The sequence below is a fragment of the Gallinula chloropus genome (assembly GCF_964237585.1).
Source record: "Gallinula chloropus genome assembly, chromosome: 1".
Classification (NCBI taxonomy): Eukaryota; Metazoa; Chordata; class Aves; order Gruiformes; family Rallidae; genus Gallinula; species Gallinula chloropus.
Genome location: NC_140085.1, coordinates 213369057 through 214353799, shown reverse-complemented (window position 1 = coordinate 214353799; position 984743 = coordinate 213369057). Strand labels below are relative to the sequence as shown.

The following is a 984743-nucleotide window of genomic DNA, read 5'->3' as shown; positions in this document are numbered from 1 at the left end:
TTATATGCTCAGTAGATATCCCCCCATCTGTTGACAAAAATAAAATTATAGAAAATGTTGGACTGAAATCAGATGTTTTTAATAACCAGCTTTCTCCCCCCCCACACAATAAAACAAATTCAGGATAAGAAATGAGATGTAAAATGCACAACAGTTCACACAAAACATTTTCCTAAGCTTCGTGGGAGATTCTGGAATTTTCTCTGTGGAGTTTCTCCAGGTATTTCAGGCAGGTGTTTGTGCTATATGTAAGGCCCTTCTGCTGTAATGAATTTCATTTTGTGGGAACCTACTTAACTCACCCTGCTTAGTTAAATTATTTAACAAATTAATTCTGCTTTGTCTCTGTTTGCTGCATCTGTGCTCCATAGCTAAGGAATAGAAATGGGATACTACTGGAGCTGTATGCTTCATTAGCCAATAGAGTTTAAAAGGCAGCTACAAATACAGAAAATACATGTTCTTTTCTGACTTCACATTAGAGAATGGTGCTTCTTTTTTGTCCTTTCATATACCTCCTGTCTTCATATCAACGACCTTTTGGAATATGCTGAGGCTTCTGTCCTGCCTATGTTTCCCTTCCTCTGCCCAGATGATGGCTAAACTCTTGCTGTGGATGCAGAACACCCAAGTCTGTTAATAAAGGGATTACCTTAGATGAACATTTTGCATTGCCAGAAATTGCACAAGGGAAGGAAACATCTCTGGGTCCAAACATGCTCTTCAATTTCTTCACTCGAAATTCACTGGGGAATTTTTCTGGCTGTCACTGGTATCTGGGAGACAATTCTTCACCTGATCCCCAGATATTTTCCTGGCTCCTGCACTTTTTATGGAGGTGTGCTGACCTCTTTGTTGATTAGGCCTGGAGGTTGGTGTCCCTGCCTGTGGCAGGGGGGTTGGAGTTCTATGATCCTTGGGGTCCCTTCCAACCCAGACCATTCTATGATTCTATGATTATCTTCAGTCAGGGCTTTGACAAATTTGGCACTTACTCTCGTAGCCCTGACCCTGTGGTTTAAGATTTGCTTTTGCCTTGTGTAAGGAATTAATTGTTGCAAGCAGGTCACATGAAATAACTCTGAATTCAAACCAGGATACAGTAAAATGCAAATCCATTTATTAATTTAAAACATGCTAACAGAAATCACAGTTACAGGTGCATAGAAAGAAACTGAGGAGAAAGACAATCATGCTGAAACTACTGCCACCAAGACCCAACCAGAGAAGCCCCACTCCTTGCATTTGGCTGTCTTGCAGTAGACACTTCCCTGATGTATTTCTCTGGACACAACCTGCGCCTCAGGTGATCCTCCCCAGGGGCAACTTTCTCTAGGCAGAGCATGCCAGGAATCTCATCCCTCTCCTGGGATCCTTTGTATTCCTCTTCCCTTCCACCTCCCACCTCTCTACACATTATTTCCTTCTACCTTGTTCCAGGGATACCTCAATAACACGGCTCAGGGAGAGGGTGGTTGGACAGTATGGCTAAGCTTTAATCCATCCAATGAACTGATTCAGCCAAGAGTGAAGCTAGTGGGGAATAAAAAAGGGGGAAAAGGTACCTCTTTCCAGCCTGATCCACTTCCTGACCCACTTTACCTGGCAGATGGGAGAAGAAGCCATACCCACAGGACAGGGAGAATCCCTTTGGCTGGACAAAATGGAACAGAGGGGCTGGATAGCCAGCACCAGTTGAAATGCCTTAACTACACCCTGACTTGTGTAGATGGGAAGTATTTACATCCGAGCCAGCCACCCCCAGGTGCACTTGTTGCCAGTGGGGAGAAATAAGTATGTCTTACTGCAGGAAGATACCCAAGACGTGTCTCAATAGTTCATAAAACTCTCTCCATGAGTGCCTGTTTGCATCTTTCCACTAACAATAAAGGTATGCTGGGGTGACAGGGATGGATTTGGATCTCTGATCCAAATAACAGTTTGAATATCTGATCCAGCTGAAACATTGGGTGAAACGAATCCTGGATTTAGTGGGCACATTTCTGTGCTGAACATGTCTATGAGATGGGGCTTGAAACCTGTCTGTGTATTGGCAAACAGCTAAATGACACAAACGTATGTACAGGCTCCTTACTCAGCTTGCCTCAATGGAAATCAGTTCATCTGGGGACACACTAGACTAGAATCAGTAAGCTTTGAGGCTCAGTCTTCAGGAGATGTTTTTACAAGATGTTACACTTCAAATGCTAATGAATCAGAGATTTAATTCAGCGGGTCGCACCAGACTTTTGTTAGAAATTCAGGCTTCAGCGTAGTTCTCTTCTCCCCTGGAAGACAGAGAGAAAACTATGATAAATTAAGTGTCAAGTGTGATACACAGATAAATGTTACCATGAAGTGTGTTTCTCTAGAATTTAACCAGGCCTGTAAGCCAGTGTATCCCTGTAACCTAGATTTAGTACTGGTACAGTGAATTAAAGATATCTTCCTTCTGCATCTAAACACCTCTGTCTTCTATTGAATGAGACCTGTGTGAGTATAATTTTTTTAAACCTATATAACAATTTTAACATTTAAAAAAACATCCTAGGCAAAAAAAAAAACCAAAAAACCCTCATCTTTTAGGCAAGTGTAGCTTTCTACTCTAAATAACACTAAGTTTTAGTGTCTTGTGTAATAAGTATCTTCAGTTCCTTTAGCCTCTGCATTCTCAATTACACATTGATTTTTAGTGTAGTGGATAGATAAGGAAAAGTGAACTTGTTAGTGAAATCAAAGAATGCATCTAGTCTTTCCTTAATTCCAGTGTGGACTTTCTGAAAAGCATTTAGCCCAACGTTACCAAGTGTCACTATCTACTTATCAGCTGGAACCGACACCCGAAGGTGGGCTCTCCAGCTCCACTTTGCAGTTACAGTGACTGGTTTCTGAAGATAGAGTTCACTCAGGTGATTCACTCAGGGTGTTATGACAGCTGTATTCTTATTTTCTTCCCTGATTTCACAGCAGTCTCCCTAGATAAGGCTTTGAAAGACAGAGCTAATAGGGTGCTTGTCAGCAACATGGCTTTACTTGTTAGGAAGCTGGGGGCACTTGTGTTACTCAGATGATGATGGTGTTGCTCCCAGTTTCTTTCATCTGGATATTCCTATTTCAGGGAACAACATATTGAACTGCAGAGTTTTGTATGATTTCTGCAGGGTAACTTGATTCCTGTGCTTTGAGAATGGGACAATATGGTGCCTTTAGCAAAGCTTTAAAAAGCCATGTGAGGGTGTGAGTTGTCCCTTCTTATTACCCCCATGGGATAATGGGGTTGTTGAAGCACCTAGTTGTACACTTCCAGTTCTCCATGCCTGTTTTCTGCCTGAAATGACCTAGTGCTGCTCAGTCCAGGTCCTGTTGGCACATCTAGCCCTGTTGGGAAATGCCTTTCAGAAATCAGAGCCGTACAAACTATCTGTCTGCTGCCTGTCAATCCTTGCTGAGTTGTTTGCTGATAAAGTTGCTCCTCTAACTTGTCAGTTCCATCACCCTCACCAGAAGAAAATAATATTAAAGAAAGTGTACAAAAAAGCTCCATGATAAAACCAGTCAGATTGCACTGGTTTTTCTCTAGGCAGCCTCTGCCAATCACAGCAGTAAATAGACTTAATGATCTGATAACATTTGTGTGATCTTGGTTTAACGAAGTTGCTTATGATTGTATCACATAAACATAGGTGTTTCATCCCAATGAAGTGCACCCTCACAGCTGTAGGTGCATGGCTACTAAACAGAGACTGTGATCTGCCTACTCTGCCCTGGTGAGGCCCCAGCTGGAGTCCTGTGTCCAGAGCTGGGGCCCCAATACAAGAAACATGTGGGACTGTTGGAGAGGGTTCAGAGGAGCCACAAAGATGATCAGAGAGCTGGAGCAGCTCCCCTATGAGGAGAGGCTGTAGGAGCTTGGCTGGTTCAGCCTGGAGGTCCTGTGGGGGGACCTCACTGCAGCCTTCCAGTCCCTGAAGGGAACATACAAACAGGAGGGGAATCGAGTTTTAAAAAGGGTAGACACTGGCAGGACAAGGGGGAATGGATTAAAACTAAAGGAAGGAAGGTTTAGATTAGATCTTAGGGGGAAGTTTTTTACAGAGAGAGTGGTGAGGGACTGGAACAGGCTGCCCAGAGAAGTGGTGGATGCCCCGTCCCTGGGGGTGTTCAAGGCCAGATTGGATGGTGCCCTGGGCAGCCTTGTGTAGCTCCAGGCGTGGAGGTTGGTGTCCCTGCCTGTGGCAGGGGGGTTGGAGCTCTGTGACCCTTGGGTTCCCTTCCAACCCAGACCATTCTATGATTCTATGATCTGAAGTGTTTTCAAAAGTACGTGTGTGTTGCCAAATCCAATTCCCCACTATTGCATTATATGCAATAATGATATATTATTTCATGTACATTTTATATAATTATAATATATAATTATAAGTGATTGCACAAAACATACCTAAATAGAAAGGCAGGATTTAAAATGAGCTTGAAGGTAAAATTTCCTTCACTAAACCCACATTTTTGAGCTAAAATTGGCTACTGGAGTTGCTTGAACACAGTTGGACAATACAGAACAGTGAGAAGCCCGTGTTTGATATACGTTGCACATTTAGACATAGTTTGCACATATGGATTGAGGCCTAAGTGACAGAAGAATTGTAGATAGCACATTATTGGATACAGGGTAAATGGTAAAATATAATTGCTAATGACCTCTGTATTTTTGCTGGTGTCACTCTAATCCTTATTTAAGTCACATTTATACATGAATAGTGGATATTTCTATAAAATCCTCCTTAAGTTCCATGGAGTCCTTTCAGAAATTACTATATATATTTAAAAATGTTATTTTACATATAAATTTTGTTACAGAACATCCAATTTATTACAGAAAATAATGTTCACCACACTAATTTCCACATGACGTTACTCTCAGTATTTAATATTCAATTAAAGAAACAGGTTTTATATAAAGTCTCTTCCCTTCAGACATCAAAACATACTGAGATCAATATCAGACTGGAAAACTAAAGGTGAAGCATTCTCAAGTTGACTAAGAAGAAAATGTTAGACAGGAGCAAGCAGAGTGTCTCCTGAGTGAGTCCTGTAAGTGTGTAGTTTTGCTTCAGACTGCAAAATAATTGTAGGCATTTGCTTATTAGTGTCTGTTGCAAATCTTGTGTTACTCTGGACAGTTTCAGAAGGGATGCAAAAGAAGCCCATTCAGTGCATATCACCGCTGGCACTTAGGACACTTATTAAACTGGAAGATATCTTCTTTTTTGGAGTAACAACACTTCTGTCTAAAATGCTGTTATATATATTCATCTGCAGTGACATTTATAAGATTGTCTTCTATATTTTCATGGTTTTCTCTCCAGTCATTTATTTTCCAGTCAACCACTAAGTTTGTTCCTATGAGTCTTTTATTTTTGTGTGTTTTAAGAGCTAGCTAGCTGCCTGTATAACCATGAAAGTCACTTTTTATTATTTATTGTCTTACATGATTGAAAGGCCAGCATCTACTGTAGCATGTCTAACTGCTTTAGTCCAACAAGTGAGTGGGCTGTCTCCATAGGAAGAATTAGGTGGAATGTAGGCCATGTCCCACACGTGCCACCATCTGCCCCAGGAAGTGTCCAACACACAAGGAACACACTGTGTTTTTTGTTGTCTTCCTGCCTTGACTGGGCACGTGTCTCCCTTGGAGGAGAGATTTGAAGCCTCAGCCTTGGAGATTTGAAGCCTCAGCTCCTCTTCCCCCCCTGGATGGGGCCCTGGGCAGCCTTGTGTAGCTCCAGACCTGGAGGTTGGTGTCCCTGCCTGTGGCAGGGGGGTTGGAGCTCTGTGACCCTTGGGGTCCCTCCCAACCCAGACCAGTCTATGATTCTATGATACTCTCTCACCCCGTTGGCTTGAAACAGCTGCGGGATTAATAACCAGATGGAAACGAAGGAGCATAGAGGGTGTCAGCCCAGGTGTTCAGGCTCCAAACCCTATTGCCTCAGCTACCATGCACAAGGCTTTGCCCAGTGAGGCACCTCGGTGGGGAGCAGCTGGTGCCTCTCACGCATCATCAACATAATCGCGTAATGAATTCAGGCAGCAACACCCGTCCCACCCCATCACCCTGGGGATTACACCCCTATCACCATCAGCCTAATCTGTGGCCCAGGGGAGACCAGGTGTAACTGGGAACCTAATATGACCCTGTGGCACTGTCATGAGGAAGGTGTTTCCACCTGATGCTTGAGATGCAGAGCCTGGGAGTGAGTCAGGAGCCAGGGCAGTCCTTGTTTCAGCCTGGAAACAGAGAGTGTTTGGAATGTGAGTGTGACGTGAGTCCTTGCAACATGTTTGTCCATGTTTTCCTGAGTTCCAGACTGACTGATAGGAACTTTCTTCCTCCCTTCATCCAGTATTTGCATTTTCTTCTGTTTGGTTTAAAAAACACAATCATTTTGCTGTACCTTCCCTACATATCTTTTAAACCCCTTTTCTCACAGTCACAATGAGAGACATCTCAGACAGATGGGATTTCTTCAGGTTTGCTAGCAGAAATTAACTGTTCTGGATGCCTCTAAACTGTAGATTAACAGGATTTGGTTTAATCAACCCACTATCTCTGAGGAGGAGAAAGTACATTGATTGGACTTAGCAGCTCTTGTTTTCCACGTTGTATTGATAAAGCCTGGAGTGTAGGAAGACAGAAAGGCCCTGAGTAGGTGCATGGTCACCTCAAGATACAGTGTCATTGGCACAGTCCTGACTGCCATCTCTGCCCCTTTTTGTATGAACAGGTTTCTTTCCCACATTATTTCCATCTGCCCATGTCCCCCCTCCCCTTTAGCTGAGGACATGTAGCAAAAGGCTTAATCAGAACAGCTGTCTGCATGGGACAAAACCCATCTCAGCTAAAGTGCAGGGAGAATCACTTATTTTTCCCTCAAAAAAGCCTTGTTTGAAAGTCTCACAGCAGATTTAAGTCAAGCTAAGCTCCATCCACTTGAAATTTATCCACACCACAAAAAGACATTATTGCTTCAACTCCAGGACTAAGTGGGTCTGTTCTCCCAGTGGGCTGGTTCCTCTGGAATAACGAGGGAGCTGAGAGCTTCTCATAGAAATCACTCCAGCCCAGGCTGTTAAACAAGGCAAAACAATTACCTGTGGCACTGTAAAGGTGGATCTGTATCCTTCTAGGAGTTCTTAGTGAAAAAAACCCTATTGAACACTACAAGTAGTCACAGCATCACAGAATGGTTTGGATTGGAAGGGGCCTCTGGAGATCATCTAATCCAACCGCCTTGCTAAAGCAGGGTCACCTCAAGCAGACTGCACAGGGCAGAGTCCAGGTGATCATGTGGCTCTCAGAGAAAACAATAAATAATAAGGAGTACTTAATTTCCATGTGCTTGAGATTAAATGTTCTGCTAGTGCAAAGTGTCTCAAGGCAATGTATTCTGCTCCATAGCTACAAGAGTTTAAAGGGTCTGGATGGGGTATTTTTTTGGATTATTGGTTGCTTTTTTTAATGTTGAGGGGTTTTTTATGAAAACACAAATATCCTTGGCAATACATTAATAGGAAAAATAAAACAAATTATGACAGGCCTGTCACCCTGACAGAATCCCACGGAAAATAGTAGTTAACAAGGAGTTTACATAAACAATGAGCTACTCACTCTTCACAATAATTTGTGAGAAATAGACAGACCTGATATGGTTTTGATTAGATTACAAATGTGTTAAAAAAAAATAACAGCTGCTTCATGGAAGGCATTTGACTAATGTTGCATAATATTTTGATCAAGAAACAACAGTCAAATTCATGTCTGATACATGTTTCAGTATTTTAAACCTAAGTTGTTTCCAATGTCCAAAATGTAGCTGTTTCTGCTGGAATCTTGCAGAAACTGCTTTTTTCTTTCCCATTAGAAACCTTCTTTCAATAGCTAAAATCACTAGAGGATGCAGCAAGAAGACACACAGATTGTCCCACATTTGTCCAAGGCAGAACTTTTTTTTTTTTTCTAATTTTATCTGTCAAAAATGGATTTGTTCCTGAGTTCATAAATATCTTGTTGATTTGTGGTTTCAAACGTGCTCTTCTGGAAAAGCCTTTCAGAGTTCTACTTTGCAGTTATGTTAATGCTTGCTTGAAGCTTCCCTGTTCTCTTTGCTTTCATCCCTTGAAACTCACATAGTTGGTACTTCAGAGCTACTTTTTTACTCAAAGTAGAGAAACCTTTTCATCCATCTGTTGTGGAAATTGTCATTAAGGAGGAGAACTTTTACTGAAAAGATGCTTAAAAGAAATTACTGCAAACACTGATGCCTGAGAAGAGTTTTCTAGAAGGACTGGAGGTTTTCTCCACTTACAAGTAGATCCACATGAAATACCTGGGAATTAATATTTCCAGGAACTGCAAATATATATTTGTAATTTTTGCAATATTTCCAATATTTCTTCCTAATATAATTTACTACAGGCCAGATATATAGAGATACTAGATTCTTACAATGACACCTGAATGTCATTTAAGTAGCAGCAATATAAATGCAAGTGTTTTACCCTTCGAACCCTGGTTTGTTAGTGGCTTCATGTGTTATCTGGAAAGGCTGCTATGCACATCCCCAGTCTGCTCTAGGATTGTTAATGGAGATACCATTGGGGTTTGTTTTTTTTATTGTTTCCCTTAGATACAAGAAAATGGACTGGAGACTGGGCTCCTAGTTTCACCCTGAGCCCAGGTCCATGCACTGTCTGAAACTTCTATTGTTCCCTTTCTCCACCTTGATGCTACCTAACCTTGTGATTTAAGGATTTCTTTCTTTTGTTTTGGCACAGTTTTTGCTATGAGGTTTCCTAAATTGCAAAAAAAACCCCTGACCCATAGTTGACCTGCCTTGCACACCCACGTGCATGCATGCATACTTGTTTCACAAGTGTGCCTGAAAGGCACAGCGGTTCCTTCTGTCCCCATGGCAAACAAATGGTGACAAAGGGGATCCCAGAAACCCTGGAAATAGTGAGAGACTGGGAGAGAGGAGTTGAGCATTAGGTTGAAAACGTCCCCATGGCTAGCTTATCATGAAGAAAAGTTGCAGGCAAGTGAGCTTTTCTTCCAGTTTTTACCCTCATGTACATTCAAAACCCAACCTTTCACCCTTTCCTCAGTTAACAGATGGCACTTTGCAGGAAAGCCTTGAGTTCTCTAGTTGTGCATGTGCTGCCACATCAAATTCAATATGGACCAACATGGTATTCCTGACTAGTGTATTGGCCAGATCATAGAATCATAGAATCATGGAATGGCATGGGTTGGAAGGGACCCCAAGGATCACAGAGCTCCAACCCCCCTGCCACAGGCAGGGACACCAACCTCCAGGCCTGGAGCTACACAAGGTTGCCCAGGGCCCCATCCAACCTGGCCTTGAACACCCCCAGGGACGAGGCATCCACCACCTCTCTGGGCAGCCTGTTCCAGCCCCTCACCACTCTCTCTGTAAAAAACTTCCCCCTAATATCTAATCTAAACCTTCCCTCCTTTAGCTTTAGTCCATTCCCCCTTGTCCTGCCATTATCTGCTCTTTTAAAAAGTTGAATCCCCTCCTGCTTATAAGCTCCCTTCAGGTACTGGAATCATCCTTCATAGGGGAAAGATCAGCACCCCTTGGGACACTAATGCTATGAGTATGCTACCTGTAGCCATCTCCTACACAGGATTCTTATTAATTCATTACACGTCTGGAGTTTTATATCCAAGATGAATCCTTCTCACCTGGCATTCAGAAGTCATAAAATCATAGAATTATGGAATCATAGAATCACAGACTGGTTTGGATTGGAAGGGACATCAAAAATCGTCTATTTCCAACCCCCTTGCCATGGGCAAGGACATCCTTTACTAGCCCAGGTTGCCCAAAGTCCCATTCAACCTGGCCTTGAACACTGCCAGGGAGGGGGCAGCCACAGCTTCTCTGGGCAACCTGTGCCAGGGCCCCATCACCCTTAAAGAATTTCTTCCTAATACCTAATCAAAATCTATTTTCCTTCAGCTTAAAGCCCCTTGTCCTGTCTTTACATGCTCTTGTGAGCAGTCCCTCTCCAGCTTTCCTGTAGGCCCCTTCAGGTGCTGGAAGGCTTCAGTGTCTCCCCACAGCCTTCTCTTCTCCAAAGCTGAACAAGTCCAACTCTTGCAGCCTGTCTTCATAGGAGAGTTGCTCCAGCCCACTGTGGTGTTTTAGCTTTATCATCTTTGTGGCCTTTCTGTGGACTTGCTCCAACAGCTCCATGTCTTTCTTGTCCTGGGGACTCCAGAGCTGGACACAGTGCTACAGGTGGGGTCTCACAAGAGTGTAACAGAAGGGGAGATTGAGATTCACTCTCCTCAACCTGCTGGTCATGCTTCTTGTGATGCAGGTCAGGACACCATTGGCCTTCTGGGCTGCAAGTATGAATTTTGGGGTCACGTTGAAGTTTTACATCAGTCAACACTCTCAAGTCCTCCTCAAGTCTGCTCTCAATCCATTCTCCACCCAGCCTGTAGTTGCCCTTGATTGCACATGGGATTGGCCTGACCCCATGTGCAGGATCTTGAATTTGGCTTTATTCAACTTCATGCAGTTCTTACAGGCCCATCTCTCCAGCCTGTCAAGGTCCTTCTGGATGCTGTCCCCTCCCTCCAATGTGTCAACTGCAACACACAGCCTGGTGTCTTTGGCAAACTTGCTGAGGTTGAACTCAATCCCACTGTCCATGTCTCCAACATGGGTGTTGACCAGTGCCAGTCCCAATAACAGCTCTTGTGGAACACCACTTGTGACTGAACTCCCTTTGAACATTGAACTGTTGCCCACAACTCTTTCAGTGTGACTCTCCAGCCAATTCCTTATCCACAGAGTGATCCATCCATCACATCCATGTGTTTATGGAGAAAGATACCGTGCAGGGCAGTGTCAAATGTTTTGCAAAAGTCCAGGTAGATGATGCCAGTTGCTCTTCCCTTATCCAATAACACTGGAAATCCTGTTTTAGAAGATCACAAATTTTCTCAGGCACAATTTTCCCTTCAGGGAGCCATGGTAGCTGTCACCAATCACCTCCTTATTCTCCATGTGCCTGAGCATAGTGTCCAGGAGGATCTGCTCCATGATCGTGCCAGGCACAGAGGTGAGACTGACCAGCCTTTAAGTTTCCTGGGTCTTCCTTTTTCCCTTTTTAAAAATGGGAGTTATGTTTCCCCTTTTCCAGTCAATGGGAACTTCACAAGACTGCCATGCTTCTAAAATGTGATGGAGAATGGCTTAGTTACTTCATCCACCAGTTCCCTAAGGACCCATGAAGGCATCTTATCAGGTCCCATGGACTTGTGATCCTTCAAGTTCCTTAGGTGGTCTTGAACCTGATCTTCATCTACAGGGAGTGGTTCTTCATTCTCCCAGTCCCTGCCTTTGTCTTCTGCAACTTGGGCAGTGTGGCAAGAGCACTTACTGGTGAACACTTTTCTGCTTCTCACCCCCTCCTCACCAGTGAGTAGGCTGGGGGTGCACAAGAAGTTGGGAGGGGACTGAGCTGGGATAGCTGACCCCAACTGACCAAATCAATACCTAGTGCCATATGACATCATGCTCAGTATATAAACTAGTTGGGAGGTTGGTGGGGTGGGGCATTGCTTGGGAACTGGCTGGGCTTTTGTGGGTTGTGAGTGATTGTTTTCACTTGTGGCACTTGTGTTTCTTGGGGTTTATTTCTCTTTTTGTTATTTACCTTTTCTTGACAATTATGATGTTGTGTTTTTATTATGATAATATTTTTATCTCAATTATTAAACTAACTTTTTCTCAAGCCATGAGTTTCCTCAGTTTTACCCTTCCTATCCTTTTCCCCCACCCCTCTCTGCAGGGAGAGGGAGTGAATTGCTGTGTGGTGCTTGGCTGCCAGCTGGGGTTAAACCACAACAGCATGCCAAAAAGCACTAAGGTCTTAAAGTGCTGAGCATCTTTCATGTGAGTTATTGCAGTCGCTGTAGTCAGTGATCCAAAAGGTGTAGTTTTCAAACAGGATAGAGCAGTCTTGTACACAGACCCGTGGCTGGGGGTTATTAGAGTCCCAAGCCCTATCTGTCATGACTGTGTGATATGGTTGGTAGGCTGATGATCATGGAGCCCAAGGGGCTCCTTGTAGGTGCCTTGGCTACATCTAGCAACTTGAGCAATAAAAGTCAAGGCTTGGACACTGTGCTGTGCTCATCTGCACGCTGTAACTGGCACAGCCTTAACCTATCGCTCTCTAAACTGCACCCTGATGGGTGAGGATGGGAGAAGGGCTGGTCCCAGGGAGTCTGGTAGCATGGGTAGAGGCTGTCATGCCATTTGCCTTCAGGTCAGAGAAGGGCTCTGACCTGTGTTAATTACCAGGAGACTAACACTCACACAGGACGACTGGTTCTGCTCGAACAGTCAGCTGAATGATAGGATATGCTTTTCATTTCAGGTTTTTGCCTCCTACAACTCACTCTGGGACAGCAAGAAGCTTTGAAAAGAGATTTGTAAGGACCTTCTGGAGCCCCACATGCATGTGCTTTATGCTGAGTCTGCTTTAGGTGCTCCTGGCAGTTAGGGGGAGTGAGGGCATGTGATAGGCATCAGGAGGGACATGGCCTCAGAAGAGAGAAAACTGAGCTCAGAGCCTGCTCTTCATGTCATGTATCAACAAGGGAGACAGAAATGTTTGGCAGAGGAAAGGGAGAGGACAGGGAATTGCAAGAGCAGAGCTGGGACAACCTGTTAGCGCCTCTTTGGAAGAAACAGACCAAGAGTTTTGCTGAAGAGGAAAATCTGTCTCTCTCTGACCTTTCTACCAAGAGTCCTCCTGCCTTCCTACTGAGGCATCCTATTATTATTATTAATGATGTGTATGCATGAACACCAGCAACTGATTTATTTCCTGTTTGATAGCTCTGTGCAAACTAATGTGTCTGAAGAGCCACAGACACTGGATTTGTATGTATAGCTGTACAGTGAGACTGAAAACCCACTTTCAGTCGCTCTGCTGCCTTCACAGGCAATCCCTAGCTCTGCCACACAGTGACTATGTGGCTATGTGGATCATGCTTAAGTTTACACAGCTATGATACTAGCATTAGCTTTGCCACAGGGCTTGGTCATTGCAGCATCCTGACAATTCTAAATCTTTTCAAAGTATAAACAGAGATGAAACTTTTCGGTCATATCCACTGGTGCTGATAGCTTTTAGCTGGCTGTATTCTTCTGCCTCCAGAGAAGGGGTGGTTTTTTTCCTCCTAGTTTTGTACTTATAAGTATTTATACTCCATGTTAGGAACAGTAGGCTGACGGTAGCTTGGTGCTATGTCACCTTTAGGCACACAGAGCCCTTACACCAACCCTGTAAGGAGAAGCAGCACTCCAGGCTCTGAATTTTGCACGTTGGTACTCATGTTAGTCACCCAGGTGCAAACAGGGTGCATTTGAGAAGACACATCTAACTAATGACGTAGAGCTGTAGTGCTCTTCAGGCATGATGTCACCACAGAAGGACCCATAAACTGTTTGGCAGATTTTCATCCATGTAAATTCCTCTGTAAGCTACTTATATGCCCAGTTTATATTTTTTACAAGAAAACCATCTCCAGACTCTTTTTCCTTGTTAGTTTTAAATCTTCAAGCTTAACTGTAGATGTTGCAGAACTAATCACCAGGGTTAGAGAGCCTATAAACTGTACTGTCCTGCCTAGACATATGCATTTCCACTACTTTCCTTCTTTAAATACCAGCTTAAGTTTTAGGCCATTCATTTTTAGTGCTTGCAAATAACACACATGCCTAAATAAAACCAGTCCACAGTTAAACCCTTGGAAAAAAGTGAACATAAACTCCAGCTAGAAGCCTCCAAATGAAATATTTATGTGCACTAGATGCCTTCTATCAGGAGGTCGTTCTCTTGCTGTTATCAGAAGTCAGCCCTTGGCTCCCTGTGTCTGCTTCAAATGCTTTTACTCCTGGCAGCACGAGGCTTGTTTCTAACATCCTGCTTGCTTGTCAGCAGGGTTGGTGCACTGTATTCTAACGACATTCTCCACAACTCTTGTTCACAGGCAGCATTTTTAGCTCTACAAGCCCAAACTGTGAGACTCTCTATTAACATAATTATTATTTATCTGGGGCTCATCCAGTAATTTGAGCCTAACTAGATTTCCCCAGGGTAAAATGTAACAGCCCCTCTTTTATTTTTGCTCTGGTGGAGAAAGCAACATTGTCCTCAACAGTGGTGGGATCTGGACAAGGAAGAAGCCTCATAGCTGTTGTATCCTCCTCCCAGTATGGCATTAGCTTATAACCCAATGCTTAAACTAAGACTTGCTGGCAGGAACACAGACAATAACTGTTCATTATGTTCACTGTAGGTGTATTTTAATTGCAGAGTTTTATGCTTAATGCTGCATCTCTCTTAGCTGAGGGATCAGTGGCATTTAACTGGTTTGGACAAAACTGCTTCATCATTTACCAGCAGTTCTCAGAGACCCCCTGGAATTAGTAACTCTAATTTCTATACCAAAAAAAAAAATAGGTGAATCAGTCCAGCTTTACTGTGTGACAGGAATAGGGCAGCTGAAGCCTTGGAAAAGCTTGTGACATAAACTGGAGATGCTGTCTTTCTCCACTGAAGCAGACAGGTATATACAAATGCAATTAAACCAAATTAAAAATATACAACAATAGAATTTAAATATCCTGGCACAGGGTTTTTTTTTTTTCTCTTTAAAAGTAGAAATTAAATTAAGAGTAAAAGGCAAAAGCAATGTTTCACCACAAGTATCAAGCTGGTCTATGTAACTATACAAGCCTGTTAGAGCATTTTCCTTGTCCTCAGTGACTTTAGGGAAACTTAAACCATAGTGGAGGTGAAGTAGTGTTGTTGTTGTTGGTTTTGTTATTGTTGTTATTATTATTATTATTATTATTATTATTATTATTATTATTATTATTATTATTATTATTATTATTATCATTATCATTATTATCATTATTATTATTATTATTATTATTATTATTATTATTATTATTATTATTATTATTATTATTATTATTATTATTATTATTATTATTTGGGGATCCCTATCTATCAATGCAATACAGAGGATCCTCTCATCTCCAGACCCATCTCTCCTTTAGCTCTGAAACAAATAAGTTAGGTTATATAAATAGATATTGGCTAAAACCTATACTGCACACTAAATGTATAGTAATAAGGTTCCCTACACTGGCTTTTGCTCACTTTGGTAATTGCTTAAAGAACAATCTTTCTAAATGGAAAGGCAAAGAGCGGGGCAACAATTTGAAGCATTGGCTGTTATTCTGCTCTTTAGTCAACTGGGTTTCTTCTAATGATGAGAGAAATATTTTGTTTACCATTGCTACCTTAAATGAGACACCTGACATTTAAATAACTATATCCACTTCTTGCTATAATCTTTGTAGGGTGTATTTTTGACATCAGCATTTCCAAAAGGCATTTTTATCCCGAGTGGGGTTTTTTTTCTGCTCTGCAGGGAGTGCAGATATGACTGCATAAAATAAGATTAAATTAATTCATCCTCATCAGATATTGAGAGATACCCAAAATGGCTCTCATCAGATGTTTGCTTTGTGTGATGTCTACTATAAGAGGTTACTGCCCATTCACAGGGATCCTAAATATCCCTGCTGATTGCAGTATCTTTAGTAGGTTTTCTCCATGTACTGTCAATCAAAAGAGTTGCAAAACACACTCTCTAACCTCTGCTTTTATTTCCTGAGACCCCAGAAGACACAACCATCCAGAAATACATCATTTTTGGCATATACATAGTATATACGAGAGGATTTTTTTAAAAATAATGGTTTGTTTCTAATGGTAAAGCGAATGTTTTGGTGAAAAGTTCATTGAAACGAAAAACAATCACTGAATTCTTTGCATATTTTATTTTTCTTTTTGATTTCCAACTCACACACATCTGGCATATTTTACATCTTTGCAATAAAACATGGTTACAATAGCTTAAGGAATTTATATATCCAAAATATTTCACCATGATCTCAAGATGAAATGAACTTGTCCTCCAGATGTTCAATAGTCTCCCAATTCTAAGCTACAAACTCAAGATATTGCTTACAGACGGGTGATGGGTAACTTAATCTTTACGTTGATCCCCATGATTGCCGAATCTTATAAATACAAACAACAATGAAGAAGGAAATTCAGTGCTAAACTTACTAATACAAGGTGGATAACAAATAAGTAATCACATCAATAAATAATGATATGTTCCTGGTGCAAAGTGCCAATACAAAGAATCCATTATCTTTTTAAATAAATGACTGCAAGTGAGTGTAAATTCTGAGAAAATTACATTCCTGTTACATGCCTCATAGCCCTACCGACACAATATGTACATCTATGACAATACAGTCACCAAATATACAAAGAAGAAACATGAATTAAAGTGTATATACCCCTGGGTGTGTAATTTGATCAGTACAATGTGCAGAAAATTGTTCTGATTGATAGTTATCACTGCAGTGGGTGTAAAACATGAAGTGCCTTAGTCTGAGTGGCTTCAGGTGAGAATTTTCAGAAGAACTGAAAAGAATAACCTCAGTCACCTCTACAATGAAGCTAAGGCTGTCAAATAAACTAAGCAGCTCAGAGGGAAATTAAAGGGGGGGGAAAACAAATCACTGGGGGCTCTCTTGCCCATGGTCTGTATGCCAAATGTTAATAATCCAGCAGTATAGCACTTTGTCCTGGGAGTCGTTAAGCGTTACAAGCATTAAACTCAGCTTCCCTCTTTGCTCCCTTCCTGTCTAGTCTTTGAATTTAAAAGGGAGGAATTGAATTTCTATTGTCTAAGGTATAAATATGGCAAACGATGGCTTTTCATCCAAAGCTTCAGGAGCAGAACTCCACTTCAGAGGGGTAAAGTTCAAAAAAGTGAAAAAAAAAAAAAAAGACGTGTTGGTGGAAATGTCAAAATTCCTGTTTGCGCCCAAACTGAACCCTGGAACACAAGCTGTACCCTTAGGCAAACCTCCAGTTTCCTTTGTGAGAATGCAACCTGTTCCTTGAAGACACCATGTTTAAAGTACATGCAAGTTGTAACTCCACAATAAAATTAAGAAACGCTTTTTTTTGTTCTTTTATACAAGGTTTTACTTTTACAAAAGTATCCCTTTAAAGTTAAGATGTGCATCTGATGTACAAAGTATCAAACGTGGTTTTTTTTGTTGGTTTTTTTTTTTTTCTTTTTTTTTTTAATCTCAGCTTGAAAAGAGGCTGGTTGATGGGATGTGTGTGTGTGTTTTGGGGTCGGAGCCTAAACATTGAAACAACTGGACACAAGGTTCCCCGGGATTTTCAAAAGTCTCTTGCGGCGCACCCTACTACCTTTGCTCAATAAACAAAGAGATATGAAATAATTACCAAAACAGCTCCTAATTCATATAATTTACATGATACAAGCTCGCTTTTCAGCAGCTGGTGTTCAGTAGTGAAAAAACACACAAAGTAAAATGGTCGCTGACTACAATGTACAGCTATTGCTGGGTGTAATGGAATGTACAACGGAGGTCAATGCAGACGTGGTTTTCCACCAGAGACTACACCTTTCATTGCAGCACTTGTGCTCTCAGCTTTACCTGGGCTTTCAGTTCTTCATTCCACTTCAGTATCTGTTCTGATGTTCATAATGCCACCGGTTAAAATCTATATTAAAAGCTACGATGCTGCCAGAAGCCATGCCAGTGATCAGAGTTCTGAAAAAGAGGTAGAAGAGAAGGTCCTGTTAATCCTCTTTTACTTTCCCAAATAATGGTGTATCATAAACAGTAAAAAAAAACCCTAAAAGAATGAAGTTTGGTTTTGCAACACAGAAGATGCTGCTCACGGGTGGGGTTCAGTTTGCAATGGAGATGCTGCCTTTAGGTGTTGACACATGAACCAAATTTCCACACTCCCATTACAGTCAAGGGAGATCTAGAGGTCCATTCAGTTGCCTTCACATAGGTAAAAACATCATGCCATTTGAGGTGCTCTCACATCTACCTCTCCAGAAGGGTGTGGGGTTCTTCATTAGGTCCTTTGTCATATGTGCCACCTCAGGTACATACCTCAGACCTCCAAGGTATCTCAAACAGTACCAAGTGGCTATGGGTAGGCAACCCAATTAGCTCTAATCAGTGCAGCCTGAAACCAGGTCTCTGCAGGTCACTGGATGTGTACTTTAGGGTGAGCTTTATCATTCTCTAGACTCCAGAAGCTGTAGTGAGAAAACTGCCATAATTATGGAAGCTTATTCCTGTAGCTCACGTGAAGACACCTAACCTGAAAGCACCTTCAGTCAGATGTTTTAGAACCCAGCAGCTAATTTTAGGCACTTCGTGCTGCCAGAGGTGCCCCAGGGTGGCTGACATGTCAGTGCTGCCTGGCAGCTGGGACACAGGACCTGTAGAGCTCTCTGCACTTGAGGCTGCAGCTGGGATTAGCTGGATATCTGAGGGCCTTCCAGACAGAATGAGATGCCACTGTTAAGACAACTGAACTGATCCCTTGCTCATAAACTGAGGACACCTTTGTATTGAAATGTAGACCCATATTTCCATTGCTCTGGGGGCAGTAGTTGAGGTGATGTTACTGGTTATCATGTATCTTCTAATTCCAGTAGCTGAGTTTTTAAATTGGATCATCACCTCTATCAAACAATACAAAAGCCATTCTCTGCTTCATTATATGACTAAAGATAAGCAGGTTCTTAAAGCACTTTGCATAGCTGAGGCTTCCCAGGCTGCTCTTACAATCAGGTACAGAGAAAACAGGCTGGCCGAGTTTCTTTTTCCAGTGCAACTCAATCTCTTTGAACAGAGCTCAGTACTCTCTGCATCACATGGCAAAGCTCCAGAAGCAAATAGGCCTCTTCCACTCATTTAGTTTCAATTAGATTAGACTGAGACAAAAAGCTTGTTTCAAGTCATCTCCTCATACGTGAGTAAATTAGATACGTATTTTGTTTATAAGAGGGTTTTTTTCTTTACAGAACAGCTAGATAGCATAGGAATACTGAAAAGTCTAAGAAAAATAAACTTAAATGAGCACTGTATGATTTTTCTAACATCTTCTGAATTCTTTGTGTCCCATGAACTTGTATATCAATAAAAAATACGAGATTGCTGCATGATGTAAACAGCAAAACCCTGCATAAATGAAACTTACGTTATAATCACAACAGAAGGCTGCAAGACCAGGTTTGTATATCTCTTACATTTACAGTGACTGCAAAAAAATCTAGGCTTGTACACTGCAACTCCACTGTTCAAGGAGGTCAAAGGAGCAAAATCACTCCTAGTGGGTAGATCCACAGATAATATTACACACTATAGTCCAGATGAAGGCCTGAGAAGTTCTCAAGCTCTACACAACTGAAAATCATCAGTGTACCACAGACTTTTGTACTTTGTTGTAAGGCATTGGTTAATAGGCACTGCTGCACTCTGATCCAGTCTGACTGTTCCTGTGTTCTTCAGTTAATGGAATTTTACTCATATTTTGCAAGCTGAGTCTCTGCTTTACTGACTTGAACAATACAAGAGCTCACCTTAATGTTAAGTGCTTGCATTTTGAGTCTCAAGGATCAGAAAAAAATGCCAAACCAGTTAAATCAACAGGGTAACAGTTGGGGAAATGGTCTGGCACCATATCTTCTTAACAAGTGCATGTCGTAAATCCATACCTTACAGTCCATAGAGGTACTTAATTTGTGCACTTTTACCATTTACATACAAATACTCAACAACAAACCCACCTCTGATCATGAGACAGATCCATAGCTCTTATGCCAGCATCACAGCCAGGGTAAATATAGAGCTGCTTGAAGTCACAGGCCTGCCATACTTCCACTACACCGTTGTCTCCCCCTGTCACCAGGTTCTGCCCATCACTGCTCAGGAGGATGGCCTTCAGCAGAAAAAGACAGAACACAGTTAGCTTTTATAGAACCAGGTCAACACTACAAACATTTAATCAACACACAAGCATTTCTTTTGCTCTGCCCAGTTGAAATTTGAAGAAAAAGGCTCCCACTCCTCTTTCTCTCCCTTCAAAAAAAATAAACCTACAAATTTTGGATCTCCAAATTTTAAATAAAACCTTTGGGTGGCTTTAAATTTAATATATAACCAGAAAGCTCTTTAGCTGAATGTGCCAAGGCTTGAGTTGGGCACGTAACACTCTGATGCTTGTTCCACAATGCTCGGTGCCATCACCAGCACGTAAAGCAGAGCAGCGATCTGCATTCCTAATGTTGCTGAGGGTGGTAGTGACAGAGCAGAGCCCTGAAGGCACAAATCCATGTCTTGGTTAATAAATGAAGAATGGTCTCTTTTCAGAGCCTTTTGGTTAAAAGACTTATTTCCCACTAAAATTTAATTCCAAAGAAAAATACCAGGAATCGCCTGGGACAATAAACAATTTGTTCTTATTTATTCTGGAAAAGCTTGAGAGCTTTTTTTATTTTTGTATCTGAAGATGGGTTCTGTGTTTGAATATGACTTAACCAGGAGGCTACAGTTTTACAGAGGTGATTACCTGTTAACCGCCCGGCCAATAAATTCCATTTATCTTAATAAATAAAGCCAAGACACAACAAATGTTTGGTTGCATTTAGATTTACCCTGGTTGAATCATTGATCTCCATCTGAGCTAAGAGTTTGCCATTAATGCTGAAATTGCTAAACCGTCCTCGTTCATAGTAGATGATGCAGTGACCTTCACTAGATACTGAAATTAAGCGAGGATACAAGCAGTTTTCTGTTCCTTCCAGGGCTCTCAGCAAATCTCCAGTAATTGTGTGTACCAGACAAGGACCTTCTGTATATGAAAACATAATAGGTCATACATATGATGCTTATACAAACGATACAGGCTGTGCACAAAGGCAATGCATAATACACTTTTATATCATGTCACTCCTGCATAGATATAAGAAGATGCAATGTTTGGTTAAAGAATTTAAACTATGCAACAGAAAAGGAAATGCATGAGCTAGAATATTAAGAAAATAGATACAACATGCCTAAAAGTGATAGTTTATTATTTCCTTAAACTGTCAGGCATTTTTACTGATTTATCATCTAAAATACTGCTTCTACTTTCTAAGCATTCAGAAGTCTCAGTCTTTGAACTCTCTTTAGCCTGCCCACTCACATTAAACAGATGGGCCCCTATCAGTGACTAGTGGGAGCAACTCCCAGAGGGCATGTAATCATATCACTGCATGTTTCTCCTACAGACAATGGCAGTTCCTGTAGGTCCTCTCTCCCAGTGAATGCATTACATGAATCGGTTTCAGTCCTGAATTGTTTTAACAGTGGGCACATCTGCCAGCCAACGGAGTTACTATGATATCTGGACTGTAAGAGCTTTTAGGAGACCACAGGATAACTGCATTTACTCCAGAGAGATTTTAACATGAGATTTCAATGTCTTTTTATAAAAGAAAAAAGCAGTTATGAAATGTACAGTGTACATTCTAGGATACCAAACAGGACTATTTGCATTTCAGGATCTATGAGGAAAACTCTTTTGAAAGCAAGGTCTGTATTCCTACTGAGAACAAGAGTCTCTTCTGTGACAAATGTAACAAGCCACAGTAAACACTCAATGTTTTCGTTTATGAATCAAGATACTCCTGGATGCCCCAGAAATCTCTTCCTTGTACAACTGGCTCATGACCCTGAAAGTTAATTCACATTGGCAGACTCATGTTAAGTCCTTCTCACTCTGAAATTCACACAGCATCTGGGATTTGCCCAGGTAGGATGAATCACAGCATCACAGCATCCGAGAGCCCTCTGATACAGGTTTCTATCTGTGCTGCACAAAGCCTTATGCAGAGGGACCCCAAGCCTGGCAGGGCCCATGGGCTATGACTGCAATTAAATGAATTTATTTTGCAAAATAGTTGAACATCAGCTTTGGAAATACTTAAGTGCCAGAATGTTGTAAGGAGTGATGCCTCCATCTTTAGATTCATTTTCAGTGTGAGATTTTTCAAAAGAAAAGTGTAACCTTTTCATATTTAAGTGCATGACAAACTGCCACTATGTTGGCATGAAAAAACAGAGAAGAAACCTGATGAGGACACTACTGTAATGACATCCAGACCAACCGCTCTTCTTTGTGCTTGTTGGATAAGAACACGCAAACATCCCCTGGTGCACAGGGGTTGTTTTCTCAGAGGAGTCCTAAATGGGCCATCTCCCTGCCTCAGCAGGTTCTCTGGCATTCTGCATGTTATGACAGTGCCACAGCCAGCTCCAGAGGGACAGCTGCCCCACCAGGGACCACAGGCAGCACTCAGCACTCAGAGATGCAGCACTGCTCTGAAATGCAGTCTAAGAGACTGGAAAGTGACTGGAAAGGACAGAAACTGAAGATTTAAAAGAGGCATCTGCTGCAAAACAAGCAATAAAAAAGGTTGCTTTTTTTCCCTTTAACTCTGAAAATCATAGAATGGTCTTGGTTGGAAGGGACCCCAAGGATCATAGAGCTCCCACCCCCTGCCACAGGCAGGGACACCAACCTCCAGGCCTGGAGCTACACAAGGTTGCCCAGGGCCCCATCCAAGCTGGCCTTGAACACCTCCAGGGATGGGGCATACATGTTACCAAAGCATCATATACTTAATGAAGCAGAAGATAATTACTGAGTACATATTGCAGCTATTTTAACAAGAGGAAAGCTGCAGAAATATAGTTGGAAAGGGTACACTCTTACAGCAGCAAGAGTGTATAAATCTGCCTTAATAGAGAAAAAACAGTAGTGCAGCAAGAAAAAACCCTGTGTTCAGGTACTTTTTTCATCAATGTCTTGACTACAACTGTGATGGAGAATGTCATTACAAGAATTAGGATTTCCTGTTAAAAATGCCTTTACTCAAAAGTTTTACACTCAGCTTTGAAAGTAAATGTTGAGCTGTGGGGCATAGAAGATGATAACCCAGGAGCTCAGCTATGAGCAAAGGGGGGCAGAAGAAGTATCACATCCTTCTTACCCTCAGAAGCAGCAAACCTTTTAAAAAGGAGAACAAGGAGAGCCAGGGGGATGAATAAAACAGGCATCACTGTAGACAGAGAGAGCAAGTAGCTGGATGTGGATGTAGGAGTGAGATAGGAAGAGATATAAGGAACAAGAAACTGAAGGAATGACAAGGGTAATGGAAAGTAAAAATAAGAAGGGAGAAGAGATAATGTAGCACAAAAGAAAGTAGGTGCAAAGGAGGAGGAGGGAGAGGCAAATAGGAAAGGAAAAGAGAAAAAGACATGTGGTTTGCCAAATAAAGAAGCTGGACAAGAGAGGGTAGCAGGGGAAGAAAAGTGGACGTGGAATTAAAGGGAAAAGGAGAAGGTGGGCAGAATGGGTGAGACAGAACAAGTGAAGGAGAAATAGAATAAGGAAAGATGGAGCAAACCCTCATTGGGGCAGACTCTTTATTAATTACCAGTTCCAAAGACTGCTGCAGGGTTGGAAAGGTAGTTTGAACATTTGTATTGGAAACTGTTGGATACTATGGATTCTACAGATAAGTACCAGGAAGAAAGTGAGAAACAAGGGCTCCAAAAGTTAAATAGCAGAGAGGTAACAACAGATCAGCAAACTCCTCATTGTTTTGAATCCTTTAAAAAAATCCTATGGAATGAAATGCTGCCCACAGATCTCAAACCAAGCAAAGTGAGCCTGTTTCTCTTGCCAAGGATCCTGTGGTGAGTTCTGCAAACTGCCATTCAATACAGACCAGGGTGGAGGTCTCTCTTCAAAATCAGTAGATGTCATTAGGACTTATTGTATCATCTTTTGTCGACTGCTCTTCCAGATCTGGGAGGGTATAGGCTGATGGTGGGAAGCAACAATCAGCTTCCTTTGTGTCTAAACTTCGTAAGTCCAGGCAGTAAGTAAGTAAGTAAGTTCAGAGTAAGCTGCTGCAGATTCCCCCAGCCTTACAACACGTCTCAGTAGAGGAGACCCCAGATAATTGAAGTATATATGGTATATATATGGCTTGAGGGCAGACTGAGAAGCACCACTAAAAAAGGCTCTAAAAATGTTAAGACTGAAATCATAAAAAACATTTCTGACCTTTAGCACCACTGATAACAAGGCCCAGCTCTGCACAGACCGACACACAGACAACCTCATGGTCATGGCCAGTGAGAACAGCGCGAGGAGCTGGATAATCACCTGTTGAAAGAACAAACACAGGAAGGAAAACAAACAAATAGGAAACAAGAGGGATGCCAAACCAGACCTGTTTTATCAATAGAAGGACTTTTCTATAAGTTGCCATAAATCAGTCAGCATCAGAGAGGTGCAGGGTGCTTAAATATCATCAGGTTTCTGAGAAAAATACGTTCAAATATCATAAAGTTTCACAGGCACAGCTTCCCAGGGCAGCAATTCTTACATTGTCAAAAAAGAAAACTTCTTTGCTTTAGAAATTATGGACTGTGTGCTGTTTACAATCCACAAATTATTGTATTGTATTTTATGACCTAAAAATAGGGAAAATGTGTATTTCAGGCAAAGAACACAAAGTGTGATGGTATTGAAAGAAGCTGTAGCATAAAGCTCTGCTACTGAACATGTATCTCTCTAGACTTTGGCCAGGAACCTCGAGTAGCAAGAGTGGAGGGTGTTCTTAGATTAGTGATCATAATTAGTTTCATGAATCTGTAGGGAGGAAAAGAAGAGAGGAGGAAGAGCACTCTACTACAAAGATATTACTTTATTAGCAGACTTTATTGATTTGACAGACATATCAAATGTTTATAGATTAAAATTATACCTAAAAATTGTTATGGGTATACATAATTTTTAAATATCACTCTGGATATCTATGCCATTTTTATCACATGTAATCTATTAAAAAGTGGGATTACTCACTAAATATTTTTTTTTTATACCCAGGAATTAAATGTATTTGGTTTTGGGTTCTAACAAGTGAGTATTTATAGGGTAAGTGAAAACATTTCTGTTGTTTCTACTAATAACAGATACTGACATTCTAACAATGAAAGTCCTATATGCAGTAAGGAATGACTCAATATTTTATATTGCTCTGCCAGGCAAAGGAAGTTAACAAGTAACATAAAATTAGCAACTTCCTAGATAACAGAGATTTCACCTGGTTAAATTTACTTTGCACAAATGAGAAAATCAGAAAATTCCAAAGGACTGAAGTCTGCCAGTGTAGTTCAAATACTTCAGGAGGATAAAAGAAATTACCTAGGGAACCAGAGATGAATTACTGTAACGTTAATCCCATGCAAAATAACAAAATGGTTAATCCACTGTTCTGTCAACAAAGAATTGCAAGCAACAATCTCATTAATGCCAGGCACCACGCTGCACTGGAGTGGGAGCCTTGTCAAGCAGGCTTCCTATCTGGTTTTGACAGGATGACAGGTGTAGCTGATAAAGATGACTATGTTAAAATGACCTCCATGTATTTTTTTTTTTCAATATATTTGTCTCAGTAATACAATGTTTTGTTGTAAACCTGTTTTATATGGAACTGGCTGTGGACAACACAGATGGCACAGAAGCTGGTTCAACAATATATCTTTATTTATTTATTTAGTCCATAGAAAGCTATCTGTTGTGAGGTGCATATTAGGATATTGGGAATTAAGGTTTCCAGTTAGGAAGTGTGAAGCGATTCCTGAGTGAATAATAACCAATAAAGATAAAGTTACCCATGTAATATAAAATCTTTGCTGGTAAAATATGGTTGTATGTAAAACTCATACAAAAATTCATGGGCAACTGTATAATGAAGAGAGAAAGTAATTATTACAATATTTTCTGCACTTAACTAATTAAACAAAAAGGCAGGAAAATGGGGGGAAGGGGGGTATAACTTTATTTTGAATGCAGCCAGGTGGAAAGGTGACACTCCTGGCCAAGCACAACCTCTGCTCACTAGAGAAGAGATCCCATTCTAGAAGGCAGCGAGATGGAGAAAGGTTTATGGAGCCAGAAAGGGAAACCTCAACATTAACTTCCAATGCAATACCCTAGAGTAGCAAATAGGAGTCCAAAACTATCTTGTCACTGTCAACCAGAAAGATTAAAGTCTTGCACCCACATTTGTGGAAACAAGCTTAAAGGAGGGTCATACAACTGATACAGAGAATAAGACAGGAGGCTGCACAGTGCTTAAAGTATTTTCTCTCTTCACTGCACTGGGAGTAAAGCACTGACTTGACCACCCTATCTGGGTGTCACAGGAGTAAAAGATATCCAACAGTCCAGGAATTTATCTTGCAGCTAATGGCAAAGCAAGATCCAATAGGTGAATGGCTCTGCACATTTTAACACCGTAATAAAAATCCAGTTTCCTAGCTGGAAAAACAGTTAAACCCTAAAAGAAAATAACAAGGGAACTGCTGGAGTAGCCAAGTAATATTGCATGGGGTTCTGAAAGATATGCTTTAGGAATGGAGGCTTGGTTGGGTTTTTGTGGGTCAATGAATTTAGTCATCTTTAATGCAGACAATCACATCATATAAACCTGTTAATAAATTAGTGAACAGGTTATATGGGTATGTGACTTGGAAAGATGTTCCAGACCTTTCCTTCTCTAAAAAGGAACAAAGTATTCTGATTTTCAGCCTGAATTTATTCCTGTCTACCTTGTATCTCCTCGTTCTTGTGTCAGCACTGTATTTTAGGTTCAGGTCTTCTCCATCTCTTGTGTTTTGCCCAGACATGTACTTACAGAAGAAAACAGCCCTCCAAGACTTTCCTTTTGAATCTATCAGCAAACCAAACTCATACAAACTCATTTGAAGTGACAAACTTACCACTTTTTAGTCATTGTAGTAACCCATTTCTGTGCCTGTCTAGTTGTTACCATTTGGTTGGCCAGAACCATCTATAACAATAGTTCTTGAAATCTACAGGGTGGATCTACAATATTTCTTGCCAAACCCTAATGTCTCCTGCCATTAAAATCTTAATAATTACATGTGTTTTAATATCATAAAATCATAGAATGGAGTGGGTTGGAAGGGACCCCAAGGATCATAGAGCTCCAACCCCCCTGCCACAGGAAGGGACATCAACCTCCAGGCCTGGAGCTACACAAGGTTGCCCAGGGCCCCATCCAACCTGGCCTTGAACACCTCCAGGAATGGGGCATCCACTCCCTCTCTGGGCAGCCCCTTCCAGCCCCTCACCACTCTCTCTGTAAAAAACTTCCCCCTAAAATCTAATCTAAACCTTCCTTCCTTTAGTTTTAATCCATCCCCCTTGTTCTGCCATTGTCTACCCTTTTAAAAAGTTGATCCCCCTCCTGTTTTATCCTTCAGAACCAGCTGAGAACTGCCAACCATGGATATACTGACTTTAGTTTTAGGTCCAGTAGGTGGTGGGTCAATCTACCTCGTTTCCCCATTGCATTGGAGAGACTCATTTACGCTTTCCTATCGCTAATAAAAATCGTTGCCCAGATAAATCCAAGTTCCCCAGTGCAGCAGTGTCATCAGACTGCAAGGGTGAGTAACTGAGATTATTAGATGGTTAGAAATCTTTTAAAGGAAAAGAAATAATGCAGTTTTCAAAAGGTAAATTTCATCAGCGTTTCCTCAGCAAACACTGTAATATCATGAAGCTATAAAATGTCAGAGTATGAGAAATGAATATATTTCATTGACTTCTTGGTTTATAAAATAAAAGGCTTATAAAAAGCAGCTGCCTTGAAACATAAATTTCTTGAGTCCTGTTTTTCAGTAAATGCAAATTAATAATGGAATATCATTATTAGGGGTAACAGTCCAACTGTAATTGAAGAGGAGAATTTTCCCTTTAGGGCTCAAAGAGAAGAATATTCAGTGATATTTGGTGCAGGAAAAGCCCTGTCACAGGGAAGAGAATCTCAGTCATATTGCATTTTATTGCTAAGGACAGAAGTTGTGAACTCCAGGAATCATTCAAAATCTAGCAAAATATTCTGTCGCTGTCACATCACCCCTGATAGATGCAGCCAGAGGTCAAAGGCTGCAGCTCTGAGGGAATTGCAGGTGAAAACATCCTACCTATGAACTGAGATAACATCACTGTAAACTCCCTGTAATTTCCCCAAAGGAGCACCTTTGAACTGTATTACTAGAGGGCAGAAGGAGAAAAACCCCAACCAAATCTGTGTTGCATTTCCAAACAAGCAAGTTTTTCTACAAAGTCTGAAATAAAATGAATCTTCCATTCTCCCTGAGAAACATAAGGTTTTTCTGGAATAAATGATGCTCTCATATGGTAAAAAAAGAAAAAAAGAGAAAAAGACTGTTGCATATTGTCCTTTCCATGAATTACTGTACAGATTGCTATGGGACACATCTAGGAGTCTTCTGTATAACAAAACATGGAAGCACAAGGCAAAGTCCAGCTTCCATTTCATGTCTGACTTTGATGGGTGCAAGTACAAGGCTATAGCTCAATTATTTGCTGAAAATAATTTAATTTACTATTGGAACTTTTGAGAGGTTACTCTTCAGAAAAAATGTCTCTTAGAAAATACTATGGTTTTCAAGGAAGTGAAAATACAGTAGCCTTCTTGAATTTCTACTGTCAGAAAAAAAACATCCTGGAGTTTGATGAAAAGAGAAGGCTACAACCAATAAATAGGAGTATTTCAAAATAGGAAATAGCCAATAACTGTCCACAACATCAGAGAGCAATGATTGTAAAAGAAAAATTCTTGACAGAAAAATATTCATATATTCAAAATATTCTCACCTCTGGCAGAAGTGATTTATCTGTTGAGGGGTAAGAGCAGTATTGTGCATATCTACAAGCTCACCAAGTGGTGAGTGGATTTTCAGGTATCTTGCAACTACCCAGAGACCCCCAAAAGCAAAAACAGAGAGGAGGAGGGTAAGGACTTGCAGCTTATCTTCTTATTTCTCCCAATGAATTGCTTTGAGAATTTGGCAAGGGGCTGAATGTGTACAGCTCCCATTGGCTATGCAGCAAGATGTGGGCAAAGGCATCTGTTGATAAAATGCTAGATATAACTGCTTGGTTCAGGTGTGTTATTGTCTCATATACCACTCTTAGGAGTGAGATGTCTTTGGCTGCCAGAGTAGAGACAGGCCAGTAAAAATTACACACTGGTTTTCAAAGGGCTTCTACTCTGGCAGAATAGTGCCAAGATCCTTCATTTTATAAAATAATACCTAAATTGTACAAACATCTAAGTACTGTAATAGTTCTTTTAAAGATGTGAGGCAGAGTGCACGTGTGCTTGCACAGGACCTCCAGACACCCATCCAGTCCACTTCATATATATATATATATGAAGCACACAGGAGGCTATTTCTAAACTGTTCTTCCCAAGGTTAAACTAGAGCATGTGGCAAGGTATTAAAAGGTGGAAGGATATAAAGGAACAAGTGAATATTCTGAGTTCAGAAGAATTACTCTTTCAAGAAAGAAACTCCCAAAATCTGCAATGTTCATGGTTTTAAATTGCTCCAAAAATAAGTTGTCTAAAAGGCAATAATAAAAGTATACTTCATGACAGGCTTTTTTAAAAGTGCAGGTTAGTTGGACAAAGATCCTTTATGGTAGCACCTACCCTCCCATTCAGCTACATACAGAATGTACAATCCACTGGGACAGGGTGGATTGTTAGCACCTCTGAGGATTACACTATAATGCCACACAAACCCAACTTAGGACTGAGAGGCACAGTATTTTCCAGTGGTCAGCACAGTTTCTGTTAGAAAAAGCAGGGTTAACTCTCACACCTCTTGTGACCATCCTCTTGGAAGCTACAATAGGTAATGAGAAATGTCAAGTCCCAAGATCAATGAAATTTCAGGCTCTAGGGACAAAACAGGAATAGCATTGATCCTTTTAAAGAACACCAGTCAGAGGGTGAATGTAATATATTGCACAGAGGCTCAAGAGGATAAGCGGCCAAGTCCAACATACCTACCTGACAAAAAATTCAATCAGCTCTTAGCACAAGCTGCCTCCCCTTCCATTCTTTCATGCAGGAGTCTGATTCCAATTAAAGTGTGCAAATTAATTTTTATCACTTCCAAATTAGCTTCTGAATTTGTGTCTGTTTCAGATGAAAGCATCTGTCCCTCACTTTCCTACAATTCTATCATCCACTTTGGGACCTGCTCAAAGACTGGGAGGTAATTCTCATTTTCAAAGTCACTTGTTGGAAAGAGACATTCAATAAAGCAATCGTAAAATATGAAATTAAAACAACTATAATGATACATGTTGAACTCCAGGGTATAGCATGTGCTTTCTTTGCTCCTTTTTGTGATGACTAATACAGTTGCTATGTGAGAAGAAATTTGTAAACAAATCAGTCTGCATCATAAGAGAACAAAACCAACCCCCCCAAAGTGTCAAACTCCACCACAGTAATTTTTCTATGCAATCTCTGAGAACTGCAAAGATTTACATTTGCCAGATCACTTCAAATAATTAAAATAAGCAAATTATGCCCTTTGCATGCACCATGTCTTCCTAAGAGAATTTTTTACACTGTTCTCTCAGCTGCAGCAGATTTAAATAATGTGGTCATCAACCCAATAAAGCACAGATTCAGACTACATATTTCAGACAATTTTGTCTTAGAAAGTTGGTATCTGACCCTGGCAAGATGACTAAGCTTCATTCAGTTCAGTGTTTTACCTACAAGTGGTACCTATCTAAGAAAGGATACAGAAATAAGGGGATGCTCATGTTAAAACACTAAACCCTGCATTCTACTCCCTTTCAGCCTTAAGGAATTCATGCCACGTGTCCTGCTTTCCAGGAGCACCTCCAGGCACCAGCTTCTTAGTCTAGGCTGGAAAAGGACATATTCTATCAGCAACATCAGAGCACAGCAATTGCATAGCCATGAAACCAATTTTTGTTGGACCAGTAGGGAGACAATATGTCCTACACAGAGCTGTTGAAGGGACACAGTTTTGGTTCCTGACTTCTAGATTTGTCTCTATTTTTATCTGATCATCATGTCACATAAGATCCATAAACAAGAGCAGAGAAAACAATTTTGCTTTCCATCAAAGCTGGAGGTTCACAGGGGCCCCTTCACACATTAATGTACAGCCTGATAGCCAGCATCTGCTCATGAATTTGGGAACATGGGTTTGAATCCCCCCAGTCTCTGGAGGCCAAAAACTCTCCCACTTCTTGGACAAACATTCTAACCAGAAAGTTTTTTGCTACCTAGTTTTGAAACTACTCCATGGGTAACATTACATTTAAATTTCAGTCTTCTCACAGCAATTGTAAGAAGTGTCCAGACACTGTGACAATGCAAACTGAGCCAGAAACTCCTTTTGGATACTTACTGTAGAAGAAAAGTGATAACTTAATGAACACATTGATGGGAAGAATTATTCTAGATTTATCAAATGAAGCTCACCATGCTGTCATAAGCAAGGGTTCAGCTACTGAGCTGGAGCAGTGACTTGCAAGAGTCTTATCTAAGACATGTTTTTTTCTCTACTCTCCTCTTTAAACCAGAGCTGGTTCTTTACTTATCACAGACATAGCTGAGGTCACCCACAAAAGGTTCTATCCAAGGCCAACAGGTTAGATTATTGACATATGTGTTGTTCAGCAAAGATTTTATCTAGATCATGGATTCTGGAACATGGAATTTTGCCCCAGAGTATGTCACAATAAATGACTGTGATTGCCACGTTTCCTAATTAAAGGATACCTACATTTTTCTATACAAATGTTAAACTACATAAACTGTTTAGGACTGGGTGCTTGCTTCCCCCCCACCCACCCCCACCCCTTAACGTTTCCTGAAACAATTAAAGTTCCTTTTGGTAATTGGATGCATTGAAGCTGAAATTGATAATTAACTGTCTTTCAGCTTAAAAGATCATTATAAAGTCAAGCATCTAACCCAGATAATTACTACACCTGACATTTTTCTTTGAATTCTTCACCTTCTTACAGTCTGTGATATAAAATACCTTATCTGTGTCTCCAGATGACAGCTTTTAAAAAACTAATCCCCCTCCCCTTTTTTTTTTCCCCCTGAAAATATCATCTACATCTTTCTGAAGATTCATTCCAAAGATGTTAACTAATTGGATTTGACCTACAGCGAACATCTCACTTGCATTTTTCCTACAAGGTAAATCCTAATCTTCTACCAGTACATCTAGAAGAGTAGATCAGGAAATGTTTCTTTCTTACTTTGGTGGCTTAAACTATATCAAAATTCAAACATATTTTCATAAGGATTGTTGAGAATGTTTCATTCCTCAAGATTAGTATACAGGGAATGGGTTATACAACAGCTGCCACCTCTGTTCATGGTAGGGAACAGAATCTAGCAGTCCTTACTTCAGAAGAAAGGTTTCATAGTTGTAAAAGTAGGTCCTTCAGACATATAATCAGTTGTAACCTATCCTCACTGATGTATGTTCATGAAGAGTCAAAGTAGCTGTTAAAAATGATGTGTTTACAAGATGTGTAGTTCTGGTTATAGTACAGTAATAGTACATAATTACTGTATTGATGATAATTTTCATCCAATTAGTAGAATTAGCAATAATAGTGATGACATCACTCTTCCTCAACATGAGTCTTCAATATGTCTTCAGCATGAGTAGAGAGAAATCTGCTAAATATGTTTGAAAGTGAGCACAGCAGATTTAGCTACCTAATCATCCTGGGTGCTGCTACCTGTGCCTATGAGATCACATTTGCCTGGACAGGACCATCTGCAGCACAGTCTCCCATTAATCTGACTATAAGGGCTTGTCTCCAGCAAAGTTGTGCCTTGTCCATACAGCAGTATAGACAGAGAGCAAATCATACAACAGGTTTTTGGTTTTATTGACTTCTGTCAGCTGACTGATATCCTTTTGTTTCATAAAATTAAAGTTCTCCAAGGCAGACACTTCCAAAGTTGCACAACTGAGATATTAAATCTGAGATTCCAAAAAAGTAACCCCTTCTTGTATTCAGATACATTTGTGTTGACAAAAAAGTATCAGAACTAAAACAACTTTATCTGTAATAGAAGTAGAGTTGTTTGTATCAGACAGTCAGGATCACAGAATCACAGAATCACAAGGTTGGAAGAGACCTTTGAAGATCATCGAGTCCAACCATTCCCATTCTGAGCTAAACCAGATCCCTAAGTACCTCAGCTACCCTTTCCTTGAACACATCCAGGGAAGGTGACTCAACCCCCTCCCTGGGCAGCCTGTTCCAGCCCTGACAACTCTGTCAGGAAAACATTTGTTTCTAATGTCCACTCTGTCCCTGCCCTGGCACAGCTTCATGCCATTGCCCCTTGTCCCATCTCCTGTCCCCTGGCTGAAGAGACCATCGCCCACCTCTCTACATCCTCCCTTCAGGTAGTACACCCCCAGCTCCCTCAGCTGCTCCTCCAGCCCCTTCCCCAGCCTGGTTGCCCTTCTCTGCACTTGCTCCAGGACCTCAATGTCCTTCTGATGGTGAGGAGCCCAGAACTGGACACAGTACTCAAGGTGTGGCCTCACCAATGCCAAGTACAGGGGCACAATTACTTCCCTTGCCTAGGAGATGCTAATGGCAAGGCTGCCCAAGCCCCATATACTCAAAGGAAGCAAATGGAAAGGTTTACATTTTTAATGCAGTGAAAGGAGCAAACTCTTACTTTTTTCTGACTCAGCACAGAAATTACTAATATCTCACACGAATCACACAGGCATTCAAAGAAGCAAAATAGCATAGAGCTAAACAGATGTGGAATTCCTTTTCAGACTGAATTTCTCCCTACCTGAGAAATATATATAAAAATTAGAGAAATTTGTTATGGGAACACAATGCCTCCCCCCTCCGCCCCAGTCTGCTATAAAAGTGAAAGTCAAGTGAGAAAGCCAGACTTTTATGTCTCCCCTTTTCCCTCCTTACAGACAAATAGAAGAAAATTAAAGCACAATAAAAAAACCCTGCTGTTGTGAAATTAACATCTTCACTTTGTAACAAATAGAACATTTCTTTACTAGGCAGTTGAAGACATACTTTCATTTACAGATGTCTGTGACTGACAGGTCTACAACTGCCTCCACACTTGAACCAGAGATCAAAATTGATAGTGATAGATTCTTCCAGCTTTACCTAAAGAGGCAATATCCTTGTGCTGAAAATAATCATCAGAATTCAGAAACTGCTTTAAATGAAATGGATGTGGAGTTATTACCAAACCACTGCAGCACGTGGATAAAAGTTGTTCTTGTCTTTAGCATTTCTGGCTTGGGTGAAGGGACCTTGTAAATTAGTAGTGCACGTTAAGTGCCCTCTTATATAAATTAATATTATTATTAGTGTATCCCCTTCACTCTGCAAAGCACTGATAGCTAGTCCCCTGCAAATGAAAGGTAAACTCTTCCTGACATTTTACCTCCTTCTATTTTTATTCAGTCACATCACTTCTCCAAAGGTTTGCTTGCTATAGAAAGACCTTTCTCACAAAGACTCATTTAATTCCATGGCATGTGAGACATCCCTTTTTTTGAAAAGGCAAGCAGCTGATACAGCATGCTGGAGCACAAAAGGAGTAAGATAAAATGCCAAAAATATTTCTGGGGAGAGGAAAGTCAAAATATACGGATATATGTACTGTCACTTAAAGGCCATAACCATCTTGTTCTAGATTATGATCATAGAATCATAGAATCATAGAATTTTAAGGGTTGGAAGGGACCTCGAGATCATTGGGTGCAACCCCCCTGCCAAAGCAGCTCCCTAGGGCATATCACTCAGATAGGCGTCCAGATAGGTCTTGAATATCTCCAGAGATGGAGACTCCACCACCTCCCTGGGCAGCCTGTCCCAGGGCTCTGGCACCCTCACTGGGGAAAAGTTCCTCCCCATGTTGGGGTGGAACTTCCTGTGCTCCAACTTGCAGCCATTGCCCCTTGTCCTATCCCCACAGATCACTCAAAAGGCGCTGGCTGATTCCCCCTGCATCCCCTGCTTCAGATAATTATAAACTTTAATTAGGTCCCCCCTTAGTCTTCTCTTCTCAAGGCTGAAGAGTCCCAGCTTACTCAGCCTATCCTCACAGGGGAGATGTTCAATGATGATGACATAATGCTTTATGTGGTATAGGCAGCTACGAATTTAAGAATTACTCCTATACTCTTATCTGTTACCATGCACAGGCTGTTTAAATGTGGGGGCATTTTTTTCTCTAGGACTCAATGAATTATTTGGCATGTAGTGCTCTTCTGCAGGTGAAGTAATCAATACATTTGGTAATACCTCCTGAAGCTGAGAGGATGCTTAAAAATGACTAGGTGTGACAAAGGACATCTCAAGAAAGTGGGTGGTGGGGTTTTTTTTGCAGGATACTTACTGCTGTTTGGATTGTCACCTATAATATGATGTCGGCCACTCCAGTACCAAAGCAGCAACGTCGCGTCGCGAGACCCAGAGACAATGTAGCAATCACCGCCGATATAGGACTCCGATCGGGCCAGGCAAGTCACAACATCCCAGTGGCCAAACACAATCTGAGTTAATTTTCCTGGTCGGAGTGGAAAGGGACACAAATTCAGGTTTTTTTAACTACTTGCAGCCTTTAGAAGTCATTAACTAGATCATTCACAAATACTCAGCCCAAACGTAGTTTTTGCCCCGCGTCCCTTAATTAGAGTTCACTACATGCTACAACATTAAAAAACCCCACAAAGATAAAATTTACATTTTCTATGCTCCTATTGAGGGCTGTGCTCTCTGTCAATCCATAGCCTAACCCTTATCTCTGAAAATCAAGTCAGTGCTGCCGTCACTGAATATTAAGTGGAGTCACTGCTCCCTCAGTATTTAAGCAGTGGTGTTAGAACACTATTTGTGAATTTAATTAATGATATGCATAAGGCAGCACGTGAACTCTTCCATAATGGTGCTACATTGTTATATTCAAAATGTATATCTGTTGAGTGCTAATGTCAAACTAATGTTTACTATGATCATTGCCTCCTCCACAGTCAGTTTTTAGCAATATATGGAATTATATTAGGCTAAGTAATCATACAAAGAAACAAAATATTGGTTCCTGACAGCAGGCTATGTAACCTACTTCCTTAGCCTTATTACTCAAAATAAATAGAGATAGAAACAGTACAGCCTTGGAAAGACTATAACAAAAAATTGTGTTGATGCCTTTGACACAATCAATTCCCTGAATGTAACTACAGTTGTCCAAAGTTACCACTAATAAAATCATATGCCTTTCCACTTCCTTTTACATCCTATATCTTAAAAAAAAAACCCACAAACAAAACCAAAAAGAAAGAGAAGGCTATGATGCTCAAATAATGAAGGGTTCCATAAACTGCCCTAGACAAGAGTAGTGGTAAGGGAACCATCCACTTTCTGACCTATGAAGAAACATGTAGTTGTATTTAGGGTCACCTGTTTCTGTAGAATAAACTCGAAAGCTCTTGTCCCAAAACCCACAGATAAGGATGTAGCGGTTATCTGCTGTGACCACGAAGCAGTGTGCATTGATCTGGATGCTCTGATCCACAAGGTCTGTGATCTGCCGTTTGTTCACACCAGAGTTATTGGCTGTAACAAAATGCAAAACACATTTTACAAGTAAGTCATTCCAACACCTTCCTGTCATCCACTTACAGGAGAAAATGAATACATTTAACTTGCAATGAACTGTGAATTTGTTGTTGAGTAAGCATTTTGAATGTGAACCTTCAGAGCTGTCTATATGGGTGTCAGAAATACCAAATTATTGTGAGATTTCTGCTTTCCCTTTGAAGAAGACAAAAGATTTTATAGGAGATGACAATTTCTCATAAACTGCCTGATTCACTGCATAATATCTGGTAATATTTTAAAGTGCTCTGCTGAACTACTCTCCAGAACTGAACTGAACTAGGAGGAAGTGATGGAACTTCACACGAGCCAGCAGTGGCTCTTGGAGCTCGCAAGGCCAATGGGATCCTGGGCTCCATCAGCAGAGGGGTGGCAGCAGGGACAGGGAGGGGATTGTCCCTCTCTACTCTGCCCTCGTGAGGCCCCAGCTGGAGTCCTGTGTCCAGAGCTGGGGCCCCCAATACAAATAGGATGTGGAACTGTTGGAGAGGGTTCAGAGGAGCCACAAAGATGATCAGAGGGCTGGAGCAGCTCCCCTACAAAAAGAGGCTGAGGGAGCTGGGCTTGTTCAGCCTGGAGAAGAGAAGGCTGTGGGGGGACCTCATTGCAGCCTTCCAGTACCTGAAGGGAGCTTATAGGCAGGAGGGGATTCGACTTTTTAAAAGAGCAGATAATGGCAGGACAAGGGGGAATGGACTAAAGCTAAAGGTTTAAAGCTAAGTTTAGATTAGATCTTAGGGGGAAGTTTTTTACAGAAAGAGTGGTGAGGGGCTGGAACAGGCTGCCCAGAGAGGGGGTGGATGCCCCGTCCCTGGAGGTGTTCAAGACCAGGTTGGATGGGGCCCTGGGCAACCTTGTGTAGCTCCAGGCCTGGAGGTTGGTGTCCCTGCCTGTGGCAGGGGGTGGGAGGTCTATGATCCTTGGGGTCCCTTCCAACCCAGACCATTCTATGATTCTACGATTCTATGAAGTCCATTTAAAATACGGAGTCAACAGCAATAATACTGCAGGAAGCCAATCCTTGCTGTTAAGTACCTCTTCTACAGAAAATACCCCAGCTTGTCTACTGCCTTGGCATTCCTCATACCTCCAGATGCCCAACCAGATCAAAGATGTAAGGGTTCAACCAATGAAGTTATTAAAGTCTAATCTTTTTCAACACTGTCTTATCACCTGCTCCTCAAGTAGGGAGCCTGGTCGTGGGCAGTAATGTTAAAAGAAGCGATGCCACTTGGACAGTCCCTGAGCTAGAGGGAAAAGGAATGGTCCATGCAGAATCCCACCACCCTGACTGTCAAACAGAGCTGTTAGGAAGCACTAGGAGTAACCACCTAATGGGCTTTTCCTGTGACTCAACAGACAGTATTTGGCAATAAAGGCAATAAAGCTGTGCTGCTTCTCACTTAATACTAACTTTCTAACAGTTCAGTAATCTAAGTTAATTATCTACAGTCCTTCTATACTCACTAGAGACAGAGACATCCTTTCACAGGGCAAGTCATCTCACACTATAATAGCTGTCCAACTGCTAGACAACTCCAGAGGATGGTTTCTCTTTCTACAGTAGTTATAGAGGGAATCTTGACAACTATCTTCAGCTAATTGAAGTTAGGTGAGATAAAACTCACTCTGAGAGACATGTTTCTCCTAACATAGAAACATGACTGATGCAGATAATATTCCAAAATTTCTTCTGTCCCTATTTTTGGTTATTCTATTTAAATTGCTCACAACTGCATGAAATAAAGAGACTCACCCTATTTTAAATTTGCTTGTATAAGTTAATACCATGTTTACACTCCAAAAACACTTATTTAAATTACCAGACCCTCTATGTCCATCCACTGAAAGATAATGAATAACAAATTACTCAGATTTCCAGAACAGGTGGGTACAGTAGCTGTGCCCTAGCTTTGGAGAGGCAATTCTGAAGAGAAAACCATTGCCATTATATGAGCAAATGAAGCATACACAATGAGAAAACTAACTCTCCTGAGGTACTTGTATCTAAATCCTTCAACCATGAATATTGACACAGATGAAAAGGGAACTTTTCATTTGGAGATGTTTAAAAATGCATTTTTTTTTCCTCATCAGTGCTGCAAAAGAGTCTCTGAGAACATTACCTATCTGTACTTTCTGTCTGAAAAATATGCATTCTGCAAGAAAAAAATAATCTAAACAAACCACAAAGCAAATATTTGCAATTAAAGAGAAATAATGACTGTCAGGAATACAGGTCTGGCAATCTCTCTAACAGTCCTGGCAGATGCTATTTCTCAAAATATTTCACTTTCTCAAATATTTTTGGATTTAAAAAATACAGTCATGCATCAATTTAAAATCCAATCTTGTCTTTATTAATTTAGTAATGCTGACTAAACCAATCCAAATCATAAATTGAATGAAAAGAAGTGGGTCTGCATCTGCACTGATACACACAGTGTTGGCTGTGAGAAATGAAAATATGTGAACTCTACCAAACACTTAAATTTTACTTTACTAACGTGACCTGATAAGAGAAGGGAGTTATAGATATGGGCTGACAATGTTACTGACTTAATTGGTTGTTTCTTAAACACCAATTGCTGGTGATGCTAATAACAAATAGCACTCCTAATTCATTGAGCACCACCAGCAAATGCTTTTAGTTCTCCAGGACTGTCAAGAATAAATATTTTCATATCCTCCATGTTAAATGAAGCATAGTATACAAATATAGCTTAATCAATAATTCTTGAAAATGCTGTTTTCAAATACATCACTGCATTTTCATCTTGACATACCAATCAATGGATCCATTTCGATTGGAAGATGATGGGCTTGATCCAAAGAATATCCTGGAGCTCCCCGGAGACCTGCACATGAAAGGAAGAATAAAGCACATAGGGACACCTCTTTGTTTACATTTTTTATGTTCTTTTTCTAGTTTTAAAATGGCATTATTGGATTATTATATATAGAAAAGTAACCTCTTCCTATTACTTGTTCTAGGAATCTTATTAATTCCTTCCTCTGTGCTACACAAACACATATTCATTAATTCTTTGGTTATGTAATAACCATTATAAATGTAAGAGTGCCAATTTCATCACGATTTCTGCAGCCACAAACATTCATCAAATAGCTCTTTTAAAACAGTGTAACAGAGAAAGCTTTTTACACTGAGTGAGATAATACCACAGAAAAGAATAAAAAATTGGATGAAAGATTGTTATGAGTTTCTTGCATATGGAAACCTGTGACAGAAACTTTTTCATGGATTTATCTAGAATTTTTATCTTGGAAACTGTGGGCTACAGTAAATTTGCCACAATTATTATTCCTATCACTTCTATCTTGAGTGGTCCTTAAGTTGTTCAAATGTGCATCAGGAGCTGTGTATTTAGTCTTATCTGCTCTCATGCATGGATAGCATCGCTTTGGCTCTTCTGATCACCTTCCTTGGCACAGAAATCACAATGGTCACTACTGTAAAGACAATTCTTGTCAGGAACTGACATATTGCTCAAAAATATCCTCCATAAAAGGAGATCCAGAGTTCTGGAGAATTAATTCTGTTTTCTACTATTACAACAGACAACAGAGCTTACAGCTGACCCTGCCAGCTTCTGAAAAACACTGCTCTGAGAATTCCTCCTTCCCTCCTTTCTCTTTCTTCTTTCAAAAGCAAACCAATTTGGGACAGATTTCTACTGGTATTAACTTATATTTATTTTGTTCTATTGTGGCTGTGTACATGTCTGCTGCTGTGTATAAACCCTAAAGTTTTACATACAACACACAACAGTAAAGTGGTCCATGTATACATTTCTATAGATGAACTTATCCTTTATACTATTATTAAAATAATTTTGTAGTAGTAGTAGGAAGTTTATAACCTGTCCTGGAGTAGTCCCTTGCAAAATAAAAACCATTGCCAGTCAGGATGCAAACATTAAGGAAATCATTAGAATGAGTTTTGATTCTCCAAACAATCCTGTTTTCCTCTTTCTTCATGTTATAATACATTCAGAAAGTAGTCTTGTCTTTGAAATCTGTCACTACAAAGTTCCTGAACAGGCTACTGAGTCACACCCTCAAATACCAAATACCTTCTTGTTTTTCCCAGGTGGTAAGAAACCTTCAACAGTTTCCAGATACTGCAATACAGGGTCTGGGTCTATCACAGCAGGAAGCTTACTTAGAAAATTAAACCTGTTCATGCCAAAGCAGAGCAGTAGCTCATGGCCCCACCACCTATTTAGCAATGCCTGGGACAACCTCAGCACCTACATTTTCAGGTGAGGAGACAGGACAGTCCTATTGGCAATAGGGAGAAGTGAGCAGAGGTACTGGGAGGGAAATTTTGGGGCTTTTTGGAGGAAATAAGAAAACTTTGCTTCGGAATAGTTTGGTGTCTGGCTGCTGAGGCTTGCCAAGGGTCATGAATTATGTACCAGTGACCCAGAGTAAGGCTTATCACAAGCTCCTGGGCAGAGCTGAAATCTCTCTCAAGCAGCAGACAGGGATGTGCACTCTCTAGCATGCCAGTATGTATCCCTGAAACCTGGGACATATCAATATCGACGGTGTCAGGATCTGCAGCACTCTCCTGAACAGCATTATATCAAAGGCTGATCCTGCTGTAACCACAGATCGATTGGCTGCCATGGTGATGGGCTGCTGTTGGGGAGTGTGTTTCTAGGAATGACACCAGAGAAAACACAAGCTTTGATTATTTGACACAAACCAGACCAAAACCAGTAAAGTTTTGTGCCCAGGCAAGTGACTGAGATTAACTCACATCCAGCTAAACTGCACTCCAAATTAAAGCTGCTCTATTAGAGTCTTTAACTTTGAATGAAACACGCCTGTGAGAACCTACCTACTGTGTTGTGCCACCGATTGACTGCAAACAGCCTGCTGCAGGTGACAGTCACCACGGCAGGAATGGTCAGGTGGGGCAGCGTGTTGGCTGCCACGTGTGTGACGGGGGAATTGGATGGGAACTTCAGCACCATGATGACATCCTGCTGCATCTGATCTTTAAACATGAGGGGGCTCTGTGGAAGGAAACACTGTTGAGTAGAAAGGAGAAGAGAGCAGAAGAAAACAGAAGGGATAACACAATTAGTGAGGAGGTCTGAGGGAAAACGAGGTTAAAAAAGAGCAGGCAAGAATGTGCACATACAGGGAAAACAATGCTACCTGTGCATCTACACTAGTGACAGAGGAGAGCCAGATCAGAAGCTATTATTGGATCATTACATGAGGACAAGTGGAGAATAGGTATGGTAAGGGTTATTGTTACAGGGTGCAAAATGACCATCAGCATTAATTATTATACAGGAAAACGTAAAATTATACAGCAGTCAATATTCATGCAAAAAAGAAACGAGTCAAATAAAGTAGTTAATCCATTCATGCATCATAAACATAGGATCACTGAATCATTTCAGTTGCAAAAGACTTTGAAATCATAAATTCTAAGTGTTAACCTAGTACTGGCAAGTGCATTACTAAACCATTTTCCTGAACACCACATCTCCATGTAAAATGCTATAAACTACAGTGGCTGAAAAAAAGAAACTTTGAGAGGGGACTCAAAACTAAAAGATATTTAATTTTTCTTAATGAATTCTTCATTAATGAAATACAGCACTCCCAAACATAGGCAGTTTAATTCTATGTAAAGCATATACTTATGAGAGGGTCTGCAAGCAATTGTAAACCTCTTTGATGATTCTGCAAGTGACACAGCTTTTTGTACACAATCAATAATACTGTTATTAAAGAATGGTTTTAATGGGTTTTTTTAAACCATTGTTATAGCAAATAGAATTATTTATAGAAATTCAAAAAAACCTTTTCACTTAAACTTTAAATTATTATTAAAATATATTATCTATATCTTAAGAACATAAAATAAATATTATGTACATTTGACATCTGTGTATTATTTAACACATCTAACATTTCCTGATCAATTTCCCCTCTCAGCATACACTAGATAGAGCAATTTTCTTATAGATGGATAAAATGACTGAAACTACCCCACATATTACTGTTGATTTACAAAAATACCTAGCTCTAAGCATTTAATCAAAGGCACTGAGGGGCACAGAGATCTGTCTCATTCGCTCTGGCTACTTCTTATATTTCTATGCTAGAAGCACAGAGAAAAGTGCATTGGGAATGAATTTTGGAGTTCAGATTTAAATTCAAAATAGACATTGTATTCTCCTGGGGGAACAGGTGGGAGAATTCCAGTATGACTTGAACTCCCATACTGCATTTCTGTCAAGCAGGCATTGTTCATAAATCAGGCCCTAACAACCCATCGTTTAAAACAGAACAAACCAAGATGCTCACTTGAAGAAAAGCCTGCAGCCATTCCCACTACTTACAGAAATGTGAATGCAAATATATATTTATCAAGTGTATATTTCAGATGATAGGGTCTCTTTATACAATATTTGACAGGAAAAGCCAGGACTGCAGGAAGCTAAAGCTATTCAAGCCTTCACCTTGCTCTGCTAGAACCCTGCGAGCCGGTTGTGCCAGGAGAAAGTATGGCTGCATGGGCAACGGAGGGCACTGAAAGTGTTGCTTAAATGGGTCCTCTACGACCTACAAATGATCCTCAGGTTCAAAGGGAATGCATTCCCAGCCAGCAGTTATGTCTCACCAGGTGCATGGCAGAGCTCCGAGGTGGATGGGGCTCAATGAGCAACTGCGATGGCGTCTGTCCAAAGTTCTGTATCTGCGCCTCCATGGCCTGCGGGCGAGGGAGAGGGACTGTCATGAGCAATATGCATCAAGGAGAGAGGTCAACACACTCTGTGACAATGCAGGCATATCCCAAGTCAGCCATGAAAAAAGCCCAGAAAATTCACCCGGTGCTCTCCTCCCAGGCTGCAGACTCATCCAAGTGTTAGTATTTTGTAGACAAGCTTTGCTTCTCCCTTCAAGCATGCTTCAGTTAACCAACTAACCATTCCCATTTCCAGTCACTGGCATTATATGTGAAAATGTTAACCTGTGAGGACATGCAGTTCAGGTCTGGAGACAGTTTTGGGGTTTGGTGGGGCTTTTCGCACTAAAAAGAACATATATACCTTAATAAAGTCCTTTGTAAGGAGGAAAGTATGAGGATCTCTAATAAAATAAGCCTCTGGAATCTTAAATTGGGGGAAAGAAAAGCAAACTGAGAACAAAAATAACGTATAAAATGTAATAAAAACAAAATAATAATTGCTATTTCAACAACAACATTAGTAAGTCAATACAAAAAAATGCCAGAAACAGATCTTGCCAGGCACATCCAGACTAATGTAAAAGTCTTTCCAAGTTGCATATATTCACTGAGCATTTATTCATGCAAAATTAATTTTATTGCATTTTTTTCATGGGCTTTCAGGCTTCACAGGTTTGAAATGAAAACTTAGCAATTTCAATGCATTCTTCAACACTTTAATCTACTTTCAGAATAAATCCAGAATAATTCGATAGAGGGTAGAATACACCAAGATGCTTCCTACTACTCAAGCAGTTAATTCAAACAAAAATATAGAAGATACTTTTTTAAGAACTTGGCAAAAGATTGCTGCTTGTAAAAGCAACACTGTTCATGAGCATTCCTTATTTTTCATATTGACAGGTACTATTTTATTTGACCTTGTAAGAGCCAGAATAAAATGTTCATAGAAAACTGAACTGGCAGATTTTGAAATGCACTGTGCATTATATACCTATACATATACTGTACTGTGCACTACTGACCCTTAATATTTCTCTTGTGAGCTGTATGAATTTTTCATTTGCTACCACATGAGAAACATGAAAAAAACACCAAAAACATTACCACCTTGGTACATGACAGTATTTCCTCCAGACATAAGAAGCACAATAAATACTTCATGATACAGTGGAATTATTTTAATTACATATTTTGTAAATCCTGTAAACCAATCTGTGTTTTCTTCTGCTTCATAGATTAGATGCAAGAACAGATGTTAGAGAGAGATTTCCTAACAGGTCACCAATGTCTACCACTCTTGATGCCCTAGATTGACAGGTATATAATGGAATACCACAAACACACACCTGTCAAAAAGAGAAACTTAATGCAAAGTCCAGTCAAGCAGCTGAAAGACTTTCAATGGATTGCAGCCCTCATGCATTTGATGCTGTAATTATCCTGGTACAGGTGATTTCTTGTTGACTAATTTAGAGTGGACTTTAGTCTCCAAGGGACAGAGTGTTTCTTGGGAACTGGTAAACATCTCTGGTCTTATTAACATCATTTCGTGATGAATTATTTAAAAATATAGAGTAATTTTAGACAAAACCAACGTATTTTTGTAGGCATATGCATGTATGTCTGTCCCCAGCAGTTATCTGTATGTACCATACAAATGCTACCTCTTTACATGCTGTGTAGATACCTTCACACCTGCAGACAACTTTTAAGCACGAATATAAAATTCACTTCAAGTCAAATCAAAGGCAGTATTTTTTATTACATTCAGTGCTCTAGAAATTATTTGCCCAGTGGGGAGAAAAGAAGAGAATTATACTTGTTTGTGAATTTCATTTTCAAAATGACAAAGACTAATATCAACAAATTCAGGCACTGTGTGATATATCCTTCCATGCAGATCTGTTAATAATACTTTGAGAGAATTAATTTCCATTTTTCTTTTTTTCCAGTAATTATCAAGGTTAATTTAATTTTAATGTTTGAAAGAATTCTGTGTTGAAATAAGAGTGTGAATCCTATTTGGCAGCAGTATGGAACAAAACCCAGATCGTCCTCTCTCAACCTTTATAGTGATCCCTTAAATGATACTTCTGTTCTCTAGCAGGCACACTGAAATGAATTATTAATTTTTTTTCTTCCAGTACAGCCCTATTCTAATTTACACATTTACTCTCATGTTGTCCATTCTTGGCAAATTCTGATTGTTTGGCTGTAAAATCTGCACACATGAACTTTGCTGGCTTTGCCCCCCAGTTCAGGTAAATTTATGACAGGGAGAAGAGAAAGAGAAGCAGAACATGATAATAACAGCATGAATATTTCAGATGACGAGGAATGGACACTTAAAAACATAACTGTCAAAAGCAGCTGTTATTTTACAGCTGAAGATGTCCTGGTAAATACTCACTTATATACTTTACATGCTCATAATTTTAAAACACTTTCTGCCAAGTCCTTGCACAACCAGAACAAACGCAGAATCCAGACCCTGACCTTCAGGGAATATTGAATAATTGTGCTGGCTTACACTTACAAAGACCACCGCCTCTCCCCCACCCCATGATTAGTAGTGTTATCCTTTCCTTCCAGGAAATACCCTTTGTAAAACTGACAGCTCTCAGGAGCGAGATGATGTTTCTTTCAAAGTCCCCATCATACCCAACTACAGCCCGCACACCGCCACCTCCCTGCACAGCTACAACTGCTATTCCTCTCCAGACTTCACAACACTGAAAAAGGACAGAAGAACCTTGTCAAAGCTTACACAGAAGATAAACATAAGCATACAGAGATAAAGTGACTGGCCCAAGGGTATTCCTAATGCTGCCTCCTATCAGATCACTTGACGCAAAATGAAAAGCAGGTACAGCCCAGACCTGTGAATAATAATGTAATACATTGATTTGTTTACAAGAGAACCCTGGCTGTATCTGAAATTAATCTGAAAACTGGTAAGCATACATCACAGCTTTTCTTGAACTGTAAATCATCAAACTTTAGATTTATTTAATGGTCTCAAACATCTCATTCTAATTAATCAATTCCTTTCTCCCTTCACATCTTAAGCACTGTGTGCAAAGTGCTACACGACTCCCTGAAACACACATTCCAGTCAACTTAACAACTATTTTAATAAAATAAAGTTTATTCTCCTTTCACCTTCAAATGTCCTTCATGTAGAAACAATATAAGCCTGGAATTCAGCTGCTGCCAGATTCAACGCTTTTGGAACAGCAAAATGGCAATTATATTAGTTTTCACTTTCTGAATACGGTGTTGCAGAAAAGCTATTTAGTGAGCTGATTTGAGATTCCCTACTGTTTTTAATACACATAAAATGAGATTTGTACTCCAGACACTTCAGGGAGTATCTGTTAGGATATGATCGTGTATCACAGAAAGATAAAAATGGGGTTTAGCCAATTACTTGATAATCACAGGTCAGGACAAAGAAAAAAAGAATCTGCAAACTTGCCAGCATTTCAAAGTTTAAAATGACTTGATCTGAAACATCCTTGTATATGCCATCAAGGAAACCACAACTTCATAGCACTTGTTATTGGCCATTTAAAAATAATCTAGAGAGATTTATATTGTATGTTTACATACTTTTAGATCAAGAAATCAATATATAAAATCATCCGGTTTTATGAATAATATTAACTCTAGATGCAATGAGAAGTATCCCCATGGCATTCTGCACAAAGGAAATCACAGAATCATAGAATCACAGGATGGCATGGGTTGGAAGGGACCCCAAGGATCACAGAGCTCCAACCCCCCTGCCACAGGCAGGGACACCAACCTCCAGGCCTGGAGCTACACAAGGCTGCCCAGGGCCCCAGCCAACCTGGCCTTGAACACCCCCAGGGACGGGGAATCCACCCCCTCTCTGGGCAGCCTGTTCCAGCCCCTCACCACTCTCTCTGTAAAAAAATTCCCCCTAAGACCTAATCTAAACCTTCCCTCCTTTAGCTTTAGTCCATTCCCCCTTGTCCTGCCAGTGTCTGCCCTTTGAAAATGTTGATTCCCCTCCTGTTTGTATGTTCCCTTCAGGGACTGGAAGGCTGCAATGAGGTCCCCCCACAGCCTTCTCTTCTCCAGGCTGAACAAGCCCAGCTCCCTCAGCCTCTCTTTGTAGGGCAGGTGCTCCAGCCCTCTGATCATCCTTGTGGCGCCTCTGAACCCTCTCCAACAGTTCCAGATCTTTCTTGTATTGGGGCCCCAGCTCTGGACACAGGACTCCAGCTGGGGCCTCACAATGGCAGAGCAGAGAGGGACAATCCCCTCCCTGTCCCTGCTGCCACCCCTCTGCTGATGGAGCCCAGGATCCAATTGGCCCTACGAGCTGCAAGAGCCACTGCTGGCTCATGTGAAGTTTCTCATCTACCAGAATGAGCAGGGCTGCTCTGAGTGAGCTCATGTCTCTCTACAGCTTCTTGAGGAAGGGAAGGGGAAAGGAAGGTGCTGATCCTTTCTCCCTGAGATCCAGTGATAGGGGACAGGTAAATGATTTGAAACTGTGCCAGGGGAGGTTCAGACTGGACATTAGGAAGCATGTTTCAACTTTTGGTCAGCCCTGAATTGATCAAGCAGTTGGACTAGATGATCACTGTAGATCCCTTCCAACTGAGATATTCTATTCCATCCTATTCTATTCCATTCTATTTTGGGAAAGGAATAAAAGTAATTGAAAAGAAAACTATAAATAAAAGTATTCCTTTCTTCAGTTCCAGCCTGTGTTTAGTTTAGCACAGCATTGGGATACTCCCTGTCTGCCTTGAATACAGGGAAACAACAGGGTAGAAAAGGTAGCAAAATTTCCATGAGCTGTGAGCAGAACCTGGATTTTCAAAAATTATCCCAACTATAAAAACAAAGAGATAACTGAACAGCCAGGCCTGAGGAGTCCCTATACCAACATAGAATGTGTCATAGGAATTGGGAGTTAAAATTATTTCCTTTAGAGTGTAATAGAGTCTGCTGTAGTTTTTAGTGTAATTTAAGGAGAGAATTTAATTCTATCAGTGGTAAAGTCCTTTGTTCCAGGGAGAGTTGGAAGGATACAAGAAAGAGAAGATCTAAAGAAAATGAAGTCTTTTCTTTCTGGTGTAGTTAGGAAAGCAGGGAAGCATTTCACTCCTTGACATCAGCCCATTTCAGTGTAAGAAAGTTTTCTGTGATTTTTCAGGGGAGTGGGCTGCTAGAGAAGAAAAGGCAATACTTGTGCTTGGGAACACAGGAACCTCACAAATAAGAGCAATGCCTCGAAGAGTAAAGTGCACTCTCAGCTAAACCTGTCCTGGCTGCAGGATATCCATCCATCTATCCATCCACCCATCCATCCATCCATCCATCCATCCATCCATCCATCCATCCATCCATCCATCCATCCATCCATCCATCTTTACATTATTTTTGCTTCATCTCCTCTGTTTCTGCTTGTGACCTGTATTGAATTTACTTCTCATTTGCAGTGTATTAACCAAAATGCCTGCTTAAATTGTCATTGTTTAAAATTGTGTCATGGGAGGAATGTTGGAGTACTAGGGGCAAGGATGGGAGAATTACAAAGGTGAAAGAGGGAAGAACTCGGTATCACAATTAGTAGCTTAATGAGGTAAATGTGAAAGCTCAAAGGCAGCACTCCCTGAGACAAATAAGGTCACTGATGTGACTCGTGCCCATAAAGAGAATGGGAGAAGTTACCTTTCACATTCTTATTCCTTTCATAGTGCTATTTTCTTTCACAGGGGAATGAGGAAGAAGTTTAGGGGTGGACTGACTCTGGGAGGAGGCTGAAGGTCAGCTCTGAGCTGCTGGTCTTCTGCTGGGGAACCATTTAATTGCACACTGGATCTCCTGTGAGGGGACAGAACTTAGGGTCGCCCCTTCCCCATTGTAAGATTAATAACATAGTGACCTGTGGAGAAAATCCATTTCTGTGCTCATCTTCCAGTCCCTTGAGTATCCTGATTAAATAACTGACTGCACCAAAGCCTCCAGACTAGTTTAGCCATTGCTTGTCTTTAAACCACAGCACTTCTGTCCTCCAAACACACAATAATAAAATGGAAATCAATATTCTTAACCCAAGTTATGAAAAATCCTGAAGATATTGATGCTGTTTAACAGCTGTAGATGCAAATAAAAAAGCATCATCTCCCACCACTCATACAAAACAATAACATTTTCAAGCTGCTTAGGCTACCCACCAAAGGGCTGTCAATCATCTTTGCTCTAGTGGTGCTTGGGGGCTGTTGAGCGTGGGCAGGAGAGCACATAAAGGATTCCTCTGTGCACTTGGATGTAAAAATGAAACAAACTTCTAGGGAAGGCAGAGCTGGGTGACTATTCCTCAATCACCTACAGTTTCATTCTTCATTGGGTTCCATCCCTGTGCACAGGGGAAAATACTTTGTACAAAAACCTGTGTGGTACACAAGAGGAGCAAAACCCCACCAGGATCACAAGAGTTAACAGTAGAGAGTCTGAATATGTAAAAAAGTCATAAAAATCTAGAGAAACTCAGGTAATACTTGTTTGAGAAAGTTTAACTGATCGTGGCAGTAATCAGTGAAGATAAAACAAGGCCACTTCAGTATAAAAATTGCCTTACTACCTGCAATTCAGTCTGAGTTTAGGAATTTCTTTCTTCCCTCTAGGATGCAAAGTAAAAGGGCTCATGCTTTTATATTCCTTATGTTACATGATCACCAGGCATCTCACTTTGCAAATGCAATGGATCGTTAATATCTTCCTTGGTGATTTCACCTGCTTTTTTAGAGGAAAACTGTGTTTAAAATAAACTGCTTTGGGGCTTACCCTTTTTGCAAAGATGTGATGAAGCACAAACCAAACATTTTGAAGAAGTCAATTCCAGCGTCTGCATTTTGATTAGGACTGTGCTGCTGAAATGAATCTGCTGATCATCCCTATTTGCCATGACTTGATTCACTCTACAGTGTTTCAGAGTGTCTGAACTGGCTTCTAAGCCCCAGAAGAACTGTGCTCCAGGTGTGCAGGTAGTAGAGCTCAGTTGATGTAAGTCTGCAGACCCTGCTGGAACCAGCCTGGTGGAGAAAACCCTGTTTGGAGCATGAGTCCAGATCTGGGGCCCCCAATACAAGAAGGATGTGGAACTGTTGGAGAGGGCTCAGAGGAGCCACAAAGATGATTAGAGGGCTGGAGCACCTGCCCTACAAAGAGAGGCTGGGGGAGCTGGGCTTGTTCAGCCTGGAGAAGAGAAGGCTGCGGGGGGACCTCATTGCAGCCTTCCAGTGCCTGAAGGGAACATACAAACAGGAGGGGATTCAACTTTTTAAAAGAGCAGATAATGGCAGGACAAGGGGGAATGGACTAAAGCTAAAGGAGGGAAGGTTTAGATTAGATCTTAGGGGAAGTTTTTTACAGAGAGAGTGGTGAGGTGCTGGAAGGGGCTGCCCAGAGAGGTGGTGGATGCCCCATCCCTGGGGGTGTTCAAGGCCAGGTTGGATGGGGCCCTGGGCAGCCTTGTGTAGCTCCAGGCCTGGAGGTTGGTGTCCCTGCCTGTGGCAGGGGGGTTGGAGCTCTATTGATCCTTGGGGTCCCTTCCAACCCAAGCCATTCTATGATTCTATGATGAGGTTGCCCCTCATATAAAGAACACTTTATTATTCTCATTTCATGTCATTATTTTCTTCATTTGAACTATTGTGTTTCTTACATTTATGTTTCTAATAATTCCTGTCCCATACAGATTGGTAACATTTACTGAAGCTTTTGAGTGTTCATTGATGTCATGCCAAATGAAATCATTGCTCTGTCATCATTCTCCCAAATCTGTAATAAGTTCATAAAAGAAAATGATGCTTTCTTTGATCATTAAGTTACTGAGTACCACACATTACAAAAGATAGTACTGCTGAGTTACTTTTTTGAGAGATGCATAACCATGATACATAACTGATTAAATATATCATCAATACCATAAATAGTTTAGGTTTTGAAACCTGGGTAATCAGGATTTTTTAAGTTTTATTTGTAGATGACTGATAATTGCCCTGGAATAATTTTCCTATTGTTATGCAACAGACAACTCCAGAAACAGGGATTCCTCTTGACCTGAAAAGGAATTTTATCTTTTCTGATGACATTGCCTCAATTCTTTTAAAACAAGAATTTGTGTGGTTGTTTTGGATGATAAATATCTAAGGTGACTGACTGAAATAATCTCTCATCACCTAAACTCTACCTACATAAGGAAACCCTTCCATTTCCTCTGTTTGTTATTCAGACACCAACACTTATGGTTACATTCAAAAGGCTACATGGACAAAAGGTCTATGTGATTTGTTGGGTGAGAGGCCAGTTTAGATGATCTTTCCCATCTGGTGTTTAGGTCCATGGAACCAGCTTCTCTTTGACATGATGATTCTGCAATGCAAATTACTAAAATGTACACCTGCAACATAAAATTTCCCTATTGATGCTACTCCTTTGTATTACTCCCTTATGTTATGGTTATCAAAGCATCACAACATGCAGAATTGCAGATATGTCTGTCTAGCATTTGCAAACCAAACCAAACCAAACTGGTTCCATTTCCTCAATGTGCCTCCTGTTGTATAAATTTTCTTAAGAGAGTCCTCACTCTTAGGTCTTAGCCAGATCTTTCTCAGGACATCATCTTCTATTTTGGCCAAATTCTTTCTTTCTTTCTTAGTTTGTGACACCAGTTTCAAGTTCCAAGAAATTCAAGTTCTTGTTATTATCAAAACTCCTCTTGAAGCTCTACCTGCAGCTCTCTAGGTTTTTTTTCTTGTTGTTTTAGGAGGTTTTTGTTTGTTTTTTTAATTGTTTATTAGTTTGTTTGTTGGTTGGTTGTTGTGGGTTTTTTTACTCTACCTTTAAAGTCTTCAGTTTGTCATACCTCTCACTTCTTCACACCCCTACTTAGAAGTTACTGTTTTTAAGCCAAGCCTTTCCTTTCCTCTCTTGCTTATGTCATCCTTTAACTAATTAATTTTTCTCTTCTGCATATGAAATAGAAGCTGAATGCTAAAGTCTTAATTTATGGGGTTTAGATCTTCAGGATAGAATTTATTTTACTTCTATTTTGGAAACAGCAAACTTACAAAACAAACATTCTCTTCTGAAAAAGTTTCTAGGATTCCAAATGCATTATCTCCAGCCATGAAGTTATTTCAAGGCTTTTCTAACACAGAGATAAATTTGCTACATTTCCTTGAGTAAGAAATAAAAAAATCCCTATCATTTTTCAATGTAACTTCTATTCTGACTGGAACCACTACAGATATTTCAAAGTTTACAAAACAGGACGTGAAGGAATAAAAAATCTATATGAAAACTCCTCAGCATCCCTTATTTGGTAGTCACTGAAATTTACAGGCATTTAAAAAATCCCAGAAAACACCACTGCTTCTGTCTGGGATGCTACAATTGTTTCCACATGTGAATAGCAGTGAGTAACAGCCAGAGAGTCTGAAACACAAGTTGTGCTAGGCTAGGAATTGCCAGTAGTATTTTCAAAACAACATCAACTGGATTTAGAAACTTGCTAAATTTTACAAGTCAAAAGTACTGAAAATAAAGTATGTTTTGTTTAGAAATGCCCGACAAGATTATATTATACAAGATCTCAATGAATTCACTAATGAAAAAAGAAGTCCCAAAGGTCAAGACTAAAAAATCCCACAAAGCACTGGGAAGGCTGTGAACATAATTTCTGCATTAACAACCGTACCAAGAGCTCTGTTCCTATGGTAATTCCTTCACAGCTTCTATAAAGCTCCCAAGGACTACCTTCTTAAGCCTTTCCTTTCCTCATCCTCTATGTCAAGAGTTCCAAACGTCCATTCTGTCCTTTTCCTCTCTCTGTTGTTCCCCCGGCCTCTTGTGCTCCCATTGTAACTTGGCCTCTCTACCCCACTCAAGAAGATAGGAATTGTGGGAGTTCCCATCTTCCCATCCAATTCCATTTCCCCTTCTTCATCCCTCATTTTTATTTCTTTTCTTCAGACATGCTCAGCCAGACCTGTTCAGGTAAACACTACAGCACATGAAGGGGTTTTATTCTGGGCAAAATTTGAAAGTATTTTTTGTTTTCTTATTATTTAAAAGTTATTTTTTTAAAAAAATTCAAATATCTCTGATCCATCACCATTTATAGTAATCACAGTGATGAGCTGAAAGAAGCATCTAGTTACCCTGTGGCAATGAAGGCAGTGGTACTATTACACCTTCATATTCTACCTGTAGCAATGCTCCAGATATTGGGCAGGACCAGAAATGCTAGAAAATAGAGAAGTACATATGAAAAATCTCATTTTCTTCTTCATTAAGACAGAAGAGGGATCAAAATGGTACTGTTCATGAAGTTCTCCTTGGGAAAGAGACATGGAACAATCCCTTCTCTGGACAACAGGAAAACTGAGCATCTCTGTTCTTATGCCACAGCCTGGTCTGGAAAGCAGAAGAGGTCAACTTCACCTCCACTCACAGCTTTCAACAGGTCAATGCATAAAGTGAAAAAAAACAGTGGTATTTCTGAGGAAACTGGGGGAGTGAATAATTCTGAAGGACCTCCAGCTTTTACCTTGGGTCACCAAATGGCTCATGACTTCTGCTAGCCAGGAAAAGGCACAGAAGCAGAAAGAGCCTGGCTTTGCTTGTACCCAGCTGCCAGAACAAAAATCAACCTACTAACCAAACATCCCAAAAAACCAACCCTAACCTGGATAAGAATAAAATACAAGTAATCTAGACTTGGTAAGTGCTTTGAGGAATAATTTGGAGCTCCTGTGGCAGGGGGGTTGGAGTTCTATGATCCTTGGGGTCCCTTCCAACCCAGACCATTCTATGATTCTATGATTCTAAGCAAGTAAGTAGCATTGGGCTACCCATAGTTTTCAGGGATGCCAATGTAATCTGATTAGTGCTCTGCCTCTTACACATTGCAAATTTTTACTCTATGCCATTAGAAGGGAGAGTTTGTTGGAGATCCCATCAGATTTAATGCTATTTATTAGCTCCCCTGGCTTTCACTTCTGTTTAAGACACCATATATGTTTTTAATTGTCATTTTTAGGAGCACAGAGGCCTTTAAGTGTAGGCATCCTATCCATAAAACTGCAACAGTAATATCAGCAGGAGGTTTCATTGAAACTTTGAAACTTCATCCACTCTTTTCTAATTAATTTTTTTCCTTTGTGACTAAGAGCTTTACCAGTGCATGCCTACAGCTGGTTTTAACTATACAATTTATTTTAAAACCTAAATTGTGAGCTTTAAAAATTTACAGTTAAACTTTTAAAAATCAAGAATAATTGTATGTAAAGTCTCTGCATGACGATTTTATTTGTGAGGGAAGTTTTGGTGGGTTTTTTTAATAAAAATTAAATTTCTCCACCTTTGTCATTATTTTTTTGTCCATCAACTCAATTTATCCTATTTTTAATAAAAATGTCTCAGGACATTTCCTTACATCTCTTCCATTTTAACTATATTTCCCTCCTCCATACGGTCCTCTTTCTATCTTAGGAAAAGCTCATACAGTTGTATTGTATTCTGTAAAACTGCTGCACATTTATACATTTTATGTAACATTCTGAGCAAGTTGTCAATATAAGACAGAAACTTCACATGAGCCAGCAGTGGCTCTTGCAGCTCACAAGGCCAATGGTATCCTGGGCTCCATCAGCAGAGGGGTGGCAGCAGGGACAGGGAGGGGATTGTCCCTCTCTACTCTGCCCTCGGGAGGCCCCATCTGGAGTCCTGTGTCCAGAGCTGGGGCCCCCAATACAAGAAGGATGTGGAACTGTTGGAGAGGGTTCAGAGGAGCCACAAGGATGATTAGAGGGCTGGAGCAGCTCCCCTACAAAGAGAGGCTGAGGGAGCTGGGCTTGTTCAGGCTGGAGAAGAGAAGGCTGTGGGGGGACCTCACTGCAGCCTTCCAGTACCTTAAGGGACCTTATAGGCAGGAGGGAATTCAATTTTTTAAAAGAGCAGATAATGGCAGGACAAGGGGGAATGGGCTAAAGCTAAAGGAGGGAAGGTTTAGATTAGATTTTAAGGGGAAGTTTTTTACAGAGAGAGTGGTGAGGGGCTGGAAGGGGCTGCCCAGAGAGGTGGTGGATGCCCCGTCCCTGGAGGTGTTCAAGGCCAGGTTGGATGGGGCCCTGGGCAACCTTGTGTAGCTCCAGGCCTGGAGGTTGGTGTCCCTGCCTGTGGTAGGGGGGTTGGAGCTCTATGATCCTTGGGGTCCCTTCCAACCCAGACCATTCTATGATTCTATGATTCTATAAAAAAAGGAAATGTGAATATTTGGGACAGTATTTCATTTCTGTGAGGATGTAAATTACATGCAGCTGCCTTTGGTTGTAGGAAGTGCAGTATGCTCTGCCTCTGGATAGAAATCTATACAGTAGGTTCTCAGGACACTTACTGTCAACATTTTTTCAACCTGTTGCCTTTAGCCTGTGTAAATCAGCATAGGACCATCACACAGAGGGGTTTAAACAATTAAGAACTCCAAAGAGATCAATTGACTGTCCTGACAAATTTTCACTCGTAATGAAGCAATTAAAAAAATTAATGTCTACATTAACCATTAATGTGTCCAAAGTTAAAACTTATAAAGATAATCCTGAACTAAGAAAGATGCAATGAATTATGATGGAAGCTAATGTAAGAGGCACAGACTAACACAGCTACTGGCAAACTAGTTGGGTTCCTGTTACGCTCATGTCTGTTGACATAACAGAACACAGCAGAATGGAAGATACAGGTGAAAAAGTCCCAATTTTTCTCAGAATGGAAGATACAGGTGAAAAAGTCCCAAATTTTCTATCTGCCCATAGAGTACATTCTTCTTAACAGTGTGTTTTGACAATGTTTTATCATTCTAGTCCGAAATGATTCATTTAATGAGGCTTCTACAATTTCTTTTAGGATATTTGTACAGTCACATTCCAGCCTGTAGACCTTAGGAAGCTTCTGCCATTAAGCCTGAACTTTCCTGCCTGAAATTGAACCTGCAACTGCTTGCTAATCTGGTGTAAGACCAAGTAATACCCCTATCACAGTTGGCATGAGCAACTCTCCATATTCCTGCCTTTCTGCTACACGTCCCCTTTCACTCCATTACTTCTTGTCAAGATCTTACAATCTAGTTCATGAATCAGATCCTCTCACCACCGGGATGTTATTTTTTGAACTCTCTCAAATCTTTCTGGTAAGGCAGCATATAGAGTAATGAATGTACCATGCTCCTGAGGAAGTTCAACCAAAACATGAGGAAAAGAGGGTCTTTTAGCAACTGTTCATACTGCATGGTAATCTGGTCAGTAGCTGACCATAAGCAGATAGTCTTTCAAACTATTAGGACACCGACATCTTTTGATGTAGAAGTAAATAAGTTATAAGATCAAGTCTAGAGAATATCATTGTCATGAAAAATAAACATTATTAATAGCTAAACTAACAAGTAATCTTTACTGCCCAACGGAAAACTTAGGTGTTTCAGAAAGCCATTACACAGAACATACACATCATATTTCTATTTCCTTTACAACTAATAACATTCCCTGTAGGAAAAAACAAAAGAAAATGAGGAAAACAGGGAAGCAAACAACAGAAGAGGCCTTCTGAAGGCTTGCAATAATGAAAGAGGAAAGGGTACTTCATCATTAAAGAATGCATTTTAGGTGTGACCTTTTTTCCTCTTGTTTATTATTGAAATAAAACATGATCACCAAAGACATTTTTTAATGCTTAGAATGCAGACCAGGCTCGGAAAACCAAAGTATCTACGTTTTGTTCTTGTTTTATAAATAAAAAACCTACACAAAATTAAAAGGGAGACTTCCAGCTATACTTCTGCTTTATCATTAAAAAATTAAAACTCCTTAGTAAAATCTTTCTTTGTTAATGAATTAAAATGCTTTATTAAGAATGTGGCAAAATAACATTAATGGTTAGGGGTTTTTTTTAATCAGAAAGCAAATGCTGGCTTATCTTTTGTGCTTAGCTTCATCTTTCCATCACAAATCCTCTGCCTTGTTGCCACCCTAGGAAGGTGCTTTGAGACTTGCAAAGCACATATCCTTTGGTACAAATGGTGGTTCTGACGAGGCTCCAACCATCTGCCAGCCTTCAATTTATCCATGGCAGGACATGAGAACTATCTCAGAGAACTGGCAAACCTTCAAAACTAAAAGCTGAAAAGTGACTGACAGGGAAGGAGGTAAAACATACGTACTGCAAGGTGTTGCATATAGTATTCATGAAGCTTCAGTGTGTATTAGAATTTCAGTTTTGGAAACAGGTTACACTGTTACATTTGAAATAAATGTTCTCAGTTATTTTCAGGGTTTAGCTTATAAAGAAATAATTCTGTTTGGATTATTTCCCAGAACGCATTCTTCAAAACTTCACTCTGTTCTTGACATAAATTGAAAACAATAATATAGATATACTGTACACAGGCTTCAAAATGGCATTAAAGAGGCACATTATCAATATGTTTAAAACATTTAGAAAGCTCAGCTTTGCATCTTTCTAAGTGAATGACTAGATACTTAGACTGAGTAATATCTGTTCCAATAAACTGCTGTGTGTGAAATGTTTTGAATAATAGTTAATTTATGCTGAGGTAATGACAGAGTAATATAACTGAAATCTGTGCTAATAGGAAAAAAGAAGCCCCTTCCAGCTATTTCTGTTAGAATAAGCTGCAGTAATTTTCATTCCATCTTTTTCTCTCTCTCTCTCACATAAAATATTACTTTAAGTGTATCTTAAAATTCTTGATGCTAATTTTAAAAATCAATAATTGGTACCTGTCATCCATATGGAGAAAAACAAAATAACCAGACAATAAAGAAGAAATTTTCATGTACAAGACCTATATTTTACATATTTCTGCAATAAAAGAGAGCAACTGCAGCTAATGATGTTCTTTTTATATCAGCGAAACATTCAGTTCAGTTTGGGTAAGACTCCAGGATGTTCTGACAAAAATACATCTGAAAATTCTAATGTAGATGAGAACTAGCCAAAAAATTTATTCCAAATAATCCTCAAAGTAGATTGAGCCATTTTCTGGGCTGTGAGTTATTCACAAACTCACCCTGGTATTCCTCTGATGAACAAATTATCTTAAATATTTATCAACTAGGTTGGTTGGAGTCTCATCAGCTAAATAAGTTATCATCAGTTCTGCAGTTTGAATGCTCATGTATGGTGATGTATGTAGAGTGGCAGTGCTTAGCTCTGTCTGGATGCTGAGCTTTTTAATCACAAGTACAATGAATAATAAAGAAATCCCAGATCTTCTAATATGCTGTTTTTGCACTCAGATCCACCTGTACGCCACAATTTGTTTTACTTCCAGGAACTGTGAATTTTCTTGACTATGAAGAGATTCTGAACTCCCACAAACATGTAACAGCACAATCCAGGAATGGTCATGAACTCAGATCAGCACAGATTCACTACAATACCGGCTACATCTAATACATCCATTAACTGGAGACATCATGAGCAATCATTAAGCTAACTGTAGATAATTGTTCTAAGCAATGGTAGAAGGATGTTTTAAATTCAGAATCCTATGGATCAGATTACAATTTTGGACTACTTGGCATAAATGACTTGTGTTACTTAGGGTAGGTGCCCAAAAAGTTATTTCATAGTAAAATGGGATGCATAATTAAAATATTTACATTAGTAAAGACCTCCTGAAAGCCCTTTCTCTGGGATGAGGCACAAGTAGAAGAGCACACATTCATTTCAAAATAAATGCCTATACATTGGGCAGTTACAGTGTGGTAACTGACCTCATGCAATTTACACCATTTCCTTATTGAATAGTCTGATTTAAGGTGTCTCCTCCAGTACACGGTGTATACTGGAAGGAATCTCTATCTACAGAAATAAATACCTTACCCTCAAAAAATCCCTCTGTTTTCCTTCTAGATCTACAGAGAGCCAAAAAAACAGAGTGACAGCAAGTAAAGACATTTACTCTTCCTTTCCTATCTACAGAAGAGAATACTGAGCTCTGGAACTCACTGGAAAGACATGAGAATGATCGTACCCACAGATACTCAAGGTGGTTTTCCCCAAAACTGTCTATTGATTCGGTCAGGGAGGGGGAAAAGAAACAAAACAGCTATTTCCCATGTCTGGAAGTGCAGACTTCTCAACAGAAATCAAGAGAACACAAGCACACATTTCTCAGAGAAGAACAGAGCCCTTAGCCTTTAAGAAAATCATTTCCACTCTGATGATGTCTTTTACTGGAATAACTGTTCTTGTTATACAGATTCCTTCAATTAGCTTTGAAAGAGGTGGATACTGATACCACTTGCCACTTCCTACTTATTTCACCACAGTCTGTGTTCATGCCTGAGTAGGGCTGCTCCTAGAAAGGGCGCAAAGACCGTCCCTTGTATGGAGGCAATTAAGCACAACCGAACGCGCAAGTGGCCGGTCCTGTGGGTACAATTCCATCCAGCAGATCCACGGGGGTGGTTTTGATATTCTTGTCACATCAAAGAAACGGCGCCCAGAAGAAAAAGATCTCACAAGTTAAAAATGAAATCAGAATAAATAAGAATAACTCTGAGGGAAAGCAGGAATGAGCACACAGTTGCAAGGGGCTGGCGTTACCTTGAAGGTATCATATAGTGTGATTAGAGTAGCGTGTTAATTTTTTCCTCATAAATTTGCCAGGTTGAGTCACCAGGGAAAGGCTAGCATTCCAGCTCCCTTTGTTAAAGATATATCTATCTTGCTGAGTCTTGACAGCCCTATCATGTCAGCCCTCTGTAGTAGCAAAGAGGGTTCCAGCAAGGAGGGGGGGGGGAAAAGGGAAAGGGGAGGGGGGAAAGAAGTGAAAACTGATGTGATCTACTCTGCTTCCTGTGGGCATATTTCACTATAGCAGATCCAGAGGGATGCTTTGTTATTCCTGTCAGATCAAAGAAAGAGATAACCAGAGAAAATATAAGAGAAAAAATAAAACCCAGAAATGAGGGTAACTGAAAAGCACGGCAAGACTACCGCATCATTACGCCTTTTCAAATTATTTAAATATGCTAAATATCAAGTCACCACCAAAGAAATAAATATTGCATAGGCCATATGCTCTGTTAGCTGCCAGCAAAACTGTCCTACTAGTATTAGTTTATGGGCGCAGCAACTGCCTGTCAAACACGGGCAATTTTAATCATTTTTCAATTTGCTGTGTGAGTTGTGAGTAGGCTCAGGTATTTTGACAGGTGGCTGCTTGTAACAAATATCCCAGCCAAGCAGCTTCACATCACCTTGCTTTCCTACACACTTGCAATTCCTGACGGAGTTGGGGGAGGGATGGGGGGGTGGGAGGGAGATGCAAGCAGTCGCTGAAGTTGCAGCACCGTGTTGGGGTAGTCACTACACTGCGCTGCTAAGCTGCGCTGCAAAGGAGGATGACACCAAGATAGCCTGTAGTGCAAACTGAGAGCTGTGCACTAAGAATGCTTCACTTGGTTTTACAAACCTTTCCTAGTCATGGGAATGTCTGGGGGAAAAAAAAAAGTCAGTATTTTGATTTTGCCAATGGGATCCTGGGCTCCATCAGCAGAGGGGTGGCAGCAGGGACAAGGAGGGGATTGTCCCTCTCTGCTCTGCCCTCAGGAGGCCCCATATGGAGTCCTGTGTCCAGAGCTGGGGCCCCCAATACAAGAAGGATGTGGAACTGTTGGAGAGGGTTCAGAGGAGCCACAAGGATGATTAGAGGGCTGGAGCACCTGCCCTATCAAAGAGAGGCTGGGGGAACTGGGCTTGTTCAGGCTGGAGAAGAGAAGGCTGTGGGGGGACCTCACTGCAGCCTTCCAGTGCCTGAAGGGAGCTTATAGGCAGGAGGGGATTCGACTTTTTAAAAGAGCAGATAATGGCAGGACAAGGGGGAATGGACTAAAGCTAAAGGAGGGAAGGTTTAGATTAGATATTAGGGGGAAGTTTTTTACAGAAAGAGTGGTGAGGGGCTGGAACAGGCTGCCCAGAGAGGTGGTGGATTCCCCGTCCCTGGAGGTGTTCAAGGCCAGGTTGGATGGGGTCCTGGGCAGCCTTGTGTAGCTCCAGGCCTGGAGGTTGGTGTCCCTGCCTGTGGCAGGGGGTTGGAGCTCTATGATCCTTGGGGTCCCTTCCAACCCAGACCATTCTATGATTCTATGATTCTATGATTCTTTGATTTTAAAGAAATAAACAGAAAATGTGAACCAGCACTTCCCTGCACGCTCGATGTGCTCTCCATAGTACGTGTGATTAATCTATGACCCACTAAATGAACACACCCACATCATTATTTTGCATTTAATCTACAAGGTAGCACTGAGGATAATTTTACCTCTTCCCTTGCACTTTCTAGTGATCAATATAACCGTACCATTCCCTTTCAGCCATCACACTTTCTATCACGTGGAAACAAGTTTGCATCTTGAAATAACTAGAACTTTATTTTTGAGCGTCCAAATTTCCAGGTGTTTGGGAAAAATGAGGCTCCCAACATATATAGACATTTTAGGAGAAACCAGGGGAAGAATTACATCTACCTGAAGTAGAGATCCAAAGCCATCAAAGGACAATAAATAAGCTGTATTTCCCATACTTTTCTTTATACATTACCATCCTCAGCATCAAACCCCTGAAGTCAGCCACATCTGTCCAGTGGAAAGGATTTGGATTATGATGTAAACTAACAGTAAAGACAATTCCAAATAACGTCTAATGTCCAATATAACTACTGTTTACATATTAAAAAGAGATACAGGCTTTGTACCAGGGATGTTCTGTCATGTTTCTCCACAGGAGAAGACTGTCATGGTAAAGTTCATTATCAATTACTGCTTTACAAGTACAAGATGAGTTAAGCTGTCATAATTTTCTCAGCCAGAGATCCTGTGCTGTCAAAGAATGTCAATTTTTAATCTGACAAAAGGAAGAAAATTATCTGTTATTCTGACCTCTAATTTCTTGACATTTTAATGCTGTAATTGCTGTGGTTAGTGCTGCAACCATGATTTCACCTGTCAAGTAAGAATGAATCAATATCCTTAAGCTGTTCTTCAACGTTTTAGCTTTCACCTCACTGCTTTTACTTTAAGAATGGGAAAATGTACAAATAGAATACAAAAGGTTGCATTAACAATAATAATTGGGGGTCTGAAAAAAATGTTATTTTACTACACATTTTTTCTCCACCTTATTACTATATGAAAACAATGTGTAGAATAAGAGAGACCATTGGAACGGATAGAACTGGAGAATTTCCCAGTTTCTAATCATAAAAGATCTAAGCAACAAAATACAATTTTATACATTCTGTGAAGCACTGAAGTCAGGACTTTCATGTTGCCCTCATCAATGACTGAAAGAAATTATAGTGATCATTTTGGGGTTGTTTTTTTTTTTAGGCATCAGAAAATTACAAAGTTGTGTGAAAAATCACAATCAGTATGTTTAAATTAAATCAATATATTTTACCCCTCCAGTGCAGATCTTTTGCTACTAAAGAACTATTATAGAGGGAAACATATGTGACTTCGTAGACTTTAGTATTCTAAAACTTATCCCAGCATTCCATTTTCATTCGTGGTGTGTTTGCAAAAAAAGCAAGCAAGCCAGAGGAGAGTCTTCTACTAAATTGGTCCAAAAGGAACAAAAGCATGGGATGGCCATTTTTCCAGTGGTAAATAGTAGAGAGTTCTTAGAGGCTTCCCCCATCCATGTGAGAAAGGTGTAAGGAATGGCAGGGGTGAATTATCCCACCAATGAATAAATTTTTCTTCTAGCCAGATGGTAACTGAAGTGACTCCTTTGCCATTCCTCACAGAAATGAAGACACTGTGTTCCTCAGTGGTTAAGTGAGGTGCTCAAGCAAAGGGTGAAAGTAAAAGGGCCAAGGTATAGCATGATCAGCTCATGGGGATCTGTCTCTTTAAATGATGTCTTTCAATCAGCTCAGACCTGAATGGCAGGGGGTTAGTTGAAGCCTTATTTCACTGGAAAGGTTCTGCCCAGACTCAGCTCAAGATAAAATTAGCTATGGCCACAGTTTGAGGAGGCTAACACTGTATGTGAGCCCACTGGCCTGATAACAGCTGGTGCTGATAAGATTGCATTGATTGACTTATTTCACAGCCATTTATTGAGAACATTCCCCATCTTCTGACAGACAAAACCAACTCAGTTTACACAGAAAATAAACATCAAGAGCATTTGGATACTGAGATATATATTTTCCTGGATAACTTCAAAGCTCAATTAATTTTAGACTGCAGCCTTTCCAAGTTAAGATGCCAGACTCCACCACCTGCCACTGCAAAACATACTAAACAATTGTGATCACTCTTTTTTAAAGGTGCTAGTGTTCCTATCCTTACATTTCTTTATTTATACGTTGGATTCAGAGGCTTTTTATATATCTTCATATTTATTTTCTGGAATATCTCATAAAAGCCAGAATAAAGTAAAAAAAAATTCTAACAAAACAATTTACATAGAGCATATATAACTGTAACAGAAAAATGATACTGAAATAGCAGATCTACTAGAACATCAAGTTGCCACATGCTTTAGTACTGGCCAGAGAATGTCTGCTAGTTTCATAAACAAGCTTGGGGAAAAAGAAGGCAGTTCTAAATCTGTCTATATTTACATGTGTGTTGAAATTTCCTATTAAAAATTAATTAAAAGTGGTATTTAATCTTTTTATGACAAACCACAGATGTCCAATGACTGAGATTTCTTCAAGGAGAATGCATGCTATTTTCAAATGCTTGCATACAGCTGTATGAATCTGTACATAACAAAAATTAGCAGGGAGGATTAAGTTTTTCTAGACATGTTGCCTTCTCATTGCTGACAATGAATCTTATTTACTAATCTAACTTGTGGCAGTGGAGATACAATTTTTCTTGAAGTTTACATGGCATAAATAGCCTAAGAAGAGGTTTTTACGCTGTTGACTGCCAGGGCATGGGTTAGATGTGCAAGTGAGTGAACAAAATAATCTCCATGCATTTCTTGAAATTTCTGATGACAAGTTATGCATGTAAGGAGAGCCACGGGAGAGCTGAAGAGTCCCATCATGTCAGAAGCTGTTAAATAAGGTGCACAGACAGACAGATAGACCTCAATCCTACAAGCTGCCCTGTGGGAGTAGACCCTTAAAGTCAAGACATAGGAGTCTGCCCACGCAAATCAGGACCTTAAACCATGCTTTCATAGTGCTTGACACCTCTTTTAGACTTTAAAAACATGTTGTTCCTTTGTATCTCCAGTTTTGTACCTTACTCTCCTTGTGCTTGAAGTTTTAAATATGGAAAACAATGTAGATGCTAACATGAAATATTTGAGGCTGTGGGATCAGTGCAATTCTGGCCATTCTTAAAACTAAGCAAGCATTAACTGTTTATAAAATACAAGCTTTGCAGGGCATGATGTGAAAACCCAGCTCTGTGGAAGCTAGGGGTCTCTATGCTTTTAGTTCTGCTCCTCAAAAAGCACCAAATGTAACAAGATACAACAACACGCTCCTAAAATCAACTATTCAGCGGAATACAAATGCATTCTAGAATCTATTTCCTTCTGAAATCTGTAGACTTCAGTCTCCAAGATTGGAAAACAAACAAACAAACAAAAAGCCATCACCTGGCAATGTATAAATTATTCCTGTTTTGCATACAGCAGATGGCAGCTATCTAGGGGAATGGAAGATTGTGTGTACAGCTTCATCACAGCGGTACTCATCTAGCAGCTGTTGCTTCTTCACACTTTTCACCAAATTTCAATTGTTTTAGCCAACAAATGGATGATATTAGGAAATAATAATTCAAATTTATAGTCTTACTAAAAACAAATACAGACACTGGAAGGAAACTTGTATTAAGATTGCTAGGAGATTTTTTTTTAAATTTACTGATAAATTTGAAATGCTGACTTGTATATATATATATATATATGCACATATACATATATTTCAGGCATACATATATACAAACAAATACTTGTATGCCCAACAAATTGCAAATATTTTATAGTTTGGTAACAGTTTAATCATCGTTTACCTTGTGATTAACAAAAGCAATCTGAATAATCGCTACAGTCCATCTAACAAATATATTCCCACCAACATTAGCAGACTGAAAAGGTTAGGGTTTTTTCCCTTATGATTATGACACAGTTTTTTCTTTCAGCTTTTCAGTTCTCCTAAGTGAACTTAATAAAAGTAAATTATAAATAGCAGAATATATATTACAGAATATACACTACATTATAATTTCCCATATCATAGTTGACCAATAAATATATTAATAACTTCAAGCAATAAAAAACCCCAAAACCCAACACTGGGTCATCTGTTTTATTGCTAGTTTATTAATATTTGCTTCTGAAGTCACCTAGGGCCTATGTGCTGAATCAAGTCACACAGAACAATTTTCTCGAGCGGTGACAGATGAAAAAAGTACCTTTTTTCTTGTGAGATGACAGCAGTTTTTAGAATGAAATGGCAGTAAACACCTACCTCCCTGAGGACAGGATCAGTGATACTGTCCAGGTTCACAGAGCCTTCATATGTTAGGTAGTGGAAAACGTTGAGGGCTCGCACTGCTTCTGGTCCTCGTTGCTTGTAGCCAAATATAAGGTCAATCCACTGATGAAGTTGACATGATACAAACTCACTTTCAAGGGCCTGCAAGTGAAATTCAAGAGTTATTAAGTAAATTCCATCTTGAAATTTCATGCTTAAATTAGACCTTACTTTCTCCTATTAACTGAGGAAACACAATGAGTATCATTACATTTCCTGTTCAGGCTTATTCAATATACTTTAAACTCTTCAAACATCAAAAATCAGATCTAATTTTATTGGGAGAGAAACTAAAAAAATATTCTTTCCCTCAGCTTTATATCAAGCTAATTTTCTTGGGGTTTCTCTGGGTTTCTCCTTGCTGCAAGGGTTTCAATTATTAATTTTTGAGCTTATCAAAACCTGATGAAAATGGGAAAACAATTTCAACAACCCAGTCTTCCAACTCATTGTCCAACTACTTCTAATTAGTCTTAAATCTAGAATAGAAACTTGAGGATTAAAAAGCTAGATGGTAAAATGAGGTTCTGAACTCAAGGTGGGAGTTGTAACCGATTTCTCAAAGGGGAAAAGCATTTTTCACATTCATTTTTAACATTAGGTTGGCTCACCAATGAAAACAAAGGCTATGACTAGCTATCTGAAAAATGGATTCAAGGATTTGCTCAGCATATGGAAAGAGATTAATGGAAGAAATTATGATAGTATTACCACTGAGACTGAGCCAACCAATATGCCTTTATCAGACATGATTGGCATCCTTAGTAGATACCACTGATTGAACTAGAGCTGAAAGGCAAAGGCATTACATAGTTGCATAGAATTATGAAATTATATCCTGAGTTGGAAAGGACCCCTAAGGATCATACAGTCCAACCCCTGGCTCCACACAGGACCAGCAAAGTCAGAGCATGTGACTGAGGGCATCATCCAGGCGCTTCTTGAACTCAGTAAATGTAGGTGCTGTCACTACTTACCTGGGCAGTCTGTTCCCAGACTACTTGTCTCAGTTTCCTAAGAGCCCACACCTGGATACACAATCGTTCTCCTCTAATGACTCATCATCATGTATTTAAGATAGCATCCTGGCACACTCATTCCTTCTTTCCTAATGAAACTTCAGAAAAGGACTGATTCATTTCATTGCTAAAGTTTTTAAACATGTCCTTGCCAAATCTACATTACAGTCCTGCTTTTGTACAGTGTCATATATATCCTTCCATCAGAACAAGTGTGGTTCAGTTCTCTTCTAGTTTGTTACAAAAAAACCCTAGGGTTGGGGTTAGAAGGAACCTCTGAAGGTCATCTGGTCCAACTGTTCTGATCAAGCAGGGCCACCTAGAGTAGGCTGTCCAGACCCATACCCTACCAGCTTTTGAATATGTCCAAGGATGGAGGCTGAACCTGTGCCAGTGCTCAACCACCCTCAAAGTAAAGAAGTGTTTTCTGATGTTCAGAGGGAACCTCCTATGTTACAGTTTGTGCCCATTGTCTCTAGGCTTGTCACTGGGCACCACTTAGAAGAGTCCGTCTAGCTAACAACCCCCCCAAAAAAAAACCCCAGACTTAATGCAATTTATTCTCTAAACATTTATTTAAATACCCATTTGGCCACTCTGGGTCAGCTCTCCTGGTTGTGCTCTCCTGGGTTCTTTTGCACCTGGCAGGGAGTGAGAAGCTCAAAAGTCCCTTATCTAATGCAGCCACTACAACTATACCCAGCAACAAATGAATGTGTTATCGACATCATTTTCATACTAAACACAAAACACAGCACTACACCAGCTACTAGAAAGAAAATTAACATTATCCAGCTGAAACCAGGGCTTTATCCACCCCTTATTCCATACCATCCACATCGTGCCCAGGTCCTATACTTCCCAACACATTCCAATCAATCACCATAACTTTTCCTGTCTTTTGATATGTACACAGACAACATTCCCCTAGAATCACAGAATTGTAGGGGTTGGAAGGGACCTCGAGAGCTCAAACCCCCCTGCCAAAGCAGCTCCCCAGCTCATATTGCACAGACAGGCGTCCAGGCGGGGCTGGAATCTCTCCAGAGATGGAGACTCCACCACCTCCCTGGGCAGCCTGTCCCAGGGCTCTGGCACCCTCACTGGGGAAAAGTTCTTCCCCATGTTGCTGTGGAACTCCCTGTGCTCCAACTTGCAGCCATTGCCCCTTGTCCTGTCTCCACAGACACTGAAAAGGGGCTGCCCATTCCCCCTGCATCCCATACTTTAGATATTTATAAACATTCATAAGGTCCCCCCTTAGTCTTCTTTTCTCCAGGCTGAACAGTCCCAGCTCCCTCAGCCTTTCCTCACAGGGGAGATGCTCCAGGCTATAGGCCATTCGAGTAAAATGTCAATGTCAAACCTAACACTACTCACTGCATGAAGGCAGAGCTTGCAGCAACCCTGTAGATTACATTATCTAATATAGTTAATTTTGAAATACATGGCTTTTTCTTTTTTTCCCCTTGAGAAATCTTAATTCATTTGTTGTTTCTAGCACAGTGCTACTACTCAGCAGAGACACTCTCCAGCTAGGAGAGTGTTTCATGTCTGCCCTGGGAAAGTTCAGATTTTACAGGCAAATAAACATTGGGGGAAAAAATGTTTTCTTGTTATTCCTTTACATCAAAAAGAGCCTGCTTCAGGAATCATCACTGGACATGGCAGTACTGTGGGATGCACTGCCCACCAGCAGCAGCCCTCTGCCCACCATCCCATGTGCAGGAATAGCTACAGACGGAGTAAACCAAACGGGTCTGGTTCCTTGGGTAATCACACAGTGGCTCCTCAGACATTCTCCTGACAACCTTCCATGAGGAAGAGGAACTCTCTGTGCTGTGGTGAAAAACCCTTTTCTGTCGAAACCAGTGACTGTTGTTTCTGAGGAAAAGGGATCATAGAATCATAGAATCATAGAATGGTCTGGGTTGGAAGGGACCCCAAGGATCACAGAGCTCCAACCCCCCTGCCACAGGCAGGGACACCAACCTCCAGGCCTGGAGCTACACAAGGCTGCCCAGGGCCCCATCCAACCTGGCCTTGAACACCCCCAGGGACGGGGCACCCACCCCCTCTCTGGGCAGCCTGTTCCAGCCCCTCACCACTCTCTCTGGAAAAAACATACCCCTAAAATCTAATCTAAACCTTCCTCCCTTTACTTTTAATCCATTCCCCCTTGTCCTGCCATTATCTACCCTTTGAAAAAGCTGATTCCCCTCCTGTTTGTATGTTCCCTTCAGGGACTGGAAGGCTGCAATGAGGTCCCCCCGCAGCCTTCTCTTCTCCAGGATGGGAAGGCTCAGGCTTAATAGCTGACAGGTAGCTCAGTTTTTCAAGGACTTCAATTCAGGGTACCAGAAGAAGCTCTAAAGAAATGTTGCAGAAAGCCATATAAAAATTTGTTGTTTCCTTTTCAAAATCAGAGGCCATCATATGCAAATTGCAAGTAATATTATTTAAATAGCATTAATATTACTTAACGCTAAATACTATTAAACTAATACTATCTGGTATTCAAAGCATGTCTCCCAATAAATAATTAAGAAATGCCAGATCCTTAATTATATGGTATTGTGTGCATGCAACATGATATAGTCAGCAACTACATCATCACATATAATCTTTTTCATAGGACTTTTCCCTCATTTAGCATGCAAGATGTTAGCATGCAAGGCCAAAATCAAGTATGCCACAGCAACCATAAATAAAGCATTTCCTAACTTTTAAATGCTCACTTTTTAATATTGTTTTGTATGAAATGAAACTTTAAATAGAATTTAAAGCTTGTTCTCTTTCCAGCATCCATCTCCAGCCAACTTAGAATGAGCAGCCTGACTGCTCTCTTCCTCCTCTGAACTCTGCATATTTAGGTGTTTTTTCTGCATCTGTATACAATATTTATTTATTAAAATGTGATTAAGAAAAGAACAATTTTTTGGCATTTGCTTTGGTCAAAAATAGCATCAGTATTTCTCATATACAGGGACCATTTCAGGAAAATAGCAAAACTTTTGACTATTTAAAGTCAATTTAAAGTAAACTTGGAAAAATAAATGCTTGGTTAAACGAGCATATTTCACCCATTATCTCCTCTAACATCCTCTCCCTGGTGTTAGGAGAGTTGAATGCCTATGTTATGTTTCCCTGAGGCAGTTTCTACTTGCATGACCAGCCCTTACTCAGCAGCTTGTCATTCCAGAGAAGGTCTTACTGACCCTGGCAGGTTTGGAGAACTTCCATTTCACATGGGTGAATGGTTCTTTAATAACTTATCAAATAAATGAGCTACTTCTTAACAGCAGCATGTCATGTCTTCCATCTCCAGTCCATGTTTACAGATCTAATGGTTCTTTGAAAGTCTGTACACTGAAACGTAACATGAGATTTGAGGAAATTTGTATGGAGTGAATTGAATTATTTGAATTATAATTTTAACAGCTCCGTGGAAATTTGGAAGTTGGAAGAATTACTGTCAGGGATGATGCAAGGATGTTCATGGTGGTGAGGGGACTGATAGTGCTGTGCCTGCCAGGCATGTTGTGGTGGAAGACCAGTGTGTTGGGGAAGATTGGGGCAGAGTCCAGACAGGAGGGTGTAGAAAGGAGTCAGAGCTGTGAAAGAGAGTGGTTCTGCCAATGGTAGCTTGGGCTCCATCAGGAGAGGAATGGCCAGCAGGGACAGGGAGGGGATTGTCCCTCTCTACTCTGCCCTCATGAGGCCCCATTTGGAGTCCTGTGTCCAGGTCTGGGGCCCCAATACAAGAAAGATGTGGAACTGTTGGAGAGGGTTCAGAGGAGCCACAAGGATGACTAGAGGGCTGGAGCACCTGCCCTACAAAGAGAGGCTGGGGGAGCTGGGCTGGTTCAGCCTGGAGAAGAGAAGGCTGTGGAGGGACCTCACTGCAGCCTTCCAGTCCCTGAAGGGAGCTTATAAGCAGGAGGGGAATCAACTTTTTAAAAGAGCAGATAATGGCAGGACAAGGGGGAATGGACTAAAGCTAAAGGAGGGAAGGTTTAGATTAGATATTAGGGAGAAGCTTTTTACAGAAAGAGTGGTGAGGGGCTGGAACAGGCTGCCCAGAGAAGTAGTAGATTCCCCATCCCTGGAGGTGTTCAAGGCCAGGTTGGATGGGGCCCTGGGCAGCCTTGTGTAGCTCCAGGCCTGGAGGTTGGTGTCCCTGCCTGTGGCAGGGGGGTTGGAGCTCTATGATCCTTGGGGACCCTTCCAACCCAGACCATTCTATGATCCTATGCATGGGTCTCCAGCTGTGGGCTGCAAAAGGTGCTGTGAGACACTCACATCCTCCCATTGGGGTGTTGTGTGGGGTACTGTGCACAAACAATAGGTAGGGTGCACTCAAGAATGGGGCACCAAAAGCCTACAAAGTCCTACCTGTCCCTTGGTGGGGGCAAGGCCAGTCATCTGTACTTTCTAACCTGCATTTGTATTAGGAGAAAGCTTCTGATGTCAGGACTGACCTGGTTTGCTGGTGTTTCTCTCAAGTACTTCTGCAACGCTACTCAAGTGATCCTTACAAAATCCTCTCCCTAATTTGCTCTAATGCACAGGCAGCTCCCCCTCCATGTAAGTGCCTCCTGAAAATTTATGAGCTGTTCCCTGTCGACAGTACATCATTTGGTTTCTCAAGAATATGCAATGCTCAGTAGGGAATAGGGTGAGGGAATTTTCTGAGTAAAAAATAATCTGTAGGTACAGGAGGAACAACATACAGAAAAAGATAACGATAAGGTCCTTAAAATAGGCTACTGATGGCCCTAAAGAACAGCATTTTACAAGAGCAGTTTGGCTTTAAGGCATTTTGGGGGCTTTCATTTTTTTTAGCATATTTATGAAATATGAGGAAACAATTATATGCTTTTTTTCTTTTTAGAAAAGCAGGAATAATTATTACTTACATAATTCCATCATATTAATTATGGGGTTTAAAAATCCTTACTGTTAAGAAGAAATGAGCTAATATCCAGCTTGTTCTCTATTATAATTAAAATACACAGCAGAGCTTGATGCACAGAGCCTCAAACTGAACTCGTTTGAACCACTGTTATTAGTGCTTCATCATCAAATAGCAGCACTGCTGTCAGTATTTCCTCATGGGTTTTGTTTTGAGGAAGGAGTGTCTTATGTTGCTCCTTTCAGTGGAGTGACTTTTATTGCTAATAAGCAAACTGCAAGTATTATTACACATTTAGTGGGGGAAAGAAGAATATTTTGAAGTAAAAGTATTGTGTTTCTTGTGTGTTTGCAGCAAGTGTATGCACACATGTTCCACAGGCTGAAAATCTGACCTGTAGCTGCTGTACAATATAAATAGGGATAAGGAAGTTTATGCTCATGTACAAGCTAAATAAAGTCAGTACGAGCCAATTAACTGCTTTAGTGGGATTAAGCACTGTAGCTTTTTCCAGACCTCTGTGCAGTTATGAACACTGTACACTTTCCTCCCCAATCACCCTAATTTGATGTTAATATTAATTTCTGCAGAGCTTCCAGTAGGAGGCATTGGGGGTTATCTTAAGGCACAATGTGGGAAGCATCAGGAGTGCTGGATTTCTCAAATATACCATTCCAACCTATGCTGAGCATTTTCTGGTACCTGAGTAGTTTTTGTTCCCAGAGAAGAGGAAAGCTCTGATGCTGCCCCTCATTTGGACCACCAAACAAGGCAAACCTTGGCTTGTTTCCCTCCACTCCAAAGCTATATGCTGTCTATCTCTCCAAGAACTCCTTCCACCTTATCCTGATATTAATTTACATTCTCTATGTTTAAAAATATTTCCTTAAAACTACTGTGAGATGCCTTTTTTGGTTTGTTTTGTTTTGTAGCTCTGCTCAGTAACAGACCATCAGTAGTGAGCTCTGTTTTTCTCTTCTCCCCTTAAACCTGCACCCCCCAGCAGTCACTGAATGTAGAGATTCTCTCTGCCTGATAGTTCTCCACCTCATTCAGCATTTCTTGTACCAACTACTGGAGTAAACTCCTTGGCTGTTGCCATAGAATAAAACAGGAAATGCTGGTACATGAAATAAGTTGTGTTCATTTCAACAAGCTGGTATTTTAATAGATGTGAAACAGAAGTGGAGTCTACAGATTTGGGTTATTCAGTTTGCAGAGGAGCTGATCCTTTATGTGAGCACTTTCAAGATGTAAACAAGATTCTTCAGTGACAGAGAAAACATTAAAAAAACCAAGATGACTGCCACTTTCAAATCAGATTGAAACTCCTGTTAGCTGAATGATTTTTAATTGCATTGAGAACAAACCTTGGTGATACACAAAATAGAATAAAAAGCTACTGCTGAGGAAGTAGTACCAAATCTTATCTACTGTTATCTGCTAAAAAAAGGAACATCAACTGCTGCTGAATGGTGGGGAGAAAAAGATAAATCTTCCAGATCCCCACAGCACAGAGATTTCATAATAGATGTTTCTAATGACTATTCAAGAAGCTTTTTAATTATGAAATACTATTCATGCCTCTGAATAGCCAGGGAACTGTACAAAAAAAATGTAATTGGCAGCAGAAGAGTGCAAATAAATCATTTCAGAGACAGAGAGAAAATTCAATCTTAGTAACAGTTATGTAATAGGAAGAAAATCTGTGTAACGCAAACAGGACAGCATTCAGCCTCTGAAAAACACAATTTATAGTGAGCGCATTTTACTCAAGGCTGTAATTTCTAATTTAATATGTGCCCAATCCGTAATGAAAATATCATTATAACAAACTCTGCGTTCCCCAACCTTGCATCTTTTGTTTCCAAGCTAAAGAATGCTTATTAGAAAAGCTCTGCTCCAGTGTTTCGCAGTGGTGCTCCCTGCCTTGATTTAACATGCTTGACTTCCTGACTGAATCTGTTCTATTTCTGGCTCTCAGGACTGCTCTAAGTCTGTGGGGATTGAGAGGCTGAGTAGGACTACAGATGCACATCTGTGAAAGGTTTTATGCGTGGAGGGGTGGTTTTTTTTTTTTCCCCTGGTAAACTGGGAGATTATGATTGATGAGCCCAGCATTAGGGTAATGTTATCAGGGACACTTTCTGCCTCTGTCCTTTGTGCCGTCACCGAGGTCAGCCCATAATCATGTTAGCATTGAACATAGTGCTTTATTAATGTTTCATGAGTAACTCTGTAGTAATCAGTCTAGCTTTGTATGGATAAATAAAACTGCTACAACAATCCCTGATGTATACACTGAGTGCTTTAGAAGCTACTGTAATAGGTCTTTAAAAGTAACTTGACTCGAATGTCTTTTCTGGTCTTTATAAGTCTTAATTTTCACAAGTTGGAAGGAATCTCTTTTGATGGAAAACCACTTCCAATTCCCTTCCTGTGTTTAGTCAGAAGTGTAAAATACCCAGCTGAACAATGAAATAAACCACCACCAAAATCCTGCCTGCTGTTTATTAATTGGCACGGGATTTTAGTAAAGCTTGTTAACCAGCTGGTTAAATTACGTAGCTTTTTGTCACTCTGCCTCTGTGATGTTTTCTGGGCTGCTCTCTACTTGCTTTGGTTAAATCTCAGGATGAAAAGCTGAAATTCTTGCTGTCGTTTAAAGAAAATGTTTACATTCATAAATGTGCAAGTAGGCTGTATATAAGGATTTGTGTTTGCTCCCACATAAAATTACAAGTTAGATATGCCTGTAGCAAGCAAAAAATATGCATGAAGAAAAGAAAACAGTGTCACCTAGGGATAAACAAGATCCCTCTGTACATCATACAGCATCACGTAGGATCCTTTCCACTGAAATGAAATGATTACTGCTGATTTCATTAGACAAGGGATCAGGATACCACTTGAAATATTCCTCAATTTTTTCTGGCTTCCCTGTAAACATGTTCTCTACTTGCTTTGCTAAGTTCTGGTAGAAATTCCAGGCTTGCCCAAGCTTGCTGTGTTTTACACGTCAGCACCACACCCAGGCTATTTTATGGTTTTTTCTCAAGATAGATTCTTGTATAACAGCCAAAGCTTGGCCTGGGGATGACCTAACTGAATAATGCATCTGCTGGCCAGTTCAAAACACGGAATCAGACATTAGGTAGGGAATGTAAAATTTTCCTATCCCTTTATGTCTGTTCCCTACTTTGACCAGTGTAGTTCTAGCAACCAAAACAAAAAGATTTGCTGAATGTGCCAATAATACCCCAAGCAAGCAAGATTTTTCTGAAAAAAATAGTACACATTTTACCTTCCAGGATGTAATTTTATTCCTTCTCACTACACATACTCTCCACATTTTTGTGAAAGGGATTATCCTTCTTTAGCTACTTGCTACTTTATAATAAGCTTTAAAAAAACTACGCATATATCATGCCCTTTAAACACCCCAAAGTTATTCACTTTAGTTTCTATCCTCTGAACTCCATCCAAATGTGAAAACTTTTGTCGTCTAGTCGCCCAGAAGTGAATCTGATATTCCAGGTGCAGTCTCAAAAGGACCATAGACAGGTACTACTGTTTACATCCTCTGTGATGCAATGATTCTCCATAGATGGCATCAAAATACACTTCTTTCTGGTGAATACAGAATTAAAGAGTTTTATCTAATCTAATTGCTGCTTGCTGTCACCCTTCCCTCTCCACTGCTCTATTTTTGGTGCTATTTTTGTTTCCAGAGTTCTGCTTCCTATTGAATACATTTAATTCTTTCCTCCCATGGTGATTTTCAGTATCTTTTCTGCATCTAATTCCAATAATTCTATACCTCCTTCTCCTGTTTCCTAGGCAATTCCCAACTTTATTATCATTTGCAAACTTCATCAGAGTTCATCCTTGAAGAAAGCATGTACCTGTGTAGAACTGAATATTACTGATCATGCTCTTGCTAAAAGTAGATGCTGGGATGAATAAAGGCCATATAGAAACTGCCTCCAGGCAAAACTGTATAATAATGGCATGATGCTGACATAAGGGGTGGAAGACAGTACAGGAAGGGTATGATACGTAAGTGAGATCATTTCTGACTCTAAAAATCTGCGAAGTACTCAATTAGTTAAAGCCTGTAAGTCTAATACTACTCTAATCTTAACACCAGTTTTTCTGTCTCCTGGCAGTCTGAGCATCCTTACACATGTACAGAATCAGTCATCAGTGCCATTACAGCCTAATATTTAAAAGATATTTCCAGCTTTTAACTATCAGCCTTATTTGAAAGTATATTCCTGAAGGGAGATAAATGCTGTACTGTAAATTCATGCAAGCAGCTGTTCTCTTCCACAGAACAAAAATTTTTCTGTAGAGAGCTCCTATGCTATTTTCTAATAAGCAGAAACTGCATGACAGAAATGAAATAAAGCTAAAGCTTTTCTTCAAGTGATCTCTTATCACCTAGTGCATTTTATCCTCCTCTTAATCATTCCATCTTCATGGAAAGGAAAGATGGAGAGAAAACACATTTTAGGATACAAGAAGGAAGATTCTTTATAAAATTTCCCAAAGGGAATCATTAATATGCCCCTCTCATTATATTCCCCAATAGGTGGCAGCTTCTTTATCCTTTTTCACTAAGTCATCACACTTCTGTTCTTACAGATGTCAAAACTAAACCTTTTGGTCAACTTCAGTGTACTTACTTCCAGGGCCAGTTTGGGTTTAGCCACAAGCACAACCCAAAAAAAGGGCTCTGTGCAGCACCATGGGCATTCCTGTGACACACACTTGTGACCACACATCCCATGCCTGAGAATGCTAAGGGAGGGCTGCGATCCTTCCAGTCCACCTCTGCACGCATCTTAATTTATAGCCACCAGCTGCAACAATTACTAGTTTTGAGGAAGAATCTTACAATATATACAGCTATAAGAGAAATCAGCCAAGAATAAGAAGGAAAATGTTGTTCAGCCTCTTCCTGCCAATGAAGGACTCCTCCCTGGAACACATTTCTCATGCTTTTGTGTAAGTGCGTTTCATACGTCGCCAGTCAGGAGGATGCCATCACTTCCTTAGGACACAGCTGTATACATGTCAAAACATTTACTTTTCTAAATGGAGGACACTTCTAAATCACATACATCTAGGAATAGGTTTGTTTTTATAATATTATTCTGTTCTTTTATACTTCATATGGCTTTTTTTCTATCAACGCCTGAAGGACAATTGTCTTGAAACAGTTCTTGAAATTATATTGACAAACAGTTTAGAATCAAAACAACACTGCTAGACCTACACTGCTACCAAAAAAGCACTAAAGGAAATAATGGACAAGCTGAACAGTTCTATAACTGTATGGCAACCCATATATTGTTAAAAATATAGTTCTGACTGTACAAGCTAGGCAAGCAATATATGTTTTAACAAAGATCCATTTCCAAAACAGAACCCCAAACTATCTCTGGCCTAAATATCAGAATATACCTTGTTTTTCTCAAAAATTACTAGAAGCCTTTGTATGTATTAACTCTGTAATTAACACAATCATTATCTATCAAATTAAAGTAAAAAATCCGCAACATGAATGTTTTTCATGCTTAAATTCTGCAGAATTCATGGTGATTTCACATCAGAGCAGTCCTCTTGCAAAACTTCTGAGACTGCAATTGTTGGCTTACATTCAGGTTTCTACACTTCCAGCTCATCTCTGATGAACTGCACAGTTTGAGTTGAGGAAGGAATATAACATATCTCACGATACCAGCATTCTGAATAACCTTTTAATTTTTGATGTAGAAGGTGGTGAGGAGGCATAGCATTAAATTTTTCAGGATAAATTGTGTTGTCCAGCTCATGCCTAACTGATACTTTCTCATGAGTGAGTAAATCACTGAATTTCACATTCCATGACTTGGTTCCATGGATGAAAAATTCACTGTAAAATAAAAGGCTCTGTGAAGCAAAACAGAATGTAAATTCTCATTCATTTCTTATTTTATTTCTATAAATCTAGTTCTAAAGAGATGAAAACCAGCATTTGGTTAGCTTGATAAAACACAGAATCCCTTGCTGAGGCTAAAGTGGAGCTTACCATCCTGTTGATACGGACAAAATCTTCAGGCTTCTTAGCCCATGGCGGGAGATCAACATCATTCACAACGACTTCATCTTCTCTGATTCCTAGATTATAGCCATTGCTGTTGACAAACATCTCTGGCAGGTAGTAAAACTCTGGAATTAACTCCTAGCAATAAGAGAAAACACACAATGACTCTTTATGCTTACACAGAAATGCTAAATGGTGCTGCCAGAATCAGGCTCTGCTGTAGGACACATGAAAGGATTTCTGGTTCTGTTTATATTGCTGTGAAATTGTTTAAGAAATTTTACAATCTGTTCTCTTGTACTTCTGGTCAAACATATTTTAATAATGAAATACTCAATCCTTGTTTTTTCCAAATTTTTATGAAAAGCATCATTTTTATGAAAAGCATCATTTTGGAAAAGTGATGAATATCAATAAAGAAGACCTCTTCAGAACAGCTGGTACAAGAAACTGTCTGGTAAGCCTTCAATGCTATAAATATGTTGGTTTTTTTCAAATCTCAATTTAAATAAATGAGTTAAAAGGAGGAAAGGGCAATTGCTGGCATAGCATTGTCTTGATTTTACTTTCTCTATATTCTTTAATTGTATAAGAAAAGGTGGCAATTTTATCACCTATATAAGGAGAAAGAAGTCAGGGTGAATTCATTTCTCTAGCATAATAAAAATTCAAAAACACATGGCAAGAAAAATTTCAGCCCAACAAATGTCCTCAAAACAGAAATACATGATATTTAAACTGTGAAAGACCAATAACTGAGTAGCAACGATAATCTGCAGTGTATTAATACATTATAGATAAGTTACAGTGTGAAGTTATTCCCAGTTTCCAGGATAGATAAATAGAAATACATTTTGACATAATAAATATCAGCATTTGTTGCTGTCTACTATTTTAGCAGTAAATATTGAACTGCAATAACAAAAGAGCTTTAAAGCTTCCTAGCTCTTATTCTAATACCCAGGTATGGAGGAAATTCACTAAATTACATTGTTAAAAGCACTATGGCATTCAGTTGTGTAACATGATCAAAACTGATGACACAGCACCTGAAACCTGAGTCTCTTTGTGGTCCTTTCAAAGGCTGCAGACATGTGAAGCATAAGAAAAAAAAAATCACTGCAGACACAAACTTATCTAATTAAATCTGATCTGCAACTCCACAGAGAATAGAACAGTTACAGCATAGATGGTCCTTTCAAATTTATTCATTAAAAAAAAAAAGAGAAAAAGAATATTTATTTTACAATTTTCAATATGTCTAGGGATGCAATGTACTTGCTTCTTTACCTCATTGGTAATATACAATAAACAGCCTGCATTCAGATGAGACTAAAATGCAATGCCACTCAATATTGATCTCGTGCAAGACACTAACTGAGACATGCCTTAGTTTGAATAGTTCATTAAGAAATGAGCTGGACTTTCAAAAAGTAACCAGCAGCTAGATCAAGGCCAAACAAAAAGCAATCCTGAATAGTCTATAAGTTTAAAAAAAGAAAAAAAAATAGATTATTTTACTGACAATCTTAAATCTACTCAGAGTATTTCTAAAAGCAAACTTCCCCTCTCCTTTCCATTAAAGAGGATTCACTTTCAGGTTCCATAGGAAGCGTTTTGGTTTTTCTCTAATGGAACCCAAAGAAGAATGAATGATCCTCACAGTTTGAGAAAACTAGACACTAATCCCTCTAGAACTCTACAAACTTCTGCTAACTTGGTACTAAGAGGTGGCCATAACCCAACTTGTGCTACCAAACAAATCACAGACAAACTAAGGGCATTCCCACAAAGAAAGAAAAATTCTTAGGGAATTCAGAATGATGAAATATTACTTAGTCAAAATTAAATTAGAAGTCAACATTCAATGAAACAGAATTTATTAAGGAAAAAAACATAAGCAAAGTTTATTTCTTGTTTGCATTAAAACCTTGAAACACATACCACTGTTTTTTAATTATTACCATTTTAAATGCAATTTGGTGGTATAGTAACCTGTCATGTCAAATAGCAAGCATGTTTTTGATTCTATCAAAGACACATAAACTCCTAAATTTCCTTCTTCAGTTTTCAATGTCCTAGAGTCTAATTGTGAACGTTTATATTGGACATAAGTGAAAGATTTCTGGTGAGCAGACATGTGCAGTGTTTAACTGAATTCTACTAACCTTCTGACTTCAGGGGTATCTTGAAACAAAGGGATTAAATTCACTGAATATTTTTAATGGCATTTCCATTTAGCAATTTTATCTTTGTTGCTATTTGCTTTCAGGGTAATTTAATGTTCCCTTGTCTGGTATAGCAGAAAACATAAATAGAAATAGAATAAATAGAAAGCATGTGATTAACTTTCTTTGTAAGATTTATTGAGTTGTGTATGTTTAGTTTGACCTGTCTTATTCCTGTGCTCTGGAAACTAACCAGTGCCAGACTTCTAAATCCTCTTCAAATAACACTCTCTCTAGAACCCTAATCATTTCAGTTACACATCTCCTGGCAATTTTTTTTTCCCCTCCAGTCAAAGTAACAAAACTAAACATAGTATTTAAAAAAAATGTAATAAACCCACTGTGTTAAAGTCTCAGCATTCTCTTCAGTGTTATTTTTAGTGCAGTCTACAATTTTGTTTGCTTATTTGAGTACTATTTAGCATGAATTGAACCTTTTCTTGAGATACGAGCGGTGTCACATGTGATCTTTCCCAGACACTCACATATTTCCCATACTTTGCATTAACCATCCAGTTTTCTTTGGTAGCATTTGATATTCCTCTTGAAATTTTGCTGTCTCCACTACTGACTACCAGTAGAAACCACAACACTTAAAATTAGCTCAAGATAAATTCATCCCCTTCCCATTTCTAGAGAATGGATGAATATACATTAAACACAGTCTCCAGAAATATGAGCTGGATAAAATTAAAAAAAATCTTCAAAATGTGTATATAGCTGCTTAGAAGCACAGAAAACACAACTATTATGGAGAAATATGATACAAAAGTTAGCATTTGTGTGTTCACTTTCTATTCTATTGTTAAAAAGATGCCTTTTCTACCTCATGCCAATGGCAGGCACAGTGTGAGGATGGAAAGGCAGATACTCCCTTCCCCATGGACTCTGAGCAAGCTTTGCTAGGAGAAGAACAAGATGAGAGAAGCAGAGAGGAAGGATTAGCAAGGACAGAGCAGGCAGTAAGGATGGAGCCTGGGAGATTGCTGGGAGCAGAGAGGAGTGAACCTCAGTGGAGGCAGCAAGTTAACAACAGGGACCCAGAGACAATTGCTGTAACCAAGAAGCTACTGAAGGTTGCAGGAATTAACACAACAAAGGAAAGGTTAACACTGGCAAGAGCTACATTGATTTTCCAAACCTATTTACATTTTTCTCATCCAGATTTTGGATTTTAAAATTTTTATTTTTCATGGGTGGGTTTGTGACAGTTCATGTTCTAAATTATGGCTAGAGAGAGACACAGCTCTTTTGGTGCTTTTCCTGTTAAGGACAGGGAACAGATACCTCAAATATCTAACTGTTTGGGGTCCCACCTGGGGACATCACCTTCCCCATTCCTCCACTGCAGCAAAGGTCCAGGTATACCAACTTCTCTGACAGGTATCTGTCTACCCTATTTTCCCATAATTTGAGCAGCAGCTACTCCACAATCCTGCCATCAGCTGACTTCAGTATTCTTCATCTGAGGAAGGTTTACCCAACGCCTGGCCTGAATCTTTAGTTACACAGTCTGAACCCATGTTCATTTGTCCTGGATATCAATCCATCACGGATGCAGAGAACAGATCACTCTTTTATCTTTGCATAGTTTATTCCATGCTTGGAAAGCATTGTCCTGCCAGCTTTGCAGCCTTTCAACTCCTAAAAGCCCAAATGAAAGACAATGATTTGACTTTCCATAGTACTACATTGCTTATATTTTAGCTACAGATGTGCAAAATATTCTTGTCATCTCCCCAAACTGGTTTGTAGAATTATGCCTAAGCAGTGCATAACTTAATTTACTCTAATATATACTTTGGCCTTATTATATTTTATCACGTTCATCTCACAGAAGCCAAAATAAATGTTTTTATCAACCTCTGTGGTCCTTAGATCAGAGATTAAGGTTGCATTCTTTTCTGACAGGATCTGCTATTTTTCATTCATTTTTATGCCCAGTGTAGTTTGGCATAAAACAGCTTCTTACAAATCGCCAGCTTTGTACAGGCTGTTGTTAAATTCACCCTGAAGACAGTGAGAAAGACTCAGAAATGAGCAGGGGAAAACTGTATCTCAGTGATGGGGATGGGACACAGAGGACACATTCTGTCTCCTGATCTGCTTTCCACTTGACAGACAGAATAGTTGATAAGTGGGTCCTTAAAACTCCTCTTACACCTTCAGTGGCACTAGAGGTAAAAGGTCAGTGCAAAGCCAGGTCTATGCAAAGGAATGCTTGATTTTAAGAAGTTTCAAGCTACAAATGTTCATGAGAGACAAATCTCAAAATATTATCTTCCTACAAACACTGAGGCAGCCAGCTTAACTGCAGACAGGAAGGAAAACATCAAAACTAAGGACATGAAAAATTTTCCCCAGAAGTTACATGAGTTTGAGGGGGAGAAAATGAGGGAATGAAATAAAAAAAACCCCAAAACCCCAAAAACCAACCAACAACAAAAAACAAACACCAAAAAAAAACCCCAACCCCAAAAAAACACACAGAAGAACAGTATCTTTTAAGAGTCTGGTATTTACAAAATAGTCACCCAATTAAGATATTTAGATGCATATTGTTATTGCATACTATTCAACTGATATATAATTTTGCATTAACTGATACAATCCAGTAAATTTTATTGGTTTCTTCACTCTTGCCAAAACATATCAAAGGTTCTAAATAAATCTTTCCGACTACATAACCTGTCATGGGTAATTTCTTACCACAATAAATATCTAGAGTTCAAAGAGTTAATAAAAATAGGGATTCTAGTGATCTAAATCCATTTGCAGTAATTTCTGTCTAGTTGTCCTTGACATTTCACAAGCTGGTAACCTCCTCTGCTCCCCTTTCATTCACACTTCTAATAAGACAGGTTAGCTTTCTATCATTTAATAGTCAGCTACCTTTCAAACTGCCTGAGAACTTGGGCTCTTCTTAGATGAAGAACGATGCAGTAAAGCTACTGAGGGGTGTAAAAAGAAAAAAAAATAGCTAAAATGAATATTATAACAGACATTTCTTGTCTGTAAATGTGATCTCTAGTTTATTTTAACAGCTATGCTAAAACCCCAAGGTATAGTTAACAGTATTATATGCCTTGTGTCTTCATATAAGAAAACATCCCCAAATGCATTTTCTAATTTACAAGCCTGTGACAAATTCAAGCTGTTGAGAAATTAAACTTTAAAAATATGTCTTGGGGTGATAGAGGACCACTATTAACACTATCATAATTGTACAGCCCTTGCATCAAACCTGACGTTTCTGTTTAATATGTTTTGCTAAGGGTATACCATTTTATGGCCTCCCAATGAAATAAAATCCAACCCAGACGTTTTCACTTTTCTAATATAATTCACTTCAGGGTTTTAAAGCTGCCATTTCTTTTTCTTTCTTTCTTTTCCTCCCAAAAGGTTGATCCCTTGGCATCCATTAATTCCACAAGAGCCTCGTACTGGGTCAACGAGTCAGTCAGGAGTACCTCCATTAACTGTGTTAATTCACACTCAGGCATCTTAATGACATTTTGTCAGAGCTACCTTTCTAACTTCTAAACACACTAGTCCAAAAGTAATATAACAAGTTTGAGAGGCATTAGGAAAGATTAGTGGCTTGAGCAGGAGGTTCTAAGGGAAGTCAACGTTACCAACAACTGGTGCAGAGGGGGATGGTGGAAAGGAAAAAATGTGAAAGCTGACTGGCCAAGTTATGGTCATTTCCGGGTGACTTGTTTCCTCAAAGGTCACTCCCTGAACGTTCATTCTTCCTCCAGCTTGTACTGATTATCTTGAGAGAGGGTCGATGTTGATAAAGGCAGACACAATAAAATAAACTCTGTTATCCAGGTTCTCCCTTGTGTGTTCACACTCTAATACAGCACATACTATATTAAGTCTCTTTCATCCACTGTAGGTGAACAGGTTTCTTTGAAAATGAACTAAACCAGCCCAAATGTATGGAAGAAAATTGTCCAAGTAGATCTTTAATCATCCATTGAGCAATAATCTATCATGCACTATATTTTTCAAAGGTGGTGTACCTTTGCCACTATCCAAGATGTAGCAATTACAGCTTGTTTTTCAGACTGATCAAACTACTGCCACAGCCCTATTTTCATTAGCTCAATGTGAAGCAATTTAGTTCCAGGGGAGAGTACACATACATAAAGGGAGAGAGGGAAGGAGGGAGGGGAAAGGGACGGAGGAAAAAACAGAGAAAGAGAATGCCAGCAAGAACATGTGTGGGAAAAAAAGACTGACCCACAGAAATGGGGGTATAAAAGAGTTATACAGGTATATAAAGAGATAAGAATTCATTTGCAAATGTTATGTGGGTTTTTTTTTAATTTTAAGGCAGCATTTTTTAAAAATGATTTGGATGTTTCCTTTAAAATTACATTGAGTATGCAAAAAAACAGTGTTGTGGGAAATGTCTGCATTGCTTAAAAAAATCTCAATTTACTAGTTAGAACTGAGTCCCTTTGGAAGTGACTTACACACGTAGGAATAAAGCACCTCCTAGTCCTCTTTCTTAAACAATAACTGATGAAAAAAAATCATAATACAGATTTTACTTTCTTTTAAAAATTAATTTTAAAGGGATTTTTTTAATCAGACCTTGCTAAAAAAGAATTAAGGCAATTTATATCATTATTTAATATGGGTATTTGAAAGCAAAAACTCGAGCCATTTTACAATACACAGCATTGAAGGATGTCAGATTAATTCATTACACACGCTGTTTTTAAATTATTTCATAACCTGTGCCACAGTAATTAATGAGATTAGTGAGATCAGCGATTAAATGTACTTAAAGCAGCTCAGATGAATTTCAAATATATGATAAAGAATACATGAATAATGAATACGTGTTACTCTTAACAGTTCTGAAAGTTTGCTGCTATGATGGATAGTCCTTATTCCACACCTAATATTTACTACAAAGACTCAAAAAAATCTTTGGGGTGGGAAGATAATTTACAGCATGTATATCACATGGGAATCCACACTACCAAAGACCCCCATTTATAATTGTGTGCAGCCAAAAGCAGCCACACAAATATGCAGAAAACTTTGACAGAGAACATGCTTTAAGGTTTTGTACTCACACACAACCTCTACACATCTCCTCTTTTTGCAGACTATCTGCTTTCTTGAAGGATTGCTAGATAAATATTAGAAGTTACCAGACAGCTGAACATGAATTTTTGGATGTTTCACACTCCCAGAGCTGAAGGTTTTCTGTTGTGCAAGACAGCAGTTGCTGTTCTTAGGAAAGTGAACAAAATGGATAGAGGTTTTGAGGGGTTTTCTTGGTAGTTCCCCAAACCTCCCTGCTTTTCCAGTCCCTGGAAACTCGATTAAAATGCTTTTTAAAGCCTGTAAGGCATTCCAGGCAGTAGCACATCTAATCAGAAAAAATGGGGCATTTGTAGTATTAATAATAGTTCAGCTTCCCATCCTTTTGCAGAATGAACTCCAAGGCCTCAGGGAAAAGTTGGCCCTGATGTCATGGCATTGAGAAATGCAGTTCATTAAGATCTTAAGCAACAAACAGCAACAATTAGCTGCTATACTCATTCTTGATTTATCGCTAAGAAACACAGACTCTACAAATGGAAAGGGCCTAAAGGGTCAACTAGCGCATCCTCTTGCCAATTCATGATTGCCCCTGATGCTTTCCCAATCTTTTGCCAGGCTGTGTTTCCAAGAAGCTCAAGAAATAAGGGGTTTACTGCTTCCTCTTGTGAGGATATTCAAATTCAGAAAACACTCAATTCCACTTTAACTTCTCGTATTCTGTTTGCTCAGTAAGCATTTCTCAACTCTCATCCCTTTCCTCTGAGGTTTACCTCTTTGTTCCCTGACAAACAAGTCTTCTCCCTTTCATATGTGTGCATATTTTATAGCATTTATGATACTAAGTCTTCACTTTTAGACATTAATTGCCCCACACTTACATACATTTTTCTTCCTGTATCCGACTCCTTAAACCCTTTTTCAGCTCTCCTTGTGGCTCCCTCCAGTTTGGGTATATAATTCCACTAGCAAGTTCCCAGCACAAGAAGCAAGCACTAAGAATTTGCTTTATCCAGCATGAACACATACTCAAAACTGAACGAGGGACAAACACAAACTTGTGTTCTCCAAGAACATAAAAACTTTAAATAAATCACTCATAAGGCTATTTCAGGTGGAATTTAGATGCCGTGAGATAATTTAGTTGTTATAGCACTAAGGATATAGTTCTGTCTCATTATAAGCTCTCTGCCATCCTTCTGATCTTGAATTTTCCTCGTTAAACTGAACACAAAACAGCAATTCATTGACATATATTGCTAAGGCTATTGAAGTACACTTACTTAGACTTATAGTATTGCCTTTGTATTAATATACAATAAATTATTTTGATGATGCAATACATTGAATGCTGGTAATAAATACATTTTTTAAAAATCTCCTCCAATTGCCAACTTTTAAAAAATCTTTTATTAATTTAGACAGCTTATGAACTTTTTTCCTTTAGCATAACTTTTAAATTTACCTTATTTTAGAATCTTCTTTAGTTGATCTTTTTTATCTTAAACTAAATCAACTCATAATAAATCAGCTCAAGGTTAATTTCTAAACCCGCCCACCCTGTATCTTCATTAATTAACAAAACCATATTTTAAACAGCATCTTTAATCCCTAAAGTATCCCTGAACAGACAGGTCAGGGATTATCTGGAGAAAACATTTATTGGCTAACATACCTCATCTGTGTCTCCCATATTAGATTTTCTGTAATGACTTAGCTCCAAGTAGTATTTCTCTTTCTAATGGCATAACAGAAATGTATATATATCTAAATCTGGCTCTGGGGCTCTATGGCAGACTCCCAAATGTATTCTAGAATAATATTTCCCCAATGCAACTCTGACCCTTAATTGTTACTCTTTTATCCAAATTATTCCGACCTCCCTACTTTAAATTCAATGACATGAAAGTACAAAGCTACTCCATATCTTTACCTTTTGCCTTCCTTTTCTGAAGGCATCTGGTTTTGAGCATCTTTTTGTAATACCTGTTTTATCTGGGTTTTCTTAAATACAAACACATTTTCTAATGCCACTGTTCTCCCTCCATAACCCCCCATCCTTGCAGTAGCTGGCAGCAGCAGTTTAAATTACCCCACTTTGTTCACAAGACTGCTGGTATTTTCATACAAACATTTCAGTTCTTTGTTTTACTGGTAACTCATCCAGTTGCTAGTTTAGGAAGAATTCTTTCACTAATTATGTACCCTAGTTGAATACCATCCCTCTGTCTGTCTACAGATATTCCTTTATCCTTTGCAATGCCTTCATGTATTTAACTGCCCTCCTCCTGTGTATTAAAGCCAGACAAGAAGATTACAGTCACTTCCAACTGTCTTCCCTTATTCCTCAGTTTAAGGCTCTTATCTTTTGTTCCACTCCCACTCCTAGGAGGCCATTTTCCCAGATATTCTGGGGGAATACCAGGAAAACCTGATTTCATTGAGAAGGAAAAAATCAAAATGTCAGCACTTTGGGTTTGAAGAAATAGCTGCATTGCAAATTTTGTAGATATTAAATTGAATTCCTTGCAAGTCCTGAAATTTCCTTCCTTTTTCTTACAAAGGTAACAGTGATCGTACTTAAAACATTATTGTCTTCCAGAGGGGCATAAATAAACATGAAATGGGTTGCAAGAGATTTGGGTTAATTTCTTTTCTTTAAGAAGCACTTTCTCCCATATGTTAAAGTGGCCACACAATTTACAATTTGTCTAGTAAATGAATAATAAGAACATTGTTTGTCCACATACACTTCTGCCACTGCTGAAATATTTATGTAAACAGGAGCTCTGGAATAAAAATAAATCAAGAAATTTACATGTTCTACTTTTGTTAAGTTCAACATATAATGGTAATATGACCTTGACTTTAGCATTTGATCATATGAGTGGCAGCATTGAAAGAGAAGAGTAATACATTCAGTTAAAAATAAAGTTTAAAAATAAAGAGTAATTAATGGTATTCTGTAGCCTTTGCTTACCTTATTACTAGAAAATGGGAATCAAGAAAGGATCATATTATTCAAATTACTCTGAGATTTTGGGTTCTTTCTGATAAGGCCCCATGTATATGAACAATAACCCTTTGTATTTAACAATAGGTAAGGAATAACAACAGTGAAATCACCGTGCTCTCCGGCTGTTTCTGTATGTCGTGTAGAAGTTGTTTTAATCTAATGCGTATTGTTGCATAATATCCCCAGGCACAGTCAAGTAAAAGCTAAAGCTGTACAGAAAAGCCAACATTTTAAATGGGTCTTGTCATTAATGCTTTATTAATTGCCCCAGGCAATGCAAACCCAGAGCTAGGCAAGCTATAACAATATGACACTTTAAGGTCAAATCCAATTCCTGCTGTGTTTTATGGAGTGGGCCAAATATTGAGTTAACAGCAGGAAAGAACAATTTATTGGGCTTTTCTCCATCTCCTGATTATCTGATCTAAATTAGATCAGTTAGGTTGTTTTTCTCTAAAAACAAAACACCTTTTGTCTACTGAACTTCAAAGAATCTTTGATTGTTTCTGTTGGAATAATATTTAGTAGCATCTAGCTTTCATTTAAACTGTCCTTAGTGTACTGAATGTAAAGAGATGAAATGAAAAAAAACCCTCTTTGTCCCTACATAAAACAAAATGCCACAAGTGGAAATGCACATTTATCAATTTATTTAATGTATATGTTACCTTCACATCTGAGGTATCTCTTTGACTGTTCCTCCAAGACCTGGCTACTGAAGAGAAGGTTCGATCTGGGTGGTCAAACTTGCCATCATTTGCATTTAGAAAGAACGTTGTAAAGGGCTCCTGTAGTTAATGAAATGAAGACAAATTAAGAAAACAGCAGAAGGCATCATGCAGCAGGTTTCTAACAAAATCCAAATTACTTCTGTAGATCAAAATACTTCATAAAGGCAGAATGAACGAAAAATATGGCACCTCATAGTTACATGTATCTGTACTGAATATCTTAGCACATTTATTGGCAATAACACATTTTGCACACACAGATCTTGAGTTCTGACAGGAAAGGTTATTTTATATATTCATTTTTCCATAAGATTAATTACCCATCCATGGCAGATCTATGTGGCTTAGTTCTACTTAAGAGTTTGTCTACCTTCTGCACTGCAACCATCATGAACACCCTCTGTATTATTTATATTACCATGCTTTGTTTACACCTTGTGAGACAATATATATATATAAATTCTAAAAAAAAAAAATGCCCCACCTGGATCTTCCTTTTCATTTAATTTAAAAGATCAGTGGGTTCCACACTGCCTCACAGTGGGCAGAATGGCTCCATGGTCATTACGAGGCAGACTATGGTTACAAGAGATTTAGCTCTACCATTAGTTTGGGACAGAGATACAGAAATGAAACATTTAGAGTTCTTACTTTTGCTAATCCTACCTGAAAGCAGACTCCCAAGACTTACTAAGTGGAAACAACTGTTAATTGTAGGAAGAGCTCAAGTTTTAGTCTGAAGAACCCATTTTTATGTCACCACACTCCACTGCAGGGAAGGGGCTTACAGGGGACCAAATCCTTAATTTGACAGCAGAATCTGAATACTGAGCTCATTGCCAACTCCCTGGTTTTTCAGCACCACTCCATTGGCTTTCTGATTCAATTAATATTTTGCAATATGTTCACATGGATGGAAACTACTTCTTGCTCTTTGTCAAAGTTTGCTAGGGGTTGCTTGGAAAAGTGTCCCTTTCATTAAATTCAAACAGAAATGTATTCCCTTGTATGTCCTGATTATTTAGAAGTTTCATTAATCAAAGCAGTTTGTAATCACCAACCATAATTTTTATTGCAGTATTCATAGAAAAATAGAATAGTTTGAGTCAGAATGGTCATTTAAAGGTCTTTTAGTCCAACCCCCATGCAATGAGCATGGACATCTTCTACTAGACCAGGTTGCTCAGAGCTGAATCCAACCTAACCTTGAATGTTTCCATCAATGAGGTATCTACCACCTATCTGGGCAAACTTGCTGAGGGTGCACTCTATCCCACTGTCTCTGTTATTGAAGATATTAAGTGGTACAATATGGACCCCTGAGGAACACCATTTGTCATCATTCTCCATCTAGACATTGAACCATTGACCAGTACCACCTGGATCTGGCCATCCAAGAGAATGATGAGTGCCATGTCAAAGACCTGACAGAAGTCCAGATAGACAACTGATGTAGTCACTCCACCACAGAAGGTCACTAGGGTGGTCAGCAGGATCTACTGGCTGTCTTGAATCAATCACCTCTCTGCCCTTGTGTTTTACCATAGCTTCCAGGTGGATCTGTTCTATGATCTTCCCAAACACAGAGGTATTACCCATCTACTATTTAATTTTTATTCTATATATCCTCTATTTCCTTTTCTGAAACTTTTGAACAAAGCAGGAAACTCTTCCATTAATAATAAAATTTTGAGGGAATTATGTCACATAATACACATTGTGTTTAAATTACCCAAGATTAAAGAGGATTGAAGCAATTCATTTTCTATAGCATTTAAGAGCAGTTAAAAGATACATAAAGAAAGTGAAGATGCAAAGATACTGAAAGAATCCAAAAAGAGGAGGAAAACAAAAGGGAATTCAGATTTTTAGAGACCACTGTTTCTCTGATCTGTACTCTGTATATCTTCCCAATTAATCTTTTCTATCATTCAGGCTACTGTCTATCAAAGAAGAGAAAAGCTCTAAATTTTTGTCTCTAAAGAAGAAGGAAAGGGATATCTCTCTTACTATCATACTATGCAGGTACTTTTGAAGTAGCCTAAGGGAATTGTTTATATTTGAACAAAGAAATTTTTGTTCTTTCATGTTTAGCCAGGGAAAGTAGCTTAAAATTCAGTGTATGTGAGTGGAAACCTGATCTTAGTTGCATTATGCATTATGCATTTTCATTCTAATGCTAATTGAACAGTTGATATTTTTTTCCATGTATTTTTCTTTTCTCTTAAAATATTGGGGATTTATAGTAAAAAGGTACATTCAAAAGAACCAGTAACAATCTAAGAAATATATTTCTATCAGAGCATTTATTCCCATCAGAGAGTACTAGTCTATGTTAAATAATCACTTCTTCTTGGAGGACTCTAACTCCCTTTGTATGAGTTTGTTTCGACTTGTCAATATTGAAAGAGCACATGGTATGTGAGGAAGAGGTTTATAGTTTGAACACAGTATTAAAAGGTAACAATAGTTTAACTTGGTGAGCAGCACAAAAATTAACTGTAATACTAAAAGAAAGTGTTTATATGTCTAGATTTTACAGTCCTTCATAGAATGAACTTCCGGTAAAATATAAATGAGAAAGCATATGATTCAGGCCAAGAGTCAGCAGACTGAAAACAATACATACAGGAATTGTATTATTTTAATTTAGCCTAAAATTCTATTAATATTATAATTTTAACAGTAAATGTGCATTGAATTCTTTCAACATTAGAATTATTGTGGGTTTAACTCCAATTCTCTTCTATATTTGCAGTAGCAATCTTTGCAAATGATGCCATTTCTCTAGCTTACCCATACTGAAACTCTTCATAAGTTGTTGAGCTGAGCACAAATACTTTTATCTTCTACCAGTCCCAACCTATAACTTTTTTTCTTTATAAGATACACGTAATTTATTGTGAATATTATTGTGCAGCAGACTGTGGGCCACTGCTGAGGTTCTGAAATTAGAAGCAGTTGATGGATAATAAAAAAAAAGAAGAAGAAGAAACCGGAAAAATGATGTAATTACAATAAATTATGTAAAAATATTAATCCAAAATTCCATGACAACATTATTTTAAGCATCTGAGACAAACATACAAAAGCAATAAAATTCATAATCGAGGATTAAACTTTTAATAGCTGAGCACTACAGGGTGTCCTATTATGCTACCCTGCTATGACCTGTTGTGCCTATCTTTTTGGATTTTCAATCCTTAGCAGAATTTCAGAGCTTTCACTTCCTTTATCTCAGACTGCTCACATAATTTTAAGGTAATTTTTATTCTTTGGGAAGCCAAGTGCTTATGTTATATAAATACAATTCATATCTGTATTCAATATACTCATTTAAATAGTGTTATTCTAAGATACCGATTACTGTCATTTCGTGTAAAGGTTTTGTTGCTCTGAAAGCTATAAAGCTACACAATGTTTTCATTATAACCCTGTCTCACTCATTCCTAATATTCTGAATAAAATTCACACCTTGTTCACTGCCAACACAAAGATATATTTGTAGGGTACTTGATTATGATGAACACAAGCCTGTTTTTCCATTCACCAGCACTTCTCTCACTCCAACCTCTTTTTTAACAGTGCCTGGTCCCATTTGAATCATTTATGGTGGAAATAGGGGAGGGAAGAGGAAGAGATCTGTCATTCTGAGACATGTAAAATAAAGATGTCTTTTCAGCCATTTGTAAGAAAAAGAGAGTATGTGGGGTTTTGTCAGTCACATGCACCTGTTCTTGGATATATCTGTAACTGTCCTGCTCAGAACTACCAAACAGGAGACTCAGATTCTCTTCTGTTTACAAGAGGATTTCAAGATGTCCCCACCTGTGAATCTCGCTGAAAACCAGTTTCAGTGAGACCTGACTCACAATAAATCCAGAATTTCTTCTACCTTATACAAGTGCTTAGTTATTCCAGTAGAAACTGGACACCAGTTATTCTCTTGACCAGGATGTTAAAGAATCACACTCTCTAATACTGGTCTTTGTTTGAATGATGACGTAACTGATTCACACAAAAAGAACTTCAAGAGCAACTACTGATATTCATATTCAAGCCAGAATTAATTCTTCTGCCTGCTTTTCTGTTCTCCTACTTTTCAAGCTGACATTCAGGTCACTGGAGTATATGGCATTCTGATGTATGATTCTTCGTTTAAAGTACTCTACCTACTGCAACTCAAAGATTCACTGGGCCACATGGAAAGTGCATGAAAAAAACTACTCTTGAACCAGATGGCAAGATCATCTATCCATAAACTATGAATATTTAATTTCATTGATACAAAAATAGAACTTTGTCAACAGAACAGTGCACCCCTTCCCAGAATACCTCTTATTCTCTTTGCTGGAGCCAACTTGTGGGTGATATTGGTTTAGATTGCCCTAAGGAATAAGTTGGATTTTCTAGGTTTAGACCTAAAGATGTATGATGTGCAAAAATGTTTACCTATGGTTCGATTTCACTAACCCCTCAAAGGAGAGGAAGGCAACGTTACAGAAATCGTGGTGTTCTCTGTTAGTTTTTATCATCATTATTAACTTGACTCAACAATTCGTTGGACTTTCACATTCATTTGTCTCTGCAAAGTAGCTATCTGCCTCTCAAATCTGAAAGAAAGCTGATCACTCTCCAGAAACAGTTGATTATGGATACAAACCTTACACCTTTAGAGAAAAAGCAGGAGTCATTTGTTATTAAAGCATCACAAATTTCTGTGCTGTGGCTCAGATGATTTTATTTCCTGCCCTTTCAGAATTCCAGTATTACAGAGTAGTCTGAAATGTGCAATGGACTAATTTAAATAAACATGCATCAGTTAATTAAGAATTACAATTTCCATTCCCATGTGAGTGTATGCATGCACACACAGACGTGTGTGTGCAGGGGGTCTGTACAGAAAGAGGCCATGTGTGTCATCTTGTTATAAACTATACAGGCGTGACAGGCTGGGTAGGAGAGGAGGTGGGGTAGCCCTGTATGTCAGAGGATGCTTTGACAGCCTGGAGCTGGAGTATGGTGAAGACAGGGTTGAGTGTCTCTGGGTAAAAATCAGAGGAGAATGAAATGAGGGAGATGTAGTGATGGGAGTCTACTATAGACCACCTGACCAAGAGGAGGAAGCTGATGAGTTGGTTTTTCAACAACTGGGAGAAGTCTTGTGATCACTAGCCCTCATCCTTACTGGGGACTTCAACTTACTGGATGTCTCCTGGAGGTATAATACAGCAGGGAGGAAGCAGTCTACCAGGTTCCTGGAGTGTTTGGAAGACAACTTCCTGACCCAGATGGTGAATGAACCCACCAGGGAAGGTGCCCTGCTGGACTTGTTGTTTGTAAACAGAGAAGGCCTAGTGGGGGGTGTGAAGGTTGGAGGACGCCTGGGGCATAATGATCATAAGCTGATAGAATTCTTAGTACTGGGAGAAGTAAGAAAGGGAGACACCAGAACAAGCACCTTAGACTTCCATAGGGATGACCTTTGTCTGTTCAGGAAGCTGCTCAATAAGATTCCATGGGAGGCAGCCCTTGAGGGCAGAGGAGCCCAAGAGGGTTGGTTGCTCCTCAAGAAAGAAATCCTGGTGGCACAAGAACAGGCTGTCCCAAGCTGTCAGAAGAGAAGTCACCGAGGAAGGAAGCCAGCTTGGCTGAGTAGAGAGATCCAGGAAGATCTTCGGGAAAAGAGGGAAAAATATGAGCTTTGGAAGAAGGGGCAAGTGTCTTGGGCTGACTATAGGAATTTAGTGAGCTCATGTGGGGAGAAAGCTGAACTGGAACTCAGACTGGCCAATTCTGTAAAAGATAATCAAAAGTCCTTCTCTAGGTGCATTAACAGTAAGAGGAGGGGCAAGGAGAATCTCCAGCCCTTACTGGATGGTGAGGGAACATTTGGGACAAGGGATGAGGACAAGGCTGAGGTCCTTAATTCCTTCTTTACCTCAGTCTTTAATAGTAAAGATGGATATTCCCTGAGTACTCATCCTCAGGATCTGGCTGTCAGGGAGGGGAAGAATAACAAAGTCCCCATGGTTCAGGAGGAAACGATTAGCGACCTACTTGGCCAGTTAGATACCCACAAGTCAATGGGGCCTGATGGGACTTACCCAAGGGTGCTAAGAGAGCTGGCAGATGTACTAGCCAAACCCCTTTCCATCATCTATCAGCAATCCTAGCAGACTGGGGAAGTTCCACTCGACTGGAGGCTGGCAGATGTCAAACCCATATATACAAAGGGCCGGAAGGAGGATCCAGGGAACTCCAGGCCTGTCAGCCTGACCTCAGTCCCGGGGAAGATCATGGAGAGGGTCATCTTGGGAGCTCTTATGCAGCTCATGTGTGATGGCCAGGGGATCAGGCCCAGTCAACATGAGTTTACAAAAGGTAGATCCTGTCAAACTCACCTGATCACCTTCTATGACAAGGTGACCTGCTTAATGGACAAGGGGAAGGCTGTGGATGTGTCTACCTGGACTTCAGGAAAGCCTTTGGCAGGGTTTCTCACAGCATTCTGACTGAGAAACTGGCTGCCACTGGCATCCTGGCTTGTATCAAAACAGTGTGGCCAGTAGGTCTCGGGAAGTAATTGTGCCCCTGTACTGGGCATTGGTGAGGCCACACCTCAAGTGCTGTGTCCAGTTCTGGGCTCCTCACCATCAGAAGGACATTGAGGTCCTGGAGCGAGTGCAGAGAAGGGCAACCAGGCTGGGGAAGGGGCTGGAGGGCAAATCCTCTGAGGAGCGGCTGAGGGAGCTGGGGGTGTTGAGCCTGGAGAAGAGGAGGCTGAGGGGAGACCTTCTCCCCACCTACAACTACCTGAAGGGAGGTTGTAGAGAGGTGGGCGATGGTCTCTTCAGCCAGGGGACAGGAGATGGGACAAGGGGCAATGGCATGAAGCTGTGCCAGGGCAGGGACAGATTGGACATTAGAAACAGATGTTTTCCTGACAGAGTTGTCAGGGCTGGAACAGGCTGCCCAGGGAGGGGGTTGAGTCACCTTCCCTGGATGAGTTTTGGAGAGTTTTAGAGTCTGCTGTATAACCCTCAAAAGTGACCAGAACCAATCTGATATTAGGCTGAACCATCGCTTATCCTGAAACTGCCTTATTTTTCTAAGGGCCTTCTTGCATGAAGGAATGGAATGCACACAGACCTGTCCAAAGAGCTCACAGAAAATACAAGGACAAGCTTTGCAGAAGCTCTAGTAGCCCATGTCTCCAGTTGAGGATTATGCCTTATTCTTTTAAGAGTAAAGAAAGGCAGAAGAACAAAAGATAATAACAAAATTATTATAGTTGCTGTAATTATCTGTAGCTTCAACAGATTATAAACTAAGCCACTGTCATATTTTTTGAAACACAGTGAAACAGGTCATCTTTAAAGATGGAGTTTGACTGGACACTCGCTACACAGAACTCAAGACAAAACTGTACTACCAATGAAAAGCTCATTAATGAAAAATGAACAGAGAGATTGATGATACCAAAATCATGAAACAGGACAGAACTGAGGCTAAGGTATAAAGTGTCTTCTGTAAAAGTAGTCTGGTATGTCAGATAAAGGAAAGCAACAGAGGGAAATGAAAGGCAGCAGGGAGCAGATTATCACAGAATTGTCTCAGAAACATGATTTTACAAGCGGTATTTTGAAGAGAAGTGACAGGAACCAGATTGCATCTTTCAAAGCCAAAAAGCAGGATCCCAAAAAAATTTAGGGTTCTATGGCAATTAAACAGCTCTATATATACCTACTTCAGAGTGGCTGGAACTATTTTTCCTACTGAAGCTAGTGTTTCCTCTAGTACAAAGGTCTAGGCATGTTGTTTCTCCTCCTGGATTTCTATTACTTTTTACTGGTTTGCTCTGCTTCCATCTACACTATTTCATTCCAATTATACATTTTGTCATAGTTCTTGTTTGTTTGCTTGCTTGTTGGTTTGCTTCCTCTCCATTACTCTTTTTTTTTCTTTCCCTTTTCTTTTATTCTCAGGTCTGCTCAGTTTTCTCCCATGATTTTGCTTTCCACTCCTCTCTTTCACTCTTACTTTCTACCAAAAGCTCAACAGTAACACATCTCCTTCAATTTCTGAAAATACCAAGCACATTTTTCGATCTGAATTTCGGCATCTCTTATTGCCACCCTCCTCTTTCAGGACTAGACTGTAATTTACCTTTTATAAAATGTTCTTGCACAGTCTTCTTCACAAACTAATACCAAAACTCTAGCTCAAAAAGTTCACGAGCAAAAAAAATCCTACTTTATCTTCTAAAAATCTCTCTTAGCCTTATCTATCAATTTCACTGGCATAATCTTTTCCCTTAGGATTTTTCATCTTTTATTTTGTAGCCAAAAATATCTCTTTAAGGGTTTGTATGACTTTATAATCCTCATAGCTATAATCTTTTACTGTGCCACTACACACTTAGTTTTTCATCACGTTATTTCTTTTTTCCCTTTTCTAGCTTTAAACTTTCCCCACATCTGTCTCCCTCTCACTTCTGCAATCTCCTCCCACTAGTGATTGCTTTTCTTTGCTGACCACTCTTATTTATATCCTCCTCAAAAGACCTATCTAGGTGTGCCCCTTATATTTAAATTCTGCCTTTGTTGTTTCCACTTCTTGCCATCAGCAATCACTTCCACAGGCAGCATTTCATTTCTTTTCTGGTTGCTGTTCTCACATGCATTGTTTCTTCTAACAAATGTATTTTTTCAGGTCTACACTGCAATGCCATCAAGGCAGAGACCTTGTTCTTTCGTTCTTGTAGGGCAGAAGAGAAAGAGAGCAAGAACACCTACAATATTCCATAAACAACAGTAGTAAAAATGACACAGCATTAGCCTAATACAGGAAATGAATACTCCTTGGTGTGCTGTACATTCAGCCTGTAAGCAGACTTTCAGACCTAAGAATTCGCTGACTAGCAAGAGGAGATCTTTTGTTGAATAGCAGCCAAAATTAATAGATAAACATGCAAATAAACCCACTGTTTTTAATATACTTTAAGGCAACAAAGAAGCACATGTGAACCATAAAATGTATTCACAGTACATGAATAATTTAGCAACATTTAAGAGTACAGTGATCACCCCATCTAGGAGTGTAATCAACGTTTACTTTCCCATGGGTTAAGAACTATTCTGAACTAAGAGCAGAAAACCAGGATATGTCTAAGGGAGGCTGAGATGAGAGGAAACTCAGATCTCTGGCTTTATGTGTGTCTGTTTTGCTTTGGTTTGTGCAAAACACTCTTAGAATACACCTTGTGTGACAGGTTTTTATTGGCAGGGTGTAGTTTAAATTCAGTAATTACACAGTGACTGGAATTTTTCATTAATTCAGGTTTCTCTGTGAAACCTTAACTCTCTCACCAACATTTTTCTCTAATTCACTGTTAACACTTAAACTGAATTCAGATTCATTCTATCCTTGATGTTTCGCCCCGTTCCCCAGATCTGATTTTGAGAAAAGGATTTAAGTATGAGGTTTCCAGAACTGAAACAGCAGTTTGAAGTCAGAATCTAGAATTTTACATTTCTGGAAATTGTAAGCTATTAACTAATTGAGAAGCATTGTTCATTTGCATAAAATATTACCCCATACTGCTTTAATATAAAACTGGTTCTGTAATTCCCCTCTCAATCTAACACACTTTAATGTGCTTTTTATGGAAGGTTTTTCTTTAACATTGCACATATCTGTCCCTAGCTGAAAGTAATAATATGATATATGAGTAGTATCAGATTTCCATATTGTCTAGAGACATTTTTTTAGATAGATTTAGTTTTAGATGGATTTTCTTCATCGTACATGTCCTTGTGCCACCACAATTTTGTGTCTAAATGGATTTCAGATTGATTGGGCAGGAAGGACCCTGTCATCACTACAAATGAGCATACACAGTATTCCTGGAGAATTTAAGGTAGGGAACAACAGTGAGATTTTGATAGAAAGATACTGTCATTAATAAAATTGAAATACTGGTAAATGACAGAAAAGAGGATAGTTATTAATGAAAACCAGGATCCAGAAATACTTACAATACGAACAAGCCAAGCCAATGTAGAAGTAGATGTAGAGTAGTGGGTGTTATAATGATAAGGTGGAGTCTGATCATCTTCCCATGTCTCATACCGTTCTGCATAGAAGACTGCTCTCTTTGGGTTCAAAGCACCAATAGGCTGCAAAGGGATAAGAGGTCAAATATATTATCAGCTGAAGGGCAGCACGTCTGACGTGTCACAGGTTAATTCTGCATTAAGATTCACGACATAGGACACTTCAACCAAACTCATTCTACACTGTAGCAATCCCTTCAGATTGCTATAATCAGGATTTCTTTTCAAAGGCTTTGTGCACTAAAATTCTTAGGACTTTCCTTATTTTAATTGACAAATGTAAGTGATCCACATCTGCAAACTTTCAGGGCCTTCTTGAAGTATGAGTTGTTTCCCAATTAATTCAGTAACAATGTTCTGGAAATAGACTTCTAAAACTGCATTTTAAATGCATTGAGGCCAAACTAATATTTCTGTTGCTGTCATTCACCATAATCACACAGCTAATGAAAACTGACTTTTGCTCACACAGGATACTTTGTAATGCACAGTTCATGATGAAAAGATTTCACGCGGAACTGCTGACGGTGTCTGGTGATCCTAAGCAGAAATGCCTAAAAAACCATGCATAGTCCTGCAGGACTGGAACTACTTTCTGTCTGAATGAAACTAGGTTTTACTGAGAAAAAAAAAAACAACCAAGCTTTGTGCTTAAAAACAATAGAATCTGAAAATTATTTGCAAATTCAAACTCCACTCTGAGCATACTTAACAGAAAATCTATACAAATCAGGTAAAAAAACAAAAAGAAATGTAAGGCAGTAATAGGATCTGTTGGGTTTGCTGTGTGTACTTAGGGGATATGTGTTTTTCTAGGATTTTTTTAAACACACTTTAACTCTTTTTTTTTTTTTTTTCCCCAAATGCATTTGTTACTGTGGGAAATGAAAGCCACTGGGGAAAAAAAAATACAACAGAAAGTAGAGAAGACATTGAAGTATATATGGTCTTAAAGCTTTGTTTTCCAGATCAGATGGTGTTAGTGTGTTTGCCACCAACCTACAAAGAATTGTCAGATTTTATCTTTCGTGGTAAAACTAAACACAGAGTTTAATAATTACAGAAGAGCCCACACCACATGTATACACTTATTATAATTTTAAATGATTACTTGTTTTCTATTAATCAAAAATTAAGAGTTATAAACAATATTATTAAGGAAATTGCAACTTGAAAACAAACTTATGCTCAGGGACTTTGACCCTTTTCAAAACACTAACAGGTATTGCATTGCATTCCACGACAGAATTTTTCTCCTGAGTTAAAATCCTGTAGCTTACAATGGAAATACCAGTACAAACTGAAATCAGTGTCTTTCACTACACCACGTATGTAACTAACTGAACAATTCTAAACCTACGAGTATGTGATTCCTTCAGCACTGCAATGCTTTCTGAGATGGCTGTTACAAAAGGCTGACACTGAACATGCTGTTTTCCAATTTTACCCATTTTATGTTTTTAAATAGCAGTATTTAATAAACACTTCGATTTTAAACCATTATTATCTGAGTATTTTTCACATTAAATACTCTGGATGCTTAATACTTTGCTGTGTCATGGAGATGTTAAGAGCTTTCTCTCTCGAACGTGTAAAATATGAGAGTAATCCCTAAGGATCAGTGTTATCTGATGCAGATTGCACTGCAAGACCTCACAAAACATTCATGAAAGAGACGTATGAGCCATTCCCTAACGCTTTCCAGGCTTCCTCTGCAACTACTGCAACAAGAGCAAGAAAATATTTGCATTTTTGTTATCCTTGGTTTTGTTACACATCCTGCCACTCGCTGCCAAGGAAACACCCTGACACTATTATAGCCCATAAGTTGCCAATATATAAAGATGGTTGTTCAATCAATTCCTTGAAAGAGTCATTTATAAAAAGGCATTATTTTTCTATTAGACTGAAAAACTGTGTCTGTATCTGTGCCCTTCACTAAATAGTATCAAGGTTCTGGGTTGCTTTGAGGTCTGTATGGGATCTGCTGATATGACACTCATCAAGGTACTGTGCATGCACTTCTCTGGCAGAACAGATTCCAGTCCCCCAACTGCACATTTCAAAAGCTACAGCAATAATTCCCACTCCAGTCAGTTACAGGAAATGTTCACTCTGTCTGAGAAAGCGACACAAAATGTTAGAAAAATCAATGGGATTGGATTGGATTGGATTGGGAGGAGTCCTGACTAGAAGGACTTAGGGTTGTTGTCTGATGGAAAGTTCAACATGACCCAGCATTGTGCACTTGCAGCCCAGAAAGCCAGCTGTATCCTGGGCTGCATCAAAAGAAGCATGATCAGCAGGCCAAGGGAGTTGACTCTGCCCTCTACTCCACTCTGGTGGAATAGACTGGGGACTCTGTTCCCCATCCAGCTCTGGGGTTCCCAGTACAAGAAAAACATGGAGCTGTTGGAGAGCGTCTAGATGATTGGAGGGATGGAGCTCCTCTTCTGAGAAGACAGGCTAAGAGAGTTGGGTCTTTCAGTCTGGAGAAGAGAAGAATCTAGGAACACCTTATTGCAGCCTTCCAGTACCTCAGGGAGCCTGAAGAGGGGCTGTCTACAAGGGCATGGAGTGACAGGACAAGGGGTAACGGCTTTAAAGTGAACAAATGTAGATTTAGATTAGGTATTAAGGAAAATTCTTCTCAATGAGAGTGGTGACAACCTGTGACTGTCACAAGTTGCTCAGAGAAGCTGTGGCTGCCCTCTCCCTGGCAGTGTTCAAGGCCAGGTTAGGTGGGCTTTGGGCACCTAGTCTAGTGGAGGGTGTCTCTGCCCATGTTGGAACTAGATGAGCTTTGACGTCCCTTCCACCACAATCCATTCCCTGATTCATACTATGATTCTATCACTCATATCCCTTCCCTTTACTGTCAAGGTGCATCTTAGGCTACACTGCAGTGAATTGTCAGGCTGTGGAAGACAGGGGTATCATATGTCACAATATTAGTGTACTTAGATTTTTGAAGGCAGAGTAGTGATGGCACATGGGGATTACTACAACATTGCAAATCACAACTCCAGGCCTTTCAAAACACATTTGAAGCTGATCAGATGTCTTTCAGCAAATAAGCTACGTGTTTTCATTCCTCACTGCAAGTTGATTACAGTAACAAGAGCTGTGAAGCTTAACTGATGCTCAAAAACAATTACAAGCTATTTTATTTTATAGACTAGCAAATGATAACGATGATTGAACCCAGAGCTCTAAATAATGTCTTTTGTTGTTAAAAAGTTATACATATACTGTTGTATTTAAGGAAAAAGGTACTTTTTCTCAAGAACTTAACATTTCTTTTCCAAAGTCACATAAACCACTAATGCAAACACACCATCACATCTTTCAGGGTTAAGTGCTATTTCAATTTAGAAGATAAAAGATATGAGGTTGCAAGATGGTACGTTCCCATTTTCATGTAAAAATGCCTGCACAAGTAGCTAAAATAATCTACTTTCAGAAGACACATGTTCAATTTATTAAATGATAAATCTAAAAAGCTGCATTCTGAAGATTACCTTCATCCTCATCAATATTCTTTTCAGAGTCAGAATCCATTTTTCTTTCAATTACTTTAGTATTCGTTTGAAGAAAAAAATGCTGAAATGCACAAAATATCTGCTGAATGAAATGGACTTTTTAAGTGAAATATCATGAGTGTCACCTCTCTTCTTGCACATGTGGAAATGTCTGGGAAGAATCCCTCCTGGGAATTATCCTTCCAAAGAAGCTGAGAAGGAAGGAGGGAGGGAAGGTGAAAGAGAAGGTGGGAGGGAGGGAAGGTGGAAGGGAAGGGGGAGGGGAAGGGGGAGGGGAAGGGGGAGGGGAAGGGGGAGGGGAAGGGGGAGGGGAAGGGGGAGGGGAAGGGGGAAGGGAAGGGGGAAGGGAAGGGGGAAGGGAAGGGGGAAGGGAAGGGGGAAGGGAAGGGGGAAGGGAAGGGGGAAGGGAAGGGGGAAGGGAAGGGGGAAGGGAAGGGGGAAGGGAAGGGGGAAGGGAAGGGGGAAGGGAAGGGGGAAGGGAAGGGGGAAGGGAAGGGGGAAGGGAAGGGAAGGGAAGGGAAGGGAAGGGAAGGGAAGGGAAGGGAAGGGAAGGGAAGGGAAGGGAAGGGAAGGGAAGGGAAGGGAAGGGAAGGGAAGGGAAGGGAAGGGAAGGGAAGGGAAGGGAAGGGAAGGGAAGGGAAGGGATGGGATCCTGGATTGGATGAACTACTGATCTGAATGGTAGCCTGGGATTCAGGAGATGAAGGTTCATTTCTGTGATTCAAGGAAGTTATAATGTTCCTGGGTAACCTGTTTAGGTATGACAATAGCTTCTGATACAAAGGTGTGCTAGAAATCCCTGAGCTAAGTGTGGACAGGCTGGCAGGGAAACATGGCACCATTTATACAGAGGTGACAACAGCAATCTAAGAGGCAGTGCAGCACTACACAGGGAGGAAAGCTGGGCACTGCACTCTGCTCATACAACTGCAGCTTCTGCTTTAGCATTACAACAGACATCTCTGGCCTGTGGCAAAAAAAACCCCCTCCAAACCAAGAAATACCTGATCCCCCTCTTCTCCTCTTCTGTGAGGTAACGGAGATCTCTATGCACATTAATGGAAAGGACTTCAGTGTCCTCTGATGTAGGACACCATACATAATGAAAACACTAACAGAAAGCGCTCAAATCTGTAATTTTCCTGCTGTGTAATTTAAATATTTGCTGATTAACCACAAACAGATCAGCTTGTGTTTACTAAATGACTGAAAGCAAAAACTCCTGTAAATAAAATAGCGTGGAGTGAATTCAAAGACATCTGCCCCTGGCTTCCTTAATGGTTTTTTAATGTCCCTGTGGCAATGTGAAGTTACCAAAGAAATGATAACAGTTTACCCTTCAGTAAAGACATGACTTTTCTGTAAAGACTTTAAATCTTAGTTGTACAAACTACCAACTAATCCAGTTTTACTCTGATGACCTATGTGTCCTGCTAGATGAGATGCTCTAGAGTATGGGTAGTCTCACATTTTTCTTGTAAAATGTGCAGGGTATGTGGAGTTTTAGCCACTTTCCAAAGTGCTACAGTGCTAGTCTCAGTCCAGAAAGACAACTATTGTGGTTTTAATCTGATACCATGGCTTTAAAATGGAGATAAATTTTATTTATGGATCTATCCCTGTACCTTCATGCAACTTTATTTCCATTTATTTCATCTTTACTGCTAAGTCCAACCTTCAGGAATGCCAAACTCTGGAGGTAAGAAAGAAAGTCTGGAGAAAGGAAGACCTTCACTTGGTTGAGGTGTATTGGGTCAAAAGACATCTAGGCAAACTCAACATCCACAAATCCATGGGCCCTGATGGGATGCACCCATGAGTGGTCCAGGAGTTGGCAGATGTTACAGCTATGCCACCTTTCAAAGGTCACAGAGAAAAGCAGAGATGCCTGAGGACTTGAGGAAAGCCAACATCACTCCAGTCTTCAAACAGGGTAGGAAGGAGGACTTAAACTACAGTCCAGTCAGCCTCACCTCCATCCCTGGAAAGCTGATAGAACAACTCATTCTGGGGCACATCCTTAAGCACATGGAGGATAAGAAAGTTACCAGGAGTGGTCAACCTGGATTCACCAACGGGAATTGCCTGGCCAATCCAATAGCCTTCTATGATGGCTATAACTGGCTAGGTGGATGGGGGAAAGCAGAGTATGTTGTCTGCCTCAACTTCAACAAGGGTTTTGACACCATATCCCATAACATCTTCACAGGCAAGCTTAGGAAGGGTGGGTTAGATGAGTGTATAGTGAGGTGGATTGAGAACTGGCTGAATAGCAGATCCCTGAGAGTTGTGACAAGTGGTCTAGAATCTAGTTAGAGGTCTGTAGGCATCAGTGTGCCCAAGGGGTCTGTACTGGGTCTGGTTTGTTCAACATATTAATCAGTGACCTGGACAAGAGGACAGAGTGTTACCTCAGCAAGTTTGCTGACAATACAAAACTGTGAGGAGTAGCTGATGGACCTAAAGACTGCACTGCCATTCAGGAAGACCTGGGCAGGTTAGAGAGTTGGGTGCAGGTGAACCTAAGGGTCCTACACATAGGGAAGAATAACCCCAGGCGCCAGTAAAGGTCAGGGGAAGCAGTGCTGCAGAGAAGGACCTGGAAGTCCTGGTGGACAACAAGCTCTCCCTGAGCCAGCAACGTGCCCTTGTGACCAAGAAGGCCAAAAAAGTCCAGTGAAGGGCTACAGGAATGACGAGAAGACTGGAGCATCTCTTGTGTGAGGAAAGGCTGACAGAGCTGGATCCGTTTAGCCTGAAGAAGACTGAGAAGGGACCTGATGAACACTTCTAAATTTCTAAAGGGCAGGTGACAAGAGGATGTACTCTTCTCAGTGGTGACTTGTGATGGGACAACGGGCAACAGGCACAAACTGTAACGTAGGAAGATACTCCTCAACATAAGAAAAATCTTTACTCATTGTGACAGAGCACTGAACAGGCTGCCCAGAGCAGTTGTGGACTCTCCTTCTCTGGAGGTACCCAAAACCCACATGGACACAATCATATTCCCTGCATTAGTGTAAAAACATATTTAGCAGGGAATTTGGACTAGATGATCTCCAGAGGTTCTTTCCAACCCCTTCTATTATGTGATTCTGTGATTTCAATAAAATTCTACTGCCTTGAAAATTAATATAAAATTACTTTTACAAAACAATATATATGCAAAGCTCAATCCATCTACTTACTCAGTCCTGTACCTTAAAAATTAAAACTAGTACAGAAACTAAAATTGAGTCAAACAAATTGTTCTGAACATTAAATAAAAAGTTCTTTCTAAAATGTTTTATAAAATGCCTTTTCCAAACACACTATTTGTCTTTTTATATTAAAAAGCCCTCTGTAAGGACTCCTAGCAAATCGTATGAACTTTCCATAAAATAGTTTATAATATATTCTTTACCCCAACCTAGCAAAACAACTCCCTGCATGATAATATCTATTCAGCCACTTTGCTTCTGATTTACTAAAAGCTGCTGTTTGAATTTATTTTGTGCTTCTTTTTCCATTTAAAAATAAAGTAAGTATTTACTTTAACATTAAAAACACACTGCTATTCATGTCATCCTTTTTTATCTGGCTAATCTCTTTAGACATCTGGCCTTTGAACCAGTGTATTGTCAATACATCTAGTGTTTATATCCACTGGACATGTTATGTTAGCTCATGTAATATTTACTGTTTTGCCAGCTATCTTCAGAGAACTACATTCTCTCGTGAGAGCAGAGCTGAACACATAGCATCCTATTTGTCTGCCCATTGAAATATTCTGTTTATCTTGACTCTAATTCATGCAGTAGCTACCTTATCTATCTCTCTTTTTTTTGGTGTAATGTACAGTGCAAAATTGTAGCTGGATACAAAAGAAATCTTGCACGTGGCTTTACTTGGCTCTGGCTGAATACAGACTGAGCTTTTCCTGAAAGCTTGCTATTTTTACTTAAAAAAACCCCCAACATAGCAAATAACAACCCTTAAGTATGACATCTGAGGATGGTATTTGAAAATTTTAAATAAATTCAAATTTTACCCAAATTTATAAAGAGATTTTCTTCAGCACGTCAACATCAACTTTACCAAGTACAAAGGTTCTGGCAGATTCAAAAAGTAAATGAACTTCTTATTTAAGAAAAGAAAATGTTTAACTGTGTGGCTTAAACCAAATGAGAAGCAAACTAATTTTTCTCCTGCTGGTTGACTTTTGTGTGGCAAAGAGAGAAGTTTAAGTTACAGAAACTGATTCCATTTTTCCAGTGAGTGTGGCTCTTGCTAAGCCCATAAACTCCATTCCACAGCATACACATTTTTGGAAGTATTAAGTGTGGCTTCCCTTGAAATCTTCACACTTCGATGCACTCATTTGCATTATTACATTGAGAAGCCTTGGGGCTTTATCACTTCCTTTTCTTGCAATGGCACAGTAATAAGGAAAAGTGGTTATGCTTATCACCACCCGTCACTCAAACACCTTCTATATTAACAAAATATAATTTTTTCCACTCAATGAATGGGCGTGTGATGTCTCATACACATGTCAATATCAGTATTACTTTGCCTGGTGAAGAAATCATTTTATTTAACAGGATGTATGACTGGAAGTAAATGAGGAGAAATTCCCATTTACACTTTAACGAGCAGGGACAATGCAGCGTGTCAACCCCATGCGTTCACTATAATGTAGGAGTAAAAGTCATACAATTCTGCACAAACAAACCATAGCATATTTTCAAGTATGCTGAAACCCAAAAAAAACCCTCAATGTACAGTAAGGGCTGCACACACAATTCCATACTAATGCTTAATACCATAGGCATTCTTCCAAAAGAAATCTCAATAAAGAAGAAAATAAGCAGATCACCTGGTGGTTTGATAGTGAAAAGATAATCTATGTATCTATGACAGCCTCTTTCATTAGCTTTTCATCCTGTCAAACAATAAATATAACCTTTAACCTTGTATATGTAATGAATAAAACTTGAGCCTACACTGTCTAATCAAATGAGAGGTCCAATATATCCTACTGCTACAGCACCTTCCTTGACCATGGGCCCTGGTTTTAAATCTCAAATAATATGTGAAAGGGGAAAAAAAAATCCCTGGTAACCAAACTCCTAAACACATCAAACAAATAGGGCAGAGGAATTTTCAGACTAATATATAATTGTTCTCCACGAACAAGCAACATTTGGATGTAAAAGTACCAGCACAATAAGGAGTGCTAAAAAAAAAAGCAGAATACAATGGAATGGAAGGAAAAGACAAGTTACATGTTCAAGACAGCTTTGCAGAAATGTAAATATTTAAGTTTGAGATAAATGCAAAAGGCATGTTTTACTCTGTCACTGACACCATAAGGAAACTAAACACATCCAGTTTTACTTCCACAAAACATATGAATTACATTTGTAGTGTATGTTTAATTAGGAGTTATCATATTTTATATAGAAAGCCCAGGAATCAAAGTTTAAAAAATTTCAAAAGGAGTACAGTCAATTATCATAACTGACACTGCAGCTTTGTATGAACTTTGTAGGATAACAAAAAAAAAAAAGAACTTAGATTTAATATCTATATTTAACTACCAAATGTTAAACCAAGAATACAAGTCATGATAGGTGGGTTTACTTTTTGATTTCATTGTTTTTGTAGGCTTTTACCACGTACATAAGACTGTTCTATGTTTTTGCAAAAGCTTGTTTGAGGGCTATTAATTACTAAATGTTCAGTAGAGAGGCTTTGTGAAACTTAAGAAGGGCCAACTTGTGGGAAGGCAGAAGGTCAGGAACTGCCAAAGGAGATTTTATCCATCAACAGCTTAGTTGGAGGTTCTGATTTGCCATCAAATCTGCAGGAACATTTCTCCATTGCAGGGTAAAAATCTGACAGAAGGAAGGTCTCCTCTCAGGAAGGATACTGTGTGTGCCTGTCACAGAGATCTGGCTGAGGCTTGATGGCACACCCCAGTTCAATAACGTGGACAAGAAATTACTAAGTCCTGCTTTTAGGCACTAGGCTACTCAGGATTTACCTCCCTAACAAGGAAAGCAGGGGTTTACTTACAGATACAGGATGGTATCGAAAATGAGAACAGAATGGCCAAGGAAATACTTCAGATACATCTGATTTTGAAGATTTTTACTGATAATCCACAAATTGAAACAGGATGCACCTAATGCATAACAGCCAAAGTGCACAAAGTAAGGCTTTTCTATTAACTGGCCACTGCCTTTTACCAAGAAATCATTGATCTGTTCTTGCTTTTAAGACCATTGTGAAATGAAACCCATCAGATATTATTACAGTAAACTGGAAAAAAATTGACAATTACACTGCTTTTATAGTGAGGGATCCCACAACACTTTACAGATTGCACATGTGTTTTCTCACACATGCATGGGATAAATGCAGCCCAGACCTTGCCAGAAAGGAAAGACCATACTCCTTCACCAGTTCTTTATAGGCTTCTTTTTTTTTTTTTAAGTGGTCAAAACTGTAGCTTTTCCACAGGAAACCACTGGTAGCTTTTGACTAACAGAATGCAGTTATCAAATTGGGTAAGAAAAGGTCCTCAGGCAAAATACTGCTGTGCACATTGCACGGATTCTTGAGAAACATAAATAACCAGAGACTTGATTTTACATTTCCTTTCAAGGGAGAGCACTACTAGGCGTGCAGTGATACTTAATAAGCTCTGCAAGCACTAATTCTATAATGAGTCTTTACTAACTCATGAGGAAAACCTATCTATTCAACAATCACACTACTTCCTGTAGCAATTACATACTTTAATAGGCTGCCATAAAAATTTTGATTCAACCAAAACTAAATACCTAATGAAAGACTCATGAGATGTTGTCTAATCCTGTTGCACTTCATGACAGGCACTGCTATTAATACAAGAAAGAATTGAATCTAAGAGATTTTGAAAAGTGTAAGGGTCTTAATGAAAGGTTTATGACAATTTTTAAAAAATAAAAAGAGATATTTTTGCACATGGTAGGGAACAAGCCAGTGTGAGATGATACCTGATCTTTATTTAACTCATGTCTGTGGATTTATATTACTTATTTATTTAGCTAAGAAAAAAAGTGGGAGGAAACTTAGGGGTCTCTACTGCTATTATGCAGTCAAGTCCTACTCAACTTAAATTTTGGAAGTCTCACAAAAGCAGGCTTCCAGGAATTGTTACAATATACTGGGAGTAGCTGCAAGAACGCTCCTTCCAAAAAGAATATGAGACTTTGAGATACCCAGGCAGGGTGGGATCTCGCTGTTGCTGCCCAAGATGTGTGCTTGCAGGAAGAGGAGGAAAGCAAAGCAGACTTAAAGGCAGAAGCCCCAGAAACTCTTAGGGAAAGCAGGGGCTGCATAATAGGCCTTCGGTGTCATTTTCTCCTCTCCAGCCTCATTGTTAGAGCTAGCAGGTGACACCCTCCTGCAGTTTTGAGCCTCACTCAGCTTGTGCATACAACTTCTGGCTGAGCAGCTATGGCAAGGATACAAGGAAGCTGTCATGCCCAGACAAAAGCAACCTCACACTGGTCATGTTGGAAGGCTACTCACCTCCACTGGTGAGAAAGTATGTATGCTTTCTGACTTGATGGGAACCAGGAAAGATACTCCCCACAATTCAGTTTGAAAGCATGTTTCATGGCTTTATTCCAGCTGGCCAAAAGCAGAGCCCCTCCACATGCTTCTGCTATGTTTGGCCAGGACACACCTCCTGCCCAGTCTGTTGTCACAATCAGAGTACCAGAGATGGGTGCTAGTGGAGAATGCTAGGAACTGTATTGTTATAAAGCACTGACTGCTCAAGTCCAGTTAGAAGACAAAACCTACAAATCACAGTAAGACCCTATACTGCAGGGTCTAAAATATAAAAATACCTGTTTATTATTCAGTAATAATTACTTAGCCAAAAGAAAGAGCTGCTATTATATTACTTGTCTAGTCACTGCAAAACAAAGTGAAAAATTAGTCAAAGCTTTTTATTTCCAAAGGATCAGATCAGGTTTCATAAACTAAGGGAGACAATTAGTGAGATCAAGTGGCCTGACACACCATAAGACAGAAGGTACAGAGGACTTGCAGGTTTGCAACTGGATCAGTCATGGACATGGAAAGTAGGACAGTGTAGAGATGCAGTATAAAATGATTCTAAAATAGAAAAATCTATTCCAGACTTTTCAGACTTTAAGATAAAGACCTAACCAGCCTATAAAGATAAACCAAAATCTCTTCCTAAAAAGGCAAGCTAATTATATTTAACAGAGTTGAAGCATACCTTTGAAAGATCCCTGAAGTTGCCTGGAAGGGTCAGGTCTAACTCTTCGGATTCATAATTTGTTAAAACCCATGGAAATACAGGGTACTGGTTCAGATCATTGTACGTTCGTCCTATTAAGAAAGAAAAAGTTTTAAAAATTAGGAAACAGTGTCCACTTCTCCAGCACTTACTTCTGTGGCATCACATGGCCCCAGTTCCCACCACTTGACAGAATCAGCTATAAAACTTCCAGATTAAAAGCAGCCATTTAGATGCACTAATCTTGACTCAGAAGTCAAGGCAGAAATCAGCATCGTATAAAGAGCCCAGTATTTTCAAGCTCAACTAAACCCCACCATATGTCAGTAAACTCTTTTTATTTCCAGAAAGCTATTTTCATAGCATGAATGTTGAAATTTAAAACCCCTAGATTTTCCTAGCAACCACAGAGCATTTGTTGGCAAAGATTAAGTGAGAGTCCAAGAGCAAGTGGATGAATTTGAGGTTTACAAATCAAGGTCTATCCTAGACAATAATTAATTCTCCACGGCTCTTCTTCACTGAAGAACTGGTGAGATTACACTGCAACAGTGGGATCAAAGAGTTGAAGAAGGCATGTTTGCTTTAACACTCTTACCTAACCACTTTGAAAATTAAAAAAAAAACATTTTCTCACCCCTAAATGACAGAGCTGACTGCCCCAGGCCACTCTCTCCAAACACAGGGAAAGAAACATTGCTACCATTCCAGCAGTTCAAATTTGCAACCAACATCTTTTGATACAGTTTCAAACCAAGACTTTGCAACCAAAATGAACTGAAAATTATGAATCCTGAACACCAGGAAATTACATTCCTGAACACCAGGAAAAGTGTTTTGGGGAGAGGTTGTTACTTCTATGTCAACTGGTATTTAGTAACATCTAACATTTCAGTAGTAAGACAAATGAAGTTGCTCAGTACAGAACTATCCACCATATTGATTTACTGGGAACCACACAATATGCAACACGAGTCTTAAAAAACAAAAATCAGGTCATAAATACATGTGTGCGTGTATTTATATAATATAATTAGCAGACTGAAATAACCCAGGTTAACAATTCCCAGTCCTGCAGCAGATTTACAGCCCTGTCTCACTAACTGCTTCCTTCCAGATTCTGGACAGATTCCTGGGGTACAAAACCCGGCAGAGGAAAACACAGGCTTCCTTGTTCAGAGTCACTTTTGCAATTTTCCACAAAAAAAAAAATCAGCTCTGCTTTAATGAAATGGGAAACTTTCACTGCTCTACAAACACCTTGGGTTTTTTCAATAGAAGTTGATGAACAAGGAGCGTGTTTCTATTTTGTACATAGTTTCATTGCAAACAGCAATTCCCAAGTGCATATTGTTAACAACTGTTTGTCCTCATTTTTTTTCTGTTTTGAGCACATAAATGTTCACAAGGAGGTAAAACAAAATTAATAGGTGCAAATACAGGTTGGTTAAAAAAAATTGCAGTATCAGTAATGTGAGCCACATGCAAAGAAAGATGGGTAGAAAAAACAGAATACTTACTTAGTATCAACAGTGAGTGAATGCAAAACTGCTTTTGCACACAATGGGAATTTATCAAACAATTAAATCAAGATATACACCAGAATTTTTCCCTGGGAGGGAGGAAAAGAAAAAGTATTCTCTGGCAGAATATGAACTGTTTTAGGACTTTTGGTGGGACTTCTATATGTCTTGAAGTAAGATAACTGCCTCATTTTCCTTGCCTGCCAAATCAGAGTATTATTTTCCTTTGCAGCAAGGGATTAATTGCATACAATTTATAAAGTTTCCTGATATTGTAAAATTTAAGGTTTTATAAAATATGGCCTTTATAAAACTTTAACTACAATGTTTTTCTCAGCCTCAGAATCTTTGATCATCAGAAGGGTATGCAAAAGTTTCCTCAAAAGAAAGACATTTGTGATGATGTAGACAACACAGTAACAGAAACTTGAGAATCAGGAAGAGAATGAGTTAACTGTTGTCTATTAAAAAGCAAAAGCAAAAGTGATGATTCTTCAGAATCAGTAGTTTTATGGAAAAGAATTCACTGTAAAAAAGATGTTAAATCAAAAAGACTTTACAGAAACATGTTAAGGTCAGAACGTCCTTTTCCAAGATTTTGCAAGAAAATTTAAGGTCCAAAATAACTTTTCATTTCAAAATTGAGATTTTCCATGTTGAAATTTTACTTATTTTTTTATATTAATTTCATTTCTATTTCAATATTCTGGGCATGAGATTTTTACTTTTTGTTCCTATTCCACATGGGAAGATCATAAATATATGAATAGCACAAGAAAAAGGCAATCCTGAACTTAGCTGCTGCATGTGAGTTCTTTGCTGTGTGGTTTTGATAGGCTACTTCTGGTATGGACACATGAAAAAATTATCATGTGGGATTAGCTCCATGTCAGGACACTTGTGTGCAAATTTTTCCTTTATAATAAGGTAAAATTTTACCTTATAGTGAAGTAAAATTATTTCTCTTATAATGAGAAATAATTTGAAGCACCTTATCTTTCATCTTAGGTAAAATGAGTTGCAAACAATAAAGCCTCAGCGATTATGTATTCGATAAATATAACCACAGACTTGTGAAAAAATAAACAAAATATGCACTTCTCCCCTACTTCAATATTTATAAAACATGTTTTATTTATGAAAGGATTAACTACTAAGAGTAGCTATTAATTTGTTTAGCGAAAAGGTGCTTTATTTTTCTCAATTCAACAATTTTCAGTATCAACAACTAAAAATTAAGCAAGATGAAACATAATTTAAACTGTGAAAGGAGACTAAACCTACACGATAAGACCACACATTTATGCTTATCTGAGTGAAGGACAGTGATCTAGGCCTATAATGGGATTACAAATCCCTAATTCTAAACATGCATAAATATTAGTGGTTTAACTTTATTAGGAATGCTTTCTTGATCAGTTCTGGCTTCACAGTGATTACTTTCAGAGTGAAGTCAACAGATGAATATATTCAGCCATCTCATCAATTGTCTGGTGCTTCCAGCAAGAATTATTTGGTTCTTTTTTTAGCTAAATAAATATAAAACATAAACCTGTACTGCTCTTGGTAGTCCCTATACCTTTTCAGAAGCTTCAGATTTTACCCCAAGTAGGCTTACAGAGATTAATATTAAAGGCTGAATATTAAATATCGCAAGGCTATGACACTAATCTACTTGAACAATAAAACTGAGGCATAGTAAATGAGATCTCAGAAATACTGGATATGTTTCTTCATTAAAAAAAACTTTTTAATTAAACCATCCAATTTAATGTTTTTATATGGCACTTTAGTTTTGAAGGTAAAGTGAGCTAGAGACAGCTGACAAAGAAATTATAACTGCAATTCCTTGGTGAAAATGTTAATGACAGCAAAATATTGTTTAATTAGATGATTGCAGCATCTGGATTAACACTCTTTAAGAGCGATGTTCCTGTGCTTGTCTGCTTCTTCACACTTTACAGACATTTTGTCATCTCTAGGTCATTAGGAAAGAATTTTTAATGATTTTTCTAGAAGCAAGTAGTTCGAGTTACATCTAATTAGATGACAATAATAAGCCCAACACATGCAGTAGCTAAATATATACATAATTAACCAGTGAGGGCTTGTACATCACAGAGTAAAAAAGTGGAAAATGCTAAACAGGCAAAAAAGAAGAGGGAGGGGGAAGAAGTTCATTTGAATTTATTACCTGACTGAAGATGTCATTTTTTTCCACAAACCTTTAAAAATAATCCCTTTCCACTACAAGGAATGACTTACAAAAATTATGGATATAATTATTCTCCACTTATTTTCAAAGCAGTGGCAGGTAGGATTTAAAATAATTAAAATTCCAGTAAATACAAATGCACACACACTTTTAATGTACTGAAATTGGAAAAGAAAAAAATAAAACCCTACAAACAACAGAAATCAGTTAAATACTGAGAAATAGATTTGAAAGCTAGACTTCTAACTAAAACAGTGGGCACTGCAACCATATTGCAAAACAACTTCTTGTTCCCACTCCTCTTGATTCCTTTTGCTGCAGTGGGATTAGTTTTAAGTACTTTTTTCAATAACCTTGTAACTGGGAATAGTAAAAATTACTTGTTCCCTATATCACCCAGAGGGTTCAGCTGACATACATGCTGATCACATGCAATATGGCCTTTTCCTTTGCGCCTGAAGAAAGCACAATTAGGATAATCATAGCTGCTCCCAAGACTTCAAAGTGAAAGGATCCCTGAGAAGGGAATAGGTAGGAGGAGGGGGAAGGTGGCCTGGAAGGCTTATGTCTACACAGTCAGGACAAAAACCAGGGGCACAGAGAATATAACACTGAGACTGATTGATAAGTAGCAGAGTGCAGTGTTTACCTTTGGGAGAAAAAAGCAGAGCTGTAAACATGATGAAATATGCTCGAGTTAGAAAAGAGGGCAAGGAAGAGGTGAAGATCTTTGAAACAGAATAGGGAGGCAACAAAATCATTGACTAGATGGCCAGAGAAACAGGTTGAAACAATGCTTTAGAGTTTTGAAAATGGAAAGAGTGATTTTGAATTGAAATTGCAATGAGGCACCAGGCCAGCACAAGTGATGGGTATCAGGTATCCCTGGATAGGAAACAATCTAGAGAGAACTATCGTAGCTGAGTTAGAGAGTTACTAAACCCTGAGTAAAGGTCAAAACAGAAAGAGTTAAATTAAAAATTAAGCCAGGCAACGTTTCAGAGGTGCTAATACAGTGATATAAAGATTTAAAGAAATAAAACAGTCATAGGAAGATGGATTTTTTTTTTCCAAGGGGACACTTGAGTATTTCAAACGTTGATTAAGAACTTCGAGAATAGCCAGGGGGCATGTTTGTCAGGACAGACATATTGGCAAAACAGGAAGAGTTTTAAGGAGAGGTTTATATATTTAGTTCAGTTCTACAGAGACCAACCAGTCTGTTCAACTAACAATACTAGCAAGCAGGCAAAGGACATCTTGTGGGAAAGGACCTACTGTATGTCACAAATGAAGGAGATGAGTTGATGTCAGAAGTCTCACTTCTGAACATCTCTCTTCCAAGGCTGCTGATTCTTGAATAATTCCAGAAGAGAATCACAAGAAAACATGAATGATTTCTTACTGTTTTCCACAGGGTGAGACCCTAATTAAGCACAATTATAAGAAAAAAAGGAAATTTGGCAAGAAAAGTACTGTCAGTGGAGGCCTATTTATTTGGGAGAAAAGAATAACCCATGAAGGGACTTATGTATCACTCACCAGTACTGACAAACCTCCACATTTCTAAGTGACTAAGCTACAGCTCTGATATTGTAAATAAACAAGTTAGAGATAAATAGGAACATGAATAGACTCATATTCTTAGTGGTTAAAGACAATGACATTGTTGAAAAAGATGATGTGCTTAAACAAACAGTTATAGTCTAAAACTAGGCCATTGCCTAGATACAACAAAGAAGTTGTATCTTCTAAGGAAATATTTCTTAAGGGGTCTTATTAAAAAAGAGTTAAAAGGTACTTAGAAATTGAATTTCCAAAGAAAGAAAGAAGAGAAAATACATGTCTTGTCTTTACTTGGCAAAAGAGATCATGAGTATATTCAATCACTCTGTGATTCTGTAATACTCTATTTCTGTACTCTGTATTTGAAGATTGTGCCATTTCTTCTGACTGCCTAGGGTCTTGTCTACAATGCATACAAGAATTTGGATTAAAGGGAGTACTGGTACTGGGAACATTATAGTGGGGGTCTGGTACAGGACACCTGACCAGGAAGACCAAGAAGATGAGGCCCTCTAAAGACTGGCTGGTGGGGAATGTAAAGTTCCAGGGCAGCCTTGGCTACAGAGGCCATGAAATAATGGAGTTCAAGACCCTTTGGGCAGCGAGGAGGCCACACAGCAAGCTCACTGCCCCAGACTTCAGGAGAGCAGACCTTGGCCTCTTCAGATATCTGCTTGGTAGAGTGCCATGGGACAAAGCCCTAGAGAGAAAATAAGGGCCCAAGACAGCTTCCTAGTATTCAAGGATCACCTCCTCCAAGCTCAGGAGTGATGTATCCCAACAAAGAGAAAGTCAGGCAGAAACATCTGGAGGCCTGCATGGATGAACAAGAAGCTCCTGGACAAACTCAAACACAAAAGGGAAGCCTACAGAGGGTAGAAGCATAGGCAGGTAGCCTGGGGAAAATGGTCCAAGCAGGCAGGGATCATGTTAGGAAAGCTAAAGTCCTGACAGAATTAAATCTGGACAGGGACATAAAGGGCAAGGTCAGAAGCTTCTATAGGTATGTCAGTGACAAAAGGAAGACCAGGGAAAATGTGGGGCCTCTCCAGGAGGAAACAGGAGAACAGGTTACCCAGGATATGGAGAAAGTGAAGGTATTAAATGACTTTTTTGCTTCAGTCTTCACCAGCAAGTGCTCTAGCCACACCTCTCGAGTTGCAGAAGGCAAAGGCAGGGATTTATCTGTGAAGTTCTGGCAGTCTGGTGAAATTCCCATGGTTTGGAGAATGGAGAAACATAGTCCTTATTTTTAATAAAGAAAAAAGAGAAGACCCAGGGAACTACAGGCTGTTCAGTCTCACCCCTGTGCCCAGGAGGATCAATTCCCTCCTTGACATTTTTCCAGGCCAGGTTGGATGGGGCTTTAGGTAACCTGGTCGAGTGGAGGGTGTCCTTGCCCAAGGCAGAGGAGCTGGAACTAGATGATCTTTAAGGTCCCTTCCAACCCAAACCATTCTAAGATTCTCTATATTTATATATATATTCTGAAGCATCCAAGAATCTCAGTTGCTTTTAGACATCCCTCCAAAATCTTTTCTGACATGGTACAGTGATACTTTCTCTCCAACCTCATGACTGTTATGCTTCTTGGAAAATGAAAACAAAACAGGAATTGATAAGGATCCATTGGCAAAAGACAAGAAATATAGATGAGTTTGAAATAAAAATCACATTAAGAGATACTCTTTTTGATGAGGAAAAGATCTTCAAATGTTACTCAACACCTTCCCCACATCTTATCTGAAGAGTGTGCATGGGTATTAATTTTTATTTAACCAATACACCAATATTCCAAAGCTTTTAAAAATCAGTGTAGTGGTTCTTCTTCAGAAAACATGTATTTGTTGACCTGTGTGATCTCAAAGCATCATTGAAAAGAATGGCTTTTCAAAATAAGCCAGTCAATACAAAATGGAGACAAAGAGTTTAGCTGAATTTCTGCTAGAGACTCAAATTTACTTCCCTCTCTTTTCAGTAATATGGTCTTTACCTAAATTTGAATTTGATGATGCATTACTGGAAGACTTCAGAAAGTGGTATGTAATGCTGGGAAAATGAGCAAGTGAGTTTAGACAATTACAATGAGATTACATGAACAAATTAGATTTACACTAAGAAACTAATACCAAGATAATTGCCAGAAATACGTGTTTTTAATCAGAGAAACACTATGAAGATACTGACCAAGGTGCTGTAAGCTTTCCCAAATACAATTCAAGCTTATAGACAGGAAAAGAGTAAGAGAAAAAATAAGAAAAAAAGCAAAAGAAAAAGATTGAGTGAGTAATTCTCAATAATCCTCCAAACCTTGGGCATAGCAGGTGGTACCTGGAATGCAAATTGCAGGCCATCCTGTTGTATGGCAGGTGAAAGTCATTACAAGAAACTTGCCTCATGCAGCCACTCAGGTGCTCAGCTATAAAGCCTGTCTAGCAGCACTAGTAACAAACACACCAAAAACATTTTTCTTGGGACCACTGAGAAGGAATCCCTTCAGGCTGAAGCTTGTGTACTGATGGATACTTTAGTGTGTCAGTGCAACTCCTAATTGATTTCAGACATAATGATGTCTTCCAGGTTTGGATGCTTTGTTGATCTGCCTAAAAATAAATGACCTTGGAGTTTTCAACTGATTAAAAATGAAAAGTAATTTATCAAAAATTGGCTCAGCTCTTGTCTCCTCTCATTTATAGAGTGTAGACATGCTGCTTACAGAAGAAATGAATACATAAAAAGGGAACTACAACTGAAGGACGGTTCTGTCGGTAATGTATTGGACAAGGACTGAGGGGACCTAGGATAACTTCCCAGCTCTCCAGTAAACCCTCCAAGTCCAGGTGAGGCAGTCAGGGAGGCTGCAAAGCTATGTCTGCATTTCCTCACCACCAGAAGGGCAGCGGATGTGTGAGAGACGCGGAGCAGCTGGAGGCAGGCCAATGTCCAGAAGCAGGATAGCGGCATTCTTTTGGTGCTGCACCAGAGGTAATAAACACTCAGCAGGGCTCCTTCCGACAGCAGAGGTCTGTGGGACTATGGCTATAATGCTCAGGAACCAAGCTGGTGTGTCTGCATGAGACTGCACCATATGGACTTTCCAGCTCTGGTCTCTGGTAGCTTCAGGGATTCTGCTTTGTGCTCCACTGCACAAGGTAAACATGCCCTCAGATGTCCAACTGTTCAGAGGTAACACTTCAATATCATGCTGGGATAATTTGATGACACATTTATTAACGTCTGTAAGACTGGATGCACAGAAGATGACTACCATATAAACACAAAAGCCTAAAGGTTCAAAGGAAGTCAGTCTGACAGCTACTGAATTCTGCCTCTGCCATACTAGGAAGAGCTCAGTGAAACAGTAAAACAGGCACTTACAGGCACTATCTTTGAGTTTTGCACTTATATTTGTCTTATGTCTGGCCTGAGGAGAACCTCAACATAAAAGCTAGGACCCTGTAAACATGAGAGTTGTAACACTGGAGTACGAAGTGATGCCTCATGGAATTCAATTTGGGTTTCAAATTCAAGCTCACTTGAATGAAGCGTCTCAGCATTCTCTGCAGGCAGGTTCATAAGGAGCATGAGTGCTGCAGGCAGGAATCATAATAGTAGACAGCCTCCTGGAAATCTTTGTATATGATACATAAAACTGCTGGGTTTTACATTTTAAATTACCTCAGGAGTTAAAACCACAAGGGAAAGGTGAAAGGAAAAATGCCATTGTCTATGTTTAATCAATGACAATTGCCAGAGAAGTTCTTCTTTTGCCAATAGAGAATGGATGTCTATGGCAGTTATTTCTCATTTTAAATACCTAATCTGATATTATATTTCAGCTCAAAGAACTAAATGAGAAAAGATGCTGTAATCTAATCATACCACAATCCAGGTGACATCTGTACTAGGCAGAATACTGTTGTTATTCTGCTGTCTAGTTGCTGTTGCTGAGAATGATGAAGTAGTGAAATTACATTTTCCCATTATTATTTCCAGACACTCTCTGGCAATGGTTTGTTGACTCTAATAAAGCTTCAGACAAAGCTGTCAGCAGAGGAAATGGCAGAAGGGGAGCTAGGAACAGCCTCCACAACAATACATGTATCTAAACTCTCAGTGGTAGGATGTGCATTTTCTGATAAAATTTAATGTGTGTGTTTAAGAATCTATCGTGAAGCTGCAACTGAACTCTGGAGGGATGAATGTATTCTATCAAGTCACGGTGCTTAAGACTTTGACAAATGTAAACATATTATGAAGGATTAAAGAGTCAGAAGCCTTACCTGCTATAGTGTTGAGGAACATCAAGTATTCAAAGTTAGATATCTCCCGCCTCTGCCAGCGCTGAGTCATGTTGGAGGATTTATAAAGCTGTCGGGGAGTGGCCAGAGAGATTCTCCTAGGAAACACATTTAAAGAATGGTTTTTTTAAAGAGCCTCATTAAATGTTAAGATGTAGGGCAACATTATTAGTGTGATTCATTTCAGATTCTCTCAGAGGCTTTTTTATTTCATTTAATGAAGTCAAGAAGACACTATTACCCTTATTTGAGAAATTACTAAAATTAAGATCCGTATTTTATTTTACCAGTACTACAGCACTCTAATAATTCAGAGTAATATATTTTGTGATTTATTTATTCTGAATCTGGTTAAAATACTGGAAGTAAAAGAAACAGCAGACCTCCTGGTGCCTGAATTGTCTAGCAGGAATAGAAGAGGAATACCATTTCCCTGTTTCAAAAGGATACATTGAGATAAATTCATTAAGGTGAGTGAGTGATAGATGAAAGTGCTATATATTGCCAGCACATGGGTTGAAGATATTTATTCCACAATATGTGCACCTCCTCCATGGTCAGCCACCCATGATCCCTTCCTATATCCGAATAAGCTTTGAGATCACTATTTATAGCCTGCTTTTTGAAAGAAACAAGGTTTATTCAGCTATCTGCTCCCATGCCCATCTGCCTGCCTCCATAATAACTTCTGAATAGTATTTAGTTCAGATTTAGAAGGAGTAGAAGGTTCTAAGATACTCAATTTCCACACTTTTACTACAACTTACATGACTGGATAATGGAGAAAAAACCCCAAACTACTGTGTCAAGGAGAAGCAGAAAACTTTATGTCAATTTGACGTCGTCACAACAGCCAAATACTGCACACCATGTTCTAAATTGCCCGTAGCATGTACTTTCCATGGTTGATAAAATATAGAGGACTAGATTTAAATTAGACTAATGCATTAAAACCAATCTATAACAAGCAGGGATAGTCTCACTGCTCACAAGTCATTTCTAGATAAATAGTCTCCACTAAAAAAAACTCTCAGAAACAGGTAGGTAGAAAAAAAAAATCTCCTCAAATACTTTTTTTACAGAAACTTAAATGTTATAAATGGATGAAAATAGAGAAAATTATTATACTTGTTTAAAAAAAACACCCTAATGTGTAGCCTATTTGTGAATTTAAAGAATATATCTAATATACAGTAAATAAGAACACACGATGCTTCAGCTTTCAGTTCCACACTAAAAACACTTAGTGTGTACTATTTCTAGACTCTGAGTGCTGAGTATTTTCTTAAAATAAAGTCATATACCAGGTGTCCAATTGGGCAGCAATCACAAAAATGTAGACCATATACTTCTGAAGATAAATGTACATGCTCCTACACATGTGCTAAACCCTCTTTCTGCAGAAAGGATGAGTATCAGTGTGGAATTGGAGTGTGCAGCTCTCACAATTGTATGTCTGAATTGTCAGTGTGTAGGTTGCCATTGTCTGCCATACTTTAGGCTTACAAATTTGGCATATAAAAAGGCAATATAAATGTAGGTATATTGTCTCCTTTCTTTTTTTGATCTATGTATTTACCCAAAATAGCAGTAGATAAAGTCTTGCCAGCTTGGATACCCTTATTTCACAGCAGACTCAAAAGATGCCAATAGCAGATATACTTTACTAGTACACAGGAGACAACAACAAAAACATTGTTTCTATTATGCTTCTTCTGAACAATTTATCTGAAGAATTACCTGAAAGTAATCATAATCTATATTACATTTTTTAGGATAATAATTAATTTGACGGTGGAATTCTCAAAGACATATTGTTCCCAGTAAACTATGACTGATGCTTAATAAACACCAAAAATAAAAATACTAAAGAGACCATAAAATTTGCAAAGCATTTCTCTCTGTTCCTCATGACAATACAACATTTATTCATCAGTAGCTTCTTTTAGATTTTTCCAGCAATCTCCCAAGAAGTCTCAAAAATCTATAAGCTGTCATGTCCTGGATTTCCCATTTGAATGCCTGATTTGAGTAAACTGTAGAAAATCAAAATATACTAAAAAAGCTCCTTATGTACTCCATATCTAAGGTGTTTGGAAGATTCAGTCATTTCAGCAGAGGCTGGAAAAAATTATGCACAATAAATTGGTTCCACGCCTGCTTGTTTCAGTTAACACAGGAAGACCCACTGGTTTGTGTTTTGCTAAATCCACCCAACTTTGATCAAACCGTTTCTCTCTTTCGATATGCCATCACCAATATGTGCTTCTTTTGCTTCTAGAGAACCTTGAAATACCTACTCAGAACTGGAAACTGCAGAAAACCCTCTGATATACAAGGGGATAATCCAACATTTCAAGTTTTGTGTGCTTTAAATATGATTCAAAAACACTTCATGGCATTTTGTGGAGGGACGGGTTGTTCTATATCCTGTATGTGGAGTAGGACCCACCCACTTTCACAATCACTTTTACTTAACTACAATCCAATCTCATACAAAGAATCTTTAACTATCTTCTCAAAAACTGAGCACCTGAGCACCTGCGTGGTGTTTTGTGTTGTGTTTCTTCTGTTCTAAAAAAAAATAGGCTTGAGAAAGTCACTGGCTTCTGACTCGTCAAAATTAACTTTCAATCAAAGCTCTAAAAGCATTTTTATGCTTTGATGACATCACATTTTAGTTTTCTTACCCCTCTGCCTTCCCAAAATCCTGTCTCTATGATCAGCTATACGGAGATGTGGAAATCCATCACTTACTCCTACCGATGTGGAATTATAGAATGATAGAATGGCATGGGTTGGAAGGGAGCCCAAGGATAATAGAGCTCCAACCCCCTGTTACAGGCAGGGACACCAACCTCCAGGCCTGGAGCTACACAAGGTTGCCCAGGGCCCCAGCCAACCTGGTCTTGAACAACTCCAGGGATGGGGCATCCACCATCTCTCTGGGCAGCCTGTTCCAGCCCCTCACCGCTCTCTCTGCAAAGAACTTCCCCCTAAGATCTAATCTAAACCTTTCTTCCTCTAGTTTTAATCCATCCCCCTTGTCCTGCCAGTGTCTACCCTTTGAAAAAGTTGATTCCCCTCCTGTTTGTATGTTCCCTTCAGGGACTGGAAGGCTGCAATCAGTGGCAGTGCTGAGCTGATGCTCTATGTGGTTAGTCTATCAGCCAAAATACACGTTGTCTTTCAGCAAAAACATCCCAATTTCTATTTCTCAGTTTTAATAACTGAAGCTATTGTTTTATCTAATACTTTAATAATTGTCACAATTTCAGTGGAAGGTGCTAGTAGATATTTAATGGTGAAGCATGATACTGTAACTGTATCTTTTACCAATTCTTTGATCTCTGTACACTTATAAAACTGGCAGGCAGCTCACAGGTGTTTTCTAAGCTGTGACATTCCCCTCAATGAAAATGCATTGGTAAATTACACCTGAGGCATTAGAACCCTAAAAAAAGGTATGCTAGTAGTGTTGTAAAAATGGGGATATTAGTCTCCCTATGTAATTCACAGGGACCTGTAGAAATGTTGAATAAAAGGCAAAGCCCTGTCTGCCCTGTTGTATCATGTGACGAGGTTGTAAGGAAACTACAATCAAATCAACGTGTTTCAGGAACAGTGAAAATGCATTTATCAAAGAGAGATGAATTTGATTACCAAACCAGGCCAAACTCTTCAACATGTGACTACTTTTAAAGATGTAATTGCCTCTAAACATTAAGCAAAGACTTGGAACTCCGTTGAATCAAAGCATTAGAAAGGCTTGTGCAAATGGTACAGAAGATGGAAACTGGAGACTTGAACTGAACAGCAGGACTGTAACAGCCTCTGGAAGAGATACTGGTTTGTCCACTCCTAATCCTTTGTGCTATGAGATCATAAACACTCCTTTTCCTTTCTATTTCTTTCCATCTTTGTTAATCTCAGGATTTCTCCACAAAAAAACAGAAATGAACTCTAAGTCCATGTGCAGCATTAAAAGTAATGTACTCCACAGAATCACAAGGTTGGAAAAGACCTTTGAAGATCATCAAGTCCAACCATTCCCATCCTGAGCTAAACCAGATCCATAAGTACCTCAGCTACCCTTTTTTTGAACACATCCAGGGAAGGTGACTCAACCCCCTCCCTGGGCAGCCTGTTCCAGCCCTGACAACTCTGTCAGGAAAACATTTGTTTCTAATGTCCAATCTGTCCCTGCCCTGGCACAGCTTCATGCCATTGCCCCTTGTCCCATCTCCTGTCACCTGGCTGAAGAGACCATCGCCCACCTCTCTACAACCTCCCCTCAGGTAGTTGTAGGTGGGGAGAAGGTCTCCCCTCAGCCTCCTCTTCTCCAGGCTCAGCACCCCCAGCTCCCTCAGCCGCTCCTCAGAGGATTTGCCCTCCAGCCCCTTCCCCAGCCTGGTTGCCTTCAGAAAGTTTCCATCATGAATGCAATTCTTTATGATACTGTAATTAACTTGAGATGAAATATTTATCACTACACTATCAGGGAGGGAACCTTGCTTCCAAAAATAAAACTGAAGGAGAAAGAAATACCTCCTTCTGTTAAAATACTACAGTTTAATCTGGAAAATTAGTCATCAAAAAGGATAACATTTTACTCAGCATAGAAGCTCCTTTTGGTGACTCAGCACAATTTCTCCATACTTTAGTTCTACAAATAAGTGTAATTTTTTAAAATTAGCATTCTTAAGCCAACTTATTCATAGGAAGGGAAACTATATCCTAACATCAACAAAATACTAACTACATGGCAATTACAGAGCCAGATTTTCCCTCAGTTATGCCACTGTAATCCCACTGAAGACAATAAGGGTATGTAGACAGAAATAATGGAAAAAACATGATTACAGGGTCTTTACTGTGCATAAATCATACAATGATTACTCAAAAACAAGGAAGAAAAACAACTTCACTACCATATGCCAGATTTATTCTGAAGGCTAACAAGCCCATTTTCGATTCGAATTGAACTTTAATCAAAAAGGTATGGAAATAACTGCATATAATATTGCAGCTGAAACTTTTCTAAATAATTATATCCCAGCAAACTTTTTCAGGCAATTATTCACTGAATAATGCACAAAGGATATGAATTTCAAAAGTAAAAAAATGTCACTGTAGATATGAAATTCTGATTGAGAAATTTGCATTTTGTTTCTTCCAGAACATGTGGCCATTTTTATTTCAGAAAAGAATACTATTACTTTCCATTTAGAGACAGCAATTCCTTTAATTTGAGTATTTGGAAGAGCAATGCAAATATTAACAAGATGCACCTTCCAAAGAAATGCCTCAACTTCCCCTTGATCTCAGCGAAAACTTGAGAAATTTGGCAGTTTGCCTAAGAACTTCAGCACATTCAGGAGATCAAGCCTTAGGCATCATGAGACTCTTGAGCTCATGACAGGGAATGATGTTCAGCTGGGAACGAAATAGTTCTCCAATCCTACAAATGCTTTGACACTTCAGAGTATTTCCACATTCTGCACTGGGATAAAACAAGGGCTATATGAAGTTTTAGTTTGTAGGAAATTACTTAAAGAAGGAGAAAGACACATCCCAGACATTACTCAGATGATTAAGTCATTGGCTTTTGGCCAAGTCAAGCCAAACAGAGATCTGAACGCAAAGCACCATATTTTGTGAACTTCCTGCTCTTTCCTCACTCCCTTATATTTATTTATTCTTTTCGTTTTGACCAGATATTAATTCTGAACCTAAAGATTTTTCACTAAACTTCTGATGCACCCTAAAGTACCATTTTAAGTCTGAAAAGATATTAATATACAACAAAAAAAGATATAAAAAATTGGAGGCAGAAAATTTCCCCCCAACTCAGTGAAGTATACATGAAGATCATCTTAGCTATCACTGAAATATGAATACTTGAATACTTTTTAGTACAGGATCTGACTATTTCCAGCCTAATTTCTGACTATAGGCTGATTTGATATCAATGTTGATGAAATAATAAAAACTTGTCCATAGTATGTTAATATCTCTAAAATTGAATCTCAGTTCACAGAATCACAAGGTTGGAAGAGACCTTTGAAGATCATCAAGTCCAACCATTCCCATCCTAAGCTAAATCAGATCCCTAGAGTACCTCATCTACCCTTTTTTTGAACACATCCAGGGAAGGTGACTCAACCACCTCTCTGGGCAGCCTGTTCCAGGCTCTGACAACTCTGTCAGGAAAACATTTGGTTTTGATACAAGGCAAGATGCCATTGGCCTTCTTGGCTGCCTGGGCACACTGCTGGCTCATATTCAGCCTGCAGTCAACCAACACCCCCAAAACTATATATCCTTCTTAATTTTGGAAATAGAAGAATAATGTATTATACTAATGAATGGAAGAAACTTGGGAACTGTAAAATAGCTACTATACTGCTGAGCAGTGAACTAAACCCCACGCACATTCATATAATAGGCAAGAGAGAAAATGCATGTGAAAAATTTTCATTCAGCAAACACAAAGCCTAGTTAAGTTTAATTCCATGTCCTCCACAGAAACAGCAAGAGTGAACATTTATCTGTATGTTTATAAAACCTGCCTGTGAAAACTTCATTTTAAAGAGGTAAGGTAAAAGGTTTTTCCTGGTCTTTCACTGGAAGGTACTTATTTCCTGCAATAATCACAAAAATCTAATTTGCAATTCTTTTACTTCTATTCCATAATAACAGGCCATATAGTAAATAAAGGGCATTGTTTCTCAAACTAACTCTAACAAAAGAAAATCTAGAGTTTCATGACTGGAATAACAATCTAATTTTGACAAGTTAAAAATACATTTTTTTTATAATATAATAAACACAAAAGATACAAAGTATTTTAATTTTGAATTACCTGGCTTGTGGCAAACCATAGCTGGTTCCTACTCCAACCCGTGGTAAGCTGTACACAACTTTTTTCACTGTTGCTTGGTCAGGAAAATTAAACATAACAGAAGCTAAACGAAGAAGAGAAAATACAGACTAGTAAATGATCTGCAGAAGTCTGCTTCTCCACCCAGATATACTTTTAAAATGCTCTTGGGTTTTCACTCAGGAAGAGAAGTCAGTTCCATTTTATCTTCCAGGGGACCCAAGTTAAAACAGAAGCTCCTGGCATACTTTATACCTGTGTATCATTAGCTGGGTAACCTTTTGTCACTAACTCTGAGCATGAAGATCGTTGGAACCACAGCTTTCCATTAACCTCTTATTAGTCTGGGAAGCTGTTCAGTAGTTGGCATGGCATTCAGTCTTCTAATTGGTGCATTAAAACACACAGGGCCAGAAACTCTTTAATTCCCTCTCCAGGTGAAATCAAAAGTTACATCAGAGCTCCTCAGAGCAAGGGATTACTGATGCACCTCATCAACCACTCAACCCTCATTCAGGGTAGCACATACAGAAAACTGATTTATTGATCTGGTCCTTTTTACTTTAAATCAGTTTATAATTAGAAAAGGAAGCTCCCTTCTAGGCATATGTATAGAAAATGGAGGAGAGGGGTGAGATCATAGAAAAAAACTAATTTCCTATCAAACATTTAAAGAATTTACCAATTACAAGGACCTGCTTTTACAAATAAATCTCACTGCTGCACAGGAAGCAGTGACAATGATTTATGTGATTGGTTTTAATATGAAACACAAAGAATACATGCAAGAGTAAGCATTACTGAACACAGACATTAGCATCTCGTGGAAGGCAGCAGAGTTTAAATGCTAAGCTTAAGAAATAGCTCACAAAATAACTAGGAGAGTCCTTTTTCTAACAAAATAAACAGACATACTTCTGTTTGCCATAAACACTTCCAAAGCCGTGTTCTGGAGAAGATAACGTCTTGAAAAAACAGCCCGGATCTCGCTGAACATCCATTTCCCATGCAGACCCTCTGTATAGGCAAGAACCTTTAAAGAAAGCCAAGGTCATAGTTATTAGCAGGAGTTTTTCATCAAAATATTGCATAAGAACATAGTAAATTTTACCCATCAATGAAGTACAGCTGGGTTAATCATATCTCTTTAGCACTTCCAACCCATAAGTTCAAATATGAACATTGAATTGGATATAGCTGTTAGAAGAATGTCAGTAGCTACAATAACCTGATACTCCTAAGATCCAAGTCTCATGAGTCATATCAACTTATTTTCCTCAAAAAACACAAACTCTACAAGCAAGCACAGGGTAATGGACACAGTTTCCACTATGCTTAGCTGTATTTTCTTCCAGCAGTGTACATGTCACAGTTGTCAGTTATGTATTGGATAACAGATTTACATCTGAGGCTATCTTGGGCAAAGTACTACCAAAACAATATCACTTACTATTCACATCCATTTCAGGGTTATAAATTAGAACTCTTTCCACTAATAAATACAGACTTACCTAGAACCATACGTAGACACAACAGTTTTTCTAAAGACAGATACATTTGATATCCCAAACCATGAACAAAATTTAAGTCTGCATTTTTGCATTTTAAAATTAATGTGAAAATATTTTAAAATAAAAGACATTAAAATTATCACTGGTTTTCCAATTTGTCAATTTCTCAATTAATGCTATTGGTGTAATAGATATTAATACCTAAATGATCTTTTTCACTCCTCTTTCACTGTTCTGGATGTACAGGAAAACAGACAAAAACCATAACAGTTGAATTAGGTATCAGCTTCATTAACTTCTCTGTGAATCTTTCACTCCAGCAGCATCATTTCGTGTAGAGTAACCCTTTCCCAGTCCTTTTCTTCAGCTGGAAGGCTGACTTCAGACCTCTATCTCTGCTCAGGTGGGCTCTGCCCATTGCTGAGACCCTGACACTTCATCCTACAAGGGGATGGGGAGCATCCCCTTACTACAGCCAACTGCATTTCCCAAGCACTGCAGATTGTGTCTTCCCCTAGGCTGCAGTTGCTAAGAGAGTCACATCCCCAGTGAAACAGAAAACCACAACTAACACCTTTACTAATGGGAAATACAAAAAGAAAGTTTCAGGCTGAAGGGATTGGATTCCTCTGTTCTTCATTAGGTACACTGAAACCAGCAGTACACCAGCTTGCAGTGCTTTACTTCTTCAGTTCAGGTCTTTGCTTTCTTTAGTCATGACCTCCCCCAACTTCTGAATAGGGAAATGTTAGGGAGACCATATGTTGCTGCTGTCAACGATCCTTCATGCTTGAGGTAATTGTATCCCTTCAGTTTTTCACTGATGTAGCTTCAAGTTAGTAACATGCCTTCATATATGAAAAAGCTAATTAAAGTTTGCACGCTCGGTGTCAAAAGACTTCCATGGATTTTAGTTAATTTATTCTCCCTAACTTTTTTTCATAACACTGATCAGTCTACCTCAGGGACAGTACTAACACAGCAACTAAATGGATGTCCTTCAGCACACTGAAGAGCATTCAAACACGAGTTCTGTCCTTGATGGAAACTACAGAGGAATACAGTGAGCCCCCTGTACTGTCTACGTGGGAAGAAGACAAGACTTAGAGCACCACTGTAGCTGATGCTACTGTCTCATGATTCACCTCAGCTCTCCACACTAAACAAAGCCTTAAGGAAGGGAAGAGGTTTGATTTCTTTTGAGGTCTCCCACAAGCACACAAGAGACAATATGCTCCTGCTATTCAGCCACAGGCCAGCTGTGGAATTACCACCTCATATGCTAAGTTCTTGCAATGGTAAATGAACCTTGTGCTAAAAATCCACACCTCATTTTTACTTTGAACTCTGGGGACTTCAGCTTATAACCACTAGATCTCGTGACACCTTTGTCTGTGAGATTAGAGTCTTCTAGTATCAGATAACTTTTCCTTGTGTTGGTAATTACAGGCTGTGATCCAGTTACTTCTTAGCTTTCTCTTTGATAAACTAAATAAACCAAATTTTCCTTCAATCTTTCATTGAGATCAGATGCTAGGATACAGCTGGTATCACGTATGTGAAATTCAGATGGTTAAGAACAATGACTGTGAAAATTCCATCACCTGCTTTGAGTGTATTTTTGCTGCTATCTGATACAGACTTTTTGTAAATACACAGGTTCTTAAGATACAGAGAGGAAATAGGGAGGAAAACACTTGAGTTTAGAAAGTTAAAAGATGAGAATGGTGTTCCAGAGAGAGGAGTCTGAAAAAATAGCTGTAACCAGATCTACAGCTGCCAGCAGAATCAGTTCCTTGACAAAACACCATTACTTCAGGAATTCACTTTTTGTTTCCAAAGTGTTTCTAATTGTCCTATGTTTTTCTAAAGAAAAATGCTTAATACTGACTATATCCTCTGGATTAGCATTTTAGATTATGCCCAGTAATATACTTACAATGTCTTGGTACATACCACAACTTAGTTATCATAGATCAACACTACAAGCACACTGTATACTGACCATACACCGGCTGCCTTTTTCTTATAGTATGGTATGAAGCATCTTACAGTAAAGTATAAAGGAATTGTAACTTCACAGAGGTACGTTCACTCCACTATGAAATGAATGGCTTAAGATAGTGCTCCAGTAAAGCAATAGAAAGGATAGGAAATCAGAGGAAAGGAAGGAGTCTATAATTCAATTACTGTCCTCAATTACACTCTTCTTAACCGTCTATTAGTCCTGCAAATATCAGATTATCGTAGCGATATCAAATCAGCTCAATTATTTCAGTACTTCTGTTGTATTGCTTTCCTGTCCAAGGTACACTATCCATTTTTTTCATCCTCCATAGCATTCATCTAGCACTGTTTTCAAACGATGCAGTAAACCTTCTATTATTAGGTATCTACGGTTCATAGTAGACATGACTGATGTTGTTACGGGATTCTTTTGTGTTGCTGTTACAAGAGCCAAAATAAATTCATTTCATTTTTTCTGGATTTGAATTCTTTAAGAGGTTTACACTCTTTTTTTTTTTAGGATGATTTTTATCATTTCACTTTCTCATATCACAGGAATGAGGGCCTGGCTGTTTTACAGTTTTTATATATTACATATATTTTATATTTCATATTTCATTATCCATAAAGACATGAAAATAACCACCTCATTTACCAAAAGATACTGAAATTATGCCACCCAGTTATGTAAAACCAAAATTACTATGTGCTCCATCCAATTTTCTGTTGCTGTTTATATTTAAAGTCAGTGCTCTTTATTTTGATAGCTTTATGAGTTTTTCTCTGAAAAACAGTCTGAAGACTTTCTTTTTCTAGGCATGTCTTACCAGTTAAAACATCATGACTAAGCACCAAATTCTAGATATGTCCCAAATCAGTTGTTTTTAACAAAATAAAATCCAACCAGCCAACCAACCATGTCTACATTTGAACTAAGCACACTTTTTTAATATCAGCTGCCATTATTTCTTTTAAGCTTATTTCTCCTTGTAAAACCCTTTAGTTTAAAGAGAAACATGTGTTTGTTTTAAAGATAGCAATGAGTCCACTAGCCAGATGATAGATCAAGGCTAAAAATCTGCTAGGACAGTAAGATGAAGCTGTCACCCTATCAGTGGGAAGGAGAAGTCTCTAACTCTCAGGGTTCTGTCACAAGGAAAAACATCTCTTTGTGACACTTTGGTTAAATTAGTAAAGCAGCTTGGGATGTTCAGATGCTCTACAGAAGAGAAGCAGAACCACTACTGAAGTGTTTTCCTACTTGGTTCAAATATGAAGGCTCCATTATTTTAATTTTATTTCTGATGTAATCAAGATTTCTCTTTTTTTTTTAATTAAGAGGCAAGACATGTTTAACCATAAGATTACTTCAGTAATTAAAAAATTCTTGATAGTGAATTCACTGTTAATTAGCAGCTGGAATTTTGAAGCATTGCATTAACTAGAAGACCAGAATTACTAGTTTCCATTCTGCTAGAATCCAGACAGATTATCTTCAAAGGAGAAACACTTTAGTACTGGTGCTTATTTCTGCTGCTTTGTACCTTTATTTTTTTTTTGGTATCTCATAATACCAGACACAACACTGCAAAAGGATAATCTGGCCCTTTTGATTATTGTTTCTGTAGTTGAAATAATCACAAAACCAGGTGATATAAAGAAATCAAGCATCAATCTATCTGGTGTCAGCCACTAACTTTATGGTAAGAATATTCACTTCAGCCTGCTGCAAAGAATTGTTGTTTGTTGTTCAATATTTCCCTTTTTTTTTTTAATAACTCTTTTGGGTGACTCATTAATGCCTATGTATGCAAATTTAATCTACGGGTTTCAATGGGAATTCATCATTTGTCTTTTGGAACCAGATTTCTGGTTCAGGGTATTTTAATTCTAACCCAAATCCACAATGAATGCATCAATTGATATGTAAAACATTTGCCAAGCTTTGTTTATATCCAGTGCAAAATGCATCTCACAGAATCACATGGCAGGGGGGTTGGAACTGGAACCACATGATCTTTGAGGTCCCTTCCAAGCAAAACTATTTATGTTTCTATAATTCTATGATATTTAAACCAAATAATTCTATTTACACTGTGGCAATAAAGTATCAGAACTGAAATGTTTCAAGCAATACCAGATATGTTTTGTGGAGGCAGAACATCTAAAATATATTTATCTTTATTGAAACACCATTAATTTGGACAGATTTTGTCTAATGTCACTAAATATATTTTTTTCCTCCATGTATTATTTTTACACATCCAGAAAAGAAATATTCTTAGTGCTCTTTAGATATAAGTGTATTCTAATCTAGATAAAAATATGACCTGAAACAAACATTTACCACAGAATTCCTTATAGCTTTTCAGATGTAATATAACTTTGTTGTTGGGGTTTTTTGATTTGTTTACTTACTTATTTCCAAAGCACTTTGTTAGTCTTTACCTTTTGTATTAATATGCCTAACAAGATCAGTAAGGGGCATGGTTGCCTTGTACATAGTAGAACTGCTTCATTTTTTGCTGCATTTCCACAGATCCATCCCAAAGTCCCTATAGATTTTTATTTTAAGTCTGAAAATGTTCCTTGGAGTCATGCTTTCTGAATAAAATGGCTTTCTGAAATGAAATGGTTTTTTTTTTTTCTCTTTTATCAATGACCAGATGGACTTTGAGAATACCCTAATTCTGGTACTGAAAGTACTTTTTCATTTTATAATGACAGCTTTATCCAGCACTTAAGGGCAGCTACTACTATCTTTAATCTGGACACTGCTATTATAGTTAGAACATTAAAGAAAAGATCTCTGGCATGTCCTTGGTTTAGACATCAAAATCCCATCTATGGCTCTGTTACCTGGCAACACAGGGTATTGTCTTTACCATGTGGTACTTATTTCATTTTCTTTTTTCTCTAGAGATGCAAGAAACTTCTACAAATTTATTCCTTTTCATCCTTCTAAATTTACCTCTCCTACTTCTTCAACTGGCTTTTTTTCCATTTCAAAAAATATTTACTCTTCATTTGAACAGATTTGTCTTGACTGAGTAAGGTCTAGTGGGATGCTGTTGCATCCTAGAATCTCAACCCAAAGTGATCCTTCATCTTTTTATTTGATTCAAAGGTTTGGAGATACACACTTAAAAGGACTGTATTGTATATTCACAATCCACCCTTCCAGCAATCCAACAACCCTAAATATTTTGTCAAGTCTCTCTGTTTTCCAGTGTTTAAAGTGTTCTGAATTATGTATCCATTGCTTCAATTTTCCCCAAACTCAGCGTGTCTTCCTCAACACAGGCAATTATAGCTACAATTTATTTTATTTATGTACTGACTATACACTGTACCTTGTTTGTCTTTTTTTATTTTTTCACAGAATCACAAGGATGGAAAAGACCTTTGAAGATCATCAAGTCCAACCATTCCCATCCTAAGCTAAACCAGATCCCTAAGTACCTCATCTACCCTTTTTCTGAACACATCCAGGGAAGGTGACTCAACCCCCTCCCTGGGCAGCCTGTTCCAGGCCCTGACAACTCTGTCAGGAAAACATTTGTTTCTAATGTCCAATCTGTCCCTGCCCTGGCACAGCTTCATGCCATTGCCCCTTGTCCAATCTCCTGTCCCCTGGCTGAAGAGACCATTGCCCACCTCTCTACAACCTCCCTTCAGGTAGTTGTAGGTGGTGAGAAGATCTCCCCCTCCCACTTTTTAACTAAGCTTGCAAAGCTGTGTGTGTTCCAATACAAAACAAGCCCCATATACAGAGGTCCTTTAGTTGGAATAGGATTTTTGTTTGTATTTCATTCTTCATCCACCTCACCAACTTCCAGGATGCAGATTTCCTGCAAGTGCCAGTTAGCAATCTAGATGATGTGTCCCAATTTTGAACAAAAGATGGGAAGAAGAAATTGTAGTTCATTTCAGTTATATTGCAGTCCACACACCATTGTTATCAAAACATACAAGGAAAATAGCCTTGGTGTTCCAGGTTTCCAGGTCAGGAGCTTGTATATAGTGTCTCATAACAGACTTTTCTGTGGATCCACTTGTCAAGGAGAGAAATTCTCTGAAGTTGCCTCACCCATCCTTGTCAAATGAATATTTAATATTCCCTAAGGTTGAGAAAGTAGTTTTCACAATGAATTTCACTTGTAAACTTAAAAAAAGGAAAAAAAAAATTATAGAAATATTTTTGTTAGTCTGAGAATACCCTTCTGAAAAATAACCAAATAAACAAACACAGTTGTGATGAGCCTGAACTACCCAAAATAAATGTTCTGCTTGGATCTTCTTCCTTCCCATTGTCTAGTGGAAACTGTATCTCCTGCTTTCTGCATAAAGTGAGGCAAGAATATTTTTGTGGTCATCTCATTTCTTTTGTTTATGAATCATCAGGAAAGAAAAAAAAACATGCTAGAGAAGGGAAGAAGAAAGAAAATGTTGTGGTAAGAAAAGCTACTACCCTTTAAAACTATATTTGAAATAGCAAGCAGTACTGTGTTGGTCACAAAGCAGCAGTTGCTTTCACATGAAACTTTTCATAACAGCCTGGTAAACAGAAAATTCATGGAACTTATTCGATAAATTCCCTAAATCAGTGTCTTAAAGGATGGTTCCAATTTTTGAAACCTCAACACTTAAAGAGAAGATGCCTGCCAATAAAACATGGAGTACTCTATAAAAATAAAAAATCACAGTGAATAGTTATTTCATCAGAGAGCTGTCTAGAGCTAGCTACAGAAGTGTGCCTATGCACCTGGCCCAGTCACACAATAGGCATTCATAGAATAGCTTAGCATCATTACACACTTTTAGGCATTGCAAACACATGAAAACAATTACTGAACAGTATTCTCTCCTCTAAGGGATTTGGATTTCCCTTTTTCAAGGGTTTTCAAGCACCGCCATTTGCTTCAAAGAACACATGAAATTCTGAATGCAGATAGGTTAAAAATGCCTCCTGTGCACCACACAGCAAACTCTCCATAACCATCTAACATCGTGGACCTCAGTACAAGTACGTGTCAGACTGCATGATTGCTTCATGTATTCTAAATACAGACTGAAATGACAGACATCAATGGCATAGAACCAGACTCTTAGGAGTTTATGAAATACCATATTGAGTAAGCAGTATATCATTTCAAAATGCTTGATGAAGTACTGAACATGATCAACTTTCAGATTTAGCAGGAAAAATACACATAGACTGGAACAAGGGATATAGCTTGTCAAGATATGTACATGTATAAAAAAAAACGTATTTAATAAAAAAATTCAAAATCAGGCAAATTTAAATAATGAAACACTTTGTATTTTGCTTTTCTGGAAGGGGAGACATTGTAAATGGGCAGGAAGGACAAACAAATTAATTTAATATCCTAGTGTTTTATTGACTTCTTACTATTTTCTTTTTTTATATACATTTAAGCCGCTTTCAGAACACCCTCTCTGCCTCAATTCCCATAGCCATATAAGAGTAAACACTTCTAAAATCTCACCAAAACACTGTTATCAATTTTCTTTTCTCACTTTGGTCTAGCAAAACATTCTCCATTTCTCCATTTCCATTCCATCAAGATCTCTTTTCCCCCTTCCTTATGACATGCTTCTGTGTAACGTGTTTCTTTATTTGTAAGGTTTAAAAGCTTTCCTCCAAGTAGCTCTTGCAATACTATGCTCTGCACGATGAGCTGAGTACTATGTGCCATGATAATTTCTCCATTCACATCAGTTTTTAAAATCTCTTTAAGACTTTTTCTTTTTCTTTTAAATAACTATTGGCACTCCTGCTTCATTTTTCTTCTCCTCTTCAGGGATCCAAAAAATGCAGATATTATTTTTGTGGTTTTGGGCTTTACTTCCTTGCCAAGCTTTCTCAGCTTATACTTTTACTTCCAATGTTTTTTTAAGCTTTCAAGAGGCCCCTTTTCTTGAAACATGAGGTTCTGTTCACCCCAACCTTTTCTAAATTTGATTTCCCTGGCCAACATACCGCTTCAGTACCCATTAAAACAATGCCCACTCAGCTGACAGTAACTGACACTCATTCCCACATTCATTTTCAGTCATCTGAAAAATTATTTGAAGTTGGCCCATTTTCAGGCCATTTTCCTCTTTCCATTGGTAAAATGGTTTTGCATGTTATGATTTTGTGTTTGGGGAAAGTAATGGAAAGGACACAGGGATTTCTGCAGAAGCAGCTGCAGTATTATCATAGAATTATTGAATATAAATTGTTAGAGTAAAAAACAACCCAAACAAACCCTGCTCCTACATATGGAACCACTATTGCTAAATGTTAACACCCAGATCCAAATAATCCAAAGAGAGTATCTTAGGCATTCTAAACAAACACATGATTTCTATCTCTGCTTTTAAGAAACACCAATGAATAATTTTAAATAAAAGGAGAAGTGAGACTGACATAGGAGAATATTATCTTTGCAAAAACATAATTACTTTTAGTATTTCTTTTATGGACATTACACATCTGTGTGCCTTTGTATGGTTTCCTTTCTAAGCAACATGCAAAGAGATTGTCATTTTAGGCAACTCATGAAATGCCAGTGGACTGAAATTCTTGGGAATACCATCAGGAAGTATCAGGTTTAGACTTTACCACCTTTAAAAAGGTAGGCACAGGCCTATTTTAGGCTCTACTTCCGAACTAAAATTCAAAAATTACTGTTTTAAGCAGAAGTTTCAGCTGATTTAAGAACTCTAAAAGCAGTAATGAAGATGATGGTGCCAACTAAGGCAACAGCACATGTGGAGAAGCAGAAGAGAAATACAATCTAGTGCCACAGAAGTCATATTAGAGCCCAGCCCAACTCAAAACAGAGAGGTTGAGGAAGCAAATACCAGGGCAAAATGCAAACTCAAGAATCTCAGTCAGTTCTAGTTTGCAACAGGATCAAAGCTGATTGTGCCCATTACCTCACAAGGTTTGAGATGATTTTGTGTTGACTTTGGCAGCAACGGGATGTCAGACTCAAATCTAGTGAGAAATCTTAACAGAGCTGTTGTTTCCATTCTCACTCTACATGTCGTGCTGAAAGATGAATTCAAACAGGCAAGTGGTGATCTCAGTACTTACACTTGAACTGGTCCTGAGCAATTCTACCCCAGCACCACATTCAGTGAAATGCAATCAATTTTTTTTCCAATTAGAACTGTGCAAATTACATTTTCAGTTGAGTGGGCAAGCCAAAAAAGACATAAAATTGATTTAATCTAAGCAAAAAAACATAGAAAATTATTTTCAGGATTAAAAATGGAGAGCTTGTTTTTGTCAGCTGGTTCATTCTAGACCTCCTTTAGCAGAAGAAAAGCAGTGGGAAAAAAGGACTTATAATATTCACTAATCCAGGGAGATGAGGGTGTTAATAAATGCTTTTAACCTGAAACCAAAGCTGGACATTTATTCCTTAAATAGTTACTTGACAGAAAAATGCAGGTTTATTAAACTTGAAATATTGATGGATTTCACAGGATTTGTGAGATTTTTAGAAGAAGAAAAAAAGAAAACCAGTTACAGGACTAGATTCCAACACCAGCATGAAAACAAGCAAGTTCTCTGTTATGTAAAGTGAGAATGTGGGAGAGACACCTAAAGGACACCCTTCCTCAACAGTGCTTTCTGCTCCCCCTCACCGCTGTGCTCTCAGTAAGCAGATGGATGAGTGCACCTCACTGCTCCAGGATGGACACTCCACCAGCTGCCTCAGCTCTGTGGTGCCCCAAGGAAAGTCAGTGGCCAAGTAGCTCCAATCCTACATGGGTACCAATTGAGAGATAGAAGGACGAGCTCCCTGCCCCCTGCCATGTTTCTGCAGGGATTGCAAAGCACATACTACTTGCTGGGCATAATTTGCCAATGTAAAAATCCACCTACACCCTCCCAACACAGGAAAGAAGAGAAACAAGACTCCCTGGTTTCTAGGTGAGTGCGCTGACCATCCAGCTATCAGAAAGGATTAGAAGAAACTCACGTTCTTCTGCATTCTAAAGCTGTGTCTTCTGGTGCTTCCTTTATCCTCATGCATATTAGGTTTTCCCTTTCACTGAGGATAAGTTATTTAAGTTTAAGAACCCAGCAAAAGCAAAAAAAAAAAATAGTAGGAATAGTTTGAGGAATAAAGAACGTCTGGTATCCACAAGTATGTGACAGATTCTTTCATGAGAATAAAGACATCATAAAATCCTCAGGGTCTTCTTTTTTTCCCCCAAAACTTGCACACTGATATATTTATTTAAAAGTGCAATGCAATTAAAAATGTTTAAGGACTCAAATGTACTGTGATGCAAAGTCTATGTTATAATAACTGAAGGCACAAGACCTGATCCTAAGAAAATTGTAAAACCTGAATTTTCTTCATCATTACCCACGTCCTACCAAATGCCAGGTAGAAAGATAGTTTTATGTCCCTGTTTTTATAGATGTGATATCAATGTCATACAGAAGGTATGTGCAAGTGTGTTAGATTTTAACAGTTTTGCATTTGATTTATTCAGGGCACAATGCATACCACTTAAGATCTATAAAGATAATTAGAATATAACATATTTTCAACTGTGTAACTTTTTTTAAAAAATTTCTTTTCCTAATATCTCTTCCTAAATACCATGGATCATAAACCAGTAATAATTTGATGTTAACCTCATATACAAAAGCAGTTTCATTAATTGGGGAGTATAATTGGAGTAATTTAAACTTCTGAAATGGAACTAAAAAAATTATTTTTATAAGCAAAAAGAAAAAATACAGATTTATAAAGTGATAGCATACTTCTAGAACATCCTCACCATCCCAAAACTTTATGTGCTACAGTTTGTAACAGACAAGCACAATCTTCAAGAAATTAAAAGTTCTACAGCTGCCACATGCTCAGCTGTGACTGGAAGCGTTGGGTCCAGAGCACAAGTGACTGCTGCAGTCACAGAATCATAGAATGGTTTTGATTGCAAAAGACCTTCAAGACCACCAAGTCCAACCATCCGTCCAGCCCTACTAGGTCCAACACTAGACCATGTCACAAAGTACATCTACTCTTCTTTTAAACACCTCCAAGGATAGTGACTCAACCACCACCCTAGGCAGCTTATTCTAATATCTAACAACGCTTGCAGTAAAGACATTTTTCCTAATATCCAACCTAAACATCCCCTGATGAAACATCAGACCATTTCCTCTTATCCTGTCACTGGCTACCAGGGAAAAGAGAACAACCTGCACCTGTTCAACTTCACTGTTGTAGAAGGTGATGAGGTCTCCCCTCAGTCTCTTCTCTAGGCTAAACAATCCCAGCTCCCTCAGCCACTCCTCATAGGACTTGTCTTCTAAACCCTTCACCAGATTTTTAGCCCTTCTCTGGACATGCTCCAGCATCTTGATGTCCTTCTTGTGAAGGAGTGAGGGACCCAAAACTGAGCACAGTACTCCAGGTGCAGCCTCACCAGCGCTGGGTACAGGGGAAGGACCTCTTCTCTGCTAGCCACACAGTTCCTGATGCAGGCCAAGATGCCATTGGCCTTCCTGGCCACCTGGACACACTGCTGGCTCATATTCAGCCAGCTGCTGATCAACATCCCTAGGTGTCTCTCCTCCAGACAGCTCAATTTGCTTGGTGTTGGAATTTAGAGCAGACTCAGACCTACTCTAGATTATGTCAACTTCTAACAACACCCAAAGAGTAATTATACCTCATTTGTGAATTATGGTGAACATAACATCAAAACATCTTCACATTCCTAATATATTGCCCTAACATCTGATTCTTTACTAACCCATTAAAGACAAGTTTAGGGTGAGTTTCTTTTGCACTGCTGGAGAAGACAAGGAATTATAGCACTGGGAAAACTCAAATTCACAGTTCAAATTGCATCCATTGTAGTTTTGTGTGGCTGGGTTCTGGTGGAGGAGGGGGGCTGCAGGGGTGGCTTCTGCAAGAAGCATCTAGAAGCTTTGTATTGGCCTGACAGTAAACACCAGTCGACTCAAGGCCAGAGTCATTGTTGGCCAAGGCTGAGCCCATCAGCAATGGTCACAGCACCTCTGTGAATCACTTTTAGGAGAAAAAAAATGCAAGCAGTCGCTTTTTGCCACAAGAGAAGGGAGTGAGAAGATGTAAGAAACTGTGCAGGCACCAAGGCCAGTGAAGAAGGGGTGGAGGCAGGGATGAGGTGTTCCAGGCACCGGAGAGAAAGATTCCCCTGCAGCCTATGGAGAAACCCATGATGAAGCAGGTTGTCCCCCTGCAGCCCACGGTAAATGATGGGGAGCAGAGATCCCTTCTACCGCCTGTGGAGGACCCCACGTCTGAAGGGGTGGAGACACCTGAAGGATGCTGTGATCCCCTGTGAAGCCCACCTTAGAGCAAGCTCCTGCCAGCAAAACCTGCAGACCGTGGAGAGACTGACCCACACCCAAGCAGGTTTGCTGGGGGGACTTGTGACTCCATGGGGGACCAGGCTGGAGCAGTCTTGGACCTGAAGGTCAGCACCCCATGAAAAGCAGCCATGCTGAGGCAGTTGATGAGGAGCTGAAGCCCTGACAGAAAGGACTCACAGAGAAGTTCATGGAGGACTGTGTTCCATGGGTGGGACCCCATGCTGGAGCAGGGGAAGGGTGTTAGGAATGTCACCCTGGCTAACAAGGAACACAACTCTTGAGGAACTGACTGAAACCCCCATTCCCTCATTCCCTGCCCCTCCCCATGCCACAATGTAGTAATAATAGTATAGAAAAAGTACCTATGCATTCTACACTTGCTTTAAAGAACACTTTTTACAGGACCCAGTAATTAAGCACTGAATAATAAGTCCACACAAAATATAAAACCAGCAGAAATTACCCTGTATTGAATGCAACATGTATGTAAAACTCTATAAAATATGTATTTCAGTAACTGTGAGAAAGCTGGGCAAGAACTGTTCTCAAGGGCATGGAGCAATAGGATGAGGGGTGATGGTTTTAAACTAGAAAAGGGGAGATTTAGGTTGGATATTAGGAAAAAAAGTGCTTCTGGGGATCACACACCATCTTTTGATGTCTGCAATAGTTAGGGGGAAAAAATGCTATAGCAGATTTAATATACAGTTCCCTCCTCTTTGGATTTCTAGCCAACTGGAATGTAAACCTGCATGTCATAAATTTGGGCATACTCACAGGCTTTCCTGTGGTGAACTCTAGGTTCCCAGTACGAAATTACTGCAACACCTGTCAGCATGTAGAGATGCTTGGTGTGAATATGGCTCTGTTTTTGTCCACTACAAGCTGCTCCATCACAGAAGGTATTTAGATTTTTATGGACTTCTGGGTACTATGCAACTGTGAAAAATTGTGCCAAACCAAATCTGAGAAGGTTCTCATATAGACTCAATTAATTTGTTCCTATTATTTGGTTAATTAAAGAAATTCTTAATTAAATAGAATGTACCTCAAGCTTTACATTGATATTTCCACTTTTAAAAATAGATTACAAGAGTCCAATTCTCCAATTCATCTAGATTCTTACCTTTCTTTTATGTGGGCAACAGGCTAATTGCTTCAGTAGACAATAAACCTTATTAAGTTGTACAGACAGATTGCTGCCTGTACTGTGATTGGTTCCAGTTCTACTGTCATTAAGTCTGGATTTGATGCATATCACATTTCTTCTAAAGATTACAAGTTCCCTGTATCTCTGATAGACTCAATTTTGCAAGATACATCTTTTCTTTTGCAGCTGAGTATCCCAACTCCTACTGCTTGGAGTAAAAACTGAGAGTACAGAGCATCCAGAAAGGGAGCTCAGCATCTTGTAAATTTGCTTTAATTTCAGTGAAAGCCAAGAAAGCCTGACATAGAGAAAAAAGGGAGAGAAAAAGAAAAAAAAAAAAAAAGAAAAAAAGAAAAAAAAGGGGGGGAAAAAAAGGGGAAAAAAAAGGGGGGGAAGAAAAAAAAAGGAATTTCAAAGCCAGGAAAATGAATCACGTTGAAATGTGTCTCAGCTCTCTAACATGCAATGTTATCCAATGTACATTGAAATATTGGAAAATATGCAGTGATCCTCATTTTTTCTTTATTATTATGAAGTTCTTTTTTTTTAGATGTTTTTTGTATGGATGGACATTTGTGAGAGAAAAAGAAAATGGCACAAAAAGGATCATATAGTTTAATTAAATGAAGCAATGATAAAATATTTTAATTCAACATTTCAAAAGTTTCCAGTCACCTTCTAATCTCCTCACTGTGCAAAAATGGAAATAAAACTGCTAATTGTTACTGCAGTTGTTATATGACTATTTTTTACTATTCTGCACAAAACAAACTCCCCCCACACATGCCAGCTAGTGGACATGAAGCTACAGAAAGATCCTAGCTTTGTTACTAAGTGAGTCTACAGTGAAAAAATTGCTCTTCTTTATCTACATTAAAGGAAATTCATGATGAAACCAAGCTAAAATAAGTCCCCACTCAACTTTTCAGCACAAGGACAGGTTAGTTTTAGAGCAGTCTTAAATAGAAAATCCAACACATGCCATTTGACTGCTGCAAACTAATCCTCACTCTTTTATGAACTGCAATGCTAGGTCCAATAGGCAGCCTCAGATGCATCTCAGGTCCAGTACATGCTTTTCAAAATTAATCAAGGGAATATAGAAATGTATATAAAAAGATGAAAGTGGTTTTGCCTTTATATGTATTGGGGAAGAAAAAAAAAAGAAGAAAAAAAAGAAGCAAAAAGCTGGGGGAAAAAAAAAGTGAGATGTTTCATAGGGGAAGGTTAAGTCTGATGCTAATGCTTATTTAAAATGGTGACAGTCTGGAGTACTGAAGCCTTGCTGGGCTGCTTTAATTTCTCCCTGGAATAGCTCTCTCCCAACCTTCGGCAGCACATCAAAGTCTCTGGAGCTCAATTAAAATTGGATTATATTGAAATGCTCTATCTATGGAACTGTGTGCTCACTAACACTTTTCTTTCAGTAATACTCCAGATGACAGTTGCCCATCCCAATTTAAACAGTTGTCATAGAGACCATGAACTAAAGCAGCAGTAACTAACAATACAAAGGAAAGGTAAGTGGTAGGATTTCTGTGAATGAAGGGCTTGGTTTCCAGCCGCAGTGCTCACACTGCAAGCAGCTAAATGCAGAAAACATAAAAGGCTCTAATGCTCTCCACACTCCTAAGCAGAGGGGCAAAGTAAGCGAAATATTAAACGTTTTCCTTTTTTTTCCCAGTAGCTAGAGAAGTGTTTTACACACCAGCATGTTGTAGCTACCTAAAATATCCCGAATGAAGTGGCACTCTCTTAAGAAAACCAGCAGGTAACCTTGAAGTCAAACTACAGTTACAAGTCTGTAAATTAAAGGAGCCAATAGGTACTTTATAATTGCAATAAAAACCCCAAGGTTTTAAGTGGCTTTTTTCTTTAAAAAAAACACATTATAAGAGATTCTTTAATTATATATAAAGTACAAATCCTTTCTCTTTATGTTAAAAATCTAAAGCAAAGATCTGATATATACCTGTAAGAAACTCAGTTTGAACCCATTTAGTTAACGTTGTGACATTCAACATCCCTAATGCTTTCAAATGGCTTTATTACTGGTTTTCACTGTTTTATAATCTATAATCATGGAGATTTTTTTATGTACTGCACCAAAGCCTGACAATACCACCGGAAAACTCTGGCAGCTTCCAAAAAACCCCAAAATAACATAAACAGCTTATGTTTCTGGCAGCACCAGACAGCAATGTATTTAACAGCGTACATTGCTAGTAATGATACTATTTTCTCATGTAGATGGCATGTTTCTGGCACTATAAAACTCTTAACCTTTCTTGTAATTGGCTTATTGAGAGTCCCAAGGTTGTTTTTTGTGCCATTGGGCTGATCACCATGGAAATGAACACTTATTGCTGTTTCGCTGCGGAGCTCTTCGTTTTCTTCCAAGCCTTCCGCAAGCATCCTCCTCGCTCTCCTGGGAAGGCGGTGTTAGGATTTTGAAACAGCAACAAGGCAGAGTGCAAAGAGCGCAGGCCAAAGGGGAAGAAAACAAAAACGTGTCAGAAAATCTAAAAACCGCACAGATCAGAATTTGTCAAAACAAGGCCTTGGTTTAAACCAACAAGAAGGGCCCCTACAGCTTAGGCCTTGACAAAGCGTGGCCTTTTTTTTCCTTTTTTTTTTTTAACTTTTTTTTTTTTATTATTATTATTTTTTAGCCCAGCTGTAGAAAACACCATCTAATGAACCTGTCTGGGGCTGCTGTCCCCATCCTGTCAGGCATGTCAGGAGATGACAAGCACTGGGGACAGGCCGCCGCCAGTCACAGACAGGCCTGCCAGCTGGAGAGTTCAGCCCCAATCTAATCACACCACCAGAAAATAACTTTCACGCTTGCAGCCTGACAGGATGGGCTCAAGGAAAAGAAAAAGAAAAAGAAAAAAAAGAAAGGAAAAAAAAAATTAGGATCGAAACAATGCTTTTTGTTTCAATTACATACCTTTTTTTTTTTTGGAAAGGCCGGGAAGGGGGATGTGCAGAGGGGAAAGAAATATTTTTAAAAGCTCCTAGCATTTCATGCTGGTTTCCATGAGTGGAACTGCTTCTGTCTTGCCTTTAACAAAAAGACCCATGAAAACATTAAAGCTAGCAGCTACAGAAGTGAAAATGAGACCTTATTTGTGGTACCTAGATATGCTTTTGCTGCATTTATTGCTATGCATACACATTGTTTTCCAACATATATATAGATATAAAAATATCTGCCAGCATTAGCAGATCTACATGGTAGTTGTGTTTATTATTTCAGAGAAGCTGGGTTCAGTGAATATTTTAGCTCTTCATAGCCATTACTCTAGGGTTCGTATTATCAATTGGGCAAAAATTGCCAAAGTACTCATGGTGGGGCTGTCTGTGCTGCTGAAACAGAAATGAATATTAATATATCAAAAGAATTTAAGAAAAAGTATTAGAGCCCATGGCCTCAACACAGGTGGCTCTTTGCTATTTACACACGGACTATGAATAAATGAAAATCTTGAACATCTTCAAAGGGGCTATACTGAAAAGGTGGTATTATACTGGTAGGCATGCTGTCTTTCTCATCCCAAAACAGCCAACACAGGTCTCCACTCCAGAAATTTAATAATTAAAAATTGCTAATGTAGATCTCTGCTCCAGAAATCTAATGATTAGTAAACCCACAGAAAGAGAAGTTGAAAATTATTATTCAAAGATTAAAAGAGTAGTTCCCCTGACAAACATTAAAACAAAGTATTAAGTCTAGATATAAACCGAATTACTTAAAAATATATATTCCACTAAAATGAAAGTGTGAAATGTTAATATGTGTATCCTATCTACTCCTAAATGTAAATCAAAGTATATTTATCTTCCAGCATATGTATCTTAACATGTACGTCTTAGTAAACTATTTGCATTATTTGAAAAGTAACTGGGATGGAAAATGACTAGTTCATGTAGCACTTAGTAATTCTTTTAGGAAGAAATTATGAATGACTGTAGGTCCATCTAATCCCTATAAAATAATAAAAAAATGAAGATTTGTTATTGCATCCTGCCATTCATTCACTCTCTGCTGACATTATAGATGTCAGAAAGTCTGTTTAAAAGCTTGCTATCTCTATTCATCTTTGTTTCTGGCATGAAATACAGACTATAATAATCTTGTCAAGCCCACATTTAGACACTAATTCATGACCCTCTGCTACAATTTAGAGAAAATTCATACATAACTCTTTTAAAACAAACTATGACCCCAGACGGAAGGGTAATATCTAGATTCAGCTGCCAAATCTATGCTGACTAAAGCCACGGCCACCCTGATGTTTCTATATGGATGAGATGGTTCAAACCAGTAAGATGCATTAATTTTATTTTATTTTTTAACCCAAAGACTGATCAGATTTTTTTTTATTCCATTTTGAGATATTAGATATTCAATTAGGCATCATCTCACTTTCCTAGGAAAAGAGAAGGAATCGTCTCTTTTCATGATCTAAAGTCTATGGCTAGAGCTGTGTAAAAGGAAGTTGAGGCTGGATGCAGCCCCACTGCCAATGCCAGCCATCAATCTTCTAGCAAAGCCTGGAACTCCTCACCTGCCTGCAAAACTCGTGCAGGAGGATGAAGCTGACCATTGCTCAAGGTGATCTGTAGCCTTGAGAGGAAAAGCTCAAACTGTATCCATAGAAATGGAAACATCTCCTCTGAGCAGTTTAGATACAAATGTGCTTCTGCAAGGATCCTAGATACAAACATAAATGTATTTCAATCTATAATCCCCTAACAGTCTTTGAAATCTGAAAAATGGAACTCTAGAAGCAAGTGCTGTCACAAGACCTGTTTGTATTTTGATACATAAACTACCCAGATTGCAAAAATCCATCAGAGCAGGAGATATGAAACCTGTACAGGTTTTTACCTTGAGTTTGGTTGGCGTTTTTTTAGAGATTTTATTTTCATTAATTTGATACAGAGAATAAAGTAAAAGATGCTTCTTATTAGAGAAACAAAGGTATACCATATTGGCCATGATGACAGTAAACTAGTTGCTACGCTCTGCCTGTCAAAGGCATAGATTGACAGGATGAAGGGCAATGATACTGATAGATTTCCTGTCTCCTATATTCGATATTTTCATATGACTAGTTACAGACTGATGTTACTACTAGTAACTACTAGACTAGTTACACTGACCAAAGCATCCCCATCAATTCCCGTTGATTTAAAATGCAGAAACATCATATAATAGCACACATCAGTTGGGTCATGAAGTCGTGCAGAGTAGCACACCCATCTGAAATGCCAGAATTTTCTGCTAGACAGAATGTAATTATTAAAATTGTCATTTTCTCTGAACACCAGCATTACTGCTTTTGTTAATAATTAAAGTTACTGAATAAATTCAAAAGCCTCCAACTAAAAAAAGAAGAGCTGTTCTATTTGAAAACAATGCTAATAAATAAAAAGCCCAAACCCACTGTTCTGAAACAGCATTTCTACATTTTTTTTCTTATAGGCAGTATCTTTCTCAAAACCACCATGTACTATTTTATCATTAGCTTATACACTGCTGCTTTATGGTGGTATTATTTAATTTATTTCATTCATGTTGAAGCAGAGAGCTCTGGCCTCTTGACCCCAATTTTCACTTAAAGAAACAAATTTCTTTTTTGCAAACTAACTCAATTTTTCTCCTGTCAACCTTTAGCCTCACTTTAAAATATTAACCTTTTTCCTATCATGATAAGCATCCAACTTTCTTCTATCCAAATTTAATGTTAATCACCATATCTTATGATAATGTTATATTCACTTTTAGCTACCTCTATCAGGCACACAAAAGCAATTTAAATCTATGCATCCTCTTGGAATGTAATAGCTCTTGAGCATTTTTTTTACATGCCAAAACACCACATCCCCCTTAAAAAGCATCATTTCTTTGGAGTATTTGCATTTTTTGCATTTTTGTACTCTAAAATATTAGCTAGAAGATGGAAACTGAGACAAGGCTGAGGATACACTTCCAAAACAGGGTGCAGTGCAAAATTACCACAACCACTGGGCTGCTCTTTCTGGAAAAAAAAAACTGAAGGGAATTTTTTCCCACATTTATTTTGATTCTATCCCACCAAAATAATTGAATAAGCTTTGTTGGTGTTGCTGACAGGAGAATCCATTTTATATAAGTTGTTATAAATAATTTGAAATTTTAACACCACAGAAAATAAATAAAAGAAATCTTTACATTATCTCTCTAGAAGAAACATCTAGATAAGATACATTTGCTATTGATGCTGATTTTGGACTTGTTTGCAAAAATGTTGAGGCTCAAACCAGCTGCTACATATAAAATGACCTCTTTCCCATAGAAGAGCACCTTACCCAAGTATAAGGAACTGCTGAGAAGAAACACCTATTTCCTTCATGAGGAGGCCTAGATTGGGTTGGACCCAATGATCTCTCAAGGTCCCTTCCCACCCCTATGATTCTATGATTCTATGATTCTATGATTCTCTAATATGTACATTTTTGCTTCATCCTTAAGAGTTCATGATAGTATTTATTTAAAAGATTGTAAAACACAAACAAACCAAGGCCATAATAATTTATGAAATACCTCACTGAATGCAAACAATGCCCCTCTCTTTGGCCACTTCAGTATCCCAATGCAACTGTACATATGACATGAGCCTCCTGCTTCATTCCGTTGTAGCCTGTTTACCATGGAGAATAAGGTAGTGAAGCTGTATTTCAGAAAAAGAAAAATCTAGTAAGGCCATTATTCTTAGAAAAGCTTTTTAAAAATCAGTTGGTTGCTGTTGGAACAGCTTTCTCTACCTGGAGGAAAACTTTGGGTATTTTTAATATTTATGAAAAAACCTTCAATTTTTACACTGGAAAATGTCAACTGGTTCTATAAAAACCCAAAGGCTTGAGACACTTTTCATTATATTATAGTGGAATTAATCAACAAATATGACTTCTAACTTATTATTAAAGACTTATACTAGGGGAAGATTCAGTCCAATCCTGCTGGAATCTTTATTTGTGACACTGAGCAAAATACTCCTGAAAAGTTGACAATTTTTTTATAAGCTTACAGCAAATAACACCAGGAGTTAACATTTTCCTACCTCAGCACCGACAAACTAAATGGATCCCAACCACAGAATTAAAGAACCTGAGACCTATTTTACATGGAAATATAGCTTGTTTTAAAGAAGAAAAACTGCTTATGGGTAATTTCTGCCCCAGAAGTGTCAGGCTCTGACAATACTGAGCTCCTTTATCCACTAGAGGGCAAGGAGGTGGTAAATTAAAATATTTACGTGAAACATCACGTTTCAATAAATGCTTCAAGTATAAATAACATAAAATGAACACAATGTTAGTTGGAACCTGTATTCATTAACTATCTGAGTTTTCCTCTATGACAAAAGACTCTGTTCAGGTGAGCATGGCACTACTTGGTGCATCTGGAATTCACTAATGTACCTAAGGATTTTCATGGCCATTAAATTACAAAAGGTTTTATTGGAATTGGAGATCTGCTTGATTTTAGTAGAACTGGGCCTTATCTAAAACCCACTGAAATAATTCCAGGATTTCCACTGATTTCAAGAGTTTTCATAGAATCACAGAATCTCCTGAGTTGGAAGGGACCCATAAGCATCGTCGAGTCCAACTCCTGGCTCCACACTGGGCCAGCCAAGTCAGAGCATGGGACTGAGGGCATTGTCCAGATGCTTCTTGAACTCAGTCAAGCTCAGTGCCGTGACCACTTCCCTGGGGAGCCTGTGCCATTGCTTGACCACCTTCTCAGTACAGAACCTCTTCCTAACATCCAACCTAAACCTCCTCCCTGTTGCAGCTTCGTATCATTCCCTCGGATTCTATCACTGGTCACCAAAAAGGGGTGCCTGCCCCTTCACTCCCCCTCATAAGGAAGCGGTTTTGGATTGGAAAGGAACTCTGATTGGAGAACCATCATTAAAAAGTAGGGGGGGGAGCATGAAACACAATGAAAGGAGAGAAAAAGAAAGTGACCATGCAACTGTATTCAAAAGATTGGATGGTAAAAGAGAGTATGGACAAAGCACCACTGTAATACCCTGAGCTTTTACAGTATCACTCTGCATTCTGTAAATGCATGCTGAAAGGTGATGATGCCATGCAATGAAGGCATCAGCATGCCTTGCCAGGATATCTCTCTGGTTCTTTGAGCAAAAATAACTCTTCAGTTACTCTTGATACGAACACATCAGCTCAGATCCTTCTCCAAAACTTTCTATAAAGCCAGTTTTGCTGAGTCGGTGTGTTCCACCCTGCTTAGTTCAGGCCATGTATGAACAGTTTGGGTGTAACAGAATGAGATTTATTTTATAACAATGAGTCACGCAAACTCAGCTGAGAATCTCATTGTCAGGCTGGATTCTTTCCTGGTTGCACGTAATCACCAGTAACTGTAAGTCACCTGAGGCGTATGCCATTATAAAATTGAGGCATGCAGCATTTTCAGTATACTGATAGCTCAATGAATAGTGAAACAATTCAAAGTTCTTGCATTTTACCTGCAAAGCTAAATACATCTCTTGGTGGGTTACGTTAAAGACAATATCATGAAAAATTCCACTGTCCTCTTTTGAGCATCACTAGTCACAGCAAAATAAAATCTCTGGGGGTAAAATGCTTTCCTCTCTACCTCTTTCCCCTTTAACACTCAGGCTTGATAAAGTCAAGCGTTACGCTGAACAGACAAGGGGAACACAATTAGATTTCCACTTTTTCTATGATTCTTGGTCAGTTCTGCAGGGGTTTGTTGCAAGACATTTCACTGCTGAATACTAGAACAGAACAGGCCAATGTCAGGACAGGAGGTGGGTGTCAGGACCACACTGTTCCCATCCTCTCATAGAGCTAAAAATTGACCACGTGTTCTGGAAAACAGATTTTGGTGATGTTAAGCCGTCTAACCACTAGCAAACTGACCAGTATGTCAACATGATTTTTTACTTAAATTTAAAATATAAATAAGATACAAGACCAACATGAATCTATGAAGTCAGATATCTTGCTCATTCTGAATTTGCTTTAACAATGACTGCTTTGAACTTGAATAGCAAAATTCACAAGGGTTATCTGATCACTGCCATTACCTGTTGAGTTACTTATTGATAATGACAGTGATTTTAGACTTTAAAACATAATAATTGTACAGTATTCTATGCTCAAGTAAAATCCACAGGAAGGAACATGATTTGAACTATTGACCACAGAAACGTGTTCTGCCTGTAAGATGACCCAGTTTCTAATTACATCGTTCAAGTTTGGGTTTGTGACAGATATGACAACAGATCTAAGCACGAGATCCTGTAGATTACTAAGAAACCCTTTGTAATGATCCCCCTGGTCCTGTGAGGCTCCTCCCAGCATCATTTGATTCCTGGGCAGCAGAGCATTTGCTCTGCTGAAACAACCTCACATTCTTGTGCTAAAATATCGAAGCATCGTACTTAACAGAATTGCTCTCTACTCTTTTCACACACATATTTGTCAATGATCAATAAACCTCCTGCAATAAAGTGCAGCCTTCTTCCCACCTAAGCCAGCTCCTGACCCTCTTCAGTCCTCCCATACTCCTCCCTGTTTATCTTCCTATCACGCATGAGGCAGCAGAAAAAATCCTTCTCCCCCAGTGCCAGTTTCAGACGCTGCCACTGTTGACTTCAGCTATTCTTTCTGAAATCCTGCATACACCCTTTATTATATGTGAGCAGTTCAGTTTCAGAAATACACAATTTTATGAAATCAAACCAGTTTTCACCACTAGAAACAACAATTAATCAAGGCATATTCCCCCAGCTTTGTTTTTTCTTCTCGAACTGGCAGGTTTTCATCTGTCTCCCTTACAGTACCAAAATTCCCTAAAAACCTCCTTTCCCTCCCCTATGGAGAGCAGCTCTGAATTTAATTTCTTTCCCTTTCTTTTGGTGACCTAATTCTGGAATAATTTTTATTGGTTACAAAAAAAAACCCCACAATTTTCTACTTCATCAAAACCACCCCTTATCTGAAATAAACACAGAAAATAAAATCAAGAAGCTGAATACTTTGTTAGAAACCAACGAGGTGTATAACCCAGAATCCAGTCTCTGAATACAAGAGGTTATATGTTCATAATTATCCAGGCCCCTGACATTCCATTCAAAATTGAAATATATACAGAGAAAACATCATTATCAGAGGAAAACATTTCATACTTGTATTGATTGAAATTTTTTAATAAACTGGTCGTTACCAAGATTTTTCAAAGCAAGTAGAATATTTAGAAAACTATGCTCTGCAGTGAAATCAGCTGTTACTTGAAGAAAGTACATAATATAAAGATGGTAATTGAAATTATTGACCCAATGATAACTCTCTGAGTAAGCAAAACTTGAGCAGGACTTACACTTGAGCTAACGCTGCAAGATCGGTCTGCAACATTGCCAAATGACTTCCTGTTTCTTCACCTTGAATATTAAAACCCAGTAAAATCTGAGTACCTTGACATAATTTTATGTTGTCACTAACGTCACAGGATACTCCAGTTTGCCTTTGTGTCCAGAAGAAGCCCTTCTACTGACATCTATTATGTACAGTCTGCTTACATTTACAACAGTGCAATGCAAACAACACATAAGGAACAACCTGTTCGGTTCCACACCATCAACAGATAAAACTGCCAACTTTGGAAGCACAATTAAAATCTGCAGATGTGATTAAAAAACAAAAAAACACACACAAAAAAACCCCCAATCCCACCAGTTTATTCTTCTGGCCACAGGATGACTCCGGGAGTAATAGCGGTTGTGTGTTTATGGAAACAGGGAGGTGACTAAAAAGTGCCCTGTCAGTTTTCGGTCCTGTCTTGCCAGCTGCATTAAAATGCAGCCCTGAGCAATTTTTTCTTTTTCTCTTTTTTTTTTTTCCCTTTTTTTTTTTTGTGTGTCTGGAATTTCAGGAGCATAGAGTACAAAAGAGCTGATGAGCAATGAATGCTTCACCCTTCCTCAATTAATCTTGTCTCTCTACCTTTGCTTTTGCTTTCCCTCTACATGAAGGTAATAATGACACCCTCATCCATTATCCTTTTATCCCTGTTATTCTCGTGAAATTGCTTAATAATATGTTACAGATTCGTCTTCACTCACATAATTCTTCCTGTCATTTGCAGTATATCATCCTGCAAACATACAGCCCACTTTCACTGGCCGTTCTTTGAAGATTATTGTCAGTGACATCTTCAGGATCCGTTTGGAATCTGGAGCATCATTTCCGTTGCGATGGGGAATTACACTGACTTATCTGTCATTGCCAAAAGCACAACAAGCAATTCAGTGTTAATGCAAAGGTAACACAGGTTTTTATCATGCCGCCAGAACAAGAGCTCTTGTAAATTTATGCTAATATGGCCCTTTTATAGTTTAATAACCTCCTCCCCTACTGGAAAAAGGGGCACATGCACACGCACGAGCACACACATACACACCCCCCCCCCCCCCACACACACACACACTGGTAGTTTAATAATCTGTGTCACAGTGTGGTAGGTAATTTGTAGCTGATCCTCTTGTAATTATTTATTTTAAATCTTTTTATGAATGCTAATCTTATAGAGTACAGCGGATCTCCAGGTTTGTTGGATACATAGAAATTGTAAGAAGCAACTGAACAGCTTCTAACAGTAGGGAGCAACAGTAAATAGTTCCCGTGATGTGAATTCACGATTTCTCACCAAAATAATAACACATCGGGCAGTATTTTCATTGGGTGGGTTTTTTTGTTTTGTTTCTTTTTCTTTTCTGCAAGACCGTGGCTTCTGAGTCCATTTGCTTTCCTCATCAAGAAATCGGCAGTACTACAAACGAGCCCTTCTCCCTGATCCAGGGTGGCATTCCAGAGGGACCCTGGCGATCCTGCCTGCATGCCAAATCTGACAACACATGACAAGCCGGTCGGCGTGCAGTAATTTGACTAATTATACCGGATTAGAGCATATTAATGCAAGCTGTTTTCTCCAGAGTTAATGACCTGCTGACTGGGTTCTGTAAGGCCCCTCTAGGTCTACAGACAGCTAAAAAACAAAACCCTGCTTTCTAAGCCCTCGTCATTTCGCATCAGCAAATGAGTATATCAAACTACTGAGCAGCAAAATTCAAGCGACATTTTGTGTGCTACAAACCCATGCAGCTTTCCCTAACTTTCCACCTCAAGGGTTTCTTTGATATAAAATTTAGATCTGCTCTTTTTCTTATTTATTTCCTTCCTGTGATGCACAGTACACAAACTGAGAGAATTTTAACTTTTTTTTCTAGATTTTCTCCCAGGTTTTTTTTTTGTTGTTGTTAATGAGCACGGGGAGAAAAAAACAACTTATGGTCACTCTAAGATCACCATGCAATTTTAATATAGGTTCTACACTTTTCCTCAAATAATTCAGTACTATAAACCACTTCATGAAGCGATATTTTCAAATTAAATGTGTTTTTCAGGAGGTTATACCCCTGAGATTATTTTGGGATTGGGTTTTTTTGGGGTCTACTTTTTTCTAGCTGAATAACTTCTTCATAATGAGATTGGCTGTTGTTTAGAAATATTACAACGGAATGAAAACTATTCTCCAGACTTGAACTGGATTGTTTAAAAATAATTTCATTTTAAACTTTGGCTTGTTTTAAATACAGGTTGTTAAGAACACCATCGTTTGTAAAAAATGAAACAATTGGGCTGAGATGAAAGTTTTTGTCCCCACCAAGAGCCAGGGATACACTTCAGCAACATGACAAGGACTTTACATGTAGCTGTGTGTATACAATGTAGGTTCTCGTATTCTGAAACACAGAAACATGTTTTTCATTTAATGATTTTAATGTACACATAACTGAATTATCTTACTATTCAAACACTTAAATCATCCATTAAGGATCCTAAAATAAATGCATATGTGGAGCTCTCCATATGCACAGGCTTGTGTATTCTTATTTAGAGCTTAGAATATTTCAATACCCCACTGAATACTGAAAATATGCGTGTTTAGTGTAAGACAACAGTTACTGCTTTTCCTTGCTTTTTCAATGCTTTTTTTTTTTTGAAACATGTGTTTGTTACTTTCTGGAATAACTGAAAATATGAAATCCAACTTCAGGTACATTTTTTCTTAAAATGCATGTGAAAGTGGGCAACTGGATTGTGTGCAGAGCGTGTATAGCCAATATAAACGTATCACTGATGCAAATGATGATAAATAAATCTACTGCAGGGAAAAAGTTAGAGTTTCTCCTAGCTTTATACTATTTGTGTCTACACTATTTGTATATGTACTATAATTTTTCGTGTACATTTGTATCTTATGTCTCATAAAGGGCTAACAACGCACACCCGGTTCGTAAATTCCACACAGGGAATCAAATACTGTGCTTATGCCCACGTGTGTATCTAGCGTAACTCAAATGGAATTTAAATTTACTTTACCTTAAATGAGATCAGAAACATACTCAATTAGTTCGTAAGGTCTTTGAGTCAAATTAAACTTGGTACTATCCACTATCAAATTAGTTATGCTTTGCGTTTTGTAAGCCGTAAGAAAAGGGAGCTATTTGTGACTTGTGCTCACAGAAAGCATTCTTTCCTTTCAGCGAGCAAGAGAAGAGGGTCTGTGGAACGTTAGTAGTGCTGTAAAAAGTCCTGGAGGACTAGCTCATTCAGGAAATTGGTAATGGGCTAGAGAACTTGACTCTAATTTACTAGACTACATACAATAATTGAACCAAATCCTCGTCTTGCCTTTAATTACCCTAAGACCTCTGCTTTGCCATTACCCTGAAGAGCCTGCAAGTTATCACCCTCAGACTGCTGTTAAATAATCTATGGAAAATGAGATGTCCACTGCAACCTGAAAGGCAGTTATCAAACGTTCACAGGAGAAAGACACCACCATACTGGCATTCTTGTTGGCACTCCCAGCAGAGGACTGGAGGAGTGAATGGGTATGAAGGCTACTAAGCTGTCACCCCGAAAGGGGAACCTTCAGGTCATGGGTGAAGCATATCAGGAGGGCAGTGTGGGAAAGGCAGAACTGGTGCTGCTCATGCATAAATAAAGGACTTTGGTCTTCAGGGCTGTCAATCCAGCATCTTTCAAGAGAACTAAATTCATTATACACAAAAAGTGTAGATAGCCTTTCTAAAAGGAATAAAGCATGCATCTGATCCTCCTCTGGATAACTATGTAATCAATTTTATACTGAAGTCGCTTTGGCAGTAAAACTACATTTAGAAAATGGGTTTGTATGTTAAAAGTAAGAAGGAAAAACAAACCAAAACAAAACAAGCAGTGTATATGTGTCTTTCTTGCAGTAAGAATCCAAATAACTTTGTATTTTTAATATAGATAGACATTATATTTTGCACCAATACATAAACAGAAGAAAATATAAATTTTAAATTTGGAAAACATTTATATAACACTAAATAGTAGCAAAAAATGTACACACCAAACCAGGAAATCTCCATGTTTAGATTAGCAGCCTTTACAGCTTTATTACTTTAATGAATTTATATAGTACAGAATTACTGTAGTTGAGAAGCAATATTTAATCTCTGACATTATATAAATGCTGAATCTGTTTATCTAAAATTCCAACCTGACAGAATTTTTTTAGGCTTTACTTGAACGGCCTGATTACCATCACACCTTCAGATCTCTGTGACACTGGCACGAAATGGTGAGAGGATGATCTCCCAGAAACTTACAGAGATGCATAAATCATGCTGTTGTCTTTCCTCTTACGGCTATATAAATCCTGGTAGAGAGGGCAGAAGGTTTGTGACACTAAAGTCCACTCTGATAACTTCCCAAGAGCTCAAAGGCTGTATCTAATCTACATTAAAATGTCCATATGCATATCTGTAAAACACCCTACTGGAATACAGCCCTGAAATATTATTTTCTATCATTGTGGTTTCTGGTAGATAAATGGGAACTAATGACTGGTAATGTTCAGTGATCGTAAACCCACTTTTCCTTCAACCTGTAAATTCTGGCATTGCACCTGTGAAGTCTGTTCCTTTTTTTTCTTGCAGACCACCTCAACTCCAGAGCACATAAAGTGGAAAAAAACATGATAGTAATAGGATCTAGCAGGAAGGCAAAGGGGACTTTTACTCAGTATAGGAAGGTGTTCGCTACTCAAATTCTGAAGAAATAAAACAGCAATTCTCAGCCTACCAATCGGCAAATATCAGCCTGTAAAATATATTTGATGTTACAAGGAGTTATTTCATAACCACTGCAATTCTTCATTTCAGTTTGTTACAGTTTTGTAAAGAGCATTGCTCCAGGCTGCAGGATGCTGAAATTATGGAATGAAATACCTTCCTTAAGGTAGCCAGGTTGAAAAAAAACCCCCCACAAAACTGTTATGTGTTGAATATATAGATGCTTTGGTCACTCAGGAAGACAGCGTACTACAAATCAGAGATGAAAGCTTTCTTTAACATAAAAACATCTGATACCCTATTTCACCTCGGCATGGCAAAGAGGAATAAATGCTTCTATAGTCAAGTGGCTAGGTTCTCTTTGGACTAAAGAAGCTGAGTAATAAAGAACCAAAGTCTGTGACGTTCTGAATCTCAAATTATTCTGATTCTCTTGCACATATAGAGCTCAGAACAGAATGAACATCTTCAAACAGGCTTATAACATCCAACTTACATTAACTATATTCATTTGTGATTATGCTAAAGCCCTAAAATTGGGATAATCAAGGAAAAAACAAAACAAAAAAAATACACCCTCCAATACCATGTGCTACTATTGTAACTCTTCTTCCAGAGTTAGGCAGGGTTTTTGAGGGGAAAAAAAAAAATCATCACAGGAGAAATTCATTATGAAAAGAATCATCCAGTCAAGATTTTTATTTCACCAGTCACTGCACATACTGCAATCCACACAGGAAATACGTTCCCATTTTGATAAAGAAGTTGACAGAACAAGTTTTAAATTATTTCTCGTTACTTCCATCAGGCACATCGTATTAATATTTTGCTGAGAGCTGGGCATTTTAAAAATGTAATTATTTATGGGTGTCCAAAGCCCTAAAGCCAGCTATTCCTGTCTAAGTGTAAACAAAGATCTGATTGACTACAAACACAGACTGCATTAAACTCAATCACCGTTTATTATGCACAGTTTACTACTGAAGCTAAATTCTCATCAGATGAGATTCAAGACACAGGTCAAAACTTCTTTTTTTTAAATTATGTTTTAAGTGGCATTTCCTAAAATTTAATTTCAATGAACAATAATATATGTAGAGTTTTTGATCTGGCTTAAGCATTACCTAATAATGATGGTACTAAATAAAAATCACTAGAAAGCTATAGCATCTGCAAGACAACAAAAAAGGCTTACAGCAGAGACTCCATGAAACATTTAGCTGGTATTTTCCACACACTGATCCAGTGAAAAAGGGTAAGCTGTAAAAATGTGCTTCTGAGAGTTTCAAACCATATTGTACAGAAGTCACATCAAATTAATACTGAGGACCATTTAGAGCTTTTATTCTGAAAAGCTTTTGAAAAGGGATTAAACTATGAAAACTCGCATGATACTAAAGTACCTATTAATGGGTTTAGGGGGGGAGGAACAATGAAAGTGTTATTTTTAGATAAATCGTTACTTTGTATGTAGCAGCACAAAGCATTTGCTAAAGAGACACTACAACAGCTCTCCAGCAATATCCCACACATCTAAACACTGATTAGCAGGAGAATTTTTCTTGTCATTAAGAACAATCTTACATAGAAAAGAGGGTCTTATGGTTTTCTCTTTAATTTTCGACAATTTCTATAAATAATTCATTAGGAAAACGTAGTCATAGTAAGAAAAAAAAAGAAAGATGGCATAAGTAAAGCCAGAGCCGTTTTCAGAAGCCTGCTTGTTATTGTAGGGAAATACAACTGCCTGTTTGTACTCTTCCCTACGCACATCTGATTACCACAAGCCTGCTAACAAACTACTCCTGTGTATATATATATATATATATATAAAAAGAAGTTTACACTGTACAGTACACTTAACACGCAGGAAAATGATGTTTTCAAAAAATAACAGGAAACAGCACGAGGACCGAGAAGAAGGAACTGGGGTAGTTGTCATCTCATCAAAAATAATGAATGCTCAAGAGATTTCTAACTTCATCTCTTCCCAGTCATTTGTCCGATAACAATAGGCTACCAGGAGAGAAAAGACTAGGAGCAGAGCATGCTCCTCTTCCTCGGCTCTAGCTAGCACCTGTAACCTCCGAACAACTATGTACCAGCTGAAATCCACATGACGACAGCCCCAAAAGACAACTGGAAATGTTGTTCCTAGCCTGCTGTGCCTCCATTCAGCGCCGGGATGCACCACATGGTGGATGACAGCTTTGTGTCTGCCCCATCTTGCAGCCTCCCCTCCTCCCTCGCCACACAGTCGCGCACACACAAAACAGTCTTATGGCTAATGATGCAAACATGAAGTGTAAAGTCTCCTTAATTTGACCCTTGTTAAACTCCTAATTGGATTGAGGCGGTCTCAGAGTGGAAAGCAACCCTGGATTATTCAAGAAAGCTTTTACAAAATGAAGACCAAATTACAAAAGGCTTCCACTCTGGCTGCAGGACACCACAAAGAGCAGGCAATGAATTGCAGCTGTCACTTAAGTTAAAAATCTAATCAATTGCCTTTTTTTTAAACAGGTAACTTTTTGAACAGTTTCTTCATTGTGATACTCTTCAGAGTGCGCTTGACCCAAATTTAATAAGCTGCTATTAAAGCAGAAGAGCAGCTGTAGAGCAAACACTGTAGAATGATACCGTGCATTCAGGCTCTTAATGATTTTAAAATGACTACAACCATTGCTTCATTCAAGAGGAACAAAGCTCAGGGCTCTTTGCTCAACAATGTCTTAACACAAACTGTCTGAACAGACAGCATTCATTTGTCCTTCATGAACCCAAAAGGTCAGCTGCATTGCTGAGAACATCTCAACAGTTTAATTGTGTTTCTCCTGTAGGAAGACTGAGAGGAGAAACTTGGGGATTCCTTGTATATGAAAACTAGCCTTTTTTTCTTTCCTCTTTTTCTTCTTTTTTTTTTTTTTCCTTCCAAGGAAATATACAGCTTAAGTACAGAGACAAGGGGTGCATGATATGCAGACAGGTGTAAAACATGAAGTAATTATAGAAGCTCAAATTAGTTCCTAGGCCTGAGGCAAAAAAGAGAACAGTGCCTTGACAAAAGGGAATAGCAAATAAGGATAGCAAACAAAAAATGGCTTGAATGTGTAAATTAGCAAGAAAAATGAGACAGAAAAGCAGCTTTACTCTACTATTATTCACCACATGAGAACAGAGCAGCTGAACATGATCAAGAGGGCTTTGGAGGAGAGAGGCAGGCATCAACACCGAAACGAAGCCAAAGAGTGGCAGCTCCGCACTTTCTAGTCAGTCACTCATTATGTGGTGAAGTGCTCTTGAGAAGTGCCTCTTATACTTGACCTATCATATTACTTCTTCTGTAAACACATAATCCCTGCTTGTTAGGTGGTGTCAACACTAGCATTCATTCACTGTGGTAGTCCTTTTGTGTATAGACACTTTAGAAGTGCTGCCAAAACCAAAGAATTGACACCATAATAAAACAATTTGAATTTCAACCAGGTAAACAGACCCTGTGCGCTTCTGTAAAACGTACTGTGCAGAGCATTGCATCCCGTTTCCCTCACTTGAGGCAAAGCTGCTTTCTTATCACAAAACTATTTTCTTTGGGAGTCTCCTTGGCCAGATTAGCAACTGCCTAACGATTAACATTAATTTCACTAACAGGAATTACCGCCACTGCAATTTATTTGCTTAATGTGTATAAAGAAAAAAAGAGTCTGCACATTTTTACTACCAGCCAGCTAAGCAGAAGACCCCAAACAAACTGTGGTTGTGCAAAACTGACCACCTCCTACATCCAACACACTGGATTACCATGAAGGGCACAAAAAAGCCATAAGCCAGTCAGCTTTTACACCAGAATTTCATCCACTCACACAGATATTTTATTCATCAGTCTTTGTGGGGACTTATGCCTGATTATTATCATTATGTATTTAGACTTTGAGTCAAAGATTATACTTTTTGCAGGCAAAGGTGCAAATTCCTACTCAAGAACACTCTTTTCAACCAATCAAGAAGTATACGTAATGGATTCTGTGCTTCTGCATTAAAAGAGGTATCTAGACAGGATATCACCCTGTGATAACATTTATGAAGTGTTTCTGAACACTTCTGCAGCCTCTTTGACTAAAAGGATGAATCACTCTTTCTTTCAACACTTGACAAAACCTGAGTAAACTTTCTGATGTATCGCTGAGTATCAATGGGACACAAGGCTGGAACGGTAGCGTTTGGGTAAAATGCCAGTTTTTACAAATGAGCCTACAAGGATACACCAAAGGGAGACACAGATACGTAGCACCAGAGTTCTCAAAGCTGAAGAGCCACGTTAGCACTGGGTACATCACAAGGAGCTAAGAAGTAACATCACAGACCTGATACTGCGGTAAGGGGATATGATGCGTTACCATAGCCGTGTCTAAAAACTAAGGTATTATCATGTTACACCAATGTCATCAGGCCCAGGATTGCCAAGATTTTTCTTGTTGGGTCTTCTTGGGCAGGAAATCATGCCTACGTTCTCATCCACACGTCATCTTTGCAGCTGAATGCTTTGTGTTCAAGCACTGAACTGCACATTTCTGGGAAACCTTGACAACACTACTGCTTGGCTCAGTTAGCCAGCTTAGCAAGCAGCAACAGGCATAGAATCATAGAATCATAGAATGGCATGGGTTGGAAGGGACACCAAGGATCATAGAGCTGCAACCCCCTGCCACAGGCAGGGACACCAACCTCCAGGCCTGGAGCTACACAAGGCTGCCCAGGGCCCCATCCAACCTGGCCTTGAACACCTCCAGGCATCTTGGTCTTCAATTCATCCACCTGTGAGCAAGGACAGTGAAATATTCCTACCCATAATACCCATCACATCCTGTTCAAGCACCTCTGATCGACTTCTCAGCAGCCTCAAACAACCCGAACAAACTGACATCAAATGGAAATCTAATTCTCACACCTTCTGCCTTTGCCTCTCAACTGTTGCTTCTCCCTGTCCTAACCCTTCGACAGAACTTCCCTACATCCCTGTCTTTTCAGAAATCCCATTTCATAGTGGCTTTACAAAAGAAATCCAGATACACCAGGTTCCCACATAATATAGGAGTGAGCATTATTTATTACAACCTTTTTACCTTTTCCAGTATCTCTTCTTTCTATTGTGTATCACCACTCTATGTGTATCACCACTCTAAATATTAAACAAGACCCATTAAGAAATAAAGTAGGCTTGTGAATGAAGGCCTCCTCAGCCCCATGTTGAGGAACATGAATTTAAGCACACACACTACCACGCAATACAAGCAAGCTCAGCAGTTTGTGCATCCAGAAAGGTCTCATTCAGTCCTACTCATTAGGACTTAATTTAGACGGTAAAGAAATACCAGCCAAAGCATCAATATGATTAGCTACACTTTTGAAGATGTGCCATGAACTTCATTATATTTGTTTCCTCTCAGTTTCTGGAATCTCTTTGTTGTCTCCTTCTTCTCAAACACATCCTGTTTCCCATCCAAATAAAGTTTGCCCTTACTGTATAGATCATGCAAACCTCTGGACAGGTTAACCTCTAAACCAGTGAATGATGCTGAAAAGGCTGCTCTTTTCACAGTCCAGGTCTCTGGAGAGCGGCTCTTGGAGAAATACCTTATCCACTTCCACAAAGCAGTGACTTCTGCCCACAAAAGCAGCAACTACATTGCGGCAGGCTCGGTTCAAGCACAGCCAAGAGGAAGCCTGGGAAATGTTGGCACTTCCCATTGTGATTCATAACATCAGAGTCACCACGTGGGCCAACGGTGCTTAGGTGCCCTGGCAGAGATTCTTTCAAGCTGGGGTTTCTGCTTAGTGTGGTATTTATCTTTATATGAAGAAAACCCAACATGTTTCCACTTTAATTCAAACATATTTAAGCAAGAAATATGTTTTCCTTCATGATTTATCCTCTGATTTCCCCCTTTGGCTCTTTCTAATGGTTTTTTTGTCTCCTTCTTTCAATGAAACAAATTTTAGTGCAAGGTTTCAAATATTTTTTCCTGAAAAGTTTTAATGTCTTCTCTTTCAAATTAATTTTCTCTGGTTTATTCACCCTGATCTTCAGCCCATCCAATCAGCTTTTTTTCCTAACTTGAGAACAGCATATGGAACTCTACATTAAACTGAAAAAAGAAAAAAAAAAGGTAGATTTAAATTAGGTATTAGGAAGACATCCTTTCCTGTGAGGGTGCTGAGGCACCAGAACAGGCTGCCCAGAGAAGCTGTGGCTGCCCCTTCCCTGACTGTGTTCAAGGCCAGGCTGGATGGGGCTTTGGGCAGCCTGAGCTACTGGAGGGTGGCAGAGGGGTTGGAACTGGATGATCTCCAAGGTCCCTTCCAGCCCAAACCAGTCTGTGATTCTATGACAACTTTTGATTGTCCTGCTTGTGATTTATTTCTCCCCTTCTGCAAAGCCATATAAACAGCATTAAACTGATAGAAAAATCAAGTTTTTACTCAAATCACTATCATTTTGCCTGCACAACAGATCGTCACATAGAGTGCCACAGGTTCCCTGTGAGGTGGGAGTTCAAATTCCTTATGCATTCACTAAAACATGCCAGCATTTGCTTTACCAGCAGTCCGGCATGCCCACTGTGTGACTGATGGGCACAGACGGAACATGGCAAACACTCTCCTGTCAGCACTTCTTCACCGTTTCTAGGAAACACACAGTCCAACTGGGCAGCCTGGCCTCACAAATCTGGGAGACTATGGGGGAAAATGGCAGGGCTTGGCCTACCAGCAGAAAGGAAAGCCTGCTGCTGACACTGCTGAGCTTAACAAATAAAGGGTTTGCCACCCAAAGAAGCAACGCAGCTTCTTGGTTTCAGTTGCTCCTAAATGGTTATGGTTGTAGGTAGTAAGTATTATTTTACTGGTATTGTTCTAGATACAATACACACAATAGAAGGAAAGGAAGCCATCCAGAGGGATCTTGACAGGCTGGAAAGGTGGGGCTGGGTGAACCTAATGAGGTTCAACACTGCCAAGTGTCAGGTGTTGCACTTGGGACGGAAGAATCCCAGACACAGATATAGACTGGGAGAAGAGCTCCTGGAGAGCAGCCCTGCTGAGAAGGACTTGGGGATTCTGGTAGATGAGAAACTCCACATGAGCCAGCAGTGGCTCTTGCAGCTCACAAGGCCAATGGGGTCCTGGGCTCCATCAGCAGAGGGGTGGCAGCAGGGACAGGGAGGGGATTGTCCCTCTCTGCTCTGCCCTCGGGAGGCCCCAGCTGGAGTCCTGTGTCCAGAGCTGGGGCCCCAATACAAGAAAGATGTGGAACTGTTGGAGAGGGTTCAGAGGAGCCACAAGGATGATCAGAGGGCTGGAGCAGCTCCCCTACAAAGAGAGGCTGGGGGAGCTGGGCTTGTTCAGCCTGGAGAAGAGAAGGCTGCGGGGGGACCTCATTGCAGCCTTCCAGTCCCTGAAGGGAACATACAAACAGGAGGGGAATCAACTTTTTCAAAGGGTAGACACTGGCAGGACAAGAGGGGATGGATTAAAACTAAAGGAAGGAAGGTTTAGATTAGATATTGGGGGGAAGTTTTTTACAGAGAGAGTGGTGAGGGGCTGGAACAGGCTGCCCAGAGAGGGGGTGGATGCCCCGTCCCTGGGGGTGTTCAAGGACAGGTTGGATGGGGCCCTGGGCAACCTTGTGTAGCTCCAGGCCTGGAGGTTGGTGTCCCTGCCTGTGGCAGGGGGGTTGGAGCTCTATGATCCTTGGGGTCCCTTCCAACCCATGCCATTCTATGATTCTATGACACTAACATGAAACATTATTTTTGCCTTCTCATAGCTCACAAGCAAGTTATACGCACCAGTCCTAGTGTGACATAGCACAGATAAGTTTCTAGGTTCAAGGCTTATATAGTCATTCCTGTCACAAGTAGCAAAAGGAGTGGAAATTAATAAAATGAGTGCAGCTTAAAGAGAAAGGAAAGTAGCACAGAGGGTGAAACTACAGCTCACAGAAGGCAACAGTCTGCTCCAATGCCAACTCTCGCAGAGCCTGACTAACATGAGACGTGAGTTCATGTGGAAAACAAAGATAAAAAGTTTGGTCAGCACAAAAGAATGACACATAAGCTTCACTGACCCAACTACATCTGATGTAATTAGTGTCATCGTTTTAGCTAGTGCTTCATTTGGACCATTAATCTTAAATATTTTATTGAAATCTTTAAAATTATATAGAACAGATGTACTCTGACCAAACACCAGTAGATCACTCAGCGTACAAAACTACACCTGACAACTGCAATGTTTTAATAGCACAAACCCATAATTCCAGCTACCTATTCCTTAAACATATGACAGTCCTTGTCCATGGAAAACAACTGCTCATTTTTAGGCATTTTCTAACATACCAGTCATTGTAGTCTGTCCCTTTAACCCAGAACAAGCAGAAAACTAGAAAACCTTGCAAGATGTGCAAAATTCTAATTTTAATCAGTGAGATGTACCCCATCTAGGGATTTCAATGCTAAATATGCATTGTCAGTTTGTCAAACCCACTGTTTTATCTGGCGTGGTAAGCAGGTCATGTGTGTGTTATCCCTGAAGTCAAAACCTATCACACCTGTATCATCAGCAAACCCATCCCCAAACTGATTTCATATCACCATAAATCATTGTGTAAAAACTGTCCTCAGAATGTGCTTTTTATATGTGGAGGAAATCCAGAGCAAAGCATAAAGCTAAGTATCCTTCCTGCCACAGTCTATTTATTAAGTTGTTTCTTTAAAACAACTTAAGTGCAACTGCTGCATTGTGATACAATCATTCTCAGCCAACCAGTGAGTTTTCAAACTGTAGGTTTCTACACACACATTTTATATGTGTATATTCACACCTGGTATATACAAACAGCTTTTTTGACAGATTCACAGATTTGTAGGGGTTGGAAGGGACCTCCAGAGATCACTGAGTCCAACCCCCCTGCCAAAGCAGGTTCCTTAGGCCAGGTCACACAGGTAGGCATCCAGAAGGGTCTTGACTATCTCCAGAGAAAGAGACTCCACAGCCCCCCAGAATGCTCTTACCACCTCCTGAATGGCTATCACCTTGAGCATACAACACTGCAAATTCTTAGTGGTAGAACATGCTCCATGCAATTTCAGGAACAAGAATTAAGTCACTGGCAGACCTTCTGCTCACTTCTATCTTCATGGTCATGAAGATAAAAATTAGCCTGAATTTTTTTGTTTCCTTTCCCAGTGAAAGCACTAATTTTGAAAAACGTTGTTGGTACTATAACCATCACTAGTGGGAGAGGTTAGGGCACAGGAAAACTTCAGGTCTGCTGGATACTGTTCACCTCCTCTTCCTTAAGTTTCTAGATGAGGAATGACATCTTAGAATCATAGAATCATAGACATCTTACTCAATTCAATTCTGAGAACCAGGGTCTTGCATCCAGGGAAGAACAACCTCAGATACCAGTATAGCTTGGGGACTGGCCTATTGGTGAGCAGCATAGGTGAGAGGGACCTCACCAGGTGGTCCTGGTGGAGAGCAAGACAACCATGAGCCAGCAATGTGACTTCGTGGCTAAGGCGGCCAACAGCATCCTGGAGTGTATTAGAAGGGGTGTGGTTGGTAGGTCAAGAGAGGTCCTTCTCCCCCTTTAATCTGCCCTGATGAGACCCCACCTGGAATATTGTGTCCAGTTCTGGGCCCCTCAGTTGAAGAAGGACACAGAACTCCTTGAAAGAGTCCAGTGCAGGGCCACCAAGGTGATTAAGGGAGTGGAACACCTTCCTTATGAGGAAAGGTTGAGGGAGTTGGGCCTGTTTAGCCTGGAGAAGAGGAGACTGAAGGGTGACGCTATTGATGCTTATAAATATGTAAAGGGCGAGAGTCAGGAGGATGCTGAGATACTTGTGAAAACATCCAGGATGCTTGGATATCTGTGACTCTGGTAGATGAAGTGACAAACCCTGCAGCAGCTGTGTGCCCCATTACTTCATGACTTCAGAGATATGTCAGTGTCTTGGAAAAAAGCTTTTTAAAACCAGCCTGGCAAAAAAAAAAATGTATGAGTACTTCTTGTATAGAAGATGAGTCCCACTAATGTCAATGGATTTACCTGCCTGAGAGACTCGTAAGTCAAGATAAATTAGGGTGAGAATGGGACATCTAAGGTTAAATAAAGGCTGACACCCAGGCTTCAGCAATGATTTTTCTTGTTGCTTTCTGAAATCTGCAAAGCTACAAGGTATTTCCTTTCCAACTTTTGAAACTATCTTTCTACAAACTACCATTAGTTATCAGAGCTCAAACTGCATAATAAAATCTGCTTTGCTAAAAGTTATAAAGGGAACATAACTTTAAATGATGGGGTTCAGGGGAACTCCTTAGCGGGTTACTGAAAGTCTGGGAAGAATAAACAACTAAACAAGAGCCATATAAAGTCAGTATCCCGAAGGTTACAGATCCCATTTCTAATTTGAGTTCCTCCCTATATTTTCAAACCGATGTACCCAGCCAATATCTTGGTAATTAGTCTGTGGAACACTGAATAGCAAATTTTCTCAGATGGACTCAATACCACATGCTCCCATAGATGTCCAAAGTGGAAGGCACAATATAACCATTTTACAGAACTCTCAGGAATCAGACAGGAGCAGAATAAATCACTCTGCGAACAAGCTGTGTACCAGGCTTCATTAGTTATAATTACCCCCAAAATATGCTCAGCAGAATGCACACGTGTCATCTGGGAGTGACACACAATAGAGTGGGCAACTTATAAACTCCTCCAAGCACAGAAAGAGTCCATAAAACAACTGGCTTGTGCATTTGGATTCATGTGATAACACCTCCTATTGCATAAGCCACCAGATGACACAGATGGGGCAAATCCAAACAAGGAACATTTCCTTTGTATAGGCATTGGACTTCATTTGATGCCTATTCAACCAACAAGCTGAGAAAGCCGAGTATGAAACACTAGATCTTTGTCTTTGTTATTTCCCAGATTGTGCTACACTTGCTGGAAATAATGAAACATGTAGAGGTTTAAATACTTTGAACACGACGAAAAAACAGAGTGAAACGAAACAAAACAGGATGTTAAATTTGACATACTTATGCACAGGCAAACCCAAACATTCTTCCCCAAACTTAAAAAGGAAACAGTTCTGCTATAATTTTAACCAGCATCTCCCTTTCACACATCCTTTTACCAAAAGAGGCAAGCACTGACTGAAGCGCTTTGAGAGTGCACATATCAGCAATGAGGTCTATTCTTTTCCAGAGAAAAAGAATATTAATCAACACTATGTTCATGGGTCAGATTACTTTGCCTTTAATGATTACTACAGAACCAACCACGTCATAATTACTGCAACATTGATGTCATCTTAACTTTGCTCTGTAAACTTGCTCATTTTTTTCTGCCTCCTGTACTTTCCTTCAATCATAATAACTATTTTCTGTCCAGGACATTCCAATCTCATACCAAATGCATGGGGTTTTTCCTTCCTTCTATTCTTGTTATTCACTTCTTTGTATCCATACACCACAGTGTTCCTGGTCTTCTTATTAAATCCCTTTCCACATCTTTTCTGTAGTTTTCTATGCTACAGTGATTTGATCACGTGAAAATATTGTAGGCATGTACTTGTTTGCTGCAATAAAACTGTGCTTTGCTCAGAGGAAAACTGATATCCACATGCAGCCTGCTGCACAGACTGATTTAATGGCAAATATAACGTTAAACCTGCTCATATGTCAGTATTTTAATAGAAACATGTAAATAGATATTGTTTGGATGTTCCATGTATATGCTAGTGCGTGCGTACACACATTGATATGAATGCCCATGTGTCTGTGTAACCCTGTGTTACCTTCCTGACATGCTGTTAAGGAACTGTGTAATATCCTCACATCTGTTGGCTACTTCCAGAGAACCCCAGAAAGTAACTCCAAAACTCTGACTGAGAATATATTCACATTAGTAACTGAACATCACCCACACGACGCTGAGATCTGTGGAACTGCTCACACCCGTGTAATAAATACCCAGTCACTTCGACACAGTGGTCTCTCTAACTGAGGTTCAGAGACTTCACAGTGGTAACATGAACGGGCATGGAGAGAGCCAAGTGTATCCCCAATATGTAAGATCAATTAAAGGGCTGTTACAAATAACATCAGTTAACCTGGGATCTGTCGGATCTGTGCTTCGCTAACACCGCGTGGGTGGAAGCAAGGACAGAATTTGGCCTGCTTGGCCCCATTTCCATGTAGTACAACCAAGAGGTCAGCTTCAGTATTCATGCATTCAACGCCAGCAAACTCCACACAGAGCTCACAGGCAGTGGCAGCAATTTCCTATTTTTAAAACATCAGAGAGGCACGAACGATTCGTGCATACGAGCTGTATGGTATTATCTGAAGTCACTGCTGTCTTCTTTCCTTTTCTTTTCTTTCTCTCTTTTTTTTTTCCCTTCCTATTTTAAAGAAACAGATATTGAATCTATCCCAGCTAATAATTTCATTCTGACACTTGAGTTTAAAAGGTTAAGTTACTATCTGAAGAAAGGTAATCTGGCTGCCTTTCATAGCAGCCTGCAAGCTCTGCAATCTGCATAGAGAGGGGCATTTGTCATCATTAGCTGAGCAGTGACAGCTGGCACCTAGGGTGTCCCAGATTCAAGAAGTGGCAAAGGCACTCTTTTACCTTAAGTTGCCATTAAGTGTAGCACACTTCATAAGGAGCAATATTTCCTTTTAGTTATACAGCATGAAATAACAGCAGCGAATGCATCTGTATTTTCCTCGGCACGGAGAACAGGCTGATATACAATTAGCAGCTGCCTTTAGACAAGAAGACACCGGGTTTATTATATGAGCAAACATCCCATTCTTGTCACTTGAAAATAGCTCCAATTGGCTCAAAACCAGGGCAGTGTATTTCCCTTCAAAGATACTGCCGGCTGATTGATTTGGAAATTTTTATTTATGGACATGACAAATCGTGACTCAACCACAGTTTTTAACTAGAGGTACAGCACTGCCACTTCAAGCTGGGAATGCCTAATTACTTAAACCAGACAGGTTATTAGATATAGGGGGGGGAAAAATAGTCCTGCACTGGCATACAAGCTAATGCAGGACATTATTGGTTTGAAAGGATACCTGATGGAGCACTATTTTAACAGCAGCGTTAGAAACTTGAAGTATATCCTTGGAGAGTATTTTACAGCTCAGTTTGCCACATTTTTGTTTTCAAAACAGCTCTGTGATATTTTGTGAAGGTATTCATATTTAAGGTGGTATTTAACAAATGGAATGCGTGGAAGTCTACGAAAGGAGTTGTTTTCATACTGCCATCAATTATTCAATGTATGAAAGACTGAAGAAATGGTTTATGAACACTAAAAGACCCTGATTTGGTTATTTTTACTGAAAAAAAAAATGCAAAGCTAAAAATTAATATAGCATGATATTAAAAAAAAAACCCAAACCAAACCCAAACATATTTTTTTAAAAAATTGGAAAAAACCCCCTCATTTTTCCACAGTGTCTCAAATCTGGGAACATAATCTATAATGCTACATTTTGCATTATTATGTAAACTAGTTTTTCGCAAATAAAACTAATTTTTGTGTTAATGTAAAATCTATGCAAATACATGCAGTCATTTATCAGGGAAGCTGACAAGCATTCCATATTGGAGAGGGAAAATGAAACTGCCTCAAGAATAGAGGCAATTAATTATTTCTGTATTTTCTCTTCCTCTGTCTTGAGGCACAAAAGTTATCCATCCAGTTAAAACAGCAAATGAAATAAAGAGATTTTTTTTTATTTAAACACATATGGCTTTTGCCTGCAATACTGATCACCACAAGGTCTACAGATGCCCGTGGCTAAATTGTACACTGGCAGATGCACACAAGGGAAAACTGTGTTAATGCAGCGTGGTGAACAAAACAAATGAAGAACTGAATTTTTGGAGGGGGGAGGTGGGTGTGAGGGAGAGTGGACTTCTTTCACCTCATCGAGACACGCACTTTGCCTACCAAGAATGGATTAGGGTAGTTATAAATTTAACCTGAAAGGCTTTTTTTCTCACCCCCTGTGCCAAAAATCTGAACCGTACGTGTAGGAGAAAACATCCACACAGATCCCCACAGTTTTGTAAGGTACAGATCATAAATAATGGGCTTGCCAAGATAAATGGTTATATTATTTCATCTTTACAATTAAGGACTAATAATACATAATGAATGCACTCACAGAATATAATGAGAAAACTGTTGTCCAACATACTTGCTGTCATTTTTTACCTACTTAAAGAAGCAGTCTCTTGAAGTGTAGCTGAGAATCACAAGCATTATGGTACAACCAAACATATGCCACATACTCTGCTGTGCTTCAGCGGGCTAGTAGAAGTTCTGCACTTGTTATGGTTCGTTTTGATAAGGTTATTTTAAAAAACTGAAAGCCAGAATTAGCCAGTTCATTCCTGGAAATCATTTGCAGGGGAAAGCAAGAAACAGAGAAGGTAAAATCTCTTCTGAAAATAAAGCCAGAATCATGCTGGTCACAGTAACGTTTCTCTTAGTAGGCCTGTACACACTGCACAACATAAAAATGACCAAAACAAAAGTAGTAAAGAATACATTTACAGCCCATTTTTGGCATGTATTTTGAGTGCATCGCACAATGTAAGTAAATCCACCCCGTTGAAAACAGCTTTGACAAAAAAAAAGGCCAAAAAAAAAAAACCCAAAGCCTTGATATTTTTTTTTTCCTGGAAGTATCCTTTAATTTCACAAAATAATTTAGTCTGTATCAACTGAAACTGTAAGTAAAGATGCTCCAGAGATGTGAAATAACAGATACCTCCTTTTCCTCATCTAAAACTAAGGAGACTTGAGAGAAAAAAAAAATCATCACTACCCTAACAGATACACAGCAAATGATTCGGTTTTCTTTTCAATGGCACTAGTTTAATCACAAACAACAACGTGCCTGGAAGGCAAAATCTATTTCTACTCTTAAGAAGAATCGATAGTAATATTCCGTTAAGACAAACAGCTATTTCCATAAGCAGCTAATATTTTTCTTTCAACAACTGCGCTGGAGATTTATGAAATGACCAGGCTACGTGTTGTTTCTGTAGTCCTTCTCGCTTCGGCGACACGGGCGCTACGCCGCGGATGATCCAGGTCTCTATATTCTGTTTTACAGCTGGGCTGCAAGAAGGGAAGGGAAAGCAACAAGGACAACAGGCAATCTGGGTTGATTTTTCAAACCCAAGCAAAAGGACAACTAGAGAGATTTGCTTTTGTTAATAAGAGACTCGGTTCTCCCCTAGATAAAGTATTACGCTCTACGATGGCAATGTTCCACCAGTTAAGGGGAGTGGTGGTGGGAAAATCAATATGTTTTAAAGGCCAAAAGATCTTCGTATCAAGTTTTTTCCTGAACAGATCTCTCCCCTATCTTCCTTAAATAATAAGTTGGTTGACATGTTTATATTACAGTTATACGTAGGGTATTTTTAGGAATAACAGATAAGTGTTTTTTCCAAGTAGGTTGCTCGTGTTTAAGTCTGTTAAAAGATTCACTACCTTTTGGGAGTTAATAGAAATCATCCTGAATATGGAAAAGCACGTGAAAAAAATACAGTTTTAATAGAGATTTTTGAAAGCATAATCTCTCACTCGTTTCTCTGAATAACCTCCTCTTCCTTGTAAAGGCTTTAGAGCAGATTAGGGAAAGCATCTTTGTGGGAGCATCTTGTTAAAATATGGACAAAACAGCACTGTCCTTTCTCAAGAAGCTAATTCCACACTCTGGCTAAAACACAATGAAATTAATAGGGAAGTTCTGCTTGACAGAAGAGTAGGTATTTGGGCCAAAAATGTATTTCCTCACCAACGCATGTATTTGATGCATTAGATATTTTAAAGACACGCCATACTTCGCCCTATTCAATTTTTAACCTCCAAGTGTTATCCTGCTTTTGGCCCTGATCCTGAAAATCACTGCCAGTGCACTGAAGAAACCCGTGACCTCACCAGAACCAGCTGACTGTTTCGCTAACCATGTGTGTGCACTGGCAGGATCAGTGGACTTCATAAGGTTCAATGAAACGTATTAATCACTCGCGACCAACTCACTCAACTCCTCCCTTCACCGTTATTTGGAGAGAAAATACCAGCGAGCTGGACACTACATTACAAAAATCCAAGTCTGCATTGAAATATGTTAGGTATGTCTTTTTAGAGCTAAATTGAGATAAAGTGAATTACACAGGTAATTTACCATAGCCACGCTATTGGAACAGGAGAGGACAAGTTTCGGTTTGAGTTAGGGGGACTTAACATGCCCGAAGTACAGGCAACACAAAAGTTGGCAATAAACACATGACATGATAGGATGTATATGGAAAGATGGTGTTTACTTCTAGCTTTATACAAGCCAGTGCTCAGGGATGTTGAGCAACATGTTTTCTGCTGATGTGAACAGCTCTAGCGGCTACCTGCACGAAGATGAAGTTTAGTTTGCTAGTCAGTATGAAACCAGCCTACAGGGAAACACCGGTCACAAAAATAAGCATGTTCAAGACATAACCACCCTCTCATTTCAGCTGGGCTAATAAGGTGTTGGGTTACTCATAAAACATACCATGAACAAGCCGAGTGATGCCCTAATTTATGTAATGACGCATTTCAAGTGCTCCCACACTTCAGTTTCGACTGACGTTTTCTAACACTCCAGTCCTCTCTCAGGCAACATATTCCAGGGCTAGAAGTTACGAAGGGGAAAGGTAGCTTAGACAAGAACTCTTTGGAAGCTGCTCATCCAACACATAGGGCTTTATTTTCAAGGTCAACGTTGAATATGTTCAGTCATTTAATCATATACAGCACGAGAGAGTAATGAGAGTTCTGCAGTGTTGGATGACCCACTGCAGATGTAGTAGATTCAAAGGCGCTAATCCCCACTGATTCCACACTCCTCTCACACAGTTCAGTGAAAAAAAAGAGAGCATTCTCCAAGCAGGAGATCTTAAAAAACAAACCAAAACTACCTTAGAAACACACACACACACATAGAGTGCTGTACTGCTTTAAAAAAAGCTGTACTTTAAGGAATGTCTGGCTTTGGAGCAGCTGATGGAGAAGTGAATCAAATTAATAATGCATTTTTTTTTCCCCCTGCTTGAATGTTTCTGCAGTTCTAGCTAACATTACAGTTGTGCAAGCTCCGTGTTTAGTTCTGAGACATAACATTTTAAAGAAAACAAATCAATTACTGGTTTTCCCTCTTAACAGATTGCGGATTAGAGGAATTTAAAGCATTAACAGTTCATCCACAAGACCTAGGATGACCACTTCCAACAGTGATACAAACTCTTTCCATGGTTGGTTTTTTTCTTCATCATTTTTAATGGGAAGAGAATACATACATGTGTTAATTTTAGCAATAATGAATGCTAATTGTGTGCTGTATTAAGGAGATATATCACAATTTTTTAAAAGTAAAAAAAAAATTTGCAAAAAAATATAGGTAATAGAAGAAATGTCTTTGTGTAGCTGATTATACAGAAATTTATACTCAAAAATCTAAGTAATGAAGTGGTAAGATCATTAAAATTGCACTTCTGTAAACACTATAGCACCTTACATTTAAATTTAACTTTCCTTTTGTTCCTTCATTTGAAAGTGGAGGCAAAAAACCAAACTACAAAATAGGAATATGGAAAAGTGCTGGTACCGTCACCCTCTATCACAAAAAATAAACCCCAAAATGCTGTCTATTTTATGTAATGTGACACTTAAAGCAAACTCAGCTCAAATATCTGCCTTTAGTTTTCGTACTTGAAAAAAAGTAAATTTATTGTTGCTGGCAGGATGATATGGATGAAATAACCAGGATGAATTGAAGGGGGAAGGGGAGAAAGGGGAGCCCAAGAAATCAGATGCATTCAATGAGCCTTCAAACTCACTTCTGCAGTAGAGATAAATAATTTAATCAACTTTGCTTCTATTTCTTCTTTTTTTCCCCCAGCTCCCTAGTGCAATCGGCTGATATTAAAAAATAAAAACTTTAAAATTCATGAGCAGTTGAGTGTGGAAGGAACTACCCCTCTGCAGTAAGAAATAGAGAGTGATGTCAGTGCCAGCCCTTTGCACGCATGCATCTGCATGTGCATTTTAACTCACACTTTTCACCCCATGAAAAAGAAATTAATTGGTGAAATTTATATATGGCAACTTTCCTTTTTCTTAATTTCTTCTTTTTTATTTCTCCCTCACACACACAGGCACTGTAGTTTGAAGGATTTGACATCACAAGCAGAGTTCAACAACTGCTGGTATAGTACCCCCCCCTAATTATGAGAAAGTATCTAGAAAACATTAATTTGGTAAAAGTCCCCAATATCACATGGTACCATTATCATGACAAATTATCAATCACCATTTTAATGAGGTGATTTTAAATCTGGGTTTTTCCAGGACAACTCAATGCATAGAAAAAGAAAACCCGGTGGTGCAAACGTGTTCCTTCCTTTTAGAATTTATGAAGGACGCACTAATAACTACAGAGAAAAACCAACCGCTGCTTCAAAATATTCATCTTTTATATCATATACAGTCAGGCAGGCAATAGTTTTTTGGAATCTAAACCAAACCACCGACTTCTTGTCACGTTAAGCGATTGGGTCACCTTTAGTCATCACATCTCAGTGGTTGACTGGTGCCAGCAATGCCCAGACCCACACATTTTCCTACCATCCACTGTTGATTGTGTGTGTGAGAGATGATGTAGAGATGTTTAAAGCAACGTTTAGAGTTAAGCATCACCCAGCCCAGGCTAAAGCCAGGATTTCCCACAGCCGCCGAGATAACAATAAATATGTATAACCGGCGCTACTCGGTACCAGAGGTTAATCTCAGCATTGTGTTCTGAAAGCTCTGAGTTCGGATATAAACCGTAATTTGGCTTTAATTCCGCCCCGCTATGGAAACCAAGACTCCTGGCAGCTTCAAGGGCCGACCCGTAAGCCTTTCGCCTTTTCGAAACCGGGTTTGCTGAGCTAAAACCCACGGGGCAAAAACAAACACAACCTCGGGCGGGCCATTTCCATCTTTGACGTGGAGCTGCGGCGCAGATGAAGCGATGAGAAGCTGAGCGGGGACCCGGCGTGCCCCCTCCGCAGGAAAGGGCTGTTCCTCTGGCGGGGATGGGAGGAAGGGACAACCTTTCCGTCCCCCCCCAGCCCCCCCACCCCGCTTTAACTTTCGTTTTAACACGGCGCCGGTGCGTAACCTCGCGCGGAAGGAGCTCTTTCTTATTTAAATGGCAAAGAAGCCGCCACCGATGAGGTTGGGCCGGGGGTTTCGCGGCCGCCGCGCCGGGGCGGGGACCGGGGCCAGCACCGCCGCGGGCCTTCCCCCGCCCCAAGCCGTCCCCGAGACCCGCCCGCCGGAGTTGGACCCAACTTCGCCGCTTTTCCTTCCTCCGTACAGCCCTGCCTTGCCCCGGCGAACGCGGCGCTAGTGTCTGAAGGGCAGGGCGCGACCGGCATCGCCCCCGGCCCCGAGGGGCGGGAGGGAGGGGACGGGGCGAAGGGGTCGTCCCGAGCTCCATCGGCGGGGCGGCGGGGCGGGATGTTGCCGTGCCGGCGAGGTGCCTCCCCCTCCCCGCCCGCCGACGGGGCTCGCGGCGGTGCCGCCGAGCTCGCTAAGCCCGAGGAAGGGGGGAAGAGGGCCGGTCCCCACCGCGTCCCCCGTCCCCGCCGCGGCAGGTTCCCCGCGCACCCGGGGGCAGCCGCCGGTGAAAAGCAGCGGGGGCGGCGGCGGGGAGGCGCCCGACTGTCCCCTCGGAGCCAGCGCAGACCCTTGTAAGTGCCTGCTGGGGGAATGCAGGGAGGACCCGGCCCCTGGCAGCTCGCAGCCGAGCGGCCGCGCACGCCGCCGCCCCGCGGGGGGAGGGAGGCGGCAGCCCGGGACCGCGGCCGGGGCGGCTGCGCTCCTCGGGGGGCGGCTCGGGAGGCGCCGGGACCGGGCGCGCTGTGCCGCTGCCGGACTCGCCGCTCCCGGGGGGAAGCCGCGGGTGTCCCGCCCGCCGCCGGGCCGGAAAAACCCGGAGGATGGAGAGAAGCCGGGAGTGAACTAGCATCTCTTGGCCCGAAACAGCCAGAAAGCGGCCGCCCCTCTCCGCCGTCGTCCAGGCGGCTGCGGCCGAGAAGAGGAAAAGCTGCTTTCGGGACGACCTGTCACCTGCGGTTTTTCAGCGAGGCGCCCGGAGACACTTCTAATCCTGTTTTACTCACGGGCAGAAAATGCTTCCCGCATCAGCTTCCCCTTCGGAAGCGGCACGGGGAGCGCCCCTAGAAACGGCAGCCCGGGCGAGACGAGCTCAAAGTCAGAAATTCTCCTCTATATGCAATAAAGTTGGTCGCGTTAATGCTCTGGATGAATGTCCTGAAACGTACGACTTCTCCTTAGCGATGGATATGCCTGCGACAGTGACTTTAAGAATTAGTAATCGGGGAGTAGATTAAAGATTCCAAGCGATTAAAAGCTTTGCGGTTTGTTTTGGTGGTTGTTGGTTGGGATGGGTTGTTTTTTTTTTTCCCTTAACAAAACCATAATATAATCTTGGGTTCTCTCAGTAAATGCTCAGTAAATGCTGCAAATCAGCAGAGTTTGCTACCCCGACTCACTTGCAAATAAAGGTCCCGGTTGCTAGCACTTAAAAAAGTACCGAAGGAGAAATTTGCTAATTACACATCACACACGCGAACCCCCCAACCCCCAACCTGTCAGGTTAGTGGCAATGCCAGCATGTTTGCAACCGCGAGCATCCCTCCCGTGTGCACATTTACTAAACGCAGCTTGGTAGCAGAGCACGCTGTGCGATACAGCGCCCAGGTTCGGAATGAACAGATACTTCTAGGGCGGCTCAAAAGAAAGCAGCTGAGCATCCATCCACTCCTCACAACACACTGGAGCTACTAGGCGGGATATAAAAAAAACCAAGCTAAGAATTGGCAGATGAGATTTTTACCTTTCATATCTGCTACGTGATTTCTGGAGGGAACGGGAAAAAAGACCTGACAGGTATGTTTAGCGATTGATTCTCCCTTCATAAGGTACAAACACAAAAAAGCCAGGCAGAGACAATGCCGAAACGCATTAAACCTCCAAATCGATTAGAGCCCGTCAGAAGATCTTTGAAAGCAATACAAATCGTGGATTTTTGCGTATTATTTTATTCCAAAGGACACTAAATTTGCCGTGAATTTGCTGCCTCGTCCCCTGGCCGGTTCACGAGAGAAAAAAAACCCCAAAACTAAACAACAAAAAAACCCTCCCAAAACCGACAAAACCCCCCCTCAACAACTTCTCGCTCGCAGTTACAGGCAACTATCAGGAGGAAAAGACAGCGTGATGTGATGCCGAGTGTTAGTTAATGAATTTACGCCGCTGCTCCTGCCGGAGCGAGCCCGGGCTGCAGCTCCCTGGATGATGGATGCCCATTAATACACCTGCATTCCCGGCTCGGCCGTGGGGGAGACACGCAGGGATTCAGTGCGGAGCCGCACAATTTTGCCAAATCCTTTCGAAACGTCAATACCCTTCACGCTACACCCAAAGGAGAGCGATTTTTCTTGATTTCCGAGCGTACAGATGACCGGGGCGGGTTTTTCTGCCAGTAACCTTCTACCTTTCTATATGTGCCCGTGTGTGTGTGTGTGTGTGTCTGTGTATACATATCTATCTCCTAGAGAGGGATTAATTAGCCGGGTTTGAGCTGAAAGAGGCTGCAGTGACGAGCCCAGTGGCGATTGGCCGCCCGCCTGCCTGGCCCTGCCTTTATAATTTCCACACGAGTGCATCTGGGCTCTTATACAAACCAACAGCCAGCTTCTTCTGACATATACACACACACACACACACGCGGCACTTTTTTTTTTCCACCATCTGATTAACCACCCCGCACACACAGTGATTACTACGGGAAAACATAAATAAATACGAAGAGGTTTTATTATTTTGACTACTGGAAGCCTCGCTGTGTCTCAGGGCAACTTTTGTTTTTCTTGCTGCTGGGGAAGGTGCAGCTCTCCATGCTTTCCTTTCACTCACGGACCCTTTAAAAAAAGGGGGAGGAAAAAATATCGCCCCCTCCAGTCCCCCGCCCGCCCCCCCCCCCCCTCTTTCCCTCCCCCCACCCCTCACCACCACCACCCCCACCCCCCCCCACTCCCCGCCACACACACTTCAAGACGGCTGATCTAAAAAAGCAGGAAGAGAGCATCTGAGGAGCAGCAGCCCCAGCGCATTTTTGAAAAACATTTGTTACATTTCAGAGTGCGGCAGCCTGTTTCTCCTCTGAAGTTGGCTCCAGCCTTAGCAGCCGCATTGGATCCCACAGCCTATTGCGAGACTCCGGTATACAATCCGGATCTCTGCCCCAACATGATCGCGGCCCAGGCCAAGCTGGTGTATCATCTGAATAAATACTACAACGAGAAATGCCAAGCCAGGAAAGCTGCCATCGCCAAAACGATCCGAGAAGTCTGCAAAGTGGTGTCGGACGTGCTGAAGGAGGTGGAGGTGCAGGAGCCCCGCTTCATCAGTTCCTTGAACGAGATGGACAATCGCTACGAGGGGTTGGAAGTCATCTCCCCCACGGAGTTTGAAGTCGTGCTGTATCTGAACCAAATGGGGGTTTTCAACTTCGTGGACGACGGCTCCTTGCCGGGCTGCGCTGTGTTAAAGTTAAGCGACGGGCGCAAGAGGAGTATGTCCCTCTGGGTGGAGTTCATCACGGCGTCTGGCTACCTCTCCGCTCGCAAAATCCGGTCCAGATTTCAGACTCTGGTGGCTCAAGCCGTGGATAAGTGCAGTTACAGAGACGTGGTAAAGATGGTGGCGGACACCAGCGAAGTGAAGCTGAGAATCAGGGATCGGTACGTGGTGCAGATCACTCCGGCGTTCAAGTGCACGGGGATCTGGCCGCGGAGTGCTGCCCACTGGCCGCTTCCCCACATCCCCTGGCCGGGACCCAACAGGGTGGCGGAGGTCAAGGCGGAAGGCTTCAACCTCTTATCCAAGGAGTGCCACTCTCTGGCCGGCAAGCAGAGCTCGGCCGAGAGCGATGCCTGGGTGCTGCAGTTCGCGGAAGCCGAGAACAGACTGCAGATGGGCGGCTGCAGGAAGAAATGCCTCTCTATCCTCAAAACCTTACGGGACCGGCACCTGGAGCTGCCGGGCCAGCCCCTGAATAATTATCACATGAAGACTCTGGTTTCCTACGAATGCGAAAAGCATCCCCGCGAATCGGACTGGGACGAGTCGTGCCTGGGGGACCGGCTCAACGGGATTTTACTGCAGCTCATCTCCTGCCTCCAGTGCAGGAGGTGCCCGCATTATTTCTTGCCCAACTTAGACCTCTTTCAGGGCAAACCTCACTCGGCCCTGGAAAACGCGGCCAAACAAACGTGGCGACTGGCTAGGGAAATACTTACCAACCCGAAAAGTTTGGAGAAACTTTAGAGGGCAACTAGAAAACCAGCCCGATCGATAAATCTGCTTCTTTTCCCGATGAAGTTTAAGCTGCCTGTTCGAAAAAGGTCAAATATTTCCACTTGGCAATGCAAATAATATGCTCCTTTAAAAAGGAATATAGCTTAGGCTCTTCACAAAGAAAAGCAAATGAGAACAGCCAGGACGGTCCCTCTTATCTTCGCCAGAGTTTTGCAGTTCCCCGTGAAAAAAAAAAAGCAGGAAAAAAAAAGCAGGAAAAAAAAAAAAAGCAAGTATCTTATCCGGAAAGCAAAATTGGCCGTAATTTGACATGATTGTCACCATTCTGCCTAGAAACGGTACCAACGGATTATAACAAAACCCCGGTATTTTTATGTAAACCCTCTGTGAGTAAAAGCTGTTTGGATATGCCACCTGAACAAACCCTAATGTACCTTTTAATTTGTATCAAATATTGTGATTTCACATTGTCTTTGAAATTGTGGATGTTGGTGTTTTGTGATTTGGTGAACAGAAGTTAAATTGCCATTTTGGATACTTCAAGGACATTTTCTGCTAAAGAGAAGATACCATTTAAAAAGGTAGATTTTATCATGGTACTTTTGTTAATTGTCTTTTGAAGTGTCTAAACTTAACAAGTTTACATTTTTCGTTTCATATATATTGCTTGTTCTATTTCTAACATTCCATAAATATACTTGAAATGTTATTTAAATATATTCAAAAGAAATTTGGATTCTGCTTATATAATAACGCTTGAATATTGGAATTATATATTTGAAAATGCACTTGAAATACACTGGATAATTACCTTTTGTGATTTAGATTTTAATTTCTGTTGCTGATTTATTTAATTACAAGCTAATAAATGAAGTAAAACGCATATGGGTAAGCGTTTCAATACCGGATTAAGTTTTCTACTTGCAAAAAAAACCCAACCCCACAGTGGCAGCTATGTTTTGTGAATTTTGTCTTGCTGGTGATAGTTGCTTGAATCCTGTAAAGCAGAAAACTTCAGGGCAGCCGACTGGTTTTGCCTTCTGAATAGTTGTGTAGAATAGGGAAATACCGGTGGTACAAACACGTTAGGATTTAGCTCCAGGTGACCACGAGCAACTGTCAGGCACCGAGGTAGTTATTAATGCAGTCATACTTTTGTTTCAGCCGCCAGAAAATAAATCTGTTTTGGAAAGGTTTATTCTACGGCGCTGATGTGTTTCTCCTCGGTTTTGAACAAAGCTGAGGAGACACAACGTACCCCTCCAGCAGCATGTACCGAGCAGGAGGGACCCTGATAGAATTAGCATCTTGGCGCAAGCATTAATAAAGAAGAAAATAAAATCTGGAGGCGAAAAGTTCAAGCCGGTACCAATAAAACCAACACCACTATCACTTCTGACCTACAAATCCGGTATGAATGTGGTTAAGATCCCCAACTGCGCTCCCAGAAATCAAGTCCCTGCGCTCCCAAGGCATTCAGGGGGAATAACATTATAGGTGCCTACAAAACAGCAAGCGACCCAAAATCGCCCATCCGTACTGCACCGCCTGGTCCTCCTCAGGATGCGTTGCTTTGAAAGCGGCTGCAAGGGCAAAACGCACAAGAACACCGCGGATTTTCCTCAGTACCCCAACAGTCAACAAGTGCCGAAAGCGGCCGCGTAACAGCCGCTGGCAGCTCTTTCCAGCGGGTGCACAACGAAGCCGCTATACCCAGCGATTCGGAGAGAATCTCTGGGTTTTCATTTTCTTTCTCTCTCCCCTCAACCCCCCCCCCCCCCCAGCACTACGAAGAAAGTTCCGAGTTTGAGAAAATTTGCGTCAGAGAGAAATCACCTTATTACAAATATATTCAGTCGAGGTGGTTAGCATAGTTCTCGGGAATTATTTATCATATTTCTGCAGGAAAAAAAAAAACAACAAACCACCCAAACAACCAAACCAAAAAAAACAACAAAAAATAATCCAGGCTCTTTGCAAAAATACCTCCTCTAATTTCTCTCTTTTAACATTTTCCAGTGCAATAACCAAAAAAAAAAGGGAGGGGAAAAAAAGGGGGGGAATAAAAGGGAAAAAAGAAGTAACAGCGATAAAAATAAACTGAAACACAGGCGAGAGGAGCGCCCTGTAACACACGTCCCTCCCGTATGCCCCCTCCTCCCTCCCCCCCCGCCCCGTGGCAGCCCCCCGCTCCCTTCCCGCAGGGAGGAAGCCACGCAAAGGTTTCTGCTCAAGTCACGCACCCCTGTTCTGCTGCGGATGGGCTGGGGGGTTTTCTCGACGGGGGCGGGGAGGGGAGGCAAGGGGAGAGGGGGAATTGGTAGTAGTAAATGACTTCAGGAGAAAAAAACAGTTTTCCCAGGAATCAAGTCTTGGCTACACGCTTATTTCCCCTTTCGTTTTCCTTCTCTTTTGGATTTTTTTTTCCTCCAAAAACAAGCATTAACTTGCATTTCAACCGTGTTTACTCAAACGCGCCGTGTTTTCTTACGTGCAAACTAACTTTCTTGAAATAACGGGATTGTCTGATAACCTCGGAAGGGGTAAAAAACCCTCTGCTGTGTCTCGGGAAGGCTGCTGGCTGGGACTGCTGCTCCCTCCAGGGATTTCAGAGCAATTGGCTTAACTACTAAATCTGACCACGTTCATACAAAGGCACCGAGCGAAAGGCTGCTGGAAAACGCGCACGCTGCCGTAATAGAGGATTTAACATCATTAATACATCGCGGAGGCTTTTTTTTCCCCCTTTTTTTTTTGGATAAAACGCAGCGAGAGGCGGCAGCCGGGAGCAGAGTTGGGAGGGAAGGAGGGAGGGAGGGGGCGGCTCCGGCGCACGTGGGATGAGACCGGAGATGGGACCGGGACCGGGGACCGGGACCGGGACCGCCCGCCTCACTCACCTTAGGATCGATCTTCTTGAAGGCCGGGTCATCTTCATCCACCTCGAAGTAGATTTCCGTGGTGGTGATGGAGAGCGTCCCCTTGGCCACCACCACGGGGGCGATGAGCTGTGCCGGCGTGCTGAGGACCACGGGGCCTGCAAGGCAAGGGCAGCGGCGTCAGGTTGGAGGCGCCCGGCCGGCCCATCATCCCCGGTAGCCCTTCCCTCCGCCAAGAGAGCGCCCGGCGAGCCCCCTAATAAACTCTGTTTGTAAACCGGCGTTTATTTTCCCTCTCCTGCCCGCGGCCAGCGCTTTGAACTCCGCGGCCAGGACAGGACCGAGTTTGGGAGCTCCGGGGTTACGAGATAAATCAGCCAGCGGCGAAATTCAGCCGGGTTAGAGTGAAAAGTAGTTAGTAGGTCCCTTCTCTTTTCATTGCCCTTTTGCTCCTCGTTAACACTATCGCCGTTTATGTGCGATAGCGGCGACTGTAACCACACAGCATCGACCTGGCATCCAAGGGTCCCCGCGGCGGCCGGGCCGGGCCGGGCGGGCAGAGGAGCATCCTGCATCCCCTGCCCGCCAGACCCCGCGAAGCCTGGGGCCGTTCATTCTCTTTAACTCTGCGTCCAAACCTCAACTCCAAAAAGTATTGCGAAAGATTTAAATTTATATATATATTTTTCAAAGCTGCTTCGATACCACACGCGCACACAAAGGCTTTAAGCATCGTTAAACATGTTTACGGCAAGATCATTTTTATTTCAACTCGCTGTCACTTCATCCTCTTGCAATCGCTGTAACAATATTTCGCTCAAATACATCCCTTAACGTGACGCTTGCACGGGCACTGGAAGGATGGGAGGGGGAAAACCTATTATAACAAGCAGCAAATTGTTAGGGATTGTAATTCAGGGGGGGGAAAAATCCCAAACACCCAAAAAAATAAATCCCAACAATAACAAAAAAAAAAAATCCCCAGCCAGACCAAATAGAACCCCCCAAACTTCTGCTTTAATGCAAAAGAAAAGAGGGGATCACTCTTTCACCATCTTTTTCTTCAGCATGAATGCAACCTACTGCCTACAGCCTCGGTGTTTTGGAAGCTCACGTGTTCTAATTAAAAGAAAAGATGAAATCTAAAAGACTCTCCCGGATTTGGCTGCCGAAGCGTGTAGGGTAATTTGTACACACACCTGACGTACGAATAACAAACGCCTCAGTGCTGAGAAACCGGGTCCAGCGCCTGCCTGACGCACCTTTCGGGGACCGGCAAACTCATCACTGCGGCGAACGCTAAAAAGAAAAGGGGGTCTGTCTGTTTGAAGCGGTTAAAAATCTCCCCCTTCCATAAGGAAAACCTTGCTCGGATGGCGGAGAGAGCGCCTGCGTACGGCCCCAGCTGCCCTCCCCGGGCGCTCGGCTCTCTCTGGGGAACGAAGGCAGCGCCCGTGCGGAGGGCCCGGTGCGGGCGAGGGCTGCAGCTCGCACCAGGCGTGGATGCGACCTCTCCTCCTCCTCCTCTTCCTCCTCCTCCCGCGGTTCTCCGCACACACACTTTCCTACCACGTCTTGCAAGCGACGCTTCAAATTACTCACTTAGCCCAAATTAGTCCTGTATCGGCGCATCTAACTGTCATGTCGTTAATGTTTTACTTTACTGTAACACCCCATTTGAGCCCGTATTGCTCAATGTTTTGTCACCGACGCTGCAAAATAAATAGAAGGGGAAGGCGCGGGTTGCTGTGCGCACACGTAGAAGCTCAAGCGCAAGAGTTTCAGTGACAGCTTTCAGCAGGCCAGCGTGGCAGGCTGGATAATATTGATACAAACTCTATTTTCTTTCATTTTATTGTTTTCCATCTCCTAATAAACCGGGGTAGCCTCTTGACCCGAGTCAGCTGATCGGAATCACATGCGCCGGGCTTGCTTTGCTGCTCTTCCCTGTCTCGCCTCCATCTTCTCTCCCTCCCTTGCAGTGAGAAAGGAAAAGGAGTCGAGTCGAGCCCAGCCGAGCCGAGCTCAGCCCAGCCCAGCCCAGCCGAGCCGGGGAAGCCCGGCCGCGGGCTCCAAAGGGCAGGGTGATCGATCCGAAACGCCGCTTTAAAGCCTCATCAATCTTCATCTAGGTTGCTCAAGTAATTACGCCCGATTCTCTTGTACGATTACAAGTGGATTTGGGTTTCTATTCCCCAGGCTCCCTTTCTTTGTGTTTATAGAAGGGGGGTCTGGGCAGACAGCGGCTCCCTGCCCTGCAGAAGCACTTTGCCCTCTCACGATGAGCGCCCCAGCCCTCCCCTCGCCCTTCCCCGCAGCCCGGCCGGGAGCCGCCGCTCGGCCCGGCGCAGGGTGATGGGTTCGGGGGGCCTTTGTGCGGCAAGAAAAGAGCCTTCGGAAGACGCGTCCTGGAAACGACCCGATATTCTATCATTTTAAGGAGGCGTTTGTGGGCTTTGCTGAATCCCAGAAGGAAGACCATCAATTTAATCCAATTACCTCTTTTCCCTGGTGTTGTGTGGCTAAAATAAAAATAAAGCCCCCGCTATTTAATGGTCAAAAGGCCAAAACCTATTATCTGACATCCAGGAGAAGACAATAGGTGCACCCCGGCTCAGCGGGTGTGCTAACGAAACGTACTCTCGTGTACTGGAGGAGGGGGCAGAGCTGCATAAGCGGGGTGGTGGGGGTGGTATGTGGGTGTGGAGGGAAGGGGGACACTAACTTCTGAACCCGTTACCGAATGCAGGGGGAATGGGGGACTGTTGGCTTCCTCCTCCCCAGAACAGGCTCCGAGCTCCCAGCCCCGGTACCTTGGCATTTGGCCTGTGTTCAGCTCCAATGAAACCCTAGAGTCGTTGCAATGTAAACATGTCAGAGGTATTAAAATGCGACAAGGAATAAGCCTTATTGTACTTTCCAAATGAGAAAAGGTTGGCTTTTTAAAAAAAAAAAAAAAAAGCAGAAAGCATAATAAATAGTGGTCAAATGATGGGATTTCGGGGGAGGAGGGTGTTCAAATTAAGTTAAGCAAATCTTTGCGGATTTTTTTTTTCTTCTTCTTCTCCTGAAAGCACAAAATGAAAAAAAAAATCGGTATTAACAGTGTGTCATTTTTTACACTTGTCCTTTGGAAATCTCCAATTACAACTTCCACTTCCATAGCATGTTTAAGGAGCACTGAGTCTTTTTGTTGTAGCCTTCAGGGAGCAAGCCAGCCACTGAGAGAATACGAAATTAATCCACTACAGCTATAGAGAGAGAGGATTATGTTTTAATCCCCTTTGGGATAGTCTCTGGATTTTAAGGATCCGATATTAAAATGTTTACATAGAGCATAATCAAAATACCGCCGATTTTCCATATGGCATCGAGCTATCGGGAAAGCTTTGGGTACCCCTTCCCAACCCCAATTGATAATCTAATGAAACAAAAGCCGGGCACACCTGAGCCAAGAGCCGCGGGACGGGCTCATTCGCATGCGGGGAAGATAACGAGCTCCGGCTACCAGCTTAGCCCCAGCCCCTCTGCGGCAGCGGCGAGCTGCGCTTTTCCAGGGGATGTAAATATTCATTCCCAGCGCGGTTGGAGCCCCGGAGAAGTGAAGCTCAGCAGGCTCTGCCCGCGCTCGGGGCTGCGCTCCCGGGGGCACCGGCCGGTACCGGTACCCGGGGATGCGCCGGGTGCTCCCCGCGAAGATCAAGATGCTCCGGCAAAGAGCCGAGGGCACTTCCCTCCCGGCTCCGGGGTGTGGAGGGGGGGAAAGACAACCTGTGGCTGCTCCGCTCCACCAAACGGCTTGGGTTTGTGGAGAGGACAGGCGTCTGGAGCGCTTGTCAGCTGCTAGGACTCTTAAGCAAAGAGCATCTCTTTTTAAGGATCATTTCGTTGCCTCTTCGCAGCCTCTCTGAAGGGCCTTAAAGCCAGACCAGAACTCACTTCAGATCCGCGGGGCTCGGAATCTTGTTCAGCCGGAGGATTTTCTGCCTTGCCTGATCCCTGTGGCCGGCACATGTGATTTACATTTCTAAAATAAACGCTACCGCGCAGATACATGTTCAAATATTTTCTTTCCAAAAGTAAATGGTTGGGGGATTAGAAGGTCCCAGGGAATGAAAGCAGAATGTAACCTCTCTTCTTGCCTCCATTAATTCCTGTTAAACAGAAACTTCAGCCCCTGGATTTCCTATCTCAGCTCTTCCATTTCAAGTTCAAGTCAAGAAAGTCAATGCAAGTGAAAAGTTCCATCAAGAGTCCGCTGTCTGCTAAAGCTCTGCCAGTAAAGTTGCTCCTCCTCAGGAAAGCTCCAAAGCAGTGCTGTTTTGAACTTGTTATTTCAAACATTTTCACTTCCATAAACTGTCATTTTAAAGCACGGGAGCAAAAGATGTGTTACGTTTATGAGCCTTGAAAATGACACTGGAGATATATACCTGCTAAGATGATGGGGTGTAATTACTCCAAAGTAGGCTATGATATATATGCTTTTATATACTGAATTCTGAAAACAAGGAATTGACCTGCTGCAGGCTCAAAATATTAACTTTTAAAATAATATTTTAGTGATTACTTACAGATGAAAAAATACTACCTGGGACATATACCTCAAAAACATATCCGATCAGCCAGACCAATTTAAGTTTACAATCTACTGGTAAGTATTATGAAAAAAAAATGTGATGAATATTGTTTTTATCTGACACTGTCTTAAAAGAAAAAACGTATTTTTTTATATACTGCTTAAACATGGAAATTACAAGCCAGATTAGCTGAAACTAATACATTTTCTATGTAAAACAGTCTGCATAAACTACAATTTGTAGTTTGATATGACATTGAAATCTAAAAATAAATATTAAAAATAATTATTAAAAATTAGTCACAAAGTGCCTGGAAGAAGACAACTGAAATTCCCTCATCACTTTAACTCTAAAGCCGAGTGTATCTCTCATTGAATTGCATTTAAAATGACTCTAAAATTTTACACTTGAAACAATTTACACATAACACACACTCACACACACAAACCCCTTAAGTTTCTTGCAATGTAAACCACATAGCGTACAAAAAGGAAACAGGTATAGGCACCAGAAGCCTTTGGGAAAAGCTCTGTAGTCAGAAAAATACCTCAACCAATTAGCATCATTAATACACCGTATGCACTGCCGTGGAAATAAGAAGTAAACAATGTCAGACTTCTAAAACAAACAATTCACAGAATTTAGACTTTTTTTTTTCTTTCTTCCCATTTTCATCATAAATCTGATCCAAACCACCCTTTAAAAAGACTTCTGTAGTAAATATATTAAACTTACATGAGGATGGTTGCCCCCAATTTGTTCTCCACTACAGCAGATACAGGGAGGAACTCCACACAAGCCAAGGTTTTTATAACAATGTGTATGTACAGCTCCCTTTACATACCACTTTCAATAAAGAGAATAATTTGCACAACTTTTTGATTGCAAACCCCAGAATCTGACTGTAAACATGGCTATAATCTTGGTTTTTTTTCCTCTTCCCCCACTGCCTAACAACCCCAATTCCTTTCCCCAGTTTTCAGAGATATCCAAGCTTACTTCGTTGGCTTTTTACTCTTGCACAATCATATGTTTCATATTGTGAGGGAGGGATTGATTTTTATTGTTTGTTTAAATGTCATTGCCAGTGTGGATAGGCCCTGATATCCAAATTTTTCCCCACTTTTCCCCCCTTTCCTCCATAAAGCATGTACCACTACTACTGACATCAAAGATCAACTTCAATGGTCTTTTTCAACAACAATAACTAAACAATTACAGCAACTCAATTCTCTTAAGTGGTGCCATAACAGCAAACAAATGTGCTTGATTAAAAAGAAAATGTAAATAGAAATAATCCTACATTTTTACAACTGTGAATAAAATAGTAAGAAATACATATTTTTTAAGGGGGTTGTGAAAATAGTGTTGTTTAAGGAAAAAAAAAGTAATTTAAGTCATTTTCTAAGAAGTTTTTCAAAGTAATTAAGCAATTTTGTAAAGTCAGTCATTTTCTCTCCAACATAAACATACTTTCCATACATTTGAATTAAGCGACATATACACCTCCTCAAGTGAATTATTATTCTCATTTCATATCTTCCTGGTCCTATGGGATGAAAAAGATGAAATCCTACTTCCCACTGAGGGAAAACATCTTTCACAATATTCCTAGGTATCCCTTTATGTTGTTAAATGTGTGATTGAAAGTGGCCACTTAATGGAATGGTTGCAGAATAGGCAGAGACAAGCTCAATACTGTCCCAAAGTCCTTCTTATTAAGTATCTTCTCACTGAAGGTCTCATGGAACAATTAGCTGCATGTCTAACAGCCTAAAGCAACTCCAAGAAAACCAACTTTTGCCCCCTTTTGCAGGTAAATTTGATTTGCTCTGTGGCATACATGAGAACCTCTGAACTGTGCTCAAGCTCCGAGTAGCTTACGTGGGGTTAGTATTGTTCCAGGACGGGTTTGAGTGCCAACCTGCCAGATGATGAGGTATTAATAATAATCAAGACTCCCCTTAATGATTCCCAGCTGGCCAGAAACCGAAATGTTTGGGATAGGGACCTCACTCATACATTTGCCACTTCAAAATTAGATTCATACAGTGTGCTCTGCCTGAAGCTATACCTTGGAAGGGCTGAGTAATTTAAGCTGGTTTAGAAACCAAGAAATTGATGGTTAAGCAGTGCATCCAGATGTGAGTATACCACACCAATGCACTATGACCCTCACTAGCTTCCTCCTCGTTTTCAGGTAAAATTTAAGGTACTTCTTTTCAACCTAGGAAACCTTAAGTGATGTTGGACATGCCCACCTATCTGACAGTTCTTCTCTCTGAGAGACACTGCAGCTGTCTATTTAATCAAAAGGTTACAGAAAACAACCCACACCTTAAAAAGCATATTTAATGTTGGAAGAAGAAAGGAGAAAGCAGAGAAAGCATCCTGCTGTACCAGTACACCTCTGAAACAGGAGCTCGTTGTAATGAGTCAGGAACATGAGGGATCAAATCCCAGTTGCGAGCCTGAGTAAACCAGACTTGACAGGTATCTTACACAGTCCAGCTTGTGTATCTTGTCATGCCAATAGAGCCCCATTGATTAGAAATGAAATGAAAGATGTAAGCCCTCAGCTTTCATTTCTTCTGGTTTCCATTCTGGAAAAGCTCTTCAGGATAAACTGTTCAGCCTGATGCTAGAGACTGTAGTGAAGGGATGTGTTACGTTCAGATAGCTTGTGATACTTTCCAGTTCACTTCACTGGCTATCTACTCCTCTATGTGAATGTGAACAGGAATGAATTGTTGAATTAGCACATGGCTTGCAAGTTATATATGGAAGAATTCTCTAAGATTCAATAGCTGTTAACTTAAAAATTTCCTGAGAATACAAGTATCTCTAAACAATGCCAGGATGGACAAAAAATGCTTTCAAGTGCAACCATGTGTACTGGTTGATTGCATGTTTTGCTTTCCCACTGCTAGGGACCTTCTGGAGACCTCCCCAAAGACTCTCTGGTACCTAATGAATGGAGAAGTGATGTGGCAGGCTCTGCATGGAGACCTCCTTCCTTAACAACCTGATCCCACTGCAGGAACTTGATTGCTCCTGAAATCCCTTCTCCTGAGTTCAAGTTTGTTCAAAGTGGCTTCCAGGTTCAGAAGTTACACAGATAGAGCCTGTCAGAAGGTGCTTAGGTAACCCTTGCTCCTTCAAAAAGCCAAACTTAACAGCACTCACGTAACAGGCTGCCAGTGATCACCCATCCAAACACATTGGCTGGGGTTGCCTCTCACTCAATCAAAGCCAGTGAAACCAAGACTAACCAAACCATCTTCTTGACTGCTTTTTTAGTTTGCTTCTATAACATAAATGTAAAAATAACAAAGAAAGCACAAAAAAGCCTGTCCATAGGTCAGTGAAAATTCTGGATACATAGTCTACGTAAGCCTGTCTCTGTAGGGTCGTAGATTTTGGACAACAGGGCTCTTCATATGGAAATCAATTGCATGGTGAAGATGAAATAAGGTGCAGAACTGGAGTATGGCTCCTTGTGTCTAGACTTGCCTTTCTGCACTCTCCTCCTCTCAGGCAGCTCATCAGCTTGACCTTTGGTCAGCTAAGGAGTACCAGTACTTCAGGACAGTTGCAGGACTGTGTACTAGGCAAGTGTGCACCCACAGGCTCCCTTCTAGCCCGATTCTGCAGCTTTAGAAGTTTCAAATAGGAAAAGAAAGAGGTTTGCAAGTTGTGGGAATGATAAAGGAACTTAAGTGGACTGGTATGAGTGGACAGCCAGAGCATCTGAGGCTCCCAGGGCCTCTCCTAAATACAAAACAACAAAGGTGCCGTTTGAAAAGCTGAAGATGCTCAAACTTAGAATGGGGTGTGACAAGGTACAGAGAAGAGCTCTTCAAAGCTCTGCTTAGGAGCACTATGATACATGACTGACGACCACCTTATAAAACATGAAGCTATTTTGGATAGTAACGTGGAAAAATGATTAGAATAAACACTGAAATGTCTAAAAATAGTATGTTACAGAAACTGTGTGGGGTTTTTTGGTTTGTTTTCAGTGTGAAAGCCAACTACATATCGAAACCGTTTTCAGTTTGTGCCTGAATCTATACTCTAAATTAAACTCATACAAATATGGGTTTTTTTCTTTTTTATACATGACTTGAGAATCAAAATCTGAATATATAATAAGCAGAAACTATGTAAATCTGGCTGAATTAGGTTTCCATGTTTGGAAGTACAAGGCTTGCATGGTTCCACGTCTACCATAAAAAGGGAAAAAGAATCACTCTTCTTCCACATTCCTACCCCTTCCCCAAACAAGCAACCCACCCCCTGCCATGACATTCCTATCTTGAATGTTAATTTGCAACAAAAATGGAGTTTATGGGAGAAAACTACTCAGGAGTGGATCATAGAATCATAGAATGGTCTGGGTTGGAAGGGACCCCAAGGATCATAGAGCTCCAACTCCCCTGCCACAGGCAGAATCCAGTGAATAGTTTCCACTAAGAAGCCTGAAAAAACTGGGAAAAACAGTAAGACTTTTTTTGGCACTTTTAAACAAAACGTTGATAATTGTTATGTAACTGATGGATCTGTGTGTGCACAGACCTACACAGAATCACAAGGTTGGAAAAGACCTTGGAAGATCATCAAGTCCAACCATTCCCATCCTAAGCTAAACCAGATCCTTAAGTACCTCATCTACCCTTTTTCTGAACACATCCAGGGAAGGTGACTCAACCCCCTCCCTGGGCAGCCTGTTCCAGCCCTGACAACTCTGTCAGGAAAACATTTGTTTCTAATGTCCAATCTGTCCCTGCCCTGGCACAGCTTCATGCCATTGCCCCTTGTCCCATCTCCTGTCCCCTGGCTGAAGAGACCATCGCCCACCTCTCTACAACCTCCCTTCAGGTAGTTGTAGGTGGGGAGAAGGTCTCCCCTCAGCCTCCTCTTCTCCAAGCTAAACAGCCCCAGCTCCCTCAGCTGCTCCTCAGAGGATTTGCCCTCCAGCCCCTTCCCCAGCCTGGTTGCCCTTCTCTGCACTCGCTCCAGGATCTCAATGTCCTTCTGATGGTGAGGAGCCCAGAACTGGACACAGCACTCGAGGTGTGGCCCCACCAATGCCCAGTCCAGGGGCACAATTCCCTCCCTAGACCTACTGGCCACACTGTTTTTGATACAAGCCAAGATGCCATTGGCCTTCTTGGCTGCCTGGGCACACTGCTGGCTCATATTCAGCCTGCAGTCACCCAACATCCCAGGTCCTTCTCTGCCTGACAGCTCTCCAGCCAGATACATGTTTTCTTAAAGAGAAAAATGTAATTCATGGAAAAACTTAAGGTACCTTCACCACCTCCAGGCAGAGATCAAGAGAGTAAGAGAGACTGCAAGACAGAGAGTGAGAATGGGGGAAAAACAAGAAAGAGAACAGCTGCTACCTCTGATTCTGCAAGCCTCAGAGGTGCAAGTGTTGGAGACTGAGGGGCAATTATTAGGAAGCATACTTGTTACAGCCCTTCCTGGGCTTCTCCTGTGGTTGCTGCTTTTTGGCCTGTTGCCTTCACATGGCAACTGCCATAGTAGGAGAGCATGTGAGAGGTGGCAGAGCGTTCCCAGCCTTGCAGGAGAAGACACACAGGAGAGGGAGGAGAACAGTTGGAGAGAGAAGATAAAGTCAGTCTCAGAACCACTGTCATGCTTTGTTCTGCAGAAGTTTGGAGGGATGAAGATGATTCTTCTCCAAAACCTCCTGATTAGACTGTGGTCACTGCTGGAGGCAGTATAATGTGCTATTTGGTCTTTTCTTTCAACCCATTACTCAGACAGTGGATGTTGTAACAAAACTTTCTCTGGATGGCCCATACTACACATTTATCTATTATTTTTCCCCCTGTAAAATCTAATGATTTGAAAATCTGCCTTCTCAGTAGAGGCCCAAGTTAGCATTCTTTAATTAAGAATGTCTACTGTTTGTCTAACTCCATCAATAATAAGAATGGAGATGGTTCTACATACCTTAAAATCATTTCAGAGATGGCAACAGAAGTAAAAACCAAGAAAATGAGCCCCTCCATTACTCCTTAAGAATACATAAGAAGAAGTTGCAAACAACTTTGCTTACCAGAGACTGTCTAAATTGCTCAACTACTGCAAAGAAAATTCAGTATCAGGTTTTCACCCTAAGAAATGGTCCTGTAACTAAATATTTACATGTATAAATATGAGATGTATATTTTATAAAGGTAAGTCATTCGTATTTAAGTTTTCCAATCCCAAATACTTATTTTGGGAGCTTTTTGTGGCTCTAGATGCAGTTTCTCAGCGTGTTAGTGCATTTATTACTACATCTGGCTGTATGGAAGACTTGAAAATAATTTCAGAAATGTAAATGAGTCCTTTGTTTAGAACCTGGAATAGAAAATTTCCCTAAGGGCTAAAGGATTTACTTTTTTTTTCTTTTTTTTTAAGGCATTGCCACACCATTTTATCTGTAACTCTACGTAGCAGAACTTTTGGCAGTTTTCCAGTTTCCTCTAATGACAGCATCAATTTTTAAGTTTTTTTTTTTTTTCTTCCAATTGGAAATAGCTCCAAATGGTGATGATTTCTGTTGGCTTGTCTCAGACACGAGACAAAAGGCTTATTTTGCATAGGCCACAAAACAGATGTTGATAATGTTTGGTTACCACCGGTCTTGTCTGGACTTCAAACAGATGACCTGGAAGTGAAAGGTCTTCTAGCTCATTAATAATAATACAAGCTGTCAAATCCTGATGACCCAGCGTGCTCCTTAGCATAGGGCAGTAAGTCAGCACGCTAAGCACACTACCAAGAAGTCTGGAGAGAGGGCTTGCCACATCAGTCCTCAAGCCAACGTGGACTGGTTACCCATGTGGGCTTGGAAGGAAGATCAGCTCCTGTTTAGCAGTATTAATGCTGCTTTCTAGAAAGATTTCTACACTGAAGTTCAGAGTTGCTAAAAGTTAGGGCAGTGCTGAGCTGCTGCATCTAACTCAAACCTTCCTGGAACGTTTGCATCGTGGGAGGTTTCATTCCACATAGAGACAGCTGTCCAGGAAGAAGGGGAGGTTCTGTAGGTACATTAAGACTAAGGTGCATTAAAACCAGGTAGGTGTTTTCCTTGGGTTTATTTGGATGAGCTGCTCAATCTCCTCGTACAATGGAGGGAATAATATGTATTTATTCTTGCAAGACTATTGTGGGGCTGTAAATCACCATGGCTTATGAGGAAGTCAGATTCTGAGTTGATTGAGCCCATGCAAGTAACTAGACAGATGCTTGCCAAAGCCTTTTGTCTTCCAGAAATAACCCAAGCCTCATATCCTCCTATCGTTATTTCCTTTTTCTCTTTCTAGAAACTACCCTTTAGAGAGTAGTAAAAGACTTTGTCAGGGATAATTTGCTTAGCTGGGGTCTACTTGCTGTAGCCACTAGCCATATGACAAAATAGATGAAATGTGGTCCAGTTACAGAATGTGTATCTTTCAAAACTGTCATTAAGGCTGAATTCTGCTCTCAGATGAGCAAGAACAATTCCCAGCAACTGCACAACAAAGGAAGGAGAATGCATTTCTAAAATATAACATTAATAAAACCTGCAGTTCAACATTTTTTTTCTTTAAAAAATATCTATTCTAGTGCAAGATCAGTGCTTTAAAAGAAAGTTTGAGGAAAGAATATTAATTATCCATTAAAACAGATTCCCCTCTGAGAATGCCAGTTTACAATATTAGAATACATTCACATAGTTTTCATTTTCAAAAAATTACCCACTACACAGAGGAGGAACAGGCAGGAAAGTTGCATTCTCAGGCTCTTAAGAGAAAAGGTAAGTACTCAAGATCCCTACTCCAGCATTAGAAAATCAAAAAGGAAAAGGGGAAGAGTTAGTAATATCAACTCACTACAGTGGATTTGATTGTATCAGTCACAGATTCACAATATATTAGAAAACTGTTAAAATTAAGTGGGCTATCTCAATCATTAGTTCTAACAGAGATGTGACTTGCCTCTTGAAGTGAACAGTCTGGGAAGAAAAGGAGCTAAAACTGAAACAGAAAAATGTAAAATATTTTAATAGGCAAATGCTAAAACAAGCACAACATCTGTTGATAACTCATGCTGCAAGACAGTTAAAATACTGCTTTAGTTAAAAATCTTGATGCAAACTTAGAGCTCATAATTCTAAGACTGTAAGAACATGGAATCTGATTTTTATATTTTATTAAAACGCTACTTAATAGAACGAAACCTGACCAACTGCCTCTGCAACATATGGAATCCTGAGATTATATAATCAAAATATTCAGACTATAATTATTTAAAAATTCTCCGTCCCATATGTAATTTATCACAGTGAACTTCACATTGATTTGTGCCAAATGGTTGATGTAAAACTACAGAGAGTCTCTGGAACAAAAGGTATTTACAGATAACTTTCTACAAGCAGTCTCAATCTGGTTCAGACTTTCCTTTTTTTTTGTTTTTATTCCTTTTTTTCTTTTAGTTTTAAGTTCACAAATCAAAATATTGTAATATTTCTGTTCTCTTAGTTGAACGGTTTCTAAAACTTAAGGTCTCATCTCTCTAAAAGGTGCCTTAGTTTTGTGGAATAAACAATGTTAAATTGTTTTAGTTAAACATGGACAATCTTAAATCAATTTAAACCTGGTTTATAATGATTTTGTTTAATTCCTGTCCCTTACTGAGACAAACCAAATCGCTGTAAACCAGATTTAAATTGATTTAAGCTTTAGAGTTAAATTGGAGGCACATCTGAATATAGAAATTCCTATGTGTCATTCCACTCTGAAGAGTAACTAGATATAAACAATTCTGGGATGTACCATCACCTGATACATCTCAAATGTTTCCATATCCCATAGAGTGAATCGACACAACTCCTTAGGATTAGACAAGAGCAGGCAGTTTATTTGGACCTGTTCTTCAGAGCCATCAGTCTTTGTAACCTCCTTTGGTACACACCCCTTTGCCTTCTGCTTTTCTTCATTTCAGCTGCTGAGCTTAAAACTTGAGACTCACATTGTAAGAACTGAAAGCTGTGGAAAGCAGAGGCATCATCATATGCAAAGTCATGCACAATGATGCAACAAAACAGAGGGTGTGGAGGGGGCTCAGGGCTTTTTCCCTGGCTGGTAGGATTTACAGAAGACACAGATGATGAAGATGCACGACCATTAACTCTCCAAATCAATTAAGCTCCAAAAACGAGCAAGGGTTGAGTAGGAGATGCTGGGGTAGTGGAATGTGGGTTCATTCTGTGAAGTTCACAGCAGTTGGTACACATACAGCACCATTACCCCATCACCACACCACACTTGGAGGCGCCTTGCTTGCCCCACCAGTGTTGAGAGGGAACACAAAGGCTAATTCCTGGCACTGTTAGGACAGGCATCCAGTCAGAAATTAAAGCTTCTACAATTTCTCTTCTTCTAATGCTGACAAAAATCTCCCAGTTTCCACAAACTGGAAGAGGAAAGGACTAGAATTACTATACCACGTCCTGAAGGAGCAGGGGATGTAATGTATGCAGTGATCTGTACTAAAAGGGTGTGTTAAGTGCATATAAATACTTAAGGACCTCCAAAAATGCCAGGTCTCTGCAGAGGGATGCAGCTATCAGGACTGTGTGGTATCAGTGTGTTTGAACAAAATGCAATATTGGCACATATAAAACCACCATAGCTGACCCTGAGATTTGCCAGGCTGGGCCAGAATTCCTCAGGTCCAGTTCAAATCAGTATTTCAATGCAATTGCATATTGCAGTCTCTGAACTACAGCAACTGAACACAGTTGGGAGCACTGTTCTTAGATACAAGAACTTATCCCAATAACAGTCCTGCTTGTACTCCTATTTCCTTTACTTCAGACAAAGGCATTTCAGCAATGGTTAGCTGCAGACTGAGGAATCAAGCAGATTGACATACAAACTGTGATAATCATAGACTGAAGGTTGACTCCAGATAAAAGCATTTACTTCTCTCTGCTCTGCTCTGGTTTCAAAGTATGAGATTGTCATGCAGGCATTTTTTTTTCTTTGTTTCCTTTGGTTTTTATGATCTTATCTTTGCTACAGATTTCTACTTCATCATCAGAAAAAAGTGCAGGAGCAAAGGTAGCTGTTTTAGAAATTCAATTATGCAGGAAAAAACCCTCTGAGATATAACAAAACTTTGCCTTGCTGGAGTAATTTAATAAAGCTATTTAAAAAAATATATAAATCACTCTGCATGTCATAGTTCTCATATTTTTATCTTGAACTTTCAACATGACTTTCTTTCCAGACTACGTACCCAGGAAAGGTAGAACTGCAGAGAGAACTGGAAGAGAACCTGCTGGAAGATCTTACTGCCTACTTTCACACAGGGAGAAAGGACCAGAAGGGATCTCTCATGTACATGGTTACAGAAGATTCCTTCCCAGCTCTTCTGCTAACTAATGGAATTCATAGCTTGGTTACAGTCTCATTCCTTCTCAGATCCTGTTTACAACAGGCAACTTTTTCCTGCACTGTGACAGATGGATTGAGATACTGTAGATGCCCCTTAACTCCATCAGGGAGAGAAGGGGGTGCCAGCAGGAGTGCAGGAGTCTCTCCACGAGCCGAGTGGCTCTCGGGAACAAGTCATGAACACGCACAACCACACTCTGACTCACAACCCCCCAAAGCCTGTAATTAGCCCACACTTCCATTTTAACCCTAAAAAAGAGCCCTTCCCACAATGGTTTTCAGGGAGCAATGAAAGCACTTGAGGTATTGCTGTTTCTCACGCCTGTTGAAACACTGTGCAAGAGGCACACGCTTTGTAACATCAGTTTCCCTTGTCCATGGAAGCAGGACATCATACTAAATCCAGAACACAAAGAGTCTGTACTGGAATGGTATATTTAGCTGTCAATATTAAGGCACTAACCACCAAGGTTAAGGGCTAACATGTTTAAAAGAGCCTTTTGATTCATATTTTAGGTGCAACAAAAAATCTAATTACCTGCAAGGTTGTCAATCTCTTTCTCTTGGAGCAGACTAACAGCATCATCATCTCCTTCCAGCATGAGCTCTGTTTCTGCATTCTGATTTACCACAGCTTGACTCCGGAAAGTTTTCTTGGACTTCACTACATCCTCTTCGGTGCCTGAAAAAAAACAAAAGGTACAAATGCTGTGAATTCAGCTGAATAATATTTTAAATACAAACCAAGTCCAGTCAAGTAGTAAAATATACAGTATAAACCTCTAGGGAAAAAGGGAAGGGACATTACAAAATATTCAGCCTTATTCTGCCTTTCAGAATGTATCTCAAGTAAATTACAAGCTGTTTTGCAAAGACTCTTCTGCTTTTAATAACCCCTCTGCTTTACGTTTAACATTGTTCCATTAGTTTTCTACCTTCAAGAAATTCAGCAGGAGTTTCTCTTGCATTCCTGGTGTCCTAACTGAGTGACTAACCTCTGAGAGGACAAACCACCTATTCTAAATGAAGGAATTGCTTTGGGGAATTTGGGAATCTGTCACCTTTGAGATCCAAGGGATAGGATGGTGAAGCAGGAGATGGGTTACCTCCATGTAGAGTAGCAACAAGAGGGGCTGCACAAGCATTCACCAACTACTGAAAAAGGACAAGCATTGTGAGAGAACCTTGGTACGTGTCTGTGTGTGTTTTTAAGGAGCACAATAATAATGTTGTGACAATTACCTCAAAGGACTTCATAGGAATGTCTTACCCGTTCTTCTTTCCTACAACTGACTCTTCTATCCAGACTGACAGTTCCTCACAGCAGGAGATACACCATCTTACAGTGGGAAGGTCCTACTAGTGCTCGCCATGGTTTATTGCATGATGCAATAAATGAATCATAGTGTGGTCAAATGAATCATAGTGTGGTCAATTCATAGTAGCTTTCATATCATAAATAGCTTCATGTACTGTTAGGACATCTGCACAGTGTTTCTTTCTTAGATGGGGAGAGGTCATTAGGGTTTTTTTTTCAGAGCTATAGACTCATAGTAGCCTTAGTAGAGAAAGCTATTTGTTTTGTTGTTTGGGATGATTTTTTCTTTCTTTTTTCTCTTTTTTTCTTTTCTTTCTTTCCCAGATGCAGAAACCCTTGTCTTCATCTTGGACTATACAAGATATGGGCACCACCAGTTCAGCCGACCAAGAAACAACACCCAACCCTAAATCTCTTCTTTGAAGATTTACTTACTACTAAACTACAGAACAATGAGTGGAGTCTGAGCAAAACCAGGCATGTGTGGATTTTGTTTGTCTTCCACAATGCCTGAGCTTCATTATTATGGCAGATGTAAAATCATGAGGTAAAGCCCAATATAAGACTCAACTTAGTTGTCCTACTAGTAAGTGGATAGGTTAGTGAAGTTAGATGCATGGAATGGAACTGATGTGTCAGGCAGGTTTGTTATTGCAAACAGTGGGGAAGGTGTTATGATGTTATTTCCTACTCTTGTACGAGTCTTTTCATCAGTTTGTGCACAGGAGAGCTCCACCATATAAATAAGATTTATTTAGTTTGCACGCCACTTGATGTTGGAATCCACCACAACCTGAGACAACCTCATTTTTGACATTGCTATTTCTGAAACTACAGAGCAGGTAAAGACAAACAAGTTAACAAAGCCCCCCCCTTTTTTTGTTTCACCAAGCCCAAAATTAAGGAAAGCAACTCTAATCTTTGTATTCAGTGCTCTCTCCATTAGAACCATCCTGATACCAATAGTGATAAAGAAAATAATGATGCTGATATATACTAAATCACTGTTTAGTGATTAGCCTGTGATCACTACCTCACTTGCATAGGTTACTGCTTAGTACAACTGACTGTAATTATTGACTCAATTTAAAATCAAAACAAGGAAAAAAAAGGGTGGAAAAGTTTTCAATATTATGTTAAAACTTTAGGGTTTTTTTTGGTTTTTTTTTCCATTTATTTGTTTGGTTTTTAAAATTTTTTTAACATGTGCTGTATTTTAAATCCCTTGTGATGATGGTTCCAGTTACCAGATTACAGAAATATTGCCATTCACCCATGTAAGAAACGTGGTAGAGGAGAAGGCATTAAATTAGTTTGGCAAATTTGGAGGTTAGCAATAAGACAAATGGTTCTAAAATCCATTCTGGTTTATAATATTAAACATACATTTATCTAAAAGAAATATTGTAAATGACACTTCTTTGTCCTGATGGAAAAAACGTTCTGGTTTGGCTGTTTTTAAAATTTATCACTTTGTTGAGTGCACCTCAGTTTTGCTGTACTGTACCAAACATTTATCTAAATGAAAGTGCACGAGACCCAGAGTTGCCCTTCAATCACTATATCCTTTATGAATTAGAGTTCCATTTATCAAAATTACAGCAAGAAGAGTAAGGTCTCACAGGGCTGTCTCATTACAAGCCTTGTAAACACTGTCCTTACAAAGAAATGGTTTAACACCTAACAAATCAAAAAGTGATTGGGAATAGAATTTATTTGAGATCATCTGTCTTCGGAGGACGTGCTGTACTGAGTGCACTTCATGGCCTTTCTACCCATTCATCAAGAAATTAACAAGCGAATACCACAGCCCACCAGATCTCCTTGGATCCCGAAATGTGAAGTGTGTTCAAACCAGATCTGTCACAGATGTTCTATTTTTATATTTCAAGACGACTTCAAACAGGTTTTAAAATAAGAGAGCCTCTCCAAAGAAGAGTAAAAAGAAAAACAACTTGTCTCTTTAAAACCAGACAACAAACTGAATAGAAAATTATGTGACATAAAACTATGTCTAGTATTGTTAACAATGATATAAAAAGGAGAGGTGAATAAATGCACGCCTGATATTTCAGCATGTTTGAAAGAAATCAAAACTCAAATTATTATTTCAAAGCCCCAGCAATTACGATGAAATGAAATTAATTTTCAGTTATTTCATCTACACTCTTTTTAGGACACAAGGATTAGGCATTTTAAAGACAGTTTGGAATTGTATTACTGTCAGTCCCTTTGCCTAATTAGAAAATGTTTCAAATCCATTACAGAAGGAAAAAATAAAATAAAATAAAGCTAGATATAATTTTAAGAAAGCAACATTTTGACATTGGGGTGCACAGAACTGGAACGGGCAGCTGCTATCAGCTCTTGCTGTTATCAAACTCCTTTTTAAGGGATATTTTTCTAGGCTGGCATTTGGCAAGAAGCCTTGAAATCAGCAGCAAAGTATCTCTTAAAACTACATTTTGCAAAGAAATTCAAGTCAGTCACTCAGCTCATATTGAAGTTCAGCTGAAGTTGGTGCCTTGATTTCTTGAAACTGGGAAGCTCTGCCTTAAAGATCTTCCAAGAGAGTGGATGTGGAACACTAGATGAGCAGTTAAAAACAACTCTATCTTTTGCTACACCTGTTATCATCTTGATTATTTTTCAATGTGCGTCTTAAAACTGGTTTTCCACAGTCTGTCCAGGAGAACTGAAAAGTGTGCATCTTTAAAAGAAATTGGAGAACCAAGTAGCACTCCTTTACAAACCCCAAATTTCCATTAAAAGGTGTGTATTTCACGTCTGAGAGATTATTTGAGCTGCAAACTTGTACAGTATTGACAAAAATTTACTCATCTCACTCAGTAGCATTACTTTTCCTTAACCAGAAGTTATTAAGCAGACTAAAAAAAATCTCCATACCACCCCCAACCTCCCTCTGCACCCCCAATAATTTCCATGAACAAGAGAGTCTCATATTATTTTGCAGCTAAAGCCTCTAAAATAGTTTCTCGATACAGCCAATATTTAAACAATATTGGGGGGAGTTATTTTAACATCTGAATTTTTGCATTTCTCTTTTCAGTGAAATCAATGAATTTGTTGGATTTTGTAGGTCACAACAGGTTCCAGGGATGATAAGTGAATTTCAGAGATACTGTAAATTGAAATTAGCAATACAAATATAAAATTTTGTTGATCACATTTTTGTTTATGTACACTTATTTTATTAGACATTGCACTAATTATTACAATTTAGTTAAATACAGGAAGGGATTTTTCAGTTACCTCTCCTATTATTTTATTATATATTTAAATATGGTGGTTTTTTTTTTTTTCTTTGTACTTAGATTAAAATGAAGTAAAAATATGTTTAATGTTAAGCAAAGCTTGCTTGGCCTTACTGTAACCAACAAAAGGAGACTACTGCTTCTTATAAAGTTGTTTCCATAGTTTACTTCAACGAATTACTGATAAGGCAATTTATGCAGTGAGCGCTCTTTGATCTTTGAAGAGAGATGGCAGAATGGAAAGTTAACCTCATTTTAATGTTACCTAAATATACTGACAGGAAATTCTAATGTTTCCAAACATCTGGAAATCTGCTTCATGGGATGGTGTTCTTCTTTTCTATAAGAAAGCTTTTTTCATATATTGTCTTTTACAGTTTTATGTGGCTTCTAAAGGAGCACTTTGACATAAGTAAAGTCTGTTCTCTTTACAGTAAAATGCTGCATTTAATTAAAAACTCTCTTTTATAGCAGCTAAAGTACAGTTTTTTGTGAAGCTTAGCTCTCCACAGAAACTTTTAAGGGTAAAGTTGCTTTTTCCCCTTTACAAATCACTGGTATGCACTGTTCTGTAGAATGCTGCTTTTGTTGCTCGATTTTAATCACCTAAGGTAGCTTTAAACATTTTATTGAATAAAGGAATTCAGCATTAGCTGTATGATAGGTCATGATGTGAGCCACGAAGTTATATCATAGGTAAGATATAATTTACAAACAGAGTCTGAAGGAGCTAAACCTTTTCTGGGAAGAGATTATTTTTGGTGGTTGTACAAGAATTGAGCTCATGTGTGCACAGAAATAAAACCCAACCCTACTATCGACCTTTTTTTTGTTCATTCAACATTGCTAAGAGTTGAAAATATTTCTAAAAGGGTTTCAGGAGATAATCCTCCTGCTTTATATATTCTAACAGTTTAAAGCCCTGCTAATCTTTACTAACTTGATTAGGCACCGGCACCCTCACAGCAGCCACGGTTCTGGAGAGCAGCTGCTTGGGAGTCTGTACACTGACCTCTACAAAACCCAGCAAGATTAAATCATTGACATGGTGACCACTCCACCCCAGCCTGCTATCTTTCTGCAGGGCTACAGAGCCAGCCCTCCCAGGGCTGTGTTTGCTCCCTGGGAAATGGAGAGACCAGCCTTCTGGCTCTGGGTAGCAGAGCGGTGCTGGCACATCGTGATGAACTGTCCCCACCTGTGTCTGCTGGAGTTGTTATTTAAATTGCAATGTGTTTCTGGAACTGGCAGCTTTGACTGGCATATAATTTAGTTTCCCCAGAGAATCAGAGAAGTGGCTGTCATTAAAGGAAAGCTGGTTTTAATAGATTCAATAAAAGCCAGAGGAATCTAAATCATATTTTCATTGTTGAGGATCTTTGAAGAAATGAGGGAGAAAAACTATGACAATTATGTAGAAGCTAAAAATTGCATACATTTCCATCAGAGATTGCTTCCACCAAAAGCAAAAGCAAATCACATCTTTGTTTTCCATAATAGATAAATACCCCACAATTTAATCATGGACATTCCAGACATTTCCCCCCAATATTTATACCTAATATCTGACCAAATTCTCTTCCTCATGTGAGTCATTTGCAAATAAACACTTTTGTATACATTTTCCTCTTCAAAATTCTCAGATGCCTTTTGCCTTGTCAAAAATGAGACTGAGGCAAAGGAGACTGAGAATATGGTCAAGGTGAAAACGAACAGGTTTCTCAGATGAGGTTGAGGGCTTTATAAACCAAGTCCAAGTGGTTTGTATTAATACCAAAGGTCCCACACAAAACAAAGATGAAGTTACCAGTTTGGATGCTTGGTATTTATTTTTTTGTAGATGGGAAAACTGGTTCAGAGTGGCTACAAAATAAATTTTAGAAGTCAACAACATTATAGTTTTATTTCCTCTGGATTTCAGGTGTTCAGGGCACGTGAGAAAGGATCCTGCACTGATTCAGCACCGATCATAAACAGCCAGAGGCTGACAGAGCTGGGTATTCCCAGTCCAGCAAATGTTAGAAGGCATTTCCAGGCTCCTGAAGGGCAGTCTTCATTCTGACTGGAACCAGAAGTCCTTCTAATGGGAACTTAAAACAGTCAAATGTTTGTATTTGGATTAAGATGTAGTTTGCCACTGTAACTTGTACACACAAGAACGGATTCATATTTCATGACTGATGACCTTTACAAATCCCTGTCAGTTTGAAATGCAGCCTCTCTGTGTATACTGTAGCCTGAGAAATTGTGGAAAGAAACTGAATTTTCTGCTATGCTGTGGATCGCTTAAAACAGGTAAAGATGATACAGAAGGAAAATAATTGAGAGAGAGAAAATTTTTCTAATTGTGTTTCCAGCCGTTTTACAGAAGTACAGTAAGAGCTGTGAGGAAAATAACTACATCACACCAACAGTTATTGCTCAGTGGAAAGGACATCAAGGACACTTGCAAGTAAGAGAATTGGATCAATATTAACGCGATTTTCATTTCATGCTTCCCCAACTCCAGTAAGCTGACAATATACTCTGATTATGTGAACTGCCTCTGAGTAACACAGAAAAGGTTATTAGAGCAAGAGGTGGAAATGGAATGCACTTTTTATATTGACAGGCCTGCTAATAGAGTGTACTGATTTTCAAAGCCGTGCGATGCATTCTCACAATTTGGTTTTGACAGCAGAAAGGAATTTCATTTATCCTTAATTCGAAATATTCACTTGTAAGCAAAGGTTTCTTAAGACAGGCCACCGAGGAGGATAATCAAACTATTTCAATAGAAAAATCTAATTAATGAGGTAAGAAGCAAAAGGTGATTGAATTTAAATCTGTGTGACATGCTAGTGAAATAATGAATTAATACTCCTAAACGAGGTGCTCTCTGCTTTTGAAACAGAACCTGATAAAACGTTTTTTAAGAGAACAGAAGTGAGTGAATATGTCGTGTCTCAACACTGAAGTCTGGGTTTTGTCTTGAAAGTTTTAGGTTAGAGTTTGAAATGCTTCACCCAAGCACAGATCCTGCAGGAAAAGCCATGTCCTGACTATCTGCTTCCAGAGCCTGAAGACAGGATCAAAGTTGTCAGAGTTCTAAAGAGGCACCCCCCACACCAGGGAATTGTGCCCACATATGCTAACCTCAATTTTGCTTCTTGCTCATAGAGTAAAATCTAATTGAAAGAGGTTAATAATGATACAGCCTTGGGAAGAAATGGAGCAATACAAACTCTTGGTGTATGCTCGCAGCCCAATGCACTGGCACCTGAGAAATGTGATCTTACCTCCCATGCTGGGGTATTTCTACATCAACATGTCTAAACCTTACCTAACATTTTAAAAATGAGACCTTTCAAACCATGGGGCTGGTCCAAACCCCAGTGTTTTTAACAAGAAAGATATACCTGTACTATTGTGATCTGACTTCTAATTTTTGAATTTTGCCCCTTTGTGGCCAAAGCATCACCAATTATGTCTGCTAGAAGGCAACTCACTCCCTCACCACTTCAGCTGTTGATATTAGATCCGAGCAAGATCAGCTCTTTGGAAACAGGCACTGTACAGAGACACAATAGGCCAGCTACAAAATTTACTCTCTAGTGCAGAGAATGAAGGTGTAGGAAGTAAGTTTACAAATTGTGTTATAGTAGCTATCATAATTCCAGTACTTATGTAACTCTTAATTTCTACCAAGGCCACTTGGAGAAGAAAGCCTCAACAGGCTTTGAGAAACTCATCTGCCAACGTGTCTGAAATGAGTTTTACTTTCTGGAATGATAATCTTTTCAAATGAAATGCTGCTCTTTTGGGACATAGAGAAGTAACATCTTATGCAGTTTGTACACAGGGAAAAATCTCCTATACATGACATAATGGCTCCTGTAACTGTTTCTTAAAAGAATTGTCCCCACTGCATATAAACAATAAATTTCTTCTAATGACATTATTATATTGACATCTAGATTTACTCTCCCTTACATTATCTTTTACTGTGCAATCCAGACTGGTTCAGTGTGATACACTGTTTTGTTGGTTAATGGGTTGGGGTGTTTTTTTTGTTGGGTTGGGTTTTCACATCACACCCCCCCCCCCCCCCCATGCAAATTTAATTTCATCCTCAAATAGATCTCCACCATTTTTAGAACTGGCATACATCATTTTCACTTCAGCAGCAACTGTAACTGGTGGGAGGAACTGTTTCTATTTCTGCAGAGATCAATGCCTAGAGCAACACCAGACAAAGGGCAGCACCCACAGGATATACACATTTGTGAGACAGCAGTGTGGCCCTAACGCTGGGATAGTTAACTCTTAGCTCTACTAAGGGTTTATGCTCTAGCAGCAACAGACAGCACTTCTCTCTCAGCTTGGCTGCTGCACATACACGAGCTCCTAGTTCCTCAACCTAAAATGCAATTATTTAGCAAATTAAAATAAAATCTTTGTTATTTGCTTGATTTGGGCTGTGATTTTCCTCCTTTTATTTTTTTTTTTAAGCAAGAATTGCTGCAGTTTTAAAACATCTTTGTTTCATATTGCCTGGCAGATGAAAAACAAACCATAGCAGCACAGGAGATGCGACTGACACAAAGCAGAACCTGAGGGTCTCTTACTAAACCAGCTCAATGACATCACCTACACCACTTTCATTACTTTGTCTGTGCAGAGAGGTGAGTGGTAATCACCATCCCAGGTAGAAACCCAGGCAGAAAGCCTGTTGGCTGTGTGCACGTTCAGGAGAGCTGCCTCACAGGGATCCCAGCAGCGCCTGGCGGGGCAGTAAAAGGGAGAGTGGTATTTTATTGCACCTTCCGTTAAGCGGCCGCGCGGGGTCCGTGGTCTCTTTCATTCTGCTTCACCAGGATCACAAGAGAGCCCAAACCTCCCACACAGCTGTGGGGATACTTGCAGAGTTGCTACTTTTATGGTAAATTTGCAAGCACTGGCAATACTACTTTCCATTGGACCTGAGATGCTGTTTAGACAACAGTATGGGGTTTTTGAAGGCGTGGTATGGAATGACTTGTGCTGTATGGTAAAGGAGACACTGCTACAACACTCTTCAAGCATTACACAGAATCACATAATTGTAGGGGTTGGAAGGGACCTGAAGAGCTCATGGGGTCCAACCCCCCTGCCAGAGCAGCTCCCCAGCTCATATTGCACAGACAGGCGTCCAGACGGGGCTGGAATCTCTCCAGAGATGGAGACTCCACCACCTCCCTGGGCAGCCTGTCCCAGGGCTCTGGCACCCTCACTGGGGAAAAGTTCTTCCCCATGTTGGTGTGGAACTTCCTGTGCTCCAACTTGCAGCCATTGCCCCTTGTCCTGTCTCCACAGACACTGAAAAGGGGCTGGCTAATTCCCCCTGCATTCCATGCTTAAGATACTTATAGACATTAATTAGATCCCCCCTTGGTCTTCTCTTCTCAAGACTGAACAGCCCCAGCTCCCTCAGCCTCTCCTCACAGGGGAGATGCTCCAGGCCCTTCATCATCTTCATAGCCCTTCTTTGGACTCCCTCAAGGGGATCCCTGTCCTTTTTATCCCAGGGAGCCCAGAACTGGACACAACACTCCAAGTGGGGCCTGACCAGGGCAGAGTAGAGGGGGAGGATCACCTCCTGTGACCTGCTGGCCACACTCCTCCTGATGCCCCCCAGGGTCCCATTGTCTCTCTCAGCCCCCAGGGCACACTGCTGGCTCATGGCCATCCTGTCATCTACCAGGACCCGCAGGTCCTTCTCCATAGAGCTCTTCTCCAGTAGGTCATCCCCCAGCCTGTACTGAAATGTATGCATATCAGTCCTTTCAATGGCAAAAATATTATCTACTGTAGATGATGTGGTCTGTGGAGACAGGGCAAGGGGCAATGGCTGCAAGTTGGAGCACAGGGAGTTCCACACCAACATGGGGAAGAACTTTTCCCCAGTGAGGGTGCCAGAGCCCTGGGACAGGCTGCCCAGGGAGGTGGTGGAGTCTCCATCTCTGGAGAGATTCCAGCCCCGTCTGGATGCCTGTCTGTGCAATATGAGCTGGGGAGCTGCTTTGGCAGGGGGGTTGGACCCCATGAGCTCTCCAGGTCCCTTCCAACCCCTGTGATTCTATGATTCTATGTTCAGGGTTTCATACAAATACACTGGGAGATGCACTCTTTAGCCATAGCATACTGATAGGAAAGAAGTCATGCCATGTTGTAACATACATGATATGAAATCCAAAATTAAATATATAAGTGGAAACACACATAATACGTTGGCTGATAGAATTCTCAACAAGGTGTCTTCCTTGTCGTGCTGGTTGGTAGTATGTTTGAGAACTTTTATATAAAATGTATTTGGCTTTTAATACAGTTCTTTCACTAGAAGTTTCTGTAACTCCTGCCTGTACCTTCCACAACGCTGAAGCACATAAAATCTTCCACTCTGTTTCACTACACTGGTACTTTCTGGTGTGTATTTCAAAGCTAATGCTATAAAACAAGGAACATAAAGTAAGCAGTACTGAAGCACTCACTGCACATGCAGAGAGACAGTATAGCTGGTGCATATAAAATAGCCTTTGCTTCTTGTATACAAATTTTACTATTTACATAAAACCTCTATGATATTTTTTACATGATATAGTGGAAACACATTATCTGTGATAAATGCAAAGTGCTACAATGTAGAAAGTTGAGTAAAAATTACCTTGGCATATTGAAATAGATATTGTATTTGAAAATGAATTCCTTTATTTTTGTGATCTCTATATATTGATTCTGTTTGCTTTGTGAAAGACAAAGAAACACCTATATCAAAGAGACTCTGCCTCTGTCACCTTAAACCACCTTTACCTTTCAAGTAAGCCCAGAGGCTCTTGGCAACCTCAGCCCGTTGCCTGAAAGGCTGCTGTGCCTCCAGTCAGAAAGAGTGGAGGAATAAGGGCTTTTAAAATCTGTAATGTAAATTTGTGATCTCCTAATTCTGGGCTGTAATGGTTTCTGCTTTGTGGGCCATCCTAGCCAGGTCTTCAGAAAACAACTGTGTCCGTACAGGCAGAAGTCGAATTCTATATAGGCAGCAGTTGAACATCACCTTGAATTTTTAGACCCATCTGGTCCAGCTTTGGCTCCTTTATTCAGTTACTGGTGTTATTAATCATCTTTTTTTCCCCACTAACAAATGATACATATTTCCACTTACTCATATACAAAGTGGAGAATGGAATCCTGCAGTCAAGAAGATATCAAGAATAGGAAGTGTGGAGAAAATTTAACAAGAGAATATTTTGAGCTTTCAACTATAGCCAAAGAAGATTTAAAGTGCTGTTACTCCTTAATAGGGAGTCTTAAAGCATAGAAAACAGGAGGTAAGAAAAGCACATGGTATAACCCGAGTCCCAAGAGCTACATTTACTCGGCTGTGGAAGCTGTTCTGAAGGATTATTATTAGACATTTACTGACAGAATGTTCTTCCAAAATGTTTCTATGAGATGTGCTGAATATACATGGGTCAATAACATCTATTTCGTTGTTAATTAGCAATAGAATTGAATTAATAGAACAAATACACCCTTCACATGGGTTTGAAAACATTTCACATCATTGTAATTTACTGGTGTTGGTAAGCAAATGACTTGCTTGGCAGTACAGACAGATATTGTGTCTGCTTTTCACATGCAAGTGTAATGGTGGAAGGGAGAAAAATACAGCTAGGCTCACAAGATTGGCAATGGCTGTGATTTTCATATGTTAGCAGTCCAGTTTGATTACTTTAAGAACATTCTAGAGCCATAGGCTTTCAGATAAACAAGTGAGAAACAGAAGTAGTTATGTTAAACGTTGGTAAAAAGCCAGAAAGTTCTGCAGTAAAATCTATTAGCTCAGACTTACAACAGCAGCTAAAATCCAGGTCATGACAGATAACCTGAAAATCTCAGAGGAAAGGCATTTGAAACCCAACACAGAGGTTTTGAGGGGAAAGAAGACGTTTTCATATCCTATTTGGATGTGTGAGAGCTTAAATTAGAGACAAGACAGAGATTCTGACATTCAAGATTTGAGGAAATCGTTAGAAAGAAACGACTGTGTCACAAATGTGTGCTTAAAAATGAATATAAAGCTGCTAGGGAAATTCCTACGCTAGAAAGAGCATGTGAGAGGGAGCAGATGTTTAGAGACTGCAAAGGACCATCAGGATGCAATTGCAACCCCTTTCTGTTACCTAGTTGGAGGGTGAAAGCTCAGATACTGAGCGTTCCATACACCTCAGCACAACAGTGTTCAGCACCCCACCTAAACAAATCCCACTCCAGTTCACACTTTGAAGGTGTCTTTCATTAGAGAGGGTTAGAAGAATGACAATCATCATCATACCAGTAGATAGGTTTATGATCTGGGGGGTGTGTGGGGTTAAGAAGTGCTAGAAAGAAGACCAAGTTAAATCTAGTGTTTTACATTTAATTATTCTCACAGTTCTGATTTTGCTTTGCAGATCCTTCTACTAATACATAATGTGAGCTCTTATTCCTGGGGTTTCTTTAAACAAATTTCATTTTCACCTTTATCTGACAATTACCATGTAAAAGAGGACACGATTATTATGTCATTTCTCCTAAAACCCTCTGAGGATTAAATATTGGGAATTTTATTTGGAGAAGCAGTGGATGGCACTGTTGGGCTACAATTATCAGACTGGAGATGCAAATATTAACTTGTCATGCTTAAAAAAACTACACAGATTTTCATGACTCCTTCAGGCACCCAATTTGGAAGTAAACTCCTTCACAGGCCATTGGAGATTTCACAATCAGGTGTGGAAGTTAGTTCATGTATTGAAAGGACATTGTGTAATAGGAGTACTGTTTTAGGTCCTCCAAGAGAAGCAGAATGGTTTACATGCTTGTCTCACATGGCACCATGATCACATTTAGACTAAAGAACAAAGAGGACTTACTTGATGACACATGGAAGCATTGTTAGGGATTAATTTAATGACTGCATACATATTCTTACAATGCTCACCACTGAACATCAAGTAACATACATATGTTTTCTGTCCATAAAATCAATGCTGTTTCTTAAAACTGCTCACAATTGTCAACTTATGTTTACTTACAAACTAAAATTAAGTGTGCATGAATGGGGTGAGGGAACAGTGTCTCTTTTGAGTTGAGGACTTTTGTTCTTTATGTTCTCTTCTATATTTATACTTCAGACTAAGGCATTACTTAAATAAATATTAGCTTGGAAAGTTATTTCAGGTAAGGGTCAGCACCTGTGTTTCCCCAGAGCAATGTATTTTATGCTTTTATGTGTTACTAATTTTCAGAATAGGGCATTAAATGAGTTAAAAAAAGTCACAGGTATTTTTGTGGCTTATGTAGTTGGAACAAACTCAGTTTCTGTAATAATAATAAATATACTGTCCAGGAGAAAATTGATGCTCCAAGTATTTTATGATGATCCACACCTGTTCAACATCTTCATTAATGACCTGGATGAGGGGGCAGAGTGTATCCTCAGCAACTTTGTTCATGACATGAAACTGGGAGGAGTGGCTGATATCCCAGAGGGTTGTGCTGCCACCCAGAGGGACCTCAGCAAGCTGGAGATCTGGGCTGACAGGAGCATCGTGAAATTCAACAAGAACTACAAATTCCTACACTTGGTGATGAACACCACCATGTACCAGTATGTGCTGGGGTCCTGGTGGACACCAAGTGGAAGACGAGCCAACAATGTGGCCCTTCTGCAAAGGGCAAGTTATCCTGGGTTGCATTAGGCAAAGGGTTCAGAGGAGCCACAAGGATGATTAGAGGGCTGGAGCACCTGCCCTACAAAGAGAGGCTGAGGGAACTGGGCTTGTTCAGCCTGGAGAAGAGAAGGCTGCGGGGGGACCTCATTGCAGCCTTCCAGTCCCTGAAGGGAGCTTATAGGCAGGAGGGGAATCGACTTTTTAAAAGAGCAGATAATGGCAGGACAAGGGGGAATGGACTAAAGCTAAAGGAGGGAAGGTTTAGATTAGATATTAGGGGGAAGTTTTTTCCAGAGAGAGTGGTGAGGGGCTGGAACAGGCTGCCCAGAGAGGTGGTGGATTCCCCGTCCCTGGAGGTGTCCAAGGCCAGGTTGGATGGGGCCCTGGTCAGCCTTGTGTAGCTCCAGGCCTGGAGGTTGGTGTCCCTGCCTGTGGCAGGGGGATTGGAGCTCTATGATCCTTGGGGTCCCTTCCAACCCAGACCATTCTATGATTCTATGATTCTAAAGCATTGCCAGCAGGTCGAGGGAGGTGATCCTAGGTGATCCTTCCCCTCTACTCAGCACTGGTGAGGCCACATCTGGGCTGCATCTTCATTCCCTCCCAACAGGTATTTGCACACAATGATAGGGCCTCCTCCAGCGTTCTGCCCCCAGATTAAGCAAAGAATATATAAAGTATATCTGGATCAGTTTAAAAATGAAAGTCAATGCAAAAGAAGCCTACAAAAAGTTCTACAAACTCAACCCTGTCAGCAAAGCTGACATAGACATACAATGCAGAAAGCAGTATTTCATAGCATAACGTGGTCTTTAATCCCCTACATGGTACATACAGAATGCTCTCACTGCAGATACACCTAGGAAAGTAACTGGCTTCTATACATCTAGAGGGCCTGCTAACAAAACTCTGATGAGTGATGACCCCACATGAGTTGTGTTCAATTTGCTTTCAGACCTGCATTAGTTCCTGAAAAAAAATACTGATTTCTTAAAGATCTGGAATTGGTGCTGTTGAGTGTTCTAGATGTATGGTAGGCATTTTCAGTAAGTACAGACAAAAGACAGGGTGAAGACAATGAAGTCAAAGGACTTCATGAAGCTGAGGAAAAAGTAAATTAATATTTTTAGATATATACAATTTCTGGGATAACATTGGCAGTCTTGCATTTACTGTAAACAGTGGTGGCATTTTCACCAACAAAAGACACCTCTAGGTTGTTAGCAATGTCATCAGTGTTGACAACCTAGTATGTCAAAATGTAGAGTCCAAAATGCAGGATATCTGGGAATGAAGACTAGCTTTTGGGTGGGCATTCAGCCTTCCTTGACTAAAGCATTTGATTTTACACCAAAGCTCCTGAACAGAGATGATGAATTTGAGCATCTCTAGTTCTTGGGACATTTTGATTTCTTCAAATGTCTTGTCAGCTGAAAATGCCAAGGTAAGTTTGTTTGTAATACACTGATTTAGTTCTGGAACAATATTTGGCACGTGCCAAATGAAACCAGCTTCTCACCAGTTCCTCTGGAGTCTTGTCCCTCTATCTTGCTCCTACACTGACTGCATAAGGCAGGGAACCCAGCAGCTCAGGAGATGGAAGTGAGGAGCTGTGGGAACTGGATATACTTTTCTTTAACACTGTGGAGCCTCAGGGCTTAAAGGAACCTTTCTTTAAGGTCTATGGGACGCCCAGGGTCCTCATTCTGAAGACAGTCCCTGCTTTGAGTACTGGTTTCCATGGACTTCAGACTACCAGTTTCATAGCTGGGCACCCACACAGCCTTTCTTTTAAAGCAGCACTTGGTAAAAGCTAAATGTTCTGGGAATGTAAAGTCCTTCAGCTGCCTGTAATTCTTTGAAAGTCTATCAAATCCATCTGCTTTCTCAAAAGTCGATTTCAGATTTGAACATTTCAGAGTTCAAAACCTGATGCTTTTTAATTCTGTTCGTATAATGAAACCGTATTTCTGATGATGAGCACACGCAACATTTGCTGAAACTTAGAGCACTAATGACAAGTCCCAGAAGGAGCCATACACAGTCTGCTTCAGCTAGAACCAGTCTTGAAATAAGGTTGCTAATTAGATGTCCAAATACATAATGGAATGAGTAACTTACAATGTCTAAGTTCAAACACACTGGCCATGCTGCACTTTTAAGATATAGAATCATAGAATGGTCTGGGTTGGAAGGGACCCCAAGGATCATAGAGCTTCAACCCCCCTGCCACAGGCAGGGACACCAACCTCCAGGCCTGGAGCTACACAAGGTTGCCCAGGGCCCCATCCAACCTGGCCTTGAACACCCCCAGGGACGGGGCATCCACCACCTCTCTGGGCAGCCTGTTCCAGCCCCTCACCACTCCCTCTGGAAAAAACTTCCCTCTAAGATCTAATCTAAACCTTCCCTCCTTTAGTTTTAATCCATTCCCCCCTGTCCTGTCATTGTCTACCCCTTTAAAAAGATGAATCCCCTCCTGCCTATATGCTCCCTTCAGGCACTGGAAGGCTGCAATGAGGTCCCCCCGCAGCCTTCTCTTCTCCAGGCTGAACAAGCCCAGCTCCCCCAGCCTCTCTTTGTAGGGGAGCTGCTCCAGCCCTCTAATCATCCTTGTGGCTCCTCTGAACCCTCTCCAACAGTTCCACATCCTTCTTGTATTGGGGGCCCCAGCTCTGGACACAGGACTCCAGCTGGGGCCTCACGAGGGCAGAGCAGAGAGGGACAATCCCCTCCCTGTCCCTGCTGCCACCCCTCTGCTGATGGAGCCCAGGATCCCATTGGCCTTGTGAGCTGCAAGAGCCACTGCTGGCTCATGTGAAGTTTCTCATCCACCACAATCCCCAAGTCCTTCTCAGCAGGGCTGCTCTCCAGGAGCTCTTCTCCCATATTTGTAGCTTTTTTCCAAAACCTGAATGTATTACATATTACATTATGAAGGGTTTTGTTTTCTCCTTTGTTTTCCTTTTACTGTTTCATTCTAAGCATTCAGGATCTGTCATGATAACCATGTGAACAGGCCAGCCATTCTTGAGCACAGGCACTATTTGACTTACATATTTCTGTTTTGAACATGGGCACTGAGTTATTCATGCTCCTTTCAACCACTGCAGACTAATAACTCTGCCCTTTCTTGGACCCCCTCTACGTGCAAACGGTTTGTGGACTGCAGTTTTTAAAGTCTGAAGGACCAAAGCTTAATAAATTAACTATTTTGCTCTTAACATGACCTTTGTGGAGCAGTATTCTGTCTCACTGGCAGGGTGGTACAGTAGTGTCTCATCTATACTAATCTCCAGTGACTGTAAACTGTTAAGGTGATTAACTGGAAGAGACAGCTCTTTCACCACATGTACAGAATCACTGTGAATTGGGTCATATCTGCATACTCCATGCATTTATTGGTAGTAAAACTTGGGGAAGAGACATAGAGTTTATAATCATTCATACAATCTTCCCCTCCAAGTCTATAATTTAATCAATTATATTGAAACTCCATCTCACCTTTAAATAAGAACTGTGTAAAATCCATCAACACCATAAAATCAAGGCTCTGCTATAAGTTTCCAGGTAGTTCAAAACCCCATTATAGCTTGCACTTTGATACTGCACTAAGTAGTATCTCTTCAGCTTCACAAAAAGGGAGAAATGAATTTATATTTATATTTCAGAAAGTATGCTGAAGTAATTATGCTTGAATTTTAAATCCAGGTACGAAAGTTGTTTTAACAGATTACAAACAAATCCAGTGCTTAATATAAAAAAAACCCCCTTAGAACCAGAGGAGACTAATCCAAAGGGGAAAATTCTCCAACCCATCTCTTGTAAAAGCTGTTAGGACTCCCACATATCTATAGTCTCAGAGGACAGCTAACTATATAGCCATAGGAATAAGTAACAATTTTTCTTACAGTTATGTATAGCCATAGAAATATGTTATAATTTCTCATTGCAGTATTTTTTACATGCTAGGCACTTCAAATATACATATGCATGTATGTATTTATATGCACATGCACACAGATATATGCCTGCATGTTATATTTTATCAAACCCAGAGCTCAGAACATGCATGCAGGGGCTGGCTAATAGACTGCAGCTAAATAGACACTTCACCCACTGGCCTTGTAGCAGAATTTTTTTTAAGGTAATATTATTTCCCAGTAGATCATATAGAATACTTCCTACGTGAAATGAAGACTTTTTTTAGCTCTTGAGGTAGAATTTAACATTTAACAAGTTTAACATTTGTTGTTACTTCTCTAAAACAAACATGATCACAGACATAGTTTTCATTTCAAATACTCTTCTATCCCTTGATGACTGCAAGTATTATACAATTACAGCATTCATACATCCAACATCAACTCTGATTTAATACTAGAGTAGCTGCAGAGCACTTTTTTTTTATTTACCAAGGTCATATCTTGATGGCTGCACAAGCTTCGATAAATCAGGTGTTAAGCAGGCACATCTCCAAGGAATCTGGAAATTCTCTCATCTGCAATCCTCAGCATATCTTATTATTTACTGCCAAAGAAATGACTGATTAATTTTGTCATCTTTGCTCTGTGATTTTTGCTCAGCTGAAACTGCCTGCCCTCTTCTGCAATGCCTGATCAGACCTATTTAAGTTGATGCCTTTGATCGTAGACGCTGAGGAGCTCGCTGACTTAGGCTTTGACTAAACATTCCCCCACTGCAATATTTATGCACAAAATCCTAAATGATAACTGACAGTCAATGTAGATAACAAAAACTTGTAAGATGTTTCCACTATTTTTACTGAGGCTCAAAATAGCTTTGCTTGTGCTAGAGGTATCAGTCCAGATGAAAAATTGCTATTCATATAACAAAAGCCCCACAAATTTTGCTTTGATGACGAGTTTCTTTCTCACAAACAAAGTAGCTGAGGTCAGGAAAAAAAGCTGTTAGTGGAAAACTATGCAGGATGACTTTTAAAAAATGCTTTGAATTCTTTCTGTAGTGTGATATCATGCTTAGCTTTGGAAGCTAGGGGCATTTTACCAGCAAACTTATTCCAAACAAAATTAGCAAAACAAAGCTAAGAAAAAAAAAATACAATGAAAGTTAAGCCCTATGGAAAAAAAAAAATCTGCCTCCAGCTCTATATTAATCACATTCCAACACCAGAGGCTAAAAGTACATCAAACTGCACCAAATCCTTTTCACATGACAACCTCATAAATTATTCAACTCATTAGTAACACCAAGAGGCATAAAAATAACATCAGTGTTAAGGATGTTTTCTTACAGGGAAAGGTCAGCTGAAAGTTTCAGTATTAAAATCCAAAGGCTTAAGGCTCTGAAAAGTAAGTACTTCTAGATAGAAGCCATGAATTAAAAGTTTAATGCATGCAGGCTTAAAATTCCATATATTAATTTTAGTATAAATATGAAAATTTAGATTTATTTTAATTCTGCAAACAGAACAACTTCAGTCTATAGTAACTTGCTAAACACACCTGAGCTTTCCTACATGCAAACTATAGAAAATTTAACAGGTGAGTAGCATGAAATTCTATAGAAAGAATCCAATGTGAAACTAAAACTACTTTAGGTCTTGTTTCTCTTGGCTGTACCTTTGCCTTGCAGACCAGTTGTACCACCAGGCAGATGTCACCCACACTAAAATACTAAACCACAGAATCTCCATAGATAAAGGCAATCTTTGCAACATGCTGAACCTGTTAATTGCAACTTGTATTACAGTTCTCATAAAAAACCCTCAAACAAACTGTTTCTAGCATCTTCAGAATACAATCTTATCCAGTAATACAATATTTTTGCTAGAAAAGCACAAAGCAAAGTCCATCTAAGTAAATGGAAAGCTCCTGTTAGTTTTAAAACAGGATAATATCAAAGTTTAACACTTTCTTCTGTTTCCAATGCTGGCTTAATATCCAAAATTAAAAGTATTAATCAATAAGGACAATTTTAAGGGTTTTTATGCCTTTATAATGCACGAAGCCCGTGGTTTTCATGATTATTTGCCTTACAAAAGCAAGACAGCAATTAGCACTGTTTGGCATCTGACTCTGGTAAGATCTCTATTATGATGCGTTGGCAGAATACAGAGAAAATAACCCTTTGTCAAACATGCAATAGTATCTACTACTGCAGGAAATCTTTTCCTCAACTCAACTTAGGAACAGTTTATGACCTTAAGTCCTGCATATGATAGCCCTCCCATTGAAATAAGTATTAAATTACACTAGGCAGCATAACCACACATACAGATATTAATTTACATGTCTAACCTTGTTTGAATCCCAGCTATTTGCCCCAACAACCTGCAAAGCTGGGGAAATGTATAGGTCACACAGTTTTACATCTACCACATTCAGAACTTTTAGCTTTTGGCTACGCATCAGCTGAAAGGTTCAGTTTGCTTTGTGTATAATTACTTCATCTTTTACTCCTAAATGCTAAATAATGCCAAGATTCTATCTCTTTTTTTTTTTTTCTTCAGTAGTACAGATTAAAAAAGGACAGAAACCCATCTTAATATTCCCTAAAAAATTCTAGTCTTTGTTATGTTAGAAAGACACCCCAGCTTCAACATGAGAAATACCAGAGCTGAGAAATTAGAGCTGTCAGGCAGAGAAGGACCTGGGAGTGTTGGGTGACTGCAGGCTGAATATGAGCCAGCAGTGTGCCCAGGCAGCCAAGAAGGCCAATGGCATCTTGGCTTGTATCAAAACCAGTGTGGCCAGTAGGTCTAGGGAGGGGATTGTGCCCCTGTACTGGGCATTGGTGAGGCCACACCTCGAGTGCTGGGTCCAGTTCTGGGCTCCTCACCATCAGAAGGACATTGAGGTCCTGGAGCGAGTGCAGAGAAGGGCAACCAGGCTGGGGAAGGGGCTGGAGGGCAAATCCTCTGAGGAGCAGCTAAGGGAGCTGGGGGTGTTGAGCCTGGAGAAGAGGAGGCTGAGGGGAGACCTTCTCCCCACCTACAACTACCTGAAGGGAGGTTGTAGAGAGGTGGGCGATGGTCTCTTCAGCCAGGGGACAGGAGATGGGACAAGGGGCAATGGCATGAAGCTGTGCCAGGGCAGGGACAGATTGGACATTAGAAACAAATGTTTTCCTGACAGAGTTGCCAGGGCCTGGAACAGGCTGCCCAGGGAGGGGGTTGAGTCACCTTCCCTGGATGTGTTCAAAGAAAGGGTAGCTGAGGTACTTAGGGATCTGGTTTAGCTCAGGATGGGAATGGTTGGACTTGATGATCTTCCAAGGTCTCTTCCAACCTTGTGATTCTGTGATTCTGTGAATATATCTGCTTTAGACATTCTAGAGTTCTCAGGTTCAGCCTGCTGTACAGAAGTCACTGCACATATGAAACATTCAGGTGTTGCATGGGAATTTGTAGATATGCTTCTCTTGTATGCTCCAGCTTCCTCTCCATCAAAATCAAACACCATCTAATCATCAGGTTCCTAGACTGCAGCTCCCATTAGTCAGTTCACTATTCAAATCACAAGTATCCTTGAAACAATTATTTTCCACAAGTTCTTATCTATATCATGATTTGTAGAAAAAAATTACTTTTTGACTGAGATTACACATGACAGCATGAAACTTTTGATATTTAAAAAAACCTATTTATTCCTCATTCATGAAAGGTCTCCAGTGGAACTATTACATCACATTAGCTTGATGGCCTAAGAGATTCATTCTGTCACTCCAGAGAGACAAGTTCAGTTACTTTTACCAGTGTCTCAAAATTAGCATCTGGGAGTGCTACAGAGTGATAATGTGAATCCCTTGGGCATCAGAGAATTTAACAGTTCCCAAGCTCAAGCCTTCCAGTTGAGTTGTCCTTCCAGGACAAGGGGGAATGGACTAAAGCTAAAGGAGGGAAGGTTTAGATTAGATATTAGGCAGAAGTTTTTTTACAGAGAGAGTGGTGAGGGGCTGGAACAGGCTGCCCAGAGAGGTGGTGGATGCCCCGTCCCTGGAGGTGTTCAAGGCCAGGTTGGATGGGGCCCTGGTCAGCCTTGTGTAGCTCCAGGCCTGGAGGTTGGTGTCCCTGCCTGTGGCAGGGGTATTGGAGCTCTGTGATCCTTGGGGTCCCTTCCAACCCAGACCATTCTATGATTCTATGATTAAAGTGTAAGAATTGAAATAATTTCCTTTCTAAGAACATATTGTCCTTGGATTCTCAGCACCTTGCTTAAAAGGGAAGGGACGCCATTCTTGGGGGATTCCTGGACATCAAGAAAACATCATAAGCTGTATTTTTAAGCAGGAATTAGTACTGACCATATTCCACAGCAGCTTTCAGGAGGGCATCAGAATGAGTAGACCCAAAAGCATTGCGAACAAATCGCCTCCGCCGGCGCAAATCGTCTTCCCAGTAGTCCAAGCGCCAGAAGTCGTGCAGTTGGCTATGGAAGAAAGAACACCCCCATCAGCACCTACCACAGCTTGAGCTGTATTTACATACAATATAGCATAATTTCACTGCTGCTTTTCTATTCCAGGGATAGAATCTTGTAAAACACTATATTACTAAAACTCACCGTATTCTAACGTTTCCTTACATGCATTTATATATTATAAAGCTCAGCGCTGCCTGTCTCAAAATGTTCTGCCTGCTGCTAAAAACATTAATCACACTGAGCCCATTAACAAATGCAGCATCAAATTACAAGTATTAATGGCACAGCTTGCTTTCTTTTACAGTGTTTTTAACAAGGCTTGTAAATCATAGAACGGACCTCAGTGCAAATAGTTTGCAATTTAATGACTATGGTCCCTTAGCAGACTGAACTTAGAAGTATAAAATATTGCCCACTTGAATTTTGTGGAACTATGATTAAACTAATGTGCTGAAATATTCATTGAAATAATTCCCCACTGCCCCTAGCAACCTGAGAAAATTGCAATTTTATTCATTATTAATAACACTGAATTAGAGCAGCAAAAAAAAAAAAAAATTCCACCATGTGGTAATTGTCTTGGTAAATTATTATTCCAGCACTAACAGAGTACTAGGATGATTTTATAGCTTCCAGCTAATACAAGCCATTAACAACCATGGCCATCTTTGCATTACATTGCCTTTTTATATTCAAAAGCAACATTAAAGTTCTGTAGAAAGATGTATGCCACTGCTAATCTACAGTCAAGTCAAAACAGATACATATATATAAATATCTGGTATCCAACTTTGGTTCTAGAGAAATGACCAGCTCCACTTTCATACATCTTCTTGACCTCATCAACACAAACATCACTCACATCAATTCATTTGGGCAAAGGTGTATTTTAAGCCAACAGTTTAAAACCTTTTTGGATTACTAAAAAATATCCAAAATGTTTGTGGGTGCATCCTCATCATGAAACTCACAACTGAGCACATTTTAAAGGATTCTGCAGGTCATGACCTTGCAGGTCATAACTAGGGAACTGGTGCTTTAAAACAGTCATTTTCAATCTGTCTGCAGAACCCTGGAGGACATGGACAAAAGGCAGGGGGAAAAAAGAGGGAAGGGAAGGGAAGGGAAGGGAAGGGAAGGGAAGGGAAGGGAAGGGAAGGGAAGGGAAGGGAAGGGAAGGGAAGGGAAGGGAAGGGAAGGGAAGGGAAGGGAAGGGAAGGGAAGGGAAGGGAAGGGAAGGGAAGGGAAGGGAAGGGAAGGGAAGGGAAGGGAAGGGAAGGGAAGGGAAGGGTTGTATTCAACTCATGAATATGTGCTACATCTCTGCAGGATTTTTCTAGGTGTTAGTTTTCTGCTGGCTTCACTTTGAGAAGCTATGCACTGGTAGCTGTTTCCAGAGGAAATGTAGAAATATGCTAATGTAGAACAGACCTTTTCATTCTTTACAGTCCACTTAATGACTTGTTTCATGCTTGCATGAGTTCTTGTCCAGCTTTACTAACTGCTGTCATAAGACCTGGATCAGTACTGGAGAGCAGAGGACCAAGAGGAGTGGATGTAGCAGGATATTTTCTAGCCACTTAAATTTTTCAGAAGCATCACACCATCATTTTTAGTCAATGTATTTAATTTTTCTTTTGCAGCCTGAATGAAATTTTCACTCTGTGCTTGAGTGTGCATGAAGGACCTCATTGTTGCCTTGCAGAACAGGCATTTTACTTATCTATCAGCATTGAGATGGCAATTTCAGGAGTTCAGTGGTTGCTGCTTCCTCACCTAGACCAGTTCAGAGCATCCTGCATAAAAACGAAGCAGTGACTTTGAGCTTCCATGGTGGGAAGATGCAATATCAATGGTCTGGTCTGCATATGACCTGAGTGCAACTTATCTTTTACTAAGTAAAATAGCATATTTTGGGTTTGTACTATAATAGTTTTTGCTTACAGATGTCATGTTAGCTTAAAGTGTCAGTCCATCACTTCTCCTTCTACACTGAGCACTGAATAATTTCATTGTGAACTGTTTAATCCCCTTCACCCTTATGTGGTATAAATGCTCAACTGCCCCATGGTTTAAAAGACAAAGCTTAAAGACACCTTGCACAGAGAATCATAGAATGATAGAATGGCATGGGTTAGAAGAGACCCCAAGGATCACAGAGCTCCAACCCCACTGCCACAGGCAGGGACACCAACCTCCAGGCCTGGAGCTACACAAGGCTGCCCAGGGCCCCATCCAACCTGGCCTTAAACACCTCCAGGGACGGGGAATCCACCCACTCTCTGGGCAGCCTGTTCCAGCCCCTCACCACTCTCTCTGTAAAAAACTTCCCCCTAAAATCTAATCTAAACCTTCCTCCCTTTAGTTTTAATCCATTCCCCCTTGTTCTGCCAGAGTCTACCCCTTTAAAAAGATGATTCCCCTCCTGTTTGTATGTTCCCTTCAGGCACTGGAAGGCTGCAGTGAGGTCCCCCCGCAGCCTTCTCTTCTCCAGGCTGAACCAGCCCAGCTCCCTCAGCCTCTCTTCACAGGGGAGCTGCTCCAGCCCTCTGATCATCTTTGTGGCTCCTCTGAACCCTCTCCAACAGTTCCACATCTTTCTTGTATTGGGGCCCCAGATCTGGACACAGGACTCCAGATGGGGCCTCCCGAGGGCAGAGCAGAGAGGGACAATCCCCTCCCTGTCCCTGCTGCCACCCCTCTGCTGATGGAGCCCAGGATCCCATTGGCCCTACGAGCTGCAAGAGCCACTGCTGGCTCATGTGAAGTTTCTCATCCACCACAATCCCCAAGTCCTTCTCAGCAGGGCTGCTCTCCAGGAGCTCTTCTCCCAGTCTGTATCTGTGTCTGGGATTCCTCCAGCCCAAGTGCAACACCTGACACTTGGCAGTGTTGAACCTCATTAGGTTCACCCAGCCCCACCTTTCCAGCACAATCCTAGTTTACATTTTAAACTGATGATATCAAAGATAATTCTGAAGACTTTTGTCTTAGTGGGGTATTTTTGTGAAAGGAGATAAAATTTCCCTTTTTACTCCCAGATAAGAGTAAGTCATGATAAATCAGGAGTAAAGATATTAAACAGGAGTTCTCTGAAATGGCATTTATCTCCATAATAAAAATAATTGGTAAGAATGATACAATTATGTAACAATAAAAAACTTTTAATGAAATTAATAAATATTCAAAGACTAAAAAAAAAAATCACATTTTTAATTTGTTCTTGTTTTAATCTGGTAATTCACTAATTTAATTAATCAGTCTGAAGAATAGTGTATATTCTCATCTGAAAGTAAACCAGGTTTTAAAGTCACTCTTTTAACAAAGTGTTAAGTAAAGAAGTGATGAAATTGTCAGAGGATAGTCTGTTTTGGGGATGCATAAAAGGATTACAAGTTCACCAGGGATCAAAGTCTGAAATAGATAATAATGGTGCAAAATAAAAATGATGAAATAATATAACACAAACCGTATTTCTAACCATAAATAATATGGCTTTTAAAAACACAATTGAAGTTTCATCCTGGAGTTTTCTACAGGAATCTATCCCACAGTGTTATTACATAGCACTGGATACTGGAAGATGGTATCTGAACCCTAAAGAGAAGGTTTCTGAGTCTTAACCAGTTAGTCTCTGATTTATTCTTGACTCTTGGAGCGACATTTATACTAAAAAGACATTTTCTCCTACCCTACTGCTGGCAAGAAAGCAGGTGCCTGAAAAGCTTTTGGAATTAGTAGCTGACAAACAGAAAGTTTTGAATGGTTGAGTTTAATTTCATGCATTATGGACAGATACAATTGTGGGATTTTCCTAAAATTTATATTATAACAGATCTGGAGTAGATTCAAAGTAGAAAACTGTGTCTACAGGCTTCAGCCTAAAACTAAGAATTTAACCTACTTTAAAAGTCCAGAGCTGTGGGTTGAATCAGTATTAAGTTGTCTAGCACCTTGATTATAGTACTTCAGAAATACTTATGTTCTGATCCTGTGGACATTATTTAGGCTTTTCGATTTTTCAGGAATTTAGGTAGCTGTTAGGTAGCTCTAAATGATGCCTGTAAATCAATTAGAATTACACTTTACAACACTGTACTGGGTACATGTCAGTCCTAGAAGGGAGTGTGTCTGCAAAGGATCCACATCTCTTTTTTTCTACAGTTTGTTTTTCCTACAACTGACCTGATGAAATCAACTCATTTTACTAATTTATTTCTGTAACAAAAGTCATATTTCAGTAGACTTCACTTTTCTTAAAAAGATATATTATTAATAATCCTTATTTTCACAGCCAGCTAGATCACACCTAATTTCTCATTCTCCCTGTATCTTACACAAGGTAAGTGAAATTTTGAATCAGGCTTGTTTGAATGGAAACCTGCATGTTAAGCATGCTGTAATGCATTTTTATTTGAAGAACTGAAACTCCATAGCATCATGCATGAGCTACATTTAAAAAAGAAATTTATCTGTATAATTTTAATTGACGTTATTTAAAATGCACCCTAAAACACATGACCCAAAGAAGTCCACATCCTGAGTTCAACTGTCAAGAAACTTGCCTTACAAACTAGTGTAATCCAACATCAACCTTTATCATCCTTGTCATAACGAGAGCTGGCATGAAACTAGTGCTATTACAAGGTCACTAACAAGGAGAAGAAATATTTGGAGGGGTATGCATGTTGCAAACAATCTGAAATTTCAGATGAACAGTATGTCAAATAGTTAATACAGACAGAGAATGCCCATGTTTTAATGTAACAAGCCTTATTCTACTAAAGTTATTGAAGTTACTGTGTTATACTACAGTTCTATTTCACTGTCATCACTGCTGCCTGCTTAGCAACTTGCTGTGCACATCCTCTTACTTAAACAGTATTTTCTCTTGTTAAAAGACCAGCATGGGATGGAAAGGCAAAGTGGTTCTATGCTACTCCAGATAGCCAGTGTGGACTAAGAACAAACAGCTTTGAAGTCTGCCAAGGGCAGGTTGGCTCCAAAACTTAGAACTGCCCACAGTTCTGTATAATACTTTTAACTACCATACCCCACACACCTTCCATATATCTGGGGAAAAAAGATCATTGAGATGGACTAAGGTATTTCAGGTAACCCAACCTATTACTCTCTTGGAGGAGGAATCCTGTGGTGCTGTGGCACTGAAGTGATGTAGGGGAATATTGAGTCAGCCTGAACAGCAAAGTGCTCCCTCTCCCTGCCTTTTCACAACTTTAGCTCAGACTTTTTAAGGACAACTTTAAAAAAGATTTTCTATTCCTTCAACCACAGTTCTGAAGAAGTGGATGGGAAGGGTTTTTTTTCTTTTACTTATGAATATTAGCTGTCCTAAAAACCAAGCCTTTGTCCACCCTGTGGGCAGTCAGCACCCACAACATCAGCTCCATGGCTGTGAAACCCAGGCCCTGTTCACACGCAAATGCAGTTTGCTCTATGTCACCCAATGCTACAGCAACTAGAGGCAAATAGACACAGTGGAGAGCAGCAGTGCACATGTCCATAAAAGATCCTCAGACTGCAGCCCAAAGGATGGGCTGCCAGATGGAAGAGATTAAGTTTGAATATGTTAATGAGGAGGAACAAGCCTGCAGGCATGGGGGGAAGGGGACAAAGTGGTTTGAAAAAAAAGAGGTGGGTCACAGAACTGGAAGGATGTCAGAGAATCCATAGTCTTTGTAATACTGGGAAACAGCAGAGAAAAGGCAAGGAATTGATGATCTATCATTTCAAGAATTAGTCCTGGTTGTTTTTCTGTAGAGTATGTTAAAAAGGAAAACCAATTCCTTTCACAGTGTAGAGTTATGACTGTGGTGTGACAAACAAAAGTATATTGGAGAAATGTAAAGCATTTCCCTAAGGTAGAATGAAGAGCAGAAAATCTGTAGCATTAAAAACAAAGTAAAAGAAAGCCTGAAATACAAATTATTACCTATGTAATATTCATTATAGTTTAAAAGTACAAGCCTAAATATAAATTTGCCAGAAGATCTAAGGAGTAAAAGTATTTTGTAACAAAGAAAGAGTAAATACCGTTTGGAAGTGGTAGAGCAACAGATAGAAAAACTGTATTAAAGTGAAGGTTTTTCTGACTGTTCTTGAGACAGAAGCAGTGACTGCTTGACCACTGGTTTTATCAAGATGGTGAGACAGGTATCAAAAAGTCACATCCCACATTATAATGGCTCAAAGAAAACAAAGCCTTGCTGTACATGAACAGGAACGGATATCAGAAGCTATAATTAATGTAATAGTAAAACAATTACTCCACACAAGAAAGGTTTTTATCATTACAAAGTTCTCAGAGTTCCATTATGTTTTCCCAAAGAGCGTGGTAGAGAATCCCAAAAGTAAAACTAGAGATACTGAAAGCTAAGAATCATAGAATCACAGAATGGCATGGGTTGGAAGGGACCCCAAGGATCACAGAGCTCCAACCCCCCTGCCACAGGCAGGGACACCAACCTCCAGGCCTGGAGCTACACAAGGCTGCCCAGGGCCCCATCCAACCTGGCCTTGAACACCCCCAGGAACGGGGCATCCACCCCCTCTCTGGGCAGCCTGTTCCAGCCCCTCACCACTCTCTCTGTAAAAAACTTCCCTCTAAGATCTAATCTAAACCTTCCCTCCTTTAGTTTTAATCCATTCCCCCTTGTCCTGCCAGTGTCTACCCTTTGAAAAAGTTGATTCCCCTCCTGTTTGTATGTTCCCTTCAGGGACTGGAAGGCTGCAATGAGGTCCCCCCACAGCCTTCTCTTCTCCAGGCTGAACAAGCCCAGCTCCCCCAGCCTCTCTTCGTAGGGGAGCTGCTCCATCCCTCTGATCATCTTTGTGGCTCCTCTGAACCCCTCTCCAACAGTTCCACATCCTTCTTGTACTGGGGCCCCAGCCCTGGACACAGGACTCCAGATGGGGCCTCCCGAGGGCAGAGTAGAGAGGGACAATCCCCTCCCTGTCCCTCCTGCCACCCCTCTGCTGATGGAGCCCAGGATCCCATTGGCCTTGTGAGCTGCAAGAGCCACTGTTGGTTCATGTTAAGTTTCTCATCCACCAGAATCCCAGAATAATACTAATCAAATAATGCAAATGATACTAAAATCTGGAAATACTGACACAGGAAATAAAGACATCAATGAACCTGAGAAACATCTAATGCAATGAAGACTGAAGAAGATGGAAAAAACACTATAAATAGGAGTTCAGAAAAATCTTCCAGCATTCTTATAAACAGCAACATTTTTTTTCCTCTTTAAATACACACACATCAGAATTATTGTTAAACATCAGAGTTTCAGGGTAGAAGGGGAAAACACCTCAGAAGAAGAGCTTCCCATGTAAATAGTAAGATGCTAAACACTCTCAGAAAATTAGGTAATATTTTATCTTTAAAAAGTTTCTTTTAAGAATGTGATGCTGAGTGACTCAATTATTGTGTGAGACATTTCATACTGTAACTTTTGTGTCCAGTTCTAGGCTCCCTGGGATAAGAAAGACAGGGATCTCCTGAAGAGAGTCCAGAGGAGGCTAAAAAGATGATGAAGGGCCTGGAGCAATTCCCCTGTCAGGAAAGGCTGAGTGAACTGGGACTGTTCAGCCTTGAGAAGAGAAGACTAAGGGGGGGCCTAATTAAAGTCTATAATTATCTGAAGTATGGGATGCAGGGGGAATGGGCAGCCCCTTTTCAGTGATTGTGGAGACAGGACAAGGGGCAATGGCTGCAAGTTGGAGCACAGGAAGTTCCACACCAACATGGGGAAGAACTTTTCCCCAGTGAGGGTGCCAGAGCCCTGGGACAGGCTGCCCAGGGAGGTGGTGGAGTCTCCATCTCTGGAGAGATTCCAGCCCCGTCTGGACGCCTGTCTGTGCAATATGAGCTGGGGAGCTGCTTTGGCAGGGGGGTTGGACCCCATGAGCTCTGGAGGTCCTTTCCAACCCCTGTGATTCTATGATTCTATGATTCTGGAAGAAGCTGGCCAGATGCATTCCAAGGAAGTGAAGTAGGTGATACATGGATTGCTGGAAGCTGGGCTACAAGCCTTAGGGCATCAGTACCATACAATAGAGTTATGTTCACAAACTGGTGAGGTGACCCAACAGTAGGACGAAGAACATAAGAAAGTGGTGGAGACAGCACAGGCAATAAATATTGGGCAATGGTGCTGAAGGTGAGGCTGTGGCAGTGGGCAAACAAGGGATGACTAGGCTGTTGGTTAGAGAGAGCTTTTCCTGGGGTATGGCTGGATGGTCAGTGACTGCTTTATCATGTATTTGTAATCAGTGCTGCAAACTAACAAGGGTAGAAATGAGAGAGAAAGCAAGAGAGCTGCCTGTGGATATGGTTAAATAGTGTCCTGGTCATTGATAACCGGAGGAGGTGATGTGGAGAGCACAACAGTCCAGCTAGATGACTTACACCCCAGAGGTGTGGCTAGGAGGTATGCCAACACTGCCATATTCAGAAGCAACAGGAGAGATGTTTTTGTACCTCTTGTCTAGGGCTGCCAAAACGTGAAAAATTAAAATGAGAAGAGAAATAAGACAGAAATGATTGGTGAAATTTGAAATGTAGACAAAGTTGGAGCTCTAAATATGAAAAAGGACTTGATAGAGAAGTCTAGAATTAGGTAGTGAGGAATTAAAAAAGAAAAGTAATGGGGTCTAACCAGTAGATAAAATGAATTGCAATGATTTTACTGGAGTAGGAGTGAAGCAGGACAGATTAAAAGGTTTCTTCTGGACATATTTTCCATGATACTGGGAAATGAGAAACTATAAAGACAAGAGATTGGGAAGCAAAGCAATTGAAAAGCATAGATGAAAGGTCTAAAATGTATTTATTGATTGGTGAAGAGAAAACAACACTGAGATGGGAAAAATGAGAAGTAGTAAGTTTGTAAGGAACAGGGATGTGAGAAGAAAACTAATGAATGTGGAAACTGGTCAAAGAGAAATAACTGTGAAAGTGGATGGGAAAAGCAAGAAATCCATGTGAATAGTTATGCCTGGATAAATGGATAAGTGCTGGGTTATCAAAAATATATGATAAATAATCTATAATGTTTTGACACTTGTGAATTTGAGCTACTTTTGTTTAATGCAGTGAACTGCAGAAATCTGTGAACTTCAGTGCTGATCTGTGGGGTTCTTTGATTACTTTATGGATAGAAAAAGGGAAAAAAACAATTCATTTGGGCACTATTCACCAGCAGATTACATTGTAGTTGACCCACAGGTTTCCCTGTAGAGACTGGAGAATCATAAAGGAAAGAATAAGTTTCCTTCAAGTAGGAAAGGAAAAGTTTTGAAGTTGTTTAAACTTGTGAAGGTTGAATGCAATTCCTAAATCTACACAGTTTTAAAGAGATTGGTATTTGTGCGTTGCAGTTTTGCATGTTTTGGATGGAGGGGAAGGGTTTTCATGCGGACTTTGAAATAACACTAAAACAGAGCACAGAGAAGCTCAAGTAAGAGAAAACACTGTCACTGAACAGGAGCAGAGGAGTCACCTTTGAAAAGCAAAAAGAAAACTGCCAACCCAGTTTCTCTTCTATTATCATGTTACTAATGGTCTTGCATTAATAATGAAGGACAAAGCTGAGAGGAACAGAGATTGGCTACAAAAGAAAAAAGGGCAAAAACTAGCAGTTTGACTAAGGATTAAAGATCCACCAAATTCCTGGAGAAGAATTTTATTAGAGTTGTTCTAACTGTAGCATCTTTGCCAGAAAAGAGGGAGGTAATTTACCTTTTAGTCTCTTAAGGTATCAGAAAAAGGTATATTTAATACACACTCTTAAGGTAAACCTCCCACTCCTGCAACTTTTATATTAATTTTAGTGGAAAAATTGAGAGGATAGAAATAGGAAGCTGGAAAACGAAACGTCTTCAGATGTATATTAATCTTTAGGTAGATCAGAAAGGAGAGAAATGCCAATAGATGTGAGACAGAGGCTGTGGCCACAGACATATTCCTTTTAGCTATGGTAGTAACCTGAAACTCAAACTTCTACAGCAGTTAATTCCTGGATGATATTGCATGGTGTCATAACTTGCTTCTGACCATCAGGAAAATTGATATAATGTACAGACAATTTGTAAAGGGATTGGGGATTTGAGTATATTACATAAACTTTGAAGGAACAAACTGGTAACTCACAAGCACACAAAGAAGGACTAACAATTATCCTAATTACTTAGATTTTTTTATGAAGCTTAGGTCCCAGAATGAGATGTTCATTTTGGAACATCTGCAATGTTAAACTGTAGTAAACCCATACAAAGCAGCAGTAGTTTGGGGGAAAGATTACTAACCGTGCATAAAGCTATATGGGGGGAAAAAACACAGCAAAACAGTCACATAGCTCTAAAAAAATTAGCAATGGAAATGACAATAACTCAAATGTCTACAAAATAAAACTAAAGGTAAGCAAAACTTTTTTAAAATTATCAAATTGATTTCATGGAAAGCATAAATTTAAAGTAATGTGAGATAACTTTGGCAAATCTATACTAATGTGCTATAGTAGGATGCTGCATGTAGTGGCAGTGCAGCTAAATGAATCAATACCATTTCCTGAAGTTTTATACTCAATTTGTCTTTGTTGATCCAATGACATTGAATGAACAGCTGAGGCAAAAACTGGATACATAGATTGTCAGTGTTTGAAGCATCAGAATCACAATTGCTTTTTTTAGTAATGAAATATCAACAACAGATTGCAAGTGCCCCAAGATCTAGAAATAATAAATCGATAAAAATGTGATAAATTTTGAGGTTACTAAAATTAAGACATGTAGAAACACTATCTTTGAAGAAAAGGGAAACTAAATGATTGGAACAATACCCTCTGGTTTAACTCTTGTTTCTAGTTTCAAACTTTTCTTCTATTTCAGAATGTGTTGTCATCACTCCAAAGAAGAAACAAAACCCACAAAACCCAAAAAGCCTTTTTAAAGTTTCAAATAAATGAAAATTTGGATAAAAATCACTTTTTTTTTAAAAGGGAATGTTTTGAAAGTACATACAGCATTTTAGAACCTTTTTATTTTTAATACATTTTTTTGTTATGTCATGACATCTCAGCACAGTGGTGTATTTAGTAAGATTTCAGAAGACATCACTGTCTAACAAATACCGAGATGGAATAAAGGGTATATGGAGACAGATGGTGTATCTTAGACTAGAAACATAACTGTGGATGGCTAAAGTAAAATAAAATGTGTTCCATGCTAAGTGTGCAGCATTTTTTGTTCAGAATGTAGAAATACCTCAAAGTTTCACTGACACAAAAATTGAAACAAATGATCTTCCAATTCCAAGAAAAAAAATTCACATTTTTGGCTATAATGTTTGTTTTCATATATGAAATGGGTAGCATGACATAAGCTTATGCACTCCCACTGTGAAGAAATGCAGCATGAAAATAAAATAAAATTTAAAAAATAACGATTTTAAAGGCTGTTAGTAATTTATGAAAGTGAAAGTGAAAATATCAGGAATTTGCATAGCAACTTATACTGTCATAATTTTTCACCAAAAAGAGTTAACCAAAATACAGGTTTCTGATTAAAAAAAAATTTTAAATCAAACTTTCCATTTAACTCTTCTTCTGTTTGTACAAGCATACCATCTGCTGGTAGCAGTATTATTTTGCTTCTTAAGCACCTTGTGTGTCAAATTAAAAGAAGAATAAAACCAGTTGCCATCTGAACACAACAAACAGGGGTCCTCATGCAACAGCACAACTTTTTTTCAAAATTGTCTGGAAAGTATTTTGCCATTTTTAATGTCATCAGATAAACATCTCAGAAAATAACTTGTTTAATTTTAACCAAGTAAATTTCTTATTTAATAAACGAAATGAAAAGTGGTTTACAAAACCTTAATTTTGCAATTAAAAAAGTCGCTTTTTGAACAAGGTTAACTTTAATAGGTAACATTCTTATACTACCTAAGGAATTTAAAGATTTATTTATTTAGTTAGTTAGTTATTAAGTCAAGTATTCAATGTAGTTCATTTCTTGGAGGTTCAAACATTAAATAATCTTCCAGCAACGACTCTGTAGGCAGCATTTGTCTGATAACACCGCTTGCTACTTCTGATCAGTTTTTCAGTCAAGAATATCAAAGTGCATTTGAGTCAGAATCATGGTGACTCAGTCCTGCCTTGTGAAGATTAACAATTGGTTGCAGAAAACCAACACAAATTGGAGTTATGACCAATGGAAAGTATGAGAACTCTCTAGTTGTAATTATGTTTTGCCTCTAGTATAGCATCTTATTACCTGTCTCTCTTCTTTCATGGAAATTAATTAAAAAAACAACCCTTTCCCATCTGTTTTGGGGTTTTTTTGATGGTTTTTGCTTGGTTCAGGTGTAGAACTGAAAAGGGTTTGAGGGAACAATTTATTCAAATCACACAGAGACACCCTACTCCTCCTTTGCCTTCTGTTCAAGTTCTATCTTCCCTACTCCTTAGCGAAATGAACACCATTAGGTTCTTTGGGGGAGATTTGTCTACTTTTTTTTTTTTTCCAAAAGAAAAAAAAGAATTACCCACTTTCCCTTTGAATTCTGACTGGCAATAATACCACCTGCACTCAGAAGGGATAACGTATGTGACTGGTGATGAGGATGCTGCCCCAACTGTCTGCTCTTATGCACAGGTTAAGGTGTCTCAATTTCTTGTGAAACAACTACTGGAGAAGCTACTGAGTACACAAAGCACAGTCCAGTTTCAAGGCAAACCAGCAATGACTTGTCAAAAAAGCTAGAGCTGTACTTTCAACATAAATAGCAGGGTTGAGGTAGACAGCTAGGATTCATTATCTCATTAGTCCTGTTTGTAAGTCAAGGCTTGAAGGCTATAGTATCCAGGAGTAGAAATTTTGCCTCTCAAAACCTTTAATTAGAAGAAAGAAAAAAATGTTATATCTAAATATCTTTAAAGTGTCATTCTGAAGCGAAGTCACACGGCTTTTAAAAAAACACTACTTCTTAAAATCACATAATGAATTACTGTTTCAAACCTTTATAAATTATTCAAGGTGCAACTGTTTAAGGACAGCTAACTGAAAAACCTTGCATTGATATGAAATAATTAGTTTCCTTGAGGCCTATCAAGGAACAGCAACAGTAATCGAAATCGAATAAATAAATAATAAAAATTTACCTGGGTGATTATTTTACTTTCCATCAGAGAGAGCTCATTATTGAAATAAAAATCTAGTAATACACTATTTTAACAGATTCATTATTTTTGAAAAATGCTTTTTCAAGCTTGGTCATTGGAAATTGCTGAATTCAAAGCTTATAGAAGTGTTTTTCAGGACAGATTTCTTTTACTCCTAAGTGTCATCTGGAAGTACAGCTTCTTTGGGACAAGGAACACATCTAGCTTTAAACCTGATGTTGGTCTTAAGAGCTGAAACAAACACATGCTGGCCCAATTGGTTGGTATGTCTTGACCTGTGTATAAACAGTTATTCCTATCCACAAATGCAACTTATCTTGATGAAATAAACATTTGCCAAGTGGCATAGCCATGACTACTAAAGAATTTTTAATAGAGAACATGTTTACAATGCTATCAAATAAATGCTGAAGTAATCTTAACCCTGAATATTGTTTTTTGTTCCTGGGAATTTTGGTAAGAGCTAAGAAACCAGCTTGGCAACTAAATCAAAACTGTTCTATTTATACTTTATTTCTGACAGTCAAGAGGTTCTTAAGAAGTATAGAAACAGTCTTCTATAAAACATCCCAAAATATATCAGCATGACCTAATGATTTATTTTTGGCTCTGAAAAATTCATGGGAGAAGAAGCAGACATGGCATTAAAACAACAACAAAAAAAGACAACACAGAATTAAAACTTCCTTTTTCTCTGCCTTGAAAATAATCTCTGTTTTTGTGACCTCTGAAAAACAAGCATCAGAGGCTTACATTTTTATTTTCATACATAGTATTTGACATCCATTATTCTGTATATACTTTTTAATGTTTTCCTTTTTTTTTCTTCCTACCGAATTTATTAAGCAATTCTGCATGACAATCATGAGACACAGCTGAGTTTTTCTTTCTCTCTAGTATAAATCTGTGACACGACCACATGTACCTTCTGCATTTTCCACGTTCTTTCATAGTTCAGCTGATACTGTATAGTATGATTTCCTATAGGGATATGCTTTCCAAATACAATATAGAATGTATATTTGGCTATATTTGGCTGTATGTTCTTCCTTAAATGAACACCACAGTTAAGAAAAATCAGTACCAGTAGTTTAATAAATATATACAAAGCCCCACTGCTTTTCTGTGTAGAATCACCATGAGGAATTATAACTCTCAACCTTGCTAATCAAGTTGATTTCATCCTCTACATATTCACTGCAGGACTTTTTTAAAACAAATACTTAATTACCAGAGTTTGCATGGAAGATGAGAAATAAGAACAGGAGTTTCACCAGCAAGGAAAGTCTACTGACTGGATCAGTACTGAAAATCGATAGGGGAAGGAACCATACACCTGGGGACAGAAGGATGTGCTGCTCTGCCTTCAGAGCTTGGGTAGCCACATTTCCTGACCCAAGAGAACAAAATCCAAAAACTTTATGTGACTGTGAAATACAAGCTGAGATGAAAAAGAGACAACATTCTAGGAGTAGTTCAGAAGTGGAGGAACAAAGAAACAAAACAGAGCTGGACTCAGACTGTGGGTTTGAAGGCAATTTGGTGATGGTATTTTTTGTCTTCATTTCTCTGAGCTGTGAATCTGGATCATCCAGAACATTTGCTGCCAAAGCTCCTCATGACACAGGATCTGGGAAAGAGTAGCCCTTGAAGTGCTGAACTATCACATGTGGCTTAAGTGCCATGGAGTGGGTCATGCCAGCCTCAGAGGTTCTCCAATTTCTAATAAGCAACTTGGAGGAAATATATGGTTTCCTCTCTTCACCAGCTTCATTATTTTGGAACTTCTTCCTTCTGCTCCAGATGTCTTCCAAGCAGCTTTGAACATGCTATAAGGTTGACTATCACCTTATTTCTCAAAGCTGCTTTTTCTACAGGGGCTGAAGTGTCTGTGACCTGGCAGAGTTAGGTTTCCTTTCTTGAAATCTGGGGTGCACAGTTCAATGAGTAAGTTCACACTAGCAATTAGCAGTTGTAATGTACTGAAAGATTAAGATGGCCAAATTATGCCAAATGAGAGCTGACTTGAGTTCCTTTTATCTAACTTAAGATGTCAACATTATTGACATTTAACTAATCAACTGAGGCCCATTTCATAGGCCATGTAGAGAACTAGTTGTACCTTGGGAAAAGTTGTGTGATAGGAGTCCTACTGCTCTTGTCTCAGGTAACAAGGGTCTCAACAGCAGAGAAAGTAAAAACCTGGGGTTCTCACAAAAGAATCTGGCATCTAAGACTTGTGTTGGATTGTCAAGGGAAGGATCAGGTCAGAGAATTCACATGACTGAGTGAAATCCAAGAGGCAGGATAGAGAAAATGAGAATTATAGGCTATATGGATCCCATTAAATGAGAGAACTGGAGAAAGTGGTTGATTGACTTGTCCCAGTCTTCTATTTCTACAAGCAAAAGTTACACAGAGGTGTCTTTTCATCACCTGATTGATGTGCTAAAAAGAACTGTGAAACATAAAATAGACAAAAATCACAGAAATCATTTCCTCTGTGGAAATAAAATAAAATAATCAAAGTTCCTCTTTTAAAGAATGGATTTATGATTTTATTGCTGTAAAACAGCAATGGAGAATCAGAGGGCCAGGATACAAAATCTCCAGATTCAGACTGTAAATATCTTACTGGAAACAAAATTATTTTGAATAGATTAAAAATAATGAACATAAAAATTTATACATTCAGAAAATAAAAACAATATAAATTCAAGCAATGGGAAAAAAAACCCAAACCCTCGAACCTGTCACTCTCAGAAATCATATTATGTTATTAAAACAACTGAGAAAGCTGAATAGTTAAATACTTAGAACCAAAATACTCTTTATTACACATACTATGATGTTAAAAAAACAACATTATGTTGGAGATTCTGAATCTGTGGAATAGTATATGCATATTAAAAAAATTAGGCTCAATTCTAAAAAGAAGTATGAATTTATTTAAGTATAAGCCTATGAGAAACCCCACTAAGGTTAACAATATATTTAAAATGAGACTTATTTTGGTACATATGTTCAAGGTTTAATTCCACCAAAATTTGAGAAAATGCTTTAAGCTACTGGTAAAATAGTGCATTTTTTTACACTGCAGATTGAACACTGGTATTCAAAAATATATGGAATTTGCTACTTATTAGACATAAATAATACTTTAATTGAGGTTATTTTATTAACTTTTTCCACCTTTTCTAAACCAGCTCTTGGGTTTTTTTGGTTAATGAAGCAAGCAACCAACCCAAATGCCAAACCAGTGAAAAGCTTCCAACCTGCCTAGTAAGACAAGGGTTGAATTGGCATCAGTGTGAATACCTGCTAAATCACTGTGAAAGGTTATTAATCTTTTATACAGAAAATTAATGTAGACTCTACCTGCATTTTGTGCTTTTAGGACTTTTCATTAAGTAAATAGTACTGTTCTAGAACAGCTTTTGTCTAGTTATCTCATGATTTCTTTAAGAAACATGGGACTAGGTAGGTGAATAGACGTGTCAGGCTTGTACTTGGTATTGCTCCACATCATCCTTGCCCCATCAGCAGAACAATTTTGTGTCCAGTTCTGGGGTCCCTGGGATAAGAAAAGACAGGGATCTCCTGGAGAGAGTCCAGAGAAGGGCTACAAAGATGATTAAAGGCCTGGAACATCTCCCCTGTGAGGAAAGGCTGAGTGAGCTGGGACTGTTCAGCCTGGAGAAAAGAAGACTAAGGGGGGACCTTATGAATGTTTATAAATATCTGAAGCAGGGGATGCAGGGGGAATGGGCAGCCCCTTTTCAGTGTCTGTGGAGACAGGACAAGGGGCAATGGCTGCAAGTTGGAGCACAGGGAGTTCCACAGCAACATGGGGAAGAACTTTTCCCCAGTGAGGGTGCCAGAGCCCTGGGACAGGCTGCCCAGGGAGGTGGTGGAGTCTCCATCTCTGGAGAGATTCCAGCCCCGTCTGGACGCCTGTCTGTGCAATATGAGCTGGAGAGCTGCTTTGGCAGAGGGGTTGGACCCCATGAGCTCTTAAGGTCCCTTCCAACCCTTTTCAAGTTAAATTTGCAAGCACCTTATTTTTAATTTCTATGTTGCATAACAAAAATAGAGAAGCCACTATTCAGGACTGTAAAATATGCACGTGCTCTAACTTCACCAACATCCAAAGGCACCAGAATGCAATTCAGTACACAGCATTATGCCTGCAGTCTTCTGGGGATGGTCTGAAAGCCTGTGACAGCAAATCAAAATTATTCTTTTCAGGTTTTCACAACAAAGTGTTTCTCTCTCAACCATATGCACCAGTAATAATTTATGTCTAGACTGTTACAGCTGATTATATCTGAAAGTAAATACAGTTATGTAAGAAAAGCTATGGTGGACACAACATCCTTCCCTTCATAAATCACTTAAGTTAGTTGCAGTGGGGAATGAAAGCAGTACAATCTTCAGGGCCAGGATTATCTCTTACAACATCACTCCCATTTAGAATCTAAGTCTTTACTATTTTTCCCCTTCTGGAAATATTCAGTCAGTGCAGTGGCATGGGTTTGGTTGAGGAAGCTTTAGTCATTCCTGCTTAGCTTCCTAATGGCAATAAAGCTACTACCTGGCACACTGCAGATGAGGGAGGGTGGGTGAGGAAAGAAAGAGAAGCAAGTACATGTGTCTGTCATGCTCTTCTCTCTGGCTACTACACAAAGCAAAGTAGCTCCAGCTGGAGAAATTAACAGAGATGTCGTCCAGAATAAGCTACAGACTGATAGTGGAACCTCCTGGAAGGTGGACAAGGCCATTTCAGACCTCCCCAGCTAAAGAACAGAGCTGTAACTGAGAGGAATGTGATAGTCATCTTCAGTATTATGAACGACATCAAGATGATGAATAGGCAATAAGGACTCACTGTTTCTTTTAAGAAAGGACCTAGGGAGAACATACAGTTATAAAGCAACAAGTTTGAAGCAAATGAAAGTGCCCTTTGTGTGAGTTTCTCACACAACATAGTTAAGGTGTGGAGCTCACTGCTATGCCGTATCGTGGAGAGCAGAAGTTTACACGAGATCTTGAAGGGATTAGACATTTCCTTTCACACAAGAAAAAACAACACCCCAAAAGTTATTAAACTCAACGATATCACCTCTGGCTCAGGAAGTCCCTGAGCTACAATTTGCTGAAAGCTAGGAGGATATGCTGGAGGGGCTATCACGATAAAGTCACCTAGGGAAATGCTACACTTCTCCCTTGGCCTCCTAAACTGGCAGCCAACAGATATCAGAGTAGCAGACTTGTAATCTGATTCTTGTAGTTTGCTGTTATATCGTTTTCCACCGTTATTTTGGGGCTAATTCCCCAGTGCCATCAAAATAGCTTCATGTCAACTAAGTTTCAGCCAATTAACTTTCAGGTTACTAGGTAATTCATACCATTGCTCAGCTAACGAGCATGGGACAATGTGTTCTCAGTGGGAGGACTTTGGCTCTGTAATTCCTCTTCAGAAGAATGTAGTTTGGCCCAAACCTTTGAAAATGTTCATACAAAGGCTAAGATGTATTTACTCATTGTGTAAAATTCATTGGTCTTGAAAGATAAACTAATTTCTGGTGTAAAATCCTCCAAGTTTCTAAGCTCCTTTAATTTTTTTCCCCTTTTTTTTTTGAAAAATAAAATGTCATCTGGTACTTACATTCACTGCCAGGTCACAAATTGTATTCTGTAACATTTGAATGAGATGATTTATAATCCTAACATTTATTATTTTGGAGCCAGTGTAGTAAATACAACTGTGAAGTAAGGGAAATTAATACAAACATGAAAGAAATTCACCAAGCTTCATCAATATGATGGCATTCTGCTAATATAGAAATCACTCGAGCTGAACTTCAAGTGATGAAATATAGAATCTGCAATTTCTTTTATGTATGATTTTTAATCAACAATACTTTTTTGTGGCCATTTTTTTAAAATGGGGATATTAATAAAATCGCAAAGCAGCTGGGTAAGACAGCACACATTTTATAATATGTATAATTCAAGATCATTTATGGAAAAGAATGTCTTTAATGACTAAATTGCATGGGGTTACGCTGCGAGGAAGCTAAGGAAAGGAAATCTCTTCAAAACCTGGAAAAAGTGAGTGACTTGGTTCGTAACTGAAAACTGTGAAACTAAAAGAAACGTGAAGTTAAACAAAAGGAAAAAAATCAGTATGCTTAGGGCAGCAGTTGATCCATTTAAAACCCACCACTTTATCTGTTCTCTTTTCCTTTGCAAAATCCAATAAACTGCCATTATATTCCTTTTAAATGGTTCCATTACAAGGATTCTATAACAACAGACTAATCTCTTGATAATTATAATAAATGCCTGTAATCAAAGCAGGAACCATTTAAAATAAGGAGAAAGGCTGTTTTCCATCAAACTCATTGTAGTTCCGTGACCTCTGGAGCATTAAGCTACATCATAGGCTGCTACCTCCAACTGCAACATAGCTTTCCTCCCAATCTTGCTTAAATAAAAGTAAAAGAAAAAGGATGAGAGATCAATGGCAATGCGGATTGACACATGGTAAGAGTTCTTACTTTCCAGCTCGGAGCCTTGTAGAACATAAAAAACCTCAATTCACAAGATTCCAAGGGCTCAAAGCCGGCAGGGATTCAGCCAGCAGCTCTTTGCCGGGCTTGGAGACGTAGCGCTTCCCTTCAGGAGGGAACAGGGGGGGAAGGAGCAGCCCGGTGTTTCAGAAAGCCCTGCGACGGCAGCGTGAGCTGTACATCACTCCTGACGCTCTCAGAAAGTATCACTTTTCAGAAAGACAGGGCATTTTATCACAAAAATTCGATATTGTATTCACATGAACAAACAATGATTTCCAGAGATCATTTAAGAAGCTGGAGGCTGATAAAATTACGGGAAATGACTGTATATGATCAGAATGGCTTTCATCTGCATTTTGTTAGGCCCAGCATTGATTTCACTTTTCAGCTGTGAACAGCAAGAGGCCAGCTGTGGCCAAGGGAAAGAGCAAGCAATGAACCAGGGTCACAATAGAGGCTGAGTTGTCAGAAAATGTAACACTTTTAATGACTAAATCTCAAGGAAAAGAAAAAAAATAAAAATAAAAATCTTCCAGTTACAACTATTTGAAAATTATATCCAGTGGGTCCCACAAAGTGTCAGAGAACAGCAGATTTAATTTATGAGAAAGTGGAACCTTTGAACTCTGGTTATGTGAATAAACAGCATTATAAGGAGAAAACAAACAAAGCAAGGAAAATATAAAATACATTGCCTTCAAGGCAGAAACAACTACATTTTACTTCGTATTCCCAGATGTGCTGAAGGGAAATTTATGACAGCACACTGAAAAGCAAGATTCCCATTGTGAAACCCTTCACATTTATTTAACTAAGCACAATCATTGAAAATGACCTTTATCCAAACCCTTCACAGCTGTCTTAAAATGATCTAAAACTATTGCCAGATTTTCTTTAACTAACATTACTTAACAAAAAGTCATTACCCCAGGGCCATATTACACTACTGGCAAGTAAACACAAATCCATTTTCAACAACATGCCACAAAGTTTTAATGAAATATTGATAACAAATTGAAACCTCCCCATTAAAAAGGTGCCAAACGATACAAATCCTCATAATTTTCTGTTCTAGCAATAAATACAATTTCCCTATTTCTGATAACATATTTGTTACCTATGGGACATACATGCAAACAGAAAAATTGGTAATATTTTTTAAAAAAATAATCTTACATTTAAAACTGTTGTTAAATGAGGTGTCAAAAGTATTATAAATTAAGCTGTTCTAGCAGCATATTGTGAAAAGATATCCTCATCTGTTCTCAAAAGACAGCACATCCAGTGTGTACATTACTCTATAAAATTAAAGGGCTACTGACAATAAATTCGTACGGCAGCTTTCATCGCGGTACACGAAGAATTTACCAGAGCATTAATAACATTGGATTCCAAGACTTAAAAAGCAGTGTGTCAAAACGCTGAACACCTTAATCTTTCTCCTTTTTCTATATAAACACTAAACATAAAGATTAAAAGATTGTCGCAAGAGCTGAACTCCTGCAGGTCCAGGTCGACTGACAGGGGTTAGAGGGGAAAAGAAGAATAAATTGCACTTGTGGATTCAGAACAGAGCAGCTCAGTTTTTAAAATAATGGTATACAGCCACAATTAAAGTGGGTGAGCACTGTGGGGAGGGGGGAAAGGACTTTATTAAGGGGCTGGTTAGTTCAGTAAATCATGGCTTTCAGATAAAGATGATTATGGCGGTTCCTTGGTGTGAGAGGGAGAAGGGTACAGGAGGTTCATTTCACCACCAAGTAATTATGCTGACCCAGAGTGTTACCATTTATCATGGCTGAAAGATGACACTCACTGTTAGCCAAGGGAAACTGCTAGTCAAATGCTTCCATCTAGATCAATACACACCACATTTTTCTGCAGCCAAAAGTAATTATACAACAGCAAACTTCACAATCAATACCCACTCGAGCTAACTTATATTCTGCTGCACAGACATGAAGGTATGGCACTGTCAACTGTCACTGGAAACTACTACATTTGACCCAGATTAAAGGGTTTACCCTCACCATTAGAAAGGATTTTTACTATATTCTGAGGAAAAGCAAACGTATTATTATTAAAAACCAGCAACCACACAGGTTTTCAGAACACCTTGCAACCTGCAGCTGAACCTGACATTCCTGTTATCATTTCGTGAAGTTTTGCTTAACACAAAATAAAAAAGCAATTCAGTCAGTTGAAGAAAAAATCAATCTTCTTAACCACTGGAAGCTGAAATAGTTTTCTAGAGCTTGAGTTTCTAAAAGCTGCAGTTGAAGACCTGACCTCTGTGAACTTCAGAAATCAGAGAAACATACATACCTGAAGTATTATATCTTTTATTATATATTATTTCGGTATTAAACATGTATTCATATTTGTTTACACAGAGGTGCACACAGCTAATAGATAAAATTAAGCTCTAAGAGTTTTAGGTTTGTTTCAAAACACATTTAAATGTCAGTTTTGACAACGGCTTTCAAAAAGGCAGAGCTTAGTCTTATAAACCAATCTAACACATCAAGAAAGGTTAGAGGGCATAAAAAAATCAGTACTTCAGTAAAAAAAAAAATTTGACATCCAATTTTCAAGCTGATTTATCAGTGGAAAGCTAAAATTGATAGTTTGCCATTACTGGGTAGCAGGCTGTCTAAGAAAGCTGTTACAAAGCCTTTCATTTTGATTTAGCCACATGGATCAATACAAACCTATACTGTTTCAATTTTACAAATATTGATTTTCTGATATAACCTCTGTGGGAGAACATTCATCACCTGCCATACTAAAAATATTGAAATTTATTTTGTAAACTTTGATTTTTCAACAAAATAGAGTGTTCTACTGAGTAAAACGAAATCTGGTTTCTTTCCAGAAAACAGCTAATCACTGTTAAAATATTTCCAGTTATATATTTTTGCCTTTTAATAGCAGAGCCTGACACACACTGTTAATCCTTTAACTGGATTCGTACCTTCCCTTTGTTTTTTGACCAAGTATCTTGAGATTCTTCTCAGTTTTAGTGAATACAAGGATGAACTAGAATTTAAGTGAAAATACTCAGTTGCAATGAATAGTAAATTCTACAGTAAGGGAGGAAGATGTTTTCCCCCCAGGTATCAAAGGAAAAAACAAATTCTTACAGTAGGAAGATCTAGTTTATAAAACAAAAATATGTATCCTATATTTACACAAAAATTGGTTTTTTACCCCCTTCTTTCCCATTCCCAAAAAGCCCCTTTAGGAGCCACCTAAACAGGACCACAAATATTTCCGAGTGCCACATTGCTCTAGGCTGTCCAGCCAGCACATCAATACTGAAAAGACACCAAACAGGTTTTGGGAGGAAATCCACCCTGGATAAAAGCATAAAGAATTTTCTCAGCAATGTATGAGAAATAAATAAGAAAAAGTCATAATCCTGTGTTGGAAGGACACAGTCCAGGGATGAGATTCAAGCAACACCCAAGAGGACTAGGATTAGTAAGGACACACTCAGAATATGTGCTGGTCATTCAGCTTAGTGATTACTAAACAGAATTGTGAAAAATTCTTAAATCATTAACTTACTAAGTAAGTGAAATTCCTGAAAAAAGCAAGATATTTTCATAATGGAAAGAATATAGTAAATCCTAAACTTTCTTGTAAATGGAACGGCATGAAACCAGGGTAAAAGTTCTTTGTAGGCTTAGGGGTCAATATTTATTTTATAAATAGACATTATTTTATAAATAATATTTTATAAATAGACATATTTTATAAATAGACAGGCCTAAATCAATATTTATTGTCTATTTATAGGATACAATATGTATTTATAGGATATTGTCTATTTATAGGATACAATATGTCATTTCTAAATTAATCTTTCTATATGAACATAAAATCAATTAATATCAACTACAAAATATGTTCATTAAAAAAAAAAACCCAACCAAAACCAACAAACTGTCACCAAAATTCTGTAAGAGAGCAGTAGAGGAGATAACCATGGAAAAGAAACAAAGAATTGACTGAATATTGCAGGACGTAAAAATTAAATCACATGTGTTGTTTCATTCTGTTCCAAAAATTCCAGGAACAGCTCTTAAGTGCAGCATGCAGCTAGAAAGGACTCTATATGAGCCATCACAAAAACTCATCCTGTTATTCAGATGCTGATGCCAATTCAGATGCTCATGATTTTAACCATCGAAACAGTGAGCAGAGTGAATCCTAGGCATAGTAAAACCTCATTGAAGAGCTATGTGACTAAAACTTGAATAAAAATAAAGCAAAGCAGCACTAAACATTGAAAATTTTATCTTAAAATAATTTCTTAATGAAACACTATTTTCAGGGTGCTTTTTTCCATCAACAGATCTCCAACGACTCTATTAGCAAAGCACCATAATTCACATATTACAGATGGGGGAAACAAGGCAGATAGATAAAGGCTGAGATGATTTATTCAGTGTTGAAGTGTCACCTCACTGGCACCACCAAGATTATAACTTCATTATTTAGGACATAAAGTGACTGCTTTCGTTGTTGAAGAAAGGATCTAGCTTTTCCATATGAACTGTACTGTGAATTCTGGAGGAGAGAGCAGGTATAGTGGTTGGTATGTTTTGGTTGGATGCACCATGAACTGCTGCTCTGATTTGTTAATGGCACTTATTAAATCCACTGTTCCCATAATAATATATATTTTTGACAAAGATTTAAAAACTACAAACAATTTGAATATTCATAATTCCAATATTCATATATTACTCCTTTAAAAAAATAACCTAGTATTTTGAAAATATAATTGTTTACTATGTAAGAAAAATTTATCCCAGTGCAAAATAAAGTTTAATAATATCTGAAAAATAATTTCCCCCCTAACAGGACAGTTTCATTTCCTTTATTTTTCAGGGAAAAAAAATAGGTCTGTTGTGATCTCTAGTTTGTTTTCTTAGGTTATTTTGGGGTTTGGGGTTTTTTTTAGCTAATGAAGAAGGAAAGTAATACCCAGAAGCAAAATATTTTGCTGACATTTGGGCTGCCATTATATAATCTTGGTAGCAAATAACTAAAAAGACAGTATTTGTAGTGAATATGTTTAAAGGCCCTTTCTTCTATTAAGGCTTTTCTGTATCTTTCTATATTCAGAACAAGAAGAGAATGACCTTCGAAAAAGTAATGATGGTGATTATCCATCTAATGGTTGTAAGATGCAAATATACAGCAGCCATGTGAAGGAACAAAAATCAGACAGCAACTTCACAATGCTTAAGGGCTTCATATTTTACAGCACCAGCATTAATGGAAAAGTTAATGTAGCATTGAATAACAGTGAGTTGCTCAGCTGCTGCTACTGCTGCAGAACATTTAGATCATGGAAAAAAAAAAAACCACATCATTTTTTTCACTCCTACTGCTTTCTTGACCCACAGAAAAACAACTCTCACCCACCCCCAAAAGCATATGCAAAATATCCCTGCATTAGTCTGTTGTTTAAGAAATATGACCAAGCGTATAATTTGTAAGACCAAATGTTAAAATAAATAATTAAACCATAGAACTCAAAATAATTAAGTAACAGTGCTGAAGAAAATCTCAAAACTACATTCTGTGGCTTAATCCATCCACACGTATGCATGAGCACAATCACTTAATGCAGTACACAACCAAAACCAAACCAGCATTTTATAGTACTTTTATCTCTTAATTCCTGATCACAGTACATGAAATATCCAGAGAAATTATGCATGTTAAATTCCTTTGTTTTCCATATAATAAAGAGTAAAAAACTACTGGGCATACCCAGTATAGTATTGTTATTTTTTTTTTCATTGATCCAGCCTACAGGAAAGTTTGGAAGGTGCTCCATGCCCAGATACTGTAAATGGAGGTAAGTAATTATCTCCCAATTGAATTGCACTGACTATTGTGTTGAGGGAAAAATCAAAGGAAGGAGACACAGACCCAGAACTATAAATCCTGTAAACCATGTTCCCCCTTCATTATTGCTGGCTGGTTTAGAAAAGAAAGAGATATTGTTATGTAAATATAGAGGAAATGTTGGGATATTCCAGCAATCTTTCCCTCCTTCATATATATTCAGGCAATGATCCTGTGGTGACTACATGTACTGCTTCAAATACCACTTTGTGGGAACTGGAATGAACAGTTTGTCTCTAACAATCTGTCTTACAAGATAACAGAACCTTCAGAGGCAAAGTAACATTGTGGGGACTGGCTCATGCCTCACAAGGGGCTTAATCCTGCAAGCATCTGTAAGGCATTGGACTAGGTCCTCCATCCTCCAAAGGCTGGAAGGGCCTGTAGAGTCTTGAACTCCAAGCAGCTGCTCTGACAAACTGGGCATTATGCTCAGGTGGGGTCCTCATTTGATAAACTGTCTGGACACTGTCCCTGCTAGAGCAGCCCCTCACTCAGTAGCCACACTGATAAACAGGACCCTGTCCTTATCCAATGAGGAACAGTGACAGGCAAGCTGAGCCCTGCAGAGTGGTCTGTGTGAGGCCACTGAACGTGGTCATTGCTCCATCAGCCCAGTTGGGGGGAGTCAAATGACCACTTGGGACCCCCCATTCCCCACCAACTCATCTCCAGAACACCCTGCAACTCAATGCTGAGTCTCCACAGGATATGCCAGGCCTCCCTGAAGGGTGGGGCCAGGGAGCATAAAAGATGCAGAGTTGAGACACCTGATGTGCACCCACCATCCAAGGACTATGACTTTATGATGATCTACGCTGGATCCCTGGGTGGTGATACCTTATTTTTTTCTCTTTTACTCTCTTTTTCAATCAATTTCTCAACTTCTAACCTTATACTCAGCACATAATAATAACAGCTTTTCCAGTTTCACTAAATTCTGCTAACTGTAATCTGTAGTGTGGTGTGGTTTTGTTTGCAAGCTTTATAATCGTACTTGCTTTAAGTAAAGTTGTGCTTTGCTTGGCCCTCCTGGGTAACTGTTGTTACTCCTGAGTAATGCTCAGAGGATTACAGAAGCTAATCTCACTGGTGTGACTGGTATAAGAGATTAGCTAAAAGAGGGGTAACCTGGCCCCTGGGGCAGGAGAAAAGGTTATCTCTGAGTACCCATCTGCTGGGATAGGTCAGACAGGTCTGAATCTCTCTGATTTGTCTGCTTGGTGGGAAGTGAGAGTATAGTTATAGAAAAGAAGATTCACTCTTCTCTTTTCTGTTCTTAAAATAATCAAAAAAGGTGTTACCAATCTGAAATTCAGGCCACTCATAAAATAACACAAATGCTTGACTGATGCTTTATAGCATCACTGTTGATGTCACACACGAGAATAAAAACTGAGGCATAAAACCCACTGCTTCCACATCCTTCCAAATCACAGAATCATAGAATCATAGAATGGTCTGGGTTGGAAGGGACCCCAAGGATCACAGAGCTCCAACCCCCCTGCCACAGGCAGGGACACCAACCTCCAGGCCTGGAGCTACACAAGGCTGCCCAGGGCCCCATCCAACCTGGCCTTGGACACCTCCAGGGATGGGGAAAACAGCAGCTCTCTGGGCAGCCTGTTCCAGCACCTCACCACTCTCTGTAAAAAAACTTCCCCCTAATACCCAATCTAAACCTTCCCTCCTTTAGCTTTAGTCCATTCCCCTTGTCCTGCCATTATCTGCTCTTTTAAAAAGTCGAATCCCCTCCTGTTTGTATGTTCCCTTCAGGGACTGGAAGGCTGCAATGAGGTCCCCCCGCAGCCTTCTCTTCTCCAGGTTGAACCAGCCCAGCTCCCTCAGCCTCTCCTCGTAGGGGAGCTGCTCCAGCCCTCTGATCAACCTTGTGGCTCCTCTGACCCCTCTCCAACAGTTCCACATCCTTCTTGTATTGGGGGCCCCAGCTCTGGACACAGGACTCCAGATGGGGCCTCACGAGGGCAGAGCAGAGAGGGACAATCCCCTCCCTGTCCCTGCTGCCACCCAGCAAAAATCTGGTTTTCAGCCAGCTCTAAACTCAAAGGTTTCACAAAATGAGCCTCCAGTCACACCTACAACTGTTTCTTAGTCAGGTAGTACGAAAATCTCCTTCTCACTATTTGGGTGCTCTAGGTGTCCAAGCAACACAGTGACTGGAACCAATACCATCACTCAGTTATATGTATGCCAATTATATCTTTGACTGACCTTTATGCTTCTCTAATATCTGTGATGATATATCTGTGATGATATTAGCCATGAATGTCCAACAGGTTTGAAAAAATACCAGCAGAAGGCATGTGCATTGCCTTTAGCCCTGATAACAGCAACTGCTATGGGGAGGAAAACAACAATCAAAACTTCTGAGTGTTAGAGCCAGGGGAGAACCTAAGAAGCCAGTAGCCAGGAAATCAATTATTGACTAAAAGCTACCTCAAACCTGCTTGCAGTTTAACATCTTATAAATGTTTTGGAGACATGAATGACAACAGGAATTTGCAGAAGTGTTTTTTGTTGGGGAATGTCCACTGTGGCCTTTTCATTTTTCCAGCAGGGGTTTTTCCTAAGGAATGTACTTCTTTCAACAAAGCATTGCAACTTTACTGTGAGGATTGTGAAATTTAAATCTATCAAAAGAAGGGCAACAGCAAACACATTTTCTGAATCCTAACACTAGGCAACAAGAATTTAGAAGTACTTTTATTTTTCCTTTTTTAGTGCAAACAAATCAAGAATTCATTGATTATTTTTTAAGAAGTGGAATCCTCTAAATAAATATTGCATTGAAAGAGCTGCCCTTGGCAATTTGTCACTGTGTCAATGAAATAAAGGAGCTATTCTAATGCTTTCAGAACAGGACATTCCTGAGAAAAGATCTCTGTTTAAAATTTAGTGGTGTCCAGCAGAACCTTTTGAACTTTCCTGCACAGTCGGCAATAAAATCCTTTCATAGCTGAGATAAAGATTATCAAATGATCCAGCTATACAGGCAGTATCAGAGGCAGAACCCAACATATTACCTGTAGATTTAGCTACTGCAGCACACACATTAGAAAAATTGATGTACTTGGCCTTCACTGGATGTCCATTTGAAAGAATGTATTCAGCACCAAACAAAAGTAGCAACATACACAGAATATTAGTCCAAAAAAATAAGTTGGAAACTAAGCCTGAGTATATCTGATATACTGAAGGGCTATTTACATTAATGGAAAAAACCTAATTTATATCTAAAAAGTAATTTCCTTGCTTTTAAAGACAAATGATAATATTCCTCTAATGCTCTAATGCCAATGTTTTTAAAGACAAATGGTAATATTCCTCTAATGCCATAAATTCCAATCTAATTTTTATAATAACATTTTATAATATTTCATCAGGTCTCAAACCTTTATAACACCTTTGTTAAAATTTAGTAGACAGGATAGCTTCCATTGAGGGCATTATCAGAGAAATGGGTTGCTATTCCCACAAGTTTCCAATCACAGTTTTTCTAAATTTTAAGACTGTTAAAAAAAGGGGAGGAATGTATCCTTGAGGAGCAGTTCAACATTTCTCTGTGAATCCTCTAAGAGTACACAAACAGAGATTTTCTTTAACTCTTCATGATGATCTGAAGTGGAAAAACTTTTAAGGAGGAAACTTTTTTTTCTTATTCAACCTTTCCTGGCATTTATCCAGAGAATGAGTGGGGGAAGAGGTACTTTCTGTCACACTTCTCAGTGGTACTTAGCTGAGATTAAATCAGAAAGGATAGCTGATTCCATTTTGTTCTGGTGGGTACATATCACATCCTGCTCCTGCTCCTGCTCCTGGCTGCTCTTCTTTCCTGACAGGTTTCACTCAATTAATTTTCATAGCTTTTTAGCTCAACAGTGCAGTGTGAAACTCTACCAACAGAAAATACTGTCTGAAGTTGACTAAATAAATTTTCTCTACTACTGAGCTGTCATCAACTCTGAAAATACAACTTTTTACTCAAAAAACTACATGAGATTGGGGCACTGCTCAGGGTAAGAGACTGTTTCTGAAAATAACACATTGTTTGCTAGTAGAAATTGGAAACTTGAAGGTTTCCAATTTAAAACTGGACCATTTTTTTAATAATACCAACACTTTCATGCACCAGGAGGCATATACATCTTGCTTTACTTTCCTCCATGTTTTCACATAGCACAGAATATATTATGCATAAAAATTAAGGCTCTGTTATGGCAAAGTATCCCAAAGGCTTCAGCAGTATTTCTAAATTGGGCCTAAGAGACGTCAAATTTAGCTTCCTCTTTATGTATGTTTTTATTGCTTGTGCCATTACTGCAAACATAACTTCTAGTAAATCATCAAAAGAAATGTTTTACACATTAATCTTTCCTAGATTCAGATGATGGCTGTAACAAAATCAAAATGCATTCCCACCCAATAAATATAATTTGCTATCAGAAGAGAAGACAGAAATTCGAAAAATAATTAAACTTAAATTTTAAGAAGTAACTTCATTTTCATCTTAGTCTATTGGCAGTGTGCATAGAGAATAAATACTTATAAAGCAATGGTTAGCATTCTCAAATTGAACAACAATTACACGTGGCTTAGGCATCTTTCTGTGGGTTTTCTAATAATCTAGACAACTGGATTGTTGGGTTTTGAAATGGTTCAGTGCTATTGAATGTTTAAGAAATATTTATGGCATAAGGCAGTATATTCCTGAAGCTGAAACAATCATTAGACTCTGATGTTCATCTGTTTTATTGAACTACCCGCAGGGAGCTTTATGGGCATGCTATGATGTCAAGGTCACAGGATTAAGTGAGCAGTGATGACAGTAAACAAGCCTTTTCTGTATATTCTAAGGGGTCTTACTGAGTTACTTAAAATGCCATAAACATAAATAGTCTCCTATCTCTACAACACACCCATGACAGATGACTTCGAAATATAACACTCTTGAGCAATGGAGCTTTACAACCCAACCAACAGCCTGTATTATTGACAGCAGATATCAGTACACTGGGCAGCATGAGTATTGGGAGAAGCTTGCAAACTGTCAGATCTTTCATGCCTGTAGGTGTACAAGATATATATATCTCTATATACATCAAACCTCTATATGAACACGTGTTACTGCTGAAAAAAAACAGAGCTTAAGAGGTTAAGAAAAAACACATTTATATAGAAAAAGTAAATGCTATAATAAGAAATGTACCAAAAATATATAAGCCATGTAAAAACAGATAATAAAAGCAAACCTACACAGTATATTCAATACTGTCTTGAATGATTTAATTACTCTTTAGAACTATACTGTGCATTACCATATCTATTTTATCAATGAGTAAAGCACTATAATCTAGTCCAGCAACCTCCTTCAAGTCATGTGAGGTCTGTGGCAGTCATGGTATTCTTGAATCAGTCAAAATAAAACTGTGTAAATTTATCTTTCAGTCTTTTCAAAAATAAAAACAAGATAAAACAAACAAGCAAACCAACCCCACAAACAAACAAGAAAAGAAACCAAACCCCACCAGTGACCAACTGAAAGAAAAGTGCCTGCAGGGAATGTTTTTCAGACATCAGAAAAGTGAATGGTGTAAAAATGATCTTCATAGTTTAAAATCTGTGAACAAACAAACAGGCTGTGCTGACAAAATGCACACAGAAAACTCCACACCCAAGGAATGCTCCTGCGAAGCTGTAGTCAGGTAAGAAGGAAGGGACAAGGCTCTGGTTGCTGGCCTCTGTGTCCAACAAACTGTGTTGACCTCCACACTGGAAAAAGGACCTCTTACACTGCACAGGAGAGTAGCAGTTGCACACCCATTAGCTACCACTTCCCTGCAGTTAATACTTGAAGATACAATTCTGAGCAGATGAGAAGTTACTGCAGGCAGAGCAAGATAAGACAAATAGGCACAAGCCCTGAATAATTCTGGTTGATCACAGAATCACAGAATCACAGAATTATAGGGGTTGGAAGGGACCTGGAGAGATCATGGGGTCCAACCCCCCTGCCAAAGCAGCTCCCCAGCTCATATTGCACAGACAGGCGTCCAGACAGGGCTGGAATCTCTCCAGAGATGGAGACTCCACCACCTCCCTGGGCAGCCTGTCCCAGGGCTCTGGCACCCTCACTGGGGAAAAGTTCTTCCCCATGTTGGTGTGGAACTCCCTGTGCTCCAACTTGCAGCCATTGCCCCTTGTCCTGTCTCCACAGACACTGTGAAAAGGGGCTGGCCGATTCCCCCTGCGTTCCATGCTTAAGATATTTATAGACATTAATTAGATCCCCCCTTGGTCTTCTCAAGACTGAACAGCCCCAGCTTATTCAGCCTTTCCTCATAGGGAAGATGCTTCAGGCCCTTCATCATCTTCGTAGCCCTTCTTTGGACTCTCTCCAGGAGATCCCTGTCCTTTTTATCCCAGGGAGCCCAGACCTGGACACAATACTCCAAGTGGGGCCTGACCAGGGCAGAGTAGAGGGGGAGGATCACCTCCTTTGACCTGTTTCTCTCTCAGCCCCCAGGGCACACTGCTGGCTCATGGCCAACCTGTCATCACCCAGGTCACCCAGGTCCTTCTCTACAGAGCTCTTCTCCAGCAGCTCATCCCCCAGCCTGTACCAAAATGAATGGTTGTTCATAACAGAACGTTAGGAGTTGGAAGGGACCTCAAAAGATCATCTAGTCCAACCCCTCTGCCAGAACCGGATCATCTAGACTGAATCACACAGGAACGCATCCAGATGGGTTTGGAATGTCTCCAGAGAAGATTCCACAACCTCTCTGGGCAGCCTGTCCCAGGGCTCCGTCACCCTCACAATGAAAAAGTTCTTCCTTATATTCACATGGAACCTCCAATGCTCCAGCTTGCACCCATTGCCCCTTGTGGCCATCACTGAGAAGAGCCTGTCTCTGTCCTCCTGATTCACCCTTTACATATTCATAAACATTGATGGTAATGGATATATAAGGACAGAACAGACACTGCTGAGAGGAGACCTTTGATTTCGTCAAACATGGGACTATGAATTGAAACAAAAACCTCCTATGTGGAGATAAAAGACTTTCACTTGAGCATGAGCATACAATTCAACCTGTATGATTGACAAGTATACTTAGGAAAGCTTTAAGTTAGTTTGAAGGAGGGTGATGATGTACTACAGGGAAGCAAAAATGGGGAAAAAAATCACTGTGAAGGTTGATTTTTAATTTCTTACTGTGGGGAAGAAGAAAAAAGAAAAGAAAGGAAATAAAAGTGGATTATTATTACATATTTATGCTGATTATATATAGAAAGGAGGAAAAAAATGGGAAATACAGGAACAAAGAAGTCTTAGCATCCAGAAGATACTCGATTTAGGCTGGCATCATAGAAGCTTGCAAAGACAAATCAGGGTTTGTTCCTGGCAAAAGCAAGAAAGAAATGCTTTTTGTTTAGCACGTAATAGTGCCTCTGAAGTTCAGAAAAGGCCACACTAACTGAAAGTCAGGGCAATTTTAGGAAAAAGATGTTAGCATTGCATTTTGAGATAGAACAGAAAAATCTACCACCACCTCTGAAAGAGGGTTGAGACAAGAGATACCTATAAAACCTAAAACTGAAAGAAAGACTGAAACAAACTGGAAAAAAAGAGATGAAACTTGTTGATAAAGGGTTCATTTATTAGAACAATAGATCCTGAAAATCTTTAAAAAAAAAAGAAAAAAAAGTTACAAGAAGATGTATGCTTTGTATACATGTGTATGGCAGCTTGAAAAGCACTTTAAGTCCAGTAAAGTACTTTAGATTTGATTGACTAGGTCAAGTTTTTTTCATGAGAATATCTAAAAGGAAATATATCTGGAGTGAAAATAATCACTGAAACAGAGCTTATATTTCCACAGAAAGATTTAAATCTACAGAACAGGCAAGTTTAAAATCCCCAAACTTACAAAATTCCAGAGAGTTGCTGGATAAATCCCCTATAAAATAAAACTGCCACTATTTCTAAAATCTAAGTGACATACACAACAACAAATGGTTCTGATGTGTAAGGAAGATAAAATGTACTAAAACACCAATGCAGTTGTAGTCAAAAGGTCACAGAATCACAAGGTTGGAAGAGACCTTTGAAGATCATCAAGTCCAACCATTCCCATCCTGAGCTAAACCAGATCCCTAAGTACCTCATCTATCCTTTTTTTGAACACATCCAGGGAAGGTGACGCAACCCCCTCCCTGGGCAGCCTGTTCCAGCCCTGACAACTCTGTCAGGAAAACATTTGTTTCTAATGTCCAATCTGTCCCTGCCCTGGCACAGCTTCATGCCATTGCCCCTTGTCCCATCTCCTGTCCCCTGGCTGAAGAGACCAGCGCCCACCTCTCTACAACCTCCCTTCAGGTAGTTGTAGGTGGGGAGAAGGTCTCCCCTCAGCCTCCTCTTCTCCAGGCTCAACACCCCCAGCTCCCTCAGCCGCTCCTCAGAGGATTTGCCCTCCAGCCCCTTCCCCAGCCTGGTTGCCCTTCTCTGCACTCGCTCCAGGACCTCAATGGAGAACTGGACCCAGCACTCGAGGTGTGGCCTCACCAATGCCCAGTACAGGGGCACAATTCCCTCCCTAGACCTACTGGCCACACTGGTTTTGATACAAGCCAGGATGCCATTGGTCTTCTTGGCTGCCTGGGCACACTGGTGGCTCATATTCAGCTTGCAGGTCCGTAATAAACTCACATAATCATCAAGGAAATATGGCAAAAAAGAAAAAAAATGAAGAGGAGAAGGAGGAGAGGATGACTAGATAACTTGTGATCACTCAGTAGTTCTCTGAAAATGTATGGAGGGTAGGTCCAATTCCTGATGTGATTGGAAAAGGATGCTGTTTGGTCTGAAAAGGGGAAAACCAAACTAAATGCATTATAAAGTAATGCTTACCTTTGATACGAGCAAATATATTAGAAGAATTTATCAATCAATTAATATGAAAAAAATACAATGTGTGTTTAGTCTGAACAAGTAATTCTCTTTACAGCTTTGCCATTTAATCAATTTTTTTCATTCATCTACAGCATAATCAGAATAGTGAACTTCTGACACAAGAATACTTACTGTTCCCATAGACTGAGAGAAATGTTACATTATAATAGAGGAATACAAGAATGGTTAAAACCTTGGGGTTTTTATAGTACAAAAGGTTTATGACCAGGTTTAGAATATTTTCAAGTAGAACACTGTATGGGTTGTTTCCTGAATTCTGCTGTATTCAACATTTCATTACTAACTTTAATGAAGAATGAGAGAAAATCCACAATTTTCCAAACATCAAGAAGTTGTAAGATTTGTAAGAATAGCATAGTAGAACAATGATTCAAAATGACTTTAAAAAGGCTAAAATCTGTAAGATTAAAACAATTACAAGCACAGACACAAAGTAGAAAGTGATTGTCAGTTGGTAGAAGGGAGTAAGAGCTTGTAGAGTGGTTCTGGGAAGGACTGACTTGAACCTACAGTTTCATTTTGGGTTGCATCAGGTAAAGCTATAGTGTGAAACAAAAGCAGAACTGTGCATTGTTGAGGGCTCACCTGCAGTCAAGTGCCCAGACTGAAGTACCTCTTTGTATGGGAGATGTAGGTAAACTAAAGGAATCTAAAGCAAAACACCAACATTGTACAAGATATGGGTAACTTCTTCAGTAAAGGAAGACTGAAAGAAACTGTTTGGTCTGGAAGTCACTAGTCTGAGAGGACAGTGTCAGCTTCTGATGACTTCTAGAAGGCCTGGGTTTAAAACCAGGTATCTAATTTGTAGCAAAGAAAATGATCCTATAAAGCATATGCAAATTCAATTATGAAGCCATGAAAGACATAGAACAGGTTTCCTCTAAGGTGGTTTTTTGGGTTCCAGTCTACCCCCTCAAAGAAAGGGGGATGCAAAGTGTGTGATAGGGATGTACCAGACTATGCTTTCCTCAGTGCCTGAAGACAAACTCCTCTTCAGTTCCTTTCCAGACACTACTCTGAATGTCTTAAATTATTTGACAGATATATGGTTGGACCTAAATATATTTCAAATAAAAAAGTACAAGACTTGTTAAGGTTTTGAGAGATGGGGAATCAAAATGGTTCCACTGGGTTTTCACTTCTGGTTAAACTTTGCATTTCTCATGTTCCCAACTAAAATGTCTGTCAAAACACTACAGATGTTTTTCTTAGAGAAAACCCCAACATTAACTACAACTTTGCATTCATCTTCCGTAATCTGCTTGAAGCATCACATGGGAAACAATTTTGGAATTTAATGATACTACAAGAGCTTAACGTGACAAAAATACAGTGTTTCTCAACCATTTAATTTCACAAAATAAAATAAAAAATCAAATAATTTAAATTTATGAGAAAAAAAAAAGGGTCTTCTTTGAATCTATGGCTTTTTAACCTTTTTTATCCTTTGCTTTCTGTTCTTACTTATGGAGAAGATGGGAAATCTACTGCTATATAGCACTGGCAGATAGGCAGGGGAGAAAAAGTGAGGGAAGTGTTCTCTGTCTAATGAGAAAGTCTTCCCTTGCATTTTTTACTGAGTTTCTACCTTTATTCAAATTCGATGCAAAGGCTGCTTCCACTGCAGGAACTAGGAGGAAAATATGAAGGAAGGCAGCTGGACATCAAAGCCCTACTGAGATGAGGAAACTTAAAAATTGAGATTGACTGGAATTCTTCAGGAAATCCTGAGTAGAAAATCCAAGGAGTCTGAATGAGTATTAGATGGACTTATCATGTCTACTTGTCCTATCTTTCTGTTTCTTAAGTATTCACTTTACAGTTGGAGATAGTTTACAGGCCTAGATGGACCACTGGTCTGAACGACTATGGCTGTTCCTGTGACTGGTATCCTGGAAGCTGAATGTGTATGTGCCAGCTCTACATCTAGACTTCAGAAGGAGCAGAAGTCCCTCTTGGTTTGTTAAGGTTGGCCTTTATGCATTCTTTAAAATTCCCTTCTTGTTACTACAATAAAATTGTGTATAGTAAGTTGACTCTTTGCAATCTGGACATACATTCTGATTGCTTTTCTAAAGACTGCTGACATCTAAAGACCTGCTGTTTCTAAAGCTGAAAGGAAACCCACATTGCCACACTTTCTTCGCTGTGTTTGCTGTGAAGCAGAAAGTCAAAATCAAATTTTAGTCAGAAACAGAAAGCATATTGAAAAGAACTGAAGAAAACCTAGAGGAAAGAAGAAAAACTAATTCTTACTGCACAAGTAATGAACTGAAAGAAAATGCAGAAGGCTTCCTTCTTTAGCATGAGACATAACATGTTGTACTTCCTACCAGTAAGTCTTTCTGTAGACTTGACAAGTCTTCCCTAAGTGCCAGTATTTTCCAACACTGGAAAATGCTATCTCTTTCCAAAGAAACAGAGGTTTCTTCCAGCTGAGGGAGAAAATCCATAATGAACAGCACCACAGTTCAAAACAACTGAGTAGCCTTGCACAAAACCAGGCCAGGTTGGATGGGGCCCTGGGCAACCTTGTGTAGCTCCAGGCCTGGAGGTTGGTGTCCCTGCCTGTGGCAGGAGGGTTGGAGCTCTGTGATCCTTGGGGTCCCTTCCAACCCAGACCATTCTATGATTCTATGATTCTATGAAAACCAGGACTGAGTAAATCTCATGTAAGCAACTGAGCTCTCACTTGCACAGCCCACCTCTGGTTGTACAATACTCCTTTCTTGGCAGGTATCTCTATGCTGCAAATAGCATCCTACTTCTAACTACCTATTATTAGAAAATGACACAGAATTCTTCCATCCCCCTTCTTCCACCATTAGCAAGAGCTCCTTCAAACAGTCTCTGCCTTCCACCACAGCAGTAAGCAATCAGGGAGGGAGGGAAGGGGGGAGGAAGAGAGGTACATGTTGGGTAGGGGATGTAAAGTAATGGGTGCAGAGCAGCACAAAGCTGGAGACACAGTAAGGAAGGTAAGAAAGGGACTGCAATAGTAAAATACTTCATATGAGTGATCAGATTAGAAAAGGAGTCTCACTCACATTTATGTTTAAAACCTACTACAGAAGGATGACTAATACTGAACCTCAATGTAAATAATGCTGACACATTCGCTGAGCTCAAGCTGTCTCAAGTAGTGCAGCTAAGAAGAAACAACAGAAGACAGAAAAGCATTTTCTTAATGTTTTGTGGTAATTGAATCATCTCAGAAAAAAATACTTGGAACTTGTAAAAAGGAGAGCTAATGAATGAGCTGGAAAGTGTCCAGGTTCCATCAGATCTATCTGTAAGGATCTATTCTGCAATGAAAGATAGATTCCACCAATTCCACAAGCACAGAAAACTCAGTTCTTAGAGAGTGTGGAAAAACATAGAACCTTAAGAGGCCCTCTCAACAACAGGCATGTCAAACACATTGCTGGATCCAATAGACAGGATCTGGTTCTACATCTCTTCTAGTCTTCTTAAGTTCCCTTTGTAATTTATGTCTAGCAGTTAAAATGAGCCAGAACTGAATGAATAGCTAAACCAGATGAAGCTGATTTGCAATGAGGGACAGGGTAGGTCTCTCTGAACTTCCTAAGGCAACAGCTAGTATAGTGATTGAGTCAGAGCATGCCAAAGGCTGGCTGTAAGGGAAACTCCTTCTTACTGAATTCCTGCACTCTGGTCTCCCTCGCTGTAAACTGGAAACAGTTGGTTTAGAAGCAGTGGCATCCCAGAATCGACTTACTGAACTGCCAAGTCCAATAGGCTCAAAAAAAAGGAGTAACCTTCTTTCTACTTTTCCTCCCTGCCCCCAGAAGAACCCAGTACCTACAGCACAGGCTGTAGTGAGAGGCAGAACTAGCTGTCTGGCAAGAAACTTTGTATTTCCAGCCTGTTTCCCCAGACGAATTTGGTCCTCACCACAGAATGAGTTTGACAGCTCTGCCCTCTGCCATGAATGATTAATTTGTTATGGGTGTCTAGTTTAACCAAAGATGGATTTGAACAGAAAAAAAAGCCCTTGTATACTTGGTATTTGGTAAAGCTGCTTTAATGTAGGTAGAACCTCCTTCATCAAATCAGGGAAAGCAGGAGAACCAAGGCTCATTTTTAAATGTCATTTTTTCTCATTAGAGTAATCCTCCTGTGTATATCAAAACTGACCATGTGAAAATATCTATGACAAGGATTTCATATTTAGATTTAGAACACAAACTGGAACTCAGAACTCTTTGAATTGCCCTAGATTGCATTAAACCTATAGAAACTGTAAAGTTGAGCTATAGGTACCGTGTTCTTGAAAAAAAAGTTTTTGAAAAGTTGAGATATCTGATTAAACAAGAAGCTGAAATAAGAGAATATGTGAAACAATCCTGGTAACAGATTATGGCCCAAAACACAGGCATGCATATGGTTGATAAGGAACTTGAACTGTGGGTACAGACAGGTTTCACTACACTTTTTTTAATTTTTTTTTTAAAGAAAGATGTGTATGGTGAGAGAAGCAGATGGGGAGGAAGAGAAGCACCATATGAAGCTGACAGAGAAGACAGAAGGAAGCATATGTTGTGACATGAAGACTATAACCCTGAAAAAAGCTAAGGCTAAGTGCTGGCTTAAAGAAGCTTTGAATGCTAAGCTATGAAACACCCTGTTTGATTCTTCCTGAGTTCAAGGAAATAGGATGTTGCATATTCACTCTGAACAAGTGGCAGGGCATCAAAGAAATAACCAGCTCAACAATTCATCATCTGAATGGGAAAAACTTGCAGAACTCTAATCTTGATGTAATGGTGAAGTTAAAAAAGGGGAAAAAAAGTATGTTTGGGGTAAGTTACTATGAAGACACTTAAAAGTGTCAGATTACCAAAATGAGGAAACCAGAATTAGTTTGGCTTAAGGGCACAAACAAGATTTATAACATCACATTCATCCCCCTCCCAAATAGTTTCTTACCTATTTTTACATCAAAAGACATTGTTATTTATACATTCATACAGAGGCAGTTGCCTACTTCTACACCTGCCCCTTCTGGGCTGAGAACAATCTCCCAAATTCATCTTTTCAATGAATGGTCTGCAGCTCAAGAGATGGACAGAAGCCCAGCCGTGTGGCTTCAGAACTGGTAACACTCTCCCTGACAGAAATGAAGGAGTCACTACAGAGGTCTAGAGATCTGGATTGTCAACCTTTGGGGTTTTTTTAAGTAACTCTATATTCCAGATAGGCTGTATCTCCCCAGGGAGAGAGAAGAAGTTTATAAAGAGACTGCTAACACTGTAACTGTCAGGAAGTAAAAATGGAGACTGGAGGTCTGTCGTGTCTCCTGCTGGCCAAGACTAGAGGTATGACAATTTTAGAACCCATTTCAACTTACATCATATAAAAAGTACAGGAGGAACTACCTAATTAACAACAGTTTTTGCCTTCTGTGCCTAAGCAGCTTAATGAGACCCCCTCTCCACTTTCCACACTTGAAGGCTTTTAAATCTCCCCACTGAGAACCAGAGACCTTGGTCCTTAACAAGACTCAGAGGGTCTCCCACTGGGCATGTCCCCCTACCTGCTGCCATCCCAGCCCTTTCCATTTACAGTCCACTAGATCTCATGACAGAAGGTGCACTTGTGTGGTGGGTCACACGTGGGGAGACCTGCAGTGAAAGGCAATTTGATTCCTGATCAGCTCCTGCAAATGGAGAAAACCCACTTGGAGAGCTCGTGCTATGACTGTGTCCCTCCTTCTCCAGGTTAAGCAGCAGCCAGCAGCTAAAATACAACCAGGCCAACATCTGCACCTAGCACGGTGAGCACTGAGCTGAGAAAGCAGCCCTGCAAGTAATTGAGAAGCAGCCACACCAGGGAAGTGGCATGACAGGAATAAAATAAGAGCTTCTTTTCCTTGATGTAAGAAAGCTGATAGGTTTGTCACAGGTGTCAAGCTGCTTCATCGCCCATCAAAAGCCATCACAGACTGAAGAGCAAAAATAGCTGCAGCAGTGGTCTGTTGCCACTGAGGATGCTATCAACAATCCAGGAGGGGAAAGTTACCTAGCCCAAAGAAGAGACAGTCTCCTGAAGTGAAGAGACAGGCTCCAGCCAGTCACAAAATTGAGCAACAGCATTATTAAAAAAAATCAAAGACATTAAAAGGACTGAAAATTGTACTTATTTTCACCAGCTTCAGGTCTCCACGTGCACAACTTCAAGCTTCACCTAGAGATAACACTAGTGTCCATTATGGACTAAAGCTGTTTTGAATTAACCATATCACAACCTTCTACTTTCAATTTTTGTGTTTTCCACCAGAACATCTCTGGTGTTAGATTACAGAGTTTCTATAAGAACTGAATTTCTGCACTTTCTACCACCTTAACAAATAAACACTTCTCTATCATCATCCAGGATAAAACGAATTTTTTGGAAGATATAAGGGTGATGTACATAAAAAGTTTCATTTTTAAAAATACTGCATAACTTCAAGAACCAACCAGACACAATTGCAAAAAGAATGAACAGTATATGTGGTATTCATTAAAAATTACTACAAATTTATTAATTGGCAAGTTTTCTAATAGACTTAAGAGCTAGATATGTATTCAAGATAAATCTAAATACATTTCTGAAAGAAAATTTTTATCTAGAGAAAAGGTTTTGTGTTAGTCTGTCAGTCTCAACTAGATTTTTTTACTGAAAAGGTTTCTCAGTGCTAAAACAGGACTTTCTGTTCTGCCTTGCCTGACTCCCAGCAGGCTTAAAAAGGATTGAAGTAGAAAAATCAAGCTGTAAAATTTTTGATATTTGGGAGCAGAACTTTTTTGATTCCTTTTGTTTGAGCTGTTCCACTCTGAATAAATAATCAAGTATTTGTGACTGGAATGGACAAAAAGAGAGACTTGGCAGTCTCCAGTTTTGCAGACAGGGAGCTCACATGGCAGACCCAGGTTCAAGACCTTGCTCTGAATGAAGGAAAGGAGCAATTTCAGCTCAAGTCTTCCATATGAGGGTCAGCACCTTAGCCACTGGCTATTTTTGTGATTCAGGAGTGCAAGGCTCTGTTTTTCAGCATGATATATGAAAATGTTTAATTTCACCTCTATGTTGAATAGAACAAACTTTTAAAAACAATACTCAATACTCAAATGTCAAATACTAGAACAGACAACTGAAACTGCATACAGTAGAAATATATATTTTTTCTTTTTCATTTTTAAAATTAATTTACTTTTGAACAGGAGTACCTGCAGAATTGAGCTGCACTTTGGCTAAGTGCAGCTAGTGCAAAGCTGAACACAAGTGCAATATAAGTTTTGCTTTAAGTCTATGGAGTTGAGCTGTGCATGGCTGGCACTGACTGTTGTAGGAGAATTAAAATTTACCAGTGGATCTTAAGAGTTCATTACTTGCAAAGAAAACACTGTAAACAGAAGAAAGCATCAGACAAACTCAAGTGACCTGGTTCTACTGGTTTTTCCAATACTGTGTTTGTCTATAATGCTAGACAAGTCATTTTGACTCTCACATCTTTGCTTTGGTCTGCCTTTGCTGATGTCTCTATGGAAATCTCAGCATCTCTCAGTGTCTCACTCACGACGCTTGACTCAGATTCTGATACAGGTAAAAGCCTCCAAACCTACTGATATACTCACAACAAGCAGCAACACCCATTTAAATGGATTTAGAAGGTGGTAAAATATTATATTTAGAGTCTATTAAGGATTTTGATCTAGGAATCTTTAGCAAAGAGAGGGCTAACAAAGAGGAAAGTATCTTTTAGCAATACTAGCTCCTAATATATTTGTATTTCAGGTATAGAGTGACTGCTTCTCTTCAACTTTGAAGGTAACATTTCTAGCCCACACATTTTTTGTGACTTACCTGTGGGAAACAGCTCCCCAGGCACCATGCTTATTTGTTAGTATGTTGAGGATCTTCTGTTTCAGCTGATTGGCGGTGACGTGATCTCGATGCTTAGCAGCACTGATGAGATGATCACACATCTTCTCCTCCTCTCTTCTGTCAGCAGCATACTGAGCACACTGGGACTAGGAATGAAAGTACATCTACTTCATAACAGATAGGCTGTGTAGAATGGCCTTAAAACTATTATTTACTAAAACTCTTTAAATATGACAAGAATCCATTAGGATACCTTTAAGAAGAGTAGGACACACCACTCAGTTGAAATGGTTCTACTGTGATATATAATGTATGAAAAATTTAAATACCAGGGGCAAAGACAACAGGGTTTTAATTAAAAACATTTAGCTATACATCTCTGTGTGTGTGTGTGTGTCAACAGATACACCATAAAAGCTGATATTTAGTTGTAAAAGTTTCATGTGTTCTCAAGTATAAAGCACAGGTATGGCATACACAGCATCAGATACATGAGCAAGTTATGCCCACTGGTTTTGGTTTTAAATTGCAATACAACTTACCTTTAAAAAGATCTCTAATAAAATTCCTTTAGCTATGAAATTAAGGTGTATATTTTCATATCACAACATGAAAAATTCTCACAAGAAGCTACCAATTCTAAAAAAAACCCCAGTGATTAAAAAACTGCTGATCTTTTAAGTTGAAAAAAGATCTAATGTTTTTATCATGTTTCCTTTAAAACATAACTATCTCTTAAAAAATGCTGTGGTTATTGACCTTTATATAAATTTCTTCCTAAAACTGTCAAAATTCTATAATGTATTTTGGTTTTGACAAATCCTTTCTTTATTTATAAGTACAATTTCTCCATTCTTTTCACAAAATCATGGTAATTTCAAATTCAATCTCGACTCCCAGTATAGGTCCTTTCAAAATGTCTAAACAAAGCAAATGTGACCATACTTTCTAAAATAAATCCCTTCTAACTATCATTTTCCAGGTATAAATGACAAAGGCTAGCTTGTTTTCCAAACACCTAATTTTAAAATCAACTTTTTGGAGAGATTTTTGCACGCACAGTTATTGCACACCAATTTAGAGTGTTTAAACAACACCTGGATCTGTAACACAGCACGGAATACAATCCTATTTTCTAGAACTCAAAAAAGCAATTGCAATGAAGTTAACATCATAATAAATTGTTGTTTATTCTTCACATTTCTGCACACTACCTTTATAGTACAGATCACAGCAGCATTCGGTAAGATTTTACCAGTGGTTCTTTCCATAGTGTTATAGCCATTTTTACAAGTAATCCATCTAGAAAGAACAATTGCTACACTAATTCACAAAGGGTTAATTCATTTTTCAATTTATCTTCTTGTACAGAGAACCACCAATTAGTACAATGATATGCCTTAGTAATGAGGTTAATATTTCACCAGCTCATTGGACAGTAAAATTAAATTTTCATTTTTCTTCCTGAACAATTACAAAGGTTAGCAAAATGCAAGTTAACTGTGAAGCACCCATCCTGGGAGGAATTTCCCTGGCCCTGACTGCAACTGGAGCCACAGGATAAGATTCAGACGCTGGTACGCAGCCTCCCTGCTCTGCAGGCGACACAATAACTTGGTGCAGCTTGGGCCAAATCATTTTACCCATCATGATTCAATTAAAGTTTAAAAGGTAAAAATAAAGTAGCCACTCATTTCTGTGGCTGAGAGCAGTGATTAACATGTACCAAACCCCAAAACGTATACCAGTACATCTTATTAAAGCAAAATGACAGATTTACAATTATGCAACAGAAAACTACCAGAAATCTCTTTGTCCCTACTACTTTCAAGCAGGATGAATAATAAAATGTTCAGTTATATGCCTACCATTATGAAAGACAACATATAAAACATTCTTTCAGAGCGTAACCACTGCTTTATTTAAGTACATCTGAGTTTCATATTTAGCACAGGCCACATTTCATAATTTTCTTTTATGACTTGCAGATTTTATCTTACTCATCTAAAACATCTAGGAGATGTTTTTCATGTAACAAATATAATGAAAATTTTCATATATGAAAAATGTGTTGGTTTCTTTACCAGACAATAAGACTGACTTAAGGCTATTCCTTTAGGGAATTTAGTTAATATTCTAAATCCTATTTGCTAACAGAAGCTGGAAGTTAATTGAATATTCTCATTTTGTCTAGAGTTCTGACAGATCTTATGCCTCAATGTATTCTTCAAAGAGCAGATAACTCAATCTTCTATTGTCATCTTAGGTTACTGCATGATGCTCTGATAAATATCAAATGTTATTTATTGTTGGGGCAATATGAAACTTCACTCTGACACACACTTAATTGTAAATGTGATCTTATCTAAGTTAAAAATATCCAGTATATGCCTGGTAATAAAGTTGTTGCAATCCCATATGACAAGTGTCTGCTGTCTACTCTGACAAAATGAAGTAAAGGTTATGTGTATTCGAAATGACAACAGATATCTCCGTGTCTCACACTTTTCAGCTAGGTCAAGGAGCACAAGAACTAGCACATCAAAGCACACATTTAAGAGAACTGTTTCAAGGAGATAAAAACCTCATCAAAACTAAGATTACCAGATCCGATTTCCAGCCACCAGGTGCTTGTTGACATTTTCTGACAGATGAACGAATTGATACAGCCATTTATTATCATGATCAATACTAAGTCAGTCTATCTTAGTGTTAGGTCATTGGAGCATTAAAATATGTGGAAATGTATGTTTGGATGTATATACACATCCAAATATATATATACTTATATATATTTGTATATACACATCCAAATATATATACTTATATATACACAAATCTGTGCAAGCACAGGCAAGCCTGGAAATTAAAAATAGGAAAAGATGCTGCAATGTTGTATGAAACACCATAAAAATGCAAAAATTTATTTGATAAAGTCATGTCAAAAATAGAATTTTAACTTTACTCCACCATTTTTGGATAATTTTTTTTTAAATAGGAATTAAATTAGTCCCGGAGAAATAATCCAAAACCTGTTAAACAGAACATGTGTTTTAAAAGGAGCCTTTCTGTGTATTTGTATCACTGTCAAGCTGTACAATCTGAATTGTATACTGCAACACTCTGATGGAAAAAGCCAACTGAATGTTGAGTCCTTTTAGGGGTAAGAATTATAGACAGTAAAGAGTTATGGGAGTCATCTGCTCTTCTTCAGAAACAAAAAGAACAGCCATTTTAAACACAATCTTACTGTCAATAGATAATGATTCTTAACTAGCAAGAAAGGCATGTAACATCGTATTTCAATGTATAAACTGCAGCAAGCAAATGCTCTAAAGTGCTCAAAAATACAATACTACTAATTCTGTTTAACAAAGCATTTCTATTTCTCCGTTTTTGTGAAGTGCCTTAAGTGCATTAATTGATTTCCTTTCTTACTGAACTCATACAGACTGGTAAAATCTAAAGAAAAAAATTACTGATGTGACTTGCATTACAATTTGCATTAAGTCAGAGAAGTTCTTTGTGAACCTTAGGGTCTGCCCTATCAGTTTTGATATGGTGATTAAGGGATTTCTTCAAGTTGTAAATGTTTTCATGAATTTCAGTGAGGAGGTGAGAAATCAAACCCAATCCTGGCGTGTGACATTCACCAAAGCTTTTAAAAACTGGTTTTGAAACGCCTTCAACGTAAATTCCCTTCTTGGAAGGAAGAAAAAAGATACCGTTATTGTGTGGGGTTAGAGTGGAGGTGACAACTGAGTGAAAACAGAGAAGCAGAAACACACCAAATCTCAGGCTTACCTCAAACTCAGCATGTTTGTGGACATCTTCAGCTCTCTGTCGGTTCAAAATAAATTCAGCTTCATTTGCGACACGCACTATGTGGTCTTTCATCGCATGACACAATAATCTGAAATTTAGAAAGTCCAAAAAATCAATCTTTTTATATTTGATGTACTTCAGATAAGCTCTTTCAGCAGGTTCACTTCAAATGTAATAAAATAAAATTAAGGAAAATGCTGTAATGCAACTGCCAAATTAGCTGGCATGAAAAATTTAAATTTCTCCAAAATTTTATGCATTTGTGAAAGCACAAAAAAAATTCATGTTATGTGGGAAAAAACTTTGCTATTTATTATTGAGATGAAAAGATTTTAATGGAAGTAGTATATTTCAAGTATGTTTTTAACAGCAGTCTCAATATGAATATGAATACTATACTAACATTGAAAAAAATCTAGATGACTACTTAAACTCTTATTGATAACATTATAACATTGACTATAAATATTCCAGCTTCAGTCTTAGAAGATAATGAGATTACTGAAGATTTAAAAGTCTATTAAAAATGTAAAATAATGTCAGTATCTCTTTTATGTTTTCCCAGTGCTGGAGTGAAAAGTGTGTCATGTTTCCAAGTTTTCATGGCATCAGAACTAGACAAATCTTATTTAAAAAGAAGGGGAAAAAATAGATTACGATTGGACTGAGAATGAGGATGCCAATCAGACACCTTAAATTAAGATTCTTGTATAGACGACCAAATACCATGAGATGCACAATAAAATTGCAGTATAAACACTCCGCTGTTCTTAATGCTGATAACTTATTGGGCAGGAAGAATGGAAGCAACTGCTTTCTTATCCCTGCAGCCCATATCTAAGGTTGCCCATTCTATTAAAAATTGCTTTGCTCTTCTTATCAGCAAGGAGGAAATATCTTTCAGGATGCAGAGATCTGACAGGTCTGTTTAGGATCAAGAGCTGCTTCTTGTTGTGTGAAAATGGCACACAGTCTGGGATTTTCCTTCCTGCAGCATCAGGGAAACAATTGAATTCAGAAATTTTTATATTAAGAATGTGAAAATCCCCCTTAAGGTTAGTGTCTGGTGCTTAGAAGACCCAGAAATGAAAGTCATGATTATTAGAAATGAAAACTATGATTACTGGACCTAAAACTTATAAGATGGAAGGATCTGAACACTATTCTTGCCTCCTTTGGTGTGCTCTGCCATCTGGGAAGGAAGGAAATCACTTACCCTGAGCTAATGTTTAATATGGGTGTGTGGTGTTGGAAGATGCAAGTGTTTGGGCCTCTGTTTAGAGATAGAGAAGCTTGGATCACAGTTTCACAGCAGATATTCATGCTTTTAATAAGGCTTTTTATTTTTATTTGCTATTCCTGAAAGCAAAAAGGTTTTGCCAAACTATAAGCTGAAAGACTAAAACTTGCTCCATTGTAGCCTTCAAAAACTAACTTGATTTTTATGTACCCTGCTGGAAGTTATGCTTTAGTATTTATTACTTGGTGTTCAGTTTTTATTGTTAAGAGGTCAGTGTAGAAATACCTGCAGATATGGATTAGGAAGGAGCATTCATGACTTCAGCAAGATTCTCAAAAATGAGAAAATACCAGAAGTGAGTGCTTAACATCTCCAATCAAATTCTGCATCACAGATCTTCCTGAACTTTTCCACATCACATTGATGACCTGGAAGCAAGTAGCTAGGATTTCAGAACTGAACACAGTGATTTCAAGCGTCTACTAGCTGTACATCCCTTCCTGGATGATAAACTACTGAATAAATGGAGCACAGAGCAATATCAGTATCTTTGGGTTATCTGTGGACCGGGCAGGATTTCTATTTCCAAATGACTTTAGGTGAAATCAATAGGTTTCTTAGACACTCCCTGCCATGAGACTAACTTTGCTCCACTGGATTTATTATTTGGGACAACTGGTCATCTTTTTATACCACAAAACCCAATCTAATTTAAATTCACAGGCAATGATAAATAAATACTATCTTCACCTTAGTTGTTTCATCTGTAGTAAGAGGTGTTCACATTCCCCGTGCCTATTTATCCACTAAAACACCTACCCAGAGAATGCTAATTTCCACATATTATAAACACATCTCTTGTCAATACTCAGGGAAAAATTATCAAGAAAAAAGAGAAAAAAAATCAAGTCTGTCAACACTAAACTCTGGCTGCCTCACAGAAATTTAACACTTTCCTAGACATGCAGATGATTCAAATCAGCTGGTTGAAACTGCTGGTGACCCCAGCTGTACCTCCCACCCCTCTAAAGGACCTTTCTGCTCCAGAGATTGAAAGACCTGATGCATTTGGGAACAGCTTTAGAATTGCTGCAGCTTTTGGACAACACATTAGGTGAACTAAGTCTGATTTCAGGAAACCTAGAAATGACACAGGTCTTCAGGGTCCAAAATCAAAGAGAAGACAAATAAGATGTGACCAAGCAATATTCCTGAGTGCTGGGTCTTAACTACCTTGTGCACTCAGTCTGTTAGTTTGGTTCCCACTCATTTTTTGGCTCACTCTAACTTCAATCCTGAAATTGCACAGGGATGGTCCAAGGGACAGTTCACTGGAGACACATCCATGAGACTGAATCAATTTAAAATCTCTCTAATGATACTCAAGAAAGGTCTGCAGATGTTTACACAGTAGTGGATATCCCTCATGTTTTTCCAAACAACCTGAACTAAACTGAGAAAAATCATATTGAAATCTTAAGTTGAAACAGGGACTGTATGGGCTTCAGGGAAGAGGTGGACTAAGTGCTATGTGGGATGAATGAAGACACTCTACTCTAGCAGGTGTTAACCTTAAACAGTATGAACATAGACCATCCCCATTCTTCTTTGTTTGTTGTCAAAAATCTTATCTATGGGGTATCTCAGTATTATTTCTACTGTGTTTAGCCAATTGTCTCATCCCCTGTCATATCTCTACCACGGATGGCAATTTATTCAAGAAAAAGAAGAAAAAATGTCAGCACATTGGGATTATGACAAAAGTGAGGCCACAGCAAATCAACACTGTATAATAATTAAATAATCACAGAATCACAGAATCACAGAATCTTAGGGGTTGGAAGGGACCTCAAGAGATCATCGGGTCCAACCCCCCTGCCAAAGCAGCTCCCCAGCTCATATTACACGGACAGGCATCCAGACGAGACTTGAATATCTCCAGAGAAGGAGACTCAACCACCTCCCTGGGCAGCCTATTCCACTGCTCTGGCACCCTCACTGGGGAAAAGTTCTTCCGCATGTTGGTGCGGAACTTCCTGTGCTCCAACTTGCAGCCATTGCCCCTTGTCCTGTCTCCACAGACCACTGAAAACGGGCTGGCAATTCCCCCTGCATCCCAAGTCTAAGATATTTATAAACACTAATTAGGTCCCCCCTAAGCCTTCTTTTCTCCAGGCTGAACAGACCCAGCTCACTCAGCCTTTCCTCATAGGGGAGATGTTCAGGCCCCTAATCATCTTCGTTGCCCTTCTCTGGACTCTCTCCAGGAGATCCCTGTCTTTTTTATACCAGGGAGCCCAGAACTGGACACAATACTCCAGGTGGGGCCTGACCACGGCAGAGTAGAGGGGGAGGATCACTTCCTTCGACCTGCTGGACACACTCTTCCTGATGCCCCCCAGGATCCCATTGTCTCTTTCAGCCCCCAGGGCACACTGCTGGCTCATGGCCAACCTGTCATCACCCAGGACCCCCAGGTCCTTCTCCACAGAGCTCCTTTCCAGCAGCTCATCCCCCAGCCTGTACTGATACAGTTGGTTGTTCCTCCCCAGGTGCCAGACTCTCCACTTGCTTTTGTTGACCCTCATCTGGTTTCTCCCTGCCCAGCTCTCCAGCCTGTCCAGATCTCTCTGGATGGCAGTGCAGTGTCCTGCGTGTCAGCCACTCCTCCCAGCATGTATCATCGGGTACTTGCTGAGGATGTATGCAATACCCTCATCAAGGTCGTCAATGAAGATATTAAACAGGACTGGACCCAACACCGAGCCCTGGGGAACACCGCTAGTCACAGGCCTCCATTCACATTCTACTCCAGTGATCACGACCTTCTGAGCCCGGTCCGACAGCCAGTTCTCAACCCACCTCACTGTCCACTCATCTATCCCTTGTTCCCTCAGCTTCTCTATCAGGATGTTGTGGGAGACAGTATAATGTTGTATTAATGTGTGCTAATAATGGATATATGGTGATTCCCTTACCTTAGAAGCTTGTGTGCTCCTAATATAGAACTTCAAAGGCTAGGTAATCTATGCCTTTACAACTAAAAGGCCATCAGGAACTACACTAGTCTTAAAAACCACTTGCCAGAAAGAGAGACTTTTGAAAAAGAGAACGGTTAAAATCTAGGCTATGATTTAGATATTTTAAATTCCACCACAAAGAGGCCTTGGCCTGGATGGTTTGATGTACAAGTGCAAGAATTTAGGTCAGAAAACAGAAGCATAGTAAGTTAAAGCAGTTAAATAAATCCTACCTTAGCTTTCAAAAGAAAGGCAGTTACTACAAGGTCAGAGAAGCAATGCCTTACAGAGGTTTTTTTTGCAAAGGAACTTGCTTATGTGCTTGCTGAATTCATCCAAGGAAACTTGTCACTTTTTGAAATACAAAAACACTACTTAAAAATAATTTATGGTACTGATTTTTACTGCTAATGGGAAGTTATCCTGTGTTCTCAAATTATATTCTACTAAGCAAAAGATGGCAGAAGTATTATCACTGTAATATCTGGATTAAACCATAGCCAACTAACTCTGAATCTCAGATTCATATAGACACAGCACAACTCAGCATACTGTCCTAGCTGGGTTACACCTGATGAACATGGTAATGTTGTCATCCTTTGAATACTTACCAATTTATCTAAATCCTTACTAACTCAACCACGTGTGGCATAAGATTTTACTTTTTCTTTTTTAAAAAAAGGAAACCTCAGACACTTCTGGCAGGAGAAAAAAAATGCTTACAACTATCCTTGGGATTCTCATAGAAGAACAACAGAAATAATTCAGAAAGATCTAACATTGAGTAGTATCAAAGGCTGCCAGTACATCAAAAGAATCTCCCTTCATGCACCACAAATAAGCTAAAGGAACAAGTACTCCTAGGTCAGTAAATTCACTCCTTCCCTGCAACATGTAGCTACGCCATACAGACCTTTAGTTTATGAAAGGCATTATCATGAAACGTGTCTTCAGTTTATGAAGATGTGATCAAGTTGCAGCCTCCAGCACAGGTCCTCTGAAGGTTCAAATGATTTTCCTTGTCAATCCAGATGTACTCTTCAGCAGCCTTTGCTGTTTCGTTTTATGCAAATATTACCTTAAGTTTACATGATTCTTCTTCCTTCTGTTGACCTTCTGCTATTCCATCCATCCCTGTTTTGCTAGGCTAAGTTTCTTGAATGACAAATCTTAGGAAAAAAGATTGTCTTTTGGGTTTTTACTAATTTCATACACTGAATTTACCATTTCTGTAAGTGCTTAACCAAAACTGCCAGCAGTATTCTAGGCAAGTTCTACATAGTAACATTAATGCTGCCTTATTTTCATGGAAATACCTTTTCCAATGCAATTTTAGAATTGTGATTTTTGTTTTTCTCAGCCCTACATTCTGTGGTTTTGCAGAAGAACATATCAGTCATCGTTTGGTCTCTTACCTTCTCAGACATTACTAAAAGATGAACTAAGAGTCTCTAGCATACATTCTCAAGAACGTGAACTCCAGGTATTTTATGTCATAAAATATTTATGTAATATGCTTTATTGTATAAGATGATTTATATTACTGCAGGTTTGAAACTCACCCAAATGTTATTTCAGTCATCTGCCCAACTACATTTGCCATGTACAGATTTTACAGAGCACTCCCTTTTGGGGAAAGGTTTATTCTCTGCATCTTTCCCAAACCATCATCCTGTACTGGAGTGACCGATACAATTAAGAAGATGCTTGAGAGACAAAATGCATATAGAATCATGGAATGGTTCGGGTTGGACTTGACCTTAAAGATCATCTAGTTCCATCCCACTGCCATGGGTAGGACATCCTCCACTAGACCAGGTTGCCCAAAGCCCCATCCAACTTGGCCTTGAACACTGACAGGGAGGGGGCAGCCACAGCTTCTCTGGGAAACCTGTTGAGGTGCCTCACCATCTTCAGAGTGAAGAACTTCCTAATAGCTAATCTAAATCTATCATCCTTCAGTTTAAGGCTATTACCCCTTGTTCTATCACCACGTGACTCTTAAGCTCCATGACTTACCACTACATGACTACATGACAGCATCACTACATGACTCCGTAAAAAGTTCAGTTTGCTAAACAGAGGGAAGAGCTGAAATTTGAGAGCAGCACTATTTTTATCCTCCTTTGGAAATAAAACAACTACTTTGGTGAGATCTCCTTATCACTGACAACCGAACATTTGCTGTGACTGAATTATACCCACAGTTCTTATTCACCTTTGCAAATCCTCCCTTAGCAAGCACCACCCTCAAAAGACCTACTAGATGGATTGGTGTTGAGACAGGGATGAATCAAGCCTTCTGGTCATGCTTATTAATCTCTGCACTAGTAATCCTCCTAAAGGGTTAAAGATTTATATGAAAACTCTCCCCACAGACTTGCTATACCTTTAAAGATTTTTTTTTTCTAGTAATTCATCATTTACCAAAAGAAAAAAGACATTGACCAAGAACATTTCGTCCTATCCCATGTGACCATTTCTTCAGTTGCACCACTGAAACTCCAACCAGAATTAAGGCCAAGTGTGCTGCTGTGTCCTTCCCCAGATGAGCTGATCTCAACCAGGAACTAATGATCAGCAAAAATCTTACCTTCTTTGAGCATCATTTCTTACCACATAAGGTAGAGATTAAACACTGACTTGGTCACTTATGGTTTCTCTTTACTGAGACAAGCTTGATTTCTATTAATGTCCACAAATTTATGAACCACAGTTTAAGCTCCTTTACAAGGAAATGGGTTTGATTTGGTTTTAGACTGAACCAAGGACTTTCAGTAAAGAATCCACCAACAAAGCAGTCTGAAATCACTCATGACTCTAAACCTGGAACACTTCTAGGGAGAAATGAGCTTTCTGTATGGATACCTGTGAAGTTTCCAGCTGAACATATGGAAACTGGAGTAAAAACCAGAATTAAGATATGGTGGGAATTTAAAATAAACATGACAGGGCTTAACTGTAGGAACAAGAGTGAATGACAGGTTCTCCTATGAAGGAGAGAAGCATCTCAGACTTAGGAGTGAGAGCAAATTGGGCAAGAATACATCTCAGGACAAGATGATTCATAAATATGGGTTATTTGCAAATGTTTAGGAATACGTAAGAAATTATTTAAATCCACATGGCTTGCTTTCCTGAATACTGTCCTCAGCAAGGTGTCTTTAGAGTGCTTACAGATTAAAGAAAGTTGTGGAAAAGTGTGTAATCAATCAGAAGGCCCTATTTTTCAGATACTGGGATTTAAGAAGGCTGGATTGTGGGTTTTCAAAATTGAAGAAGAATTCAGATAAACAGCAAGGTCCAAGGTGATTTTTTTTTGAGTTTTTGAACTAGATAAGACTGAACCAAAACTGCCTTTGGGACATGTAAAAACCATACGGTGTTTGCAACGCTTTTAAATGTGTATTGGGATAGGTCATGACAAACAGTGCTAAACTGTATAACTATCAAAGTTGAAGGATGAAAACTTGTGTCTCATTATTCTACACTGACTTTTCCATCCTGCCATCAGTTCTTCCTCGTAATAATCTCACACAGAGAGAAAGGGGGGCTCTAGCTGTTATGCTGCTAGATAAAACAATTGTGCTTGTGTTACCCAATCTTTCTTTCATTTGAGATAAACTGAAAAAACAGATCATTCCCAAGCTGCAATTTTCAAAACAGATTACAAAATGAACATTTGTTATAATTTAGCTAAGGTCTTGTTTCCTCTACTCATTCCTGAAGTTTTGCCAACTCACATGTCCAGGGAAACAGATGTTTTTCTGACTTACTTTCATCAGATGCCCATAGTTTAATTTTTCCAAGAAGCAGCCTGGAAATATGCCACTATTTCACCAAACATAGTTGTTTTGACAATTATTACTCTTAATGGCATTCAGAAGAAATAAGCTGATCATTACAGTTGGTATCTCTAATAGGATTCATAAACTGGTCTAACTTGAAGAGTTTGAACTTCTACAAGATGCAGTACTGCTATAAATAATTTGAAAGTAAATTCCTATAAACTTTAGAAGGTAATGTCTAACACAGAGGTCTGATTTCTAGCAAAAGGTCAGTGATGAAGAATTTAATGGAGAAAAGTTTGAAATTATAGCCTACAAAGACTGGCTATTGGACTGCAACATGAGCATGCAGATAAACTTCATGGATGGTAATCATTAATATTTCGAACTCAGAGTTGACTACAAAGAACCTATTCCACTCCTCATACAGATTTTGTATTTTGCATAATCAAGCAGAATCTCTCTTTGAAACCGTGGCCATCCAGTAAACATCCAAGACCAGCAGTTACAACTGAGGTGGTCTGCATCTCAGAATCAGCCTCCCTTTTGAGACGTGACCAGATCAGGCAAGGCAAAGGAGAGGATACCTTAAAATCTCTAACAGATCTAAGAACTCCAGTTTTACTCACCCCCACAAGTACATAGATAGTTATCATAAGAAGTATATGCTTTATCCAACACAAGCTAATACTCTGGAGGTAGGGCAAGGACAGCTGTGGTAAAGAACAAGAAACCACATCTAACAGGGAGCTCAAGCTCATGCTTCAGCTGGAGCAGAAATATATTTACAGCAGTATCTATGACAGGAATCCTCTACTGATGGAAACTGATATTTAGGATGAATTTCCATAAAACAGCCACTCACTGTTGATAAACAATTCCTCCAATCAAAAGCTACTCTTGGTGAGGGTGGCAATATAGCAATAGAATTTGGTTACAATTCTCAAAGACAGAATAATCAAACGTATTTTTTTCTTATTTATATATTGTTTCTAAGTGCTATTGCTTCTTCAGGGCAGTTTTCTGCCTGGATTTGCATATATTGGACTTTGGAAATTAGACTGGAATACTTTGTAAGTTGTTCTGGTAGCCCTCAGCTACAAAAAATTCACCGTGTCTGAACACCAAGTATCTTGCAGTCCTGAAGGATTCAGGTGAGGTCCTCATTCTGACCTCAAGGTTCCCGTGATCAAGATCATTGTCAAGACAGAAACAAGGAAAAGCATCATTTCTCCATCCTTCTTGGACTCAACTACTAAATGAGTTCTTCAAGGGGTATCCAGGGACCCAACTGTAAATGCACGTCATAAATCAAGTATGGCAAATGGCACCATAGATATACCTTTTAACACAGGGCTTGAGCATTTAAGTATTGCAGACAGTGAATAATGACTGTGAGCTCATTTACCACAAACCAAACATATCAGAACTGCCAAACTGCAGCAGAGGATGTCCAAAAGAAAATTTGCTGCAGTTACTCAACAATCGTAGTTGAGGTAACATGGAAAGAATGTAAGTCTTTATTAGCTTCCTTTCAGGATTTAATCAGCAATTCATCTAAATTTAAACAAACACAAATTTCCAGTCTATTTAAACATTCTGCTACCCTTTCCAGAAAATTAGTGAAATCTCTCAACAAAGCATGGTTTAAAAGAAAAAGGCCTCCTATGAATTTCAAGTACACTTAGAGGTCCAGGTAGGTGGATATGCAAAAGTATATATTTTCATTGCTAAAGGCAGAAAGTAGATACAGAGATGAAATTAGAGAAGCAAATCTTGAAATTTTAAATCTGAGATTAAATATAGTCTCCTGTTTCCTCAAATTAATATCATGATCAGAGTACTCATGCTATTCAAAAGAAGGGATTTCTGTAACAAATAAATAGTTTTAAATGGAAGAAAAAGGTCACCCTTTTAAAGAGGTGAGTCTTATGAAAACATAAAGGGGAAAGGAAATGGGAGATGAGGATAATAATCCAATTCTAAAAGACTAATAGATAATGAACTGTAACATCCATCTCTTAGGCAGGATAGACCCCTGAGATACTACACTTGTCAAAGGCATCAAGGTAGAGTACAACCAATTAACCATAGTCCTTGGAGCCCCGTTATGTAGCCAGTTTTCTATCTATTTAGTTGTCCATCCATTCAGAAGGTAGCTTTCTAAATCTGATACTCTCCACCTGTGTACTCACTTCTTGCATCAGAGCTCTACTATAATTTCATTAGTTAGACAAACCAGTCTCTTGATACATCTGCTTTCTTCCTGTTCTGGAAAATGGACAATGCTATACTTACAGGTCTGCCACCTTTCCATATCTTTCCACATCCACACCTTTCCACCGCTCCACATCTGGCTCCCATGGTATCCTATCAGTTTCCTGAATAAGCTAAAAATGCACTTATGAAGCCTGAACGCTGCTGCTCTCCATCCACATCTTGAATGACACTATTTCAAGGTAACTACAACCAAAGATGCCATTAATGACTACATTCAAGGAGGTGGCTTGAAAGATGGTGGGTGATGGACAAGCAAGAAACGCTATAGAGGAGCCACTTATCTCATCAAACTCAGTCTAGATGAGCAAATCTATGTCAAAACACAGAGCTTAGAGAGAGCTTACATGCACTTAAATATGATTCTGGGTGATGTGGGTGATGCGGAGATGGCGTTGTGCTTGTGGCTCCCCCACTGAAGGTTGGCTGAATCACCTTGTTGCACCTCTAGAGGATGTTAGGTTGGTTAAAGATCCCCATGAGAGCTAGGTTTTGCAAGGCAGAGACCTCCTCAAATTGTTTAAAGGACGCTTCTTCCTTTCCATCCCTGGTCTGTAACTAACTCTCACTATGACGTTACTCTTACTGGACTGTCCTCTTATCCTGTCCTGCAATTTATCAACCAGACTGTTATCCATCCCACTGAAGAGTTCCACACATCTGAGCTGCTCTCTCACAGAGAAGGCAACACTCCTTCCTTGCTTTCTCTGCCTATCATCTTTCCCAAGGAACTTGTATCTGCCCATTGCAGCGCTTCCGTCGTGTAGTGCAGGCTGCCCCTCCAAATCTCATTCATTCCAGTGATGTCACAGTTCTGTGATTGTATGTGGAGTAATTTTTACTGCTAGTTTCCCAAGCTATATGCATATTTACTTGAGGTGAATGCTTCTGTCTTATCTCTTGTTCTTGTCACCCTGCACCCTTTTCTTTTGACCTCATCAATCACCACCACACTTAAATGTGGGATGTAATCCCTCTCCCACATCATTCCTAAAGAAATCTTTTCATGTTTCCTTTTACAGCCAACATTTCAGATCCATCCAGCTCTTAAATTAATAAGCCTACTTATGGGTATACCCTAATGTAAATCTGAAATCCTAATTAAGCTGCTATCAGTGAATGTCTTGACATATGTGATGCCCTCAACATCAAGTATTCATAGCATGAGACTGAAAAGAAGAATAAAATAAGAAGAATAACCAGGATATCTTTAAATGTTTCATTTATATTATAAAGAGTGTTATTCTACACTTCTAAATTAAATATCTCTGCATATGTTTTCTTTGAAAGTATTAATTTAAACCTGTAGTCAGATACTCTTGCCATACTAAAAACTGTTATAACAGGTCCTATGTTAGAAAGCTGTATCAAACTATTAGTAGGATGAATTCTAAAAATATGCCTCATTCAGGTGTTCCTAATAAAATATTATCTAAGACAAGAAAAAAAAACAATTAACTGATTTAAAATAAAAATGCCATTTATTCAAGGGACAGAAATATAGATGTTATATTTATTTAGCTAAAACTAAACTATTTTGTTTCAGAACAGTTCAAATAAAGTAAAAGATCTGAAAGGCACTCAAATCACTTCAAGCAGAAGCGACAAAAGCAACGTATTCAGAGAATCATCTTATATCCATGAATTAAAACAGATAGACATCTAGATGAAGATATTAAAAGCTATAATCCTCTGCACTAGATACAAACCTTTTCCTTCATGCTCAAAACAAAAAAGCTTTCTCAAAACTGTTGATTTATTACCCAGGTCTCTCAAAATCTTACCCAGAAAGTCCTTCAAAATAGTCTTAGTCTTCATTTTGCTTTTAATAATTTAAAATTCAATCATTATTGCACAGCGATTATATGCAATTTTACATCCCATTAACCCTGCTTTGTTTTAATTATAAAGATCCTTTGTTAGATTCCTTTAAATGATCCAGTTTATAATTTCAGGTTATCCTAGGGAGCACTTTAATTCAGCAGCACATTCATCAACTGTTTATGTCTTGTTAATTGTTGACAACTGCACAATTGCATTCTCTAGCTATGATTGATGAATTGCATTCACAAGTTTAGCTATTAAGCAGAATAAATATTTATAACAATTTCTAGTTAAAGGATTGTTATCTTTATACCCAAAAGAGTAAATTATAAACAAATGGTCTGATTGAAAAGAAGACCATTCTAGTAACGCACACACACTTGTTCTAAAATACCTTTCTGGCAAAAGTAGATGGAGGAACATGTGTCCAAGGGCAGTTTGATTAGACATTCCTTTGATTGGATGGATTTAACCAACAGTTCTCACATACTACTGTGTTTTGAAAAGCTACTGTTAGAGGGGACTAGAGGACCCACTGATACCTGACCAATAAAAATATGCAGAAGAGACACTTGATCAATAGCAAGCATGCAATATCTGAACAATAGTCTGGTTGTGAAAATAAAAAATAAGTAAGATACATAAAATATATAAAGCGTTATTATCCAACAATGTAAACTTACTATAATTATTCAGTTCATTATCATGTAATATGTATTACATGACCCACTCAGGTGAGGCCTATGATGCTGTAAACTCATATTGCCACTTCATAGTAAGAAGAATTTCCAATGAAAGGACTATGTTTCCACCACTATATTGTGTTGTAACTTCAGTGTGCTCAGAGAATCTAAGATAATTTACACCAGCCAAAAACTGGTCAATAGGCTGCATGCTACTTTTTCCCAGACACTCATATATCCATACTCTGATGTTTTCTAAACTTCACTTTAAATGAATGCATGATTTAACCAGCAAAATATTAGCTAGACAAAAAATACCTTATAATAAAGACAAGATTTGATGGTAATGACATACCATTGTTGAAAAAGGAACCACACATAAAATGACAACATCTCTTCATTAGGCATACTGCTTCTTTTTCAGCTGCACATATCAAGACATCTAGATTGAAGTGGATTTAATGTACTGGCCTATACGAGTCACACACATTACATAAGTGGCTCCATTTGTCTTTGGCCTTCCACTACCAGGAAGGCCAAAGAGTCCCCCTTTGCATCCCAGCTTTCTGGCTGGAAGTACTGAAAACATTACACAGAGTAGAAGGTAGATAGAGGACCAAAATTACTTCAGGAATGGTAATAAAGTATCTTAACAAATTGCAAAAGCAAGGCAGCTCTTATAAACATAATGTCCTGTGTGTTTTACAGGCCTCAAATTGGACCAGGAATTCTAGATAAAATAATTCCTCATGAAATGACAGTATACAGAAGTGCATCTGTACAGTGAATGCTGTGCTCCTAAAACAGATGGAGCAGCAGATGGGTTTACAGATTGGGCTCCCTGGACTGTCTGGGTAAAACAGCCATGCTGCTCTGGAAAATGGTGGCTCGATTCTCAAATAAACCCAAACCTACATGCAGTTCATGGAAACTCTTTCTTCTTCCATCAGTAAACAAAATTTTCAGAATTTAAACATTTCAAGATTCAATATTTACTACATAAAGTATCTATACAATAAATCTCTTAATTGAAGTGGCCTTTGCACAATCCTTTTGGAACAGATGGTGAGGAAGCATTATCACCCAATGGAATAAATGCGAAATGACTACTTGTTCAAAAGCTTTAAAATCAATTACCTTCCTTCATTGATGAGCTCAATAAATGCAAGTCCTGCATTCTTCTGAATAGAATTTTGCCATTCCTAAGAAGATAAAATATAACATGATCAAAACCCAAGGATTTTAAATCACACAACCTGAAGCTGATCCTGATGACTTCCTAAAGAGTTTGAATTTAGGCTGAGCTTCCAATATAATACTTTTTTTAACTACCTGATAATTTAAAAGCTGTAATTCATTCTGATTTTCAAATAAATTTTAGGTGGTCATGTATTTTGTTTCACCTTTAAGATTTAGTTTCCTCGTCTACAGAATACAAAACCATGTCTTACTTCTCCAATTCATACAGTTGCCCAATGAACATATTAAATGCAACAAAGCCCTGCACCAATAGTTTCCTCACTTTGCTTCACTGTTAAACCTTGGACAATTTATCACATAGGGCAGGCAATAATTTGTATAATCCATCCCCAAATTCAATCTTTCTTCCCCATTATAAATGAAAACAAAACCAGTTGCTAAAAACAAGCTAAGGTTTTAAAACTCTGTTGCTATTAACATGGATTTCCAAGATAAACCTTTGCAACTGATTTAAATCACCTAATAGATATTAAAAGATAGCAACTTTTATGTCATATACTACTAAGTTAAAAAGAAACATTTCAATGCATCACAAACAGCTTTTTGCCATACAAGCTACTGCTTCTATCACACCAACAGACTTTCAATACTTGAGATGAAAAATAAATGGTCGATATCTCTCTAGCATGAAAGATAATAATTCCTTAAAACTTTTATTTAAGAGTAATAAACATTTACTTTTCATACAGAAAAAAATCAAAATACATTAGCTACAGTTCAGAGGGAAACTTTCTAGTCTGAGACTTCATTTTATAAACAACAATGAGTATAGAAAGTTACAGACCTATTCCGCTTTATGCTTCATTTTTTTCCAGGACTAAAAAAGAAACCAGGCAGAAATTCCCAATGTTTTTTTTTTCCTGATATGGGCAAAAATCCATAGCTTTGCACAGGTAAAGAAATTTTCCTAACGATGGTGAAAACTACTCAAGGTACTTCTTACTGATCTTGTGAAAATTCACAGATTGGACAAAGTCATGCACCTTAAATAAACCCCAACAATAATAATCTTGTGGTTATGATCTGTTTTATAAGCAGCTACTAAAATACCCAAATAATGAACATACTTGTATTTCTGATTAGGGAACATGGAACATCAGTCCTCGAGCCTCTAGCTTGTGGGCTAGAAAATCATTGTCACAGCTCCTTTCATAGCATGGATACTTGGTTATTGGCAGCTAAGTGCTTGAATGACAACATTTCATCTCAGGTGGATTTGGTATAGTTCATACCCTGAATCTTCTGGGCCTTTAAACAAGAGCTGGGGGGCTGTTCTGTGTCTTAAAAATGCTGATGCTAATTACATAGAATCATGGAATCATAGAATCATAGAATCATAGGGGTTGGAATGGACCTCGAGAGATCATCGGGTCCAACCCCCCTGCCAAAGCAGCTCCCTAGGACATAATGCTGAAGTAATGAAAGACTTTGTCAGAATCATGTACCAAAGAACTTCTATACAAGAAGAAAGAGTTGATCTTTCTTTCCTTGGGTCTCCTTCTTGACAGGGCTGGAGTGGGGGATTACTATTACTGCCAAAGTAGGGTGTAGAAGACTTGGAGATAGAAGCACATTTCAAGACTAACACAGGATTCAAGAATCACAATTATCACTTCTTTGTAGTACAAACTGAATGAGGATATCAAATTTAACTTTTAACTTTACTGAATGTTGAATAACCAAACGGTTTTAGATATTCAGTTTAATTTCTGTTGAGTATGGCTAAGTTCCAAATATTTTATATTATGCAAAAGTCCATTGAAGACATCAAAAATGTACTAATTTTTTAAGGATAGTGGCAATTGCCACGCCCCTGCCCTCACCTAACTTGTCCTCCCCCTCCTCTATTCTATCAGTACTTGAAAAGCATGGCTTCATCCAGAAAGCATCAGCAGATATTTGCTGAGAAAACATTCAGAGTGCATCCTGTTATGAATCTGTCCATGCAGAGCAGGACAGGAGACGAATAGAACTGGGATGAGAGTAAAAGACTAAAAATTATCAATAATGAACCATAAAACAGCACAGATATTGCTTGAAATATAGTTGTGGGTTTGTTTTTTTTTAAATTTTGAATCATGTCCTACATTAAGAAATCTTTTACTTTTGAGTGTATATTCTTAGTCTTACTTATTTAAAATTCTCCAATTCCCAGTACACTTTAAAAAAGTAAGTAAGAAAAAAAAGGGCCAAACAGTATTAACACATTTAGCAACATGTAAAACTGGTACCAGAAAATTTGGACATGTGAAAAAATAATAGTGAAGGAGCAAAAAAAAGGAATAAGTAGGCTTGGCATGCTAAAAAAATTTTTTGGTTTAGATAATTCTTTCCAAATCAACAACTGCTTACAACAATTTAAAAATTGATATTCATGATTATTAGAATTGAAAAAATATTGTGATAATATTAAAAATTAATAACAAATCTCACAGAATATCTTTCATTTTAAAAAAGAATAGTCATTCTTAGAGTTTTCTTAATTAACATGAGCGGTCTCATCCTTTCCACTTTCTGCAAGGAAGTCTAAAATTGTATCATAAATTACAAGTTTCTCAGCAAACTGCAGTTGCAGAATGGGCAGATACCTGGTGTAGTAATCATCCCACAATTCTCCCTCTACTACAGCTGCCACTGTTTCTCTTGTATCCTCTTTGGAATTCTCTCTTCTCCATGCCTTAAACTAATATGAGTATTTTTTTTCCTTATAACATTGTAGTAGCATTGGCTGGAGTAGGGTTATTTTTTCTCATAGTAGCCAGACTGGGGCTGGTTTGGATTTGTGCTGATAGTTCAGAGATGGCTTTGTTACTGATAAGCAGTGCTTATCCAGAAAATCAAAGCCTTTTTTGGCTCCTGTCAGTGAGCAGATTGGGTGTATACAAAAAGTTGTGAGGAGACATAGCTAGGATAGCTGATCCCAGCTTGAATATCCAAAGGGATATTCCATATAAGATGACATCATGCTCAGCCTATAAAATAGGGGGAAAGTTGGCCAGGAAGCCATTGCTCAGGGACTGACTGGACAGCATTTGGTTTTTGGTGAGCAACTGTTTTTCATTTGAATCACTTGTCTTTCTTGGGTTTTATTACTCTCTTTGTTAGTTTCCTTTTCATTACAATTATTATTGTTATTTTATTTCAATTATTAAATCGTTCTTATCTCAACCCACAAGTTTTCTTACTTTTACCTTTCCAATTCTCTTCTCCCCCATCCTGCTGGGTGGGGAGTGAGCGAGTGGCTGTGTGGTGTTTAGTTGCCAACTGGGCTTAAACCACAACAGTCATACTGAATATTTATTGAGTTTTTCAGTTGAAAATATTAATAATTCAGTTGATACCTCAATTCTTTAACTACTGTACTTTAATCATAACTTCTTGAGACAGATGAAACTTAATTATATTGACTCTCTTCTTTCTGGACCCCTGAATATGTTTGGAGAAAAGTCTTGTACAGCACTGAACAGGTGCTACTTTTTATCAGGAGAAGAGGAAATTTTATAAAAAAGTGTTTGCAATTCACAATACACATGTAATTTAGCTTGGGTTTGAACTCTGTGTTGTGAAGTTACTGTCTACAATCACCAATAAATTGCTTTACTTCATTTAAGAGGAAAGTTTCAAAGGAAATGTTGCAAGATTGAAGGAAATGTTTCTTTATGGCAGAAAACCATGGCCATTAAAAATAGGTAAACCCAGAAAAAAATACTAATTTCAAGATAAAGCCTCATAAATTTTTGAGCCATTTATTTATACATTTTTTAGTTCATACAGGTTTTAAGATCATAGACTGTCCCTACCATTCCTAGAAGAATTTATCTGAAGATACTAGAGTCTTAAAACATTTTATTATTGTTTGGAATGAGAATCAGATCTAGGAATTGCAACTATACTCCCTTTATCCTCACACTCACATGTGTAGTACTGATAGAAGATAAATAAAATGTAGTTTTGGTCTACTCTTTCAAATAAATTTGGGATTAATTTTAGGATTTTGTGATAGGCCATCCATTTTAAAAGCAACTTTCCCACAATAAGGAAGTTGCAGAATGACTGACGACATCCTCCTGGAAGGGAAATCTGCAAGTATTAGAATACATTTGGCTTCTGGTCAAATCACAGAAAGGAAAAGAATGTGAAACTTTCACAACCCTATTTATGTGAAAATGACTTCAACAATGCAGCAAAAGCAACAGTAAGTTTTAGATTTCACTTTCACAGGACTAAAGCCTTAGTTTTCCTTTATTTTCTTGATTTGAAGTACTATCTTAATTTTTTGCTTTCTTGGAAACTCACAGAGCCATTGCCCTTCTGATCACCTGCTGTAACTGCCCAATTTATCTTGGAAATGAAGTCAAACATTGGCAGAGGAACAATTCATTGGTATCTTAGAAGAAAGCAGAAAAGGAATTCCAGTTGCAAAAAGCATTTACATTATCCAAGCAACACTAGCCACATTTATATGGATGATACAATATTAACTTCCATCATCTTGTAGAAATTCAGCATATCTTATAATACAAACAGAAGATATATCTTTAGAAGATACATACATCTCCACAACTTCTACAGATTACTTCTTGATTGGTAAAATAGTTCTTCATTTAAGAGACAATAAAATTTTCATTAACAATGTGTGTTGCTGTGTATGGCTATTAATCCTAAAAGCCAGACCACTTATTATTTAACTAAATGATGTTAGAGGTGGATAACTCATTTAAAGTCTTCCAAAAGTCACCATTAAAGAGAAAACTTACTAATGCACAAAGAACTACTCCTTATATTGTCTCCATTATATATATATAGTGAAACCCCTCAAAACTGTGATATATTTATTAATGAGGATTGTCTCCAATAATGAGTTTCACACCCTTTCTCAGCCCTTTAAGAAATACCAGCTGACTCTTTCTGACTTTTTATGTGTTTTCCTTTGATCTAAGATCCTTCTCAGTTGTAGGCAACTCAATAGAGAAGTCAGGATAAGACACCTTGCCACACAACACAATATGGGGAAAGTAATTCTCATGGCTTTCTGACCCTGCCTGTTTTATCATGAATCTAGAAAGAGGTTCAGATCAGCATCTCACTCATATGTAATACATGTATTCTGACATCTTTTGACAAAAATACTCTGACAAGGACAGGCAAGAGAAAGAACCAGAAATTCCATGATGACTCTGTTGAAAGTAAGATATTGAAGAGGAGATCCTTCTTATTACTAAAGGCAAAATACAGAAGTAGATGTCTGAGTGTACAGGGATCTGGAAGGACATCTCACAGACTAATAAAGTAAAATTGTCCAACAAGTAGGAAAGAATACACTGATGGTTTCCATTTGAAAGACAGATGATCAGAAGCAGATGGCCAAAAGATGAAGACTGAGATTTGGGTGGAAGACATTCCACACATGGACAAGGAATTAATGCAAGAAAAGTTCTCTGACACCACTTTGGTAGAAAAAAAGATAATGCAAAATGATCATATTTTGGAAAACTTCCAGAATTCTGTATGGCAAGTGAGAAACACTGGGGGAAAACAAAAAAACCTCAACAAAAGCAACCACACCCCCCAACAAGCCACTTTATTTCTAGACAAAAAAAAAAAAAAGGAAAAACTTTTCTACTTCCTTTGGAGATGGTACCAGAGTTCATTTCTGGTTTTGGAAATTACACTAAGAATGCTTAATCACCTATTTGTGTACAGGCCATGCTCTGGATTGTGAAGAGTCTCAAATCAACATTGGAACATAAGTAAATGTTTCAGCTATACAATATTTGATAATGGATAAGGACACAGTAAAAACGTTGTTTCTCTATTGCTGGACTTGTATGTAGTCCAAACAGGATGAGAATAGTAAAGTCTTTGCTTCAGCTACAAAGACACTATTTACTGAACTTAAATTTGAGCCTGTGGTAAAAAGGGAAGTTACAAAGCCTCAATGTGCAGCTACATGGCTAATATTTTCATACACCTTTCTAGTGCCCATCAAATTTTAATTCAGACTCCTGCAGTGACTTGATATGTAGCATTGTCTTCTCTTAGTTGCACTGGTACAAATACAAAGACAGTGGATAATCCAACAGGACAAATGGGAAAACATGGCCAAAGTTAAAACATTCCACTTGTTTCAGGATTAGGAAAGATTTAAAAAAATTACACCTCCATAAGAATTTGCAGAACCAACCTTAATTTCACCACTGAAGTTTTATCAGACTTAATTTCCTAAGTAGATTAAGTCCTAGATTCATTGTTCTTCAGACTTAAGAGAAGCAGTCATTATTTAACTTGTCTTCAGCCTTCCTACCACAGTTGGTGTCAAAAAGACAAATAGCAAACACTTCTGTTAATGTGCTACTATCACAGTTACTCTGAATAAGCTATCACTTATCAAATAGAAATCAAGGAGTATGAGAACTCTAGGAATACCTTTGGAGGGAAGAAATAAGGACCAAGCAGCATAATTAAAGTTGAATCTAATACTGGTAACGAGACTAAATAAATAGATACGAAATTATTACAAATAAATCTATAATGACAATGGAAATGCTTCTAATATTGCATAAAATTAAAATATAATAGACATACAAATAGTGCAGTACAGAAATAAAGCTCACTGCCTTAAGATGGAACCTGGTAAGATACCTGTGAAGATGGTGCTTGATAAGAAGGTACTGTACAGCAGAGCTGGAGAATTCCTACTTAAACTTTTCTGGAAAGCTTTGAATACAGTATGTTTAGCATGAAGAAGCATGGAATATGTTTCTATTGTATGACTCCCACATTTCAGGGCTGCTTCTGGTCAGCTGCAGTGACCAGAAAAGGATTTAATTTTCTGCTTGGTTTCTGTGTTGGGCAGCTGCCAGTTTCCAAAGCCCACGAGCTATCCCGTACTTGGAGGCAGAATGCACATTTCAATGTTCTAGTGTGTACTGAAATTTCTCTAGTGCCTGGTCTTCCTATATTCTCAGAGATAAACCTATCATCAAATGTCCTCAATGAGAATCTCCTTGGAATTCCTGCTGACAATGCACATGCCTTGAGGGTTGGGTGGTTGTTTTTCCACCTCTCCTTGGAGTGGTATTAATTTCTTGATAGTGCTTCCAATTTTTTCTTGCCACTTAGGACAACAGGCAATGCACTCATTTGCTTTCCCCCTCTCCCACCTTCTTCCCCATTCTGGTGCTTTATCCTTCTGATTGCTGTAGCATAGATACAGCACTACACGACTGCTGTGCTTTCCAGGTATCAAACTGCTGGAAAGTGGTTTGTGGACTCTGCTGCATTGGTGCAGACCCTTCACACATCTTTTTTGATTAAGTACGTTCTGAATGGCTGCTGGATTCAGCCCAAGCAGCCTCTAAGTTTCCAGGTTAACAGAGAAGACAATGTGGACAGACACAACTCATTTATGAGGCTCACACTGTTAACCAAACGCTTGAGAGAATCATAGAATCACAGAATTGTAGGGGTTGGAAGGGACCTGGAGGGACCATCAGGTCCAACCCCCCTGCCAAAGCAGCTCCCCAGCTCATATTGCACAGACAGGCGTCCAGACGGGGCTGGAATCTCTCCAGAGATGGAGACTCCACCACCTCCCTGGGCAGCCTGTCCCAGGGCTCTGGCACCCTCACTGGGGAAAAGTTCTTCCCCATGTTGCTGTGGAACTGCCTGTGCTCCAACTTGCAGCCACTGCCCCTTGTCCTGTCTCCACAGACACTGAAAAGGGGCTGCCCATTCCCCCTGCATCCCCTGCTTCAGATAATTATAAACTTTAATTAGGTCCCCCCTTAGTCTTCTCTTCTCAAGGCTGAACAGTCCCAGCTCACTCAGCCTTTCCTCACAGGGGAGATGCTCCAGGCCCTTCATCATCTTTGTAGCCTCCTCTGGACTCTCTCCAGAAGGTCCCTGTCTTTTTTATCCCAGGGAGCCCAGAAATGGACACAACACTCCAGGTGGAGCCTGACCAGGGCAGAGTAGATGGGGAGGATCCCCTCCTGTGACCTGCTGGCCACACTCCTCCTGATGCCCCCCAGGATCCCATTGTCTCTCTCAGCCCCCAGGGCACACTGCTGGCTCATGGCCAACCTGTCATCACCCAGGACCCCCAGGTCCTTCTCCACAGAGCTCTTCTCCAGCAGCTCATCCCCCAGCCTGTCCTGATTCCAGCAGTTATTCCTTCCCAGGTGCCAGACTCTCCACTTGCTTTTGTTGAACTTCATCCTGCTTAGCTGCAGCTCAGTTCACCCATTTAGCTACGTGCTGGAGTTTGTGGAGTTATGGATATACTCTTGGTGTAGCTGGCTTTATTTAAAGGACTTAAAGTTCCATAATTTTTCATAAAAGTAATCCATTTATGGAACCTACTTAGAACTTAATTCTGAGGGACCGTGAGAATGTGCTAACAGGTTTTAACTGACAGTTTAAAGTCAGGGTTCCTTAGTTATGTATTTGCTTTTCCTCACTCCTCATACAGTTTTTCTAATAAAGCCTCTTTATAATGGTTAGCAGCTACAAGAACACTTTTTCCTCAACATAGTGATTCAGAAGCAGATAATTTTTATTTTAGTTTTTGTATTTATTTGAAGACTCCTGAACTACAGTCTTGATTAAACTTCAAACATGGGGGGGAGGGGAAATCAACAGAATGATTGATGCACTGAAAACTACAAAATCCTGAAATTTGTTGGGTACTCTACATGCATTCTACAGTCAGAAATGCCATAGCATTTTTTTTCTCAAAGTAATCATTTATTCACTATAATAGTTATATTTTTAAACAGGTCAAGTAGCAAGATGTCTTAAATCCTAAGACACTATTTTCTGTTTAAGAAAATAAATTTCCCCTGTTAATAGATAAGATACAGAAAAATACAAGTGGCATGAGATAAAACTCCTTTGGGATAACATCATTCAGTTTCTGCAGAAGCTGTATCCTCAAAGAGAAAAAAAATTGCAAAAGATCTGGAAGTAATTAGAAACTATTGTAGTGTTTTGACTAGAGGAAAAAAAAATAAAGAAAGAAGAAAAAGAAAAATGTAAATCTGATGTAAGAAGGAACGACACTGCAAATATTAATGTTGGGGTTTTTTTAATTGTATGGTTTATTGAGGAAATCTGCCACTCCAACAGTAATACTGGTGTGACATGCTCAACTAGGCTGAGGGAACAAAGACCAGCTAATCAAGCACAGATCTTGTCAAACACAACACATCTTCATCCCATTTCTGTTAAAACTGACTAAATTCAAATGAAAATATCTGTTTTGGGAAAAGTGGAAAACATTATATGTTTATTATCAATTATCTAGAAAAAATATATTTCAAGTACTTGGTTGCATACTTTTGGTTTATATGAGAAATAAGGAACATAAACTCTTCAAAATTAACCTAAATTTTAAGCTAGTGAAGAAGGTGATACTAGAAAAAAATGAAATGGGTACAGGGAAGCAAGTTACAGTACAAGGGATACAAAAAGGAGAACTTTTTGCTCTTCCCCAACCCCACAAATGATGCATTATCCCAACAGGAGTTCCTTTAAAATTTAAAATGTAGTTTTTGTAGAAACTCTGAATTCCTTTGGGGCAAAGGCTTGATTGCAAAACCCTCAGAGTCTAAAAGGCTGCCCATATGAACTGAATTATCCATGACATGTACCTTCAGACATTCGTAATGTGATATTTCATGTAAATTTAGACCATACCTTGGACGTGAGCTGCTGGCAATGTTGATTTTATTCAGGAGCTCAGATAAGGAAAAAAAATCTGACATCCTTGCTAATCTGTAGTCGTTAACATGGAATTTCCAACATAAAGAGCATAAAAGCATCTAATTTGCTGTAGCAAATGAAAGGAAAACAAACTTTGCATTTCCCTTTCCTTTTCAATGTCTAAAGTTACTCTGTTCTGTGCAAACAAAATTGTACTTTTCAAAGGGGTTTTTTTTTAATATCATCATCTATCTTTTGAGTGACACATTGCAAACTTCCCCAGATAATCTGTAAAATGTCATTCAGTTTGAATATGAAGGATTTATGCAAGTTAGGAAGAAAAGTGCTAGTTACATTAAGATTACTAAAAAACTGCAGTATTTGATATATTCTTCCCTGTTCACATTGCTCAATTTATCATATGGAAAAGCTCAGGTAGCACTGTCTCTTTTTTAATAGAGATGAGTTAATGTAATTTTCTGGGGACATCATCTCCTAATGTCCTAGTTCTGAGTTCTGTTACCTATAGGCTGGATTATGATATTTGTCTGTCTGCCTTTCTAGCCATCTGATGTATTAGTATTTTTATAAAGTTTACCTTGTGGGTTTTTTGAAAAATGTTTTAAAATGTCAGTAGAAAAGAAAAAATAAATAAGAAATTTCCTGCAGATGAACAGAACTACACACCTGATTGTTTAGTACACCTATGGGATTTAATACACTGTTCTGTGGAGGTGCAATTTACAGATTCAGTGCTTTTGGAGTCAGGAAGGTGAAGGGAGGAGAATGCAATTTGCACCACTACAGCCCCCTGTTGACCAATTCCTATAGAAACATTTAACATCACCACCAACAGACATTAGAGCATTGGCTTCTGAAGTACTTGGTAATAAGCAGACATCAGGACACAAAATTGTCCTGATTTAGAAGACAAGGAAACATCCCTGAAGTATCAGATGGGATATTAAAACTAAGAGTTTGCAAAGTACTGGGTAGATGGAAAATAGCTTTCCCAAGCAAACACTGAAGAAAATGAGCAGTTATTCAAAAGTTCAGAATTACAGACTCCTCACATTATTTCAGGTGTAAAATACTCTTATTTTTAAAAAATAAATACAAAGTAATAGCAATAAAAATAACAAATTGATTTAGCTGCCTTTGTAACATAGCTTTACTGGGACAGCTAAAGAAAAAGCATTGCAGAAAGAGCTTAAATTTCTCTCTCTTCCTTTCAATCAATATTTGAGGCAAAGTTTCATCTCTAGGGCCCTTAATGGCAGGAATTCCTGGAGCCAGCAAATGAGTAATGTTAAACCTATGATTAGATGATGAGGCCATCAAAGACACTAGACCCTAATGCTACATTCCACTTTATTCCTGAGAACTGCAGTAAAACCAAAGGCTAGGGAAGAAAGGACTGTAAGTTAGTCCTTCCCTCAAGAAAACATTTCAAAAGCTGCTAAATATATATATAAAAATATATAAAATATATATAAATATATATATATTTTAAAAATGTTGCATGACATGGAGTTCTAAATCCTTAATGGATCTTTTGGAATTTTCCTGGAACCCAGGACTTCACCATTAGGTAACAAATTTTTCAAGTGCCCTGCTGGAGAAGGTTTGAAGTTCAAACCCCACTGAGGATTCCTGCCAGGGATGTATTTTTCTTTTACTTTTCCTTAACCAATATCCACCCTGGCTAAAAGAGGAAGCAAAAAAAAGAAGAGTAATAAAAAAGGAAAACAAGACTTAATGGTTTCCTTATGACACAAGCTTGAAGAAACCCAACCTACAGACTGGCAAACAGCAGGTAAGTTGGAACCCCCTTCCCCAAAATCAGTTGCAAATGTTAATTATTTTCAGATAGATTCCTCAAAAGTATCTTAATTTCAATTATCCATGGAAACGAATTTATTTGCAGTACATTTTTGGTGCCTGTTCTCCGCATGCAGCAGTGGATGCTCAAGGAAAGCTACAAACAAGTAATTTTCCTTGGTAATAATGTAACAAGCTGGGTATTTTATATACTAACTTGCTTTAAGTTTTACTGGTATGAATCTGTGGGCAACTTCGTAAAGGAAACACTATTAATAAGTCGTTGGAGAAGTGTATCAAGTTGTGAAGTTATTTGGATCTGTCAGGCCATCCTATTTTTCTGATATTTTAGAAAATGAGCAGAAGTATAAAAGGTTTGCTGATAACTCATTACTGGCAGCACAAAGTAAAAGGCTACATATAGGAATTTAGCCATTAATATTTCTGTCAAAGCAAATGAAAATGGAGATGTAAACAATCCAAACAACATGAGGAATCATTTTAATTTTGAATATTGTACTTGTGAAAGCAAATTAAAAATGTTAATTGATTCGGAGTTCTGAGAAACCCATTACTGCTATGCTAACACCCCAATAATTAACCGTGGCATTGTTAAAACAGAAATATTTGGCTTCTGTCAGTTCTTGGGCACTACCTAAGCCATGTTCCTCTGCTTTTTAAAACTGACAGTGACATAAAATATCCAAGAAGTTATGTCATACATACCTAAAGTAATAAAGTCACCACAAAGTCAGGTTTTAAAAAAAATATTACTTCAAAGACAGATTTCAACATAAAATGATGATAACAGTATCCTGTTGATGTATTCTAAGTAAGGACTTGCTTGAAAGAGACTTTACACACAGAAAATGTGCTTATTGTACATCCACACGCTTTTACAAAACAAAGGCATATATACAATTTATAGCCTGGGAATATAGAGAAACTATGGAATGTCTGGGAAAAAAAATCTACAATTTATATGCTACCAGCAGAGATTAATTTTTACTATCTCATTCTGAAATGGAAGAGAGAAACAAAGAACAAGATACAATCCTATGCAAAGAAACTAAAGCAATTAAAATCAGAGAACATCTTACCTGTGAACAAAGCAGCATGACAAGTTCCACCACTGAAGTACTCGACTTCATACAAACCAGACCTGCAATAAATAGTCAGGAATGAATTTAAAAGATTGGTGATATTCAGTTATTATAGCTCCATGGTTAGAGAAATTCCATAAAATGTCTGTAATGTGCATTTTTTAATCACTCAAATTCACTGAAACAAGTTTCAAGCACAGTTATTTGAGAAATTTCAGATTCAAACACACCTAAATGTTCAGAAAGCATCAAAAAATCACCTGGAATAATCTAACCAGGCTCGTTACAGAATGTTTTTTAATTCAGTCTTTTTGGCATTTAGCTTAGTTCAATATTTAGGTAAATAAATGCCTATCTACATCATTCAAAGCAATTTAATATATGATAAAAGAAAATTACCTTTGAATAATAAATCATGTAAATTCTTAAGAATAAACTGATGAGATTTTAACAGAGGATAAAGCTTCTGCTTAGAAATTATTTTAATTTGTATCTGGTAATTGATTTTCCTGTTACTGAAAGCATAAGTATTAATGACAGAGGCACTAATGTGAAATCTTATTTTTATTAAAATTATAATGCATAATTTGTAGGCCATGTTTCCCAAAACAAACCCTCAGTGTAATCATTACGCATTGCTTTGTACTTAATAATCAGTGCCTGATAACACTGCCACTATTGTAAATACTTATTTGCAGCTTTGGAGATGCCAATTTACTTGCTGAGCGAAGGATATCACATTTAATATTTAAAAGATGCACTGCAAAGAGACAAGGAGGAGGTGACACTCCTACTGTTAATTTTATATATGGTTGCTACTGTTATCTAGGCTCATACAGACACTGATGTGATGGTTTCTGCTTGGAGACACTTTGGTTGCGTGTTATAAAAATGATAAATTCACAAGTGCAACGTTTACAGCTTGAGGATTAAATAGGAAGGTGAAAAAGCAAACTGATGTGCTTTTAGTAGGTTCCTACAAACAGCGATTAGAGACAAAAGCACTCCTACACCATGGCACGTGTATTTATTGCGGGTGGTGGATAAATACCCTTTTGTGCCCGTTTTGCTAACAACCCCATCCTTATTGTACAGTAACACAGAACAAGCTGTAAGAAGCCACTAGGATTCCATTCTATCAGATATATGGGCAGACAGTTAACTAATGAAATAAGAGGCAGATGTGCAAAGCTCATTTAGGGAGACAATTGCAGTAATTGATCAGCTATTCTCATGCTCAAGTGCTAGAGAATCAGAAAGATTAATGGGATACTTATCACCTGCAGGCTACCTCCACTGTTTGAAAGCTGACAAAGAAAATCCAAACAGAAGACTGAACTCTGCTCTAAGCATTGGCTTAACCATATGAAATATTTTTATCAGGTGTATTAAAACATGATAGAGTCAAAATAGAACCATATTCCCATGCTACTGTCTTCTAAATTTGTACCTGTCATTATCTTCTGATTTTACATCAAAAGAACAAATGTCTCCATCATAAATAGTTATGAAAAATAAATCAGTGGAGTTATAAAACAGATTTATGCATCAGCATTACTTTCTTTATATCTTCACCACGTTTCCAAAAAGAATAGAAAACTCAGTGCAAAATACACATTTTAAAGAGAAGCACATAATGAATCTTTCCTGACACAGTCTATTAAATTAGAAGGTTTTAACTTTCAAAGACAGTTATACTTATGCCACCTGTATAACCTCAAGTGACATAGATTCATAGAATCTCCTGAGTTGGAAGGGACCCATAAGGATCATTGAATCCGACTCCTGGCTCCACACAGGGCCAGCCAAGTCAGAGCATGGGACTGAAATAAAGTTTGGTGCATGGATGAAAGTGAACATGCCTGAAATGTCACAGAGCTATGATTAAGTATCCACGATTATCATCCAGATAACAATGATGACCTAACCTTAATGATAGAAATGCTGTATACATAATACAACAGGGGTCTCTGCTTGAAGGATGGGATAATTACCTTAGTGCAACCATTTTTGTTTACAGTAATAAACATTTTTATGTACTACTTAAAAGCCTGATGATTCCATGTGCTTGAGCAAAATGATCATCTGAGCTAAAACTGATGTCTTTTTCCTATTTGTATGGACATCACTTACTAAGTTTTTGTATATCACCCCTAACCAACTGCAAGCTTAGATGTAGCATTCTAGTATTGGAAAGGAGAATTGAAGTGATTTTGGTGAAATTACGAGTAAGAAAGAGGAGGATACAGAATTTACATCTGGCTAGCACATCAGCACACCCATTAGTTATAATCAGCTCTGTAATTACCTGCTGATGAAACAACCACTGATATTAACCATTAGCAGCTCTCATAACTAGTAGCATGCAAAACTTGAGATTCTCAGAAACAAATAACTGAGAAACTGCAGCACTTTTCACATGTGAAAATACAGAGGGAAGTAGGAAAGCCTTGTAACAGAAGTGCCAGGTGCCAAACATGGATAGAAGAGAGAGCTCAGTCTACAGCAGAAATTAATTAATAAACAAACCCAGGAGTAGCCATAACAGAAACTGGGGAATCCCAGGAAATAGAAACTGAAATACTTTCTCTTCACCTTTAGGTATTTATATTATATATTTCTTGAAATAAAACAGAATATGGAAGCACAAAACATTCATAGCAGGGCCACCATTTCACATTATAAGTTTCTTGCTTATCAGCCTCCTACTCCCACTTCAGGGATGCCTTCCACTCAAATCATACGAGGGAAAGTGTGTGTATTCCATTATATACTCCATTTCCTCCTTCCTAGCTGCCAAGGGCTCTATTTTTGTGTCCCTTGTGCTCCTTCCCATTTTTGCTTATTCCTGATTAAGCAGGAAAGATTTCAAATAAATAAACTTTTTCTTCCCCCCCTCCCCCCCGTTACGCAAATCACAATTAATCTTCAGAGTTTATTGTTTGAACTGTTGTGGAGTCAATAGGAGAGGACGATAAAACAGACCAGACCTAATGGAGGACAAATCCATTTCTGCCTATTAGGAAAAACTGCCAGAATGTGAGCTCTGCTATAGCCAAAAGCTGAGAAGTTAAGGGAGAATCATGACCCCAGTCCTGCTGAACTTATCCTGCATGGACCAGAAAAAGAATCATTTTCACAATTGTTTGGTTTTTAAATTTGTCTGATCCTCTGTTCTAGGAAGTACAGCTCGTGTGAACTGCCTCTCACTTGCTACAGCCACTAAAATAATATCCTTCAGCAGACAGTTTGTCTCCTATCACACCAAAAAACCTGAGGAGGAGGAAAATGTTCTGCTCCCATTTTACAGTCAGAAGACACAAACTGGTTGAGGTATTGAGGTATCTTCACCAAATCAAAAATGGATCAGAATAAAGACCAATTTCTTAAGTGACAAATGCACAAAACCCTGCTTTTATTCTTCCTTTTTACCCTTTTGCAGGATTTGACAGAGATTTTTAGAGTGTGCAGGATTTTATTAGTTGTAACACAATGAAAACCAAAAATGACCACAAGCTTTGAACTACTGGCTCCTCTGACTGAGAGGAGCACACGTATCTATTTTCAGCACTCTTCCCTTCCTCTTCCCCTTAACTCCAATGAGAAAAAGTATCTGCAGTTCAAACTAAAACTGTTGCCTGCATTCTTCAGCTGCAGATAAGTTCTTCCTATACCATCTGTATCAAATGCCATTAAGGAAGCTAATGTAATTACTAAAATACAAGTGGATATTTCCTGCATACAGCAAGGTTAAAAAGGTCACTCTTTAACTGAATGGAGTACGTGCTCTTTATATTTGCTGTTCTTAGTACTTTTCTTCGTGGTCTATTCTTAGTCTATTAAATATAGCCATCAAAATTCAGCAATTTGATGGCAACAATGACCACATATATGGATGCAAAAACTGGGAGCATCAAGTGCGTGACCTTAGCTAATCTGCAATAAATGATGTATGCCTGGCTATTATCTTGAAATGCTCTGGTTTACTTGACTTCTTTTTCAGTGTTCTTCTGTTGGCCCAAAGATATGCTAATTGTTTCTTTTCACTACGACTTATTAATGTCTAAAAAAAGGTTCATTTCAACTATACTATTTTAGTCATGCCTGTGGCATTAATGAAGTCATGGGTTCAAAACCCCGAAATCACCATGCTGAACTAGTCAGTGTGAATTTCTATTTTGAAGAAATATAATGTAGGCTGATAAAATCAATTTTTTCTAAAAAAAAAAAAAATCCTTATGAAATAAGATCATGGTTTTGAACTTCTTTTTATTATTATTAATACAATGTGTGTATGATTCTAACTGAATACCACTGCAATTTCATCTGGTCTTTATCAAGGTTTCCCTGCATTTTCTTTCAATGATTTTACTCTGTGTCAACTTAAACCCTTATTGGAACTGGAATCAATTGTAATATTAGGAAAAACAAAAGTTAAATGTTTTTATACCTTATGTTCAACTTTAAAAAACAATGCAATTAACCCTACTTTAGAGCCTGCAGAAATCTTTCACTAAATTAGAGCTTCTACTTATCTCAAAGTCTCAGGTATGGATAAATAAAAAGTTTGAAAAAGTTTAATCCATTTAACCCAGTTCACAGAGAAAGCTTGGCCTTTATTACTCCTGTATAGCATATAATTGAAACTACAGGAGCTTTGTACAGAAAAAAAACCTGCTAATGATAAAATAAAGACATGCTGTTATATGCATTATTTTATTAACAATTGAAAAATGCGTAAAATATACATAGAAATGAGCATAAATTCCTAAAACCAGCAAAAAAGACCCCGACCCCAAAACAATGAGAAAATACTAGAATTCTCCTTTTTTACTTCTATTTTTTTGCAAGGACACCTATTTTCTATTTCCTACTTCTAGACTCTCCCAGGTACTTGAAACAAAAATGTCCTGATTCAAAATATTCGCTATAATCGCTGCTAACTACTGTGGTATCTATTCCCACTGACTTCTGTGCCAAAGAGACAGGTTAGGAATTTTCCACTGGCAATTATCACTCACAAATTGTGTCCATTTTTTGATAGACTATTCCTTTATACTCCATTCAACATATGTCAGGAAAGGCACACTAAAGTTTCAAGGACGGTTCGTGCTGGTGACAGAAACTGGAGCACGGTTTGGCTGCGACAGGAGTAGGAGAAAAGTGATGGTGATATTTTGATTGGCAATGCAAGTCTTCCAGCAAGTTTATTTGCTCTTGCAAAACATCTTTCTTCTGCCAGCAAAATCTTAATGGCAAATGTTTCTTGAAATATTTTGCTAAATCCAGCTTAGAATCAAAGAAATGAATGTAGGATTTCCTTTCTGAAAGTTAATTAAAATTGCTTGGATAGTTTAAATCTGTATTATTCCCTCTCTGCCAAATATTGTCATACAGAGAAACATAGATTCAAATTGATGGGTTTAATTATCAAGCTGCTGATGAGTTCACTACAGAACTGTACAGAGATAGTATGGCAAGAAAATTAAAAATAGGTAAAAAGTTTGAAACTAAATTGTATGTAAAACTATGGACTGAAATGACAGATGTTCTTAGTCCAAGCAAAAAAATTATTAGGAAAAAACCCTCAAAACCAAGATGTGTATTAAACAGAATGTAATGTTTTGCAAAATTACACTGAAAATTGGTTTTAGAACCATACATATGTCAGAGATTTGGTAGACATTTAAATTACTCTAATGGTCTTAATTCACGAAAAGCAAAGACTGGCAAATATTCAGAATTGCAGAAAATCTGCAGAGGGAAATCACAGTCATGTTGCAAAATAATTACAGCTCCACTTATACTGGATCAAAGGAAACACTATCCCCAAGAACGTATACTCACTAAAATAACAAAGTCAGAGTTACGGATTTAACAATTCCCTTCAGCAGCCTTGACTGGCAGAACACAACATTACCACCAACTCTAGGGACCAGGAAGGATGGCTGTATTAGTACTCCACACCGTCCTTTGTATGGGTAGATCTCCTTTACAGAGCCAAAGAGTGACAGAGGGGAAAAAAAATGATGAATGTGAATTTGATTCAGTGCTTTTGGAGTTGATAAAGACAGTTCTAAGATTTTTCTGTTACGGTGGAAGACACTGCACTGCATCTTTTCTTTATATCTGGTACCTGAAAAATCTAGGAAGAGTTAACATCCAGGGTACCAAATTAAATACCTTTAAAATTTTAACAGAAATCTTTAGAACTCAGATTTAAGATAAAACCTCAAATAAACACTGATAGGCCAAAAGAAAATTTAGATTTTAATCTGTTGAAACCCAACTCAAATGGTTGGCATCTTTAGTCACATTTCTAAGATAAATCAGATCTTAATGCTAGGATAATATTTGAAGGAATAAGAATGCCACCTAACAGTTTCTTGAATTATTTTACTCTTCACTACTGCAGTTACTAAAAAGGAATCTAAATGAGGACTATAAAATATCCAGATGGAATCACAGAATGGCAAAAACCCTTGAGAGCATACCCACAGAGAGGGAATTTATTACAATGTATACATGATTTACTTTTTAAAATTACAGACTTTTGTACTGTGATCCCATGAGCTAGAATGGTATTGACAAAACTGGTGCTGGTGCCACATTACTCTGAAGAGTCTGGCATGTATGGAATTGTTGTCAATTTTCCATTTGTCTTAATGGGATGTACAAGTTCTCACTCATCTAATGAGAAGGACATTACTTCATCTATAAAATAAAATCCACTACCACTGTTAACTTTAATACCTCACTGCAGATTTTCAAAACTGATCCAGTTTTTCATTTAGCACCTGTGGGATTTTTTTCCTTGAGCAACAGTCCACTGGGATTTAGTCACTATATGTCTGTCTGTCTGTCTGTCAAATGTATGTCTGTCACTATATAGTCTGTATCTCTTTGCATGAATCTCTTTTCAAATATCTATTGTGACACAGTGAACTAATGTTCTTATCTAATTTTGTCTTATCTAATTGCTATACCAGGACAGGTCTAAAATGGATAGAAATCTATCATGTAGCAATTGAAAAATTGTTCTAATTAAAATTAATAACACAAAATTATTATTTTCATACTAAAGAATACAACACATTAATGATAAAAAATAGTTCTGTCTTAAATTTAAATGAAACATTTTTTTTAAAACATGATGATGCTTACTACATGCTAGAATTTAATTTGGAAACAAAAGGTGTTTCTCCTCTGAAGTCCCCTTCTAGACAATGGGTCAAAGCAGCTAAACCAGGGATTACACTCCACTGCAGCTGATCAAATCAAAACACCACCAATCTTGAAAAGGTTAAAAAAATGGAACTATTTGTTTGCTGTTGATGTCCACTTCAGTTCCAGGTAGACATCAATAATTTATAAATATTGTATTTTGGTGGAAGCCAAGAAGAGCTAAAAAATAAACTACATTTAGACAGAGGTTCTGGAATATCCAAACCTCTTATTTATACAGAAAGAATATTAATGAGAACCTGATTTCCCCTCGTATCCTATGATATAGCTGAAAGTTGTGCCAGTTGCTGCTGCCCTGGATATTTTATTTCAATGGATAAAGTAAGAAAAAAAAAATGAGTGGAAAAATGAGGGTATTTTTAAAACAACAAACCAGTAAAAAGTAATGATATTTTCTCAAGAAACCACTCCTTTCCTCATCAAGTTGTTGTTTTTATGATTAAATTTGTAGAAAAATTACCACATGAAAACAACCAATGCCAGAGAAGTTTCTGCATGTTCATTACATTTAGGAAAAAACCCCCAACTATTCTGAGATGTTATGTTCTACTGGTCCCTTACAATATTCTTATCTAATGAAGAAGCATCTACCCCTCCTTTTGCTTTTTTTTTCCTTAGTCCTTCACCTCTCCCCAAATCTGTGTCACAGGAAAAACATTTCAGAAGAGTTACCTCAACAGTGAATTATTTTCACAGCAGTATACAATTAGAAATGAGAACATTAATTTCACTCACTAACAAAAGCAAATATTTATGCTTTCTTTTAATCTCCAGAACCTTTTACAATTCTTTCTAAAGCTGTCAAAAGTGACATCCTGGGCAATACATATAATAAGTATCATCTCAAATGACAGTCTCTAGAAAACCATGCTTTCCTTGGAAAAGCAACAAAAGGAAGATAATGAAAATGCATTACTCAAATTTTATTTTTTCCTTAGGTATGAGGTTTTCTTTTTCTCCTGAAATTCATAAACTTTTTCTTTAGCTTCAGTCTATAACTGCCCTATTTATTGTTCTTATTTATTCTTTTTTTGTTTCTCTCCTCTTTTTTTTTTTCAAGCATAGGAAATGCCTTTTGGCAACATAGGAATAGTTTCTTTCTTTATACTATTTTCTAGTTCTTTGTTACATTCTTTCCTATTATTAGGGGGAATATTACCATCATGGCATGACACAACTGAAATGTGTGTATGGTGAATGGCAAAAAAGGAAGGAGAGAAAAGGATAGGCTGCACAGCACTAAACCCTCTTGCTCTTTCCTGGTGCTCTGGGCTTCCTTATATTAACTTCTTCTCTTTGGCAACACTGGGACCACACTGAGTGAGCAGTGAGTGAACTGGTGCAGCTACAAATAGGAAATATAACAAAACCTCACTCTGTCCAGTTCTGGGCTCCCTGGGATAAAAAGGACAGGGATCTCCTGGAGAGAGTCCAAAGAAGGGCTACAAAGATTATTAAGGGCCTGGAGCATCTCCCCTGTGAGGAAAGGCTGAGTGAGCTGGGACTGTTCAGCCTGGAGAAAAGAAGACTAAGGGGGGACCTAATTGAAGTATATAATTATCTGAAGCAGGGGATGCAGGGGGAATGGGCAGCCCCTTTTCAGTGTCTGTGGGGACAGGACAAGGGGCAATGGCTGCAAGTTGGAGCACAGGGAGTTCCACACCAACATGGGGAAGAACTTTTCCCCAGTGAGGGTGCCAGAGCCCTGGGACAGGCTGCCCAGGGAGGTGGTGGAGTCTCCATCTCTGGAGAGATTCCAGCCCCGTCTGGACGCCTGTCTGTGCAATATGAGCTGGGGAGCTGCTTTGGCAGGGGGGTTGGGCCCCATGAGCTCTCCAGGTCCCTTCCAACCCCTACAATTCTGTGATAACATATATGATCTCTAGGCATCTATTTTATGATAACTCAGGCAGCTTCCTAAATTTCTAAGGCCAAGATGACAATTGTTTTAACCACATGTGATCTCCTGAGTAGCATAACCCATCAACTATTTTTTGTATGTAGATGAGCAAACTGTTGGTGAACTAATATTTTGTTCAGATGGTAATTATTTTATGAGAACTTGATCATAAGGAAAGAAAATAAATCTCCGTTTCCATGGTGAACTTTGCTGACCTCAGTTGGCAGCCATCAGATCCTGCTCCTATCCTGACCTATTGACAAATGGTAATCATTCTAAAACAATGTCTTTCAAAAGACAGAACCATACCATGCTCATGGATCTCTTAAAATAACTTGTATTTCTTGTGTTTCAGTTTTCTTTATTTACTTGACAGTAACATTGTTATGGGGTCTCCCTAGACCTGCTTTGACATCACTTTGCCATCTTAATTTGACATATCACAACTGTCTCTGTTGTCTGACAAGTTCTTTCAGCATGAAGGTTTCCCACTGCAAGAAAATCTCCACAGACAACATCACTATTAGGAGAAAAAGATTGGAATATAAAATTCCATATAGGAACAGAAAAAACAAGGCATGATATAAGACAATATATGTTTACCAGATTTGGCTTTTTGGAGGGGAGGTAAATGTCATCATAAAGTTATACTGATCACAGTAAAGATACATTCTCTTAATCCTTGCAAAAATAATCCCAGGGCTGAAGGGAGTCTGTTAGCATCTAGATAAATCAAGCTTGATGGTTCACTGATGTTCATGCTATTGTTAACTTTATTTTTTTTCCTATCAAAACCAAAGGGCTCTGGAAATAAGTGTATTTTTAAGATTCAAGTGCAGTAGTTTCTCAACTTAAATAATTCAAGAGTTTTTGTGAAATATTCTTTGTTTATGCCTCAAGGGCATGGAAACAAGCACATTTATATCCAATAGGATGAACAGTAGAAGTGCCTTTAAATGATCAGGATAAGTAAGGGAGTTTTGTTAAACTTGGTCACTGATTAAAAGGTTTCAGTCTGGGTCATAAGAGCTGGTGATGAGACACAGAGCTAAGGAATATGGAAGAAGAAACTGTGACCAGCCCTAAAGAGATCAGTTTTGTAAAAAACTTGGACATAGAGGTCTGGCTACATGGGAAAGGGTTATGAGACTGTGTCTCATGAGAAATACATCTTTCAGGGCAAAATCTGATACAGAGATGTTATTTGCACCCTATAGTTTATCAGAGTTAGGAAGTTCTCTGGAAAATACTGCTGGGGTAATAAAGTAGATTGATACCATTTTTAAGCCTTTAGAGGACAAAGGGTGGGGCGAATACCGCCTGTTTCAAGTCCAAAATCAGGCAGAGTCCCCTGCTGAGTTCTGAATGATGAATTAAGTGGAATAAGAACCAGAGAACCTCTGCCTGTGGGGAGCTTCAGTCACAGCATGAACATCCTGTAGATACTGAATACCTTTTTGGCATGCCACCTCGTTTTTCTTTGGACCTGGACAGTAGAGGAGAAAATAATAAGGGGGGAAAAGGTGGTTGTTCTTAAAAAAAAATAAAAATTAAAAAAATAATTGTCCAACTTAGTCCAGTGTTTGTTACCATGCAGCACTGCTGTATAACTGATATGATGAGTCCACCTACAGGCTATGTTACAGTAGTGCCTCTATGTATTAAAAACTTTCTCAGGAATCTTAAAAAAACCCTATTTTGTTGAAAAAACATGACTTAGATCTATTGTCACTCCTTTTGTAGTAGGAGGCAAACTCCTTAAAAGAAAATAAAATCCTACAAAGCTGAAAGTTAGAAGAAGGATGACAGAGGGCCATCTGACCTGCATGGTATTAGGACAAAGAAGTATGAAGTTATCATGGAGGGTGTTCTAGTTTTAAGGTAGAAAGATCAGTCCTTTCTAGGCCTTCTGGCTTGCAACTGGAACACAGGCTACTGGCTTGGAAAAGAAACATGTGAGACAGTGCACAGTGTTGTGAAAGGTAAGTGGGACCTGAGGACCACAAACAACTAATTTTCTTGGGTTTTATGGGCTCCAATACTTTGTGTGTTTCTTCATGTGCTTTAAAAGAACAGCAGTTGGTATTGTTTGGTTTTTGATATCATTTTATAGTAGCACTTTCAATAATAATTTAGTAACTTCGAACATCTAGTAGTGGCTTCTGTATTTTCAGTGGTAACTTTCAGAGCTTATTTTCAGCAAACCTAACTACAGTTACCAGCTTTTGTTTTCCCAAAGGCATGTTTCTATTTCTTTTTTTTTTCCTTGCTGCACTCCATAAACCCCTTCTGTAGAAATGTATTCATTTCATTCTAAACTTTACAATTCGTCTCACATCTTTTTTTTCTCTATTGGCAACACAACAGAGCCAACACCCCAATTTCTACCTAATGGGATCTCCATACATTGTGGATTGTAAAGATGTCTTGATTATTAATTAATGTCACAATGATAATATAATCAAGGACATATAAAACGAGTGCCAACAGTTTCTACCCTTAAGTTACACTTGGACCACACAAGCCAAAGACGAAGGAGGGGGCATGAGCAGTTAACCTCTGTTACAAAGTCTAATACATCTTAGTAAGTGTTCAATTCATTAGACAAGGATGGAGTGGCTCATATGTGTAATTAATTATTGGCAGGTTTACTTTCAAAAAGGTGCCAGATGCTATGTATTACCTGGCTGCTATCTGGATCTCTGATCTATATGTTTCCTGCCATGTTCAACATCTGTTCAGAACAGACTTCTGAACACAGGAACTCCAGTAATTCAAGAGTTAAATCTTCAAAAATCAAGTGAATGTGTATAGTTTTAACTTTCTGGTATTTCTACTGATAAGTCTTTAAAGGCATCATAAAGAGATATTGTATGAAAGCAAAAATGTTCTGTAATTGGTGTGGGGGTCATTATAGTTTGAAGATAAATAACAGAGACTTCTGCTGTGGCACCTGCTCATCAGTTCCTCCTCTGGCTGCCAGTATTGGGATCTGTCTGGTGGCATATTCTAAAACCAGTGTGAAAGTTGCAAAGCTTTGAACCTTGACTCTGCTGGAGTATATGTGAAAAAAAGAGGCAGATTTAAATATCCATTTAACCTTTCATCATTTCTTTTTGTCTACCATACAGACTTCTGGAAAACTGATGTTGGTTTCTGTCTCCATGTGTATCTGACTCATTGATGTTTTTCAGTAAGAAACACTTTGAGTCCCAAAGCATTTGCAGAAACAGGAGGATACTGTGGAGCATTTCAGTAAGACATTAAGAGCTAATCATATATAAAGAATTTCTTAGAACAAATTTCTTACAAGCCTATAAATAGCAGTAGGAAAATCATGAACTTTTGTTTTCCTGTGTATGATGGGATTACAACATGTGCAGGCAGGATTTTGGTCATCAGCAGCATTTTAAATGATATCTATTGGAAGATTTCAAGGGGTTTTGTGCCCTGTTTCAAATTTACATAGTGTTTTCTTCATGGTAAAATGCAAATCTTGCAAATTGCTTGCAGAAATCCACAAAGTAAAAAGGGAAAATACATAAAAGGCATCTTAAAGCTGCAAATCAACGCTCAGAGCTTGTAATGCCATAAAATCATTCAATATAATGTTAGTGATGAAGAAAGTTTTTAAACTTGCTGAAGAAAAGCATTCTTTCTAACACATTATTGTTCCATCATTTTTATCAAAACAGGGTTTGTTTCAGGAGAGTGGTGGGATTTCACTGGCAACTTTCTGCAGGTGTTTACAGTGAAAGATAAATATATGAACTGGAATGCTACTACCACAAATAAGCCTGCAGCATCATCTCTTACTAGACATAGGAGAACGTATGCTGAGACCCCCAGGGCACATGGAAAGAAAGGACAGTTGGCACAGCAGAGAAGAAATATATTATGAACTCCTTAGCCTTGGAAACCAATTTAGAGTTCCTCCCCCAGTACAAAACAAAGAATCCAAGAGATTCCTCCCCCTGACTGACAAGTGATTGTGTCCATTGAGACACACACTGCAAATGGCACTAGCCTGACTACTGTGTAACACAAAAACATGTTAACCATTCACCTTGATTGCTAACAGGGATTCTTTGGTGTCTAATAGGGTTTAGCTCCTACTGGTCTCTCCCTGTGTCTTGTTTTATCAATTGCTTTCCTGTCTCTTACACTGCAATATGTATCACAGAATTTTAGGGGTTGGAAGGGACCTGGAGAGCTCATGGGGTCCAACCCCCCCTGCCAAAGCAGCTCCCCAGCTCATATTGCACAGACAGGCGTCCAGACGGGGCTGGAATCTCTCCAGAGATGGAGACTCCATCACCTCCCTGGGCAGCCTGTCCCAGGGCTCTGGCACCCTCACTGGGGAAAAGTTCTTCCCCATGTTGCTGTGGAACTTCCTGTGCTCCAACTTGCAGCCATTGCCCCTTGTCCTGTCTCCACAGACCACTGAAAAGGGGCTGCCCATTCCCCCTGCATCCCATACTTCAGATATTTATAAACATTCATAAGGTCCCCCCTTTGTCTTCTCTTCTCAAGACTTAACAGCCCCAGATTATTCAGCCTCTCCTCACAGGGGAGATGCTCCAGGCCCTTCATCATCTTTGTAGCCCTTCTTTGGACTCTCTCCAGGAGATCCCTGTCCTTTTTATCCCAGGGAGCCCAGAACTGGACACAACACTCCAGGTGGGGCCTGACCAGGGCAGAGTAGAGGGGGAGGATCACCTCCTGTGACCTGCTGGCCACACTCCTCCTGATGCCCCCCAGGATCCCATTGTCTCTCTCAGCCCCCAGGGCACACTGCTGGCTCATGGCCAACCTGTCATCTACCAGGACCCCCATGTCCTTCTCCACAGAGCTCTTCTCCAGCAGCTCATCCCCCAGCCTGTCCTGATTCCAGCAGTTATTCCTCCCCAGGTGCCAGACTCTCCACTTGCTTTTGTTGACCCTCATCTGGTTTCTCCCTGCCCAGCTCTCCAGCCTGTCCAGGTCTCTCTGGATGGCAGCGCAGTGTCCTGCCTGTCAGCCACTCCTCCCATCTTACAATCTTACAATCACATCTCTGCAATGTATATTGCACAGGTGCAAATAAACCAGATGATGAGAGTTGTTAGAGTTAGTTTTAGGTTTTCCACTTCTTCACCACACAATGATGGAATATTCCAAATGATAGTACAGAGCAAATACTGAAGCTGATGAAGTAATACATATTTAACTACTGCCTCAACCAAGACATCATAGAGCATCTTTTCTTTAAACAGATACCCATGTTCATGAATATTGTGTAAAAGCAGCACCATGTAAGCATCCTCTGTCAAACTGGCTGAAACTAGCTAATAAATTAAAAAGTTATCAAGGGAGTGAAAGCCTGATCCTCCTCCCCAGTGTGATCACATAAGTCTCTTATAAGTGGGGGATCACATTAAAGTGTATGTATGCTCATATATCCCTACATTTCTGAGGGTTGTCAGAAATCTGAGGGCCAAACTATAGCTGTCATGAGCTTTCAATGCAGATTGTCTGAATAAACTTCATTATGCAGAAGGAGAAAATTTCTTATTAAAAAATAAGCTTCAAATTAACGATGAAAGAACTGCAGTAAAAAAAAAAACCACCCCATTTTATATATATATATATATATGCTCACATGAACACATGTAAAACTTAAGAAAGGCTTATTTCATACAGTGACTTGAACACTGACCATCTTTGATGCCTCAAGGTAAGGTGATATATTCTCAACTACATCTGCAGTTGAGATGCAGTCTACTGCAGCACAAGGGAAAAAGGAAGTTTTTACTGATACTGGCTAGCTGACAGTGAAGTACATCTGTCCATGACCATGTGAACACAGGCAGTGATGTCAATATTAGAGAAAATTAAGGTAAATGCAGGGTATCATTCCTTGGAAGGTATTGCACAGAGGAAACAGGGATTCACAGGTACCAAAGCCATAGAGAAACTCCAAACTATTCAGCAAATACATGACATATTTCCTCCTGAGTAGCTGGAGAGACTGTATTGAGAAAGAATGTTTAAAGCAGCCATAAAGACTACAAGGAACATCAATCTCAACACTAGATGAGAAGCTATAGCAAAGTTGTCCAATGTTATTTACCCTCATCAGGCATTCTGTTGGTAGCAAGGCTAAGACATCCTGTAGTATACAACTTCTTTTATCTCTTTGCTACATTGAACAAATCGAGCCCCTTACACTGTACTTCATGGAGTTTCTCTCTCACCCATCAATCACTCTTGTGCCCTGCTCTTGTTTCCTCTGCTGTGTGTGCATATCATTCTTGAAATGCTGCCTGTAAAACCAGATTGTGGCAGTTTTACTGAAGTTGTGTACAGAAATGAAATCACCTCCTCATCCAGCCTTCCTAGGCACCCAGCTGTGGGACAAATCTTTACTGCCTCAGCACTGGGCTAAGAGAGCCCAGACTATGCTCATGATTCTAACAATCTCTACATTCTTTGAGTGGCTTCATCGTGCATCTCCTACCCCCTAGGTATAGTCTATATATTCTTTGTTCTTAGAGATTGGACTCAGCACTTGGCTGTGTTGAAATCTGCCTTTTTCTTGAGTTTTGGTGATTCCACAAAATGATTTAATGTGTCTCTCCAGTGGAATGACTTTTATTCTCATTCTATGTATCTTTGTCTAAGCATTCAGCTTTGACAGGAACAATTCTGCATCATAATAAAGACTGTTAAAAAAAATTATCCAAGCAGGTTACAAAAGTGGCTTATAGACATTTTAGCAGTATGATTAACCTCAGTTTCTACATATGTGCTTTTAATTACAGTTAATGAAAATTTTAAAATCAGACTACTATTTTTTTATTCAATTTCTCTTGCTATTATCTATTTATTTATGTATTTATTTTGTCCAGAATGTGGGCAACATGCTATATATACTGGTAAGCAGTTACCAAAAGCCTGATTAGCTGAAAGAAAATTTGCCTGGAAAGACAAACAAAAGAACTTTGGATGTGACAGAGTGAGATAAAAGAATGAGAGAACAATATGAACAGGAAAATAAAGTTCTGCAAGAGCATGCAATCTCTCTGCTTTATAGCATCTGTGCTCCCGAGCACAACAATACTACAAAGGTTCTGAAATGTTTCTAAGGGAAAGCCAAAGGCCATGTTAAACAACAACAAAAAAAAGACTTTTTTTTTTTGTTCCTCAGAAATTTTAAGGGATTTCCAGATTACTACAATAGCTTAGGAAAATGGTTGCTCCTTATTTCCTTATACAAAGCTCAGTATTGTTCATGGAAATCAGAAAGTAATTGTGCTAGCATTTGTAGAGGCCACAATGATGCTACACTTGTGGTCTTTGGGAGCTTTTAAAGTAGTGTCATTTAGCACCCAAGTTCTATCTGTGGTTTCCAAAGGAATGTTTTTGGGCGATTTTTCAATTGTTTCAAGAAACCTTCTGTCAAGTACCACACAGAGCTGGTCCCTCACCACTTCTACTGAATATTTTCATGGGGCCATGTGGTGAGTTAACGAGGAGAAACAGATTCTGCTCCTATCAGCACAAAAACCTTCTCTGTTTCATCTGATTTGAATTGTGCATGTATCAGAAACACATCAAATGGAGTCCAAAGAATTTGTAGGAGCTCTTTTGAAGAAGGAGCTACCTGGCTGACCTTCTACCCAGCTAATGCTATAGGAGAATGAAAACCATTACTGTATCTCACTAAATAGAAGGGAAAGCATTGTATCCGAGTTTCAATCTTGGACCTATTGTTACAGTTCAGGACACTGCAAGAATAGCTGTAGTGAAAATATTTTTACCCATCTGTGCCTGACAAAAAGAGGATGTAGCTTTTCTTTCAGCTACAGATCAGATTACACTTGCCTGTAACATTTTCACCTAAAAGCTAGAAGGTTGTAATGCTCGTTACGTGGAGGGAATTGGCAGACCATATGGAAACTAGAGTTAGTGAAAACATATCTGTGCAAGTGTTACATGGAACTCCACAATAAGCATTACTAAGCTCAAATATGTGACCTACACACATTGCACGTTTGCTTCCAATTAGGTTCTATACGGATGATTTTAACCTTTGCAACTTCTGTTCTTGGAGGCACTGAAAGACCCTCAATGTATGAACCACAGTAGTGTTGGGCACTCTGTAGCTATTTGCATTCAATTGAAAATCAGACCATTTCAACCTATCAAGGACAATTTCAACTTATAAAATGTTCTGTCGATGAAACATTTGAAATTTAGTTAAGTGTAAGATACTTTTGAAGAAAGAACTGATTTTGGGGAGAGTAGTAAAAATGCGTGCTATTTCAGTAAGTAAATAGATTAAAAGTTTTAGCAATAAATATATTCTGCAATATCAGATTACTATGTGACAGGGTTCCTCTGCTACCAGTAATATTTGGGAATTTACATGAACAAGCATAAAATACTAACAATTTTGAACATGAATGGTCCAAGGTTTTGGTCTAGACCGACCACATCATTGCAGTCCCACTCAAAAGTTAAGAAGCCACTGCTTAGATTTTAAGTATAATTTCCTCAAACAGTAAATCACAGAATCATAGAATCATGAGCCAGTCTTCCATAGAACAGAAGGATGATACAAGCTAAAGAAAAATGAGATGGCATGGTATGTCTGAAAGGTTTTTCACCACAAGTTCAAAACAGGTTAAGCCATAACTATATTGTACACACATTTTCAAATATAAATTAACACCACCAATCTCAAAGCATCAAATATTCTGGAAAATTTGCATAATAAACCTGCTTTAGAAGTATTATTAGGGTTTTCTTTTTCCTGTTCCCTTTTCTTTTGCTCTCTCTTCATTATGTAAAACCTCAAAACTGCAGACTTTCTTACCAAGTTTGAAATCATTTAGCAATCCATACACACATGCATACACAAGAGAACTACAGAGATCTTCAGAAAAAAGCACATATCATCAAGAAGGCTTGAAGGTATTCAGATTTTGGCAAAATCTGATAGGGGAAAGGCTTCATATGGAGGTTTTGAATGACAGCAAGAGGAGGGAAGGTATTTTTATGTTTCAGGTTTGGAAAATCAGAAGAAAAGAACATGCTTCATGGAATGTAACATATTTTTATGGTGATCAATTTGAAAAACAGACAGTGCCTTCAGACTTGATTAAATATAGTTTATTTGCTCCTTTTTGATTGGTAGAACTAAAACATTTGCAAATAAAGCAACAAATAAAACTATTTCATATAAAAATGTCAAGTTAATTGCTGTGTGCCAATAAACGATCAAATTTAGATTATCAAAGCCCTACAGGAACTCTGTACTCACATATCTTGAATAACACTACTGAAAACCTCTGTTTTGTAGAGTCATTACATGGAGAGCACTTCCAAGCACTTCAAGGACCACCGCTGGCTTTCAGTAAAGATTGACAGGAAATGGGAATGGTTGGACTTGATGATCTTTTAAAGGTCTTTTCCAACCTTGTGATTCTGTGAAATTTCTCAAAGTAAATCAGGTATCAGACTAGAAGAGATTTGGAATTCTCTTTTAAAGACAACTTAACTAGGAAAGAGCTCATTTTAGTTGAGATCAGTGGTCTCATACAGGTAATGAAGAAAGAAAACTTGAGAAGTACACAACTAAAACATCTCTCTGAATCCACTGCTAAAGAAAAAAAAATAGCCAAATTATTTTAGAGTGAGGAACCAGAAATTCAATTCCTGCAGTGTAAAAATCTAAGGTGCCCTTGCTATTTCAGCACATGCTATTTCAACACAGATTGCTATTTCAGTACCTTGGGAAGAAAGGACTGGTTTTAAGAAATCAGGAATGAGAGACTGATTGAAGAGAAGGTTAGACATACATTAAGGAAAAGTGGTGGAAAGGACTTCTTATTTTGGAACTTGGTGTTTGGTTTATAAATAATGATTCCTGAGACTGAATTGAGTGGCTGAGTCATAGATGGGACAAAATTTGGAACAGCAGTCCAAGTGGGTATTGGAAAAATGCTTCAGTCAACAAAACCATGTCTCTCTGGACAGACAATGAGATAAAATCATAGAAACACTGTACAGTAATATTTAGATAAAATGCATGTAAAATAGAAAGAATTCTGGTATTTGAACACAAAGCTGTGTTTCTTCTGTGTATATCGTCGTCACACATTACAAGCTTTGCCTTAATGAGATTTTTTTCCTCTCAATAAACAACAATACCATCTATAAAAAATTCTGGAAGAGAAAAGTTTACTTGGCTGCATATATTCCTCTGGTTATATCATGTGGGAGCAGTGGATGCTCATGCAAATTCCCTATCACTACTTTAACTGCATTAACACCGATTCGTTACTTTCTGCACAAGCTTCCCACGTGTGCACTTTCACAGCATCACAGAGTCACAAGGTTGGAAAAGACCTTGGAAGATCATCAAGTCCAACCATTTCCATCCTAAGCTAAACCAGATCCCTAAGTACCTCATCTGCCCTTTTTCTGAACACATCCAGGGAAGGTGACTCAACCCCCTCCCTGGGCAGCCTGTTCCAGACCCTGACAACTCTGTCAGGAAAACATTTGTTTCTAATGTCCAATCTGTCCCTGCCCTGGCACAGCTTCATGCCATTGCCCCTTGTCCCATCTCCTGTCACCTGGCTGAAGAGACCAGCGCCCACCTCTCTACAACCTCCCTTCAGGTAGTTGTAGGTGGGGAGAAGGTCTCCCCTCAGCCTCCTCTTCTCCAGGCTAAACAGCCCCAGCTCCCTCAGCCGCTCCTCAGAGGATTTGCCCTCCAGCCCCTTCCCCAGCCTGGTTGCCCTTCTCTGCACTCGCTCCAGGACCTCAATGTCCTTCTGATGGTGAGGAGCCCAGAACTGGACCCAGCACTCAAGATGTGGCCTCATCAATGCCCAGTACAGGGGCACAATTACCTCCCCAGACCTACTGGCCACACTATTTTCGATACTTTCTGCATAATTCCTGCATTACTTATTGTTACACTTAAGAGGAAAATTTTTTAACTATAAAGTTGTAAGGAAAAAACCTAACCCCCCCAAAAAAATCTTTGGAAATGTTCAAGAATACCTTTCTTTAAAGTTAGGCTGAAACATGCAAATAATTATTTTGAGAAGGAAAAAGCAAAGTATAGAGAGGTTTTTGCACTCCAAGATCTTCACACAGTATCTCATTTAGAGGGAGAAAAAAAGGGCTACAAAAGCTTTCACCTTTAATTCCTTTAAATGAAATGAAATGCAAGCAGGTGAAATCCCAACACATTAACAACTGATTCATTTATCCAAAATAGTTATATAAAATCTAGTGAAAATGATAAACTGGTCATGTCAAATGACTAATAGCTAAACTACTACAATCTTGTAACAGAACCAGTACCTTCAATCAACAGCTCTTGTCCATGACTGCCCAACAACGTTCGGGATAGGAAAGGGGCAAAATCAACAAAAATTTCTCGCAGGAGAGGGGCCACCTTTTCCAAGGCTCTTTCAAGCTTTGCAGTGATACTGTGGAAAAAAACAGAGACCATGTTTGGAAGAGCACTAAATAAAAGAAATTACAAGTATGTCAAATCATAGTTGGTTTTAAAAATGGCTGTAAGCTACTTTACAAACAAGGATGATAAAATTTGACTCAACTTTACAGTGTTTAAATGGCATTAGGTAAAATTAGGGTCATTAGTGTGTAGCCTCATAAATTCTACAGCATTTATAGAATACACTGGAACATACAATTTTTATTCTTATTTTCACACATGATATTCAAGTGTAAGTTTATTTCACCTATCTTAGGTTATATGCATCACATCGTTTTATATACATTTGAAAGCTTGAAAAGAGAAGTTTTTATTCACAGACAGAACAGTAGAGGTTGGAAGTGACCCCTGGAGATCATCTAATCCAACCACAAATCACAAGTAACTTGTTTTTTTTTTGTTCAAGCTTTCAAATAACATCTGGCACTGCAATGCTAGACAAGGAAATGTATGAGGAAGCATTCTGGCAAATCTAGAAAACCAATACTCTTTTCCTCAGCTTTGAGGGAACATCATCCTTCAGGTAAAGGCAAGGTAAATCACTTTGCCTTTGCATTTATATTTCCCCTCCTGCTGCGACTATACACTCCTTGAGCTATGGAGCACTTCTTAATTTCCTTTTGCACAATGAGAAAAAGTGTGTGACTTCTGTTAGCTTCTTAACTGCTCGAAATACTCATTTGTCTGAGGACACAAAGTTATCAATACAATGCAAACATCAGAAGTGTGCTAAGGGCTATAGTCCTTAAGAGTCCTTCTTCCCTTTGAAAACTTGACAGGATGGAACACTTGTTTCTTCCAAAAAACTTATGCCAAGATTAAAAATGTGCTGTGTTGTCTCAAAGAAGAGACTTAAACTATTACTTAAATTCAGAAATGAAAGTGCATACATATTCTGATCTACCAAGAATTTTTGCTGTTCTTTTGTGTTCACCTGGTGGCTGAATGGGCTTTCTTTGCGCTTGAATTATGGCACCAAAATATTGAAAAATTATAAGCACAATAGGGAAAAGTAATGAAATCAAAGAATGCTTTGGGTTGAAATTGACCTTAAAGATCATCTAATCCCAACCCCCTGCCAAGGGCAGGAACAACCTCCACTCAAACAGGTTGCCCAAAGCCCCATCCAACCTGGCCTTGAACACTGCCAGGGAGGGGGCAGCCACAGCTTCTCTGGGCAACCTGTGCCAGGGCCTCCCCACCTACACAGTCAAGAATTTCTTCCTGATATTTAATCTAAATCTACACTTTTTCAGCTTAATACCATTAACCCTTGTTCTATCACTCCATGCTCTTGTAAACAGTTCCTCTCCAGCTTCCCTGAAGGTACCCTTTAAGTACTCGAAGGCTACAATTATGCCCTCCCTTTTCTTCTCCAAACTGACCAAGCCCTACTTTCTTAGCCTGTCCTCACAGGAAAGGTGCTCCAGCCCCCTGATCATCCTTGTGGTCCTCTTCTGGACTCACTCCAACAGCTTCATGTCTTTTTGTACTGAGGATCCCAGAGCTGGACAAAGTACTCCAGATGGGCTCTCACCAGAGCAGTGCAGAGGGGCAGAGTCCCAACTTTTAGTTGTTTCTTGGGAGGCAGTTAGAAAGAGGACACACACACCCCTCAATGACTTTTTTTGGTTAATTACACTCTAATTTATCTACATTTCTGATGGTGCTCCACATAATTTCTTTTATTCACTTATTTCAGTTACCAGTCAGGGTACAACTACTTCTGAGTTCAAATCCTAAAGTCAAAATTTGAATTCTAGATTTTGCAAATAAAGTCCTTCTTTGACTCCAGGATAAAAAACTTTCAAAATGCTTGTGAAAAAACCCCAAGAAAATTGCTTGGAAGCTCAAGAACAGCTAGCTTGGTTGCTCTTTCCACTCCCATTTTCTTAAAACCATTTGGCAACTCCTTGAATCTGGGAAGTTTTTTATGGCAGAGAGTTGAACACCTTGAATAGGGAAAAAAGTTTTCTTGGATGTGTTCTGCAGCACAAATTAATAGCCAATTGAACAAAAATATGTGATAAGAATTTCAGTGGGCATTTTCCTGGCTGCCAGTCAGTCAGTCAGTGTAAGAGCAGTATTTGTTATCCCATGGCATGTGTCTCTTGTGACACCAACTCAGATCTGGTGCACCAGTAGTTAGTTGTATGAATGCAAGTCTGGTTTCCTCTCTGGTATAAACAGGACTTTTGTTTGCTCAGAAGAGGTTGTGTCTCTCTTTCCACTTGCTAGTGCTCCATTGCCAAGTTTTTGCCTGTGTTCAAGTTTCTGTCATTACTGAGCAATGATAAAAGCTCATCAATTAAAAGAAAAAAAAATTACTTTTAGTGATGTTTTAGTGTCTGGCTTAGTTTTTAGAAGTTAAACTTTTCAGTGAAGTGTATTTTAGCATAAACAGTTTTTGTACTGAAAAAATACATATACACTGTTTATTAACAACAATAATGGACATTAAATGTGCTAAAATATAGGGGTTTTTTTTATACTACTTTTTATGTATGAAGTTGTTGTGGGATGAGAAATTATAATTAGTATTAAAAGATAGAACTTGTATACCTCATGTTTTCAGCTGAATCCTCTGGCATTGGAGCAACAGTTTGGACAGCAGGGAGATTTTTGCTGGTAGCACCATTCACAAAGCTGGATGACGAAGAGGAAGAAGAAGATCCTGAGTCTACTGCACCTGTCCCCCAAAAAATACAGGTTCTGTAAAAATTCAGTCTGAAGAAACATAACTTTTAGAGATTTTTAATACAAGTCCTTGTCTTATTGATCTACTTTTAAGTATGGATATAATGCTAAAACAATTAAAACCATTCCATACAATTATCATATAAATTAATACCTTATTTTGCTGGTATAACAATAAAGCTTAAAAAGCTATTGAAAATCAGGCAAAATAAATCCTTACCTCATTTTCATTATTCCCAAATTTTATTCCAAAGATGAAAACATTTTTACATCATCCTGTAAAGCAAGATCTTTCTAAAATAAAGGTATATTATAGGTGAGCTTGAGTGGAGAATAGAAGTTTAACTTTTTTTTAAAAACATATATATATGCACACAATTCTTGGCTGCCTAGTTGCAAGTAAAGGCAGAAAATAAAATGCAAATTAAAAAATACAGAGAAGATAGAAAATGTATATTCCTTCAGAAAGTATTAGGGGAAACTAGTGTGTCTGAGGAGTATTAAGGCCCTAGTTTTACTTTTTTTGTTTCTTTCATTGAGTCAAGGTCAATTTTAGGATCTTAAAAGTAGGGAGGGCAGTGGGGGTATCATTTCAATGGCTTGTGAACAGCTGTCCAGAAAAAAAGATGCAGACAGAGCATACATTTGTACTTTAAGTGATCTGGGTCAGAGCCTAGGGCTAAACTTAGACTCTGAATGCCAATCGATCATGTTTGCTGCAATGGCACTGTGAGTTCACCCTCTCTGAAGGAAACCAGCTAAGGCTCAGAGTGGCCATGAACGGTGGTGAGAACACTGTGATAAATGCTGCCCCTGTTCTGCTGCATGATCCTTGTGCCAGATGTCACTGCAAGAGAGGTGGCAACGAATGGTCTTGTAGCCCCTTAAGAGCTTAAGGGACTAAGATGCTACCAGAGATGAGGGCGACAGGCAAGATGCATCCAAGTCAGCAAGAACGGGTGGAGAGCCCCAGCCCTGAGATCAGTGGTGTTGTTCTGCTGATATGCTTAAAAATTACAATGGTTAAGTCCTTATTGCTGGTCAGTTTTAGCAGTTGATATATCACTGTCCTTTACATTACACAGGGATATATTATTTTTCAGTTTCCCACAAACTCTACGAAGTGTTTATGGTTTCCTAACTGCTTCAGCAACCAGGTGACAGCAAAGTAGAGGTCAAATCTGGTAACAGTGAAAAATTCTGTCAGCAGTAATGATTGTAATTTTTTTTTTTATTAAATTTGCCTTTAAATAAATTTTATTGATAAAACAATTAAGGTAGAGATCAGAATTTTGACTGTCTCATTTAAGAAAATGTACATGCAAAGCAGAATCAAAATGCACCAGGATTTTCTGGGCTTGGTGATGCTAGAGGAGCTGGTAAGGTTCAGTATTTTAGACTAGGAAATGATTTAGACTGCTTTTTTAATGGATTTTGGCTTACACTGGGGGTTCTTACTAGGACTAAACACAATTTTAGAGGAGCTGGTAAGGTTCAGTATTTTAGACTAGGAAATGATTTAGACTGCTTTTTTAATGGATTTTGGCTTACACTGGGGGTTCTTACTAGGACTAAACACAATTTTAAATGTACCTTACACTGAGAAGGAAAGACAAAAAAATACAGGAATCAGAGCAATTTAGCTGGAAACAGGGTAGCTTAAAAAAGGTTAAGACTCCATATATAAAAATACATGTGTGTGTATTTATAACTACTGTATTGCTGTAAACATAGGTAACGTATTTTTATTGCTTCTTCTCTTTTCCTTCCAAAGTAATATTTTTCTTCATTCGGGTTGTTGTCTAAAACTGCAGTTGCTAAGTTGTTTAACCAGCTAGGATCCCAGAAGAGAAGGTTAACAGACCTAGAACTACTGGATTAATGTAGAAGTGAGAATCAGGATATGAATTACAGAAATCCATTCTAAAAGCTATAAAACCAGTTTCTTACATAAAGAGACAAAGGAAGAAAATCTGTCTTCCCCAAAATACATTCAAAGCACCAAAAAGACTTCAGTAACATACATCTCCTTACATCATGACAGGGACATTGACTACGACAATGATGGCAGATGGAACGTAAACACTGACTACAATCCATGAATAACTGAAAAAAACCAACTTGTGAACAAGGTCAGGACAGAATAAACCTCAAATATAAAAATTTATTACTACAGTATTTGTGACATACTGCAAAATCAACTGTAAATAGGTTTGGGAGGACATCTAGTGTTTCTAAAAAATTGTATACTCTTTCTTTTTTACCATAGTGAAGAAAAAGAAAAAGTGCTGTTCAATGAAATTCTGTAACCCACTTTAAAATCACTAGCAACAGAGATAATTTCAAGGATTATCTGGACACCTGTAGCTCAAAAATACATGGATCTATCTCAAAAACTGACATCCGTGATCACTGTTTTAACTACCGTAGGCATAACTTCATTTAAAAATGGAAAAATAAGCACTTTAATATTCTTTCAGTGTGATACTACATTTTTTTAACTGTCATTAATATTTTAACATTTTAAAAATGTTGAGATAAAATTAAAATCTTCCAAAAAGGTTGGAAAGGAAGGCCTTTCCAAAGTAGAATTCATCACGAAAGCTCATTTAGATGAATTCAAGCATAAATGGTTTTATCAAATAAAATCGTTAAAGAAGTTCAGTATACATATAGATCTAATTAAATGTCATCCTTGCTGAAAATTCCAGTCATCAATACTTTTCCTTTAATCAAGCTAATCAACAGACTAGGAAAGAAAAACAGCTGCATTAAAATAAAATTAAAAAAAAAAACAAAATAAAGAAAAAGCTGAAAAATCTACCAAAAAAATGTATCTTTCAATCCACAGTGAATGTGCCATGGTATCTGCAATACTGTCCTCTACTAAGAATAGCATCAGGAACAATGACTGATTTTTAAATGCAATTACTTACAAAGAAGAGCTACTACATTCCAGCCAAAACAGTTCACATCTTTAACCAGTGAGAAGACTGCAAAGCTTACACTACACAGTATCATTTGGAAAACAAGGTTTCCAGTGTAGGATATTTTTTGCATGACATAAGAGCACCTAAAAGGAAATCCGTTCAAGATTAACAGAAGTGGCTACACATAAAAATGGGACTGTTCATAGAAGTGATAACATTATTCAGAGCATTCATTCCTCCCATCTGCCTCAGGATAATTAGATTTTTAAGATTTATTTTTTTTTTTATCCTTAGAAAAAAAAAATCAAAGTTCTATTACCAGGTATTAAAGGTAATCTGCAAAAGGAAAGAAAAAAATATGAGTGTGTCTTCATATTATTCTATGAAGCAGAAGGATGCCAAAAGCTCCCCCCTCCATTTTCTGCAACCCCAGGGAGATTTTAATTTTCTCAACCCTTGACTGAAGTTGTGATATCCTTGAAGAGGGCTCTTCTCTCAAGTGCATTTGCTTAGTTTAGAAAGAAAACAGACCATAGCCAGACATTTCAAAGGAGCTTAAGTAAACATCAGTTGATCTCAGTAAGGATTCATTTATGAATGGAAACCAGTCTCCATGGTCAACAGGCTCCTTCATTATAGACAATTCAGTTATTACTATCATAAGTAATTAAAAAGGAAGGCCTTGTGCTCCTACAGATGACAATAAACAACATGACTACAGTCAAATTAGGCTGGTTTGTATTGAAAAAAACCTTCTAAAAATCAAAGCATAATTTTCATTGACAAATAGCAACTGCCCAAAATATTAACCTTCCACAATCTACAGCACATTTATTAAGCAGCAAGTTGTCTTTGTTCTCCTTGATGCATAAGGAGGGATTCATCTGTATGTATCAGATAGACATCCTCTATTGCAGGGCACTGGAGAAGTTAGCTCATTTCAATTCTGAACTATGCTTTTAAAGCAGTATTAAGGCTATTAATTCACTTATTTAAGGCTGTTCAAGTCTGATGTGCAATGCCAAAGATTATAAATATACACCAAGAGAAAACACTGTCTAAAAAAGGCCAAAATTTAATCCTTCTGTGGGATTTTGGTTTTTTTTTTAAGAAGTACAAAAACAGGAACAGAAAAGATGATTAAAAACAAAACACCACTAAAAGTAACAAAACAAAAAACAAACAAAAAAAAATGAGGGTCACAAAAATATTTAAGGACAATACCTGTTGTATTAATCATACTTTTTGGTGTAGCTCCTGTTGCAGCAAATATATTAGGTGTACTACCCGGTGGCAGTCCACTCCCAGCTGTGGCAGCTCCAACTGTGGTCACGGCCAGACTACCTGGAGGGGGTTTCTTTACAGGTACAACCACGCTCCTGTGGAGGAAGAAATGTCAGATTACTACAACTGCATGGAAGAGTTAGCAAGAATTTTTGTTTATGAGGAGATTATGCTGCGTTGTAACGCTGTTGAGAAGCCTGAAACAGGTTATAACCACGTTAATGGACCCTAGGGCCATACTTGTATCCTCTGTCTGAAGCTTCTCATGAGTCTGAGAAACTTGATTAGTCTTTTAGTGCACACAAAATGGAAAAAGATCCCCCCTCCACCACTTCATTGGTATGTTGTGAATGTTTCTCCCATTTCTGTTCCAGTTTTGCAAAGATTATGTTAAGCGTTGGAAATGATGCTGGCATCCTAGCAGTCTATACAAGTGCAGTCTTAACAAGAATGTTAATTCCTTGATCTTACTTAAGTTATCTAAGATGACAGGTTTTTTTTGCCATTATCTAAACATCTGAATACCATAGTTGATTCTTCAGAACCATGCACACACTGTTCCTTCAAATACAGTTGCTTACCAGACATAATTTCACACACAGCCTGATGGCAAATTTTCATCCTTATTTAAATCAACAGCACAGGATGCAAATCAAACACCTAAACCACAGTACAGCATATATTTTCTTTCACAATGTTGATAAGATGTCCATTTAAAAATAGATATGAAAGAAATTAACGCATTCTCACAGAATTTTAACCCCCTCTTTTGTTTTTCAAATCTTAAAACTAAAAATCTTGCTGTACATGTTAAATGGGAAAAAGTATTCCAGAGGCATTTAATTCATATTTTTTTCAACACTGGACAGCTCTAATAGTGCAGTGGAGAAGAGAAGGCTCCAGGGGGACCTTATAGTGGCCTTCCAGTACCTGAAAGGTGCCTATAAGAAAGCTGGGGAAGAACTGTTCGTGAGGGCATTATCAAGGATGAGGGATAAAGGTTTTAAACTAGAAAAGGGGAGATTTAGGTTGGATATTAGGAAAAAAATCTTCAATCTGAGGGTGGTGGATCACTGGAACAGGTTGCCCAGAGAGGTGGTGAAGGTCTCATCCCTGGAGATATTCAAGGTCAGGCTTGATGGGGCTCTGAGTGACCTGATCTAGTGAAGATGCCCCTGCTCACTGCAGGGAGTTGGACTAGATGACCTCTAAAGGTCCCTTCCAATCTAACACATTCTAATATATTTACATTTTTCCATTTTCTATTTATAAAAAAAATGTTCCTAAAATTATTTCAGTAGAAAAAATGAGTGAAAACCAAACCTAAATGAAATATTTTTAAATCTTAAAAAATGTATTTCATCATCATCCACACATTTTCTTGTTAGGTAGATACCTTTTCTTTAAAATTATTCACTGTGATCAAACAAGAGGCCAAGAAAATGCAACTATTTAGGGTAATAAGGACAGACTTTGCTTTAAAAGCTTCTTGTGTTATTATTTTGTTACAGTTCTGTGTAAATATTATGGCACATGATGAATCAAAATATGAAGAACCATTTTTTAGTGATGTAGTTTGTCTGTGTATTACGTCTCCCTGGATTTAAAAGACTGATGACACAAATTTTATTGATGGTGCCATTGTGAGAATTATATTTGGATCTCTTATATGATGACAGTGTACAAAGTGCTCCATAGACAACCTTTTCCCCCTCTTTTTAAAGGGTTATCAGTGCCAGCTGATGTCTCTGTATTCTGAACAACAGTTTTACCACTGAACTGAATCATGTATTATTAGAAAGGGAATTCTAGATATATTGATGTTTTTGCTTCCTTCAATTTTTCTGTGGTTAATAATCTCTTATAATTTTTGTTGATATGAAGTGTTTATATAGCAGCTATAGTTGAATAAATCTGGGTCTACATGGGTAGAATAATTTGCTCCACAAGACCACAAATTTCCTAAAATTATCTCCTAATCACACACAAAGATCTTTAGCTTAATTAATATTTCAATCAAATACTTGAGTTCAGGGTGTTCAGGAATACAAACCACTCAAGATTAGAGTCCCTGTAGTACCAAAGAAACACAAGAAGAAATTAGCACGTGTATCTTGAGCAGGAGAATCTCCTGATTCTATTCATTTAATAAGGAAACTACTATCTACAGTATCTGCAGTATCTTTGTAAAGAACTGCAATAGAAAAGCTAAGACTGGTGTGAATTACAAATGAATGGGAATATATGGGAGCTGAGGCACAAGAAGGAAAGTCACAGTAGGAAAATGCATCATGGACTGGCCTATGCTGGTGGCATAGATTATGAGGTCATCAAGACCACAGGCATGTGGGTAGCTTCACATGGTAACCAGACCTGAGAGACAAACCCAGTAATAACTGAAAGAGGTGGGGAGAGACAGTTGACATCTCCATAATGGTAAAAAAACCATATCCAAAACCAGAAAATAGGTTTTGGTTTATCAAGAACCCAGAAGATGTGAGGATGCTGGCATTCTGTGCCCTCCATGGCACTGCAGCAGACACTGGACTTGGCATCTGGATACAAGCATGGGAGGTGCCCAACTGCTGGCACTCTTTAGAAAGACACCCATTCTAGCATTTGTAAATGTGAGACACAGAGTATTTTGGTTTAGTTTTTAATTGTAAGTGTCAGCTTCACTCCTTAGACATAATATACTGTCCTCCTATAAAGGCAAAGTTTACAAGAACCTTTTCTTAAGAGCGTAGATTAAGATTGAAAATAGGTCTCATAGGAAGAAAGGACAATCCTGCCCAGATCCCACAGATAATAATGTTCTACATACAGCTGGCATTCTTTTGTAGGTCTGAATCAGGACATTAAAATAGGTCAGGTGTTATTAAATTACAATTTATCAGGGAACATCAAGAGAAATCTCTCTATCACAAGACAAAATCAGTGAGACATTACCATCCCAGACTGAAAGAAATGCAGCTTTCTGACATGTCATACATGATGACCTTGTCAAAATGTCTTATTCCTACTGATAAAACAAAATACAGCAACTGAATACAGAATGACATCCAGAGGAAGGAGACTTAAAGACTATATGAACATCACAATAAAGTGGTCAAAAATGTGCCAAACAATCAGAGCAGCAGCAGCAGAACAAGAAAGGTGAAAGAGGATGACTGGCTGCTCTCAAGTTAAAAAAAAAACACCTTTCTTTTAACCAACCAAACCACTCCAACAGCACATATGGTGAAAACAGGCGAATAAAACCAAAACAGGCCTATCAATGAAGCAGAGTTATTTAGCTGACCATAAGATAAATGAAAGAAAGAATTTAATATGATGATTCCTTACATGTATCTTTATCAGACATTCAGATATTTCTTTTATGGAGGACAAGAAAACTACAGACTAGAAGGAAAGGTTATACACACTTCTATCATTGTGTTGTAGGCTTTGTTTTACACAGCATGTTTCTGACTTCCAAAACATTCCCAACTGGTCTACATTTTTCTGAATCACATGACCATGGTCCCAAATGAATTAGACCATGATGTAGCTATTGGCTATAGCAGCTGGTTTTATTTGTCTCTTCAGCAGGTAGTTTACAATTTGTAGACTCATAGAATCACAGAATGTATGGGGTTGGAAGGGACCTCTAAAGGTCATCTAGTCCAAGCCCCCTGCAGTAAGCAGGGACATCTTTACTATACGATAAAAATCTTTATTTTTATATATAAAAGTAAAAAAAAAACCCTTTTACTTTATTATAAAAAAGAATTGTGACTACTAATTACTAGTTTGCTGCTCTATGAGTGTCTCTTCCAAATTCTAAATCTAAGCCTGAAGTCATCATAATTCACATCATGTTTACTACGAGTGTTGCTGGTTGAACCTCCACCCACTCAGGCATCTCTTGTCCATTAAATAACCTTGGCAAACAGTTACAACATTCTTATAGGTTTTAGTAATTCACATGAAAGATGTAGATAGAATATAGTATCATCAATGCATTGAACTGCAAATAGAGGAAATAAATTAAAAATATTTCTCAAATTAACTTTCCTTAAAAATTCAACTACTCCAGTGTTGGTGATAGACAAATTGGGTTATGTAGCACTGTATTTTCTCTTGTCTGGTTTGATCCACCTCTTCTCCATTTTAAAATCTGAAGGCTTTCCAATATAATCACTCTGGTCAGTCAAAAGGTCAGATATGCTTCCAATACTGCATGACTTGTTGCCTATCTGGGAAGCAGCAATTAAATTAGAATAACTTTACGCTCTTCTGGGATATGTGAAACCTCTTAAGGCTGAATTAATATTCTTACTCCTCCCTTCTCCCCACTCTGCTTCCCCCCAGCAACTGCAGAAACCATAAGGGATTTTCAAGAACTGCTCTTCAAAGAGCAGCACAGACTTCACAGAATCACAGAATCACAGGGGTTGGAAGGGAACTCAAGAGATCATTGCGTCCAACCCCCCTGCCAAAGCAGCTCCCTAGGATATATCGCACAGGTCAGTGTCCAGATGGGTCTTGAATATAGAATCACAGAATTATAGAACCATAGAATGGCATGAGTTGGAAGGCAAATTTTTTCACAGAAATATTCTGCATCAAACAGGAAAATTAAACTCTGAAAAGAAAGTTTAGTATTTCTTCTGTGAAAGTTATTGATGTTCTCCACACCTATGTACATCTCCTGCCCTTTATGAAACATGTATATTGCTGATTATGTACATTGCTAATTACTCAATGTTCTTTCTGATTTCAATCCCAGATTTGATTCTGTAACAAGCAATAGTTAATATGTACTAAAACCACATTTTGCATCCCGATTTAGACAACCTTCTCTTAGGCTGACTGCAGTAAGATAAGATTCGTCTGAAATGAAGGAGGAAAGATGTGACTCAGAGTCAACAGCCATGGAAAAGAAAAACTGCATTAAAAATGTGATGTGTACTGAAGAGATATTGAAAGCTCACAGAAGCAGATAACCTCTGGGATTTATGCAAGTGAAACCCTAGTCCTCATTGTCCAGTTATTATTGAATCTTTCAATTACTGTGATTCTGTGATTCATCAAAACATCCACATTTTAAAATGCATAAAATTATCCTTGCCCACTCACCACAAATCACTTATTTCTAAATAGAAGCAAGCAAATAGTCTCAGGTGTGGTTTAAGGACAAGAACATGGAAAGTCACTGATCTTTGCTCTCATATAAAGTGGTAGAGTGAGTAGTTACCCCCAGTGAAATTCTCAGTCACTAATATCTCCTTTGCAGTCAGGATAAATTAGATGATGTATCTCAAATTATTGAAAATATTGATAGGAAGGAGGGAAAAACTCTAAGATAACTATCAAGAAATATGAATGCTCTTGGCTGAACAGAGAAATTGGAAATACTGGAAGTTTCATGACTTTGAAGAAGGTGAATAGAACACAACTGAAAATTTCTTGTACTAAATGTCACAAACACAACTGGATAAAGAAAAAAACCCACAATGTGAGTTATATATTGGAGATGGGCAAAGAACCTAATTCAGTGTCTATGACACAAAAGAAATGAAAAAGACACAATCCTGTAAAAGTCAAGACTACTTTTACAGTTATTGTACAGTGGTGTATTGGGGTAAAAAAGCAAGATAAAAATAGGGCATCATTTTCTGCTGTATAGCCAGTGAATCATATTAAAGAGTAGAGATATGCTGGTTTCTCCTGCCAAAAATATACATAAAGTTTCGGTTGTGACTTAGGCACAGTTCCTGAAGTTTCTGAAAAGACCCGTATCACACAGGTTATAAGAAGAGTTTTGAAAGTTGCTGGTGTACAGATCGCCAAGTGACAGGCAAGGGGAATATGATTACAGCTGGATGAAAAGAAGGAGGGTTAAATACCCAATTTTGGCTGACTTCAATGTATGAATAAATTTGGGCTGAAATTATTCTTCATGAGCAGCTGAGATGGAGGTGAGCTTCCACTTTGTCCTCCATTTAGTAAATCAGTGGATAAAACATTCTCTAGGAATACAGATTTCAACTCCCTTTTCTGTCTGACAGGATCTGAAACCATAGCTCTATCCTCTGGAGTGCATTTAAACTGCTGCCTTAGAAAAGATATTCTAAAGAGAGGAGCTCTTAAGTCTTTCCTTTGGACCACAATCTCCACCACACAAACAGGAAAATTACTGAGAGTGAATGGGAACCCCAGATGACTCACTCAATTCCCACATCAGCCTTTTCATTCGCATGTTCACAAAATACTGTGGTACCCAAAGTAATGGGGAATGCAATGACTAAGTACAGCCAGACACTGGGAAAGGTACTCTCTTTTCTCCAATTATTTTTCACTATGAACTTTAAAAAGCAATATTTTTCTGTTGGGAGAAGACTAAATCATATTTATTCAGAACTATTTTTTATTAAGTTTTCAGGAAAATCAAATCTGGTTTTCAGCAATCATCTTTTGAAGAATCTAATGGCTGTAACAGGAATATAATCTTCTAATCTAGCTATTTTATTTAAATGGCTGTGTAGACCAGGGCATATCCTTCAACTCCCAAAGGTGGTCAATAATGCAACAGATAAATATTGAACCTCTCTATTTGAATTTTCAGTGCATCCTCTCTCATAGTTCTTGCCTTTTTCCCATTCTGTCAATCAGTTAAAAAAGAAGAAAAAAGTCTATTCTAGTAAAACACATAGACACTCTGGCTAGTCTTTCTAAATACACCCTACATACATGAACCATAGATTTTTATCTATTCATAATTTTTGAAGACTTTCTTTCTCTGTACTGACAGCACCTGTATTAGCTCTGATAGGATTTCACAAGACATTCACCTTTTCTAGCATATAAATACCTTTAAAATTGGCCCCATGGACCTTCTGGGGATGGGGGAGGGGAAAGAAAAATCAAGTCTAAAATACTCCAAAACTGTATCCTTCAAAAAATTTCAACATACGTTTGTAAAGACTTTACTGAGCATTTAAATTATGCAAATCCATAGTATTCCAATTTATGAAGTGATAATGCATTAAAAGGGAAGAAGGTATTTAATAGTAGCAAAAAATAACTGATATTCTCATTTCCAGGAATTCAAGGTTCTCCACTTATGCAAGCATGCTTTCTATTGAAATAATTCTGCTAAGTACAGAAAATATAGGTAAATTACCTCACTATGAAAAAAAAAATACAGGAGACACAAAGCCAAGAGCACTCTCAATTTCAGTAAGAGCAACCCTCAAAAAACTCCCACTAGAAAAAATAAATATAGTGGAACAAATGTAGCCTTCAGAATGCAATACTGGGTAGAATCAACAAATAAATTCACTAAACTTAATGCAATACATTGTGTCTAGTGGGATAAATGCAGATTGACAAAAAAGCCAAACAAAAGAGCAACGGAAACCCCCAAATCCTAAAAATCAATACCAGGGACTGATTTTTGTCAGACAAAAGATGAGAAGGCAAAAAAGGAATTATTGGTGAGTTATGCTCCATTAATTTCAAATCTATGTGAAATAACCCTTTGTGTTTGCTTCTAAAAATGTCATCCTGGATGCCATTTCCAAGGAATTCAGTCTGACGTTAAAAGACATGTCATAACTTTGAGGATCCAGGCTCCAGTGTCCCAGAAATCTGTTTATATAGCTCATAATGTAATTACAGCTACCTTAAGACAGATGAGGCATAAGGCAGCGATATATTGAAAACTAATTGAAAAATGCAGTTGTCCAGAAGCACTTGTGGGGACGAGGTCTCTGAAAAGCTGCTCAAAGCTCCCGAGTTTGAAGTGAAATTTTTGATGTTGTCACTCTCAATCTATTGAAGAGCTGACAGACAATCAAACCCGTCTGGCTGGCTGGCAGCTCATTTTGCTGGCAGGTGGCAAACAATTAGACACACCAATTTGTGCCTCCTGATGACATTAAAGCATGAAACTAAGTTGTATGCGGGGCCTAGTGATTTGTGTGAAAGCATTTCAAAAATAATACTCTTTGCCGTGGCAACTCATTTCAGACTGCCACCTCCCATTACCGCTTTGAGCGGTGAAGACGACAGACTTGAGTTACGTATGGCGCTAGGCCGCTTCTGTTCAATCCGTCACCAGCGCCCCCCGAGACCTCAATCCCCTCCTTTCATCAATATCACCTCGTCATTTACATTCGATAGCACTTGGAAGTGCTGCATACATTAACTACACGCAAGTCCTATTTGATAAAACAATGTTGGACACATTTCCTGCTTTTAGATTCCATTTGTAACCGCACAAAATCTGAGGAAGAATGGATTGCGGCCTGCTACACCGCCACTCTCAGGAATGTGCAATTAAAAGAACATGCAGAGCAGAACACATCATATTAAAAGATAAACTAGAATCCTTAACTTTGTTTTATATGGCGTTTAGCTGCATATAAGACCAGTGATTATAGTTCAAGAAGTATCTTTAAAACAACAAAGATACTGTTATTTTTCTACTAATTACTTATTACATCAGCTCTTTTACGAGGCACTCAGCCATGCAAATGCAAACATAAATTAAAAGAATGCATAGCCTCACAAGAACAAAGAATATTTTTTGATTAAAGTGAAAAATACATTTCTCTAACCTCAATTTTCCCATAAATACAGAAGTGCTGTGTGTATTTTATAAAAAAAAAACCCTGGAAACAAACAGAACCTCACTAAACAATATACTTCATTGCCCATGGTTGTCCCTGGGAGAACAAACATGACTGACAGCCACAGTGGGCAATGAAATACGAAAAGCTGCATAAACTACAGCAGCAGAAAAGTCTACAGAAATCTGGTCCACAGGCATTGCTCTAGCTTTAAGAAGTGTGCATTGTATATCATTTATTTGTTAGTTTATTTCAGTAAACACAATTATATTTACATGAGCATGAAAAAGTCACGCTATAATATTTTTCAGCTTTTCAACTGGGATACTATGGGCAACAGAAAATATTCACAAACCATCACAAGCTAAAATCCATGTTGATTTCTCAATATTTTAATTCATTTTAATGTTATTTTGAAATATTATTAAAGGTTTTTTCCCCCCCCATAACATTCGTTTCGCCCTCCATGGAAAGTTATGGGGTCAGAATCTCAATCCGCTCCTCCTTTGTAATTTGAAAAAGAAAAGAGAAAACACCACCCATCTTTTGCCTCCAAAGATTGCCACACTGGCCAAGTAAGTACTTTAAAAATACAAGACAAGTGCACAGAGGAGTATCTGCCTGAACAGTGGTCATCATTCAGTAATGCAGCCATGAGGGGCAACCAGCCAGTTGAGATCCAGTGGGCAAAGAACATTAGTATTTTTATTCAGATGCCCGCAGTTCAATAACTTCTGTTTAGTTGGGGATAAGATTCTAACTTTTCCTGAACCTCTGGGACCTGCCTGAACCTGTCAATTTTCCCTTCATAGTTGTTGGTTATATTAAAAAGCATGTTTTACCTCACTCATGAGAATCAGATTTCAGGATGATCTATTGAAGGTAAATAAAATATCCCAACAAAATTGATGTAAATGGTTCCTTTTTTGCCTAACTTTAATCATTACCTCTTTTTTTTTGCTGAACCAAATGCCAAGGGATGACATGTTACAACATATGCTACGAAGCTACAAACATAACTGTACACATTGTGTAGGAAATCATGGAATCATAACTTGGTCAGTGGGGTAACAGGATAGGGAAAAAACAAACCGTTAAACCTAGGCTTGTAACTGAACTCAGTAAAGTATGAAATGCCTATCAAAGTCCAGAAGCTCTAGACATGAAGCCCCACTCAAGTAATTCTATAGTTCTGTATTCTGTATTCTATATTCTCCTGACAGGGACAGGCTGCCCAGGGAGGTGGTGGAGTCTCCATCTCTGGAGAGATTCCAGACGCATCTGGACGCCTGTCTGTGCAATATGAGCTGGGGAGCTGCTTTGGCAGGGGGGTTGGACCCCATGATCTCTTAAGGCCCCTTCTAACCCCTATGATTCTATGATTCTTTGATTAGCAGCTACCACTAATGTTAAAAATGTACAAGCAGTCATATTGCCACTAGAAGATTCTAAAAGAGGTGCACGCACTAAATACAGGTATGGGCAACCTACTGCAGAATAAAACTGATCTCTTTCATCATCCTGATGTTAACTTCCCTCTAATAGTGAAAAAGACATCTCATGAGGTGATACGATCTAATTCTAATTTAGCTATCATTTTGTGAATTAATAACAAGCCTCTGAATTAAGCATTTTGCTTAATTGACCAAGGTAGAAAGTTAGGTGAATAGATTCTACTACACCAACCTTTTGTTGGTTACAGTTAGGTGCTATTAATTCTACACACAACACAAAGTCTTGCCCTGCTTAATGTACAGGAATGTATTCTGCAATATGATGGTTCCTCTCAGAAGATTAGAGAAAAATTGCTAACCATATAGAAAAAAAGCAAATAAATTTACACTCCCTATTGAAATAACTCTAAAATGGAAACATGCAGATTGATGAAAAAAAAATATCCTCCTAATTAAACAGTTGGTAAATGAACTTTCTTATGAAATGGACTTAAGACCTAAAATATTATTAAAAAAGGCTATATTAACTGCTTCTAAGGCACATATCACTTTTTCTATCTCAATCTAGCTTTGTTACAACAGATGTTACCTGATTTTTTATTGAAATATTTCAGAAAAGCAGCCTCAGTACCAATCTATATACAGACAAGACAGCACTGGATTTGCTGTGGAATCACTCATGAAAAAGTGCTGCTTCATATTTATCGTAAAATTCTCATGCACGTTCTTGCACTTCACTGTTTGCTTTATGCTGAAAATATTGACTGCAAATTGTTTTAAGACTTTAATCAAGGTATTTGTGACATTTTTTGCAGGTTGTCTGTAAGGGCAGATGGATTTTTCTCCTTAATTACAACACAACCATTTTTGTCCCTTATTTTTTCTTTCCTCCAGAATTTTAGTTCTTGTACCTTCAGGATGAACTAATATATATAAAATATAATACAGCTTTGCTTAAAGTTTTAGGACATGTTTTACCACATCTTTGAGTTGAGTCTTGATTCCTGTTTTATGAAAAATATGCAATGATCTTGTCATAGGGAAAAACATAACCAGATCAACAGTCACATGTTAGTTATTTGTGAAGGTTTAGACTGAGCCTGCAATGAACAGGTGACCCTGTCTCTGGAAAGGTGTTGTCAATGGCACATCTTATCACAACTGCTGCATTCAAGATAAATGAGATGGACTGGACATTTAAAGACAAGCATTTTAATTAGGAACTTGGAAACTACACTCTAAAAAGAGAAAGTAAAGACTCCTTGTGGAAATGTTTAGCAGTTGATTTTTGCACACTAACTTTTGAGGGCGTTTGCTTTTTAAAGACATAAAAAGAAACTGGTTTCCACTATCACTATGCAAACAATTTGCCATGGTCAAAGTATTCTAGTACCAGAAAACAGCATATTGATGGATCCAATTAAGATTTAAGCCTTTGAAAGAATATTTGACTGAATTTCTGCACAGTCAGTCTGTTCTATATCAGCAGATATCACCCCTCCTCCTCTCCTTGTTTTAAAGGAAAAAAAAAATATTGCAAAAGTATTTCTTTGCAATAAGCTTGTTTTCCAAGTGCTTTGCAGAGAAAAACACAGTGCCTACACTGTAAAATTCATTTTGGTAACACAAAAAAGAAGTAATGAGGCTGTATTTTTAACTATAGTGTAATATAAACCAATAGAAGAATAATCACATTAAAAAAAATCCTTCAAGCTGCTCAATTAAACCAATATAAAATAATGAATCCAGTCATATACCTGTCAAATGAGTGAAACTGCATGGGAAGAATAGCCTGAGCTTCTCTCTTCAGTGCAGGGTCTGGGTAAGGGATCGGATCTGGACCACATTCTGCAATTTCAACAGGGGCTGCCACGAGACTTTTCAGTATTTCCTTGACATTAATGCCTTTACTTTGGCTGATGCTGGATATTGATGATGCAGGTTTCAGGATTTCGCTGGGGCTTTCTGTTAAGCTCTCCTGAGATTTCTTCACTTCCGAAGACAAAGTAGACAACAACTCACTCATAGCATCAGGGCCTGTGCTGGTCTCCAAGTCTGTCCCATTCAAAATATTGGGCATCTGTTCATCTCCAATTCCAGAATCTGTATGAGGAATAGAGCTTTCCAGCTGAATATCTTCAACCGGTGTTGGTGTTTCTTTATCTTTGATATTTTCTGGAAATACAGTTGGTGTTTCTGCAGTGAAATAGAGATTATGAACAATATTTATAACTTAGTTTGATTTTTTTCCTCCTAAAATATGATTTTGAGGTTTTAAAAGACAGGAATGTGTGTTAGCCCACAAATCTTACTAGTTTACACCTTGAAAACTCACTCTACATACAAAACATTCTTTCTTTCAACAGCGGTTTGGCATATATAAAGGCTTTTGAGAGGGAGTTCAAAGTTATATTATGCATACTCAGTGACATTTAAAAATTACAGCCCACTATTTACACAGTAATCAAATAACAAAATACTGCCAGGAAAAAACAACATTAAAAATTATAACCTATTGACTGTGTATCTGTCTGATCTGCGAGACTGCTGGAAGAGAACGATGCAATCACTTAGGCTTTAGGATTCCTAGAAAAATTTAGTCATTTTATTGCTGTCAGCAGATACTAAGCTTGCATTCAAAAGAAAGCTGCCAGACCTTTTGTTTGCTTTGTCTCTTGTTTCAAATGTGTGTTATACACATTTTTGCACACATAGCGTTACACTGGATACAAATTTATTTATATGTGAATGAAAAACAGTGGGTATTTTTCTTTTTCATTTTCCCCACAAAAGGCAAAATTCTGTAATACTTTCTGGTAAATGTTAAGAAGAAAATGAACACAGCTTTATAAAGACAGGCAAGGGAAATCTGTTGAGTTTGGAACTTTTCCAGATTGAAACGGACTCTACAACATCTTGTAACCGAGAAAAGCATACCTCTATTAATTACTTCAGTGAAACAGGCGCAATGACTTCATTAAATAAGAATAATTTGCTGTGCTTAGTGAAAAGTCACCTAGAGTTGTGAATAACTCCCATATTTATCTTTCTGATTACCTTTTTTTTTAGAGCAACCGACTGTGACAATGACAAATAGCTTGGACACAAACTGATTTTCCAATTTATTTCCAAACTATCTTACTTCCACTGAATCTATTTTCTTGATTATAAAATTTAGCTGGCCTGTGTGTGAATTAGAAACACGTTTTTCTTACAGTTGTGTTATAGCAATTTAAGTGTTGTGAAAAAACATTCTATAACATACTAAGTTAAATTTTTGCCCTTCTGACTATTCCAGACCAAATTTCCTTCAACAGTATAACTTTAATAACAAAACCATAACTTACTATCAATTGTTTGATACAGTCTGGTGAAAAATACCTGCATATTTACTACATGGGTATAAGTGTGCCTGCATGCATGTGCATAAAGAAATTCAATATGTGATTATTTATGTTTGAACTAATGGTAGTGTAAAACTCCTCATGTGTACAAGTATTAACAAACATATACAGATAGAAGAGGCTTTTAAAAATTCAAAGCAGAATAATCCATTATAAGGAGTATTGTTTTCTTCTTTGAGCAGCCATAAATGCTGAAGCCACTTCCTTCTTCTCTTTCTCCTAAGTGCCTTAAAAACATCTTACCAAATAGATATGAGCCCTGGTTTGAGAAGAAGGAAGTAGAAACTGGATTTATGAGCTGCATAAAAAGCACTTAGCATCTGTCGGGTCAGGAAGTAAAAAATATGTATCTACTTAGTACTGCCTATATTTGGCACAGAAGGACATGTGATCCACAGAATGACCCTAATGAGTTTTCTGCTTGTTTCTCTCTTTAAACTTCACCCATAAAAAGACAACACTTCTCAACCAAAGGGAAGTGTAGCACTGGACTGCCAGTCAACCAAATTGTTGCCCTTGTAATATATGGGAAGTAAAATAGTATAAGGTTCCATTATTATGTAAATGAAAAGAGCACAATTTAAAAAAAGAAGAGGGTCAAGTACATGGTGAAGTTAACACCTAACTTCAATCTTCATTAAGGTCAACAATGCTGAACACAAACTAAAACCAGGACAGCTAATGGAAATGCTGTTCTGGAAATTCAAATACCCCAACCAAGCCAGGAGGAAGATTTTATTGTATTACAATCATAGAAGAGATTTTAAGCATAGAATGTGTTGGGTTGGAAGGGATCTTTAAAAGGTCATCTAGTCCACCCGCCCTGCAGTAAGCAGGGACACTGTTAACTAGACCAGGTTGCAGTCATGGGAATGAACTGACTCCAAGCCAATTTTGAAAGAAACAGTCCATGAAATTACAGGTCTAACAAGTGCTTTTGTGAAACAGGCAAGTAAAGATAGCCACATATGACTGTACAATTCCAAACATAGTTTTTTCTTTGTCAGAAAGGGGAAAAAATGTCCTGAAAAACCACAAGTCTTCAACAGTAAGCAAGAGTCCAGGATTTATTTTTGAGTAAAGAACGGTAATGGAATAGAGCAAGAGAGACTACAAAATGATTTTGCTTAAAGAGCTTTTAAAATATTTATTGCTCAAAGAAAGCAAATAATGTTTGTAATAAAATTCGGTAAACCTGGGGTTGTCACAATAGATAGCAATTTAGTCAAGGGAAACAGGAAATTAATAGAAGGTGGGAAAAGAAACTGACTAATAAGGAGCCATCAAATGGTTTTAGAAAAAAATAACTCATCAGACTAAGAAAAACTACCATGGGAGTTTTCTCATTTAAAATTTGTATAAAGATTTAGGGTAAAAAAGTAAAAACATTCCAGTGAAATTGGCTGTTGACAAAGTCACAAGGTACAACTGATGCACAGAAGGGTGATTATAAGAAGGAATTATGAGAGAAATACAAATTATAGTTAATAGTGAAAAGCTGTGCATCCACTAACACAGAAATTCGCATTATAATGGGAATTCATCAGCTGGAAAGGATGGAAGGACCTGGAAGCATCAGTCACTGGGTACTTCGGTTACAAGTACAACACTACTGAGGAAAAGGCAAACGTGATTGCAAACTTTTCTGAAGAAATAACTCCTGCAACAGCTAAGTATTAGTAGCACCTGAGAAAGCTTTGGTAGGGTTCACTACAGAGTAGTATGCACACTGCTGTACCAGGGGAAGATGGAAGTGCCACTATGGAGATCCACCAGGATTGACTGGACAGTGATCCAGATGATAGATGTTAAAAAAAAAAGGCTTGTCTGATATAGTTTGGCCAAACTAATACTTTGAGGGTATCCAACAGCTATTATACACAGAAATTTTTGTATGCAAACTCCAGAAAAAGGATTTAAGCTAAATGAAAGCGTTTGCATGGAAAAAAAAAAAAAGAGTGGAAACTCATCAAGAAGTGACACCCATCACTATGGAATCAGGGTGCTGGAATAGCCTTCTGGTTAGAGTCACAAGTTCAAAAATCAGAACTAATTTCAAGGCTCTGTAAATAAGGCTGTACTTAACTACTTAGCAGGTGCTTTTGTTCCCAAATCAGAACAAAATGCCAGGAGGAAGGGTCAAAGTTAAAAATGGAAAGAAAATTAAATTTGCAGATATAGATTTTCGATAGAATTTACTATTCAATACATTAACACCAATTACAATGATTTAGGAACAAATACCAAGAGAAATTATTCAATATAGAGGTAAGTGTATGGATACTTGATTTTCACAGAAACCAGAATTGTATCTTTACTTTTCTTATTATGTCTACAGTATCTGTATAAATACCCTGCTCTAAGTCAATTAAGCTTATTGTGATTTATCACAATGAATAACAATCTCAAAAAACTATCTAAATCCAATGCTTTAATTTTCCTTTTTAAAATATCAAGCAAAATGAATACGGGTTTAAAAGGTCCAATTCACTTTTGTAAATGAGACTGATTAATAATTGCCACTCAAAAACAATAGTAAATTAGTATTTGTGCAATTCAGAAAAATAGACCTTCTGGATCAGCATTATTATTATTAGAAGTATTTTAGGTGAATTGTAAACTACTGAGTACAGGTCACAAAACAGCCAATTTTAATTACAGCACCTCATAACCCTGAGTTTTATTCTACATTCTACAGTGGTGTAGAAATTCTGTAGCCTTCAGAATTCAGGAACAAAGAATCAGTACTGAATACTGATTCATACTGCTATTTCCTAAAAATCTTAAAACACATCAACCATACATGCTTTTATAAAAGCCCCAAATACTTCAACCAACTTCACAAAATCATAAACATGAACAGAAGCAAAAATGTAACCGTTTGCATCTGTCTGTGTTACAGCACTGTGACAGTGAGCCTGTAAATTTTCAGCAAACCTCATCAGTTTTCTGCAGCACAAGGCCATGTCAGTAGACAAAGCAGAAACATTACTAGATCCAGCGATCTTAACCCTGTCAGAAACAGGCAGTTGGATGCCAGATGCCTCCTTCTTACTGTTTTTCATTGTAACTAATGAGTTCATCTACTACATTATGGGAAAAATATGGGCTTAAGTTAACTAAATGACATATTGTATATCTGGTGACCTCATCTGTCACGCTCTTTCCCTAAAATATCTTGTTTGCCTGTGATTTATGAAGTGTATTGTAATTGTTCTAACCTACTGAGTTACCTAAATAGTTCTTGCACTACTTCCAAATGCCTAAAAAATACAAAATACTCCCCCATTACCTAAATGACGAGACAATTTATGTCTATGGTAAATATATATATTTTTTGCCTTTATGAAAAAAAAAAACTAAAACCCACCCACTAAATATTCTGGTTTTGATATTTACTAAGAAATAGAAAGGAAAAACACCGTATATATTCCTGTGGTCTATTTTCTTCTTCAAATTAAATTACCAGATTAAAAAATCAGCTGAAAAATCTTCAAAAGTAAAAATTGATGAAAATTATTGTTTTTAGATTATTATGACTTATTATGAAATGAGTTTTCTTCTCATGAAGGAATTAACTTGAAAGTTGCACTGTCCTAATAATCAGATTTCTGCTGGGAACTAAGGAGCAGCATTGGTACTGGCAGGTTTGGGGCAATCTTGATCTAAGAGTTGCTGCCACCTTTCAGTCTGCACGCGCACTGGAAAATTTATGAGTCGTTTTCTGTGTAGCTATCTTAAGGCATTGGTAATAACCTTATTAGCTGCCTTTTATAGAGCCCTTTGTAGTATGATACAGACTTTCAGGGATGGTTCACCACAGGCTGAAAATGCTTTCAAGCCAACCAGGTGGGGGATATTACAGCTTCCTCCATCAGTGGCAGAGTCAAGTAATCAATCCCTAAGCTCTAGGCTGTAAAGAGAGTGAAAAAACATTTCCTAGCATGTTCAATCTACTAGTTTTCTTCTACATGAGAAGCAGCACAGTCAAACTGCAATGAGAAACCAAGTATGAGGACAGAACCAAAGAGTAATAAGGGGGTGATTTAAAGTTGCACTGAAAGGAGTAACCGAAAAAGGAGTTACAGTGGAAATGTACTCAGAGGCTGAGGCACAACCGTAAGGAGACTGACCCTAAAAGAAAATTAAGATGCCAAGCTGCACCATACCTACTCAGGACCTTTTACTGACATTTCTATATCTGTGAGGAAGTTATAAAGAGATCGGAGTAAAAGATTCCCTTATAGTGATCCTTGTTGTGGCCCAGCCACAAAGTGTGTACTCCTTTTGGCAGCCTGGCCAGGGTTACTTCTCATGTATTACATAGGCATTAATAGGCAAACCAGGTTGTGTCCACTAATGGAGTTTGTGGGGGCCTGTTATTTCTAAGACAAGGCTATCTGAGTAACACTGATTCATTTTGCAGAACTAATTCACTGTTGCAAATAATTTTAAAAATGTTAAATAAATCACAAAGAAGAGAAGAAAGATACTCTGATTTAGGATTATTATTTGTCATTCTTGCACTATCAGGCTTACATCTAGAAGATGTTTGATAAATGCAGCCTGCATTTGTTATTTAGCCAAACCATTTATCCAGGTGTCTGAAATTCACAAGAATCACAAGAATCAAAAGAATCACAAGGTTGGAAGAGACCTTTGAAGATCATCATCAAGTCCAACCACACCCATCCTAAGCTAAACCAGATCCCTAAGTACCTCAGCTACCCTTTTTTTGAACATATCCAGGGATGGTGACTCAACCCCCTCCCTGGGCAGCCTGTTCCAGGCCCTGACAACTCTGTCAGGAAAACATTTGTTTCTAATGTCCAATCTGTCCCTGCCCTGGCACAGCTTCATGCCATTGCCCCTTGTCCCATCTCCTGTCCCCTGGCTGAAGAGACCATTGTCCACCTCTCTACAACCTCCCTTCAGGTAGTTGTAGGTGGGGAGAAGGTCTCCCCTCAGCCTCCTCTTCTCCAGGCTAAACAGCCCCAGCTCCCTCAGCCGCTCCTCAGAGGATTTGCCCTCCAGCCCCTTCCCCAGCCTGGTTGCCCTTCTCTGCACTCGCTCCAGGACCTCAATGTGGATTTGTGAGGAGGAAGATTGTAGCTCTGGAGCAGGAAAAATAGAGAGGCTCTGAAATGGCAGAGAAATGGAGCAGGAGAGACACAGGGTGGGGAAACCAAGGCTGGGAAGTGATTGAAGAAGGCAGCCCTTTTTCACAGCTGGACACCTGTAAGTGCAAGTCTTCTCTTTTTCTCTCTAAAATATGTTTCTATTTGCTCAGATTCATCAAAAGTTTTATCATTTGTTTCTTCCCCCACAATCACCCCTGGACTATGGAAGGCACACAGGGCAGCTCCACCTACCTTGACAAAAGGAAGAGTATGAAAAGAGCTACTTATTACAGATGTAACTCTTGATCTATTTAGGCAATTAATCAATGGCTTAATTCTTCCGTACTCATCAAACCTCTTTCACTCAGTGATTGACAGACAACTTATCTGGACATCAGTCTGATAGACTATGTGGTTGCCAAGCAAAATGCCAGCAGTCCTAAATCAATGCTTAACTAAGGCATTACCTAAAAAAAGACTTAAGGTAAAATAAAGAAAATGAAAAATTGTATTAAAGAAATGTCAACTTCAAAGTATAAACCAGCTGCTCACATTTGAAACAAAACACAAATACAAAGTAGGATCAGTATGGGAATCTGTATTTTTTCTAGGTGAAGTTCCCTAGTTTTTCCCAGGTTCTTTTTTTTTTTTTTTTAATTTTTTGTCTTGTGTAAACTCAAAAATGAAAATAAGATGAGTTGGCAGTTATCTATGATACAATCTGTATTTCTGACCTGTGCTGACAACGATGGTAATTTTGTGATTAGACATTTCTTGCAAAAGAAATAAAAAACCTTCTGTCACCTAGGTTACAGCTTCCAGCCACTAAAGTGAAGCACAGAGTATGTTCCATAAATATGATGAACCTTATACTCAAAATGTTTTGTATTGAGCAATGTTTTCAAAAATCAAAAGCTCTAAAAACATCTGTAACATATAAATGAAAATAAGTATTACTGTTACTATAAAAATAATCCCTATTACAACTTCTTCATGCCCACATAATGACTGATCAATTAATAATGAAATGTATGTTCAATTCTCTCTTCAGATGCCTTAAGTGGTTGGTGAAGAGCAATACATATTAGATCAAGATGTATCTGTTACTATCTCATGATCTTCAAATGCATGTCCTCTCAGAGGCAGTTGGAATAAGGAGCATGTATTTCATTAAGAAAGGAGGATGGTAATTTTGAGCAGCAGGCAGAAATTTTGTAGAACTTGAATTTTATGATTCTTAGGATTACCATCCATGTCCCTTATAACATTTCCCACGCTTTCTTGAAAATCTATGGAAAACTAGATTTTGAGGAAGATGAAGTCATGACTTTTGTCAGGACTTTGTGGAGGCAAATGATATTTTGACAGGAAGTGTAAATTAGGCCTTTAGTCCACTTTGCAGAGACCATGATCATTCTGCACAATGTTAAGTTTAAAAATAGGCAGGAAATGTCTGTAGGAATACAGGAATACAGGGTAGCAAAGTGCAATACGCAGAGTACTGTACACCTATGAGATCAAAAAAACTTGATGTTCTAATTGTCTTCAAAGAAAAAGTTATTTCTTTAATCTCTTAATATATTAATATATTAATCTCTTCATATATTTCTTTAAACTCTTTAATATAGTTTGTTCTGTCAAGAAAAAAAATCCTTAGATTCTTGTCCATCCACATCACACACCTTTAAGAAATCCTTTCATTTACACTGCTTCAGGAAAAATACAGACACCAATAGCAAGGGAGTTGAAAAGCCAATCCATTTTTGACAAAGTCTTGTGATAAGCTATATAGCAATTTTCTTCCACCAATATGTTATAAGGTGAATTGCACTCTTGCAATGCTTCCATTTCTGAAACGCTCCTATGTATTGCTAAGTGGAAACTGAAAATCTCTTACCATTATTTGGTTAATATTAATTGTGATCTTGGTAATTACCAGGCTGCCAGTTAAAGTGTAAAAAAAAACTTTACACTTTTCCCCTGCTGGAGATGTGGAAGCACTGCTGAATAAAACAGTAACCCAATAAAACTCCAAGGTAAGCAAGGATAACTTCAGTAACAACCAGAATCGAGAACACGCATCTTTTGTGATCCTGACCACCGTAACTAAAACTACTTTGAATTTATAGAGAGGTCACTTGGTTTAACATGATAAGGCTGATTAGCTGTAATTAACAGAAGACACCATGATCCTCTATTTCTCCTGTGTCTTATTCCAATGATGACATATATCTGTGCTCAAAATGTGTACTGATTATCCTCTGCCCAGAAAAAGAAAGGGCTACTCCCAATTTTTCAGTCTCAACTTCTGCACCTTGAAGACACAACAGAGACATTTTCATAACAATTTGGGGAAAATATCCCTTTCTTGCCCAAGAAATCAACCAAGAACTGAACATTGTTTTCTAAACTATTTCAATTGCTGCCATTTCAGAAATGCAAATTTCAGTTTTTATGATCAGTCCACAAAGGTAGCTGTTGCTGAACAAAGTGGTAAAGAGCACTAATGATGTCTTGACTAACACAGTTTTATTGTAATACAGCTGTGGGAAGTGACACGTTCCACTTCAGAATGTGCCACTGGTTCAGAAACCTTATAAGTCTTGATAAACCTCCTACAAAGACCCGATCTTCCTCTGATGTTAAAATTAAATTAATGTATTAGATTGCAAAATAAAAGCTTGTCTGCCTTCCACATGCAGTAGCTTTGCTTGCTGGGACTATCTTCATCTTACTGAATTTGAAAGGAAGCTTTTCAAAGGACTTGAAATCATCACCCATCGCCATGAGTAGAGATTAAGCTCTGGCCCTGCTTCTCTACTAAGTACAACACAGCTAGGATTTCTCACACAAGATCTTCCTGGAAGATGTTGGTGAAGATGAAAGGCAAAGATTTTTTATGAAGGGGTTTGCTAGTGCTTCAAACAGCAAGGAACAGGCTCCGAGAACCTCAAGCACTCAGTAGGCAAAAAAGAAGACTAGAATACTTATAAAACAAAAAAAGAACAAAACTGTAAATCCCCACAACCATACAACAAAAGAAACCATTATTCAAAAATACTTCACAATGGAGGAAGTTGCAGATTAGTTGCATTACATGCTATTAGACAGGTAGGGAAGAAAAAGGTTCCATTAGAGGGACAAAGATATGCATTCTTCAGATTTATTAGATACCACGTACAAAGGGATGTCTGGCAGTTATTAGGTTGAAGGTAATACATAATTGTTTAGAGATATACTTCCAGCTTTCAAACCACATACATGTAAGTACTCAAAGTAGAGTATCTATCTATGACCATCTATGTAACAAAATATAGGTATCTATGGAATGGGGATATTTATGTCCAGTTCTGGGCTCGTTGGTTTAAAAAGGACAGGGATCTCCTGGAGAGAGTCCAAAGAAGGGCTACGAAGATGATTAGGGGCCTGGAACATCTCCACTATGAGGAAAGGCTGAGTGAGATAGGACTCTTCAGCCTTGAGAAGAGAAGACTAAGGCGAGACCTAATTAAAGTTTATAATTATCTTAAGCAGGGGATGCAGGGGGAATCAGCCAGCCCCTTTTCAGTGTCTGTGGAGACAGGACAAGGGGCAATGGCTGCAAGTTGGAGCACAGGGAGTTCCACACCAACATGGGGAAGAACTTTTCCCCAGTGAGGGTGCCAGAGCCCTGGGACAGGCTGCCCAGGGAGGTGGTGGAGTCTCCATCTCTGGAGATATTCAAGACCTGTCTGGACACCTATCTGAGTGATATGTCCTAGGGAGCTGCTTTGGCAGGGGGTTTGGACCCGATGATCTCTTGAGGTCCCTTCCAACCCCTACAATTCTATGATTCTATGATTCTATGATTCTATAATGTCATTAGACTGGATTAAGTGTCTGAGACCGAAGAATTTCATGCCAGCTTTTGTCATAGAGCAAGCTTTGTCTCTGGAGTTCTGTTAAGCCTAGTCAAAAGAGCCTGGATTTATGAAGGCAGAGGTCTACAATGACATCTGTAGTGAATGAAAAGAGAGAGGGATTTATCTCTCTTTTCAGTAAGTATCTAAAGCAGGCCAGATTAATTGTACCCTAAATGTGTCCTAACTTCTCTCCACCTATTACAAAGGGAGACTAGGATGAGTAGCTCAGACACTGATTCACTATTGGCATTTTCCAGAAAGTACGATTCATATATGACTGATGATTTTGAGATAAAACCTGAAAATCTAGTACAGAGCTTTTGGTCATATTCCAATACCCACTGTCACAGAGATAGTGAGAATCATAAAGAAAGTTTCTATCATCTTTGACTAGTGTCCCCTTCTGGAAAAGCCATTTTTAATGCTATTCCTCTCTTTACTACATTTCCATATTTTAATTATGTTGAAGAACTTATCTTCATCACAGTCAGTTGAAGACATCTGGTGAATCTAATGGTCTGTAGGCCAAGTAACATTTTAGACCACTTGACGGGCTCTTGTGGTATAAAAATTTTTCGTTTTACTCATGCATAATATCATCAATATTATACTATTTTATATATATACTAGGTAAAGGTCACCATTGTGTAAGAACCAAAAAATTTCATATCAAGTACAATGATGTTTAAAATTCCTGTAACCTGTTCTTGACACCAGCTCTAGCTACTTACAGAAAGCATACACCAATCCCATAGCGTGATGTGCCTGAGACAAGTAGGGTCTTCACAGAACCTTGAAATATATTTCCTAAAGATATTGCTCCCAACAAACCAACAAAAAACTTCACTAAAACCCAAATCAGTAGATTAAATATCGATAATTTACCTACTCATATCTTACCCTTCCCCTCTCCACCCCCAGTTTCCTGGTCAGATAACTGAATTCCACCAATTAAAAATGGTTTTAAGCAGCAAATCCCACTCCCCTAATTCATACAGATCTGTCCAAAAGAAGTTTTATACAGTTCTAACAATGACACTATTTTCTGTATTGAATTGGACTGACAAAGAATGAATGCCTTTTATCCATTTAGTGTCACGTGGAATGGACAAACTATAGAGGCTCCAGGTAACAACTGAGTTTTTCATAAATAAGACTCTGCTTTAAAATATGTATTTACTTTTAAATGCTGTATGAAACCACTTTATAATATGTAAAAATATCTTAAATTTAAAAATAATATTCAAATATTACATGCTTTTCACCAACAACTGAAATTGTGTCTGATCACTAAAAGGAAATCATTTGGCTTAGCCACTGGAATGAAAGATTCTTGAAATGACAAAATAGGTTTTGACTTTTAGGATTTTCTGACAATGCTGGCAACGTTTTTTCATTTCAGTTCCTGCTGATGTTTCTCAAAAGAGAGGAATGGGGCTCCAAATATAAAAAGCAGAAACTTTTTTCTTCTTAACAGGTGAATAGTTGAGTAGAAGAGGCTGATACCTCACAGAGTTAAAACCTTGAAGGATGGGATGATATTGATACAAAAAAATAGCTATCTATCTAGACATAAATATTCCTTTATTGAATAATTTGCTTCTAAAGCCAAATCACTTTTCTTCAGTATCCTGATCACACTTTTACTATAGTTCTATTGAACTACTTTAAAAACAAACCAGAACTATATTTCACATGAACTCAAATTAAAACAAGTACTACAAACAATAGCGTGGAAGCCACAAAAAATGCTTTATCTGAAATATTTTGGTGAGTTTCCATAGCAGCCTCCGTTTCTTCTTAAACTTTTTGTCTGCTGTCATTATGTATATTTTATGTACATACTATATATGGATAAAAAGAAAAGCTATTTGCTTTCCCCCTCCTTTTGTAACCCATTCTGTGGAATTTCAAGCTTTATACAAATAACAATATAAATTAATTTACATTGCAGAATCCATTTTTGTTCTATTAAATTTAATAAAAATTAAAATGTCTTTAAACAACTGTGTTTTGAGGCAGCTTCACCAATCCCAAGTTTCAAGCAAAAAATAGTTAAAAATAAAATACCCAATGTCTGGTACACAGAGACATATGTTAAATGCAAAAAAAAAAACAACCAAAAAAAACCCCCAAAGCAAACAAAAAAACCCAAAGAAAAGAAAAAAAAAAAAAGATGAGAAAGCAGCATTGAATGAAGTTTTAGGGGTTTATTCTGTAGTAGCACAAAGTACTATAGTACTTTTCTGAACCAAGAGCAAATTATTCCTTTTTATTGAAGATGGGTGAAGTCATACAAGTGCAACTATGTCACAACAAAGAACATTTCATGAGCAAGTTGAATAATCCAAAATATTTTTCTTCTTTGGATGGCAGACAATAGTCTTTAATATTAATCAATATCACAAACTCTTGCTTACCAGATGTTAGAATTTAAAGCCATTTGTAATATACATACATGCACACACCAAAATTTAAAAAAATGCCAGATTAACATAGTGATAGTTTAAATTGATCTAATGAATATTTTAAGATAATACTCCCAGAACAGTGTATGGTAAACATAAGTTGTATTATTACTGAAGTAGGATTTAACTATTTCTGTTCTTTGTAAACAGATGCAATTTAAAATCTCTTAGGCTTTTTATAATTCAATCTCTCTACCTATTGAGATTTTTTTAAAATTATACCAATAACATTTTAATCAGATTCTCATTTTTTTAACCTGTTTTACATTTCTCTATTTGCAGCACAGTCCATGCAGAGAAATGAACATGCAAACATGGCTAAAATTACACTCAGGTAACCCTCTCTTTTTTGAGCAATGACATCTGAAAACATATTTCCTACATTATATAGTATTTATTCAAACAAACAAACAAACAAAACAAATCTGGCCCAAAACATATAATAGTTGCTCTGGTCACAAAAGCAGTCTCCTTTGAGCAAAGCACAGCACAGCACATTAACTAACAGGCATAAAATAATTCACGGTACATACAATATCAGAGGTTTACATACCATCAAGAAGGCAAGGAAAAAAGCGAGAAAGGAAGGCAAAAGAACAGGAAAAGGTACAGGGAAAGGGAATGCTACAAAAGTACTACATACTTTATGTGGTTTGCAATATTTTTTAAATAGGCCTGATGTTGTTTTTATGGGCCTAATATTGTAGCAGAATAACCACAAACCAAAAGCATTTAAATGTTTCTACATGCATTCCTTCCTCCTGACTGCTTTTAAAAGTTGTTTTATTTCATCATAAGGAAAGTTAATAAGTGGTGGTAAAAAATGGGGAAGAGATTTCCTGGAGAAATGCAGGCAGGAAGTTCAAGTTTTAAAGGTATCGTCAGGTCTGATCTCCATGTAACCTGAGGCGTATACTTATTTATCAACAATTACATCACAGCTAGTTCTTGAATTACATTACATTAAATAAGAACACCCAAACAGGTTAGGAGATGATGTTAATATTACCTTTGTAAAATGAGTGGGCAAAGCTCTGCTCAGGAATTAACTTGGCAAGGAATCCATGGTTCAAACTTGGGTGAGGGATAGATGGTATGACCACAACTGTGGAGAAAATCATGGAATCAAATGTGAGCCAGCTAGCATACATATGTGGCCTGGTCCACTGTGGATCCATGACAGATATCCTATCTCATTGAAACATGCAAATATGGTATTATCAACAAAAAATAATGCATTTCTAAAGGAAGAAAACAACTTCTGTATCAAGAGATAGGAAACAGCATACCTATTATTTGGGCACTTCAAGAGCAACATTCATGGGGAAAAAGAGACACAGATAGAGATAGATAGATAGATAGATAGATAGATAGATAGATAGATAGATAGATAGATAGATAGATAATAGATATAAACACAGGCGCACACAGGCAAGACAATCATGGGCGAAATAGTTCATTGAAACCAGCAGTTTCTTAGTGCAGAACCAGAACAGATAACCAGGAAGGCACAAAAAAAATAAAAAAAGATTTCTCATATTTGACAATGTTCATGTGGTATATTTAAAATGGAAAGCCTACAAGCACACAGACTTAAAAAATTATACATAATTAGTAAATTAAGCCATGTTGATGAATCAGAAAATAATGACTAAATATAAGTATGAGACAAACCAGAAGATGAATTCTATGAAGAATGAAAATTAGTAACTCCATGAATGCAGAAATTAATTAAAAATCAATAGACATAGAAAACATATATAAAGAGCTTCAGTAAAAAAATCAGTTAATTTTCAGGTCTTTTAATATAGAAGAAAGATAGAGATATAATCAATCCAATCACATTTGAAAAAAATCTACTGAACTGATTATAAAATATTTGAAAGCAAGCAGGCTAAAGTTTGGATCCCTAATTTCTGATGTGTTCTGACAGCTAACAGACTCCCTCCATCTCAGGCTGAAGAACCTATGCTAGTAGAAACCACTACCACTCATAAAAATTACAAACAGTTCAGACAAAGAAGGCAATAGAAATGTTTCTTTTTTATTACACTGTTTTCCTAGACTTTTAAATGCAGGCACCACCACAGCAGGACTCCAAGAAAGTATTCAAGCCTTCACTACCACCCTTGCACAAACCTCCTCATTCAAACACAAGGAGTTCACCTGGGCAAACAGCTGCGTTTGCTGTTTATACATTTCATGATATAGAGTTCAAGTTATCTGTTCTTCTTAACAAATAGCAGATTCAGGAAATTGTGCTGATCAATTATCTTTTGTTTTACAGCTTTAACTCCATCAGGAACACTGTTTCTTCAGAATTATTTTCAAATTAAAGAAAAAAATGTATAAAAAGCAATATGCAAGTTATACCCTATAAGGGAAAACACAGTGTAACTGTAATCTGCCAGGCTATGTTAAGGAACCGAATGATTATAGAGGAATAAGAGTAGAGAGTCATTTCCTATTAGGAAATCTTAAGCTCTTAACTAAAACACAGTAAAATAATTACAGTTCTAAAAAAATCTGCATAACAAAAGGACAAATAACATTTGAAGGAAACAAATGTACCTGTACTCGTTGGTGAATTGATTTCTTGTCTGATATTTCTACCTGCCTGGCTCCCAGACCTTGCAGTTTCTCGTTGTGGTTCTAGGATATCACGGTATTTGGAGACCATCAGAACAGAGATAAAGTAGACGACCGCCAAAGCTAAGAACTGAGCCTGTTTGCTGTCGTCCTGTGTTGGAGAAAAAGGAACACATCCATAATGTTGGACACTTCCATAGAATTTTACCACAAGGCTGTATAAATAATACCTTTCTGAAATGTTTTATCTGTTAAACTAGTAGCAAATGGATTAAGTGGAAGATGTAATGGATTTTCAGGGGAGTACTACACATGCAGGGTGGATTAAGGAATTAATTTTACAGGTGATTTGGCAAATACATAAATCTCTGGCATTGTGGAGTCCAGGAGCTTTTCAGAAAAGAGGTCTGACCTGAGAGTGCTTTCAAGGCATCACAACAGTAAGGGGAACTGACTTTCACTGCCCCAAGGATGACTCAGAAAGCTCCTGCCACAAGAAAGTAAGGGGTACTACTGCCAAGAAATGAAGCCTGCTGATGCTTTTCCAGCAAACACAGGATCCATAAGCAGGCATAACTGCTTTTGGTGAGATGAAAAAGAAGGAAGGATATGAGCACTGTTTTTCTTCCAGCAATAAATTCCAAATTACACGTTCTGACTCGTCCTTCAACAGGATTGTCAGCAGCAGTCCTAGCTTGCCAGGGCTCTGATTTAAGTAAATGTCAGGACCACAACAACATTGCTGGCTGTCATAGAATCATAGAATCATAGAATGGTCTGGGTTGGAAGGAACCCCAAGGATCATAGAGCTCCAACCCCCCTGCCACAGGCAGGGACACCAACCTCCAGGCCTGGAGCTACAGAAGGCTGCCCAGGGCCCCACCCAACCTGTCATTTTCTCTCACTCAACATAGTCAGTTTTTCTATGGCAACTACCATCTATCACTTAGATATGACCTTAATTGAGCTTAAATTTCTGTAGTTCAACTGAAATGCCTTTTATTATTAATATGGTATAAACCCCAACGTGGTAGAACTAAGACTTCAGCCTCCAGCTGTTCCTACTGTTGTTTCACCCTGTCTTAATTCTCAATTATAAATCCAGCTCTGGCTTTCCATGTTTTCCATGTGTTGTTTAATTTGTCTGTATGTCTTTGCAATCCTTACCTTCTATTAAGGTCTTTCACAGAAATGTCAGAAATAATATTTTCCCTATTCCCTTTGCCTGTAGTTAAGATCACCACCCAAATTCAACTTTGCCCTTTCAAAATGATCAGGTCATCCTGACAGATACATGTTTTTTTTTTGTATGTCAAGTTCTACTTTCTTCTTTTTAAAGCTATTTAACATCAGTTTTCAATTCAATTCACTCAAACTCAGGTTGGAGAATTTAAAACATAACAGCTATTTGCATATATGGAACTCCTATTGCACTACTTTGAAAAACCAACACGTGACAGTTATATGATAAAAGCAGTTGCAGATAAATCTGAAAAAAGTTTTAATAGATATTTATATATAGCATATTTATATATATCTCAGTTTAGCAGAAATAGAAACTGTCTTTGTAAATCAATGTGCTGTATTTCTGTAATACATATAATAATTCTTCCTCCTACTCTAGCTGGACAAATAGCCAGCATCTTTAGTAACACAGTTTAAATCAACCTAGGTCATAACTGCTTTGTTCTGGCTGTGATTATTTGGCTAATATAAGATCAAGTCTGACTGTTAAACATAGTTCCCAACTAATCTCAAATAGTTTGCCAGTAGCATTTTCCAGCACCGAAAGTGGCTTCCAGTTACAAGGCCATGAGCAGATGGCTTGCAGATAGTATACAAAGTGAAACACATGATGGATATTTTTAATTACAATCAAAACCCCTTTCGAAATATACGGGATGATTTTGCAGAGGAAAGAATTCCAGCACAGATTACTCACCACATCACGAAAAACAACTGCTCGTAGCCGATTGATATCAACATCCTGAAGAAGCCTATCGGGGTCTTTTATAGGAGAAAGATTGCCAGGGACATTTTCAAGGGGAGTCTAAAAAGAAAAAAAGCAGTGAGATTTCCCCCCCCTGCCAAGTCTCAAAGCTTTTCTGTTAGAGCCTTAATTTGATACTTTCCTTAGATATTTGCTCCAACCTCAGGAGCTTTTTTTTATTACCAATATGCTTCCAACATAATACTCAGACAAAGGTTCAAGAAATAAAGCAGAGCTTTGAATTATTGTCTTAACACTACTTAGATATAAATTGTTACATCTTCCCAGTACCTCACAACAACTGTGTCTCTTAGAATCATAGAATCATAGGATCATAGAATGGTCTGGGGTTGGAAGGGACCCCAAGGATCATAGAGCTCCAACCCCCCTGCCACAGGCAGGGACACCAACCTCCAGGCCTGGAGCTACACAAGGTTGCCCAGGGCCCCATCCAACCTGGCCTTGAACACCCCCAGGGATGGGGCACCCACCACCTCTCTGGGCAGCCTGTTCCAGCCCCTCACCACTCTCTCTGTAAAAAACTTCCCCCTAAGATCTAATCTAAACCTTCCTTCCTTTAGTTTTAATCCATCCCCCCTTGTCCTCCCAGTGTCTATCCTTTTAAAAAGTTGATTCCCCTCCTGCTTATAAGCTCCCTTCAGGGACTGGAAGGCTGCAATGAGGTCCCCCCACAGCCTTCTCTTCTCCAGGCTGAACAAGCCCAGCTTCCTCTCTTCCCAGAGTTAAAATAATAATATGCATGCAAAAGGTTATATCAGATTACAGTTGTTTCATAGGGGTACAATAATTCATTTCTAATGTGTGTATTAAAATTTGAAAATGATGAGAAGAAATATTTTAAAAATCACTTGATGTTCATTTTACTGAGAATTATTACAGACTTCTTAGAGAATAACTGCTACTATTACAAAAGCAGAGAGTATTATGCTTTCTTTAAAAAATGATAATGCATTACAAATGATGCCTAAACACTTAAAAGCCTCCTTGTACTAATCTGCCTTGCACTGAATGTGATAAGGTGGATAGATGTAATGTCTTTGTGAGATTTAATGAAACAACAATGTGAAAGGAGCTGAGTTTTTAAATGCAATCTCAAAGTCTTCAGAGAAGAAAAAACACTGAATTTAGTAATGGAAATATAGTAGAAAAAAAAAGGAATCTTTTACATAATACAAAGTGTTGGATTTTAGTCATGAGCTGTGCCAAATTCTTTGAGATTTTACTTTTGGGACTCCTGAAGTCTTAAAGCTGTAAACAACATGGAAAAAAATGAGGGTGGTGGGAAAGAAGAGATGAATAATGAATTAATGAAACTGGAAAAGCTAAGCTGTTACTGAATGTTAATCAACTTTTATTCCTAAAATCAGATGCAGGCAAAGGTCTGCTGAAGTTACTGGGGCTTAGGTGTCCCACAAACAAAGATCTGATCACAGAATTTCATCCAAACTGCAAATGCCCTGACAAATTAAACAAACTATGCAGGTATATGTGACAGATGTGATGAAGGGGACCAAGCAAAAGGGAAAAAGCTCTTTGAAATTGCCCCGCTCATACACTGCATTAACATTTCCATGTTTCAAATAAACCCTTGCACACACTTTTACTTTAAACCAGTGAACAGCAAAACCCTAAGCTTTTGCCAAATACTCAAGCAGGCAGTTACAGTTATTTTCTGATCTACAATGCAGTGGGGTACAGTCCAGGCAGTGCTGTTGGCAACTGAAATCTGGGTTACCTTGGTTGCTGCTGATGCAGTTACACCCTGAAGAGCATCTTGAGCTTTGCTGCTGATTAGTGATGTCTTGTTCACTCTCTCTCTCTGCCTTTGCCGACATTCCAAGCAGTTTCTCACAGCCACACAGCAAACTAAAAAGAAGTTAGGAAAATGCTACAGATGACACTATTTTCTCCTTGTTATATTCAGAATATCAATTAGCAGTCTGTACATCTAGTTTGATAGATCAATAATGATGCTGAAATAGGAAGAACACAGTTCTCCCATTAGACTCTGTCCATAGTAAGAAGGCATTATGATGACTTACTAATATCCTTCTTTAGTTGAACAACTTAATGCTTTATCTAACTGCTATATCATTACATTAACATTTGAAAATTATCAGTCCTTGAACTGGAGCTCTCATATGTTATTGATTGGTTATCAATGCTTCAAATCTGAAAGTACTTATGTACAGCTAAAATAGAAAAAAACACTTGGCAGAAATTTCAGATTTGCTGAAAAATGATCATTGTGAATAAACAACAAACAGCTCTATACCAGGAGCAGTATTATTATCAGTGATGCAGTGAGGTGTATCTATAGTAACAGGAGAATATCTGAGTACAAAAATCATTTACCTTTTGAGACTTGAAAAACTGTGGGACATAATATTAGCAAAACAGCATCATGACTGGTCACAGTCAAAATTTAATGTTCACAAGGATAAAGTGATATAGGGTGCATGTAATAGTTTGAATTATTAATGATTTTTTTACATTTCCTAAATTAATTGCACCAGTATGTAGGAAACAGCAAATTGCAAAGAGGTGCCAGACTGTTGCAATGTGCATTAAGGTCTGCAGAGTCTGCACATGTATCCTATACTTTTAATCTTAAATAGCCTGTAAGTAGCCTTCCAAAACCATGGAGACTTGGAAAAGGAAACCTGCATCAGAGAGGTCACAAAGCAGTTGTAAGAAAAAAATTAATTCTCCATTAAGTTAATTGCATTTAATATTTTTACTCCCCCCAAATATATACCACTTAAAATACATGGCAAAGAACAGTTTCAGGCATGTCATTTTAACTTATTCTTGTGCCTAAATTGAACCAACCTTAAAACTGCATCAAATCAATAATAAATAGGACTTTTCCCATCATTGTCAGTGCAAGTCCGTTCCTACACGTGTCACTATTAGATCCATCTGTAGCCCATTGATCTGCTGACTTACCAAGCCTCAGGCACTGTCGCATCAGACCTCCAGAAGACATGTTTTTTTCAGCTTCAATCTCACTAAAATTTAGAGAGCTGGCAAATACTAGTACATCAACCATTGCCATCAGACGGCTGAGAAAAGTTACCGCTGTCTCTGCTGACATCCCTTGTGTCACTTCAATATTTTCCAATTCGGTCTTTAAAAGGAGATAATTGAATTAAACAGTTTGAACACAACTGAAATATAAAGACAGCACATACACACACACAAAGCTAAATCGTCATGCTTAATGACAAATACATTGAGAGGTTGTTTAAAAATCTCCTGCCATTACCACTAAACTGTGACTGAAATTCAAAGTAAGGTGGCATGAAGCATGAGAAAATTATTTACATTTACATGCTGCAGTAGGTGAGAAAAAAGTCTAATATAAATCACAGAATCACAGCATCACAAGGTTGGAAAAGACCTTTGAAGATCATCAAGTCCAACCATTCCCATCCTGAGCTAAACCAGATCCCTAAGTACCTCAGCTACCCTTTTTTTGAACACATCCAGGGAAGGTGACTCAACCCCCTCCCTGGGCAGCCTGTTCCAGGCCCTGACAACTCTGTCAGGAAAACATTTGTTTCTAATGTCCAATCTGTCCCTGCCCTGGCACAGCTTCATGCCATTGCCCCTTGTCCCATCTCCTGTCCCCTGGCTGAAGAGACCATCACCCACCTCTCTGCAACCTCCCTTCAGGTAGTTGTAGGTGGTGAGAAAGTTATTAGCAAATACATGAAGACAAAGTGTGGCCAGCTAGTAAAACAATGCACAGTACCTAAGGCTGTGATACACTCTCACATTCTTCCATAGGCTAAGCAAACTGACAGGTAACCAATGGAAGTATTCACTGTCTTCATAACTTTTATGTTCCTTTAGATAAACAAGTGAGGAATGGAGTGGGGAAAAAGAATGTGAGGAGTGGAGTGGAGGGAAAAAAATGTTTTCCCTTGCTTCTATGAACCTGACAGTGTCCAGTTCTGGAGATCAGAGAGAGCCCACTACCACCTCACTGCAGGGGGAAGTGACAATGGGGTAAGTTATATGACAAGCAGCTCAGACTTCCCAGAGAGTGACCATGTCTTTTGGAACGTTGTGCTGGAGTCTCCTGAATTCTTCTCCACAGAAAAATGCTGAACGAGCTCAGTACTTAGGAAATGTAAAAAAGAGTCATGTTTTTCTCCAAAAAGAGATCTGGATGTCCAAAGTCATGTTTTCAATGCATTCATGTGTCAGTGCAAATAAGTAAGTTTAACTAAAACAGAAGTAAATAATCTGTTTAAACTCTTTTATATCTGGAGCCAGGCAAAATTGAAAACTAGATTTAGGGTTTGACTGTGTCCACATTTATATAACTAAATACTATTTTAAAAATATTTACAGATGGCTGGTTTTGTTGATTGTCAACAAGATTTCAGCTTGCAGGGCTTTTTGGAACACAGTTTGGTCCCTTTGAAAAGTATTTCTTTCATTCTGTTTGTTTTGATTGTTTTGCTTATAATTACCTATGAAAAAAATTCAAAATATATTTTGTGTTGTTGAGGCCAATTCCTCCCAAGGAAAAAGAAATATAGGAAAATTCAAAGCCCTTTCTTTTTATTTTATGCTTCTACAAAATTAGCATCCTCAGTTGTGAATCACTTTTTAGAATATTTTACATCAAAACCTACAGATGTGCAAGCTGTGCCAAACAGAGTTAAGGAAATAACCCTTCTGAAAGATGAAGGATAGAATGTGGCATGTGTCACCACAATGATAGATACCACTTCAATTGATTTTATTATGGATGTAACATGTTGGGTACATGAGTGATTTGGGAAGAGCTGTCATCTGTGATCTGCTCAATAATACTGGACACATGGTAAAATGACAACTTGCAGAACTATTTCCAGCCTATCTTCTTTAGCCAGGTCTCCCCTGCTTAGTGTGTGCTGGTTTCCTACTTTTTGAAGAAATAAATGAATAGTTTTGGGTTTTTTTTTTTTGGTAACAGACTGGAACATAATTTTGGAGAGCACTCATTCAAAGAAAATAGATTTGCAAAAATCTATAAGCATAACAGCCTACTAGAAAAAAATCATAGGTGATTCCAGAAACTTGAACTTCAAAACTCATGCTTGAAATAACATCAGGCTTGCTAGCAGCCTACTGCCTGCTTGCTGTTGATTCTTCTTAAGCTTCAACTATATTGCATCAATCATAATCTTAAATCTCTCAGCATAATCCCTGTTTTTTTTTTCTTTTTCTTGCAAGTTAGGCAATAAATTAATTTTCTATGACAAGTTTGTGTATTTTACCAAGACTTTTGAAAACTTTGAATTGAAAAAAATTTTCTCTCTTCTAAAAAACCTCCCTAAAATTCTGCTGGATTAAAATAGCTGACATTTTTGTACAGCAAAACTTACCATCAGTTCTACCTGTTAAATACAGCACATTACACATGATTAAATTAAGTTCCTTTGTTAAACAAGCTGCCTTTAGGTATTAGGAAAATTTTAGATGGGTGTAGCTTAAAAGTTCTCTAAAAAATGAACTGATCACTGTCTCATAGCTACTCAGCAGTTTAAAAGCAGTAAGAAATCTCCCATACAATTAACATGCTCAGGGCCTAAAGAGGTTTTTTTCTATTGATGACTAAATTTTTAATTTAAATTAGCTCATCAACCTGCCTACTACATTCAGTGCACTAACTAACAGGAAGCATCACACCTGACAAAGCATTAAGTTACTCAAGGGAAACACGTTAGCCAAAGTTAATGATTCCACCCAGTATATTCCTATTCACATCATAATATCAGAAAATAATAATAAAAAAAGCCAAAATATTAAATGATCAAAAAGAAGGTATTTTTGAAAATGCATAAAACTGAAACTTACAGCAGCAATACTAACCTTAGAACCCTGGACATGCAACAGACAAAACAGACAACAGATCACAACAATAAAAGAAAAAGAAAATCATTTAAGTTAACTAAAAATACAATGCAAAATTGAAACAAATTAGTATCTTGGAATTATACATTTGTTTAATTTATAGTCAGAACAGCAAAACATTTCAGCTCAGAAGGAACATAGGAAAATAAAGACTTCTGTGAGATCGCTACAAAGAAAGGAAAGCTGTAAATCTTGTGTTGCAGAGTTCATGTAAACACTGATTCTTTCAAACCAATGTACATCTTTTATATACTACACAGAGCAATTTTCTGAAGCAATGTAAACCAAAGTAATGTTTTCACTGATTATATAGAAATAAAACGAGCATTTTACAACAAGCCATTCAACGGAAAGGCAATAAAGTAGTTAATCTCTCAATGAGGAGGCAAATATGTTTAAAATGCTTTGACAATGTTTAAAACCAAACGTAAATCACAAAAAGCAAACTCGTTCTCCATGCATAATGCTCCTGCCTTTGAAGCAACACAGTGTATTGTGGTTGGGTGTGATTTCTTCAACCTAAACCAAGATCATGCTGGATATTTGAATGCTTTTAAAGCACATGGAAAAACAAATCACTGCACCCTTGGGACTGAGTTAGTTTGTAAATTTGAATGTTCACAATTAAACAGTCACATAAAAAGTTTATGTTTTAATTTTAGGCATGACAATGGGCTAGGAACTAATCCTTCAGTTTCTCCTGGTTATGTTTTAAAAAGAGAAAGTGAAAATTTTAAGAGTATGTCTATCTTTTTGCCAATTAAACAGTGGAAAATCCTAATCTAGCAGAAAGAAAACCAGGCTGAAACAAACTGCTTGCTTTCCTTTTGGAACAGAACATGCCATGTTCAGGCAGCTTTTAAATATGTCTTCCTCTCTCATAGCACATCAGGAAGTAGATTATGGCTATTTTCTCTCAATTACTAGCTGACAATTTTTACATCATTTTACCACTTGTTGCCTCTCAGAACTGTTATGGATCAAACAGCACCTGGGGCACCACAAGTCACAAACGTGATTAACACTAACCCTATACACAGGACATACAGAAAAATACCTCATTTTGGCTTTTAATCCAAAATCTTAATAAGGTTGCCCTTAAATGTTTAATGGAGTTTTGTAGCCAGGTGCTCATATAACACCAGCAGCCCTGAGATCACAATTTGAGAGCTTTTGTTTTAAATGCTGCAAATAAGAATTAGAATTACAGGCTCCATATACAAAGTGGAAAAACACATTGTCACATATATTTTAACTCCTCAAATTTCTTTTGCCTTTCTCAGTGTCTTCAAGTCCTTGTCACAGCTGCTGCCCTTGTAGTAAGCAACAATTATCTCAAGTTTCTAGCTTGTAGACAAAATCTTTTATCTATCTAGCAACCAGCTGTTATTACCAGAAAGCATCTTCTGCCAACCTTTCTCCTTACACCACACCAAAAAACCTTTCTTCACATTTATAAACTATCTGAAAAATGACTTTCTTATAGTTGTAATTAAAAAAAAACAAATCTGAAAGACCTTGCTCATAGAAAGAAAAAAATATTACTAAGGAAATCCGGATTTGATATTTTATGACATGCTTGTAATATTGGCAGAGATATCTAATATTCCCAATTTAATAAGCATGACATCAGAATCAACACTGGAGTGTGAAACAGCAAAACAGTTTCTGTTGTTTTTGTTAATATTTTCTTCCACTTAGGATTGCTGCATATATACAACTGACAACCCTCTAAAAACATCATCATTTCACAGAATCACAGAATCACAAGGTTGGAAGAGACCTTGGAAGATCATCAAGTCCAACCATTCCCATTCTAAGCTAAACCAGATCCCTAAGTACCTCAGCTACCCTTTTCTTGAACACATCCAGGGAAGGTGACTCAACCCCCTCCCTGGGCAGCCTGTTCCAGGCCCTGACAACTCTGTCAGGAAAACATTTGTTTCTAATGTCCAATCTGTCCCTGCCCTGGCACAGCTTCATGCCATTGCCCCTTGTCCCATCTCCTGTCCCCTGGCTGAAGAGACCATCGCCCACCTCTCTACAACCTCCCTTCAGGTAGTTGTAGGTGGGGAGAAGGTCTCCCCTCAGCCTCCTTGAAGCCAGTCTTTGTATAGATCCTGAGACAGAGGTGGCAGAGAATTGAAACTAAGCAAAATATTAAAGCATGTGGGAATAGGTTACTGGGAATTCCAGTGAATTTTCCCTGATGTTCCATACAAACATACAGCCTATGCTCTACCCCTGAGTCACTCACAGATTTGTGAGTGGTTTGTTTTCACAGATAAAGCATTTTTCCTTTTCTTATTCCCATTCATGTTTAAAGGTCCCTATTCACAGCTCTCCTCAGACCATGCTAGTCTGGATTAAAAAAGAAATCAAGGGAAAAGGCAGATCTCTAATACAAGAATTCAAAAGTGGGGAAATTCCATAATTGAGATTGCCTGTTTTACAGCAGACAAGGGATCATGGAGTAATTCTCCACCCATCTGAGAAGTGCCATTTCATTAAGAATCCTAACTGTGCAAAGGAAAAAGTCTGTTTGAAATAGGACATTCTGCAAACATTCATCTTCCCACCAACTGTGGCAGTACTGCTTTTTCAGCAAGGGAGGGAACACCACACAGAATCTGTTGCACAAAAGAGAGAAAAAATAATTCTGCAATTACTCCAATAATCTGTGACTAAATCTGATAAATTTATATCTGGGTTCTCATCTGCACATAGCCTATATTAATTTAAGCATCCAATATTCTATTAAAGAAATAGGCAAAATGCCTTAAAAATGAGAGTCAGTGGGACACATATAAGAAGAACTTACACTAAATCAGTGTTGAGAACTTCAGAACAGACATTTAGGACTGTTCAAGAACCAGACTCCTTGCAAGGAGGAGGCTTTCCTTGAAACTCAGACTGACATACTGAATTAATTCAAGGAACTGTGGATAGGTAGGACTGGGAGATCAATAAAGGAACCATGTGTTTCTGTCTGTCATCTTCTCCATTAGAAAACAAGCAAAGAAGCCTGGCAAAACCAGGCTGGATTCAGCTCCAGGTTAACAATCATTGCAGTTGATGGAACCTACAGGGATCTGGCTGACCAGCCACTAAATGTCTCTATCAGAGACAGCTGAATCATATGCTTTTATTAAGTAGATTTCCATTGACTAGACATCTAGTCCACATAGAAGTTCTTCTTAAGCATACCTAAATTTACCCTGTTCTCTTCCTGAATGCTATCCTGTCTTATTATCCTGAAGTTAAGGGGTGAAATGACCTTAAATTTCTGTTCTATAGCCTTTTTGCTATCATATTTAATTACTCCAGACCAAAAATTAAATTAGATTTTAGAAGCAGATGTCAATATGTTCTATACCACAAATAAAACACACTAGGAGGAAATAAATAATTATTACTTCAAAATTTCACTATATGTCCAAAAGGAATATTTGAGTCACCTTTCATGAAAGTGAAAAAGGAAGAAATTAAGTAAAATGAGTAAAAAGTAAAATTGAGTATATGTGGGTTTTGACACCTCAGAGAAGCTCCACAGAATAAATATACTGAGGATCAGAGGCTTCCAAAGACAGACAGACTAAACAAGAAGACTCTATGTATTCAAACAGGCAGAGCAGGAGATACGACTCAAGTCCACAAAGTGATAAATGATATGGAAATTAATAAAGGTATTATTAAATACTCCTTGCATAGCCTACAAAGCAAGGGCCATAGTGACTTCATACATTTAGGTAGGTGTCAAAGTAAAAAAGACAAGTGCTTTGAAGGTTATATAATTACTTTGTCAGACTCAATGCCATAGGATATTATGGGGGCTAAAAGAGTAAGTAGCTTCAAAAAAGATTAGACAAAGTCTGGAAGGATAAATTCCTCAGCAGTTATTAAACATGACAGTCCAAACACCCTCTCTAGCTGTTAAAATCCTAACTGTTGCAACAAAGTATCATGAGAGCAATCAATATATTTCCTCATACTTCTGTGTTTTGACATAAGCTACAAACAGTCTGTATTGGAGGTAGGATGCTAAAGCAACCTGGTCCTTGGGCTGACCCAGTAAGGCAGCATATTTAACATGTGAACAACTTGTTTTCCTTAAAGAGGAGTGCAGTATGACTTGACTGGACTTCTTATACCATGGCCAGTTTAAATTATATAGAACCATAAAATCACAGAGAAAACCAGAATGGTTGATGTTGGAATGGATTCCTGAGACCCAACACAAAATTTGGATTGTGTATCTTGTGGAAAAAAAAAATCAGTAAATTAATTACCTATAACACAGCAGGTTCCATCTGAAATTCAAGAAACACTTTTTCATTGGGAGGGTCACTGAACACAGGCACAGGTTGCCCAGGGAGCTGGTCATCCACAAAGATACTCAACAGTCATCTGAACACAGACCTGGGCAACTGGCTGTAGGTAACCCTCCTTGAGCAAAGGGGTTGGACCACATGACATCCAGAGGTCCCTTCCAGCTTCAACCATTCTGTGATTCTTTGACTCAGTGAAGGAGAAAGCATACTGGCTCTTTTGTCCCTTGAGAGTTACTCTGGCAGAAAAGGTCACTAGAAGGCCTGCTGTGTTTTTATGCAGTGAAGACACACTTTAAATCTTCCTGTTTCAGAGCTCTTCTCTCTTCCAGTTAGTAGCTCTTAGAAGGAAAAGAGTGAGGCAGAGCCTTTTGTAACTGGTTGTAAGCACTGGACTATTTTGTCCTTTCTAGACTAAGAAATATATTCCCAACCAGCAGTCCATCCACTTTCTCCACAGCAGTTCAAGGATGCAAAAGTATTAGAAGTCTGAGAATCAGTATGAAGCTTCATTTCATTCATTATTCAGAATGAATAATATTCAGGGCATCTGGTCCCTTCATAACTGTGATGCAGAACAGTATTGAGGGAGAGCACCTACTCTAAGGAGGAGGAAGGATGTAATGGGCACTTTTTATCTATTGCTATGATGAATAAATTCATCCTCCTGCTAAAGTTTATTGACAGGCAATTACAGAACAGGAATGGAGTTGAATGGGAGGAAAGAAGATCTCTGCTAGCTGGAAGTGATTATGAAATCAGCATCTAAAAGATAACAGTTATTTCCAGGTGAAGTTAATAGGTGAATTTATCAATTACTTCTCCCTACCCTCCCTGTGTGTCTGGGACAGAAGTAATCACTTTATCTTTTTGTTTTTAATTTCAAAAAATAGAATTAATCCAGTTTGAAGCCAATACTGAATTTTTAGTGAGTTCGTTTCTTTCACAATTTATTTGTATTCTGTTACCCTAAACTGATGGGCAAATAGAGCATTTAAGTAATACACACACTGCACACCTGGTAGAGAAATGCATGCAGCATATACAAATTTGAAAATGTAGTCCTTTGTATCAATGCATGACCATCACTGCTATTGTAGCAAGGCAGTAGTGACACACAATGTTTTAACAAGCAGATGTATCATTTGTAAAGCTGTCTCAACTCTCTCTATGCACACACACACACACACACACAAGTATATATTTATTATCCAGAACAGAGGGAAATTGTGAACTGGAAAATTATTATTCTATAGAATGGCTGTGCAATATCAGAAACCAGAAGAGCTAAAACCCCAGACAATTACAGCTTAATTAGTACTGCATGTCGTTTATATTTTTAGATAAATGACTATAAAGAAAACATCTTCTGTTTCAAATGAACTCTAAAAGGTTTGTTTTAAAAAATATCTTCCAATGTCTTTTTATCTAGAGACTGAGAGTCCAGCCTGTATTCCAGGATGACTTGATGTGCACTCTCTCATATCTGTCAACATTTACAATGAAGCATTTGCAAAATCTTTGATAGAATCACAGACTGGTTAGGGTTGGAAGGGACCACCTCAAAGATCATCTAGTTCCAACCACCCTGCCATGGGCAGGGACACCCTCCACTAGACCAGGTTGCCCAAAGCCCCATCCTACCTGGCCTTAAACACTGACAGGGATGGGGCTTCCACAACCTCTCTGGGCAACCTGTGTTGGTGCCTCACCACCCTCAGTAAAAAGATATATGTAATCTAAACCTACCCTCTTTCAGCTTCAAACTATTCCTACTCTTTCTGCCACTACACAGTAAAGAATTTCTCCCTACTGTTTAACCTAAACCCAGCCTCTTTCAGCCTGAAGCCATCGCCCCTTGTCCTGGCACTACACTCCCTGATGAACAGTCCCTCTTCCACTTCCCTGTCGGAACAACAGCAACCCTGGTGTTATTCTTGTGACTACAGACAACACAGGTCATTCCTCTGAGCACTTCTGTTTATAGTAAATATTTTCCCAGTTAACAGAGTGAAAATTCTGTCTGACCCAGCATTTAACCATTAATTGTGGGCTGAAAGTCATCTTAATGCTTAGCCGGTTCCTAGGCCAGACACTCATACCTTTCAAAGAAAATTGCCCCAAATGTTTTTTCTCATGAGCTATCTAGAGGTAACAGCAGAGGCAAACTAAAGAAATCCCAGTTACTGAATGACTAGAACAAGGAATTGAGCTTTTGCTGCCAAACTATGTTCATAGCTTCCAATACCTACTAGCCTCATTGCTTCAGAGGAGCCTCTTTGTCCTTTCTCAGTCTCATTTTCTCCCCTTTCAAAGACCAAAACTACCTGCAGATGCTTATCACAGAACCACAAGGTTGGAAAAGACCTTTGAAGATCCAACCATTACCATCCTAAGCTAAACCAGATCCCTAAGTACCTCATCTACCCTTTTTCTGAACACATCCAGGGAAGGTGACTCAACCCCCTCCCTGGGCAGCCTGTTCCAGCCCTGACAACTCTGTCAGGAAAACATTTGTTTCTAATGTCCAATCTGTCCCTGCCCTGGCACAGCTTCATGCCATTGCCCCTTGTCCCATCTCCTGTCCCCTGGCTGAAGAGACTATCGCCCACCTCTCTACAACCTCCCTTCAGGTAGTTGTAGGTGGGGAGAAGGTCTCCCCTCAGCCTCCTCTTCTCCAGGCTAAACAGCCCCAGCTCCCTCAGCCGCTCCTCAGAGGATTTGCCCTCCATCCCCTTCCCCAGCCTGGTTGCCCTTCTCTGCACTCGCTCCAGGACCTCAATGTCCTTCTGATGGGATGTTCTATCTAAAACTATTTGTATGAAAGAAATAGATACAGATAATACATGCACAGACAAGGTGTTGCATTGAAATAATTCAAATAATTACTACTGACAACAATTCAATCTTTACAAATTATTTTGCTATTGTTTTATAAAGCATTCTGTTAGGCTACTCTGCCTGCCTTAACTGTGAGGACCTAAGAAATGGTAACATCCTAAGAAATGGTAACATCCTAAGAACATCACAGTGGCTAAAACTGTCAGCCTATTTCAAGACAAGACTTGCAAACAGCAAAAAGAAAATGAAGGTCAGGACCTACTGAAGGCAGAAGTAAACGGAATAGTGAGGGGATGACTTCTGGTGTCACTTGGCATGCAAGCAAATTGTGGCCATGCAGAACAGATTTATGAATATCAATGACTACCCATCACAAAACATGTCATTTTGGTGCAGTAATTGTGATTTGTAACCACGATCCTAGTGGTCTTCTCTTTCAAACAAAACATTAAAATATCTATGAAATACTACTCTTTGCACTACTTCTCTAATAAAATTGACATTTCAGATGCAAAACATAAACAATCTGCATAGCAAAGCTTAACAGTTTTGATTATAAATTTATATATATATTTTTAAGGGATTAGCAGAGAATGGACAGGATTGCTTAAATAAGAAAAGTCAGCTGGAAATGCTGGTTTATATTACTGAAACCAATTTCTAATATGACCACTAGGTGGAAATATTGTACTTACAGTTGGGGATGTGGCTGCTGACAGCAATGGTAAAATTCCTCCACAAGCAATAATAATATTGTCTACCATCTGGGAAATGAGGTGTATTGTGTTGTGTACAAAAATAATATTTTCATTGCTATTGACAAAGTCCATCACAGACTTTGTGGAGTGACTGCAGGAACAAAAGAAAGGATGGATTAAAAACAGAGTTAAAAGAAAAGTTTAGATACACGTTTTTTGGGTTTGTTGTTGTTGTTTTTTTTTTCCAACCAAACTGTAAATGTTTCTTTGATAAAAAGGCAAAATCTTGTCTACAAAACTTGACATGTAAATTGTCTAAAAATATGAACAGGACTAGTCTAATGACCAAATTGATTGCTATCTATTTTCACACCAGGGTTAGTGTCAGATACCCAGTTGAGAACAACAGCTTGTAACCTTTTATTCTTGTCAACCAGTACTTCACTTCACAGACAGTCCTGCTGAAAGCATCAGGACTATTTCTTCAGCGTGGAAGTTATTATTTAGTAGCAAGAGTTCACCATACTGCACCAAGAGTTCACCATACTGCACCAAGAGTTCACCATACTGCACCAGTGCACCCTTGATAACACCTAATGACTACACCTGCTAGTGTTTTAAAGCAGAAACTTAACAATACAGTGATATATTGACCTAATATTCACTTTATTAACTATTATTAAATGTAGCATTAGCAATAGCTTTGCCAGCCACAGATGCTAATAAGATTAGCTGAAATCTTGGCAGCTCTTAATTGGGGAGACACTGTCCCATGAAACAGTCACTCCCCCAAAATATAAAACACTGTGTGTAAATATTGAGGAATACTTGGTCTATAAGTAGAAGAAGATCGCTGCCAGCCAGCAAACAAATATTAAAGGCTTCAGTTGAAAACATATAAAATGAACTTTGATCTCCAAGCATTATCTAAACACAAATACAAAATCCTCCCACCTATTTGAGAAACAGAAAAGTTAAAAAAATACAAAATTGTCTCTTTCCTAGTGACTATCACAGAACAATTCATCAAACTGGAAATTGAATGGAATATAAATTGGTCCTTGGATACAACTATGCTCAAGTTTTCTGCAAATGAGCTATCCTGTTCTGGAAATTAGATTAAACAGTGTCTATTCTACCTAAGGACTCTGATAACAATAAGTTATTGAGTATTTTTGTTAGAGTGTACAAAACCCAGTGGAAATCACATCGCTGTCACAACATATAACATAACCACCAAGACTAACTACAACCAGGCATGCAAAAGAGAAATTTTCACCTAGAAAGAGTGATTCCTTAGAGAATGTTACAGGAAAGAGTTCTTATTTATAAGGTTTACAGCTCTGTTTTAATTGAGCAATGGAAGAAAACAGCTCTTAGGAGACACAGCAGTCTACCTCATGTCTGAACCAGAGGCAGGAGATTCTGATGTTAAACATAAACTGAGGGTTTAGTTAGGTAGGCATGAATGATACAACCTCTCCAGAAAGCAGAACTTGTTACCTGTGAAACAGAGCTGTTACAGGCTGTGAAGGAGTGGAAAGAGAAAATACAGGACACTAACACAGACTTTTTTCCCCTTCCCACTATCCCAGTGCACACCCCCTCTAACAGCACATTCCATTTTCCCTTGGCGATGGAAACACAAACCAGGAGGCACAGAAGAAACAACCACCCACCTTCTCCAAACATGTACATCTGTTTCTAGTGCAAAAAGCAAGTCTGTCAGGAGCCGCTGGTGCATGGGAGACCATTTAAACTCTGGAATACGAAACATAGTTGTGCGTGGACCTGGGCTAAACTGTCGTCGCTGCTCTTCGGTCATTGGCATCCCGCGGAATCCCAAGTCAACGCGTAAATCCCGGTCTTGCTGGGTGACAGATCGACCCTGTACTGCCTGCATCCAGAAAAAAAATGGTGTTAACTTTTTGTAGTGTGTTTTTGAATGGATCACAGGATTGGAAAAAGGATGGGCTAAAAGAGAACTTGAGCACAAACTGCAGGAAATGCTGCTATTCCAAGGAGGGCAGGAGGCTTTGGTAAAGGAGCTGCTCCAGTTCAAACCAGTCAGCACTGAGGGGGTTACACCTGGCCTTCCTCTCAGCTATACCCCAATGTTTTACACACAGGTTCTTCACTTGAAGGATTACAGAAAAGACCGAATGCAGCACATACAAGGTCAGCAGACTTTGTTTATAGGAAACAACTAATCTTTTTCTGTTGGTAACAAAATTTTCTTTGGAGCATTTACCTCAAAACACAGACAAACCACACAGCAATGGCTTCAAGGAATCGGTGTACTTATCACAGAATCACAAGGTTGGAAGAGACCTTTGAAGATCATCAAGTCCAACCATTCCCATCCTAAGCTAAACCAGATCCCTAAGTACCTCAGCTACCCTTTTTCTGAACACATCCAGGGAAGGTGACTCAACCCCCTCCCTGGGCAGCCTGTTCCAGCCCTGACAACTCTGTCAGGAAAACATTTGTTTCTAATGTCCAATCTGTCCCTGCCCTGGCACAGCTTCATGCCATTGCCCCTTGTCCCATCTTCTGTCCCCTGGCTGAAGAGGCCATCGCCCACCTCTCTATAACCTCCCTTCAGGTAGTTGTAGGTGGTGAGAAGGTCTCCCCTCAGCCTCCTCTTCTCCAGGCTCAACATCCCCAGCTCCCTCAGCTGCTCCTCAGAAGATTTGCCCTCCAGCCCCTTCCCCAGCCTGGTTGCCCTTCTCTGCACTCGCTTCAGGACCTCAATGTCCTTCTGATGGTGAGGAGCCCAGAACTGGACACAGCACTCGAGGTGTGGCCTCACCAATGCCCAGTCCAGGGGCACAATTACCCCCCTAGACCTACTGGCCACACTGGTTTTGATACAAGCCAAGATGCCATTGGCCTTCTTGCCTGCCCGGGCACACTGCTGGCTCCTATTCAGCCTGCAGTCAACCAACTTTTAGACAGCTCCTCATTTTCCAAACCCAATTTATTTATCTGCTCTTTTTAGCAGGATTGTTACAGAAACAAGTCTAGTCTCCCAAATCTCATTTTGCAATCTTTTTTAACACTTTGTTAATTAGTTAACAGTTTTATAGATCCTCAGGACATGTTTTAAATTCTCCCAACAGGTGGTGGATGTGAATGTCATTCCCTTTCAATGCCTACAGGATTGTTCCCACTTGGTGATTATATACAAAAGTAAAATGTACACTCAGAGGATATGATGGAGAAGGAAGGAAACACCAGTAAAGGACAAACATTTTGACTGAATTTGAGGCAAATATTCATAACAACGAAATTACTTATAATGTGCAACATCTCTGAAAGGAAGAAATACAAAGTCTGATCATTGAAATTATTTTAAAGTGACTTTAGATTAGCTACAAACTGACGAAATAGAAAATACATTTGCTTTGCTTGCATATTTATTCCCTGATGTCAGCACAGTGTTTTAAATCTGGACATTTAAAAGCATAAAGTCATTTACAAAATATTTGTGCTAGCAATGTAAAAATAGACAGGGCACTGGAGTTGAGCTGGAAAGCTCCTTAGATCTATATTCTTCTAAAGTCTTCTAGTCTTCTGCATAGTCCTTTCAAATCTATTTTCAGTCAATCCTAGTTGGGACCATAAGAAAAAGTTAATTTTATATTCTTTAATAATTGATCCACTAAGACATTAACTCTTAGAAGCAAGCAGAAGTTCCCATCTCTACTTTGTTGTGCAATTTCCTGCTTTCTTTCAGCCTTTCTTAACAAAACCCAACTTAATTCTTACTTATACAGCAGGCAACTAATTGTACATCTGTTTTTAGAGAACATGAGGTTAACAGCTCCATTCACCTACCACTTGCTCTCTTTTGGGTACAACTGCATGTAGTTGACATGTCCACTGTAGACATGTCAAAATTAACATTCTCTTTACTCACAAAAACAATGTTTGATTTACATTTTATTTCATACATATTTCCATCTCTTTTTTACTGGGTTAACTTCATATAAACAGAAAAGATTTAACTAAAGCTTACAGAGTATTTTAAAACACCCAATGAAGAGATTAGATTATAACAATTCTGGCTGTTACACAGTTGATATTTGGTTTTGAGAAAAATTTTTAAAAGGGATATAAACATCTAGAGACTTAACTGTCATTTAAGTAGAGAAACAAGGGAGTTAACTTGTAGAGTCAGACTCTTGAAGAGGACATAGTGTGTAAATAACCTACAGATCCAAATGATCTGTTGGGAATTTTGTGAGTAGCTAAGGGTAAAACATTTGGAAAACATTTTGTTTCCCCTAATTTACAATGATCTGGTAGAAGTTCATGAAGATTCATATACCATTTTGATCCTAACATTTGTAAGCATGAGGAATTTACATTTTTATAATTCAGCTCTCATAGGTGAAATTCATCAAGAAAAGATGTCAACAAACAGGAAAGTCCTGAAGTCACACTGAGAGGATTTCCAGATTATCTTTTTCATTCAAGATTTAGCACACAAATTCACTGTGGTTATGGGTTTATATGGGTACCAAGCAAACAACAACTAGTGTTTCACTTCTCTATTACTCATTAAACAAAAGTCCACACTTCAAAATAACAACTGACCTCTCCTTTTTCTTGTTATCCTCCATCCATTCCAATTTATTAATTTCCATCCTATTAAGAGTCTTAATTTTAAGGCATTTGGGAACTGATAACAATAGATGCATTATTCCTACTGAGAGCTTTCAGGGCTTGTCCTTTATTATACAGAATGCTTTTAATCTAAGGTTCCCTACACAATGCTTGATTGTCTGATTCTCTGAAAAACAAAGGGGGCAGGTTGATCTGTGTTCTTTTATTGGATGACATGAACTTTGAGTGTACTTTAGCATATCTCTGAAACTCTTCTGATGATTTGGACCACACTACATAGTACCTGGCTGAGCAAATTTTTGTTTGGCTTTTCTTCCATAGTTTCAGGAAGTCTGTTTGACTTTTAAACCCTAGAAATTAAATACTGGTGTACACACTGAACATGTATCCAGTCAACTGGTAAAATCTTGGAGGCAGTCAATTATTTCATCAGATAATATACTTAAAAGCAACCTTTGATTATGTGATACAGTCTCTGACCAATGTCAGTGAGGAAATGAATTCTGTGCTTTAAAATTTCAAAGTGATCCTACAGTTTGCTGTGTATACCAAGTACAAATTATTTCAAAGAGTAGACTTCTGCGTTGACCTTCCTATTTTCAAAATGCTATGGTTCTGAAAAAACCACTACTTTTTCAGAATTTTTCAGAAGGAAACCTAGATAAGAAAGGATCTCCCATAAGTAGATACAACTTCTCTTAATATTCATCTCTGGTCTGGAAATCAAGTCACAGATTTTCTTCTATTTCTTCCCTAAACTATTCCTTTTCTTGTGTTAGGATCAAACATGGTGATTATTTATGCCAACTTCCTGCATGGGAAGAAAGACAGCGTACTGAAGTGTTGTAAAATTGCACTCTGAGTACAGCAAGAGTAAAGAATACTTCAATTACATATTTCATAGTAAAATACAGACATTTCTAATCTTAAGTCATCCTAACAAGAAAGCCTAAAGCAGAATTCTAGAAGTATCAGTTAATGTCTCCACCAGGACTAAGAAAAATGGATGAGAGGTTCTCTTAATTAAGTTTTTTAAACTAATGCATCCACAACTGAGATAACTATTTTCTATAGAATCATGAAAGACTTTTCAAAGCAAATAGGCTTGAAGGATGGAAATCTTTCATATCATTAAAGAAATATACTTCAAACATCTCTCAGATTTCATACCACTAATTCATCCAGCAGCAAGGAACAGCAATTACATCAGACACATACATGGCTACAGCACTTGAAACTTACCTGGGTTGTGGTAGTTGTCTGGATCTTCCGTATCTCTTTCCCTGCTTCCTTACCATCATCAGATCTTTCTGTATCTGATATTATACTTCCTGCATCAACGCTAGGTACAGTTTTGCTACCAGTAGACTCTGTCTCAAGAGTTGTGGCAGTCATTTCAGCATATTCTAATCCTTTAGATGATGAAGCCAACTCCCTCTCAGAAATGCTACTCATTCCATCTGAAGTGGTGTGAATCTTGAACTCCTTGTCCTCTATTATACTCGAAGCACATGTTATATCTACACTACCCGTCATGTGGGCAAGCAAGCCCAAATCATCATTCACACCAAGATGCATCTGTGTCTCTTGCACATTTGGAATAGAAATGTGATTACTTGAAAGTTCAGGTAGAAGCTTCTCCTCTTGACTTGGTATTTTATCAAAAAGAAATGAAGTACTGTTAGTGGAAGGTTCATCCTTCTCATCAGCCAAAGTAATTAATGGACCATTATCTTTTTCCTCATTCTTTTTAATAATACCCACACTTCCATGAACATTGTTTTGCAGCTTCTCAACAGCAGCGCTATATACATTGTCTAGAAGAGACTCAACTTCTACAAGTGCACCATTTTCTCCAGTTACCAGTGTCTCTGGTGATAAATCCATATCATCAAGTTTTACTTCAGTGGCTTCTACTTTTTCAGCTTTTATATCAACTAAAAGGTCATGAACTTCCACATGCACTCCTCCTCCTGGTCTCTCAGCACTTCCAAGAACATCATCTGACACCTTTGTAGCCATGAGCAAGTCCCTCGTATCTGTACTGACAGGGTAATCCGTTTCACTTTCTGGACTCTGGCTTTGTGAAAGGTCTTCTATCTCTCGAATTTCCATTCCTCCTTTTGCTCCTGTTGTCTGTGAGGAAAGACCTGAGATAGTGCTCACGTTGCCCTTCTTCCCCTTTTTTATGTTTTCTTCCTCTTGTCGTTGATACTCCTCATACATTTTTGCCAGATATTCCTTGTGAGCCTCGTATGTGACCTTAAAAAGAAATGAAAAGATTACTTGGAAGAATATATGCCATATGAACTAAGACAAAACCGAACAAGAATCTGGACAACATATTTAATTACATACAGCTCACAAATTATTTCACAGCAAAAGACCTAAAACGATGACCAGAACATGTATGGAGACAGCCACCAGATGGCACTAAATCACTTTACATCTCATTTTACTAATCCTGCTTCTCCCTTTGGGGGAGTTGCCAGTATTAAAAAAACATTGAAGAGCCATTTCTTACCTTGGAATGAGCTATAGAAAGAGTATCCACCCACACTCTCCAGCCTCCCCATTCATATTTTATTGCATGATACAAGAGAATACGGAAAATGTTGTAAACCATCTCTGTGATCTTCTGTTCTTCAGAGTTCTTGGGGTTAATGTATCCCAGAGAAAACATCCAGTCCTGCCACACTGAACACTGAAGTAAACATCTAAAGTGAAATAATTAGGTCAAAATATATCCAAACAAAGCTGCTTTATTTTAACATTGTGATGGTTAAAAGAGGAGGAAGATCTCTGAACATAAAGCCAATGGTAGGCAGAACCTTAAAAACACTTCAGGATGACAACAAATTTAAAGTAGATTCTAAACAGAAGAATTCAATATTAGTTGCTGAAATAAGAAAACTTTTTCCCATTCAGTTACCAGACCCATCCAATTTATTTTTTTTATATATTCCATTTAATGTACAGTATAAAACTTGACACAAGAGTCTAACAGTTTGGTATCACCCACAAGTCAAAAGGCAAGAAAACAGCATTTGCAGTGACATACCTTCTATTTTCACGGCTATTACTAAAGAGTTTTATCATATCAGACAAGAACAACCGTCGAACTTCCATCAGCTCTGCACTTGGTGTGGAGTTTTTTAACAGTGTTGCCACCACCTTAAGAATCACTTTGAAAGAATAAATTAGTTACCTAACACACTTTAACAGCAGTTTAAAACATAGTTTCTAAGAGCAACTAATGTAAGTAGTAACTGGAATAATTATGTATTTGAGATACAGTAATTTTTAGCCCTTCTTGAACTATTTTAACACATACACCTCCCCCCGCCCCCCAACCTCTAGGCAACACTTTTATCATAAAAACATAATATATTTTCCTTACTTGGATTCTGAATTTTCACTGTGGAGTCTGGCTCTGGATGAGGTTTATGAACAACTTGAGTGCATACTTGTTCTGTCAAGATCTAAAACATAGAATATTAGTTTCCTTTTACTGTTTTTAATTAAATGTTACAGCATTTCTTTGTTCATTTTTGAATTTAAGAACATTTGCTTTGGCCACATGAAATATTTCAGTAACATTTTTATTCTTCAAGAAATGAGCAAGATTTTCATGGCTGTACCATGACTGGCTAAGCAACTTTTTAGTTAGCTGACTAAATATCCAATAATGATGTTTTAAATGTATTTTACTCATACTCTTCATAGTATCATACATTCACAGATCAAAAATTCTTTCATGAGCACCATGCATCAAAAGCTATTCTCATATATCAATATATCATGTATCAAAAGCTATTCTCATCCATAATCAAACCTAGTACTTCTTAAAAGTGGGTTTGGTTTTCCTCTGCTAGGAAACAGGAATAGTCACAGACAACACTCCACAGGAACGATCCTGGAAATCCACATAGCTCATAAGACAGATCACTCTCCTGTTTCATGAATTGTACCTGACAAACTAATTAGTCAATACTGAGGCAATACCACAGAGTTTCCACACTGGGAGGGATACATGTCACTCATTCTACATATGCAACTTTATTTTTAAGAACAAGCTAAAAATTTAGTGATGATAAAGGAGGATAATCAATAAGTATATTCAGGCAAATTTATTTCAGAGGTGAATCATTTCACTAATAATTCTTACTTATTTTAAAGTAGAACATTAGCTCATTCATTAATCAATCATAAAACTAATGTCAGTTGTAAACTAACTTATCTTTGAATCACAGAATCACAGAATCACAAGGTTGGAAGAGACCTTTGAAGATCATCAAGTCCAACCATTCCCATCCTGAGCTAAACCAGATCCCTAAGTACCTCATCTACCCTTTTTTTGAACACATCCAGGGAAGGTGACTCAACCCCCCTCCCTGGGCAGCCTGTTCCAGGCCCTGACAACTCTGTCAGGAAAACATTTGTTTCTAATGTCCAATCTGTCCCTGCCCTGGCACAGCTTCATGCCATTGCCCCTTGTCCCATCTCCTGTCCCCTGGCTGAAGAGACCATCGCCCATCTCTCTACAACCTCCCTTCAGGTAGTTGTAGATGGGGAGAAGGTCTCCCCTCAGCCTCCTCTTCTCCAGGCTAAACAGCCCCAGCTCCCTCAGCTGCTCCTCAGAGGATTTGCCCTCCAGCCCCTTCCCCAGCCTGGTTGCCCTTCTCTGCACTCGCTCCAGGACCTCAATGTCCTTCTGATGCTGAAGAGCCCAGAACAGGACCGAGCACTCGAGGTGTGGCCTCACCAATGCCCAGTCCAGGGGCACAATTACCTCCCTAGACCTACTGGCCACACTGGTTTTGATACAAGCCAAGATGCCATTGGGTTGTTACATATTGGCATGTAAAACAGAATACAAATATGTCTTTGGTTTTTGTAAGAGACCATGGAAAATATCTGCATCAGCTCTTTGGAAAATCTTTTGCATCTCTGGCACTTAAACCTTTTTTCTCCTCCCCTGGTTATTTATTGAAATCTAAATGCTGTGGATGCTGGACTCCACAAGGATTGACTCCACCACCTCCCTGGGCAGCCTGTTCCAATGCTTGACAAGCCTTTCAGTAAAGAAATTCTTCCTGATATCTAACCTAAACCTCCCCGGTGCAATTTCCTCTCTTCCTATTGCTTGTCAACTGAGAGAAGAGACCAACCCCCACATCTCTGCAACCACCTTGCAGGTAGTTGTAGAGAGCGACAAAGTGTTCCCTCAGGCTCTTATTCTCAAGACTAGAAAGGCCCAGCTCCCTCAGCTGTTACTCATAGGACTTGTACCCCAGACCCTTCACCAGCTTTGTCACCCTCCTCTGGATGCACTCCAGCACCTCAACATCCTTCCTGTTGTGAGGGGTCCAAAACTAAATACAGTACTCAAGGTGCAGCTTCACCAGAGCTGAGTATAACAGATCTATCAACTTCCCTACTCCTGCTGGTTACACTGTTCCTGATACAGCCCAGGATGCTGTTGGCCTTCTTGGCCACCTGAGCACACTGCTGCCTCGTGTTCCAATCACAGAAGGTCTCAGAAAACTGAGTACAGGCACACACAGATTGTAAGACCTGAGTAGTCAAACCACATGGGGCAAGTTTAGATATGGACAATAAAAAAGAACTTGAGGTTTGAGTAAGTTGTTGGCATTCAGTTTTTTACAATCATAGGACAACATTTTCTACACCACTCAGACTCCAACTCCAAACACCAAGCACTCCTTTAGTTTTCCATGTCTTGTCTGGGACCAAACCTCTCCATCAAGCCATTACACCTTTTTATGACTAAAAATAAAAAAAAAAAAAATTGCAAAAGATTCAGTTCTAAGTCACCATTTAAAAAAAAAAACAAACCTTGAAGATCTTTATGCCTTTGCAAGCATGAGAACAGGGGCTTTCAACCAACTTGTTGTTGACAGCATTTTGCTTAAATGAAATAGCTCATAGTCAAAACTGAAGTTTCTACAAAGGTCTGGTAGAACAGTTGAATTCTTTGAGGTCATATTTACTTGCCTCAAGCAGTATCTGTTATGTAAAAGTGGTTGTGCTCAGTTACCATTTTGGAATTGCTACTTAAAAACGAAAACCAGCTCTTCTCAAAGTTGTGTATAATGGAAAGGAATAGCACAGGAAAGAAAAAGGTAAAGGGAAAAAAAACCCCAAAACATTTCTTTGGCTCCAGGACTTTCCATTGCAATGAAAAACTCTTCCAAACAATGGAGGAGTAAAGCAATTGCAGGTCTACAGTAACTGGGGTTTTTTTTGTAGAGCATTAAGAACATTTTAAATGGCAGGATCTTTTCCTTCAACTTTTGCAATGTTTGGGTCACCTGTCCTGGCTTTGTCCCCTCCTTTCTCATTAATAGAGAAAAATGAAGAACTGGGAAAGTCCTTGGCTGCTTGACACAACTAAAAACATCAGGGTGTTATCAGCACTGCTCCCATTTTAACACCCAAACACAGCATTCCATCCACTGCTACAAAAGACATTAACTCCATCCTGACTGAAACCAGGACAGTTGTAATTACAGAGTTTTACAGAATCTATGCAAAACTTATGACACTGTTCAAAAAATACCCAAAGCATTGCAAAATACAGCCTGAACAAAGAAATCCTCCTTTAAATTTCCATCTAAAATTTCCTCAGAAGTCTTGAGAAGCAGAATATTGGAAAGTACAGAGTCATAGAATCATAGAATGGTCTGGGTTGGAAGGGACCCCAAGGATCACAGAGCTCCAACCCCCCTGCCACAGGCAGGGACACCAACCTCCAGGCCTGGAGCTATACAAGGCTGCCCAGGGCCCCATCCAACCTGGCCTTGAACACCTCCAGGGACGGGGCATCCACCCCCTCTCTGGGCAGCCTGTTCCAGCCCCTCACCACTCTCTCTGTAAAAAACTTTCCCCTAAGATCTAATCTAAACCTTCCTTCCTTTAGTTTTAATCCATCCCCCTTGTCCTGCCAGTGTCTACCCTTTGAACAAGCTGATTCCCCTCCTGTTTGTATGTTCCCTTCAGAGACAGGAAGGCTTCAACGAGGTCCCCCCGCAGCCTTCTCTTCTCCAGGCTGAATCACAACAATATAATGAAGTAATAATTTCTACAATAGTGATAATAATCTCTGTGTTTAATAATTTGTACCTCATAAAGCGTGTTATATGTTGTAATGGTCACCGTATTTGTATGCAACATCAACCTCTCTCCAAGGAGCGTGAAAAGACTGTGGGTATGCATGATTTCAACCTTTCTCCTGGAAGAGAAAAGAAAAGATTAGGAAAATTCCAAGCCTATTGAACATTTTAAGCCAATGCTAAAAATCCCAAAGTCAAATATTTTGATCTGGAAGGGAAAAGTTCTAAAACTTGTTATTCTGGAAATATTATGAATTGAAAGTTATTTAAGATCTTTCCCCATGTGAACACAATTGTAATAGTACACACAGGATCTCAGAAAGCAATGCTGTATTTTGGGATGGGCTTTTTTATAGAACTAATGGCACAACATTCTCACCCTCCATGATTTTCACGGTGGGGAAAATGACAAATGATTCCCTTTCTCTCTTTCTCAGGCGGAGAGAGATCAAGATGTTCACAGGCTGGCTAAAATCTGATCACTGCAGAACGTAACTTTAGTTGCTCTCTCAAGGATTCAGAACAATCAAACTTCCAATCACAGAATTATAGAATGCATTAGGTTGCAAGGGACCTTTAAAAGCCATCTAGTCCACCCCCCCTGCAGTAAGCAGGGACATCTTCACTAGATCAGCTCATTCAGAGCCCCATCAAGTCTGATATTGAATATCTTGAGGGATGGGGCCTCCACTACCTCTCTGGACAAGCTGTTTCAGTGATCTACCACCCTCATATTGAAGAATTTTTTCCTAATATCCAACCTAAATCTCCCCTTTTCTACTTTAAAACCATTACCCCTTATCCTGTTGCTACATGCCCTTGGGAACAGATCTTCCAACATGAATACTAATCCACACAGTTTTATCAATTCTTTATATATAGCATTCTTCCATGCAGCCAAAATAATTAAATCTTGTAATAACATACATTATATTGCAAAGGAAATAAAATTCTGTAAAGTTATGAAATTCCAAGGGATTTAAGTGAATGTTATAGCTATGATCCAGAACTAGTCAAATCTTAAACAGCACAGCAGAAATTAGCTCACATCAGTGAATTCCACCTGTGCCAAAACACTATTGTTTTAAAATTAGATATAGCACCAAAAATAAACAGAGGAAATTGCAGCATTAAATTTCTCCACTATTGTAATGAATACAAAATAAAAATATTACTCAAAAATTAATAATCTATATTAAAACAGAAGAAAAATGCAAAGTAAGATTAAAGTTTCTGCAAAATTTTGCATTCATTATGCATTCAAAAGCAAAGAAACTCCCTTTTCATGATTACTGATGGTAACACAGATTTAAATTACATAGATTCATTCTAGAATATGTGAAATGAATACACTACATTATTATTATTTTTCAGATAACTACAAAAGAGAGTGCAACAACTTGTTACAGTGTGAATATTCTTTTGTGCACAGAAAAGAGTTCATGAGCTACTTATGAGACCAACCACAGGTATTCAATCTTGTGAGCTACCATGTAGCACATGGAAGTGAAAATTCATTGGAAGGTTCAAATGTGCAGATAAAAACCAAAGAGTAAATACCAGACTATGATTTCAGTGGTGGCATAGAATTCAAAGATGGCAGAGAAAGAAAAGAAACCCAGATTTTACCAACTGTTAAGGTTAGACAAAGTAGTCTATCAGCACAGATCACAAAAGAAAATCAATTCAGTTATTCATTCAGGCTCTCATCTAACAAATTACTGGTCACATCTCCTAAGAATCAATTACCTCCACTTTCTAGCTTAATCTGTGATGAATATATATGAACTACAGCAAGGGTAACTGGTTTTGTACCTACGTGCTCGTTATTAATATTGTATTGCTTCAGATTTCATAAATCACATTATAAGCTCTCTATGTCACTCTGCTTTACTGTATTAAAACAAAATGCCTGTTTCCAGTAGTGTGAAACAGAAATGAAAGTGCTTTATGATTTTATACAGTTTATAATTTTATAATCACTTAGAATGTCCTCTGGTTGACTACAGCTCACAAGCACCAGCTGTAAGGTATGAAAATGGGGCAAGGGGCATCTTTACTTGCTGAAATCTACATAAAATGTGAACATACACAGATGTTCAGAGGTCCAAAACTTAAAAAAAATTATTCCTTTGAATGTTACATAGAATAGTCAAGTGGATTTCAACAACTTCAATTAAGTTACAAATGAAGTTATTTAATTTTGTGGGAAGTACACACTTTCACTCAGTAATAGAAACTGCACTGATACATCCATAATTGCAAGTAGATGCTGAGGACCAGGAAATGAAATTTTGGCTTCTGAAAAATTTTAATTTTCTTTCTCTGTGATATTCCACTTTCAGAGTTTAATTGATTTACTGGTTAAGCAATAAATAAGTTTAAATACATTTTTAAAGATGTACTTGTTTGGACACAGCCAGGCTTCTGCACAAGTCAAACCTTCCCGTGGTGTATCTAAGTCCAACTCACAGAATCACAGAATGACAGGGGTTGGAAGGGACCTTGAAAGATTATCTAGTCCAACCCTCTGCCAGAACAAGATCACCTAGAGTAAGTCATACAGGAATGTGTCCAGGTGGGTTTTGAATGTCTCCAGAAAAAGAGACTCCACAACCTCTCTGGCCAGCCTGTCCCAGTGCTTGTCACCCTCACAGTGAAAAAGGTTTTCCTTCTATTCACATGGAACCTATCAATGGGAATGATTTTTAGTAAGTAATGTTTGAAAAGCCCTTGGAGATTTTTGAGTGGGCTATCAATTTGCTTTATTAATTCCCAGAACACTATTTGGCTTGCTGGATCCCTAAAGAAAAATCCCATTTGGGAGCATATTCTCAGCTAACTGTCTCTCAATTATATAGTCATACTTTATTGATTTTACTGAGAAAAGCATTTCTAGCAATACCACACTCTGGCTGGGCTCCTAGATCCTTTCCCTCCTGAGGAGGTTTTACATGATGAAGCCTCTTGTGCAGCACATGGTTATATTTTATATAGCACAGTCTCCCACTGGAATATTGTTGTGGGTTGACTGTGGCAGACAGTTAAGCACCAAACTCAGAAGGGGCAAGTGAGCAACAGTAGATTACACAGTGCTGCATGCTTTTTAAGTATTAACAGAGAAATATGTAAAATGAGACTAAGTACATGTATTCTGTGACATATTCTTGTTGACATATTTTATATGTGAGTATTTCTTGCACAGGAGTATTTCCTTACCTCCTTCATTTATGAGGATTTATTTAGTCTGTTGGCTTTTCCTTCTGAAACTTTTTAATGTGAATAACATATTCTTCTATTTCATTTTCCCATCATTTTAAAGCTACTTTTAAAAGTATTGCCCTGAAACCTTTATTGCAGTGACACTGGAAAATCCAGCAATGAATTTTTCATGAAACTCATGTTTCCCATTACCCTTTGCTGAATATACAATTTACATTTATTAAATGTATTTTTGGAAAATGCTTTTCATTATTTTTAAGCCTTGAATTTCAGCACATCATATCTCAATATATTTGGCAGACAATCACTGTATGTTTTCAAACATCACAGTAGAATCATAAAAATCACAGAATCACAGACTGGTTTGGGTTGGAAGGGACCTCAAAGTCTATCTAGCCACTTCCCCTGCCATGGGCAGGGACACCCTCCACTAGACCAGGATGCTCAAAGCCCCATCCAGCCTGGCCTTGAACATTGCCAGGGAGGGGGCAGACACAGCTTCTCTGGGCAGCCTGTGCCAGGGCCTCACCACCTGCACAGTAAAGCATTTCTAATATCTAATCTAAACCAAGCCCTTTTGGTTTCAAGTCTTTACCCCTTGTTCTATCACTCTGTGCCTTGTAAACAGCTTTTTTAAATTAAGAGTAATAACATTTTAACTGGAAAATTAAATTCATCCAAATGTATAAAGGTGCAAATTATTCATCAGTCAAACTAACAATTTTAAAGTAATTTCTAAAGACTAACAAAGAATAAAATAGTCATGACAAAAAGAACATTTTGAACTTAAATACACAACTATAACAATGTTAAAACTATACTTACTTATGACCCAAGTGTTTCAGAAAATATCCAAGGACCTTCAAAGCTTGCACCCATATACTCTCACTTTTGGAAGCCAATAATTTATAAATTACTCTAAAAAGAGAAAAACAAATTCAACAAGATTTTTACTTTATTACTAAACATTGATTGGAGATATTTCTTAAAACTTTAAAAACTGCAATTTACACAAAATAGAAGGATATACTGAAAGCACCAAGCACAGCAGAAGAGTTTAATTATGAATTCTTTAGGTTAGAGACATGGTGTCTTTTGATTAAGTTCAATGTTTTATAACAGAATGAGACAACCTCTTGTGCTTCTAACTTGGAACAATCAAATAAAAACCAGTACAAGCAGCTGTAGTTTAAGACATTAGAAACAGATTGGAGCACATAAGGTCACATCCTGGAGTTTCTTGGAGTACCTGGATGCTACTAAATCCCTCCTTTCACTTCTTAAAGCCCTACTCAATAGCCTTTCTACACAGGAGAGGGTACCTGCATTTAACTGCAGGTTGCTTAAACTGGATTCTCATTTGTCAAAAGTAAAACATGGCACGTTCTAAAAAATCCCATATACACCTACAAAGTTGTATCCTAATTGCATTCAAAATTTGAAGGAGAAAAAAAAAAAACAAACCCATATTTTAAATCCTGGATTAAAAAAGGCCTCAAAATGTAACTAATTTAATTTATTACTTCTTTAATTAATGTGACTCATCTAAGGAAATCAGTCTTCACTTGAAGACACCAAGAGACAGAATTCATTACCCTTCCCCTGGACTGTTCTTCAAAAATTTTTTCAATTTATATTAGTTTCTTATTTGAATTAGCTGAGCTTCAGCTTTTAGCTACTCTTTTTAGTCTTCCTCCAAGAAGGCTTTAGCAGACAATATCTTACTCTTTTGAAATGACTTATGCCATTATAAAATGACCTCTGAGGCTTGTCCACTGATAACCTAAGGAGATGAACTCCTAATTCTTTGCAAGGCATTTTTTTCAAGACTTAAATATTGCAATTTTGTGCATTCTGTCCACTTTTTCAACATAGACTTTTATACACAGAGACTGCACCATGAAAGAAATTGAATATGTCTTAAATCCTCTAGATGAGTCTTACCCTTCTCTGAAATGTGTCGGGAGTAGAATTGTGTCTTAATAGAATCATAAGGGTTGGAAGGGACCTGGAACGCTCATGGGGTCCAACCCCCCCTGCCAAAGCAGCTCCCCAGCTCATATTGCACAGACAGGCGTCCAGACGGGGCTGGAATCTCTCCAGAGATGGAGACTCCACCACCTCCCTGGGCAGCCTGTCCCAGGGCTCTGGCACCCTCACTGGGGAAAAGTTCTTCCCCATGTTGCTGTGGAACTCCCTGTGCTCCAACTTGCAGCCATTGCCCCTTGTCCTGTCTCCACAGACCACTGAAAAGGGGCTGCCCATTCCCCCTGCATCCCATCCTTCAGATATTTATAAACTTTAATTAGGTCCCCCCTCAGTCTTCTCTTCTCCAGGCTGAACAGCCCCAGCTCACTCAGCCTTTCCTCACAGGGGAGATGCTCCAGGCCCTTCATCATCTTTGTAGCCCTTCTTTGGACTCTCTCCAGGAGATCCCTGTCTTTTTTATCCCAGGGAGCCCAGAACTGGTAGAAGGAAGCCCAGAACTGGACACTATACAGACAACTATAGGCAGAAAACAAAAACCTAACAGTGAATATAATGAGTCTTCTGTTCAACTAATGTCATTCAAACAGTTTTTACTACAAATATTTGTACAAAGATCTTAGAATTTTGGAAAAAATGCCTGAACTCGTCTGTTAGTGGATTTCCACCCCACCACCACTCTCCTGCATTTTACACATCCCTTGCATTTCCTGCTGTATTTTCAGAGCAGCATTAAATAAATCTACAGTAAATATTAAATTATTAACATGAAAACTACTAATCCCTGGAACAAAATTCATTACCAAGTCTGGCATAAGTAAATAACAAAAATATAATTTCTCTGGGAATAGTAAATTCTTAGTTTTACTGGTAAACAGATAAACACATGAATTCCACAGATAGCTTTTTTAATCTTTTCAGATGTAATATGAGAGGTTAGGGCATGATTTCTCTTGCTTTCCTCTTCTTCCCTCCATAGTACGTAAAACATCTGAAGACAGAACATTCAAAATTATTCTGAGATTGATACTTGGGGTTTTTTTGATGCATCTTGTTAAACACATAAGCTACTTGAGATTGAGTGACTTCAGTAGTATATTTACCTTCAAATATCATAATGATAACCTTAAGCAGAAATTATGTTCCTCTATGCCATCAAAACACTGGTTTTGACCAAAAAAATACAGCCTAAATTAATAACATTGTAGTTTGAAAGATCAGAGAGTGTGATATCTGTGTGAAAAAGAAGCAAGGTGGAGAGTGAGGATACTGGAACAACTTTTAAGATGTTTTCTCACTTCACTGTCTTACCGTATCCCATTCCTCTGATCAAAGGCAGGTATCATGGATGCTGGATGTTCAGACATCAGTGCCACTAGCAGCTGAAGCACATCATGAATATTTTCATCCTGTGTGACAAGCATCAATGTTATTCTACAAACTAACATCAACAGCCAGTTTCCCATAGAGCTGGTACAAATGGTTACAGTAAAAGATAGGTAATTGCAGAAATGTACCTCATGCATTGTTAATAAGTAATTTAATATGCTCTGCAGTTCATCTTCTTTCACTCCTCGATCCTAAAAAAACACACAACAACCCAAAACAAAAGAAAGAAAAGAAAAAGGAAGGGAATTATTCAGAGAAAATACATTCATTAAGTCTGGCTGAAGAACAAAGTTGTACCAAGTCAAACAGTCCTATTATTTTTTTTCTATTTAAACAAAAATACTTTCTTTCTTCCAATCCATTACTTTTCCATATCACATTGTCAATTCATTCCATTACCTTTCCATAGCACACTGTCAATTCAAGACAGCATGAAGTCAGCTCTCTATTCCTGCTAAAAAGGAGTCTTGGAGTGTGGGCCCTCAGATGCTGTAAACTACTACTAATGCCACTCCTCCAATCCCTAACACAGAAAGTAAAAGACAGGAGGAATAAGCCAGGCCAGAAAATACTGGGTTACAGTGTAGTGTCAAATTATACCTCAATAGATTATCATTCAGCTCTAACAGGAAAAAAGAGACCTGGACCATTTCAATATTTCAATCAGTGGTAGAACCCAAAAAAACCCAACTCCAGAAAACAAAGAGAAAGCAACACCTAACTTAACTGCCATTACTTTGTTCATTTGATCAATCAGGCAACTATCCACAGTCATATGAAAAAGGACCAAATACCTGGTTCTGTAGTGTCATACACCACTACTGCAAGTACAGTTAATAAAATGTATGTGCCATAGATTGGTGACATGAATAAGAAATATTGTGCAGATTTCCTACCTTTATGTGCATTGAAATTAACTGCATGAACATTAAAATTACCCAGACAGTTTACCTGCCAGGTGTTACATATTACTATGAAAGACCATATGACATGTATATAACAAATACCAGTCTTTCATCTCTGGAAGAGATTAGCTTACCTTCAATATAAGTTGTTTCAAAAACAGAAGCATAAATGCCCTTAGTGATATGATTTCTTTCTGTGAGGGCCGAGGACCATCTGCAAGAAGCCAAATATACCACTTTTAAATATAAACCAAGTCCTTTTAGGACTGCAGGTTCTTAAGGAAATCAAAGTTCCTACAACAGATTTAGTATTCTGTCAATTATATAAAAGTTCCTATTTGCAAATGATATCACATAAAGTTTCAGAATCACTTTTTACACCACCAATATACACAAGTGATATTTCATTTTGGGGAAAAACAGTAAATCCATATACATAGAGGGGTATTTTTCAAACAAAGACACAGGAAGATGAAAGGTAGTAATCAGGTCTAGACTCACACAACTAAATTAAGGTTTATGTTAAGGTGTCTTCACATAAGCCAGGAGTTTCAAATCCCAATATAAGTAACAACTCTCTCTATTGACTAGATTTACTCAACTGACCCAGAGTCAGTGCCCAATTCAGGATAAAAATTAGTTCTATCGACTACATTGAGCTGAATTTCACTGAAAGAAATGGGAGTTGTAACACCTAGTAGAAGCTACTGTTGGACCTGTAAACTTAAAAGCATCTGAATATAAAGTTGAATCTCACCTAAAATATGTGATAACAACCTGGAGTAACTAATCCCTTATGTTAAATACCATCTGAATGAATTCCAGCAGAGAAAGGATTAATGAAATGTTAGTGGAGGTGATTACCTGTAGCATCAACTGAAGTCATTAATCAAAGAGAAATTACTATATTAAGAAAACACTGAAAAAGTATAGCTGTAATCCAGAAAAATTTAAACCACTGTGCTTGAGGATGCATGTTAGGAAAACAGAAGTATCTAAAAAATTGAAAGAGAAACAGAGCTTGAAGAACTGTATTCACTTGAACCTTGCTCTATTGTATTTTCCACTCTCCACATTCATACATAGTTAAGGTTGAACTGGAAATTCCTCTTTTTAGGTTCCTGCTTTTCAAATCATTTGTGTCATAGCCTTAAATGTTTTAGAGAGAAAATAAATGCAGACTAATTTACTTTTTCATCAACCACTTCATCCTGTGCTGATAAACACATATCAAAGCTTAATAAAACTCTATGCCTTGGTATTATTTCCAATCCAGATGAAGGCAACTTGTTAATGAGAATTTTTTCCACTTTCAAAGTGAAGCCCCTGTTGTACAGCAGTAATTCAAGTTTGCAACATGAGCAAACCTGAAGATAAGTTATACTTGTTTGACTAGCCAAAGAGTGGTTAATCTTCTCAAGTTTTCTTCCCTGCTTAGTAGTGGAGAGAGGAGAACTGGGTAGTTATCAAAAAGAAGCAAATAAATCTCAATCTCCCCCCTCCCTGCCCTGTTCCCTTCACCATATGTAGAAAAGCTGTAAGGATATCACTATAAAAAAAACCCTATCATATAGGCTTTGGAGATAGAAGAACAGTTTTATATCCACATATTCCAATGGGACCATGAAACATCTATTTCCCATTATAAAAACAGAAGTAAGTTGGATTTTTTTGTACTAGCTGCAACTACATTAAATATTGCATGTGTTTTTATGGCAGTGCTGTGCTTCTGGCTGACAGCTATTTTTTCCCCCTAATTCAAATGCAGATTCAACTCCTCTAACTGCATCACAGAAATCTTTTTCTCCTCATACCCTCTTCCCTCCTACACCTTATTGGGATGCAGTATCAGACAGTATCTGGAAAACAAGGCCTTAAAACTAAAGCATTTTGCCTGGAAGACTGTAATTATGGCAACAGAAAACAAAACATTTAAGGTGATGGGGAGTTCTGAAAAGCATTTTTCTACCAGAAACTTTAAGGAAGGATTAAAAAAGAAGATATCCCAAATTAACTGGACAATTCTTCAAAGAAACCTGAGTTTCATACTTACTCACTTACTCCCTAGTTTCCCTGGACATGTGTGAGAACCCTGGAAAGGGTCCTTCAACATGCAAAAGATACCAAAGGAGTTCTTGTCTGCAGGTTACATGCCAAGCAGATAAAACAGAACTCCAGTCTTATTTATTGTGTATATTTTGGTTGTGGTTGGAAGCTTCACTGCATTCAAATCAGAAAAAAGGAGAAAGCCTCTACCCAAAATAGTTTATTAGTTTGAAAAATTAAACCAGGGCTGGTAGAGAAAAATAAGAGAGGCTGAAGAAAGTGGAGGCTACGTAAGCAGTAGACAGTAAAAAAGAGAGGAAGAAAGGACTGAAGTAATAGTAATGCAATAGTCATCTAATACAGATTGAATGGAATTAATTAATCTGGGAAATTCTAAAGCTACACAAAACAGATTTACCACTACGAAGCATGTTATGTCATCACACATTTTGGCTTTATTTCTATTTGAAGAACTACATTACAAGTTGAAGATTTCCTTTAAAAAATAAGTTATTGACCAAATAATGGTATAATATATGCTATAATTAAAATTATGCATTCTACACTTATACACTCAAGTATAGGGAGACAAGTAGATCTTGGTTTTCAACTCAAACCTTGAAAAGTTTTCAACTCAAACACTGAAAAAGAGTTTTTATTTATTCAATCTTTTAAGATCTGGTATAGCAATCACAACCCTCTAACACAAAATAGCAACATTCTTGTTAATTGGGAAAGAGAAAAGATCCATCCCTTATCCTACATGGGATGAGTCACTAAATAATTTCCTGCTTTTGCATTCTTTATGTATGTATTTATTGCAGATAGCACATGATTTGCATCAGATTTCTTTTAATATAAACTTGTAATAAGAGTTAGCCAGCTTCATGCAGACAAAAATAAATGGAAAAAAAAATAAATATCCAATTCATCCTTGCAGCACAGAGCAATTATAGGGGCACAAACCAGAACTAATTAAGTGGAAATAAGTAAACATATTCACAAAGGAAAGTACAATCAGTACTGGTGTTAAAAAAAAATGATTCAGAGCTTTGAATGGCAAAAATAATGATTTCTAATCCTGTCGTTGGAAATAAAATGTTGTGTTATCAGTTCTGCAAGTGAACAAATATAACATTCTTCCACCTTACTTTTTTACATGTAAAAAGCGTGATTTTTCTATTTCTTGAATTGATAAACCAGAATACAGACAGCAGAATCCAATCTCCACGCATGCAAAAATAACATCACGTTCTGTGGATCACAGAAGGACCTACTTTTTAACTCACTGGTTGCAAAGCCAATGAGAACTGAGTTCCACTCTAACCCAGCCCTTGAAATAACATTGTGATTTTTTCTATCCAAAAAAAAACCTTTATACTTTTCCTATAATAATTTCATAATTCCAATTTATCAAACTCAGGTGTTCTTGAAAATTCTATTTACTGTGAGTTAACTTGGACATTAACACCGTGTATTTTCTTTAAATATCAGTCTAGTCCTTATTTTGAGAAAACAAATCATCCAAAAAAAAAAAAAAAGACTAGTAACATTACACTATGAGACCTCTGGAAGCTTGAAGCATCATCACTGAAATGCACCCTCAAATAAAGAGTGACATCTGAGACCAACGGGATGAAGTTTAACAAGGCCAAGTGTAGAGTGCTGCACATGGGACAGAACAACCCCCTGCAGCGCTACAGGCTGGGGGAGACTGGCTGGAGAGCTGTCAGGCAGAGAAGGACCTGGGGGTGTTGGGTGACTGCAGGCTGAATAGGAGACAGCAGTGTGTCCAGGCAGCCAAGAAGGCCAATGGCATCTTGGCTTGTGTCAAAACCAGTGTGGCCAGTAGGCCTGGGGAGGTAATTGTGCCCCTGGACTGGGCATTGGTGAGGCCACACCTCGAGTGCTGTGTCCAGTTCTGGGCTCCTCACCATCAGAAGGACACTGAGGTCCTGGAGTGAGTGCAGAGAAGGGCAACCAGGCTGGGGAAGGGGCTGGAGGGCAAATCCTCTGAGGAGCGGCTGAGGGAGCTGGGGCTGTTTAGCCTGGAGAAGAGGAGGCTGAGGGGAGACCTTCTCCCCACCTACAACTACCTGAAGGGAGGTTGTAGAGAGGTGGGCGATGGTCTCTTCAGCCAGGGGACAGGAGATGGGACAAGGGGAAATGGCATGAAGCTGTGCCAGGGCAGGGACAGATTGGACATGAGAAACAAATGTTTTCCTGACAGAGTTGTCAGGGCCTGGAACAGGCTGCCCAGGGAGGGGGTTGAGTCACCTTCCCTGGATGTGTTCATAAAAAGGGTAGCTGAGGTACTTAGGGATCTGGTTTAGCTCAGGATGGGAATGGTTGGACTCGATGATCTTCAAAGGTCTCTTCCAACCTTGTGATTCTGTGATTCTGTGACTCTGTGATCTGTCCCAGCTTATACTCTTATTCATCCCTAAAATCCACAGAAGGAAATAATAATGGAAAGAAGTAATATAATTTTAAATAATTTTTACTCAATTGCCCGCTTCACTTTGTCTTCAGATGGTGCAGTTGTTGGGCAACCCTATGATCTGCTGCCTTCACATCTTATTCTGTACGAATTAATAAAATCATAAAGGCATGCACATGGCAAAACAAGAGAACAGCTATAATTACACTTATAATCACAGCTCTGCTCTGACATGTAAAATATAATAAATATTAAAGATTCTTTCCTGTCGAAATTGGTTTGACTTTTTCTACTCTTCCTGACATCAGAATTATTTCACAAGTTTACTTTTAATACAGTCTTAACGAAACACAAGTTGGTTTTGTACCTATAACTGGTAATTTAATTTAATTTAAAAAAAAAACCACAAACAACAACAAAAAATGGAAAGTGAAACTCACAATTTTGAACAGAAAACTTGCCTCCACTATCTGGCTCTATATCTGAAATGTAAAACCTACTGAGAATAAGTAGCAAACAAGATGATAAGTACCCATTTTGGAAAAGAGTTTCTAATATTCCAGAAGGAAAGAAACCAACAAGAAATCCATATACTGAATCCAAGGAAAAATACAACTTGAAGTGTTTCAGTGTTGCTGAAATGATAGTCCTAGATCAGGAAGCATCATGCTACTAAAATGCCTGCATGACTAAGCTTTCTTTCTAATATGACAGCAAATTATTTGAAAGCACTATAACATATGCAGTCAACTTTCATCTATTGGTAAGATTTCCATTAAAGTCTTGAGAGCTGGAAATTCTGCTGTCAACTTAGAGTTTCAGTTGCCTCTGATAATGAAATACCAGAATATTTTCTCATATTATGACTTTCTTTCTGTTTCTTAGAGTAAAATTATTAGTCATAGATAACAGGTCCTGTTTTATTATTTTGAAGTATCAAATGCTACTTAAAATGCATCAGTTCTCAAATTCTCACAATAGTATTTTTACAGTGTAAATTTCTTACTTTTGCAAACTTGTTTTTACAAATTATTCAACATTTTAAACAAATTATAAACTTTCCAGCTACATGGGGCAGTAGTGGCTGTGTGCAGACTAATAAAAATCAAAAAAAACCCCAAAATCATGGAACAGTTAACTTTTTAAAATATTGGGATTGGTGATGTTATGAATTGTTGAAAATAGAGTTGTAAAGAAGAAAGCATTAAGCATATTAAAGAGTATTAAGAGACTATAACCCTGAATCAGCCAGACCAGCACATCACATTGGCAGACTGCACTTAAAGGTAAGAGCATCTGGTGAAGAAAAGCAGTGTAATATCCAGGTGATTAAACATTTGGAGAAGTTTTCAAGAATTTTATCAATCAAAAGTAATCAATGTGTATTTGATAAAAAAAAAAACAACCCCCTAATATGAAATTAAGTTAATGTGAAATTAAATTGACACATCACCTCAGCAATTATTATATATCCACAGTCATTTGCTTGCAAATCATCACAGTTATTACAGCTGCATTAGTCAGAAGCAGAAGCTACCTGTGAAATAATAGCAACAAAAAAAAGTCCTTGTGCTGATTTACATGAAGAAAATCCCATAGTTAGGGAGGATTTGCACATCCATTGTTATGTCACTGATTTTCCTCTCTGATTAGCTGACATCCTTCAACTCCACACAAGGGAAACCATTTTCACAGACAGAAAAGAGACTACAACAAAATACTTTCTAATAGTTGTATCCATTACTTTCTGCAGTTTAAGCAACAGGGAGGAAGGGAGAGGAACGAGGAAGAAAGTTGAGATTAACCTAAAAAGTCAAGTTTATCTATAAATCTATCTAAAGGAAATGAATAGTGTGAATTCAGATGTTGTGGATAATAATATGCCATCCAGAGAGACCTGGACAGGCTGGAGAGCTGGGCAGGGAGAAACCAGATGAGGGTCAACAAAAGCAAGTGGAGAGTCTGGCACCTGGGGAGGAATAACTGCTGGAATCAGGACAGGCTGGGGGATGAGCTGCTGGAGAAGAGCTCTGTGGAGAAGGACCTGGGGGTCCTGGTAGATGACAGGTTGGCCATGAGCCAGCAGTGTGCCCTGGGGGCTGAGAGAGACAATGGGATCCTGGGGGGCATCAGGAGGAGTGTGGCCAGCAGGTCACAGGAGGGGATCCTCCCCCTCTACTCTGCCCTGGTCAGGCCCCACCTGGAATGTTGTGTCCAGTTCTGGGCTTCCTGGGATAGAAAGGACAGGGATCTCCTGGAGAGAGTCCAAAGAAGGGCTACAAAGATGATGAAGGGCCTGGAGCATCTCTCCTATGAGGAAAGGCTGAGTGAGCTGGGACTGGTCAGCCTGGAGAAAAGAAGACTAAGGGGGGACCTTATGAATGTTTATAAATATCTGAAGTATGGGATGCAGGGGGAATGGGCAGCCCCTTTTCAGTGTCTGTGGAGACAGGACAAGGGGCAATGGCTGCAAGTTGGAGCACAGGAAGTTCCACAGCAACATGGGGAAGAACTTTTCCCCAGTGAGGATGCCAGAGCCCTGGGATAGGCTGCCCAGGGAGGTGGTGGATTCTCCATCTCTGGAGAGATTCCAGCCCCGTCTGGACGCCTGTCTGTGCAATATGAGCTGGGGAGCTGCTTTGGCAGGGGGGTTGGACCCTATGATCTCTCCAGGTCCCTTCCCACCCCTAAGATTCTGTGATTCTAGGATTTAGAAAATGCCTGTGGCCTCCCAGTTTATCAAACACCTTCCCAACTAATGTATAAGGGACTCAGTAATTGTGGTTTTTGTTGTCACATTGCTACACCAACCAACCAGGAGTTTGCATGATCTGACTACTTTCAGGGACCTACCTTGTTGCTTTCCTGAGAAAACCAGAATATTGTCTGGAACTGACAGAAACGAGAAGAGAATGTACTGTATCCTTAAAATAGGTAACAAAGAAAGAAAAAGTAAGGAAGTAAAACAGCCACAGGTTTGCTAATTTAGAGTTAACTGATTCCTTTCTCATTCCTCATTTTTTTTGTCCTTGTGTACCCCATGCCTTCTGTTCAGATTTTAATGAATACACCATGTATTCTTTTCCCAGCCATTCAAGTGGCATTACACATACAAATACTCCAGAAATACAGTTAACTGCAGAGAGGCAGATCTGGGTGAGATAAAAACATGCTGTACCTCCTACTGAAGGAAATGGCACATTGGTTCCAGAAAAGAGCAAGCCTAGCCAGAGGGAAGGCTGTAACATGCACTACATTTTCAAAGTGTTGTTAGGTACTAGCATCATGACATAGAAGTGGGGATTCTTTAATTAAAAACAAAACAAAACCAAAAAACCCCTACAAAAATAAAACCCAAACCCAGAAAGAATTTCAGTAATAACAAGTAGAGAATATTATCAAACTTAGAGTCTCCAACAGTTGAGCAATTTTCCAGGTGTATTTAGGTGTAAGTATGGTTGACAGCTGGAAATTTTACCTCCCAACAGCTGGTCACTCAACAGCCATAAATACAATGCACATCAGCTTTTTAATGTCCTGATTTCTCACTCTCATATGGTGAAGTTGTTGGATGGTACAACTGTGCCTATGCAGCACAGCAGTGTAAACCTCAACAGAGTAGAGCTCTGAAAGCAGGAAGCTTTCAGAGGATGAAGTCCATCCCATGGTAGGATTCAGGTCACCCTAATTTCAGATGTCTACATGGTATGTGCCAACATGTGACCCTTGCTTTGAACCTTTCCCTGAAGTCAGTGGGGATCTGATCAATATAACCAATGAGTCTGGAAAGCAGCTAGATTCCAAACTAAACAGTTCTTTAGGCTCTGTCAACTACAGTTAGGACACAGCATCCTAAACATACTCATCAGTGTGATATATATGCCATAAGGTATCCAGAATATCTGTACAGAACAAGCAGGTTTGATGCAGGATGGAAAGGCCCCATCTGGAGTCCTGTGTCCAGATCTGGGGCCCCAATACAAGAAGGATGTGGAACTGTTGGAGAGGGTTCAGAGGAGCCACAAGGATGATTAGAGGGCTGGAGCACCTAATCAGAGGGAGCTGGGCTGGTTCAGCCTGGAGAAGAGAAGGCTGTGGGGGGACCTCATTGCAGCCTTCCAGTCCCTGAAGGGAGTTTATAGGCAGGAGGGGAATCAACTTTTTAAAAGAGCAGATAATGGCAGGACAAGGGGGAATGGACTAAAGCTAAAGGAGGGAAGGTTTAGATTAGATCTTAGGGGGAAGTTTTTTACAGAGAGAGTGGTGAGGGGCTGGAACAGGCTGACCAGAGAGGGGGTGGATGCCCCGTCCCTGGAGGTGTTCAAGGCCAGGTTGGATGGGGCCCTGGGCAACCTTGTGTAGCTCCAGGCCTGGAGGTTGGTGTCCCTGCCTGTGGCAGGGGGGTTGGAGCTCTATGATCCTTGGGGTCCCTTCCAACCCAGACCATTCTGTGATTCTATGAAAGGATAGCTGCAGCCTTTGGAAAGGCAGGTGGGATGCCCCACAGACTAAAATGATACTAGAAACCCTTAAGCAACCGACTCCTGCATTTCACTGTCATTAAGCAGCAGGCAACTAGCTCAGATGGAGACACATTCATCATAAGTACCAAAAATGAACTTGATTTCATTTTGGTAGAGAGAATCCAGAATGGGTGTAAAAGGAAAAGAAATTTTATCAGTGACAAAAATTTCAATCTACTTTAGTAACCACCACAGTTAATTCTCACAATCTGCTCTAACTTCTCATTCAGTGAACAGAGAATAGAGACACAGTGTGCTTAGGTATTTTTAAATCACATTTAAATAATTTTATGAAGAATATTTTTCATTTAATAATACATTTATAGCCCCATGACAGTACTATAAACAAGGTCCCAGCTCCCAGAACATCTCTTTCTGTAAGCCTTGACAACTTACAACTTCACTGCCTATTAGGATACCTAATCTAGGATAAGAATTGATCCTTCCATATTTAATTATTAAAAAAATAAAAAGAAAACATAAAAAAAACCCCTATGCATGGAGTTTACAGTTGAAGAATTATCAAATAACTTCTATGCCTTCACATTCTTAAATATGTGACAGCACTAAAACATCCCTCAATTATTCAATTTCTTAGCATGACAGTAATAGTTAGAGAATAAAAATAATAAATTCTCCATATCACTTAATTTTTTAAGGGGCTATCAGCCAAATCCTCTCTGCTTTACACAAGTAGTCAGCTAAATGTAATGACATTACAGCTGGAGTGTATAGGATTAGAGTGATTTGATGGTCTGGTTAATACACATCTGTTCCATGCAGCACTTAGCCCATATGTATTACTGTATTTTGCTCTTGCCATCATTCAGTGGTTCCTGAGCTGAGCTAAGCTAAGCACGTGGCTATAAGTAAAGTTAAACAAATCTCTATTTTGTAAATGGTAGAAAAAATGATGAAACTGGAAATGCATCATCAGAGATATCAGCAGTCCAAACAAGAAGCTTCCACACTGTTTTCAAGGCCACTTAATACTAAGAATCAATCAAAACTCTTTGGCATGTGAGATAGACTTAACATTTCCTCTCTGGTACAGAAGAAAAATCACTGGTTTTTGTATGTTTTCCAAAGTATGCCCACAGAAGTGTACTCTGTGTAAGGACCAGATTTGGAATCTTCTGAGAATACATCTAAACATAAGGGATTATCATTGGAAGTGTATTACACACCCAAATTATCTGTCTGTTACATCATCATCCTGTTACATCATCATTCTGTTGCATCATCCTTCTGCTGTTGACCACTGGTACCAATTACTACCATTTCTTTCCCTACACATCTGAGGAACCTTCACACATTTGCATGATAAACCTTCCTATACAAGAAATGCCCATCATTTCTTTCTCATGCATTGTACTTACCTAATCCTTTAGGAGTAATGCCACTGCTATCAGCAGGATTAACCACCCAGTAGTAATATTTCAGTGTGTGCATTAACTGCAGTACTGTTCCTACTCTGCGGATGGTGTTGTAGATTGTAGCAGTCCCAATGAATTCAGCTGACAAATAGGTGTACAAAGACAGCTGTACCTGAAGAAGGAAATAGTTATTAGCATAAATAGAGTTAAATATTAATAAGCTTAATTCACAGGGGGTTTTAGGATTTATTTGGAGATGATATAAAAAGCTAAAAAATAATTACAAAAAAATTCACTTGGGGCAGGGAGTAAAATGACCCCCAGAGCTCCCTTCAAAACTAAATTATCCATGATTGTATAAATTATGTCATGATAAACATGCTGGTTTGTTATCTGTTTTGGCTCTCTACATTAAAAGTATAGAAATGCCAGATTTCAGGACTATGTACTTTTCACTTTGATCATTATTCCACAGCTGTGATTATTTAGGAAACCAACTTATTCATTAGCACCAGGGATGAATGATAACTTTTTAGTTTTAATCAAACCAAAATACGTAATTTAAGAGAAAATGAACATAGACACAAGTGTAAAAACGATACTGTAACTTTTGTTGACAATTAAAAAGATATATTTTATGCTTAATCTTTAGGAAAACAATGTAATAAAACCACTGAGAAAAAATTACTCTTTCTAGAAACAGACTTTTGATAGACTTAGCCAGAATGTTAGGCAAGGATGTGACTGCTTTTAGAAACTTATGAAAGACATTGGAGAATGTAGTTAAACAAGGTATAGTCTTCATGATAAAAAAGATTTTTGCCATTACAATGTTACAAAATTGAAAAATTAAAACCCTAATTACCATGGTATAAAAGAATCATAGAATCATAGGGGTTGGAAGGGACCTGGAGAGATCATGGGGTCCAACCCCCCTGCCAAAGCAGCTCCCCAGCTCATATTGCACAGACAGGCGTCCAGACGGGGCTGGAATCTCTCCAGAGATGGAGACTCCACCACCTCCCTGGGCAGCCTGTCCCAGGGCTCTGGCACCCTCACTGGGGAAAAGTTCTTCCCCATGTTGGTGTGGAACTCCCTGTGCTCCAACTTGCAGCCATTGCCCCTTGTCCTGTCTCCACAGACACTCAAAAGGGGCTGCCCATTCCCCCTGCATCCCATCCTTCAGATATTTATAAACATGAATAAGGTCCCCCCTTAGTCTTCTTTCCTCCAGGCTGAACAGTCCCAGCTCACTCAGCTTTCCTCATAGGGGAGATGCTCCAGGCCCTTCATCATCTTTGTAGCCTCCTCTGGACTCTCTCCAGGAGATCCCTGTCCTTTTTATCCCAGGGAGCCCAGAACTGGACACAACACTCCAGGTGGGGCCTGACCAGGGCAGAGTAGATGGGGAGGATCCCCTCCTTCGACTGTTGGCCACACTCCTCCTGATGCCCCCCAGAAAGAATACTTGTAGGAGAGTCATAACACCATTCAAATGTACAATTACCTTTGCAGGGGTATGAATCCAGATAGCAGGATTAAAAAGGATGTGGTCACATAATTGCTTCAGCAGAGGTGCTCCATGAGATAACCCATCCAAATATTTTGCAAATGATAAAAACTGTTCCAGAACTGCTCTGGTTATATGAACTCTAGATGACTGGGGAAAAATAATCAGAAAGGACAACAATAAAGAAATCAAGTGATACATTCACCAGACTCATCATTGCTAAATACACACAACGTTATATGTTTTTATGCCAATGAATATGAAAAGAAAATCAGCAACTTATACTTGGTAATAATATCCAATGGCTATGGGTTAAAAACATTCATCAATATCCAAGGTTAAATCCTTTTCTTTGGTTTTCTTTTTTAATTATAATCTGGTCAGGATTCTACATTTTACACTACAGTGCCTTGAGAACTTCAGCTGAAGTCCTTAAACCTTCTTTAATTAATTCTGTGTCTTGCTGAAAATGGATTTCTCAGGATGTAAATATACATTGCTGGTAGACTTTCTTTTGTTTCTTAAATATAAGTAGGTATTTGAAGTTCAAGGTTTCCTCAGATTTCAAGACAGTCCTTTAGTTTCACAGCACAGGCTATAAAATCATGGTTGAGAGCTGTTCCTATGCAGTAACATGGCACACAGGCTTTGACAGGCTTCTTTACACACCAAATTAATAAAAGTAACCAATAGGAAAAAAACACTAAACATCCTTCCCTTTGTGTTCCCTAAAAAAAAATAATCTTCCATTTACTTTTAATGCTTTAAGTACAGTCTGGGAACATGCAGATTGGTTATTTTTAGAAGTGAAGTCCATTTGTCAGTAATTTAAGTTCAGCCTGGATGCTGAGCTTCCCTTGGCTTGTACTTCACAACAAATAGTCTGCAACTAATAAGAACAAAAATGTTATTTTCAAGTTGAAGTCAGGAAAAAAAAAAAAAGGAAAAGCTTTCTGTCCTCTGAGGTATTTGATCCCATGGAAATGAGCAACAAATAATTTACAAATTTTAAAATTGAGCCTAGCTAGAAAATAAAAGGATTTTTTTCTTGCCATGTGTGCCAACTGAATATATAAAATAAAATAAAATACATCCTTTTGAAAAGGAGAATATAGCATAAAAAAACCCAGAAAATGGCATATGCTGTAAGAATTATGTTGTGACAGAAATCAATCAAAATCCTTTAAATATTCACATACACTGAGTTTAATGATTGTCACAGGTGTTAATTAGAACACTACATAATCTTTTTTTCTTTTAAATTTCATTTACAACATTCTAAATTGATGTATTTGGTGTGTGTAAACCATAGTGCTTTGCTCAAGGGGGACTCCAGGGGGGCTCACCAGCCTGCCTGTATATAACTTACAGACCTGGAGCTAACAGCTCTGTAAATTCATTTTCCTATGTCATGACAAACCCTACCACCAGAAAAAAACCCCACACCTCAGACTAGTTCTTCAACATCCTAAATCACACTTACTTGGTGCAGAAAACACAAAAGCATAGACAATAAACTGCTTTTAGCTATTACCACAGTGAAGGTAAAAATCTTTCTGCTATAAGAATGCATTTCTCTAGCTGGAAATCACACAGGGAGCAGAACAAGAGAAATAATTTACCATTCTTCTTCAAAGCACATTACATTTTACAGGTGAGATTATTATTGTTTCACTTTGCCACTGGACAACACAAAGCCCTGGCTGTAACGTTTACTCAGAGAACTGTTATACAGACCTAATGCTAATGAAAAATACAGGAGCAGACTTTCAAGAATGTTGAAGCCATGAGATTCAACTAGAAGAGTTTTACTACTTCAGTACAGCTGAGAGTAGTTTGTTTTCAGATTATTACATGGCAGGAATGTGTTGAGCTTTGGGTGAGGAGGCAGGTAATCTCTATCTCTATCTCTGTTGAGCATCTGAACTGCACCTCAGTTTTGTGACAACTGGTCATCAGGTCTGAAAATCAGCAAGTAAATGCAACTGTTTCTTTCAGAACAGGATTCATTTTTATTAAGATACACACACAATCAAAAAAAGATTTTAAACCTAATTTTTGACATGTCTGTGATACATTTGCACAAACTGAGCACTAGAACTTTCCTAAATGAGAGTTCAGGGGACAGAGAGTGGAAAGCAAAAATATAAACACATGAAAGTGATTCACAAACAGATCTAAAGGAAAAACAAACAGGATCAATCCAGAAAAGTGATGATTTCAGGACAGGCATAGATAAGGAAAGTGAAAAGACTCCTGTGAACAATGTATAAGTATTGCAAATAAAAACTGTAGATCACAAATACACTTTATTCCACCAGTCCTTTGGCTAAGTGATTGAAAATGCCACAGTGACAGTAGAAATAATAAGAACAAGATAAACACCCCTCCCAAACATACCTTTTCAAGGAGATAGCCAATGACTAGAAAGCCTTTTCCACCAAGCATTTGTTCTTGCATGGCTACTGAACTCTTAAGAAGCTCAACCAAGAAAGCCAACAGGGTAGCACTGCATGGAAAGGAAAAGCAATGTTTTCAGATTACAAATGTAGAAACCCCACACTTTTTTACATTCCTAACATCCACCAGCTACTAAGTGAATGGGAACAGGCTTAAAGTGGTGAACAAATGCTTGAGTAATACAAAACTTACTTCTTCTGTTGACAAATTTCTCCAATGATTGCTTACATATTACAACAGTAGGAGTATTCAAACAGAAGCACAAAGTCATTATCCCAGGTTTACATACCCCTTCCTGCAGCTGGTAGTTGTACCTAAAGGTTTTACAGTTGGAAGAGGCAGCTGACAGTTTTAGAAAGATGCAGTCAAGGGGCCAAGTCAACTATTTTACCATCCAGATTTCGTTAAATAGCAAAATTTGCAGCCTCTAGGTACATCATCATTCCACACTTTCAGTCCCTAGAGGCACGACTTCCACAGAAATCAGGCATAAAACAGCTGAACATGCACGTGGACCACGATGCCCAGCACAAACCACAGTGGAACAACAGCAGGGTGGAGAGCTTCCCTCTTACTTTCTCCAGACCAAACATGACAGATGTAAGCCTGAGCAAATATAGGTTGAGAACCTTTTTCATCCAGTTAGGAAAGCACAGATTGATTCTAGAGGCCATAAGGAAATCACCCAGCAGTGCTCAGTCCACATCTGTAAGTGAGGTGTTCAGAAAGCACAGGGAGGTAAAATCATTGTTGAGAAAAGGTTACAGTTGAGAAACCGAAGAGATATGGAAGACTTCAGGGGACAGGCTTGGCAAGAAAATGAGACTTTGTTATGAAAACCAAGAGCAGAAACATGACAGATCATTGCACTGTGGGAGAAGAATCACAATTGAGTCTTGGGTGGTGAGAGGGAAACAAAAATATACTCTATAACTGAAAAACCCAAGGAAAGGGAGAAAGAAAAAAACCCACATTGATGACAGAAAGAAAATATTTAAAGTCATTTTTCAAGTATCTCAAAAAGGTGGATGATGGAATGCATTGTCCTGCAGATACAATTCACACATAAAGTCATTATTCCTCTTCTAAAATAAAATAGGTATAACAGCTCCTAGCTGTACAGACAAATATCTGCAACCATGAAGGTTCTCACACAGGAGGTGGGCAGAGGCAAGGGTGGAAACTGTGGCTTTTGCAGCTCTGGAAAATTAATGAAAGGAAATGCTCAGCCTGCATTTTATAAATTTCAACTTTATGAACAGTATCTTCTCAGCTGAACATTCACTTGCTCTCCAAACACAATCTTTTACCTTGAAATAAGTGTTGAGATTGGCTAAGCCATGCCAGCACCAAAAAATAATCGATGTGCTGTGGAAAAAAATGATTTATTCTATTTGGTGAGCAAGGCTGCCATGTGAAAAGTCCACAGTGTAGGCAAAGTACGTGCTGTGAACATGAAAGACTGCCTTGTCTTGCTTCATTGTTGAATGGTCACAATAATCAGTCTAAAATCACATACAAAATGCTCCACGGAGTGTCAGCAGTAAAAGAACACAGATAATATCCATTTACAGTACTCCAAAGCTTTTATCAAAACAACCTGTCAAGCTGTCACATCAATTTCAAACCAGATTATATGCATCAATTTTTTCTTACCCTGACTGAAAGTTTCTATTGTATTTGTCATCTAAAATAGGATACTCATCATTTTTACTACATGACAATCCATAAGAAGCTCATGTAAAGGGTTGGAGATTTATATTTAGAAACTCTTTAAAAAAAAAGTGAGTAAGTCAAAGAAAACTCCATATAGATGGTGCTTATTATCATCTTTTAAGAGTAACCTGAGGACTTCAGGACAACCAATTATGTATGAAGTTATGAAACAGAATATGTCTTTGCAGGATTAGGAACTAAATTACAATAATAAATACTACTAATATTTTATTGGAAAGTAACAAAATATTCTTAAAATGGATTTAAAAGACTGTTGTACCATGAACCAGACACAAGTTCTACTTCCACACAGGATTTATCAAAAGCTCCTTTTTTTTGTCTTTCAGCTTATTTGCCCATTCTATGAACTTTGATGTAAATTCATGGGCTGGAGTTACTCTTATATTAATACAATCTCTATGCAATTGCTAGAAATCCTGATAAAACCCCCAATACAAGTTATAAAACACACTGATGCCCTAACAATAAAGATTTTTCTCTCTATCCATCTCCTCAAGCACACATAAACCACACCAGTGAACTCAGGAATAATCAGTGGCCAGTTAATATTTAACCACTCCACAGACACAGAAAGATTCAAGCTGGTTCTATGCAGGAAAGACTGAATCAGCAGTCAGATGCTGAGCCCAAATATCAATTTTTAGCCATTAACCATCTTTATGTGGGGCATGGATGAACTAATTAATCCTGCCTGCCCACATTAGTTCTGCCCAGAGCTACCTGAGGTGTCACTGCAAAGTGATGCCAGTTCCTAGTTCCAGGAAAATGTATTAATTCAGCCAATACTTTTGTGCATGAGATATGCCTTTTCCTAAGTCCAAAAGGGCTTTTAACATCTATTGAACCAGACACATAATAACACCACAAGCCAGCTCTGCAGAGTCAGCTCAGGTCTGCAAGCAGCACCTCGTAGCTTCTCATCCTTCACCCTTATCCAAGATTGCCACCATAAATAATAGACCTGACCAGAGTATATAGTAATTCAAATCTTGGGCTAGCACATGTGAATGCATCATTACACTTTACACCTCCAAGCACATAAAAAATTCCAAGTACCAGAAAAAGCAGCAGTTAAGGAGAAGCACCTGCCACTCAGCCAGAGGCACAAGGAAGGTTGTTGAGGTGAATACTGTACAGGATCGCAGTACTGATGAAAATTAACACCTTAATCAAATGTAACTAGCTGTTTGTCCACATCATCATGCAGGAAATGAAACAATTAAGAGAGCTGTAATATTTTCACTGGTTTTAAATTTTCACTGCACTTCCAGCACTGAAGCTATTCCTACCTGAGGATGATGAACAGAGACAGGCAGGAATCAGACTACAACCTTAGTCTGATTTACTTTTTTCCCAGAAATCTTCATAGAATCATAGAATGGTCTGGGTTGGAAGGGACCTCAAGGATCACAGAGCTCCAACCCCCCTGCCACAGGCAGGGACACCAACCTCCAGGCCTGGAGCTACACAAGGCTGCCCAGGGCCCCATCCAACCTGGCCTTGAACACCCCCAGGGATGGGCATCCACCACCTCTCTGGGCAGCCTGTTCCAGCACCTCACCACTCTCTCTGTAAAAAACTTCCTCCTAATATCTAATTTAAACTGTCCTTCCTTTAGTTTTAAACCATTCCCCCTTGTCCTGCCATTACCTGCTCTTTTAAAAAGTCAAATCCCCTCTTGCCTATAAGCTCCCTTCAGGCACTGGAAGGCTGCAATGAGGTCCCCCCGCAGCCTTCTCTTCTCCAGCCTGAACAAGCCCAGCTCCCCCAGCCTCTCTTCGTAGGGGAGCTGCTCCAGCCCTCTGATCATCCTTGTGGCTCCTCTGAACCCTCTCCAACAGTTCCACATGCTTCTTGTATTGGGGGCCCCAGACCTGGACACAGGACTCCAGATGGGGCCTCCCGAGGGCAGAGCAGAGAGGGACAATCCCCTCCCTGTCCCTGCTGCCACCCCTCTGCTGATGGAGCCCAGGATCTTGCCTACACTTGTTTCAGGTGAAACTTCTTTTTTTTTGGAGGAGGAAGGAAGGAATGAAACTGCACTAAACAACACCTGCTGCACAAAACACTGTTTTTACATGGTCTATCTTCTATAGTATCTGCTAGAGCACATTGAATCTGCCTGAAAAGACCCAGCAGTTAACAATTCTTTGATAAGCTTTCCCAGCCTCTTGAAAATTTCTCTTTCACCACATGTTTAGGCTGACCTCAAGTGTGTATATATATAAATATCTATAAATCCACGCTGACATAATGGATCTTTTCTCCTCAATACTGCGTTCTAAGAGTTTGATCTTCTAGAGACCTGGCTACCTAATTTAGTAGATTTTATCCAGAACTTCTAATATATTTCTAAGGATAATCAATGAACATAGTCATCTTGGCAGCTGAAAATAAATTAATCCTGAAGATTTTAAACCCAAAATTTGTTATCAGCAGAACCAGGTTGCCAATATTATGTTTTTAAAAAGGTTGCTGTTGACAGAGGGGAAATAATCTTGATTAGAAGCCTGTCTTCTAGGAGGAATAATTTTTCAAACAGAGTTTAACAAACTTACCAGTAACTAAAATGCATCGGATTGTTGCAGGGCTCACATTAAACTTGCAAAATTCTGTGCACTGCCATACAAAATTCCTCTCCATTCTTGCCTATTTTCAACTCCCCTAGATACAAAGGCAAATATAAAGGAGACTTCAGCCCATTCCTACATCTCCTCTATTCCACTCCCTGCCTAGAACAGATCAGTCTTTCTGCAGTGCAGCTAAGGTACAGACACACAATGAAAGTATCTATGTCAACCAACACTAAATCAGACAGAATTAATGATCTCTACTAAAAATATAATTAATTTCAGGATAATTTTGGGGTTTTTTCTACCAATTTTCAATATACTAAGAATCAGGGAAAAGACTAGTGACAGACCAAAATATGAAGATGCTGTATTTCCAATGGTTATGATATTGCTTACTGTATAATTAATGTTTTGTAGAGACAGTAAGTCTCTGGAACACTGTTAGGTAAAAATTCTGAAGTTTAATTACATTGTTACAGCATTGCCTGATTTCCCCCTCAAACATACATGTCCCTTGTGAAGACTTAATTTATTTTTTTTAATAAATATATAAAACAAGCACAAAGTTGCTGCTCACTGCATACACTGTCTGGGTGGAAGATGTTCTTATGGATGCTTTCATGCCTGTCTCTATGTTTATTATATTTGTAAAGTCTCTACCTTTATAATTCAAAGTTATTCTTATGATGTGCACTGTGAAGTTACAAATACCACCCAGCTTACATCATTCATCAAAATATAGAGACATATTATAAATAAATGTTATGTATCAATAGTTCATCATTATGGCTCAACATTACAAGATTTCAGTGTCTCAATCTTCAGTCAAGTCATGCAAAACTCCTTAAATAAAAAAAATACACTACAATAACTCAAGAAAGCAACAGCTTCTGTAGATAAGTCTTCAAAATTCCAAAATATGACACTTCCATCTTCATTAAAAATAAGACCAATTGCACACAGCAATACATGTTTCACTTTCACTGCCCATTTATATCGATGGGAATTTTAAAGAGCCTTTTCATATTACATGTAAAACAAGCTCACGGTGGAAATCCCTGGGTTACAAAGTCTTAATGCTGTGACAATCACTGAACAAGAAAAAGCAGCCTTTTACAAATTCTAAATTGACTGGTAGTTCCCGCTAAGCAAACAATTACTACTGCTTGGTGGAGCTAAAATACAGGACAATTTAGATAAACTGATTTTATGAAATGAATTTCTATGACCTCACTTAAAATTGAAGCATTCTTTTAGGAACAAGCAGTCAGATATTCAAATAAACTCAGATGACAAGGGCTTTGGAGGAATAAAGAAAACATGAGGAGGGAGGTTTTTTTACCATTTGGATAAAACTGAAATTTGTCTTGGTTTTGGTTTGTTTGGGTTTTTTGGTGGGTTTTTTTTTTGTTCTGTTGTTGGGTTTTTTTAAAGAAATCACTATATAAATCAACTTCTCTAATCTACTCTTTCCCATGATAATTTTCTTTGAAAAATTTATCTTAATTACTTTAAGTTTCATCTTGGATTGTGCATTACAAAATTCTCTGGATTGTGCTTTACAAAAGGCACCCTTAATTAAAGTAGGCATGTAGCTATAAAGATGATATATATTTATTTATTTATATAATTTATATAATTTATTTATATAATATATTTATTATATTGAATAATAACACAAGATTTAACTTGAAGAAGCTATATAGGAGAGAATGATGCAGGTATTTGTTCTCTCTGATTATCTTGGGGAAGGATCCTTTATAAACTAATTTCATTTGCATTTCCAGCTTCTCCATCACAGGCTGTTAACTTTTGCAAACTAAACTTAACATAAACACTGCAGCTTAAATAAAGGGGTATTAAGGAAAATCATTCACCAACAATTAATGTTTTGTTTTTAAACAACAACAACAATAAAATCGTAAGGTACTTGCCTCTCAACTTCAATCCCAAATGCAATATGGGCTGTAACAATAACAATTACTACTATTATTAGTTGTTGTTGTCGTTATTATTACTACTTTTTGTCCTTCTCTTTGTTGTCTTTGTCTGCTGGATGCCCATTACATCTCATGCTAGCAAACAGTTTTAAATTAGTGTGGCTGATTCATTACATAATTTGTTACTTCATCAGAATATTGACTGAATATTTCATAGTATGGACTTAGAAATCCTCAGGGAGAAGCATTAGTAAGATATTAGCAATACACTTCAATGCACAGAAGTTGTGAGATGAACTCCCTATCCTTACCTTATTCCTTCAGGAAGAAAACCAAAGCACAAACAGTAAGCACAGATTTCAGATGCTGTATAATAATATTAGAACATAGATTGGGAACACAAAAAGGGGTTTTCATCAAGGTATGCTAAAGCATGAAACCAAACACTTGTGCATGTTGCTCTGCTGCTCCATTACTAATTACTCCCATTCACCCATTCATATTTATGCAATCATGGCCACTAAAGCCTCTGTGACACAAATTCAAGAAGTGTTCCCCTAACCAAGCTAGAGGTAAGCCAAATTCAGAGCAGAAGAGACATGGACAGATGGTGGGGATAGAAAGGAAGGTCCCATGAACTACAGCTAGGGCAGCTCCCTGAAGTGTTTCCTTAGCTTCCAGTCTAACTACATTATCTTTCTTTAAGCTTGTGGATAGAGATGGGAAATTTCTTTCTTTTCCCTTTTCCACTTCTCTTTCTCACAACATATGATGAGAACAATTAGAAAAGACTACTAAATGCATTTCATCCAAACTGATGGCACTACCCATGAGTCAAGTGAATAGGTGACGCCTGGGAGAATTATAGAGGCAAGTCATCACACACCTCTGCTTAGGGATGCAAAAATTTGGGGTACAAACTCATAAAATAGCCATGTTTAGCAGTTCCTGGATCTTCTGGAATGTGCAGAGGTACCCAATTTGGCAATTTACAGAGGTTTTCAACCACATGATACAGTGACAGTATTTTCACTATTAGCTACTGTCATAGAATCACAGAATGGCATGGGTTGGAAGGGACCCCAAGGTCCAACCCCTGTGCCTGGAGCTACACAAGGTTGCCCAGGGCCCCATCCAACCTGGCCTTGAACACTTCCAAGGATGGGGCATCCAGCTCCTCACCACTCTCTCTGTAAAAAACTTCCCCCTAAGAAGTTTCCAGACAGTCTGATTTGGCAAGTCATGTTCCTGCTGTCACAGTTTGGGAAGATTCCAGTAGACCTGAGCAGAGACAGGTTATACTAGAGATGTGAAATTTCCTGTGAGATATCCACCCCTGTTCCCTTAGAAACGCATGGGGATAGAGTTAGCAGCACCCAACTCTGCAAACTCCAAATTGCAAACTGGAGGTAGCAATGGTCTGGGACCTTGGCTCTCCATCAGAGGCACAAAGGTAAATGCAAGGACCTCAGAAAGGATGACTCTCAAGTTTATATACCTGGTCTGGCTGTGGCAAATAAGAAACCTCTTGGAAGTCAGTAGGAGAAGGCAGGTTACACAGGTAGAACACTACCTGTCACACATCTTATTTGCTACCATGATCTTAAAGACAAATACAATTTTAAAAATTACATTATTAATAAAGAATTATTGGAAGCTCATAGATTTTTCATATTAAAATAATAAAAAAAATCAAGACATCAAATTTTATTTCCTATCAAGCTGTACTACTTCATAACTGTGAAAACTGCCTCTTACTGCCTATCAGACTTCATCTATCAAAAAGCAGATGCAGCAATACCACTAGTTATAGCCAGGAACCTCAAAAGTCATCATCTGAATATAAACAATACTAAAGAATGAGTATGAGATATTAATTGATCAGGGCAACTGACAAAAAACATTTACAGGAAAAGATGAAGAATGTGAGTTTAAATATTATTGTTGTCCCACTGTCATAGATGTTTCCATTTCATTGACCTCAAATAGGGAATAAATATACTTTGCATCAATACTATCTACAGTTATAGTGATGACTCAAATTAATGTCAGCAATAAAACTGACAGAAAAGATGCCCACATCTATTTTGCTACAAGTTTGGAGGGGTCTACATATCATCTTTAAGAAACTTAAGGTGTGCCTAGGCACTGCATTTATTTACTATGATAAACAGTAAAAGTATTTTTACTTTTTATGGTATAGTCTATGTGATCTAGAAACTCCAGTTAGTAACTTCCAGAGTAAGCATATATCAAAGAGAATTATTGGACTGACTTAATATATTTAAGCAAACATATACAGCTCCTTCTACATTAAGTCCAAAGCAACAATCTCATCTGAATTAACATGTGTAACTGGGTCAGTGCTACAGACTGGGCACCCAATACCTGGTCAGAATCAGTTTGTACATCAGTGCTCAGCAGACCCAAATGAATTCAAAACACTACATGAGAGACTACAAGTGAACAAACCAAGTCCTTCCTATCCTACTACCCATATCCTATTACCAAAGATAAACCACAGTATTGTAAACAGAAAAAAAGCACTCTGTTTTTATTACAGAAACACCTTATTGACCAAAACTGGTAATTTTTGTATTATTACTATTGTAATATTGTAATAGTATTACTATTGTAACCAGAGTACTGAAAAGTAGGATGAAAACCCTAGAATCATAGAATCACAGGGGTTGGGAGGGACCTGGAGAGCTCATGGGGTCCAACCCCCCTGCCAAAGCAGCTCCCCAGCTCATATTGCACAGACAGGTGTCCAGATGGGGCTGGAATCTCTCCAGAGATGGAGACTCCACCACCTCCCTGGGCAGCCTGTCCCAGGGCTCTGGCACCCTCACTGGGGAAAAGTTCTTCCCCATGTTGCTGTGGAACTTCCTGTGCTCCAACTTGCAGCCATTGCCCCTTGTCCTGTCTCCACAGACACTGAAAAGGGGCTGCCCATTCCCCCTGCATTCCATGCTTAAGATATTTATAAACATTCATAAGGTCCCCCCTTAGTCTTCTTTTCTCCAGGCTGAACAGTCCCAGCTCACTCAGCCTTTCCTCACAGGGGAGATGCTCCAGGCCCTTCATCATCTTTGTAACCTCCTCTGGACTCTCTCCAGGACATCCCTGTCCTTTTTATCCCAGGGAGCCCAGAACTGGACACAACACTCCAGGTGGGGCCTGACCAGGGCAGAGTAGAGGGGGAGGATCACCTCCTGTGACCTGCTGCCCACACTCCTCCTGATGCCCCCCAGGATCCCATTGTCTCTCTCAGCCCCCAGGGCACTCTGCTGGCTCATGGCCAACCTGTCATAACCCAGGACCCCCAGGTCCTTCTCCACAGAGCTCTTCTCCAGCAGCTCATCCCCCAGCCTGTACTGATACAAACAGTTATTCCTCCCCAGGTGCCAGACTCTCCACTTGCTTTTGTTGACCCTCCTCTGGTTTCTCCCTGCCCAGCTCTCCAGCCTGTCCAGGTCTCTCTGGATGGCAGCGCAGTGTCCTGCGTGTCAGCCACTCCTCCCAGCTTTGTACCATCGGGTACTTGCTGAGGGTGGATGCTATTCAAAAAGTATCAGTCTTGGCATCAAAGTTAGGGGACCAGTCTCCTGAATTAGGTACATCACCTAATCCAAGAAAACATACTTGAGATGTGAACTCAGTTTCCATAGTCTTAATTTCAGTGTAAGAGAGAGAGCACAGGGGTCTTTACAGAGCTTCCAAAGCAAAATTATAGGTTATTTCAATACCTGGTCTTAGAGAAGAGGTAAATAAGACACGCACAGAACACCATTCAAACACAAACCTGCTATATTCCTATTGCCCTGCTTTAACTCTAAGAATTTTATTTACAATTAATCTATTAATTTAGAAAAAAATAAATCTGTATTGGATCAAGACAATTAAAAAGATGATGCCTCACAGTCATGTTAAGAAACCCCTTCAGAAAAAATTAAACAAATTGAGAACCTTGAACTTATTGAACAGGTGTTGATATGTCCAGGAGGGAAGGAGGTGAGAAGGATTCGGAGAGTAGTCTGGACACTTACATTAGGGCATCAAACACAGAATCACAAGGTTGGAAGAGACCTTTGAAGATCATCAGGTATAACCATTCCCATCCTAAGCTAAACCAGATCCCTAAGTACCTCAGCTACCCTTTCCTTGAACACATCCAGGGAAAGGGACTCAACCCCCTCCCTGGGCAGCCTGTTCCAGCCCTGACGACTCTGTCAGGAAAACATTTGTTTCTAATGTCCAATCTGTCCCTGCCCTGGCACAGCTTCATGCCATTGCCCCTTGTCCCATCTCCTGTCCCCTGGCTGAAGAGACCATCGCCCACCTCTCTACAACCTCCCTTCAGGTAGTTGTAGGTGGGGAGAAGGTCTCCCCTCAGCCTCCTCTTCTGCAGGCTAAACAGCCCCAGCTCCCCCAGCAGCTCCTCAGAGGATTTGCCCTCCAGCCCCTTCCCCAGCCTGGTTGCCCTTCTCTGCACTCGCTCCAGGACCTCAATGTCCTTCTGATGGTGAGGAGCCCAGAACTGGACCCAGCACTCGAGGTGTGGCCTCACCAATGCCCAGTACAGGGGCACAATTCCCTCCCTAGACCTACTGGCCACACTGGTTTTGACACAAGCTATTTATACTTCTCACCTCCCAGGAAAACATAAAGTCAAAAGGCTGTTCCAGGGAAAACACAGTGAGCCTTTACAAACATGATGATCTACCATCATCGAGCATCATTTGGACCTTTAGGTTTTTGGCAAAGTGGCATCTAGATTATCTGCTTTATGAAAACACACAGACTGCAAAGGCTGAATGCCAACTACTTTTCAGAAAGGAGGAGTGCAGGTCTCTGTTGCTGTTGTAGATACATTGTCATAGGTAAGAAGGATATAAACAATTATCACATACAGTCCAACAACTGCATATTGTACAAAAAAAAATAAAGAAGAGAATAGTCTAAAATACAAGGGGAAAGAAGGGAAGGATTCAGTAAAGATATTTCTTCCTTTATTCTCCTCCACAAACAAATATTAAAGGTGGCCACATTTTTCAAGTTTAGCCTTATTTCCCCATTATCTCCTTTCTTTGGCCCTAAAAATCCTTTACTTCTTTATTTGCCTACTTCATTGTCCACTTAAACTATTATTTTTCTCAATGTCTACATCCTATTAAATTAATTTAAGAAAACAATGCACATCCCCCAAAACCGTTGCTTCAACTTTTAAGTTACATCTCACTAAGAAGCTGTTTGCTTAAAAGCCTTATGAATATGCTCTTGACTTGGGATCACATCTTGCTGTCTTATGTATTTGTACAACATATAGCATAATAAATTGCAGATTTTTTTATATAAAATTATCTAATTATGGGATAAATGCATTGATTTTTCCAAGAAGAACTTTTTTTCCCCCTTACTTACAGTTCAACTAACTCCAGAAATATTCAGTACATTTAAAATTGGATTTTATGGATGTTCTCACCCACTGGAAAGACCACACACTTTGGAAGAATTAGTCTTTATCTTGACTTATTTAGCTCTCCATTCTTAAACAGACCTAGTTACTGCTTTACCATTTATTAAAGTCTCAGCTCATTAACAAATTCAACATGTATTTTCCTCATATGCAGGGCACATACACACATAACCTTTCTTAAATTGGAATAATGCATTTTTGCTTACTTCAGTGCCAATAAATCAAAACATACAGGGATTTTTTTTTTTTGCAAAAATTTATTTCCAACCAAGCTATTTTTTCTCTCTTCCCCTTACTTCACAATACTGCAATGTGAAGTACATACTGGAAAGCAGACTACAAAACAGTAAATATCCCATACAAGCCAATGCACAAACAGATTTTCTGTCTTTAACATTGAATGGAACAACTTGCACCACTATATTGCTTGGCTCATTATTTTTAGGAGAGTGCTATCACTGCTAACATTGTACTCAAATATTCTCATGAAATAAATTAACTTTTCATACCACATAAACAAATAAAAACCCAGCAGCCAACTTAGCCTCATATATTTGAGTTACCAAAAGTGAAAACAGATAACTGACAAAAGTTGAACAAATTGAATAATTTCTTAAATTAGATTGAGACAAGGGATCTTTTATGAGAAATTATACCAATGTATCACTTTCAGTTGAATTTTTCAAAACTGTCAGAAATTTCACTACTATTTAATTATTTTTCAGTTCATACAATCATAGAATCTCCAATTTTTAAGGATGGAAAACACCATTAAGATCATCAAGTCCAACCATCTGTCCAATACCACCATGTCAACTAAACCATGTTCTGGAGTGCCATGTCTACACCTTTTTTTAACACCTCCAGAGATGGTTAATTAATTAACTTATTACTGAACTATCTAATGCAATAGAAAATATCCAGAGTCATTAATAGCAGAGTATTCTAAGTAAGAAAATAAGACATGTAACCATAGCTGAGCTTCAGTGAACGAGTCAGTGTGGGTACTGATGGACTCCTGAGCAGTCCTTCACAGGCCACACATGGAAGCAGTCATCATTTCAACCTGGGGGTTACTTCACATGTCCCTTTTTAAACCTCTTGGCATGTCCCCAGTCATGGTTGCAATTGTACTATGGCCCCAACATAACTGCTTATAGCTCTATGACTTTTTGACCACATATTAATATAGAAGGACTTATCTTTCCTGAATTTTGAATGCCATTAAATATTAATTCAAATGAGAGATTTTGTGAAAGCAAACAACATTGCACTATCAAGAAAAGGAATATTGGTTTGTTTTAGAAGTTTCAACTATCACAAACTATCCTGAAAGACACAAGTTATTTGGATTTGTTATTTAATCCAACCAATTTTATGCCAGTTCCATCTGGAATTTTATGAGATTAACACAAATTACACATCTCCATAGTAAACTACTTTTAAAAATATATATATTTTTTCAAAGAAATGTAAAATGTAAGTCATGGGGTTTACAAAGAAAAAAATATAACCTAAAACTTCCACAATAAACCCAGAAATATTCTTAGATTAATTTAGATCTTGCTTGAAAGAAGCTTACCAAACTGTTGTTTCCACCTGACTGTCGTGCAGCTGTCGATTGTCTAACTGGGCAAAGAGAGGAAAAAGAACTTGAATCCCTCCAATGGAATGAATTGCACTGTGAATGGAGTGGGTTACGATAGCTTTCACATCCTACATTAATAAAATAAATAAAAGGAAAAAACCTCAGTTAACCTCAGTTTTAAAGTATGGTTACAAACATAACTTGGGAACACTTTAAATCAGGCTGGTTTTAACTTATTTTCATTACTTATTCCACTGTAATCACTATACTTAAAGGCAAACTATATTGAAAGGCAAACATTAAATAGAAAAACTTCAGTATCATGAAAAACTGTGCCTTATGGTATAAAGTATGTATTTCTTAAGAAAGAAATAATCATCTTTTGCTCTAGAAAGTGAGCAAAGAAATAACAGTTCAAGTGATAGGTATATTGAGAGCTGAAATAACACAAAATAGCAATCTCTTTGTATGCTAGCACACAAATCCTCTCATTATCTAAATGACATTGAGTTAACAGCAACCATAGAACATCAATTTATGAGCACAAACCTGAAGCATAAGAGCATGGGGGGAGTGTACAAAAATGGAAGGATTTTCCTTTGGTGAGGATTCGAGGCATAGCTGAGCATCAGTAGCTTTTGCATTGTAAGTAAAAGCAATGCTACTTGCAAGTTTCCCATCATACAGCACTTGTTTATGGTGCTCAGCCAGATGAATGTCACTCTCAGATTTAAATTTGAATGTACTCTGGAAAAAAAGAAAAATTCAGATAAATGCCATGAAAAAAAATGTGCATAAAATACATTGGTCTTCAGAAGGGATAAACTTTGCTTCCATTTTTCTATGGGTTAATACTAATGAATTAGATATTTTTATGCTTTTTAAGCTCCGTATCAAAATGATAATATAATATTTGGCATTTCCAATTTACTTATTTCTCTCTCAGCATCAGTGTTAACACGTTTTAAAAGTAACTGGAAGAAATGTGTCATGTTAAACACCTATAAATACGTGAAAATGAAAAATCAAGCATATTATGCATTAAAAATAAAGACAAAATGAATGTCTTACATTTTGATTCATACAAACTCACTCAGAATACAGAATCATATAAAATTTTGATTAAAGAGAAAGTTATTTTTAAACAGCATGCTTCATTAATAGACAGGAATATACATGAACAAGTTAAGCTAAAAAAGAAAGCTGCATAGAATTATAAGGGCCATGTTTCAAATTGTTTCTCAAATTCAAAGTTTTTACAACGGAAGACTGAAAATGTCAATTATTCTTAAACATGCCATCATTCATATCTGAGCTAAAACCAGGTTTTCTGGTAACACTGACAAGTCAATCAAGCACAAGAAGAAAGATTTCTGCCCTTTTGCAATGCGTTGTCAGACTGACTTCACATATGATTACTTTTGCATGTAACAACCATTTGACATTGGCAAAAAGACAACTAGTAGCAATAAACAGTGTTGAACTGATACAAGTAAAGCATATATGTTAGAATTGACCACCATTTCAATATTTCATTTTAGGTTTTATATATATAAATTTAAAAATGTTTTGTTTTTAAAATTTAGCAGATAAGGGAAAGGCTGTGGATGGCATCTAATTGGATTTCAGTAAAGCCTTTGACACTGTTTTCCACAACATTCTCCTGAAGAAACTGGCTGCTTATGGTTTGGATGGGTGTACACTTTGCTGGGTTAAAAACTGGCTTGATGACCAGGCCCAAAGAGTTGTGGTGGATTGTGTTAAATCCAGTTCATGGCTGGTCACAACTGATGTTCCCTGGGGCTCAGTACTGGAGGATCCAGGGAACTCCAGGCCTGTCAGCCTGACCTCAGTCCCGGGGAAGATCATGGAGAGGGTCATCTTGGAGCTGTCATGCAGCACATGCGTGATGGCCAGGGGATCAGGCCCAGTCAACATGGGTTTACAAAAGGTAGATCCTGTCAAACTCACCTGATCACCTTCTGTGACAAGGTGACCCGCTTAATGGAGAAGGGGAAGGCTGTGGATGTGTCTACCTAGACTTCAGTAAAGCCTTTGACATGGTTTCTCACAGCATTCTGACTGAGAAACTGGCTACCACTGGCCTTGACAGGGGGACCTTCAGCTGGGTTAAAAACTGGCTGGATGGCCGGGCCCAAAGGGTGGTGGTGAATGGAACCAAATCCAGCTGGAGGCCGGTCACGAGTGGCACCCCCAGGGCTCAGTCCTGGGTCCAGTCTTGTTCAACATCTTTATCAATGACCTGGGTGAAGGGATTGAAGCTCCCTCAGTAAGTTTGCAGATGACACTAAACTAGGAGGAAGTGTTGATCTGCCTGAGGGTGGGGAGGCTCTTCAGAGGGATCTGAACAGACTGGACCGATGGGCTGAGACCAAGGGGATGAGGTTTAAGAAGGCCAAGTGCAGAGTGCTGCACATGGGACAGAACAACCCCCTGCAGCGCTACAGGCTGGGGGAGACTGGCTGGAGAGCTGTCAGGCAGAGAAGGACCTGGGGGTGTTGGGTGACTGCAGGATGAATAGGAGCCAGCAGTGTGCCCAGGTGGCCAAGAAGGCCAATGGCATCTTGGCTTGTGTCAAAACCAATGTGGCCAGTAGGTCTAGGGAGGTAATTGTGCCCCTGGACTGGGCATTGTTGAGGCCACACCTTGAGTATTGTGTCCAGTTCTGGGCTCCTCACCATCAGAAGGACATTGAGGTTCTGGAGCGAGTGCAGAAAAGGGCAACCAGGCTGGGGAAGGGGCTGGCGGGCAAATCCTCTGAGGAGCAGCTGAGGGAGCTGGGGGTGTTTAGCCTGGAGAAGAGGAGGCTGAGGGGAGACCTTCTCCCCACCTACAACTACCTGAAGGGAGGTTGTAGAGAGGTGGGCGATGGTCTCTTCAGCCAGGGGACAGGAGATGGGACAAGGGGCAATGGCATGAAGCTGTGCCAGGGCAGGGACAGATTGGACATTAGAAAAAAATGTTTTCCTGACAGAGTTGTCAGGGCTGGAACAGACTGCCCAGGGAGGGGGTTGAGTCACCTTCCCTGGATGTGTTCAGAGAAAGGGTAGCTGAGGTACTTAGGGATCTGGTTTAGCTTAGGATGGGAATGGTTGGACTCGATGATCTTCCAAGGTCTCTTCCAACTTTGTGATTCTGTGATTCTGTGATTCTCTTTAATATCTTTATCAATGATCAGGACAAGGAGATCAAGTGCACCCTCTGTCAGTTTGCAGACAACACCAAGTTAGTCAGGAGTGTTGATCTGCTTGAGGGTAGGAAGGCTCTACAGAGGGGTCTGGACAGGCCAGATTGATGGGCTGTAGCCAACTGTATGAGGTTCAGCAAGGCTCAGTGCTGGGTTCAGCACTTGGGTCTAACAACCCCCTGAAATACTGCTACAGGCTTGGGGAACTGTTGGCTGGAAAGCTGCCTGGCATAAATGTACCTGGGAGTGCTGGTTGACAGCCAGCTGAATATGTATTCCCAGGTGGTCAAGAAGGCCAACAGCCTCCTGGATTGTATCAGACTTAGTGTGGTCACCAAGACTAGGGAAAGGATCATGACCCTGTACTCGGCATTGGTGAGGCTGCACCAGAAGTACTGTGTGCAGTTTTGGGCCCCTCACTACAAAAAAGATACTGAGGTGCTAGAGCTTGTTCAAAGAGGAATGAAACTGGTGAAGGGTGTAGTAAATAAGTCTTAATGAGGAACAGATGAAGGAACTGAGGTTGTTTAGTCTAGAGAAAAAGAGGCTGAGAGGAGACTGTGTCACAGTCTACAACTACGTGAATGGAGGTTGTAGCCAGGTGGGTGCTGGTCTCTTCTCTGAAGTAGTAAGTGGCAATGTAAGAGAAGATGGCCTGAAGTTATGCCAGCAGAGGTTTAGATTGGTTATTGGGAAGAATTTCGTAACTGAAAGGGTTGTCAAGCACTAGATCAGGCTGCACAGGGAAGTAGTGCAGTCACCATCCCAGGAGGTATATAAAAAACAGATAGATGTGGTTCTCAGGGGCATGTTTTACAGATGAACTTGGCAGCTGCTGGAGAATGGTTGGAGCAGACCTCTCAGTCAGCCCTGTGCCATGCTTGGTGATGTCAAGTGGAAGGGAGGCAGCAATGCCACACTGAAAACGTATGAGATGCAGATACTGTAACAAAAATTGCAATTAGGAAGCCCAAAAGAAATTGCATGGGACATCAGGGGTTTAATTCACATCTGGCAAAGAAGGATAATGTTATTTTTAGTTGCATTAGGAGGAGCGTTGCCAGAAGTTGGAGAGAGGTTATCCTTTCCCTCTACTCAGCCTTTGTGAGGACATGCCTGGACTTCTGGGCTCTTCAGTAGAGCCAGTGGGCCACTAAAATCTTGAATCCACTGCAGGATCATTCTCATGAGGAAAGGCTGAGAGAGCTGGGACTGTTCAGCCTGCAGAAAAGAAGTCTCAGGGAGAAACTCAAAAGTGTGTACAAATGTCTGAAGAGACAATGCAAAGAAGATAGAGTAAGGCTCTTCTCAGTTGGGCCCAGTGACAGGACCAGAGGCAACAGCCACACACTGAAACACAGGAGGTGGTGCCCTCTAGACATCAAGAAACACTTCACTATGAGGATGACTGAGTATTAGCACATTGCCCAGCCAGGTGGTAGAGTCTCCATCAGACGTCTTCAAAAGATGTCTGGACATTGTCCTGAGCAACTGTCTCTAGGTGGCCTTGTTTGACCAGGGAAGTTGGACCAGATGACCTATAGGACTTTGCTTCCAACAACTTCAACCATTCTGTGATTCACACTTGGGTTAGGAGTCTATTTTGGAGAGAAACTCCCAGTGATCCCCACTTAGTGCTCTGTTCATACTGTAAAGCTGTTCAGAACCAGAGAGACTTCCTTTCAGTGAGAACTGAAATGGATTCCAACTGGTAGTAGATATTCAGACCAAATGATCAAACTACAACCAATCTGAAGTAAAACCCCCAAAATACACATGCTGTGGGTATTCAGCCCTTAGCATCAAACATTTTTAATCTAGAAATGTGTTCCTACTGTGCCACACTACTTAATGAAAGACCTAAAGAAGGAGTATTATGCTTGGAACTGAAGAGTTTGCTCTCTGTTGATATTGCTGGCTACATCTCTCTTATCAGGAAATGACTGCTACAGATTACAGATTTGTCCTGAGGAAGGTGATGATGTATTTCTCTCCAGTGGACATTTTTAACTCTACAGATAAATCTCTGTGCACTTTCTGCAGAGACACAAATAATTTAGTGATTTCATTGATTCCCAAAGATATCTGCATTCTGCATGTACTATATTTTTATCCTTATCCACATGAAAACACTTCTTATCCAGAACATTTGTCATGCCTCTAAGCTTTGTCAGATCCCAAAGCTAAGAAGGAATGTTTTACCTCTATAAAATTTTTCTATAACTTTGCTGTTCTAAATACATTAGTGTTTCAACACAAAATTCACATAATTTCTTTAGCATGATTCTTTTCACCTTCCACAATCACATAAATTATAATCTCGTACGTTTTATAAACAAATTCTGGCATTACTCTGCCTCCCAATTTTCAGCATTTATTATGCCTCAAGAATTTATCAGAAACTGTTGTTTGAAAGTCAAGTGCAAAATAAGTCGTGAGTCAGTATAATACTGCCTCACAAGCTTTTTGAGAATCACAGAATCACAGAATCACAGAATCACAGGGGTTGGAAGGGACCTGGAGAGATCATGGGGTCCAACCCACTTGCCAAAGCAGCTCCCCAGCTCATATTGCACAGACAGGCGTCCAGACGGGGCTGGAATCTCTCCAGAGATGGAGACTCCACCACCTCCCTGGGCAGCCTGTCCCAGGCCTCTGGCACCCTCACTGGGGAAAAGTTCTTCCCCATCTTGGTGTGGAACTCCCTGTGCTCCAACTTGCAGCCATTGCCCCTTGTCCTGTCTTCAGAGACACTGAGAAGGGGCTGCCCATTCCCCCTGCATCCCATACTTCAGATATTTATAAACATTAATTAGGTCCCCCCTTAGTCTTCTTTTCTCCAGGCTGAACAGTCCCAGCTCACTCAGCCTTTCCTCACAGGGGAGATGCTCCAGGCCCTTCATCATCTTTGTAGCCTCCTCTGGACTCTCTCCAGGAGATCCCTGTCTTTTTTATCCCAGGGAGCCCAGAACTGGACACAATACGAGAACTGGACACAAAACAAGAATTAAAGGGACTTTCTGTCATCAAAGCCTAACAAAAGTGATCATAAATTGGAAATTCCAGTCTCCCAAAGATTGTTATAACAGAATAGAAAGAGAGGCTACAAATTCTGATATATGATAGTCCTTCACTACTAACATTGATACACAGAAAGCGGAAAGAAATCCAGTATATGCATTCTGTACTGGGGACTTGAGATCGTACAACCACAACACAATAGCTGAGGTTGTCCAGTGTATAAGCTCAAATTGCAAATGGTTAGTTTACTGGCCACTGAAGGAATGTAACTTTGAGATCTGGTACAACCACAGTAAGGGCATAAAGAGAGAAGAAAAGAGCATTAGATTTAACACATTGTATATATGGTAAAGCTGCACGGAGGATCCATTGTCTTCTCCAGTAAAACAAGCTGTGCTTCATCAGGACCACTCCTTATACACCAGCAGCTTTCCCTTTCCTTTAGCAGCAAGAGTGCTCCTTTTTGATTTACCATTCACCTCATTTTGCTATTATAGGTTCAAGAAATCTGAATTTTCAAGAGTATTTTGTTTGTATGTGCATGCATTAATGTGATTTAGTCCAACCTTTGTACCCAACAAAAGGATTGATACTGCAGCAGTGAACAAGAGCAAATTCAGATGCAGCAACGTAGGGAATAATCTGATAACTCGTTCTAAAATGCACATGGCAGGGTTAGGAGGAGTGGCACAGACTTGACAGAGCTATTAGGAAAGGATTTTGTTGAAAGATCCCTTTATAAATAGCACCAAACACTGTTATCACCTCTTCCTCCCTCACTACCTTCCTTGCCCCTCAGGATCCCAGCAGAAACTTTGCAGTTTGCTATTAAATATAATTCAAAATTTCAAGCCACTTTATGGATAAATTTGGGAAGAGACAAATCTCATAGTTCTACTGCTACTATATATTCCTCTCTTCCCCTCTTAAAAGATTAATTACATGTAATTTTTATGCCATAGTTACTAAGTGCAGCAGCTTTTCCATATTGCTATTCACACAATCAATGTCACATTTTAGTTCAAAAACAAACAAAAAAGGCTGCTTGCTACAAAAGTAAACTATTTGCTTAATAAATATATTTTTATTTTAAGGCATGCTGGTTATCACTCAATGCATTCAGGACATGTGAAGGTACTATGATACAATGTTCTGTAATAAGCATGTAATGTGCAATAAATAATATATTACATAAAAACAATAAATACATCTTAATGATTTCTTTAGTTTCTCTAAAATCCATTACTTCTGCCTGTATCACAGGATAGGGGTGGCTCAAGGCACAATGGATTCACTTTGCTTTGGAGATTAGATGTTGGCATTAGAATCATAGAATCATAGAATGGTCTGGGTTGGAAGGGACCCCAAGGATCATAGAGCTCCAACCCCCCTGACACAGGCAGGGACACCAACCTCCAGGCCTGGAGCTACACAAGGCTGCCCAGGGCCCCATCCAACCTGGCCTTGAACGCCCCCAGGGATGGGGCATCCACCCCCTCTCTGGGCAGCCTGTTCCAGCCCCTCACCACTCTCTCTGGAAAAAACTTCCCCCTAATATCTAATCTAAACCTTCCCTCCTTTAGTTTTAATCCATTTCCCCTTGTCCTGCCAGTGTCTACCCTTTTAAAAAGTCAATTCCCCTCCTGTTTGTGTGTTCCCTTCAGGGACTGGAAGGCTGCAGTGAGGTCCCCCCACAGCCTTCTCTTCTCCAGGCTGAACAAGCCCAGCTCCCTCATCCTCTCCTCGTAGGGGAGCTGCTCCAGCCCTCTGATCATCTTTGTGTCTCCTCTGAACCCTCTCCAACAGTCCCACAGCCTTCTTGTATTGGGGCCCCAGATCTGGACACAGGACTCCAGATGGGGCCTCCCGAGGGCAGAGCAGAGAGGGACAATCCCCTCCCTGTCCCTGCTGCCACCCCTCTGCTGATGGAGCCCAGGATCCCATTGGCCCTACGAGCTGCAAGAGCCACTGCTGGCTCATGTCAAGCTTCTCATCCACCACAAAACTTACTTGCCACATTACATACTACATATATTCACAGGTGTGTGTCTGCTGTGCTGCCACATGCCCTTGTATGCTGGTAGAAAATGCAGACTTCTCTGTAATCCAGAGGTCTTGATGGCAATCATTGTAGACTAGAGACACTATGAATGATTGTGAATATAGTTGAATGAGAGGCAAAAATCACAGTCCCTTGTCATGAACAAAGCAGGTAGAGCACTACAAAAGGGACAGTCCCTTTCCTTAAAGAATCAGAATCCTAGGATACAGTGGACTAAAATTAGAATTGTAAATCAAAAGATCTACCACAGCCTTAGGAAAGGAAAAAATAATCTGTATGAAGACATTCTCCAAAAAATTCTCAAGTATTTTGAATCATTGCTCTTTGGGAGAAAAGCTTTGGCACAACCAGAGTTCACAATGCACCTAGAATAGTTGCTTTGTTGGAAAAGTTGAATAGTTGATTCTCCCAGTTGGATAAAACTGCCAACAGCTAGAATGAATAGGGGACACTACTTAAAAGTGTCAGAAAGGCCAATTTGCATCAGCAAGTCAGGTAAGAGCAAGAATGTGATCTCTAATGTCCAGCAATTAGAGCTAAGTGTCAATTGAGGCTCCCTTGGACTATGAAATACAATACTGAATTGTTCTGAACTGATGGACCTTTTCACCTGCATAGATTCTGAGAGAATTACAGAAATAAACTTCATTGAGACCTGAGAGAGACAAGCTTTGAGTGAAAGCCACAATCAGTGCCCTGAGATCTCTAAATTACAGGACATGCTTCCTTTTTTTGATTGTGGGCAGGTCTTGTATTGGAAGAAGGTGAGAAAAAAGGGTTCTGGTTTGTCTTATTTCTTGGAAATAAGGAAGTTAAAGACAGAAATTGTGTTATTTCTAGGGTCTCACTGTAGGAACCTGCTCTTTTTAACTGCTGTTGGTAAAATATACTTTCAGATTCTTAGACAAGGAATGAAACTACTTTAGAGAGAAATGAAGCATTATCTGTGCTGTGAACATGACCTAAACATAAAACCACAATGAACTAAAAAAAAATAAATGTCCCCAAGCTATTAAATTTCATTTCACTAACACTTAACCAAAATCCCTAAGAAGCTACAGGTGTGAAGACAGGTAGTTTCAGGGAAGTCTATGAATCAAGGAACGTAATTCGACAACACTGTGATAAGGTTAGTGCAGTAACTCCTGGAAATATCACTTAGCATGATTGTGTGTATGCCTTATCCCTATGAAGACCCCACCAAAATATTACATATCAGTTTTCACTTCTTCAAACAAATGAAACCATTATTCCTACTTGGTATCTCAGAATCACAGAATCACAAGGTTGGAAAAGACCTTTGAAGATCATCAAGTCCAACCATTCCCATCCTAAGCTAAAACAGGTCCCTAAGTACCTCATTTACCCTTTCCTTGAACACATCCAGGGAAGGTGACTCAACCCCCTCCCTGGGCAGCCTGTTCCAGCCCTGACAACTCTGTCAGGAAAACATTTGTTTCTAATGTCCAATCTGTCCCTGCCCTGGCACAGCTTCATGCCATTGCCCCTTGTCCCATCTCCTGTCCCCTGGCTGAAGAGACCATCCCCACCTCTCTACAACCTCCCTTCAGGTAGTTGTAGGTGGGGAGAAGGTCTCCCCTCAGCCTCCTCTTCTCCAGGCTCAACACCCCCAGCTCCCTCAGCTGCTCCTCAGAGGATTTGCCCTCCAGCCCCTTCCCCAACCTGGTGAATATCACTTCAGTATGCTGCTGCATATCAAGAAGCTTCATTAATTCATAAGGTTTTACTACTTTTATTAGTAAGAAGTATGTTACATTTCTTTTGTATGTTAAAAAACACCCAAACAACCCAGTATTAAGTTTGGAATAAAGTACCCCTTGTTTGCACAGGTGAGTCACTTCTCTTGACTCACTGAACAGTTTCAATTTCAAGGCAGGTTCTAACCATTGACTATCAGCAATACACTTCTACTTGTAACCTTGACACATATTTGGCTAATCATACCACATACACACTATACTAGATATTTTCATGTCTCACTGTCATTCAAGTATTATCTGTCATCAAATGATTTAGAGTGATCATGTTCAGAGCAGCAAATTATTATAATTAGAATCTAAATGTTGATCTTTACTTATTATTTCAAGTTTTTATTTTTGAAGTATATATGATATATACTAAAAAAAATGAACGTCTTCAGACGCTTCTGTAAATTTCACAAGTCAGAAAAAGATAATGTGGGATTAATTAATGGTAGAAATTCAATAGTGTTTAGCTGGGGTTAGACTAATTTTCATGTCTTTTACACTAAGCAGTTTCTGCAAAGTTGTTTTTCTTGGTGACATAATACTATATATATAAAATACATACATATATATATGTGTATGTGTATATATATAAAATAGCATATATAGTATATATTTTTATATATATTTTATTTTTATATATATAGTATTCTATATAAATAGTAGACTATATATAGTATACATAATATATATAGTATATGTTTTTATATATATTATATATTTTATATATATAGTATTCTATATAAATAGTATACTATTAATAGTATACATAATTCTATATATGTATACATAGCACTATACTATGTGCTGGGGTTTGACTGGGGGGATAGAGATAATGTTCTTCAAAGAAGCTATGAAGCTGTGCTTTGGATAGATGTGTTAGTGCACAGGGATAGATTTGTTACTGCTCAGCAGTGCTTCCACAGAGCCAAGGTCTTTTCTGCTTCTCACACTATCCCACCAGCAAGTGGCCTGGGCGTGCACAAGAGGTTGGGAGGGGACACAGCTGGGACACCAACAGACCCAAGGATACTCCATACCATATGATGTCATCACATAGATGCTCATCACATAGAGCTGAGGGAGGAGAAGGAAGGGTGGGGGGAATATTCAGGGTGATGGCATTTGTCTTCTCATGTAACAGTTATACATGGATGGAGCTTTTCTGAAGATGGTTGAACAGCTGGGAAGTGAGGAATTAATTCCTTATCTTGCTTTGCTAGTGTAACACAGCTTTTCCTTTTACCCTTTAAACTGCTTTTATCTCAATCCACAAATTTTCTCACTTGTTGGCCTTCCAATTCTCTCCTCCATCCCACTGGGGAAGAGAGCAATTAAGTGGCTGCATGGGGTTTAGTTGCAGACTGGGGTTAAACCATGACATACACACAGCCATTCCAAGACATAAGTGATTGTTCATACTACAGATTCAAGTTTACACATGCACCATTGATTTGTTCCCTCTGTCTCCTAAATGTCACTGGCAAAGCATGAGTAAAAAGCTCAACTTTTACTTTAGCAGAACTCTTTGAAACAGTGCATTTGAAAATAATTGGTTTGTTATGCCTTGTTAAATCTGCCTTAACTCAGGCTTTAAACAAAAACAGTAGTAAAGAAAGTTATTCCCCTGGTATTCAGTAAACCAAATACAACATTGTTCTCATCTCATTATGACACTAAATCCTAAAATTCACATACAAACACGTTTCAGCTATCCTTTAAAGAAATGACTTGCATCTTTCAAAAAAAGCTGGTGGAAATTAAGTTTAGTCAGGACACTTGAAATATTCTTCTTTTGCTGAAAGCAAACACACAGTTCTACATGATCCTAAAAAGAATATCTACATGAGCACATATTTTCCAACTATATATAATCTCAATTATTTTCTTTTTAATTGAAGATTTTTAAAGTACAGTTATTACCTTATATCCAGGTCCTAATTGATGTATTGCAAAAATCTGTGCTGGGTTGAGTGCTTCAGTGAATACATACACTGCTCCAAGCTGGCCACAGAACACTCTGTTAGCATCAGCAGTCTCCGAAGACCCAAGGAAACATTTATCGTAGCTCTGTAACAGGAAGAGGGAATGTTAATGTCCTGCAAACTATACAATGAAATAATATTCATATACAGCTACTGAATCCATAAAGTAAAAGAAATCATTCATTTAATATTTGATTTCCTGTAGGGAAAAGCTTCATTTTGATTACAGGAGCATGATTTTTTTGCAGGTCAGTATTACAGCGCTGTTATGACTGGCTGCTAAGAATTGGCTTTTTATTAATGGTTCAACATAAGCCAGAGAAAAGTAGAACAGTACATTCAAGTACCTTCCCTATTGCCTTCTAGGAAATATGAAAGCCTTGAAGTTCCTTGTAATTATAAGCAGAACTCCCACTGCTAACACAAGAAATGTGCTGAAACGCACTCTTCTTTCACTATTGTGCTAACAGAACTGAACATCTCCAGCAGAAAAAAGCCAAACATGAATTTGTCTAGTTTGCAACTGGTGCTCAGTCTTCCTCTATGACCACAGACTATATAATGTTTGGGTTTGACCTTAAGCTCATATTCCATCTTCTTCCACAGTTACAGGAGTTATTTTCCACTCCTCCTTCCACTAACTATCCCTCTGCACAAGGACCTTTCACATTTCTCTATCTGTCCATTTCCTATTATTTCAGAGTTAAAGTTGAGTTTTTGTGACTCTTTTTTAACTATTTTTTTCAAGAATTTGGTTAAGTATTTCAAAGAAAAAAGGCTTCCAGATGAAACAAAGTTGAGAATGTAACTGTCTAGAATAAAGATTGGGGGAACTGGAAAGCAAGACACAGCAGAAGAGGACAACAACAGGAAGCCCAAAATTCTTTGCAAGGCTATCCTCTGCTTTCTCAAATTACATGTACTTTATTTAATGGAAACAAGGATCATGCCTTACTTTCCACAGAATTACAGAATCAAGAGGTTGGAAAAGATCTTTGAGATCACTGAGTCCAACTGTACCTGTCGTCTACTAAACCATATCCCTAAGCACCCATCTACCCATCTTCTAAATACAAACAGGGATGGTGACTCAGTCACGTCCCTGGGCAGCCTGTTCCAATGCCTGATAACCCTTCCAGTGAAGAATTTTCTCCTAATGTCTTATCTGAGGTGACTGACAGAACTGCTTCTATTTTATTTAAATAAAACCCAAAACTCTCAGGACTTATGGACCTTGTTACTGAAAGACATAACTTTATCCTTAATATTCTTGATGTTTATAAGCCATCTTTCAAATGCAATCCAAGTGTTACTGATGTCATCAACCTACTGGCTTCTCATCATTTACGTCAACTTTTAAAATCCTTCTACAGTTTCCTTATCCTACAATAAAAAAGCAAAGTTTTGTGAAAACTTTCCAGTTCATCAGCAGAACAGCCTTCACAGGCTGGAGAGATGGGCCCATGAAAAACACATGAAGCTGAACAAGGCCAAGTGCAAGGTCCTGCATGTGGATCATCACTGTCCCAAGCACAACTACAGGCTGGGGGGAGAATGGATTGAGAGCAGGAGAAGGATTTAGGGGGGTGCTGATTGATGACAAGCTCAACATGAGCCAACAGCGTGTGCTAGCAGCTCAGAAGGCCAACCATGTCCTGGGCTGCATCAAGAACAGCGTGGCCAGCAGGTCAAGGGAGGTGGTTCTGCCCCTGTGCTCTGGTGAGACTCCACCTGGAGTACTGTGTCCAGCTCTGGGGTCCCCAGTACAGGACAGGTCCCGTCCCTGGAGGTGTTCAAGGCCAGATTGGATGGGGCCCTGGGCAACCTTGTGTAGCTCCAGGCCTGGAGGTTGGTGTCCCTGCCTGTGGCAGGGGGGTTGGAGCTCTATGATCCTTGGGGTCCCTTCCAACCCAGACCATTCTATGATTCTATGATTCTATGATTCTATGATTCTATGAAGATGTAGAGCTGTTGGAGTGAGTCCAGAGGAGTTGACTGGGGGCTGGAGCACATCTCCTATGAAGAACAGCTGAGAGAGTTGGGCTTGTTCAGCTTGGAGAAGAAATGGTTCCAGGGAGACCTAATTACAGCCTCCCAATACTGAAAGGGCTCCTACAGAAAAGATGGAGAGGGACTGTTGATTAGGGAATGTAGTGACAGGACAAGAGGAAGTGGTTTTAAGCTCAAAGAGGGTAGGTTTAGATTACATATAAAGAAAAAATCTTTACTATGAGGGTGGTGAGGCACTGGAATAGGCTGCCCAGAGAGGCTGTGGAAGCCCCATCCCTGGCAGTGTTCCAGGCCAGGTTGGATGGGGCTTTGGGCAACCTAGTTTACTGTTAGGTGTTCCCACCCATGGCTGGGGGGTTGGGACTAGATTATCTTTGAAGGTCCCTTCCAACCCAAATCATTCTGTGATTCAATGATTCTATCGTTTTATGACATCATCAAGTTTATCTTTGTTCACCTACCTGAACAAGAATTGTCCACCAAACCTCAAGATCTCTATGTTCTACACCTTGAAGAGTTTTATGCTTCTCTCACATTACTTCCCATTACTGGGAAAAATTCCTAATCTAGCAGTTGTAACAGCCACTTTCAATTTAGCTTCCATCTCAAAGTGTATTTGATCTCTTATAAATGATTAACTTCATATGGCACATGGAGCTGATTATGACTACCAACCAGCTAGGAGTTGCACTCATTTGATTAAGTTGTAGCTTGTCTGTATTCCACTTGATCTTTTTGTCATAATCTCTAGCTATATTTACTCCTTGCAATATAAACTCAATGACTTTAGAGTGTCTTCTCCATTTTCATTCACATCCATATCTTCATGCTAACCTTCAGGCTGAACATTGTTCAACATTTTAAATACATGGAGGTCTCCTCAATAAAATGAAATATCTTGAAGAAGGTTTGGCTTGCACAAGGTAGAGTTGTGCACAGGTGACACATTTTGCAAATCCCTTGACAAGAAAATGTCTATTAAGAAAACATACAGTTGTGAACAACACATCTTGAAGCCTTCCTGACTGATTCATATAATATCCTACATCTTGCTGCTCATCTTACAGAAACAATTAAGAACTTTGTGACTTCCTGTCTGTGTATAATCAAGAATGAATTATAAGAAATACAAGAAAAAATATTAAAAATTAGGGAAAAAAAGTATTTTTAAACTTTTTAAACATTTTGCCATCTACATCTTTACTTCACTGTCTTCCAGGGTACAAATGAAAACTGTAGACTGAAGTTTTCCTTGGTTCATGTTTGGATACAAGAAATCAATGTCAAGATATTGAAAATAATGTCATAATAACCTAAGAGAATTGTCATATGAGACCAATCTGGGAAAAGATAAAATAAAACAAATTCACAGTCTCCACCAAGACAAAATCCAGGCTTAAAAAAAAATTAAAATCAACTCTGTGCTTTAATCTTAGATTCAATAATGCAAATCTAATGAATGTTTTATTAAAGAAATTACTTCATCATAATGTATTTTGTTCACTGGTAGTTTTGACACAATGAGCAACTGAAAAATCTTGTCTTCATTATATTTAGTGCTTTGAACACTACCTCAAAATTGTCTTACAATGTTCTTGTATAAGAAAAGACTGAGAAAAAGTAAGATGCCCTCAGTCAATGACATGCAACTCCTGTCCCTTTCTCAGTTTTCACAACCTGTACTGTTAATTCTATCAGTATAATCTGCACAGACAGTTATGCATATTATATGACATGAAGAAAGGAGAATGATAGGCTGAGTTGCATAACTTCTTTTCCCCCAAAGCAATTATTGTAAGGTATTTTCTTGTCAACTTGCAGGAGACTAAATTTATACCAGGTGGAAGTCTATGAAAGTTGAATTTAACAAACAGGCTGGACAATTTCTCAAGACTTTTCAAGGGAATATTTTAACAACTCAACTTTATATGAAACAGGAAAAGTTCTAAAGCAGCTAAAACAAGAGCTTCTCCTCCTAGCTATGATATAATAGACCTGAGGAGCCTTCATATTCACTCCCCTATTTTCCTCTTTATGCTTTTTACACAGTTACTTTCACACACCTTTCCTTCATTTCTCCCACTTTCCAGTCTGTTTTCTACTTCTGACACAACAGATTTTTGTTATTAAAAATAGGAAATGGCAACTAGTGTCTTTCCTAACTCAGTCTATTCTCCAGCAGACAAAGTAAAACCTTAGCAGAAACTTAAAACATCTAAAGCTTGGTAAACCAATCCCACTGTAAGAAAAGATTGTACTTCTGTTACATGAGAAGTAGAAAGAAAACTGTGAAGAAAAACATTAATAGAAGGAGCAGCTCTTCCTGCTAAGCATCTATCATTAAGGATTACAGATCCCCACACTGTATAACCAGTAATTCAACCCATATCCTCGGAGACCTCAGCTGGCTTTTCAATCATCACATTCTCAAATACCACAAAAATGTTTATATTACCAAGGAGAAACCACGTGCTACAAAACCTGAAAGGCTTGCTTGCCTTTTCTTGCAAGTAGAAATGCTAACAAGAAAATACAAAGTGATGAGCAGAACCTTTAGCAAGCAGATCCCTCCTGCCTTAATTAAGATGCAGTATTTAAACTCTCCCTTTCAAATCCAACTTTGCCTCTACAATTTAGCAAAGGACAGTTAACTTCCTTAACTACCAAAGAGCTTTCTTATCCTGTAGAGAAGGTCAGAAACAACTGAGAATTATAAATAACAAAAGTGTAGCAAGCTGATGAATCAAGCCCCTCTGAAAGTCCAGCACAGCTTCAGCTGAAGGCAAAGCACAAGAGACTCACTGCCTGCCTCCCCCATCAGAAACTTTGGGGCAGGAAGAGTGACTATTTTCTGCCTCATTAGGTGTGGACCAAAATAGGAGGTACAAAAAGAGAGCACTAAAAATAATCTGTAACATATAGATTTCATTTAAAGAACTGAAATATAAAAAATATTAAGACAGATGCATTTCCTGTAAGAACATACTGTAAATTTGAACTCAGACCAATTAACAGATATAGGTGTATTTACAGGAGTACATGCAATGTTCTCCAGGTAAAAATGGCTGGTTTCTGCTTGTGGGACAAGCAGATGGATGATCACTGTGTCTTTGCTCTGAGGTGATTATTGCTATGCAACTGTACATCTCAGTATCTTTTAAGAGGTTTGGATGGCCATAAAAGAGGACACCTCTCTGTAAAAGTTTACTACCCAAGAAAATTGCTCAGGGATGTAATTTTGTAGCAGTCAATTTGGACTTGCTAACAATATTAATGAAATCTTAATACCTTAAAATTTAGCACAGTGTTTTTACTGTTGGTCAACTCGCTACTTACGAATGTCAAGTTGAACAATTAAAGGCAAAATATACTTATTATTGGGAAACAGATTGAAGACTCCAGGCTTTCCTAAATACTAGAAATCTCTTGACACCCCTCCATGCTCCTGTTTTCCAGATTCTACTTTTTGTCTCTGTGTCTATCTTGTTTGTTCAAAACCGTAAACTCTACACAGAAGATATGACCTCTTACTATATCAACACAGTGCTAAAAGCAATCAGAGTTCAGGCTACTCAGTTCAGCTGCAATTAAAAAAACAACTTAAAATTTAATGTTCAATAAAACAAAAAGCAGAGGAGTCTTTTAGCCATCAACAAATATTTACTCTTGAATCCAACAGAATACTTAACTTCATAGAAAACTGAGAACTTGTGTACACATGGGCAGTGTGCATAGTTAATTGGCAGAATAAATTAGATTTTCTTAAGGAGTTTTCTCAAGTTAATCTGTAAAATCTGTACCTCTACCATATTTTCCTATGGAAAAAGCTAAGTATTAGTCCATTGTTAGCAGTATCCTCTATATGGTATCACAGATGAAAAATATTACCTAGAAGAGTCTTTATAAACAAAATCTCTGAAAAGATCATTAAAGCAGTTATGCAAAATACAGCTCCCCCAAATTCCCAATATTAGAATATATAAATATATAAAATCAATAATATTATATTTTATTAAGTATATATCTATGGAAGATATCCATTTCTAGAGTAGTTTTTAAAAGAGAGAAAATTGACAAAGATCTAGAGAAAATACACATAGCACCTTTTTTTCCTTTTTCAATTTCATTTAAAATGGAAATTTATGAGAAAAGAAGCAAGAATAAAGTCTTACATCATTGGTGTTAACATGCCAAGCCATGTCACCATAGGATACCAGCTGACCGTTCACGTAACACCGGATTTCACTGTTTCTCCATCGATTATAGATGTGCACGATGCTTATCATGTACCACTGGAAAGATAGGGAAAATCGGTATATTGTGATGGGTTTTATACCATAAAACATGAAGTTAAGAAGTGACATTAAAAATATGTAACCAGTCTGTCAAGTTTTACAAACAGAGGTATCCTTGAAAACTCAGAAAATTAAAAGTGAAGTCAGTGGAACTTCAAGAGCAGGCAGTAGAACCATGCCCCAAGGTAATGATGCACCTCCCTGCACCCCTTTCATGGGATTAGTGCACACATACAACTAAAAAGTTGAATACACTTCCATTCCCATACACTAGAGGCTGTAACACAAAACACAATGGGGTTTCTGATGGGAAATCCAGCTCTAAATTCACTTACCTTTGCACAATTTCCTATCACATGTCTCTGCCTTTTCCCCATAGCTCTCTGACAGAAATTATTAAATAAAAGGGAAAAAAAATTCACAACAGCAAATTCTGCCAGCCCAGTTTAAGATGTCGTTATGATTGCTTTTCTTCCTCTAATCTTTACCATTCCACCAATTTTTTGGACAACTATCGTATCATTCAAAATGCATTATGTAATCAAACAGAGAAAGTGTCACAGTAAAATGCTTTCAAGTGCAGCTATGATGACCTTTCAAATAATCTGTTCAACAGGAATCATTTATGTCCATTGTGAGCAAGTTCAGGAAGAAAACCTTGCCTTTCCTTTAAAACTGAACCTTTAAACTCATCTAAGACTAGGAGTGGAAATTTAAACTTTAAAATCTGCAAATGAACTCATATTTAACTACAGCAGGTGTCTGAATTATTTCAGTATCTATACAAACCAGACATCCTCCAGAAAGTCACAGAGGTGATGAAGTGATTGAAGCCTCTGACACATGAGGAGAGGCTGAGATATGGGTCTGTGTAGGCAAGAGAAGAGACAGCTCAGGGGGAATCTTATCCATGTGTATAAATACTTGATGGGATGGGAAGTGAAAAGAGAAGTTGGAGGCAGAAACTTCTCGTTAGTTATCATAGAATCATAGGGGTTGGAAGGGACCTGGAGAGCTCATGGGGTCCAACCCCCCTGCCAAAGCAGCTCCCCAGCTCATATTGCACAGACAGGCATCCAGACAGGGCTGGAATCTCTCCAGAGATGGAGACTCCACCACCTCCCTGGGCAGCCTGTCCCAGGGCTCTGGCACCCTCACTGGGGAAAAGTTCTTCCCCATGTTGGTGTGGAACTCCCTGTGCTCCAACTTGCAGCCATTGCCCCTTGTCCTGTCTCCACAGACCACAGTGACAGTCCAAGAGGCAATGGGCACAAATAGAAACACAAGAATCTCCATTAAGAAGTACATTGGCAGTGAGCAGTAAGGATAGTCAAACACTAGCACAGGTGGCTCAGAGAAGCTGTGGATTCTCCTTGCTTGGAGATATTCAAAACCTGACTGGACAAACAAAGTGTCCATTCTTCATACAGGGGGTGAGAACAGACTGTCTCAATGCATCCTTTTCCAATCTCATTGATTCTATGAGAAAGTCAGCTCATCTGCCTTGAAAACACCAAGTTATATTTTTGTATTTTGGAGTAGGAATTTACCATTAACTTGTTTCCTTCTCTTGGTATCTGTTTCAACTATTATCTTTTAATTTTTATGTTCAGCTAAGCCTCGTTTTTTCAAAGCAGGGAACTTATGCATCCCTTAGAGCATTATTTTAATGTCACTTGGTAACTCTCCATGACCTAAGGTAAGTAGATAAAGAGCCTGCTCATAGAAAAACCTTCCTCTCTCTATCAGAGAAGATAAACCAAAAAATTATTCACATGTTGATTTTGAAATAAGACAGAGCACAGAATTACAAATAAGAAAAACATGAAGCAAAATCCATATTGACAATAATCATTGCAGTACACTTCAGATTGAGTAGTATTCTGTTACATAACTATAATATCTGTATATATTAGAATGCAAATATTTTTCAAAAACTGTTTCCAGGTCTTTAAAAATATTTTTTTCATTTTTCCTCCCTTAAAACCTACAATAGTACATCAGAGTGTTTCTCTTATTGCACACCACAGTAAACAGATTTATTGAGCAATACTAGATTAAGGACATACTGGTACAGCTTTGGCTTCTGAACTCACATGAGTTCACGATTCCAAGCAATTAAGAGCAAAGTACTTTTTGTAAGCTGCTCTCCTGCCCCCCAAAAACTCCCAAAACCAAATCACAGAATCACAGAATCGGAATCACAGAATCACAAGGTTGGAAGAGACCTTTGAAGATCATCGAGTCCAACCATTCCCATCCTGAGCTAAATCAGATCCCTAAGTACCTCAGCTACCCTTGTTTTGAACACATCCAGGGAAGGTGACTCAAGCCCCTCCCTGGGCAGCCTGTTCCAGGCCCTGACAACTCTGTCAGGAAAACATTTGTTTCTAATGTCCAATCTGTCCCTGCCCTGGCACAGCTTCATGCCATTGCCCCTTGTCCCATCTCCTGTCCCCTGGCTGAAGAGACCATCGCCCACCTCTCTACAACCTCCCTTCAGGTAGTTGTAGGTGGGGAGAAGGTCTCCCCTCAGCCTCCTCTTCTCCAGGCTAAACAGCCCCAGCTCCCTCAGCCGCTCCTCAGAGGATTTACTCTCCATCCACAACTCAACAAGCAAATGTTGTTCCCTGTTTTGTAGGCAGATTCTGTTTTAGAAATAAACACCCGCCAGAAAGTCACTAAGAATAATTCCAATCTAGATGCTCACCTGGTGACAATGCTAATCAGAAACTAAGTGCAAACTGCCTGACTAGACCTGAGCTTTAACCTACACTGCATTTCCAAAGCTTCTACACCAACATGAATCTCTTAGAAGAAAAATTCCCTTGTCCTTTTTCCTTCAAAGGTTAATTTACCAACAGTCTCCAATAAATGATGATGATTTTAAATGCTTTTCTCCCAAGAGCAACCCCAGCTGGAGTCCTGTGTCCAGGTCTGGGGCCCCAATACAAGAAAGATGTGGAACTGTTGGAGAGGGTTCAGAGGAGCCACAAGGATGATCAGAGGGCTGGAGCAGCTCCCCTACGAAGAGAGGCTGGGGGAGCTGGGCTTGTTCAGCCTGGAGAAGAGAAGGCTGCGGGGGGACCTCATTGCAGCCTTCCAGTCCCTGAAGGGAACATACAAACAGGAGGGGAATCTACTTTTTAAAAGGGTAGACACTGGCAGGACAAGGGGGATGGATTAAAACTAAAGGAAGGAAGGTTTAGATTAGATATTAGGGGGAAGTTTTTTACAGAGAGAGTGGTGAGGGGCTGGAACAGGCTGCCCAGAGAGGTGGTGGATGCCCCGTCCCTGGAGGTGTTCAAGGCCAGGTTGGATGGGGCCCTGGGCAGCCTTGTGTAGCTCCAGGCCTGGAGGTTGGTGTCCCTGCCTGTGGCAGGGGGGTTGGAGCTCTGTGATCCTTGGGGTCCCTTCCAACCCATGCCATTCTATGATTCTATGATTCCTTGTGATATCACTGTGCTAAGTTGTACCTTTTATAACTCTTTAATCTGATTTCCAGTTCTGATACTTTTGTAGCAGAAATCAACTGAAAACCATAAACCCCCCAAATTTTGTCCATGTTTCTTCTGCCTGTGACTTTTCTTTTGCAGAGCTCAAAGAGCATTTCTGACAACATGCTAGTTTGTAAAACCATCCCTGTGTCTAGCTTAAGTTTAACAGATGACACATTCATTTGGAAATAAACTTTTCATTACTTTTGTTGAAACACTGTCCACAGACCCTGTGAGGAACTGAAATGAGCAATGCTATCTTGGTAGAGCTTTGGCATCCATGTACATTTTTAGGAAACCCATACAAGCTACTTTTTATAATGTCTTCTCACACCCCATGTTTACCCCCAGTCCTGGCTTGTTTTAGTTCGAATCTTGTTTCTTCCCTGAAATGTTTTTGATTCTGTAGCACTGCTGATGTTGGAGCACCACCTACATCTGTTACTCTGACCCACAAGGTTTGAAGACTCGTGCACACACACATGCACATACACACAGAGTCTACCCCAGCTCATTATCATAGTTAATCCAGTAAAAAAATAAAATATCTCTTTTGCCTCCTTCACCTGAATTAACTACACTTACATTTTAAACTATAATTCCTTTTTAGCCAGGGAAGTATTCAAGTATTACACAAAGTGTAATAAAATGAGTAACAAATGTTATCAAGGCTATTTCCTAAAATAGAGGGTGACAAGCTCTACTGAGTGAAGTTCATAACATCTTCTCATCAACAGGAAAATAAAGGTTCTTCCAAGACTCCTGTATTCATATCCTTCCATCCCTTATTTTAACAAATATAAATTCTCTTATTACATGGTAGCATAACTTGTTTAAGGCTTCCAGAGGAATATAATGCCTAAAGTTCTCCAGGAACTCACATAGCACTTATCAACTGGCTCAGAAATGTGTTCTTATGCACAGTAAGAGTCCTTCAAATATTTCAAGAAAAGTGACAGGACTTCCAGTGCAATATTACACTGCTTTAGCCCTGATATGTTTATATAAGTGTTTTCTAATCCTTCTTTTCCATTTTTCTAGCTTCTAACCCATTTTGATGGTTAAGAAATCAAGCATGATAATATGTAATTCTAAATATCAGCAGTCTCTCTCTAAAATTTGTGTATTCTTTAATCAGCCGTTTGTTCGACAAAAATAAAGTTAAAAGTTTGGCAAATTTCATATTCAAATTACTTTAGAACTTGGGGGTGCCTACTTTAAGGTCCTGGCAACTAATTACTATCTCTTATATTTATTTCTATACCTCTTCTACTGACATTTCCATATGAGACGCTTCCTGTGACTCATCCTCATTGACTCGTCTTGCAGTAAACAATGATGCAATTAATTCATTTAGGTCTTTTGTTACTATATTTTTCAATAGCCCCTATTAAACCTTAGTCATCTAATTGCCCCTGTGGACTGGAAAAAAAAATTGAATTGTCTTATCTTTTTACATATAATTCACTGTAACTTATACTTTTCTAAGTATTCTTCATCTTAATGCAACTTCTACTTTCTGAATAACTTCTTTTTTACTTCCAGCAGTCCCCACTTTGCTATTTATCTGTCCTTGGGTACACCATGAGGAACTTTTAAACTGCTAATTGGATTTTTTTTTGACTAATGGTGCATTTGCTCTTAGCCTTTTGTAGCTTTGCATTTAAGTCATTTTTCTAGCACTATCCAACACCTCCATCTTTCAACTGCTGCTCTTCTTTTTTCCTTTCTTTTAAATATGCCTTCACTTCTTTAAAAATAAATCCATTTACAAATAGAAAATCCTGCATATCCAAGCCTGTTCTGCATTTTTGAAGAGAAAGTCATGCAAGAGTCAACCTCTGGGCTTTCTAAAAGTTTCATTGTTTTAAAATGAACTTATCTACCTGATTAGGTTAAGCCTTCAGCACAGGGCATCACTCCTCTATTGGCAAGACCTGCCTTCTGTCCCTCATAACTAGAAGTACCATTTGAAATAAGTACCCACTGCCCATCAACTCAACAAAACTTCTGACACATCAATTATGTCAATAACTTAATTTGAAATAAACAATTTCTGGTTTATTTCTTTGGATACGTAGGAGCAGGAATATTTCCACATCTCATTGTTTCCTATTACCTATGTCTCATTTATGGGAATGTCCTTTCCTGATGTTGTACAGGCATTCTGTTAATTTGTCCCCTGTTTCTGTATCCAGGGACAGTATTTCAGGGCTTTATTTCCACACAGTGACCCAAACCAAGTTGTATAATCTCACACACAATTTTTATCCACTTCAATTCTTTTTTTTTGGTCTTTTTTTAAATTTTGAAGGCAGAAATACAATTTTCTTTTAAGTTCATCTATCAGTCTCATTTTCCATAACATTTTCTCAAAAATGCACTAAGTCCATGCACCTCTGGTATAATATGAGCTTATTGTACTCAAAGACTCTTCAGAAAACAGCCTGTCAATTTTTTATACTAGAGAAATCTTTCAAGCTTAATCACCCAGGGCTAAGTCACAGTCCTACTCCTTAGCACAATACAGAGATAAGGCATCTCACACTAAGTATTTCCAAAATGTGGAACTTACTTCAGTCTATACTACAATTAGTAAAGGCGTTTTAGGATTAGAAACACACAGACAAGAGCTGTTTGCCCTCAACTAAATTGTTTTCCTTTTCATACTTTTACAAGTATTGCTGTTGAGGCTGCGACTCAAGGGAGTGAAAATTACTGGGGTTTACTAACACACAAAAATTTAACTTTGGAGTTCCAAAAAGAAATACAGACATGTTAAATACAACACTTCCAAAACCAATTTAGTTCTACTGAGAGATCAGTCTATGTTACTACACTCACATTTTCTGTTTGGGGGATATGATGACCAAATTTCTCCCTTTTTTTTATAAATAGTGGCTTTTATTATATTGTTAAATTACATTAATTAAACCCTAAAGTATCCACTTATCATGTCTTAAAAGTTTTAAATTAATAATTCATTTTATTCTCTGAATGGTGTCATATGACATAGTTAATGATGGGAAGAGCTTCTCATGAACATAGTATCTTTCTGATCTGCCTCCATAAGGTTTTTGATCAGTGGCTTGAATATATAATTTTACTGTGATTTAAGTAGAATAGCAGGAGCTAACATTTTCCAGGGATGGCATGAAGGAAATCAGTCAATAAAAAATATCAAAATAATACCTTGCTAAAATAGATCAATAAGTAAAGAAATGATCAGCTATATCCCAAAAGCTACTTATCAATAACATAATCCCAAAATTATCAATTTAATTTATTTCTAGTGTATCAGTAGCATTAGAAGTGCTACTCTAAAAATGAACAGTCATCAAAACTCTTTTCTAGCTATAAAAGTAAATAAAATGTGCAAAACAGAATTGATTCATTTTAGTACACTCAGCAGATATATGTTTATAAAGCTTTATATATCTCTGAGTAATATGGTAGAGACACTGCTATGTTTTTAAAAGAAACCCCACAAATTACCTCAAAGGCACATGACAGAATTAGAATCAGTGATTCTGAATCACAAATACATACTGAGAAAAAGAGTAGAACATAAAGCTGATGAGTGAACAATGGCATTCCCTCCCTAAGAGGCTAGTTTCTCAAAACAAAACAAGCAGTGAAATTCAATATACAAAATCTAAGGCCATAAAAAGAAAGAAATGAGCCTCACAGCAAAATACATACAAGGCTGTTATCAATGACAAACACATAATGTTCGCTGCACAGGAAAGTCAATGCTTCAGTCAACTAACTGAAATGTTGAAGCCAGCAGAATCATTGTTCTCCTAGGACTACTAGGCATACAATAGAAATGAACACTAATATGATCGAGAGAAATAATCAAGATTTACTATGGAAAATGAGAAATCCCAAAGCATCACTGACACAGAAGTTCAGAGCCTTCTATCTCCCAGCAACAGATAAGGCAACTCCAGCATCCCCAGCAAAACTGTTGCAGACATTGGGACCAACGTTACCAAGTACATGTTGAATGTACCATTCAGAACTAGAATGGCATCCTTTCAAAAATGAAAAATACCCCAAATTCTTCTCTAGCTGAAGGTAATTAAGCAGTATTTTTAAAATCAGGTTGACTTTATAGAAATGTTACTTTATCAATTACTACATGGGGTTTTTTTAATTGATTCTGGTCTGTAACTGATATAAAACTTTGCATGGCCATCAGAGAAGCTCCTTGGACATAAGAAGTTTGCTTACCTTGCGTGGCTGAAAGTCATATTTCACACAGTGCTGGAAACCTTTGCCTTTTGACTTCAGTGATGTAACTATTAAGCAATTGCCAACAAAATGAGCAGAATACCCAACACCTTTGCTAGTGCGGAAACTGAAAAGAAAAAAGGAATTGTTAATGAAACTGGGGAAAAGGGGTGCTATTGTATAATCAAACAAGGTCCAAAGACTACTTCAAATTGCCCTGAGAAAGAAAATAAATTAATATCTGGGATAGTGAACTCAATTTCATTTATATCCTCTCTCTCCCCACCATTTCTTTGGAGGGAGCTACCAACCTTCATCCCTAACTTGACTGCAGCCTCCATTCTAATTTGTTTTTTTTTCTCTTTACAAAAATCCAAGATGGTAAATATTGTATTCTTTGGGTTTTTCCCCCCCCCCTTCAGTTTCCTATTTTTCATTACTTAAAATAACACTTGATTTGAGTTGTAAAGAAAAATCCATCACAGAAATATTCTGAGATGTCTTGAAGTTTTCTGGGTGTGGGAGAATAATGTGGCTGGTATGACATCCAAGTTGGGATTCAAGGCAATTACTGTGCACAAGAATTATTTCTTTGTCAAGACTTACAATTTCATTAGGCAAATGATCTATGAAACTTTAGCAGTCTAAGTTGTGGATTCATTTTCATTTGCCAAATTGATAAAGGACTGTAACTTTAACAAAGGAAGTTTTAGTTTCAAGCTGTCCTGTGACAAACATCATGAAGACAAATAATGCAGAAAGTTCATGCACCAATCTGTTTATATTTGAAAAAAAAAGCATTGCAAAGAGAAAATCTGGACTTCTGAAAATATATTTTGCAAAAGCAACTGATGGAAATTAATGACATCACCCTGAGCATTTTTAAAAAGGTAAATCCATAGCTATGACACTTGTTCCTTCCTGAAAAGCTAAGTACAATGAAAAGAAATCTGTATCATGAATATGAGGCACACTTTATACAGTTTTTCTCTTTTTTTTTTTAAACTCATTAACAAGCAGGTTATAACCAGTGGCTGAAATAGAATAATTAGAATTCTTCTATTAAATGTGAAACAAACATAGTGATGAGACCAAACAGAACAGGAGCAGTAACATCTATAGGCAACTCTTCCCCACCCCTATGGGTCTTTGTGCAGAGATCCATACTTCCAGTCTTGATTTCAGTCCTCTTATGAGTTGTACCATACTATGCCTTATGAGCTTATGATTTGCTCTTTTGCTTTAGCAAGCTGTGAAGGTGCTTCAGCAGATTTATTTTCCCAAATAAAGGCTGTGTTTTCCTCATTCTTCTAATTGCCTGTATATGGGAGCTGCTTTGACAGGGGGGTTGGACCCGATGATCTCTGGAGATCCCTTCCAACCCCTATGATTCTATGATTCTATGTGGTACACAATCCTCTTTCCCCATCAGCTGCTGCACTGGAAAGAAGCATTATTCCCTGCCACAACCCTTTGTACAGGCTTCCACACAAAAAAGGGCACTTATTTTAATAAAGCTAAAGAATCCTCTCTAAATAAACCTAAGATGTAATCTATGAAGAGAAAAATTACATATTGTCCATCACCACTGACCTCAACAGTGAAGACAAGTTATAACATCGTCATTCTCCTTTGCCTTGTGAAGATTATTTTTAACAAGGATCATTTCAATGATCTGGCTTCCACAATGACTGGATAGGCAGCTATAGCCCCACAACAAAAGGGCCTGTTAACAGCCTCATGGGACAATATTACTCATACACCTATAAAACCTGCATACCCACACACACAAAAAACCTGCATGACCACAGTACTGAATTTAGTACAGGAACATGATGGTTTAAAACCTGAAAATACCTCTTCTACAATAAGAACAACTGAACGTGCTACGGGCTAGTGTGTGGCTTTGATTTCCCTCCTTGGGGCTTGAAGCCACCCAAAGAGCTTTTCCCCAGGTAGCTGCACCTCACACAATGTCAAATTTGTTTCTCAGCAACATGTGCCACTTCTACAAGTTAAAATAGTTTTGGATGACAGAGTTCCATTCTGAAGGAGACTGAAAAGAATCCACAGATTCACTGTGTTCTGACATAGGCTGTAGTGGTATTTGGTTAGAGATGTAAAATAAAATGTATTGTTTTTATAAATCACCAACCACAAATCATTGTAAATACCATCACATTTTCACCTGATAAAACATATAAAATGCCTCCTACTACTTAGAACAGGAGCAAATAAGTATTTTGTTGCACACTGATAATACACTTTAAAAAAAATAAAAAAAGGGTCTTGAAGAATCATAGAATCATAGAATGGTCTGGGTTGGAAGGGACCCCAAGGGTCTTAAGATGTGATTGTACTTATTATCTCACTCTGGTGTCACTGGGTGTGCAGTGTAATAAAGAGAGTTTTCTTTCCTTTCTTCTGTATTGAGTCTGTTTTGCCCATGACACTAACTGCAGAATGATCTCTCCCTGTCCTTATCTCAACTCCTAAGCCTCTTAATATACATTTTCTCCCCTGTCCAGCTGAAAAGGGGAGTGATAGAGGGACTTTAGTGGGTGTCTGGCCTCCAGCCAGGGTCAAACCACAACACTTAGCCAAGATTTTACTCATCCCTCAGCCCCCCACCCCAAATGAATTACCATTCTAATACAACAGTAGTTGAGAAACTGAGAACTCAAGGATGTTCTTTGTTAACCTCAACATTATAATACACAGGTTATGTTCATCTTAAAATTGTATTTCTTGCCAAAGCAGTGTAGGCTGGGACTGGTCTCTAGGATGCTGCACAGAAATTCTCTTACCAATTACCTAAACAGGGAGAACTTGTCACATCCAAAAAAGAAACGCAGCGAGATGACAAGAACAGTACTGTCAATACCCATATGGTTTTATGAGCCTTTAACTACCTCCCATAGCATCTGGTATACAATTTTACTACAGATAGTTCATAAAACCCTTATAGTTATGTTTCATTTCAGCCAGTTCCTCAAAGCAGCTAGTGGATGTTATTATACTCCAATAGGAGGTAAGCATTCTTCCATCCACTGGTGAAACTGTTTAGTGATTCCAGCTTCTTTAGCTTAAGATTTTATGAGCAATTTAACATATGATCACACACAGAGATTGAGAATATATTAATTAATTCTTGCCTGAAGAAAAAAAAAAAAGTATTTTATTTTCTACAAACTTAGGAATTATATTATGTGATTTTGCAACTGTTCCACATAATCTCCACTATTATTAGCTCTAGAGAAGGACTGGAATGTCTAGATGGCTTGCTTTGTGGTTTTTTTCCCCCTGCATCAATAAAAATAAAATTTAGAATGTGCTTCCAGAAGTTTTAGCCATTTTTCCATTAAATCATTGTGGAATCACGTGGATATTTTAAGGAAAAAAAAGCAGCAATTAAGATTATACAACCTGATTTCACCCCCTAATTGCTTTACAAAACACAATTCAAAAGAAAGCATCTCTTAAACAAAACAAAACCCCAACAAAAACACAGAACAAAAAACCTCACCAAAAAATCCCCAGCAAAAAAAAAAGCAATCTTAATATATGGATTTATTTTATCTAATTCCAGGTCTTATTTAGAAGTAATACCACCTCATCTCCTTTTTTAGTGGAAACAAGAATAGAGATTTAAAGGATGGAAACCTCCCAGTTTCACACATTTAGCATTAGCCCTAAATTTGCACTGTCTTTATGACAACAAGCCTACACCTCATTTTTCAAGAAGCATTTCCAATTACCTATTAAACTGTGACGATGATGATGATTCTACTGTGTCATCTTATTGTGATGAAGTGACGACAGCATTTCACTGTCTACCCACTAGATCTCAGATTAAGCAACCTATGAATGTTAGATTTTTTTGCATGAGTTCTGAAAAGATGTCAAGAGCAGCCTTAATTCCATCACTTTGGGGGTTTTTATTTTTGTTTTGGTTTTTTTCTTGGAGAATTTCATTATAAATTGTGTTTTCCAGGGCACAGCTCACTCCAGAACATTCTCTAAAAAGTCCAGATTTTTACCATGATCTCAAAAGAAGTAGCAATTCCTAACATGCTATTCCAGTAACACTTTTGAAAAGATTTCAAGAAGTGATCACATCCCCTCTACTCTCTTTTCTGTTTGTTCAGACTACACTTGACAAGATCCACATTAGCTCTTCCAGGTAGTGATGAAAAAGCTGTTAATGGTCAGTCTGTTACCTACAATAATGCCTCTTTTGTAATTCCTGGTTTCTTACACAAAACTACTAATTCTGTAAGCATGGCAACCTTGATTCACTACTAGGTCCATAAGTTTGATTTGCCTACACTAAAATTTGTGCTACAAAATTCTGAATCTTACCATTTGAACCTGATTGTTCTCCAGAAAGGCTTTCTGCTTATTGCTATTGGTCATCCATGCAAATGTCAAAGTATTCTAAGTTTCTTCAATGTTTGTCACACTTATTTTACTTCACTTCACAGAATCACAAGGTTGGAAAAGACCTTTGAAGATCATCAAGTCCAACCATTCCCATCCTAAGCTAAACCAGATCCCTAAGTACCTCAGCTACCCTTTTTTTGAACACATCCAGGGAAGGTGACTCAACCCCCTCCCTGGGAAGCCTGTTCCAGGCCCTGACAACTCTGTCAGGAAAACATTTGTTTCTAATGTCCAATCTGTCCCTGCCCTGGCACAGCTTCATGCCATTGCCCCTTGTCCCATCTCCTGTCCCCTGGCTGAAGAGACCATCGCCCACCTCTCTACAACCTCCCTTCAGGTAGTTGTAGGTGGGGAGAAGGTCTCCCCTCAGCCTCCTCTTCTCCAGGCTCAACACCCCCAGCTCCCTCAGCTGCTCCTCAGAGGATTTGCCCTCCAGCCCCTTCCCCAGCCTGGTTGCCCTTCTCTGCACTCGCTCCAGGACCTCAATGTCCTTCTGATGCTGAGGAGCCCAGAACTGGACACAGTACTCAAGGTGCAGCCTCACCAATGCCCAGTCCAGGGGCACAATTACCTCCCTAGACCTACTGGCCACACTGATTTTGATACAAGCCAAGATGCCATTGGCCTTCTTGGCTGCCTGGGCACACTGCTGGCTCCTATTCAGCCTGCAGTCACCCAACACCCCCAGGTCCTTCTGAGTGCCTGACACCTAATGCCAATGCTGCTTCTACATTGTATTGGAAGCTGAAGAAAGCATTCAACACTCAGGTTAAAAGTGCTACACTACTAACCATGAGAGAAGTAGCACACATCATTGGTTCTGCAACTCTGGAGTGTGATTTCCCTGTTCTGAGCCTGTAACAAATTCTCAAATCAAATGTACCACCTAAAGGTGCCAATTCTGAAACGTCAATTCTGGCTGAGAAACAAATGATCATGTTAAATTCCTGTATGCATGTTCAGTGCTGTAATTGCATTTGACAATCTGGAAAAATAAAGAAAATATAGATCATACCAATAAACACAGCGATAGCCAACAGCTTGAATAAAATCTCCATGATCAAATAACTTTGGCACTTAAGAGAAAATGGACACATGGAAAAGGATCATCCCAGATGGTAATTTGGAGAAAATATACTACATTTTTTTTCAGCTTAAATCCAAAATTATTTTTAATCAGATATTTGTTTTGTAAAAGATACAAATTATTTTGGTTTTCCAAGTAAGACACATCTATGAGTCCTCTTCTCAGCTGACTATTAAAAACTTCCACTTTTTTAGACTACCTGGCATGACTACAAAGTAGGAATCATTCTTTTTCATTGCTTCCCTTCTTGTGCTACTCCTATTTTCCTGAGCTGATAAAACTTTACAGATCTTATGTCCAGTCCTCATCTGTCTGCACAGCTGATACACAGCCTTCAGGAATATGAGATACCATGGGTGTGCCAAATAGCAAATACATGAAGAATGCACAAGTTCTCGTGACAGAAGGTTCCTTATCTTCTTCATTCCTTTTTTTCTTCAGCTAAAGAACCATACTTGATGAGATATATAATTAATCTCTGAAGTGAACATTTTTTTTCATGATTGAACAAGAGAATAAACATTTTTACTATTATAGTATCATTTCTAGACATCAGAGGGCTTTATTAATGATGTAACTATTATATCTGGTTTTATCACAACAGCAAACCTAAGTAAAGTAAAATTGCCTCTCCAGCAATGACTGTATTATGAAATACAGCTCCCATTTTTGGGAGCAGGTGATCAATGAGCCATTTTTATATTCACAGACATACTTTCTATTACCTCTAGCTAATGTGCAAACAGTGCTCTGCGAGTACAGCAGATTTGTTTTATAGGACTGGAATCTGCTGAGAATCTTAAACACCAAACAGAAAATACAAAAACATTCCCAGTTTACAGCTGTAAGAAATAATGTATTTTAAAATTCCTGAAGAAACCACCACACTACATTTTATGGTTTATCCACATGCATTTATAAGCTGCAAAGGAAAAAGAACAGAAGACTTTGTAAGGGTTTTTCCACAGTAAGTGGCCATTAAAATCTGCAGATGTTTGGGTGGAAAAACACACTTCAGAAACTAAAAACAATGAGAAAGATTAACTGTTATTAGGAAGGCAAAACAAACTGTTAACTGAGCGTTATATGTTACTTACCAATAGAGATAGGGTTTATCCTTATCTACATTGATATTGTTTAGTGGATCCATACGAAACCAGGTGTTAAGAGTAAACCCATTTTGATAAGGCCACTTAGCAATAGGAGGCAATGCAATTGCCTGGAAGGGAAAAAAAATAAAGAAAAAGGAAAAAAAAAACAGGAAAAAGAGGAATCAGCAGGTCAAAAAATGAATTTTTTACGAGGTATTGTTAAACAAAATGCCTTTATGAAATTACGTCTTTCCAGACATGCAGATCTGGTTTAAACTTTAAATATTAAATAAGAATATTTTTTAAGCCCCCCTTAAAATAGTGCTTTTGAATAAATGCATCAGTTTGCCATCTATTTTAAAATCCTGTAATTTTTAACTAGATAAATTCTACGAATAAAGGACATGAAATTAAGTTTGTGAGCAGGCAATATTAAGAGGACCCAAAATAGAAATTACTTCTGCAGAAATTAATCTATAAATTCAGCTTGAAGTAAGTATTCATCTCATCAAAACACTTAAACACTAAGGTCAAATTAATCTCAACAGATGGTACAACAGAGATTCACTGTTAAAATTACAGTATAATAAAGGTTATTCTCTGAGATTTAAGAGCAGGGTTTTCTTTTCCAATGAACACTTAGTAAATGGTCAGTAAGACTGAACCTTTTATCTCCTTCTCAGGTTTAAGACATTAGCAGTAAGGCATGGCCTGCAAAGAATTTTGATTTTTCAATATTTTATTATTATTGGCTGACTGATGAAGATGTTTCACAGAGCTCCTTCTCCCTGGGCAAGGCTCCTAATACCTGAGCTAACTCCTAAGTAAGGCACTTTTTAGGGAGGAATTGGACAAGATGAATTTCTGAGGTCACTTGCAAAGTCATTTTTTTTCTGATACCACTAAAAGATAAAACATTTTCCCCCTTGGTATGGTAACTATATAGAATAATGAAGCTTTTTTTTTTATAAATTAAGAAATTAAATGTTTGTAGTAAGTTAGAAATTACTGCAGTTATCACTCGTAACAAGAAATTCTTCATCCCTCAGGCAATATATAGAATATCTTACACAACAGAAGTGTAATACCATTAAAGGAGTCTTTAATACTATTTCTTGAAATAAGTTCTATATGAATACAAACCAGAAGAAAAGAACTTTCTCAATAACAGTGTTATTTGTAAGTATATTTAATTTCTATTTTTTCAGTTTCAGGAAGATAATTTAAACTCTTACTACAGTTTAAAATAATAAAGACTAGTTAATCAATCCTTGCACTGAAGGTATTGTGTTCTTATCAAAGCTACCAGTGATACTGACTGAGCACTGGCACAGGTTGCCCAGAGAGCCTGTAAAGTCTCCATCCTTGAAGATGCTCAGAAGTCATCTGGACACAGTCCTGGGCTGCCTGCTCTAAGTGGCTTGGCCTGCAGAGATCCCTTCCAACCTCAACCCTTCTGTGATACTTGTGAGTCACAGTTGGAAATAATACTTTTTCAGGAGTGCTCAAATCTAATACTGTCATGATTCATACCAAAGACTACACAGAATTGTAGCAACCCCATGCATTGCTTAAAATAAGAACAGACATGAGTATTTGGGCAATAGAGGCAGAATAACCACACGAAGATTCTATGCCAATGTAGTAAAGTTTGTTAAAAAAGGTTCAGATTGGGACTGACTTTTCATTATTTTTATATACCAGGTAATTCCTGGAAGAGTTTTAAGAGCTGGGAAATAGGTAATTAAGAATTATAGGGAACTCACAGTAAATTTTACAGTTAGATACAGAAATGTGCTCAGATTATGCTGGTAGCTGACTGGACAAAAGAAATAACACCAATTCTGCTACTGGCATGGTACCAAGTGCTCAGTATAAAACATTTCAAGGAACTCCTTTGGGATATCACTCCTGCCTCTTGAGAGGCAGTTTCCTGCCTGAAACAAAAATTGCTGCTGGATAACAAGCAGGACCACCACCTTGGAATACCACCACCACCACCACAAGGTGTCCTTGAGATGGAGTGACTAATGAGCTACTTCCACAGACTGGCAGAGATGTAACAGGGTCCTGGGAAGAACCTTTCAGTTGGGACAGTGAAGTGGATCTCATCAGCAGGCTGGTTCCTTCATACTACCCCTGAAGTCTTGGTGATGAGAGCATGTATCCAACTTCAGAGAGGGCCAATCCCAGGTAAACATTTTGCAGTTCCTCTGTCTGATGTCATCACTGTGCAGAGCACCCAAAAACCTGAACTCAGTGCTGCTACACCAGGTCCTACCCATTCTCTTTCTTCTAATGCAGCACGTCATTGCTTGTGTCATTTGAGAAGGAATTGCCCTTGGTCCACTTCAGGGGATGATGACCCCTCTACAGAATGTCATTCCCACATGCACTTCACAGGAAAGAAGTAAGAAACCAGATGAGGTTCAACAAAAGCAAGTGGAGAGTCTGGCACCTGGGGAGGAATAACTGCTGGAATCAGGACAGGCTGGGGGATGAGCTGCTGGAGAAGAGCTCAGTGGAGAAGGACCTGGGGGTCCTGGGTGATGACAGGTTGGCCATGAGCCAGCAGTGTGCCCTGGGGGCTGAGAGAGACAATGGGATCCTGGGGGGCATCCGGAGGAGTGTGGCCAGCAGGTCACAGGAGGGGATCCTCCCCCTCTACTCTGCCCTGGTCAGGCCCCACCTGGAGTATTGTGTCCAGTTCTGGGCTCCCTGGGATAAAAAGGACAGGGATCTCCTGGAGAGAGTCCAAAGAAGGGCCACGAAGATGATTAGGGGCCTGGAGCATCTCCCCTGTGAGGAAAGGCTGAGTGAGCTGGGACTGTTCAGCCTTGAGAAGAGAAGACTAAGGGGGGCCCTAATTAAAGTTTATAATTATCTGAAGCAGGGGATGCAGGGGGAATCAGCCAGCCCCTTTTCAGTGTCTGTGGAGACAGGACAAGGGGCAATGGCTGCAAGTTGGAGCACAGGAAGTTCCACACCAACATGGGGAAGAACTTTTCCCCAGTGAGGGTGGCAGAGCCCTGGGACAGGCTGCCCAGGGAGGTGGTGGAGTCTCCATCTCTGGAGAGATTCCAGCCCCGTCTGGACGCCTGTCTGTGCAATATGAGCTGGGGAGCTGCTTTGGCAGGGGGGTTGGACCCCATGAGCTCTCCAGGTGCCTTCCAACCCCTACCATTCTATGAAATGTAAATTTGAAACTCATTTTTTCTTGATTTACAGGTGCACAGCCAATGGTGGGTGGTATGTGAAACAAGATCCTAACCAAGAAAAGAGAAATGCCTATTGTGCAGTTCGATCAAGAAACTTTATGCCTCTGTAAAACTCTCAGTACTGAGAACTTAATTTTAAATGTGATTCCCAATAATTGATGTATCCCTTTGGACAGGAAGGAATAGTTGAAATTCTTCCCCTGCAAAACTTTTTCTTGAAGCTCTAATACAAAATTAAAGAGAGACATTTCATCTGGGTTTGCCTCTGAAGCCCAGGAATGTCAAAGCAGTATGTGTCATTGCAGGCATTCATATTCTGCAACAGCTGTCTTGCTGTTGCATGTACTTTTAGGAGAGGTTAACTGTGCTTTTAATTTAGCAGCAGCAAATGAAACTCTCTCTTTCAAAACTCAGTAATTAATTCCTTACACAATCCGCCCTGTGCATTTTGCTGACACATCTGTTTGTGCAGCTGAAATCAAACAAGATCAGGGAAGTGATCTAGCCAAAAATAACTCAGGTAAAAAACAGTGATTTTCAGCCAGTTTATTTCCCTGATGCAATCTACCACATCAACAGCTGCATTCACAAAGAAGAGGAGGTGATGGTTTATGCAGGAAGAAAAAGATCAGTGCTACTGGGGAAACGCAAGTAGAACAGCCCAAAAGAAGCTCCTTCCAACCCTTCCTGCACTGGCATGAAAAGGCAGGAATCCCAAGATTATTTCCCCTTAAACCAATTCACCATGGGCATAGACTATTCAAAACCAAAATGGAACTGAAGCTCAAATCTGGATTTCTCATTTTTTAAGTATTTGCACTTCCTGCTTTAAGGATCCTATTGATGAATCTCTACACAATATTCACATTTATTTGGAGGTTTTTCTGAGCAGACATGCAGTGAATGGAAGAGAGAATATCTGTTTGAGAGAGTTTAGAAAGGAATATAATTTCACCATCTTAAGTTATCTCAAAAAGTAAAACCAAAAGATGACTCCATTGACATCACTGCCTTGAGGGAAAGGAAAGAGCTGATGGAGTTCAGACAAAAAAGAAGAAGATATAACAAATTTTCTCACTGTAAACTGATGAAATGCACAAGCTCATTCCTACACGTTCCTCAAGCCTCTGCTTTAAATAATATCAATTACACCATCCAAATAAAATCATACTGTTCTTTGGCATTTTCAGTTTTCACTTTTACAATCATTTCCCCCCTACACAAATCTGCTGTTTGACATTCCACCCTCCCAAGTGCAAGTTGCACTTCCCAACTACCTTGCAAACCTACAGAAGGCAAGGTCTATGCTATTTAAGCATTGGAATTGCTCCCTCATTTCATTTCCAAGAATTTCCAACAACAAATAGAAAGCAATGCAAATGAGGAGCAACTTCTTTGTTCCTCAAGTTGTAGTATGTTGGGTGGAAACTTACTGCAGCACTACAGCCTGGGAAGTTGAAAAAGGTATCGGGCCCATGTCTCTGTGGCATCTGATTAAGGACTGATAACAGTTTAACTGCATGTCTTGGCTGTGAAAACAAGAAAATGGCACAAAAGTCAGCACAACTGGTTTTGTACTCCAGGCTACAATGGAAACTGGATGGTTTTCAAACAACACAGCAAATTCAGTCTAAAGAAGTTAACAAAAATACTTTGCAAACAGATGTTCCATCAACATTACAAAAAAAAACAACCCACCAACCAACCAAAACAAACCAGAAGGATTCAAGTTTGTGTCCCAGGAGACTATTTATGTTAACTTCTGGTTCTAATGGAATGACACTTAATGCTTTATCTGATCACAGCTTACCCAGATTCCATTTTCGCCTCGAAGCATGCTGAACAAAAGCTTCAACTCTTTGACAGTGATGCTGTAGCTGGCAAGAACCCCCAACATATCAACTAGAAGATCTTCAAAGGAAAATAAAGTTATTCTGAACTCGGAATTTAATTGTTTTGACAAAAAAAAAAAGAAAGCTGAAAAATTAACGCCTTTAAAAGTCAGTTGTATTCACAAATTCTAAAAATCAAACTGAGTTGCCTTAAATATTTTACAAAGGATTTAATATCTCCATGGCTTTAGTTATTTTAAAAATAAATTTACATATGCAGCTTGAGATTTTGCATCACACTTTGAACAATCTATGAAATTCAGGAAGAATTCATTCTTCCCCTTTCACAACATTCACCATATGAACTTCCTGCTTGCTTCTTTCTGTCACATACTTTTTGGCATAGATTTCTTCATTCCTCTGAAGTCAGTATTTTAAAAGGAATCCTGACCTAAAAGACGCTCAAAATTATTGTTTAACTTAAGCACAGCACATTGTGCTTAGAATTTATATGATTCTCACATTTTTGCCACAGTGATAATGCTTCCAATTTTTACCAGAATGAAAGGTCAGGGAAAACAAACAAACCACAAAAATCATCATGAGAAACCAATAAAAGACTGCAATAAAAATAAGTGATCAAAATCGTTAAGGAAACTATGTAATACAGCTTGCATTTAAACATCTCAAACCACATAAACTTTTAAAGTACCATTACATATCCTGCCTTTTTTGAGAACAGGGGGTTTAAAATCCATTTGAATCTTTATTTTAAGAGACAGAATTTCATTTTGAGGATTTGCTAACTTGTGGGATGCTGGGCTTTGCCTTCTACTCCACACTTCCTTCGGGAATAAAATGCTCTGCTTAAGAATTACTGCTGCTTCTAGCAGGAGGATAAAACTTTGCTTCTCATCACAGATGTGGCGTAAGAAATTTAATTCAGAGACCAAGCAGTGAACTATAGAGTCTCCAAACCAAAAAACAGTATCTATGACACGATAGAATCAGCATTACCAAACTTGTTCAATCTGCTCAACAATCAGAAAATTCACCCCATAAAACATGAACAAGCTGATATCTTATTTGCAGGTCTACATGCTTCCCTTAGTCATAAGTGAAAGGATGACTCCTACAGGTGCTTGAGAGAGTAGTTTTCAAAAGCACCCACTCTTTACAAGGACATTTCACACTGATATTTTGGTTTAAACCATTTTTCTTTCCCTCTGCAAATCCCTATGCACGTGTTTCTGAGGAAAACCATCAATACCCATTTAACTTCTTCCACCGTGGTCCTCAGTAAGCAAAAGGTGTATGTGAAGAATGCAACATTATTTAATTTAAAGGAGACACAGCAAGCTGTTCATTCAGTGTGTGAAACTGCATGTAAGGAAAGGCAAAAGAAACACATGGTTACTTGCAGATATTTTTACCAGAAGATCTGAATATATTTGTAATGTTCCAAGAATAGGGTTTGGGGTTTTTTTTCTTTTTTTAAAAGAAGAGTTTATTTAAGCTTCCCTTTAAAATTGGTGTCATAAATTTGTGACAGAATTTCTTAAGGGCAAGTAAAATGAAGCTAAGCAAACTAACCTCCCCCTTGTCGTTTACGATGGCGTATTCTATGACTCAGCTCCTCCTCTCTTCCCTACAAGCATCTCTCCCCTTCACTGTGTAGACCCCAACCTCCAATGTGAAGCTGGCAGTGATTGCAAATACTGTATGTGATCAGAAATCTCAGGGAGGCAAATCTGGGCAAGAGAATACTAATCTTCAGCTGAGAAATTCTCAGTGCTTAATTTGGAGTCTTACCTTGCTTTTTAGATCAAGCTAACTTCAAGTTTTGCTTCCTTTACAGAGAAAATGTGTTGTGTAGAAGCAAAGTTGCTTGGCAAAAATCAGAACATAGGTTAAAAAACCCCCCAACAACTAACTTAGATGAGAAAAGTGTTAATTAATATGGTCAACCACAGAAATGACTGGCAGGGTTTTAAAACTGCTGAGCATGTGCTGCTTTGTTTTGTTGTTACAGCCCTGTACTACCTTGTGGCACAAAAGATTTCTTATTTCTACTGAGGATGTTGATAACCCACAGGCATTAGAAATACATATTTATAAATAGTGACTAAAACATTGACAGAGAAATAAACTTAAAGCTCTCTAACAACATAACTCTGGGTAAAAGGAAAGACCTGTAAGACTAAAGCCCAGTAGGTAACAAGTAAAGATAAAGCAAAGAACATCTGTGGAAGTCGAAGCACTTCTGGCTACTTGAAAGTAACTACCTCTAAAGATGGTTTGTTTCTTGTTTCAATATAAGAAGACTTAAAAGGAACTCTATTGCATAACTTTATTCATACTGCTTAGAAATCTCATATCAAAGAGTCAGTTAACATCTAGTTTATAAATCCTAATAACCTGCTCATCTATACATGGACAAAGGTCACAAAACATACTGCAATTGGATTTTTGTAATGTTTGCTTCATTTTTATATATTATCTATGATCACATATATACATAACCTGTATCTATGGCCTCATATCAGAAACAAGATTGTGTAAAATAATATCATTTTACTATTAAGTCCAGAAGAACAAACCAGGCACCGTTTCTCATTTTCAATTCAATTCTAAGATGCACTGAATGCAACAGATTTTATTTTTGTTAATGGCACCTTCTGACTCATACTAAGCAGTTTATGTATGATCTATAAATTAACCAGAAACCTGGGAGGAATGCTTAATTCAGTCATTTAATATGAAAATACAATGGTAAAAAGAGTCTGCTTGCTGAGCATGTATCAAAATGAATGGCATGGTGTTGACTTCAGAAGACATTGAACAGTTGTGTTGGAAAAGCAACTTCAGGTAAACGACACTCATGCCTGCCTAAACTTGTAATAACAGACAACCCTGATCTTGTGCATTTTAACCCCACTGGTGAAGTAAATTAATTTCTATAGGTTGGCAAGAGAGAATGTGAAAACTTTGCAGTTTTTTTTATGCAACTAGTTCAAAGAGAAATGCTTGTTCACAGCCCATCAATGACAGAGCCATCAAAACCTAATATTTTTGCTTAAAAACTAGGACCTGTTACAGAGCAGAAGAATTTGGTTCCAGCAATTTTAGAATAATTACCTACAGCATGACAACAGAACTGAGGAAAATCAAGTGGGGCTCAAAGGAGACACATCCACTCTGTATGAGTTTCAGGCTGCGTTCTCATCCAACATTTAGACTTCTCTGAAGCTACTACAGACACACTATTCCAAAGAATCCCTCAGAGCAGATGATCTGCTTCACTACTTATCACCTGGATATAAAGAACTGTAAAAAAGTTACTCCCTCAAGGAAGATCCTGTGTGCCCATCACCTATGTAACTAATTTAGCAACCTTTTCCCCTTAACCATTGATAAAATCGCTGGTCATCCCCTATCTTAGCACAACAGATGATCACAGTACAAAGATGACTTCTGAAAGGTGATGCTTTTGGAAAGCAAATTGGAATACAAGTGGCAGTGATCCCATTTGTATTGCAGCTGAGGCTTTGATGGTGATTAAGCTTTTGTTCTTGATCAGAAAACCTGCAAAGTTTTGAGAAATGTGATATTTAAAGTGCTGAGAAACATCACGAATCTCATAATATTTATTTAAGCAGAGAGACAAGTTCTCACTGCAAAAGACTGGATGCATGTTTATTTGTTAGTGCCTTCCTTTCATAAAACCAGGGAAGAGTGGCTTCAGACTCAGATGGGTCCTGAAACCATGCTGTCAGAACATAAAACAGGCGTTATGTCTGTCTTGTCTATTTAAACCTTATCTAGGTCTAACCAAAGGAGCTAATGAGCTGACCTAAAAATCCCTAAAGAACTCCCAAACCAAACAAATAAACCCCCCCAGAAAACCTGTACCCTTTACAGATGAAAAAAGGCAACTGCAAAACATTGGGCTGACAGACTATCAGCAACTGTTTTGGGAAGAAAGTGGTACCAAATTCCTAGGAGTAATACCTAACACAGCTCTTGTTCAGAACATGCTCATGGAAGCCAGACCCATATCTCTTGATTTCTGATTTCTACAGTTATCTAAGATTTTTTAAAATATTCTCTCTAATGGTGATATCATTGGTTATATATGCCACATATGGAAGAACTATTACAGGGAGCTCAAACTGGAACTATTTTATTGGTCTGATTACAAATCTAAGCACATCATTTCCATGGGTGAAACCCTGAAAAACCTCAAGATAGAAGTGATTGTTTTCATCAGCTAATGCCTTATATTTAATGTGGAATAAAACATTATCTTTGCCCTTATACTCTTCTGATGCGTTTAAGAGTCCTGAAAACAAAACCTTCTTAGTGAAAACTGTTTGTGAATGGATTGATCTGTTATACTTCAGTCTGGATCTTGCTGTAGAATACAGCAGAACACCCTGGGTTTAGTGTTTACACCTACATATCTAATCAACAAGGTGTTAGCTAAGATTTGCTTTGTAATGCAAAATGTAGCTTTCCAGATACTTCATATTACAGACACCTTTACCATGAGAAAAAAAAAAGAGGAAGGGCAAAAAATCTTCCTGATTAATCCAGTTTTTATGCTGCTGTTATCCTCTTGTTTCTGATCTGGAATTCTTGCTTCTTTGCTGTTCTACAAAGCCAGGAATCAGATCATCAACTAAAATCTTACAATTATGGAAGACAAATGTCTTAGATCTTTCATGAATGCCTCATAATTAAGTGTGCTACTCAGTAGTCCAAAATATATCTAAAAATTAAGAACTACTTTCACACTGTGTTGAAATAAACTGATAAGCAGGTAAATACAAATCATAAGTAGCTCTCAGCTGCTATATTTAAATGTGAGAACCAAACCTGCACCTCTAACCAAGTAATTCAGGACCACAATCTGTACCTAGAGGATGCACTATAGAATAACATGAAGGCCTTCAAAAGTACTCTGAAAACCTTATCTGGGCAACTTATTTTCAGTTAAGTGAATAAAGTACACTGTTCTTTAATGCTTTAAAAAAATTATAGGACGTTAAAAACCACAGGTATAAAAACTGAAATGATTGTTCAGTATAATCCACATGTCCAGCATTCAAAGTTATGACTAATTTCTATGTTGTGAGAGGTAGGTTATATTTAAAGTGGACCATAATATCTGAATAATTCAAACTATCAATGCACTTAAAAAACTAGAATATTACCTTGACAGTGAAGATGTCAGACATGTACTGTTCTTAATTATGTTAAAAATTACTTTTTCTATTTTTTTGTCATTAACATTAGCTTCTCAAGCTAATGTAATCAAATAATGTAATTCAAATAATGTATCAACATGTATTTTAAATTAAGAATATATTGAAATTGCTAAAAAAGTGCTATTGACTAAATAGCAGCACTAGCCAAAATATCCCATTAAGCAAAACCCAAGACATCCCAAACCCTTCCATAGTAGACAAAATGTTGACAGTTCAAGAATGCAATAATTATTTTTACCAGTTGGCAATTTATACCTGCAATCATGTCGTCCACAGTGCTCATCTTCAGCAGTACCTGCTCAATTAAGCCAACTTCTGTGCTAGTCTGTAAATTCCGGACGCTTTTACGCAGAATTGCTGTGAACATACTCCAGATTTCTGCTTGGCACGTCACATCACAGTGCTCCAAAAGCTCTGACATGCACGTAATGCTCTCTGCATCCTGGATGATAAAGTTCATCTCTAGATCAAATTCACCACCAACCAGCTGAAAAATAAAAGAACAAAGAAAAAGAGGATTACAATGTGGGATGCAGAGTTTAGTGCCTTTCATACCTTCACCGTGACCAACACTGAATCACAGAATCACAGAATTGTAGGGGTTGGAAGGGACCTGGAGAGATCATGGGGTCCAACCCCCCTGCCAAAGCAGCTCCCCAGCTCATATTGCACAGACAGGCGTCCAGACGGGGCTGGAATCTCTCCAGAGATGGAGACTCCACCACCTCCCTGGGCAGCCTGTCCCAGGGCTCTGGCACCCTCCCTGGGGAAAAGTTCTTCCCCATGTTGGTGTGGAACTTCCTGTGCTCCAACTTGCAGCCATTGCCCCTTGTCCTGTCTCCACAGACCACTGAAAAGGGGCTGCCCATTCCCCCTGCATCCCCTGCTTCAGATCATTATAGACTTTAATTAGGTCCCCCCTTAGATTTCTCTTCTCAAGGCTGAACAGCTCCAGCTCACTCAGCCTCTCCTCACAGGGGAGATGCTCCAGGCCCTTCATCATCTTCATAGCCCTTCTCTGGACTCCCTCCAGGAGATCCCTGTCCTTTTTATACCAAGGAGCCCAGAACTGGACACAATACACAAGGTGGGGCCTGACCAGGGCAGCATAGAGGGGGAGGATCCCCTCCTGTCACCTGCTGGCCACACTCCTCCGGATGCCCCCCAGGATCCCATTGTCTCTTTCAGCCCCCAGGGCACACTGCTGGCTCATGGCCAACCTGTCATCACCCAGGACCCCAGGTCCTTCTCCACAGAGCTCTTCTCCAGCAGGTCATCCCACTAGAGTTTGCATGACAGGAGGTGATTTTGAGATACAGCAAATTAACAATCATGCTATGCAACAACAGAGCTTACACAAAATATACACACTAATACTATCATTTCAATTTCATTTTGTAGTGAATGCAACACTTCCATAAAGTAAAAGCAAAAGATATGTGAAATATTCCTTCCTGTAAAATAACTGAAATGATAACCTGGCTCCATGCAGTGCAGAACCTGCTGAACCTGAAAAGCTCAAACCAACTGAACCTTTCCTATAATCCTCTGAAGAGAAATTTGCCTACTCAGATATAAAAAGACACTGAAAATAACTTAAATTATGCTTCCACCTGATATAAGGCAACGTTTACCTGGAGTTATGTGTTTACAAGACCCTACTGCCTTTCCCATTGTACCACCCCCAAACAGTCATGCTCAGAAGAATCATTGATCTACTCTGGATCAAAGCAGACATGGAAAACTTGCATCATTATATCACAGAACAGTTCATCATGTGGCCAAGGAAACCTACTGGCAGTGCAAGGGAGAGACAGCATTGTGAGAGGAACAAGTTGAGAAGTGATTTAACAGAAGAACAGATGAAGTCTCTCTCCTGTCTACCCAGACTGCAAACTGCTACCTAATGTCCTGAGGTCCAATTAAATAGCACAACTAGCAGGCACATTTTAGGAGGGGGGAGAAAAAAAGAAAAAGAAAGAATTAGCAACAATTTGCAAAAGATAAAGTCAAAACCAAGTATATCTTCAGGAATGGAATTCACCAATTTCAATGAGTCACCTGGGTAACTTTAAAAACATGAACCCAAGTTACTGAGGTGAATATGAAACTTAGTTTAAGTAATTCCCTTTTTAATGGCAGGAACATTTTTCAATTTAGAATGAAACAAAATCTGACTCTTATGAACTGTATCCCAGTAATCTTGAAGAATTTTGAAAGCCCAAATGTTACATGTCAGTGACTGCTGATATATCACTGTCCTTGTTTCTGCAGGGATGAAGATAATTTTCTTCTTAGCAGCTAAAATCATATTTTAGTTGTTGCCACTCAAGGACTCTTGAGCTTGCCAGACAAAAGGCAGGACAGCTGACCTAAACTGGCCAATGGATGTTCCATACCATATGATGTCATGTTCTGTTTATAACTGAGGAGTGGGCTGGGAGGTGGGGCAGCGTGGGAATTTGATGAGCATCAGCTTCAGGTGGTGAGAAAACAAGTGCTATGCAACACTGGTTTATTATTACATTATTACCAATATTATTGTTATCAGTGTCCTTTTCTGCCCTACTAAACTATCTCACCCCATAACTTTTACTAGGGTGGTTTTGATTTTCAGTTCTCTCCCCCATCCCAGTGGGAGTACAGGGGTGTGAGTGGAAGCCTGAGTGGTTGTTTTAGCTGCTGGCTGAGTTAAACCACAACAATTACCTAATTCAGAAGCACAAAAGAACAGAAAAGAATAATTCCAGTATAATTTTAAAACATTCTTTTGTATTTAATTCAGGAAGTTCTATAATTAAAATTGCAGTAATACGTCTTAGAGATCTTCAAAGAACTAATCTTTTATAAGGGCATAATTTCAGCAGTCACTTCTAATAGAAGGTTATTTCACAGCCTATTTAAAAGCAGTTGACATTGCCTTCAAATTAAACTGCAAACAAGCAAGCCAAAAAACTTGCAAACATTATTGATGGTTAAACCATGTCTTCCTTCAGACTCAGTTTTCAGACTGAATTCACAGCATCACAAGGTTGGAAGAGACCTTTGAAGATCATCCAGTCCAACCATTCCCATCCTAAGCTAAACCAGATCCCTAAGTACCTCATCTACCCTTTTTCTGAACACATCCAGGGAAGGTGACTCAACCCTCTCCCTGGGCAGCCTGTTCCAGCCCTGACAACTCTTTTAATACAACTAAATAAGGACTAGCTTTGGCTTCAACCCTAATTCATAATTTTCATCCACTTTCAAAAGACTTTTTCTCTATCAATTAATTGCTAATAGCCAGTTAATAATTTTCAAACACAAAAGCTTCTAATATACTAAATATATAAAGTGACTACCTCCTTAGTTCTCCTGAGACATTTAATTACCTTCAAATAAAACTATAATCCTAATTATGATTAGCATTTTAGTTTAGAACTTGTGACTGCACACCATATATTTGCATATTTGGTAAACATACTGAGTGGAGTATGGGCAGGGAATGAAAATGTCAAAATGAGCAGCACAGTATTTCTGTGGTCACTGTTTAGACTCATGGAGTAGTTTTACAGAGGAAAACACCACACTTTTTTCAAGCACAGGTGTTTCTGAACACAGCAGTAACTGGTGCACACTTCACCAGCAATCTGGATTGTCAGATATCTCTCCACCAGGATGAGCCTCTCTGAGATTACGTCAGAAACCCACAGACTTAAAACAGGCACCTGCACAAGGCATTCAATTCAACTCTCCTCAATGCTTATCCTAAGATGAAAGGAGGCACATTCTCTAAGTGCCCACTTTCTGTTTCTTCCCATGCAGGATATCTAGAATGAAAAATCGTATTCATAGAGTCTCCAACCTTGGATACATTAAAAAGCCATCTGGGCATGGACATGGAAGACTGTCTCTAGTTGGCCCTGCTTCTGTAGTGGAATCAAGGAAACTCTGGAGATCCCTTCCAACCTCAACAACTCCAATATTTATATATACAACTTTCAGATACCTAATTAAGTAAGAAGAATCCCACCATTTGGTTTTGATGACACACGTACTTAAAACCAAGGGAAAACTAGTAATAACTCAGGTGGAATATAGAGGTTCAATACACTCTGATCATAGAATCACAGTATGGTTACGGTTGGAAAAGAGCTTTAAGATCCTCGAGTCCAACCATCTATCCAGCCCTAGTAGGTCCAGCACTAGACCATGTCACCAAGTACAACATCTACTCTTCTTTTAAACACCTCCAGCGATGGCAACTCAACCCCCTCCCTGGGCAGCCTGCTCTAACAACCCCCTCAGTAAAGAAAGATCCACCCCCCTTTTCTCAAACACTATAAATAGTAAATTCTTGCTATTGCAAATTAATAAACTAACAGAGAATGGTTAGAAGAAAATAATTCAATCTGTATGTGCTTGCTTATGTAAATAAAGACACTGATTTACAGATTCTTAGGGGTTGGAAGGGACCTCTGGAGATTATCTAATCCAACACCCCTGCTATAGCAGGATCACCTTGAGAAGGTTGCAAGGATCATGTCCAGGCAGGTTTGAATACATCCACAAAAGGAGAGTCCACAACCTCTCTGGGCAGCCTGTCCCAGTGCTCTGTCACCCTCAAAGTGAACAACTTTTTTGCCTCATTCTTCCTGTATCCCAGTTTGTGCCTGTTGCCCCTTGTCACTGGGCACCATTGAGAAGAGTCTGGCCCCACACACTTGACATCCACCCTTTAGGTATTTATAAACATTGATCAGACCCCCTTTCTTCTTCTCCAGGGTAAACAGGCCCAGGTCTCTCAGCCTGTCCTTGTAAGACAGATGCTTCAGTCCCCTCATCCTTGTAGCTTTCTCCTGAGCTCTCTCCAATAGCTCCATGTCTTTCTTGAACTGGGAAACCCAGAATTGGACACAGTGTTCCAGATGTGGCCTCACCAGGGCAGAGCAGAAGGGAAGGATAGCACACTTTTCTTAATGCACCCATGGATACCACTGGCCTTCTGGCCACGAGGGCACACTGCTGGCTCATGGACAACTTCCTGTCCACCAGGACTCACAGGTCTTTCCCTGCAGCACTGCTACCCAGCAGGTCAACCCCTAACCTGCTGGTCCCTGGGGTGATCCCTTCCTATGTGCAGGACTTTACACTTGCCCTTGTTTAACTTCATTTGGCTCCTCTTCACTGAATTCTCCAATCAGTCCAGATCCCACTGAATGGCAACCAAGACTTCTGGTATATGGGCCACTCCTCCCAGGGAAGTATCATCAGCAAACCTGCTGAGGTAGCACTCTGCCCCCTTGTCCAGGTCACTGATGAATACGCCGAAGAAGGCCAGACCCAGAACTGACCCCTGGGGCACACCACTAGTTACAGACCTCCAACTAGACTCTGCACCACTTACCACAACCCTTTGGGCTCTGCCAGTTCTCACACACAGAATCACAAGGTTGGAAAAGACCTTTGAAGATCATCAGGTCTAACCATTCCCATCCTGAGCTAAACCAGATCCCTAAATACCTCATCTACACTTTTCTTGAACATATCCAGGGAAGGTGACTCAACCCCCTCCCTGGGCAGCCTGTTCCAGGCCCTGACAACTCTGTCAGGAAAACATTTGTTTCTAATGTCCAATCTGTCCCTGCCCTGGCACAGCTTCATGCCATTGCCCCTTGTCCCATCTCCTGTCCCCTGGCTGGAGAGACCATCACCCACTTCTCTACAACCTCCCTTCAGGTAGTTGTAGGTGGGGAGAAGGTCTCCCCTCAGCCTCCTCTTCTCCAGGCTGAACACCCCCAGCTCCCTCAGCTGCTCCTCAGAGGATTTGCCCTCCAGCCCCTTCCCCAGCCTGGTTGCCCTTCTCTGCACTCACTCCAGGACCTCAATGTCCTTCTGATGGTGAGGAGCCCAGAACTGGACACAGCACTGGAGGTGTGGCCTCACCAATGCCCAGTCCAGGGGCACAATTACCTCCCTAGACCTACTGGCCACGCTGGTTTTGACACAAGCCAAGATGCCATTGGCCTTCTTGGCTGCCTGGGCACACTGCTGGCTCATACTCAGCCTGTAGTCAACCAACACCCCCTCGCTGTCAACCAACACCCCCTCACTGCCCACTCATCCAACCCACACTTCCTAAGCTTGCCTGTGAGGATGTTATGGGACAAGGTCAAAAGCCCTGCTGAAGTTGAAGTAGACAATATCCACTGTTCCCCTCTCATCTACCCATCCAGTCCTGCTATCATAGTACTATTAAAACCAAGATATCTCTCTAGATAAATGATCTCAGTGAATCTGCATCAAAAAATACTCTGAACTCTAATAAAACTGGTTTTATGGAAATTCTTCTAGTCATCTACTGACTATCCAGTAGGTAATAAATTATTTTACTCGTTCATTTGGCAGCAAAAGATTTCTAGTCCATTAGAGTGACTGTTTATTTCACTAAAGAAAACATTAAAATGTACCTGATTTGCCCTTAACTGCAGTTTAAGCATAATTCAGCCACTAATAAGGATGACAATTATCATTAAGATCAACTTCCTCAATAAAGGAAACAAATTAATGAACTAATCAACGGTGATGGAAAAAAATTAAGAAGGTGGGCGGAGGGTGACTTTTTTAAAGGAGTCATCCTAAAAATCAACATAAATCAAAGCTATTAACAGTCATCATAAAAAGAACTATAAGACAACAAGGAAAATATGAACAAAAAGGGAGTGGATATACAGAAATAACTGACCATGGTTAAATTGTGTTCAGGAAGTACATCAGCAAGTACGCGATGGTACAAAGCTGGGAGGAGTGGCTGACACACAGGAACACTGCGCTGCCATCCAGAGAGACCTGGACAGGCTGGAGAGCTGGGCAGGGAGAGACCAGATGAGGGTCAACAAAAGCAAGTGGAGAGTCTGGCACCTGGGAAGGAATAACTGCTGGAATCAGGACAGGCTGGGGGATGAGCTGCTGGAGAAGAGCTCTGTGGAGAAGGACCTGGGGGTCCTGGTTGGTGACAGGTTGGCCATGAGCCAGCAGTGTGCCCTGGGGACTGAGAGAGCCAATGGGATCCTGGGGGGCATCAGGAGGAGTGTGGCCAGCAGGTCACAGGAGGGGATCCTCCCCCTCTACTCTGCCCTGGTCAGGCCCCACCTGGAGTATTGTGTCCAGTTCTGGGCTCCCTGGGATAAAAAGGACAGGGATCTCCTGGAGAGAGTCCAAAGAAGGGCTACAAAGATGATGAAGGGCCTGGAGCATCTCCCCTGTGAGGAAAGGCTGAGTGAGCTGGGACTGTTCAGCCTGGAGAAGAGAAGACTAAGGGGGGACCTTATGAATGTTTATAAATATCTGAAGGATGGAATGCAGGGGAATGGGCAGCCCCTTTTCAGTGGTCTGTGGAGACAGGACAAGGGGCAATGGCTGCAAGTTGGAGCACAGGGATTTCCACAGCAACATGGGGAAGAACTTTTCCCCAGTGAGGGTGCCAGAGCCCTGGGACAGGCTGCCCAGGGAGGTGGTGGAGTCTCCATCTCTGGAGAGATTCCAGCCCCGTCTGGACGCCTGTCTGTGCAATATGAGCTGGGGAGCTGCTTTGGCAGGGGGGTTGGACCCCATGAGCTCTCCAGGTCCCTTCCAACCCCTACGATTCTGTGATTCTCTAAAGCAACCACCTCTGCTTTAAAACATCAGAAATAAAATATAATTCAGCATGGAAAACCAAAAAAGAAGCAGAAGATTCACTATTAAAAATTTCTCTCTAACAGCATTTCTCCACCTGTAATTCCCAAGTAAAAGTCAGTAGGCAAAGAGGAACAACCAGTCAGTCTTCACAACAGAGGGAAGAAGATTACCAGTGGAGAACCACAGCAATTATTAGCCAGTAACAAATGCAGGTACTAATGAATGGACATTTGCTGATGGGCCAAAGCCCATTAAATGCAGTTAATAAACACCAGTTACTGAGAGCTGCAAACATTCTTCTGATAGCAAGTGGTCAGGCAAGAATATGTAAGAAGAGTTCATAAATCCAAAGTAACACCACATGATTACAGTTTTTTATCCATAGGTACACAATGGCAGGCTCTCAAATCTGCTGTTGTCAGCCAGGAAAGAGATCTTGAAGTCCCTGTGGGTGCTACTTTAAATAATTATGCCCCATTTAAAAACTGTAAAAATTTGGGTACAATTCTGGATGCAATACCACACACAGAGAGAGAAAGGTTAAATCACAGTGCCATAAAGTAACTACTTTTTAACACGTGGAAGAGTTCTGCAGTAAGACAAATTTCAGCTAGAGTATAATATGAACATTAAGATAGAAATCCTTATAGGAGCTGGTGTACCATACCATAAATCAGCTCTCTCCCCATATCATAGACCCCAAACACAATCTTTCTTCTTATGTCAAACACTCAGTCTTAATTTGCATTCTTCGAGTGAACATTTAATATTCAGTAAAGAGCATGTTTTCACTGTGATTAAGTATCATGAATTATTGCTTGTACTTTCTCAAGCTCATGCATCACTTTTTGGCTGGTCTGCATCTTTCACAGCACGGCAGTAAGAAATGAAGCAGCAAACTGATGTTCAGATCATGCTTCCAAAGGTAGATGAATATGGCCAACAAACACAACTCCTGCAGAAGTACTGAACTGGCAGTTACAAGGAAATCAGGCCATCTCCCTGAAGTTGTTTACAACAGGTTGACACCCCTTGCAAATTGCTCCAATAACCCATCTTAACCTGCATTACCATCCTGAAAAGCAGCTGCACTGCTCAGAATATCCATTTTTCTTAACTCTGTGGTCATTCCTCAGTAAGCTTTTGCCATTTGTTACACTATGCAGTGGAAATGTTCCTAAACTGCTGCATTAGACAGAGGTTAGGGTGGTCTTTTACACCACTTTGATCTAGAACAGAGATTAAATGCTCCCCCCAAGAAGAGAGAATTTATCTACACATGCTTGATGCTATATTCAGATCAATTCTCTAAATGGAGTAAAATACCTGTTGCTGAACATCTAGAGTTAAATTACTTGTGAAAAGCAGAATGATTCAGGATCACATTCTTCAAATCAAGTTCTAAAGAATGGATTGAAATGAAGAGAGAAGAAAAGTAAAAGGGAAGATTTACAGTTGAAGGGATCTACAAGAATTATCTAGTCCAACTCCCATACCAATTCAGGGCTGACCAGAAATTATTATTTAATAATATAGTTAGTATTTAGGTATGGGGCATCGACCACCTCTCTAGAAAGCCTGTTCCAGTGTTTGACCACCCTATCAGTAAAGAAATGTGTCCTAGTGTCAAGTCTGGACCTCCCCTGATGCAGCTTTGAACCATTCCCATGCATCCTGTCACCAGATCTGAGGAAGAAATCAACACCTCCCACTCCACTTCTCCTCAAGAACCAGTAGAGAGCAATGAGGTCACCTCTCAGACTTTTCCTCCAATAACAGATGTTTTCTTGATGGAATAAAAAGAAAGATGGCAATCAATCTTAGAGGAAATAAACCAATGCAACATCAGGATGACAATCACAGAATCATAGGGGTTGGAAAGGACCTCTAGAGAGTCCAACCCTCCTGCCAAAGAAGGTTCCCTAGGACAGGTCACACAGATTGGTCTCCAGATAGGTCTTGAATATCTCCAGAGGAGGAGACTCCACAACTGCCCTGGACAGCTTGTTCCAGTGCTCTGTCAGCCTTTTCTTCCACAGTAGTGCTACGAAATGGTGAAAAAGTCAAAGAAACCTGAGTTCTTAAATTATTCTAGGAGGATTTTATAAAAAAAACCCTCTGAAAACATGAAGATTTTTCAAGAGATTCATCTGTAACTTAAAAAAAACCCAACCAAACCCCAAACACCTGTCGAGCATAAAGATCTTAAGTAGTGTGTAAGATGCAAAAGGATATTTTAGAGGTATTTAGGGAGCTTTTTATGGTTAAATGAGAAACATGAGTGCTAAACTAAGGAAGACACAGTAATAGGAAAACAAAGAAAATCTGAACTACAGGAAAATTAAATATAACGTACCACTTTGCAGTTATTTTTATGTTAAATGGATAAAGTATCTATTATTTCTTAGAACAGTCTGTTTTTCCATGTTCTGCACTCACACTTTAGACGTTTCATGGCACCTAAACAGGACATTTGCTCACTTTTAGCATTTTACACACATTTCTCCTCTGATTTGCAATCTTAAGAGCTATGAACCTGTACAACATTTTCAGCAGTTTTGTTTACTCAAATGTCATACTAAATACAAGGATGCATGGAAGAAAAAAAAAAAAGCTATTATCTACAACTACCTACTACTTGTCTTGTATTTATTCTGTAAACACTTTTGTCCAAAGATTGTTATTTTTATTTTTTTAGTTATATATTTATCCAGCATAAAGTGAAATTTGATTGTACTTATCTACAACAAAACCAAAGCTCTGTATTGTAACCCTTTCCTCCCATCTGGATTAATAGGATGTTTTGTATATTCCTCTTGATCAAAGAAAGCATATTAGAACTAATAAATCAAAGTCTTCAAACATCTAAATATCTAAATGTGCTGTTCACTGCCATCAAAAAAGCACTTTCTTCTTTTTTTCCTTCAAGTTTGATTCCTGTCTGCATTTATTTCAACAAAAATCAAGAATATAAATTCTAGAATACCAGATAGACAGTATTATTGGAAAAAAATATTATGAAAATGGGTAATTATTACCACTCTAACCATAATATTGAGGTCAGATCTGCACCAAGGCACTCCTTCCGTTTCCTAATTACCTCCTATTACACTCAATCTACCTTTTCTAAAGACAAAACCAAATGATGGCACATCACAATCAACATGATGACTATTCTCATCTGTTTTGGGCTAGTTTGTGAGCATCACTTTAGGTACCTACATATATAACTAGAACAAAACATCTTGCCCAGTGAGTGTAGGAGGTAAGCAGTTTGGGAAAAGAAATAAACTCTCTTCTTCCTCTCCCTGATGTTCACACACTTGGCATTTACCACAAAATTCCACAGGGAAAGAGCTGGAAATAACCAACTGGGATAGGAGGGGGAATCTATTAAAATATTAAAGCAATTAATTGTTTTAAAGAGAAAATGACTCTCAATAACAAAGGGCATCATGTAATATTCAAGAATAATTCCTGCTTAGACTGGAACACCTTCTTGACAAAACAACAACTTCATTTAATAACAAACAGTGAGAGGTCAAACTCATAGAGTCATAGAATGGTTTTGGTTGGAAACAACCTTTAAGATCATCGAGTTCAACCATCTACCCAGCCCTAGTAGGTCCAACACTAGACCATGTCACCAAGTAGATTCCCCATCCCTGGAGGTGTTCAGGGTCAGGCTGGATGGGGCCCTGGGCAGCCTTGTGTAGCTCCAGGCCTGGAGGTTGGTGTCCCTGCCTGTGGCAGGGGGGGTTGGAGCTCTGTGATCCTTGGGGTCCCTTCCAACCCAGACCATTCTATGACCAAGTACAATATCTATTCTTCTATTAAACACTTCCAGGGACAACAACTCAATCCCCTCCCTGGGCAGCCTGTTCCAATATCTAACAACCCTCTCAGTAAAGCATTTTTTTCCCTAGTATCCAACCTAATCTTCCCCTGATGCGACTTCAGACCATTTCCCCTTGTCCTGTCACTAGCTACTAGGGGGAAGGGACCAACTCCCACCCCACTACAACCACCTTGATTTCCTTCTTGTAGTGAGGGGACCAAAACTGAGCACAGGACAACCAAAACAAACTGCTACTCCTTCTTTTATAAAGATAGGGCTCCACATACAGCATTACAACACAGAAATTGGACAAAAGGGGTGGTGGACATGGTGGGACCAGGGAAAGTTACTCTGTTCTTCTCACCAACGTAAACATTAAATACTTAAACAATTAATTAAGTTTTTAAGGAAGATTCTTCTTTGGCTGTATGAATGAAGATTTCTTGGGATAAAAGCATTAAGAATGCTAAATGCATAAAATTGGAGGCTGGGGGAGCTGGGCTTGTTCAGCCTGGAGAAGAGAAGGCTGTGGGGGGACCTCACTGCAGCCTTCCAGTCCCTGAAGGGAACATACAAACAGGAGGGGAATCAACTTTTTCAAAGGGTAGACACTGGCAGGACAAGGGGGAAGGGATTAAAACTAAAGGAAGGAAGGTTTAGATTAGATCTTAGGGGGAAGTTTTTTGCAGAGTGGTGAGGGGCTGGAACAGGCTGCCCAGAGAGGTGGTGATGCCCCGTCCCTAGAGGTGTTCAAGGCCAGGTTGGATGGGGCCCTGGGCAGCCTTGTGTAGCTCCAGGCCTGGAGGTTGGTGTCCCTGCCTGTGTCAGGGGGGTTGGAGCTCTATGATCCTTGGGATCCCTTCCAATCCAGACCATCCTATGATTCTATGTGTGCTGATCACATGTTCACCGAGATGTTACTACAGAAGAAAACACAAGTAACAAAAACTTCAAGCTGATGATGTTTTCCAGAACTGCAACATATTCCTTTTTTTTTTTTCCTTTTTAAATGCTAAACTATTGAATGGACCTTTTTTTAGAGAACTAAATTGTAGGTATGTGTATCTAGGGTAATTTTGAAAATTCTTTCTACCGTCAATGGAAAGCAGCACAAGGTACTTCTGGGGAGTGATTCATTCCCCTGGTTTTAGATGCAACATTAAGATGAAACAAATCCTTTCCTGGGAACGTAGCACTTCTCACTGACTATAAAAGGACAACTAGTTCAGACAGGAACATCTAAAGTTATGTCTCACAGTATGGTTTATAACTGAATGGCAGCATTAAAAAGCCTGATTCTCATGTGAATCACCACAACAGCACGTACTTCACATTGCTGCTCCCTTTTTAAAGGAGCCTTCAGTCACTTCAGCTTCAAGAGCATTTTTACCCTGAATAACGTATAGCACACACACAGAGCAGTGTGCCACTAAGGGAATACTACCCAATGAGTTTATTGGCCATTTTAAAATAATCTGAGAAAATAAAATTATTTAAATGTCCTTTATATCTGATGAGAAAATACAAATGAAATAAGAATGTTACCTTCACTTCTGGTATTTCTGAGCCTGAGCTTGTTACCATGCAAGCCTAAAAATATGTCACTGAGATTTAACTTTAATTTCCTACATTTGCCAGTGGGGGAGAAAGGCACTCCTGTGGATTAACTGTACTGGCCCTGGTTGGGATAGAGTTAATTTACTTCACAGCAGTCTACATGGTGCTGTGGTTTATGTTTGTGACTAAAACAATGGTGATAACAAACCAGCCTTTCCCCTACTGCTGAGCAGTGCTTAAAAAGTGCCACAGGTTGCCCGTTTCTCACTCTGCCCTCTCAGAATCCCAGAATCACAAGGCTGGAAGAGACCTTTGAAGATCATGAAGTCCAACCATTCCCATCCTAAGCTAAACCAGATCCCTGAGTAACTCAGCTACCCTTCTTTTGAACACATCCAGGGAAGGGGACTCAACCCCCTCCCTGGGCAGCCTGTTCCAGCCCTGACAACTCTGTCAGGAAAACATTTGTTTCTAATGTCCAATCTGTCCCTGCCCTGGCACAGCTTCATGCCATTGCCCCTTGTCCCATCTCCTGTCCCCTGGCTGAAGAGACCATCGCCCACCTCTCTACAACCTCCCTTCAGGTAGTTGTAGGTGGGGAGAAGGTCTCCCCTCAGCCTCCTCTTCTCCAGGCTAAACAGCCCCAGCTCCCTCAGCCACTCCTCAGAGGATTTGCCCTCCAGCCCCTTCCCCAGCCTGGTTGCCCTTCTCTGCACTCACTCCAGGACCTGAATGTCCTTCTGATGGTGAGGAGCCCAGAACTGGACCCAGCACTCGAGGTGTGGCCTCACCAGTGCCCAGTCCAGGGGCACAATTACCTCCCTAGACCTACTGGCCACACTGGTTTTGATACAAGCCAGGATGCCATTGGCCTTCTTGGCCGCCTGGGCACACTGCTGGCTCATATTCAGCCTGCAGTCACCCAACACCCCCAGGTCCTTCTCTTCCTGACAGTTCTCCAACCAACCTCCAGGGAGTGGGCTGGGGACACACCCAGGACTGCTGACCCTATCTGACCAAAGGCATATTCCTTACCTTATGACATCATGCTCAGTAAGAACACTGTGGGGTTGTCTTTCCAACCCAGGGGTTGTACACATCAAATTTGGCTTAAGGCTGTGAGCCCAGCAAACCTTGAGCATAGCCTGCTAAATTCTTCCAAAACCATCACCCTGCAGTGTTTGTCTGAGAAAATCAAACCCCAGATTTTCTGAATACACTCTAAAGTGTGTTCATTCCCCATTTCAAGCAAGCCTGCATGTTACACCTGCATCTTATCCAGAGAAAGCATTTAATCATGCCCTTCCCCATCCTACATCTTCTGTAAGTCCATAGTTTGGATGAAACCTATCGTTTTTTCCTCTTTAGCTTTAGAGTTCAGACCTTTTTTCCAAGTTTGTAGAAAAACAAAGTATTTGAAATGCTTGGAGGATATCACACATTGTGGAAAAGAAGGGGAAAAAAAATGAGCAAAGGCTCTACAAGCAATGAAGATTAACTTTGTACTTACCAATGTCCTCCTTTGGTCATTGTTACCTGCCTCAGGACATTAGCTTCCTTGGGACATAAACCAGGAAGAGACAGTAAAAGTTATCAGGAGAGCTATCTACTTTCCTGTAATTTCTGGGAGGACAGTTCTAAGAAACATTGCTGGCACCAGCAGTCAGGTTTCCTACACCAAAAGGATGAAGCTGTCAATTGTCACACCACACTGGGGCTGGCTGAGATGGAGTTAATCTTCCCACAGCAGCCCTCACAGAGCTGTACTGTGTACTGGTAGCCAGCAAGGTGCTGGTATCACACTCCTGTTTTGGCTGTTACTGAACAGGACTGGCACACATCAAGGCTGTCTCTCCAGTTTTCTCCCTCTCACCAGTAGATTGGGGATGGGCAAGATCATGGGAGGGCACACAGCCAGGACAGCTGACTCCATCTGATCAAGAGGATATTCCATACTGTAGGACACCTGCTCATCAATAAAAGCTGTGAGAAAGGAGGAGGAAGGGTGTCTGTGTGTGTGTGTGTGAATTGTTTACAACATGTGTCTTCCTGAGCACCCACTGCACTTCTATGAGCCCTGCTTCCTAGTAAGTGGCTGGACATCACCTGCTGATGGGAAGTGAAGAATCATAGAATCATAGAATCATGGAATGGTCTGGATTGGAAGGGACCCCAAGGATCATAGAGCTCCAACCCCCCTGACACAGGCAGGGACACCAACCTCCAGGCCTGGAGCTACACAAGGCTGCCCAGGGCCCCATCCAACCTGGCCTTGAACACCTCCAGGGACGGGGCATCCACCACCTCTCTGGGCAGCCTGTTCACAGCTTGATTAAGCACTACTGATTCTTTCTTTCAGAAAATGTTTTAGTTATCTCAACGTTCACCCTGCAGTTTCACAGGGCAAAGCTAGCACAATGCAGGCCTGATACATTGCTTAGAGAGGGTGTGAACTTTCATCTGTGAGGCTTTTCCAAAGAAAGGGCAATTAGAGATAATAACTGACATGAGGTCTAAGTCTGTCAAACCCATTCACTCCTGACCTGAAATTCCAGTACTCCCCAAGTACCAGAAGAAATGTTTGCTCCTTAAATAAAGCCTACAAAACAGCACTTGTCGACACTTACCTAAGGGTAAGACCATGTTGCACAGGGATACAGATAACAACCCTATGCAGGGCTACAGGCTGGGGGAGACTGGCTGGAGAGCTGTCAGGCAGAGAAGGACCTGGGGGTGTTGGGTGACTGCAGGCTGAATATGAGCCAGCAGTGTGCCCAGGCAGCCAAGAAGGCCAATGGCATCTTGGCTTGTGTCAAAACCAGTGTGGCCAGTAGGTCTAGGGAGGTAATTGTGCCCCTGGAATAGGCATTGGTAAGGCCACACCTCGAGTGCTGGGTCCAGTTCTGGGCTCCTCACCATCAGAAGGACACTGAGGTCCTGGAGCGAGTGCAGAGAAGGGCAGCCAGGCTGGGGAAGGGGCTGGAGGGCAAATCCTCTGAGGAGTGGCTGAGGGAGCTGGGGCTGTTCAGCCTGGAGAAGAGGAGGCTGAGGGGAGACCTTCTCACCACCTACAACTACCTGAAGGGAGGTTGTAGAGAGGTGGGCGATGGTCTCTTCAGCCAGGGGACAGGAGATGGGACAAGGGGCAATGGCATGAAGCTGTGCCAGGGCAGGGACAGATTGGACATTAGAAACAAATGTTTTTTCTGACAGAGTTGTCAGGGCCTGGAACAGGCTGCCCAGGGAGGGGGTTGAGTCACCTTCCCTGGATGTGTTCAAAAAAAGGGTAGATGAGGTACTGAGGGATCTGGTTTAGCTTAGGATGGGAATGGTTGGGCTTGATGATCTTCAAAGGTCTCTTCCAACCTTGTGATTCTGTGTGTGATTCTGTGTGTGATTCTGTGTGTGATTCCAGCAATGCCTAAGTAAAGGCAATGGTAACATTCAGTCATACAGCAATCTGCCCTGAACAAACACCCTTAAAGGAACCGTGCCTGAGAAACAAAGGCTTCTGTGCATTCAAACCGAGTTATTGTGCCTCTTGAGATATTGTGCCAGACTATGTTCATCGATTCTTAGCATCAAAATCATAAGTTGCTTTGATGCATGTAAGGGGAAAGAATAATTTCATTGTGCTGCTCAGGAAACCTGTTCCCTGCACTGAGCACTGATTAGTGTCTGATTTTTTATCACAACGAGGTATTGAAAAATCTTTGGCTGAAACTTCATGGTGAGAAAAACCCCAACAAACCCCAATGGATGGAACTGATAGTCTATTATTTAGTTTAAAAAGAGCACAATGTCAAGGCATGTTTTGAACTGTACTTCTGACAGTAGGAATGCTGCAGTACTGCAGTGGAATTATGGTAACATATGGAACACACAATTACCCAGGTTAGATTAGTTGAGTGTTATTAATTTGCTGCTCTGCTAATGTAAATATCAAGTAGAAATTCAATTAATAAAATACCAAAGATGTTTCAATGGAAAAAAAAGAAAGTGATAGCACTGATCTTCTGAATGGGACACAGATCTAAAAGTCGAATAGAGAGAAAAATATAGTAGAGATTTGTAGAGAACACCTTAAAATTAGAATTCTGGGTACACTGCTACACCAAATTCTGTATACCAATAGTAATTAATACCAATTAATATTGCAGATAACACCAGGTTGAGGGGGAAGTGTCAATCTGCCAGAGGGACCTGGACAAGTTGAATCAATGGGATGAACCAATGGGATGAAGTTCAACATGGTGAAGTGTCCAGCCCTGCACTTTGGTCATAACAACCCCAGGCAACACTACAGGCTTGGGGCAGGGTGGCTGGGAAGCTGCACAGAGGAGAAGGATCTGAGGGTATTGGTTGACACTTGCCTGAACATAGAATCATAGAATGGTCTGGGTTGGAAGGGATCCCAAGGATCATAGAGCTCCAACCCCCCTGACACAGGCAGGGACACCAACCTCAGGCCTGGAGCTACACAAGGCTGCTCAGGGCCCCATCCAACCTGGCCTTGAACACCTCCAGGGACGGGGCATCCACCACCTCTCTGGGCAGCCTGTTCCAGCCCCTCACCACTCTCTCTGTAAAAAACTTCCCCCTGACATGAGCCAGCAGTGTGCCCAGGTGGCCAAGAAGGCCAGTGGCATCCTGGCTTGTATAAGGAACAGCGTAGTCAGTAGGACCAGGGAGGTGATCATCCCCCTGTACTCAGCTCTGGTGAGGCCACACCTCAAATACTGTGTTCAGTTTTGGGCCCCTCACTACAAGAAAGACATCGAGGCCCTGGAGTATGTCCAGAGAAGGGCAATGAAGACAGTGAAGGGTCTGGAGTACAAATGAGGAGTGGATGAGAGAACTGGGCCTGTTCAACCTGGAGAAGAGGAGGCCCAGGGGAAACCTTACTGCTCTCAACCTGAAGGGAGGTTGTGCTGAGCTGGGGGTCAGCCTCTTCTCATAGATAAACAGCGACAGGACAAGAAGGAATGGCTGCAAGTTGCACCAGGGGAGGTTCAAGTTAGAAATGAGGAGAAATTTCTTCTCAGAAAGAGTGGTTGGGCATTGGAACGGGTTGACCAGGGAGGTGGTGGAGTCACCATTCCTCAGGGTGTTCAAGGAAAGGTTGGATGAGGTACTGAGGGACATGGGTCATCGAGTAACATAAGTGGTAGGGGGACAGTTGGATAAATCTTGGAAGTCTTTTCCAACCTTAATGATTCAATGATAATACAAGTGTGCATTAAACCAAAGCACTGAAAACAAGGGTAGGTCAACTGCAGCCAAGTATACATGTGATTTACTGAGAAAAGTAACAATCACCCTCAGATAAACCACCAGCCTGTGTAACCTCCAGAGTAAAGTTTGATTAATAGTTTGCTATGAGACAACTTCAACTCCTTCCCTACCTACCCTGCTTTGTTAAACACATAGTGGACAAAGCCAGAACCTTTCTTAGCATCATTAAGACTTAGAAAAGAAATCATAAAAGTACAAAGTGGGCTATTTGGCACAAAGTTGTCTATCTGTGCTTTACATAACTTTAATTACACTTGATTTCAGCATTGCACTGAAATCCATGAATCAAAAGAAAATAAATGGATTTTGCAAGTATTTTTTGTTGTCTCTTCTACTAATAAGACTATGCACTTCCACCAATGTAGCTTACATAGGCAAATCTAATATATTACCAGCATAGAATCATAGAATGGTCTGGGTTGGAAGGGACCCCAAGGATCATAGAGCTCCAACCCCCCTGCCACAGGCAGGGACACCAACCTCCAGGCCTGGAGCTACACAAGGTTGCCCAGGGCCCCATCCAACCTGGCCTTGAACACCTCCAGGGACAGGGAATCCACCACCTCTCTGGGCAGCCTGTTCCAGCCCCTCACCACTCTTTCTGTAAAAAACTTCCCCCTAATATCCAATCTAAACCTTCCCTCCTTTAGCTTTAGTCCATTCCCTCTTGTCCTGCCATTATCTGCTCTTTTAAAAAGTCGAATCCCCTCCTGCTTATAAGCTCCCTTCAGGTACTGGAAGGCTGCAATGAGGTCCCCCCGCAGCCTTCCCCCCGCAGCATCCCCTACTTATTTCTCAGCCATTTTGCATTTCTTTATAGTAGCTTAAAAAACTGTCTTTAAGAAAAAAAAGCTTCTTCAAGAGTCCCAATGTATATATAGCTTTTTTACAGTAGTTTGACTAATATATTATCTCTTCAAAGCAAACCTTGCACAGATTTAACATAGTTATCAGGGAGCGTAATCCAAAGATCAAGAAACATCAAACATTCAATAACTACACATTGGTTTTAATCTAACTTGTATTGCCCAACTAAAAGTGCTACACAAGAAGTTTGTGCAGAGAGAAATGTCTTGTTTTACAAAAGCCAACGAGTGAAAAATCCTACAGCACACCCTCATGTTTCCCCAACTCCATGTACAGGAGCTAACAGAATGCATTTCCTAGAAATACCAATAGACTATTTTGGTCAACAGAAGAGTCTCCAGTATATCAAAACATTTAGGGTTTATTTCCACAGATAAGAGCATTTGTTATTATTCAGATGTAATGGTCAAAGCTATTGTTGTTGTTATTATTATTATTAACTAATATATCCATTCTGTGACTAGAATAAATTGCAAAAATATAGCCAATGGAATTTTAGTCTTGGACAACCATGAGTTTTAATTCAGAACTGTCCTTGGGATGGACATACAAGGGCACCAAGGACACACAAAGATTACAGAAGACAAATGTGATACAGGACGTTAAACATGAGTAAGTATTGTGGTGTTTGTTGGACCTGCACACTTTGTCTAAGCTCATAAAAATAGCCAATACCATCAGGACAAAGATCTACCTAGCCCACTATCTCCTAAACAGCCATCATATATCAACCCTTGGCATGCAAATCCAATAGCCTGCAGGATTTCCTCCTGCTTCCTCCTTTCTCAGGAAGCAATGAGGCACAAAGTGGTTCCTCTCTGGTGGCACTAACTGCTTCTTCCTTCCCTGTAGCACCTCTTCTGCAAGCTTTTCATGACTTGACTCGACCCAGGGCATCACTTTTCTGCTCTGCATCACCTGCACATTTATACATTATAACCTGTCACTGGATTGCCCTTAGGAAGCAGGTCTCTATCCAAAACCCTCTAATGGGATTTTCCTGTGTCCCTCCTGAGAGCCTATGGAGAAAAATACTTCTCTAATTAGCTATTCTATCATCTTAAACAAAATTTGGTTAGTTGGGTTATTTAATTGCTACTCAAAACTTAGTCTATTTATTCTGAAGGATGTGACTATTTGAACCTAAAGAAAAAGAAGTTTAAGCCACGTGGCTTTCTTATTGCAAAGAGTTTCTATAAAAGGATCAACACACAGAATCACAAGGTTGGAAAAGACCTTTGAAGATCATCAAGCCCAACCATTCCCATCCTAAGCTAAACCAGATCCCTAAGTACCTCATCTACCCTTTTTTTGAACACATCCAGGGAAGGTGACTCAACCCCCTCCCTGGGCAGCCTGTTCCAGCCCTGACAACTCTGTCAGGAAAACATTTGTTTCTAATGTCCAATCTGTCCCTGCCCTGGCACAGCTTCATGCCATTGCCCCTTGTCCCATCTCCTGTCCCCTGGCTGAAGAGACCATCGCCCACCTCTCTACAACCTCCCTTCAGGTAGTTGTGGGTGGTGAGAAGGTCTCCCCTCAGCCTCCTCTTCTCCAGGTTCAACACCCCCAGCTCCCTCAGCCGCTCCTCAGAGGATTTGCCCTCCAGCCCCTTCCCCAGCCTGGTTGCCCTTCTCTGGACTTGCTCCAGGACCTCAATGTCCTTCTGATGGTGAGGAGCCCAGAACTGGACCCAGCACTCGAGGTGTGGGCTCACCAATGCCCAGTACAGGGGCACAATTACCTCCCTAGACCTACTGGCCACACTGGTTTTGATACAAGCCAAGATGCCATTGGCCTTCTTGGCTGCCTGGGCACACTGCTGGCTCATATTCAGCCTGCTGTCAACCAACATGCAACTCACCTTGCTAAATAATAGCTTGTGTTGGTCCAGCTGCCCACACCACCCTGAGATGTCACAGTAAGCCCCAGGGTGCTGCTGTCTTGGATACAAGTGCACCAACTCAGACTTCAAACACTATGTCCACACCTGGACCATCTGCTGCTGGAATTGTCTAGCAGAATGACTTGGCACAAAACTGTGCCCAGAATGGAAAACCCTGACCAAAGCAAATCATCTCAAGATCCTATAAGCAGCCACCCAAAAGCAAGACCCTGTGAGTTCTCCAGACCACTGCAGGCTGCGTGACCCAGTATCCCCCCCAAGCTGGGATGCCTCTTGGGGTAGATTTTGCCAACATTCAAAGATGGTCAGCCAATAATTTTGTGAGGACTTAATGGCTTGATTTTGTGGGGATCACTGACTGTCCATTGATGAATGCTGGCAGACAAAAGTGGAAAAGGAAAGTTTAATCATCAGTTAACCTCTGTGTGCGTGTGTGCATGTGCATGGAATTTGGTTCAGAACTACTTGCCTGTCTCTGTGTGTGTGTGTAATTAGATTTGGGATTGTTTGCCTGCCTGCCTGCACAGGTGATTTGATTTAACCTCCATCTGTGTGTGCACTCTTGCTCTGAGTTTCAGGAGACCCTTGCCACTCGCTGTTTTGATCAGGCCAAATTCCACTGAATTGCTCTGCTGAGTCGCTGGATGATTAATAATTATACAACCTGATCTTGTGATCCACCTCAAAAATATCCATAAATCATGAACTGCTGCTAAAGCAAAGTCATGTCACAAAGTCTTTCTTGTGACACACTTGCCATCAGCTTGCTTTTATATTCCTCCACTGTGCCCATGCTTGGTAGGAAAGGAATTCCTTCAGTTCACTCACTGAACTATCCATTACCTACCTTAAAAGTAAAAAATCCACTTTTAAAGTGTCCCATTATTGTGTCCATCTTTCTCTTGAATTTTTATTTTCACAGAATCACAAGGTTGGAAAAGACCTTTGAAGACCATCGAGTCCAACCATTCCCATCCTAAGCTAAACCAGATCCCTGAGCACCTCATTAACCCTTTTTTTGAACACATCCAGGGAAGGTGACTCAACCCCCTCCCTGGGCAGCCTGTTCCAGGCCCTGACAACTCTTTAGAGTCCTTAACTGAAAAAGATTTCTCTTTCCCTCTAAGACTCTGAAAATCTGGAAACTATAAATCCTGCCTCTGCAATATTTAAAACCTGATTAATTCCAAATGAACTTAGTTATGACAGTGCCATTTTCCAACTGATACATATAGGTGTCAAAAGAATCCTGTTCATATTAATGATTAATGATACAGTGATAGCCTGGGACAACTACAATGCTGGGGACAGACGATCTCAAACAATAGTGAGGTGAGAGGTGCACAACAGTGGTCTTGTCCTTCACTCTATGTTGCTGGAAAGCAGGACCTTAATGGGAAGAACAAGCAGTGTCCTTAATTCTCAGCATGCTGATGCTCAATTACATCAATAATTTTGAGCTAATACTTTTTTTTAACAAATATTTTGGAACTTTGGAAGGGCAACACTCAGCACCATTCTGTGAAGCCCCACACCCAATTTCAATGTGCTCATCTTTAGAAATCTTCCATTTTAAAGGTTTAACTACGTAATAGAGCCAGAAGTTAACATGGGAGAAAACAGCACAGTGCTTAGAGTGAAAAGCCCTAGTTCATTTTTGTACAGTGATTCTTTATTGATTATAAAACAAGCTGGGAGGAGTGGCTGACACGCAGGACACTGCGCTGCCACCCAGAGAGACCTGGACAGGCTGGAGAGCTGGGCAGGGAGAAACCAGATGAGGTTCAACAAAAGCAAGTGGAGAGTCTGGCACCTGGGGAGGAATAACTGCTGGAATCAGGACAGGCTGGGGGATGAGTTGCTGGAGAAGAGCTCTGTGGAGAAGGATCTGGGGGTCCTGGGTGATGCCAGGTTGGCCATGAGCCAGCAGTGTGCCCTGGGGGCTGAGAGAGACAATGGGATCCTGGGGGGCATCAGGAGGAGTGTGGCCAGCAGGTCACAGGAGGGGATCCTCCCCCTCTACTCTGCCCTGGTCAGGCCCCACCTGGAGTATTGTGTCCAGTTCTGGGCTCCCTGGGATAAAAAAGACAGGGATCTCCTGGAGAGAGTCCAGAGGAGGCTACAAAGATGATGAAGGGGCTGGACCATCTCCCCTGTGAGGAAAGGCTGAGTGAGCTGGGACTGTTCAGCCTGGAGAAGAGAAGACTAAGGGGGGACCTAATTAATGTCTATAAGTATCTTAAGCATGGAATGCAGGAGGAATTAGCCAGCCCCTTTTCAGTGTCTGTGGAGACAGGACAAGGGGCAATGGCTGCAAGTTGGAGCACAGGTCCCTTCCAACCCCTAAGATTCTATGATTCTATGAAATGTCAGACACGTGATGTATTTCCCTTTAATTCCCCACATGTGACATAACTATGTAAAAGAAGAGAAAACAGTAAACAAAGAAGTCTCAACCAACATTCCTTCTGTTAAAACAACATGTAGATTCTATCAAATAACAACAAATATAATCTCTAATTGAGCTAAATCTATTCACAGAGCTTGAACAAACCCTTCCTGTAGAACCTACCTAATTCTTGTTAATGCCTGGAATGCCTGTCAACTGTATTTTACAAGGAAGCACAGCCAAATGTATAAACAAGCATGGGTCTACTTCAAACTGTTCTTTGTTCCCTCAATAAGTGCATTTGTCACAGAAATTTTAATTTATAGCTTACAATCCACTTCTAAATCTAATTAGTTAATGCAAAAGGCATTATTAATTTCTCAGTAAATACAATAATTTGCAACATCATAATGTTGTTTAGTACCTGATAAAATGCAGCAGGTTACCATCACAATACACATACCCATGAACTGTAAGGTGTCAGGGCTTGGAAAATTAACAGCAACATTCCCTATCAGTGGAATCACAGGAATAGAACTCTAGTGGCTTCACAATTGGTTAGCTTGAAGTTTGTTAAATGATCATCATCATCATCATCTAAATTTTCAAGTAAAGCCAGTCCATATATATATAAATATATATTTATATACATAAAATATATATCTAAAAATATATATTAAAAGATAAATATGTTTAAATATATTATATATGTGTGTATATGTATATTATATATTTAAATATACATATATTAAAATATATGTATATAAATATATTAATATATACATACATATATATTTTTTAAAATATCTATTATATATATATATGAAATTTATTTGAAGAAAATCAAGAGAAGCTATTCCATTTGTTAAGTTTCTTGGTCTCAGAAGTGACAAAGATACTGATAAATGACAGGGATTATGCTTTAAAAGTTTTTAAAAACGAGCTTAAAGAAATTTTAAGTCCTTACAAGAAGCTCCCCTTGGTTACAAAGCCAACTGCTGATACTTAGATTTGTAAGGAAAAGATTTTTAGGGTTCTTAACCAGATTTGTCAACATTTATCCCCTTTCCTTCTCTAAATAACTCTCAGGATGGTGTAAGCTAATTGTTTTGGTTTATGACTGGTTTCCCATAGGGTTTTAGCTGTCATTAATGATTTAAGACCCTTATTTTTCTTTGTGTAAGCATAAAACCTAAACCCTCAACTGCTAAAGGAGGCACCACAGAGACCACAACGACAGTTGTTTTACAAAACCAGATGTGCATCCTAACTGCTTTTTTTGTTTGTTTTCTCTTTTAAACTTATTATGCAGTGCTTCATGCAAGGAAATACTCTCTTGGCTTGTAGAAGGTAACACAGTCAAGAAAAAAATGCTAGAATTATCCAGAAATACAGGAGAGGTCAATAACTCAAGTCCAACCACGAGAGATACTTTTAAAGGGGGAAACTAAAAGGCAGATAAATAGGCATAAGAAACAATTTCCAGTGGTCAGAGAGTTAACCCTCATGTGGGAAGTTTGTTGAATCTCTTAATTGTTCACCTTTCCCAAACTGAACACAACTGCTGCATTTTTCACCTTTTTATATGATCCAGGTGCAAGGGCAACATTATTGGGTACCAATTTGGTTACAAGGTTATCTCAATATTGCACTAGTTTTCCCACTGTTTCCCTGGTATTATTGTTTGAAACACTGTTCAAGAATATAAAAACAGGAAGAAAAAAGGTCTATCTAACCTATCCCAGCAGCAAAATGCCAAAAGTCTACAAAGAGTGCACAAGAAGTGTAGAAACAGGAAAGCATATACTGAATTTTCTCCCTTACAGAGTTCCAGCCTCCCACTGTTTGTGACATGGGAATTTCTTGATCCAGAAATAACGTCCTTTGATCCAATAAGCTCATGGATCTCTCCCCATTAATTTCTCTGATTAGCTTCTGAAGTCTCATCTTTTTGGATCCTTAACCTCCTATAGTAATGAGTCCCACAGTTCCCTCATGATTTGTGTAAAAATGTCTGGTTGTACGTCTGCTACAGGCTTGTTTCATTTCAGCCCTCTAGCTCCTGCATTTTGAAAAGCAAAGAACACGTGCTTTCTATTATACTTACCCACTTATCCAACTTTAGCTCAAATATCCTCGTTCATCTTTTTTCCAATCTGAAAACTTCTACTTTGTTAAGCCACTACTCTCCTGACATCCACATTTAACCACCCTTCTTATCCTACATACATTTTGCTAGTCTTCATATATTCTTTTGAGACTGGAAATGACCAAAACTTCAAACAATATTCAAAATCATAGAAACATAAGGTTTGGAAGGGACCTGGAGAGCTCATGGGGTCCAACCCCCCTGCCAAAGCAGCTCCCCAGCTCATATTGCACAGACAGGCATCCAGACGGGGCTGGAATCTCTCCAGAGATGGAGACTCCACCACCTCCCTGGGCAGCCTGTCCCAGGGCTCTGGCACCCTCACTGGGGAAAAGTTCTTCCCCATGTTGCTGTGGAACTCCCTGTGCTCCAACTTGCAGAGTTAGATGCAGAGTTACAGACATTTCATTAATTTATAGTTGCATAACAATGCTTTGCTTTGCTTATCTTTTTCTTATGAATGATTTCTAATATTTAACTTGTTTCTATGATTGGTACTAAGCACCAACATGTCTTTTTCACAGAACTAATACAACTGCAAAGCCATTTATAAGAGCAATTGTGAGAAAGAACAGTTAGTACAGGGTAGCCCATATGAAATGAAGTGAGACTTTCTATGACTTTTTATGAGAGAAGGAGAAAACAGACTTCTGAAAAACCTTCCAAAATATCAAATGCACCACACACTCATCCTTGTAAATATGTACACAACATAAATGCAGCATGTAACACGAGTACCATAGTTCTCTGTAAACACCACCAAGCACCTCTTGTCCCATTGAGGATTCTCATCATAAACTATATTTACACATAATTGCTAACCACACTTTTAGACAAAAGGATAATTCAACTAATAAAGAATGAGTTATAAGATGATGTTATTAGAAAAACCCAAACCCAAACCCCTACCACTCACTCTCAGGAACATGTTATCCCTTAGTTGATTTATTTAAAAAACCACAAGAGCACAAGAGAAGTGCTTAGAAAAAAATATGGTTAAGAGGGAACATATCTTTTCAGCAAAATATTCCATCACATCTTGACATTTCTTCCATGTTTTGATACTACACTTCATCATTTCTTTAAGTAACGCAGGATGAAGCTCAGAGGGAACACTTAGGGACTTACTCTTAGGGTCTCTCAAGTCTCAGACTCAATTTTCAAAAACAATAGTCCTGTGGTCTGAGTTTCAAACACTCCATCTGCAAAACTAATTACACAGCTCCACCTGTACCTAGTATTCTTTTCAAGGCATCATGTAACTGGGTAGAACTGAGATCAAGTATCATCTGATTTGATTACAAGACAACCACGATCGCAGTGTCAATATTTACAAAGGCTGATGTTACACAGTGGAAGGAAACCAAGTGTTCTTCGTTGCATTAAGAGAGACAGTTCTTAGAGATATGTATGATTATTCCTTTAACATGATGTGCAGTTAATATTTACATCACTTTCATTTCAAATCACGTCACCTGCGGATCACGGTACTCTCACTGGTTACAAACATTTGCCAACGCTGAATAAAAGCTTTATTATTTTATTATTATTTACTATTTAAATAAGATTTACTCAGAAAGAGTAAATTCTTAATTTGTGAATAAAAAAAAAAGTGGCTCCAATTAAAAAAAAAGGGGGTGGGGGAAGCAGGAGACTGTAAGAAAAGATGGGTTTAATAGAATTAGAACCCATTTTTAATTACACCCCAGCTATGCAGCCATGTCATATTAATGAAGGATTTGATTCCAAAATAAACAGTTTTCATTTAAAATGATTATGTTTTGAGATACCTAATGTATTCCTCAACCACATTTTTAGAAAAGAAATTAGGATATAAAGGAGTTTAAAACATCCTCTTTATTAAAAAGGACACCCCCCCCCCCCCCCGCAATTCTATTCAAATAATTGAAATGAGAGAGTAAAAAATCCAATTACAATTAATTCACACAAGGCACCAGTCAAATTTGCTATTGGACTGGGTTTGCATCATCTTAAAAGCACCTAAATGCTCTGCTGGGTTTTGGCTGGGATAGATAATTTTCTTCAGAGTAACTTTTCTGGAGAGGTCCTGCATTGCCATCCAGAGAGACCTGGACAGGCTGGAGAGCTGGGCAGGGAGAAACCAGATGAGGGTCAACAAAAGCAAGTGGAGAGTCTGGCACCTGGGGAGGAATAACTGCTGGAATCAGGACAGGCTGGGGGATGAGCTGCTGGAGAAGAGCTCTGTGGAGAAGGACCTGGGGGTCCTGGGTGATGACAGGTTGGCCATGAGCCAGCAGTGTGCCCTGGGGGCTGAGAGAGACAATGGGATCCTGGGGGCATCAGGAGGAGTGTGGCCAGCAGGTCACAGGAGGGGATCCTCCCCCTCTACTCTGCCCTGGTCAGGCCCCACCTGGAGTGTTGTGTCCAGTTCTGGGCTCCCTGGGACAAAAAGACAGGGATCTCCTGGAGAGAGTCCAGAGGAGGCTACAAAGATGATGAAGGGCCTGGAGCATCTCCCCTGTGAGGAAAGGCTGAGTGAGCTGGGACTGTTCAGCCTGGAGAAGAGAAGACTAAGGGGGGACCTTATGAATGTTTATAAATATCTGAAGTATGGGATGCAGGGGGAATGGGCAGCCCCTTTTCAGTGTCTGTGGAGACAGGACAAGGGGCAATGGCAATGGGAAGTGGTGACTATATTCCTTTATTTTCCTTCACATGCGTGTTCAACTTTTGCTCTACCTGTTAAATTCTCTTTATCTCTACCCATGATTTTTTTTTTCATTTTTACTCTTCCAATTCTCTCCCATGTGCTGCCAGGGGGGAGCAAGTGAGCTGCTGTATGGAGCTCAGCTGCTGGCTGGGGTTAAAGCATGAGATGTGCCCTCTGGTTTTGAGGGAAAAGCATAAAACACTAAGCAGCACTAAAAGTGAAGGAAACAACTTCTAAATCAGGCCTCCTCCAATGGCTGGATTCAATTACTTTCCTTCCCCTTTCAACTTCTTACACAATTTAGAAAGAGGAATAAAATAGGAAAAAGGAACAGTTGACTCTTTAAATATATTTATTTAATACTGTACACCTGGCAGAATCTATTGAAAGGACTTTTCAGATCTCATTTTAAACAGCACAAATTGAATCTTGAATATATAAACTGTTCAAGAGCAACAAAGAGACTGAGAAAAGGAGCCCAAAAGTACTATTTTTGCTCTTCTGTATTTTCACCTTATGAAACTCATCAGTTTATATAAATGAATATTCAATATTAATTTATATTATTTATAATTAACTAACATAGTATTTATAATTTATATTAAAATATCCACAAACATTTTCAGAGACTTATGTCTTAGATCATCATGATTAACCCTGAGACTACATTTTTCCCTTTTGACCCATGTAAAGCAGAATCAGTACTTTATTCAGGTGAAAAACGTTACTCCAGAAGAAATGGAACAGTTACATAAATGGAAAAAGCATAGCTATATAAATAATCATAATCCATAAAAGCCCTTTCAGAAGTGAGGTCTTCAGAAATCATTATCAACTGGCAAACCAGAAAATTTATTCAGTTGCTCTTTAATCAAATTGATAATAATCAGAAGTGAGCATGCCAAGTTAAATAATAATTCACCTCAGGTAAACAGATGAGAACAACTTAGCAAGAACATACTCATTAAAACGACTGTACAATCTTGATTCAAAGTTCAAGCTCTTTCCTTTCCAATACTCCTTCCAACTTTTATTACCTGGCAAATTTTATTCTATTCTTGACTTCCTGAATACATGCAATAATCACAATTCTATTCTGCAAATAAAGTATTTCACTTTCAGTCGGTTCAGTTAATGAAACAACTAATTATTCTATTAGTTCTTCCTCAGTTAATTCAATACATAGTCAGGGGCTTATCTCCTACAAAAATGCACATTTCAATCCTATCCATAATAGAAATTAGAGAAGTATATGGAAGAGAAAAATCCCCAACTTTTCCCAACTATGTTAACAGCACTAACAGAACTTCAAACTCCAGGAGCCAGATTAAAGTTGTTCTATTTTTTTAATAATAATTTATAATCAATGGATTCCTTTGTTCTGGTTTTGATGGTCTAAATACCTGTTATTCTATGTTAATGTATTTTTTGTACATTTCTTATTTGTCTAGACAGCAGAAAAATCCACAACACCCCCTGAATACTTACTGATACTCAACTAAACAGTATTAAAGTAGAAGAAAAGTTTGCAAAACCAAATTCTGACTGCTCTTAATGACTACAAGAAAATTACTAGTTCAACTGTAAAGTGGGCATCACTCTCAAAGAAAAAAGAGGGCATGGTCTGGAAAACTACATTTGTATAACAGGGCAATTACACTCACTGAGAACCACAATGTTTGTAAATGAAGTATGAGAGTGTCAAAAATATTTATTACTTGAAAACACCTGGATCTGTGTCAATTGATCCTCCAGGAATGAAACTTCTGGTGTCAAACTTAACTTTTGGTCGCACATGAGACTCAGTTTCTGAATGTTTTCTGTGTGGAAAGAAACATCCAGTAAGATACTGTCACACAACTTCCAAACGTCTCCTGGGTTTGAAAAGTAATCTCTATTACTGTTAATGATACTACTTCCAATATCAGTGATAATACTGATGCAAATTTTATCCAGCTTAGACATTTCTCCCTCTCTCCATTGATGACTCAGATCCACGTGTTACTAATAGACTCCAAGTCTGACATGGAGAACTTCAAATTTTCCCTCATTAATAAAGATGCTCCATTTTATCATCCTCTCTCCTAACCATAAGTCAATCAAACCTAAGTAGTTTCTGCAAACAAAAGCAACTTAACTTATGCAAAGATCCCCCCACTGAGGTTCTGGTAGTGGTGGCCATGCTGAAAGAACCTGTGCAAACTGGCAATTCGACTGTGGAAAGGCTCATGTGCCCACATGGGGAGAAGTCAGGAGGTGGAAGAGAGGGATAATCGCTCCCTGGCTTTGTTTCATTCTGTTTTGAGGGGCATGTCAGCCACTTTACACTTGTAAAGATTTCAAAGGTTAAGATTACATTCCCTTGAATGGAGGAAGGGTGGTTTTCAGTGTAGAGTTTCTGCTTGGGGGAAAAGGGAGAGTTGAAAGATCTAAGATTGGAGATTCATTGCTACTAGATCCCATCTTGTCTACTTGGTACAATAGAGAACTGGGGAGGGCCATGTCTTTCCTAACTTTTACGGGCTTGTACCAAGACAAACAGGCCCATGGTGTGCATGGAATACAGACTAAAACTATCCACTTAGGGCATGAGCATATTTAAAGCAGACTCCATGCTGACAAACACTCAAGTACCTCATCTACCCTTTTTTGAACACATCCAGGGAAGGTGACTCAACCCCCTCCCTGGGCAGCCTGTTCCAGCCCTGACAACTCTTGCAGGAAAACATTTGTTTCTAATGTCCAATCTGTCCCTGCCCTGGCACAGCTTCATGCCATTGCCCCTTGTCCCATCTCCTGTTCCCTGGCTGAAGAGACCATCGCCCACCTCTCTACAACCTCCCTTCAGGTAGTTGTAGGTGGGGAGAAGGTCTCCCCTCAGCCTCCTCTTCTCCAAGCTCAACACTCCCAGCTCCCTCAGCTGCTCCTCAGAGGATTTGCCCTCCAGCCCCTTCCCCAGCCTGGCTGCCCTTCTCTGCACTCGCTCCAGGACCTCAATGTCCTTCTGATGCTGAGGAGCCCAGAACTGTACCCAGCACTCAAGGTGTGGCCTCACCAATGCCCAGTACAGGGGCACAATTACCTCCCTAGACCTACTGGCCACACTGTTTTTGACACAAGCCAAGATGCCATTGGCCTTCTTGGCCGCCTGGGCACACTGCTGGCTCCTATTCAGCCTGCAGTCACCCAACACCCCCAGGTCCTTCTCTTCCTGACAGCTCTCCAGCCAGTCTCCCCCAGCCTGTAGCGCTGCAGGGGGTTGTTCTGTCCCATGTGCAGCACTCTACTCACATTAATTCCATTTCTAAGGAGCAATTTCAGGGTTACTCCAACTAAAAAGAAAAATTACCTCAAAAAAGCAGCCCTAGTGCAGCTGTAGTATTTTAAGTGCATATGAACATCTTAAGTTTGCACACAAAGGTGCCTCACAGTTTGAGGTCCATACTTATGGCAAGACAGCAATTCATTAATACTAACAGGTATAACAAAAGGTAGTTAAAAAAAAGTAGCTATCCAAACATACTTTAACAACATAGGACCGCATAGTAAGTATGCAAAAGCAAAGTTGGTGAAGGTATGGTACTCTAAAAATTCCCATAACCCTTCCTCTCCTACCTCAAGGCATAATGAGCATCTTTGATGACCAAATAGTAATTTCCACATAGTTCTCATCTAATTAATTTCTTGATACTCCAGACCAAATTATATTTATAACATAACTTTCAAAAGATATAATGCATGTCCTTTCAGACCATTAAACAGTTTGGGTCAGAAGGGACCTTAAAAGATCAACTAGTCCAAACTTCCCTGCAATAAGCAGAAATATCTTCAACTAGATTAAGGTCCCATCCAACCTGACCTTGAACAACTCCAGGGATGGGGCATCTACCACCTCTCTGGGCAGCCTGTTCCAGTGTTTCACCAACCTCTTTGTAAAAAAATTTCTTCTATCTAGTAGAAATCTACACTCTTTCAATTTAAAACCATTACCCCTTGTTCTATCACAACAATCCCTGCTAAAAGGTTTGTCCCAATCTTTCATATAAGCCCCTTTTAAGTATTGAAAGGACACAATAAGGTCTCCCTTGAGTCTTCCCTTCTCCAGGCTTTAAAAGCCCAAGTCTGCCAGACTGCCTCCACAGAAGAGGTGCTCCAGGCCTCTGATCATCTTTGCATCTCAATACCTTAATTGCCCAGCTGGTATTGATACTGTTGCTGCCCAGATCAATGTGCAGGATCTGCATTTGGCCTTGTTGAGCCTCATGAGGTTCACATGGTCGCACTACTTAAGCTTGTCCAGGTCCCTCTGGCTGGCATCCTGTCCCTCTGGCATGTCAACCATACCATTCAATTTGGTGTCTTCTGTCAACTCGCTTAAGGTTCTACTTGATCCCACTGTCTATGATGTTCATTTAGATATTAAACAGTACTGGTACCACTACTGACCCCTGAGGGATACCATTCATCACTGGACATTGAGCTGTTAACCACAACTCTTTAAGTGTGTCCATCTAACCAATTCCTGACCCACCAAACTATCCACTCATCAAATCCATCTCTCCAATTCAAAGAGCAAAGGATGTTGTGGGGGAACAATCAAAGGCCTTACAGAAACCCAGGTGTTACTTGATTGTCAATTATTTTCAAACAATACAAATTTCTACCCAAAAAATTAACTTACAAGACTCTTAAAAATGCATCAAAACTTATTCAACAGCATATTTAATGTGCACAGTTTTAATACTTATAGCAGTGAAAAAGCCTACTATGTTTTGTTTAAATACTTGCATTTTTAGGTATATGCTTTTCATGTATAATGACACCCTAAGTAGTATTTAAAGCTTACTTCAGATCATTGGTAAAAGGAATCTTTAAAAAATCTTCAAGAAAGCTAAGGAAGAGGTAATTTTTTTCCACTTATTTGTTTTATTATTTTAGGATACTCATATTTTTAATACAACCATCTTAATATCTATGAGACACTAGAGTTGCATATAAACATGTGTCTTCAACAATCTATTTGAAAACTACTCATGAGTTTGCTAGATAGATGTTTCCCATTGCTAAAGGCATCAGGTACTTCAAAATCTATACAAGATGGACTGAAAACCAAAGGGAAACCACATTGACCAGATAAAATATTTTACAGTGACACAGGCAGAATAAAACAAAAAGATAAAAGGAATCAAGGACTATATAATGCTTAGGGTACCTACTCTATATCATTTTTTACCTCCTCTGAAGTAACTGCTTTAAACACCTGACATTAAATGTGTATTGCCTTTATTCTGCAAGCTGTAAGGGATAAGTCTGGGAAAGAGGCAATGAATAATTATATTGATCCATCTGTTTTCTAAGATTTCCTCACGTTTCCTTTCTTTTTTTTTTAATTACTACTGTGTTTAATAATCTGATTACATATTCCAACACACTACATTAAGGCTACAAGTCTAAGATTAAAAGGGAAGAGGAAAACAAAGTATAAATTCCTTCTTGTTTTCATCTGAGACCCACTGCTGTGATTCAAAATACCCACTTTCATAACAGAGATGAGAATCTGTTAATAAGGAGTAAGGCCTGTGTTAAAGCCTTTCATTTTATTGCAGAATCATAGAATCATAGAATGGTCTGGGTTGGAAGGGACCCCAAGGATCATAGAGCTCCAACCCCCCTGCCACAGGCAGGGACACCAACCTCCAGGCCTGGAGCTACACAAGGCTGCCCAGGGCCCCATCCAACCTGGCCTTGAACACCCCCAGGGACGGGGTATCCATCCCCTCTCTGGGCAGCCTGTTCCAGCCCCTCACCACTCTCTCTGTAAAAAACTTCCCCCTAAGATCTCATCTAAACCTTCCTTCCTAAGTACTTAAAGAGAGTTCAGCTCTTCAAATTTCCTAATCTCTGAACTTTCAGGATTGTAGAACCTAAAACTGAAATCCTGGGTCTGGTGATGATTTTAGGATAGCTTATTAGTAGTTGCTTTTCAACACAAGATTAGTTAAAGGTGGGTAGTTGATACTGAAAGTGTAATGTGTTTTCAGCTGTGGGAGTCAGTTCAAAGGTTTGAAATATCACGGGTGGTTTTGTGGTGATTAATGACTGGAAAGGTGTATACTTCTCCCAAGGGGCCTCTTGCTTCTTCGAGAATGTTTGTTTCTTTCTGCTGTCTCTATCCCGTAAAATTCTTTCCCAGGTCTGGCCCAAGTTTTGCTGTGTATCCCTTAAGGAGGGAAGGTTTAGATTAGATCTTAGGGGGAAGTTTTTTACAGAGAGAGTGGTGAGGGGCTGGAACAGGCTGCCCAGAGAGGTGGTGGATGCCCCGTCCCTGGAGGTGTTCAAGGCCAGATTGGATGGGGCCCTGGGCAGCCTTGTGTAGCTTCAGGCCTGGAGGTTGGTGTCCCTGCCTGTGGCAGGGGGGTTGGAGCTCTGTGATCCTTGGGGTCCCTTCCAACCCAGACCATTCTATGATTCTATGATTCTACTTTTGCAGGAGAGTAATTCTTTGATTTTTCATTTTTAACATCTGCATGCTCTTCTAGGAAGAGTGGCTGGAAGGCTGCCTGGCAAAAAGGGGTGTTGGTCAACAGCTGGTGAATATGAACAGTGTGCCCAGGTGGCCAAGAAGGCCAAGCACATCCTGGCTTGTATCAGAAACAGTGTGGCCAGCAGGACTGGGGAAGGGATCGTCCACCTGGACTCAGCTCTGGTGAGGCCACACTGTGAACACTGTGTTCAGTCTTGGACCCCCGTAAGAATCATAGAATGGCATGGGTTGGAAGGGACCCCAAGGTTCACAGAGCTCCAATCCCCCTGACACAGGCAGGGACACCAACCTCCAGGCCTGGAGCTACACAAGGCTGCCCAGGGCCCCATCCAACCTGGCCTTGAACACCTCCAGGGACGGGGCATCCACCACCTCTCTGGGCAGCCTGTTCCAGCACGTCACCACTCTCTCTGTAAAAAAACTTCCCCCTAATATCTAATCTAAACCTTCCCTCCTTTAGCTTTAGTCCATTCCCCCTTGTCCTGCCATTATCTGCTCTTTGAAAAAGTTGATTCCCCTCCTGTTTGTATGTTCCCTTCAGGTACTGGAAGGCTGCAATGAGGTCCCCCCACAGCCTTCTCTTCTCCAGGCTTAACAAGCCCAGTTCCCTCAGCCTCTCTTTGTAGGGCAGGTGCTCCAGCCCTCTGATCATCTCTGTGGCTCCTCTGAACCCTCTCCAACAGTTCCACATCCTTCTTGTATTGGGGCCCCAGATCTGGCCACAGGACTCCAGATGGGGCCTCACAAGGGCAGAGCAGAGAGGGACAATCCCCTCCCTGTCCCTGCTGCCACCCCTCTGCTGATGGAGCCCAGGATCCCATTGGCCCTACGAGCTGCAAGAGCCACTGCTGGCTCATGTCAAGCTTCTCATCCACCAGAATCCCCAAGTCCTTCTCAGCAGGGCTTCTCTCAAGAAGCTTTTCTCCCAGTCTGTATCTGTGTCTGGGATTGACATTGACTTGCTGGAGGGTGTCCAAAGAAGGACAAAGAAACTAGTGAAGGGTCCAGAGCACAAGTCTTAAGAGGGGCAGCTGAGGGAACTGGGGTGGTTTAGTCTGGAGAAAAGGACACTGAGGGGAGACCTCTTCACTGTATAAATCTACCTGAAAGGAGGTTGGAGCCAGGCAGGTGTCAGTAACTCATCCCAAGTAACAAGTGATAGGACAAGAAGAAAAGGCCAGGTTTAGATTGGATATTAGGGATTTCTTTTTCAATGAAAGGGTTGTCAACCACTGGAACAGGCTGCTCAGGGAAGCGGTTGAGTCACCATCCCTGGAAGTATTTAAAAGTCATGTAGATGTGGTTCTTAGGGACATAGTTCAATGGGTGGACTTGGCAGTGTTAGGTTTATGGTTGGACTCAAAGATCTTAAGGGTCTTTTCTAACTAAATGTTTCTGTAATTCTATACTTGGACACATCCTAAACAGTCATATAGGGAGCTACAAAATGAACAGCATAATCACCTCAAACTTTAAATAAATAAACCCACCATCTACCATATACACACACTCCAATTCCACAATTAGATGAAGCCAACACTTTCCAAAGAGTCCAAGCATGCTTCTTAATGAACAGAGAAATATACTCCCTGAAAGTCAAGGGGGATAGCAAGGCTTGAGGGGAGGGTGAAGCAGGGAGAGTGTTTGCATAATAAATTTTCAACAATACAAACACTCTCCTGCATTTTACTTTTGATCAGCTAACATTTTTCTGACAAATTATTTAATTGAAATTGTCTTGACCAGATCAAGTGGAAAGTTCCCCAAAGTAGCCCTAACATTATGTTCTTAATACCACCACACTGCTTCTGAGCTATTTTTGTGCTAGCTCCATGGAAACAAAGACATAATTGTTCATTCAAAAGGCTGCTAAAATTTCCATTACAAAAATACGCTTATAAAAAGCCTTTATTTTGTCATTTTATTAGGAGAGGCAGAAGAGAAACTAGGTTATTTTCTGTACTTTACTGCAAGAGATTGAAATCTGCGTACAGATTCAAACACACCCCATTGCTATAGTAAAAAATTAAATTCTGATGAAGCTCAGCAAACTTGGTGCAATTAAGTAGTCCAGTTATGATTCATAACCTCTTAAATTCCAGGGTTATTCCCTGTGCCAATCATCACTTTGAGAAACCACTCAAATAAAAAGATACATGTGACTAATTTACCTTATTTGATCATAAATTTGGTAATTGAATTATTAAAGCATAAGGTAGTTTTACTGAATTGTTAGGAAGCATTAGTATTGATGGGTTTTTCATGCAATGTTTCTAAGAAAAACACATTAAAGTTGTCTTGCTGCTGAAACTTCATTTAACTGATGCTCCACATCAAGAGTACCAAAAGAATGTCTTTTATTCCTCTGGAGCCTTCCACCTTGCCAGATAAAGGTAATGTTTTTTCACTATTTTACTTTGATTTATTCCCCTTCCCTCAAGTAAGAGGTTTCTGAATAAAAGGCCATATGATTAGAAAGACTATCCATTGTAAAAGTAGTTTCCTCTGGTTCCTGCATACAGAAGAGGAAATACCATGGCACTTATCATCCAGAATTGGTCATCATAGTCATGGTTTTATCAGATGGGAGGACACCAAGGAAAAATACCTTATGTTACAATATGGTCCATAAATATCTCCAATCAAAGGATATATAAGGCCTCAAGTTCTACTTGTCTACAACAAAGACATTAAGAACAAAACAGGAAAAGTGAGCAAAAGATTGCATCATCACATGCATAAATCTAAAGAAAAAAATCAAGCAAACAAAAACTCAGGGGAATGTGAGCTGTATTTTCACATCAGAGCTCGATTTCAACCACATTCAGACCTCCACTTGCAGGATGGTTACAATGCACCATCCAGAAAAATGCCTCTTCACATGGGGGTTTATGTTAAGCACCCAATGTCTGCTCTGGACCAAGTATGGTTCATAGTGTAGTGCCAATACAGCAGTGGGAAAAGTTTCTTGCACCCACTACATCCCCTCTTCCAAAAGCTCCAGTTTGCTCTTCTCTGGAACGTGTCTTAAAATGCAGCAGTTGTTGTCAGAACACAGTTTTGCTCATATATCCAAACTGAAGCAAATTAGAAAGACCTTCCAAAAGAAACATGAGTCTTCCTTTGATAAGATTTGCAAAAGACCATATAAAGGTACTGAAAAATCTTGACTTAAAAATGTGTAGTAAGAACAGATGGATACTCTATTACTACTCCTGAATAAACTCTTTTCATTCTCTTAAAAATTTACATCTCTTAATTTGCCTTGTTTCAGCTTCTTGCCACTTGTTCTTATGATGTTTCTTGTCACTACATTAACAAGGCTTTTATAACAAGGAAGTCCTTACATCCTTCAAATCAAGTCATCCTTCATCTTTTTTTGATGTTTGTTTGACTGGGATTTATGTCCTTTCTTGCAAGATGTTCTCTTGCAGACAGAAACCAAATGACTTTTGAAGGCTAGTAGGCAAGAAAAAAGGAAAAGAGGTGGAGAAGCTCTAGGCACACTAAAGAATGAAAGAAAAAAGGAGGGGAAACCCCCCCAAGATATGTGTATTCTTACAGAAGAACTGACACAAGCATTGATTTTGAAAGAATTTATGCACAAATATGCCACAGAGAGGAGAAAGTGGAAAATAAAAAAAAGAGGGAGGTGGGCAAAACCTAAATATAGATATATTTAGAATTTTGTTCAGCAAATAACACATAAAAAAGTAGAAAACTTTTTCTTCTAAGCAGCACTCAAGTTATCTTCTAAGAAAGAAAACAAAAAAAAACCCCTTATCACACATTTTAGCTTTGTTCTTATGAAAAACAATTGAATCACAGAGTTCCTCACTCAGCCCAGCAAATACAAAGGTTTAACTCTATTTAATTGTGCTAAATTGCTAAATGACTCAAGTATTTTTCTTCCATGTAATCTTAACAAAGATACAAAGGAGATCCTCTATTCAATCCCTCCTCCCCTTGCTCCTACTTAAAAATACCTCTATCTTCTTTCTTCATAATTTGCTGTTCTTTCTTCTTCATATTATCCTCCCATTTCTCAATAGTTATGCAAGTTCTTTTTGTTCTGCAAATACAGCTAAATAATAGCATTCAAGATTTGTTTATAAAACCAACTTTAATGTTTTAACTTTAGCTTCTATTATGTTCTTAATGAATACTAAATAGCTTCCTTTTTCTAGTCACTTGTTGAACCAGGAAGAAATGTTCTGAAGATGTACCAGAAGAAGAATCACTGAAATTACTGTAATTACTGAACACATGTAATTTATGTAACAGCAATGTATAAAAATATGCATGAAAATACAAGTAAGAAATAGGGGGGTTTAGGTGGACTCTCCTGTATGTTAATGCTCAGCTTTACCCCTATATTGCTTTGTTAATGCTGCTTTGTTAGGTATTCCCTGTTCAAACATGAGGGGTTTATTTGCTACAGAATTATAGAATCTCTGAGTTGGAAGAGACTCATAAGGATCATGGAGTCCAACTCCTGGCTCCACAGAGGACCAGACACCTCACAGCATGGGACTGAGGGCATCGTCCAGGCGCTTCTTCACCTCAGTCAAGCTCGGTGCTGTGACCACTTCCTTGGGGAGCCTGTGCCAGTGCCTGACCCCCCTTTCAGTAAGGAATCTCTTCCTAATTTGCAACCTAAACCCTCCCCTGTCTCAGCTTCATACTATCCCCTTGGGTTCTATCAGGGGTCACCAAAGAGGAGATTGGTGTCTGCCCCTTCACTCCTCCTCATCAGGAAGCCACAGACCATGCTGAGGTCTCCCCTCAGCCTCCTCTTCTCCAGGCTGAACAAGCCAAGGGACTTCAGCCTCTCCTCACAAGACTTCCCCTCCAGACCCTTCCCCATCCCTGTTGTCCTCCTCTGGACACTCTCCAATAGTTCTGTGTCCCTCTTGTCCTGTGGCCCCCAAACCTGCACCCAGCACTCCAGGTGAGGCAGCACCAGCGCAGTGCAGAGCGGGACAATCCCCTCCCTGGACCGTCTGGCCATGCCGTGCTGGATGCACCCCAGGATACAGTTCACCCTCCTGGCTGCCTGGGCACGCTGCTGGCTCATGTTTAACTTGCTTTTCACCAAGATCTCCAAATCTCTCTCAGCATGGCTGGCCTCCAGCATCTGACCCCCTCAGTCTGTATGTGTATATTCACTATACATAGGTAATTCCTCAGGCTCTTAGCACTTTTTATGTCTACACATATATTAGTTTTGCTATTATTTTCAAAACACTGGAGAGACTTTTTTAAAACACTAAATAAAGCTTAAGATAATTCTAGTATGACCTTGTAGGGCATTCTTTCAGCACATTAATTAATTTTTCAGGTGTTTTATTTTGTATATTTACCTTTCTGTAAATAAATGTATATTATCCTAAATCTTACTTCTAGTCTATGATTTTTTTTTTCCAAAGCAGTTTAATTCAAGATTTACCACAGAATAATTCAATAGAATGTTACTGGTCCTGAACATAAGAGCTATGTTAAATTAAAGGACAATACATGCCCATCAATCCAACCCATAAACTTATCTAACCCTTTCATTTCGCACCTAAAGGAAGTATTGCTGTTTTACAGGAGTCTGCTTTTCCTGTACATTCACTAGATATTCCTTAAGTTTCCTCTGTGATGCTAATGCTCCAACTTTGCAAATGGTTAATTTCCTATGCAATCAGGAGTCAAAAAATATCCACTATATTCACAGTAGATTTATCATTGAGCTCAAGAATAATTGCAAGACCATCCTGGTTTTATAGGCTGTTCATGCTTTTCCGTTGGCAAAGAGGCCATAAATGTATATAGTATCTAGCCCTGCAGAGCTCTGTTACTATTTGGAACACCTAAAGAGGTTTTTTATCTTGAGGAGTAACATGAATTTGGAGCAGATTTTCCCCTTTAAAAAGTAAATCGATATGTTAAGATTGAGCACGCTCCAAGATTCAGTTCCATTCCCCTGTTGTTAATGAAAACTTCATTCAGAGAACTGGACTGGCTTTTCCCCACACAATTTGCATTTAAATATAATGCTGTTGATAAATTGATCATGTTACAGTCTGAGTTTTTTAATAAGCATCTAATTAGTAAGCCTGAAGTGCATAGTGTTTCCAAAGAACTTCTGGATTAAACACACTGATGATGCAAGCAGAAGTCCAGTACAGCTCGGTTTTCATTGCTCTTAGCTTTGAATGCCACATACTCAGTTTTCAAGGTTGGAACCTAAACTGTCACAAAACTGACAGCAGACAAAATAGCCACAGACAAACAAAGTACAATGAAGTATGATAAACCTATGTTATACACCCAAAACAGAGATGTTGACAGTCCCAGAGATGTTCCTATAACAATGAGCATCGCTTCTGCTGCACTTGCTTTCTGACAATGATGGCTGGGTTTGGATTTGGGGTTTTTTTGTTAAATTAAAGTGCTCCCACAAGTAGGAAAATAAATAAATTTACCATGATAGCAATGGTAGAATCAGTACTACAAAAATTCTATGTTTTAAAACAAAAATATAGAGAGGTCATGCTCACTAATACAGCATAAAAAAATATATGGCTAAAAAAATTCACAAGTAAACAAAAAAACCCTCCTATTCAGACTGAAACCAAAATTCCCCTCTCTTTAATCAGTTTTCTTTCCTGGTATTGCCTCCAGAGGACTGGATATCCCTCAGTTATACCCCTTAAGATGACATAAGCTGCAATGGCTGGAGAAGTAAAGTAGTTTAATCTGGAGAAGGAGTGTCTTACTTCAGTCAGAAGTGTCCTTTAGGTATTTAAGCCACTCCAGAATTAAGAATGGTTAAAAAGAATTATGGTGGTGCCTAACGGAGCTCGATGGAGTGCAGTCAGTACCAGTGGTTATGTGGGCTTCAGGCACAAACGCAAAGTAGTCACAAGCAGAAATCACTCATCAAACAAATACAGAGCTTGTCTGAAGCCCAGCAAAATAAAAGGGTTTGTAAACCTGGAATCAAAGTGGCAGACAAAATTCTCCAGGTTCTGACAGACCTTCCAAGTTAAAGAGCACGTTCACCTGGTGAGTTTCTGGAGCCACATTTTTAAACTTCAATGAATTCACATTTTGCATTTGCACAAGTACAGACCTCAGGCTTCTCTGTTTATTCCTTTGCCTCTTCCTCTTATCACAGAATCACAAGGTTGGAAAAGACCTTTAAGATCATTGAGTTACAACTGTGCCTGTCCTCTACTAAACCGTTTCTCTAAGTACTTCATCTACCTGTCTTTGAAACACATCCAGGGATGGTGACTCAACCACCTCCCTGGGCAGCTTGTTCCACATTCCAACAACTCTTTCAGTGAAGAATTTTTTCCTAATGTCTAATCTGAACTTGTATCTCATCCTTAACTTCCAAAATAAACAGCACAGAAATCCTACAGACAAACACTGTGCATACAGGACATAGGGGGGAGGGATTTGTTCACAGAATCACAGAATCATAGGATTTGGAAGGGACCTGGAGAGATCATGGGGTCCAACCCCCCTGCCAAAGCAGCTCCCCAGCTCATATTGCTCAGACAGGCGTCCAGACGGGGCTGGAATCTCTCCAGAGATGGAGACTCCACCACCTCCCTGGGCAGCCTGTCCCAGGGCTCTGGCACCCTCACTGGGGAAAAGTTCTTCCCCATGTTGCTGTGGAACTCCCTGTGCTCCAACTTGCAGCTATTGCCCCTTGTCCTGTCTCCACAGACACTGAAAAGGGGCTGCCCATTCCCCCTGCATCCCATGTCTAAGATACTTATTAGGTAATAAATATCTTAAACGCTAATTAGGTCCCCCCTTAGTCTTCTTTTCTCGAGACTAAACAGTCCCAGTTCGCTCAGCCTGTCCTCATACGGGAGATGCTCCAGGCCCCAAATCATCTTCGTAGCCCTCCTCTGGACTCTCTCCAGGAGATCCCTGTCTTTTTTATAACAGGGAGCCCAGAACTGGACACAGTACTCCAGGTGGGGCCTGACCAGGGCAGAGTAGAGGGGGAGGATCACCTCCTGTGACCTGCTGGCCACACTCTTCCTAATGCATCCCAGGATCTCATTGGCTCTCTCAGCCCCCAGAGCACACTGCTGGCTCATGGCCAACCTGTCATCAACCAGGACCCCCAGGTCCTTCTCCACAGAGGTCTTCTCCAGCAGGTCATCTCCCAGCCTGTACTGATACAGTGGGTTATTCCTCCCCAGAAATCTACAGAACACCTCGTGTGGGAGCGGCTGTGGACTGTCTGGTTGGTCACAGCCATTTCCAGCTGGCTCCAAAACTACTGTCAATAACCCACCGTACCCCAAAACAGCAACCCCCCAGGTAGCATGCTGATCAGCTGCTCAGGTAAGTCCGAGGTGGCAGTCATAGAGCAAGTGACCCCAATATGCTCTTGGGGTGAGGTACAGCTCCCTACAGCAGGCATGTGCGCTCCCGAGGGACAACAGCCATGGGCGATCCATGCCAGGGCAGTGACACCTCAAGGGACAGCCACTAAGGAAAAGCATGTGAAAGGAAAAGCTGAAAAGCTGCCACAAGGATGATTAGAGGGCTAGACCACCTGCCCTACAAAGAGAGGCTGAGGGAACTGGGCTTGTTCAGCCTGGAGAAGAGAAGGCTGTGGGGGGACCTCATTGCAGCCTTCCAGTACCTGAAGGGAGCTTATAGGCAGGAGGGGATTCGGCTTTTTAAAAGAGCAGATAATGGCAGGACAAGGGGGAATGGACTAAAGCTAAAGGAGGGAAGGTTTAGATTAGATCTTAGGGCGAAGTTTTTTACAGAGAGAGTGGTGAGGGGCTGGAACAGGCTGCCCAGAGAGGTGGTGGATGCCTCGTCCCTGGAGGTGTTCAAGGCCAGTTTGGATGGGGCTCTGGGCAGCCTTGTGTAGCTCCAGGCCTGGAGGTTGGTGTCCCTGCCTGTGGCAGGGGGGTTGGAGCTCTGTGATCCTTGGGGTCCCTTCCAACCCAGACCATTCTATGATTCTATGATTCTATGATTCTGAAGAAGCCCTGTGTGACAAGGGAAAACTATTAAGAAGCAAAGAGACACTGAGAAAACAATCAAGTAAAGTGCAGTGTAGGAGATCAAGAGCCAGATCATCTGACTTAAAGAACATTTGGGATGGAAGGGACCTCCTCGGATCATCTAGTCCAACCCATACAACTCAAGCTAGTGAGGGCTGCCCAGGACTACATGAAGTCAGGTATTTATATCTCCAAGAATGGAGATTCTGCAACCTCTGTGGGCTCTCAGTCTGTGAGACTGTAAGGGATGGTTTTAGTCAGAGGCTGGAACACTTGACAAATAAAGGTTGGAACATCCAAGCACCCACAAGCACATAGGAACCTCAACTTGCCTTGTGAGCCACCTGGCTGGAAGTGTTTTAAGGCCGTGTGTTGCATGGGGCTTGGGGCAATGAGGTCTAGATAAAGGTGTCTCTGCCCATGGCAGGGGGGTTGAAACTAGATGATCCCTTCCAACCCAAGCCAGTCTGTGATTCTAAATGGCTACATTTTGTCTTCATTATCTAATTATAGAGAATTCCATAATCCTGCCTAAAATACTATTCTGAGTTACCATCACATCACTGTTCTAGTTTATTTAGAGAAATGTCATATCTAAATAAATGACTGGTGCATTGAAAGACATTTTAGGCTGCTGATGGAGGAAACTGTTTGCAAAGTGACTTAACTAGTCAACCTAGTTTTTTGGTTTCATTTAAGCAACTCATTATTTAGTTTTCAGAGATTAAAAAAACCAACAGCTTGTGCCTTTATAGTGAGTGTATTGTGGAGTATTTGTGAGGAATCTGTAAAGTACAACACAGTCAAGTTGTATGCATTCCTTATTAAACTGCAAAGCACATCTTAACACTGCATATACACAGCCTAGAATCACAGAATCACAAGGTTGGAAAAGACCTTTGAAGATCATCAAGTCCAACCATTCCCATCCTAAGCTAAACCAGATCCCTAAGTACCTCAGCTACCCTTTCCTTGAACACATCCAGGGAAGGTGACTCAACCCCCTCCCTGGGCAGCCTGTTCCAGCCCTGACAACTCTGTCAGGAAAACATTTGTTTCTAATGTCCAATCTGTCCCTGCCCTGGCACAGCTTCATGCCATTGCCCCTTGTCCCATCTCCTGTCCCCTGGCTGAAGAGACCATCGCCCACCTCTCTACAACCTCCCTTCAGGTAGTTGTAGGTGGGGAGAAGGTCTCCCCTCAGCCTCCCCTTCTCCAGGCTAAACAGCCCCAGCTCCCTCAGCCGCTCCTCAGAGGATTTGCCCTCCAGCCCCTTCCCCAGCCTGGTTGCCCTTCTCTGCACTCGCTCCAGGACCTCAATGTCCTTCTGATGGTGGGGAGCCCAGAACTGGACCCAGCACTCCAGGTGTACTGTGAAACAGAAACTAAGCGACTTTAGTGAAAGGGAATTCAGATTATTTGTTGTAGCTCTGCCTCTATTTTCACCATAATAAACGTAAATATTCTCATGGTGAAACACACAAAGTGTAATATTCCTGTTCTCAATTTATACCCTTCCTTTTACCACAGCAATTCCCAAATCTGTGCTTGTAATTGCTTCCAGCATTTCCACCTGCTTCCACTGTCAGCTGCCCTTACATGACGCTTATTAAGCATTAACAAAAGAGCCTCTAGTATCCCACAGGCCTTTGTGTCTCACTGCTCTGTGCCTGTTCCAAGCGACCTTGCTCTAATGCAACCAGATACACAATAGTGCCTTTTGCCCAGGCCCAGCTACTTCCTTTTGACTCCCTTCTCTGTTCAAGCACCATCCTAAACCAAGGAAAATATATTATGCAAAAACCTGATAGATTTTTCACAGGTAACCAAACTATTTCAATAGAGATGGCCATGCATTACTAAACACACCAATATTTATTTTTGTGAGAATTTTTTATAGATCTGGAAAGAGAAACCCTTCAAGGATGAAAGAATTTGTAATGTCAAGCCATCAATCACTTTGATTCTGCAATGAAAATATATAACTGTAGCTTTGCATTAGAAATGTTATTTCCAAAATGTTTGCATTAAACAGGTTTTGGAGTCAACTGTAAGTATTTCATTTAACTTCAGTACAATTTCAATATTGAAAAAGTAATACGAGTTTTTTTTCCAAGATTCCAGATATATTTGAAAATAGATATTTTTTAGATTAGATATTAGGGGGAAGTTTTTTACAGAGAGAGTGGTGAGGGGCTGAAACAGGCTGCCCAGAAAGGGGGTGGATGCCCTGTCCCTGGGGGTGTTCAAGGCCAGGTTGGATGGGGCCCTGGGCAACCTTGTGTAGCTCCAGGGCTGGAGGTTGGTGTCCCTGCCTGTGGCAGGGGGGTTGGGGCATTGTAACCCTTGGGGTCCCTTCCAACCCAGGACATTCTGATTCTCTGATTCTATGAAAAAGCTTTTGCTTATGTTAACCTGACAGATAAGAATGACTCCAAATGAGGAACCAAGTATTTGTTCAAAGAAGGTATTTAAAGAAAAAGATTGTTCAAGGAAAAACACAGTTCTTCATAAAGCTCTTGAGATTTTGTCCTTTCCTTCTATTAAAAGCTATCAATGGGGCAACCATGCATTGATCTATTCTTCAATCATGCAACTATCTATTCTTATAGCATCACCCTTGCATCAATAAAATGATTCCTATTCCACACATGCCATGGAATAAGAGTGTAACTTTCACCAATCAGGACTTATTAGTCGGCGTCTTTTGACAAGTCTTCATGGCAGCTGATAAACACTTGGCTTGTCAAATACAAGAGCTCTGAGAAAGATATATGGAGATTATCTATCATTTTTAATACAAAAAAAAAATAAGAATAATTGGAAGAGCCAAACTAAGTTCTGTACTTCACCAGAAGGCTCTACAGGCAACTCAATGAGTGGGCAAGATGATCCAACCAAAGCTTGGCAGTCCAGGCATCAGGATCTAACCCAGTTCGTTGCCACATTCTACCAGGAGTGAGCAGCCCCCTTCTCATATTCCTGGCATACCAGGGAGTGAAAAAGCAATTCAGGCCTAATGGTCATTGGCTAGATTTAGTGACAAGTACCTAAAAGCTGTGTAAGAGAGAAAAAAAAATTAACCAAAGAAAAAAGCACAACCCCCACCCTCCCCCCATTTTTATTTCTTTTTACATTGCTTTCCTTGCACTTTAGCAATGCAAGTAAAAGTTTATATAAAGTCATATTCAGCTATACCTAATGGACTAAGTAAAAAACAAAAATAAAGATTTTAAAGATTTTGAAGCACTGAGGTTTACACCTTTCTTTAAGGTAAGTAAGTGTGAAATCCCCTAGTGCTCTGATGCAACTCCCTTAAGATATCTGATCTCAGTTATCATAAAAAACCCCCACAGAGCAACTGTGACCTGTTAAAAAAGGCTTGAAAAACAAACCACGAATCTTACCTAACATCTTTACAAATCAAATACATTCATAATCTGCAAGACTGTGTTCCAGAAACACCTATCTTTTAAATATGTAATAAAATTAAGTAATTCACAGAAATTTTACAGTTCTAGTTTATGGATTTTACAAGACAAGTAAATTAAGTTATAACAGCTAGAAATCCACTGGAGAGTAAAAGTAGGTAACTTAGAAAACCTACTGTGTTGCAAGCACTTAGAATCATAGAATGGCATGGGCTGGAAGGGACCCCAAGAATCACAGAGCTCCAACCCCCCTGCCACAGGCAGGGACACCAACCTCCAGGCCTGGAGCTACACAAGGCTGCCCAGGCCCCCATCCAACCTGGCCTTGAACACCTCCAGGGATGGGGCATCCACCCCCTCTCTGGGCAGCCTGTTCCAGCCCCTCACCACACTCTCAGCAAAGAACTCCCCCCTAATATCTAATCTAAACCTTCCTTCCTTTAGTTTTAATCCATTCCCCCTTGTCCTGCCAGTGTCTACCCTTTGAACAAGTCGATTCCCCTCCTGTTTGTGTGTTCCCTTCAGGGACTGGAAGGCTGCAGTGAGGTCCCCCCACAGCCTTCTCTTCTCCAGGCTGAACCAGCCCAGCTCCCCCAGCCTCTCTTCGTAGGGGAGCTGCTCCAGCCCTCTAATCATCCTTGTGGCTCCTCTGAACCCTCTCCAACAGTTCCACATCTTTCTTGTATTGGGGCCCCAGCTCTGGACACAGGACTCCAGATGGGGCCTCCCGAGGGCAGAGCAGAGAGGGACAATCCCCTCCCTGTCCCTGCTGCCACCCCTCTGCTGATGGAGCCCAGGATCCCATTGGCCCTACGAGCTGCAAGAGCCACTGCTGGCTCATGTCAAGCTTCTCATCCACCACAATCCCCAAGTCCTTCTCAGCAGGGCTGCTCTCCAGCAGCTCTTCTCCCAGTCTGTATCTGTGTCTGGGATTCTTCTGCCCAAGTGCAGCACCTGGCATTTTTCAGTGTTGAACCTCATTAGGTTCCCCCAGGCCCATCTTTCTGGCCTGTCAAGATCCTTCTGGATGGCCTCCTTTCCTTCTATTTTGTCAACCACACCACTCAGCTTGGTGTCACCCACAAACTTACACCATTGTAAGGCAGAAAAAGAGCAGGAGCTACAGCCCCAGACTCCCGTAGCAGCAACAAGGAATTACATCTGAAAATGAAGTGCACAGAAAGGCACACCTGAAAATCAGGAGCAGGAATACCAGAGCAAAAAGCCATAGCTAACTACAAACCAAATCTCAAACAATTACCATCACTAAAAGCACTACAAAAAGAAGCCTCACGAAATATTGAAGAGCCTGAGTCTTCTGTGTCTACTTCCCAATCCAAGTACTGGGGCCACTACCCAGCACGTCTTTGTCTACTGGAGTCTGAGCTTACTGCTGTGAAAAGAAGTCTGAAAAAATCCCCCAACAACAAACCACATTAATAAACTTCCCATTAGACTGCCCTTTCAGACAGGTGAAAATATGCAAGCTTCTGTATTATTTCCTAAAATGACCACAACAAACCTTCACCTGAAAGCTAAAGGTTTTGTCACAAAGCCTTCATGTAAATCAAATATATGCCAAAATTTCATTCATTTCTGTTTGGTTGGTTGGGGTGGGTTTTTTTTTTACTTATATGGGCACAGATACTTATTTTTTAATCTTAAAATATTGTTTAGCCTAAATGAGAGCTCACATGTTCCCTTAAGCAGTGTTCTGTGAGCTAGATATCAGCACTGTACTTTGAAAAGCAGTCAGTACTCTAAAAAGGGGCCAATAAGAATGAAAGTCTAGCATGTCAGAGAGCCATTAAGGAGCTTCATCATTGATTGATTTGTTATTAAACTTAGGAGTTTACATTCAAGGAGAAAAAAACAAACTCAGGTCACTAAATGGACATAAAATGCTGTAAGACATGGCTAGAATAACTGGAACCCTTTTGGACTAAAGGGAAGGTTGGTGAATGTGCTTTAGCACATCAGAGATGAGGTTAAAATTGTGTTTTGGTACTTTGGTTAAGACAGAAAATACAATGACAGGTAATGAAAATTATTTTCAAAATGACAGCAAAAGAGAAAAATCATTTAAAAGAGAAAAAAGGAAAGAAATGTGAGCATAAATTGTCAAACAAGATACAAGAACAAAATACAGGGAGACAAGTTTTACCCTCTTGACTAGGAAAAATATGTACCAAAAGGGGAAAAAAAATGTTATGTGCAGAAGAAATGAAAAGAAGATCTATGATTCACCATAAATACAAAAGAATCAACTTGGAAGAGATGAACACAAAACCCTGAAGAGAATTTAGGCACACATACACAAAAAAAAAGTTGCTTTAAAATGGGACTCTTAAGTGAAGTTGGCTGGGAGCTTCTAATTCACTATCTCAGAAACCTGGATGGGCATGGCTTCCAGAAGATAACACTAGGAAGAACTTTGAGGTCTTGTAGGAATGTCAGGTGAAACTTCAGTATGGTTTAAACATGCTCTTAATTTAAATATTTACATGTCAGCTGCCTATGTAAGTTTAACAAGGCCAAGTGCAGAGTGCTGCACATGGGACAGAACAACCCCCTGCAGCGCTACAGGCTGGGGGAGACTGGCTGGAGAGCTGTCAGGCAGAGAAGGACCTGGGGGTGTTGGTGTGACCTCACCAATGCCCAGTCCAGGGGCACAATTACCTCCCTAGCCCTACTGGCCACACTGGTTTTGACACAAGCCAAGATGCCATTGGCCTTCTTGGCTGCCTGGGCACACTGCTGGCTCCTATTGACCCTGCAGTCACCCAACACCCCCAGGTCCTTCTCTTCCTGACAGCTCTCCAGCCAGTCTCCCCCAGCCTGTAGCGCTGCAGGGGGTTGTTCTGTCCCATGTGCAGCACTCTGCACTTGGCCTTGTTAAACTTCATCCCGTTGGTCTCAGCCCATCGGTCCAGTCTGTTCAGATCCCTCTGAAGAGCCTCCCCACCCTCAGGCAGATCAACACTTCCTCCTAGTTTAGTGTCATCCGCAAATGGACTGAGGGAGCTTCAATCCCTTCATCCAGGTCATAATTTGTATTTTTCTCTCCAGCTTACTCCTCAGCTCAGTGCAAGTGGTAAGTACCTCTCTATGTAACTGTTAGTAAGAGCAATTTTTACAGGAAGTTTCTCTAACAACAGGTATAATATGATAAAAACTTAATAGAAAGCTGCTCCGGATCAAGAGTAAAGGAGGACAGAGGCAACATGGCAGAAAGATGCTCACGATGACTCAAATGAAGTTTAGCCCTGCTGAGAAGGACTTGGGGATTGTGGTTGATGAGAAACTCCACATGAGCCAGCAGTGGCTCTTGCAGCTCGTAGGGCCAATGGGATCCTGGGCTCCATCAGCAGAGGGGTGGCAGCAGGGACAGGGAGGGGATTGTCCCTCTCTGCTCTGCCCTCGGGAGGCCCCAGCTGGAGTCCTGTGTCCAGAGCTGGGGCCCCAATACAAGAAGGATGTGGAACTGTTGGAGAGGGGTTAGAGGAGCCACAGAGATGATTAGAGGGCTGGAGCACCTCCCCTACGAAGAGAGGCTGGGGGAGCTGGGCTTGTTCAGCCTGGAGAAGAGAAGGCTGTGGGGGGACCTCATTGCAGCCTTCCAGTCCCTGAAGGGAACACACAAACAGGAGGGGAATCAACTTGTTCAAAGGGTAGACACTGGCAGGACAAGGGGGAATGGACTAAAACTAAAGGAGGGAAGGTTTAGATTAGATCTTAGGGGGAAGTTTTTTCCAGAGAGAGTGGTGAGGGGCTGGAACAGGCTGCCCAGAGAGGTGGTGGATTCCCCATCCCTGAAGTGTTCAAGGCCAGGTTGGTTGGGGCCCTGGGCAGCCTTGTGTAGCTCCAGGCCTGGAGGTTGGTGTCCCTGCCTGTGGCAGGGGGGTTGGAGCTCTGTGATCCTTGGGGTCCCTTCCAACCCAGACCATTCTATGATTCTATGATTCTTAAAGAAAGTCTCACAACCAACTTAAGACAGTCCAAGAACACACTGCCACTGAAACAGTCTTATCAGCCACTTCTCCCTAGCCATAAGTTCCTATGCCATCAACTGGATGAGTTTTCTAGATGCATCTGTCTCACCACACGACAGGAAAGCTACTAATATTGACTGCAAGCACAGAACCAGAAACATTTTTCAACAGCAGGGAAGCATCAAATTGACCTTAATCTACTGTGAAATCATCATTCGTCAACAAACATGCCAAAAAATTGCCAAGAAAATTCTTAGCAGCTCCTTGTGATCAACATTTACATCCAGTTCTATTTGTGTTTGGTTTTCATTACATGAGGATAGGCTCACAGTGTATTCACTTCTCTTACCAGATTTGGCTCATTTCTCAGTTTAGGTCAAGTGGCTGGAGTTCCAATCGTTTCTGGAATGACTTCTCCAGTGCCCACACCCCCCACTTGGTTACCCTATCACAGGGGTCAGCAGATGGCACGATTACACATTTTTATATATATTATAGGGTTTTTTACTGGTAAATATTTAACAGGAAGGCAATCTTTCTGATTTGCTCTGTGTGCACAGGCGAGAGATCATAGAATCATAGAATGGTCTGGGTTGGAAGGGACCCCAAGGATCACAGAGCTCCAACCCCCCTGCCACAGGCAGGGACACCAACCTCCAGGCCTGGAGCTACACAAGGCTGCCCAGGGCCCCATCCAACCTGGCCTTGAACACCTCCAGGGACGGGGCATCCACCACTTCTCTGGGCAGCCTGTTCCAGCCCCTCACCACTCTCTCTGGAAAAAACTTCCCCCTAAAATCTAATCTAAACCTTCCCTCCTTTAGCTTTAGTCCATTCCCCCTTGTCCTGCCATTATCTGCTCTTTTAAAAAGTTGATTCCCCTCCTGCTTATAAGCTCCCTTCAGGGACTGGGAGGCTGCAATGAGGTCCCCCCACAGCCTTCTCTTCTCCAGGCTGAACAAGCCCAGCTTCCCCAGCCTCTCTTCATAGGGGAGCTGCTCCAGCCCTCTGAGCATCTCTGTGGCTCCTCTGAACCCTCTCCAACAGTTCCACATCCTTCTTGTATTGGGGGCCCCAGCTCTGGACACAGGACTCCAGATGGGGCCTCCCGAGGGCAGAGCAGAGAGGGACAATCCCCTCCTTGTCCCTGCTGCCACCCCTCTGCTGATGGAGCCCAGGATCCCATTGGCCTGGATCAATTCCAGAAGAACAAGCCTAGCATTGTCCTGATGCTCATTCAGGCTACAGTTCATGAGAAAAGTCTGCCTATAGAACATCTAATAATCACCTCTGCTTCAAGGTTTCTGTGTGTTAAACTCAAATTGTGCCTGACATACACCTAAACTCAAACCATGTTTTCTCTCTAAGAAGAAACAGAGATGAAAGCCACAATAATTATTACCATGATGAAAAAAAGTCACATAAATCAAACTCCACCATGGGATTTCCCCTTTCCTCTTATGAAGTGGAATATCTAGCAGAGTCTGACCCCTGTATTACAGAAGACAAAAGCAAGATAACTATTAGTTGTATTCTCTTGTAGCCATCCAACCCGCCCTTATGACATCCTTGCTTACGTTGGGATGACTCCAGCTTTTCCTCCAGGTTAATTTCAGGTAAGTCACTCTGACCAAAAGTAATAAATTTTCCCTGGGTAAGATTTCTACTCTCAAAGAAAGGAAAAAAGAGAAAAAAATTAGAAGATGCATGGTGAATGTTTCATGGGTTTTTTTTTTATAGTGAGATGCCAAGTCCTTATGCTGCCTTTTGCATATGCATCACTTTCTAGAAGTTTACTCAGCTAAAACTTTACCTATAGGTGTCATTCCAACTGTGATTTGACAGCATTTTTTTTCTCTCTACCTATGTATTTCATCCTTTTTTTGCTATATGCATTCTGACCTCGAAATTTCTGCCTGTTTAACTATTCTGCACAATTCCATACTGCCAGTTTACTGTAAAGTATCTGTAATCTGAAGAAACCAGACATGATTTCTATTTAGGAAGCCATTAACAGTGTAAACTAATTTACTACTATGCAAACAGAGGTATGTGAATGCATTTTCTTGCTATTAATGCAGCACTTTTTCCTGCAACAAAGTCATAAATCACAGAGAAGGTGATGGCACAAAGCAGAGCGCTGCAAACCTCAGCAGACCAGAACTCTCTTCATCCTTGCTCACACAGCTCTCCTCTCCTCCAGGTTGCTTCATGTTTGTTCAGTATCCTGTAATCCCCAGGATGTTAGCTGGAGCTATCATCTTTCCCCTACATCTAAGCGACACCAATAATCAAAGGGAATTCAGAGTGGCAAAAAGGATTAAGTTACTGCTTCAGTACTTCCTTCTTTCATTCCAGAAACAGTCAGAGGCCCAGGGTGGCTGGAATGATGATGCTTTGGTAGAGAACAGCACAGATTTCGGGATGATACTGATGCTGAAGCTGATGGTAATGACTAGGATGACTCCAGGATGAGGGGTGATTGCTCGTCAGCAGAGATCACAGCAAATTGCTGGCATGACACTGAGCAACATGCTTCTGGGGCTTAGCAATGCTTTCTTTTCTTCACCTAGAGTTTTGTACCAGAGAAAGGAGGAAACACCTGGAACTGAATGACCAGAATCACCAAGTCCAGAGACTCCATTTATATGTCATAATGACCTCACTAATTAAACCTGCCTTGTCTGGTAAACAGCATCACAGCACACAGTTAAACCAGCAACTTACATTTGCAAACCTGCATTGAACTGTTACTCATTTTAACCAAGCAGACTGGAGTTAGAGTATGGTCAGTTGATTCAGTTGGTATTTGGAAGCCCTTTGAATAATCAACATATTCAACAATGCATTGATATTAAATGTTAATTGCATTTGACATAAATAATGGTTTTCAGTTTTCACCCAAGGTAAAAGTGAATACTCAAAACTATGGCAGTACCAAAAGAGGAATCTTGGACTTTTAAACTCATATTTAAACATCTCTTTTTGTTCACTACAGTGTACAAACATTTCCTTCAAAATCTCAGTATGAGAAAGTGATTTCCTAAGGACAAGACTCAAACACGTGTCTACAAGAAGTACATAGACACCTCGTGAAGCGTATCAGGAGCTAAAAGTAAAATCATTAAATGTATTATTTAGTTTTGAAACCAAAACTATATATTACAGAATTTACTTAATTTAAATATGCTAATTTATGTCCCTATATATTAAACAAAATTTTTGTAGAAAAGATAACATATCCATCTATAACTTCCAAGGCAAACTTTCAAGTTTGTCTTTGCTTTGAATTCCAAATGCAGTTTCAAGTATTTCCCTGAACATTACACACTTTTCTGATTTCTAGATTAATGCCTAAAAATTTCCAGAAGCCATTTAAACTTGGGAAGACTCTGCCTATCTTTATTTGAGGAAAATTCTGGATCAGACTTTGACGAGTTAATCATTCATAACTTTTCTCTTGAGTTTTATTTTAGTTCCCAAGGAACTAAAGGGACTGTGTTGGCCAGTTCCTCATTCAGTTACTGGATATTTTTTCCCCCTGATAGGATGAGACCTTCCAAGAGTGATATAAATATGTCATTTAAGCATTTATTTCAACGTTGAAATAAACTAATGGCATTCTCCTTTGGCCAAAATCTCCACTTTCAGTTCCCAATTCCCAATAACATGTAGAACAAAGCCTGTACCCATTATTTGAACTACACTCACCTTTTTATTTATTTACTTCAGAACAAAAAACTGAGATTAAACCTCACCTGTTAAGATATATGAGAGTTTACTGTATTTCAGGAGCAAAACACATGACAGAAATTTACTTATTTCACTTAAAAGTCTTCAGCAGTTTCTCTTCCATTTACTAAATGATTAGTAATTTCATAGTCACTTGCTTTTCTTCATCTACCTAATCTAGCTAATCTAAGACTTCAATTCAAGTCTTCAATCAACTACGATAGCTGAACAACAAAATGAAGCTAAAGCAAGTTTAACTGCCTAGTATGTCTACTGTGGTCAATGTGAGAAGACACCAGGACTTCCAGGTTCAGTGAGATGCAACCAGAGTCAGTATTCTGCCATATAGACCATTTGTAAAATTTTGCATGCTCTTGAAGATTTTGTGCCTTGATGCAAATAATTTCTAGCTAATTACATAATACATTTGAAATGTGAATTCATGAAAATTCTCATAGAAGAGGGGGAAAAAATAACATCTTTGAGTACAAGGCAGTGATGTTCTGCTCATCACATCTGTTTTTTTAATTTCTTCATTTCATTGTGAAATTGGATTAAAAAAATACATTTCCATAGCCAGATGCAGTATAAATGCTGAAGTGAGATGCTTATTTGGCACAAGAAATGAAAGTTAAGGTCATCTCATGGCAATATAAGGAAACAAAAAAGCTCATAGCAACTGCACCAATAGCTGTTTTTTAAGCTGGTAGATCAAAGGATGAAACAATGATTCAATCATTAATATGAAACTGAAAAACTCCATGACTTGAAACTCCATTTTTAGATTTTATCTTCTTTAACAACATAATTTCCACCATGGACGCATTTCAGGAGAGGATATGGAAGGATTTTTCCCACTCAGTGGCGATGGTCAGTGTTAGCACTTTTAAATGCTAAGTCATTAGAAAGGTCCTCCCCAAGTTTTCTTCAGTAAGTAGGAGGCAGTTCAAAGACACACAGGACAAACTCAAAATTGACAAAGACTGCAGTCAGGAATTTGCCTTTATGAAGGACCTGGTTAAAAAAAAGAATAATCTCTACAATCATAGAATCACAGAATGGCATAGGTTGGAAGGGACCCCAAGGATCACAGAGCTCCAACCTCCCTGCCACAGGCAGGGACACCAACCTCCAGGCCTGGAGCTACACAAGGTTGCCCAGGGCCCCATCCAACCTGGCTTTGAACACCCCCAGGGACGGGGCATCCACCACCTCTCTGGGCAGCCTGTTCCAGCCCCTCACCACTCTCTCTGTAAAACACTTCCCCCTAAGATCTAATCTAAACCTTCCTTCCTTTAGCTTTAATCCATCCCCCTTGTCCTGCCAGTGTCTACCCTTTGAACAAATTGATTCCCCTCCTGTTTGTATGTTCCCTTCAGGCACTGGAAGGCTGCAATGAGGTCCCCCCGCAGCCTTCTCTTCTCCAGGCTGAACAAGCCCAGCTCCCCCAGCCTCTCTTCGTAGGGGAGCTGCTCCAGCCCTCTGATCATCCTTGTGGCTCCTCTGAACCCTCTCCAACAGTTCCACATCCTTCTTGTATTGGGAGCCCCAGCTCTGGACACAGGACTCCAGATGGGGCCTCCCGAGGGCAGAGCAGAGAGGGACAATCCCCTCCCTGTCCCTGCTGCCACCCCTCTGCTGATGGAGCCCAGGATCCCATTGGCCCTACGAGCTGCAAGAGCCACTGCTGGCTCATGTGAAGTTTCTCATCCACCAGAATCCCCAAGTCCTTCTCAGCAGGGCTGCTCTCCAGGAGCTCTTCTCCCAATATCAAAGCACAAGTAATTGTTGAGTCACGTCTCTAAAGAAAACACTAATAAATGCTACCTCTGATGTATGGAGATGATTAGTACAATTTACCTCCTCCTCCACAAGGTGCAGGTTGTGTTCAATTACAATCAGTGTACTTTATATACAGTTGCCTCTACGTTAAAGTTTCTGTCCTGCAAGCTTTGTATAGAGCCCCAGCACCTTGACAGGTCTTCCTCCTTTTCCCTCTCTCTCCAGATACCTACTATTTGTCCCTGAAGGAACTTCAATCAGGACAGCAGACAAAGCAGCAGCTTATACTTGCTTGGGACAGCACAAGCCTGTTTCTGAGAAGACCTACAGATGCTGTGCCCTGAAGGATCATTATCAAGACTCCCAGCAGAGTAAGATTCCCTGTATATAAAGCAGCACAGTAATTCCTCAAGTCACAGACAAGGATCAACCAGCAAACACTAACAGAATTTTCTGTTCCAACAAAAGGCTCCTTTCTACTGCTGTGAGTTGACTGCTGGCATTATGTGCTTAACAAACAGTTTGCTTTATGAAAAGACTTACAGAAGGAACTTAAACCACCAAAAAATGGTTAATTCATTAGAAAAATTATTCCTAGCCCTGTAGAGCCTGGCCTATATTTCAGAAAGAAGACAAAAGAAGAGAATGTCACAGGTCTGTGAGCCATTCGAGACTAAACCAAGTCAACAGCACGTATCTAAATTCAATTCCTCACATGAAGAACTGCCTGAATCCTTGAGGAAGTTGTTCTTTCTTTAAATAATGCATAATTCTTCAAGCTAAATTTTAAATTACATTTGAAATTGTTGCATAAGGTTTGATTTGAAGTAAATACACTGTAGTAATGCTATAATTACATAGTATACCTGAAGTTTTTAATAAATTTTACAACACAAAAGCCATTGGTTACCTGCCCAAGTCTTCTTGCTGAAGGACAAAACCACCCCTCAGGACAAAAGTCTCTTGTAAATAAAATAAAAACTTGGGAAATATCTAATTTTTGTCTATTAGTATCTTCACCTATATCATTATCAGGTCATTCAACCTTCTAAAATACAGAAAAGTAAACCCCACTTCCCTTTTTAGTCTATGAATACAAGTGAACAGGTGGATCTAGTTCTAATGTCATGAAGAAGAAACTCAGGCAACTTGTGGTCGACACCCCAGAAGGAAAGGAAGCCATCCAGAGGGATCTTGACAGGCTGGAAACATGGGCCTGGGGGAACCTAATGAGGTTCAACACTGCCAAGTGTCAGGTGTTGCACTTGGGCTGGAAGAATCCCAGACACAGATACAGACTGGGAGAAGAGCTCCTGGAGAGCAGCCCTGCTGAGAAGGACTTGGGGATTGTGGTGGATGAGAAGCTTGACATGAGCCAGCAGTGGCTCTTGCAGCTCACAAGGCCAATGGGATCCTGGGCTCCATCAGCAGAGGGGTGGCAGCAGGGACAGGGAGGGGATTGTCCCTCTCTGCTCTGCCCTCGGGAGGCCCCATCTGGAGTCCTGTGTCCAGAGCTGGGGCCCGCAATACAAGAAGGATGTGGAACTGTTGGAGAGGGTTCAGAGGAGCCACAAAGATGATTAGAGGGCTGGAGCACCTGCCCTACAAAGAGAGGCTGAGGGAACTGGGCTTGTTCAGCCTGGAGAAGAGAAGGCTGTGGGGGAACATCATTGCAGCCTTCCAGTACCTGAAGGGAACATACAAACAGGAGGGGAATCAACTTTTTAAAAGAGCAGATAATGGCAGGACAAGGGGGAATGGACTAAAGCTAAAGGAGGGAAGGTTTAGATTAGATCTTAGGGGGAAGTTTTTTACAGAGAGAGTAGTGAGGGGCTGGAACAGGCTGCCCAGAGAGGTGGTGGGTGCCCCATCCCTGGGGGTGTTCAAGGCCAGGTTGGCTGGGGCCCTGGGCAGCCTTGTGTAGCTCCAGGCCTGGAGGTTGGTGTCCCTGCCTGTGGCAGGGGGGTTGGGGCTCTATGATCCTTGGGGTCCCTTCCAACCCAGACCATTCTATGATTCTATGAACCTCCAACCTCCTGCACCATTTCCAAGGCTGGTTTAAATGCTAGTGTTGATTTTGAGGAACTGTAATCAGAACACCTAAAATTATACACATCTACCAACAAAAGAATTCTAAAATACGAGGCTTTTGATGCTCACTGACAGAAAGGCAGCATCCAGCTCAGCAGTGTGGCTTCATTTGGGGGCACATTAGAGCATATTAACAGCTACTGAGCACATGAACAGCTACTTAGCACTGAGCTTTCCTTTACAGAACACAGTTGAAAAAGCACAAAGTAGAAGATACAAATTAATATGATTCAGATATGCTGAAATACACATTTATTTCTCTAACAAACTGCTTTGATTTAAAATCAGATTATGACCTAATTTTAGAAAAGATGTACTTATCAGACTCACAAAGGCTTTAGAGACATAAGGTTACCCATCCCTTTGTGAAAATATCCAGAAATTAGCCCTATCAGCAAAGTATTCCCAATAATTAATCATTATCTTCAAATTGGCTCTAAATTCTCACATTAGACAATTAAAATAAAACCACAGTAACTTATTAAAAGCCATTAGGAGCTCCTGGACCATCAGAAACCCCTGTGATTTCTGTTTTAGGGTTGCAGTCAGCCTTAGTTCTGACAGCTAATTGTAAGCACTGATTTTTAGATGAGAGAAAAACTGTTCTACGCCTTCTCCAGATCTCTTGTGAGGAAAGGAAAGAAAAGTAAGGATCTAAAAGCTAGGGCCAAAAAAGAGCTTTTTGCCAGTAGCAATACTGGAGAACGCTGAAGTTCATTACATCTCTGACTCTGTGGATCTTTCCTCCACAGACACTACCAACCTCTTCTTATTTCTGCACTCAACCCTCCCAAAGGCTGAAGACAAACAAGTTATTTAAAGAGGGAAAGGACACTTTAAAATATTTAAGCAAAAAAAAATACTCTTTTGTTAGATGTAATTTTTCTGTTTGGGAAAACTGCTATAATGAGCATTTTATCCAACACTTCATGTGGTCTAGAAATCTTTGCTGTCTGTATTTTTTAAATTAAAAAGCTCACCTGAACTCCTCTTACTGAATGACATTTAAAAGATGTTAAATTACTATCCAGTTATCTGGAAGGAATGTGTAGTCAGTTCATAGTACAGGTTTAAGTAGGCAGATTGTTGACTGAAAGGAATAAAATTAAAAAAACCCCAAATCAAACCAGCAAAACAAAAAATACCCCAAACCAAACAAAGATCAAAACAAAGAACCAGTACAAAAGGGTGCATTCCTACAACTGGGAGGGGCATCCAGGTGGGAAAAGGATATTTGCAACAAGCAATAACTACTCTTACAATTTGTAATATACAGACAGGACAACTATGGTAAGCCAATATTTTAACACCACCAATTAAATGTGATGTCTCAATAAAAAGCAACCCAAAACTTGTCCCTTAGTTTATATTTTCCCTCACAAAGCTGACTTTCCCATCTGATTTCAACTAACAAGGGCACTCTTGCCTACTCTGAAAGAATTACAATTGCTTCACAACAAGATAGTTCAATATCTAGTTCAACCTGTGCCCATTGTATATCATTGTACCCATCATTGTACCCATCATTGCTCTGGGAAAATGGTTGATTGGAAGCCCCTTCTGCTTCTGAGATCTTTTAAGGCAATATCTTTTCAGCATGAGAGTGATTCACTAACCAAAAAGGATCCACTTTGCCCTACATAACTCTGTGAGCCTCTGCAGACGTCCTTTATGTGGACATCCTGCTTTCTCTGGAGTACATGTAGCCTGTGGAAATAAACCTTTGGATACACACACATCTATATTTCCAAAGCAAATTCTAGACCTGCTACTAAGTCAAAGCAAAGACTCTTGGGGGAGACTGGCTGGAGAGCTGTCAGGAAGAGAAGGATCTGGAAGTGTTGGGTGACTGCAGGCTGAATAGGAGCCAGCAGTGTGCCCAGGCAGCCAAGAAGGCCAATGGCATCTTGGCTTGTATCAAAACCAGTGTGGCCAGTAGGTCTAGGGAGGTAATTGTGCCCCTGTACTGGGCACTGGTGAGGCCACACCTCGAGTGCTGTGTCGAGTTCTGGGCTCCTCACCATCAGAAGGACATTGAGGTCCTGGAGCGAGTGCAGAGAAGGGCAACCAGGCTGGGGAAGGGGCTGGAGGGCAAATCCTCTGAGGAGCAGCTGAGGGAGCTGGGGGTGTTTAGCTTGGAGAAGAGGAGGCTGAGGGGAGACCTTCTCCCCACCTACAACTACCTGAAGGGAGGTTGTAGAGAGGTGGGCGATGGTCTCTTCAGCCAGGGGACAGGAGATGGGACAAGGGGCAATGGCATGAAGCTGTGCCAGGGCAGGGACAGATTGGACATTAGAAACAAATGTTTTCCTGACAGAGTTGTCAGGGCCTGGAACAGGCTGCCCAGGGAGGGGGTTGAGTCACCTTCCCTGGATGTGTTCAAGGAAAGGGTAGCTGAGGTACTTAGGGATCTCGTTTAGCTTAGGATGGGAATGGTTGGACTGGATGATCTTCAAAGGTCCTTTCCAACCTTGTGATTCTGTGATTCAAAGATGTAAATACTTAAGATACAAGATCAGAACAAAGCTTTCAAGCATAATTACCTTCAAATACTCTTTTTTCTACCATGAGTGAAGGCCTTTATTTCTGTAAATAGTCCTACTGGTGAAGCAGACTAGTCTTTTTGATAGTTCTCAACATAACACTCATGACAAAATGAACAACATTCGGAGTATGTTTTAGTATTGTGATTCTTATGAAGGATTTGATTAAGAAAATATGTATCAGGGCATTCAAGAGCTCCAGGATTGCAGAGATCTAGATATTATGCAAGATTTTTATAAAACCAGAAATGCTGGAACAGAAAGAGAACAGAGCTCTACTGTAACCAGACTGAAATTTCCACAGAGAAGAAATCTGCTAATAAGTATGTACCAGTTCAGTATACAAAATAGGGATTAACCTATTTTCCTCCATGTACCATCTGGATGCTAAGCAAATGAAAAAAAAAAAAGTCTCATTTCACCTGCTACAAAATTTAGACACTTAATCACATCGTGCTAAGATCCACATTGGATATGGTGAACTTCATAGCCCATCGTACTAAAACTCACAGCTATTCCTGCATGTTCCATGTTCCCAGATACTAATCTGAATTCCCTGCTTTGCTGAGAAGGTGATGGGATTGCAGGAGTTAAAACCTGAAACAGATTCACTGTTTTTGTTGCAGAAACAGAGAAAAGAATCAAGAAATGGATTGTGCTGGTTTACAGCACTTTTTTAGGATGTTCAGGTTGTAGCTAACATGAAGCTTCATAGGGTAAGTGGCCCAAATCCCAATGCATGTTTCAATAGACTATGAAGTGTAAGTGACACCAGCAGGGACAGGGACGGGATTGTCCCTCTCTGCTCTGCCCTTGTGAGGCCCCATCTGGAGTCCTGTGTCCAGGGCTGGGGCCCCAATACAAGAAAGATGTGGAACTGTTGGAGAGGGGTCAGAGGAGCCACAAGGATGATCGGAGGGCTGGAGCACCTGCCCTACAAAGAGAGGCTGAGGGAACTGGGCTTGTTCAGCCTGGAGAAGAGAAGGCTGTGGGGGGACCTCATTGCAGCCTTCCAGTCCCTGAAGGGAACATACAAACAGGAGGGGAATCAACTTGTTCAAAGGGTAGACACTGGCAGGACAAGGGGGATGGATTAAAACTAAAGGAGGGAAGGTTTAGATTAGATCTTAGGGGGAAGTTATTTACAGAGAGAGTGGTGAGGGGCTGGAACAGGCTGCCCAGAGAGGGGGTGGGTGCCCCGTCCCTGGGGGTGTTCAAGGCCAGGTTGGATGGGGCCCTGGGCAGCCTTGTGTAGCTCCAGGCCTGGAGGTTGGTGTCCCTGCCTGTGTCAGGGGGGTTGGAGCTCTATGATCCTTGGGGTCCCTTCCAACCCAGACCATTCTATGATTCTACGATAAGTCTTACAATATCTTTTAAAATAATCACCAAAGACTTCTGCTAGTTTTGTAGAATGATTTGTGTTGATCTGCAAGTGCCAGGAGAGAATTTAAAAGCAGCACTCCAGTTTTGCACAAGCACTGCTACCAGAAAAAAACAAGACTGGTAGTAAGCAGTTCTCCTCCACATAACATACACCAACCACTAAAGCACTTCTCCTTCAAAAAGAAATGGATGATTTTCACTGTCAACAAAGATGACCTCATAGCCACAAAAGACATTACCTCTGCTAAAACCTTTGAGGTGCACACAAGACCATGTGAGCACTTATAACACCTTTGATGTTGAATTAGGAATTCAAGAACTTTCCCAGCAGGACTTAGGTTTATTTAATGTCCATTTTATACCAGAAAATGAGGAATACAACTGGTACAGCGAAGTGGAGTCTGTTAGCCATGATTTGAAAGATACTCTTTAAGAAACCCCTGAACAAATACGTTATTCAGGTGATAAACAAGCTGCACAATCTTGCCAGTTTTTGTACAGAAACAATCTCTGACAGCCAAAAGCCTATCACAGTTGACAAGTTTATGAAGCAAGGAGGTGCTATCAGTTAAAAAGCTTTCTAGCAGATTAAAACTGTTCTAAACTGCTGTGTTTACCTGATTGCTCTTGTGGTTATGGCCTATGTTATGATATAGGTAAAATCACAGGCTGGTTTGGGTTGGAAAGGACCTTCAAAGATCATAGAATCACAGAATCATAGGGGTTGAAAGGGACCTGGAGAGATCATGGGGTCCAACCCCCCTGCCAAAGCAGCTCCCCAGCTCATATTGCACAGACAGGCGTCCAGACGGGGCTGGAATCTCTCCAGAGATGGAGACTCCACCACCTCCCTGGGCAGCCTGTCCCAGGGCTCTGGCACCCTCACTGGGGAAAAGTTCTTCCCCATGTTGCTGTGGAACTTCCTGTGCTCCGACTTGCAGCCATTGCCCCTTGTCCTGTCTCCACAGAGCACTGAAAAGGGGCCAGGATCATCTAGTTCCAACCCCCCTGACATGGGCAGGGACATTAGATCAGGGTGCCCAAAGCCCCATCCAGCCTGGCCTTGACCACTGCCAGGGAGGGGGCAGCCACAGCTTCTCTGGGCAGCCTGTGCCAGTGCTTCACTGCCCTCATTCTTGCTAATATCTAATCTAAACCTACCCTCCTGCAGTTTAAACCCATTACCCCTTGTCCTATCACTACAGTCCCTGCCCAGTTTTCCTGTAGGCACCTTTCAGGCCCTGGAAGGCTGCTGTAAAGTCTCAGCCTTCTTTTCTCCAGGCTGAAGAAGCCCAACTCCCTCAGCCTGTGTTCACAGGAGAGGAGCTGCAGCCCCCTGATGATCTTCATAGCCCTCACCTGGACTTATTCCAAGAGCTCCATGTCTGCCTTGTACTCAGGACCCCAGAACTAGATGCAGTACTCCAGGTGAGGGTCTCACTACAGCAGAGGGGCAGAATCACCTCCCTGGTCACACTTCTGATGCAGCCCAGGATATGGTTGGCTTTCTGGCCAACAAGTATGGACTGCTGGGTCATGTTGACCTCATCAACCAACACCCCCTAAGTCCTTCTCAGGTCTGTTCTCAATCCAGTCTCCATCCAGCCTTTAGTTGTGCTTAGGATTATGCTGACCCATGTGTAGGACCTTGCACTTGCTAAACTTCAAGCAGTTCACAGGGGCCCACCTCTCCAAAGAGTCCCCAGATAGGTCTCCTGAGCAGTGTTCCTTAAAGAAAATATGTCCCATCTTCATATCCTCATTAACTGAGGTGCTATACCAAGTCAGAAGTTCTGAAATACTTTAGTGAGCTAACTGCACATCCACTGAGGCACTGATCAATGCCCAGCTATAATGATTCAGGCACATGATCTGCAGGAAAGATGCAAATACCCACACAGCTCCTTTACAGGGAACTACAGTCCAGAAAGACATGGAAATCTGTGCAAAAGAGTAATCAAAAGGCATGAAGAAAAAATAAAGCTTGATTGAATATAACTTGATACCCCTTTTAAGCCTTCTTTGGAAATAAACAGTAATTGAGCACCCAGATGACAGAAAATACAGACTTCCATGACCAGAAGCACTCTATGGTAATAGAGGAAATGTCTTCAGACACAGGAGACAGAGGCAAAACAATTAATCCATGGAATGGTATAATGAGGTGTGTTAAACAGTGCTTCTGCCCTCCTTCTCCCATAAAGAGAAAATCATCTTTCAACTAGGAAGAAGATTCACATGGTAGCAACTTTATTAATCCCAGCATTTATCAATGCTGCTTGGGAGCAATCTGAAAGCAGTGCTGGGAAATGAATGTATGCCTAGACTGAAACCATGGAAATCTGATGCCATGCTTTCCCACATTTTCAGCAGAGACTGAAAAAGAGAAAGGAAATAAGGAAGAAATGAGAAATTAGATGAGTAACCACATCTGGGAAAAAAAAAAACAACCTGAGGAGGTGGTTCTTAAGTGCAAATTGGGATCACAGTGATGATGCAGAACTTCTTCACAAAGGAGAGATGAACACATCTGTGATTTCACTGTATTCCTACCATTTCATCCAACACCACATGCATAGTGCCCCCCTTCAGCAGGTATCTCTCAGCAATTCTGAATGATGCTCTTCCATTTCACACTGGGGGCTCTTACCACCTGCTTAGTATTAAAAACAGAAATTTTAACTGGCACTGAAGTAAGATTTCAAAGATGCTTCCACGATGTATATTATTAATTGTACATGCACCTTACAAGCTCCACACATTTCAAAATCTGGTGAAAAAAAAGAACAGATAAAATAGTCATTCCTTGACTCAGATATACAGGGTAATTCTAAATGCTTCAGTCCAAAGAACAAGCAACAAGCTTTTAAGTAAATTCTAAAAAAAACATGGTAAACATGGGATCAGGAAATAATTTTAGTTGGAAAAGACCTTTAAGATCATTGAGTCCAACTCTTAACCTAACACTGTCAAGTCCCACCGCTAGAACATGTCCCTAAGCACCACATCTACATGGCTTTTAAATACCTCCAGGGATGGTGACTCAACCACTTCCCTGGGCAGCCTGTTCCAGTGGTTGACAACCCTTTTGGTTAAGAAGCTTTTCCTAATATCCAATCTAAACCTCCCCAGCACAACTTGAGGTGTATCAATCGTTACTTGGGAGAAGCAACCAACACTCATCTGGCAACAACCTCCTTTTAGGCAGGTGTAGAGCATGACAAGGTCTTCCTCAGTCTCTGTTCTCTCCAGACTGAAAAGCCCATTCCCTCAGCTGATCCTCCTACGACTTATGTTCTAGACCCTCCACCAGCTTTGCTGTCCTTCTTTCAACAGGCTCCAACACTTCAGTCACAGAATCACAGAATCACAAAGGTGGAAAAGACCTTTGAAGTTCATCAAGTCCAACCATTCCCATCCTAAGCTAAACCAGATCCCTGAGTACCTCATCTACCCTTTTTTTGAACACATCCAGGGAAGGTGACTCAACCCCCTCCCTGGGCAGCCTGTTCCAGGCCTGACAACTCTTTCAGGAAAACATTTGTTTCTAATGTCCAACCTGTCCCTGCCCTGGCACAGCTTCATGCCATTGCCCCTTGTCCCACCTCCTGTCACCTGGCTGAAGAGACCATCGCCCACCTCTCTACAACCTCCCTTCAGGTAGTTGTAGGTGGGGAGAAGGTCTCCCCTCAGCCTCCTCTTCTCCAGGCTCAGCACCCCCAGCTCCCTCAGCCGCTCCTCAGAGGATTTGCCCTCCAGCCCCTTCCCCAGCCTGGTTGCCCTTCTCTGCACTCGCTCCAGGACCTCAATGTCCTTTTGATGGTGGGGAAACCTTCTCTGGCACCAAGCTCAGACAGGCCTGTAGTTCACAGGATCCTCCTTCTGGCCCTTCTTATACATGGACATCACATTTGCCAGCCTCCAGTCAACTAGGACCCCCCTGGTTAGCCAGGGCTGCTGATAAATGATGGAAAGTGGCTTGGCAAGCGCTTCCTCCATCTCTCCCAGTACCCCTGGGTGGGTCCCATCTGATCTAAAATACCATGCCCAATTGCTGGGTTATTTGGGAGGTGGGTTTTTTGTGAAAGGAGTTAATCTTTACATTACAAGTTAATTCATTTTTATCCCTCACCCCTTTTATTTTTTTGGGGGGAAGGGGTTTGAGAGCAGAATCTACTGAGAGCAGAGTTTAGGTATGATAGAGTTAATTTCTTTCCACAGTAGCTGGTATGGGGCTATGGATTTATGACCAAAACAGTTCTGACAGCTAAAACATCCCTGTGTTCTTACCACAAACTTCTTGCACAGTCTCAAGCCTTCTCACACCACCAGTGAGCAGGCTGGGAGTGCATAAGAAGCTGGGAGGGGATACAGCTGGGACAACTGACCCCAACAGACCAAACCAGTATCCCAGATCATATGACATCATACTCAGCTGGGGAAAATGAACCAGAAGGGTAGCACACAGTTGGAGTTAGAGCATTTGTCTTCAAAAGTAATTGTTAGGCATTATGAAGCCCTGCTTCCCTTGAAATGGCTAAACATCTGCCTGACAATGGGAAGCAGTCATTTAAGTCCTTGTTTTGCTCTGCTTGTGCATGCAGCTTTTGCTTCACCTCTTAGGCTGTCTTGAGCACAGCTTATGGGTTTTTTCACTTTTACCTTTCTCATTCTCTCCCCTTCTCCACCAAGGGGCACGAAACAAGCAACAGCATTGTAAACCACAACAGATCTTCATGTTTTCAAAACCAGGTTCCCTAATGCAAACATGGTTTCTTATCACTGGGAGGTTCTTATGGTTCTCTTAATATTTTTCAGCAGAAGTATTACTTTTTTGGAAATGAAGTTTAGGTAAAACACAGGGCACCTTTCTATCAACTAGTGAAAATCTACAGAATCACAAGGTTGGAAAAGACCTTTGAAGATCATCAAGTCCAACCATTCCCATCCTAAGCTAAACCAGATCCCTAAGTACCTCATCTACCCTTTTTTTGAACACATCCAGGGAAGGTGACTCAACCCCCTCCCTGGGCAGCCTGTTCCAGCCCTGACAACTCTGTCAGGAAAACATTTGTTTCTAACGTCCAATCTGTCCCTGCCCTGGCACAGCTTCATGCCATTGCCCCTTGTCCCATCTCCTGTCCCCTGGCTGAAGAGACCATTGCCCACCTCTCTACAACCTCCCTTCAGGTAGTTGTAGGTGGGGAGAAGGTCTCCCCTCAGCCTCCTCTTCTCCAGGCTAAACACCCTCAGCTCCCTCAGGTGCTCCTCAGAGGATTTGCCCTCCAGCCCCTTCCCCAGCCTGGTTGCCCTTCTCTGCACTCGCTCCAGGACCTCAATGTCCTTCTGATGGTGAGGAGCCCAGAACTGGATACAGCACTCGAGGTGTGGCCTCACCAGTGCCCAGTACAGGGGCACAATTACTTCCCTAGGAGTCAATATAAATCCTTCCCTACAAGTCAATATAAATCAATAGTTTACAAATATAAAATTCTTTTCAAACAATTGCAGCATTTTCTTGTTTAAAACAATTTCTTTCAGAAACTTAAAATGTTTTACCAATAGCCTACTTGCAAATTTCTTGAATTTGTTTTTTAACAAGACCCAAAGTAAACATAAGAGTTTGTCCCATGGAAGGAGGATTGAAGCGTTTTCAGTTTACAGTGAAGTCCCTAATGGTTGAAAACAGGAAAATTCAGTCTATACTTCACTCCTATCATCTCTCTTTGACACTAAATATCTAAGAGTATCCAGTAGTATCTCAAATCCAGATAATTAATGAAGTCTAATCTAAGGAGATGATAACTTGTCCAGCTAAACAACAGCAGAAAGCTTAGAAAACATATGCTGTGAGCACATCATATCTGTCCTTCCACTGCTTTCCAACGTTACTATCAAGATGAAAGATTTAGTATAGATCTTAAAGATGTTCTATCATTTGCTCTTCTGATTTTTAAAGGACCTCCTACAGTTATGTCTTTAAAACTGCAGTTGGCAATTTACTTTAAAGCCTAAAAATGAGATACTTCCTTTATTGCACTGCAGACAGATTTCTAGAGGAGTCAGTTCAAGACCAACTAAGAACCAAGGACCATCAAAACTCTTCCCAATTCTGACAGCAGGGCATGTCTCTGACTTCATCTTATTTAAGAGCCAAACTACTCCTTAGCAAGCTCAAACAGCCCTAACATGGTACACCTCTTCCCCTTGGAAAGCTAATGAGCCATGGTACAGAACAACTTCGTTCTTTGGTTCAGGGACACCTAGAGTTAAGTCCTTCTAGTTCAGGTTTCCATTCAGGTCAATGTTTCATTAACCAGTTTGGTTATCCTGCTCTACTTTGAAACAGTTCAGAGAGAGAAGGGGGAATAATATTCATAAATAGGCTGGTTTACATAATTAAGTAAGTATAGCCTCAAGCCATTGCTTCCAGCTTAGTTATGGAGCTGGAAATAACCTTTATTTCTAGCAACTGCTGTACCTTCCCTTCAGTTTCTTAAATCTGATACAAGGAGCTGAGGAAGGAAAGCAGCACTAGGCATGCTAGAAGTGCAGTGCTGCAGCAGGAGAACAGGATTAGCATGTTAACAGGAAAGCAAACGCAACCATTTCACACCTACATCCAGCTATATGGCAAAGGGACTAGCAGAAGGAAGGTCAGATCTCCAGTGTCAGCAGGACTAGGGGAGAAATGGGCATTAATGCTATCACCATAGGAAGAGAAGTACAAAAAATATTACCTTTCCCTTTCCTTGTCACCTCTCCCTTACGAGAAGAATTTAATTAGAGTTTTAAATTAGAGCCTGGGGCCACAGTAAGAGTTTTCATAATGAAAAAGTTCCTACAAAGTGTCATAGTAGGTCAGGAGAAGAAAAAAAAGCTCTAGAAAAATACCAGGTTATTAACAAGACATTACAAGATGTCATAGGAAAAAATAAAGATAATGTAAGCATAGATATCACTTGGCCTAATTTTCCCCTCTACAACCTCCAGTATTTTCTTTATGAGCTTGTGGGTATATATTTGTGTGTGACAGCTTCCTCTGCAAAAGTCCAGAGCAAGTTGTCTCAGAACATAACTCCACGTTCTGTTGAAAAGCATCTCACTTCATTCTGAATGTTCTCTACCTGTTAGATTAACACAATTCCTAGAGAGAATCAACAGCAGATCTGCTCAAGGCTCCGTATCGTTGTTTCAGCAGATCTGTATCATAGAATCACAGAATCATAGGGGTTGGAAGGGACCTGGAGAGCTCATGGGGTCCAACCCCCCTGCCAAAGCAGCTCCCCAGCTCATATTGCACAGACAGGCGTCCAGACGGGGCTGGAATCTCTCCAGAGATGGAGACTCCACCACCTCCCTGGGCAGCCTGTCCCAGGGCTCTGGCACCCTCACTGGGGAAAAGTTCTTCCCCATGTTGGTGTGGAACTCCCTGTGCTCCAACTTGCAGCCATTGCCCCTTGTCCTGTCTCCACAGACACTGAAAAGGGGCTGCCCATTTCCCCTGCATCCCATACTTCAGATATTTATAAACATTCATAAGGTCCCCCCTTAGTCTTTTCTCCAGGCTGAACAGCCCCAGCTCACTCAGCCTTTCCTCACAGGGGAGATGCTCCAGGCCCTTCATCATCTTTGTAGCCTCCTCTGGACTCTCTCCAGGAGATCCCTGTCCTTTTTATCCCAGGGAGCCCAGAACTGGACACAATACCCCAGGTGGGGCCTGACCAGGGCAGAGTAGAGGGGGAGGATCACCTCCTGTGACCTGCTGGCCACACTCCTCCTGATGCCCCCCAGGATCCCATTGTCTCTCTCAGCCCCCAGGGCACACTGCTGGCTCATGGCCAACCTGTCATCACCCAGGACCCCCAGGTCCTTCTCCACAGAGCTCTTCCCCAGCAGGTCACCCCCAGCTTGTACTGATACAAGTGGTTGTTCCTTCCCAGCTGCCAGACTCTCCACTTGCTTAAACCCTACTATTGCTGTGCTGTTCTGATCTCTTCCTTTCCACCACATTCTTAATGATTCCTAAAATTTCCCTTTCTGTGACTGAGGACTGAGCTAACATTTTCATTACTTAATTTTAATCACAAGGTTTCTTTCTCTGAGTAGTAGCCAGCAACTTAAGGACCACAGTTCTATATGTAAAATTAGGATTATTCCCTTTCTCTGTATAGGTATTTACATTGAAGTGAAGTGCCATTTTATCAGTTGGATTTTTATTTTTCAGCTATCCTCAGTTACCCTGTAGTGTCTGCAAACTCTGACACCTCATTAGTCATTTGTCTTGTAAATGATTTATGAAGATATTAAGAGCAGAGGCCTCAGTTCAGATCCTTTTGGGATTCCTTTGGTGACCTCTCTTCAGGATGAAAATGGGACATATATTTTTATCGTTTCCACTGTACATTTTAACCAGTTTTCACACATGTAATGATCTTCCATTACATCATGGCAACTCAGAGTCTTCTGAAAGCATTTGGTGAAAAACCTAGCCAAATACTTTGGATTATATCAACTGCTCATACCCATAGTTACCTTCAGAAAATGCTGATCCTTAAAATATGTATCTTTTTCCAGTATTCACCCACATGCTCTCTAATTCTATTGTGAACTATGATTTCTACCTACTTAGATGCACTGACCTACACCTCCCCTGCTCTCCTCAGAACCATTTTCATTATTATAACTATAATTTGATTTCTTCATACTTGAACTCCTGAGAAATGCTGGGTGAAGATGACTTGGCTTCTTGCTGCTCCATATGAGACGTACAGTTCCTGCTAGGGTCAGCAGGCTGGGATCAAGCAGCTCAACAGCCAGCCACTGAATGAAGAAAGGTCGTGTGCTGCTGACTCACACAGCAAGGACCAGTCGCTCTGCAAATCCCAGCAGGTTGAGGCAGCCCCACAGCCGATGGGTTCTCAGGAACACGCACTCACCTTGAATGGAATCATCCTCAAACTGCAGTAATACTGCAAATCTCTGAGGGTTCAGGGTGGATGGAGTTCATTCTTTGTTTATTTTGAAGGTAATGGCTCAAATGAGGGGTTCTGCTCCTGCTCAGCCAATCACCCCTGGGGGAGAACACACACACGGTGCTGAGGGACCGCTGCAAGGCGCACACACACTATGTGCCAGCACGACTCAGCAAGAGAGGAGAGCAGTGTAGGAAACTGTTCCCTTAAAAGTCAGGCACCAGCTACAAAATCAGACACAGAATCAGGTCCACAAATTTGCTGGCATGTTTCCTTCCCAGCCATTAGATTTCTTTTATCCCAAAACACCTTATCAGACGTGCCCTACTCTATTAAGCAAAACACAAGAGACCCTCCCCAAATGAAACTGCACATCCTTTTCATAAAAATTAAAGCATACTAGGTTAATATACAGGTCAGTGTGGGTTGGAAATAAAAGGAAAGAAAGATCTTTCCATTCCCTCCTTCTCCCTTTTCCCTGTGATACTCATTAAGTAACAGATGTTGCACTCGTTTATCAGCAAGTGGAAACAACAAACAGCGACGATTGTATCTGTCACTGGTTACCATAGAGGAGAACATTACAGGCGCTGTTTGGAGTACTTCCAATCTGATTTTGTGACATCATGCTGCACTGAGCAGACTGCAGGCAACACTAAAACACCAGATTGTTGGTGAAGAATTACCGAGTCCTCATATCACAGCAGTTTGGGTCTGTCCTAGGTCCATAAGGCTTTTAGAGGTTGATTACATAAAGACTTGGGACTCAAAAAAAAGCCACCATGAAACTTCCTCAGAGCAAGTATTTCATCTTCACCTCATCCCAGGAGCAGGATTTTTTTAATTATTATTTTTAAAATCACTTTACATATTCTAACACTGAAGAAAATGATAGCAAATAGAATCTGATCCTTAGGACTTTGAATATCCATCTCCTGGGACAGCAAACTTCAGCTCATGTACATGCAAATGTGGTTACACAGACGTACTAAAACAAACATTTTGTCTTTAGGCACCTCTTAATAGTCACAGTGCTGAGTGCCTGAACACAGCTGGTTTACTACATATAACTTTATATATAAAATTTAATGCAGCTTCATGAACTGTAAGTTGCTATAGTCATGAATATGTAACAGGGCTGTGTGAGATACATAACCACTGCTGGGGACACCTGATCACTGGCAGTGTTCAAGGCCAGGTTGGATGCAGCTTTGGGCAACCTGATCCAGTGGAGGGTGTCCCTGGCCATGGCAAGGGGTTGGGACTAGATGATGTCTGAGGTCCCTTCCAACCCAAACCAGCCTGTGAAAAAGATATGCCTTCTTAGTATGAATCTTTTTAAGTTCCTGTTCTTTACTCCTAGGCCAGTAAGATGCTACCTGTCTCTTAACACCAATACCCTGGGTGACCTTAGGCAAATGCATTCAACCAACCCAAAGCATTCTGTGATTCTATGAAATTACATCAATCTAAGTTTGTAAACTAAATTTCAACACCCTATTAGAACTGAAGCTTTATGGAGACACATCTGAATCTCTTACCTTCATACCACTGCTGGAAGAGTATTAATAATCACTTTCTCTCAGAGGAATGTTTACATATAATTGTGATGTTCTGAAGCATCATCTTGTAGTAAGAAAACTTTATAAAATAAAAATACTTTGTTTTCCCTTAATCTTTTTAAATATAGGGAGTTATGGATATTCCACCTCTTACATTCATTACCTTACAGCTACTACAGAGATGCAAAAACTCAAGATATTTCCCTCAAGATATATTCCTCAAGACAGCTTTCATTTCCCTTTCTAGTTTTGACACCACCCATACCTGTTTTGTCTTCTCCAAAATCAAAGACTTACTTTGATTTTCATTGTCACTTTTGTTACTTAACGACTGGCTAATTGATAAGAAAAAAAAGAAGTTACTGTAAAATAAAATCTCAAAAGAAAGGAGGGAGTACAGACAACATAGCATTCTTCCTCAAGATGCTGAACACATATAAATAACCCTCTCAGCCCCCAACCACAGGTTGATCACATTTCTAACAGAAAATCTTTAATAATCATATCAAACACCTATTCCCAAGCAAATAGAATTCCATCTTTAATTCACTGTTATTCATTCCCAGTGAAGAAACCAAGTATTTTTGTGGCTACTTTCTTTAAAATGTAACTTAGCACAAATTAGATGTCTAATTCTTTTAATCAATCCTTAGTCTAACAAGTGACATAGGGTAAGACAATTATGATTATGACATATGATAATGATGGTTTATCCTCACCTGTCTTAAGGATTTAAGCACTCCTTGGTGCCTTCTAGTGGTATCACCAAGAAAATGACAAATTTTCCCCTGCAAAAGTCAAGTTTATATTTGAATTTCTCAGGGCTCACTATTTTATCTAAGCCACTGATTCATTCAGCAACCTGTTCATCAGTGCTCAGATCTAGTTCTTCCTCACTTTAATTTTAAAACGTACTAAGTATATGCATACAAGACCTAGGAGTAGAGATTATTATTACTGGTTTTTTAAGTTGAAAAAAGTTTATTTAGCTATCACTATGTAAATAAAGCTCTGGACCTCACCAGGCTGCAGTGGCAGAAGGTGGGCATGTGATATACTGCAATGATACATGGCTGTGGAGAGATGAAGAAAGATGATCACAGAATCACAGAATCACAGGGGTTGGAAGGGACCTGGAGAGATCATGGGGTCCAACCCCCCTGCCAAAGCAGCTCCCCAGCTCATATTGCACAGACAGGCGTCCAGACAGAGCTGGAATCTCTCCAGAGATGGAGACTCCACCACCTCCCTGGGCAGCCTGTCCCAGGGCTCTGGCACCCTCACTGGGGAAAAGTTCTTCCCCATGTTGGTGTGGAACTCCCTGTGCTCCAACTTGCAGCCATTGCCCCTTGTCCTGTCTCCACAGACCACTGAAAAGGGGCTGCCCATTCCCCCTGCATCCCATACTTCAGATATTTATAAACATTCATAAGGTCCCCCCTTAGTCTTCTCTTCTCCAGGCTGAACAGTCCCAACTTACTCAGCCTTTCCTCACAGGGGAGATGCTCCAGGCCCCTAATCATCTTTGTAGCCTCTGGACTCTCTCCAGGAGATCCCTGTCCGTTTTATCCCAGGGAGCCCAGAACTGGACACAACACTCCAGGTGGGGCCTGACCAGGGCAGAGTAGAGGGGGAGGATCCCCTCCTGTGACCTGCTGCCCACACTCCTCCTGATGCCCCCAGGATCCCATTGGCTCTCTCAGCCCCCAGGGCACACTGCTGGCTCATGGCCAACCTGTCATCACCCAGGACCCCCAGGTCCTTCTCCACAGAGCTCCTCTCCAGCAGCTCATCCCCCAGCCTGTTCTGATTCCAGAGTTATTCCTCCCCAGGTGCCAGACTCTCCACTTGCTGTTGTTGACCCTGATCTGGTTTCTCCCTGCCCAGCTCTCCAGCCTGTCCAGGTCTCTCTGGATGGACACAGAAGGACAGAAGAGTGATGCTATAATGAAAATCTAATGTGATGCAGTGCTACAAGCTCTTCATGCTCCACCACTGTAACTGTGGTTAGACTTTCAAACCGGCCAACTGCTCCTTGAGAAGAGCCAAAGGCTTCCACCTCAGCAAGCAGAGAAGTTATGCAGCCTTCACATAACCTTTTTCTTCCCCTATATTAAAATCACAGGCTCTAAAGGCTCTAAAGGTAATGCAACCTTTACTAGAAATACCAGCTCTGAAGGTACTGCAAGCTTACTACACCCCAGCAATCTAGAAAGAACCAAAGAGATGGCCTCTGCTGCCTCCTAAATTCTAAGCATTGATTTGATCAGTGAACACAGTTCACAAACAAGTTCCAGAAGTGAATGCCACAAGCTTCTTTATTCTACACAAGTGAGAACGTACAAAAGCACCTGAAGAGCTTAACATCCCAGTTTCATCCCACTTGAGAGTCATTCTTCAGGCTCTGATCAAAAGCAGTAGTATTCTTTCATAAGTGCCTTGAAAAACCTTTGAGAGATGGTCCAAAAGACATGGACAGGTAGGGGATTTTAAAATTAAATGTTAGGTCAACAACCCCAATTTCTTAATTGGCAACTAACTGAAGATGGATGAATTCCATGGGACAGCAGTTCACATAGCTTTTAGCATCTGCTGACCATGCCTTCCTAAGATGAGCATTTACACAACAATGTGAGGAAAAAAAACCACTATTGGGGTTTCCACATACATACTTTTAAGGAATCAAATCCCTGGAAAGTAAGGCTGACTTATTAAATAAAACAGTGGATTAGAAAAATTCAAGATAAGTTTGTGCTCTTTACAAATCTATCAGTCTTTTGATTATGTGACCAAGGCTTTTGAAGGTATACAACTTCCCTGTAGGAACAAAGTGTGTATCATTTCAATGACTTCTGTAAAACAACCATCCCAAATCCTACTTTAGCCTGGCAGGACGTGCAAAAGTAAGCTCCACCACTCTCTAAAAAAGGCCACTGTTTGCAGGTGTTAAGTCAGGAAAGCTTATTAAAAGAAGAAGATGACCATTAAAAGCATAAGAAGTATTTTTCAAATCTATACAAATCAGCCAAAATATAAACAACACTTTATAATTTTTTTCCTTCAACCAGGTTTTTAAGAGGGCAATTCAGTGGATAAGAGACTATACACACAATATTTACATAGTTAACAGTTCAGCCTTCAGAGATAGCTGATATTAAGGCAAATTATGGAACTTCCACCTCATTCAAACCACACTTTCAAGTTACAATAGAAAGTAAAGCAAAAAAATCAGCCCAGCTTTCTGAGGATGCCTCCAAGCTTTATTTTGCCTTACTCGATCTAGTTAACACAAATCAGGCAGGTTACGTGAAGAATAAAGAAGTTTTAAAAATAAAATATTTGGTTATGCAAGAATCCACACAAAAACATACCCTACATGTTGAAGAAATGCATATTTAGCTCAATACATTAAATACCTGGCAACTATGTACTTACAAATGTATTTCATTTCACAAGTCGCATTTAAAGTTTTACAAGATGCAAATACCAAGTAGAAGATTAACACAGCTCAGCTCTCAATCACAAGACAATATCTACTTCTGTTCAAATACCCTATTTTCTTTATTTGGGTCAATTCAACTTTTTGAAAGGCTGAGTGAGCTGGGGCTGTTCAGCCTGGAGAAAAGAAGACTAAGGGGGGACCTTATGAATGTTTATAAATATCTGAAGTATGGGATGCAGGGGGAATGGGCAGCCCCTTTTCAGTGTCTGTGGAGACAGGAAAAGGGGCAATGGCTGCAAGTTGGAGCACAGGGAGTTCCACAGCAACATGGGGAAGAACTTTTCCCCAGTGAGGGTGCCAGAGCCCTGGGACAGGCTGCCCAGGGAGGTGGTGGAGTCTCCATCTCTGGAGAGATTCCAGCCCCGTCTGGACGCCTGTCTGTGCAATATGAGCTGGGGAGCTGCTTTGGCAGGGGGGTTGGACCCCGTGATCTCTCCAGATCCCTTCCAACCCCTGTGATTCAATCATTCTATGACTTATCACAATATTACAGCAGCAGGTCCAACCCATGCACAGTGGAGCCAAACAGGCAGATGTTCTCAGTTTGCATTGGATAGCCCATGCAGGGCTCCAGGAAGCAAGGGAAAGATGGAACCCAGAACTGCTGTTTTTCACACAGTGGGGGGTTACACATAGACTACAACATGACCAACAGTGTTTTGAAAACAACGGCTTCCTTGGTTCCTACTGAAGACTCACACAACTGGGGAATAGCTCAGCAGTAGGATTCTAGTTTAAGTGGCTCCCTGATCTAAAGGAAGGAAATGCAAACAGCCTGAAAAAACATCTTTGACAACTAACAACATTCAACCCAGATTCCTCTTTCATTGATCAGAATCACATCAGAAAATTGCAAATTAAGGATGCTAAAATTGAATGTTAAGACAAGATACCCAGACCAAATAAACTGTTAAAGACAGTATGTTTTCAGTCAAAATCAAAGCATACTGTTTAACCATTCGTTCCCCATTTACCTGTATCTTCCCTTTTTCTTCCTCCTCCCACTTCTCAAATCTCAGCATTACCCTTATTCTTTGTTGTTCTTGTGTTTTGTATCACTTCTCACATATCCTCCACGTTTCCAAGAATATTAATCTTGCCTTTTGATGAGATGATGCCTCTTGAATTTTCTGCATTCCAAATCCTTTCTTTACACTGTCACTCAAATGTCACCTTATTTCTCTTTGGTCTCTTTTTCCCTGTCTTCAACCCATTCCTACCAAAGGAGCTACATTTTCTTCCCCATCAGCTTCTCATTCATTAATTCACTCTTTTCCCAACGCCTTTTCCCCACAAACTTTCCTGTTTTTTCCTGGGATAGAGTTAATTTTCTTCATAGCAGTTAATATGGGGCTGTGGTTTTAGATTTATGCTGAAAAGGGTGTTGATAACACAGAGATGTTTTTGTTGTTGCTGAGCAGTGCTTACACAGAGCCAAGGCCTTTTCTACTTCTCACACCAGCCTGACAATGGGATGTCTGAGGGTGCACAAGGAGCTGGGAGGGGACAGAGCTGACCTCAAATGACCAAAGGGATAGTCCATACCATATGACATCATGCTCAGAATATAAGTTGCCAGGGAAATAGGAAGAAATGGGGCAATGGCATTCAGAGTGATGGCGTTTATCTTCCCAAACAGCCATCAGAGTGACAGAGCCCTACTTTCCCAGAGAAGGAACACCTGCTTGCCCATGTGAAGTGGGGAATGAATTCCTTGTCTTGCTTTGTTTATGTACTCTTTGCATATTAAACATTCTTTATCTCAACCCAAGAGGGAGAACACTCTGACTCTTCTGATTCTCTCCCCATCCTGGCCTTGAATGCTTCCAGGGCAGGGGCAACCTGTTGCAGTGCCTCAACACCTTCACAGTACAGAATTACTTCCCAATACCTAATCTAAATCTACCCTCCTTCAGTTTAAACCCATTACCCCTTCTCCTATCACTACAGTCCTTCTCAAACAGTCCCTCTCCTGATTTCTGGTAGGACCCTTCAGGTACTGGAAGGCTGCAAGAAGGTCTCCCAGACCCCTGTTTTCTCGAGGCTGAACAAGCCCAACTCTCTCTGCCTCTTCATAGGAGAGGTCCTCCAGCCCTCTGATGATTTCTTTGGCCCTCCTCTAGACTTGGTCCAACAGCTCCATGTCTTTCTTGTACTAGAGTCCCCAGAGCTGGACTCAGTACTCCAGGCAGGGTCTCGCCAGAGCAGAGGGTCAGAATCACCTTCCTTGACCTGCTGGTCACACTGGTTTTGATGCAACCAAGAGTAGGTTTGATCAGACATTTTCACTGTACTCCTTCCAGGCTGTCTGCCTTTGCTTCTACCCTCTGTAGGCTTCCTTTCTGTGTCTTTGTTTGCCCAGGAGCTCCTTGTTCATCCATGCAGCCCTCCAGGTGGTTTTGGCCCAACTTCTTCTTTGTTTCAATGCATCACTCCTGAGCTTGGTGAAGGCAATCCTTTAATACTAAGCAGCTGTCTTGGAGTCCCTCTTCTCTCCAGGGATTTATCCCATGGCACTCTACCAAGTAGTTTCCTGAAGAGGCCAAAGTCTGCTCTTCTGAAATCCAGGGTGAGCTAGCTGTGTGCCCTCCTTGCTGCCCTAAGGGTTTGAACTCCACCAGTTCATGGTCACTGCAGCCAAGGCTGCCCTTGACCTTCACATTCCCCACCAGCCCCTCCTTGTTGGTGAGCACAAGGTCCAGCACCTCTCCTCATTGGCTCCTCTATCACTTGGAAAAGGAAGGTATCATCACACATTCCAGGAACTTCCTGGATTGTTTGTGTCCTGCTGTGTTGTCCCTCCAACAGATATGGGGGTGGTTAAAGTCTCCCATGAGGTCCAGAGCTTGTGAACGTGGGGCTTCTCCTACCTATCTATACAGTGCCTCATCTGCCTGGTTTTCCAGGTCTCATGGGCAGTAGTAGTGATAATGTCTCCTGTCACTGCACTCCCTTCAATCCTGACCCATAAACTTTCTGTCACCTCATCCATGCCCAGGCAGAGGTCCATGCATTCCAGCTGGTCACTTACACAGGGGTTGACATCCCCTCCTCATCTCCCCACCTCTCTTTTCTGCAATGCCTGTATCCTTACATACCAACACTCCAGCCAAAGGAACATCCAGCCCTGCAGGTACCTGTGTGTCTAACTCCTTCTGTATGTTCCCCATACTATGTGTGTTTGCAGAGGTATTTTAGTTGGGCCCCCAGTTAGGCTGATTTGTTGGCTGGAGTGGTTGGAATAGCTTTGATGTACTTGACCAGTTTCCCTGGTGGTTCTTATTACCTCAGGAGCCCCTGGCTCATCTCTGTTAGACTTCAAGTGTGCTGCAGTGTGCCTAGGACATCTCCAAGCAACAAGCTGAGGGACATGCTGGCACCCTGTCCCTCCAACCTCAGGTGTGTCATCCTACAACTTGCTGCAGGCAAGCCTGACATGATCACCCTTCCCCTTCATGCCTAGTTTAAAGCTCTGGCAATGAGTCCCACTAGCTCCTGGGCAAAGACTCTTTTTCCCTCTTGAGAAAGGTGAATCTTATCTCACTTCACTGAGCTTTGTAGACCATCCCATTGCCAAGAACCCCACAGCTGTGGTAGCGACACCAGAGGAAAAAAATCTTCAGGAGATGTGGAGTGAGTACTTCAGAGATACCTGGGCATCTAACTGCTACTATGTCTAAGTTGTTTTGGAACATTGATCTCATTAATTTTTCAATTTCCTGAACAAGATGTTAAATACTAAAACATCAAGCATCTATCTATTAGATACTTTAAAAACTTCATAAAATAATTAAAACTATTAAAAAAAATTGTTAAAATGCTTTTTCAGATACTTGAAACCCAGTTACTGTCCAAATTCAGTTTGACACACATCTCAGACATCTAGTAAGAGCATTGATATTGTTGTTAGGCATTTTGGAAATACTCATTGAACCAATGGTGAAAAACCACTACCTTAGACATGGAAGACAGCTTTTTGATTACTGAGCAGTGGTAAATGGAATTTATTAAAAGTAGATGCTCCTGAACTGTCCCTTTAAAGCTTGACTAAGGCTGGGTACTCAGATAACTTCATTAAATCAGTACAGTGCAGGGAACAGCAAAGCAAAGGGCATGTGAGCAGTCAGCTGTAACAGCCACACTCATTGTTACTCACATGTGAAGAGCCTTAAAACAGGGTGAGAAGTAGAAAAGGTAGCAGGCAAAAAGCACTGTGTGTGAGCACAGGTTCTCCTACATGCAGAGACCTACTGGTTCCAGCAAACAGTAATGTTGCCCTCCAGTGTTCAAGACTTTCTTTTAAGAATCACTCCTAATTAATATCTCCATCAGTCTCCTCAGACATGCTCAATTATAACACCACTGAAGCAGAGAACAAAATCCAAGCCTCAGGCTAGGTATTCAACACAGGATAAATTAGAGACAAGGATTTTAAACTTTATGTTGTTTAAAAGAAAAAAAAAAAGGTGGTTTTTTTGGTCCATAAAACTGTCATAAGAATACAGTGCTCATCCTGCTGCTTTTTGGCTTTTGGTACCCAAAAGCTATTTCAGAAAGCTTTACAAGTTACAGCTCTGACAACACTTACTGTACAAACCTATTACTCAGCTTTTCAAAACCCGTTACTCAGATTCACACACAGCAAGTGACTGTTTTCCAAAAGATAGAAGAACAGATTAGTGCTTGCATATTTTTAAAGTGTCAGGACTCTTCATGCTCACGTCGTAAGCAGAACCGAGTTCCAAGTGATAAAGGCTTCAGTCTGTAAGGAAGGCATGTCGCTGTAACTCAGCTTAAAACCTTCTGAAAACAAGTGGGCAAGACTGCTCCTTGCCAAAACACAATGAAGCTTGCAAGAAAAGCTTTATTTAAGCAAACCTAGACTCACAGAAACGGCTGCATCTGGGTCAGTAAAAATACAGAGAGAATAAGCCTACTGATGTTAACTAGGCAACTGTCCTGTAACCAAGAAAAAAGTACCCATGAGACAGATGCACAACACAGAAATATGCACAATGCCTAGAGAGGCAAAATAATGAACTTGGCATTTCAGTGATTTTATTCTAAATATGGTCTGAAATCACATATATTCATAGCTTTTCCATTGGAAACTTAGATACATTTTATATCAAGTATAACAAAATAGCTCACCAAAAATCAGTACAGATACCAGCATAACAACCAGTATAATAATTTGCATAGCCAATCCAAAACCAGACCACAAGAGAAAAGTCTGGGTTAAAAAAAATCCAAAACTCTTCTAAAGTTCCGAGAAGAAAACATGAAATTCAAAGTTCAAACCCTCCATTTGAATTTCTCAGCACTACTGACTGTAACACAAGAAGAGAGGTGATATTGGCTGGGCAATAATGGATCTCAAATTAACTGGAAATTAATCACTAGGTGATTAGGAAAACATCCGCACAACCAAATTTGAGAGATCTAATTTTGTTCCTAAATAAAGGGCTAATCTCTTGAGACAAGGGAGACAGAAAAGAGAAGAGTTTTTAAGGTCAACTGGAAGAAAAAGGAAATCTAATTCGGGCGTTTTCCCACCTCTGTAAGACCCTCCATCTCTTCCCTTCCTTGAACAGCTCTGAAGTCCACCTGCAGAGATGATAGCCTCAAACTCAGTACCTATTACACAGACTAATCACCAACTCTCCAACTTCATTTTACCCTCTAGTCCCCACACATTCCCAGAATCCACAATGTAGGGCTGGATACGCTTCCTACTGCCCAGTCTCACAGTCTCATAACAGGTGTATGACACCTCCAGAGAAAGAAAAGCTACTCCAGAGCCCTGCAGCAGAATGCTTAAGTCATGGAAGAGGTTCCACCCTCTCTTACACAGGATGGTAGTTCCAGTTTTCTCTTTGTTTAGGTTTTGCTGAAATACAGAACAGGGGGGTGTTTTGCCATAATCTCACAGGGTAGGTGCCATCTACGTACACCTTCAGAAGGGTCTGGTCACATTCTTGTGAGCACTAATCAGTTAATATGTTAATAAGCTGCTTAGTAGCAAGATTAGGCTGGAAAGGTGGGTCTAGGTGAACCTCGTGAGGTTCAACACTGCCAAGTGTCAGGTGTTGCACTTGGGCTGGAAGAATCCCAGACACAGATACAGACTGGGAGAAGAGCTCCTGGAGAGCAGCCCTGCTGAGAAGGACTTGGGGATTGTGGTGGATGAGAAACTTCACATGAGCCAGCAGTGGCTCTTGCAGCTCGTAGGGCCAATGGGATCCTGGGTTCCATCAGCAGAGGGGTGGCAGCAGGGACAGGGAGGGGATTGTCCCTCTCTGCTCTGCCCTCGAGAGGCCCCATCTGGAGTCCTGTGTCCAGAGCTGGGGCCCCAATACAAGAAGGTTGTGGAACTGTTGGAGAGGGTTCAGAGGAGCCACAAGGATGATCAGAGGGCTGGAGCAGCTCCCCTATGAAGAGAGGCTGGGGGAGCTGGGCTTGTTCAGCCTGGAGAAGAGAAGGCTGTGGGGGGACCTCACTGCAGCCTTCCAGTCCCTGAAGGGAACATACAAACAGGAGGGGAATCAGCTTGTTCAAAGGGCAGACACTGGCAGGACAAGGGAGATGGATTAAAACTAAGGAAGGAAGGTTTAGATTAGATCTTAGGGGGAAGTTTTTTCCAGAGAGAGTGGTGAGTGGCTGGAACAGGCTGCCCAGAGAGGTGGTGGATGCCCCATCCCTGGAAGTGTTCAAGGCCAGGTTGGCTGGGGCCCTGGGCAGCCTTGTGTAGCTCCAGGCCTGGAGGTTGGTGTCCCTGCCTGTGACAGGGGGTTGGAGCTCTGTGATCCTTGGGGTCCCTTCCAACCCATTCCATTCTACGATTCGATGATTAGTCTCAAATGTGTGAAATGACACAGAATTTTGACACCAGTTCACAAGAGCAGGTTAGTGCCCAAATCAGAACTAAACCAGAGAAGAGTTACACAATAATCTGAACAGATCTATATGGAACACTGCAAAGTGGCCCCAATTTGTCTATGTTCAAGACTGAACCATTAGAACCAGAAAACATGTTACATCGAGGAGACAAAAGCCACATCTCTGCCTCATCAGTGTAATTTACTTTGCAAAATCAGAAAGTAACTGAAGGGAGCTGCTAAAAGAAATACCAAAGATTTTACAAAAGCCAACCAAGTTCCTCTTGAATTCTCCTGCCAGAAACCAAGCAATGCAGAGAAACAGCAGCACCCTGAGATGCTGTTTGGAAAGACCAGAAACACACTAGTACCTCTGTGCTCCCAAGTGAGAGAACTACAGTAAAGAACATCCAATCTGACACTTAAACTATTTTAACGTTTTAAGAATAAAACCCAAGCACATTGTAAAGCACTAATTAGATATACAGGTCCTCAGACTCTGTATAAGGCAAGAAAGGAGTTTTAGCTTACCTTCTAATAATGTTAGCTATACAGTCATCAGAAAAAGAATTCCACTTAAAGGAAAACTGTTGATAAATTACCAAAGGCCAGTATGTCAGCTGATGCACAATGTCATGGTAACAAATTTAAAGGGAGCTAAATTCAGTCCAGGATCACTACTAGATTTTGTGTATTCACTGCAGCAATAATCTCCACTACCTGTAAGCAACTGGTTTAACCCAAATCAAGCTTGTGTGACTCTTCCAGTTAAGTTTTATTTATGGGCTTCACATATTTATTTCCCCAGTATTCTCTTCCCATTGAAAAAATGAATGGATGCAAAGTTCATTTGTAGTAAAATACTCATCCCTACATCATTATTGTAATTGCTTGAGACAAAAACACCAAACAGGTCCTAATAAGACAGAAGGAGCATCTAAAAAAAACCCCCAAAACCCCCAACAAATAAGGATTTACTCCATGTATCACACACATAAGCAGTGGGAGAAGGAGAAAGAAAAACACCACCCAAACAAACAATGTTTTCAGAACTAGGGGATTTAAAACTAAGGGATTATGACTTCAATTTGTTCCAGCAGGCTCGTGAACAGGAAACCTGAGACAGCAAACAGCAGTTCAGACTGAAAGGTGTAACACTTCCACTCTGGTTACAAACTGACACACTGAGTTTAAGGTATTTTTCAATTCACCATTCACTGTTTCTTTCTGTTTAGATACAGTAGTTTCCTACAAGAAACAAGTAAACCAGGACTCTTCAACCTGAAGAAGGCAACTGAAGAAAAAATAGGAGACCTATAAAATTATTGGGGTGTGCTGGGTTCAGCTGAGAGAGTGTTCATTTTCTTCATAGGTGCTTCTATGGGGCTGCATTTGTTATTTGGTAGTTATGCTGTAAACAGTGTTGACAATACAGAGCTCTTGGTTTTGCTGAGCAGAGCCCACACAGAGCCAAGGGCTTCTCTGCATCCCACCACACCCCATCAGCAAGTGGGCTGGGGGTGCACAAGGGGCTAAGAGGGGACCCAGCCAAGACCACAACTGACCAAAGGGATATTCCATCCCATCATGCTCAGCATCTAACAGTTCTCTCCTCCATCTGATTCTCTCCTCCATCCTGCTGGGGGGTAGGGGGTGATGGGGTGTGAGTGAAGAGCTGTGGGGTGCTGAGCTGCTGTCTGGGGTAAAGCCATGGCAATAAAAAATGAGCAACTCTTGAAATAAAATAGCTGGGGTGTATCACATGGAAGTGGGAGATGGTGGGTTTAAAAATAAAGCCTACACTAATAGTTTTGTAATTCCTTCCCACAGGAATTCATGCTGAAGCACACTAAGTGTGTTCAAAAGCAGTAGAGAATTTAAGGTAAGGGGGAGAAGAAATGCAGTGACATCTGTGATGCTCAGTACAAAGACAGCACCTGAGAAGTCTGAAAGCCATGCTCTGCAAGTGGCAAGAGGAGCACTGGGAAAAGCCCTTGTTACACACTTCCCCTGACCTTAAACTCTTGCAGAAGCTTTTTGTAGGTTTTTGCTAATTTTGGCCATAAACAGGGTGTTATCACTCCAACCTGGAGAATTATATTGGATTTAAATAATACAGTGCAGACTGTAATGCATGGTTAGCATGATTCTAAACATACCCTTCAGCTTCTCCCTCTTATAATGCCCATAAGACTGATTAAATCACTCCATTGTGCTTCCTTGGTTAATAGCATGATCCCTGCAGCAGATGACAGAGCAACAGTTCACAGGCTTCCCAGACAGTTTGAATACTTACAGCAGTCAGATGCAAAACTTCTCATAAACAAACAGCTCAGTATTTTGTAGGGAGTGAATTTCATAATGGGAAAATGCAGATTGAACAGAAGAAAATTTAGCATAAGAACCAATTAAAGTTATAATCTTTATTTTTAAGGAAAACTATGGTCAAGTTTTACATCTCCCTTACCAGCACTAACTGAATGAAAAGGTTCTTTCTAGCTATCAGCTCTGCTTAACCAATTGTGCTGCCATCCAGAGAGACCTGGACAGGCTGGAGAGCTGGGCAGGGAGAGACCAGATGAGGGTCAACAAAAGCAAGTGGAGAGTCTGGCACCTGGGGAGGAATAACTGCTGGAATCAGGACAGGCTGGGGGATGAGCTGCTGGAGAAGAGCTCTGTGGAGAAGGACCTGGGGGTCCTGGGTGATGACAGGTTGGCCATGAGCCAGCAGTGTGCCCTGGGGGCTGAGAGAGACAATGGGATCCTGGGGGCATCAGGAGGAGTGTGGCCAGCAGGTCACAGGAGGTGATCCTCCCCCTCTACTCTGCCCTGGTCAGGCCCCACCTGCAGTATTGTGTCCAGTTCTGGGCTCCCTGGGATAAAAAGGACAGGGATCTCCTGGAGAGAGTCCAGAGGAGGCTACAAAGATGATGAAGGGCCTGGAGCATCTCCCCTGTGAGGAAAGGCTGAGTGAGCTGGGACTGTTCAGCCTGGAGAAAAGAAGACTTAGGGGGGACCTTATGAATGTTTATAAATATCTGAAGTATGGGATGCAGGGGGAATGGGCAGCCCCTTTTCAGTGGTATGTGGAGACAGGACAAGGGGCAATGGCTGCAAGTTGGAGCACAGGAAGTTCCACACCAACATGGGGAAGAACTTTTCCCCAGTGAGGGTGCCAGAGCCCTGGGACAGGCTGCCCAGGGAGGTGGTGAAGTCTCCATCTCTGGAGAGATTCCAGCCCCATCTGGACGCCTGTCTGTGCAATATGAGCTGGGGAGCTGCTTTGGCAGGGGGGTTGGACCCCATGAGCTCTCCAGGTCCCTTCCAACCCCTATGATTCTGTGATCAGGTAGGAAATGAGGATTGGTAATTTGTGCACTAAGTGGAAAGATTCTCAAAAAATGGACGAGAAGGGAAAATTCAGATTATGTCTATGCCAGCATCATAATTCATGAGACCAAATGCATAAGTTTGAAGAAAATCATCAAGGTTTCTCCATTCTGACTGTGGATATTTCAGTTCACATCACAAAGCAATCTTGGGAGTGCACAAATTGTATTTCAGATGCCTAAAATGAAAGATGCACTCTGGAAGTACACACAAAACTCCACACAGGGAAATCCAGATCTTCAAAACTAAAGTGCACTTCAGTTGCTAACAAACAGGACTAGACTGAAGGAAGTTCCCCTAAAACACATACCATCCAGACACTGGGTCCTCTGCACCACTTGTACTGCTTTTCAGAATCCCTGTAGCACTTATAGCTATATCATAGAACCATAGAATGGCATGGGTTGGAAGGGACCTCAAGGATCACAGAGCTCCAACCCCCCTGACACAGGCAGGGACACCAACCTCCAGGCCTGGAGCTACACAAGGTTGCCCAGGGCCCCATCCAACCTGGCCTTGAACACCTCCAGGGATGGGGCAGCCACCCCCCCTATCTGGGCAGCCTGTTCCAGCCCCTCACCACTCTCTCTGGAAAAAACTTCCCCCTAAGATCTAATCTAAACGTTCCCTCCTTTAGTTTTAATCCATCCCCCCTTGTCCTGCCAGTGTCTACCCTTTGAAAAAGTTGAATCCCCTCCTGTTTGTATGTTCCCTTCAGAGACTGGAAGGCTGCAATTAGGTCCCCCCACAGCCTTCTCTTCTCCAGGCTGAACCAGCCCAGCTCCCCCAGCCTCTCTTCATAGGGGAGCTGCTCCAGCCCTCTAATCATCCTTGTGGCTCCTCTGAACCCTCTCCAACAGTTCCACATCTTTCTTGTATTGGGGCCCCAGCTCTGGACACAGGACTCCAGATGGGGCCTCCCGAGGGCAGAGCAGAGAGGGACAATCCCCTCCCTGTCCCTGCTGCCACCCCTCTGCTGATGGAGCCCAGGATCCCATTGGCCCTTTCTCATTCTGATAGAGGCCAAACAAGATGACTACATTCCAAAGAAGCAACCAAGGTCTACCCAGAGCTAAGTATCAACAAAGGTTTGTATAATCCTGACACGTCCAGCCCTATTCACTAACACTACTGAATCTCTGGGTTCCCAATAGCTCATCTGCATTAGCCAAAGGACTAAGTTAATTCCCAGGTGACACTGATCTCAGCAAAACATCTTGGATCTTGCCATCCTAGAGGCTTCATGGAAGGAAAGCTGAAGTTCCCATTTTGCAGGATTTGGCACCCAGGAGCTAACTGCAATCACATATACAAAAGAATAAATTTTTGCAACTTTTATGTATTAATTCTGAAATCTGTAAAACACATTGTGTGGTTCCAAGAGAAACAACAATCCTTGTGCAGTGTCTTGTGAAATCACAAGTTACTGGAATTATTTTTCAGAATTCATGGAGAAAATTATTGCAAAATAGTTCAATCAAAAAAAAAAAAGTTATTAGATATTTTTGAATTACCCACAGCTTGATAGAAGTGAAAAAGAAGGTCTAGGTAGCCACCTCTTGATGCCCAGTAAGGAGAACTCTCAAATTTCAAACAAAATCTATTTCTGTGGCTTTATGTAAATTTTGAGACAACAGAAAACACATTTATCATCTAGACCATGATGGCTGCATCTTTAAAAACACATGGTAATTGTAACACCTTGGTTCATCATGGTAAGAAGGTAGTTTCCCTGGATATCAGGAATGCCACTGCCTGAGAGGTAGAGAACAAAACAGAAAGAAGTTAAGCCCATCTGAGGAGAAATTTAGTCATGATCCTCATTGAGCATGACTAATCTGATTTTTTTTTCTTATTCTCTGTGCAGAAAAAGATAGGAGAACACTAACCTGTCATTAAAGCTACGAGTTGCTCCAGTGGAGTCAGGAGTTTTCTGAAAGGGTGAAATAAGACATGGATTGCAAAGAGCAGAACACACACCAACAACTCACTGACTCTCAAATTCTGAACCCATGGAGGTATAAGCTACCTAAGAAAATTAGGCAATATACTATCCCTATATAGAAGTGTGGGGAGAGAGAGAAAACAAAGAGCAGATGAAGAAAGAGATGATGTTGGACAGCTTCAACCCAACAGATTTCAATGCAGCTCACAGTCATCATTGGATTAGGATGCTTCACAGACCCATAAGAAAGTCTCCTGCTTGAATATGGTTCACTTGGTGGAATCTGCACAGCCCTTACCTGTCTTAAAACAGGTTAAGGAAAGAAAGGTACCTAGTGTACAAAATCCATTTCCCAAGGAATGAGAGTGTCGTGGGTTGACCCCAGCTGGCAGCTAAACTGCACCCTGGCTTCCCCCTGATGTGATGGGGAGGAGAATCAGAAGAGTCCAGGTGAGAAAACTCATGGCTTGAGATAAAGACAGGTTAATAGGTAAAGCAGGAGCCACACATGTAAGCAAAGCAAGTCAAGGAATTAATTCCTCACTTCCCACGGGCAGGCAAGTGTTCAGCCATCTCCTGAAAAGCAGGGCTGCACCACACATATCTGTTTCCATCACAGGGTAACACTTCCTTAGGAAGACAAATACTGCCAGCACTCCTCCCCTACCCCCCACTCAACCCTTCCTCTTCCCCAAGTCCCTTACAGTTCTGAGTGTGACGTCACATGGTATGCAACATCCCTTACCTCTGCTTGGGTCAGCTCTCATGGCTGTGTCTCCTCTCAGTTCCTCACACACTCCCAGCCCATTTGTTGGCAGGGAGGTGTAAGAAGCAGAAAGATCCTTGACTCTGTAAACACTGCTGAGGAAAAAACACCCTACACCTCTATACAACAAAAACATCTCGAGATTATCAACGTTGTTTGCAGCACAAATCTGAAGCACAGACCCATACCAGCTCCTATGAAGAAATCCACTCTCTCTCAGCTGGCACCAGGGTAGAGGTTCAGCTAAGAGACACCCCCTTCATCCTCTGACTAAGCAAGAACACACAGATTTACAAATCCCAGCTAACAGGCTTAACCAGCTGAAACAACAATAGCATCAAGGCTTCCCCACACCAACACAAGCAGGGTCACAGGCACTTTGGCTCACTCCTCTCCTCCCACCTTGCCCCTTAACTATATTCAACCTTGAAAATTATAGAAAGAGAGATTACAGCAGGAAAATAATTACCTTCCAGACTCACAGCCCTAAAGCCTAGCCTGTCTTTCCTTTTAAAAGGGTTTCTTAATGTTTCACTGAAGTTTTAGAGCAGAACCTTCATAATTTAAGTTTGGAATGGCATCACTCAGTTACATTTATCTATCAGCAGATCCTCTTTACTCAAAACCTGATCCCAATAGCTGAGCTTCTAAATGGCCTCCCCTCCTCTTTTAGAAGTCTGAAATGCAGTCACAAACTCTCACTTTTAAGGGCAGCATTATGTACACCCCACACCAACAGGCATCTTAATACCAATTGTTGCAGTTTCATCAGCACTTGACTACTGAATATACTGTTGTTGTCAAGTTTAAAAAACCTCTGAAGCCAGAAACTCACAGCAGCTGGAGAATTAGTGACTGCTGTACCATACAGTTATTATTAAAATAAATAAACTAAGAAAGAAATATCACAAAGGCAGCAAAAAGGCAGTTCTTTTCTGCCTTTCCTGCCTACCACAAATCAAGGACCTCAGCAGAAATCAAACTATGTCAAGAATATCATTCCAAACCAGTATTTTAATTTAAATAAATAAAAAAATCCTTATTTAATCAAACCTTAGTGTAATACAGGTGCACATTCTTACAGCAAGGATGTTTACCAAAGCCATGAAAGAGGAATAAACCAAGTAATCTTAGAACACATCTGAAAATGCTGAATGGTGAAGGGTTTTTTTCCCCCTCCATCCTTTCCTTCTCTTCCTATAAACCATTGACTCAAGTTCAATGAGGAGCCTTTAGCTCCTTTTTTAGCACTTAAAAGAAATATTTTAACTTGATGAATGTAAGAGTTCCACAAGTTGTTTAGTACCATACTTGAATATTTCAAACCAGTCTGAAATTCAGCTGGTAATCTGAATGTGTAAGATAAATGTTAACAGCACAAGAATTTACCCATCAGTACTGGCTCTTTTGCCAAGGAAACACTTAAGTCTGAGTTTGAAGATGTCTTCCACATTGACCAAGAAATTCAGAGATGTATTTTTCAGAACTGTATAAATCCCACTTTTCTGGTTCCTAAATCTGCCCTCCTCAATAAAACATAACTGCTGAAGAGCTCAAACTATGTTCAACAAATGGTGCTTGGATGATCTCCACCACATAATTATTTCCTTCATTAATTACTTAACAGAAGACAATGGTCTATCAGACATACCATATTCAATAACAGGGGAGGAAGAAGTAAAAAGTAAAGAGTTATTAAATATAGAAAGGGCAACTAAAACTTCTGGAAAGATTCATACACATTTATTTTTCCCTTAAAAATAAAAAGGTTTTATTTGCATCTACGATGCTGTATTAAGATGCATATTTATTTGATTCTATATTTCTACAAGTAAAACATTTTCCCCTTGTTCTATCATATGCTATTTACACAGCTAAAAATGCTCATTTAAAATATCCCTTCAAACAGAATGTACTATAGCAATTAAACTTCATGAGCACCAAGACTTTTTCATTAGAACTTCATTGTACAGTTTCTCATATGCTACTAAAAACATGTTTTTCTTCAACAGCATACAGGGCAGTAGGTTTTTGATGTTCAGAAGTAGAGAAGAAAACCTCCCAAACAATCCAACTATGGAGGAAGGTAGAAATAGAATCCACCGTGACAGGGCACAAATTAAATCATTTTTTACTGTTATTGATGCTGCCTAAAACCATTGAATCATAGAATCACAGAATCATAGACTCATAGAGTCACAGGGGTTGGAAGTGACCTGGAGAGATCATGGGGTCCAACCCCCCCTGCCAGAGCAGCTCCCCAGCTCATATTGCACAGACAGGCGTCCAGACGGGGCTGGAATCTCTCCAGAGATGGAGACTCCACCACCTCCCTGGGCAGCCTGTCCCAGGGCTCTGGCACCCTCACTGGGGAAAAGTTCTTCCCCATGTTGGGGTGGAACTTCCTGTGCTCCAACTTGCAGCCATTGCCCCTTGTCCTGTCTCCACAGACCACTGAAAAGGGGCTGCCCATTCCCCCTGCATCCCACACTTCAGATATTTATAAACATTCATAAGGTCCCCCCTTAGTCTTCTTTTCTCCAGGCTGAACAGTCCCAGCTCACTCAGCCTTTCCTCACAGGGGAGATGCTCCAGGCCCTTCAGCATCTTTGTAGCCTCCTCTGGACTCTCTCCAGGAGATCCCTGTCCTTTTTATCCCAGGGAGCCCAGAACTGGACACAATACTCCAGGTGGGGCCTAACCAGGGCAGAGCAGAGGGGGAGGATCACCTCCTTTGACCTGCTGGCCACACTCCTCCTGATGCCCCCCACGATCCCATTGTCTCTCTCAGCCCCCAGGGCACACTGCTGGCTCATGGCCAACCTGTCATCACCCAGGACCCCCAGGTCCTTCTCCACAGAGCTCTTCTCCAGCAGCTCATCCCCCAGCCTGTACTGATTCCAGCAGTTATTCCTCCCCAGGTGCCAGACTCTCCACTTGCTTTTGTTGACCCTCATCTGGTTTCTCCCAGCCCAGCTCTCCAGCCTGTCCAGGTCTCTCTGGATGGCAGCGCAGTGTCCTGCGTGTCAGCCACTCCTCCCAGCTTTGTACCATCGGGTACTTGCTGAGGGTGGATGCTGTTCCCTCATCAAGGTCATCAGTGAAGATATTAAACAGGACTGGACCCAACACTGAGCCCTGGGGAACACCACTGGTCACAGGTCTCCAGTCAGACTCTGCTCCACTGATCACCACCCTCTGGGCTCGGTCCCACAGCCAATTCTCAACCCACCTCATTGTCCACTCATCTATACCGTTCTCTCTCAGCTTTGCTATCAGGGTGTCATGGGAGACAGTATCAAAGGCCTTGATGAAGTCAAGGTAGATGACATCCACTGCTCTCCCTCCATCTACGCAGCCAGTGATGACATCACAGAAGGCTGTGAGATTGGTCGAGCACGATTTCCCCTTGGTGAATCCCTGCTGACTGCTCCTCATCACCTTCTTCTCTTCCAATTGCTTGGAGATGGCATCCAGCATTCTTTTCCAAGTGGAAGTGATACTAGTAATCTAATTCTAGTCCTTCATAGACCTAGCACAAATCAACCCAGAAAAACATCTTCCACAGACCATACCCAGAACTGAGACTTCTTGAAACCCCCTTAAGTATCCCACTGTGCAAATAACCAGCTTTAAGCTGTAGTTCAAAGAAAGTTATTTAAAAAGATTGGAATTCCAAGAAGTTTAAGAATGACTTGATTTCCAGTCAAGTGAGACTCTTTCATTATGTGTTGGGGTTTTTTTCCATTTGTTATTATTTCTTCCATAAGAACACATATTTTAACAAAATAATAATAAAAAATCAAAATAAAACCAAACAAACAGAACAAGAACCCCAAACTCACCCCACAATTCTGAAACCAAATTTTCAGTGTTTTTATGAAAGCTGGTCTAGTAAAGTTCATGTAAGCACATAATACAAGAATTTTTATGGAAAAAAAAGTATTTTGTGAAAATACTCCTGCCAGAAGAAATGCTTCACACTTACAAATACTGTGAATATTATTTGGAAAGCATCTTTTTATTTTAAGGAATTCAGAGCTAGAAATATATGCATATTTTTCATTCGAAATCCATAAAAAAGAAACCCTCCCCCAAAACAATTAGCCCCAAATCCTGGATGAATAGGCACAGCTTTGATGTTCATGAAAATTTAAGTACAGGAAAATGTAATCTGTTTACTCAGGATAAAAGACTATGGTAGCCCTACTTTCACTCACTGAGAAACGAATCCTTTGAAGAAGGATTTAAAATAAGAATTTTGAAAAAAAAAGTACAATAATTTTAGCTACAGATAAGCTGCAATAGTGCAGCTATGGGAGCTGAGGGGACAACATATGTACATCTAATCAAATGGGTCTACAGAAGAGAAAGACAACTAAGACTGCAAGTTTGCATTAGGTACATGGTTTCTGCTTCCTTTGGGAACAATATCCACCCACTAGTCCAGGAAGACATTCATTAAATGCATCTCCAATGCTTGCTTACTATGACAATTCAATTTTTATTTAATTTGAATATAACCCACTGGTCCATAACCCACTGTTTGACATCACATAGGACAAGGATTACAGTGAACTTTGCTATCCCAGATCAAAAGGAGACTTGAAAAACGCAGTCGTATTTGAATAGTGAAGATGATAAAGATTCTCTTTACTGATACTTTAAGTACATTAATTCAAATTTGCATTCTGAATGAAGTCCAACCAATTGAGCAATGTCAAGAAATAATAATCTAATAAATGTCATAAAACAACTAATAGTATCTCACTAAACAGGTATGTCCCTTTTTATTCAGTTTTTTCTCCTTACTTAGAGCAGACATGTAGCTTTTTTAATTACTTTTTTAGTATAAAGAAATCTGTAGAGCCCCTTCACCTCAAAGGACCAAGTTTGATTCACCTATAAGTCATATGTCTCCAATGCCACCAGCCAAGAAGATCTACAAGGCCATGGCCACACTCTCTTAAGGACAAGAGGACTGTACAGGTCCAATAAAGTCCCATTCTTTAAACAAGCAACCTTTGAGAGGAAAGTAAAACCAATATTAAAATTTACGTATTTGAACAACAACAATAACAAAAATAGATATATGGAATGTATCAGATGTTTAGATCTGCATGTGTTCCATCATGCCCTCCCCCAAAGTCTACACTTGAATACATGTTTCCCTGCATTGACTACCAGTAATAAGAAGCCTTCCATTCTAAATTGTTTTGTGAGTCATGATTTAACACTCTGTAACTGGTCCAAGCATTAATTTTTTTTCTGGTTTTAACCAACTTCCATAGTTCATTTCTAAGGCTTCAGAAATCTGTGATTCAAAAATTGGATAACAACATCTACATTAACATTTTTTTGTACCACAGAAGTGCCTCCAAAGGCTTCTATTTACATTTATAATTTACTGATGCTCACTAGGCATTCCATTTTCTTTCATTTTTGCCATGAATTTTTAAACAAGAAAAGATGACCCAACTGAACAACGGGTGTGCAGTTCAGTGGTAGTTTGCAATTAAATGTGCCAGACATCTGTGAAACTCTTAACTGGCCCTGTGCAAGGAAAAAAGGGAACAGTTCTACGATTTCAAGATGAAACAAAGTTAATATCACCTACACAATGAAAAATAAAACCTTATGTAAGCATCCATGGTATAACTACCAAGTAGAGATAAAGGCAATCAAACGTATCCAGGTAGAACACACACACACACACTGGTTTCTGGAAGCAAACCAAAACAAAGTACTTTATGATAGTGATAACAAGGAAAGAGTTCAAATATGGCCCTGACCCTTCCTTCTACAAGCAAGAGAAAAACCTTCCAGCCTTCCAGTTAAAAGAAAATCTCACAGCAATTGTGCCATGATAATATGATGCTGAACTAGAAGCTAGTTGGGTGCATTTTGAACATATCCAGAACCAATACAAACCGTAACAAATAACAGTTTTAAATAGTAACAACAATCTGACAGGCTTGAAAAAGAAAACATTTCATTTCCTCTTTAATACACACAATCATAACATTCCAAGCAGGGGTAAAACATCTCAACCACTCCAAACTCTCCTCCAAACAAGAGGAAGAAACGGTTGGGCTTGTTTCTGCTCAGCCAGGGAACTAAAAAAGCCACGAGGAGCTAGGAGACACAAATCCTGCAAGACTCCAGCTCTGAGCCTTATGTGTTTTCCATTCCCAGCAAATGTGTCACACAAGGGGTGCTCGTTAGGAGGAAATAATCCCTAAATGTGTAAGTAAAAGCTGGAGGGCATGAAGCAGAAGCACTTTCATCCACATCACACTGAAGGAGACCGCGGGATTAGTGACAGGAAAAGTTTAATACAAGCTGTTTACCAGTAACACTGTCCTCCAAGAAGCCTCTAAAGAGAAACATCAGCAATCTACATGAGAGAGCAAGCTGATTCCTCTCTGTCAAGACTCTACAGAGGCAGCAGTGGAGCTGCTGAAGAGCTGTGTGTCGCTGCCAGTTCTTTTAACTAGTCGGAATCTGCTGGGGATCAGAAGCAGCAAAGGCATCCAGGACAGTCAGGAGGCTTAACCAAACCTTGCTCATCACTTGAAAGTATCAATCACGTTATTTTAATTACACCTCAGCACTGCAAATGGCAATGCAAGAAAGTCCACAGATTTTAAAAGGTGAAAAGCACGTGTTTGTTGAAATACAAAGGCAACCAGGCTGGGGAAGGGGCTGGAGGGCAAATCCTATGAGAAGGGGTTGAGAGAGCTGGGGGTGTTTAACTTGGAGAAGAGGAGGCTGAGGGGAGACGTTACCACCACCTACAACTACCTGAAGGGAGGTTGTAGAGAGGTGGGCGATGGTCTCTTCAGCCAGGGGACAGGAGATGGGACAAGGGGCAATGGCATGAAGCTGTGCCAGGGCAGGGACAGATTGGACATTAGAAACAAATGTTTTCCTGACAGAGTTGTCAGGGCCTGGAACAGGCTGCCCAGGGAGGGGGTTGAGTCACCTTCCCTGGATGTGTTCAAAAAAGGGTAGCTGAGGTACTTAGGGATCTGGTTTAGCTTAGGATGGGAATGGTTGGGCTTGATGATCTTCAAAGGTCTCTTCCAACCTTGTGATTCTGTGCAGTGTGTATTGCTCAAGCTCTGCAGAAAGCTGTAATTCTGTTTACACCTATAAACAAAAACATACTTAGCCCACAAGTTTTCTGTACCTCCTTAAAAACTGCATTTTAGACTGTTCCATCATTTAAATAAAATGTCTCTCTCTGTGGTGGGCTGGCCCTGGTTAGAGGTCAGGTGCTCACCAAAGTCGCTCTGTCACTGCCCTTCCCAGCTGGACAGGGGAGAGAAAAACTAAAAGAAAGACTCATGGGTTGAGATAATATAGGGAGAGATCACTCAGCAGTTACCATCATGGGCAAAACAGACACAACTCAGCAAAATTCATTTAATTTATTACCAATGAAATCAGAGTAAGATAATGAGAAATAAACCAAATCTTAAAAACACCCCCCCAAAACCACCACCACCCTTCTCTTCCTCCCAGGCTCAACTTTATACCTGATTTCTCTACCTCCTCCCCCTGAGTGGCACAATGGGACAGGGAATGGAGGTTGGGGTCAGTTCAACACGTGTCTCTGACACTCCTTCCTCCTCACAGGGAGGACTCACGCTTTTCTCCTGATCCAGTGTGGTGTTCCACCCAAAGGAGACAGTCCTCCACCAACTTTTCCAACATGAGTCCTTCCCACCAGCTGCAGTTCTTCAACTGCTCCAGTGTGGGTCCCTTCCATAAGATGAAGACCTTGAGGACCAGAGTGCTCCAGCATGGGTCCCCCACAGGGTCACAAGTCTCCCCAGCAAACCTGCTCCAGTGTGGGCTCCGCTTTCCATGGGCTGCAGGTCCACCAGGAGCTTGCTCCAGCATGAGCTTCCTGTGGGGTCACAGCATCCTTCACATGTCTCCACCTGCTCTGGTGTGGGGTCCTCCATGGGCTACAGGTGGAATCTCTGCTCCACCATCCTCATCCATGGGATGAAGAGGGAGAGCCTGCCCTGGTCTTCTCCAGGGGCTGCAGGGGAATCTCTGCTCAGGTGCCTGGAGCTGCTCCTCCCCCTCCTTCTCTGGAGACACCAAGGTCAGAGTTGTTCCTCTCACATATTCCCACTCCTCTTCTTAGCTGCACTTGCTCTTCCCCCACCTAGCCAACCCCCCCTACCACCCTGCCCCATTCTTAACTACATTATCTAAATGAAGGCACTACCACCAATGGGCTTGGGAACCCTAAAATACTCTGAGACCAGGACTGTATCACTCTTACCTACTCAACTCCAACTCCTTCAAAACCCACGTTACCCTAGATATTGTCTCCACAAAGCATCATAATGTAGTTTTTTCTCTGATGTTTTCAGCTCCAGCACAAACCTATTGACACAGAATGGTTGGTTACTCAACTTACAAATACATGAGAAGAAAAAAACAAATCTTAAAAAAAATAACAAAATACTACTAGGGCAACTGAATATAGATTAAGAAGCTGGAAGCTACTTACCACATAGCAGTTCCAAAATGTATTAACAATTACTTCTAAATGCTACTTTCCTCAATAACTCTCTTGGCTGTATTAATTTTTAATAATGCCTCAATAGCCTTTCATTATAGTGTTTTAAAGATCTCATTTTGCTACTCTAAGTATAAACTATTTAGTTGGATTTCAATTTTCTAAATAAATAGAAATGCCAAGGACTTTTCGTTAAGTCAAGATTTGTTTTCAGACCACAATCAATTCATTCCTATTTCTCAGGAAATCTTCAGGATTTTGGAAAGCAATTTAAAAATCAAAATTCACAGTGGCTGGACTGTCAGCTACAGCTTGTACCACACCCTGCTTGTGCTATGAAGTATGTGGTCTCCTCAACAGCTTATACTCTACAAAATGCATACATAAGGAAACTTTTAAATCCAGGATTCTGCAAATATTAATGCAGCAGAAACATAGAGCCAGTTCAAATGTCCTGCTTAAGCAAAAAGGAGAACCAAGCCTCATCCCCCAAAAAAGCCTCAACCAAATCCTCATCCCCAAAAATGCCACACACAACCCAAGTTCAGACTACCTATAAGGAGCTGAGGGAAAACACACTCACTTTAAGGGACTGTTACTGTCATATGATATAACATGACCATAGACTGAGTTCAGGAAACTAAACCTCTATGTTAGCAGGCTGGCACCAGTTTAGTTCAGGTTGCTTAACCAGCTCTGTACTGAGGAAGCTCTAAAGTCTACTTGAACTCTACAAGGAGTATATGAGAGGGGAATAGTGAAAAAATAATTCAAACAAGGTGCTCCTAAGATTCCTCTGACCTCCAGAAAGGGTTTAGATTTTATCAACACTTCAAGCTTATTAATGGCTTTTTATGCACATCTGGATAGTGTCTGGTTTGGGTACAAGACAAATTTAGGGGTGATCTCAGCCAGAAGAAAATACATTATATGTGCTGCTCTCTTTTCATAGTGAAATAAGTTCTAACTACAACAGAGCTGACTGACTTAAAAGTAAGCTAAAAAGCCCTTTGTGTCATGATTGTGGAAGAGCTCAATTACAAGTATCTGTAGCCATTCTAACTTCAGAGTACAGGCTAGAGCCACAAACCAAAGCTGTGACAAAGATCCAAGAGCTTAGATCTGGAGTATTTAAAAAAAAAGTAAATATTTACACTCTGAAACCTCTTAACTGCTTACATTTAGTTTTAAGAGAAAGGTTTCTTACTGTAAAAATTCAACTCTTAAAGCATTTTGAAGCCCACACGTGGGCTGAGACTCAACTGGAGAAGTATCAGCTTTGACATCCTAGAAGTTATCATTTTACATGGTCTAGCTTCATTGAGTTGAAACTTCTGCTTCCTCCTCTCACATCCTTCCTTTTGATTGTTGCTTAGAGTTACCTCAGAGATTCTTAAGTCAAGTTTTACAGGTATTTGCATTAGCTCGAGCTGTTGGGTTTCTGCCTTTGTAAACTACACATTCAATAAGGATTACAGACTTGAAAACTCTGTTTTAACCAGGACACACAACAAAACAAGTAGATTCAAATTTTTTCTTAAATATAATTTAATCACTTCTTATTAAAAAATAAATCACAGAAGCTATTTTACTGTAATTAATTTTCCCTTGTTAGAGAACCCATTTATACTAATCAGAAGGGAAGTCATCACGACTATGAGAACTGGGAAGAACCTGCTTCTGGACTTTAGGAATTACTTGTAATTATCAACTTCTCCATTGAAGAACAGTCCATTTTAAAGGCAGTATCAACTCCTGTTCAGCGAGCACTACTTTTCAAGTGTCAAATACTGTACTGTGTCAACTGGCAAAGACTGACTCCCTCTCTGCCTACACACTGTTCCAGTCCCAATGTGTTTATTACAGTGCATTCCAAGTTACTCTGAATGAAAGAATGATTTTATTTGCATGAAACATGAACTATAAAAATTGTTACAGAATCATATTTGCTTAATATATTACAGTTTCTCAGTTACATAGAGTTATAAGCACGTAAAGTGCTATTGAATATTTAGCTATAAATACTAAACTTTATGTAAGTCATTATTCTTTTCAACAAAATTAATGCAGAACTTTGACAGCTTTGGATCTATACTGATAATTAATATTTTCTCCTTCTGTCATCAAGCATCTGTAACTTTGAAGACTATGCTAATAGCTCTTCTAGTTTAATTTTGATTCATTTAATGCATTAAAGAAGGTTGCACTTATAGTATATGTTAAACCAGAAAGTTTCATTAACTCAGTATTAAGCACTTAATATCAATTTCATACATTTTCAGCCGAAAATCAAATGTAGGTAGGATTTCTATTTCTGAAACCCAAGGAATAAAGCTTACCTACAGCCACAACTGTGATCTGCAGGACTGACAGACTCTCTCAGGTTTCTGTGCTTCATCCAAGGCCATCTATTAACAAGCAGGCACAACAGATGAAAAGCAAACACTCACTGCTGTGGCTCACCCAGGTCTGGTTCTTTCTTGGCTGCATGCAGTGCAAATTGTCCTTTGCTGGGTTAGGAATAGCACTATTGACCGGATTATTTAGGGTAAATATTGCAGTTCATGCTGGGAGATGAAGGAAAGGGTTGCTATAATTAAAAGGCTTCCCAGACTCCACCTCCCACTTTTTGGGAAGACAGCACTATTATCTGCACAAGGAGAATAAAGATCTAAATGTGCAAATGATTAAGGGACTGGAACATACAAAGAAAGCCTGAGGACAGCTGGGACTGTTTAGTATTAAGAAGAGAAGGTTTGAAGAGATCTTAGAAATGTGTATTTGTAGCAGGGTAGAGCGGCCAGGGAGAAGAGACAAGAGAGCCAGACTCTTCTCAGTGGCACCCAGTGACAGGACAAATATCAACAGGAACAGGAAACTCCACTTAGACCTAAGTAAAAACTTGACATGAGAGCATCCATCCTGAGAAACACCCAGAACCCAGCCCAGCCATGAGTAACTTCCTCTAGTTGACACTGCTTTGAGCATGGATCTTTGTCTAGAGACCTCCAGAGCTCCTTCCCATCCTCAGCTGTTCTACCTTTGAAACTTCTATGATTCCCCTGATGTATGAAAGTGCCCTGACAATGAAATATCAGGAGGATGGTGAGGTGTTAGCCCCAAAGAGAAGAATGCAAAGGCATCATCACTGACATGATTTTGATGGGAGGGAGAAGTATGAGTCCAGGACAGTATGTTGAAGGGTTTTTTCAGATTAACTCAGCTAATTTCAGCCTTGGACAGTGGTAGATGGGATTCTTAACAGGCTTTTCTTGTGAGTCTATTTCTGCATTCACATAATGCTCCTAAGATACCAACAGATGCAGTGGAAACCACAAGATTTCCATGAGGAACAGAATGGATGAGAAAGCCTTTCAAATCACCCAAAAGCTGTGTAAAACAAAAACCCTAAAACCAGAATACTTCTGTGGAGCAGAATCTGACTGGAGACCTGTGACTAATGGTGTTCCCCAGGGCTCGGTGTTGGGTCCAGTCCTGTTCAATATCTTCATTGACGACCTTGATGAGGGAACAGCATCCACCCTCAGCAAGTACCCGGTGGTACAAAGCTGGGAGGAGTGGCTGACACGCAGGACACTGCGCTGCCATCCAGAGAGACCTGGACAGGCTGGAGAGCTGGGCAGGGAGAAACCAGATGAGGGTCAACAAAAGCAAGTGGAGAGTCTGGCACCTGGGGAGGAATAACTGCTGGAATCAGGACAGGCTGGGGGATGAGCTGCTGGAGAAGAGCTCTGTGGAGAAGGACCTGGGGGTCCTGGGTGATGACAGGTTGGCCATGAGCCAGCAGTGTGCCCTGGGGGCTGAGAGAGACAATGGGATCCTGGGGGGCATCAGGAGGAGTGTGGCCAGCAGGTCACAGGAGGGGATCCTCCCCCTCTACTCTGCCCTGGTCAGGCCCCACCTGGAGTATTGTGTCCAGTTCTGGGCTCCCTGGGATAAAAAAGACAGGGATCTCCTGCAAAGAGTCCAGAGGAGGCTACAAAGATGATTTGGGGCCTGGAGCATCTCCCCTGTGAGGAAAGGCTGAGTGAGCTGGGACTGTTCAGCCTGGAGAAAAGAAGACTAAGGGGGGACCTTATGAATGTTTATAAATATCTGAAGTATGGGAATGGGCAGCCCCTTTTCAGTGTCTGTGAAGACAGGACAAGGGGCAAGTTGGAGCACAGGGAGTTCCACACCAACATGGGGAAGAACTTTTGCCCAGTGAGGGTGCCAGAGCCCTGGGACAGGCTGCCCAGGGAGGTGGTGGAGTCTCCATCTCTGGAGAGATTCCAGCCCCGTCTGGACGCCTGTCTGTGCAATATGAGCTGCTGAGCTGCTTTGGCAGGGGGGGTTGAACCCCATGAGCTCTCCAGGTCCCTTCCAACCCCTGTGATTCTATGATTCTACGGGTCATGTGGAGGTATATAATGCCAGACCTGAAGACACAGAAGAAAAAGCAAAAAAGATGATTTTTGGAAACCAGAGACTAAAACATATGGTAGGGACTCCACAGATCCCTCTAGAGAAAAAGTACCAAAAGAATGTAGTAGCTCCCACCTCTTGAGCATCTGTCTGGGAAGACCTTGTTCAGTCAAATGAAGACTTTCACAAACGTTTCCATAAGTTTCAGCTCTTTGGCATATCAGTATTAACAGCCAAGTAACCATCAGTCAGAGATATGACTCACAAATACCACACAGCTTGCTATTTACCAAAATAGATGTATTTCACTGGAGTAACAGGAGGAAAAGAGGGGGGTGCTGATACTAATTTATTACAGCTTTATATCACCGAACTTCTTGATCATGGAGGAACACTGGGTGTGGAACACTGAATTTACAGTGATGGATTCTGTTGGAGCTTCCAATCTCAAAAGAAAACAGAAGTCAACAGCCAGGAAAGCATAACATGACAGTTAGCAAGGTTCTTTACCTCCTTCCTCTTGCCATAACTTAACATATTGAAATCCAGCTTTCAGAGGCTCATTGATAAGTTTTGCTTATTTTAGTGAATTTAGTAGATTTAAAGAGGGATGAAGATGCTTTTTTCCTACAAAATTGACTTTCCCCCCCCCCCACCCCTCATTGTAGGAAACAGCCCTTACACCATTCTCCCAGCATTCCAACTCCTGAATTAAAGAGCTGCAGCAGCAGAGCCTTTCAGCAGAGATGCTGAATCCCTAAATCCATTCTCCAGGCTCACTTTCCCTGCACAACATCCTCAGAGATACCAGTTCATACCTTGATTTCAAGAAGTTCTTACACATGTACTGCTTTACCCTTTCTCAATCATTAGGTACATTTGCTCACATGGAGTTGCTACCCAATGGGAGCTGACAAAACCTTATTAGTTACACTATGATGTATATGACCTACTGGAAGGGGCAGAAAGCTTTCCCATCCTACTAGCTATAAAACATAAATTCAACTTTAAGCAAGAATGTTCCTCTGATTACAATTTGTTTGGGTTTTTTTTTTAATTGAAAGTTCTTACACTGGAAGTGACACAGGAAGATTTTCAGTTCACAACTAAATCAAGAAATGTTTTTTGGATGCAGTGAGCATTGCTGAAGAACAGCAGCAAACTCTGAGGATTGGTGAGGCATGAGCAATCCAAGATCAGTCTTGTCTTCAGTCAGCTCATTACGAGCTTGAAAGTGTATTTCATGGTTCCTTTTCCACGTTTAATGAAAAGTTATCTTAGTGATTCCTGTAATTCTGTAGTAGGAAAGAGCCTTGTTTCAATAGGTTTGTTCAGATTCCTTTGTAAACAACGTGTCCTTTGATTCACAAATTCATATTTGTGTTTATTAAGAATATTTTATTTTTAGCAAACTAAAGTGCAAAGTAAAAACAAAAAAGGCTGTTGCAGTGGCTCTTAAAGCAGACAAAAGTCAATAAAAACTAGAAATTTTTATCTAATTGAGTATTTGTCCCAGAATATAAAGATTTTGAAGGAAAAATAGTGAGATCACGTAAAACTGGTTGAAATGCCATATTGCTGGTACTAGTTAGTTTAGAAGGCTCCACAAAAAACCATCAAATACCAAAATGCACCAGACTTGTAACTGAACATTTTGCCCTATCTCACTTTTGACTAACTCAAAAACCTAATACCAATTCTGCATAGTTAAGAAAGGCTTCCAACTGTAAACAAGAGGGCAGTGAAAGCAACATAGAAGTCCAGCATTTGTAAGCTGTTGGGAAGCAAAAGCAGTATTCATGTTTATAGAAGCTTTCAGTGAATTGTTAGGTTGGAATAATTCCACTGATGCAACACAACTGCAAATTAAAGCAGGACAGTCAGATTACAGGGTGGCATTAATATAAATGAAGAGACACCACTGGTCTAAGATCTAAGTAAGACCAAAACTACTTAGACCTACTTATTTACTGAGGACTATTCATTTTTCATGTACTTCAAAAGTAGAACGAACTTTAAGCCATAAAAATTACCAGAATGAAAATTTTAGCAGAGAGTCAGTAGGTTGATCAGAAGTTGAAGTGATTCTCCATGAAATAACAAATAATCTTCATTGAGACAAATTGGAAGTTATGAAACTCTAGCTGAAATAATCCTATAGCTGAAACAGGCATTTCTATCATGACAGAAACAATATGTGACTATTCACAAGTAATCTTTTTTCTAAGTTACCTTTATGCTGAATATCATGTTGAATAGTGTAGCATTCAGAGTATGTCCAACTGAAGCTTTTGCAAGACACAAGTTGAAGGTAGATCACCAAATTCAAAACTGATGTTTCAAAATATGTGCTGCCTCTGATTATAAAAGCAAGTTCTGAATTTTAAAAAGTTCCATCTATGCAAGAATTAATAAAAGTCCTCAATGGAGAACTTAAAACAAGCATGAATGGTAATTATAGATCAAATTCCATCAGAAAATAAATGGAACTTCATCAACATAAGAGAATGTTACTACACTGACACTTTGGCCACACACATGAGATAACTAATGAGGTAGCTGCAATGATTCTGCTCTGTGTAAAGTCCTACAAAATGTTACTGCCACAGGAGAGCAACACAAGGTAATTTGAAATGGCAGATTCACTGAGACAGACTAAGAAACAAAACTAAAAAAGTTCAGTAACAAGTAACGAGCTGGTAAAATTAAGAGGCTGATTTAAGATAGCTTGGATAGCTTATTAACACAGATATTTTAATACCACACAGAGTATTTATCAAGATACAGAAGTTGGTTTGATACTAACCCAATCCCCAATTTCACTCAACTTTGAGTAAATCAAGGATAGTGTGAAAGGCAAACAAACACTTCAGCTGGAAGTCAGAGATGATTATGCAGCTTTGGGGTGTCTAAGAGATCAGCATAGAACTGAGTACACAGCTAAATGCTTAGTCTTGTGAAACACACAGTTTAAATGGGGAATCAGGTCATAATTTTGTAAAAATAGCATCCTGATAGAGACAGGTGCTAACCCTTTGCTGGGTGCAAAGGAAGAGAACACAGGTAAGGTCTCAGGTGGGAGGAGGGGGAAAGGCCAAAGACTGGAGGTGTTTTATTAATACCAGTCTCAGAACTTTATTTCTTCAGAGAGACAAAAATAATATAAAAGCCTTTAGGTATTCACCTTCCTTAAAAATCCATGAACTGAATGCTGTAAAGACAAGTTAAGATGTAAAGCTAAGAAGAAAATAGCTGTCAAGAGTTAAACATCAAGGAATAATCAGTGATATGCTCATGACAACAGATTTTTAAAGAGTTATTGCCTATAGAAATATATCAATCCATCATGCCAGAGCAGATTCCAAGCCACCTGCTGAAATATCACTGGTGCTCCATGACTGATACAATAACTGAAAAAACTTCCCACCCATAAACACCTACTGTCCAAGATCAGATTAAAAAGTCAAAAGCAATTAGTTATATAAAGAGAAATTAAGTGAACATTCATTCAGCTAAAGATTTTCTGTAACCAAAACTAAGTTTTCCATCAATGTATTAGATAAACAGTGGCAGTAGTTGTAAGAATGTTATTACAAACTCTTGCATTGGATGCTGTTCTTTTCCTATGGCTCCAATAAATTCTACAGTAACTTCCACACATGGCTTAGTGCAGAGATAGTAGGAGCAGGATAAAAAGGGACTGGTGGGGCAGACAGTAACATGGACAAGGACAGACACTACCAGTAAAGTTTTCTCTAAACCAAAGCTCACATGCAAAAAAAAAAAAACCCAAAACAAAACAAAAAATTCTTTAAAATTCCCCCGAATAGGCTTTTTTTGAGGATTGCTATTTATCAGCAGAAAATTATACTGCAGAAATAGGAAAGTTTCCACCAAGAAAATGGAGCAGGATCCTCAAGCCTGCAAAGCTAGTTCCACAAGAAAAACAGAAGTCCTATGATGGAGGCTAAAGGTCACAAGGTCTACATTTTATCAGTGTACAACAGCATCCAACAAACAAGAGTAAGTCTTCTACCCCACACAAGAGTCAAACTGCACCACAGAATGTTGTGGCAACCAAAACTATAAACATCAAAAGCCAACAAGAAGATCCTCAACCAGTGTTTGAGGAGAAGGAGTACAATAGGGGGGAAAAATATCCCTTACATCCCATACATCCCTTCCATTTTCCCTTATAACCACTGCTATGGAAAGCCCATAGGTGGAGAAGGATGTCTCACATGATCCAACCCATTTGCTCTGAAGCTGCAAATGCCACTCCTACAAGTGCACAACGTGACAGAGGGCTATAAAAAATGGCTTACCTCTTGTGATGGGTGACTAACTCTGAAGTAGGATGGCACAGGCAAGAAAATGAGAAGAGCTAGGGGCTGCGTGGGCTGCAGTCAACAAGAACAGCAAGAGACTTTTTGAACTGTGCCTGGTGTTTGACCTACTTCTTACAAACACTCTCTAACCTGACAAAACATATATAAAAGCTTTCCAGATTGCACAAGGAGAACCCTGGTCAGCTACACCTGCATCAGACTGAAGTACGTTCAAATCTGCATCACATCACCTGTTCAAGGTGCAGAGGCAAAACAAGCAGCATGTGTCAGCACCAGTCACAACTTCTTAGTATCAAGCAGCTTCCTGCTCACCCTTCTTATTCCACACACTGCCATTGAATCAGCACTACAAAGCCCAGAATCAAAAATCCTAGGAAATTCAAACTGGAACAGAGAAAGCCTTCTAAAAGCCAGGAAACAATGTAATGTACATAGTGATGTTTGATAAAAGCTGGCCAGATAGGAGATGGCTTAAAGTGTACCATGAAGGAAAAAGCCCAAGACCGTTATACTAGTAGAAAAGCAGAGAATTATCACAGAATCACAAGGTTGGAAGAGACCTTTGAAGATCATCGAGTCCAACCATTCCCATCCTAAGCTAAATCAGATCCCTAAGTACCTCAGCTACCCTTTTTCTGAACACATCCAGGGAAGGTGACTCAACCCCCTCCCTGGGCAGCCTGTTCCAGGCCCTGACAACTCTGTCAGGAAAACATTTGTTTCTCATGTCCAATCTGTCCCTGCCCTGGCACAGCTTCATGCCATTGCCCCTTGTCCCATCTCCTGTCCCCTGGCTGAAGAGACCATCGCCCACCTCTCTACAACCTCCCCTCAGGTAGTTGTAGGTGGTGATTATGGAAGCAAGTCAGTAAAAGTAATGAAAGGAAAGACATTTGAGAGACATTATAAAAATAAATTAAAGCCATGTGTGGAAATTGTGCACTGGGAAATAAGTGAAACAAAAAAATTCTTGATGTAGAATACAAGTGGATTGACTGACCCATTTCCACCTTAATATCATATTGGCTGGAGCACATGGAGCAGAACGTTACTTTAAACGTCAGTCTAAGAAATAGTGTAATCACAAAAGGGTATCAAGCAGCAAAGGAGCTATGGAGAGTAACAAGCACATCTATCACAGCAATAACAACATCCTTGATAGTACCCTAAGAAAACTAATAGAGCTGTTCAAAGGGGAAAGGCCTCCTCATCAATAGAGCCACAGAACCGGTGTCAAAATACCCCCAAAGAGAAAATGCTAAGAGCAATTAGAGGATTAAGTTGCTTGCAATGAAAGCCTGTTCCAGTTTGGTGCTTTGCTGTACACAGGGGGGTCAGAATCTGTATGAAACCCAGGGACCAAAATCCAAAGCAGCACCATCGCGGCGGAACGCGTGATACGATGAGGTTCCCTCCTACTCCCAGAAATGCAGAAAGAACAACAATATTCTGTAAAATCATTCCATAAGAGCCTACAGTTCATAGAGTATTAATATTCTGAAGGTCAGAGGATGTTAACACTGGCAAGTTTTGGTTTTTTGAGGATAACCTTAAGTAGTTTACAGCACTGCTGTGGAAAAGGCTGGACTCTCCTCTTCGTTGTACCTTTCACTGTAGCATTAAACAATGGGAAATAACACCAACCAAACCAGCAACTCCACCAAGTGCTACTCCAGTAAACAAATGCACCAGCATGACAGAACTTTAAACACACAGTCAGTCTGAATGAAATGTCACTGAGAAAAGCATGGAGAGAAACAACTCCAACACAAGTAGACGTGCCCAAGAACAAAATGCTGTCTGAGCTCAGAGTCCACTGTTAAAATCTGGCAAAGCTGAAAATCCAACAACATGTCAGACATGGAGAAAAAGATTTTCAACACTGCATTAAGAGTGCTTCATCACCTCACAGATATAATAAAACAGTGTCCATCAACATCAGAAGGTACCACATGAAGTTAAGTCTGAAATGCAGCGATAAGGACCACAGTGTAGGGCCACCAAAATAAACCCAAGAGAAACCTGAAGAGGAAAACTTAACAGGAAAGAAGAGCCACCTTCTCTGTGACAATGGCAAGCCAAAACAAAGTTTGGGCTCAGACATTTGCTGCTGCTTCCACACAGATGCAAAAAAGAATGAATAGGCTTATTTAAGCTTTACACAGAGGGGAGCAGTAATCTCAGATTAAAAAAATAAAATTAAAATATATCTGCATCTTAAACTTTGAATTCTATCTGATAATAAACAGAGCTTCAGCCATGCCAAAATACTAAAAGTCTTATAAAGTGCTTGTAGATACCCAATATGGTAAAGCAGCAGTTCTATTTCTCTCAGAAACTTGGAATATAAACTGATACATGAAACTGAGACCAGCTCTTTAAACATTGTCCACTCAGTGTAGTACTTGCATCAGAAGTCATTCAGAAAAAAGTACAGTTAAAGGATGAAGGAAAAAAAAAATAATCCCCCTCCAACCCCAAATCAAGTTCCCCCACTCACCCCCAAAGAATACTTTCAAAATACAAAACCTGAAATGAAGTTGCTATTAAAATCCTGGCTACAGAACCAGGTAATGTTTAGTAGTTTAGGGATATGCCACCAGCTTTACTTTGTATCTGTTCACTGTTTGTTTCACACGTGAGTAAAGGAAGTTTCCAGCCTAAGTTTGAGACACTGACTGCCCAGAGAAAGGGAAAGATTAGCAGACACAATGTAACCTCTCTCTGCTGTGGGAATACTGACTATTGTATATTAGAGCCCATCTGTTAAGTAATGACTGATCCAGAATGCAACGCTACTGCAGCAGACTCCCAAGCAGTTTCACATTCATACACGTCTTCCAATGCTGAGAGCACTGTTAAACACTCCTGCATTTTTAAATATAAGGGCAGTTTTCAGCAATAGGAACTAATTAGTAAGTAGATCTTAGAGGAAAGCTCTGTAGCAAGCACTGTGTGTCCTCCACACAAATACCAAAACACATTCCAACTCCCCCCCTCCACCAAAGACAAGCCAATGTTATTCCAGTTGCTGATGCATTAGCAGACAGAATTAAAACAAGCTTAAATATCAGTAAGAAGAATGAAAGAAAACCAGGAAAGGATTAAACATCTTTGTATCTGTCATGATCTACACAAAGCCAGTTAATAAAATAACTGCACGTCATTCCCTTTATTCCAAGTGCTACTTTTAAAGGAATGGGTAATAATCCAATAAAGTTGTGATGACTTGTACCACATTTGTAAAGAAAAAAAATTAAATAATTACAGATCACCTTTCATTTGTGTCAAACAGCTTGCAGGGAGGAGTGGGAAATAGACCAGTTTACTTTTCTGACACATTCACAAAACTATCAGGGCTTTAACCCTGCGTGTTCAGATAAGCCACAAATCTTAAAATGATCTGCCCAAACCGTGTCTTTCCCTGCATGCTGCAGCTTCCCCATTCAGCCTGTGCTAGGTCAAATGCAAATAACTGCCAAACAGAAGAATAAAGTGTTTGAAACAAAAATACAATCTTTACGTATTTCTGTTATGACTTTGTGTCAAATGAGTGGGCATTAGAAGCATTAAACTCACTGGAAACAAAGGCAGTTCCAATTAATTGCCATTCAGTTTTGAGCAGTCGTTTTTCTACCCTATTTTATATGCAAAAAAAAAAATAAATAATAATAATATTGAGGGTCTATCATTGACTGAGCTGCTTCAAAAGCTCTGCTGCAGCAAATCTTGCATTCAGGAGCAGCACCAAATTGCACATAATTGAAAGTGATTCATTTTTAGATCCACTCGCTTGGCTCCTGTAGGTTCCTCAGGCTTTGGTGTAGGTAGCGCAAAAACATTAAGTCATACAGTCCTGCAGTAACTCTTTCACTCCATGAAGTGAGCAGATTGACTGGGGAAGCTTACATTTCAGCATCTTCCCCTGGTTTTTTGAGCTATTTTACCAGTGTACACCAGCGGGTTTTTTTGTCAACGCCCCAGACCTCCAACAAAATTAGCAACAGCACTTACTTCGCCAACCAGAATGTGGTTTTGGAAAGCCAGGGAAGATTATTGAGGCACAAGCAGCCCAACACAACACTGCAACACAACTAACTCTTTTATTACAGGTATTAAAGCGTGTTAAACCCTCGCAAACACCTCCCTCCTCCCCCTTCCTCTACGGAAAATACTCCACTAGCTCTGAGCTCCCAGGGTTAAACCCTTCACATGTTTCAGCTGCTAAGGAAAGACACCGGCTCAGGCTGCTTTTTTTTTTAACGTTTTCCAGTCAAAAGCAGGTAGCAGGTTCACACCGTCCTCCTTCCAGCCAGGAAGCCACAGGGTGACAGGGCAGCATCACCTCGAAATTGTGAATTATTTCATCTCCTTATGGTTTTTTTTTTTTATCCTCTTTACACTCCACTTCTGCAGGACGCAGCCCCGGGGGGAAGGCACTGGGAAGGGGAAGAGTGGCCTGTCTGTACCAGGCAGGGTCCTGCGTGGAGTTTGGGGAGAGCTGAGGGGGTTTCTGTCACACGCGCGACGAGGGAGACAGGCAGGTCGCGGTACCGGCGAGGGGAAACCAAAGGAGTTTTGGGAAGGAAAGACGCTTTGGGGAAGGGCCGTAGGTGTAGGAGGGACACCGGGGTGGGAAAATGAAGGTCCCTTTGGGGCTTGCAGAGGGGCGGCGGAGGGGGAGGGGAGGTAGGGAGGAGGGTGGGCTGAGCGGGCCGGTGCTCAGAGGGCCCTCTGCCCGCCGGGGCGTCACCGGGGCGGGGTGCCGGGGCCGCTTACCAGGTTCAGCACCGTCTCCACGATGTCCCGGTTGCTGACCTCCCCGACCTGGATGAGTCCGATGAGGACGGCGAATTTCATCCGGATGTTGCGGATCGGTACCGACGGGTTAATCATCCCCGCGGGGAGCACTACGGACCCGGAGCCCGACGCCCTCAGCTCGCCCATCACCGCGACGCTGCTGCCGCCGCCGCTGCTGCCGCCTCCTCCTCCGCCGCCGCCTCCACCGCCGGCCCCGACGGAGATGAGTCCTGCGGGCTGCGGGTCCGGCCCCGACACCGGCTTCTCGCTCGCCATTTACCCCCCACCGTTACCGGCACCTGCCGCCGCCGCCTCCCCGCCCGCCCGGGCCGAGTCGCGCATCCACCGCAGTCGCACCCGGCGGGGCCGCAGGGAGCCGGCCCGAGGCGCAGGCACCGTCCCAGGAGCCGCTCCCCCGCTCCGCTATAATGAGGGATTATTATGGGCGCCGATGCCCCGTTAGCCGAAGGCTGCTCAGCCCGGGGCCGCCTCCCCGCCGCGGGGCGGGAGGAGCGGGCGCCGCCGAGCGCGGAGGGGGGGCCCGGCGGAGGCGAGCGGCGCCCGGAGCCGACGGCCGGGCGAGCGATCGCCGCTGCCGCTGTTGTTGTGGAGCCGAAAGCGCCGCCGCTCACGCCGCCATGTTGCCGCCCCCTGCCTGCGGTAGCCGCTAGGGCGCCTGCGCCGAGCCCGTCGGGGGGGAGTGGCCGGGCCGGGTTCCCCCCCCCCAAGCCGGCCGGGAGACAGGTGAGCAGGTGCACGGGGCCGGCGCTGTCAGCGCGGCGGCGCGAAGGGCCGCGCTGAGGCGCGGAGCCGCCGCCTCCCTCCGGGGCTCCCCACGCCGCCGCGGACCGGCGCCCACCCGCCTCGGGGGGGGTTACGCAACGCCGCCTGAAGTGACAGGGTGGCGCCCGCTCGCTTCCATGCGGGGCCGCACCCCCCCCCACCCCGGGCTGAGGGCCCGGCCTCGCCCCGCCGCCCCAGGGCGCTCCCTGAGCCGAGGGCGGGACGCCGCGTCCCCCTCTCGGGCTGCCTGCGGGGCTACGGGGCCACGGCGGGTCTGGGCGTCCGTTGCCAGCTCCAGGCCTCCCGTTGCCGCGGGGAGTTGCCCCCTCCTCGCCTTCCCCCAGAACCCTGCTGGTGAGGGGCCCAGAGCTGCCCCCCCACCCCCCCACGCGGCTAACGGGGGCCCTCGACCGGTTCCCGCGCTTTCCAGCCTCAGTGGTCTCTCCCACGCTGTTGTGTGAGGAAAAGTCTCTGGGTAGGGAGCTTTTGAGGTGGTTTTTTTTGTAAGCAGCATCACTTTAGCTACTGGTCAGATTTGAGTGAGGGTGCCAGGGCTTGTGCAAGGGCTCCAGAGCCATGGATCCCCTCGGATGTGGGGAGGGACAGAGGAAACTGAGGGATCTGCCAGCTTGAGAGCTCATGTGCAGCTCATTCAAGAAGAAAAGAGATGTTTTTCCAGACTTCTAGTCAATCCTCGCACTCCTGGTTGTGGGTGGTGGTGTGATTTATACACAGAGGTGTCCAGTCAACAGCGTTTCCCCCAAGCCCCTTGTCTTTTGTGACGCCTCATGGCAACGAGCACCATTTCAACCCTCTCCAGCATGACATCAGGGGAACAGAAGTACTGCTGATGTTCTGAGAAGGCGCCAATTATTCAAAGAATTGTTTGAGTAAAGTTGGATATGTTTGCTCTCCATGTGCTGGAGATAATCCATCCCTCTTCAAGAGCATCTTATGCCTTCACATGGCAATGACTGTCCTTGCAGTGCTGTAGTTTGCAAGCCTTGTCCCCTCCTCTTAGAATACCATTGATCCTGTCTCATCTGGAACCCCAGGTTTGGGAATTCGCCTGGATTCCTCATCCTCCTTATATCCAGCTTTAGATAATAAACTGTATAAGCACAGTGAATCAGCAGGACTTGATCACTGCCTCCTCCAAGATTACAGCAGCTGCTCCAAGCTTGACCAAGAGAAGAAAAGACACCAGCTCTGTGCTGTGAGATGCCTGAGTTCTACATACTTGTACATGCAGTCAGTATGTTATTTAATTGTTTGCAAACTCCATAGGTCCTTGACAGCACACATAGCTCAGATCCTCTCTACTCTGCCCTCGGGAGGCCCCATCTGGAGTCCTGTGTCCAGATCTGGGGCCCCAATACAAGAAGGATGTGGAACTGTTGGAGAGGGTTCAGAGGAGCCACAAGGATGATTAGAGGGCTGGAGCACCTGCCCTACAAAGAGAGGCTGAGGGAACTGGGCTTGTTCAGCCTGGAGAAGAGAAGGCTGCGGGGGGACCTCATTGCAGCCTTCCAGTACCTGAAGGGAGCTTATAGGCAGGAGGGGATTCGACTTTTTAAAAGAGCAGATAATGGCAGGACAAGGGGGAATGGACTAAAGCTAAAGGAAGGAAGGTTTAGATTAGAAATTAGGGGGAAGTTTTTTACAGAGAGAGTGGTGAGGGGCTGGAACAGGCTGCCCAGAGAGGTGGTGGATGCCCCATCCCTGGGGGTGTTCAAGGCCAGGTTGGATGGGGCCCTGGGCAGCCTTGTGTAGCTCCAGGCCTGGAGGTTGGTGTCCCTGCCTGTGTCAGGGGGGTTGGAGCTCTGTGATCCTTGGGGTCCCTTCCAACCCAGACCATTCTATGATTCTATGATCTATAGACACGATTAAAACCGTGGTTAGCTGGGAATCACAGAACCAACATATTTCAGAAAGCTGCAGAAGATGGGGAGAAAACCCAAAAGATTGGTTATGGGAGATAACAGAGCACAGAGGGCTTTTTTTGGAAGGAGTTTGATAGCGTCCAAGCCTTAACAGGTGACCAGTAGGAAGAGCCATGAGATGGGAGCCATGAGGGAGCAGGTCACACTGGGCATCAGGGAGACAAAAGGCTTATGCTGATGATCCCAGCAGTGATAGGAGAAAGGTAGAATGGTAGAAAGGGCCCTCTGCATTTGCAGTTTAATTAGTATACCCATCCATATATGTACTGCACATTTCCTGGCCTCCATCTGAGTGAGGTGCCTCATTAATGTTTATAAATACCTCAAGTGTGTGGTACAGGGGGAATGGGCAGCCCCTTTTCGGTGTCTGTGGAGACAGGACAAGGGGCAATGGCTGCAAGTTGGAGCACAGGGATTTCCAGACCAACATGGGGAAGAACTTTTCCCCAGTGAGGGTGCCAGAGCCCTGGGACAGGCTGCCCAGGGAGGTGGTGGAGTCTCCATCTCTGGAGATATTCAAGACCCATCTGGATGCCGACCTGTGTGACCTGTCCTAGGGAGCTGCTTTGTCAGGGGAGGTGGGCCAGATGATCTCTTGAGGTCCCTTCCAACCCCTGTGATTCTATGATTCTATGATCTCACAGAGTGGGTTCTGGCCTGTCTTCCAGCTAGTGGATAGTGTTGAGCTGACAGAGTAGTTTCAAATTGTACTTGGTGTTTATGTCCTTGGCAGAAGCAAGTACAGTTCTAGAAGCTTTTCAGAAGTCTCTTCTGAAAAAGACAAGGCAAAAAATCCTTTACTTGGAAATGTCAGTGAAAGATTTCATCATTTGTTTTACTTCACCCCATTTCCCATGAAAAAAAACCAACAACCCCCAAAAAAAGCCAATCTAAGAGGTAAAACTTTTGACAATGTAGGAATGTTAAATTGCTTTTCCAGTCTACTACAGGCAATTATGCAAAAGTTCAAGTTAGGCTGCCCGAAAGTCCTCACCTTGATGTCAGTAAGGAATATTTCAAGTTTTTAATGATCCTATCTGGCAGCCAGGTAGCCTTTTTAAGAGTCTGGAAGTCCTCAAGTTTGTGTAAACACAAGTTATTTGATTATACATGTAAATACTTCTAAAAATTCAAGAATATTTGACTTTTTTTTTTTTTTGCAAAACTGGAACCTAAGGTTAGAACTCTGTAACAGTCACTAAACCTTGTAAGATCCTTAGGAGCAGCTCTCCTCTTTAATATTTCCCTGTCCACACCTGTACCATGAGGCGTGTTGCTACAAAGCTTTATGTTGGCTGATGGGTTGGCTGGTTTTGTTGTTCTGATTCATCACATGGCTGCTGCCTGGTAAATGGGTGGGGAGCTAAGTTACAATTCACAGAATCACAAGGTTGGAAAAGACCTTTTAAGATCAATTGCTTTTCTATGGATAGGTATATCAATTTGTATCTCTGTCCACTTAGTGACTTCTACAAATCCCAAAATAACTTTGTAGCTTTGAGATCCATTGTTAGATCCATTGTTAGATCCATTGTTAGATCCATTGTTAAATTTGCTTAAAATGCATCAATGACTTGTTCATCCTTGTGATGGAACAGATGGACCAATACCACAACCATACAAACCTCCTTTCTGTAGGAAAGTGGGATAACAAAGATATGGTTTAATATGTTTTATTACCCATTCTGTACTTCATGCATTCCTGGAGGACTCTGTGATCTACATGTGCCCAAATGCTGAGGTAATTCTTAGCTACATAGTTCTTAGATCCATATACATCCCTCCACACTGAATTTCTGATAAAGTTGCAATCATGAGTTTGTTCAGAAGTTGTATTTGTGAGATCCTTCATTACAAAATCTCCAGTTTAGGACTTGAACTGTTTGGCTGTTGTTTCCTCTGCTTAAATCTCACAATACACTGTACATATTATAGGGGGGAAAAGTTTATTAAAAGAAAGTGAATTCCCAACTAGAATAGGAGAACCTTCCTTTAGTTCTTAAACTGATACTTGGGTTTGCAAGTAAACCTTTTACAAAATCATGCTCTCTTTACAAGCTGGAACACCGTTAAGTAGCTGTCTTCTCTAATCAACAGTGTTTGTTTTTGATCTGCAGACTTTCTGGAGGTGAGCCATTCATCCACCCATGTGAACGTTGTTGCAACACTGGTATTCTGCAAGAAGAAGAAATTGGTGACACTCATCTCAGCCCTGTAGTAATTGCAGTTCTGATCTTCATTTGCTTCCATTTTAACACCTCATCAGATTGAAAATGAAAATAAGCATAGGTACACTGGAAACCATTCACTTCCTCTCCTTAAAAATAATGTGGGTCTCATCTCCTTGATATTGACATATTCAGTACAGAGACTCTGAATCTGTCAGTGAGAGTTTCATCCAAGTGGTGGCTAGTTGGGTCCCAGCCCAGCAAGGTGTTCTGCGTTAGCAAATCCCAATGTTTCATAGGATCATAGAATGGCATGGGTTGGAAGGGACCCCAAGGATCACAGAGCTCCAACCCCCCTGCCACAGGCAGGGACACCAACCTCCAGCCTGGATCTACACAAGGTTGCTCAGGGCCCCAGCCAACCTGGCCTTGAACACCCCCAGGGACAGGGCAATGTTTGCATGATTACAACCATTTTCAGTTACACTTGCAAGGTCAGTCATTGGTGCAGGCACAGGCTTGGTCTGGCAGGAGACAGTAAGTGTGGAAGGATCATATGCACCCTTTTATCCTCCACAAAAAGACAAGGCTGATGCCTGAATCTGATCTCTGCACCTTTTCACAACGCTTACTCCCCACAGAAATGAGAGAAAGCAATGCCTTTGCTCCCAGAGGATGCCTTTGCTTCACCTGTAATAGATGATGGGAGGTTTCTTTTATGATATTCTGCAAGTTTTCTCAGCATCCCTGCTCCAGAAATGCCAGGAGATGGTCTCAAATATAATTTCAAAAAGCAAAGAAGGCAGCGTGTATCCATGTTCTATCCTTGCAACAGACAGACAGATGGGGGAGAAAATAGAACCAACAAATAGTCGTTTAAAGTTTGTTAACTCAATTTATATTTCAGTTGTAAAAGAAATTGCAGCAATATTACTTTACTTTTTGGGGGGTGAAAAGATTATGTAGCTATTCAACTGAGGAAGCTTGAAAAAAGCCATGCCTTAGAAGACAGACTCTTGGCTACAAATAGTGGAACTACTTAAGTGAATAGGGACTGCTCTGTACAGGCATATGTTTACACTAAATCTCAGCAAATTTTCATTTCTAATAGTGAAATGATGTAGATCAGGACTGAACCCTGTTTGAAAGAGTTAGAGAATTCTCATTTATCTGCCACAGTGGCATCAAAATAGTGCTTGCTTTACCATGTCCATATGAAGACTCCTGCTGTGTTTAATTAGACTATTCTCATGAGTAAGGATAATGTGATTTGTTCCTGTGCCAGGCTCAGGAAGTGCTCTTAGCCCCTTTCTCTCGAAAACCAGGATTTCTTACAAGTTTAAAATAAAAAGCTAGGAAATACAAACTGAAAGGCCATCACAGCATCTAAACTTACCCTGCTGTGCGTATGTATTGCACCAAATAGTTCCATTCACTGTTTTTAAACTTCCACACAACAGGGTGCATCAAAGCAGAGGTAAAAAAAATCCTGAAGTTGGATTTTTTTTTGCTACTCTAACTGTAAATGATTTCTACCTGCCTTTTCTATAATTCCTTTTCTTTAGTCTTGAAAGAGAAAATACACGAGGAAAATACCTTGCATGTATTTCCAGAGGCAAGTTTGGTTATACCCTTCCAAGTGAGATTATAAACATTTCAATCACAGTGAAGCAGATGAGCCAGTATGACTTCACTGAGTTGTTTTGATTCTTATTGCAACAGGTTATCAAAATACTTTTAATTGCAAAGCTAGGCAGTTAATATCCCTGTGGAATGTTGGATTTAATGCTGGTAATTTCTCTGTGAAATATTTGAAATTGAATTTCTCTCTGCTTTGTTCACCCTGAGCAGTAAAATAGACATCATGTTTGTTCTCGTGGTTGTTTTGGGTTTCCATGGAAAGGTTTTTGTAGCTGGGGTGGGTGGGGGGGGGCTACAGAGTTTGTTTCTGTGAGAAGCTTCCTCTGTGTCCAACAGAGCCAATAGCAAACAGCTCCAAGGCAGAAGTGCTGCTGGCCATGGCCAAGCCCATCAGCAGCAGTGGAAGTGCCTCTGTGATAGCAGAGTTAAGGGGGAAAAACTGCTGGGGAAACAGCAGCAGAGAGAGGAGTGTGAGTGTGAGGAACAGCTCTGCAGACACCCAGGTCAGTGAAGGAGAGGGAGGAGGTGCTCCATGGAACAGAGATTCCCCTGCAGCCCATGGAGGACCCCACCCCAGAGTAGGTGGATGCACCCAAAGAAGGCTGTGAACCCATGGGAAGCCCACACTGAAGCAGGCTCCTGGCAGGACCTGCAGCCCATGGAAACAGTCGAGTGGAGTGCCCATGGAAAGTGTAGAGTGCTGCACATGGGACAGAACAACCCCCTGCAGCGCTACAGGGTGGGGGAGACTGGCTGGAGAGCTGTCAGGAAGAGAAGGACCTGGGGGTGTTGGGTGACTGCAGGCTGAATATGAGCCAGCAGTGTGCCCAGGCAGCCAAGAAGGCCAATGGCATCTTGGCTTGTATCAAAAACAGTGTGGCCAGTAGGTCTGGGGAGGTAATTGTGCCCCTGTACTGGGCACTGGTGAGGCCACACCTTGAGTACTGTGTGCAGTTCTGGGCTCCTCACCATCAGAAGGTCATTGAGGTCCTGGAGCGAGTGCAGAGAAGGGCAACCAGGCTGGGGAAGGGGCTGGAGGGCAAATCCTGTGAGGAGCAGCTGAGGGACCTGGGGCTGTTTAGCCTGGAGAAGAGGAGGCTGAGGGGAGACCTTCTCCCCACCTACAACTACCTGAAGGGAGGTTGTAGAGAGGTGGGCGATGGTCTCTTCAGCCAGGGGACAGGAGATGGGACAAGGGGCAATGGCATGAAGCTGTGCCAGGGCAGGGACAGGTTGCACATTAGAAACAAATGTTTTCCTGACAGAGTTGTCAGGGCTGGAACAGGCTGCCCAGGGAGGGGGTTGAGTCACCTTCCCTGGATGTGTTCAAAAAAGGGTAGCTGAGGTACTTAGGGATCTGGTTTAGCTTAGGATGGGAATGGTTGGACTTGATGATCTTCAAAGGTCTCTTCCAACCTTGTGACTCTGTGATTCTGTGAAAGGGGAGCCCACACCAGTGCAGGTTTGCTGGCAGTACCTGTGACCCCGTAGGGGACCTAAGCTGGAGCAGTCTGGTTCTGAAGGTCTGCACCCCATGGAAGGGACCCACGCTGGAGCATTTGTGAAGAACTGCAGCCTGTGGGAAGGACTCACGTTGGAGAAGTTGCTGGAGGACTCTCTCCCGTGGGAGATACCCCACGCTGCAGCAGGGGACGAGTGTGAGGAGTCCTCCCTGTGAGGAGGAAGGAACATCAGAAACAGCGTGTGATTGACTCCAACCCCCATTCCCCAGCCCCCTGTGATTTTCTAATGCAGTAATTTTGAATATTGCAGTAATTTTGAATATTGAGGTTATTATTAGGGCAGTTATTGTGAAGGCAAGTTATTAATATTGACCTCTTTGTCTGTTCTCTCTGAAACAGATTTTACATTAATAGTTACCACTATCTCATCTCCTTGATCTGCAGATGCTTCAGTCTACACTGTTGGCTCGTGCACAGTGGGAATTTGGTAACATGAGGACCCATAAAGATCTATTTTCTAGATAATAGTAAGGTTCTTAAGACAAATCACATTAGTCTTTCCTCTCCCTATATGCCTTAGCTCTTTCTTAAGCCCTCCATTTGCATACAGTGTGCCAAGCTGCCAGCCAACCTCAAGAATTATCCTCTGATATTCATCGTAGTGTGGCCAGTTCACAAAGAAGTCAGTCCACACTGACATTGGTAGCCCAAGACACTATACAACTATATATATCCATGTGCTGATTTTAGCAAAAAAAAATGTTTTTCTTATAAATTCCAAACTTTAATTAGGGTTAAAAACTTACAGATTTTACAACATTAATTCAGGTGTCTTAAAAAGATGCAACAAGCAAGCATCGCTTTAAGCTTCATCTGTCTGTGCTAAGATATTATTGCTTCTGACATTTTTCTTTTAATGTGTTACTAGACAATAACTTATGATGGAAATTAACTTGGTGGAAACATTCTCTACAGTAATACAACAAACTAATTGTTGCTATTATATGTGTCTATTTGTTGAAGAAAAAGACCTAATTCAGTGGCAAATCATGTTTATTCTATATGTAACTCCATGGTTTTACTTCTAGTACTTGGAACCAAATAAATGCTTAGACAGAAAGGATGCTGGTCACACATTTTGCCTATATAGTGTAGTATGACCAACAACAGGAGACAAAAAGGATCACAAGCTCTCCCATCTCGTTAGCAGTGTTTTCCCAAACAGACATGATTAAATTATAACTTCAAGGATTTGGCATTTATAGTACAGCAAGGAAAAGAGATCGATGGGAGGCTTAAAATTGGTAGGCTAGTTTATGTCAGCAAAGTATATGTGCTTGCTGCCCTGATTTTATTGTAAGAGCCTGGACAGGGGGACCCTCAGCTGGGTTAAAAACTGGCTGGATGGCCAGGCCCAAAGGGGGGTGGTGAATGGAACCAAATCCAGCTGGAGGCCGGTCACGAGTGGCACCCCCAGGGCTCAGTCCTGGGTCCAGTCTTGTTCAACATCTTTATCAATGACCTGGATGAAGAGATTGAAGCTCCCTCAGTAAGTCTGCAGATGACACTAAACTAGGAGGAAGTGTTGATCTGCCTGAGGGTAGGGAGGCTCTTCAGAGGGATCTGAACAGACTGGACCGATGGGCTGAGACCAAGGGGATGAAGTTTAACAAGGCCAAGTGTAGAGTGCTGCACATGGGACAGAACAACCCCCTGCAGCGCTACAGGCTGGGGGAGACTGGCTGGAGAGCTGTCAGGCAGAGAAGGACCTGGGGGTGTTGGGTGACTGCAGGCTGAATAGGAGCCAACAGTGTGCACAGGCGGCTAAGAAGGCCAATGGCATCTTGGCTTGTATCAAAACCAGTGTGGCCGGTAGGTCTAGGGAGGTAATTGTACCCCTGGACTGGGCATTGGTGAGGCCACACCTTGAGTGCTGTGTCCAGTTCTGGGCTCCTCAGCATCAGAAGGACATTGAGGTCCTGGAGCGAGTGCAGAGAAGGGCAACCAGGCTGGGGAAGGGGCTGGAGGGCAAATCCTCTGAGGAGCAGCTGAGGGAGCTGGGGGTGTTGAGCCTGGAGAAGAGGAGGCTGAGGGGAGACCTTCTCCTGACCTACAACTACCTGTGAACACTCGACAGTTTACCAAAATACTGACATCATCAGGACCCTGCAGTGACTAGGAGGAGTGTTTGACATTATTTCCCACTCTGCTCAGCGCTTGTTTTCCTACTCTACTCAGCAGTTGTCAGGTTGCACCTGGAGCACCGTGTCTAGTTTTGGTCCACACCGTTCAAGAAAGATGTGGACAGGCTGACAAACACCCAAGGGAGGATCACAAATTGATCAAAGGGCTGGAGAACCTCCACCATAAGGAAAGGCTGAAGGAGTTAGGTCTTTTCTCCATGGAGAGGAGAAGGCTCAGGGGGCTCCTCATCACAGCATTGGAGTACTTCCAAGGGCATCTAGATGTTTGCAGTCACCCCAAGAGAGTAAGTCAGAATTACCCTGTTATCAGAATCCATTAGGGTTTATGTTTAAGGTCATGATCTTGAGTTAGTTCTCCTGAAGTAGTGCTTAAAACTGGACTAGCTCTACAGTTGAGACTTTACAGTCCTGAGTTGAAAGACTATTTCACATGTCCTGCATGCTGCACCTTTTCAAGAAAAAATACTGGTGGTGGTTGCTTTTATTGCTACAACAGGACATTTTTGACTCTTACTCAGCTTGTGATCCTCCTTTGCCCCTGGATCCTGTTCTGCAGAAGTAAAAAAGAGCTGGATGAGCCACATCCTGTATTTGTGCCATTTAGTATGCCTTCTAAAAGTAACGCCTCACACTTCTGTCTGTTCAATAACATCCTGTTTTTCTCAGACCATTCCTACAGCTTATCAGAATCATTTTGAATTCTAATCTTGTCCTCCAGTGTAAACACAGTTGCTTCCAGCCTAGTGTTGTTTGCAGATTTAATAAGCACACACTCTATTCCATCATTCAGATCATTAATGACATTATTATGTAGCATCAAACCTTGGTCATCCCTGCAGAAGCATACAGGGTACCATTTTCCATGTGCACACGAAGCCATCAATACCTATTCCTCACTGTAGTGAACAGTATATACAATTTCAGCATAACCTTGTAATAAAAGCTACAGACAGACCAGGTTTCCAAGTCTTACTTTCAAAATAAGTCGAAGACATTCCTGAAGCTGAGCTCCCAGTAAGGCACATCATATAGAGTAATTTAGGCTGGCAGAGTCTTTGGAAGGTGAGGATGGGAATGGTTGGACTCGATGATCTTCAAAGGTCTCTTCCAACCTTGTTATTCTGTGATTCTATGACCTGGTCTGATTCTCCCTTCTTTCATCTCCCCAACCTTCAACTCTATGAGGCCTTAACCAGAGTCAACTTTGAAGTTAGATCAACCTTTAACTCAGGTGGCTGAGGAACCTTGTCCAGGCAGGTTTTGAACAATTCCAGAGTTGCAGATTTTACAACCTGTCTGGGAATCTTCTTCCAGTCTTTGGCCATACTCATGGTGCCTTTTTTTTTTAAACTTGCAATTACCAAGAGTTTTCCCTCCTGCAACTTTTGCTTACTGCCTCTCCTATTTTCTCAGTACATATCACAAAACCTTGGCTCTGGCTCCATCTTCACTGCTCCCAACTACTGCATGGTCAAAGACAGCATTTAGCTGTCACACAGCCTTTTTTTTTTTAGTCAAAATAAACAAGCTCAGTGCTCTCAGCCTCTCCTTGTATGCCATGTATTCTTGTTCTCTAACCATCTTGATGGCCTCCACTGGACTCACTGCCAGTTTGTCACTGTCTTTCTTCTACTGGGGAGCCCCAAACTTGACACAGTTCTCCAAATGTAGTCCTGCAAGTGCCAGGTAGAGGAAAGTAAGCACTTCAACAACCCCCCTGGCTATATTCTTGCTAATGCAACCCGATTTGTGTTTAAGCTTGCTTTGCTGCAGAAGTACACTGCTTATTCAAGCTTATCTTCTTGTCCTTTACGTAACCCTAGAGCCTTTGCTACCGATCTGCTTTTCAGATAGTCAGCCTGTGCCACTACAATATTCCATTCCAGCTGGAGGACTTTGCATTTGCCTTTACAGAAACACAGAATCACAAGGTTGGAAGAGACCTTTGAAGATCATCGAGTCCAACCATTCCCATCCTGAGCTAAACCAGATCCCTAAGTACCTCATCTACCCTTTTGTGAACACATCCAGGGAAGGTGACTCAACCCCCTCCCTGGGCAGCCTGTTCCAGGCCCTGACAACTCTTGCAGGAAAACATTTGTTTCTAATGTCCAATCTGTCCCTGCCCTGGCACAGCTTCATGCCATTGCCCCTTGTCCCATCTCCTGTCCGCTGGCTGAAGAGACCATCGCCCACCTCTCTACAACCTCCCTTCAGGTAGTTGTAGGTGGGGAGAAGGTCTCCCCTCAGCCTCCTCTTCTCCAGGCTAAACAGCCCCAGGCTAAACTTCCTAAGATGCTGTCAGGTTCCTGAGCACATTCCCCCTTTCTAGTAATTTAGTTTGCTGAGTTAAGCAGTGTAGTTCCATCAGTCCAAGGCCGGGTCCTTTACTGGTAAGAGCTGTTGTCAAGCAAGACATAGGTGAGGGAATGTCCTTCCGTTCCCTTGGGAACTGCTTTTAAGCTGAGGCTGTGCTGCTGGCCCCTGCCTGTGCTACATTACAGTGGTGTAGCATCTACATCTGCACCTGATCTTGTGTTTTCTTGATTCTGACACTGGTCCAGACCCTCTGGTTTGGCTTTGGGCCTACCAGTGCATTGGACCTGCCTCGTCACTGCAGAACTCTGAGGTGATCATCAGATTGGAGTTGGACCTGTTTTCTGTGTCCAGAGCTGATCCTGACCCAGATTTAATGATTTAACATTATGAATCCTTCTTAGTGAGGTATGTCCCTGCTTGCCTTGCTGCCAATTAATTTTCCCTTGCAGGGCAACCAGCCCCTCCTGCTCCCTGGCAGGTTCCTGCCAGCCTGTTTCTATCCCTGTTGAAGTCTCTCCAAACAGCAGCCCAGCCCTCCACATAGAATACTCAGTTTTGTCTCAATTAGGTTGAAAAACACCTTAAAGATCATTACATCCAACTGCAAACCTAACACAGCCAAGTCCATCATTAAGCCATGTCCCTAAGTGCCATGTCTATGCAGCTTTTTAATACCTCCATAGATTGTGACTCCACCACTTCCCTGGGCAGCCCTTTCCAGTGTTTGACAGTCCTTTTGGTGAAGAAGTTTTTCCTAATATCTAATCTAGACCTTTCCTGACACAACTTTGTAGTCTACCCATCCAGTACCTCTGTCTCCTGTCTACAAAGTTGTTATGGGAGATCATGTCAAAAGCTTTGTTAAAGCCAAGGTAAACAGCATTCACTGCTCTCCCCTTACCCACAGAGCCTGACACGTCATTAAAGAAAGCAATCAGGCTGGTCAGGCATGTCTTGCTTTGGTAGATCCACACTGACTTCCTAATCATGTTCATTTTCTTCATGTGCTGGGAAATGATTTCCAGGAAGACTTGCTCCATAGTTTTTCTGGGGACTGGGGTGAGGCCTGCTGTTCTTACAGTCTTGTTTCTCTACCTTCTTGAAGATGTTTGACATTTGTGTTTGCCTACTCATCAGGAATTTCCCCTGATTACCATGGCCTTTCACAGATGATGGTGAGCAGACCTGCAATGACATTGACCAGCTTCCTCAGCAGTTCTTGGATACATACATACGTCCACCTTGCTCAAGTTATCATCAGCTCTCTTTTGCTCTACCATGGGTAGCACTTGGGTCTCCCGGACTGCCACTAGGCACAGGGACCTGGGAGGGACCAGGAAATGGGACAAAACTTGCTAGTAAAGACTGGGGCAAAGAAAGCACTAAGTTCTCCAGCCTTTTCCATATCTTTTGTCACTAGTCCCTCAATTTATTCAACAATAGGTCCACATTTGTTTTACTCTTCCTTTTGGTTTGCCTATAAAAGCTCTTGTGATCACAGAATCACAGAATCATAGAATCACAGGGGTTGGAAGGGACCTGGAGAGCTCATGGGGTCCAACCCCCCTGCCAAAGCAGCTCCCCAGCTCATATTGCACAGACAGGCGTCCAGACGGGGCTGGAATCTCTCCAGAGATGGAGACTCCACCACCTCCCTGGGCAGCCTGTCCCAGGGCTCTGGCACCCTCACTGGGGAAAAGTTCTTCCCCATGTTGGTGTGGAACTCCCTGTGCTCCAACTTGCAGCCATTGCCCCTTGTCCTGTCTCCACAGAGCACTGAAAAGGGGCTGCCCATTCCCCCTGCATCCCATACTAAAGACATTTATAAACATTCATAAGGTCCCCCCTTAGTCTTCTCAAGACTGAACAGCCCCAGCTTATTCAGCCTTTCCTCATAGGGGAGATGCTCCAGGCCCTTCAGCATCTTTGTAGCCCTTCTCTCTCCAGGAGATCCCTGACTTTTCAATACCAGGGAGCCCAGAACTGGACACAATTCTCCAGGTGGGGCATGACCAGGGCAGAGTAGAAGGGGAGGATCACCTCCTTTGACCTGCTGGCCACACTCCTCCTGATGCCCCCCAGGATCCCATTGTCTCTCTCAGCCCCCAGGGCACACTGCTGGCTCATGGCCAACCTGTCATCACCCAGGACCCCCAGGTCCTTCTCCACAGAGCTCTTCTCCAGCAGCTCATCCCCCAGCCTGTACTGAAACAAATGGTGGTTCCTTGCCAGATGCCAGACTCTCCACTTGCTTTTGTTGACCCTCATCTGGTTTCTCCCTGCCCAGCTCTCCAGCCTGTCCAGGTCTCTCTGGATGGCAGTGCCAGTGTCCTGCATGTCAGGTCCTTTTCCAATTTGAATCCCAACTGACCTTTTGCTTTCCCAGTTCCTTCCCTGCACATTCAAGCAGTGTCTCTATAATCCTCCTGGATAACTTGTCCCTGCTTCAACTTTCTGTGGTTTGCTGTTTGGCGTTTGAGATCAATCAGGAGTTCCCTGTTAAGTCAGACTAGCCTTCTGTTACATCTGCTTAAGCTCCAGTATGCCAAGATGGAGCCATTCTTGCATTTTGAGGATGATGTCCTTGAAAATCAATCAGCTTTCCTGGTTTCCTTTGCTCTTCAGGACAGGCTCTGATCAGATCCTGCCAAGCAAATCCCCGAACAAGCCAAAATCTGCTTTATTCTGCTACTCCTCTTCATTGATTCTCTCAATCTTAAATTCCCATCATTAAATAGTTACTGCAGCCAGGGCTTCCATTGATATTCATGTCACCTGCCATTTTCTGCTTACTTGTGAGTAGCAGACTCAGAAGATTACCTTTGTAGTTGATCTGATGTATCATCTGTGAGAAAACTGCCATCAATTGACTCCAGAAAACTCCAGGATTACTCACACATCACACCACCCTTCCAGCAGATATTGAAGTGGTGAAGACCCCACCATGAGACCTTCATCCTGCAATCCATGAGGATTTGTTCTGTTGTCTAAAAACAGCTTTTTTCACCTCCTATTCCTACTCAGGCAACCTGTAATAGGTACTTATCCCTGCTTCCCTCTGTTTACTTCCCCTGTGATCCTGTCACGTGAGTGTTTGATTTGCCTGTTATATCATCTTCCATAGCAGAGATCTATGTATTCAAGCCTTTTCCATCTGTAGTAAAGACCCTCTCCTACTTGCCTTGGAGCCTTTTGAGCTATCTTACTGTACCCTGTGCTTCCCCTGACAATGCTGGGGTGCACAAGGGTGATCGAGATAATGGTCTGAGGGCTGGACAAGCCTTGAGTATCTCTTTGCAACATCTTAGATCCAAGGCCTTGGAAGGAAACCTCCAAATATGCCAAGCCTGATCAGCTGTTTGATGCCACCATCACCTGCAGAAAGCAGTCTCTAACCACTGCAGACTCTTATATGTCTCTTAATGTCACCTTTCCAACATATGGGTCAGCTGCATCCTCTTATGAAACATCCTCTTATGAAACTTGTTATTTTTCCTCTGTTGCAAGAGTTCTCCAGTTGCATATACACAGTAAGAAAGAACCTTCCTTTTGTTGGTTGAAGTCACTCCAACCACCAACAACTCAGACATAGCTTCTGGCTGACCTCTGACAAGTCTCCAGGAAGAACTTGTGGATTTCCCCCCATTCACTCCCTCCAACATCATTTATGCAAACGGCTCATCCTCTCCCTTGGCACCTTCACCTGGTGTCTCCATGGTTTGAGCAGGTCATCCATCATACCTCATACAGATGAAGACACCATCACTTCCCATTGAATCTTGGAGAGAAGCAGCAGGCACTCTGCAACCTGAGAGCTAGATGGTCAAGTCCTCTTTCAAGATTTCCAATCTTGGATCAGGCTTCTGTGCCAGGAGCAGTCAGTCTGGCTGCTGCTGGGGATTGTGGCTGATATGGCACCATTATCATTGCTCTGTCTCCTGCGTCTGAGAAAGACTGTAAGCTCCTTTGTTTTTGACTCTGAATTGCTTCATTGACTTCACAGTTCCTGTTGTTATACCATTTGTGGCATTCCTAGTCAGTGGCACTCCCTGGGAGCTAAATAAGAATCTTGGTACAACCCTGTTTCCCTCCCACACACACTAGATTACCTGTCTGGCAGGCAATTTCTGATATTGTTTTTTGGCTGCTGGCCATGATATCTTCACTATGTGAATGCTAAGTCAGCTTTTTATAAATTACTCCTACATCTAGGTGAAGGGAAAAAGGACCTACAACTTTGAGTGCCTTACATTTGCCCATAAACCAGGTGCATTACAAGGAGAAGTTCTGCAAACTCCTCAGCAGATACATCCCCAGATGAAGTTCTTGAAAGGATTTTGTCTGTACTCTTCAGTCTTCAGTCAGTCTTCCTAGGACTACAATAAAAAGGGCAGTTAAAGAGAGAAAGGAGGTGGGAAGTTGGTAAGGTAGACAGAGCTTCATTGAAACTATTTGCAGACTTCTGTAATGTGACAGATTTTTCTTCACTTTCACAGTTATATATAATTTCCTTTATAAAAAAATATACATTTTTTTCAGCAACCTCTTTAAAAATTTACACAGGTTTTGTATGTGAAAGTCCATGAATAGCATTTATTTTCCAAGATACCCAGAGAATTAGGCAAAGCCCCCAGGAAAACCATACCTTCCAAAATGTGTCTCACAAGGGCTGTCAGAGTTATGGCAAGATATTCTAATGTATCATTTGAAAATGAGTAGGTGATCAAATAATTAACCTGTCATAATATGTAAGCACAAGGGAGAAGTCATAATGGCACAGAAAAACTTAACTTTGGCGTTTTGGGGCTGTAAAATTGTCCTTTCTACAGGCTTTTCATTATTTTTCTTGAGTAAATGCAAGGTAGCTTTTAAAAATACATTAATACAACTGATCTATGTAGAACATCAGCTTTTGTTTTTTAATTCTTTTTTTTTCTTATGCTGAAAAACCTATTTCTGTTTATACTAACATGATGCAGCAGAGCATCACTCTATTTTCCCCACAGGTTATACAGACCTGATGAGAGCTAACTAAGTTGCAGTGTTTGAACAGTGCTAATCTTAAATTTGATGAGCACTGTCAGTCCCACCGTGCCTTGTACACGTTGCATCTCACAGGTGAGCATGTTGAAAAATAAAAGCTTGTCAAGACTCACAGCTTTGACTCATTTTCTTGGGTAGCTCTTGTGGTTTTATTAACCTCCACACAGTTCAAGTACTTGCAGTTTCCAACTTCAGGTAGATGCATCAATGCTCTCTTTAATTTCTTTATAGATAGCTTGGCAAGGTATTTGGGTTTGATGTAGGTGTGAAGGAAACAAGACAGTATTTACTTCAGCTTTTAACTTTGTTGTTGAGTATCGGTAAAGGTTACGTAAATAATTTCTTCTTTCAAGGATTTTTCTCAACTATTTAACAGAATAGCCCAACAGATCTGACTATAATATCACAGAATCCTAGAATCCTAGAATCCTAGAATCACAGGGGTTGGAAGGGACCTGGAGAGCTCATGGGGTCCAACCCCCCTGCCAAAGCAGCTCCCCAGCTCATATTGCACAGACAGGCGTCCAGACGGGGCTGGAATCTCTCCAGAGATGGAGACTCCACCACCTCCCTGGGCAGCCTGTCCCAGGGCTCTGGCACCCTCACTGGGGAAAAGTTCTTCCCCATGTTGCTGTGGAACTTCCTGTGCTCCAACTTGCAGCCATTGCCCCTTGTCCTGTCTCCACAGACACTGAAAAGGGGCTGGCTGATTCCCCCTGCATTCCATGCTTAAGATACTTATAAACATTCATAAGGTCTCCCCTTAGTCTTCTCTTCTCCAGGGTGAACAGTCCCAGCTCACTCAGCCTTTCCTCACAGGGGAGATGCTCCAGGCCCTTCATCATCTTTGTAGCCTCCTCTGGACTCTCTCCAGGAGATCCCTGTCCTTTTTATCCCAGGGAGCCCAGAACTGGACACAACACTCCAGGTGGGGCCTGACCAGGACAGAGTAGAGGGGGAGGATCACCTCCTGTGACTTGCTGGCCACACTCCTCCTGATGCCCCCCAGGATCCCCCTGGCTCTCTCAGCCCCCAGGACACACTTTGTCAACATTGGGTGAAGGACCGAAATGTCTATTTTCACTTCTCATGCTATGAGCAGCATAGGATCATAGAATCATAGAATGGTCTGGGTTGGAAGGGACCCCAAGGATCATAGAGCTCCAATCCCCCTGCCAGCATTCCTGGTCTAGTAGGTCCTCACTACTTCTTTGTTCATCACTTTTCCTTGAAGATTGCTTTCTAGCAGCTTAGTGGGGAGTAAAGCAATTCCTGTACTCATACTATCTCCTCCAAGCCACGTTTCCATGAAAGTGTTCAGCTTTGGTTCACCCTGCAGCTGGTTTACCCTTAAATTAGTGAAATCCCTTTTTCAGTTTCTTTCCCTGGGCCTCCTTCTCAATAAAAAGCACAAATTTGCATGATGGGTATATTTATACTGATTTTCTTCTTCCTGGAGAGGTCTGGATTAGACCCACAAATAAATTTCTACTGAAGCTCTTTTTGACATTTTCAGAAAAGCAGGTATCTTCAAAGAGTCCAAGTGTGTTTCAAAAGGCAAATGTACACTCTACATTTTAATGCTGAAGAATATCTTAACAGTGAACATCAATTTATATACACTATAATCACACAATGTCTACTGCAGTCTTTCTGAAAACTGACTGAAACTTGTAGCACGATCGCTATTTTGATAGCCCATTGCACTACTGTGCAAGACTTAATTTAGATAACTTTCTGTTGATGCTACAGTAGGCTTCTTATTCATCTCCACAAATAAAACACTGCTTTCCACTCACCAAGTTTTGATAGATAAGAAACTTCACATGAGCCAGCAGTGGCTCTTGCAGCTGGCAAGGCCAATGGGATCCTGGGCTCCATCAGCAGAGGGGTGGCAGCAGGGACAGGGAGGGGATTGTCCCTCTCTGCTCTGCCCTCAGGAGGCCCCATCTGGAGTCCTGTGTCCAGAGCTGGGGCCCCAATACAAGAAGGATGTGGAACTGTTGGAGAGGGTTCAGAGGAGCCACAGAGATGATCAGAGGGCTGGAGCAGCTCCCCTACGAAGAGAGGCTGGGGGAGCTGGGCTTGTTCAGCCTGGGGGACCTCATTGCAGCCTTCCAGTCCCTGAAGGGAACATACAAACAGGAGGGGAATCAACTTGTTGAAAGGGCAGATAATGGCAGGACAAGGGGGAATGGATTAAAACTAAAGGAAGGAAGGGTTAGATTAGATATTAGGGGGAAGTTTTTTACAGAGAGAGTGGTGAGGGGGAACAAGCTGCCCAGAGAGGTGGTGGATGCTCCGTCCCTGGAGGTGTTCAAGGCCAGGTTGGATGGGGCCCTGGGCAGCCTTGTGTAGCTCCAGGCCTGGAGGTTGGTGTCCCTGCCTGTGTCAGGGGGGTTGGAGCTCTGTGATCCTTGGGGTCGCTTCCAACCCATGCCATCCTATGATTCTATGTTTCTAAATACTCTTATTTATTGCTAGTACTGATTCTTTAACTCTCTGTAATGTAAGACCTTAACATGTGTTAGGTTAATACAAATCTTGAGGGTTTTCTTCTCCTGTTACCTGTCTCCAAAAAGCCAATAAAGTCTGGTAAACATATCAAAAGGGTTACTCTTACCCCTAAGGGTGTACTCTTACCTCTCCCCCAAGTTTAACCTCTCTTCCATTTAGAGTTACATTCTTAATTCGTATAAGTTCTCATTTAATAGGGCACCACTGAAATCATTGAAATAACATGTATTGCTGTGGAGAAGGATCTGGTCCAGGAGCTTTTTTTCCTGCAGTAATCTGATAATGCAGCTGTAATTAGGTGTTACAGAATCTCGAGGTGTCTGCAGTGTAAACATTAAACACTGATCACCTGCTGATTTAATTTATGAGCATAAATACATCCCAAGACGGTGCCTTGAACTTAAGCAGCACACTCACATAGAAAAGGAAAGTGGGATTGAAAAGCCATTAACATTTCTCTGAGTGACACGAGAGTGCGAATTTTCAGGCCAGGTCACTTACAACAACAGGAAGCCAAATCCATCCAACACTGCAGCACTGGGAGCAGCACAACACCCCCTTTTCACCTTCACAAACCCCACTACTCTATATTGCTTCCTTTTCAATGTCAATACTATTGTGATAATTTTTAACAAAGTGGAAAATCCGTGGGTGACACTGGCTGCTCTCTTGTCATCTGGTACAATACTAAATAAGTCATGAAGGCATTTATTTATTTATTGAATTATTAAGCTGCTTCAGCATGTCTAGCAGAGTGTAAATGTTTCAGAGACAAAGATGGTAAGTTAAACTTGGACACTAAGCTAGGAATGGCATACACAGAAAACTCAACAAACTCAGAACATTTATTTATGGACAAAGACTTTTTAAAAATGCTGTTTGTTATCTCTTCCACTAAGAACAAATATTAATTTGGTCCAGACTAAGCCCACAAAGGACTAGATTTAGAATAAAATTTGCTGAAATGAATGATGAATTTGCCTTAAAGTGAAAATAGAAAAACAAGAAAATAAGTTAAGCCAACATTCACACCTGAAAGATACAGATCATCAAGTATTAACCCCTCAGTATGTATTTAGTGCATACCTAGAAATGCTCATGTCATTGTTTCCAAGATTCTAAGTCTATATTTGAAAATAATTTACTATTAGCTTTGATACGCCTCTCACAATTTTGTTATCTACACATAACATACAAAGAAATAAAAGAAAATATTGGTGATTTATCTGTTTTTTGGGTTTTTTAAGGACAGAGCTTCAAACATTTCACACGTACAAACTCCCAAGGTTACCTTCTGTACACATAAGAGATGGGATCTGTCTAGTCTGACTTTAGATATCTAAATCCTATTCAGCCAAGGATGCAGTCTGACAAGCATTTATTTGGCTGACAGTGGTGGCTGAAATAGGTCCTTGTTTCCCTGTATCCTCCACACTGTCCTCTGAATTACATGAAGATACCTCTTTGTGGGTCAGTTATGACTATTGTTAAGGTGAAACTCATGAGATTCAATTCATCAAATGATGTTTTTTTTTCTCAGAGGTAGTCACCCCGTGCTGCTTCTGTAGTCAACAAGAACACCCAGAGGATTATTTGCTAGCTCTGGTTTAAAGTAACAACACTTGTTCACTGCAGGTGTCCCTCTCCATGGGCTGCAAGAATGGCCAAGGGTATGGGTGTTCAGCTCAGTGGGTGATTCTATGATTGTTTAAGTCATATGTAGGTGGTTAAGGCTTTTCTTTGCACCCCTAGCTGCACCTTCCTTTTTCTTATGCTTTTCTGATCTTGTTATGAGATGGTTTAAACTATCATTATGTTGTGATTTTACATGGCAAGGTTCTGGTGGAGAAGGGGCAGCTTTGGTGGGCACCTGGCCTCCAGCCAGGGTCAAACCTGGTCAAACACTTTTCTACAGTTAAGCTTTTGTTGGATGAATAATAATTTATTCACTCTCAGTATGTGTTTCTAAGACAAAATTTAAGAACCCCACCATTAGTACATAATTAGATGTATTCTTGTGAGACTTTATTAGTGATGTAAGAAGTTGCCTCACTGCATTCTCACAGCATTCTGACTGAGAAACTGGCTGCCACTGGGCCCAAAGGGTGGTGGTGAATGGAACCAAATCCAGCTGGAGGCCGGTCACAAGTGGCACCCCCAGGGCTCAGTCCTGGGTCCAGTCTTGTTCAACATCTTTATCAATGACCTGGATGAAGGGATTGAAGCTCCCTCAGTAAGTTTGCAGATGACACTAAACTAGGAGGAGGTGTTGATCTGCCTGAGGGTGGGGAGGCTCTTCAGAGGGATCTGAACAGACTGGACTGATGGGCTGAGACCAAGGGGATGAAGTTTAACAAGGCCAAGTGCAGAGTGCTGCACATGGGACAGAACAACCCCCTGCAGCGCTACCGGCTGGGGGAGACTGGCTGGAGAGCTGTCAGGCAGAGAAGGACCTGGGGGTGTTGGGTGACTGCAGGCTGAATAGGAGCCAGCAGTGTGCCCGGGCAGCCAAGGCCAATGGCATCTTGGCTTGTGTCAAAACCAGTGTGGCCAGTAGGTCTAGGGAGGTAATTGTGCCCCTGGACTGGGCATTGGTGAGGCCACACCTCGAGTGCTGTGTCCAGTTCTGGGCTCCTCAGCATCTGAAGGACATTGAGGTCCTGGAGCGAGTGCAGAGAAGGGCAACCAGGCTGGGGAAGGGGCTGGAGGGCAAATCCTCTGAGGAGCGGCTGAGGGAGCTGGGGGTGTTCAGCCTGGAGAAGAGGAGGCTGAGGGGAGACCTTCTCCCCACCTACAACTACCTGAAGGGAGGTTGTAGAGAGGTGGGCGATGGTCTCTTCAGCCAGGTGACAGGAGATGGGACAAGGGGCAATGGCATGAAGCTGTGCCAGGGCAGGGACAGATTGGACATTAGAAACAAATGTTTTCCTGACAGAGTTGTCAGGGCCTGGAACAGGCTGCCCAGGGAGGGGGTTGAGTCACCTTCCCTAGATGTGTCCAGAAAAAGGGCAGATGAGGTACTTAGGGATCTGGTTTAGCTCAGGATGGGAATGGTTGGACTTGATGATCTTCAGAGGTCTTTTCCAACCTTGTGATTGTGTGATTCTGTTATTCTGTTAAATTCCCAGTTGTTGCATGCACAACTGGGAAAATTTAATTGCTGGTTTCTTAGTCTGGTCTCGTGCCTTTGTGCCTATGGCCAGGTTGGAAGGAGGAGAAGAATTGACAGCTTTGTGAAAGAATTGAGTTCAGGTTCTCTTGAGAAATCTTGACCCATCAAAATCTATTGGGAAAATGGGGTGCCTCTGAGAATGCAGAGGGTGAGGGTTTTATCATCTCTGAATGGTCTTAGAGAGTGGGTCAGGGAGGTTCCTAATGACTAGAGAAATTAAAATGTCGTGTCCTCAAAAATGGCAAGAAGCACAATCCAGAGAACTTCAGGCTGGTCCCTGGGAAAGTCATGAAGCAAATCAGTTTTAAAGCAACTTCTGGATGCGTGGATAACAGTGAAGTAGTTCAGAATAGTTAACATGGACTTGCTGCGAGTAAACACCTGAGCAACTGGCTCTGAATTAAGTGTGGACTCTGCTTTGAGCAGAAGGTTGGACTTTAGACCTCCCAGGGTCACTTTCAGCCTGAATGATTCTTTGTCTCAACGACAGTGACTGTATTTCTGCTGAGGAGGGTGATCAATGGGAATAGTAACTTTCAGCTAAGGAATTGCAGTTCTTTACACTTAATTTACACTGAATTTAAAAATTCAGGAGACTTCCATGTACAGTAATTTTAGTTTTGTTGGATATTTGCAAAGCTTTAAGTGATATCAGTTTACCAAGTGGTTTCCAATAAATACTTTTTTATATTCAAACCTGAAGAAGAGAATCCACTGAAAATGACACTTCATGTTGACCAACATCTGGGTGTTTTTGCTGGAATGCTTTTAAGCTAGTTCAAAGCATTTTGCAAAATTTCCACTTACAAAACAAATTAGCTACAAAAAATAACATTTACTAAGAATAAGGCAAAGGTCAAAAATTTTGAAAGATTATGTTACAATTATGTGGTAGGTTTTGTTGACAACTATTATGCTGTATTTGCTGTGCTTATAGTATGTAATTTTGTTTTTCTTCCCCTGTGAATTCATTTCCAGAAGACAAAATTTAGCTCAGATCAGATCGGATATCAGAACAGCTGTTTATGGAATAGGAAGTTGTATAATCTTCACATTCTAGTTTGGACTTTGTTCACAGTTTACTGAAATGGTGAAAATTAATTATAAAATATTGCAGAAGTCATTTCAAGGGCTTTTCTATGCCTGTGTATCCAAAAGCTGACTAGTATAAGAAATTTAATCTGTATTTTTGTAACTGAGTGAAAATCATCAAAGTCATACAGATATTAGATAAAAATATATATAGATATTAGAAAAAGGTTTTCCTGAAAGAGTTGTTAGGGCTGGAACAGGCTGCCCAGGGATGTGGCTGAGTCACCTTCCCTGGATGTGTTCAAAAAAAGGGTAGATGAGGTACTTCGGGATCTGGTTTAGCTCAGGATGGGAATGGTTGGACTTGATGATCTTCAAAGGTCTCTTCCAACCTTGTGATTCTGTGATTCTGTCACCCAACCTAACTTCACATGCCTAGAAGCTGAACTTCCAGCTATCCATGATCTTTTCATAAGCAAGTGAGAGAAACAAGCTTTTGTTGAGGATGATTCCATCAGCTTCCTTCACAGAATCACAGAATGGCTGAGTTTAGAAGAAATAATTTGGTCCAAATCCTCTGCTCCAGCATGGACACCTAGAGTTGGTTGTTACAAACCCTGTTCAGATACCCTTTGAGTACCTCCAAGGAGAGACCCTCACAGCTTCTCTGGGAAACCTGTTGCACACGTTTCAGTTTTTGCCCATCGCCTCTAGTTCTGTCAGTGGACACCACCAACTAGAGCCTGGCTCCATCTTCTTTGCACCCTCCCTTCAGCCATCTATATACATTAATACCTCCCCCCCATCCCCCACCAGCCTGCTCTTCTCTAGGTAGGACAGTCCCAGTTCTTTCAGCCTTTCCTCATACGTCAGCTGCTTCCATCCCTCAGTCATCTTGGTGGTGCTTTATTGGACTCCCTCCAGTATGTCCACATCTCTCCTGTACTGGAGGGCTCAGTGCTGAGTCGGTAGGAAGGATCACCTCCCTCAAACTGCTGGCAACACCCATTCACCTTCTTTGTGGTAAGGCCACGTTGTTGAGTCACATCCAACTTGTTGTCCACTAGGACCCCTAGGTCCATTTCTGCAAAGCTGCGTTCCAGCCAGGTGGCCCCAGTCATATACTGGTGCTTTTGGTGCAAGACTTTGCACTTCTCCTTGTGGAACATCATGAGGTTCCTGTCAACCCATGTCTCCAGCCTGTCAGTGACTCTCTGGGTATCACCACAACCCTGTGGTGTATCAGCTACTCCTCCCAGTTTAGTGTCATCAGCAGACTTGCTCAGGGTATACTCTATCCCATTGTCAATCACACAATGACATAGTCAAGGACCCTTAAATGCTTTGGGATAAGCTGTTCTGCTCACTGCAAATGCTTTTTCTGTCCATTAGCTATAGAGAACACATGTGGTTACTAGCTCTTTCTTAGGCATCAAATTAGTTAGCTTCGTTAGCTTGATTGCTAAAGGTAGAACAGGTTACTCTTACCTGAAGCAAACAATCTGGATTTTGGAGAGGTAAAGCATTCTGACCCCTCAACGGCTGTGTGTGTTTACCATGGCTGCACATGAATGGCCAAGTTAAGAGATCTATGCCCAATAACATGAAAGTGTTTCCTGTACCACCACATTCTACCTCATACCATTTGGAATTACTCACAATGAAACACATCACCTTCTAAGTGACTATTCATTTTTTAGTTGTTGCTGTTCTCACTGTTCAGCCACGTTCTTTTTAGACAACTTTCCTGCTTCACCAAGTCAGAATCTTTCAGAACCACTCCAGCTATTCCCTGTATTTACTTTCCTGTATTTTCTGAATGCTGTTACATTTTCAGTTCTTCACTACTTACAGAACAAGTCACCTTTCAACAAAATGTTATCAGACCAGCTTCTTAATAATTTTTTTTTTCACTTCTGAAGTCTTGCAATTTGATTAAAATCTCTGTAGAGTTAAGGTTAGAATGAATTATTCCAGATGAAGTCATGGCAATGCCAAGTGAAAAGAAATCTCATCCTTCTTTTTGTACATGATGTCTATATTCAGCATGACAAACCATTGCTAATGCCAAATAAAGGTTTTCTAGTCTTATACCCATTCAGTGTGGAGCAAAATCAAGCTTCACATAACCAGAAAAAAATACAGAGTTGAGATACAGGCAAATGAAATTTTAATTTTTCCTTCCATTCAATGCCAAAAATAACTACTGTACTTGAATTTTGGGAATTTTTTTACAGTTAATACATGAAATTGGAAAAACACCACAAGACAAAGCCTATTGATGGGGCAATATGTGTATAGTAAGGATTGACTTTCTTCTTTCTTGTGATTATACAAAACACCCCCAGGAAAAAGCCCCCATACATATGTTAAATGTAGCAGCATCTGCATCTTTTCTCAAAGGAGGACCTCTAATACCCTGATTTCACTTGTCTCCTGCATGCTTTGCAAGCTGATCTCACTAACACCATTTGGGCCATAAAACTGCCAAGCATGTGCTAAAACGTTGTTACAAAGTGTAAGATTCAGTCAAGGATTAATTCCAGCTAATTCTAGAGACTTAACTGAGTCATCCTGGGGTGCATTAAGAAGAGCAGGCAGCAGATTGAGGGAGGTTACTCTTCCCCTTTCTTCTGCCCTGATGAGGACGCATTTGGAGTATCATGGCCAGTTCTGGGCTCCCCAGTTTGAGACAGACAGGGAACTACTGGAGGGAGTCCAGGGCAGAGAAGGGCAACCAGGCTGGGGAAGGGGCTGGAGGGCAAATCCTCTGAGGAGCAGCTGAGGGAGCTGGGGGTGTTGAGCCTGGAGAAGAGGAGGCTGAGGGGAGCCCTTCTCCCCACCTACAACTACCTGAAGGGAGGTTGTAGAGAGGTGGGCGATGGTCTCTTCAGCCAGGGGACAGGAGATGGGACAAGGGGCAATGGCATGAAGCTGTGCCAGGGTAGGGACAGATTGGACATGAGAAACAAATGTTTTCCTGACAGAGTTGTCAGGGCCTGGAACAGGCTGCCCAGGGAGGGGGTTGAGTCACCTTCCCTGGGTGTGTTCAGAAAAAGGGTAGATGAGGTACTTAGGGACCTGCTTTAGCTTAGGATGGGAATGGTTGGACTTGATGATCTTCAAAGGTCTTTTCCAACCTTATGATTCTGTGATTCTGTGAAAGAAGGGAGAGCTGGGAAAAGCTGCACACCAGAAATTCAGTGACAAAGAATGATGTGATGAGAAGAATAGTCACACTTCTTGCTTACGCAGCACCAGTGACATAGTTTTAAGGGTGAGTCCTTGAGTCTACATATTCCTGTGATAATTGGCTGCCTACCGACTTTCTTATTTACCTTGTCATGCCTCTGAATTCCCACCTTCTTGATGCAACATATGTTTCTTGTAAGAACTGAAGTGTTAATCTAGCAGGCTAATCTTTTCAAGTTATTTTCCTTTTCATTTTCTGAATTATAGTTGAGACATAGTTGAAGATAAATGTAGGTATGTGGAATTTATCCACCTGTCATTTGGGAATTATAGGTTAATGCATAAAAAAAGTTAAATTTCCCCACTCTTTATTTGCACTATACTACTGCCAAAGAGGATGTAGGTACCCTGAATGACAGATCAGTTAGGATTAGTCTTTGCTTACTTGTTCCTGACAATCAAGAAAAACTGGTTTCTGTGGGACCAGAATGCTAAAACTGAACAACAATTGGAAAATCAATCTTCTTTCATTTTCTTACCATATATTTTACTGGCATAAGTACACAGTCACACAGAATCTTTTTCCCTCAAATTTACAAAAACCACCAACATACCCTGTGTGCAGCTTCTTAAGTTATCTGGTAGGGTCCAGGTGCCACAACTTCTGTTAACTGTGTAAACCAGATGAACTGATGCATGCATTGTATAAGGTGTATATTGTATAACCTGGTGCATTCAATGTATAAGGTTGCCTTTGTTGGTGACTCACCAGCAAGGAATATCCTTGGACAACCCAGCATTCCCCAGGGGCTTCAGAGGGATAGACCTTCCTCATTTACCACTATGCACTGAAGAGCCAGAAGAGATGAAGGGAATATATTTAGCTCAAGCAGGGCTCTTCCACCTCATCTGCATGTCTGATCTTTTCTTATCTTTATTTTTTTTCCTCTTAAAAATAACCAAACCAGGTAGTTTATTTTTTTAAGCTAAGGTGAATACAATAATCTTATCTGAACAAATGTAAGCTGGTAAATCATGCCCATTATGTCTTGGGTAAGGGGTCATCTGCCCATGGCAGGGTGGCGCTCAAGAGGGCTCAGAAGTTTTGTTTATCTGGCAAGAGGACTGTCCAAGGTTTTCTCTCCCTGCCAAGGATTCTTTCATGATGTGTACTGTGGGTCCCTACTATAAAAAGCAGGGTGAGAGCAGGGGCTCCTTGTTTATGAGTGTGACAGATAAGGTGTCAGCACAACAAACATGACCAAAGCCAACTGTGTGAGGTTCAAAAATCCTGCACTTGGGTCACAACAGCCCCATTCAATGCTACAGGCTTTGGGAAGAGTGGCTGGAAAGCTGCCTGGTGCAAAAAGAGCATCTTGCCTTACCATGTCATGTGGCAAAATTTATATCCATAGAAGACAGTGCAAAGTGAGGGTTAGATCTGGGTTCTACCAGAGTTTGAGGAATTTCAATCTGGATTTCAGTTTCAGATATGTAAGTTCAAGTCAATTCATACCCTTGATCTCTGTCCACTCTTACTGTATAATTGATGTAAAATGTCTTAAATGCAATTGATTAGGTTCAGTGAATTGTAAAATATGGATAAATAGCACCGTTGTTTCATTTTGTATTTATTTGGTATTGAATGGGATAAACTCAGTATTGTTTTGATTTGGGACTGTACCCACTAAATGTGTTTGTTAATGTTGTGTCTTAAATGTTGCCAGAGACACCAATTATCCTGTCATAATAGGCACTGTGCAAATATTACTTCCTAGAATAAATGCTTTATATTTGCAAGAAAAAATTCTAGGATCCTTTATAGCTGCACAGTCTTGAGCATAAATGAAGAAGAATTTAGGTAGACTGGCAGTTTCATGTGACATGAGAACTGAATTTGGCTCTTGAGACCAGGGAATGTACAATGAGACCTGGAACTATCTGTGCTCCAGTATAAGTACAAAAACGCTTTTAAAATGTAAACCACCATTTTCAATCCCACTGATCTATGTTTTTCTGTAGAGGAACAGGTACGTGGGATGTGCTTTTCCTTCTTTATTCACTCCTCTTAGATGTTTCTTGCATGTAAAACTGGTATTTGACTTGTTACTGAGCCAATACGGGCAACTAATTGGCTACTTACACCATGTTACCTTTAATTCCCAAACACCCTGTGCATGTTGATATCACCATGGACAACTGCTGCTCTGTGAGACTACTGACTGTGACATCCCTGCAGTAATCTGGTCCTTGTAGTTTATTATGTAGTTTCTTATGTATGGGATTGTGTTTATAATAATCCCTCAATGACTCTTTTCCAGTCTCCTGCATTTTATGGAGTAACAGTCTGTGAAATTTTTACTTGCAAGAATTCATCCATGGACTCAAGGACCACAGTCAGGGACTAACCTGTGTATGAGTAGATTCAGAATAGTATTACATACCATACAACACAGCACCATACAACACAGTGACCTGCAACGATCACCTAATCCAACTGCCTGAGCAGCTCAGGGATGAACACAAGGTAAAGCATGTTATCAAGGACATTGTCCAAATGCCTCTTGTACATTGACAGGCTTGTGGCATCAACGACCTCTCTAGGAAGCCTGTTTGACCACCCTCTCAATAAAGGTTTCCTGATGCTGTTTCAACTTCCTCTGGTGTAGCTTTGGATTATTTCCATACAGCCTGTTACTGGATCCCTGGGAAAAGATACTAACACTCCAATTCCTCTACACAGCAAGCTGTAGGGAACAGTTTCTCCTCACAGGACATGCCTTCCAGCCCTGTCACCAGCTTTGTTGCCCTCTCTGGACGCACTCAAAGACCTTCACATCCTTTTTAAGTTGTGGGTCCCTGCAAGTGTGTGTTGCAGGTGAGGCACAAACGCTGAATAGAGCAGGACAATAATGCCTTGACCTAGTGATGCTGTGTTTGATGCACCCCCAGGATGCAGTTTTCCCTCTTGGCTGCCAGGGCCAAGAGGTCATATTGAGCTGCTGTCAACAAGCACCCCCACATCCCCGCTGCCCAGAGAGGTGGTGGATGCCCCATCCCTAGAGGTGTTTAAGGCCAGGTTGGATGGAGCCCTGGGCAACCTTGTGTAGCTCCAGGCCTGGAGGTTGGTGTCCCTGCCTGTGGCAGGGGGGTTGGAGCTCTGTGATCCTTGGGGTCCCTTCCAACCCAGACCATTCTATGATTCTATGATTCTATGATTCTATGATTCTATGATTCTATGATTCTATGATTCTGCAGGGCTGCTCTCCAGCCACTCCTCTCCCAGCTTATACTTGTGCCCAGCATTGCTCCATCCTAAATTCCAAATCCAGCACTTCAACTTGTTAACTTTCATGCCACTGATGATTGCCCAATTCTCCAATCTACCCAGATCTCTCTGAAAGACCTCCTGTCCATCAAGAGAGTCAACAGCACCTTTCAGTTTGGTGCCACCAGTAAACCTGCTAACGATGCATTCAACTTCTGTATCCACATCATTGATGACTGTATTGAGCAGAACTGGCCCTAGAATTGAACCACTGGTGACCATTGCCAGCCAGATGTAGCTCATTCACCGTACCCCTTGGAGCTTAGTTGCTCAGCCAGCTCTCCTCCCAGTGCACCGTGAACCAGTTTGTCCCACAGTTGGACAACTTTTCTGTGAGGAACAGTATTAAAAGCCTTGCTAAAATCCAGAAAAAAATATGTTCAACCCTCCCCTTCATCCACTAGGCAGGTGACCTTATCATAGACGGGTATCAAATTAGTTGAATTGGATTTTTCCTTTGTGAACCAGTGTTGACTGTGCCTGATGATTGTTTTGCTCTTTAAATGTCTTTTCAATCATTTTTTATCTTGCCCACAATTTTACAGGTATAGAGGTTAGACTAACAGGTGTCTAGATTCCTGAGTCTTCCCTCATGCTCTTGTAAATTGGAATCATGTCTGTCTTCCAATCAGTGAGGACCTGGAATTTTAGGAAATTTAGTGAGCTGGGACTGTTCAGCCTGGAGAAAAGAAGACTAAGGGGGGACCTAATTAAAGTTTATATTTATCTGAAGCAGGGGATGCAGGGGGAATCAGCCAGCCCCTTTTCAGTGTCTGTGGGGATAGGACAAGGGGCAATGGATGCAAGTTGGAGCACAGGAAGTTCCACACCAAGATGGGGAAGAACTTTTCCCCAGTGAGGGTGCCAGAGCCCTGGGACAGGCTGCCCAGGGAGGTGGTGGAGTCTCCATCTCTGGAGAGATTCCAGCCCCGTCTGGACGCCTGTCTGTGCAATATGAGCTGGGGAGCTGCTTTGGCAGGGGGGTTGGACCCCATGATCTCTCCAGGTCCCTTCCAACCCCTATGATTCTGTGATTCTATGATTCTATGAATGGTTAAGAATTTCTTTGCATTTATCTGCTAGGTTCCTCAAATATGACCTTGGATTCATACTGGAGTCACACTTCAAGGTAAAGTGAACTTCTCTACACTATTCATTTCAGTCTTCTCCTGCCTGATGAGAATGCCAAAGGAGGCAAAAAACGATGTGGGCTACTTCAGAAATGAACTACAGTCCACTAAAGAATTAACCAAAACCACAGAACTAGAGATACATTCCCAGAAATATAGCAGCCATTGTTTCCAAACTCTAGAAAACTACACATTTTCTCTTTTAGAAGAGTAGTCAAGCTAACAAACACTAATTATTAGGAAATAAATGGTTTATTAATTTTAACTCCAGAATCACGTCTGCAGCATGCTCTCATTTCTTTATGAATGTCCTGGGTTTGGCTGTGAGTTAATTTCATTCCTAGTAGTGGGTATAGTAGTATGGTTTTGGTTTTAAGATGATAATAATGTTGATATCACACTGATATTTTGGTTGTTGCTTGTCAATGTTTACACCAAGGCAAGAACTTTTCAGCTTATTTTATTGTCCTGCCAGTGAATAGGCTGGGGGTGCACAGAAAGGTAGGAGGGGACATGTCCTGCTCAGCTGACCCCAACTGGCCAAAGGGCTATTTCATACCATGTGGCATGATGCCCAGTCTATAACTTGGGAGAAGCTGAATGGGGCTTTAGATCACTGCTCAGGAACTAGCTGAGCTTTGGTGGTCTACAAGTGGTGAGCAAATGTGCCATCCATCACCTGGTTTGTATATTCATCATCATTATTGCTATTGTTGTTGTTGTTATTGTTATTATCACCTTGCTTTTCTGTCCTGTTAATCTGTCTTTATCTCAATCCATGAGTTGTACTTTTTCTTCCCTAATTCTCTCCCCCATCCCACTGGGTGAGAGGCAGTGAGTGAATGGCTGTTGTCTGGTTTAGCTGCCTGATGAGTTAAACCACACCAATGAGTTTTCAAGAAATATGTCAGTAAATTAGTTAGACCATCAATTCTAGAATATTTTAGGTTAAATGCTCTTCTCTAGAAATCATTAGCCAATCCTTGTGCTCCTTGAATAGGTAGTCACAGCACTCTAAGCAGAAGAGAATCTGGCCTCTGTCAGTACTTTCAGTACAAAGCAACATGCTAGTGAATATGGCCATTATGCATTCCATCATGTTTTTACCTCTATTTTACAAACAGCTGTATTTAGAGAAGCTTCATTACTTCCTAATTATACTTACTTCCCTCCTTTTTTCCCCTCATTAAAAACTGAGTAGTCAGCACCTCAGCAATTATATCATCATCACTAATTTTCTTCCTCTTCATTTATTAATTAGACTCCTTTTCTCTGATTTCTTTTTTTCTCTACATGTAAAAGTCATTCCTACTCATTTTATTTATTTTTACTAACAATAATTTTTGTTAATAATTCTTTGTTTAACAGTGATATCATGGTCAGAAGTTGTAACAGTTCTTGATTTTGTAGAAACAGAAATCAGGAGTCAAGTTAAGAGACTGCAAGTATCACAGAATCACAGAATTGTAGGGGTTGGAAGGGACCTGACCACAACCCCCATTCCCCCATTCATTGCCCCAACACGTGCCACAATGCAGGAGAAGAAGGGAAGAAGGTAGTGAAATCATGACTAAAGTGAAGTGTTCTGAGAAGAAGGGAGGGGTGGGGGAAGGTGTTTCAACATCTGGAGTACCTCTCATTTTCTGACTCTGGTTTGATATGGGTGTGTAGCACAGTGCAGTAAATTAGGTTTTTTACCTTTGTTCTGTGTTGATTCTGTTTTGCCCATGACCCTAATTGTGGGATGATATCTCTCTCTCCTTATCTCGACTTCTGAGCCTCTCAATATATATTTTCTCCCCTGTCCATCTGAAAAGGGGAGTGATAGTGTGACTTTGGTGGGCATCTGGCCTCCAGCCAGAGTAAAACCATCACAAGTATATATAGTATAGTAATCTTCAGAGGTCTGGGTCAAGATAAGGTTCTCAGAACTGCAGATGTTCTACAAAACACAAATCATCATACAATTCCTAATCCTTAAAAATTAATATGCATTCAGATAAGCACAAAGCTCTAAATATTTTTCACATAAGACTTTCATGTAACATTTTATATTAAAATGTACCCTGTATGTCCCTTTATCATTTTCTTCCTTTTACTTTTGGGGTCTTTCTGGGAGTTTCTTTCCAGATCTTCCCAGTAGTGTCCTGTTGCATTCTGCTAAATAGGTTTCCTGCTGATCACAAGGTTATTTCCTACTCTAGTTTTTTTGCTTACAAACTTTCAGTGTATTTCTTTGTCCTTCCACCCCTCCTGCCATTGTTTCCACAGACCTTGTCACTGTTACATTTCCTCCTTCTGACAAATACTACTTTGATTATCACTGTATATCTCTGAAAGATTCTCCTAACTCCTCCCTCTGCTTACAGCATACATTGCTGCTCCTTAAAATAAGTTTATCTCCCTTGCACTATGTTGATCCCTTCAAAGATCCTTTCTTCTGTGGCTACCATCCCAGCAGATCACAGATTTGCTCTACTCCTACTCACTGTCATTACACTGGACCCTCTTAGTAATGGGTACTACTGTATCCAATACAGGGGCTTTGCCCTTCACTCCTGCTGTCCAGGCAACCCAGCTCTTAAAACCAAATACACTCCCAACACCATATACTGAAATATACTCATCTCAACACCCCACAGCAGCTGCAGATGTCCTATTGCAATTCTTGCCCCTCTGTTGTTGCTCAGGTCTGCCTGAAGCACTGAGTCCTTCCAGAAACCAGTCCTATTCTTCTGTCCTTCACCCCTGTTTGTTCTTTGTGTCCTGCATGTTCCAGGTTCACCCTTCTACACTCTTCCTCTTTTCCTCAGAGAAGGGTTGAAAGTATGAAGGTCATACTAGCATTTATTTTTATGGAATGTGAGATTTGATGGGTTTAAATCTCCACTCATTGTTTGTCCTGGGATTAATAATCTTCATTTCTGAGGAAGAACAGACGTGGAACTACCCAGCTCAGCACTTCTGCACATCCTCCCTTTTCAAACATAATTTCTAATTTCTCTTCCTCCCCAAAGTGCCTCCTATATTTCAACCCATAGATTCTGGTAATGTCTACTATGGAAAGGCTTACTAAAAGAAATTGCTGCTTCTCTGCCTTTGTTACTTATGTGGAAGATGAGTCACTGTACAAACACGGTAAGATTAGCACCCTGTCCTCTCATGGCCTACACTGTGAAAGTCAATATGGTGGCCAATATCCAGATTGTGAGCTGTGCCAGGAGAAAAACAATCACTCTCCTGCCAGCAGACTATGTGTTGCAGGTTTATTACACTGATCCTTTATCCTGAATGTCATAAATATGACATGTTGCTTTAATAATTTCTGGAAAGAAAGTGCAAGATGAATAACGTGATGCTATTGTTCTGTACTACTGCATCTGTATTCTAAAGGTTGTTTTATTTAAATAAACACAAAGAAATAATAAATAGCCAGGAAATATTCATTTTTTTAATTCAAATTCAAATGGACAACAGCGAGAAACCGAACACTCTGTGTTTGTACACACATTCCTGTTATTTACTAAAGTGGATCTTCATTGACTCTACTTCTCATGTCAGCAAGTCTGAAAAAATAACCCTTCCCTGTGAAAAAGCAGTTCTTAGATGGTTTCTTTTTTTAGAACTAGAAGAACACCACATTGTTTATCATAGTAATATATTGCTGATATATTCATGGTACATTTTGCTGTTAAAATCAGTCGGAATTTCTGGAGGCTTTGATTAATGAAACACTGGAAAACTCTGTTAGCTTTTTCTTTTTTTGTAGCAGTTTAAAAAGCTGCTTGTACAGTTGGAGAAAAGAAGATGGTATTTCAAAGAACAGCGTAGACTTTTAGATTATCCTTCATTTCTGGGAAACAAAGAAATTTTTGGTTGGGTTTTTTTTTTCATTAATTTATAGATGTTTGATGTTCCCTTATCTCCAAGTACATTCACAAAGCTACACTTTATTTTTTAATGTTTTAAAATTTATTTTATTTAGAGAAGGGAAAGAACAATTGCATCCAGTTTCAAAATCTGATGAGCCTAGATTCCTGTTTCTTACATTTGTGGGACACATGTACAAGGTAGTTAAGAAACAACCACTAAATTTATCTTTGATACTAATAATTCTTATTGTGCAAGACTGAAAGGATTTCTAAGAGGTGATGTTATTAGAAACTGAAGTGTCTCAGCAACTTGTGGAACTGGATATTTAAGACTTTGTCCAAATAGATTTCTTTCATACCTAGTATTTTATCTCCATGATCTGTTTATATGTACACAAATAACTTACACTTCCTTTTGATAAGCTGAACACCCCCAGTCTACAACTAAAATGTACTTTCTTAGCTCTGAATTGTTTGAGTAGCATTTCTTGTTCCTGCTGTAATGTTTCTACAGCTGTTAGGGATGTAAATGCAAGAACTACATGCAGTATTCTAGTCTGGTAATATAATGAGGGAAAAGATCATCTCTCAAGCCTTCTGAAATACTTCCCTGCATTTACATTCAAGAGTAATGCTCTGATATAATTCTGAGGTGCTTGTCAACTGTGATTCTACGTTTACTGAGTTGTCACTTTCTGGTATTTAGTCCTCATTCCACAGCTTTGTCAAACATATTTTTCCTTATATGGATGTTGTTTATTGGCTTTACACCACTACTGGCCAATCTTAAATATAAATCATAGTCATAAATCATAATGATAAATCAATATTTTATGATTTATTCCCATTCATTTCTGAAAGCACAGACCTGGCACCTTACACTTAGCCATGACTGAACAGGCCAAGGCTTGTTCTGAGTTCAGTGGAACCTCAGTTTCTCATTGAAGGGGTTCAAAAGCGATGTTGGCTTAACAAGAGTTTACATCTTCCATGTCTGTTTGTTCCCATCCCCATGGAGACACTTGCTGCTCTTTTCATTCTGTTAACTATATCAGTGAAATAATACGAGGTTAAGATTACCCAACCCGTTTTTAAAACTCAGAACTGTGGGTAAAGTAGGGAGCAAGAACTTCTTAAGTTGAATTTCTGGTCAAACCCACTGTATTGTGGATTTGTGGCCACAGCCAATTCCTGCTTCATTTAACATATGAATTATTGATGTTTCATACTCTAAGAAAAAAACCCCACAAACACAAAACAAAACCCAAGCAAACAAAGAAAACACAATAAATCCCCAAACCTAAGATGTTATGCATATTTAAATTGCTTTTCAGCAGATGTGGTACCAGAACACTAACGATATCTGTAGATAACGAATGGCAACGTTTTTTAGTTTCAAATAAGTGCCAGAGAAAGCCTTTGTGCCTAAAAGGCTTGTTCTAGGTTGTGATATATGTTAACAAATTAGCTTGTATAAATTTAGACTGGCAGTGCATTATCAATCATGGGAATATTTAAAAGATTTTAACCTTCTATGTCACACCTTTCATAAGTGCTAGAAAATATTTCCTTTCTTTACTGTAAAGCACAGGAAAGTGGCTATTTTAAAGGGTTAATAGAGAAAAGGGAAGACTAAATAACAAAATCATGCATTACTATGCTATTTCATGTTCCCTATAATGTGTTAATTGTTTCCTAGTAACAGAGGTAAAGTATTACTAGATATTTTAAATGAGATAGAATACTGTCTCCTGTAATTAGCAACTATTCAGCTTCTGAGAAAATCGAGACTATGAATGCCTACTTCATTTGTCTGCACTTGATTACTGAAGTGTATCACATAATTCAGAGTCATCTTTTATTATATTTGCATCTCAAATCTTAAATAAAATATATTCAGATGATCTGAAAAAGCAAAGCTGTTGTAGATAGCCTCAGTGAGTGGAATGGAAGCAACATCTCTTTCTCAAACTATCATAAAAAATTTGGTCTAAGGTGTTTTTAAATATAATATATAGAATGTATAATATATGGGAGGTATAATATCAGGTTTAAAGTATTTCAACCTAGTTTAAATGTCTCAAATGAAATGTGTCATGTAAGTGAATTCTTAAGAATTTACTTTCATTTGAAAGCAAGCTAAGGGCTTGCAAGAAACAGGATCTCATTCTAGGCTTTTATATGTCAATTTAATCTATGACTTTGGCAAAGCTACACTTTATTGAGAGTAGAAATTCTGCTTTGTCTACTCCAGTAGAACGATGTGAACATGAACATTGTATGCTTTACAGTTCTTAAGTTTCAGAAAGAAAGATTCCTAGATGTGAAACATGGGCACAAGAATCTTTCTGCCTTTGGAGTGTTAAGAGTAATGTCCTCTGCTCCCACTGAAGAAAGGTCTTATGACTGTGAGCTCATTCTCTGAACATGGTCTGCTACAAAGTGCATCTGCATTCCCATCAATTGTATATTTGTGCCCATAGCAAACAGAGCACAACAATTTCTTCATACTGTAGATTCTCCCTAATATGTCCTGCTATTGTAACAGAGTATCCTAGACCATTAATTTATCCTTATCATTCACACTCTAGTGTCCACGTTGTACACAGCTTTGGCACAGTGACTACAGTAAAGGAAATTCCCAGAATTCAAGACAATGTTTTATTTGGTTTTACTCCCTTTTATATGCTTCCAATTTGTTTTTTTTCTACTCCTGTTTACACAGACTGTGTGGTGTATTTGTATTACCAATTTATCTGTGAGGAAGAGGTAGAAACTTGTTATTTGGAAGTCCCATAAATTCTCAGCACTGGCACTGTATCAAAGGCTAGTCAGTTTGAAAATACAATTTTATTCATGATGAAATAGAGGATCAGGGTAGATGATATAGACCCACTAACATATGACTGATGAGGATATCTGAGACAGCAAAAGGCATTGTCAGCCGATGCTTTGCTTTCATGCTTTGTCTAGGCTCAAAGTCCCATGCAATAGCCTCAAACAGACTAATACTGACTGTATCTGAATGATAAAACCCCATGACATTATAATTACATTTTTTGTGGTCTCCATGAGAGGCATTTGCCAATGAGGTGCCATATAAGGGAAGCTTGGAATCACTTTTTTTAAGCCAACTGTTTCATATCTATCTATGTGACTGTGTAAAGAATGACAGACTGTATTACCATGATAAACCTTCTGTCAATAGAGAAAAAAAGAAGCAAACTAGACTTTTTAATGCACCAAGTTTTCAGTGAAATGTGAGACTGAAGGGAAAGTAATTATCTGTGGAGGAGTTCAATTCAGTTAATGAAACCAAATGGCTTTTGCCCTGTGCTTATTTGCTATCTTATTGCTCAGAAAGGTAAAATTTTCACATCAAATAATTTGATTACTGCAGAGGTGGTTGGTGGGGTTTTTTTCTAATAAATGCAGTGCTTTTGTTTATACATCCAGCACAGTCTGCTGTTTATGCTCATGTGGACTTACTTTTCTGCCTAAAAAGTTCTCTATCAATTTTTCAGTAGTATAGCAAAACACTATCCTCCTGTGGTGGACTGTTTTGATACAGTACTGGATGTACTCCATTTTCTTGTGGGCACACCATTTTCATTCTAAGATTGCTGTGACTGAATGAGTGCATTATGTCCTCTGTCCTGTTTTGAATCTCCAAACCAGTATGTATGCAACATGACTTAAGAGTGTTCCCAAGAACCAAATAATATTAAAAGGTCATTAATTTAAAGGATTCCAATTATTCAGATGCCCACACCTTTTGACAAGATGTGCCTTCAGTCATGGAAAGAAGTCACCTGAGAGAGAGAGGGAGGCTGGAACTCCACTGATGAAGCTTCTCAAGTCACTGAATTACACCAAATCACAGAATGATAGGGGTTGGAAGGGACCTTGAAAGATCATCTAGTTCAACCCCCCTGCCAGGGCAGTATCACCTAGTGTAGGTCATGCAGGAAAGCATATAGGCATGTTTTGAATGTGGCCAGAGAAGGAGACTCTGAAACAACCAGAAACAACCTCTCTGGGAAGTCTGTCCCAGGGCTCTGTCACCCTCACAGTGAAAAAGTTCCTCCTTGTATTCACATGGAGCTTCCTCTGCTCCAGCTTGCACCTATTGCCCTTTGTCCTATTGCTGGCCATCACTGAGAAGACCTTGGCTCCATCCTCCTGATACTCACCCTTTACATATTTATAGACATTAATAAGGTCACCCCTCATTCTCCTCCAAGCTAAAGAGGCCCAGCTCCCTCAGCTTTTCCCCATAAGGAAGGTGTTCCACTCCCTTAATCATCTTGATGGCCCTGTACTGGACTCTTTCAAGGAGTTCTATGTCCTTCTTGAACTGAGGGGCTCAGAACTGGACACAATGTGAGGTTGAATAGCAGATGAATAGCAGTACCATTCCAGCTGGATCCACTGAACATCAGATGAGAAACCTCCCAGTATGCACCATCACTAATGGTTCCATGCTCCGATTACACACCATGCTTCTGAGTCATACCATACTGTCAGATCAGACTGCAGAACACCCACCTGAGCCTGAGAAATCCAGAAACTCCATTGAGTCCTTCAGTTCAGACGTTAGAGAAGTGAGATAGAAATCTCTGGTGGATCAGAGCAAATACTTTGTTGATCAGAAACATTCAAGTGTGTGATGTAAGATAATGAGGGGGTTAGTTTCTTACTGAAACAGAAAAGTTTCTGAGTTGACCAGAGAGTACAAGCCACTAGGCAGACCACTTACTAGTATGTGAAGCTTAAGGGAGGAAAGCCCAAAAAAATCTCTGTGATTTTTGGGGAGCAGGTCATGTTTTCATAACTAAACAGTTTCATCAAATGGCATTTACTTCATTTAATGGTAAGAGAGTAATCTGGCATTGGGTCATAGTCCTGCAGCATATACTCTAACTTCTAACCAAGTTTAGCTTTTATTCTTTCATGCTATACTCTTCTTTGGTGTAAAGAAAATTATTAATGCAAAAGTGGAGGTTTTCTTTTTGTGCCTAAATAGTAGAACAAGAGTGATGACAATTGGATGTAAACCAGTGCAGCTCAGGAAAGGTGGAGTGAGATCTGGCTAAGAAGCACAAGCAAATCAGAAGTCATTTACAAAGTTAGGAAAGATATTCATTCTATTTGAAAGGTGGAATATTTTCTTAGAAAATCTTCAAGGCACTGAGCAGTCTATTAATGTGATTACTGTTGAAAAAAAGTACCAATACAGGAAACAGTCATTCTGTGCTTTTTTGAAAAAGTGATTTTTTTTTGCAGTAGCTTTTTCTATAGGCTGAGCAAGAATGAGGATTAGGACCTAATAAAGTTGCAGTATGTAGCAGATGAGTTCCTATTGCAACAATGACCTGATATCTGCACAGGGTTTTGAAAATAGAAACACTATATAGTTATAATTGATTTATGGTTTTATTTATTTAGGTATTTTAGTGCTTGAGGTTAATAGATACTTGTCTCTGTTCCATCAGCAAGTACAGGGTTTTAAAGACAAATCATAGTTATAGGGCCAGATAGCTCTTACTTGGTAAGAAGTCAGAAGGCAGTGAAAGAGTTAAATAGCATGCCTATAGATTGCTTCCATTATTTAGGATGTTCCCATGCAGGAACTTTTTCTTCCTTTAGGAAATCTCTGATGTGAAAATATTCTTGGGTACAATGCATATCTCCTGAGTGTGTCAGTCCTCTAAAGTGCTGAAGAGCATCCATTAATTAAATGTTTTTGATTGACTACCCTGAATCATCATCTCCTAAGGGTAAACTTGATAAACTGAGATTAAATTTTTCCCAGTCATTGTCTGAAGAGCAGTAAGGAGTATCTTAAAAAGATGTATTTTTTTCTGTCCAACCAAAGTATCAGAATAACTTATTGTCCTGATTTTAGCTGAGATAATTTTCTTCCTAGTAGCAGGGATAGCGCTGTGGTTTGGATTTATGATGAGAATAATGCTGATGACACACTCATGTTTCAGGTTTTGTTAGGCAATGTTTACACTAACTCAAGGTATTTTCAGTTTCTTTTACTGTCTTGCCAATGAGTAGGCTGGGTGTGCACAAGAAGCTGGGAGGACAGCTGACCCCCAACTGGCCAAAAGGCTGTTTCAGACTATATGACATCAGCTTCAGTATATAACTTGGGGGAAGCTGTCTGGGGGTTTAGACCACAGCTCGGGAACTAGCTGAGCATCAGTGGTCTGTGAGTACTGAACAATTATTCTTTAGATGATGATGATGATGATTTCCTTTACTGTTCTATTAAACTATCTTTATCTCAACACACAAATTTTCCTTTCTTTTTCTCTGATTCTCTCCCCCATCCCACTGAGTGGGGGTTGTTTTAGCTTCCTGGTGGGTTAAACCATGACACCAATTGAAGAAACTACACACAAAAGTCTGTTTCAACTTATACATACAGTCTAATGCATTAAAGTGCTTGTAAATAAGGCAATACTGCTATGGATATTACACAGAATCACAAGGTTGGAAGAGACCTTTGAAGATCATTGAGTCCAACCATTCCCATCCTAAGCTAAACCAGATCCCTAAGTACCTCATCTACCCTTTTGATGAACACATCCAGGGAAGGTGACTCAACCCCCTCCCTGGGCAGCCTGTTCCAGGCCCTGTCAGGAAACTCTGTCAGGAAAACATTTGTTTCTAATGTCCAATCTGTCCCTGCCCTGGCACAGCTTCATGCCATTTCCCCTTGTCCCATCTCCTGTCCCCTGGCTGAAGAGACCATCACCCACCTCTCTACAACCTCCCTTCAGGTAGTTGTAGGTGGGGAGAAGGTCTCCCCTCAGCCTCCCCTTCTCCAAGCTAAACAGCCCCAGCTCCCTCAGCCGCTCCTCAGAGGATTTGCCCTCCAGCCCCTTCCCCAGCCTGGTTGCCCTTCTCTGCACTCACTCCAGGACCTCAATGTCCTTCTGATGGTGAGAAGCCCAGAACTGGACCCAGTACTCAATATATATTCACACTATATGAAGATGTCCATGTATTGTGACAATGTGACTCATACAACGAGTAGAAAAACTTTCTAAGAGAGATAGGTGCAAAATATTTTTCAGAATCTGAAATCCTGAGTAATTTGTTCTTTTCATAATTCGTTAGCTCATCCTACCGTAAAAGTATCATCTCAGGGAAGGCGGATGAGCCTGTGAAGATTTCAAATTATTTTGTTGCAAGAAAAGAATGGAAAGTGTGGAGTGGGAGTTGCACTTTGACATCAACAATGCATGTTTTTCAGTAATCACATTGACGGTCTTTTTTGCATAAAAGCAAATAATGAGAGCTGTTAGTACAAAAATCACTTTGTATGGCCAAAAGGATTACTCAGGGTTTGAAAAACACCATGCAGAGGCATATATGACAGCTTTCTCCTGAAGTGTCCAGATATTAAAAGTCTGTTGTGCTTAATGGGGTCCCCTACGAAGAGAGGCTGGGGGAGCTGGGCTTGTTCAGCCTGGAGAAGAGAAGGCTGTGGGGGGAGCACATTGCCGCCTTCCAGTCCCTGAAGGGAACACACAAACAGGAGGGGAATCAACTTTTTAGAAGGGTAGGCAATGGCAGGACAAGGGGGAATGGATTAAAACTAAAGGAAGGAAGGTTTAGATTAGATCTTAGGGGGAGGTTTTTTACAGAGAGAGTGGTGAGGGGCTGGAACAGGCTGCCCAGGGAGGTGGTGGATTCCCCGTCCCTGGAGGTGTTCAAGGCCAGGTTGGATGGGGCCCTGGGCAGCCTTGTATAGCTCCAGGCTTAGAGGTTGGTGTCCTTGCCTGTGGCAGGGGGGTTGGAGCTCAGTGATTCTTGGGGTCCTTTCCAACCCATTCCATTCTATAATTCTATAATTCTATGATTCTATGAAGGCTTGGCAAGGCAATCCTATGCACATTCTTCCTTGGGGAAGTCCATTTCAAGCATATTCTAAAGCCATGGATTGGAGTAATTCCTCTCCCAATGCAAAGGATGGTCTTAATGCCCACTTTTTTCTAGGAATGGAATGTAAGGTGTCACACTCTTCATGATAGGAGTCAGTTTCTGATTGCTTTCCCCCTTTCCAGTCAGCCTTTATAATTGCTCCTTAAACTAACTAGGCTTCACAGATGTGGTACCTCATCTCAGTGGGTGGCCCTTTTATCCCTTTCTAGTCCTGGTGGGGAGCCTATGCAATCACAGCAGGCATTACATAAAATTCTACTTAGGAAAGTGGTAGCAATATGGGGAAACAGTATATAAACATGCACACAATATTTGTGATTTCTGAATTAAAAGAATTTTAATTCCTTACTGGAAATTCCAACGCTTTATGTGATATTAAATTTGCTCCTCACTTTATACCTGGTGAGGAGGAGAAAAGATCCTAAAATTATGAAAACAGGTCTAAATGAGATCTCAGGAGGCTATTTCAACATGGTCTAGCTATACCAAAATCATGTTATTGAAAATTTTCAGACTTACACCTTCAAGACTAACATGAACATTTCTGTAGAGATTACCATTTTTTTCCCCCTCTAAGCATCTATGTCCAGATTTATAATCAAATTGGGTCAGGATATTAACATTAGGATATTTAAACTTAGGATATTTAAACTTGAGTTAGGATATTTAAACTTCCCTCCATTCAAATTACCTACATTCCGTGTTCCTTTCATACGTGTACTCATCAGAATGGATCAATACAAAGAATTCTCTCTTCCACCAGTATAATATTGACCGCTCTTTTTGTTGGCCAAAGGCACTTCTACACAAACAGAACTGAAATAAATATACTACATAGATCCCCTTTGCCACCTTCAAGCTACTTCTTAGCACTGACGTGGCTAAAGGGGCATAGGTTAGTGTTGCAGTTTCAAAATGGTTGGAGATGAAGTGGAAGTAAGAAACATGAAAGAATTTCTTTATGGCATTGATGGTGCATTAGATGTCCTCCCCTGAAAAAAATGTACCACCAGTGTTTGTGTATACATACATTTGTAGAAACCATGTGTGTATATATGTAAAACTCATTCCTCTAGTCATTGCTGGATAAAGCCCTGAACTGTCATACCAACAGAAAGGATAACTACTAGTGGAGATAATTTTCTTGGCACTGACAGCCCTTTGGACTGGTAGAGTGACAATTATTGAGTATTCTATATGTAGTCCCTCTGACAGTCAATTGGAAACCTGGTCTGTAAAAGACAGTATAAGATTTTTTTTTCTTGTGAAAAGTAAGACTGGCTGTAAATAACATCAGCCCCAGGATGCTGATAGTTATGAACCCATAAAATTTTAAGACCAAACTGCATTTGTAAGTGAATATTTCTCAAACTGAATATTACTCAAAGAGAAAAAAAATGTAATAGCTTATTCTGCCTTGTAGAATATCCTTAATTTCCCAGAAATATCTAGACCGATATTGTATTCTTCTCTGTGTAAGAATATCAGGTTAAAACTGTTTTCAGCTAAACAGTGACTGCACTAGAATCCAAGCTGGATATTTTTGGGGAAGACAGCAGGCCTGCGAGCGGCCTAGCTCTCTTCTCCCAAGATTTAGGCCCTGACAATAGCCTTCTGTTCCCATGAGACAGAAAAAGTTACTGATGCTGAGAGGATCTTAATAATCACATTCCCAAAACACAGCGGCCTTGATGATAGGGGTACAGGCTGCCCTAAACCAAGAAGCAGTTATGGGAAGGTACTTGGGAGTAACGGAACATGTTAAGAACCAACCACAATAAGATGGTCAAAACAGCCGGTGTGCGGATGCTTTTAGGCATCAAAGGGAAACTAACAATATTTAGCTGTAAGATATAGAATCATAGAATCATAGAATCATAGAATCATAGAATCATAGAATGGTCTGGGTTGGAAGGGACCCCAAGGATCATAGAGCTCCAACCCCCCATGCCACAGGTCGGGACACCAACCTCCAGGCCTGGAGCTACACAAGGCTGCCCAGGGCCCCATCCAACCTGGCCTTGAACACCTCCAGGGACGGGGCATCCACCACCTCTCTGGGCAGCCTGTTCCAGCCCCTCACCACTCGTTCTGTAAAAAAACTTCCCCCTAAGATCTAATCTAAACCTTCCTTCCTTTAGTTTTAATCCATCCCCCCTTGTCCTGCCATTATCTGCTCTTTTAAAAAGTCGAATCCCCTCCTGCCTATAAGCTCCCTTCAGGCACTGGAAGGCTGCAATGAGGTCCCCCCGCAGCCTTCTCTTCTCCAGGCTGAACAAGCCCAGTTCCCTCAGCCTCTCTTCGTAGGGGAGCTGCTCCAGCCCTCTAATCATCCTTCTGGCTCCTCTGAACCCTCTCCAACAGTTCCACATCTTTCTTGTATTGGGGGCCCCAGATCTGGACACAGTACTCCATATGGGGCATCACGAGGGCAGAGTAGAGAGGGACAATCACCTCCCTGTCCCTCCCTGATGTTTATCAGAACTTGTTATAATCACTAACCAATCAGTGTGGTGTGAACAGTGTGTGTAACCAATTAGCAGTTTTTTAGCTTGCCATGTTTGCAGTAAGAAATGTATATAATCTGTGTGATTTCACCCCATAAATGGCTTCACCTGAAATTCATATGGAATTGCCTGTTGCTCATCACTGGTCTCCACAGGACATAACTTTTTTACCAATGTCTTTAAGCCATCTTCAACACTAGCTGCTGTAAATTGAGTGTACCTTCACTATTGACAATCTAAACAGTTAACCTGTGCAACAATCTTCCTGCTTTCCCTATGACTATTCATTATCTCCTTTGTCTGATTTATCTGGTATTCCTGTGGTTTTCCTTTCTGTTTCAAAAGGGTCACCGAGATGTGAAAAAATATGTATGGGATATGAAGTATAACAAAGATGTATCTTCAATCTTATCCTGAAGGTGTCCAGCTAGTCCTTCCATGAGCACTGCAGTGGTGGGATGTGTCATAGGGAAAGTGCAAGCAGGAGATGCACTCCTGTGAGCCTGGGAGTAGTATATCTTTTTCCCATCAGGATAACAGTGGGGAAAAATGTCTTTGAGTTGGGCTGACATCAAGACTAGGTATTTGGCCTTGATCATGTGTCCACTAGGACAGACACCCAAGTATGGTCTTGTCAGCCAGTGTTTGTTAGGAGACTGGTTTCTGTAGTGCACACCAACAGCCACCTCTATTTTAGACTTGATGGTTGCATTCCCCGTGTATTATGTTCCGGTTTTAACAGCTGAACCGAGAGGACACGAACCTAATACTGCTCATATACTCCTCAAGTTTGTATCTATGCTCTGCACAAATACTTCACATATTTACGATTCTGTATACCAGCATCCTTCTGTCACTTCAGCATTCCCCATCTTTCTAAATAACCATTTTCCTTACTCCTTTTCCAATTTTTTTCTACTCCTATCCATCAAAACCAGGGAAAATGTCATTGCAAGGAAAGGAGAAATTTTGCCAAAAAAGTTGGATGTTGATCCTTAAACAAACCGGATCAAGTGATGTAAACATCCAGTCTAAATTTCTGACAAGGGCTCTACAGCCCATAAGTTGAATTCAAGGCACAGCTATAGAAGGGACCAAAACTTGGATTTCTCTGTTGTTAACGTATGAAAGAGACCTGTTATATACCAGTTTGTGCCTAGCACAAGTTTACTGATATCTTTAAAATAATCCAACTCATTCAATGTTTAAAACAGGAAAATTACATTTCATTTGTGCCTCTTTGCTCTGAGGTAAGAGGTAAATTCTATTCATACCTTTATTTGTTCAATGTATTTATCAGGTATTTCATGCCTGAGCAAAGGCTCTAAACTAAGTTACTAAAGACTCAGAGTACACAGATAGCTGCAATATGAGAAAATAACATTTTGAAACCCAGTCATTCTTCTCTTTAAAGCATACAGATTTTTTTTTTTCATTCTCATCCATTACTTGGTTCTATTTCAATTTTTCTGAAATCCTATTTGCTGGATTCATACCACCAGAGGAAGATTACTGCAATGCAGGATAGAAAGTTTTGCTGGATTCAATAAAGCTAGATACATTTGCCATATAATGTGTATATATATGTATATGTATATATGTCCCTTGCACAATGGACAGATTTATTAATTATACATTGTGGATTTGAGCAATAACAAGGATCCAGATATATTATTTGCCTATAGTTGCAGTTTGCATCTATATAATGCTTAACATAACTGCTTTAATACAACTATTTCCTAGGCACACATTTCTGGTATTAATCCAAACTTTAGCTTGTTGTAGATAATGACAATTTTTTTCTGGAGGTCCTATGGGCATCTAATGACATTGCTGGAGAAAATATCAGATTCTCATAAATTCATTTATGGTTTAAGTCCTGTAATTCCTCTAGGGTCTTCCAAAGGGTAGAAAGCTTAATGAGCATTAGTTCCCCTTCGACTAGGCAGATCAACAATTTCTTACGGATAAATGATTTCTGATGTTCTTTAGCATGGATTCCTCAGTGTTCTATCTATACCAGCTTTTCCCAGTTAAAAGGAAAGTGTATCATGAGTTGCCAAAGACAGCTACAACACTACAGAATACATGTTACTCTGATATGCTCTGCATGGGTGAAAGGTGATGGTGGGGAGGTCATAGAATCATAGAATCACAGAATTTTAGGGGTTGGAAGGGACCTTGAGAGATCATCGGGTCCAACCCCCCCGCCAAAGCAGCTCCCCAGCTCATATTGCACAGACAGGCGTCCAGACGGGGCTGGAATCTCTCCAGAGATGGAGACTCCACCACCTCCCTGGGCAGCCTGTCCCAGGGCTCTGCCACCCTCACTGGGGAAAAGTTCTTCCCCATGTTGGTGTGGAACTCCCTGTGCTCCAACTTGCAGCCATTGCCCCTTGTCCTGTCTCCACAGACACTGAAAAGGGGCTGGCTAATTCCCCCTGTATTCCATGCTTAAGATAATTATAGACTTTAATTAGGTCCCCCCTTAGTCTTCTCCAGGCTGAACAGTCCCAACTTACTCAGCCTTTCCTCATAGGGGAGATGCTCCAGGCCCCTAATCATCTTCGTAGCCCTTCTTTGGACTCTCTCCAGGAGATCCCTGTCCTTTTTATCCCAGGGAGCCCAGAACTGGACACAACACTCCAGGTGGGGCCTGAGCAGGGCAGAGCAGAGGGGGAGAATCACCTCCTTTGACCTGCTGGCTACACTCCTCCTGATGCACCCCAGACAGCTCACAGGTGCTACATGACAGAGTGGCTGAATGTCTAACTGGGAAATGCAATGGCAAGACCCACGCCAACAGTCCAGTGGGACCATATTGTGTTCTCTGTTTAGGATGGGAACTGCCTACATAATTTTCTGTTGGAAACTGACACACTCACGATATTCTGCCAGATCTGATGTTGATTCTGCAGCAGAATGCTTGGCCCAGGGTTTGAAATAAAACTTAGAAGGCGATAGAATGTGACTGACTTCACATTGTTACAGGTGGGCTGGGCAGCGTGTCAAGGTTGGTTAGTCCTTTGTGTATGGTGGTGGCTAAAATGTGCACCATCACAATGCTGCACCTTGGGGTTGTGGTGAATGTGTCTGTTGCAGAAAAGCAAAAAACCAATCTTGTCAACACTGGTGTCACTGTCAGACTGTCATTCCTCCTGGGAAGTGCAGAGAGGAATGCATAGTCTTGATGAGTGCATGTGGTGGTTCATGTGCACACATACTGGAGGCACATTGTAGCTAGAAGCTGAGGCAGGTAGAAACATTAATGGTATAGCACAGTACTGCCTGCTTTGACAACTCTCTGGCTCCAGCCTTCAGGCAGCAGGACACCTCGCTGCATCATTGCAGGGCTCTTCCCCAGCAGGTCCAAGGGTATGCAGTGTGGTGACAGATCTGCCTAGGACAGTCTGCTGGGTAGGTAGGTATTCAGATCCACTGATGATTTGCTATGTGCACCATCCTCTCTTTGGAATTCAATAAACCATTAGCAGTCGACTTTCTTTTTTCATGGTTCTTGAGATCTTCAACACTGAATTTTCAATACAGTAATTGAAAGATGATAAAACAATGTTTGCTGTTCAAAGGAGGATCATTGAGGGTCTTATTTTGAGGGAAAAGACACTCAGGCTATAATATAGTTCCAGTTTACTCTCCTTTAAACCACAGCCTCCAATTGCTTATTCTGATTCTACTGGTGATAGTGGTAACATTCCTAAGACAGTGTTTTGTTGGGAGTGCCAGTAAACAGCAATTTATGGACCAAACCAGAGCTTTACTGCTGACTGGAACGACATAACTGTGAGAGGCAAAAGTATGAATTTAGAAAGCAAGCCAGCTGGTTTTCAAATCTCTCAGATGAATACCTTTGTTCTAGAGGAATTGACTGAAACTGCAAGTAAGAAGAATGTATCAAACCAGATTATTTTTATGAATTTTATTAAAAGGAGAACCTAATCTAGGCTTAAACATATACATCAATGATTAAAGTTCCTATTACTGTCTGATAATAATTAACAACGGACTAATGAAAGGATTAAATCAAGGTAATAATTGAAATTGAATCAATAAATCAATAGTATCAAATTGTCAACTCACCAAATTAATACAACTACTTAAATTTAATCATGAGGTTGGCAAAAGACAAAGGTGGTTGGGTATTTTTTAATTTTGCCTTAGTAGCTGAAGAACTTGTTTCCTTTCATTTGAGTTTCAACTAGTGCTCCAGCTTGAAAACGAACACTGATCAGTTGGCAAACTTTTACGAAGGAAAAGTGACCAAGATGGGTATTAAAATTGTACAGAAGTACAGAAACTAACATGGCTCTTTTAGCACTCACCATTTCTAGTTAGAGCTCATAGCTGATAAAGCAGTTGATTTATTTCTTCTGCTCTATTTCTTCCCTACATAAACCCAGAAAATTTAGGAAACTTAAAATTCAGTAGATCCATCTGAATGCAATAGCTGCTTAAGATTTTCTGAGAAGACAGTAATGACAGATTTCACAGTTTGAGCTTTTAGGAGTCTGTAGGTACTTTTTGCTGTCCACACATTTGCACTGCTAGTAAAAGCCCTGTTCACACACAAAGACAGCAAAATGATGCCTTGCCCAAAATAAAGCAAGCGATTTCTTGATTTCCCTGGTCTTTTTTCTTTATGTGATTATTTGTTACAACCAGTCTTCCATGTAGTGATGGACTAAATATAGCAAATACCACCCCTTCTTCCTTTGGATATCTTGCCAAGAAAAGAAATGAGTACTACTCTAGTACAAGGTATTAACCATTATATAAATCAAGTTCCACATTCTCTGAGGTATTTTATACATGACTTTGGGACTAAGTAGATGGTTCATGAATTTTAGGTCTGATGTGGTCCAAGCCCCACACAGGGAGCAATCAAAATACAACCAAAATAAAAGCCTTTATGTTAATTTGTAAGTTCCACTCAATAAGTACTTGTAACGTACTTGTAACTTGTAAGTCCATTATCAGAACATTGAAATAAGAAGTGTGAAACCTACCCTACAAAAACTGGTGCCAATCCTCTATCTGGTCTACAAACCCTGGCAGCTGTAGGATTTACTGGTAATTGTCAATATCTAGTCAAATATAATTCAATGACCTTATTATTTCTTTGTGTCAGGCAATAAAATCATGGAAGTTGTGATGTGACTTTATTCAAGACAAATAAAATGTATGGATTGCTCCCATCACTCACTTTTAGCCAAACCACACATGTCTGTGTTTGTATCTCTGTACAGTCATCTTCTGTCGGGGAGGCCAGCAGGCCTGCGAGCGGCCTAGCTCTCTTCTCCCAAGATTTAGGCCCTGACAATGTCCTTCTGTTCCCATGAGACAGGAAAAGTTACTCATGCTGAGAGGATCTTAATAATCACATTCTCAAAACAGAGCGGCCTTGACAATAGGGGTACAGGCTACCCTAAACCAAGAAGCAGTTATGGGAAGGCACTTGGGAGTAAGGGAACATGTTAAGAACCAACCACAATAAGATGGTCAAAACCAGGCAGTGTGCAGATGCTTTTGGGCATCAAATGGAAACTAAAGACATTTAGCTGTAAGATATGTTGAAGGGAGCTTATAAGAAGGAGGGGATTCAACTTTTTAAAAGACCAGATAATGGCAGGACAATGGGGAATGGACTAAAGCTAAAGGAGGGAAGGTTTAGATTAGATATTAGGGGGAAGTTTTTTACAGAAAGAGTGGTGAGGGGCTGGAACAGGCTGCCCAGAGAGGGGGTGGATGCCCCTTCCCTGGAGGTGTTCAAGGCCAGGTTGGATGGGGCCCTGGGCAGCCTTGTGTAGCTCCAGGCCTGGAGGTTGGTGTCCCTGCCTGTGGCAGGGGGGTTGGAGCTCTGTCATCCTAGGGATCCCTTCCAACCCATGCCATTCTATGATTCTATGATTCCATTCTATGTTTATCAGAACTCGTTATAATCACTAACCAATCAGTGTGGTGTGAACAGTGTGTGTAACCAATTAGCAGTTTTTTAGCTTGCCACGTTTGCAGTAAGAAATGTATATAATCTGTGTGATTTCACCCCATAAATGGCTTCACCTGAAATTTGTATGGAATTGCCTGTTGCTCATCACTGGTCTCCACAATCTTCAATTTACCACAGAGCAAACTTTTCCTGAGTTGTGTTCAAATATGGCCTTCTCTGCCTGATGTAGCAATACAACCCTGTCAAGTTACTCCCAGCATGCCAGTCCTAAGGTGAACTGTGTATAACAACAGCGTTTTCTATTGTGAAGATGTAAATCAGCAGCAGATGTGGAAAGCCTGGGAGGAAAACATAACGACAGGATGATAAAACTTTGTAGTAGTATGCAGGTTTTCTCCACTGTCAGCTCAGGCCTCCATGGCTTAATAGCTGCATAAACCTTGCAAACAGGAAAGAGCCTTTGATTTGAATGAATTCAGGCATGCACCGAGGAGGTAGAATTGTATCTCTGCAGGGTACCCATTCTTTTTTGTTGTCTCTGAATTGCCATGATGTGCACAGAATAAGGTTGGCCTCTCAATGCACACCTCCACTGGCAACAATGTGCACGTTGCACAGCGTGAAGCGGTGAGAGGCAGGGCGTGCAGATGGGGATGGGCAGCAGGCTGAGGAATGGTTGTGGAGTTACTCCATTTCTGTTTCCAGCAACTTGGGTCCTCTCCTGCCTGTATGCACTGGGCATGGCCGGCTGCCCAAGACCATTTAATTGCATGGGCTGGGATATGAACTGCCAACTGCCACGTTTGGCACATGAAAACAGCAATTTTGAGCTTACTGCAAAAGAACTGAACCGGTATGTGGTTGCTTTCAGAGACAATACAGGAAGCTCAGGTTAAAACGTGGCTGACATTCTCTGCATACTGTGCAAATACAGAACCAATTTTCAAACGCTTAGTACTGATAGCTATGGGGGAAATGTTCTAGACTTGTCCTTCAGCACAAAGGGAAAGTGCTGAAGAAAAAGACAATCTAAACATCTAAGTATTTCCATCCTCGTAGGAAACCACTCTCATCATTACAGAGTTAGTGACAGCAGTTCTCCAGGAATTTCTCTTGCAGAAATTTCTTCTGAAGACTGCAAACGGTTGTGCTCAATAAAAGGATTTACTGTGTTAGGATGCATCTTGTTCCTGGGTTCCCAGGGTGCAGTGACCCCAATACTTGCACTGTGAATGATTCTGGTTAGGCCTGAGAAATCACCTAGGAATGAAAGTATGGGGTCTACCCAAGAATGCAGTGGCTTACTCTGACATTTACACAGACACACACAGATGGCCACATGCAAATGCATAGACACTAAAAAATGTTGTTGGTTGGGGTCTTTTTTCATCACATAAAAGTGTGTGGAAGTGGCAATTAGACAAAAAAAAACCTCCAAACCAAACAACAAACCCACAACATTTTTGTTTGGGGAAGACAAGTCAAAGCCACTTATGTAAGTCTAAAATTATCAAACTGTGCACTACTGTCTGGAGTTGCTGATCATTGCTGGAGTACCTTCAGGTTTATTGAATTATCTTTCCCTGAGAAATTACTTCATCAACTTTAAAATTTCTATGGTGTACTCATAGGAAACAGTTGATAAATATTGGCTGGTAGGAATCTTACACTAAGCTTATTTATGCTAATGGGATTTCAAACATTTTTGGCAGAATAGAAGGAGGATGACCAAATAAACATCATATATAAGTTTTAGGATGTAATTCCATCTCAAGTACAATGTGGATCCTCCTGCCCTAATGATTCAGAACAACGTACATTTTAAAGGGCACTGCATCTTCCTCTCTTCCCATTCACAGAATCACAGAATGTTAGGAGTTGGAAGGGAAATTGAAAGATCATCTAGTCCAACCCCCCTGCCAGAGCAGGATCACCTAGACTAAATCACACAGGAACACATCCAGGCAGGTTTTGAATGTGTCCACAGAAGGAGACTCCACAACCTCTCTGGGAAGTCTGTTCCAGTGCTCTGCCACCCTCACAGTGAAAAAGTTCCTCCTTGTATTCACATGGAACTTCTTACACTCCAGCTTGCACCTACTGCCCTTTGTCCTGTCGCTGGCCCCTCTTCTCCAAGCTAAAGAGGCCCAGGTCCTTCAGCCTTTCCTCATAAGGAAGGTGTTCCACTCCCTTAATCACCTTGGTGGACCTGTGCTGAACTCTTTCAAGGAGTTCTATGTCCTTCTTGAACTGAGGGGCCCAGAACTGGACACAATATTCCAGGTGCAGTCTCACCAGGGCAGATTAAAGGGGGAGAAGGACCTCTCTTGACCTACTAACAACACCCCTTCTAATACACTCCAGGATGCCATTGGCCTTCTTAGCCACAAGAGCACATTGCTGGCTCTTGGTCGTCCTGCTGACCACCAGGATACCCAGGTCTGTCTCGCCTACTCTGCTCTTCCATAGGCTATACTGGTATATACCCAACCTATACTGGTACCTCTGACCTACACTTGCCCTTGTAGTTTTCCTTCCTAGGTTGCAAATGTTTAATTTATTTTTCTCTGAAAGAATATATCTGCTGAGTATTTTATGTCTTTGCTTCAACATGCTGCACTGACTTTTTATGCTGTCATTTTGAACGCTAAATGAAACTCACTGTATTTGCCAAATTTCTAATGATGGTTTTCCTTTCATGAGGAAGGGACATATGTTTAAGCTGTTCTATTGGTGCATAGAGACTATAGTGAGTTTGACTAAAAGTTCAAAACCACAAACCAGTCTATAATTCAATCTGAAAAAACCTTACCTCTCAATTTTGAGTTTGGGTAGGAATTGTGGAATTCAGGCCTTTTCCCTTCATACTGGCATAGCTGTAATGATTTGTTTCCACTTAGGATATAATAGTTCACTTCTGATTTGCATTTCCATTTGGTAGAGTTGATTTTTGAAACACTTTATCCTATCATAGAATCAAAGAATGGTAGGGGTTCGAAGGGACCTGGAGAGATCATGGGGTCCAACCCCCCTGCCAAAGCAGCTCCCCAGCTCATATTGCACAGACAGGCATCCAGACAAGTCTTGAATGTCTCCAGAGATGGAAACTCCACCACCTCCCTGGGCAGCCTGTCCCAGGGCTCTGCCACCCTCACTGGGGAAGAGTTCTTCCCCATGTTGCTGTGGAACTTCCTGTGCTCCAACTTGCAGCCATTGCCCCTTGTCCTGTCCCCACAGACACTGAAAAGGGGCTGCCCATTCCCCCTGCATCTCATACTTCAGATAATTATAAACATTAATAAGATCCCCCCTTAGTCTTCTTTTCTCCAGGCTGAACAGTCCCAGCTCACTCAACCTCTCCTCACAGGGGAGATGCTCCAGGCCCTTCATCATCTCTGTAGCCCTCCTCTGGACTCTCTCCAGGAGATCCCTGTCTTTTTTATCCCAGGGAGCCCAGAACTGGACACAATACTCCAGGTGGGGCTTGACCAGGGCAGAGTAGAGGAGGGGGAGGATCACCTCCTGTGACCTGCTGGCCACACTCCTCCCAAGAAAGTTTTTTCAGTGAGGACATACTTTACAAAAAAACCCAGCTTTTAATTTCTACAATTCAATCAGTGCTGAAAGAATGTGCTTTACAGAAAAATAAATCTGAGATAAAATGATAAACTATATTCAAATTTAGAAATTAACACAGAAAAAAACCCAAGTAAGTACATTTTGTATTAAGTAGGAAGACATCCAAGAGAAAAGAAGCACTGTAAATTATTTCCATCGTGAAAAGGCTCAGTGAGGAAGATGTTCATGACTTTGTTTAAATATATACACCATTTTTCACTGGTCTGGCTTCTGTTCTGCACACGTGAGTACACAGACTGGAAAACCCTGCTGATATACTACAAGAACGAATGGCTGTGCATTCACTGCCACAGGGCAGACCCAAGTTGAAATTAATTCATATTAAATAAGTAGTTATTAATCAGAGCATTGGCTTTAGTGTAGTTATTATTACTGGTAACTTAATTATATTAGTAGGAAGAGGCTATACAGCTGGCATTCTTGGAGGAAACCTTGCAGTGAGGATGGCAGGTGAAATTAATGATTTGGGCCCTTTCTCAAAGGGACACCAGGACCTTTTCTAGGAGTGTTTTCATGTGCCAAGTCACAAGGGCAGGTGGAGTTTGAAGGCAGCCTGAAATTGGAATGAATTTAAGCTGTTTAAAATACCAGTTTGGACACTCAGTCCTGATTTTTTAAGAGTATGGAAGAAATACAACGTGATTGTTGCTGAAGTAAAAATCCTACCCACACCTCCTCCAGCAACAGTGGGACAGTCTGGTCAGACTTTCAGAGGATTTGGATTTTAAGGCAAAATCCAATACTAATTTTAAATAGCAAGGACTTTTGAGCTGTGTCATAGGCCTGTGTGTTCATCTTTCTTTTGAACTTCTCTTTCTGCCTGTCAAAAACACACATCCTCTGATATTTTGGAGTCATTGCTTTTGTTCATTTGTATCTATAAACTACGGTCTGAGTCTAAGGAATAAACCCTTAGGAGATATTCTTCCACTTCTATAAAGCAAATCCCTAAAATGCCACAAAGCAAACCTTTGTAGGATGGATAGATGAATAGAGGCATGCCCACCTTTGTAGGATGCATAGATGAATGAGGCATGCCCATCTATGAAATGACTGTTTTTTTATCAAAGAATCTCAGCTAATTCAAAAAAACTTCTTAACATTGTTTTCATAAGCAAATGATGCAGAAACCCATAACAGACTTGTGAGATAATTCATCAAATGCTGATTCCTTGCAAAATCCTTCTTTTTACTTCATATTTTAAATTGCACTCTTGATGGACTCAGTTGTAAATTCTCTACATTACTAAAAATCCCGAAAATTATAAAAAAATATAAAAATTGTAAAAAAACCCTATTAAAAGTACTGAAAAACAAAGTTCTTGGGCTGCTATTCCTACTTGAAGAATTAATAGAATTAACAGTTTGAGCTGCATGTCTTGGCATATCCCTACTTCTTCATCTACAGTGTAATGAAGCTGTTTACTGAGAAGAAGGAAAGAAAAACGTTGCGTGTAGGAAGATCAGTAGTGGAGGCATGGAAGGTCTAACCATTAGCTTCTTTCTTTTCCAAGTCTTCATAGAGGGGGCTCCAGTAATAATGTAAAGGAAGACAGAGATTAAAGCAAAACAAATGTGTTCATAGAAGCAAAATTTAAAATGTCTGTAACAAGAAATTACTAGGTACCTCGGAGAACCGTATGCCCACTGTTCCTTTGGGATTAAAAAAATGAAGAGAAAAATGAAGCCATTGAAGATACTCTCACTGGATGACTTGTACCATGCCTGGTGCATGTTTTTATCATCAGCAATGTAGCAAAAATATCCCTACTTCTGTGATAAAAGGAGCAACCTTAAACGATTCAGTTAAAGATTTCCAGGGTGGCATCGCTAAAACGTTTGTGAGAAGTCAACCCTGACAGAAGCATGTTCAGCCCTGGAAATACTTCTCATAGACATAGGTCTGTGTGCAAAGTGAAGGAGTGGGACATCTTTGCCTGTGAACCTTGTATAGGGATTACCTTATGTAACAGCACAACAGTGGTACTTCTGTTGCTTTATCCTTTAGGGGTATTAATCGGTCATGCTTTTTGGAAGAACATGAGGAGCCTTAGCTGATCCCAAGCTGCATATGAAATAAATACAAGTATTTTGATAATCCTGTTTCCACACGTTCATAGTCTTCAGTGCAGTTTCCCATAGAGTTTCTGGCTCTAAGAATTGAAATTATCTGTAATTCTGCAGAAAAGAGATTGTATCTACACTTTGTATCCAAATCCCGAGCACCAATATTTCAATGAAAATCTCTGATCAAGGTAACAGACAAGAAAACCCATTCCCAGAACCTTGCCTGTGATCCAAGACACAAGCAACCATGGGATTCCCAGTCTGCTCTGGGTATTAATGAAATGGAATGCACTCTTCCTCTTTCATAGAAGTTCTTGTACCTAAATTGGAGACTATATTGAAAATAAAGTCTATTTTCACAAGAAACAACGGACACGAATCATCCTTAGCTTGAGCATCTAAAAACTAGAAAAACTGCTCAACTCAGGCTACTTAATCCTAATTTGATAGTGCCTATTTTCATCTGTTGTTTATAAAGTATCCTACAGGGATTAAGTCAGGCTTGACATTTCACTTCCAGACATTTTAAGCTAGACAACATGGCTCCAACTCAACAGGTCCTCTCCTATGTGCCTTGAGGAATATGGTTGGTGGAAGGAAAAATATGATTTTATGCTTCAATTACACTGCTAGCCATCTCTTGTATGGGTATTTAATTTTACTTTTTTGATGTTTTTCCTTCCTTAATTTTATTTTAAATTTGTATTATAGAATCATACCTTAAACTGATTTAAGGACTTATACGTGTCATTTACTACATTACTGAAAAATTAAATTCACATCCATTCTTTATAAACATTAAATACACAACGTTGAAATATTAAGGGCAGCCCTGTTATGACTTTAGTCTCTGAAAAATCATGAGAAGTACATATTCTATAAAAATTGTATATTATGAACACTTTCTTTGAATTTCCCATTAACACTATTAGTGATAACCTGACTGTGTCATCTTGAAAACTTCTCTGCGGCTTGTGTGCTAGAGAAATACACTGTAATATTCCTCTGTCAATTACCAAATCCATCAAAGATAGTAATATTTCCAAAATTTTGCTTGCTGATCTGTATGTCTGTAAGAAGCTATCGATGTATGTCAAGTTCTTAGTCATCTATGCAGCTGTAGAAATTACACAGCATCAATCGGTCTTGGAAATTGAGTTCAAGTTGGCAATTTTATTTTTCCGTGCAGTCATTAAATATTTAATATTTCCTTTTGTCCTTCAGGGAATAAATTTAAGAAAAATTACTTCCCCTCTAAATGGTGTCACTCCTACCAAGTGCCCCAAGTAAGCCTTTCCTATGATAGATTATGCTTGGTTCCATACAGTTGCTACCTGCTCTGTTTGGAGACCATAATAAGGCTCATCCAGATGTTTTTGCCTTCTTGCCTGCTGGATAAGGACTCTGTGAGAGTAGCCCATTGACAGTCAAGGTGTTAGGTGTGTGTTGAAATGCTGAGAGTGGTATATTATTTAAAAGGAATATTTCAATTGAAGTATGTAGAGTTATTTCCTTACATTGTTTTAGGTACACGGGAAAGCAAGGAATTAAAAATGAATGAGAAAACCAGAAAAAATGCCCCTTAAGCATTATGGAGTGTTTAGGATACATAAACAATTTACATTTCAATATGTATTTAATCTAGTAAAAAATTAATGACTATCCTTTAAAATATTCTTACTATATTCATTCTATAATTCATTTATAGACCTGGTTTTGAGTAAGATTAATCTGTTTTTACTAAACATGAGTATTCTAAACAAATGAATAATAATAATAAAAAAATTTCCCCATTTCAAACACTTGTGAATATAATTTAATTTGGCATTATTATTGTCTATCTTCACTAGCTTTTCTGTTACTGGAGAATCAAAATCATGCTGTGTTCATATGAAAGCTCACATAAAAAATCTGTTGTCAAGGTAAACTTAATTACAAATCAGAATGTGTTTTGGGACTGTTCCTTCAGGTAAAAAATATATCATCCAATAACCTGAATGGAATATTACAGAGAAATAGAAAGCTGGAATATTAAAACTCAAAGTCTTAGAATTAAAGCCCCAGTCTCCAAAAATTTAATGAGAAGCTTCTTTTCATAAAAATTAAAACAATTATAAATGATAATGGCAAACCATGGGTTGTGGAAACTTGTAGGTGTCCTTTCAGCAAATTGTGGAGAGCTCTGGGTCAGCCATTTGTTCAAAGCATAGTCTGGGAAGGAGGGGATTGGTGCCTAAGAAGATATTCTGCCCCTCTTCTCTGGTCTCTTGAGACCCCAGCTGGAGTCCTGCACCCAGTGGTGGGGTCCCCATTACAAGAGAAAATTCATTACAAGGAGACCCACAAAGATGATCAGAAGGCTGGAGAATCTCTCTTATGAAGACAAGCTGAGAGAGTTGGGCTTTATTGCCTCAAGAAGAGAAGGCTCCAGAGACACCTTATGTTAGCCTTCCAGTACCTAAAGGGAGCCTACAAGTCCCCCTGGAGAGGGACTTTTTATCAGAAAGGGTATTGGTGGTACAAAGGGCGATGGCTTTAAACTAGAAGAGGGTAGATGTAGAGTAGATATTAGGAAGAAATTCTTTAGTTGTATAAAATTCTCTACAGAGTAGTGAGACCCTGTAACAGGCTGCCCAGAGAAGCTGTGGCTGCCCCCTCCCTGGCAGTGTTCAGGGCCAGGCTGGATGGGGCTTTGGGCAACCTGGTCTAGTGGAGGGTGTCCCTGCCCATGGCAGGGGGGTTGGAACTAGATGACCTTTGAGGTCCCTTCCAACACAAACTATTCTATGAGTCTATAATCTATGAAGATTAATGTGTTATTGAAAAACTTGTCTCAGTAGAAAAACCTTCAGAGGGAGTCCTTCTGAGTTAGGTATGTATACCAGACAGAAATCCAGGAGGGAATCTACTCATCTTCGCACCATTTCTTCTAGTCCTGGTTGAACACCCTGCCAAGCATGAAATATGGAGGGCTTCAGAAAGTCTTCACTCTGCTGGGTTAGGGGCTATGAGACCCGAAGCAGTTTGGGCATAGGGAATTTAGTGTCCATGGCATTAGAAAGCAACTCAGAAGACATTCAAAGAGTTCAGGGATTCCAGAAGTATCAGATCCACTGATAGTTTGTCCTGTTAGGTTGCAATCTCAAGATAGGTATGGCTACTGCCTTACCAAAATTGCTTTTCCCACATATTTATTCTACAGAGACAATAGAGAAGTCTTCCCAGACAACCATCAGACAACATGGACACAACCACTAATGCACACAAAAATGAGAAAAAGGAAGAATAAGTAAAGGTTCCATGTGGTTTTTTTTTTTTTTCAGAGCACTCACTGCCTTTGAAAATTCCTCACTAAATATGTTCCTTCTAAAAGGTGTTTTTGTACCAAAATAGAATGCATTATCCAGTCAGTCTCCATGGTAACTTTGTTTCTTATTAAAAGGAAGAGGAAAAAAGCCTAATTAACTCATATGACCTTTTATTTGTTAAAGTGTTCTGCCATACCTTTAGTGACTCTATCTGCTTTATATCGAAAGACACCATTTCCCTTTGGCTGTTTTTTAAAAATGACAGGTTTTTCATATTAAATTTAGATCATCATGTGCAAACAGCAAATGGTATATCAAGGGGGAGAATGATGCCTCTCTGCCTCTTGAAGCTTCTCTTAACTTTCAGACGTAAAGCCACTTTACCTTGGAGCTGAAGGAATACTCATTATGCTCCTCATTCTCTTCATAATATCACAAACAGTAGTCTTCTGACAATTATGTCTGGTGCTAGTCAAGTGTGAGGTCTTAGACAATTAGTTTAACCCCTTTACCCAGAGAAAGAAAGTAAAATAAATAGCTTTGTCCAAGCCTTTCAAAAGCATACTAGAGAAAAAACGATGAAAAAGAAATATAAAATAAGGAACTACATGAAGAGAAAGGGTAAGAAAATCCATAGGCCAGGTTGTAATTTAAACAGTGGCCTCTTTACTTTGGTGCCCAAGTCCGTGGGACCTGATGAGGCACATCTGTAGATCCTGAAGGAAATGGTGGATTAAATGGTATGGTGGTTTCACACTGGTTGGAGGCCAGATGCCCACCAAATTTGCTCTATCATTCCCCTTTTCAGATGGACAGGGGAGAAAATATATATTGTGAGGCTTAGGAGTTGAGATAAGGACAGGGAGAGATCATCCTGCAATTAGGGTCATGGGCAAAACAGACTCAACATGGAAAAAAGGAAAAAAATCCCTAATTTATTATACTGTCCTACACACCCAGTGAAACCAAAGTCAGACAATGAGAAGTACGTCCAGATGTTAAAACACCTTCCCCTCTCTCCTCCCTTCTTCTCAGAACATTTCAGTCATGATTTCGGTCCCTTCCTCCCCCCAAGGTGGCACAGTGTGGTGGGGAAGGGGGAATGGGGGTTTTGGTCAGGTCTTCACAAGTTGTTTTACTTCTTAATGGGGTGAAGGGGACATTTCTCACACTCTTTCCCTGCTCCAGCATGGGGTCCCACCCACGGGAGACAGTCCTCCATGAACATCTCCAAGGTGACTCCTTTCCCATGGGGCTTCAGCTCTTCACCAGCTGCCCCAGCGTGGGTCACTGCTATGGGGTGCAGTCATAAATCACAGAATGTCTCTCAGTCTCTGAGGCCCAGACTGCTCCAACCTGGTCCCCCACAGAGTCACAAGCCTTCCCCTCCAGCAAACCTGCTCCAGCATAGGTCTCTCCCTCTCCCCATGGGCTGCAGGTCTCTTGTGCCTGGAGTGCCTCCTCCTCACCCCTTCTTCCCTGGTGTCTGTACAGTTTCTTACATCTTCTCACTCCCTCCTCTGGTGGCAAAAAGCAGCTGCTCACAGGATTTTTTCTCTCACATATTATTCACAGAGGCACTATGACCATCGCTGATTGGCTTGGACTTGGTATGGTCGGGTCCAGCCTTGAGCCCAGCTGGTATTTACTCTGTCCAGCCTAGGGAAAGTTTCTAGCTGCTTCTGGCAGAAGCCACCCCTGGGGTTGGAACTAGATGGTCTTTGAGGTCACTTTCAACCCAAACCATTCTGTGGTTCTGTGATTCTATGATGGTATCTTTGTAATAGTCGTAAGAATGGTATCCACTCTGTTCATACATTAGCACAACACTGGGAAATACTATGGCCCCACCTGCAGTATTGTGTCCACTTCTGGGTTCCTTGGGATAAAAAGGACAGGGATCTCCTGGAGAGAGTCCAGAGAAGGGCTACAAAGATGATGAAGGGCCTGGAGCATCTCCCCTATGAGGAAAGGCTGAGTGAGCTGGGGCTGTTCAGCCTGGAGAAAAGAAGACTAAGGGGGGATCAAATTAAAGTTTATAATTATCTGAAGCAGGGGATGCAGGGGGAATCAGCCAACCCCTTTTCAGTGGTCTGTGGAGACAGGACAAGGGGCAATGGCTGCAAGTTGGAGCACAGGAAGTTCCACACCAACATGGGGAAGAACTTTTCCCCAGTGAGGGTGCCAGAGCCCTGGGCCAGGCTGCCCAGGGAGGTGGTGGAGTCTCCATCTCTGGAGAGATTCCAGCCCCGTCTGGACGCCTGTCTGTGCAATATGAGCTGGGGAGCTGCTTTGGCAGGGGGGTTGGACCCTATGATCTCTTGAGGTCCCTTCCAACCCCTACAATTCTATGATTCTATGAATACTGGAATGAGTATATCAAAAACCCCAAATATTTTTCAAAAATTTTTCTATTTCTACAGATTTTAGTTTGTAACTGAAAGAAGAAAGGTCATTTGAGAACTGAACCTTTATATTTTTTAATTTTCCACAGATATTCTGAATGTTCATGAGTCTGTGTCCAGATCTTTCTGACAAGTGAGAGAGAACTGCTTAAAAAAACTACCATTGAGGCAAATAGCACCTGGGGTGGGCAATCCTAATGCAATTAAAAGTTTTTACTGAAGGGCAAAGCTGTAATGTGGCCTTTGGCAATGTTTAACCCAGTCTTCAGTGCGAAAAGCATCATTATCAGTGAGGAGGAGGGGAAGGAAGAGGAAGACCCCCAGGCTCTCAAACTAAGTGTACACCAAGGGAATTACTCAAACTACAGGTGTATATGTGAATGCCTCTTGCCACAGGCATCCAGGAAATTACTCGCTATTTTCTAGAGACCCATTACCAAACCAGCAAGGACCACCAGCAGGCAGCAGAATGATGTTCACAAGGGCATGATACTAAACCTCAGCCTGTTGGGATGCAAACCTGTCAGGTAGTTGCAGAAGAGTGCTTGTGCATCACCTGGAGCAGGGTTCCCACGGTTCCCCTCTCCTCACTGCAATCCGAGTCACACCTCCTTTGTGCACCTGGGGGGCATGACACCAGCACTGCTGTGTAACTGCTTCTTGGACACTGGAAGAAACTGTTTCTCAGAGAATAGCATGTTCCTGTTCCTTGCTTTTCTTTAAATAACCTGCTGCAGCTGGTATTTAATCTGTGTGTTTAGTCTAAAGGGGCACTGAGGGATTCCTGGTGACTCTAGTAAATAAAGATATTTGAAATGTCACTGCTCTGTGACAGCACTTGGCCTAATTGAAGCTGGCTCAAGTAAACAACAGGTCTAAGAAGAAAGTGGTTTAGATTCATTGATTCTAAGTAATGCACAATGTTCTCACTACAAATGTAATCCTCTCCTTAGGTATTACAGGAGGGATTTTGTTGTTGGTATGACAGCTCCAGAAGGCAGCTATTCTTTGTGTATATATATATGTGCTTTGTACATTCATTTATGCTGTCAAACAGCATAGTATTCTTAGATGTGGACTGTTTCTCAGGGTGTAACATTGTCATTGGCCTGTTCATCTACAGCCTTAAAGCTTATTTGCAATGAATAGCAAAAAGAGTCTTCATATTTAATAGGTGGTGGTTCTGCTGATGCAATGCCACCTGGGAATATGTAGGGCACGCCCCAAGTACCATATCATAGGCACCATCCTTTGAAAAAGGGGCCAGTCACATGGGGTAAGGCAGGCTGGCAACTTTCACAGAGAAGAGAGCACCTGCAAAGCCTGGAACATGGCATGACTACAAGAACACATGTATGTGTGTCGGGTTTTGGAGCTGCAAAAGAGAGAATTTGAGAGAGGTACTCATCATGAAAGGTGACAGCTTTTTCTCATTCTTCTCAGTACTGCTTTTTGATATCCATCACTCAACAGAACCATGCCAAGGGTTTGCTTTAGAGGAGACCAGTCCAAGGAATAAACCAACATCTGTGCTATCAGGGGACCAGGACAGGGAGCAAGCTTCTAACTCTCATACTCATGAGCCTTCCAGTCTTCCAGGTACATAAAATTCTTTCAAATTCATTAAGAGAGGGGGAAAAGAAAAAAGTACAAATTTTATTGGGAGGAAGCACAATCTAGAGCACAGTAGCACGTGATACCTACTTCAAGCTGATGTCGGTTTCAATGACGCCTTTGAGTACCTGCATGATGCACCTGACAGACACCCAGCATGAAATGAGACTGACTGGGTATTCCCAGTGTGGGACCATCACAAACTGCACAAGCAAACCCAGGGTAAGCATTGCTTCTAGTAAATTTGGTAAGTACCCTCATACTATGGCTTCACATGTCTGATAAGCAGGGGATTTGCATTGATATCATAGGAGACCACACTACTGTTCTCAAAGTGATGTTGTCCTACTCCTGGATTAAGCTGGGTGCCTGGAAGAATTTGTGATGCCCTACAGAGTATAGCAAAGAGCTATAAATGTGATTTTTCATGTCCTGGAAGTTGTGTGCTTTTCATCACTCCATCCTGAAGAGTGGCTTGATCTCACCTGGGTATAATGTGATGCAGTGGTACTGTGATGTTGCAACAGATTTGCTGTTTCTGTTTCCCAAACTTGTGAGTCATAGCTTGTAGCAGTGTGTGACAGAGCAGGAGCAGTGTGGATGCTGAGGCACCATGGGAGGCAGATCCCTTATAGAGGATGGCACATGGGATTAGAAATGCATGTGGAATGAAGACAAACTAAGGTATGACCTGGGGTCTGGAATGGCCTTGCCAAAGGTACCCCAAGGTCTTGCAGGACCAAAGACTTCCCACGTAACCTGCAGTGTGAAGAGAGCTGAGGATACCAGAAGGTACTATATGAGCCTGAAATGAGTGAGGAGGATGAGGCTCGGTCTTCCTTACTGGCATGTCCTTTGGGAACAATTTAATAGAAGATAGCACAGATACAGAATTGGAAAGCACTTCCTCATGGGACTCTACAGTCTGCTGTTCATTACCTGTGCTGGGGACATGCTTGGCCCCAAACTCAACAGGAACAAAGAATTATAGCGGCTGGCCTTTTAGTATGCATGAAGCATTGTAGCCATGTGCAAGACAGCAGTAGCTCAGAGGAATGTAGAGAGAACCATTGGTACACTGCTTGAGATACGTGACACAGTTATTGGATATGGAGTGAGCATAGACCAGCAGCTTGGAGCAAAATGGTGAACAGACCTTTAGCAGTGCAGGATGCAGAAAAAGGCTCTGAGTACCTCGCTGGGTTTTTTCAGAACATTTCTCCTACCCTTGCAGAGGACCTGGATAGGAAGTCACTCTGCCTGAACAAGCATCCTCAGAAAATTCCTAAGTGCAGCTGCTGCAGGACCTGGACACTTACTCTTCCATGGGCACTGCTTGAGCTCCAGCTTCCTGACATAGCTGTGGTTTTCGAGTTCCCTTGTTCTAAATGTCATGCAGAGAAGCATGAGGACAAACAAAATGCCACACCAGGCATTGAAGAAGTGAGCCTAGTGTGAGCATTATAAAGCTCTGAATTTCTACAGCTCAGTGCAATTTCTGGTACTGGCAATCTAGCAGAGAAGACAACTGAAGGAGCAGCAGATTGGGAAATATTTACCATGAACAGTGCTGAGAACCACCCTGAGTTTCAGTGGGCCAAAGAAGGAACTGGAAATTTGGCAAGGAGCTGAATTAACATATGAAAGAGCCATACAGAACTAATTTCTGCCAGTGGGGATAAAAGGCTTGTTTTCAGCAAGTTTCACCAATTTGAGAAACACTGAGTATTGGAACATTCACTTCCCTCTATGGTGGCATGTAAAGCTCTTGGAAAACTCAATTTGTCTTTCTGCCCCTCTGTAACCCTTTGAAATACAGAATACTATTCAGATCGGGTATGGCTTTATGAAACTCTGATATTACAACAAATGCTCTTGCAATAGCATTTTATAATGCTACAATAGTTTTTTCTCTATTTTTTTGTTTACTTTTTACAATAGAAAGGCATACATATTGTCTATGCAAGGTAATAAATAATTCTATCAACAGTAAGTGCTCCAGTATTTCAGAGCAACATAATGCAAACTGTAGATTAGGAAGACAATTTTAGTCCAGTGTCCAACAAGCTCTTCTTAGTAAGTCTCATTTTTTCCTCTAATCCTTATTTGCCACTCCAGGTACCACAGGACTGGAGGGGAACTTCTAGGTCATCAGTTCAAGCAGGTTCATCTTTTGTTATGTATCAATTAACCTCTTTCTAGAACTGTCAGACTCAAAAAACCTCTAAGGTGTTCTCCCTCAAGCCTCCAAACAACTTGTTCAGCACTTCACTGTGTTGTTTAGAAACAATCTAATCTGCAGTAGATGTATTCATGGCCCATTCTTACCTGTGCCAAAGCAAATCTTAAGCATAAATAGATTTGTATCTCTCTTGTTCTTTTTCTGCTTGAGATATTTATAGAAAGCAATGACAACCCCACTCAGCCTTCTTCCTGCTTGTCTAAGCAAGCCATGCTTCTCATTCTCAGATAATAAAATGTAATTTTAGTTAATAAAACATATTTTCCATTCTCTGTAACAGTCTGGCTAATCTCCCCAGAGTTTAGCTTGTATGAATTCATCTCCATGAACACAGTTAACCAGAAGTGTATGATCTGCCTGATGGAACCTCCAGAGGACTACACTATTCAAGCTTCTCTCTCTCTTTTGGAAGGGATAGATTCTAGATTTAAAGTTGCTTTTTTCACTCCTCATGTTGGTGGACTGTTGAAGAAGACAGCAGGCCTGCGAGCGGCCTAGCTCTCTTCACACAAGATTTAGGCCCTGACAATATTCTTCTGTTCCCATGAGACAGGAAAAGTTACTCATGCTGAGAGGATCTTATTCTCAAAACACAGCGGCCTTGATGATAGGGGTACAGGCTGCCTTAAACCAAGAAGCAGTTATGGGAAGGCACTTGGGAGTAATGGAACATGTTAAGAACCAACCACAATAAGATGGTCAAAACAGCCAGTGTGCGGATGTTTTTAGGCATCAAAGGTAAACTAACAATATTTAGCTATAAGATATGTTTATCAGAACTCATTATAATCACTAACCAATCAGTGTGGTGTGAACAGTGTGTGTAACCAATTAGCAGTTTTTTAGCTTGCCACGTTTGCAGTAAGAAATGTATATAATCTGTGTGATTTCACCCAATAAACGGCTTCACCTAAAATTCATATGGAATTGCGTGTTGCTCATCACTATTCTCCACAGTGGACATATTCCCCAGATAGATTTTGTTACTTTTTCACTATTCGTGTCACTTTACTTAGTGATTATCCTTCCTGATGTCATCCAAATACTCTGCAGTGTAAGATATAACTTACCAAGAATGGATCTACATCTTACTTGGAACCTATAGAGTACATCTAGTTTACAGATGAATTTACCAAGTACCTGCAGGATTATTCCTTCTGATATGCACTTCTGTTTGTAAAACATTAGATTCTTCTCTATCAATCTGCAGTAAAAAATCAGGTGGCTGAGACTGTGTTTGCCTGTAAAATGAAGCTTTCAGGAAGCACTATTGGAAGAAGGCACAGCCAATTCTAATTTTTTTTTGGTAGAAGACAGAGGATTTATGATCTGTGTAACTGTGTTAGAAGCTGATCTGAATTCATTTAACCTGGGGGCCTCTAACGATCATGTAGTTGAAATAATTTGAATTATTATCATTCTTATTGGAGACAGTGGAATATTTTTTTCATTACTATCTGTGGCTTGTTAAAGGAAGTAAGCCAGGCATCTTATAACAATATGGCATTAAGAATGAATATGCCATCCATTATAAGGAGATGCAACATAGATCGTATTGACTTTTCTTTTTGACATTGTGCTATAAATCAGGGCCCAACGTGCTGTACATCACCTGATCATATGCTTCATGGTTGGCAGAGTTTACACACTGTCTTTTGGCTTATTTCAGAAGAAGGTGTATAGGGCCTTTAGGTCCTCTTGGAAGACTGTAGCACCTATCATTTTCAGTGCAGATACTCCTGTCTTTTTGTTTACTTACCAGACTTTGCCATCAGAGCAGTTGTTTTTTTCTGGCAGTTGTTTTAACCTGCCCTCTCCCAAGCACTGCAGGTGTCTATAAGCTGCTTATTTCTTCTGCTGGTGGTTTTGTTGCCTTTTACTGATCCTTAAGTGGAGGCTGGCTGACTCAGCATTGGCTCCTTCTGAACGTGCCTGCTAAGACACCCCAGTGAGGTACCTGCTTCCTTGCTCAGGACCTGTTTTTAAGCTGAGCCTTGCACCCTGAGGTGTTGCCAGAGCCACACCACAGCAGTGGGACAGACATGCCTGCACCTTGCCACATACCTGCTTATCCAAACCCAGACCTTGACCCATGGGCAGACCTCTGGGCTTGGCCCAAGGCTTACCTAATGCTAGGGACTAGCAGACCAGTTCAGGAGGAGCCTCCACTGAGGCTTTTTAGCAGAGTTTTCACCAGCAGCTCTCATCAAGGCCAGGCACCTGCACCATTATCTAAGCTGGCCTTGAGCCCAGGCAGAGAAATCCCCAGGAGCAGGGCAAATGTTCTGACATTCAGTATCACTAAATATATTGGCTATCACAAAGGAAATTATACTTTTCAGTGTGAAAAAGTGCCCCCAGATGGCAAATAAACCAGTGGTACGATTATGTTATTCACTGAAATTAGCTGAATGTGATTGCTGTCTGTCATTGAGGCTAAATAGATTAATTGGTTCCTGACCAGCTATTCTCCTCTTTGAGATAGGCTTAAAGAAAAGAAACACCAATAGAAATGGGATTTACTAGCAGCAAACTTTGGGTGTTTAATTACCTTCCCAATTTTTTTGAGAAATCATTTCCTAGGTTTGCATCTTAATGCATACTCAGGTCTTGTGGTTCCCAGACTTTTCCAAATGCCAGGTAACAACAAAGGAGGGCAGGCTGATGAGATAAATGGAAGAGAATTGCTAAAAACAGCACAGTTCACCACAAATAAACCAACAAAGAGGCAAAGATACAATCAGAGAAGTACTTTTACTTTTTCTCAGTTTTCTGCTGTGAAAGGAAGCTATTTATTAAACAGTGGTGGGTTGAACAGGGGGTTGGAACTGCAAGCAAGGAAACTGCCTCTGGCTTTTTCATTCCTGTTGTTGTGAAAAAAAAAAGGACTTGGTCTGGTCTGTTTGTGAATAAACAGGACAGCATCAAAGGTATCTGGCTCCACCCACTCCTCCCCCTAACAGAAATAAGTTACAGGATCCTGAATGTTGGCTAAATGCTGGGGTCAACAGAGACAGCAACCTTTATGTCTCCTGCTTTGGTATCTGCATGCATTACTGATAACTTTTCCCAAGCATTTTACTGTAACTAACAGTTTAAGTCAAAGAATGTTCCATCATCCAACTTTCTCTGCCTCACTGCTGCTCGTGTTTAGGCTTGGATTATTTTGTATGAGAAAAAACCTGATTCTTTTAAAGCACTACTTCAGTCTTGTTTAAAGATTTGCATTCCCAGAAGGATGGAATGTCTTGGTGAGGACCCCTATGAAAAGAATGACCTCAAGTATGTTTTACACAGTAAGGCTCCTCCCAAACATTCAGGAGGAAGAAATATGACTGTAGAAATATTTAAATTACAGAATCACAAATTAACATACTAATGTTAATTACAACTGACAAAAAAATTGTAAATTAAAAAAAGAAGAACGTATTTTAAAAGGAAATGGAATCACTCTGCTGCAAGCATAGAAAGTACTGAAAAAAGCTCATGAAAAATAATGACAATTTCTATAAAAATGTACAGGAAGATCCTTAAAAGAAAGATCATTTGGATCATTCCTATCAGATAGATATTAATGTTCCTACTGATACTGCTATTGATGGATGATTAGCTGAATTAAATGCTGCATGGAATACTCTTGATCCATATGAGAAATACCTTTTCACCATGCTGTATTGTCACTATTTTCTTTTGCTTGGCTACATCTCGCTTAACTTTATTTACCTTGAGTCTTCAGTAGCTACCCTTAACAAGCTGCTAAATGTCCCTTGTTAGCTGTTTGGAGAGGAGTCAGCATCTCTGAGGAGCATTTCTGATTACCATCTATCCTTCTTTACACTTTGGTCCAATTTGGTCGGTGTATTGGCTACCTGGGTGGTAGTGACTCAAATTTTGAATCACTAGCTAGACATGAGGTAAGCAGCTAAAGTAACAGGAATTATGTTGCTTCTCACTGGCAAGCCAAATTAATGGCTTTGGTGAAATCTATTGTATTGTGGGTATTGGGATACATCTTGCTTTCACGTGTTGGTAAGAACTTTTTCTTCCCCTTCTCTAGTATGGATCTGGGGTTGGGCTATAACAACCCCCTGCAGCGCTACAGGCTGGGGGGAGACTGGCTGGAGAGCTGTCAGGCAGAGAAGGACCTGTTGGGTGTTGGGTGACTGCAGCCTGAATATGAGCCAGCAGTGTGCCCAGGCAGCCAAGAAGGCCAATGGCATCCTGGTTTGTATCAAAAACAGTGTGGCCAGTAGGTCTAGGGAAATGATTGTGTCCCTGACCTGGGCATTGGTGAGGCCACACCTCGAGTGCTGTGTCCAGTTCTGGGCTCCTCACCATCAGAAGGACATTGAGGTCCTGGAGCGAGTGCAGAGAAGGGCAACCAGGCTGGGGAAGGGACTGGAGGGCAAATCCTCTGAGGAGCAGCTGAGGGAGCTGTGGCTGTTTAGCCTGGAGAAGAGGAGGCTGAGGGGAGACCTTCTCACCACCTACAACTACCTGAAGGGAGGTTGTAGAGAGGTGGGCAATGGTCTCTTCAGCCAGGGGACAGGAGATGGGACAAGGGGCAATGGCATGAAGCTGTGCCAGGGCAGGGACAGGTTGGACATTAGAAACAAATGTTTTCCTGACAGAGTTGTCAGGGCCTGGAACAGGCTGCCCAGGGAGGGGGTTGAGTCACCTTCCCTGGATGTGTTCAAGAAAAGGGTAGATGAGGTACTTAGGGATCTGGTTTAGTTTAGGATGGGAATGGTTGGACCTGATGATCTTCAAAGGTCTATTCCAACCTTCTGATTCTGTGATTCTGTGAAGTATGTCTGTTAAGAAGAAAATACACCCTTGTCTTACTCAAGCTTCAATTTGGTGTAATTTAAACGTACTCGGTCTTTACCTATAAAATTCCTGTTGCTGCAGCACAGCTACTCTTGTTTAGAGGAAGAAACAGAAGATGTGCTTGTTCTATAATTGGACTCTTTTTGTAGTGTTTATTTCTCTGAGAGACTTTTGTTTTCCTTGACTTCTTGTTCTGTTCTCAAACGCGTATGATAATCTCACTTTGCTCTCCTACTGCTACTGTTTTCAAGTGGCTGCAGTTATAAGTAGCAAACCTGCTGAGACATAGTTTATTTAATACCTGAAGCTGTCTTAGGGACCAGACATTCATACAGAATACAAAAAAAAAAGACAATGGGCGAATGGGTCTGGAAGAAATAAGGACCCAGCCAAACCTTCAAGCAGATGAGAAAGACTGTCGGAGGATTTTTATGTACAACAAATAGTAATCACTAAGTATGTCCAGGCTTTGTGTAAACTTAGGAAATTTTTCAAATTATTCTTCTGATTGCCCAGGAGGTTTGTTGATTTTGTTTCCTCATGAAAGAGTTGAACAGACATAAGCAAATCTTGAACATTTCTATTCTTTGGCAATAGGCTTCTTCATAAGGATGAGAAGGTAAAATAAGAAAAAGAAATGAGCATCCTGTACCTGAAATGTCTGAATTCTCAGTTTCAGGCTGCTCAGAGTTGGGAATATTTTGTAAGTTTTGTTTCCAGTTTGAGACAACCATTCTTGCTCATTTTGAATGCCAGAGTGCACCTGATTCTGAGATGGGGAGAGCTCAAATATTCTGGCTTCCTACCTTGGCCAAATCATATTTCCAGATGAAGCCAAGTCAGAAATGACTGTACATGAGCTCGTGTAATTAAAGTGTGCATTTGCTAATAAGGTATCTGTTGCACTGTTTGATTGCAGTGAACATTTTTGTCCCGTTGCACTACTGAGATCAGAATTGCCCATTTCAACATTCGAAACCTGTAAATGAAGCTCCAATTATCATCAGATCAATTTAAAAGTAACGATGCTTTAAAGATTTTCATTCCTTTTCTCTTGCCTGATTGCTAAACTGTCAGGATAAATTTGAACATGTATTCAAACTTTTCTCCATATCTATAAAGTACAGAAGCTTTCCTTTTATCAAATGAAAGCCTGGATTCCAGAGCATTCAGGTGAATTCAGGAGGCATGACTATAAGGAAAACAGAAATACAGAGGCACAGCCAGCAGTGATCCTGTTCAATTCCATGTCCATAGACACTATCTGCCCTAGAGATATCACAAAATTAATAAAAGAAAGCAAAAGAAAGTCAAAAAAGCAGCTTTTCTTTCTCAATGAGAAACTGAGGTACACAGAGGGGAAAGCTCCCATCCATTAACGTGCTCAGGCATATTTAATTTGAGAATTTCAACTCCATTAAACAAAATACATAAAATCTTGATTTTAATTATGTTCTTAAAGCCCACTGACTTCACTAATACTCCTCAGGAACTTGCATTTATGCCCATTATATCTTTTCTCTGAACTGGAATCTATCCTATTCAGTTCACCTAACTTTAGGCACCTGGCTGAAGTCCTGCCATGGACTTTCTTCATTGCTTAGTAGGAAGGGGTAACAGATGTTAGATGTGTCCATGCAGAACACTTGCAGTTATGTATGGTAAATGTAATCTATGGCCACATATAGAGCATGTGAGGGTTTAGAGATGCCAGTCACAGAACCACAGAATCACAAGGTTGGAAGAGACCTTTGAAGATCATCAAGTCCAACCATTCCCATCCTGAGCTAAACCAGATCCCTAAGTACCTCATCTCCCCTTTTTCTGAACACATCCAGGGAAGGTGACTCAACCCCCTCCCTGGGCAGCCTGTTCCAGGCCCTGACAACTCTGTCAGGAAAACATTTGTTTCTAATGTCCAATCTGTCCCTGCCCTGGCACAGCTTCATGCCATTGCCCCTTGTCCCATCTCCTGTCCCCTGGCTGAAGAGACCATCGCCCACCTCTCTACCACCTCCCTTCAGGTAGTTGTAGGTGGTGAGAAGGTCTCCCCTCAGCCTCCTCTTCTCCAGGCTAAAAAGCCCCAGCTCCCTCAGCCGCTCCTCAGAGGATTTGCCCTCCAGCCCCTTCCCCAGCCTGGTTGCCCTTCTCTGCACTCACTCCAGGACCTCAATGTCCTTCTTATGATGGAGAGCCCAGAACTGGACACACATTCTAACAGCTGAACCTCCAGACTGTCTTTTCCTGCATTATTTCTAGACATGACTGATTCACCAGACTGAGGAGGCAGCAGGGTTTTTTGGTTAGTTGGTTGGTTTGTGGGGGTTTTTTTTGTTTGTTTTTAGTGGTTTTGTTGTTGTTGGGGGGTTGGTGTTTGTTTGTTGGGGTTTTTGTGCAATATATGGCAGAGGGACAGCACTGAAAAGCCAACCTGATAAAGGGAACCCAACATACACAGTCTCCAGTGGACCACCCACAGGACCAAACTCTTTTTAAGTAGAAGGTCCTAGGAGGCTGTGTAATGACTTACAATTTAGAGCAGATTCTTCATTCTGATTTGAATTATGTAAATCAATGTGGGGCACTGGCACAGTACAGGAAATGCAATGTACCTAGCTATCCATTCAGGAACACCATCCTTTAAGCACATAATTATGATATTTTGTCTGATAAAGAAGTAGTCTATTATTCCTGTAAGCAAATTATATACCCTGAAATAGGTATTTACCCCTCAGTTTAGGAATACACTGAGAATATTTGGGTGTATCTGAAATTGCTAGCAGGTGCTCATCCTCCAAAATACACCAAGCTCCTATATAGATCTTTCATGTCTGAGTGACTAGTAATGTCAGAATCTCCAGAAACTCTTCAATGGTGCTCAGTTTTCATCTGAATTTTATTTTGGTTTCTGTTTTTATTATGCACATCATATGAACGCATACAGATTTTTAATTTAAAAAAATCCTTTGTTTTTAATATTTAATTTCAGTAAGTGTTCAAAGAGAAAACACTGCCTGCTGAAGAGTGTGCAAGTGGCTGTGTTTGTAAGACTATATGCAGGAAAAAGTTTTAAAGTGGAATAATCTATAACCTAACATTAACTCTCAAAATAATATATTGAATAATTCATGTCTTTTCAGATTTCTTAAAAAATGGATTTAACAAGTACTTTTTCAAGTTTTATAAAACCTTATGGCTTAACATTACTACCAGGGGTCTTTAGACCATGCCTCTATCACGTAGAAAAATGTGCAAGGTCAAGATGCATCATCTTTACAGCACTGCGGAATATACGAGATTAAACAGTATAATTGCAGATGACACTAAACTAGGAGGAAGTGTTGATCTGCCTGAGGGTGGGGAGGCTCTTCAGAGGGGTCTGAACAGGCTGGACCAATGGGCTGAGACCAATGGGATGAAGTTTAACAAGGCCAAGTGCAGAGTGCTGCACATGGGACAGAACAACCCCCTGCAGCGCTACAGGCTGGGGGAGACTGGCTGGAGAGCTGTCAGGCAGAGAAGGACCTGGGGGTGTTGGGTGACTGCAGGCTGAATAGGAGCCAGCAGTGTGCCCAGGCAGCCAAGAAGGCCAATGGCATCTTGGCTTGTATCAAAAACAGTGTGGCCAGTAGGTCTGGGGAGGTAATTGTGCCCCTGGACTGGGCATTGGTGAGGCCACACCTCGAGTGCTGGGTCCAGTTCTGGGCTCCTCACCATAAATAGGACATTGAGGTCCTTGAGCAAGTGCAGAGAAGGGCAACCAGGCTGGGGAAGGGGATGGAGGGCAAATCCTCTGAGGAGCGGCTGAGGGAGCTGGGGGTGTTTAGCTTGGAGAAGAGGAGGCTGAGGGGAGACCTTCTCCCCACCTACAACTACCTGAAGGGAGGTTGTAGAGAGGTGGGCGCTGGTCTCTTCAGCCAGGGGACAGGAGATGGGACAAGGGGCAATGGCATGAAGCTGTGCCAGGGCAGGGACAGATTGGACATTAGAAACAAATGTTTTCCTGACAGAGTTGTCAGGGCCTGGAACAGGCTGCCCAGGGAGGGGGTTGAGTCACCTTCCCTGGATGTGTTCAGAAAAAGGGTAGCTGAGGTACTTAGGGATCTGGTTTAGCTCAGGATGGGAATGGTTGGACTTGATGATCTTCAAAGGTCTCTTCCAACCTTGTGATTCTGTGATTTTATGAAAAAAAAACCTAACCAAAAAACACAAACAAACAAACAAACAAAAAAACCCCTTGAAATATCTAATACAATCATAGTAAAATAGCAATCATGACTGGATCAGGATTGTTAAAAGCTGTATATTCTTCAGCGAAATAAAAAAAGATAAATATTAAGCTACTGACTTAGCTCTAGATATTATGGTGCCATCAATAGTTATAAAGTTGCAAATTACTGTACACACTAAATAGAATCTGCTTAAGTAAAAATTTGCTTTAAAAATGTTCTAAGGATTACTGTTGGTATGTTGTATCCAAGGACTGAATGGGAACCAGAAGAGAGATCTCTGAAATATTGCTAGAAAGAAATACTGTAGGGGGTTGTGTGATGGTAGATTTTAACTTCCCACGTGCAAACCAGTGAACAAAGAGAAGAAAAATAAAGCCCTTCAATAGTTTTCCCAAAGAAGCTGTGGCTGCCCCCTCCCTGGCAGTGTTCAAGGCAGGTTGGATGGGGTTTTGAGCAACCTTATCTAGTGGGGGGTGTCCTTGCCTACAGCAGGGGCGTTGGGACTGGATGATCTTTGAGATCCCTTCCAACCCAAACCAGTCTGTGATTTTATGAATGATATGGTCAAGGTATTTCTAGAAATGTTGGTTCAAGGGTTTATGCACTTTGATAATACACGAGTATGAAATGTTGGTGATTAAGACTGGGTTTTTAAAACATGTGACAATATTATATGATTCAGATTTTAGAATACAATCTTGGACTGAATAATGAATTCTTTGTGTTGCTCTATGTAAATTTACACATGAGTAAACGTAGCTTTTTGCCAAAGATTCTTAGTCTCAGAGGAGTTAACTTTAAAGATTTAAATGCTACAGTTTAGGGTCTCTAATGTGCTGTTGGTTTGGAATTTCCTTAAATTAAAGTTGCAAAAGTTCTTCAGAATTTGCATCTCAAGTAAAGAAGAAACCTGCAGGTGAGGGCTCTAGTTTTAAAAGGCTCAAGTGCCATCTCTGAAAAGGCATGAAGAATAATCAGGAGTAGGAAATGAGACCAAGTGAGAGAGAGAAAAGATCTTAAAGCTCAGACAGGAGACAACTGAGACCTGCCCCTGGTTAGACAATATTAGGTTTTATATTTGAAAATATTTTTTCCCAGTTGATGATGGAAAATACTTAGGGTATACTGGGAAAGATATTGAGGGAGGTGGACCTCCCTGGCATATTTTTGCTATGTTCCTATGAAGGGAAAAGAGAGGAAATCCTATTCAGTAAATATGGTATTGAGGTTAAAGAAGATTTAGTTGTCCTTCCTGCCATCTTCTCCAAATGCTCCAGCTAAACAAGTACCTTGATATTGACAGAGGAAGTGAAGGCAGAACAAATTATTGGAATGTGTTTAAAAAATGAATAAATTACCTCAAGCAGAGTAGAAGCCTCACTCAGGAAACGCAATATGCTCCCACCTGACGATCACCATCCCAGAATATGGAAAAAATTCTCATATGAAGTCGCAGGTCTTGATACCAAGGTTTAAAAATTACCCTGTCAGTGCTTTGTGGTGCTCCATGACTGGAAAATTTCCTATTTCAAAGCAGAAAAATATGGAGCAGCAACAGCCACAATAGATTGGTTTCAGTTATAAACACAGCTTTAGAAAATATTGGAAGAAATACTTATTAATAAGATTGAAATTAATGCTATACGAACATCGTGCACTTTAACCAATGCTAGATAAACCCAGAATAACATACTATTTCTCTTAGAAAATAAAAATTATTTTGCTAACAAGGAATTAATGTGTCTGATATTCACTATTCACTGAAGTATATGCTGCAGTGCCATTTGAGACACTCTGGAAACCCGGAGGAGAGAGGTATGAATGTCTAAGGAAGGAAGGAAAAGACTGTCAAGAGATAAAGTGAATCTAGAGAAGGATGGCCACCAATGTCTATGAAGGATGATTTTTGGTCTTTTTTGATAATTTATTAATGATGTAGGTAGAAACTATAGATCTCTACTAGCTAAACATGAGGATAACACAGTTTGATCATTAAAAAAGCAGGTAGTGAAACAACCCTACACTTCCAGTCAGTACATTCAGTCAGTAGAGAAAAGCTTATAAATAAGAGAGTAGTGAGGCTCTTCACAGCTGTTTAGTAGGAACAAGGAAGAAGACTGATTTTTGAGGCATGCATAGTTCAGTCTTCAAAGATATGTTACTTAAAGTGGTTGTCTGCAATAGCAAACTGTTGATGATAGAGGAGTTTACTCCCAAACTCATGTTTCTAGGCTAAAAGGTAACAATCAATACTGATCTATGAGACCCATGATAGTCAGATTCCCATTCAAGGAATCTTTTGGAAATCATAAGAAGTTTCAGAATAGGAAAAACCAACAGAAATCCTTTCCAAGATTGTGAAACGCCTCAATAATTTGTTGTAATTAATTGCAAGGAGGTGCCATGCCCTGTAGTGAAATCTCATGAGAACCCCACAGCTGTGGACAGCTGTCCTGACTCTCACTCTAACACACAGACCAGAACCTTAAGCAAAATATGTCACCATAAAGTATCCTCATATGTTAACCAATTCATTGTTGGCTTCTCTATTACTGTAGCCATCACTGTAGCATCTAAAATGAAGTCTTATCTCAAATCAGTGAAATTTTGTTATGGTTTGAGGGGGGTTTTCTGCAGCCTAAACTAGCTATCTGAGCTCCTTCTGTTCTTGGTAAAAGATGTGTGCCTTATCCTGAGACAGGTGCCCATGATAAGTGGGATAAATTGTGGTCTGTAAATTCTTGTCCTGCCCTGCCAGCTACTTAGACAGTCTTGATGTCCAAGATGCCAAACTTTCAGATTATTAATGCTAGGTCAAATGGAAAGCACACCCTGGGGATTATTTACAAAGATTTACTGTAGTTGAGGGAGGGTAAACTATATGCTGCTACCAGACTAAGGGCATCAGTTCCTGTAGAGGATGAGAGAGTGCAGGATCCTAACTCTAACACCAGTTAGATGCTCATTTTTGGTGACACTGATCCTTGGCTACTTGACTGTCAAGACTGCTTCTCACTTGACATGAGGGGAACGTGCCAGCTAAAGTAGACCTATCTATCAGTCCTTTTTTTGTATTTCACAGTGCTTTTGCTCCAGCATATGTAAATTTTTTGGAAAATAAATTTGTCATGAGATAGGGAGGGCAGGATGCTTTGTAAGAGAAGGGGAGCTGTGAACCAAGACTCACAGCAAGGCAAGCAGGGAAGAACTTCAGCAGCTGAGGCTGTCCTACTGCCCCTGCCAGGGAGTGAGGCAACTGGGGGGCAGCCCAGGGCATTGGGAATGAGGATAATCTGAGGCTGGGTCAGGATGACCTGGGCTCCATCAGCAGAGGGGTGGCAGCAGGGACAGGGAGGGGATTGTCCCTCTCTACTCTGCCCTCGGGAGGCCCCAGCTGGAGTCCTGTGTCCAGAGCTGGGACCCCCAATACAAGAAGGATGTGGAACTGTTGGAGAGGGTTCAGAGGAGCCACAAAGATGATCAGAGGGCTGGAGCAGCTCCCCTATGAAGAGAGGCTGAGGGAGCTGGGCTGGTTCAGCCTGGAGAAGGCTGCAGGGGGACCTCATTGCAGCCTTCCAGTCCCTGAAGGGAGCAGAGAAACAGGAGGGGAATCAGCTTGTTCAAAGGGTAGACACTGGCAGGACAAGGGGAATGGATTAAAACTAAAGGAAGGAAGGTTTAGATTAGATCTTAGGGGGAAGTTTTTTACAGAGAGAGTGGTGAGGGGCTGGAACAGGCTGCCCAGAGAGGGGGTGGATGCCCCGTCCCTGGAGGTGTGCAAGGCCAGGTTGGATGGGGCCCTGGGCAGCCTTGTGTAGCTCCAGGCCTGGAGGTTGGTGTCCCTGCCTGTGGCAGGGGGGTTGGAGCTCTCTGATCCTTGGGGTCCCTTCCAACCCATTCCAGTCTATGATTCTGTGATTCTATGACAGCCTGTGAGTTGGAGCCTGGATCTATGGGACCCGTGACCAGTCCAGGTGAACCAGTGCAGGTCCAGTGGTGACACACAGGAAGAGTCTCCCTGTAAAGCAGATCCAAGGTTGGGGAGCATCAGCTGGTGGAAGTGTCTCACAAATCTCTCCTTATCAGCCAGCTGGCCTTGCTGGGGACTAAAATATGATTTCCAACTACCTGCACACTATGAAAAAAAATCTAATTTAAAGTTCCAAAGATTTAAGGTTAATCTGTTAATTTGGTTAATCCTGCCAAATTTTATTTCAGGGGCAGGTGTGAGTCCTTCAGTAAAGGTGCACAAAGCATAGAGCATTGGCCTAGTAAGTTCTGACTCTCCCTGTTACACAAGGAGAGCTGTTCCATATGTAAATGTGGGATATCATTCATGGTCTGATAACAGTGTTGACGTTAGAGCTTTTACAGAATTATGAATGGTTATCATCATTTGCCATGGGGATAGTATTCCTCTACATTTCCAGTACTCAAAAATAATTGGATTATTTAGCTTTAAACTTTAAAAACCCAAATTGCTGTGCAACAGTAAAGCTACCTGAAAAAACCTGATAGATGATAGCTCCTGAAAGTTGTTAATGACTGAAATTAGGCAGTTTGGATGGAAACGTACACAGCAGCAACTGGGGTTTTCAGTCCCACTTGTTCTATAATTGCAATATTATTCTCCAGATGATTCAGCAGTGCACTTACACAAATCATTGGCATACACCTGTATTAGCACATTCTTTTTCTACCTAATCAATTCGCTGTTTTCCTGCTGTGTGCAATGTTTGTCCCCTATCAGAGGTGTCAGGAGATGGCTCCCTTTCCTGGAACGCACTCACTGTTCTGTAGGATGAAATAAAGATGAAGTTCTGCCTGGAAACTGTCCTAGTTTCCAGGAGATCCCAAATAGCTTGCTAAACTGCTTTCCATATTACAGCTAAATATTTGTCCAAGTATAATTAACCCCTCTACAAACACCATCCTTTGCATTTTTTATAAAAAGAAACATTACAGGCTTTCTGTGTCTGTCATAAAGGAGCAGAAGTAGCACACTCTCAACATTTTTCCTTAGCAGATCTCCTTGGAGATTAATATACACTGCCTTAGAGTGGTTTAACTGCACTGAACCCCATAATCCATACTTTCCCATGTGCATTAGGGGTTCTTAGGTTAATTGTAGATTGGTCTTACAGCATTCAGTGCTGAAGAAGAACTGTATTTGGGGTACTGTGTGCTGGATCACGCTTTATGGTTTTTAAGCTTGCATTAAGATACTGAGTTGTGGGTTCACAAGAATCACAAGAATCACAAGAATCACAAGAATCACAAGAATCACAAGGTTGGAAGAGACCTTTGAAGATCATCAAGTCCAACCATTCCCATCCTGAGCTAAACCAGATCCCTAAGCACCTCATCTACCCTTTTTCTGAACACGTCCAGGGAAGGTGACTCAACCCCCTCCCTGGGCAGCCTGTTCCAGGCCCTGACAACTCTGTCAGGAAAACATTTGTTTCTAATGTCCAATCTGCCCCTGCCCTGGCACAGCTTCATGCCATTGCCCCTTGTCCCATCTCCTGTCCCCTGGCTGAAGAGACCATCGCCCATCTCTCTACAACCTCCCTTCAGGTAGTTGTAGGTGGGGAGAAGGTCTCCCCTCAGCCTCCTTTTCTCCAAGCTAAACAGCCCCAGCTCCCTCAGCTGCTCCTCAGAGGATTTGTCCTCCAGCCCCTTCCCCAGCCTGGTTGCCCTTCTCTGCACTCGCTCCAGGACCTCAATGTCCTTCTGATGGTGAGGAGCCCAGAACTGGACCCAGCACTCAAGGTGTGGCCTCACCAATGCCCAGCCCAGGGGCACAATTACCTCCCCAGACCTACTGGCCACACTGTTTTTGACACAAGCCAAGATGCCATTGGCCTTCTTGGCTGCCTGGGCACACTGCTGGCTCCTATTCAGCCTGCAGTCACCCAACACCCCCAGGTCCTTCTCTTCCTGACAGCTCTCCAGCCAGTCTCCCCCAGCCTGTAGTGCTGCAGGGGGTTGTTATGTTGCAAGGGGTTAATTCCTCCTTACTCAGGAGGAGCCTTGCACATCAGATCCATGGGACTATAAGGCTCGAGTGGATCCTGAGGCACAGTATGCCCTATAGCCATCAAACTACAAAGGGGCAGAACCCATCTGTATATCTGGAGTGCCAGGGGGATCCCAACAGCTAACTCTACTGGAGACTGAAGTGAGTCTAACTGGGAATGAGTGACAAAAGCAGACCATTTGGACTGGCCCAGGGGCTCCATCCACCCTAGGCATACACTGCCTCTGGAGATGGTATTTCAAGGACCCAATGGGTACTGATGGTGTTTTGACATAGCTGCCTTGGAGTTGGAGGAAATTAAAAAGCTGTCAACCTTGCCTGGTCTCTAGGAAGCTCCTTCTGTTGTGGGGTTGCTCAGGGTCAAAGAACAAGAGGTGCTGCACAGTGATGCACCAGTGACAACACAGCACCAACCGAGACTCCCTGATTCCCATCCCTAAACTGCCTTGTCAAATGTACATTCAGGGAGCCACCAGCAGAACCCACTCAGTCTTTAAGAGTTCCATATGGCCAGTGTGAAAATGTAATGGAGAGTGGAGGCCAACAGCAGGCTATTGTGGCCTGAATGAAGTCATGCCACCCATGAGTGCTGCTGTGCCAGACCTGCTGGAACTTCAATTCAAATTGGAGCTAAAAGCAGTGGGATCCACGGCTGATATTGCTCATGCATCCTTCTTGATCCCTTTGGTGGTAGGCTGCAGGTCACAGTCTGCTTTGCCTTGGAGGGGCATCCAGTACACCTGGAATCAACTGCCCTAGGGGTGGAAACACTGCCCCACCATCTGTCATGGACTGGTCCAGACTGTGGGGTCTGCAACACGCTGATGACATCATTCTATGGGACAACACAGCAGCAGAAACAGTTTATGTGGTAGCCTTTGGGCCAATCTGGGCAGGCTGAGAAGTTAGTAATGTGCTCTACACTGCAGCCAGGAAGAATGATCCTACCTGGAGTCTCTGGCAGAAAGCACCAAATGAGACTCAAGGTCAGCTTCCAGGGTTTTGGAGTCAGGGATACAGATGGTCCAAGGCCCATTACACTCCTATTGAAAAAGAGATATTGGCAGCTTATGAAGAGGTTGGATCTGCTTCAGAAGGGGTTGGTATTGAAGTCCAGCTCCACCAGGCACCCCGACTGCCAGTGCTGGGCTGGATGTTTGAAGGGAGGGTCCCCTCTACATATCATGCCACTGATGCTATGTGGAGTAAGTATATTGAATACTCACATAATGGGCTTGAATAGGAAACCCCAATATCCTGGGAATCCTTGAAGTGACCATGGACTGGCCAGAAGGCAAAGAGTGGGTGTATCACATCCTCTGAACAATCCACTGGGCTGTTAAAAGACTATGCTGAAAGTAACAGGCAGTGGGACCCTCAAAAATTGGGATACACATCATTGCAGGCAACCTAGTTAGTTGACACAAGTGAGTCTACCAATTGAGTTGGCCATATCCAAACTTTTACATACTGTAGAATAGGATAATGTCCCTGTAGTGCACATGAAAAATATATCAGAGGAGATGGTCTGAATCACCCTTGCCCTAGGCAAAGGCAAACCCATCTGTGGGCCTGATATTGTTCAGAGACTAGTGTGCATTTGATAGGTCATGCAGAGGGATGGGACAGTCCAGTGGGTACCTCAGGGTGATTATATTTAACTCTCTTTATCCCAACAATGTCTTTTTTTTTATTTAAAAAGTTGTTTATTCTCTCCCACATCCCACTGGTGAGGGAAGAGTGAGCAAACAGTTCTGTAGGATTTTAGCTGCCTGCCAAGTTAAACCACAACAGTCCTACAAAGCTTCTTCATCTTTTCTAACCTTTGTGATAACTCTTTAATAGGCAGAGACTCCTCAGTCTTAGTTTTCTTCTTTTTTTTTTGACTCTAGAAAGAGATATCATAGCTGTTAGAAATTTGATAAAGAAACTGACATTTCAAAGAAAAGATACTTTCCAAATATTCCAATTTGCTATGTGATGTAAGCTGTAAAAGCAAGAGAATATTTTCATATCCTGTTTTGAGTGACAGAGGAAATTGAGCAGCTGATGAATGGAAATGCTTTTCCTTCCTTAATATAGCTATTCAATTAACATGTCCCTTGTTATAATTATTCTTTACCAACCTCTATTTTATATTTCTGTGAGCTGATAGAAATTTAAAATTAATTTTATTAAAGTAAATACACCTCTGCTGTCACAGTGATCTTTTTGAATTTTCCTCATACCAGTCCTTGGTTGGATTTTCCCAAAGAAAACGACAAAGAAAGGACTTTTGGAGCTGAAGGCATCTGGCAAGGCTTTGTCATTGATTTAAAACACAGAACTGGATTTTTGGTTCTGGCTTATGTTGAGGAAGATTCTGGTTTGCAGCAGTTTGCAGGTACCTGGCATCATCACAGGGAGGAGAAAATGACGATAATTCCAAAGAAGAACCTGGGTTTCTCAGGGTATCACCAGTTTTGAGCCCCTCTGAAAGGTGTTGGATAGAAAACAGGAGGAGCAACATGTTTCTTCTAACCTTCTCAAACTAACAGATGAGTTTCATTAATTTCCATTTGTTGATATTTTGTTCTAAACCAGTTGTTGCACTGTCATAAATTGAGGAAGTTTTAACTCTTGTTAATTTGTCAAGTGTTCCAGGCTCCAGGGAGTGAAGAACATAATGAAGAGATTTTACACACATAGACAAAGAGAGTTTAGCTAAAAAAAGTTTTAAAAATAATGAAGCCACTGAAGTTTGAAATTATTCTAGAACTCAAATAGTGAGTTAGCAAGGTGTGGACAATGAACATGACAGAAAAGCCATACGTAACCTGTAGCATTGTGGAACTGAGAAAACAAATCCAGATTCCTGACCAGAAATTGTTTCAAGCCTTGCTGCTGTTCATTTCAACATGCAGCACTACACTGGAACTAATCCAATAAAAACTCTGAGAGTTCACCTTCATCCTCCTTTTCCCTCAAGGATTTCTCTTTTGGCAGAATCTACTGTGTTCACACTCTGTTTTGCCACAGTTGTTCCCTTCGTTCAGACGCTTTGCTAAATTGGAAAGTGTTTCTCCCTCCAGAACTGCAAAAATACTCGTAGTTAAAATTCCACCCAGAGCCTCTGCTTGAAAACACCTGATTTCACTGATGCTTGCCATGCAGTACTCAACCTTCAGTTTTTCACTTACATTAGGGGAACTACTCTGTGGGGGCCACTTCTCCACCTTCTAATTGCGTGTGCTTTGGGGAGATCTACTCTGCAGAAGCCATCTGGCTTGGTAGCACGTTCAACTCCACGTATCACAGAAAAGTCCCTCTGCATGCTCAGCACAAGCTTACTTAAAGGACTGAGCAACTTCCCCATCTCCCCAGGACTATTGTGTCATCAAAATTTCATGGTCTAAAGCTGTATTAGCTTTTCTTTTATTTTTTTCCCTCTATTGTCACAGCACCCCCTGCCAAGAAAATACCCTGGGTGGGTTGTGGGGTCCAGAGCTGCATCCTCTGGGGAGGGGCACAGAGTTATTTCCAGAGTATCTTTAGAGACACTGCTGAGCAAACCAGATTTCAGGCCTAGCAGCCCTTGCACAGTTGAAAATGAAAGAAGGAAAAGGGAGACCCTCATTGCCAAGACCTTCAGGATAAACATTGGAGAAGGGAGAAGGCTTTTAGATTCTTCAGGAATTGTGAAAACCTTCTGGAGCAGAAGTAGCATTTCCAGCATATATAGATGCCTTGCCTTGCTTGGCCCCTTCCCCTCCCCTTTGCCCTTTCCCTTTCTTCCCCCTTTTTTCCCCCCCCTCTTTTCCCTTTTTCTCCATTTCTTCTCTCTTTCTTCTTGTTCTCTCTCTCTCTCTTAAAATGGACAAAACAAAGGTTGAAAAAAACAACCCAGTGGAGTTGGTGGGGGAACAGAAAGCCAGAAGATGCAGGACAGTTGAGGGTGATGAATTGGTTAGTCCTAGGTTAAAGGGAGGACAGAAAATGGCAAAAAGAAAATAATAAATGACAAGGGACAGTCTCAGTAAATTAATTCCTAGCTAAATAGGGCACTGAAAAATAAAAATTTCATGTAAAAATTATAAAAAGCTAACAAATAAGAAGGGGAGCACTGAAATGTCTTGTTTTAAAATAGCATGTTGATCTATAAACATAAAAGACCTCATTGGGAGGAAGATAATTACAGGGACACAGTAATACAAAATGATAAACTGTATGGGAAATACTCCACAGACTGTAATGTAACTGGTACTGTGTCTTAAGGAATCAGTCAAATCAAGTAAATAAACTCAGTGTCTTGGGCAACATTGAAACCCTGCCGACTCTTTGAAGTTTCCATTCTAAACAGGAAACATCTAGTAACATCCAACTAGGATGACAATGAATTTTGTGACCTGCTCAGAGCAAATTAAGGCCAAGAAATAGAAGAGTAACAGAGAAGGTCTGGCCATGCTACTGTTCAAAGGACAGGTCACAACAAGGGACATGTCACAACAGGGGACATGTCACAACAGGGGACAATGACTGGTTGCTCTGCAGAGCAACTAGTCAGGGAGAAAGTAGGAAGAGGTGCTTCTTGTGGTTTGTTCCTGAGCAGCACCAAAACTTTTTTAGCAAGAAGTAAAGTAACTTTTATAGTCATAGCAAGTCCTCTGACTCTAAATCTTATGCCATGCTATTTAATGTCAAAAGAAGACAACATAAGCATGACAAAATTTTTTACTTGTTAAAAAGAAGTCACAGGGGAGAATGACAGGGTAAAATGTTCTTACATGACATGTAAAATGCATTAAATAGTTAGACAACATATAGGATTGTCAGAGCAAATGCATATTACTTATGAAGAGATGTTAGAAAGTCCAAGAAAGAACTTAAGCCAGAAATAAGATGACATCCTAAAAGAGTTCTGTTAACAAAAAGGATCACAGGCTACACAGATTTCCTTTGTCAAGTACTCACCAAGCACTGTTACAGAAATAACCCACATGAATTAGGAGGGAAAGTTCTAACATGGTTAAATATAGAAAACCAGGGCAGTAATAAATGGTTAGTTTCCCAAGTACAAGTACATGGAGGTCCTGAGCTACCATTCCTCAGTGGAAATGAAGGCCCCCACTGCAACTGGTCAATATATTCACAGATGACCTAGAAACAAGATAAAATAGTAAAGTGACAGTTAGCTGATATTAAAAAGTTTTAAAGAGACATATCAAGAGGGGAACTGATTTCAAAAGTTGCAGAGAAAGCTGAAGACAGTGAATCACAATGTAAAAAATTACGAAAAAATCCAATATAAACTTGAAAAATGTGATATTCCAAATGAAGATATCCAGTTTTGATCTTGGCCATTACTACTCAGCAAAGATAACTTGGAGTTATGACAGCTGTATGAAAATGCTGGCTCAATGCTTAACAACATCCAAAACCAAATAGAGCATTGTTAGGAAAATACTGTGAAAAAACACAGCAATCCTGCTTGTGCTATCTGTAGGCTTGATGCATTCAGTATTTTCCATTCCATTTGGAGTTGCTCTACTCACAGCTCAGGAAGATTTGTTAGAATTGGAAAACACACCAGTGATGAGTGGTGTCCCTTAGGGGTCCACATGGGAACCAGTATTATTTAACATCTTTGTTGGAGACTTGGATAAGGGGATTGTGTACACCCTCAGCAGGTTTCCAGAGAACACAGAGTGATTCTGTGATTCTGGGACAGGCTGCAAGAGTTGGGCTTGTTCAGCCTGGAGAAGGCTCCAGGGTGACCTTATGGCAGCCTTCCAGTACCTGAAAGTGCTTAGAAAGCTGGAGAGGGGCTGTTTGCAAGGGCATGGGGTGATAGAAGTAATGTCTTTAAGCTGAAGGAGGGCAGCTTTAGAGTAGATATTAAGAAGTTCTTCAAAACCAGTCTGGACATGTTCTTGTGTGACCTAATCTAGGTGATCATGCTCTGGCAGGGGGGTTGGACTAGATGATCTTTTGAGGTCCCTTCCAACCCCAACCATCACATGATGCTGTGATTCTTCATTTCCTTTCCTAGAGGTTTTTAGTAGAAAGGGATGGTAGAGACTAAGGGAGAGGGAACAAACATCCTAAGACTTCTGTCCTGATGGAAAACTGGGAAAGGACTCCACGAACTTAAATTTCTTTCCTTCACATAGATGCAGCCTTGTAACACAGAAGAGAAAGAAATCAGTTCTGGCTAAAATTTTGAAGGCACTCTAAGTGCATGCAAGCTTATCCATTTTTTTCCACTTGGTGTGAAACTGTCATTCTGTTCAATGTGATAAAATACCTTCAGTGTTTTTGAAAATAAAATTCATACAGTTCCTGTCCTTGTATTTACAAGGTTTTAAATTGGTTTAATTGTAAACATGCAGTGATTGAGCGCTTATGCAGAAAATGGAAGCACAGCGACTGCTTCCACAAAATAATGTGGAAGAAATTTGCATCAGAGAGGTTCCTGAAGCCATTTTGGAAATATTTTTTTTTTCTCTGTGCTGTTTTAAATCTTGCTTTCTACAGCACTTAAATAACACGATGTAAGAACAATAGCATGCAGTCAGCCACAGATAGATAGTGCAAACACCTAAGATTAATTATTTGCAAAAAAAGCATAATAGATTTCACCTGAGAAGCTATTCTAGAATCTGCAAAAAGTATCATTCACTAAAAGAAACCCTCAATTTTTTTGTGAGCACATTAAAAAACAGAAGACTATACTAATGGTTTGAGGGAATTTATCAATGTTATTTTTCCCCAACATCTCATGAATTGATATGAATATTTTTTTCTAAGACCAAACTAATGTTTCATAGTAAATGCACTTGATAGTCTATTGAGAAAAGCCTTTCAGTAAGGGATGCATTAACTGAGCTCTTAGATCTGTGCCTAGCACCCTTCGCTTTTCTTCACCAATACAAGGGGACAGTGATTTCATAGAATCATAGAATTGTAGGGGTTGGAAGGGACCTCAAGAGACCTCATTGGGTCCAACCCCCCTGCCAAAGCAGCTCCCTAGGACATATCACTCAGATAGGCGTCCAGATGGGTCTGGAATCTCTCCAGAGATGAACACTCCACCACCTCCCTGGGCAGCCTGTCCCAGGGCTCTGGCACCCTCACTGGGGAAAAGTTCTTCCCCATGTTGGTGTGGAACTTCCTGTGCTCCAACTTGCAGCCATTGCCCCTTGTCCTGTCTCCACAGACACTGAAAAGGGGCTGGCTGATTCCCCCTGCATCCCCTGCTTCAGATAATTATAAACTTGAATTAGGTCCCTTCTTAGTCTTCTCTTCTCAAGGCTGAACAGTCCCAGCTCACTCAGCCTTTCCACATAGGGGAGATGTTCCAGGCCCCTAATCATCTTCGTGGCCCTTCTTTGGACTCTCTCCAGGAGATCCCTGTCCTTTTTATCCCTGGGAGCCCAGAACTGGACACAACACTCCAGGTGGGGCCTGACCAGGGCAGAGCAGAGGGGGAGGATCCCCTCCTGTGACCTGCTGGCCACACTCCTCCTGATGCCCCCCAGGATCCCATTGTCTCTCTCAGCCCCCAGGGCACACTGCTGGCTCATGGCCAACCTGTCATCACCCAGGACCCCCAGGTCCTTCTCCACAGAGCTCTTCTCCAGCAGCTCATCCCCCAGCCTGTACTGATACAAACAGTTGTTCCTTCCCAGGTGCCAGACTCTCCACTTGCTTTTGTTGACCCTCATCTGGTTTCTCCCTGCCCAGCTCTCCAGCCTGTCCAGGTCTCTCTGGATGGCAGCGCAGTGTCCTGCGTGTCAGCCACTCCTCCCAGCTTTGTACCATCGGGTACTTGCTGAGGGTGGATGCTGTTCCCTCATCAAGGTTGTCAATGAAGATACTTTGCTGGAAGATGTTAGTGCCTAATTTACTCTTCCAATTGTTGATCAAAACTATTCTACTGCTGGGCTGCAAAGGGTAAAGTGAATAATACCATGGGATCCCCTTCAGAATCCTAAGCCCTTCGGACATGCAAGACACCAGTGGAGCCACAGTTGTGTAACTGGCACTAGACACTGGCTTTCAGTGCTCTTGTTCTGTCTGCCCTTTCACTTCAGTGAACATGCACAAATGTCAAAAGAAATAAAAGTGGCATCACTTTTAACAGTGATTATGTCATCCCATACCCTTTACGCTGCACAGCTCATTATTTAACTTTCTCAGAAAAAAAAGTATTCCTTCCCATTGACAATATGCATTTGAAGAGCACTGTCCAAGTTGGCATATTCCACACTTAATCCTAATTAAGTGAAAAAAACCTATCTGATCAGTAAAAGACAAGGTAAAACCCTATAGCCCTATTCATACCCATGAGCTATACCACATAAGAGCAAGGATTCCTCCTTCCTGTCTCAGGTGTCTGTGTCACCCTGATGAGGCAGTCAGGGGATTTAGCAGAGCAAGCTTTTAAATCCTGACTAAAATACCAAGCACTGGCATTTGTTTAGAAGCTTACATGACTCTGGTGTGTGTTTGGCCATCTCACATACCACAATACCTTTCATGAAAAGTAAATCAGCTTTTAACCTTGTGGTGAAAGCCTCTTGTCCAGGTAGAGTTTAATGGCAACGGCCCCCATCTCTGTCCATGTTGCTGGAACTCTGCCTTAGGCTCTCCAGTCCCAAGTGTGTCCAACACTTCTGATGCCATTGCTCAGTTAATTCATAATAAGTGATATATTTCCCTATTAAATAGCATAACCAAAACACTAGTATATGCATGTAGGTTAAAGCCTGCTATAATTTATTTAGACTTTATAGCCTACAAGAACACAAAGGACGATTCCAAGTACCATGGGATCAGTGGGTACCAAGTTTGTGTGTCAATATGAATTATTTTAAAGTTGCTGCTGATGTGATACAATGCTGGTTAGTTTACAACATACTGAATGCTGTACTGTTAGAAGATGTAACTGAAGGCTCTACATACGTGATAATAGTCATTTCATAGAATCATAGAATCATAGAATGGTCTGGGTTGGAAGGGACCCCAAGGATTACAGAGCTCCAACCCCCCCTGCCACAGGCAGGGACACCAACCTCCAGCCCTGGAGCTACACAAGGCTGCCCAGGGCCCCAGCCAACCTGGCCTTGAACACCCCCAGGGATGGGGAATCCACTGCTTCTCTGGGCAGCCTGTTCCAGCACCTCACTACTCTCTCTGTAAAAAACTTCCCCCTATTATCTAATCTAAACCTTTCCTCCTTTAGCTTTAGTCCATTCCCCCTTGTCCTGCCATTATCTGCTCTTTTAAAAAGTTGATTCCCCTCCTGTTTGTATGTTCCCTTCAGGGACTGGAAGGCTGCAATGAGGTCCCCCCGCAGCCTTCTCTTCTCCAGGCTGAACCAGCCCAGTTCCCTCAGCCTCTCTTCGTAGGGGAGCTGCTCCAGCCCTCTGATCATCCTTGTGGCTCCTCTGAACCCTCTCCAACAGTTCCACATCCTTCTTGTATTGGGGGCCTACAAGCCATTGGCCCTACGAGCTGCAAGAGCCACTGCTGGCTCATGTCAAGCTTCTCATCCACCACAATCCCCAAGTCCTTCTCAGCAGGGCTACTCATGGCCCTTTTGTGGAGAGCTCTGTTAAATTTGTCTACTCTGGATAGCCTACTGGGCATACTAGTAATTGCCATGGCTATTACTGGGAGGTTCTGAACATTTTTCTGGGACTGAGGTCACAGTTTTATATTCCATTGGCTTTCAGTTTATGCCAGTAACACTGTTCTTGTTTGCATCTCTGCTAAGGGATATGGCTACTGATCCACTTTCCCTTGAAGTAATTGGAAATCTTTCATTAACTTCAGAAGGAGTTAAATCAGATCAAAAATGAAGACCAGTAACAGACTAGGATAATATTAAATTCCTGAATTTAAATATTAGATGTATTACTGCTTTATATCTTTCCTTATGCCTATAGACTACTACCTTTTACTACAAGGTCTTGGTTCTGATACATAGTCTAATACATCTGTTGTTGTTTGAGGGAACTTGAAGATATTTTATGAGAAACCTTTGAGATGTTGTCTGATCTCTTATATTTCATTATTCATATGCTAATTCCTAGAACAAAGCATTGTGACATCTTTATAGTTCATGTATCTCCTATAACTGTAAAAATATTTCAAAAATTAAGAGTGCAGCTTTATAAATTAAATGAGCTGTTATCATGACTGCTGTTAAAGAAGAATGGTGTTTAAAATTGAACAGCTATGTGGTTTTGAAATTTACCTATCTCATTTCTTTAGGATGTTTACTGTAGAATAGCATTAGTTTGCTGCTTTTTTTAAAGAGATTTAGCAGTGCTAAAATGTTGACTCAGTTATGCTGCATAAAAGTCAACTATTTCCATGTAAATGTGTATGTCTTCTGTGTTGTTATCAAATATCACAGTTTTATAACGATTGATGTTATTGCCATAAATACATGAACATCCCCTAGACGTTCATTGTCATCAAATACTGGAATTTTTGTGAATTAGCACTTCCTAATCTTGGTCCTAAAATACAGTTTTCTGACTAGATCAATATCACATCCCTGTGGTAATTAATCATGTGCAGAATGTATCCCCGAAAGGAGAAATATAATCCTTTTATATCCACCGGAAAATACACTCTCTGGGACAGGATTTGGAGTCTGGCCAAGCTGCACATGGTGCACAGGGAATTGTTTGTTAGGGATGATAAGAGGCTCTTCTTAGAGTTGCTAAAAACATACATGTAGTTTAGAATGCTTGGATTTATTAATGCAAATTTCTGTTTATTCAAATGTTCATCTTAAGAAAATAATTACCTTGAATTTAAATACCTTTTCCTAAGCCATAAAAATAGAAGTAAAATCTTCTGGTTTATTTGGTTTTACTTTGAATTTATACATATATCTATATTTGCTTAACCTTGACTTTAACCTGCAGCTTTAAAAAGTTTATTTTTCCAGCAGCAACATACTGAGTTTGGAAATGTCCATAGGGTAATAGAAAATGTATAGTGGTGATAAGCAGTAATTTCACAGTTAACTGATCATGATGTTACAAGATGCAGAGCACCCTCTTAATCTTTCCTTACTCTTTCTTTTTCTTTTTCTTTTTTTTTTCTTCCTTTTAAGAAGTCTAATTAGCATTGCCTGGTAGTTTTATACAAACTAATGAACCGAGGATATAAAAGACATGGCAGCGAAAGAGCCTGGCCCATATTTCCAGCTGTGGTCAGATACTCAGCATACAGACTCACAGAATCACAGAATCACAGAATCACAGAATCACAAGGTTGGAAGAGACCTTTGAAGATCATCAAGTCAAACCATTCCCATCCTAAGCTAAAACAGATCCCTAAGTACCTCAGCTACCCTTTCCTTGAACACATCCAGGGAAGGTGACTCAACCCCCTCCCTGGGCAGCCTGTTCCAGCCCCTGACAACTCTGTCAGGAAAAAATTTGTTTCTAATATCCAATCTGTCCCTGCCCTGGCACAGCTTCATGCCATTTCCCCTTACTAGGGGAGGATTAAGAGGATGTACCCTTCTGAACTGAATCTAACACATCTCCCACACTTTACATGTCAGGTCTAGATGTGCAGGGCAATTCTCTTCCACAGTCTCAGGGAAACTTAAGGTAAAAACCTTCTCTTTCACTGTTAAAATTGCTTAGGACTATGCAAACTGATGGTTACTGTAGCTCAGTTGGTGAGAGGTTGCTACACTGCTGTAACATTTTCCTTCGCATTCATCTGTGTGTATATCAAATCTCAGAAAGAGCTGAACTGGATCTTCATATGTCTGGATTCCTTGCCAGGACAAGAAGTGGGTTTTTTTTTCATTTCTGAGAGCCAATCGGTCAGTGCTTGGTGAAATTCTGCATGCTGGTTTCTTTTAAAACCTCAGGCAAGTAAGATGATGCCTTCAAAACTGAGACTTGTGGAAAGATGCCTCAGGAAGAGCCCAGTAAATTCAACTGCAATCAACTGGAATGACTATGGGTTTCTCAAATTAATATATTAAGCTTTCAGTCACTCCCTGATTCAAAAGGGAAATCCTGCGTGACTTTTCTTATAATGAGACAAAATATGGCCAAGAAGGCATAAGCAGGTCAAAACCTTATGACCTTCATTTTCCAGTCTGTGCATAGCTGAACTTTCTCAAAAATGTCCCTCAGTTTCTGAACTTCTTAAATCAGCTTTGCACAGACCTTCATATTGCCATGTTCCCAGTTCAACACAAAAGTGCAAACCCAAACCTCTCTCTGGGTAGTTTTAGAGCGTGAGGATTTCCTTGACAGAGCTGATTATTGCTGCTTTGAATGAAATCAACATCATCTTTAATTCTGTATGGGTTTTGGTTAGTTTCAGTGGTTTTAATTTCAGAAGTACACAGTCCTTTCAGTATCTGCCTTAGGAACGAAAGCCATTTATAAAGATATAATCCAGCTGTGACAAGCACCTTGCATTTTACACCAAAATGTCCTGATCTTAACTACACACTCCCATTAATATTTTCTCTGTGCTTATAATACGGTGAATGAAATGGAACTAATTGATTATAGTAAAGTAGATGAGTTTTAAAGCTCAAGAAGAAGTAACCCAGAGACACCAGCACTGTGTCAAATGAGCTTTGCCTGCTATGTGGTGGTCTTCTGACTCAACACTCAGGCTGGGCTTGCATTTTCTCCTAAAGAGCTCAGCAAACTGGCTACCAAAATGTTCATACCTTCCACATATTAAGCAAAGAAAAGGATCTGCTTTCAGCCCCCAAAGGGCTTTTTGAAACAATTTTCTTCTTTAGTAAATTATTGCAAACAGTTTAATTTCATTCCAATTCAGTAAAAAGCCATGAAACAGCTGGACTGTTCTGCAATTAACCCTCTGTATTACCCTGTGCAGGTTGCATGTGTCAGGAATGTAAATATTGCTGGAGACTTACTGTGTTCTCACTGATCTGAGTTCTACTTGGACCAACACATAGATCGGCCCAGGAGTTGCAGGATAAGCTGTGTGTCCATTCTGATGGTGAGGTAACCCAGATGTTATTATAGGGCTACGAAGATGATTAAGGGCCTGGAGCACTTTCCCTATGAGGAAAGGTTGAGTAAGTTGGGACTGTTCAGCCTGGAGAAAAGAAGACTAAGGGGGGACCTAATTAAAGTTTATAGTTATCTTAAGCAGGGGATGCAGGGGGAATGGGCAGCCCCTTTTCAGTGTCTGTGGAGACAGGACAAGGGGCAATGGCTGCAAGTTGGAGCACAGGAAGTTCCACAGCAACATGGGGAAGAACTTTTCCCCAGTGAGGGTGCCAGAGCCCTGGGACAGGCTGCCCAGGGAGGTGGTGGAGTCTCCATCTCTGGAGAGATTCCAGCCCCGTCTGGACGCCTGTCTGTGCAATATGAGCTGGGGAGCTGCTTTGGCAGGGGGGTTGGACCCCATGATCTCTCCAGGTCCCCTCCAACCCCTATGATTCTATGATTCTATGATTCTATGATTTCTGTTGTGTGACTCACAAAGATGGTTTTAATTCATATATGAATTAAGCCATATATGGTCAAAGATTTGAAATGGGAATAATTTGTCCTAAGATATAGAAGTTATATAGAAGGCCTTGTCTGTCTACCTTAGGGTAACTTTCCAATCAGTGCAGAGAAGCAGGCACCCACTGGGACAGGCTCATTTTCCCTTAATGGTCTAGATGAGATGACAGGCCTGTCGGGGATGCCTGTTGGTTTCTGGTTGTTATAAAGGGAAAAACAACTAACTTGGACATTAAAAATCAGTTTGTGACAAGTCACCAGTGGTGTTCCTCAGGGTTTAATGCTACAGCCAGTTGTGATCAGTATATTTATCAATGATTTGGATGCAGGACTTGAGTGCACCATTAGCAGGTTTGCTGATGGCACCCAACTGGGACGTGCTATTGACTCTCTGGGGGGAAAAGAGGCCGTACAGAGTGATCTGGATGGAGTGGACGACCGGGCAGTGATTAATGGGATGAAATAGAATAAGTTGAAATGCCAGATTCTGCACCTGGGATGGAGTAACACCAAGCACTAGGAAGAGTTGGGAGAGGAGTGGCTGGAGAAAAGGGATCTGGGTAACCAGGAGGTCAAACCACATCCAGGGGTGCATCAAACACAGCATCACTAGCCAGTCAAAATTGGGGATTATCCTGCTCTATTCAGCATTTCTGCAGCCTCACCTGGAATGCTGAGTGCAGTGCTGGGACCCACAATTTAAGAAGGACTTGAAGGTCCTTGAATGTGTCCAGAGGAGGGCAACAAAGATGATGACAGGGCTGGAAGGCATGTCCTGTGAGGAGAAGCTAAGGATTCTGGCTATGTCTAGTTTGGATAAAATGAGTCTGAGGAGTGACCTTGTTGTGCTCTACAGCTTCCTGAGGAGGGGAGGTGGAAATGTCCCTGGATCCAGTAACAGGAGGCATGTACATGGTTCAAAGCTGCATCAGGGGAAGTTCAAATGACATTAGGAAACCTTTCTTCATTGAGAGGCTGGTCAAACACTGGAACAGGTTTCCTAGAGACGTGGTTGGTGCAGCAAGCTTGTCAGTGTTCAAGAGGTGTTTGGACAACAGCCTTAATAATTTGCTTTGACTTTTGGTCATCCCTGAATTGGTCAGGCAGTTGGGATAAATGATCATTGTAGGTCCCTTCCAAGTGAGATATTGTATGGTATGGTATGGTATTATTTTGTGTTATATGGTGTTTTATTCTACATATCTCATATTTTAGATGCTGTAGGATAAACAAGATGTCCATGTGGATATGACTTATGTAACACAGCATTTCTGTATATTGGCCTTTTCAAGGTTACTTATTTTAAGAAGTATACATTTCAGTATATATTTCCATCAGGTTTTTAGAGGGTCTGAAATGACCTAAGAGGCCAGACTGATAAACAGGTTTTGGAGACCTGTCCAAAGGTAACAAGGGTATGTGGTGGATAATGAGGAATCAGCTTGGCTAAATTTGGCTTATGGAAGTAAGCAGACTCCAGAGTCACCACTTGTTCCCTCTTGTCCTCACGTTGCTGTCTTCTGTGCAAGTACAGAAGAAATTGCTAAATTCATCTTACTGGCATTTGTAACAGAGGGAGATGGAGAATGTGTCAGAAGGAAGAAAACATGAGTATCCTTGATACCAGTGAACCAGTAGGAGAGAAAAGTACATGTAATAAGATTTCTTCTAAAGTTATGAACTTCTCAAAACCATAAAAATGTAATTTTGGAGGGTGACATAATATCTTTAAATCGCTAAGAGTAATAGGAGCTGCTGTTCAGTTGTTTTTCTGATGAGTTTTACTCTTTATTCTCTTACTGTTGTTAGTCATGGCACTTAGTCTGGTCACAGCTTTATGGTAGTATTCCTGGACTTCATGTAGAATAGAAGGTTCTATTTCCTGGGAAACTAATCCTGGTTATCACAAATCAATCCAGTTAAACCAATAATGTTATCCAAGAGCAACTGAAAACAGAGTGAATCCCAATGACTGGTGACCTGAGCTTTTGTGTCTTGTCTACACCAGACTCAAATCAATCCAAACAGTCATCAAATCACAACAATAACACTTTATATTCATACTGCACAGCCACTAATGCAAATACAAGGTAGACAATATCACTGTTTAGCAAACATGAACAGAAGGTTGGAACTAAATCTAGAAGAGGTCTTATCTACAAGCAATTTAAATAGTGCAATGGTTTACATTGTAGGGCTTGTTCCTGGAACAGCCAGGTCTTTCCTAGATGCTTATTTGCTGAATGTGCAGATTTTTTTACCTTGGGATGGGAAACCAGAATAACCTCTTAGTGCATATTCTGTCATTGTCTGGAGCAATGTCTCAGTATCAAGGATCAGTACAGTTCATGTGTGACATTTAGGAAGGGCTCAGTAAGCTAAATTTCTACAGGCAGATTCATACTTATTGAACATGCCCAGAATATCTGTGAAGCATTGAATTGAATGTGTTTTGCACCATCCCAGAGTTCTCTAGGACATTTTCAGCTGTTCCACAGGTCCTGCACTCCCCAGTGAGCATACACGCTGTCATTGCTGGAGGGCTGTACTGTTCCTGGAGACCAGGAGCAGCACACTGCTGGACATCTAGAACAAACATCAGTTTCTTGAACCACTCACAGATGAGATTTCTGGGTTGCAAAAGAGGCCATGTCTGAGAAAAATTCATATATATTTTAGCCCTGTTCATAGAGTTCTTTAGGGATTACTGGTCTGCTATGAGTTCATTTCAGAAATTCAAGACTCACAAAGAAAAAGCTCATTTCAGGAATTCAAGGCTCATCAAGAAAACTCTTGATTCCTCAGTTAGTAATCAGGGCATTCACCCAGGGAAGAAATGTATGGGACATGCACAAACTGTTTCAAGACACTGTAAGTGGGACTATTTTTTTTTTCCTGCCAAAATGGGCCCACAGTTCCCAGGCAGATAATTCCCTTTTTCACCTGACTATATTTGTTCTCTGATTCTAATTATAGAAATCTTGATTTATTTTTCCCCAGACTCTGTTGTACTTTCAAAAGGAGGTACAGAGGATTCCTATTGTCAATATGAGCTATGAGTCTTAAGGCAGCAGGAGTGAGGGACTAAGGTTTAGACTCCTCAAGCAACAAGGGACCAGAAACAGTCTCCCACTCCCTCACAGTCACCAGCTCAGGAGATGCTGAAAGCAACCAGTAGCCAAGAGCACATAGAATACTTTGTGTTGTAAGGGACCTTAAAGATCATCTAGTTCCAACCCCCCTGCCATGGGCAGGGACACCTTCATTAGACCAGGTTGCTCAAAGCCTCACCCAACCTGGCCTTAAACACTTCCAGGGATGGGAGTTTCACAACCTCTCTTGGCAGCCTGTTCCAGTGCCTCACCACTCTCATAGTGCTTAGGTAGTATTTGGACACACCTTAAAAGAAGGAAGCAATGTTAGCTACACAGTCAATAGAGAGCATCTCTTGCAGGAAGTCCCAAAGGTAGACATGTTGTCCTCATTGTGAACCCAGAGAGGTTCACTGTGAGGACCAGAGAGCAGGTAGTTGGCCCAAGGCAGCTGCAGGATTGTCTTCAACTTCTGAGTCTGCTTCCAGAATTCCTCCCTGTGTGATCTTATCAAAAGTCTCAGGAGGAACATTTTGCTTATTCCCATTGTCCTGAATCTGACATCCTTGACCATTACCATCCCAACAAACTCTTTCCTACTCCCCAATGTAAGTCTTTTCCTAGTGGTTATTTAAAGGCAGCTCCTTACTGAATTTTTTCACAACTCTTCTTCCACCTCTTTGTCTTTCCTACCAAGCTGGTGTCCAGATGCTTGAACATTAGCCATTGGAGCACCTAATTAGCAAGTGGTCAGACAGCTTCATAGCATCTATTTTTAGGTATCTATTGGTAATGGATGATGCACCTGATGTTTCAGATGGGAATAATTCTGCAGATTACTGCCTGCAGAGCAGGTTATTAGAAATTGAACAGAAAATATGACTACAATCGTGTAGAGATTTAAAGGTTGCAAAGTAAGATTATGTGTGATCAAAATCCTGGTTTAGATGCTTCAGTACTTCTATGGTTATAGCCCACAATGAAAGATTTACCAGCCTTATGGGATACACCCACCATGGATTAAGTGGTGATAATGTAAATGCTTATGACTGCATGTAAGATGCTGCTAGCACATAGCAGCTGGTTTATTGGCTGTATATGGGAATTCAGGTACTTTAAAACACTTAGGTTCATGTCATTAAAAATAAGCAGAGCTTGAGACAAAAAATTATTAGGGTTGCTCTATGAAAAAACCCCTTCAGGTCTTTCATACATTAGAGTTCAGTAACACACCTAAAAGAAATCAAGAAATCTGACTAATTTATAATTAGTTAATCTTTAGAACTGTGGTATGCTCTGCTCTGCTCCACAGTGATTTGTTTTCTTTCTAATGAATGCATGTATCTCCCAGATAAATTTTCCCTGGTATTCCCTAGACTCCCTCTAAATTCAGTGGAGAGACACAGATGCCCTGAAGGGTGATTCATTTCTTCCTAAAATAATTTTCCAAGAATTGTGAAATTAATATAACGTGGAGGTGTCACTTTCTCTTCATGACTATGGAGAAACTCTGGATAATTAATTAACATCTAGCTTTTAGGTGACCAAAGTCAGGTGAAACTAAACTTGCTTTGTGCCTTCCTCCTTTTTCTGGTTTTAAATCCTTTCCGTTCCCATTTCACATCCTATGTTCTTCCTGGATCTATTCTTCTTTCATCTTATGTCTCATCAGTTTTCAGTAGTCCATACGCTTTAAACCCATTTCAAATCAATAAGAACCAAGGGCACTCAGCACCTGGCAAAGTTAGCTTAAGTCAATGAAATTGACTGTATGAGTCAACGGTGCTTGTCAGAGAAGGTTCCTCACTCATTTGCCCAGCTCAAACAAGTTAGCAACTGCAGATCAGCATCTTCTCAGGATTGACTCCATGCTTACAACTGGTAAGATTTACTTGTCTCATTTGTCTCATGAAAATGCCTTCTTGGACAAGAAGATTGTCTTTCACTTTTCCTTGAATGTGGAATAAAAAAAACACAAACAAAAAGAAGAAAAGAAAAATTACTAAAAAAAGAAAGGTTGCAGAGTTCAGACCAAGTGTGTTATCTAACAGCCACAAGGGTTCTTATTTTAATCATCCTTTTTCTGCTTCTTCACAGAATCACAGAGTCACAAGGTTGGAAGAGACCTTTGAAGATCATCAAGTCCAACCATTCCCATCCTAAGCTAAACCAGATCCCTAAGTACCTCAGCTACCCTTTTTTTGAACACATCCAGGGAAGGTGACTCAACCCCCTCCCTGGGCAGCCTGTTCCAGGCCCTGACAACTCTGTCAGGAAAACATTTGTTTCTGATGTCCAATCTGTCCCTGCCCTGGCACAGCTTCATGCCATTGCCCCTTGTTCTATCATTTCCCCTTGTCCTATCCTCTACCTCTACTCACACCATAATGTCCAGTCACTAAAGCTGAACATCTTTACATCTTACAAGGTATCACAGCAGGCCATTGATTGTTGCAGCTGATAAATATTATTTTTTGTTGGGTCATATACACATGGTTCATCCTTTATTAGTGTATGGCATAAGGGGATGCCTATTGACCCCAGCCTGGACATTAAACACCCTTAAACCGATCATGGATACAGGAGAAACTTCAGGTGGCGTTGAGGGGAATAAACTCTTTACTAACAAAACTGTAAAGAGAAAAGCATTTATTCAGTATTTTCTCCTAAGTAGTCAACAAATTAACATTCAATTTTTGCATTTTGAAACCCTTGAGAGGATCAAGCCAGACAATCTCAGAGTATGTTTTTCCATCGCTTAGATTCTTGAAGGCTGGAACAAAGGATGGGCAGAACCAATCATCAGATGACACAAAAAAGCCTTTTAAAGTCTGTAATAAATAGGAATAGCATGAAAACTTTATCGATGCACAGCTATAATGATAAACTTATTAAATCTGCTGGTTTTGCAGCACGTCTTTCAATACAAGGAGTTTTATGGAAAGGAAAAATCAAATCTCCTTTTTTAGCAGTCATTCATGCTACATTATATAGATCACAATGGAGTTTGGCCTTACTTGTCAAAACAACCAAGGCAGATAGTGAAAAGCTTAATCAACAAGTGGGGGAACTCTACAAATGCACAGAGACACAGGAAAAGAGAAAAAGAGAGACTGCCATAACAGCTGTCACAGGGAAATAGTGATTGATGTTTTGTGGAATGGAACACAAACCTCATACTAAGTAATAAGTACTCAGTCATCATCCCACTAATTACTCAAACTTCATTATAAAGAACACCAGGGCTACAATTAAATACTGTATATTACCCCTCATTCTAATTACATAGCCTTTTTAGTTGTATTGTAAAAGCAGGACATTATTTAATTATTTTCATTTAATGTATTTTAAAACAATATTTAAAACCTCATCTAACACCCTAGGGATTTTAACACATCATTAAAACCACTATTCATGTGTACAGTAGCAGTGCTGTAGCCACATAAACCTGCCATCCATTTCAACTTCATTTATAAAAATCAAACTTGGAAACCCCTGGCTTAGAAGGTCCTGACTCTGGCTGCCAGAGCTTTAATGGGGTTTCAACGATGTAAGCCAGCCTTAATTACATCCCTAAAGTGTAAAAATGTATCAGGAATGAATCCCAGCCTCTTCTCTCAAGAGTTTTCAGAAAAAGTAGATTCCTGGGTGAGCCCCACTGGGACACCTTGCAGATGCTATTCTGGTTGCTAAGACTTCCTCTGGGGAAGTCAGAGTGGTTGTGTCTGAAAGGCCCCATTGCTACAGATGTAGGCTTAAGAATATTTTGTTGTCTACTAAATGCAACAGCTGCTGGTAAGAAAGCCCAGGGAGAGGGACATGCAGCTGATTTTGTTGTTGCTTATTCCTCTAAGTGCTTGGATGTACAGTGGTGTTTCTGGTGCTTGAGAGTGCCTGAGATGCCCATGCTGCTCATCCCACCCAGACAAGTGGGTTCATAAATGAGATCACAGATTCAGAGATAAACTCTGTGGATTGAGGGGTCCAAGTGTCTAAGGCTACAAGACAAAAAAATGTGATGGCCCATCAGCTTCCTTTTACTTTCTGATGGAGCTGGAGATTCAGGGAAAGCTGCAATATGAACGTGTCTCAGCTGAATGAAAAACATCCAGCAGGACTTCGACTTTGGAGAGTTTTTAGCAAATTTTACTGGAGTTGTAACTTGACAGCCAGTGTTTTTTTCAGCTATACCAAACCCTTTGGTCTTCAGATAATGCAAGAAGACTATCTATCTTGACATTTAGTGATGGCAAGGATAGTCTAAAAGAAGTCGACTGTGTATTTAATCAAACAAAGGTTATTTAATGGTGTAATCTTTTTTAGACTACTTGCTTTCATTAGCTGTGACCATATGGAGCTCACAGATGGCAAATAAACCAGTGACGTCCTGTTCAAAGAAGAAGGGGGTAAGAACAGTAAATAAATTGCTGGCAAAGTCAAGATGAATGATGCATGTGATATATATGATATATGTCAGAGAGGACTCAAAATATCATGTAACACTTGAATCTGGAATGGGTTTCAGTTTGAGCATCAGAAGCTGTTAGATTGACATGGGAGAATAAGCTTAGAGAGTAGTTTTAAGGAAGGAAGAATAACCATTTAGATCCTTGAAATTGGAAGAATGAGGCCTTCTTTCCACTCATCAGCTCTCTTTCCACTTTGGTCCTTCCATGCTGGTTTTCCTCTATTCTTCCTTCCCTGAGGGTACTCTCAGGGTTACTTTCTCTTTCTCTGTATCTTTCTCTTTCATCTGCTGTATTGAAAAATTTTGCTCTGCATTCAGTATTGCATTTAGCTGGGCAAGGAGAGTTTGTTGTGAGCAGCAGGATCCATTGTTTCAGTCCATGTTCAGAGGTACAATAAAGGATCTGTTGCATTAGTTCACTACATGGAGTAGGACTTGAGGACCATGAAGCTGACTAAACTTGGATGGGTATTTACCCTTGCCTCTGAAGTTTTACCAAAACCTGCTTATTAAGCTATATTGCCTGGTGCATATGCAGTTGTTGAATATGGTTGTGGCAAACAAAGCAAGTTAGGATGCTGATGAGGGGCTGAAATGTCACAGCTTTAGGACCCAAATTCCATACTGAAAAGTCTGAAGAATATTTCTGCTGCTCATCCCCACATTGAGACTCCTGATCTTAAGTTCTTCTAATAGGAAGTCAAGCAGGGGAGCTTAAGGTATATTTATTTATCATAGAATCATAGAATATCCTGAGTTGGAAGGGACAAATAAGGATCATCAAGTCCAACTCCTGGCTCCACACAGTGACAGCCAAGTCCAAGCACGTGACTGACTGAATCATCCAGACGCTTCTTCAACTCAGTCAAGTTTAGTGCTGTGACCACTTCCCTGGGGAGCCTGTTCCAGTGCCCAAATACCCTCTCAGCAAAGCACCTCTTCCTAATAATCAACTTACACCTCCCCTCTCACAGCTTCAGGCTGTTTATAGGCACAGGTGGTTTAAATTCACCCATTTGATTTGGACAGGAGCTGAGCAAGAGGTGTCAGTTCCCCTGAGGAGGTGGAAGCAAACAATGCTGATATTACAGGATTCCAGTGCCTATTGCCTTGCACCTAAAATGTGTGTCTGGATATCCAAACCAGCTGACAACCACAAGGCTCACTGTACCAGCCACTGACCTGGTCAAGCAAGACAAACATCCTCTCAGTCAGGTAAGCATCTAACTGCTAATGTTGATGCCTTATACAGAAGAAAAGTTTACACACAGGCCTTGTACAACTGACATGAAATATTGAGGAACTGGTGCTATGTCAGACCTCTGAGGAGATTTCATATATTTTTGTAAACTAACAGAGATTAAGTTATTCTTGCTCAGAGAAGGTCAGTTGCATCTATTTCCCTCTTTTATTTCAAGCATCTCCAGTTTAGCCCATCATGAAGCAAACTAGGTGGGTTTAGATGTAAAAGCATGTTATTTGCTCCTTTAATTTCCACTGATGCTTAGATCAGCTCATTTCGTTTTATAGAATTTTACAATTTGGGAAATAAAAGTTTCAAGAATCAAATTTATCTCAATTTGCCAATTGCATGACAATAATACTTAGTCATTGTTTGGATATTTTTTCCCAATTCTGGGGGAAGAATGCAGGATTGAAAATATTCATCACAGGCAGATAAGGACACCAAGGCCTTACAGTTTAAAGCATGTACTCAGAGAGACAGACAAAAGACTAGGGAACTATTCTGGACCTGCAGAAACAAGGGAAAAAAAAGTTACTGCCTTGTTTTGTGAAGACTTGTCTGTATTCATCTACTGTAGGGATTGGGGTTTTCTCTGTCTTTATCTAGATATCAGTCTTTTTTAAAACAGGGACTGTCTTCTTGTTTTCTCTTTGTACAGTGCTGTGCACTCTAAAAATGCTGGGCTGATATGCCCACAGTCACTCTAATCACCTATGCAATCACAGCTTTCAACTTCAGAATTCATTCTGATAGGAAAGTTGGATGGACAAAATTAGTAAGACCGAGTATGACAATTGTAGGGATGCAGATGTGCTATATTTAAAGAAGGGTTACTGTAATTCCTGCTTATTTTGAAAGACAAGTGAAAGATTTACATTTTCTAAGGAATGGTTAAAAGCAAACAGGGCTTAGCCAAGGGGATCAAAAGTGAGAGATGCCAAGAATGTTTCTTCTCACCATAGCACACTAATTCTCTGGAAGCTGGCCTTATGTAAGACTTCCTTGGCATTCTTTAAGATACTCAGTGTTCAAATTAATTCTCCATTCAAAAGCATGAGCATGCACAATGGTGGGATACATTAGCATTATGCCATTTGATACTCACTCAAAAACTGGGTATGTTCTGAATTAAGAAAGATCAGCCAGAGAAAGAAAATAAGCAGGGAGATGTGGTATTTAGCAACCACAGGCCAAAACCAGAAGAGGATTGAGGTGGACTGTAGATCCAAAGTCCAAAACTGCAACCTGAAATCCTCTCACTCATTAACTGCTTACATCAAAGGTCTCTACATGCCAGCAAATCTTCTCTTCAAATCTGAAAACTGCCTAGGGTGTCCTTTCTTCACATACATATGCATCCACCTTATCCTATAGTTAGATACCTTATTCTTCATAATCCTTCCTGAGATCTAGAAGCTTGTCAGGATTACATAGTGTAGGTGTATCACTGGATGTACTGGTAGCTTGTATAGCCTGATGACAAAAACATAGTACTAGCTCATTTCTTGTAACTTTATGAGCTTTCTCATACCCAGTGGTACTGGAAGTGAAAACTTCTGTACTGACAAACCCAACTCCAAGCTCCTTTCTGAAGTATATGTCCAAACAATGAAGCAAAAGGCTACATCGTGGTATCTTCTATTGAGCCTCTTACTGTTGCCTCACATTGGTAGTCTCAACCTAGCTAATGTGTTCAGACATTGACTTTGTAGTAGCAATACAGGCTTCTGGCTTTTGTGGAAGTAATGTAAAGTGGAAAGAATCCAACAGGATTAATTTGGAGTTGGGACACAGATCTAAGGCATCAAATTGGGTCAAATTTCATACCAGTTAACAGCTCACAACTCAACCTACTGAAGGCTGCTGCTGATCATTTTCCTTCAGCATCCCTTTAAGAAGCCAAACTAGCTACTGGCCAACACTGCTAAACTTAAACATCCATTAATTCCCCCCTCCATGATGTGAAATCCACCTGCCCTTCTCAGATCAGTGCAGAAACAGGAACTCCACCTCCAGTCTATTTGCAATATACATAATCTCAAATACAACAGACTAAAGATTTCAGGAAGTTTCATCCTTGAGTTCTTAAAGATGGTTTTCACTGTGATTTTTCTCATCTTTTCTGCTAAGCTCCTTTACAGGAAAAGCTGCAGTTTTCAACCTCACTTGCTAGTGCTCAAGTTGTCAAATGCTGTAAAATCAGGAGTAGGATGCCTACTCAGCCACACAAAAGGCAATAGGAACTCATGATTTAATGATAGCTAAAAAGTTTGCTAGCCATCTCCAATGTCCCCTTTTTGTCCTTGTTGGCACTAACCTAACAGCTAAAATGTTCTTGGCTATGAGTAATTGTTGATTGTATGGCCAAATTTTGCTCCTGGTATGCAGCTTTTGAATGCCTAGTTACAGAATGTGGTTCTCCAGTAATCTAAACCATCCATACTTAGAGCTTCCATCTCTTATCTCCTCTGATTTCCTATAAATTCAGTTAGATTCTAATCTTGCTGCTTTGGTTCTTAAGTGCTAAAGTTTGGCCTCTAATGGTTTTGGAATTTAAATGCTCATTAAAAAAAAGAAAAAAGTAGTATTTAAACATGGAAAGACTTGCATTTTGCTGAAGGGGTCTCACCAGAGCAGAGTAGGGGTGCAGAATCTCTCAATCTACTGGCCACACTGTTATTGATGCAGCCCAGGATACAGTTGGCCTTCTGGGCTCCAAGTGCACATTGGTTGCTCATATAGTTGTGTTCAAATAAATTGGTTTAGTGCCCCACCCAAAACTCATAAAATATCCTTTAAAATTAACTAAATTTTTTAAAAAAATTTTACAGTAGTTAACAAGACTTTGGAAGAAATTTAGTGTCACATTTCTTTAGTGGTACTTAATTCACCAGCACTTGTGGAAAAAAAAATACATTGTAATCCTTCAGAGCTCTGTTCTTGCTCATTAGCCCAAATTATTTGTTTATTTCAATCCACTCTCAAACACAGATAAGAGTCAACCTTCTGGGATTTTTCCTGTGGACACCTAATATGCACAGCAAAGTGCACCGACTGAAATAAACGGGTCTTGTGCAGAAATTCTTAGATAGAGCTCCATAGCTCTACTGCTTGGCAAATTTCCTGCCTCAGAAATATTGAGAGATGGCCTCGGGGCCATGTCTTGTCTCAGGCACCTCCTTCTCCTATTTGAACTAGTAATTTACCTCAAAAAAACCCAGAGTGAGCTGGGAACACTTTCATATATGAAAGAGCATCATCTCCACAGGCTTAATCAACAACCATTGAAGTTGGTGGAGAAAGCACCCATTGATTTGAGTGGAAATTGGTTTGAAATCTTTAACTGGGTATATCTTTATCAGAATAAAAAGCTGTTCTGTGAGGTCTCTTGATTGAGCAGATATTATTGTACTTAAATGAATAACCCCTTGGCTAGTTTACTCCAATACTGTTTCTTTTTCTCAATTAAGCACAGCACAATGAAATAGAAATCAATCCTGATCAAGAGAGTTCACTGATGTCTGTATTTTAATGAGATTCTTTTTGTGTCAAAAAGCCACTGCATCTTTTCTAACAAGATATCAAAAGCAGCTTCCAACAGTCCCCAGGAAAGGCTTTTCATCCTGGGACTAGTTTTAGAAAGATTTACTCCTCTTACTTTTTCATCAGTCCTACAGGGCTGCTGTCAATGCAGCAGTGAGAAGTTTGCTTAATAATGATAATGGGGAGAAATTCAACTTCTTAAAAATACTTGAAGTCACCAACAGGTGTGATGACTTGTTAGAAATCAGAAATAAATCAAATGCAGGAATTGAGTAGAAACAGTGAACACATAACAATACACATCCTTTTATCTGAATCCATTACTGTAAACAAGAAGATGGGTGCAAAAGTTCATCTCTGTTTTCTTGAACAAAAAATAGGCAATTTCATCTTCTGAATCCTTCTGGCCTGTAACATGACCTTTGGTGCAGAGATCTTACAACATGCCTGGGGAAAAGACAGAAATAGCTCCTTGCAGAAAGGTAACCACGTTTTGTGTGAACTTGGGAAATATTTTCTGCAGGTGTGCTGCCACAGCTTGTGTGCCAGTGCTGAGATGAGGGAGGGTGAGATCACAGAATCACAAGGTTGGAAGAGACCTTTGAAGATCATCAAGTCCAACCATTCCCATCCTAAGCTAAACCAGATCCCTAAGTACCTCAGCTACCCTTTTCTTGAACACATCCAGGGAAGGTGACTCAACCCCCTCCCTGGGCAGCCTGTTCCAGGCCCTGACAACTCTTGCAGGAAAACATTTGTTTCTAATGTCCAATCTGTCCCTGCCCTGGCACAGCTTCATGCCATTGCCCCTTGTCCCAGCTCCTGTCCCCTGGCTGAAGAGACCATCGCCCACCTCTCTACAACCTCCCTTCAGGTAGTTGTAGGTGGGGAGAAGGTCTCCCCTCAGCCTCCTCTTCTCCAGGCTCAACACCCCCAGCTCCCTCAGCTGCTCCTCAGAGGATTTGCCCTCCAGCCCCTTCCCCAGCCTGGTTGCCCTTCTCTGCACTTGCTCCAGGACCTCAATGTCCTTCTGATGGTGAGGAGCCCAGAACTGGACACAGCACTCGAGGTGTGGCCTCACCAATGCCCAGTACAGGGGCAGATGCTCTCTGCTGGTGGCTGTGGCTTGTCCCCAGCAGGCAGAACACCTGACTTTCAGTTCCTGAGTCTGACATCTATCCATCGCTGCAGTGACTGCTTTAACATTAGGGCATTTTATAGCATAGAGGGTGGCAGTGACAGCACTCTTTTTTTCATGTACAGAGTCTTTGTCTTCACTTTTTGTTGTTGTTGTGGTTGTTGTTAATGAGTGAGGCACCAGCACGCACAAGGAAAAAGCAGGTGCATGAGCTGAGGAGAAGGTTTTGGACAGTAAGTACCACACATCACAGAAGTGTCTAGTTCAGTGCAGAGGCTCAGCAGGTTCCCACCCTAAGGTGCCTATCTGTCACTGAACTGAACAAAAATATTGGGGTTCAGTTCCCTCAGAATGGCTTAAAAAAGAAACAGAGAAGGATGGATAAGAACGAAACATGCTCACAGAATAGATCCAATACTTACGTGTGTCCTGATGGGTGCTTTGAAGAGAAAAGCCTTCCTTTTAATCTCCTAAGGTCTGTTTCCCTAGTTCTTGGAAGGACTCAAGCTCCCCAGAAATTATCTCAGGAAAATGTCATCAAGGGTCTTTTGGTTTTGCTTTCCAATGAGGCACGGTGGTCTTCACATAGGGCTGACACCCCCCACCCCTCCCACCACTCCCTTAAAAGAGCCTGAAAACCAGGGAAGCTAAGAAAAGTCACTTGGGAAAGTGTTTCAGTCTTGAGGAACACCTTGCAGGTCGATAAAGCTTCCAGCTACAGTGGGGAGACACTGTGTGCTTAGGAAGACATCACCAAAAAGCAACAGGACCCCCTCAGTGCCTGCACACCAAGCCCTTCATCAAATAACCACACCAAGAAAACCCATGAACACTGAGGGATTTCTGCTGTCTTATTTTCTGCCAGGCCTCCATTTCCACACAGAATTCAGTGGTTTAGGGTATGGCTTCAGGTATTCTTCCTTCACACATACTGGCAGGTGCAGCACTGTACAGACCCAATCAGTATGTTCATTTACTATTCGCTATTTATAACTTCTCCAACTTTATTGTCAGCTTTACTCAGTGCTGTAATTGAGGCTTTTTACTGATTTCTCAGGTAGCATGCATGGGTGCATTGTGTATCTGCAGTCCTTTGTGGGTTATTATGCACTTAGACTTACTCTGTGGATTGAAGAATAAATTAACACCTGCAATCATAGAATCATAGAATTGCAGGGGTTGGAAGGGACATCAAGAGCTCATGGGGTCCAACCCCCCTGCCAAAGCAGCTCCCCAGCTCATATTGCACAGACAGGTGTCTTTTTTATCCCAGGGAGCCCAGAACTGGACACAACACTCCAGGTGGGGCCTGACCAGGGCAGAGTAGAGGGGGAGGATCCCCTCCTGTGACCTGCTGGCCACACTCCTCCTGATGCCCCCCAGGATCCCATTGTCTCTCTCAGCCCCCAGGGCACACTGCTGGCTCATGGCCAACCTGTCATCAACCAGGACCCCCAGGTCCTTCTCCACAGAGGTCTTCTCCAGCAGCTCATCCCCCAGCCTGTCCTGATTCCAGCAGTTATTCCTCCCCAGGTGCCAGACTCTCCACTTGCTTTTGTTGACCCTCATCTGGTCTCTCCCTGCCCAGCTCTCCAGCCTGTCCAGGTCTCTCTGGATGGCAGCGCAGTGTCCTGCATGTCAGCCACTCCTCCCAGCTTTGTACCATCGGGTACTTGCTGAGGGTGGATGCTGTTCCCTCATCAAGGTCATCAATGAAGATATTAAACAGGACTGGACCCAACACCAAGCCCTGGGTAACACCACTGGTCACAGGTCTCCAGTCAGATTCTGCTCCACTGATCACCACCCTCTGGGCTCAGTCCGACAGCCAGTTCTCAACCCACCTCACTGTCCATTCATCCTATTGCCCAAATGTTTTTCCTCTAGTCCCAGGTTATATACTAACAGTTACCTATGCTGAGCAAAGCCTGTGTATATCGGCAGTTATTGTGTATTGCACAACCAGGTGCATTTATGCCACATCTGCATGAGACTGCACTGTACTGAAGCCAGGCTACTCCTCTCCAGAGTTGGGGGGGATGATGGTGAACATCTATCTGCACACACATGTTCATGTAACCACAGTGGGTAGCTGCCAAGTATGAAATGGAAAATGGCTTTATTACTATGGGTACATCCCACATTTCCCTGTAGGGTTCCTTTGGGCATGTCCCAGTTCTGGCCAGGCCAGAGGTAACCTCTCCAAGCAGCCAGCACACAGGAGCTGAGCTGAGTCAGCCCAGGGCTGATTCCACACCACCTGATATCACTTGGGGATTGTGGTGGATGAGAAACTTCACATGAGCCAGCAGTGGCTCTTGCAGCTTGTAGGGCCAATGGGATCCTGGGCTCCATCAGCAGAGGGGTGGCAGCAGGGACAGGGAGGGGATTGTCCCTCTCTGCTCTGCCCTCGGGAGGCCCCATCTGGAGTCCTGTGTCCAGAGCTGGGGCCCCAATACAAGAAGGATGTGGAACTGTTGGAGAGGGGTCAGAGGAGCCACAAGGGTGATTAGAGGGCTGGAGCAGCTCCCCTATGAAGAGAGGCTGGGGGAGCTGGGCTTGTTCAGCCTGGAGAAGAGAAGGCTGCGGGGGGACCTCATTGCAGCCTTCCAGTGCCTGAAGGGAGCTTATAGGCAGGAGGGGATTCAACTTTTTAAAAGAGCAGATAATGGCAAGACAAGGGGGAATGGACTAAAGCTAAAGGAGGGAAGGTTTAGATTAGATCTTAGGGGGAAGTTTTTTACAGAGAGAGTGGTGAGGGGCTGGAACAGGCTGCCCAGAGAGGTGGTGGATTCCCTGTCCCTGGAGGTGTTCAAGGCCAGGTTGGATGGGGCCCTGGGCAGCCTTGTGTAGCTCCAGGCCAGGAGGTTGGTGTCCCTGCCTGTGGCAGGGGGGTTGGAGCTCTGTGACCCTTGGGGTCCCTTCCAACCCATGCCATTCTATGATTCTATGATTCTATCACTCCCCCATAAAAGGGACTGGTCAGGAGGGGTGCTCCTGGGTGCCTCCAGGGCAGCTGGAGAGCAGCCAGGGCATCAGGTCGGTCCTTATGTTGCACCTCACTCTGGGTCAATAAGGTACTCTGTGTTATCACCAGGTGTAAGTGACATTTGCTGTGGGCTGTTGTTCCCCTTTCACAATGATTTTGTCAGTAACCTGTCCTTACCCCAACCCAGAGGCTCTGCCTGTTTCTCCTATGGGAATGAGCAAGCAGTGTGTGGTGTTCAGCCACTGCTTGGGGCTGCACCATCACAAGGCAACAGTAGGGAAGGGGAACAGTGTAGTTGTTTCCTTCAGCTGGAAGCTCCATGGCCTCATCATGTTGGAGAGCCCTGCAAGACAACTACATGTTTCTTGCTTAAGGCCAGACCCTGGCTTTGCCTGGGGCCGTTGCTCAAAGGTGGAAGGTATTACAGCATATGAGTTAATAGGGAGGAAAAAAGGCAAATTAATAATGAAGTAGACTGAATTTTAACAGCACTTCTGCTCTGTTCCTCTCTCAGAGGATTAAAAAGATGGTAGTGAGACGGTGGTTTGTTAAACAAAGCTGTTCAGCTCCTGACCTTCTCTGCTGCTGAACAATTTCCCTCTGCCGTAACCATCTCTCTCATTTGCAGAGAGATAAATAAAAAATGTCTGCAGTAAGTTACAAAACAGGGTGCATTGTTTGAAGGAGGCACGTGCACTTTGTGACACTCACAGCTGACCTTGAAGCATATGACACAGGACAAATGTAGCTGCAGGGAAGCTTACAGCTAGTCCTGCCTTAGTCGCTGGCAGCACGAGCTGTGTTGGAATGCCTTCCAAGGCACTGTGAGCTTCATGTTTTTGAGTTGCTTTGAATTTTCCTTTTTTCATTTTAGACTTTGGTCGATTTTCCAAAGTGTAGCACTATATTAAAAGGATTTTCTGCCTGCCTTATCCCCTGCTTTCTCCTCCCTCCCCTCCCCGCCAGCTATTCTCTTTTCCTCTTCCATTCTGGGCTCTGGGTTGTTGCAGTACTAGTATAATTTCTTTTAAAAACCAAGCAGCTGGCTCAGCCAAGCTCTGATCATTTCCACTATTAGAATGTTTAAAGTCCCTATCAGCTGTAACAGAATGGTAGGGGAGGAGGTTATCTTTTGGCCCTTTTGTGCAGCCTAAGATAATAAATTCATAACCTGGAGATAGCAGCTCCCATGCAGGATTACACAAATAATAAAAAAGGTCTGGGGATTCTAAATGAATAGTCAAACAGGTCAAAATGTGGATGTGAAGGAAAATATCTGATGAAACCCCAGCCTTTGCCACATTTCTTTTCTGTAGAACTAACAAGTTTTTTTCTGTGTTAACTTTAATCCTAATTCAGTGTAAACCTTAAGACTAAATACATAGAGTTTTCAGAAGCCCCAAGTCAGAATACTTTAATACAAATTTTGCAATCATTTCCAGCTCACAAAAACCAGGAATAAATGTTCTTTTCATGTTGGACATGAAAAGGGATGTATCAGTCCTTGCACCTCCATTAACACAACCTGGTAGTCTGTGCATCTCTATTCCCAGCTACAGGAGGCAGAAATACCCCTGAGTCACCCTTGAGATGACTGTGTCCTGTTCTCCCAGCTTCTTCTGTTACAATGAATTCAGTGTTCACTGCACAACAGCGAAGATCCCCAAGGTATAAGTGTACAAACCAGCTCTCTTCTTTTCTAGAATAAGCATTATTTGGGATGTTCTCACTGCTAACCTGTGCTTTATGCAGCTGTAAACCAACTGGATTCCTCCCCAACATCTGGACTATGTTTCAGGGGTTTCTTAATACTGTAAATTCAATTTTAGGTTTAAAAATACCAGATCTGAGATGCCATCTTCATATGATGCACACCACTGAGTTAGTAGCAGTTCACTCTGCCAGTTCAAACTGCTGTAAAAACTTTGAAGGGGTAACTTCATCCCATCATACATATCTGTCTTCTTCCTCGTAGGATGGGGAGCCCAAAAAGTGGGCTACAAGAAGCTTTTTAGTGAATAAAATAAAAAGGCAATAGGATAAAACTAATTTGTTCCTTTCAGAACTTAAAACCTTAGTAAAAACAAGAATTACAAAGATAGTGTTAAAATCCAGTTGTATCATTGGGCTTCAGAGTTAAATATTTTAGTGTAGACAGAAATAGAATACTTAAACAAACCTTTTCAAAGGGAACACTTCTACCACCTTAGTAGACAACTTGAAATCAGTTCTTTTGTTATATCTCTAAGCACTTTTCCAGCAGATCTCCCCTACACCAAAATGTTTGTGATCTTCTCCACTATCTAAACAAACTGGTCAGCTGAAGTGGCAGCTTTGATCACTCCCTCACCAGCTTGCAATGATGTATGCTGCCTGTCCTTGCTGTGGGGGCAGTGGGAGGAGAATGTGATATTGACCTAAATTTGAGCAGTTGTGTTGCTAGATAAATGCTGAATCCAAACAGTCTCAAAGGGAAGCAAATGTAGAATAAATCCATGGAACTGTGACGTTGGAGGCAGATTTGAAATGGAAGTGAATTGTTTCATAGCATTTGCACATGGTTTAATTTACTGAATGTATAGATGATTTATATGTAAATATACACACACAGGAGTTGGACTCAATAATCCTTATGGCTGCCTTCCACCTGGTGATCCTCTGTGATTCTATGATATGCATTGTTCATTATATGCTGCCCGCTATTGGTGTCGTCAATGAAACAAGTTTCTCTATTGTATTCTTGCCTGGCTCAGCCTTCTAGAGTTTTAGCTGAAATTTCTTTTGTACTTTAATAACAGCCTGGTTTATTAAGAGTTAGCAGTCAATTAATGCTGTTGCTAGGGAGCACCAATAACGGTTTTGAAGTACAAGTTGCTGAAGCATGTTTAAATGGCTTGGAACAGCGAATTCTATTCCTGATGTTTCAGGTATGGCAGTTTTAATGGACTTGCACTTTACTGACTTCAAATAAAGTCCAAGAATGCCTTGGATTATTCCCTCTTTTATTTTTTTTTTTCTTTTCACTGAAAACTGGGTAAAACTTAAAAATAGGGGGAGATGTGGAAATGATGGCGACACATCACTATTTCTTGTTTCCTCACTATTGTCAGACTGTCCTTTCAAGAGTGAAACATCCTTCCTTTCTCAGAATTTTGTCTCCTTCTGCCTGCCCCAGACTGGGTTTACTTCCATACTTAAAGCTCTACTTTTGTTACCTGGGGGGAAAATTATCCCTACAGGAGATGCTTTCTTCATGCCCACAACTTTGCTTTGCTTACTTTATAGATAGGGTTCCTTATATAGAAATTAGGAATTGTGTATATCTAAACAGGAGAGAAAAGAAGAACAATGATCTAACCATGGATCCAGATAAGTTAAAATACTTCCACTTGTTCTGGTGACATTATGCATTATGGAGAGTGTGAATAGAGAGATGCATCTTTGATGGAATCTGCTTCATCATCAGTGAAGTCACATACACTTGCTTTGGCTTAGGTACCAGCCTTGTAGTCTCAGAATGATATCCCAGTTTTTTAATGAAAAAGAAATGCTATGTATCTTTGGAGCTTGTTATAAAGGCTTCTGAAGGCAGGAAAAAATACTTTTAGCTTCCATGGACTTTGGACTGCCCTAATGCTCAGCTTTCTTACTGAATCCCACCAGGAATGTCAGTGCAAGTCTGCCACAGACTGGGGAGTGGCCTTGATCTGCCTAAGAGACTGTCAACTGGAGTTAAAAATCAGGACAAAATAATTCTTTAATAGCAAAAAGATAACTGAATTACACTTTCTCCAGCCAGCTTCAATATTGAAATATTATTTAAGTTTTATGAAATACCACTTCTGGGTGGATATGTATCTTTTAAAAATGAGAAAACCAAAAATATTAGGGAACTGCAGTCTAATGATGAGGCAATATTCACTAACATTAAATCTTATATGAAAACCCTATAATTTATTTATACTGAAGCATTTTTTATTGTCCAAGTTGTCCATTCAAGGCATAAAGTAAAAGAAAAAGTCACTACTAGCGAGTTATTTCTAAACTGAATTCTGAAGTAAGGTCTCTGAAGCATTTTCTAAGGTCACTAACTTTCTTTTTTAGATAATAGCCTCAATTTCTCTGGGTTGTGAAAAACAGTGGCTAATTACCAAAGGTCAAGTTAAAGGTTACTGGGCAAAGTGATATATTTAAGTTCTATGTCCATGTCATGGTTTAACCCCAGCAGGTAGTGGAGCACCATACAGATGCTCGCTCACTCATAACCCACAGTGGGATGGGGAGGAGGATGGGGAAAATATCTCTAGTTGAGGGAAAGACAGTATAATGGGATAAAAAAAGATGAAGAGAACAATGACTACAATGACAATAATGGTAATAATGATGTACAAATGCAAGTCCTCATGACCAGAGAACCCCCTGTCTCCCACCAACGCCCAGTCTGTTTCCGACCAGTGATCCCACCTCCCAGCCAGCTTCCCCAGCTCTACCTGAAGCATGACCTTATGTGGCAGGGAATATCTCCTTGGCCAGTCTGGGTCAGCTCTCCTGGCTGTGCTCTCCCAGCTTCTTGTGCACCTGGCAGGGTGTGAGAAGCTGACAAGTGCTTGACTTAGTGTAAACACTACACCTACCTAGCAACAACTGAACCCATCAGTGGGTCATCAGGAGTACTCTGATACTAAATGCAAAGCACAGCACTACAGCAGCTGCTAGACAGAAAAGTAACTCTGTCCCAGCCAAAACCAGAATAGTCCAGTGTGTAATATTTGTGGTAAGAAAAGATGGAGAAATGAGTAATAGTCTGAAGTTTTAGAAGTAACAAGCACTCCCTTGGCCACAATACAAGTCTTTTAACTCTGTTATCTGTGAGAGTAGTAATCATAGAATCATAGAATGGTCTGGGTTGGAAGGGACCCCAAGGATCACAGAGCTCCAACCCCCCTGCCACAGGCAGGGACACCAACCTCCAGCCTGGAGCTACACAAGGTTGCCCAGGGCCCCATCCAACCTGGCCTTGAACACCTCCAGAGATGGGGAATCTGAGGACATTAGCCTTAGACAGCTTGTTTCCTGTTAGTCTTTTTAGTATACACCAAAAACCTCCAAACAAATCAACCCCAAAAAATCCAGATCCACAGCAAAAAGCAGTCCTCGATTCTCTTTCCATTTTTAAAGGATCTTGAGGTCCTTACAGGTGAAAGAACAACCTGTGAAAAGATCCATTTCACACTGCATTTAGTTTGTTTCTCATAGACAAAGTTCTGCAAGCAACATGTTAAATATTTCATGGTAACAGATGCAAGATGTGCTCTTCAGCTAGTTTTATCTTCTGTGATCTGAGGGGCAAAAGGTCCACTCTGTGTTTTTACCTAGGGCAGAGACAGAACACGCAATGTTTATAATGTTTACAGAGCTTCCATACCTTGATTATAATAGAACTTTAATGAAATTGCCCTGTCTTTTGTCTACTGAACTTAAAATTCATTTAGCCACAGCAGTTGGGGAAAAAAAAGGAAGGAAGGAAGGAAGGAAGGAAGGAAGGAAGGGAGGGAGGGAGGGAGGGAGGGAGGGAGGGAGGAAGAAAGGAAGGAAGAAAGGAAGAAAGGAAGGAAGGAAGAAAGGAAGAAAGGAAGAAAGGAAGGAAGGAAGGAAGAAAGGAAGAAAGGAAGGAAGAAAGGAAGGAAGGAAGGAAGAAAGGAAGGAAGAAAGGAAGGAAGAAAGGAAGGAAGAAAGGAAGGAAGAAAGGAAGGAAGAAAGGAAGGAAGGAAGAAAGGAAGGAAGAAAGGAAGGAAGAAAGGAAGGAAGGAAGAAAGGAAGGAAGGAAGAAAGGAAGAAAGGAAGAAAGGAAGGAAGAAAGGAAGAAAGGAAGGAAGAAAGGAAGAAAGGAAGGAAGAAAGAAAGGAAGAAAGAAAGGAAGGAAGGAAGGAAGGAAGGAAGAAAGGAAGAAAGAAAGGAAGGAAGGAAGGAAGGAAGGAAGAAAGGAAGGAAGAAAGGAAGGAAGGAAGAAAGGAAGGAAGAAAGGAAGAAAGAAAGAAAGGAAGGAAGGAAGAAAGGAAGGAAGAAAGGAAGAAAGAAAGAAAGAAAGGAAGAAAGGAAGGAAGAAAGGAAGGAAGGAAGAAAGAAAGGAAGAAAGGAAGGAAGGAAGAAAGAAAGGAAGAAAGGAAGGAAGGAAGAAAGGAAGGAAGAAAGGAAGGAAGAAAGAAAGGAAGGAAGAAAGGAAGAAAGGAAGGAAGAAAGGAAGGAAGGAAGAAAGAAAGGAAGGAAGAAAGGAAGAAAGAAAGGAAGGAAGGAAGAAAGAAAGGAAGGAAGAAAGGAAGAAAGGAAGGAAGAAAGGAAGGAAGGAAGAAAGAAAGGAAGGAAGAAAGGAAGAAAGAAAGGAAGGAAGGAAGAAAGAAAGGAAGAAAGAAAGGAAGAAAGGAAGGGGAAAAAAAAGGGAGAAACAGCCCCTGGTTTGAGATCTTCTCATCCATTTTTAGAACCTTGGGTAAAATCTGATTCTACTCAAGTTTGTAACTTTATTGATTGTGAAACAGAGCACACTTTTACCTTCAGTGCCTTCACCTCTGTGTAATAACATGACTCATCCTAACTGCCAGTGAAGGAGGAAAAATGTATCAAAACCAGCCAAAGACAAAACCTTTGGTCTTCTCTCTGCTGCTGACAATGCCTTACTGCTGTCTTCCAATGAGGGCTATCATGACACAGCAACTTCTTTACATTTATTGAGATACATGAGACAATTTTTTAGCCTTTACCAACTTCAACCTTCCACCTGTTTTTAACTGAACAAACTCTGTCATTGTCATGCTGTAGTTAACTGCATTCCAGATGCTGAAACTAATAACCTCATTTCTGAGTAGAGTCTACAACTTTTCCTTCTATCTTTGGGATATGTAGAAAAATCTCTTGTCTTTATCACTTACTGCCCAAGGTTCCATCAAAGCCTCATTTGTGTAGTTAGTGGAAGGGAGAGGAATCATTTCCCATAGTGATTGTGCTTTACATTGCTCTTCTTTAACCATGGCAGTAGGCAAAAGGTAATATATATGCCTCTAATAAGGCATAGTGCCTGTCTGATAGGTGGATGATAAGGCTGTTACTCCATTAAGGACTTCTGACAGAAAGACTCAAAGTTCTACCAGCGTAGTGCAATTGGAATATTTCACTTAGCTTGAGCTATTATAGATTTTTCACTGACATCCAGAAGCTTGGCAGCTTTATTTTGAAAGCTATTTACAGTCCCCAAGGTGTGAAAGAGATTATTTTATTGTATACTTTGATAGACTTTTTCATTATGTACTCCCTGAAATTACTTTTCTGTTATGACATACTCAGGACTAGTAAGAGTGTAAGTGTAATTTTTATATTGCATTTTTCTGATGATTTTTGGTATAGAAAATTTGTGCTGACACAAATACTGGATTAATAAGGAGAAGGATATGACATTTCAGAGTGTTCCATTGCTCTGTGTGTAAAAAGACCCCATGCTGCCCCAATTCAAAAGAATTCAGTTTCTCTGCCCCTTGTTGTCAAATGATTCTTCAGAGCTTTATGAGATAACATCACTGCCTTTTTTTTTCCCCCTTAAATCTCTCCCACTCTTTGTTTTCAGTAACTTTTGCCAGTTGGTGAAGCTTGAGCCCTCTGTGAAGAGGATCTGTCCCTCCAGTGTGAACTGGCTGTTCACCAAGCTGAATGGAATGTCCAACATTTTCTGAGACTGCTGGGAGCAGGAGAAAAGGCTTCCCTCTCTATGGGATGTGCCTTTCCAGCTGCCAGTGCATGGCTTGTTTCTGTCAGAGGGTGACATTTTAGTTCCTTTTGCAGGTATTGCCAATATTACTTAACAAAGTAGCTGTTTGGGGAATAATGGCTTAGCTGATACAACTAGCAGCACATGCAGAGAGGAGGATACTGATTCTCTGGAGGTGAAGACACCTTGTGTTAAATAATGGTGAAAAAACCCCTCACCTGGTTTTCATGCCCCATCTTGCAAAATTCAGCAAAGATGCCTCAAACGTTCCCTCTTAAAGTCATTTTCAGTCGCCCATTTCTGTGACAATATGTAGCCAGAAAGGCTGATTTTCCTGTGCATCACCTCTCACTCAATTTTAAAGTCTCAGCAAAGGCAGATTAGACATTGTAGTAAAACAGAAGAGCTTCATTTCCCTGTCCCAGTTTCAACCTGTTACCTGACAGTTTCATTGGATGTCGAGTGGTTCTGTTACTGTGAGAAACAGTGAATAATCAGTCCTTATTCACCACTTCTGCACCATTTAAAAATTCAGACTATCATTTTATATTGATAGTTGCACGTTATGTTCCTTTACCATTTTGAATGTTATGTCCTGCCTCAGTCTTCTCTTTTCCACTGCATGGTCCTGGCATATTTTGTTTGACATCCATGTCAGTCAGGTGGCCCTCCAAGTTTACTTCATTTGAAATTTTTCTAGCTCTCTACAGTAAGGGTCACCACCTGTAGATAGATGTATACCTATCTGTTTCAGACTAGTACCTGTCAGTCTAAAAATGTCTGAATTGAGATTACATTGAGTTACTTTGCACTAGTACCATCAAAATCAGGACACCAGTGTGTCAGGACAGCAGCTGTGAGCCCAGGTAGCAACTCCAGACTTTACCACGTTTGGTTACAGTGGTAAAGGTTTAGGGACTGGAAAGTCAGAGAGACAGCAGACCACATCTCTTCAGGCATCCCCTGTCTTCCAGCAGACTCCACCATCTGTGTTCTGCAGAGATCTCAGCAGGGTGGAGCAGGACCATAGGAATACCACCCTCTGAAAAGGCCTGAAAACACTCAGCTAGCCTACATGTTGAAGGGACTGATACCCACTGTGTGGCCCTGGATTGGGGTTGCTCTCAGAGTAGAAAGACAGGGTGGGCTGCACTCTGCATGGAGGGCATCCTAATTAAGAAGAAGGTAAGGGGAATTAAAAGTCCCATCAAACAAGGTAAGGCAAGGTACTAGGCAGAGGGAGGAGTGAGCAGATAATGGCAGGACAAGGGGGAATGGACTAAAGCTAAAGGAGGGAAGGTTTAGATTAGATATTAGGGGGAAGTTTTTTCCAGAGAGAGTGGTGAGGGGCTGGAACAGGCTGCCCAGAGAAGTAGTGGATTCCCTGTCCCTGGAGGTGTTCAAGGCCAGGTTGGATGGGGCCCTGGGCAGCCTTGTGTAGCTCCAGGCCTGGAGGTTGGTGTCCCTGCCTGTGTCAGGGGGGTTGGAGCTCTGTGATCCTTGGTGTCCCTTCCAACCCATGCCATTCTATGATTCTATGATTCTATGAGTTTGGAGGTCCTACAGAGTGGGCACAAGAAGCCCATGCCTGTTATCTGCACAATGAAACATCCAAACCAGTTAGAGAAAATTAGCTCCACTTGTTTACATTACCCCCTGAGGTTTTCTAGCAAGGTACCTGCAGATCCCAACTGCCATGAGCTAGCCCTCCATCCTCCAGTGCCATGTGCATGCAAGTCAACACGCTGAGAGGTCTGTGGAAAGCGTGACCTCAGCACTCAGCCCCAGCAGGCCTCACTTACATAGGTGCTATTGAGAGTGGCACTGCTGATTTTGTCATGGGAACACAAACAGCTCCTTTCCAGCCATCTGAAAAACACAGACATGGAAAACACAGCAGGAATGAATGGTTGAAATGATTTTATTTCCCTTGAGCACCACCTCACAGGTAAGAGTGGATGTGATCCCAGTTTCATGGAGGCTGAACTGTTTTATATAAACTTTGGACTATGTGGCTATCATAGACTTGGCTGCTAAAACCTATGTTTCTGTGGGAACACTGGGATTCACTGGAGAGATGGTGATACTCTTTCTAATTTGAATATTTGTGTGAGCTGACAGGCACAACAAGCTTCAGGGCTTGCCTGAGAACTCCTGCTCATGTTGGGAAGGCATTGTGTCTGCAGCAGGAATGATGGCTGTTGTATACTGTGCTGGGTCTGGATGAGACTGGGTAGGGTTATCTTCATGACAGGGCTGGTAATCATAGAATCATAGGGGTTGGAAGGGACCTGGAGAGATCATGGGGTCCAACCCCCCTGCCAAAGCAGCTCCCCAGCTCATATTGCACAGACAGGCGTCCAGACGGGGCTGGAATCTCTCCAGAGATGGAGACTCCACCACCTCCCTGGGCAGCCTGTCCCAGGGCTCTGGCACCCTCACTGGGGAAAAGTTCTTCCCCATGTTGGGGTGGAACTCCCTGTGCTCCAACTTGCAGCCATTGCCCCTTGTCCTGTCTCCACAGACACTGAAAAGGGGCTGGCTGATTCCCCCTGCATCCCATACTTCAGATATTTATAAACATTCATAAGGTCCCCCCTTAGTCTTCTTTTCTCCAGGCTGAACAGTCCCAGCTCACTCAGCCTTTCCTCACAGGGGAGATGCTCCAGGCCCTTCAGCATCTTTGTAGCCTCCTCTGGACTCTCTCCAGGAGATCCCTGTCCTTTTTATCCCAGGGAGCCCAGAACTGGACACAATACTGCAGGTGGGGCCTGACCAGGGCAGAGTAGAGGGGGAGGATCACCTCCTTTCACCTGCTGGCCACACTCCATGGAGTCTCCATTTCTGGAGAGATTCCAGCCCCGTCTGGACACCTGTCTGTGCAATATGAGCTGGGGAGCTGCTTTGGCAGGGGGGGTTTGGACCCCATGATCTCTCCAGGTCTCTTCCAACCCCTATGATTCTGTGATACTGTGATGTTTTAAGAGTATAAATAAGTAACGGAGCGGATCAGTTACCAGGAACACTGTCAGTATAAATGGGAGAAGAACAAATGAAGACACTTCATTTTCCTCCAGATTAAACCATGACTTTGCTTGTGTGCATAAAACTAAATGTGTGTACAAGCTGTTGCTGGAAGACTGGACACTGACACCTAAATCTATCCCTATATTGTGAGCCACTGAGCAGGATTTCATGGACTCCATTAGCCTGTCAGGAAGGGATCAGAGAGTCATCTGTGCAAATTGCTGTAAATTCAGTGGCCGTGGCAGTCAGGCCCTTAGAATGTAACTGAGATTTAAATACTATCTAGGATAGTAGTGTCCATGGTTTTGTGTGGGCTGTCTGCAGGGGAGAAGTCCAGGTTAGGAGGAGAGACTTCTTTTTTATCTTTGCCTGAACAATGTAATCATTCTTCAAGCTTCATGTTTACTGAAATGCAGGTCAAAGTGAAGTGAATGTAGTTAAAAAGCACCAAAAAAAATGACTCACTGGGGTTGGAAAGCAATAGAGGCTGCCTTTTGTTAAAAACCCCTGAAAACTAAAAGCAAATCTAAGAACATCATTAGGCAATGCCTGTGTCTATGTGTCTATGTAAAAATGTATTTCTTTTGAAGAGCTTGCAGAAATTGGGAGAAAATTATCCTTCCTTTTAATACATGTGAAGCAAAATGATGCCAAAACTCTTCTATACTCCTGGAAGTAAGTGCAACTGTATTTTCCAAGGGCCATTTACAGGGTTAGAGCAGAGAGGTATGTGGACTGCTGGAGAAAACTTGCAAACTTGCAACATTAAAAAAATTACAAATACCAGTGGAAACAGTGTGTTTTCAGACCTCAAGTGCTTTGCTATTAAACATTTTTCTGTGACAACATAAGGATCTGACATAATAAAGGAATCAGGTAATGGGTTCCAGAATAGAATTGCTTTTCATAGACAAAAAAGGCATATATTTTTAAGTGAAAATGAGCATTATGTTGACCAAGACATCAGTGTCCTCTCAGCTCTTGCTTTTTGTGCAAGTCTGCTGTGTGCTTCAGCCTGAAGGCAGAAGCAGCAGCTTTCATTCAGCCCTCCTACACTGTGTGGGACTGTCAAATGACAGCCCTTGAAAGTAATCATTATTATGACATCACAAAACGGTGCTTTCTTTCTTGTTTTTTAAAGGAAAGCAGCCATTAATAACTTATTCCAGTTGATATTTCTGCTGTTTTCATTTAAGTGTTTCCTCCTTAATGGCAAATATAAATATTCTTGAATTGAAAAGTGCTTTAAAGTGCAAGTTTTGCACCAAACAGTATTTTTTTTTTCTTTCTTCTTTTTTTTTAACTGAACTCTTTCCTCATTTGCTGGAAAACTGAAATCAGTTGGTGTAAATTTCTAGGACAAAAAAAGCACAGCTTGTACCCATTCTACAATTCTGCTTATCTAACACCCACATTTAATAAATATACCCTTTATTTAACAGTAGGCTTGATTTTTTAGAAAGTATTTGAGGTTAGTTTGAACTCAGGTAATGGAAACTGGTTTGTTTTATTAGAACACAAGTGAGGGGGTTTTCTGGTGGAAGAAATTTTTGCAACAATCAGGTTTTGCTAAAAATATAAAAACTTTCTGTATTTTTCATGCAAGTACGGAATGACAACCAAGATCTAAGATGCAGTCTCACATCCACTTAGTAACTTCATGCATTCAAAATTGTCTTTAAGATTCTGGGTCCTACAAAAAGTTTCCTGGAAGATCCTGGTTTGGTGAACTGGTGTGTTAGGCCATTTGGACACTTTTTGATACTCACTCGAATCAGTGGGTGGAATAAATTGCTGTTGAGCGTGTGAAAGGCAGCATGAATTTACCCCCCCCGGAGATCTGTCCACATGTACCCCAATTGTACTGGGCATTGGTGAGGCCACACCTCGAGTGCTGGGTCCAGTTCTGGGCTCCTCACCATCAGAAGGACATTGAGGTCCTGCAGCGAGTGCAGAGAAGGGCAACCAGGCTGGGGAAGGGGCTGGAGGGCAAATCCTCTGAGGAGCGGCTGAGGGAGCTGGGGCTGTTTAGCCTGGAGAAGAGGAGGCTGAGGGGAGACCTTCTCCCCACCTACAACTACCTGAAGGGAGGTTGTAGAGAGGTGGGCGATGGTCTCTTCAGCCAGGGGACAGGAGATGGGACAAGGGGCAATGGCATGAAGCTGTGCCAGGGCAGGGACAGATTGGACATTAGAAACAAATGTTTTCCTGACAGAGTTGTCAGGGCTTGGAACAGGCTGCCCAGGGAGGGGGTTTAGTCACCATCCCTGGATGTGTTCAAGGAAAGGGTAGATGAGGTACTTAGGGATGTGGTTTAGCTCAGGATGGGAATGGTTGGACTTGATGATCTTCAAAGGTCTTTTCCAACCTTGTGATTCTGTGATTTTGTGAATTTACACTTGTCCTTTTCAAGGTTTTTACTGACTTTCACAGTACGTACTGCACTAGGTTTTAAATGCTTAACAGCTGCTCTCACCCATGGAACCTACAGGTACATATAAATATTTTCCTGGACAGGGTGCCAAATCACTTGCTTTGAAACTGCAGAACAAAGACTCAAATCACATGTTCATGCTGCTCTCAGCAGCTTCATCTGATTTCAGTTATTCTCTCTAACTTTAAGCATACATACATATATGTTCACCATAAAATATTAGAGTACATCTAGTAAGAATGATGATACAGGTTTCACAGTCCCATGACCCCAACAACATCTTCCCAATTGAGATCACTTTGAATCACCAGTGGGCAAAGTTTCTTTATTCCCACCCAAGTCCTTCAGAGCCAGGTGTAGGACTCTGTAGGAGCTTTTTATCACACTCAACTCTGTCTAATGCAGTTCTGTGGGTCCATTTTTCTTGAAGACTGTTTCAGGGCGATGCTGATCGTGCCTGCAGAAGAAGGTCAGTGCAGCACGTACGCTCTGTCCTCCCCATCTGCCTAGCAATGTGCAACGGCTGCAGCCGTTGGGATGTGCCCCAGTGAGCACCAGAAGGGGCTACTCAGAGTCCTTCATCCCTGGTGTCTCTGATTTAGCTCAACATTGGCAAAAGTATCTCAGGCAACTTTGTGAAATTGAGTTGCTTCCAGTTTAAGCTTTCTCTGCATCTTCTTGCTGTGTATGTGAGGTTGGTTGGCTCATATATGGTTAAACAGGACCACTACCACTAAGCTGGAACTCTGCACAGCTTCTGAAATTCATCAGTATCTGGATGATTTTCTGAGGAAAATCACAGTCCATAGGAACTCTTAACAAAAAGTCTGACCCTGGTAGATTGGTAATATTTCCTAATGTAATGTTCTTCTGTTTCTATTTCACTGCTTCAGAAAAGTTATCATAATGGACTGATTTTTGATCTCTGTGTACCTTTAGAAAGAGAAAAAATATATTACATTTACTTTCCTCTTGTAAGTAAACAAGTACTGGATTCATTTCAAAACATGCTTATCTTTGTCTTATTTTGCCATAAAGATATTTGCATTTGCCTGTAGTACTTGCAATTAACTGGCTTTGCTGAATCAAGATTCTCTTGATCAAAAAGGGCAAATTTTTAGTAAAATCTGCATTCTGCCCCTGTTGTGGAGGTAGATAGAGATTTCTGGATAGGAGTTGCATTATTCAGTATTATGTTTCATTTACATGACAATGCTATAGGAACTCAGATCACTGGGTGCTTGACAAAACAGAGCCAAAAGAGCATCTTCTGCTTCAAAGACTTCAAGCTAAGAGTCTCAGCAGTATTTCCTGTCCTGACCAACTGATGACTGGAGTTCTTTAAAGTATTAGCAGTACAGGGTTTTAAATTTGCCAAGGATTGCAAAGAAGGAAAAGACATTGGACAGTAAATTCAACCCTCCAGGCCTTTAAAATTTCCTACAGAAGTTTACTCTTCAATTTATATTCACAGAATATAATGGAACTGCACACAAACAAGGCAGCTGTGTAACAGCACTCACATTCCTGAGAAACTCTTAGGTGTCTTGCTATGTATTACATGAACTATATCTCTGTGTTAACTCTGTCAAACGCTTACACTGATTGATTTATTTATTCATTAATGCATTATTTCCTCATTTTTCTTGTAAGACATCATTCCTGTGTGATAAGTGGTCACAGACTGAGAGGTAGAAAGGCTGGAGTCTTCCCTTTGCCCCTGTAAGAGGCATGATGCAATGAGGAGATGAGTTTCCACTGTTGAGCCTTTGTGCCTCATGTCAGATGAATGAAGATAAGTCCTTGAGGTCAGAGGGCCTGTTTCCACCTAGGCAGATGTCATTTCATTGATGTCATCTCATCAGCCACACTTGCATTCTGGTTCTGAGAATACTGAGATGTCAGTTGAGATGTGGACAGCCATCTGCAGGAAGCCAACTCCCTAATATTCATTTTATGAAGGCAAATGACCTCAGATAGGCATTTTGAGATAAGCTGCAGTGAGTGGGAAATCAAAGACAGGCTGAAAATGTCTGCCAAGGACACTGCCTGCCAGGGAGGAAAGGGGGCTGGGATTCACAGCAAGGTGGGCACAGGCTGTACTGTCACCATCCAGGACTGTCCCACTGCACCTGAGAAAGAAGTGCAAACCTGTGATAGGAAACAGCATCAGACAGAGGAGCATCTCCACAAACCCACAGTGATGATGCAAGTCCAAGGTGAAGCCAAAATGTCAATGCAGAGAGGTTCAGGATCAGAGTCAAGGTCAGGGGGGCACAGTCCCAGTTGCAAAGCAGCCAAAGTGCAGCTCAGGTGGGGACCAAGCACAAGAGCTCCACAGCAGCCCCCAGGAGGAAAGAGAGAGACAGATACCTCTGAGACTTTTCCAGGTCTTGCTGAGCAGCAGCTCCCAGCAATGATCTGGCCTTGAGCATTGCCATCTGAACTCCTAGACATGGGACACTGCTCCAGACCCTGAACACTGCCTTCACCCTGTGGCTCAGTGCTTCAGGATACCAGATGAATGGAGTGGGAGAGGTGATGAGCTTCTACATGCATATGAATGTCTTGACTGTACTGACTCTATGCTGGGGTGAGATCTGAGCGTGCTCCTGCCTGGGCTCTCCTCACAAAGGCATCAACACACTGTTTGCAGGTGAACCATGATGCACAGCTAATGAGATGTCTTGATGTCAGCCAGGTTTTATTCTTTTCATTCAGTGAATCTTATAGTTGACAAAAAAAACCCCAACCCCTCCTCCCAAAAAGTATAAAAATAAAAAGCAGTAGAAATGCTGCAGTCGTGGTAAATTCATCCTGGGTCTGATAAGTTTTGGTCACAGTGAAATCTGCAATAATGGTAGAAATGTCCAAACAGTTCATTCTTTCATTTTCTGAAATGTCTTCACACTCACTTCCAAAATCCCTTCATTTTGGACACTAAATAGAAGCAAAGACACCTTGATATCACTTGGCAATGTTGCCAAGGTAAAAGGGATCCCTTTCTACTCACTGAGATGAGAATTTACACAGCCTGATGCAAGTCCCCTCTTTCTTTCACATTTACAATATCCTAGTGAGCTTGTTTCCAAGTATTCTGAGTTGCTCTCTGACATATTTAACTGTGTGCCTAACCAATGACAGTACACAGCCTTGTGATGGGGACACCGGCAGAGCAGGGTAGGGGGATTATGCCCACGTCTGGTCAGGGTGTGAGCTCATGCCCTGTGTTGTAATGCTTCAGTCAGCTCTCCAGCATGATTTGCTACAGTGGGAAATACCACAGGCAGTATGGATGTGGGATGGGTGGTGTCCCCTAGCTTGTAGCTACACAGGGCTCCAGTGGTCCATACTCCCTTTTGTTTCTGAGTATGGATGTTGTCAGACGATCCTGCCTTAGGAAAGACAGGGAGATGTTCTGACATCTCATCTTTCCTGTGCTCCCAGACTCATTCTGCCTGTCTGTTCTGGATTTCTGCTCACATCACAAGGGTGGGCTTCTGCCTTTAAAAGGCTTACACTGCTCAGCCACGTGCACCCCTTTAGCTGTCCCTCAAAAGCTTGCCTGCAGAGGCAAACGCTGCCTCTTTCATTCACTTTACAGCTTCTCCAGGGAATATACTTCCTCCTATTCTCTTCACTAGGGATGAGTGAGCATCTAAACATGCCTAGCTAAGGACAGCTTCAGCATGATGGCTTTCAGACACCCCGGAGCAGCACACATTGGGCAGTCCATCATCAAGAACCAACCACCTAGACACCTTCTCCTCCCCCTCACTTCATTTTACTCTAGTCCCTCTGTCTCTTTTTTTCTCTGTCACAGGCCTAAGGATGAATTATTCTACCCTAACTGTAATTATTTTGGTTTTCTTGGTTTTATTTTGGTGAGGGGATTGTTTCAATGTTTTGGTTTGGCAGTCAAATGGAAAATGTAATTATTCTTATGTCCTTAATCCCTGTGGCTTTGTTGCACATGTAGGATCGAGAATGAGGAAAGTAGTCAGGAGGCAAAAAATGAATAGTGTCAAGTATCTAATACCTTTTACATGTGCTGTTGTTTTGGAAGAAAAATTTGCTGAGCCAGCTGATGAAATTTAGTTCAATTTACTAAACTTGGTTTTTCTTGGATAATGAAATTCCCAGGTCAGAGGGAAGGAAAAAAAATAAATCAGAACACTGGGTCTGAAATAGGAGATAGTGGAGGTAAAATATCTTGTTAAATATGCACTTAAAGACTAGAAAGCCATAAGGAGCCATTAAGATCTCATACTTTGGCCTTTCATGTAGCATGGGCAAAAACTGTCCCTTCTTGTAGTATTGTGCATTTAAGTGAAAAACACCAAAATGTCTCTTTTAGCAAGAAAACCCTAAAACCAGTTTAACACTTCCAACTATTTGAAATTCAGCATGGGCTTTAACAGTTAAAAATTTGCAGCTTTTCTGTGAGTCAGTCTTTTGTTCTTGTGTTCTTCCCCACATAGATCCTCATAAACTGATTTATCCATCCTTGAATCTTCTCTTTGACAAGGAAAACAGAGAGAGTTATAAAGCAGCGTTTCCAACCCTTCAATCTTTTCCATGGCTCCTCCCTGAACTCTAATTTTTCAACAAACTTCTGGACACCTAAAGGATGAAGAATATTCCCTCCACATATGAAAACATAATTTGCTATCCTCACGTTGGAAATTTCCTTTCTTTATGTGTCCTGGGATTGTTTTAGCCCTTTGGCCAATGTCAGCCTAGGTTTTCATATTCAGATTGTCCAGTGTGATCCTCAAGCACTTTTCAGACTGCTATCTAACTTGCACTCCCCCCATATCATAGAATCATAGAATCATAGAATGGCATGGGTTGGAAAGGACCCCAAGGATCATAGAGCTCTAACTCCCCTGCCACAGGCAGGGACACCAACCTCCAGGCCTGGAGCTACACAAGGCTGCCCAGGGCCCCATCCAACCTGGCCTTGAACACCTCCAGGGACGGGGAATCCACCACCTCTCTGGGCAGCCTGTTCCAGCCCCTCACCACTCTCTCTGTAAAAAACTTCCCCCTAAGATCTAATCTAAACCTTCCCTCCTTTAGCTTTAGTCCATTCCCCCTTGTCCTGCCATTATCTGCTCTTTTAAAAAGTTGAATCCCCTCCTGTTTGTATGTTCCCTTCAGGGACTGGAAGGCTGCAATGAGGTCCCCCCGCAGCCTTCTCTTCTCCAGGCTGAACAAGCCCAGCTCCCTCAGCCTCTCTTCATAGGGGAGCTGCTCCAGCCCTCTGATCATCTTTGTGGCTCCTCTGAACCCTCTCCAACAGTTCCACATCCTTCTTGTATTGGGGGCCCCAGACCTGGACACAGGACTCCAGCTGGGGCCTCCCGAGGGCAGAGTAGAGAGGGACAATCCCCTCCCTGTCCCTGCTGCCACCCCTCTGCTGATGGATCCCAGGATCCCATTGGCCCTACGAGCTGCAAGAGCCACTGCTGGCTCATGTCAAGCTTCTCATCCACCACAATCCCCAAGTCCTTCTCAGCAGGGCTGCTCTCCAGGAGCTCTTCTCCCAGTCTGTATCTGTGTCTGGGATTCTTCTGGCCCAAGTGCAACACCTGACACTTGGCAGTGTTGAACCTCATTGGGTTCCCCCAGGCCCATCTTTCCACCCTATCAAGATCCCTCTGGATGGCCACACCACTCAGCTTGTATGTATGTATGTATGATTTTGGACAGGAGTTTACATTTCTCCCTCTTGCATTGCATTTTGCCTGAGCACAGCTTAACACCATTCTTTTTCTCAGTGACAGAGGATGTTCACTCTTACCCACCCTTATAACAGTGTGATCTGTTAATCCTATCTGCAATGATGCCATGTTTCCTTCCAGGTTACTGAGAACAGTTACACACCTCAGAATGAAACCCTGCTCCCTGGATGCATCCAGAAAAACACATACTCTCCAAAATTATTAATTTACTGTTATCTTTTGAGATCTATCAGCTCACTAGTTTTTAATCCATTTTCCATGCGAAATTTTTGTCTTGTTCTGGCTTCTTAATCAAAATGTGTAACATCAAGTCAAATATTTTCTTCTCTGCTGATGTTAGATCAATGCTGTTATCTTTATTGACCAGGCTACCCTATTATAACGAGATACTAATTTAGCTGAACAAGCTCTACTTTTCATTAAGTCAGTGGACAGGCATTAATAAAATTAACTTCCCTTAGCAGTGCTGTGAGGACACTCCATAGCAGAGGGAACACCTTAATCTCTCCATCCATTTTCAGCCACCTGAAGAGGTGGGTAGTGTACCTTCCTTTATGAGGGAGGGTGAGGAAGAGCCTTACTTCTCTGGCAGAGGGGTCCAAGGGACTGCCCAGTGTTGGTGGGGGCAGACACCCCCATCCCTGAACTATCTGTTGTAATAGAATCATCATAGAATCATAGAATCATAGAATCATAGAATGGTCTGGGTTGGAAGGGACCCCAAGGATCATAGAGCTCCAACCCCCCTGCCACAGGCAGGGACACCAACCTCCAGGCCTGGAGCTACACAAGGCTGCCCAGGGCCCCATCCAACCTGGCCTTGAACACCTCCAGGGACAGGGAATCCACCACCTCTCTGGGCAGCCTGTTCCAGCCCCTCACCACTCTCTCTGGAAAAAACTTCCCCCTAATATCTAATCTAAACCTTCCCTCCTTTAGCTTTAGTCCATTCCCCCTTGTCCTGCCATTATCTGCTCTTTTAAAAAGTCGAATCCCCTCCTGTTTGTTTGTTCCCTTCAGGGACTGGAAGGCTGCAATGAGGTCCCCCCACAGCCTTCTCTTCTCCAGGCTGAACAAGCCCAGTTCCCTCAGCCTCTCTTTGTAGGGGAGCTGCTCCAGCCCTCTAATCATCCTTGTGGCTCCTCTGAACCCTCTCCAGCAGTTCCACATCCTTCTTGTATTGTGGCCCCAGCTCTGGACACAGGACTCCAGCTGGGGCCTCCCGAGGGCAGAGCAGAGAGGGACAATCCCCTCCCTGTCCCTGCTGCCACCCCTCTGCTGATGGAGCCCAGGATCCCATTGGCCTTGTGAGCTGCAAGAGCCACTGCTGGTTCATGTGAAGTTTCTCATCCACCACAATCCCCAAGTCCTTCTCAGCAGGGCTGCTCTCCAGGAGCTCTTCTCCCAGTCTGTATCTGTGTCTGGGATTCTTCCAGCCCAAGTGCAACACCTGACACTTGGCAGTGTTGAACCTCATTAGGTTCACCTGGGACCATCTTTCCAGCCTGTCAAGCTAATAGATAGTAGGTCTTCTGGCCCCATCACAACTTCCTGTTCCTCCTGTCCCCCCTTACTCACCCAAAGCACACGGATGCTGCTACATCTGACGACTGCAGCAAAATTACTCATCACAGGTAATCAACCTAAAGGCTTGAGGTACAGAGGATGGCTAACAAGTAAAGGAAGACGATTAAGTTATTATCAGGAGCCTAGAATCTGATCTGTAGAATTAATACATCTGCTTCAATAGATAGACCAAAGGATGCTTTTGCCTGTGTAGAGGCTGTGAGATAATCACAGTTTAAATATGCAACCCAGGTGCCTTAAGCAGCATGAGTCACAGACTGGGAATGAGCAGAACTTTTTTTTCTGACCTTGAAGACTGCAGAATTTGGTTCTGGACTGTTAATTAATCTTTATTAAAGGCTCGCTCTTGTATCTTGCTGTGTATCCTGGTTCAAATACCAAAGTGCTAAAGAACCAGCTTAAATGTAAGCACAGGAGTAGTGGCAGTGCTGGCTCTGGGACTTTATCTGTCATCCACGCATGAGTGGTCTGCTGGAGCAGAGGGAAAATGTTCAGCTTCTTGTAAGATCAAGTGCTGTGACAGTGTGTGGCTCCCAGTGAATTGTAAGTTTAATCACTCTGCAAAATATTTCTCTTCTGATACCCATTTTAGGGCAGCTATTGATTTCACATCTTTCAACAGCTTTTCCTACTGTAATTATGACTATACCTTCTTGTTCATCTGAACATAACATGAAATAATAGATATCTGCCAGAACAAGCATAAGTAGGTATAAGACACACTCATTACTTTGTCAATTAATTCCCATGTATTATTGTGAGGAAAGTGTATTCTGCTTTAAATACCTTACAATGCAGTGACTTGCTAGTGTGTCATTACCCTCATAATATTGGTTTTTTATTACTAAAAAATTGATTGTACATGTGGGCACACTGCAAGCTGTTTGTAACTCGTGAACAAGCGATTGTTCCTCAGGAAGTGAACACACTGTGCTCATTTTTTTCCCCTCAGTAATCTCTTCCTTTTGAGATCTCCAGCACTGTAATCCCTTCCTTTCTACATTCTATGGATTAAGTCTTCTTTTCCAGCATGACAGACTTTAAATAACTTAATGACTAGGTGTCTGCAAAATCCCTTGCCTATAATATAAATAACAATACACAGTCCTCAGTGAACACTGAAAATGTAAATCAGCATTCCTCTTGCTGTTTATAATATCAGAAAAAAAAAAATCACAATTGAATTACAGCCTTATGTTCAGCCATGGACCATGAAATTAACGGGTAATAGCAATGTACTGAAACTCATACCCTTTCAAAAGGATCAGGACTAGAAACAATCAAAACCCTGTTCTCCTAAAACTGCCCTTCACATGCAGCCTGAGTCACTGCTGCGTCACACAGAAGAGAAACAGGTGAAAAGTCAAATCCACATTTGCTGTCAGCTGGTTATTAGCTGGTGTAAAGACTCTACATTTGGACTTTAAACAGTAAATAACAAGACAAAAGAACCTGCTGGGTAATCTCCAGTGAAACTTTCTCATTTTTTATGGTGACTTTTGTGTCCATGTTCTTGACTGTTACTGCTATGTCATTTTGATGGAAAGCACCTGCAGAGAGGGGTGAGGACTAAATCAGCTTAGTTCAGAGGTGCAAATCTCAGATAGCGGGTGACCTCAAGGGCAGTGCTCCAGACTTACGTAAGGACAAGCCCAGACAGGAATGTCCTTCTCCTTGTGTCTTGCACCACCCTGAGCCCTTGCAAGGTCAGCCACGGCACCACTTCACTGCACAGCAGCCTGACTGCTGGGATGGAGATGTGAAGTGCCCAACAATGCAAAAAACCAGAAGTCCAGAGGGGTGGTAAGCCGGGGCCAAGCCCATCACTAAGTAATGCTGGCAAACAGTCAGGTATGGGACAGTGCTCACACATGAAACACCATTTTTGTACATTTTGTATTTCACTCCCATGTATTAAAGCCGAAAATGACCTGGATGAAGGGATTGAAGCTCCCTCAGTAAGTTTGCAGATGACACTAAACTAGGAGGAAGTGTTGATCTGCCTGAGGGTGGGGAGGCTCTTCAGAGGGATCTGAACAGACTGGACTGATGGGCTGAGACCAACAGGATGAAGTTTAACAAGGCCAAGTTTAGAGTGCTGCACATGGGACAGAACAACCCCCTGCAGCGCTACAGGCTGGGGGAGACTGGCTGGAGAGCTGTCAGGAAGAGAAGGACCTGGGGGTGTTGGGTGACTGCAGGCTGAATAGGAGCCAGCAGTGTGCCCAGGCGGCCAAGAAGGCCAATGGCATCTTGGCTTCTGTCAAAACCAGTGTGGCCAGTAGGTCTAGGGAGGTAATTGTGCCCCTGGACTGGGCATTGGTGAGGCCACACCTCGAGTGCTGGGTCCAGTTCTGGGCTCCTCACCATCAGAAGGACATTGAGGTCCTGGAGCGAGTGCAGAGAAGGGCAACCAGGCTGGGGAAGGGGCTGGAGGGCAAATCCTCTGAGGAGCAGCTGAGGGAGCTGGGGCTGTTCAGCCTGGAGAAGAGGAGGCTGAGGGGAGACCTTCTCCCCACCTACAACTACCTGAAGGGAGGTTGTAGAGAGGTGGGCGATGGTCTCTTCAGCCAGGGGACAGGAGATGGGACAAGGGGCAATGGCATGAAGCTGTGCCAGGGCAGGGACAGATTGGACATTAGAAACAAATGTTTTCCTGACAGAGTTGTCAGGGCCTGGAACAGGCTGCCCAGGGAGGGGGTTGAGTCACCTTCCCTGGATGTGTTCAGAAAAAGGGTAGATGAGGTACTTAGGGATCTGGTTTAGCTTAGGATGGGCTTTTCACCCTATTAATGGAGGACACCTTTTACTGATGGTAATGAAGAGTCCAAGTGGTTCCTCTGTGGCTAAGCACCCACCTGTTAGATACCATGTTGAGTCTCCAAGCTGAGGCCACTCTAACTTCAGCTCCAGCTTTGCTTTACTCCTGGAAGTATTCCACGATTATGCCCTGTTAGTCATATGGGCAAGGAGAAACCAACAGGGATCTATATGCAGCTTGCTTGTCTTTGATTAGCACATCCCACTAGAATCTAGCAAGGTTTTTATTACTCTCCCTCATTCTTTTGAACTTGGTTCATTTCCTTAATTTTGCACTGGCCTAATTTATAGTACCCGAGGCCATTGTCATCCTGTCTGTACACAGAGTAGGCAGCATCTAATGAGTTGCTATGAAATTCCTTTCCTCTTTTTATCTCTGGAACCTCTATTAGCAACTTTAAACAAGCAGTGTTCATCCCTAGAGCAGGTCTGATCTCTCTCTGTTGTTTTGGATTTTTTATAGGTCACTGTTACTCCAAAGCTTAATTTTGTAGCTATTACTTTCCATACAAACTCTCACCTGAAAGAGTGTAGTCAGGGCTTTACTTTAGCCTGTTAACATGAACAAATCAAACAACATCAGTCCTAAATATTAAAGGGAATAAAATATTTAATTGCTTTTCAAACATCTCTGAAGTCAGCTGGGTGCATGGTTTCACCAAACCTGAGGTACACAGAAAAAGTAAGATGAAAGGACTAGTGAAGGAGGGCTAAATTCAATGAAATCAGAAAATTCAGTGTACATAAATGCAAGACAGATTCCTGAACATACCTAGAGAATAGAAATTCAAAAGTTAAAAACAATGTTATAGTATGTGACTCTATTGTCCTCTTGATCTGTGGCTCTAAAAGCACTTTCTGAATAGCAGTTCTCAGTACCTTGAAGGAGGATTTTTCTGCCTCCTATATTAAACCTGAGTATACTGAGGCCCTGAGAATTCACTTGTCCAAGTTCAAACACTGAGTGAAAGTGAAAGAAGTAACTCTACAAGCTGAAACTGTTCACCAAGTCTGGCTGGGATGGAGTTAATTATCTTCACAGGAGCCCACATGATGCTTTGGTTTGGATTTTGATTACAAGGGTTAACACACCAGTGATTTGGCTATTGCTGAGCAGTGCCTGCATAGCATCAAGGCCTTGGACTGACCAAAGGGATATTCCACACTATGTGACATTCTGCTCTGGGATAGAAGCTCAGGGAAAGGAGGAGGAAGAGGAATGTTCATGTGGAAGTGACTGGACAACTGCCTTCCAACTGGAAATGGTGAATAAATTATGTCTTTGCTCTGCTTGTCTGGGCAGCATTTGCTTTCCCTATTAGACTTTCATCTTGACCCATGAGTCTTCTTGCCTTCCTTTTATTTCCTCTGCATCCCACAGGAGAGGAGAATGAGTGAGCAGCTGTGTGGGTATTTGCTATTGGCCAGGAACAAGCCACCACAAGTTCTGAGGGATGATGTGTGTACTCAATGCTTGAAGACCAAACCTACCTCCAGGCAGCACCTGTGACTTCAGTAGTTGAAAAAAACACATTTTCTAAGAATTTTAGATTAAGATACAGCAAATGTTTTGCTAAATAAACCATAAAACATAATAAAAAATCTTAGGTGAAGTCAAGTTTATCAAAACCAACTACCTAAAAATAGGTTTATTGATATCAGCTATCTAAGTGGAATATTCAACCCATCAAACTGCAGCATAACGGTCCCATGACCTGCTAGTAAAAGATTTTAGTAGAGGGAAATTAGCATAACAAAGTGTTCCCTGACTACCAATCAGACAGTATCACACAGGTATGATTCATGCACTTGGAATAAAGTTGTATTTTCTCTGTTCCTTCAAAGTAAAGACAAATAACAAGAGAGAAATCTATAATGAAGCATTGTTACAGAGCTAGCTTTTACCCATAAACTCACAATAACACTGAAGTAAAAAACAAAGCAACCTGTCAGCTCTACTAGTTTTTCAAGGGAAAAGCAGAATAAGTGAATTTGACATTAACTGTGTCCTTAAAATTCATCTCGTTCTTCCAAGACATGAGAGAATGTGCATAATTCAGCTTTAGAGTCGTATGTTAAAGGGGCATTTGCAGCGTAATAAAAGCAAACAAGTCAAAACAATCCTCTTTGAAAGTGTTTCAGTTTTACCATTATGATTTGCTATAACTGAAAGAGACTCAAAATATTATATTTGGCTTCTTTCCTTTCTGTTAATAAGAGCATTTTTGGTTTAAATGCTTCCCCTGTCTGAATATATCTTTCAGAACCCAGTGTGTAGTTAATAGGTGGAACAAAGAAAATCAATCAGTTCTCCTCTCCCCCTGAAACTTCATTGCCACCATAAAATCCATAAATATGGCAGGAGGACTGTCAGGTAGAGGTAAAATTTAATTTTAACTATTTTTGATTCACTGTGTTTCAGGTTGGCAGTGCTTGTACCTGGGTACTGTTAGACCTAAATACCTCTAATTTTCCCCGTCCCTGGAGGTGTTCAAGGCCAGGTTGGATGGAGCCCTGGGCAGCCTTGTGTAGCTCCAGGACTGGAGGTTGGTGGCCCTGCCTGTTGCAGGGGGCTTGGAGCTCTATGATCCTTGGGGTCCCTTCCAACCCATGCCATTCTATGATTCTATGATTCTAATTTTAAGACAACTTATGTGAAAACAACTTCTATTAAAAATACTGTAGCTCCTTCTGAACAAATTAACTCATTATAAACTGTTGCATGGCATATTTCATTAATGAATTATAAAGGTAATAAAAGGTAGATATAAAGGTAATTATAAAGGTAACCTATGCCATTTATGAACAGATCATTAGAATGATCTAGTGATATTTGGGGATTAGTTAGGAGTTTGTTTCTGTATTACTCTCTGCATAGCTCTCCACAGATATGGATAATTAAAGGAAATTTTACAAGGAGAAAAAGGAAAGTAAGCTAAACAAATGTTCCCTTCCCTTTTGACTTAGTGAAACAACTGGTGTTTCCTCTGATTTTAAGAAGCACTTTGACACTTGCTTCTCTTGCCATTCCATTGTGTCTGATACGCATGTTGTCACACTGACCTGAAAATGGCTTGTACAGAGGTGCCCCACGATTTTTGTCCTCATCAAAGCAAAATACACTTCCCAATTCCTAGCACTACTGTTGGGGATTGACAGGACTTTCCAAATCCCAGTAACCACTGTGGCTGCATCCAGAAATGGCAGTAAGGTGGCAAGTCACAGAATCACACAGCATCACAAGGTTGGAAGAGACCTTTGAAGATCATCAAGTCCAACCATTCCCATCCTAAGCTAAACCAGATCCCTAAGTACCTCATCTACCCTTTCCTTGAACACATCCAGGGAAGGTGACTCAACCACATCCCTGGGCAGCCTTCTTGGCTGCCTGGGCACATATTCAGCCTGCAGTCAAGCTTGGGTATTCTCAGCCTTGTTAGATGCATGGGTCCATCTGATAGTCCTGGGAGGAGGATTTTAGCATGGGGTTTAAAAGAAAATCTGAATTTTGAACTTGAGACCTAAGTCTTTTTGTAGTTGTAAGATAAGGAGGAGGCCAACATCTTTGGAATGAGAAATACCTTTGTCAAAATTATAAGCAACCACTGTAAAGCAGTATGTCATACTGCAGAGCTAAGGAAGCACTTTTCTCTTCTGGTGCAAGAATAGGAAGGGGCAGCATTTCTGCAGTCATGTGATAATGAAAGAAATGACAATGGGGAAATTGGAGCACCCTAGGCATGTTCATGCAGTGAACTTTTGCAAGTTTACTGTTAGTGAAACTCCAGTGACTTTGACTGAAGAAAACGAGAGGATAATTGAGTTCAGGGTCCTTGCTTTGAAGACTTAACAATGTAATTTTGTACTGGGGCAAAAAACCAAAACAAAACCCAATTAGGGAGGAAAGGAAGACAAAGTCCCTCAGGTTATGCTCATGCCTTTACTGGATCTGCTACATGTCTTTAAATAGAAGCTCTAAATCACCGGTTTATGAACATCATGAAAGATAGCAAGAAAGAGATTTGCTTTTATTGGATGCCACCAGACTACAAATACCTAATTTTTGCATCAGTGGCACAGCTAATTCTCTGTTTATGTGTGATAAAATTGCAATGCTGACATTATTGGAGACATCTGCAAAAACATCTGTGACTGATGCTCTTTTGTTTTTACCCAACTGAAGAGCTTGTTTTTGTGCTTAGGTGAAACTCCACCACCTTCTCTTCCAGCCCAGATCAATCCTCCAGAGCTCACAGGACTCCTGTACTTCACATCACAGTAGCTGCCACTGATGGTTATGGCTCTAACTGCACCGTGGCTTACCACTATTTTTACTGCTCTACTGAGCTTCACTTGGAAATGGATATTAAGGTAAAACCTCTTCATTAATATGTATCTTCCCTTTAATCTCATTTTATGTCCTGGCTATGGTAAAACCTCATGCATTGCACAAGCAGCGTAGAAATTGCAAGGAGAAAATTAATTCAGTTTCTGCCTTTCAGAACTTGCTCACTTGCTTGTAATCACAGATGGATTTTTTTCCTTTTAAGATTCAATTCCCCCACTTTAGCTCAAAGCCTTTACAATTCCATTCTTGGATGTGATATTAAAGTTTAATCTTTGAGGATGTTCAAATGTATTTCCTTTCAAAATGTTATGGCTGCAAAGGAGGAAACAGATCCTGGAACAACAAGCAGCTGCTGGAGTGGCGTGATTTTGATTGTGTTTACCTTTAGTGTTGATAGGGTAAGCTTGGTCTGCTTTCCTTTGCTTTGTTTTCTTCTGTTCTTCAATAGCAACATCCCAACACATGGACAAATCCAGTCCATGAATTTCATCTCCTTGAAGAACCAGCGAGGGCCAAGGGTAATAATTATTGTAACAAATGACCTTTCCCTTCATCCTGTGTATCATACTCATGAATAGGGGGTTTTATTCAGCTGGAGCAGTTCGTGTACCCAGGGTTTTGCATGCTCTAACAATCTTTCTTCTGGTAATGAAAAAGGAATCTGCTGAACCAAAGAAAAAATGAAATCCTATCAGAAGGTTAGTATTACACTAGCAGCTTTCTCAGCCAACTATGCTAGTGCTTTAGTATATACACATTGAAACTCATTTCTGTTTGCATCTGCGTGATGGTTTGACACTGACTGGAGGCCAGGTGACCACCAAAGTCCCTCTATCACTCCCCTTTTCAGCTGGACAAGGGAGAAAATAGATACTGAGAGGCTTAGGAGTTGAGATAAGGACAGGGAGAGATCATTCTGCAGTTAGTGTCATGGGCAAAACAGACTCAACACAGAATAAACGAAAGAAAACTCTAATTTATTACACTACACTGTACCCCCAGTGACACCAGAGTCAGATAATGAGAGGTGTGACCAGATCTTAAAGCACCTCCCCTCACCCCTTCCTTCTTAGCAGACTTCCCTTCAGTCATGATTTTACACCCTTCTTCCCCCACAACTGTGGCACGGGGAGGGGCAGGGAATGGGGGTTTCAGTCAGTTCCTAACAAAATGGTCTCCTTCTTAGCTGGGGGGGGGATACACATACATTCCCCACACCCTTCCCCTGCTGCAGTGTGGGGTGCCACCCACGGGAGACAGTCCTTCACGAACTTCTCCAACCTGACTCCTTTCCCACGGGGCCTCAACTCCTCACCAGCCACCCCAGTGTGTGTCACTTCTATGGGGTGCAGTCGTCAGTACCAGAATGTCTCTCAGTCTCTCAGGCCCAGACTGCTCCAGCCTGGTTCCCCACGGGGTCACAAGCCTCCCCCCTAGCAAACCTGCTCCAGCGTGGATCTCTCTCGCTCCTCTGTGTGTCTCTGACTCTCTCCACTGCAGCCAGGCCTGCAAGTGCTGGCAGGGCCTTGCTCCAACGTGGGTCACAGCATCTTCTGTCTGTCTCCCACTGCTCCAGTGTGGGGCCTCTCCACTGGCTGCAGGTGGGGTCTTGGCCTTTTCCATGGGCTGGGGAGGACACCAGCTCCACCATGGGTCTCTCCATGGGCTGCTGGGGCATCTTTCTCTCTGGCCCCTGGGCTGCCTCGTCCCCCCTTCCCTGGCCTTGGTGCCTGCACAGTTTCTTACATCTTCTCACTCCCTTCTCTAGTAGCAAAAACAGGCTGCTTGCAGTTTTTTCCTCCTAAATGTGATTCCCAGAGGTGCTGTGACCATCACTTTGTGCAGAAGCCACCTCTGCAGCCCCCCTAATCCACCAGAATCCAGACAGGCAAAACTACAACCTTCTGGTCCTTTTTTTTTCCCCACAGAATACATTTCACAGGATTTATTCTTTGTCTCTCTCCAAATCAGAGGCTTGAGATTGCTGGCAGAGCTCAGGCAGGGGGGAAGTGCAGGGAAGGAAATAGGGTTAACATTTATTTGAATGTTTGTGTTTACACCCAGATTTCAGTATTTAAATCTATTTAGAGCCAGAATATTCCAATGTTCAATTATTTATCTGTGTTCTATGTACTAAGTACAATGCTGTCAACTTCCAGAGGTAGGAATTTATTTATCCCAGGACACACAGAGGCTTCACAATGATCACTGTCTTTCCATTAATATTGAATAAGTCCTAGACTCTTTCCTAGCTCAAATAAGCCTTTTTTTTTTTAAATTTTATTTTTAATGCCAGCTTTTAATGCAGACAGAAAGAGAGCAGTACCTGCAAAGAGTATTTGTACCTGGATAGATAGATTCAGATAGAACTGAATTGCCCTTTTGAGGTATCTCTCTGTCACCACACACTACTGAGAGTGCTGGGGGTAGCTTACCCCTGTTTTACACACCTCACTTAAGTCCTGAGCCCAAGAATGGTTTTTTGCATATTATATACTTTCAGGAGAACTATAGTATCAGTCCCCCATATAGGTGCATTGAACTGTCTGACACAATGAGCCAATGATTTACTCCAAAGGCCAGAGAAGTTATAGATACTCCTAGAAAGGGTGATGCCTTACACTCGGTGGTAGCTAGAAGGCTAAGAAGATTACTAAACTGAGATGCTCCCTCACAGAAGATATGCCAGGCATGTACAGCTGTGACAATGAATGCTTAACATCCCGTAGCCAAAGGGTGGTGGTCAATGGATCTATGTCCAAGTGGAGGCCGGTGACAAGCGGTGTCCCCCAGGGGTCTGTCTTGGGACCGGTGCTCTTTAACATCTTTATCAATGACATGGATGATGGAATTGAGTGCACCCTCAGCAAGTTTGGGGATGACACCAAGCTGAGTGGTGTGGTCGACACCCCAGAAGGAAAGGAAGCCATCCAGAGGGATCTTGACAGGCTGGAAAGATGGGCCTGGGGGAACCTAATGAGGTTCAACACTGCCAAATGTCAGGTGTTGCACTTGGGCTGGAAGAATCCCAGCCACAGATACAGACTGGGAGAAGAGCTCCTGGAGAGCAGCCCTGCTGAGAAGGACTTGGGGATTGTGATGGATGAGAAACTTCACATGAGCCCTCTAAAGGAGGGAAGGTTTAGATGAGATATTAGGCGGAAGTTTTTTACAGAAAGAGTGGTGAGGGGCTGGAACAGGCTGCCCAGAGAGGTGGTGGATTCCCCGTCCCTGGAAGTGTTCAAGGCCAGGTTGGATGGGGCCCTGGGCAACCTTGTGTAGCTCCAGGCCTGGAGGTTGGTGTCCCTGCCTGTGGCAGGGGGGTTGGAGCTGTCTGATCCTTGGGGTCCCTTCCAACCCAGACCATTCTATGATTCTATGATTCTATGATCCCTGACCCCTAAAAGGCTGTGCATGACATATGCAGTTACGTGCTCCGGGGGAAACATTACAGATTTGGGATTGGATATGAACTAATTAGGTAAACTAGGGTTTTTAGGAGGCTTAATGTACATTTCTGCCTATGGGATCAGCTGTGGTTTGGCCATTGTCCTAAACACATAACCTCACTGCTGTGGAACACACTAGAAACCAGAACATCTCCAAAGTTTTTCCTTGTAATATCCCTCTCCCATGGTTGTACAACCAAATAAAGTGAGAGAACAAGATCCAGTTAATTGTTAGGTGCCTGAAAGTTACATGAACATGAGGCACTTAAATTCTGGAAAGCAATCCAGATATACCTGCCTAGCCCCATTAGGCACCTAATATACCATTAGTACTGAAGCTTTCCATCAAAACAAAAGGTGGTGTTTATAAGACTAAATGTTGATCCATGTCTTTGTCATTAAGAGGATGGATGAGCACATTTGCAAAATCTTGCTTTCCATTTTTATCTATTTTCCTAAGATAGGTGAGATGAATCACCTACCATAAAAAGGCTTATGTCATTGATTAAAAAGACTGTGTAGGGTGACCAGCCCAGACATATTGATTTACACTGGAGAAATACAAAATGCAAGGTGAGATAAGCCCCACCTAAGGTGTCTAGAAAGCAGTCTAGTACATGTCTAACACAGTCATGATCTTTCTAGAGTCAACTATTCATTTCCCTATTGTGCCAACTACATGCTGGATTCTGCACCTGGGATGGAGTAACACCAAGCACAAGGAAGAGTTGGGAGAGGAGTGGCAGGAGAGCAGCCCTCCCAAAAAGGTGCTGGTTGACAGCAGCTCTATATGAGACAGCAGTGTGTCCTGGTAGCCAGGAGGGTAAACCACATCCAGGGGTGCATCAGACACAGCATCACTAGCCAGTCAAAATTGGGGATTATCCTGCTCTATTCAGCATTTCTGCAGCCTCACCTGGAATGCTGAGTGCAGTGCTGGGACCCACAACTTAAGAAGGACTTGAAGGTCCTTGAATGTGTCCAGAGGAGGGCAACAAAGATGATGACAGGGCTGGAAGGCATGTCCTGTGAGGAGAAGCTAAGGATTCTGGCTATGTCTAGTTTGGATAAAATGAGTCTGAGGAGTGAGCTTGTTGTGCTCTACAACTTCCTGAGGAGGAGAGGTGGAAATGTCCCTGGATCCAGTAGCAGGAGGCATGTACATGGTTCAAAGCTGCATCAGGGGAAGTTCAAATGACATTAGGAAACCTTTCTTCATTGAGAGGCTGGTCAAACACTAGAACAGGTTTCCTAGAGATGTGATTGGTGCAGCAAGCTTGTCAGTGTTCAAGAGGTGTTTGGACAACAGCCTTAATAATTTGCTTTGACTTTTGGTCAGGCAGTTGGACTAGATGGTCATTGTAGGTCCCTTACAACTATAACCTGTTCTGTTCTATTCTATTCAACTGTGTGGGATCCACAAACTGGGTAAACTTGTATGAAAGTCTGCCAGAGAGGCCAGTTTCATAGGCTTGCTGTCAGTCCAAACGTTCCCATTAATGATGTTGCCATTTGTCCATTTCTTTGTGCATTTAGTGCCTGGCAGCTTCAAACCTGTTAACAGTTTCAAGCACATCATAGCACACGTCATGAAAATTGTTACTGCTGTATAGTTAAATAAGATACTGCATATAATTGGAGGAAGAACTATTCAGAAGATATTTAAAATTGAATTGAAGCACTGTACTAGAGGATTTAATTTCAGTGTATTCAAATTCTCAAAGGAAAAAAAAGACTAAAGTGAAAACCAGGAGTGGCAGCTGTTGCTCTGATTTACACCAATCAATGATTTGGGCTAATTAAAATTAACCTATTAGAGTTTTGGATGAACTGATGAGGTTTGAAATACTCCCGGATTTCTGAATGAATAGAATAGAATCATAGAATGGTCTGGGTTGGAAGGGACCCCAAGGATCACAGAGCTCCAACCCCCCTGCCACAGGCAGGGACACCAACCTCCAGGCCTGGAGCTACACAAGGCTGCCCAGGGCCACATCCAACCTGGCCTTGAACACCTGCAGGGACGGGGCATCCACCACCTCTCTGGGCAGCCTGTTCCAGCCCCTCACCACTCTTTCTGTAAAAAACTTCCCCCTAAGATCTAATCTAAACCTTCCCTCCTTTAGCTTTAGTCCATTCCCCCTTGTCCTGCCATTATCTGCTCTTTTAAAAAGTCGAATCCCCTCCTGCCTATAAGCTCCCTTCAGGGACTGGAAGGCTGCAATGAGGTCCCCCCACAGCCTTCTCTTCTCCAGGCTGAACAAGTAAAGTATCATCAGAAAATCTCAGTCATGATATATAAGTGTTCCTTCATATCTGGAAACTCTGAGTGGAAGTACTTTACTGATGACAATCCAAAAGAGGCTGCGTCCCTCTGCCTCTGCTTTAGGTTTTTAAAGCTGGATATTTAATTAATAGCATTAAATCCTGGGTTTAAACAAAAAAAAAAGTGTTTCAAACTGAAAATTTAATAGCACTTTTCAAATTTCCTTTGGAGAGTATTTCTGTACTGGCCTCTATTTGTTTTTAAAAGAGGGCTGTACATTTTTTAAGGTACCAGCCACTCAAGGTGGTCTGAAAAGGGCAGTGAGAATCTCTCAGAAGCAGCATCCATTCCTGAAATCTTTCTGAAGTGGCACATTTATCATCTATCTCTTGCTTACACCTATACATTCTGTAGAAGTCTAATTGTTTGCCTAGCAGAAGATTGCACTGCCTCCTGTATCAGGGCAGACCAAAAGAAACCACAGCAAAATCTGGTGACCCAAAATAAATGAAAGTAGACATCAGCCTCCTCACACCTGGGCCACCTTTCCTCCACAGGTATTCTGGCTCTGCCCTCAGTTACCAGAAGGTCCAAGCTCAACAGCAAGTTCAGACTCACCTACAGCACGCTTTAGGTGGTACCTGGAACATGTCAACAGGTGCCAAATACAGCTGGCATCTTGTCACTGGCCAAGGGCTTGTTTGGAAAGGGGGAGCTCTATATGATCACAGGCTGGGCTGAATCCACTATGGTCCAGTAGAATAGAAGATATCCACAGCTTGGCTTTTTTGGACTGCATCTGTCCATTCTGAACCAGACACTCCCTTAGAGAGGTGTGAAGCTGAGACTGTCAGAAACCCAGCACTCTGTAGCCATAGTGTCATTTCCAGTAGCCTGAGTTCAGACCAGTTTCAATTTTGCCCACAACCCACTTTTTCTCTAGGCAGGTGTGCCTGGGGCCTTCCAGCAAGACAAAGTGATTTCATTGCAGATGGACAGAATGGCTTGATGGAGATTACAGGAGGTTGGATCCAGTAAAGTGGCTCAGGATTAAACTTCAACAGCAGAGCTCACATGACATTCTCCCCAGAAATGCCACTCAGATAATGCCCAAGCTAAGAACCCTCTGAGAAGTGAGAGGTATCAGTCCACATCTAATACAGCTTAGAGCCCACACTCAATGGGTTATGGAGCTGAAAAACGTGTGGCAGGCTGCACTTAATCCTACTTCAAGCCAGTTTGTTATGCCTAAAGAATAGTGTCATCTGCTTCAGGGTCACTTGGAAACAAGGATACTGACATTTGTGAGGATCTGTAAACTGTTTCTAATCTCAGAGCTTTTATACATCACAAGGTGAATCCTGCCTCCTCTGAAGTTCACTAAAACCTTCCTGGTCTCAACAAGGCTAAAGTTAAGAAGTTTCTGGCTGTAAGACTAATGTGCTGTTCAGAAGGCTTTCTGAATGTTTCCATGTCTGAATTCCTGGAGTGTAATAATGATCCAGAGGCATCTTGACAGGCTGGAAAGATGGGCCCGGGGGAACCTCATGAGGTTCAACACTGCCAAGTGTCAGGTGTTGCACTTGGGCCGGAAGAATCCCAGACACAGATACAGACTGGGAGAAGAGCTCCTGGAGAGCAGCCCTGCTGAGGAGGACTTGGGGATTCTGGTGGATGAGAAGCTTCACATGAGCCAGCAGTGGCTCTTGCAGCTCACAAGGCCAATGGGATCCTGGGCTAAATCAGCAGAGGGGTGGCAGCAGGGACAGGGAGGGGATTGTCCCTCTCTGCTCTGCCCTCGGGAGGCCCCAGCTGGAGTCCTGTGTCCAGATCTGGGGCCCGCAATACAAGAAGGATGTGGAACTGTTGGAGAGGGTTCAGAGGAGCCACAAGGATGATTAGAGGGCTGGAGCAGCTCCCCTACGAAGAGAGGCTGGGGGAGCTGGGCTTGTTCAGCCTGGAGAAGAGAAGGCTGTGGGGGAACCTATTTGCAGCCTTCCAGTACCTGAAGGGAACATACAAACAGGAGGGGATTCGACTTTTTAAAAGAGCAGATAATGGCAGGACAAGGGGGAATGGACTAAAGCTAAAGGAGGGAAGGTTTAGATTAGATCTTAGGGGGAAGTTTTTTCCAGAGAGAGTGGTGAGGGGCTGGAACAGGCTGCCCAGAGAGGGGGTGGATGCCCCGTCCCTGGAGGTGTTCAAGGCCAGGTTGGATGGGGCCCTGGGCAGCCTTGTGTAGCTCCAGGCCTGGAGGTTGGTGTCCCTGCCTGTGGCAGGGGGGTTGGAGCTCTCTGATCCTTGGGGTCCCTTCCGACCCAGACCATTCTATGATTCTATGATTCTATACGTATGACCTGCTCTGCAGCAGTTAGTGCTTGGCAGTTGTTGCAGCAAGATGAGGCTCTGCAGGAGGGTCAAGTCCTTTTCTTCCACATTGTCCCAAGTTATGACTGCTCACCTCTAAGGAGACTGGCACTCACTTTGCCTGTGATACTTCTAGAATCCGAAGTACTGGGGAGTGGGGAACAAAACCCTGATTTTGTAGTTGTGAGGCAGATAGGGTCAGGTTCTGCTATGTGCCTGGACTGATCAGTCTTCCCAAGAGTCAAAGACTGCCTTAGGCACCATGTCTGGCTAATAATGCATTGCATGGACTTATTGCAAACATCTCCAGCAGCTCAGGGAGCTCTGTGCTCTCCTTCATTAGGTAGTAGATGCATGCTTCAATACAATGGCAATACATAGTAAATCCACTGCCTTCTGGTTCATGACCAAAACCTCTGGACCACTATTCTGAGACCTAGTTATACCCTCTTTAGAGCTCCGAATTGAAAACCCATTCTGCAGTGGATGGTTGTAATCTTTTCATTTGGCTTGTTTTCTCAACACTTCAGGCTCCTCTGCTGTTATCCCTGTGCTCCTGTCCACCTTCAGTGCAGAATTTTAATCCAGATGGAGGTCAGAAGACAGCAGGAGAGCAAAAACCAGCCCTGCAAGCAACATAGATATTTTTTTTTCAGCTGGAGGTAGACATGTTGGAAGTGTCCCTGGTTTCAAACATCATTCACAAAGTGTAGGTGGACATCTCCATTTCCTTCCCAGCAAGCTGCTGCAGCTTATCACACCAAAGCAATCCCTTGGGACAGCAAGGATCTGGGGGCCAGGGATGCAATGTGCCACCTGACAGCACCTAGTAAATGGGAGAATGTTTTACCCTATAAAATCTGGGCTGAAATTTAACACTCAGATTTAACCAGCTTTAGCTGTTTTGTTAGATCTGTGATAGAGCACCATAGGCAGCTGAACAGATCTCCATGCATCTGCGTTTCTCTTCTAAGCATTTGTTCTGTTTGTTGGTTAACTTGTCCTAATAACAGAGCTTCATCAGAGTGTTAACTTCCTGCTCCATCTTCTCATGAACCACTCCTGCAAAACACCAAAGCCCCTCAGAGTTCCCTGCTGAACTGCAAATTACTGTCACTCCCATCTTTCAGCAATTACAGCCTCTTTTTTTAAAAAGCATGGAAACTGGTAACAGCTGTTGGGGGGTGGAGGGATTCCTGCATTGTTTGTAAAGGGCTGTTACACCTTTCCACCTTTAACCACCTCCAGCTCCTGTAACAGGCAGCTCACAGCTCTGCATTTACGTGTCCTCTCTGTGTGTCATAGGCTCTGAACTGCTTTTTTAGAATCATAGAATGGTCTGGGTTGGAAGGGACCCCAAGGATCATAGAGCTCCAACCCCCCTCCACCCAACCTCCAGGCCTGGAGCTACACAAGGCTGCCCAGGGCCCCTTTCAACCTGGCCTTGAACACCTCCAGGGACGGGGAATCCACCACCTCTCTGGGCAGCCTGTTCCAGCCCCTCACCACTCTCTGTGTAAAAAACTTCCCCCTAAGATCTAATCTAAACCTTCCCTCCTTTAGCTTTAGTCCATTCCCCCTTGTCCTGCCATTATCTGATCTTTTAAAAAGTTGATTCCCCTCCTGTTTGTATGTTCCCTTCAGGGACTGGAAGGCTGCAGTGAGGTCCCCACGCAGCCTTCTCTTCTCCAGGCTGAACCAGCCCAGCTCCCTCAGCCTCTCTTTGTAGGGGAGCTGTTTCAGCCCTCTGATCATCCTTGTGGCTCCTCTGAACCCTCTCCAACAGTTCCATATCTTTCTTGTACTGGGGCCCCAGACCTGGACACAGGACTCCAGCTGGGGCCTCCTGAGGGCAGAGCAGAGAGGGACAATCCCCTCCCTGTCCCTGCTGCCACCCCTCTGCTGATGGAGCCCAGGATCCCATTGGCCCTACGAGCTGCAAGAGCCACTGCTGGCTCATGTCAAGCTTCTCATCCACCAGAATCCCCAAGTCCTTCTCAGCAGGGCTGCTCTCAAGAAGCTTTTAGAGCGTGCTTTGTGTCAAATTCACATACAGTTTGCACTGACAAAAGCACTTGTACTGGGTTTATTATGAAGTCAGGGGAAGAAAACCCTGTCACTGCATTTTGCCACTGGAGAAGGGAGCGAGAAGATGTAACGAGCTGTGCAGACACCAAGGCCGGAACAGGGCCGGGGAGGAGGAGGCCCAGGTGCTGGAGAGAAAGATGCCCCTGCAGCCCATGGAGAAACCCATGGAAAAGGCCCAGACCCCACCTTCAGCCCATGGAGGGGCTCCATGCTGGGTGGAGCAGGCGGAGGCATAGAGGAGATGCTGTGACCCTAAGTTGGAACAAGCTGCTGCAGCCATGAGGAGAAACAGACATAGAGAAGACGCTGTGACCTTCTATGACAAGGTGACCTGCTTCATGGACAAGGGGAAGGCTGTGGATTTGTCTACCTGGACTTCAGGAAAGCCTTTGACACGGTTTCTCACAGCATTCTGACTGAGAAACTGGCTGCCACTGGCCTTGACAGGTGGACCCTCAGCTGGGTTAAAAGCTGGCTGGATGGCCGGGCCCAAAGGGTGGTGGTGAATGGAACCAAATCCAGCTGGAGGCCGGTCACGAGTGGCACCCCCAGGGCTCAGTCCTGGGTCCAGTCTTGTTCAACATCTTTATCAGTGACCTGGATGAAGGGATTGGATGCTCCCTCAGTAAGTTTGCAGATGACACTAAACTAGGAGGAAGTGTTGATCTGCCTGAGGGTGGGGAGGCTCTTCAGAGGGATCTGAACAGACTGGACCGATGGGCTGAGACCAACGGGATGAAGTTTAACAAGGCCAAGTGCAGAGTGCTGCACATGGGACAGAACAACCCCCTGCAGCGCTACAGGCTGGGGGAGACTGGCTGGAGAGCTGTCAGGCAGAGAAGGACCTGGGGGTGTCGGGTGACTGCAGGCTGAATAGGAGCCAGCAGTGTGACCAGGCAGCCAAGAAGGCCAATGGCATCCTGGCTTGTGTCAAAAAGAGTGTGGCCAGTAGGTCTAGGGAGGTAATTGTGCCCCTGGACTGGGCATTGGTGAGGCCACACCTTGAGTACTGTGTCCAGTTCTGGGCTCCTCACCATCAGAAGGACATTGAGGTCCTGGAGCGAGTGCAGAGAAGGGCAACCAGGCTGGGGAAGGGGCTGGAGGGCAAATCCTCTGAGGAGCAGCTGAGGGAGCTGGGGGTGTTTAGCTTGGAGAAGAGGAGGTTGAGGGGCAATGGTCTCTTCAGCCAGGGGACAGGAGATGGGACAAGGGGCAATGGCATGAAGCTGTGCCAGGGCAGGGACAGATTGGACATTAGAAACAAATATTTTCCTGACAGAGTTGTCAGGGCTGGAACAGGCTGCCCAGGGAGGGGGTTGGGTCCCCTTCCCTGGATGTGTTCAAAAAAAGGGTAGATGAGGTACTTAGAGATCTGGTTTAGCTCAGGATGGGAATGGTTGGACTTGATGATCTTCAAAGGTCTCTTCCAACCTTGTGATTCTTGTGATTTTTGTCATTCTTGTGACCCTACCTTGGGAGAAACTCCTGCCAACACTTGCAGTCATGGAGAGAAACAGAGACACATAGATGAGTGAGAGAGAGATTTGCACTGGAACAGGTTTGCTTGGGGGAGGCTGGTGACCCCACAGAGGACTGGGACTGAGAGACACTGTGATTTATGACTGCACCCATAGCAGTGACCCACGCCAGGGCAGCTGGTGAATAGATAAAGCCCTGGGGAAAGGATTCAAGTTGGAGAAGTTCATGGAGGACTGTCTCCTGTGGGTGAGACCCCACGGTGCAGCAGCGGGAGGGTGTGGAATGAATGTCCCCCTCACACAAGAGGGAAACCAACTTGCAAGGGAAACCCCATCTCCCAGTCCCTGCCCCCCTGTGCTGCGAGCAGGGGGAAGAAGGGAGTGAAATCATCACCAGAGTGAAGTCTGCTAAGAAGGGAGCGGGGAGGGAGATTAGAGGGGGGTCACTATATCTTGTGTGTTAGACACAGTGACGTGCACACACACACACAGACAGACCCCCACACACACAGGGGTGCCTTATTACCTGCAGTGTGAACAGGCAAGATGTGGCCCAGTGGTCTCCAAGCCTCCTGTTTTCCTTTGCACTGATGACGTCTGGCTGGTGGTGGACCATGAGTTATGTCATAGGAAGGCCCTAAAGTATCCATTGCAACAAGAGATGGGACTATCAGGCATCACATGTTTATAGTTCATGTTGCTTCCAAGGGGAGCATTATTGCAGAGCCAGGTCTTGGGACAATGCAAAGGGCTTCAGGCCACTCAAGGCAGAGCAGTCTGGCTACTACCAGCCAATAAATCATATCGTAGATGTAACCAAAGCCTCAGGAAGGCAATGGGAAGAGAGGAAAGCTCTGTGCTGGGGCATCACCTGAGAGCAAATGAACACATACTCCTCCTGCAGCTGCACCAGGGATGAGCTGCAAAGACCATAACTGCATTTTTCCCTTCCTTGACCCCTGGAACTGGCAATGGAGTCCGTGAGACAAAGGACTGACACACATGGATGGATGGATGGATGGATGGATGGATGGATGGATGGATGGATGGGTGGATGGCAGGCAGGCAGGCAGAGAGTGGTGATGGGTGTCAGGAATGGAGGTTGCCAAGTGCATGCATTACAGCTCTGGCCTCAGCTGTTCTCCCCACTTGCAGATAACCAATATTCCCTGCATGTGCCTGGTACTTCCATCACTTCTGAAATCCTGAAATTTTATTTGCCATCACAGCATTTTTCTTATATCCATATTTACTTTCTTATTTTTCTCCTGTTCTGTACCTATTTCTCCAGATAGATAGGTTACTGCTGGCAGCTTTTGCTGCAGTATTACCTGTATTGTAAACAGGTGGATTTAACCCTGCAGTCCCTTGCATCAGTAACCAAAATTCTCTCTTAGCTTTATTAGTGGAACTTAACTGGCCTCCAAAGTCTTTGTTTTCAAAGAATTTTGTGCTTGTCTGTTTGTTCAGTTTTGAACTAGACTGCCTCCCAGCAGAGGAGAGCACAGTGGAGAGAGAAAGCTCCTGGAGAAGTTTGTGCTTAAAACTGAATTTTCAGAAGGGTAATTTCTAAACTACCATTAAGAGAGGAAAGATCCTTTTCTTTCTCATAAAAATTTTTAAATTAAAACAAATCATAAGTAGACTGCTTGGGTGGAGTCCAATGGCCGGGCTCTTCTGGAAACTGTTTCTAGTCCCTCTTTATTGCTTACAAAAGGTTTATGTAGTTTCTACAAGAAATAAAACTCGATAAGCAGAAAAAAATGCACATTAGATTAAAGATAAATCCCAGTGACATTGTATTACAATCCCTTTGAACCTTCCTACATGGGGACATCTAGTTGGAATGGCACTTTCACACATATGAGGTACCCAGATTAAACAGGATCAGTCAACAGTATTTTTGACAATGAAATGAGCTCACAGCTGTCTCAGCACTGAGGACCTGTGTCAACGTCATGCACAAAGAATGTAAATTCAGACCCAGCAGGGAAGGTCTTGGGTACAGAAGAGAGAGAAATGTGAAAGCTGCCATGGTTAGGTAGCAATGAGTGTATCTTCTGAGGGGCTCAAATTGTTGACACGTTTCAATTCTTCACATCAGTTTTCTGTGTTTACAAATTGACTGGAATATTGTGAACTACCAGTCCAATGCTCCACAAGCCAGCTGCCCACATCAGCCTGGGTTTTGGAGACAATTTCACTTAAAGCTCTGAAATGAAATCTAGCAAGCCCATACTTTGAAGCCACAACTTGAAACACGCTCAGGAGTCTTGCCACCCTGAAGAAAATATGTACCCAGTTTATAATCTGTCATGGTTGTGCTGGGAGAAAGGCACACTTTTGTTCCTCTGATTGCAGTTGCCCATGTTAATCAGGGAAGTGTGGAGACAGAAAATGCCTGTTTCACATGCAGAGAGGCCATGCATCAGGTCTGTGGCTGGGAGGGATGCATATCTGGGGAGGAGGCATCTGGGAAGACTCTGAGACTTGAGATTTGACATCCCTAGGAGAAAACCACCATTGGTGTATGAGTGAAACTACCTGGCTAGTGTCTAGACTGAGTTTGGTATTTTTAGGAGAAAACTCAGGCTATCATCTGGTCAAGTTAACAGAGAGAAAAAGTCTGAGTATTGGAGAACAGGACTGATTTGGTGAGGTGACTGGAGATGAAGAAAAATCCTAAATAATACAGAGACTAAAAGTGTCATAATTGAGCAAAAGTGGGCCACCAGGTGTGTGCCCATGAACAGCTGAGTTTCTCTGAGCACTGAAGGATAACCCCAGGTCCCAGAGGGACATCATTCCTCTCTTCAGCAGCAGCCTATAGTGGCCCAGCCAGCCATACTTCAGGTTGGTATAGAAAGCATCGACTTACTACTGCTAGTTGTCACTCCACAGATACAAGGGGACACTGCTCTCCACAAAGAGTTGTATTTGCGCATTTGTGAGTGAAAGGTGTGTAGTGATGGCTGCTGGACTCAAAAATTAAGAAATTCTTATGTTTATGATCTGAAATCTTAGAACAGGGCCAGGGAATAGGAGTGGGAAGAGAATAACATTTTTTATGAAGTCCTTAAAGACCACGACAATTTGGATATTTCCCTTGCCCTTTTTTTAGAATATAGAATTTGAGAAACAAACTCACCATTGTAGATGAGTAGAGATGTGTTTTTTCTTAACTCTTCCATTGCCTTCTCTGTCATAAGCAAACATAACATCTTTGGCTCAAGAATCCTATTCTGAAGCTACAGGGTTCAGAATATTCAGTCGTTATCACAACATGCTTGCCTGCTTCATGTGCATAAGCATCTTCTATTGCTTCTTGCTGCAGACTGGATGCTAGGAAAGATCCTAGTATCTAACCTAGAGCCATTACACTATTTTTTTTAAGCTTTAAAAGCTGCCATTCATTCATTTTTAGTTTTTTAATGAAGATAATTCCAATGAGCAAATGAAGCACAGAATAAGACTGCTCTAACTGGATGGGGACAGAGGAAAAACACATTGGCCAAGGCAGTACAGCAGTTTTATTTTTCTACCTGCAGCACTAGTTAAAAGGCACAGAACTATCTATGTTTTGCATTCTAATTGGAACTATACCTCTTGAAAGCATTGATTATGCCCTGTTTCTCTAGTGCCAAACCCTTGGTTAGCTGGAATGCTAGCAGCATTGTTCCCTGCAGCAGCACTTCCTTTGCAGTACTACCTTTTAGGAAGTAGAGTTTCTTGCTTAATTTTACCTGTGTTAAGAGATATGGATTAATTTTGAGGGAAAAAGCAGACTATGGTAATGAATTAGTAAAACAAAACCTTACTTCACTTTGGAGATAGTCATGAACTTGATGCAAGTCATTGCATTAGCATAATCAGCCTTCTTCAAAGCAGTAGTTGTACTCAGCTGAGTACTTGAAGACCAAGACTGGACTCAAGCTCTCCACTTTATTTTTTCTCCTTATAGACCTACCTGTTGTTAAAATCCTGGCTGTATTCCCAACTTTAAACAGGAAGGAGGATAATTCCTAAAGGCTTAATTGTGAATTCTCCCAGGAGAAAACAGCTCTGGGTTTACTGTTGCTTCCCACAAATGAAACAGGTCTAGAAGTCATGGCAGTCTGGTGAAGTTCCCACTGACTGGAAAAGGGGAAACATATCCCTTTTTTCAAAAAGGGGAAGAAGGAAGACTCACAGAACTACAGGCCAGTCAATCTCATATCTCTGCCTGGCAAGATCATGGAGCAGATCCTTCTGGAAATGATGCTCAGGCACATAGAAAACAATGGGATTACAGTGCTGGTGGATAAGGGAAGAGTGACAGACATCATCTATCTGGACTTCTGCTATGTATTTGACACAGTCCCACGTGATATCATAGAATCAGAGAATCATAGACTGGTTTGGGTTGGAAGAACCTGAAAGACCATCTTGTTCCAACCCCCTTGCTATGGGTAAAGGGACCTCCCACTAGACCAGGATGCTCAAAGCCCCATCCTACCTGCCCATGGACACTTCCAGGGAAGAGCCATCCACAAGTTTCCTGGGCACCTTGTTCCAGTGTCTCATCACCCTCACAGTTAAAAATTTTCTCTATATCCTTGTCTCTAAGTTGGAGAGACATGGTTTTAACAGATGGATAAGGAATTGGCTGGATAGTTGTACTCAGAGTGTTGTGGTGAACAGCTCAATGTCTTCATGGGGACTGGTGACAAGGGACGTTCCTCAGGGGTCAGTATTGGGACTTGCACTGTTTAATATCTTTGTCAGTGACATGGACAGTGGGATTGAGTACACCCTCAGTAAGTTTGCTGATGACACCAAGCTGTGTGGTGCAGCTGACACACTGGAGGGAAGGGATGCCATACAGACAGGCTGGAGTGATGGGACCATGTGAACTGCATGAAATTCAACAAGGCCAAGTGTAAGGTGCTGCACATGGGTCAGAGCAATACCAAACACAACTAGAGGCTGGGTGGAGAATGGATTGAGAGCAGCACTCAGGAGAAGGACTTGGGAGTGCTGACTGATGTAAACATCAACATGACCCCCACAGTGCATACTTGCAGCCCAGAAAGTCAACCATTTCCTGGACTGCATCAGAAGAAGCATGATCAGCAAGGGATTCTGATCTGGTGAGACCCTACCTGGAGTACTGTGTCCAGCTCTGGAGTCCCCAAGCACAAGAAAGACACAGAGCTGTTGCAGCAAGTCCAGGAGAAGATAACAAAGATGATCAGAGGGCTGGAGAACCTCTCCTGAGGCTGAGAGAATTGAGTTTGTTCAGCCTGGAGAAGGCTCCAGGGAGACCTTATTGCAGCCTTCTAGTACCTGAAGGAGGCTTACAGGAAGGTGGGAGAAAGACTGTTTACAAGAGCATAGAGTGATAGGACAAGGGCTGTAAATTAGAAGAGGGTAGACTTAGATATTAGGAAGAAATTCTTCCCTGTGAGGATGGTGAGGCCCTGGCACAGGCACCCTCAGTCCCATGCTATGACTTGGCTGACCCCGTGTGGAGCCAGGAGTTGGACTTGGTGATCTTTATTGGTCCCTCCCAACTCAAGAGATTGTATGATTCTGTGATTTTTCTCAATAAAGTTTATTAGTCACTAATGTAGGGGAAATGTGAATAAGGTAGCATTTACGTAGCCCAAACTGCATCATGTGGCGTGGGATCATCCTCACAGTGCTGAAAGACAGTGAGAAGGCAAAAGCCCCAGGACCCATTTGAGAAACCTGTCCCTGGTTTGTGCATGAAATCACCACCAAGTATTCCCTCTCTGATTCACAAAAAAGAGAAGTTGAAGATGGGGGAGTTTGAAACTGTAAACCTCAGGGTAGAATTCATCTTGTGAAACACAGATGCCTTAATCTGAGTTTCTTTCTTTAGCAGCGTTTTTCAAGGGATGAGGGAATAGGCACTAAGACATCACTTTTCTTAAAGGTAGATGTCTGAAGAAAATCAATTGAATGATGCCTGAAATATCCACATTTTCTCTGTTGCAAAAGCCATGAGGATGATAAACTCAGATGTAAGCTAAGATGAGATAATAGAATCACAGGGGTTGGAAGGGACCTGGAGAGATCATGGGGTCCAACCCCCCTGCCAAAGCAGCTCCCCAGCTCATATTGCACAGACAGGCGTCCAGACGGGGCTGGAATCTCTCCAGAGATGGAGACTCCACCACCTCCCTGGGCAGCCTATCCCAGGGCTCTGGCACCCTCACTGGGGAAAAGTTCTTCCCCATGTTGCTGTGGAACTTCCTGTGCTCCAACTTGCAGCCATTGCCCCTTGTCCTGTCTCCACAGAGCACTGAAAAGGGGCTGCCCATTCCCCCTGCATCCTATCCAACCTGGTGTCACAGAGGCATTGGGTCTGCCTACTTGAGGAGTCACATGCAGCAGAGAAGGAGCTACCAACATATATTTTTCCCTGGTATTTTCTACTGATCTCTTGAGGTATCCTAATCCTTGTGTATCTATACACAACGGGAGACCTTCTCCCCACCTACAACTACCTGAAGGGAGGTTGTAGAGAGGTGGGCGCTGGTCTCTTCAGCCAGGGGACAGGAGATGGGACAAGGGGCAATGGCATGAAGCTGTGCCAGGGCAGGGACAGATTGGACATTAGAAACCAATGTTTTCCTGACAGAGTTGTCAGGGCCTGGAACAGGCTGCCCAGGGAGGGGGTTGAGTCACCTTCCCTGGATGTGTTCAAAAAAAGGGTAGCTGAGGTACTTAGGGATCTGGTTTAGCTCAGGATGGGAATGGTTGGACCCAATGATCTTCAAAGGTCTTTTCCAACCTTGTGATTCTGTGATTCTATCATCCACTTTTTCCCACTTAAAAAAAAAATAATCTCATCTACAGAGTAAGGATCATGAGAATAACCAGCCTCATGAAAATGATCACAGCAGTCTCCTCCTTAGGGCATTCAGAGATTGTACAGTGTAAACCCTAGCACTCCCTGGGGTCTGGCATCAGTCCTATGTGCAGTGCAATTGCTTCCAGAAAACCTAGCTCATCACCTGGGAGTGTAGTGTAATTTACATGATGTACATCTTTTAGTCTCACAATGAGTTAGCCATATGGATCTTCCCAAAGGGGACACTTCATCAGGTATGTATCATGAGCTGAGATGTAACTGATAACTCTTCTAATTGTACAGACTGAAATAGGTTGATAAAATACTAGATTTATAGATATTGTTGCTTTGTGCCCAGCTCTCACATCTATAATTTCCATCTGGTGTGCAGAAAGGAAATTTGTTTTCCTCTGAACAAGTCAGGCTGTTAAATGTATGTTGCTTATGATCTTGATCATAAAAGGCATGGCTAACATCACTAAAATGAACAATGTACCACCAATCTTTTTTGTGGGAGAGCAATCTAACTGAAAGCTTTTGTTCTACTGCAATCGATCTGAGTTCTTTTGGGAGAGAGACTCTTGCATTTAGCTTATCTAGTTTGCCCTGGTTTACCTAGCATATTTGCAGTGTCATACTGAGTGTGGCTATTACCACCTGAAAAGTGCCAGGTTTAAGTGCTGCAGGATGCTAATCATGAGAACTACCGTGGTTTAAGTATTAGATATGAGTCCAGGGTGCAGGGGTGGAATTCAGACCTGGTGGTGATTTTATATCTTGACTCTCCTGAGGTCTCTGGTTAAACTGGTTGGCTTCTATAGGGCCAGAATTGTACTCAGGGGGTTATGTTAGGTCCTTTATTGAAATAACAGAAATGGGAGCAGAAACAGGATTATAAAGCACTGCTCTGGGCTCCTAGGATGATCAAAACACAGGGATTGGAAGGGGACTTCCTCTAGGAGTCTTGCCTTCAAATGGAGGAATGGTGCTTTGAGGACTGTTCTGATCATGCAAATCTAATTTTGTGTAGCAGTCAGCAAGCAGTAATGCCAGATTCTTCCAACAAAACCAACAAAATAATATCATTCATGCCTTGCAGTTATTATTTTTTCATTTACCTCTTGCAACTACAGAAAAGAGCAACCCATAATGCTTAATATTGTATTTCATATTCATTGGGTTACAGTAGAGCATGTCTGATACAGGAAAAACTATTAAGGGCATATTACTGCAATTAGGTAGTAGAAATTCCCAGAAGACTAGGTAGAATACATATTTGAAGCACACAGAGAGGAAGGGAACACCTGTATCTATGTCTTGTTCTCAGGGTAGTTCAAAAATCCTGGGGCTGTAGCAGGGGTGTGTTCTGTCTTCCTCACTCTGGGAATATAGGATGAAGGAAGGGAGGGAAATACTGTGTTTCTAGTCACTCAGAACAGACTTGGATCACAGAATCACCAGGTTGGAAAAGACCTTTGGGATCATTGAGTCCAATTGCATCTGTCCTCTACTAAACCAGATCCCTAAGCACCTCGTCTGCCCATCTTTTGAACACATCCAGGGAAGGTGACCCAACCCCCTCCCTGGGCAGCCTGTTCCAGCCCTGACAACCCTGTCAGGAAAACATTTGTTTCTAATGTCCAATCTGTCCCTGCCCTGGCACAGCTTCATGCCATTGCCCCTTGTCCCATCTCCTGTCCCCTGGCTGAAGAGACCATCGCCCACCTCTCCACAACCTCCCTTCAGGTAGTTGTAGGTGGTGAGAAGGGCTCCCCTCAGCCCCCTCTTCTCCAGGCTCAGCACCCCCAGCTCCCTCAGCCGCTCCTCAGAGGATTTGCCCTCCAGCCCCTTCCCCAGCCTGGTTGCCCTTCTCTGCACTCGCTCCAGGACCTCAATGTCCTTCTGATGGTGAGGAGCCCAGAACTGGACCCATCACTCGAGGTGTGGCCTCACCAGTGCCCAGTACAGGGGCACAATCACTTCCTTGGACCTACTGGCCACACTGTTTCTGATACAAGCCAAGATGCTTACATCAAGGCTCAGATGACTCATCCCAGCCTGCCTGGATCTCATAGCACTTCTTTTGTTCTTGAGCAGCTCTGCTTTGTAGAACTGACTCCTGGGTAAGAGTTGCTCCCTGCTCAGAGAGTATCTGAGTATTTCCTGTATCAAACAAATGCAGGTGTTTGGTAAGGCATTCCTGGGGTAGGTTTCATTCCTTGCTGGTCCCTGTCTCATTTTAGGCTCTGTCTCTGCAGCTCTGCCTTGTACCTGGGTGACCTGAGCTGGGACATGAGGTGGCACAGACACAGAGTAGCTAGAGATTAACGGGAAAATAGCAGAAGGGTGCCATCAACACCTGATATAATCAGTGTTAACAAAATGTCACCTCAGGCCTCTTTGACAACCTGAAATAGGTTGCTAAAGCTACAGGTTGACTCTGAGGAAAGCAAAACTGTCAGCATATTTCTGGCCACTGACTCCAGACCTCTGTTGTCACAGGTAGTTCAGGTGCACTGGATGACTCCATCCTTCGTGTGTTTGGGAGCTGTTTGGAGTTATACACCTCCCACTCTTCCCCATTACCCTTGCTGGAAGGCTCTTCCAGGGCTTCATTAGGACAGCAAATAGAATATTTTTTTTCCAATATCTAATTTTAATTTATTCCTTGGGCATTCTCTGTCTTTTTGTGCTTGTAAGAGCATTTCCTTCAGATTAAATAACTCTACTTTCTCTCTGGTGCATTTATAAAAATCAATTGTGTCACCTCTCTGTCACCTTTGCTTTGTTAAACTATCTGAGCAATAAATTTCCACACAAAATATGCTCTCTACTCCTCTGATCACCATAATAGCTCTTCTCTGCACCTGCTGCAGGCTGAATTCATCTTTCTTGAACCTGTCTATAAGGATTTCAAGGGTTAGATCTACAAAGGGAATTGGGGACTTTCGGGTACTTTATTCCAGCAATGGAATTCACAGTGCTGAGTTTGGCATCAAAACTCTCCTTGCCCTGGAGGGGAAAGGTTGAATGCCTCAAGATGAGCACAAGGAATAGCAGGATATAGAAGCATACAAAAAGGAAGAGTCATAAATAGAAAAATACAATAGTTTATCTATAGAGTAAGATTTAGAGGCCTATTTGTACTCTGAATAAGCACATTTTTTGCTGCCTGCTTCCTGGATTAATAAGCATTTGTGTTAATCTTGCTCTGAAAAGAATTGAGGAAGTTGTTTCCCCTCACTTTAACATTCCAGACCTGAAGGCTTTGAAGCAATGGCTTGTTGATGAAGAATAATGCTGGCTGTAGGTGCCATAGAACTTCACACCTCTGCCAGTCATCTGGTTTTTTCTTGATTGGTACCAGAGGGAAAAAAAGGAAACTTTTGTGGCACATTTCATCCTCAATAGATGACAAAAGTATTTGCCTTTGTTAACAGCAGGAGACTAACACTTTATTTCATAGAATCATAGAATGATAGAATGGCATGGGTTGGAAGGGACCCCAAGGATCACAGAGCTCCAACCCCCCTGCCACAGGCAGGGACACCAACCTCCAGGCCTGGAGCTACACAAGGCTGCCCAGGGCCCCAGCCAACCTGGCCTTGAACACCTCCAGGGACGGGGCATCCACCCCCTCTCTGGGCAGCCTGTTCCAGCCCCTCAACACTCTCTCTGTAAAAAACTTCCCCCTAAGATCTAATCTAAACCTTCCCTCCTTTAGCTTTAGTACATTCCCCCTTGTCCTGCCGTTGTCTATCCTTTTAAAAAGTCGAATCCCCTCCTGTTTGTATGTTCCCTTCAGGGACTGGAAGGCTGCAGTGAGGTCCCCCCGCAGCCTTCTCTTCTCCAGGCTGAACAAGCCCAGCTCCCCCAGCCTCTCTTTGTAGGGCAGCTGCTCCAGCCCTACATCTTTGTGGCTCCTCTGAACCCTCTCCAACAGTTCCACATCTTTCTTGTATTGGGGGCCCCAGACCTGGACACAGGACTCCAGATGGGGCCTCCCGAGGTCAGAGCAGAGAGGGACAATCCCCTCCCTGTCCCTGCTGCCACCCCTCTGCTGATGGAGCCCAGGATCCCATTGGCCCTACGAGCTGCAAGAGCCACTGCTGGCTCATGTCAAGCTTCTCATCCACCACAATCCCCAAGTCAGAAGCTGTGTGAGGTAAACCCTGCCCAGCATAAGTCTTTGGCCATAAGACTTCTACCAAGGAAGATACCCAGTGCTGGTGGGTAAATCTTCTGGGTTATCAGAAGGAACTTTCCTGTCTGACACTTACAGAAGTGTTCCTTTAATAGTCCTGCTGTGTATCTCACTGCTGTTGCATCCTATTGACAACTGTGTTTAATTCCACCCTCCTTTATCACAAATTGAAAACAGACATAATGCTAAATGATACACAGCCAAAAAGAAGTCCTTAAAAAATGAGAACAGTCTAATGACTGATTTAATGATGAGTTAATGCTTACTTTCAGGAAGATCTTAAAGGCACTTTTCCCATATGTGCATTATAAAAAAAACCCCACGTGCAAGATGACTAAATGTTTGATCTTCTCCAGTTGTGTTTCTTAGGAAGTTTGACCCACATGGTTGGTTGGTGTCCCCAGGAACTAGAAATCATCATCTCTTTGGGATTTTTTACCAGACTGCAGTAGAAGTGTTGCCTCCCCCCACTTTTTTTCTCCAGATGTCCTATTAAAAAAAAAAAAAAAACCAACCCTGTGACATTTAACTTCAGATGTTGCTGAGGTTTTAGTGGAAAAGAGAAAGGTCCCAAATTGCTTTTCTGTATTGTTGTCTCTATTACTTGTCTCTCTCTCTCTCTAAGAAACCATCTTCATGGCTTCAGACAAGGTAGATGAATGTGAGCTGTGGTGAAAATTCTGATGAGTTGTGATCCTGAAGAACTATCTTGGCTCCAGTTGAGGCAAAAATATCATATTGATAAGACAAGAGGCAATGATTCTAAACTGAAATATGGTAAGTTTAGATTTGGCTTAAGAAATAAATTCTTTACAATGAGGGTGGTGAGGCCCTGGCACGGGTTTCCCTGAGAAACTGTGGCTGCCCCCTCCCTGACAGTCTTCAAGGGGACTTTGGGCAACCTGGTCTAGTTAGAGTGTCCCTGCCCATAGCAGGGGATTGGAACTAGATGATCATTGAGGCCTCTTGCAACAATCTATAGTTGTATTTAATTTTAAAATTCCTAGCCTCCAATTAGAGTCATTGCATGCATATGTTTCTTTCACAATGACAGTGCTAGACTTTCTCAAAACAATTGAACTTTTCCCTAAAAAAAGACCCTTAGGAAAGCAGTAGGAACTCATAACTCATTTTAATCAATTCTTATCCCAAAATGATTGCTATATTTCTAGTTATTATTTAATTTTTTTTCTAGGCTCAGTACAAATTTGGCTCCATCTTCTTCTTGTGGACAAATATTTCTGTACAGTCTGTACCAGATAAGACCTCACCAAAGCTTTTGCAATGATGTCAGTGCATCCCTGTGGATTGTTTTGTAGGCCTGTTGGGAAATTCAAGTGAATTTACAGATTTCATTTAAGAATTAAGGTCTACCCACAAAAAGCATCTTAGCAAACCCATCAGACTTCAACCACCTCCCTAAAATGCACAGAAAGCTCAGTGTTCCAAATACAGAAAGTAGAAGAAACTGATAAATGTTTTCTCTCTGCTTTTTCTGAGATACCAAGCCAGGTCATTATCTAGATCCATTACCAACCAGGACTGTCAGGTGTGACTAACATTTCATTTTACTCACTTTTGAGTCACAAGAGCTCCAGTCCACTGCAAGGAAAAGAAAACAAAATTTCCCACCTTTCCCCTCCAACCCAGGCTGATCAGTTTAGAGTCCCATGACCAGCATAAATCAAAACTCAAAGTCTATCACTCCTTCCAAGCAACAATTGCATTATCAGGGTGTATGTTAATTAACACTTTCAAGGCTTTCTCACAAGGGAGGAATTGTGCTAAGAGATCCAGGGATTTCTTGGTAATCCTGCTGCAGCAGTGTAAGAAGAAAAGTTTAACTAAAATCCCCATTATAACTCTTCATCTCAGTTATTTTTTAAGGAGGGTCTCTGGGGATTAATATTTTCTATTGAGAACCAAACCCTCAGTTCATCTGTAAGTAATTTTCTGCTATAGAAGCAGGTGGGGGTTTTGTTTCTTTGTAATTGCTAACAGCAGCCTGACTTAGATGTTCTGTTTCTCTTTCAGGGTGAGACTGGCTGCATTTAACCATAACTTTAGCAAGGAGAGGACAGCCAGCAATCGTGCTGCCACTGGAGACCACTGTGAGCAGACATGCAGACCCCAGAACGTGATTTATTCTAGGGAACAGAAAGGTCTATTATTCTACAAGTGGCGAGTTCTCTCTCTTGCATCAAGTTATCCCTTTTAGGAATAACTTTAGGACCCTGTATTTCATGAAACTCCTGGAGGAAGAAAAAAAATGTTAATAAAAAAAGCACAGCACCATCGCTGTGAAGTGGTGTTAAAAACTGCCTGACAACAGAGTGGTTAAAAGTATATTCATAGAACACATAAAGCAAGAATATTCAGTGCAAAAGCAGACTCTTTGTTCTTAGCAAGTACATCTCTATGGCTTTTCTGCTGTGCTGTATCACTTCTGTTAGTGCTGGAGCTATATAAAGTTCCAGCTGCATATGGGGCTGTACATAACAGCTTCAGGTATTCTGAAGTGTAGGAGCATTTTAGGAAAGGAAAGCAGTCTCAGAAGAGTTTTTCTGACAGTCATAAATTACTTTATTTCCATCTGTTCAGAATAATTCTTTAATATTTCCAATGGGATCCTGGGCTCCATCAGCAGAGGGGTGGCAGCAGGGACAGGGAGGGGATTGTCCCTCTCTGCTCTGCCCTCGGGAGGCCCCAGCTGGAGTCCTGTGTCCAGAGCTGGGGCCCCCAGTACAAGAAAGATGTGGAACTGTTGGAGAGGGTTCAGAGGAGCCACAAGGATGATCAGAGGGCTGGAGCAGCTCCCCTACAAAGAGAGGCTGAGGGAGCTGGGCTGGGTCAGCCTGGAGAAGAGAAGGCTGTGGGGGGACCTCATTGCAGCCTTCCAGTCCCTGAAGGGAACATACAAACAGGAGGGGAATCAACTTTTTAAAAGAGCAGATAATGGCAGGACAAGGGGGAATGGACTAAAGCTAAAGGAGGGAAGGTTTAGATTAGATCTTAGGCGGAAGTTTTTTACAGAGAGGGTGGTGAGGGGCTGGAACAGGCTGCCCAGAGAGGTGGTGGATGCCCCGTCCCTGGGGGTGTTCAAGGCCAGGTTGGATGGGGCCCTGGGCAGCCTTGTGTAGCTCCAGGCCTGGAGGTTGGTGTCCCTGCCTGTGTCAGGGGGGTTGGAGCTCTCTGATCCTTGGGGTCCCTCCCAACCCAGGCCATTCTACGATTCTATGATTTCCTCCAACTAACTTTAGCAGAGCAAATTGCTTAACTCTTTCTGGAGAAGAGTGCTGGCATAGCTCAGCCTAGAGAAAGAAGGAATTAAGAAGATGCAGCCAGACACTCCCCAGCCATGCCAGGAAAGGGACAAGAGGCAATAGGCACAAAATGAAATACAGGGAATTCAGTTTTCACGTAAGGAAAAACAACTCACAGTGAGAATGATTGAATATGGAGAGAGGTTGCCCAGACAGGTTGTGGAGTCTCCATCCATGGAGACATTCAAAAGCCAACTGGCCACAGTCCTGGTCAACCTGCTGTACCTGGCCCTACGAGGAGCAGCAGGGTTTGTCTAGATGATGTCCAGAGGTCTCATCCAACCTTTCTAAATCTGTAAAATACAAGAATGTGTATCTGTGGTCAACAGTTCAACATTTATACCTTTGACAGCACACAATAAAATTCTGAAAGCTGAAAAGTTTTCAGAGGACTTTGACACCTCTGTCATGACAGTAATATTGCAACTTATTCTACTCTTAGAAGAGAGCAAAATAGCAGTGCATGAAGTCAACTTACCACAAAAAACAGCTTAAAAATTTTACATTTATAGTTCATTCCAAGTTTGCAGAGAACCTAAGATACATTTTAACTGCAACTGTTTTTACTAACTGTAAGGAAAAGAGGGTAGAAGAGACCAGTATAGATATTCCCTGCTTCTTACTCCCCACTGCTGGGTGAAGGGAACATTTCATTTTAGTTATGATGTCTTTTTCAAGTTTCTGTTTATATGCTCAGCTTTTAGTGAGGATTTTTTTTTTCCCCTGCATATGTCACCTTGTGTCTAGGTTGCAGTTGACATCCTACAGAGAAGAAACATCCAAATGAAGTATATGATACTAGTTGTTCATGAAATGCTATGTAGTCCTTGTTGAATCAAGAGAGTTTAGGCTTTGCATCTGAAACCTGAGGACACATATTCTTTTTCAACTTCTGGAAGTATCACAGTCACAGGCCATGATCTAAGAATTCATAAAGCCATCTGCCTTCTTGTTCAAGTAAATGGTAACCTGGACCTTCAATGCACTTGTTCAGATGCTCAGGAGAGGTAAAAGTTTGCAATCACAGAATCACAGAATTGTAGGGGTTGGAAGGGACCTGGAGAGATCATGGGGTCCAACCCCCCTGCCAAAGCAGCTCCCCAGCTCATATTGCACAGACAAGCGTCCAGACGGGGCTGGAATCTCTCCAGAGATGGAGACTCCACCACCTCCCTGGGCAGCCTGTCCCAGGGCTCTGGCACCCTCACTGGGGAAAAGTTCTTCCCCATGTTGCTGTGGAACTCCCTGTGCTCCAACTTGCAGCCATTGCCCCTTGTCCTGTCTCCACAGACACTGAAAAGGGGCTGGCTGATTCCCTCTGCATTCCATGCTTAAGATACTTATAGACATTAATTAGATCCCCCTTTAGTCTTCTCTTCTCAAGACTGAACAGTCCCAGCTTATTCAGCCTTTCCTCACAGGGGAGATGCTCCAGCCCCTTAATCATCTTCGTAGCCCTTCTTTGGACACTCTCCAGGAGATCCCTGTCCTTTTTATCCCAGAACTGGACACAGTATTCCAGGTGGGGCCTGACCAGGGCAGAGTAGGGGGGGAGGATCACCTCCTGTGACCTGCTGGCCACACTCCTCCTGATGCCCCCCAGGATCCCATTGTCTCTCTCAGCCCCCAGGGCACACTGCTGGCTCATGGCCAACCTGTCATCCACCAGAACCCTCATCACAATGAATGAAGTCTTCTGGTGGTGGCAACTGGGTGGAATAGCTTTTTTAACCCATCTACTACAACCCTACAGCTGGGAATATTAACTGTGCAAAGTGTCTCCATCTTCCTTCTCACCTCATCTGGAGTCACACCTTATAGTCCCCCCAACGCTTCTGCCCCCTTCCCCGTTCTTCCTTTGCTTTCTGTTGCGATTATTTCCCCGCTGTCCTTCTTTAATACCATTAGCATTCTGCAGCATAATGCAGTTGCAGAGTATTGATGGCGCTCTGAGTCGATCCAGCAATTACCATGGAAAGGCCCAGAAAGGCTACTGTACATGATAAAAGCATTAAAGTGTGAGCGCCACGCGATAATGACGGAATTATCCTCATTCACTTCCTGCCGCTTTCTGAATGTCACACACAAATTGAATACCAGATAATCAGATTCCTACCTGGTCATTTTCCACCGTTAGGCTCTATATCATGTCAGAAACAACTGTAGCCTTTCAGTGCAGTAGTTGCGTGGGCTGGACTGACAAAAGCTTGTGTAAAGAATTAAACACGTTAATCCAGCACAATCCTGCTCCTGTTTTCTTTTCTTCACTTTTTGATGAAGTACATTTTTATTCAAGCTCCAGTTCACGAATTGGGAGAGATATTCAAATTCCCCCTCAGTGTGATCATTGTTAGACAAGGTTTCTTTTTAATTTACTTATTTTTTTAAAAATCATTTGTAATGAAGTAGTTGAAATCAACAGAATATTAATCACCCAGCTCATAGCTGTGTTCATGGTAGAGTGAAGAACATAAGAACAGAATAAATGTGTGTCTGGGGCAGACGTACGTACGTAGCTGCAGATAATCCTTGCCATGCTAAATTTGAGCTCTTCATAGAATCATAGAATGGTCTGGTTTGGAAGGGACCCCAAGGATCATAGAGCTCCAACCCCCCTGACACAGGCAGGGACACCAACCTCCAGGCCTGGAGCTACACAAGGCTGCCCAGGGCCCCATCCAACCTGGCCCTGAACACCTCCAGGGACAGGGAATCCACCACCTCTCTGGGCAGCCTGTTCCAGCCCCTCACCACTCTCTCTGTAAAAAACTTCCCCCTAAGATCTAATCTAAACCTTCCCTCCTTTAGCTTTAGTCCATTCCCCCTTGTCCTGCCATTATCTGCTCTTTTAAAAAGTTGATTCCCCTCCTGTTTGTATGTTCCCTTCAGGTACTGGAAGGCTGCAATGAGGTCCCCCCACAGCCTTCTCTTCTCCAGGCTGAACAAGCCCAGTTCCCTCAGCCTCTCTTCGTAGGGGAGCTGCTCCAGCCCTCTAATCATCCTTGTGGCTCCTCTGAACCCTCTCCAACAGTTCCACATCCTTCTTGTATTGGGGCCCCAGCTCTGGACACAGGACTCCAGATGGGGCCTCCCGAGGGCAGAGCAGAGAGGGACAATCCCCTCCCTGTCCCTGCTGCCACCCCTCTGCTGATGGAGCCCAGGATCCCATTGGCCTTGCGAGCTGCAAGAGCCACTGCTGGCTCATGTGAAGTTTCTCATCCACCACAATCCCCAAGTCCTTCTCAGCAGGGCTGCTCTCCAGGAGCTCTTCTCCCAGTCTGTATCTGTGTCTGGGATTCTTCCAGCCCAAGTGCAACACCTGACACTTGGCAGTGTTGAACCTCATTAGGTTCCCCTGGGCCCATCTTTCCAGACCAGACGTCCATCCAGCTCGTTCATAGAATCACAGAATCGTAGGGGTTGGAAGGGACCTCGAGAGCTCATCGGGTCCAACCCCCCTGCCAAAGCCTCTCCAATGACAGCAGGAGATGCTTTTTCAGCTGGGCACACAAGCCCCACCATTTTCTGCTACCTGTTCATGCTGCCTGTACTCCCACAACCCCAGATGCTGTGTCAGGGGTGTTAGAAGGTGCATGTCTTCTCCCTCTAGTATCTGTTTATGGACCTATTGTGCATGAACTGTCTAATACTTTTTTTGAACCTGCTGCTACAATCTGCATCTAGAAACAGTAATGACTGTAAATTGGGAAGTTGACTACCCACTGGAGAGAGGTACTTGCTTTTAGGTGTTTTAAATCCAGCTCCTACTGATTTAAAAACCTACCTGTAATTCAAAGATTGTACAGTTTGCTGAATAAAAGTTCTACATTATCTTACCCACTGTTTTCATGGCTTTGCAAAATTTAGTCATATCTCATCCAGCTTTCTCCTCTCTAATGAGTAGGAAGAGACCAAAAATCTCTTTCTAGCCTTTTTTAGTCTCTTCTTATAAGTCCTGGACTACTTAGTCTCTTCTCATAACAGTGTGTTTTGTGTTCTTGATCCTTCAGTTGCTTCCACTGTATTTTTCTTGAGTTGAACACTAGAAATTTACATATTTCTAGAGAGGGGGCTGTACCATGTTTTTTCATAGCAGTGAGATGTTTGTGAAAGGATGATGAAGCAATGCAATGATAAGGGGAACCTCAAGCCATCCTACTCCTACCAGTTTTATGTCAACGCCAGCAATAGGTGCCCAGAGCTGGAGAAGGGACCCCAAGGATCATAGAGCTCCAACCCCCCTGCCACAGGCAGGGACACCAACCTCCAGGCCTGGAGCTACACAAGGCTGCCCAGGGCCCCAAGGATGGAAGGATACAGACTCTGCAGGAAGAACACACAGTGGAGATGAGGTGGAGGTGATAGAATTAAATCTGGTCAGGGACACCAACGGCAACATAAAAGCTTCTATGGGTGTGTCAGTGTTAAAAGGAAGACTAGGGAAAATGTGGTCTCTCTCTGGAAGAAAACAGGATACCTGGTTATCTGAACTATGGTGAAGGCTGAAGTACTCAATCATTTTTTCCCTCATTCTTCACCAGCACGGGCTCTGGTCCTAAAGGGGTCCTACAGGGAAGCTGGAGAGGGACTTTTTACAAGAGCATGTAGTGATAGAACAATGGGTAATGGCTTTAAGCTGGAGCAAGGAAGATTTACATTAGATATTAGGAATAAATTCTTTATGATGAGGATTGTTAAGCACTGGAACAGGTTGCCCAGATAAGTGGGGATGCCCCTCCCTGGAAGTGTTCAAGGGCAGGGTGGATGGGGCTTTGTGCAACCCTGTCTAGTGGAGGCACTAGCACTGTCACTGATGGACTCAGCTTGGCCAGAGGTGGGTCCCTCTTGGAGCTGGCTGGCATTCGCTCTATTGGACATGGGGGAAGCTTCTAGCAGCTTCTCACAGGAGCCCTCCCCTCTAGCACCCCCTTATGAAAACCTTGCCACACAAACCAAATACATCTTGAAAGCAGTGTATGTGTGTGTTGCACTCCCTTAGATTAAAACTGAACACAGCTCAGGGAAGTAGGTCAACTGACCTCAAGGACACAGCAGAAGTAAGAGAGGTATTGACTGGAGAACTGTAAAACCTGAATTCCTGATATTAGAGAATATGTTGACCATCTTTTTATTTTGTGCAAGTGTCACTGGGAGAACTTTTGAAACTGTAGCAATCCCCTTCCCAATTTCTACCCTTCAGAAAGGAGAACAGCCAGGTGAATATGCACACAGGCTGTTATTACCTTGTACCACAAGAGTAGAGCATCAATTGCTTCATTTGGTGTGTTTCTCAACTGCTGGTATTTACGTCCTTTGCTTGTGTTTGAATAGGCTGTCTGAGTATTTTGGCAGGGATTTATCTTTTCAGGCAGCTGCTTCTTTTGTGTTGAGGTTTTTTTAGGGATGTTTTCCTCCCTGGCTATGGTATTGTGGGTTGGATGCAGACCTGCCAACCTTGTACTATTCCCACTAAGAGAAAAATAACTGATGGCTTGAGGGAGAAATGGAGGTAATTTCAACAGACCTCAAGCACATTATTATTTTTGCATTTTATGGCTGTTACATTTTCCTTTATTCTATTTGTTATTCCAGCTGCTGATGTTTGTTCTGCCTCTATTTTTATTTGTAAAGCTCTGTCAACTTCCATGGATAACAGCAACATAGTTCTTTATAACATTTCACTCTTTAATTTTTAATTAATTAGTTCTTTGAAGAGTTTAGTGGGATATAAGCCCTGTTGAAAATAGGTGTATATATAGCTATTTGTACATCTCATTCATTTGGAATAGGTGTGATGGGATGGCTGAAGAGGTCATGACATGCAGAAAGCTACAAAAATTAGCTGGTTTGTAGTTCACATTAGTTTTATATTTAGGGTTGCTGTTGCCTTTCAGTTACTGCTGGTGTGAACCCTGCTAAAGGACAGCTAACTGAGGACTAATGAGAAAATACTTGGCCTTAGCATTGCTCTTTATATATGGGTTGGCAAATTCTGTCCTTCTTGCCTGGTAGAAACCTTTTGATTATAATTAGTGCCAAGAACTAGGTAGAGAAAGGGATGTAATTTGAAAAAATTGAGCAAAGATTTGCTCCTTAGATTTAAAAGACATTTACAGCTAAAGTATCCATTGTGACCTTGCATCAACTAGAAAGTGAAGAGCAGATCTAAGTGACAGTAAGATGTAGAAAGTGGTCATTTTTGTAGGAAAGGAGAAAGGAAAACAAGTTAAATATATGTTAGCCAGGAAGTTCTATTAAGAGAATCCCTTCATATCTAAAAAATAAAAGTCACTGTACAGGTGGCTGTCAGCTCAGTCTTGTACATCCAGCATTGTCTGGGTAAGGGACCAGGTGGTTTTCTGAGATCACTTCCTACCTTATTTTCTACAATTTACAAACCAAAATCTTTCTCTTGAAGGTTTAGAGAACACAACTGAACTGTAGTTTTATCAAACCTTCCTGCCTCAAATCCAATGCTCTTTGTTTTCCAAAAGAACCTAGCCTTTCCCTCTCAAAAGCTGCAAACATCTAAGCATGTGGATGGGATCTACTCTTTGGAAGAAGAAACGATTATTAGAGACTTTTTCATATGGAATTAAAAAACCTTTAAATTATCTAAGTCAGTCTGAATTCTGAAGGTACAGGAAATGTTTGTTTTATCATCCAAAGGTGACAGTAATGTTCAGGTGATGGAGCAGTGAGTTCCTGTAACACAAATCTAATCATGACCCTGAAGGAACTGGTTCATCTGCAGACACTGCAAACCAAACTGCAGCATTCAGTCTGCATACAAAGCCTCTTGGAATTTATATGTTTTCTAAAGCCATTGTTTTGAGAAAGTGAAACAAAAACAGGGTGTACAGACTGGATAAAATCCATGGGAATGTGATTGTTTATACAATCTGTAATCTATATGCTGATACGTGCAACAGTTCCCTATGTCCCTGGCCCAGTTTTGCAGTTCCACATCACTAGGGTTCAGAGAAATGGTAGTTAGATTAGATGTGTCCACAGTGCTAATAAATCCCACTCTTCTAAAATAATTTTCTGATCTTGTGTCCCAGAACATCAGGCCCTTTTAAAAAAGAGCCCAGAAGTAATTCTTCCACCAGAGAGCATCTGTTAGATGGGACCACAAGGGTAGATGTTTGTTGGTAATTGGGTGAAACTTGGTGTGTCCAGCCATTAAATGATACCTATGAATGGATGGTCATCACATGGTAATACAGATTTCCTCCATATTTTATAAATGTAACATGATTTAGGGCTCAAAGTGATGCTTGTATCCTGGGCATTTCAGAGCTGGGCTTGTTCAGCCTGGAGAAGAGAAGGCTGCGGGGGGACCTCATTGCAGCCTTCCAGTCCCTGAAGGGAACATACAAACAGGAGGGGATTCAACTTTTTAAAAGGGTAGACACTGGCAGGACAAGGGGGATGGATTAAAACTAAAGGAAGGAAGGTTTAGATTAGTTATTAGGGGGAAATTTTTTTCCAGAGAGAGTGGTGAGGGGCTGGAACAGGCTGCCCAGAGAGGTGGTGGATGCCACATCCCTGGAGGTGTTCATGGCCAGGTTGGATGGGGCCCTGGGCAGCCTTGTGTAGCTCCAGGCCTGGAGGTTGGTGTCCCTGCCTGTGGCAGGGGGGTTGGAGTTCTGTGATCCTTGGGGTTCCTTCCAGCCCATGCCATTCTATCATTCTATAATTCTATGATCAAGTATCATACCTTCTTTATTAGGCAGTACTCAGTGATGAATGGAAGGACCTATTTTGTGCTAACAAATCTTTAATGATTTCTAAGTCTAATATCATCAACTGTAACTGTCAAATCAGTTGTTCAAACTCTCATGGTGTCACAAGCATAATAAATACCAACCAGTTTTTCAGAGCAATTTTAATGTTGCACTCTTCAGCAGAAGAACCTTTCTTGACATAGCCAGTAATGCATGGGCATCATGGATAAAAATGTTGTGGTACTTGATAAGGATTAATGTGTTTGTTTATTATGTTGGAATTTATCTCCTCCTGAGGCTCTTTAGCACTCTGTCCTGAAAAATCACTTCTCAAGGCTCATCTGTATTGATGTAAAAGTCAAATCTCTGAATCTGAGCATGTCACCTTAGATTCCCCTTATACAAAGGAACAGGCACTCAAGAGAGTGATCATACCTTTTAGGACAGCTTTGCACCACCTCTATCACCACACTAGGGAGAGAGTCCTGCATCAGGTGTTGCTGACTATCTGATGTCCACATTGCTGTCACCCTTCAATGGAAACTGCCTAAATCCAGCTTTGGCCAGATCTTAGAATCCCCTCCTGCCTATAAGCTCCCTTCAGGGACTGGAAGGCTGCAATGAGGTCCCCCCGCAGCCTTCTCTTCTCCAGGCTGAACAAGCCCAGCTCCCCCAGCCTCTCTTTGTAGGGCACATGCTCCAGCCCTTTAATCATCCTTGTGGCTCCTCTGAACCCTCTCCAACAGTTCCACATCTTTCTTGTATTGGGAGCCCCAGCTCTGGACACAGGACTCCAGATGGGGCCTCCCGAGGGCAGAGCAGAGAGGGACAATCCCCTCCCTGTCCCTGCTGCCACCCCTCTGCTGATGGAGCCCAGGATCCCATTGGCCTTGCGAGCTGCAAGAGCCACTGCTGGCTCATGTCAAGCTTCTCATCCACCACAATCCCCAAGTCCTTCTCAGCAGGGCTGCTCTCCAGGAGCTCTTCTCCCAGTCTGTATCTGTGTCTGGGATTCCTCCAGCCCAAATGCAACACCTGACACTTGGCAGTGTTGAACCTCATTGGGTTCACCCAGTCCCACCTTTCTAGCCTGTCAAGATCCCTCTGGATGGCTTCCTTACCTTCTGTTGTGTCAACCACACCACTCAGCTTGGTGTCATCCGCAAACTTGCTGAGGGTGCACTCAATTCCATCATCCATGTCATTGATAAAGACGTTAAAAAGCACCGGTCCCAAGACAGACCCCTTTTCTAGGGCTTTTGTGGTATCACATAAAAACATGGTGGGATTCAGTTCAAAGTGGCCAAAATAATTAGGGGGCTTGTTTCATGATGTGCAAGTTGCCGAATGTACTGTGTGGAAAGCAGTATTGGGTAGGATGCCTGGGCCACAGAAGGATGCAAGGTGTGCTGGGGTGATGGAATGGGACTACCTTGGGCATAGTGTGCTCATTGGCTGTTGAAAGCACACCCTGCTTACATCTGAGGGAGCTGGCTGGTCCTCAAAGGGGACCTATGGCCATACCACCCTGAGAATGCCCGATCTCGTCTGATCTCAGAAGCTAAGCAGGGTCGGGCCCGGTTAGTACTTGGATGGGAGACCGCCTGGGAATACCGGGTGCTGTAGGCTTGGGGATGAGCTGCTGGAGAAGAGCTCAGTGGAGAAGGACCTGGGGGTCCTGGTAGATGACAGGTTGGCCATGAGCCAGCAGTGTGCCCTGAGGGCTGAGAGAGACAATGGGATCCTGGGGGGCATCAGGAGGAGTGTGGCCAGCAGGTCACAGGAGGGGATCCTCCCCCTCTACTCTGCCCTGGTCAGGCCCCACCTGGAGTGTTGTGTCCAATTCTGGGACAAAAAGGACAGGGATCTCCTGGAGAGAGTCCAAAGAAGGGCTACGAAGATGATTAGGGGCCTGGAGCATCTCCCCTATGAGGAAGGGCTGAGTGAGCTGGGACTCTTCAGCCTTGAGAAGAGAAGACTAAGGGGAGACCTAATTAAAGTTTATAATTATCTGAAGCAGGGGATGCAGGGGGAATCAGCCAGCCCCTTTTCAGTGGTCTGTGGGGATAGGACAAAGGGCAATGGCTGCAAGTTGGAGCACAGGGAGTTCCGCAGCAACATGGGGAAGAACTTTTGCCCAGTGAGGGTGCCAGAGCCCTGGGACAGGCTGCCCAGGGAGGTGGTGGAGTCTCCATCTCTGGAGAGATTCCAGCCCCGTCTGGACGCCTGTCTGTGCAATAGGAGCTGGGGAGCTGCTTTGGCAGGGGGGTTGGACCCCATGATCTCTTGAGGTCCCTTCCAACCCCTACAATTCTATGATTCTATGATTCTATGAAGGCATAAGGTCTTGATCGTCTGTATGTGGGGATCTGGGAATGAAACAGGAGCTCACAGTGTAGATACCAATCCAGCCTAGGAAAAGTACACACAGGCTTGTGGTTTCCTAAGCTTCAAGCAGATGAATTGCCTCCCAGACACCGGAGATACTGTTTGGGTCATGTCCCCTTAAGTTCACCATGTAGTGTTAAATAGGAGGGGGCCAGGAAGTGAGGCCTATGCTGTGGGCTGGCTCATGTCCATGCTGCTGAGGAAGATCTCCATTTTACAGGAGGCCTATCATGGACAGAGCTAATAAATCAGAGACAGGAGTTAAGCAGGGTCAATGGTCAGTGTTTGAACTCACTCTTTAGTATAACCCTCTCTAATACAGCAGCGTAGGCCTTCCTATAACAATTCCATCCAGGCAGCACGTCAGAGTGTGTAACACTGTGATCTTTGCAAGGCACACTGGTGGAAATGGCTTTCTTTGGAAACTCTTGAGGAGGGGGTGATGCTTTCCTCTCAGAAGAGCACTTCAGCAGATAATAGAGGATACTTCCACATCTGAAAGGGATCCAAACTTGTGTCTGCTGGGAGTGCACCATAACCACCAGTCTATAGACTGTCTGTAGGGGAAACTTGTAGGGAGGACTTTTCAACCTGCTCTAGACTCTTTCTTGAGTCAAAACAAGCAAATTAACTTGGACTCTCACATACTATCAGGCTATTTTATAAAAATGTTCTGTCTGGCTGTTATCTGTCGTTAGTAGAGGTGCAGTGTTGGCTTTGTAATCTTGGTGGCCAGTTTACTAGAGGTCTGGAAACTCCAGCACTAATCTTGTCTCATAACACACAGCTGTAGGTTCAGTTTGGTAGCAAAGTCATAGTCTGGTTTCCTGTCAGCAAGGCACAGCCAAACCAAAAATACTTTTTCTAGCGAGGTGTTAGCACACCTATGCCCAAGACAAAGCTTTACCATGTGTCCACGTCCAAAACCTGACTTCTACTTTTTCTGACTCACCTCAATGCATTGACCAGAACAACATTTCAGCCTGCTCCTGCTTCTCAGCCTGGATGCTTGTGTTTCACCTTGACTCACCCTCTGTTCAGTGAATACACATTTTTTTTGCAGGACCATGCATATTGTTCCACCCTTCCAACTGAGTTAGCACAATCTTGAATAGACAACTTGTCTATCAATCACAGCTGTCTCCAAGGACTGCTTTGAGTGGTGTTTCAGTGAAGCTGTTAGATGAGCATGCATACTGATCAGTCCTCCAGCAAGGCCTGCCCATTATCTCCTCTCCCTGAACAGTGATCTAGATTTCATTTTAGAAGAAAGAAAAATCAGGGATATGTGTTTGCAAGAGAGACTCCTGGGTTGTTAAAGCCCAGTGGAATGAATCCCATTCTCAGGGTGCCCCCTTTTCCCACTGCTCCCTTCCCCACGATCTTAAGCAATTCAGTGTGATTTATTTTGGGAGTCCCAGTCTGAGTAACTAATTCCATTTAATTAAATCCAGGTTTTAGACTTCATAGTGGAAACCAGGTCCTTAAATTTAGGTCTTATAGTGCCCCATAGCACAGCATTAAAACCCTTTCCATTTGCTCAGGGCTTGAGTCATATTTTTCTCTAGAAGTTTCATTCATATTGTGGCCAATTTTGAATCCCCCAGTGTCAAACAATAGAAACTCTGTATAAAACATGTGTGATGTAACCAGCTATGACAAACCATTGTTGACTGTTAACTTCTTACACCTGAGACCATGAGTCCTAGCTTTCTAGCACTCAAATAATTTGTTTAATGTGCTCCAGCTTGTCTAATACTTGGAACTGTGAGCACAGAACTGTGCATCAGTTCCATCTTGCTATGGAGATGAAAGGGAGCCAGGAGGCACGTGCAGGTTGGGAAACTGGGAAGTACTTCTGGCAGTAGTAATGTGTCTGAATTGGCACCCAATATTTCCCTCAAATGTTTCAACTGAACGTACAAATGCTGCAAAGGCAGCATCTGAATGCTTTATGGTCTTAAAACTTTTAGTCCATGTGATGTCTTAAGGGGTGGAGAATTCTTAAACATAACTGTAACAAAAGCATTCCTGAGCATTTAGTGATCTGCAAGGTTAGAACTCTAGAAGTATAGTATATTCTAATTTAAAAAACCTTAAATAACAAGTTAGATGAAAAGAGAAATGCCATCAAAGAATAATTTGGGAAATAGTAAACATATTCCAGACTACCTACTGGTTTTTAAGCACAACTTTCAAACAATAAAACAGACAACTAATTAAGGGCCAGAACATCTGTACTGATGGATATGTTGAAACAGCATAGATCAGATTCATTTACATATATCCAACCATATCAAATACACTTTTAAAATGTCGTGTTGTACTCTTTGTATAAATTTGTATCCCATAAACAAGATTCAGATTTATCCTGTTGCTGAGGCAAGTGAATTTTATGGAGCCACACAGAGGTAATTCACCTGAAGGCACTGATGAATATGTGGTTGCCCTGACATACTTCACTTATCCCTTTTTTCAGCTTCAGGAAAACTAATAATTTAAATAAAGATTTTTTTGGCACAAATGGTGAAAGGTAGCCTTCTCTTCACATACAGATTATTAATATTTAATAGTATGAGTGGCATTAAGTCCACCATTTAGCACTTCCCCCTGCCAGGTTACATGATTCAAGTGACAGCACAGGACCTGTCCAGTCTTTAAATACTGCTTCAATGCATCCTGCCCTCTGGCAAAACCAGATCCAAATCTTGTTTACACTGACACACCTTTGGAATTTCTCTATTGAGAGTCTTGTGCTCCAGGTAAAAAACAATGACTCTGTAAGACCTGGATCTGGTCTCTCATAGTTTGTTTTATTTAAAAGTAACAAGAGCTCACCTGCTTCATCATGGAATTAATTGTCTGAAGACTTCATATTTGTAATCAAGGATACACTACATTACAGTCCAGGAAAGAGGAACTTCAGGATTCCAAAGGTCAATTATTGGCCATTACATGTTTCCAGACATAATACATACCAGGAAAGCTTTATTGTCCCTCAGATGAAAAGAATTAACCTAGTCACCTCCAGATGGCTGACTTTTTAAAACAAGCCTCCTTGTTCTGTCACAAAACTGCTTAGGTGAAAGGATGGAATATTTTCTGCATAGAAGGTCCTGACAAAATCAATTGCTTACTTTTCCTTTTGCAGAAAAATAATGCTCACTGTCCCTGGATTTCTAAATAGTTTAACAAATCTGTGACTTTGTAGCTGCAGGTATTGGTAATGTGTGAATCTCAGCATTTTCCCTCTATTTACCTCAAAATGTGCTCTATACTTAAAGAAGGGGAGGGAATGAAAGGGTTTATTCACTCTAGGCTGGTGAATAGGATGCGTCTGTAGAAGAAAAACAGCAAACAACAACTAAACAATCTAAAAAAAGTTCAGTAAAAGAGAAAAGGAAGGAAAAAGAATTTTTAAATCCAAACAACTTCATGGTTTTGTGCATCCTGGACAAAAAGAGTCCAGTAGAACCATGTCTAAGTTAGTAGAAATGAAAACAGCTTTTAAGTTTATCTCTAGTTTGCTGGGACAAGGGGAGCTTTTAAGGCTCTGCCAGTGTAAAGACACAGAACAATCACATCATTTCCTGTGTTGGTCAGAGCCAAGTTCTGCTCTAATACACATAAAACTCAAAACCACCTCTTTTCCCTAGGTTGCACTCTCATGGCTCTATCTAGTGGCATTTTTCCCTAGATGAATTAACTTGCATTTCTTACAAGTTATTTTGACATTTTAAGCCTTATTTTTGAATCTGAAATGTCTCTGGTTTACATCACTATCCCCACTGGTATTAAGATACAACTGAAATAACTTCCTTGAACATGAGATCAATGGTATAAAGAAATGCTGAATCTCTTTACCATTTCCTGTGATGTACAGGAATCATCCAACATGCAAGAAAAAGGAAAAACCCAAGGAAGATCTTCAGAAGATGGTATTTCCTTGTCTCCTACATAATCTGCTACTTTTCTAACCACGGAAACTGTGATTTGGGAAATAAATTTTAAGGTAGCTTCTTTTCAGATGGGGGAACCAGAAATAACATCCTCAAGTGGGAATCACTTAGGGGGTGTGATTAAGGGCTGAGTGACTGAGGTGACAGGATCGTTATTCAGTGTATGTTTGTATAAGGGAGGTCTGAGCACCAGCAAGAGTTTTGCCCTTCAATCTTCTGTAAAAATACACATCATTCCCAGGTGAACTTCAAACCAGACCAGCAGCAAGGGTAAGAAGTCTCAGGGGACAGCTACTAGATAGACACAGGCCCAGGGTTTGGGTATTTTAGAGTCCAGGGGTGTGAAGATCAGCCACTGGGGACACATTTGGTCTGGACCAGTGTGTGGTAGGAGGAGGAGGTCTGAGTGCCAGCAAAGGCAGTGAGGCAAAGGGCCAGGGCCCCAAACCAAGAGGGGAACCCAAGGATCTGGGGTCCATTAGCAGATGTCCCTCCTGATAAGCAGAAGAGGAGAATCAGGATGGGGCTGTCTATGGGAGTGCTGTGTGTTTCCAGTGGTCAGTGACCAGCTGGGCATAAGTGTATTGTGTGTGCATGTGTGCCTAATGGGATACATGTCCTGCTTCACTACTGGGTGGGCCAGAGGACATGACTAGCTCATATCTACCAGTCCACTGAATTTGACAATCTTAAGAAAATGTTGGCACTCTCTTCAGATGAATGTGAGCCTGACCATCTCCACTAACACAACAACAAACTTTCCATACAAATCGGATCCTGGCAGCTCCATGATGTTCTCCTTCCATTCCTACAGACTTACTACAATCATAGACTTTGGCCACATTAAAATTGAACAGATCTCTGCACTACTGATGTATGATTATCCATGTGAGTGTGGTTATCCCCTTACAAAGTGCCATTCAGTACCATCACAAACACTCCTCTCTAAAGCCTTTGGATTTAGAGAGGAATGAAGTTGGTTTAGTTTCTTAGACAATACTGTAGTCACATTTTCAGTTAAATCCACATTTTAAAACACACTGTTGAGACTGAAAACCAAGCAGGGTGGCAGATGCCAGTGCTCTTTCCATCACAGCATGACATGATATAGTATCCTTTCTGGATTTACCTGCCCTTCCATTTGTCACTCAACACTCCTGTTGCCATAGAAGTCAAGGGAAGCTTTGCCATCTAATTCATCTGCAACATTTGGAAACTGTCCAATGATGAACTGTCTAGAAAACTTTTTCCTACTGAGAAGGCATCATTTGTTCTTTAGTCCTTGTCTGAGCACTGTTTCTGTTGCTCTCCTCTCAGAATGGATGGGACAGAGTTTCAGGGATTTGTGAGGGAGGAAATGATGCTTTTCTTTGAATAGCTCCTTCTAAAAGGTGTTTTATCTGCAGCAGGAGGAGGTTCACATCTAATCTGAACAGTTTCAGTGTCATCCTACAATTAATAGTTGAAATGCTATTTCCTGTCTTCTTAAGCTTAAGCTCTGTCAGTTTATTCAGTGTAGTCCCTGCTTTCCCACCATCTCCCAGTGGGTCTGTCCTCAAGATGAGCCTAGCAAGGGGAAGTGCTCCCAGAGTTCTGTGTTCGAATCTGCTGTAATTAGTGAGTAGGAGGTGATCCTGTAACTTAGAAACCACAGCCATGTCAATGGTTTGTTCAGAGCAGGAAGATGAAAAGGGTAAGGCAGACAGTGGCTGGTGTTTTGTCTTATGCAATTCAGAAGCATGGAAACAAAACTTTTCCTGTACTGGGAAGGTCAAGAGGGTCAGAAAATGAGCTGAAGTTCTCATTGTGGCAACGTAGAATCATAGAATCACAGAATGCTTTGTTTGGGTTTGAAGGGACCTTAAAGATCATCTAGTCCTTACCCCCCTGCCATGGGCAGAGACATGCTAGCCCAGGTTGCCCAAAACCCCACCCAACCAGACCTTGAACACTGCCAGGAAGGGGGCAGCCACAACCTCACTGGGCAACCCGTGCCAGCGCCTCACCATCCTCATAGTAAAGAATTTCTTCTTAACATATAATCTAAATCTACTCTCTTTCAATTTAAAGACATTCCCCCTTGTCCTATCACTACACTCCATGATAAACTGTCCCTCTCCAGCTTTCCTTAAGGTACTGGAAGGCTGCTGTAAGGTCTTCCTAGAGCCTTCTCTTCCCCAGGCTGAACAAGCCCAACTCTCTCAGCCTGTCTTCATAGGAGAGATGCTCCAGCCCCCTGATCATCTTTGTGCCCCTCCTCTGAGTTTACAGCTCTATGTCTTTCTGCATCTCTTAATCAATACAAAGGTCCTTGCTGTCTTTTTGACTATTCAGATGAGCTCTCCCTAATTCCAATGCCACCAAAGCAATGAGGCTTATTTTTCCTTTCACCTGTACCAGTATAAATGAAAACTCATTCCATCATTGTAAAAATACAACAAATCCACTTACTTTTTAATTTTTTTCTTCAGCTATCCAGATTCTGGTGGTCTTGTTTCTCCTGGATCCCAGTTAGCTGAAATGAGGCAGCTCTTGTGTTTTGGTAACAAGGTCTTAACTTCTCATGAACTGATTTTATCTTCAATTTAAGAAAGTTCTGCCTTCAGCCTTTGTTGTTGGCAGATGTATGTGTGCATTGACTTGCTCCACATTCTATGCAGCATAGATTGCTGTGTAACAGGAAGATTTCTGGTCATAGCTGAGTAACAATTATTCCTTCAAAGTATACATTGTTCCCCTTAAAAGATTCCCTGATGTTTATAAATTGTATTCTTTATAATCATCTATATTCATCTACATCTGGAAAGATTAAACACAGAATGTTCTTTTAGAATCCTGGTGGGAATTGTACTTGCCAAAATGTCTTTCAGGAATACTTTCTACAATTCTGATGAAAAACTACCAGTCTGCAACAGAGAAGGCTTTGAAGTATTTCTTGTAGTATTTTGAGGGATTTGTACATCTGAAATGTCCTAATTATGTATTTACTACAAGTTTTCATATCACATTTAGGTTGATTAATATAAATCTGCAGTACAGAATAATAGAGCCTTGCCTATACAAATGTAGCAGGTATATATTCCTGATATCTTTATTCAGCTGGTTCATATTGATTCGAATTGCCTATAGTAATGTGGAGTTTTTCATGTCCATTTAAGTGCTGAACCCCTTTGTGATATGTAAGAAAACCTAAGCTGACACGTCTGTAAGAACACATGGGGTGGACATATGCATGTAGACTGGCTTCAAGCAAGTATGGGTGGGCTTAAGGTAATAAAAGTGAATTAAAGTCTTAGAGAAAGAGGATGTATATTCATGTAATGAGGAAAATGTTCATGCTCTTCCATACTAAACGTGGTTCCTCATATTTTCACAATGATAGGAACAAAAAGCAACGTTGCTATGAATGCTTGGCTGCCACAAGCCAGTTATCCCTGTGATACATTTTCTGATACCTCCTACTTAAAACCCAGAAAGTCAGAAGGATCCTGAGGCCCCGTCCAGGAAGGCAGTTGAGTCACCATCTCTGGATGTGTTTAAAAGACGGGTAGATGAGGTGTTTAGGGATATGGTTTAGTAGAGGACGGGTACAGTTGGACTCAATGATCTTCTCAAAGGTCTTTTCCAACCTAGTGATTCTGTGATTTAATATAACCACTGGGCCTGACATTCACATGACTGACTAAGCTATGTAGGTAGCTAGTGGGGAGAATGGGAACTTTTATAGCATCATTCATTTGACCTTTTCCAGACAATCACATTGAGTTTGAAATGGCTTTTGCACAATGTGTCAGAAGTCCCTGAACACAAAGGAACACACAGGATCAGTGTCAGGCAGAGGAGCCCCAGTAACCTAATCAAAGAAAATTAAGCACCCTGACCAGGCTTTTGCCAGGGCTGTCACAGGAGAGCCATCAGCCCCATGGTCCAAAGATGACATTAATCACTAAGTCAACAGGAGATGCTTTCTTGATCACCTTACAGACTGAAGGGGGTTAATACCTACAGGGGTCTGCAATACATTATGGGGAGTAAGGGAAAAACTCTTGGAGTTGCACAAAGCTTGGTATGGGATGTTCAGGTAAAGGACAAAAGTTGGGGAAAGGAAGGGATCAAAGTGATTTGGGGAGCTACTAGAGTGGGAAAAAAGAAGAATTAAGGGAATAAAAAGTGTAGGTCGTGTAAACAGATTGTTGATCAGTACACTTGATCACCACTGTGTCCTGTTTTCTCATTTAACTCATTTTCTAACTACTTTTCTGGGCAAGGGGGCTCTGGGCATGTGTGTGTGTGTGGAGATCTGAGCACCAGCAACTGGAGGGAGTACAACAAGCACATATGGGATTCAGCATGCCTGTGGAGAGGAGCACCAGCAACAGGAGAGAATGAGGTGCATGCATGTGCGTGTGTCAGTGTGTACAGGCATTAGTGAACAAGGTAGATTTGCTTGAGAGTCGCAGATTAGGCTTGAAAAACAGATACTGAGGTAATCATAAGTACACAGGAGAGTCAAAGGGGAGTTAGGGAACCAGAGGAAGTCCTGGCTTCTGGACACATGAGTGTCTGGGTGTCACCTGGGGGAACCAAGATCAGGCCATTGGTGCCATTTGTGTTGTATGGGTTCTGTAGCTTCTGTCTCTGGTGATTTATGTGGCTTCCCATGAACAAGAGCATAGGTATATTGTGTATATGTGCACATATGGACTAAAGCTAAAGGAGGGAAGGTTTAGATTAGATCTTAAGGGGAAGTTTTTTACAGAAAGAGTGGTGAGGGGCTGGAACAGGCTGCCCAGAGAGGGGGTGGATGCCCCGTCCCTGGAGGTGTTCAAGGCCAGGTTGGATGGGGCCCTGGGCAGCCTTGTGTAGCTCCAGGCCTGGAGGTTGGTGTCCCTGCCTGTGTGAGGGGGGTTGGAGCTCTATGATCCTTGGGGTCCCTTCCAACCCAGACCATTCTATGATTCTATGATTCTCTTCCAAAATCAGCAGCCCACCTGCATCGGCAGAGAGCGGCTGGGGAGAGAGGGCTGCATCAGTAACCCACAGGCTGGCCATAGAGGTTGTGCAACGTGCTGTTCTCAACCCCAGTGAACAGCACTTTTGAATTTAAAGAAAAGTGAAGGCTTACAAAGGCTTCCAGGCTGAAGTGCCATTTCTACGTGCACAAACAGTTCTCACCCAGTGAGATGTATGTGCACTTTGGTATGCAAAATGCCGTGAAAAATTAACAAGGGCAGAGTGTGTGCAGTGCCTGGGATCCCTTCCAGCATGTGTGCTCTATTATTTCCATAAGCCAAAACACATTACCTTTCTGATCTATGTCTTACTGATTTTGCTCTAGGCTGTTAACTCTCAAGTCCCCTGAATATCAGAAAATTCTGGTCATTATATTCCACAAATGGAACCCATTTATTCCTAAAAGCTTGGGGCTGGATGCTGAGGTACAGCAGGGTGAATTTGTAATAGTCCTCTGAAGTTAGAGGAGCTGAGTCTGGTTTAAATGAATGCAAATGGAATTAGAAACTATTGAATAGGTTCCTGTTTACAGAATGTGTTATCTTCACATCAGTTTTCTCTTAATTCCTTTTTTTCCAGGCATATGATGATCCAATAATTAAAGCATAGAACTACAATGTAAAGATTACTGATTGCCAGCTGATCACCCAGAAGGATTCCTGTTATAGCCAGCAAGAAAAAATATTCTACTCTGAAACTCATAAACAATACCCTTGCTTGCAGGGAAGGGAAAGCATTTTGAAATGGGAATTCTTTGGGAGTTTTTGGAGAAATGCACTATACTGCAAGTAAACAATTTAGAACATATATTTTCCTGCTCTAACACTAACCATCTGTCATATAATGGAAAACCTTGTGGCCAAATTAACTTGTATCCTGACCTTTTGCTTTTACTTTTTTCTATTCAGCTTGACCTACTCACAGCCCCAGGATCACTGTATGAATATAGACAATTCTTAAAATCCCTTGACATTACCAGCCTGTTCTCTAAATAATATTTTTTGCATGAATAACCCATGGATATATAGGTCTGTCTAGACCTTTGCCTTGCAAACCAAAAAATAAAATCAATTACAAACATACACTGTAGGGAAAAAAAAGTCTGGCATTTAAAACGTTATCTAATTACAGAATTAAGGGAAAAGAAATAAAGTTTGGCTGATGAGCATTTTGGCAACAGTGAGCAGAAAAAGGCAGATGACTAGGAAGGGCATATTATTACAGCATTCTTGCAGTGAATATGCAGCAAGCACGTGTATTTAAAAACTGTCTCTTGGATCTTTGTGTTGTTCCATCTGATTCTCTTCTACTTCAGCCAAGGCACAACCATCTCTTTGTCTTACCCAGAAAAATACCTCTTCCATATTAGGCATGGATTACTCTTCAGGGCCTTAGGAAGAATATCCTATGCTCAAATGCTTTATACCTTCCTGGAATTTATCAGCTAGCACACCATCTTTGCTTAGGTAGAAACTTGCCCTTCCCTCTAGCTTAATTCCTTCCCTTTGCCCAGTTCTTTTACTTTCAAACACAAAAGTCAAACCGCTAAAGGATGTTCATAATTGTCAAGAATTTGGGGTTTATTGCTGGTAGAGGATATATCAATATATGGTCCAAATACTACTCAGTGTTCCTTCTGCAGTTTCTTCAAGGCAGCAGGAAATAAAGCCCATTTTCTGTCCTTTCTGATATTCTCTGAGTGAGACTGCGTGATACAGAGAAGCAAAGAACTATCATGTGAATATGCAGAGAGCTAATGATGCCACAAATCATACATTGTGCAGACATTTTGACACCTCAAAATCCTGCTACCTAACTTTTTCTGGGCCTAAGCAGGCAATTTTTGCAATCTAATTGGTATACAAATACACCTTGTCCATATGATTTCATTAAGCTTGTCACAAGCAAATTGAGATAGAAAATATCTGTTTAGGCAAATACATTTCAATTTAAACCTTATTTGCTGATGCCTGTGGGAATTATGAAAGTGAAGGGCAACAAAGACATAATAAAATGCAGGAAGTAATTGGTGACATCAAAGAAAAACCTTCTGGAACCTTTTGATTGGTTTCAGATGCATGTCCAACTCTGCCAGTGCTTTATAACTCATTCTCAGGAGAGAAATGTCAAGCTTGTAGACTCACAGATAAATGACATGACAGCACATAACCTCTGCTTCTGAAATACTCTGCCCCTTCATTAAAAGAAAACTGAAGGTGGAGCAGAATACAGGAAGAGAGATAAATGGGAGGCGAAGGAAGATGTCATATGAAGAAAAAGAAGGATCAAATTTCTTTATTTGAGTTTAGGATGCATCACACTCCACATTTCTGATCAGTCACTGTTCAAACAGCTTACTGCCATTTTGTACTGATGGAAACAGCTTTCTTTTAATAACAAAATTAAAAATGGAAGAAAGCAGAAGAGTATGTAAGAACAGTTGGGTAGATGACCTCATTTTACCAAATCCTGTCTTTTCTCACTCTTTTTTGCTAGTTCCTTAAAGTTCAAGGACTACAGGAAAAAGAAGTTGGTCAGTAATTTGGGTTCATTTATTTTCTTTCTTGAGCAAGGTGGGATTGGGAGTTAAATTACAGAGTTTTCTGTTTCTATCTGCTCTGCAATTGGAGTTTAATCCAATAAGAAATAGAAGGGAGACAAGTGTTGTGCCAGGAACAGTTCAGCTGGATATCAACAGGATGTTTGTGGCTTGATGTCATTTAATGTCTGAATTAAATGTCTGTCTACAACAGACCTCCCAAGATATGTTTCCTTTTCTACATGTACAATATATCACAAGCCTGTGTGAGACAGATGCATCTCTGGAAGTCCAGGGAGACATGTGAATGTGTTCAAACACATTGGACAGTAAGAGACAATCAGTAAGCAGGAGAAGCAAAAGGAAATTAGGCTGGTTGTTGATGAAGTCTGTATTTAGGTGTAAGGCTCCAATCTCTTAGGGCTCCTTTTGCATCTAAGGGAGAGGTTTCTCCTGGGGACAATTCAGAGTGGGAGCCCAACTCTGAGCATCCTCTTGGAGTAGCCCCAGGCAGTTATTAAGGGACAAGTCAGAGAAAAGCTGCCTCCTGTGGCTGATTTTCCTTGTGGGACTCGGCTCATTCATGTGTGGGCAGGTTCCCATCCCACTGGTGCCTTAAAAGGGACTATCAAAGAGCAAAAGTGCTGCATGTTATAATTTTCTCTGTTGGTAGAACTGTAATCTATTTATCACTTCTTCAAATATAACTTAATTTGTTAACTTAAAACACAGCCTTTGAACATGATTACATGTTAATTTTACTATATAATCCACGAAGTTTGGCTAATTAAATGTACTTTAAAACCTTCCTCTATGGTCTGTTTTGAATGATGGTTAGGATTTCATTCTATTTTTTTTTTCCTAGGACTAATCCCCTCATGTTTTGAATTATCAGTATGCACAAACCTTGTTTGTACTTGCATGAAGACAAAGTTCAAATTAATGTAGTTCTCTTTCCTTTTCAATCCTTAACATGAAACTCTCAAGTTTCCTTTACCCATTTTCAAACTCTTCAGGTTTCCTTTTTTTTTTCTTTGTCTTTTTCCTTTCCCCTTGTACTATAATCAATCAGAAAGAAGGCTGCATTCAACCAGGACACAGACCGCTGTGATGCCAACAGTGACAATGACAAATTGTGAGTTGAATTTTGGCCACATGTCTTAACTTGCCAAAGGTACTCCTGTTGAACTGTGCTCCTGACAGCTGCCTTGGACTGGAGAGGTGAGAAACCACCAACTAGGTAACGGGGCACTTCAGATTTGATTAGTTCTGCAGTGTTAGTGCTTGATTATGCCCATTTCTCGCTGGCTGAGCTAAAGAGATCACCAATCCCCTTTGCCTGCACTGTCTCAGCTGTTTGTTGGTGGCCCCTGCTGTCAGCCCCTGCTTCCTCAGAGTCATTGGTGAAATCATTTCTATTAAAATGAGGAGAGTTAGTAAAGATTAACTCTTCAAACTGCCACCTCATTTGGACAGGAATGAGTCAGAAAGGTCTCATGCACTCAAAGTACCACCAGGTCTGAGTGAACAGTAGTCTCTGGGGGAAAGGTGGCAGTGAGGGATGCTGGTAATTTCTTCAGCCACCAAAGAACATGATTTTTGTCTGATTCTGCAGCTATGTACAAGCAAGCCCATGCAGGTACCTGCAGAAGCCCTAGGAGAAGATTACACCTAAGAAATAAAAGGTGTTTCAGTTTCTAGGTGTTCTGCCTATCTCCAGAGGAGGGGCAAAGGGTTGGAGCTTCACAGTGTGCCCGCAGGTATAGATCTAAAATAAATTATATATATATATATCTAAAAAAAAAAATATAGAGAGATCTAAAAAAAAATATTTAGACTTTAGGGCTTGGAAAGATGGGATCCATCAGCTGTGTGCACTCACAGCAGCCTGAGCAGTAGTAAGACATAAAGCACATGTTTTCTTGTAAACTGGCTAGAATATCTAGCACATCGAATCATAGAATCATAGAATGCTTTGGGTTGGAAGGGACTTCAAAGATCATCTAGTCCCAACCCCCCTGCCATGGGCAGGGACACCCTCACTAGACCAGGTTGCCCAAAGGCCCATTCAACCTGGCCTGGAACACTGCCAGGGAGGAGGTTTCCATCACCTCTCTGGGCAACCTGTTCCAGTGCCTCACCACTCTCATAGTAAAGATTTTTTTCCTAACATCTAACTTAAACTACCCCCTTTCAGCTTAAAGCCATTGTCCTATCACTACACTCCCTGGTGGGCAGTCCCTTTCCCACTTTCCTGTAGGACCTCTTTAAGCATTGGTTGGCTGTAATTAGGTCATCCTGGAGTCTTCTCATGTCCAGACTGAACAAGCCCAACTCTTGTGACCTGTTTTCATAGGGAAGCTGTTCCAGACCTTTGATCATCTTTGTGGCCTCCTCTGGACTTGCTCCAACATCTCTACGTCTTTCTTCTACTGGGTACCCCAGAGCTGGGTGCAGTACTCCAGGTGGGGTCTCACCAGAGGAGAGTGAAAGGGCAGAATCACCTCCCTTCACCTGCTGGCCACGATGTCCTTGATGCAGCCCAGGATACAGCTGGCCATCCAATAGAGCTATTATTTCAATAGTGTTAGAGGGTTTTTAAGTTTTCTTATAAAGGAATAAACAAAATATCTCTCTTGTTCTGTACAAATGGGGCTGTCATTTCTATTTTGGGCATGATGGACTAGCACATCTTCTCGTTACTGGAGTTTTCCTAATTTAGGGATGTGACTTAGGGCATCTTTAGGCTTGTGGGTCAACTCACATCAGACATGGAAAAGCATGTAGAAAGTGCTTTTAATTTAAGAGAAAGTGGTTACTTTTCTGATTATCCACACTCCTTGACTAAAGTAAATCCAAAGAAACAACCTCCTCCAACCCCTACCTCCACAAAATCCCATTTGAGTAATAGTCTAGAATTATAATATAATACACTGAATTATATTAATAATTTCAATTTTATGGAATAAACCTGAAGTGTGTTTTCACAACTATTTCTACGAAAGAGGAGCAGGCAAATGCACATGCAAAAAAGGACATTTCTAATCTAAGACAGTGTAAAATGATGCTTAATGATTATCTTATCCTCTAATACAATTTTACCAAGCAACTTAAAAGACAGAGTAGTTAAGAACAATTACTATTGCATCAATTAGTGATTTTTAATCACCATGTCCATAAAAATTATTGCAGTAGTGGCAATAAAACTGACAAATGTGTTCAGCAGTGACAGATACATTTATTATTAGCATTATCTTGGGGAGGTGGGGGGAAAGTGAAGAACCAGCTTCTGTTCATTCTATCTGTAGGAAATATTCTAGGGAGCACAATGAGGCAATGGCCAAGAGTCTAGATCTTCTGATAATCTCTACATAGAGATTTGACAGTTAGACTGGATGATCTTGGAGGTCTTTTCCAGCCTTAAAGATTCTACAATTCTATGATTTAGCACTTGTGGAATGCTAAAATACTACTGGGCAACCTACAGAGAACCTACTTAATTCTGAAAGTTCTTTTATTTGAAGAGCTTTTTGTATAAATGTTCTCTCAGGAGCACTGAGGTGTTGTGGGGGTAGGCATTCCAGTGCCAGGGACCCTTGTGGATACTGCATATGCCTAAGGTAATACTTGGGCTAGCCATCCAGAGGGATCTTGACAGGCTGGAAAGATGGGCCCGGGGGAACCTAATGAGGTTCAACACTGCCAAGTGTCAGGTGTTGCACTTGGGCCAGAAGAATCCCAGACACAGATACAGACTGGGAGAAGAGCTCCTGGAGAGCAGCCCTGCTGAGGAGGACTTGGGGATTCTGGTGGATGAGAAGCTTGACATGAGCCAGCAGTGGCTCTTGCAGCTCGTAGGGCCAATGGGATCCTGGGCTCCATCAGCAGAGGGGTGGCAGCAGGGACAGGGAGGGGATTGTCCCTCTCTGCTCTGCCCTCGGGAGGCCCCATCTGGAGTCCTGTGTCCAGAGCTGGGGCCCCCAATACAAGAAAGATGTGGAACTGTTGGAGAGGGTTCAGAGGAGCCACAAGGATGATTAGAGGGCTGGAGCACGTGCCCTACAAAGAGAGGCTGAGGGAACTGGGCTTGTTCAGCCTGGAGAAGAGAAGGCTGCGGGGGGACCTCATTGCAGCCTTCCAGTCCCTGAAGGGAGCTTATAGGCAGGAGGGGATTCGACTTTTTCAAAGAGCAGATAATGACAGGACAAGGGGGAATGGACTAAAGCTAAAGGAGGGAAGGTTTAGATTAGAACTTGGGGGAAGTTTTTTACAGAGAGAGTGGTGAGGGGCTGGAACAGGCTGCCCAGAGAGGTGGTGGATGCCCCGTCCCTGGGGGTGTTCAAGGCCAGGTTGGATGGGGCCCTGGGCAGCCTTGTGTAGCTCCAGGCCTGGAGGTTGGTGTCCCTGCCTGTGGCAGGGGGGTTGGAGCTCTGTGATCCTTGGGGTCCCTTCCAACCCAGACCATTCTATCATTCTATGATTCTATGATTCTAAGAAAAGTAGTAGAGTCAGACTGTAAATTTCCATCTAGATCTTGTGCTTCATAGGAAAGTGTACTAACCAGAAGGGTAAAAGCCATCAGCCCAGGCATATTGTCTTCTCTGTGAGAGACAAAAGAATTGTCATCCCACAGTGGAGCTGCACATATTCCCATAACCAATTATTTAAATGAATCACTGAATTTTCACTGTGGTGTGGGTTTTTTTAGGGAGAGAGGTTTAAGTAGTTTTTATTATTCATGTGATCTATGATTGTGATAAGACAAGAAACCATGTAATTTGTTTATATATTATATATGTCAGAATGTCCATATCCTTTATCTACTGTATCCACTTTGGAGGTCAAGGGTATACTCCCAACCTTAAACTTTAAAACTTAATTATCTACAAGGACTGGTGCAGCCACATAATGGGCCAGGGGCGTTTTATAGCTGATGCCCCATAAGAGGCAGATCAGTCAGACTAAATGATCTAATTATTTCTTTTTACCTAAAAATGTTATGAAAATAGTCCCCAGTTGTCACAGCTCTGAGAAAACTCACCCATGACTCATTCAAACCAGACATGACTACACAAGCTGGTTGAAAGGAAGAAGAAGAACTGTGAGATTTGAACTTCCCCATTCATCTCAGCAAGGTTTTATCAGCTGCCTCTTGATAATTTGAATTTTGCTGTGAACAACTACTCCTTTTCCCAGGCTAATAAGCAAACAATAAAAAGCAGAGGGCAATAGATACTTGGCAGGAAGATACTATTCTCTATAGCCAAGACTAAGAGCTCACAAGAACAATACTTGCCATAGATGAGAGAAGTGAGATTTTAGCACAGCAAGTCCAAAGAGTATTTGCTCTCATAACTTAAACAGCTACCCAACATATACCATACCCCATACCAAATCTGATTTCCCCTTCCCCTCCCAGAGGAATCTAATTTTAATATTCCTAAACTGAAGCACCCACTTGCAAAAAGAAAACATGAAGTTCAAAATCTGAAGAAGAATGCTGCTGTGCAACATCATTGGCTTAATAATTTCACATCATCCACTCAAATGTTAATGGTCACGTTTTCCTGGACTTGCTGCATACTCTGATCTTACCCAGCAGAAAGTTCAGGATTGATCCTTGACCCTGCCATGGCCTCCTAGTGCCAGATTGGACAAACCATTTATTTTCTCTGTGATTCAATTCCTTTTATTAAAAATTCCCCTCATGAAAAATGCAGATGATACTATTTCCATGATTTGCAAGCCGTGTTGAGGCTAAATGAGAGAATATTATCACCTACAGTAATAAAAGATGAAGGAAACTGCTTAGTTTAAGGATACAGGGACTAATATCACTTTTGGTTAAGGGAGAACTTACAGCAAAAATACATAATGCAATCTTACCTCCAAGAATTCATGAATTTCTTGCTTCAAACAAGACTTAATGGATTTCTGTGAGATAAAGAATCACTAATCCCAATTAAATCTTCACAATTGCTACTGATTCTAGACAAGCTCTGTAAAACCTCAGCTGTATAAAATACATTCCTCTCAAAAGCCATTATTTTGTGAGAAGCAGCTCAAAACTGTGGTTTGTTTCTAGCAGAAAAATACATTACTAAAATCTCATTTTGAGTGAACTGTATGCTTAGGATACTAGAAGAGGAGTAAAGCCAGCATGTGAAGTGCTTTGTGACAAAGAAAGCCTCCAGGACATCTCAATTCTAACCAGTCTGCTGGTTTTCAATCTCTAGTTCAAATCTGGGAGGGGGTTATAATAAACACACATTATACAAGCATATATAATGAATACCTAAATGTGCATTTAGCCCAGAGATGTAGTTAGTGGTCAGAGGTTTTTTTGTTGGGTTATTCTAGAAATTGATTCGAGGGACTATTAGCTAGTCACCATCTATGAATTAGGTAAACTCAAGGGACAGATTGTCCAGAAGGATCAGGTTAGGGCACTAACAGGCACATAAAAATAGAATATCAGATCATATCAGCTTTTGTCTCTAGCAGTGATCAGGGATTTTATACTAGAAATTAGCAAACAATTAATGAAATAATCTCCTTCCCCAGAATTTTTTATCAAAGCTCCTCTAGCTAACATGAGCTGGATTTCTTGTCCTCTCTCAAATATATAGTATGTATTTTTATGTGTGTGTCTGTAGCAAGAGTGTTTTGTTTCAGCTGTCATTACACTACTTGGCAATACATTGGCTACATTTAGAATACCCAGCGGCCCTGGGCTGACACAAATGAGAGAAAACAGTCTTCCTGTATCCAGGGCTAGAAAATTAAGTCTGAAGAAGCTTAGTACTACCTGTCTCCTGAGAGTTCCTAGATTTCACTCAACCCAAAATCTGGGGAGGAAAGGTTTGCTGGATGTGTATAGTTGTGGTTTTCTCTTCCTTTGCTTTTTCTTACAGTGATTTACAGCAATTGAATTCAGTCACACTCCCACCTGCCTGGCTTAGAATCATAGAATCATAGAATGGTCTGGGTTGGAAGGGACCCCAAGGATCATAGAGCTCCAACCCCCCTGCCACAGGCAGGGACACCAGCCTCCAGGCCTGGAGCTACACAAGGCTGCCCAGGGCCCCATCCAACCTGGCCTTGAACACCTCCAGGGACGGGGCATCCACCACCTCTCTGGGCAGCCTGTTCCAGCCCCTCACCACTCTCTCTGCAAAAAACTTCCCCCTAAGATCTAATCTAAACCTTCCCTCCTTTAGCTTTAGTCCATTCCCCCTTGTCCTGCCATTATCTGCTCTTTTAAAAAGTCGAATCCCCTCCTGTTTGTATGTTCCCTTCAGGGACTGGAAGGCTGCAATGAGGTCCCCCCGCAGCCTTCTCTTCTCCAGGCTGAACAAGCCCAGCTCCCCCAGCCTCTCTTTGTAGGGCAGGTGCTCCAGCCCTCTAATCATCCTTGTGGCTCCTCTGAACCCTCTCCAACAGTTCCACATCTTTCTTGTATTGGGGCCCCAGATCTGGCTTATTTTGCAATCCCAGCGTGTGAACACCTGTGTTGGGTATTTTGTTCAAGAACAGTAACTGTTTTGCTTCCAGCTGTGATGTGAACCAGGAGGATGGGTAATAGGATCAGAGAATCATAGTATCTTTAAGGTTGGAAAAGACCTCTAAGATCATCAAGTCCAACCATCAGTCCAATACCACCATGTAAACTACATAGCACCATGCCAACTGAAAAAACACAGGATATCCTGGTATGTTTTTCTGGAGGGGCAACCCCCTAAACACAGGTGTGCATATCAACACATGGCACTGTTGTCCACCTTTGTTTAACCCTTTCCCAATTCAGGAAGTACCATAATTTGTACAGTGCACTGTTTTCTGTTTGCAGCTCCACTAACAGCTGTGCTGTTGACTACCTGTATTGCCTGAGGGTGAATGGGGTGGGGAAGGTGCAAATCTACCCTGCTTGCACTGAGAGGAGTCCCTTTGGAAGCCATCCCTGCAGACCAGACCTGACTTGTTCAGTGTCTCTTACACAGCATTTTGGTTTCTGTTTAGATGGTTGACACACCAGTTTGGATGTTTAAAGCATGTCACCTTGCTCGCTTTATAGTCAAGAGAAAATTAGGGCTCTATTCATTTGCCTAAATATGGGCATATGTATTGTTCCAAATACCGTTTTGTGAGAACCAGAATGAGTGGTTTGTCTCAAACAATCTGTCTTGCAAGAGAACAGAACCTGCAAGAGGCAGAGTAACGTTGTGTGGACTGGCTCTTGCCTCACAAGGGGCTTGATCCTGCAAGCATCTGCGGGGTGTTGGACTAGGGTCTCCATCCTCCAATGGCTGTAAGAGCCTGTAGAGTCGTGATCTCAAAGCTGCTACTCTGACAAACTGGACATTACGCTTCCTCATTTGGTAAATAATCTGGAAACTGTCCTTGCAAGGGGTGCCCCTCATTCAGTAGCCACAGAATCACAGAATCACAAAGTAGGAAGAGACCTTTGAAGATCATCAAGTCAAACCATTCCCATCCTAAGCTAAACCAGATCCCTAAGTACCCCAGCTACCCTTTTTCTGAACACATCCAGGGAAGGTGACTCAACCCCCTCCCTGGGCAGCCTGTTCCAGGCCCTGACAACTCTGCCAGGAAAACATTTGTTTCTAATGTCCAATCTGTCCCTGCCCTGGCACAGCTTCATGCCATTGCCCCTTGTCCCATCTCCTGTCCCCTGGCTGAAGAGACCATCGCCCACCTCTCTACAACCTCCCTTCAGGTAGTTGTAGGTGGGGAGAAGGTCTCTCCTCAGCCTCCTCTTCTCCAGGCTAAACAGCCCCAGCTCCCTCAGCCGCTCCTCAGAGGATTTGCCCTCCAGCCCCTTCCCCAGCCTGGTTGCCCTTCTCTGCACTCGCTCCAGGACCTCAATGTCCTTCTGATGGTGAGGAGCCCAGAACTGGACACAGCACTCGAGGTGTGGCCTCACCAATGCACAGTCCAGGGGCACAATTACCTCCCTAGACCTACAGGCCACACTGGTTTTGATACAAGCCTGGATGCCATTGGCCTTCTTGACTGCCTGAGCACACTGCTGGCTCATATTCAGCCTGCAGTCCAAGGACTACAACTTCATGATGATCTACGCTGGATCCCTGGGTGGTGATATCTTCTTATAATTTTTCTTTTACTCTCTTTCTCAGCTTCTAACCTCATTCTTGGCACATAATAGTAACAGCATTTCCAGTTTTGCTGAATTCTACTAACTGTAATCTGTTGCTCTGAACATGTAGTGTGGTGTGGTTTTGTTTGCAAGCTTTATAATCGTACTTGCTTGAAGTAAAGTTGTGCTTTGCTTGGCCCTCCTGGATAATTGTTGTTACCTCTGAGTAATGCTCAGAGGATTACAGAAGCCAGTCTCACCAGTGTGGTTGTTATAAGAGATTAGCTAAAAGAGGGGTAACCTGGCCCCTGGGGCAGGAGAAGATGTTATCTCTACACATACCCATTTCCTGGGACAGGTAAAACAGGTCTGAATCTCTCTGGTTTGCCCACCTGGTGGGATGTGACATCATGTAGTGCCATTTGAGATGTCCCTCAAGTGTGGGGATGTCCTCTGTAAGTTCTCATTTAATTTTTTGAGAGTTAAGCAGGAAAGAATAGGAAATGGGATTCAGTCCTTCTTTCCACCCCATGGGCTTCAGCCTCTCCTTTCCTAGCTCCCTGGGAGTAGCCTTCCCTAGCCCTGTGGCTGCTGCATGTACCAAGAGCAAATTCTGCTCTTGCCCAGGTTGTGTGTGAGCCTCTGGCCGTGCAGCAGCCAGCTAAGGTGTCTGCATTTGTACCACAGACCTGCCAGCATTCCCCCTTGAAAGAATGGCTCCTGTAGCAAATAACCTTACACTAAGAGATGAGCAACAACATCTCTGAAGCAAAGACTGGAATACACTAGATCCCATCTTAAAGGAGCAGTTCACTTGCTTAGGTTCAGTGTTGTTCTCTGTCTCTTGCTTACTTGCCCACTGTCTTCTATTTGTTATGTCATCCTTTATTCAGACTGCTCCCATGTCTCTGCATTTGTTTTTTACATGCATAATCCCTCTATCTGTTTCTGGAAGGGGGGTGTCCTAGTTTGAATGAGGCCAGAGTTAACCTTTCCAAGCACCTTTGGGGTGCTGGTTGATGTAAATCACAGAATCACAGAATCACAAGGTTGGAAAAGACCTTTGAGATCATTGAGTCCAACCATATCTGTCCTCTACTAAACCATATCCCTGAGCACCTCATCTACCTGTCTTAAATACATCCAGGGATGGTGACTCAACTGCCTCCCTGGGCAGTCTGTTCCTGTAAAGTTCAACATGACCCAGCAATGTGTGTCTGTTTGACTGTATAGCCATGCTTGACACCCCTCAGACACCTTAGTTCTCTACCTGCTCCATTTAGCCTAATCTGGATTTCACATATCATTGTCTGAAGAAAGCACATGCAATTTCTTCTCCTTTGGCTCAATATTGATATTCACATTACTATTTTTATATTAAATCACTGTTTTTTTATATTCTACTTATGGATCAATGTCCATAAGTATCAAGGCTCTGTTGTATAAAACAGGGCACAAATATCTTCAGAAAGTATATAGATCTCTCTACTAAGTTATTTAAGGGTAACTGTATAAGAAAGGGAGTTCTACTGCTTTCACTTTATATATGGAGAGTGATGAAAAGAATGGAAATATTCAGACACCTACAAATAGTCATCTTGGGGGACTAACAAAAGTGACTCACAAGAAATTTGGGAATATCTGTTTTCTGAATGTGACCTACTTCTCTACCAAAAGAGTGATCTCATCATAGCTCTTGTATTTCTCTTGCTCCACTTCCCTTGAGGTCAAGAAGTTATTTGCTTTCCCTCTAGTCTCAGCCTGCAGAAACTACCTATACTGCTAGCACAACCAGCTGTAAATATTAAAGCATATATAAATACATTCTCTGCAATGCTAACATTGCTCTAATTCAGATTACTTTTATTTTTCTGTCTTAACATGGAATAAGTAGATACCTCAACCTTTGCAAAGGGTAGTTAACCTTAGCTTGCTACCTGGAAAGCTAACTGGAACAAATTCCTAAACCTCTCAGGTTGTAAGCACTTGAAGGATAACACAATAATACAAACAGGTCAATATGGATTTGTCAAGAGCAGTCACATCACTATAGTTCTCTCCTTCAGTGGGGAAACAAGACCTAGTGGACAGGATAGAAATAGCAGACATAGGACATCTTGAATTTAGTAAATCTTGTGACAGTCCTTGCAACATTTTCATAAGCAAATTTGGAAAATAATGTTGAAGTGGTTCTATCAAGAATTTACTTTAAAAATGGAAAGCTGTGACAAACTGGGAGACCCTGTAAAAATTCACTCTCCATTGATATTCAATATAAAGCTTGAATATTGTGATGATGAAATTGGGGGTTTAATCTCATAAAATTTGCATATGACAAAATTGAGAAATACAATATACTAGTCTGAAAAAAATATAATCAATTTCATAAGGCCAAGTGAAAAGTTATCCAGGAAGGAAACAAAAATTAAATTCATAAATGCAAAAATGAGGAAAAATCTGAGTAACTGGTTAGCTGACAACACTGCAAGCAAGGCTCAGGGCAGTTCACATGGAATGAGTCAGTGTTCAAGATGCTGTCACGAATGAGACAAGTCTCATTCTGAAACCTCATTGCATACAAGACTTATTGCTAGTTAAATATTAATATGTAATTATTAACAAGCTACATCGTTATTACACTTCTTGGAACAAATGGTAGAGACTTGATGACAATGTTATGTGCCATTTTGAAAACCATCATTAAAAAAGGTTATGGATAAACCAGAGGGAAACCCCAAGTGATGAACAGGAGTGATAAATAATCTCAAATATTAAAGGAAAAGCCAAGGAAAAGGTTCAATCCAGAAAAGAGATGACTGAAACAGAACAGTTAAAGAGTTTTGAGACAGTTAGAACAGTAATCAACTCAATGACAGCGATCGACATGACAAGAGGAAATTGGCCTAATTTATAACAAAAGTAATTTAAATTAGGTATTACAAAACTTCTTAGTTGTCAAGATATTTGAATGCTGCATTTGCTTATCTCTGAAGGTTATGGAATTCCTGGCACCGGAGATTTTAAAGAACAGAACCAGTTAGAGAAGCATCTATCAGAATTAACCCCAGTCAAGCTGTGTTTGACCTTGTTTTCGGGTGAGGGGATGAAGTCAGTGACTTTCTGAGGTCTCCTTCTAGCTTTTTGTGTCCATGGAGTCCATTGTTTCTTTCAGGATTTACACAAACTGGCAAGTACCAGGTCATTTCATCAATCAAACAACCATTTTAAAGAAGATCAGATACAGGCAGGAGAAATGTGCAACACCCACTTGCCAGTATCTATGATCTGTGTCACTAACGTGGCTGGTTTTTACTTTGGATCAGTTTGCAGCATTTTCCAACTGTACACCCTGATTCCACATCCGTGATGCACAGTCATCTGCATCTTTTAAGGACCACTGGTTCATTGATTTAAGCCTACTCCCATCTGTTCATGTTTAACTGGGCACTGCCTTGAATTGTTTGCCCAGTCACAGGAGTAAAATTTATTCAGATATAATTTTAAATGGATATAGGAGCCATAACATTTATTTTTAAATCTAATCCCTAGTATAAACATTTATCACTCATTGTCTCTCTAGTGAAACATGAACTTAATAACATTTGAACTCATGTTGAACTTCTGGACTCTGACTTTTCAGATGAGCTTGTACTTAGCCGACTACTGATGACTGAATAAATACTTTGTCATTCACCCCTGACATACTTTTTGTGTAGATCAAAACTGTGTTTCTGGATAATCTGGATAATGATGATGGTGAGAATATTTCCTGAACCTACTCACTTAAGTAAAGTCTTGAAGAGGGATCAATGGCAGGGCATCAGTGATGGAAGAATATTGACTGCTCTCATTTGTACAAGAAGCAGTTGTTAAGCTGATACAGACTGAGCGCTGAAGATATGTCCTTTGGGAATGAAGCATTAAAGAGAGCTCAGCTTTGAATAGCTAGAAAAATCAGGGTACAGTCTGTTGATATGAATGTCTTGCTAACTATGGAAATTTTAACAAATATACTGTGTCATACATACAAGGGAATAACATTTTATGTTTGACAGACCATTCCAGGGGGTTAGGATTCATAGGCTACTGAAATCTTCCTTCACATTTCCTTTAAAAATGCATTATTTTAGAGAAATCTACTGTGCCTCTACAGTCTTATCTCAGAACCTTGGACAATCTCTGAGAGCAATGACAGTATGAAATTTTACTGATATATATCAGGAGGGTTATCCCCTAACAAGTGTTACTCAACATTTTTATCCTATGTTCCACTTCAGTCAAGAAGCAACATTCCTGATGCACTACAGGGCACTGGTCTTCATCCCAGAATGAAGCTCCCACAAAATGTAGTTCTGCTCCTCTCATCTGCTTAATAGCTACAGGGATGAGATTTACAGCTTCAGGCAAATTAAGGCTGTTATTGCATACCTGCATATTGCAGAGGTATCTTCCTGCTATACCTTTTGTTTCTTCTCTGCAAGATATCATTTGGATTGTTTTACATCCTGCAGTTAATGACTTGTTTGTTAAAAATTTGAGAGCTCCTGCTTTAAAGATTTATCTTCATCTGGCTTGGCTAGTCAGAGGCTGGGCCAGCTCTGGGTTGCTAGGCATCGGATCAGATGGGGGCACAAATCTATAACGATGTGCAATGCAGGGTGTGATTTAGATTTCCCTGCATGTATTCACAGCTGCTTAAATCCTAGATTATAGAAACTATGAAAAATCATAGAATCATAGAATTGTAGGGGTTGGGAGGGACCTGGAGAGCTCATGGGGTCCAAACCCCCTGCCAAAGCAGCTCCCCAGCTCATATTGCACAGACAGGCGTCCAGATGGGGCTGGAATCTCTCCAGAGATGGAGACTCCACCACCTCCCTGGGCAGCCTGTCCCAGGGCTCTGGCACCCTCACTGGGGAAAAGTTCTTCCCCATGTTGCTGTGGAACTTCCTGTGCTCCAACTTGCAGCCATTGCCCCTTGTCCTGTCCCCACAGACACTGAAAAGGGGCTGCCCATTCCCCCTGCATCTCCTGCTTCAGATAATTATAAACTTTAATTAGGTCCCCCCTTAGTCTTCTCTTCTCCAGGCTGAACAGCCCCAGCTTACTCAGCCTTTCCTCACAGGGGAGATGTTCCAGGCCCCTAATCATCTTCGTGGCCCTTCTTTGGACTCTCTCCAGGAGATCCCTGTCCTTTTTATCCCAGGGAGCCCAGAACTGGACACAATACTCCAGGTGGGGCCTGACCAGGGCAGAGTAGAGGGGAAGCATCACCTCCTTTGACCTGCTGGCCACACTCCTCCGGATGCACCCCAGGATCCCATAGGCTCTCTTAGCCCTCAGGACACACTGCTGGCTCATGGCCAACCTGTCATCTACCAGGACTCCCAGGTCCAAATATATAGGAATCACTGTGTAAGCACGTTGGCCAGATGATTTTGCTATTGTGCAAGTACATGTTAGCAGAACCAGACAATTCCTTTGCATTTTAAGGAGTCATAGAATCACAGAATCATCAAGGTTGGAAAGGACCTTCAAGATCAAGTCCCACCCTCGAATCAAAATAGAAAGCAAACATTTTTTTTTTAACAAGTAAGTAATCATTGCCTAATTCAACACAATAATTAAGCACAGGTTTAACTTCTATTGAAAATTAGAAGACTTTCTCATCACAGGTGTTTATGTATAGACAAATGCCTTTAATTTTAGCCAACCAGATTTTAAAATTTGCCATGATTGAATGTGAAACCGATTGTGAAATGTGAGAGTGAATGTGAAAATCATCATACCATAAAAAGATCATAATCACTGCAATAAAAATGTAGAAGACTAAGTCTATTAAGTTTTATTAGTAACTGAAGACTAAGACCTCTTAAGCTTAGAGAGGCAATGGGATCCCAGGGTGTGTCTGAAGGAGTGTGGCCAGCAGGTCACAGGAGGGGATCCTCCCCCTCTACTCTGCCCTGGTCAGGCCCCACCTGCAGTATTGTGTCCAGTTCTGGGCTCCCTGGGATAAAAAGGACAGGGATCTCCTGGAGAGAGTCCAGAGGAGGCTACAAAGATGATGAAGGGCCTGGAGCATCTCCCATGTGAGGAAAGGCTGAGTAAGTTGGGACTGTTCAGCCTGGAGAAGACTAAGGGGGGACCTTATTAATGTCTATAAATATCTGAAGTCTGGGATGCAGGGGGAATGGGCAGCCCCTTTTCAGTGTCTGAGGAGACAGGACAAGGGGCAATGGCTGCAAGTTGGAGCACAGGGAGTTCCACACCAACATGGGGAAGAACTTTTCCCCAGTGAGGGTGCCAGAGCCCTGGGACAGGCTGCCCAGGGAGGTGGTGGAGTTTCCATCTCTGGAGAGATTCCAGCCCTGTCTGGATGCCTGTCTGTGCAATATGAGCTGGGGAGCTGCTCTGGCAGGGGGGTTGGACCTCATGAGCTCTTGAGGTCCCTTCCAACCCCTATGATTCTATGATTTTATGATTCTATGATTATCTCTAAACTTCCAAGTGAGATAATATAATTCAATGTTTGGTTGCTTTAAATATGCTGGAAAAGGAGACAAACCTTCCAAGCCTCTTCCCCAATGTCATAACAAGAAAAATATTCAAAACTCAAAAAAAAAAAAAAAGAAGTCAGGTATGTCAGGCTCTTCTGGATGAATAGTAGGACTACTTATTCAAGGTGGAGCATCAGCAAGAAATGTTGAGAGAACTGCAAGTCTTGATTTGCTTAAATAGCAGTGGCTGCTCAATTTCCCTGACAATAAGATACTTATTATTCCAGTTGTGTTTGCTGGATAATGATTGGAAAGAAATTACATCAGGGTAATAGTAATTGATAACCTGCAGATTCCAACTGTGACTGCAGTTTAACAAAATTCCTTCCAAATCTTAAATATGTGAAGAGAAACTGAGCCTTTTGCTGTCGCTTACTGGCTGGCTATAGCCTTCTTGTTGCACCCTCTTCCCTTGGGGTTTCAAGACACCACATTTTAGTAAAAACAGAACAAAATGGTAGAAGTCAGGATCCTCTGTTGAAAGGAACAGGACAATAAGCAGGATTACAGTCTCAGACTTCAGGAGAGCTGACTTTGACCTTAACAAAGACCTGCTCTGGAATATCCCATGGATTAAGGCTCTAGAGAGTACAGGAGCCCAAGAGAGCTGGTCAGTATTCAAGGATCATTTTTGCAGAGCTCAAGATTGGTGTATTCCAAAGAACAGGAAATCAAGCAAAGGAGGAAGGACACCTGCATGAATGAGCAAGTTGCTCCTGGAAAAACTCAAAGAGAAGGAAGGAGTTTATTGAGTGTGGAAAAAGGTACTGGACACTTGGGAGGAATGTTGGGATGTAGCCAGAGAATGTAGGGATGCTACAAGGAAGTCTGAAGCCCACGTGGAATTAAAACCAGCAAAGGATGTCAAGGACAACAAGAAGGGCTTTTTCATATACATCATCAGCAAAAGGAAGATTAGGGAAAGTATGTGTCTGCAGTTGAATGAGGTGAGTACCTTGGTGGTGGAAGATACAGAGAAGGTGGAGTTACCAAAAGCCTTCTTTGCTTCAGTCTTTGCTGCTAAGATCAGCTCTTAGGACAGGCAGGCCCTGGAGGTAGGAGAGAATGTCTTGGGAAAGGAAGACCCTCCCTTGGTTGAGGGGGATCAGGTTAGAGAACTTCTAGGCAAAATCAACATCCACAAATCCTTGGGCTCTGATGAGATGTACCCTTTAGTACTCAGGGAGCTGGCTGATTTTACTCCTAGGCCATGCTTAATCGTCAGTGACCTGGATGAGGGGACAGAGGCTACCATCAGCAAACTTGCCAATGATATGAAAGTGGGAGGAGTGACCAACACCCCAGAAGGCCATGCTGCCATTCAGAGAGATCTGGACAGACTGGGGAGTTGGGCAAAGAGGAACCAAAGGAAGTTCAACGAGGCCAAGTGGAGGGTCCTGCAGCTAAGGAAGAATAACTGGGCACTAGAGGAGGTTTGGGGTTGACCTGCTGGCAAGCAGCTCTGCAGAAAAGGACCTGGGAGCCCTGGTGGACAAGAAGCTCTCCATGAGTCAGCAGCGTGCCCTTGTGGCCAGTAAGGCCAATGGTACCTGGGGTGCATTAAGAAGAGCATGGCCAGCAGGTCAAAGAAAATTATCCTTCCCTTCTACTCTACTCTGGTGAGGCCACCTCTGGAGTCCTGTGTCAAGTTCTGGGCTCCCCAGTTCAAGACAGACAGGGAGCTACTGGAGAGAGTCCACTGGAGTTCTACGAGGATGATGAGGGGACTGGAGCATCATATGAGGAATGGCTGAGAGAGCTGGGTCTGGTTAGCCTGGAGAAGAGAAGACTGAGAGCAAATCTCATCAATGCTTCTAAATATCTACAGGGAGTTTGTCAAGAGAAAGGGGCCTGAGTTTTCTTAATGGTGCCCACTGACAGGACAAGGGACAATGGGCACACACAAGGAAGTTCCATTTGAATGTGAGGAAAAACTTCACTATGAGGGTGAAGCACTGGGACAGGCTGCCTGGAGAGGTTGTGGAGTCTCCTGCTCTGGAGATGCTAAAATCCACCTGAATGTGATCCTGTGCAACTTGTTTGAGGCAACCCTGCTTTTAGTAGGGGAATTGGACTAGATGATCTCCAGGAGTCCCTTCCAACCCCTGCTGCTCTGTGATTATGAGATGTAGGATGAGGCAAGCCCAGCTGGTTTCTTGATCCTGATTGGGGTCCATAATCTCTGCCTGGAGAAAGCTGTGGCTGTGTGTACCAGCTGCTAGCTGGGGCAAACCCATGACAGCCTGGCATCCAGGCTGTGGAACCACTGCACTTCCCAGGCAGAGGGGCCTGTGTCATCAGCATGGATTTCATGCATCAACTGGAAAGCCATAGCATTTTGGCATCCAGGGAAAAAAAGCCCTATCTGGCTTCTGATCTTCTGTCTTCAGCCCATATCCTTAAAAATTCCAGATACAGGCCTTTGTTCATAGTATTCAACAACAGAACACAAAACTGTGTGGCAACTGAAAAAGTACCAAACCCCTTATTCACATACAATGGATAAAGAACAAAGGCCTGACTTCGAAAAGTATTAATAACACCAGATACCCAATGTGATTGGCATGTAAATTCCTCAGAAATCAGGCACAGCAAACTTTCCTTGGTATTGAGCAGGCATTTGATGAAATAAATCACAGCACATCAGATTTCCTTATTCTGTTTAACTGTAGTCATCACCTCAGCTAAGTGGATTTTCTCTACTTTCCAAGTCTGACTGTGGAAAAAAAATGTGTGAAAATCGATTAGGTTAGAAAAACTTGCATGAAATAAATAATTGACAGAAATACACTAAGAAAGGTAACAGCTTGAAAACTCTCTCTATTAGGTAGATAAATGAGAAGTATTTGGTATCATTTCTTAAAAGGAATTGTCTTTACAAACAAATAAAAATTATTCTTTTCTGAAGAGCAAATAACTCAATGGACACATTATAAACTGGTATAAGAAACTGAAATCCATAACTAAAGCAGATGTTGGTTTAGGAAAATCTTTTAAGATGTAATTAATTGCTGGCACTAAGTATTGTTCCTTTACAATTTGAAGTAATTTATTATAAAGCCTTTAAAAGTTATTAATTATAATTAGGGATTATGTTTATTTCTACTCAAATATAACGTGTTTTTTCTTGCTGAAGCGGAGACACCACAACGCAAGAAAGAAACAGAGCTGTTGGAACATGTCCAGGGGAAGGCCATGAAGATGCTCAGAAGGCTGGAGCACCTCTGCTATGAAGACAGGCTGAGAGAGTTGTTCAGCCTGGAAAATAGAAGGCTCTGGACAAACCTTATTGCAGCCTTCCAGTATCATAGAATCATAGAATCATAGAATTGTAGGGGTTGGAAGGGACCTGGAGAGATCATGGGGTCCAACTCCCCTGCCAAAGCAGCTCCCCAGCTCATATTGCACAGACAGGCGTCCAGATGGGGCTGGAATCTCTCCAGAGATGGAGACTCCACCACCTCCCTGGGCAGCCTGTCCCAGGGCTCTGGCACCCTCACTGGGGAAAAGTTCTTCCCCATGTTGCTGTGGAACTCCCTGTGCTCCAACTTGCAGCCATTTGGCCCTTGTCCTGTCTCCACAGACACTGAAAAGGGGCTGCCCATTCCCCCTGCATCCCCTGCTTCAGATAATTATAAACATTCATAAGGTCCCCCCTTAGTCTTCTCTTCTCCAGGCTGAACAGTCCCAGCTCACTCAGCCTTTCCTCACAGGGGAGATGCTCCAGGCCCCTAATCATCTTCGTGGCCCTCCTCTGGACTCTCTCCAGGAGATCCCTGTCCTTTTTAAACCAAGGAGCCCAGAACTGGACACAATACTCCAGGTGGGGCCTGACCAGGGCAGAGTAGAGGGGGAGGATCACCTCCTGTGACCTGCTGACCACACTCCTCCTGATGCCCCCCAGGATCCCATTGTCTCTCTCAGCCCCCAGGGCACACTGCTGGCTCATAGCCAACCTGTCATCACCCAGGACCCCCAGGTCCTTCTCCACAGAGCTCTTCTCCAGCAGCTCATCCCCCAGCCTGTCCTGATTCCAGCAGTTATTCCTCCCCAGGTGCCAGACTCTCCACTTGCTTTTGTTGACCCTCATCTGGTTTCTCCCTGCCCAGCTCTCCAGCCTGTCCAGGTCTCTCTGGATGGCAGCGCAGTGTCCTGCGTGTCAGCCACTCCTCCCAGCTTTGTACCATCGGGTACTTGCTGAGGGTGGATGCTGTTCCCTCATCAAGGTCGTCAATGAAGATATTAAACAGGACTGGACCCAACACCGAACCCTGGGGAACACCGCTGGTCACAGGTCTCCAGTCAGACTCTGCTCCTCGAATCACAACCCTCTGGGCTCGGTCCAACAGCCAATTCTCAATTCTCAAATCTCAATTCTCAATTCAGTACCTGAAGAAGCCCACAGGAAAGCTGGGAAGGGACTGTTTGCAAGGGCAAGGAGTGACAGGACAAAGGGTTCAAGATAAAAGGGGGGAGATTTAGATTAGAAAGAAGAAAAGATATTCTTTACTGTGAGGGGGGTGAGTTCCTGGCACAGGCTGCCCAGAGAAGCTGTGGCTGCCCCCTCCCTGGCAGTGTTCAGGACCAGGCTGGATGGGGCTTTGGGCAACCTGGGCTAGTGGAGGGTGTCCCAGCCCATGGCAGGGGGGGTTGGAACTAGATGATCTTTGAAGGTCCCTTCCAACCAAAACCAGTCTGTGATTCTGTGATTCTGTGATATAAAATTGGAACCTTACAGGTCACACTGAGGAAGTTAACAAAGTCTAAGTTATGCCAAGAACGCAGCTGAAGTACCAAAGAAATCAAGCAGTCAAATCTTAAAAAGACCTAAAAACAGACAATAACTCATTCAAGTCCTGTCAGCTCCAACTCATTTAATTGGAAAACCTCCCAGACACTAAGAGAAACTGTATCCTAACATAGGTGCTATGGCAAAATGGTATTTAGGAGCTGCCAAACAAGAAAATTGCTATTCCTGCCACTGAAAAATGCATGAGACCTTGTGTATATAAACGCTGTTAACCTGTGGGAAATCAGTGCCACTGCCTAACTAATCAGTTACTATAAGCAATCTTATTTTGCAAAGAAAATAATTACAAAGAAATATGACCTTCAATATAAATTGCATTAAGCAAGCTGGCTGTTTGACCAGTAAATGTATAAAAAGACTGGTTTCTTCTACCAAAATTCTAACTCAAAGCCTACAGATTTGTATCTGTTAGTAAGAATATATTCTATGTTTTTCTTTGGTTTCCTAAACATTTTTTTAGATAAATTAACTTTTTTTTTTGGTTGTGGTTTGTTTGTTTAGAAAAGTAAAACGTCCCTTTTCTTCACTCTTATGGAAGCATCTCAACTGGGTGTTCAGATCATCAGTTTTAGGTGCATAAGGCAGGTGCAATATTTACCTGTTTTCATAGGAATACAAGATAGACCAGACATGCAGAGCAGGCAGTTTCAATCAGAGTTACTGTGATGTTCCCAGGGCAGACAGATGGGGAAGGTTGTCTGTGAGAAACTTCAATGCCTGTCTTGCAGGAAAAGTAAGAAGAGGTGGATTAACATCTGCTAAAGGCAATGGGAGTTCTATCTTCACCTTCATGAGAGCAGCAGAGAGGCCAGAATGCTCTCCATAAGAAGGCTCCTGCTTTGAACCAATAAAAATTCCCATTAAGGACGTGCTCTAGTGAATTCATAATTACTGGCAAGAATTTGTTAATACCATGATGATAAGCCATGTCATACAGACAGTGTAATTTCCTAATGAAATATCACCTCTTTACAACTTTATTACCATATCCTAATAATTAATCATTGGAATAGGTTACAAAGTGGCAGACTTTAATATTAATGTAATATTTAGGTGCTTATCATCCACATTTATACACTCTGATAAGGTTATAGCATAACTCCCTACCATTAATTTCCTCAAAATACGAGTTACCTACTCACTGCACTTTAGCCATGATTTGCTTTATGCCTTGGATTATCTAGTAGTTATAGTTATTGTCATAGCATGCCAGATTTATCAAGCTGGGGAAATTTTCTGACCAATCACATGTGTAAACACCTCACTTCTTGACAGTTTGATGTTAGTTGGACTTTGGTTTTAAAACTAAATACACAAAGCCACAAACACATTGAGGACTTCATTTGGGCAACGATAAAGAGCACAGCTGTGAGAGCTCTGGAGGGCTTCAGTGGAAAGATTCGTGCAGTTTAGTGGGAAACATGCACATTGCAAAAACTCTTGTAGAGCCTTTCTGAGCAGCATCCCTGTGAGAGCAGTCCAAAGGGGACTTTTCCACCTGTCCCCAGTTCTCTAAGTAGGTCCCACAGGTTCCTCCTTCACTTCAGAGCCTTGGACTCAGAGGAACCACTTGACAAATTCCTTCTCCTTCTTGTCCCCAACTAACTCATGCTGTGCACACCCTAGGCACATAAACATGGGTGTCTAGTGATGTCTGTAGACCTTTCAAGTCTGAAAACCCTAAATGGTCTAAAAAGGTCTGTAGATCCTTTAAGTATCTAAACCCTATGGTCCAGATTTCCCTTTGTTGTGTGCCATGTGTACCATTTCTCTGGATGTCTTGGATACTCCAGAGCATCTCAAGCAACACTAGAAACATATGTGTAGGCAACTGAGTGATGCCCATGGCCCAGCAAGCAACCTTTCATACACCAAACCCCTCTAGAAGGAGGATGGGGAGGGATATGTGGCCATACACAGTTTAGGTATCTACATACCAGGTCTGACTTGAGTAAAGAGACAACTTGCTCTCCAAGGGGAAAATCCAGAATGAAGTAAGTCATGTTTGTAGTTTTGAGGGCCACTTGGCCAGTGGATGTCTGAAGCACCAGACTGGGGGCTTCAGCCTAGGGCCAAATTTGGAGAGATTCCAGGACAGTAATGGGGAAGTTTGCTCAAAACTAGTCCAGGAGATGGTCATCAACCCCAGGTGCTGAGCCAAGCTAGTGTTTGGCAAGGTGGATACAGGACTGGCTGCAATGCTATACTTCTTATGGCCTTTTCTCTGGTCTCTCACCAGAAATATTAACTCTTTTGTCAGCAAAAAATCCCCAAAGAGGTGATTAACTCTTGTCCTGGTTCTGGCCAAGCCCGAGTTAACCTTCCCAAGCAGTCAGCACAGGTGAGCTGGGTTAGCCAGAGCTGTTTTCCACACCACCTGACATCACTCCCCCATTAAAGGGGCTTGTTGGAGAGAGGTAGTTCAGCATGGCTCTGGGACAGCAACAGTTCTTTTCTCAGTGCTCAAACTCACAACCCTAGCATTAAGAGTTCCATGCTTTACTGCTACCCCAGCCCTTCAAGCCCCACTTTGAGTGCCCCCACTGCTCCAGCTCTACCACTACTTCAAGGCAGATCTGGGTTGCATGCAAACCCCAGTGTCAGTATTTAGCAAGCAGGATGGGAAGAGGAGCTCACTATAGGTGAAAACTGAATTTCTGGTGTAAGTGCTGCAACCATACATTCACCACTAACATACCACAGCTCTCAGCTGATGAGTGTCCTTAGAGCTGGCAAAAGGCTGGAGTGTGCCATGGGTTCCAACTGGCCTGTGTCAGTGCCCATCAGCTGCTGCATGTGCATTGAGCAACCAATGCATCACTACATCTTAACTTTGGAAAGGGCAGGGGAAAGTATGCACAGAAACAGGAAATTTCTCCTGGAAATTCAAATTTCCAGACACTAGAATTGCTCCCAGAAACCCTAGCACAGACACAACCTGCTTGTACTGAGATGTGAGAGCTGGGTCAAGGTGCCAGGGTTGTCTATGTGTGTAATGCTTCTCTAAAAACATGAAGAGCCCTGTAGCGCTGCTGTATGGGTATAGTTCAGATGTTCCTGCTGATGCAGGCATACAACCATCACTGAATAATGAATATTGCTGGAAGGGTTTCTCAGAAACTGTTGCCAAGGCTGGGTGCTACCCAATCATCAACTGCTGCACTCTCGTGGCTCCCAATACCCTCAGGAATTAGGCCTTCTGAGTGTTGCACAGGCCACTTCATCTTGTAATTCTTTATTCTGGCCATTGTTGTATTCACTTCTAAAAACTGCTAGAAACCTTGGAGATGTAAATCCAGGCTTTGCATCAGCCAACTAAGCCATTCAGAAGTTTGCCCGACTCTTCATGTCACAGGAAAAACTGAGGCGAAGGGCAAGACTCTTATTGCCTCTTAGGTGGTTTAGCTCATGTGTTTGCTGCTAATTGTCGGTAGATAGGGCCTGGCGGTCGGAAGATTTCGGGCTGTACGGAAAGGTAGGACCCCCCCCTCTCTTTAGGTAACCAATAGTAGGTAGCCGGTGAGGTAAGCGGACGGAAGTGACATCTGATCCCTGGGGTATAAAGCCCCGCGCCCCTCTCTAATAAACGCCATTTGCCATCCACCACATTGGTGTCTGTGAGCTGAATGGACCGTGCTGCCAGAGTGTGGCGCCGTTGCCGTTCCTGAACCAGGTCGCCATGCCTTACCAAAAGGCAACAAATGGTGCCGGAAACCCGGGAGACTCGCCTGCGTCAGGTGAACGGCGGCCGGGCGGCGGGACCAGCCCGGCGGAGGGGACGCCCTCGGACCCGCAAGGAGGATGGAAGCCCTTGTGAAGGTCGTATTGGTATTGAGTGTGCAGTGGGATATTGAGTGTAAGGTTAAAGATTTTATTCTCGCCGTTGCGAGACTTTTGAAAATCGGGGTCATTGACCAGCCGGTTGATATTCTCCATCCTAAGGTGTGGGTTAAATGTACTAAAGTTTTAGCCGAGGAAACTATGTCCTCCGGCAGTGGGAAAACTCTGAAATCGTGGGGGAGAGTCGTGCAGGCACTCCGAAAAGCGATACAAGAGCAGGACACTTGGAGGGAGGCGAAAGAATGTTTGTCGGTCATCCCAAAAATTGGGAATCGGGGCGGCCACACAAACTTTGCAGCCCCCAGACGGTGATAAGCCTGCCGAGCCCAAAGATCAAAAGGGTGATATGACTCGTAAAAGTTGTAAAGTATCATTGTTTTGTTTTCCTCCAGCCCCTGAACTACAAGGGACAGCAATATGACGTAATTTGGATTTTTGCAATTGGACAAATTCAAATTGTTAATTAATGTCTATCTAATGTTAACAGTTCTTACTGACTATTGCAAATGCAATTTGAAAATTGTTAATTGTTTGAATGTTTTGATTGTAGGTATTGAGCTATTGCGCACACACTTTTCTTTTCCTTCCTCCTTACTTTATCTCTATCCTCTATCTATCACAGAGTACCATCAATAAGATGGCAATGTTGAGCCATGGGGTGGTGTGACATACCGTGTCCCTCAACGAATGCCTGTACCGAGGACTTATGTCTCAACATTGCTGAAATATTGCATTAAGATGCTTGTAAAGGGTTAAGGAAGGATTGCTAACAGGATAGCTTGAAGTGCCATAGCAGTGACCTCACATAAACAATGCCTCGCTTGAAGGCCTCTGCCTCACTGATAAAGAAGAAACATCAAAAGGGACATAAGTTTGGGTCTAACACCATATCTTAAGTAAATTGCACACTCAAGGACTATGTGCTCTGTGGAAATAAAATGACTTCTTTGATGAGTTCCAGTACCCCCCTCCTCCTTATCTGTTCATGAATTCCTTGCTTGTCTCTAATTGGCCACGAATGCAGGCAAAGCATTCCACTTTAACTAGTTCAAGCTCCCCTTTGTCCTTGAAGGTATACAAAACCTGCTAAATCAAAACTTGTAGTTTGGATCAGAGTCAAGGGGTAAGTGAGTCTGCACAAGACAGAAGGTTACTTGCGGTGATGGAGAGGAGCCATCCGACTTCATCCCCACGACCCTCAACGACCACCACCAAACAGCAGTAACAGGCACAATGGGGAGGAGTTAATGGAAATCACTTCTTGGGGCACATTTTAATATGAAGGGGGACAAGTTAGTAATATGTACAGGGGTATGAGGTAACCTAATGAATAAGTATCATTGTTAGTGTGTGGATGTTGCAGGCTGAATAAAGTAACTTAAACCTTGACTCAGTTTTGAGTCTTAATTCTGTTCCCGAGAATTGTGAAGACCTCCTCATGATAAAGCACCTAATTGGACATCACTCAGGGGTTAAGCCCAGCCGCCCCCAGCCACCCAGAGCAATCTGAGGTTGGTTGGAATGCAAGGGGGTTTAACCTCTGCCAAAGCCGTTTATCTGGGTGTGGATCGTGACATTTTAATAGTGTAGTCGGCAGGATTCTCAGAGAACAGAAAGGTGTGAGGTCCTGAGAGTGAATAGGGGAACTTTGATGCTTAAGTTGGACCCTCTCAGGATGTATTGCCCCTTTGAGTTGTATAGAATGGCTGCTCCTATGGCAGTCGGTAGAAGTAAACAAACAGTTGCTGCTAAGCAAGAGAACTCCTGCCTGTCACACAGGAGACTGGGGTTCCATTCCCCAACAGGGAGTCCTTTTCTGGTGACATTGATTTATTGGTATTGACTTCAGATATTGTTAAAAGGAACTGAGTTTTGGAAATTGATTTAAATTTGATGAACTATTTGTGTGAGTGAAATGAGTTAACTCTGGTGTGAGTGGTGAGTGACTGAGCTGCAGCGTAATTGCGAGAGAGAGAAAAACCTTTTCGTAACTATTGTTATGCTTTGCATATGCAAGAAATCTTTGTGCCCGGTACCGTGTGTTGTTTGAATGATTTAAGTGTTTGACCGAGATGCAGTCTGACTGTGAAGCGAGTGAGTTCTGATCTGTGGTTCTGTGTCTCCGCAAGGAGAGCAGCTGGAGACAGACAAAACGAGTGGCAAATTTAAGCTGTTTGTGTGGACAGGAGTCAGACTATGTGTTGAGAGTGTCCCTGTCAGTAGGAGATGGAATTTTGTTATCAGAAAGAGAAGCAAAAGGGAAATAATTACGGAAGGTATAGAAAACAAACATAATCGTCTGTGGACCACGGGATGGCAAAAAGGCATTCCCCGAGAACTCATGATGGGGTGCCAACAGATAAATTGGAAAAGTTAGTACTAAGACAACCCAAAAATCCACAAATCAAGGTCGAAAATCCTGTTCCTAGTGCTCTTTTATTGCATTTAACTGCGTTCCCCAAGCTGCCGGGAGGCTAGCTCCTTCGTCCCCTTGTAAGTGAGTGGGGGGGCAAAGGGTGTATATATATATCAGAAAACTCACTGGAAACCACTGAGGTGATTTACTGATTACTTGTTTTGTAGAACCTAAGTTAATACCTGTAACATTTTTGGTAGACACTACAGTCCAAATCTCCACACTTAGAACAGAAGATTCTATCTGCATAGTTTTATAAAAAATTACCTTGTTGCTGCCTTTAACATTAAGGGCTCACTGTTCCCCACCCCTTTTCCCCACCTTGCTGTTTTTTCCTCTTCTCTCCGAGAAGCGAATTTGTTTATTTTCTTTCCAGGGAGAAGAAAGAAGTCACAGTGAGGATGCCTGCCTTATCAGCTGTGTTTATCCCTGCCCTCATTTATGGGGGTAGAGGGAAGCCAATGGAATGTAGCAACTCGCATCTTGCAATGTCGCTTATCTGATGGGTCAGTTTGCAGCGTTCACGAATTAGCTAACTGAGAGCAAGGCTGGTTACGTAGCAAAGAAAATGGAAAATAACAGGAATTGGTATTAGAGGAAATACAAGCCTCAACTCAGCAGCTGGAGTTACAAGGCAGTTGTAAAAGATCTGTTGAGATTGAAATAGGTGGAATAAAAAATTAGGAGGAACACAAAATTAGGGGGAAAAATGAGTGGCCTCCCAAAAGAACAAAGCATTACAGGCTGGCCACATGGAAGCCTAATGAATTGATAACAGGGGCATGGGAATGTTGGCTGTGTTATGATGCTTATCCCCCTTACTATGAGGGTATTGCCCTCAACACTCCTTTTAGCTACTCATCGAAAGATAACCCGACTCAGTGCAAGTGGGATACACCACGGAGAGGAATCACTTTGGACCAGGTTAAAGGCCAAGGCATATGTTTTGGTAATGCCACCTTAGCGAGCTGGAACAGAGCGGTCTGTGCAAAAACGGTTCCGATCGATAGAACCCATAAATGGGCAATTCCATCCGCATCAGGGATGTGGATCTGTCATCAGACAGGTCTAACCCCCTGTGTGTCCATTAAGCGTTTTAACTCATCAACTGACTTTTGTGTACAAGTTTTGATTATTCCCAGGGTCCTATATCATTCGGATGAAGAAATGAGCCATTACTGGGGAGATGCAGACAACAGGATCCAAAAGAGAGAAATACTGACAGCACTGACAATAGCAACACTGCTCGGCCTGGGAGTAGCTGGTACAGCCACAGGAGCGACCACTATGCTGAACCATCACCAAGACCTGGCTCGACTACAAACTGCCATCGACGAAGATCTGCAAAGACTCGAGGAATCTATGACCCATCTAGAACAATCTGTCCCTTCACTCTCAGAGGTTGTCTTGCAGAACAGACGAGGACTAGACCTCCTGTTCATGCAACAAGGAGGCCTTTGTGCCGCCTTGAAAGAGGAATGCTGCTTTTATGCTGACCACACAGGATTAGTCAGGGATTCGATGGCTCAACTGAGAGAAAGGTTAGCTCAGAGAAAAAAGGAAAGAGAGGCCCAACAGGGATGGTTGGGATCATGGTTTAGTTACTCGCCATGGCTAACCACCTTAATATCTACCTTGTTGGGACCAGCTGTAATGATCATAATAGCACTGATTTTCCGACCCTGCGTACTGAACAAGCTCACAGCATTCGTCAAGAGTCGTCTAGAGAGGGTTAACATTCTCTTTGTAGAAAACAGACAGATGCTTTAAGAAAGTAACCACTGAGCACTACCCCTACTGTTCTGTAGTTGTCCCTAGTATACCCTACTGTCTAAGCTACCCCTGACTATCATTCACTTAATGTGCCTTATGCTACTAACATTATAAGCTATCACTATTATTAGCTATCAATATTATAACTTGCCACTATTATATATTATTACTAACATATTATCACTATTATTATCACTATTATGTATTATCACTATTATATATTGTCACTACTGTAGTCCAACACTGTTATAAGCTATCACCTTTTTATATATCAGTATTGTGTGTCACTTTTGCACTTTGCACTATAAGTAGTTTTAGTGAGCACAGGGAGGGGGGAAATGTCGGTAGATAGGGCCTGGCGGTCGGAAGATTTCGGGCTGTACGGAAAGGTAGGACCCCCCCCTCTCTTCAGGTAACCAATAGTAGGTAGCCGGTGAGGTAAGCGGACGGAAGTGACATCTGATCCCTGGGGTATAAAGCCCCGCGCCCCTCTCTAATAAACACCATTTGCCGTCCACCACATTGGTGTCTGTGAGCTGAATGGACCGTGCTGCCAGAGTGTGGCGCCGTTGCCGTTCCTGAACCAGGTCGCCATGCCTTACCAAAAGGCAACAGCTAATGTTTGGTTTCTTTGGTTTCATGTATGGAAGACTCACCAACTTGTGTAAAAGTTTTGTGACCATACAGAAGTACTAGCTATATTAGGGAATATAAAGATAAGAGTCACATTTGATGGAAATGTGGCTGGAGCATTTCTACAAGTTGGGGGGGGGGGGAAAGGATCTCTGAGTCTCAAGAAGTGTTTTTTGTAATTTATTTTCATGATTCAAGTATAGGATGCAGGGGGAAATGGGCAGCCCCTTTTCAGTGGTCTGTGGAGACAAGACAAGGGGCAATGGATGCAAGTTGGAGCACAGGGAGTTCCACACCAACATGGGGAAGAACTTTTCCCCAGTGAGGGTGCCAGAGCCCTGGGACAGGCTGCCCAGGGAGGTGGTGGAGTCTCCATCTCTGGAGAGATTCCAGCCCCGTCTGGACGCCTGTCTGTGCAATATGAGCTGGGGAGCTGCTTTGGCAGGGGGGTTGGACCCCATGAGCTCTCCAGGTCCCTTCCAAACCCCTATGATTCTATGATTCTATGATGATTCCAGCACAGCTAAGAGCCCCTAATCAACAGCATCACTAGCTTTTGGATTCCTATGAGAGGTGAGATTAGAAAAGGATCTTTCCCATCTCAAATGCATCCTGTGCCACAGGATGCTATTCTATGATTCTATGATTCTATGATTTTGAAAGTCAAATGCAGATATATTTTTCATAGCAAAGATGAGAATCAAGCCTCAGCCCAGTGGTCCAGCCAGTAGGTTAGACAGCCCAGGTTTTGTGTCACATTCAGATCCAGTGAAATCGTATTTTGAATGGCATCACTGAAGTGTTGAAACTTGAATATCTGGCTGCTTCAGTCTGAGAATAGAGTTGAGTTTAATTCCTAGCTGTGAGGTGGACACACCAGGTTATTATATAAAATTTGAGGAAGGAGAAAAGGCACTGCCTCTTTTTCATGCCAGCTTTTAAAAGAAAATGAGATGGAAGCTGGTAGGGGAGTTTGATCTTCATGGTGTAGTAGGCAGCCTTTGAAAACTTGTCACAAGCTGTAGGAGAACTGGTGATGTCAGAAATTGCTGCAGTAGTCACAGTAGGAGATGAGGACAAGGAATCCGTGGGGAATGGATGACTAGAAGGCAAAGTGGGGAAAAGAAGATGACAAAAATAAAGATAGGAAAGGGTTATGGGGTTATGGATAAGTAGACTGAAGGAAACAAGCTAGAGGACTGAAAATAGCCAAGCAGCAAAGCTACTTTTAGGGTGTGAAGCCCAGGCAAGTAGACTTGGATTAGTCAAACAAAGAGGCAGAGTCTGGGGTGGGGTATGCAGAAGCCAGGACTGAGTTATATCTGAATAGAATTTAATGCATAGGTGTGAGAAAGGCAGATATGGTTGTGCACACTCCTCTCCAGAGCTGGGAGTGGAGCCCAAGGCTCCTGACACTGGCCACTCCTCTAGTGATCGCTTGACACTCAGTGGGAAACTTTGCCTTCCTGTATTCTGCTTATCCTCATAAAACTGATCCCCTGCATCTGCTACCAGCTGCTCCCTGAGCTTCAGTGGTGGAGGTCTCTGCAATGACTCCTAAAGCTTCACCCTGCTCCATTCTGGGCTTTGGAAGGAAAACACAAGCAGTGCTCATGTGGTGTTGTTTGTGTGTTGAACACTTGCCCGTGGAATTTTAATTTTCTTTTGTTTTTTTCTTTTTTTCTTTCAGTGTCCAACAAATATTCTATGGATGTAATTACTGTCTGCAGAGTTAATAATTGCCTTGCATATCCAAGCAAGTCAATTTGCTCAAGAAAAGGTCAGGAGACAGGCTGTAGTGTTACTTCTTCTGCCTTTGAGCAGAAAAACACTGTAAGATTTCTGTAGATCTCATTAAGCTTCTAAATCCAAATCTACATTTTAAAAAAGGTGAATTTTCACAGGCAAGGCCATGAACTTTCTAATTAACCTTCACGTACATATACATAGAGAAGAGGATGGCAATGTTTACCAAAATCAGTGTGATTACAATCCAATTTGTATTTCTATTACAAAACTCTTTCCCTAATCCAGCTACAAATAAACCTCTGCTGACCAATTTTATCATCTAAATTCCACAAGAGGTAAGTAATATTTTTTTTTGCCTCACAATAAATAAGAACAGCTTTAAGAGAACTCCAACATGTCAAGTGGCAAGTGATGACAATCCTTATTTACTTCTACTGGGTGCTTTCATTCTGGCAATAATAATCTTGAGGACACTCAGTATTTCATAGGACTAGCAGACTTAACAAGGAAGATCACTTTTCTTTTGACATGAGGAAATGGCTTTATTTCTACATGGGGATTTACTTTGCTAAAAAGTAAAACAGTTCCCTGTTATTTTGACATGGGGATCCTGCTTTATTTCTACCTCCTGTCCAACTCCTGCTTTGCAATGGCTTGTACTTCCTGAGCTGTTTCAGTTTCTCCATCCACTTTTAAGTGCTGTAAGGGGGGGGCACCTGGCCAGAAGCAAAATGCTGAGGAGGGAGGAAGGGGCAGCCTAGATGAGGAAAGTGATGGAGCCAGTTGATTGATAAGAGTCCTCTGCTCCCAGTCCTCACCCAAACCCCCTTAAATTTAGTCAGACATAAAGCTCAAAGTCCTGGCAACCAAACTATGTGTGACACTTCTCTGATGGTCCTGGCAATGATGCTACTCTGGTCCTTCTCTACCACTTAGGACTGTCAACCCCATTTCCATACAAAAGCTCGGCTAAGCTAAGCAGGGTTCTGTAGGCAGACAAAACAAGCAAGAACAAGTGGGCATAGCCAAGCATCAAGCTGTAGGATGATATTCAGCCCCTCTTCCTCAAACCCCAGGGGTGTCACTAGAGAGGAGTAGGATGTGATCAGCCCAGTGGCAGCAGGACAGCCCCAGCTGTGGGATTGCTATTAGCACAGACGATGCCTCATTGATATACACTGATGTATACTGATCTGTCACTCCTGCCACATCCCTCTTGGCAGGCATCACCTTCCCTGTCAGCCATAGCCACAGGGAGGACTTCACCACCTTCCCTGCCCCTGGACAGGTACCACCCATGTTCCTAGCACATGCTGTGGGAAATGGGACTAAAGAATTAATAAGAGAGGAAGGCTACAAAGCCCTATATATTTTCTTTGTAGAAAATTTAAATTTTCTTGATCACTTCTGGGAATCTTCTGGGCTTCAGTTTGACCTTGGTCTCTGAGCAATTAGTCAGCAATGAAACAGCTTTGCTGCTTTAGTCAGCTTTGCAGACACTGAAGGGGGGGAACTGAGTCACCTCTGGGAAGAGAAGACGTTCAGCTGCAGATTTGAAAATGCCAGCTTTAGCCTTAGGCACCTAAATAGCTGTGGGGATCTGATCCTCAGTTGCAGTTCTTTCCTCCTAATAATAAATACCATTGTAGTTTCACCCTGCAGTCACATGCAATGGCTCTCACTGCAATGAACACCCTCGCACGCTCCAAGGGAGTTGTGGACTACCAGTGACTTAAAAAAGGCATTTTTAATAACCATATCCTAGGGGTTTTTTTCAAGATCCAAATTTGAAGGGAAGAAAACATCCATTTCATGGTAGCATATGGTTGTTCATGAAGATACAGCTCTTCTGTTTGCTCTGAAATCCTTGTCATGGAAGTCATAACATGCACTTTCCTTGCAGTAATGGCATGCCATGAAATTCAGTCTAGTTTCTTATGGGGGATCAAGTTAAAGACCTACTATCTGTGGGATTTAAGTTATATTATTATGATGATGTTAAATTTGATAACAAAGTAGATACAAAATTAAATAGTGAGGTTTGCAGCAGAAAACAAATCAGGCTTAATTACATTACAATTCCTTAGTGTCAGAACAGCAAAGTAATAATGCATTTATATTTTAGCCAAGGGAATTAATATTTCATGTTAAAACTGCAGTTTTATCTCCTCTGTTACTCCTTGGCTCTTCAGAGTTCAAATCACATTGCTGGTGAACTTGAATCTAGCTTTGGAGCTTCAATACATATCTTAAGTAAATAAGCTATGTGTCAGTGAGGAAATGACTGTGGAATATTGTACAGTACAATCAAAAGGCTGTATTTCTTCCTGGAAATGTAAAATGACATTGAAATGGGAACATGGTTCAAGACAGATTCCAAGCATCTTTAAAAAAGCATGACATGGGTGTTGATTTTGGCGTCATCAACTGAGTGTCGCTCAATTGAAATGTCCTCTTTGATTGTGCCAGCACTATATACTCCTCATCAAGACCTAGTTGTAAAATCATCTGTGTATTTATAATTTATCAGCGTACTGAGTGAACTAGATTTCCTCATCCCAGGAAATGCAGAGTGCCTTCAGTCCATTGTCTCAGTGGGAGTTGCAGAAGTTCAGTCCATCACTGTATCTTGTTCTTAAAGCAATCTATTCCAGTTTTGTTGTGATTGTTTGCCCAACAAGAATAAGAGAAGTTTCTAAATTCTTGTTCAAACACAGGGGAATGATAATTCTTTGCTAATAACCTTGTTAATAGGGGTGCTGAAATAGAAAGGCTAATGTGAAGCCAGGCAGTCACACTTTCATAAATCATTCATGTAGTAAGCAGCTGGTGGTGCAAAAGTAATAGCACCCTCACTGCTAGCCAGATGATAAAACCCTTTTGTCTTCAATGCTGAATTTCACTCAGTTCTTCCTATAGTCAGATAAGATGCCTACTACCCACAGTGCAAAAGGCAAAGAGAAATAGAACAACCCTGAAATATAGGGTTAAAAAGTCAATAATTAATTTATTCTTATTCCCTGCTATCTTTTATAGCAGTACAAAGCCTGAGTTGCTGCAGTAGGTCAAAACACACAGTAGGAGACAGGGTGGAGGTGGAATGAGCCACGAGAATTTCTTGCAATTCAAGTTGTTCATGCAAGCACGATGGCTCTCGGGTGGCTGGCAGGTGCTCATTGACTCCTCCGCACCCCTGGAGAATCTGAGCCAGCCAGGCTTTATGAGCATCCCATAGCCCATGCATACACATTTTCAGAATGAACATATGACCCAGTGGACTGCAGAAACAGCAGTAAGAGCTTAAGCACAAATTCCTGTGCCCTGTGCTGTTATAGAGCATGAAGGATGTGTTCAACATCTGGGCTGGAAGGTGGGGTTAGGAGGGGTTGATCCTCACCTCTCCTTTCCTTGCCTTCTTGCTGATGGCAGAGCCTTGGCAAAGCTGCATGTTTGAAAAGACAGGGAGAGGGAATGAGGCAGGGGATACACAACAGACAGACAAAGTGATAAACCAGTGCATATACACACAAAAATGCAGAAACAGCACATTATTTGTTAAATGGACCAGGGTAGCAGCAAATCTTCGGACATCTTCTTTGTTGGCACATCTCAAAAGAGCTCTAATAAGACACTGTGACAATCCTTTCTTCTGCCTTTGTTTGAAATGGTCCTTAATTTCAGTTAACATATACTTTTGTCTGCAAAAATATTCTTCTCCAAGGATCTAAGAGCCCCAGATACAAGCACTGCCAGGCAGGAATGGCATCAGGAAACTTCTGGGGGTTACTGAAGCAAATATTGCTGATTCAGATGCCTTTTACACTTCCTTGGGGACCTGACCCTTTTATGAAGATTAAAAAATTCTTGTCTGTGTTGAAAACACTGACATGTAGAATGGGAGTGGGTAGATGACCTGAAGCTGTAGTCACCATCCCTCCTAATTGTGGCAGTGTATCAAATGCAAGGAAAGTGCACACGATCTGATAGTGCTGTGGTCAAGGAAAAATCACTGTAAATGAGCAGGTAACAATAATAAGCACCCCTTCTTCCCTGCCTGGGCTGTGTTTGCTTTCTTCCTGCAGTTTCACTTTCAGAAATTGCTGATTAAGAAAGCCCCCCCCCCCCCCCCCCCAAAAAAAAATCATGACCCAAAGGAAGAAGAGGGAGGAGGACAAGGAGGGAAAAAGAACAGATGATATTTATGATTAAGAATCTCAATCATTCCAGCATAAATGATGAACTTAAGATCATTGGCAATAGAAATAGTTGACTTAACAGATGGCAGGCAGCTCCTGTCGGAGGAAACCATTTTGAGCAGGAGTTTAATGGAATGGTTCAGATCTGTATAAATTAACATGTTTTAAAGCTGTGCATATTCTCAGGTGGATTTTCAAAATCATTTTTAGAGTTTTTTCAGGATCTTTCAGTGAAATACTTGTTGTCAGAGGCCGATTCCCAATTTTTAGATGATCATGTGTAAGAAAGCTGAATGTGCTGTCATCTGCCTTCAGAAAGCAAATGCTTGCTAATCCAAGCAGTAGTCTGCTTCTGGGGCACATGATCTTAAGTGTGCTTCTTACAGAAATCCTTTTGTTTGAGCAGTTCTTAGGGGCAAACATCTGCCTATATGAAATTTTAGTAGGTAAATGATTTGAATATTCAGTGATTGCTCCACTTGAAGATAATGCAGTAAAAAATCAGTAAATAAATTAATTAAAAACTAAGTGATGAAGTTGCTCTGCCCTAAGACTTGAAATTTTCTGCCTCTCATGGATCTGTGTGTGTGTGTGTGATAGGACATCAGTTCAGTCAAAGAAACTGTTATGAACACCCAAATAATTCTTAACACCAGGCTGTGCCTCAGCATAATTGTGCATGAGAGGTGTAAACAGATGCTGCACATTACAGGGACATTTGCAACAGAAGTGTGAGCAGTGAGTTTCCATATATTATGGTGCAAAATGGGGTGCTATTCCTGCAAGACAAAGGGAAGGGAATCTAATACAGGTAGAAGAGCCTAAATGGGATTTCTTACTTAGAAAATCTGAAGTAGAGAAGGGTGTGAGTCTTCTTAATTCATGAAGTTTGTAAGAATACAAGTGGATAATGAGGTAAGATGGTGAGTCCTATTCTCTACTGCTTTACACTCTGCACAAACAATCCTAAGGATGAAAAGTTTCACTGAAAGGGATACGTAATGCAAAAGCAGAGTCAAAATATCTGTCAGAATCCTGAAAATTCCGAGAGTTTTCCCATTCTGGCACATCTGTATCTCATTTCAAACCAAGCAGATCTACAAAATACGTCTTTATTAAGTTTGTGCCCTGGATGGCTTTCTGCATATCTGTGAACCTTTTCATGAACTACATTTCCAGTTGCTCTGATGTCCATTTCTGCCACTTCTATACCCCAAATGCTTTGTTTTCTATTATTTTTGCCAAGGTCAAAATGGCTTGAGCTAGGTATGACAGAGCAGGAAAGCTGGCCTTCTGTCTGTTATTTGACATCAAGCAAATAACTTTTTTGATTACAAAAATACTCTTTTCTTTCAAGGTAATTAATTTTAATTGCTGGTGATGGGCCAAATTCCCTACTGTCCTAAAGCATTCCAGCTCCATCGGCTTCAAGGCGCTTGTGTGCACATCTATCAGTCATACAATTCTGAAGAAGTTATTGTGGGTTAAGTGAGTATTGATTTACAGCAAATGCTTTACTCTGCAGTAGCTGCCTCTGTCACATGTTCAGCTCTGTAGCTTCCTTATTTCAACAGCACGTTGTTTCCTTTCAAAGGTAACTTTACAGTTGTAAAATCTAGTTGTAAACAAATTTGTCAAACAAATTCTAAATTCACTTAAAGATACAAAACCCAATACCCCCTGCAAAGGATTAAATATTTTTTTCATGGGGGGCTTCACTAAAATTCAATCAGATACTGTACCCAGTTGTAGTAGGGATCCACATGTTCCAGTGTGAATAGCTTGAGAGGAAAGTAGATAGTTGTGACATGACTCCAAGTGAGCCAGAGGTGAAATTACCTTGTTTTTTCTTTAGAGCATACACAGGGAAAGACATCTAAAGATTGCAATCGTTCAAAAGCAAGGTTTATCAGAGCACAAAAACAATAAATAAGAACAAAATATCTCTTTTAATGGCATATGCTCAGCACTGCTGGGTGAGACAGATGAAATTAAAAAGTTGGAAGATAAATCTCCCTCCTCACCATGCCCTTCCAAGAGATGTCCTCCAATTTTTCTTTCTAGTTCAGTAATTTTCAACATCTTTGTGAAGGCTCTGGAGAGATCTCATTGCAGCCTTCCAGTACCTAAAGGGAGCCTACAGGAATGCTGGAGAGGGACTGTTTATCAGGGAGTGTGGTGTAATGGCTTTAAACTAAAAGAGGGAAGATTTTGATTAGACATTAGGAAAAAATCCTTTACTATGAGGGTGGTGAGGCCCTGGCACAGGCTGCCCAGAGAAGCTGTGGCTGTCCCCCCCTTGGCAGTGTTCAAGGGCAGGTTGGAAGGAGCTTATGGGAAAGGCTAGAACAGTCTCCTCCTCCTTGTGATACCAGCTACTGGACCTTCTGTGCTGTAGTTAAGACAGTGTAAGCAATCATCCTACCTCCTCACTGCCTAGTTACACCTCCTAGCAAAACATAATACACTGAATACTTAAAGTAAACTGTGCCATCTGTCACAGTTGTGAATAATGAGTTCTTCGTACCTCCACAGAGTTGTATATTCAAAGATCTTCCCATCATTTCAGATAATAATAAATGTGGACACCTGGCATTCCACTAATGGCTGTATTAGTCCCACTTAACAGATGGGGGAAAAGAGGGTGTGAAGATGTGCCAAGGCACGGCTGGAGCTGAACTTGGCAAGGGATGCCAAGAAAAACAAGGGCTTCTACAGGTATACAAACCAGAAAAGGAAGGTTAAAGAAAGCGTCCCTCCCTGATGAGTGACAATGGAGAACTGGTGAGAACAGAGGAAGAAAAGGCTGAGGTTCTCAACAACTTTTTTCCCTCACTGGTGACCTCTCTCCTCACTGCTCTCAAGTTAATGGCCCACAAGATGGGAATTGGGGAGATAGAATCCCTCCCACTGTAAGTGAAGATAAGGTTCATGACCATCTGAGGAACCTGAACGTGCACAAGTCCATGTGACCTGATGAGATGCATCCCAGAGTCCTGAAGGAATTAGCTGATATAGTTGCCAAGCCACTCCCCATGATATTTGAAAAGTCATGGAGGTCAGGAATAGTCCCTGAGCAAGTGGAGACATACAGGAGTTACTGTGACCCTCATTGGAGCAAGCCCCTGCCAGCACTTGCAGCCCATGGACAATCAGTGAATAACACTGAGACATTCCTATCCCCACATGGCACGTTCCACAACCTGGACAAGACTTAGTTTGACAGAGATTAAACCCCCTTGCATTCCAACTGAACCTCAGATCGCTCTGGGTGGCTGGGGGTGTCTGGGCTTAACCCCTGAGCAACATCCAATTGTTGAGTGTTTTATCCTGGTAAGTTCTGTGTAATTCTTGGAGAACAGAATTAAGACTCAAAACAGATTCAAGGTTAAAGTTGCTTTATTTGGCCCACAACACACATGCAGGGGAAGGGGGGGGAGGGGGGGAGAGAGAGAGAGAAAAGGGTGGAAAACAGATATAAAGAGTGGGAGAGAGAAAGAGTGGAAAAGAGGAAGAGAGAGAGGGGCCGGGGGGAGGGGATGGGGGGGTGGGGAGTGGTATATCTACCACCACGAGTATACAGCGTTCTGTCTGATGGCAGAGTATTCTTCAGTGTATCTGGGTCAGATGGAGGGGGGGACGTTCCTTGATGTCTCCATGTCTTCTTTGGTTGTCTCATTCCCTGCTGCTTCGTTCTCTGGTTGTTTGGTTCTTGGTTGCTTCGTTTCTTGGTTTTCCTGTTTCTTGGTCTCCTGTTGCTGGGTTCCCCTCAATGGCAGAATGCTCCCTTTTTGTAGTCACCCTTGGCATAGCCACAAGCTTCCACCTGGCTTGTGGGAATGCTTCGGGGTGGATGAGGGAATGTCCGATGTGTGAATGGCTCCCCATGTCTCTCCTGACAGTGGAATGCTCTCCTGATGTCTGAATGGCTCCTGATGTCTCTACTGTTATCTATTGGGTGGATATGTGGAAGGAATGCTCTCCTGATGGATTCAGGGTGGCTTGTTGAATAGTCACAGAATCACAGAATCACAAGGTTGGAAAAGGTCTTTGAAGATCATCAGGTCCAATCATTCCCATCCTGAGCTAAACCAGATCCCTAAGTACCTCAGCTTACCCTTTTTCTGAACACATCCAGGGATGGTGACTCAACCCCCTCCCTGGGCAGCCTGTTCCAGGCCCTGACAACTCTGTCAGGAAAACATTTGTTTCTAATGTCCAATCTGTCCCTGCCCTGGCACAGCTTCATGCCATTGCCCCTTGTCCCATCTCCTGTCCCCTGGCTGAAGAGACCATCGCCCACCTCTCTACAACCTCCCTTCAGGTAGTTGTTGGTGGGGAGAAGGTTTTCCCTCAGCCTCCTCTTCTCCAGGCTCAACACCCCCAGCTCCCTCAGCCGCTCCTCAGAGGACTTGCCCTCCAGCCCCTTCCCCAGCCTGGTTGCCCTTCTCTGCACTCACTCCAGGACCTCAATGTCCTTCTGATGGTGAGGAGCCCAAAACTGGACACAATACTTAAGGTGTGGCCTCACCACTGCCCAATACAGGGGCACAATTACCTCCCTAGACCTACTGGCCACACTGGTTTTGACACAAGCCAAGATGCCATTGGCCTTCTTGGCTGCCTGGGCACACTGCTGGCTCATATTCAGCCTGCAGTCACCCAACACCCCCAGGTCCTTCTCTTCCTCCTAGTTTAGTGTCATCTGCAAACTTACTGAAGGATCATTCAATCCCTTCATTGAAGTCATTGATAAAGACCATTAGGTCCTTGAAGTTTAATCATTAGGTCCTTGGCAGAAGCCACTTTAAGCCTGACCAGTGGTGATGTGGTGTGGTAGGAATGAGGTTTAGTTAGGTAAGAGGAAAAAGAGGGGGTAAGGTTCTATTGGCAATTGTTAAGGTGTATTTCCAGTACCTTACACCACATCAGGTTGATTTTGCAGAGAGGACAGGTGGTGAGTAGAGCTTTTCAGGTCACTCCTCACACCTGCCTAGTTGGAGAGAGCAAGATCCAGCTGAGCTGGTGCCAGGCTGAACCTCGGAAGATTTGGTTTCCAGCTCTGTCAGTGACCTGAAACACCATTGCCACAGCCAGATCCTTTCCCCTTTTTATGTTTCAGTTTCCCTGATTTATTGAGGGTAGTTATTCTGTAAGATTCCTTTATAAAATATTTCCATTTGATTAAAATGACAATCTCACCTCCTGAGCAAAAGGTTATCTATTACATCTCTAATACTGTCTGTTGTACTCACTTGAAAAACAAACAAAACCAAAAAACCCACCAAAACCCATCAAACAGGTTTTTTTTAGTTTTATATTTTTAGTAAGGGTAGAAACCTATAAATACAGAGAACATGAATGACTAAATAGATAAATCTATGTAAATACACATGCACAGATAGATCTTGCTACCACAGGGAAACACAGTTCCATGCTAAAGCAGAGTTCAGGCACTTTACAGGTGACTCAAACTGCAAATTCCCACTGGTCTATCTAGTGCCAGAGCTGAGCCAATTATGAGCGGCGTGGTTTGCTTTCTGGGGTGACCACTGCCAAGGACAGCAGCATTTTGCACTGTGGCTTTCAGTAAAATTCTCCAGGCTAAACAGCCCCAGCTCCCTCAGCCACTCCTCAGAGGATTTGCCCTCCAGCCCCTTCCCCAGCCTGGTTGCCCTTCTCTGCACTCACTCCAGGACCTCAATGTCCTTCTGATGGTGAGGAGCCCAGAACTGGACACAGCACTCGAGGTGTGGCCTCACCAATGCCCAGTCCAGGGGCACAATTACCTCCCTAGACCTACTGGCCACACTGGTTTTGACACAAGCCAGGATGCCATTGGCCTTCTTGGCTGCCTGGACACACTGCTGGCTCCTATTCAGCCTGCAGTCACCCAACAACCCCCGGTCCTTCTCTTCCCGACAGCTCTCCAGCCAACCTCCCCCAAGTTCATGGTATCTTTTGTGATATGAAACAACTTAGTGCATCCAAGATTCACACAGGGCTGGAGGATATGGCAGAGAACCTCTAGAAGACATGTGTCCTCTGCAACTGCAGGTGGAGGCCAGATGCTTCATCTCAAAGAGTCCCAAATGTCTAGAGAAGTCTGCTGATGGTCATTGAACAGGATCTTAAGTTAAAGAGTTTGGAGTTGATTCCTATTCTTAATGGGTGGCATATTTATGGGGTAATATGACAAAACCACAACCTGACCACCATAAAATTATCAGAGCCAAGATTTCTCCTTGAAGTCTCAGGAATAATGCCAATACTTCCCTCATAAATTGAAATAAAAACACAAATTGCACAATAAATTCAGTTTTTAAAATTTCAGAAAATCTTCTAAGAACCCACCAGGAGATGGAGAAAGTTGGGTCAATTTTCTGTTAGAAGCATATTTATTTCTAACTTTATCCAAAAGTGCCAAAATTGCCCTCATGCTTCAAAAACTGTTTAAGCAAAGGGGTGTTTATGGCAGTGCATATTGTGCGTATCCATCGTTGTTATGGGGTGGGTAGTCATTTTGTTTGCTTGAGTGAAGAAAAAGGGTGACATTATTTGCACTAAGCAATATATAGCTTTGTTTATCATAGAATCATAGAATCATAGAATGGTCTGGGTTGGAAGGGACCCCAAGGATCATAGAGCTCCAACCCCCCTGACACAGGCAGGGACACCAACCTCCAGGCCTGGAGCTACACAAGGTTGCCCAGGGCCCCATCCAACCTGGTTTAATAAGACCTTTGCAGTTTTCTAACATTAGGCAGATGAGAACATTGGTACAGAATATGAGATTAAGCTGTTAATGTATTTTGAATCTTATAAAACCATGGTGAAATTTCCTTTGAAGTCATGGCATTCAGGGGCTGAAAGTTGGGATGTGGTAAGGAATTTAGTATCCTCTATGATATTTAATATTGAAGTGAATCTAAAACGTGGTCTGAGATAGAATCAGTTTGGTCAGAGGTGCCATCAGGAGACAGGACAAGGGGCAATGGCTGCAAGTTGGAGCACAGGGAGTTCCACGCCAATCTGGGGAAGAACTTTTCCCCAGTGAGGGTGCCAGAGCCCTGGGACAGGCTGCCCAGGGAGGTGGTGGAGTCTCCATCTCTGGAGAGATTCCAGCCCCGTCTGGACGCCTGTCTGTGCAATATGAGCTGGGGAGCTGCTTTGGCAGGGGGGTTGGACCTGATGATCTCTCCAGGTCCTTTCCAACCCCTTCTGTGATTCTATTGACTCCCATGCAGAAGGGTCAGGAAAGCATGGTGGGATCCACTCCACCTCTAATTTCCCTCAGTCCCTCCTCACCTGGCAGACAGTGCTCTGGAGATGAAGTGCTCTGGAAATGTGCAAGCTGGTTTACCTTGGGTGTTTGAGTTTTAGTAGAGATATTGAAAACTTGAGGTTTGAGCCACTTATCCTTGCTTTCAAAAGGGTGGCACACACAACCCATTTTAGATGTCTAGATCATCTAGCAGTTTGTAGAGAGAGCTACTGCCCCTGAAAACTGACACTGAACAGGCTACTACATAGGGATAGCCAGAAAGTCTGCAAACAGACCTTCCCACTCTCTCTGGAACTTGCTTTTCTGATCTGGACTGAAAATATTTTGCCTTTCAACACAGATGCTCAGGTGGACTGAACTCCAGGCTGCCAGCTGGCTGTGCTCATGCTGCTTTTTCTGACAGACCAATAGTATTAGGGCACTTGTCCAAGAGCTTGATCTGGGTTTGAAACCTCCTTCAGATGGAGAAGGTTCTGACCTGCATTCTTGCAGGTTGCCCTGTAGAGAACATCACAGCCATGACAGACCCTTCCTGGAGGGTGTGGTGGGAGAGAAGGAAGACTGACAGTGTTTGTCTGGCATGGAAGACCCACGTGGTTAAAAGAAAAACAGGTGATAAAGAGAGTAACTGCAAGATTTCCATTCAAACAACATGCCCTGCATTTCTGGTCCCTTGCCTCAGGATGAGTGCTTCAGATGCAAGACTGCTGTGCATAAGCTGTGCAGTGACACCAGCTTCTCCCATGTTTCAAGTTAGAATCACAGAATCATAGAATCATAGAATGGTCTGGGTTGGAAGGGACCCCAAGGATTACAGAGCTCCAACCCCCCTGCCACAGGCAGGGACACCAACCTCCAGGCCTGGAGCTACACAAGGCTGCCCAGGGCCCCAGCCAACCTGGCCTTGAACACCTCCAGGGACGGGGCATCCACCCCCTCTCTGGGCAGCCTGTTCCAGCCCCTCACCACTCTCTCTGGAAAAAACTTCCCCCTAAGATCTAATCTAAACCTTCCTTCCTTTAGTTTTAATCCATCCCCCTTGTCCTGCCAGTGTCTACCCTTTGAACAAGTTGATTCCCCTCCTGTTTGTATGTTCCCTTCAGGCACTGGAAGGCTGCAATGAGGTCCCCCCGCAGCCTTCTCTTCTCCAAGCTGAACAAGCCCAGCTCCCCCAGCCTCTCTTTGTAGGGGAGCTGCTCCAGCCCTCTGATCATCCTTGTGGCTCCTCTGAACCCTCTCCAACAGTTCCACATCTTTCTTGTATTGTGGCCCCAGCCCTGGACACAGGACTCCAGATGGGGCTTCACGAGGGTAGAGCAGAGAGGGACAATCCCCTGCCTGTCCCTGCTGCCACGCCTCTGCTGATGGAGCCCAGGATCCCATTGGCCCTATGAACTGCAAGAGCCACTGCTGGCTCATGTCAAGCTTCTCATCCACCAGAATCCCCAAGTCCTCCTCAGCAGGGCTGCTCTCCAGGAGCTCTTCTCCCAGTCTGTATCTGTGTCTGGGATTCTTCCAGCCCAAGTGCAGCACCTGACACTTGGCAGTGTTGAAACTCATTAGGTTCACCCAGGCCCATCTTTCCAGCCTGTCAAGATCCCTCTGGATGGCTTCCTTTCCTTCTGTCATGTCAACCACACCACTCAGCTTGGTGTCATCCACAAACTTGCTGAGGGAGCATGCAGAGTGCCTAACTTCAGGGCCTGGATGGCTGTAAGGAGGCTATTGATTTTGAGCAGGGAAGAGTTATGCAATGCTGCACTGGTGTCAAGGCAGAGATGCTTAAGTTGCATTTAAATGCAATTATAGCCAGGTCTTTGAAGGCATAGATCTAATTCTTTGTAATCAAAACTTCCTGTCACAGAATTTTTTTAATACCAGTGTTAATTTTAAAATATAGAAGCTCTTGCAAGACAGCTGTAGTGCAAAGGAAGCAACTAGAGGCTGTACAACCCACTGCCTGGCAGGAAAAGAGCATGCCACAGACACCACTTGCAAATATTGAACAAAGTGGAGTCCAAAGGAGCATATTAATGAAGTCAAAGTAACAGCACTTAACACTGTATTAATCAATCACGACTACTATTAGCTACTCCTATATTTAAAAGATCAAACTTTTAAAGAGCTCTTTAAGGAAACCATTACAGCAAACACAAAACTGCCACAGGGGCATTATATACATCAGATAAGATGATGCAGATACTATGAGTCTCATACAGGTGCCACCGACACATCGATCCACTGTCGAGTCCAGTACAAGGAAAAGCTGACTAAGTGGGGTCCAATTTCAGACAGTATCTTTCACTCAGTTATTGTAATGCAAATCTGCCCAAAAATCTGCTCAATATATATAAACTGCTCAATATATAAAATCTGCTTACCAATATATATGGTAAGGATTCTATCAGTCTGTTAGAAACATGGTAACAGGAGACTTCAGTTTTTTAACAAAGCACCAGCAAACCTCACAACGTACAGAAAGCATGTATTATATCCTTTAGGAAACAAAATGCTGTTCTGCAGTGCATAGCAGCTGCCTTGTTCCAGTCTGCAAAAGTGTTACTAGGTTCATCATTGGCTCCATTTCTTTCCCTGTTGTTGGCAGCAACTACATCTGTCTTAGCAACTCAGGTAAACTATAAACACCCTCAGAGGCTGTAGGCTCTCAGGGCATCAATATATCTGTCACATTTCAAAATCATCAATTACATGTACAGAACTGACTCTTCTCACCATCAGTGGGGGTCTTGACAGCTGCTTCCCAGTGCTGGCAGCACAGTCTCCGCTACACAAGTTGCCCAAGTCACCTTCTCAGCATGGCAGAGCAGCTCACCCGCCTTTCCCAGCCACCAGCACTGCTGCTGCAAGCTCTCCTGAAACCCCAGTGAGAGGGAGATACTGCCCAGGGTCTTATATTTGCTGAGAGGGTCAGAATATAATGGAGCACCTGGTGTCATACAGGGCTGTGGGCAAGACTGGAGCCCACCACAGCTCAGAAGCTGCTGAGTGTGGGGATAGGTACCCTCAGTGCCAAGCTCCTTACCACTCACAAGCAGCAGATTCACAACAAGCCCCGTACCTCAGACATGTTGTAAATGCCTAAGGACATTTGCCATAGCACCTTCAACACCCAGAGAAACTAAAGGGGCAGCTTGCAGCCCTTCCCTGGGAGCCTGCTCAGGCCTGTGGCCTACACGAAACCAGGGGCGGAGGAGTCAGCAGGCCGGACTCTCGGCAAACCAAGACTCACACCCGTGGTGATGACTGTGCTGAATGACCCACTGCTGTGGTCCAACTGTGGTGGCAGAGTGGTTTATGGTGCCTGCTGGCTCATCTGCCTGCTGGCAGAAAACTGTTGGGGTCTCTCTGGAGGCAGATGCATGTTGACAGTGGCAAACAGAGCACACATTACCCCTTTAGGCAGTTTGGTTACTAGTGAAGGCCATTACAGCATTTACCACTCTTAATAGTCCCAGAAAATGCCAGCAATTAAAAAGTTTACACTTTTGGAGAAATCCTGGGAATCTAAATGAAGTAAAGGAAGCAAAGTATGGTGTTTTCCAAACCTAGAAGAGGCTCTGAGTACCTATGTGGCTAATAAGAAAATCTTTGCCTTCTTGTCAGTCAAACTGACTCCAGAATGTTTACTGTGTACTGTGGTGAGAACTCTGCAGAAGGATAAGATACAAGTTTAAGGACCTGATTGGTTTTGTGTATATGCACAACAACATTTTCTCAAAACCTGTTCTGTCTCCTTACACATGACTAGTAGGAGCAGCATTGCTGAAGATGTTATGACCTTTATTTTTGAATATGATAATACTAAATTAGCAATAAGAGGGAAAAAAAGGTATGTAGCAAAGCAAACAGAGGCCTGGAATTACCCTACTGATTCCTTCATATTCACAGTAAACCATGAATTTGCACTTGTGTGCAAACACTGGTAATGAGGTGAAAGCTTCAATGGTTCTCTGTTGTAAAGAAGCTATCGTGGAAAAGATGAGATGCTCTAATTGGCTGGACTGCTTGGTATGATGGCCCAAGACCTAAAATTTAGTTCTGCATGTTGTTTTCTTTTGTCACACTCATTCTGTTCTCAGCCACGCTGGTTAAAACCAGCATTATTGAAGCTATTTCAGCATAAAGCTAACATCAATTCAAAGAATGAGGTGTCTTGCTTGCAAAAAGTATATATTCTCAATCTGTGCTGGAGTTAAGGAGAAAAATATAGAGAAAAGGAAAAATTTCCAAGTCAGTTACCTTTTTGAAAATTAGAGACTACATCCAGAATAAAATCTTGGAAATACAGTTCTGTTTCCTGAACTACACTAAGATCATAAGATATCTTTTCTTTCTATACTAATCAGGACATGGAGCCCACTTATAAAAATTACCTTACAATCTGACAACTTGTGCATAGCAAGACATTTATATTGTTGAAATACACACAGCAGGCACACATTAATTAGTCTGTTGATAGTTATTAATACTGATAGACTGGTTGCTGAGCTAGATTAAGACACATTCTTATCAGCAGGAAGTACTCTAAAAAATCATAAGCATAAAATGCAAAATGTAAACTAGCATCTGATTTAATCCTGGAAGGGATGCTTGAAATTAGAGGCATCACTGAAATCTCTGTTGGTGTGCTATGTCCTTCAAATTATTTCCTTGTGCTGATCTGTAGTCCTGGAATAAAACTGTATGCATTCTAGTAAAACATTGATGCTTTAATTAATTTATTTGTCAATTTATATGAGAATTTAATGGAGTTAACTTATTGCAATTCAAGGAATACCACAAAAGATGGACTGAATTTTATAGTCTTCTCACCTTCCATTGTTAGGCACGTTCTTCCCTAGTTTTGTGCCATAAATTAGTTCATGGTCTTTGTATAATCCTCTTCCAACAGTTGCATTGGTACAGATGAACTGTATTTTTGTTAGACCAGGGTTGTCATGGAATCATGATTGGTATCAGCAAAATATTCTCCTTGCATGGACATGTTGTCTTAACTGCATTCCCTCATAGCATTGTGGGGTTTATAATTTCATTTAGGTAGGAATAAGAAGTGCAGAGATTTCACAGGAATAATAACATATTATGTCTTGGTTCTTAGATCCTAGAGCTAGAGCTATAGAATGTGCTGAAAGCCAGAAGCCAGGCTTCATTGAATAATTTTATACAGCATATTTTGAAATTCAGGAATTGATGGAAACTGCTCAAAATATCCTCATATTTGGCCTTTTGGATTTACATGGTTAAATCTGCCCCAGATTGAAAGCTTGTGTGACTGACCATACTACAGATTACATCCACCAGAAAATAAATCTAAGCCACATGGTCTGGAGAATTCTCTGACTTGGATAGAACTGTGTTTGTAACTTTTGGAGGCAAATTTTTGCATAAAATCTACCAAGTGAATAGTGATTATTAAATCAAACCTTTCTCAATCTCTTGGACTAAAATCAAATTTAAATGTTGAAATGTCTTTAGAAAAAGGAATTTTACAACCATATTTACATTCCTTACTAACTTCCTTGAGATGGTACCACACTAGGGAGAATGTTATCATTCAAAAACTCTCTGTTTTCAGCCTGCTTATAAACACCATGAAGGATTGGTGGTATGACCCTGCATTCAGGAAGCTGCACATCTGTAATGCATAGAGATAAAACTCTTCCTCATCCCAGCAGATGTTACAAATGTCCAAAGATATTACTGTATTGAATTGTTTTATATTAGACAATAAGATTACTTTTGCTAGATGGTTTGGTTAATTTGGTTAATGATGATTTGGAGTGTTCTTTGCTCTGCTGCAAAAGCATAGAATCAGAGAATCATAAAATCATAGAATTATAGAATGGTCTGGGTTGGAAGGGACCCCAAGGATCATAGAGCTCCAACCCCCCTGCCACAGGCAGGGACACCAACCTCCAGGCCTGGAGCTACACGAGGTTGCCCAGGGCCCCATCCAACCCGGCCTTGAACACTTCCAGGGGTGGGGCATCCACCACCTCTCTGGGCAGCCTGTTCCAGCCCCTCACCACTCTCTCTGGAAAAAACTTCCCCCTAATATCTAATCTAAACCTTCCCTCCTTTAGCTTTAGTCCATTCCCCCTTGTCCTGCCAGTGTCTACCCTTTGAACAAGTTGATTCCCCTCCTGTTTGTATGTTCCCTTCAGGGACTGGAAGGCTGCAATGAGGTCCCCCTGCAGCCTTCTCTTCTCCAGGCTGAACAAGCCCAGCTCCCTCAGCCTCTCTTCGTAGGGGAGCTGCTCCAGCCCTCTGATCATCTTTGTGGCTCCTCTGAACCCTCTCCAACAATTCCACATCTTTCTTGTGTTGGTGGCCCCAGCTCTGGACACAGGACTCCAGATGGGGCCTCCTGAGGGCAGAGCAGAGAGGGACAATCCCCTCCCACCACCCCTCTGCTGATGGAGCCCAGGATGTTCTCTGTGAGCACGTGGGACTAACTTGCATCCATTGGCAAAGTTTAGTGTAAGACTCTCTTATGTCTTGGACAGAGAAAGTTGGTGTGAGCAAATCCTGATCTGGGGAGTGAGATAACAGTTGTCAGGGCAGCCATGTTTCATTTGGCAGTCTAGACTCAAAAACTGAAGACAAAACCTGACAGAGTTCAAGAAGCATCTGGACAATGCCCTCAGTCACATGACCTGATGGGCTGGCCCAGTGTGGAGCCAGGAGTTGGACTCGATGATCCTTATGGGTCCCTTCCAGCTCAGGGTATTCTGTCATTCTATGACTCTATAGTCGTACATAGGACATTTACTACTTTCTAACTGATCTCAATATACTCTAGTACATTGCAATCTACCTAAGAAGGTTGTAATGGCACATGCTACACATATCCTACTTTTCAGGATCTCTTAAGCTGGGTGTGAGAATTGCACACAAGAAGTTAAAAATTGAGGTTGTCTGATTATTTCTTAAACAAATTTTGTGGATGGAGATCTGCAACGCTGGAGTGAGGAGCAGCCAAAGGAGGGAGTCTTAGAGCATCAGCCCTGTCATGGCAAGAGACTGCAGAATAAACATGTGAAAAATTTCCACACGGAATCTTGAAGGCCATGGTGAGAACTTTTGCTTAATTACCCATGAAATGACTGTCCATGAAATGACTATGAAAGTTGACATCCCTAAGTATGATAATGAGCTTAAAAGGTTCATGCTAAACATATAGAACTGCAATACTTGACTCTGCACCCATATCATGTTAAATGCTCCCTTGGAGGGAACAGAATCACAGAATCACAAGAATCACAAGGTTGGAAGAGACCTTTGAAGATCATCGAGTCCAACCATTCCCATCCTAAGCTAAAACAGATCCCTAAATACCTCATCTACCCTTTCCTTGAACACATCCAGGGAAGGCGACTCAACCCCCTCCCTGGGCAGCCTGTTCCAGGACCTGACAACTCTTTCAGTAAAAATTTTTTTCTAATATCCAATCTAAACCTGCGCTGGCACAGCTTCATGCCAGCTAAGATTAGGTCATAAAAGAAATAGAGGAAATTTACACCGGGGAGGGAGATGAAGACCTCGAAGAAATAATCAAAGGATTGGGCTTTCTTCTTCACCTAAGACAGAGGCGTCCTCTTGGTAAGCATTTTGACTTCACCTCTTGGTGAAGAAAACCTGGAAGAGCATTTTGCTGGCATTATAGTCACATACTAGTGCTGTTGCAGTAAGTGCATTTATCAACCACAGTTCTGAACTCTGTCACTTCAGTAAGCTTTCTGTTTCAACTTTGAGAAATCTGTCTCAGTGAAAGTCCTTTAAGAGGCTCTGAGGGGCAAACATTGACTCTGATGTGACTGTACCTAGTCATAGAATCATAGAATTGTAGGGGTTAGAAGGGACCTGGAGAGCTCATCGGGTCCAACCCCCCTGCCAGAGCAGCTTCCCAGCTCATATTGCACAGACAGGCGTCCAGACGGGGCTGGAATCTCTCCAGAGATGGAGACTCCACCACCTCCCTGGGCAGCCTGTCCCAGGGCTCTGGCACCCTCACTGGGGAAAAGTTCTTCCCCATCTTGGTGTGGAACTTCCTGTGCTCCAACTTGCAGCCATTGCCCCTTGTTCTGTCTCCACAGACCACTGAAAAGGGGCTGCCCATTCCCCCTGCATCCCCTGCTTCAGATATTTATAAACATTAATTAGGTCCCCCCTTAGTCTTCTTTTCTCCAGGCTGAACAGTCCCAGCTCACTCAGCCTTTCCTCACAGGGGAGATGCTCCAGGCCCTTCATCATCTTTGTAGCCTCCTCTGGACTCTCTCCAGGAGATCCTTGGCTGTTTTGTCCCAGGGAGCAAAGAACTGGACACAATACTGCAGGTGGGGCCTGACCAGGGCAGAGTAGAGGGGGAGGATCCCCTCCTGTGACCTGCTGGCCACACTCCTCCTGATGCCCCCCAGGATCCCATTGTCTCTCTCAGCCCCCAGGGCACACTGCTGGCTCATGGCCAACCTGTCATCAACCAGGACCCCCAGGTCCTTCTCCACAGAGCTCTTCTCCAGCAGCTCATCCCCCAGCCTGTACTGATTCAAGTGGTTATTCCTCCCCAGGTGCCAGACTCTCCACTTGCTTTTGTTGAACCTCAAAAGTCCTTTAGACATAAACCATTGACCAAGTCTAGGACCAAGGCTCGACCTAGGTGCACCTAGGCTCCTCTCTGAGAAGGAGTTTAGAAACCAAGGGGGTCATTTCTAAACCTCATGAGTCAACAAGAGGGTCTCCCTCAGCCAAACATCAAACTCACACTCTTTACGTGACACTGGGGATGGGTGAATTTTACAGTGACTAGGGCAGACATACTAAAGCATGTCAGGTCTGTATCAAAACACAGCCAGGCAGGGTTACAGAGAATGAGGGAGACATCTATTATCTTTCAATGGGTGTTTTACCTGAGTCAGTTATTGTGCTTGGTACATTTTCCTTTGAGTGTATGAATTTAAATCTGGAGCATCTCTTAGGAGGAGCATTTGCTATAGTCAAATGGAAGTTATTGAACTCACAGCAAGTATAAATGGGTGAAATTAAAGGCCCTCTAATATATATAAGATCAGAAAATCTCTTCCAGTGGTCCCTTCTGGGCTTACACTTTATGAATCTATGTTTAATTTCCTGCTTGCTCAGTGATAGAGATAAGATATCTCCAGGGGAGATACCAAGAGTCCTTCAGAGAACAACGGGTAGGCTATTAATCTGAAAGTGCCTACCTGCCTGGTTCAGGCTAAGGTTAACAAGCTTATTGTCCCACCTCTTATGGTTGAGATCAAAGGATATCTATCTGTTTAAAGATCTTAGAGAGAGAAGTGGAGAGCAAAGGAACCCAGGGGAAGGCAATGTGAGGAGACAGGAAGGCACTTACTGTAGGAGATCCTGTCCAGCTCAGTCAAAACATCACAGGTGCCTAAACAAAATGTAATAAAACCTAGAAAATAAGCTGAGACATGGGTAACCTGAGTGATAGTTTAACTGTGTTCCTCACTTAGTTAAACTGTATTAAACTGTGCTTTAGGATGTTGTTTTGGATCAGTGTTAACAGCTGCTGCTGGCAGCTCTGAAAGGATAATTGCCTCCAGAGACCAAGCTCACTTGGATCAGCCAGAGACCAAAAGCCAGCACTAGTAAAAAGAGAGTTTGAAACAGGTCCAGAGTGGTTGAACTGCAGGGTCTCATTGAGGACCTATAGATTCAGTGTGACCCAAAGATCATTAACTTGTAGTTGGAACCCTCAAAAGTTGCACAGGGTATGCAGGCATGTTTCTGCAATGCCTTCTGTGGTGGATTGACCATGACTAGAGGCCAGATGCCCACCAAAGTCACTGTATCACTGCTCCAGCCTGGGTCCAGCTGGGTCACAAGTCCTGCCAGCAAACCTGCTTCAGCATGGGCTCCTCTCTCCACGGGCTGCAGGTCCTGTTAGGAGCTTGCTCCAGCATGGGTTTCACACAGGGTCCTTCAGGTGTCTCCACCAGCTCCATCGTGGGCTGCAGGTGAAACCTCTGCTCCCTCTCATCCTCCACAGACTGCAGGGTGACCGCCTGCCTCACCATGGTCTTCTCCATGGGCTGCACAGGAAGCTCTGCTGTGGCTCCTAGAGCAACTTCTCTCCCTCCTTCTTCACTTCTTCACTGACCTGGGTGTCTGCAAAGTTTCTCCCACCTCATTCCTTTTTCTGGCAACAAAAACCTGCCCTTTGTTTGTTTTTCTTTTTCTTCTGAATTCTGTTGTCCAGAGGTTATCTAGAGGCACTACCACCATTGTTGATTGGCTGGGTCTTGCTTCCATCTTGCAGCTGGCTGGCATTGGCTCTGTTGGAAATGGGGGAAATTTCTAGCACCTTCTGGCAGAATCACCCCTACAGCTCCCCGCTCCCAAATCTTTGCAACACAAACCCAAAGCACCTTCCCAAGCCACAGTGAATGACTGTCCAATGTATTCAGTGCCTTCCTAACCTGTTCCCTGCCATCATAGCTCACAACACTTGGCAATGCACTTGGTCCTACAGCTAAGTAACATATCTTTTTCTTCTTCAGACAGTTGCAGCTGTTAAAATTATTAAGGTGTGTGCTACCAGACCTAAGACACAAACCTGGAAATCAGGAGGTAAGTTTCATCCTGCATTTTTGCTGGAAGAGTATCCATGGCATAGTATGTTGTCAGTTATCAGACCCTGACTCCTCTTAAATACAAAATACTTGTAATACTCAAGGTACATAGGTTATCTGAGACATGTAGCCTAAGTATCTTGCTGGTGTACATATTGACAGTACTAACCTGCAGTAACCTGGCATTCAGCACAGATTATAAATTGCCCTGGACTCTGCATTGGTGTAATTGCTGATCAAATCCACTGTTCTCAAGGTTAGTTAACTTGTGTCTAATTCATGCATCCCTAGATTAGCTACCATCAGATTTCATTATGGCACAAACACAGTCTAACAGAAACCATCTTTTACCCTTTCTTTGATTTCACATTTGGACCTCATAGCCACCTGTGTGATCTTTCATAGAATCATAGAATCATAGAATGGTCTGGGTTGGAAGGGACCCCAAGGATCATAGAGCCCCAACCCCCCTGACACAGGCAGGGACACCAACCTCCAGGCCTGGAGCTACACAAAGCTGCCCAGGGCCCCAGCCAACCTGGCCTTGAATACCTCCAGGGACAGGGAATCCACCACCTCTCTGGGCAGCCTGTTCCAGCCCCTCACCACTCTCTCTGTAAAAAACTTCCCCCTAGGATCTAATCTAAACCTTCCCTCCTTTAGCTTTAGTCCATTCCCCCTTGTCCTGCCATTATCTGCTCTTTTAAAAAGTCGAATCCCCTCCTGCTTATAAGCTCCCTTCAGGTACTGGAAGGCTGCAATGAGGTCCCCCCGCAGCCTTCTCTTCTCCAGGCTGAACAAGCCCAGCTCCCCCAGCCTCTCTTCATAGGGGAGCTGCTCCAGCCCTCTGATCATCTTTGTGGCTCCTCTGAACCCTCTCCAACAGTTCCACATCCTTCTTGTATTGGGGGCCCCAGCTCTGGACACAGGACTCCAGATGGGGCCTCCCGAGGGCAGAGCAGAGAGGGACAATCCCCTCCCTGTCCCTGCTGCCACCCCTCTGCTGATGGAGCCCAGGATCCCATTGGCTTTGTGAACTGCAAGAGCCACTGCTGGCTCATGTGGAGTTTCTCATCCACCAGAATCCCCAGGTCCTTCTCAGCAGGGCTGCTCTCCAGGAGCTCTTCTCCCAGTCTGTATCTGTGTCTGGGATTCTTCCAGCCCAAGTGCAACACCTGACACTTGGCAGTGTTGAACCTCATTAGGTTCCCCCGGGCCCACCTTTCCAGCCTGTCAAGATCCCTCTGGATGGCTTCCTTTCCTTCTATCCAGGCAATATCCTCTCTTCCTGATTTGTCTTTGCATCTGTGCCTCTCCCCAAGGAAGAACCACCCAGGTCCCACGCTATCTTCTCTAAGATCATCAGTGATCACTCCTGCTCTTAGTTTGGTTAGGTGTCTCACCATTCTTCTCTCCATTATTGTAGCTGGAGCCATTCCACAAACTGTCCCCCTTCTCTTGTTCTTTAGGAGAGAGTAATGAGAAGTAGCTTCAGAAGTACAGCCTCAGCAGCCTCCACATGCCTACAACAGTTCCCTTCCTCATGGCATACACAAGCCCTGCTCCCTTAAGAGTGCAAGGCAGAGAATAGTTGCACTTTTTAAGCAATAAAACTTTTTATAGCATTGGCAGTGATGCCTGCCAAGCTGGTTTATACTGATATGTCAGCAGCTCTGCTATGATAGCAGGCTGTGGACAGTTCAGTTCAAAGGTCACAATATCCTGCCAAAAAAAAAGAGATAAACTTACATTATGTGTGGAGTGTATATGAACAATCTATCTGCACAAGAGAATGGAGGCAGAAAGGACACTAGGTAAGTACTGCTAAGTCATATGAACTTTGATTTAATCCTTGGCAGCACCGTGCAAGATACAGGGACTGTGTGGAGGAGGCAGCGAGGTCGACTACTGCTGCTCCTTGCTGCAGCCCAGCTTTGTGCCATTGTTTCACAGCCCCATCCTTGGGGTTCACAAGATCACAAGAATCACAAGAATCACAAGGTTGGAAAAGACCTTTGAAGATCATCAAGTCCAACCATTCCCATCCTAAGCTAAACCAGATCCCTAAGTACCTCATCTACCCTTTTTCTGAACACATCCAGGGAAGGTGACTCAACCCCCTCCCTGGGCAGCCTGTTCCAGGCCCTGACAACTCTTGCAGGAAAACATTTGTTTCTAATGTCCAATCTGTCCCTGCCCTGGCACAGCTTCATGCCATTGCCCCTTGTCCCATCTCCTGTCCCCTGGCTGAAGAGACCATCGCCCACCTCTCTACAACCTCCCTTCAGGTAGCTGTAGGTGGGGAGAAGGTCTCCCCTTAGGGTCCTCTTCTCCAAGCTAAACACCCCCCAGGTCCCTCAGCCACTCCTCAGAGGATTTGCCCTCCAGCCCCTTCCCCAGCCTGGTTGCCCTTCTCTGCACTCGCTCCAGGACCTCAATGTCCTTCTGATGGTGAGGAGCCCAGAACTGGACACAGCACTCGAGGTGTGGCCTCACCAATGCCCAGTCCAGGGGCACAATTACCTCCCTAGACCTACTGGCCACACTGTTTTTGATACAAGCCAAGATGCCATTGGCCTTCTTGGCTGCCTGGGCACACTGCTGGCTCATATTCAGCCTGCAGTCACCCAACACCCCCAGGTCCTTCTCTTCCTGACAGCTCTCCAGCCAGTCTCCCCCAGCCTGTAGCACTGCAGGGGGTTGTTCTGTCCCATGTGCAGCACTCTACACTTGGCCTTGTTAAACTTCATCCTGTTGGTCTCAGCCCCACTGGTCCAGTCTTTTCAGATCCCTCTGAAGAGCCTCCCCACCCTCAGGCAGATCAACACTTCCTCCTAATTTAGTGTCATCTTCCAGTTATGTCCCTACATAAGGCTGATGCTAATCAACCACCTAAATCACATCACTAAAAAAAAGCCTTGCAGACACTTCCTCTGTGTCACACCCTGGATTAAGTGCTCCCCTACTGTTGCCTAGGACATACTGCTGGCCTCGAGTGTGGCAGTGGGAAGTTTAGAACCCCCAGCACTGGGGCTGATATTAGAGATGTCAAACCTTCCAGACCCAAAGAAGAAATGTCAAGTTCTGATAATTTTTTTTTGCCAGTGTGCTGAGCATTTCCACAGATGATTCATTTGTATGAGTAGTGTGAGCCAAAATTAAGTTCAAATTCTGCACTTGTACCAATAAAGAGTGTAGGAGGTTGTGGATTTTTTAGGATCCTGCCTAACTGATGTCTTATGTAGCTTGATATGGATGAATTTATAAGTGTTTCAAGTAGCTCTTATCACTCATAGCTACAAACTACTCCTAAAACACCACTGTTCTCTAGGGTGTTCAGCCTTGTGCTGGCTTCTTCAAGTCCAAATGTCAACAGTTACACTTAGCCAGGGAGGGAAAGCTACAGAGTCACTTGTATAATCAGTTGTCACTTAGTTATTGAACATTGTGTTATATGCCTCTCAACAAACCCATAATCCCACACATGTGTACACTGATAACATGGGATTCATTTTGGATAATCACCGTATGGAAGGAAATTTTCACAAGATTACAAATAATTAGGGAAAGGTTGATTTAAATCATTAAACTATTTGCTTCCAATTGACAGCCTGGTTCTAAATGTGGGTATCTTCCAAGCAACCAAGTGACTAAGAAAACAGTGCTGCTGGTGAGGGATTAGTCACTATGTTGGGATGTGTTTCTGTACATGCCTTATGGATAGATTTCTGTGGGTTGAGATAAACTGCATGTTGCTGACACACTCTTCAGCATGAATATGTGTGAACTGAGTGAATATATTTGGGTTTTCTTGTGTCTTTACCCAAAGGGCTTGGGACTAATCTCTGAAACTGGTTTTGTCATGTTGCAATGCCATTATCTACATTAGAATGACTTAATATGGGAGCCTTAATTTACTTATGTCTGGTCTGGCTCACAGCCAACAGATTTCAGCTGATAGGACACCTGGATGTGGAAGGCTGCCTCTGAGGATGTAGCTCTGGAGTTCACAATCTCAGCCATGCCTTTGCTTTTACCTGGGAAACCTTATCTATTTGCATTACCTGATGACTCCCAAGAATTAATGCAAGAACTGTCTTTCTGCATGAAAGGAGCACGACACAAGATTGGCAGGTTATCCTTCTTCACTGTAAAATCTGTCATGGTTATTTTGTCAGCTTTCCTGTGACTCATTCTTTCAGGGCAAAGAATGTCCCTATTTGTAATGGTGAAAAGGGTCCACTCTGCCTCCGAGTTCTCCAGCCCCTATACCCCAGCAACAGCTCTCCCTAGCTGGACTCATGTCCATCAATAGTGTAGTGTGGCAATCTTCCAGACAAGATGTGTTCACTGCCAAATATGCCTGCTGTCCTCTCAAATGCAGCCCTGTTCCTCCATTGTGGCTGTTGTGTGATGGTCAGCACGTCTTCCCAAAAGGAGCTGGAGCTCAGCAACAGCATCACTTGACTAGAGGTAAATTTGAATGTCTGCTGCACTTTCTTCTTTGGACACAGAAGCATTTACTAGTCCTTGCAGAGCTCAGCTTGCTCACAACTGCAGTGCAGGCTTACTCTAAACTCTAAGCCCATAACAATACTTCTGTATCTTCTCAATGATTCCCAACACAAATGTGGTTGATGAGAGTATCAGCTTCGTTTTCCCCAAATGCCACCCTTGCAAATTCAGGCTGGGGTCCCGCAGTGAATTGTGTCTCTTTCTATTTTATGCAGCATAAAAGGTAGTACAAATCCTTTGGGATAGCTCGTTTACTCCTTCACCTAGAATGTTAGGGATTCTTCTTTTGGTTTTGCAGCACTGAAGGGTCCCTTGAACTTCACTGGCAGTTCATCAGTGTCAGTCCAGTCACTTCACTGGACTCCAGCTTGCATTCATTTATCTGTGCTGCCTCAGAGGAGTTAACACCAAACACATGTTATTCCCTCTAGCCCAAGCAGATGTAATTAATACATATAAGAAACTGATATGTTAAGACCGGGCTGGGATTATTTTTCAGGGTTGAGCCACCCACTAAGCGATTTATTCAGCCATGTGTAATCTGTGAAAGAGAATCCCCAATTTCCATAATCTCAGGATATTTTTATCATCAGGTGATACCTCCACTACCTTAACAAGAGGTTGTGGCTGCTGATTTTGTGATGTGCTCGCTTACCAACAAAGCTGTCTTCAAATCTCAGTCACATTTGAAATGCCAGAGCATTACTGAGATGAAAACATCAGCTTGATTAGATTAAGATGGGGATGAAGACTAGGTTATGTGGTTATCCTCTTATTAACTTGAAAATAATAATTTCTACTGAATTATCCCATTCTGAAGTTTTATATCTACTTACAACAGTCTTTACTTTTTTTCTACTCCTGAAACACTATGTAGGGTGGATTTTTTGTTATAATTTTCACTGTTTCATTATGTTAAGAGTTTTGTTTTGTTTTTCCCTAGGAAATCTAATGTCTAATGTTAATTGCTTAAATTGATTTACTATGAAACCCCCAATGCTTGGCTCCTCACGTGCTTTCCAAAATTATCTTGATGGAAACCCTCTATTGTTAGGGCCACCACAAGGCAGTTAAATATGGAGTAAGAACTGGAGGCATTGATCTCCTAGACTAACCCACATAATCGAGCTGAAGGGATTTTATGTTACTTGTGCTGCGGTTGATAATTTAGCCTAAAGTTCTCAGTGAAACTGATGATCTTTACACAGTCCTGTAGGAGTTCAGTCTGTCATTATGTCATTGAAAAGTACCACGTTCTGTCTCTGTGGAGTCCAAAATGCCTGTTCTTCAGATAACAGTTAGATCACAGTACATCAGAATACAATGCAACGTTGTCACAAGTGTTATTTCAAAGTCCTGAGGGTGTTGTAACTTGGATTTCTCTTTCACTGGACCTGCTAATGCTTTTCAGGCACAAAATAACTATTCTTTCTGCACTCCTTTACTTTGGATGCCATCAGTCTACCTCCAAGCAATTGTCAGTGAACTCTAGCGTTCCTGATGGGGGAAAAAAATAAGAGGCTACTGACATCAAAGGCAGTGCATAGCATTGACTCAGGCCCTGGGTATTTTATAGTGTAGGTTTGTAAATTTGCAAAAGCTCTGGAGGTTTTGGACTGGAGAAAAATCTATGGAAACTTTCTTTTGTCAAGTGCAAAATAAAGCACACGTGGATGCACATACAGTTTTGGTTCTAAGAAAACTAATTTTTTAACTGTGCAAACTGTCCCTACACCTTTACATCCCAGACAGATTGCACAGAGGCAGTTCAACTCATGGGTGTGCTAGTAGTATTGCCTTTGAGGCTGGTAAATGTGAGTGAATATGGGACTACCACATGCAGAAGATTCAAGATTTTTCTTGCATTTTTGCTATTGCTGTTGCAAATTAGGATCAAAGCAGTAGAACTCAAGGGTGACTAATAAGTTAGTCGTCTGCCAGTGTGCATATTCTTTGTCCCATGAAATGTGCCTTGATCTACCTCTCAAACACATTTCTGTTACGGTCAGATCATGATGAATCTTCCCTTCATATGAGAATCCATTCCTGAATACATCCAGTCTACCTTTTCAAGCAGATCACAATTGGCCTGGACACTGAAGAAGCAAGCAGGAAAGAAGAGGTAGGCAGGCTGAAAATGCTGAAGGGGAAGAGAAAGGTCCTGAGAGAACGTGTTTAAAACAGTCTGTTAACCCAGATATCGCTTCCCTCAGACTCTCTAGTGGCTGCCTCACATAGAGATTTCATTTTCTACCACAGGAGATCAACTGAAAAGAACTTCTTAATAGAAAATGAAAGTTTTACCTTTGCAAGCTGCTGGAGAATTGCACAATTAAAAATAACCTGATGCAGTCTAGGTGAGAAAATGCCAAAAAGTGCCCCTGAATGGGCTCAGAATTTTTATGAAAAAGAAGACAGCCTCAACCTATCACAAAATGCTGATATCTACTGCCTTAAATCCTTGAGTGTTTGGCACATGTTTTTCTCTACCAGCTTTCCTGCCTTCCTGCAGGTTTTTGTAGCATATTTTCCTCCTTCCACGTCAGTAAATTATGTTCAAAATGACAATCTTATCATCCCCAAAACAAAACAGAGTTTCACTGAAGGAGCCAGCTGTAATATAGGAAAGATTAATTGCATCAGTTCTGGGTTTAAAGGTGACATGTGCATATCATTCATGTCAGCAATAAGGCAGATTTAGAGCTCCAAACAGGCGTGAGGTGCTTTCTTTAGGTAAAGAGTTGCTCTCAACCTCCTTTATTCAATCAATAGCAATAGAGGAGGACGTCAAAAGATGTCCCCAAGTCCCTGCTTGCAACCCTCACAAGGGCAACATCTGTTCTATTAAATGCATCCACCCCACCAAATGGTTTGTGACTCCTCTACAGTCAAGTGGTGCAGAGAACAGAGGGGGCCTTTACAGCCTTCAGGGTTAGCATGACCTAGAGCAGTGTCATGGTTTTACCCCAGCTGAGAGCTGAGATCCACGCAGCTGCCTGCTCCTTAAAGGAAAAGAGCAAGGGAAGAGGGAAGGGGAGGGTGAGAGGCAAGGGAAGGGAAAAGGAAGGGGCAAATAACCCCAAAATCAAGAAACTAAGAGGCCCGTGGGTTGGGATAAGGATAGTTTACTAAGATAACAGAAAGATACAATATAACAATGCTGACAGGACTTTAGAGCAGAAATATATGAAGCTGCTGGTACCCAATGCAGTTTCTCACCAAACCACACAACTCAGGCCGTGCTACCCAGAGCCATCCCAGAACCCGACCGTCCCCCAAGAACCGCGCGACCCAGAGCTGCCCCTGCTCTTCCCCCATCAGCTCCCCGATATCCTGGGCAGGACGTAATTGGCATGGAATACTCTCTTTGGTCAGTTGGGTCACCTGTCCTGGCTTTGCCCCTCCTTTCTCATGAGTAGAGAAATACGAAGAGCTGAGAAAGTCCTTGACTGCCTGACAGCAACTAAAAACATCAGGGTGTTACCAGCACTGCTTTCATTTTAACTCCCAAACACAGCATTCCATCCGCTGCTACAAATGAAGTTAACTCCATCCTGACCAAAACCAGGATGAGCAGGCTGGCCACTTTGGTGTTTCTTAGCAGTAGATCTTCAGATAAGAGTTCGATCATAGTACATCAGACTGCAATGTTGTCATGAGTGTCATAGCGACTGGTCCAGGATCTAGGATATACTTATTTTACTGCATGCATTTTTTTCTCAGTTCTAAGTTCAGAAATAAGTTCCACGTTGCAGCCCCTCAATATGAAACTGAGGCTTTTGTTGCCTGCACTGAGATGCAAACGTGGGTGTTTGTGAGAACGAAGAACCTGATGGGATCCCTAGGACTATGCAGGGTAGAGGGAGCCAGATCTCATACAGGCTCACCAAGACTGGCTTTTGGGGTTGATCCTTGCACTGAAGTACTCTCCTGCTTGGACCTGAGCATTGGTTTTGAGAGAGAGCTGGTTGGAGTGGTCCAAAACAAAACTTGGAAGCCAAATAGCAATTTTCAGGTGTCAACAATTTGCCTGGTCCCCCATCTGTATCACCATGATCCCTTTGTAAAACTGTACTAGGGTGCCTCATTACATTGGCTTACACCTCCCAAGAAGCCAAATGGTTTAAGAGAGCAGTGACAGGCATTAGAGGCTTTGGCACATTCCCTCCCTCATTTTGATGTGGAGTATTTCACTCCTTTCCAAGACAGGAACAAGTGGCACCCTTGTAGCAAGTGGCTGCCCCTCCAGGGGCAATGCAGATCTGTAGTGTCTCAGGCTGACACGAACAGAGGGGAAGGCAGCAATAGTTTGAGAAGTTTCTTGGGAAATCTTCTGTAGGACCGGACTTACCAGGAATAAAACAAGAGCACAGTGACTCATATTTCTGTTTCTTCATCCAAAAAAGCTCTTGAATGCCAGCTAACTGATGAGATTAAAATAGCCAGTGATGGTAGAGGTCTAAGACAACTTCTTCTTCAAAAGATGCCTATAGATACTGCTAATGGACAAGGAGGAATATGCAGCAACTGAGGGAGCAGAAGGAAAGGGAAGACCAAGTTAACACATTTCCATCCAATTGCACAGATCATGGCTTGTTATGTTAGTAAAGGGAGACTTTCAGCTCCAAGTGAGAATTTTGACACATAAAGTTTTCACCAGGGTCCACAACTATGCACAGGTGACAACATTTTATTTCTATTGTAGCAACCACTGGGTTTAAGCACTTAATTTTTTAAAAAAAAGAATTATGAGAATTGCTCTTAAAGGTTTTCTTAGCTTCCATTGATGCTACTTTGTCTTTGGCAGTGGAGAATTTCATAGTGGGGAAACATCAGCCTTTCTTGAGCAGTCCTCTTAACTATTCTAAGACAGGCATCATTAAATTTGTTTATATGGTCTCTGCTTGGAATATCCTGGAAATTATCTTTCTAATATTTCACAGGAAGGAAACAAAACACAGGAAAATATAACCCTTGTCTGTGTAGTGGACTTGCAGAACAGTATAACATCATATTATTGGTTACTCCAGAAAGCTTTTACAAATGCCATGCCATCCTTAAAGCATCATTTCAAAACATCTCTTGGTATCTACGTGTAGTCACCAAGGACTTTATGAGCAGCTGCCACAAGAAAACTTGCTCTTATTATTATACAGTTGTATTTTGACTGTGGCTGTCAAAACTGTTGCCACTGGGAATTTGGCAACCACAGCAGAAATGTGTTTGAGAACTATGAGGATATGTCTAAATGAGAACATGCAGAGAGATTTGAGTTCACTTTGTATCTGCTCAGACCCAGTCCTAAAGTGCTGTGCCTGAGCTAATGCACCAGGCTGAAAAAGCAAGCTATGGCTTTGTAAGCTGGACCTGGGATCATGTGAATGCACTTTCCAAGTATCCAGGCTGGTTCATCCTGGTACAGACTGTGCTGGGGCTGTCTGCTCAGCCATGCAGATGTGCCTGTGGATGCTGAAACACAGTGGCGAACTGAGTTGATGGCTTCTGAGCATGGTGAATCCCCATCCTTTTGTTCTCAGATGGCTTTCAGGATTACCCTATGGATTTCCAGAATTTCAAAACCTTCCCTTTCCTTCCCCCCTTTTTTTAGTGCATTTCAGGTATTTGTTTCCAAGGCAACTTGTAACTTTTTTAGGTTCATTACAGCAGTAACTGTCCAGTCAATCATAATTATTTCTATATACTGTATTCCTAGGCATGCTAGGATTTGTTACTGGCAATGTAGTATCCCTACTGGACAGCAATATGGTCATAATTAGCCCTTTATGAAATACACTTACTATATATACACTGACATGAAAGGAAATAAAGACACTTTTTCCTGTAACCTCTTATGAAGTCATCCAAGCTGTTTCCATTTTCTGTTTTCACAGCACACTTATTTAAAACCTTGGACATCTGCTGCCACACAAAGTAAAAGACTTATAAAAAGGCAATGAGATATTCTTTTCTTCCTGCTATGTGTTACGTTCCAGACTGTGCACAGTGCCCAGGGGTGCAGCTAGAATTGCCGACAGTGGACACCCAGTGGGGTGAGAGATAATTATGCATGACCTCATACCTCCTCCTGCCACCACCAAAGAAGCACTCTCAGCAGAGCTGTTGTTCATAGCAAGAGTGATCATCGCAGTGTGTGTGCAAGCACACTGTTTGCCATACAGAATAATCCCTCTGAATGCACATTAGCTGAAGAACGTTTTTGAATCCACTTATCCTTGCCAGAGATGACTGCTATTGTCATTCTCCCATATATTCTTCTTCCTGATAAGTGGTACTGCCAGCAAAGTAAGCTGTGAAGCCTATGCTAAAGTACATGACAAAAAAGGTTTGACATTGTCATTGACATTGTCTCTTCTGACAACAGCCAAATTATGCTACTCGGTGTGTATATATCAATAGCACAGAATCTTTGGTATGATCACAAAAGCATGAGGAAAAGAGAAGAAAAAGACTCTGTGCCCAGCCCAAAAGTATAGTTGGCAGCTAGGACAGCTTTCCACAGCAACAATAAGTTTTTCACACATGCCAACTAATGACGCCATCCCCTCAGCCTGAATGGCAGCAACCAGTGCTTCTGGTTATGGAGGGAGGGTTTCCTACCATTGGGCAAACTGTGCTGGGAAGAAGACCTGCTAATAATCATAGAATCATAGAATCACAGAATCACAGGGGTTGGAAGGGACCTCTAGAGATCATCAGATCCAACCCCCCTGCCAAAGCAGCTCCCCAGCTCATATTGCACAGACAGGCGTCCAGACGGGGCTGGAATCTCTCCAGAGATGGAGACTCCACCACCTCCCTGGGCAGCGTGTCCCAGGGCTCTGGCACCCTCACTGGGGAAAAGTTCTTCCCCATGTTGGTGTGGAACTTCCTGTGCTCCAACTTGCAGCCATTGCCCTTTGTCCTGTCTCCACAGACACTGAAAAGGGGCTGCCCATTCCCCCTGCATCCTCTGTTTCAGATAATTATAAACTTTAATTAGGTCCCCCCTTAGTCTTCTTTTCTCCAGGCTGAACAGTCCCAGCTCACTCAGCCTTTCCTCACAGGGGAAATGCTCCAGGCCTTTAACCATCTTCATACCCCTTCTCTGGACTCTCTCCAGGACATCCCTGTTCTTTTTATCCCAGGGAGCCCAGAACTGGACACAACACTCCAGGTGGGGCCTGACCAGGGCAGAGTAGAGGGGGAGGATCACCTCCTGTGACTTGCTGGCCACACTCCTCCTGATGCCCCCAGGATCCCATTGTCTCTCTCAGCCCCCAGGGCACACTGCTGGCTCATGGCCAACCTGTCACCAACCAGGACCCCCAGGTCCTTCTCCACAGAGCTCTTCTCCAGCAGCTCATCCCCCAGCCTGTCCTGATTCCAGCAGTTATTCCTTCCCAGGTGCCAGACTCTCCACTTGCTTTTGTTGAACCTCATCTGGTTTCTCCCTGCCCAGCTCTCCAGCCTGTCCAGGTCTCGTAGACACGGTAGGTCTGACATGGAGTCCCTGGACAAAGAAAATAGAACTTTCCATTGTATCCTACTCCTCCTATTGCAATGTCATATTCCTACCGTTCTTTTCCCCACTGTGAATTAGTTAACCTGTGGCAGCAGGTGAAGTTGGAGCTGGATTTCAGTAAGGGTGGAAAACTGAAAATGTTCTGCAGTCTTGAAATCTGATTTTTTTTCTACAGCTGAATGTAACTGAGATGAAGAGGGAAAAAAAAGAAAAAAAAAACCCAAACCAACCAAAACACACACCCCCCCCAACATCCTCCACAAATAAACATTTATGGAATAGTAAAGGAGAATTATTGAAGAATAGCCAATAGTCTGTGGCACAGGAGTCATTTGAGATGGGAAAGATCCCTTTCTAATCTCACCTCCCAGAGGAATCCAAAAGCTAGTGATGCTGTTGATTAGGGACTCTTTTCTGTGCTGGAAGTAGATGCTTCTGTAGACCCTGATGCAATTGTCTGCATGAATCACAGTATATTCCCAAAGCAGGAAATGAACAGCACAGTCAAGGTCATTTTATTGCATCCATGCTCCATACTTCCTTTTTTTCCTTAATTTAATTTTCATTGCCCTCTGTTACAAAACCACTTTGCACTAAGCAATGCTTCTCAGCCTTATAGGACACAAGATGGTAGCTCTGCAGAGGTATCTCCTGAAAGTCTTGTTATAGTACAAAGGGTCTTCTTCCATTGTTAAACTGCATCCCACCATTGTATTTCAAATTCTTTTGTTCCTTGAAATTCTATTCAAATTCTTTTGTTCCTTGAAATTCCATTCACAATCTCACCTTTTATTTTGTTTTTTAACCTGCCTAGATTTGCATCTTTGTGGGTGCAGATCCCACTCACAGACCTTCTTTGGCTTGCAATCTAATTCTTCACTTACCAACTCCAATCCTGCACTGAATATAGTCTCTGTAACACTTTAAATCTTACAATGGGCAGAAAGATGCACAATTTTTAAATAAAGCCAAGGATTTATTGTCACTGTAATTGAAATCTTAAGTATCTAATCAGAGAGTTATAATCAATCTTGATTTAATTATTACATAAAAAATAGGGAATGCTATGCTACACTATACTACTGGATTTCAGTAATGATACCCTTCCTAATGACTGCCCCCTTTTTATATATGCTGGATACTTCTGCATTGTTGTCTTTGTTAACAATAAAACCAGGTTTCTCAGTTCTGAGGACTGCATTTCTTCAGCTACCAGTGGTTGAGCACTGATGATCCCATCGGCTCTTTGATGGACAGAAGCGGGTACCACACAGAGTCTGACACAGCTGAGCTCCTCCAAGAGAAAATCCTGCTCTCCCTGCCATGGCACTGCAAAATTCATCTTTTCCTTCTATCCCAGTGCTCAGTTTCTGCTTGACACCTCCTTTAACTCTTACAGTTCTTCTTCTTGGGATCCTTTGTAGCTGCTCAGCAGCACCATTAGAGGCTTGCTAGAACGCCAACAAACTTGAGACACAACTCTTTGCCTGATTAGAGTGAGCTAGAATCTGAGAATTTTATCCCAAAGAATTACTTGACAAATAACCCCCTTGTCTCACTTCTGCAGCAAGGCCTTCAAAACCCCACAGGAACTGGATGCAAATTTCTAATGAGGACTGTGGAGTAATCTCAGTGATACCATTTGGCATTAGCACCAATTTGTGCCTGTTGATTCCAGCAATAGAAGAAGAGGGATTAAATAGATTTTACCTTTAAATAGCATTCTGATCTGCCAGTATAGATATACTAAAAAAGGTATTTCTTTTTTTGTTCTGTGTGCACTTTTACCTTTTATTTGCAGGAATCTCTGCAGCTGGTATGTGCTTCTTGCTACAGAAGTGAGATAGGTAGTTTTTATTTGTCTTACCTTCTTCAATGAGAAAATAGAAAATCAAATTGAAACAGCAGGCAAAATAGTATATATATGCACAAAGCAACATGCAGTAATGCCTCCTCCAGGCTGGAGCTGTCGTCAGTTACAATAAAGCCAACAGACAGCCTGTGCAAAATATGCCAATAACCCATCTCTCCCTTCAGTTCATACAGAGCTTTGCATGAGGTGTGATCCAAGGGAAGTACTGGTTTTGGGAGAGAGCCAATATCTGGGAATATTTTCCTCTCCATCTGATGTGAAAGAGCCTCAGTATGGTGCTGCAAACACTAAAGGTTCTGGCTGACAGCTAGTCCAGATGTCTGAGGTCACACGTACCACCACACCACCAACTGTATCTCAGAGAGACACGTGGAATCTGAAAGCCAGCACTCACACACATCAGAAGCCCGTAGGGCTGAAGAAAAAAATATTCTCTGGGTGGCACGAGGTGATTTGGTGCCAAGTAGTTGAAAAGCCTTCCCAAACATATGTGTTTACTTTGCTCTGAGGCACCAAGTCCACTTCGATCACCACAGAAATCAGAGCTAGAAAGGCAATTGGTTTGGGGGGATGGAAATAATTTTCTTTTTTCATATGTCTTTGAAATGGCTACTTGTCATCTGGCAGATTATTTTGGCATCATGGAAGCTTGGGGGGCTGCTGAGAGAGACAATGGAGCCGAAGTACTTTAGAGCGGGAAGCTGCTCGTAAGGGAGAAATTGGACAATGGCAGAGTTGCTGCTGTGGCCATTTCTCCCCAAATTATCCCACTTACATATATTGGTTGATGCTGTTCCATGCAATTAGAGCGGTGGTAAAGCAAGTTGTTAGCATAGAGCAGTTTCTGGCAAACAGAACGTGTTTGTCATAATGTATTTTCAGCATTTGTAGGAAGAAAAAATTTTAAGAAACAGGTAAAACAGAAGGTGTGGCTCCTGAGCTGTATCACCAGCTCCAGAGAAGGTGAATGCCTGCTAGCAGATCCCTGTTTACCAAGGTGAGATGCTGCCTTTATTGATACCAAATCAGACTTCTTTCTGTCGGAAGCATCACTCTTTGTAGTACCAATTAAATGTCTCGAGCCCTTATAGAATTTAACACTGATGCCTTGTTGTCCTGTCAGAGTGATTCTGGGGGCACAGGGGCACAGGAAAATCAATCATGGTTTTGGGAAGTAGGATAAGGAGAGGCAGCAAGTGTGGAGGCTGCTCCAGGGGCAGGAGCATGGTGTCTCAGACCCTTTCCTCTTACTGAAGGTGAGGATTTATAAGCATGGAGGAGGAATGGGGAAGAGCTGCAGGAGTTGTCCACTGGGCCATATAGCACAATGCAGCTCCTTGAGCATCCCCAGGGAGCAGAAGTGGCTGGGGACTACCTTACAGGCTGATGGGGAAATGCACACAGGCTTTGGTGGATGAGAAACTTCACATGAGCCAGCAGTGGCTCTTGCAGCTCGCAAGGCCAATGGGATCCTGGGCTCCATCAGCAGAGGGGTGGCAGCAGGGACAGGGAGGGGATTGTCCCTCTCTGCTCTGCCCTCGGGAAGCCCCATCTGGAGTCCTGTGTCCAGAGCTGGGGCCCCAATACAAGAAAGATGTGGAACTGTTGGAGAGGGTTCAGAGGAGCCACAAGGATGATCAGAGGGCTGGAGCAGCTCCCCTATGAAGAGAGGCTGAGGGAGCTGAGCTTGTTCAGCCTGGAGAAGTGGGAGGACCTCATTGCAGCCTTCCAGTCCCTGAAGGGAGCTTATAGGCAGGAGGGGATTCGACTTTTTAAAAGAGCAGATAATGGCAGGACAAGGGGGAATGGACTAAAGCTAAAGGAGGGAAGGTTTAGATTAGATCTTAGGGGGAAGTTTTTTACAGAGAGAGTGGTGAGGTGCTGGAACAGGCTGCCCAGAGAAGTAGTGGATTTCCCCATCCCTGGAGGTGTTCAAGGCCAGGTTGGATGGGGCCCTGGGCAGCCTTGTGTAGCTCCAGGCCTGGAGGTTGGTGTCCCTGCCTGTGGCAGGTGGGTTGGAGCTCTATGATCCTTGGGGTCCCTTCCAACCCAGACCATTCTATGATTCTATGATTCTATGATTTGGCAGCACCCTTTAGCACCCCATGACTACCCTTCAGAAACAACACACCCCCCCATGCTGCTATGTGTCAGGCAATGTTCCCCCACTGCCGTGCCACTGCTCCCACCACTGGCCCTCCACAACTCCCCAGACATCAGTCAGCTCCCTGGGAACCAACAGGGAACAGTCTGCTGCAGCTCCTGGCTGAGAGTCCCAAGGGGCATGGACCTTCTTCTCTGATTACTTGTTTTGATTCTGTTTTGATCCTTTAACATTTGAGATGTCCCACGGACTGAGCTTGCTCACCATCCCTCACCCGCTCATTATACATCTGGCATCGTTAGTTACGCGGGTGCTGACCATACTGAGGATGTGGAGGAGCTGGGCAGCTGTGAGCACTTGCATTATGTATGATATGCCTCCAGCAGCGCCTTTCTCCTTTGCTCGCTCTCACAGCAACAGAAAGGATGTCTGGGTCTCATTTTTTTCTCCCCTTTTCCCTCTCTTCACCTGGTCTTATTAGCTTCTCTGGGGGGGTCACCATTACTAGGCATGATTCCCTTAAAGGACAGACACCCACACATTTCACCCATCGCTATTTGTCCGTACTGACAGTGCCTGAGGCTGTCCTGAGGACTATTTCTCTGACAGAGTGTCTAATACAATTCTATGTATTCCATTCTTTTCTTTTTTTTAAAGAAAAAAAAAAAAACCCTGCCATCTACTTCCTTTTTCCAGGTGTACCATGACCTCTTCCTGCCATTTTCATGTAAATCTGACCCTTTTAACAGTCTGGCTTTTAAGAATGAACATTAATAAACACATTATTTATTTATTTTAGTTCCAATGGTGCTACTGCTCCCTGTGGTCACCCATGGGGCTGCCCTCTTTCCAAGCTTGGGACCTGAGGCAGCTTGCTGGGGTGGTCAGTGCAGCTGGCTTTAGCTTTCCAAAATCACAGAATCATAGAATCGTAGGGGTTGGAAGGGACCTGGAGAGATCATGGGGTCCAACCCCCCTGCCAAAGCAGCTCCCCAGCTCATATTGCACAGACAGGCATCCAGACAGGGCTGGAATCTCTCCAGAGATGGAGACTCCACCACCTCCCTGGGCAGCCTGTCCCAGGGCTCTGGCACCCTCACTGAGGAAAAGTTCTTCCCCATGTTGGTGTGGAACTCCCTGTGCTCCAACTTGCAGCCATTGCCCCTTGTCCTGTCTCCACAGACCACTGAAAAGGGGCTGCCCATTTCCCCCTGCATCCCATACTTAAAATACTACAGTTGCTGCTCTGTGGGACTGGCAGTGACGGTTTTCTCCATCGTTACAATTGTTCAGCCTTTCAAAGGTTATTCTTACACTGATAGCCTTTGAGATTAAACTTCCCACTTAAACTCACCAGGCCTCCCAGGTACATAAATGACTTGGGAATAATCAGGTCTGTGAATGTTTAAAGGGAACCATCTTCATCTCTCTTTCACATATGTCTGTGCATACACTTACATAGATGGGAAGGTGTTGATGGGGCAAGAAATGTATCTGAGAACATCTGATAGTCTGTTACTTTAAACGAGCCACATACAAGCAGTTGGTGTCCAGCCAAGCAAAATTACTGACAGCAAATAAACAAAGAAGTAAGGGTTAACATGGGGGAATGACAAAACTCAAGCTGGTCCCACGCTGGGATACCTCTGCTGGCTCCAGACACTCTCAAATTTATATTATTATGAATTCAAAACAGATGAAAAACAGAATTAAAATATTAATCAAAATGTATTAATTCTTGTGCCATTGGGAGATATTTTTAAATTTCCTTTCTTGTCTAAAGAGGATGGGTCTGGTTCTCATTGATACAGTGGAAGACTATTCTGCTATCTGACAATATTTTACATTTAAGAAGGGCACAGAACACCAAACCAGGTACCTCATGATTCCTTTTTTGCAGCAAAAATTACTCTCTGAATCCCCTTGAAAGTGTGAAGCACTTCATAGAATCATAGAATCATAGAATTGTAGGGGTTGGAAGGGACGTGGAGAGATCATCAGGTCCAACCCCTCTGCCAAAGCAGCTCCCCAGCTCATATTGCACAGACAGGCGCCCAGACGGGGCTGGAATCTCTCCAGAGATGGAGACTCCACCACCTCCCTGGGCAGCCTGTCCCAGGGCTCTGGCACCCTCACTGGGGAAAAGTTCTTCCCCATGTTGCTGTGGAACTTCCTGTGCTCCAACTTGCAGCCATTGCCCCTTGTCCTGTCTCCACAGACACTGAAAAGGGGCTGGCTGATTCCCCCTGCATCTCATACTTCAGATAATTATAAACTTTAATTAGGTCCCCCCTTAGTCTTCTCTTCTCCAGGCTGAACAGTCCCAACTCACTCAGCCTTTCCTCACAGGGGAGATGCTCCAGGCCCTTCATCATCTTCATAGCCCTTCTCTGGACTCTCTCCAGGAGATCCCTGTCCTTTTTATCCCAGGGAGCCCAGAACTGGACACAACACTCCAGCTGGGCCCTGACCAGGGCAGAGTAGAGGGGGAGGATGACCTCCCTTGACCTGCTGGCCACCCTCCTCCTGATGCCCCCCCGGATCCCATTGTCTCTCTCAGCCCCCAGGGCACACTGCTGGCTCATGGCCAACCTGTCATCAACAAATATTGTACAAATTCTGAAAAGTCACACACACAGCTCACACAGAAAGGCAGGAGATGGAAGGGACCTCTGTAGATCACCTAGTCCAGGCCCTGACTAAAGCAGGATCACCTACAGCAGGCTGCACAGGGCAGCATTCAGACGTGTTTCAAATCGCTCCACAGTAGATTCTACCATCTCTCTGGACAAAGAGGTGTGCATCCAGTTTTGAAAGAACAACTCTAAATTTCAATAATGAAGTCCTACATTGTTACTGACTATATTTTCTATTGTCATAAGTATCAATTTCTTCTTCTAGTATTTCCATGTAAATCCCTGTGATACCCAGCATTAACTATGCTGTTGACCTTCCACCTCATCAGCGTACAATGCCAGTTGAGGTACCCTTAAAATTTACAAGAGTGTCCATAGCATATTCTTTTTCAATTTTGTACTATTTTATTTTTAGAATTGTGTTCCCATGCTTATTTTTCTTTGTTCTTGTAGCCTCCAGCTGATGTGAAATTTCATGCCTGGTATTGCCACTGACTTCATATGTTAGTCATTTCACATCTCTGCAATGCATGTTTGTGTAAGGACAGGGGGGAAGAACAGTAAGGACAGTTTCAGAACTCTAAGGACAATGTGAAAAATAAGGAAAATGGAGAAATAAATGGGCACAACTAAATAAAATGGCATTTATTTTCCTCTGTCCTAATACTGTTAGCTCATGAATATTTAGGCACTCACCTTTTTGGTTAAAATTAGTAAGACCTCAAAAATTAAGAAATCTAATATAAAATGCTTTTGTCACTTATGCATATTAGTTACCTCCCTCTTTGAAAGTTTTTTTGTTCAATCTGATAACAGAAGTAGTATTCAAGAACTCACCTAGCAAACGAGTTTTCAGCTGAGGTGAAAAAATTCCCAATCATTCCAGCATAACATTAAAGATCACAGAATCACAGAATCACAAGGTTGGAAAAGACCTTTGAGATCATTGAGTCCAACTGTACCTGTCCTCCACTAAACCATATCCATAAGCACCTTGTCTACCAGTCTTTTAAATATATCCAGGGATGGTGACTCAACCACCTCCCTGGGCAGCCTGTTCCAGTGCCTGATAACCCTTTTGATGAATAATCTTTTCCTAATATCTAATCAGAAACTGCCCTGGCACAGCTCAAGTCCATTTCCCCTTGTCCTATCTCCAGTCTTTTGGGCACCCACCTCTCTACAACCTCCTTTCAGGTAGTTGTAGGCAGTGATAAGGTCTCCTCTCAGCCTCCTCTTCTCCAGGCTAAACAATCCCAGTTCCCCAAGCTGCACCTTGTAAGGTTTGCTCTCCAGCCCCTTCCCCAGTCTGGTTGCCCTTCTCTGGACACACTCATGGACTTTAATGTCTGTCTTGGAGTGAGGGCCCCAAACCTGAACCCAGCACTCGAGGTGCGGCCTCACCAGTGCTGAGTATGGGGGACACAATCACTTCCCTGGTACTGCTGGCCACAATGTTTCTGATACAAGCCAGGATGCCATTGGTTTTCTTGGCCACCTGGGCACACTGCTGACTCATATTCAGTCAGCAGTCAACCAATACCCCCCAGTCCTTCTCCATCAGGCAGCTTTCCAGCCACTCTGCCCCAAGCCTGTAGCGCTGTAGGGTTGTTCTGTCCCAAGCGCAGGACTCTGCACTTGGCCTTGTTAAACCTCATCCTGTTGCTCTCAGCTCATCGGTCCAGCCTGTTCAACCCAAATGTGGGAACGTGTCTGTGTTGCTTCAGAATATATTTAAGATAAATGAGCATGCTTGCATGTTCTCCCTTTTATCCAGCAGCAATCACAAAGCTGCTTCATGTATCAGATCCAGTGTTAGGCTGGTGAGATAATGGGTCATTCTTTTTGTAGGACTAGTTGTGAGCAGAACTGATTGGCACCTGACAGGATGATGTGGTGCAGGTCTGATCAGACATGGGGATGGAGGAAAGCAGGATCCGCATTTCAGCAGCAGCATAAGCTTCTGTACTTTTGCTCTGGGCTCCCTGGGATAAAAAAGACAGGGATCTCCTGGGGAGACACCAGAGGAGGCTACAAAGATGATGAAGGGCCTGGAGCATCTCCCCTGTGAGGAAAGGCTGAGTGAGCTGGGACTGTTCAGCCTGGAGAAAAGAAGACTAAGGGGGGACCTTATGAATGTTTATAAATGTTTGAAGTATAGGATGCAGGGGAAATGGCCAGCCCCTTTTCAGTGTCTGTGGAGACAGGACAAGGGGCAATGGCTGCAAGTTGGAGCACAGGAAGTTCCACAGCAACATGGGGAAGAACTTTTCCCCAGTGAGGGTGCCAGAGCCCTGGGACAGGCTGCCCAGGGAGGTGGTGGAGTCTCCATCTCTGGAGAGATTCCAGCCCCGTCTGGACGCCTGTCTGTGCAATATGAGCTGGGGAGCTGCTTTGGCAGGGGGGTTGGACCCCATGATCTCTCCAGGTCCCTTCCAACCCCTATGATTCTATGATTCTATAAACTGTAAAACCTCACCCTGATTTAAAAGAAATCAGGTCCATATTACAATCTGAACATGACCCTGATTCATTTCTAAGGAATTGTTTGGCCATTGAGTGAAGTTACAGCATTGATTGAACTCTCTTATCTTTTTTTCCCCAAGCCAGAAGTTTATCCATATCTCTTCCAATAGAGCTTCCCACTCTCCCCGTTACATAGAGTTTACAGGGCTGGCTGTGTCAGGCTGTGTCACCCAGCTTTGCCCTTGCTCTTTGACATGACAGCAGAACTGGACATAAGTCCATTTAATATCACTGATTCATTCAAAATTCCTTTCATTGTCCCTTTAAAGCCTTTTGTCTCGTTTAGATATTCCAGTTCAAGGATCATGCAGCTATTTTATCAAAATGCATCATTTGTCTGGGGTGTTTTGTTGACAGGAAGTTTAAGCTTCACCATCTCTTGTTACAAAGATTTTGCTAAGCTTTGAAATTGTTATTCAGTGAAGTGAAGTGGTAAATCTGTCCTCAGCCATGGTGTTCAGACTACTGACTGGAACACTTTTGACTGACATTATTAGAAAGAAACATAACCCAAATCTCTTTTATTTTCAGTTTTCTTTGTCTTCAGTGGTGTATGAAATTTCTTTTAGGTTATTACAAATCTTCATCAATTTTTTCTTTGCTTGTCATGGTAATGCAGACCTCTGTTGCATTGCCATTTTCACTAGTGAAAGAGCATGGCTTTAAGCTCAGACAGGCAGAAATCTTTGCTGTATTTGGAAGGAACATGTATTATGTGCAGTGGGACTTTACCTGCTTGGTGCCACCAATGTCAACAGCGTGGGTTACAGTGGAGATTTAGCTTCTGAGGTCTTTAAGATGACATGCCAGTTACTCTAGTCTGATTTCTATGGAATTATGTTTGACAGAAGTTTGGGTTTTTTTAATTTTTTTCTGAACACAATGTCCTTGTTTTTGTTTAGGATGGCAAAGTAGCATGCCAGCCTGGGAAAAATCCTAAAGCTGCTGTTCACGGCTGGGCAAGAGGAAAGACTTCCTTGATATAACTCAAGGAGAGGTCTTCTGACAAATGGGGTGTCCTGGTTCTGGTCAGGATGGAGTTAACTTCATTTGTAGCAGCGGATGGAATGCTGTGTTTGGGTGTTAAAATGGGAGCAGTGCTGACAACACCCTGATGTTTTTAGTTGTGGTCAAGCAGTGAAGGACTTTTTCAGCTCTTCATATTTCTCTATTCATGAGAAAGGAGGAGACGAAGCCAGGACAGGTGACCCAAACTGGCCAAAGGGGATATTCCATGCCAATTACATCATGCTCAGTATAAAGGGGGGTTGATGGGATGAGGAGCAGGGGGGCAGCTCCGGGACACGCGGTTTTGGGGGGACGGTCGGGTTCCGGGACGGCTCTGGGTGGCACGGCCTGAGCTGTGGGTTCGGTGAGACACTGCATTGTGTATCAACAGCTTCATCTATTGTTTGCTCTAAAGTCCTGTTAGCATTGTTATATTGTATCTTTCTGCTGTTCTAGTAAACTGTTCTTATCCCAACCCACGGGCTTTTGGCTTTGTGGTTTTGTGGTTGTTATTTGCCCCTTCCTTTTCCCTTCCCTTCCCTCACACCCCCCACACTTCTCCCTCTCCTCTTTTCCTTTAAGGAGCAGGCAGCTGCCTGGATCTTGGCTCTCAGCTGGGGTAAAACCATGACCTAGGGAAAATGGAATAGGGACTGATTGACTAATTTAGGAAAAGAGAACAGAGGCTTGATATGAGCAGTGTTGAGCAGCAGTACTTTCAGCACATGTTCCTCTTTTGCAGCGTTACGCAGTCACTTCTACCAGGCTCCACATGACTGTTTTCAGCCCATGATCTGTGTTGTTTTGAAACTCTTAACAAAGTTTCTTCATGGCATGGCAGCTAACTGGTGGTCCAGAAGATGATTCATCCAGTGATTACCAAATTATCATGCTGGTGTGAAAGGCAAATGTGGTTCATTGCATGAATCTAAGAAAAATGAGGAGGTAGTCAAAGGATGCTTTACTTTCTCAGAAGACAATGTACAAATGAATGCTATTATCCATGATTGAATTATTTGAATACTCTTTGGTGTAGTGTTTAACTAGTAATTTTCCTTTCCTTTTTATTTTCAGTAGATAAATGTACATTTAATCGTGTAGTGCTGAAGGTCACTTTTAATGTAACCAGGTTCTTTTCCTTCTGTATTCACTCCAATATTTCATGCCTGTCATGATTTTTATTAACTTCCTAGTTTTTCATAAGTATCACTCTACATATTAAGGTAAAGATTTCATGAGGACAAAACATGTATGACCAAGTTATGAGTTTGAAGCAGAACTTTGCACACTAGGTTCAGCAGATGCAATGAAAATAGACCACAATATCTTCAAGGGGGTCTAGAGCACTTAACATAAGGGGAATAAAAAGCTACATCTCCCAGGAGGAACAGTGACAGTGAAAGCAGCTGCTCTCTGACCTGCAAAAAAGAAAATAAATAAAACACACACACACACACACTCCCAACACTCCCCCTCACACCTCACACACACACACAACCCCCGTATACAGATCAGAAGACTGAAAGTGTTTATAGGAACTTTGCAATCATTTTTGTGAATATAATTTTATATTCTGTACTATTTTATATGGTCTTTTTCATAAATGTGCTCATGTTCTAGTTTAGAGCAAGAAAAGATGTTAAAACCCCCAGTATTTCCCTGACATATATATTTCAGATGTCACTCAGCTTTTCTCTCCATAATTCTGGTCCTTGTGAGTACAGCTACGACCATTCTGCCATTTCATAGAATCATAGAATCATACAATGGTCTGGGTTGGAAGGGACCCCAAGGATCACAGAGCTCCAACACCCCTGCCACAGGCAGGGACACCAACCTCCAGGCCTGGAGCTACACAAGGCTGCCCAGGGCCCCAGCCAACCTGGCCTTGAACACCTCCAGGGACGGGGCATCCACCCCCTCTCTGGGCAGCCTATTCCAGCCCCTCACCACTCTCTCTGTAAAAAACTTCCCCCTAAGATCTAATCTAAACCTTCCTTCCTTTAGTTTTAATCCATTCCCCCTTGTCCTGCCAGTGTCTACCCTTTGAAAAAGTTGATTCCCCTCCTGTTTGTATGTTCCCTTCAGGGACTGGAAGGCTGCAATGAGGTCCCCCCACAGCCTTCTTTTCTCCAGGCTGAACCAGCCCAGCTCCCCCAGCCTGTCCTCGTAGGGCAGATGCTCCAGCCCTCTGATCATCTTTGTGGCTCCTCTGACCCCTTTCCAACAGTTCCACATCTTTCTTATATTGGGGCCCCAGATCTGGACACAGGACTCCAGATGGGGCCTCCTGAGGCCAGAGTAGAGAGGGAATCATTTGAAGCATGGCTTACAGCACTAGCCTATAAGACTTCCTTTGAGATACTTTGTGGCTTCTCGTAGAACCACTGGAGAACAGAATTTCATTTGCTTACACTGAAGTTTGAGATGCCCCTGTCATTTGAGATGCCCCAGGGTGTCTGGAAAACATCTACCACAACATAGGACCCATGAGAGGCTGATGACCATCTGGAAGAGTTGCTAGAGACAAGTGGGGATAGCTGGAGGTATGATGTATGGCATTGACATGAATTTATCTCTGGGCAACAGAGCTGAGTGGATTTGTACCACCTAGTTTTAGACACAAGATGACTATTGGAAGAGATTGGTCTCATTAAACTCACTAGGAAAACACTGGATTGCCTAAACATAAGTGTCTAATTAAATACCTTGTGGAAATGGAGACATCTTTCTGGGATTTTCAGACTTGTCAAAAACTCTGAGGGACACCCATGCTCCTCCATGGGAAGTAAAGGTTGGGCATGTTTCTTCAGGCCAGATGAAATGGTAAAGGCAGCTACATTAGGCAGCTGAATCCCACCTCTTGTGCAGTAGATAAAAGAAGATACGGCTTGATTCTAGACATGAAAGTTGAGAAATCATTTGAGATGTCTTCTGGGATTGCACTTGGCTTCCAACTGCTGATCCTGAAGGCATATTTTTCCTGTAAGTCTAGTGTCAGATCTACTTGTACTCTCTAGATATCCTGGCTGTACCATCGCATTGAAAATTCCTCATCTATATAAGGGTGGCCAAACTAAGCCCCCAGGCTCTGAGGATGGTATTAATTTGCCTTAATATAGGTGATTAGCATCCCATTGTGAGCAACATCCTACTTTGAATAATTCTCTGCCGGAGCCCAGCTGGTTTTATTGTGAGATTACATGAAAGCAGTAAAAAAATCTAAACTGAGGGGGAAAGGTAAATTAATTGGGTCCTCTTCTGACTTTCCCTGCTTCTTTAAGCTTCTTTTGTCTTTTAATATGTGATAGAGAAGGAAAAATGCCTGGCTTGTCCTTCAGTTTGTATTCAGGAGTATGATGATAGGTTACAGCTCAGACACTTCAATAAAATGGAGACAAAATAAATCATGAGAAGTAATGGAGTTTAAAAATATGGATATAGGAGCAAGGAAGCAGGGCATAATTAAGACTTTAAGTCCAGTATTTATGGAACAAAGGGTAAAACAAAATATAAGCCTTTTATATTTTGTGAATCTATTTCTTCCCTAACTGGATGATTCTGATGGTCACTGAAAACTTAAAGATGTTTAAATTGGATGCAAAACGTCTCCAAATGAGAATTCGTAATGCACTTAGCCCTGGTGACATGTGTGACACTCGGTTTGTACATATTCAAATATGATTTCCAAATTGGAAATCTAGAAGTTCTGAAGCCTATTCATCTTGTAACTTATGCCTGGAAAACTTCAACATGTACCTTTGAGGTTTGGAGGACTGTCAGTATGACATACAGCCCATACGACACATCAGCCTATTTTGACCACTGCCTAAGTACTATACAAGGTGTAAAATAGTGCAAGATCAAGTCTTCCATGTCTATAGACCTGGCACATTCAAATTAACCTAAGGACATTGCAGAAGAATGAAAAACTGCATAGAATTGCATATTTCATTATCCTAACTGCCAGGAGTGTGCCCTGAAACATTCTATCTCCTGACTAATAAATGCCCTCAGGAAATATTATTTATTTATATGGTTTTGTAAAGAAAAACATTCTGAAAGTTTATGTGGGATAATTCTGAATATAAGGAAATGCATCAATAAACTTCTAATTAGGGCATTGACTTTTTCCCCTTGGGGTAATAGAAGTCTATCCACCAGCATTTCAAAACTCATACTTCTGTAATTAGGATCCCATATGAAATTTGAAAATGGGTAGCTAAATGGATAAGAAAACAGAAGCTAGAAAAACTTCTTTTTTCTTTAATTGGAAAAAAAAAATCCTAGTGTTAAAATACCCTTTTGCATGGGGCTCCAGAAAATAATAATAATAATAATAATAATAATAATAATAATAATAATAATAATAATAATAATAATAATAATAATAATAATAATATAAAAGATGGGTGGAGAGGTAGATCTTATCCAGGAAATTCTTCCTTCGACTGACCTATTAGCACACAGGAGATCATGATGATAAATTTCTACCACTGTATCTTGTCTTGAAAGTAAACAGTCTATCATGGAGCATGATAATCATGTGAAGTACAACAGACAATGCAAGAATATAATGAACAAAATTCTTTGGAGAATATCCTTATGTAGGAAATGAGCATTTGGGCAGAAAGCATTTGGAGATTACCTATAAACACAGGCAAGGGAGGTTGCTAAGGAGATGCACATGGTAGGAGACAATTCCAAAAGCATTTCAAAAGTGGGTAACTGAAAATGGTCGTGAATGGGCTCAATAAGTCCAAAGGGGATAACAATAGGTCTGGATAGTGCAATCCTTCAGCATAAAGTAGATTGAAGTGAAATAATTTCCAGGTCAGGAATTATCTCTCCCCACCACCCCCACTCAATGTATTACAAGGATCAGAAAAGAAACCAAGATGCTGTCAGGATGCTTTCCTGCTATTTTACAAATACTCATTTTAACATTAGGGTGAAGACTTTGAGTGGCTGTTACAGCACTTTGTGATCATGATACAGGAGTGACCTTGCCATTTTTCCAATAAAGTGTGTCCAGAATGCTCATGAGACAAAAGAGAAAGTTGTCTCCAACAGTACAGTGGAAGTTTTAGAAGGTGTCCTCCTTCCTTTGGCCACCTGGCTTCTTCCAAGTACCAGACAGGACATTCCTCTGGCTTGCCATTTCTTTAAATAGAGCTTTAGTTATAATTAATTACTTGAACTTTATTTTTCCATTCATTTTCAAGCAAATAAGCCTGAAGGTTCACATCACACCGTCCTTTGCACACACAAAAAGTTCCTCAAGAATTAAAGATTAGCATAAATATTCATGACAGTTTAATAGTTTCCCTCACATCATTCTCACGGTGGAGAGGCAGACCTAATTACTGTTCTCTGCTTTCTCTTTCAGCCAATACCCCTGTTCTTGACAGACAGCTGCTCCTGGAGTTACTTGTGACTTGTTTGTTGCTGTGACTCCTTCAGAAGAAAGGCCTTCTGAGTCCTGACCATATTCTCTCCTTCCAGTAGCCTTTTGAAACAAATGCTTAATCTCCAACACTGAAGTCATGATCTTTCCCCTGTCTCTGAGTATCATTACCCTCCAACTCTTCCTTGAGATCTTTTGCAGCTTTCACAGAATCACAGAATCACAGAATCACAGGGGTTGGAAGGGACCTGGAGAGATCATGGGGTCCAACCCCCCTGCCAAAGCAGCTCCCCAGCTCATATTGCACAGACAGGCATCCAGACGGGGCTGGAATCTCTCCAGAGATGGAGACTCCACCACCTCCCTGGGCAGCCTGTCCCAGGGCTCTGGCACCCTCACTGGGGAAAAGTTCTTCCCCATGTTGGTGTGGAACTCCCTGTGCTCCAACTTGCAGCCATTGCCCCTTGTCCTGTCTCCACAGACACTGAAAAGGGGCTACCCATTCCCCCTGCATTCCATGCTTAAGATACTTATAGACATTAATTAGATTCCCCCTTAGTCTTCTGTTCTCCAGGCTGAACAGTCCCAACTCACTCAGCCTTTCCTCATAGGGGAGATGCTCCAGTCCCTTAATCATCTTTGTAGCACTTCTCTGGACTCTCTCCAGGAGATCCCTGTCCTTTTTATACCAGGGAGCACTGCACTGCTTTGAATGAGCCTGTCGTTCCCAACTCTCAAAGGAATGCTTGTACCAATCATTTCCCATATTCATGAGTCAGCAGAGCCCCAAAAGCTATTCAGATGCCCAAATGCAACAGGTTTCTAGACAATGGTTTCAAGACTCTTGAATGTAGTGGCTAGGTCTTCACTCAGTATAATGGGAGCTTAGATAAATGCCTTCCAGGTATACACCTAGTTTCCACTGACTCTAGAGCTAAACACCACTCATTGTACAATTCCTCTGAGTGCATAAACCAAAAGCACACCTGCCATATCACTCAGCAAGCCAATCTCATTTCCTGTGTGAACAGGGGATGGGAAAGACCTCAGCTGGATGGCATTCAGTCACCTGACCACAGTCCAGAAGCATGTCTTTCAGTACTGCACTGCATTTTGCCTGTGGACATCTTGGAAATGCTGGAGCATGTTGCATGACATTTGGTACATACTCATGGCAACTGTCTTTCTGAATGCTCTAATGTCCTAATCAAAGGTCCTGAAGAAGAGTAATATTCACCATGCCTTGCTTCAGGAATGTAATGAGCATTCAGGGCTCAGTTCAAGAGGAAAAAAATGATGTAGCCAGTGCCATTTGAGATGTTATAGGGAAAACCTGAGATACCACTGTGACTACTGAAGATACAGTCTGACATCTACATGTGTCCCATTTTACAGCACCTGGAAATCAGGTGGGATTCTCTGAAGCGTCTCAAATAGCCCTTAGCAAGTATGTTCCATTCTCCACCTCAGCTGGCTGCCAGTGTTCCAATGAATACAGAAACTACTGAGAGATTCAGAATCACAAATCAGAGCATCACAGAATGGTTGAGGTTGGAAGGGACTTCTGGAGGTCACCTATTCAGTGTCTTTTGAATCCCTCCAAGGATGGAGACTCCACAGTTTTGCTGGGCAACCTGTGCACCTGCTAAATCCCACTCACAGTGAAAAAGTGTTTCCTGATATTCAGAGGGAACCTCCTTTCTTTAACTTTGTGCCCATTGCCTCCAGGCCTGTCACTGGGAACTACAGAAGACACCTGACTCTGTCCTCTTTTCACCCTTCCTTCATCTATTTATGAAGGTCCCTCCCAAGCCTTTTCTTCTCCAGGCTGAACACTCCCAGCTTTTCTCCTGTGGAATGGAATATTTTCAGTTGGGAGGAACCTACAACAATCATCTAGTCCAACTGCCTGACCAATTCAGAGTTGAACAAGAGTTCAAGTGTATTGTTAAGTACATTGTCCAAATGCTTGGAGCACTGACCACCTCTCTAGGAAGCCTGTTCCAGTGTTTGACTACCCTCTCAATAAAGAAGTATTTCCTAATTTCAAGTCTCCCCTCAGGCAGTTTTGAGTCACTCCCATGCATCCTGTCACTGGATCTCAGGCAGAAGGGATCAGCACATCCATCTCCACGTCCCCTCCTCAGAAAGCTGTAGAGAGCAGTGATGTTGCTCTTCAGACTCCTTTTCTCCAAACTAGACAAACCTAGTGTCCATAGCCACTTCTCACAGAACATGCCTTCTAGCCCCTTCAACAGCTTTTCTGCCCTCTTCTAGACCAGGCAACATGCTCCAGTTCCTGAATAATCTTCATGACCTTTCCAGTATGCCCACATCCTTCTAGTACTGCTGAGCTTAGCCCTGGACACAGCACTCCAGGTCTGGCCTTACCAGTGCTCAGTAGAGGGGAAGTATCACCTCCCTTGACCAGTTGGCATTACTTTGCCTAATGCTGCTCAGGATAAAAATCATTTTCTTTCCTGCAAGGACACATTTCTGACTCATGTTCAACTTGGTGTCCACCAGAACCTCCAGGCCTTTTTTGAAAAGCTGCTTTCCAGCCAAGTTGCTCCTAGTGTGTACTGGTGCCTTGGATTGTTCCTTCTGAGGTGCAGAATGTTGCACTTCTCCTGGATGAACTTCTTCTTGTTGCTGTCAACCCATTTCTTCAGCCTGTTGAGGCCCCTCTGGATGGCAGCATGACCCTCTGGAGTATCAGTAAGTCCCATGGTTTGGTGTCATCAGCAAATTTGCTAAGGGTACACTCTGTTCCACCCTCCAGATCATTAATTAGGATTGACCCCAGTATTGACCTCTGGTGTACACCTTTAGTTACTGGCCTCCAACTAAACTTTGTGCTGCTGGTCACTCCACTGGGATAAGCATTTTAGGATGAGATTAAATGTCCCCTGAAGTGGCCAGTCTATCTCTGCAAACCATGGAAGGAGGGCAAAGTGACAGAAGTGACAGGGTAAACAGCTACAACATGGCTCAGTTCAGGTGAGCAACTCCCATGTCTCGGTGTCCACAAGTTACGTTGCCATGTGGCAAGGCCATCAGTGTCTGACTGAATACACTGGTTTAGTACATTAAAGAACACATTTTTGGAGTCCAGCTAACAAACAGATAGCAATAAGTCATTCCTACCCTTATTTTACCATTACTATTTCTTCTCTTAGATTGAAATCTCTATCTGAGGTACTTTTCCCAATTCTCCCAGAGTTGATCCTGTGTTACTACATTCTCCTTTTGTTCTGAACTCTTCCAGAAATTATTATTTTCCATTCAGCCAAGTGAACTGAAGTTCTTATATCATCTGTTAGTTCCATTAGTGCTGTTTATTTTCTCTTCCAGCTCTTACCTCACCAAATAATTAGCCCTCAAGACACTGTGCTACTTAAAATTCCTTTTACAAATAGTGTTTAGTTAGCTTGCTTTCTACACGACAGCACAATCACATGCATTGTGAGTCCTGAAAGTGAGAATACATTTTAAAGAATAAAGTTTAATGAAATGCTGTAGGAAGTGTACATGACTCAAATTCCACATATCTACTGCTTTTTCCCTGCTCAGATTTCTCAGTTGGTCTGAAAAAATAAGTCTGCCTGGTAAATGTGCTTATAAACTCATGCTTCAAGGGCCTCATTCACCTTCATGTTAGTGCACATTGGCCGACTGAAGCAACATAATGAGAAATCAGGCCTGCTGGTCCTCATTTAGTTTGAACAATTTGTTAGGTATTGTTTCTATTTCCAAATATCAATTTGCCATTTGGGAGAACGAGAATCCGGTGCTCCAGTGGCAGGCAATAGTCCTGAAGATTGCAGATATCCTGCAGTATCTTCAGCTGGTGTTAATTGGTCTTGCCCCAGGAGAGTCTATGCAGCTAAAGTGATTTGTTTCAGATGAAGTTTGGCCTATGAAATACATTTCTGATCTGATAATGAACAGTCACGGTACCCAGGAGCCTGTGACGTTCGGCCTCTTTCTCCTGCAGATCTATCAGGCCTGTAACAAGCAGTTTCTAAGAAAAGCAAGTTGCTGTATGCCAATTTACTGTGCCTATCAACAGGATTATTGTCAGGAAGACAGTAAACTGGCTGTGTCCCTATGGGTATCTGCTGGTATTTCTGTCTTGAACATTCTTAGCTACCTTTATGACTGCCACATGTAAACTCTGCTCAGCTTTTCTGCTCTTGATTTCCTGCAGATGTGGCATTTGAGATGCTAAAGTCAAGTTTATTCTTAATTCTATTCAACTTCTCTGTTGTTTTTGAGGCGGGTCAGGAGAAGCAATTGGTTCCTTCAAGAGGGGAGACGTTTTAGCAGGTGAAAACATCAGACTTTCTCCTTCATCTTCTCCAAAATGCAATTTAAAGTATTGATGTGATTACAAAGCATTATTTCAAGGACTTCTGTTGTGACCTTCAATTCTTTGCTCTGATTGTGTGCTACGTAGGGACATATGCAAATTGTCCTGTTGGAAAACAAGTTTAACAGATGGGAAATCTGTTTGAAAATGAGGAGGCCGGAGGGTTAGATGCAGCAGCAATAGGAAGGCATAGGAAGGGAGATATCTCTCCTCAAAGTTTCCTTGAAGGAACCTTAGGCTCAGAATGAAGCAAGGCAATGGACACTCATTGGGAGGGCAGAGGGGTACAGTACAACCCCAGACATCCACAGATGGACATTTATTTACAGCATAATTCAAGTTCATTGTAAATTCATGGCTTTGAGCTTGCTCCTCCTGCCTCGTGAAAAGATACCATCCATCAATAACATGCAAACCCTTAGTCCTTAATACAATTGGGTATTGTAGTTTCTCTGGATGGTACAGTCCTGCCCTGGCAAAGGGAGGGGAAAACAGTCACTGCCAGGGATGTTTATAGTGAGAGCTCATGGTCATCTCACACCAAAACAGTGAAGGACTCCTAAAAGCCATCAGCAGGGACAGGGAGGGGATTGTCCCTCTCTACTCTGCCCTCGTGAGGCCCCATCTGGAGTCCTGTGTCCAGAGCTGGGGCCCCCAATACAAGAAAGATGTGGAACTGTTGGAGAGGGTTCAGAGGAGCCAAAAGGATGATTAGAGGGCTGGAGCAGCTCCCCTACAAAGAGAGGCTGGGGGAGCTGGGCTGGTTCAGCCTGGAGAAGAGAAGGCTGTGGGGGGACCTCATTGCAGCCTTCCAGTCCCTGAAGGGAACATACAAACAGGAGGGGAATCAACTTGTTCAAAGGGTAGACACTGGCAGGACAAGGGGGAATGGATTAAAACTAAAGGAAGGAAGGTTTAGATTAGATCTTAGGGGGAAGATTTTTACAGAGAGAGTGGTGAGGGGCTGGAACAGGCTGCCCAGAGAGGTGGTGGATGCCCCGTCCCTGGAGGTGTTCAAGGCCAGGTTGGATGGGGCCCTGGGCAACCTTGTGTAGCTCCAGGGCTGGAGGTTGGTGTCCCTGCCTTTGTCAGGGGTGTTGGAGCTCTATGATCCTTGGGGTCCCTTCCAACCCAGACCATTCTATGATTCTATGATTCTATGATTCTATGATCAATGACAGTGTTTGGCTCCCCTCACCCTCTCTGCACTGTGATTCCCCAACCCTCCTCTGATCAGTAGAAGCAACCTTCACTCTTAAAATCAGTTTTAGAGTGCAGCTCTATTCTGAAAAGTAACTATGTAAAAATGTCACCTCCTAACTCATCAGATTTGTCACTTTAATGTGTTCAGAAGCCAAACTGTTCATTTTAATGACCAAAGTAAGTTTTTACTACTTTTTGACTGTGTTAATTTTATGGAGCCAATACAGCTAAACCATTGGACTAGATTTCATTTCTCAGCTGTGCAAGAGTTACTTATCAACACTTGGCCAGAAAACCAATTCTAATTTGCAATTTCTAATTACAATCTCAGATCCTGTGGGGACAGGACAAGGGGCAATGGCTGCAAGTTGGAGCACAGGAAGTTCCACACCAACATGTGAGGGTGCCAGAGCCCTGGGACAGGCTGCCCAGGGAGGTGGAGTCTCCATCTCTGGAGAGATTCCAGCCCCGTCTGGACGCCTGTCTGTGCAATATGAGCTGGGGAGCTGCTTTGGCAGGGGGGTTGGACCCGATGAGCTCTCCAGGTCCCTTCCAACCCCTACAGTTCTATGATTCTATGATTCTATGATCCACAATGCCACTGGAGGCAGTAGATGAACAGGTTTCAGGGTAGGTTTTACTTACAATGATGCTCTCGAGGCAGCTGTGATTTGAACAGTGTGTAATTTATGGTAAAGTGGTAAAAAGGAGACCAGTTTTCCAGAATTAGGTTGGATCTACAAGGTTGATAACTGTCATAAATTTTTATCATGAGAACATTGAGAAGACCTGAAGATACAGAACAGAACATTATTATAGCACTTCACCCTATTTAGTGATTTTCTTTTCAGAATCATAGAATCATAGAATCATAGAATGGTCTGGGTTGGAAGGAACCCCAAGGATCATAGAGTTCCAACCCCCCTGCCACAGGCAGGGACACCAACCTCCAGGCCTGGAGCTACACAAGGCTGCCCAGGGCCCCATCCAACCTGGCCTTGAACACCTCTGGGGATGGGGCATCCACCACCTCTCTGGGCAGCCTGTTCCAGCCCCTCACCACTCTCTCTGTAAAAAACTTCCCCCTAAGATCTAATCTAAACCTTCCTTCCTTTAGTTTTAATCCATTCCCCCTTGTCCTGCCATTGTCTACCCTTTGAACAAGGTGAATCCCCTCCTGCTGAATTGATACAGCATTGTATTTGATACAGCATTGTATTTTAAGTGACATGCTTCAAAGCCCATGTGAACAGGGAATGTGAACTGGTGCTTTCCTCTGGGTGCTAGAGTTAAGATGAATTTTCAAAATCAGGCTGAGTCTTCCCCTCTGTGCAGCATGATGTCTTTTACTGAAGGTCCAAACCTCTCGTCCTTCCCTGCTCCTTTGATGAGCTCACAAAGAGATGCACACAGTCATGGAATGGCTGGAAATCTGTGGCATCTCTGGCACAAGTTTTGCTGCTCTGCCCCATTGCCTGAGCAACTTTCCTTCAATTAATGCGTTAGGAAAATCTGCAGACCTCAGGGCAGGTGAACACTGATGCAGATTGCAAGATGTAAATGCAGAGAAGAATTCCTTCAATGGGACAGGAAAACTGAAAACTATGAGGAGATTGCAAGGAATAGCAGGTAGGAAGGAGCTGGCTGAACACAAGAAAACTCCAGACCCTAATACCACAGTGTAATCTCAAAAAAACCCTCTGTGCCTTGTACTTGCTGGCTGCTTTTAGGCTTTAAAAAGGCCTTTGAATTCAGAAACAAAGCCCCCAAAATAGCATGTTTGTACCATTTCCTTTTAATGCCTGTGGACATTGATAACAAAATGTACTCTAAACCTTTCACAGTGTTGAGATGCTTCTGTCCTTTCTGTAAAGTTAATAAAAAAAAAATAAAAACCAAAACCCTCTTTGGAAAAATGAGGATTGTGAGTAGTAAACATTTTCATTGACAACTTTGGGCCCACTAATACTCTCCTACTGCTACCATGGTTGCATTTTGTTTTAGAACTGAAGTCTGGGCAAAGATGCATTTACACAGGGGAATAATCTTTCTTCTCAGATGCAATATGGCTTTCCTCCCTCCTTTCAATATTTTTCCTGGCACTAAGCTGTGATCACCTTTTGAATCATATCAGCAAATGAAGGTATGAACACTGCCAAGTAATTCAGTGTTACAACAAAAAAAAAATAATCCTGGGGTCCAAAAGTCCCATTTATTTTCATCTTACATTTTTATGTCCAATATTATTTTAATGACACTTTTATTAAAGTGTCAACCAAGTGATGCTGTAATCAAGTGATTGCCATGTCCTTTTTTATGCTGCTTTCTGTTTGTCATTTTAACAGTAAGAAAGCTACAAAAAATCAGGATATGAGAAGGTCTTCATTTTGTAGAGGGAGTTATTTTGTAGAGGGAGAAAAGGGACTCTGTCCTGAGGTTTTGGAGCTCTAAGAAAACCTAAAGGTGTCACGATTACATTGATCTTCTGTACCTGTAGAACATAAGAGTGATTTGATTCATAATCCCATTCACCTTGATGAAACCACTGGGAAGTGCTGTTCAGTGTGAATTGTAACTCAGTTAGTTAAAGAAAAAGGCAAAGAATGTGTGAGACTGGACTAACAGGAAGAAAAAGAGACAGAGAATAAAAGTCTCATACTAAATGAGAAAGGGTCCTTTCCTGAATTTGATTCTCAACGTGACTTCAGGTTGAGCATCTGCTTAATCTTGTGTTGGGATGGCCACGTAGACCATGGGTATCTTTTCACTTAATTCTAAGGGTGATAGATTACATTCTTACTGAGCACAGGGTATGATTTATTAGGGGCTACAGAAGTTTTACAACCCCAAGTTTGTACATTCATTGCTTGAACTACAGGAGCAAGGAAAACACTGCTCTGTTCACAAAGTAGAAATGGGTAAACCTTGAAAAACTGTCTCAAATCTTCCTCCTTGTCAACATAAAGCAAGTTTCTTCTAGGGTTCTAGAGAGAACTCTTCTTTCCATGTGCTATAGCTCACTGGGCAGACTTTCAAGGACATTCAAATTAAACCCTTCATTCCTAAACTCAACTCTTTTTTGATAATTATGTGATAGAGGTGCTAATGGTTTCTCTAAGCTAAAATGTAGCAATAACTTCAATCTGAAAAACAAATATTATGTAATTGTTCACAAATGTTGAGAACACCAGTAACTATGGAAGTCAGGGTCTTCCCCATTCCCCTCTGGGCACACTCATGACCAGACTGTAAAGTGAATTTTCACTTGCCTTTTTTTTAGCCCAGAGCTCTTGCACCTGTGACTAAGACCCAGCTTTACCAATGAAGAGAGCTGTTGACTCACTCGATGCTGTCTTGGAAACAGGGGTTTTCTTTGTGGTGTCGAACTTCCACAAGTTGTGAGGGCTGTGTATGTGCTCTCTTGATTACTTTTCTAGAACTCTCCCAAGTCCGTGACTTTGCGACATCGACATCCAGAAGGGCCCAAAGGGACAATGAGCAGCAGCAGTAAAACAAAGCAAGTGTTCAAACTCTTGCATTATTTGTAATCCCTGTCCCCTTGGCAGCATAGTCATTCCATGCAGAATATTTGACACTGGTATAAGGACTATGAGAGTGTTTATAGAGACACAAGGGAACCAGTCTTCAAAACGACTCAACAAAAGTCCAATTAAATTTCTTGACAGCTGCTAAACCGGCTCAGAACAATTTTGAATACACTTCCCATTCATTTGGGAATCAACTGATATAATGATGAAGAAAATGTAACAATGCATTTGTTTTCCAAGCCATGTTTTTAACAGCAAATGACAAAGCCAGGCGACAGTGTTCCTGTTGCATGAATTGATGAGAGTTAGGTGTTTATGGCAGGTGACAAAACAGAAAGAGTACAAGCTTCATTTCCCACAGTCTTGGCTTTGCCTGCAAGGCTAAATATCAAATTGTTTTCATTCATTCAACATCCAGCAGCAGTAAGAAATTGAATTCTACAAAAGATTTCTTCTGGGTACGTAAGCTTTAGGCATCCTCAAGTGCCACATTTAGAAGGTAACCACAGGAAAAATGTCTGCCAAAAAAGGAGAAAGATAAGGCACATTATCTCCTTAGGCTGAAGACATTTATATTTATAGGCTTAATTGGTTGCATTTTTATTATAGCAATTAATATGACATCGTTAAGAAGGTCTATCAATTCCAATGGAAGCCTTGCACCTTCAGTCCAGAAAAAAACCCCAACACGTTCACATACATGATGCTAAACATTCCCCTTTGGCTACATTTCTCTAGATTTTGGCTAAGTACTTCTCTACTACCTCCTCTACCAACTGTCAACTTACTAGCATCAGATCACATAAACAATTTCAATGATCACAACCAAATGGTCATAGGGTGACAAGTGGAATGAGTGAGTGTTTCACTTTCACAGACATGAGAAGACCAAAGGAAACACTTTTATTTCTGGCATGGACCATACCATGAATTGTTTGACTACATTATTCATCCTAACACCCAACAACTACTCTACTTCTTCATTTAGAAGAGGAAGAAATCTATCTTTACAACTCTCTCTGCCATAAAGCTTTCTTGTCCTTCTCATAACCCCACTCTGTCAATTGCTCTACCTGAGGCTGGTAGGCCAGGTGGGATTTCATCTGTGGAAGGGGTATGCAGACTTCACTTTCCATTGCTAATCTAGGAGGCAAGTCTATCCCTGCAATTTCAGGTACAGATAGGCTGCCAAAGCCTGAAATTAATCCAATAACCAGCCCCCTACTCAATTACTTTCTTCTGAAACAACCTCCTTATGCAAAACAGCAGCCAGATGATGGAGGAAGCTGTGAATGTTAGTGAGACCTCCTGTGACTGTAGGGATGTGAATTAAAGAGTGGGGATGCAGTTCTCCACTCTGATTTTGCTTTGGAAAAGCTCTTGTGTGAGAAAATAGTTTGAAAATAACATTTGATAATACAGAAGTTGTGATGAAACAAGGTCCAAAAGATAGTTTGATTGGAAAGTAAACTTCATGTGGCCTTTTCTTTCAATGTGAATGTTTGGAGAACAGTAACATTTAAACAGTAGGAAATTATTTCTCTTGGCAGATTATGAGTGTGAGGGTGTGTTTGTGTGCACATGTGTGCGTGTGCATGTGTGTGTGTGTGTGTGGTGTGTGTGCAGACCATGAGTATTTTCTAGTGATGCCTTCATCTTGTTTTAGTATCCCATTTCTGTCTCTGTGAAAGCTCTTCAGGAGTGATGAACAGTTGAATATTTGCCTCTCTACTGTGATTCTCAAAAAAGATACAAATTGCTGTCAGTGGTGATTATGTTTTTCCATAGTATAGGCACCTGTCCACTAGAAACTGGACTCAAACCAGCAAATAGTAGTGATGATTTCCAACCACTTCAGTGCTGGGCAGTATTCAAGTCAATGACACAAAACAAAAAACCTCAGTCACCCATTACAAATCACCCAAAATGTACAGTCTCTGTGAATGTACTTAATTCTTCAACACTGATTAAAATAGCTTCATTAAAAAATGTATTCAAGGGCCCTGGAGTTTTAGCCTCTGATGCTTTTTATGTAGGCCAAAGAGTACTTGTTCTACAGGATTGAAGGAGGATTAATCAGCAAATTGGCTGCAACTTCCTTCAGAAACAGAATACTGATTTTTAACTACTGTATTTTAATGGTATCTCCAAGCCTGAGACCTGATTTTGTGGCATTCAGCATGTGACTCATGTTCTCCTTTAACTTTGAATTATGCATTTTATCTTTCCTTCTGATTTTAGTTTTTACCCACAAAGAGCTCAGTCATTTCCAAATAAAACCAACTGGCATGTTTCTAAGGCTGTCTTGGTTTAGTTTAATTTCTTATTATTCATCAGGACTCAGAGACCCACAGTCTGCTCCTGGACTGAGTACCTGTGCCTGCCTGAGGCCCCAGCACCTCTCATAGCCTTACCTAGTGCCCTGCTAAGTCAACTTACTTTCTCCAGTTTTTTGCTTCACTTTTGAGACTTCAGAAGCCTTGCTTTCCTTGTGAGGTGGAATGGCAGAGTTTTTTGAATCCTTATCCACCAGGAAATCTATCTGTGGACCTACTATGCCATCTCTTTGTGCTGCCTCACCAGTGCATAGAAAGCCATTGTGATCCAGATTAGGAAAGACCTTTCTGCATCAGAGTCTCTGTCAGACAAACTGCTCCAATATTTAGCATCCTGACTCATTCTCCTTCCTTACTATTTATAACACTGCAGGATAATACACTTTGCAAAGGCCATCATACTTCCAGTGCAACCTCCTGCTCTTAGCAGGACCAGCGATGAGTGTGGGTGGTGACGGGGGTGCTGGTGGATGCCACCAAAGCTGACTCCTCTCCAGACTGAACAAGCCCAAGTCCATGAGCTTCTCCTCATGGGACACATGCTCTTCCCCTTCACATTGTAGTGACCTCTACTGGACTCTCTCCAGAAAGAGTCCCAGTCTTTCTTGAACTGGGGAGCCAAAAACTGGATCCTGTAACCTATCATAGAATTGAATTGAATTGTAGGGGTTGGAAGGGACCTCGAGAGATCATCTGGTCCAACCCCCCCTGCCAAAGCAGCTCCCTAGGACCTACACATGTTCTAACAAGTACTGAGCAGCAGGAGTAATCACTGCCCCTGCGCTGCTGCCTCTACTTCTATTCACAACCAGGGATCCTGTTGTCTCTCATTGCTTCCAGTCCCACTGCTGGCTCATACCCAGCTCACTCCCTGCCAAACCCAAACAGCACCTACAGCAGAACTGCCCCACAGCAAAGCCAGTCCATCCACAGCCAGTGTTGCTGCCGTTGTTTCTCCCTATCTCAAGGCAAGACTTTGCATTTGTCCTTATTAAATTTCATGTGGTTGCTGTTGACTGTTCCTCCAGGCTGCCCAGGTCACTCTGAACACCACCTGGCACATCCTTGAGTGTGTTGACTGCACCCACGCTTGGGTGTCAGCTGAAAAACTTCCTCCAGTTTCTCTAGGCAGACTCTTCTCTCTTTCCACCACCTCTTTTTTTCCTAGATCCCATTTATTTTTATCCTAGCTGCTTACTAAGCACAAGGTAAATTGCACTCTGCTCTGCTGTTAGAGCTGGCACACACAGAACTCTCCCTTTTTTAATCCAGATCACGCTGCTTCTGACACAATCCTTTCTCATTCACAACATCCAACCACATGGATCTGGAGGACACACATTTTCTAACAGCAGTGTAAAACTTTAATCAAGGGAGTGTGCAATGCAAGAGTGTTCTGTAATGCATCAGTAAGACCAAATGCCAGTTATTTCAGTGCCAGCTGATTAGTTTAATCTCAGGGAAAACAGCTAGTAAACTACGCTAGGAGAGTATTTTCAAACTCAATTCCTTTCTCTGATTTGCAAATAGTTCTTAAAAACTTCCAAAATGCTTTTTTTATTAATTTTAATGAGTAGATTTGTTTTTTTGGTCATAAACAGGCTTTCATAATCTTCATTAATATGCATTTTAAATATTGATAGTTCTCAGATCAGCATGGTTCACGGGTTCTGACAATTTTTAAAAGAAGAGCTGGTCATCCTATATTTGGTTTAGCTTTCTGGTTTATCATACTAATTAAAGGATCATTAATTTTAACCACATGAATATATGTAAAGCTCCCTGTAAACACAAAACTGAAAGCCCAATTACTGTTCCATATTTTGCTGTTCCCCTGGGGGAAAAAAATAGGGTAGGGATCACTTTGTTCTAAAAATGCATACAGAATATTTTGCAGCTCAAATGTATGTCAGAGAGTATTTATGAATCAAAACAGGGTAACACCAAATAGAGGATGTTGAAAATGTCAATGGAAATATGAGAAGGGAAACACACCTCCTATTTGTTTGTCAGCCAGCTACTAAACCTGGACTAATGCTTTTCCTTTGCCAACCCTGTCTGGTTTTTTCAAGCCTGTGATTAGCATTAAAGAGGAAATAATGTGCTCTATACGCCTGTAAATATTCGCATATCCCATTTCCCACAGCTGCTCTTTTGTCCCCTGACTGAGATATATGGATGTTCACCTGAAAAGCAAATGCCTGACTGTCATTACTCATGTCTCAATGCCAGCTCCAGAACAAGGAGAAGCCAAGGCTCTTGGAATAAGCAACGGTCAGGGAAAGTTTCTACAAGCATCCAGGCATTGCACCTCTGACAGTGGCCTCTTGATGACAAGGCTGCTCCCTTCCAGAAGGCATCAACTGAAGAGGGAGATCAGTGTGAGGCCCAGGATCTGTCTGTGTCCTTTCTCCAGACACCACTTATTTGTTGTTTTGGCAACGTCCAAAATTAAATAGATGATACCACAGGATACTAAGGACAGCAGTGAAAGCATTATATAGAAATACAATCCCTTTTTATTTGTCAGCCACATCCAGAACCAGGTCAACAGCCTTCTTTTTCCAAGTATCACTCAATATCATACATGTTTGGAGGTCTCTGGGACAATTAAATTGTTGGATGCTTTCTCCAGGTATTTTCCAGTGAATAAGGAATTGCAGGCAGATGGGTTTTGAGCTGACTTCACCCTGCTGGGCACATTTAGCTTCTCAACTCTTCGTTTACTCCCTCAAATTGGAATAATTTAGGATTATTGGCCCTAGGTGCCTATAGGACAGTTCCACCAGCTAGAAACAGGCTGGGAAATGGGATGGTAGCAGCCATGACCTTTCTCTTTGAACTTTGCCTTCACTGTAGCTAGGCAATGCTGCAAGTTGGCTGGGCCACTTACTTAGCAGATGTCTTTGATGGTAATAATCCTCCATGAGTTTCTTCTTTTTTCCCAGAACAAATGTTGAAATCTATCAAACAGGTTTCTTTCAATATGCAAGGGTCTGTCTCATTTGTGCATTGCTAAAGCACATTATCTAGAGTGGTAAAAACACAGTTTGCATTGAAAATGAACACACCTAAATTAAGGTAAAGATCCCCAGATGCTATCCAAATATTACAGCAATACATGTACAGGTGAAAAGATGTCAATATTTCAGCGTTGTTTTGTGCAGGAACAGCCCTACAGAATCAAAGGAGAGACCCCAAGTTCTTAACAGCTCAGAAGTATGTGATATGCTGACTAGATTTGCTCTTGCTGCAGGTAGGTAGCTCATGATAGAGCAGAGAAAATTTCCTTTGGATGGCATAAGAACTGGAGGCTGAATATGAGCCAGCAGTGTGCCCAGGCAGCCAATGGCATCTTGGCTTGTATCAAAACCAGTGTGGCCAGTAGGTCTAGGGAGGTGATTGTGCCCCTGTACTGGGCACTGGTGAGGCCACACCTCGAGTACTGTGTCCAGTTCTGGGCTGATGTAGCCACATTAGAGAGGAGTGTGGAAAATCCAGTCTCATAGACAGTTTGTTCTGGTAGAAGGTGCCAATATAAAGGCTGATGTGGAGAAATATGGGGTAATGCTGCCTATAGAACAGTGCCTTTTATAGGTCTAAGCTGCATGTTCATTAGGTGGCTTTGACAACCGAGTTTCGGGGGCACAGGTTAAGCCACAGGAAGTCAACTGTCCAGCTATACAGTTTCTGTTTGCAAGCAAGTCCTTGAAAACAATGTCTAGTGAATTGTGATCGGTGCTTCAGTGCAGACAGAGGATATGTTTTGAAGGAAATCTCTGATTTCTCCCTGTGAGCCTTGCACTGGGAGATGGAGCAGTCTCAGCATGCAAGCTGGACAGCTCTTGGATGAACTAAACAAAATGATGGGCTTCAGGAAAGGCTTTAAGCATGTTCCACCCAGTAGCAGACATCCAGTCCATGAGGCAGGACAAGAGTACTTTAAGTACCTCTCCTTAAAACAGGGATAGTGTGACCTGTAGATCCTCAGCACCAGTTCTGCAGATTCACTCCTATTGCACATCACTTCTTAATAATGCAGTTGTGAACCAGTTTTCTGGAGCCAAGACTTCAGAATGGAAGGGAAACCCAAGGTTTCTCAAAGCATTTCTGTTTCTCATCCTCACAGAATCACAGATTAACAAGGTTGGAAGAGACCTTTGAAGATCATCAAGTCCAACCATTCCCATCCTGAGCTAAACCAGATCCCTCAGTACCTCATCTACCCTCGCTTAGCTTCAGTCTTGGGTTTTGTCACTGAGCAGCACAGGCATTTTTGCCACTCAAGATCAAGATTTGAGGAGTGATTAGACTGGCATTAGGCCTTTCATACTGCATTTACTCTTTCATAACAGATTTTACTTTCCTTTGCATGAGTAAGCAGAACAGCATGACTCCTTGTCTCCCTTCAGGACTCAATGCCACTGCAACTGAACCAACAATGGTTTTGACTGTACTGTAGAGTCCTCTCTGTGTGGGAACAGAGATCTGTGATCTATGTGGTTTGTGATTTCAGTTCTTCTCTTGTAGCTAGCACAGCCTTTCCTCTAAAAATAAATGCAGAGTGAACACTGTAGGTTTCCCCAAGGGAGACTGTAGAGCAGAATGGTCTAACTGGCTGGTTTTCTTGCCAGGGTGAGACATTTTTTTTTGGTAACATTCAAGAACATTTGCTGCTTCTGTGAAAAGGTAACTTTTTTCCTTATTAGAAAATATTTTTGGTTTAAAAATGGAACATGATGATCAGTTGAGATGTTGTTACTGGGGTTTTTTTTTTGGAAATAAACTGCCTTGAGAAATGACCTAGGTCACACAAGCTAGGGCAGCCAAAGGTAGGTACCCCTATGGTCACCTTGGAAGCACCAGTATGAAAGGTATGGATTCAGCTGCCAGATGGCTTCCTGATCAGGCTAGCTGAGCACCTGTCAGGACCAGTGGGGAGAGACATCTTCAAAGGGCAGCATGCCCCAGTCATCTATCTGTGTGCTGTACTGGTCTCAGGAGATGTCTCTCTTGCTCTCTGTGATTATTTTAGACCAGATAGGTAAGTATTTGAAGTGCTGAGATGGCTTCCACCTTAAATATGCATTCCCTGTTCTGCCTTCTTCTCTCCAGTGTGCCACAGCAAGATTTATGTCTGTTTTTGTGCAAGAAAGACTCTTATTTATAAAACCAAGTAAAATACCTTCTCTACCTTGCAGAACCATTTTTGCAGTTAACTTCAAGAAACATTGATCAGTATTGGACACAGAAGATCCTAAAAGACCCTAACATTGTCAGGATGAATTACATAACTCAAAGTGTTTTCACATCTCATATGACCCTAATTGAAAACATGATTTTGATAATCCAATTATAATCATTCCTCAAGTATGTTCCTGTAAATGTCTTAGAAAGTCTGGCAAACACAAATTACACCAAGCAGCTTTTCTGTGAGATACTGAAAAAATCTCTGTCTTTGGGTGGATTTTACACAGGGGTTAACTAACTTGCAGGGCATTCAATGACTTTGATAGAGAGAGGTCAGACTACAACGCACCACAAGGCATCCTGATTACAAAACCCATTACTGCTTAGATTGCTTGTTCCAACCAGCACGGTGAGAGAATGTCCCAGTGGAAACAGCAGTGTGGCATCCTCAGCCTGTTCTTCTCTTTCCATCTTCACTCTGTTTTTCTCTTACAAGAGAGAGTTTGCAGTGAATTGCTCTTGAAAAACAATCATTAGAGATCTGCAGAAGACTGTAAGCTGACTGGAGAAATTCATGGTACAAATGGAAATGGATCTGATAAGTGTTGTGAGTTTTCTATTTGCAAAACCCAGGGAGCTGAAAAACATGGAAACATGGTCCCAGGGTGCACTATATCTGTGCTTGCATGGGACTGTCTCAGATCTTACAGGTAGTTACAGAATCACAAGGTTGGAATAGACCTTTGAAGTTCATCAAGTCCAACCATTCCCATCCTGAGCTAAACCAGATCCCTAAGTACCTCATCTACCCTGTTTTTGAACACATCCAGGGAAAGTGACTCAACCCCCTCCCTGGGCAGCCTGTTCCAGGCCCTGACAACTCTGTCAGGAAAACATTTGTTTCTAGTGTCCAATCTGTCCCTGCCCTGGCACAGCTTCATGCCATTGCCCCTTGTCCCATCTCCTGTCCCCTGGCTGAAGAGACCATCGCCCACCTCTCTACAACCTCCCTTCAGGTAGTTGTAGGTGGGGAGAAGGTCTCCCCTCAGCCTCCTCTTCTCCAGGCTAAACAGCCCCAGCTCCCTCAGCCGCTCCTCAGAGGATTTGCCCTCCAGCCCCTTCCCCAGCCTGGTTGCCCTTCTCTGCACTCACTCCAGGACCTCAATGTCCTTCTGATGGTGAGGAGCCCAGAACTGGACCCAGCACTCGAGGTGTGGCCTCACCAATGCCCAGTCCAGGGGCACAATCACTTCCTTGGACCTACCATCATCTTTGTAGCCCTTCTTTGGACTCTGTCCAGGAGATCTCTGTCCTTTTTATCCCAGGGAGCCCAGAACTGGACACAATAATGAGTCAGACCCTTGCATGTTGAAAGGAACCTGTCTGATAGATTTCAACATTTGTTCTGAAATAAATAAATAGAAATTCATGGAGGATTATTACCATCAAAGACAAAATCTCTGTGAAGTCTACACCATTCAGAACTGAGAAAAACACAAAAAATCCCAGGAAGGAATCAAAGTCCCTCAACCTTCCCCTGGCAGACCAGAACCGTTTTCCTAAGAACATTTGATTCCAGCAGAACAAATCTGAGCTCACACTCTGAACACTCTCCATGCCAGTCCCAGCTGCGCTAAGCGGATACTGGTGTGAGCTGGAAGCTGCTTGGAGTAATGCTTAAATAATCATGGAAAGAATGTGGCCCAACTGTGAGAAACCTTTAATCCCCTTCCTGCCTCAAATGCAGGTGCACACAGTAAGACTGGGCAAAATTTTAAACCACATCTTTCCTTTGACCTTTTGTGCTCCTCTGCCCCTTTTGGTATATAACCGATTCCCTTGTCTCATTTGACATGAATTAACTTTGTGTTCTTCATAGTTCCAGGTTTCCAGAGAAGCAGACAACAAGTCTGTTTTGTTATCTGAGGTCTGGATTCAATAAAGGTATGAGACCTTGAAGATAAAACACTGCAAGGACTCTGCCAGGGTTCCTAGCTTTTGAAGTGAAACCCAGAGCTGAGGTTTGGCTTCAAAAAGGCAGTTATAAAGGAGACATGCTACCTTCAGTAGTAACCATCTAAGTCTTATCACTGGGAAGCACTAAACACAATGGAAGGTCTTAAACCCTGCTTCTCAACAGAGTTTCCTGGGGCAAGACTGGGAAAAGCTTTGCTGTGTATTGTGTTCAGGTTAAGACAAGGCATGGATGGTGACCACATCCAGGTTCCTTGCTTGTAGAATTAGAAGAAGCTACTAGCAGGTGTTGTTTGCAAGCTGAAGAAGGAAATGTCCTTGTTTTCCTACTTTCTACATTGCCCCCTTAGCACCTCCAACTCTGCTAGCTGCAAAGAAGAGGCTGTCTCCATCCTTGCAAAGGCCAGTTGTAGCTTTTTGTGCAGTGAGCAGGATACTGTGCTGTGGATCTGGACTGTATACATCTGTGTATATCTGTCTGTGTGTGTGTATGAAAATATATATGGAGACTCTGGGTGCAACCAGAGAGCATTTGTATTTCAGAAAGTGTGGTAGTCAGGGCACTTACCTACAAAACATGAGACTTGGGCTCTTATATTAATGTCCACGATCCTTTCAGGGGTTTTGTCCAGATGAATAAACAGCCAAATAACTGGTGTACCTGGTCTCCTGAGAGACTGTGCCAGGAGGAACCTCTTTTGCCATCTGTATGTTGGAAAGTGAATTGTCAAGTTTTCTGTCAGAAAAAAACAGCTGGATGCTCAGTTCAGACTAAGTGGTAACATTTCCAGCCTTGCACTGGAACTGGGCACTTGGGAATATTTTGTGGCTTAAACTCAGGTCTTTCAGCTGCTAGGCACCACAAGGAGGGAAACAAGAAGTGCTCTCTTGTACATATAACCTGCATCCAATAGTCTGTTTTGTTCCCAAAATCCTTGAAAGTGAAACTGGGCAGAAAGCAGCAGCATAAGACCTTTACAATCATAATTCAGAAATTTCTCAGCTGTGACTTGATCCAGTTCTGCAATACAAAACCCTATTCCAGATCCAAACTAAATTCCTTTTAGACAAAACCTTAGCAGAAAGGCCAGGAAAAAAAAAAATGATCCCAGGCTGTGAACATCAACCATCAGCTTCTGGAATATATAGATGTAGCTCATACAGGTTCCAGGTGTTTTCCTACTTTTGGCACATGAGCACATATGGATATGGGGACAACAGCTCCCTAGAGACTGCATTAAATCTGTCTGGATGGTTACTTGCCCAGCATAAAAGTGTAATATTCATAATGCAATAAAATACTCTAGACCTGGAGCTGAGTGTTGAGCTACAGAGATGATTCTTTGCTCATGCTCACTGCCCTGCTTTTACCACACTTTTGTTTTCTCCAGATGGCTCTAATTTTGGCCCTGAGTCCAGTTCCCATTCTGGCCGTCACTGCAACAGTTGAACTACACTCAGGAGGTCAGGCTAAACTGCCAGACTGTCTGGCAGTCATGCTCCTTGGAGAACTGTATCTGGCACCTTTCTCCTTTGCAGGGACCAGGATGCTCTTCAGAAAATGCTGGAGTACTGCATTTTCACATAGGGAATCCCCACACAGCATCTGAACAGTTCCAGTTAATGATGCAGAACAGGGCAACTCGATGACAAGCTTAATAATTTGTTCCAGGGCCAAAAGTCCAGTGGAACTGAGCAAATACAGAGGTTTATTTGAAATCTTGCCTCTTTGTACGATGCAGATGGCAATCACGTGGGCAGTTACTCAAATCTGTTACCCCGTTGATCTCAGAGCTGTCCTTGTGTCTGGCAGAGATATGAGCCCAAATGGCTACACTCAGGGTTTCTGTGGTGGTCTGTAACTGATTGACCAGCTTGGAGAACTGGGATTCATATTTGGAAGAGTCGAGGCCTGAACTGGCAGCTCACACTTGACTGCAGCTCCAGAAACTGCTTGGAGCTAATCAAGTTCCTACCTGCTTTATGGGAGAGCAGTGCCCCTTACTTTTCATTCCAGTTCTTTTAACATCCTGATAGCAAAGCTGAGAGAGCATGGGATAGATGAATGGACAGTGAGGTGAGTTGAGAACTGGCTGTGGGACCGAGCCCAGAGGGTGGTGATCAGTGGAACAGAACTGACTGGAGACCTGTGACCAGCGGTGTTCCCCAGGGCTCGGTGTTGGGTCCAGTCCTGTTGAATATCTTCATTGACAACCTTGATGAGGGAACAGCATCCACCCTCAGCAAGTACCCGATGGGACAAAGCTGGGAGGAGTGGCTGACACGCAGGACACTGCGCTGCCATCCAGAGAGACCTGGACAGGCTGGAGAGCTGGGCAGGGAGAAACAAAAGCAAGTGGAGAGTCTGGCACCTGGGAAGGAATAACTGCTGGAATCAGGACAGGCTGGGGGATGAGCTGCTGGAAAAGAGCTCTGTGGAGAAGGACCTGGGGGTCCTGGGTGATGACAGGTTGGCCATGAGCCAGCAGTGTGCCCTGGGGGCTGAGAGAGACAATGGGATCCTGGGGGGAATCAGGAGGAGTGTGGCCAGCAGGTCAAAGGAGGTGATCCTCCCCCTCTACTCTGCCCTGGTCAGGCCCCACCTGGAGTGTTGTGTCCAGTTCTGGGCTCTTTGGGATAAAAAGGACAGGGATCTCCTGGAGAGAGTCCAAAGAAGGGCTACAAAGATGATGAAGGGCCTGGAGCATCTCCCCTGTGAGGAAAGGCTGAGTGAGCTGGGACTATTCAGCCTGGAGAAAAGAAGACTAAGGGGGGACCTTATTAATATTTATAAATATCTGAAGTATGGGATGCAGGGGGAATGGGCAGCCCCTTTTCAGTGTCTGTGGGGACAGGACAAGGGGCAATGGCTGCAAGTTGGAGCACAGGGAGTTCCACAGCAACATGGGGAAGAACTTTTCCCCAGTGAGGGTGCCAGAGCCCTGGGACAGGCTGCCCAGGGAGGTGGTGGAGTCTCCATCTCTGGAGAGATTCCAGCCCCGTCTGGACGCCTGTCTGTGCAATATGAGCTGGGGAGCTGCTTTGGCAGGGGGGTTGGACCCCATGATCTCTCCAGGTCCCTTCCAACCCCTACAATTCTGTGATTCTGTGATTCTGTGATTCTGTGAGAAGGGATAACTGAGAGCTCCTTTACTAAAGAGGAAAATAGATGATACTTTCAGAGCATGACTTGGTAGCTCTTTCAGCATGAGATGAAGAGCACCTTAGAATCTCTTGTTTCTTTCCCTTGACCATAAAGAAGCCCTAGATGGTAAACTTAGATATAGATGTCCACCTTGTGGATGTCTACAGCCAGTCCCTGAAGTCTGCAGTAGGAGACTTGTGGTATGCATCCTTGGGTGAAAGCAGAAAAAATTGTTACTCTTTACACCCATAAGACCTCAAAATTGGATAAGGAGTAGAGTTAGCCACTTCCTGCTTGGCACTTCAAGGCCAATATCTTGCAAGCATTACCACAGCTGCTTGCTGTCATATGTTTAGTAATCCACTGATTTCAGTGGTGAAAGTGCATATGTGCACGTTTTAACATGATTAAGGCCTACACTGCAAGTTAGTTCAATATTCCCATGACAGACAGTGATTACAGAAAATGGCCACTGACACTGCATTTTCTGTTAAAAGGCTGAAATAAAGGTTGGGAAACAAGAAAGAATTTACGTACTCTAAAGGGCTTTTCTAGTCTCTACTTTTTCCCATGCAATTTTAACATATTTCTCAGTAAAGTTAATCTAAACAGCTGTAAAACCAGACTAAACCTCTTATATGGGCACTGTTATTCAGAAAGAAACACGACTAAATTCAATTTCATTTATGTCACTTCTAAAGTCCAAAGGGAGGTAAATTATAGTGACTAAAAGTAAGTTTCACTTTGCATAATACTTTCCAGTGGCATGGGAGATTAATGTAACCTCAATAATCAATTTCCAAAATCACTCTGTTTAATTCAGATCATTTTCCCTCGTCATCAGGATGTAGGCAGTCCCTCAATGGGAGTTATTTGCTGTAGTGCATAAGCCCTTAAGAATGGATTAAAGATATTCTTTAAAAAACAAGGGTCCACTTCAATAGCTGGAGAACCACAAGTTGTAGGAGTTCTCAATCAGCCATCAATGATGGCCAGTGTCATTAGGCACACAGTGCTTTGCCAGTGGTCGGCTGACACAACGCAGGGATAAGGGAGTGATGGGAAAGGTTGTTTTTAAAGCAGTGTGATCACACTGAATTCAGATGACCTGATTCTGCAGGGCTTGGAAAGGCCAGTTTGCTGAGCAAACACATCCTGCCTCGTAGGTCACAGATTAGGCTTTGATACAAGCTTAGGTTTTAGAACAGCTTTCGTGTTCCAAAAATATTGTCTCAGGCATTGGATTGAACCATTAATTTGGCAGGATATGTTCTTTTTTCCTAGCACTGTGGCATATGGGGGTGGAGGAGGAGGAGGGATGGGAGGGAAAGGTGGTCGTTTTGCATCCCTTCTCAGCTCTCTCTCTTTTTTCTTTTTTCTTGTTTTTAATGCAGTGATCCATTGCAGTCACTCAGTGAATAAACTTGGCAGCCACAGGGGCCAGATGTCGAAGCCTGGCTTTGACTGTAACTCTCCAACACTGGCATTTGGCTGTGCCATTGGCTTATTCGTGGGCAGTCCGTTACTTATTTTTAAATGGTAAAGCTGTTGAGTTAACTTCATTGTCTCCCTGCATTCAATTCAATTATTTGCAAAATAGCAGTTTTCTGGCCACGGAAAATTCCAATAACTGGCCAAGAATCTGTAACTCCATCCTGATTTTTTCATTTTTTTGATCAAACAATATATGGTTAATTAGCTACTTCGTTAGTAATCTAAAATCACTAATCCTGTTATTAAACTCAAATATCTCAATCTGTAAGGAATTCAAAGAGCTCACCCTAGTCTGCTTTTGTTTGTGAATCTATTGTGGATGCCTGTAAACAGTACAGAAATGTCACAGTAACTTTTGCATTAACAAGGTCAGGCTTAGAGGTGGCTAAATATCAAAACTAATTAGAAAAATAATAATCTTGGAGGACATGAAAGCATTTCTCTGAAGTGCTGCTCTATTCAGCAGCTGCAGACATGTAACAGAGCTTGCCACCTTCTGTAGGGAGTCTCGTTTTTTTCTTATACAAACTCTTCAGCCTGAACAGGGACAGCTGAGCTGGGCCCATAATAAAAGGGTTTGAAGTCAGATTTCTTTTGTGGAAAGAGCAATCTGCTACCCAACACATCTGAGACGTATCTATGGAGCTATATATTGCTGCCCAGTCGATGGGGGAGGGATGTGGGAGATGTGTCATCGCTTCAGCTCTTAGAAAAGAAAAATGAAAGGTATTAGTTGGAGAAAAGGAAAAAAAAAGCCATCATTAGCAAGAAGAATGAAGATTAGAGGGCAAAAAAAAAAAAGCAAGCACAGGCATTGCAGTATTGTTTTTTAAATATTCATTTCTATGAACTAAAGCTACTGTTCATTTTTATTGACTAAAGGTGCTTCACATTAATATTGGAAACCTCTATCTAGAATCCACTCCATTTTAATTATTTCTTGCCCTGTCTAGGATATTAATGTCGTGATTACCCTTGAAAGAGTATTACCATTGGTGATTTATGGAAAACTCAGCCACTTCTACGACTCTTTCAGTTTGAATTAAAACAAGCAATGGAGGAAGTATGCTGCTATCATGTAAGCTGTAGATCATCATTATTTTCAGTAGTTGGTGTGGTCAGTGTTCTTAAAGCATTGCCTTCAGTCAGTGTTCTGGAACCCTTCCTTTCCTCGAGTGGCAAATAACTAAGGGAGAGGAACGTTAGAGATTTGGCTCCTCGATCTTAGATTTAGGACCATAATAATCCCATAAAATAATGTGTTTCATCTGCTGGGCTTTGTTTAGATTCAGCATTTCAGGCCAATGCTTTTATAGTTTAACTGTTAATGGCTGAGCTAGCCAGAAGGAGTGTTTAATAGATAACAACTTTCTGATTGTGTTAAGCTCTGTATGATCCATCTCCTAGCACCCTGTGCTGCTGGATTTAATCATAAAGTATTTGTACCCACTGAAACTGAGTTACTGCAAATACTCAGTAGGCTCATTTGTCTCAGTGACTTAAGATATCTGGAGGTCAGAGGGTGTCGCGGTGAATCCCAAGGATCTTGTTTCTCTAATTACTAATTTGGCGATGGTTGTTTTAAATCTCATCTGCAGTTGGCAGCTCCTTCCTAAACTTCCTCCAGAGCCTGTCAGAACTTGCTTTCCTTGTCAAAAAAAGGAGCTGTTCTGCTTTCCTGAACAAGAGGCCAGACCGTGATGTCTGATCTTACTGGCAGCTTCGTTCTAGTCTATCCAAAATGTCAGCTACTCAGTGTCCTAAACTGGTATCACTGAATCTCTGATCTAACCAACTCGTTGGGGACCCTATGGGTACCACCCAGTATTTGTCACTTGATCCCCAGAAGTGGCACGTTTTTGGGAAGGGGGACAAAGGCTGAGGAGGTGGCAGCTGGTAAGTCAGTGGATGCCCCCAAACCCGAGTGCCTCTCCTCAGAGACAGGCAACCCAAGAAGACAAGATGGGATAGTGTGCAAGCGTGGCACGGGTCATTAAAGCACATGTCTTGCATGGGCTGAGGCTGGGACAGCCTCGAGTCTCTTGCCTCCAAACTTCGGCTTTGGAGGAACTTTGGCCAGGAAGGCCAACGGCATCCTGGCTTGTGTCAGACCCAGCGTGGCCAGCAGGTCCAGGGCAGGGATTGTGCCCTTGTGCTCGGTGTCGGTGAGGCTGCACCTCGAGGGCTGGGTTCAGGTTTGGGCCCCTCACTCCAAGAAGGACATGGAGGTCCTGGAGCTTGTCCAGAGAAGGGCAACAGGGCTGGGGAAGGGGCTGGAGAGTAAACCTGAGGAGCGGCTGAGGGAGCTGGGAGCTGAGGTTCAGCCTGGAGAAGAGGAAGCTGAGGGGAGACCTTATTGCTGCCTACACTGACCTGACAGGAGGGTGCAGAGATGTGGGGGTTGGTCTCTTCACCCAAGCGATGGGTGACAGGATGAGGAGAAATGGCCTTGAGCTGCGCCAGGGCAGGGTCAGATCAGATGTTAGGAAAAAGTTCTTCACTGAAAGAGTTGTCAGGGCCTGGAACAGGCTGCCCAGGGAGGGGGTGGAGTCACCGCTCCTGGGTGTGTTTAACAAACGGGTAGATGAGATGCTCAGATATGTGTTAGCACAGGACAGGAAGGGTTGGACTCGATGATCTTAAAGGTCTCTTCCAACCCTGTGATTCTGTGATTCTGTTATTCGAAGAAGTGAAGCTTTCACAAGGTGTAGCTGTTGACAGCATTAAGCAGAGGTTTATCGTTTCTCAGTTCTCCTCCGAGCTGTGGTCAGTCCCACTGGGAAGCCACATGAAAGCTGCAGGATAAAGACAACATCAGAGCAGCGATGCCAAGGGACCAAGTGAGGAAGTTTATTTTATTCTGTTTTTCTTCCTGTCCCAGTGTAAATAAATACAAGACATACTGAAATAGCCCACAGCAAATCTCACTGCAGGCTTCCTCCACAGGAAATGCAGTAATCAAAGGATGATATGAGGCCACATTTGTCATCAGTGACAACCCACCCTCTGGGAGATGTCCCTTCCCCTCAGCCCTGATTTTACTCCCCCCTATCACTACTGAGGCATCCAGGTGTGACAATGCTAATTGCACATCTGAGTTAAAAATCCAGATTCCTGTATGATATCTGGGGGAACTAGTTATCTTACAAAGGGAGTCACAGAAACCAGCATGCTGTGTGAAGGATAAGTAATCCAACGAGAAGGAAACATGGAAAAGAGTGACTGAAACCTTTTCCTCTTGTCTTCAAGGTACAGACAGCACAAGTCTTATGAGGAGCAGCTGAGGGAACTGTTGATTTTTAGCCTGGAGAAGAGGAGGCTGATGGGAGACCTTATTGCTCCTGAAAGGAGGTGGTAGCCAGGTGGGTGTCTGTCACTTCTCCCAAGAGGTCAGGAAGAAATGGCCTCAAGTTGTGCCAGGGGTGATTTAGATTGGATATTAGGAAAAATTTCCTCACCTAAAGGGTTGTCAAGTGTTGGACCAGGCTGCTTCAACAGGGAAGTGGTTGAGTCACCATCCCCAGAGGTATTTAAAAGAAATATAGACATGGAGCTGAGGAACATGGCTTAGTGATGGACTTGGAAGTGCTAGAATGAGGGTTGGACTCGATGATCCTTGTTGGCCCTTTCCAGTGGAAATGATTCTACCATACTATACTTGCATTTTTGACTTACTGTCTTGGATGAAAATTGGTTTTACAGTCTAAAATCATTGTGAAAACTGTGCTTTCTCTTAAAATATGACTGATGTGTCATATAAGCCATATGACTGTCCTATCATATTGCGGGGGGACCTCATTGCAGCCTTCCAGTACCTGAAGGGAGCTTATAAGCAGGAGGGGATTCAACTTTTTAAAAGAGCAGATAATGGCAGGACAAGGGGGAATGGACTAAAGCAAAAGGAGGGAAGGTTTAGATTAGATATTAGGGGGAAGTTTTTTACAGAGAGGCTGCCCAGAGAGGTAGTGGATGCCCCGTCCCTGGAGGTGTTCAAGGCCAGGTTGGATGGGGCCCTGGGCAGCCTTGTGTAGCTCCAGGCCTGGAGGTTGGTGTCCCTGCCTGTGGCAGGGGGGTTGGAGCTCTGTGACCCTTGGGGTCCCTTCCAACCCAGACCATTCTATGCTTCTACGATTCTATGATCATATAAGGCAGCATTGTTCATTTATTTTACAGAAATGAATGAAATAGAGACTCTGTTCACCAAGGGTATGGCCTAGGTTTCCTGCAGCATGAAAGGGTTCAAATTCAGCATCCCAGGAAATAAACCAGACCCCTAAGATCACTTCTGCACCACCTTCTGAAATCAGGGAAATAACCAGGAGGAATATGACATTCATTCATCCAGCTTTCTGCAGCTCTGGGCAGAGTGAAGACCCTCTGTTGTGAAATGGGATATCATGGAGTTCCCTCAAGGCAAAGAACAGCTCGGGCCCAGCTCTACAGCTCCATGGGTGGGTACCAGTATTGAGACTGTTGTATAAACAGCATTATGTTGCACAGCTATTATCCACTTGAATGAGTTTTGGTGCTTCAGAAGAATACTTGAAGTAACATATGTTCAGGAACATGTTTTGCTTCTAGAGTGAATAAAGCTGCTTCCCTGAAACCCTTACTTTCTGGCATCCAAGGATGGATGAGTTTTAACTCAGCCCTTCTTAGTGTTTCTTGTTGGCTGGCTCTAGTGTCCAGCTCAGTGTGAAGTTTTGAGTCCCCAGACACCACTGAGAGTGTGCTTTGGGCTTCCACTCTGGAAACAAAGCATCTGCTCCATGTATCTTCCCTCCCACACCTTCTCTTTTCACTACCAAAAAAACCCCAAAATTCAAATACTGTCTTAGATTGCATGTGGTTTACAAAAGAAATTCAGTTCCTGTATTGACAGGGAAATGTCATGAGGCAGCCTAGAAAAGATCATCTGAAGACACAGTACAAAAGGCAGGGCATGAGGAAAACATGTAAAGAGAGCACATGGAAAGCTCTAGTCTAACCACTAGTGCTCAATATGGTGTTGGTGAAACCCTGAGGATGCCATCACAGTTGTCTGGAGTTAAAATTACAGTATCTTTATGAAAACCCACACATGTGTGTATGCCAGGATGTAAACTCAGGAACATAACTGGTCATGGCTCCTGAAGAGAAGTTTCAGTTGTCTTTGTAAACACTAGGATGTGTGCTTGCTGTGCTCCCTTCAAACAAGCTTGCAAAGCCACCCAAACCATTCTGCTTCTCTGCTTGATCATCATTAGAGAGCTTTGTACAACAGTTTCTTTGACACAGTCCTAAGTTACCATCCTCCTCTGTGTACAACACTTCCCCTGGAGGTGAAGCACAAGGAACAACTCATCACCTTGTCATTAGGCAGATTATTGCTACCCAGAAACCACTTGAGTGGCACTGTGACCAGGCAGAGAGTGTGCTCACACCACCTGGGAGTGTGTACATTGGCGTGATCTTCTCAGCACTGGAAAGAAACACCAAAGACCTTTCTCCATCTGCACTGTAGGTGATGCTCCCTGCCTTTGGCTGGCTGAGATCACACAGTATTTGCCATAACAACTTGAATAATGTCTTCAGCCCCAACTATTTAACAAAGGAACACATGTACTTTTGAGTAGCTGTCATCAAGATAGGTACCCTCAGTGCTGATGCTTCCCAAGTGCTGTCAGAATAGCTGAGCTTTGACTCACAGATTCTAGGAACTCTTTTTCCAGCACAGCTAAAAAGAAGCCTCTGGATCATTCTCCTCCAGCCTGACACCACTGTGGGCAGTAGATACACCTACAGAGTGAGGGAATGTTGTCATGTGGTTTGCCATAAAACAGCAAGCTGCAGTGTGCTGTGAAAGGCAAATGGCCAGTCCTTGAATCCTTCCCCATTCTGGCTGGACTAGTGACCTCTACCAACGTGGCCCAGTGGGGTGGCCTTGTCAGGCTACTGCTGTGGGCTCTGAGTACTGTTGACCTGTTCCAGTGCCCAGGAAAAGAACAAGGAGGGAGATCATGCACAGAAATTGTACAGCTTCCACTGTCTGCTAGAACACATTTTATTTCTGGAAAGCTTTTCATTTATAATGAAAAAAAGCCTTTAAAATAAGAAAGCAATAAATAGCAAAATTTTATACTGGAGGTTTCACAATCCTCTCCAAAACAGCCACCCAGAGCACCTACTCACTCCTCTCTTGCCACAACTTATACCATGGGTTTTATGGTAGATGCAGACCAATAGCTAACGATGCCCCCCTGGACCTGGACAAGAAATTGAGGTTATGGCTTTCAAATCCACGTTGTGTGCACATTTTCTCTTGGGCTTTCTGGACTTGAGCTTGTCTGCTTGCTGCTTTTAGGTCCAGGACTGGAGGAAATCTGGATCAGCTGCCATTGATGGCTCTCCACCAGAAACATCTTTTAACCATGTACAGTTAAGGGTACAAAATGCATGTGAAGAGGGAAGAGGATGTGTGGTGTAAGGTCTAGAAAGGAAAATGAGATTGCAAAGGTACCTTCAGAGATCTCTGTGTGGGTGGGGAGAACTGGGTTGAAACCACACACGCTCTTCAGATCTTCTCACACTAGTGAGCAGTTAAACATGGTCCAGATGACAACCTCCAAACATGCAACAGCTTGTAAGCAGATGAAGATTGAGAATTAAGGCAGTTGTGCCCCGATGGGACAGTACTTTCTGGGGCTTGTGCTTTAAATTTAAAGTTTAGAAAAGAAGAAATAACTTTAAGTAGTTTTCTATTTAAGAGTCAGGGTAATAGAATTAAAGCTTCTGCCAAAAGAGTGACAAAAGTATTTTGGGGCCACATGATCTTAAAAGCTCTTTAAAGAAGGATAAATACAAATTAATGCTCATCAATACACATCCTGAAATATGTCTTTGAAGTCAGAACTTGTATAAAGTGTATTGAGCATTTCTGTGTATGTTTATATATATATATGTACAAATAAAATATATAGAAATGTATATATGTTCATGTATAATATCTAAACTAAGAATCATTTATTTTCCCATTCAATTCCCCATTTCCCATGACTTTAAATTCCAGGTTATCACATTCATGCTTTAAATAAAATAAGACTACCTTTCAGTTGCAGAACAACACATCAAACCCCCTAAATCAAATTTTAATGTTACATACCCTAATGCAGGGAGTGAAACATGCATTCTTAGGGATGAAACACATCTTGCACCTTCCAACATTTTATCAGACCTATGGTGGGCAATCTGATTCCTCTACAATATGAACACTAAAAATATGAAGGGGGATATCAGTAAAAATAACATAAAAATACTGCAGTTTCTTTGTAAATAGCAAAGGAAAATTCAGTTGATTCTAACATGACTTCAGAACTGGTTAAGAAAACAGAAAATGCATTTCAAACTACCTTTTCTCTTTTAAACTTGAACAGTAGAGAAGAATATTGTTCTCTTTTTGAGGGTCTGCTTTCAGCAATAAGCATTTTAAAACATTTTGCACTTCATCTTTTTCTTGAGGGAAAAAAAAAACAAAACCCAAAGGCTTTTGATGGAATGAGGAACAATGGGATTCATTAGCATTCCTGAGAGATTCTCCAAGAAATCACAAGACATCCAATGCTTTCAATCTGTGTGCAGCACCTCTTTACATATTAGCTTTCTGCAATTGTGTCAACATGTCAACGAGAAACATGAGGCTATTGCAGGAGGTGTGATTGAAGAATAATCCAAAAAGATGGGAATTATTCCAGGAAGAAAAGGCCCCCCTGAGAAACTTGCTAAAAGCCTGAATGAGCACTGAGGGTATGTCTTCCAAATGGCTCTGCAGAAGGAAGCCCTTAGGTCTAATCAGCTTCGCCATAAGATGCTGAGACTTAAAGAGTAACAGAGAAGCCTTTCACAGCCTATCAGCAGAGACATAGTACCCATGTCTTTACTATAATGACCCAAGGAATGTAATGCATTTACACAGCACCTCAAGGTTAGAGTCATACAAATGCTCTTGCCATTCTTGTACTTTACCTCATGAGTTACTCAGAAACTCTTGCTTGTGCAGCCACTGAGCTTCTGAGGCAACAGCACTTCACTGTACCACCCTACTCCTTTGATAATTTCCCTTCAATCAGGTCTGATCTTAGTTCAGCTCAGTTTGGGAAAGAGAAAAGGTCTTTATCCAAAAATATCATGTGCCCCAAGAGCCACTTAATATGAAATCAGTCATGCAAATAGGAAGTAAGTACACAAGTGTGGGTATTATCACAATCCACAGCTGTTTGGATGAGATGCTTCAGGAGATGGTTTAGTGGTTATGGTGCTGTAGGGCTGATGGTTGGATTTGATGATCTTGAAGACCTTTTCCAACCTTGATGATTCCATGATTCTGTTTAAGAGGTAGAGCTGAACAAAATGTTTGATGAGTCTCTAAGGCTGAGACTGATGTTTGCCATCTATGGGCCTTGATGGGTCAGAAGAAAATAGCCACAATAAAGTGAATGGAACCTCTTGTCTGACTCAGCAAAGTCTTTTTCCCGTTGTTCTGCCCTTCCCACTGACCTCTTTCTTAGTCACAAATCCCTTTTCTGGCATATATGCATCTTAGTGTCCCTACTCACATCTCCTGGGGACTCTTCCCATTTGATGGAGACTTAGCACTCCCATCAAATTACTGATGTCACTGAAATTGAGAAGAAACCTCATAGCACCAACATACTGTTAAAAGGCAGGCATTCTTTATTGCAGCATTGGCTGCACAGGGGATAGCTCCACATGCATGCCACACAATCAAAAGCATACAGGTTATATAGAATAAAGAGATACATATTCATTATAGTTCTTGTAAAAGGCAGTCTTATGATAATGCATTCCTGGAATTTATTTATATAGTCTCCTCCCAATCATGCATGCTCAGTGACTTGAGTCAGTGGTCCTCAAGGGTCTCTGGTGGTCATCAGTGGTTGCACACTCATGGGCATTCATAACATCACCAGCCTTAGGCAATGTAATGGACCTATCCAGAATGACCTGCTTCATGATCAACATTCCTTGACCTATTGTCAAGCTGGGGCAGGACTGTACAAGAAGTGCAGCAGCATCATTCACTGGCACAGTCAGTTAGCTTCACCACCCCATTACCTCATCTGCCATTACCTATTGTCTCAGTTACAAAACTACACATCAACCAAGCTAATTTCAATTGCTTTGGTTACACTGAGACAAACCTTTGCTGGCAGTCAGACCAATAAGCAGGAAGTCAAACAGAATATGTTTTGATCACAGAATCCTTTCCAAAGGTCACCCCCTGTTAGTATCCTTGTTCAGCTACAACCTTAGAAAAAGAATTGCTCTACTTGCCTAATTGGACTTCCTAGACTGGACTCCTTGAGAAGAAGTACAGTAACCTTCCAGACTGTTGCCTAAAACCAGAAAAATCTAGGAGTACATGTTTAGCTCTTCAGCTGAATGTGAGGAGGAAAGCTCAGCCTTTCACATTCACAGATGCTTCCCCTTTTTCCCTACATTTTTACTAGCTCAATATCTTCTAAAGGAGTCATCCTGTCAGTCCCCTTCCATAGGGACTGTCCTGACCCCAGCAACCATCACCAAGACACCTAAGCCAAATGGAAGTCTACACCCATTTACTGACTTGTATAGTAGTAACCAAGATCACCACAGGGATAACAGGTAAAAGGCAACCCACTCCATGACAGAGCAAGTGAGGGACTCTTGGAGAGATTCTAGCAATCTCTTTCCAACAGCTGAAATATGAAATGACCAAAACACTTTTGCCCAGAGCATTTCTTCACTTTTTCAGAAGTAGCTGCACTTTGACAGCTTTGATGAACCCATAACTCAAAGATCATTAACCTACTTCCTATACCTTTTTGCACAACATTAATGGAAAGGTGGCCAGATATCTTATCTGTGTACAGCTTTTCAATGCCTTAGAAGGATTTCCTCTACAGCATCTAGTAAAATAAGGTTTCACCCCTCAGCTGAGACTCTTCTTGCCAGATGACAGCTCAGAATGACACTTTTTTATGGTTCAATATGTAGGCATCTCTGAAAACTATGAGTTTAGTGCCAACAATAGATTGACTTTTAATGGGAATCGCATTTACCAGTGTCCCAGTAATTCACTTATCACACACTCTCATTAATGTACCAGTAATTGTAAATTGCTGCTGCCTGCAGAAGCTCTGCTCACAGGGTCCTGTGAAGTCAGCATCTTTACCTTTATGTAGGCTGTAGCATCTTGCCTGAATAGTGAATCTAATGTGTCATTTATTTTTACTGCCTCATTTGTACATTGTTCTCATTTCTTTCAGAGGCTATATTCTGCTTTCCATGACCACACTATCCATCTTTATAAAGGGATAAGAATCCTTTTAAAGAGGATGAGTGCCCAGTGCTGTACTTTATTGAGGTTGACATACAGGCTGCCACACTGGATTCTGAAAAGCAAACAAAAGAACAAATGGAAGGGCTGTAAGATTTTTTAAAAGCTGTTTGGCAGATAAAACAGCTCTGTATCAGAAAAACTGGGATTAATAAAGGTAAATGCATATGGCTTCTTTCCCCCATGCACAATTAGAAACTCCTTTTCTGTATATGTATATGGAGCATGACATGCACAAGCTCTCCAGTGTCTCACAACAATACTAAGGTACTATAACAATTAATCAAAAACAGAAAGAGGGAAAGACACAACTAGATAGCTCATGAGGAAGATTGTGCAAATGTGATTTCATTGTTTAAAGTATGTGGGGAAGAAGAAGAAGAATGTAAAGCCTTCTGAACAGCCACAGACAAATGTGCTTGCCACGTCTTTGTCTTTCATCAATCAGGAAAGAAGCCAGATTTTTCAGAACCAATGCTCAAAGACAAAACTCTGGGAAGAGGAGGAAAACACGATATCCTGCAGTTTCCACTGATCTTTTTATGGCCATTACTGATTCTTTTCAGAGATTTCTTTCCAAAAATAATGTTGTTGACTAATTAGGCACAATAGTAATACAGAGATGACCAATCACAAAATGAAAATTCCATAATAGTTCCAGGGATAACTGCATAAAACTCTTAGCAAACAACCAGTTACCTCTATCCAGTCTTCTTAACCAAGAATAATACAAAATTTAAATAATCACAGTGTGTTTTCAATGTCATATTTGCTCATAGAAGTGTTGCATCCACAGTTGGGAAGCAAGGAGTAGGTAGAGTTAAACTAGCACTTATTTTAGAATAGCCTTACTTGGCCTCAATCTAGGTTTGGAGGGCAAAAACTGGAAGGGAAAATACAACCATTACAGAGGAATTATAGTAATTTGCAAAGAGAAAAGTGGGTCAAATCTGCTGCATAAATTATTCATAATGAATTGTTTGTTCAGGTTTATATTGGGTAGATTTGAAAACACTCTGAAATTGAGATAAGAATTGTTGTAAAGGTAAAATTACTTTAGCATATTACCATGAACAGCTATAGTATTTTACTTTATGAAATATCGAGTTGACATTTATTTATTCATTAGGGTCAGCTGCATTACAGAGCAATCCATCCAACCAGGAAACCCTCAGCACAAAATGCCACGAAGAGAATGTGCATTGCATTAATGGGTAGCATTTATGTAGAGTGAACATGAGAGAAAACTTGACTAAAAATATCCACCAGTACTAGAAAACCACACTTGAGTCTCCCTGGTAATAGGGTTCAGGGCAGTTTGGCAGTTGCAGAAAGTGAATGCAAGATGGGTCTGTCTTGAGGACTGATTCATCCTTTCTGCTGGCACAGGCTGTTTTCCTCAGCATGTAAACATTTAATCCAGTCCCCCAGGGATGTTTATGCTGATAAATAAAATGGGCTCTGTTTCAGTCTCCCTAACTATCTGTCTCCCATTCACATCCACTTAAGAGCTACGAGCCATAGGCATGATGAGCAGAAGCCTGCTTGGGCTATATCAGGCCCAGATGTGTGGTACTGCTTTATTTAGAGGTGTAGCTGTGGAAGAGGTGAGGACATTTCCATTAGCTCCCTGCTCTAGTTGCCTGTCTCCATCCCATGACAAGACTCAGGCCAAGCCTTTTGGGTACTGGGTCAGAGCAGTTTCTGCAGCCCAGCCTCGCAGGCAGCACCCTGCCATAGGAGCCTGCCCTCTAACAATGTCTTTCTGGATCCCAGCAGGGAAGCAGGGGTTTGGATAAGATGTTCTTCTTCTGGCAGAGCTGCTTTATTTTTCAGAATTTATTTTTGGCAACTGCTTTGGTTTCACAGCCACATCATGGGGAATTCTCCTTCTCTCGAGACAAATTTGTCCTTGACAGAACTTCCCTGATTGGAACAGTTACATCAGGGATCAACCTTGCCAATTATTTTCTCAATTTGGGTAAACAGCACCTTAGCATCATTTGCTCAGCTAATCAATGCACACAGCAGCCATACAGGAGTGAAGGCAAATCACTTGCATAGCTCCACTGTCCACAGCTGAGGATGTATGTTGCAACTCTTGGGCAAGATTGCAGAAGTACCACAACTTGAAGGTGTATAGTATGCCTCTCTCAGCAAAGGACCATTCCTGGAGTTGATCACACACATATGCCCAACAGAACACTTCCTAAATGCTCATGACTTCCACTCTTGGGTTGGTTTTTTTTTTTCAGTACAATTGTTATAAAAGAGAAGTACTTTCAGTACTTAATAGTGTGCAGGATTACACAGCATTAGAAAGATGACCTTTTTATTCTTCTCCACAAGTTACATAAAGTGCTTGTAAAACATGCTGAGCATTGCTCTCCGGGCTGCTGAGTGGCAGAGAAATTATAGCAGCTGAAAGGAAAAGGTACAGGTTAGATAACTATTTTAAGGGAACTTTTTTTCAGCCTCTTCTAGCAGCAGCTGGCATTTTATTTATTGTACATTTGGATAAAGTGGTACATTGAATCTTCCACACTTCATGCATCAGTGGAGGGGGGACATTCTGCCTGAGAAACATGTTCTTTTTTGTAAATATTAAAAACTGGCATAAGGTTTTTGCATATTCTCCCTCAGTTCTACAGCTGCCATTCAGGCTTAATTCTCCTTCAGAAATGCTACCTGCCCTTATGGCAACACATGGCGTGAGTCAGAATGGTTGATCTCCCTGACCCCAGATGATATCTAGACCTCTCCTAAAGGACAGCATCCCCATGTCCAGCTATCCTGGGATCAGTGACAAACACCTTCTTCTCTTCCCTCTCCCTCTTGCTGCACAGTTAGCTTGTTCAAACCCCCCTTCTCCTCTCCCCTCCCTCCCCCAAAACCATCAACAAACCCCCCATTCTGTTAGAGCTGACACCTGCAGAAGCACATGGGGGTCAATGCAAATTTTTCCCTTGTGCCTGGGACTTCCCAACCCATGTAACACATAATCACAAGAAACAAACCAACCTGTGGCTAAAAGGATTGAAATCAGCACAGAGAAACCCTACCTATAATCCCTGTCAAAAAGGTATCTTGCCATCTAGCAGCTTCCAGGGCGTCTTCACAAAGGATGCAGGGGGTTCTCAAGTGTCCATCTGGAGATGAGTGACTGTTATTTCTCCCCTACCACTTAAATTGGAGTTTATCCCATAGAAAAGCAGTTTCTTGGATGATTTGGCGACATCATTTCCCAAGTTATCACCAGGAACAAGTCACTGGTTGCTAACAGCTCTTTTTTGCTTAGACCATATGCTTCTTTGAAACTTTGGCTGAGGGTAGAGGTCAAAAAAAAAGCAGAGAAATCACAGGGCAGACTTACAAGCAACTAAATGGTCTTTCACTCATTGGAACACTCAGGGAAACAACATGATGTTTGATGTGGATGTGGGCAACAAACACTGAATAGTCACAATTAGGTTACCCTCTCAGCAGAGGGAAAATCTCACCATCAGCATGAGGACCTTCCTCAGGTCCTTGTCCTGCAAAATACTCTGACTCTCATTAATGCTTGCTAAAGCAGTTCTGGCCATACAAACTTCCCAGAGAGTCAGAATTGCAGCAGTTCTGGCCATACAAACTTCCCAGACAGTCAGAATTGCATCACCAAAGAGGATGCCAGCATTACACTGAACTTGTGTCCCTTCCCACCTCACAGAGTGTCCTCATCCACAAGGATGAGGAATAAGTGAGAGGAAAGGTATCAGTACTGTAGACTAAGTAAAACCATGTGTTTGGGGTAATACTGTTTAATTTAGGGTTAAATATGCTGCACTGGGCTTCTAAGGAGGCCCATTCATTAATATCTTCATTGTGTAAGATTGCATGGACAAACAATGCATGCCTTGCTAAGGACTATCCTTGATGAGGGACTAAAAGACCAGTAAAAAGCAAACATCCTGCACCAGAAAGTGCCAAAAGCTGGGTGACTGCCAAGGAAGCATGAAGTCAACAAATATCTGTAGTAACTAGGGGAAGGGTAGAGGTGGCAAGGGGAGATCCTGACTACTGACTCAATAGAACTATGTAAATTACCCCCCCACACACCCTTCCAGAAGCCTGTGTGCTAATTTCAATGTTTAACCAGTAGCAGATGACACAGTAATTGCTAACAAATGAGCGTGAACTTAAGCCCATTCTTCTAATCATGTAACAAGATAAATGTGTTGTAGTTTCTGTGCAGAGTGTTCTAGTTTTGTGGAATTGCCACCTAGCAGCCATCTCTGCACAGACAGGACATAAATAAATACCTTGGCTCTGTGTCTAAGATTGGCTCGTTGCTCACCGGGTACTGGACTGTTCCTGAGAGTTTCCTCTCCACATCACCTCCCTTCCTGCTTAAAATCTCACATGAATTACCCCAGGATAACTGCATTTCTCAAGGAATACAGCCCTTCAAAAAATCACATCCTCGTTAGAGTCTTCCTGGATTGAAATAACAAGGGGCCTTCTTGTCAGCAAACGAAGATCCTCACACTCTTACCCTAGACTTTCAGAAATTCCCTGTTCTCCCTGTCTTCTCAATGCCTTTTCATTACTCATTCTCCTTTATGTATTTCTTCTTGTAGGCAGCTGCTTCTCAAGCACCCCAGAGAAGCTACTATGCCAGCAGTTTTGACAAAAAGGGTGAAAGGGGATCAGTGACAGGGCTTAGTGGGGAGTGAGGGGTGACTGATTGCTGTAGCAAGGTGGTCCATGCTATTCTGAGTACTGCACAAGCTTGTGGAGAGCATCCTTTGAGCCCACACCAGTGGGGCAGTATGTCATAGAACAGAATAGAATAGAATAGAATAGAATAGAATAGAATAGAATAGAATAGAATAGAATAGAATAGAATAGAATCGTAGGGGTTGGAAGGGACCTGGAGAGCTCATGGGGTCCAACCCCCCTGCCAAAGCAGCTCCCCAGCTCATATTGCACAGACAGGCGTCCAGACGGGGCTGGAATCTCTCCAGAGATGGAGACTCCACCACCTCCCTGGGCAGCCTGTCCCAGGGCTCTGGCACCCTCACTGGGGAAAAGTTCTTCCCCATGTTGCTGTGGAACTTCCTGTGCTCCAACTTGCAGCCATTGCCCCTTGTCCTGTCTCCACAGACCACTGCGAAGGGGCTGGCTGATTCCCCCTGCATCCCCTGCTTAAGATAATTAAGTCATGGGACTGGTGATGGATACAGCATTCCACATTCCCTCCTACTCCAGTGCTGGCACTATAATAGCACAGGATGGGATCCTACATACCGTGGTACGTTTGGAAAGGTTGTTCCACTTGTCAGCGCTCCCGTGACCCAGTGTCCCAATTACCGTGGCTTTCAAAGTGGGTACTTCAGGGACCATCAGTCTTAATTTAGTGCACGGTTCACAGCCTTCCCTGTGACCACAGGAGAACTTTAGAATCCATAAACGGATACCCACTCTTTGTTCAGCAGCTGTGAGCTTGCTGCACCACACTTGCATCACCACAGCGCAGAAGCAGCAGCCAGAAGAGCAGAGCAGGGGAGGCTGCTGCCTGCACCAGTCCCACCCAGTCCAGGACCTTGTGAGGGAAAAGCTTTTTATTCCATCACTAAATCGGGTGAGTAAAATGGGAAGGGAAAAGACAAGAAAGTCCCTGTTGGCCTTTCACAGGCATCACAAAATTGACTCAGGATGCTATTTTATTCTTGTCAAATTTAGTTGGCACCATAATATTATTTGCATTTGATTCAGAGGCACAATAAAAGGGAAGATATAACACTAGACAGTGGCAAGTGTTATGTGACAGGAGTATTAATCTCACAAAACAATCACCTGCATCAAGTGACTGGGGCAAGAAGCCTCTTAGTAGCATTTTGGTGTGTCACACCCTTATTACAAATTGCATCACATAATTCCACAAAGACCATTTGAGCTATAATTTGGGGGGAGACATAGCAAAATAAATACAATCTAACTTTATGTCAAAGTTATTTCCTAATAATTCTGTTTCTCTTTTGGATCCAGTATTCTTATCATAACAATTCTCTCTCTGTCAGACACAGTATTTCACGGGTTAATAATTTTAATTATTACCATTAAATGTGTGTTAACTATCTATGAACTGTATTTGAAACTCAGACATTTTTCTTCTCCAAACTACAATCTGCTGGCCACAAAAAATGTGTGCAAATCTGGCTTGATTTGATTTACTAATCAAGGAAGAACCCACAATTTCATTAAGAAACAGCTGAGGAAGGAAAGCTTCTTCATTAATAAAAACAATTAGCGAGTTGCCCAGCTGTGTTACAGAGCAGCCTGCTCCTTCTAGGCTGGCACCCCAGCAGACTGATAATCCGATGCTAATTTGGATATACCAGGCAGGACATTCAGCTCTTGGTTCTGATTTATACTGATCTGCATTCCCAAGCAGATCTATTTCCAATTTTTACTTAAAAGTAGAATAAGAGTGTGATTTATTCTGAAGGATCAGCCGGCCAAACCCTTGTGGTATGAATGTCTCTGAGGTCTCTGAGGAAGGTTTGCCAAAGAGGAGTTGCAGCCTCATGCTGCCAGTGGGGCTGTCACAAAAAGCATGTACCAGCCCAAGAAGGGGGCTGTAATTCCCTCTCCTCTGATTTTGCTCTCCAAACATGGCAAGAAAATGAAAACATTGCTCAGAGCAAGGACTAGTAAGTGGGGCTCAGGGATCTGATCCTGCAGGAGCTGTGGAGTCAGACTACTTGCAGGATACTCAGGGAATCATTAGGGCACGATAAAGACCCGTGCTGCTTTTCTCCAGTCTTGATGGAGCACTACAAAGAAACAAGAATATTATTGATGTATCCCCCCCTTAGGGTAAAAACTCCTCTCAGTGGCTGCTTCTTGTATTCCCTGAGTGTGCTTCTCACTTTAAAAAAAACCAACAACTAAATAACCCAAATCATAGAATCATAGAATCATAGAATGGTCTGGGTTGGAAGGGACCCCAAGGATCATAGAGCTCCAACCCCCCTGCCACAGGCAGGGACACCAACCTCCAGGCCTGGAGCTACACAAGGCTGCCCAGGGCCCCATCCAACCTGGCCTTGAACACCTCCAGGGACGGGGCATCCACCACCTCTCTGGGCAGCCTGTTCCAGCCCCTCACCACTCTCTCTGGAAAAAACTTCCCCCTAAGATCTAATCTAAACCTTCCCTCCTTTAGCTTTAGTCCATTCCCCCTTGTCCTGCCATTATCTGCTCTTTTAAAAAGTTGATTCCCCTCCTGCCTATAAGCTCCCTTCAGGGACTGGAAGGCTGCAATGAGGTCCCCCCGCAGCCTTCTCTTCTCCAGGCTGAACAAGCCCAGATCCCCCAGCCTCTCTTTGTAGGGGAGCTGCTTCAGCCCTCTGATCATCCTTGTGGCTCCTCTGAACCCTCTCCAACAGTTCTACATCCTTCTTGTATTGGGGCCCCAGCTCTGGACACAGGACTCCAGATGGGGCCTCCCCAGGGCAGAGCAGAGAGGGACAATCCCCTCCCTGTCCCTGCTGCCACCCCTCTGCTGATGGAGCCCAGGATCCCATTGGCCTTGCGAGCTGCAAGAGCCACTGCTGGCTCATGTGAAGTTTCTCATCCACCAGAATCCCCAAGTCCTTCTCAGCAGGGCTGCTCTCCAGGAGCTCTTCTCCCAGTCTGTATCTATGGCTGGGAACCCAAATGCAAATCAGAAACACGACAGGAAACCAAGAAGTGAACCACAAAGCCACAAATCCGAAGTCCCAGGTTAAGTGTTGAGTCCTATTTATTAAGAGCTACATTGGCTTCCTAGCACCCCTTCCTCATTTTGCAGCCAGGAAGCTCCTCATCACAGACCATTTGGATTTGAGCCAGCTGATGCTGAGAGGCAAACAGATCCCACAGTACCCTGTCTGCAAGCACAGTCACCAGATCAGTTTGGTACCTTCTGCCTAAATCCAGCTACTTGCTCCAGTCTGCATCCTCAGAAAGTGCCCAATAGACACCAGCAATACCTGAGTGATTCCAAAATGCCACCACTTAGTTTCAAACTATTGAATTGCCTAACTTGCAGCCATATTATTTATTTGCTTGGCTCTGGCTTTCAACCTTAAGTGATTAACTCAACCTCTCATTCATCTTTGTGAAATTAAGTTATGAGAGTTGAGATTCCTAGAAAATCTTTGCTGCTCTATAGAACAGCTGATTTCTAGTGGGGGGGGGTCAGAAATATGTCCTTTCCTGACTTCCCTCCTACCTGTAGATGCATCTGCATTCTTCTCTGAATTAAATCAAACAAGAAAGACCTGTTGAAGAGAGTCTAGAGGGAGACTATGAAGATGATGAGTGGTGAGGTGCTGGAACAGGCATCTCAAATGATTTCTCAACTTTCATGTCTAGAATCAAGCCGTATCTTCTTTTATCTACTGCACAAGAGGTGGGATTCAGCTGCCTAATGTAGCTGCCTTTACCATTTCATCTGGCCTGAAGAAACATGCCCAGCCTTTACTTCCCCTGGAGGAGCATGGGTGTCCCTCAGAGTCTTTGACAAGTCTGAAAATCCCAGAAAGATGTCTCCATTTCCACAAGGTATTTAATTAGACACTTATGTTCAGGCAATCCAGTGTTTTCCTAGTGAGTTTAATGAGACCAATCTCTTCCAATAGTCATCTCGTGTCTTAAACTAGGTGGTACAAATCCACTCAGCTCTGTTGCCCAGAGATAAATTCATGTCAATGCCATACATCATACCTCCAGCTATCCCCACTTGTCTCTAGCAACTCTTCCAGATGGTCATCAGCCTCTCATGGGTCCTATGTTGTGGTAGAAGTTTTCCAGATACCCTGGGGCATCTCAAATGACAGGGGCATCTCAAACTTCAGTGTAAGCAAATGAAACTCTGTTCTCCAGTAGTTCTAGGAGAAGCCACAAAGTATCTCAAAGGAAGTCTTATAGGCTAGTGCTGTAAGCCGTGCTTCAAATGATTCCCTCTCTACTCTGCCCTTGTGAGGCCCCATCTGGAGTCCTGTGTCCAGAGCTGGGGCCCCAATACAAGAAAGATGTGGAACTGTTGGAGAGGGTTCAGAGGAGCCACAAAGATGATCAGAGGGCTGGAGCAGCTCCCCTATGAAGAGAGGCTGGGGGAGCTCGGCTGGTTCAGCCTGGAGAAGGCTGTGGGGGGACCTCATTGCTGCCTTCCAGTCCCTGAAGGGAACATACAAACAGGAGGGGAATCAACTTGTTCAAAGGGTAGACACTGGCAGGACAAGGGGGAATGGATTAAAACTAAAGGAAGGAAGGTTTAGATGAGATCCTAAGGGGAAGTTTTTTACAGAGAGAGTGGTGAGGGGCTGGAACAGGCTGCCCAGAGAGGTGGTGGATGCCCCGTCCCTGGGGGTGTTCAAGGCCAGGTTGGATGGGGCCCTGGGCAGCCTTGTGTAGCTCCAGGCCTGGAGGTTGGTGTCCCTGCCTGTGGCAGGGGGGTTGGAGCTCTGTGATCCTTGGAGTCCCTTCCAACCCATGCCATGCTATGATTCTATGATGATCAAGGGGCTGGAGCACCTCTCCTATGAAGATAGGCTGAGACAGTTGGGCTTGTTCAGCCTGGAGAAGACCTTATTGCAGCTTCCCAGTAACTGGAGGAGGCCTACAGGAAAGCTGGGGAGGGGCTGTTCATAAGGATATGGAGTGACAGGACAAAGGGTAATGGCTTTAAACTAAAAGAGGGGAGATTTAGGTTAGATAGAAGGAAAAAAACATCTTCTCTGTGAGGGTGATAAGGCCCTGGCACAGGCTGCCCAGAGAAGCTGTGGCTGCCCCCTCCCTGGCAGTGTTCAAGGCCAGGTTGGATGGGGCTTTGGGCAACCTGGTCTAGTGGAGGGTGTCCCTGCCCATGGCAGGGGGGTTGGAATTGTATGATATTTAAGGTGCCTTCCAACCCAAACCAGTCTGTGATTCTATGAATCGTAGAGCAAGAAGTAAGAGTAAAAAGAAGCCATTATGTCAACTCTGGTGTAATTTTCCACTTCTGACTCACAAATTATTGGCCATACCCTGTCAGACAACACCCATCCTTTCTAGTGAGGCATTCGTTTGATTGGCAAATGAACCAGCCTGGGGCAAACAAACAAAATTACTCCTTGCTTAGTGAAATCATATTTGCCAAGCCACAAAACTGAGTAAACAACCTGAAGGGAAAATCATTTGTCATAACCAAATGTATCACACTGTAAATATTATATAAAGAATGTAAATATCCCTTTAAGGTGTACCATAAATAAAATGATAGCAAAATTAGTTTATTTGCTCAGGTACTACACGTATAGTATGGTAGCCATCAATCTGTCCAGGTAAAATTCAAAGAAAAAAACTATGTAATCGATCAAATCTGAAGCTTTCCTGTAAATGAAAGGAAAATTGCCTTTTAGATGATATACAGTACAGCATGACTGCATCACCATTGACTTTTAATCAACTGGGACCCAGGAAAATCCCACCAATCACCAAGAATTTCCTTGTTACTGGTGGGAATATTTTAAAGATTTATTATTTTGCATATGCCTGACCACAGTGTTTCAGTGCATGGTTTCTTTCTTTGAGATATTTTTTGCTTAATGGCCATAGTTTTACACAATCTGCCCATGCAGCTGTGTAACTGTGCTCAACATTCATGAATTACTTCCAAGGTCACTCTTCTCTTGCAAGAATGTTTCATTCATTGTCCTTTTTTTATAGAAAAGAAACGTGTTATACTACAGATGGTGAAATGCATGGATTAAAATGGAAATTCTGAAGGGCTCTGACCTTCATAGATGTAGGTCAAGCCTAGCTATGGCACCTTCATCTCCAAGAAAAAATATTAAATGGATTTATCAAACACTGAACTGAAGATATGAAGCTTTATATTTCACATTCCTCATATGGTAAATTGGATTACAATCACAGAAATACACTTTCCAACAGCAAAGTAAAACCAAATTTGATCTGGCACAGTGAAGAAGCCCCTATGATACTGTTCCATTATTGTGCAGTTTGCTCAACATAATTACTTGGGCACAACCTTTGCATATATATAATGACAGTTCTTTTCCTATTTGTCCTTGTAATAGGTGCCACAAACCATCAGTGATGTGCCAAAACAGCCCTGCTGGGTACATGGCCAATTGGTTTGTATTGGAAGACAAGGTGACTTGCTTTTGGGTCTATGGTTGAGAAAGCTTAATCCCTTGTACTTCTCAAAGGACAGGCATGAAGGCAGCACCTAGGACAATGTCCTCTCTGCTCTTTGACCCCAGTTCCCATATCCAGGGACATAAATCCTTTGTTGCCCACAAATTCCTGGCCTTTGTCATTGCTTGCTACATGGGCCAGATGGTGCCAATCAATGGAGTTTCTCCATTCTGGTGCTCCAGGGCCATGGACAACACATGTGGCTATACCAGGCAAAGCTTCTCAGAAGGGCTGGAATAGCACAGGGATGTGAGTATCTCCTTACTGCTTAACAAACCCTTCAAGACTTATCCCATGCTGACATCTGGGCACAGCATGCCATCCCCTAATACCCAGTGTTGTGCTAAGAGGACCAGCCTTATTTAGGGGAATTTGCTTAGAACCACTGCCAAGCCCCAAGTTGTCTGTAACTCTCACCTGCCTGAAAGCCATCAGGTGCAGCAGTGCAGCTCAGGAAGAAAACTCAACCCTCTACACCATGTCCTCCTTCTCTGTGACAGTTTGGTGGGCTCAGAGTATGGGTGGGTGATGCAGTCTCCTGATGATCTCACAGTGATGGGATGGTGGAAGCTGGCTGATGGAGCAGCTCACCAGCTGCCTGGAAGTGCCTGCTATGAGCAGCCAGTGACTCTTCTCAGAGCCAGTCGATAGGGGAGGTATAGCACACCCCTGAAATGCTGCATTTTCTTCCCACACTGCCCAATCTTTAGGCAAAAGCTGTCTTTTAGAGAGTGGCTATAGGTTGCCTAGATTGATGGAGTCTGGATCTCAGCTAGGGGCTCCAAACTCAGCCATGGTTCAAATATAATAAATCACAGAATCACAGAATCACAAGGTTGGAAAAGACCTTTGAAGATCATCAAGTCCAACCATTCCCATCCTGAGCTAAACCAGATCCCTAAGTACCTCAGCTACCCTTTCCTTGAACACATCCAGGAAGGTGACTCAATCCCTTCCCTGGGCAGCCTGTTCCAGGCCCTGACAACTCTGTCAGGAAAACATTTGTTTCTAATGTCCAACCTGTCCCTGCCCTGGCACAGCTTCATGCCATTGCCCCTTGTCCCATCTCCTGTCCCCTGGCTGAAGAGACCATCGCCCACCTCTCTACAACCTCCCTTCAGGTAGTTGTAGGTGGGGAGAAGGTCTCCCCTCAGCCTCCTCTTCTCCAGGCTAAACAGCCCCAGCTCCCTCAGCCGCTCCTCAGAGGATTTGCCCTCCAGCCCCTTCCCCAGCCTGGTTGCCCTTCTCTGCACTTGCTCAAGGACCTCCATGTCCTTTTTGAAGGACGGTGAAATTACACAGACCAGTTGATTTGTTTAAAACACTGCCTGAACAGATGTAACTAACACAAAATGATGTATCTTCAATGCTCTGCTTCAGTTTAATTAGTTTTCTTCACCTCCTTATGTAAAACTTAGTGTCTGTGAAAATACTGGCAGCCTTCGAGAGTGAAATTGTCTTCCTGCTCAGTATGGTGGATTGAAGAGAACAGGTATTCGTATTCTCTGTGCTGCTCTACCCCACGATTCAGAGCCTCAGTCACAATACCTTAGTTGGGGGGTGTGTGCCCCAGGAATTAACAGCATAGCATCGGCCAGCATAGACAGCATAGTGTAGCAGAGGTACAGAGAATGAACAGGACAGGTCAGGAAGTGGAAGGCAAAGGTGACAGTCATTTTTCTGCCACTCCGTGTACACCAGGGCAACCACAGGCCTGTCCTTCCTATAAATACCAGAGAGCTCTGTGGAGAAGGATCTGGGGGTCCTGGGTGATGACAGGTTGGCCATGAGCCAGCAGTGTGCCCTGGGGGCTGAGAGAGACAATGGGATCCTGGGGGGCATCAGGAGGAGTGTGGCCAGCAGGTCACAGGAGGGGATCCTCCCCCTCTACTCTGCCCTGGTCAAGCCCCACGTGGAGTGTTGTGTCCAGTTCTGGGCTCCCTGGGATAAAAAGGACAGGGATCTCCTGGAGAGAGTCCAGAGGAGGCTACAAAGATGATGAAGGGCCTGGAGCATCTCCCCTGTGAGGAAAGGCTGAGTGAGCTGGGACTGTTCAGCCTGGAGAAAAGAAGACTAAGGGGGGACCTTAGGAATGTTTATAAATATCTGAAGTATGGGATGCAGGGGGAATGGGCAGCCCCTTTTCAGTGTCTGTGGAGACAGGAGAAGGGGCAATGGCTGCAAGTTGGAGCACAGGAAGTTCCACAGCAACATGGGGAAGAACTTTTCCCCAGTGAGGGTGCCAGAGCCCTGGGACAGGCTGCCCAGGGAGGTGGTGGAGTCTCCATCTCTGGAGAGATTCCAGCCCCATCTGGACGCCTGTCTGTGCAATATGAGCTGGGGAGCTGCTTTGGCAGGGGGGTTGGACCCCATGATCTCTCCAGGTCCCTTCCAACCCCTACAATTCTGTGATTCTATGATTCTATGATATTGCTTTTAGAGGTTCAGATGACAGCAGCCCAGGCGTGCAGGCATCCACACTCACAGAATCACAGCAGGGGTTGGAAGGGACCCCTGGAGATCATCTAGTCCAACTCCCCTACTAACACAGGTTCACCTAGAGCAGGTTGTGCAGGATTGTGTCTGGGTGGGTTCTGAATCCCATGAAGGAGACTCCACAGCCTCTCTGGGCAGCCTGTCCCAGTGCTCCATCACCCCCACAGTGAAGAAGTTTTTTCCTTGTATTTTGATGGACCTTCCAGTTTGTGCCTGTTGCCCCTTGTCCTGTCACTGGGCACCACTGAGAAGCATCTGGCCTTATCCTCTTGACACCTCCCCTTTAGATATTTCTAAGCACTGATGAGATCTCCTCTCAGCCTTCTCCAGGCTAAACAGCCGCAGCTCTCTCAGCCTTTCCTCACACAAGAGATGCCCCATTCCCCTCATCATCCTCACAGCCCTCCACTGGACTCTCTCCAGTAGTTCTTTGTCTTTCTTGAACTGGGGAGCCCAGCTTGGACACAGAACTCTAGATGTGACCTCACCAGACTAGGGAGGAAGGATAACCTCCTTCATCCTGCTGGCCATACTCAATACTGAGTTACACTGTGAAAACTGAAGACAATGTATTTGGTTAAGTTCTCCAGCAGCCTCAGCCCTGGAACCAATAGTGGGGTGTCCACCTAGACATTAGCAAAGGGAAATATATGCTACTTTGAGTTGCCTGAAGCCTTCTCTGCACAGCTGTCATCCTTACAAGAGGCAGATCAAGCCTGGTTCACTACCACTTGTAACAATAATGTCTATGAGCTGTACTCTTACTGCTTTTACAATGACACCACACGATCTACTATCTCACTTCCCTAAACTCCCAAGTTTTACAAATAAGCCTCATGCAGCAGATGGGAGAATGCAGCAGCTTTCTGAAGGAAGAGGCCCAGATCACAGCCTGAGTGACTTCATATTTTTATGAAGATCTTCACTGGAAAAGTGCACAGCATTTCTCTTACTTATCTCTGAGGTCTGCCAACCACTTCACTGCCACGTGCTGATGGATTTATCAGAGCCGTGGCAGGATGCAACTGAGATGCTCTGTCCCCACACATGCTAGCAGGCTGACTTTCATGGGGAAGAAGAAGAAATAGATAAAGGGAGGACACTTCTTCTTCTCAAGAGTTCAAATCCAGATCTGCAAAAGAAAGGAGTCCTGCTAGACAACAAGCAGAAGGTCTGACAGGTGCACAACTTCTGAGATGGCAAACACAGGCACTGCAAACCTTATGGAGAAAAATATCAATTTATTTAGAAAATTGCATCAATTATCACAAGAGGTACATGGAAAACATATGCTTTTAAAAATCCCCCTAGCCAAAGAACACCTCAAGCTGCCTGCAGAGTTCTGGTTCGCTCAGCATAGACACACTTCTCATTCTCTCCCTCCTCCCTCACCACAATATTTTTCATTTCTGCTTTACAGCTGTTGTGCAGAGCAAAATCAACCCCTGGTTTAAACCAGCCCCTGCGTGACACATCTCTCAAGAAGTACCCTGCACAGTCGACAGTGATGTAAAAAGCCCAAGACCCCTTTCTCACACATGTTTAGGAAGGAGTTTCCCAGAGGACAGAAGAATGTTTTCCTCTAAATCTCTGTCTTCATAAGCATTTCCCTCTCTCTGTTGATATCTGTTTGTAAAATGTTTTTCGATGTTTCTAATAGCAATAAACATCTAGCAAATGTATAGGAACTTGTCATTCTTTATGCTCCTTTCTTAAAAAAATACAGTTTTAAATGTGGTCCAGAAATTACAGAAGCATAAATATTCCAGACACGTTTGTCTCACGGATAAGGTCTCACACTTACTGGGTGAGGTTCTGGTTCAAGGTGCAACATACCAGCAGTATTAAACTGACTGCAAATAAACACATATTTTTTTTATCATATGCTTTATACAACATTTGGGATTCATTTTACATTCTCAGTAACTGTTAATTAAGAATGAGCCACAGATGTGTCTTCAGATATGAATTTCTCTGAGAGAGGAATGCTGAAATCTAATATGTAAGGTATGGTCTTCTAACAAAAACATGCTCAGCCAAAATTAGTCTTGTTAAAAAAAAAATCTAAGACTCCAGATCTAAATCTAGCTTTATTGTTATTCATTATTCTGCAGTTTCATTCCACTAATTGTTAGACCTGTACTTAGGAAGAGAGCTGTGTGATGGCATGAAAATTCTGTCCATGCATTTCTGGCTTATTTTTTTCCTTTAATAAATACAGATTTATTAATTATAACTAATAAATACAAATAAACACACTTGCAGCAGTTACCACCTAGAAATAGAAGGCACATACATTCCTATGGGCTGTTACTTGTTGGCTCCATAGCCTGAACCACAGATTTTGGAAACCTTGCTTGTCTTCAGGGGTACAGAAGCCACTTGGCTGCAGGTTTCCTAAAATACAAGTGGCATTTATCTTTCCAGGATCAGATTTTTTTGTAAATAGCAGAAATGGATAGATATATGTGTCCAACCTGCAGTTAGGCAGGGTTTTTTTAAGGGTATGATTTAAACCCCAGCTCAGTCCTCATTATTTCTGACTCACTTAGTGACATAGATGGCAGTGAAATCTGCTTCACCAGTGGAACCCAGCCAGGCCCATTTCTGAACAGTGGCACATATACCAAGCACATCTTGACACTTCCTTGAGGAGCACGTGGGGAACACATCAATTTTAAAATCTGGAGGCACTTTTCCATTGACATTAAACTGACAAGGACTTGTGAAGACCTGTTTTTCCTCCAGTTCCCTGGCAGTCCTGTCCCACAGACCTCTCTTTGAATCCCTTGCTGGAATTAATGATTTACAAACCTCTCTCCTCTGGGCTGGAGTGCTGTAAAATGCCACTAGAGCAAAACCAAAAATTAAAACAAATAAAAGATAAGATTAAGAGGGGGGAGAAGTGTATATAGTAACCAGACAAAAAATAACATTCATTTATTTGCAATGGTTATGCTACACAAAGCACAGCTTTATTATCATTATACAGACAATACTATTTCCCTAAAAGAATGCAAAAAGACCCTTAAAGACCAAATAGCAGCAAACCAGAAACACAGGACTTGCTTGTAAAACAGGAACCAAGCATCTCACAACTAAAGAGAATCCTCTATCAGTACAGAGGCATTCGAAACTGAAAGGTTTCTGGTGACTTTGGTGGGTTTTCCCTCAAATCCTGTTATTTTGAGTCAGTTCATCCTTGGAAGAAAAAAAAGAATACTTATATTGTCCAAAAACAACTGCAGAAACTGCTGTTGGTATGCTCCACTTGAGGTAGTCATCAACGTGCCATCCTTCCCTTCCCTCTGGCAATCCCTGGAGGAAACAATGGCTGTTTCCAAACACCAATCCCAACATATTTGCAATTTGCTTTCCTAATATAAACATGTATTAGACCTTTGTGTCAATACTTTATATTTTTAGTTCACCTAATATTATTACTGCACCTATTTATGTCCTAAGGAATCCCTAATTAATCAAATTATCCATCTAGTCTGATTACTAGTGATAACATACCCTAGAGATTGATTAATACATTCCCAAATTGTTCAGGAAGGCTCTTGAAAGAACCTACAGATTTTACCCTTTTTTCAACCACAAAGTGCCTTCTGAGGCCCACAGCTGCCTGAGGGTTGAATATAATCAATAATCCATAAAGATAATTGTTCCCACATGATTGGTGAACAACCTCAAGCTGAGTGCATAAGGGCTAACACAGTAATTGATGTTTTTGTTGGGTTTCTACACTTAATGCAATTTGCCTTGAACAAGCCAACTCATCCCTTCTGTTGGACAGTAAATATAGATTTAAGCTTTCCTCCAGGGTATTTCACATAAACAGAGAATGTACTTTATGCCCCGTTGTTGGTTAAAAAGCCTGAGTTTAGAAAAATTTATATTTTAATTGCCCAAGATATCGTAACTAATAACAGTACTAATTTAGAGGCATATGGTAACACGAATCTCATATGTTCTTCCAAGTGATTAACTTTCCCCCCTTGCTTTGAGGCAGTTAACTATATTTATCCCAATTTTACAGCTGAGAAAATCATTACAGCCAATGCCACGTGTTCAAAAGCATTTAGTCAGGATTAAGAATTAGGCAATTGTCTTAGAAATGCTAAGACACACATTGTAGAGGACAGGAAAGGTTGGAGTCGATGATCTTTTCCAACCTAGTCATTCTGTGAGTCTGTGATGTTTTTAATATTGGGTTTTTTTTTGTATGTGTTTTGTATTTTCACCTTTTAGTGGGCTCAGAAGTTTTAACATAGAATCATAGAATTGAATCATAGAATCATAGAATTGTAGGGGTTGGAAGGGACCTGGAGAGATCATGGGGTCCAACCCCCCTGCCAAAGCAGCTCCCCAGCTCATATTGCACAGACAGGCGTCCAGACGGAGCTGGAATCTCTCCAGAGATGGAGACTCCACCACCTCCCTGGGCAGCCTGTCCCAGGGCTCTGGCACCCTCACTGGGGAAAAGTTCTTCCCCAGGTTGCTGTGGAACTTCCTGTGCTCCAACTTGCAGCCATTGCCCCTTGTCCTGTCTCCACAGACCACTGAAAAGGGGCTGCCCATTCCCCCTACATCCCCTGCTTCTGATAATTATAAACTTTAATTAGGTCCCCCCTTGGTCTTCTCTTCTCCAGGCTGAACAGTCCCAGCTCACTCAGCCTTTCCTCACAGGGGAGATGCTCCAGGCCCTTCATCATGTTCGTAGCCCTTCTTTGGACTCTCTCATCACATCAGGGCTTTCTCCAAAACTCTAAGAGATAAAAATCCCAAGGAAACTTGAACATCTGATAGCATACAATTGGAAATTTTAAAGGCAAGGAAAAATATGGTGCATCTCACTGTGAAACTGTGAGAGGAAAGTTAAATTTTGACAGAGTAAACCAGAACTCAGACCTCTCAGCAACTCTGTCCTTTTTTTTACTCTCAGCTTCATCAAACCTATGCCATGAGAGTAGAGCTGATGCTCTCTTTTGGTCCCTTGGAGATTTCTGCAGCAACATCTCTGGGAATTAACTTTGCAAGAGCTGCACACATGAAACACAACAGTCACTGAGTGACTCCAACCCCAGTTCCAGACCTCACATGGGCTTCACAGGGTCTCCTCTCTGCGTCCCAGGGCTGCCCTGGGCAGGTTGCACTGCAAGCACTGAGGCTGCCACCAAGGACACCGTTTCAAATAGTGCAAAATCTCTTGGCTTGTCAAGCCACCGAGCACCACTGGCAGGTAGTGGGCACATCAGCAAGGGAAATAAGTGCAATCATTAAGAACAGGGAATATATGGCCACTCCAGCTCTCATTAATCTTATTACAGTGCAATACTTACAAGCACCTTAGCTTAACTGGTGCTTCCTTACATCACTGCTGACTGCACTACATGAAGATAATCCATGAAGCTATTTTTCTTCAGAGGGATGATCAGGGACTCTTTGAGATGGAGAGGCACAGTGAAACTAAGCTGTGGGTGTTTCCTCTTTCTGGAAGGAATGAGGTTAATAAGCAAGTATAGAGAAAGCTAGTAACCCAAGATTCAATTATTACCAACAAACAGGAAGCATTACCAAACTATTATAAATGTACCAAAACCTTTAATTAAATATATATATTTAAAATACAAAAAGTAGAAAATAACCTCAAAAGAAGCCAGGAAATTATTGAAGTTTGGTTGTGTCTTTTGGAAGGATACAAGTCTGATGCTTTCTCTTGTTCCTCTAGCACCTTTCTCCTTCTACACTTTTGTCTCTTCATTTCCCTTCTTGAGCTCTACAGATATTAATGTTTTGCCCAGACAATGTCTCATTGCAGAGTTTTTCAACAATTTGGTTGGTTGGTTGGTTTTTCCTCCTTCTTTACTCTTCCCCACAGGTCTGTAAGACATCCCTTTACAGAGTACTTCGTTGCTGTACCTTCTGTATTTCCAATGCTAATAGTCAGATTTGTAAAAACAGAAGCACCCAGGTGGTTCCCTTCCTGCTGCAGGTCTTTTCAGGTCTCCACACTGTTTATTAGAAGGAAGATGAAATATATGTGAAACTACTAGACACTTCAATAATACTTCATGACCTAAAATGCTCTCTATAGGCTAGTGATGAAGGTACCTGCCACAGAGCAGCATTGTCCTTCAGGTTCCTGAAATACTTAGGTGTCTTTAAAGACCACAGATGAGGGATTACATCAGCCTCCATCAGCAACAGTAGAGCTGTGTCCATCTTTGAACTGTAAATAATTGACTTGCAGATGCACAGATTCACAGATTCCTAGGGGGCTGGAAGGCACCTCTGGAGATCATCTAGTCCAACCCCCCTGCTAGACCAAGTTCACCTAGAGCACATTGGACAGGATTGAATCCAGAAGGGTCTTGAGTATCTCCAGAGAAGGAGATTCCACAACCTCTCTGAGCAGGTTGTCCTGGTGCTTGGTCACCCTCACAATAATATTTTTTTTCTTATGTGGAGATGGATCTCCCTGTGTTCCAGTTTGTGCCTGTTGCCCCTCATCCTGACACTGGGCAATACTGAGAAGAGTCTGGCCCCTTCCCCTAGACACCCAGCCTTCGGGTATTTATAAGCTGTGATGAGATCCCCTCTCAGTCTTTTCTAGGCTAAACATAGCAGGGGAAAAATCTATTTGTCCTCTCCTGCAGTTCCAAATCATACACCAGGAGAAAACTGTAGCCCCTTTTGGCTAAGGTGGCACCTCACTGTGGTCACACAGTGCTTTTCTATGATCACAAACCCTGAACTCCCACATTCTTGTTACCATCTCAACTTTCCCCTTTATTATTAGCCTATAAATTGTCCTGCAGAAGTCTGTGTGGTTTTATGCATTCCATAGTATGCAGACCAAACACTTGATCATAGAATCACAGACTGCTCTGGGTTGGAAGGGACCCCAAGGATCATAGAGCTCCAACCCCCCTGCCACAGGCAGGGACACCAACCTCCAGGCCTGGAGCTACACAAGGTTGCCCAGGGCCCCATCCAACCTGGCCTTGAACACCCCCAGGGATGGGGCATCCACCCCCTCTCTGGGCAGCCTGTTCCAGCACCTCACCACTCTCTCTGTAAAACACTTCCCTTCATCTAATCTAAGCCTTCACTCCTTTAGTTTTAATCCATTCCCCCTTGTCCTATGGTGCAAATGAATGAGCAACAGGGGCTGTTCCATTAATTTGTAGGTGCCTTTTATATCAGGAAGTAAAAAGAAATACTTGCTGAGACATTTTACCAGTGGCAGCAACAATTTTCCAAGTTTGGGGATCCTTACTGCCACCTGTCTTCATGTTGCCTTCTAGAAATGGCAGAGATTTTTAGCCTCTGTAATTATATGGGCAGGGGAAAGGGCGGCAGGAGGAGGGAATCCACAGAGGCCGATATCAGGTTTGAACTAATTAAGGTCAAAAATATAACTTGCAGTATTCCCCAGCACTGTCACCTTTCTGCTTTTCAGCACATAAGCCCATTTAATTGCATGTCAAATAATAAGGAAACCTCATGACTATTGTATTCCAAATACCTACTGTAACTTCTCTGATAATTTAATCACAGATTCTTTTTTCATATACTAGTGTCTCTTGACAACCTGAACCACTGGAAATGTTTCTTTACCCACCATTAAAAAATCATGTCTTTAGGGAAAGCTGTAATAACATGAAGTTGCTGGAAGTGAAACATATTTGTCTTTACTAAACATGAATGATGAAGAAAAAAACATTTCTGCTTTTTTGGGAAATTAGTAGTTTTAAATCAGATTAAGTATATTAAGGTGGCCTAGCAATTCTCTATCACATTAGGGACCAAATTTTACTTACTTCATCAACACAGGTAGACCTACAGAAGTCCTTAGATCTCCAGACTTCATTTTAATATGTTATTCTGGAAGAGAAATGTTTAGTTTTGCCCAATAAATCAGTGTATAATGTTATTTCCTTTCCCAAAGAAAAACATATTTGGATTAAAATAGAAGTGATGCTCTGTGGAAATTCTGTTGCTTGCTTCTGACCTGTATTTTAGGCAAAATAAACATGCCCAGGTTCATCTTTGTTGGTGTACCTTAGCAAATACAGAATAACATAATTTAAATGCCTCTTCATTACAATGAAGGAAAGGAGAAGGAAAAACTTCCCAGAAGGTGAAGATGGGAGGATTCAGAGAGAACTATGGGATGTCATTGCACTGCTCAAAAGTAGCTTGAAAAACAGGAGTCTTCACATCAGTTTGGTATTTAAGAGTTATCTGTAAGGCACAAATTAGTCTGGTTTGCCCTTGCACTCAGACAAACCTAATTCCTTTTGTCCCACAGCCCCCAACTCAGCTTGGTGGACATATTTAAGTTATTCAATACTCATAATCATATTTTTCCCTTCACAGGACCTTTCTCAGCTCTAACATCTCCTTTTGAAGATGAGGGGACTTGTGGTTCATGCAATACTTATGATGTGGACAAACCATGAATCCATACAGTAGCACTGTGCCATTTTATAGTCTGTTCTCCTTTTTCTTCTAATGATCCTGAACATTTGCATTTCGTTCTCTGACCACTGCTGAGCACTGATACTGACATTTTCATAGAACTACTTATTATAACCTCAAGGTTTTACCCTTGAGAGATAATGGTCAGCTAAAAGGGCATCATTTCATATGCAAAATTAGGGGGGGTTTCCTCTGTGCGTGGCTTTCTTTTAACTACAATGAATTTCACCTGCCATTTACTTCTCCAGTCTCACAAGATCTTTCTGCCAGACTTCACATTCAGCCCTTGCCCTTATTTCTAATCCTTTTATGAAGAATTCTGCAACACCAACAACCTTCATCATGCCATTGTTCATCCCTTCCTCCACTTAGGAATATGTTGAACAGCCGAAGTTCCCACTCAGACCTCCTCAACAGGACTCCACCAGTGACTTCCCTCCATCACCCTCACTGCCTCAAACAATTCACTCAAACTTTCAGTTTCAGACCATTAATCAGCAACCCAAGGACTGTCTTTCTATTCCATGACTTAGTTTCTTTAGAAGTCTTTTGTGAGAGAATCAGACCATCACATCCACACTCCCCTTGTCTCCCCTAAGGATCTTCAGCAGGTAATATGTCTCCTTACCAAGGCCACATCAAGGCTTCTGAAGTAGATGGGATTTATAAAAAATACCTGCTAATGCCATTCTATGTGTATTTTAGATTAATCTCCCTCAGCAAGTTTGCAGATAACACCAAGCTGAGTGGTGTGGTTGACACAGTAGAAGGAAAGGAAGCCATCCAGACGGATCCTGACAGGCTGGAAAGATGGGCCTGGGGGAACCTAATGAGGTTCAACACTGCCAAGTGTCAGGTGTTGCACTTGGGCTGGAAGAATCCCAGACACAGATACAGACTGGGAGAAGAGCTCCTGGAGAGTAGCCCTGCTGAGAAGGACCTGGGGATTCTGGTAGATGAGAAACTCCACATGAGCCAGCAGTGGCTCTTGCAGCTCACAAGGCCAATGGGATCCTGGGCTCCATCAGCAGAGGGGTGGCAGCAGGGACAGGGAGGGGATTGTCCCTCTCTGCTCTGCCCTCGGGAGGCCCCATCTGGAGTCCTGTGTCCAGAGCTGGGGCCTCAATACAAGAAGGATGTGGAACTGTTGGAGAGGGTTCAGAGGAGCCACAAAGATGATCAGAGGGCTGGAGCACCTGCCCTACAAAGAGAGGCTGAGGGAGCTGGGCTTGTTCAGCCTGGAGAAGAGAAGGCTGTGGGGAGACCTCATTGCAGCCTTCCAGTGCCTGAAGGGAACATACAAACAGGAGGGGAATCAACTTGTTCAAAGGGTAGACACTGGCAGGACAAGGGGGAATGGATTAAAACTAAAGGAAGGAAGGTTTAGATTAGATCTTAGGAGGAAGTTTTTTACAGAGAGAGTGGTGAGGGGCTGGAACAGGCTGCCCAGAGAGGTGGTGGATTCCCCATCCCTGGGGGTGTTCAGGGCCAGGTTGGGTGGGGCCCTGGGCAGTCTTGTGTAGCTCCAGGCCTGGAGGTTGGTGTCCCTGCCTGTGGCATGGGGGTTGGAGCTCTATGATCCTTGGGGTCCTTTCCAACCTATGCCATCCTATGATTCTATGATTCCCATGCTTAAAGGCTGGTCATCCACCCCACTGATCCTTGTCAGTCTTTTGAAAAAATGGGTCACTTTTTGCAACTGATTTAAACTTAGTTTTAAAACTACCTTAGCCTGGTTGCTAAGTTAGGTACAGCTTAGGTATAAATATGTTCTTCCTTTCTAATGTTTTACGAATCTGTATGTCAAATGCCAGATTTCAAGAAAAGGAAACCCTCCAAACCACCTGTTATGTTCTTTTCTACTATATAATTTGCATATTGGAAATTTCTAATCCTTGCATCATTGCTTTTGGACTATAATTTGGAAGTACACACATATCTTAAATATCCCACCTGCTGAGTCCAAGAACAGGTTGGGGCCTTTTTTGTCTTCTAAAAAGCTGAGCATTGACACATTGCTGTTAGCCAAGCTCAAAGCCCTCATCTATTTACAAAAAAAAAACAACCCAAAAACAAAACAACAATAAAAAAACCCATTGTGAAATTAAGATACATTTTTTAAAACTTCTCATTATTCTGCATGCAACTGCTCTTTCACATACTCAATATTTACTAGCAGATGTGACAAAAACCCTCCTTCAGCAGGTTTCACAGCTTGTTAAAAACAGTAGCTAAGGGATACGTGTTAGTGTACCAAGCAGCTGGGTTCTGAAATTGGTCTTAATTTAAGTAATCAACAAGGCATTTACTGTTACAGCATGCACCTGTGTTTGCATAGTTCCATTCACCTATGCATACATTATCCTTTAAGACAAAACCACTTGTTAGGAGGAAACAGGAATACAGATGCATGGACTACAGCTCTCTAGAAGCACCAGCTAGAAACTCTAGCTGAGAAGGGGAAAGTGAAATAACATAATGTAAGATTTAGGGATGATTGACAACAAGGTCTTATTATTCACACACAGTTCTGTCAAGTTGACTTCTTAAAATTCTTCCTCAAAACTGAAGGATCATTAGAATATCACAGAAAATTCAAACTTCTGGGGAAAAAAGAAATTATATGGGACCTCCAAAAAGCTCTGAGATACTCAAACTGCTGTATTTGAACTGTGCTGTTCAGATTTTTTATTTTGCCTCAACATTTGAATGACAGTGAAATAAGCATATTTGAAATTATGTACAGATATACAAAATGTAAGCATATTATTTCCACAAAAAGAAACAACAACAATCTTTGAAGTCAAATGTCTGACTTTTTCTCATTAAAAGTTTGCAAAAATCAGCACTTTGCTAGAAAACATTCTTAGATTAGGAGAATGGAGGGGTTTTCTTTCCCCCTAGGAAGTCCATTATATTAAAAAAACCCCAAAGCCCTGATCCCTTAACTTGAATACACTCACCTCAGTATCCAAGCACCTCACAAACATTTCTTATCAGTGTTATTTTTCCTCCCTATCACAAGTTCTTTCCTTCCTGGACTTTAATTACTGGCATATTTCACAGGGAAGGACATCTGTATGGGGAATACTTGATCTCCCCCCAAAAAAGCAGACCAGAAACTTCCTGCAGGAGTCTAGCTGCAGGAAAAATGATGGCTAGAAAGACAAAGAGGCAGAATTAATCTAATCCAAGTTAGTTGTTTAGAGTAATTCTTCTGTGAATGGAGAAAGACAGACATTCAGGAGCCAGTTAACATCTCATACCACAATACACAATACAACTTGGAGAAGAAACCTCTACTTTTATCCCTGTTGGTGTGTTCTGACCTTCAACTCTGCAGGGCTGTAACCAGAGAGGGTGAATTCCAGATGTTTGAAGTAGCAGTAACCTCATGTATTTACAGAAAAGCTGCAACTTACAGCACAACTGAATGTAGAGCTCAGTCCTGTCCCTCCACCCCAGTGAAGTCCCTGCCCATCAGGAAGGGCTGAGTATTGACACCGCTCATGATTTAGAAGGCAGCTAATTCATAGAAAGTGCTGGATCAAACCTAGGCTTGCAAATTAACCTTCAGGAAAAGAGTGACTTCTGCTGTACAGAAAAGCTCTCTGCAAAATGAGGGGGAAACTGAATTGTGAGACTCTCAATCTCCAACTAACATGATGACCTTTGGGTTCTAATAATCCAAGGCGATTTTAATATGACATGTGGCAACTTTATGAGTTTAAAACTTTTTGAGGTTTTAAACTAATTAAATTCTTTCTGTGTGTTAAAGTTGCAGGATTTTACAGGTTAAATGACTTTGTTAGAAAACAACATATTCCATATTTAGTGTTCTTTGAGCATTCACAATACAGAATCACTTTATAATGGTTCAATCAATTAAGTTGCTACATCTAGTTTATGCAATTTACTTTTAAGGCTGGATTTTATGACTACCATGACATTCTTCACATCTTTATAACCAGAGCTCTGTCGGTGGGTTTATTTTAAATATTCTTTATATTTTAAATGTTCTTTAGGGCTAAATTATTTTATTTCATGATATTTTTACATCTCAATGCCCAGCCAGGAAGATCAGTGATTCAAGACTTGTAGCATGCTTGTTAACTTCAAAGAGTGGACAAGGAAACCCTGTGGGCTCCCCTCTGTGATTAGTAAATCACAGGAACCATCCCAGGAGGTGACTGCCCCAGCTGACCACCTAACTGCCCCCAAACATCACTTTCATGACCCAGTTTTCATAGTGTTGTTAGGCAAATCTCTAATTCTTTGGAATTGAGAGCAATTTTTATACCCCAGTCAAGGAGAAGAAACACTCTCACCGGTACATTCTGCAGCCACAAGGTATGGAGGCAGCTTCAGGCTCTCCAGAACATGCTCCTCTGCAGGATGTCAAAGCCCTGGCTTTTCAGAATGTCACAGCTCCTTAAGGAAGCTATTAATTTTTTCAGCACCACAACTGAAAGAGTTTCTACCTCCCTGCCAATAACATATTCACTGAAAACCAGGAGGGATGGACTGTTCCTGGAAAGCTTTCCAAATTATATAGCTTAATACATTTTCTTACAGCTGTCACTTAATAGCTTTTTTAACAGAAAGGTTTGGGGTTTGTTTTTTTTTTTTTTATCCTCACAGCCATGTGAGGTATTCCTGAGAGAGCAGAGGAATGATCTTCAGGAGATTTGAAATGACGTTGTTAATAAATCCAGCCATAAGACAGGCACACCGTGTGTTTTAGTAATCCGTTAACGATGGCTCTCCTGGGAGTGGTGAGGCACTGGGCCCGCTGTGCTGGAAAGGTCCCCCAGCAAGTCGACTGAGAAAAACAGGAGCAGATGCCTTGGTCTGCTTGCTGCCTGTTCTCTCTCTATTCCTCTGCCCTCCCCAGGGAAATGAGCATAATTGGGCAAGCGCAGAGCCTTGCTCAGCTCACTACTGTCTCTTCCCTGTCCTGGGGCAGTCCTGAGAGCACCTGGCAAAGATGCTAAATGATGCTGACTCCCCTGATGCTGTCGGGGAAGACAGCCTGCAGCACACAAAATAAAGCAGCATCCTGAGCACCCTGTGAGTTGGGGAATGGTGGGAACCGAGTTGTCACACACACACACACACACACACACACACACACACACAAAATAAAATAACATTTAAAGCCAATGTTCTAACATGCATTCACCTGTGTTTAATTAGGGAAATAATCTAATAGGTACTATACCTAAGATTAGCTCTAGGATATTCTTGCACAGGCAGAAGTCTAGAGGCAAAATGGTTGCATGCAATTAGTACAATTTGTTCTGAACTAGCTGTCTGAACCAGTCAGTCACAATATATCTGAGCTGCCAAGGACCAGTGGAAATAGAAACACCAATTGATCAACAGATGGATTTAATAAGCACTGAGATTGAGAATTTCCCAGCAAAAGTGTATTTTGGATTTAGCCCATCAGCCAGGCATCAGGTCTCATTTAAAATCCTCCCTTGCCTGAGGCTTTGAGTCTGGCAGAAGGATGGACATCCAGATCGCTATGTCCCCTGCAGAAGGTCACTGTTGAGAAAGGTGGTGATGGCAGAAGTGTTGAGCACGCCTCACAGGCTCCAACCTCTGCACAGGCACCAAGAGCTGTCCAGAGAATGACAATATCAAGGGGAAGGGAGAAGGCTGGCAGCTTTAACAGCCCTCCATAAACACTCCTGAGCCCTTGTAATGAGGACAGAGCTTTTGCTCTTGGTTTTGCCAGTTCCATGTCCCATGCACCCAGCAAATGCAGAATCTGGTTCCTTGAACGTTGCTATAACAGAAACACACAGAGCTGAGGGTGAGCATGCTGTTAAGTCTTGTGTAGAGAGTTATATAAATACCACTATAAAAGCGTTATACATGCAACTAGTAAATGTGGACTTCAACAGCCATTCTGTGACCTCCTCAAACTCAGTTATTTTAGGCAGTAAAACCATTCTGCCTCACTTAAAGCTAATGACAGATTTCCCATTCTCTTAAACTTCTTGGGTAAGAAGCCCCTTCTTCTTCCCCTTCTTCTTCTCCTTCCCCCTCCCCTTCCCTTCCTTTCCCTTCCATTCCCTTCATCCAGCTTTCAGCTGCAATACAGTTGATTTTCTTCATAACTGCTAGTATGAGGCTGTGTTTTGGATTTGTGCTGAAAAACAGTGTTGATAATAAAGAGATGTTTTCATTGATGCTGAGCAGAGCCAAGGCCTTTTCTGCTTCTTATCCCTCCCCACCAGCCAGATGGCTGGGGTTGCACAAGGAGGTGGGAGGAGACAAAACCAGGACAGCTGACCCCAAGGGATATTCCATACCATATGATGCCTATAAGGGGCCTGAGGGAGAGGAAGGATGGAGGGGCAGCGGTGTTCAGAGTAATGGCATTTGTCTTCCCAAGTAATGGTTATGCATGATGGAGCCCTGCTTTCCTGGGAATGGCAAAACACCTGCCTGCCCATGGGAAGTGGTGAATGCATTCCTTGTTTTGCTTTGCTTGCACACATGGCTTTTGTTTTACCTCTTAAACTGTCTTTATCTCAACCCAGGAGTGTTCTCACGTTCACTCTTCCCATTCCCTCACCCATCCCATTGCAGGGGGAGTGAGCAAGTGGCTGTATCTTATGGCTGGGGTAAAACCATGACACCTTTCCCTTCACTAGCCCTGAGTACTGCCACCTTTCATGTGAACAGATTGCCTTGTACAAGTCATAATGGCTCAACACCTTGATGTTGCATTCATTTTCTGAATTCTCCTTTGCAATGTGCCCAGGTGCCCTAAATCACTGGCATCCTGTGGGCCACCTAGGACTACTACTACCTGAACACCGCTGAAGACAAGTGTCTGCAGCTGTCTCCCTAGCAGCCTGTTTTCTGAAGTTGTTCTGCCCTTTGCCTGCTATGGCCACACACAGCACTTTGCAATAATCAAAGTGATAATAATGGGGGAGAATGAAATTCCTCATGGCTGAATGACAATATAATTTATGTATGAAAAAATGCATATGATTAAGTCTGATGATTTTTTATTATGTTTATATTTAACAGTTGTCTGTCTACAATATATGATGCATACTTCACTTGTGTGTTCACAAGCTCTTGGTTTTGTTTCTATATATGTTTCCCCTTGATTCAAGGTAATCTTAAAAAATATTGACTAGAAAAACTGAGAATATTCACTTGCTTTGCAGAATAGCATGTCATTCAGTAACTGTATACAGTCTGCACCACAGCATCTGAAACTAAATTACTGGGTGGGTTTGTATTTGCATAAAATACTTTTATTCATTATATAGTGTTGAAACATGAATGGCAGACAGGAAAGTGAAAAGCAAGGACTGAATGTTCAAGAAGAATAAAGAGAAAATTAAACATCAAAGTGGGACCCACTACAAAGCAAAAATTAAAAAAAATCAGAGGAGAAAAACTGTTATGAATGGTGTCTGCTCCTGTGACTAAATGTTACACATTCTTGAGGACCAGGAAGCTAAGATGGAAGAAAGAGCATTGTAAGGAGCAAATATTCTATTCTACTTGAAAAAAAAGAAAATCTAATTTTTTTATACAGCTAATGATGACACATGGTCTGGAAATAAAGTGACAATAATGATCAGCATCTGCATTCAGCCATCCTTGCTGCACACAGTGCTGGTGCTACAGCTGCCACCCATCACAGAATCACAGAATCACAGAATCACAGAATCACAAGGTTAGAAAAGACCTTTGAAGATCATCAAGTCCAACCATTCCCATCCTAAGCTAAACCAGATCCCTAAGTACCTCATCTACCCTTTTTCTGAACACATCCAGGGAAGGTGACTCAACCCCCTCCCTGGGCAGCCTGTTCCAGGCCCTGACAACTCTTTCACGAAAACATCTGTTTCTAATATCCAATCTAAACCTGCATCTGCAGGAGTCTCCCAAGACACTGGTGTAGTTTTGCATGGCTGGGTGCTGGTGGAGGAGGGGGCTGCAGGGGTGGCTTCTGCAAGAAGCAGCCAGAAGCTCTCCATAGGCCCCACAGAGTAAACGCCAGCGAGGCCCAAGGCCGGGCCCATCAGGGACTGTGAGCTTCTTTCTCCAACAGGACCTATAGACACTCCCCCATGTAAATTTACTGTGCTGGGGCTGCCCAGTTATTTGAATGTGATCAAACATTCATACCAATAAGTATACAAGTATGAATATTCTGCAACTGGGATTGCTGTATATAAAATACATGGAATAAATTAGGAAAACCAATAGGCCTGAGGGATCAATCAAGCATTTTGACTTCAGTCTGAGCAGCTAACTGGACCTATAAGTTATTCCAAATCCTACAAATCTTTCCAATAACAATGGTTCTTCATTGTGTAACTGTTTATGTTTGGTACCCCCACGGAACCATTATATTTTAAAATCCACATTGTAAAGCTGATGAAAACCTTGAAGAATCAGTAATGAAAGAACAGAAAGCTGCAAAGTAATTTTATTTTATTAGTCATTCATAGGTCTCAGCTGAAATCAGGTGCCATTATACTAGTTACTACTCCAGTAAGAAGGAAGCACTACTTCCCTTATGAAGAATCTAACATCTGATAAAACAAAATAAACTAAAAAAAAAAATGGAATTGATCACATGCAACTTTAGCCATGTAAAAATGAAGATTGAGATCTAAGGTAGCTGAATGGGATCCCCCAAAACACTGTGGAAAGAGAGAAACTCTTCCAGAGACAAATAATTTATTTGAACCATCTCAAACATCTCTTCATACGAAGTGTACTATCTTATGCCAGCTTCCTATTCCTTCCTTCTCTTCCCATCTCTCTCCATTTACAGAGCAATCTCTCAGATTAGGTTTGCTCATGGTTTGCCAAGTTACATCAGATCCAGAATAACTGGATCCATGGTTATGAAGAGAGCTGGCAGCTGTAGGGTGATGTGAATGGCTCAGGTCCCTTGGGTGCAGGTAGGGAAACCTAGAGACACAGAACATTGTTGGTGAACAGGTCAAGCTCACACCAGAATCACAGAATCACAGAATTGTAGGGGTTGACGGGACCTCAAGAGAACATCAGGTCCAACCCCCCTGCCAAAGCAGCTCCCTAGGACATATCGCACAGGTAGGCATCCAGGTCTTGAATATCTCTCCAGAGATGGAGACTCCACAACCCACCTTGGGCAGCCTGTCCCAGGGCTCTGGCACCCTCACCATGAAAATGTTCTTCCCCATGTTGCTGTGGAACTTCCTGTGCTCCAACTTGCAGCCATTGCCCCTTGTCCTGTCTCCACAGACCACTGAAAAGAATCTGTCTGTCTCCCCTTGTGTCCCACACTTGAGATTTTTATAAACATTAATAAAATCCCCTCTTAGTCTTCTTTTCTCCACGCTGAACAGTCCCAGTTCTTTCAGCCTGTCCCCAAAGGGGAAATGCTCCAGGCCTTTAACCATCTTCGTACCCCTTCTCTGGACTCTCTCCAGGACATCCCTGTCCTTTTTATCCCAGGGAGCCCAGAACTGGACACAACACTCCAGGTGGGGCCTGACCAGGGCAAAGTAGAGGGGGAGGATCACCTCCTTTGACCTGCTGGCCACACTCCTCCTGATGCCCCCCAGGATCCCATTGTCTCTCTCAGCCCCCAGGGCACACTGCTGGCTCATGGCCAACCTGTCATTACCCAGGACCCCCAGGTCCTTCTCCACAGAGCTCTTCTCCAGCAGCTCATCCTCCAGCCTGTCCTGATTCCAGCAGTTATTCCTTCCCAGGTGCCAGACTCTCCACTTGCAGAAGAAAGTATGAGTTAGGTTCTCTAGCACCTCGGTGTAAGCATGACTTGAGGTTTGTGTATTGTCATATCCAAGACCAAACTGAAAACAAGTGAGAGGTGTTTTCCATGGACTTTCCCAGGCCTTACAGTCTGTGGAACAAAAAAATAGGAGAAGAAACAAAATTACTTTGTCTATAGCTCAGGAATTTTCCAATATTACACTCATCTCTGTTTTCCATTTCCTTACATGCCACTAGTGCAAAAGGAAGAAAAAGGTATTGAAAACTTTTGAAAATGTTTTGAAAAAGGTATTGAAAAGTGTTTTGCAAGCAAATCCATACCAGAGGGTCTGCTTGAAATCACAGACAAAACAGAAGCATTCTTTTTCCTCTGAAAACTCTTGGTAAAGAAGCTTCTATTGAGGCATGCAAGGCACTGAAAGGCAGAGATATCTTCTCCAAGCCCTATTAAGTATAAGTCTAAATATTTTTATAAAACACAGAATTGTTCACAAAATGCTAGTAATAAGCTTAGCTCCTGTATCCTAGGAATGACGTAGAAATGGTAGCATTTGGGAGGGGGGGAGGTTAACCTTAATTTGCCTGCAAGAAACTTTTACACCTTCTACAATCACAGAATGTGTAAGGTTGGAAGGCACCTTTAAAGGCCATTTAACCCAATCCCCCTGCAGTAAGCAGGGACATCTTCACTAGATCAGGTCACTCAGAGCCCCATCAAACCTGACTGTGAATATCTCCAGGGATGGAGTCTCCGCTACCTCTCTGGGCAACCTGTTCCAGCGATCCACCACCCTCATATTGAAGAAATTTTTCCTAATATCCAACCTAAATCTCCCCTTTTCAAGTTTAAAACCATTATCTCTTGTCCTATTGCTACAAGCCCTCATGAACAGTTCTTCCCCAGATTTCTTATAGGAACCTTTCAGGTATTGGATGGCCCCCTATAAGGTCCCCCCAGAGCCTTCTCTTCTCTAAGCTGAACAAACCCAAGTCTGTCTTCATAGGAGAGGTGCTCCAGCCCTTTGATAATTTTTGTGCCCCTCCTCTGGACGTGCTCTAACAGTGTTGAGGGCTCCTCCTTGTGTTGAAGGCTCCGAAGCTGGACACAGTATTCCAAGTGAGGTCTCACCAGAGCAGAACCACCTCTCTTGATCTACTACTATTGTTTCATTCTGGGATGAGATGCATGCAGAAAAATCCAACCTCAAACCAGCAGAAAACAGTTTTAAAAAACAAACCAGAAATAGCAGAACTGACAAATCACAAGCTTAATGGTTGCTTGTAGCACGGTTTCAGTACACCATTCAGTACATTTTCCCACATCACCTTATTGCATTTATTTTTTTTTTTAAGGCCTGTCCTTGCAATTTACAATCCACAAGACTGCTGAACTCTGTGGAGACTTTAATTTGTGAGCACTCCAAGGCACAGATTTTGTCTTTATTTCTGTGAGGCACGCAGGACACTATCAGCACTATACAAATATTAACTGAGCTAACGCAATAACAACTCCTCCACAAAAGGTGCATTAGGGTGGATTTAGGGTTCTCCAAACGTCTTCCATTACAGTGGACAAACAAGTAGCACATTAAGAAGTCTCTTCTCAGCCTGCACAGGACCAACCTTAAGGGATTACCCAGTACCATCATATTTCTCTCTGACACCAAACACTAACAACATCTCCAGCACGCACGCACTTTTGATTCAACAATGTTATGGTCACCCACAGTGCACATCATCAAATAGCTGAAAAGGACCAGCTAGTCATCAATACATAAATGTGTTTTGCAACATCAGCTGGGGTAATGGAGCGCTTAATTCTGGCACTGCTCCTAAGGTGGTAAAAATCTAAGTAGCGGAAGAGATGTATTGAGTAAACTAAAGCTCACGGTCAAGAAACGTCAAGGTTCTTTATGGAATTTGTGGAATTAAATTAATCCTATTGAACTACCAAAAAAAGCAAGGAGCTCATCTAGTTCCGACCATGCCTGGGGCCAAGTAGGAGAAACTCAGACTAAAACCAAATCAATTTATTTTCTGTCAGGTAGAAATTTTTGAGAGATGCCTTGACCACAGCTGCTGCTCTGGGTGTGCAGTTACTATCACCACAATGAACACCATTCATCCAAAGGCTTAGCACAGCACAAAATGGAAAGAAAATGTCTTTCCCCAACAAATACCCCCCCTTGCAAAAGATTCAAGTATTTTTCTTTTACTCTCACTTTAAAGCCTTTTTATGGTGCCTTGTGAGTGTAAAATAGGGGAAAGAAAATCAGCATGTCACTGTCTAAATTAGGAAAACATTAGGCAAGGAGCAGTGAGGGTCCTCTTCTTCCCACTCCCCCCAGCCCAGTGGTCCCCAGCTCCTGGGGGAGAGCACAGCTCAGGCACACACTGAGGCCTCTTGCCCAGGAATCCCACTGGGGGTATTGGGGGAGTCACCTCTCAGGCTGTAGACATACAGATTTGCAGAGGGACATCCATTCCTCCTTCTCTTTGTGCTCTGCCCTGCACAGCCACGTAAATCTGGATTAACTTCATTATACCAGCGAAAGGGCAGCGTGAGCGTGAATGAGGTCAGACTGGTACAGCGCTCAGCTAATGTGTAAAATGCACACTTGGTTTCCTATCATTGATTTGATCCACTGTTCTGCAATTACCAATCAAACATTTATTTTTTTTTTAAGATCTTGACATCCAGAACCAATATTTTAAATCAGGAAATAAAATACCATCCAATCGCATTAAGGAAATGGAGAACATGATCTGAAAGTTAATGTCTAATCACATTATTAATATACCCAGTATACATTCAGGTTAAGACTGAAATACAGTTTGCAAGAAAAGAATCCTGGTTTCTCCTTACTCACTGGCTTAGGAATGAGGGTCTTCATGCAGAAAGGTGTCACAGCATTTGTACTCAATTAGCCTGGATTCTGCCAAAAATTCAGAGTGGGCACTGGGTCCTCAAATGGTCCAGAGAGAAATAAAATAGATGGAGTTGAAAGAAAAAAGATAAAACAACATGCAAGATCCAGCCCATCCTCTCCTGGTACCCAAACTGTGGACTGCAATACTAAAATTGGGACTCTGACTCTCAGCAGGGGCACCTGGATTAAAACTCTCTTTGCAGTCAGCAGAGGGGATTAAATTGAACCAGAGAACATCCCGCTGCAGGAGGTCTCTCACAGAGGCAGTCAATAGCAAATGGACATAAAAACCTGCCACCCTTTTATGGGGTTTGAGGCCTGTCAGACCAAAACAAAATACCTCTGCTCAGAGTGCAGATATCCTGGCTGGGTAGAGGCATTTGTATGCACAAGGCTCACTTATCTTAAAACACAACCACCAAATGAGCAAAGGTGGGCAGCAGCACTTCACGTGGCAACCCTGGCAGGCAGAGCATCCACCTACCACAGGGCTGACATTGTGCTCCCATGGCACTCTTCCCAGTGGGTTTGATGGGCTGTATCTAAAGGAGTGCACAAAAGCACCAGACTTTTGGGGAGTTCAGATGGGAGGGGAAGAGATTCTTGCTCTGGCAGACGCTTTTCTGTGCAGCCAAAGAGGAATCTTCACCTGGAGTAAAGGACTGTGGCCCCAGCCTCAAAGTTAGGGCACTCGGGTGTGAGAAGGGAGTTCTGGTTCCTGGCTATGGCTTTTATTCAATAAAGAACTAATGTAACATGCGTAAGCAGTCCAGGGACCTTTGTTGATCATTGTCTTAATTGACTAAAGTGCAAGGATACTGTTCTAAGTATTGATTTTCTAATCAAATTAGTGCCTGGTATTTACCCTCCATATGTTTATTCCTCCATTGTGTGAGGCTGTATAATGTCCCATGGGGTCAGTATCTAACATAAGTTTATTGTCCTGTGCCTTCTCTGAATATGCACAGAATGCATCAGGCTCTCATAACCATTAATAACCAACTGAAGTGGAGAATTATTTTTTTTTTAATCAACAAAGCTGCTGATAGAGACTTAGCCTCACATTTAAGGGAATCTGTTCCATTATTGAACACACTGCTTCAGATTTCCTGCCTGACTGCTTGAAAATGGCCAAGTCTCACTCTGCCTTGATTTCTCACTAAGAAAAAATTAGTGTGATGAAGATGCCAGAAGTTTTAGTCTGGGAACTGCAGTGAGGAGACCATGGAAGTCTCTTTCCCATGAGGAACAGGCTGTAGGATGCCTGTCCTGGGAAGCTGGGTTCTGCCTTCCCCAGCTCTGATGGCTTCTCCACCAGGTACTCCATTTACTCAACCTGAGAAATGAGTCTTGGATTTGGTCCTAATGAACCAGAAGGAGAACACATATACATTTCAGAAGTATCTCATAATGCAAAAGGGAAAAATCTTGTTACACTGCACTCCAAACAGCCTATTCAAGGTAATCACATTTGTATTTATTAAATGAGGCAGCATTCACAAAATGTCAGCATTGCAGCCAAGACATAAACAACGTTACCCAAGACATAGTCCAGAAGCAACAGGATGGTTTCTGACACTTCCTGTTCTCAGAGTCCTCCTTTCTCTTTCCTAATGATCTCTAATAAGACGATGTGCCAACGTACATGCACGGCGATCTCCAGGCTGGCTGCTTCATAGACATGCCTTTTGCAATGTAGGAAACACTGTAAAAGGTGGCATATTAAAAGTCTATGCCCAACTTCTTTCTCTAACATTTAATTAATTATAATCTGAACTAGAATCTCCAGTAGCTCTTTTTAATGTTCATTCTTCTGATGAAAATAACCTTTGTGAAATAGAGGTAAATTTACTTCCTTTGCTTATCCAATGATTTATTGAGTTAACCCATAGTGGAAGAAGGCAGGTACAAAATAAAGTGGATCAGAGTAAGAGGTTTTGGGGAAACAGCTGCAGGAGTCTCCTTTGTGCAGAAGGGGTGGTGAGCTTTCAGAATAGGAAACAACCCCAAGTGAGGAAGCGGTAGAAGGACTGCTCACTCTCACTGCTGACTTGAGGGACAAGACACCTGGAGAAAATAATTTGGCTGATTTGCATTTGAAAAACAGCAAAATATGGTACCTGGCAATGCTCTCTTCATTCCATAATTACAACCTCTAGCATTCTGGGATCACTTCACAAGCATAAGTGATTGATCATAAAAAAACACATGATTTTAACCACGAAAGAAGACACATCTCAGCAAAGTACTTAATCCAGGCTTTTATGCCAGGTTGAATAAGGATGCAATTCTCAGCTTCATTCTGCAAAATGCTTTGGGGAAAAATTTTGAAAATGCATCTGAAAATGCCAATATACCAGCATCAATGCTATAAGGAATTTGTACAGAGGTAAGTGAAGAACAATTGATTCGGGGTTTTTAGACACATCATTGCAAGGACAAAAATTAATCAGTTTTAAGACAAACAATGTATATGAAAAGAGCTGACCTGGCAAAAAAAAATATTATACCAGAACATGGAATTTATCTTATGCTATGTACAGCATGTGTTTAACAAAACCTTTTATAATCAACATGGAAACAACAAAGTCAGCATTGCCTCCTTAAAGCAACAACGATCAGTGTACAAGAAAGCTGAAAGTCACTATGGAAGCAGCATGATGTCATTAAAATTAAACATATAATCTGTAAATAAATACCCATCCCCCCCAAAAAACCCTCAACATAATCATAAGATTCTTAAAATGATACAGAAATGTCTAGAGTGACAGATGTTTTGGTCAAGATGCCTACATATTTTCTATAGTATTTTACATTTCAAAACACTTTTCTTTCTAGGCTTCAAGCACTCATTTGTCTTCTTTTATTTTGATGTGGCTTCCAAGAAGACAAGGCATTGTAGTCAGAGTGCAGTATCAGGTCTGTAATATGCTCTGATGGGCAGAGCATTTCTGCTGTCTTGGTCTCTGAGACATTTATTAATGGATGAGCTGATAATGCTTATTATGTGCCTGAGATAACCTCAAAAGAGCCAGCAAATATAACTAGAGGTGAACAATGTCTGTTCTTGTGAAGGTTTCTTAGCAATAAATTGGATTTTCAATGCAAAATATATCACATTTTGAAGAAAAAGCAATCATACCTTTGAGACCCTATTAGCTGTAGAAAGTGTTTGGGAAATAAGCAAAGACACGTTGCATGTCTTCAGAATCATTTAATTCATCAAAGGACAAAGAAATCAGCATCTCATTGAAACGCAGCCTTCTGGAGCTTTTAGTTCTGATGCCCATGAAGTCAGGGAAAGAGAGTTTTCTGGTATTACAGTCTCTGGTAAGCAGGATTGACAAAGATACAGTCACATCATTCAGACACTAAAGATGAGGTGATCCTCTTATTTCTCTCATTAGTTTTTAATCAGGTGCTTCAAAAGAATTTCTGAAAACACAGATATTTTTCCTAGTACCATCACACCTTCAGAACCACAGCTACAGGTCATGGTGAAGTGTGTTTATTTGTGTTCAAATATATGCTTTTAGATTAAATTACTCTTTGAGGCTTACTTCTCTGCCAACTGCTATTTGTCCTGCAGGAAAACAACTCCATGAAGAAATGTAAATAACTTGTGGTTCTTGAGGGCTTTGGGACAATTACTATGCCATCTGAGTTCTCAAAATTGCAGTAAGTAGGTTATAGAGCTTTGGCATCATCATTCCATATGGCTGCATCCGAAATCAGATGCTTAGGTGGGTTGTAAAGTGACATAGTTTGAATACACATCATTGTATCTTAAGCTCAGCTACAAGCCCTAGGCCACCACCCGTTCAATAAGGGATCAGACATGGGTCAATTAAATTCTGTGAACATTTTATTATCTGGGAGCTGAAAGTCTTTAGCTGAGATTAGACAAATACGGATCTTCACAGATTACAGCCACAGCACCGATGCTGTTACCAAGTTACATGGTGAATATCATCTCAAATCACAGCTAACACCAGAAGGAAAATAATCTAAACAGGTAATTTCAGGGGGGACACACTAAAAACCAAGCATTGATGCCGGTTTTTACAAGAGAGCCATTATTTAGGGCTCCCTTTGTACAAGCTGCATAAGCAATTAAGTAAGAAGAAAACAAAGATAAAACCAGTAGATTTTCTAGACATGAAAGTGTAACATATTTCTGTGCTGTCAGGCTAAATTTTTCATTGGAAAAGCTTCCCCCCACCCCCAAACTCCAGGTCAGCTCTTGTTACCACGCTATTCCAGGTCACCAAAATGATAGAATTAATGAAAGACAAAGGAGATTTTTTTTCTCTCTATTATTGCAGCCTTGTCTTAAACTGGATGGATTTACTCAGTTCTTTGCAAAATCTCACCACACTGTTTGTAAGGAGGCACAGTGGGGGCCAGCAGTTACACTAAGTTTTTCTGCTATTCTTCCTATCGATGCATTTCATCTTTTGACTGCTTTGTGTCAGCCCCATGGGATGGACCACAATGTAGAGTGTGAAGCCCCAGATCACAGAATGTTTGAGGCTTTTCTGCTTTCACACCTTCCTCTCCTTTCCCTTCCTAAGCTTCTCATAATTCTTAAAGTAATTATTAATTTAGTCTTATTTTAAAATACTCTTAATTTGATTATTCTCGTTATTCTTACCATTCCCATAAGTTTCCTTCCCGCTTTTAAGTGTTTTTAGAAAGGATTTTCAATGCAAAACAACTATGCAAATGCAAATTTTAACAAAAATTAATGCAAATGAAGAATTAATATTCAAAAATAGATTAGGAGTTTATTAATTTTTCACAAACAAGTGTCTTATCTACTTCACAAAAACAGTTCTTGGATCTTGGACCCTGTTCTGAGGCACTTGTAATTCCATCTTGACTTAAGACACAAGAATCAAAAATCAGTCAAAGGAGGTGGGGGTAGGGGAAAACATATTACTGTTCACCCAAGCAACAGCAACTTGACTGTGTTGCACCAGTGATGCCATCAATTATTCTGAATACATATATAGATCACCTTTATTAACAAACACAATTCAGAACTGAAAATTAACTGTACTTTCTGGAGCACACTATCTTTGTGGTATCTTATCACTCAGAGAGCCTTAACAGATAGGACAAAAAAGCTAAAGGAGGGAAGGTTTAGATTAGATCTTAGGGGGAAGTTTTTTACAGAGAGAGTGGTGAGGGGCTGGAACAGGCTGCCCAGAGAGGTGGTGGATGCCCAGTCCCTGGAGGTGTTCAAGGCCAGGTTGGATGGGGCCCTGGGCAGCCTTGTGTAGCTCCAGGCCTGGAGGTTGGTGTCCCTGCCTGTGGCAGGGGGGTTGGAGCTCTCTGACCCTTGAGGTCCCTTCCAACCCAGACCATTCTATGATTCTATGATTCTATGACAAGAAGAAATGGCCTCAAGTTGCACCAGGGAAGGTTTAGAATTGTATATTAGAAAAAATGTCTTCAACATAAAGGTTGTCAATCACTGGAACAGGCTGCCCAGGGAAGTGGTTGAGTCACCAACCCTGGAGGTATTGAAGAGCCGGGTAGACATGGTACTTAGGGACATGGTTTAGTGGTTGGGCTGACAGTGTTAGGTTGGACTTGATGATCTTAAAGGTCATTTCCAACCAAAACAATTCTATGGTTCTATTATATTTCTTCCTAGTTTCCTGAAGGACAGAGCTTAGCTTAACCTAAGCTGCGAATGCAACCACACTGAATGCCAGGGACATGTAAGGGATTTCTAAAATAAAATAAAAGCAGAGATTTTAAAAGACAAATGTGGTGGTTTAGCCCTGGCTGGAGGCCAGACGCCCACCAAAGTCGGTCTATCACTCCCCTTTTTAGTTGGACAGGGGAGATATTTTGAGAGGGTTAGGAATCAAGGTAAGGACAGGGAGAGATTATCCTGTAATCAATGTCATGGGCAAAACAGACTCAACACAGAGTGAAGGAAAGAAAACTCTCTGATTTATTACATTACACTACACTACACACACAGTGAAACCAGAGTCAGATAATGAGAGGTGTGACCAGATCTTAAAGCACCTTCCCCCCACCCCTCCATTCTTAGCAGACTTCCCTTTAGTCATGATTTCGCTCCCTTCTTCCCCCTTGTTGTGGCACAGGGGGGGCAGGGACTGGGGAAATGGGGTTCTCAGTCACTTCTTCACAAGCTGTTTTCCTTTTCAAGATCTTAAAATACCTCTACCTCCCCCTCACCCCTCCCTTCTTAGCAGACTTCGCTCTAACCTTTTCCATGGGCTGTGGGGGGACACCAGCTCCACCATGGGTTTCTCCAGGGGCTGCAGGGGCATCATTCTCTCCAGCACCTGGGGTGCCTCCTCCCCTGCCCTCCCCAGCCTTGGTGTCTGCACAGCTCCTTGCATCTTCTCACTCCCTTCTCTGGTGGCAAAAATGCAGCTGCTTGCAGGTTTTTTTCTCCTGTATGTGATTCCCAGAGGTGCTGTGACCATCACTGATGGGCTTGGCCCTGGTCAACAGCAACATTGGCCAAGAAACAGCTGATGTTTACTCTCTGGGGCCTGTAGCCCCCATTGTCTCCCAGCACCCAGCTACACAAATCTGTGACAACAAACAAATTCAAATCATTAAGAAGATCTAAAGGAAGAATGTCTTTCCTGCCTGTGGCAGGGGGGTTGGAGCTCTATGATCCTTGGGGTCCCTTCCAACACAGACCACTCTGTGATTCTATGATTCTATGAATGTCTTTGGAAGTAGATTATGGCTTTGGAAATGTCCATCACAGACACACCTTAAAATGCAATGCAGGCTGGACTGGCAGCTACCATCTCATTTTCGATGGAGTTTTTAGGAGATTTTCTTTTAAGGTATTGGGATATCTGCATATAACAATGATAGTGCTATGGTTTATTATTTATTGTTTCAGTAAAAAAAATAAGATCTAAGTTAATTCAAGGGCCAAACCACTTTGGGTCTGTGTTTTCAAAATTTTATTTCAAAATCAGACATTAAGCTTCATGTAGGAGCATACAAATCAGAGTGGATTGCTTTCCTGTGGAACCAAATATCCAAATGACACAGGACTAACAACGGTCCATCCACCCTCAGCAAGTACCCGATGGGACAAAGCTGGGAGGAGTGGCTGACACACAGGACACTGCACTGCCATCCAGAGAGACCTGGACAGGCTGGAGAGCTGGGCAGGGAGAAACCAGATGAGGGTCAACAAAAGCAAGTGGAGAGTCTGGCACCTGGGAAGGAATAACTGCTGGAATCAGGACAGGCTGGGGGATGAGCTGCTGGAGAAGAGCTCTGTGGAGAAGGATCTGGGGGTCCTGGTTGATGACAGGTTGGCCATGAGCCAGCAGTGTGCCCTGGGGGCTGAGAGAGACAATGGGATCCTGGGGGGCATCAGGAGGAGTGTGGCCAGCAGGTCACAGGAGGTGATCCTCCCCCTCTACTCTGCCCTGGTCAGGCCCCACCTGGAATACTGTGTCCAGTTCTGGGCTCCCTGGGATAAAAAGGACAGGGATCTCCTGGAGAGAGTCCAGAGGAGGCTACGAAGATGATGAAGGGCCTGGAGCATCTCCCCTGTGAGGAAAGGCTGAGTGAGCTGGGACTGTTCAGCCTGGAGAAGAGAAGACTAAGGGGGGACCTTATGAATGTTTATAAATATCTTCAGTATGGGATGCAGGGGAATTAGCCAGCCCCTTTTCAGTGTCTGTGGGGACAGGACAAGGGGCAATGGCTGCAAGTTGGAGCACAGGAAGTTCCACAGCAACATGGGGAAGAACTTTTCCCCAGTGAGGGTGCCAGAGCCCTGGGACAGGCTGCCCAGGGAGGTGGTGGAGTCTCCATGTCTGGAGAGATTCCAGCCCCATCTGGACGCCTGTCTGTGCAATATGAGCTGGGGAGCTGCTTTGGCAGGGGGGTTGGACCCCATGAGCTCTCCAGGTCCCTTTCAACCCCTACAATTCTGTGATTCTGTGATTCTGTGATTCTATGAAAGTTGGACTTGATGCTTTGCCCTGCAAGATCTACCACTTTGGGAGGTTTTGCTTAGTTCGAGGTAGTTCACAAAACATCAAATGACCAAGTAAGTTTTCTAGGCTGTTATATGATTATTTGACTTCCTAAAAAATATTGGATGTCGTAGAAATAATCAGGGAGCTGGACACATTTTTATATGGGAAGTCACTACAAAAATATAAATTACAATTCATACAGTCATGCCCAGAAGTCAGATATGTTCCTTGCTGGACACCTGTGTGTACATCGCAGAGTGCTATTTTCTGTCCAAATTGTTTTGCAACCTAAAATCCTAAGAGATGTTTTTCATTAAGAGGTGAAATGGTGATGGTCTATGGACCAGCAAATGGTACGAGGAGTACAGACTAAGTGCACTGCTTTATCTCCTCTCATTATACAAGAGACAAACATTCAACGACATCAGCAGGTATGCAGCTGCCACAAAGATACACGTTTTTTGGTGAAGCAAAGTTGACTTTGGGGTTCACTGCTGCAAGGTGTCCCTGAGAATCTCTACACTGCTCAGCAAAAAAAGGACCAGCAATTTTGCTCATAAAATCAATCCTCCATGCATTCCCATTACTTAAATGTTATCTTATGCTGTTGCTTTCTCAGCAGCTCCAACTTGCTTTCTTGCAAAGCAATGTTTGCAAGTGGTTCCCTTTGGGCAATACAGCTGTTCTTGTATGGACAGCTGCACCAGTTTGTCTCTTTCTGCCCTCCAATGATGTCCTCAAAGGATCAGGCATTCCCAGAAGCTCCAGTCTGTGAAATATATGTCATCAGTTTCATGTTGTTAAAATGCCACTCACAGACTCTGACAGATTGCTGACTCTATTTCAGATATTTTGAGTAGAAAAAAAAACCCAAAAATACCCAGAAGGAAATTATTCTTATGCCCTAGGACCACCATTTGGGCCCTAAGGAAATACTGGGCCAAGCCCCTACATGCAGACACACTACTGCAAAGTGGCAATGTGAATGTAAGAGAGTTGGAGCCATCAGTCCTGGGGATGGAAATCATTTCCTGGCTTTCCTGCAATGTGAGAAATGCCACATCACTTACTCTCAGACAGACAATGAGTCTGCATCTGCTTTATTTGCTAGCATAGACGTAATCTGTGAGACCAGTAACTTAGGAGGACCAAAAAAGCATCTGATGGTTGCCAAGAGAGCATGAGAACCTACAGTTAAATTGAAACCAAAATAAACTGTGAATCCTCATGTCTCGGACCTCAGTTAGTAAAATTCCTGTGATTAGACAGAAGCTACCACCCTGGAAAATCTTACACAGTGCATCATTGCCTGCAATGTTTTCCCATGTTCCCCAGTACAAATCTACACACTACACTGGTTTGATTCAGTCTGGCAACTTCTGTAATCCTCATATTGCCATCCCATTATGTCACTGTTCAGCTAACATATCCCTCCACACACAATGGTCAAATAATTCCTTTGCCACTCCTGACCTTTTTAAAATTTTCAAATTTAAAGCATTAAACTATTTCTAGTCTGAGGTTTTATATTATCACACTAAACTATGTAAATTGTTTACAAGAGCTTCCTAGGAAGCATGGATTTGCTGATATCAAGCGCTTCCTGAACAGAACCAGTGTTCTTCACTCCCCTTAGTGAGAGTAGGAGACGCTTGGCATTTCAGGATTAGACTTGAGCCCCTCAATCATTGCCTGATTCCTAGCAAAATCTGTCATCTGGCCTATATATCACAAGTTCAGCTTGCCAACCAGCACATGATCCTCTGGCAAGTGAAACACGTTGGCAGAGATTTGTTGGATCAAAGGTAGACATCTAAGAGTATGATGTAATATGACCTAGTTTTCCACATTCCTTCATAGACCATGAAGGGAGTAGAAAGCTCTGCAGAGCAATTAATTTCAGTCTAATGACTAAAACTGACTTCCCATTACTTCTAGAGGGCATCTACAGAGGTTTATCTCAGACATAAACAATCACACTAGATGTCTACCATTAAGTGAGGTGAATCCCACCACCACTTCCAGGCTTCAATAGCTGCATCAGTTGGACTAGATTGAAATGCAATGCCTTAGCATAGCTTCTAGGAGTACTGTTCCATGATCTTCCCAGGTACAGAGGTGAGTCTGACAGATCACTAGTTCCCCAGGTCGTCCTTTTTACCCTTTTTAAAAATGAGCACAATGTTGCCCTTCTTCCAGTCACCAGGGACTTCCTCTGACCACCATGACTTTTCATATATGATGGAGAGTGGCTTGGTTACCACAGCCAATTCCTTCAGGACCCTAGGATGCATCTCATCAGGTCCCATAGACTTATATATGTTCAGTTTCTTCAGGTGGTCACGAACCTGATCTTCCCCTACAGTGGGAGGGGCTTTACTCTCTTGTGCCACATCTTGCTGCCCACTGACCCAGGATGGGTAAGAAGAGCTTTTGCAAGTGAAGACTGAGGCAAAGAAGTTGTTGAATAGCTCAGCCTTCTTCTCATCCATTAATACAATGCAAAGCCTCCATTTTTGTTCATCAGGGTGGGTACACTTTCTTTCACCTTCCTCTTCCAGTTGACATACCTGTAGAAGGCCTTCTTGATGTACTTTGCATCCCTTGCCAAGTTCAGCTCCAGCTGCACATTGGCCTTCCTGACCCTATCCCTACACAACCAGCCAGAATCCCTATATTCTTCCCAGGTTACCTGTCCCTGCTTGCTCTGCTTGTGCAGTTGCCTCTCACTCTTTAGTTTGACCAGCAGGTCACAACTCAACCACGCTGGTCTCTTCCCTTCCCTGCCTGTTTTCCTACATCTGGGGATTGAGAGCTCTTGTGCTCCGTGGAAAGCATCTTTAAACCTCTGACAACTCTGTTATGTTCCCTCATCCCTAAGGACCGTTTCCCAAGGCATCCCACTGATTAATTCACTGAAGAGCTGGAATTTTGCTTTCCTAAAATTGAGTGTCCCAACTACACTCTTCATCTGCCCCATACCTCTCCAAACCTTGAACTCTACCAATGTGTGATTGCTGCAGCCCAGACTGCCTCCAGTCTTCATGTAACCAACAAGGTCACATGCATTGGTATCTCTCAGGTCTAGTATTCCATCACTTCATGGAGGGGTGTCTATTACCTTGGCTAATAAGTTGTCTTCGATGCACTCTAGGAGTCTCCTGAATTGCCTGCAGCTTGCTGTGCTATTTTTCCAACAGATGTCAAGGTGGTTGAAGTCCCCCCAGTAGGACAAGAGTTTGTGAGCGTTAAGCCTCCTGTAGCTGGAGAAAGAAGGCTTCATCTAAGGGTTCCCCTTAATCAGGTGGCTTGTAGCAGTTACCAACTACAATGTTCTCTTGTTTGCATCAGTCTCTCATTCTTACCCATAAGCTTTTGACTTGCCCATGGCTATTCTTCAGGGACAGGTCTTCACACTATCCCTTTCCTGATATAGAAGGCAAACCCACCACCCCTCCTTCCTGGCCTGCCTCTTCTGAACAGCCTGTAGCTATCAATAGCCTCACTGCAGTCATGGAATTCATTCCCCCAAGTTTCAGTAATGGCAATGAGGTCATAGCTTCCTAGTATTATGGTAGCTTCCAACTCCTCCTGCCTCTTGCTCAAGTTGCATGCATTTGTGTAGAGACACTTGACCTGGACTGTTGGTCATGTTACCCTCTTAGTGGAACACCCCTTATTTCCCTTAAGATGTTCCATGAAATTTTCCTTGTTGGCCTCTACCACAAGACCCCCAAGCTTATCTCTGCAGGACTTTAACTGTACTGCAGCATTCCCAGCATGCCCTGTGGACACAGGTGGACAGCCCATACCTGCACCCCTTCCCTCCAACCATAGTGTGTCCTCCATCACTTTGTCATTGCCAAACGTGGTATATTCCCCTTCCCCCTTCCCATCTAGTTTAAAGCCCTGGCTATGAACCCTGCAAGCTCCTGGGGCAAAGACCCTCTTTCCTCTATGAGAAAGGTGGTTCCCATATGATGCCTGTAAGCCTGGTGCCATGTAGTCCATCCCATTGTCATAAAAAACACCAGCCACGAAGCCATGCATTAATAAATTGGGTTTGCCTATTCCATCCTATGTCACTGCCTGCAACTGGAAGGAGGGAGGAAAAAGAATCACCTGAGCCCCAGATTCCCTCACTAGCTATACTAGGACCTCTTGATTTCCCTTGGACTACATACTGCAGCTTTGTCACCCCCCACATGGGGAAGAGAAGTAGCAGATAGTAGCTTGAGGACTGTACCAGAGTAAGAAGTTTCCTAGTAATATCTCTAACCCAGGCTCCTGGGAGGCAGCAGACCTCCCTATGAGTAGGTTCTGCCCTGCATATCGGTCTTCCCATTCCCCTTAGCAGGAGGACTCCTACCACTATGACTTGTCTTTTCCTTCTTGCTGCAAATGTAGTCATCCAGGGGTATGTCGCTCTGATCTTGACCCCTTCCTATGTAGACGAGTCAGCACCCACATTGTCCCCTGCCTGGTCCTCCACAGTTAGAACCTCATATCTATCATTTAGAGGCACTTGGGGAGACACGGGCAAGGAGATTTTCTTGCTGCCATTTGTGGACTAACTTCCACCCACTGTTTCCCTTTAAGTCCCTGTCTACATCCCGATGGAGGGACAATGCCAATTCCCTCTAATCAGGAGTGTTTTCCAGTGGCTGTCTCTGCTCATGTTTCAGAGAGCTCAGGGTGTGTCTCCACAAGTCTATCTCATGTTCTAACTCCCTGATGTTTCTTCTCCTGTCTACTCTCTCTCTTAGCTCTACTACCAGGCTGAGTAGATAGACCACTTGATCACACTGTACACTGCTGTTGTCTCTTCTGCCCTCTATTTACCCGTGCAAGCTGGTGGCACTCCCTGCAGCCAGAGGCCTGGACAGCTACGTGTTTTGCTGGGAGTGGTGAAGCAGGACCCCTGGAGTCACTTCTTTCCTTTGCTTCCCTCTTCTTCTCCATGATAATTTCTTGAACTATACCTCCTGATGGCATAGATGAAGGAGGAGGGACCACGTTCTGTAGGTGCTTCTCCTCACTGCAGATAGGAATGGGGCCAGAAAGGGAGCTTGAGAAGGATCATGGAAAAGTTTCCCTTTAGGAAGGGAAAATGAAGGGAATAGGGAGGAGAAAAGATGGGGCTCCAGTTCCTACCCTCCAGTCCTTCAGACACCACGCACAAAAACAGTTGGGCACATGACTTTTTCTTCTCATTCTCTGCCTGTTTGTTTGGGTACTCTCCTAGGACACAGGAGATAATAGGTGTTAAACTACTGATCATAGAATCATAGAATCATAGAATGGCATGGGTTGGAAGGGAACCCCAAGGATCATAGAGCTCCAACCCCCCTGACACAGGCAGGGACACCAACCTCCAGGCCTGGAGCTACACAAAGATGCCCAGAGCCCCATCCAACCTGGCCTTGAACACTTCTAGGGATGGGCCATCCACCACCTCTCTGGGCAGCCTGTTCCAGCCCCTCACCACTCTCTCTGTAAAAAACTTCCCCCTAAGATCTAATCTAAACCTTCCTTCCTTTAGTTTTAATCCATTCCCCCTTGTCCTGCCAGTGTCTACCCTTTGAACAAGTTGATTCCCCTCCTGTTTGTATGTTCCCTTCAGGCACTGGAAGGCTGCAGTGAGGTCCCCCCGCAGCCTTCTCTTCTCCAGGCTGACCCAGCCCAGCTCCCCCAGCCTCTCTTCGTAGGGGAGCTGCTCCAGCCCTCTGATCATCCTTGTGGCTCCTCTGAACCCTCTCCAACAGTTCCACATCTTTCTTGTATTTGGGGCCCCAGCTCTGGACACAGGACTCCAGATGGGGCCTCCCGAGGGCAGAGCAGAGAGGGACAATCCCCTCCCTGTCCCTGCTGCCACCCCTCTGCTGATGGAGCCCAGGATCCCATTGGCCTTGCGAGCTGCAAGAGCCACTGCTGGCTCATGTCAAGCTTCTCATCCACCACAATCCCCAAGTCCTTCTCAGCAGGGCTGGTGCTGAGGAAGGAATCAGATCTCCTACTTCATAGGCACTGCCTTGTATCTAACCTAGTGTATTTAAGCACTAAGCCTTTGGGTGTGTATGAGTAAACCACAGTGGCATTTGGTGAGGAATAAAATCTTTGCAGGATGAACTGTATGTTGTTGGAGAATGCTGACTGAATTCAGGACATAAGGTCTGGCAGGCAAAAGGTTTGTTATGTTCTAGGCTGTCATCAGGTTAAAGCATGGACTGGATGTAGACTACTCAGAAGTGAGAAAATTTTGTCATAAAGGGGTCAAAGGATGGCTCAGGTACCCCAGGAGTTTAGTGGCATTTCAGGGAACTAATTTTTTCCCTAGAGCCAAATCCCATTGTGCAGTTTTCATATTGTTTGAAACAGGAATTATCCTGCCATTCCAACAAGATAACATTTAAAATTAAAATAGGGAACAAAGTGCTAGAAGGACATAAAAGCTGAATAAAGATGGAGTGGGAGAAGAAAGTGAGCAAAAAGGGTGTAAGAAGAGAAAGGCAGAATTAGGATGGAGTGGGAGATAATGTGAACAATCAGAATTAAAAATAAACCCCAGTCACTTTTCATGGTGAAAGTTCTCAGCTAGGAAGCTGATTGGCATCTTACGGCTCTGTCAGAGCATTACAGAATGAGAATATAAAGTTGCCATCCTGTGTTTTACCTGTTTCAGAATCACATTTGTTAATTGGAAGATGTGTGATTTTGGATGTCCTAAAGTCCTGTACTTGACCACTGGAGTCAAATTAGTAAATCTTGGGAAGAAAGGAATGCAAGCTGATGCTTTGCTCAACAAACTTGTACGTAGAGAAGAAGAAGATCACCAGGATTAAATGCCAGACAAAACCATGACTTTATTAATTTTCACTTGACCCTGATACAAATGTATGAACCATGCAATTATTTCAAGATCCAAACAGCCTTAAACTCTCCCTGTCTCTCACTTCGTCCTCCTCTCACTTTCACCTGCAGCAGCAGAGAGCACTTTCTCCTGCTAACCTGCAATAAACTGGTTACAGCTGCCTTCAAAGGAGATCCACTGAAACTTAAAAATAAATGAGACAAGACTAAGATTAATAAAATAGGCAAGGATAATTGTTCATTTTGTTATGAACCAAATTCAATCCATTAAGGGAAGAGTATAAGACTCCCTTCTAGTTAAATTGACTGAAACATTCTGCAACAATGGATAATAATAAAGCACAATTAAAAGTGAAAGTGACCTGGGGCTTTCAATACCCAAGAACCATGGTAATGGAACAAGAAGGCCATTTAAAGGTCAGAAGCTTATAAACAATATCCTCAGAGCAATTTCTCAAGAGGAAAATCATTTCAGATGGACCTACCATGAAGTTTATAAATGAGAAGGCTTCTCCCATCCTGAAGGAAGGCAAGCAAAATTAAATGCCTTCTACACGGCTCTGGCAGATATTGTTCCGTGTCTCAGGCTCAACAAGCACTATTCTTAGTCCAGCTGGCATTCAGTGAATCATCTGGCAAGGTAAACCTCAGAATACCATGTTTATGGATTCATGTGTTTTCCAAAACATTTGTCTTTGGATATGATATCTGGGCTGCAATCCACGAGCTCTGCCTGCAGAGCAGAGCATCTCCAGCGGTGCAGAGCAAGAGGCAAAAGAAAACAGGGAAGGTCAAGGTTCTCTCTGGGCAATGGTGGGGAGCAATATCCATCTAACCCTTCTGTTCCCTGCCCAGCTGTGCTTCTCTGGCAGAGTTTCTGTGACCCCACACACCTTCCAGCACACCTTGGGGATCAGCACTTGCTGCCAGCTTGTCCAAGTAGGGTGTCCTTACACCACTATGGTGGTGTCAACCTTTCAACCTTTCCTTGCTGAGAACAGTTGTCCTGGGTACACTGGTCTGTGACTGGAAATTCGTCCCCATGAGTGAAAATGTAGAAACTATTGTAAAAACCTAGTATCATTCCTTGTATCTACAGAGATCCTGCAAGCTCAAAAGGCAAAAAAATATATCCTTCTCCACTTAGAGACCTTTTTGTCCTTCGTTTTTCAGACTTAGAGGTAGTACCCCATTCCATCAGGGCCTGTACACACAGCTGGAAATACAGATTATGTCCAAAACACTTTAATTTACTGCAGGAAAATAAGGCAATTCACATGAGTGTCCATCAGATATCCATCAAATATATATGGCTAGGAGATTGTTTTTCATCCAAGCAGGCATATTGAATACAGTGTTCCAACAAAAATGGTATTATGTCAGCACCCACAGCAAAAACTGCTAGGAAGATTGTGCAGGATCCAGCAAATTCCAAATCTGTATCTGGAGAGGGGAAAAAAAAAGGTGGTCTTAGATTTTTATTCAGCCTGTGTTATATCTCAGTCATCACAGAACACCTCATAACCCAATGTCCAGGGGAAAAAAACAACAGGATAGTTGGCACAAGGTATTATCACGTGTAAGTCATGTTTTATGTCTCATGCAGCTGCATCAAAGACTGACATAAACCAGTCATTTCAAAAGTAGTCTAATGACAGCGAAGAATTATACTCAGGCTTTTGGTGAATTCTTTGCAGATGTGTCTTAATTCGAGAGTTAGCCTAATAGTGATGCTGCCTTACACAACACAGGTTTCACTGGCTATTTATGGGCATTTAATATTTCATTAGTTCCCTTTCTGAATGCCTTTCTTCTGCCGTGCTCATTCTGTACTTGGCTCTCCATCTGCCCTCTTTCTTTCGTTTGCAGACCGCAAGTTCATTGAATATTTTATTCCCAGTTCCTTTCATGCTCTCTTCTCAAGCAACCCATCAACCCAGTGAGTTGAAGCTTGGTCCCCCATATGTTCAGGTTAGTAAAAAAACATATCCAAAAGAACTGAACTGTTTGGTGTGGATATGTGTTGCCTGTGTTCGTCTTCTTAGATGATGAAGGGCCTGGAGCATCTCCCCTGTGAGGAAAGGCTGAGTGAGCTGGGGCTGTTCAGCCTGGAGAAAAGAAGACTAAGGGGGGACCTTATGAATGTTTATAAATATCTGAAGTATGGGATGCAGGGGGAATGGGCAGCCCCTTTTCAGTGGTCTGTGGAGACAGGACAAGGGGCAATGGCTGCAAGTTGGAGCACAGGAAGTTCCACAGCAACATGGGGAAGAACTTTTCCCCAGTGAGGGTGCCAGAGCCCTGGGACAGGCTGCCCAGGGAGGTGGTGGAGTGTCCATCTCTGGAGAGATTCCAGCCCCGTCTGGACGCCTGTCTGTGCAATATGAGCTGGGGACCTGCTTTGGCAGGGGGGTTGGACCCCATGAGCTCTCCAGATCCCTTCCAACCCCTGTGATTCTATGATTCTATGATTCTTTTTAAATATGCCTTGCATAGTGTTGTTGATATTTCAAGAAAATACCACTTTCTGCTGGTGCAGCTCATTTACAGCAGACTGACCATGCACTGACTGTGCACAGACAGCACATGCAGGGTGACAGGAACAGCTGATCAAACACAACCCACCTGAATTCGACTCGGTACATTTTCCATCACACAGAAAAGAAATTTGGTTTTTTTATAGATTTTGTCTTGGTCTTGCTTCTGAGCTACAGGTGTAAAAATAAGACAGGAAGCCGGACAGATTTTCTTCTCTCAAGACTGTAAAATCACTCAATAAACCTCCTTCTATAATAAAACCCTTAAAATGATGGTTGGAATCTTGGCTCCGTTGGAGTCAACAGTAAAAGTCCCATTCACATCAGAAGCAACTGACTTCTGTGCTAATGAAAGCCCTCTAACCACACCAGGTACACTACATAATGACTCAATATAATCAGTTGTTATAAACTACATACTTTTCTCCAGATAGGATTGCAAAATTCTAAACTAATATTGCATTTTAAAAAAATACTGGTTTCTTCCATCAGCAAAAGACAGTCAATATACCAACACCCATTAAGGCTAAGCAGCAATTTAAAAAAGCACTCCTGGAGACACCATGGAATTGAAACTGGGGGGGGAAGGGGAACGTTATACAGGCCAAATGAAATGGTCAAGGCTGTTTTATGCCTCTGCTGGAAGCTGGTATCTCTAGGGCCAAAGTAAATGTTAAAAGCATGATTGGTCAAGATGGGCTCACATGGACACCAGGAAAATTCATACCAAACTAGGAGGGATTTGTAGACTGCTTCTGTGCCTAATATTTTGTTTTGACTGACCAAAGCATGCCTGGTAAGTACCCAGAAAAAAAAAATTTCCAGATTATCACCTGAGGGTATTGTATCCACCCTCAGCAAGTACCTGATGATACAAAGCTGGGAGGAGTGGCTGACACGCAAGACACTGCGCTGCCATCCAGAGAGACCTGGACAGGCTGGAGAGCTGGGCTGGGAGAAATCTAATGAAGTTCAACAAGAGCAATTGTAAAGTCTTGCACCTGGGGAGGAACAACCAACTGTATCTGTACAGGCTGGGGGATGACCTGCTGGGAAGGAGCTCTGTGGAGAAGGACCTGGGAGTCCTGGTTGATGACAGGATGGCCATGAGCCAGCAGTGTGCCCTGGTGTCTGAGAGAGACAATGGGATCCTGGGGGGCATCAGGAGGAGTGTGGCCAGCAGGTCACAGGAGGGGATCCTCCCCCTCTACTCTGCCCTGGTCAGGCCCCACGTGGAGTACTGTGTCCAGTTCTGGGCTCCCTGGGATAAAAAAGACAGGGACCTTCTGGAGAGAGTCCAGAGAAGGGCAACGAAGATGATGAAGGGCCTGGAGCATCTCCCCTATGAGGAAAGGCTGAGTGAGCTGGGACTGTTCAGCCTGGAGAAAAGAAGGCTTAGGGAGGACCTAATTAGTGTTTATAAATATCTTAGACTTGGGATGCAGGGGGAATTGGCCAGCCCGTTTTCAGTGCTCTGTGGGGACAGGACAAGGGGCAATGGCTGCAAGTTGGAGCACAGGAAGTTCCACACCAACATGGGGAAGAACTTTTTCACAGTAAGGGTGATGGAGCAGTGGAATAGGCTGCCCAGGGAGGTGGTTGAGTCTCCTTCTCTGGAGATATTCAAGTCTCGTCTGGACGCCTGTCTGTGTAATGTGAGATAGGGACCCTGCTTTGGCAGGGGGGTTGGACCCGATGATCTCTTGAGGTCCCTTCCAACCCCTAAGATTCTGTGATTCTGTGAAACGCCAGCAAAAATGGATTTTGGAGAGAGAAATTCACATTGTCAGCTGTCTGTTCAGAGTGCAGATAAATCCCGGTGTGTAATTGAAGCATTAGTCATGCTGGCTAACAAAGGCACCACAGCACAGGCAGGGGACTGACAGCACAGCAGAGAGGTCATCATCTGTCTGAGGCACTGCTTTCCCCACCAGCCTCCAGCACCAGCTCAGCAGGCGTGATGGGGTGCATGGGCTGGAGCATCGTGCTCGCTGCCACCCTTCCTGCACCCTGCCACTGGTTTGTCAGCAGGGTGGCTTCCACCCCTCTCACAGGGTGGGCACCCCCTGTCCCCAGCACAGAGGGGATCAAAGTGGACGTTCATATTGAAGCGGTCACTGTCTCAGTGCTCTCTTGGTTTTGGAGCAGGATGGTAGAGGAACAAAGAGGATAAAGTTTTTCCAAACCAGCCTCATGTGTGAGAAGGGGTGATTCTGAATTCAAGCTCTGGGTTAACAAATGCATACTGCTACAGGTGTGAAATGAAAGCCCCTTCTCTACCCATAGAAAACTCTTTTGAAGGTAAGGCCCTACACTTTGGGGGATTTTTTTTTTAGCAAGTCAAAAACTAAGCAAGGGCTCAAATCATAGAATCACAGAATCATAGAATCTCAGGGGTTGGAAGGGACCTGGAGAGATCATGGGGTCCAACCCCCCTGCCAAAGCAGCTCCCCAGCTCATATTGCACAGACGGGGCTGGAATCTCTGCAGAGATGGAGACTCCACCACCTCCCTGGGCAGCCTGTCCCAGGGCTCTGGCACCCTCACTGGGGAAAAGTTCTTCCCCAGGTTGCTGTGGAACTTCCTGTGCTCCAACTTGCAGCCATTGCCCCTTGTCCTGTCTCCACAGACACTGAAAAGGGGCTGCCCATTCCCCCTGCATCCCATACTTCAGATATTTATAAACATTCATAAGGTCCCCCCTTAGTCTTCTCTTCTCCAGGCTGAACAGTCCCAGCTCACTCAGCCTTTCCTCACAGGGGAGATGCTCCAGGCCCTTCATCATCTTTGTAGCCTCCTCTGGACTCTCTCCAGGAGATCCCTGTCTTTTTTATCCCAGGGAGCCCAGAACTGGACACAACACTCCAGGTGGGGCCTGACCAGGGCAGAGTAGAGGGGGGGATCACCTCCTGTGACCTGCTGGCCACACTCCTCCTGATGCCCCTCAGGATCCCATTGGCTCTCTTGAGCCAAATCCAGGAACACATGTAACGATCTCATCGGTTCCTGAATAGTAGCAGGGGAAGAATATTTCTGAGAGTGACATCTCTTACATTGTCATTGTGTGCAGCTATGGATGATCCCAATAGTAAATAATCCATCAAGCAGTGTTTTAGATTTGCCATTACTTCAAGTCACTAAATCAAGTGTGGACATCTGTGAAAATCATATCCTAGCTCATTCACAGGTCTGTGTCATGGGCCTTCATGGTCCAGGTGGAGGATATGATGACAACAGTTCTTGTAGCTATTAAAAGTTATGATCTTTGAATCTGCTTTGCCAGACCCGTTTGGATTTCTTTTCATTTCAAGATTTTGGGTTATTTAAACATTCATATTTGTCAGAGAAGCATCAAAAACCAAAAGTACAAAGCCCAGCCTTTCAGGACATAAATAGATTAACAGATATTAGAGGGAAGGGTACCCAAAAGACTTTAGCTTATTTTTGGCCCTTCCGGAAGGCTGTCATTAGAAAAAAGCCTTCCCCAAACCCCACTGTTAAGGACATTTGAAGTGGAAGGGGGTATCTGCCACAAGACAGGCACTCAAAACACGCTTCCTTCAGGGAGCAAGAAGTTCAGAAGTGTGCTATAAGGAGCTAAAAGCATCTGAGGAGAACAGCTGGTTTAAAATACAGAATAAAGGCAGGAGGACGAAGGAGGCTGTTTCTTTTAAAGTTTGGAGACTGCTGATACTGATCAAGAAAGTGTTTCAGCGTGGCTAAGCTGGAGCATCCAGCGTTACATGAAACATAACAAACCTTCACTTGATGCTCCAGCGTCCTCCTCCTGCTGTGCTGAGGGGGAGCCATGCCAATTTATCCACCTCAGATTGTAAATTCCATCCACAGGCTGGAAGGAAAAAGGGTTTATTATTTTTTTTCCTTCTACCCAGTCACCGAGATCACATTGTTATAAACAGCAAGAGATTCTCTAGAGCTGCCAATAAACTGCCTGCCTTAACACTGCCTGATTCTGTGCAGAGGTAGGTCTCTGCTGATACCCATCATGCAGGAGTAGGACCGTGAGACTGCAGGATCTTAATCTTGCAATGAAGCGTGGACAGGATTCACACTGAAGCCATATGAATGCTGCAAACTGCAGCACTGCTTGCAAACAGGGACCCTTCTTTTCCTTTAATACCCAGCATGGTAATGCCCCTGAGATGGGAGGAATTGCCTCAGTATAGCCCAGTAAATAATACAAGGTAATTTGCATGATTAATCATGAATTGTTAAGCCTTTTTGTCAGCTTTTTGGGTCTACCTACGTGTTAATTAGCAGCCAGTCTCTCAGATCATCCCCAAACCATGCTGGCAAGATACTGAAGCTTCTCCAGCTGAGAAAGGGAGAGTAAGATTTCGGGAAGGTCATTAGTGAAATGTGTGACATGTACAAATTTCAGACTTGTTTACTTGTTTCAGACACCTTTGGAGTCCAACAAAGGGCACATAAAACCTCAAGTGTCTGAGGTGAGAAAGAGGGAGAAAGAGCAGGAGCGAGGACAGGAGAAGGAAGGAGGGTCCCAAAAAGCGATTTTCTATGGCTTTGTTTACATAGTGTGTGTAGAATCACAGAATCATAGAATCACAGGGGTTGGAAGGGACCTGGAGAGCTCATCAGGTCCAACCCCCCTGCCAAAGCAGCTCCCCAGCTCATATTGCAAAGACAGGCATCCAGACAGGGCTGGAATCTCTCCAGAGATGGAGACTTCACCACCTCCCTGGGCAGCCTGTCCCAGGGCTCTGGCACCCTCACTGGGGAAAAGTTCTTCCCCATGTTGGTGTGGAACGTCCTGTGCTCCAACTTGCAGCCATTGCCCCTTGTCCTGTCTCCAAAGACACTGAAAAGGGGCTGCCCATTTCCCCTTGCATCCCATACTTCAGATATTGATAAACATTAATTAGGTCCCCCCTCTAATCCACAAACCAAAAAAAAAAACAACCACACAAAAAATAACCAACCAAAAAACCACAAAACCAAAAAAAACCCCAATCAAACACCAAAATCAAATAAACAAACAAAAAAAAAAAAAAACCAAAAACAAAAGGCTGTAGAAAACCTGTTCCTGGATACACCCTTACCTGAAAGAGGACCCAACAATGGTCATAGAATCATAGAATTATAGAATGGTCTGGGTTGGAAGGGACCCCAAGGATCACAGAGCTCCAACCCCCCTGCCACAGGCAGGGACACCAACCGTCAACACAGTGTGGTCCAGCAGGATGGGTGGGGAACCACACCTCATCTGCCCATGCCTTTGTGAGAGACCCAGGACCATGCTAGTCATGAGCACCAATTTCTGCACATGCAGATATAACATTTGCCTGGGATGCATTTGACATTTAAATATATAGGACTGAAGTTGCTCATAAGTCTCTCTGGAAAGAGTTTTGTGTTTATCCACCCCCTCACTGTAACCTTGGGGGACCTACCACTCCCCATCATCTCGACTGAAACATCTTGTTTCCTCCTCTGAAGAATACAGAGATATAATTAATAGTAAGTAAGAGCTAACCCACCACTGTACACATTCTCTCATGTTCTCAGCCAAGCAAATCTTTCATTTTGTCGGGTAATTTCTTTTTAATGTGCTGGTTGCTATTATTTCTTGATAGTGATAAAAGACCTGAAGCAAAACTCTTTTCAGAGAATTTGAGAGAGAAAAAAAAAAGTCTTTGTTGGCTGAAAGGAGCATATTTAATGCATGCAGGAGGTGTTAATTAAAAATACTTAAAGCTGACATTATAGACTTAAAAATCAGGAATATTTTGAGTCTCAAACGTCTCAGTTATCATCACAGAACATGTCTGCCATGGCACCCATTTCTTTGCCCTGAGGCATTACTATAAAATTAAAAATGGGCATTTGGAACTAGAAAGCTTTGATCTAATTGAATTTGTGGTGGGATCAAATCATAATATGCCCATGATTTGCTGATCTCATTCCTCCCTTCTGGTGAGGGTTTGTCAAGTGATACTAATGGACACTTAGAACCTACAAAGAGATTTCTTACAAAGTAAGCTGAATTTTGACCGTGTAACTTAGTGTTGTGTGGACACTTAACAAAACCAAACCAAACCAAACAAAAAACCCAAAACAAAAGGAAAAAAAAAAGCCTCAAACCCACCTGAAATTTGCATAGACACTAAATGGCAGAGGAAGCTTCCAAGCTGCTACAATTTGGTAGGGGAGGCATTTACCTACGTGTGTTTTTCTTCAGCTGGCTTAGTGCAAAGTTGAAAATCAATTAATTTGGGAAACAATTTCTTTTTATACACTCTCTTCTGTGAATCCAAATTCTCATCAGTTCAGGGAATTCTTTTGGCACGAGCAGAGGTAAAACTGATGAATATTAAATCTCTGCAATGCAATAGAAAGTAGTGCTTACCTGAAATACAGATGTGTATAGACATATACCCAGATAAACACATTTTATGTACATATGAAGACATGATCAATGCACAGCTTTCATTTACTTGTAGGTAGAGGTTCTAAATAAAAACAATGGGGTTTTATCCTTTAAGATCTTGTCTAGAAAAAAAATGACTTTAGCAAACGAGAAGTGGCATCAGTCATCAGTGAAAGGAGTGTATGGAATTTGAAATAGCAAAGCAATTGAACATGAAGGTTTGGCATAGAAAAGAAGGGTGAGTAATTTAAACCCACTCAGGAACAGGTGTGACTTGTTCATAAACCAGTTAGGAAAAAAATTTGTTCAATTACTCCTCTCTGGTAAATAACAAATTACCATAGCAACTCGATTTTCAAACAACATAGGCATATGTTTTGTTGCAGAAAAGCTTGGTCAAAACCTGCTTTTTACTACCAAACCACACCTCCCTTCCTAACTTCAAGACACAAGTCTTAGGGACTTCCAGCTCCTCCTTTACACCCACTGCCTTGGCCATGACCTGAAGCCACCACCTTGATGCTGACTGTATTGCTTAATCCATGTTTATTCTGCCTGTCATGGAGACAAAGGCATCGAACCAAGTCAGCTGGTACCTTTTGTGGTAGCAAGAGTAAAGAGCTGTCCTTTTGAGTGTGGATTCCAAATGATTTGTTAAAATCAGATGGTTTTTATCAGCAATTACAAATAACCTGAGGCATGTGCATGCATATGCATGTATGCAACCATGTATTTAAATGTATAAATACATTTGCTCGTGGTAGTGGTTAGGAATTTGTAAGCATTTTGATTTTCAGGAAGTGGGGGAATTACTCAAAGGGGGTCTGATCAGAGTTGGAATACAAACACATACAAGGAGGCTGTGGAATTTAACTGGGTGACCACACAGAATCCAAACCCTGGTGTAAAGCTACATGCCCACACAGAGCAGAAGGGCTCCCAAACCTTACGGCTCCCCAGGCTTTGCTGTACAGTAACACACACTCCCAAATCCTGGCCCAGACTTTATAGGAGTGTTCACCAGCAACAATCCATCTGCAGCATGCAACACTAGCATGATTTGTGACTAAACCTTCTTAAGAAGCAATCTAAAAGCAGACAGTGTCAGTGTTGCCAGACCTGGAGTACAACTCTGTAAGGGTTAGTTAGCTAGGTAACATCATTTTAATACCCTGAATCTTTAAAATCTGCATGATCTGGAACTTGCACCTTGAAGAATGACTAATTTTGTACAGATTCATGTACTGAGGAGTGTCTCACCTGTTCTAATTAACCTGTCCAGGTTCAAAGTAGTCTCCAAGTGGTCTTCAGGCTTTGAGAAGCAATCAGAATCTGCTGCTGTTGACAGGTTTCCGTTTTGCAGTCAGCAACAAATGGGAGTTTACTCAATGTTCCCATAACCATCTGTTGCCTCCACAACGGTAATCTGAGTCCAGATCCTCCTATCCTGGGTGCATTTACACGATTTAGATGGCCAAAAATACCAGAATGGGCAGCAGGATAGTAAACTTTTCAAACTGAAAGAGTCAGAGTGTCTCAGATCCATTTCTGATTTTATAAAACTGCACCAGAAGGTTGGCCCAGTGAAGATAAACCCAGCATGCAATTGTAAGCTCTGCTGCCCCATACCCATTTTTCTAAACAGTAGTAGAAGGTGAAGTAGAACATACAGGCACTTACTCCTTGGCCAGTCTCATCTCATCTCATAGTTCATTTGGCGTCATTTTTGCACAAAGAGATTCTCTGAATCAAACCACTCAGTCGTCAATAAATGCAGTGAAACAAATCTCATTCCAATGGAAATATGCAAACAGTAATACATCTCTTGCCTGAAGAAGAATTCCCTGCTTGTACCACAGTAATTTATCTCACAGAATTATCTTGCTTTAGTTGTTCATTCGAGAAGCTGTTAAAGGAAAGAGGAAAATCCACAAAAAAAAAAAAGAAGGAAAAGAAGAAGAAGAAGAAAAAGAAAAAGAAAAAGGAAAAGAAAAAGAAAAAGAAAAAACCATTAACAAGCCACCCCTCAACCTCAACACAGCAAACACTTGCCGTTAGTTGATCAAGTTCCCCTATGTCCAGTGACCCCAATCAATCTCCATTTTATTCTGAGGCAGGTGCTCACAGAATCACAGAATCACAAGGTTAGAATAGACCTTTAAGATCATTGAGTCCAACCATTCCCATCCTGAGCTAAACCAGATCCCTAAGTACCTCAGCTACCCTTTTTCTTGAACACATCCAGGGAAGGTGACTCAACCCCCTCCCTGGGCAGCCTGTTCCAGCCCTGACAACTCTGTCAGGAAAACATTTGTTTCTAATGTCCAATCTGTCCCTGCCCTGGCACAGCTTCATGCCATTGCCCCTTGTCCCATCTCCTGTCACCTGGCTGAAGAGACCATTGCCCACCTCTCTACAACCTCCCTTCAGGTAGTTGTAGGTGGGGAGAAGGTCTCCCCTCAGCCTCCTCTTCTCCAGGCTAAACAGCCCCAGCTCCCTCAGCCGCTCCTCAGAGGATTTGCCCTCCAGCCCCTTCCCCAGCCTGGTTGCCCTTCTCTGCACTCGCTCCAGGACCTCAATGTCCTTCTGATGGTGAGAAGCCCAGAACTGGATACTCTTGAAAAAAGTCTCCCAGATGTCCCCACTTGCAGTGCCTGGGTTGAAATCACAGAGAGGAGTCACTTTGCACAACTTGGCTTCCTCACAGTGGAGCTAAACTGGGAGATGCATTTCAGGGGAGCACCTAAGGCCCTCCAGCCACTCACGGGTGCTCAGTCCAAGCAGGAGGGCTAGAGCCAGGTTGGAGTAAGGTCTCATGAAACACAAACCAGCACTGTGTCCATAGCCTCAACTGCTTTGTTTTGCAGACCCTTTCCTCTACACTTGAGCTGCTTAATAACATAGACAGAGGTTCTGCCACAGAGATCTCCTACAGAAGGTTTTCTTATGTGGAGAGATTATGACAGTGGGATTTTATTGATATATTTGGTCATATTACCACCTTTTTATCTTCGTCTTGAGGTAAGAAATGCAATTCTACACAGGTATAAAGTTATCATATCCTTGCCATAAACTGAGTGACACGATAACTTGTCTTGTCAGATAGTTTCACAGTGCTATGCATCAGCTGGAAGGCTGAGAATGAAGCAAATATTCAAAGGGGTTTTTTCTATCTCCCCTCAAGCCACAAGGAGATGTAAGTACTGATGTGAAATGACAGTACATTTTATTTAGGAAAATTTTGCAGAGTTGCTTTAGCCCAAGATGGCAGCTATTATGTAAGCAGCAACATCTTCTCTTTCAAATTCTTCATTTTCTCTTTTTTTTCTTGCAGACCAAAGCTGCTTGAACTCAGTAAGTATTCCTTTTTAGATAATGAGAACAGAGCAAAGTGCTTAAATCAACACACAAAACTTAAAAAGACTTAGGGGCTTGAAATAAAATAGCCCCTCCCAACATTATCCTGATGCATGCACAGGTAGAGTTAAAATACAGCAATAGCAGCTGGAGATGGGACAAACGTGAAGGTGAAAATCCTTTTGTAGCTTTAAAATTCCAACTTTAGAAGCCTTGACTCTAGATGCAATGACAGTCACACAGCCATAGAGTATCACCTTGGTCCAGAAGGGTCATCCCTTGGACCCTGACTCCCTGCCTCTTCCACAGTCTGAGTGGAATGCACAGTCTGAGATGCAAGACTGCATCTTTCCTTGGCCTCAGGGGAACATCTAGTCAGCATGGGTATCCCAACTCAACTGTTATCAGAGGTTTTCAAGATTATCACTACCCATGTTTGTGCAAGAGACATGCAAATGGGACTGAAACAGTAAGAGACAGGTGCTGTTCCTTGCCTCAGCTTTCTAATCATTGTTGGATGCTACCTGGTCGCTGCAGTGTGGGACTGTTCCTCAGTCTTATTTCAGCCAGTTCCTCACTGCAATCCATGAAGAACTCTGTGATTCCTTATTGCTGAGTTATATTGCTCAGGAAAAAGGAAAGGCAAAAGACAACTCAAGCTTTGTAATTTCTTCTGGAAAACTGAATAATGAGACTTTACCAAGGAGAAGTGCTGCTTTAGATACACTTCCTCAACTCTTTTAATCAGGGATCACTACATCTTTGTAGAACACCACTGGACTGTTTTTCATTGACAGCCAATTAAAAATTTACATAAGCTTTGAGTGGTCACTTATTAGTTTTATTTTTTTCCACATTGTGTTTTGTATTTTCATGTTTAAGAATGTGTGTATTGGGGGAATTCTTTTTTAATGCAGTTGTTCTGTGGCACACGTTCTGGTGTCTCATGGACTTTGTGCATCCTGGGGACAATGGGTTGTTAAACACTTCTGAGTGCAGCTACACTCTTCTACTAGAGCCTGGGGTGTCTTTCACTCAGAGACCATAATCAGTCAGGCTGTTGCAGGTTTTGCTTTGTGTTCTCATCAGACAGCTTTCTTTAACCTTAGCTGGTACTAACAGCCAAGAGAAATCTCTTCCCATGCCTCTAAAACAAATCTACACTCCCACTCTTTTATTTCAAACGTTAGCTGCATTTTTAAATCCTTCATTACAGTAGATAGCAGCCTCCTTGTTAAAGCTTCCGGGGAGGTCCCACAAGGTCAGCTTTGTCAATTTGGCTTTCCTGAGTTGGTTTACCTTAGTCTACCTGTGGTTAGATACTGGTTTTCAGAGTCACAATTTATCTTGCTCTGTAGTTTTGGACAGAGTGTGAAATTTCACCTAAAGGTCCCTGCACTTGAAGCACTCTCCAAAAAGTAACAGGAATTCTAAAACTACACAGGATTTATCCCAGTTCTACTGGCATGCTAGTAATTAAAATTGAAATTGTTCTTGGCACAAGAGCTGTAAGAGCAGCACAACCTTCCTCATCTTCAGCTTCCCCCAGCCACAGCAGCGCAGCCGCTGGTCCTCTGTCCAAAGTCAGCTGTAGGGCTCAATTTCTTCCCATACCTTCAAAGCACAGAGACTGTCAGAAGCCAAAGTGGCTGCAAGGAAGATCTAAGAAACTGTCAGATGCCCTGCGTGTCACGAATTTGCTTCTGTTAGATAAGCTCCAAGCCTAGCTGGGCATTGAGGGATCAACAGTCCACATTTACCCCTGTGCCCCACAGAAAGGACACTGTCTTCCCACCTACAGCTCTGGAGGTGAATCAAGGAGGGTATATGCATGGCATGGTCAGTGAATTAAAGTGTGCTGAGAAAATAACAGGTCCTCTAAGGATTGTTTTTTAAATCTCTTGACATTTTGGAGTTTGGATGACGGACCATTTGTGTCCGAAAATAGGGTATCTTGGAACCTCTGTCATTACATGACAAATCAGGACACTGCTGACATTTCCTTGCTCCATAACAGACCTGAACTCTGTGGCTATCTTACAAGGAAAACTCTGCAAGTACCATCACTTGAGAATTCAAAACTAGGCTGAGCAATTCGCCAGAGAATGTGCGGTAGGAAATAATCATCTTCTGACAAGTGACCTAGACAAGGAGGCCAAGCAGGACTTTCCCAGCTTTTACTTTTATTATTCCTCACTGTGTAATTATTTGGAAAGGCATAAAAGTTCCTATCAATTTAGAGAGTGGGTATTTATATGCAAAACTCGTAGTACAAATCTCAGTAGAGGGAACTGCACTTTGCAAATAACATTTTTCAAGAGCATTTCTGGAATTCCATTTCTGTCAGGGACCCTTACAAATATCTAGCCAGCCTAAATAACAGCTATCCAGATTTCTTTTAAATTCTGACTTGGCTTCATCGATTCTATTTTGATACTATAATAAAATGGCACTGTGTAATTTTATTCTTTTCTTCATTCATAATTGCCCTTTCAATTTTGAAAATAATGCTTCTTGCTAACTGCAGTGTGAGCTGCATTCAGTTTGTTATGTTATCTAAATTTGAGCAAATATTATAAAGCTGGTGCAATTCCACCAAGGGACAGAATGTTCTCATTTCTTCAATTACTCACATTTGAATATAATGTTCACAAAGACATTTGCACTTGTTCTTCTTTCTTATAATTGGAAACCTTAAGATTAACACTGTTGTTTAAAATAAGATGCATTTGAGTCAACAAGTCTTTCTAAACTTAATTTTCAGCACTGCAGGTTACTCATTTCTTTTCTGTTCTGGCTTTCATTCAGAAGCAAACACATCTATCACACAAATGTACATTTTTAAATATTCTCCCTGATTTAGGCTCAGTTTGTCACAGAGACCCTGGCCTAATTATGCCTGCTCAAACACTGCAAATATTGAAAACATCCTTCAAAGGGATGGGTCTTCTACTAAATTCAGCAGAAATCAGCCCATCAGGGAACTGGGTTACTGGGCTCGATCTCAAGCCTACCACCACTTAAGTACAACTAGCCAGCTTGCAGCTTCAACCATGGGTGGCTACACTAGAGTGTAGTGTGTGAGGAAGGACTCATTGTTACGGGAAGTGATGCTGTGTATCAGCTAAGTGCAGAGCTCTTGGAATGTGTATCTGAGCCTTTATCTCTGGGATGGGTTGATCCTGTCTGGAGATCAGTTGTCCACCAAAGCCAGTCTGTCACTGCCCTTCTCAGATCATAGAATCATAGAATGGCATAGGTTGGAAGGGACCCCAAGGATCACAGAGCTCCAACCCCCCTGCCACAGGCAGGGACACCAACCTCCAAGCCTGGAGCTACATAAGGTTGCCCAGAGCCCCATCCAACCTGGCCTTGAACACCCCCAGGGACGGGGCATCCACCACCTCTCTGGGCAACCTGTTCCAGAATCTCAGATGGGCAGGGGAGAAAATATATAATAGGAGGCTTACGGGTCCAGATAGGGTCAGGGAGACATCATTCAGCAAGTAACATCATGGGCAAAACAGACTCAACACTGAATAAAATGCATCTAATTTAATACCCAGTCAAAACAAAGTTGAACAATGAGAAATGAAAACAAATCTTAATACACCTCCCCCCACCCCTCCCTTCTTCCCAGTCTCAACTTCACTCCCGATTTCTCTCCCTCCTCCCCCCAGGAGGCCCAGTGGGACAGGGAATGGTGGTTGGGGTCAGTTAATCTCATGTTGTCTCTGCTGCTCCTTCCTCCTCACAGGGAGGACTCCTCACATTCTTCCCCTGCTTCAGTGTGGGCTCCCTCCCCCAGCAGACAGTCCTCCACCAATTTCTCCAGTATCAGTCCTTCCCACAGGGGCTGCAGTTCTTCATGAACTGCCCCAACACAACTTCCATGGGGTGCAGACATTCAGGTTCACACTCCATGCTCCAGCATGGGTCCCCCATGGGGTCACAAAACCTCCAGCAAGCCTGGTCCAGCATGGGTGCTTCTTTCCACAGGATGCAGGTCCTGCCAGGAGATTGCTCCAGTACAGGCTTCCCACCAGGTCACAGCCTCCTTCATGTGTTACCCCCCTGCTCCAACGTGGGGTCCTCCAGGGCTGCAGGTGGAATCTTTGGTCCCCATCATCCTCCATGGGCTGCACAGGGACAACCTGGGTGATGTGGGGGTCAGCCTCTTCCCACAGATAACTAGCAATAGGACAAGTTCCTTCTCTGGCACAATAGGACAGTCCCTTCTCTGGCTACAAGTTGCACAAGGGGATGTTCAGGCTAGAAATTAGGAGACATTTCTTCTCAGAAAGCTTGGTTAGGCATTGGAATGGGTTGCCCAGGGAGGTGGTGGTGTCACTGTCCCTCAGGGTGTTTAAGGAGAGTTTGGATGAGGTACTTAGGAACATGGTTTAGTAAGTAATGCAGGTTGTAGGGAGACAGTTGGACTAGATGATCTTGGAGATTTTTTTTTACCTTTAATGATTCTATGATTCTATGAACCCACTTCACCGTGGTCTTCTCCACAAGCTTCAGGGGAATCTCTGCTCTGGCACCTGGAGCACCTCCTCCCCCTTCTCCTTCATTGACTGTGGTGTCTGCAAAGTTTCTTACATCTCACTCCCTTCTCTGGCAGCAAAAAGTGGCTGCTTGCAGGTTGTTTTTTTCTTTATTAAATATGTTATCACAGAGGGGCTACCACCATCACTGGCTCAGCCTTGTTCAGTGGCAGGTCTGTCCCTGAGCTGGCTGCTATTAGCTCTGTCAGACCTAGGGGAAGCCACCATAAGCTTCTGGCAGAAGCCACCCCTGCAGACCCCACCACCACCACTACCAAAACCTTGCCACACAAAATAACCTCCTTGAAACAACAAAAAAGTATCTCTGTGTACAAAAGGACAACCAGAATAAGCATGTTTGCACAGAGCTGAAAAGGACCTCCTGCCTCGTTGTGCCTGGACAGCTGATATTACAGCAATCATGCTGTATTAGCTGTCCAAGCAACCTGCAGAGCTGGATTGCTCACTGTCTCACACCTCACACTGTCATCCCAGCCTGTACTCACTACTCGAGGTCCGTGGCCCCACAGAATCTGCTTTCTGCCTGGCTGTTGGCAGAAAGCAGCTGGCATTCTGGATTCATCAGGCTTACCCTGTGTCAGCACAGGAGGTCTCACTGGATGGAGAATGGTGTGACAGGGCTCCAATTCCAGCCTGGGTGGCCTTCCAGGTTTCACTAGCCAGTAACCCTCACACATAAAAATAAAGCCAAATTCAGTTTGTGATTAATATTTTAAACCTGCCATTGAACTTGGAAATAGAAACCCTTGATTTGGAATGTCCTGCTCCAGCAGGGCACTGCTGATGAAGCCCACTGCTGGCTGGAGAAATTGGACAGCACAGCACTCCAGGCTCACAGCCATGCTCCCCTATGGGCACATGAGGGACAGAGGTGGACTTTCTCCAAGGCTACTGCCCCACAGCCTGTTTTACACTGCTCTGGAGAAACCAAAGCTCCTCTCTTTTGAGTCCTCTTTTCTTTTTTTACTATTTCCCCAGAACCATGCATGTGTTTTTATAATAGAGATTAATTACTGAAACATGGTGAGTTTTGACAGCAGAAGGTAACTGCTGTCTGGAAATAGCATGAAGTGTAGAATGCTTTCACAAGCACACAATATGAAGAAGGATGTTGCCAAATTAGTGGCTAGAAACAAGGAAACAGAGACATTTTATTTAAGCAGTGTGGTATTTAGTGTCACAAACTGAAAAGGAAATCCAAATGCAGAATAAATAAGACATAACAAGTGGATTAAGGACATAGGCTTATGCTCATAGTGCATGCTTATGAGTAGGAACAACGTGTATCCACGTCCATTTGAATCTGGGTGTATGCAGAAAGAGATTTTTATATGTTTTTCACTCAAGGGTACAGCTCAGAGATGTTCTTACTTAATTATTCATAGTAAAAATAGTCATAAGAAACATCATACTTGACATCCACCCTCCAGTAAAGCATGTTTTTCTCAAGACTTGAGATACTAGTGTGTGGAGACCGGCGATGAGCAACGCGTAGTTCAATATGAATTTCAGGTGAAGATATTTATGTGGTGAAATCACACAGATTATATACATTTCTTACTGCAAATGTGACAAGATAAAAGACTGCTAATTGGTTACACAGGTTCCAGACCTGTTTAATATCTTCATTGACGACCTTGAGGACGGAACAGCATCCACCCTCAGCAAGTACCCGATGGTACAAAGCTGGGAGGAGTGGCTGACACGCAGGACACTGCGCTGCCATCCAGAGAGACCTGGACAGGCTGGAGAGCTGGGCAGGGAGAAACCAGATGAGGGTCAACAAAAGCAAGTGGAGAGTCTGGCACCTGGGAAGGAATAACTGCTGGAATCAGTACAGGCTGGGGGATGAGCTGCTGGAGAAGAGCTCTGTGGAGAAGGACCTGCGGGTTCTGGGTGGTGACAGGTTGGCCATGAGCCAGCAAGTGTGCCCTGGGGGATGAGAGAGACAATGGGATTGGGGGGGGGGGGGGAGTGGGGGGGTGGGGGTGGGGGGGGTAGGGTGGGGTGGGGGGGTGGGCATCAGGAGGAGTGTGGCCAGCAGGTCAAAGGAGGTGATCCTCCCCCTCTGCTTTGCCCTGGTCAGGCCCCACCTGGAGTATTGTGTCCAGTTCTGGGCTCCTTGGTATAAAAAGGACAGGGATCTCCTGGAGAGAATCCAAAGAAGGGCTACAAAGATGATGAAGGGCCTGGAGCATCTCCCCTATGAGGAAAGGCTGAGTGAGCTGGGACTGTTCACCCTGGAGAAGAGAAGACTAAGGGGGGCCCTAATTAAAGTTTATAATTATCTGAAGCAGGGGATGCAGGGGGAATGGGCAGCCTGTTCACCCTGGAGAAGAGAAGACTAAGGGGGGCCCTAATTAAAGTTTATAATTATCTGAAGCAGGGGATGCAGGGGGAATGGGCAGCCCCTTTTCAGTGCTCTGTGGAGACAGGACAAGGGGCAATGGCTGCAAGTTGGAGCACAGGAAGTTCCACAGCAACATGGGGAAGAACTTTTCCCCAGTGAGGGTGCCAGAGCCCTGGGACAGGCTGCCCAGGGAGGTGGTGGAGTCTCCATCTCTGGAGAGATTCCAGCCCCGTCTGGACGCCTGTCTGTGCAATATGAGCTGGGGAGCTGCTTTGGCAGGGGGGTTGGACCCCATGAGCTCTCCAGGTCCCTTCCACCCCCTACAATTCTATGATTCTATGATTCTACACACACAATGTTCACACCAAACTGATTGGTTAGTGATTATAACGAGTTCTGATAAACATATCTTATAGCTAAATGTCTTTAATTTACCTTTGATGCCTAAAAGCATCCGCACACCAGCTGTTTTGACCATCTTATTGTGGTTGGTTCTTCACATGTTCCGTTACTCCCAAGTGCCTTCCCATAACTGCTTCTTGGTTTAGGGCAGCCTGTACCCCTACCACCAAGGCCGCTGTGTTTTGAGAATGTGATTATTAAGATCCTCTCAGCATGAGTAACTTTTCCTGTCTCATGAGAAGAGAAGGATATTGCCAGGGCCTAAATCTTGTGTGAAGAGAGCTAGGCCGCTCGCAGGCCCGCTGTCTTCCCCGACACTAGTGAGCAGCCATGCCTGGCCTGAGCAGCCATTTCTGGCTGTTTAATGGAGCAGGCCGCCCAGCTCTTTATGCCTGGGTAGTTTGACACACATTCATTTGCCTCAGATGAACAGAAAGCAAGGCCAGCCTTCAACAAGTGAGGTTTGGGGCTGCATGTCTTTTTTGGTTCCCCAAAAATTATGTTCTCGTTAAAGTGTCACCTTACAGTAATTCTTTAATGTACTGGCTTCTGCCTTCATTAGCTGTTGAACCAAAGCTAGTAACAGAAAAACAGATTACCCTGAATTTACGATGGGCTAATTCCCCTCCTTGTAGCCCCAGTGATAAATCACCCTTTGTTTACAATTGAAAGACCAGTAATTTTGAGCAGAATGAAGAATGGATGGAAAAATATAGTTTTAACTATTGAGGCAGATTATTACAGAGCCACAAAACAACAACATGGTCAACCAGTAAAATGTAAAAACAAGCTCTGGTAAAGCCCAGTGATTAATGCTTTCTAACTGCACTCATTTTAACCAGTTGAATATCCCACCTCTGACAATGAGATTTGACTCATGGGGAATTCTCTGTCACAGACACAGTATTTTTAAAGGGGAGAAGGAATCCAAGACATCTTCACAGAGACTTCATTTCTGGAAGGTGACTACCCAAAACGTTTCTGAACTGAAAGAAATCATAGAATCATAGAATTGTAGGGGTTGGAAGGGACCTTGAGAGATCATGGGGTCCAACCCCCCTGCCAAAGCAGCTCCCCAGCTCATATTGCACAGACAGGCGTCCAGACGGGGCTGGAATCTCTCCAGAGATGGAGACTCCACCACCTCCCTGGGCAGCCTGTCCCAGGGCTCTGGCACCCTCACTGGGGAAAAGTTCTTCCCCATGTTGCTGTGGAACTTCCTGTGCTCCAACTTGCAGCCATTGCCCTTTGTCCTGTCCCCACAGACCACTGAAAAGGGGCTGGCTGATTCCCCCTGCATCCCCTGCTTCAGATAATTATAAACTTTAATTAGGTCCCCCCGTAATCTTCTCTTCTCAAGGCTGAACAGTCCCAACTTACTCAGCCTTTCCTCATAGGAGAGATGCTCCAGGCCCTTCATCATCTTCATAGCCCTAAGGAACTGAAACTTTTTAGGATGTAATTGGGGGCTGAAAGTAAAACTGAGGCTGAAACCAAAGACTAATTACTGTAGCCTGAACCCTGGGAGGGGCTAGGGGTTGAGTGTCCTCCCTCTTTTGATGCTTCTTTGAGACAGCATCAGGGCCAGCACACATTCTGCAAAGTCCTGAAACATATATAAACACACTCACACGCTGACCAGGCAGCAGAGGCATAAGTTATGCTTGTGTTTCTCTGGCTCAGGGATCTCCCAAAGCTACACAGGTTTATTTTGGCTTACACTACCCCTGAAGGTGCTCCATTGGAGCACTGACTCCTGGACTCAACAAGAATTAATCTGTGTTGGAAAGACCCTTGGGGAGATATTTCTCTGGCTGCATGGAGTAGTTCAGTTTTAATATAGGGGAATGTACCCGAAATTCTTTAATTTTTAAAGGGAACCACCTGAGGAAACAAATGAAAAAAAAACTTAAGAGAGAGAGTAGAAATCATGATAAAGTCAGTAGTATCCAAAAGGTACCAGGTCTTATTCACAAAGAAAACTTGCACAGAACATCGTTTGGGGCAGACAGCAATTTTTATTGTTCTTGTAGTTGTTGTTGTTGATGTTGTTGTTGTGGTTATTATTGTTGTTATTATTATATTTATCTATTTATCCTGCTCAAAAAAGCAGAGATAGAAAAAGGCAATGAATAGGGATCTCATGCAGTATCAGTTACTGGTTTATTACAGTGCAGGAAAGGGTTCCACCTTCTTAGGCAAGCAAAATGAGTGGCGATTCATTACCATGTGTTAGAGAGGTGATGGTGAATCCAAATTTATAACACTAAGCAGCCACACTGTATGTGAAAAACATAAAAAAATCTGAGAAAACATTTAGAAGCTTTTCCTAAAGGCTTTTTTGTACCTGTCAAAATACACTGCAAGTCTGTAGAAAGTAGATGATATGCATGAAAATTTGTGTTAAAATGATCAGGATGTAAAGTAACAGAGTTTAATTTCTTCTGCAAATTAGTTTCTATATCTATACATATCTAATTATCTACCTATACCCTTCCTTTTCTTTTCTTTTCCACCAGCTGTGATTTATCTGGTTTATTTTGAAAAAAAAGTTTTAAAAGCATAGAATACCAAGTGGAAAAAAAGAAAAAGGTAAAAAAACCCAAAAAGGATGCTGTTCCCTAGGGACAAAAGGAAATGAAACATTTTAGATCATCAGGAAAATACCATGTCAGCCTCCAATAAAGGGCAGAGTTTTCATTTGACTGGTTTGAAGAAAGCAATCGTCAGGTCTCGTTCACATTCCTTTGGCTTCCCAAGTGACAGAAGGCTGTGGTTAGGTTAGAGATTTAACTGTTCAGGTGAGAAAACTTCTATTAATTTCTTTTTCTTTTCCATCTCTCTCTTTGGGTTATGAACTGGACTTCTGTATTCTTACATAGGATTTATTGCCTTGTCTGAGATGGAAGGGTAAGTGAATACACTGATAAAAGATGTGGCTAATGTAAGATGCAATCTTATTCAGACCATCCACAGAAATTAGTTGTTTAGTTTGTTTTTTTTAAATCTTGCAACTCTCTTCCTCTTAACTTCAATAACTGAAGAATCTCATTCTTACTCTGGAGTTGATTCCTACTTCCTACATTCAGAAAGGGATTTAGGATTGTCCAGAGAGCAAAGTTTATCAGACTGAGAGATATTTGTTTTACATATGAACTGAAATCTGCTGCAAACTCTTCCTCCAAACGGCAAAGCAACTGATTTCAGGGTTTTATTTTATAAAGTCTCCCTGGGTGTGTCTGTCAGCATTCTGACAGCTGAGACACTGTGAGAATATCTTCCTTTCTTCATCCGTTTGGTTGTTTCACTTATTTGAACCCAAACTCCTTCAGGGTGTTCTTCAGATGTACAATGTAATCTTTCATTGTACATGGTCTTTCATTTTAAATGATTTAAGGAGATTTCACTGTCATCATTTTTATTTGACTTGCTGATATTTGCTGGTTTTCCTAACATTCCTGAGTCCTTGGCTGAAGCAGTTGAATAAGAGTTTCAAAGAGGTGAGTTTTTTGCTCTTGAGGTTAGAGGAAGAAATTTTTAAAAACATGAACATTAAACACAGAGAACCCAATTCTTCTGATAGTAAGGTTTTAAATCCTTTCATTACTTCTTAGTATTCAACATTAACAAAAGTGCTGCAGGATTACACCTTGTATATAATAATAAAAATGTTTGCTAAAAATGATCTTTCATTAGCAAGCAATAGAGCTGCTGATTCAACAATGAAATTTAATCAAAAACTAATAACCCATGTGCCCATGTGAGAATGTATTGTCTCTGTGGCTGGGGTTCTCCTCCCAATACTATGAGAAAAAAACTTGGCTCTCTTTGCCTGCCTTGTTTTTGTGCTGACAGTTGTGAAGGTCTGTCCTTATAAATGATTACAACAGTCCCTTTCTATCAGTCACCATACTGTTTTAATTTAACCGTGCTGGCTTGTCCTAATACGTATTCAATATGCCCTGAAGGTGTTTTCTCATCTCCTTCCCCAGCAAATTTGGAAGAAAATCTTTCAAGTATTTTCTGATTTATACTTATTTTAGCATCTGCCCCTAACGTTTCTCTGTTCCCTTCGCTGTGGTTCCACCCTTCAAACTTTCTGTATTGATGACTCACTAGAAAAATCATTTTGATAAGGTGGTTCTGAAAAGAATCAATTGCTCTCTCCTGCCAAGTGATCAGTGATTGTTACACCTAATTGCAGTCATTGGTCTGTCCCTCTGAGTGTTGTATGCCTGAGTTCCACTCAGGATGAGCCCAAAATGACTTTTTTTCAGCCCTTTCGCAGAGGCTTTCTTGGTGATTTTGAAGCTTTAATTCCTTCTAGTCTATAATGGAGGGGTCTTTAGGAGCACCTACAATTGTCAAGCAGGCTGGAAAGAGCACAGGTCTGGTTTGTTACAGCTTTTTTCACTGGCAGATCCTCTCCTTCCTCCCTTCTGGGGAATCTTGAATTAGAATCATAGAATCACAGAATGTGTTAGGTTGGAATGGACCTTTAAAGGTCATCTAGTCTAACTCCCCTGCAGTAAGCAGGGAAACCTTAAACTTGTAGCTCAGAGCTTCATCAGGCCTGACCTTGAACGTCTCCAGGGATGAGGCCTCCACCACCTCTCTGGGCAACCTGTGCCAGTGTCTCACCACCCTCACAGGGAAGAATATCTTCCTAATGTCTAATTTCAACCTACCCTTCTCTAGTTTAAAACCATCCTTGTCCTATCATTACGTGCCCTTATAAACAGTCCTTCCCCAGCTTCCCCACAGGCCTCTTCAGGTACTGAAAGGATGCTATGAGGTCACCCCAGAGCCTTCTCTTCTCTAAACTGAACAACCCCAACTCTCTCAGCTTATCTTCACAGGAGAGGTGTTCCAGCCCTCTGATCATCCTCATGGCCTTCCTCTGGACCTGCTTCAAGAGGTCCATGTCCTTCTTGTGCTGAAGGCTCCAGAGCTGGATACAGTACTCCAGGTGAGGTCTCACCAGAGCAGAGCAGAGGAGCAGAATCACCTCGGAAAAACTTCCCCAGTGAGGGTGCCAGAGCCCTGGGACAGGCTGCCCAGGGAGGTGGTGGAGTCTCCATCTCTGGAGAGATTCCAGCCCCGTCTGGACGCCTGTCTGTGCAATATGAGCTGGGGAGCTGCTTTGGCAGGGGTGTTGGACCCCATGATCTCTCCAGGTCCCTTCCAACCCCTACAATTCTATGATTCTATGATTCTCTGTCAAACTGCTGGTCACACTTCTTTCAGTGCATCCCAGGTTGCAATTGGCCTTCTGGGCTGCAAGTGCACATTGTTGGCTCATGTCCACCTTATCATCCATGAGTACTCCCCAGTCTTTTTCCTCAGGGCTGCTCTCAATCACATCATCCCCCAGCCTGTATTCATCATGAACACTGTCCCAACCCAAGTTCCATCCCTTCTGGCATGTTGACTGCACCCCTCAGCTTGGTATCCTCTGCAAACTTTCTGAGGGTACACTCTATTCCACTATATTGTTGATGAAGAATATTAAACAACATTGGTCTCAGTGTTGAGCAACTTTAAGTCAGCATTGTGCTTACCAACCAGTGAGAAACACACCTGTCAACTTCCAGGGTCTAGCTTTGTAGTCCAAACACCTTTTCCAGCGATAACACAAAAGTTTGTGGTGAGGATTGCAGCTGATGCTGCATCAGGAACTTGTAAATCTGTATGTTAAACATGCTTCTTACCTAAATAATTCACTATAGCACATCACAGGAATTCCTGGCAAAGAAAAAAAAAAAGGTTAATAATTTAAAACTGTTTCAAAGTAGTGAGTGATACAACACACAATAGAAACAGAAGAAAGCAGGGACAGGAGCATTTATTAAGATACAATACAGAAAGTTAGAACAAAGACTTAAAAAATGCTAACTAACTGGTTAAAGAAATTTAAATTTTACAAAATACTTGGGAGTTTTGGAGATTTAAGGAAAGAATTACTAATCCTGCCCTGAGTTCATTTGTTCCAGCACCTTTACTCAAGTACAGGGAATTCTGCTAACAAGATGAATATCTCCTTCACTGGAGATACTCAAGACCCGTCTGGACGCCGATCTGAGTGATATGTCCTAGGGAGCTGCTTTGGCAGGGGGGTTGGACCCAATGATCTCTCCAGGTCCCTTCCAACCCCTACAATTCTATGATTCTATGATTCTATGAAAAAACAACATAATAGCATAAAGCAGTTCTTTAATAGCAAACAGAGAGAAGCAGGTAGGCGGCACTTAACCAGCTGCTAAGGCAGGGAAGTGCAGGGCTGGCTTCTGCAGCTCCTTGAAGCAGGTCCTCAGTGTTGCAGGGTTATCCTTGTCCTGATGGCACCCACCATTTGGCCTGAGAGGCTGATGCTTCCCAGCTACCAGCCACTGATGTGCATGACCAGCCTCCCTAAAGCTTTTCCTTTACTCTTCCACACCTTTCCACGCTGATGTTTTTGCTTTTGAATCCTCCAGCTACTTCTGATCCTATCTCAACAATCCTACTCCTGCCTGTAATTTTACTTCCCTTATCTCCCTACAGACATTCTTACAGCTCTTTTCCTGAGCAGTCTGGGTGGGGGTTATGCAGCTATGGCATGTCAGAGCTGAGCTGTGGTTCCAGGTACCTGGTCAGAGAAACCCTGGGTGGCAGGGGAAAGCTTCCAGCAGGGGCTACAGAGCAGAGAGTGGGGGTTACAAACAAATGGAATAAATTCCTAAATAGATCAATATAAAACTGTGGTGGTTTCTATCAGCATAATGTAACCACAAACAGAGAAAAGTTCCCCATGAGTTATACATAGCTTACTCCTCCAAGCTATCCAGTTACACAAGACTTTACACAGCAAGCAACATACACCTAGGACAAGCCACAGGATTTTTCACACTAAGGCAGTACATCAAATGCTTGGCCTGGCATCCCTAAGCACCCATAACTCCTAACCTACTGAGAGCTGCAGAGATACAACATCTGGAAGGCTGGACCCAAAATGAGAGAAAAGTGTTGAAGGTCATGCAAAATAATTTACCTCAGCTTTGGGTATTTGAAAGATGAGAAGGCTCTTACTCATTGGAAATGTTAGGAAGCATTTCAAGAACAAGTGAGAAACAGAAATTTATAGATCCATAAATTTTAATGCTAGAAAAAAAACCCATCTAATCTGGCCTGCATATCATAGGCCATGAAATTCTACCAAGTAATTGCCACATGAAGCTCATTAATTTGGGGCTAAAATAGCAACTATCTCCCCATAGTAACAATTACCAGATAGCATCAGGAAAATGGTTTTTAAGAGTAAAAGAGGGGGAAAAGAATTTTTAAAAGAAATTTGCTAATGCAACTCTATCCACCCCCTTTTTCTATACAAGCCCAGTGGAGGTTTTCAGAAAACTGTACTGCAGCACAATTACAGAGAGTAAATGAGAAGTACCTGTGCAGTTTGCACATGACATTGCACTTCTTGAGCATCTAGCAGCTACAGAGAAGAGGATAATAAATTATCTTTATGCAGCCAGCAAGAAATGGGGAGTTAAAATAAACACGAAGAAAACCAAAGGTGACATAAAGCATTTACACCCAAGAGAAAATACTCTTGGTAAATGGAAAGTAATAAAAAAGCTGAAGCATACATTTACCTTCCATAGCTTTTCACTTTAGAAAATGATGATCATGAGAGAGAAATTACAAAAAGGATTTGGATAGATGGAGAGCATCTGAAAGGACGAATGCAGGTCTAGAAAACAACAGAAGCAGAGAAGATTACTGCCTGGGTAGGTACTTAGCTCTCTGGGGCCTATTGACCTATGCCAGAGCAGGAAAAGCAGGTGAAAGAAGAGCAGAAGTAGAAAATAAAAGAAAGCAAGATGGTACATGAGCATGGAGCTGAGGGGACCTTCTTTCACAAGGGTTTGTCTTGCGTGGCCCAAATCTACTCACCTCTAGAACAAACACTCCCAGCATACTGCACGTAGGTCTCCCCAGGGTCTCACAGCCTTTGCTCCAAACTCTTCCCTGCTTTATTCCCAGTGCTCCCACACCATACAGTATGCCCACCTGCCCATACATCTCTCAGGAGGTTGCTGGCTGGGCAAGAGACAACACATGCAAGAGAGCACACGTCTACGGACATCCTGACAACCTGACTGCCTGTGTTGTCTGTCTGGGTGGCTGCTGTTAACCAGAATGAAGTCATGATCTTTCCACTCAGAAGGAGCCTTAATAGCATCAGTCTTCTCTACTTGGTCCCTGATTATGACAAAATTTGTTGGACTTTGTAATCTTTGAGGCATCTGCCTAAATTTGCTAAAAACAGACAAGGTGTGAGAAGAGATAGTGGAGGACAGTGAGATAAGGCAATCTTATTAGGCACATTTCTCATGAAACCAGGCCAAAAAAGATGTGTAATTTATGCAGTAGGGGAAAACAGATAATAAAACATGCCACCTTCACAGGATTAAAACCTGACATGCAGGCTTAATATTTTTGCAAACAAAATGCAAAAGCCCCTTTTAACTGAGTCATCAGGAGGCCAACTGCCTAATCAGAATAATTAGAGGATCTCAATATTATTCATTACCTTTTTGTTTTAATCATATGTGGGAGGTGGAAAATTGAATCTAAACATTTTGGTCAGAAACAAGGGCTTTGTGAAGGAGGAACAAACTCCTAAGCGTTTCATGAGGAGAGTGATGTGCAATTACCAGGACAAAGGCTGGTACAAAATGTACCCATCTAGCCACTGAAAGAATATCTAAAGGCTTGAAATTAATAAATATATAAATAGATTAATTAAATAAATGCAATGGCAAAAGCAACTTCTATCAGAACTAAATGATCCCAAGACAAATACTCATTTAATTTTTATTTAAAGTTCCTTATTTCCTTTAACTATAAATACTACAGAATGTCTTAGCAGATAAAGGTACATGAGTTAGTGTTTAAGTAGATAACACTTCTATAAATATAACAAATGTTTCTATAAATGAAACTGCATCCTGATGAAGAGTAATTATTTTTCTATTTTCTCAAAGTCTCTCAGCAATAGACACTTGAATAAATGTGAGACAGCATCATTTTAATAAATGACTGTAGGAAATGCAACTGGGGAGATGGAAAAGAGACAGGTCATGAATTATTTATCGTTGTTACTGCTACAGCTTTTTGCAAACATATAATGCTTGAGTGCTACCTGAGACAGGACAGAGCTGTCCCCTAACTTGGTGGACCTTGCTGCTCCTGATAGAAGAGCCAGAACCTATTTTGGTGATGGTGATAAAACCCTGATTTCACATCATCTGGATGTAAAAGGAGATCCACAGATGGGGCTGTTTTCAGAGCAGCATTTTATACCTTCAACTTTTCTTCAAGAACTAGTTGTGGGACAGCTACTGAATGGTCAGTAGGGAATTTCCCCCTTGTCCTTTCCTTCCTGTTTTTTTGGTGTCCCCACTAGAAGTTAAGACTCCTGTCTACCTAACATCATGACTGAGCTTCACCCACTTTATCCCTCATATCGTCCACTGGAGTTGGTCACTCTCAGCGTCTCCTACCACCAATGGAGAGAAGTACTTTTAGTAGTAGGTTGACCTATTTTAGGCACCAACTCAAAGCTTGAAACATTTTTTAAAATAAACCATGCCTTTCAGAGTTAATTTTTGGTTTGGTTTTGGGTTGTAGGGTTTTTATACCCTTGGAGGGGTAGGGGCTGTAATTTTGATGCTTGAATCCTCTCATTTGTTTTAGGCATTGACTTTAAGGTGGAAATCACTCTTGCCCAAACAGCACTGATATGCTCTGAACATCAACTTTTGATTGGGCTCAGAGATGTCTGGAAGGAAAAGGCACATTTTATAGATGTATTTATTGCAGTCAGCTACATGAGAAAGCTGTCCTGGTTCAGGCAGGAGGAAGAGGCGATCCAAGGACATCTACCACGCTGGTGGCTGGAGGTGTGGTGTGCATGATTCCAACTACACCTGACACTGAAGTTGATGCCTTGATGAAATAATTACTGAAGCTTGCAGGAAGCTGCAAGGATTCATACATATGCATCAGGAAGCCTATTGAAATATGGGAGAACAGCACCTGACTTCAGTCCAAGTCACTGAGGGACAATGAGAATTTTTTTTCTGTCTTCCAATGTATAACAACTAATTAGTCTTGACCACTAATTATTATCTTAAAAAGAATTACCTGTACTGCTCTTGTGTTGCACAATGTACTCCTAAAATTATTATAGAGACATGTAAGTCTACTACTGAATGTCCTGTTGCTACTCCCACCAGCTAAAAAGCATTAGGATATCACCCATGGAGGGAACAGAGGCAGCTTGGAAGAACTGGAAGACCTTTCTAACTTCTTGGGAAGAGGTGTGAATCACCCTGAGGGTAAGCTGAAGTGAATACAGCTCAAAGCCAAAAGTTTGTTGTTGCTTCTCCTCTGTGTACTTGTCCTAACTACAGTAAATTACCTCCTAGCTTTCCATTTCAGACAGATAAATTTGTTTTCCTGGGAGGCAGAAGTTTGCCTAGAAGACTGGCAATTTTTAAGGACCTGGTAAGGTGTGGGTGAAGTCCCAGTTTTCCCCCATGAGGGATCATCCAGCCTCCATCCAGGAGTCCCAGTGAGGCACCAAGTCTCTACTCCCCTGTGTGGCAAAGCCAGATGGCAATTGGGCTTGGAGGGGAGAGCATCCCAGGCAGGGTGGCAGGGCTTCCCTTGGCAGACTGTGGGGACTGTGGGCACAGACAGGGGCTGAGGCCATCACAGTGAACTCCCTACTACCTCCACCAAGTACAACCCCCAGGAGAGGTGCAGCACTCAGTTACATGTGTGTCCTAGTGTTCTCTTGTAGTTAATAAGGAAGCCCCAAGTCCTGTTTTGCTGGCTGCTGCATATTTATGAATGCAAAGGTGGCTGTGGCAGGAAGATCTTAAATCATACACTTCCATCAAGCAAAGATGTGAATTTTGAGGTCAAGAGGAGTATGTTTCCCTGACTGATCATTTCTATCCCTGCCTCTGTTCCTGTGCTTACACTCCGTGTCAGGAGCAGGGTGTGGGTGTAGCAGAGTGATGGATAATGTGTGTGCTCGCAGTGGTGGGGAGGAAGCTGCTGCCAGATCACAATTCTCTGATTTCTTAATTCTGTTCACCAGCCTCATTCATCCCTCCCAGATAATTCCTTTATTGCTTTTCTACCACTAGATGGTAGTAGCAGGTAAAGGCTTGCCTTTTTTTTTTCTCCCCCCCCACCCCTGCTCGTCCTCACTTCCCTTTGTTTGCTGTCTGTGAATCGTTTGAGGACACTGGTACCAGGAAAAGGTTTATTGTTTTCTCTGAATGATCCAATGCTTAAACAGGCGTTATGGATTTACATGTCACTGTTTGCAAAATAACCGTTTCCTTCCTTTTCTAATCCTCACACCCCCTCTCCCCACAGATCCTTGCTGAATCCAGTGTGGGTGCAGATCACCAGCAGCAACCATTCCAGGCAGAAACCAGCCTCACTTGTCCATGAAATCCCACTGAAGATTTTCTTATGTACTGCAATTTACAGTCAGCAATGTCAGCAATTGCTTCTTGGTGGGGACTAAGGGGCCTGGGCAGCTCTTCTTCAGCCTCCAAACCACTGCCATGCTCTCCACTAGTCCACCATGCCTTTCTCTCCCCACTTGCTGGGTTTGCAGGGAAGAAGCATCTCCAGCTCTGCAGAGGGATGCCCAGCGCCTGGCTGGGGCACAGCTGGGCAAGGGGGCAGCTGCACCTTCTGACATTGTCAGCCTGATGAAATTGTTATAAGAGAAGGGGGTTGGACTCGATGTTTTTAGGTGCCTTTCAGCCCCTACAATTCTGTGATTCTGTGACTGCAACTTCCCCATGACTCCAAAAGTAGGCTCATCTGTTTTGCTTTTTACATAGGACATTTCTTTGCCCTGTAGATGCAGCCAACAATTAATAAAACACTGTTTTAAATTAGTGAAAGCTATCCCAAGTAACACTTCATCAATGTGCTCCGAATCAAAGCTGTTTTGCACAAGCATTATCATTTGGAAAGGAGAGGAAATACAGTCAGTGCAGCTGTCATTTGATCACATCAAAATATTACCCCTGGCTACTGATAAAGTATCACAAAAGCATCATTTAGCAAGTGCTTGATGACCAAAATATGGATATTAAGACTGCCTTTTCTCTATAGATATTTAATGTAAATGGACCAGAACAAATTAAGTACTACATGTAATAAGTACTATACACACTCTGCCAGTCCCTTGGGTACATGCTCATATGCAGTTTACTTCATTTATGTGACCCCAAGGAGGACCCATATGTTAAAGTGTGGGTCAATTTACTAAGAGCTCTATTTGCTTTTAAAATGGATGGCACCAACATACAATAATGTTTAAGGGAGGAGAGCTATCCTTTCATTTCATAAGCATTTTGGAGTTTCCTCAATAAGCCTGTCTCACAGTCACATCTCCCTACACAGATGAAACTGCCTATTTAGCAGACTGTCCAAGACTCATTTCTGATGGGTATTTTAATCCTTTTTACATCACTACAGACACAAACCAAAATAACACCCAAGCAAAACAAAACTCTATATTCCCACATCTCTTGGGGTTAGTCTGGATTAAATCTTCCATTTTCCCTATGGCCACCAGTGCTTTTGTAAGGTATTGAAAATAGACATCTTGCCTTTCATACCGACTTCTTTCAGCCTCTTCTCCCTTATTGCTACAGGAGACAAACCCTTGACAAAAAATCCAAGTTAAATCTGAGGGGCAGATCCTCAGGTGCTGAAAATCAATGTTGCTCCAATGAACTCCACTTATGCAAATTTGTATGAGCTGCAAAATTGGGCCCAGCAGATTTTAACTGCACTTCAACATCTGATGTACCTTTTAATAATAAAAGCAGAAGGCAGGCAGCTCTAAACAACACTTTCATTTTCTCTAGATGAAGAAGGTGTAAGGTTTAGGGAAGCATTTTTCAGCTCGAATTTCTCCTTTCAATGCAGAAGTAGTACATACACACCTTGTTCCAGAACTTCAAGGCTTCATATTCATTTCCAGATACCTGGTTAAATTATAAAATGTTCAGAGAAATGACTGCATTAATAAGGCAAAACTCTATCAGAGGAGAAATATGTCCTTACAGTTAAAGCATTTGTGCTGCCATCAGGTGTTTTGGACCTCCTTGCTGCTTTCCCACAGGCTTTCTGGGTGTTCTTGCACAAGCCACCTATGGAATGTCTCCTCCAGCCTGACTATGGGCACTTAGTGAAGTCTCCAAATTGAAAACATTGTAGCCTTGCACTCCTCCAGGGTCTGTGCTCTCCTGAGATGTCTTCTTCTCATCATGGAAGGCAGAACTGGGCTCCAGCATTAGCAACTGAAAAATACCCTTTGGTCAAATATCAAAAATTAGGTGTGGCTAAAAATACTATCAGCCCATACCCTCTGTGCCTTCTGGCTACACGTTTGTGTTGCCACCTGGTGATGTGGCCAGAGGAGAGCCACAAGGATGATTAGGGGGCTGGAGCACCTGCCCTACAAAGAGAGGCTGAGGGAGCTGGGCTTGTTCAGCCTGGAGAAGAGAAGGCTGCAGGGGGGACCTCATTGCAGCCTTCCAGTACCTGAAGGGAGCTTATAGGCAGGAGGGGATTCGACTTTTTAAAAGAGCAGATAATGGCAGGACAAGGGGGAATGGACTAAAGCTAAAGGAGGGAAGGTTTAGATTAGATCTTAGGGGGAAGTTTTTTACAGAGAGAGTGGTGAGGGGCTGGAACAGGCTGCCCAGAGAGGTGGTGGATGCCCCGTCCCTGGAGGTGTTCAAGGCCAGGTTGGATGGGGCCCTGGGCAACCTTGTGTAGCTCCAGGCCTGGAGATTGGTGTCCCTGCCTGTGGCAGGGGGGTTGGAGCTCTGTGATCCTTGGGATCCCTTCCAACCCAGACCATTCTATGATTCTATGATTCTATGATGTCTATGCAAGCAAATAAAATGGATCATTGACAGGATCCAGAGGGAAAAAGGTGCAGTGAAGTCTGCCTGTATATGGACCTCACGTTATATTTTCTCCCCCAAATCAGGGTGATCTAATCTATAACTGCTACTGGGGCCATTCCTCCAAATCATGTACAAGGGACAATGCTAGATGGTGCAGGCTACAACTTCAAGAGCCTGGCCTGACTCTGTTGAGTTTGTTCATGTAGGCAGAGCACTGTGAGAGGGAGGAAAGTAGCTGCTGCATCAGAGCTGGGTTTGTGATATGGAGACAGGAATACCTGATTTGTCTAAAAACACATTGTCTTGTCTAGTTAGGTTTGTGCAGCCTCTAATACCATCAGGGTACCACTGGACAAAAGGTAAAACAGCCACCCTGATGCTTTGGGTCAGAATTCCTTTCCCATGGGTGTTGTTTTATCTGCAGCTGGGAGCTGAGCACCACGCAGCAGCTCTCTGGAAGGGGGAAAAAGGGGAAGGGGAAAAGAAAAACCAAAGGCAGGCCTCATAGGTTGGGATAAGGACAGTTTACTGGGACAGCAGAGAGAGAAATAACAATAAAAGGACTTTTATAGCAAAATATACGACACTGATGTGGTGATGCACAATGAAGTGTCTCACCAAACTGCACAACTCAGGCAATACAGCTCAGAGCCATCCCAGAGCTGTTCCATCCCCAAAACTGCACGTCCTAGGGCTGCATGCTCCTCCCCCCACCAGCCCCCCTTTATGCTGAGTATAACATAATTGGTATGGGATACCCTCTTTGGCTCGTTTGGGTCACCTATCCTGTCTGTGTCCTCTCCCTGCTTCCTGGGTGCTTCCCCCCACCTCCCATTAGCAGGGCAATATGAACAACTGAAAAGTCCTTGACTGCTTGGCAACAACTAAAAGCATCCATGTGTTATCAGCACTGCTCTCATCATAACTCCCAAACAGGGCATTCCACCTGCTGCTAGAAAGAAAATTATCCTAGCCAAAACCAGGACAATGGGGAAAATATTTTCCCAGATTTTCTGGGGGAATATTTGGTCTGTTGGGGTTTTTTTAAGCCAAGATGATTTGTTTTCACTCAGCTCAGTAGGAACATGGTTTCTGTAACAACACTGTATCGTATAATTGGGTTTGTAGTTCAGCCTCCTCTCTCTCCTGTGGTTAAATCCCAGATTAGACTCTATGCCCTGGTACAGGACACTCACTCCTCTCACCACCATCCCTACGGCTCCAGCGCGGCGCTGGAGACGTGGCCTGAGCCCACAGTCTTACCCACCGAGGACAGAATGACACAAAACAGGCGATTCAGCCTCCAAACCCCACCAGGCAGCCTCACAGTGCAGAAATATGCAGCTTTTGTGCTCAGCTGGGAAAAGATGAAATGCTCAATTGTTTCTGAATCCATGCTTTTCAGAACACTCTGTTCCAACAGCGAGCGTTGATATTTTGACTTCTTGTCCCAAAGTGGATGGAAACTCCAACTTTTGCTCAGCCCTTGCTGCAGCCTCTAGCTCTTGCCAGAATAAAAAGCAAGGCAATTAGGAATAAAAGGAAAACAGCTTTTAACAGCTACATGATTTCAATGATGCCTTGTACAATAGCCGCGACATTCTAAAATGAAGATTTATTCATTACAGAATACAAGGTTTTTCAGTATCTTCATCCCAGGAAGTGGCTAGTTCCTATTAGCTGTGCTACATTTCATGAGGGCTACGTGTTTCTTCCTTGCCTGACTCATGACAGGACTTCCAATGTGAAGCATATAGTACATTCTGCTCTCAGTTACTCTGGTGCAACCACATTGATTTCAGGGGCTATGCTGAGCTTTGCATGCCGTTCCCACGACTGTGTGTTCACACACTCTGCACTCAGACTTGTTCTCTGTTGCTTTCCTTTGGGACACAAACTCAAGAATGACTCAAGATGCCTAAAAAGTGCAGTTGTGGTTGTTGTTCAATATAGTTTACTCCTGACAATAGTTATAATTAATCAGGGCATTTCACTCTCACTGACATTGTGGTTACTTCTGAGTTTTCTTTTTGTTTTCTTTTGTTTTCTTTCTTTTATTTTTTGTAGGACAGGAAGCTATGGAAAGCAAAGATCATTTTTGAAAATAAATTCCAGGAAAGGTTATTATACCACATTGTGTTATTGCTTGGAGTGTTTTAAAATTGGCAGCTAGGTTATGTTTTGGGATCAGGTTGCTGTGCTGCTTGTTTGCAGAGGGGTGATGATTTTGCAATATAGAAAGCACTGCCTAAAGGATAACAAAGGTAATGAATGAATGTGTTCTTCAGAGCAAAACTCTTTCTTTCACGTGACGTATGGGAAACTCCTAAGTGTCTGGGCTGGCTAAGGCTTTGTAATTCACAGAATTGTTGCAGGTAGAAACATCTGTCTATAGGCTGCATGGTATCACAATGAGATTTTTTTTCTTTTAATTCAGCTTTGATGTTTTTGTTTCCACTGTTGACATATGAATTGGTTAGCATACTGTCATCCTGTGATGCCTAACATCACTATTTTTCAGAAACACCATCCTTTTCATGCTTAGGACTTGAAGTATCTCATCCTGAGGCACTCGGGGTTGCTGTTTGAAAGTCAGTGACTTATCAAAGAGCAGGAAAAATAGTAACAGAGCACTAGAGTACCTCTTGATGTCTGAGGACTCAGTTATCATACCAACAACAATGAAAAGGAGAGGAATCTCTACTAAGAAAAGTCTTCCCTGATAAAATGTTTTCTCTACCATTTTTACAGCTGTTTGTGAACTTTAAAGATCAGGTCTGATTTGCATGTGCAATGCCTTTTGCTTTTTTATTTCACAGTTGACAGTCATTACATAGCAAGCAAACTTCTGGTTAATAGATCAACTTCTAGCAGCTTGAGTTCTCATTTGTTCAGCTTTCTGTCAGTATTGCGAGCATCCTTTGCTCATTTAACTGAGTAGTGGGAAAATGGCAATAGGCTCAAAATATCTTCTGGTATAAACATGGATTTTGTGTAGATATATCACAGAGATGACATGTCAGAAAAATTTTCCCAACCATTTCTACAGGCTTACATCAGGGGAAGATTTACAGAGCATGTCAAAGGATTCATCCAGAGTGGGAGCACCCACACCCTGCACAGATGAGCCCAGGTTCAGATGAGTCCAGTTTTATACAGTACTTTGCTGTATAAAATAGCATTCACCCCAAATACCTATTCCTACACTTACACTCCTTGTATATATGCTCAACACATCAGATTTGTGGGTGGATGCTGCAGATCTCTCACGGTCAGAAAGTATGATCCTTAAGAACTGACTTGTTTCTGTGGGACACTTTACTTCTAGTTCACAGTTCCAGCACAGAGGTGATTTGGGTCTGCTTTGCATCACAAGTGGAAACACAAACCTTAGATGAAAAAAGTCCTGTTTTCAAGATGAAGTAGGGAATAGATCCTTCTGGGCATGCTAAGGACAAGTATGGCATGTTCACAGCAGGCAGGATGTGCTTCAAGAAGAACACAGTATCTGTTGGATTCCACTGCAGCCAGTGGTACGTCAGGGATAAGAGCAAAGTTAGAGAATGGAATCATAGCATTTTGGATATCAGCAGTGGAAGCAGAAGCCCCAGGTAACATACTAGACTTCCATGAAGCTTCTAGAGGAATCTTGTCCCAGTTCCAAATGAAGGTGATTACACTGAGTCACAAGTTGGTGGCTGTGCACTGTTAGAAGTGGAAAAAACAGCCTAACAAAGGTAAGTGCATAACTGATTGGGCACTGGCCACTCAACTGCTGGAAGTTTGCAATGGAATCTTATCATGGTTTTGTGACAGAAAGACACTCAAATGCAGGGTTTGAAAACTAAATATAAGAATAATTTATTTTTGAACCATGTGCATTCAGTAGGTCACTACTGCACAATGGAGAAATGCACTATTGCTGCTTAGAAGTACAACTACACATGTGTTAGCTAATTACCCAAGACTTAAAGCATATCAAATATTCACTTACCCATCTCTCTGGTAAGGGTTCTCAGAACGTTACCTCAGCCAGCATCCTGGCCAAGGGAGATGAGTCTCCTCACAGAGTTGGAAAAGCAACTCCCCCATCTCAGCCTGAATCCAAGGGGGTTTTATTTGATTTTTTCTGTCTGATGTATGTGACAGTAGGCAGGACCCTGTCCTATTGGACAATGCCACCTTCCATGTTTGTCATTACCAATGATCCCCCTTATCTTATGCCCTATCTGTTGCATATCTTTGCATTGTCTGGGCCCATTAAGGCCAAATGGAGACCCTCTGGCTTGCCTTTATCTTAATGCCAGGCAGCCGAATAGTGGCTTGATTGGGACTCAGGACATATTGTTTGTTGAAGGAATTCCATGACTCAACCCAGCACTGCCCATTTAGTCTCATTTTGCAGGACAACTCAAGTCTGAGCTATTTACACAGCTCCACATGTGCTGTCTCTGCAGAGATGGGGCCTCAAGGCAATCCAAGGCTGAGTTGCTTTACAGCCCCCCATGAGTGGCCTGATGGGCTGGACATTGCTGCCTGATGGGCTGGACATTGCCAAAACCTGTTTGTGGAGCTCTGAGCCAGATGATCCTTACAGGTTTACAGCAAGGGGATGGATGAATAGGATTAAGAACATAAATACACTTGGTTTTTGGTTGTCAGGGGTATTATGTTATGATATGTTATATTATGTTATATTACATTATGTTATGTTATGTTATGTTATGTTATGTTATGTTATGTTATGTTATGTTATATTATATTATATTATATTATATTATATATTATCCAGGTTTTGCCCTGAGGAAGGAAGAACCAAAAGTGTCAGAGGCAAAAGATACTTTGCCTTGGGTCTGCAAAGCATATGGTCTGAATTGCACGTTCATTAACACCCATGTGGGAAGCAGAGGCAAGATGTCTAATGCCAGGGTACTGAGAAAGTCTAGCATTTATAGGCTGGGACAAATAGGAACTCATTTTCCTCTTAACATTGTGGTTATCAATGAGGTGTCAGTGCCAACAATTATTCTGGAGGATTGACTTTGGCTTTATATGCCTTGGAAAAAGAATTTTAGGTTAAATACAAGGCAGTTTCAGTAATGCAGCAGAGAGCGCATTGGCAGGTTAAATGGAGTATGCATTTACATAGCAGACACTAACTAAAAGAGCATTTGGATTCCACTGTGACAAATATCATCCAGACTGTAGCACACTGCACTACAACTGCAGGGGTAAATATAAGCTCTTTCATATGGAAAGAATCTAGGCTCACAGGTTTTAAACTGGTCCACACACCCAGAAAACTAAAGCACTCAATACTGAGCCAGCTTCAAAGGTAGCACAGGGGAGATCACATCTTCCTCCAACATCCTGAGAGTGTGATGATGGGGAGAACAGCTCAGAAAAACATGCAATACTTACTTTAATGATTAAATGGATGGGACTCCTAATATATTCATTAAAAAAAGCAAAGTTATTCCATATGTTCTGTTATGTTTTATTGTGGGTTATTTTGTAAAGGTATCTGTACTGCATAAATGATCAGAACCACAAGGAAAGAGCTATTATTTTCTCAGGATGGGTAGGGAGGGCTGCTGTTAGTATTTGAGGATTAAAGGATGGCTTCCGAATTTCAAGTCTGCTGCCTTTTATCTCGATTTTTAGATGTAGAGGGGACTGTCATAATCAATTTCATTTAACATCTGTGTCTGAGAGTTGTACAAGGTGTCCCATGCGCAGTCTAGATGATTTGTATGGTTTGCAACTTAGTACAAAAACGTTCTTAGACCTTTCATCATATTTACGTATTTGATGGTGGTTTCAGAACCATTACTACACAGAGAAACAGAAATAACAGAGTGGAGGATGCCTATAAGTAAGGAAATACAGGGACCTGAAACACAACCATATGTCAGTAACACCATTATAGTCTCTGTGCTATTTGTTACTGCTTGTGAACAGTAATAGCAGAGAAAGGAAAGGACTTTTTGTTCTCAGATATTCAGATTAATCTGTTTGTGCTGAGGACAACAGAGTAACTACAGCGATTAATAAAGGCAATATTTCAAGAATTACCTTCTGTGATTAGGAAAAAAAGAGACTAATCTTAAACGAATAATGGGGTGATTGATAGTGGCAGAATGTCCCTTCCACACTCCACCCTTCTCCAGCCTTCCCTGCTTTTCTGCTAGCATGAATTTCCCTTAGAGGATACACAATGACTGATGCATCATTTTCTCTTTCAGATCCTCACTGCTCCCAGAATATTTAAATCAGCACATTTTAAGCTTAATATTAGCTGAGCAAGAAATACCATCCCTCTGGAACCCCTCCCAGGAAGCAAAGTAAAGAGGCTACTGCCTGAAGATTTTGGCACTTAATCACCATTGCACATTATTATACCGGCCAATATGCTCTTAAAACCTGGTCAGTGCTTTTATAGCAAAGGCATAAAACCTAGCAATGACTGATATAACCACTCAGTGGAATCAATTATATAAAACCCCTACTCAGGCTATGAAAATAACTTTACAATCGTGGTAAAAATTGCAGAAGTCTCCTAATGAAACAGGCAGAATTGTATATTGAGGTTGGGTTTTTTCCCCTCTCTGGCTGCCATTTTGAACATATGAGATCAGAAGGGATGCAGCTGGAAGTAGGAGACAGAGAATTAATGATGAAAACTCACTTTATATTCTCTGCTCTTAGATGAAACTGAGCACACTCCAGAAGTAAACTGTTTCCCGTGGCAGTAAATGCATTGGCCAAAGCCCAGGAAATCATCCCAGATATATTTATATTTATACTATATGTATTTACAGGTAGTAATAAATAGGATAGATGGCCTAAATAGATTGTGGATGTGTTTCAAGCCCATGCATTCTCCTGCCTGGGTCCTAGTGTCACTCCTAGATAATGCCTTACGTAAGTCTTACCTTTTGTTTTTAAGTCATCTATTATATCAGCTTTCCTAGTTAGCTGTCTGAGTCTTGCTGGCTGCAGTTGATCCATGTTAGCTCTACACAGAACTGGCGATTCCTCCTTGAGATCATCTTCTTGTCTGTATTATACTCCCAGTTGAAAAGTGGGGTTGGGAGAGTAAAAGGTTGTGTGCTGTGGGTGCTGAGTAGGGGACGTTTGTGCTCCCTATTGTGGAGACCAGCAATGAGCAACACACATTTCGACATGAATTTTAGGTGAAACCATTTTATTGGGTGAAATCACACAGATTATATACATTTCTTACTGCAAACATGGCAAGATAAAAGACTGCTAATTGGTTACACACACTGTTCACACCACACTGATTGGTTAGCAATTATAACGAGTTCTGATAAACATATCTTATAGCTAAATGTCTTTAATTTACCTTTGATGCCTAAAAGCATCCCACACCTGCTGGTTTTGACCATCTTATTGTGGCTGGTTCTTAACATGTTCCGTTACTCCCAAGTACCTTCCCATAACTACTTCTTGGTTTAGGGCAGCCTGTACCCCTATCATCAAGGCCACTGTGCTTTGAGAATGTGATTATTAAGATCATCTCAGCATGAGTAACTTTTCCTGTCTCATGGGAACAGAAGGATATTGTCAGGGCCTAAATCTTGGGAGAAGAGAGCTAGGCCGCTCGCAGGCCTGCTGGCCTCCCCAACACCCTGTTGCAAAAACACAAACTGGCTATTGTTGTAACCCTACACTTATGTAATTGTATTCCACATGCTTTATCTACACACAGTGTTAAACTCGTAATTCTTGTGTGCTTTCCCAGATAAATTTTTCACATGCTAGTAAGTTATCTTTAAAATTCCATAGCAGGGATCAGCTGAGTCTTGTTTGTGGTTCAAATGGTGAATAGAGTTTTCTCAGAGACAGAAACCTGCCTGAAATCAGAGAACTGGAAAAAGCCAATGGATAGGACAGAATATAAATTCAGGGAGTCTCAGAAATAGCACTGGTGATCTGTTTGTACTTAAATCCAGGTACATGCTAAAGCTAAGGGGGAACAACTTGCTGATGACCTGTTGTAGTAACAAGCGGATAAAACAGCTGATTGTGGATGAACCTAGTTGCAGTTATGTCCAGAAATATGAACATAGAGATAGCCCATTCTAATGTCATCCAAAAACTCTCATCCAGAAACAATGCCAAATGACTGTATCGTTGCTACTGATGGGCCCAATCTTGCTTGCAAAGATATCCTCACTGGCTCTAATTATCATTAAATCTGACCTACTGCATTATCAGTGAACCTTCTCGTTTCTTGCAGTGAGCTGATAACAAAAAGTTTAATCACCATCAAGATTATCTGCAACGCAAGAAAGAGAAAAATATTATCAGGTAAAAGGAGTACAATTGTGATGTAGGAAATGTCCAGAGCACAGGATCCCAGAAGACTGTGTAAGAGCAGTTTCAGTGCAGGAAAGAGCAGAGAGGCCGCAGTGGACAGAGTTCAGATATGAACATGAAATGGTAATTCAGTATAATGTTTCTATATCACCTCCTAATACCTAGGGAGGTAATTGTGCCCCTGTACTCGGCACTGGTGAGGCCACACCTCGAGTACTGTGTCCAGTTCTGGGCTCCTCACCATCAGAAGGACATTGAGGTCCTGGAGCGAGTGCAGAGAAGGGCAACCAGGCTGGGGAAGGGGCTGGAGGGCAAATCCTCTGAGGAGCAGCTGAGGGAGCTGGGGATGTTTAGCTTGGAGAAGAGGAGGCTGAGGGGAGACCTTCTCCCCACCTACAACTACCTGAAGGGAGGTTGTAGAGAGGTGGGCGATGGTCTCTTCAGCCAGGGGACAGGAGATGGGACAAGGGGCAATGGCATGAAGCTGTGCCAGGGCAGGGACAGATTGGATATTAGAAACAAATGTTTTCCTGCAAGAGTTGTCAGGTCCTGCAACAGGCTGCCCAGGGAGGGGGTTGAGTCACCTTCCCTGGATGTGTTCAAAAAAAGGATAGCTGAGGTACTTAGGGATCTGGTTTAGCTTAGGATGGGAATGGTTGGACTTGATGATCTTCAAAGGTCTCTCTTCCAGCCTTGTGATTCTGTGATTCTGTGTTTCATGAACTGAGAAGCATGAAGAAGCAGTAAGGTCAAAGATGCATGAGATCTTGGGACATATCCAAGACTATCTTTCATTGACTTTTGGTATGAGAGGGTGGTGGATTGAGATTGCTTTTAGAAAGGTGGGAGGTTGAAAACTGAGAATAGAAAGTCTTTGTGAATCAAAAGTGCCCTGAAGAAAGCAAACAGACTTAGGAAAATAGGCAGTGTTTTAACTTCCTCACTAGCAGTTCCTGAAGGAGGTAGTCATACGACACAAAAAGTGGTTTAATTTGATAATGTCACATTGGAAATCTGTAGGACTAAAACCTAGATCTCTTAATGCTAAAAGAGTATCTTAACCACAACACCATTCATCTTGTGCTATGTTCTATGGCTTCATCACCACAAACTACCATGAATAATTCAGGAAGTACTTTGACACCAGTCTCATTAATAAGACATATAATCAAGGAGCTGTTTCAATAATGATGTAGAAAAGGCAGAAGAACTCAATAAATATCTAATTTCATAAGAAGGCAAAGAAGTACTTCCCAGCCCATCCCTCCTAAAGAAGAAGGATGTTAAGCTGAATGCCTCTGAGGTGTGGACAGTAGCGAACAAATGGGTTAGGTTAATTTTTAATAAATCTCAGATTACCAAGGAAATTCAAGCAGACAAAACCAGTGCTAATGTTATGTCAATGTTCAAAAAAGGGTAGAGAATTGTCTGATAGGCCTTTTTGCATGGAGTCAGCCTGGGCCTAGTAACAGAATAACTGGTAAGTGGTTGAATTTATAGTAAGAGGTAGGGATAGAATTTCAACATGTTAAATCACTTTGGTCAAACCAGTCTCATTTTTTGTGCTAAAAATTTGTTTGATAAAGGATGTCAGGCAGAGCTTTGTAAGGTATTTGCCTTAGTATCACATGACAATCTGATTAAACAAGTAGTTCTGAGAGCTAACAAAACCTGGTTTTCTGGGGAATTGTGTCTCTCTTGGTTAATTGACTGTTCAACAGTATTACACTTAGATTTTCTGTTTACTCTGCATATATCAACACAAGGCTATTATTTCTTGCTGCAGGGTATTTCAAAATGACAAATATGCTGTCATCTTTAGCTATAGAAACTACCCAGTGGATTCAGAAATTATTGAGAGTGATATTTGAACTCTAGTAGTATTTTCCTACAACTGTTTTTCAAAAATATAGCTATCTTTAAGATATTTATTTCTCTGTAAATGTGCTTGAAAATTACCAACAGCCTAAAAAAATATTGGGGGAGTGAGGGCAAAACCAGGCACCTTGCTTCCGTGGGAACTAGAGTACTATGAGCACAGTAAAATCCTAGCAAGCTTCCTCATGTAGGTTGGAAACTCTCTGAAAGACCTCAGAAAGGAGTGATCAATAAGAAATCATAAAAAAAGAGTATTTCTAAAGAAACCTCTCAGCTGTTAGTATCAGAAAATAGCAGATTATTCCACATGGTGAAAAAATAATAACAAGCATAGGGAAGCCATGTGAGATATCTGTAGAGTGGACCATTAAAAATACACTTTAAGAAAGTCAAGTTCAAGCTCCAACAGCTGGGAAGATGGAAGCAATCGGTAGCTCAGAACTGAGGGATGTCCCCTGGAAAGCACCAACTCCAAGAAGAATTTAGAGATCTCAGTGAAGAGCTGACACTGTATGAGGTAGCTGTGGGATGGTGTGGGAAAGGGGAATTATTCTATCTGGGGTGTGTTACTTGAAGGAAAGTTTTTCACAGCTGCACAAAAAAGGAAGAACCAACAGTCTTTTAAACCAAACATGGATAATGGGCTACACCATGTGGCTATGAGAAGATGAGGTAGGTACTGCACTAACTAAAGGCTTGCCTTGGGAAGGAGGAAACTTCAGAAGTCAGCAAAGGCACCTGAAATCCAAGATTTTGAACTTCCTGCTAGCTCTATGATGCCAGGGTCTGCTCTCTGACTTGGAGACAAATTGGCACGCTCTACTAACAGCCAAACTATTTGGCTTTCACAGAATCACAAGGTTGGAAAAGACCTTTGAAGATCATCAAGTCCAACCATTCCCATCCTAAGCTAAACCAGATCCCTAAGTACCTCATCTACCCTTTCTTTGAACACACCCAGGGAAAGTGACTCAACCACATCTCTCAAGTGAGAGGTTTAACCCAGAGAAGCAATGTTTACCTCAAAACATCCTAATTTCTGGGTGACTTACTGCAAAAGGTGGGATTTTTGCCATTCTTGCTATCTACTAAATCTATGAAAGAAGAGGAAAATGTTGCATGTTGCTACTGTAGTATAGTTACAGAATTAATGCACCACACTATATACCACATATTCATCAACATGGCAGATACCTTTGGATATTTCTGGAACATGCAAGAAGAAGTATTTTCTGGGGCCAGACTTCATTCATACGCCCTTTCACAGCTCTTACCTGCAATCCTCAAATAAGTATTAAATTCTATCCACCTTTCTGCTTTAGCACTTTCATAGCTAATGGAATCCTAAGACTTCATCTAATCAATATTCACTTATTTAATATATTCACAGAAGTAGAGTGCCATAAAAAAATGTAAGATTTTTGCTTTTATCCATTTAATATAATTTACTCTCTGTGTATAAAGTATGTTATTAAAGCACTACAATCTCATATCTGATTTTTCAGGAGACCAATGAAAGGCATACCCACATTCCAGAACTGTCACTGGCAAATTTCAATTTTTCTGTAGTTTTCATTGCAATGTGAGTGGTGTTCAGATGAAGATTGAATAAAGGGGCTTTCTCACCCTCTCACACACTTATTTCCATCTAGAAAATAATTTAACAAGTTTTTCCTTAAGAATACTATCTCATAATGGAGAATAAGTAGATCAGATTTCAGCTGGAAAAGTAAAACTTTGAAAAATATGTTCACAAAAAATGAACATCATCCTTTACATGGCTGAACAAATAATTTAGCATGGTATTTTAGCAAATGCAGGCCTGGGGCCCCAATACAAGAAAGATGTGGAACTGTTGGAGAGGGTTCAGAGGAGCCACAAAGATGATCAGAGGGCTGGAGCAGCTCCCCTACGAAGAGAGGCTGAGGGAGCTGGGCTGGTTCAGCCTGTAGAAGAGAAGGCTGTGGGGGGACCTCATTGCAGCCTTCCAGTCCCTGAAGGGAACATACAAACAGGAGGGGAATCAACTTGTTCAAAGGGTAGACACTGGCAGGACAAGGGGGGATGGATTAAAACTAAAGGAAGGAAGGTTTAGATTAGATTTTAGGGGGAAGTTTTTTACAGAGAGAGTGGTGAGGGTCTGGAACAGGCTGCCCAGAGAGGTGGTGGCTGCCCCGTCCCTGGAGGTGTTCAAGGCCAGGTTGGATGGGGCCCTGGGCAACCTTGTGTAGCTCCAGGCCTGGAGGTTGGTGTCCCTGCCTGTGGCAGGGGGGTTGGAGCTCTATGATCCTTGGGGTCCCTTCCAACCCATGCCACTCTATGATTCTAGGATTCCATGAAACGTTAATAAATGTGCCACCTTTAACTTATCCTATTAACACAGCACCAATCAAAGTATCAGGTAATTTTATGGCCCACTGATCTTTTATCACACAATGTAATGATAGGATCAGTTATTAGGCACCTGATAATATGAATGCATTTAAGGGAATAACTGGGCACATAACTTAGAATTTATAGTAATGTCTAAAATCTTCTGCCTTTCTGATGTTCCACAACTTCTTTGAAATCAAAGAGATAAAAACTTTATGTCATTTTAGGACACAGAGTTTACTATTATTCTGTTTATCATGCATGTTACTATTTGTCATAGTCTTGCGTGTCTGGGTTGTGGGGAAGGGGGAGACGGGGGGTGGGAGAGCAGGCTGCAGGGGTGGCTTCTTTAAGAAGCAGCTAGAAGCTCTCTGCAGACTCCAGAGAGTAAACATCAGCTGACTCAAGGCCAGACCCACTTCTGACCGAGGCCAAGCCTATCAGCGATGGTCACAGCACCTCTGGGAATCACATTTAGGGGGAAAATCATGTAAGTAGATGCATTTTGCCACCAGAGAAGGGAGTGAGAAGATGTAAGAAACTGTGCAGACACCAAGGCCAGTGAAGTGTGGGGAGGGGGGAGGCACCCCAGGTGCTGGAGAGAAAGATGCCCAGCAGCCCATGGAAAAGGCCAAGACCCCACCTGCACCCTATGGAGGGGCCCCACACTGGAGACATACAGAAGATGCTGTGACCCGTGTTGGAGCAAGCCCCTGCCAGCACTTGCAGGCCATGGAGAGAGACAGAGACACAGAGATGAGAGAGAGAGATCTGTCAGAGCAGGTTTGCTGGGGGAGGCTGTGAACCCATGGAGGACCAGGATGAAGAAGTCTGGGCTTGAGAAACTGAGAGATGTTCTATGATTCCTGCTGCACCCCATAGCAGTGACCTGTGCTGGGGCAGCTGGTGAAGAGCTGAAGCCCTGTAGGAAAGGACTCACACTGGAGAAGTTCTTGCAGGACTGTCTCCCGTGGGTGGGACCCCACAGTGCAGCAGGGAAGGGGGGTTCCCTGGCTAAGAAGGGGAACATCTCATGAGGAACTGACTGAAACCCCCATTCCCTGCCCCTCCCCATGCCACAATGAGGGGGAAGAAGGGAACAAAATCATGACTAAAGTGAAGTCTGCTAAGAAGGGAGGGGTGAGGGGAGGTGCTTTAAGATCTGGTCACACTTCTCATTATCTGACTCTGGTGTCACTAGGTGTACAGTGTAGTGTAATAAATTAGAGAGTTTTCTTTCCTTTATTCTGTGTTGAGTCTGTTGTGCCCATGACACTAACTGCAGAATGATCTCTCCCTGTCCTTATCTCAACTCCTAAGCCTCTCAATATCTATTTTGTCCCCTGTCCAGCTGAAAAGGGGAGTGATAGAGGGATTTTAGTGGGCGTCTGGCCTCCAGCCAGGGCCAAACCACCACACTAGTGTTGTAACTTTCCAAAACCCTGACAATTGCTAAAATCAACAGAGTACTAAAGCACTGACATATTCTAGATGGTTTGTGTTTTTTGAAAGTATTGTTATATGACAAAAATCAGTTTTGCTCTTCTTATTGAAAATATGACACAAGAAAGCTTTATTTACTTGGTAGACCAAGTTTCACAGTTGCCTGCTAACGATTTCCATCACCTCTTGAATTAACACAGGTTGGAAAATTCGCTGGCCTCATTACAGAGGCTTTTGGAGAAAACTTAACAAAACCACATTGACTGGAATGTAATGGCACATCCATTGCTGTTTGTTAAATAATGCCTTAAATGATGTAAATGCTAACGTGCCAAAATAGGATGATACATCCATGCACAACCCCCGTTTATAACTTAGGGCAAGATACATTGTGTGAGCCACTTGATTCCCAAGCTCAGCATCTCCAGTTACTTTGATTCCTTTTAGCTTCTAGCATTAACAGTGGCAGGGAGCAGGCTCTGTTGTAATATTGCTTGCACTTTGTAAGTGTACTACACACTTGTAGAATTCTTTTACATGACACTCTGAGGAAAAAAAAAAAAAACAAAACAACAAATTAATGGGAGCTCCCTGACTGAGTGAAATGAACTTTGAGTTCAGTTCTTAACCAATGAAGAAATTCTTGCAACCATCTTGCCCTTTCCAGGGCTCGGTGTTGGGTCCAGTCCTGTTTTTAATATCTTCATTGACGACCTTGATGAGGGAACAGCATCCACCCTCAGCAAGTACCCGATGGTACAAAGCTGGGAGGAGTGGCTGACACGCAGGACACTGCGCTGCCATCCAGAGAGACCTGGACAGGCTGGAGAGCTGGGCAGGGAGAAACCAGATGAGGGTCAACAAAAGCAAGTGGAGAGTCTGGCACCTGGGGAGGAATAACTGCTGGAATCAGGACAGGCTGGGGGATGAGCTGCTGGAGAAGAGCTCTGTGGAGAAGAACCTGGGGGTCCTGGGTGATGACAGGTTGGCCATGAGCCAGCAGTGTGCCCTGGGGGCTGAGAGAGACAATGGGATCCTGGGGGGCATCAGGAGGAATGTGGCCAGCAGGTCAAAGGAGGTGATCCTCCCCCTCTACTCTGCCCTGGTCAGGCCCCACCTGCAGTATTGTGTCCAGTTCTGGGCTCCCTGGGATAAAAAAGACAGGGATCTCCTGGAGAGAGTCCAGAGGAGGCTACGAAGATGATGAAGGGCCTGGAGCATCTCCCCTGTGAGGAAAGGCTGAGTGAGCTGGGACTGTTCAGCCTGGAGAAAGGAAGACTAAGAGGGGATCTAATTAATGTCTATAAATATCTGAAGGATGGGATGCAGGGGGAATGGGCAGCCCCTTTTCAGTGCTCTGTGGAGACAGGACAAGGGGCAATGGCTGCAAGTTGGAGCACAGGGAGTTCCACACCAACGTGGGAAAGAACATTTCCCCAGTGAGGGTGCCAGAGCCCTGGGACAGGCTGCCCAGGGAGGTGGTGGAGTCTCCATTTCTGGAGAGATTCCAGCCCCGTCTGGACGCCTGTCTGTGCAATATGAGCTGGGGAGCTGCTTTGGCAGGGGGGTTGGACCCCATGATCTCTCCAGGTCCCTTCCAACCCCTATGATTCTATGATCTTTCTTAAATTCTTAATGTTTTCCTTCTCTTTCTCCAGTAAAAACAAGTCCCAGATAAGTAAAAATATGTCAAGAAAATATATTCAGCTTCTTTTTTTTTTCAGTCACTGCTGTAAGATGCAAATACATCACTGAAAATATTTTTTCCAGCCCTTCTGGTTTCATAACTGAACTTCTTTTTAATTGTGTTCCAGGTTACATATTTATTAATCATTTATTCTCCTAATATTCAGTTTATGGTAAATAGTGTGCCTTGTAGAATAAAGGCAGAAAAGCACAGACAGAGGAAGCAAAGGGTCAGCATAATCACAGGCCAGTGTTCATAATGAAAAATAAACCACTGCATGTCAGTAGAGAAATGACAGGATCCTTTGCTTAATTTCAGATTCTAACGTTGTAGGACTTTCCCCTCCTGAAATATTTAAAGTTAAATAATAGATACGAAGGAAAATAATAATAGATATCATAGATATAAAGATATAATAGATATAAAGGAAATGTAAAGCATTTGCAAGATATGTGATGACACATCCTTAAAGATTTTTCTACCAGATAATTTATATATTTTTTACCACATTGTCTTGCTTGTGAACTCCTGGGTTGGACAGCTGTGTACTGCAGACTTCTGGGTGACTTGGAGTCATGGTTCCATAGAATTTAACAAGTTCTGCTCATGTTACCCAGAGGATTTGCCCTCATGCTTTAAGTGGGGTTGGCGAATAAATGAGCAGCTGCTTCTTCGAGACCTTTGGTGGCTCAAGAAAGCAAAGTTCTGCTGCGGCAAGAGCTGCTCTTGCAAGTTCTGCTTTTTGTAAACACGCTGTGGTACTTACAGAGAAGTTTATTTACTGTCAAGGAGATGAAAAAAAAGACCATAGTGGAGGGCAGCAGTGTGAGAGTAAAAAATTGTCAGCCTTTAAAGGAAAGATTTAAAATTTTAAAAGGACCAGGTGAGATTCAGAAAGAGATAACTCCTGCTCTGACCCAACTTAGCACCTTCGGAGGCTCTCTCAGGGGTGGTTGACTAGAAAAAGAACTGGGATGCTTAGGACAAGAACACCACTCTTAAGTGTTCATCACAGCGGACTAGTGATTACAAACACTGGTTTCCAGTGTCCTCTCCCAAGAGCAAGATCTTTTTATTTTATTATTGTTGTTGTTGTTGTTGTTGTTATTGCTATTATTGGAAGAGAAGGACCTGGGGGTGTTGAGTGACTGCAGGCTGAATATGAGCCAGCAGTGTGCCCAGGTGGCCAAGAAGGCCAATGGCATCTTGGCTTGTATCAAAACCAGTGTGGCCAGTAGGTCTAGAGAGGTAATTGTGCCCCTGGACTGGGCATTGGTGAGACCACACCTCGAGTGCTGTGTCCAGTTCTGGGCTCCTCACCATCAGAAGGACATTGAGGTCGTGGAGCAAGTGCGGAGAAGGGCAACCAGGCTGGGGAAGGGGCTGGAGGGCAAATCCTCTGAGGAGCGGCTGAGGGAGCTGGGGCTGTTTAGCCTGGAGAAGAGGAGGCTGAGGGGAGACCTTCTCCCCACCTACAACTACCTGAAGGGAGGTTGTAGAGACGTGGGCGATGGTCTCTTCAGCCAGGGGACAGGAGATGGGACAAGGGGCAATAGCATGAAGCTGTGCCAGGGCAGGGACAGATTGGACATTAGAAACAAATGTTTTCCTGACAGAGTTGTCAGGGCTGGAACAGGCTGCCCAGGGAGGGGGTTGAGTCACCTTCCCTGGATGTGTTCAGAAAAAGGGTAGCTGAGGTACTTAGGGATGTGGTTTAGCTTAGGATGGGAATGGTTGGACTTGATGATCTTCAAAGATCTCTTCCAACCTTGTGATTCTGTGATTCTGTGATTGCTTATGAAGACCATGAGATCAGGAACAAAAGCTCCGAAACCTGGCATGTAAGTATGTTCCTTTCATGTGGGTAAGCCTATCTGTGTAAATAAAGCTACTGCTTAGAGCGAATGCTGATGAGTCCTCAAAGAGAAGAAAGTGAAAGGAAAATTAATATTTTGGCAAAAATAACAGAATGAGTGAAAAGAAAAAATGGGAAGGCAGGCAAGGGAGGAAGGAAGGGAAAATGGACAGAAGTCCCATTTCAGATGGGTGAGGACTACTCATCTAAGCAAGGATTTGCAGAATCAGCATGATCAGAACTCAAGTTTTATCCCTAACTTCTTCAAATACAGATTGATCACCTACACTTGCTAAATCAGAAAGGCCTCGTGTGTTATATTTGTGTATTAACTGTTTATCTCCTGGTTGGTGGAGGTTTTTGCAAGATAGCAAATAATTAATTGAGCAAATTCTGAAATTAAAAGATAATCTGTCTTTACTGTGTTTGCTTAGTTCAGAAAGGAAGACCAGGATTTGAACATTTCATAAATACAATATATTTGTTACGACAGTTGGGTTGGGTTTTTTTTTTCATTCTGATACTGTGTTTGCTCTGCTTTTTCTTTAAGTTTATTTTGAAGGGTTTTGATGCAAATAGGCTGCCTCAGGAGACAGCCTTCCAGAATATTTTATTTACTTTTATTTCTAAAAAAATATTTTTCCTCATGCATTCATGCATGGGTATAATTAACTCTATGCACTTCTGCTGGCCTGAATGTGCCTGCAAGCCCTAGTAGAAAAAGAAGGACCCACATTGTACCAGGTACTGTACAAATACAAACCCAAATGATGAACTTTGCCTGGCAGGTTTCACACATTAAGAAGACTCATATGTACTGCTTTTATTCTATGAAGGCTGAAGCACCTCACAGGAAAGCAAAACAGGTTATCTGTATTTGGAAAGGAACAAAAGCTAAGTAGAAATATGGTTCATAGAATCATAGAATCATAGAATCACAGGGATTGGAAGGGACCTGGAGAGATCATGGGGTCCAACCCCCCTGCCAAAGCAGCTCCCCAGCTCATATTGCACAGACAGGCGTCCAGACGGGGCTGGAATCTCTCCAGAGATGGAGACTCCACCACCTCCCTGGGCAGCCTGTCCCAGGGCTCTGGCACCCTCACTGGGGAAAAGTTCTTCCCCATGTTGGTGTGAACTTCCTGTGCTCCAACTTGCAGCCATTGCCCCTTGTCCTGTCTCCACAGACACTGAAAAGGGGCTGCCCATTCCCCCTGCATCCCATACTTCAGGTATTTATAAACATTCATAAGGTCCCCCCTTAGTCTTCTTTTTCTCCAGGCTGAATAGTCCCAGCTCACTCAGCCTTTCCTCATAGGGCAGATGCTCTAGGCCCTTCATCATCTTTGTAGCCTCCTCTAGACTCTCTCCAGAAGATCCCAGTCTTTTTAATACCTTTTTTATACCAGGAGCAAGTTTGTGCAGCAGATCAGTGGTGAAACAGTGACTGAAGGCCAGAGACAGAGCTACATGCAGTTCTCCTTTCCTTTTAGCTCATGAGATGTGCCAGGGCTGAGAGCTAAGCTTTTTGTCTTACAGCACTATTCCACACACTCACAGATCCTTTACTTTTATCAACACTTTGGTCACCTGCATCTTTATATTTATATCAGAAGAAGTCAGAGAACTGTACTGATTTTTTGCCCTTTTCAAATACACAGTCAGAGTTGGGCCATTCTATAGTGAACCTGGGTAAATGTCCATGTTTCTGTTTACAAGAATTGCCTGAGGCAGGGAGCAGTAGAAGAAGCTGGAGGGATCTGGCATCCCCAGGTACAGCCACAGGTGGGCTGCTTCCCTCAGGGCCAGCCCGAGGGCTGAGGCCAGCTCCCGCTTGGGATGGAGCTCCATCTCCACTCACCTCCCATTCCCCTACAGAGGCAAGTGGAGATTGAGGGGACAGGCAGCCGAGCCACAAGCCACTGTTTTCTGAGGAAGGAGTTGGGAAGGAGTGCTGGGCCTAGCTGGGCTGGCTAGGGTGAGGCAGGAAGTGAGAGAGGTGTATGGTGAACGGGGTGGAACAGCTGGGAGTCAGGCAGGTAAAGGAGTCCAGCCTGGAGCGGGGCTGAGTGGAGGCTCCCACAGGCAAGTCAGGGCAGAGCCTAAGGGGGTCGGTCTCTTCCACACCTCCCAGCAGCTCCCTGAGTTCCTGAGCCTGCCCAGGGCCTATGGCCCATCTTTGGGATCCCAGCATAAACCAGGCACCTAAAACAAGAGTTAAAGTTTATGTCCTTAGTATAAACCCAACCGCAGGACAAAGGTGGTGTGTGCTGAGGGTCTGACATGAGCAGGGTGGCCCTGCCAACAGGGAGGGTTTCTTCCCTCCTGAGCCCCTCAGGCCAAGGCCCCTTGGGGTGCCACAGGTGTGAGTGTCTGAGGCCCCTGCCTGACCAGCCCTGCACTGCTCTGCCACTTCTTCTGACTTCTCAAGGACGTGGGCTGCAGTTGTGGGGTTTTGTGCTATTCCAACACCAAGCTGCCTTCTCTGCATGGGACTTCACTACCACGTGCCTGCCTTTGGCTGTCAGGGTGGCATAAAGGGCATTTAGCCAGCTGTGGAACAGCCCTCACAGTATTTTGCCTATTGAAATAAAATCCTTCTCTGGCACATTATTTCCAGCTGGTGAAGCTGCTCACTGCACAACTTTGATGGATGCTTCACTGTGTGAAAGGAGGAACAAATCCCTGACCTCACGAAGGGTAAAGCCCTGACCTCAAGCATGATAAATGAGCTGTGAATTGGAGAGGTCTGTGAGAGTTGTGTATCCGCCCCCTTGGGTACCTTTACTGTTGCTTCATCCTTCTTTCCAGAGGAGTTTGGCTGGAAAGCCTCCATGCTTGCCCATACCCCTGCTCCCAAGTCCACGTTCCCTCCTTTCCCAGACTCTCCCAAGCACTTTGCCATGTGATTTGGGGTAACAGACCTTCTGCACTGTGCACTGGAATATGGTCAAGACTTTCTGTAGCATGATCAGCAGTGGAGAGTTTTATATTTGCCCTGGCATTTTCTTTTCTTCCTGTAAGCATACTTATTTTACTTTCTTATATCCTTCTATTTGTATTCCCCACTAATTCTTCTTCCAGAAGGAAATCTGTTTAGAACGTGAGCTGTCAGATGTCATTAGGTATTATCAGGAAACTGTCTTGCTATGTTTGGGACCATGTGTTTTTCAGGGCACACTGATCCATAATGCTTGCATAGTTAATACATATTTGCATTTATGAATCTCCATGCTTTTTGGAGCATTGCCAGTTGTGGAACTGCCTGACTGTGGAGAAAAAGTAAGCAGCCAGAAGGGAAATGCTTCTGTGCCTGATCACCTATTCCATTCAGTGTAATAAAGCTCATTGCTAGCTGGTGTTTCTAACACTGAGATGTTGATACAAGCAAAACCAGAGCTCATCTGCCATTGTGGTTAAAATAGTTTGTGTTGCCTACCTATCAAGTGGTATTTAGTTGAACTTAATAAAATAATAAGTCCTGTGCCTTGGTGCAACCATATTGCTAGCATCTGTTCATTCTTGGGAAACCAAAACGATTTGAATCTCATATTAAAGACAAAACCAACTCAAAACACATTTGGAAGTCAGCAGTGTAAAATAGGGAATGGATCTTTATTAGTTATTCCAAGGTATAAAATCCAGTTAATTTTGATACCAAGAATGAAGTCTAACTATGCATGATGCTGTGCAACGTCCTTTTGTGCACACACTTCTTGTTAATTTTCTCTATTGCTCCTATAATTTCATAGAAATTATACAATGAGTTATTTTAATTTTTGATGACAAAAATCACTTTTTCACAGTGTTAGATACAGTTCTTTATGAAACATAAAAATCTATATGTGTGTTTGTATATAGTCACACTTGGAAGAGAGGTGCAAAAGGTAGCCTTGTATAGATAAGGTACAGGACTTCAGAGGCAACCTGCTATGCTGCTTTATGTATTTTGTCTTTGACCTTAGGGATAAAAGTTAATGTGGTTCAGTTTCTTTCCTTATCTGTAAAATAGTGATATAAATATGCGCCTGTCTTGCAGAAACATTGTGTATGGTAAGTTGTTTCCTCTGGCAGTAAACTGCCTGACACAAACTGATTGATAGTTATTTTGTGTATTACCCCTTAGAGAACACTATCAGTATGAAATCTAGTCAGTTAAGAGTGTTCTTTCACAACAGGGATTAACTGACCTCCATTTGCACTGTGTGCGATGCCCTTGAAAGGGGTAATTCCACACCCGCACTGCAGTTGATGTGGCTGGTGGAGTGATCAGCCAGGTCTGGAAACCCATCTGACTGAAAACTAACCTGGCAAAACTCAGAACCAGAGACAATAATTTTGGCTAGGCCCATTTCCCTGTCTTGCTTGAATGCTGGAAGGAGAGAAGGAACAGAAACTCGCAGGTTGGGATGAAAAGGAAGGCAGGAAAGCTTGTGTTTTTGCAGTAGTATGTGGATTTAGTTTGTCTTAAACTAACCATGAAACTTCACCTTAAGGCAAGTATGTTATGGCAGATTATATACTGCGAGTATATATGTATTGAAGACGTCCTGATGGCATTTCATGAGCTTGCAGTTACGTTGCTGTTCTGTGCTGGCTCGGTGTTGCTACAGAAAAGCCATGTGCAGGCACTACAGTGCAAGTGATTGCACAAAAGAAGAGCTGTCTGCAGCAGAGTCAGTTGTGTTCAGAAGCACGAAATGCTTGTTGCATTTCAGATTGGCTGCGAGACAGTGGGGAACAAAAACCACATCTTGCTTTCATGTCCACTTTAAACAGATGTTGACGATTTAAATACTTCAGTAAATCATGATTAACATCTGGATGAAGAAAGCACATGATGGATTTTTTAAGAAATAAGATACTGTGTTAGCATGTCTGGCCTTGTTTATTTAGTGTTTATATTGTAGTCTTACAGAAAAGCTGACAGGGCTGGGCCCTGTGGGATATATAATAAATAACCCCAAAGGGTTTACAGGCTCTTGAGTGTGTAGCAAGACTACACAGGCTCAAGAGTAAGGAGGAAAACAGATGAACAAGCAGTCGAGGGCTGGTGAAAGCGTGAGCAAGGTAACGAGGGTACAGTTACGTGTGCAGAAACAGTAAAGAAAACTACAAACGCATATACAATGTCATCTTTGCAACTGAACTGCACAGTGATTCAGCTTTGGTCACATCTGGAGAACTTCACATGAGCACCAGGTGGTCGGTGTGGAGGTTTTGCTGGAGTTTACCATGGCATCATGCCTGGGAGCACTGTCAGTGGGCTGGGGGGATTGACACAAATCCCCTGTGTTGTAAAATCGCTTTTAAGGTGTAGGTGGAAAAGAGTGGAAAGCTGCCAACATCTGTGTGTTCTGGTTTTGGTAGTTTGGGGGTTTTCTTTGTTAAGATCTTGAGGATTATATGTTTCATTTGGTTCCTGTTTTCTTTGTAATTATGTAATACTGCAATAAGAATACACAGTGAGCTCAGACAGGCGCTGTGTTTTGCTTACCAAAACCAGTAGTTCAGCTTCCATGAAATGTCCTCCCAGAGCCATGGAAGCTGCTTTTCCCACAACAGGCTCAAAATTAAGGTGAAATAAATGGTGCTCCTGTGGTTCTTAGCCCAAGCTCTGGGGCTTCTCGTACCAGTCTTTGCGGTATCGCTGTTTTCAAAGGGTGAACCCCAACAATTTTAACAAATTGTTCCACTCTGTGGAGAAGGTTGCTATGGAAATGAACAGCTAACATCTCTAGGAACTCTACATAAGAGCACCATGTAAAGGGAGGGCAGGGGGGAGTGTTAAAAAATAAGAGCATACAGGGGATTAACATCTTTCTATTACAGAATCACAGAGAATCACAGAATTGTAGGGGTTGGAAGGGACCTGGAGAGATCATGGGGTCCAACCCCCCTGCCAAAGCAGCTCCCCAGCTCATATTGCACAGACAGGCGTCCAGACGGGGCTGGAATCTCTCCAGAGATGGAGACTCCACCACCTCCCTGGGCAGCCTGTCCCAGGGCTCTGGCACCCTCACTGGGGAAAAGTTCTTCCCTATGTTGGTGTGGAACTTCCTGTGCTCCAACTTGCAGCCATTGCCCCTTGTCCTGTCCCCACAGAGCACTGAAAAGGGGCTGGCTGATTCTCCCTGCATTCCATGCTTAAGACACTTATAGACATTAATTAGATCCCCCCTTAGTCTTCTCTTCTCAAGGCTGAACAGCCCCAGCTTATTCAGCCTCCCCTCACAGGGGAGATGCTCCAGGCCCTTCATCATCTTTGTAGCCCTTCTTTGGACTCTCTCCAGGAGATCCCTGTCCTTTTTATCCCAGGGAGCCCAGAACTGGACACAGTATTCCAGGTGGGGCCTGACCAGGGCAGAGTAGAGGGGGAGGATCACCTCCTGTGACCTGCTGGCCACACTCCTCCTGATGCCCCCCAGGATCCCATTGTCTCTCTCAGCCCCCAGGGCACACTGCTGGCTCATGGCCAACCTGTCATCTACCAGGACCCCCAGTCCTCCACAGAGCTCTTCTCCAGCAGCTCATCCCCCAGCCTGTCCTGATTCCAGCAGTTATTCCTCCCCAGGTGCCAGACTCTCCACTTGCTTTTGTTGACCCTCATCTGGTTTCTCCCTGCCCAGCTCTCCAGCCTGTCCAGGTCTCTCTGGATGGCAGCGCAGTGTCCTGCGTGTCAGCCACTCCTCCCAGCTTTGTACCATCGGGTACTTGCTGAGGGTGGGTGGATGCCAAGGTCATCAATGAAGATGTTGAATAATGAAGATATTAAGCAGGATTGTGCACCATTCCTGTGCACTTCAGAATGTGGCCCACTAGATAGAGATTTCAAGGGTGGAGGGGGTGGGTTTCAGCCCTTTCTATGGAAATGTAATGCAACTTGAATTAAACAAGATGCAAGCAAATAAGCAAATTCTTTTTGGAAGTGTTCTCTGGGAGAAGCCTGTATAGACAGAAACATCTGTATTGAATTATTTTTTGTTAATAATGTCTAGCAGCAAGATGTGATTATAATGGAACTGAAGAGGTTATTGAAGCATAACGCTGTACATGGGGGTTTTTGGGGATAGTTACAGTTTGCCCAAAACCTGAAGCAACTGTGGTGTTCAGAGCATTTGGATGGAAAAATATTGCTATGGCAACAAATTACTTTTATATTCACATAAAGCAAAAATAGATCTCTCTCTCTCCCTTTGTGGGAAGCACATATTTTAATGTGCATGAAAGATTAAAGGTGATAGGCAGAAACAGCTGCATGAATATATTTTCATTTCTCTTCATTTGGTTTATACATATTTCTGTATAAATCTGAAAGGCAGAAATAATTTACAGCTAGAAGCACTTTGCAGCAAGAAAGGAGAAACAGCTTAGGAAAGGGGGAAAAGTATAATACAATCAGAACTTCTGATTGCAGTGTGGCAGCGTCAGATATTAATTGATTAAAGCAAAATATCCCCAGTGTCATTCAAAGAGGAGGGAGAGAATCGTCTCTCTTCTGCATACACCCAGCAAAACCTCAATCTCTTTGTGTCCATGACTTAAGAAAGAGGTAATGGGTTTTATTTTTGATCAGCCAGGCTCCTTGTCAAACTCAAGAAATAGACCTAGTGGTGAGATTATTGATTGCTTCATTTAAGCTGTGTGGTAGTGTGGTTTGAGGTGGTTTTTTCTCTATTTAGAAAGCATGCAGCTTTTACTTCTGTGGGGTGAAGAGCTTCTGATATATCTATATGCCATGATGTGTCCCACCTGCAGAAGAGGATGTCTACATTGATATGGAAGGTCTATCCTGAGGTTCCCTGTCAATTACTCTACACCCCGTGAGCTGTCTTACACCACCTGTATCTCTGTTCATAATGTGCAGCAGAGCAGCCTACATTTTGTGCTTCTTAACTGCAAAATAGAGGCCTCCTGAGAGGTGGTGTGTGGATTTCTTGGCTTTTTTTTTCCAGCTGGTCTATTCATATGGACAACAGGGAGAGGTGCTGGAGAACAGGGGGTCAGAAATGAGGAGTATGAAGGAGTCTGTGGGACAGTCCCTTACTGACCTCCCATTGCAGACAAGGGCAACCAGGCTGGGGAAGGGGCTGGAGGGCAAATCCTCTGAGGAGCGGCTGAGGGAGCTGGGAGTGTTGAGCCTGGAGAAGAGGAGGCTGAGGGGAGACCTTCTCCCCACCTACAACTGCCTGAAGGGAGGTTGTAGAGAGGTGGGCGATGGTCTCTTCAGCCAGGGGACAGGAGATGGGACAAGGGGCAATGGCATGAAGCTGTGCCAGGGCAGGGACAGATTGGACATTAGAAACAAATGTTTTCCTGCAAGAGTTGTCAGGGCCTGGAACAGGCTGCCCAGGGAGGGGGTTGAGTCACCTTCCCTGGATGTGTTCCAGGAAAGGGTAGATGAGGTACTTAGGGATCTGGTTTAGCTTAGGATGGGAATGGTTGGACTTGATGATCTTCAAAGGTCTCTTCCAACCTTGTGATTCTGTGATTCTCAAACGTTTTTAGCCTAAGCTGAACAAACTGAAGGAAGAGGCAGTCAAGATGTACACTGGGTGAGTTGAAAGCATGGTGGTTTCAGACTGAACTCTCTTTAGGGCAAATATAGAGGTTTATGGTATAGATAGATCTGTGGACCTGGCTTTGAAGGCCACTTTAAAATTTACCCAAAATACTGAACAGTTCAAGGGGCATCACAGCCCTTCTGTAAATGCCCAGGGCACATGAGGGTCTGTGAAGGACCTGAAGGGACCTCTAAAGTGAAGTTCATACTGTCTGTGCTATGGGAGTTGTAGAGAACATTTTAGGATGATGAAGAAAAGGCTCTAAATGTAATGGAAGAATCAGTGGACTATTCTGTATCCCTGCAATACCTCATCAGCTGTTTTGGTAGTGATTAATAAATAGGAGGGTGCTACAGAGCAATTTGAGGCAAGCTGGCTCACATCCAGATTAGTCAGAGAGACGTCTGTCTAGGAGGTCTTCCAAACCATGTGGTACTTGGCTGTGGGTCTCCCTGCACTTCATGTGGTGCTTTTGTGGCCTCAAGACAAAAATATTATTTATTTGGACTGCTTTTCAAATTAAATGGCCTGAAATAATGTGATACCTGTTTCACAGCTCTCTGCAGCCTTGTTTGCACAGTGGGAAATAAGGTGTGTGGCATGCCCTGAGATGTGCCACCCCTAGTGCAGTTCAACCTCTGCAGGCAGTCCCTGGAGTGGACTCTTTCCCAAGCTGTCCCTGGGTGTCTGGGAGAGAGCCAGGGTAGCCCAAAACATGCTCTAAGAGTTAAGCAATGTGAATGAGCAAAGATCCAATCCTTTAGCTCAGTCTCTGGCTCACTTCAGTGCTGTGCTGGCACAATTTTGACCATGCTTGTACTCATACTCAATTCCTGGCTATGGCTCAGGAGTAGGCACGAGCCAGAGACTCTATCAGTGGTCAGTGTGGGTGCAGCCATCCAGTACAGAGGGGTAAGAGGTTTTTGCATGGCTGTTCTGTCTCCATTGGCTATTGTGTCCCAGTTGGCCTCAGTGCCAGCACAGTTCCAAGCACATTTAATTTACTGCTGTTGGCTGCAATACTAATGCCAGTAGACATGGTACTATGGTCAGAATAACCCAAAGAGTTGTATCCTACTATGGGTTTGGGGTGGGATTTTTTTTTTGGGGGGGGTGTGTTGGTTTGTTTTGGGTTTTGTTTTTTTTTTTAAATCTCTGTGGCTAGTTTATCCTGGGTTTGGAAAGAAAATGGAGTTGAATGGGTTGTGTAGTGGGACCCTGTCTGGATGAAATCTCAGTCGTTTATGTTTTCTGGCAACACTATCAGAAAACATGCATTGGACTCCATCCACAGCCACACTGCTTCAAGTACATAAACTAGATATTTTAAAAGATGGGTATATCCACACAGTCCAAAATTATGCCTTTGAATGCTGTGTTGACATACCCTCAATTACAGAGATGCAAACTTGTTTGCATCAAAGAAACAGAAGTGGGCTAGAGATATTTTTGTGCTTGCAACCCAGAAAGGGACCAGAGAGACGTGGCATGTTGCCCTTCTTTGATGCAGTCCTCAGAACTGTAGGATTCTTGGCTTCTGCATATTTTCCCTCATTTTTCCTGTGTGCAGCTGAAGTTTTACCCTCTCTGCCATGGGTTTTATTGTGCTTATGGATGTCAAATGCAAATTTGGTCCTGCTTAGACTAAATCAAGAATTGCAGATCTCACTATGTCCCATGGTGTTCTTGCTGAGAAAGAAGAGAGTAGCATACATATATTTTCAATTTTTGAGTGTTTTTCTCTCTAAGACAACTGAGGAAAGCATGCAGCATGATAGAGACTGCACACATATATAACTTAGAACATGCCTGAAGTAATTCACTGCATTTTATAAAGAGAAGTGGGTCAGAATGAGGTATAAATCTCTCCTAATCTAATCTTAGTTGTTTACTCACTCGGTCCTGTCCTCTCACTCTCTCTCCATCCTTAATATGTAGTTTTCTGGAGTCTTTCAGGCTCTGCTTTGCACTGAGATTTTTCATTACTTAAGAATGAAGCGTTGGACGTGGCTGTTTTACTCTCCACTTGCACTCAAGATAAAGACAAGTATTTTAGTAGTAAGTGGAGCCATTATCTCCCAGGGGGATATTCCCACTGGTGGGATCTCTGCCAATGAGAAGTCAAACACAGTAGGTATTCCCAGGTAGTGATTCTTCCTATTTTGTCAACCAAAGTCCAGTGACTGTTCCATTATTGCAGACCTTGCTGTGGATTACCTCTAACATGACATTAATAATACACCTGTGCATGGTAAATCCTCTGCATTAAGCACAAATCAGTAGGGTTAAACCCAAATTTTGGAGAGAGACCGCTCTAGACTGCGACTGGCATGTTCATTTATTCCTGTGCTGTTGGTGTCCTCTAACAGAACTGCTGCTCAATGGGTTTTGTTTAGTTTGGTTTAAGCAAGTTCTTGCAGAACAATGAGCAAAGGAATTGGGGATTTATTCATTCCATTATAAATACAGTGGCATTTCCACCACCCTGTTTAGAAGAGTAAAGCTTCTATTTGTCTCCTGCTGATTCTGTAAACACACACACAGTAAGTTCAGTAGAAATCCCTCAGGTATTCCAGTGTCAGACCACAAAGCCATTTCTGCCTTTTAAAGAAAATACCATGTTTCAAGGAACAGGGACTTTGGGGAATATTCCTTTGAAGTAGAGACTCGATGCGGCAATGCAGATGTAAAGAACTGAAAGGCTGGGCATGGAGCTGCAAAACCAGCAAAATAAAAAGACAAAATATATATTTATATACCTTCTGAGTTTAGTTACCTTGGTAAAAATCTGCAGCATCTACAGAATTTCCTGGAATAGCTCAGATTAAAATATATCCCTGCCTGAAGATAAAATGAACCGCAGTAAACAGAGAGAGGAGAAACACTGACCTGTACTGGCAGCAGATAGTTAGGGAGGAAAATGGAATGTGAACCTGAGGTTTTCTTGCTTTTTTTTCATAAATATGAGTGGTTTGGGTTAATTCAGACCCACTAAGATCAAGTTAATTCTTACAGAATCCAATTACTTATTTCATTTCCTGATTTCCAAAGGGGACACGACTCATGCAGCCTTGTAGGTTGGTCACTCCTTTCCCAAGTATTTTCTTAAAATGCTGGCTGATTTTAACCAAAAGGACAGCCAGGTACCAGGCTCATAGGTATCATCCTCCAACACATGTGTCCAACTCAGTGTATGGGTAGAGGAAAGAAATCCAGGTAGTTGTAGCTGAGCCTTTTGCCATTTGGCCAGACACTGACAATTGGCTCTTTCACTTGGGTTTGCTGCCCACTGGAGCATAGATACAGGTGTCTGTGATGCAATGGGACACCTAAAGCACTGAAATAATGAGGTTCATACAAAACAGATAGTGGAAAGCTGGTTGCTACACACAGAGATAATAGCTGAAGCATAAAAGTGGACCATAAGGTAAGGGGGGTGTAAGGTAAGTGCAGTTCAGTGTTGGTGCCTGTGGTATAGATCAGGCACTGATCCCACTGCCTGTTGGACTGACCTCAGGGCTTTGTAGGCATGATGGCACAGAGTCATGTCAGAAAGGGTCTGAAGGATGGAAATAACCACCCCTGCTTGTACCATAGAGCTGAATTTTATTCTGTTGGCTAGAATTGGTGCTGAACTGCAGAAACAGCAGAGGACTGTGATGAAGCAAACTGCATCTCCCTCCTGCTGAGCTCTAGTAGTTTTACAGTGTATTACAGCCTGAAAACTGCTGAAACCTGCCCTGTGTCCTTAAAGAGAAGATTTCTCAGCCTGAGATTGGCAAACCCAGCACTTTTCAGCTGTGTTCTTTCCCAATTTTGGTAGGTTGCTGTTCCCCACTATAAAGACCTTTGGTATTCATAAAGCATCAACAAACACAATCTTTGACAAGCTGGTTTGTTTCTCAAATTAGAGTTTGGATTTGGATTTGGTTGTGTGGAATAAATTCTCATCATTGCATAATGAGGACAGGGCTGGTATTGATTTTGTATAATTTTCATATTAGCTGTACAACTTGAAGTCATAACTCTAACACCCTTGGATTTCCACTCATGTAATTGAGAAGACAGGGGCTTTTTTTTTCTCTCTCTCTTTCAAAATATTTTTTGGGAAGGTTTTTTCCAAACTTCAGCCTTTTGAAAAGGTGTGTTTACTGAATATTTTTCTCTAATTGGCTTAACTTTTGGGAGCCAGTATTCATTGAAATTTCACACTCTTCATATCAGAAAACTGTGATACGGTATCTGGAGATGAAAGCATTCAAAGTCCAGATTTCAAACCCCATTGCAGCAGAATATTTACTTGTCAGGTCTTGCTTGTTGTCAGTGTTGAAATGCATGTAATTTCCAGCAAGGGAGGGTTGTGGAATGTGAGGCTGCAGCAGTAATGAAGGAAATTTGTACCGTGGTTGAGCTGATAGTGGAAGTGTGAGATCTCAGCATCGTAAAGTCAACACAATGCCAGCATTAGCATTCAGATGAAATTTAGGCTTCTGTGAGGAGGCTGTCAGCAGTCAGTTGGTTGAGATAAAACCTCACTGTGGTCGTGCACCCTGTGAGCAGCTCTGCACCATTTCAGGGGTGGAAGTGCAAGTACTTGTGGTCGACACCCCAGAAGGAAAGGAAGCCATCCAGAGGGATCTTGACAGGCTGGAAAGATGGGCCTGGGGGAACCTAATGAGGTTCAACACTGCCAAGTGTCAGGTGTTGCACTTGGGATGGAAGAATCCCAGACACAGATACAGA

General features: G+C 41.4%; 2 protein-coding genes across 5 annotated transcripts; one reads left to right on the top strand and one right to left on the bottom strand.

Annotated features, from left to right (window-relative positions):
- Positions 1-17710: 17710 nt before the first annotated feature.
- On the bottom strand, positions 17711-568456 carry NBEA (neurobeachin; the record flags this gene model as incomplete). Of its 4 annotated transcripts, none has more annotated exons than XM_084277996.1 (59): positions 17711-17801; positions 19844-19995; positions 20711-20907; positions 24175-24276; positions 35444-35614; positions 36505-36660; positions 39489-39560; positions 41570-41762; positions 43373-43462; positions 66021-66188; positions 78097-78249; positions 89091-89210; positions 99194-99334; positions 111101-111213; positions 120709-120824; positions 127592-127694; positions 128525-128642; positions 184368-184504; positions 196927-196965; positions 199928-200071; positions 222000-222124; positions 264706-264872; positions 268531-268639; positions 282521-282585; positions 295270-295331; positions 315782-315909; positions 318501-318627; positions 322790-322944; positions 334679-335117; positions 348825-348920; positions 350387-350555; positions 352347-352454; positions 354151-354281; positions 355365-355545; positions 358272-358295; positions 366193-366346; positions 367875-368092; positions 372070-373089; positions 373352-373544; positions 373889-374012; positions 374228-374309; positions 377974-378082; positions 382011-382103; positions 384483-384580; positions 384689-384751; positions 385600-385679; positions 395854-396022; positions 397358-397510; positions 399761-399869; positions 413132-413265; positions 413687-413884; positions 425118-425264; positions 431362-431481; positions 439218-439344; positions 445845-445966; positions 450490-450585; positions 450867-450967; positions 456414-456645; positions 568160-568456. In XM_084277996.1, 59 exons carry the CDS (start codon positions 568454-568456, stop codon positions 17711-17713), a joined length of 8901 nt encoding a protein of 2966 aa, XP_084134122.1. The 4 variants fall into 4 exon arrangements, with proteins under 4 accessions (XP_084134122.1, XP_084134120.1, XP_084134123.1 ...); XM_084277994.1 differs by lacking the exon at positions 196927-196965 and adding an exon at positions 43803-43865; XM_084277997.1 differs by lacking the exon at positions 196927-196965.
- On the top strand, positions 180395-181476 carry MAB21L1 (mab-21 like 1; the record flags this gene model as incomplete). Its single annotated transcript, XM_084279648.1, has 1 exon — positions 180395-181476. The coding sequence occupies exon 1, from the start codon at positions 180397-180399 to the stop codon at positions 181474-181476; it is 1080 nt and encodes a 359-aa protein (XP_084135774.1). The 5' UTR covers positions 180395-180396.
- Positions 568457-984743: the final 416287 nt, after the last annotated feature.